The sequence below is a fragment of the Gopherus evgoodei genome, chromosome 10, assembly GCF_007399415.2.
Source record: "Gopherus evgoodei ecotype Sinaloan lineage chromosome 10, rGopEvg1_v1.p, whole genome shotgun sequence".
Classification (NCBI taxonomy): domain Eukaryota; kingdom Metazoa; phylum Chordata; order Testudines; family Testudinidae; genus Gopherus; species Gopherus evgoodei.
Genome location: NC_044331.1, coordinates 30,233,710 through 31,353,942, shown reverse-complemented (window position 1 = coordinate 31,353,942; position 1,120,233 = coordinate 30,233,710). Strand labels below are relative to the sequence as shown.

General features: G+C 41.9%; 7 protein-coding genes and 3 long non-coding RNA genes across 25 annotated transcripts; 4 read left to right on the top strand and 6 right to left on the bottom strand.

Moving 5' to 3' along the window:
* Nucleotides 1-23,073: 23,073 nt before the first annotated feature.
* Nucleotides 23,074-238,908, top strand: TRPM1 (transient receptor potential cation channel subfamily M member 1). Its single transcript, XM_030576838.1, is given in 35 exon segments — nucleotides 23,074-23,111; nucleotides 65,507-65,595; nucleotides 156,009-156,088; nucleotides 158,439-158,519; nucleotides 158,521-158,606; nucleotides 158,609-158,631; nucleotides 160,091-160,304; nucleotides 164,584-164,708; nucleotides 165,813-165,984; nucleotides 170,713-170,887; nucleotides 172,113-172,236; nucleotides 178,757-178,829; nucleotides 180,957-181,057; nucleotides 183,647-183,748; nucleotides 183,751-183,801; nucleotides 183,803-183,836; nucleotides 187,481-187,567; nucleotides 187,570-187,598; nucleotides 189,778-189,828; nucleotides 192,590-192,730; nucleotides 193,593-193,622; nucleotides 196,812-197,114; nucleotides 198,013-198,046; nucleotides 198,049-198,120; nucleotides 198,123-198,238; nucleotides 200,097-200,222; nucleotides 200,932-201,060; nucleotides 202,569-202,697; nucleotides 203,554-203,805; nucleotides 205,702-205,812; nucleotides 205,815-205,896; nucleotides 220,426-220,570; nucleotides 226,955-227,157; nucleotides 228,333-228,465; nucleotides 234,741-238,908. Coding segments are annotated over 35 exon segments (4,998 nt in total). The 5' UTR covers nucleotides 23,074-23,107; the 3' UTR covers nucleotides 236,032-238,908.
* Nucleotides 33,578-40,448, bottom strand: LOC115658259. The gene is made up of 3 exons (XR_004002221.1): nucleotides 40,386-40,448; nucleotides 38,106-38,162; nucleotides 33,578-33,976 (listed from the first exon to the last, which is right to left on the bottom strand). It is a non-coding gene; the product is annotated as an uncharacterized LOC115658259 (long non-coding RNA).
* On the bottom strand, nucleotides 194,920-227,042 carry LOC115658258. The gene is made up of 3 exons (XR_004002220.1): nucleotides 226,961-227,042; nucleotides 202,578-202,677; nucleotides 194,920-195,360 (listed from the first exon to the last, which is right to left on the bottom strand). It is a non-coding gene; the product is annotated as an uncharacterized LOC115658258 (long non-coding RNA).
* Nucleotides 238,909-246,797: 7,889 nt separating the features above from the next.
* Nucleotides 246,798-310,054, top strand: MTMR10 (myotubularin related protein 10). Its single transcript, XM_030576837.1, has 16 exons — nucleotides 246,798-248,387; nucleotides 252,415-252,475; nucleotides 274,695-274,831; nucleotides 276,466-276,538; nucleotides 278,579-278,721; nucleotides 293,334-293,424; nucleotides 297,136-297,295; nucleotides 298,319-298,406; nucleotides 298,546-298,634; nucleotides 300,131-300,261; nucleotides 300,675-300,744; nucleotides 301,253-301,323; nucleotides 302,050-302,219; nucleotides 304,401-304,571; nucleotides 305,763-305,945; nucleotides 306,497-310,054. The coding sequence occupies exons 1-16, from the start codon at nucleotides 248,334-248,336 to the stop codon at nucleotides 307,094-307,096; spliced, it is 2,292 nt and encodes a 763-aa protein (XP_030432697.1). The 5' UTR covers nucleotides 246,798-248,333; the 3' UTR covers nucleotides 307,097-310,054.
* Nucleotides 310,055-311,659: 1,605 nt separating this feature from the next.
* On the bottom strand, nucleotides 311,660-354,937 carry FAN1 (FANCD2 and FANCI associated nuclease 1). Of its 12 annotated transcripts, none has more exons than XM_030577566.1 (15): nucleotides 354,882-354,917; nucleotides 352,382-352,562; nucleotides 350,444-351,895; nucleotides 342,051-342,191; nucleotides 341,431-341,626; nucleotides 330,737-330,970; nucleotides 329,986-330,117; nucleotides 328,688-328,796; nucleotides 327,103-327,222; nucleotides 320,426-320,590; nucleotides 319,123-319,291; nucleotides 317,587-317,690; nucleotides 315,797-315,991; nucleotides 314,170-314,298; nucleotides 311,660-311,877 (listed from the first exon to the last, which is right to left on the bottom strand). In XM_030577566.1, exons 3-15 carry the CDS (start codon nucleotides 351,768-351,770, stop codon nucleotides 311,740-311,742), a joined length of 3,159 nt encoding a protein of 1,052 aa, XP_030433426.1. In that variant the 5' UTR covers nucleotides 351,771-351,895; nucleotides 352,382-352,562; nucleotides 354,882-354,917; the 3' UTR covers nucleotides 311,660-311,739. The 12 variants fall into 12 exon arrangements, with proteins under 12 accessions (XP_030433426.1, XP_030433425.1, XP_030433423.1 ...); XM_030577565.1 differs by lacking the exon at nucleotides 354,882-354,917 and adding an exon at nucleotides 354,792-354,873; XM_030577563.1 differs by lacking the exon at nucleotides 354,882-354,917 and adding an exon at nucleotides 354,425-354,706.
* Nucleotides 354,938-364,620: 9,683 nt separating this feature from the next.
* MPHOSPH10 (M-phase phosphoprotein 10) lies at nucleotides 364,621-376,372 on the bottom strand. The gene is made up of 11 exons (XM_030577998.1): nucleotides 376,283-376,372; nucleotides 373,678-374,338; nucleotides 372,383-372,525; nucleotides 371,526-371,706; nucleotides 371,051-371,192; nucleotides 370,406-370,473; nucleotides 368,871-369,008; nucleotides 367,641-367,751; nucleotides 367,319-367,426; nucleotides 366,358-366,588; nucleotides 364,621-364,822 (listed from the first exon to the last, which is right to left on the bottom strand). Exons 1-11 carry the CDS (start codon nucleotides 376,360-376,362, stop codon nucleotides 364,682-364,684), a joined length of 2,004 nt encoding a protein of 667 aa, XP_030433858.1. The 5' UTR covers nucleotides 376,363-376,372; the 3' UTR covers nucleotides 364,621-364,681.
* A 12-nt stretch (nucleotides 376,373-376,384) lies between these two features.
* Nucleotides 376,385-394,231, top strand: MCEE (methylmalonyl-CoA epimerase). 2 transcript variants are annotated; one of them, XM_030577999.1, is made up of 3 exons: nucleotides 376,385-376,714; nucleotides 385,065-385,405; nucleotides 392,537-394,231. In XM_030577999.1, the coding sequence occupies exons 1-3, from the start codon at nucleotides 376,387-376,389 to the stop codon at nucleotides 392,687-392,689; spliced, it is 822 nt and encodes a 273-aa protein (XP_030433859.1). In that variant the 5' UTR covers nucleotides 376,385-376,386; the 3' UTR covers nucleotides 392,690-394,231. The 2 variants fall into 2 exon arrangements, with proteins under 2 accessions (XP_030433859.1, XP_030433861.1); XM_030578001.1 differs by lacking the exon at nucleotides 376,385-376,714 and adding an exon at nucleotides 380,252-380,352.
* A 9,629-nt stretch (nucleotides 394,232-403,860) lies between these two features.
* APBA2 (amyloid beta precursor protein binding family A member 2) lies at nucleotides 403,861-633,518 on the top strand. The gene is given in 14 exon segments (XM_030578097.1): nucleotides 403,861-403,915; nucleotides 420,143-420,232; nucleotides 524,830-525,815; nucleotides 561,174-561,254; nucleotides 566,584-566,620; nucleotides 579,030-579,175; nucleotides 584,397-584,432; nucleotides 587,954-588,037; nucleotides 596,059-596,244; nucleotides 602,940-603,119; nucleotides 607,450-607,662; nucleotides 616,979-617,098; nucleotides 630,167-630,307; nucleotides 632,348-633,518. Coding segments are annotated over 12 exon segments (2,244 nt in total). The 5' UTR covers nucleotides 403,861-403,915; nucleotides 420,143-420,232; nucleotides 524,830-524,867; the 3' UTR covers nucleotides 632,420-633,518.
* Nucleotides 419,648-434,735, bottom strand: LOC115658722. Its single transcript, XR_004002368.1, has 3 exons — nucleotides 434,530-434,735; nucleotides 424,263-424,265; nucleotides 419,648-419,658 (listed from the first exon to the last, which is right to left on the bottom strand). It is a non-coding gene; the product is annotated as an uncharacterized LOC115658722 (long non-coding RNA).
* Nucleotides 633,519-633,661: 143 nt separating the features above from the next.
* Nucleotides 633,662-1,039,712, bottom strand: FAM189A1 (family with sequence similarity 189 member A1). Of its 4 annotated transcripts, XM_030578100.1 has the most exons (12): nucleotides 1,039,014-1,039,193; nucleotides 1,031,730-1,031,767; nucleotides 882,334-882,390; nucleotides 784,241-784,351; nucleotides 742,072-742,203; nucleotides 692,403-692,510; nucleotides 662,716-662,876; nucleotides 659,883-660,018; nucleotides 647,496-647,571; nucleotides 642,460-643,056; nucleotides 638,942-639,270; nucleotides 633,662-635,674 (listed from the first exon to the last, which is right to left on the bottom strand). In XM_030578100.1, the coding sequence occupies exons 1-12, from the start codon at nucleotides 1,039,102-1,039,104 to the stop codon at nucleotides 635,489-635,491; spliced, it is 2,022 nt and encodes a 673-aa protein (XP_030433960.1). In that variant the 5' UTR covers nucleotides 1,039,105-1,039,193; the 3' UTR covers nucleotides 633,662-635,488. The 4 variants fall into 4 exon arrangements, with proteins under 4 accessions (XP_030433960.1, XP_030433958.1, XP_030433959.1 ...); XM_030578098.1 differs by lacking the exon at nucleotides 1,031,730-1,031,767 and having other exon boundaries at nucleotides 1,039,014-1,039,712; XM_030578099.1 differs by lacking the exons at nucleotides 784,241-784,351; nucleotides 1,031,730-1,031,767 and having other exon boundaries at nucleotides 1,039,014-1,039,712.
* Between the last annotated feature and the right edge of the window lie 80,521 nt (nucleotides 1,039,713-1,120,233).

Genomic DNA, 1,120,233 nt, shown 5'->3' with positions numbered 1-1,120,233 from the left:
TGCTCACTCCAAGCACAGCCAAGATAACAATGTCTTCCAACAAATTGATTCTGCACTTATTAAAAATACCCAACACATTTAATTCTGCCCTCCCAGACATACCACCAACACCCGCGCCATACTTGATTCTGCCACCACCCTCCCAGACATACAACCAACACCCCCTCCATATTTGATTCTGCCACCAACCCAGAGATAAAACAAATGCCTCACACACATTTGATTCCCCTACCTTTTTGTTAATTCTGTCTCTGTTGCCTTTGTTCTTTGCCAAGTCACAGTTCTGCCTCTCCCGCTGGCCTCTGCTCCTTGTTCTCCCTCTCCTCTCACAAAAAGAGCAGCTGCTGGAGTGGAAAGAGACCCACCCAGATTTTTCATCCTCTCACCCTCCAGCCTTGGCAGTGGGGGCCAACAGTGGAAGCAACTTCAGCCTTACTGCATGCTGGAGGTGGGGTCAACAGTAGAAGCCGCACTGCTCAGCTGGCATGGAGATTCTATTTCCCATCCAGCTCAGCTTTAGTGCTGGAGATCCTATGTTTTCATGGGGGCACAAGCTGCCTGTCAGCATATAGAGCAGCTCTGATTGGCTGCTCTGGCCCAGGAAGTAGGGGGAATAAAGGTAGCCAATCAAACAGGGATTTCCGTTTAGGCTGAGGGGTTTGCCCACAAACCCTAGAAGACTTAGACAATTTGTATTGACAGGGGCGGTGGGTGGGACCTCATAGGCTTAGCAGGTCTTCTGAGTTTAACATCCATCCTTTCTTCCTTCCTGGTTGGTAACTCAAAAGCAATAACATAACTCTTATTCTCCCTGAGGCTGGCTGCCCCTAATGTTCCCTTACAAGACCTGTGGCTATAAGGAGGGCAGCCCAGTGACATGCAAAGCAGTGTGGACTAGACACTGGACTGGTAACAAGGACTAATGCTTTCTAATCCAAGCTCTGAAACTAACCTCTGTGACCTTAGTCAAGTCACTTAACCCTTCTGTCTTTTTCCTCATCTATAAAATAAAGCTGCTAATAATCACTCACCTCCCACATAAGGTATTATCCCTAATGATCATTGTCTGTAAAGTGTGACAGAAATATCACAAGAATGCACACAACAATCCATATGGACAAGGGAGTGGGGGAGAGGTTAGCAGCCCCCACAGCATCAGCTTATTAGAACAATTATCCTTTGCAACACTTTAAAATCTGGCAGCACTGCCCAGTACAAGTAGCCGTGTATTTATCCTGCAGCAAGAAATCTGATGTCACTTCCTCACACTTGCCCCTCTTCTCCCAACAAGCACACTGGATATAAAATGAGTCCATTACATTTGGAACAAACTCCAAGGAATCATTTCACCGACCCTCCCCAAAATCCTCAGGTTGGCTCTGTGCATCATGGTGGTCATGTGGACTTGTGGGTACATTAGGCAACAGGGGTATTGTTTTTCAGGTCCACCCTAAAAAGCTAAGGCTGTTGCCTTGAGAAGGGAGCTGTGATGTGGGAAGGTGGGACTTTCCTCTCCCTATACTCTTGGAGGCTTTGAGGAAGGGAAGAATATCCAGCTAGGAATCCTAGGTTGGCCTGCCTGATCATAGCAGAATGAGAGGATGGATGACCATCACCAGAAACTTTAATGGCTACATATCAACTGATAATCTATTTTGGGGTTCTATACTGCCACCTATCACCATGGTATCTGAGTGCCTTCTATGTAAAATCAATAGTGAAGTCCCTAGGGAGTCTGGAATTTCTCCCTTTGTGTAGCAAAAACTCTGCTTGGAGTAGGGATTGGGCTGGGGGTGTTGGTTTGGGGGAAGGTTTTTTTGTTTTTCATTTCATTAACTTTGTTTTGAAGGAAAAGCTGATTTGTTTCAGAGAACTATGGAGGGGGGTTGTCCTTCAGGGTTTAGGGGATAAAAGGGTGGGGTAACAATGTTGTGAGTGTCACTTTTGGGTGGAAAGGCCTTTCCAAAGAGACTGCTGAATACAGCCTGCTGCTGTTTAGGAATTTATTGAGTTCACCCATCCCATAGAGGAAATGAAGGAGACTTCACTCTCCGAAGGTAGGCCTCCCAGGAGAGGAACAAAGAGATGTCCCTGGAAGATGTGAGAAGGGCCGTTTAGCAGGCTCTCCTAAGAAGATACCAGCAGGTTCTATGCCATGCTCTGCTATGTGCTTTTATCACATGGCTGAGGCAGGTGTATGCTTGCAGGAGTGGGGAGGGGGTGAAGAAGAAAGTTGGCATAATGTCAGTGGTGCTTTACTCTGTCGTTACCACCTGACTGTAAAATGAAAACATTGGGGGCTTTGCCAGCATCTGCTTAGGAATCCAGGACCTCAGACATTTTCATTACGCTATGCTCATGAAAGGATCACTGTCTTTTTTTTTTTAAATGTGTAAAACAGCAGACTATAATACAGCGTGTTTATCATCCAGACATAAACTTCCAACTGTTTAATGGAAGATTCTGTAGCAATCAGTATGAAATAGCAAACCTTAACTATTTACTTCTGTAAGAAATAGCAGTAACAATCAGACTCTATGCAAAATGTTATCTTAGTGGTGTTGGGCTGTCTTCATACCACTCATCTTTCCCTCATTAAACCAGTCTCAAAACCATCATGAAAATTTAACAGATTAGACACAAAATCTACTCAACTACCCTTTGTTGTGATGATAGATGATTTTTTTTGTTCTCCTCAACAAATTATTCACCCTGCACAAGTGGGCAAGTTGAGTTTTTGCAGGGTTGCACTAGATCCAAAGTTGGCCTGTATTAAGCATAATGCAAGTGTTTACTTGTATTTTCATCAGACAGGCTGAATCATGAAATTGAGATACCAAAAATGTTTTACTGAAACTAATCCTACTTCCCTTTCTAATTTTCTCATGCTATTGGGCTATGTTTTTGCAATGCTCTTAGATTAGAGGAATTTAGGCCATATACTGAAGTGAGAGCTCCTTTCTATGTTCTGTTAATGTTCTTCTATCTACTCAAAGAAGTAAATTGGCCTATTTCTTTCAGTTTATTTGTGTGTATGGGCTCTTCTATTCATAATACATAGCTTAGGCTTCCCTTTATCTACAATGCATTAAGGTGATTTTAAAATAAAGGGCTAGTTCATGGGCTGCAAGCCAGGGTGTGAATGCACAGTGAACTAGCCTGCTGCACACTGACTGACTGTGTGGACTCTGCAACTGCACACTAAAAGTTCTGTAGTGTGCTCTGATGTACTGCGTGCTGTGGAACTTCTAATGCACAGCACACTTGTACGCCGTACATTGCCCCCCACTTTGCTGCATACTAACCAGCCATGTAGACAAGCCCTAAAAAATAGTATGGGATAGACATTGGCAAGCAACAGCTCAAATTAGCCACCCCACGTACATACCCACGGGCTCTAGGTGGGTTTGTACTTGGGGTGGCTAGCCCATACTGCTGCTGCCCTTGCTACCACAGCTACACTACTGTTTTAGCGTTAGCTCCATGAGAACTCACATGTCTACGCAAACTGTGAATCATACCCATAGCTCCAAAGGTAGATCTAGCCAAAGACTCAGTAGGCCAGATCCTTAACTGGTGTCAATCACATAGCTCCATGGACTTCAGTGGAGTTATGCAGATTTACACCAGTAGAGGTCTTTGTCGTGGGTGTATATTGGAGCAAATATTTCTGTTTTGATTTTCGGAGGGCTGTGTCTGGGTTCTAGGGGTACTATTTGCATTTGTTTTTATGTGCTTTTCTTGACTGCCTCAGGAAGATCTTCATGGGCTTGAAAGAAAATGGCTGATGTGGTCTCTTCTTTTTTCAGTGTCTGGAGGTAGCTATCACATGAAAAGAATAGATCTCATTTTATTTTGGCCAACTAAATGGTTTCCTGACAAATAAATGAAAAAAGCAAATGCAAGTGTGTGTGTGTGTGTGTGTGTGTGTGTGTACTCCTGTGATACCTGCATTCACAGGCCTCTATTTCTATGCAATACTTGTCTTCTCCAGTGCTTGTCTCAGGCTATTTCTGGCCTGCAAAGTATAGCTCCATGCCCTGCAAGGAGCCGCTGAGTTCCATGGGCTCTCCATGGTCCACACCACCCGCTGCAGGACCACACCAATGCTGCTGTTTTCAATCACTGGACACCCATGGGAAAAGGAGTGTGAATGTAGGGCCCAATCCTGTAGCTGTTTCTCAGGGAAGCAGTCCTATTGCTGCTAACAGAGCTACTCACGTGAGCAAGGTTTGCACCAGTAGGCCATTTCTGCAGTGAGGACTTCCCCCTTTGTCTTTTGATCACACAAAACAGGTCAATTATTGCACTTTGTTGCTGTTTTTGCTACACAAGAATCCAGCTACAACTCCACGTCCATATCACTCAAGCATCCTATTTTGCTGTGAAACTCCACTAGTGACATCACACATGGCAGATGAAACGAAGACAATACACACACAGACAATCATTCTTTCATCATTCTCTTTTGCTGATATCATGTTCCTCATAATACAGTGGAGGACAAAGGGTTACTTCATGGACACAGTCACACTCTCTATGAAATGTTTCTTTGATGTTCTAGCTACCTCGGACTCTCCTGATGACATGATGAAGAGCCAGTTTCAGAAACTCTACCGTTCCTTTTAGTATCCTAGCTCCGGACACTCTTGGGACAAGTCAGCTGGAGATCTCAGATACTTGCCTAGATTCATGTCAACACAACAAACAATGTAACACCAACTCCTGAAGAGTTTAAAGGAATGTGGTGCTGTGAAAGGCTTAAATTGGACAAATGACCCCTCCCTTGATTCCATTTTTAACAGGGCAGAGGCAAAAACTCCAACAAGAAAAAATCAGGAAACCACCCTTCATTTTATAAATAGTCTTATTGCTCCCCACAGCATCCAGCTCTGGTCTGTCTAGGTTTTTGAAACATTGGCTTTCATGCATGGTAAATTAATGACTGGTCGGTGGAGGTGGTTTTCTTCTTAAAGCATAGGGATAGCATCTAAACCCCAGCCCTGTGCTGGGGTATATATATCTGATGACATAATCTAAAACAGGTCCTACAATTCTTCAGTCATACAAGGACACTAAGCTGGAGCAGGTTTTTTTGTTTGGTTGGTTGTTGTTTTTGTGTTTTAAGTGTTAGGAAACATTTGCAGCAGCTCATACAAGTAAAGCAACATATGGGTGGCAAGAGAGGAAACCAGGCTCAAAGCTCCTTCAGAGAGAGAGTTGTGTGCACATTCAACCTGTAATGTGTAAATCAGGATTTTTGTGCAAGAAATTAATAGTTGTGTGCACACGTGTCGGGAACTTGCAAAAGTGTATCTGCACAGTTTGCAACCTTTTGTAAATCAGAACTTAAGTGACTAGTTCAAAAGAGTTCCGAGACCATCTCTCTTAAAAAGCGGATGTTCAGCAGAAGTCTAGACTGAATTCCTCTTTTCATTAAACAAATAGAGCAAAGGTCAGGCAGCCCTTTGCTGAATGGCAGAATCTTAACTTTTAAGAAAAGAATAATTCCCAGTCCATTAGAGAAGCCAAAGTTGTATGTACTGCTTCAGTGTCACTTTCCGCTTTAGGGGAGGGGGCTGTGGTCTGCATTTTTCTGATATTTGGTCTGCTGGCTGACTTGTGAACGGGGATTGGTGTTTGATTTGGGATAGGTTAGCAGGTTCTGATAAAGTAACAAGTGCGCTCCTTCACTGATCCCTTGAGCTGAATCCAAGTAAGTACAGTAATTAAAAAAATGCTGACTATATCCACGCTTCCTAGTATTGGCCGGGACAGAACATAAAAATACCAAAATAGTTCACACGAAACTATTTCTGCAGCATTTTAAGCCCAGCTGAATCCAAGCAGCACCGGAAATTTCATGAAACTCTGTTTTGGGAAGATTTCCCACCTGATTTTCAGTCAAGTTTGGATGCTTTTGTGAACCGTTTCCAAACTTTTTGAGTTTTGCCTTTCAGCGATGCTCATGGGAGAGAGGTGATCTTCTAACTTTAGATTGGAGACAAGATAGCTGGAGTGGTTATTGGCAGGAACAAAAGAATGAATGCAAATATTAATTATAGAACATTTAGATTTTGAAAATGGACACACCTCACTCTCTGTTGCTCTACATCTTGTGCTGTCATTTACACCAGTGAAAGGTGAAGTGAGAGTGCAAAGTCGGAGTAAAAGATGGCCTATCAGAATAGAAGTGTTCTATCCCCACATTGCACTGCATATAATGCAGAGCAGTGGAGAATCAGGCCCCGAATCTGCATCTCCATTGATATGCATGGTAAAAGCATTACTATGTATAATTGGTTTTTTGGTTTTGGTGGTTTTTTTCTGGAAAGTAAGAAATGCTGGAAAAGCAAAGGCAAGCAGCTTTGTTTTTCAGTACTCATTCCTTTCCTTTATAAGAGCATGAAATAATCGCCCAGATTTTTAGATCTATGTGTCTTTAATATTCGCAAATGGTCAGTTCTGTGTCTAATTGATCACTTGTGCGTGCCGTTACTGAGGCTGCCTGCATTATTTGCACACACAATGACTGTGGTTATGCCTAGACAAGTGTAAAAATCTGGGTTTATAGGTATTTGGAGGTGGAGTGGAAGGGGAAGCCACTACATCTTATGTAGGGATATTATTATTTACAATCCTTTTTTTTTTTAATCTATTTATGTTTGTCATTTTCTTGGCGAGATTCGTTTGCAAGTGAGTGAGGTTGCTTGTCAGCCACTAGTTCACAGCAATGTTTACTCAGCAGCAAGATACTCTGTGAAATGCAGGGTTTTCTCATTCAAGTGGCAATGTTTCATTAATTTTCCTTTTGTTAGCCCTCCTTTGTACACTGTACAGGACTGGTGTATGTAATATAAGATCAGCCCTATGCAGAGCAGCATGTGTGTGTGGGCCCATCCTGCTTCCTCCCCACCTGTGCATCTCCATGATGCCACTGATCCCACCATCACCCAGCTAGCTGCCTCTTGCCTACCTGCAACCCTCTCGGCCTGTGCTAACACATTTGTGAGGTTCTGTGAGGTCTCTGGTGACTCTCCTCCATGGACTAGGAAGGCAAAAGGCAGAGCTCCTGCATGTCTTTCCAAGCAGGAAGTGGGGGAGAACAAGTAAGAAATTCAGTTTCTGCCACAGTCTGCTGGCACCAGAGAGTCAAATAAGACATGAAGGAAGAGTTGAAGATGGTGCACATGTGGGCTGGTTATTTAAGCAGAGCACCTGGAAAAGCTGTGTCCTCAGATGTGACGTGGACCTAAGGCTGCCATGGGCTATTATGGTGGGTTCTTTCCTCCTGGAAACAGGTCCTGAGATGTTAGTGCTGCTTCCTGGAATAGTGATCAACTGGGAGTTCTGAAAGGGAACGTAGCTAACAACCTTGTCAAACACCCAAAACAGGTCATCCTCATAGTATATGAGCTCCACAAGCCCAGGGATGAGAGTGCCTCGATTGCATGCCAAGTACAGGCCTCCTTTTTGCTGTGGTCAAACCTCTGGGCTCGCAACCCACAAGTAAACACCTTTTGCTTTTAATTACTTCTTTCACCCTCCTTTTACCCTTCTCTCTCCCAGCTTGTAATTTTCACTAGGTTACTCTCCAGCACACATTACAACAGAGCAATTCAGTGTGAGCAAAGCTGTAGGCCAATGGTCCAGACGGTAATCATAACATACTGTTAGTTTATTCATCATATGTTGTGACCGGTAGTTCTGAGATGTCTAATCCTAACAAATAGGCAGCAGTGCCAGTAAAGGGCTTTTTAATTGTTGATATAAAAACTCAAGAATATTGGGGAAATGTAACTTTCCTGCCATACAATATTCATAAAACTTGGAACGATGAAAGGCAGTTCTCCATCTGGTGCATATTTGCACGGAATCAGGTCAAAAACTGAAAACAACTTCTTTTAAGCATCATTGCAATCCGAATGTTTAAAGCCAGAGAGCAGGAGGGTGGTTAGGTTAGGCACAAATGTGGGAAGAAAAACCATAAATATGATGGATTAGTCTGTTTTCAGTCTCTGCATGAGGAGACTGGGACTTGGGGCAGAATTTGCTAACTATAAAACCCAAACTTCTTGTTCATTAATGCAAGTGATTAAAGTAGAGACAATGCATTAAGAATATTCACTTCTACTGGATTTGATCTACATAATCATCCTTTTGGGTTTTGCTTACTTCATTATGATGTTGCTGTTTGTGGCCCACAGTTATTTATTCATTTATAACCTATAATTTTCTACACATGGGATTTTTTCCCAGTGCATAAATATTACATGTCACCACTTTTGCTAAACTTCATGTCATTCAAAACCATGGGAAAAAATACAGACAAGAATAACCAGCCAGTTCTTAGATGAGCAAACTGCTTAAGTAGCTTTCTTATTAAATAATATTAGGGTTATGCTCACATATAATTGTGTCCACAGTTCTGCATCTGCGATGAATTGCAGGTGCATATACTAGTAGCCACATTTCCAACTGAGTTTGGGGGTGCACACTCGGAGTCAGATGTCTAACTGCTAATATGTTGTGCTAAAACAGGTCAGTTCTGAAAATCAGGGCCCTTATGTGAATCACTACTAAAGAGAAGAGTGTTCACTCTGAGTAAATGAAATGAGGAGGCTCTAACACTTATTTAATATTTATTGCTCAAAACATTTACATTGGTGCCATAAACATAGTGTTTTACAGAGGCAGATCTTGATGCATGTCCCAGATAGCTCTTTGAGAAATGAATCTTCTTTCCTTCTTCCATTCCTATCCTTAGGCAGGTTTTACACTATACCCACTGAACTATATATACTTGTGCATAAACCAATTTGTAAAAACTCCTTGTTTGCTATGTAAATATTAACTAAAAGGATAAAAGAGCTGCATATTTAGTTGTTCAGCCTCTGGCACACTTGCAAAATATCCAGTGAGAAGTGGAACAAAGCATCCAAGCCTCTGAGATTCCTCTGACCTGAGTTGGGTTACTGGCTGCAGCAAGGAGGCAGCACACAAAGTGGGGGTGGTAGATAGGGTTCAGGAAATTACAACCGTCTGTGATTGATTAAATGTGTGGCTCTCTGAGCCATGCAGTTCCTGGACCCTGGAGGCCCCATTCTGACTCTTCTTCTGATCGTCATCTTCCTCCACCTGAGCACTTTCCTTGTGCCTCATTTTAGCTGCTGCAGCCTCCGGCTTCCCTGACCTTTGGACTCCAATGGCTTTTTCAGCCGCCACAGGAGATTTGCCTGACTTGCATGTGGTTTTTCCCTGGCATTGCCCTGCACTTCTGCAACCAAGAACTTTTTATTGTAACTTCCCCAGAGGAGATTTATCAACATACGAGCCAACTCCCTGAAACAGTGAGTGGAAAACTAAAGCTACTTTCTCACTCTTGTATGCATGTCTGGTTCATCACTGCATTCTAATTCATATTGCTAGTAAATGCTATGAATCATATTTTCCATGAAAGCATTATATACTCTTGCTCAAGAAAAGCCACGTAGAACCCACCTATCCTATCTTTCCTCTTCTTCTTTGCAGTTTATTGCTCTCACTTGAGGTGTCTGAATTTAGAGCCCAACCCTGCAAACATTTAAAAATAAGATTAATTTGACTTAAATAGACTACTTATACCCTGGTTGTCCCCAGTTGCCCAAAGGGTCCCTTGAACAGCTGGTATAAATCAGAGAAGTTGCCCTCATTTACCCTGGGGCCCAACCAAGCACCACAGTAGCTGCAGGATCAGGGCTACAGCACTCCCACACTGAGAAGTACCAAGCATGCTAAGCTAGGAGCTGGGCCCTGTCTTTACTTGTTCTTGTAGAATGCCCAGCCAACTTTTGGGAGGCCAGAAATGATTGTATTAATTAGCTGCCATAGTTTCATATGTCAAAGATGGGAAGCAACATGCATTGAAAATATATTTATTATGATCACTTCATAAATTACAGGTTGTGCATTTTAAATATAGTGTTAAGTGGAGCAGATGTTACCCGTGTAACTTGTATTTTATATACTTGTGTAATTTACATACAGACAAACCAAAAAAGAAGAGCTCTCCTTCGTTTCTCATGGCAAAATGGTTGATATAACATAATTAAAAGCAACCGAAGTTTCCTCCTTGCTCCCCAAGTTTTTTCCTGACCCTTAAAATAAGGTTCTGGGAGCTTTTTATTTCTAGTAACTTTCAGCCTTATCAGCTCTGTGAATCTGTAGGAGCAGTTGTGTTCTCAGCGCTTCTGAAAAATGGATCACTTATTTAGAGATCTAATTGTAGCGGAGGAGACTCACCTTAGGCACACATTTATTTAAAATCTTACCCATGCTTAGTGTAACCTGAAAAGGTTCAGTTATTTCCTCAAAACAACATTGGATTCACTTATTATGAAAAAGGCACACAGGCCACTGTAACTTAAATAAAATTAATTCCATCTCAGGGCTTGGGTGATCTTCATAAATCATTCTAATTTCTCTCTTGCCAGAATACATTTCTTGGTAAAGTTATTTCCCTGTAAATTATTGCAGTCCACCTGCTAGTCCATATATAGTAAACATATTGCAACACATAATACCCTTGAGAAAGCTCTTATCAGAGCAGCACTTATCTCAACAGCTCACACTTCATTAGGTTTTCCCAGAAACGTGGAACAATAATAGAATGGGGAGAGGGCTTTCCAAAGAACAGGGGTGAGGTCGGGGTTGTCCTGGGTTACCTTTGATATGCAGGGCCGGCGCTTCCATTTAGGCGGCCTAGGCAATCGCCTAGGGTGCCAGGATTATTGGGGGGCGGCATTTTGCCGGGGTGGGTGGGGCGGCAGGCGGCTCCGGTGGACCTGCCGCAGTCGTGCCTGCGGAGGGTCCCCTGGTCCCGCGGCTCCGGTGGACCTCATAGACTCATAGACTCTAGGACTGGAAGGGACCTTGAGAGGTCATCGAGTCCAGTCCCCTGCCCTCATGGCAGGACCAAATACTGTCTAGACCATCCCTAATAGACATTTATCTAATCTACTCTTAAATATCTCCAGAGATGGAGATTCCACAACTTCCCTAGGCAATCTAGTCCAGTGTTTAACTACCCTGACAGTTAGAAACTTTTTCCTAATGTCCAACCTAAATCTCCCTTGCTGCAGTTTAAGCCCATTGCTTCTTGTTCTATCATTGGAGGCTAAGGTGAACAAGTTTTCTCCCTCCTCCTGATGACACCCTTTTAGATACCTGAAAACTGCTATCATGTCCCCTCTCAGTCTTCTCTTTTCCAAACTAAACAAACCCAATTCCTTCAGCCTTCCTTCATAGGTCATGTTCTCAAGACCTTTAATCATTCTTGTCGCTCTTCTCTGGACCCTCTCCAATTTCTCCACATCTTTCTTGAAATGCGGTGCCCAGAACTGGACACAATACTCCAGCTGAGGCCTAACCAGTGCAGAGTAAAGCGGAAGAATGACTTCTCGTGTCTTGTTTACAACACACCTGTTAATGCATCTCAGAATCACGTTTGCTTTTTTTGCAACAGTATCACACTGTTGACTCATATTAAGCTTGTGGTCTACTATGACCCCTAGATCTCTTTCTGCCATACTTCTTCCTAGACAGTCTCTTCCCATTCTGTATGTGTGAAACTGATTGTTCCTTCCTAGGTGGAGCACTTTGCATTTATCTTTATTGAACTTCATCCTGTTTACCTCAGACCATTTCTCCAATTTGTCCAGATCATTTTGAATTTTGACCCTGTCCTCCAAAGCAGTTGCAATCCCTTCCAGTTTGGTATCGTCCGCAAACTTAATAAGCGTACTTTCTATGCCAACATCTAAATCATTGATGAAGATATTGAACAGAACCGGTCCCAGAACAGACCCCTGCGGAACCCCACTTGTTATACCTTTCCAGCAGGATTGGGAGCCATTAATAACTACTCTCTGAGTACAGTTATCCAGCCAGTTATGCACCCACCTTATAGTAGCCCCATCTAAATTGTACTTTCCTAGTACCTCCCGTAGGCACGGCTGCGGCAGCTCCACCGGAGCTGCAGACCAGTGGACCCTCTCTGCAGGCACGACTGCAGCAGGTCCACCGGAGCCGCGGGACCAGCGCATGGGGCGGCGAAATGGCTGTGCGCCTAGGGCACTAAAAACACTAGCGCCGGTCCTGCTGATATGTCTGGCACTTGTCATTTGATTCTGATCATCTCACCTTTGAGGAGTATGACCCGTCTCTATGGATGAAGTATAGACCAGTGACTCTCAAATATGAGGTGCAGGAATGTGTTAAGAGCAATGTGAGCTGTGCTTTTTATTTAAAATAAATAAATAAATGCTCTGGTTGTCAACCCCAGGGAGCTGGGGCTCTCGCAAAAGGGCCGTGCCCACACGGGAGGGGAGAAGGAAAAAAAGGAACAGGCAGAGCCCTAGCTGCTGTCCAGTCTTGGCCTCTCTTCCCAGCTCCCCTAATCCCTCACCAGGAGGCAGCCCTGGTTTGGGATTTCCTTCAACTGCCTCCAAATCCCTCCCTGGGAGGTAGTGGTGCGTATCTGGTTGTCAGCCTGGAGTGGCGGCAGCAGCAGAAAAGTAAGAGTGGCAATGAGGCGCTAAGTCTGCTGTGAAAAGTGCTATTGACAAATATCACTTTTCACATTGTCACCCTTATTTCTGCGCTGCTGCTGGTGTGGCATTGCCTTCAGAGCTGGGTGCTTGGCCAGCGGCCTCTGCTCTGCCTTCAGAGCTGGGTGGTGGTACGTGTACTTGTGGGGAGATAAGGGGCATAAATGACTACAGACATAAAGAGGGGGGGTAAAATCAAATAAGCTTGAGAACTACTGGTGTGGACTAAATGCTGGCTTTTGAAATTGCAAGTGAAGGTGAGCAGCATGAATGAGATGCTCAGGCCAGCTCCTTCTTCCCTGAAATGGTTGCTGGGGATGATATTCAGATTTTTACACCCTTTACTTTTCCTCTCTGAGCACAGTCCTGGCCCTTACCGCATTGAAATCAATGGGAATTTAGTCCCCATTCAGCAACTTCGTGGGCAGCTGGTATCATAGGCTGGGCAAGGCTGAGCTTCCCCAAACATCCCAGTGTGGCTCCACCCACACTCCACCCCCAGTCCTCTCCTGCTTCCCGCTCTGTGAGCCGCTCTTCCCCTGTGCCATCATGGTGCCGGGGGCTGGGGCTGTGCTGCCCGGTCTCCCAGCACTCCAGGCTGGCGGGCAGAGGCAGGGGGTACTAGCCTGCGGCAGGGCCAGCAGCCACAGTGGGGGGCCTCTGGACTCTTGTGGGCATGGACAGGACAGGGAGGGACTAGCGGGCCAGCCTCCCCGAGCCAGCGGTTCACCCACCACCCATGAGCAGAACACATAACTTTAAGCACCTTGAAGTCAATGGGACTATTTATGTATTTACATTTAAGCATGTACTTAATTGCACTGCTGACTAGGGATGGACTTCTTCATATTCTTACAGTTAAGCACGTGCTAAAGAGCTTTGTTGAAAATGGATCTTCACCACTGATTTCAGTGGGAGCAGCACTGGGCCATCAAAGTGTGTTGAATTTTTCTATACTTTGAACAAAAGTTGTGCTACACAAGTCTCTCGTTCAAAAGTCAATATTCTCCCACCTAGTGCTTAGCACTGACTTTAGGAATCACACTGAATGCAAAGAGACTCGTGTGTGTACATGTGTGTGTGCGCATGTGTGTGTATATGCAGAAAAATAAGTATGGCGCCTGGACAGAAGGAAGAGGAATTGACCCATTAACACACACTACTTTTTTATTTTTATTTTATTTTTTAATATTCAGAGACGCATCCCTGTCTCTCGTAAGTCCCTTTTGTGCTGCTCCAGCTCTTTCTTCATTCATGAACTCCCCATGAATAAATTGCAAAATTCTTATTTTTGCTCATTATTTTGAACTATTTACAAATTCTCTTACCAGCTAATTCTTGGTCTGCAGATCGTTCATGAACAGTTGAGTGTGAACATTCAAAATCTGCAACTCAGGCTATTAGTCAGTTACCTAATTTGCATGGAAAAATTTCTGTTTCCTGAATGGAAAACTGATGTAATTTACCAGCAGCAATATGGATTTTAAATGTGCAGTTCACTGTTGCAGATTAGGCAGTTTAAAATTTGCTTTCAGTGAATGTTCTAACCTTTTGAGTTTTTTAAATTTTCTTTTCACAGCATTTATTAATCACGATAGTAAGGCTTGTTCAATAGACTATTCATGGAAAGCCAGCACAAGAGGGATTAAATACAGTCTACATGGGTTTATTTAAAATTTGAACAAATAGCTCTAGATTTCAAAATGCATCAGCTGATTTATCATCTGATCAGATTGTCAGCTTGAGTGAAGAAACTGGCCTTTTGTGCCCATAACTAAAATGTGACATGGATAGTTCAAGGATAAAATGTATTGACAGGATCTGGTTAATTCAGTTTAGACAGTAGATTTGTGTACTTTTGCAGTTGGTTTTGAATGGCTGAATACTCTCTGTTAAGGGAATATTCATTGTCTAATGAGCCTGGTCTTTGGTGGTGGTTGGTGTAGTTTTTGGTTGGTTTGTTTGTTTTTTAAATATTTTCATCAGTAATTGGAAAACTTCAATGCCATTCAGCAGAGAATGTATAACACTTTGGTATTCATCCGCCTTTAGGGCCAAATCCTGTTTGCAAAGCACAACCAGACAAGGAGCTCAGGATCACTGCTGGAGGTGGCTTAGTGGAGCTCCATTGTAACATGCAGTGTAGTTGTAGCCATGCCTGTCCCAGGATATTAGAGACACAAGGTGGGTGAGGTAATATCGTTTATTGGACCAAGTTTTTCTCTGTCATCAGAAGAAGTTGGTCCAGTAAAAGATATTACCTCACCCAGCTTGTCTTTCTACATAATGACAGTCACCTCTGTTCCGAGGCAGGAGCATGGCGTCCCTGCTATTTGCCCCACTCTCCTCCCAGCCCCAAATACCCTGCAGAGAAGAACTTCACAGTGTCTCCATGGTCATGTCCCTCTGTGACAGTGAGGAAGAATAGGTAGAATTTCTCTTTGTAATATTTATATTCAAATTCTGCTTTTCATTACACTGGTTAAACATTTACCTGTCTGGCTTTATAACACTTTGTGAATGCTCTTATATTTGGCATGGTTAATCTGTCTCCTGGAACCCTTTTCATTTTTCAGAGTATAGCTTAATGTGAAATGCTCATTGAACATGAATAAGTAGCTGATGGTGCTCTGTGTAGCAGGTGCTGGCTAATTGCATGTGTTCATTTCACAGCTGCTATGTGGTCTTACTATCCAGCTGAGGCAGATCATGAAAGTTCATCTGAACCATGACTGGTCAACAACAATCTAAAACAATAGTGTGTTTTGTTCTTACATAGTGACAGTAAAACGCCACAGGGCAATGCTAGCTGTTTAACCATTTTTCACAATTTTGTGCAGCACAAATGCTGAACAAATCACAGTAAATGAGTGACGTGATGTAACACATTTTCCAAAGAATCTTGCAAAAATAAAATGATCATAAATCTTTTCAGGGAGTGGGATGCTTTTTGAGAAAATATATAGGCCATAATCTACAACCCTCAGTTACAAGTATGCAACCTTCCTGATTGCAACACAGTAATGCCAAGGTACAGAATTTTGGTCCTATGTTTCAAAATAAGAAAAATCAGAGTGGTTTTCCATTTAAAAAAAAAAAATAAGAGATACAGTAATTCATAGTGTTGACAGTACCCTCCCATAAATGTCTAGCTTGTGAACTGCACGGATCAGATCTGAAGGCTGAATCTTTTATAATAAGAACCTGGTGCTGGAGAAATGAGAAGGCATGTTTCATTGCTTCTTGTGGCACTCATTAGCATGCTGTAGTTACAGCAGGAGTCTGTCAGTTTGTGCTTTTTGGGCCCTCCTTTTATAACTAGGCTGAAATTTGATAGATTTTATATTGTATGTTTTGTATGTTGTAACCACAATAACTCTCTGAGGTAACCATATATGAGCAGTTCACATGAGAACCCAGTAATGTTTAACGATATATGGAAATATGTTATTGATTACATAGGCAAAAAAATCAAATATGACATGAAGGCAGTTTTAGGGAAAGGTGCTAATGTTATGAGTCAATATACAGACACTCAGGATGAAATGAAACTCTCACTGCACCCACATTGTCATGAAGGAGATTGTGTGAGGTAAAGCAGCCTTTGTTTGGGCAGTCAAACCTCCTGGGAGATTCCTTTGTATTGCAAAGCAACTGCACAGAAAGGAGGGCTGAGTCCTAGTCGCAAACGCACCTTCCAATGGCTTGTGTTCCTAGGTGGGCAGGTTTGGGCTAGAGGACTTCCTACATGAAAAGCCCTGGGGATTAGGGAGGGATAGGGAACACTGTGTTTTAAACAGAGAGATTCTAGAGAGCATACAGCTGCCTAATGACGAAAGGGCAGGTGTGCTTTGGCTTTGTGTTTCCGCAAAAGAGAGCTGTACCTTTTATGGAGTCTGGCCCAAATCGACAAAGATATCAAATCTGTCTCCCATTGAAATCACTGGGAGGTAGGTGCCTAAATCCATTTGAGGATCTGGGTCGCTGTGACCGCCTCTGACTAAAAAAAAAACTGTTTACTCGGTCTATAAATATATTACTCTAACAAAGTATCCTGACTGTCACCGATTTTTCTTCCAGCAGTATACAGCTTTACAAGGCCCCCACATCTGTTACCGCTTGGCAAAGGAGCTACACTACAGCAGGAAATCAAAAACAAAAATGTGCACTTCTTCTCTGTCCTCATTCCCTACTATGTCTTTTACTGGGTGGTAGGTATGAAATGTACTATTTCCCCAAATCCTCTGCTCCTGCTACCTCTCTCTCACATGTTCATAGCCCCAGTGGTTTCTTCAAGCCCTCCTTATTGTTGTCCCAGTTCTGGAAAGCATCCATATTCAACAACTTAAGTTATGCACATGCTTAAGTTTCATTTAAATTAAGCCCTTAAATTGTTGTTCTGAATCAGGCCCTGTAAGAGTGACTCAGCCAATCAGAGAAAAGAAACAATAGCATGAGATTCAGGTGACTAGTCAAAACTGAGGAATTGATCTCAAATACAGTGTGTTGGAACTCACAATAAACTGATAGTGAGCAAGCCATAGAATAAAAATGTTCAAGAAAACAAATTTTAACAAAGCAAATTCAAATAACAAATGTGAGGATGTCGCAGAAAAAGAGGCTAAAGTTGTCAAGGAAAATTATTCACCTTGAACTGTTCAGTCAAGCCCTATTTTGATTTCGGAGATTCCTTCTATTTACTGGGGCTCTGAGATTTGAGTTTCCCAAAATTTTCCATCATTTGCCTCATGGAGGGCTATTGAAATAGCCCACCTCTTACTGAACTGGTCTCATTCCATCCACAGAGATGACTGGAATGTCTGTCACAAGCAGTGAATGAAACAATTTAAAAAAAAAAGAGCCATTCTCAACATTTCTCAGTGTCTGATGTGAACCATAGGGCAGGACACAGGGTCCTGGTGGTCCCTGACACCAAAACACACTGCATATCCCAACTATTAACCACACCTCCATTGTTCTATGCACAAACACACAATATTCATGTATAGTTTAACAGATGTAATGCACTGTAGTAAGTAAATGATGCAATTGCAGGTAATGCTCACAGAATACATATGAAAAGGAACCATTAGGTTTCTTACACAAGTCTGGGGAAAAACTGTATTCTGCTTATTAAAATCTTTCTAAGCAATAAAACATTTCAATGTTAATTAGCATTTTCATTGTTGTAAATGAAATGCTTTGATGGGGAGAAGGAAAAAACATGAAGACTTGACTGTAAAATTTACATTAGTAAATATTGCAGTTTACGATGGACTGACATTTCCTGTACGTACAATATATAGTGCTCGGAATGGGGAGATGTTATAGTTTTGCATTAAGTAAGTAAACTGGAGTGTGTCTCATATGAAGGGCTCATTAAACATCCCCCCCACTAGTCCATACACAGAATATCACTGATATCACTAGCTATCTCTCTGTCCTTCACCACAATCTCTAGACTTTAGTGCAAGGGTCTTCTCAGATCCTTCCATCTGGCACAGACTTTCTATATAACTATGCTGCTTTGGTTTTCCAACTTATTTAATAGTTTAGCTCCGTACCTCTCCTCATGTCTTTTTTTTTTTTTTTTTTTTTAATACTGTCAGGTATTTTGGGATAGCGCTTGTATGGTAAATGCAATAAAACAACAACCTGTGCTCAGTACCCTTGGGTCAATGGGAGTGAAAGAAGCTCATCACTTAGCAGAACATGGCCTTAACCTTCTATTGTATCAATAGGAGTTCCACAAGCAGATCACTAGCAAGAAATGGCTCAGATTGTTTGTTATTCTGACCAAGATGATGAGATCCTAGTGTAATAATATAATCCTGAGATTACTGAAGGGGGTGGGGGCTTGTTGAATTCTTGCAAAGAGTTTGTCTTGTTTCTTTGGCTATGGCAAGTATTTTTGATCTCTCTAGATCTTGGCAATGTTGATGATATTTGACAGCATTTTTGGGGAGTTAATGCTTCACCTCTATTTAAGCTTTTCTGAGCTCATTTAAATAATGCTGTTAGATACCTTCCAGTGTTTTATTGCTTCCAAGGAGATTTCTAGTATTTACTCTTTTTTTTTCTCTTGCTGCAATCAGTTAGCACATTTGTAGCATGACAGTCTTGGTAATCTGTCAATGTACCGCTTATTAATTCTGTTTGATATCAGGGGCTCACATTTATCTGTAAGATTGCAGACTCCATTTTGAATATGGGGTTGGTTTGCCTTCTCTGTTTCCTTTTACCTTTGTATTGGACTGGGGACAAGGGGTAGCACCACAGGGCTAAAAAGTAGTCACTAATGTAAGTGTTCTCCCATTGAAATAGAACCACCTTAGACAACAGACTGGCTCCAATACAGATGAACCAGTCTTCTCAGGTGGGCTGGGAACTAAGCAACTGGTAGGGAATTTTGATCATCTGATGAGACTGACCAGGGAGTCCTCTGACAAAGAGAGCTGGAACATTTAAAAGGAGAGGACCTCAGCAGCCAACTGGCCCAGACATGTTCTGGATGCAAAGCTCTGTGCAGAAAGGATAGGAAGGATCCTGGACTCTTTAGAAGACTCTGGCCTATACTCAAAGAACTCTCCACAGAGGTGAGAGAATTGAGGTAGCAAAAGGCATATAGGTGCTTCTACATCTGGGTATTTCCCATGCTAAGTAAGGAGTAAAGTCTCTTTGTTGGCTTTCACTGTCACATGCCTCTGAAGTGTTAAAGTGTAAACCAACAGGCTCACTCCTTCAGTGGGATTCTGGGGAACATGCAAGAGCAGCTGGGGATGCTTAGGGGAGACCGCACTAGTTTCAGGGTGTAGGCAATTGGACTGTGGGGTCTCCCTGCCAAGAGGGGTGTTGGACACAAGGTCCATACCCAGAGTGCATGCCTAAAGGCCCAAAGCCAGGCACGGTGTCTAAACTCTGCCCAGCACCAGCAAGCTAAGGGTGTTTGGATCCCCTGACACCAGTCCAGTGAGCATCCAGCAGTGACAGCTCGATCAGATCTGTGTAACATAATTCCCAGAGAAACATGGGAATTGTAGGTTGGGCTGCAATGCATGCTGGGAAAGGGGTTGAGCTCTAAAAAAGCTCCATTTTGGCTAAGTAAGAGAAAAAGTGAGGAAGAAGCAACACCTGGAATTGGGGTCTCTCTCTGAAATGAGCAGGATGTGCAGTGGGTCACCCAGCTAAGTGCTATCCAAAGAAGAAGCCTATGGGGGACTAGAAAGGAGGCCCCAAGGCAGGCAGGAGAAGGAAGAACCCTGAGGAGGGATAAGCTTGGTAAGTTTGGTAAAGGACTGTAAATCTGAAACTAAGGAATTTTACGGAAGAGTGAAGTATTTGGACTTGCAGTAAAAGCAAATAGAAAGAAATGGCTTGAGACAAAAGAAATATCATGGGCTTGAGACCTGGACTGGGCCCCTTCTTTTTGTCTAGGGCTGGGGCTTCCAGAAAGCATGGCAGGAAATACACCCAGTCCTTTACTCCCCTGCATCTAGGGGCAAGATGACTCACATGGGTAGAGGGCTGTGGCCCAGGGAAGGCGAAGGGCTGTCCTTGTTTCGCTGAACTTTTCATTCCCTGGAAGGGTCCGAATCTGCCTAATGCTGCTGGCTAGCCAATCACTGAGCAGAAGTCAAGGCAGTCACCCCACGGGATGACAGAAAGCTAGGCTGCTTGGTCCACTTACTGTAAAGCTTTTGGAAAATAACTGTTAAAACATAGAAAAGAGTCAAGTCCACAGGGGTTGGGACAAGAAGTCTGCCTTCTCTGGTTCATACTTTATGCTGGATTCTAAGCCCTGTACACTGGCTGCTTCTGCCACAAGATGGATATGAGAGTAGACAGACATTGCTTCCTTCCTGCCACTTCTGGGTGCTGTGCATGCTTGGAGCAATAGGAAAGGAGCAGTTCTTGTCTTCAAGTGTGGGAACTGGACTTCTGATGGACCCTTATATGGACTGCATGGGACACATGTCCCACCCCCACCCCCAGGCAAGGATGAGGTGGAACCTGGCCAGGTTCCCTTTCTGTTTACCATGTGAGTTTCTGCATACTAGTAGAGCTCTGGTTTTGAGTAGCCTTAACTGAGCCCTGATTTAGTTGTGTAATTTCTGTGGCAGAAAAAGAGAGCTGTATAAATCAGAATAAAAGTAATTTCATGGCAAAGGATACTGTGCTATGAGGAGTGCTTTTTTTTCTGTAAAAGAATGTCCTCTCTGTACTAACAGGGAAGAGAAGTGCAATAACAAGTGTGTAATTCCTTCATAACCATTGTCAAAACACAGCTAGGAGAATGGTCACATTTTTCAATAGTAAAACTTTTATTAGCTATTTTATTGACCTTCAGTGAAACTTAAGCTCCTAAATGCCTATGTCACTTTTGACAATGGGACTTAGGCACTCAAGTCACTTAGGTACTTTTGAAAATTTTACCCTAGTTAAAGGAAATGAATTATTGCCCAATTCTGCATTCCTTGTGCACCCAAACCTCCCAGTGAACAAGGAATGCAGGCTTTAACTCCAGATACAGAGAAGCACATGACAAAAGTGGTGAGATTAAAATGTTATAGGGAGCTGCATCAATTAGGATAGTGTGAGGTGGATATAGAGAGGCGTATCAGCCTAACAGTGAAGGAGGTTCATTTCAACATCACCAATCCCAGCATTATTTCAGGATAAATATTTACTTTATATGACATTGGAGATCCTACTAAAGGGGCACTTCCTCCACCCCGTGAAAATATTTAGAATTGTACACATGCTAAACAGGCACAAGTATCCCCTCAAGCCTCATTTTTCTTCCTTCTATTTTAAAAATCAGTTATTACTATACCAGCATAATGGTCATTCCTTTTAATCTTTATTTAGTACTGTACATATTGTATCTTGACAAATTTGATAGACAAGTTAAGGCCTCGATTCTGCAATATGACATTAGTGACAGGATCCTGGTGAAGACCATTGGGCTGTGCAGCAGCACAGGGGTTCTCCTGAGATAATGTTTTGAAAATGAGTCATCTCTCCAGAGATTCATGTGGTAAACAGCACCAGGCCAAGTTCCACCTCATCTTTGCCTGGTGCAGACAGGACACAATGAGTCCCATGCAGCCCATGGAAGGGTCCAGCAGAAGTCCAGTTCCTGCACTTGAGGACAAGAACTGCTCCTTCCCTATTGCTCCAAGCATGCATAGCACCGATAAGTGGCCGGAAGGAAGCAAGGCTACAACCCCTTCGTACTCTACTCCTTCCACTGCACTGGTCCAAAAGGAATGTTGTAGCAGGCACAGCAATGCTCCCTACATAGACTAGGTTCCTCAAGGAGGCTTTCTATTTGTCACAGGCAGAATTCTTTGTGGGGCCCAATATTGGAGTCTGTACCTGAGACACAATCTAACTCACATTTTTTCTCTTTTCTGGCAGGTTGTTTAAATACTATGTGCCATCATAGACCGAGCAACCAACAGCTTGTACTTATGATGCCACAATGTAACTGCAGGCATAGGCGCCAACTTCTGCTCCCGCTGGTGGGTGCTTGACACCCACCCCTCTACCACAGCCCCGTCCCCACTCCACCCCTTCCCTCAAGTCCCCACCCCTGCTCTGCCTCCATCCCCCCCCCGCTCTGCCTCCTTCCCCAAGTCCCCACCCCCACCCTGCCTCCTCCCTTGAGCATGCTGTGTCCCTGCTCCTCCCCCTCCCTCCTGGAATGCCACCAAACAGCTGTTTGGTAGTGGGCAGAAGTGCTGGGGGGGAGGAGAAGGAACATGGCACACTCAAGGTAGGAGGCACAGAAAAGGCAGTGGGAGCTTGGCTGCTGGTGGGTGTGGAGCACCCGCTAATTTTTCCCTGTGAGTGCTCCAGCGCCTATGACTGCAGGAAGTACGGCCTTATTTAAGAAGTAATGTCCAGAAACTGAGTTTTATATCTGGCATTGCTGATGGTACTTGGAACAAGGATAGTGGATAGCAACATACTGTATCTGCTCTTTCTGTGGGCTTTGAAACAGTGTTTCCAAAAGACACTTGAATTTTTCAGAATTTTTTCTGTCCATGTCTCGGCGTTAAATGGTTATATATAGATATGTGCATTTATTTTTTGTGCTGCAAATATAAAAGAATGTACAAGGATCTCTTTCTAATACTATAGAGACAAATAAGCACTTGTATAATAAGTAGAGCAGTCCAGAAAATTTCCATCAAAATAAAGCTTGGGATAGATGGGAATTTTTCCACAAAACTTTTTCTAATTTCCTTCCCTCCCCTCCAACACACTAGCTCTAATAAGAAGGATGGGTCTGTGTTTTGTGGTAAATTAACAATTTTAGAAACTGTGACTGGCGTATCAGACTTTATGACCCTATAGGATGCTGCAGAGCTATTTTGCTGACTCACCTTGCCAACCAGACCCCAGTTCAGGGATATAAAAAGCTGCGTGGCTATCTGCAGAAAGAACAGGAAGCCTGGGGTGGGGGTAAAGAAGAGAAGCCCTGTGATGAGGAAGGAATTCAGGCTCAGCTTTTTATGTGTAAGTATGGTTCTGGCTCATAGCTGGGTTACTCCAGTTCAAACTAAAGGAAATTCTCAGCAATGAGATGAGGGTTTGGTCAGTGGCCTATGGGCTGTAGGGGCTACTCCGCCAATTTGTACTAGTAAATATAAGCAACTCATTTCTAATAAAAATGTGCTCAACCTTTGCATCTAGGGATTTCTAAAATGAAGGGAAACTATGCTCTCTGGGATTTGTAAAGTTTAGAGAAACAGCAACATTAGAATAGAATTATTATCCCCTAGGTTCATGAGCACATTTCAAAATGGATGTATTTATTTATTTGCTTGTTGAAAGCAAGGGAAAATAATTTTTAATTAAGCTCAATGGGCAAGCAGACTGGACAGGTGAGAGATGAAAGGAAAATGAGTCTAAGCTGGTAAGGACTAGGCGTTATCCCAGTCTAGGGGGTATGTGTAAGGCTCTTCACCTCATTAAGTGTCACCAAAGCTCTTAGAGCTGTGCTTAAATGGTCCAGAGGGCTTCAGTAACAGTTCTGCACTCGGATGAACCTCCACCACAATGTGTTTAGCCCTTGAAGACAATTTATTTCATTCTGTAAGGCAGCCTCGGGCAAACATTCACAGTGGCAGTGATGGACTTTGCTATGGAGCTGCATCTAAAGGCAGGCTGCTGCTGTGCAGGGCTTTTGGGGGAAGGAGTAATACAGGGAAAAATAAGAGAGGAAATGTGAAAAAAGGAATGCAAGGAGGGTGTGTGTGTGTCAGGAGGAGAGGGAGTTAATGCAGAGGTGACAAGCAAATCTGTTTAGGAAGAAAGAGCTCTGAGGGGGGGAGGCATTCCTTTGGTATTAGCGGGGTATGTTGTTCCTCCTTTCCCCAAAGAACATGTGTGTGACAAATTAAAGCCTCTCTAACTGGGAAATGTTTCTGATCTTCTGTTTGCATTTCCTAATTGAATCAGATGCACTGGGGCATGGCTCTGTGAATCTGGGCCACACTGAGTTAATCACATCAAATATTTGCATTCTTCCCCTCTCCCCACTTAAATTAAGACATTGTGAAATTCTGTGTGAAATCCTATTGTGTAATGTTGCCCAAAAAGACCAAAGCAAGAGCATCTTGAGTAAACTCCCTTAACACATAATTATTTGGATCTTATTTTAAGGTCACTGGTTTAGCTAATACTCAGTGGGAAATGCGCCAGTCATCCCAGCTGGCACACAATCACTGGGGCCAGGAGAGTGAGTCAAACCTTCGAAGTGGCACTGGAGTGCCTGTCAGCCTATGGTAGCCCTGCATGGTTAGGAAGGCTGCTATTGGTCAAACCCTGAACTTCTAAAGGCTGCTGAGATTGTGAGGTGGTGCCAAATGGCACCATGGCACAGGCTTCTTCCCCTTTCTCACATTCTGGTCAAGGCCAGGTGCTGAGGCGTTAAAGTATTGCTGATGGCTGCCTTACTCTTACTTTGGGACAACATGCACCTCCTGGACATGGGAACTGATATCATCTACCTGAATACATTGTCAGGGATTGAAAACACGGTGGTGGTGGCAGCAGCAGCGGCTTTTTGTATGACAGTAGCTCCCAGAGGTCTCAGCTGAGATCACAGTCCCACTGTGCTATTGACAGTATTCATGTGGCACTTGGCAGATGTTCTGACGATGAGGGGGTGGGGTTTTGAGCGCCAAGAGCCAAGGCACTGATGGAGAGCATACATCTGCTCATGGAGCAGGAACTGGAGGAGGGCCAATGTCAGCCCAGGCAGCAGCAGGACACCATGTGGGAGGCAGCAGGTGAGAGGGTAGTCAGACTGGACCCTAATTGGATCTGTCTGAAAGTCTGGTCCATTAGTAATCAGCACTGACTAACAATTATGCTTGCCAATCCCTTAAAAGTGGGGAAAGCTTTCTCAGTTCTTCACAGGATTCTAATTAACATGCTTTTGGTCAGCTTAGTCTTAGGTTGGAGCAGGGGAACCCTATCAGCCATTTTGGATTTGTTGAGTATCTTGGAAATCAAAGCAATAAGTGATTGCAGTGCATAGGGTGTCATCGTCATTGTGTGCCCTTTGCCCCCCAGCTGCACTGTTATGTTGTGTCTCATCCTTATGCAAGTGTTGGTTCTCTAAGATCATTAGACTATGCGTGACCACTACTGCTGAATCCGTGCAATGGCATAGTACACCATAACCATTGTCTAATTGTTGAGCCACGCCTTGTTTCTTAAGCCAAGAGATACAGTGAATAGAGGCAATTCTTTTAGCTTTGGCATCATGCCACACAAGTAAGCAATTTATAAGTCCTGCCATTTGGTTGAATCTTACTCTTGGCTGAAATGTGAATGTATAGTACTGTTAAGCTTTTTCATATACTATGTTTGTTCATGGGCCAGCCTTATTATGCAGGATCAGATTTACTACTGGACTAGCATCAGGAAATTCTTTGGTGTGCTGAACTTTGGAAGTACACTAGTCAATCACGTACATGATGCTTACATCTCGCGTACGTGTGATCCACATTCTGTACAATGGAAACCATTAGTTATTAAACAGAGACTAACTAATCTGCCTGGGGCTACTGCTGTTGTACGTGTTCTGCAAGAGTAGAGGTGCTGGGAAGCTAATACTTGCACTGACTTTAGTAAGAAAACTCAGATTACTTCCACTCTAAGCTATGTACGATGAGGACTCGGCTAGAGAACTCCCACCACCATTAAAAAGAAACTCTTCCTTGGGGGGAAATTTACAAATGTTGTTTGGTTCTATGCATTGTGCTGGGATGATAACAGGAAGGTCTGTGATACTAACTACATTAAAAGCTGCCCTTGTCTCCACAACAGCCTAAAGTACCCTTGTGGCTCTGGCTTAACCTCCTTTGCACCATCCCTTGATTTTACCAGGTGTTAGTCTCTGTCATAAACAGATAGTTAAGGGTTAATGTCTCTCTTACCTGTAAAGGGTTAAGAAGCTCAGTAAACCTGGCTGACACCTGACCAGAGGACCAATAGGGGGACAAGATACTTTCAAATCTTGGTGGAGGGAAGTCTTTGTTTGTGCTTTTTGTTTTGTTGTTGTTTGCTCTCGGGACTGAGAGGGATGGGACATCAATCCAGGCTCTCCAAATCTTTCTGAATCAGTCTCTCATGTTTCAAACTTGTAAGTAATTAGTCAGGCAAGGCGTGTTAGTCTTATGTGTGTTTTCTCAACTTGTAAATGTTTCTTTTTGCTGGAAGGATTTTACCTCTGTTTGCTGTAACTTTAAACCTAAGGCTAGGGGGGCCCCTCTGGTCTATAGAAATCTGATTACCCTGTAAAGCATTTTCCATCCTGATTTTACAGAGATAATTTTTACCTTTTTCTTTCTTTAATTAAAAGCTTTATTTTTAAGAACCTGATTGATTTTTCCTTGTTTTAAGATCCAAGGGGATTGGATCTGGATTCACCAGGGATTGGTGGGGGGGGGGAAGGAGGGGGATGGTAAATTTCTCCTTGTTTTAAGATCCAAGGGGTTTGGATCTGTATTCACCAGGGAATTGGTGAAGTCCCTCAAGGCAACCCAGGGAGGGGACGAAGTTTTGGGGGAACAGAGTGCCCCAGACACTGGAATTCTGGGTGGTGGCAGTGTATACCAGATCTAAGCTAGTAATTAGGCTTAGAAGTGTCCATGCAGGTCCCCACATTTGTACCCATAAGTTCAGAGTGGGGAAAAAAACCTTGACTGTCTCCCTCATTCCATGAATCCTAAAGTCTCTGTGGCCAAATAGTGCTGCACACCCCAAAGGAGAAATTCCACAAGGGACCTACTCCTATTCTATCTTAGGTCCATCAAAGTCTGTATGTTCATGTTTTCACTAGCCTTGGTGGCCTCCTAAAAAGACTGCCACAGGGGTGAGTTGGAGTTAAGATTACTTAACGCCTGTTTTGCTTTCAATCATGACCTGTCTGATCAGGTGGTCTCAAGGGAATATCTATTATTGGAGGGCATTGATCTCTAGTTTTGGAGTGTTAACTCAAATGCCCAATAGTGATGATTTAAATGTCAATGGTAACTATTCAGCCATTTGAGAAAGAGGAAGACCTACACACTCAGCTCTGTGTCAGCACATTTTTAGCCCTATGAGTGAGTAGCACTCTCCCATGTACTTCCACTTTCTACTATCCTCCCCACCCAGGTTCAACAGAACCTGCTGATCATATTTTGAACAGCTGTGTCATTGAAAGCAAGTGGCATCTTATTTTGAGCTTGTTTTGTGGGGAGAGGCGCAGAGCCTAGGAAAGTACCATTGTCTCTCTCCCCCCACCCCCCCGTTTGACCTCTGGTTTTGTGGAACCACAAACAAGAATGAAGGTGCTTAGGCAGTGCATTGTACCCTTTTTTCCTCTCTCATTGTCAGAGGTATCTCTGACAGAGAGTTTCATGCTCACCTTCCAACCCTACTGCTGGAGAAGATAATAGGGCCTACTCCTGCTGCAGAGCTTACATGAGAGACAGGTAAAGGAGAAGCCCAACGGGCCATTTGCTTTACTTGTGTTTAGAGCCATGGGCCTCTTTTATTGAAGGTGGGCTCAGCAGGCAATGTTCAGATCCAAATAAGGCTTAATCTAGATCTCACATCCTATGAAATCTCATGAAATTGCCAGCATTTTAGGCTCAGGTCCCATGAGAATGGCAGTTCTTACCAAATTTTTGGCTCCATTCAAAATGAAAATGCAAAATGGATCCAGCCTGGAACCCAAAATCATAATAAAGCATACATGTGGGGGGACTGTTATCCCTTTACTAACTTTCAGTGCTAGTGTTTGGTTGCTAGCTCCCAGTACTAAAAGAGGAGGGATTGATGGCAAATCAGGACCCTGAGACTGACAGTCCCCAGGAACAATGGCAAGAGGCTAATGCTCTAGGTCAGCCTGATTGACAGGGCGGGCAGGCTAATCAAAGAGACAGAAGGCCAGGGTGGGTCCCATCCTCCGTGTGAGCTGAAATTGCCTGGGTCAGACAGAGTGGGGCCGAGTGAAGGAGAGAGAGCAGGGGCCCAAGCTAAGCTGCTAGGAGCAGAGCTGCAGCCCAAAAAGGCAGAGCACAGCCCAGAGAGAGAGACCTGCCCTGAGAGGGGAGCTGCAGCAACCAGAGCCAGAGGGGCCAGACAAGCAGCCCAGGAAGCAGGTGAGAGCTGAGAGAGAGACACAGAAGCAGCCTGCAGAGCAGACCTGCCCTGGGAGCAGAGCTGTAGCAACTGGAGCCAGAGAGGCCAGAGAAGCAGCCCAGGGAGCTGGAGCAGTCCGCAGCTGGGTGCGGTGAGCAGCTCGGGAGAGCGAGGGGGACCCTGGGCAGTGGGCCCAGCACAGGGAGATGCCTCAGCCAAGAGGCTCTACAGGCCAGACTTGGAGGGAGATCATAACCCTGACAGAGCGGGGGTGACACTGGGGAGAAGGGTCCCTGCCACCCAGAGCCTGAAAGTGTGTGGCCACCGCCAGAGCAAGTGTCCAACCCGCAGCGCCCCTGCAGCACAGCCAGGGCCTGAGAAGGAGGCCTGGGACCTACAAGGAACAGACTGTCAAGTGCCCTGATGTCCAGAGACACTGTTTGTGATGGTCCCTGCCACAGAGCAGGGTGATGTGTTTTCCTTTAACCTTTTCCATTTTTCCTTATTCTTTTTTTAAAATTAATTGTTAATTAAATAACTTGTATTTGCTTTAAATTGTATGATGTAATCAGTGGGTCAGGGAGGTGCACAGTGCAAAGAGAGTACCCCGGGGTGGGGACACCCTAGCCCTTGTCCTGGGTGACAACAGCAGGGTTGGGGGTTAAGCCCCCCCGGAATCCTGGGTCCAGCCTCATTGGGGTTACGAGGACTCTGCCAGACAGGAGAGTGGAAGGGGAGCCCTCAAGGGCAGGGAGGCCTCTGGGTAAAGGAAGTGGGAGCGAGGACTCAGATCCTTTCACTAGCCCACTTCACCAGGGTAGTGCAGAAGCCAGGAAAGTTCCCCACAATAGTGGGACCATTCCCCCGCTTACATACAGAAACAGGAATTTGAATCTTAAGCTAACAGCACAGCTCCCCAAACACACATACTGGAAAACTGAAGGAGTTCTAATTCAAGAGGTTTTGCTTTTTACCCATTTGTTGCTTTCATAAGTGTAACCTGAAGTGCCATTACAAATTAGTATGTTTGCATGGTTAGTTTCTCTTTATGGAAGAAAGGAAGAAAACAAAACACCCCAAACCCTATGAAATTGATTATATGGAGAAGATTACAATCTTAGGATCTGGCCTGAGTAAGGAGAAGCATGTAGGGAGCAGGGACCTAACTGACTGAGTTACTTCCCAAATGAGGCAAGGAGTAAGCTGTGCTGACCCTTTTCCTAACATTCCTTCCCTTCCCCACCCTCACCGTGGGCACGCAACCAGGTTTGTAACTGAACTCTCTCTATTAGCAAATGCAAATTTGTAGAAACTTTACACACACACAGCTGAATTAGTCTCAATTGTTCATATTTTGTCTGTACCCAAACTGTTTGGTTTTGGTGCTTGCTAAACTAAATGTAACATTTACAACAGCTACTCAGTTATCAGCTAGTTCCTCAGGTGACTTCTAATCTTTTTTCTTTTTATTACAATACTGAGAGATTAGAGCTATGGCAAAAGGACCACAGCTGCAGAAACACTTGTTTTTCTGTTCTTGTGGTTACTCTTCAGAGTTAGGCAATGTTTCATTTCCCAGCAGAACTGCTCAACAGCCCTCCCCTCAGAAGTGTCAACATTATGTAAATTTGTGTGTGAGGAATGTTGCTACAGTACCAACTAGTTAAACTTTTTAAAGTTTAATCACTTGGCTGCTGCAAAGATTAAAAAACCCACAGAATTTCCCTGAGCGAGACCTGTGCAAGCTGAACTATGTATTTTAGAACTGGGCTTTTTGTGTGTCTGGGCATGAATAGCAACTACCTCAATGCTCAAGTATTCTGCTATTGTTTCCATTATGATTAAAGGTGTAAATGTGTAACTTCAAACCCAATAAGGTTTTTTTACATTTTTCCTTTAAAAAAACAAAAACACTTAATCTCACCTCTACATATATTGTTTTTTAATGCAGCAAAGAATCCTGTGGCACCTTATAGACTAACAGACATTTTGGTCTATAAGGTGCCACAGGATTCTTTGCTGCTTTTGCAGATCCAGACTAACATGGCTACCCCTCTGATACTTGTTTTTTAATGCTTTATTTTCAAAACTGAAAGGGCTAGGTTGCATAAGGATTTAGGGGTCAATTCATATGGTCATTAAGTACAAAATTTTATTGCCTTCCTTCTCAGAAGCATGGGAAAGTGTGACCATTGTCCATCTGCAGACTGGTTTCCCGTTCATTCCATGATCCAATCTAAAATTCCCTTCCTGTGACTTCAGTGGGACTAGAATTTCTCCCCTTGTTTTTAAAATCCTTCATATACTTGTCCCAGCCTTTCTCTCAGACCTAGTCTCTCTCTTTACCTCCTGAATTCATCTATTTTTAAATCTCATGCTCTTTCTTGTTATCACTCTTATTTTAATTTCGCTGCTGCATTGTTTAAACCCATACATTTTGTGGGAAAGAAGTGACACACAAGAAAATTGTTTTACAGACTATATGCTACTGCATGGGACACCAAAGTACAGTATGGCCCTCCCAAAAAATTCTCATTACTCTTACTTCTAGTTTTTAGAAGTTTATTTCTCAGCAGCCTCCATAAGCAGCTTTATAAACCAACTAACACTGTTCTGGAGGGGGTGTCTTGTCCTTTCAGGTCTGCCTCCTATCTGTACTTATACTGAGAGTGGTATAACATGTATAAAGAGCATGAGTCAGTCTCCTATACTTCACTAAGTGCAAATGATTCATTGTACAAGACATCATTCTAAGAATTGCCAAGAATATATCTGCACTACTGAACCATTTGCTTCTCTGCAAGATTTTCAGGGGGAAAAAATCAGCTCTAAATACAGCTTGGTTATACCTACTGTTTTTCATCCTCAAGAGATCTTAATTCTTTATAAAGCGATGAGTTAAATATTGCAATAACCACATACATAAATGGTACAACTTCTATGCACTCAACAATAGCTCACATGCTGCCTTGGTCATTGTTTCATGGGTGCTTAATCCAGCACAGGCCCAGCCCTGCAAAAACTCGTGCATGTGTTCAGTTTGACTACCGTGAGTACTTCCATTGATTTCATGGTCGTAAAGTTAAGCATATGGATAAATGTCTGCAGGATCAGGGCCACAGATTCCCCAGTAGAAGGCCCTCACTTTTTTAATGACAGGTTATTTGATGGTTTTACCTCTTTTACATTGTTTTGTACATGGTTTATGGCTTTGGCTTTCTTTCACTACATTTTAAGTTGCTTCATTGTACCTGAAACACCTTGGCTTTTGATCATGTACTTTCTAAATGTTAATATTAAGTTGATGGCCATGAGAGTCATGATACCATGATGTTAAGGGGTGACTTTTGAAACACCTGGAGTACATTACACAGCCTTCCCCTCCCCCCCCACCCCCCAAAAAATCTGCAGCAGAAGGTCTCAGAGCCTGGTTAACTCACTTGGGCTCACAGGGTCATGCTCCAGGGGTAAAAATAGCAGCATAGATGCTTTGACTGGAGCCTGGGGTCCTAGACCCTCTCCTTCTCCAGGTTTCAGAGCCCAGGCTCCAGTCCCAGCCTGACTGTCTATGCTGCTATTTTTAGCCCCATAGTGTGAGTCAATTGCCCCAGGCTCTCAGATTCCCTGCTGCAGGTCTCCTTTTTGCTGTGTAGACCTATCTGTGGGTGCTATTGTACAAAATGTGGTAGGGAAGATATGGCTATGTAAGACCAATCGTGTTGGCACAGAATTCACAGGTGTTAGCACTGCTTATTTTGGTGTGTGCATACATTTAAACCATGTCTGTGACTATGGCCAGGAGGTATTTCAAGTACAAAATATACACTGCCTGGTTTAGAAACGTAGCTGTCTTCTCATAACATGGTTTTGGAAACTTAGAAAATGTAGAAAATTGTTGGCCAACTGTTAAAAGGCCAAATACGCTGTGGAGTCCTACAGACTATGCATTTCTGCTGTGTAGCAAAATGTAAAGATGGTTCTGTAAGATTTCATTGGGAGACCTTTTTGCCAGAGACTTTGATCCAAGGCTGAAGACATTACAAGCTGTGAAGCTTATATCAGCAGCAGACGTTTATTACAAAATATGTCAAATTGTGTTTTCATAAGAGCAGAAAAGTGAAAATGATTTCCCTCTAAAGAAATATTTAATAACCTAACAGTTTAAAAACTCATTTCCTTCATCTGTTTGGTTCTAGACATAATTTGTTCATTATGTCACTTGAATCTAGTAACTGCCTCATTATAATAACAGAAAATCTACCATTGCAAAGTACACGTGGTGTCTTATTTCTTATACAGAGAGAGGATAATTTTGTGATTAAGATCAGGACTTAAAGTCAGGAGATCATGGCCATGCCACAGATTTCCTGAGTGGCTTCATACATGTCCTTTAGACCAAAGATTTCAAAATTGTCCATTAATTTTGGGTGCCCATTTTGACATGCCCAACCCAAGAATCCTAAGCCCTAATTTTCATAGGTACCAAGCACCCACCAGTTCCATTAACTTCAATTGGAATTATAAGTGCTCATTTCCTTGGAAAATCAGGCCTTGAGAGTCTGAAGCTGAGCACCCCAAAAGCACCTAATTCTAGTGAACATAGTGTAAAATGTGGGGCTTCCTCTCTCTGACTTCATTTCCCCATCTGTAAAATGGGGATCAAGTTTCCCTTTTCTACAAGGATGTGCATCATGGCTTGTAAAGCAATTTCAGATCTTCTAATTTAAGCATACGTAAGTGGATAGTATATTTATATGTATCAAAGACTTGGTGTGCCTGTTCGTTAATGCTGTATAGGTCCTTCCTGGTGTTTGCTCACTAACTATTATTTGAAAATAGCTGATTTCCCAGTTAATTACAGTGCCAAACAGCTCCCTTTGCCACTGACAAATTGTGATGTACCAGGGTACAATCTGCACTGAGTAGCTGTCACCCCTATTCTGTAACCTGGGGTGCCCTTTACAATGCCTTGCTGCTCACATCCAGCAGCATGTAAGTCTCTACCCATTATGTCTCTGCGTGTGCTGCAGCCGGCCAGACCTTGACTCTTACCAACCCTAAAATTTACCACAGAGTGACCCCAACACACTCCCAGCCTATAGTCTATATTGCCCAGTCCTCTCCTGGACAGTGCATATGTATTGAGTCTGTCATTCCTTTAAGGGAATAATATGCACACCCCTTGTTTCCCCACATGGATTTACCCAGACCCTTCAACTTGAATGCACTGGATTAGATAAAACAATGAACTACACGGAGAGATTTTAATAAACTTGTTTCAGTGACTACAAGTAATGAGGCATAAAAGTCAGAAATGGTTACAAGGAAAACAAAGATAAAATGCTTACCGATGTCTGACTTAACAAACTACATTGGATTCAAAGCAGGTTCTCACCACATGATTTCAGCAGTCTTACTGGCCAAACTCCTTCAATCAGGACCTTTCCGCTAGAGCTCAACAGCCGCTTCCTGTGAATATGATGGGCAGTGGGGGACAGAAGGGTGCTTTGCCCCTCATTTTTATAGTTTTAGTCCCTCTTTTGAAAAACATTTCCAGCTGAAAGCCAGGACCCGAAGAGTCTAGATGGAAGGATATTCCCTGCTGGTTTTTTCACCTGTTTGAACTTCCTTTATGTGCTCTTCCTGCTTGATGACTGTTTACTGCTTAAATGCAAATTAAGCCATGCACAGGTTCCTGTTTAGGGCAGACCTGTTTTCCAACTTCTGTTTGAGCAGGGCTGTAGGGTTTTGAACATATGTTAATAACACAATACAGAGAAAACCTATAACTTCACATACAATGTTGCCACACCTATTTTACCAGGGCAATACTGACCAGAAAATTGAGTTTTCAAATGATACCTTACAAGGCATACTTTGTACAAAAATAATTACAATAAGGTGTGAATGCAAAGGTGTATTCTGGCACACAAACATAGTGATTTTCCTTCTTCACTCAGCTTCCTGGACTCTTGTATGCCCTCCCCACAGACCCTCTCCCTCTTCCTCACCTCCCAGCATGGATTCCTGTCAAAGTCCAGTTGGGTTTTACGGTACAAATCCAGACCAATGAGGGTTGTCATTGCCTGCCCCATAATCCTGGGTACATCTCAATGCTTTGCTACTGTAGGTCCCAACCTGGGCTGCTCACAACCAGCCTATCAGCATGCAAGTCACATCCTGAGTGTCTGCATGGTAGACAGCTCAGGTTCAGCAGCTCTGACCCCAGCAGCATGTCTACAGCCCCACTCTGGCTTCCACCAGCCTTGGTTGCTACCTGTATAGTGACCCCAACACACTCCCAGTCCTGAATTTCCCCAAAATTGTGTGCCCTGAAATGTCCAGCCCTCTCCTGGACAGCTCAGAGAAATAATATGGTTCATTTGTTCCTCTAAAGACACAAAAAGCATATCACAGCTTATTAACTTAACTAGGGGGTGTAAACACAGCATTGAGTTGGTTTATGGTGAAAATGAAATCGATCAGCAATCACATAGTATTAAGTGAGTTCAAGTATAAGTAATGAGATAAAGTTACAAGTAAAACAAAGCACGTTTCTAACGGTCTAAAATTTAATCTAGCAAGATACAGGCCTTGTTTAAGATGGCTTCTTTCACCACTCACTTTTCTTCCCAGGCATGGCTGACTTTCCTTCTTTCAGAACCTTTCACTGAAGTACAAGGTGCTGGCTTCCCTTGTCTTATTAGGTTTAAGATCTTTGCTCAAGCAGGTTTCTTGCTTCTATTTGGTTCCAGAGAGTTCAAACCTGCACCTCCATGTATATACATGATGCAAGATTATTAATGGTTGACATTGCATTCCATATGTTTTATCGAAATATGCTTATGAGTGCATATGATGTCACTGGAATATGCTTTATGCAAAAGGTCTCTTGTAAGGTATCATAACAAAGGTTATAACCTACTGAATATATTCCTCCTATCTGTATGCACGTATCATTCTTGTATCTGAAACTAGAAATATGAAGTATAACTCTGAGGTCCTATTATTATGCAAAGTGTGGGCCATTAATGGGGGTTTAGAATCTTGGTGGCTCCCACTGACCCAGACAACTGGTTGTAAATGGTTTGTTTACCTGCAAACATTCCTGTGTATGTGTGGGCCAACCCAGGAAGAATGGCACCTAGGGGTCTTACAGTGACATGTGAGCATGTCACATGATGCTGGAATCCATCTTAATCCTTGTACTTTTTCATTAATGAGGTGGGGGTGGGGACAAGCACAGACAAAAGATTCCCACCTTGTGCCAAAGCTATAAAAGGGGGTTGAGCGGGACAAAGGGGGCGGCCAGTCATGAGAAAACCCCTGCTTACCACCTGAGATGTCCGCTGGATCTAACAAAGACTGTACCAGGGGAAAGGTTTGGGCTCAGAGTAGGAAGGAGTCTAGTCTGTGAAAGAAGCTTATTGGAACATCTATGAGGGTGAGATATTACCTGTAATCAGTTTATTAATATATTAGGTTTAGACTTGTGTATTTTTGCTTTATTTTGTTTGGTGATTTACTTTGTCTGTTATTACGTGAAACCACATAAATCCTACTTTTTATACTTAATAAAATCACTTTTTGTTTATTAATAAACTCAGAGTAAGTGATTAATACCTGGTGGAACAAACAGCTGTGCATATCTTTCTATTGGTGATATAGAGGGTGAACAATTTATGAAGATACCCTGTATAAGCTATATACAGAGTAAAATTAATCTGAGAGCCTGAACCCCAAATAGAAAGGCTGAACACTAGGATGCTCGGAAATTCCCTGTTAACTGAGGAGCCTCTGGGCTGAGTGAATCTCCATTTCAGTGAACTGCAGAGAGGCATGGCCCAACCTCTGGGTCTGTACTGGAGCTGACTGAAATGTCTAACTCAGCAAGACAGGAGTGGAGGGGCCCCCTCTTCTAGCAAGAGGGTTGTTCTTAGTGATATCCCAGCTCATCGAGTGACAGTCTCGAGAGGAGTCTCTGTGTCCGAACCAGTCACAACAGTCAGTGAGTTATTCGTTTCCAAATGATAGCTCACAGGGCATATTTTGTACAAAGATATTACAATATTGTGTAAGGTGTGAATATAGAAGTGCTTAGTGTCACAACCCACGTTTGGGAAGTCAGTTCTGAAAGGGCCATACCTAAATGGCTAGGGCCAATAGTGTGTTATCTTTTCCCGTATATTTCCTGTGTGAATTACTTTAATCTTAGGTTAAGTAAAGTCTCCGTGACAATGTGTGTCCTTTCTACAGATCACAATTACTGTGAGAACAAAGTGGCTGCATACAGAGCTCTTAGAAACTTAAAGGTGCACTGCATCCAAAACAAAGGCATCACTGTTTCCTAGCTACACCCACCATACTGTAGCACTGGTGTCAGGTGAACACAAGCATAATTGCTACAGAATTTTTGTAACTGCATGGTTTCCCCCACTCCCGTTTTCTGCCTTTCTGTTCCATAGCTCTTTGCTGCTCAGCCTTAGCCAGAGAGTCCATGCTGCAGAGCACTGTACCACAGTTCAACTGCCACAGACAGCATGCCATGGCCCACAGTGCAGTCTGTAGCCACAGCACCATCTTTCCATAAGGACATGGGGGCCAACAGTTCTGTGTAGTGACAACTGGATGTCCGTGTCCCCACACAATCCCTAAAATTCTTGTGGGCTTTCAATAAATGAGCTCCCCCAGGAACCAGCATTCTGCAGTGCACAGAAAGTGTCAACCATAAGCCCCCCCCCCCACGCATACTAGAGCTTCAGCAATTCCACTCCCTTTCAGGTTTCGCATGCCTTTGGGAAACACATTATGTGGTCCCAAAACATTTCCAACCTCCACACACACATTTTTTTCTCTCACTCTAGACTTCCTGTCTCACTGTTTCACCTATTCATTTTTTTTTTGCTTGCTATGAATACATAATTTGTGTACCATAGTTTTCACAACATGACCTTCAATGCATTTCAAATGTGTAAATCAGATTAATCTTGATGCAGCTAAAAGTCACATACACAATCATTCCAAAAAGAAAGACTCCTATTAATTTAATTAGTTGTTCCTTTCGAAGCATTTCTTTTTGTGAAAACAAGAATGATCTGTGGCTGGAAAGAATAACAGCATAACCTTTATGGCATATGTTTACACATCCCTTTGCACAATAATATGTTTTGATGGAACACAGCATTGTTCATAAGTTGGCAAAGGCATCTTGAAAAGAATGTTGGCTAAAACAAGCTGCTTTCTACAATTACAGGAGAAACAACAGTTTTGGATACTTGCAAGTGAAACATATTTGATTCCACACAGGCTCTGGGTTAACTCTGTCTGTTTGCAGGGGACCACAGATAATGAGCCTGATTCTCTACTCCCTGCAGCTTTGTATATCCATTCACACCTGTGCAAAACAATGTAGAACACCAACAAACTAGAATAGAATCATTTTTCCACAGATGAAAATGATTAACGAAGGTGCAAGACACTGGACAATCCAGATCACTGATTCCAAAGCTGGTTGGCTAAAAGTCTTCAAGTGTTTGAATGTTCATATACAGTTAAGCAGGTTGTAAAGTAAGAGAAAACAGAATGTGACCTAGTGCCAACAATGCAACACTGCTGATGTTACTGGGCCAGCCCCACAGATTTCAGTGGCTTTGCACCAGAGGCCAATTTAGCCGAGTTCATTCTGAAGGGTTCCATAGATGTAAACTGAGCGCTGCATTGGGTCCACGCTTTTCTATGCATCAAAGAGGATAACAATGCCTTGTGATTCAGGAAGGTAGCATAGGCTGGTATTATGACACACACAGCTCAATCTGCCTTCAGAAAGACATGTTGCTTCCATTGACCATGTTAGAAAAAGTTACATACCTGTAGCTGATGGGAGAATGATGTCCACATTGACTATCTGCCATCTCCATAGCATCACTTTAAAAAAAAAAAAAAGTCACATCATTTAACATGGGAGGCTTTTGGGCATGTTGGGGAGTGTGGCATTTCAAGACTTAATCAAGATCAATTTACTTACATGTCTATTTAACCCTCTTAAAAAAGCTATATAGTCTTTGAGGAAATGTCCATAACATTTGTTGTTTGTTTGGATTAGGCATTTCTCTCAGCTTTTGGTAGTCTACTCTCCTCCCTTCTCCTTCCCCTCCTCCCTGCATTTGTCCTGCCTGTCTGCATATGATGGCCATACATCACATGTACCTGACAAGTTTATGAAGTACCACAAAGCTCCCTTTTAACCCTTAAATTACTCCACTGTATGCACTCTAATTTCTTTGTATATTTTAGTTCTGGTTTCCAAAGCCCCATTCTAATAAGCACTGCTACAGGCTATACTGTTATCATTTTTTAAAGGGACAGTTGATACCTAATGTGCACTGACAAATCCACAGCATTAGCAAATTTTAAGTTCTGTATGCTAACTTTCTTAAACTCAGTCACCACTTTGCTATGCTCCTGTAATAAGTGATAAATTCACGCTGTTGATTTAAAATAATAGTACTCTTTCAAAGAATTAGATTTGAAATAATCTGTCTCAGATGTTCAGAATTAAATCTATGTGGTTGAACTTAATGACTAGAGTTGGGCATGGGAAGTTAAATTTGATTTTGCAAGCTCAAACTTAAAGCCATGGATGGTTGAATCTGGCCTCTAGTTTTATCCAATCAGTTTGTTTCAGACTTTGTCAATTTTGACCCATCTCTTGTACTGATTCAGTTAATGGATGTTGGTATTATGGATGGACACTAGTTACCAGACCAGTGTATGTACTGTGGCCTTATTGTAGGTCAGGGATCGGCAACCTTTGGCACGCGGCTCGCCACGGTAAGCATCCTGGCGCGCCGGGCCGGTTTGTTTACCAGCCGTGTCCTCTGGTTCGGCTGATTGTGGCTCCTACTGGCTGCAGTTCACTGTTCCAGGCCAATGGGGGTGGCGGGAAGTGGTGGCCAGCACATCCCTCATTCTATGCCCCTTCCTGCAGCCCCCATTGGCCTGGAGCGGCAAACCGTGGCCAGTGGGAGCCGCGATTGGCCAAACCTGTGCATGTGGCAGGTAAACAAACTGGCCTGGGCCCCCAGGGGCTTTCCCTGAACGAGTGGGGAACTAGCTTTGAGAACCACTGTTTTAGATAGCTCTGAAGTTCTCCTAACTGGGCTGACAAACTGGGTATTTCAGTCACATAGTTAACCTTACTCCTCTGAGTAGCTGCATTAACTTCAAGGAGACTACTTGTCTCCATAAGAATGGGGGGTGTTTAATTTTGCAATGACTGGGTTTAAGTGGCAAAACTGCACCCACAGACAAGTGTAAGGGTAACTTTTGCAGATGCAGCAATGAAGGACTCTTTAATGCTGAGCTGACAACGTAACACTAACTGCTGTTAACAAAGTTTATTACCTAGGAGCCTGCCCGGTTCTATCATTTTTGCTTAAGTACACCGGTATGTCCCCCCCGCCCCAGGAATAACGGTGGGCCCCACCAGTAAACTCGTGGGGGAGAGCCTACGGGGACCGGCCCCACCCCGGCACTGAAAGGCCAGGCTCCGGGGGAGACGGGCACGCTGCCAGGCCGGAGAGGCTTGCGAAGCAGCGGGGTTGGGGGGATGGGCGCAGGAGGGAGGCATAGCCCTTTTAAGCGCAGACTTGTTTGCTCGGCGGCTGTCCTCAGGTGACTCCGCGGCTTGAAGCGCAGCCAGCCTGTGCGGCGCATTAGGCAAGCGGATGGGAGGTGTCGCTGCTAGACACGCGATGGGGGCTCCCGGCGCGGGGAGGAACAGAGCGAGCTGCAGCCTCGCCCTCCGCCTCCACCCCTCTGGGGCGGGGCCGCTGCTGCTTGCGCTGGGGAACAAACAGCCTGGGCTCGGCCCTGCCCTGTTTCCCCCCCCCCCGCTCATCTGAGCGCGCCCAACCCCTTTCGGAAAGCTTCATGGCCCTGGAGTCGGTGCTGGCAGCCGGGCAGGGCTCTGCCCCGGCCTCTAGGTCAGTGCGGAGCCAGGAACTGCCTTTTGGAAGGAGCCCCTGCTCCCCTCCCCCTCCTGCTGCAGCCACGGCCAGAGCGAAAGGCCCTGAGAGTTTGCAGACAGGCTTGAGAAATCTCCCAAAAGCCTGAGGTCAGGTGCGGGAATGTGCTTCACCCAATTACCTCTCCTGCCCGTGCAGGCAGGGTGACACCTTCCCGGCTGTCTGCTCTTTAGGGAAGAGAAAACAACCCCCTACTCCTGGTCTGACTCACAGGAAGGGGGTGGGGGAGAATATTTCTGCTAATCCAGCTCTGGAGAGGAAGGGGGAGAAAGGACATCACTCTGGGTTCTAGGGGGAAGAGCAATTTTTCCTATCCCCATAAAAGATGAGATGGGGAAAGGGAGAATAGTGACATATTTTAAACCCTTCCCCTTGTCTTGCTAGACACAGAGAAAAAGTCCCTAGGTCTGTAATCTACACCCACCTAACTGCAAGGGAAAAGAGTCCTCCCCTGTTTCTGGTGGTTAGTACACAAGGGAAGAAAAACACCTTGCATTCATCTTCAGCATCCCACTCGCTTGACCCAGGGGGAAGAGGACAGAACAGCCTCCTCCATGTACTTCAGAGCAGCAACAGGCAGGCTAGGCACACACTGCAGTGCTCCACAAGAGCAATGGAGAGAACACACCTCTTTCTGCTCCATTAGAAGTAGGCTGCGCACACCCTGCTCCATCAAGGAGAGGCAGAATTAACATCCTTTGTTCTGTGACAACACTGGAATTTCACTCATAACTTGTAGCAGTGAGTCCTAAGGGTAATCGTGTTTGTTGAGCTGGCATCACTTGCTTTTTAATGTCCCAAATCTGTGGCTGGGGAGTTGGGGGGACCACCTTAGCCCCTTTACACCCTACAATAGCCTATATTTTCTTTCTGAAAAGGAGGCAAGAATGTTTTTCCCCCATGAAACCATTCCTCCTCCACCTCCCAGCATGACTTCATGCCACTCAAGCACTCTTGGCATCAGCAATATCTCTGTGATCAGCAGCTGCCAGAGTGTGAGACATGCATTTAACCCAACACCAGTTAATTTCTTGCTTGTGCCCACAGAGCTACATTATTGCAAAAGCATGTGAGTCAGAATCTGAGTGAGTTGGGAGTGTCTGAGTGAGCTTGTAGATTTCTTTAAAAAAAATAAGTATTAGCTTTTCATCTGATCTACAGGACAAATGCTACTTTGCATAAGCAACCTATGTCTTTCACCTCCAGCTCTCTTGGTTTGTAGCAAATCAGCATGTGGCAAAGACAGTTTATGCTAGGGGGGAATAGAAGTAATCTCTCCAGTGTGGGAACGCCCTCGGCACTTTAAACCATAGCGTTACAGCAGGAGTCTCAAGTGTACATTAGTAATGCTGTGCCCTTTGCTCTTTGGAGGGGCAATTCACACTACAAATACTTTATGGACCCCTTGAGGCCTTAGGACTATGTTATTTTTCAGAAGTGTCCACCAGTAAATTCCCATTGCATTACAAAATGGGCTTCTGTAAGAATATGTTAAGTGATATTACAAACACAGGGGCTGGTGATGGGTGGTGTTCTGATAAATAAAGGTCTCTTGAACTATGCAAAAAAAATTTAAAAAAAAAATCAAGCAGTTCCATAACTAGATGATAAGAGGAAAACAACTAGAGCAGAGGAATTCATAGTTAGGGGTGGAAAGTACCATATGTCCTTAAATACACAGGCACAATGAGGAAGTTATTAAGGGACAGCTCTGCTGTGTCTAGGTTTTTGGAGAACAAACAGCAGATTGGTTTTTGTTTGTATATTAATATTTAGAGCATGAACTAGAAATTCAGCTGAGGAGACTAAAATCCCAGGCTGTGATTGTGCAAAACTAACTCATGTGAGTAGCAACATTGACTTCAGTGAGTATGGTCACACATGTCAAGTTTTGCAGAGTCAAATCCCAAATTACCAATGAGCTCTTATGCTGGAAGCTCAGTTTGGGACAAGGATTTTGAACCCCAAGTTCAGGAAGGTTCTGGTCCAAAATTTCATCTCTGTCTGTTACAGAATGGAAATTGAAGTACAGAGTTCTAACTCAAGTCCTCAGTGAAAAAGACACTAATGGTTTGAGACGTCCCTGATGCAAGGAGTCATTGCATCCCAGGACTTATTCACCCACCGGGGGGACTGGTGGTGTTTTGTACAACCACTCACCTTCTGGGATTCAACCAACCATTGGCCACTTTAAATTTCACTTGAGACTCTACAGGAATAGCATTGTGAGAGGCCGATAGGGGAAGCATATCCTCTGCACCCCTGGCCAATGCCCCCATTTGTCAGTGTCACCCATTTTGGGGGCTATGCTGCCTGCCAGCAGCTCCCACAGTGGAGTGAAGATTTCAGGTATTGTATGCTGCTGCTGCCGCAGTCTGTGTCAGGGTGTACTTTCTTCTGCTAGGGCCTTGAATCCTGCTGATAGAAGCCAGTGTAATCAGAGACTCGGACTAGCCCTGCCTCTCTCTATCTTCTTTTTCCTTGGCTTGATTTCTGACCCACCTGTTGAAGGGATCAGCATCATAGGGTGCAACGTGGCATGTGATTTGGCAGCAACCATCATTTCGAGACAGGAAGTGAAGACTTACATATCTCAGTGAACAGACAGGCGAATGTAGATAAAACAGAACAAAATTATTCAAAGCAAATCTCTTTTTTGAGCCATACATATGTGACAAATAGTACAAGAATCCAGGCACCCAATTTTTCCTGAATTCTCAAATTATTTGCCACTGGATTGAAGTATTTCATGTAGCCACAAAAGCAAGATAGGTGTTTTTTAGATAAAATTTCTTGCCCCAAATAGCTGACAATCTAATGATCTAAACCTCCAGACCTTTATGCACACTACTTCCTGACTCAACCAAGTAGTCCCACTGAATTCTACAGGACTACAGACATGAAAAACGGTTTTCAGGATCAGGCCCTAAACAGTTATTGCAGTCTAAATATTTACTCCTTGAAACATGTTTCACTTGGAATTTACAATTTAAATGCTTCAGGGACCACTAAAGTTCTTCAGAGCCATGCAAATAAAAATTCCCATAATAAAAGTGACATAAAAAGGAAGAAATTCACAGTTAAGGAAGAAATTTACCATACGTCCTTAGACTTGTAAGCACACTGGGGGGCATCAAGGAAGTAGGTAGAGATCCAAACCCTACTCATTTGTAGTCTAATTTAAGGCAACAGGGTTATTAATGCTGTAAGACTAGCAGAATTTGACCCATTCTGTGCCAGTGTCGGAGGATTATTTTTGGCAGGTTAAATCAACTACAAAAACCTGAAAAACTGGTTTATACTAAAAGCCCCATAGCAGCACAGATGGTGTGGCTATGATTACACTATGGTTACTGGTGGTTTTGCATATCATATGATGAGATTCTTACTTCATACTTATATAACATACAGCTACTTGAATTAACACTATGTTGTTTAAGTCATGGGCTTTTCTTCCTTTTTTTCTGTGCTGTTGTAATTAGTTACAGTGGAAGTTCATGATATTATCTTGAAGCAGAATAATAAAGTGTGTGAGTTGATCAGTCACTCTACTCTTGATAGTTAACAGATGATTGCTTGCTACAAAGTATTAGCCTATACACCACAGGATAATATTCATTAGTGTATTGGACACTGCAGAGTTATTTTATTAAGGTACAACAATAACAGAGAGAGAGTCCCCTCTTTTCTGCTGGGCACAAATCTTTATGCTTAAATTAGATCCTGTTGCAGTCCTTGAGTCTGCTGTCTCTCACGCTGGTGTGAAACAGAAATCAGCTCCCCTTTAGTCAATGACATTATTCTGATATAAGGGCCTGATCCAAAGTCAACAAAAGAATTTCCATGCCTTTCAATGAGCTATGATCAGGTCTTTGATAAGCAGAGAATCAGGCCCACAGGCGACAGTGAAAATAAGGCTGCCCTGAAAAAAGTTTTATAGTTTATGGGAACATACTTCTTTACACTATATTAAAGCAACTTAAATAAATGACTTTTTAAATAACTGACTTCTTTTGGAAAAGACTGTGGTTAGTTTAACTGAGGGCTCTAAAAATAATGAGTTAAAAGTAAACATGTGGGCCACAAAGTATCTGCCCACATACATTTCAAATTACCTGTTAAATATTCTTGAACATTCATCTGCTTCTTGAAGACATAATAATATGTCACTAAATGAGTGCAAACATGTTCAGAACACTTAACTAATCCTTGTACCAGCCCTGATAGGTAGGTATGGTAAGTATTATTAGCCCACTTCACAAGGAGGGAAGCAGTGCCAGAGAAATGAAGTGACTTGACCAATGTCTAAAAACAAATCAGTAGCAGAACCAAGATTAGAACTCAAGTCTTCCTTGATACTCAACTCTGTTCATTCAACCAGTCTATAGTTCCTCTCACCCTGAGTCTCAGTAAAAGATGAGCTGAAAATGCTGCAGAACTAAGATGGACGTATTTGTAATGTATAAGAACATGCCTGGCATCAAGAGACACTTTGGAACACTTTTTCCTTATGCTCCTGAAGAGCAAAATGCATATGTACACTTTCCCTTTACATGTCTCCCAACACATAGTGAAGGCCCAAATTAAAAAAAAAATCCACTGTGAACTGTTTTAATAAAACAAAGACATCAGTGTAAACACTGGATCACATAATGCCCTTACACAGAAAAAAAACAGCAGAAGGTTTGGCGAACACTGCAAATTTCCTTTTGCAAAGCTTTCTCCTTGCAAGGGAGGGACTGGGTGTGTCCAGTGTACCCTGTGGAAAAGCATGGGAATTTCTCTCTGAACTTGTAGATGTCTTGAGAACCACAAAGACCAGGGCCTCTGCATTGCTGCCAGGTTCTTCTTTCCATCATGCTAGCCTGGTTCCATACTGTCCCTGCCAGCAGTTGCAAAAATCATATACCCCCTAAACCCAAGGAGTGCTTGCAAATGCATAGGGAAAGTTCCTCCTGGAAATCCACCCAGACCTAATGGGAACAAGTCACAAACAGCAGGTGCACCTTGTCTCTTCTCCATGGACTTCTTAAGATTTTAAGGAAGCTTTCAGTGGTATCTTGCATGAAGGAGGGGGAAGTGCAACAGTTGCCACTCACCTGCTGCCTCTAAAGCCACAAGTTGCTGCTCTCCACGCTGTATAGGTGAGGCAGCATGTGGCCTAGTAAGTGGGTTTGAGATTATTTAAATATTCGTGTTCAGTATTGGGGCAGCATCACCATATAACTGATGGGAGATGAAAAAAGTAGGCAAACTGCATGCAGGAAGGAAAGATATTTTAATAACGTGAGAGAGAAAGAGAGGTATCCAGACTGTGGTAGTAGGAGCACTTGATGTTGTTTTGCAGAGACTGGGCTGGCAACTCCTTTTTTGTATCCAGCAGCTAAAATGCATTTATAGAGACTAAAAATACATTATTTTCCTATTATTGCTATTATAATTTTACTATTCCATGTACTCAAACACTCTACATCACCACAAGGATGTTCTGTGAATGGAATGAGAGATGTCCCAGGAGAATCTGGACTGGATTTTCTTCTCTGCTGTGCCACAAAGGTCAAAGTGCAATCTCTAGCCAGCATACGGCCAAAGAGGATTCTCAAATGGCCTTGGGGAACTCTCCACTGGTATAAAGATGGCATAGCTGCTTCCTGTACCAGACACTCCATGTAGCTGCCCTGTATGGTGGTGTGGGGGCTTGGCAGAGTTCACCTTCTGCCAGAGGTGAAAGGTAGAGCAGCACTTCAGCTTTGTGCTGAGTGGAATTTGGCTACAGGCGAGAATTTACCCCAATTTTTTAATAAGAAGTGTGCATGCTACAGAAAAGATGGGGAATTCTTTATCTTGGATGTTGTTACAGTAACACATGCAGATAGTTAATACATGGTTTTCATTTTAACTGTTTAGTTGGTCATCGTTATTTAAGGGAATGCTGTCAGAAGCAGAGAAATCTTCCAGGCATGCTCAGTGTGACAAAATGGGACTGTTCTTAATGTTTCCTCTGAATACAGTTTCTGGCTGACACGCTGGCTGCTGGCAACTAATGGCCCCGGGCCCTTCCCCTCTGCAAGGTGATGCTAAAGGTGTGAGCGAACAAAGGGGTCAGGTGATCTCCTGGGCCGGGAAAGGAACTCAGCCAAGGAGGAGGCGCTGGAGGGGGTTTCAGTTTGGAGCTGGCTGGGTACAGGAAGTGAGGGCAGACGGGGTTGTCTGGATCGCTGGGCCCCAAAATGGACCCGACTGAGGGGCCCGTTCTCTGTACCTACAAGCTCTGTTTAAGACCACGTTCCTGTCATCTAATAAACCTCTGTTTTACTGGCTGGCTAAGCCCACTTCCAGACTAACCCGCGGCATCGGCGGGTTAAAATCGATTGCTCGGGGATCGATATATCGCGTCTAGTCTGGACGCGATGTATCGATCCCTGAGCGCGCTTACATCGATTCCGGAACTCCATCAACCCGAACGGAGTTCCGGAATCGACATGGAGAGCCGCGGACATCGATGCCGCGCCGTCTGGACGGGTGAGTACCTCGATTTTAGAAATTCGACTTCAGCTACGTTATTCACGTAGCTGAAGTTGCGTATCTAAAATCGATTTTAATACCCTAGTCTGGACGTGGCCTTAGAGTCACGTCTGACTGCGAAGTGGGGGTGCGTGCAGGACCCTCTGCGGACTTGCTGAGGGAAATGCACGGAGGGGCATATGCTGAATGCTCCAAGGTAAGACCCAGGAAGGTGAAGCCATGTGAGCTTCTTGCCTTGTAGACGGGCAAGGGAGAGGAGGCTCCCCAAAGTCCTGACTGTGGGGAACAGTTCCAAAGCATCGCCCGGAGACTCCGTGACACTCAGCAAAAAAGAAAATACAAAGCACAGCTGTGGAACACATAGGTTTTTCTTTTAAAATCTGAAATGAATTTATCCATCTTCTAGAAAATCAGAATTTTATATACGAGTTTAAATTTTAACAAGACTGTCAGACAAATGGTCCCTAGTCAGTCCCAAAGGCAATTACTCACTACGTACTTGGTCCTGTTAGCACTTAGAGCTTCCTGAGCTAAGCTCTTGCTGACTTTGCTGCAATCAGAGGGTACTCAGCATCTCCTACGGTCCATGGAGATCATGAAAATACGGTTTTGTTGTTATTTGAAATCTCACAGGGGGAGAATTTCCCATGGCTTTGCAGTGAGCATCATAGTGAGAAAATATATCCCTAGATAAAGCCTTTAAGGAGTTATAGTTTGCTGTATAGAGCATAGCACTGAAGTGTAGAAATTATTATTTCCTACCCCATTTGGTAGCTACATTTCTTGCCTGTGCACTACAAATTAGTAATCAAATGCAGTTTTATGACCTTAAAGAAATCATTCAGGGTGAGATTTGCTGCTGTGCTGAGGGCCAGCACAAGGCCTATGCATTACGCTGGTACTCTGCACAGGGGAGACTCTCTCCCTGAATGCATTTTTAAAGGTACTCAGGCGCTAATGGGATTTTCAAACCTGCCTAGATACTGAACTCTCACCTAAGAACCATTAAAAATCTGACCCTTGTTGCCTGATCATACTCCTCTGGGAATCTTGCCATTGGCTTTAATGGGAGCAAGCTCTAAAAGGGGGTTATGTCATTGCCTTTGTCTACAAAATGTGACATTTTGTGAAATACGTGAATTTGTTAAATGACAAAGAGCATCCCTCAAGGTGCATAAGGGATTGATGGCAGATATAATTTCGCTCCATATTTGATACCAGAGTGATGCACTCTTATATGGGAAGACACATATTTCTCCCCTCATGGCCCTGTTCTGTATTCCTTGTGTTAAGACTGCTGGTTTCCCAGAAAGTGCATGTAGCCAGCTTTTTTTGTCTCCCAGTATAACATAGTATATGAAAGGTAAGAGTTATAGATAACAAACACATTTATATGGATAACAAGGATATGCAGGTTTCAGAGTAGCAGCCGTGTTAGTCTGTATCCGCAAAAAGAACAGGAGTACTTGTGGCACCTTAGAGACTAACAAATTTGTGCAGAGTTATAATAGTTTAAGGTGGTTAAAAAAAATGTTTTGGCTGGGATATAAACCCTTAACCATGAGGGTTTAAGCCAATCTGTAATTATTGAGGGTTGTTAAGATAAGATCTTTATGGGGCATATCATCATCCCCATCTGCCTACTGTGGGGTTTCATGGGCTTTCCACTGAAGCAACTAGTGCTGGCCACCATCAGAGACAGGTTACTGGATTAGATAGGCCACAGATCTGATCCAGTCTGGCAATCCCTGGGTTCTTATGTAGCACCTATAATGTTTGCCATCTCTTTATGAAATGTTAAGGCACTCTGGCGGGCTTTGGGTGTCGCTGAACTTGTTTACTAAGTTACAGTTTGTTGAGAAACCTATTTAAAGGTTTACAAGTGCACCCTTTAACAATTGAGCATGGAAGTATAAAATAAAAAATTGGGGGGTTGGGATGAGGTGTAACAGATGTTTCACGTATTCTCACAGAGAGCTCAGTAAGAGTTGGGATTTTAATTCTGATCTGACAGTGTTCCAGAAAGACAACCACCACACTCCCGCACGCCCTCTCCCCCCAACAAAAAAATAAAATGATTTTATTTTTGTTTGTTCTGCCCTGGCAAGCCAATAGTGTTAGGCTGCCAAATGCTTAGAAAAGCTTAGCTTATTCTTTTCCTGTATAGTCAGGAATTTGGAGACTGACATTCATTTCTACTATTTATTCTTATTAGTGTTCCAACTTCTTAAACATTGTCTTTCTAAATTAAGATTGGGAAGGAGGGGGGAATCACCAGCTACATCATTACCTCTGTGGGACGTCCTTCCTGAGCTTCATCCTAAAATTTATCTGCCTTGCTCACAACTATGAATATAGTACAGAGCAGGCAGAAAAGAGGAGAGATTGGGCGTCATGTTAACTTCTTTACAGCTTAAAGAAAATAAAACCCCACCTACTCCAATAGGAATAAAGGTTTTGATCCGCACAGCACCTGCTGTACAGTAGTTTTGTGTTTGTTCTAGGTTTCCAGTTTTGAATACAGTTAGGCAAAGTAGGTCAGCCCTCAGAATTTGAATGGAAGAAATGTTGTTTTTGGAGACAGGCCTGCAAAGTGGAATCAGGCGAACCAGACTTTGAACATGGGCATCCGTTCATTTCTGGATTACAAGCCAGATACAAAGAATTGCAGAAGTCTGTTTCCTCTATGGATGTGTGCCTGCCAACCTTGATAATCTCCCTTTAAACTTTAGCTGATGGTTGGGTAGCTAAAACTTAAATCACAACGAAACTAACAACTTCAAAAAGACAATTCTTAGTTCTTTCTGTTGCATTATAATACCTTCTGTTTAGAACTCGAAAGCAGCTGAACAAATGTACCTGAAGCATAATATATATAATGTGTCAATTTATGTTTTATACAAAATGTTTTTAAAGCCCTGCATTTTAAATGACAGGCATGTATAAAAATTAAGTACTTTCCAGTTGTGGACATTTTCAATTTGCTGCTATAAACAAATACATATATATTTTTAAATCTAAATTTTAAGGCGTTTATGGTGAAATTCTTGTGGATCCACTCTGTGGCTCACTTGCATATTCTGCCTATGAACTTTCTATTGGCTTCAGTGGAAGAAGTCCTGTATGTAGAAGGAAAGCAGAATGTGCCAAAGAGGCCCACTCCATGTATAACAGATCTAAGCCAGGTTTTTTCAGAAGTGACTAGTGATCTTTGGTAACCAAGCTTTTTGGTTTTTGTCCTTTTTTTTTGGTTTGTGGGTTGGTCGTGGTTTCCTCCTCCGCCCTCCTCCCCCACTTCCACCCCCAAATTAGCCTCACTTTTTCGGAAAGAACTGAGCAGCTCATAGTCTGAAAATCAGGCCCCTTTAGTGTCCAACTTGATTCCTTAGGGTATGGCTACACTTGCACTTGCAGCGCTTTGAAGTTTCGAGTGTGGTCGCAGCGCCAGCGCTGGGAGAGAGCTCTCCCAGTGCTGCACGTACTCCACATCCTCTACGGGTGTAGCTTGCAGCGCTGGGAGCTGTGATCCCAGCGCTGCAGCACTGTTTACCCTGAGGCTTTACAGCGCTGTATCTTGCAGCGCTCGGAGGGTGTTTTTTTCACACCCCTGAGCGCGAAAGTTGCAGCGCTGTAAAGCGCCAGTGTAGCCATGGCCTCAGTCATTTCTTAAAATCCTGACCTGATACTGCAGTGTGGAGAGTATGGATGGGATGTGGGGCTGTGCCTGTCAGAAGCACAACACAGAATTGCAACCCAGGGAGAGGGAGGGCACTACAGTGGCTACCCTTGTACTCTCCTGACTCTGAACTGCTTGAGGGCTGGAGTGGCCCCTGGAATAACATAGACAGCTGCTCATGGCTGTCTGTTACAGCAGCTTCCTAGACTGCCCTTCAGGAAGCAGCACTATTCACGGTGGCCGTGCCCCTGGCTTGCACATACCCAGTGCCAAAGCTTGGAAGGGGGTCCTCAGAAGGCAGCCAGCTGTCTTTTTCCATTTCTGACTTCCCCAGGCTGGATGCAGGGCATCTGGAGCCCCTTTAAGCTGCTCCTACTCTTTTAGCTGGCATAAAGGGGCTGGAGTGAGACTGAGAATCTGACTTTATAAATGTAATTGGTTCCTAATGTGGATTAGGCCTTTTGGAGATATTAAAACAGATGGTTTATGGAGATTTGAAAGCTGATTAATGTGTAGGTGGAGTTATTTTATACTTGGTGTGTTATAGTGCTCACACTGAGCCCAGTGGGAAGCTGCTTATCCTGCCAGCAAAGGGGTTATGCATCCTAGTCCCCTTTGAGAGCTCCCTGCTTTGCTGGTCTGAAGGCAGGGGGCAGGGGAGAGCAGCCATTGCCAAGCTGCTATTCCCCATCCTGCACAAGTAGCCAGAGAGTAGGTGGGTAGGAACAGGGAGTGAGCCTCCACTGCACTCCCCCATCGCTGCACATCAGCCAACCCAGATGAGCTAGAGAAAGAGCTGGCACAGTTTACTTCCTCCCTGGAGCAAGGGGAAGCAGGGATCAAACTGTGACTGTTTGAATTTAAATGGGTACAAAATGATTCTCTCAGCTCTACTTAAAAAAAAATACACACACACACGCACCACAGAGATGGTCTTAACCCCTCTGAATTCTAGAGAAGATATGACATAAATAGGAGCTACAAACATTGTGCGCACTAAAGCCCCTTTGCACCACCCTGGCAGTATAAAAGGGCTAACGCCCACCACTCCAGCAAGGGGAGAGAGAGAGAGAGAGAGAGAGAGAGAGAGAGAAGGGCTCTATGCCAGCCTGGCTCCCCAGCTACGCTGGACCCTGAGGCACGTCTGGAGCACAATGTGCTTTGACTAGTCACTGCTCAATTGTAGGGGGCTGGGAGAAACCGAGCGTAAAGTCCTAAAGCTGTTCTAACTTTCGCCAGGTACCAGGCAGGCCCCTGGCTGTCCCAGAATGTGGGCAGCACAAGTGTGAGTTAAAGCCCTCCTCCCCCACTCACATCTGCATCAAGCTCCAGAACAAAGGAGCCAAGAATCAGGCCAGTGAGTGGGATAGCTGAGGGATAGCTGGATGAGGGTTTTAAAGGTTTTATACAGCAAGGTTTTCTCTCAAGAGGGTCCTTGGCTTTGGAATTCTCTTCCCTCTCCTTGAGCTACCAGAGTCCAAATGTGATGACATGCAGGAGGTGCTGCAACACCCACTTGCTTTCCCCGGTGAGGAGGAGGGATGGCTGGGGATAGATTTTCTGGGATGGGAATTGAGAAATCTTGAAGTCTCTTCTCTGTAATTATAAAAAGCTGTGAAAGAGGTCTGGGGACATGGCGACCATGACCCATTGAATTACTGTTTTGTACAGCATCCAGCAGCAGGGGGTGGGTACTTTATTAATATAAATAGAATCCGTTGTTTCTTTTCTAGAATGTTGTGAGTTAAGAACAGTCTCAGACAGAACCTTGAATTTCTTGGCCTGGTTCATGTCCTTCAATATTATTTAATCCCTGCTTTTGGGACTTGCTGTGTATAATAACAATGAAGCAATCATCTTTTATGATAGCTATAAATTTCCTTATGTATTTTCCAAAGTTAATGTAATAATGTTAATAGCTCTTAATAGTCTTTTATTACCAGCTACAAGTCTGATATTTTGAATGGATACTGCTTAATTGTACTAACACAGTTTAAGCAATTCTCCTTTTGTAGGGAGGCCTCACGGGGGTACTGGGTTCTTAGCTAGAATCTTTGTTTTTATCCTGTGGAAGTTAGCTCTGTAAGAAGGGCAGCCTGTTCTCAATAGGATTTACCTGCTTGTTCATTAATTGTAGTCAGACTTATCAAGTTAGCTGCATTAGTCATTGCAGTTGCTTTTCATCCTGATTTTAAAAACACATACAATTCAAACAGATCAGTATCCAAAAATAAATATCCTGATGAAACACAATTAAACTGTCCATTTCTTATTATTAGAAATTAACAAATGTCTGTCTCCAAGCCAATGTAAATTTATTGCTAGACTAAAAAGTACAAAAACTTTAATGGAAAAATATTTTGAAAATGTCTTCAGAAGCCTTTCTTAGTCTGTTTCTGAAAGTGAACTGTAGGTTAGAATTCAAATTAATTTGTATTTAAGCACAGGCTTTGTTGGGGCATGCAAGGCATGGTTAATTGACCAGGTTACATACCTTCCTCTGACTCTAACAGCCTATGTCTATGTTGATATAATACCTGATAGACTTCTCAGATCAATGGATGAAAGAGGACACAATGGTTAGATTTCATGAAGACCCTGAATATAATTGATACCACATAGACATTAGTTTTTATTCTGATTCAAGAAGAGACTAGACTCCAGACTGAACTGTTCAAATAAACCCAGTGTGTGATTTAGGCATTTAGCTCTAAGCTCAAATAGAATCCTTTTTAGTTTTTAATTTTTAACCCTCTCTCTCTTTTTCCATGAACAAGAAAATTAGCTGATATATGACTCCTTGTCTTGGAACAAACTGCTGTACCATTACCAAACGCTTCTAGAATTTGAATCTCATAGCTACAAGCAAAAGTTCTATCGCACTACTTAAATGTCAGTCAACAAATGGCAATTTTAAATGTATGGAATGCAATCCCTTCATTCAACTGCTCTTTTTCTCTTGTAAAGTCAAAGCGCCTGATTATTATTTTTTTTCAGAAGTGCTGAGCAGCAACAACTCAAACTGAGATAGACACAGGTACTCAGGACCTCTGAATAACAGGTCTAAAATAACTTTCACACCAAGAAAGTGAATGAAGATGGATTTGTTTGATTTTCTTTTTCAGTCATTTAATCTTCAAACAGAATTATGGCTGCAATATAGCATGTCATGTTTTGTTTATCCAGATCTACTTTATCAATTGCTTCACAAGGCATGTTACAATAGCTTTTTAAGCAAAATTAATATTTTACAGTGGGACACTAACACACATGTCACCTCTCCTGATCTGGGTCGAGAATCTATGGCACCTACATGAATGTAAAGATGATGAAGTGCAGCAACCAGTAAAGTTCACACGAGTGAATGTGGGAGAGAGCTCTTAGGATGGACTGCTTCGGTTCATGCTCTTCACTCTTTTGCCTACACATGATACACAAACAGGTGGTACATGTAACACTGCATGTAAATACCTGCATGCAAGTTCCACCTGCCTTACCAACCATTCCAGGCTTCCTTTCCAAAGTCAGACCTGAATTCTGTTTATATCACTGGGTTTTGTAGTTCTGGCTTCCCTGCATCAAAATCCCAGGAAGAAAAGAAAAGAGACTTGGTTTCTTGGCATGTATGCAGAGCTTTAGGACATCTATCAGTACTGCCAATGTTACTTCCAAAAATCCGAGTTGGGCTTGAACCAAAAAAAAAAAGACTCTAAGGGCAGTCATGTGGATTGATTATAGTATTGTAGAAGTGAGACATAAATGCAGAAGATCTGCTTTCACTCCATTAAAACAACATGGCTCCTGTAGGGAGAACTATTTTTTGCTAAATGTGACAAAGGAAGAAGACTGGAAATTTAGCCATTTATTGACAAGGCACTATTGGCATAAGGCCTGGTTCTGTTTGATGCTGAATTAGGAAAAGGGCTTCAAGTTGGATTCTCTTCCCCACTTTTATTCAGATGGACTATTTAATATCAAAGGCTACACAGCTGTGGAAAACTATGGAAAAAGTAGATGAACATTTATAACTTGCAAAAAAAAAACACTCTCTCAATTTGGATCACTCATTCTTGAGTCCCATCCATGCTTCCCCAGTTCTGAAATCATTTTGCTGGATAGCATGATAGGCCATAACCATGGAATACGAACGTATAGGAAATGTGGCTTCTTCTCCTGTGTCCCCCTCCCACTTTCCCAGCAATGGTAGATGCTTTGTCGGGGCCTGCAGGAGAAACACATCCCTGTCTCAGCCTCTGCATGCTGAGGGATGGATTTATTATAAGTCTGTTCTCCCTGACCGATGGTGCCATTATGTTCCCAGGAACAGCTACATCCGACTTCTGCATCCTTCCATAGATTAACCAGGTTTCTGGGTCTAGCTGTGGGTGTCATGCCTGTCACCTCTTTGGGGCCATGAAGGAATTTTTTAATTTACTGCCAGATTGGTCTGAGCAGAATGATTGTTTCAACTTCACCTTAGTGACCGTGTGGTACGTTAGGTTAGGCATATTCAAGTTGTTGCAGCTTGCCAAAGGTCTACCATGGGTACTCATTTATTAGGGGGGCCACTTCCCTGTTCAATAGGAACTGGGCCTGGGTAGCCCCAGAAAAGAAGGTAGGGGACACTGTCTGCTTATGCTTATAGCAGTCCCCTCTTTCCCCCGTCTCAATGCTTGTAGGAGGGAAAGGTTGGAGGGGTATTAGCAACAGCAGTGCTGGGATCTGGCTGATAGTTTGGGGAATGGGGCTGTAGGGTACAGATTATTAAGGTCTTGTTAACCCGCACTGAAGGAGTATGGCTTCCCAGTATTGCTAAATTGCAGGCTGATTACACCACATTATGTTGTTTGTCTTTGACCTGCACACAGCCACACAGCAGGAGGAAATACTTTTAGCAAATGGCTTGCTAGCGCCATCTGCCGGTACAGGATGGTGTGAAAGGCCTAGGGAAGTGTGACTGGACTCACAGGGCAATGGTTTCAGAGAAGCCCACACCTGCTTAAAAAGTACTCAATAAGACCGTTGTCAAGGCTGTGAGACATAGATAGGAACATCCATTTCTGAAATAAATAAAATGTAAGGACTAATGAAAGTCCTAAAGTCACATTAATTATGAATCCACAAGTCTCTCTAGTCCAGGGGCATGGCGGCATTTGGGCGGGTGCTCCACTGCCGCAGTGGTCCTTCGTCTGGCGGGTGCCAGACGAAAAGGTTGGGGACCACTGCTCTAGTCACACTTTCCACCATCCAAAATGAATAATTTAAATCAAAAGGAACACCTTCCAGTTCGGTATGATATTGGCTTTCACTTTGGCTTATCGTGATGAACAGAAAACCAAGATTCTGAAAGTAGTAAATTTGAAACTGGTAAATGTAAGATTGAAGAATGAGACATGAAGACGCCAGTAAGATTAAAAGGGAAAGTCTATACAATGGAAGCCAGACAGTTTAAGTGTGTGATGCTGAATATTGGGCAATAAAGAAGGCACTTGAGCAAATGATCTGTTCCAAAGAAATGTGAATGATGAGATGGATGAGTGGTATAAGTAAGGAAGACCAAATGAGGAATGTGTTAGACATGCTCAAAGTAATGAAAAAATGAAGGAGTGCAGGCTCAGGTGGTTTGAGCATTTTAAGCACAGTCCTGACAAATATGTGGGTAAGAGAGTCCAACAGATCAAGATCAAAGGAAAAAGACTGTGAGGCAATTAATTTTTTAAATTGTGAATAATTTTTTTGAGTTAATCGCATGAATTAACTGTAATTAATAGACTGCCCTACATTGAATAGAGCACTTTGGAGGGAGAGATCTTGTAGAGCAGATTCAATTTTATGGGATTACTGCAAGGAAGAAAAGAAATTCAAGACTGAAGAATATGACTAGAAACTAGAATAATTTCCAGTTTCTGGAAGCCACAGAATAGTTTCAACAATACTATGCCAAAGACAGTAACCTCGATATGTAACATTGCCAAGGCAAATGTGCTACTCTGACAATTTTAGATAAGAAAACAATGGCTTCTGGCTAGGATAATTGTGGCTGACAGACTGGGAAAACTAGTTCTTATGACTGAATTGCTACCCACATCACAAAAAACTCTAGCTTCCATTCCCAAAGTGGCTGAATGTTAATAGCAACTTTCAATAATTATTTTTCCAATTAAATTTATTTTTCTTCGAGAAACCACCAGAAATCTCGAATGATAATTGGTTATTCAATTAACATTAAAAAAAACAACTCTATTTCCTAGTAAAGTGAAGGAGAGAGAAGATGCCTCTTTCAGGTCAATGGTTAAATTAGGACTCAGTCCAGCAAGACGTTGAGCACTCTGGTCCTGATCTATCTAAGCGCTCAAGCACATGCTTAACTATTAACGTGGTTGAAGTAGAGCAGGATGTGCTTTGCTGGATCAGGGCCTGAGTGCTCAGCATTTTGCAGGAAAGATCTCTTAATACTCACTCTCTACTAAATACATATGAGATGTGTTCTGGGGTGTTGGGGAGAAGGAATCATGTCCCTCCACATTAAATGGGGCCTCAGCTGCCTTCACAATACAGATACTCCAACCCTGAGACACCTCCACTGCTCCAGGGGTCTTCACGGGAAGAGAGATCAAGAACTGGGCAGGCTGAGTGGGAAGAGCAGGTGAGATTAGCAAAGATTTTCCTCCCCAATTATCCCTTTCTGCAGCTTTTGCCATTGGAGAGGGTCATCTGGCCCTTTCTCAATACAAGTGGGAGGAAGCATCTAAAGAACTTCTGTATGGTATCCTCTGCTCTGTATTAGTAAAAATACCAAAGATATTGGGTTCTAATGTGCTCTTTAATGGAACAGTAAAGCTGCCAAATACTTGGAGAGCGTATAAAGAAGAGTAAAGTTTAATACAGAGAATAGCTTCAAAACCTACCAGTTTCAGCTGTGGAAAAAGTATTTGAATGTCACAGACTGACAAGTGATTAATTATGCACTAAACTTTTTCATAGATTCTAAGGCCAGAAGGCAGCATTGTGATCATCTAGTCTGACCTCCTGTATAACAAGAGGCCATAAAACTTCCCTAAAATAATTCTTGCTTGAACTAGAGCATATCTTTTACAAAAACATCCAACCTTGATTTTAAAATGGCCAGAAATGGAGAATCCAGCATATACCCTATTTAAATACTGGCACAACATTACCTTTCTTCCAATCTTCTGGAACTTCCTCGGTGTTCCAAGAGTTATTGAAAATTAGCATTAACTGTTTAGTGAGTTCCTCAGACAGGTCTTTTAAAATGCTTGGATCCACGTTATGCAGACTTCCTGATTTTAAAATGTCTAAACTTTAGTAGCTGATGTTACTACTGTAATGAAAAGTATTTCATCAGGATATGATAGCCCAACATATCTGTTTTTTCCCAAATACAGAACAGAAATATATATTGAACTCTGCCTTTTCTGCATTATTATTGACAATTCTATCATTTTCATGTAGTGCTGAACAAGTACCTTTGTTAGGATTCTTTTTGTTACCAATATACTTAAAGGCTCTCCTTCTGATTATCCTTCACCCTGTTGGCCATATATTTCTCCATGTATCTTTTTTCTTCCCCTATCAATTTTCCACAGTTCTTATCTTCTGATTTATATTCATTACTATTAACTTCTCCTTTCTTTCATTTGTTATAATTATTATTATAGCTGTCTTTTGCTTTTCAAAGTCAATGGGAATTTTGCCATTGTGCTTCACCACATGGGTTTTTTTCAAATGAAGTGGCTGTTCTATAGTTTGTAATTTGTTTTATCTAATTGTATTTGTAGCATTCTGTATTATTTATTAATCATTTGTACTGTGGTAGTTCCTAGAAGCTGTAGATCAAGGCCCCACTGTGCTATCTAATGCACGCAAAAGAAATATGAAAAACAGTCTTTGCCCCAAAGAACTTTCAGTCTTGCATATGAGAGACTACTAATGGTTACAATGTAGAGCTTTCCAACCCTGGGGATAGTTAAGCACTGGAATAGGCTTCCCAGGGAGGTTGTGGCATCCCAGTCATTGGAGGATTTTAAGAATAGGTTAGACAAACTCCTGCCAGGCAGTGTTGCCAACTTAGCAACTTGTCACTAGATTTAGTGACTTTTTGGTTTCCCTAGTGAGAAAATAAGTTTCAAAGTGACAAGAGACAAATCTAGCGACTTTCACTGCCGATTACAGTGACATTCAGAGAAAGAAGTCGCCAATGTCTAGTCACAAAATCATTCACAAGCTGCTCAGTAGTGTTAATAAAATCCATTCCATGCTCTTCTTACTACATTCTGTTGCACACCAAGTCAATGTCATTACATCTCAGTTTAGCATGTCCTTGGAAGGTATCACATTCCAGGGTTTCTTGGGCTGAGATCACTATAATCTGCAGGCGAGGAAAAAAAGTTTGTGGAGGCTAATTAAATATTTTGCTCAAGCCAGGTGCACTTTGGAGAGAGCAGTACATTAGCCAGGGCTTGTTTTTACCCAAATGTGTTCTTTCTCGCTGCTCTGTAGTAGATAGTGCACCCGGTGATTCAGGAAAAGGTGGCTAATGAAGTGGGCTGGGCGGGGAAGGCAGGTTAGCCAGCGAGGAGAGCCACGTGGATGGAAGGTGGGGTGGGATGAGATAGGACCATGTGCCCCAATGGGGCGGGGAAGGGGGGACACCGTGCCTCCAGGAATGAAGCTCTTACCACAGGATCAAAGGTAGAGCTTGCTTGATTTCAGTTCTCCTTTACTTCCCCTCACTTGGCCTCGGGCTACCTGCCCAGCTGTTTTCAGAAATGAAACCCTTGAAGGGGCGGGGGAAAGGGTCCAGCTAGTGGATTTTTGGTTTTAAATCTACTTTCTTGGCTCCCTGCAGTGCCAAGCTCAGGTCCGGTGAATGCCTTCGTCTCCCTGGCTCTCTGGGCTCTCCCTTTCACTAACATGCTGGCTCAAATGCAGGTTGGCAAGAAAGGGAGGCTCAGCTGAAATTAACCAACACTAGCCAATCTGGGCTGCAGTGTACAAAGCGCCCTTCCCAGTGAGCAGAGGGCTGCAGTTTCCTTCCCAGTGAGCAGATGGCACCCTCCTGAAGATGACAGTGTACTGTTGTAGTTGCTTCTGGTGTTCAACAGAATTATAAGACGAAGATGGAATGCATATATTATTAACACTATTGAGCTGCTTGTGAATGACTTTGTGACTATACTCGCCCGGGGGGGGGGGTGTATATATGTAATTCTCTGTGAAATTTTTGTTCGGTGACATTTTGACTCCTTTTGAGTGCTTAAACAGCTATATCTAGCGACTTTTCAGGGTTTGTCTGGTGACTTCCTGCTATGTGGAGTTGGCAACACTGCTGCCAGGGATGGTCTAGGTATACTTGGTCCTGCTTCAGAGCAGGGGGATGGATGACATAATCTCCTGAGCTCCCTTCCAGCCATACATTTCTAATTTTGACTCCTCAGGAGTCCTCACAACCAATCGCAACATTTAGTTTTTGAAAAAAATTGAACTTCAACGGTTCCATTTTTCCAAAACACAAAATTTCAGAATTTCTTCTTTTTCTCTCTTCCCAGAAAATTTGGAAATATCAAATTATTGTTCTCAATCAGGCCACCACCTCTTTCAAAACATCAGAATTTCCTATGGACTGGAAAATTTGAGTTTTAACTCGCTATAGTTATATCAAACAAATTACAGTGGGGAGGAAGGACAAGGTAATGTGAAATAACAATATTTAATAGAATTGGTGTTTTTTTTTAATTTGAGTGGAAACTTTTTCATGAAAAAATTCAAACCTGCTGCTGTTTGTGGGATTTTTTTTATTACCTGGTTGAAAGTATTCAAAAATATGAAGCGTTGGTGAAAATATTTTCACCAAACAGCTTCACCAACTTTTGCCCAGCTCTACTGTGCTGCGCAGTGGGTAGAAGTGGCAGCACTCCAACCACCTCAGATTCTCATCTGTAAAATGGAGGTGATCATTCCACAGGGACAACTGAGTAGTTTGTGTTTATTGATCGGTATAAAAATAGTAACGTTCACCAGTCTACACAAGCCTCCAATACCTGGAGCTTTAGCAGTTCCAAAACAGTACAGCCTGTTTTAATCTCTTGTAGTAACAGGTTTGCCAAATGTACCTCCATTTATCATCAGTCATAATCTAAGCAACCCACTCCAAAATGTTAATATATTGTTACCCCTGAGCATTACTTTCTTTTTAACATTAGAATCAGCATAGTTTAATATTAATGTTCTCTTTGCTATTTACATAACACTATATTTTAGAAGCAAACAGTTTTATTTTAACATTGGTCTGCTACAAATCAAAGTACTTTCCCCCTCCTTTCGTTATTGCCACTATCAGCATCCCATATCTTGCCTACCAAGTGCTCTTCTTTTGCCCCACTTTTTGTCAAAGCCTTCCAGCACTAGTATCAGGCCAACACTAGTCCCTTGCTGTCCACACCTTTCCTGTCTCTTTGCATTTGTATAACACTTCGCTCTTTTTACCCATAGGTATCAAAACTCTTTACAAAGGATGTCAGTTGTATTATCCCCATTTTACAAGTGGGGAAACTGAGGCACAATGAAGTGGCAGAGCCAGTACTAGAATCCAGGACTCCTGAGTCCACTTCTAATGCTCTCTCACTAGATAACATTGCCTCATTTTTTTCCTCAGCAGTCTTGTATAACTGAACTAGTGTCTGATCTTACACAAATTAAGTCAGTAGGAGTTTTGTGAGTGCTAGCAAGATTAGGCAAAACTCCTATTAACTTCAGTGGGGGCAGAATCAAATCTTTAGCCTGTAAGTGTGTCAGGGTTTTTGAGTTTGATTCCACACTGATGCATATATTAGTTTTACACTGATGTAACTCCACTGACCTCAGTGGATTTGCTGCTGCTTTACACTTATGTTAAAATGGAGCCAAGCCAAAAGTGTGGTGCATACATATAGCACGGCAGAAATAACAGCGTATATAGCAGCAAAATCTTTTTATAAAAAAACTGCTTTGTGTGAATCAATTAATAGTAAAAGAACATTGGCATTATGTTTAGGAAAAATTATGGAAACGTGTTTTTTATTTGTGAGTATGTTAATATTTAGGAGAAACAGTTGAGGCCAACAAGCCCAAAATGTAACTTTAAATATCCCATATTTCTTCTCTTTACTGATCATGATAGCAGAATAAGAGATAAGATCCATTGGGTCCTCAGAATGAAAGCAGCAGAAAGGTTAGAAGTATGTCTCCAATGCAGAACATCTCTACGATAAAATTAAAAAAACAAAGGCCAGGACTGTGTGTGCACATACATAAAGGTTGTGTAATTCTTTTTGCTCCGTGCTTGTGAGCAGGCATGGAAGAATCTGACTGCCTGAATCCCCGAGAGGGCAGGATTCTTGTATTTTTCAGTACCCTGCTGCTCACGAGAATGCCTCAGATGTGTAGAACAGAAGGACAGCAGAGCTATGCATTGTGAATTGATTAATATTTTAAAAGTCTAGGTAGTGATTAGAAGGAAAGGAATGGGCCATCAGTTACGTGTCATTTTTTTATTTAGTATGAGCTGACTAATAGCGCTATATGGGCCAGATCCAACCCGAGTGAAGTCAGTGAAAAGGTAACTTCAGTGGGATCTGGATCAGGACGTATATCATCACTTCCTCACCGGCCAACTAGGCAACGTTAAGTATTCTGAAACAGCCTAATTCTCATTCTGCTAAAACTGTTGGGTAACGTAGCTCATAGAATAATTAGGAATCAACACTAGCTGCTTAATTGTCCTCCTGGATTAGAGTAGTTTTTTACTGCCTGTTTGTTCTTTCCTGCAAATTTGACAGTGTGTGTGTGTGGGAGTTATTAGCCCTGTGAAAAACAAAATGAAGTGATAATGACCAAGTAGATGTCACTTGAAGGACTAGTGAAATGTCAGTTTATCATGCTGCAGAGCTTAGGGTAGGTCTACACTTAAAACGCTGCAGCAGCATAGCTTCACCAGTGCAGCCGAGCCACTGTAGCGCTTCAGTGAAGATGCTCCTACGCCAATGGTAGAGCTTCTCCTGGCTGCATAGTTAATCCACCACCATAAGGGGCAGTAGCTATGTGTTCGGGAGAAGCCCTCCCGTCGACACAGTGCTGTCTACGCCGGTGGTTAGGTCAGTATAACTGCATCGCTTAGGCATGTGGATTTTTCAGATCCCTAAGCGACGTAGTGTCACCTACATACATTTATAGTATAGATCTGGCCTTAGTGTGGTGTTTCCTTTACTTGGAATGAACTAGGTGGATGAGACATTTATACTATTAAGCAGTACATGTTGACTTTTTAAAGGCACAAAATTACAGAAGTTTTATGGTCAAGAGTATTATGTACTCTATGTATGAACGCATAGTTTCTGTATTATATGGCTGTTCCCTTCACAATTCTTTCATTTTCACCACCACCCAATCAGTTATAAAAGCCAACCTTTTCAAGTCAAAGAAATGAATATTTCATGACATTGTTTTTTCTTAACTCTGACCCCCCAGATTAATACTTTTCTTTGACCAGAAACCTCAAAATGAATACACAACTCAAACCCCTTTTTAAAAAAGAAATATACATTACATGGCCCAGATCCTCAGCTGATGTAGATGCATGCACTGACTTCAGTGCAGCTGTGCCCTCTTACACAAACTGAGGATCTGGTTCAATATGTTCAAATTAATAACGTATGATGTGTGCTTTTAAACATTTGACTTTATGATGAATTATGATAGGCAGGTATATTGTTGTCATTTGGCAACCTTATTCACTTCTTGAGAAATCTTTATTTTTTTGTTTTGTCCAGCTAAATGAAGACATGTCACTGCATTATTTTAAAGGTGTAAGTGATGCTGTCCAATCTAATAATGGCTAATGTAGAGTCATGCCTCATTTAAAGCATGGCTGACCAGATACACATATTAGCGACACATTCACATACTTCAACTCCAAATATCCTCCATGTGACGGATTGGACCCCCCTTTTGGGTGCCACCTGATATGCTGGGGTCCCACTGACCCGCCCGTTCTACCAGCCTGGGCTTCCTCACCCTGTCCTTGCTGTCCCAGGCCCTCAAGCCTTCTCTAGCACACACACAGGTAAGGCTCCACCCAGCTGCAGACACAGACTGAAATCAGCAATGTGTGGAAGGATTCTGCTCGGCAATTTACCCAGCACTCATATGCACACCTCCTTTGGGGTGTAAACCCAAAATTATATTGTCTTGAGCTGTATAGAGAGATCTGTGCAGCACAAGCTCATAAAAATCGATCCCTCCCTCAATGTGGAGGGAGATATGCACCACTCTTTGCGTGTGCCCTCCATATGAATTGCACAAACTAGTTTATAGAAAACAAAGACAAGTTTATTAACTACAAAGGATGGATTTTAAGTGATTGTAAGGGATAAAAATAGATCAAAGCAGATTACTGAGCAAATAAAACAAAACATGCAGACTAGGTGTAAAACATTAAAGAAAGTGGCTACAAATAATAATTTCTCACCCTGAATTTTTTTTTGTGCAGGTTGCAGAGTTTCTTGAAGGTAAACTGCACTGCTTGCAGCTTAAATCTCCAGGTATACTCTTCAAAGGCTGACCTTTCTCAGCCTGGGTCCCAGTCCTTCTCCCTCAATCAATTTTAGGTGTTTACAGCAGTCATCATGGGCGGGGATTCAATGAAGAACCAGATTAACTCATTCTCCAGCCTTAAATAGAATTTACTTATGATGGGAATCTTTTGTTTCCCAGTCTGGCCCCTCACCCCTCTTAGGGCTTGTCTAAACTGGCACTTTACAGTACTGCAACTTTCTCACTCAGGAGTGTGAAAAAACACACCCCTGAGCACTGCAAGTTTCAGCGCTGTAAAGTGCCAGTGTAGATAGTGTGCCAGTGCTGGTAGCTACTCCCTGGAGGTGTTTTTTTTATAGCACTGGGTGAGCTCTCTCCCAGTGCTCTGCCACGAACACACAAGACATGTTAAAGTGCTGCTGCAGCAGCACTTTAACGTTGCCAGTGAAAACGTGCCCTTAATGGAAAACACTGAAAGTCCAAGATAGGGGCTAGTACCAGGTGACACAATCGTCTGACCCTGTAGTGTCAAAACAGCAACCCAGGAAGCTTCTCAGGAAGGCAGGAGACTAGTATCTTCAGAGTCTTATTGTTCTTCCTAATGGTCCATTCAGGCTGATTGCCTACTATCCAGTGGGTGTTTCCCAGATGCAAACACTTCTGCAATTGATACAGAGCTTATATTCCTAACGTCAGATACAACAGTGATACATGCATACAAGCTGGATAATCACATTCAGTAAATCATAACCTTTCCAATGATATCTCATATGACCCATCTTTCATGCAATATATCTGTTATGCCATATTCATATTAAAATATTTGTATGAAGAATATGAGGGGCAACGTCACACTCCACATATGTCTAGCCATAGCTTCACCCCAGTTGTGCCTAGAAAATGCTTAAAAGGCTGAGCAAGTTGAGGTCTTGCTTAATAATAAAACTTGTACCACTTTAACTAGGTCTAGAAATATAACCTTCCCAGTCTGGATTAAGTTATATCAGTATAAGGTACCTTTATACCAGTATATTTTTTCCTGTATAGGAAAGGGAATTAATTATCTGGAAAGACCTTGACAAGCTCTACATTTTATCCTTTCATTTGCCTTTGAAAACTGCCTATTCAATGACAAGGTTTTCAGCTCTGCTGTTAAAGAATTTTATTGTGCTTTACTAGGTTGCTAGGTTCTCACTTCTTTTCACTGGTTAAAAAACAGTGAACCAGATCCCTGATGTGTTCTGGACGCCCGCAACTCTCATTATTCTTGCTCCCACTGTCAGCAGAACCTGTCAGGATTTGTCCGTCCCCTTGTTCTTTTGTAATTTTACTTGATTCTAAATGACACAGCTAACAAGATGGATTGACGTGCATTGATCTTCAGGTTAATACAAATATACATTGGCCCATTCCTGTATCATGCTACCATTGTTTAATATTCTCCTCTTTAGATGACTGCTGCCAACTGGGGAGTGTTATCAGCCTGACCCACTCTGCTGTCACTAACTCTTCATACAAAAGGCTAGCTGGTGAATGGAAAGTGAGTAACATTTTGTATGACTCTACTGTACATCGGCTAATACAGAAAACTTCAGCACAACTGCATGCTCATTATTTTAGACTTAAAAGGCTGAAGACTAAACCATTTGATCTTTTTAATCAAAGCTAAGGTTTTAGAGGCCCTTTGCCATATCGCTTTCATGATTACCCATGACACAGCACTGTCACCTTGGGCAACCAGCAAGTCTCTTTAATAGGAATAAAACCTGTAGTAGCCATTAGCAGCAGGGAGGCTTAGTCAAGGGAATTAGGAATTAGCCTTATTCTAATACCAAGAGCAGACATTTGTACCTACCCTTGCAGTGTAGCAGAGCTAAAAAAAAAACCCTCCAGGAGTTGAGAGATGGGAATAGTTTGATTTTTTTTTTTTTACACCAAACACTATCTGCATACATGTAGAACTAACATATCCAAAGGCTATGTTGCTTTCCCTATGTCTGAAAAGGTAGGTTTTCTTTTTCTTTTTCTTTTTTTAAACTAGGCAAGAGTTTAAAGCTAAATGAACTGGGGGCTTTTGGAATGGGGAATATGTGACATTATCTGTCCAAAAAAACCCAAAAAACGTATGACTATGGGGCTTTGGCAAACTGGCATGCTGTAAGGGTTCACCTTGCCCGTTGCTCTGCCAGTTTGAGGAAAGCGGTATCTCTCATTATCCCTTCCCTGGTTGCTTATGTGCAAAGTGTGCAGTGTTATGTGCAAAGTGTGCAACCCTCTCAGTGTTAGATTTCTGGCATGTTGTCACCATTCTGAATGTTGGAATTCAGGTTTAACTTGTTCAAGAAGGACTTTAGCTGTTCTCTGAATGCATAACTTCAAATTGATATTTGGAGTACATTTTACCTAAATCAGGAGACATCAGATCCACGTGTATCTTCAATTGAGTATATTTATTATTAATCATCCATCCAATGTTCATGAATTATTAGATCTAAGCTATTAGTTGAATGAAGAATGTTTTAAGAGAAGCATCGGCTCAAACAAATTACTTTTGCTATGTATCTGACCCATCAAAGTTCAGGTTCCTTTAGTATCTCCCATGCTTTCTACACCTGATTGTTTCACCAGGCACTTTCATTTCCCGCAGAGAGATGCTGTATTAAATTTTGGTTTTAATCAAAATGTACTGAATGTTGTCAGTAGGATTTTTAAAAATATTAATGATAAAGATGGTTTTCGTTTTTGAAAGTTCTGTCTGCAGTTCTGTTACTGGAGGTGGAGGTTCTAAAATTAATCATATCTGCAACATTTAAAACCAAAGGGAGGCTTTCATAGTGTGAAATAAAGCCATTTCCCCATGAATTACAGAATAGACGAAGCAAATAAAGAACTCTGCAGTTTTATGTCCGCATTGGGACTGATCTTGCTTTTAATCCAGCCCCAGAACTGCAGTGAGAATGCAGAGGTGTAGAGAAAAATCTAAGACCCATTACAATGGCATTGTGCACACAATAGACTAATACTGCTCAGATCAAATGAAGACTTGAGTCAATATTTCTTCCACATTTCTGCCTAATTTACAGGGAGATGTATCATACTATACATCTTTTTGAAAACCAGAACTCCCCTTTGACACAAGTGGTGAAATGTGGCCCACAGTATTTATCTGACAGTCAGTGGTTCCTAACCTTTATTGGTTTATGTACCACTTCTTACAAATTTGTTATGAAGTGAATAGATGGAACAGCAAGGTCACGTAACACCAGTGATGCATGTACCACAGTTTGGGAACCCCTGCAGAGTACACAAAATCTGCACGTTTCCTTATGATCCATTGTGATACCACAAACCTGAGTCCGATTCAAAACACACACACACACACACACACACACACACACACACACACACACACACACACACACACACACACAAAATGTTGTAGTGAGGAGTATAACTATCCGCAAGCTATCTATCGGCATGTACCCCTGCCAATGAAGTAAAACACACACACGCTTTGTTGATGTACTTGAAAAGACACTTTGACCTGGGGATGTCCACACTGCAGCTAGGAGCAGTGGTTCCCAGAACAGATAGATAGATCTGCACTAGCTCAGCTCGAGCTAGTATGCTAAAATAGCACTGTGGATATTGCAGTACTAGCAGTGGCTCAGGCTCAGGAACGGCTCCAGGCACCAGCATTCCACGCTGGTGCTTGGGACGGCAATCTGCAAGGGGCGGCAGTGCCTGTTGTTTTGCCCCCAAGCAGTGCGCCGAATTGCCGCCACGGACGGCAGGGGCAGTCTGTGTGCCCTTAAGGCGGCCCATGAGTTTCCGCGGTGGTGGCAATTCGGCAGCAGCTTCTATATTTAGCTGTCCGCAGCGGCTTCAGCTAAACATAGAAGCTGCCGCCGAATTGCCACCACCGCGGAAACACGCCAGCCACCTTAAGGGCACACGGACTGCCGCCGCCCTCCGCAGTGGCAATTCGGTGCGCTGCTTGGGGCGGCGAAAACTATAGAGCCGGCCCTGCTCAGGCTAGCTGCCCAATCTCAGACCAGTGTCCTTAGCTTGGACCCAGGGCATTGAGAGGGCTTGGACTTAGCAGCTAGCCTGAGCTGAGCTGAGGCTGCTTATGAAGAAAGAAGAGGAGAGAATTAAAACGGGAGAGAAAAAAATATATTGAAATTAGGACAAAGAAAGAAATAGGTGGCTGATGGAGACAGATGGAGTGAATGAGTGGGTGTAGGAGAGAGAAAGAAATGGATGAAAGGAATAAGCAAGAGAAGACTCATAACTTTTAAATGAGTGGATTTTTCTAATTTGTGCCCCTGTATTTTGTAGTACTTCCTTAAAGTCCTCCTCGATCTCATTTAGTCTGAAGCAAAGGAATGGAATTCTGAACACTTACTTTACATTAGTTCTGCTGGCTACTCTGGATTCTGGTGTCAAATAATTGGAGCAAAAGACAGAAAATCTCTAATTTGCCAGAATGCAGACACGCTCTTCTAGCAGGCCCCAACCCCCTGTTCTTACATAGATTTTTCTCTTAGAAAATCTCTGTTCAGGCCCCAGCAGTAGCAGCTGGGCTCCACTTCTCCCATAGCAGAGGCGTTGGTGGCAGTACAAAGATTAGGTAGGGAGGCAAAGAATCATCTCCATGTTCCCCCCATAAATCCAGTCTTATGCTTAGTGGTTTGATACCAGGAAGTGCGGTGACATTGTTTCCCAAGTTTCAGAGTGGTAGACATGTTAGTCTGTCTCAGCAAAAACAACGAGAGGTCATTGTGGCACCTTAGAGACTAACAAATTTATCTGGGCATAAGCTGATGAAGTGGGTTCCAGCCCATGAAAGCTTATGCCCAAATAAATTTGTTAGTCTCTAAAGTGCAACTAGGACTCCTTGTCGTTATTTTTTCACTGGTCTCTCAGAATCTATTGGAAAAGACTATAGCAGCAATCCTAATAAAACTCCACTTTGCAAACTAAAGAACATATTTTTAAGGATAAGTATCTTGAATGTCATTTCACCTTGACTTCACTTGTCAAGGGAGACAAAAGCATTCGCATTTATTTGGACTAAAATATCTATAATTGTTTTTATTCCAGATTAAATTGTATCCACAAATTTGAAATTTTCAGTTTTCTGCATGTGGTCACTGACTATGCGAACAGTGAAATCGGGTTGAATTATGGGCCAGATGCATAGTATGTTCTGGCTGCTTTGCACTGTTCGGGTGATACGAAGCAGCTATACACCTGGTGTAACAAGCCAGTCAAGCTGAGTCTGCAGAACAGCCCAAAGCAGCCAGAAGGTACCAGTGAATCTAGTTCATAATTTCTATCTCCCTATTAAAGCAAGATTACTTCCAAAAATGCTAGTAAGAAAATAGAAAAGCCTAATGCTGTCAAACTGTCAGTCCTATGTATTTAATTCTGTGCAGTGCTGTCTGGCTGCATCGTCATCAGCCACGTGAAAAATATACATGACTATAAACACTGCATCCAGCTCTTTCTCTCCCTGTCTGCTTCTTAAGTTCTCTATGGCTGTAGTTATCTACTTCCTCTGCAGCTTCTAAAGACGAAGCTCCTCAAAGCTCTTTCCTACCCTGCTACTTTTGGTTATTTTTGCCATAAAAATATTTCTCTATATCTGAGGCACACTTTTCTGAGAGCAACAGCAGTTTGAAAAACTGACATCCTTCTCCCTATCCTGTTCCCCTGACTTAAACACAGTCACCTGTGTGAGAAAAGGTTCCATCTCCCTGGGACATGTGAATGTCTAAAGGCTTGTCCACACATGGAATTATTCCTGCTCAACTCCATATACAGATGCTCTTATGCTAGAATAAGAGCATCTCTTTCCTATGGGGTTAAATTAAACAGGAACAGGGCACACTTATTCTGGAATAAGAGTGTCCACACACTACTCCTAGGGGAATTCTGCGCCACTACACATGCAGAGAATGTATGTCCCCTGCAGAAAAATGACTTTCTGATGAGGAAGCAAAGGGAAGCCACAAGAGCGGTCATGTGACCCTCCCCAGCAGTATGTTTCAGGTGCCCAGGGCAGCAAGCAGAGAGGTAAATCACTGTGAAGCAGGGGATGGGAGTGGGGAAGAGCTGGCTGGTGGCTCCTACCCTGCACTGGGCTCAACTGCTAGTCCCAGCTGGTCGGGGGAGGACAGGACTTCCTCTTTCCCTACACCACTTCTGGGACCTGGTTAGACCCACCCCCAGATTCCTCCCTCAGCTGCAGGAAGCTCCACAAACTGTCCCTGCTACTTCATACACCCATCACTCCTCAGCTGAGGGATCCCTGTACAGGGACCTGCTCCCCCATCTGCCCAACCCCCTCGTACCCAGACCCTCCTGCTTACCCCCCTTAAATTCCAAATATTTTACTGCAGTTGTAATATATCTAGAAGTGTTCATTGTGAATAGTGAGATCACAACTCACAACATTTACATTGCAAGCTAGGTTGATGCAATGGGTCCATAAGGCTATTATTATGTATTTGCACTATAGTAACACCTATGAGCCCAAGTCATAAACCCTATTGCACTAGGTGCTCCACAAACCTCTGCTGCACAGAATAAAGAGTTCCTACCTCCAAGGGAGCGTTCAATCAAAGTAAAGTTAAATTATGTAGAAATGAGGTTACACTGTAAATTAAATCCAGGTTCATTTTGTCACGTTTATAAAATAGTCGTATTTTGTACTTCCTTTAGGCTCCTATACTGTATGAGGAGTACATCTGCTCCCTTTAAGGTCAACAGCAAAACTCCCATTAGGATATATTTATCAGGAATTTTCTTTCTTTTGTGAAACAGTGCAGCAACAGCATCGCACTTCACAGGAAGTCTGATCCTGCAGAGTCTAGGCAAGCAAAACCCACATTGACTTTGTTGAGGGTGAAAGTCAACCCAGTCCAGAGGGCCAGCACCAAGGTCTAGTGCACACATCAGTTCTCTCAGATGTGCCTTGTGCTGGCTTTCTGAAGAGGGACACATTTCACTCAGGGAGTTTTACCTACATAAGGCCTGCAGGATCATGCCCAGTAAGCAGTATTAGAAATTTCCCCCAACCATCTGGTAGCAAAAAGCAAATTGGAGGAACTGCATTTGTGTGCATTAAAATCTCTTCTGCTGTTCAAGATATTTTCCTCTTATGTTGAGTGAATGAGAGACACTAGCAGAAGAAATCTTAGAAATCATTCATTATGCACAAATTTACTTCAAAAGCCATGTTTTCTCTAATCAAATATTTACCAAAGACATTTTTCCCCATTGCATTTGTTTCTTTTAGAGAGGTTTCTTGAGAGGAAAATATTCCTCTGTCGATTGATTAGAAAGTATTTATTTATCAACATACACCAGCTGGGTACATGCCTTTTTACTGGTGCAGCTTCTATGTATGCCATTACTGAGCCAGTGAGCTAGAAACATGAAGTTATTTCTCTTTAAAAATGTAAGCTCTGATGCAGAATAGTTTTGAAACTTGCACAAGCAGAGAGTCTGATGGTAACATAAAGAGACAGTGTCTCCCCTATGCAAAGACCCTGCTAGTCTAGCACTGCCCCCATCCCCCTTTACAGTAGGGGCTCTTCAAACATTTGCGGCATTGGCAGTTATCATTTATATGCACTTCAGAAATAGTTTGGGGTTTAAAAAAATTGAAATTATGCCCAGCTCAATCTCTGAAGGCTAATGGGGGTTTAAAAGCGTAACTGAGGGCATTGTTATTTGCAGACAAGGGGCTTGCACGAGTGGAGCTGAGGTGATGTGACCTGCTGCATCTTAGTCACTCGTGGAAAAACAGGGGGAAACAAAATTACTTTCCTTTTCCTCCTCCTATCAAAATTTGCTCTGCATCTTTCTGTCAGGAGGGAAGATTCCTTCATCTTCCCACTAGAGGAAAATGCATTACACTGCCCAATACTTAGCCTTTGTGCTGAAGTATAGAATTTGGCTCTAAATCAGAAGTGGGCAAACTACAGCTCACAGGCCACATCTGGCCCGCAGGACCGTTCTGCCTGGCCCCTGAGCTCCTGGCCAGGGAGGCTAACCCCCAGCCCCAACCCCACTGTCCCCACTTCTCCACAGCCTCAGTGCGCTGTGCCGCCAGCGCTCTGGCCTACCGCTTCTGCCAGGCAGCATGGGCAGCGGGGCAGGCTCCAGCCAGGTGGTGGAGCTGTGAGCTCTTGCTGCTCTGTGCATCATAGTAAGGAAGCAGGGAGGTTGCATAAGGGGCAGGAGGTCCCAGGGGTCAGTCAGGGAGCAGGGGGCGGTTGGATGGGGCAGAGGTTCTGAGGGAGGGTTAGGGGACAGGGAACAGGGGGGTGGATAGGTGTGGGAATCCCGGGGGGTGGAGTTAAGGGGCAGGGGTGTGGATAGGGGATGGGGCAGTCGGGACAGGAAGCAGAGGGGGTTGAATAGGGGGTGGTTAGGAGTGAAGGAGGGTGGTTAGGAGGGCAGTCAGGGGACAGGGAGCAAGGGGAGGTTGGATGGGGCGGAGGTTCCAGGGGAGGGTCGGGGATGGGGAACGAGGGGTTGGATAGGTGTGGAAATCCCAGAGAGGGGCTGTCAGGGGAAGGGGTATGGATAGGAGATGGGGCAGTCGGGACAGGAAGCAGAGGGGGTTGAATAGGGGGTGGTTAGGAGTGAAGGAGGGTGGTTAGGAGGGCAGTCAGGGGACAGGGAGCAAGGGGAGGTTGGATGGGGCGGAGGTTCCAGGGGAGGGTCGGGGATGGGGAACGAGGGGTTGGATAGGTGTGGAAATCCCAGAGAGGGGCTGTCAGGGGAAGGGGTATGGATAGGAGATGGGGCAGTCGGGACAGGAAGCAGAGGGGGTTGAATAGGGGGTGGTTAGGAGTGAAGGAGGGTGGTTAGGAGGGCAGTCAGGGGACAGGGAGAAGGGGGGTTAGATAGAAGGTGGGGTCCTGGGGAGTGGTCAGGGGCAGGGATCCCAGGAGGGGGTGGTCAGGGTCAAGGAGCAGTCAGGGGGTGGGAAGTGGGAGAGGGCAGATAGGGGGCGGGAGACAGGCTGTTTGGGGAGGCCCCAGGACCGGCGCTAGGGGTTTTAGCGCCCTAGGCGTACGGCAATTTCGCCGCCCTCCGCCCTGGTCCCATGGCTCCAGTGGAGCTGCCGCAGTGGTGCCTGCGGGAGGTCCACCGGAGCCGCAGGAGCAGCCGACCGTCTGCAGGCACGACTGCGGCAGCTCCACTGGAGCCGCGGGAGCAGCCGACCGTCCGCAGGCATCACTGCGGCAGCTCCACTGGAGCCGTCTGCCGCCCCGTCCAGCAAAATGCTGCCCACCAATAATCCTGGCGCCCTAGGCGATTGCCTAGGCCGCCTAAATGGAAGCACCGGCCCTAGGAGGCCCCGACCTTCCCTACCCGGCCCTCCATACAGTTTTGCAATGCCGATGTGGCCCTCAGGCCAAAAAGTTTGCCAATCCCTGCTCTAAATGGAAAGTCAGTGAAAGTCATTGAGGCAATGTGCTTCACTCATGCCCTTAGGCAAATTTTTGACAGCCAAAATGCTAATTCCTAGACATCATAAGAGGCTGTGAGCTGTAATATCACTACACTGATTTACTGGGTTTCATGGACATATTCAGTACAATTTAAGGATTTATTTAAAAACCAGTTTCTTTCTGACCCCACTTGAATTTCCATTCAGTGGAGCAGGAGTACACCAACACATCTGCAATGTGGGGAGGGGTGGGCCATTTCAACAGAGCTGAGTTTTACACTCTCAGTTCTTCCACAAGCAAGTAGGTAACTGTAGTCCTAGCTGAAGGGCTGGGGGAAGATTAGTTTACTTCAGTGGACTTACTAGGACCAATTTATGTCATGGACTAATCCGAATGTGATCCTATTACAGCAAGGTCAGGTGGGATTGTATTAGTTTTTGATTGCCTCAGTTTGTTCGTTTAACTTTTTCCATTTTGTGTATTTTTAAGCATTTCTTGTCATTACCAGTGCCCCTCTGAGACTTCCCAGTTAGCAAAGAGATTGGGAGCCTGAGTCAGTCAAACAAAATGTTTGTAGATGGTAATTGGGAGAGTGGCTCTGATTAGAAGGGGGTCATATCTCTCATTGAATATCACTCATTGAAATCCAGAGAGTAGCAAACAAAAGTCATTACAATTTTTCAGCAATTTGGAGATTAATGTGAAGTGGATTGGCCAACTGGAGTATATTATTACCTAAGTGTTCGTAGCACAGATAGCTGGAAAAGCTGTAACTGATGTAGAAACTGGTGACTGTGAATTCCCAATCCAGTATCTGGTGAACAAGTGTCCATGTCATAAAAATAGCCATCACAACCGGTATTAACCTGTACCATATCAGGAGAGAAAGCAAGGCTTAATTGGCAGGGACACATGTGGTATCCCTTCCAGGATTGAATAACAATGACAAGGCAGTGTGGGAAAGACTACATTTTCACAAGCCATGTTTTTCCTGTTCTGTAGCTGAACAGAGGCTTTGGGTTTCCACTGACTGATCCAGCACCTTTCACCATTGATCACAAATAGGATCTGATTTCTTATTCATCAGATAAAAGAGAGCATGTGTTTCAAACTGTCCATTAGCGAGAATGCATGGCATTGTCTTTCTCAGGCATAAGTATTTAAGTAACCCTCACTGGACATCACCTATGAAATCAGGCAAAAAAAAAACACCTTCATTTTTTCTCTTATTCTTTCATCTGGCTATTGAACATAAATGGCGATAAAAAGTACTATATCTTTTTGTGGCTTATGTAAAGCAATCGGCAATAATACATTTGTTAAGGAGACGGGCGCAATGGATTCCTCTCCTAATTGACGTCTTAAAATCTCCCTTCATTTGGTTATGTTCCATTCCTGTCAGGGATATTTTCCCTTTCTTATGTACATGACCCAATTTTCTTCAGCAAAAGCTGAAACACTGAGTAACAATGAAAATTCTCTCATTACAGGGGCGGCTCTAGGTATTTTGCCGCCCCAAGCACAGCAGGCAGGCTGCCTTCGGTGGCTTGCCTGCGGGAGGTCCCCGGACCTGCGGATTCGGCAGCACGCCTGCGGGAGGTCCGCTGAAGCTTTGAGGCCAGGGGACCCTCCGCAGGCATGCCACCAAAGGCAGCCTGCCTGCCGCCCTCACGCTGACCAGCAGAGTGCCCCCCGTGGCTTGCCGCCCCAGGCACGCGTTTGGCGTGCTGGTTCCTGGAGCCGCCTCTGTCTCATTATACAAGTATAAATCGGTACGAGACTCCATGGAGCTTGAGTAACAATTGATGGTGACGAGCAAAACAAAAGATGATGCTCAAATACGACAGACAATGCTGTGTGCCAGTGATTCATTGCTCACTGGCCTACAGAGTACTCTGAAGAGTTGCACTACATGGTTCTGAATGTTGGAGGTTAGGTGCCTGTAGTTCTGATGAATTCTAGCACTATAATAACATTACAGAAGATGTGATCAGTGTTATTGACACCACATCAGGGCCACTCGGTGGGTGGGGGGAAGTGGAGCAATTTGCCTCGGGCCCCGCAGGGGCCCCCATGAGAGCTTTTCGGGGGCCCTGGAGCAGGGTCCTTCACTCGCTCCGGGGGCCCCGGAAAACTCTCGCAGGGCCTGAGCCCCCGGAGCTTCTTCCGCTCCGGGTCTTCAGCAGCAATTCGGTGGCAGAAGGGTCCTTCCGCCCTGGGGACCCACCGCCGAAGACCCCAGGCCCCCTGAATCCTCTGGGCAGCCATGCACCACATGTATGTGCATTGCACTTCCTTCTAGTGACAAATAAACCCCTAAAATTGGGAGGTTTAGTTCAAATAACCTTTCTGCTGACCACATGCTTAGCCATTCCTCTGATTTTCTCCTTCCCTCAACTCTAAATAAAGTTTGCAAAGCACTTTGAAAATATAAAATGCTTGATAAATGTTGTGAAATTACTTACGCTGACAGTTTTTTACCCCCCTCTGTGTTGATTGTTGTGCTGGGATTGTAAATTGTCAATATCACTGAGATCACTGAGGGGGGACGGTGAGAAACTGTCAGCATATTCTGATACTGAGAATAATAATGATAACTAATAATGACAGTATTATTTCCATCCAAGGATCTCAGAGCACTTTTCAAACATTAATGAACTTAAAGTCCCAGAGTAGGTAAATATTATCCCTGTTGTACAAATGAGGAAACAGGCACAGATTGGTGAAAGGACTTGCTCAAGATTACATAGAGAGGTCTTGACAAAGCCAGGAATAGAACCCAGATCACTCAGTTCAAGTCCTATGCTTTATCCACTCAGCTACGCTCCACTCTAAATTTACTTTTATCATTTTTTCAGCCAGTCCAAGGGTTTCAATAACCGACACACAAAACATCCTAATTTGATCTTATCTAGCTCTCATGTGACACATTTTCAACTGAAATGCCATCACTTCTCTAAAATATGCCATGACTTGTTCAGTCAGTGGCATGCAAATGATTTTTAGCAGGTTGTTAGACAGATACAAAGGATCATCTATATGTGGCTATTTTTGAAACATCGTTATGCATGTCTGCTTCCAAGTTAATCGTTAGTTTATTTATGTTCGAATAAACATAAAAATAAATTTGACAGAAGTAAAAATACCCAAAACTGTACAGTTTATTCTTCTTCCTTTTCCTGCTATTACCATTTACTTAGGCTTTACTGTGGCCTGTTTCAGAATATCTGTGATGCGAGCCATCCATTGTAGAGAATTATGTTTGCTGAGTGACCATTTATAATATCCTGAACAGAAATTATGCTTCATGGTAGACTTTTAAAGTAGTCTGAAATTATTCTACCAACTCTTAGGCTACTAATTAGTCAGTTTCTCTCTTGGGGTACACCTACACAGAGATAAAAGACCCACAGTGTGGCTGCCGTTAGCCTGGGTCAGCAGATTCAAGCTCAGGCTGTAGGGCTAAAAATTGCTGTGTAGATGTTTGGGGTTGGGCTGGAGTCTGAGCTCTGGGACACTCCACCCTTACAGGGTCCCAGAGCTCAGGCAATTGTTAGCCCTGCAGCCAAATCCCTCAAGCCCAGTGGCTGACCAAGGTCCAGGGACGGCTTCTGGCCCCAGCACGCCAAGCGCGCACTTGGGGTGGCAAGCCGTGGGGGATTCTCTGCCAGTTGCCGCGGGGGCAGCAGGCAGGCTGCCTTCGGCGGCTTGCCTGCGGAAGGTCCGCCAAAGCCACGGGACCAGCAGACCCTCTGCAGGCAAGCCACCGAACACAGCCTGCCTGCCATGCTTGGGGCGGCGAAATGCCTAGAGCCGCCCCTGCCAAGGTCATCTGACTTGATTTTTTGTATCCCTGTGTAGTCATACCCTCAGTGACATATGAGTTTATATGAGAATACATGCTTTCATCCTGAAAGATTCCCAGGGAAATCTGTTTTCTTCATTTAGACTAAATTAAAGTGACTCCAGACTGAATCTTGTGAAATCCATTAGTCTTTCAAAAAGAAAAATGTGTTTCTATTAACTGAACAGCAGTCTTGTCTCTGGATATTTCATCCCGAAGAGTGGAAAATCTATGTGAATAATTCATGATGAATCATTCTATTAACTTCACCGCTTTTTGTTTATGAATTGTCTATGAACAGATCAAAATTGTCAACTGAATAATTTCTCCAAATCATTTTGGAATGTTTATGAAACAGTTTGTTGTACAGGATTTATATTCTAAGTTCAATTTATGTTGCTTGGTACTGATTTGAAGTCGTATGTCAAATTGCATATTTCTGTTTCCTGACTAGATCCCCATAGCTCTTAAAATTGAATTTCTGGTATAAATACTCATGCTTCTGTATTCAAATCACAGATTCCCACAAAAAATCTCAAGTATTTGTTTATGTGTTGTTTCCATTAATATTCGTGTCAATAAACTCATTCCTTATGTCTTACTTATCAGCACAGATAGTTATCCTGAATAAATTATTCTGGACTAACTATTGCTGATTTATCTGTATGTATGGACTTTCCTATTCCAGAATAGGATTAGTTTACTTTATTCCAAATTAATTTTTATTCTGGATTAACTTTCATGTGTAGACAAGTTTAGAATATTCATGGAAACACATTGGAAATAAACATAGTTCAAGCAAATTTTATTTTAAAATTTCAAAAAGAAATTCTTTGCAGTGTTGCACAGCTCTCTGAGGAAAAGGTGTTGTCTAGCATTCTAATCACTGGCTTTGGGAGCTAAGAATGTCTTGGGCAGCTGGTTGGGAATTTTCTGTCTGAATGATTTTTCGAACAGAAAATGCAGTTTCTGTAAAATGCAGAATTCAATACAGTTCCCCCTCTGACCCAGCTGCATGGTGCACTATGGGAGATGTAGTCCAACCAGGGATCTCAGCCTGTACGAGAGAATGGGGCCCTGAACTAGACCTCCAAAAAATAACATAGGGGAGAGTGGGGCTTTGGGGCAGAAGTTCCCTGTGAATGAGAGGACAGATGAATAGGAGGGGGAGCAAGGAAAGGTACTGAGATTTTGAGGAAGAGAGGAGAGCAGCCATCTTCAGCCTGGGAAGGATGGTCCTGACGTTGCTACCTCCTCCTACGCCTATTTCAGCCCCTCTGGGTGCCACTCCCTACTCTCTAGCTCAGTCTCAAGTTCTGCAGCAACCTCTCCAGCCCCTTTAGGTCCCTCTCTCACCTCTGCCTCATCCCCGTGTGCAAATTTACATGGGAGCAGACAGACCCCCAACAATATTTCCGTTGCAGAAGCACTAACCTCTCCCCTGCCCGCTAGTTCCGCTACCCTGGAGGGAGAACAAGAGCATCAGGCTCCCAATGAGACTGCCATGTGTCACTGTGGCACAATGGGAAAATACAATTTCAAGTTGAACTGAAACTGACTCAAAATGCTTCATTTTGAGTCAGTTCAACAAACCGAACAGAACATTTTGATTTGGGGAATATGGAAACATTTTGGTTTTGATCAAAAATGTCAGCACAAAACATTTGAACATTTTCTAATAACATTTTTCAGAATTTCTGTGCTGTGTAAAATTTCAACTTTGTCCTGATTTGAGATGAAAACAGATGTTGGAATTTCCTGAAGGACAGAAATCCTGAGTTTTTGGCAGCTCTACTGCTGTGTTTTAGTTCCAGACTTTTACTCTGTTTCCCTTGGCAGTCTTAGGACAGTTACTAATGGCCAGATTTTTAGAAGACCTCAGTTCTCATTTAGTCACCCAAGTAGATCTGGCCACTTTATTAAGGTGTCTATATGGGAACTGAGGTCTCTTGAAAATCGGGTCTTAACAAATCTGCCTCAGTTTCCCCATGTTTATGATGAAAACAGTAATGGTTAGCTACCTCTCTGATGTGTTGTGAGATTAATTAGCAAATATGTGTAAAGTGCTACGTGAATGTTAAGCAGTGTTACTGAAGGTGCAAAATATCCCTTGTGTTCCTTAATTAATTATAGTTCTTTTAAAGCCTAGGGCTTCGTTTTAATGGGAAGTGAACAATGAATGCATCTGTGACAATATACATTTGCTATAATTATCAACATCATATCCAATGGTTAAATGTCTTCTCCTGATTTTCCTCTTTTACCTATTAGACTGAACATATGCTCAAACCTTGTATGCATAAAGCCTAGTACAGTTTGTTGCATATATATGCTAGTAGTGGCCTGGAAGGGGACGCTGCCTGGCACAGCACAGTGGGACAGAGCCCACTAATCCACCCACCCCCAATGCCATGTAACGTGCTAGGATGGGGCGGCAGCACTCTCCCAAGTCCAGGTAGCTTCTGGCCACGCTGCCTGGGAGAGGACACTGCCTGGCATGGTGCAGCGGAGTGTGACAGAGGGCCCCCCCCCCCACCATGGAGAAGGGATGGGATGGGGAGAGTGTGCGTGCCCTGGGGTGGGGTGGAGTCACGTGAAGGTGTCATGTGGGGGTGTCACGTGGTGAGGCCATGTGCCCCCCTTTGGCTGGTGCCCCCTTTGTGTCCCTTCCCACTAGTTGCCATTAGCTAGTACCATTTAACAGGATACAGCAATCCTGATGTAGTTTATATAAACCTGGAAATGCCCTAATGACCTTCACTGGGATTTGTTCAGCTGTACTATGATAAAGCAATAGTCTGTCTAAAAAAGGATCCTTACTGAGGGTTTCATATGTGGTCTGATTTAATGCTCTGAAGAACTGAGTTCAATATAGCAAAGTCCAAGAAAGATTCTCAGTATAAGTCTAATTCCTTAGAAAGAAATGCTGGATTAATGAAAAGCCTAACTCGGAAAAACCCATTAAAAAGCTAAACTATGGTTTTTCCAGTATGAATAAATAGGGTACAGGGAGCGATCCATTCTAGCTGGCTCTCCGAGGCAGAGGACAGGTTTGTTGCAGCAGTACCCTGTGCAGCCTGAGCGTATAAGGCAACACAGACCCAATAGCCAAGCCTCTAGCACATCCACCCTTCCTTTCTCTCCTTGAGATGGACTGGCAGACAACAGGAGATGGAGGGCGAGGGTCAGCGGATCCTGTAAGTGTCACAAAGGGAAACTCCTACAGAATGTTATTGGGTTCGATAGCACTTGTTCTGAAGACTTATAACATTTAACAGAAAATGATCCCCCCCGTGATGTCGATTTTTTTTACACCAACCCATGCAACTCTGTAGCACAGATATAATTCTCTATTAAATTTTAGAGGAGGCTTCAGAAAGTTACCATTTTCTATTAACTTTTATAGAACTTTTTCATTAGGCAGGATCGTGTGAAGGACAGTGAACACCCAGTGAAGGAAAAAGGAGTAGGGGAAAGTTAACAGCAGCCCATCTCGCAGCAGATTCCATTAAATGTGAAGGGCCTTCCTGCATAAAATGTTTTCAGGTTGTTGCATAGTATATGGGATGGCCATTTGTTAGCTAATTCTGTTAAGGCCTGATCCTGCAAGCCATATTCAAACAAGTAGTCCCACTGGCTTTACTAAATGGCAAAATAAGACTCTCAGCAATGTTCCAGCGTTGCCAAAGAGGAAAAGAGGTAAGAGCCAGATGTTTGACTTCTCCAGGACTTAGCATGTGAGTTAGAGTTGCAGCTTGGGCCTTAATACCCTAAAATGCATTTAGCCTGAACCTGCTGATTTGTATGTGTGCATGTTTTCCAGAGTCCCTGGGTTATCTGTGCATTAGTTTTCCATTATTGTGTAATTGTGTGAATTGTTTTCCTCCTCTGCTCCCCGCATTAAAGACAGATGTTCAAAGTCACAGGCCTTGGGGTTCTGTTGAATACCTATGAACTGTAGTTCAGGAAAAGTTATTGGCCAATTAAGTTCCATCTTTTATCCAGCCATTTTAAAATCTAACCTAGACAATTTTCACAGATAACCTGAAAATACAAAAACAAAGTTAATCAGACTTGTGATTATTTCAAACTATTATAGTGTAACATAAAATAAGTGTAACACATTCGAATAAGCTGTAATAGAGCTACATTTCAGAACTAAGGCAGCACCATAGTGGTGGTAGCAACACATACACAAACTACACTCTAAAATGCTCCGTTTTTTTCCTTCAAGAAGATATAATTCTACAAAATACCCAGCAGATGGTGCTGCTGATATTAAAAAGTGCTGTTTGTGAGTGAGAGAAGGAAGCTGGCAAATGTTAAGGATAGAAAGTGTTCACCTTTAAAAGTAACAGAGCAAAGTGACAGTGTGAAATATTTATTTGGCCTCCCAAAGCTAAACCTTATTTATCTGCATCATAATGCTTTGGGTGATATACAATTTGGTGGTCAGCAAAGTGGTTAATGGAAAGTCCACCTATAGCACTATGTTAGAGCTTGATGTAGTAGCAATTCAATTTTCCTCTACTAAGAAAAGGTTACTTTCCGCCCTCTTGACGATGCTGGTGCACTGTTGGGTGCCTCCTTTCATTATTTAGTGAGTTGACCAGCACACCACAACTTTAGACTCACTTGTTACCCAGAGTTTCCAGCCAAGCTAGCCAGGTTTGGGAGGAGGCTTTTATCACAGGTTGTACATTTTGTCTTGGGACGTGAGTAAACTGCTCTTCTGGAGGGCTATGGGCCCATTCCTTCGTGACTTGGGTCAATAGGGGTATATCTACACTGCAGCTGAGACTTGTGAGTAGGCAGATTTCACACTAGCTCATATTGAGCTAGCACACTAAAAATAGCAGTGTGGACGCTGCAGCATGGGCAACAGCTAAGGCCACTGAACTCAGACTCAGGGGGTCAGACAAGCTTGGACTTGGGTTGCTAGCCTGAGCCACCCCAGAGCCTCAACATCCACACTGCTATTTTTAGCGCATTAGCTCAACCTGAGCTAGCATGAGTCTGTCTGCCCATGCCGGGAATCACATTGCCCAGCTGAAGGATAGACGTACCCTAGAAGTTTTGCTATTGGCTTCAGTGACGCAGGACTAAGACATTAATGCTAATGTTTAGATTCATCACATTGATTTTGGTTTTCATCTGCCCCAACTCCCACTCTACCTTAATGCCCAAGCCCAGTAGGCAGGCCAGGCTGACTTCTCCCTCCTCACTCCTTATTCTAATTGTTAGTAAATATAGAAACAAAATAAATGTTTTTCACAGTTATTGACTGAGACGGCAGAACATTTCAAAACAAGGAATATTGTGGAGTAATGGCAGCTCTTTGTTCAGTGCAAGTGGGGACTGGACTCGTGTGGACTGAAGCTTTATGTCTCAGAGCTGGTGGACACAGTGACCACAGAGTTGTAAAGGGTGAAATCCTGGCCCCATGTAAGGCAATAGAAAAACTCCCTTTGACTCCAAGATTGTAAACTCTTTGGGGCAGGGACTGTCTTTTCTGTGCTGTGTTTGTACAGCACCTAGCACAATAGAGTTTTGATCATTATCTGGGGCTCCTATGTGTTATTGCAGTGCAAATAATAATACATAATAATGGGGCAGGATTTCATCCAGGGCACTTAATTTTCATTAAGGAAAAGTACTGAGTGTACTTCTACACTAACTTCACCAATCATGCCCAATGATATAGAAGGAGAAAATAATTTCAAGCAGTATTTAGTGTGAAATACTTAAGGGCATTCTGTTTACCACAACCAAATGTTTATTAGAATAAGTAGGATGCTTAAAAGGTAACACTGAAATATGGAAATTCAAGAGGAATTATTGAGCTTGGTTTCATTACTCAGGTAATTTCACCATGGTGTTCATTCAGAAGTTGAAATTGTCAGTAGTTATTGCCATCTGGTGGACTTGGATAATAGACATTTTAATTAACTTCAGGAAGATGCTTTGTTGTAAATGTATACATCTAGGAACAAAGAACGTAGGCTGTATTTACAGGTTAGGGGACTTTGTCCTGGAAAGGAGTGATTTGGGTGTCATGCATAATCCGCTAAACATGAGCTTCCAGTGTGATGCTGTGGTCAAAAGATCCTGGGATGCATTAGTAGGTGGTGTTTGGCATTGATGAGACAGCTGCTGATTCTGGTGCCCACTATTCAAGAAGGGTGCTGATAAATTGAGAGGGTTCAGAGAAGAGCCACAAGAATAATTAAAGGATTAGAAAACGTGCCTTATAGTGATAGACCTAAGGAGCTCTGTCTATTTACCTTAACAAAGAGAAGGTCAAGAGGAGATTTCATTACAATATATACGTATCTACATGAAGAACAAATATTTAATAATGGGCTCTTCAATCTAGCAGAGAAATGTAACAATCCAATGGCTGGAAGTTGAAGCTAGATTCAGACTGGAAATATAGCTTAAATGTTTAACATTAAGAGTAATTAACCATTGTAACAAATTGCCAAGGATGGATGTTTTTCTAAGAGAGATGCTCTAGGAATTATTTTGGGAAGGTTACACAGGAGATAAAACTAGATGATCATAATGGTCCCTCTTGAGGATACCAACCTGCCAGGTTCTTGGACGCTCACTCTCAGCCTGCGGTGACATCAATTGGAGTTCAGGGGAACTCTGTTGCTTGCAGGACTGAGCCCTGAACAAAATAAGAGAAATGCCAAATTGCTTCATTTTCTATAATGATCAGGAACTTGTGAGCTAGTTAGAGTTTTAACATAACAAATGGGCATACAGAAGAGCTCACTAAGGAATGAATTTTTTTAACATGAAAATTGTCATAGAATTTTTGTGTGTGTGTTTTCATAAAATAAATAAAGACCAAAGTTTTGGTTGAAATGCTCAGTGGCAATTTTTGGTTTTCAAGACATCTGGGTTTTGTTTCTTTTTGATGAAAACTCAGATATGTTTGATGAAAACTGAATTTTTGACAAAGATTTTCATAAAGTCAAAAAGCCATTTTCTCATGAAAAAATGGTATTGATGGAAAATTTTTGACCAGCTCTAGCATACAGCACTTCCTTCTCAGAATTATGTCATTCCTCTCTCCTTAAAGAAACTAGTTGATACCTGGGTTTATTTCTAACATCTAGTTACGCAGAATAGAATGTAAATACCTCAAGACTCCTTTACCCTCCACAAATTGGGTGGGATGCCAGAGAAACATGCAAATAAAAACTGCAGGGTGGTCTCTTTCTGACCCATCATTCCTGAACACTTAATCGGTGTAGAAATATAAGACTATTTGCCCTCTAAAGAAAGGTAAATTTTTCTTGCCTTTGGTGATCTGTACAACACAGAAATTATTCCCTACAGAAATAAACTCCGTTTCAACATAGTGAATGTGAGTGATACAGAATTATACTTGTATTGGGTTTAACATAAACCAGGCAGGCTGCCTATGAAAAGGACATGAAAATATTTAGTAAATAAAAATGTACCACTAGCAAGTTCTTTATGGCTTTTTTGTTAGTGGCTTATCCTGTCTAAATCTTTTTTACATTAGTTCCTTAGTCATAAGTTTTACAAAAGAAGGGAGACAGAGCTACCTGTATAATTGTAATGGCACAGCTGCCTCTCTGAGATAAGAATTTACTAGAATTGCCTTAGCAACTTCCTGTTCTGAGGTTGCAATGGCCAATTTAACAAGAGCTGCAGACACTGTTCCTCCTGCCAACTATTTGTTGCCTTGGTATCAGTTTTGTAGCTGAGTGCAGAAGCAAATGAAACCAACAGTTGTGGGGGGAGTGTTGGGGGAGGGTTTGTTCTCTTTCCATTCTGTTGGCTACTCCTGTACTTGTTCCCTAAGAAACTGCAGCAGTAAAAAAACAGGAAGAAAAATTTAGCTGACCCTTCCCCCTGCTCTTCTGACTATTAACTCTACATAGAACAATTTAGATCATTTGTCAGACAGGAAGCAAAAAGCAACACTAGCGCAACAAGTTAACTTTCAACATAAAGACCCTATTTTCTACACCATCAAGACTAATGCATCCCCAGAGTAATTGAAAATTAATTTAGATCTGAGGTTAAAATATTTTTAAAATATTTTTCCTCTTCATGTGTTTGCCTTGCCCCTCATTTGACATTTTGACTCTGAAGACACAACTTAAGTTTGTTTGGAGCGAGTGTTTCTGGAAAACTCAGAAAATGGTAATGGGATACAGTGGCCTTCACATCTAGGTTCCCTGGTATGAATCCAGCTGGCCGTGACTGACTACCATATAATGACTATGCAGTAGGCTATGTGACGTGATCTTAACTCTTATTCAAGTTCCCGGTTAATAAGTGTCCCTCTATAGCTATCTTCTTCACAGATAGCTCTGATTGGCACACTTGTTGGGAGTGTCTGCAGAGAGGCCACGGACAGAATGGACACGGAGCTCATCCCTGCAGGTCAAAGTTGAAGGCTATTAGTGAGACAGGGGATGATAATACTGTCCCTGCACTGGTTGTTCCTGTTCCATAGATAAATAAGACCTAACAACTGTCAGTTACAAATCACACATAGCATTTTATCATATTTTTTAAATTTCCTAATAAGAGTTTCCATTTACACAGAACCTTTCAGTGGATGATGTGGGCTCTTCAGGCTTTCAGGATCTCAGAGCACATTAGAATTATTGATATTCATGGAACCTTATTCAGGAATGTACAGTCAACATTAGTATTGTCATTTCAGCCATGGGCAAAATGAGGCACAGAGGTTAACTGACTTGCAAAAGCAGTCGATGTCTGTACTGAGAGTCAAGGACAGAGCTGATAAGAGAGTTCAGAACTTCTGTGTCCAGGCCTGCTCTCTAACAACAAAACCATGCTTCTGTATCGGTTACTTTCCTCCCCTTACCAGTTAGGCCAAATTCCCAACAGGAATTTCTGTGCCCAGGGGAGGAGGGGATTTTCAGAAGCATTTTGTATTCAGTGGGAGCAGAGTTAAGAGTACTTTGTGCACTTTTTCAAATCTCACCCTAAATTCTATCCTTTGTTCAATGAGGTAACAACAGCTGAAGTTTTCATTCATTTTTTGGTTCATAAAAACACAGAACAAAGAAACATTAGAGCCTACATAAGCAAAACCACAAGATTTCAGCATGGAAATCAATTTAGGTTTTTCCTGCGACAAAAACATGGTGTTTTATGCTAGGTGAAAACCTGAAGTGCCCACATCACTACTGACCAGCTGCATTATTTTCAGATTCTCTGATTACTCCCCATAAAGACAGTGATATTATCAAAGTGTCTATAAAGCCTTTTTAATTTACATGCAATATTTTTTTCAATTATCTTTACAACCACTTTATCACAATTCATGTTCCAGCCTACCTGCCTGTTGTTTGAGCACATAAAAGCCAACAAATCTCTCCTCTTTTCCTTTTAGTAATAGGGGAAACTGAGCTGTTTTCAGATTCCTGGGGTGAAACATGGGACTGATTTATCAGAGCAGTTCCAGGCCATTTGTGGAAGCTCTGCATGTGCTCACTCAATACTCAGCTTAATTACAAATCAAACATTTATATCAAATCAACCAGTGGACTGACGGGTCCTGTATTCCTTTCATTTTGAAGCAGGAGGGTAAAGCTGAAACCAATTCTGTGGCTCCTAGGTGCTACTATATTAAAAATAAGATGTTACTAGCTGTTGTTGGTATTAATAGCCCATTAGGAAAAGTGTCAAGAGAGGGAGGATGCTCTGAATATAAAGCAAAAAGTCTGAGATTATTTTTGGCCCTGATCCTGCACATACATGCTTAACATTATGTAGTGCTATTTGATTTGTATGCAGAAGTGTTTGCTGCATCAAGGCCTTTTTGTGCCTCAGATTTTGAGAGCCAAACCTGAGGTGCCTATGGTCTGATTTGAAGAGGTGCTGAGTCCCCACAGCCTCCATTTGTTAGCTCGAGTTGTAGCACCTCTAAAAATCAGGCATTGGGTGTCTCATGTCGGGCACTCAAAAATAGTAAGCCATTTAAAAATGTGTCCATTAACTTCTCTGTGCTTCTTTCCTCCTCTGTGCAATGAAAAAAATAATGGCTTCCTTACTGGAGTATTGTGAGTATTATTAATCAAATATTTGTAAACATCTTGAGATACATGGATTGTGGACACCATGATAGTGCAAAGAACTGCTTATGTATTATTAATCTTTAGATCAGCCTCCAATAATAGTAGTGAAAAAGCACAGGACTTGGAGTTAGGAAATGTAAATCTCTTTCCGTCTGCTATATTGCACATATGCTGGATTGCAATGTGGTGTCACAATGTACTGTTAAACAGTGGTTGCATTCCAACTCCAGAAGTGATTGCACTTCAGTTGTGAAGCCTGTTTGTAAAGTTTCTATTGTGCTTTGGGATCCTTTGGGAAGAAAGGTGCCATATAAATACAAGATAATTATACTATCTATGAAGACACTGTACCAGGACAGTGAGAGCTTCTAGGACCCTGCATGAGTATGTAGGGTTTCTTCTACTAAGTTATCCTGATGTGAGGTGCTTGAACCCAGCACAGAAATGCAAAACTGCTTTGAGATTAGATCAGATGTGTCCACTTTATCTGCAAACTAGCAATATAAAAGATTTGAGCCTCTGTCTGAGGCTAAGGGAATGAAGAGAATATCTAGATATCTACCTCCTATGGGGGGAAAGGCCTTAGGAAAAATCCAACTTTGAGACAGAGGTTAGCTGAAACTTGGGGTTTTTTTGTTCAAATTGCCAGTATCTTGAGGGTTTCTAATTTGTTGGCAATAGTGTGAATGTCACTAGTTTACAGGCACTTTGGAAGAAGCAGAGCTTATTTTCCATGGTCTGCTTAACCTCACCTTAAAGCTATTTCCGCGTTTTAACAGAGTGAGAAAAAATAAATCTGGAATAGCTGAGCAAAAAATAGCTGAATTTAAAATTGCATGTTTTAATAATCAATAACTGGAGTGAATGAAGTACTTGAAGCAGCACTGAGCCTCCCACCAAGCCTCTTACTCATCAAATCCAAATCTTAAATCAGATAAAGGGAGCTTTCTTTAAGAAAATATATTGCAAAAGTTTTCTCTGTTTTGTTATTTTCCACATTTTAAATAAAAACTGCACTTTCTTGGCATTCTTAGGTTAACACATCGCCACTTTGAGGGTATGTAGGGATTTATCTGTATCCTGTCTTCAAGCTTCAGTGGGCCAAATAACCACACAGCAGTTTGCTTACCAGTGATTCCAATCTCAAGGGACTGTGTGTACACCTTCTATGGTATGTAATAAACAATGTTTTGGCTATGCTTGATCCAAGAAGAGAAACAGAAGTAGAAACAACTACTAATCTGCAAAATCACTGATTAGTAACAAGGAATGTAATCTGTAAAACCTCAGCCTGAGCTAAGAGAATACTGTAACTTAACTTCCTATATCAGAAGAAATTCGCACTTCAGAAGCCCTAGCCATCCTGCTATCATCACACAACTGATCTCCTGGCCTGTTTTCATGGCATTTTAATCAAAACTAATCAGAGCTCTGCAAAAATATCTGTATCTAAAATATCAGATATCTGTAATTATTCAAATGTTAAAACTTCATCTACAGGTCAATGTCCATAAACCTCTCCTTCTGAAGTCAGAGGGAGGGAATGGGGCGGGGGGGGGGTGTTTAGACTGTTCTTTGAAAGTATCTTATTTGGCAAGAATAGCAAATTAGTCAGGAGTCAGCACAGCAGGATTTCTCATTCCTTCACCTTAACTAGCACCTAAAATGTTACAACGCCCTGATCTCATTCTACTCCTACTGACTTCAGTGGGAACAGAATTGGGCCCTCCCATTATTTCCTTCTGGGCTCACTTGTGCAAAGTCATAAACGTTTATTCTTATTGTTTGCACTTTCTGAATGTATGGATTGCAAAAGTAACGGAAAAATTGGATGATCTGAGGAGTTTGAGGGGTTTTTTAAGAAGGTTACAAATATTTTGAACTAGTGAACTGGCATTGCAAAGCCAGCCAACCTGAAAAGAGCATATAAATGGATTAACAGGATGAAGTAATCTTGCAGAACAATTTCAATGTTTCTCTTTGTTCTCATTTTGGGAGAGGAGCAGATTTATCCTGGAGGGTTACAAAACAATAGATGAGCTTCTAAAGAGTTGAAGGGATTTGAAATAGCAATAGGTAGCTCACATTACTATATTATTTCAAATATTCCTTGGTTAGAGACCAGTCTTTATGCAGAAACATTCGCATTAAAGTTTAAAAGGCATTTTTGTCTGCAGAGGGACACCAGAGCTGGGCTATTAGACTGGATGTATTGGTATCAAAAGAGCAATAAGTAATGATTATATTTTTCAGTTCACCCTAACGCTTAAGGCTCGGGCTATTGGGGGAGAATGTGTATAAAATAGAGGAACTCATTTTTATTACCCTAATTCATTAGATATACATCTTTAATGAAATGCAGACTTTTTATAAAGCTACTAACTGTCATGGGCGTCTAAACTGATTGCAATAGAAGTGTCAGTAATTTCAGATGGATACAAACATATTTGTAGCAAACATTTCAGTTAAGTTTTCAGATACGATAGCACTGACGTTTATATTTATTCTCATGGATTTTTTGGTTAACATTAGACCTTACCAATATGTACGTACTCAGGTTTTAGTCAATGTTTATTTAGAATAAGGCCAGAACTGTGCAGTCAAGGTGAGCCTCCAAAATGAATGGGACCTTTGAAATGAGAGCAAAGTGATCCTGAAACACTTTTTCATGTGAGCCGTCCTTACGTACACAGCCCCATCTGAACTCGGGACTCCTTGTGTGAATAAAGGTTGCAAAGCAGTGCACTGCAACATTTCTCGCTGGAGCTTGATCATTGAAGTTAATGGAAATGTTTCAGTTGACTTCAGTGGGCTTTAGATCAGGCCCCTAACAATTTAGACCACTTTCTCAAATGTTATACCATAATTTTGAACATGTTCCCATAATACAGCTTTATTGAGGAACAATAAGAACAGATCTAGCCCATTGTATATTTCGTAGGTTAAGACCAATGCAACTATCTCTAATGTGGACCTCTCAGACTAAAAATAGATATGGTAATATAAAATGATTATGTTTCTCAAATGTTTTTGATACGCCACGTTACATGAGTTTCACCAGCACGCCACTTGTACTCCAGTGCACTGTGCCTGCAGCAAGGCTAATATTGATTTGCTAAATATTTCTAGTTTCCTTTCTTAATATATCTTCTCATTCTTTATTTATTGCTGCCTCTTCTATTACAGTTCTATGAATATAAAGGCGAACATGTTAAATTTTATGATTCTGTGGTATATAATAGGTAGCTATAATTCTGTCACCTGTACATTTAAATGTTATTAATTTATCCTACTTTCTTCTAGGGGGCAGGTCTGTGTGGTAGATTTAGGGTGGAGAATCTTACTGATTGAGAGACAGTGTGGTCTGCTTTCTCTTTGATGGAGGTTTTATATCTAGGGATTTTGTAGTGCTTTATGTGGAGGTTTTCTTAATCTAAATGAACCTATCTTAACTAATGGCAGAATTTTGAAATAGTCTAAATAACAGAAACACAAGTTCCAAAATTCGATGGCACTTGTGCTTCTAAGTAACTTGGATGCTTTTGAAAAATCCCACCCTTGTACACACTTTATTCTTCACACATAGAAAAGTGTGGGACTAGATTTTTCCAAAGAGTGCGGGATCTGATCTTCAAGTTCTCAACTGCAGTTGAGGCCAAATTTTCCTAAGAGCTCAGTTCCCATTTAGGCACCTAAATAAGTGGCCAGATTTTCACAAGCACTCAGCACTGAGCAGCTCCCATTGTGACTTTCACAGCCATTGGGTGCTGAGATCTTCTGGAATCTTATCCATATTATCTCTTGTATGTAACAAAATATTCCTAGAGGGAAGAATTAAAACTCTCAGGATCACCAGAGCAACATGCCTAGAATAAAAATTAATTCTCATTGAAATTCTGAATTATGCCTTAGAAAATACTCTGCATTTTTATCTTCTGAGGGTACCATCAAGCAACAAAACACAAAAATTAAGAAAAGTATAAAAGTACCAATGTTGTCTTGCAGCAAAATAATCATGATGTGAACTTACTCACAATTCAGAAAACTTCCAACAGTTTTGGAGAATTACTAAACTGGAGAGAGATTACGCAAAAGTGTATGAAAATAAAGGCAGAATGAGAGGAGGTGGAGGAATGAAAATGGAGTAGATTAGAGAAATTAATCCTAATTTTTTTCATGTATTTAGTCCATTTGGCTTTAGTTTGGGCATCTGCAGCTAGTGATCTTATCTTATGCCTAGAGCCCAGCTGTAGTGTTTGTTTTCTGAGTCTGAGGGCTCCAGAGGGACTAACAACAACCATGAAGTTTAGCACATGGTTAAGTGCTTTACTAGATCAGGCAGAATGCCCTGCACCTTGCAGGATTAACGCTAAAGTGAATTGTTTCTGTTGGTTCACATCCAGTTTTCCAAATTAAGTAAGGATGAAAAAATGTCTCCATTATATACAGCATTGTGGTCACCCTTAAGTGTGATGGGAACATAAATGCTGCCCTTTTCATGGTGACCATGAGAAATCTTCATCTCGTGATAAATTTCCCATGGGCAATCACATTTGGTCCTGTATTTTTAATATCTTTTTCTGTCCCTCATTTTCACAGTTCTTCCTAATGCTTGCAGACTGACCGTTGTCTTTAATTTTCCTGAGAATCCAGTCAGCATAATAGGGTTTAAAGAGAATAGAACACCCTTACCATCAATGTTTCCTGTGCTCAGTAAGCCACACTCACACTTTAACAAGCTTATTGTTCCTCCTTTCCAGGAGTACCACATGCTACCTCTTCTGGCTAATGCAACTTGACGTTGCCTCATGAAATTGCATTGTTATGGCAAGACACATTTCAATACCATGTTACATGCAGTTCTGAGGAGATACTTCAGAGGCTTGTTTCATGCTCTTAGACGGTAGTTACAGAAAAGTAACTGCAAAACGATCCCTTAGATCTATATTTATTCTTCATCAACAGCATATATGTTGAATTTGTTTACATTAAGATTCAAAATGAGAATGTTCTTGCTACCAGCACTTCAAGCTTGAACTGTTATCTGAATATCTTTCAGCTTCTTACATAATTATCGATAACAAAAGCGTGAGACTCAAGGGACAGATTCTCAGCTAGTAAAAATGGCCACAACTCAACCAAAGTTAATGGAGCTGTGATAATTTACACCAGCAGAAGATCTGACTGAGAATGTAGCTTGCAATTTTGTGGATAAAACAAGCAAGATAGGCCAAATTCAGCCCTAACATAAGCAGAAGTAACTCATGGCTTTAGTGGTGTTATGCTGGTTTATACCAGGGCAGAACTTGGCCTGAGAAGTTTCTCTCTTTTGCAGGTGTTTTAGCTACGTGCCTGTGGAGGGTAGTGCAAATAAATACAGTGTATTTTTCTGCTAACCGAGCAGATATAACAGAAAAGATGGAGCATTTTGGAGGGCAGCTGTATGTGGAATTTACAAGGTGCTATACTTTAAAGGGCTTGTCTGATCACTACCACTCTTTAAATCATCCTCTCCTTTCAGCCACCAGCTGACGTCTCTTCTGCCAGATTCACTGTTTCATTTCCATCTGCCAGCTTCTACCTCATCCTTTTTCTCTAAACCTCAATAAATATTTTTAAAACACCAAATAACCTGTAACATCTCCCGCCAAAGATTATGCCTAGACTAGTTTTAACCATATTCCTCCCAGTTGTCTATTAGAACTATTAAAAATGAAGGCTCTTTTTGTTATTCCATCAAAGCCCCACATTCCCTCCTATCCACCCCATTGATTTTAACTTGATCCACATTTAATTTTACATAGTTCCAAGATAGTGGAAATAACTCCTTTGTAAAGTATACCCCTTTCCCTCTCCCAGTTTCCCAATCCAGTTAAGAATCCCTATTTTCAAATCTCTTAATTAAAACAAAAAACCATCTACCTATCCTTGCCAGTCTATGCCGCCTCCCAGAGGCAACATTCCAGCCTCATTTTTGTTTATTATTGAGCTAAAAAGTAGAGATATTTTTGTTCTATATGAGCCAGCCATTCCGCCATCCCATCTGTCTGCTCCATAGCATTCAACCTTTCCTTATCTAAGGAAAATGGTTTGACTTTTCCTATATGTTTAGTAATCATCTGCCGTGTGTGTGTGTGTGTGTGTATGTATATCTATATCTGTATACACACACACACACATATCCCATCCTTCCAGCTTCCTTGTGAAAGTTAACTGTTTCCTGCACTGGAATGGAGTGTGGAAGCCAAACCAAAACATAAAATATTCATCACTCATCACTGTTGGATCGATCTGTAAAACTCATCCCTATGCAGATGGCCAGCATAAGATGGCACTGAAGTGCTGCACAGAGGGCGATCTCACACAATGCAAAAAGAAAGCAATAAGATATAAACAACACTTTTATTACTTGGTGCACGTGTGCATGCGCTCTCTCTCCCTTGTGTGTGCATGCATGCTCTTTCTCTCATGTGAGAAACTAGCCTACTGGGGATCAGGCCCTCTCAGAGGTCCAGAGAGGCTCAGGGCACTTGCAGCTTTTGGGGCCCCTACCCATAATAAAAATAAAAAATGGCGACAACACATGAAAACAAAATAAGGCACCAAAAAAAAACTGAGAGACATAACTTGAATAATTTTTTATTTAACTCATGCTTTTCTGGTCCGATAGGGATGCACATCAAAATAAGTTGAGAAACTTATCAAATGCCAAAAAATTAACAAGTGTCTAAATTTGAGGCCCCCTTTGAGCTTGAGGCCCAGGCCAAACGGCCCTCCTGGCCCCTCCCCTCTGACTGGCCCTGCTGGGAATGAGTAGAAGCCTGTAGACTTCTGTGTGAGACTCATGTACATTTGTTCAATTTTATACATGCTATCAGCCCCTGCATTTGTCGCACAGAAAGTGCAAGTGCAGCCTACTGGCACTAACAACTCTCCTCCAGCTTAATGTTTGAGCCATGAACTCTGACTTGCAATCAGACCTCTACCTTCTCTCAGCTGAGAATGTTGCTTTAGCTAGAATGAAACAGGCATAGGTGGTACTGTGGTGCTCTTTGTTTCCATATACAACTTTTATTCTTGCTATGTTAATAGCAGCACATGGTCTTTCAACAGTCCGCTCAGTAGAGGAGGAGAATAGGACATATAGATTTTTGTTGGTGGTTATTAGTGTGACCTTGGCAAGCTGTCAGTCAGCATTATTATTATGTCATTCCTCAAGAAGTGGTGACAGAGAGGAACAGGAGAAGCCAGAGCTAGGCTGATACTATGTTATTTTACCTCAGCTGTGACTAGTGAATCAGTTTTTGGAGCCTGTGAGAGTGACCCCCAGCGGTGACCGTCTCAACAGGCAATCAAACAGACAAATGAGATCGAGGAAGCAGATGGGCTTGCTTAGGCACTCTAGCCCAGTCTGCAGCTTACTCAAATGAGCAGTCTCTCTGAAGGACTGTAGGAAAGTGCTGAACTGACCTGTCTAGGTCAGTGGTTCCCAAATTGGGGTTTGCAAAATGTTGCAGGGGGTTCTCGGGAAACAATTCTCTAGTGGCGGACAGAGCTGTCCCTAGGGACCCCAAGCAGCAAAGGGCCAGCAGCCCAGAGCCCCTGGACTTCCAGGAGCTAAGCAGTTCTAAGCAAGCATATCTACCACACTGATGTGATTTAAACTTCAAGACTCCTTATAAGAAATGGAAAGGGAGGTGAATATTTTTTGCTGTTTTTAAAATTAAACAGGCAACTACTATAATTTTTAAAATTATTATGAAGAACAAGTTTAAGCTTTGTTGTAGCATGCACTGTTTGCCTGGACTGCTGAAGATCTGAATGCTTGTGTAAGAGGAGCTCTTTGAGTTGGCTTCTTAAATACCTTTGTGCTGTTTCACATCTGATACTCCTTGATGGAACATAGGAGTCTTGTCTTATAACAGGCTTAATCAAAGTGATACAAGCTACAAAAGTGAGATCTTGGAAGAGTGTTGCCATTTTCATAATGTAATAAAAATACTGTAATGATAAATAATAATTAATAATAAATAGTGTGTAATAAGCATGTCATAAAAACAAATTTTATATTTTCAAGATCACTGCTTTTACAATTTATACTCAGGTAAAGGAGATAGCTCAGTGGTTTGAGCATTTGCCTGCTAAAGCCATGGTTGTGAGCTCAATCCTTGAGGGGGCCACTTAGGGAGCTGGGGCAAAAATCAGTACTTGGTCCTGCTAGGGAAGGGAGGGAGCTGGACTCAATGACCTTTCAAGGTCCCTTCCAGTTCTAGGAGATTGGTATATCTCCCATTATTATTAAAATCTGCCATTACTGGAAGGTGAGAGAGAAAAGCTACCATTAATTGGGAAAGTTCTGAAACTTTTTAAGCATTATGAAACAGTGGGGGAGGTTTAGGTTGGATATTAGGAAAAACTTTTTCACTAGGAGAGTGGTGAAGCACTGGAATGGGTTACCTAGGGAGGTGGTGGAATCTCCTTCCTTAGAGGTTTTTAACAAAGCCCTGGCTGGGATGATTTAGTTGGGAATTGGTCCTGCTTTGAGCAGGGGGTTGGACTACATGATCTCCTGAGGTCCCTTCCAACCCTAATATTCTATGATTCGGGTTTTCACTTCTGTACTGTCAAATTGATCCATCTTTTAGCACCTGGGAGAAATACAGGCACTCCAGCTTAATGGTCAAACTCCCAGACAAACACTTTCTTATTTTATGTTTTAAACATGCCACATTGTCTACTTTCAGTCCAGTTTGTTATGTAAAAGGGCAGTAAAAATGAAGCCAGTGAATGAAAAAAAATACCCTACAAGTTTGCATCATCTCAGTTGTTTTGATTTAAATAATTAAGGCAAGAAAAATTCACTACAGCAATGATTTTTAATTGTAATTCAGTATTGTCCGCTGGCTTATGTAGCACCAACAGTAATCTCCTAGGCACTTCCCGGGCAGATATGAAGACAATGTCCCTACCCCATTGCTCTTACAATGTAGCCAGACAAGAAACAAGTGCAGGGGAAAGGGAAGCATCAAAAAGCTGTGTGATCAAAGGGTGAAGTTAAGCTCGCTTCTCATTTTCATGATTTTTGCATTCCAGTCATCTTTACAAGGGGCACATCACCTAAAGGGGGATTTAGGGAGGGAATTCTGAATAGTCCCTTTGTCACTAGGAAGAAAGTATTAATGGGTGCTGCACATGCTCTGTGAGAGAAGACTATACCTTTTAAGAATTAGAAGTGGACTGTGTAAACTTTGCCCCTTTTATCAGATCAGAAAATAATTTTCAGTGGGGAGATAGGTTCTAATCTCAATGCATCTCAAGACCTCCCTACAGTGACACACAAAATGCTCTAAAGATCAATGAACAAAAATATGAAGAGAGACTGGCTTATGTTATAAGATTTCACTTTACAAGGATAAAGTCTAGAAGACTGATCTAATTTTGTAGTCTTCTATCACATTCTCTCATTCGCCTGTGTCACAGTTGCAGGGTGAGCTGCCCTTTAGACCCCTTAGTCTTTCTCAAGTGCACCTTGCTGATGATAGGTTTCACTCCTCTCTGGCCAGAACCTTGTAGTTCAACCACTTTTAGACCATGTCTCTGGGCTGAAGCCAGGGAGATGAGCATTCCCCAATCAATAGTTCCTCTCAAGAAAGAGATCTTGGAGTCACACCATTGAATGCACAGCAGCACTCATAAAGGCTGAGTGTGGTAGGCACTATTAGGAAGGGGTAGAAAATAAGACAGAAATTATTGTAAAGACTCTATTATAAATCCATGGTTTACCTACCTTGAATACTGTGTCCAGTTCTGGTTGCCCATCTCAAAGAGGATGTAATAGAACTGGAAAAAGGAACACAAAAGTGATCAAAGGTATGGAAAAATTTCCGTGTGAGGAGAGACTAAAAAGATTAGGGCTTTTCAGCATAGAAAAGAGATGACTAAGAGGGCCTGTGGTGGAGTTCTATAAAGTTATGAATGATGTGAAGAAAGTGAATAAGGAAGTGTTAGTCACCTTTTCACATAACACACAAACCAGGAATCACTCAATGAAATCAGTAGGCAGCAGGATTAAAACAAACATAAGAAAGTATTTCTTCACATAATGCACAGTCAACCTGTGGAAGTTGTTGTCACATCAGTGGTGGTTGTGGAGGCCAAAGGCATAACTAGGTTCAAAAAAGAATTAGAAAGTTTATGGAGGATAGGTCCATCAATGACTATTAGCCAAGATGTCATGATCCTAAATCTCTGACTGCCAGAAGCTGGGTGGGAAAGATGACTAGATCACTCCAATTGCCCTGGTCTGTACACTCACCCTGAAGCTCTCATATAGCCACTGTCAGAGACCAGATACTGGGCTTGATGGACCATTAATCTGACCCAGCACGGCAGTTCTTAAGGTCCCTTAGGGGAATGAGAGAACATATTTTGGTCATTGTTTGATCCCCTCCCCTTCCCCACCCACCCCCCGTTTTGTCATCCATTCCCCTCCCCTGCCATGCCCCCCTCCCAAACAGCCTCCTTTGATTTAGATCTGTGCAGTCAGATAGAATAATATCAAAGAGGTAAACTGAGTTACATATACTAATCCTTCATTCTCCACAACCTGCTGCTTGACTAGCATTACACTTGCTTGTCACCTCGACGGTTTTGAAAGCTTGTTTGTCTCATGGCTTTCCACCCCTAGATCTGCTGTGGGCAATTTTCACATCAGCAGCCATCCTGAACATTCCACCAAGCTTCTAAACCAGGGACTGCTGAGGACCATCTGCTCTTTTCATGTGCCTTTCTGCTGATACCAAAATCATTTCCATCTGACCACTCCATGATTTGCATGAATCAAAAAACCTTTTGGGCTGCTGCTTCTAAAGTAGATTTACCTTCAATCGCCATTTATTAAATCTCCATCCATTAAAAATCATAGCTTGCAGGAGCTGTGTGCATTAAGCCTGATTATAGAGTCTGTAGAGAAGGAGGGAGGGGGACAGCAATTTGTACCAGTGCATTTCCTTGTTTTTCTGCTCTTCTAGCCTGGCTTGTAACACTTGTAACAGGGTGCACATCAGAGCAGGACTCTCATGTTCTTGGGCTTTGATTTTCATTGCACATAGCTGTCTCTTTTTTCTATTTTAGCTGTAATTTGCTGATCTTTGGCTCCAGTGAACGACAGCTCAGACTATATGAATACATTTAGCGTTTCCCTTGGTGGCAGGGTGCTAGGTCACACATGGAAAGTAAGGGGCAGGGAACCAGAAAAGGAAGAGGAGGGAAGCTCACAGGTTCCTTAAGGAGGATGAGTGGCTCCTTCAAACGCACTTCGCTAAAGGGCTCGGCATCTGGATCCCAAAAGGTAAGTCAGCAGTTATCTGAGGGATGAAATAGGAGGCAAATGGCTGGAGAAATGTTCTGCTCCCTGCTCAGATTTATTCCAGAGCCTACACTGGATAAAGGAGAACAGTTCTCTCCATCCCACTGTATTCTTATCTCTTACGAAGGCAGCAATCCTGTTAATTGCATTGATTGTGCCAATGACTATTTTTCTCCCCGTGGAAGTTATTTTTCTCTTCTGCCTTCCCCTCCCAGCCACCCCATCTCTTTCACGCACACACTGTGTTTTAGGCAACTAAGATGAGGAAAGTATTTCATGTAAAAGGGTTCGACTCTGATGCTATCAAAAATGTGAAATAATTTCTTAATGAATATTGATTATTTTGTGCAATTGATGGGGAGATTGATATATTAAAGGGAGTTTTATGATTCATGGGGTCAGAAGCATGCAGATACTTTAAGAAATACTATAAGAAATAGATTATGTACTGTGTACAGTGTAGCATGTGAACTGAAGAAAAAACAAGAGCTGGATGAAATGTCCTGGTGATATCTCTAAGTTCAGCTTCTCAGTGTGATTAACTTGCAACTACAGAATGAGCTTTTAGAGTCAATGGTGAGGGATGATGCATTTATTTTTTTATGCTTGTAGTATTTTTTAATACACTTTTTGATTGGATTGGTGAGATAGTTTGGAGCAAATCTGAACTACCTCAAACCATGATATCCTAGGGTTTCTGAACTCAAATTGAACTTTTCTCAATGGTTGAATCAGTTTAAGTCGTGAAAAATATCTTCCTCCCTCTAATCCTTTCCTCTAATCAGCAGCTTTTCCCTTTAAACCAACTGCTGCTGCTGCTGCTGCCTGCTGAATTTCAGATGCATAGAATTTGGTAAAGGAGTGAAAGTAAGTCCATTAGTGGACAGAAGTAGGAGAAATTGTGTCTGGAGACTTCTTGGAGGAAGGAGATCATCAGTACAAATAGAGACAAGGTGGATGAGGTAATATCATTTATTGGACCAAGCTCTGTGTAAGCATGAAAGTTTGTCTCTTTCACCAAAAGAAGTTGGTCCAATAAAAGATACTGACTCACCCACCTTGTTGCTCTAGTATCTAATATCAACGTGGCTGCAACTACACTGCAAGCAATACAGATAGAGGCAGCTAAGTAGGTATGAAAAGTGTCCTTATTTACAGCCATCTTTCTGTGTGTTGGGTAGTGTATCTTGTAGTCAGCTGTGGATGCTAGACAGGATGCTTGGCCTAGGAGAGCCCCACAACAGCAGACAGACTTCTTGCAGTTGAAATCAAGGGCCTTGGTTTATGGAATGTTGAGAACCATTAAGGACCATTTAATGGGGGGAGGGATAGCTCAGTGGTTTGAGCATTGGCCTGCTAAGCCCAGGGTTGTGAGTTCAATGCTTGAGGGGAGCCATTAGAGATTTGGGGCAAAAATCTGTCTGGGGATTGGTCCTGCTTTGAGCAGAGGGTTGGACTAAATGACCTCCTAAGGTTCCTTCCCATCCTGATATTCTATGATTTCATCTATATTGTGGTAGGACCTAGAGGCTCCAGCCCCATTATAGTAGGCACTATAGAAACATGCAACACAGAGATGGTCCTTCCCTGAAAGAGCTCACAGTCTTAATGTAAGATGAGATAACAAATTGGTACAAGAACCTGATCAATGTGATAAGCTGTGGCCACAGTATACCAGCTACCTAGTTATTGTGAAGATTTTTTTGGAGGCATCTGAGCAGAGGGGAGTCTTTGCAGCAGCATTTTGAATGGATGTTTAGTAGGATAGATCTGAGAGATCTTGTACGGGAGAAAACAGCAAATTTTAGACATGAGCTGTGGGGATCTAGAAAGAGAGGGCTGAGGTGAAAAATGATGTCCAGGTTACAGTCCTGATTACCAGCGAGAACCATGGGATAGGATTGGGTCCTTCAGGGCAGTTGGTACTCAAGTGATGTCTCCCAAACACATCACATTGAGAGAGAAAACTAAGAAGAATGAAGCCTTCACATCTGGGTTAACTTTATTCTGTACTGATATGTACAAAACTTTAATAGAAGCAAAACAACATGTTACTGTATCTATTGAAACCTGGCAAAACTATTTACCATCTCAAGCATAAAAATCTACATGCCAAGCCTTGCCATTATAATTGCCTGTTATTTGTGGATAATAGTGCATCACTTGGGATCAAAGCCTCATTATGCTATGCACTGTGCATACACAGAGTTAGGGTGAGCAGAATTTTTGATAGACTGATAAAGTTGAGGGCATTTGCTGACTAATATGGTATCAATGGGAAACAAAAAAAGTGAATAAAAAGAAAGTAAATTTTTCCCCTTTGCATCATTTTCTATGCTGATGCTCTTTAAACTTGCAAAATTGGTAAGGGACATCCACATCCACTGTTTAGCAAATGTCTTTTGCCACAGGTGCATTCAACATTTTTTTTAAAGTCATTGAGCTCATCTCACAATTACAAAACATATAATTTCATTTCCCATTACTAAAAGCTCAAGCTGAAATACCCAGATGAAAATAGCTTCTTCTGACCATGTTTATCATAGGTGTTAGATTAAGCCAATCAAGGATAGAGGGAAAATACAATGTGATTTGACTTTTCCTAACAAAGTTGATTTAGCAGTGGGCAGTGCTACAGTTATAATACTCTAAGAAGCACTGTGAATTTTAGGATTTCTGAATTTTCATTTTTTAGGATTTCTGAATTTTGTACTCTCTTTTAATGTTTATTGTAGGCAAGTTATGACCTATCTTTCAAGAGAAAGAAGCACTTATCAGTGTTTGCTAAAATTTTCCTTGATTTATATGAAAGCATGACTTATGCTGATATGCTGATGGTGTTGAACCTACCAAGAGAGGCTCAAGTGGGTTCAGGTGACTCATTAAGGCAGATGGAACATTATTTCACCAGCATACAAGGGAGGTGGAAGTGGCTAAGAGACCCAGAGAGCTGGGATATGGGATCAAATGTCCTGAGGTAGGAACTCTGGGTGCGGCTACAGCTAGGGGAAAAGCAGAAACCAGGAAGGGGTTAAATTTAACTCGGGTGTGGGTTTAAAATGAATCTCAGATTTTGGTCCTAGGCAGGTGTTTTGTTTTGTTTTTTTTAATTGGGATTTAGTTGTTTCAGCCTGAGGTTGGAAATCACAGCTATGAAATGACATAACTTTGGTGAGGGGTTTGAAGGATATGTAGATTTATAAGGAATATTTCACTTGCCACTGCAAGTTCTTTGGGGCTGGGCCTATCTTTTTTTTCAGTGTTTTTGCAGTGGCTAGCATAATGGGGTCCTGGTCCGTGGCTGGGATCTTCCGCGTTACCACAATAAATAAATAAAAATAGTAATAAGAAAATGCCCAGCAGCTCTACTCCAACAATTTAGGACAGAAAGTGAAGAGGACTTCTGTGGAATAATATCCATGCAATAACTCTTTACTTATATCACTGCAGCAAAACTTGTTCCAACTTCTTATATCCAACCAAAGGGTCAGATTTTGATACCCTTATTCATGAAAAGCACTGTCTTACTCCACAAGTGGTTCCACTGGAGATACTATGCAATGTGAATAAGGGCATCGTAATCTACCCTAAAAGTAAATATCCTTCGTGTGGTTTAAGAATGGCAGTGCCTAGGCAAAGGAATTCTTTTTCGTTGTGTTGGATGATTTTGCTGTACTTAAATGTACTTAAAATTTCCAAGATTATCATATGAGGAAACATCTTATCTTGATGTGCAGCAGTTTGCATGTAACTCTCATTAACGCAATTAGGCTAGTAAATTCCAGTGCCATATGTTGACACTCTACAGTGCATTTATCTATATATCCCATTCCCACTGACTTGTTCTAAAAATATTTCAAATGTACTGAACATGATCCATTTCCCCTGGCTCTTGGGATTTAATTATATTACTGAAACTCTGCTTCTCTCCTTCTCGCTACATATTCTTTTCTATTCACCTCTAATTTTGAAACCTCATTATTTCTATGTCTGTGAAAATGGGAAATTCTTCTAAATAGGGATGTATCCAACACAAGCTTTTCGAATGTTGGATTTCCACTTAGTAGGGTTACTAGCAACGCTTTAGTGGCTCGTACCTCACATCTCTGCCCTGTTACTAGGTATCAAATTATGAAGGCCATCAGATCATTTATAAAAAATGTGTAGAATAAAATCGTGGTTGAGATATATTCTTAAGATATGTGTCTAAATCCCCTAGACTGCTTTGAAAATCAAAATTCAAACTTCTGTTGGTGGTAGCACATCTAATTTTTATTTTAGCAGCATAAGCTGAAACAGTGATTTATTTAGGTAATTTCCAGAGAGTAAAAAGATACAAAGATTTCTTGAAGCTGCAGACCAAGGTGAATATTTTATCATATATTTTGCAAATAATTATACAAGTCAAAATAAAATAGGAGGGGATTGGTACTTTCCCTGGCTGGGAACATATTATAGGTTTAAAACCAGGGAAATGAGTCTTTGGGTCTCCTTGCAAATAAATCACTGGTTTGGCCTAGCTCTCTGGTACATTTATTAATGTTTTTAAATTGCTTACTGAAAGATCACTTAAAGGAGCTTAATTGCACTTGGTAATTTTCAGTTACGTAAATTTTTAGTGCTTGCTTTTAGTTCTATTAAAAATGGCACAGAAAGAAATTGGCAAAGAATAATATATCCAGTGAATTCAGACTCTATTTTTGCCTCTGAACTCTCTGTGAGTGGATTGTGATTTCCTTAAATGTATCATTATTTCATTATTTTAAAAGATTAACTCTGAAGGTTTATTGGGAGCAGTTCTCGCTGACTGACTGGTATTAGTTGTGTTACTTGGTTATGATGGATTAAATAGGTCATTAGGTCACTGTATAAGCATTTTGTCACAGGTAGTCACACTTGCATACTTAAAATTCAGTTTCTGTAAATACTCCTGCTTCTGACTTCGAAATTCTCCTCACAAATATTTGGGTCAATTACCTCAGTAACTGAAGGCTCATCCACTGTCTTCTGCTGCACAGGTTTTCAGTGGTGAGAATGGGAAGATGACTTGGGGATAATCTTCCTTTATCCCCCGCACACAAGTACAGCAAGGTAGGATCTATATATTACGTAGTGTTCAAGAAATATTAGGACGATAGTCAAGCTTCCACACCAACTGGCTTTCCATGGTCCCAAAGGGGTGTGGTCGGAAGGGAACCTCAGACGACAACTAGTTTGTGAGATCTTGTCTGGAGAATAAACTACCCAGGGTAACAGGCTGCTCCTTTTCAAAGGAACAATAAACACTGCCTACCAGCATGTGGCCCCAGCTCTAAGCCACCAGGAAGTAAAAAACATGGTTAGCACCCCTTTGCTCCCATTCTCCTGCATCTCTAGGAAGATTTGCCTATGTGGGAAGTTGACCAATTCATCTCACTGGCAATTTCACATACTTTAGCTGGATTTTAAAAGGGACTAGTTGATGTTTTGGCCAAGAATATCATTTGAAGTTGTAATACTGTGCAGAGAGGATTATACTGAATCATTTAATTGGGTGCTTGGTTGTCTAGGCCATTGTTTCCCAAACTTGGGATGCCATTTGTGTAGGGAAAGCCCCTGGCAGGCCGGGCCAGTTAGTTTACCTGCCGTGTCCGCATGTTCAGCCAATCGCGGCTCCCACTGGCCACAGTTCACTGCTCCAGGCCAATATCAACATCCCTCAGCCCGCACTGCTTCCAGCAGTTCCAATTGGCCTGGAGCAGCGAACCGCAGTCAGTGGGATCTGCAATCAGCCGGACCTGTGGATGCAGCAGGCAAATGAACCAGCCCAGCCCACCAGGGGCTTTCCGTTCACAAGCGGTGTCCCAAGTTTCGGAAACACTGATCTAGGCATTGGATCAATTTAACAGTTGAATTTAGTATTTAACATCCTTCAATTTCATGTGTTCAAAGAAGTTAGATAAGTGTTTTAGAAGTCCAGTAAATATCAGTGCATGCTGCAAGGTACCAGCTTATCTCAGCAGGAAATGAAAAAGAATGTTTTAAGGTAGCATTGCACAGTTGGCCAGGTGAATTATGCTGTGAGGCTGAGTTTCTCTGAAGCACAGGCTGCTGCCAGAGACTGAATGCCAAATTTGATGGACTATTAATCCATTCTGGAGTGTCAAGTCTAATGTCCCTAATATGACACTCCTTGATGCATTGGCTGTACAATAAATGCCCTCTGAAATGGAAATAATTTAAGATACCACTTTGAGCATTACCCTGTGTGCTTAAGGACTGTTTGAGAGAGAGATTAGAATAGTGTTTTTTTCTGGGTTGTCACCAGGTTCCCCTGTGCCTACCAGATTGCTTCAGTCCCATTATCTAAAGTCAACAGATTGTGGATATTCTATAGTACATTGTATGGACATACTGCAAGTAATATATACCCAGCATGAAGATGACAGGTTACTAGAAAGTCACAAACAGCTTATGGCTGAAGATATGGTGTGTCAGAATGGGATTTGAGTCAATATTTTGAAAATGTTATAGCTGTAATCCCTTCACTTTTCTCTAACCTAAAGCTTCCCCATAGATTATTGTTCACATATAACATATGTGGTACCAGGACTTTCTATGAATGAGACGTTTGGGGTGTTGCTGAAAGCTGTAAAAATTAACATTCTTCAGTATGTTTGAGCCCCAGGTTTGGCAAATGTAGAGATGCCATTGGCTTGGAATAGGGAATATTTGGGGAATCTAAACATCTGGGCACAACACTATAGGAGGGCAGCAATTTACAGTAAATTCAGGTTGTTCAGCAGTAGAAATAGCAGTACTAATAGCTGCAAGTTTTCCTGTACATTTAGCCATCTGTATGGAACTTAATTCATATATTTATCTAATACCTTGGGGTCCTATTTCTCTTTTAAAAATTAAACTGATATACAAATGATGCATACAGAAAGATTACTTCATCCAGCACTGAAATGCAGTAATCTTAATACTTCGCAGCATTCAAAGGCAGGAGTTTAGGACAGGAAGTAGAGAATATTTTTTCCAGCTGAAATTTCTGGGCCAGTTTAGGTGGGCAGAATTTTGGTAAGTAGAATTAAGGAGTTGACACACTTCCTTATTTTATCAATATCATTGAAAGGTGAACTGTTTTTTGAAACAGGAAAATGTGTGGTTTGGGGGCAGAAACATTATATCCATGGGTAAGGGTGTGCAGTGGTGCAAGCAAGCAATGATCATAATACTGGTGGTTCAGAAAATCATCCTCTTTAATGACCAAAAGTGATTGGGATCTTCATCATTTAGCAATATTATCCCTTAACCTGAACCTAAAAACCGTTTAGCCAACCAGCATGGTGGCTCATGATGATGAAAGCCCTAGAGGCTTTGCAGACGATAAGATTACCAAAGTGCCTATGCACAAGCAGTTACCACTCAGACATTTAAGAGAAAAAAATACTTCCTTAGAACTCATGACAGACCTATTGCTTTCATTAGAAATGTATCTGAATAGATAACTAAAGCCCGTATGCCATTCTCAGTGGTGAAAAATATTAGTTTCTAAACCATCCTTCAGTGTGCTTACATTCCTACCTACTGTCAAGTTGGCAGTAGCTCCTCCAGGATTTCGCAGTGAAGATACCACAGGTTTGAATTATCCTTGAGAGCGAGTCTTCCTATGTGTTCGTGCAGCACTTAAAACAGTAACTTCCCAAACCTGGCTGGGGAGCTGCTGGATGTTATGTTAATATAAATATTAAATATTATTCTCTTCAAATAATACAAAAGCTGGCTGTACCCTTGAGTAGAATATATACATAAGAAGCTTCCATCTTTAGATGACAGAATCTGTTTGTAAAGTGTGGAATAATGTTGCTTGTTTTCAGCTATTTGGCCAAATTCTGACCTGCTGCACACATGCACTCAGAGCCAGTGTAGCATTAATGTGCATGTATTGTCTTGCTAGCTGTGGCCCCTTGCACAGCCCCCCAGGAATTCCTGCTCTGATTTGGAATACCCTTGCCATTGATGCATGGTTCATAAACCATGCTTCTGACTCTGGTGTGTCTGGCCTACAAATGCCTTTCCATGGCTCCTGTCATTCATGGTGTGCAAACCAATTTGACCCTCATGATTCTGGGTGGAGATAAAATCAGGACAGAATGCTTTGAATGCACTCTCCCTTTGAAGCATGAGGTTTTATAGAAGGGTCATCCCAGAATTTGACATATGGAGTAGCTAGATGAAAAAGAATGGCCATGAATACAGCAAAAAACAAATATTTTTCAATGTAAATGTTAACAAATTTTCATTTGTTGTTGACTTAGAAAATGCTTATGGAACTGGAGGAAGACTTACAGCACAAGTCCGTGACACCTTTTCACAAGAGACCCTCCCATATCTCTCCAATAAACACTCTCTCTCTATAAGACAAGTTTTAAAAAAATAGTTCAAATGTTTGCTTAATGGTTAATGTCTCATATCCTAATACAAACTTAGCTGATGATCTTGCAATTAAGTATAGACTGGGGGACTTACTGCTCTCCATTGTTCAAACTATGACTAATTAGCAATTAACCATCATTCTAATTAGGAATAGATTGCTTCAATTGCTTTCTAATTTCAAGTTCTGCACCAGCATGATTTGCCACAGGCAATGAAGATTCCTGTCGTTTAGGCAGGTTTAGAGACTAGGTGAGAATTTCAGACGCTTAGGATGTGATGGAATGGTAAGAATAAACTGACAGAAAGCTGTGCACTTAAAAGAGGCTGTGTGGGCTAATAGGACACTAAATTGGAAGACAGGAGTTGATGGTTTTATACCCAGCTCTGTCGTTGACCTGCTATGTGACCTTAAGCAAGTTACCGTCCCTCCCTGTGCCTCTGTTTCCCCTCATGCCCTTTGTCCATCTTGTCTATTTGGATTAGAAGTTCTTTGAAGCAAGGATTGTCTCTTACTATGTTTGTGCAGCGCCTAACACAATGAGGCCCCAGTCTTGGTTGGGGCCTATAGGTGCTACTGTAATACTAATGATCCAGAAAGGTCAATACAGCAGCTTGAGAATTGTTCTGTACAGTCACACACGTATTTATGTAATGTCCTGGCTCAGTAGTCTAATCTCACCCACCCCCCACCCTCCAGTCTAGAAGAAGCATGTTTACATTAGGCTAGTCATACTTGTGTCACAGATCCTTGCAAGTGCCCCCTTGTGCCAAACTCTAGGACTGCTGTGAGGGGAGTCCCAAACTCTGTGTCCCTGGACCTCCCAGTGAGTTTTGGGCCCCTTGAGACAGCCTAAATGGAGTCCAGGCACTGTCCCAAGCTCCGAGTCTCTTGGCATACACTCAGGCTGCAGACCTGCTGTCTAGCACCCCATCCTGAGAGCAGGAGCCCACTGTCCAGCTGCCTAGCCCTGGGTGCAATGGTGACCCTTCAGACTCCCTTGTACTTAAACATACCCAAAAGATGTGATGCTTCTGGTTATAGTTTAACTCTCTCAGGGGCACACAGCAGTTGTGAAGCAGTTAACACACACAGAGAGACACTTTGCTCAGAGTCTCTAACAAATTTATGCTTTTTATTTTATACTTAATCATGCAAAGCACAGGCAAGTACAGCTCATACAAAACAAACACCACATACGTCACAGTCCTCGGGGATCACTGGTGTTCAGAAAGACAAGCAAGGTGTCCCATGCCTCATGCAGGCTGTTACCTGCTGAGTGATGGTCTCTCTCCCTCATGAAGTTTTTACGCGGGTTCTGTAACCTTGCTCTCCTGTCCCACACTTTATCTTCCAGTCTGCCCTGCACCATCACCTGCCTTCCTATGTGTTCCCTCATTTAAACTCCTGGTCACTTTTATTCTGTCTTTTGGGCAACTTTCCACTGGTCCTGCCTTCCCTGTTCCCTTCAGAGGAGTCAGCTACATGGTATTCCAAGGATATAGCTCATCCATTTTTCCCAGGTATCTGCAGCTGAATCAAGTCATTGAATCCTAAGCACACCCATTTATCTGTCTGCTGGTGTGTAGGTGTGACAGGACCTATCAGCGATGATGAAGCCACATACAGTACCTATAGGAATTCATGAGAGCAGTTTTTCATAATACAACTTCAAAATATCAACCAGACTTTGAGCTGTACATACATAGCCCCAATTCCTCGCAGCTGGAGGAATGAGCTGGCTACTTATCCTACTAACACTTTTCTGATTAAAGGTGGCAGCTCTCCTTTTCTCCAGAAGATTGTTTTAATATTCTTCTGATCAGACTTCATTCCTCCAGGTCTCTATGTATCCACACTGTGATTCAGGAATGCTCTTACACACACACACACACTAGCTGGGTTTCCCAAATGTTGGTATGCTCTAGGATTGGAGGGGGGCGTAGTGAAATGCAAGAATAGGGGAGACTCTGTTGTCCCTTTATAGAAGAAATGGAAGCTAAGCCAATCATCTTGCTCTCCAGAGGATTTGAGGTGGGAGGCCTACATACCAGTCTGCTAGCAAACAAGCAGCAGAAGGAATCAGACATTCAGCTATTTCCTAACAATGCTGGAGAAGAAGGGGAATAGTAGTTTACTGGGTCTCCTCTAGTAGACTACTTAAGTAAAGGGGGAATCTAGAGAGCCCAGTCTGAAGGTTTGTTGTTGCAATTTGGGGACTAATTGCTGCTCTTAGTTACATCAATTGCAATCCTATTAAAGTCAACTATATTACATGGTTCCGGGCACATTTGATCCTACCTCAAGGTGTTTGCCAATTTGTCAGGAAAATAGAACTAATTTCTTTAATTGTCCAAGACTTTGTTGGTGAGAAATCAATTACCCAAGAATATATGAATTCTTCCACAGTTAAAGCCACTTGCTAAAGTATATTGAATAAAGAGACAATTGAATGCAAATGAAAATGGCTAAAGTAAATACATTCATATTATTCTAGAATAAAGATTCAGTTCAGTTGCCCAGAGCTCTGCAGCAGTCTTCACAGCTGGATTTTAGAGGATTATAGAGGCTATGCAAAACATTGAATGGAAGGACTCTACAAAAATAGATCCATATCCATTGTGAAAATGGATAAATGCCTAACTCTTCTAGGTGACAGTAAAAATGGCTGCTACTTCTGGTGTGTTGTCCTTTATGGCTTCTGAGCTAGTTGTGGAAAAATGATTGCCCAGTAAATAAATTAATATTAACTTGAGAATCAATTAACCAGAAGATTGCAACAGAGACAGGCTCAGGCCCAAATTATAGTTCATGTTGTAGATAACATTTCTTCCCTTGTCTGTGAGACTATAACTGGCAGATGGTCCTAAAAATTTATACTGGTATATTGTTGGTACTGCCACATATATCACAAAGCTAGATCATTCCTATTTCAGAGTAATACAATTGTTGTTGACCATAAAGTACTTGTATAACGGCTATACCACTAACAACATCTTTTCAATGCCTGATGTAGCTGTCAGTCAGGGTTTCCCCTGAAATCCTAAATAGGAATCCTTGGGGGGTTTTTGCACCATGCTTGGAAATTTTACAGTTTCAGATTAACAGAACATTAATGAGGTTCTGCATTGGAATTGTTGTATTAAAATAGCTCAAAGATTGGCAACCAGAGGCTCGGGAGAAGTGGGGAATGACAGCAAGGTGACAAGAAGAGGTGAGGTAATGGGCTAGAAGAACAGGTGGTAAAGGGAGAGTAGTAGAGAAAGAAATGGGAAAGAAGAAGGGAGGCCCAGGACAGGGAGTGTGGGTAGATGCTTTCCCTCAAAAGTAAGTCCGAGCCAGAACAAACATTACAATAGGAAAGGTCATGCTTGCTGGATTTCAGATTTTTTTTTTTTAGCTTTTCATTTTAAAACAGTTCTGATCTGAGCTGTGGATAAGTGCTACTGAAACAAGCACCCTGACTGAATCTTCTCTGAGAAAAATAGTCAGCTCTTCATTTTCTTTTTTGTCCTATTCCATGAGAGTGACACTGCAGTAGGGGAATGTGATCCTGTGCCATCATGCAGCTGTGGAGTATGTCGTGGGCTAATTTCTGAACCAGCCAGACAGTCTCAGAGGCATAAGAAGGCAGAATGTTCAGGGGACCTTGGAGATAATGCATTCAGCTTCACGCCTTACTGCTGGTCCAAAATGCATCTTGGATCTGGCCTCACCACAGACACAAGCAGCATCAGCAGGAATTAACCAGGTGTCCCACCTAGCACTACATCAGTGCTGGACTTTGGGAGTGTGGGGGGAAGAAAGCTTGCTGTATCCCAGCACTGCCAATGCACACCACACAATATCAGACAGAACGTATGTCTCTGCTTGTGTGTAAGTATATGGCATGAGGGGAGCTGATATGCTCAGACATGAGGCAGTTAGGATAAGCAATGCGGTGGCCATAGAATTCTCTTAACTTTACCATGCAAAGTCATCATGAATACTATAATGCAGAACTCCATGGACTTTGGCTGGAATGATATTATTTGTAAACTGTTAATACCATTATTCATTACTGACAAACAAAATTGCATCTAATTCTTAGAAAAGTACACAGGGCCATGTTCTTCTCTCAGTTACACCCAAGGCAAAAACCCCTGGAGTCAATGGGATTGGTACATGTACCTCCAAGGGCAGGACTTTACCTACATCAAATAAATGAAAGAGCAGTTCACAATGTTACATTTTAATGTAAAGATATAAAATCAGTCATTCCTTTTCTCCAATAAATTAAACTGACACAGCAGAGAGTTGCCAGGTTTTCATGATTTCTCAGGATCATTCATTATCTATGAAAGTGGCTCAGAATAGTATCCAGAAAACTGGAGGAGTGATTTACATGCTCTCCAGAGAGACAAGCAGGGAAGATGAGCCCAGTTTTAGTCTACAAAGCAATGAGCTAGAAGATTGCAAACATTTAACACACACAAGGAGAGAAGCAGGGAAGAAAGTAGCAGATTTTCTGTAACTATAACTATTTTTCCTAGTGTAGTTTGTATTCCTCATAGCACTGTATGTATCTCATCCAGAAGTGAAGAAACTCACTAGAAGCTTATTTTTAATGGTAATCTGATCATCTTTAACAGAGAAAGATGGCCTCTTCTGACAGAAATTTAACATTCGCTGAATACTGTATGATAGCTTTGTGATTTTGAATTGTATTCCATCAACCACTGAGTCAACACCAGTTTCCATAGGGTCTGCAGGTCCGACCACATAAAATCCTAAAGGTTAAAAGAGCAACATCTGCAGCCCACTTAAGAGTGTCCAATTCTCCAAAGCAGTAAAGAGTTCTGGTAAAAACTGGGTCCGCCTGCAAGAGGTTTTACACTTCACTAGAAAGTACTACCTGAAAATGATCAGTTCTCCTTATTAAACTTCTGTTGCAATCCTAAATATCCTACATTGTCGTCCTGTCATAAAATAGCACATATTAGACGTTTCTCTTTTTACTTAATGCATTCCCTCCTGCTGTTGATTGTAAATGACTACATTCCCCACAGAAGAATACACTAAAGAATGTCACTAAAAGAGTATCCTTTTTTTCTTTTGAAATAAATGTTCTAAGATTTGTGCAATTAAAAAAAAATTGTAATTTCTGGCTGGACTGTCAGTATCCCTAGTAAATATAAATGTCTCAGATTCTAAGGATGCTGACAGACATTACAATTTACCCATATAACTGTTATCCTCCTCCCTTTTTGTGCTTCTTAATGCAGCTATGTTGTAAAACAATATCAGCTTGTGTGATGTTCACATGGAAATGGCATGAAAAGGCAGCCTTGCTGTATAAAGATTAATCTCTGATAATAGCATAGTAAAAGATGTAACAGCTGGTGTGGATTAATATTCCTTTAATATCTGCTTTCATGTGATTAATAGCTGTATGGATAAAGCCTTTACCAGAGGAAGCATGCAGAGGTTACCAAGCTCTCATAAATGTACCATTTGTAATGTTTTACAGAGTGGACATTTAAAAGTCAAATGACTTTCTACCAAACGATATCCGAGTTTTTAGCTCCTTTTTTGTTTTCAGAGTATTCATCATTCCAGGTCACGTTACAAATGTTCACCCTCAGAAGGGTAGAAATAAGTTAAAACCAAAATATATAGATACCAATAACTTAAAAGGCAGCTCAGGGCATTGCTCACAGATCTGCATGCATGGGCCCTTTCTCCTGTACTCGGATCAGTTTATAAGCTTGTGGAATGTCTGAAACTATTCCTAATATAAGCCAATGATTCTCTGCTGAATTATTTATTAGAGCTGTGCACAAAGAGTCACAGGTGAAGGGGGAAATGATGGATTTTGTCTTTGTTGATCATGTGACAAGGTAACTATTTTTCACCAGCATAACATTTTTCCTTTATGTCTCAGCAGAGGGTGGAGTTGAAGGTCAAAGGGTACATTCCAAAGCATGTTCAAAGGTTTAATCAGCATGTGATTAGCTGTGCCTGGACTCATAGTGGGGAGAAATGGAAGGGGAGCCCTGTCTTGTAATCGCATCTTAATCTCTTAATAATTTAGCTGGGTTCTTATTGAAGTTCCCTCATAATGTTTGGTTATTAAATTGTGAATTTGGTGCTCATAAAAGCAAGGGACTAAAAACCATGAATAGAGTCAGGCATAACATAGTTAATAATTGGAGAAACTTTGCACATTTACATATGCTAATGTACCTCTGTTCTGCTCTGAAGCGAGATAAGTGATTCTCCAAAGGCTTGGAAACTAGCTTTAGATGAGCTTTATAAAAAGAAGCTTTTATTGTTTTAGTGAGTTTTGCTCTATCATGGTTCTGATGAGCTCAGAAAAACTATTACAAGAACAATCTTTCTCATGTATTTCAGTGCTTTCTTTCCAGAAACCTGTAGTGCAGACATATAAAACAAAAAGGAAACCAAACTTCTTTGAACCTTACAGTTGAACTTTGTCTCAGTTTATGTTTAAGATTTGGTTCTTGTCTTGAACTATTTTGCTCAGTCTTTCTTATATCATCCTAGCTTTTCTAGCTTTTTTTGGTGTTCACTTGTGATTTAAACCAGGATTTGAGTTCAGTACTGAAAAGGTAAAAGCTGGTGCACTTGGTCAATATGCAAGCCCCTATAGTGCAACATGCCCTTCACAACTTGACTGTTTTACATTGTGAAAACATTGACAGAATTACAGAATCTGTAGTAAAGATCATACTCATCACAAGGCTGGCAGGATATAGCCTGTTTGTATCCTATATTTTTGTAGTGTCCTTCATCCCAAAGAATCCCAAAGTGCTTACAAACCCTATGAATCAATTCATCACTGAAATGCAGCCATCTCTTGGAAGGAATGTGGCACCAAGATCCTGCATTTCACTCTATTTGAACTCTTTGTCTCACTCACCGACAAAAGTTGGTCCAATAAAAGATATTAGCTCTCCCACCTTGTCTCTCTATTTAAACGTTGGAACTTTCATAGGGATGTATCAGCTACAATTCATATGGCATTTACTAAGTGTCATTCTGGTAATGCTGGAAAAGTTTTAGCAAGGAGGGAGGTCTTGCAGCCTGACCTAAAGGTGGTCACAGTCTGGATTAATCTAATCTCCTCTGGATGGTTTTTCCACTGTTGAGTCCCGATAACCCAGAGTGCCTTAGCTCTGGCTCTCACTGCTTCGTCCTATCAACGGTGTTCTGCTTTGTCCCAGAGGAACACGGATATTTGGTGATTCACTGAAGGAGATGGAGTCCTGAATGTAGACACTGACCTGATCCATGAATTGCTTTGAAGATCAGAACCCTTGCCTTAAATTGGGAGGGGAAGGAGGCTGGGAGCCAGCATAGGGACAGAAGCACAGGGATTCTATGCTTGTTTTCCATGAGTTTTGGGTTAGTTTTCCAATTGTCCTTAACTTATTCCAATACACAAGGTTTTTGTCTCATGCACAAGTGACTAGTCCATTAGATTAGTCATTATGAGCTTTCCCAAGGTTGAGACCTAGACATGTTAGTCAAATAATAATCCAAACAGAAGCTCGCTCTCCCATATAGAATCCCATGGCCTCATCCAGAGTTAAACAGCAACTGGCCAAACATTTCACATAATTTTTTTTTAAAAGTCCTAATAGAGATGGGTGAATATCAGAAGGCTCAGAGATTCTATCAATCAATAGCAATCTTCGAATATTCTTCCATTCAGTTCAAATGTTTCATATCTACCCTTACCACGAAACCAGCTGTTCAGTTAAAGCTTATTTATCATTTGACTTTTCCCAAAATCAGATCTTCAGCTGAGTCCTTATTTCTTTAAGAAAGGGTCAATAACAAATTAATGGAACAAACAGTAACTTTCGTTTAAGTACCATCTGAAAAAATCCAGATCAGGTAGAGCAATGGAAAAAAATTACATTCACTACATGGGAGATGCCACATCAAACAGGCCTGAACAATCATCTGCAAGCCTTGCATGTTTATGTAGACATTGTTCTTTAACCAGACACTTATTCATTGAAAACAGTCACTGTTAAATGGACCTGATCAGAAACCTGAATTTCTGTTCTGTGGGATAGTTGGAAGGGGAGGGAGTCTGAATTGGAATAAAAAGCTGAGATTTCTGCTGAATTAATATTTAAAAAAAATATTTGGAACTTTTTGAAACATTTCATTTCAAATGTTGAAACTTTTTTTCAATATAGTAAAAATATTTCATTCACTGTTATTAAATATGTTCAAATTCACATTTTTAAAATAGTATAAAAGTCCAAATGAATCAATGTGACAAAGTCAAAATGAAACATTTCTATCTCATTGAAATTAAATGTTTCAAATTTTTCCCATAAAAACTTTTACCAAATTAACATTCCCACAAAAATCTAGATTTTGACACAACTGCATGTTCCAAATGGAAAACTGTCCCACTGAAAATTTTTTTTGACCTGCTCTACTGTTAAAGATACAACATGCAGTAAGGGAGTGGGACAAAGCAAATCACTCTGAGTATGCAGTTTAAATATAGGGTTTGAGTGTTACCATAATATAAATATTTAATAATATCATGTTGGTTGACAAGTATATAGAAACTGAGCTATTAATCTCCTGTAGCCTATTTACCTGTATGTGAACTTGTAAAGCTCACATTCATGTTGCTGTCTGGAACAATGTGTAGAGAAACAGATGCAATCATGCAGCTCAACAAGATATTCTGTTTATCGCTAGAGCTTTCACTGACCACAGTAACCTAACACACTAGTGTCAAGAATAGAGATGGGCATCTGTCCTAATGGCACTAAAGGAGATGGGGCTACCTTGCTTTCTAGAAAAACATCAGCGCTATTTCGTTGATCCACTTTGTGGACTTAACCCTGAGCAATGTTCAAAGTCACTATGTTGTATTTTGGTGTTAGCCATCTACAGATTACATGATCTGCTTCAGATTTTCAGTGCTACTTTTCCCCTGTAACTATGTTTTATTACCTTGAGATGTTTAACAGAATTCTGAAATCATTTGCTTTTTGGCATCCTATTTATATAAACCATTATTATAATGATTAACCAACGCTAAATTTAAGATGATTAAAGCAATGATTATGTACTGATTCCTTGAACAGCTATCCTTGTGATTGTCTCTGTTCCCAAAAGCCTACACGTACTTTTTAAGTGGTGTGAAGGTGTGCACTGTTTCCTTAAACCTCTAGCTGGCAGGCAGGCAGCCAGCCAAAATGGGTGGAAAAGATTCTAGGCACAAAAGCACATATCTTATAATACTGCTTTCTTTATTAGAAAAAAAAATTTCTTCTTCAGTGTTAGGTGTAAATGACAAGGCTTTGGCCACACCCCAAACTGGCTTGTCATATCCTCTTGGAACTTTAGAGTGCTTAAGGCCCACCTCCTGGCCTACCAGTGCTCTAGGAGACAGTTTTCTGCCTATATTCTGCACTGGTGTCACACAAACTCCCAGCACCCCATCTCCCCAAACACACTCATTGTGGGCAAAGCAGAATTTAAGCCCCAATTTAGAAAAAAAGTGTTCACATAGTTTTAAGCAGGTGTTGCCCCATTGAGTTTAGTGCGACTACTCAAGCATGCTTGAAGTTCAAGTACTTTGCTGAATTAGAACCTTAGCCCCGAGAGCCTGCTCCTGCAAACTCTTGTGTTGACAGGAGTGTTTCTGCTGAGAGTAGCCCACGGAAGTTGTGTAAGTAGTTTATTTCCCAGACTCAGGACTTTAGTTAGCAACATTATCATTAATTAAAGAAACAAAAACTAACTCCTCATTCTTTACTAATGCAACATGCTGGTCATGCCAGGCGAATGAACCATGACCAGAAGACAATAGAGACAGCTGAAAGAGAACTTATTTGTCCTGTGTATCATTCACATATTGAACATAATATTGCTTCTGCTCCCATCATAATATTGCTGCTGCCTTTCATTTACCTCATCTAACCACAAAGTGCAATTAGAATATTCAGCCACTAGATAGCACTATGGTAAATATAAATGCACTGCATTCCATGCACTATAAAGTTTAAATCACAGTAAAATTTATTTTTCCTTGTTACAATATCTCTGGTAATGTGATCAGTACCACACAGCGCTGAGAGAGAGAGGAGGAAGAATCCTATCTTCTAGGTACTATTAGCTTTAATTGTTTGTTTTTAAATAATAAATATAAGAATAATTGCTTTAGTACAAGAGAACATAATGTAAACACTCAATATATAGAAAGCTAACTTTAATGCCCTTTCATGCAGTTATTAAACAAGCCATGTCTTTAAATCACAGCAGCAATTACTGTACAGTCATTTTAGAATTATTATAGACCTAGCTCTCTAAAGCAAAACTTACTAGCTTTTTTTATGTGATATTGGGAAATGTTCATGTGTTGATCAAAAGATTATAAACATTAGAGAAGTAAAATATAATGATGCTATTTAATCAAGCCCTCTATTGGTGCAGGATTGTTCCCTGCAGGACTGTCTGCAGTGCTTTGTCCTACTCATGTAGTTTATATTAGCGAACTTACTTTTAACTGAGCATTGGTAGAGAAGTGTCCATTATAATAGCTCACCAATAAAAGAACTAATGAAATGATTAGTCTTTTGATTGTGTCTAGGAATTTTTTTGTTCTAAAGCCACATAAAATCCACAGAGCTGCAGAATATGATGTAATTATGATGTAATTCAGACTCTGAAAATATATAGGGGAGTAACCAATTGAGCTGGTTGGAACATTTTCTCCAAAGTTTCATTTAGTCTAAGTATGCTGTTTCAGTGAAGCCAACTTGTTTCGTGGACATATCAGTTTTGACAAACTTTCATCAGAGGGGGAGAAAGGGGTAAGAACCTCACAGTCCTTAGTATGGTGTTTTGGGCAATAGCCTGGCACATGGGAAACCCAGGTTCAAACCCCTGCTCTGTCTGAGTGATCTGGGATGAAAAACTCTGCTCTGAATCTGGCAGAGCAGCATCCTGAACCCATATCCCAGGCCAGTACCCTAACTTCTCACACATGTACACTTTGAGCTGAAATGGTAATTTAATTGTTCCAAACGTTTTGGGTTCATTACAATGCAGAATAGAACTAAATTTTAAAACCTCAAAAGTTGCCACAAAACGGAATTGTCACCCTCTCGTCAATTCTAGTAACAAATAATTTTGTTTCTTTCTGCTTGAGATAAATATTAGTGCTGAGCGAAGTGACCGTGCTACAGCAAAAGGAAAATGACAATGTCCTGTAGTTTTCCACAGAAACAGGAATAAAATGGAGAGTGATATGCAAGATAGGCCCACGCTATCCTGCCAATATGCCTTAACCCTGAACTGGAGGGACCACATCTTGGAGTTCTTAACCTCCCCTGACATTGTCAACAGAGATTCAATTTAAATTTGAGACTTAACTACAGACACAGGCGCTTCTTAGGGGAACTGTGCAATTGTTCTTGAACGTCTCCATTTTGAAATGTACGTCATTTGGATCTACAAATCTTTGTCATTTTTCAGACCAGAACAAACATTTCTGTTTACACATGAAATGTATATATCACTCCATTTTTAAAGTTCAGCTCTGTTCTCACTTCCTGCCAATATCATGGCGGCCAACCTGCTGGCTGAGTGGTTTTGTAATTCTCTCCAAGGATCAGCCATGGATTAGTGAGTTGCAGCTGGTATGTTCCACATGCCAAGAGGTTTTGGCACATTTTCTTTAATTTTAATGCCCTTTTCTGAATAAATCCTTTATTCCCCCCCCCTTTTTTTCTGGGGATTTGTTGGGGTTTTTTCTGTAGTATATTTTATCTTTCACTAATTGTATGTTATGAGACCGTATGTGTGTGGCCATCAGTCAAGTGAGTCTCTTGTATCAAAAGGAAAATTCAAGAACTAAAATAGATCTGATTTAACAATAAGTTTAAACCTCTTCAGAATAGAGGTGTAAAATAATTCATTTAAAAGTTTTTGTTTTTTAAAGGTATCCATCGTAAATGTAACTGTTCCTTACATGGAGCTCATATACACCACTGGTCTCTTTTAATGTATTTTCATTTCAAGAAACCAAGAGCTTACATATTTAGCACTCCTCTATTCTCCTCTGGAAGTAAGATAAAAATTGTGTACGAGAGAGAATACATTTTGTCTCTGTTTTTTAATAAAATGTTAAGTACTTTTAGTCCGATTCAAGTCATATTGTTCTCTGACCATCCACCATTACATAAATTTGCAGATTAGAAAGCCCAGTGTCACTCTCATGCTTTCTGCAGGTGTCACTGTTACCGGGCAAGGTGCGCTTTACTCCCCTTTTTGGACCTCTCCGAGGTGGAGCCATGTGGTCCTATAACTCTAGGCTGCAGTGACCCCCCTTTCCCATTTCTCAACCATGTAACCATGCAAGCCCTTTTCCTCTGGGGACCTGAGAGCAGTGAGCTGATTATAGTGACTCAAAAACAGCTTCTTCAAAGCCATATTTATTCTTTTCCCCAATGGTACAAAGCACACAGAGCTGAGATAGAAAACAAAAAGGGCCTGTGTGCATATTTCCCCTTACTTACATTTTAATCTTTCCTTGCAAGCTTTTGTAAGCTCTATTCGGCCCACATACCTGCAACTCTGGGATAGGCAAAGCAGACACTGCTGTTGCAGCATGTGTGTGCATGCACCTCGCTCTCTCTGACAGAGACCTCTCCAGCTGCTGTTGTCATCCCACTTATACCCCCTCCCTCTTCCTACTGCTCCCTACGCTGGCCTCTTGACCGTATATCTGTTGATGTTAGGTTTGACCTTGGAAGAGGATAGCACCTTATTTTTGCCATTATTACATTTCCTGGTAGTTTTTCCTCCCCTTACCGCTGCCTTTGATTTAACAGGACATATTCAGACAGTATAATCTCACACAGGTAAACTGAGGTGCACATGATGTGTATAAAAATAATACACATACTTTATTTTTCACACCAGCTAATTGTAATACTGAGCATATACCTAATATTCTATCATCTTTGTTCCTACTTCTGCTTTTGCTTAGTAGTAGTGGGCATCCTTCAATCTTGAGAGACCTGGGGTATTAGACCCCAGGTATGTGAATTCATTCACCATTCAAGTTCATAGTTGTTGATCGTGATGGAAGGTGCTTCCTCAACTCCTCAAATCTGACTTATGCTTTGACTTATCATAACTTAAAATCTATCTTTGTAGTTAATAAATCTGTTTGTTTATTCTACCTGAAGCAGTGTGTTTGGTTTAAAGCATGTCAGAAACATTCCTTGGGATAACAAGCTTGGTGCATATCAATTTATTTGTAAAAATTGACAAACTCATATAAGCTTGCAGTGTCCAGTGGGGATAACTGGACACTGCAGGATGAAGGTTTCTAGGGTTGTGTCTGGGACCAGAGATATTGGCTAGTGTCAAGCCAAGAAGCAGCTTAAATGTCAGAGGCTGTGCGTGAACAGCCCAGAAGTGAGGGGGTCTCACAGCAAAGCAGGGTAAGGCTGGCTCCCAGAGTCAAGGATTGGAGTGACCTAGCAGATCACTGGTCTAGATAACACCAGGGGAACATCACAATAGGTCCTTCATCTCTAAATACTTACATTCTGCGCTGACAGCAGCTCCACTGCAGGAGTCCTACAAAAAAATAAAATGCCCAAACGCAGGGCAGTGGGAAGCCCTAGGAGGGAGCAGAGGGAATTGCAGGGAGTGTGGAGAGTAGAGGAAGCTGGGAGGAAGATTGGGGCAGTGGAGGAGCTGGGAGAGGCCATGGGGAACAGAAGGTGACTCCCCTTAGCACTCCTGTTACCCCTGTTACCTCTCCTCCCTCCTTACTTGTGCTCAACTCCTGGTCCTTGCAGCAGGCTTTCAGTTCCCAACACTGTCTGGCTCTGGCTCAGCCCTGGGATCCAGGTGGCTCCTGCCCAGTCCTGGCTGCAGCATCCCTGGCTCCCTCCACACTGACCCACCACCTGCCTGGAACCAGCATATTTAGAGAAAGCTTTGATTTCTCAGTACATCTTACCCGCAGTGTCTCACTCTCACTTCAATCTTCTCTGCCACCTTATATCCAGACCATCACAACTACAGACATGATGCAACCCTCTTCTTAAATGAAGATTATTCAGTTTATTATGCAGAGAATACGGTTCTGCTTTTAAAGCTACCTCCATGCCCAAAGGCAAGGGGCAGAGGGCACTCAGTTAAGGGAGGTGCATAATGAAGCCAGTAATATACTTGCTGGCTTGCAAAGTACAGCACAAATAATCCATGTTTGTCTCCTTCCCATTTATTTTTAGGCATTAAAACCACAATAATCTTATTATGGGAAACATCAGAAACTGAAAGGAATAATTTACATCTCTAAATAAACAAATAATTTTAAATTTCCTTGGCCAAAGGCTCCATTCAACCAGTGTTGGGGAGATCAGAGTGCTAGGCCCAGGTACTAGGCTCCTTCACCACTTCTGTTGTCTGTTATTGACACTAATGGACCCTGACATCATTTTTAATATAGCATCCTTTTGATTGAAAATGGGACATCTTCTTTTTCACTTATCAAGATAACCGATGTCTTGATTTAAGCCTTGTCTAACCAACCACTGCCACAGCAGTGAGCATGTTAGCAATGCTTGTAGTAATAATCATTGCCAGCATTGTTCACTGTTACCATAGTAAGAAGAACAGGAGTACTTGTGGCACCTTAGAAACTAACAAATTTATTTCAGCATGAGCTTTCGTGAACTACAGCTCACTTCTTCGGATGGATAGAATGGAACACACAGACAGATATTTATACATACAGAGAACATGAAAAGGTGGAAGTACGCATACCAACAGGAAGAGTCTAATCAATTGAGATGAGCTATCATCAGCAGGAGAAAAAAGCTTTTGAAGTGATAATTAAGATGACCCATAGAAGGTGTGAGGAGAATTTAACATAGGGAAATAGATTCAATTAGTGTAATGACCCAGCTATTCCCAGTCTCTGTTTAGGCCTGAGTTAATTGTATCTAATTTGCATATTAATAGACTCCAAAGAGACTGAACTCCTGTTAGTATGCATACTTCCATCTTTTCATGTTCTCTGTATGTATAAATATCTCCTGTCTGTGTGTTCCATTCTATACATCTGAAGAAGTGAGCTGTAGCTCACAAAAGCTCATGCTGAAATAAATTTATTAGTCTCTAAGGTGCCACAAGTACTCCTGTTCTTTTTGTGGATACAGACTAACACGGCTGCTACTCTGAAACCTGTTACCATAGTATGTTCAGTGTGTATTTTTCCACTCTTGGGGGGCCTAGCGAATGGTTCTTGAGGAACATGGAAATCTGGCAACCCACTTCTTTACCGTATATATTTAGATTATGCTAGACTTTACCCAATCCAAGAGATTATTTCACCAGTGATATGTGTTTATCTTTTATTATTGTGGAGCTAGGCACTTGACAATAAATACACTTATACATTGGACCAATAAGATCTTCACTTGAAATTCTAATCTGTTTATGACATCATTTTCTTTTCCAACTATGTCACAAATGGAGGGTTATAATTGAAGTCTCAGCCAGTGGATTTATGATTCTGATATCGAATGCTCCTCGTGCTAAAAAATGAGCCATAATAAATAAATAAAATATCAGGTTTTTCTGTTTAAATTCTAATGAGTCATACATTGTATTTCACAAGCAGTATTGTAGATTGATTGGCTTCCTGATTTGCATACTATTCATTGTATTTGCTTTTATTTCTATCTGTATTTATATTTATTCCGTCACCAGAGTATAGGTTGCATTTTATGTGGTTTAGATTACAAATGACGTGTTCTTAGTCTGAGGAGCAAAACTCCTATGTTGTGTCCTCCCCATTATACCACATCTTTACAGGACAACAGCAGGAAAACCTTGCTTGTAGGCTAGGTGCTAGTTAGTGATGTCAGGTGTTAATGAAAAGCCTGGATAAAGAAAGGTTTCTTACAGCACTTCCCGAATGTGATCAGGTTCACGTTTCTGATGATAGAAAGTTGTAGATAGAGGTGAGCTCGTTCTCTTAAGCTGCTTGTGCCCGGCTCCCTCAGATCTCATACTTGGGGCAGTAAATTGAGCCTTCTGCAAGAACGCAGTTAAGATTGTGGGTCAGAAAGGGCTAGGTGATCTCCGATGTAGCTAGGCCATATGCCATTCAGGGCTTTGTGGATATTAAACCACTTTCATTTTCACCTAGAAGGTGGCTGGCAGCTGTTGTAAAGCTTGAGGAGAGTGTAATATACTCACACCCACCAGCCCACCTTTCTCAGAAGTTGAGCCGCTGTTCAGCACTCACTGAAGTTTCCTGGCAGCCTCCACTGTTAACCCCAGGTAGAGCACATTGCAGTAGTCTAGAGGTAACAAAGCCATGGATACTATTTCCTAGTTTGGAGGCCAACTGGTTAATGTCCAAAGAATTGAACATCAGCTGCTTCTGGAGGCGACCTGTAGCTAACTCACTGATTTTTCCCAGGCAAAGCCATTTGCAAATAGGTGAGGATATTAATGTAAAGAGATGGTTGTTTTGAGGAAGAGGTGGATCATTATGTGTTTAAAGGCTGTTGGCAACTTAAGCTACTGACAATCCCCATCAATAATAGACTCAAGTATTCCCCATTGGTTTTTTCCAGCCATGAACAGTCTGGATCCAGAAATCAAGCAATTGAAGAGATCTCCTGCAGTACATCTAGAACTTATGATAAGGATAGTAGATGAAACTCAGCCAGAGGCTATAGCACATTAATTCTCACCTACATATTTAATTTGTCATCATCTACTGCATAGGGACTCAATCATGTAACAGCAGATGGCTTTACTTACTGCTTGTGCTACTCAGTGATATCATGAAAACCAGTACAAACGTCAGTCTGTTTTTCTGAAATTCTAAAGTGGGATATCAGTGCTCTAAAAGGGAGAAATGCAGTCTAATATTTCTTTTTTCAGACTCTAGTAGTCCAGCAGCTTGCTCATTCCTATTTAAAAAAAATCACTAAGGCATGGACTGCTTTTCTTCATTTAAAAATTAAAAGCCGTTGTATAGAGTTTTGCCATCAACTAGCAGGTATCTAGATAAACTCCACAATCTTTTCTGTTAACTAACTTTTACAGAGCAGTATTTACCAACTTTTTTGAATGGATTCTTTTTTTTTTTAAAGAAACATAAACAAAATGAGTTTGAATTATTAGTCTTTTTTTAAACTCTCTGATCTAACCCACAATTTTATACCTGCGTACCTGATTATTTTTCTTTTGTAAAAGGGTGTCTGTTCCCATTTTGAAAAGCCAAGCCATGTAGACCTTGATGTTTGGAGCCAGACATGTTTATTTATCACCAGAGATCTTGGAGAACACATTTGTCCCTTTGTAAACTACTATAATTTCAATTGCATAGGGGGCATTGAACATGTTGGACATCTGATAACACAGTTCCAAAACGGCAGCACAGCCATCTCCACCAGTAACACCAGGAAATAATCAAGTGCAGACTGAGAGATGGGTAATTTTTAAAATTTTGGTCTTCCTGTTTGTACATGAAAAATAAATAGTGCTTCCAGTGGCACAGGTATTCAGTTTTGTAGAAGGAAGTTTTAAATGAAGTATGGAAAAGTAAGACCTCTGAACTACAATGAAAATCTTCATCCTTCTATTCACTCAAAGGCCGTGTTGTGCAATTGGTGTATGCAAAGCATGCATTGCATGCCCCAGGACCTACTGTGCCCATCAGATGATTCCATTTGGCCTCTGACAAAACAACATCCTCTGTACAGTATGACCTTGCATGTTCCGTACGTGCAAGGTCATGCTGCCTGGAGGCTGTCATTTTGTAGAACAAAATGGTGTCCTCTGCACAGTGTGACCTCAAAGACACTGTTCATGCAAGGTCACGCTACCTGGAGGATCCATTTTGCATGCAAATATACAGTTGCCTGTCTGACTAAAAATGTCACGGCACACCACTGCTTAAAGGTCAAATCCTGCTTTTCTGTTCCTATTAGATATTTTGGAAGAGCTGTCTTATAAATGTCCCACCTTCCTAGTAAATTGTGATTTAGAGGTAAGTTTGGCATAATTTGAAATGACCTGGTCAAGTCCCTTGTTTTTAACACTGGTTTGCAATCGGCTAATCAGGTTTTGAAATTCACAAGGAAGTGTGACTCTGAGTCTAAGCCATAGTTGTAGGTCTCATGGGCCTTGCAGGGTTGGCTTAGTAAGACTTGAATATACAATCAATATTTCAACCAAGGGGCAGATCGTTTAATTGCTATCTGTTACTCCTTTCAGTGCTGTGGTTTGGTTCTGTCCTTTTCCCCTTAAAAAATGTACAATCTGCTGTGATTCTTTCACAGCATTGAGTTAATTCTCCTCTCTTTGATTAACTTGTACTTTTCTTGACATCCACATTGGAGCAAAACTACTGCTCTGATTGCCTTTTTTAAAACAAACAATTGAGTTGAAGGAAAATCTCACAGAAACACATTCAAAGGCATCAGAAATAAAATGATCTGCATAGAAATGTTACAACTCTTGCTTTTCCTTGTCAGAGTAGATAGACTATATAAGTGTTATGTAATTTAGCCGTGCAGCAAAGCATGTTGAATTCAAGTATTCTTTCATCTGTCCCTTATTGTCATTCCGCATTCCATAGCTGTTGTCTCAGTTCAACAGTCCAGCTCTCAAAGACTTTGATTTTTTCTGAAGGGCTCACTCCCTCTGCAGCCTGTGACATGGAAATCAAATGTATTCTTTTTTCTTCTTCTTCAGAAAGAATGCAGAGCCCTGAATACTTTCCTTATTTTCCTTCTTAAAGCAAACATAATGTTGTGTTCAAAACTGTTCACACAGAGGGAGGAGGTAGCGCTTTGCTAAAATAAAATGTAGGCAATCAATAGCACTAAGGTTTTAAATATATGTATAATTTCCCACATCCATCTTGTTTTAAGGTACCTGCTTTCCCCTCACGCTTTTCACAGTTAATTGCCAAAAAAAATCTCTTGTTAGTGTTGCGTGCCAATGAGTTGTAATACTGTAGTAATCAGAGGTTCATAGAACTGTATGTTCAGCAAAATCAAACTTTGGCAAGAACATGTCCCGAGCATGTCTAGCTTAGCTTGGGTTTTTCAACTAAAAGGCAAATCAGGCTTATCTAATCTTTCTTGGGAAATTCAAAAGCAAAAATCCCACTTGCCAGTAAATTAAGCACACTGTTGCTTTCTACCAGTCTCTTAACAGGCATTTTTTTGTCTTCCAGAAAGATTTGAATATTCTTCAGATGTTGCTGCAATAAATACGAATACAATGCTACATTTGAATAATACACCTGCATTAGCAATCAGGGGAGCATATACAGTGTAAGTGGGAGAAGATATATTCACCTGTATGACAAAAGGTGCTAGAACAGCCATGTTGCCAGCACCTGCAGGACTGAAAGCACTGTGCAAAGGCTGAGTCTGTACAATTCAGGTGAGAAGTGATGGGGGAGGTAAAGTAAGTCCATAGTGGGGCATATGCATTGTACTGTATTCTTTAAAATAGCAGCATCCGTTATGTGGGTGCAGGTGCCAATTCAGGGAGTGGGAGGATGTCATTACCCATGTCCTCACATGGCACACCGCTCTCAAAATGTGCACAGCCACTTCTAGAGGAGAAAGGGGCACTTCCCCTCACATGCAAGCAGTTTCTTTCAGTGCTAGAAAAAGCAGTAAAGTTTGGTAGGGGGATGTTGGAAGAAATGGTAAGGAAAATGAACAGTAGGGGGGCATGATAATAGCACTGAGCTACTGTCCTAGTCCTATCATCAAAAGGGGTCTTCATTCTAGTCTATTAGAAAACATGGAGAATAGTAAAAAGTTGATGTACAGTAGTTTAATTTTGCTATTGAGCAAATGAGTGAGGAAAAAAGAACCTATGCTGCATCAGGGAAGAATGTGAGAGAACTATAGCACTAAGAACTGATAAGCACCAGGGCCGCTCTAAAAGAAAGCCGAGAGTAAACAGGAAAGCCTTTAACTGAGGTTTTCACCAGTTCCTGAAAAAGAGCTGAGGTATCAGAAGAGAGAAGGCAGGTAGTCCAAATACTTTATTTAGGGAAGGTTCCAAAGTGTAATCAGTATTATAGGTCTATGAATATAATTGTGCGCTAGGGACTGATTTGAGCATTCTGTGTATAGTGTACAGATTTGGTAAAATATGAGAAGTAATCATTCGTAAACAGCAGCCTGGGATGCCTGATATGCCTACTGGAATATGCAGTATGTATTGCAGAGCAGGCCTTCTAAAGAAAGGAGGTAATTTGACAGAACTCAAACCTCATGAAAGCAGCATAGAGCTGGTTGTTGCAGGGGGATAATTGGAAGGATTGTTTTCTCTGTGTGTGTGCGCACATGCTTTAATTTGTGTGTGTGTCTGGGTCTGTGTGTACACACACACAATCTAAAGTGTCCTCAGAGCTTTACAAACAAACAAAAAGACAAGGTATCTGCCTCAAGGAGCTTACAGTCTCATTGGTAGCCAGTAGGCAGATGAATAATGGAGTATGAGAAGCTGGGATCAACAGCATGCGATAGTGTTCAGTGCATATCTTGGTGTTCCACGTATTTTTTTGTTTTCCATGTATCAGAGGGGTAGCCATGTTAGTCTGGATCTGTAAAAGCAGCAAAGAATCCTGTGACACCTTATAGACTAACAGACGTGAAAGCTCATGCTCCAAAACGTCTGTTAGTCTATAAGGTGCCACAGGATTCTTTGCTGCTTTTTGTTTTCCAGTTTCTTACAGTGATTTCAGGTAGCTAATAGGCCTTGGGGCTGAGGAATTTGAAGGAAGAGAGGGCAGAGGACCAACCATATCAGGGAGGTTTTAAGGGGCTACATGGAAAAAGACACAGATGATGGTTAAATTTTATTGTGCACATGTGATGTATGCTATGGAGCCATCAGTAGCAACTCTATGCTTAAGGTAAAGCCAAGACTTGCATTCTAAGCCTTATTTTCAATTCCTTCTACTTTTTTTTATTCCTCTGCTCTGCTCAGATTCCGCTTATGGTTTTCTGATCTCAGCCGCAGCCTTGGCCTAGTACAGATTGAGTCAGCCCGGAGACTGCAGTAACTGGCAATGGTCCCTAAGGGAACACCTTCAGCTGAGTATCACCAGTGTGCCATTACGCTCTGCACACCCCTGCTCTGGTCTTTGGGTTGCCAAATTCCTAATCGCACAAAACCAAACACGCTTGTCCCGCCCCCTGCTCCATCCTTTCTGCAAGGCCCCAACCCCACTCACTCCATCTCCCCTCCCTCTGTCACTTGCTCATTTTCACTGGGCTGAGGCAGAGGTACAGGAGGGGATGTGGGCTCCAGGAGGGAGTTTGTGTGTGGGAGAGGGTTCTGAGCTGGATCAAGGGGTTGAGGTGCGAGAGGGGGTGCAGCTCCAGGAGGGAGTTTGGGTGCGGGAGTGGACTCAGGGCTGTGGCAGGGGGTTAGGGTGTGGGAGGGGATTGGAGGAGCAGGTTCCAGGCAGCACTTACTTCAAGGGACTCCCCAGAAGCAGCAACGTGTCCCTTGGCTCCTAGGCATAGGGATGGCCAGGAAGTTCTGCGTGGTGCACGCTGCCTCCACCCCTGGGCGCCACCCCCGCCGCTCTGATTGGCTGTGGTTCCTGGCCAATGAGAACTGCAGAGCTGTCATACATGACAGGGATGTGTCTTCGCTTTTGGGAGCCACACAGAGCCAGGTAAGGAGCTTGCCAGCCCTGCCAACTGAACTTTTAATGGCCCTGTCAGCGGTGCTGACAAAGCCACCAGGGTCCCTTTTCGCCTGGACACATTCTAGTGGAAAACCGGACACCTGGCAACCCTATCTCTGCTCTGTTCCTGATACATCCTTTGCACAAATGCCTGCAGGAAGGGAGGCATAGGAAATAGCTATACTGGTTCTGCACACGCTGAGGACTCCTTCCCAGCAAAAGAGTTCGGGCCAGGTTCTGTTCCCTTTGAATCACAGAACTGTCACACAGGAAGATGGCGCATGCCAGAGAATACTTCAGTATTTTCATTTATCTTATTTGTGGGCCATGTTTTCAAAGAGCCCTTTAACCAAGCCTCTAATTCTGTATCTGCAGTGATTTCTGGGCAAGGTTTTGTTCATTCAGTATTCATTGCATTCCTAAAAATCATCGTTTGCATATGCAGATACCAGGTTTGTATGTGCAAATGTAGTTGGTTTGAGGAAATCCCACTATTTGTACAAAACTTGGCCATGAAAAATTACAAGAACAATTTTGAAAGGCTGTCTTTGAAAAGATAGCTCTTTATTTGCAAGTCTTTTTGACCTCTACAGTTTAGATGCAAATCTGTCTGTACATTTGGATTAGGAAGTTCTGTTTCCAGATTGCCTGATCAGTATTTACCTCCTTGTGACTTGAGATTCCATGTACACTCCAGTACTGAGATAGTCTTGTGAATACAGACTGAGCCCAAAAAACTGCCACACAGCCACATCAATGGGTGGGGGAAATTGATGGGGCCAGCAGTAAAAGGGGAACACTCCTAACAGCAAGGGAGGGAGACGCTCACCAAAGAATAATAGGTAGCTCCTCCCCTGGGAGTCTCTGGCACCCATTGGCTATCTGGGGGGAAAGGGTACTAGTGGCCAGCATTACCCAGTTCCCAGGATTTAGCCCAGCACAGAGACCCTGTGCAGCTGCTTTCAGCTCCATTCCAGCAGTTAACTTAAGGCTCAGAATACAGAGGGAAGTTAGCTTAATCAGGCAATCATGGGTGGAGGTGAGGCTAGTATGGTTGGAAATGCTCACAAGGAAGGTCTGGTGGAGAGCTACAGAGCCAGCACATGTTGACAAGGCTAGAAAGAAAGTGAATGGAGAGGTCACCCAGATATTCCTGGACACGGGGAGATACAGTATAGGGACATCCATTACAATCAGCTGGAAGTTTTTGGAGGCAATGACATATGTTCCTCAGATGGATGAGCTGCCACATGGCTACAGGATGTGATGGAATGGATTGGGCAGGAATTGTGATACCAGGCAGTGTGGTTGGGAGGGGTAGCAACCACGGTAGTCAGTGGCACTTCCTGTGGCCAGTTTCCAGTGCAGTTAAGAGAATAAAAAGTAATGGTTCCCAAAGACCTGGGGTTTGGTGATGGGCCTTGGGCCGAGGTCAGACCTTGTGGCCTTCACAGGCCAAGGTCCCTGTTCTGCTGCACTCTGTCCTCCCTGTAATGGGAAGAATGCTAGGACTCCAAGAGAGCTGCGTTCTGGGGAGGGAGTTGGTAGGCTGAAGAGACCCTACCCGATGTTTTGGGTTATATGGTAACGAGCCCTGTATCCCTGGTACTAGTTGCAGGTTATATGGTAAGGAGCCCTATAACCCCCTCACTGGAACCAATTAATTGCGTGGTATAGGAGAGTATGGGTGATGGGTGGGTAGTGCCCCTACTTTGTGTTAAAGTTTAATAAAAGTTGAGGCCTGCTGCTTAATTTCATGCGTGTGTCTGTTCTAATTTTGCCACTGTGTCCACATCAATAACTACACTAAATGCAAAACACACTGCAATTCCAAGCCCACAATCTCTTTTATAGTTAGTAGATAGGAGTGTGGTTATTTATAATTAAAATATTGGCATTGCTAATGTTTCCCTTTGATCTGCAATTAGCTGTTATTAGATTTGACTGGCAAACAATCCTGATTGCTCAGCCTGTGTTACTCTAAATTAAATGCCATTAAATTGTTTTTAAAGTTCTAATCCCAAATGATCCAGATAAAGTTCAAATCAATTTATTTTCTTTAAAATTAATATTAAACTTAAATTCTAAAATTCTGTAGGTGCTATGTTTGAGGTTTTGGCTTAATTTGCTTATATTAGATATTTCTTTATGGTATTCCTCCTAAAAGACATGATCAACATCACCCATTGTCAAAATATACAAGCAAGTTTGTTCTTGGAAATCTTTTTAAATAGAAACATCTAAAGTAATCATTTAGAGAGAGGTCTCTGCTGATAATAATTGAATTTATTGCAAGCTACCCATTTGCCAATATGCACTGCAAGCAGAAGTCTGACCCATACAAAATAAGAATTAGATTAGTACACTAATCTGTTTAATGCTGAATATCTGTGGCCCCTAAGTACTTAAAAATAGAAATGAGAATATCTCTTTCTAGCTATTTAGCAGCCTTTAGGAAAAACAGCTTGATTGGTTTCTAGTGAGGGTTTGTGTATATTTATGTGTGAGAATGAACAGGTATGCTTTGTGTCTGTGAAAAACTTACTGAAGGGAAGCTGAGGCCTGGTTAACACAAAAGTCATACTGATTCAGTATAGACATTGGTGTAATGAATGTGCAACCCTTTATGTGAATGCTCTTAAATTGATTTGAGTCATGTATATCAATTTAGCTTAATCCAGTAAGGAATCGGTTTAAGTTAAATCTGTAAAACTCTTCATTTGATTTTGAGTGTCTGTGTAAATTGCATCAATTTAACTAAAATTGTTTCTACAGCTTCTGTATGTAGACAAGACCTAGGTCAAAGAAATCAATATTGCATTTGGTTCTACAAGTAGTGAAATCCATGATCATTCTTATCTCATCAGAGGTGAACTCCATAGCCTAGATTCATGTCCTGTGGAAGTTCTGTATTCTACACAGACAAGTCTTCTCCTATTGGTCAATAGTTTTACTGGTCCAGCGGTCAGAAAGAGAGGCTAGGGCCAATTCTATGGATGGCTGTGAAAATCGGGATAGAGGCTTTGAGCTACAGTCTGTATTCAATGGGGAGAATGGAGTAATGATGAGATATGGCCACCAGCTAAGCAAATGGGCTGGTGCATTTTGTAGCACTTGGTGTTTATTCAAGACGTGTGGTTTTCTTCCTAGCTATAACAATTTGCAGTAATCAAGCCCAGAAATGACACATGCTTGGATTAAGTGTGTTCTGGCTAGTGGTGGAAAGAATTGGGCATTGTTTACCACAGTCGCTGTTTGGGAAGCCAGTAGAACTGAGGAGTCAAAAAGGGACCCGAAGACAGAGGATCAACTTATACTATGTCAGATGCTTCTTCTACAATATCCCACACAATTTAGGGCAAGTTCTCCTCAGTGCTTCCTCTTACTGTCAGAATCACCTCCATTTCACCTGGGTTCTACATTAGCCAGCTGCTCCTCATCCGGGCGTTAATTTTGATTAGGCATGGAGAGAAGTAGGGGTGGGTGGTCTTGACACAAAGGAGATATAGAGCTTCTGGCTCTTTAGCCCACATTGTTTCGCCAGCCCTCCCAATGCCTTTACAAAGTTGTCTCATAATATGAGGGGAAAGGATTGAGCTGGGGTGGGGGGGAATGATGGCTTTGAGGTATGTGACAGGGTTGAGACTCACCACCACAGCACCTCCCACTGGTTACCTCCAAGAATTAGCTCAGTTCATGGTGAGCGCCTGCTGGTGGTGTCCCATCAGTCATCTATTCCTTGCTGGTGTCTGGACCCACATTGCTTCCCACTCGGCAGCATCCTCTTCAGGCCACTGCCCTCCAGCAGTGCCCCTTAGTCCATCCTCACCTCCTGCTGCGGGGGGAGCAGTTAGCAATAGTCCTTGCACTGGCCAACCACAACCTCCAAAGCCTAGCCCATTGTCTAAAGGGTCAGTTGCAGTTTGTTTCCACCAGCCTTCTGCATCTCCAGGTGCAGTACAATGGGGAAGGGGGGACCCAGGCCCACCCCACCCACTACTCTGAGTCCCAACCCAGGGACCCTTTGGTGGCAGCCTTCCTGCCCTCCTCCTCTCTCCTTGTGCACCTCTCTCCCTGGGCCTCTTCCCATTCGGCCCCTTTGCACCAGCTAGACCCTTCACTCAGGGCCTGCAGCCTGGCAGGTAGCGGGCTGGAATTCCCTTCTACTCCCCCAAGCCTGCCTAGCGCTGCGCTATCCCGTCCCGTCCCGTCCCGTCCCGTCCCGTCCCATCCCATCCCAGGTGCTGGTTTTCTCACTCAGGAGACAGACCTTCCCCTGTGAAAGTCTGGGAGAGACTGCCTGGTGGCTTCTGGGCAGCCTTTATTATAGTGCCAAGCTAAGCCCTGATTGGCTGGCTCCAATCTCGGCTCTCATTGGCTCTCAATAAGCCCTTTCCTGATTGGCTGTCGGCCTGTGCAGTCTCTCTGGCCTACTCTAGCCTCCTCTCACATGGGGGTGGGGCAGTTGCCCCACCACAAGGTATAGGAAGGATTGAGTCATTTAAGTTTTTCTCTTCATACCATGGCTCCTTGGAGGCAGGACAGGAGTAATTGATGATCAAATGTACTAAATACAGCAGAGACATCCAAAAAGATAAGTACAGATGAATGTGAAGTATCGTCCATAATATTACTTTACAGTGAGGTGCTGCAAGAAAATAACTGCATTTAGTGTGCTGCCAAAGACACACAGAGTTGTGCAAATAACCAATTTTTCGGTTCAGTGGACACTTTCTAAGCAGAGAATAGTGGTTTTCTCTTTTTTTGTGAGTGAATAAAGGCTTTTTTCCCCTGTCTTTCCAGGGCAATCCTTCCTTTCATATGCTTGTTGTTTTTTATATGAAATGCCACTTCTGAGGGATAAAATATTATATAGTTTTTGCCATTTGAAGACACTATGTGGCTCCTTTTGCCACTATTTCTCCTAGCTTCAAAACTGTGCCTTGTGAGTCAGCCTGTGAAAATGTGTCAGAAATCTACAAATTGCTGTCTTTGCAACCAAGAGGTTTTATTTTATTTTTTTATCCTAGCTATTTCAACTCTGGTATTAAAAGATCATCTCTGACAAACATAGAGATGCTTTACAAGATAATGTCTGTTCCCTGGGTGGAAAGTAGCTCAGTTTCTATATTATTCTCAGCAATAGCTAAGTGCCAGTCTCAATTTTCAGATTTGTGACAGGTAAGGGAATTACCACTGTGCTGTGCCTTGCCAGCCTGTAAATCTAGTTGTGAGTGTTCCAATGTCACGCAGCTATCAAATCAGAAATGTGAAAGTAATTGTACCGTTTCTACTTTAGAACACTACTGAGGCTTAGGATGTGTCTTCAAATAAACCTTTCAGTCAGCAGGACTTGATGCTCCATAATTGTACTGGATTTAGAGCTTTGTACTGTATTTCCTAAAGACCGAGAGGCGTCACATACAAGACCTTGCAATTGTTCTCAAATGCTATTTAAAGAAAAATAAGGTAAAACTCAGCAGGTACTAGGAATCTTCACCAAAAAGAAGTGTTCAGAATCACAACCCTCTTGTCCTATACGTGAGCTGGGAGAGGTGAGATGGTCAGTGTATTGCTGTTTGCTATCTGCCTGTTTCAGTTCTGCTGCAGTAACTGCTTTGTGTCAACTGTCTGTGTGGATCCCCTGTGTTTTGTTGTGTGTTATGCCATAATAGACAGATTATGATAGTGTTTTAATACAAAACTTTTTAGAGATGTTTTCTTGCTGTGCTGCTGTCATAATATTAGATAAACAGAAAGTGCCCAAAAAGGCTTGTGCCTATCCGGTGGCTCAGTTAGCAGGACATTCTTGTGCGATGGGACTCCGGAAAGGGAAGGTTTTTATTGTGTATATATTTATACTTTATTTTTATATATTTATATTTAAAACAACCTCTGTGCAAACTGACTCATTCCTCTTTCCCGTGGTCTGGGCAGGGGTCTCAAAGTGTGGGCTCCTCTTCTGTGCCTGCCTGTTCCTCTTCAGGGTGCTCTGGTTTGGGATCTTGGAGCATGGGGTTCCTGCTCTGTATCTGTTGGCAAGCCAACCTGCTCCTCTTCACAGAACTTTACGTTGTGACCTTAGAGGAGATCTTTTCTCACATGACCACTTAGTAGGCTGCCATCATCTTATTCGTCAGAATCACGGTTGGTGAAACAGAGCCCTAGTTCTTGTTCTGTGCCCACATACGGGCAGTACACTCCTGGGTGCTGTCTGCTGTGCACATAGATCACTGACTTCACTTCAGCACCAGCTGGCAAGCATAGTCGCAGACCTTCCCACCTTCAAACTCGCCATGACTGAAATGTAGACAACTTTTTTTTCGTGTTGTGCTTTCATTATAAAGGTTTTTTTTAATGTAAAACCTGTTAAGGATATTTTCTTACTGTGTACATTAAATAAACTTATATTTTAAAAAAAAACTGGAAAAACAAATTCCCTTATGTATAACTACAAGTGCTCTCCTTCTCGGTTGTCAGCAGCATTTGAATTCTAGACCTTCAGATCCCCAGCCCAGACATCTGCTACTCAAGCTAAAGGAATAACTGTTACACTATATGTGGATCAGGAAGGTGTGAAAAACATTTTGCAAGAGGGTTACACAACTGTTTGCTAGACAGCAACAAAATTTTGGTGATCAAGAACCCTAGGGTCTGTTTCTGGATTTAGGAAGGAAGTATGGTGTAGTAGTTAGATCAGTTGTTAGGTACTGGATAGTCAAACCCCTGAATTTAACACATTCATTCTGAGAGGAAGTATGATTGAGTGGGTAAGAGATGGGTTTGCCATATTTGAGATATTGATGGATTCTATTCACAGGTCTTCCAGGGGAAACTTTATAATAATACCAGAAAGAGACAGTCAGGAGAACCCTTATGCATATGTATAAATTACTGTTATTTAATTACATTCAGAGAGCTGTAGAGATTAGAGGATTTTTTTCAATATGAAATGTTAGTTGGAGTCATAACCCGCATTCCTTCTATTAAATGTTAAGCTAAGCTGAACATAGGAAATTTAAAATATCTTATAAGATCAGTGTATAGCGTTTTGCCATACAACAAAACTGAGTTTGGTATGTTGTTCGCAAACACTACTACATTGATTTGTGAGGGGAAAACATATTTGTATAAAAAGTTAAAAACTTAAGTACAAAGGGAAGAAAATTCCTAAATTCCTTGCTTCCAACTATGCAGACAAAGCTTACTGAAACCAAATACGATTTAGAGATTTTCCATTAATAATGATAAAATCTCTCTAACAAGAGTATTTACTGCTTGCTTGCATTTCTGTATTAATTGGGGGGAAATAATGAGTTTAACAAAGCTGAAAACAGCAGTACCTCATACCGTTTTATCAATTTGGGCTGGTTCTAATTATTTCTTCTAACAACTCACAAGTGTGTTATCCCATCTGCAGACCTGCATTTATGGTAGCAAGTTTCTATTCAAGTGTTTTCCACCAGCTAGTAGCTGATGTTGAGAGCTCTTTGGTTCTTGTCCTGACTCTGCTGTTTGGCCCTGGAATGAGGTTAACCTTGCATAGTTTATTTGTTCATTTGTAAAATGAGTATAAGAATTATTTACTTTATAGAGGCACTATGAAACTTAATTCATGTTTGGAAAATACATCGAGACACTCTGATAAAAGACTCAACAGAAGTATGAAGTATTTTTGTTACTTAGGTTTACGTGTAGATGAAGTGTTTATTAAGGCCCTGACCTGCAAACGCTTATGCCAGGGGTAGGCAACCGATGGCATGCATGCCGAAGGCGGCACACAAACTGATTTTCAGCGGCACTCACACTGCCCGGGTTCTGGCCACCAGTCTGGGGGGCTCTGCATTTTAATTTCATTTTAAGTGAGGCTTCTTAAACATTTTAAAAACTTTATTTACTTTACAGACAACAATAGTTTAGTTATATATTATAGACTTATAGAAAGAGACCTTTTAGAAACTTTAAAATGTACTATCGGCACGCAAAACCTTAACTTAGGGTGAATAAATGAAGACTCAGCACACCACTTCTGGCTTATGCACATGTTTCGTTTTACTCTCATTCATTGTCCCATTGACTCTATTGGAACAACTTCATGTCCATGCATAAGCTCACGGAAGTCAATAGGACTATTCACGGGTGTAAAGTTAAGCATCTGAATAGGTGTTTACAGGATCAGGGACTAGATAAATATTCATTTGTATTAAAGAGAGGGTGAACTAACTGCTTGCAGTCCAGGTTTGATTAGAATTCATATACTTGCATTCTAATGGGAGGTACAATATTCTAATTTGCTGCCCGTGATGGCTAGTGGTTTTTTCCGATGATTACATCTCATCTTGAATTTCTGTTGTACTTAACCACCACATGCATTTTGTTACCATTAGTCTAAAAGCTTGGTTTCATGCAAATGTCTTCAGTAAAAAACAGAAAAAACTAGGGAATAGAGAGAAAAGGTGGGAGAGAGAGAGATACAGAACACATGATACATAATCATCATTGTTGCTCTTCAAGGTTTCAAAAAAAAATTCCATGAGGGAGCAGTAACTCTTTAAAGCATCTGACTGAATTGCAAAATCATTTACCTGTGGGAGAAATCTCGTTGAAAACAAATTACTTCATTCTCCTTGCAGCTCTCATTGGACGGGACAGTCTTTCTTATGGTAGAGCCCGATAGACCAAGGAGCAGTGTGACAGTCTTAGTTCTGCATTAGAAATATTCATCAAAAGTTTAAACAGCTGATGATTTCATGTGTCATCCCAAAGAAGACTGTAAATGAATTCAGGGTAATAATCCTACCCAGAGATAGATAAACAGAGCCATTACTCTAGTTTCAGACAAGCATTGCAGTGACAAAGTTCTAATGGTGAAAGTAACCATCAAATCCATTTTACAGACCTGTCCACCCAAAAGCTCTCTTTCCTTGCAGGAATGAGGAGTGTTATTTTTTTACAGGAACTCAATGTTGTTCAATAGAACACACTCTGCAGGGCAGAAAAACCTATGCAGCAAATAATGTTAAATAGACCGGACGTGGTTTATTGCTAGTGCATTGTACAGTTTTCATCAGGTGCTGTTGAAGATCACAATAAATATATTGTGGATAAGAGCCTTGTCCTTAGACCTAGGTGGATTCCATTGAGGATACAAACCCAGTTTTATAAGGAGATTGTTTATTTTTATTCAGAAACTGCAGTCTGCTTTATATGAATCAAAATGGGAACTAAACCATTCTCCAACCCCCATGTTCATGAGTTATACTGTTACTTGATCATTCTTTAAGGACTGAGTTTGTTCTAATGTTAGCTAGCCGTTCAGAAAGGAGGAGCCTTCAATAGCTTTTATTTAGTATTAATGGAATTTCTGTTAACTTTTTTTTCAAACATTTTTCTGTTTTCTTTCTAAAATGAGTTCAAGATTTGTCAAGTATGCTAGCTTGACAGCCATGGAGACTGCAAATCTGCAGTCCTGTACCTTTCCACACAACGTACTGGGCTACATAGTGGTTCGACCTTTCCTACACCCAACTTGCCAATATACCTCAGTCCTGAAGTACGAGGAGCTCCTCTAGGGATGAATCCATCTCCATGGCTAGTCCTTGGCCTTTCTGCTTGGGACCCCACAATTAGTGCCACATTGCATAGTATGTTTTTGTGAAGTTTGCTAGGGATCAAAGCCTAGCCCCATTGAAGTCAATGGGAGTTTTGCCATTGACTTCAATGGGGCCAAGATGTCACCCCAGTTTCTGAACTGAGACTACCAACTCATTACACATAGATAACTCAGTAGCTCTCAGATAATAACAAGCTACTTGGTACAAGAACAAACCATTGACTCTGTAGAGAAATGAAATTTACCTATCCCCTGAGAGAGTTTGGATTTAAATCACACATTCACAGGCATTCATACTGGTTAGTAGTCTATAGTTCCAAAATACTGTGAAATGGATCCTCTCTCAGCTTCTGCCATCCATTGCTATATTTTTAACAATCTTTCCTGTCTTTCTAGCCAGTCCATTTTGTGGATTTCTGGGTCATGTCATGGTGATTTCCATGCTACACCTGAATTTGCTGGGATGTGCACATTTTTAGAATTCCATTTTATAAAACTGTATCCCAGAACTTGGTTTTATCTCAGATATACTATTGCCTCCTATGATGGATTCTGTGTGGCCAATCAAAGCATTGCTGTGGGTGTACAGGAATTCTACTGTTTCAAAATATTACTGAGTAATAGGATAGCCTGAATAAATACTCCATTCCTATTTCATGTGAACAAGTTTGCCATAAGCAATTTAGCTTTCATCTCCATCCACATCTGAGCTAGTTTGTTTTCCCTCACAGGCAGATTGCTATCTATCATGTGTCATTTGTCATCTGTTCTGATGTCCCTCTACGTGATATCTGCATGAATGCTCATCACAAGTCTGACTAGCTTAATATTATCACATTCTCTGACATTCTAGTCCTTGGTTCAGAATTTAGTTTGGTTATCAAAAACTACAGAACTCCCTTGGTTTACGGTTTGTCCAAAATAACATGTTCTCGCTTTTAACTAATACCTGGTTCCATCTGTACACAGAAGCTCAGGCTACTGGCTTGTGGGGTTTTTATCTGTACTATTTTAACATTTTCTTCTTAATTAACTAGGTCACAATCCCTAAGAAGATCTTAATTTCTGCTCACTCTTTAATATTAATATCACACTTCTGCAAAGCTCTGGGTTTTTTTAGAAGAACAGGTATTTGATCTGCTAATGAATGGTCTTTTTTTAAAAGAGGTTACTGTCTATTCCCTAGCAAGTTCACATTTGTGTCTTGTTCAGTTCCTTTTGCTGTACAGTTCTATATATGCTTTTTTAGAGTAAATTTGTTCTCACATAGTATTAATTGTGGTTCCTTATAATTTTTTTCTGTTGTCTAATACTACCTCTTATAATAACTATATGTTCTGCTATGAAGTGGGATCCTATAATGTCCATCCCCTCTGCCTCAGTGCAGGAGACTGGACTAGATACCTCTTGAGGTCTAGCCCTACATTTCTATTATTCTGTTATACCATCTTCATTAACATGTGTATACTTGTGTAATTTTTTATTCTGGCTCCATATTTCAAATGCTGCAAAGTTCTGGGGTTTTCTGTTCAGCCCATTGAAGAGAAGAGAGGCACCAGGGGCTCTGACATGCTGATAGATACCATATAGAACTTACAGAGAAAAATAGTTGCAAAATTCAGATCCACATCTAGATCTGAGCCTTCTCTCACCCCCTACTTCGGATAGGAAGGCGTTCAGATCTATATATAACTGAGAATTTTTACTCTGTGCATTTTACTCAGCACATTTACTCAGTGCATTTTACTTTTGAGGTATGTCTTAGCAAGCTGCCATTAAGATGTGAAGTAGCCCCATAATGTCTGGGTGCATTATATAATACTTGAAGGACCTGATGTTCCACTTTCTAGGTCAAGGAATTGCCAGAAGAGTAAGCAGAGAAGAGTTTGTTCTCTTCATAGATACATCAAACTGCTTCTGCTGGAAAAGTACTTCCCTGAGTCTCTGGAAGGAATGTAATTGATTGTGCATAGTCTATTGAATATTCACATCTGTGTATTTCTTTCAATTATATGGGCACATTGGGTGCTGTAACACTATATATGTCAAATCCTTAGAAGTATCTAATATATTTTATTCTTAATGGCAACTTCTTAACCAAGCTCTATGCAGGATTCAGACCTCCCCAAGCATGCCAGTCAAAAAATGGAAACTATTCTGCCATTGGCCTTAGGTAAAATTGTTTGGTGGATTGAGTTATTGGGTTTTATATTGTTCTAATATAAATACACAATAACCGATTCAATGTCCTATTTGAATACATTTGTAAGTCTTTTTTTTAAAGTTTCAGATTCTGTCATTCAAAATTGACATCAAAATTTCAAAACCATTTAAACCAGAGCATGAATTAGTTGTAATACAAATGGCAGATCAGGTATTTCCTTATCTTCTAAGATAACAGATTCTAAAGGGAGATGTTATGTTATCAAAGAAGTCAGGAATAAATAGCATGTTGGAAGTGAAGGGGGTAAGTAATAAAACAGTCTTTGTTGAGGGCTGTTGCTTCCCTCTTTGCAGGTGAGCATTTTGTTTAAATGGGAAAACAAATTAATTGATTTCCTGCTGCCTGCAAGCACCTCCATCCCTGGTACACAGGAAGTATCACAGACTAAGGGAGAGAATTTTGGGAGCCTCTCTGCAGTAGTGGAAAGATGCATATCTTTATCCTTTTAGTACACAATGCATGTATAGCAAGCTATTTCACAAAACAAAGTCCCAGATCCACAAGTCTTCCCGTAGTATGTGTGCAGACATCTCTGAACACTGTCTTTTATATAGCTGCATTTTCTCTGAGAATGACATTTTTTCATGCATTTGTGTTATCCATTCAACGTCTAAATGTGAACTTTGACTGAAGTTGACAGAATTATATATTAGAAAGTCAACACCAGTGGCTTCTTCCTATTTTTTCCATGTAGTACCTCATGGGACAGGTAAATCAAACAATAAGGTGTTTAGGCTTTCCCATGGAAGCACATATTTTTTTTCAATTTGTTCTAATTATTATAGTAACATGCATAGTACATTTCACGGTTTATTTTACTTTTTCATACATACATAATTGTTTTTTCCCTTACCTAGAGTTGCCAAAGTGTTTCAGAGCAGAGGGACCACCATTTTATCCACCAAAATCTTCCCAGGGCATCTCCTATAATTTTACATAGGGAACTGTGAAGTCCCAAAATTAGAGGGACCATGTATGTGAGGTAATATCTTTTATTGGACCAACTTCTGTGAGAGAAACAAACTTGTTTTTCTAATATTGTGAGACTAAAATGGCTACAACACTGCGTGTGCCAACAGTGGCATTTAGAACCGCTCATATATCAAGCATTACAGTACAACTTAGAATATAACCCACAGATGTCTGTGTCAGGATGGGTAAAGCTAGACAGGTATATGCTCTCTTCCAGATCTTTGACTAAATCAAATGAATCCAATTTTAAAATTCCATTACAACCAGTGAAATTAACCTCCTGCTTGTAGTTATTAAACAGTAGTAAAATAAATGCTCTAACAATTGCAGTGCCCATGACTACACATATGCACCTGTGAATTCACCTACTGTAGCAAACCTGTGAATTCATGGTAAAAATCTGGGCCCATTCCTGGTTTGGAATACTCAGCTATTTACTACCTTTCCACTGATGACCTAGTTTCATTTTGAAGTGCTACTCTGGGACAGAAAATATTGCTGTTTTACCTATACTTTATGTATGAAACCATCATGTATCTGCCACTGAGTTACAATACTGTGCATTGCTTTTTTATCCACAGACCATGAGTAATTGGAGATTGGATTTTTGTTTGTTTTAAGTTGAATGGCTAGTCATGTATGACTTAAGGAAAATCAATTAACTTCTAACAGTTGTTATGACAAGGATGTAGAAAATTATTTTCACACGTTTGGTAAAATAGTCTTCATTGATAAATCAGTCTAGACTATTTTATATTTGATTTCTGATGTCACTTATGCCATTTTTATTTGCATAATCTAAACTAATGGGCTTCTGTTATCGCCTTAGATTGGGTCAATAGATTAATAGCTAGACTGACTGTTTCCATCAAGAAGAGGCCCAGCAGATGTTTATTTCTAGTCTCTGTTATGTCTACAGTGATTCTAGATATCCTAAATCAAATATGCCTTCCCTTTACTCTGCTTGTGTTTGTGTACATGTAGTATATCTCATGCTTCAGAGTGTAAACAGATCACATGCAGGGGTGAGGAAGGAAATTTTGCCACCAAATACAATTCTACATATGCACAATTTGTTTAATGCATTATGGGCGTTTTTCATTCCTGTGAAGTATCAAGTACACAAGACCCTAGAGTAGATGGACCAGTGGCTTGGTCCAGTATGGCATATCCTATGAATTAACCTCTCTCTCCTCCATTTTAATAAAATTCTATCTGAGAGATATTATCCAATACTGTATTTTCTGAACCTGCAATAGGAAGTTGCTCCTGAGGGACGGGGGGTGTTTGTCTGAAACCTTGAAGACTTTCACATAGTTCAAAATACCCAAATTCTGATTATTTTAGGAATTGAGCACAGTGATGTTTCTTTTTTTGTTGTTGTTCATAAGGTTAGCTTTTTTCTAGATATTGTGAGACAACAAATGGTAGAGATGTTCTCATTACTGAGTACAGAAGCTGTCTGTGATCAGCATTGCATTTAACTAAATATGATTAAACAGGGACAATTTTCCTTGTGCTTGTTCTTTCATTGCAAATTGAAACTGCTTGTTTGCCTTTCATCAGCCTAGTTACTTAAAATGGAGTGTAAGTGCTCTTATGCTTTCTAGTGCAAGGCCCCTGGCAGGGCTGTCAACTCTGTTGATTAAAAAAATCACTGTAAAATTCACATTAAAAAAAGTATCAGTAAAAATCACAACTTAATTTAGGAAAATATGTTCTTTACTCTGAGCCTGGTTTTGCTTCTGCACTGTGCACAGAACTTCCAGTGGCTTCACATGGAGCAGCTGTAAGGCCAGGCCTCTCTTCTGTTTGTTGGCTTATGAAATGTATCCCTGTGATATTCTGTACCTCGGGGAGCACCCTACACCCTCATGTTCATCCTTATAATATGATTGTGTGGTATCCAATGCAAAGTTTGTCATGTCAGGTGTCTTCGGAGGGCTCATGATGCACTGAGCATTGTTGTTATAGTGATCTTATGTTATAAGTTGTAATTTTATGTATATAGTTATGAGGTTGAAAACGTGTCCTTATGGCTTAAAACAAGCCCAGAAAAAACTCTCCAAGAGTTCACAACTCTCCAAGTTCACACCCCACCAGGGTATGTATGGGACAAACCCAAACATACTCACAGGAACAAAAGACACTGGTTTAGCAGCAACAAAGGATCTGTTGGACTCTCAAGTGAGTCAACCCCCTTCCTTTGGTCAGTCTGGAACTACGATGAGGTAATGCTCACTTGATTCTGAAAGGGAGGGCAAAGCCAAGAGGGAAGAAAGAACACGATAAAAGCGAGAGACGTTTGCCATGCTCTTTCTCTCTCTTCCACCCCCATCTACAGACATCACCACCAACTGACTGAAGTGCTGATCAAAGGGGAGATCCTGGCTGAAGGGCAACCAGTTAGCCTGTGGTGAGAGGCATCTAAGTTTGTAAGGGCACTGGAAGTTTTAAGATCAGCTTAGAATGTGTTTTGCTTTTATTTCATTTGACCAAATCCAACTTGTTATGCTTTGACTTATAATCACTTAAAATCTATCTTAATAGTTAATAAATCTGTTTGTTTCTTCTACCTGAAGCAGTGTGTTTGATCTGAAGCATGTCAGAGACTCCTCTTGGGATAACAAGCCTGGTACATTTCAATTTCTTTGTTGAATTGATGAACTCATATAAGATTGCAGCATCCAGCAGGCATAACTGGACGCTGCAAGACGGAGATTCCTAGGGTTGTGTCTAGGACCGGAGATATTGGCGAGGGTCATTTGGTTGCACAATCCAAGCAGCTTACATGCCAGAGACTGTGCATGAACAACCCAGGAGTGGGGGTTCTCACAGCAGAGCAGGGTAAGGCAGGCTCCCAGAGTCAAGGACTGGAGTGACCTAGCAGATCACCGGTCCAGATAACACCAGGCACGTGTACTTAACTGGCAAAGCCACCAATAAATGGATAGTGTCAGCTAAATAGAATTCCACAAACCCCCCAGCAAAAGGGAACATAATCCCACTTACCCTACTCTTTGTCAGTCAAAATCTTGGCTAAATAACTAGTCACTTTTTAAAATTTTACCCATAGTCGGCCCAAAAGGGCAACTTCTCCAAAATCAATGAGAAAAAATGAGTTCCAGAGCAAAGCTATCTCCATCAAGGGCACCATAAGTGAAATTGTGTCCTCACTGAAGTCAATGACAAAACTCCCATTAATTTCAATGGGACCAGGATTTCGCCGCACAGCTCCAGCTTCCAGACACATAACTTTTGAAGAGCCATCATCAAGAGCTCTTCAGCAATTCCTTTTGCTTGTTTTGGATACAAGGAGCAAGGTGGTTTCTAAGACAACCAGGACCTAAACAATACGTGACTTCAAAACTCAGAACCTGACTTGAACTGCACCCAGAAACAAAGTAGAAACTGATACTGCTTTTGAATACAGTTGTACTGTAAGCTCTAAGAATATGATCCAATGGTCTACTGAATTTCTGAATTTCAATCTGTGGAAAGTCTTCCATTAACTTTAATCAACTTGGGATCAGGCCCTAAGTGACAAATGCCCCTGAGTAAGTGGGCAGAGGGAGGGTTCTCTCTGAACCTACATGGCTATTTATAATATGTGCTCTCAATTTGTAACTGTTTTGAAATGGGGGTAGATTTGTAAAAAGTGTCAGACAAAAATTGAGTCCAAAATTGCTTTGGCATCATCATTTCTCAGATGGTGGTCTAATCCTTCCTTCTCATTCAGCTAAAACTGACACTGAAGTCCAACACTGCAAAATCAGTGGAAATTTTGCCTGAGTAAGAAGTGCATGGTCTAGCCCTAAATGGATTTACTGGCCTTCCGGGAAGAGAATGCATTGAAAGTTTGTCTATGAAAACATTTCTTTGCCAATCAAAAACAGATGTGGTGTTAGTATGTTGGGAATGGGATTGACTGCCTGGATAAAGGAACCTTGAAATAAGGCTAGAGTCTAACAGGCTACCTGTTTTTATGATACAGTGCAAGAAAGGGGATGAATTAGATCACATTGAAGTGTGTCAGAGATATGGCCTGAATTTGTCGTCATTGACTGTACTGGTAGCCTAAACAACAAGATCTATCATTTCACAGGAAGTTAGACCAGCAAAAAGAAATGCTAACCACAGATTGTGTCATCTGCCATTAATAATGTACAAGGAAGATACAGAAGAAACTTTCATAGTAAATGAGTTAATTCAAGTGGCAGCAGCAACATGAGATGAAAATGTGCATGATATATAAAGTATAAAGTTCCATAATGGATGGCTTATTTACTACTTTGGCTGTTTTAATACAGACATCTTGCCTAACTTCAAATTGTTCTAAAAAGGGTTAGATATAATTAATGCTGTATGACCTCTTTTTCCCCCCATTTTCAAAGAATGTAGAGCTGTACATCTAATGAGGACCCCTGAAAGGGCTATTATGTCCAATTGTCTCAATTATGCAAATAACGTTGAAATTTTAGGAGAAGGGAGGAGACACTTCAAATTAAAAGTTTTAGCTCTGCATTTAGCCTTTCTGCAGTGCCGGCATTCTTGCAGTATTTAGAGCCACTGTTTGACAGAGAAAAGAAGGTTTAACAAATTGGAGATTTGGGCACTATCAAAGTAGATTTGTTGTGCCTTGTTCCACCAAGAGATGAAAATACCCTGTGGGCAGAGAGATGGGTCATGAGACTTCTAAAGGATTACCTTCAAAGGAGTCATGAGATTGGTTTAAACAAAGAAGCTGCTCACATGGTTATCATATGAGATTCTCTTCTTAAAGTGGTGGAAACCCATCTCATTGGGGATTCTCAGGGACTTCAGAGAGGCTGGAAGTCCTAGCAGGAAGATGAGAGAAATCTGAACAATAAAAAGAAAGGTGGAACAGAAACTGAGTTAAATTTAACTTATTTCTATTACATGTAAATCATATTTCTAAAATCGGAAACAAAACTTTCCGGAAACAAGCAGGTAGGACTTTTGACTTGTTTAAAACTACTTTTCTGTGTATTTTTGACCATCTTCTATTGTGCGTTCTTTTTTAATATGATCAAATATAATTGAGATTTAGGTTAAAAAGATGCATAAATAATTATGCTAAGTTGGGTGCAATTACAATACTACAATTAGGCTACTGCCTAAACTTTTCATTGTTTGTTGTGAAGGAGGTGTAACTTGAAATAGGAATTGCAAAAAGGAAAAGGGAGAACAGGGCAACTTTCAAAATTAATTTTGTAAATAGTTGGAAATCTGTCTTTAAGCTATGTTTCAGAATAAGCAAATTATATCTGTAGGACAATAACAAGGAGAAATGCTGTCACTGTTAGACAAATATATAAAATATATTTTTCCCCACCTGAGTGTGTGAATGCTAAGTTGGCACTATATTTGCGACAAATACAAAAAGAATGCTAGTTTGGCTGGTGGTTTTCTTTTTTCCCAAACTGAGTGAAAGTCAATCAATAGTCTTTCTGTTTTGGAACTCTGTGCTGGGTTCAATACTCACCCTCTGATAACCAAACTTTCTTCTCTTTAACTGGGTTTTATCAGATTCTGATGATACTTGAGTATTATGGAAGTCTGATAAGTGGAAAAAGCATGATTCTGATTCAGGCCTGCAGTGCTATCTGTTCTCTCTTACAAAGAGATGAAAAACATTTACCTCACCGGTATCCTTTCTAGTTACGGTGTTTCTGTATCTCATGGACCAGGTGGTGCCTTCTCATGATAAAACACATAAGAGGAGGCTCTGAGGGTCAGAAGTCTCAATGAGGATCAACTCACTGAGATCCTCCCTCACAACATCCCAGAAATGGCTATGGAGTTTAACTGCAAAACTTGCAAATATGGTGGATCCATGGTTCAGGCCAGTTCAGCTTTTGTTATCCGTCAGCTCTCTGGCAGCGTGACTCCAATGCAGCCATGCTACCAAAACCTACCATGGTGGGTCCCAGATACCCAAGGAGGAGCTCCACAGAAAAGGTAATATCAATCACCGGGGCAATTATCTTTTTCTTGTATAATCCCATGGGGCCAGAAGGAGAGCCATGCATATCAGCCCACCACTGCCTCTGACCCAATGGTCTTTGGAGTATGTTTTTAGAGCTTTATACATCTGACTCTGCAGACTTTATGAAAGGGCCTTTCCTGAGAGGACAGTGAAGATTAATGTACCCAACTGTGTATCAAGTTTGCCATTTACACGTGTCTTCAACTAATTTTTTAGTGCAGAATATGTTGGTAAGTTGTCATTCTAAAACAGATGCTGTAGTAAATGCTTACAGCATATCAGCATCATTAGTAGTAATGTATTTCATTTATTTATAACCAGTTTGTATTATCTTTTGTTGAAGTTATGGGCTATATTTTTTCCTGTGTTCAGAAAATATCCATCTCATTGGACACTATACCAAAGTGTGCCTTAACATACCAGAGCGTGCTATATTCTAGTCACAATGGGCCCAGCCTGCTGTGCTTAGTTATTCCTTACTCAAGCAAAACTCCTATTGACATCAACCTCCATTGACCGCTATGGAATTTTTACTTCAGTAAGGACTGATAAAGGGTTGACTCCATCTGTTGAAAGTTGCCTTTATTTAAACATTTTTAAAAAAACATTTCTGAAATTGTCTGTTGCTTTCATGTTCTGGGATGATTTCGAACTTGGAATATTCAAATTTTTAGAAAGTTCTCAACTAGTGTTGGCATTTTCCAGAAAATCCTTTTTTATATAATAGTGGCTTTATTTTGTTTGTTTTGTTTGTTTTTAGCCGCTGCACAAGGAGTTTTAACCATTGAGTTCCAGTGTTTCCATTATGGCCGCTAAAACAATGTGGGGAGTGTTTCTCTGCTATCACAGCAGCCTAAGGGTTAAACGAATTGGAAATTCTTTGTTTTCAAAATAACAAAAGGCAGCAGGGCACAAAATTCAGCCAACTCTGCTATGACATATTCGATTATAGCTTATGTACCAACCAGTGTCTGTAAAGTAATTGCTTTACTGAGTGTAAAATTAGCCACAGCAAGTAGAAATTCTCTACCGACAGAACTATTTAGCAGACTTTTGCCTGCAGATTCTTGCTCCCAGGAAAAAGTACAGCGTGGGCTGCAAATTAATGTTAATTTCCTAAGGGACCAAACTGGTTAAACAGTATATAGCCTGATTGTAAATATACAGGGATGTGGGGGTTGAAATGTATGTTTGTGCAGCTTGTTTCCAGAAGAAACATCAATTTGTGTGTCGTACAGACACTTGAGATTAAAGTTTATTGTATTTTAGGAGTCATCCTTCTCAGAAAGTGGTTTTTTTAAATGTTTTATACATTTTGATTATAAATAGGAATTTTACTATGCAGTAATTAAATGGTGTTCATATTTTACAGCATGCCTAGCATTTATTTACATACCAGTATTCTTTCCCCTTCCAGACCACCTCATTTTAAAATATAATTCTAAATCCTTTGAAAGACTGAATAATTCAAATATTGAATTTCCCCACTCATTATCATCTTTGTAATGTTGGTGCTTGTGCATTATGAGATCATAGCAAAGTGAGGATAGCTTATGAGGAATGCTTGTTCAATGCACAGTGCAGTTCCCACTAGTTCTAATCAGATCTGTGCATTTAGGGCCCAGTCTTGCAAACGCTTACATGAGTAATCCTTACTCTCACAAATAGTCTAATGAAGTTAATGAGGCTACTCTTATGTGCATAAGGGTGTGTAGGATTGGGCCTGTTGTTTCCTGTTGAATAAAGCATCTTATTCTAATCACAGAGCTACAGCAACATGTATCATGAAATCTTGCACCAGTGTCTTAGCGTTAAAGTCTGAAAATTAAAAGGTAATTAAAACAGAATGATTATCTTTTAGTTCTGAAGTACATGCACAGGTATCTCCTGCATTTACCTCTTGCCATCTTTTTAATTGTTACAAACTAAGATAATACTCCAAATTTAGCATATAGCAGCACCTTTCCCAATTTATCAAATCCTTGCTGTAGTTGATTTACTTTCTAACACACCATGTTCATAGTGTCCTCTTTTAAATTATCTTTTCATGTAAATGAAAGACGGTGATTAATCCATTCACATCAACAAGGCTATTTGTAGGAGCATATATTATTCCTATCAGAATAATTTCAGCTTGGTGATACCAGCAGTGTATCTTTTGTATGAATTCTTGACCAAATGTAAAAAAGTATGTATAAAAGAAAAGATATAGGGCCAAATCCTCACTGGTATAAACTGGCATAGCTCCATAAGCTTCAGTGGAAAATTGATGTAACTTCATTGTCGTCAGTGGAGCTATGCCAGTTTACATGAGCTGAAGACTTGACTTATAAAGTTGCATTTTTTAAGTAATTTATAATAAAGAGGATCAGCATAAAATAATAAACTGCCAGAAAGACCATCTTCTCAGGAAATGTAGCCACTTCTTTGTAGAACACAAAGGCATTAAAATGCCCTTTAAAACAGGAAATCTGAAATAATAAAATCGACGTTTAAAACACCATTTTAATAAAACCTAAAATCTGACTTGAATGCACAAAATTAAGGATGTTGTCGTTTAAGGTTATCCCTTTGTTTTATTTTCATTTATCTTGCTGGATTTAAGAATGATTTCTTTTAAGTCTGTATTCTGGGCCCTTGAACAGTGGGAAATCGCCTATGACATAATGTAACCTTTTAAGAAAAATATCCTGGTTCATGACTGGCTGAAAACAATTATATGATGAGTCAGCATTATTGTACTACTCTCTCAAGATGAACAATAATACGGACTCAAAGAATATTTACTATCAGATCCCGAATGCAAATCTGTATTTCCAGGCTGGCTTGTCAGAAGTCAAGTAACTATTCTTTCTGCGATCTGTAACTTCATCTCCTTTTTAGAGTGTGACTTTTAAAGGAGATTATTCCAAATATTTCTGATTTTTGCAGGGCCCAGTTCTGCCTTGATCCTGGAAGTAAAACTCCAGTACAAATCAGTTTTGCATCTGTGTAGCTGAGATCACGTTGGTCTTTATGACTGTATGTGTAAATAACTGCCATGGATTTAGTTTTCAGGCCCCAATTCAGCAAGAGACGTAAGCATATGCACAATGTTAATTATATGAAAGTCCTATTAAAGTTACACACATGCTTACATCTCTTGCTGAGTTGAGACCTTATAAATATCAAGAATTTGTCATTTAAAGCACAATATTTTAGGGTGTTGCATAGGATAGGTTTTTCCATTTAATACCTGCTATCCAGCTAATCAAACCTCTAAAAATTCCATTCAATATGAGCTTATATTAAACACACATTTTTTGAAAACAATCATATATGCATTTGGGACAGTTTTACCTCCTGTTACACAGTGTGTGCAGCAAAGACACTGTTTGTTACTAGTGGAAGGACTGCTAATTAATATGATGTAGAACCCTTTGCTACGCCTCTCTAGCTTCAGCTAATGTCATCATCTATCCCTAACTGAGACTTAATGCGTTTACAGCAGAATATAAATTACTGCTGTACCCTATAGAGTCGCATCCTGCAAAGGCCACACTCCTTCCATTCCCATTGATTCCACCTTGCAGCACTGGACACTTTGTGACAACACTATTATAGGTGGGGCTAGTCACTCTGCCTGTTATGAAGGTTGCTCAACATTTCCCATTATAAGACCCTGTTTTCAGATTATTTAATTGTGCCAAACTTGAACCAGTTAGGCTAAACTTTTCCATGCTGAGTGTCTGCCTTGGGCTGATATTTTTATTTATTTATTTGTTTTTTATTTCAGCCAAAATAGTTCATTCTTTCTGAGAACAAGGCTAAGGGAAAATATTGTTTACCCCATTTTACAAAAATTCTGGCAACCTTGTTTTTGAAAAGCCCTAATGCCCCCATGCTTTGGGATGAGGATTTAAATTTGATAGAGGATGGTCTGTGTGTCAGGGATGTGCCTTTTGCTGTCCCCTTGAAAATCTGTCACACCGCAATTTCCGCATACTTAGTCGAGATTTAGATTGTAGCAGGTAAAATCTCTGAAGATTCCATTGTCACTCGTCATAGCCCCTTTATGGAGCTGTAACAGTTTACATCAGTTGAGGATCTGCACTGAAACCAAGAGAGGCATGGCCCAAGGAAACTCACTCTATCTATAATGACTATTCAACTATGATTAATACAGTTGGTCACTAAATGTCACCATTGCTCCATGCAGATATACAGTAACTGAAAATTCACAGCACCTGACAATGAAATAGAGAGTGGAGGGGGGAAAGTGCGGTATGAAATTTCCAGATAGGTAGCTTGATTCTTACATCTCCTTCTCTCCAGGTTCAGCTAATGCATGCAGAAATCATGTGCCAGTGCTGCTTGCTGTCATAATACAAAACTTCAATGAGAGCTTTGTCCAAGTAAGGACAGAGGATCAAGCTCTGTAATTGTTTAATCAGACTTTCCAAAACAGTCCAAATAACTTTCATTTCATTTTACCAGCCAGCTGGAGTGAAATGGGATTTCCTCCTCAGACCATGTATCAAACATGAAAAATATTTGTTTGCTAATTCAATAGTGCTGCACATCTCTGGTCCTCTACCTGCCTTTCTCTGAGTATGAGTAGCAGGCTGCTTTGTGGGCTCTCAGCGCACAGCAAAAAGGACAGGTGGCTTCTCTAACATTAATTATTGCTCAAATTTATTTTTAACTATGGTTAACTATTGAGCATATTTTGAAGGCCTAGGTCTTATTACCTGCATGGTCTACATACTAAGCAACAGTGGTCTCCATTCTCACTGCAGGATACAAGGCCCTCTCATTGACGGCAATGGGAACTACTCAAAACCCTGTGGTGGGAGAATAAAGCCCAATATTAATTAATGTTCTTTCCAGACATAGCAGTAGATTCAAGGCTGGAAGCCAAGAATTAGCAAAGGTTTTATTTTGTTTTGTTTTGTTTTACCTTAATTGAAGAGACCTTTGTCAGTTTTCACAAAGGAGAATAAATATGCCACTGAGCATTTGAAATGCGTCTTTCCAAGATTCGATTTTGATTAGAGCATTTTGTGTTTGTAATAATAAGCAGTTTTGAACTTCAGTACACTCAACGAGTTTAGATGTTGCACTTTTGTGTTTCCTACAGATCAATAGAAAACCTGCAGAGAGCTTTAGTGGCATGATCTTGCTGGCAATACCTATTTTTGTCTCAGCATAAATGCACCCACTGGCTCTTGGCCTGAAAACTATAGTTAATCTGTCATAATCCTTTCAAAATTCTTCTGTTCAGAGGCTGTTAAAAAGTATTTAGTTTTTCCAAATCACTAGGGACAGTATGCTTGCTTATATTTTTCTCAAGAAACCGAATAAATTCCCATCCAGAATGATCGTAGCAGCTTTTCAGAATTGTGCAGAATCCATATCAAATAAGTGGGTAAGGTACCTATTTTCTGACAGTGGATGTGTCTGCTTAAGTATTTGCACCGGATTATAATCAAGCTCTGAGTAAGAAGATTAAACAGACAAGGGCAGTGAAACTTCAAAGGCTGACCGAACGTGCTTTGTGAGTTTTTATTCCACTGATCTGTAATGTCTGCTTTTCCCTTCCTCTCATTAGCACTAAAAAATAAGCCAGCAGTACATCATGTATTATTTGTATGTGGTGCATTCGAGGTGTGGGTGTGCAGTGCTTTTTTAAATGCAGTGGCAGATAACAGACTTTATTAAAAATAACTATAATACAATGAATGCACAGCTGGAATTCAGATATACTTCAGATAAAGCTCACTTTAGAAACTTAACTGCAAAAGTTTTCCTTCCAAACATAAATGAGGAACAGAGAGCCTTAGACTTCAGGTTCTTGCTCCAGATCATAGCCAACTTTAATACTTCTCCATGAAGAAGATTAAGTAGCAACAAAAAGTTGGCTCCTTTTGCAGAGTAAAAAGAACAGGGTGAAATAACAACCTGCATTGATGGTGTACAATCCAGTTGTTCTGATGATTGTCAGCTTGTCTTTTCAATATTCTGTGTGGAGGAGTCACATGCATAGCATCACTTATCAACACATCCTGAACTTATCTCCCCTGAAATGCTTACAGTAGGGTTTCCAAAACTGGGGGTTACAGATCTCTCGAGGGGTTCATGGAGAGGATGTATCTATCTATCCAGGCACTTACATGGCCCTCATTTCTTCCGTAGCGGAGCACCCGGGGAGGGGAGTTATGAAAGGTCTCACACAAAATTCAGTATATTTAAAATGGCAAAAAAAATGGATAAACACAAGCCTGGAATACCGTACCCCTTTAAAACCTCTACATTGATATGAGTACCTCAACTAGGGGTTTGGTGTAGACTAGCACAGCACATGTGTGCTTGTGAAACAGGCTGCTAAAGACTCAGCTAGTGAAACATGATTAATCTCTTATGGGAGGATGGTTATGTGAGTGTGCCTGGATTTACCTTACACAAAATGGTACAAGTCCAATTAAAAATGTTCTTTAATGTGTACCACAAAGCACAACTACCCATGCACATGAACAACGGCAAAATGTGCTACCGAACTGGAAAATTGGATGACAGCACTGCTGAGCATCATGTAACCACATTGCATCTATCATTCAGTCTGTGGAGCTCACTTCTGGCCAAGGGTTGATTCAGAAAGATTGATGGTTTCAAAATGAAGGTAGCAGCAACAGATTCCAACGACAGCTCAGAAAAGTAAAAGTAAATGCAGCATAGAATGACACATGGGTTTTATATCAGTTGATTTGAAACCACTGGTTGTAATGTGCTCTAAAATGCTGGCTGCTGCCAAGACCATGATGTTTTCAAACTTATTGCAATATTTAAAAAGGGAATATTGAATTGGATTGTGGACTTTTGGGGAAAGAAAGCCTGAAGCCTGGAAAGACATGATTATTCAGACTGGCATTGTCAATAGGAGTGCCCTTCAAACATCTTATTTGATATCTGTACAATCATGTAACTGCAAAAGTCATTTAACATTACAGAAAATCTTAGGCTTTCCTTCACAATATACATGATTTCAGAAGTTGCAGAGGCTGAAGCAGCTATACACATACAAGGAGAATGTTCATTTAAAATGTTTGGAAAACAAATATTTCATTTCATTGTGAGCACCATATTGCAATTTACACGGATGGTGCCAGAACAATGTGTGGAAGGAAATAAGTCCAGGCCATACTGGTCCACAGCACTGTATCTAATCCCTGAGGGCTGCATTGTTTCAGATACCATCAAATTCCCGATGCTAGAAAATGCCTGATAACCTGTTTCATGTGGTTCATAAAGCTGTAGTGAATTTCATTGTGCTGTCTAATGAATTATTGACTTTTGCAATGCTCTATGACGGCACGGGTTCCATTCACCAGCAACTCCTAAAAAAGGAAGGGAGGTAACTTTTACCTGGTACATTGATAGCTTGACTGTTTGAAATAAGAGCAAGAGTACAGGCTTTTCTAAATGACCAACTCTCTCTCCTTGCTGGTTATATAAGTAATTATTCTTTGGTGACATGCTTTTGCTTCTTTGGGGACTTTAGTGAAGTAAACTCTTCTCTCCAGGGACAGAATATGAATTTCATCCAGAAGACAGGTTTATCCATATCTTTGAATTGTGACTGTGGTTAACATTTTGTACCTCTGTAAAATCAAAGTATCATTTTCAAATCTTACTTAGTTCGTTTGGTGTTAGAATGGTGACAAAGTTTGGGAAACCTTGGTATACAGCTATTCCTGAGCTATACTTTCCATTCATTGTTTTCAAATCTAATTGAACAATATTGCTGCAATAGACTTTCTAATTGCATTGCACAGAATTGTGGCGTTGTTTAGCTCATCTACAATTCCTGTTTGAAAAACATTATGAGCTTGATATGATGAGTTCTGGTTTGCATTTGCAGGGAAAATGGTCCCGCACAATTCCAATTTGTCTTTATAATTAGTGTCCTCCTTCCCTGCTCTCACTATGCCTTGGTGAAGAAGTTCATGCTTTCCTCAGTAGATGAGAGTACCCTATTAGAATTTAAGGAGTCTATCCTCCTGAAACGTGCATTGTAAATATCTCATTTGACAATCAAAGCTATATTTCAGGAAGGAAACTAAGAGGCAGACATTTTACGGTACCGACTACTCAGCAAATATATCCATATTTTATTTCCCTTTTCCTATTTCAGGGTCAAAAGGCTTGGATAGAGAAGACCTTTTCAAAAAGAGAATGCATCTACATAATTGCCAACAACAAAGATGTTAACAGGTGACAATTTTTAAGCGTTTACATTGGTAGATAAAACAATACTTATCACTGAAGTCAATGGAATTGTTCTGAACGTATATGATGTAGCTGAAGCTGATTTCTATTCACTGTGCTTGAGGGAAAGAAGGCAAGGGAGCAAAAGTGAAAGTGAGGCAGAGGGCTTGTCTACACAGAGCAGCAGTGTACGCTGGGCTGGGGGAGGAGGAATTTCTAAACAAAACTAATGTGTTGCTCCATGTGGAAACTGGAGTTAGTCTGTGGGGAAACTGCTGGAGTGCACTAAAAGTACCATAGTGTGCTTTAATATAGTACTGTTAGAGACCAGCAGAGTCTATGCCAGGCCTGCACTACTCGTAAAAAGCAGCGAGGGACATATTACTCCCAAGAAAACAGCTGAGGGCTGAAACCCACCGCACCCCTCAAAAATCACCCCTCCCAGCACTGCCCAGGCCCCCGAAACACCCCCTCACCCAGTGCCACCCGACCCCGCGGAAACAACACACCCCCCAGCACCGCCCCACCAAAACAGCAGTATTGAACCTTGGTAATATGTTATAGCGGGCCCCTAAAGTAATATAATTAGGTAAAAGAAAACTGTCTTTTCACAAGAAGTAGAATAAGATCTTTCCCCCTACTTTGTAATCAATTGCCCTGTTGAATGAATGAGGTGCGAATGAGGAAGGCGTGGAAGGCAGCACCTCCAGACAGCTACAACCCTTGATGAGGGGATGGGAGCCAAACCAAGGACAGTCAAACTTGTCAAGTGGGCTGACCAGAGAAGAGCAGACATAGTGATGGCCTTGGGGGTGAGAAGCAAGCACCTTCCTTTGGGAACCCCTCTTTGCATCATTTGGACAACCCCCAGTCCAGAGAAAAGCAGCAAAAAGGACCAATTTTTATGAGAGACAAGATCAGTAGAACAGGTCAGCCACCAGCTCGCTGCTTGCCTCCTCAAGCCCCCAAGTATAAAGCCCCCTGCCACTGCCCGCCCGCTTGGCTCGTCATCCCCCCACCCCTCCCAGCTCGCCTACTCACACCCCACCACCCCGCTCACCCTCCTCAGCCCTCTTCTCCCCCACTGCCAGCTCACCTGCCCCCCTCCACTGCCTGCCCGCTCAGCTCGTCATCCCCCCAACCTCCCGGCTCGCCTACTCACCCCCCGCTGCCCACTCGCCTCCTCATCCCCCCACCACCACTGCCAGCTCACCTGCCTGTCCGCTGCTGCTTGCCTGCTACCCCCTCACCAGCTTACCTGCCTGCCCGCTGCTGGCCTCTTACCTTCTGCCGCTGCCCCTGCCTCTTGCTGCTGACTGACCCTCACTCCCCAGCCTGACACTGGCCTCTTTCACCACCCCGTCCACCCGCTGGCCGGCCGGCCAGCCAGCCAGGCAGCTGGCCAGCCAGCCAGCCGTTGGCTTGCCCCACCCGCCGCTTGCCTACTCACCCCCCATGGGCCGCACAGTAAGCCCGTGTGGACCACATTGCAGTCCGTGGGTCACATGTTGTGCAGGCCTGGTCTACGCAGTTGCAACACATTAATGCGCTTTAGAAATCACACACCTAAGGGGCATTACTGCACTGTGTTGACAAGCTCATACACTGCACACTCTTGCATAGAACGGAAGAAAGGAGCAGAGAGGAGGCCCATACCGGAGGAGTGGAATGAGTGTTAAGGGAAGAAGATGGAGTATAAGGCCAGAGAAGCAGAATGTAGCAACTTCTTGGAGATTTCATAAAACCAGAACACAACTTTACATTGGATTCTGAATCATGAGAAGCCAAGAGATGGTACAATCCTGATTCATGAGTAAGGTAGCATGGCCTTAAGTGTCTGGATGTAGTTGTACCGTAATACTTAGTATTACTGCTCCTGTATGTCAATTTGCTAAATTGTGCCTTGCTTTAGTGGCCTCTCAGAAGTGGAAGGGGATTCAAGGTGCCCCTTATGCTGTTGCAGGTTAGCCACATTGTGTATAGCAGCAGAAAAGGGAGACAGGCTCCATAGAGCTGCTATTTTCTCCAGCACAGGAACCAGACCCTCAGGTCCAATCCTCTTACAGGGGTGATGTGAAACATTTAGTCCTGAGCACTAAGCAACAACGGTGAGCTGGTACCTCTGAAAAGTGGATTGGTATGTGTGCTTAAGTATGGTTCAGAGGAGGTGTTTCAGTGACTTCTAGAAAGTTCTATATGCCAGATACAAAATAGGTAGGTAAGCCAGAATCATGTGTGTCTGAAACCTAATTTTTTTTGTTTCGGGGGGAGTTCGGTTTCTTTTTTTAAAGAGGACACTATCAGATATTGGAGACAATATGTTCATCGTCGGTGCAAAATCTAACTTTGGTTTCAGGTGCTGCTGTGGCCAGCTTATTAGTCAACATATTCCAATTCCTCCAAGTACAGCAGCTAACAAAAATGGAGAGGAAACAAGCAATTGGAACTCAGCCAGAAAAATGGTCCATCAGTAAACACACCCAAACATGTCCAACAGATGCCTATGGAAATCTTGAGTTCCAGGGAGGGGACATTCAAATAAGGCCATGGTAAGGAACGGAACACATGCTATACAACATCTGTCATCTAGATCCCAGCTCACTGAGGGCCTGATCCAAGCTTGACAGTGTTGGAAACTAAAGTCCTGTGTCTTTCGGCAGATCAGGTATAGTATACGTAGCCGCAATCCAAGCTTCTCAAGCATTCCTCTGTGCCTGATCGCTGTTCTAGAAAGAGCCACTCCTGGAATTGCTCCCTGTGCACATTGTCCATGGCCTCTCTGTAAGACTGCCAAATTAGATACGCTGGGGTGCAAAGGAGAACAACATATTGCAAAACCAATAGAAGTTACAGAAACAAACACCATATGTTCTCCCATCCCCGTTTAATAGAATGCCAGTAGTTTAAAAAAGAATTGCCATAAGGTCATAATTTTAGAAATAAATATAATATAAAAAGCCATGCTTAAGAGGTAGAAAAACTAACAAAACAATGAGATGTTGCATAAGCCAACTTTGGCACTGTAGGTAAGGACTCTAGTTTGGTAGTCAAACAGGGATTTGATTAGTCAAAGAAAACATCTTGATCTTTTTCCAGGGAGGTAATTTCCCCTAGTTCAAAATCCTAATGAAACTTACTACTTCTCCTTTCCACCCAGGCTGGGGTTTTAAAATGGCATCCTCTTTTACTTATAGATTTCATAGATTCCTATACTCCAAGGCCAGAAGGGACCACTGTGATCGTCAAGTGTGACCTCCCATATAACAGTGGCCACAGAACCTCCTCACACACACACACACAAACTCCTAGAGCATATCTTTTAGCACAGTGTTTCCCAAACTTGGGACGCCACTTGTGAAGGGAAAGCCTCTGGCGAGCCGGGCCGGTTCGCTCCAGGCCAATGGAAGCGGCATGGGCAGAGGGACAGAGCAACTCCCATTGGCCTGGAGCAGCAAACCATGGCCAGTGAGAGCCACAGTCGTCAGAACTTGCAGACATGGCAGGTAAACAAACCGGCCTGGCTCACCAGGGGCATTCCCTACACAAGCAGCACCCCAAGTTTGGGAAACAGTGTTTTAGCGAACACCCAATCTTGATTTAAAAGTGCCAGTGATGGATAAACCACACAAATCCTAGTAATTTGTTCCAGTGGTTAATTACTCTCACTGTTAAAATGTATGCCTTGTTCTGAATTTGTCTAGCTTCAACTTCCAGTCATTGGATCATACATTATATCTTTCTCTGCTAGATTGACTACTATCAAATATTTGTTCCCTGTTTAATGAATGGCACATTCTCAGCTTCTCAACAGTGGAGCAATGCGGCTCAGGCTTACTAATTCTTCTCATTACAAGTAATATAGAAACTTTGTTATACAATGTTTAAAAAGCATTAAAATCCTTCCTTGCTCATTTTAGACTTGTTGATTCCTCAATTCTCAGTCAATGGAAGGTATCACAAAGAAAACAGCACTGTAATATTAAGGCACTGTTACAAACTATTTTGCAGTATATACGTGTATCGTATGACACCAAACCAGATTCTCTGCTTCATCTCATGGTGAAAGACTGGCAACTGGAACTTCCCAAGCTTTTAATCTCTGTCCATGGGGGCCTCCAGAATTTTGAATTGCAACCTAAATTGAAACAAGTATTTGGGAAAGGCCTGATCAAGGCTGCCATGACAACAGGAGCCTGGATTTTCACTGGAGGAGTTAGTACTGGTAAGAAATTACCATCTTCTGAATTTTACTTATGGAGTAAATGTTTCTACATATGGTCTTATTGGTAGAAGACATGAAAGTGCATAAGTGATTCATAGGTCAGAAGGGACCACTGCAACCATCTCGTCCGACCTCTTGCATAACACAAGCCATAGGTCTTCCCTGAACTAATTCCTGTTTAAATTAGAGCATATATTTTAGAAAAAACATCTAATCTTGATTTAAAATCTCCCAGTGATGGTGAATCCACAACGTTTAGTAATTTTGTCCCAAAGGTTTATTACCCTCTCTGTTAAAAATGTGCACCTTATTTCTAGTCTGAATTTGTTCAGTTCTAGCTTCCACTCCTAGCCATTGGATCTAGTTATGTCTTATCTGGTAGGTTATAGAGCCCACTATTATCAAATTTCTGTTCTCCATGTTGGTACTAATAAACTGTGATCAAATCACCCTTTAACATTCTCTTTGTCATAGTAAATGGATTGAGGTATTTGAGTGTTTCACTATAAGGCATGATTTTCAATCCTTGAATCATTCTCCTGGCTCTTCCCTGAACCCTCTCCAACATCCTTCTTGAATTGTGAACACTAAAACTAGATAAAGTATTCTAGTAGTAGTCATACCAGTACCAAAAACAGAGATCATCTAACTTGACCTACTTCTACTCAAAATTCTCCTATTTATATAGCTAAAGATCACATAAACTCTTTTTGGCTATAGCACTGGACTGGGAGCTCATGTTCAGTTGATTATCCACCATGATGCCCAGGTTTTTTTCAAAGTCATTGCTTCCAATGATATAGTCCCCTATCCTATAAACATGGCCTGTACTCTTTGTTCCTGGATGTTATGAGCTTATTGAAACACAAATGACTTGCATCCAGTTTACCAAGTGATCCAGTTTGCTCTGTATCGGTCACCTGTCCTCTTAAGGACATAAGAATGGCCATAGTGGGTCAGGCCCATGGTCCATCTAGCCCAGTGTTCTGTCTTCTGACAGTAACTGGTACCAGATGCTTCAGAGGGAGTGAACAGAACAGGGAAATTTATTGAATGACCTAAAATCTCATAATGCCTGTATATAAATCCCTGGTATGCCCACCCCCTATCCTGAATCTGCGTACATCTGCATACAGATCTGGTCGCCCCCTCTCAAAAAAGATATATTGGAATTGGAAAAGGTACAGAGAAGGGCAACAAAAATGATTAAGGGTATGGAACAGCTTCTGTATGAGGAGAGATTTAAAAGATTGGGAGTTTTCAGCTTAGAAAAGCAATGACTAAGGGGGATATGATAGAGGTCTATGAAATCTTGACTGGTGTGGAGAAAATGAATAAGGAACTAAGATAACATACGAACTAGGGTCACCCAATGAAATTAAAAGGCAACAGGTTTAAAATAAACAAAAGGAAGTACCGTATATACTCGATCATAAGCCGGTTCATTTATAAGCTGATCCCCCCCCAGATGGATAAATAAAAATGGAAAAATTTTATAACCCGTTCATAAGCCAACCCTATAATTCAGGGGTCAGCAAACTTTGGCTCTCAGGCCATCAGGATAAGCTGCTGGTGGGCAGAGATGGTTTGTTTACCTTGAGCATCTGCAGGCACGGAGGTAAACCTAAGTAAACAAAGTGTCCCAGTGTGCCAGCTGCTTACCCTGACAGGCTGGGACAGCAACTGGTGGGGAAATTTTTTGTGGGGGAGAAGCTGGGAGTCAGGAGTAACCCCTGTGACCACCCCCCACATGACCCCACTTCTAGCCCGGGACCCCCACACTCTCCCCATCCCATCCCTTCCCACCTTATCTGGGGAGGATGTCTCTGGCCTGGCTGGAGCTGCTCCAGCAGGCTGGGCAGTGCAGCCACAGCCAGCTCCGGTGGGCCAGACCGGGCAGCGCGGCCGCAGCATGTTCCAGCGGGCTGGGCTGGGCGGCGTGGCCACAGCATGCTTGGGTTGGGCCAGGCGACACAGCCACAGGATGTTCCGGCGGGCCAGGCAGTGTGGCCACAGCCTGGTCTGGGGGACGGGGCCAAGTGGCACAGCTGCAGCCTGCCAACTCCAGAGCTGCAGTTGCTTCGGAGACTCGGGGGAGAGCAGCATGGCCAGAAGTGGAGAGACACTGGCCCCACCTCTTCCCTTCTGGCTCTGCTGGCTGTGCTGCCTCTCCTTGCTCCCTCTGTTGGGGGGGAGCGGCTGTGTCCCACTTCTCCCTCTCTATGCCTGTTTATAAGCCACACCCCTTCTCCGGTACGTCCCTTTTTTACTAAAAAAATTCAGCTTATGAACATGTATATATGGTACTACTTCACACAACACACAGTCAGTCTGTGGAACTCTCTGCCAGGGGATGTTGTGAAGGCCAAAAATATAACAGGGTTCAGAAAAGAACTAGATAAGTTCATTGAGGATAGTTCTATCAATGGCTATTAGCCAGGATGGGCAGAGATGCACCACCATGCTCTTGAGTGTCCCTAGCCTCTGTTTGCCAGAAACTGGGAGTGGGCGATAGGGAATGGATCACCTGATAATTTCCTTGTTCTGTTCATGCCCTCTAAAGCACCTGGCACTGGCCACTGTCAGAAGACTGGATACTGGGCTAGATGGACCACTGGTCCAGTATAGTTGTTCTTATGTTCGTCCAGTGGACCCACTGATTTTTTGCCCCACTCTTCATTATTTACCACTTCCCCAATTTTTGTGTCATCTGCAAGATTTTGTTTTTTTCTGAGTCACTGATAAAAATGTTAGAGAGCAGAGGGCCAAGAACCAGTCACATATTCTCAGATTGTAAAATGTAATTGTAAATGGGGAATCATCACTGTCTGTCAGTTTTTAATCCATTTGATGTGGGCTATGTTGATACTGACTGAGCTTCAACATATTCAAATGTAATTTCTTTTAACCATATTTCTAGTATATGGTGGGCAGAGTTAATTACACTATATCTTTATAATTGGTTATTTCATAGAAAATGTATGCAAACTAAAGGCCTGATCCTGCATTATGATGCACGCAGGCAGATCTCTGTGCCTGCGTGGGGGCCTCTTTGACAGATGTTTTATAGGTATATATTACATGCCCTCCTAAGACTCTCACAAATGTAAGATGGTGATTGCTCTCGATGAGAACAATGTTTAAATAAATAAATGTTTGATTTATTAGATATCTATCATTTAGCTTGCTGCCGTATCGCACACACAAGAAGACCCCAGTTTTGCCAAGACTTACGCATGTGCTTAAACTAACACACTGTGAATAGTCACACTGAAGCCAATGGTACTATTCACAGTATGTCAGTTTAAGCTCCAAATGAGAGTCTTTGCAGGACTGGGGTTGAAGTGACTTCAGTGGGGCTTCATGAGGATGCAGGGTTCACCCACACACATTACAATATAAGATCAGTGCCTAAGAAAGCAACTGGAATAAGGATGGTTTCTCTCTTTGGGATCTACTACTTCAAAGTGTAATCTAAGTGCAGCTACTCTTAGGAGGCAGTTACCTGCCACAGCTTCAGTTTTGACTGTTTCACTCCATTTCTAGTTTCCTGGACTTCCAAGCAATATCTGAATTATTGCATTTCCTCAAGCTAAAGTAAAGTTGACTAATTTTTCTTGGTGTATCATAAGTCATAGCTATTAGAAGTGGTAAAGTCTTATTTAGTCATTTAGACCCGTCTCCTTTTCCATGCAGGACTATTTTCCATTGTATATTATCCAGTGCTTTGTCCACTTCAGTTATAAATTATTCAAGGAATGGTTCTTTCATCAATACCTTTGGAAGTGTGTCAACAAAATGAAGAGACAACATAGGACAAGGGACTGTGTTATAACGTTTTTCACTCATATTTTATGGTTTTTATATTTAAATGGACCCTATCAATGTGAAACTCACATTTCCCTGCAACAAAACTTCTCTCTCTTTTACTTACAAATAGCACCTAAGATTGCTAGAACTGAAAAAGTACTTTTTGCTATTTTTGTTTGTTTTCTTTGTGTATTTTATAGTGCTTTCTCCCCCTTGATATGAAGACCCTTGTATACAGAGCAAGGGAGCAGAAAACTGTTTCATATAAAAAAAAATTAAAGATTTTTTTTAAATTTCAAAGCATATTATTTAAAGGATGATTTTTCAGAAACTAGAGTTTTCTGAAAACAGTTTCAAAAATTGTGTGCCTTTCAAGTATATTACACTGTAAAGTTAGAAAATAGAAATCAGCACTTCAGCATAAGCCTCTGAAGTGTCAATAATGAATTTGAATGAATTGTACCTGTAGGAGTAATTCGCCATGTGGGAGATGCCTTGAAAGATCATTCTTCCAAGTCCAGAGGACGAATCTGTGCCATAGGAATTGCACCATGGGGCATTGTGGAAAATAAGGAGGATCTGATTGGGAAAGATGTAAGTCTCTACTGTAAGAAAACTCTCATAGTGGGATATCAACTGTGTAACAAAATGCATGCTTCGTCTGTTTGCAGTTCTTGTGTATTTGTTTTTCTCTCTTTCCAGAGTATTTCTAGAGCTGAAATTAATGTACATTATTCTAACATTCTCCATCTGATTATGCTCAAAATGTTTTGCTGAGGAAAGGGGGAAGAAGGTAACAGTAGTTGGGCAGGCATGTGGCATCTTCTCCATGTACAACGAGGAAAGGAAGGAGCTGAAGATGATAATTTACCTTTAGTCTCTCAATGGAGACATGAGAGAGGGTATATTTGTCATAAGTGTTCTAAGGGTTAATAAATGTTGATTGATTTTAATCTTGAATTCCAGCATATTGCACGTGTCTCTGTGATCTCCAACAGCTACTACTGATGACACAAAGGACAATTCATGCAAGCTATGAAGCGTGTTCTGTTTTCAGCACAGTTACAGATATAATTGATGTGTCACAGATAGATAATGCCTGTGTTCGTCTAGGAAACTGGTTACTCTTGAGAACACTTTTTCAGTAAAGATATACTTAAGATGTATTCATTTCACTTGTTGCTGTATCAATACAAAATAAGTATAGTATGTGTAGCTAAAAAGGTACTTTTTTAGTGCAAGTAGCAGGGGCCTGTTTTTTGTGTACTGGAAACTGCTGGGTTCTAACCCCAATGCCATATGCTGAGAGTTTTGTAGACATCCAGGGTGCCCATACATGGGCAACACAAAGGATTCATTATAGATTGGCACTCAGCTGTTGAATATGAATTACTCGGGGCTCCAGGTTATGCAGAAGAAAATTTTGGCAAATTGGCTGAGGGAATTACACAATACAATGGCTATGGAGAAGGTTTTTAGCACTTGTAAAGGAGCAAGTGAGAGATCCTTTAGTTACTGGCTGGACAGCTAAAGACAGGTTCTTCTTTATTTCACATTATAAAGGCCTCTATTACTAGATTCTCTTCTTGGTGCGGCATGTCGTTATTTTGAAAATTGTGGCTGTGGGTTTATTACATGTGTATATATAGTAGCAAGTAAAGCCTTTTTTTCATTTTTATGCACATATCCCTCTGACAGGTGTCAAGAGTTTACCAAACAATGTCAAACCCTCTAAGTAAGCTCTGTGTGCTCAACAGTTCTCATACACACTTCATCTTAGCGGACAACGGCACACTTGGTAAATATGGAGCTGAAGTTAAGTTGCGACGTCAACTGGAAAAACACATCTCCCTTCAGAAAATTAACACACGTAAGTTCAATGGGAGATTTTAGACAAACTGTGAACATTAATATCTTGAACGAAGTGGATTTTCAAAAAAAATTATTCTTGTTGGACTGAAATTTAGATTTTTTTGTGCTGGTTGTTGACCACAGACTGAAACTTGATCAGATCAGTGTAACTGGAACAAAAACATGTGCTGCCTGATTACTAACACAGAAGGCTTGAATCTAACAGGATGGGAAATATAGAAGAGTAAGGCTCAGAAAAGGAGGAAGGGAAGGTGAGGAATAATAGAGAGAAGGAAATTCAATGACACAAGACTTTCAGTGAAAGAGATTCATGAAGGAAAAGAAAGATAAAGATATTTTGTGTACTTCAAGCCAATGTTCAGAGGCCTCACTGAATACACTCTAGGGAATAATGCTTCATCTAATTTCTTTTAACCAGTATTCTGTGGTTCCTGTTTCCAAGAGTGTGCGCTAACATTTTTTATTTCTCTCTATTTGGGTTTGTATCCCCTGAGTTTCGCTTTGAATTTCACAGTCAAAATTCTGCAACTCTTCTGATGAATTTAACCAGAGATTTGCATTTTTAATGAATCTCTAACCTAGGCAAATCTCATCTAGTTTAAGGGTTTCACATGTAAAGTTTCATGCAGATCTACTGTTTACTTCTTCCCCATTATCCATTTCTAAATCATTTATCAGATGCATTTTGTGTGATTTCTCTCAAAACTTGATCAGTGATTTCTTTCTCCATTGAACCTTCTGTAATATCCTGATCTGGAAAAAAATATAAATGAGAGAGATGGCTGGGCTGGTTTTCCTGTGGTTGCCCAGCTGTAATTATTTTTATTCTAAATAATGCATAGTTATTGAATAATGTCTCAAAACAGGAGGCCGATTTGAGAATCTGCAACTGAGACAAGGGCAAAACGAAAACTATATTCATTAACATGTCAGCTTTAAAAATTTTCTGCTGCCTCTTCAGACATATCATTGAAGTTTGAGTCTCTTGAGCTTATTATCAGAGGACTGGAAGTGGGCACACTTTAAAAATAACTATTAAAAACGTTAATTAGATCTCCTGAGTTTCAGAGTTTGGCATTCACCAGGTATGGATTCCTAAACTTTGGCAGGAATAACTAGGCTTGAAAATACTCCATGTTATCTAATAAGTATTAATAGTCATTGATTTTTCCCCCTCACTCAAAAATCAATGGGAGGAGAAACAGCATCATTAATAATTTACTGTACTTTTTAAATAGTCTATGGTCTTGCTTGGTGGGGGGGTGGGGATATGAGGTAGGTGAGAGAGAGAAGTTAATATGAAATAATAATGTTTTTTAGAACCCTGCCTGGATACAAAATTTGTATCTGCATCCGATCCATGGATATAAAGTGGATATCCACAGATTTGCAGGGCTCTAATTATTTTCTCTTTTTGACAACCCCTGATTTCATGAAGGTCTTATGAAATATTTGAAACCTTTGTAAAACCAGGGTTTTGTAAAAATAAACTTTGGTTTTGATGTGAATTTCAGAGAACATGGAGATTTGGGGTCAGAAAATCTGGTTTTACGTAAGTAATATGATTTTTATTTTTGAAACTGTTAGGAATCAACTTCAGCCAGTGGGCCAATTTGTTCTCTCAGTTGCAACCACATACCTAGTACTTTTATAGTGCTGTAACTTAGAAAAGAATTTGGCTCATTACTTTTCAAATCAACAATAAATAGTATATGTAAAGGGGGCTTTTTAATTTCAAGATTGAAAAAATAAGGTGATTATTTAAAAAAAATCATTAAAAATAAAATCTTTCCTATAGCTGAAATAAATCTTAACATTTTAGTGCCTCAGGTAATGATTATCCTAGGGAGCTTTCAGTGGCTGTTATTTCTTAAATAAGAGGAAATCAATTCAAAATAGCAGTGACATAGGGACTGATAGCAGCTACTAACTGGGGTTTTTAAATGGTCTTAAAAAAGCAGAAGAACATAACAGAGTGTCAGATAAAGGCTAAAGCACCTTTGTTTTATACACTTCTGGAGTTTGGTTTTCTTCCTTTCTTATTTAATTGGTGTTTGGTCATTTCACCATCAATAAAACTAAAGATGGGAATCTGACAAAGTACAGGAGTTAACAACATGAGGGAAGCCTCAATCCAGTTACTAGTGGCCACATAATTTAAAAAATAAAAGTCACTCCAAGTGGCACTATTTGGCACCCTTGTTGGACGTCTAAGCAGAGATGTGAAAGGCTCAAAGGTAGTCATCAATGGCTCCATGTCCAGTGGGCAGCCGGTATCAAGCGGAGTGCCCGAAGGCTCGGTCCTGGGGCCAGTTTTGTTCAATATCTTCATTAATGATCTGGAGGATGGCGTGGACAGCACCCTCAGCAAGTTCGCAGATGACACTAAACTGGGAGGAGTGGTAGATAACGCTGGAGGGTAGAAATAGGATACAGAGAGACCTAGACAAATTAGAGGATTGGGCCAAAAGAAATCTGATGAGATTCAACAAGGACAAGTGCAGAGTCCTGCACTTAGGACAGAAGAATCCCATGTACTGCTACAGACTAGGGACCGAATGGCTAGGCAGCAGTTCTGCAGAAAAGACCTAGGGGTTACAGTGGATGAGAAGCTGCACATGAGTCAACAGTGTGCCCTTGTTGCCAAGAAGGCTAACGGTATTTTGAGCTGTATAAGTAGGAGCATTGCCAGAAGATCGAGGGACGTGATCATTCCCCTCTATTCTGCATTGGTGAGGCCTCATCTGGAGTACTGTGTCCAGTTTTGGGCCCCACACTACAAGAAGGAAGTGGAAAAATTGGAAAGAGTCCAGCAGAGGGCAATAAAAATGATTAGGGGGCTGGAGCACATGACTTACGAGGAGAGGCTAAGGGAACTGGGATTGTTTAGTCTGCAGAAGAGAAGAATGAGGAGGGATTTGATAGCTGCTTTCAACTACCTGAAAGAGGGTTCCAAAGAGGATGGATCTAGACTGTTCTCAGTGGTAGCAGATGACAGAACAAGGAATAATCGTCTCAAGTTGCATTAGGGGAGGTTTAGGTTTGATATTAGGAAAAAAATTTCACTAGGAGGGTGATGAAGCATTGGATTGGGTTACTTAGGGAGGTGGTGGAATCTCCTTGGTTTGAGGTTTTTAAAGTCAGGCTTGACAAAGCCCTGGCTGGGATGATTTAGTTGGGAATTGGTCCTGCTTTCAGGGCTACCGGGGGGTGGAGGGAAGTGGGGCAATTTGCCCCAGGTCCTGCAGGGGCCCCTGTGAGAATATAGTATTCTATAGTATTGCAACTTTTTTTATGGAAGGGGCCTCCAAAATTGCTTTACCCCAGGCCCCCTGAATCCTCTGGGCAGCCCTGCCTGCTTTGAGCAGGGGGTTGGACTAGATGATCTCTTGAGGTCTCTTCCATCCCTGATATTCTACGATTCTATGATTCAATGGGCATAAAGGCTGAACCAATCTCTGGGATCCCTCCAGATCAGATATAGGATGCATTGGCTGGACAGTGTGAGGAGACTTGACCTACCGCTGTCCATGCTGTGCCTGTTCTGCAGAGAGATGAATTAAATATGCAGGGTTGCTGTTGTGGTACCTTCCACAGTTTCTCAGTGAACTTTTTAAAAAAACAGACAACCTCTTTATGAAATGTTGATCATTTTACAGAATTAAGAACTTGATCCAAATGCTTATGGGTAGTGAAATCAGACAGCTTGCACCTAATACTTTTTGCCTTGCATTTTCCTGAGTTCTAAGTGATCAAGTGACCAAGACTCCAGAGACCATGTGACCTGTGGGCTTCCCTTTGTCATCCTATGCCTGGAGTTCATAGTAGGGCAGGGACAGCAAAGGGATGCTCAGCTGTTGTCTCTTACATCGGCCAGCCATTTCAACCTAATGATAAAGAGAGCAAATTAATGCTTCTATCTGAAGAGAGAGCATAGATGGATGTCATGTTGAGGATGACATGGTGTTTAACTACCAAACTAGTCAAAAGTAGCAAGGAGACAATAGCCTGGAGCCATCAGAATATTAATTGGGGTAATAAGGTATTAGAGTTAGACTTCAAGGGTCGGCAACCTTTCAGAAGTGATGTGCCGAGTCTTCATTTGTTCACTCTAATTTAAGGTTTTGTGTGCCAGTAATACATTGTAATGTTTTTAGAAGGTCTCTTTCTATAAGTCTATAATATGTAACTAAGCTATTGTTGTATGTAAAGCAAATAAGGTTTTTAACATGTTTAAGAAGCTTCATTTAAAATTAAATTAAAATGCAGAGCCCTCTGGACTGGTGGCCAGGACCTGGGCAATGTGAGTGCCACTGAAAACCAGCTCGTGTGCCACCTTCGGCACCCGTACCATAGGTTGCCTACCGCTGGTATAGTTGATCTAGCTACAGATGGACTCTAACAAGATTCCCATGCAATTGAGATTGCAAAACGGATCACTTAACGCATGTGTGAATAAATAAACAGTAAGTAGCAGTACCGAAGAAAGTTGGCTGGGAGACATTTTGCTTTCTTTCTCTTGGGACTGTGGAGAAACATAGGCGATATCTTTCACGCCATCACCCAATCATGCGCACCCTCCATTTCTTTTCCTGAAGCTTCCTCACTGCTCTGGTTCACTGGGAAGCCATAACACAGAATTCACACACGTTCACACCATTCCACCTCTTTGAAACAAACCCAGTACCGTTACTTGTGTTTAATGACACACCTGTTTCTTTTACAGGTCTGGGACAAGGTGTGCCCGTGGTTGGGCTCATAGTTGAAGGGGGTCCCAATGTGATCTCTATTGTCCTGGAATGCCTGCGAGAAGAGCCCCCTCTGCCCGTTGTGATCTGTGATGGCAGTGGACGAGCATCTGACATTCTGTCTTTTGCACATAAATATTCTGAAGAAGGGGGGTAAGATTTTTAGGATCATTACAAAGGTTGTGGACAGATCAGGTCATTGGTGGTATGATACTACCCAGTTTGCCTCTATGTTGCCAGTAGAGGTGGATGAAAATTTTGAAATTTTGACACAAGCTTTCGTTCAAGTTACAAAATTGAATTTTAAAAACAAAAAGGATAAAATGTTCACGAAAATGTCCTGTTTTAATTCACCAACACATTTCTCAGTTTTCCCGTCTTCACCATCTTTCTAGTCTTCTCTACTGTATTCAAATTTAATTGAAATAACTCATCAGAAATCAATCTGTTTGATAGCTCACTGCTGCATGGCTGTCTATTGCAGTATGCCCGACGCTATGTCCAATTTCCCTATCAGATGATGATGAGATAATTGCATTGCTTGATGATGAGGAATCTTTGGAGTCTCTGCTTTCAGATTAGAGAGAGCAATTTTCTGTTGAGCTCTTAATTTATCTATATTTTGTAGCTTCAGCAGTTTTGCTGCTCTGAATGTCTGTTGGTAATATTTGCCATCTTCTTGAAGTAAATGTTTTATGAAGAATCCAGTGAAGGTTGGAGGGCTCACATCTCATGTTACTTTCACAGACCCAAATCAAATCATTTAAACATTGCTGAAACTTTTTCAACTTCTTTAAGTATACTTTTCTTTAGACGTCATATTTTTAAATATTCTGTATGAGCTTCCAGGCTCCCCTTGACAAGAACTCAATTCATAGTCCACTTACAAATACAGTACTACCCAGTAGCATAACCCAATACGCCCATCCCACTATCCCCAAAATCCCATTCCTTCAGCTTTACAGAAAAGCATTTGCAGCATTTTAAGGTGAAATTAGTGGTCTTGTAAAATGTCCTCTGGAGACAGAATTCCTTGGTTGATCCTCACATAGAGGTACAAAACATGTAGCTGCAGTGGCTATCATCTCTGTGAATGAAAAGATGGTTCAGGCACCTAGCCGTTCAGTTTTTGGCTCCTGTGTTAAGATTTTCAGACATGCATATGGGAACCAGTTTTGGTATTGATCTCATGAGAGTACTGCTAACTCTTTTCATTAGTCCCATAATCTTATATCATAAAATAGGAAGATCCTGGATAAATTATATATTCTCAAAACAAAGAAACTGGACTGATATAAAAATTCTTGTTGTTTTTTGTTTTAATGACAGAGTGTAATTTATATTATTTTTAGGTATTTTCTCTTTTTTTTTCTATTAGGATAATAAGTGAATCCCTCAGGGACCAGCTTCTAGTTACCATTCAAAAAACCTTCAACTATAACCGGAACCAAGCCCATCAGCTGTTTGTCATTCTCATGGAATGTATGAAAAAGAAGGAACTTGTAAGTGCCATAACATTCATTCACAAATGCCTTAACCTTAGTACAACCCTACCCTTCCTTTCAAATCCCATTTACATATTGTTACTATTTGTCTTTCATTCACAGAGTGCCAGAAATGTACACAATGATTCACAAATATAGACTAAGGCAAGATCACTCCCATCCCAAACAAGTTCCAACTTAATGGCCAGATTCCCATTTAGAGGAATGGAAACATTCCAATGGACTTCAGTGGGACAGATTTGGGCCCTAAAATAGACATGATGGGAGGATCAAGTGCAGAAGGTAGTGAAAAGATAATTGGAGGAAGGATTCCCGGAAGCAGTGATTTTAGTCTTCTGTCTTGCATCCTTTTACAATTGACTTGTCTTTTTTAAGTCCTGGGGGAAAAATTGTTTTTAATGTTCTTAAGCATCAATGTCATTCCTGATCCATGCTTGCCATGACAGTATTATCCACATCATTGAGTCACGCTCCTTCAAGTCCCACCAGGGGAGAAACTCACTTGTAAGGAAAAGAAAATTGTCTAGGATTCATAAACATATTCATCCATCATCAATCAATAGTGCTTGTACTTATGGGGTTATAGTCTGTTGTTTTTAGCATGCAAAGGGGACCAATGAATGTTTCCACTTGGTTAATTGCAGCTGTGGAATTTTTTTCATATTTTCATTGTATGAGTATATCCTCCCTTGTGTCAAGGGGTAGATTTCCAGTTAATTCTTTTGGGTTGCAAATCTGAAGCAGACATTTTCAAACAACAATGACATTTTAACAGCTTTGTTTTTAACAGGAGTTTCAACTGGCTAAGTCTAGCTTTTTCCATTTTCAGTGTTGTTTTTTTCTTTTCTAAATGCTGGTTATTTTTAGAGGTGGGAGTGGGACTGAAATACCAAACCCCTCTCTCCTAACTGCAGTAACCAGGTGTGCCACAATTTTTAGTACGAACTTGAGGACAATTGCCTTATCTCTGCTATACCTGATTCTGTCCCTAGTGAAGCGATGCCACATCTCCATGAAATAGACTGAGGGGAGTTAACTAGGCTGAGCACTAGATGGAAAGAGGTGCAGCTCTTCTCTTGCAGGAAGAGAACATCTCCTATCCCTTTATGATGAGAGAGTCTGTATTTCCCTCCTCTATTTCTTCTTCCAAGTGCTTCCTGCTTCTTAGGACTAGATGTCCCAATCCCTGTCTGCCAAGGGAATGTGGGACCTTATTCCCTATTCCAGGATCCTCTGAGCCTGGAATAAGGAATAAGGCTCAGAGCATGGTCTGAAGAGAGGCCCCAAAGGGCAGAAGCTCCTTTTTTATTTGTTGGGACTTTTTAGTTAGGATTTCTTGGCTGTGATTTGGCCGGAGGGGTAAGAAACCCCTCTGGAACTGGCTAGTGTGTGAGCTGATACCCACCTTGGGGAGGGAAAATGAGGCAAGGAGCAGGAGTGGAATACTACGCCAGCAGGAGGCACTATAGGACAGCCACACACCATGACAGTCTGATCTCTGTGAACAAGTTGACCCAGCTCCTCAAAGATATTAAGGTGCCTAACTCCCATTGAAATAATTTAAATCCATGGGATTTAGGCACTTAAATACCTTTGAGAGGTGGGACTATAGTTCCCCCTCATAACATGGCACTGTACACTGAGAAGTGTCAGGGAAAAGAAAGTATATTCATGTTTGTTTTTTCCCACATAGTTATGTATCTGCAGCAGTTTGCATTTCCAGAATGGGATCTGATTCTTGCAGATTAAATGAACAAAGATGTTTTAACCCACGTCTAAATACTCAAGTTTATGCTTAAGGCCCAGTTCATCCACAATAAAGGGAGTACGCATGGAGGGAGGTGCTACTTCTTGTGTGTAAGAGCAGCAGATTCCAGCTCCTGCTCCTTACTCATGCATACGCCACTGACTCTCAATGGCAGTTTTGACTGAATAAGATCCAAGTTAAGGACTTCAGAATTTGGTCCAAGGAATGTGTGATGCTAGTGAAAGATTCCATTGGGTCAGTTCTTCCCTCAGTTCTGTTAATGCTGGCCTCATTATGATCAATAAGAGCCGCATCAGTGTAAATGAGCCATTTATGTCTGTCCATCTCTAACTGATGTCTGGACAATGTTATATGGTTAGCATGATAAAGCCATGATTTCAGGCCTGATTGCAGGTAAAATGTACAGAACCCCACCCAACACCATTAATATGAACCTGCATCCAAAGATTCCATCAGGAAATATTCTCAAAATCCTCAAGTTACATATGCTAGTCTGGAAGGCTAGCATATGTAACTGTCTTTTATTGTAGAATCTGACTCTGGCAGTCAAAGCATCAATCAAAGAATGATTTTTCATAGCCTTTTGCTGCCAAAACAAAATTTAGTAAGTTACAGAATGAGCATTCAGCAATTAGGGTAAATAATGGGAGTTATGAGACCAATTTTATCAGCTTAAATATTAATCCTGATGTCCCACTTTGGGGATAAAGAGCAGCAAACAGAACATCCAGAAATCCAGTTAATCAAATCTTTTCCATCAAATCAACTCTGAGTCTCAGCAGCCTCCAACTCTTTCCCCTTCTTCTGTCGTATTCTTCTCTGTAAAAGTATTAAAAAGAAGCTGGTAAAGAGCTAGAAATCATAAAATAGAGAATGAATTTTAGAGACTTTCACTATTTTTCTAGTCCTGTGATGACCTGGATATTAGTATTTAAATATCTGATATTTTTCTCCAGATCCAAACGTTAGGTAAAAATCTTGGCTAATGTATGATGTTCACAACACCACTGAATATCGTTTACACTCAGTAACAGCAGTGTTAATGTGAACCCATCTTCTGGCAGCCCAGAGCACAAACAATCTCTTCAGTGGGCTGGGCTGATGGGGTCCTGGCTGGGTCAAAAAGCCACAGTGTGCACAAAAAACAACCAATCCACACCCCAATCTCCAAAGCCACTCTCTGCTCCAGTTAAGAAGCTCAGCAGAGCAAGCTGGCTGTGGGTTTTGTGGCGAGACAGTATTAGGATAGATACCTCTGACCTACACTTATAATTTTTTGGGGGGGCTTTCGGAGAGGTGCTTATTTGCTGACCTCTTGTAGAATCTGGCCATTTGTCATTGAGCACCCACAGTCTTGGCACAAGTCGCAGAATCTTCATTCTAATAGTTACCTCAGTTGGCCAGGAGGTACTAACATCAGTTCCCACAAATTTCAAGATAAGAATTAAGCCCTTCAATGCCAGTCTGTAATTCCCTGCCTGTTTAGTGTCATAGTGGCCTCCTGTTTTTCCCAAATGTTCTTTTCCTTCCTTGACTTCCAATAATTTTGTTTTGGAGGTACATCAGAAGGTGACATCATTCCTAGTGTAGAACTCCCATTTGTACTCTGGGGAGTTCAGCATTTGCATCAAGGAAAAACGATGCAATTTCAAATTTAGCTCCATTCCTTAGATTTTTATGCTTTTTAGTTCTCAAACCCTAGTTTCCTAAATAAAGGCCCAGTCCTGTGATTCTTATGCAATTTTTACTCAATCTTTACTCTAAGGACTGAACAGAAACTGAAGTAAGGTTCCAAGGATTGTGACATAATGGCCAACATTGGTATGGTGGGTCCCATGCTTTTCTTGGCAGGGAGGCTAGGATGCCACCCTTTACCCGTGCTCTTGGGGTGCCAAGGGCCCCGCTAGTGGCCCAGGAAGGTGGTAGAGGAGGGAAGCGGAGAGAAGGGATCTGGGTTTGCTCCTCACTCTGAGCCCAAGCCCCTCTCAACCCCTGTGGATTTCTTACCCTCTTCCCCCTTGGGTAGAGTTACCCTTCGTCCTTGACACGAGAGGAAGGAGTTTCTCTGCTCTGCTGGGGCAGGGTCTCTCTTCCTCTGGTTCTCTGGTCTTTCAATTTTCAGCAACATGCCTCCAAACTCCAGTCCTGTATCCTTCCTCATTCCGCCCTGTCTTCCTGAAGCACAGATTTTTTATTGGGTTCCTGGCATGGCCTTAATTGGCCACAGGTGCTCCAATTAACCTGTAATAACTTTCCCTAGTCTACAAGACCAGGACACTACTGTGCTTTGTACATTGTACATACATATAACCAGAAAGATGCCCCCTGCCCCAGGGAGCTTACAGTCTAGTAGATGCCCTGTTTGAGTTGGGTGAGTTGTTTTCTTTCTCTGTGTTTCAATCCCCATCTGTAAAATAGGAACAGTAGTATTTCCTGTCCTCCCACCCTACTGTCTGCCTTGTCTATTTAGATTGCAATCTCCTTGGGACAGGGACTGTTCCTTATTACATTTGTGTACAGCACCTAGAACAATGGGACCCTGATCTTGTCTGAGTCCTCTAGGTGCTATTCTAAAACTTATTCTAATAGTTATTCTAATACTAATTCTAATAATGCATAACAATCACTAATGCACAAAGTTATTTACCAGACTATTCTTCTAATCTAGTTATTTATATTGGGCAATCATAAAGAAACATAAATCAGCTCATCTGCCTTACAGCATATAGATGTACTTTTCGGAAGGCCAATATGAATATATTAAAACTCACTCAAGTACGCAAAAGCGAAGCATCTTTAGATATTCTAGGGTAACATAAAAATGATACAAAGTAAAGGACATTTACAGGTATAAGGCACTCTAGTCTCAGAATCAGTGACACACTATAGGATACCTTCATTGAAAGCTAGATGTTTATATCCATTTTACTCTCCAGTTCTCTGCCACAGAAGTAGTATTTTCTAACTGAGCAAAACATTTATTAATACTTGCAGCACTGGCTATACAGAAAGTCAGTGTTCCTATGTTCCTTCATCACATTTTTTTTTTCAAATCCAGATCAAGTTTGCATAGAATGTGAGTGTCAGATCATTCTTTTTACTGTAACTGTGCTTAATAAAATATATTGTGAAGCCCATTGTGCTTTCTAGGTTCAGCCCTGCAAGATGCTGTGCACTCTGGCCCTGATCCAGCAAAGCACTTCAGCACATGTTTAACTTCAAGCATCTAAATAGTCCCTTTGACTTTAGTGGACTACTCCTGGACTAATGTGCTTGGCTGGATCAAGGCCAAAATTCTCAGTATCTGGCAGGTTTGAGCCCTCTGTTTCTAATGACACTAAGCTGATGGAGTCAGAAGAAATCTTACCTTTCTTATAGTGATTTGGCACTTCTTTTCTAATGCCAACCAGAACCCAGAAGGACCGTCGCAAATATGAAAAATAATGGGGCAAAAACTTAAATAGGCTTTTTTCCCCAAACTTTTTTTGATGAGGTTGTGGTTTAAGGTTCAGATTGGTTCCCGTTTTAGCCACTTGTCCGTTTGAAAAGGGGCTGTGAACAACTGCCTTGGCAGTGCTTGTGGGAACACAGGGAGTGTTCTCTTTGTGAGCATGCAAGGGCATAATGCACACCAAAGAAGTGGGAGGAGGACAGTAGAGTTTGTTTGGTGTAAAGTGGAGTAGCACATGGTACCATCCAAAGGGTGTACTCTCCAGTCGTATGCTTCGGGCAGGAATTGTGCTGCCAGAGGCAAATGCCTCCTGCAGCTTTCCACCACCCCCAACATAGGTCACTGACTGTATGTGCAAGTCACACCCACACCTACCTGCTTGATGAAAGAGGGGTGTTTTGAGAGGTGAAGCACAGGAAAGCAGGTTTGCAGAAAAATGTCTCAAGGAACTTGCTTTGTTAAGGCACTATTGTGCATTTTTAACTCAGTAGATTTGAATCACTAATAAGCAACTGAACCAAACATCAATATAAATATTCAGTTTTGTGTACAAGAGAGTTGCCTCCAAGGTTCATCTAGGATTGTACTTTTTGTCAATGTATTACTTAACTTGCCTCTCAAACTTGTGTGAATATTAAATTCAGTCAAAGAAATGCCATAATGGTTATTTCAGATATAACTGGGCAATTCATAATACTGAAATAATACTAGAGATGGATGGAAAACTAAATAAATTGTGCACAGTAATTTTGTCCTGTGTATTTTTGTCAAAATCTATCAGTGGAAAATTTCATTAAAATTTAAAATTTTGATTTTTTATTTTTACTAGTTGTGTAGCCAGTCAAGAACAGGACAAAGATATGAAAGTTTTCATCCCTTTTTATTTGTCAAAATTAGATTTTAATGAAAAATGTAATTGAAATTGCAAATTTTGAAAATTTTCAAACAATATAGAAAAATACACAATTATCTCTTTTCTTTTCTCTCTCTCGTTCTTTCCCTTAAGCTATGTCAACACTGGAAATTGAACGACAAACTTTTGTCTTTCAGAGGTGTTTAAACACCCCCCAGAAAGACAAAAGTTTTGCCACGACAAGTGTCAGTGTGAACAGCGCATTGTCTGCAGGAGAACCATCGAACAGCAGCTACACTGCATGACATTTAGCGGCACAGCTGTACCAACACAACCCTTTTGCTAAAAGCTGTGGAGTATAGACATAGCCTTATCCTCTTTCTTTCTTTTGTTCTAAGTTATGTTCCTGAGTTAATTGTGTGTTTGGTTTTACTCTATCCTATAGATAACCGTGTTCCGTATGGGTTCTGAAGGGCAACAGGACATTGAGATGTCTATTTTAACTGCTCTACTTAAAGGTGAGTTTTTATGAGGCAAAAAATAAGGATGAACAAACCAACTTGGAAAAAAAAAACAAACACCAAAATAAAACTTGCTCTGTGTGGGTCATTCTAAATACCAAAACTGTTGTCTGTTCTGTTCTTATCAGTTCAGATTAGTAACCTCAAAGCGTTTGGTGTTTTGGGTTCAGGTCTGATAAGATATGAGCCCAATATGTAAGGTCTAGATCTGAACTTTTCCATAGCATTACCCTGAAGTTTCCACAGCTTCCTTCTTCCACTTGGGCAGGAAATCTCAGAAGAACCTTTTCTCATTTGTGTTTGCAGTGGTTGTTGTAGCCATGTTGGTCCCCAGTATATTAGAAAGACAAGGTGAGTGATGGTAATATCTTTTATTGGACCAACTTTTTGCTGGTGAAAAAGACAAGCTTTCAAGCTACGCAGAGCTCGTCCTCAGGTCTGGCAAAGGTACTCTGAGGGCTTGGCTATACAAAACTCCAAAGCGCTGCTTTGGTTGCGGCGCCAGCTGCAGGTTACTCCACCTCCTCAAGGGGATTAGTTTACAGTGCTGGAAGCCATGCTCCCAGCGCTGGGGCACTGTTTACACTGGCACTTTACAGTGCTGTAACTTGCTGCCGCCAGGGGGTGTTTTTCATTGCTTACCTTACCATTGTAAGGTGTGCAGTGTAGACATAGCCTTAAACGCTTGTCTCTTTCACCAACAGACGTTGGTCCATAAAAGATTTTACCTCTCCAACCTGTCTCTCTGACCTGTCTCATGGTGTTTCAATACATCCAATTCCCATCCTGGCCAATGTATGCAAAATGATAAATAACATGGGGAGAGGGAAGAAGTTAACTAGATTTTTTAAACCTCAAAAAGATGTAGTTCAAGGATTGGCGTGAGGCTTTACAGTCACTTCTAATGTAATTGGTTGGTCTGTCCAGTAAGCTTGCTCTCTCTCTCCTCCCAGTCTAAACCCCCTAACCTTGTGGCTGAGTCTGTCTTTGTTGGAACAACTGCTGTCATCGAAGTTATGCACTTCAGAAGTTGATATCAGTTGATTACAAAGAGACTTTAGGTGAAAGATGTAGGGAGAAGAGAAGTATGAGATTAAGGAATCACCAGACCTGTGTTAGAGCATCTGTCAAACTGCTGATTATACTCTGTGGAAGGGAGGGGAGCAGCATTAGGGATAAAGTCAGCAGGGTTTTAGAGAAGGAATAAGCCTTTCAGAGGAGCTGCTTAAGCTCTGATAAACGTCTAGACTCTTAGCAAGGAGGGATGATTTATTATGGAGTGGCACTAGCCCCTGAAACCACTCACCCATGCTTAGTTTAGCCCCGCAAAATTTGCAAAAATATACCCAAAGTTCAACATAGCAAATGAATAAAATCCCATTTCCTATTCAATCAATCAATTTCCCTTCCTCTCCTAGTAAATTATCTGTACCTTTACATAGGTCCTAATAAAAGTGTTTGGTTTAAAAAATTGTTGTGCGTGAGGTGTAAAGCAGATGGGGGATCATGAGGGTGGAGAATGATATGACAATGCAGAATGAGCTGAATCACTCAACTGGCTGGATTAAGGGATCCAGCCAATTCCCCTTGGCCATGTCATTTCCAAACATTCTAACAGTTGAGTTTGGTTTTTGTTGTTGCTTTTAAAGTAAATCTTTGTACAGAAAATAATGTTGATTTGGACTGTTAGCTTGATTCCAAAGCGCACACTCAGCCATAATGCTCTTATCACAAAGATTTTTGTTTGTGAGCTAATCTGAACCATTTGAGATTATTTTATCACTTCTGACAATTATTCTTGAACATTTAAACTACATAATGTGATTTTAAACAACATTACAGAGAATGATATTTTATCACTGTTTGCTAAAATAAGTAAGGGACTAAAGTTCAATTTCTGTGAACTGCAAGGAACAAGGGAGAATGTTACTGTTCCCAATTTTGAAAGGATTATTGAGCTGAATCCTCAACTGTGTAAAAAATCACTCTCTCCTTTCATTTCAACATCACTACTCACTGTTAGACCAGCTGAAGATCTGAATCTAATCCCCAGAGAATTTAAATTACAGTCATGTCCACTCATTTACATGAAGTGTGAAATGCCAAATACTTTTGTTTGCTTAGGTACCAACGCATCTGCACCAGATCAGCTGAGCTTGGCATTGGCCTGGAACCGTGTGGACATTGCACGTAGCCAAATATTTGTCTTTGGACATCACTGGCCGGTAAAGCCTGATTTTCCTAGACAATTAGTTAGCATAATTTTAAATTAAGTGGCAAATATCCCTTCCTTTGATTTTATTGGCAATGACAGTAATGTTAAATTCTTTTGGTCTGCATGATGGCCTGATCTGGAATATTCCATATGGACTGTTCATTATAAAATATCACTAGTCTACCTTTTCCAAAAGTTAATAACGATAAAACTCGTGTGCTTTTGAAATGAAAAGTAGCAGCATAAAATTAGCAAATAAATTTATTCAAGATTCTTCTTGAGGCAAGAAATTCAAATAATGGAAATCATGTGGGGCCTGATTTATGCTGAGTGCATATCTACACCAGAAATTTAAATCGACCTATGTTAGGGCATTGCTCTAACTACATTGACATAAGCCCTATGCTTCTCATGGTTCATGTACACACTGCCATCCTTCTGTTGGTGTGGTGCGTCCACACCAGGAGTGCTTCCACTGACTTACAAGGGGCAGTGGGGGGGCTGAGGAACCTGGGCTCTCGGCTCCGCTTGCAGCTCCCTGCAGGAAGCCCTGCTGCCCCTCCACTCCCTGCACCAGCTCTCGGCTCCCTGCTCCCTGCCGCCAGGAGCCCAGCTGCCCCTGCTCACCAGCAGGGAGCTTTGCGCCTGAGGCAGGCAGCTCCTGGCCTCCCAGAAGGGAGCCAGGAGCGTTGGTTGCAAACCAGGCTCTGCACAGGCAGCTAGGAGCCTCCAGATGGCACCTGGGCTCCCCATTGGGAGCTGGGAGTCTCCAGGCGGCAGCCAGGTTCCAAGCAGAGTGGGCACATCCCAGCTGGGAGCAAAGCACCCAGAGGGGGCAGGCCAGGCTCTAGCTGGAGCTCCTCACCACCCAGCGGGTGACAGCTCAGCTTTCAGCTTGGAGCCATGAAATTGACAAGACTGACAGTCAGCCGCCACTGTAAGTAACTCGGGTCTACACGAACACTACATCGTTACACCACGTAAGCCTATGCCTCTCGTGGAGTGGAGTTATTATATTAGTATAATCGGGCACATACATCAGCGGGAGCCAGGCTGTAGTGTGAACACAGACATAATTACATCAACGTAAACTGCCTTCCTCGCCCTAACACTGTAGGGTAGACCAAGCCTCAAGCCTCAGCAGAAACAATCATCCAACCCATAGTGAACCGCATGTTCTAGTCATTACTACTTAGACTTCAGGCTGCCTGACTGGTGAGTGCAAGCAGGTGGTTAGATGTCTAGCTCTACTAAATTACACAGTAGGGCTGGAAATTAGAAAGGCACCTAGGAGACTCCTTTGAAAATTCCAGTTGGAATTAATAAGACAAAATCATGACCACAAAGAGACAAATGCTGATATGAGGCCCTCAGGGTGTCAGATGGTGCAAAATGAATGTAGGAGTGAAATTTTCAGAAGTGCCTAAGGTATTGGAATGGGTCTTGTGCTCCTAAATCATTTTTAAAGTGTGATACTGGGCCCATTGAACTTAATGGTAAAGCTCCCATTGATTTCAATGGGGGAGGATCAGATACTTGAGTGCTTTTGAAACTTCTACCCTAGAGTCATTCATGTAATGAAAAAAACCCTAGTTTTAAGTAAGTTTGATGATGAATATGCTTGTGCATTTTGCTTTACTACATGAACCATCTAGTATCAAATTATTACAAAGTGTTCTGAAGAACCAGGATGAAATAGGCCATGAGAATTAAGTAATTTTTTTTTAATTAGATGTCTTTCTTGAAATGACGTACAATAAAATGGTCAGTAAAATACTTTACATCCACACTATATGCTTCATTGAGATTAATTTAATTTAGAAACCTCAGTCATTAAAAATTTAACCAACAATCCTTCCTGTATACGCTATTTTATTCTTTCCCTGTTAGGAATGTGATGTTTCCAATATTCACAGTCCATTAAAAACATTTTCATAAAGAGGATTTAGGGATCTTAAACAATATAAGTATTATTATAAATCAATTTATTTAGAGGAAATGTTGCAATCTCCACATTATTGTGTTTAGATTCAAAAAATCCACTGGCAAACAAAACCTACCACTATTTTGTCCAGTTTCATCTTTGCACTCTTCAACTCTTTGTGGAAATTACATGAGCCAATTACAATTCATTGTCATTTCAAATTAATGAAGATTGCCCTTGATATAGTGTTTGCTGTGAGTTTACAGATCCATTTCTGTCCTGACTTGTAAATGCTTTCATGGTAGGATAGTGTGAGAGGACTTTGTGCAAAAAAGAAAGCTTGTTAAGCAAATGTGTATAGCCTTGATCCTGCAGTTCTCTGCAGAGCTGCCCAGAGGATTATGGGGGCCTGGGGCAAAGCAATATGGAGGCCTCTTCCATAAAAAAGTTGCAATACTATAGAATACTATTATTCTCATGGGGGGCCCCCTGCAGCACTGTGGCCCAGCCACCACTAGAGGGGACAGCATGCCACACTGAGTGAGAGTAGGTTAATACCACTGTAAAGAGAGAGTGGTGGTATTAAGATTCAATAGGAACATTCTATTGACGTACAATCCGCCATTGCCAAAACAATTGACTGTATTATCCTAATATTGTGCATTATTAATGTAGCCTTTAGGAAGCCTTACAGTGACTGATGGCACAGCACCTGAGAAGGAAAAGAAATCTCCAGCAGCTCAAACTAAAGCAGCCAGAGGGAAAGGAAAAGGGAAAGAAAGGGAGGGAAAATGAAAGAAGAGCCGGAAGAAGAAACAGATCCACGGAAGCCTTGAACTACTAAACGGGGTAAGGTGAAAGTGGCGTCTTTCTTCCAGTTGCTGCTCGTTCTTTATCTCATTTGACTCCTCCCTCTAATCTGTTCTTCTCATTTACATGTTGTCATAACAGATAGCTAAGGGTTAATGTCTCTTTCACCTGAAGCACCTGACCAGAGGCCCAATCAGGAAACCGGATTTTTTCAACTTTGGGTGGAGGGAATTTTGTGTCTGAGGTCTTTGTTTTCTGGCTGCCTGCTTTCTCTGAGCTTTGGAGAAGTAGTTCTGTTTTCTAATCTTCTGTTTCTAAGTGTAAGGGACAAAGAGATCAGATAGTAAGTTATATGGTTTCTTTCCTTTGGTATTTGCATGAATATAAGTGCTGGAGTGCTTTGATTGTATTCTTTTTTAATAAGGCTGTTTATTCAATATTCTTTTAAGCAATCGACCCTGTGTTGTGTCACCTTAATACAGAGAGACCATTTGTATGTATTTTTCTTTCTTTTTATATAAGCTTTCTTTTAAGACCTGTTGGAGTTTTTCTTTACTTCAGGGAATTGAGTCTGGTACTCACCAGGGAATTGATGGGAGGAAGAAATCAGGGAAATCTGTGTGCGTTGGATTTGCTAGCCTGATTTTTGCATTCCCTCTGGGAATAGGAAAGTCCTTTTGTTTCCAGGACTGGGAACGGAGAGGGGGGAGTTCACTCTGTTGGATTCACAGAGCTTGTGTCTGTGTATCTCTCCAGGAGCATCTGGAGGGGGGAAGGGAAAAGGATTATTTCCCCTTTGTTGTGAGATCTCAAGGGATTTGGGTCTTGGGGTCCCCAGGGAAGGGTTTTTCAGGGGGACCAGAGTGCCCCAAAACACTCTAATTTTTTGGGTGGTGGCAGCAAGTACCAGGTCCAAGCTGGTAACTAAGCTGGAGGTTTTCATGCTAACCCCCCATATTTTGGACGCTAAGGTCCAAATCTGGGACTAGGTTATGACACATGTGCACACACCCAGCCTACCACCAAAGATAAATCAAAGAATGAGTTACCTTCTACAAGGTCCTAGAAGTGATGCGAACAGACAACATTAATCCCACATGGAATGAAAGGAATTAACTTCTGGTGAGGGACATATTGATGCCTGGAATATTTTGAGGCACAGGAAACTTTTATGTAGGGGCTGTCAAGTGATTACAAAAATATATGGTGATTAATCGCACTGTTAAACAAGAATAGAATACCATTTATTTAAATATTTTGGATGTTTTCCACATTTTCAAATATATTGATTACAATTACAAAGTGTTCAGTGCTCACTTTATATTTATTTTTATGACAAATATTTGCACTGTAAAAAACAAAAGAAATAGTATTTTTCAATTCATCTAATACAAGTACTGTAGTGCAATCTCTTTATCATAAAAGATGAATTTACAAATGTAGAATTATGTACAAAAAAATGCATTCAAAAATAAAACTATGTCAAACTTTAGAGCCTACAAGTCCACTCAATCCTACTTCAGCCAATCGCCCCAGACAAACAAGTTTATTTACAATTTGCAGGACGACTAATGCTGCCCCCATCTTGTTTATATGTCACCTGAAAGTGAGAACAGGCATTCGCATGACACTGTTGTAGTTGGCGTCACAAGGTATTTACGTGCCAGATGCGCTAAAGATTCATATGTCCCTTCATGCTTCAACCACCATTCCAGAGGACATGCATCCATGCTGATGACAGGTTCTGCTCAATAACAGTCCAAAGCAGAGTGGCCTGACGCATGTTAATTTTCATCATCTGAGTCAGATGCCAGCAGCAGAAGGTTGATTTTCTTTTTTTGGTGGTTCAGGTTCTGTAGTTTTCCACATCTGAGTGTTTGTTTTTTAAGACTTCTGAAAGCATGCTGCACACCTCGTCCTTCAGATTTGGAATGGCACTTCAGATTCTTAACTTGGGTCCAGTGCTGTAACTATTTTTAGAAATCTCCTCACATTGGTACCTTCTTTGTATTTTGTCAATCTTGCTATGAAAGTGGTTCTTCAAACGAAACATGTGCTGGGTCATCATCCGAGACTGCTATACATGAAATATATGGCGAATGTGGGTAAAACCAGGAAAAGGAGACCATCCATTCTCCCCCAGGGAGTTCAGTCAGAAATTTAATTAACACATTTTTTAACAAGCATCATCAGCATGGAAGCATGTCTTCTGGAATGGTGGCTGAAGCATGAAGGAGCATACAAATGTTTAGCATATCTGATACGTAAATACCTTGCAACGCTGGCTATAAAGTGCCATGCAAACACCTGTTCTCACTTTTCAGGAGACATTGTAAATAAGAAGCAGGCAGCAGTATTTCCCATAAATGTAAACAAACTTTTGTGTCTTAGCAATTAGCTGAACAAGAAGTAGGACTGAATGGACTTGTAGGCTCTAAAGTTTTATCATTTTACCGTGCAAAACATTTGTAATCAAAAATAATATAAGTGAGCACTGTACACTTCATATTCTGTGTATAAATGAAATCAATATATTTGAAAAACATAAGAAAACATCCAAAAATATTTTAATAAACTTCAATAAGTATTCTATTGTTTAACAGTGCAATTAATCGCGATTAATTTTTAATTGCAATTAATTTTTGAGTTAATTGTGTGAGTGAACTGTGATTAATCGACAGCCTACTTTAGTATTTATAGGTGGCTTCATAATTATAGGGTAGATTACTATTTCTGTGCAATCTACCAATAGCTAAGGTCACACACGCATTTCCATTTTAGGTGGTAATTTTCTGTTGCTATTAACACTTCAACATTTTCCAGTCTTTTTCCTTCCTGGCTGGAATTTGGCAGGTTTGTTTTTCAGTTCAGATGTGAATTGTTTTGGGAGGTTTGAACCAAAGTGATTTAAACCATATTTGGGAACAGAAAGCATGCAAAAATATATATTTTTTTTCATTACAAAAAAGTCATCCGTGAGGGAGACTAACATTTTTACAGGAAGATAGTTCTTTTATTTTTAATTTCCTAGAGTTTATTTAATTTTTTTTTAAAGTTAAACATTCTTGTTGAGTTGTTCCCATGTTTGGCACATTAAGAGAAGCTCTTGTATATTTTCTGACAAATATTCCAGCAAATATTCCAGCAAACTTGGGGATTTCTTTCAGCAGATTGTGAAGCCAGGGCATATTGCCACTTCTCTCTATTGAGGAAACAGCTTGTCAATTAAATGGATGCTGCTTATGGGGTTGTTATGTATACAAAACACTCTTTATGTTTGCGCAGTTCATTCTTTTTAATTTAACTGCCCCCATCACACACAGCAAGCAAACCCACCTCTCGTATAATGTGTCATTCACTTGGTTTAGTATAAGATACCAATCAAAAGTAACTGAACGTTAATCATGTCCTAAAGGTTTCATTTACTGCTCTCATTACTTCAACATTAAGGACACATCCAAAACAAACAAACAAACAATACAAAACAAAAACAAACCACAACATCTAAACTATACATGGAACAATGACCTTTTGACATGTAGATGACTGAACATAGCTTGAAATTCGCATGTGAATTTTTTTTTAATGAACAACCCAAAAAACTTCTATTTAGCAGTTGCTGGCACAGCATCTCTGACTTACTTACCCAGGGTTTGCATTGTGTTCTCTGTTTCTCACCTTTCAGGTGAATTCCTGGAGCAGCTATGCTGGATGCCCTGGTACTGGATCGAGTTGATTTTGTGAAACTCTTGATTGAAAATGGAGTGAACATGCAACGCTTCCTCACTATCCTCGACTAGAAGAGCTTTATAATACTGTGAGTGAGTTGTGATTCTGATATAAACTGCTGCATCTCTCACTGTTGAGTTTAGCATGACACTTTTTCCTTCTCTCCTCCCCCCCAATAATTGGCACAGAAACTATCCAAACTGGTGGTTTCACTTTATACTTCAACAACTGAAGGGGCCAAAAAACTGGGCACACTGACAGTCCATGAAAGGTGCATATCACTAGAAGGAGTCACTGTAATAACTCATGGCTTCATAATACTTTAAGATACACAGAGTATCTTGACTAAGCCTGGAGCAGCTTTTAGACAATCTTATGGTTTCTCATGTAAATATAGTGAAGTATTTTTAAAAATGCATATAAGAACTCTTTAATAATTAGTATTGCCATTAAAACCATAATATCAGCAATAGCTGTGGCTTTTTACCTACATATTCTTAACTCACTCACTGATGTGTACGCAATATTGTTGACCCTCAGTTAGTTTTCATTTCTTTATCCTTTATTGTTGTTGTAATAATAAAATGCTATATAGAAACTCTCATCCATAAATCCCAAAGCACTTTACACCTGGAGCTGAGTATCATTATTCCCACTTATAGATGGGGAAACCAAGACACAGAGGGCAAAGTGACTTGCCCAAGGTCACTCAGCAGGCCAGTGGCAGAACCAGGAATAAAACCCAGTTCTCCTGAATTCCCAGTCTGGTGCACTATCCACTAGGTCATGCTGCCTCTTTATTAACACATAGGCTGCTTGGGACTAGAGTCTCCTTTGCACAATCCCACAGACAGAACACCCCAGTAGATTCCTTACTCCTGGGGGAATTTGCGCACTGTGCATGTGCAGAATTCATGTGCTGTGCAGAATTTTTTTCCACAAAAATACATTCTTCTGGAAAGGTGCTGCAGTTACTTCTTTCATCCACAAGAGGCTGCTGTGGCCCAGAATACAGAGCAGCGGCGGCTCTGGGCAGGAGCAGCTCCAGCTCTGGAAAGGAAAGAGAAAGAAGTTGCCTTGCTCACAGCACCCTGCCCATGGGGGCAGATCAGGAGCATGAGATATGGAGGCACAGACACCATGGGGCACCTGGGGTCTGGGGGATTCAGAAGGGTTAGTGGGGGTGACAGACTGGGGCAGGGGCTGAATGGGTAGTGGGGGGTGCAGAGACACATGGGGACAGGAGGTGGCTAAGTAGGGGTGCACGGGATACATGGGGGACAGGGTCAGATGTGCCTGACTAAATGAGAGAGACTATGAGTCATCCAGGGTCTGCATAGTGGTGGCTCCCTAACAAACTCTGCCCTCTCCCAAAACCTTTTACATTGTTCTCCCCACCCACACCCAACAACCCTCCAGGTCACACACAGCCTCCTTCCCAGCAGTTTTTTCCCTCTCCCTCAGTCTCCTCCACTATCCCTGGCTTCCCCAAGTCTTTTCACTGCTCCTTAGGGGTGCAGGAAATACATTTCACATTGTAGTTCAAATGAATGATTGCTCAGAGTTCTGTATTAATATACCTGTAAGGAATCTACTTGTCAAAAACATTTCTTGAAATGTTTTTTGTTGTCTGTGTTGTTGTAGACAGCTGCTGATAGGTCTTTGAAATAAATTACAAAATAATTGAAACTAGCATGATTATTTTGTGTTATTTTCCCAAATAAAATATGCAGAATTTTAAAATATTGGGCACAGAATGTTTAATTTTTGGCACAGAATTCCCCTAGGAGTAGATCCTGCAGAGGCACAGAACTGCCATAAACTATTCCTCCATCACCTCTCCCTGCTGTTGGTGTGGGAGGTGTGGCCAAAGGTAAAGGGTCACTGCCAAGGCATCCCGGCACCTTGCAATTCCCAGGCGGGAATTACAGCCCCTTGTAGCTGTTCGCAGCCAGTGCAAGTTAAGGCAACCTGAAGGCTCCTGTAATGTATATCTGAGGACTGGACCATTGCACAGGGTTCCTAGGTTGAAAGCAGCACAAAGGTGGCTGTAAACTCTATAAGTGACTGTTACTTTTGGCCAGTTATGCCGCCCATCTTGTATCAGTGAAGAAATAGTATATAATCATGTGCTGTTTGGGTAATGAACAAATGGTCGTTCTGGGAATTCACATCCAAATTTCTAATGCTTTGCAGAAACTACACTTTGATTTAAAAAAAAAGGAAGAATTAAAGGCCTAACAAAATATGAATGGTCTCTCTTTCAGAGATTGGGTCCACCAAATACCCTGCATTTGCTAGTCAGGGATGTGAAAAAGGTAAGCTTTTATATTATTTCCAGATATTGGGATTTATTTTCATGATTAATTTAATTGTACAAATCAATGGGGGAAGTGAACATAATGTAGATGGAAAATAAAACTATGAAATGAAATTATAGTTTTTAAGGAAAGGGAAGTTAAATCACTAGTAGTGTAAGATACTCAGACCAGATTTAAATATACTTAATTTCTTTACATATCAAAAGAAGTTTACATACAACCTTACAGTGGAAAAATATTTCCTGGCAAAACTGCAGAATCAGAAGTTAGAGAAAATATCTACTCCATTATCCAGTCCATCTACCTGCCAATGCAGGATTGTTCTTTTCTGTGTACTTACTAGTGTGTTTCTCAGACTCCCAAGCAACGTTACTTCTACCACTTCCACTGGAGGAAAGTCTCTTTCACTCTTCAGAGTAGAAGTCATAAATCTGTTATTCATTATCATCCACAGCATATAAATGTATTGTAAGGCTTAGTATTAAATTTACTATATTTGATCAGTTTTGCATCTGTTGTTTTGCTATACAGAGTATATCCTGCATTCCTATTGCAAGGAAAACCTCAACTGATTGCAGTGAGTTCCTCATGAAAGTTTTGCAGGATTGGTTCAATGTATAATCCATAATGATCCACCTCAGGGTTTAATTCTTATCTAATTTTTCATTAATCACATTTTCCAATGGTACTAACTCTCTTCTGTGTATTTTTCCTATCTGTCTGTCCATCTTTCTCCTCCTGGTCATCGCATTTCCATGGTTCACTCTCATTCAGCGACAAGTTCGGGGATTTGGTTGGGTTAACATGGAGGTGATTTGTTTCCCTAGAATGTAGCTCTTTCATCATAGTTTATAGCTAAGTGGTGTTCTAGACTAAACCTTGCTGTGGTGTGCAAAAAAGGGTACAGTTAGAACCTTGAAACACAGTGTTCAGTCACAGCTCTGGGAGATTTAATGTAACTGTCCAACCAATCTTTAACAATATGACAATATAAGTTATACAACCTGCTTGTTTACCAAGTTTAGACTGCAGATTAACCCAACTTTCCCTGTACATGATGGCCTGGGAACTGTAGATAGTAATGAGGTGGGGGAAAAAGTTATCCATACAGTAAAAGCTACAGTGTATTCTGACCCCTTTCACAAGCAGGAGGAAACTCTTGTATCAGCATACTACACGTAATTGCTCTCTTTTTAAAAAGCAAGGAGTGTAAGCAAATCTGACTGATCATGAAATAAATAGAATAATTAAAACAAATCGTAATTTAGTAGTTTGATTTCTCATCATAGACTTGGTCCAAAGTCTACTGAAGTCAATAGTAGTCTTTCCATTGACTTGGTGTGGGGACTTATCTAAAGTCCATTGAACGATTATATTAAGGACACATTATACTGTTCAATTCAGATAATTTTCTCTTTGATTTCTCCGAGAAATCACATAATTTGCAATCTCCTTTTAATTTGTAATTGTCACTTTTTATTTTAAAATACAGAGACTCACATTTTGAGGTTGAGCAAATTAAATATAGGAGTTATCTGTTTATAGTCAGGTTCTTATACCATGCTCATTACCATGGAATCTGAGCACCTAGTATACTATAGAGTTTGCAAGTACTATAATGTTCTCCATAACTGAATATACTTAGTAGCATAGTACATTTATAGTTTATGAAATTTATTAAAATTGCTTATAATCTTGTACTATATAAAATTATTAGTGATAGTATGTATACATTTCGAGTATGAGTATTATAATGATATCTCGCTAAATTATTGCACAGATCATAAATATTCAAGCAGTGTATTAGTGGAAATGTTATAGTAATAAAATGCTTGTTTTAATTTTTATTAAGGGGTACAGGGGAAAAAAAACACCCACTCCATTATACAAAAAGCCAGCTTTAAACCATCTCAAAAGCAAAATTAATTCTTGCATGAATAAACCTTAAAATAGACAAAGCTGTTCAGATTAGTTTGCAGATCAAAATCCCATTCAAACATGGAATGTAATGTTATTGATTCAGTTCAAAGAACTCAAAGTCACTGAGGGTCATCCTGCAAGCCCTGTCTCGAGCAGTCCCATTGACTTCAGAGGAACGACTTGTGCATGTGAAGAGTACTTTCATCAGTCAGGTTCTGCAGAACCAAGCCTCATGGCTATTATAAACATTTGATTTTTATTTTTGAATTAAAAACAGTTTCCATTTAATTTCTTAGCACCGTGTACCTCTAGTAAGATTGGTCATCACTTAAATCTTTCAGCCATGAGATAGCCACACTAAAATTAAGCAAGTCATCTATAAATTGAAAACCTGTGAAATTACATCAAATATCCATGGAGCACATAACCAACAGAATGTGTATAAATTTTCAGCTGCATTGATTTATTAAAAATAATGTGATTGTATCCATTTTAGCAGAAATATATTAAAAACTATAAAGCTCTTGTCTTCTTCTCTTCCCTGATACATTCATAGTTCCATTACATATTATTTAACTGCTGCAAATAACTCTGTACTGATTGATATGTTACCAACAACCACTGCTGAAATTCTACCCTTGGATACACAGACAGCTCCCCAAAGGAGAATTTGGCCCCAAGTAAACATTTTCCCTGGATGAATATATTAATAATGAATAAAATATTAATGTCTACAAAGTATGAGTATAAATGTGTCATATTGTATATAGCCAGGGCAAGTCTCTGTATTTGCTTTACTGTTGTTTTATATCCTAAAAGTACACTTTGTATTTTGTAGGGAAATCTTCCACCTGATTATCATATCAGCCTGATAGATATTGGTCTTGTACTTGAATACCTCATGGGTGGAGCTTATCGTTGCAACTATACTCGAAAAAGTTTTCGGACCCTTTACAATAATTTATTTGGACCAAAGAGGGTAAGAACAAGTTTATGTTGTATTTCCCCATAGTGCTAATAATCAGAATAACTAATTCTCCACTTATTGAATCTTGTGTGAACTACTGTGTGTCCACTTGATCTTCATTTAACAGCCTGTGGAGTTAATATGAGGATAATGCAAAATGTCTGAGCTAAAGAATAAAGACTCAGGGTCCCAATATGTGCTAAATATGTTGTGCAAGTGTGCGCTTTCCACACTTCTTGGTAATTAACAATCCAAGTATTTCTAACTGTGGTGTTATGTATGTTTAGCCATTCCTAGCTTTAATTTGTGAGTATGACCTTCTAAAGTTATTGTAACTGCATAGAATAGTTATATATACAAAAAACACAGGGATAAACTACAGCTCAGTGAGCAAGTAATTGTAATAATCCATAGGCCCGATCTAGGTAAGACAAAGGAGCTGCCTCAGAAGAGGAACAACTTTGCAAATATCCTGTAAAAGATTGCTTCCAAGAGTGAGGGCTTATTACCCAAAATAAACTGTTCTCTTGCCAGAATATAGTATTGATTATGAAGCTAATGGAATATAAAGAGGAGTCATTTTAAGAAAATGTAATAGAATAAAGATTCTAACTTCTATGGGGAAAAATTAAATGGGTTTGGTTTCGTTTTTTAATTCAAAAGTGGCCTTTTTATCAGAGTCAAAGGATGATTTGGGTGGAAGGGGCAGAATAAGGAACTTTTTTTTTCCCTTCCAAAATAGAGTTACAGCTATTTGCCAAATAATGTTCCTATCTATGCAAATGAAAAAAAATTGCTTTCTTTGGCATTCTTACATCTTTGTTCTTCCCTTCCATCTAACTAGATTTTTTTTCTTTTTCTTTTAAATATGCAGCCAAAAGCTCTTAAACTTTTAGGAATGGAGGTAAGTCAGATTATTTTTTTTCATATAACTAGGAAAAACACCTTTCTGCATCATTCTGAGCTTTCTCAGTTTTACACTGATTTAATATCAATTGTATCTGACTGAGATCTTCTATTTACAGATTACTTTTGAAACACCAGCAACCTGCTTATATTTACGGTCTTAAGTTCTGCATAGAGCTTTGCTCACATAATCCTCAAGCAGTTTTTTAGCAGTATTATGTAATAACACACTGCAGTGTTGGAAAATACTGTAGATAAAACAATTTTAGATATGAACACAGAAAACATAGTGATGAGAGAGATACAGCAGCTGAGTAATTCATGGTCAAATCCTCTTTATATTTAAAGTGCAGTTTATGCATGGAAGATTTAGGCTATGTCTACTCCTATAGCAGCATGTAAAATACAGGCACTACATGTGTAGCTACATGCCACAGTGCAAGGCAGGCTGCATCCACACTTGTCACTGTGGTGTGTAGCTCTGCACTGCAGTGAAAGGCTCCGGCAGTGGGAAGGAAAGGCTCTCGCAGGGGAGAGGCAGTGAGATGCTACTGAGCTGAAACAGCAGCATAGATGTGGAAGGCACTGTTTGGGCACGTAGAGAGCCATGCAGGGTACGTACCCTGGGGGTTAAGTATGTAGGGCACTTTGCTCTTCTCACCTAAGCCAGGTCTCACACCTACACTGCTGTTTATAACTGTGCTAGCTGGACCCGCTGCATCTGTACTTACATCTTTACATGTGGATTTAGTGTAGACATAGCCTTAGAGAGCTCAGAGAGGGAAATTGCTTTTTCAGTCAAGTTAACTAAGTGTTATGTTAGTTATTTTTCTTCCATTGTAAACGTAGCTGATTATTTCAGAGCATAGCAGCAATGCACTGTAGTAAACAGCCCAGAAATAAGATGGACCTGAACCAGAACCTCAGGTCTGAGCCCTGCCCCAACCACCCCAGAACTTCACGGAAGTTTAGATTTGGATCCAAATGTTGTATCTGGGACCTGTCTCTCCCATGGGCCCAAACCATGGGCCCAATCTGAACCCTGATTCAGATGCCAACAAACTTTGGGAAAGCTCAGTATCTGATCTGAAGGCAGAGCTAAACATTTCTAACAGATACCTTGGAACATACCAGTTAGATACTTGGTACATGAAAAGATTAGGGACTTTTGTATATGAAGCATATAAGCAAGCTTGTATTATCAGTGTGTGAATAGTAGGGTGAATAGTAGAGTCTCCAGGAATTAAAGATTTATCTTTTATTAAAGATTATGTCATGTGATGAAATCTCCAGGAATACGTTATAATACAAAATTGGCAACCCTAGTGAACAGGGTTCTATGTGGAAGCTAAAGTCAATTGTAAAATATATACGCACAAAGGCCTATGTTTTCCAAAGCAGATAAGCAGCTTTTCCCTATATGAAGGAAGTGTAAAGGAAACTTAATTTTCCTCTCAGATCTGCTTCATATTTTCTAACAGCTTTAGGGCAAAGTGCTCAGGTTACAGATGGGAGGAAACAAGAGCTGAAGAGATGTGGTCTCATATATATACTGATGAGCTGAGCTCTGAGATATGTGGCCTTATTCATATGCAAGTTATGCAGTATTTTCTAAGAACACTTTTTGATGTTTTTATGCTTTCCTTCAGTGGCAAATGCTTTACACAGAAGAAACTGAAGTATTTTGAAGTTTAACTCTGTTTTCTCCATCTAGCACTGGGTGCAGTTCCGTCTATCTAAAAGAAAAGAAATGGTGAAAAATAAAATTAACTTCTAAAAAAAAATTCCAAAGAAGTAAGAAAGCTTTTGTGCTCATGTAGAAAGAAGAGCGGATATTAAATTTCTTCATTTCCAGTTTTTATTTTCTTTACTATTGACTATAAATTATTTGGCATTTTGCAATCATTACTTGTTCTTTTCTAGAAAAAAATGCAATTCTCGTCTTCTGATTTGAAATGACATTTGCATGTGTATGCACAGCCTTTTTCTTGAAAGACAGATAACATTTTTTCTAAATGTATGTGAATAAAGACCACTGCAATTTCTATAAGGACCACTTCTCCCTTCCTGAAATTGTTGGAAATTAGGAAGAAGTGAGATGTATTTAAGGAATAAGTGAAGACTTCTGCTTGGAATCTCAGGTTCTAAAACTTAATTCTGAAGTATCATGCTCATGCTGCTGCATACTTCCTTAAAAGAATCCAGTGTGCTTTGCATGCACAAGGATTGATGTTATAAAGTGTTTATCACCACTACTCGCACTCCATCTCTGATAGTGGAATCAAGCCCTACAAATTATCAGTAGCTCTATCTATATCTATATATGCAGTATTCTTCCTACATTATTTAAACCCTAATTTTCCCAGTCGTGGTTTTTCTCCCTTTAGGATCCTGCTCTGTTGTCTGTACCTCCCTTCAGTTACTTCCATGTTTGTTCCTGTAGTAATGGCCTATCCTCCTTATCCTTTTAGGAAATGGGATAGTTATACCTTCAGTTTGTACAGCATACATACGAGGAGATTCCTTATTCAAAGGTGAACATTCCCTTTAGTATCTTAACTCTGTTCCCAAGGATTCTGTCTACCTCCCTTTGCCTGTTTTTCCTTCTCTTCATCTGCATGTTGGTTTAAAAATTGCTTTGATGCCTGATATGAAACATTATTCTGCAGGAATAGAGATAGACCATATCAAATCAGAGAGTACAGTATAACCTACTTATAGTGAAGCTCCACTGACAATTCAATAGAAGAAAAGTCCTAAGTTGTTTCAGTTTACTGCAAAGCAACCAGTGCAATTACACATGCAGTACAACTCCGCTTATACTATAGCTGGTCTGTGTAAAGTGATGGGTTCTACTGTATTTATAGAACACTAGTGACTCATAATGAAGCATGCAAGTAATGGTTCTGTGGCCAAAATGTTAACCCAGGAGTGCTAACCCAATGCATGATCTGTTGGTAAGGTTTTATTTCATTATTTTGTTGTTGGCATTCTTTATAGAAACAAATCAGAAATTAAACTACAAAACTTGATGTAATTCAAGGAATGTAGGCTGCTTGTTAATGGGAAGTTCACATTTTCTTTTGGAAATGCCAGTAGTCATCTCCATGTGTTCTTTGTGCATGGAGTAGGTCTCACAATAGCTTTCAGAATTCAGTGGCAAGGCTTTTGTTTTGCTTTCCTTTAGGATGATGAGCCTCCAACCAAAGGGAAGAAGAAGAAGAAGAAGAAAAAGAAAAAGGAGGAAGAGATAGATATTGATGTGGATGATCCAGAAGTCAGCCGTTTTCAGTACCCATTTCATGAACTCATGGTATGGGCAGTGCTGATGAAACGGCAGAAGATGGCACTCTTTCTTTGGCAGCGAGGGGAGGAGACCATGGCCAAAGCACTTGTGGCCTGTAAACTGTACAAATCCATGGCCCATGAGTCTTCAGAGAGTGAACTGGTGGACGACATCTCTCAGGATTTGGACAACAACTCAAAGTTAGTTAATTGGAGCATAGTGCATGGCTAATTTGTATATATGGGGCCATATGGACTGCTCAATGTTATTTTTGAGCAATTGCAATTAATTTTTAAGATGATGGGTCACAGGGATGATTGTTTGGCCCATTTTTCTGACAAACTTTTTTCATCTATGAAGTTTGAGGATGTACGTACAAGACTGGGAGGCAGGAATTTTTAAGTTATCACATCTTGAAGCCCCTTTGTGGTCTTAGGAAAATGGCTTAATGTCTCTGCCTCAGTTTCCTCCTGATAAAATAAAATTAGTTTACCTCACTAGGTCAGGATTAACTGATGTATATGAATTCTCTGAAGAGGTAAATTTCAGTCTACTAAGTAAATTTTATCCCAAACAGTCTCACAAGAGCTGTGAAAGGAGTTGACATGTTTGAAGGAAGGTGATTAAAAATAAAAATAAGTTTAAAGGGAATGAAAATTACATGTTACTCTATGCACTCTACTTCAGTTTGTTAATCTCTGTGCCTTATTGCTTTTGTAGTTTTAAGTAAATTTCTTCAAAACTTCAAATGTAATTGGATTTATTATAATTGTCTTACAATGTTAGAAATTTACAAAATGACAATTACAACTTCTATAGTGCCTGTAATCAAAGGACGAAAAATATTTTACAAGCAATAATGACATTTCCAATCAATAGCTCCTTAAGCACCAGAGTTAATTATCATTTATATTTATTTGTGGGTGGAGCCTTTGCATGCTAGCACAAATCGTGATTGAGGCCCGATTGTGCTTGATTCTGTACAAAGACATGGGAAAACACTGTCCCAACCCAAAAGAGTTTACAATCAGATTTAAGGGAACACTACAATTTTTAAGCAAAGTTCTTCCGATTCTTTTTGCATGTCTCCTTTTCTTCAGAGATTTTTGGCCAACTGGCTGTTGAGTTGTTAGATCAATCTATAAACATGATGAACAGGTTGCCATGAAATTACTGACCTATGAACTGAAAAATTGGAGTAATTCCACTTGCCTAAACTTGCTGTGGCAGCTAAACACAGGGACTTCATAGCTCACACCTGCAGCCAGATGTTATTAACAGACATGTGGATGGGGCGGCTACGCATGCGGAAAAACCCAGGCCTTAAGGTATTTCTTCTATACAATTGCAGTAATTTCCTTGGCACTGATGTTGAAGATACAGCTAAGGCATATAGTATTGTATCAGATTTAGTATATTTATTCATATAACCATTCAGCCCCCTAATTATAGGGGTGCTTTAAAAGTATTTCTTTTGTTAAGCTAGTATTTCTGGCTCCTAACCTCAGAATATTTAAGTGACAACATCCCCATGGCAGAGGGGGTATAGAAGGCAATAAAAGGCTTAGTATGCTTTAAATCTGGAAGCAAAGCCAGATAAATGACAAAAGTGTTCATTTAAGTTTATACCCAGGCCGTGAAAACTAGTTATATGACATGAGAAGCTAAAAGACATTCATCGTGTTCACATAATGAAGGATGAGAGAGAGAACAAACCACATGTGACAGACGCTAGTCACATCTCTTAATGCAGTGCTGGAAGGAGCTCAGATAGTACAATGAAAAGGGTGGTATAAGAACCTATGTAGAATAGGGTAGAATGATGGGGGGAAAAACACTTTTTTTAGAAAGAATCTTTTCTTGTTTTGAGGACTTGAACACTTGTTCTGCTGATTTCTCTGTCTTCCATTGATGAGACTCAGGTGATTGTTCAAGGGTAGGTTCAAAGAATGAATAACTGCTAAACATGAATAATGTTAAGTGGGGCAAAGGGGAGACACATGATACACACAGTGTGAGGAGTGTTTTGGTGTTGCTTGTCAGGAGGGTAATATATGATTTTCTGGGCTATTATCAGGTGAAGTCCTTCTCTCATCCTATATTGTTAAAACTGCCTTCCACATGTAGGCCTGTCACCTTGGTGTCATCTTCAACCCATCTCTCATTTTCTCACTTCCAGGTTCAGATGCCAACAAACTTTGGGAAAGCTCAGTATCTGATTTTTCATACCATAACATTTACAAAATCCATCTATATTTTCTTCTTCTCCTGCCAACATCCTGATCCATTCTCTGTTTTTCACTCTCCTTGACCTGTCTCATCTTCAAACTCTCTCACTTCCACTTTCCCACTTCTCTCCACTTAAATTACTCAAAATTTTTGAATCATAGCTCATGATCCTCTCCCTTCTTTCAGATCACATCTCTCTCCCTTGTTAAATCTATTCACTGACTCCCTTCCTCTTCCATACAAAATTCAGCCTTCCCTAACCTTCCAGTTCTATGCTCCTCACCTGTATGTCCCCCAAACTTTCTATTCTCACTCCCTACCCTCACTACTCCTTTTATCTCCTTCTCCAACTCTTCTTATGTGCCTTCCTGCATGCTATCTCTCATGCTTAGAAAGCTTTCCCAGTTGTTGTTTGCTAAGCTTCCCCCCTTTATTCTTTCAAACTCTTCTGAGAAACTCCCCTGTTTCATATCAGAATGTAATTTATAAGCTTTAGTATGAACCCTGCTCCCCTCACCATCCTGCTGTGTGTTGTTCCACTGAACTGAGCTGTTGAACTCTGTCCTGCAACACTTTTATCTTCTGGTGTGTTTTATTGCAATGTATCTACCAAGATGAGTCTTCCAGAGCAATTTCCATGTTATATCTTAATATATATTATAGTTAGGGGGACCAGATGTCCCGATTTTATAGGGACAGTCCCAATTTTTGGGTCTTTTTCTTAATAGGCTCCTATTACCCCACACCCCTGTCCTGATTTTTCACATTTGCTGTCTGGTCACCCTAATTATACTGCCATGTGTAATACTGGTGCTTTATAAATATTAATTATTTCAGTAGCTTCCTGTATGTTGAATGATGTTCAGAGAGATGATGGCAACAAAAGAAATAATGTTGTTTTAAACAAAATCTAATGATGTTATCGATGCATTGAATTGATACCTCTTTTCTTGGCAGGTTATAATGGGGATTCTCTTCCCACCCACCATCCTATTCCTAGAGTTTCGCAGTTCTGATGATTTTTCCTATCAGACATCAAGAGAAAATGAAGATGGCAAAGAAAAAGAGGAGGAAATGTGGTTGGTTACTATACCTTATCACAGGGGTTGGCAACCTTTCAGAAGCGGTGTGCCGAGTCTTCATTTATTCACTCTAATTTAAGGTTTCGCCTGCCAGTAATACATTTTAACTTTTTAGAAGGTCTCTTTCTATAAGGCTATAATATATAAACTATTGTTGTATGTAAAGTAAATAAGGTTTTTAAAATGTTTAGAAGCTTCATTTAAAATTAAATTAAAATGCAGAGCCCCCCCGGACCGGTGGCCAGGACCAGTCAGCTTGCGTGCCACCTTCGGCATGCATGCCATAGGTTGCCTACCCCTGCCTTGTCAGAATGCTCTTAACTTCTCCAGCAGACTTAATATCCAGATTTGCCTACAATTATGCCATTGGCACCTTCAGATTGAAATCTGCAGCTTTCCCATGCCACCTGCCTGTGTAGAAACCAAAAACTCCCTGTGTGTTGCTAGTACTGGGAATATATGGGCCACATTACCAGCCAGTGTAAATTGATGTAGCTGTACTGAGGTCAGTGGAGGTATGCCAATTTACAACAGCTAAGAACACTCGCCTTGTATTTTTCAAAGTGCAATGGAACTGAATAATTAGAGACTAGAGTCCTGTTATTCAGAAGGAAGCTTTCTGTAGCTGACAGATGATTGAGCATCATGACTGAAAGAATCTCTCATAGGTGCCATGTACTGGTGACAAGCTGCCAGTTTCTGTCTTCCAGGATGCAAATGCTGATACAGGCTCCCGAAAAGATGAAGAGAATGGAAACAAAAAGCAGCGGAGCCTTCCTATTGGAAAAAAGATCTATGAATTTTATAATGCACCTATTGTAAAGTTCTGGTTTTACACGGTGAGTAAGTCATCTTGACTTTTGATTATTAACAATTTGTTACCTGTGGAAGTAGAGAAAGAACTGACAGGGATTTGTAGAGGATCTTAATGCATGACAGTCTCTGTTAGCAAGAGTTAGCTAACTGTAACTCTAATAACGCGAGATTTGTAGAAGTGAGGATTGTGTGAGGCGAGTGGAAAAGAACTGTGTGAGAAGTTGTTGTTTCGACCTTATGTAGATAATGTGTAGATAATACGAAATGTAGACTGGAGTCTCTTAAGTGAGAAAATCAAGATATCAGGATGACCTATGTATAAACAAAATGCAGCTGTTGCTATTATTGTCTGTAACAAAGTATAAGTGCTTGCTTTAATTGTTTACCTATTGAGAGACCTGTCTGGGACTGGGGCGACCCTGTGTCCTAGGGCACTCCCTCCCTCAATTGCAATTGCTTGAGAAATAATAAAGTATCTGACTCTGCTGCACCAAAACAAAAAGTGAGAACTGAGTTTTTCTCCGTCATACCTTATATTAATTTAAAACAAAATAATAGGAAAACATCTTGATATATAGTTTAAAGAACAGGTATCAACAAAATACACTTTGGCCTTGGCATCTGTTTCTCTTACGAATTTATACTGCTTCTAGCATCGTCGTACGTGAGCACATAACAAAATTCACATCGCACATGGTTTAACGCCCATTAAAACTTAAAGAGACATAGTTAAAATCTTTTAAATTGTTTTTTCCATCTTCTATGCTGCTTTATTATATCTAATTTTTTTAAATACCAAAAAGTTCAAAGGTCTCCACTCATTCTGGACTTCCAGCTTGTGACACCTGTGGCCATTATTTCCCCATTTGACTTTTATTAAGGTTGTAAGCACTCAGTATATTTTGAAAATCAGCCCCTAGCTTCAAGAAAAGACCAAGAGATGATTTGATTACAGTCTATAAGTACCTACATAGGGAACAACTATTTAATAATGGTCTCTTCAATCTAGCAAACAAAGGTATAATGTGATCCAATGACTGGAAGTTGAAGCTAGGCTAATTTAGACTGGAAATAAGGTAATCTTTTAACAGTGAGTAATTAACCATTGGAACAATTTACCAAGGATTGTGGTGGACTCTCCATCACTGGCAATTTTTAAATCAAGATTGCATGCTTTTCTAAAAGATCTGTTCTAGGAATTATTTTTGGAAGTTCTATGGCCTGTGCTATACAGGAAGTCAGTCTAGATGCTCACAAGGTCCCTTCTGGCCTTGGTATCTATAAAACTTGAAATAACAAATTAGTGGACAATATAAATATTTTCCTGAATATTAGGTTGTTTCTGCTGATTTACACTTATGTTCTGTACTTATACATTTAAACTTGCTGCAAATGACTTTGTGTACAAATTTTAGAATGATCTCAAGTAACTAAATGCGGTCTATGCAGCCATGGACAAAGCAGTTACCGTGTAACAGCCCCTGCACACTAATGCCTAGAGTCCATGGACATAAAGGATTCTTTTTTCCAGATATCATACCTGGGTTACCTAATGCTGTTCAATTATATAATCTTGGTTCGGATGGACCGCTGGCCCTCGCTCCAGGAATGGATTGTCATCTCGTATATTGTGACTCTGGCTTTAGAGAAAGTAAGAGAGGTAATGTGAATCACACCAATAACTGCTATTTTACATTATCCTGGGGAAGAACTTGCCATTTATAAATAAATGGTGAATGGGGGCTGGAGGAGTAGTGTAGACAGGCAAGCCTTGCATGAGGCAGGAGATTCCCTCCCTGCACCTTTTCCAAACCCATCCAGTGCAGGGGGACTTCAACTACTACCCACTCCAGGGCTCTCAGAACCCTCCTGCCTGAGCAAAAGAGCAGTCAAAATTCCACTAGGTCATTTTTGCAGTTTCCTGAATTCACTGCTCCTTGTTATGTGTATTTCCCTGGGAGGACATGAGGATATAATCCCTAAATAGCCTCCTGTTATGCACAATTAATGTATGTTGCATTGATCAGTTATAGTATATGATGAAGAGGTTGGGAGGGAGGAACATGTTTTATAGGTAATTCACAGTAGTATTTAATTTATTATCATCTCGGCTCTTACGGATTGGTAGCACAGCACAAAAACCCCACTGCCAAATCAATTCACCCCACTGTAGTTCCCTCCCAGTCTTGTTTCCCCTCCAACCCACCGTGTTTCCTAAAATAAACACCTCATATAATTTTGATTTGGACATAAATGTGAACAAAAAGTTAATGGGCCACAGCCGGTGAATAAGTGACAATCCTATTAAGTGATGAAATCCTATGGTTAAAAGAAAGTTGGGTCAAAATAGAAAAATTAAATGGAGTCTGTAAGCAGCGATGTGCTCTACTGCAGGGGCAAATCCTGGTCCTGATGAAACCATTACACCCGATCAGGCTACCCTCTGTTCTCACCACCATTATTTAAAAAATGCACTCCATAGATTTTCTTCAGGATTTTTTTCCCTTTGCTTTTAGATTCTGATGTCGGAGCCAGGCAAGCTGAGCCAGAAAATAAAAGTCTGGCTGCAGGAATACTGGAATATCACTGATATGGTGGCTATTTCAGTATTTATAATTGGAGCAATTCTTCGCCTACAGAACCAGCCTTACATGGGTTATGGAAGAGTAATCTACTGTGTGGATATCATTTTCTGGTACATTCGAGTACTGGATATCTTTGGTGTGAACAAGTATTTGGGACCCTATGTCATGATGATTGGAAAAATGGTTAGTACCTCTGTAGCTAGAGGCTTTGCTTTAACGATGCATCTTAAACTATGTAAGAAAGCAGATTTGGGAAAGTAAAATCATTTCTTCTTCTAGATACCAATTCCCACAACTGCTGCTCACCTGATTGGTCTGTGAATAAGGGCTGCAGAATGGGGCTCTCAGTCTGACTCATGAATTACATTCTCCCCACAAAGATTTTGGATATACTGCTAATAAACTTTATTCAAGAGAGAATTTTCTTAAACTGTTTTAATATCCTGTATCCTTACACCCTGTTTTTCTGTCCTATTGCAGTCTCTTCAGAATAGTCTACTTAATCTCAGTGTGAGTCTCAGTGAACCATTTTAGGTATTTCCCTTCAGAAAAGTGGGATTTAAATTTATAAGCTTAGAGTCTGATTCTCCGAGGCCCTTTTAGGATCTTCAACTCCCATTGACTTCAGTTAGAATTGTGTTTGCCCAGAGCTTGTGGTTCTTAACATCAAAGCCAGACTGGCTTTCCTCCATCAAAGCATAGTATTAAACCCACTTCCAGTAAATGGAACTAATATATTTGAAGCTTTGTGCTGCCAATAAAGTAACAATAGGCTCCCATAAAATTATCCTCCTTAGCATATAATAAACCCAGTATACCAAGGATTCACATACTCATAAGGAGGTGGGGAGTGGCTCTGGGGAGTCCCTTTGATTTTCCATTTAATTGAATATAACTGTAACTAAGAAAGGAGGTGAGACTACAACACAGAGTTCTGTTAAGGTGAACTTTGCTGGAACATATGCATTTTGGGTTTCAGGCTCCTAGATTGCTTAGGTGACTGAAAATGTTGCTGTCTGTTCCTAAAAAATATATTGAATATGTATCAATGATAGGAGGGAGTATTCAACTGGAGAGAGATGAGGCCCTTCTTTTAGCACTTAGAGATGAAAATACCTTTCACTTGGTGCATTCCAAAGTCAAAATGTTGCTCTTCAGAAGTGTTTGTATGTGAGCCTCTCGGGCAGAGGTAGCTTAGCAGTGAACAGAGAGGGAAAGCACCACCAGCAACAGAGAAGTCATCGTATTTCTTCCTTTCAAGTCAGTGGCAGAATTTTTACAAGAGCCACTGTCCAACATGTCATTGCCTGTGTGTTCAGGGAAAGTATGGCTAGAAAGAGTTCAAATATATACTCTTATCACTGGCCCAAGCACTTATATGAAGATGCTCACTCTGCTTTCGCTTTCCAAACATAAGTCCGTTATTTGTTTGCTGCTGTTGTCATTGCTGTTGTTATACATTTTCATGGCACCATAAATGTACACCATACCATGCAAGGCATAGAAAAGTTCGTAGGCCCAGAACCTCCACCTGAGAAGCACACAATCTTACTCAGGAGAGGTGCTGCAAATGTGGCTTTAAGCCACCTTTGTGCAACCAGATCCTGGGACCCCTGAAGGCTGCTCTGATTTGAACTGACTCACTTCTGCCCAAGGGCCATTACAGAAGCAAGAGATTGCCAGGGCACAAGTATGCTTTCTAATCTAGCAGTTAACACTGTGACCAGTTGTGCTGGTTGAGAGGTCTCTTGGCTTGGCAGGGGCAGGGTAAAATGTTTCTAATGCAGGGGGAATCTGGTCTGTAAAGCCATATAGTCTGATACTCCTTTTAGTTGAAAAACCTATTTATTACCTGTTGAACTGGATCTTGGGTGTTGTTTTTTTACACTTAGTATGTTTTCAGCTCATGAGCGATATTTGTACCAGCATAATAATATCTGGGAAACAACTAGTTTGGGGGATTTTTTTTTCTCATGAATCTTTCTTGGTGGTTTTCCTGCACACATTCTCTTACACACATTCTTTCATGTATGTAACCTCTGATTATGACAAAAATATTTGTATGGTCCCTCTGTCCAGATGATTGACATGCTGTACTTTGTGGTCATCATGCTTGTGGTTCTGATGAGTTTTTGGAGTAGCCCGCCAAGCTATCCCGCCCCAGATGAGGAGCCCTCTTGGAGACCTAGCCCCGCAACATCTTCTATATGCCCTACTGGATGATCTATGGAGAGGTGTTTGCAGACCAGATAGACCGTAAGAGTAGAATTCATAGTAAGATTCTGTTCCTGTTTCTGAGGCAGATGATGCAGATCCAAATTAATGAAAATGACTGTTTTTAATTTGGAATTAGTATGTTTGTCTTTGGTTGCTTTTGTGGCAGATTCCAGACTTCCAAATGTCACTTTCTCCTCCCACCAGGGTATCAATGGGAATCCTCTACCTGTCAGCATATGTTCTATTTCATTACTGTTGAGAGTGGTGCACTCTGAATGCTCACCAATCTTGGATGTTAAGAATATTACCTCTGAGATGCTCCCCTTCCTTAGATGGGTCAAGAAAAGATAATCCTTGAGTTACTGTTAAACCTGGTTCATCACCACACTCTGACTTCAGGAAAGCACTGAGCACAAGCTTAACTTCTAAATTCATGCTTTAAACCCTTTTGACTTCAATGGGACTTAAACACATGCTTTCCTGACAATTGGGCCTATAAAGAATTAATTGTGGAGTCATAGGCCTGAACCTGCTCTAGAACAAGGTTCTCAACCTGTTCAGTACAGAGCCCCTTCCCTTAGCAAAATTGTGAAGATCAGGGTGGCTCACAATTCCATGACTTCTGGTTATGACCCCGCAAGTTTAGAACAATATGTTCCTAGAGTATTTTAGGTAATCAATAACTTTTGATACCATCCTTTTGCCAGACAGTCTGGGTAAATCACAAATGTCCTGGCTCCCCTTCATTTCTGGGGGGCAGGACAGTAGTATCTATCAAACATGAGCCCTGCCAGCTGGAGGATGAGCTGTGATATCATCAGCTGGAATGCAGATGCTTGTTGTTAACAAAGGAATGAAATGGAGGGGCAAGAAACAGGCTAATAATAAAATTGGTAATACTTTAAAATGTGAAAATACTATTTGTACTGTTTATAAAATTTATATTACCAAAGTGGCCTTTGCTCTGATTTTGTGGCTCAGCAACACACAAAGTTAAGAAGGCTGCAATCTAGAGCAGTAATTCCAGTTAGTTTTGATCAGGATGAAGTGTATTAAATAGCATGAGGAGTAAAATCAAGGGAGAAAAGAGAGAAAACTGTTCCCAAATCTATTCATAGTTCCATCCTCAACCTTTATAGAGCCATAGCCTTCCTTTAGCCACCTTGAACTCACTGAGGAGCCCCTGGCACCTCTATCTGAGGACAAAACGTGGCCTTTAGTAAGATCAGCCACTCTTTAGAGGTATTAGCTAACCCTCAACATAACAGCAGAGTTAACTTAATTTGGAATAGAGTTTCTGCCTTAGCTCTAGATTCCTTTGATTATGTGTTTTTATCACATCCTTACATTTTACAGTATTTTGTAATTGTTTACCTTGTTTTCCCCTCTTATACTAAGGTTTATATGGTTTAATCCAGAGGTGGGCAAACTACAGTCCATAGGACCGTCCTGCCCCGCCCCCAAGCTCCTGGCCCAGGGGTTTGCCACTGGCTCCTCCCCTCCTGTTCCCCCTCCCCCGTGGCCCCAGCTTGACCCACAAACCGGCGCAATGCTCTGAGCGCGGGGCAGCAGTTCCTGGGGCAGCCACAGCTGCAGAGCTCGGCCTGACCCGGTTTCTGTGCTGCTTGTGGCAGCAGCAGCGGTGTGAGCCAGGTCCAGCTGGGTGGTGAGGCTGTAGCGCCATCAGCCAACCGGTGCTCCAGGCAGCACAGTAAAGGGGCAGGAGAGCTGGCGGGGGTGAGATAGCGGGCAGGGGAGTTCAGGGGTGGTCGGGGGGCAGGGGGTTGTGGATCGAGGTCAGATTGGCGGGGGGGACGACAGGGAGTTGAATGGGGCAGGGGTCCCGGGGGGCCAGTCAGCAAGGAAGGGGGGTTGGATGGGGTGCAGGGGGAAGTCAGGGGACAGGGATTCTGGGGGCAGTCAGGGGACAGGGAGAAGGGTGGTTGAAAACTGAGCAGGAGTCCCGGGGGGGCCATCAGGAATGAGAGGAGAGGTTGGATTGGGAATGGACGGGTCCGGGGGGCGGTCAGAGCATAGGTAGTGGGGGGGTGGGGCAGGGGGTCCTCGGGGGGGCTGTCAGGGAACAAGGGAAGTGGATGAGGTAGGAGCCCTGGGGAGGCGGGAGGCAGATAGGAGGTGAGGGCCGGGCCACGACCCCTTCCCCTACCCAGCCCTACAGACAATTTATGAAACCCAGTGCAGCCCTCAGGCCAAAAAGTTTGCCCCCCCTGGTCTAAATCATTAGTGGTTAGAACTCCCTGCCGCATAGGAGGGAGGAATGGCTATATGGGCTGTGCCATTAATCTGGTCCTGCAGTTACATTGTCATAGTGATGTTTGTTTAGATAGGACACCGGAAACACTCTTTTCTTCTTCCTTTCCTTCATAAATTATCATCTATTACTGTAACTTACAAATATGTAAAATTGTTCTTGGAAATATTTGGGTCAATCCAGTTACGTATTACAGGCTGCCCCAGCTTCTGAGTGGTCTGGCTAAGTCTCAGATGGGTTGAAGTCTCATGTTGAGAGGAAATGGCTAAGGCAGAGATTGAGGATATTGCTGCAGTACATGTGGTTCACAATATGTACACAAATTCCTATTCATCTTGAACACAGATGGTAAAAGAACAGCAAAGTCTCATGTATACGGGTCTGTTTTTCTCAAAAGTCAGCCAAAACATACACTGATCTCAGCACCTATAGCCAAGTTCTCCCTGTCTCTGTTTCTTGCTTTACATGCACTGTCCCAGCCAGGGCCGTAGCAACAAAGAACGTGGCCCCCTCCGAACATATGTCCGGGGCCCCTTACAATGCAGAAACTGGAATGCAGTATTTATTTTATACAATATACAGGGTTCATATTATGTATACATAGGCCTACAGTGTACATATATTCCGTATTTACGCAAAGCGCTTCTTTTGAGCCTTGTTCTCCGCAAATTGGTTAATCAATGCATCATAGTCCAGAGATCTGGCAATCTTGTTTTCGATTGAGATAACTGCAAGCGCAGAAAGCCTGTCATCTGTCGTGGTTGAGCGCATGATATTCTTGATCAGTTTCATTCTACTGAAGCTCCTTTCAGCACCAGTGACAGTAACTGGTGCGGTCAGAAGAATTCTGATGCAAATGCAAAGAGTCGAATATATCTCCTGAAGGCTGTTCTTGTATATGTACATTAAAAAATTGTTTGCAGTGACAAGTCCTCTCTCTTTCTCGATGACATAAATAAAACGATTCAATTCCATTATGAGTTCGTTGGCATCAATGTCTCCCATTTTTCTTTCAAAATTTTTGCTGTGATTCTCCAGTTCATTTTCTCTGTGACACTGCTTCAGGCTGTTAGCATTGTACAGAAATCTAAACAACTTATACCACTCCACGAGTTGGTCAAATCGCAACAAAACGGAAGATATGGCCTGATCAGTGAAAACAAGAAAGAACTGCGATTTGAATTTTTCTTCGGCAGAAAGACGACTCAAATCATCAGCACATTCATAATCAAACATTCTCTTCTTATGTCGCACCCTGGTTTCTGGAAACACCTGCTCAATACCCATATGCTCTGCTATTTCACATGCATTTGTGACCACAGAGTTATAGCCTATATTTCGATAGTCTTCCAAAAACTTCATTGTAGCACCAGCTTCTGCCTGCAGTACATCAATTGACACATCTGGTGACTGAATTAATTTGCAGGTTTTATTGACATGAAATAGTATATCGTACCACGTGTACACAGTCAGAACAAAAGGCCATGCAGTAACATGGTCTAAAAGTGCACCGGCTTCTGTTGCTGTATTGCCATCTTTCTTTTCGAGCGCATATTCGCGCAAAGATGACAAAGCATTGCACAATTCTTCAAGGTGATAAAGCAATGGCTTCACAGCATCAATTCTCGACTCCCAACGAGTGTCCGATAACCCTTTAACAGATATTGGCATATGTTCTTGAAGTATATCCCAAAGTGAAGGTGAAGAAGAAAAGATAACATATATTCTGTTAATCAGACCGAAAAAGTCAACGGCATATTTCGATGACTTTGCCGCATCTGAGATCACAAGATTCCAAGTGTGAGCTCCACATGGTACATACAAGGCACGGTCATTTATTTCTAGCATGCGGGCTTGAACTCCTTTATTCTTTCCTCTCATATTTGCGCCGTTATCATAAGCTTGACCTCTCATGTCAGCAATGTCTATTCCTAAGTTGTTTGCCTTTTCAAGAAATGCTTCCAATAAGCCCTCACCAGTTGTATCATGAACATTAAGAAAATCAACAAACACTTCACAAATATTGACACCATCTTCACCGTTGCATTCAACAAAGCATAACACCACAGACATGTGTTCTTCATGTGACACGTCAGGTGTACAGTCCAAATTAACTGAATAATATTTTGCTTTTTTAAGCTGCGCTATGTTGGCCTCTTGAATGTTACTGGCAACAAGTTGAATCAGCTCGTTTTGGATCTGTGGACTGAGGTACTGAACAGGTGTCTCTGCCTTTTTAATCCTTTGTAAAAGTTTGCTGAGGACATTATCATACTTTGCAAGCAATTCAAACAGTCCCAAAAAGTTGCCATTCGAAGGATCGGCGCGCTTTTCATTACTTCCTCGAAATGCCAAGTTTCTTTTGGACAAGAAAATAACGACATCAACCATGCGTTTGACAACATTTCTCCAGAAATCTCTTTCTTTCAGAAAAGCCTGCAATTCGAGTTGGTCAATAGATGTATGGTTTACTATGCCTGACCGAAGGTCAAACCATTTCACCATACAGTCTTGATGACCTTTGCCTGTTTCATGCTGCTGAAGTCTTTTTGACAGTGCTTTCCAAGCAGATGTTCCACGACGTAGCGGTATGTCGCCAGTGCCATATAATTTACAAGAAAAACAAAAAATGGCATCTTTCTGAACTGAGTACATTAACCATGAACATCTTATTTTCTTGCCATTTGCCATGGTTCGATAGAAATGAGTACTTGTGAACCTCCGTCTTTCCTCGTTAAATAGAAATTCGTAACTTTCATTCTGCTGCGGTGGGCCACGTGCAACAATGTCACACACTTGCCTGTCCGCTATTATAGACGGCCAATCTCCTGGATCATCAGTCAGTGGTTCTGATTCAGATACTTCTTTCCTGGCAGCAGCTGGAATATCTGTCACAGTTTGTTTGGTAGAACAACTGGCTTCACCTTCGACCTCACTTGAAGCACTTCTGGATACTTCTGGATATGATTCGTCGCTGCTAGCGCTGTCCGTTTCATGTGCCTGTACCTGTACATTGGATTGCAGGGCAAAATACATTGACAACTTTGGAATTTTCTCAAGTTCCTACTCTTTTTCTGCCTTTCGTTTACTAGCTCCACTCTTATACATTCTCTTAGACACAAAGCACGCTTCTGCGTTGGAAACAATAAAAAACTAAACAACTAAATTAATAACATTTATCCGCCGACCGCCATTATGAATGCAAATACACATTCTTTGAATGGGTCCAACTAAAATTCGAAACTGACCGACAGGCAGCTGATGTAGCCAATAGCATTATGATGTATCATAATGACTTCACGGTTTTGTTACTTACCTAGTTATACCTTACATTTTTTTTGCCACTTTTAGGGGCCCCCTTCCTTGTGGGGCCCCCTCCGGTCAGGAAGTACGAGGGCGCTCGCTACACCTCTGGTCCCAGCTCTGATCTCTGTTTCAATCATACCCCTTCTATACAACATAAAGTCCTATTGTGGGAAAATGTGATTAGCCAAGGACTCAAAAAATCCTACCTCAGCAAGGTGAAAGACCACTTGGAGTCTAACAAAAGGTAGGTTACACAGGGCTTATCTATAAAAGATTTTTCCAGTTATACTAGTATAGTGTTATTGGTGTATTTAAATTGATGTAGTTATTCTTATGTAACTCTCTGTTTGAACACTCTTATTTCAGAATAAGAATGGTTTTATTCAGCTTAGCTTTAACTGCTTCCAAAGCAACACAATCAAAACTGGAAAAAGGCACTCTTACACTGAAATAAAAATGTCCACGTGAGAAGTTATATCAGTTAAAAGTTCACAATTACCTTAAATAGGTATAACATTCCTGTGTAGACAAGCCCATAGGTACCTAGGACTGGTCTACACTATGGGTTTATACCGAATTTAGCAGCATTAAACTGAATTAACCCTGCACCCGTCCACACAACAAAGCCCTTTATATCGATATAAAGAGCTCTTAATATCGATATCTGTAGTCCTCCCCGACGAGGGGAGTAGCGCTCAAATCAATATTGCCATTTCGGAATAGGGTTAGTGTGGCCGCAATTCGATGGTATTGGCCTCTGGGAGCTATCCCACAGTGCACCAGTTTGACTGCTCTGGACAGCAGTCTGGAGTCAGATGCACTGGCCAGGTAAACAGGAAAAGCCCCACAAACTTTTGAATTTCATTTCCTGTTTGTCCAGCTTGGAGAGCTGATCAGCACAGGTAACCACACAGAGTTCATCAGCACAGGTAACTATGCAGTCTGAGAATCGAAAAAGAGCTCCAGCATGGACCGCAGGGGAGGTACTGGATCTGATTGCTATCTGGGGAGAGGATTCCATGCTAACAGAACTCCATTCCAAAAGACGAAATGAAAAAACATTTGAAAAAAATTCCAAGGCCATAATGGAGAGAGGCCATAGCAGGGACTCAGTACAGTGCCGTGTGAAAGTTAAGGAGCACAGAAAACCAAAGAAGCAAACGGAAGGTCCGGGTAGGGCCGCAAACATGCCACTTCTACGCTGAGCTGCATGCAATCCTAGGGAGGTCTGCCACCACTACCCCACCCCTGTCTGTGGATTCCGAGGTGGGGGCAATCTTAGCCTTGCCTGAGGATTCTGCGGACAGGGAAGATGAGGAGAAGGAAGAGGAGGATGAGCTTGCAGAAAGCACACAGCACTCCATTCTTCCCAACAGCCAGGAGCTTTTTCTCAGCCTGACAGAAGTACCCTCCCAGCCTTCCCAAGCCACTATCCCAGACAAAGAAGCCATGGAAGGGACATCTGGTGAGTGTACCTTTGTAAATATAAAACATGGTTTAAAAGCAAGCGTTTTTTAATGATTAATTTGCCCTGAGGACTTGGGATGCATTCGCGGCCAGTACAGTTACTGGAAAAGTCTGTTAACGTGTCTGGGGATGGAGCGGAAATCCTCCAGGGACATCTCCATGAAGCTCTCCTGGAGGTACTCCAAAAGCCTTTGCAGACGGTTTCTGGGCCGGGCAGCCTTATTCCGTCCTCCATGGTAGGACACTTGACCATGCCATGCATGGAGCAAGTAATCTGGTATCATTGCATGACAAAGCCTAGCTGCATATGGTCCCGGTGTTTGCTGGCATTCAAGCAACATCCGTTCTTTATCTCGCTGTGTTATCCCCAGGAGAGTGATATTGTTCATGGTAACCTGGTTGAAATATGGGAATTTAATTAAGGGGACAGAGATGGTTGGGCTGTTTGCCTGTGGCTTCCCTGCATTTAGCCAAGCGGAGCGGGGGGGTGATTGGTGCTGAGCTGTTTCGCTAGCTGGGATCTAGCTGAGATCTTCCCTGCTAGCTGGGATCTTCCCTGCTACCAGCCACGTGGTGAGGGGGAGGGTGGCTGGCAGCGATCTTCCATGATACCAGCCATGCGGTGCGGGGAGAGGTAAAGCGATCATCCCAGAGAATTGGATGGGGGTGGTTCTGGTGCTGTACGTTAACAGGAAGGAAGCAGCACTCAACGGGCCTTGCTTGCTATTTGGGAAAGGAGGGCTCTGGATATATGAAGGCTGCAGAACCTGAAAGACAATGGCTTACCATGGCTGCATGCAAGTCTAATTCTGATGCCTGGACCTGCATCTGTGATCTCTAACACCAAAGCTGCAGGCACTCAATATTAAGATGCAAAATGCGACCTTGTAGTGCGATCACATGTGCAATGTAAGGTGAATAGTGTTGTTCACCGTGAAATAGTATAACCATTGTCCTGTAAAATGTATCTTTTTAAATACTTCTCTCCATTTTTTCCCTCTCTCCTGCAGCTGCAAATTTTTCAAGCCTCCCTACTCTATCCCGAAGGCTATCTCAGATAAGGCAGCGGAAAAAAAAGACGTGAGACGAATTGTTCTCGGAAATCATGGAAGTAACCCGCAATGAAAGTGCACATCTGAATGAGTGGAAGGACGTGGTATCAAAGTACAGGAAAGATGCCAGTGACCGTGAGGACAGGAGGGACCAACATGAGGATAGGAGAGACACTCGAGATGAGAGGTGGCGGCAGGAAGATCTGAGGTGTTGGGATGCAACTCTGGGGCTGCTGTATGATCAAACGGACATCCTCTGGCGTCTGGTGGAGCTTCAGGAACAGTAGCAGGGTCACAGAGGGCCGCTGCAGCCCCTGTATAACCGCCCTCCCGCCTCACCATGTTCCTTAGCCTCCTCACCCAGACGTGTAAGAACGCGTGGGGGGAGGCTCCGTGCACCCGCCCATTCCACCCCAGTGGACAGCCCAACCAAAAGGCTGTCATTATTTTGAAATTTTTTTAGTGGCCTTTTCCTTCCCTCTATCCTCCTCCCAAACCCCACCTGGGCTACCTGGTCAGTTCTCTCCCTCTTTTTATAATTAATTAATAAAGAATACATGATTTTTAAACGAGAGTGACTTTATTTCCTTAGGAAGCAAGCGGTAATCGAAGGGGGTGGGTGAGTGGCTTACAGGGAATGAGTCAATCAAGGGGAGGGGTTCATCAAGAAGAAACAAACACAACAGTCATACCGTATCCTGGCCCGTGATGAAACTGGTTTTCAAAGCTTCTCTGATGTGCACCACTTCCTAGTGTGCTCTTCTAATCACCCTGATGTCTGGCTGCACATAATCAGTGACCAGGTGATTTGCCTCAGCCTCCCACCCCGCCATAAAGGTCTCCCCTTTACTCTCACAGAGATTGCGGAGCACACAGCAGCAGCAATAACAATGGGGACATTGGTTTGGCTGAGGTCGAGCGAGTCAGTAATGTGCACCAGTGCACCTTTAAATGGCCAAAAGCACATTCTACCACCATTTTGCACTTGCTCAGCCTGTAGTTGAACAACTTCTGATTACTGTCCAGGCTGCCTGTGTATGGCTTCATGAGCCATGGCATCAAGGGGTAGGCTGGGTCCCCCAGGATAACTACAGGCATTTCAACATCCCCAACTGTTATTTTCTGGTCTGGGAAGTAATTCCCTTGCTGCAGCCGTTTAAACAGAGTAGTGTTCCTGAAGACGCGAGCATCATGAACCCTTCCCGGCCATCCCATGTGGATGTTGGTGAAATGTCCCTTGTGATCCACCAGTGCTTGCAGCACCATGGAAAAGTACCCCTTGCGGTTTATCTACTGGGTGCTCCGGAGCTCCAGTGCCAAGATAGGGATATGTGTTCCATCTGTCACCCCACCACAGTTAGGGAATCCCATTGCAGCAAAGCTATCCACTATGACCTGCACATTTCCCAGAGTCACAACCTTTCGTAGCAGCAGCTTAATGATTGCTTTGGCTACTTGTATCACAGCAGCCCCCACAGTAGATTTGCCCACTCCAAATTGATTCCCGACTGACCGGTAGCTGTCTGGCGTTGCAAGCTTCCAGAGGGCTAGTGCCACTCGCTTCTCAACTGTGAGGGCTGCTCTCATCTTGGTATTCTGGCGTTTCAGGGCAGGGGAAAGCAGTCACAAAGTTCCATGAAAGTGCCCTTACACATGCGAAAGTTTTCGCAGCCATTGGGAATCGTCCCACACCTGCAACACTCTGTGGTCCCACCAGTCTGTGCTTGTTTCCTGGGCCCAAAATCGGCATTCAATGGCTAGAACCTGCCCCATTACCAGCATGATCTCTAAAGCGCAGGGGCCTGCGGTTGAGAGAATTCTGTGTCCATGTCCTCCATCACTCTTATCACTATGCTGCCGTAGCCGCCGCCTCCTCGCCTGGTTTTGCAGGTCCTGGTTCAGCAATGACTGCACGAGAATGCGCAAGGTGTTTACAACGTCCATGATTGCTGTCTTGATCTGAGCAGGGTCCATGCTTGCTGTGCTATGGCGTCTGCACAGTTCGCCCAGGGAAAAAGGCGCGAAACGGTTGTCTGCTACTTGCACGGAGGGAGGGGGTGAGGCTGTACCCAGAACCACCCGCAACAATGTTTTTTGCCCCATCAGGCACTGAGATCTCATCCCAGAATTCCAGTGGGCGGGGGAGACTGCAGGAACTATGGGATAGCTATGGGATAGCTACCCACAGTGCAACGCTCCGAAAATCAACACTAGCCTCAGTACATGGATGCACACTGCTGAATTAATGTGCTTAGTATGGCCGCGTGCACTCGACTTTACAATCTGTTTTAAAAAACTGGTTTCTGTAAAATCGGAATAATCCCGTAGTGTAGACATACCCCTACTTTCTAAAGACCATTCTGCTTTCAAAGACAATAGGTTTCAATCTAATCTTCCTATGACAGTAAGTAAGCTCCTCTTAACAATTTACTTGGATGTGACTATTGGTAGGCAATCCAACCAATATGTCAGATACGGTGAGGTCCTTTTGCCACGCTTAAATGATTTATGGACAAGGTGACCAGATGTCCCAATTTTATAGGGACAGTCCTGATATTTGGGGCTTTGTCTATTACCCCTCATTCTCTATCCCGACTTTTCACACTTGCTCTCTGGTGACCCCATTTATGGGAAAGTACCATATCATGTTCCCCTTTCAGTAGTTCAGTAAAATGCATTGCTTTGTTACTTTCCTTTGTCACAACTGTACATCAAAGATAAAACCCTGGCACCACTGTAGTCAAAGGGGATTTTGCAATTGAATTCAATGAAGCCAGGATTTTGCCCTAAGGATGAAATTTACTCCAATGCTACAATGTAAAAGAGCCACATGAGCATGAAATCAGAAGCATTTAGTACTTAGCAGGATCAAATTCATAAGCAGAAGTAGGGTGATCCTGCTTAAGACTTTCTAAGGACAGGCACACCAGTACCCATAATGCTAATCAAATTAGATTTTAATATGAGATACTATAACAATATATTTGTATCATCGCTATTGATCATTTTAATATAGAATGATAATAGAAAAGGAAGCAGGCAGCAAAGGACTCTGCTTTCAGGAAACAGGAGGAAGTTTGTTTCTATAACAGCTGAAAGATTAAGTTTGTGTGGTAACTTTGTGTTGTTTTGTTTGTGGTGACTATCAATTGTGTTTTACTGATAAATCTTGTATATTTAAATGATCATCTGCCAGTATCATTTTGTGATTTATTTTTACTGTCATGAATTTGCTGCCATATGTAGCATTTGGGGAAGACAAAGTGAAAAGGAAATTGCAGAATGTACTGTAACTCTAACAAAGCCTTTGTTTCTAAGCATATGTCTCTACTGTTCTGATATTTAAATTGCTTATCTTTTCTTGGCAGCAAAACAGCTACTGTATTGTCAGTCATTTGTTTTCTTTTCCCCCCTATTATTCTGTTGTTTTCTTTCCTTTTTTTTGCTTTCAAATTGCTGTGCAGTCTATGCCATGGAAATCAATCGTAAGTCTATGTGGGGAGCTGATTAACTCATTTAGTTAAATGTGTTCATTAGTCTTTTTCTTCCCTGGATACTGGTATTTTAATTATAGCGTTCTGACAAAATTCAGATGTCAGATTTTTGTTCTTCTACTGAATTGATTTCAAGTATCAAAGAAGCAGGGAATTTTTTTAATTATAAAAGGAACCGACTGGGTACTACTTTATTGATTTGCAATTATGTGCCAACATTTTTGTACATTCTATTGAGTTACCACCACAGTGATCCTTTTTAAATTATATTATGTGAGTTGTTGCACACAGAGAATTTAATTTCCTTTGATTATCCAAGTTCTACATTAACATTTTAAAAAGCTAGTTGGGTACTCGTGTTTTGAGATGTACTTGACTTTCCATGTCCAGTTTCCACATGATCACCAGAAATACAGGATTAATGTATAATTTGGTACCATGTTTGGAAACCAAGTTTGAACTTTCTTTAAATATGGTTCTGGCTAAACAAGACATAAATATGTGTTTTCAAGCGAGTGTAGACAAGATCAAGCTGATTTCAAATCACTTAAAAACCTTATCTTCAAAAGAGGTTGAGAATGTTAGTTTTTACAAACACTTTTAAAATAAATTGGTTCAGTTTATGCTGACAAACCAGATCTTGCAAAAAATTATTGCTGGGCACAGTGTCTTTTATAAGACTTCAGTGGGAGAGTACTTGACACTGGAAAGCGTTCCACCTAATGGTAAGTGTTTGTAGGATCCAGCCCAGGGTTTGAAACCAAATTAACTGGAACTATATTTAAAGTAAGAACAAACTTAAGGCTTGTCTAAATCAGGGGTCTCAAACACGCGGCCCGCAGAGCTCTTCCCTGCGGCCTGCCAGCTCCCTGCACTCCCCACCCCCCAGTTACTGCCTCTTGCTGCCAAACTACCTTCACCCCCCCCAAGTTATTTTATATGACAGCTAAGCTCCCCGCACACTCATCCCCAGCCTCACCCCTGCACTGCACCCCCTCCTATCCCCAAACTCTATCCCAGAGCCTGCACTCCCACCCCCTGTCCCAGCCCAGAATCTGCACCCAGCACCCATACTCCATCCGAGAGTCTGCACCCCAGACCCCCTCCCCCACCCAAACTCCCTCCCAGAGCCTTAGGAAATGCAGATGGAGTTAGTGGAGCTTCAATGTGATACATTTTGAAGCAGAAGTGTACAGATGCTGGAATTCCAGAATTCTACGTTTCTTTCACCAGAAAGATTTCCCATGTTATTCTCTGCTTCCGCAAGGATAATGGCAATATTTAGAAGTACATATATATGTGAACAGTTTTTCTCTTCCAAGAAGATTAACAAATCTGTGTTAAGGTCAAGGCTCACTGCTGAACATTTGAAAGCAACACTGAGATTGGTTTCGTCTCAGGATATCAAACCTAATACTGATGCTCTGGTTGATGCAAAATGCTGCCAGCTAAGTGGCCAAAAATGAAATAACTGTCAAAATTAGCACTGACTTTTCACATTACAGTTAAATAAGTTAAAAAAGTTAATGAATTGACTTTTAATAGCATACTATATTTTAATACTATACTACTATATTACTCTTCTACCTCCAGGCGCTTCCCGCCGCCAAACAGCTGTTGGTGGTGCTTAGCACTTTCCAGCAGGGAGGAGCGGGGAGCCGCGCACTCAGGGCGGGAGATGGAGAAGAGACGGGGTGGGGCAGAGCCTCATAGAAAGGGTGGAGTGGGGGTGGGGCCGGGGCAGTGAGGGTGGGAGTGTCAGTGATGCAGCCCTCGGGCCAATGCACTAGACCTCATGTGGCCCTCGTGATCATTTGAGTTTGACACCCCTGGTATAAATGGTGGGGGAATGCACTCTACAGGGGTGTGATTTCTAAAGCACACTAACTTATTGCACTTAATTGGTTCGTGTAGACCCTGTTGGCATGCGCTAGTGCACTTTAATGTAGTACTGTTTCGAGCACTTAAAAGTGCACGGGGGGGATCTTTAATGCACACTAGCAAGGTCTATACAGACCAATTAATGCACAGCATGTTACTGTGCTTTAGAAATCACACCCCTGTGTAGCACATTACGTACCATATACACAAGCCCTTACTTTTCAAACGTGATTCATAGGCCAGTATCTTCAAAAGTAACTAGTAGCTTTGGGTGCTACTTAAACGGCCCTGATTTTCAGAACTTAGTGCCCATCTACTAGCCCCTTTTAGGTATCTTGCCACTTGTTTGCCTCTCATATTAGGTTTTTAGTCCCTATATAGTTTTAAATCTCACTGATGAATACTACTGATCCTGCACCATTGAACACAATAGGAGTTTTTCCATTGACAAAGAACTTACAGTCTAACTGGGAGTTTTGAGAGGGAGGAAGCTTTACTGTCTGGGCTATGGCTACACTATAGAGTTTGCAGCACTGCAGCTGCACCGATGCAGCTGCACCACAGTAGCGCTGCTAGTGCATATGCTCTAAGCTGACAGACAAGAGCTCTCCCCATCGACTTAATTACTTCAGCCCCTGAGTGGCGTAACTTATACCAACTTAAATTGTAGCGTGTACATAGCCCTAGTTTCCGCACTCTGCAGCAACTTCAGATTTCCCCATATGGGCTTCATTCTCCACTTTTAAGTGGTTCTTTTTTTTTCTGGTATTAGAAGGTTTACATGTGCTTAGAGTTATGAGATCTCTTCCTAGATCCAGTTTTGCTATTGGGGGAAAAAATCTAAAAGTCCTAAGGGCTAAATTGTAATCTCGGTTACATCACCACAAATCTGGAATAATTATTCACTATGAGGGGAGGTTATTTTGCTTTTACATGGTGTAACTGGCAGCTGAATTTGGCCCAAAAACTCCATTTGGTTCTATTGGAAATAAACTTTTTTAACATGGATATTTGTCCTAGCAAATTTTATGCAGATCTAATCTTTACGTAAATATGATCAGTGTTTTCAATGTCAGACAAGCACTGAAAAGTAAACCTTCAATTGTCTCTTCAGCTCCTTGTGGGGATAATCTTTATGATGAGGATGGTAAACGTCTCCCTCCATGCATACCTGGGGCCTGGCTCACTCCTGCTATCATGGCTTGTTACCTTCTGGTAGCAAACATTCTACTGGTAAATCTGCTGATTGCTGTCTTCAAGTAAGTGCTTAACTGTATGATTGTTAACTTATCTTTCTCAGTTTCTTAATACTAAGATGAAATGCCTGTGAGATCCTATCAGCAGGACCAAATTATACTGTGGTTTTGCAAATAGACAGCAATTTGTGAATTTGCACTACACCCAAAGCCCAATTGTTCTGTTAATGGCACTGACAAATATTTGAATTTTAATTGAAAATCAGTTAAAGAGTCAGGGATATTGTGATAATTGGGCCTACAAATTTACCTAATTGTGAGCTCAACTGTAAAAGGTGAGTGAAAGTTCATAAAATGTCACAATAGCCTACAACAAATGGTAATAGGAAAAGGTATTAAAAAAAGAGAGGCAGACTGAATTAGTCCAAACAAAAAGTTCTTGCTATAACTCAAGGACTATGTTAAGATTGTGCCTGGTAAACAAGAACAGTGCAGAATGGGAAATCAATTGATCAAAATTGGTGTGCCAGAAATTAGGCCTAATTGGTGGACAAAATGAGAGAATGGGCTATTCCACCACTTGCTCCCTTTTGGGGCTTGGATTTTTTTTTTAAAGATGGGAGAAAAGAAGCTGGGGGCGGGGGGAGGACTTTGGCTACTGGAGCGAACTTTGCCATCATGGCTGCCATCCCTACTATCTCCTGGGACCCCACGCCTTTGTCTTGCTGATCCTGAGAGTTGTCCTAATCAGACTGGGCTCGAGAGACCCAGATGACATCGCTACTTCTGCTGGCTCTGGATAAATCTTAGCCACCACCCCGGATAAGAGACTTTCTATTCCTCCACCCCCCCACACCCTCACTTTTCCTTCCCTATCTTATTGCTTCTCTTTCCTGTCTCTCTCCTTTTTCTTTTTGTCTGATAAGACCTGACTTTAGTGAGCCACTACTGTATATTTTGCAACATTGCTGCGAGCCTGTGAGGCAGCTAAAAGCAATGTCCTAAAGAGCCCAATGCTGGTATAAGTTTGCCAGTGGCTGATAGACTGTGTCCTGGGTCTGTTTTTTCCAGCAGAGGAGTTGCACATGAGCATCAATATCAGAGACTGAAGCTGCATTTTCTCTCTTAGCTGTTCTTTTCTATTTCCTCTAGTGTTTCTCTTGTTTTGTCTTCTTAAGAAACTGGGTCAAACTTTAACAGCTCCAGCCCATCTCAATTAACGCCTTCTCTTTTCCTCAAAAAGGACGGTTATTACCATTTCAATTATTACCATTTTAATACCATCTAAAAGACTGTCAAACAAGGGACTATTACACTCTAAAACCTCTCTCCGGCTAGGGTGACCAGACAGCAAATGTGAAAAATCAGGATGGGAGTGGGGGGTAATAGGAGCCTATATAAGCCCTCGTCCAGACTAACCCGCGGCATCGGCGGGTTAAATCGATTGCTCGGGGATCGATACATCGCGTCCAGACTAGACGCGATATATCGATCCCCGAGCGCGCTTACATCGATTCCGGAACTCCATCAACCCGAACGGAGTTCCGGAATTGACACGGAGAGCCGCGGACATCGATGCAGCGCCGTCCAGACTGGTGAGTACCTCGATTTTAGAAATTTGACTTCAGCTACGTTATTCCCGTAGCTGAAGTTGCGTATCTAAAATCGATTTTAATATCTAGTCTGGACGTGGCCTAAGAGAAAGACCCAAAAATCTGGACTGTCTCTATAAAATCAGGACATCTGGTCACCCTAGAAGCAACTGAAGTGACTGCTAGGAATCACAGTGCCATGATGCCTAATACTGAGTGACACTAGTTCCTAGCAGCCACTTCAGCCTCTATCAACTATGTTTAAACAAGTGAATTTCACTGAGGTTGCAGTGGTTATTGTCATTCAGATGTAAAACAGAGGTTATTCAGATGTAAGAAAGCTCCATCCCAGGTACATCAATTGCTATACTGACTTTGCAAAATATACTAGTAGTCCAGCAGGATGAAATTCAGGGATCACTAGAAGAGAAGGTAAGACCTGATATGAGTAGAATGTCTCCCAGAAAAGGACTCCCCCCACCCCGCCCCTACAGTTGAAACAAGATAAAAGATGCTTATAAACTGCCTAAGCCTTGTGTAGTTTTACGGCTAGCCTGAGAGGCAGTGTCATCCCTACCCATACACAAAGTACACAGCTGCGCAAGGCACCAGGAAATGAGGGGCACCAAATTTTCTGATGCCCCAAGCAACTGCATGCTGCTCCAGCCCCAGCCCCACCTCTTCCCACCCCTGCTCTGCCCCCACTCCACCCCTTCTTCAAAGACTCTGCCCTGTTCTGCACCCACCCCACCCCTGTTCTGCTCCAGTCCCACCACCCACTTCCCTGAGGACTGCAGCAGGGCCGGGCCTCCGCTCACTGATGGCGGGAAGTGCAGCGACCCAGCCCCAGCCAGGCTGCTGGTGAGTGCTGGGGGTGGTGGTTCCCTCCTCACCCCCTCAGCAGCCTAGGGCCCCACACACACATCCCATGCGAGGGGTTGCATATGGCCCCAGAATAGCTAGGGATGGCCCTGCTGAGAGGTGTCCGGAATGCAAAGACCGATATCACAATGATCAAAGTGAGTGTTTATATTCCTGTCATTGATAGTCCAAAAGCAAAACCAAGGAATTTTTATCCACTTTACCGCTTCCCTCTTTATGTTGGTACTGTAACAGAGTGGTTCACACCTTGAAAGTGCAGGTAGCCAACCTTGATTACAGCCCCACCTGAAGAGATCAGCAGCAAAGAGGCTGTAAGGAAGGGGATTAGAGGCTGTTGGGAGGGATTAGAGGCTGCCTGGAGATTAGAGGCTGCTGGGAGGGAGCAGGCTCTAGCCATGAGCCCTGGGAGTGAGGACTGAGACTCCAGCCAGGTAGCGTCTGGGAGTGGGCTGCCAAAGCAGGGAGGAGAAGAGAAGCCTTTGTTTTGTGTAGACTGGATGGACTTGAAAACTTTTATTCTGAATGCTTGTTAATTTAATAGGACACAATCGAAGAAGGGATGAGAATGGGAAAAGTGTTTTATTAGTTTCTTGAACAGCCAAGAAGAGAAACTGAGGCAAGTTGCTTGTAGTGTGACCCTAGGCCATGGGCGGGGGGCACGTGGGAGATGGCTGGCCCAGTCACAGGTACCCTGGATGTTTTTCCCATCATGACATGGGGGTGGGATGGGAGGGAAGGCTAGAAATTACTGCTACTACTAAGTCACACTCAGAAGCATCACCTAGTGGAGATACAAATGAAGTGGTGTTCCCCATGTATAGACCATTTTGCAGTGCTTGCAGGCATAGGTAGATCATTTTGCTGGGCATGATACCTAGTTTATATGTCATGCTAGGGTGACCAGATATTTAGGTGTTTGTCCCGCGTCCCGACCAATCTTTGATCGGGATGCAATTTGTCCTGATATTTTCCTCCACCGGCAGCACGCGGTTTTTGGTTGGTTGGTTTGGTTTTTTTCGCTTCCGGCAGCACTCGTTCTTTTTTTTCTCTGTCGGTGGACCTCCCCTAGTGTGTCCCGATATTTTCTTCCTCTCATCTGGTCACCCTATGTCATGCCCAGGAATGTATACTTCACAAAGTGTATGTAGTCAGGAGGTTTGGTAGCTTGAATTTTAAAGAACTAAAATACCAGTCACGAAGCTGGGAAAAAACCCTTATATACGTCAGTTACTATTGACTGAAAAGACCAGAGAATCAGCAGTTTAGGAAGTAGGTCATGCTGTTAACCCCTGTCAGCAGCATAATGGCAGATGATAATACTCAGCCAGAGAACTCTTGCAATGGAGAAGATAGTAGAATAAAGCCAAATTGGCCAGTATCAATAGTATATAAATGCACATATTCCTAGCCATAAGAAACTATGACATTCATGTTTTATTGTAGTCATGTTTTAATTACTTTCACAAAACAGTATGTAAGAATTTTAAAACACAGCAAGTCAAAAAAGAAATGGTTAGAATTTTTTTTTAAAGAAAGTGCTTATATAACCTTTGATGATTTAGGAAAAATAGAGTATTTGGGGACACTAAAATAGCTTGAAAAGTTTCACATCACATTCAGAACTGCATGACTTGCTTTCAGTTGATATAAGAAAGTCTATTATTAGTCTCTGGGTCTAGCAGTGTCCCTTTTCTACCCCTCCAAATCCACTGAACTCCTAAATATATTCTTTTAACAACACACCTGGTTTGATGGCAAAAATGAAAATCTTTGGCTTCTAAGAACAGCTCTTTGCAAGTATCTGTGTTCTGTTCTGAAGTGGAAAAGTTTGTATGAATTGAAGTTTGAACTGAAGACATTTTGTGATAGCTTTAGAAAAAAGTCTGCTATTTAGCTCAAGCTGATCAGGATACGCCTTGTGAAGCTTCTGAATTTTATTATACAAAATACCTTTCATGCCTTTAATACTCTGTGTAACAGCAAACACTGGGATGTGTTATGAGCAGAACTTTGTTTATAACCATGCTTCAAAATAGGAGTGTGATGTATATATTTTTGCAGAGCTTATTTTTCTCCATGACTGCTGAGAGGTTTTATATACTGGGGCAAATATTCTATGGCAGACCTCCCAATGGAAGTGCAGGAATGTGTCCTGGAAGATGCAAGTGCTGTGCTTTTTTTTAAGAGCTCTGGCTGTCAGCCCCAGGTAGCTGGGTCTTGTGTGGGAGGACCATGCATATTCAAGAGACAGGGACAAAGGGTCCCCCTCCCCCATCCTCCCAGGCAGCCCAGGCTCAGGCCCTCCTTCCCTTCCTCTCTGCCCCAATCCCTCACCAGGAGGTGGTGGGTCTCCAGCCATCAGCTGCAGCACAGAAGTACAGAACAGAAGTAAGAGTGGCAATGGGGCGCTAAGTCTGCTGTAAAAAGTGATATTGATGAATATCAACTTTCACATTGCCACCCTTACTTGTGAGCTGCTGCTGGCATGGCACTGCATTCAGAGCCAGGGCCGGTGCAACCATTTAGGCGAACTAGGCGGTTGCCTAGGGGGCCGAGATTTGGAATGATTGAGCAGCCGCTGCTGCTGGGACAGAGAGGGAGTCTGAGCTGCCGGCGGCAGCCAGCAACCCAGGGTGTCCCCTGGGTCAGGGCGCCGCCGCAGCAGCCGGCAGCCCAGGGGGTCCCCCGGGTCAGTGCGCCGCCATGGCAGCTGGCAGCCGGCAGTCCAGGGGGTCCGGTCAGGGCGCCGCCGCGGCAGCCGGCAGCCCAGGGCTTCATCTGGGTCAGCGCACCAGCAGGGCTGCCCAGAGAGGGGGGCAAGAGGGGCAATTTGCCCCAGGCCCCGCAGAGGCCCCCACGAGAGTTTTTCGAGGCCCCTGGAGCGGGGTCCTTCACTTGCTCCTGGAGCCCCGGAAAAGTCTCGCAGGGCCCGGGCCCCTGGAGCTTCTTCTGCTTCCGGTCCTCACTGGCGGGGGGTCCTTCCGCTCCGGGGCAGAAGGACCCCCCGCCTGTGAACTACCGCCGAAGCGGGACCCGCTGCCGACATTCAGCCCGGTCTTCGGCAGTAATTCCACAGCGGGGGGCCCTTCCGCTCTGAGACCAGTCACCGAAGTGCTCCGGAGACCCGGGGCCCTCCGCCACAGAATTACCGCTGAAGACCCGGCTGCACTTCGGCAGCTGGTCCCGCTTCGGCGGCAATTCGGCAGTGGGGGGGCCCCGCAGCGGGTCTCCAGGGCACTTTGGCGGCAGGTCCCGGAGCGGAAGGGCCTCCCGCCGCTGAATTACCACCAAAGCGGGGGCCCCCCGCCGCCAAAGACCCCAGGCCCCTGGAATCCTCTGGGCTGCCCTGGCACGCCGCTGGTAACCCAGGGAGATCCCCTGGGTCAGCACGCCACTGCCGGCAGCCGCCAGCCCAGGGGTTCCACTGCACAGTCCTGCTTGGAGAGGATGCGGAGCAGAGGTGAGGGGGGCACAAGGTGGAAGTTTCGCCTAGGGTGCCAAACTTCCTTGCACTGGCCCTGTTCAGAGCTGAGCATCCACCCAGCAGCCGCTGCTTTCTGCTCTGCCTTCAGAGCTGGGTGGTGGAATATGTATTTGTGCAGAGGGGAGGAGGGCACATAAACGACTACAGACACAAAGAAGGGGGGCCCGGTCAAATAAGTTTTTGAGAACCACTGTTCTAAAAGGATAGCCTTCTGGGGAGGAGTGTGCTGCTGTTCTACCACAGTCAAAAGGATAGCTAAATTATCAGTTCATCTTAATTAGCAGTCTTAACAGTCTCTTCCAACCAGAGCCTCCAGGCTTTATAATAACTGCTGAAATGATTGGCTACACAACTCAGCAATTCATGTCAAATTATTGTATCTTAACTGAGACTGCTATTTAATATCCTTTGTATTTTTAATTGCGTGCTTGTTTATGGCAAAGGATCATCAATGAAAAACAATACATCTAACAATAACCTCTCTTGCAGCAATACCTTCTTTGAAGTGAAGTCCATATCCAACCAAGTTTGGAAATTCCAGCGATATCAGTTGATCATGACATTCCATGACAGACCTGTCCTACCTCCACCTATGATCATCTTCAGCCACCTCTACATAATCATCATCCGCCTTTGCTGTCGCTGTAGGAAGAAACAAGAAGGGGACCAGGATGAGCGTGACCGGGGACTGAGTATGTGAAGGATTCTGTGTTTTAAATAGAGCTCTTTATACCATTTCAAACACAAAGCAGCCATTTATCCAGTGCTAATTGCCATTCATTTTCTTCACCTTGGCCATTGGCGGTATTAGTAAAAATCAGTATGTGACAACACTTGCATCAAACTAATAAATTCATAGAGTCTCCAGGGTCCTGAGCCCACAGAATATGATGCTGCATTGCTGCTATCAATCTTCCTTAGCATTTTTTTTAAAGTTGCTGACCCTATAATCTTGGCATCTGTTTAATCCAGATTAACCAAATTATAATGGCCACCCAGTGGGAGGTAATGGAGGTCGTTCACAAAGAAATTGAGGGGATACAGGGATTATGGTTTCTAATCTTATCTGTCACATTGACTTCTCTCTTGCCTTTAACAGTGCATGTATGACAATATTGTGTCTCAGTTTCCCCACATATAATAATACCTACCTATCTCACAGGAGCACTGTGAAGATTAATTATCATCTGTAAAATACTTCGAAGATGGAAGTGCCCTGAAATTGTTACTTTTAACATAATAATAATTAAGAAGAAAAAATGGATTTAATCAAACATGTTAGCATTCATGTAGTATTTTTACCTTTTCTGGTTTCTGTTTTTCATGAGAAACATATTTTGTGGGTAATTATATTTTTGTTACATATGCCCCTGATGCAAAAGGGTTACATATCTGACACTCCTGAAAATAATATGAAGCATTCCCAAGGGTTTTTTTTCTCTCATTTATTTTTCCTTTTTTAAAAAAAAAAGAAGTCCAATTTTTTGAAAAGTCCTTACCCAAAGTCTGTCAGTGGTACCAGCTGACCCATTGGATTTAATCTACTGAATGTGATGACATCCCTTTTTAGAGAGAGGGTAAAAAAGAAGACTCATCTAAACGAGCAATCAGGTTGACTGAGTAAGGTAACATTGCGCTCAGGACTTTGGCTAAGTGCTGGTTGCCTGTTTACAAAATAGCCTGTTTATTAAGTGCCCAAGCAAGGATTACAGAAACAAAGTCTTCAGTTCCTTCCCCTGTCTCCCCCCACCTCCCACCTCCCCAGTATCCAAAAAGCCCTACAAAATCAAAACCCACTTGTTATATTGGATTTAAAATTATATGAACCTTGGGCAATTCAACTAATACATTTTACAATTTTATGCAGAATTGTTTCTGAATGATGAAGAGCTGAAGAAATTGTATGAATTTGAAGAGCAATGTGTTGAGGAATATTTTCAGGAAAAAGAGGATGAACAACAATCATCTAATGACGAACGTATCAGAGTCACATCTGAAAGGTAACTAGTGAAAACAAAAACCGCCCTAACTTTACTAGGGATTAGAAAACTTCTTTTTCTGTTCATTAACACCTAGTGTTGGTCAAGCTATGCGATGTTTGTAGCCTCAAAAAAATGCACCAAAAGTTTCTATGGTTATCTTAACCATGCCTAACAATCTGGCTCCAAAATTGAGGCCTGGTCTACACTACGCATTTAAATCAATTTTAGCAGCGTTAAACCGATTTAACGCTGTACCCGTCCACACTACGAGGCCCATTATATTGATATAAAGGGCTCTTTAAATCGGTTTCTGTACTCCTCCCTGACGAGAGGAGTAGCGCTAAAATCAGTATTACCATATCGGATTAGGGTTAGTGTGGCCGCAAATCAATGGTATTGGCCTCCGGGCAATATCCCACAATGCACCACTGTGACCACTCTGGACAGCAATCTCAACTTGGATGCACTGGCCAGGTAAACAGGAAAAGCCCCGCGAAATTTTGATTTTCATTTCCTGTTTGCCCAGCGTGGAGCTCTGATCAGCACGGGTGGCAATGCAGTCCCAAATCCAAAAAGAGTTCAAGCATGGACCATACGGGAGATACTGGATCTGATCGCTGTATGGGGAAACAAATCTGTTCTATCAGAGCTCCGTTACAGAAGACGAAATGCCAAAGCGTTTGAAAAAAAAATCTACAGGCTACACAGTGCTGTGTGACAAGCATAACGGGAAGCCAGAGACTCAAATGGACGCTCATGGAGGGAGGGAGGGGGTACTGAGGACTCCAGCTATCCCACAGTCCACAGCAGTCTCCGAAAAGTATTTGCACTCTTGGCTAAGATCCCAATGCCTGTAGGTTCAAACACATTGTCCAGCGTGGTTCAGGGTATAGCTCGTCAATTTACTCCCTCCCCCCACGTGAAAGAAAAGGGAAAGAAATCATTTCTTGACTTTTTTCAATGTCACCCTATGTCTACTGAATGCTGGTGGTAGATGCGATGCTGCAGCAGTGAAGAGCAATATCCGCTCTTCTCCCCTCCCCGGTGACAGATGGTACAATATGACTGATATCCATCGTCAACATCAGCCCGTGCCTGATAATTGCTGAATACCCCTGGCTGGCCTCGGGGTGCCTGGGTAAAAATAGGAATGATTCCTGGTCATTCCCAGTAGATGGTACAGAACGGCTGGTAACCGTCCTCATCATAGCAACTGGGGGCTGAGCTCCATCAGCCCCCTCCCTTTCCTGTTTAAAGAAAAGATTCTGCACTGCCTGGACTATCATAGCAGCGGCATGCTGGGCTCCTCTCTTCCGCACTGCTTAATGTCCTGCCTGGACTGTCATAGCACCGGGAGGCTGCCTCCCCCTCATTTTATCTCACTAACAAGTCACTGTTTGTTATTCCTGCATTCTTTATAACTTCATGACACAAATGGGGCAGGGACACTGCCACGGTAGCCCAGGAAGATTGGGGGAGGAGGGAAGCAATGGGTGGGGTTGTTGCAGGGGCACCCCCCGTGAATGGCATGTAGCTCATCATTTCTGCGGGATCTGACACGGAGCAGCTGTAATCTCTGATACACTGGTTGTCTAGTACACTTGCCCCATATTCTAGGCAGGACTGACTCTATTTTTAGAAACCATAAAGGAGGGATTGACTCGGGGAGTCATTCCCAGTTTTGCTTTTGCGCCCCCGGCTAATCTCAGCCAGGGGCACCCATGATAGCAGCAGACAGCACAGAAGGACAGATCTGTGGAGTATCTCCTCTGTTCGCGGTATCCAGTACACATGCGGTGACTGTAAAAAAAAAAAAGAAAAAAAAAAAAGCTGAACGGGCTCCATGGTTGCCATGCTATGGCGTCTGCCAGGGCAATCCAGGGAAAAACAGCGCAAAATGATTGTCTGCCGTTGCTTTCCCAGAGGAAGGAATGACTGACGACATTTACCCAGAACCACTCGCGACAATGATTTTTGCCCCATCAGCCACTGGGCTCTCAACCCAGAATTCTAAGGGGCGGGGGAGACTGCGGGAACTATGGGATAGCTACAGAATAGCTACCCACAGTGCAACGCTCCGGAAATAGACACTAGCCTTGGACCATGGACACGCACTGCCAAATTAATGTGCTTAGTGTGGCCGCGTGCACTCGACTTTATACAATCTGTTTTATAAAACCGGTTTATGTAAAATCAGAATTATCCCGTAGTGTAGACGTACCCTGAATCTCTCACAAGAGCAGGTTTTCTCATGAGAACTCTAGCACTGTTTGCTTCTGTGTGGTCTGAGTGTACTGCAAGAGCCTTGCCCACATTTTACCTCTACACTTCCTCTCCCTCCCCACCACAACTGTGTGAAGTTCAGAGATGTTTTCTCTACTTGTTTAACAAATAATGACTTGCTCGATTTCCATCAGATTGCCCTATTGTATTAGAGTGGAATCAAATGACAAGAGCAGTGAAATAGGATGGGAGAAGTATGTTCTAGTGGTCTGCATGTCGGGGCTGGACACCCAGAACTCTTGAATTCTAATCTCAGATCTGGTAAAGATTCCCTCTGAGGTCTTGGGCAAATCATTTAAACTCTCTCTCAGTTTCCCCATCTGTAAATAGCAATCATACCTATGTGTACCTCACTGAGGTGTTGGGAGGCTTAGGTAATATTTGTACATATGAAGACCTAACCAGTAGTAGTATATGTACCTATTATTAGGTCGTCTAATCAACAACCCTGCTGTTGCACGTTTTTTCCCTACAGAATGTTTTCACATGCTCTACCTACTCCAGTGGCAGTTTTAAAATAACTCAAATGATGGGCCTTCTATTATTCCCTTGGATGACTATTCCACAAAATAAGAAATCTCGCTATTAAGAAAGTGATACCTGATATTCAGTTTACATATTCCTTTACCCTGTTGCATACTCACTAATCCCTAGTTATAGCCCCACCCTAAGGACCATCCTAAATTATTCTATTCCTGCTGTTTTTTTACACCTTTAGAATAACAATAGCCAAATATAATAATCCTCTCAGTCATCATATAGCCAAGTCATCACATTTACCATGTGCAAATAGTCAGTGTGACTGTGATAGCAAAGGGAATACCTGCAATGCCACAGTAATGCTAATTAACTCAGAGCAGTAGATGTCAACACTTTAATGGTGACCACTCTATCCATATGTTTGTTTTAAGAAATCCTCACAAATCAGTGCCACAATTATCTGAGGTTTTCAGAACCCAAAATGGTGGTGACTTAATCCATTTTCTGCAGGCGGTGTCAGGAATAAATCAATGGGGACACAGCTCCTCCGTCTGATGAATGATTAGGACAAACAAGATGCTTTCACTCAAAGCTCCTTCTTTACTGAGTCTCAAGCACATGCCATGGCAATAGTTTTAGAGCACCCAAACATAGTTACCCAAAGTCTGAGATGGTTTCAAGTGATCAACAGCCAGGCACCCGGGTTCCTTCTTCCATCCAGCTGCTGAGGAAAAGATGTCAGTCTCTGCTCGAAGAAAAGCTCCTTGAACTGCTCCAAAGTTATTCTTTTACAGCTAACTTAAATAAAGCACATAACTCTTAGTGACTCCTAGTGGGTCACCAGTTCTCCTAGCTTCAGCAAATTGCTCATTATCTCTTATCAGCAAAGCATTTCTAGTCATAACAACAATAAAACTTCTATGTAAGGGGCACTCAAAACCAAGGTTGGCTATCCAAACACCCTCTTCCATTCTTATGGTTCATTAACTCTCTGTTCCATCCTCTTATTCTGATTAGCAAAACCACAATCATGCATCTATTTGTCTTGGCCTCTCAGACTCCTAACAATTATTCTTAACTGTGTGGTATTTGGTTTTTCAGCTAATTAGTTTTCAGCTAATAGTTTTTCAGCTGGACGCACACAATGGCTGCCGTTATGTCAAGTTTAATCCTTCCACAACGCCACTACCACTTAAATTCTCTCTCTGAATTCTTTAACATCTTTCTGATTGGGAGGTGTCCTGAACATCAAGTAGTGTCTATGTGCAGTCTGGGAGTCAGAGAGTAAATGAAATGTGCGTGTGTGTGTAATTTCTACGGCACTGTTTATGCCATGGCAATTTGTCAAAATCAGGGCCATTGTGACAGCGAATAGAGTAGAACCAATATGCTTCTCTGATTCATTATGGTACATGGTCACAAAGTAGATCTGCATATTTCTCATGGCTTCTTGCTCCAGATGCTCCACCAGTTTTAGTGTGTGAGAGCAAAAGAATGTTAATTTACTTCCACGGTTGATTTGCTAGTGTGTGATCTCTAATCACATCCCAGTGTGTAGTTTTTATATCCAGTCTTCCTGCACTGTAACTTCCATTATGTGATAAATGATACAAGAAAATGGAAAGAATTTTTAATCGATTTTTTTAATGATTCTACTGTTTGCAAATCTCGTACATAATTGGAAAGTAGAAATAAAAGGCTAAAGTAGTGCACAATTCCATAAACTCCTGAGTACATTCTCTTTCATGCAGCAACCAAATGTGTTTTTCACCATTATCTTGATCTTATATCAAGTCAAAATTTGAATCTGTCATTAGAAAATACTTCCCATATAATTAATAGAGTTCCTTACAGAGAAGAATGACTATTATACATGAAGAGGTTGGCATGTGTGGAAAGAAATATAAAAACATGTTTACCTCAAGACTGACATGACTTGTACTTGCCTGGACACTTAATAACTAAGGGGAGAGAGAGATTAAATTTCCATTTTGTATAGCGTAATGAGCATAGCTCAACAGAAAGTGCAAAATCTTTCAATAACATGAATCAGATTAATTAACTGCTTTATTGTACAAATGGAGCTGATAAAATTATTTTAGAAAGTTCTTCAGATTGTTTTGGAAACTAGATCTGATTTCTGCAAATTTATTCACAATCCTTCACTGAATTACATGCAAATATACTTCAGCCTGTGGATAGTTTTGTATACTATTCACTTTCACTGTTAATTGTGGTGTGTGATTGGTCAACTAGGTCACAGTGGGTACTGTTTCTGCTTCATGAATGGATGTCTGACAGTTTTTAAACAGAAGACTAAAGAATGGCAATAGTATATAATATGTTTCCATTATGAATTTTTGGATGAATAATAATTGGTGTTAGAATTTGTGAAACTGCAAGAGTTCTCAGATATTTTCATTAATATCCCATGGCCATCCAAATACCCATAAATAGTAAATTATTGGAGTGGGATGGATCTGAGATAAGGCAATAAGAAATGAAACAGGTTCACAGCAAGGGAATCTGATGTTAAAACTCCTTGCTCAAAGTAAGAGACTATCCAAAACTCTCTTCGGGATTTTGACATTCATTTATAGCAGGATTCTGCATTCTTTGCACCCCAGAAAACCCTACTGGCTTTGGTGCGAATTAAGATGTCAAAAAGTAAATGATTGATTCGTTTTATCAAGAGTTTCCACATCTTGCATCATTGATTTTTTTTCCAAGTTTTGGGGAACAAATAATTTGGTACAATGTAATTTTAAAAGAAAGCTGTTAAATGTTCCACATTTGCAATATTAAGTGCTGTGTAATTTCATATAATTTCCCTTTTTTAAATAAAAGGTATCGACCTCCAGCTGTAAACTGAGAAGTTTTCAGCTTTCTCCTCAAGAGGTTCTGAAAGTCTTTCCATAATAATTAAATGGCAGAATAGGTTTAACAAGATAATGATTAATACTAAAAATCAAATATGACAGATCTTTTCTTAAACAAAAAGAGGTATAGGGGTAGAAAACAGAAATGACTAGACAGTAAGATACCAAATATTGTGACATTGTAGTGTAGCTATAAGCGAGATTTTCAACAGTTTACATATATATATTCAATACTTCCACTGTTGGAAAATCACAATATAGTAGAGTGTATTACACAAACTTTTGTACAAAATGGGGAGAAGTTTGTGCATTAGAAGAGTGAACTGTTCCTTAAAATAGATAGTGCATATATTGTAAAATTCTCCGCTATTCAGAGGGCCACCACAAGACTTATGCATGACTTAAGTTCTGTTTTGAAAGCTAAAGTGGGACTTAGGAGCTGCAGAAATCTTGTTCTGGCTTTCTGCTCAGGAGCAAATTTCACCCCATATGTGAAAATTGCACATTCAGCATGTCTGACCTTTGACATAGTTATTAATAAGGAAAGTGTATGGTCCAAAATTCAACTCTAACATTACTCAGCAGAAATTAGTGTGTTACTTGAAAACATTCTATGGGATATTTAATTAATCTTATTCTTATATTCCATAGAGTGGAAAACATGTCTATGAGGTTAGAAGAAGTGAATGAAAGAGAACATTTTATGAAAGCTTCTCTTCAGACAGTTGACCTTCGACTTTCTCAACTAGAGGAGCTATCTGGTCGGATGGTGAATGCCCTCGAAAAGCTGGTAGGTATTGACAAATCTGAGCTGACGTATACACGCTCACGGGCTTCTTCTGAATGTGATGCCGCTTACCTCCTGAGGCAAAGCAGTGTCAACAGCTCTGATGGCTACAGCATGTACAGATACCATGTCAGCGGTGATGAGTTAACATTTGATGATAGCACCACCCCAATGTCACCAGCCATGGCATTGCACAAAAAAGCCTATTATTTTGGTACGAAAGAAGAGAGAGATTGTGCAGACTCAAAGATGCAGCTGGTTCCAGAACGTCAGGGTAGTCTTCGCTATATCTCCAGTGCTAATACAGTTGCCACTACAGATTACAATAAATCTGCATTAGAAATTGCACAGAATGTCACTAGACCCCGATCTGATTCAGACATTTGTGTTTCATCTGATGACAAGCAAGGGATTTCCAAGAGTGATGAAACAATTCCCCAAAGCATAAAGCAAACAGATATTGTTATGAATGGACAGTCAGTCACAAGACCAGATTTTCAGAACACTCATTTAACAGTAGAAAGGACCAAGTTAGAAGCTACTATCTCTTATCCCTTAGACAAGTCTAAGGCAATGCGCTATTACCCTGCTGAAGCTTTCAATGCTTGTCAAACAACCATGCTAAAGTCAAGGAGCTTTATATTTGCACATGGAGGGAAACTGGCTGGAGGGGTCAACAACTGGACCACAGAATATAACACCATAATGGATCAAGTGTGCCCTTCCACAGTTGAACGGTGGACTAGTGAGTGGAAATACCAGGTTGAACAGAAACTTTCTAATGAACCTAGTCCAGAATATCCTGGTGAGTCTGAAGCAGAAAGGCAAGCAGAGCAGAAACAGTTACTGACAGATACAGAAGATGACAGCGATGTTGGCGAAGCAGGTGTCAGTGCCTCTCATACTTATACACCCGTCACCGACAGGACTGAGACAGAAAACTTACTGTCAGTGAAGCCAGACAGGACTGATAGATTCCCATCTGTACGATCAAAGAGTTTACACAGCCATTCTCGGAAAGCCAAGTCCATTAAGGACAAATTAAATAGACCAGGACATGCCAGCAGTGTAACTAATCTAGTGGTGGCCTGTGGCAGTGCAACAGAAGAAAAAAAAGCTAAGCAGGAAAACACTTCCACAGAAACTGAGTGCTAAAATGGTTCACGTGGCAGTGATGGTCAAGAATTTGTTTGGATTAGTTTAACAAATATACCACACTGAACAGAAATGTTTGAAAATGTAATTCCTAAAAAATCTTGCATTTACTGATTTTCTGTATTTTTAATTCTGTAGAAATGTTAATGCCCTGTTCTCAAACAAATGCTTTGTGATTTGGGTGAAAGGAAGACATGCGCTTTAGGGGTGGATGTAAGTCTAGGCATGATAAGAAAATACCAAGTGGTCCAGACCTTTCTGGGGTCCATCGGCCTTCCACATTTATTGATTGATTGAGTCTTTATTAGAGCTGGTTGAAAACTGGAAAATATTTTCATAAATAATTGAGAAAATTCTCTCCCTTTTTTCATTGGAAAGCTGTTAAATTCAAACTTTTTGGACTAGCTTTATCTTCACATGTGCACCTGATTTCCTTACGGATGTAGTCTTTTTTTCCTTTAAAGTACTGAATGCAAAGGAAAGTTTTGCAATCTCCTTGATTTCACGGATACCTCTTAGTTAAACTACCAAGGAATGCACATCAGAAATGACTTTCAGTCAATAAAATAGACATAAACTGAGTTAAACCAATACAAAAAAATGCAGGTTGCTCCAAGAACAGCAGGACTTGGAAGCCATCAGTTTGGTCTATTACCAGAATATTTCACTTGTCTTTGAACATGGATAATGGCATCTTGTTTTCTGTTACTTTGAGAAGGAGTATCCTCTTTAGCAAGCATGCATGCATACACACACACATACACACACTCTAAACTAATTGCCTTAAGCTGGGCATCATACTGGAAATAACTGCTTTCTGGAGGCTCTGTTTTGGGAACTACCTATATTTTTAATGGCACTGTTCATTATTTCAAAACACTTAGTGGGGATTGAAGTGGGAAAATGAGAGTCCAAGACCTGCATCAGTGGCTTGCATCACCAGAGGTTACAGTGGAGCCTCATAGTAAATGGAATTTGCTTAATTTAAATAAATAAGTACAACTGTAAAATGAGTGACAAGTACTGATAAAGTACATACACACCTTTATTCCAGACAAATCTAATGCAACAAACCTTTCTTCCTTCAGGAATTTCATTTTGATGACAACTGGGGAGCACAAGTGGCAGGCACTAAAACACCTGAAGCTTGTTTTTAGGTGCTTCAAAACCATGATAAATTTTTTGTTGGTCATATTTTTTATATTTTCCTTCTCTTGTGAAAATAGAACCTGAACAGCCACTTTGGTTTTATTAGTGTGAATCCCACCTGTCTCTTTTGAACATTTCTTGTACAGGAAGATCAAGTGGTTTTCCCTCGAAATCTATAAAAATTTAAATCCCCCCAAATGAGGGGAGATTTACAAAATTTGAATTTACAAAACAATTTACATAGGGAAAACAAACTCCACAAAATAGGCTCTGCTGCTCCCTTTTATCTTCCATGAAGGGGGCCTAAATTTCACAATTTATAGTAAGTGTTTTCCCAACTCACATCTTTCAAACGAAGAGTCGTCATTCAAAGATATTGCAAAGTGCAGTACTAAAATGTACTTGTTTCTGGCAATTTTGTTGGTGATGTTATATTTTGATTAAGTGGTTCTTATTTGTTACTTTCCAGGACTACTTTTCAAAAATATTCAAGGCAGCCCCCTTACTGTTGGGCAAATGCACTATTTAACAGATAAGAAAGAAAACAGGCTAGCTGACTTTCAAAGTTATTTTCCTTACAGACTGCTGTTCAAAGGTTTACATTCAAGTCCTGCTGTTAGTAACCAGGATTTTTACATGCACTATTTTGAAATTGTAGAGTTTAATATGTATTTTCTTCCATCATCAGATCCACTGTAGCATGGGGCCCAGTGTTTACAATTAAAACTCTACTACAATATTTGAAAAAGAAAGGAGGGGTGGTGTGTGGGTATGAGTGTGTGTGTGTACATGTGTGTGTCAAGATTCTAGTAAGGTGTTGGCTGCCTCATGTTTTTGTCATTAGTATCAAATATCTCCATCTAAAACATGTTCCTATACTATACAGTGCTGCTAAACTTAAATGAAATGGACAGTTATAGAAGTTCATTCTTCACGAACTATGGCACTTCTCCCTGATGTTGTTATTCAAAGGCTTGTCAATGTTATCGGGACCTGAAGACAGGATTTTTTTTTCATGAGGGCTTTTTTATTCAGTTTCTTAGAATTTGAGATTTGCTGTTGTAAAATGGAATGACATTTGATATTGTTGCACTTCTACACTGCTGTATGACAGTTTGATGCAATTTCATGGTGATTTTATATGTGTAGTGAAAATATTTGTTCTAATTTGCAGATGCCTTTTATTATTTGCCTGTACACTCTTGCTGGAAACTGATTCATCAACAAACTCAAAAGAGAGAAAGGTTTTCAGCATTTTTCCTAAATGATCAGTATCCATTTCACTATGCAGTACAGTATGTTGCATGCATCTTGCTGTAACATCTTTATAAAATGTGTTAAACCATGTTTTATTTGCCCAGTCACTTTCTAATTTTAAATTATTAATTTATCTCAAATTAACCGTTGAATTAGACTAACATGGAACTCTCTTAAATGACTTTTTAACTTATTTTCTTTGTGTACAAATAACCAGTTATATTAGCTCTAGGAACAATACCAAAAAGGTATGAAATAATAAATATAATGTAACAAATTTGTCACTGTAAGGATACTGAAAACACTGCAGCCTGTCTGTTCTTTTTTACAGAATACATGAAGTAAATGTTTTCCAAAGCAAAATTTCAGTTAATGGTTTCCAGTAATTTTAACTTCTGTGGAGTGATATCTTTATAAGGCCTTGATCCTGCAATCCTAGTGAATATATAAATAAATGTTGACTTCTTTTTATTTGCCGCCTTGTTCATGTTTTCAGGCTTTTTTTCTCCACAAACATGAGGGCTAGAAACTTTTTTTAAAACAATGTGACTGAGCATTTCAGGTTTTGTGACTCCAGGAGCTTTAGGAAAAAACACCAAATATCATCAGATTCATAATTAAATCAAGAGAGTTGGCAATGCTTGTTCAATTGGCCATATTTTGAGATGGTGCACAGGCACTCAGGAATCTAGCTTGACTGGCACTTAAGATCTAAGGGGATCAAATCTGATCATGAATCAGTGAAACTCAATAGCTGGAGCTGGTTTGAAAATGGGAATTTCTTTTCACGAAATGTGGACATTCTGGTTTTCATTTGAATTCAAAACAATGTTTTCCATCACAAGGAATTATAAAAAAACCTCTCCTGTTTCAGAACAATCAAAATGGACTATTTTTGAATAATGCAGAGGGGCTGGCAAAGCCAACAGGCAGCATGAAAGTTGGGGGGCTGGGGAGCTTGCCAACCAACCTGCTGGGGAGCAGAGGATGCAGGAGCAAATGGAGAGACAGGTGGGCTCTCTGGAAACTGGCCTAGTTTTGTCAAAAATTTTGACAGAATTGACACAATGAACATTTTGATTCCATCAAATCAGCATTTTCCAATGGAGAACTTCTCCAGTGCAAACATTTTCAATAGCCTTTAAACCTCATGATCCTCTGCTGAACAGGTCATTTTTTTCAGAGTAGAACTGCAGTATAAAATTGGTTTCAATCTATTCCATAATGGATGTTTGTCCAGATCATAAAACCATTATACATAAGGAATTAAATTGCATTTGTAATTTCATCTGAAGAGCGCTAATGCTGAAACAAAATGCTGTTGCAGATCTGATACGATATAAATTAGTTGTAATTTTTAATGATATGGAGGCACTGGCAAAGTTGATAAACGCAATTTCAGGCTTTCTTGTGTGTTTGCTTTGGTGCTGTTGTGTTTTTTTTGGCAATACTGTTGGAAGAAAGGGCTGCATGCTAAAGTTTCATTTTTTACCTTTATATATTTTTTAAATTCTAGTAGCCTCGCTCACATAATGTACTCAGGTAATAAACACAACATTGTGTACAGTTTACATGCAATGGAGAAAAAAATATTTTTAAAGAAACCAGATTTAAATGCAAGCTTCCACGGGCTAGAACTTGATACACTTCCTTAGAGTCAGACCTTAACTTCTCAAATAATCCAATTGATTTCAATGAGTCTGCTCAGAGTAGATAAGAGTATAGGGAGAATATTTATTTGATTAAGGAAAAATACTTTGACAGTTTCTGTTAGAAAGAGAAGGCTATGACAATGTATCATCCCTTAACAGACAGCTTCAAATTAACAAGATAAACAATAATCATTGCAGACACACCATGATATAGATAGACAGTGACAGGACACAAACAGGACTTGCATATATAAAGGGCAAAACTGTCATGTTAGATTACAAAATCATAATCTATCACCTGTAAAAGACAGAAACATTTGTAATTAAGTAGTCTGTCAAGTTGTGTTCATGTTATGTGACTCCATTGTAACTGGTAACCTAATCGAACTGGGAATCAAGCCAAGAGTTTGTGTTGGGAATCTCTCTCTCTCTCTCTCTTTTTTGTTTGTTTTTGTTTTTGTTGTTTAAAGCAAAATTGTGACCATCTTGAAGGATGAAGAAAAGATGGTGGCAACAAGTTGTTGAAGTATTTTGTCCCTTTAGGTCAATCTCATTCATGAGAACAACCCTCTGAAAAATCTGTCTCATCTTTGAATTTACCTTCATTGACCTTTTTGAATGTTAATAGAGTGCTTTCAGCGCAGAATACAGAAGAAACAAGCTGCACCATTTCTCACGTAACAAACCCACCAGGGATCTTAGCTTATAAAACAGGATCTGTCTCCAGTAGAAAAGCAGAAAAAGATTTGTAGAGGTTCTCTCTGGAACTGCCGTGAAAAGAGTATCACAACAGCAAGAGCTTTTGCAGAGAAATGTACTCTCGTAGAGTAAAGCAACAGAGTCCTGTGGCAACTTTACGACTAACAGATATATTGGAGCATAAGCTTTCCTGGGTGAAGTGAGTATTCACCCACAAAAGCTTATGCTCCAATACATCTGTTAGTCTTAAAGGTGCCACAGGACTCTCTTGTTGCTTTTTACAGATCCAGACTAACATGGCTACCGCTCTGTCTCTAGAATAGAAAGTTGTTGATTCCAGAAAGGATGCAGGGTAGAAATACTGCAAGAGATAATGACTTAACAGTGTCTTTAAAATGTCAAATAAAAACTTAAATGAGCAAGTACAGAATGAAATGTGGGGAATTTACTCTACAGTGCCCCTTGTAAGCTGCTCCATGAGATTTTAAAAATACAGGATTTTTTCCTTTTCAAACTCCACCACCAGAGCATGATGATCAAAGTTCTCCATTTATGTCAATTGGATGTTTTGTTTGGATCAGGCAAGGATCAGGCCCTGAAATCTCAGACCTTTATTTTAATACTCCCAAAACCTAGGACAATGTTTTATGCCCAGATACTCCCATGCAACCCCATTAAGCTTAATGAGAACATAATTTGGTCATGGTACTGATGCTGGCTGCTATGTGCATCATGTGTCTTAATCTGGGCTTTTCCTAACAAGCTAACAAAATACAAGACAATCATGATTTTTTAAAAGCGTTTGCTGCTATTGACTTAAACGTGAGCTCTGATACAGAACAATGGCAATATACAGGCCAAAATTGTTAACCTACTTTACATAAGGTAAGTAAACAGTTGCCAGATATTAGTGATTAGCTTGACAGCTAATTGCCTGTGGATCTGAATACTTTTAGGCACCCAATTTAGGTTTTCTTAAAAGTAAAACTAAAATTAGAAATATGATCATAAATTAAAAATGAATTTTTTATAATTTAATGTGTAGTTTGCAACCCAAACATACACTATAATGTTATGTCTGTTCCAGCTTGATTGGGGGAGTAAACAAATGGCACAAACAATTAAAAATAAATTTAATTGTGTGGTGAAATTAGTTTTATTTTAAATAGTTACTAAACAGTGGCCCTTTAATAATATATCCACATCCATCACTAATAAAACCAGTCAATCAGAATGACTGAATACACACTATTTATCATTGTCTGAGTTATGCAGATAAGTCATAGGTCTGCACCCTGATACCTGGCAGTGTCATTTCTATCTGCTGTCTCTTTTCCCTCAGCCTTTTCTGATGATTGACTGGCTCTTACTTTCTCAGTTTGGGGTTCCTGATGATACAGCCTTTCCACTGCAGATGCCAAGTTCCTATACTGGATGAGCACATGATAATTCCCATAGCATCTATATGTTTGCCAGCTAAGCAATTAATATTCAGCTTCTGGCTTTCCTGATAACCACCAAAGGCAGAATCAGAAGTATTTTTTTTAACTTTCAAAACTTTAAATACTTTGCATTGTCACATAAGGATGAAACACAAAACATGAGTAAAACCTGTTTCTCGTTATTTTTTCCCATTGGTCCTTATTTGTCCATTAAGTTGTGTCAGCCAGATGCTAGAGCAGACTTAACCAAATCAGTAGAGTTCTTCATCCTGTCATTGGACTCAAGCTATTTGCATTCTGTAGGTTACTGCAGCCAAACCTAGAACAAGGACCTTCATGACCAAACTCACTGAAGTCGTGCTGTCTTGGAAGTTGTTCTTGGCATATCTTACATTTTGCACCATTCCCTGATATGAATCTCAGCCAAAGGTTCAAAGCAAAAAAGGAGAAGATAGACTTCACCAAAAGGGGAGTCTGCCAGTGCTTGCTACAAAGAAGCAAAAGATGAACATTTTCCCAAAAGGCTCATGAATAATAGGAGCTGTATGAGATCAAACTCCAAACCAGAAACAGATACAAAACCACGATCTGCAGTTTGTAGCTTTTTACAATGTACAGAAAAAATACAATTGTCCATTAAACAGAAATATTTTCCAGAGCTGTAATTAGGTTTCTTCTCTGTAACATTTTATTAATACATTCAGCACCCAAGTTCTGAAGGCACATATATTTGTATGCTGAGATACTGGTGAGTGCATGGATCACCAAGCCTCTTTACCATTGAGTGTGAATATGCCCTTCACTTAACATGACTATCAGGACAAGTTAATCACAAACCCACCACCTAAGACAAAAGGAGTTGTGAACCCATCCAGGAATTTTGCATTGAGAGGGCAGTGGGGTTTTCCTGAATATTGTACTGTCTGGGTAGGGGGTCTTTGGGGGAAAAGAGGAGGCAGAGCAGACAAAAATGAGACTCAGAGGAAGGAAGAGAGCCAGTGTGACCGTGGTGAAGCCTTGAGGAAGGTTCTGGGTCTGGAGCTACCTAAGAGGCTTGGGACTGTAAGCAAATAAGCTAGCACTCTGTTCATTTTTCTTTGCCTGTGTTCCTTGTAAATAAACAAGATTGCATCAAAGAAAATAACAGATGCCATCATAAATTTCTGCTTCCAACTGAAACATCATCAGGGCCCAACACTTTGACTGGCCAGATGGGTCAAAAAAGGGTAATAATATATTTTTATTGTATAGGCATAGAGAGAATTACAGGACAATTTAAAAATAAAAAGCTAACCTCCCTCTTCCATGTCACTTGAACTTTTGGGTTTGTGGGTACACAAAGTACAAAGATGGCTCAGTAACGTGAATTGTGCCCACAAATAACTTAAGAAAAAAGAGAAGCCAGGTTGAGGCTGGGGTCAAAGAGCCTGATTCTAACCTTATTAAGCTCAATTTCGTTGACTTCAACGGACTTTGGATCAGGGCCAAGGCCAGTCAAGAGCAGGAACCCTGACTCTTAGTCCTTAGCTTTAAGCACTAGACAAGGTAAATTCCTCCATGAAAGCATAAAGAGTGACAGGTTAACTGTAAAGTAAAGAAGGCAGGCTCTCACTTTTTTTCCCCCCCATGTGGGCTTTGTGTTTCCCTTTTGTGACTATGGGACAACTGCCAAATGACAACCAGTTGCATTTTACTACGTAACACCCAGTTGCCATTCCAACTCAGTCCACGATCATTTTTATGGTTTGTATACATGGAAAGTTACTGGCATAATTGTACGAGTGTATTTATACTATAGCGGTATAACTTCCCGTGTAGAGACACTTATTCTTGAATAAGAATATCTTTTTCTGCTTTAGCCTGTTGCTTTGGTAGCAGTATAAGCTAAACTGGAAAAAGCGTGTCCATATGGGAAGTTATACTGATAGAATTGTATCAGTAAATTTCCCCATGTAGACAAGTCCTTAATGGACTTGAGCCTGTAAGTTTCTCAGTGCTCTAACCCTGAGCCTATAAAGCATGTGCTTAGCTTTAAGCCTGTGACAGGCCCATAATTTGAATGTTTAAGCATGTGCTTGCTGAATCAGGACCAGCATGTGCAGTACAGAGCTGTTTGAGCAAAATAAATTTTGTGCTCCCATATGTTAATACATGAGTTCTATATTTCTCTCTATGTGCCCAAATGCTATATATATACAGTACTAGTGTAAAACTATTTAAATACCACCCTACAGCATTATGGATGAGGTACTGGATATTAGAAATGTAGCTCAATTGTTGCATAAAATCTACATCAGAAAATCATAGACCATTTTTTTTCTTTTGGCCTATGATTTTAGCTAAAGATAGAATTCTGCTTGCGGATTTAGTTATCTCAATCCCCATCGGATTACAATTAACTAGGAAATTACTCATGACAACTAAATCCTATCACACTTTGCAGGCTGACTTCAATGATATTTCTCACAGGAGTAAAGTTTTTTTTTTAATGTGCATAAGTGTTTGCTTAATTTTCCATCATCAAACCTCTTCTGGAAAGTATAAGCTGTCAGGGCTCACTGAGGGATAACATTCCCATTCATTGGTTCTGATTCAGGAAAGCACTTAAGTGTATGCATATCTTTTTTAAATTAAGTACATGCCTAAAACACAGGTAGTTCACTAGGCTTAAAGCACTCTTTTAAGCACCCTTCCTGACTAAGTATATTTCTTGAATCAGGGCTATTGACTAGAGCTACTGTGACATGAGCAGGTATTTCTAAAACTGTGTTGATTTTATTAGTTTGAAACTGTATATTGATTTCCTTATTAATAAAGGGATACCATACAGCAAGCTATACTGAGATATATTTAGCTGTTTAAGGTAAAATTACACCACTTTTCCTATTAACCTTTTGCTTCAATAGTAAATAGTAATGATTTTGTTATGATTGTTAACTCATTGTTAAAGCAGGATAGGAAGCTCATTTATGAACTTGAATATTCAGCCCTACTAATGGAGCATTAAAAATAAAAGGCCTGGATTGTCCTCCCCAGGTCTGTGTGCAAAAATGACTCTTCATGAACAGAACTCCCACGGATTCTGTACCAAAAAGCATCAGCCATCTCGCTGGCACCACCTCTCCTTTGTGCCCCACAAAGGGCACTCTTTAAGTGTGGGGTTACACAGAGAAAAGGATTGGAGACAGGCTAACTGGGGGTATGGATGAATTAAGGGCCAGGACAGCAGGCCACACATTGCTTCCCATCTAGCCTTGCAGAATTTGAGCGGAAAAGATAGTATGGCTAGCCTGGGGCAGCATTATATTTTCTACATAGCTCCGACCACCCTAAATGGACAGACGTAGAAGAATTCCTGGAGCTGTACTGTAGGCCAGAGTTATAGGGTGGCTCTGGCCTCTTGTAGGTTTGGGGGCTGGCATTTGTGAACAAACTCCATACACACACCCTCTTATTTTTCTGTTGGGGGTATCTACCAAGGTAATGCTTAAGATTTTCTCTCCCAGTGCTCCTTCCAGACTACAGGGTCCAAAGTAACTAGCCACATGAGCACCACCAGAGGAATTGAGTAAAATTATCTTCCACATAGGTGTGCACCACACCCGGGTTATGTTATGTTACAGATTATTTAGGTATGTTATATTCTATGTGAGTGTTCATGTTTACTTTTTCATCTGGCCACAGCTATAAACCATTAATGATCTCTTTCACTTAGGATTTTTTTTAATTAAATACAGAATATGTGAAAGACCACAATACATTCTCCAGTTGATATTGGTTGAGGAGGTGGCAAGGGAAGCAGTTAATCCAGAAGTTATTTCAATCAATTCATAGTGTGCAAAGCCTGGCAGCGTAACAAATAATCATCCCAGACCATCATTTAACTTTCTTCAGCCACAACTGGTGTTGAGCTTTCATTGACGTGTCACTTTCCAAGTGACGCAGCAACTATGCTGAATGCTCTAGTCAGGATTATTCTATTAGACCTTAAAATCATTGTATTTATCATATTTGCTCACAGCCAAGTGCAAAGAGACAATAATTTGACTGCAAACCAAAAACTCCTGAATTTTTTTCCTGGCTCTGCTGTTTCCATGCTGTGTGGAGCTCTCTCATTTTCACTGTTGGAAATGGACAGAATACTCACTTGATAAAAGATGTCGATTAAATAGCTAATGTTTTCTCAGCCCCTTGAAAATGTTGCAGTGTGCAACTAAGTATTACTGTGTGCTATGTTTACAGACAAAGCAGGTACTTGATTTTTGTAATTTTAATAAAAACAATTAATACATACAGCTACTGCTATAAAGTACTAAAATGTCTAATGTTGAGAAATATTTTTGTAAGAAATTATTTAGCTGACAAGGGAATAGGGTATTGGTTAGGCTCACAGTGCTACATAAAGTATTCTCTGTAAGTATTTTAATTCTTTTCCTAAGTTCTTCAACTGTTTCACAGTTGTGCTGGAACTGATCCCAGCATCTGAAAAAGAAACTAGAGGAAGTGACCTTGAAATACCCTCACAAGAGAGTCAAAATACAGTAGGAGTAAACAAAACATCAATAGAGACAGATTTTGCCACTTTTACTCATTGTGGCTAGTTCCTTACTCCTATGGATTTAATTCAACATGCCTAATGGTAATAGAATTAGAATATGGCCAGGCAGTCTGATTCATCTCCCACTGAGGGACAGACTAGATAGCTATTAATTCTTCTTTCAGATTTCTCTTTGATCCTGGTAAGTAAGATTCCATGAGGAGAGGGCAGGGGGAAGGAGCATTACAGCTTGTCCAAAAACAGTGTAAACACACCCAGGGCTGCCTATGACCAGGAATGGAAAAGCCTGAGGTTTTCCTCTGGAATGAATGAACAGCATGTACCACACACACACTCTTACACAGAGAAACAAATTAAAAAGTTTATTATACAATGTTTAAAAATAGATGATACAGAGAGTTTGAAACATCAGTTATTGGTCATCGGGGGTAACATACGGTGTTACATATATATTTTAATGTTTGAAATCTTGAAAATAAATTATCCCTGACAAAGTAACTTTTGACAGCAATGGGATTCCAGGTGCGAAACGCTGCCTTTGCTGTAGCCTATGTTGGCAGGGGCCATCCTTCTAATCTATTTGATGCTACTGTCACAGCTGTGGTGCAGCAGCCATGAGGTCCATAGCCACACCCAATGGCATGAGATTTTGAGAGCAGGCCTGAAACCCACCAAAAGCCCGTCGTCTCAGGCCAGAAGCCAGCTCGGGGGACTCATGGGTCGGAGATCTCAAAAGCAGCTTGTCTAGTTATCCTCAAAGTGCGTGTAACACTCCCCCTCCCCCCTTCCATGTATGTGGTTGTTAAAGCAGAAAGGATCTTTTCCAAGGAGGTGGGGCAACATCAGGCTTGCAAATTGCAAGTGGAAAGCTACAGCTGCAGCGGGGCCAGCCGAGGGAGGGGGGCAGCTTCCCCTTCCCTGGGGCGGGCAAGGCTGAGGCAGTGCAGAGCAAAGCCCAGGGGAAAGCGGGGAGATCATCGAGGCCCCCTCGCGTCCGCTGCTTGGCCGATGCCCCCGTCACCGAGCTGCGAGGCCGGGGGAGGGGGCACACACGTAGCAGGGAAAGCGGCGGAGGGGGGAACGCCTCCGGGGGCGGCCGCTTGGCCCCTCCGCGCTGCCGTACAGACTCAGCCTCGCCTCCAACATGGCCGCCCAGGCCCCAGCCTCCGGGGCCCAGCCAGGCCGCCGCTGCTTCCGGCTGCTGGAGGCAGGGAGCTGCTAGGGCGGGGAGGCTCCCCTCACACGCCCCCGCCTCCACGCCGGCCCGCAGGGGAGGGAGCAGCGGCGCTGACGGGGGCTCCATGAGGGGCCGGGGCAGCCCCAGGCCGGACCTGCCCAGCCGGCTGACTCCTCCCTTGGGAACGGGGGGGCAGTGGTGCTGCCTTCCGCCGCCTCGTAGCTCCAGAGCGCCGGGAGCCTGCAGCCCTGGGCCGGCGGGGCTCGAGGGCTCGGACCCCGCCTGGCTCGGGCAGGACTGGGGGTTCACCCCGCTGTTTGCCTCACGCGGGGAGCAGCCTCCAGCGGGGACTGCCGGGGGCAGCCGCAATGTTTTCGCTCAAGCCAGCCAAGCCCACCTTCAAGTCCTACCTTCTGCCGCAGGTAACAGCCCTTTCTGTCCATTCCCCCCCGCGCCGACGTAGCGCGCTAGGGCCGGGGGCAGAGGATGGGGCTCCTTGGGGCGGCTTCCCTCCTTCCCCTCAGCAACACTGATCAGCCTGGTAATGGCTCTCGGCGGTGTTTAAATAGCACCTGCGCGTGAGCTAGATCCCTTTGCGGCTGTGCTAGGAAAACTTTCCTTGGGTGGTGTCCCCCGAGCGAAGGTAGTAGCATCCCGGGAATTGGCCGGTGTCTGGACATTGGTGCCCCCTTTTTCTCTAGGTTTGTCCTACCAATTAGACACAAACTCTATGTAGATCATTTCTATTGCAACTAGAGGGAAGCAACAACTTTTTAACCAAAACACAATCACGAACGAATTAAAGTTTGTCAACCTAAGAAAAGTTCGGATGCTTTGTACTAACTTTAGCTATATGTGAATGACTTTCCTTTCCTTTTTACAGTGATTAAGTGCTAGAACCTTGTTTTAGCACTAGCCAAATATTGGGTTACTTTAAAAAGAAAACATAAGTGCTTGTTCCTTATATGCAAATATTTAAGCTGCTGCAGTACTCATTAAACTTATTGTCACTAACTAGAAATCAAAAGCTGACAATAAAACAAGAAAATGGTGTGTTTCAGTAAAACTATTAGGAAAAGGTTCTAAACTTCAGTGTGAGTTTCTGCAGTGCCCTAAAGAAGGAGTGATTTTAATATCTAGATTTATGGGGCGTGGCTTACTAGTTGAAAAGTTGGATGCTGTGTCATACTAACATGTATGGCCATAAATAGAAAACGGGATTTTTTTTTCACATTTTTTCAGTGAAATAGCAATGACTATTTGTTTTTTTTGTTTCGTTTTGTTTTTCTGGGAAGGGCATCCTTGTCTCTGTGGAAAATGTAAATAGTTACATTGTGCCAGATGACATTTTCTGTATCTTTTTAAATGAATGATAATGGGGTTTTTGTTTTGTTTTTTTAAGGACTAGAATTTAAACATAAAATGGTTTATAAGGTGCCTTTAAAAAAAATCATCAAATTTAGGCCTTGATCTTATACGTTTCTTCATGCAGATAGATGCTTACACTTGAGTAGAACCTTGTTTAAATCACTGGAGGTCTGTGCAGGCACATGCATAGATCTTATTGTAGGACCAGCAATTTAGGGCCTGTCTAGGCTTAGTCATGTGCTTAAGTTTACACACTATGGGCTTGTCTACATTACCGGCTGGATCGACAGGCAGTGATTGATCCAGCAGGGTTTGATTTATCGCATCTAGTCTAGACATGATAAATTGACTGCCGAGTGCTCTCCCATCGACTCTGGTACTCCACCAGAGCGAGAGGCGCAAGCGGAGTCAACAGGGGAGTATTAGTCGATTCGGTGAGTAGATTTAAGTATGTTGACGTAGCTGAATTTGTCTAACTTAGATTGACACTCCCCCTCCCCCCAGTATATACCAGACCTATTAGTAGTTCAATTAAAGTCTATGGAGTGTGTAGCATTAAACGTGTAAATTCCTGCAGAATCGGGACCTGAAATTTAGGACTCAAAATCTTTTAAACTAAAAAAGTGGCCCCAAGAAGATCAGAAAATCTATAAAAAGAACAGGAGTACTTGTGGCACCTTAGGGTACGTTTACGCTACGGGATTATTCCCATTTTACATAAACTGGTTTTATAAAACAGATTGTATAAATTCGAGTGCATGCGGCCACACTAAGCACATTAAATCAGTGGTGTGCATCCATGGTTCGAGGCTAGCGTCGATTTCTGGAGCGTTGCACTGTGGGTAGCTATTCCATAGCTATCCCATAGTTCCCGTAGTCTCCCCCACCCCTTTGAATTCTGGGTTGAGATCCCAGTGCCTGATGGGGCAAAAATCATTATCGTGGGTGGTTCTGGGTAAATGTTGTCAGTCATTCCTTCCTCCGGGAAAGCAACGGCAGACAATCATTTTGCGCCCTTTTTCCCTGGATTGCCCTGGCAGATGCCATTGCACGGCAACCATGGAGCCCGTTCAACTTTTTTTTATTGTAACCGTATGTGTACTGGATGCCGCTGACAGAGGCAATACTGCAGCGCTACACAGCAGCATTCATTTGCCTTTGCATGACAGCAGAGATGGCTATCGGGTCATTCTGTACTGTCTGCTGCTGTCATGAGTGTCTCTGGTTGAGGTCGGCCGGGGGCGCAAAGACAAAAATGGGAATGACTCCCCGAGTCAATTCCTCCTTTATGGTATCTAAAAATAGAGTCAGTACTGCCTAGAATATGGGGCAAGTGTACTAGAGAACCAGAGAACACAGCTGTTCCGTGTCAGATCCCGCAGAAATGATGAGCTGCATGCCATTCTAGGGGGTGTCCCTGCAACAACCCCACCCGTTGCTTCCCTCCTCCCCCAACCTTCCTGGGCTACCGTGGCAGTGTCCCCCCATTTGTGTGATGAAGTAATAAAGAATGCAGGAATAAGAAACACTGACTTGTTAGTGAGATAAAATGAGGGGGAGGCAGCCTCCATCTGCTACGATAGTCCAGGCAGGACATTAAGCGGTGTGGGGGAGAGGAGCCTAGCATCCTGCTGCTATGATAGTCCAGGCAGTACAGAATCTTTTCTTTACGCAGGAAAGGGAGGGGGCTTTTGGAGCTCAGCCCCCAGTTGCTATGATGAGGACGGTTACCAGCCGTTCTGTACCATCTACTGGGAATGACTGGGAATCATTCCTATTTTTATCCAGGCGACCCCAGCCGGCCTCACCTGAGGCCAGGCAGGAGCGCTCACGGGCTCATGACGAGGACGGCTATCAGTCCTTCTGCACTGTACCATCTGCCACTGGGGACGGGTGGAGAGAGTATTCTACTGTTTACTGCTACAGCACCATGTCTACCAGCAGCATACAGTATACATAGGGTGACATAAAAAAGTCAAGAAATGATTTTTTCCCCTTTTCTATCATGGAGGGGGAGAGGAGGTAAATTGACGAGATTGTCCGGGATGGTTCAGGGTCTATGTGTTTGACTTTACATTGGGAGCTCAGCCAAGAATGCAAATGATTTTCGGAGACTGCGGGGACTGTGGGATAGCTGGAGTCCTCGGTACCCCCTCCCTCCCTCCATGAGCGTCCATTTGATTCTTTGGCTTTCTGTTACGCATGTCACACAGCACTGTGCTGTGGACTCTGTATCATAGCCTGGAGACTTTTTTCAAATGCTTTAGCATTTCATTTTCTGTAACGGAGCTCTGATAGAACAAATTTGTCTCCCCATACAGCGATCAGATCCAGTATCTCCTGTACGGTCCATGCTGGAGCTCTTTTTGGATTTGGGACTGCATCGCCACCCGTGCTGATCAGAGCTCCACGCTGGGCAAACAGGAAATGAAAGTCAAAAGTTTGCGGGGCTTTTCCTGTCTACCTGGCCAGTGCATCCGAGTTCAGATTGCTGTCCAGAGTGATCACAGTGGAGCACTGTGGGATACCGCCCGGAGGCCAATACCGTTGATTTGCGGTCACACTAACCCTAATCCGATATGGTAATACCAATTTTAGCGCTACTCCTCTCGTTGGGGAGGAGTACAGAAACCGATTTAAAGAGCCCTTTATATCATATAAAGGGCCTCGTTGTGTGGATGGGTACAGCGTTAAATCGGTTTAATGCTGCTAAAATCGGTTTAAACGCGTAGCGTAGACCAGGCCTTAGAGACTGACAAATTTATTTGAGCATAGCTTTCATGGGCTACAGCCCACTTCTTCGGATGCATAGATTGGTGATATGTTTAGGAGATATATATACACATACAGAAAGCATGAAAAGGTGGGAGTTGTCTTACCAACTCTGAAAGGCCAATTAAGTAAGAGAAAAAAATTTTGAAGTGATAATCAAGATAGCCCAGTACAGACAATTTGATAAGTGTGAGAATACTTACATGGGGAGATAGATTCAATGTTTGTAATGGCTCAGCCATTCCCAGTCTATATATATCTTTAATTTTATAAGTATTTTACTTTTTTGTGATGTTGCTGTTGTTTCAGGTTGAAGACAAAATAACCCCAGAGCCAAGGATTAAAAAGCTGGAACCAGTACTTTTGCCAGGTAAATATTAATCAAGGATTTGACAGAGGTCTACACAGGGTTATTTTTTTTAGTGCCTTCTATTCACTCTGGTAGTATTTTTAGGATTAATAGCATGCACGTAACTCTATTTTTCTCTACTGTTTGACAAATAAATAATAACTTTTATTCTACCCTTAATGTAGTAATTAAGGGAATGCAGCTTGTAACTCAGTAAGAAAATCTTCTGGCTCTTGTCTGTGAGAGATTTTCTAATTTTGTTTAGTTGTTAACTCTTGAAACTAAACATAGGTGGGTATTTGTTTTGTTATAGGATTGTAAAATTTCATGCCTTGATATTTACTTGCTTATCTGAAACAGGTAAGCACTATAATTTTATAGTCTTTGTGACCCAGTGTTTAGGGGGTTCTCTCTTTGGATCACCAGATTTAGGCTCCGATTTTGCAGTCGGTTCCACATGGGCAGACCTTTGCGCCTCTGGTTAGCCCTGCCTGTGTGACGTGGGTGGCAGCTCTGTGTTAAAGTCTTCATTCCTTTTCTCTTACTGAATATCCAGTATCTGATTCTAAGCTTTTTGAACTTGTGAAATAGTTTGAAATACTAATACCTAATACTATTTCAAGAGCTTGTGATGGAAAGGAGGAGTAGCTTTTTATCATGCGTTATAATCAGTAGTTTATATCAGAATCCAAGATGTCCAACTGCGTGTACTACCTCATTATTAAGAAAATAAAACTTTATTAAGAAGGTAGAACTATAGTATCTCAGAGAAACATGGAATTATAAAATCTTGTTCTGACATTAAAAATTCCATCAGCCTACCATACTATAGCTGTTACTTGAATCACAAACTATTCCTTACTAATTAGAGCAATAAATATGGTGGTTGATTGCAAACATTGCTTGTATTTTGTGGGAGTATTTTTGCTAGAACAGATCTAAGCATATATATTTAAATACAGATAAGAAAAATAGATGACCTAAATTATCACTTACTTTAGTGGGATATTGTTATCATGGCTAAAGAATAATTAGATAAATTAGATATATTCAAGTCAGCAGGGCTTGATGAAATTCATCCTAGAGTACTTAAGGAACTAGCTGAATCAGTCTTGGAGCCATTAGTAATTATCTTTGAACTCCTGGAGGACAGTTGAGGTCCCTGAAGGTGGCAGAAGGGCAAACATAGTACCTATCTTTAAAAAGGGGAGGGAGAAGGACCTGAAAGATACTGGAACAAATTATTAAACAGTCAGTTTGTAAGGACCTGGAGGATAATGGGATTATAAGGAATAGTTAGCATGGATTTGTAAAGAAAAAATTGTGTCGCACCAACTTAATTTCTTTCTTTGATAGGGTTACCAACCTAGTGTATAGTGCAGAAGCAGTAGTCATATGTATCTTGATTTTAGTAAGGCTTTTGACACATTTCTGCATGACATTCTCATAAGCAAACTAGGGAAATGTGGTCTAGGTGAAATTATTATAAGGTGGAAAAATCCAATGCACAACTACAAAATGAGGAATAATTGTCTAGGTGATAGGACTTCTGAAAAGGATTACTGAATATGATGCAGCTGCAAAGACAGTTGGGAGTGTATTAACAGGAGTGTTGTATATAAGACACAGGCGGTAGTTGTCCCACCCTAATCGGGACTGGTCAGGCCTCAGCTGGAGGACTGTGTCCAATTCTGGGCACCACAATTTAGGAAAGATGTAGACAAATTGGAAGGAATACAGAGGAGGGCAACAAAAATGATAAAAGGTTTAGAAAACCTGATCTATGAGGAAAGGTTACAAAAACTTCCCATATTTAGTCTTGAGAAAAGAAGAATGAGAGTTGACCTGATAAGTCTTCCAATATGTTAAGGGCTGTTATAAAGAGGACAATGATCAGTTGTTCTCCATGTCCAGTGAAGGTAGGACAAGAAATGATGGGTTTAAGCTGCAGTGAGGGAGATTTAGATTAGATTATTAAGAAAAACTTTCTAACTGTAAGATTAGTTAAGATCTGGAATAGGCTTCTGTCATGGAGTTCCTGGGCGATGCTCTGGAACTGCTCTTTACAAAGCCAGTCTGGACTCTGGTGAAGTCTTGTCTCTGTGAGCAGACTGTCTTCAGGGCAAGAAGCTCACACAGCTTCCACCTTCCTGGGTCTGACCTTTGGAGCATTCAGCATCCTCTGCCCCTCCATGTGCTTCCCACAGCGAGGCCGCCCTGGTGAGGTCTTGGAGAAGCCACAGGGTCCTGCACTCCCACTTTGTGGTCAGACGTGACTCTTAGCCAGCCAGTAAAACAGAGGTTTATTAGATGACAGGAACATGGTCTAAAACAGAACTTGTAGGTACAGAGAACATGACCCCTCAGCCGGGTCCATCCTGGGGGCAGCGAGCCAGACACCCACATCTGCACTCACTCCTCATTCTCAGCTAGCTCCAAAACTGACTCACCCTCCAGCCCCTCCTCCTCCTCTGGGCTTTGTTCCTTTCCCGGGCAAGAAGGTCACCTGATCTTTGTTCTCCAACATCTTTAGCTATCTCCTTGCTGCAGGAAAGGGTCCCAGCCATTAGTTGTCAGGAGATAGAGTGTCAGCCATTTATGTGCACTGGCCCTTTGCTCTGCAACAGTCTCACCCCCTAGAGACTTGAGAAATGCATAGGGGAAACTGAGGCACCCACACAGTATTCAGAGGAAACATTAAGAAGAGTCCCACTTCGTCACATCTTCCAAGGGAAGTCGTGGAGTCTTCATCATTGGAAACTTTTAAAAACATTTGGAGAAACACTTCTCAGGGATGGTTTAGATTTACTTGGTCTTGCCACAGCACCGAGGGTTGGATTAGATGACTTTTCAAAGTCTCTTCCAGCCCTTCATTTCTGTGGTTCTGTGTAATCAGCTAAGTCTAAAATTGACTTAGACATTGCAACCCTCAAAGTGAACAAGAAAAGTAATAAGTAACTGTTCCAAGTGTGTACGTTAATTATTTCACCTACTTACTACCTGGTATTTGACTATTGTTAATCATCAAGCAGTGCTAACTACTGCAATGCGGTTGTGTATTGAGATCAAGTTTAGTGTGCTGAATTTGTGGGGGGACGGGGACGGGGAGAGGAATCTTTTTGGTTAGTTTTCAGTATTTTATTTTTACCTGAATGAGTAATTATTGATTGACTGCATCTTCTTATGAAAGAAAGTATGGGATCTTGTTCTGGGGCTTATAAAATGTAGATACTTTGCAAACAGCAAAGATTGTTGTTTATCTGTAGAAAACAGTTAAACAGTCTTTATGCTGTTCAACGTCTTACATGCTACATTACAGTAGCAAACAACCAAAGTGTAGGGTAGGTTTGTTTTTTAAGGATAAATTCAGTTTTTGTTTTTCCCCAAGAGGGAATAGGCCTTTGTGTACTCTGAATTTGTTGAGTATTTTGCCCGCTTACTCCCATTACCGCCATTCCTTCCTGAGGTCACCATCCTTCTGAATAAATGCTGCTAATGCAGGAAATCACTAGAGCTGTTCTGTAATTGGTCTGAGAGGTGAGTTAATTTCAAATTAGTGCTCCAGCATGGTGAGGGCAGAAGTGTAGTGTTGTGATTAAGATCTTGGGAGATCTGAGTTCCATTCTTCCACTATTTTCCCGTGTAATCTTGGGCAAACTGCTTCATTTTGTGTGCCAATCTATAAAGTGGGGTGGATAGTAATTCAGAATTTCACAGGATAAATTAAATGACTTCTATGAGACTACCTCTGCTTAAAGCTAAGCATGTGCTTATGTGCATGTCTGAAATACAGTTAGTGCCATAGAAAAGTCTATAAACAAACACACTGTGGTGCTATAGGTGTTGACTTCTCAATGAGACATAAAGCCAAGTTTCTGTCCAAATTCCAATTTGTTTAATTACCTTCTGCTTTACTTGCCTTCCCCTTGCAATTAACTGAATATGGCATTCTTGATTTCCTGACAATAATTGTTGTATAATGTTTCCTATGCTGTTAAAAAACCCACCGTATGTTAACCTAGTAGAGCTAAACTTCAGGGGTTGAAGAGTGGTATATAGTTAGTAAGTTATTTTATAATTCTTTGAGATGAAACTCTCTGTAAATTAGGGTAATAATCTTAGTAATTCTGATAACTGCAAATATCTGGTGTCCCAAACTGTTAATTCCTAAAATATAGTAGTTTTTAGAAAACAATTGAGTTAGTAGAAAATAGAATCCAAAGCTAGAAGTTTGGTGAAATACTCATTATGCTGTCTTCTAAGTTTTGTATTGTGTTTGAAAGGGAGTAGGGACGGCTGGTGGAGTGCTGTGGCTGGACTACAGTATTGCCACCCCCAAGCATTCAAAAATCCTGGGATATTATTAAAAATAAATTGAGTCTTTAGGGTTCATGTTTTCAGTCTTTTTCTCTGCCACCAGGAGGCTTACCTTTTTTACTTTTTTAAATGAAAACTCAGAATCTAGTGTAATCGCATGACTCCAGGGAGGTGAGGTGCTAAGAAAAGAAGAGCAAATATCATGAGTCTTGGATTTAAAACCAGAATTGCTGTCAGTACTGGGACTGTAATAGTAGACAGTGAAAACTTAATCATTTTATGGCGCAGGACATTTTCATTCTCAAATTAAGTTTGAAAGTTTCTTTATATGTAATTATATTCAGAATTAAAATCTGTTTTCTTTTACCTTCCTCTATGTTCTTCCATTCCTTTTTCCTGATCAAGAATGCTTGCCACAGTTGTTTGGAACACTGGCCTCAGCAATATTTTCTCCTCTTTTGTTTTATTAGTTTATTGATCTGAACAGGTAACATTTCTAATGAGCAGAGTAGAGAAACAACAAGTAGTCTGGCAGACAGTCCCCGCAGTGTGACATACCTAGTTAATAGAATACTAGCTGGCTTATTTTTGAAGAGTTGTAGTTATGACTAATGATTTTACAAATTGTGTACTAGGGTAAATCTTGTATGTAAGTTTTCTGCTTACAAGCAGTCTTCAGGGAATTGGTTACACTAGTTGCTGTTCCACTAAAAAGTTCTATAGCATTTGAGACATTGTCATAAGCATTTTCAAAATTGTATAGTATACAAAATGTGTCCTGAATTACATTCTAGCTGTTTTATGTTTAGATGAATTGCCAACCATGCTGTGTAACAGAACGTGCAACTTGGCAATAGACCTCACTGGAGTTTTTAAAAACAGTTTTGTTTCATGTTGTTCATACCCAGGACCATTTGTTCTGCTCACACGTAGTCTATGTTCTAAAATTTGTGTAAAGTCTAAATCACGGTATAGTGTTTAGCCAGGATGCAGGCAGACTGATACATATCCCTGTGCTATTTGTTCACCTTCCATTTGTGACTCCACTTCCTAATGGTAAAATTAAACATATAGATGAAGATTTAAAATCAAGCTTTTTGTAGACAGTATCATTCCTAGTAACTTTTGAAACTGAAATTATAATATTCAATTTGTGCTTACTGGAGGAGTACTTAGTGAAAACCAAGGTCCTTTTTTGTTTTTACAAGAGGTAAAGTAGCATCTTGAGCACTATGGTCTATCCAAATGGTGAACATATGTACTTACTGCTTACATAGCTCTGTTCATCTGCACATCTCATAATGCTTTATAAAAAGCGGGTAAGATTAGTTATCCCAACTTTTCAGATGAGAAAATTGAAGTCCAGATAGTAAGTAGTGACTTACCTGAAGACACACAGCAGGTTAGTGGGAGAAGCAGGAATCTGAGAATTCACAAAACATGTGTGGCTTTTCTCATTTCTCTGTCCAGTGGAAGTCTTAAATCTCCCATTTCAAGGGAATAACTTGTCTTTATAGTTTCAGTAAAATAAGGAAAATTTCTGAAGCCCATTCCTACTTCTTGGCATGGAACCCTGAATATCTTCCTGATTCAGCCAAGCTCTCTTGCTGTGGAAAGGAAAGCAGATTACAAGCGTTCTGCTCAGCAGTTGCTATTTGTGTCTATACAGCTGCTGATCTCTACTCCTCCACTGGATGCTGAATCAAGGATCGTGGCAGTGTAGGAATCCAAGTGCTTAAGTGACTTCCACCAGTTCACCGATGTGACTTTCTTTTAAACATCATCAGCAAACATATATTTCTTGAATGGTTCACCCTTAGCTCTGAAGTTTATTATAGTTGGCATTATGTAGGGATGATTGCTGCATGTCCATGTCATAGCCAACTCCTCTTCTTCAGCAGTTAAGGTTTGACCCTGTTACCAAGTATTGAGAATATCTGCAAGAAAATGAGCTGGAGGTAGTGCTTGTCCTATTCTTTTTTTGTAATTTTTGTAATGCCTGTAATATAACTCTGACATTACATAATTCTCTTTTTAAGATCTCACTCAGTTCCTTCCACATTTCAACAGTGTCAGCAGTAAAACAGTTATTTCCCTGCGTTTTGTTCAAGGCTACAGAAATAGGCTTCAGGGTAATCGGCACATGTTCAGCATTTCTCTTAAGCCCAATGTTGAGAACTTTGGCTGTGACAGTGCCATCTATTTTTTCACAATTTTGTTCTCAAACTGTCATCAGATTAGTCCAGTTCTTGATAGAGTGCTCAAAACAGTCCACTACTGATTCCATTGCATGTCTTGTCGGAAAGTTAGCTTGGTTCCTCCCACTTTTTTCATAGCAGCTGCTGCAAAGTGGTTGTTAGGGAAGTATTTTGCAGTTTCAACAACATTAGCTTTTATTTCTGGAACATTGAAGTCTTTGGCTAGGAATTGCATCAAATGAGCATTGCAACCATTTATTAGCTTGGGACTCTCTTCTAAATAATTTCTTCTCATATTGGATACATTTGTAGCATTGTCTGTGACCAAGTTGCATACTATTTTATTTCACAGTTTGTTATAGCTTTTACTGCTACTTCTTGTAAGTATTCTGTTGTGTGTGCATTTCCTGATGTACCAATTGTTTCTGTAAGGAAGACATTCCCTTCTTCTGTTGTCACATAAGCACCTACAACAGGATCATTGTGGACATTGCTTCACCCATCAAGACTCGGATTAACAATTTTACCCTCAAGACCTTTTGCATACTGCTCAGTTTCTCTTTCATACTCTGTATCCAACAGTTTGCCTGCAATATCTGTTCTGTTGCATCGACTATATGCTGGTCTTAATGACTGAACCACGTTAAGGAATTGTGGGTTCTCAGTCATGCAGCAAGTAATCCTAACACAGAGATAATTTAACCTCTCTCTTCCCCTTCCCTCCTTTCTCCTCACCAGTTCCCTGGTGAATCCAGACCAGTCCCCTGGGGTCTCACCAGAATAAAAAAACGATCAGGTTCTTAAACAAGAAAAGCTTTTAATTAAAGAAAGAAAAACAGTAAAAATTATCTTTGTAAATTAAAAAAAAATGGAATAGGTACAGGGTCTTTCAGCTATAGACACTGGGAACACCCTCCCAGCCTAAAAATACAAGTACAAATTAAAATCTTTTCAGCAAAATACCAATTTGAACTCCTTTCAGCCAAATGCACATTTGAACTCCTTCCAACTAAATTCACATTTGCAAATAAAGAAAACAAACATAAGCCTACTCGCTTTATCTACCTAGTACTCATACACTTATAGATTCAAATCTATATTATGAATCTATAAGAACCTGTATCAGGGAGATTGGAGAGAAACTTGGTTGCACATCTGATCTCTCTGAGCCCCCAGAGTGAACAACAACCAAAACTAACAGCACAGCACAAAAACTTCCCTCCATCAAGATTTGAAAGTATCCTGTCCTCTGATTGGTCCTCTGGTCAGGTGACAGCCAGGCTTACTGAACTTGTTAACCCTTTACAGTCAAAGAGATATAAAGTACTTCTGTGCTATTAACTTTTCTTATCTGTTTATGACAAGCTCTGTTATCCCTCACCCATGCCTCATCTTTAGCCCTCTCTGGTCCTACAGCTTCAGCTCAGAGAGCCAGCAGGCATCTCCTCTGCAGCTCTCAGCCTCCAGCCTTCTTTAGCCAGGGCTCTGAGGCTCAGGAAGGTCAGCAGGCTAGCCTTTCAACTAGCTTCCTGAAAATTCTTCTCTCTTTCCAGGGAGGTCCTGTGGAGATCTTTCTGCTCTCTGCAGCTTTCCCCAAAGACCTCCAGTCTCCTGATCTCTGGTAGCAGTCATCTTCCAACCTTCTCTGACTGACTGACTCAATCTATAACCACCACCTACTATAGTCCTCTTACATTCATGCCACTGCACTCTTACTCTGCTCTTTATCCTTAAAAAAGGTAATAACACTTTAATATCACCTCAATTTCCTGATACTCTCACTAAATCTCACATTCTGTCACCTTAAAGCATCTAAATTCTTCATAAGGAGCCTTTTTTTTTTTTTTTTTCTGGGAACGCTCATTGCTTTCCCATATCAGGTGATCATATATATGTTTAACCTTACATGAGTTACGTATCCTTGTATCTATTCAATAAATATAAATGATTCTTCAAATCACAATGACCAGTTAACAGTCTAAATGAGAGTCCTTCACTGATTCTTTTGATAACTTTGAAGTAGTGCATCATCCTCTATTTTGGGTCATACTGTATAGAATCTTCTTCTTTTGTACTCCTTGGTCCACAATTTTTGACTTTTCTTTTTAAACTAAACTTTTAAACTCTTGCTTACTCAGGATTTTTTTTGTATCCATTTCTCCATTTTTAAAAGCATTTTTCACTTCCTTATCAGCTATTTCACTGCCATGTGTCCCAGCATGTGCTGCAATCCAGGCTGGTACTATGTTCATGCCTGAGCTTATTAACTCAGTCAAACACAATATTTCATTTTAGATCATTCCTCTTTCCTGAGGTACCCTTTTTAATTCACAGAATACCTGATAATAAATCTGAAAATATAACAGATCTGCAGTGAGCCTTATACAGTTTAATGCTAACATTATTCCCACCAATTCAGCTGTCATAATGGCTACAAAATAAAGTTTATATATACTGATGGATGTAAAGACGAAAAAACAGGAAGAGTGGGAGCAGCCTTTTGCATCTCTGGGACTTGGAGCTGAGAAATCAAAATACTTAATCTGTCATATGGGACAACTCTTTCTCTTTTCTAGTCCTCTTTCACTAAACTCTTACTTGCGTTTAAACCCTATGAGCATGAGGGAGTGTATTGAGTCAGGCTGCATTTTGTCTTTTTAATTCCCAACATTCCTTGTATATTTTTCCAGTATTCTTATCTTTGCTATTTCCCTTAACTTCAGACCAGACTGTCAGATCTATCGCTTTCATTCTTAAATAGATGTACATTTTCTCCAGTAACTATCTGGATTATTACACACAGTAGTGTCATTAGAAATGCACCACATGCAATTCATAGTTCTTACTCAGTCTGTCCGGCTCTCCCATTTTATATGGATAGGGTGCCCTCTCTTAAAACTCAATTAGGAGGCAGCTGAGGAGTCACAGGTACACTGGATCCTGTTCCTCTTAAAAGGGCCAGTTACAATTTTTCCCCTAATTTTATTTTAACTGTTAGCAGCTTGAAGTCAAACAGTTAAGAGGTAGTTTTGATCTTGAACTTTGGTTGTGGATACTGTGGTAGAGGCTGAATTTTGCCATGCTACAGCCTTAAAAATAGCCATCGCAAAACTAAAACTCGTTTCTCGTCGTTAAATGTCCTCCCTCCAATTCTCCTTTAAAACCCATGACTCTTGATTAATAAAATAGTATGATCTCCTTAGTTCTCTTCTGCCACATCGCAACCACTTCCATATTTTGTATTGTATTTTTCTCTGTTAGATTTAAGCAGGTCCGATTCGATCTTAAAAGTAACACTGAATATATATGTCATGTTATAAGTAACATCTAACGTTACTATAACTGAAAGAAAAATGGCTTTAGATTTACTTTGTATATAGTCAATTTCACTCATTCACAGGCATAGTCAATTAAATAGGTTTATGTTCCACAATGCAATTCACTAGCACAGGGCCAAGTGGTATCCCATTAACTTTTTAGTTAGATATTAGATCACATTGCAGGATTAGAATCTTAGTCCTTCCACCCACCCCCTTTAAAAAAAAAAAAATTGAAAATAACTTGTGATTGTAAAATTACCAAAGCTAGCAGGAGCTGTTAGGCATTGGTGTAGCACCTGAAACTGTTTTAACTTAATTTAAGTCAGTGCCATGCATGTGTATGGAGCTCTGTTCAACACTGCAGAAATTACTGGAATTTTATTTGGAAAATATGTGTTTGAAATAATTCTCTGAAGTTTTTCCTTTTGCACCATATTTTCAGTTTATGCAAATATTACCAATCTTTAGTTCCATAAATTGTAGAGATTTTTTAGATTAATTTCCAGTTTTTTTGGCATATTACTTCTGCAAACTGATCTTTCATACCACAAAAAAAATTAAAAATGAACCAAACACTTGACTTATTAGTTCCTAACATAAGCAGAGCAGCAGTTTATAAACACTATATGCTATTATACATCTCCATATACATCCTGTTTTAAGATCCAGTGTAAACTTTGTGGTATGTTTCTGTGCATCGGCTTACTTATTTTTTGAGGTGTATTATAAAGGACTGATTTATGAGTTCTGTCCACTTCTAAGAATTATCTGGAATTTTAGATTCTGGATACAAACTTACATTTATGGACCATTTCATATCGATGATCTTAATTTACAGTCAAGAATGCTGAGATCTGTTTTTTCTAAAGTTTCTGACTTGTATAGATATGTTAGGTATTTAGTGAACATCTGTCTGAATTATTTTTCCAACTATGAATGGTTTCATCTAGTTTAGATTTGATTGTATAGAAACCAGACCAAAAAATGGTTTTGCTTGAGTCTACTTTAAAATTAAATCTGTTTGTTTTTCCTTGTGTATTCTGCAAAAAAAGTGGGCACTATGCTGCCAGTTAATTTTTCTCTCCCAGTGACTTCTGACCAGTGGCAAATGTTCATACCATAAGTCACTAGAGAGCCTAGAAAGAGAACAGAATGTCATATAATGAGTTTTAACAGCCTACTAAAAAAACTACTATATCACTTCTTATTTTCCCTCCTGTCAACTAAACAGACTTACAGAGAAGAAGTCCTTAAAATATGCTTAGTTCTTGAGAACATCTAGTTTTGTGTTCGAAGTAAAAGTTGACAAACCTTGCACTACTCTAACTCTATGTCCATTGCTGCTGTTGCCAAACATGTCTGTTTTGTATCCATGACTTAGTTACAGAAGGTGAAATTATTTTATAACTTAAAATAACTGATTGAAAAACATAACCATCTCCTCCAATAGCTACTGATGATTATTCGGTATATGCAGAATCATTGTGTAATATAAGTAAGCAGGTTGATATACTGTGCAATACCTCAAAAAATAATAAATCTATTACATTTGACTGAGTATCTTGGAAGTTAAGGTTGAGTCAGGCCATCCACACCAGTACCTTGTTTGTTTGTTCTCACTCAGCATATTTCTAAAATTTACCTTTAAACGCTTTCATCTCTTCTGTTAAAAACTCTGAGCACTCTTCAGGCACTGTGCTTTATATAAAATTATTAAAACTGATATGCAGACTACCATATGAAAATGAGAGAGTCTGTTGTTTTTATCTTTTTAAATGGCATCCCGTTTTCTCCATTCAATACTAACACATAATCAGACTAATTTTCCATTCTCTAGTAGTCACAGTATCAGGCTATCCTATTGGAAAATGTGGGTACAGGTCTAATTTTCACATTTTAGAATCAACTCTTAAATGTAAATATGCATAAAATAGTATATTAGTATTTTCACAATTGTTCACTGTAATATGCTGAATATAGAATACATATAAACTTAAATTCATGGGGAAACGATACTATATAAAATCTTAACAGGTGGTATCATTTAACAAGCATGCCATTATTTCTTGATCTTTTGTAGTACTTCTAATACATTGTAAGAGCTCAGGAAAATTCCCTAAAAAGAGCTTTAAAAAGTACTTCATGAGCTTAAGTAGAATCTTATCAGAGTTTTTTTCCGTTTGAACTTCAAAGTCTCTACTGAGCATACTGAACAAAAGATTCATTTAGAAGTGAATGAGAGAAAATTTACATTTAAATGCTTAGCTCATGCTATTAAACCCACACTATTTTAGTATTCTACTCTCCAACAAGGACAACTAGCAAAAGCCAGTTCAATGACTAAAGATGCCTGAAGACTTCAGTTTAACTTCATAATTAAATTATTGAATGTCACTTTTTTAGTTAAGAAATTGTTCAAGTTAATTATTTGTGTTCAAATCCATATTTTGCCCATCGTGTTTGGAACAAATATAAAATGTTATGCTAGTTAAAAATGCCTATCTAAATATGCACTACCAGGATACAGATGTGTATATACTCTAATTGCTAAATAGTAACTCCAATTAGTCTTTGATTTATTTTACAGTAGAAATGTAGGGCTTGAGAGATCATCTAGTCCAGCCTCTTGCATTTTGGCAGGACCAAGTATACCTAGACCAGTAGTGGGTGATCTGCGGCCTGTTAGGGTAATATGCTGGCCTGCTACCAGTTTGTTTACTGCCTGCAGTTCCCAGAGGCCGCAGAATGGTGAACTGCAGCCACTGGGAGCTGCGGGTAGCCGTGCAAATGTAAACAAACTGTCTGGCGGCCTGCCAGCGGATTACTCTGATTGGCTGCAGGTTGCCCCCCACGGACCTTGACTATGCTTGGCAGGTTTTTGTCTAACCTGTTCTTAAAAATCTCTAGTAACAGGGATTCCACAGCCTCCATTGGAAGCCTGTTTCAGTGTTTAAGTATCCTTAGCGTCAGGGCTAGATTAATCCAGAGGCTTTAGGGGCTGCAGCCCAGGGCCTTGGGCTAAAGGGGGCCCTGCAGGCCTGTGGGCAAGATGCAGCCTATAGCTTCTTTTCATCCAGCCCACAGCAAGTCTCTGTGCTGCGAGCTGGTCAGCGGTCCCCAAGCCTTGTCACATGTCTCATTCCCTCTCTCCCCGCCTGTCATAACATTTTTCTCAGATCTGGACCTTCGCGTCCAAAATATGGGTGTTAGCATGAAAACCTCCAAGCTTAGTTACCAGCTTGGACCTGATAATGCTGCCACCAGCCAGGGATTTATACAGTGCCTAGCTCACTGTGGTCTCCCCAAAACCTTCCCTGGGGGACTCCAAGACTCAGATTCTTGAGTCTCACAACAAAGGGGAATAAACCATTTCCCTTCCCCCTCCTCCCCTCCAGGTGTTCCCTCCCTGGGTTCCTGGAGAGATATACAAAAGCAAGCTCCGTGAATCTAAACAGAGGGACTCCACCCTCCCTGTTTCCAGTCCTGGAGAAAACAAGTACCGAGAGAGATGATCTCTCCCCCATCCCCCTTCACCCAGAGGGTATGCAAAGTCAGGCTTAGTAAATCTAACACAAAGAGATTTTCCCCCTGACTTCTTCCTCCGACCAATTCCCTGATGAGCTGCAGACTCAGTTCCCTGGAGTCCCCACTAAAGAAAAACTCCAACAGGTCTTAAAAAGAAAGCTTTATATAAAAAGAAAGAAAAGGACATAAAAATGGTCTCTCTGTATTAAGGTGACAAATACAGGGTCATTTGCTTAAAAGAAAAAAATGAATAAACAGCCTTATCCAAAATGAATAAAATTTAACACATTCCAGCAACTACACACATGTAAATACAAAAGAAAACAATATAAACCTTATTGTCTTACTATCTTTGTACTTACAACTTGGAAACAGAAGATTAGAAAGCCTGGAGATAGAAAAATCACTCTCATAGCTGAGAGGGCACAGACACAAGACAAAGAACTCACATCCAAACTTCCTTCCACCCAGATTTGAAAAAGTCTTGTTTCCTGATTGGTCCTCTGGTCAGGTGTTTCAGGTTACTCCTTTCCAGGTGAAAGAGACATTAACCCTTAGCTATCTGTTTATGACACCGCCCCCCAATGGGCAGGAGCTGCGAGTGCTGCCTCGCTGATGTGCCCCTGCAGCCCCAATGTGCATTGCCCCCAGCGCCAGCTCCACAGCTCCCATTTTCCGTGTACCACGGCCAATCGGAGCTGCAGGGGCAGCACTTGCAGGCATGCACGGTGGGCAGTGTGCAGTGCGGCCTGGCCCTTCTGCCTAGGGGCCAGACATGCTGGCCACCTCAGGGAGCAGAGCAGCGTGGAGCCAGGGCAGGCAGGGATCCTTCCTTAGCCTTGCTGTGCTGCCGCCGAGGAGCCGCACGAAGTAGATTGAGCCTGCACCCCCTCCTGCACTCCAGTCCCCAGACCTGAGCCCACTCCCTTCTCCAAACCACCAGGGCCCTCAGAAAATCTAATAGTCCTGGCTCACAGTAGAGTTAATCCGGCCCTGTTTAGCATTTCAAAGATTTTCGTAACATCTAACCTAAACCTCCCTCACTGCAGATTAAGCTGATTACATCTTGTCCTATCTTCAGTGGACATGGAGAGCAATTGATCATTCTTTCTTTATAACAGCACTTAACATATTGGAAAACTGTTATCAAGTCCTCCCATAAGCTTCTTTTTTCAAGTTAAGACATGCCCCATTTTATTAACTGTTCCTCATAGGTCAGGTTTTCTAGGCATTTTATCATTTTTGCTGCTCTCCTCTGGACTTTCTTTAATTTAACGACATCTTTCTCAAAGTGTGACACCAAAACTGGGCACAGTATTCATGCTGAGGCCTCACCAGTACTGAGTAAAGTTGTACAGTTACCTCCCTTGTCTTACCGCTGACATTTCTGTTAATAAACTCTGGAGTTATAGTAGCCGTTTTCACAACCATATCACATTATTGACTCATATTCAGTTTGTGATTTTCTGCAGTACTACTACCTAGCCAATAATTCCCCGTTTTGTGCATTTGATTTTTCCAAATACTTTGCACTTTTCTCAATTGAATTTCATCTTGTTAACTTCAGATACATTCTCTTATTTATCAAGAGTTACAAGATTACTCTCCCCTCCATTATCCAAGTGATTAATGAGAATATTGAGAAGTAACAGATCCAGCACAGACCTCTGTGTGATCCCACTGGATATAGTCTCCCTCACTTTGACAGCAAACTACTGATAACTATTCTTTGAATATATTCTTTCAAAGAATTGTGTGTACCTGCCTTATAGTAATTTCATTTAAACCAGCTGATGCTTTGTGACCTCCTGGGGGGCCAGGAGCAGGTTTCAGGGGGTCCACGAGCCCTGGAGGCCTACAGAGCTGAGGTCCTGAGCCCATGGGCAGAGTTGGAAGGGGCACAGGGGATGTGGCCCCCCACAAACTGTGGTGCCTTAACCAGAGTGGGACAATCTCAGGGGCAGTTCCATCCCTCCACTTCTGTGTCTCTCCCGCCAAGGCCTTGCCCCCTGAACAAGTCCCAGCCCCAGGCCAGAAGCCAGTGTGGGGCAGCGGCTGCCATGAAGTGGTCTTCTCTACTGTTGGTGCTTGGGGCTGCAGCTGCTCCTCAGCTCCCAGCCCCCCTTCACTCTTTGCACTGCTGGTAAGAGCTGCCTGGGTGGGGGACCTGGATCCAGCTAGCAGAACCCTTGGGAAGCAGCGACTCCCTACACCATGAGCTACTCCCCCCCCCGTTCACACACAGCCCCTAGCTCACCCTTCCTGCACTACCCTTTGCCTGTACACAGCCCCTACTACCCCTCTCCCTGCAGCCTGAGCTATACCCCTGCTCGCACACAGTCCCTAGCTACTTCCTGCTTGCACCCTGAGTGATTTTAAAACTTTTTGAGCTGAGGCACCCCTCCTCCCCGTCCCGCAACATGGTGAGTGGCCTACTGAGGCGAGTCAGGGGGTGGAGGTGGCACTCCCTCCTCACCCTACCGTGCATATCTGGCCCCCTGAAATAGAAGTCAAACTATGCCTATGGAGGCCTTCCCCACCCCTTCTGCCACAGGGCAGAAGCCTGGAGCCCTGGCACACTGCAGGTCTAAAGCCCTGTGGGGATCCCACACCCACACCTGGTGTCTGAAGCCCAGAACCCTGAGGCTGCCCTCCACTTGACCCTGGAGTCTTTCTAGCATGTTTGGGGGTGGGGGCTCAGAAAGAAAAAGGTTGAGAACCGCAATCTAGACCACATTTGACTAGTTTGCTTAAGAGATTGTCATGAGGAATTGTGTCAAAAGCCTTACTAAAATGAAGATATATCCTGTCTACTACTTGCCCCCCAACCCGCTCTCCCCATCCACTAGGCCAGTAACACTTTCAAGGAAGGAAATTAGTTTGGTTTGACATGACTTGAATTTTTTCAGGCCCTGCCAACTTGAATGCGTCTAACTTATCTAAATAGTCTTTAAACCTGTCCTTTCCCTGTTCTGGCTTGTGTGTCTTTCCCCCTTGTTAAGCCTCTGGTCACCTTTTTATTGAAGACTGAAGCAAAACAGGCTTTAAACACCTCAGTTTTCTTGATGTCCTCCATTATTAGCGCTGCTTCTCAGCTGGGTAGTGGACCTACACTTCACTTTGTTTTTCTCTTTATCCTAATGTGTTTATAAAACCTCTTCTGATTGCCTTTTGTGTCCATTGTTGTGTGTAACTCGTTTTGTTCTTTAGCCTTTCTGATTTTGTCACTACATGCTTGCATTTTTCTTTTGTGTTCATCCTTAGCAATTTGTCCATGTTTTCACTTTTTGATCAGGTAATTAAAGACCTCCGGGTGGAATCATATTGCTGCCTTGTTGTTGAGATTCCTTCGTATCTGGATAGTTTCCTATTGTGCTATTAATATTGTCTTTGAGAAACTGCGAGCACCTGAACTACTTTTTCTCTTAGATTTTCTTCACAACACACCTTAGGCACTAGGTTTTTTAGTTTGTTGAAATGTGTTGTCCTTAGTTTGCTGTCCTCACTCCTTTCTTTCCTTAGAATCATGAAATCTGTCATTTCATGATCACTTCCACCCAAATTGCCTTCAGCCGTCAGATTTGCTACCAGTTCCTCTTTGTTAGTCAGCATCAAGTCTAAAATGGCAGTCCCCATGATCACTTCCTCCACCTTCTGAAAGAAGTTTGTCCCTAATACATGCGAAGAACTTACTGGAGATTTTGTATTTGTCTGTATTATTTTTCCAACAGCTGTCTGTGTAGTTAAAGTCCCACATTCCTACCAAGTCTTGTGTTTTGCATGTTTGGTTGTTTAAAAAATGCCTCATCCATCACCTTCTGCTGATTTGGTGGTCTATAGTACACCCCTATCCTGATGTTGCCCCTCCCTTTTTTAAATCTTCAGTTGGTCAGCCTTACTTCCTTCTGGAACTCAGATCAGTTTTTGATCCATAACTTCAATTTTATTGAAAAGGTTTATTCTACGTGTTGTCTTCTCTTCCAATGTCAGTGTAAAATGAAGAAACCCTTCCTAATATGTTTTGCTATCTTTCAAACTTGAATAATATATGTAAGACTTAATGTGAATTGCTCAAAGATTCTAATTTCACAGACCTACTTACACCCAGCTAATATCAAATTCTTCACACATTGAAGTTGCCATATGTTGGCAATTTAAGTAGAGTCTCTGTTCAGCAATAAAATGGCTCTGTAGCTACCAGCAATCTGGTAAGTCAGCTGTACTTCATATCTCAATTCTCCAGGTGTTTTACAATGTCAGTGCTCAGTCCCCAGCTGGCACATATTAATGCTGGCTGAAGGTGAAAGGATTGCCCCTTAAAAAACGTGTTTTACTATAGAGAGGAGAGAATTTGGGGGCATGGTGTTTTAGTGGAACTGGGTTTTTTTTTGTTAAACTCAATAATTCTAATTTGTGTATAGCTTAGGTCTGAGAGTCAGATAATCCAAGATCTCTTACTGGCTTTGCCACAAACTTTCTGTGCATATGAGAAAAGTAGATAAATCTTGCTGTGCCATCAGGAAAATAGGGAATATGCCTTCCACTCCGGGGGGTTGTTGTGAGGCTTTGTTTGTAAGCCTCCAGTGAAAGGCACAAAGTGCATACAGAATGGTGATACTAAGCAAATAGTCAGTATAGCAGATGTGCCACACAGTTTTATTAGCCACACTGAGATCTGGCAAACTTGTACCAACATTGGGCTTTTCAGAGCATTGCTATAATCTGCCTCTTAGATCACAGGCTCACAGCGGTGTTGCAAAATATTCACTTTTGGCCAACCTGACCAGACTCTCCTTAGGTAAAAGGCAAAAGGAGAGAGATAGGAAAGAGAAGAAGTAATGTGAGGAAGGAAAACACATGATGGGGGTGGGACAGGATGACTGACAGTCTAATATCCCAGGTGGTATTTGAGATTTAGCTAGAACCTGTGGCAATGTTATCTGAGTCACATCTCTCTGGCCCAGTCTGGTCAAGATATTTCTCATGATCAGGACAGTGAAGCCCAGTAATGTCATGGTGGATTCTAGGTTCCCAGGAGATGGCTGGGATGGTAGCCATGATGAATAATTACAGTCTTCCTCTGTTTTCCATGTCTGAGATCATCTCCCCGCCTATCCACTGCATTTAGGAGGCTCATCCATTTTCCCCTTGAGAGGCAAAGCTGGTTTCAGCATTACCGATAAGTGAGGATGTGATTAGGTCACAGATTCTGTGACTTTAACGGATCTCCATGACTTCTTCGGCTTCAGCCACACAGCAGGGCTGCACCTGTCAGTTCGTGCGGCAGCAGTCAGCCCCTCTCACGCTCCCTGCTTCCTCCCCAGACTGGTCGCAAGCTTCCATGAATTTTTGTTTATTGCTCGCGACATGTCTATAACTTGTACTAAAAATAACTCTGACAAAATCTTAACCTTACCTATAATCTACTATGGTCTCTCCAATTAGGGATCACCTTACAAGAAAAAATATGAAGGCAAGGTGCATGCCATAAATCCTATCTATGCACTGCGTAATATTTTTTTTGTATGAGGAGGAAAAAATGGAATAAAATATTTGAGACTTGTTCCATTGAGTACAATATTGCTTTTTCATTTATCTAACAAATTACATTTTGTTTATATAGCTCTAACCAATATATCTAACATGTTTTATGATAGGAAGACGTAGCGTGTTCATGTCTGCAAACTATACAGTTAACAGAACAATATTTTCATTTACCTAGAAAATAAACACATAGCTGTATGCTGCATCCAAGATGCTATGAAATCAAGTAAAAAAAATTGTGAATGTTTACCAGAATCTCAGAAATCTGTAATTCTCTAAAATTCTATGTTTTCAAATGGAGAGATTAATCACTAATAAGCTCTGGGCTCTTATGTTATCTTTGTGAATCATGAATTTAATTTGGGTAGATTTTTTTATTACTTGAATACGCTTCATATATAATGGGAGGTAACCCTGTAATTTGTTCTAGTTTCCTGTCGGAGTTCATACAGACTACTCTCTTGTTTCCTGGGATAACTCTTTAACTGTTCAAGTCACATGAAAGTGGTGACTGCTGTTCCGTGTCTGGAACAGCTTGTGACTGTTTACTGGAAAAATAAGCAGCTACGTTGTAAAAATGTGCAGCGTAATATCTCTGAATAGCTTAATCATAGAAACTGCCATAGAAAAACCATCTTTTAAGCTGTGTATTTGGCTAAAGCAAAACGTTTCCTGGTATTAGACTGATACTTTTTTCCACTTTATTTAGCTAGTTTCCTTTATTTAGGGAGGTTTGGATGCTTTGCACCCTTCTTCATATTAATCAGTATAGCCACTGAATAACAAGTGTTAAAGGTTAAGTGTCTTAATATGAAACTCCAGGGTAAAAGTTTGGGATCCCACTATTAAAAAATATAGACTTGCACTAAGGCCCTTGAAAACTCTGTCTGTTAAAAGTTAACTGCATTGCAGGCTTTCACATTTGATTAAAAAAACCCCAAAACACAACTTAAAAATACTTTTTAAAAAAATGGTTGACAGCATACTGAGTCCTAACCCCTTTGCATGCTGAGTATTTTGAATAACTAGATAACCAAACTCCTAGGTTAAAACTGATTTGACTATAAGTGGGGTTTAAATTGGGAGGGGGTTGTTTATGAAGGGGAGGGGAGCTTTCACTGCTGTCAAAAGGTCTGACGTATTTCCATCATAAAAAATAAGGCAGAAGAAAGAATTTGCTGAAATAGATGAATGAATATCAATATATTAAAATGTCTCTGCACAAACATGAGGAATGGAGAGAGGAAGCAAGGAGGACTATATATAATGAAGATTAGTAAAATGAGAGGTGGTTTTACAAAGGCATGGGGGGGCAGTAATGATGACAAAAAGGTCCATTAATAAAAGAGTGAAACAATAAGCTGACTCTCAGCTTTTTGAACTGCTTCATAAAAAGACAGGCTTACAAAGTCATATAACAAGAAAATTATAAAACAGAGGCTTGAACAACTGTAAGGAATGAACACGGTGTTTAAAAAATTGAAATCCAGTTGACAGAACAGTAAAGGAATACCATACAAGCAAATTTTTAGCATGTATTAGTCAGCCATTCTGAATTATGTTTCTTTGAGTATTAAGGGAAATAGTGTATTTGGTTCTGGGCACCACATTGTTAGAGAAATATTGGTACATTGGATTGGTTCAGAGAAGAGCAACTAAATTATAAAGTCCCTGAAAGGTTTCACTTATGAGGAAAGACCAAAAATGTTTGGTTGAGATGCTAATACAGACAGGGAACTTCGTGTAAAGTATATGAAGGTTGCCTCAATGACAGAAAGGAATTTTAATGTGGTATTTGGTGTTACTTTACAAGAAAATATAAAGTATACAATTTGGAGATTATGTAGATGGGATATCAGGAAAAACATCTTGACAGTAAGGTGTATTAGGTTGTGGAATAGTCTATTGGAAGCACTGAAACGTTCTAATGTTCCCAAGTGATAACTACACTAGGAAGAATGTTGGAAAATGTGCTGACCAGGAGCTGTACTGTGAATGACCCAATAAGGTCTCTTTCCATGTCTGATTCTATAAATGCTTTCTCCTGCCATTTAACTAATCTGTGAAGTATATTATGGTGAAATCTTTTGGGCAACCAGAGCCCAAGGTACTAAGCACCATCAGGTCCCCTTTCTGGCAATTGGAGATAACCTTGCAGAATTAATTCCTAGATGAGCAAGTTAGTCTTCATCACTATTAAATCAGCTGCATGCATTATTTAATACTTTAATAATTAAAAATATTTAAACTATTATAAACTTAAATTTCCATATGCATGCTCTTTTTACCTGTGGCAGTCGACAACAGAAGTGTTATAACAATACAAGTGGCTCCTCTGATATGGAAGAGAACTTTGTTTATATGTGAGGATTCAGCAAATAACAGATTGCACATCCTGAAGTAAAATGGGGGAAGCTGTATATAGATTGTAATTTAGTTTCCAGGAACTTCATTTCCAGATGCTAATGGGCAAAATTTTCTGAGGGGAGCTATAAAGGCTTTTTGAATATAGCTTTCAATATGTTCGCCTCTGTGTGTTCATTTTGTTTAAAGCATAGTTTCTCCTAGACTATTCTTTGTACCTGAGAGACTTCTGTCTGGGAAGAATCCTGGATGAATTTAAATATATGCATTTTAAGTAACCTTTTTTACCAGAGGAACATTTTAGTCTCATGAATCAGCTGGTCACAGTAGAAGCTCTGAAAAGGAGAATGATATTTTCGAGTGTGTTTGTACAAATCATGTGTCGTTTTTAATGGATTAACTCAGAATATTAGTCTGAATGTCCAAGTAGTAATCAGATAATTAGATGTGCAAATGAGGATTTGGTTGATAACTCGGTTGATTTTCTGATGATTGATTCTGAAATTTGGGATCCTGCAGGTTCACAAAAGAACCGTAATATAATTTAAACAGTAAAGGTTTTAGAAACATACTGACGTATTATACATACCATACGTTTTAGCTGAGGCTTTTTAAATAAATCATTCTTAATCATTTTAAACTATCATTGATTCAAAACAAAAACACTTTAGTGGCGGCATGTCACAATTTTCATGGACCCGTAGACTCATGACTCAGGGGTATTTTGTTTAATTACTACCTAATTCTCTCTCTCTCAGTACTATTATAAGTGGTGGTTCAATGAAAAGGTTGCAGTTCTGGTTTCCACTGACCAGCTTTCATATTAAAATCGAAGTTAGTATGCTTTCTGACCTACCATTTGAAAATAACGGTTAAGGGGAATACCTTATCTGAAATCACCAACTTTGTAATGTTTCTATCTTTAAAAAGATTTAAATAGCTTACTCTTTTTTTTTCTGGTTTTGTTTTTAGGTGAAATTGTGGTAAATGAAGTCAATTTTGTGAGAAAATGTATTGCAACAGATACAAGTCAGTATGATCTCTGGGGGAAGTTGATTTGCAGTAACTTCAAGATTTCATTTATTACGGATGATCCCATGCCACTTCAGGTTTGTTTATCTCAAAATTGATACATCATGATTTATGATAAATAGGATCAACAAAATGGATTTGGTTAAACCACAATAAATTCGTCAAATTGAGAGGTCTAACCTCGTTCTATAAAACAAAGGAAGTTCAGATATATCCATCCTGAATTAGGGTGTGACAATCCTTAATTTGCCCTATTTTATCTACAGATTGTAAGTTTTTGACATCAGAGTATTATTTTCCATGTCATTTGAACTATGGAATCAAAGCAGTACAGCGAGCTACTGTTTGGAGGAGGGGGTTTGGGGAAATGCTGTTAAAGATCCAAAGACTTTACTATTTGTTGGAAAATATAATGGGACAACCTACTGAATTCTGAGAATTCCAGGTTTCCTTTACGTAGATATAAGCATCAATTCAGCAAAATCTTTAATATGTGCCCAACTCCTATTGAAGTCAGTGAGGGAGGGGACAAGATACCAGTGAAATTATCATATTTAGTATAGAGGCAGCAGTCTATAACAGTTAAGGCTGGTTGTTCATAATAACAGAAAAGGGAAAAGGCCTGGCAAAACATGCAAAAGTCATAAACTTGGTTTAATTTGTAAACATCTTGGCAAATAATATTTTTAATACAATAAAGGTTGTTGAAACTGAGTTGTCATTTATACTTATTTTTCAATAAAAATGTTGTAATCATATACAACTTTTTAAAAAGTACTCAATTGCCTGCCTATTTAACTACATTAATTAAAATACATGAAGGAGTCTTGCTCAGTAGTGGCTAGTTGGGTGACAAAGGCCATGGCTTTTATGAAAAAGCAAATTTATTGTATTCATATTTTGTGATATGTTAATCATAGCTGTAACAACCTTAAAGTTTAATATAATTCTATTCAACAATATTCAGTGTCTTAGTTTTGGAAACCAATAATATATAAGGCTTCAAAGGCATAATACTTTTAAATTAATGTTAAAATAGCATTATATTTCCCTATCAAATGCATTTTTTGTCTGTCTCTTCTGCTGTCATTTTTCTCATTCTTTCTTTCCTACAAAAACCCACAATACAGTATGTTAGATTTGAAGTGATCCAATAATATTTCTCTGCTCTCTTCAAGTGGTCTGAGTTTAAACTAAATTTGTAAACTATAAAAATTACTCCTTTGCACGCTTATATTCTTTGTAGCTCCTACGTTTGTAAAATAGTGTGTGACAATAGTAGCAGATGGCTAATTGCAGCATGTATAATTATGTTTTGGGCTCGGAGTACTGTTTTTGAAGTTTCCAACCTGGGGTCTGTAACTGCTCTGAGGAGCAATCCTCCACACTTAATCTATTTTGTTACATCTGGTGTTATAAAAAGGAACCTTTGACTCTGCTCGTGGAATGTGACATGCATTTTTCTTTTCATAGTTGCAGTAATGGTTTTTCGTCTTAAATTGCAGACAGTTTGAAGCTGAAATGATTCATAATTAGGCTAGAAAATGCCAAGGAAATATTGTCTGTTTAACTTTTTTCTACAGAATCCACATTGTTTTTATCTGAGAAATATCTGTCAGTGTTTTCTCTAAATTGTGTTGTAAAATACCATGCTAAAAACAATATTGCTGTAAAGCTCCTGTTATTTATCATGAGTTTGTCTCTGTTCCAGAAATTCCATTATAAAAACCACCTCCTTGGTGAACATGATGTGCCGCTAACATGTATTGAACAAGTTGTCACAGGTATGGAAAAGTCATTTAAATATGGTGAAGAGCTTAAAACATGAGTTTGTATGTTAAAGTTAAAATTATTAACTGCTTTCTATATGAAGGCACAATCATGCACAGTTAAGGTTGAATTTCATTAGTCTTTCTATGAAGTACCTTCGTTTAAATTAATTTGTAACAAGTCAGAAAAGCAATCTAAAGACTGGGTAAAATTCAAATCAGAAATTTTGCAAGACGTGCATTAAACTTGGTTTTCATATGCTTTTTAAAGTATGTGAGATTATAATTTTGAATCTATAATTGTTCAACAAACAGTGCCTTTTTAACAACTGTTTGGTTTCCATTTAATTTATAACTGTTTTACATATAATTGAACATCTCCACCGTAAGATTTTAAATTGAAAAAAGATAACTAATGATTATAAGAATTACAATTATTTGTAGGTGGTATTCCCACCACCATGCCAATTGGGCCATAAACAACAAAATGCATTATATTGCATTTCTGATTTTAAGGTGATCTTGTTTCTCTAACTTTATAGTGGCATTTAAACATGTCATTAATCAGCAACCTCTGCAGGTGAGTTTCTGTCTTCTGTCAGAAAATATAGCCAGAATGTGTGTGATTCCTGATTTTGAAGCCGTAAATTTGAAGCAAATTAAGTGGAATCTATTAGTTAAATTTAAAATTAGAGAGAAACTTTTATCCCATTTTGGAGGACCAGCTTTTGGACCTTAGTGATCCAGCCTAAGCTCCCACAGTATTTATTAAGATTGTCAAAATTACAGGATGAGCAGCATTATACCAATACTCACATCTATCAGCCTTTTGATACAGTCTATCTCACTGGACCTTTCCTGTTGTCTCTTTCTGGAATGGTCCCCTCTCTCCACTGGATCAGATAGAATTTTGATAAGTCAGCACCACCATAACAAGGCTGTTCTCTCTGCAGACGATTATAAAAACTGTATTGTTTGGTGGGCCTTGGTATTAGCAGTTATTAATATAAATAATATTATATTTATAATAATTTGTATTAATATAAATAATAGAGGCTATTTTCCTGCAGGTTGGTTCACTGGTGTTATTTTTCCACTATATAGAAAAGGTGACAGAAATTATCCTGAGAATTACTGAGCAATTAATCTCTCAGATGGTTTTAAAAATCTATCCTAGATATTGCAGATTAGTGGATTGCATGGAGAGATGTAATCTATTTGCATGGGAGCAAGCCACTTTCAGGAATGGCTGCACCGCGATTGATTGATTGCTCATTTGTCCCAAGGAGATAAAATAACAGGTGGTCTCTGTCAATTTGAAATTGGCTTTTGATTCCATTAACAGAGGTCATCTCTGGGAGAAATTTGCAAGGGTTGGCATAGATTCCTAATCCTCCATAGCCAAACAGTGGATAGTATTAGGATGGAGTGAAGAGGTGAGCTACTTGAATTTATTTCTATCACAAGGAGCATCCGCAGGGCTGTGTTGTCCTCTTTCCTTTTTAACTGAATTAGGTTGTGATGGGTTTATAAGGGGTGCAGTATTTCCCTTCCAAAATTTTGAACAGATTAACGTCAGTCTGTTTACACAGGAGTCAGGGTTTTATCATTGTTGTTAGTGAAATGCTTAAAAAGTAACAGAGGCTGAGTAAGCAAGTTTTAGGAGGCAGAAATCAAATTGTATGTAATCCCAGCATTGAAGCATCATTAGTCAATCATATAGAAATGACCTTGCTAGGAGAGAACTCATGCTGAACAACATGGGAGGCAAGATGAGTTGCTGAGAGGTGCTGTATATGAAATCCTTTGTTTGTGGAATGTAATTATTCATCATCAATGGTCATTTGGACATAGGGAAAATGAGGACAGCAGCTATAAGTCAATTTTGTTTGGAGAGCTAGACATTTGATCATAATGTGACTCACAAGGAACATCATCTGTTCTACTCAAACAATAATAATTTTTACAGTATTGGTATCTGAATGTAACTAACAGTATTTTTCTTTGTGTATATTCTATACTTGATCTTTAACAATTTTTTTGTTTTTGTTTTAGTAAATGACACAAAGAGGAAACAGAAGGTCCTTGGTCCCAACCAGAAACTTAAATTTAATCCAACAGAATTAATTATTTATTGCAAAGATTTCCGTATTGTCCGATTTCGCTTTGATGAAGCAGGCCCTGAGAGTGCAAAAAAGGTATTAAAAACATGCAATTTTTCCTTAAGCTTCCTTATTGTATTGGGGTTTCTGCAGTGCCAGCTCTGGTATTATGGACTTTCTCATTTTTTGTTTTTTTTAAAGCTCTTGATAGAGATTAAAGAAGACTAATTCAGTCTCACCAATTAAAAACTACCTTTTAGTCTTTCTAAAATGGAGATATGTATCTATAATAGTGTTTTAAGATAATTTTGGTTACAGAAAATCATCTCAGGATGAAATGAGAATCTTTTCTAGTATAGATGAGGTAAATGCCTAAACAGTTATGTAACAAAAGATGTTTTATATGGAGTATTTTCACTAATACATCAGGAAAATACGTATGTAGATATTTGAATGCTTCTAGATTAAAGGCGCTAGTGTCTGAAGTATGTTCACTTAAGAGGTGCTGTGCAGGAAGTGTTTATTTTCCCAGTATACACCAACTTTGTTCTGGAAAGCTCTCGGTGGAGGGTAAGTAGTTTAGTCTCCATTCGTATTCATTCTTTCTATTGAGGCCGTCATCAAGTGTGCTGATTATAATAGTGATGTGCTTTGATGTGGAGACCTCCTCACTAGAAAATGGAATTCATTTAAATATGCCACCAGACACCTTTTTGGATATTAATTGTTTTCGCCATTGTGAGAGGTCAAATTCAGACCTGTGACCCAAAGGTGAAAGGCCAGTTACTGGTTTCCTGCATCATCAAAACTTAAAGCCTGGTGTTTAGACCTCATGTAGATACATATTTATACATCTGCTTTATATGGTCCTTTCCAGATGTGCACTCAAAAATCTCCTATTGTGTGTACACATAGCTAAATGTGTAGTTAGTTAGTCATGTGCATGTGCAAACTGGAAATTTGAGCAAATGTTTTTTAATGTGCACTTGCATTGTGTGCCTACAGTTGTAATTTCCACCCCAGGTAAGTGCACTCTTTCAGTGCATTAGTGAAATCAAATCTCTTCTACTTTAAAAACTGACTGCAGACTTGGGGAACCAGTATTTTAAAGGTTGGTTTATAACTTCCAAGGCTGCAGTCAAATGATATATTTGAACTACATATCCCACTGCAGAGATTGTATTACAGCTGAAAATGGAAAATGTTAGGTACTTCCAAATGTGTAGTGGAAATTTTTAACCTGAAGTTACCCAAAGGCTAGAATGCTGAAATTTAAATATGCCTCCTGGAATCTGGACAAGTATTTTCTGGCAAATGCTTGGAGTTCCAAATTTGTCAAAAATTCCAAGTGAATGTTTGGAGTTTACTAAAGGCTGAACAACAGGACCATTCATTGGCACTTCCTGATACGTTGGCGCTGGACTTTTTAAATTCTGGGAAGACTGATGTAGAAAACGAGTCTGATTCCTTCAGGGGGGAATGTAAAAACTATAAAATCCTAGATCCAAAACAGATTAGATAGTTTATTAGCTATGTTCCTATTTTCAGTGTTTAAATAAAAGGGAATTTCCTGACCTGCAAACTGGTTTGTACTCCTCAAACAGGCAACCTGAACTGTTGACATTTCCGATGATGTAGACTTTCCTGCTTCTCCCATTGAATACTTCTCTGGCTCGCTGCACCTTTCTTTTTTTAAACAGGAAGATAAAAGCAACTTGTACAAGCAGCATATTCTGTCTGGCATCACCACTTTTATATGCCTAGTTAGTTGACGCTAACAAAACAAACCAACCAACAGGTTCTTTTAACCAATAAAGAATTGGGAAGGTTCAGTAGCTGTATTTGATGAGCAGAAACTCAGTTTACATAACCATTTCTGCTCATTGACCCATTGGTCTGGACAGGAGGTATATGGTATTTTGAATATATAAATGCTATGTAAATATACATCATTATAAAGGATGGTGCCTGTGATCTCTAAGTGAATAAACTTTCAAATTTCAAATATTAGAATGTGTTTGCTAGAGGGAGTGGGGAAAAAACAGTTACTGCAAATCTTAACTTTTTAATTATGTGAAAGCTGTGCACCTACATAATTTTGAAGACCAAAGTACATTCAGGTGGTGGTAGCACCTTTCCTTCACTGGAGGGCAAAATGACAAAAAATCAACTTTCTAGCAAATGCAGAATAAGAACACTTATATATGTAACTGAAGTTTTGGTCCAGTCGGGATTTTGTGTAATTAGATTATTTTAGGATGTAGCTTAATCAGAGAAGAAGGAACCTATGATATCTTGCATCAGATGCTTCTGTCTCCAGCTGTTTAGCTTACATCTTTCAGATCTCTGCTGTGACATGTTTTGTTTTTTTTTAATCTGGCTTCTATTTCTTCCCTGCCCTTTTTTTCAGCACTGAGTAAGAGACTGTTTTGTCTATTGGTGAATCTTTGTGAGGGGAGCCTAGCCAGCCTTTTTACACCTACAGTTTTGTGGACTCCTTTAATATTACTTGTGCACTGTCCATGCAACATTAATTGTGGATACAAAATTATGTCTACAATTCTGCCTACAATAAGCACTGGAATAGATTGCCTAGGGAAGTTGTGGAATCTCCATCTCTGGAGATATTTAAGAGTAGGTTAGATAAATGTCTATTAGGGATGGTCTAGACAGTATTTGGTCCTGCCATGAGGGCAGGGGACTGGATTCGATGACCTCTCGAGGTCCCTTTCAGTCCTAGAGTCTATGAGTCAATTTGTGGGTTCAAAAAAGGAGGACCACATCTTTAAAAATCAGGGCCTTCCGAATTCTATTGGGAGAAAATCTTATCGAGTTTTCTTTGACTCAAAGGTGGCACAGTGTGTGTTAAGCTACATAAAGTTCTAGAGAAATCCCAACTTTTCCCCTGGAAAAATCAAAATATATATGTGTCTGCTATACCATTTTTTTGCCTGATTAATTTGTGTGCCACTTCTTGTGCTAGGTTATGAACTATTCATGAAAAGTATGAGCTGCATGGAATTGTATATTTATAAATTCCTCCAAGGGCTTGTGGATTGGACAATTTAATTTAAAGGATGCCTATTTCAAATATTGGGTAATGAAACTGTAAAGCTCAGCAGTTGTGTCATGAACTGTGAATTGGTTGGACTAATTCAACTGAAGACAAATGTGAGAGATTTATAACAGAAAAGGGTGGCCCCAGATAGCATTTTTTTCCTTTCTTGACAGTTTAAAATAATTGGGAAGATTAGTCAGATAGTAGAACTGTAACAGTAGGTCAGGGTCAGATTCTGTTTCATTGTCTGAGGCAGCCTCCATTTAAAATCAGAAGCCTACCAATGAAGCAGTTGTAGTGACTGAACTTCACTGATTTATAAATCAGATCCCAAACATGACATTTAATTTTGAAAATTAGCATAACTGAACTTTGTTGTGCAAGTCAGAGCAGAGGAATTCCCCTCAGGCTCCAAGAGTGAGCATGATCTCCTTAGGACAGTGTTCCTCTGTGTCATGAATGAAGTCACTGTTGAAGCAAAACAAAGACACTTAGAATCACCTTTTTTCACTGTGTCTGTAGAAGACCTTGAGATATCTAAACATAGTAAACATCAAAAAATGTATTCACTGCTGGAAACTGGGACAACTTAAGTGTTGCACTCTGCAAACTGTGTCTTACTTTTAAAAGCAGGTATTTAGAAAAACTTAAATAGAATCATTTAAAAAACCAGCTTTGAATTCCTCTTAACCTTTTCACATATTTGGTGTTTGGAGACCTGATACTGTATACACCTGTAAAGAAGAATAATTTGAGTCATGTGAATAGTCCCTTGAAATGAATGGGACTGTTTTCTCTGAGTCAGGTTGTGTGCGTCAGTGGTTGCAGGATTGGGCCCAAAGAATGTGGTCTATCCCTAAGGAGAGTGAGTTTAGGGGATATTTTGTGGGGAGGGGAGAAGAGAAGAGGAGGAAGAATAGGCTCTAGTAGCAAAGCCATTTGTTAGTATTCCAGCAGATATGAGACATTCAGGAACTGATAGTACTAATCTGTGTCTAAAATGGAAAAAAAAATAATTTTGAAGCTATTGTAGCCGATATAGGGAACATATAGTTGATTATTTGACTGTGTCCTTAAACAAATATGCTGTGTTAATGATACTGTTACAACTTTAAAAGCTCATTTTTTTCTGATTTTCCCCACGTACACATCATACCCAAACTGCCCAAAAAAACTTTAAGTGAGGATGCCAGAATGTTTGAAATTTCAGGAGGATTAATTTATTTCGGGGAAAATTATTATGAAGGAGTTTGAAAATCAGGATTATAATAAGAAGCTAACTTCAGTCTTAACTATGGAACAGCAGCCAGTGTGCTTCTTAAATGCTCGCTTGCACTCTTAAGTTACATGTCTGTTTGAAGGGGCATGATATAGATACAAGGTTGGGCCACTGAATCATGGGGGAAATCTCCAGACCCATCATTATTTTACAATTTGATTCAGCTGTTTTGCCCTTAAATTAAAGCTGAGAAGCCTCCAAAAGAGTGAAAACCAGTTGAGTGTGGGAGGAAGGGGAATTAGGAGTAAGAGGGTTGGGGAAAGGCTTAAGCCAGGAAACTTGAAAAGAGAAGTAATGGCTATTTTTACAGCTTAAATTAAAATTCTTGCTTTTCATTAAATTCAGTTATGATTAAATGTGGTAATAATCAAAAAGGAGTGCTGTCTTATGGCCATTATAGCAGCTGGCTAAATAAAGTGCAATTTAAAATGTTTGAAATCTTGGGGACTGATATTGTACTGACTGCACAGATTTTTCTATAATATATCACTTAATTTTAATTCCTAAGTATTTGGTGCAACAATATTGGACTGTTGTTAAATATCAGTCTGTTTTGCTAATGATACTATGGACCAATTTCAGAACTGTCAATAAGACTGACCAGGGATGCATCATTCTGGGATATTATCACTTCTTTGGTGGCTGCAAGATTTTGCCTTTGGCATGTTGCCTGACAATGCATGTGGGACTTGGCAGTACAAAAGAGTGGCGCACGCCCTGTAGTGTCCTACTGTCTAAATATATCTGCAATTTCTCAGTCTTTCCAGTCTCCAATGCCCACATCTCCTCCTCCATTTCTCTGAGAAGCCTTTTTAAAATGTGTAGGGTGTATGAGATCTATGTTATATACACATTCACATAATTAAACAGGGAAAAGGAGAAAAAGTAATCCAGGCCAAGTCCTTATTTCTGTCCAATCAAAACCAACTCTTCCCCCACAAGTCATAAATATTTTTTGGGGTGGCAGGGGAGGGGAGACGCTTTTCTTGTATTCAGTTGTCACCTTCTGTACACAGTGATAGTATTGCAGAGACCCAACTTTTCTTAACCTCGCAGGCCCCAGCATTATCTTCTTTCAGTTCTTTATTTTTCATTTGAAATGTATTTAAATAAGCTCTTTAAACAGCTTCTTTTTTTTCTGCCTTAGTTTTATTCTCTGCTGCTTATTTTCGCTTCTCCTGATTACTCCTGGGGGCATTCTGTGCCAAAAAATTAAAAATTCTGTGCCAAAATAAAAATTCTACACACAGTATTCTAAAATTCTGCAATTTTTATTTGTCAAAATAACACTGCATAATCACACCAGTTTCAATTATTTTCGTAATTTATTTCATAATACCTGTCAGCAAGTTTGTCTGTAACAATACATACACTCTCAAAAATTCCCCAAGGAGTAGAGTTAAAGAAACCCCTATGACAACCCAGTTCCTATTTCTCTCCCCCTTCCCCCGCCAGAGCACAGCTGGGTGCCAGACACTTGCAACACCTCCCACCCAGAGCACAGCTGTAGGCCTCCCTGGCCCAGATACCCACACCCCCTCCTCTGCCAGAGCCCAGCCATGCCCCCCCCCCTACAGCCCCAGAGCCCAGGGATCCAGAAGGAGAAACAGCCTGATGCTTGGTCCCAGGCTTGCACAGAGTTTCTTGTGTGCCATCCTCTCTTTCCCTCAAGGGCATGCTGGGTACTGCAGCTGCTGGGAACCCTCTAACTCCCTCCCACTCCCCCCCAGCAGTGTCATCTGTGTGTGATCTGGGTTCTTCCAGGTCCAGCAGCCACTAGTGGTGGCTAGCAGCACTGCATATCATTTCTGTGAAGGAACGAAAATTCTGCACGCACAACATTGATTTCTACAAAATTCTGCATTGCTTAGTGACTAGTGCTTAGCGGAATTCCCCCAGGAGTACCTGATGTACATCAGACAGTTCATAGTCAGTGGGCTTGTATGACCGGCTCACACAAAAGGTGGCTGAGCACACTCCAATTGTTTGCTGCACAAATCATGAAATTAGTTATCTGTCAGATTCAGTGATACAAAAGGTATGATCTTTGTTGGGACCTCCAAGGCATGTATGTCTTTAGAGTCTTTGGAGACATGGGCCCCTGGAGTGATTTCTCAAAATGAAACCGTTAAGTAAATTTAAAAAAAAAATCTGTATTTCAGCATTTCTCTTAGGATCTAGTAGAAAATACTGTGCAATTCAATAATTTAACGTGCATGCATAAACAAAGATTCTGAAATGAGAAAAAAATGCAACTTAATCTTCAGTGTGTAGAAATAGTTAGATCTTACCTGTTATCTCTGTTACCTGGGGTTCTTTCAACCCAAAGCTCTTGGTAACTTTACTCTGCAAGGAGGTGTCAGGAAATAAATCAGGGACACACGGCTGTCCAACCGATAGATGGCTGGCACAAACAGGACAACATGAGTGCTTTCACTTAAAGCTAAACTTTACTAGTCTCAAGTACTTATACACTTCCACAACAAATTAGTAAAACACCCCCAACCCTTGATAATTACCAGAGCTGTGTGTGGCTCTCGAGTGACACAGCGGCAGGCTTCCGGTGGCCAAATCTTCCATCTGCCGGTGGGGACTGCAAGATGTATCCAGAGGGAGAGTCCAAAAGAGTCCCCAAATGAGTCCCTCTGACTCAAGCTTTTTCCCCTTATTTATACACTAGTAATAGAATGACATGTCCCTTAAAGAAACCTTGTTAAGTAAGCAGTTTCAAGCAAGAGGATCCTTCTGATTATTGATTAACAAGGAGTGGGTTTTTTCAGAGTCTGCAGCTCTGAGACCCTAATAGACAAATCTTGTTAAGTAAGCAGTTTCAAGCAAGAGGTTTCTTCTGATTAGTGATTAACCAGGAGTGGGTTTTTTCAGAGTCTGCAGCTCTGAGACCCCAATAGACATTCTTGCTCTTTTAAAATGCATGTATCAGCAACTTCAACACAGTTCTTATCAGGAAGGATGCGGGATCAAACTGCCCTTTCTGTGACACCCCAAAACCCCCTCCCCTCCTGCCTTGGTCAAACTGAGTTTGCTGAATGGCCAATTTTCAGCTTGCTGACTAGGTTGCTTTTTAACAATAAACCATAGCGGTTTTAGGCACTTTACTGGTTTGCCAAAGTCTCCCCGTACAATCGACACTATCTGTATTGTTACACACAAATCAAATAGATGCTGCATATAATTAGCCTTTATGGGTTTGTCTATGCTGCAATAAAACAGATGTGACTGGCGGGTGTCAGCTGACTTGGACTTAGGCTGCAGGACTATAAAATTGCAGTGTAGACGTCTACTCATAGGGTCTAAGAGGCCAGGTTCCAGCCCAAGCCCAGCATTTGCACCACAATTTTATATCCCTACAGTCTGAGCCCCAGGAACCCATGTGGGGGTCTTATTGCAGTGTAGACATATCCTATGAATTACTACAAAGTGGTAGAAAACTGTCTTAGCATTTAAAATTGGACTGCACATGGCATAAGATCTGTGGACAGTTGTCTGAGGCTACAACACTAAGAGCTAGGGGTCTGATTCCCAGTCACATAGACGCACTTGAGCTAGCTCTCATCTGAACTAGCACCCTAAAAATAGTAGCATCGCTGCAGTAGCATGGGCATTGACGACAACTGTGCTAGCCATCCTGAGTTCAGATCTGCCTGAACCTCTTGGTGAGCTCATTGCTTCTACCACTTGCTGCCATTGTCGGTGTTACCGCTGCTGCCGTTTTATTTTTACTATGCTAGCTCAGATGACAGCTAACATGAGTACCTCTACGTGAGCTGGAATCGCACCCCTAACTTGGAGTGTAGATGTCGCCCGTGTGTTGGGATCAAGAGGGTTCTTTTTTCATTGTGCCAGAAGAGTATTTGCAAGTATGGAACATTAATAAACTGTATTCATGGAACTTGATTCAGTCCTTGTTACATGCCTTTCCATCGGCAAACCTCTACCTGGAGTGGACAGTTGCAGTGCCATGGGGGGCCTGCATCCTGCTAGTGAAACCATAAAAGCAGATGGTGTGGGCTGAGGAGTTGAATGGTCTGCACGATCAGGGGATGTGCTTGTCTGGTGCATGCTTCCTGGTGCATGCTTCCTGCAGCTTCCTCTAATGGAATGGCTAAGGAGCTTGGATCCTAAATTAGAGCTGCTATTCTCTGTTAGAAGTGTGGTGGGGAAGGTTGCAGTGCAAACATCACCTGCGTTTCCAAGATGTGGCATTGCTTTTGGGGCACCACTGGTACAAGGAGATGCAGTTTGCACAGTGAGCATTGATAGGGGTAGTTAAGTCCACTGTTTTTACTTTTTATTTAACAATTTCTCTTTGTAAGTGAAAACTGTTCTCCTGTTTTTTAAATGTTTCTGAATATCTTTGGTTTGCACAATTGCAATTGGCAAAAATACTGAACGTTTATCAGCTTGATACAAGAACACTCCCTGTAAAACATATTTGTCTTCCAGTTTGAGCTTTCAGCGTCTGACTACATTCTGCTGAGGTCTATGGAATTTGCTTGTCTTTAAAGTCCCAGACAGTAAAGCTACTGTATGGAGTTTGTGAATCAGGAATAAATAGAACACAAATACGGCTTTAGTGCTTGTTAGCAAATAAATTGTGGGCTGTGTTAATTTCACTGGTCTAAAATTCCAACTGAAGATTGTAGCAGAACAAAATGTCAGTATTTATATTGAGGAAAGAAAGGCCATGACTCTACACTATGATCAGCACAGGTGGACTGCTGCATTTGCGAGACACTTTATTCGCTTCATTGGGGGTTTCTGTTGATGCAACAGTTCGCCTGTCAGAATTGAGACCTGAATTGGCAGTTGCTGTTCTATGTGTTTCAGTTGTTTGCTTCATGGTATATGAAAACTGACTTAAATCTTATCTAATTTTAATAAAAATTTCAGCTTTTAGGTTTTGCATGTGTTCCAGAGGGAAATTAAAGGTGATTTTTAAAGATTGTTTATATATGTATTCATGGTGATTTGGGATCTTAAATAATTGGTTTTGTTTTCAGCTCAGAAATTACAAGAACATTTGTTTATATGTTAAAACAGAACTAGACAGGCGGGCAGGCATGACCTGGCGGTGGGGGGAGCAGGCAGGTGAGGAGCAGGGGGGCCTAAGGAGGTGAGCGGGCAGGCAGTAGGGGGGGGGGGGCTAGGTGAGCCAGTGCCAGGAGAAGGAGATTGAGGAGGGGAGCGGGTGGCGGGGGGTGAGGAGGTGAGCCAGGGGGTCGGAGGCTGAGGAGGCGGGCAGGCAGTGGCGGGGGGGGGCTGAGGCGGCGGGGGGTGCTGAAGAGGCAAGCGGGGGGCTTTATACTTGCAGGGGGAAGGGTCAAGAGGCAAGCGGCAAGTTGATGGCTGACCTGTTCTACTGATCTTGTCTCTCATAAAAATTGGTTCTTTTTGCTGCTTTTCTCTGAGCTGGGGGTTGTGCTAATGATGCTAAGAAGGGTTCTCAAAGGAAGGTGCTTTCTTCTAACCCCCAAAGCCATCAGTATGTCTGCTCTTCTCTCCCCGTTTAGCCCACTTGACAAGTTTAATTGTCCTTTGTCTGGCTCCCACCCCTCTCCAAGGGTTGTAGCTCTCCAAGGTGCCTGCCTTCCACGCCTTCCTCAGTCATACCTCATTCATTCAACAGGGCAATCGATTACAAAGTGGGGGGAAGATCTTATTCTACTTCTAGCAAAAAGACTTTTTTCTTTTACCTTAATTATACTACCTTAAGGGCCCGCTATAACATATTACCAAGGTTCAATACCGCTGTTTCGGCGGGGTGATGCTGGGGAAGGAGGGTTTGTTTCCCCAGGTGGCGCACGGGGTGGGGGTGGGGTTGTTTCTGCAGGGCCAGGTGGTACTGGGTGGTGGTGTGTTTCGGGGGGGCTGGGCGGTGCTGGGGGAGGTGTGTGTGGGGGGGAGGGACGGTGAGTTTCGGCCCTCAGCTGTTTTCTTTGGAGTAATATGGCCCTTGCTGCTTTATGTGTTGTGCAGGCCTGACATAAAGTATATCAAAATTTCACATGTATGACTTCTAGCAATTCAAATGGAGGTATCCTTTTTTTGTGATGGCTAATGGCCTTTCCTACTCTTGGAACTCTGTGAAAGAGCTGAAATAGTTTTCTAAATGGAGTATACTAATCAGTATTGTAATGAGCCCCATGTTCCACTTTGAGTTTAAGCACTTTTAAAGAAATGGACCAACCCTCCTCCTCCACCTATGTAAAAAAAAAAAAAAAAAAAAGCCCGAACAAAAATCTGCTTAATTAAGTAAGCAGTTTCAAAGCCCCATGCTAAGTAACTTTCCAATGACTTCTTGAGACTGTAATGACATCAGACGGGACCTGTTTTGTACTGTAGTTTCATTGTTGAACTGAAAACAGTAATATAGGAGAAGAGGTATAGGGAACTGTTCCTTTAAAAGGATTTGAATGACATTTATTAGTGTGCAAAAAATAATTTGCAATTAGTCAGTATGCAGCCATTGAAAGTTGGTTCTACAAATAGTGAATGTTCTCATCAAAAGTCAAATCAAAATGAAAATATAGCCACTCAAGTTCCTTTTATGCATAAGGACTAGAAATACTGTAGTATTCCCCACACAGAGTTAAGTCTGAATATGCTCTCTGACTTTTCTGAGGCATCGTGCCGTCAGTTGTATTAATCCCTTAATGGCCTGTTCCCAACAATCTTGTTTTCCTGTGTGTGAGTACAAAAAAATTTCCCCCATAACAAGTGAAACAAAACACAAGAGAACTTTCTCAACCTCTTGGAAGCAAAGAATGTTTGTTTGTTTTTAAATAGTGTCCTAAATGTACCTATCTCTGCTGTACAGGGGTTAAAATGTAGCAAAATAAAGAGGTAGTAGGCAAAATTTAATGAAGTACAAAAGAGTACCTAATAGGGTGAGGTGTGATTTTTCTAGTGGTGATGCCTGCAGTTGTAATTCTGTGTATTTGGGTCACCATCCTGTAACGTAACCCAAACTGGGCCACATGAGCTAATAATCATACTTATGATCTTCACCCTTAAAATTACATTAACTTGATGATGTCTCTTTGCTATTGACTAGGACTGCTTAGTATAAGTCTTAGTATAGGTTTAAACTTTACTCATTACAAAACCTTTAACAGAATAATTTTTTACAAGTCCAAGTGGTGATACTGTATTTATTGTATATTTGGGATGTGAAGAGGCACAGCATACATGGCTAGGTTCCATTTCCTCATCCATGAGGCTGAAAATCAGAAATGGTGAACACCTACAACTTCAGTGTAGTAATATCAGTACAATATTCAGTAATATTAGTGCACTCGGTACCTGTGAAAATCTGGCCCACTGTATTACTTTTCATATGTAATTTGATACAACTTTGAATACACAAATAATTAAAAGCGTATCGCTTTATAAAAAGTACTTTTGCCTTTCAAAATCTAGCTCCCTATCTTAATATTTCAATCAGAGATGGGGAACCATTAACCCACAGAAAAAGCCACTCAGGCCACACACAGCCCTGTGGGGGAGGGGAGGTTCAGAGAGTCAGGGTTTCCCCTAGGCTCTGGGGTAGGGCCAGAAGTGAGGGGTTCAGGGTGTGAGAGAGAGCTTTAGGCTAGGGCAGGGGTTGGGGTGTGAGAGTGAGTAAGAGCTCCAGCTGGTGGTGTGGGCTCTGGGGTGGGACAGGGAATGAGGGGTTTGGGGTAAAGGAGGGGGCTCTGGGCTGGGGCCAAGGGGTTTGGATTGCGGGAGGGGGATCAGGGCTGGGGCGGGGGATTGGGGTTGGGATGAGGGTGTGGGGTCTGGGAGGAAGTTAGGGTGTGGGAGGGGGTTCCAACCTGGGGCAGAGAGTTCAGGGTGTGGGCTCCGGCCGGGTGGTGCTTACCTCAGGTGGCTTCCAGTTAGTGGCACAGTAGGGCTAAGGCAGGCTCCCTACCTGTCTTAGCTCTGTGCTGCCCCCAGAAGTGGCCGGCATGTCCTACCCCTAGGCAAAGGGGCCAGGCAGCTCTGTGCAGTGCGGATGCGGCCCATGAGCCATAGGTTCCTCACCCCTGGTTTAGATAGTCTCATTGTATTTCAATGCAATGCTATTTACTTACTAGTAAGTGTGTTTAAAAAAGATAAATAAGATAAAATTCCTCAGTGTACATTCAGTACAAGTGCTAGACATCCTGCATACACATGCAAAATCAAAAGCATCTTTAAGATGTTCAGTCCATTATCCTGTGGCCAGCAGTAGCAGAGATCCCATGCAGGAGGACTCTTCAGTGCTTTCAATGTCAAGAAACTCTCTGTAATAGGTCTCAACAGCTCCTTGCAGAGAAAAGTAGTTTTTAATAAATAAATCTTTAGTGAGATTTTTAATGACTTTGACAGGTGGAATTTCCTGAAGCTAGACTTTTGGACTTTTGTAGTAAAATGACTTCATGTTCCTCAGATACTTCCTTTGGAGGTGAAGGAGGCATATTTTAGTAAAACAGCGAAGTGTGAGCATTTATTTGGAGAGGAGGAAGAAGGCAAACACAAAGCCTTTAAAGTGAGCCCCACTTGGCACATGGGGGTATGAAAAGAACGTTGCTCGGAAGTTATGGGGGCTTTGCTCCATTCCTGAGATTTGGCCCTTATTGTTTCCTTCTGTCCATTCTGGTCAGAATGAAAACAATTTGTTTTTCTATGATGATTACCCAGTTTTGCAGGTAAAGAATGATGGAGCTAAATTATAATTGAAATTTAGGGCCTGCTCCTGGAATGCTTAGGACACTGTTAAGTTTACTTATGTGAGAATTCCTCTTGGGTTCATTGGCGCTATTCAAGTGCAAACACAAATACTTGTGTTTGCAGGATCAGGCCCTGATTCTGACCCTGTGTTTTGCATAGTGTATAACCTTACTGAGTGAGCCTCTGTCTTCTGTCACATTAATTTCTGATACTGTAGTGGAAACAACTGTTTATGCTGTGTGGTGAGGACATAAGTGTTCTACAGTTTTGGTGCTCTGCAGCAGTGCCCGTCTTAAAGTGCCAGTGTAAACAGTGCCACAGCGCTGAGAGCGCGGCTCCCAGCGCTGCAAGCTAATCCCCATGAGGAGGTGGAGTACCTGCAGCGCTGGGAGAGCTCTCTCCCAGCGCTGGCGCCATGACCACACTCGCACTTCAAAGCACTCCCACGGCAGCACTTTGAAGTTTCGAGTGTAGACAAGCCCTAATTGTAAATCCTCATGCCTGGTCAAAACAACGCAATAGCTTGATTTTTTCAGAGGGGTTGAAATTGTAAGTTGATGGGAAGCTAGAGGTGCTGCATCCCTTTGAAAAACAAGGCAGAAGTGACTACTGAGGGAGGTGGAGGGATAGCTTGATGGTTTGAGCATTGGCCTGCTAAACCCAGCGTTGAGAGTTCAATCCTTGAGGGGCCATTTAGGGATCTGGGGCAAAAATCTGTTCAGGATGGTACTTGGTCCTGCTGCAAATGCAGGGGACTGGACTCAATGAGCTTTCAAGATCCCTTCCGGTTCTGTGAGATTAGGTATATCGCCATATAATATAATAATAATAATTAATAAGGGAGACAAACACTCATATCATAATGGAGATTTGGCCATTCCTTATTCCTAGATAATCCCTTTACTTCTACGCCAAAAGTCTTGGAGCCATCTGTCCCCTGCATCAGTAAATGGGATTTATTTTGCTGCAGGATTGACATAACTCCTGCAGGCCTTGGAGGTTAAAAATGGGAGGCTACTGTTTCAAGAAATAATGTGAGAGTTGGTCTCTAAAATGCAAGACTAGTGATTGTTATGATAGTGCTTAAGAACCAACCAAGAATGAAGCCCCGTTGTGCTCTTTTTCTCTATCTACTCCCCTCTTGTTTGTACATAGACACGTACACACCAGCTTGGTAACTCACATCCCCTGCCTGTATGTTGTTGTCTATATGCTGAGAATTTTGGGGGGGGACTCCTGTAGCTGGCTGACCTTTCTGCTAAAAATTATTAAAGCACAAATAAATTATATTAGTTAAATCAGTCTATCAGTCTAAATTATATTAGTTAAATCATTAAATCATCTATCAATCATAAGTGCAAGTCACTCTATATATAAGGTCAAAAATTCATCTATCTTCACTGCTATGATACTTTTTTCTAGCAAATATTAGCCAATTTAACCAAATATCAAAATATATCATAAGTCCTTCCCTCTAGTCAAATCTGGCAATATTACATCAGACCATTTTTTAATTTCAGTCTTTTGTTATATTCTTACAGTGCCATAATTCCTGGTAATCACTCCTTTTTTTATATATACAGTTTTGATTCTTACACTAAAGTACTTTTATATTCAATAATGCTGAACAGTAACAACAACTTTATTTTTTCCTAGGTGTGCCTTGCAGTAGCCCATTATTCCCAGCCAACAGATCTCCAGCTCCTCTTTGCATTTGAATATGTTGGGAAAAAATATCATCATCCAGGTAACCATGTAAATGTTTTTTTCTATTCTGTAATATGTGCATGTGTTCTAATATTAGTAAGGCTGGCTACTTTTAGCCAAAAGCAATGGCAAGAGTGTATTGAAGTTTGCTCTGGAAGGTCACTTCAATTGGTTTACGCTGCATCTGAGCCCCCTAATTTGTGTCTAAATGAATCAGTGTGATGGTAATTCGTTATCAGAAACAAAACAATCTTATCTTTATCCAAAAGAGAACTATCCATACCAGCATGAGTACCATTATCTCTCATTCCATCCTTAAATCCTTCTGGTGTGTGTCTATATTGATACTCTTGACACCTAGGTAATCCGCCTTCAGGCAGGTTTGTTTACCTGCCCTTCTTTTGGGAATAAGTGTCTCTTCTGGTGGTATTGCAGGAGGATTTGTGCAACTTGGGACTCCATACCTCCTTTCCTAGAGGCTTACTAGGTATAACCTCCCACTCAAATCTTCCACCACCCCTGCTGAGTTGGAGCACACCCTCTCTGCTCAAGGCCAGTCTCCAACTGAACCTTGTCAGTTAGGTAAGCTTGGAAAAGATGCCTTTGGAACTTGATTTCTAGTGTAACACTGCAGGGTCACTGCTAGTGCTCTCCAGCCAGTACACGGCTAAAAGCTACAAATTCCATCACAGTAAGCCTGCAAATATGGAAAGTGCTGTAGATGTGGTTCAGTAGCATTGACAATTTTATTTACTCTGCCATTTGCATTAGAAACAAATGATCTACCTACTCCAGAAACTGAGTGGATGTCATTAAATTACGGATCCAAATTTTCAAACATGCTTAAAAGTGTTTGCTCATTTCTGTATATGCCGCATAAGCCCAGTGTGTGTGCACAAAGAGAGTTTCATATGTTACAGGTAAAAGTTGCAGAAACTTGGAAATGGGCAGTTATATAAAAAGGGGCTTAAGATCCACATCCTTCCTCCAGCTGTATAGTGCCATAGTTAGCAAACTTGCAGAGAAGACCACAGCTGGGAACTGGAGAGGGGGAGGCAGATAAACAAAATGCTGGGTCCACCACAACCTCCTTAGAGCCACCTTTACCCCCTCCAGGAAATATTCATGTGCCACATGGGAAAGGAAAAGAACCAGTGGCAGAGCTGCACAAAGTGGGTAAAATAAGCAGTGTGCTAATGTTGTCCCTGTAGAGTTGAAGTGAACCAATGACAGTGAAGCTAGTGGTCTTGCTCCATGGCAGTGGCTTGGAGTAGGGGGGCTGAAGAGCATTTCAGAGGGGGAAGTCCCACTATACAGTGAGGTGTGCTCTGTGGTGGTCATGGCTGGGATTCCCTAGTCCTCTGGTCACTTTTCCAGCACTGTATTCTACCCACTCTGCACCCCTGCCTGTCCCATGGAAAATGGAAGCTGCAGTGTCTGTCCATTATTTCATCCCCTTCTCTGTGCTTTTGCACAGAAGAACATCATATGGGTTATATTGCATTGTGTTTTCTTCTCAGTGCATTTTCACCACATGGATTAATAATATTAGTATTTCCCACTGTGAAAAGACAACACAAAAATCACACAATTGAGCTTTTTTTCTCACCTGCCCTGAAACTACTGGAGTTTTAATCCTGAAGGGAGATGGGGGGAATTATTGCATGCATATATATTCCACTGTTCTGATTTCAAGTAAAAGTTGAAGTTCTCCCAATCCCTTCCTGATCCCTTTACTCCATCCTCCCCTCCTCCCCCCAAAAAAGAAAAAATATTGTGAGCAAAGGGCCAGATTCTTAAATGTATTGGGAGTTGGGCACCTAACCTGCTCAGACACTTTTGAAAATCCCACTAACTGCCTAGCTGCATCTCTAGGCACCTCATTATCTTTGAAATCCGGTTCCAGATCTTTTGCAGGATTCTTAATGTTTTATGTTTTGTCTTTAATGTGTGGGTGAATATAAAGCTTTTTAAAATATTGGACTGATAGAACTGGCTTGACATTTTGGTAAGCTTCCTTGCAGGGTTTTGTCAGTGTGCATCAGTGCCCAGCCTGCAGCATCTCCTGCTGTTCCACTTCTGGGCCTACTGGACAGAGACTATCATTACTGGTATCAAGCTATGTGATGATTTTTGTGATACACACAGATGATGATAGGACGAGGTTATCAAATTAATTTTAATGTATGACCTAGTCTCAGACTTTGACCAGATCTGCAAGAACTTGTCCATGTCCTATTTATTTCATAAACATTTAGGAAATAAAAAGAGGAAGCATAAACAAATGATCTGGCCCTCAGCATTATTTTTATGGCAATGAGAGAAATTAAAAAGGACTGCTTTAGTATAAATTCTTGAACATAACTTTTTTCATGTTAAATTCTAATTTAAATTTCTTTAAGCCATCTGGAAACCAGTAAATTAGCTTTTGAGGTGCTATTTGTTCAGGGGTGTAATCTCAATTCCCCCCTCCCGTAACCTATTTATTTTACATAAAAGATACCATGGTGATTGCCATACTGGAAATTTGTGTATACATAGATAATCAGAGAATTGGTAGAGGATTAAAGCTTTGGCCTATTTAAATAACTGTATACTGGGTGTTAACTGAATAGCCTTTAGGAGCATTACTGCTTCTATCTTGATTTTTGGCATAGGCTTCTTTTCAAAAGCATAAAAAGAGAGAGTGCTTCAGTACCACTGAAAAGATTAAATTGTTGATGTATAAACAGCAGGCAAAGATTTACAGGGGCAATGATATGGCCATAATCCTGTAGTCTGATCTGCTTTGACAGATCCTTATGCCCTTGCAGACTCCCATTACAGGCAAAAGAGGCTGCACATATGGATCAGATTATAAAACTAGGGCTAAATTTGTGTCATTCGTTTACAACTAAAATCAAATTAACTCAAAGTTTCAAGAAACAAAATGTAATTCCACTGAGCATGGTTGATCACCTTTTGTCATATAAGGAAAGAACAGCTGAGTTTAACTGAGTATCATGCTATAACATTCTAGCCTGTAGAACCAAGGCTGTTCTACATAATACCCATCAGGATGAGTAATTTATTGTGATAAGTTAGTAAGACCTAAACAATTTTTACCCTAGTCTTTGTGTTAACAACAAAAAAAATTATCAACAGCCTCTTGCACATCTTTCCTGTCTGTAAGTAATAGCTTGCCTAGAATGCAACCCCCAAAGGCAAAACTGTTGAAATAGTGGAAAGGAAGACAAGGCAGCCCTGATTTGGAAGGGTTAGGACTCAATAATAGCAAATCTGTGCTCAGAATCTTTACTTTTAGTGGCATATGGTAACTGAGCTACAAGAATAACTAACTTCTAACTTTTAACATAGAATTCCCTCTTTTAAAAAAAGAATAGCGCATTATAGCCGTTAAATATTGTTGTATGGGTGTGGTTTTGACATGTTTTAGAGGGAGACCCCATGAGTTAATGTGACACTTTTGATTCCAATTTCCATTATCCCTTAGCCTCTGTTTTGCAGAAACTGGCACAGCACAGTTTTTCACTGCTTGGTCTGTTGAAACAGAAGGAAAGATACACTGGTCACTCTTGCATATTGTCCAACAGCACCACTATTTGTTAATCTTGCAAGTGGCAACATCCCATTTAATAGAGAGACTCACCTATCTTTGTGTGGGAAGAGATAGCGCTATAGCAATTTGCATGACGAAGAGCTGAAAGGGATGATTTTAAAAATCTTCAGTTGATTATTTTCCCTTTCCTAGCAACAGTAAATGGAATAGACCCAGGAGGTGGGGGCAGCGGCAGTGGTCAACAAACTCCTTTATTTGAAACTTACTCTGATTGGGATAGAGAAATCAAAAGAACAGGCGCATCAGGATGGCGAGTTTGTTCAGTCAATGAAGGTTACATGATCTCTACTTGGTAAGTTGAAACAAAGAATGAAAAAAACCAAGCTAATTCGACTCTGGCATCACTCTAGTGCTCTAGTAGCTGTGGGAGAGATCAGATACCTTTAGAAAAAAACCAGCTGTATTCTGATGAGAGATGAGTGTTTGTAAAGGTTCAGAATTTTTTTATAAAGATATCTGAGGCAATCTCCTTGAAGAGATGCCACCAGAGTTAAAGCAACTTGACTATCTTGTGGATCCCATAGCTAACTAATATATTCATATCAAATTAAGTGACAGGAAAAAAAATCAAGGTTTGTTTTCACTGTATTCTTCATAGTTTTTATCCTTCTGGTACAAACGATTATTATTGGTTAAATTAACACAAATGCACATGCCAGTAAAAGAAATATTAGCAAGATTTGAAGTTTTATAACAGGAAATGAGTAAAATAATGAGATCAGTTTGACCAGCTCTGACTGTTGCTGCTAAAGTGCTTCTGTACACACTCATTTATCTCAGTGGCCCGCTTTTGGTCTCCATCCAGGGCTGGTGCACTACAGCACTAAGACTAGTAAACTACCAGTGCAGCAAGTGGTACTGTGGATTTGACTTCCTGTTTGGGCCAGATTTTTTTGGCATGCTTTTATTTGTTTTGGTTGGAGGCAGGGAGAAGTATGTCCCTCTTTGCCCTTTTCCCCAACACGTACACTGCTGCAGCTAAGGATGGAGTGCAAAGGTGGTATGTTTTATTTTTCCTCCTAATAGCAGTTGCAGTGGTGGGACCTAAGAGTGAGTGGCCCATCCACGATAATACCAGAAGTGCTAGTATCGTGGGTGACTCACTAGGCACATGCAGTCAGCATTGCTATCTCCTTACTGTGATAAAATGTAGCCCGTATAACTCGGATTGTCATTCTGTGGCACACGTTATTGTGCACTGCCACTCCTTGTTATGTCTTCTAGATTGGATCCTTTTTTTTTTTTTTTTCCAGAAAAGTAGATAAAACACGTGAAAGAAAAATGACTTATCTGTGTTGTATTTTTTTCCCCCCAGCCTTCCGGAATACTTTGTAGTCCCATCTTCCTTAGCAGATCAAGATCTAAAGCTCTATTCTTACTCTTTTATTGGAAGACGAATGCCTGTAAGTGTGAACTTTATTCAGCTGCTTATCACTATTAATGTTCATGACGGTGATATGTGTATGAGTGAACATGGTTTGTGTACTGTATGTAGATACTCATGCTGTCAGGCAATACTAACAAATTATCTTTTTCTGTTAGCTTTGGTGCTGGAATCACTCTAATGGGAGTGCTCTTGTGAGAATGGCCAACATTAAAGATGTATTGCAACAAAGAAAAATAGATCAAAGGTAAACAATAACCTAGCATAATTTCTTAACCAGATATGTATAATATGAGGCAAATAGTGCCTGTATGGGATACTTAGCTATACTTCATACTTGCAATGAGAATTGCAAATCAGAATATCCTTTAGTTGAGGGAGCTCCTCCTCCTCTTCCCTCCACCATTTTGAGTAAGCTCATCTATAGGTCCCCAGTGTGGTAGGTGAGCTGTGAGCACCCTTGCCAGAACAGGCCACACAAAATGGGTAGGTGGAGGCACGCTTGTATTTCCCTAGTTTTTGCATTGTGCTAGGCCTTAAATGTCCAGATAACAGGCGTGGGGCTACCATGCCGCAGTCAGAAACAGAAACATAAGTGCTAAGATAGCTTTGACTGCAAAAATTAAGTGGCCGAGCGAGTGTAGTCAGCTGAGCAGGGTTTTTTTGAATTCTAGTGGGACTTGATTCTGGGATTTAGGTGCCTAAAGTGACAGTTAGGCACCTAAGTCTTTCTGTGAATCTAGCCCTTAATACCTTGCAGGAATTCACACGACTTGCAAGATCATTTGTTTGGGTATCTTTATAAAATCATTCTCAATATACATGGAAAAACAAAGCCATACATTTAAATAAAACGCAGAGTTGGGCCTCTAGTCAGCATCTCTATTGGCATACACTTTTATATGCTGCTTTTGCATCATAGCTATTTTTAGAGCTATTGAACACTGAAAATTGACTATAGATCATCAGTTACTTAGCTTTCATAATTGATACAATGTCCCTCAAACTTTTACTTCAACTGTTTGGGGTTTTGGTGGTCTAGTGATAGTCATAATACTTGAATCATAGCTTTTCATCTTCAACATTACCTAATGCTTGTTATTTGCTTCAGTTTCCCTGACTGTAAAATTAGGATTATAGGTTATGTAACTTTTTCTCAAGGCTATAGAGAAAGCTGGTGTCAGAACCAGGATTAAACTGAGGCGTTTAGGTTTCCAGTCCTGTTCACAGATCACTAGGCCAGGTCTCGCCTCATATACACTGGAATATATTACAAGAAATATCACGTAGTTGAATACCACCTAAAGGCTTTGTTGCTTACCACGTCTGTACTGCTGTCTATGATAGCTGTTTCTTATAGATCTTTAACAATGTACTGTTTTCAAATTTTCAAATTAATTTAGCTCATGTCTCAACAATAATGGGAACTGAATGTTTCTGAAATATGTGTTAACAATTCTGCCTCCACGTAGCATTCCATCTGACCAAAAATGCATGACGTGTATTATAGCTGAATGCGAATCAGATGCTTGTACTCTTCCATTTTGCTGTTTGAGCAAATAGTTTTGCTATGTAAGATAGCTGCCTTTGTAACTATAAGGAAAACCTTTTTTAAAAAAAGAGGAAACTGGGCACCTATTTTTAAGTGCTTTTAGTTGCTTGCACTTCCCTGTATTCTAAAGAACTTATTTTGAAAAGCTTTCCTCCGTGTCCAGTAATGCAGTTTTGGGGTTTTTTTGTTAGGATTTGTAATGCAATAACTCGAAGTCATCCACAGAGAAGTGATGTTCACAAATCAGATTTGGACAAGTGTCTGCCTAATATCCAGGAAATCCAGGTTGCATTTATCAAACTTAAACAGTTATGTGTTAATGGTAGGTCACAATATCTTTATTCTTCTTGTGTTGGGGTTTTGTTTTTGTTTGTTTGTTTGAGGCATTGAGGGATATGGTTTCAAGAAAGCAAAGTGTCAGACTTCGTTAGGAAGCAACTAACTTACTTGGAATTGAAATTCTATATAAAATGTGTTCATATGTGTATATTATAATATAGCTTCTGTAGATCTACATTCTCTTGCTCCTCTTTGAGACCTGGGGTATAATCGAGCATGAGGTAAGCACATAAAATAGTCTGTGTGCTTTTCTGAGGGATGGTGTACCAAGTGACTTCAACTGCAGATTTAAAGGCTTGTGGAAAATTATGGGCAGCATAGCTGGGGTAACAAAACTAGCTACAGTAAATGGCTATTTTAAAATGCACCCAGACATTCCTACTCTTCTTGCTGCAGAACCTTTTGAAGAAACGGAAGAAAAATGGTTATCCTCACTGGAAAATACTCGTTGGCTAGAGTATGTCAGGTATGTACAAATATTATTACTAGAAAGTAATCATTAATAATGTGTCCTTAATTTTTCACCAATGTGGATACGCAATAAAACAAACACAGATGGGATTTGTATATGGTAAAATGAATGCGATAAATATACAGAGATTCTAAAGATTTACACACTTAAACATTCTGCCTCTGTGTGTTCACCTGAATCCTGAAAAGACACACACAAATCTTTGTAGGATCAGGACAATAATGGGCACCAGGGCAAATGTACAATTAAGAGGCATTTCTGTGGTACTACAATCCTACTGGAAACAGTTGAGGTTTTTATATTACTTGAGTAATATATTAGATTTGGGATGACATTTTAAGAAGTGCACAAGTGACTTAGGAGCATAGATTCCAGTGAAAGTCACTAGCATGTGTGTTCCTAAATCCCTTAAGTATTTTTGAAAATCCTGTCCTCATTTCTTAGAAAATGTGCAGTATCGGTAGTCTTAATTGTTAAATTAAACTACTTTTTTTTTTCCTAGATCATTCCTTAAGCATTCTGCTGAACTTGTATATATGCTGGACAGTAAGCATGTCTCAGTAGTTCTGCAAGGTAATATAATTGTATAGCATGTTGTAATTGTCATGATTGGTAGGTTGCAATGTTAAAGCGTGGTTGGTAAACTACAGTTGTGATCTGTATACGTTACTGAAGTGTTGAAAGGCAATGATTTAAAATATTTTCATTTCATAAAATTCCCTCCCTGTAGTTGACTGTACCTGGATTGTAACATAGCCAATAGTACCTGATAATATTTCCAGATCAGAATGTTTGTCAACTCTAGCTACATTATCTTGGCATGTGATGTTGTCTTGGTCATTCCTCAGATCATGTGCTACTTCTAAGAATTACTTCAGTGTCAGGCAGTGTTGATTCATTGACTCTGAAATTCCTTCTGGAGGTAGTAATGCCAGAAATGGTATTTAAAATAGTACTCCATACCAATTCAGAGTGCCTCTAGGTCAAAAAGAGAGTTTAGACGCTCTCCATTAATTTCAGCTCATCTCAAATTGTAGGCATCTGGTTTTTTGGACAAACACTTAGCAGGTTGAGTAAGGGTTATTCACATATCAGTACTGTATATAGTTAAGAAACTTAACTATAGTGTGAGGTTCACTGAGATAAAGTTTCTGACTATATTGAAACACAACAGTCTCAAGATAGTGTATTTTGAAATTCACTAGAAGGAGAACACTAATCCGAATTACCAATTTCTGCTCTCTGACCTCTTTAATTATATACACATATATATTCAAATGCTCTTAATGTTTTCCACAGAGGATGAAGGACGGGACCTGAGCTGTTTCATAGCCTCCCTCATTCAAGTAATGCTGGATCCCTATTTTCGGACAATTGTTGGATTTCAGAGCCTGATACAGAAGGAATGGGTCATGGCAGGATATCAGTTTCTAGATAGGTGTAACCACTTAAAAAGAGCTGACAAAGAGGTAACTATGTTGTACTGATAGCTAGATCACATGCATGCAGTGAAATGACTTGACCCCATAAGCTAATGTCTAAAATTTTAATGTGAATTTTTTCAGTACTTTCTAAAGATAGGAAGTTAATGTATAAAAAAAGAAGAAGAATTAATCAGATGAATTTCCTTTTTATCCTCAACTGTTGTATAAGAATCATTAATACACTCGGTGAAATCAAGTGTCACTGTTGATATTGATGTTATAATCATGCTAGACTTGAAAAGGCTTATTCTGTCTTATCCCATGTTTTACAATAATTAAACCATTGGGTCCCAAGACTTTGACCCAGCAAGGATCTCAGGAGCCTCTTTTCAACAGCCCTGTTCATTTCATCACCCCCTTTTTACATACAAAGCCAGACCAGTATGCGGTTATTGCTGCAGTTATCACAATACCCATCTGATAAAGAAGCATGTGAAGCAAAGTATATAGACTGTTCTGCAATTTTCAAATTGCAATCTGTGGCTCACTTGGTGGTGGTTCACAAATTGGTGGATGGCAACATGGTACCTGGCTTTGGTGGTCTTCAGACGCTTCTACGGTATTCCAGGCTCTACACTGCAAGGCCTGTAAAATCAGCTGGAAACAAGGATGAGCCAGCCTAACAGTGTCTCTTGGGGTGGCACTTAAGGAGAATAAAAAGAAACCCCCCTCAGGGATTGGAGCCACTAGCAGGAATAGAGCTGCCATGCACCAGCAGCAAAGAACATGTCTAGGAGAAAAGGAAATAATGCAGCAAAGCAAAAGAATAGGAAAAAAGACAACTGAGGCTCAGGAAAACACGTGGAAAATGGGGGAGAAGAGCAGATGAGATTGCAAGAGGTTGAAAAAACAAAGAGCAGAGACAGCAGAGTTAACTTCTTTCCAGACACTCATTGCACTATAGACAGAAAACATTCATTACTTTCCCAATACTTTGTCAGGCATAGGATTACTGTATTTGAAGCAAGGGTGTTTTGTAATTATGATCCACTGAGATGTTCTTTTGAGATGAATCTTAGTTCACTCTGCAAAAAAAAAAAGTGAAGAAATACCTGAAAGGGAAAAGTTAAATAAAATATTGCTAGAGCGGAAAAAATATATATGAACGCCTCTTGGAATTTCCTCTCCGCCTTAGCAGCTGAATCCAGTGGGTTTTTTCTTTCTGTAGTATATTTTGACCTCATTAAAGTTTTTTAATGGAAATTAACATTTTTTACGACTCAGACTCAATGGTTTTAATGCCAGAACGGGCCATTTATGATCATCTAGTTCACTTCCTACATAGCACAGGCCATACAGTTTTACCAGGTGGTTCCTGCGTTGAGCCCGTAACCAAGGAAAAATAACAAAAAATAGGTATCCAGTTAGATAGTTTAAGCTACTCCAGATATCCTTAAGCTCATCTTAATTTATCTGCAACCCCACATCCCATACAGTTATTACCAAGATTTGGAGTGGCTGCATAAATTCTAGTATTACTTTGACTACAGAGCACATCCTAAATTTAAAAAGAAACCAACCATCTTTTCTTCCTTCATAGTTCAGCGAAGATGGGTCATTTTGTTTTGTAAGCTAAATTTCAACTGAAATGTTATGAAAATAGACGCAATGATTCTAAATGTGGCTGGAAAGATGCCTCCCCTTTCCAAGTACTATAATTTACAGGTCACAGCCTTCCTGTGGTTTTGTTACAGAGAGAGTTTATGGCTGTACAAGTAGCAATTTAAATCAGTGTTTGAATGAGAACACAAACTGAGAAAATGTAGTCTTCAAAATATTTCCTCCCCTTCCTCCCCCCTGCCACTCACAAAATTCGGGATTTGTTTAAGCCAGGAGGTGATGATGACACTGTAATTCCTTTGTACCACTTATACTTGTTGGGCAGCACATGAAATCAGCCCGTCCTGTCACTTTACATTACTATGGTTTCCTGAGTTATCTGAGTCATATAATCACATATTCATCATCATGAGGGTGGAAATGCTAAACTTGGGTATTCGTATTATAGATTCTATGTGATTTCTGATTAGCTACAAACTTCCCTTTCCTATAAGGAGCATACTGAATTTGTTGTTAGGTACCCTAATGAGGATGTTGGGGGTAACAAGTTGGTAAGATTTTGGCAAAGGTTATGTTACTTCTAATTACTGTCCATTTATTCTCAAGTCTCCCTTGTTCTTGATGTTTCTGGACTCGATTTGGCAACTGCTAGAGCAATATCCATCAGCCTTTGAGTTTTCTGAAACATATTTGACCATATTGTCTGATAGTACACGGATCTCATTGTTTGGCACCTTCCTTTTCAACTGTCCTCACCAGCGAGTAAAGCAGAGCACTGTGAGTATGAAGAAGTGTTACCTTTATCTTTAAAATAATTGATCTTAGGCCTGAATCTGTCTTGGCAGGGGAATCACAATCTAAACTAAATTGCATTTATTCACTTTTGCAAAATGATGTCACAATTGCAATATGAGCTTTTAAGAGAAATATTGAGCAAAAATATTCAGTGCACGATGAGTGTTCATCGGATTGTGCCTGCAATGCTCTTTGCATACACTGAAAATAGAAACAGTCTGTGGGGGGAGGAAAACTCTACTGACCTTATTTCTAAAATAGCATTGTTATTAACAAGTGCTTCTTCGTTTCCTTCATCTGTACTCCCATAAGAGTGCTGCATACTTGCAATGGGATTAGTATGCAGCTTCCTGTCATCTGCATGATAGTGACTTGGATGGTATCTAAAGCTACAAACTTTGAAATCTCTTGTGACGTGCCACATAATTATTTAAAAACACCCAATGACAGCTTTATAAAAAGAATGTTAGAAGTCTGAATAGTAGTGATCAAGTACTATTTAGACAGAAAGAGAGAACGGTGGTGCTTAAACCTAAAAAGGACCTCTGATAGATATCTAAAAAAATCCCAACCTTCAAAGGAAGCACACACACGAATAGGTGACTTGTATACGCTGCATGCAGGGCAAAGAGCAGTTTGTCACATGCATCTCCCAGGGTAATACAAAAAACCAGGAGACCTAACTGTTTCTCAGACAACTCTTCTACCATTATTACTCTGCTTAAAAGAATCAGCGACTTAGAACAGTGCAAGTAAATTCTGTTATACACCAACACAAAAACAAAATTATTTAACCTAGAATTAGGGTTGTAAATATTTACCAGTGTTCATTCAGTGTTCCCCCCCTTGTTTTCTCAAACACATAAGTTAGCATAGAAATAAAAGCTTAGAAGTTTCATTTTTTAAAAAGAAATGTTACAAATTATGGAAATGTAGTTATCAACTGAACATTAGCTGTGCCTGAGCATTGCCACCCACTTAACAAAGAAAAACCAGGATTCATTTCTGTCTTCCTGCAGTGGTCACCTTGGTTGCCCTATATGCTTTGACATTTGGTCTCTAGCCATTCACGCTGTAAGCCATGCCCCCCTGCTTTCTGAGCTGCATGCAATAATTAGATTTGTAAGTAATTAAATTAGTTTGTTTTTAATGTCTGAATATTCCTTCTTGCAGGAATTCGCTATAAGCAAAAATATCCAGTTAGGTGATGAAAAAGGCCTAAAATTTCCTTCTGTTTGGGACTGGTCTCTTCAGTTTGCAACAAGAGATCGCATGCTTTTTCACAACCCCTGGTATATTGGAAAGAGTGCACCATGTGTACAAAATGGGTCTGTGAAAAGTTTTAAACGAACAAAGGTAATAACAGAATTACATTGAAATCAAGCTTCTGCCAATGGACTTCTCCTTTTAGCAGCTTAATTACAATGCCATTATTGCTTGATGTCCTAGCCTATAGATAAGGCATTAAAAATGAATTTCTCTAGAGGTACGGCTCTCGAGTGTTGGACCATACGGCTTCCAATGCATTCTCTGGTATGCTTGGGCTTACTGCCGACACAAGAGAGACTCACTGCAGCTATTGTGTGATACAAGGGTGCTTTGGATTAACAGTTTTCCATAATTGTTTCATAGATCCTTCGAGTTTTTTCATAGATTACTGATTTGAAACAGTTTAATATAGAATTTAGTTAAAATTTATTTACAATTATTTTATTAGGTCATGAACAGTCAAATTATTTGCCATGAAAGCCACTCCAGTGATTAGACTCACAACTTTACTGTGGCTGTGAAAGGATGCCTCACTTCTAGTCCCCCAGTGGAGAACTGTAGGCACACATGAATAGCACCAGCTGTAGCAGATTAAATCTAAAGAAAATTAACCATGGATTTCATATCTTTTTCTGCAGAAAAACTACAGCTCAACGCTGAGAGGAATCCCCCCATCGTTAAAGAATGGGATCATCAACGAGCAAGAGTTTCTTCCAAGAAGAAATTCACTGATCCTAAAACTGAAACCAGACTTTCTTCAGCAGATGGATAGCCAGGCCAATAGCATGGAGCAGTATTTCAGAGAATGGTTCTCAAAGCCTGTCGACTTGCATGGTGTAATTCTACCCCGTCTGTCTGGAACACACATAAAACTGTGGAAACTTTGCTACTTCCGCTGGGTTCCTGAGGCCCAAATTAATAACGGTGGCTTCATCACCGCCTTCCATAAAATCTCTGTGCTGACAGACCAAGTTGACATGCTAAACCAGAGTCTTCGGCAGTACAAAAGCAGCTCCTCTTTGCAAGCGAACTGTTCAGAACTGGATCAAAGCAGGATGTACTTCAGAGCAAATGGTTTAAATGACAATCCTGGGACCCCAGATTTTCTCTCTTCCTCATTCCCATTTTCTCCAATAGGGAATTTATGCAGACGGAGCATTCTGGGAACACCCTTAAGTAAATTTTTAAGTGGTGCCAAAATCTGGCTGTCCACTGAGACACTTGCAAATGAGGACTAAGATATTGTGATGCTTAAACGTATGGGGGGAAATCACAGACCATTGTGTCTTCTCTTAAGTTAACACTGCTAACTGCGGCATCTGAAGCTGTAATAATTTTATTTACAAATATTACATAAGTTTTGCACAAATATTTAAAAGCAAAGCAAATCATGCTTCAAATCGCACAATTTTGTTTTCAGTAGTTGTCATGTAAACTTCTTGTCTGTGTTTCCTAGGTCTGGTTCATTATGTAAGATCAGCGATTTCACTCACTAATGCAAAGGTTGAGTGTGGTCACTAATCAGGTTTTCTTTTTGTTTGCAATGTCTGTTTTCCCAACTGTTGACTGAAGCTAATCTTATGTCAACACAGATTAGCAAATCAACTTGGTGAAAACAAACATCAAGGACATTTAGCATTAATGTAGCCATATTGACTGGCAGTTGTAGAAATCTGGGAACAGACTACTTTGTCACAGTACAGGTTTAGTAAGGACACATTTATGTGCATCCATACTATCTTTCTGTGACTTGGTTTACTTACTTAGCGTATGTTGCATTGGTGCAGTGTGTACTGGTTTTTGTTTTCAGTTACCCTTTAGAGAGACTTCAGATTTTTGTTCAATGTCATGAGCTTGCATTTAGTTCACAGGAACTGACTTCAGGACAATATGCACTGTTAACCTTAAAATGTTCACTGTAGAGAATATTATTGTAGCCTTAGAAGTGCCTTTAATTGGAATAAAATATTAGTAAGATGTGTCTAACGCACCATGAAACTTATTTGTTTTTCAATAGGTTAATGAACTGCCCACTAATGTAAACATAATATAATTCATAAAACAAACTCTGGAAAAATCACCAAAAAGCCATTTAGCCTTCTGAACAGAAACCTTAAATGACAAATATGCAAATTAGCAGGGAAACGTTCTCTAGCCTAAATGGAGACTGATTTCCTGTCAGTCCCAGAAAATAAAGAACCTTATTCTACCACTCCTAAAACTACTTTGTTTCTTATGTGTCCATTTACAGGAGTGGAGGTTGTGCGGGGAAAGTCCTCCCCCCCTCCCCTTGACACAACTGAACTAACTACAGATTAGTTAGGGATGTATTCTTTTGGCTTCCTCACACAATCCATTTTTTTAAAAAGTATTTCTGTGAATTATTTTTCCTCCAAATTTAAAGATAAAGCAGATTGAAAATCATTTTTTGCCAAACAGATTTAAAAAAAACCACACACTTGTTTTGCAGCAGGCAAGAGCTGGTTAGGAATTTTCCCATTTTTTTGGTTGAAGAAACATTACTTGAAGCTGAGCAGAACACTTCAATCAATGTGCCACAATATTACAGTAGCCAATTATTTTTTTCCAAGAAGGTCTGGTTCCTGCAAAGTCTTCCTCAAAATAGCTGAGATATACTAGAATAAGTAAAAATTACTCAGACGTCTGTTGGCTTTTCTGTTATCTTGGGCAAAGCTTTCCTGGGCCTGATACTTGATATATACAAGACCTCAACCTGTGTGCTAATTTTTGGTACCATATATTAAAATTAATAAACCACTTTGAGTTTTTATGGTATGAACAGTAAAATAGATTTTCTAAAACGGTTAATGCTCATAAGAGTCCATTTTGGAATTACCAAAGTTTGGTGAGTAAATTAATAAGTACGTGGGGGAAACTGTGTTAATATTAATCTTTAACAAAAGAATACAAGAACTACTTGTGTAAGGATTTCTAGCTTGTATTTTCAGTTCATAAAATCTGTATTTTATATGATACAGATGTTCTTGTTGGTAAATAGTGTGCCTTTAAAAAAACTGCCTAAATCTCTATTTACCAACCAGAACAGGGTAGTTTTCGGAATCGGGGGGCTAAGCAAGCACAAATGGTGTGATATCTAGGTTACTCTAAAAATCTGTCGTTTTATCCTTAGGGCCTGATTCGGAGAACTAATCGCTCCTATGGATTTGTTTTAATGCATGGTTGAACGGCAGTGCCTACTAATGTATAGTTCAGGACCTGCCCAACTGTGTAAACTAATACATTCATTTCCCACTGTAAAAAGCTGCCTTACTGACAACACCGACAGCTCTGAACTTGCCTAATGGCCCTTATGTCTTGCAAGTAGCTCTGCGGACTGAGTACATATCTACAGCTATCTTCCCTACACACAAACTCACATCTCTTTAAAGTCATTGGCAATTTTAAAATTAGGTACTAGTGTTTTGTAAGAGTAGACAAACTATAAACAAGCTTATATCATTTGTTTTCTAACCACATGCACTGCTTTGGTTGAAGTAGGCTGCTGTATTGTGATTATTTTGCTAGAGTGTAATGATGTTAAGAACATACCTAGTGAGCGATGAAATGCTGGTTGATGTGGTCAGAGAACAACTCTAATGCCTTTAGCTACTGCTGATGTCAGAAGTCATGGTAGTGCAATGTCTTTCAGTGAATTGCTGCCATGTACCAAAGAAATGCCTACAAACCTACTGAAGTGACTGTGTGTATTTTTTTAAACATGCAGGTAAAATACCACTCTAATATTAAACCACCTTTGTGCTTTTAATGATGTGTTTTGTAGGATCAAAGGTTTTGGCTGTTAATCTCAGATAGAAATATAGTAAAACCAAAAAATGTCTAATCTTATTTAAGGAAAGAATAAAACATCAATCTGCATCCAACAAGAGACTGAACAACTGGTTTCCTAAATCCCTTTGGGCAATAGATTGCTAATGGTGTTGCTGCAGCAGGTTATAAAGTTGACCATTGTAATTGAAACTAAAACCGTTGTGCCTAATGCTGATGACTTAGTGAATAAAGTGGAATTGCCAGCAGGAATACAAAACCCTGGCACAGAGGTTGTGAATGTGAAGCAAATTAGGCTGTTAATAAAAGATCATACCTTTCCACTGTAATGCTGTTTGTTTTACTGATGTAATAAAAATGGTGCAGTAGAAGAGGCTGCAGAAAGATTACAAGGCAGTATTTGTTCTGTGTAGCCCATTTGATATTTTTTCAGTACCTCTGTCTTACTACTTGATTTGAGAACGTTGTGTCATTATTTGTGTGACCTTTTCAAACTCCAATAACCTACTTTGGTTAGATGTAGAGACAGAGTGTGCAGTAACTTGGTTTTGTTGCCATCCATATTGAGGAGTTAGAAAGATCTTTCTTGTTTTGCCCTAGACAAAATCTCTGCTTACTACAGAAAACACCCACCGTATGTAATATGTAGCCATCTAACTAGCTGCAAATTTGATTCAATATTGGGTATGCAGGTACCATAGCTGTTGTCCCTTTAAGGGAATAATCATTTCAAGTCATGCTAATATATAGCATAAGTAGCAATACTATCCATCATACAATGGACAACATTAATCATTACATCTCCATTCTCTTACTTCGGTACAGCTCCCCCCCATAGACATTTTAAAAGCTTAATTTTATTGTCTAGTCTGAGCCTCCACTTAATCAGCTTTGAGGGAGTTAATTCTTTGTAAACTGAACATTTGCACTGCCTTGCCAATGGTCCATGCATGGATGTAGGAGGGCTAGTGTTGGTCTCATGGGCAAGTATACTTAATGGCATTTAACTCTAAAAGGGCTCAGCCAATTAAACCATTTTAAGCACCAAAGTGAGACCAGACAATTTGATGGCACAGCTGTCTGTAACCTAGTGAACAGTGCAGCTAATTGCTTCCAAAATATCAGGGATTGTGAAGAAACAGGAGCATATAGTGAGCCCGTAGCACCTGGTGACCAGACTCATCAGCTTTAAGCAAGTCTGTACTTGTCTATAAATCAAAACTGGCCATTAGTACAGTCAAGCATCAAACTCAAGTATCAGAGGCGTAGCTGTGTTAGTCTGGATCTGTAAAAGCAGCAAAGAGTCCTATGACACCTTATAGATTAACAGATGAATTGGAGCATGAGCTTTTGTGGGTGAATATGAAAGCTCATGCTCCAGTATGTCTGTTAGTCTAAGGTGCCACAGGACTCTCTGTTGCACCCTAACTTAGCTCTTCTCGTTATCCCACTAGCCTTAAAATTTTAATATGCTGAAAGATTTGTCTCACATGGTACATCATCCAGTGGTGTGTAATTACTAGCTATTTTTAGTTTACTAACTCAAAGCTATCAGTATAGCCATGGGGGTGGGGGGGTAAGGTGGCTGCCTGAGTAATACAGGCATGATCTTCAGCTAGTCTGCTCATGCACATCTGCCCATGATTGCAGATGTGCCTTGAACCAGAAAGAAAAGGGGAGGGCACAGATTAGATTGCAGGGAGGTTCTTCCTACAAAACATGCTTTGAGTTATGGCAGTTTGGGGCATATTTGATTACGTTCAGACAACTGAAATGTAGGCACAGCTGCCAGATTATCTTCATTAATTAACATCCCCTATGTCATCTCTGTTCTACTTAGAAGAAAACCTTGAGCTCTTTTTCCACTTTGGAGACCTGATTTACAGTAAATAAAACCTGTTCATTTTTTACCAAAACAAGCACCTGTCTTATGTCCTGACCAATGAAATTATCTAATGTCCTTGGTGACAGGTTCTTAAAATAAGAGGCAACCATTAGCACATTCATAATTTATTTATTTTTTAAAATAAACATGTTTGATGGGGAGGGGGGGAGAATTGACAGGCAATTTTATTCAACTGAGGCGTTTACTTTTAGCTCCAACTGCAGCCACATGACAAACTTCTACAGCAGCTCCCAGCTTCTTCAGTTCATCCAGCCAAATCATCTGTTTGTGGGAGAGGCGATCATTGGGACCCTTAACTTCCACCACCTGAAATGTTAAAGTTAAAAAGATCCTATGCTTTGGTTTAGGAACTGAAAGCATCAACCAGGCACATTGTACCACCTGTTTGGATAAGAGCATTCATACTTTTCACTGTAAGAATGGTTGTTAAAAGGTAAGGGGAAGCTGTTGCAGTTTTTAAACAAAATGTGAATACTTACGTTAAAGAAAGGCGATTAATTACAAAAATTAACTTCCAGTGTTTAATCATCAACCTGTGTACTTAAGTTGTCTGTTAAAGGACAGTTAGTAATTGGCTAGCTATAAGTAAAAGTTACAGTAGAAAATCCTATCAGGTCCCAGAATCTGTTTCTTTGACCATGTGTCCTGAACAACCAAGTTAAAAGTATTTTATATAATCCACAATTCCTGGGGAACCCCCACATCTGAGCCACATCTAGCTGAAGACCAACTTTAAGATGTATGTTCATGCAAATATCCCAGACAGCTAGTTTTTGGACTGCTACCACACTTAAAGACTCCTGCAGCTAGGTTCTGGCCTATGGCTACTTTTAGTGCCTCTTCCCCTGCCTTTTACAAGAAAATAAATCTTAATGGCAAATCTGTGTGTTTAAAGTTACCACAACTTATCCCTTAGCAGCCCAACGCATCATTTTCTAACCTCTGCTTGCCCTCCGCCAGGGTCCCCTAGTTGCTATAAACCTAAAAATGCAATGCTCTACTACAGGTGGTAAGTGCTATCCACAGTAAATTGGACAGACCCTAAAACTATACAATGTAACGTCTCGTTCAAGTAAAGCTTGCCTTACCACTTCTGGGAAGACCAGAGTTTGGTTCAAAAGGAAAGTTTACAGTCCACTCTCAGTTTGTTTACTTTTCACAACTGTTTGTTAACCAGCCACCAGGTTCCTTACCAGACAAAATTACCTTTGCCTTGCCTCTCTTGCTATTCAAAATGGCTCTAACATTATATCTGGACAAAACTAAGGCTTTTCAGCATACAGTTCTGGTGGAGGATCCCAGCAGGAAGATTAAAGGCTTCTGCCACTCTAGCTTATGGTCAGAAGTTCTTGCCAGGCAGAGGAGCCCTATATCTTTATGCACAGGAAGGCTCATTGGAAGTATTTCAAGGCAGCTACCACCAGGCTAATGCGCTTCAGAGGACATGACTTTTGGGTCTAGGGTACTGAGAAGTGTTCTCTTATCAATTCCCTGGTAGTCCAGGTGGGGTACCAGAGCTACAGCACTACATATAAATTACTGTTCATATGCCACCAGTCTGGAACAGTCTTTCTTTGCTGATGGAGTGGTTTTCCCTTAGTATTCACCTGCAGTGTAGGTAATTACTCACCATACCTTTTCAGCTATGGTTAAAATTAAAATGATAGGTGCATTAGTATGGATTTTTTTTCTTTCAGTTCAGGGCTACAGAAATTCTGTTTAGGGCAAAGGTGACCCAATAATTCCAAACTGGTGTATACAGGTATCTTTCTTTAACAAGTAAAAATTCTAGATTAGTAGTGTTGGCAGAAAACAATTAGGTCCCCACAGCATGGAGCAGGAGGCTTGATAATGAGGTAGTGTGAATTTCCACACAACAGGGCTACTCATGCCAGCTTCCCTTGCATGTGCACAAACCAGAGCAACAGCAACACAGTCCTGCACTGTAAATTACATTCCTTTAATACATGCCCTGCCAAACAGTACATGTTCAGCTACCCAGAGTCCCTTGGAAGAACTCTACAGTGAACATTCTAAGTGTCACGTTTTTATTCCTCTGGGTGTTCACTTTACTCCCCTCCCACACGCAGATCTTCAAGTTTAAAGTAGTGTCTGATTACACAACACAGTCTGAGTAAAAGCTGCAGAACACGCACAGAATTGTAACAGTGCCTTACAAATTAGCAGAGCTACAGTCAGCAGTATGTGTAGCACTACTTGACCTGTCAACATTACTGTACTGACATTACTGTAAAGCAATCATCTGTGGCCCCTGAACCATTTGGCATTCAGCCGCAGAGACCTACTTGGTCCCTTAGTGCTGGCTCTCTTCCAACTAATAAACCACTAAAAGGCAAGCTAAAATGACATCAATAGTTTCCATATAAGCAACTGCTGCAGTGCTATGCATGCCAAGCTAGTCCACAGGTCTATTAATAGCCTGTGGGCCACAGTACAAAAAACGTTTGAAGACCCCTGCTATCACAGATGGAAGCTTTTCTTTTACTTCCATGCCATTTAGGATCAACTGAGTATTTCAATTTAAGTTTAAGGGAATATCCCTAGTATGTTGCTTTCACGTCAAAGCTAGGAACATACCTTGAAGCGGTGTTCTTGCGTACTCCACACGACTAGATCAGGAAGCCCCCCTCTGCAATGGCGCAGATCTTTGGAGAGCCTCCTACATACACCACTCAGAAAAGGTCCCCCAAAGCAAGCCACTAGACTCTGCAAGTACATTAATAAAAGAAGTGCCTTTATCTTGCCATTTCCAGTCTTGCAAAAGTAAGCTAACTTAATGCTATTTCTCTGTTTTCTTCTTTGATTAACAGATCTCACATATTCCCTGCAACTAGGCTCCTCCAACATTCCCAGCTTTGGTACAGGAAAACTGGCAACAGGGTACTTCTATGGGCTACACTACCGCCTTAAATCGATCTATGTTATGCAACTTCAGTTACATGAACAACATAACTGAAGGCAACGTAGTTAGATCCACTTACCACGGTGGCTATACTGCGCTGTGTCGATGGGAGAGCATCTCCCATTGACTTCTCTTATGATTCTCGGGGAGGTGGAGTACACAAATCAATGGGAGAGTGCTCGCCCATTGATTTAGTGTGTCTTCACCAGACCCACTAAATTGACACTCACTGCATCCATTTCAGCAGTGCCAATCTACCGGTAAGTAAGTGTGGACATAACCTATGGACCAAAAGAGAACACTGGTTCAAGCACTAGCTTAAGACTTGGGAGACCTAGATTGCCACAGAATTCCAGGGTGACTTTGGGCAAGTTGCTTAGTGCCTCGGTTCCCCATTTATCAAATGGAAATAACAGCACTTCCCTAACTCACTGGGCTGCACATTAAGCATTGTGAGGTACACAGATATTATGGCAACGGGGGCCAGACAAGACCTTAAATTGCTAATCAAACACATATGTGATTTAATACTAAGGGCTGGATTCACAAATGGAATCTCCCTCAGGCCCAGCGTTGAAGCTGTTTCACTGTGGATAAATAAGGAAAGAATCATTGGACCAGACTGAGAGGAAGCAAGCATGAGGACACTACAGGCTGATGGTTAGCAGCTAAGAGATCCAGGAGCCAGTGCCTCTGTTCCAATGACTTTTATTGCAAAAGAGAACAGCTTTAACAGGAGAGACTGAGAGGGCCCCACATGAGAATATCCCAGAATTCAGTGGTTAGAGCACTCACTTGGAGGGGTGACAGATACTTATTCAAATCCCTTCTTGCCCTCAGGTGGGAGGGGGACTTGCACCAGGTGACTACCCTAACCAAAGCTATGAGGGAGGTGGTCTTCCCCACTGCCCAGCTTCTTGCCAAAACAGCACAGGGTCTAATGCCCTGAGAAGGTTCCCCCCTGAGAATCCCAAGCAGAGGGAGGTGCCTCCCTCCAGCTCAAATTTAGGCACCTATCTCCAAGAGGAGCAGGGCTTAGCACACATCTCTCCCCTTTTCATTCCCCATTAGATGGCTTAGGTAAGAAGCCACCTAGCATGCTGGCTTTTGCTAATCTCATTCTGAGACGCCTTTCTCCCCACCTTTCTCATTGTACAGGAGCCTAGGCACTGAACTCAGGCTTTGTGCATCCGAGTGATGGTCTAGGCACCTATGAGTTAGGCACGGCCATACTCAGGGTCACCAGGCCTGAGTTCCTTCATGAAACTAGGCCTAAGTGTGATGCGATGTTTGCTATTTTACCTGAGCCTGCTGGAGAGAAGTAAACCGGTCCCAGCTAACTAGTGTGGCTGCTTTTCCCTCTTGAGCATTCCAGACATTGGCAATCATCTCGTTCAGGGTCTCTGAGGAAGCTGCGTGCAGTAGCTGGAGTCTAGATTCAATGGCGTCCTTCCTGTTCTCATAGAAACTGTCAGTATACAAATCCAGGGGGAATGCCTGTATGAAAATGGAAACACACGCCTCAGCAGCTGGAGCCTGACAATTCAAGGGCACCTGAAGAAATGGAGATTCTGAAACTGTAAATACTCTGCTTTGAATGTTGAGCTACAATTTAACTTGAATCCTGTAGGTTTAAAGAAAAGTAATTTAAAAACACAGCAGCCATCGAAATCTTGATCTAATGGAACAGATTACACTTACACACTTAAGATTACTGCACCAAACACTAACCACATTCAAGAGCCTAACATATTGGTCTAATGAACCAAAGCATCTAATTAATGAAGAAGAGTCATTTCTAGGATCTTGTTAATTTAGCAATGTTTAACCTGAGGTTCCCCTTTTACCCAGACATATCTCAAGGTCCACAAGAGACGCTAAGAACTTAGGGCCCCTGGAGGTACTACTTAACCCTTCAGGGTAATAGTCTGCATCAAGAATGTAGACACAGAAGAAAATATTCCCCCTTGAAATGAGTGACAAAGAAAATGACAGTCTGGGGAACACACATTTCCAGAAAGTGTATAGAATTTCAAACATCACTACACACTGCATGGCATTGTGCCATTCCATAAGATGGGGAGAGAGCAATGGTTCTATTTTTCTGTCTGCAGAGGGAACAAAGGCTCTACAGAACAGACCGGTTTTCAAGCAGAAAAATCCCAGCTCCCATGTTCTCCTCCTATCAGTTGCCCATCTAGTCTCTCATGACTGTGCTCGTTGCATAGTGACGATGACTGAAGTTTGGATTTCTGATTCGGAGTTCAGAGATCTGGATTTCAATCTTCCTGACTTTGCTGCTGCATGTGAGCTCAGAGCAGAGCACAGTGTAAGAACCAAAAGCAGGGAAGGAAAAATAAGAGACAGGTGGGAGAGGTGAGCTTTCAACCTCTTCTCTGCTGAGGCATGAGTCTCCTGCCACCTTTAAGCTGTGTTAATAAATGAAACTCGCCACACAAAGGGCCAGCTGTGAAAGAGCTTTACGGACAGTGTTGTGTATGTTTAAATCCTGACTCATCCTGGTTATAAGCAGGTTCTGAGTTTCTTTTTTAAATGGGCATGATGTGTGTATAACAAGATTAAAAGGAAATGGATTTATGAAAGGATGGGCTTCAGTAGAGTTTAAGTATAGAGGAAAGCTGCACTAGCAGAAATCATCAAAACTCATGCAGACCACTCACTCACTGTACATATGTTTGCACTAAGCTAGAATCGTCAAATTTGGTATATTCATGTATGTGCCTCTGAACTCAAAGAAAAGCTGACCTCCCATCAGTGATCACCAAAAGATTAATTTCTAACGATTCAAGCATTCTGTGGACGGACAGATGGATGGACACACACACACGGAAACATGATGGACTTCAGAGATCTTTGGTACCAGTCAAAGGTAAGTGAATGCTGCACATCCTAACTGTGCCTGTCAGGGCAAACTACTAGCAACTAACAATGAAAAGCATTTCAGTAACAGGATACAACCTGCCATCAAATAAAACACTGTGAATTCAGAACAGACTGTAATAGATGTTTATCATAATTATCTATTTTTTTAAACAAATCTTAGGATAGAGAAAAATACCCTTCACAAATACCTGATAAGAATTTCTGAAAACATCTGGTATGCCATCCATGAAAATAATGTCCCACATTAGAAGGCTATAGAGTGTACTAAATGTGGAACCTTCTCCATGAATCCCTGAAGGGCAAAAAATCACATTCAGATTTCCAGCCATGGAAACAACGATAGGCACATTTCAGTCTCTGAGTAGTTAAAGCAACCTCACCTGAAATACAGATTAAAGTGTTCTGCAAGAGCAAAGTATCATGTTCAGGATTACACATACGTCCCGTCAACAGATATTAACACTAAACAAAATGTAGTAAAATGCATTGTAATGGTATTGATATCACTTTCACAATTTGCTAAGGCTCTTTGTTTAATGCCAATATACTTGACTAAAAGAGTTTAATCAAGGCAAGACCCTTCTGAAGGTTACCAAATAACTACATTTTGGACATGTCAAAGCCTTAAGAATCTCGTCTATTACCCAAAACAAACTACAGCGAAGGTTGGCTGCTCCATTCCATTTTAAAGGGGATTCTAAGGAATTTCAGTTTCATGGCTAGGGGCACACACTATCTTTGTGTAAGGCAGGAGTAGGGAATCTGGCAACACCCACTAATATACCATGTAGCATGCATAATGTCACTTGCTGCTCCGTCTCTATAACTTCCTCACTGATTCACTGGTCCAACAGATGCTTCACTTGGTTCCCCACTCCATTGTTTGGATCTCTGGCTATGAGTAGAGTTGCTGCAAAGCCTAGCTTCTTGGTTCTCCCTTGAGACATGATATTTTTTAATGGCTGCCTACTCTGTTCTACTACTGAAGGGTTAAAATCCATGTGCATTTTATAAACTACACTCAGACTTTTACTGCCTGACAAACAAAACAAGAAAAAGATTACTAGTCCCCTAATCCCTCTAAAACTGGGGAGATTATGGTAAATTTCACAAAATTATGAGCAACTGAAAATAAAATAAAGGAATCTGTTATGTGACCGTAACTAAACCAGCTGCTGATGCTCTTGCTATAACAGAAGTATGTATGTCTACTTTTAATTGCAGTGACTCTGAAATGCCGGAAGACTGGAGGAGATAATCATCTAGTCTAGATAATCACAACGGGATGTCAATAAAATCCTTTTCTACACAATTTCCGCAGTGGAACTCTTGCTCCTGCTGGCACTCAGCCACTTACAGTAACTTACAAGTTACAGCTTTTGGAATCCCAACTCCTACATGTGTGAATTAAACTACTTTAAGTAAAAGCCTATTGATGACTAGATGAGAAACTTCTATTGCACTTGGAGATCTAGAAAGATAAAGGAATATATTTTTTTCCATTTCAAATCTGCAACTGGGATGTGGAGGAGAAAAGGAATCAAGTGCAGGAGAAAGGCTCTTCAGTACAATTTCCAGCTACTTTTAGGAAGGAAAAAAAATCAGCACCTTTTCACTGACTTTCAAACAATGGGAGCACTAACTGCTAAAACTGGGTTAAAAGACTCTCTTTGTAGCTGATAGTCCATCCCTTAACATTATTGCATTGGTATAAGAGAATTTACCCTGATCGAAGCCATTCTGTCTGTAATGTGTTAATGCCAGCTCCTCAACTGAACACATGATTGTGGACAGAGTGAAGTCTTCTCCTTTCTCTTGATCATCAACGTCCTCCACTAGAAACACAGATTTTCCCACCCCTGTTTGGGGACACATCTTTCCTTTGATTGTAACCTGAATACATCAAAACAGCTAGTTAATGTCCAACATTAAAGGTGAACAGCCTTATTTAAGTATCTCTACCTCTCCTAAGGGATACACAGCTCCCTAGCACTGCTTTTAGAAAGAGAAACCAACTTTCAAAAAACAAGTGAATTATTGGTCAGCTGAAAATAAAGAATTCAGAGTTTAAACTGCCATTTTCTTGACAGCCATTTGCTAATGGAGTCAATTTTTGGATGACAAATGAGACTGGAATTGCAAAGGTTCATAAATAACCCACACTAGCACAGCTTCTGAGTTGAAGGGAATGTTAGGGCGTCAGGATACCTGGTAGACTCCTAACTAAGGTGAAGTCAATGACAAACCTTCCACTAATTTCAACAGGGCAAGGATATCATCCATAACATCTAGCAGGCTGCACACACACAAAGCATTTAACAATGAAGTTAATCAAGAAGTAAATTCCTGCTTATCTTTTGGGCAAAATTTCCCAAAAATCAAATATTAACACACCATGGGACTGATCCTTGCCCATTGGATATTGATTTACACCTGTGTACAATAGGTGTGATGTCCTACCAGTATGGTTTGGTGTGCTTTACACCCACTGTGCACGTGTAAATGACTACACATGGCAGGGGAGAATGAAGCACAATAATATCCATTCTAATGTGGAAGTTCCTGCCTCCAAAGGATCAAAAACCTGATTCTACCAGTTCTGCATTCTCACAAGCCCTTCAAAGAGGGCTAACAAACCCCCAGTGAGGTTGGTAATATCTACCCACATGTTACACATGGAAAACTGAGGCCCAGTGAGATTAAAAGTCATGCAGTAAGTCAGAAGCACAGCCTGAAAGGAACCCAGGAAACTTCTGACTTCTGGGCACAGACAGCAACGTTTTATAGCTTTAGTGGTGAACTGGGTCAGATCTACAGCTAGTATAAATCAACATAGCTTCATTGAAATCAGTGGAGCTCTGCTGATTTACACCAGTTGAGAGTTGGGCCCATTGTGTTACAGAGTATATAATACAAATGCAGGGAAGTATACACACATACACCCAGTTTTCAGGATTACTATCCCAGTCAGAAGGAAAAGACAGCTGGAATTGGTAGGTTCTTAGGAACCAGTAACACTTTACTCACATGTGTAACATCTTCTAGAGTTATGACAGGCAGCCCCTGAAAGAGACTCCTGAACTTCTTGCAGCTTGGCGAGTCTTTCAATCGCAGGGCACGCTGGTAGAGAGAGAGTCGATGGCCTGTGCGCACAAATGGATCTGACAGCCCTTTTCTAATGCACTCAAGAGCCTAGGAACCAAGAAGATCTCAGGTAATGACCTGGGAAGTCTATTTCTACTGAGCCTTAACCTGATTTAAAAGAGCACAAAAAAGGAAAGCAACAGAGAATAATGAATGGTGTTAAAGGGGAATCGATTTCTTTTCTTACTCTTACTCTGAAGAAACTCCTTTTAAGTGATATTTTGCACCAGTGAAATAGCAGAAGACAGAGTTTCAGATTCTGATCCCAGTAGCACTAGAGTTACTCCCCATTTACACCAGCAAAACCCAAAACTAAAATCTTCCCCAAAGAGTACTTGGAAATGATAACTCCTATTCCATAAATGGATGTGATTCAAATGAAATATTTAAAGTTTCTGATACTTGATTAAAAAAACTAAACTAAAAATATTCATGCCACATACTTTTGTCAAAGAAAAAATGTGGCCAGGCTTTCCCCCACCACCCTAAACCACGGCAATACACTTATATGTCCTAGTTAAGCAAACAAAGACCTGGAGAGGATCAAAGTAATCCATTCAGAGTAAGTGGCATGCAGGAACGAAGAAGAGGATGCCACTGAACACACAGGATTTAATGCATCTAAGTCTTGATTCCCAGCATTGCTCTCTAGTAGTAGCAGCAAGTTAATTGGGGCCAATTTTTCAACAAGGGTACCCAGCTACTTTAACAGCAGTTTAATTCAAGAACAGGTATGCTAGCTCTTGGTGCAAATATATGGAGGGTAAAACTGAGCCCAGCATAGTCCCTCTGCAGTACCGGGTTTACCATGGCGCCAGGCCCAGAGTCACAAGAGGCCCCGGCCAGCCCAATCCCCCGGCCGGCTGAGCCGGACAGGAAAGCTGTCCCTGCCCCTGCTCTGCCCCCACCTCTTCCCATCCCTGCTCTGCCCCAGCCCCACCCCTTCCCCATGGGGGACTGCAGCAGGGGTCAGGCATGTGCTGCACTCACCAAGCAGTGGGAAGTGGAGCAACCCAGCCCCAGCCCGCTCCCAGCTGTGTCGCTGGTGAGTGCTGGGGGGGCAGTTCCCCCCGCCCCAAAATCCGGGAGCCAGGGGAGTGGAGCAGGCTGGGGCCGAGTCACTCTACTTCCCGCCACCCCGTAAGTGCAGGGTCAGGCCCGCACTGCAATCACCGGGCAGCAGGAAGTGGAGCAACCTGGCTCCAACCCGCTCTGCTCCGCCAGCTCATGGTAGGGGGGAGGTTTCCCCTTGCCCGCAAGCCTAGAGAGGAGATGGAACCATGGGGAAGGGGCATGGGATGGGGAAGAGAAGGGGATAGGGGAAGCGGGGGCAGGGGGAAAGAGGCAGTGGGGAAGGAAGGGAGTTGGATGGGGAGGAGATGGAGCAGTGGTGAAGGGGAAGAGAAAGGAATGGGGGAAGCAAGGGCAGGGGATGAGGAGGAGATGGAGCAGTGGGGAAGGGGCATGGGATGGGGAAGAGAAGCAGATGGGGGAAGCAGGGGCAGGGGGAAGCTGGAGCCCAGCATGCAGCATCCCATTGGCAGAAGCTGGGGCTCCACTGTTAAGCAGGCCCATCAAACCCTCACTCTGACAAGCCCCACCTCCCCTGCATCTGTACCATCATGATGAGCCCCCCAGACACCCTCCCCACGGAGCCCCAACCACCTGCACCTGGACCCCCACCCAATGAACCCCACCTCCCCTGCACCTAGACCCCCCTGCTGAGCCCCAAACACCTTCATATGGATCCCCTGCACAGTCCCATTGCCCCTGAACCTGGAACCCCTCAAAGAGCTTCTGTGCATCCAGATCCCTCACTGAGCCAACCGCACCCAGATTGCCCCACAGAGAACTCTCTTACCCCCACCTGGATCCCCCCACATTAAGTCCTTCTGCACTTGATCCTGCTGCCCGGCTGAGCCTGCTCACCCACACCTGGTGCACCTGGCACAGGGGGACAGGGCTCCAGGGAGTTTCTGGAGCAGGCCTGGCCCTTGCACTGTGTCAGGGTCAGGTGCAGCCTCACTGTCAAGTCCCTGCCCTGGGATGGGGTTGGGGGAGGCTGCAAGGTAATCTTCCACCTTCATGCAATCAGTGGCCTTTGCTTCCCACTGTCATGTTGGAGCCTCCATATTTATTTATTGACAAATAAAATTTGCAGAATTTTAAAATACTGTGCACAGAATTTTTATTTTTTTGGTGCCAGTCCCCTCTGGAATATGCGATGCTGTGCAGCTGTGATGGTGGGACTATGAGGAAGGTGGTGGGTAGTGGGGAGGTCTGTGGGCTCTGGGTGAGTGGTGTGGTGTGCAGGGTGCTGTGCAGTAGTGGTGGGAGGCCAGTGGGGGAAGTCTCTGGGCACAAGGGTGGGCACTGGGCAGGGGGGCGGTGTGGTGCAGGCCCGCCCTCAAGGGGAAGGGGCATGCTGGCAGCACAGGGCTGGGGAGGCCAGTGTGTGTCTGGCAGCTGCAGGTTTGTAAACAGTGCCCTTCTGCTGGGCTGCACAGAGTGGGGCTGCTCCTGCCGCGCTGTGCTTCATTGGCCCCAGCCCACCCTTCACTCTGGAGACTGCCATCCCGCCCCCCTGCACTTTGCCCCATGGAGGCCCACAAATATGTTTGGCGCCAGGCCCATAAAAAGTTAATCCGGCCTTGGCCCTCTGCATTACTTCAGTCTTATGAATGGAAAGATGGTCTGAGGGTTAAGGCACTAAACTGAGACTTGGGAGAACTTGGTTCTGCCACAGACTTTGTGTGTGACCATGGGCAAGGTACTTCATACTTCTAAGCCTCATTCAGTTCTCGTCTGTAAATGGGAACAATAATGCTTCCTTTTTCCCACTTTCTATTGTCTTATATTATTTAAACTGTAAACTATTCAGGGCAGAGACTCTTTCTTACTATATGTATATACAGTGCCTAGCACAATTGGGCACTGATGAAAGTTAGGACTTGTAGGAGCAACTATAACACAAACAACAACAGATCAGTTGCCAGGCAGCTGCAGCCAGCGTCTCAGCTCCCTCTGGAAACCCAGGGAGAGAGATTCTGCACCAGCTCTGAATGGGCTGGTGCAGATGGGGTAGGAGAAGGGCAACTGGGTCACACTCAGACTTTGTCTACACTGGTGGCGGCATGTAGGGTATGTGTAGCTACATGCTGCAGTGAACAGCAGGCTGCATCCATGCTGCAGTGTGTAGCTATACACACCAGCCAGAATCTCTGGCGGGGGAGGAGGGCAGCAGGGAAAGGTTCTCACAGCAGGGAGCTGCAAATCCTTTCTCCACTGTCTCCCCTTGTCAGAGCCTTTCCTACTCCTATCAGTGGGGAGGCAGCAGGACACTACACTGCTAAAAACAGGCGAGGGGGTGCTGCTTGGGAATACAGAGTGCCATGTAGGGTACATACCTTAAGGTTATGGGGTGTCTTTACTCGCCACAGCAGTGCCTCACCATCTACACTCTATGTATATTGTTGCTGAGGGAGTGGGAGAGTGCAGTGTATGTATTCTACACCCCACCATAAATGTAGACATAGCCTTAGGGTGCTGAGCCACAAAATTTGGAGCACACAGATTTCTGCTGCTGGCTGCTTTAATCACAGTGATGTCTCATGCACCAATGGCAGCACCTGCTTGCTGAAAGTGAGTGGAGGTGAAAGGCAGACCCAGACATGCAAATTGGTGCCACTGGTTCCACCAGAGTCTGCCGCAAATGTCTGCCTAAAAGTGCCTCTATAAGGCCTTATATAATCATTACATTCAAACATGCTATGCCATTCCCAAGCTGTTACATCTCTCCCCCTTGGCCACCTGCCAACTAATCACTTAGAAACCCAAGGACTGGTCTCCATGGACACGGTGTCTCTGAAAGCCTGAATTGTATCAGGCAGCTAGAGACTGGCAAGTTTACCCACTGCACAATTAATTTGCTTTTATAAACTCATCCCATGAAGAGGCAAGGTTGTCAGGCAAAAGAGAAGCAAATCCCTCCCCGATGTACTTCCAGTACAGGCTCCAGAGTTCCACACAGCAGGGATAAACATGGCCCACCACATGTCCTTTCCAATGCCTTACTCTGGATCCTAACTTCTCACTTAATCTGAGACTGATGGACTGTGCTTTCTCTACATGGATTTTGGGTGCAGTTTGGAGCTGTGGCATGGAAACTCTAGGACTAAGGCATGGGCAATGTTGCCCCAGAAGAGCTGTTTGTGGGGAGTGAATCTGGGACCCCTATATCTAAAAGCAGGAGTCTCTACTTATGTGAGCTAATGAACCAGGTCAATTAGCTCAAAAGTGGTAGCAAAATCAAACCTGTGTACATAGTCTAGCCACTAGGAGGGCACAGAGGGTATGTCTACACTGCAGCTGGGAGTGTTGTGTAGAGGTTGTGGCATCAGCGGAGACTCATAGGCCAACCGTTCTCAGGCCCAGGAGGTCAGGTGGGTGCAAGCTCAGGGAGCTAGTCTGAACCTCAGCCAGTGCCACAACAGCTATACTGCTGTTTTTAGTGCTCTAGCTCAAGCCAAACTAGCAGAAGTCTGTCTCCCTGGGTTGGGAGGCATATTCCCAACTGCTGTGTAGTGTAGACATAGCTAAAGAGCAATACTGGGTTACCTCTGGCTTCCACTTGCCAGAAGGTCTGCCCCCCACGGAGCAGCAAGTAACAAGGCCAGTTCTCTCTGGGCTTTGCTGAATTTAATCCTTTGGTGTGCCATTTTTCAGGTAAGTTTACTATCTATTGATCATACTCTTCTCATACCATTTCTACTATGCGTTCAGAGCACTGAGCCCACTATTCTCTGGGTTGTCCAATGCAGGCCCGACTCTGGGCCAACACACTAGGCAACATACCAGGCCAAACAGTTTTCATTCAGTTTGTGAGATTGCTTCTTCTGGCACCTCAGGACTCTCCCATGCTTCTTCACAGCCCATGGTCCATCTACAAGGCAGATTGGCATGATGGCACTCATCTCCCACCACTTCTCCAAAAAGCCACAATTCCTCCAGCAAGTGAAAGCACATGGATAAGTGGCCTGGCAGACTTACAGGGAAAGGAAATAAGGTATCCAAGCCTGCCCTGAGGGCAAAAGCTACCCTTGCTTCCCAACAGGAACAGTCTATCTAACAGCTTCCACCATAGTTCCTTGCCTGAGGAGGAGCTAAGGAGGCCTCATTTCCAGCTGCCTCTCCTCAGCACAAGGGCAGGGATTTTAACAGGAATACTCCCAAACACTGATGAGGATCCAGCAGGAGAGCTCTCCTCTAAAAATGCTTTTCCTGCCTCCCGGTGGACAATGAAGCAGACTGGCTGCACTTAACTGGCAACTACATACAATCTCTGAGCCAGGAGAAATTCTCCAAAGTGATAAAAAAACAATGCTGAGCAAATATGAGTCTGTTCATCCCTCACCAAGCCTCAGATGGTATGTCTGCACTGCAATGTAAGCCCAGAGTTAGTGACTTGAGTCAGCTGACCCATGTATTTTAAATCCTACGTTAAGACACTTCTAATCTGTGCTTGAACCTAGAGCTCTGGAGTCAACACTGGAGAGTGCAGATGTGAATCAAAACAACCATATCCCAGTCCCAACCCCCCACCCCCCACAAGCCAAAGGTCGCTGTTCTAGCCCTAGGATCATGGTGTACTGTGGGAAAACTTTATTACCCACCTTACACAACGCTAGGAAGCAGCAGGCTTTGCAAAAAGCTTGATCGATTCACTCTCCACTGCAAACCCAGAAGGCTCTCTGATAATGTGCTTGCAGATTGGTGATCAGAAGAGAATGGGTTAACACTGACCTGAGCTGCTACCATTTGCTAAGGGGAGGGAGGGGGGCTTCCTTTTTCAATTGAGTGGATTGCTGATTGTTAGGATAGCGAGGATTAAGGAAGCAGTCCCATGAAATTGTGCGATACTTCTGGCTGAATTCTAAGACCCGAGTCAAGCGGGGCTGCATCTACACTGCAAAGCAACAGGACTCAGATCCTGGGTACCAGCTTAATTCGAGCTCAGACCCATCAATCCTGCAAGGTCCTGGAACCTTGGGTTAGCACAATGGCAGTGCAGATGCCAGGGTCGTTTGGCTTGAGCCTGTTCTTATGCTGTAGTGTAGACATACCCAAAGACAAGTCCTACTTCACAAGAGAAGCCTACCAACTACCCTTGGGAACAGATCCGTACAAAGCGCTGATGGCAGCTCTAGACTACAAATTTACATCAGCTCATCTGCACCAATGCAGCTGTGCCACTGCAGCGCATCTGGTGAGGACATCTAAGCCGACGGGAGAGAGCTCTCCCAACGCCTTAATAACTCCACCTCTACTCTCCTGCCGACAGTGTCATCTACATGGGAGGTTAAGGTTGGTATAACTATGCTGCTCAGGGATTTGGATTTTCCACACTGAAGAACGTAGTTATACAGAAGAATGTAGTGTAGACCAAGCCTTAGCCTCTTACAGTGCCTTCCCAGCACTCCTGCTCATATAAAATACAAGCAGTGTTTTTAACACCTAGCTAGTACTGTTCTCCAGCAGTAGAGCATGCAGATAGGGGATACCTGTTCATTGCGTTTCAAGTGTTGGTGTAAATTCAAAGCCAGTCGATCCCACCATCGTCCTCTGCTGTCTGTACAATACACTTCCTGAGACAAAAGATACTGCAGTTCTTCCACAGCCTCCTACAGCAATGCAAAACTCTTCTATTAGATGACATAGGAAAGCAAGCTGAAGTATCATTATACAATTAAGCCAGCTACATTGCCCATAGTGCTGTAGTAACACAGTAGTATTACCCTTCCAAGTATCTTCCCTCCTCCCCTACACTGGCTACTTTAACTCTCAGCAATTCCCAGCTAAATCCTTTTTACCCTTTAACATCCCTTTCTATGCTAGCTCCTATGAACATATAGAGAGTCATTTAGACATACAGGTCAATTGCACAGAGGAAAATGCTTTTTCCCCTTTTTGTTTCATTATGATATACAAAGGCGGCCTGAAAATTGCCAGCTTGTTTTTTAGTTAAAGAGGTTATCTTAGTGTTTTTCTTTCTTATATTATAAAGTCATGTTCCCTGGCAGGGACCTCTTAAGGTGGAGATTCTTAGTCCTCAACTGAAGAGACAGAGCATTTCAGAGCCAACAGCTCCTCTGTCACCCCACCCAAGAGTTTGGTTTTACAAGGTGTTAACAAAATCCAGTGAAAAGATAATATCTTTAAACAGTATAAATAACAATCCCTCAGCGTTAGACTCTTGCCATATAATAATCTGCAAGTGGATCTTGCACAGCCTTCCAGAATTTTCCAGCTACAACAGGGAAGTCAAAACCTAATGTTATACAAAAGGCTGGAGGGATAGCTCAATGGTTTGAGCACTGGCCTGCTAAACCCAGGGTTGTGAGTTCAGTCATTGAGGGGGCCACTTATTTTGACGGTCTGGTTGAAAGATGTGCTCTACTTCCAATGATTCTAGAAATTCACTAGTGTGCTTCCAGCATGTTTGATCCTTCATCATCACTGACCAATGGGCCATGGACATAACACCACTTGGCTACTCCATCCAGTTTTCTGTACATCAGTGGGAGGGATAGCTCAGTGGTTTCAGCATCGGCCTGCTAAGCTCAGGGTTGTGAGCTCAATCCTTGAGGGTGCCACTTCGGGATCTGGGGCAAAAATCAGTACTTGGTCCTGCTAGTGAAGGCACGGGGCTGGACTCAATGACCTTTTGAGGTCCCTTCCAGTTCTATGAGATAGATATATTTATTTATTTTTAAGAAAAAAAGGTGGGGAAAAAATGTTGAAAAACAAAAAACACTCTTCCAGGCCTTCCTGGATCCTAGTGCAGGAAGAAAAATGGCACACTGTTTTTTTCTTCACAGGTTCCCTTTAAGCAAAGCTGCACTAGATCCTATCATCTCTAAAGCTACATCAACAGATAAAAACTTCATTGACTATTGCAATGTCAAACCTTTTTACAATATTCCTGTGAACTGTATCATTAATGAGGTCTGACACTATACTATAATGTACTAAGACTGTCATCCAAGGAAAATGTAAGGATTTGCTATCTGAGAGACAGCTATAGTAATTTCATTACAGAAATATTAGCAATTAAAAATGAACCACTGTCTTGCACCACTGCTTTACCTCATACATATGAAGTCTCTGCAGTATTTCAACCCCTCGAGAGAGGATCCTTGTAAACATCCACCCAACTGTAAAATGTCGCAGATACTCAGGTAAGTCTCTATGGTATCTTTAAAAAAAAAAGAATGCATCAGAGATCATTTAAATAGGAATGACTATCAAATCATTCAGACTCTTCCTTACAAAGCACACAAATAGTTGAGTACTTATACAAACAAAATAACATTAAGTATATATAAAAATGCAGTAAAAAGAACATCAAGGTTGCAAAGTCTGCCACTCCAAAGTTTGCAAGTGACAGAATTAAGGTGGCTGGCGCAATGGTTTAATCTTGATATTTTGGCAGCCATACCCTTTGGTTCAACAACTAAAGATTCACATATCATAGGTCAGTTAAAAGAAAATTGAGTTCCACCATCTTTATTTATTTATTGATTGATTGATTTTGGCTTTTTACTTACAGGTGTTCTCTACCAAGACAGAAGATCAGCTAGCAGACAAACAGCTGGACAAAAGGCCACAGGCTGAAATAACCTTTCCTGCCCTAACAAATTTAATTAACTTACAGATATTAGCCATCTTTTTTTGATGGCATATACTATTCAAGGGCATAATATTAGTCTCACTGACGGGAAGATTTGCCACTGTCTTCAACAGGAGAAAGATCAAGCCCCCAAACGACCCTCCATGAATATGAGGTTAAGTCAGTTGCCATGAGAATGAACATGATGGCAAACAGAAGGCTATGGTTTTCAAGGTATCATCAAGCTAGCAGACAAATAATTAAAATGAAACCTGATGAAGGCTACTTGAACAACAAAACACGTATGTTCAGTTCTCAGATCTTTAGTAATTCTTCCTGAATAACACCAACTTGGAAATTTCAGCAGATGAATAACCAATATGTTTTCCCATAACCTTTACAACATTACTTTGTGAATTTTAAATTCTGCTGATTGCTGTTTGTCTAGCAGCCATAAACACAAACTAAGACAAGAGAAAAATAGTTCTTGCTCTCCTTCATTTTGGCATGTAGAATATGGAGCTGTTTCAGTGCTTTATCTTTGTCTACCAATTCACTCTACACTTTTACACAAAAAGTCTCTCCAGTTTAAACCATTTAAAAGCTAAACAAAGCAGGAAGTTCAAAGCTTTTATGAACAGTGAAACTACTGAATTCAACAGGCTCCAGTTAGAACACAAGAATACAAGCCTCCTTCAATAGGAGCTGCATCAAAAATGAGATCATGTATCTGCTAGTTGCATGTGAATTTCGACATGCATTTCTGCTTTAGTACCTCAAAGAAGGATGACTTTTCAGTTCATACCAGGTTTCTTTTGCACACATATAGAGATATTTAGCTTCTATCCAGTTCCCATTAGCCATTGCAGTGGCTACATCATTTGACAAATGAGCAGCTGTTGCATATCTAACAAACAAAAAAATCCAAACCACAAATACAAAAATAAATACCAGGTGCAAAGAGAGTTTACAGTTAAAAATAACTCATTCCCTTTATACAATGTTATCTGATTTGCCTCCCAACCGTATCTCCCAAGGCATTTACAAAAATAAAAAATCCACAAAGCCAACTTTATTCCTGGAGTAATCTTCTGAAGTGCACGGAGTATACATCAGGTGCATTAAGTTTAAAATGTTTTCTCGAGTATAAAACATTGATATCATCTTCTCATTGCTCTAGGAATTCATTCTAACAGCAGGCACTGCAATTTAATGTGCAGCGTTCATCAGCAGATGACCATGAAGCAATGAGGTAAGCTACTCTGGTTCAGAACGTAAGGCCACTAAGCATTACAAAATTTGGGAGGGTTCTTAGTAGATGCTATATTAACCAACCACAAATATACTGTTGTGTGTTTTCTTCTGGCCTTCTATTTGCCCTATAATTTATGGCAATAGCACAGGTAAGATGACATGGTATATAGGTAATAATAGCGCTTATCTAGAAATAAACACATGGGTGTCATTGCGGCATTTCACATGCTGTCTCCACAAATCAGTTTCCAAATAGCCAAAGTTCCTCCTACCTGATGAGATCTTCTCTGTCCTGGAAGATTGCTGTTTTCCTATTTACCGTGTAACTGGGAAACACCATACGACCCATGTTTACCATAAGCAAAGTGGAAAGCTGGCCTTGCCCACCACTAGCTGCTTCCTCATCCTCCATTGAATCAGTCAGTGAGAACAGCAGTAAAACTCGAGAAAATACTGCTCGGGGGCCTTTACAGACCCTGACAGACTTCCCAGAAAGGTCCTTAGCCCTAGAAGCCAAGCAAAATGTTTATCCAGATGTAATTTACTTCCAAACCAATTATTATACAGCTTGATTTTCCCTACAGTATGAAGGAGCTTGAGAAACTACATAGTATATGTGGTCTCTAATGAAAAGCCAGATATAGGGACTTAATACATAGCAAATATAACATTTCAATAAGTGAAGTGGAATAACCTGATTATATATATATGCTCTACAAAAAGTAAGAGTCTCTCTCTGACAACGACTTGCTGTGTAACTTTGGACAAGTCAAGTCAACAAAAATCAGGTCCTAAAGTGGAACACTCAAAACTGAAGGCACTGAAAATCAGAGGCCATTTTTGAAAATACATCCTTTCACTTCTCTGAGGATTTGCAAGACTTAATTCATTAACATTTACCAAATATTTTGAGATTTTCATATGGAAGATTTAGAAGAAGTGCAAAGCATTATTAATTATCATCATCATCATCGAACCTACATTCATATCATTAAACCCTTATTACAGGTTTTCATTGAAGATTACAAAAATCTGGAAATTCAGCATCAAATTTAAAATGCAGTCCCCCCAATAATGTGCGATTTTTGCTGAGATACTATAGTGCAGGGGCAGACCAAATCCAGCCCGTTACTGCTTCATTTCATCCAGCCCGCAGCAAGTCTCTGTGCTGCGGGCTGGAACCCCCGAGCCTCGGCGCCCCCCTGCAGGGCTGAAGCCAGGGTTGCCAGGCCATTAAAAATCCGGTTAGAGCCACGGAGCTCCCAGAGACAACCAGGATGTCCCTGCGGCCCCTAGGAGCAGGGGAGATCCGGGAACCTCCAGCGCTGTCCCCGCCCCCAGCACGAGCTCTTCAGCTCCCATTGGCCGGGAACTGTGAACAATGGGAGCTGCAGGGGCAGCACCTGTGGGCAGCGCACAGAGCCCACTGGCCCCTCCGCCTAGGGGCCAGACATGCCTGCCCCTTAGGGGAGCAGTGTGGAGCCAGGGCAGGCAGGGAGCCTCCCTTAGCCCCGCTGCGCCATGGACCGGGAGCCACCTGAGGTAAGCGCCGCCCAACCAGAGCCCACACCCGGAACCCTTACCCCCAGGTCAGAATCCCCTCCCACACCCAAACTCCCTCCCGAAGCCTGCATCCCGAACCTCCTCCTGTACTCCAAGCCGCAGCCCCATCCCTGTGGGTCAATGGCCCCGATAGAAAAAGGGTTCCCCATCCCTGCTGTAGTAGATAATTCTCCTATCACAGGATCTTGAACAGTATATGATCATGTATATGCCACATATACAAAAGGGTAATCAAGGATGGAAGTCTGGCCATTACTGTGAATTTCACTGATTTTTCTTTTCAATACAATGGTACTTAAAGGAAATGTAGCTGCATACACTCTTGAATACAGTTTACCCACGAAAAATCCAAATAAAAAGAATTTAAACAATTGTCTAAGGCCATGTCTACATCTAAAATTTTGCAGCGCTGGTTGTTACAGCTGTATTAGTACAGCTGTATAGGGCCAGCGCTGCAGAGTGGCCACACTTACAGCAACCAGCGCTGCAAGTGGTGTTAGATGTGGCCACACTGCAGCGCTGTTGGGCGGCTTCAAGGGGGGTTCCGGGACCGAGAGAGCAAACCGGGAACGCCGCGGTTTGCTCTCTCGGTCCCGGAGCCAGCCAGCAAACCGCGGGGAAGGAGACCTGCTTGCTCGGGGTTCCGGGACCGAGAGAGCAAACCGGGAACGCCGCGGTTTGCTCTCTCGGTCCCGGAGCCAGCCAGCAAACCGCGGGGAAGGAGACCTGCTTGCTCGGGGTTCCGGGACCGAGAGAGCAAACCGGGAAAGGAAACTAGCTTCGCCGCGGTTTGCTCTCTCGGTCCCGGAACCCCGAGCAAGCAGGTCTCCTTCCCCGCGGTTTGCTGGCTGGCTCCGGGACCGAGAGAGCAAACCGCGGCGTTCCCGGTTTGCTCTCTCGGTCCCGGAACCCCGAGCAAGCAGGTCTCCTTCCCCGCGGTTTGCTGGCTGGCTCCGGGACCGAGAGAGCAAACCGCGGCGTTCCCGGTTTGCTCTCTCGGTCCCGGAACCCCGAGCAAGCAGGTCTCCTTCCCCGCGGTTTGCTGGCTGGCTCCGGGACCGAGAGAGCAAACCGCGGCGTTCCCGGTTTGCTCTCTCGGTCCCGGAACCCCGAGCAAGCAGGTCTCCTTCCCTGCGGTTTGCTGGCTGGCTCCGGGACCGAGAGAGCAAACCGGGAAAGGAAACCAGCTTGATTACCAGAGGCTTCCTCCTTCCACGGAGGTCAAGAAAAGCGCTGGTGAGTGTCTACATTGCATTACCAGCGCTGGATCACCAGCGCTGGATCCTCTACACCCGAGACAAAACGGGAGTACGGCCAGCGCTGCAAACAGGGAGTTGCAGCGCTGGTGATGCCCTGCAGATGTGGACACTCTCAAAGTTGCAGCGCTGTAACTCCCTCACCAGCGCTGCAACTTTCTGATGTAGACAAGCCCTAAATACACATCTATCTGCTAGACCATCATAGATGTTCCTGAGTGTGAGTATTTAAACAATTATGGAAATGGTAGTTACTCCATAATCCTAAAGGTGTTGTTATTTTAAATCCGCACTCTGCTCCTGTGCAAAAAGATCTCATACTGAATCAAAGGAGAAGTATAAATGTATGGTGACACCCAAAAGATGGTGAACTATGCCTAGGCAGGGCAAAGCCAGAGGAAACTCTGGTGGAGGTCCGTAGCAGTCCTGACGTGCAGGTTTGATTAGTCTTTCACCCTTATACCCAGGTCAGTCCAATCTTGAGTGAGTAAACTTGTACAGAAATGTACATGCAAGAAAAAGTGCTTTAAGACAGATCAGTGGAACTTAAAGGTAGCAGTTACATGTACAACTAAAGTAATGTTAGGAGTCTTTTGTAGTAAGCAACATTCTAGTATAGGTCTGTGCCACAGGCAAAATCCTGACGTGAATTCAATAGGACTACTCACATGCAGGATCAAACTTATGTCATAAACCGCCACTTATTTCAATAGTTTCATACTTAGCACCCAAAAAATATTTAGACAAGAAAAGCATACAAAGGACAAAGACACATTATATCACTTAATATGTTAAAAGGGGCATAGGGGGAGAGAGAGAGAGAAGGGAAGAGAAGGAGGGAATTACAAGGGCTATTTTAGAAGGAAACGCAAAGGGGGAAAACCATCCCCCAACAATATAGAAGCTTTAGCCTACTCTCTTAATAATATGAAAATCAAGAAAAAGGAAGGTTCAGACACATGTAAATAATACTGGAAACTATAATGGAAACAGCAAGATGACAACAAAAAAATCTAGGGCATTTCCTGTCTTTATTTAAACGTGTCTGTCTCTCAGGATTCAAGGCTTCCGCAAAAAGATTCTACAGATTTTCCCAGTAATGACAGCAAGTCTAGAAGGCACAAATAAACTTGCTGAAAATAAATGTATACACTGATTCTTTTAAAATAGATACTAACAGATCCTACCCAGCTCACAAGTGTTACTGTAACACAAGTTCTTTAGCTATCAGCCACAATTACACAGTAACAATGCTGTTTCCACAATCCCTTACTCCTGAAGGTTTCCAAAAATGTAAGACAGTACAACTCTCAAAGATGCTTTCAAGTTCTTAGTCATTTTATTGTTATATTTTTACACTCCCAAGCCCTTTTCGTGATTACCTCTTGCAAGCTTCAAAATACCATTTCTGAACACAGGCTCAGTCCTGCCAATCACATAAGCAGTTCTATTGAGTTCAGTGGCACTGCTCACATGCACAAATGTTTGCACTATCAAGGTCTATCTTTGCCCTTTATTGTTTGGCCAGTGTAGATTCCTCCCATCCCACCCCATGTTTTTTGAGACCAAGCTAACACTGGATCTTGTGATACAGTAGTAATATCCACTACACAGAAGTAACCCCTTCCCATGGTGACTTCCTCATCACTAAAGTAATTCTTCCTTAGGCAGGGTTGCCTTATAGGATTTTTTTTCTTCGCCAAGAGGCCTTTCGGAGGTTGGCCCATTAAATTTGGCAAAGTCAAGTTACTACAGCCCTAACATGGCCATTTTGCAACTTGGCATCGATAGCTTCATCTTTTTGACTTCCAACTACATTGCTGAGGATTCACATTCTCACAGCTCTGCTTCACTGATTTTCTTAGGTACCAGCACCATGTCTTGTCAGATGAGAAATCAGGGCTCCGAAGTAAAGCAATTTTCCTCAGCTCCCATATTAAGTCAATGGCAGAGCTGAGAACAGATTCAAGGTCTCCCAATCACTAGTCCCTTGCTCTTAATCTCTAGGCATTGTTAGAGTCAGTTAATACATTTGTTAATAACTGTTGGTTAATTTGTGCTTCTCAATTCATTCTGTTCAGTTTCTGATATCATCACTATACTAACCAAACCACCTGCAGTCACGCATTAAGCAACATGACTAGCATTTATTACATGATATTCTGTCCTTCCTTCTCTCTTCCTCCGCTTTTGGGGGAAGACTGCATGTTCTAAATACACTTTATTAAAGCTTTGCTGTGTGTTTATAGTAGTGAAGGTAGTCCAAAAAAGTGGAAAGTGATGATATTTGAGGTGGTTCTCTGATCCTGCAGGTGTTCATCCACAGTTTTGGACCAGCCCCCAAGACAACTAGGCCTCCTCCACAGACAAACTTCATGCCCTTGAGGCGGATAATTTCATTGTGCCAGAATAGCGGGGTCGTTGACCCACGTCCTTATACCAGAGCTTGAGGCAATCTTAGTGGTATCCTGAGCCCACATCATTAAGCACCTTGAAGAGAAGGACTCAGATCTTGAACTCAATGCAACATTACTTGGCCAGTCAACCAGTGTTCAGTGTACAGAGCAGAGGACAGTTGATGCGCTCTGTTTGTTAGCTCTGGTGAATCACAGTAAAATTACTAGGGTTGGACAAAGTACTGTCTGTCTATTTTGTGTGGTTTTGGGTGGCGTTGTTTTAAGTTCTTATTAACAGTAGTGAATTTTAAAAAAATTAAAATGACAGGTAATAAGGATCTAGTGAAATTTTCAGGTACTATTTGGCAAATTTTAAGACAAAGCATTGATCTTAAATTACTTGAAAGCTTTAAAAAAATATCATACAACAACTGATATCCACATTAGGTAGGGTAGAAACATTGCAACATATGGCCTAACCAGACACTGCAGTAGAACAGCAAACTGTGTATAGAGGGCAATAAATTCTTCCTCAGTTTTATTACATTCCATTATATTGGGATTTAATGAAAGGTGTTAAGACAGTTCTTTAAAGTAAAATAGGACCAGCATATCCAAACCACTGAGAAAACTTCATTTGATAAAACATGTAATTTTTTTAGCTTCTCTTTGTATTTATTGGATTCCATATTCCTAAATCAAGTAAGTATGCAAATGTCAACCAAGAAAGTTCTTCTCCTCAAAATTATAATGTAGTTCCAGTATCTAATATCAAAGAGTGAAACTGAAATCTCATGGGAGGGAAATATTTTCAAATGGCAGACAGCACTATTTTTAAACTGGGTTACACTTAAACAACTGCATCTCCTGAAGACAAAGCTATTTTATTAACAAAATCAGTCGCAGTAGCCAATGTTTTAACTGACATGAAGTGCCATACCTCATTTTGTGGCACTTTCATTTATTCTCCAGGCTAAATGAAGTGAAATCTTGCCAGAGCCAAAAGCTATCTATTCTTTGCTACCATTAAAATATATTTAATAGGAGGAGGAACAGCAAATGTCATATTTTAAAGTGCTAACAATGATTGAATCTGCTTCTAAATAGCTAACATGCACACACACACACACACACACCCCAAAGTACCATAACACACCACAAAACCTTCCTGGTCATGAAACTTTGTATATTAGCTAATTTAAGTCAGCTTTGTGTTTCTTCTCCTCCCCTCTCCAGAGAGGGGTCAAGAAAACATTTTGCTTTAGATAATAATTCTCCTTCCGTAACCAGGCAATTCCAGAACTCCTTTTCAGCACTGTGACCCCCAATGGCAACTGGCAAGGGAGTTACAAGAATATTCTGATCCCGCCATATACATTCTGGTTCACCAAAGATTATAATGTGAGGTCTTAAATGAAAGTCAGGGTCACACTGGTCATTAATATTGATGTGAAATATTTGTACAGATACTACGCAAGGAGTTACATACATATACACTGAAAACATGTTCTAAAAGTCTGTATCAAGGCAGAGTTGACAAACAGCTTTCTGTCCGACAAGATGTTGATTCACCTATCTCTCGGTTGGCATGTAAATTAAGGATTGTAAACCAATACAATGGAAGCTCCATTTACATAAAAGTCCTAGGAGATGTGAAATTCACAGGGAAGAGGCGAGACTCAGGAAAAAAAAACAGTGATAGGTGGTGGGGTGGGGGTTACTGCTCCTGAAGACAGACAGTGAATTTGGGGGATAGAAGTGGAAAGCAATGAGACACCTCTTAATCCTGTACTTAGGATAGGAAGCAAATGAACAGCATGTTTACATTCATGAAAATGGGATCTCAGCTAGGCTTGGTTAAACACTGCAAAAGATAAGTAAGATAACTTCTTTAGACAAAAGGTTATCCTGTTTAGTGTCTAGAAATTGTTATGATTTTCTTTTATATGTAACCCTTTTGTTTCCATTATCTGTACTCACTTTTTAAAAATCTCAAATCTTTGATAAGCTTATTATTTTCCCTATAACTATATTCCAGCGCTCTGGTATTATACAAGGATCTGATCCTGAGCTGAATCATTCAGCCTGGTGTGGATATTGTTTCTCTGGGGACATCAGACTTTGCATTTCTGTGAATGTTCTGTGGTTAAGGGCAGGACACGACAGGAGAATACTTCAAAGAGGTTTGGGGACTAGGGTGCACCTATTGTTAACCTGCTAGGCAAAGTAAGGCCTGGCATAGCCCAGAGGAGATTAACAGGCTGATGGCATCAGGGAGCTGAAACCTACTTAAGCAGCAGCAAGTCACTCTCTCACTAAAGGCAGGGTGTACCAAGGTGACTCACAGTCCTGGCCACAGGGCCGTCCTTAGCCATAGGCAAAATAGGCACCTAGGGCACCACTAGGTCTGGGGGCACTGCTCTGCTGGGAGCCTGGACAGACGGGAAGCAGTGGAGCATGTAAGAGCAGGGCTGCTGGTCCTAGAGAGAGCCGAATGCAGCACAGTCTGAGGGAGGGGATTGGCTGCTGTGGTCTCTGGGAAGGGGTGGGGAAAGGAACTCATCTGTAGGGTGACCAGATGTCCCGATTTTATAGGGACAGTCCCGATTTTTGAGTTTTTTTCTTATATAGGCTCCTATTCCCCCCACCCCCATCCTGATTTTTCACACTTGCTGTCTGGTCATCCTAGGTGGGGGTAATTGGTACCTATATGAGACAAAGCCCCAAATATCAGGGCTGGCCCTATAAAATCAGGATATCTGGATCTGGTCACCCTAGCTAGGGAGCGCATCTCTCCCCCGGGCTGGCAGCGATCCATCTCATCTGGGGGGGGGGAGCTGCACAGGGCAGGATGAGCTGCTGTGGCTTCATGGGTGCCCCATCTCTGAGATCAGATTCTGTGCTAACTTCACCATGGTCTGTTGGGCTGGTGGTGGTGCCCATTGGCATGTGATCAGACCTGAGGGTTTGCTGCTGCTGTTGCCACTCTGCACCCAAAGAGGTGGATTTTGGGGTCCTGCAGTTTTACACCTATCTCCTCCTCTACTGCAGCTGTTGGACCAGCAGGCTGGGGGGTGAGCCAAGCATGAAAGCAGTACTGTGTTGCCATTTAGGTTGTCATTTAACAAATTTGTTCACCAAAAATGCTTGCTAACAATCCTGAATTCAATTTCAATATTTTTTTTTTAAAAATCAACATCTTAGCCAAAAACAGAAAATTAAGTTGTTGACAATTATGTGTGACAACTTATTTGTGTTTGGTTTGGGGAAGGGAGTGGGCCAGTTTTCATCAGAGAAACAAAAAATGTTGACTGACTTTCCTATAGCCTTGCTACTGCTAAATAGAGCCCTCCAACAACTGTAATATGCTCATCTCCGTACTAATGTATAGAACAGGGATCAGCAACCTATGGCACATGTGCCAAAGGTGGCACGCGAGCTGATTTTTGGTGGCATGCAGTGGTGGGCTGAGCGGCTCAGCCTGCCACTGCTCTGGCGTTCCAGCTGCTGCCCCATTGCCACCCGGGGTCCCGGCCACCGGCCCCACTCAGCAGCCACTGCTGTCCTGGGGACCCCCAAGGAACCCCAGGCTGGCAGCAGGCTGAGCAGGCCGGCAGCTGATACCCTGGCTGAGCCATTCAACCCGCTGTCGGCCTGGGGTTCCATTCACTCAGCTGGTAGGTGGGCTGAGCAGGACTAAATTCAATGAAATAGGAAAACAAGAGCAACTAATGACAAAGTGCAAGAACCTAGAGCAGTGGTCCCCAACCTTTTTCTTCTGGTGGGCGCCAGATGAAGGACCGTGGGGGTGGACGAGCATCCGCCGAAATGCCGCCAAAATTCAGTAGCATTTCAGCGGCGACGCCTCTGGATGACGCTGCTCATTGGCAGCAAGCGGCGTCATCCAGAGCCATTGCTGCCAAAATGCCGCCGAATATTGGTGGCATTTCGGCAGATGCTCATCCGCATGCCAGTACGTGGGTGCACTGAGAGGCCCCAGCAGGTGCCATGGCACCCTCAGGCACCACGTTGGGGACCCCTGACCTAGAGAGCCTCCTGAAGCACGGTGATCATTTTTATTTAAATGGACTTGAACTGTATGAAGAATTGAGTACACTGTCATCAATAGTGCCACATGTAAAATCGATGATGGACATTGTACAGTTTACTCATACCAGCAAACTTGTTGACATATATCCTAATGTGTACATTGCCACTCGTATTCTACTGACAATTCCTGTAACAGCAGCATCAGGAGAACGGAGTTTCTCAAAACTAAAGCTCATTAAAAATTATCTCCGCTCTACAAGGAGTCAGGAACACTTGACTGGTCTTGTTTGATTGCAAGAATAGCAAGACATCACTTTGTCTTTGTCACATGATGACATTATTACTGCTTTTGCAGCCAAACAAGCCAGAAAAATTGCTTTTAATTAAAAACAAATCCTTGTTTCAATACCTCTTCATATCAATTTCCAATAAAATGTTGACAAAGTAAAAAAATTATATTATTTGCATCATTCTGTCAAATCAGAATTTTTTCTATAGTGCTACCTCTTTAGTGCTAGTCCATCAGCATTACAGTGTGCTTAATTAAGTTAAACTGGTTTTAATAACGTGCATGTGGCAAGTTTTCCAATACTGTAAGCTTATGTTTGTGTTGCCAAGAGCAAGACAGGCACAAGGACACCAGCTTAATAATCCCGCCTAGGGCACCATAAATCCTAAGGACGGCCCTGCCTGGCCACCCCAAGAACCATCACAAATACCAAGGGCTGTTTAGGTAAGTGAAAGGAACTTTACTGGTGGGATGGACCTTGCACTATTTTTTGCTGCTTGCTCCAATACATATTTGGGGCAATGCTAGTGGATGGCTAACAACATACTCTTATAACCAACCAAACTGTATTTGCCTTACGCAAGGAATCCATAGATGCAGTTCCAGCAGTAAGAGAAGAAGGATTAGGCCCAGTAAACATATTCAGATTTGTGCTGCTGAGCCATAGTTTGCAGAAGCCTTCTTTTATTACTTTCATGTAGTCCACAAACATAGCAAGAATTATTTACAAAGGGAAAACAAATTAAGCTAAAATAAAGTCACAAGCGACCTGGGGAAACTTGGAAATACTCCATACTACTATAGACTGGTTTTGTCCTTTGAAATGCAAAACTCAAGAGATTGAGGTTTGGCCAAAACTAAGGCCTTGGCTACACTGGCGCTTTACAGCGCTGCTTTCTCGCTCAGGGGTGTGAAAAAACACTGTAAAGTGCCAGTGTGAGCATGGCTCCCAGCACTGTAAGCTAATCCCCACGGGGAGGTGGAGTACCTGCAGCGCTGGAAGAGCTCTCCCCCAACGCTAGCGCCGCGACCACACTTGCACTTCAAAGCGCTGCCGCAGGAGCGCTCCCGCAGCAGCGCTCTACAGCTGCAAGTGTATCCATAGCCTTTAGCACAGCCATCTAAGCTCAAGTCTAAAAAGAAGAAAAAGGTTAAAGCACTAAAGACTTTTATCTGGTTGCCCTTCTAATTTTGTATTTGACCCATGTTCTAGCACTGTTAATAAAATTATGACTAAAACCTTAATGCTTTTCAGTTGTTAGCTACTACATTTCTTTATGCTTTAACTCACAATGCATATAATATGTTTTTCATTTCCAAAACGCATCTAAAACTCATGGTCTTCTCAAGAATAATTTATATTCATCTGCAGAATTAACTACTGGATTTTACATAAAAAGCCCAGATGGTACCTTTTCAAAATCACTGCCCCAATACCAGCTTGATTACTGCTGAAGATCGAACGTTGTTTTGCCAGTCTGAGAAAGTCCTCCACCAGCTGCTGTTTCTGACCATTTGGGTTTTTCAGGTGAAAGGTCTTCGCTAAAGTTTTTAGCTCAGGAGCAGAAAGCAAGTCCAGCCCCTCAGAAAGGTCTTGTAATTCAGATTCTGCAGGTACAAAGAAAAATACTTATGCAGTTACAATATTACATATGATAGTTTAAAGTACAGAGAGTTTCTAGACAGTAGAAAGTCCTACCTACATATGAAATAGCTGTGGACTAGTAACATAAACTAACTTTCCAAATATAGTTTGAAATTTACTTAATTATGAAGATTAATAATTAACAGAAATTTAGGAAAATTCCATGGCAATTTCGAAACAAAACACGAGTGTACAGAAATCTGGTTCAGTTAAATCTGAATCAAACTGACAGTCCAAGCAAATTAATTAATTTTTATCTTCTCGTCCTAATGACTGAAATCTAGTCCCCAACTTGACTCCCTTAACTAGCCACCCCAAGACACAGACTGGCGGCAGCAGCAAGAAAAAGGGAATTTAATTCTAACAACATGAAGTCGTTTCCCATACCTGTTTGCAGAAAGCCTGCTTCAACCAATTCTCCAATTACTGGCAACAAATCTGCACTGATCTCTGCATATTCTATTTTGTTAATTTTTATCCAATTCAGCTTGCGTTGAAAAAGTCTTACGTATAACTTCTGACCACCAGCTGTAATTTAAATGGGGAAAGAGAAAAGAAATCATTAAAGCATTAAAAAAAATTCGCATTTTATATATATATATACCTACAAAAATATCACTCTGATGTATCTTGTCTATTAAAAGAAGACAGGCAGCTTTAAGATATTTATACAAGTTGATTCAGTAAAGTATCATATTTTATCCTTTGAAATAACATGCCAAGCACAGCGCTTTGTATATGGGCTTGCAAAACCGATGAAATGGCTGTTAAAAATATATTGTGCACATGCAGTGCTAACCTCACTATTTTCGCAAAAAAAAAAAAAAACTAAACTGAATGACAGTCTCTTGTTCTGAAGAAAAGGAGTACACAGAGGATTTTCAATGTACCTTTGTGCTTTGGCAATATGATGTATATTTTTGATTTTTTGCTGATCAGTAGTTGCATTATTGGATATGCCTCTGAATGGGGTCTTCAGATCCTTACTATTGCCAAACACAGATACTGATTAAGACGTACATATTTAATAGGTCTCAATTTAAATTGCAATTTTGCTCTGAAAAGAGGCCATTTTAAGGTCATATGTTAGCAACTCAATTACTCTAGGTCCAAGCTAATCTGATCAGATCAGTAAAAAGATATTTTCAACTGCTAACTCTGTTAAATTCTACCTGGAATCAGAAAGTCAAACTTGTTTCTTTCCTTCTCATGTATCAACACCAGCATTTTAGAGGCTAAATTATGTCAATTACATCTGCGCAGCTCTTCTGCCAGCGAATTATGCCCTCAACTGGACTCATGAAATCCCAATGGTTTAAACGGGATTATACGGATCAAACTATCTTTGATCGTGTGGCACAGGGGTAAACAGAATTTAATTGATGCTAGAGATTAACCAAATCTTGCACATACTCAGACCCTGGGGCAACAAGAAGAGAACATTGTTTTAGAGACAAGTTTTTCCCTCAGAGTCAACCCAGGGCACCACCACAAACTTAAACGGAGATGACACCAAATACACCCAGGTCTCTTGAGTAAGAATGAGCCATTTTTACAGACACTTCAGAACAGAACCATACTTCTGGCTATACTGTGCTTCATTCCGACTGTCCAAGCCTGATCTAGTTTTCTAATCACTTTTTTAACCAAGATGACGATAGTGTAAACCATTAGCACTATAGCCTTAGCCAAAACCCACTGAAGTCAAAGGAAATATTTCTATTGACTTCAATAGGTTTTTTGGATCAAACTTTACAGAAAGAATATCCTGTTTTTGGCTTAATATGCAAGTTCCACACACACTTGAAAAATTTTGTAATGTATCTTCAAGTAGGTTTTACAATTTATTCCAACTGAGAAACAATTCAAATTTTCAGATGACTGATCAAAGCAAATACGGTTTGCTTTTCTCTCAGCATGAAAAATATCAGAGCCAGATCTGTCACCAATAAAAATACATCTTATTTCAATCCGTTTACTCTTGCACAGAACAAAAGGTCTTCGAAGAAGTGTCATAAATCTATCTGACATCTTTAACTATAACATTTTGCATTTGGATCTTTGCTTTAGCTGAAAAATAGGACAAATCACATACTTATCCAAATAGCTCCTTATTGTCTACAGATATTGAAGAATGCAAGTTAAACCACATAATGCTGGCATTAACCTGCCCTTTAAAGATATAGTGACTCTGAAATCTAATCATTTAGAAAAACGGAAGTAGCTTCAGTTATAGCATCTGCTTGCACTGAGACATTTTCTCTCATTTTATGATAAAATTTTCCTATTTAACAAAAGTTCTCTCCTCTGTTGCTGTATGAAAGACTAAAAAAACTAAAAGGAAACATGATTAATGACTATCCATTTATATACCATAGGTGTACAAGGTGTTTGGCAAACATAAGACCAGGTCCCTGCTCCAACGATCTTACAGTTTTAGAACCTGATGCTAACAAACAGTTACTAAAAGGGTAAGTAACTCTACATACAAGCAGTCCCACATTAGAACTACTTGCACATGTAAAGTTACTCATATGCATTGGCAGAATCTAACAGTGCAGCAGTGATTATATAGGAACATCAGAACAGAAAATCAATTTATTTCTCACTAAGATGAAAGATATGCAAAAATTAAACAAAAACACTGCCCATAATTTAATTTGGATATTAAAAAAAAGCATTAATAGAAGGTTGTCTGGTTGGAGGATTTAAAATGTGTTTACTTTCAGCATCCTTCTGCATGCACGTAGTGCTCTGACTCCAGATGAGCTTCTAGCTTGTTTACCACTATCTCTTCCTGCTCAACTGTAACTGATCAATAATAAAAGCAGACATATTAATTTAAACATTATTAGTTCTGATATAATTAGAAAGTGGCAGCTGTCTTATACATACTTATTGAACTTTTATTTTGGCTGTAAAGTTACTTCTCTCCTCCAGATATTTTTTTGTCTGATGTCTCTTTCAATAAATTAGATGGATCATTCCAGCAGGACAAATATATTCAAACGCCCAAGTTGTCACTTCCTTAGTGATATTACAGTTTATTTGAAGCGTCTTTGATTCTTCTCAAATCAGAGACAGAGAGAGTGAGAACGCTGACTTGCACAACAGCATCCTACCCATTCTTAAATGACAAAACCAAGCCTGAAATTCAGTAACTACAGTGGAAAGACGGTTTTATCTCAAAGGGATTTGAAAGGCAGATATAAGAATAAAAGGTCCTGTGCTAATACTTCAACTCAAGCCTCATATTCTGCAGCACATAACCTTGGGGGTAGGTTTTTTGTTGTTGCTATTGTTAATAAGATGGTTTCACTAACATGAAAAGCAGTTTCAGATGTTCAGCTGAAACTAACAATCTTGCTTTAAGTGAAAATATGATTGGGAAAAGATGCAAAAAGCCTGAGAAAAGTGATTACATGGTGATTATTTCCACTGCATTTTTAATGAAGCGTAAATGGCAATCATAACTGCTTTGTTAGTTTTCTGACTATGCATCAATACCCATGAGGTCTATAGGAACATGTGTTACTCCAGGACTGGCACATGTCATTTGGCTGCAGACTAGAATGAGGAGCTCATATAGTGCATTAAGGAGTGTTACCAAAATGGTATTTTATTTTTTCCAATAGAGATATAGATTTTAAAAAAAATGTTATGTAAAATAGAGAAAAAACATTCCTTGCTGAGATTAGCCAAAGTAGGACATGTTTTAAGCCTACAGAGTTTGGCAATGCACCTTTACATTAACTGCTGCTATATTATTTCAGAGCTCAAGAACAACTCACAGGTTTTCAGCTGCTCAACATTTAGCAAACCTAACAATGCTAGAGAAAACTGCTTAATGATGAGATTTAGACCAGGAAGTACCTAACCAATATATGAGTTTTCTTTAGAATATTTGAGTTTTTGCATCCTTTGCTGAAACAAAGGGATAGTTAACCTATTTCCAACATAAAACATTTTCTTGCAGGAGAGGGGGGGAAATGAAAAGTTGCTTTAAAAGGAATTTTACCTTTAAAAATACATTAATTCTCCTGCATAATAATCACTGCAGCTAAAAAAAGCTCACTGCAGAACAGATAGCAACCATACCCTGTAAAAATAAATTATTACTTGAGTGGAGCAATAGTGTCCTAACTCGTTCTATCGACCTGTGCTAATAAACTTCCATATATCAAAAACCACCAACTGCAGAAATCAGATATGCATTTTAGCAGAAACTAATTAATTAGTGAAGTATACATATTATGCAAGTAGCTTAACTAATGCATTACATGTGTATATAGCACCAAGAAAACTGCCTTTTCCAATGTACAGTTTTATGAAATAGTACGATTTTGCACCAGAGTGGACTGATTTAAATAAAAGCCATGCAAATTAACAATTTTAATCATCATTTAAATCAGCAAGCCGGAAACTTTCATCTAAATAATCAATTTCAATCCTGTTTTCCATTTGTACTTTTAAGTTATTTTCCTAAAAACCATGGTGATTTGCAACAAAATATAGTCTTTACGCTAAATTTGGTACTACTTTTTGCTAATCAAGATGATATGTAGATCTATACACATGTATTTAAGCAGTTATATAATAACATATATTTATTCAGATTCCTAATTTTTACTACATTGAAAATGACGAATAAGCCATTTCTTATCTACTAGATTATTAATTTTTTTTAAAATGTGATTTCTGTCAAAATGCAATTAAAAAGGCACAAAACCAGCTTTTAAAAAATATTTAAATAAAAGTACCTTAAATGTGATGGATATACCAATTTGTTTTTATAAAAACATGTTTTGAATTTAAAACTAACAATTAATATACAAAAATAATATTATCACTAGTTAATTAACTGAATGTATTGTTTCTGGTTACCATGTCCTTCAAGGTTTAGAATTAGTAGGTCTTATCCTCTCAAACCTAGTTTTCATTCCTGGATTGGAAGAGAAAAGCAAGCTTTCCTGGATTTTTAACGGCCAAACAGGTTCTCAGCTTTGAATTAACACTGAACAGAACTAGTTGGATAAACTGAAATGAAGAAAATATTCTCTCTGCACCTACAAAAAGAGACTACTGCTGGTTTAGCACTTCAACAAACTCTGTTTCTGGATGCATGATCAGTGACTTCCAGCAGTTCAGTGGTTTAACTTTCTTTAAAACTTCACCAGTAAAGGGTACTACTTATTTTTTTATTTAAATTTAAATTATTTTAATAGACTATAGTAAGGCCGTAACATAGGTTATCATAATTTCAAACTTATTTTTAAATTAAGTTTATTTTTTTTTTAAAATGTATTTAGTCTAAACTAAAAAAATCAAATTAAAAGAAGTGTTGGTTTTTATCCCCCTGTATTTGTTTGAATGACAATACAGGCTTTGGCAGCAAGATCTAATAATAGGGAACAGGCAATGAGTTTATCTGAACTTCTAAGAAATATTGGACAAAATATATTAAACTGAAGATTCTATAATTTTATAGTAGCTTCTGTACAATCTATTATCTTTTGCTTTAATTCTATCCAGTCACTTCATCACAACACTTCTCAGTGAGTCATCATACTCCATCTCCTAGAGAAAAGGAGATCACATTTTACGACGATGCTGGAGCACAACAGATAATTTATCAGCATTGCTTTGTGGTAACACTTATTCTATGTTCCCCGAGCTACTGGGGAAAAACTGTTTGGATTACACATTGCAAAAGACAAGAAGGCTACTTCTGTATAAAAGGGCAAGCGCAATTGCTATGACCTATTCTAGGGGTTGATTCCAGACTTTCTACAGTAACTAATTTGATTTTCACTCTACTACTGTATTTACACAACTTGTCACATCAGATAGGAACATCAATCCATTTTTTGTGTTTCTATTTTACTTATTTACCATATCTTCAAGCTGTCACCACATACACGTTTAAATGAGGAGAGAGTTCTCAAACAGCAAATTATCTAAAGTATCTCCATATCTGTTGTTCACTTCTTACATTCCCATTATGTGTCTTCTCCATTCATTTATGAATTCTGTAAAATTGCATATAAAAATTATGAAAATGTTGCCCTCTTCCTCTAGTGACCAAAAGAACTTTATTGCATTACTGCATTGTCTATATTGGTATGTATAGAGTCAGATCTTTAAGTAAGAAACAAGCCTTACGAACTAGGTAGGTATATGAACTGCAGCCACAAGACTACTCATCCTAACAAGCACGAACCAATGTTTTCATATTCTGTCATCCAACTCCAGTTTGGTATTAAGCACCTGGTGATGTCAAACGAGTGAAACAAAAAATGTGTAGTATTAACCTTCAGTCCAAGATATGAACATTAATAAAATTGTTCAATGAAAACTTCATACTTTCTGTAATGATGTCAGAGGGTGCCTATCCAAAAATTCTGGATCTGCATAGATTTATTTATTTGTGTCATCCATCAGAGTTTAAGATCATTTGGGACTTTCAGAAAAATATTAAAACGGACAAAGTAGTAACAGCTTTGGAGTCATGGTCCATTAACAGCATTTATTCAGCCAGTTTTCTTCTATTTTAATTTAAAAGTGAAACAAAAAAAATCACGAGAGAGATTTTTATACTAGCACAAAAAGAAAATTAATGTGAATAATTCACTATAGATAGCAATGCAAAAGAACTGAACATACAAAAGGTTCCATTAGGGGAAATAGTCCCCTTTCCGAATTATAATGAAGCATTTTGCCCATTAGTTATTTCAAAATGAGTTAACACAATTCATTAGTCAGTGCAGCCAGTTCAATGCTTTCAGGCCCAGATTTTCAAAAAAGTCTGTACGTAACTAAGTGCCTGGCCACTTGTGTGCTCTCAGCTCAAGCATACACTGGTGTTGCATGAGCACATACCCATTATGCACACAAATCTAATGTGCATGGTGAGGGAGCCAAACATTACACTGGGATCTCGCAAAAATACAACAAAACTTAAGCACTTTGGAAATTTGGTATTAAGTGCCCTCAATAGCTAGCTGTCAACATAACTAGGTGCCAGCTTCACTTTTAGCAGTGTCCTCAGGAGAGAACTGCAACAGTAAAAAACAGATGGGGAGCAATGGGAACTCCCATAACTTCCAGTCTGAAGTTTCTGGAGGGAAAAGGGTGCTACTGATGTCAATAATCGCCACTACTCACATCTTTGTTACTGCTAGTTGTTACTCTCATCTGAACAGACACCAGAATGCTGGTTACCTCTACTTGCAAGAAGGTTAAAGTTGCTAGGATTTCACCCTCCGCAGTTTGTAAGGTAGCAGTTTATGATATATATGGAACTGTTGCAGATTGCCCTCGCTGCAGACTGTCACCATTCTGATAGATTGCTTGAACCTAAACACAGGTGCAACTAAGAGTGGGAGGACACAGAGAGATTATGACGACTGCAGATGGCCAGAAAATGGAGCATCTCATAAGACCAGAGAATTCCATGTAGACCTCAACTTCCCTCATACTGTCCAGCCACTCAGATTAAAGAAAGCTCTACATATACAGTGTAATTCAGGAGTGCAGGATTGAAGGTTGATAGCCTCGATATGGGTGATGCTCTCCTTTTAGCCCAGTGCTTGTGATATTCACCAACCCCATATGCTGATAAGAGAGGAGACTACGCTGCAGTATGGGATAAGAGAGGAGACTACGCTGCAGTATGGGTCATATCCAAACTTCCAAAATGTGGAGGGTTTTACACTCTAGAATTCAAAATATTTCTACAAGGTTTCGAAAATATAACAACATGTCCTTCTCAGTTCCTAGCAAAACTTTTATATATTTTACAGAAACCAAAGTCAAATTGCTTTTCACTTCAAAACAGTGTTTTATACATGATGCTACGGAATTCTGCAAGGAAAGATTATTAAATCTATCTTTATTTCATACAAACTTCACTGGGTCAAAATGAAATTTACTTTCCCATATAAGCCCCATGTAATGTTGTTATAGCCATGTTGGACTAGGATGAGAGACAGATAAAGTGGGTGAGGTAATATCTTTTATTGGACCAACTTTTGTTGGTGGAAGAAACAAGCTTTGGAGCTTCACAGAGTTCTTCTTCATGTCTGGGAAAGGCAACCAGAGTGTCACAACTAAATAAAAGGTGAGACAGATGGTTAAGCATAAGGAGTTAACAGAAGTTGCAAGAAACCACTTAAAATGAACTGGGCCATTAACAACTCTGCAATCATAGGACAAAAGAGGGTTAGTAGGTTACAATTTGTTGTAATGAGCCATAAAATCAGCATCTCTGTTGAGACCATGATTTTTAGTATCTAGCAGAGTTATGAATTTAAGTTCCCAGGCTCATCTTTTGAAGGCATTATACAGGTTTCCCTTGGGGATGAAGACTGATAGGTCAGATATGCAGTGATCACTTTATGAAAAGTATTTGCCCAAAGATGATGTGGTGTTTTTGTCTTTTATCATTTTTCTGCAAGAACTTATTTGAAAGCATATTGACTGTCCAGTTTCACCCATACAAAAATCACACAGAAGTTGGTCCAATAAGACCTTTAACCTTACCCACCTTGTCTTTCCCATATAAGGATTATTAAGTATGGTTTAATCACTGTTGTTGCTGTTTCTCTTTTTTGTTTGGTTTTTTTTTGGGGGGTAAGGGGAGGATTCCCTCTCACACTATCTACTTTAGGGTTTTATACTGTTGCCTATCACCATAGCATCTTCTATGTAAAATCGGTAGCAATAGCAAAGTCCTTAGTGGACACTCAACACAACAATAGATCGACTAAAGTAAAATATACCTGACAATTGGTAGAACTTTGTGATAGTGCTGGTGTCTTGCTCATCAAAGAGTCTCAGATCATCACGATTCTCCAAGACAACTTGCAGGACCATCAGGAAATTCTGGAGATAATATGGGTGACCAAAAGAGTCAGACGCAGAACCAAATGCACCACTTATTTTGTCTAAAATGTCACTGGCAGGACTCTGAAAATCCACCTCCTGGATAGGTTCTGAGAAAGTATGATAAATCATTTCATTCTTTAAGTCTTCATGAACTTCCATAGGAAGTGTTCCTGTATTATCCTTCACTAGGCAGTTTTCTGTATGGCTCTCATACATCACTTGTGTCCTTGAAGGAGGAATATCCTTAACAGAGAACTGAGTTTTGGCTTCTGAACCATCAGATCTCTCTACTTTATTATAACTTGCTGGAGGTGTATGTTTGCTAAGATTAGGCACCATGCCTTCAGAATAACTGTGCTTCTCAGTGTTCCTTGCAGCAGACACTAGCTCCCTGGCAACAATGCTAACTGAGGATACTAATCCATGAGCAGAACCCACAAGAGTCTCTTTATCACATTCTTGTGTTTCTCCCTGACTTTCAGCTTCTTTTGTTAAACTGTCTTTTGGGACATGCTGCTTTTGGAATCCTGACAGAAAGAAGTGATTCTCTTTTTGAGAGCCATCCCCAGCAGAAGTCTCTCCATCACCCCATTCTGCAGAATTGTCACACACACTGTGAACAGCTTGGGATGAAGAATTCTTCTTATTTTCTTCTATCAGTTGTCTATTCTGGATACGGTACCTTCTGGACAGTTTAGATGCCAAGTTGCCCAAAGAGATACTTTTAACCATTTGCACCCTTGGCTCATTCTGAACATCGCATATTGGAGCATTATTCTTCTTAAAGTAAGGACTAGTCTGCTGTCCTGCACCTGCTCTCATTTTCAACAAGTTGCTTTCAAAGACACTCATATTTTTCTCTGGAGTCAAAGCTTCCTTTGCAAAGTATGGGCTGGAACAAGTGTTCAGATCTATACCTGATGGGCCCTCATTCATAAAACAGTCAAGTCCTGAATCAACTAGAATCATTTCACCATCCCCATGGTTCTTCTGACACATTTCATCTATGTGCTTGTTGATCCCATACCTTGGCACCATCTGCCCGCACATAGGGCAGGTGACTTTGGCAGGGGGAGTGTTGTTAAAAAAAGAAAGGATAGAGGAAGAAGCTGAAGGTATGGGTGGTGCTCCTTTAACTTCTGCTTCATTCTTTTTCTTGTTTTTACTGAGGGACAAGCTTCTCCGGGGTCTTTTATTTTCTGGAGATGTGGCTTCCAACATTGTGGGATTAAAAGGCACATCCACTGCATGGGCTGCTTCATTTGACTGATATTTTCTTATTCTGAAATCATTAAAAAGAGAAGTTTTCTTGGCTTCATGTTATTTGCCTGTCTCTTCTGCCCTGCCTGCAAGAAAATATATGAAACTTAAGAACAATTCTGAGTCTACTGAACAGAAAAATCTATTAACCGCCAAACATCACCAATGTGAACAGTGCAGATAAGAAAAAGACTGCACAGATCTGGAATAATTTACTTCTCAGCTTGCTCTGCTATTACAATCCCATTAATGTTTCACTCTGCACCATCACTAGATATAACCTAACATGTTGATCAATGCAGTTGTGTTTAACTAAACATTTTTAAAATACTCAGAAGTCAGGTAGTTAGACAGAACACTTCCCTCAATTAACATTTCAAGATCTGCTTTGAACAGGAGTGTCTGAACTCTCACCCAGACACATCAAAAGCTTTAGGCTGCACGTATGCCCAAATCATGAGACAAAGATGCTGAGGAGCATCTTTAACTCCCGCTCACTTCAGCTGTAAATGGTCAGCAACTCTGAGGATTTGGCCCTTAAATTACATATATATTTGGGGATTAGCTCTCACCAATATCCTCTGACAGTTTTTTAGGATGAGTATAGCTGCACTCTACAGACTCCACCAACAGCTATATTTTGCTCTTGGAGTGCATTCTTGTCAACCTGGCTTCCAAGCATAACTATGCCAAACTTTTCCATTTTGGGAGGCCACAAAGTTGCATCAATGTATTTGAGAAATCTTCACACATCTGAGAAGAGACAAACACCAGGGGAGTGAAAAATAAGACTAACACAGAGAAGCTGGCTCCCCCTTTCACGCAGAACCAGCCTGGCTCTAAATTCTGAAGAGCTGCACCCAAATTTGAACATTTCAGTTCCCTCACCCCTAAGCTGTATGCAGTTATGACCGACATTCTAAATGTAACTTTAGCATTAGTAAGGTATTACAAAATGCTTTTCTAAGATGGGTGTCATCTCTGCTTGACAAATGAAGAAAATTAGGCATAAAGCAGTTGTGGATTAACAAATTTGGTGCCCCTAGGCCCTCAAAAAATTGCCACCCCCCCCCCCAGCTCACCTCTGTTCTCCCACGGTAAGCCTGGAAGGGAGGGGAGAGAAGGGGAGTTGTGGCATGCTCGGGGGATGGCGGAGGTGGAGTGGAGGTGAGCTGGGGCAGGGAGCGGTTCCCAGCCCCACCCCCCAAGAGTCATTCCCTGCGCCCACCGGCCCCAGCTCACCTTTGCTCTGCCTCCTCCGATTGCACCGCTACTCACTTCTCCCTCCTTCCCTCCCTCCCAGTACTTTAGTGCAGCGAACCTGGGAGGTAGGGGGGAGAAGGGGAGTTGTGGCATGCTCAGGGGATGGCAGCGGTGGAGCAGAGGTGAGCTGGGGCAGGGAGCGGTTGCCGGCCCCTCCAGGTTATTCCCTGCGCCCGCAGGCCGCAACTCACCTCTGCTCTGCCTCCTCCAAGAGTGCTGCCACTTGCGTCTCCCTCCCTCCCAGCGCTTTTGTGTGGTGCGCCTGGGGGGGGGAGGCGGACTGGGGATTTGGGGAAGGGGCGGAGTTGGGAAGGGGTCATGAGCAAATTTGCTACCTTAGGCCTAGACTTTGTTGGCCTAGGCAATAATACGCCACTGAGTTGAAGGGGCGTTGTCAATATTAAAGAAATCCTATGTTGTAAGCAAACAAGATTCTTTACCTGTTATTACCACCACTATAGGTTATTACAAATGAAAGAACTTTTAAAATCCATTATTCAGGCTTTAGGCATCAATCCTGAAAAGACTTTTATGCACACACACAACTTTACTACCCTGTGTAGCTCCACTGATTTCAAAGCAGGTGTTTGCAGAATCAAGACCTTATTTTTTTGTGTGTATATCAGCTTGTGCAACAAATATCAATGAAATAAGTTTCACTTTATTTATAGTCAAACATTGTAGGGGAGTGCTTGTTAATAATGTTTACATTTGACATTTAAGTATGGAAACTGTTATTGACACAATGTCAGGGTTGTACATTAGCTTGTTTATAGAAAGAAAATATGGGGCATTTAATTTCTGCATCTATTTAAATAACATGCCTACTCATACATCCAGTCAGGGGCAAAGTGTTCAGCCCAGGTCTCCTGCCTCCTTCCTTCTGTTGTGTCTTTTGCTCTTTACACAGACATCCTATGAAGGAACCACTGGGGCATAGTGTGGTCCAAACAAGGTTTCCTAAATCTACACAGCAAGCAAGCCCTAGCTACATATATACACACTGCTGCTCTGGCAGAGTCTCACATACAGATCGCAGCGAGCACCACCACACGGCTCCACTGTCCTACACGCTACCCCGCCCTGTGCCTGGTCTCAGCACCAAGCACGCCGCCTCCTTAGGCACAAGAAGGTGCGATAGCTATTGTCTGGTGGTTCGTGCTCGCTATTTAGTACAAGTAGCATCCAAAGGCAGCACCTTCCTCTTAAATGCCAACCCCCTTTTTAAAAACTGGGTCACACTAGATTCCGAGGCTACCCCGGACCGTTCGCCATCCCATTTTCCGGCCCGCATCCCCGGCCTTGCTGGCACCGCAAGGCCCAGGAGAACGGTGATAGGGAGCGGGGCTTACACTATGCCCGAAGCGCTAACCAAGCTCACACAGCGAGAGGGCGGGCCGGGCTCGAGCCCGGCGTGTTACTAGACCAGCAGGGCGGCGAGACCCTTCAGGGCCCAGCGCCTCCGTCCCATTCCCGGGGACTAGGGTGCGGCGGTTTCCCAGACGGTCTTTGCTCCTCCTGTCACCTGGCCCCTGAGCCCGGGCAGCGCCGCGCAGGCGGCGAGCTTAGAAGGGGCGATCCCCCCCCCCGCACCCAGCAGGGAGCGAGGCCGCGACGAGCCGCACCCCCCGCAGGGCCCGCGTGCAGTGACGTCATCGCGCAGGGCTCTACCAACCCCGCTGCCCAGCGCAGCTCGCAGACTATGGGCACGGGCACAACCTTGGTAGGAACCGTCTCCGGGGAGCCGGTGTAACGTCAGTCGTTACACCGGCGCGGCGCCGTGTCGCTGCCTCGCGCTCCCTCACTCACCGCCGCTCAGGGCCAGGCACTCTCCATCCATCTCCGCTCTCCAGCCCAGGCACGGTGAGCCGAGCCCGGAGTGATCGATGCACCGGTGCCGAGCGCGGTGAGGGCTGCCGGGGGCAGGCTGAGCGCGAGCGAGCGGAGCACGCGGGAGATGGACCGTGAACGAGAGCGCTTGCAAAGAGCAACGCACCGGGCCGTGGGTCTGTCCCCCGGGGCTGCCCCAGCCCCGAGGAAACGGCAGGGAAAATGACCCTCCGTTCGGACAGGCTGCGTCCCTGCACGTTCCCTCCCACGTATCCGGCCCGGAGAGGGACACGCAGCAGGCCGAGCACCAAGAAACAGGATTGTGTGTGACCCAGTGTTGTACCTTGTGCGTGTGGATCCGGGAGGCGGATAACGGCCTCGTGGGAAAAGGGTGGGCCCTAGCCGCCCTCACTGTCAGCTTGTTGATAAAGCAATGTGGGAAAGCTGCCTTTTCCAAAGCTGCCACTGCCATTTTGTAGATCACTCAGCACATAATCTGTAATACATTGGTATTGTAGATCAGCTGGCCAACTGAAATGTGTTTTAAATCACTGCAATGTTTGCAAAGTGGTTTGAGGGCAAATGTTAGTGTTCTGGGCAAATTATATTCTGCTTATGTTGAAGTCACCACGTGACTTCAAATTAAGAAAGCATTCTTCTCCTCCTGTCTTAAGCAGTTGTATGTTAGGTCTGCATGGGGGTGTTGGAATATTTATACATAGTTGTTGATAAAGGTCCAGCCTTATTATTTGTCTGAGAAGCATTACAGATTTTAAATTTCACATGTTGTTTACTTAATGTTAGCAGTCTAGCGCTAAAGATAGCCAATACATACAGATATAATAATGTAGGTACTAATCTTTCAATCAGTCCGTACAGGGATACCATATCCTCTTACCTATGCAGAGACTGCAAAATCGGTGAGGGTCTGCCCATTAACATCCAATTGCAGTCAGGGTCCTGATTTGTCTGGTCCTACATTAAGTCCCTCCACTCATGCACTCATTGCAGGATCAAGGCCTAAATCAGTTTGTAAAACACCTTGATATTTTTATGGATTAAAGAAAATGTTTTAAAAAGCTACAAAATGCTTGGTCATATGCAGGTGTAATTCTCTAATCATTACATATTTTGGATTTCAGAAAATCTTATTTACTTCTTATAACAAACAAATATAGGATATGACCAGCATTGAGAACTTCAGTAAATATATTCAACATTAAACCAAAGTCATAATAGAAAGGCCAAGCTGAGATCACGAACTATTCTAATAGCTATTAGGTATGGGAAGAAATATGGGTAAAAGGAAGAAAAGTAATCCAAAAGAAAAAAATAATAAAACCTAAAGCTACATCCCTTAGAAAATTCTTTTGTGAGTTGAAAGCATTAAACATGCTTACAACAGTATCTCCAAAGAGACTGAAAAATGCTTCAAATCCTAAAAGATGAACAGCTGGTCTTGAAGCTCCAAGGGGAGGCTCAATCTGGCAAGTGTAAAATAAATACAAAGTTGGATGCATTATCATTCAACCAAAAGGAGAAGCTGAGAGATCTCCAAAACTCCCAGTTTTAAAGTCTCTATTGAGAAAGTCTTTGAAGCCAGAAAAATGTTTATCCTTAGTAACTAAAAGCTTGAAAATTCCTGCACTTTAGCTATTTCACAATACTGGGTTCCTAAATCACATACATTATAAGGGAAAGGAAGAGCTGTTCCTTCATTAATGAGAAAGGGATTATCAAGTGTACTATGACTTCATAAAATGCCATGTTATAACAAGAAGTGTTTTTTAAAAATTACCTATCAGACCACATGTGAATTAATTGGCCTCTAGAGCACAGGCATTGTCGTTCTAAAGAGATGTTTAAGAGGAGCGTAGCCCTTGAAGTACTGACCAATTTAAAGTAAAGCAAGTCAACAAAACTGATAAGGAAAAACATCTTGACCAGAAAACCTTTCAAATTTCAAAGCAGTGGAAAGTTTATGGCTATGGAATGAAGACTCTGCAGAAATGTCTTAATGTAAGAAGCCATATAGGTTTACATTAGGAGATACAGAACTATTCCTGAAGCTGCTGCAAGATACAATTGTACCCTGGGCATATAAACCAGAAATTAAAAACTCTTCAACAAATTAAGAAACTTTTGAAAAGGAATGTGAATGCTAGCTACAATATTAATTTTTTTCCTCTCAGGAGACTTCACATTGTCTCAGCTACCATTTCCTACTGAGTTTACTGCATTATGAACTATCATTTTTAGAACATGTTCCATTTACAGGTCTGATATCTAATATGCAACAAATACTGGAACTGATCAGGTGCCAATACTGAAATAGTGGTATGTTCCAGGGTAAAGCATATAAGCACAAATGATACATAGCTGTAATGGCTTTTACCCAGAACTACCGATCACTCTGTTATATATTTCAGAGCGGTAGCTGTGTTAGTCTGTATCAGCAAAAAGAACACGGAGTACTTGTGGCACCTTAGAAACTCACAAATTTATTTGAGCATAAGCTTTTGTAGGCTAAAACCCACTTCATTGGATGCATGCAGTGGAAAATACAGTAGGAAGATATGTATACACAGAGAACATGAAAAAATGGGTGTTGCCATACCAGCTCTAACAAGACACCATTAAATTAGGCTTGAATAAAGACTGGGAGTGGATGGGTCATTACACAAAGTAAAAACTATTTCCCCATGCTAATTTCCCCCCTGCTGTTACTCACTCCTTATCAACTGTTTGAAATGGGCCATCCTGATTATCACTACAAGTTTTTTATTCTCCTGCTGATAATAGCCCACCTGAATTGATTAGTCTCATTAGAGTTGATATGGCAACATCCATTTTTTCATGTTCTCTGTGTATATATATCTTCCTATTGTATTTTCCACTGCATGCATCCGATGATGTGGGTTTTAGCCCACAAAAACTTATGCCCATATAAATTTGTTAGTTTCTAAGGTGCCACAAGTATTCCTTGTTCTTTTCTGTTATATAGTGTGTCCTTGTAATTTTTTTTAAGATGCAGACTTAAGTCCTTTATCTAGCCTATTAACAATAATTGTACTATCTTGGTTTTGCCTGAGTTTGAACTAATGGAATACTAGCTTCTATGACTTGAACTGTGATAAGTTTTCCAAATGTCCCTTTGCATATACACATGATTTATCTGAAGTCACTGAAAAAATATTTAATCCCCAATAACCAATTAATCTTTTTATTTCAGGTATTTAAAAATTGTATATTGTAAGCTAAATCTATTAAGCCAGGGTTAAACCAGTTTCAGTGCATTTACATTAGGGGTTTACACCAGTTTAACCAGATTGATTTCTTAAGGCATGGCTACACTTGCAGATATAGATCGCTTTGAGTTAAACCAGCTTTCGCAGAGCGCGGTAGGGAAAGCGCTGCAATCTGTCCACACTGACATTTGCAAGCGCACTGGCGTGGCCACATTAGCAGCTCTTGCAACCGCCACAGAGAGCAGTGCATTGTGATAGCTATCCCAGCACGGAAGTGGCTGCAATGTGCTATTCAAATTGGGGGTGGAGTGTGACAGGGAGTGTGTTGTATGTATGTGGGGGGAGAGAGAGTGGGTTTTGGGGGTGGCTGAGAGCATGTCAGCAAGCTGTCTTGTAAATTCAGACAGCAGCAGACCTCCCCCCCCAACCTCTCACACACAACATTCCACAATAATGGTTGCTTTGTCTTGGAGCAGATAAGCATGTCAGCTGTCAGAAATGGAGCTTTCAAAGGGCATATCTGCATTCCTTCAGCAATTACAAAACAATGATAACAGTGGCCACTGGACTTAAGGTGATTATGGAATGTTTCAAGAGGCCGATCGGAGCATAGTAATACAACACCTCGTTTACACTGATGCCTGGACATATCAGCCAATGCGCACCAAGTGTTAATCTTCTCACCGAGGTGGAGTACCAGGAGCGCTCTACCTCTGGAGTCAGAGCACTCTACGTGCCTTGCCAGTGTGAATGGGTAGTGAGCTAGGGCGCCCAAGGCTACTTCAATGTGCTCTGACTCGGAAGTGTAGCCAATCCCTAAATCAATTTAAACCAGTGAATGTTCTAGTGTTGAAAAAGCCACACAGTTTAGCAAACATTAAAATGGGACAGGCAGGCACTGAATTTGATGCAAGGTTGGAGCTGCTTCATATTCTTTCAAGGTATTTCCAAAAAGGATGTAGTTAGTCCATTTGCTGCTAGCTCGCAGATGATATGGAAGTGTGTGCTCATTGCCATACAAGACAAAAATTGAAAGCCTCTACCCCAACATTCCAAGTAATCAGAACACTCATTTTGGTTTGTTCAGATTCTATTACTGTGTAATCTTAGGCCATGTCTACATCTAAAATTTTGCAGCGCTGGTAGTTACAGCTGTATTAGTACAGCTGTATAGGGCCAGCGCTGCAGAGTGGCCACACTTACAGCAACCAGCGCTGCAAGTGGTGTTAGATGTGGCCACACTGCAGCGCTGTTGGGCGGCTTCAAGGGGGGGTTCGGGGAACGGGAGAGCAAACCGGGAAAGGAGACCAGCTTCGCCGCGGTTTGCTCTCGCGTTCCCCGAACCCCCCTGCAAACCGCAGGGAAGGAGACCTGCTTGCTCGGGGTTCGGGGAACGAGAGAGCAAACCGGGAAAGGAGACCCGCTTCGCCGCGGTTTGCTCTCGCGTTCCCGAACCCCCTGCAAACCGCAGGGAAGGAGACCTGCTTGCTCGGGGAACGGGAGAGCAAACCGCGGCGAAGCTGGTCTCCTTTCCCGGTTTGCTCTCGCGTTCCCGGAGCCACCCAGCAAACCGCAGGGAAGGAGACCTGCTTGCTCGGGGCTCCGGGAACTAGAGAGCAAACCGGGAAAGGAGACCCGCTTCGCCGCGGTTTGCTCTCGCGTTCCCGGAGCCACCCTGCAAACCGCAGGGAAGGAGACCTGCTTGCTCGGGGTTCCGGGAACGAGAGAGCAAACCGCGGCGAAGCTGGTCTCCTTTCCCGGTTTGCTCTCTCGTTCCCCGAACCGCCGAGCAAGCGGTTCTCCTTCCCTGCGGTTTGCAGGGTGGCTCCGGGAACGAGAGAGCAAACCGCGGCAAAGCTGGTCTCCTTTCCCGGTTTGCTCTCTCATTCCCGGAACCCCGAGCAAGCAGGTAAGGAGAACCGCTTGCTCGGCGGTTCGGGGAACGAGAGAGCAAACCGGGAAAGGAGACCAGCTTCGCCGCGGTTTGCTCTCTCGTTCCCGGAACCCCGAGCAAGCAGGTCTCCTTCCCTGCGGTTTGCAGGGTGGCTCCGGGAACGCGAGAGCAAACCGCGGCAAAGCTGGTCTCCTTTCCCGGTTTGCTCTCTCGTTCCCCGAACCGCCGAGCAAGCGGTTCTCCTTACCTGCTTGCTCGGGGTTCCGGGAACGAGAGAGCAAACCGGGAAAGGAGATCAGCTTGATTACCAGAGGCTTCCTCCTTCCACGGAGGTCAAGAAAAGCGCTGGTAAGTGTTTACATTGGATTACCAGCGCTGGATCACCAGCACTGGATCCTCTACACCCGAGACAAAACGGGAGTACGGCCAGCGCTGCAAACAGGGAGTTGCAGCGCTGGTGATGCCCTGCAGATGTGTACACCTTCAAAGTTGCAGCGCTGTAACTCCCTCACCAGCGCTGCAACTTTCTGATGTAGACAAGCCCTTACTCTGAGTACCAACAAGATTAAGCAGCTGAACTGTCAGAAATCCTAACGTTGGGCAGAGATTGTTAAGGAGCACAATCTTAGGGTATGTCTACATCTACAATTTTGTAGTGCTGGTTGTTACAGCTGTATTAGTACAGCTGTATAGGGCCAGCGCTGCAGAGTGGCCACACTTACAGCAACCAGCGCTGCAAGTGGTGTTAGATGTGGCCACACTGCAGCGCTGTTGGGCGGCTTCAAGGGGGGTTCGGGGAACGCGAGAGCAAACCGTGGGAAAGCAGGTCTCCTTCCCCGGTTTTGCTCCAGTGTTCCCCGAACCCCAGAGCAAGCAGGTCTCCTTCCCCGCGGTTTGCTCTCACGTTCCCCGAACCCCCATGCAAGCAGGTCTCCTTCCCAGCGGTTTGTTCTCGCGTTCCCCGAACCCCCGAGCAAGCAGATCTCCTTCCCCGCGGTTTGCTCTCGCGTTCCCCGAACCCCCGAGCAAGCAGATCTCCTTCCCCGCGGTTTGCTCTCGCGTTCCCCGAACCCCCCCTGCAAACCGCAGGGAAGGATACCTGCTTGATTACCAGAGAGGCTTCCTCAGGTATGCTGGGATACCTGCTTATTCCACGGAGGTCAAGAAAAGCGCTGGTAAGTGTCTACACTTGATTACCAGCGCTGGATCCTCTACACCCGAGACAAAACGGGAGTAGGGCCAGCGCTGCAAACAGGGAGTTGCAGCGCTGGTGATGCCCTGCAGATGTGTACACCTCCTAAGTTGCAGCGCTGTAACCCCCTCACCAGCGCTGCAACTTTGTGATGTAGACAAGCCCTTAGAACCATCTTTTCCCCCCAAACAGTGGAGTATGCATTAAACTACCTTTAGATTTCTGCTGATCAGCAGAACAAGACAATATTGTTCAATGCTAAAAGAGATACTCTGGCTACCTACTAGGCTCTAAAGAACAAAAATGAAAATTTCACATTCATGGAGTAAAGAAGATTTAGGTTAGATGTATTAGGAAAAGCTTTCTGAGGTTAAGCAGTGGAATAGGCTTCCAAGAGTGTGGAATGCCCTTCATTGGAGGTTGTTAAGAGCAAGTTAGACAAACATCTGTCAGGGATAGTCTAGGTCAGTGGTTCTCAAACTTTTTTTTTTGCGGACCACTTGAAAATTGCTGAGGGTCTTGGTGGACCACTTAATATTTCCAAATGTTGTTTGTACCATTAGCTAACTATTGTAAAGCGCTTTGGATAAATGTGCTATATATAAATAAACTTTTTTTTGTTCTACAAATAGAAGCACACAACTCATATTTTAGTATCAGTAGTCTTCCTTTTCTAATGCGATGGTTGTGCCCTCTCCTCCCACCACAGCAGCCCCCAAGCTGGGGGAAGCTGGAGAAAGTCGCCTCTTTCTCTGGGCACCGCAGCCCTGCAAGTCCCAAATTCTGCCCCCACTTCTCACCCCACAGCCCACTCTCACCTACCCTTTATATCTCCAAGGCCGCCACCTCACCTTACATGTGCATCTTCTCCAGGGTCCAGGCATCTAATTAGTGGAGTCATGCCTGCGCAGCTCCACTAATTAGGTGGGTGACCCTTCATTCATGTGCAGCTGCCCAGGTATGCACCTTAGAGGGAACTATCCGCGGCATAGGCACTGACTTCTGCTGGCACTGGTGGGTGCTCACCCCCCTATTCTGCCCCCAGCCCCGCCCTGACTCCACCCCCGCCCCATTACCATTCCAACCCCTTCCCCAAATCCCCACCCTCTCTTGAGTGTGCTGCATTTCCACTCCTCCCTCCCAGAGCTTGTTATGCCACAAAACCGCAGCAAGTGCTGGGAGGTAGGTGGAGAAGCGGGAACACAGCATGCTCAGTGGAGGTGGTGGCGGAGGCAAGGGGAGCTTGGCTGCCAGTGGGTGCAGAGAACCCACCAATTTTTCCCTGTAGGTGCTCCAGCCCTGGAGCACCCATGGAGTTGGTGGACCACTTGAAGGGAACTCATGGACCACTGATGGTCCACAGACCAGAGTTTGAGAACCTCTGGTCTAGGTTTACTTGGGCCTCCCTCAGCACAGGGGGCTGAACTAGATGATCTCCCAAGGTCTCTTCCAGCCCTACATCTATGATTTTATGTAATAAGTACAAGGCAGCAAGAGGTACCTTTTGGGACTTTGCTTTGAGAGTGTCTCATGAATTCATACTTTAAGATCAAGTGATATGATTTTGAGTCATACATACACTGATCTAGAACTGAGCTTTGATCACCTTTCTTCTGAATACTACCAAATTAAATACTGTAACATCTCAGAAACTAAGGTTATAAGAATTATGACTGCAGCTAAAAGGTTAAATTTTATGGGGCAGAAATAAATCTGAAACATCTAGTATAGGCACTTAAAGGTTGTTTTCTAAAAACAAAAAGAACCCCAAATATAAGGTGGTGGCATTTGCAATGGTGTATACCCTATTCCAGTGATCCCCAACCTTTTTCGTCTGGCAGGTGCCAGATGAAGGACGGTAGCAGCAGTCGAGCATCCTCCAAAATTCGGTGGCATTTCAGTGGCGACGCCTTCGGTGGATGCTCGACCGCTGGCCAGGACGCGGGTGCATTTAGATGCCCCCATGTTGGGGACCCCTGCCCTATCCAATGGCAGCATTGTATTATGACTGAAGTGGTTCTGTAAGATGCTATTCATCCTTGATTGCCTGAAGAGTATCGTTAGGCAGTGCTACAACAGACAAGTGCTGAATAGTAAAATCCATCCACGGCTAAGGTTCTCAGATATACTAAAACATTGGATTTAGGCAATTAAACCTCCCTTTCCCCACAATTTTCTATGTACATTGCGAGAGGTAAGGGGGGGAATAATTTTGAGACAAATACCGTAGAACCTCAGAGTAACAAACACCAGCGTTACAAACTGGCCAGTCAACCACACACCTCACTTGGAACCGCAAGTATGCAATCAGATAGCAGCAGAGACAAAAAAAGAAAAAAAGTAAACATTACAGTACTGTGTTAACGTAAACTATTAAAAAAAAAGGAAAGTTTAAAAAAATTTGACAAGGTCAGGAAACTGTTTCTGAGCTTATTTTATTTAAATTGTGATTAAAAGCAGCAATTTTCTTCTGCATAGTGAAGTTTAAAGCTGTATTAAGTCAGTGTTCAGTTGTAACTTTTGATAGAACGACCACAACCTTTTGTTCATAGTTACGAACAACCTCCATTCCAGACGTCTTCGTAACTGAGTTTCTACTGTATATACAAATACTGAATTTTCACAGATATATTGTAATTATTTATCTGCCTACTGTGAGACTTTTGTTTTAGAGAAGGGGGGGCAAACTACAGTCCGCGGGCCAGATCCGGCCCCTCAGGGCTTTGGATCCGGCCCGTGGGATTGCCACTCCTGTGGCACCTGTGGGCCCCGCACCGCTCCCAAAAGCAGCCAACACCATGCCCCTGCAGCAACAGGTTTAGGGGGGAAGAGGGCTCCGCGCACTGCCCTCACCTCCAGGCACCGCCTTCCACAGCTCCCATTGGCCAGGAGTGGGGAACCACAGCCAATGGGAGCTTCAGGGGAGGTACCCACAGGCAAGGGCAGCACACAGAGCCCTCTGTCCCCCCTCCCCCAGGAGCTGCAGGGACATGGTGCCAGCTGCTTCCAGGAGCAGCGCGGTGGCCACGGAGCCACTCCAGGTAAGCAGCACTGGGCCAGGGGCCAGAGCCAAACCCCTCCTGCACCTCAACCCCCTGCCCTGAGCCCCCTCATACACCCTGTACTCCCTCCCACACGCCAATTCCCTGCCCAGGCCCTGCATGCAATTTCCCCACCCAGATGTGGCCAAAAGTTTGCCCACTCATTTTAGAGGAAGAAAAAAGACTGAATTCCTAGCAGAAAAAAAAGTAAGTAGAAGGCTGAAAGAGAGCACGAACAGTCTAGCACATTTTCATCACTAGCAGCAGGAAAGACACTCAACTGAACTTCAACTTACAGAAGATTTTCGAGCACTATATAAAATAAAAGCTACTATTCAAAGTGCAATGTTAACATTAGAAACATTTACTTTAATTTATACAAAGTACAGCATGTATAAAATGTATTATAATTTAAGTTTCTGAGCAGAAATTTCTTGCTGTTTCTTCTGTATTTTCTTGGCACCTTTGATTTGCATTTTCACTTGATCTTGTAACTGAGAAAAGAATGCTCGAGATGATTTCAAAGCCCTGTCTTTACCTTCATCCTGTTAATAGACAAAGTGTTTATTATAATAAAAGACAAGCTAGCAAATGTTCCAATGGACTGATGTAACTACACAATTACTAGTTAAACAACCTTTTTTATTTTAAATATACCATATTTATTTTAAATATACCATACTTATAATCTAATTGATAACTGATTTGCAGACATCCTGGGTTTTTGTCCTACTGTAATTTCAAAAGATAAGAGATGTGTTCCCTCTTCATGCATATGCTTAATACCTATTAATGTTAATGAGAGGTATATGTGCAAATCCAGGAACGAATCCTTCGATATATCAGTTCCCCTAGAGAAATGCAGATTATTGTGTTTACAAAAATAAAAAAGTGCAAATGCACAAATGTTTTAGATGGAGAACTACTTTCCATATTCTCTTTTCCCTGTTTTAAAAACCTCTAATATTAGGAATTAATGGTCTCTTGTACATAGTAAACCCGTAAGGAACTATATAGATTTAATGTTTTACTATATTCAAGATACAAGATCAATATTTTGATGTTACAAAGAAGTCCCACACAACTAGTATTTGTTCTTGTAACATTTGATGTTATTTTTTGTTTGAATTTAAAGTACTATTCTGAATTATATCTATAAAACTCAGGAGGAACTAGCTAGGGTCCTGATCGTCCAAATACTTAAAGCATGCAAGTAATTCCAGAGTTTGATGGAACTACTCACCTGCATAAAATTAAACATGTATGCAATTTTTTTTCCCCAAGATTGCAGCTCAGGTTGTGAATTTTTAAATAAAGCAGCACAGAATATAAATAGTGTGTGTCACTTATAACTTTAAAGATTAATTCCAAAATAACTGTTTTACAGTTCACATTTTCTTTGCTGGATCTACAAATTAAGTTATTTGCACATACTAAAGGAATGGGTAAGATGCTTTGAAATATTATAAGATATCCTCATGCAGATATAGCAATTGCAGAAGAAAGCATCTATGTAAATATTTCTATAATTTAAAATCACAATAGTTTATTCAAAGGTAAAACACAAAAATCTATAGAACACAAACACTGCAAATATCAATAAACATAACTGGTCAGACCTTCTCTGTTTTGAAATTAAATATGGACACCTTGGGCCACATTCTCTGTGAAGGAAGTGCTCAGCCCAGGTATGAATAAAAAGGCATTGATCAGTCTCCGGCATAGGTTAAAATAGCCTTAACATCCCAAGGAATCAAGGCAGAAGTTGGAGTTTACCAGGGTGCAGGAATGCCCACAACCACACCCCGTGAGTTGGTTGCAGAGGAAAGATGATGGCATAGGAGTTCCTGTGATAGCCCATGCTATTTGGGAGCAGGGTTGCTTTACACCAGGGGGTGGGGGGGGGAGGAGAACAGGATGGGACAAAGCAGCTAGTGCGCGGCCCAGCACTGAGGACTTGCATTTAAAAAAAAAAAACCAGAAAAACCCAAGGTTTTCTGAATGACAAGGTAGGAAACCAATATCCAATTACTACATATACATTTGAAATTTACTACTAGACTATGTAAGACAGTCTTACCTTGAGCAAAGTTGTTTTGCCTTCTTTGATGAGCTTTTTTACTTTTGCTGCAACAGCTTGTTTGCTGAGTTTCGTGCCTTGTTCTAGCTTTGTTTTTTCCAGGAGTTTTTGACGCTTCTTCTTCTCCCTTAGCTTCATACGTCTGTGAAGCTTCTTCTTTCTTCGTTCTCGTTTTTTGTCTGTGGTAGTCTTTTCTGCATCTGTTTTCACATCTCCAGCTTTACTCTTTTCCTAGAAAGACAAAACTGCATAATTTTTGGATCCAAAAGTGCTATCTAGGCTAGTGACGAGTACAACCAGAATGGGCACCCTTGCTATACATTTCATTGACTAGCCAGCAGAAGTAGCACACTATTCATCTCTCACACAAAGTAGTCTCTGTGTTTATTTCATGTCTCTTGTACCCAGCTTCCTGCGGCTGAGAATGTGCCTGAGTTAGTGAAACAGAGGAGCCCAAATGGCTCAGTCATGCTAGCCATGGGAACTAAAAATTCCTACAGAATATATTATGCATGTATATATTTTATTTTCCCCACCCTCTTAACTTTCCTATATTACACACACACACACACCCATATATTGTGTGTGTGTGTGTGTATATATATATATATATATACACACACACACACACGGGAAAACAAAGACAGATTAACTGTCTAAAGCTGAAGACGGTAAAGCAGATTAAGCATAGTACATTTCTTAACAAAGAGAGTATTAGGCAGTCAAACAGTCTACATAGCAGGGTAATTTTCAAAAACAGAATAACCTATGCTGAAAAGGAAGCTCAGCAGGTGGCGAGGAAGGCAGTCAAATCTAGTTAAGCCAAGCTAGTTCCCCTGTGAATGGGGTTCCAAGAGAAGAATGTCAGAGAAAAGGAGTTCTCTGTTCTGAGGGTGCAGGGTATCCGCAGCGTGCAGACACGAAAGAAAACCTGTCTGCAGCTCTCGATTAAATTTCTTACCTTAATCTCCTCTGGAGCCAGGAGAGCTGCATCACTAATGCTAACTGGTGCGACTTCTTCCATAATTATAGCTGGAAGATTTGAGACGATTTTAACCTCTGGCACGGGCTAGAAAGAAGGAAATGTCTTTTACATATATGGATATCATGCCACAGCAATATATTAGTAACTGAATTAAGTCACACTAAATACATTCCCATTTATATTAAGGCTGATTATGTTTCTGAAATACTCAACAAGCAATTGCTTGGAAGTATCCCTCACTTTACTGCCTATTTCCCAAACATTTTATTGTATGAAGTGTGAAAATTAATGGACTCACTGGTTTAGGTGTGAAGTGGAAGCTGGAAAGAGCATCCAATTTTAGGAAGAGTGAATCCATCATTTTCTGAATTTCTACATGTTCAGGATTTTCTTCCTCTTCAGTTTTTTGCTGTTAATAATAAAAAAACAAACAACAACAACATATGTTAATAGAAAAATCACTTACAGAGAAACTTGCATATAAAGATATTAGAGCAGTTTACATTATAGCTTGTAATGCTGCAATACGCAGTTTATACCTATTTTACAGATGGACAGAGCCCTGCATGGATACAAAATTTGTATCTGCATCTGATCCACAAACATGTTCCATGGATATAAAGAGGACATCCACAGATTTGTACTACAGATGGGTTCATTGAGCCACAGAGGGTTTAAGTGATCTTCAACATGTGAACAGCCGAGGGGAAGATTTCCAAAGAGAAGTAGGAGTCAGGCACCCAACTTCCACTGAAAATCAAAGGTAGGTAGGTACCTGACTCTTTCTTGTGTGTTTGAAAAAACCTCTCAGACTCAGACCACCACTCAGGAGCCCAGAGTCTCAGACTCAGTGGATTAAATTCTGGGATGATGTTTCACACTGGTAAGTTTCACATTCACACTGTGCAGCTCAAATATCATGTGAAGTTGGCTAGAGAAGGGGAAGTTAGGGAAGTTTAGGCTCCTATTCATTCACTTTAAACCAAATTCACATGTGAATTTCTGTGTTGCTCCACACTCCCATTAGATGTAGTAAAGAAGATTAAAACAAAAGCCTGAGTAGATCAAGTCTGAGATTTACTGAACTCTTAGTACTTTTAATTGATTTAAAGGATTTGCATTATCCGTGAACTCAAAGGGTTCAGCCAAATAATTATTCTGATAGTATAAACTGGAGTGGTTTAATCAAATATGAGTTATGTAAAAGATGGTCCAATATTAATCTCCCTGATGGACTTTTTAAAGCAAATTGCTGTTCCAGAATGTAACTTCTTTCTAATATTTTTATGCCACATTTTAAGACAATGATTCTGTCTTCTCAGTATTTGTGCAAATTTAACAGTAAATGTTGAATTTTTGGTATCAGTTCAGCTGTCCAGGTTGTACTGATTGAACACGTCAGGATTTCCCAATACTTACGGCAATTCAGTGTTTAAAAATAAAAAAAAAAAATTTTCAAGCAGTCACAATTTGATTTTTCCAACCAATAGCAATGCACTGTGTTTGTGTGTCCATTATCGTAACTTACTTGGTTGTGTGTCAAATACTCCTGCTCATAGATTTCAGCAAGACTCAATTTGCTCTTTTCATGATCCAGAGTTAGACGCTTCTTGTATTCAAAGGCATCCTCTTTGGGTTTTTCTTTACGTATTACATCATCCCAAGCCTAAGACAAAACCATAAAATAGTTAAGATACAATTGCATCAAATAAGCTTTAACAGACCATTTTTATACATCACATTCTATCAGACATCTCATTTATTGTTTCAGCTAGCACATTAACTTGATTTTCCAACACTGCATTGAACCCAACAGCAAAGGGCAATTTATTATACAATGGGTGCTACCTTTTATTTTGCCGCAACTTCAGCAGATTCAGTAATTGCCAACACCACACTATAGTTAAGATAGTATCTTTTAAGGAATTGTATTTAGTCCAAAAAAACCTCACATCCAGTTAAACAAGACTGAAGGATAGATACCCTCATCTATTCACCAGTCTTTTTTTGCACTGATGCAACCAAAGATGGTATACTAATTAACAACCAAGAATAAAATTTTGAAAGTACTTTTTGTATGAATTATAAACAGCAATATGGTTTCTGTGCAATTAACATTAAAAAATTATATTATACTATACTTATTTACCTACCAGATTTGTTAAATATATTTTGAAAAAAATTATTCTTAGTCAATATTCTGAGTACAGATTATTAAATAGAGATCTGCATATCCATTATATAAATTTCATGTACACAACTCCAAATTAGTCCTTTTATAGTTGAATCTGTAAACTGGGAGGGTAATTTTAATTATCTATCTAACTGAGATATGTTATAGCTAAGGCTATGTTTTAGTCATGGGTATTTTTAGTAAAAGTCATGGACAAGTCATAGCCAGTAAACAAAAATTCATGGCCCATGATTTTACTATATAATTAATTAAATTACAGCTTGGGCTGGGGATGCTCTGGAGGTGGCAGCCCAGGGGCACCGCTGGTGCTGGGAGGCTGGTGGCTGCTTCCAGGAAGCCCCTCCTCCCCCCAAGGTAAGTGCTGCCCTGCACCCCAACCTCCTGCCCCAGCCCTGAGCACACCCCTCCCCCCCACCAAACTGCTGCCAGAGGGCGCACACAGTGGCCTGAGACTGCTCCAGCAGTGGCCAGTGTGGCTGTCTCCAGGGCTGCCTGATCTGCCTGGGCTGCTCCAGAGCCAGCCACACTGGCTGCTGCAGAAGTCACGGAAAGTCATGGAATCCGCGAGAAATACGCTGCTTAGGTATAGCATCCAAAAGGATACAGAATGGAATCATTAAGAATACACTATCAGCATTAAGCAAAAGCAATATTCAGATATTTTATTTCTTCTGGAAATGCTCAGGAGACAAACTGACACCTAAAAAACTAAGGACCTTAAACTCATGCTTGGAATTAATTCCTGTGCCCCCAAAACTCCAAGTTAATACAAGTACATTTGAATGTACCAGACAGTGTTTAGGGTTTGATTTTGTTGAAATATTTAAGCTTCCAAATAAAACAAAGAGGTGAAGGCAAATCTTATTAACCTGATCTTTTATCCTCTGTTTGATAATATCTTCAAGCTGAAAGGTGGTTTCCTCTGTGATCACAGGAGCTAAGAGGGCAAAAAAACACCAAGTTTAAAGTATTTAGAAACTAAATCATTCATTAAATGGAAAGGAGATTAACAGTTCTGGAGATATTTTTGCATTGATTTTAACCGGTACTGCTTGTTCTATAAACAAAAACAAAAGAACTGACAAAAATGCTAGACTATATATACAGTACTTTAGAGAGCCATATTGGTCTGGAATGAAGATGACTAGACAGGCTAGTAGGTTTATTTCCTCAGGAAAACTTGCATAGCATGAAAGTTTGAGAAAGATAACCAAGTTGTGTTTGCCCTGTAAATAAGTGGACACAAACAATGGGTCATTGTCATTTGATAAAGCTTAGTTCACATCTGAAAGTTCAACAAATGGGTAAGGCAATAAAATTTCTATGTGGAAAAATATGGCCCTATAAATATTCTAGTTTAGGCACAGTTTGGGCAATGTTTGGCAAGTTTAAAAGAATGGTGGAGGGAGGATGGGGGAGGAGGGGAATACAGACAGCATTTGTTCACCACCCTGACTAGTAAAACAAACAAATTACTTAACATAATGTCTGAAATTTTGCATAACAGTACTTACCCATTCTGACTGCATGGTCAAACAGCAAAGATTCCTCCAAAAGGCTGTTTTCAGGTCGTTTTTGTCCAGTCACTTCTCCTGTAAGCTGCCAAGGTTTTTCCTCCAACAACTTCTTTTCTAGAGATTTAATTTTTTCATGCATCTGAAAGATAAAATTTTTTGAACATTGAAAAAAATTAAAAAGTTAAATGCACTTGTTTAGCAACAAACAAAGGGAAATCAAGTTAGAGCAAAGAATATGAATAATTACTCCAGGTATTTCTAGATTCTTTACACACCTTTTGCCTTATCTTTCTGTAAATATGCCACTATTTTATCATAATTTTCTTCTAAAAATTTTCTGAAGCTTTCAGACAACTTGATGATATTTACAAATACAATCAACTTATTAGTAACATACTTGCCTTTGGCTCAAGTTTAAGCAGAAAACTTCAAATCAATTGCTTATGAAGGGATACTAGAACATCTTAGTTACCTTTTCCTGCCTTTTCTCAAAAGAAGATTTTATTCCAGTGGGATCAGTTCTCTTCTCATCTGGTATATCTGTATTGTTTTCTTTTTCAGTGTCCTCTGGTAAGTTAAAAGTAACTTTTTTAGAGACTTCTTTAGCTTTCTCATTCTTCTCCATTATGTCTATTTCATTATTTTCCTCAAACCTATAAACGTTAAAATGCCGTTACATAAATGGAAGTAATACATGCTTGTGACATTTATTGTTTAATATATTATACAAGCCACAGGTAAAAGGCTCCCCCTTTTTAGGTGATAATGCTGCCCACGTATTATTGCAACTAGATATGAAAATGGTATTATAGTTAATGTTTAAAATTAAATATACACAAGTTGAGAGGGAGGGTACTGTACATAATAAATTTTCAGAGATTCCCAAAAACTTTTACTGCACTTTCCTTAAGACCTAACATAACCAGAAAGGTAGGCTTTTGGGTGACCTCCGACATATCTAGTGGAGATATGCCTCCCCAGTTGAAGCAATACATAATTCATTTAGTTAAAGTCATTTACGCAGATCCCACACGGCAACAATAAAACAGTCTAATGACTCTTCTTTTCTAAGTCAAAAAGTAGTTAATTAGTGAACACATTACACTGGCACTACTGAAAGCCAAAACAAGCACATTAACAGAGAATGAAATACTTGCTACAAGATTTAAAAGGCTGCTCCTTCCTTAATATAATACTATTTTCTCTGACAAAGAGACTCCTAAATTTCTATTTTATTTTCTGTTTAAGAGACGGTGTCACATTGTCAGTGACAATGGAAATAACTGGCAGATCTCACAGAACAGTTACAAATCGTTCAAGTGTACATACTCATCAAATATGCCTTCTTCAGCCTCCTCTTCCTTGTCAACTTCATCATTCTGATCATTTTTACTATCATTAGCTAGGTCATCATTGTCATCAATAGGGTCAAAGAAATCTTTATATTTCAAATTTCTAGAACTTTTAACTGACTGGAGAGAGGAGAAAATAAGAGGTTACCCAGTGAAAGTGACAAGTCTAAGTGACTAAGACTCTTTCATTTCCATGAGGACCATGTTATATATACCTGCAGTATAAGATCTGCAATGGGAATTCAATGGATTTCAACATTAACAACTGGTCTGGTAGACAGTGGCCTTAGTCCAAGTGAGACATTTTTAATGTCGTCAATTAATAGTCAATTCTATTTTAATTTGCTCAGAGACCAAGGAGCGGAAAAGCAGCGGATTTTAACAACTCACATATTTGCTGAGCCATGTGGGGTAGCTCATAAATCCCTGACAACATAAACTGATGCATATTACAGCCATGTGTTATCACTTCCAGAAGCACCTATTTTTCTCTTATTATATCACAAATAAGATACTGAAAGAACAGAATTGTCACAAGCAATGTTAGTCAAGAGAGACTGAAAGTAATTTTCAAGCCAGAATACAGCAGCTCAAGTTTATTCACAGCCTTATTAAAAAAAAAATAAAAATAAAAATAAAAAATCTACAAACCCTTACAACACATACACTACTCACCCAAGTGACCCTGTCTTTTCCTCTCTCTGCCTCTCAGAGTTTACCACCTCCACCTATTTTGTCTTAAGTTGGGCCCTACTTCAGCTATTTGATCCACATGGGCAGACCCCTATGATCATGAAGAGTCCCAACGACTTCAGTAAAATACGGCACAGGCATGAAGATCCATCCAAATGTAGGTTGTAAACTCTTCAAGGTAGGGACTTTTTTATTTGATCCCACATATTTGTATTATGTTAATAGATCCACAGATTTTTAAGTCCAGAAGGGACCATTATGGTCATCTAGTCTGATCTCCTGCATAATACAGGCTACATAGCATTTCATCTAGTAATTCCTGCTTTTAGCCCAATAATTTGTGGTTGAATTAACAGCACATCTTTTGGCATCTGATCTTGATCTTAAGATTTAAAGTAACGAGAACCCACTAAAACCTTGTTAAATTGTTTCAATGGTTAATTATACTTTTTTTTTTTTAAAGTCTGCATTTTGTTTCCAATTTGAACTACAATTTCAATTTCATGTCAGTTTAAGCTAATTTAAATTATACTGGCTTGTGACAAAAGTGCTTCTAATTCTGGATGCATATACCCTTACCTCGATTTTATCTTTTTCAGATTCTTCTTCATCCTCATCAGAAAGAATATCTTCAAAATAATCAATCTCATCCACATCCTCATCTTCCTCCTCCTCCTTCTTGCTTTCTTCTTTTTCTACATCTTCCAAAAAGGCTTCCATCTCAGCTAAGCTGAAAAATTTATCATCCACTATGGACTTTTCTCTTGATTTTTTCCAGGTAGTCTTCTTCAACTTTTGAATCTGTTGCTCTAGCTCATCAACATCGAAGTCAACATCTGAATCCTCATCACTACATAGCTGCCTTTTCCTTGCTTTGGATTTACTTTGCTTTTCTTTAGCCTCACTTTCATCTTCAATACAGGCAGGTTCTGCTTCCATGCTATCTTCTTGTTCCATTTGCTTATCACTGCTAGTGTCTACCTCAAAGTCATCCCCTTCTCGGGCTGGGAAAAGGTAGAGATCTTTGTCTTTAACATCTCTAGCAACAGCTTTCTTGAAGTAGTCTAGAACTGCATTATTCTGTAGCTCTATTTGTTGCCAGATCTGTTCTTCATCAAAGTTTTCTATTACCAGTTTTTTTAAACGACTCCCACGCACTAGTTTTGTCCCCTGTGCTTTATGCAAATCATAAAGAGTCTTTGTCAATGAACTGAAGTCTGCAGCCAGTCCATCTTGCACACTGATAAAAACAAAATTAAAAACATCACTGCACATAATAGCAAACTGAAAAAATGTTAAAATTCAAAAGTCAATTAGAAAGCAGTCTGAGTTATGACAAATGCATTTTTACAAAGGGAAACTTGCATAGCCTTAAGATTGTTCCTTTTTTAGATAATTGTGGAGCTCACTTGATGGGTGCGGGGTTTACCAAATGATTTCTCTGATGGTCTCTTTACATCTGTTCAGTGTTATTGCAGCAAATGCCTGGTTGCCCTTCAACAACTGCAGGTTTTACTTTATTACACAGCATTTGCAGTCCAACTTTAAAACGTGTAACACATACCTAGAGGTACTGAAATGAAATGGACCATAGTTAAGGCTGTGGTTTGTCACATAAGTCACCGATTCGGTGACTTTCCGTTACTTCTGAAGCAGCAGGTGCACTTGGCCTATGGGCAGCTCAGGCAGCCACTGCGCCAGTCGCACCAACCACTTGGGCCACCACCCCTTCCCCACATGCAGTAGCAGAGTCTGAGTGTGGGAAGGGGTTGGGGCCTGGGACAGGGGCTCCTCAGAAGCAGCAACATCCCCCTCGCTCAGCTCTAGGCAAAGGTGTGGCCAGGCAGCTCTGTGCACTGCCTTCTCCTAGAGCACTTGCTTTGCAACTCCCATTGACCGGGAACCGTGGCCAATGGAAGGTGCAGTGGTGGTGCCTGCACACCTCCATCTAGCAGCTGAACAAGGGGGATGTCACCTTAACCATAGTTATTGCTTAGGGATTAACTAGTTTGTCATCTTTTTCTCAAAATACATTTGTTTTTAAATTTTCTTCAAATTTTAAATATACTCTTGGTAATCTATTCAGAATAGCTCAAAAAGAGGGGTCATAATGGAAATTCTCACAGGATAAAACCTAAGATCCCCAATCCTGGAACCAGATTCATGCAGAGTGCCATCCAATTGTGGAATGAAGGCCTAAGTTACAGTTGCTGTGTAGAATTCAGACAGGCCCCAACTCTTACTCACATATACAAGGATTTCCTCATTTACAAGCAGTTTTTAAAATAGCTCCCCCTTGCTAAAAAGGATTTTACTCTGTGTGTTCCAATGAAATTTTAAGTCCCCTTTTTAACCTTAACTCAATCACCACATCAACAGAAGGCCACAGAATTTTGAGCTTTTACATATACCTAAATTAATCTTTCCCTAAATGACAAAACACAGATTTAGGCCCATTCAAAGTTAGTTTTATTACTACAATTAAACAGTTCATTGTAATCATGCAAGTGAAACCTATATACACTTTCTCCCTAACAGAGAAGACAAGGTTGGGTGGGCTAATTAACAAAGCACTGCCAGTCCAGAGTCTTGAAAAATCACAGATCAAGCCCTCAAAATCGTGAGATTATCTTAATAATGAGATTTTAAAAATATCTTGTTTCTAAACTTTTATATTATATTCAGATCACATTTTCAAGCTTTCCCCTGCAACCATAAGTGCTAGAGACTTACTTTTATTTGTAATGAAGGTATTTGTGCAACAACTAGCAAAATGGGGTCCTGGTCTATGACTGGACCCCAAAGTGCTTCCGAAATGCAATAAAATAATAATAGCAGACAGGGAGGCTTGGTGTTCGCCTGGCAAAAATCCCAGGGAGATAGGACCATCCCCCCTCCCTCCCCACGAGTGGGGCTGGCAATGGGGCCGCGGTGCGTCGTTACCCAGGAAAGGCAGAGAGGGAGCAACGCAGGGGGTGTGGCCCGGGTCTGAAGCTCTCCCCTGGGATGAGTGAAAGGAGCGAGGGGACAGGACGGGCTGCTGCGCTTGTCCAGAGCGCGCGCCCAGAGCGCAGCCCAGGCCGGGCCGGGCCAGGGGATGAGTGATCCAGGGGAGCCGCGGCGGCCAGGCCCCGAGCCGGGGATGTCTGAAGCTGGGGGAGGGGAGCGCGGTAGGGAATTTCACCTGAGGAAGCGCTCCGGCTGGGCCGCCGCGGCACCTAGCACCTTCAGACACGTCTCCAGCCTCTGGCTGGGCGCCGCCATCTTCAGCCTCTACTCAGAGTCCGCATGGGGAGAGGTCGCGAGGCGGGGCCTCAGCCACACCAGGGCTCCGGCGAGCAAGTCAGCCAACCCGCTCCGGCCACCAACGCGGGCACTGGCAGAAACGTTCCGCTTCGCAAGGGTTCCGCCTCGGGATCCTTGCTCCTCACCAGCCGGGCGGCTGTGTGTGCCGCAGGGTGGGGCACACTCCCGGAAGGGGAGGGGATTGCAAGGCCTGGGCACTCGTTCACGCCAGCAAATTCCTGGCCCCCCGGGAGCAGCTTCCAAAATAGCTTTCAAATTATCACGGAGAGTCTCTGGGTGCCCCTGGAAACCGCACTGCCCCCTGCACCACGTGAGTCACACGTCCTCGCCCTAACCCCTCCCCCACGGCCCTTCTCGCGCACAAGCCGGCTGCGCTGCCCCTGTCAATGTCATACCAGCCTAGCTCCCACCCCAGACTCCCAGCATGCTTGAAGCTGTGGCTGCAGTAGATGGCCATGCTAGGGAAGGAGGGAGTCCGAGAAAGGCCCCAAAAGGAGGCTGTTCAAGCTTACAGACATGGTGTTATTGGCCAGTCACCTAGCATAGAGGCTACAAGGTTTTTCTCATAGAATTTTGAAAATGGTAGGAGGGTCTTTTTCTCCATAGGCAAAGAGAAACCCAGGGAATCACTGATGGCTTGTACCCCCAAATAAGTCCTGTGTCTGTAGGTGACCAAGACCCATCCCTCTGTCACCTCCTTTCCTCTCTGGTCTACTCTCTGCCTTCATAGGATGACTTGCTTTTGAGAGTAAAACGACACCCAGCAGAGAGTTAAAGGGGGAGGATCTGATGAAAGATTGGGAGTGTAGCTAGGAGTGTTTTGACAGCTTTCTCAATCACATCCTCTCTCCCCATACCCATCACCCTGCCACCTATGCTCTCATGCATTAACTCAGTCTCACACATCCACTACATCCCCTAATCTTTCAAGCTCACCTTTCCCTGTCTTCTACTGTCACTCATCTCTGATCTTCCTCCTTTCGGTAGATACCCATTGGATACCCATTCCCATTATTGCAATGCCCTGCTTACAATAACCCCCAGACACTCCCCTTTTTGTATTTCCAATTACCCCTCTTTAAATTCCCCAACTTCCTCCCATTTCCTTCCCCCTCTCCAAACTCTTCTCCCCAGGAATCCCACTCCTCCACTTCCACATACATGTATGCTTATCCAGAATTCACCCAAAACCCACCTTTGCATGAAATTCTCCCCCGCCCCATTCCTCCACAAGCCCCTGACCTCCACTCACTATATAAAGCTTCAGAAATCTTTTTTGTTTCACTTGGAGATAGCAAATAATTGTTCATCCTAAGACTACAGTTCTCTTTTCCTCCCCCCTCCCAGACCCCAAGAACCTGCAATGGCAAGACAATCTCAGATATTCCCAAAGGACAAAAAAATCACAAGGCCAGTTAGCAATTAACAAATTCTCAGTAAGCAATATGCCAGCTATAGTTACTTTTGGAAGAGGCATTATAACTTGCTTGCAGTCTAGAAAACCATGTGTTTTTTTTATCCAGTTATTTTGACAATTGTATTAATTCTATTCAGACAAACCTTTTATTTTTTTATTCATTTAATTTAATAAGCTGAGTGTAGATGGTGGGGACAGAAATCTTGATTGTGGATTTTAGTGTCACTATAATGTACTTTTATATATTTATGTAATATATAATAAAGTATGGGACATTGTTACTATAACAATTTTAATACTATACCTTTCTTTTAACTATTCCCTTGCCTGATCCCTCCACTAAAGTAAAACTTGCCTCCCCTCTGTCCTTTCCCATAGTCTCACCACTAGTTGTGTAAGAGCCTTCTGTACAGCTCCCACCTTCTGGAGCAGTTGTCCAAGTAGACCTCTCCATCATTGAAACCCTACCTCTTTTTAAACCTTCTTTTAAACAAAATATTTCCCCCTATCAGTCTACACTTCTTGAATGGAATATTTTTGTTTACCATACAATATCTTTCTATCAACATTCCCTGGATTTTACATTGTATGCTGCCTGCACATGGGTAGATCCAGTGAGGATTTGCACAGCCTCAGGGACATGCCCTAAAAAGGGAATTGCAGGATTGAGACCTAATTTTGCAAAGTGTTTTAGGGATACACCTTGTTTGGAAGGCACTATATAAAAATAAGTTCTGATCCTCAATCATTTGCTAGAATGACTAATCCCATTAAGTGGGAGTACTTAGGAGAATAGCAGGCCCTAAATGTATAATTGTTGTTTTGTTCTTGTTTTCTCCCCCTTGGGTGATGTTAGTACTACCCTAGATTTGGATAGTTATTAGCACTGAACACAATTGCTAAATATAGTAACTGTGCAGTCATTTTACTATGCAGTTTTGTCTCTGTGACCTAGATTCTAGTTTTTTTTTTTAAACATACATTTTCAGCAGACATTGAGAACAAAATGCCTGATGATATTTTGAATCACTAAACTCAAAATTCACCCAAGCACATATTCACAGAACGGATGTATTAGCATGGATTAATGTTTTTCTTTCTAACACATTACATGATAATTTCCTTCAAGATTATTACCCAAGGTCAAACTATGCACTAGGCCAGTAGCTTCTGCAGCAGTTGGGCAGTGGTGTGGGAAGGGAGGAATTCACCTACCTCCCAGGTTGCAATTTGCAAAGCCGCTTTCCAACTGTTATTCTCTGGGGTTACAGTAACCTTGTCTGCTGAGTGGTTCTTCCCATTCTGCGGAGTTTTGGCAGGTAGATATACATAGTCATGGATTTATTGATCTCATCGGGGTATGGCTACACTTGCAGCGGCAGCGCTTTGAAGTTTAGAGTGTAGTCGCAGTGCTGCACGTACTCCACATCCTCTATGGGCGTAGCTTGCAGCGCTGGGACCAGCGCTGTGACACTGTTTACACTGAGGCTTTACAGCGCTGTATCTTGCAGCGCTCAGGAGTGTGTTTTTTTTCACACCCGAGAGCAAAAGTTGCAGCGCTGTAAAGAGCCAGTGTAGCCATGGCCCCAGCTATTGCCACAGTCCACCTCTTAAAACCTCCTCTGTGGGCTGGGATGAAGAGAACCCTCCACCTCCAATCATGAGGCTGAGCTTTACAGTGCTCAGAATGTTCATATATAGCGTGTACTCTCCACATACACTCAATTCCACTCAGAGCCTTCCACACTCTCATAGAGGGAGAGGGGAGAGAGAGAGATTTCTATTTGATGAAAGCTATTACCCAGTTTTGGGAGTCTTCCGGGTTGTTTCAGTAAGAAGAAATTGGTGGTGGAGTCAGGTATGATATCTTTTTGCTATAATCCTGTTTATCTACAATGAATTATAAAATCCTGTTTCCATGAACACAGTAGGACTCAAACAACAGAAGATTATTTGGTCACAGTTCCCAGCCTCTTTCTACAGCATTTTACCCAAAAGCGCTCTCATCTTTTTTCTGAGGCTCCTACTACTGGGGCTTCTTTTGCTGTGCTTAGGCTTCTTTAATCTTTCCTTGTCTCAGCTGTTTCTCTCACATAGTTCCTGACTCCAGGGCTAGGCCTTTAAGGAAAAACCATTATTGCAAAAACCTTAAAATCACAAGAGTTGGTGACACTGGTTTTCATTGCCCTAGCATGGTTTCCGGGAGAAAGTTTCTCCACAAAATGAAAAATCAGCATGTTTCAAGCTATTAAACATTTTATGTTTGAGCAAACAACAGAATCGCTTCTCCACCGGGTCACTGGTGGTGCTGCTCACAGGCAGAGGCTGATTTCCTCTTGCAGAACTGGGCTTGTGCCGCAGTGCCCGGCCCCTCCCGAAGCCCTAGGCGAGCAGCTCCCTGCAGTGGCAGAAGCAGGGGCTGCCCGCTGAGCGCACAGCCTGGCCCCTCTCGCGGGAAGAGGCTCTCGATAAAGTTAGATTTGGATAGCCAGGAGTCAAGATGGCCGCCTGCGTGGGGAAAGTGGCAGCAGGTAGACGCTGAGCGGTGCAGAGGTAACGGGAGGGGGGTCTGCACGCGCCCGGGCTTAGCGTCTCCGGGAGTCGGCCCCGCCTTGTCCCCTTCCCAGCAGAGAGCCCTAAAGCACGAGCACGTTCAGTAGCCCAGCTGCGTCCTCTCAAGGGGCCGGTTCGCAGCCCCTGCACATGTGCTGAATAAGGGGGGTAGGTGGGGAGTGACACGGGTTAAGTGGGGGGAGAGTTCATGGCAGGGGAATTGTACTTGTTAAATATAGGGGTAAAAACAGGATATACAAAGTACACCTGCCAGAGGAACAGTGTGTACTGACAACGTAGAGGGCTTGGAAGGAGAATTGCACCTGGCAAAGATATTTAGGGGAAAGGTGCAGATTACACATGCTGAGTAGGTGAGTGCAAATGGGTGGTTGTTCATGCTAAGTGGCTTCTCGGTAGTGACTCAGTGGATGGGACATGGGACTTTGCCAAGAATCCTGGCTTGTATTTTTTTTTTTTGACTCTGACATAGATTTGTGTGATGTTTGGCAAGTCACTTAGCTTCTGTGACTAAGTTTCCCTTTCTGTAAAATAGTTGTAGCCTTGTGAAAGCTATTGATATTGACAGATGAGAAATTATTATTTTAATTCATTGTGAGAAGTCGTGAAATTATGTGTGACAAGTATTTCTGTACTCTAATTTTATTTATTTAGTGTGTGATCCTAATAATTCAAACTGCTGGGCTGTGGAGTATTGCAGTTTTAGATTCTGATCCTTTAAGCTGCTCTGCGTGGGTCTAGTACTTCCATTCCTTCAATTGGTATGCTCAGTTGTTCATTCCCATGATCAGGCAGAAGTCGATGTCATTAAGAACACAAAATTCTATTCAATGATGAAAAAGAACGTTCAACTGTAGCTGTTGTGACTGGGAGTAGCAAGAGATGAATTCCTACTTCTTTCATTCCAGGAAACATAGCATAAAGATTGGGTTGAGTCACTAGTGATGATAAAAAAGAAGGTGAAGTCAAATCTTCGTTCGTCGTATGATATTCCACTCTGTGTTCAAACTCTCTATTCCAGTGGTCCCCAACGCGGTGCCCGTGGGTGCCATGGCGCCCACAGGGGAATCTTAATGCGCCCACGTCCTGGCCTCCGGGAGAGCACCCGCCGGCATTTCAGTAGCGACACCTCTCGCTGACACCACTTGTCGCTGACGAGTGATGTCATCAAGAGGCATCGCCCCTGAATTTTGGCAGCAACGCCTCTCGATGACATCGCTTGTTGACAGCAAGCAGTGTCATCCAGAGGTGTCGCCGCTGAAATTTGTCGGCATTTCGGTGGGTGCTCCACTGCTGCAGTGGTCCTTCGGCTGCCACCCACCAGCCAAAAAGGTTAGGGACCACTGCTCTATTCTGTCCTGAGCACATGGCAGCCCCATTGCTGGTCGTGCCTCCATTCACTCAGCTGTCGGTGTTTAATAGGACAGAGTTCTGTAAAATCTACGTAGAGGTTGAGCAGAATCTAGAAGTTGCTGTTGTAGATTTTTAAGAATGAAGTCTGTACTTTTTCCAGTTGTCTTAACAAACACTTCTTGTCCTCTTCACTTAAGGATTCAATATAAATGCCTTCATTAGTTAACTTCTGGACTGAAGTCTTTGCTTCTTCCAGTACTTTTTCAATGGGTAGCTCTCTGATTCAAATGTAGCTTCTATTGCTATACAAAGATCTACTACTGTTGAAGCAGATGCCTGGATGGCATTGTTTAATGACCCAAGTGGTTTCAACAGTAGACTTACAAGAGAGAAAATGGCAATAGTCTTCTCTGAACGTAGTAGCAAAAGTAATCCACCAGCCTCACTACTTAGGCTCATCCCATCTTGATAGATACTTTCCAAAGTCAGTAATAATGGCTGGAGTAATTTTAAGACAATAGCCAAGGATAGCTCATGAGAAAGCCAGAGGGTTTTCCCAGGTTGGACTAATTTGAACTTCAGTCCCAGTGTATCTTCTATATTTTCCAAGATATTCAGTCTTTTTGGACTCTTGCTGAAAAAAAGAATAATAAGACATTAATTTATCGGGCTTTTTTTTTTTTTTAGATGTCTTTAGAAGAGTCTGCAGCTTGTACTAACACTAGTTGGAGTAGATGGCCTCTGCAGAGTGTACAGGAGAGATTAGGGTTACACTTTTCTCTGAGCAAAGTTTGTACTCCACCATGTCTTCCAGAGAGTACAGAAATACTTGTCACACACAATTTCACGACTTCTCACAATGAATTAAAATAATAATTTCTCATCTGTCAATATCAATAGCTTTCACAAGGCTACACTGGCCATCACATACAGTCCCCAGCTAAAACCTCTCCAACGCATCATCAGGGACCTACAACCCATCCTGGACAATGATCCCACACTTTCACAGGCCTTGGGTGGCAGGCCAGTCCTCGCCCACAGGCAATCTGCCAACCTGAAACATATTCTCACCAGTAACTGCACACTGCACCATAGTAACTCTAGCTCAGGAACCAATCCATGCAACAAACCTTGATGCCAACTCTGCCCACATATCTACACCAGCGACACCATCACAGGACCTAACCAGATCAGCCACACCATCTGCACGTCCACCAATGTAATATACGCCATGATATGCCAGCAATGCCTCTCTGCTATGTACATCGGCCAAACTGGACAGTCGTTACGGAAAAGGATAAACGGACACAAATCAGATATTAGGAATGGCAATATACAAAAACCTGTAGGAGAACACTTCAACCTCCCTGGCCACACTAATGCAGACCTTAAGGTGGCCATCCTGCAGCAAAAAAACTTCAGGACCAGACTTCAAAGAGAAACTGCTGAGCTTCAGTTCATCTGCAAATTTGACACCATCAGCTCAGGATTAAACAAAGACTGTGAATGGCTTGCCAATTACAGAACCAGTTTCTCCTCCCTTGGTTTTCACACCTCAACTGCTAGAACAGGGCCTCATCCTCCCTGATTGAACTACCTCATTATCTCTAGCTTGCCTGCATATATATACCTGCCCCTGGAAATTTCCACTACATGCATCTGACGAAGTGGGTATTCACCCATGAAAGTGCATGCTCCAAAATGTCTGTTAGTCTATAAGGTGCCATAGGACTCTTTGCTGCTTTCCAGCACTAGAATTTAAAATGAAAAGTAAGGGAGGGGAGGCTCTGGACCTGGGCAGCGTTAGATACAGTACCAGGCACGTAGGAGGATTTCCTCTTCTGAGCCATGGAAGCAGAAATTGACTTTTCCTTTCCAGATTTAGCTAATATTCAGAAAGGGAATCTAGCACCTGCCTTCCAGATTTGAACACCTCAAAATTCAGGAGTGCTCAAGCTCAATTTGGGCAGCTGTTACTTCATTTTTCCCAAATCAAATATACTGATCCACAGTAATTTGCTGTAGAAAAAGTAGGATAAAATTGAGCAAGAAATGCTTCCCAGTGGTTTTTAGGACTGGAATTGCTATCTTCAATAGCCATTGCCTTTTTTTTAGTTGTATTTATTTATTTATTTAAAGGGAAGACAGTGATATTGCATTGGCAAATTCCCCATAGAAACAAAGAGTGGAACAAAAGAATAATAAAGGCACCTCAACTTTTCCTCATTTATGGAGGACAGTCTTGTAATATGCATCCAGATATCCTCCAATCACACAAGCTGAAAATTGTTCCACTTTACTACAGTTCTGTTACTATATGGGAACCAATCCTGTCTGTGTTCTGTGCACTTCCAAAATTCCTGCTGAATGACCCGCCCTTGGATCAGGTTACCAGTGACCCACGGCTGGGGTGGCAGGGGGTGCAGGTAGAGGGAGCAGAGCCCAGAGCTGGAGCAGCAGGGGGTATGTGGGTGGGAGGGCAATGGTGGGTTGGAAAAGGGGGAGCCCAGAGCTAGGGCAGCACGGTGTGTGTGAGGGGGGAGAGCTCAGGGCTGGGGTGCAGGTGAGGGGGAGAGTCTAGGGCTGGGACAGCGGGTGGGAGCCAAAAATTTTTTTTCTTGGGGTGGCAAAAAACCTAGAGCCAACCCTGGCAAAATGATCTACCCAACATCACAGAAGGATGGAATAGCAGAGATGGAATAAAACTTGGGAGTTACTGGCTTCCACTCTTGTGGCTTAACACTTGATCACATCTCCCTCCACTCGGAGGCAACTAAGACTCTTCACCTTTCTATAGGTATTTAGGGTTTAGAAATAAATATATTAGTTCTTTATTATGTTTAGACAGGTTTTTTACATCCTCATTTCTACTTCCATTTCTATTTTATTAAATGTGAAGCTCTGAATAATACAGAAATAATGTACAGGTTAGTGGTGTGTAGCTGGCCTTTAAATTCTATAAACTTGTGCATATAATTATGAAAATCTTATACTAAGCTCAACTGAAGCTTAAAATTAACTTTTTTTTAAATCCCTATTGTTGTTTGTAATGGACACATTTGAGCCTTCATGCTATAAATTCTTCATTTACCTCCTCTGAATTAATTTAATTTTCAGAACAAAAAAAACTATTGAACTGACAGCAGTAGAAGAGGAAATGCTTTTCTGCTATCTTATTATCTCTGTCTTTAGCACACTGGTGAAACATAATTCATAAATGTAAGGACACAGGAGTTATGTAGGGTTCATTAAAAGGGGAAAGGATGTGCACTAATTTTTTTGTCCGAAAAGATTATGACGATGTCATTCAATTTTACAGGGCTTCTTAACAGATTGAAAACGACAGCATCCACAGTACGGACTTCATCAATGTCTCGCACCTTAACTCAAAAAGTTCCATGCTCTTTGTGGAAACTGGGGCGACTCAATCATGTAGCAATTGCGGTACCTAATTTGGAGAAGGCCCAGTCTTTTTACAAGAGTGTTTTAGGAGCCCAGGTGAGTGGGACAGTTCCTCTTCCTGAACATGGCGTCTACACTGTTTTTGTGGAGCTGGGAAACACAAAGCTAGAACTGCTGCACCCTCTGGGAGAAAAAAGTCCAATTGCAGGCTTTCTGCAAAAAAACAAGGCTGGAGGAATGCATCATATCTGCATTGAGGTATAATACACTCATACGTTCTATTATATATTTTTAAAAAATCTTTATCTTGTTAAAGGGCTTCATATTTTCTAATAGAGTCAACCTGAATAAAAACCCACATTGGTTATGCTGAGTCAATATCATTTGGGAAATTCTCCTGAAGACCAGCAAATAAAAAGTGAAGTTGCAGTATGAAATTCAGGCCAATTTCACATTGTCATTATATAAGCAGCTTTATTTTCTTTTTAATCTGCCCAAACTGAATTTGGCATTTGTAGTGTGCGGACTGAAAGAAATGGGGACAAACTCATGGAATGTAGCAATGTCCTGCTAAGGTCACTAGGCAGGTGGCAATTTCAAGATGTTCAAAATACATGCACTGGAAAAACCTGTGTGTGTCAGTTTTTATATATCACTTATAATGGGGTGCACAGGTGTAAATTAGGGCATAATCAAAGACAGTGGGGTTTTACCAGTGTTCCTGCATTTGATATTTAGTTGAAAATTCAATATGCATGTCAGAAAAGAATCCCGAGAAAACATGCAGAGCGGTGTTGGTTCTCAGAGATGAGAGTAGTAACATCTTTTTTTCTGGTAATCGGAGATGAATCTGGATATTCACAGGGAGTAGAACTACTGAGCAAGGTGGTGGTGGTTGTTTTTTTTTTTGTTACAATTACTTTTCAGAATAGAATCAAAGTTAAAAATTATCACAATATACACATAGTTGTGTTGCATATTGTAAATGGTCCTCATACACTTTATAGGGCCCTGTCTCATAAACACACATACGTATCTTTAATCAATTGAGTAGTCCTGTTGAAATTTAATAGGACTACTCACATGAATAAAGTTAAATTGATTGCCAGATTGTGTCCATAAACTTTAAGTATAGTAAATTACATACTTACAAAGAAAAACAGAAAATTCTTCACATGCATAACATATCCAAGTTTTCCCCCTAAATTAATCTTCCTTATTTTCAAAGTAGAAACTGTCAGTATAGATAGGTTTTCAGAGTAGCAGCCATGTTAGTCTGTGTCTGCAAAAAGAACAGGAGTACTTGTGGCACCTTAAAGACTAACAAATTTATTTCAGCATGAGCTTTCGTGAACTACAATTCACTTCTTTGGATGCATGGAATGGAACACACAGAAAGGAGATATTTATAAATACAGAGAACATGAAAAGGTGGAAGTATGCATACCAACAGGAAGAGTCTAATCAATTGAGATGAGCTATCATCAGCAGGAGAAAAAAAAATTTTGAAGTGATAATTGAGATGACCCATAGAAGGTGTAAGGAGAACATAAGAAAATAGATTCAATTAGTGTAATAACCCAACCATTCCGAGACTTTGTTTAAACCTAAGTTAATTGTATCTAATTTGCATATTAATTAGAATTCAGCAGTCTCTCTTTGGAGTCTGTTTTTGAAGTTTTTTTTGTTGCAAAATTGCCACCTTTAAGTCTGTCACTGAGTGGTTAGAGAGGTTGAAGTGTTCTCCCACTGGTTTTTGAATGTTGTGATTCCTGATGTCAGATTTGTGTCCATTTATTCTTTTGCGTAGAGACTGTCCGGTTTGGCCAATGTACATGGCAGAGGGGCATTGCTGGCACATGATGGTATATATCACATTCGTAGATGTGCAGGTGAACGAGCCCCTGATGGTGTGACTGATGTGATTAGGTCCTATGATGGTGTCACTTGAATAGATATGTGGACAGAGCTAGCATCGGGCTTTGTTGCAAGGATAGGTTCCTGGGTTAGTGTTTATGTTGTAAGGTGCCATAAGTACTCCTACTATAGATAGGCCAGTCACCGTATAACACTGCTCAAATGACATGCAGAGTAGTTGGTATCACAAACCTACCAACTCACATTATTCTTACAGAAAATGTATAAAAAAATCAGCGGTGTAATACAAAATTATAAAAATTGGACAGGACAGCTCTCAAGATGTCAGATTAAATCTTTCTCATAAGGGTGTAAATATCACTTACTTAAATTCATCCTAACCTTTTATTTTATTTTATTTTATTTTTTGGCCTGGGATTATAGGAATCTTCAGCTTTAGACATTATGCAGACAGTTAACGCCATTAATACCTAATATTGTGATAACTATTTTACCTGAAACTGAAAGACTCCTTCATGCTTTTAAAGCCTTTTATCTGTGTTAAAGTCTGTAAATTGATACTTTGTGTATTAATTTCCTATTTTCTTTATCACAACTGAAATATTATAATTGCCCTGATTATTTATTTTTTAAAATTAAAACTTTAGGATGTATTCTCCACTGAACAAGAAAATAATCTTGAAGGCAGTGGATTGATATTAACAAGTAAGATTCAAAAATAGTATTGAGTGTTTAGATGGAAACTCCCCAATTTTCAGTTGCTATGGAAATTTGTCATTGACTATGGAACAGATGCAAGTGAAGATTAAAACAAAAAGCCTTAATTAATTCAGATGTTCTTACATATGAATTGGAAACTTGTCATATATAGAAAAAAGGCTACAATTGGCTGTTTATGAGACAGGGAAAAACAAACTCCCACATTTGACTATCTGGAATAGTAGAAGGACTATAGGTCAGCACTGAGTTGACAGGCTAGGGGAAAATCTTGCTCATTAATAGTTGCATTTATATCGGTCTTTCACAGAAGAAACTCAAAACATTTCACAAACATAAAGAAGGTATTCCCATTTGTAAAGGCATTAAATGAATCATAGTGAGTTTAAATTAGTTGTTCTAGGCTAGATAGTAAGTCAGTGGTAAAGGAGGGAATGGAACACAAGTCCCCTGGGAATGGCTACCAGTCTCCTGCTTTAACTCCTTCAAAGGCTGAACGTTTTATATTGGCAATTATAGATTCTGTTTGTGATTCAGGCTAGCACAGAGTTCCTGGGCTGAATTTGTTCTATTTGCATGGCTCAATAGTTTAGAACCTTGGTAAAGCATTAAATCATATTAGTCTATTTCTGCAGTAATAAGTTACTTTAAATAAATCCTTTTAATTAATGACTTACACAGGAAAAAAAACACAGAACCAACAAGACAAAAGGTGGAGGGAGGGGGGGCAATGATTTGCCCATGTATGGCAGTGTATAATTATGCAAAATGCTGTTTAAGCATATTGAATTTTATTACAAGCGATGATATAGTGCATCATTCATGATTGTGGGGAAAAATGGGACAAAAAGCATGCTTTTATTAGTTCTTTTCCAGGTTGTTCATTGATTGTCCTTTTGAATAAGAGGCATTTTTGCTGCATTAAATTATGATCTATCATTTCCAGAAAAATACAGTTCCTTTTCAAGAAATGTAGACCTTTCCCCACAAGAGTAAATTTCTGCCTATGGCTGTGTTTCAAGGAGGGATGACTGCTCCCCTTCCATTTCCCAAACAACGAGGAGGAGGGAGGGGAACATATAAGCCCTTATCCTGTAAACACTAAGGGCTTGTCTACATCAGAAAGTTGCAGCGCTGGTGAGGGGGTTACAGCGCTGCAACTTAGGAGGTGTACACATCTGCAGGGCATCACCAGCGCTGCAACTCCCTGTTTGCAGCGCTGGCCATACTCCCGTTTTGTCTCGGGTGTAGAGGATCCAGCGCTGGTGATCCAGCGCTGGTAATCAAGTGTAGACACTTACCAGCGCTTTTCTTGACCTCCGTGGAATAAGCAGGTATCCCAGCATACCTGAGGAAGCCTCTGGTAATCAAGCTGGTCTCCTTCCCCGGTTTGCTCTCGCGTTCCCCGAACCCCGAGCAAGCAGGTCTCCTTCCCTGCGGTTTGCAGGGTGGTTCGGGGAACGCGAGAGCAAACCGCGGCAAAGCTGGTCTCCTTCCCCGGTTTGCTCTCGCGTTCCCCGAACCTCCGTGCAAGCAGGTCTCCTTCCCTGCGGTTTGCAGGGTGGTTCGGGGAACGCGAGAGCAAACTGCGGCAAAGCTGGTCTCCTTCCCCGGTTTGCTCTCGCGTTCCCCGAACCTCCGTGCAAGCAGGTCTCCTTCCCTGCGGTTTGCAGGGTGGTTCGGGGAACGCGAGAGCAAACCGCAGCGAAGCTGGTCTCCTTCCCCGGTTTGCTCTCGCGTTCCCCGAACAGGCAGGTCTCCTTCCCTGCGGTTTGCAGGGTGGTTCGGGGAACGTGAGAGCAAACCGCGGCGAAGCTGGTCTCCTTCCCCGGTTTGCTCTCGCGTTCCCCGAACCTCCGTGCAAGCAGGTCTCCTTCCCTGCGGTTTGCAGGGTGGTTCGGGGAACGCGAGAGCAAACCGCGGCGAAGCTGGTCTCCTTCCCCAGTTTGCTCTCGCGTTCCCCGAGCCTCCGTGCAAGCAGGTCTCCTTCCCGCGGTTTGCAGGGTGGTTCGGGGAACACGAGAGCAAACCGCGGCGAAGCTGGTCTCCTTCCCCGGTTTGCTTTCGCGTTCCCCGAACCCCCCTTGAAGCCGCCCAACAGCGCTGCAGTATGGCCACATCTAACACCACTTGCAGCGCTGGTTGCTGTAAGTGTGGCCACTCTGCAGCGCTGGCCCTATACAGCTGTACTAATACAGCTGTAACAACCAGCGCTGCAAAATTTTAGATGTAGACATACCCTAAGGCTTGGTCTACGCTAGGAAATGTGGTCAGTATAACTACATCACTCAGGGGTGTGAATTCTCCTGTCAACCTGGCTACTGCCTCTCGGGGAGATGGAGTATCAATGCTGACAGGAAAAGCTCTTCCATGGACACAAGTAGTGTCTTCACAGAAATGCAACAGCAGCACAGCTGTGTTGCTGCAATGTTTTAGGTGTAGGCTTAATTTTACTACTGTGACAGTGACTAGTCCTCTTGAAATCAAATTTAAGCACACATATATAGTGGATAATAAATTAGAGAAATAAATTAGAGAAATTCAGTAGATCAGAATGTTTTGTATTTCTTGTAACTACTGTGTATTTGCAGTTCAAGAAATTGAATTAGTCTTTTATTTTAATCTACTCAAATTGCTGTTAAGCTATAGCTGTAGTGCTGTTAGAAGAATGTAAAAGACTACAGCAGAACTCAGGAAGTGGAGGTGGGGAAGACAGGATTAATATGTGGTAAGGGCTGTTTAAAAAACAAACAAACTGCTAAGTAATAGAAATAGCAACACTACTTAATTACAGGTACAAAAAGAGGAACAAACTAGGAATCTTTAAAATGACTAGGGGGAAAGATAGCTCAGTGGTTTGAGCATTGGCCTGCTAAACCCAGGGTTATGAATTCAATCCTTGAGGGGGCTATTTAGGGATTTGGGGCAAAAATCTGTCTGTGGATTGGTTCTGCTTTGAGCAGGGGGTTGGCCTAGATGATCTTCTGAGGTCCCTTCCAACCCTGATATTCTATATCTACTTAGGAGCTGGAGTGTTGTTTGTTTCAAAGATACTTCAAGAAGCATTCTGTTAGCAAAACGGATGGTATTCCATGTAGAGCTCTGTTCAGCAAGAGAGCTGTGACCTTTCATAGTGCAGAATTTACCAAAGATGACTGTCAAAGGATGGCATACTGTTAAGTCTGAAAAATACAAGAAATGTGGCACTCAGTCAGCCTTTGCTGGGAAATGTAAAAATACTATGTTAAAAAGAAATGTATATTTTCAGATGTAACAGGTCAAGTGAGCTAAGATCCACAAAATCCAGTGGTCAGAGTTTAAATTAAATGGATGAGAAGGGGCTCTTGGCAGCTAGAATTTTGCAAGAGAGTCTTTCAGTGCTAAAATTTCTCTAAACAAATTCAAAAGAATTCAGATAAAAGCATCAAAAAAGGCTTCCAACAGCTCTAGGGCTTCCATTGGGATGGTGTGGTTCCTGTGTAAGGCCAAATGACAATGAGCAGCTCTAGTCTAGCCTAGAAAAATGACCCATTGTAGTGGGGTTTAAAATAATTTGCTACTGGCAAAGAATGGTGAGAACACTTTAACACCAGTTACAGAAAGGATATTGGACACCTGGTGGAACAGGAGAGGAACCTGTTCTTGATATTTTCGTAATGGAGGTGCACCCAGAGACTCTCACAAGTCACTCTCATTATTATCCCTTGGGATGCAGTAATTCACACCAGCTGAGCCCAGCCACATTTCTCCTTCTGGCTGGTTTAGCTCGCTATCTCTGCAGGAAGTGCAGGCAGCTGTGATGATTTCTCTACTCAGGGGATGAACCTCAAGGGGTTACTACCCCTCACAGAATGTATTACACTTGCTAAATTTAGAGACCCCTTAATTACATTTTTTAAAAAGCAAACTGGTAACAGTATGTGGTTATGACTGCAGTGACTTCGGAATTTTTAAAAACAAATCTCAGTTGAAAAGGATTAGGATTTAGTGCAAATGCAGAGGAAGTAGAATTCAATTATATAAAGTTTAGGTTTTCACAATTACATCTTTTAAGCTTATCCATTTAGCTATGTCCAGGCACCTCAGTCTTGAAAAACAGCACTCCTGTTATTCTAGTGCCAGGATTTTATTAACTGGTAGTTGTGCTAAACTAAAAGTTAATTTTGTTCTTCCAACAAGTATGCATTAGAGATCTGGGTGAATCAAAGTCTCACTTTATATTAGCACATCCAAAATAACAACCATTTGGCACAACTTAAGGATTAGTCCATGTTAAATACTGTTATTAGGTTGCCCTGAAATTATATGTGTGGCGCTACTTTTACTATGAAGTACAATTGCCCAGTAAGAAAATGGACCACAGTCCGGTGTGTATTTATCCTCTACTATTCTTGGTAGTTCGGGAGACCAATTTATACCAAACCTAACTCTGGTAAGATCAAGATGAACCTAAGTGAATGGTACATAACCCCAGGATATAATGAGTCAAGATCCCATCTTCAATTAGACAGGAAAACATTCTTTGGTTAATAATATTCTAAAGCTATACAATCTACTATTTAGGAACAATGTGGAGTTTATAGCTATTGATTTTGATTATTTATGAATTTTGCATTATAAAGTAACTAAAAGGTTGATGCATTATAAGGGTGAATCTCTTAACGTAGCATTTTTGGTTTTTAGAATTATGTAGTGCTTTATCTTTATTATAGCACTACACTATTGTTCCTAATGTAAAATTTGTGAATCATACGCTTTAATGTTCCACATTGTATACATGTTTATTTTTATAAGGTTGATGATCTAAAAGCAGCTATGACAGAACTGAAGGAAAAGAAGATCCAAATATTGAGCGAAGAGCCCAAAATAGGGGCGCATGGCAAGCCAGTGATTTTTCTCCACCCTAAAGATTGTGATGGTGTCCTTGTAGAACTTGAGCAAGCCTGAGCTGTAATTCTGAAAGATGAAACTATGAACTAATTGCAAACCTAATGAGATGGTGTTGGAATGTGTATTATGCCTTGCACCATGTAAAAGTAATTGTACTTGATTCTTTCTTGTTGATTAAATGCATTACAGCTCTTAAGTTGTGAAATGTGGGGAAATAACACTACATCTAGGAGGAAGCTAAAGCACTGTTAACCCTCCTCGTCATTTGGGGCTATGACTTTTGTTTTGTTGTTCAGACCTTCAAAAATAATATATTTAAATGTGTTTGGATTCCATTAGACTATGAATTCAAATAGTAACATGAGCTGAGGTACATATACAAGATATAGTCATTTATTTTGTTATATCACAGTTTGCAGCATAATTTTTATATATAGATTTCTAGGTTACCCCACATAATTTTGCTCTATATTACCCACTTCTAAATGATAAGAAGATGGCTCGGATATCCCTGTAAGAAAGAAGTCTACAAGAGAACATTTTATTTTCTGTCTCCACCATTATAAGCATTATCTAAGCTTCACATTGATTGGTTCATTCAATTATAGGATCCTTGTGTTATTGTATGGATGTCTGTGATTGCTAAGCAACTGTTCTGTATCATAACAATTGCTGCCAAGAAAACTGTTGTTTTTAAATCACCATTTTATAGCTTTATGTATTTTATGTATATGAAAAAAAATCAAGATTGACAGGGGAATAATTCGTTTATTTTAAATATACTCTGAGTACCAAATGATTATTTTGTTCTAGTTTTGTCAGCAGATATATCTCTGATTTTTAAATTTAGCCCATACTGATTTATTCTGTTTTCTTCCTAATTGATCTCAAGTGCCTGCACTGAAACTTGACTCTTAGGAAAATATCTGCGACATACAAGAAAAAGGCTAGTGATTAATATTTAAATTTATAGTTTGTTTTCCAATACAAAAACATTTTCAAGTGCTATCTTATTAAAATTTGTATGAATTTTTATTTTACCAAGAGATAAATAAAGCCACCTAGGTCCTGATGCTGCAAATACTAACTTTACATCTGTGAGTAATTCCACTGAAGTCAGTGAGACTACTCATATTTGAGTGTTTGCTAGATTGGGACCATAGTTTATAAGTGGCCAAATCCTGTTCACTTTATTCTCAAGAAGGCTCCTGTTCACTTTAATGAATCTAATCATATGAGTAACATAAACACCAGTTGACTCAATCTCTTCTTTTACATTTTTTTTGGGGGGGAGGGCATCTACAGCAGAAATAGAAATTGCATATATGAAGGCCACATCTTTAAATGTTAAATAAATAATAAAGATCGTTAAAGGATTTATAAAGAATCAGATTATTCTGTATTTTATAGGATAAAACATATTTCTGAATTTTACTCTCTTAGAGTGATGGATGCAATATAGAAGAGGTGTTTCAACCTTTTAGAAAAAGTTGGTTTTTAATCCAGTTTTGATCTACACTAGTGCCCAATTATTATGGAAGTTAAATAATTTTTGCTTTATTTCTGTTTGCTGCAATAAAAACAGATATATTATGGTGACCTGAGTCAGATTTAATCAGGACTTTGAAGATGCTGAAAGCTTGTACGGTGTTCTTCTGAAGCGAGAACCTTAATAATGCAAGAAATCAATTTTTATACATTAAAGGTGTTAACTTTGTACTCACAGTTCTATTCCTACGTGAGAACCAATTTTTACTTCAAGGAAAATGGATTGAGCCTTGTGCAGGGATATTACATCTGTTCAGTGAACTATTTATAGCAGGGGTAGGCAACCTATGGCACGGGTGCTGAAAGTGGCAAGCGAGCTGATTGTCAGTGACACTCAACGCTGCCTCGGTCCTGGCCACTGGTCCGGAGGGCTCTGCATTTTATATAATTTTAAATGAAGCTTCATAAACATTTTAAAAACCTTATTTACTTTACATACAACAATAGTTTAGTTATATATTATAGACTTAGAGTCTTTCTAAGAACGTTAAAATGTATTACTGGCACGCAAAACCTTAAATTAGAGTGAATGAATGAAGACTCAGCACACCATTTCTGAAAGGTTGCCGACCCCTGGTTTATAGAATAGTGAGATTCTGCAAGTCTAAATTTCGTTGATAACTAAGCCAGTGAAAGGTAGGTAAGTACTTAATTTTTTCTGCTGAAATTTTATTCTGCTAGTTTAGAAATCCTAGTTATTATTTTAGGAAGGGCTGCTTTTATTTTCAGATCATTTGAGGAATAAAAGGCTTTTTTTTTTCCTTTCAGAATGTATCAAGAATTAAAATGTCAAGATTATAGGGGTTTTGTTGGCTAAAATTATTGGATACTTGTCTTTGAACGTGAGATTGTTGAGTTGGGCTAGGATCACAGTAATTGGAGTAGAAGGACTACCAGGTTACAATTCCTTTCTTCACCCTTTGTCCTGTCTAAAGAACTTTAGTGGGTTTATATGCCCTATGTTGATTGAGGACTAGCTTGACTTTTTAGTTAGTAGGTTGACCAAGGGTGGATGAGGGTCTTGAGTGAACAGGACATTTTTTTTTTTTCATCTGATTATGTTTTTCTTCATACAGTGCCTGCTGTAGCACCCCAATGGATCTTAATCAATTTCCTAGGTACTCATGAGTACCTATCTGCCATACAGTATTTGCAGCAACAATTACCAACGAGTTCTCAACTAATTGACTTTAGAGAGGGTTCCATGGGGGGTAGGCAACTGCTGCCTTTGCTCACTGTAACTATCTCATTTTGGGTTGGGGGTAAAAACTTAAATCACTGAACACTTTGTAGAAAATAGGGTTCTCACCTTACTCGGAAGAGAGCACACACTATATACATTAAAACTTATTCTCTCTTTAGAGGAACCGCGCATTCAAAAATAAGCCTAAACTGATAAACTCAAATTTAGCTACTCTCACTCCACTTCATGAAAGGACACGCGCTTGTGCAGACGCTTGGTGAAGAACCTATGACACAGCGGGAGGGGAGAAACAGGGTGAAGAATTCAATCTGGGCTTTTGTTAGCTGTAGCAATAAATGTAAAAAAAAAAGGAAAGACTCTCTCTTCCTCTGGATGAAAAAAGAACTGAGGAGGAAAGTTGCCTGCTGTCTTACTCAATGATAAGGTAGGAGATTGTGATGCATACAAAAGCAGAATATGTTAAAAACCATCCAGACTATTGCAAACTATTAATTAACTGGGAAACGTGGAATCCTCTTTGTGATGAATTTCAAAGTGCTTTCTAATGGCAAATATTTTTCTATAGCAGCCCTCACCTGGAGGAGTTTGAAGCATGCTCCATTGACCAAAGTTTCCCTGTCTCTAAACTTTACCATAGGTGACGGAATAAATTTCTATATAATCTTAAAACACTTGTCTTCTAAATTCCTCTTTCAAAGCAGTGGGAGTCCCGGGTGGTTTCTACCTTGCAGGACTTCCCCTTATGTGCATGCACAAAATACTGTTGCACTGACCTCTAAACACAGGACACTTAAACATCAGGACAGATTTTCTGTTGATTCACCCACCCACCCCCTAATTTTTTGGAGCAGGATGGAACAGATGTACACAAAGGCATATAAGCCTTTGTAAATATAAAAATCATCTTGTGTTTGAAGAATTGCAATCACACAGTGTACTTCTGGTAGATCCAGAATTAACTAGCTTTTTAGCTGGATGTGATGTTTTGATGACTGGTCAAACCTGCTTTAGTGGTGTTACCTGACTTCGCCGAATGCATTGTCAGGTTGTGGTAATAAATTATAAATTTATTATAAATTCAGTTATAAATTTACCTTTAGTCAATGGAATAATTTATCATACATCTAATATAATGTGTGTGAAACATGGGAATATTACATGCTGTAGAATGCATAATTTAAGACTGATTTTCTGAACTGCTAACTTGCAGTAGCAGTTCTACTTTTCATTGAAGTACAATATCTTTTATATTATGAAATTAAAAAATAAGGTAGCCTCATAACGTAAAGCATTGTGAGAGTTAGTACTGTATCAGAATTAATAAAAAAAACTCTAGAAACACCTTTGTTCAAATTTTAATACAAATTGTAAAATACCCAAGATTGCAAATATTCCAGTGTGCAAATGACATTTAAAATATTGACTTTGTTCTTGAAGTGCAAGGTGATAGCTGCACTGTGACTCTTTTAAAGGTCTCTTTTGTTTCATAAGAAAGCACAGCATAATTTTATAGTACTCTAATATCTACAAAACCATGGAAAATTACAAAAATAAGAAAAAATAATGATGCTTTGTATTATTGTAAGACATGAAGATTTTAATCTTCTGTTGCTTTGTTCATTCATTTTCAAGGGTAATACGGAACCGGAACCTGAACATGTTCCCATGACAAAACCCTTGTGGACTTCATTGGGAACAGGAACAGAGCTCTAGTCTTGTAGTAACAATTCTAGTCCCCTTAAATTAAATGGCTGTCACAAAGGTCATAGGACCTAATTGTATCTGGGACCTTTTCTTTGTTCTTATTGGGCCTGATTCTGTTCTCACTTACCATAATGTAAATGAGGAGTAATATTAATGGAATAAATGGAATGACAGTGGTGTAAAATGGGTGAGAGAGAAGAATCTGGTCATCCTCTTCTCATTTGTAGCCTTCAGTGTTTTGCTTTTGGTCCCCTTTTCTGATGTTCCCCCATGTGTCTAGATGATCTCATAATTGTGAGCTGTTGCTCATATCAGAGGAGTCTGAGACTTCCAGTATCGATGATGGCATTCTAAAATGTTGCATTCTGGTTTCTTTGTAGTTAACATGGAAGTGCATTTTATACATGCATAGTACTGCGTGTGTGTGTGTGCATCCTTTTCAAAAGGTACATTAAAACTTTTCTCTGCTGACGTTCCCTCCCCTGTAACAGTCCAGTTAGCTGAGGAATTCAGCAACTTTATGATCTTAGCTTAATTTTTATTTCAGCTTTGCAGATCATCTTTGAAAAAGAAAATGCAGCCAAAGCACTATATGCACATAAGTATAAAATTTAGTTATATTTGTTTTACCATTTGTAAATAGTTTCTGGAACAAGAGGTTTTGAGTGTGTTGGGTTATTGGGCAAGTATAATCAAATTCTCTTCTTCCCTCACTTCCAGCTTTCCAGGATGTTCTTTTTCCCTTCTCAGAGCCTAGGGATGTTCTCATTTTACACTGGCTAAGGAAGCTGACACAAATTCCTTTGCATCCCATCAATGTTACTCAATCAACCGAAGGCTTCAGTGTCAAATGATGCAAAAGATCTTCTCCCTGTTTTCCTCTGTACAACTCCAGTCCCTGTCCACCTGGAGAATAATGAGAGAGAACGCCACATAACTGAATCCAGTTCCACAGGTGGTTATTTAATCAAAAATGATTTTGTACTGCACTTATTTTTAAAGAGAGAAGAGTGTGCAGCAGCAGAGTTATAAAGCTGTGGAATCACTGCACCTCTTCAGCAGACAGCACAGAAATTGTAGGATTGGACTCGTGCTATTAGGGTCAGGAAATAAGATGTTATAAAATAAAGTTGCTATTGAAAACATTATCTTTAATTATGCCTAGTCCTAAACTAAAGGAAAACTTTAAAACTTCTTATACATCTACCTGTTAAAACTCAACCTTACAGTTTTGCAGATATGCTAAAACACTACAGGGAATGTCATTCCATGTTTGTACTCTCAACTTCAGATGAAGTCATTGCAGTCCTGAGGAGAATCGCTCCCTGCTCAAGATTTCACTCTCTGAATTCAATTGCTTTTATTAGTGAATTATATATAATTCTTCATCATATGTTTTGGTAGGTTAAGTAGAAATTATTCTGTAATATTATCTTCACATCCAGTGCTAACTATGTATTTCCTAGTAATGCAAGAGCAGGCTTGGAAAGCTAGAAAGCCATGGTGTAGTTACAGTGCTTTGGAGGAATTCCTCCTGCTTGTTCAGCACCTGTTCTTGGGTGGATACCTAGAGCATTAGTGCTGAATGGGGCCTGGAGTATACTGTTGTGATGTGTGCACAGAAGATTCACTCTCTGGAACACAGAGGTTGCTTCATATGTGTGGATTCCACAGAAGAAGGTGAATGAGTGGCCTGGGGCCGTTGTAGGTGGGCCAGGGAACATATACCATGCTCCTTCTGGCCCCCTTGAAGCAGAGAATATGGCTTCTGCCCTGGTCCCTGTGTGGTGTGCAGCAATGGTCATTCACCCTCCGTGATGGTGCAGTGGCACTGGAAAGTTACCATTAATGGGGCAAGAAACAAAGCAGCTCTGCCTAAGAACCTGCGGCAGTGGATTGTCCAGTATCTCCATAAGAGTTTCCTGGAGATCTCTGAGGGAGATTCCCGTGAAATGAGGGAGTCAATCAACAGCCTATTCCGCTTATCAGACTAGACATGCGGTGGGAGACCAGCCTACTTTCTGCAACTCTCCTTCCCCTAACAACTCGCTTTAGTGATTCCCAAAATCAAATCCACTTGCCAGAGGCTCCTCGCCTGTTTCTGCTTTGCCAACATCTGACAGTTGTGATTGGCTAGCCTTCTCTGGGATAGAAAAGAGCTCCCGACTGCATGCATCTCTGACCTCCAAGTCATCCTCTGCCTTTGGGTCCCCCTCCACATACTCATCCAAGAGTTCCTCCTCCTGGCTTGGTCCACTTTGACTAGCACGTGAGCTACCAAAGTATCCAGAGTGGTCTTTGCAGCGGAGGTGGGGTCACCGCCAAGTATCGCATCCAGCTCTTTGTAGAATTGGAAACTCAGGGATGCCTCCCTTGCCTTGTGGTAGGTGTTCCGCAGCTCCTTCACTTTGACCCTGCACTGCAATGTGTCCCGGTCATGGCCCCTTTCTGTCATGCATCATGAAATCTTTTCATGGGTATCATAATTCCTACAACTGGAGCACAGCTGGGACTGGACAGCCTCCTCTCCCCAAATGCTGATGAGGTCCAGCAGCTCAGAGTGATCATCTGAGGGCAGGGCAGTAGAGTTCAAACTGATGACCAGAGAGGCGAGAACAGGCATTGTGGGACACCTCCTGTAGGCCAACTGCAGTGCTGTAATCGACCAGAGTGTAGCCCCGGCGCAGAAATCTGTATGCCTCTCGTTGGGGTGGGTTTTTTTACAGTGCTACAACTGCGCAGTTTCTGCACATTAAGTGGCTTGGCAGTGTTCACACCTCGGGAGTTACAGCACAGAAAACTGCTTTACTGTGCAGAAACTTGCCAGTGTAGGCAGGGCCTTATGTTTTGTAGCAACCCAACCAAGAGTGGTACCACTTATTTTGCATTTTGAATATCATCTAACCAGCACCCAATACAGTGATACTAATAATTAGTTGATATGAGAAACCTGCAAAAAATTATATACTATAATGCAAATATGACTCTTGAATTGTGAATAAAACATTGTGAGGCATGCTGTCCCTTAAAAATAAGCCTTGTTCAGTACATTTCCTTGAAAAAATAGGTTGCTCAATTTAGTGGCAGTCCTGAAATCAGTGTCATTTCCCATTTTGCCCTACCTTTCCCACTGCTAGAGAGAGAGTGGGAAGTGAGGGAAGGGTAGGCAACATTAACACCTGACACTTTCAATGATGGGTGCTCAAGGTGCCATAGGCACAGATATTACAGCTGTGAAAATGATGCTGAACAGAGGAAAAAAAAATGATTCTGAGCCTTGGATTAACTGAACTTGGCATTGCTGGTCATGGGAAGGAGAAATAGGTGTGGCAAGGCACTTGTATGTTATCTTTGATCATCAAGATTCTGGACCTGGGTGGGGACTAGTCTGTTCCCTCACAGAAGCTAGAGTTGCCCTCAGGTTGCTCTAACTTATTCTGTCACAACAGCCCATTGGGAGGGGTGTGACAACTGTGAATAGTTGTAGGGCACAGGCACTCGGTGCCATGCCCAGGTCATGCTCCATATTTGAGCTGTGTAATTTAGAGCTGATCTGCTGGTACTATTCCTCTTAGTGCATTCCTTTATGCTGGGGAATTCCCAAGTAGTCATAGGATTGCCAACTTTCCAGTTTCTGAAAACTGGACACCCCTCCTCCTGCTGGGGAGCTATGCCCCACCTGCCTGGTGCTCCTACTGGGGAGCAGGGTCAGGGCATGGGGGCTTCCCCCACTCCCCAGCTGGAACGTTGGGTGGTCAGAGTGGGTCAGGCATGGGGGTGCCCCAGTTGGCCAGAGCCGCTAGGCATGGGCCTTATTGGCCTATGGGCTAATCTGCTACTGGAATCCAGGAATGCTGACTCCCAGTCCTTCCCGCTGTAACCACTAGTCTCCACTCCCCTGCCAGAGCCAGGGAGAGAACCCAGGAGTCCTGACTCCTAGCTCCCAGGCCTCCAACACCAAGGCAAGGGACGGTCCCAAACACACTCAGGCACCCCCTGCGCTTCCAGATCTGTGGAACTGGAATTGGGCTGAAAACTGGACCATCTGGGGAACTCACCCCTTTGTTTGTAGCCACCCTCCCTTGGTAGCCACGACCTACTCGCCCTGTCTGGCTCCAGAAAACTTACATAGAAATATTGATTCTGGGCTCTCCCCACTTCTCCTGAGGGATATAATGAGCCCCCACTCCTGGTTCCTCTGCACCCGACAGTGAGGGGCTCTTGGGGCCCTGGCTCCTGGGCTACCTTGGCTGCAAAGCACCAGACCCTGCCAACTTCTGCCACCCAGAGCAAGCAGGCAACGGAGTTCCCAGGGAGCACTGCTGGGGGGGTGGCCGAGCTCCTACCTGGGTGGTGATCGTGCTGTGTACAGAGTCAGGACTAGCAGCCCAGCCCGGGCTGGCCCTCCAGGGGAAGTGGCCACACATAGCGCAGTGTGTCGAGTCCGGGCCCCTCTGGTACCAGGAGGGGGTGAGCAGAGCAGGGCCAGAAGCTGCTCTCCAAATGTCTCCTCTCCCTACATCTGCGCCCCACAGATAGTGGGCTGCCTCTTTCCTTCTCCTGGCCTCTCTGGCATGCTCGGGAAGCTTGCCCTCCCCTTGCCTGCTCTGCTCACAGTGCTGCTGTGAATATGGGGGCGCTCCCCTTCCTCAACCCTCTGCTAGCCCCCACCTCAACCAGAGCCACCTCCTCGGCCTATGAAAGGCCCTTATACATGCCACTGAGGCTCTCTCTCATCTTTCTGCCCTCTCGGCAGGGAGGATGATTGTGGTTACTCTGGTAACCAGACTTTTAGTGTCCAGTCAGCAGTGCTGACCGGATACTGCCAGGTTCCCTTTTCAACCGGATACCTGGCAACCATAAAGTCGTACCATTGTAAAGGAGCTACAGCAGAACCTAGACCTGAACCTAAAGAGCCAAACGTGGCCCAAAGGACAGTACTTGACTCCCAGCCTTAGATCATCCCTTGCTTTACCAATTGGTGGTCGTCTGTATTTTTTAAATATAAAAATGTATGTCTGATTTGTTTTGAAATAGTGCAGAGAACTTACTGGCAGCTGATGTGAAGCTCTCAGATTTTACCATTTGTAGGCAGGTATGAACCTCCTGACCTGAGGAGGGGAGTGTGGGATTCGAACTAATCCAAAATTTGTTGAATAATGTATCTAACTTCCCAATATTTTAAAACAAATTATCCAATTGATTCTTTTCACCCATTTTCTAGCTATTTGTCTACCATGCAGAGCAAATACTTCAGCAACCGTTATCTATTGGCAATAGAGAGTACCTGCACAGTACGTCAAATAAAATATCAAAAAAAGTTATATTGTTTTGCTCAGCTAGAGATGGGATATCTTTATAGTAGAGGTGCATATGTACCAAAACCCCACAATCAAATACTCCCAAACTTTACTGGGAAAGGGGAAGGAAGGGTAATAATCTGAACTCTGACCCAGATCTGATTTTTGGGGCTTGAGGCCATCTCCAGTTAATATCATAGAGAACCTGGGGAAGGTCATATTAGGAAAGTCCTGTTTGCCCTGATTCTTTCTCTGCTGCTGACTGTGGGAGGGCCAGGGGAGAGGGTAATCTGTTAATGAGTGGGGGCGGGGGGCAGCTTGCTGAGGCCTCTCAGACCCCAAAGGCGGATGGGCTTCCTTTCCTCAAACGCCTGGAAGCTGTGGTTATGCGCCAGGCAGAGTCTGGGGCGGCTGGGGAGGAGGCGGTATCTGTTGCTATTCAGCTTCGCAGGTTCATTAGTAGTCTCCGTGTGTGGCTCTGCTCGGAAGCAGGCACACAAAAGAGCTGGTCCCGCTCGGTCTGTGAAGAGCAGAAGGAGCGGCATAGTCCCAGCCCAGGTAAGGCGGGGGTAAAACCCCAGCAGACAGCCCTGCACTGGCACTTGCTAGGGCTTTGCTCCCAGAGGGGTCGGCAGAGAAAGGGACCGGCCGAGTGGGAGCCTTTGTGTCCCAGGCGCAGGGGGGGAGGAAGGAGCCGCTGTAGACACCTCCCCCGCTGGGAGCAGGATGCTGCAGTGCTGGCAGGGAAATAGTGTGTGGAAGCCGCTTGAGTGCCGTGCAGTGTGTTTGTGTGGGGGGAGGGAGTTAGATGCTGTAAGCAAGTCCCACTCCCCTACCCCAAGCTCCTTGCAGTTTGTATGTTTGTGTGGGGGGAGGGGACCAAACGCTGCATGCAAGTCCCATTCTGTTTGTGTGGCAGCTACTGTATTCAAGCCCACCCTGACTGAGCTCTTTGCAGTGTGTGTCTAGGGGAAGGGGACAGATGCTGGATGAAACTCCCACTCCCCTACCATGAGCTCCTTGCGGGAGGGTGAGAGGGAAGGGGCAAGATACTGCTTGCAAGTCCCACTCTCATACCCTAGCCCCTTGCCGTATGTGCTGAAGGGGGCGGGGGGCAGATGCTGCATGCAACTCCCATTCTCCTACCTCGAGCTCCTTGTCCTGATGGGATGCTGATAACAGGATATTGCATGTAGTCTCTCCCTCCCCCCCTTAACCAATTGACAAACCACATTTTTGCTCCAGCTAGTGGGGGGGAAATTAAGCTCCTTGAAAGGGGTCTGTGGGGCGGAGAATTGCCTGCAGTGCAACCCTTGCAGAGCGAGGATTTTGCTGCCACCAAATCTCATCCCCATTCTCTCGCTGTTGCGGGGGAGGAAACCAACCCTGCCAGCAGTGCAGAGAGAAGCCAGATTGGAAAGAGACTCCAGCAGGAAGAGTGTAATTTTACTAATATAGTTTATTTAATGTGTAGCAGCTGATGAGAGAAGGCATTGCTTGGTCGATCTGTTGCTATTGTCTGGAAAGGTGATGGTATTGATGGTATTTATATAGCTGTATCTGGTGCAGGGATAGATTTAGAAGATGTTCTCTGCCTGGTACAGAAGAGCTTTTCTTTCTTTCTATTGTGGTAACATAGTGGTGGCAGGGAAGCTTTAATGCAGCTGGCTCATTTCAGTCAGATGAGAACTGGAAATGGGAAGTCTGTCCAGAAAGTTGCTGCTGCTGGAATCACCTTTTTCTCTGACTGCAGTCAATGCTGTATTTTTTTTTTATTCTGTGCTTCTATCCATCCCCTACTAATTTATATATGCCATATTTTAGAGTGTGACTTTTACAATTTTTATTACCTCATTATCTAATATCTTGTCTGGAATGTGTGTATATGTACATGTGGAATGTTTATATAGTGTGTGTATGTATATTTAATTGTCAGTACCTAGCTTTGAAGTGTGTGTGTGTGTGTGTGTGTGTGTGTGTGTGTGTGTGTGTATATGTATGTATGTATGTATATCTCCACACATTGCTCATCTACAGTGCAGAAGAATTCAGAGTTAATTTGTCTTAAGATCAAAAAACACAGAAGAGAAGTCTTCATGTAATGCACACTTCTTAGAATTTATATTTGTTTCTGGTTTATCATGCCTCCAGAGTAGCAACAGAATTTGAGCTTTTGATCAACTTTCTCCCCCGCCCCCTTCTCCTTCATAATGAGGTCTGAAGGGAAAAGCTACTCAATTAAAAATTCTCCACTTCATTTTTCTTAGAGTAAACAATGTGATAAATTATAACATGATTTCCCCACCCCCCCACCCCCTTTACCAGCTTTTCTATGATCAGATGATGCATTTTTTGGTATTGCTAGAGGGGAAGAGGGAGTCCTGTGTGTATGAGGCTGTATGTTCAATAGGGAAGAATTGGCATGCTTTACCTTAACAATTGGCAGTCTGTATTTTTTTGATTTACAAAGTTAGGCCTTGGCTACACTGGCGCTTTACAGCACTGCAACTTTCTTGCTCAGGGGTGTGAAAAAAACACCCTCCTGAGCGCCGCAAGATACAGCGCTGTAAAGCATCAGTGTAAACAGTGCCACAGCGCTGGGAGCGCGGCTCCCAGCGCTGCAAGCTGCACCCGATGAGGAGGTGGTTTACGTGCAGTGCTGGGAGAGCTCTCTCCCAGTGCTGGCGCTGCGACCACACTCGCGCTTCAAAGCGCTGCCGAGGCAGCGCTTTGAAGTTTCAAATGTAGCCATAGCCCTAGTTTTCTCAGTACCCTTCTGTTGGTGGTTTTATATGAGCAAGGGCATAAAAGGAGAATTCAGTAAGATTTTCTTTTTCTTATTTCTATGTAATATAATCTTTATATAGGTATACTTTATAGTTGCTTTCTACTCTGCCTTGAGATAGTTTAAAAAGACCAACCATCTTATTTTTGCAAACAGGCCGTAGTAATTTAAGTGATGATTTTCAATTATCCTAGCCTGTCCAGAGATCCACAGAATATCACAGGAAATGATGGTGTTTTTGCAGGAGGGGTATTTTAGGCATTTAGTGAGTCTATTGCTCAACAAATCTTATTAGTTCTGCAAGTCAGTGGAACTATAGATAAAAGAAGGTAACAGCTACAAGGCATCTTAATTTAACTTGGATATCTGTAGTGTGCAGTATATTATGGCATCTAGTGATAAAATAGTAAAGAGTTTTTTGTAAATTGTTTAATATTCTTGTAGTTTCCCATGCGAGACTGTAAGAAGCCATCCAGGAGTTATGGCTATGATATGTGCAGATACTTGTCTACATCTTGAGTTTTCTGATTTTAGTCGACTGTACTGAGAAGCTATGTTTTGGAAATGAGTTCTTTTACTGATTGGGGTTAAAACAGAAAACTCTGAAACTGACACATCTCAATATGTCTGAGTTGTACAGACCTTTCTTAGGATGATACAGAGAATTACATATGTTTTTTCTCCTATTCCTTCTGCTGTATTTAACTTCATCTTGTTACTATGGATAGGTGGGAAAAACAGCTGCCCTGACACTCTTTGTGTTAGTACATCTGCTGGTCTCTATGGATGGGTTTCTTTCTTGCAGACCTGCTCTTCGTAGGCTCTGGCTTCTTGAGACATAATCTTGCATTTTCTAGTATATTAGCCCCTCTTCTTTCTGTTTTTAAACTAGTGTTGCTGACTAGAAGCAACCTCATTCATGTCAAAAAGAGGCAAACCAAATTAATCATAACCTTTTCCCCTTCCCCACTTGCTGCTTCTTACCTTTTAAAGTAATTTTAAAATGTTTAGAAAACACCATTGCCACCATTGGTGTAGGATGGATGCTCTAGATGAGAGGAGCAAAGAGTCCTGTGGCACCTTATAGACTAGCAGATGTTTTGGAGCATGAGCTTTAGAGGGTGAATATCCAATTCATTGGATGCATGTAGTGGAAATTTAGATGAGAGAAGTTGAATGAGCTGTGTGATGGGAACTCTTCAAAACTGAGCTCAGTTTTGGGGAAACAAACTTGTTTGGAGATGGAAAATAGCGTAAAAATATGCCAGGATTTGCCTTCCTGTATCATTCTGCGTCTGTTGGAGGTAGAGCACAGATGTCACAGACTTTCACCCACTATGCTTGATGAGGGTCCGGGCATGTGCCAAAAAAGGGCTTTTGCTTTTCACAGCAGGGAATATAGCTTTGGTTAAATCTGCCCAAATAGCATATCTGAGAATGTTTGTTTGTTTCTCACTGCTTTTGATTTTCTACCCCCTCCCCTCATCCTCCCATCAACAAAGGCAACTTCCCCAACCTAGTGAAAGGATAGATTGTTTCTGCATGATATGTACTATAGCTTATGTGGAGACACATGCAACATTAAGCTTTTGTTTTTTTCCTTAAAGAAACGTAGTGGGATGGTCTCAAAGTTCATGCCCAAGCTGTGGTTGGTCAAAAGAGTTAGTTCTAATAAGCTTCAAGCACCTAACTTTCAGCTACCAGCAGCTTATGCTACAAGGCAGGAGACACCAACATTACTAAGTTTCTTTATTTTTGTAACACTTATTTTTTCCTGTAATCCTTTCATCCTTTTCCTTTCTTATATATAGGGACTTGCTTAAAATACATTAAAAAATTATTCAGAGATCAAGAGAGACAAATGACATAATAGGTAGATAAATTGCCTGACTTTTGGAGGCATTTATAGCTCAAAATAGGAAAGTTTTCCTTCCTCCTCTTCCATCTTTAGCTGAAGGAAAAATGGAAAAAAAAATATATCGAATAAAATTAATTAACATTAAAATGCATGAACTGGGGGGACTCTTGGGTCCTCATCATGATATCTGATCTGTGTTTCACTCTGGTCCACCTTCACCAGATTGTAGGATTGAGACTTTTGTTTGAAATGTGTAGCTCTTGCATTAGTAATATTCTTGTGATTCTCAGTGATACTTCAGCAAAAATCTTATTGCAGGTACAAGTTGATCCTGTATTTCAGGTACAGAGTTCAAATCCTGTTTAGGTTATGTTTTTATGTTTTAAAAAAATCATATTACTCTGCTCTGTGTCAAGTTTCAACAATTATCTTTATTATTCCAAAATATTTATTGACCAAAAATACTTTTTATTTTCATTGAAGAACCAAAATAGAATGTATGCAGCAGTCTATACTCCCCAGGACATGAAGAGTTTGTGTGTACCCACTACTATTCAGCTTCTTCTGACAGCCCCTGAGGACTGTTCCCTAAGGACGTGTGTGAAGATAGAGAGGGGAGTTTGAAAATAGGGTTCAGGTAGCCTTGTCTGGGTGTCTCAGTATATCCAGATAACATTCTTGTAAACGTTTATCTAGATAAATTTCTGGATAATTAGCCAAACACCAACACTTGTGAAAATACTCTGACGTCCACCAGAATGCACCCCAGGCCTGCCATTTTATCTGGAGAATTGTGCTGGGGATACTCATCTTTGAGCAGTTGGCAACTGTTTGAGAATAATTTGTGTCTAGAAGTTTATTACTAACAACTTGGATAGTTAAGTGATTATGAGCCATCCAGGTACCCAGATAAGGTTTTATCACCTGTGCATTAATAGCTTGTCTCAACTTTAACAAAAGTCAGTGCTCATTGGCATGTTTTTTTCATTGTATTTATTTAACTTAATGGGCTCTCTCTGGTGTCTGGTATTGTACTGTGGGAGATGCTCAAAGGCACAGGGCAGTTCATTGTGCATCTGCCACTGACTTTCAGTGAGAGTTAGATGCCACATCATGTCTTTGAAAATCTCCCCCTCATCTTTACAGTTTCCCATAATCAATTTTGGATGTTGTGTATTAAAGTTTTGATTGAGACTTTTCTACCTGAGCAATTGCGTCTAATAAAATGCTACTTTGTCCTCTTATAATGCCTTTTTGCCGAAGGATCTCGCAATCACTACAGAATAGGGGTCTGGCCCTGCAAATCTTTCCCTCATGGAATTCTACACATAGAAAGATGGGCATTGCCAGATCCAGTCGTATGGTATTTTTGAAGTAATTTCAGTGAGTCTTGCCTCATTATAAAGCAGAGGTCCCCAAACTGTAGGATGCACCCCTTTTGGGGGGGGTACAGAAGAATGTTCAGGGTGGATGCAGCTAGAGTTGCCAATTTTGGTTGGACATATTCTTGGAGGTTTCATCACATGACAAAATATTTAATTAAAGATTAATCTCTAATTCCTGGAGACTCCAGGACTATCCTAGAGGGTTAGGTGTGGCTGGGACCTGGGACAGCCCCCACAGGGGATGGGGAGGGATTGCCACCAAGCTCCACTCCTGGCCCCACACCCCCAGCTGTGGCTCCTGCCTTGGCCCCCTTACTGCTGTCCACATTTCCCCTGCTGCCAGCCCTGGTTCAGGCATGGACAGGGTGAAGGGGGGCCATGAGGTAAAAAGTTTGGGGACGACTGTTACAGAGGTTGGATTTGCCCCGCTAGGTGTGTCCCATAGCACACTTGTAAGGTGGCCAAAGGAAATGTTGTGCTCACTGACTAACACTGAAATGCAGTCACCTCTGCTGTGAAACAAAGCAGCTGCAGCTTACAGCAGCCTTATAGAACAGGTTTTAGGGCATGAAGTGAGGAAGAATAACAACACTGTGCCCAATTGAAATGGCCAAGGAGTATTTAGGTAAGCAGAGGGTTATAGGCTACAATGGAATTGGTTGAGGCAGGAAGGGGGAGAAATGCTGATCCCTTCTTCAGTGGCATTTAAGACTTCAAATTAGGTTGTCCAAGAAAACATTTTTTTAGGGTGGGTGGCAGGGATGGCTTGGTCCCATTCTTTCAAGTAAATTAAAATGAGATATTGTTGCTGCTTTGATTGTGTAAAAAGCATTTCTCTGCTGCTTCTGCTTTTGTTTATGTGGCTGACAGCTAAATGATGATCTTTGATCACGGCCTTTGGTGCACTGGCCTGACTTGCTGCTCAGTGTACACGGTAGATACCCTGCAAATAAACCTCTAGCCTCAAAGGTGTCATCAAGAGCCTAACGTTGCCTCTTGGGGATTTGAATAGTAAAATGTCTTTCAAAATACACTTTGTTTAATCCTTTTCTTGTTTGAAATCCAAACTCTAGCTTACGGTTGTGCCCAACACAATGCACCACATGGAGTGGGGTGTGTGTGTGTGTCTTAACATAATTTGACAACCCGTATAATGTCTTTTTGCCCAAGGATCTCACAATCAGGCCAAATTCCAGCCATCCAGTATAGAGCTGATTCTTTAGCCTTGATCTCAAAAACTCCTAAAACTGTTTTTCATCCCTGCATGATGCCAACAGTTGTCCCAGATTCTAAGTCTACTATGTCAGTAAAGAGTACAAGGTTTCTTGTCCTGCATAAATGTGTTGTACATTGATTGGTACTCAGCTGCAGACATGTCAGTGCATACACAGTAATAAACTTAACCTTCTATAGAGAAACAAAGTGTGTGAGGTAATATCTTATATTGGACCAACTTCTCTGAGAGAGAAAAGCTTTTGAGCCACACACAGCTCTTTTTCAGGCCTGTGTGGCTTGAAAGCTTATCTCTTTCTCTCCAACAAAAGTTGGTCCAATACAAGATATTACCTTACCCATCTTGTCTCTCTGATATCTTGGGACCATCATGGCTATAAGTACACTGCACTAGCCTTCTGTATGCATTTCTGAGACACTGCAATAGCCCCTCTAAAGTCTGTCTTTTATCCTAACATAATATGTCAAGATTAAAGCTATTCTTGGCCTGCAAGTTCAAGTAGGTGTGGTTTAAAAAAATACAACCCTCTAAATCTAGAAGCAAATGCTTAGCAACTGTAAGCAGTATATGATGAGGTGGCAAACTTTGGATCTCCTTGTTGCATTTTATGGAGCAGTTGTATTAGCAACATCTTGTGGACACATGGTGCCATAGGGAAGTTCTGCAGATCCCTTACAGTGGTTCTTATTCCTTGCAGCTCTTTAACAGGTCTGATTTCTGCCTCCAGTAGAGGCAGGCTGGGAGCGATCACATCCCTGAAATCCAGCCAGTGTAAATTGACCCCAGTTGCTGCAGGAAGGCTTTACCAGAGGTTCTGCTCAGAGCAACAAGAGAACAAAAGAACCAGAATGGATCCTCTTTATTAAATTCTAAGCATTACTGGGTTGTTACTTAGCCTTGGGGCTCTGCGGCAAACACCTCCTTCTTGAGACAGCAGGTTCCAGCACAACATGTTTGGACAGGTCTCTCTGGCAGGAGCACTTCATGGACAACCAGAGGGATAGAAAATTTGACAGAAATGCCTGGGCTAATTGGAATTCTCCTAAACATTATAGGTTGGCTGTTACCACACCTGCTGGACTAATGGGACCCTGCTCATGCTGCAGGTTGGTCATTGCCACACTATTTTCTCTACCCCTTTCCTCCAGAGCTAGCTATGTGGATGAGAGGAAAATGTCCCAGACATGGAGGAATGAGCAGAGGATAAGGAGCCTCTTGGCTCACTGCTTATTTCTGACTATTTCCCCATACCCTTTAACACAGTGTGAATCAACCTTTATGTAACCCTGCTTCACTCACTGTGGGATTCAGTGATTTGAAATATCTGCCACATGTGAAGGCTTCCCTGCACCCCTTCCTCAAACACGCTTAGGGATCACCTATAAAGTTTTAAGGAACCCACCTAGGAATCATCTCAAGGGTGAACATTTCTCGTGTTCCACTTATTTCTATAGCACAGACATGGGGTTAGAATTCACCAAGGAAGAACCTCAGAATCAATGTTTTGAAGAGTAATTTGAAAGCATTCTCAGGAGTATTGTGTGGACCCTGTATTCCTTCATATAAGCTTTCTGTAAAAGGAAATGTGGGGGAGAAGGGGAGTTAATCCATTTGCAAGAAACCTGTTCTGATTGGCATCAACTGTTGGGAGTATCAATCTAGTGTCTGGTTAAAGACATGGCAAGTCATTAGTTAAAATAATATAATAATAAAAGCAAGGTCACTTCAGCAGCGCTGCTTAATCTGCTGCCTCCATGTCTTGTGCAAGAGCCAGGCCTGCATGATCAGACTTCTGTTGTGAGATTGCATCCCCACCTCCCCTGTTCTCCTGAGATTTACAGTAAGAGCAATGAGCTGTAATTGTCTCTCAACCACAACACCAGCTCTGCCTGATGCCGTGGAAAGCCAAACCCCAGGCAGTTGGTAGCTTAAGCGTCCCATTGGGCAGGTGTTGCAATGACTACAAATAGATTTGTCATGGGAACCCCATTTAAAAAAAATCTGAGGCCTTGCAGCTCAAAAAGAAATTTAGAATTTATGAGTACTGAAAATCCTTTGATCCAGCCTAAAATTAGTGGAGGTATGTCCAGCTTCCTGATTTAAATACATTGAGTAGCATGAGAGGCATCTGTGTATCTCCTTCTTTCAAAGAAGCATGACTGCAACCTCACTCTGTAAGGTAGTCCCCCAAACAGAGGGCAACTAGCAGGAAATTTCAAAGTGTTTCTTTGAAAGTGTGCAGTACTACAGCAAGAGAGTGACTCTTAGGCAGAGACATATAGCTTGGTTTACATCTTAGAAGTAAATGCAATTCCAAAACCAATTTTATTGACCTCCTTCCTCTTCCTCCAACTGATTTGAAATATCAGAATATGAAGACTGCAGAATGCCAGTCAATCCCACAGAGAACAAGAAGACTTAGCACTCTACTCCATCCTCTTCCTAGTGCCCAAGCATTCAGAAGACAGAAGTGCACTCAACCAGAAGCTCTTGAACAGACTCCTTCAGAAGTCATAATTAAGGGATGGAGACCCTAAATTCCACCTTAGCAGCAGTTTACAAAGGACTTTTTTTTTCTATCAATAGATGTAGAGAACACCTATCTACATATTATTATATGCACCTTCCAGAAGATAGATCTCTGCCTCACATGCAGCAGACAATGCTACTAGTATGCTCCTTCACCTTTCAGCCTACCTGCCTTTCGAGGGATGTTTTCCAGAATGCTAGTTAATATTGCAGATTCCTTGGGAAGAAAACAATTAATGTATACCCATTCTAAGATTATGGTCAAAGGTGCACTCTTCTTGGAAAAGGCTCACCTGAATCAGATGAAGTCCACATTTAAAGTGTGGGCTACTCTAGCACTTTCGTTGAAGTATTTCCCATGTACAGAAAAGCAAATACATGATTATGATCATAGTCAAACATGATTGTTTGTAAAGAATTCTATCTACACTGGAACACTTTATTGTTCTATACTCGTTACAATCATATTAGCTAAAACTGCTTGCTATTACTCTCTAACGGATCAAGCACAGTCAGTTTCTAATTGCTGGCTTGAGTGAGGATGCAAAACCTTCCATCTATTTCTGTGCAAACTGTTTCAAGTGTGGTTACAAGTACAAATGTATGGTAGGCGCTAAAGGATAGTTCAGCCAAGGGTACAAATATTTCCTTTATAAATGATCCATAATGGGGAAGAACTAAAAGCTTTATTTGGTTCCAGACTTTTACTATGCAGCATGATGCATTTGTTGCTATTCCACCAGAACTACTTGCCTACATATTTAAATTTCTCCTAAAGATATTGCAGGCTTTCTAAAATGTAGTTGTTATAAGAATACATGAAAGTATAAAGTAACCTGACAAACTATAAATCTTGCCATTATTCTGTTCATGTGGTGTTGACCTGTGTGATTCAGCAAATTGATTTGTTTCTTCTTTTAAATATGGAGTGAATAAAGCAAGGGAAATATGGAAACCTAACTTCTATTTGCCTATGTAATAAAGAATATGTATTAAAAGGACCAAAAGAGAATACAAATTACAGCTTTTATTGCTGGTGGGAAATGCATAGCTTTCTTAGTCTGTACATGACCCTCTTATTATCCTTCAGAGTCAGTGAATACATTTTGATACAGCCTTACAAAGGAGAATCAGAGCACAACAGTGTTTTTCTTCTTGTAAAACCTAGATTGTGGAGGTGGGGAGAAGGTCTGGTGTTTCTGCCTTTTAAAAAGGAAATGTATTCTCGTTTCAAAACACTGTTAACTGTACTGTAGATAACTCTGGATTACAGATAAGGCAGGTTTAAAAATTTTATCTCTGTGATACTCTGTGACAGTTAGTCTGTCAGTGTAGCTTTAATTATGCACAACTACTTGACGTATTATGGCCCGAGAGATCAGAGCTTTGGCATTTTGGATGATAAATAGGGAAGGAATTCTGTTGCTGACTGGATGTTTTACAGCCCATGTTACAGCAGTGGCCCAAACAATAGAGAGGAGGAACAATTTTTAGTACGTATTGTAAAGAAGAACATGAGAATGGCCATATTGGGTCAGACCAATGGTCCGTCTAGTTTAGTGTCCTGTCTTCTGATAGTGCCCATGTGCTTCAGAGAGAATGAACAGAACAATTATCTAGTGATCCATCACCTGTTGTCCACTCCCAGCTTCTGGCAGTCAGAGGCTAGGGACACCCAGAGCATGGGGTTCCGCCCTTGACCATCTTGGCTAGTAGCCATTGATGGACCTATCCTCCATGAATTTACCTAATTCGTTATTGAATCCATTGGTAGTTGTGAACTCACAGAAGGGGCATTTGGTCTCCTCTCTGACTCAAATGCCATGAGTGTTGTCAGGAATCTTTCAGCTCCTTGATACTATTGATCACTTGGTTCCTTCTCAGAAAACTTGCCCTGAACGTACAGGAAAATGTCATCTATCAGCAACATACATCTTAAATCAGTTGTTTTATAATGAAGAGGTATTCTTTTGTACTTGAGGTGGTAGGAGAAAATCTCACTCTAATCTCCTCTGAGATAGTAAGAACAATGTGTGGGTATTGTGATGTTCTCTTTCCATTATCTGTGTAAAAAGGCTCACCTTAGGGTGTATGTTTTGTTTATGGGTTGTGGTTTTTTTAAGCAATTCTGTTACTGTAAATAGCTGTAGAATAGACCATGATCTCTAAAGCATGTGTTTTGGTTGAGTCGTCCCCCATTTATTATGCTGCACATCATAACTGGAGCCATCAACTAACAGCTGATCTAATTAGAAATAATGATTTGAACCAAAAAAGCTATTAAGATTATTTTACTCTGGGGAAGAACAGCTTAGCATCAGTTTTATTTCAGCATGAAATGTATATGTTGGTGTATTAATTCTTTTGTACTGATGTGCTAGATAGTATTACCTAGCTCTTATAGTGCTTTTCATTACTAGATCTCAAAGCATTTTACCAAGAAGATGGTAATCATCATTATCCTCAGTTGATAGCTAAGGTGTGAAGTGGCTTGACCAAGGTCATGCATTAGACCAGTGGCAGAGCTGGGATTGGACTCCAGATCTCCTAAGTCCCAGTCCAGTGCTCTGTCCATTAGGATACATTTAAGTGGGGCTTTATTTTGGCTTTTCTAGCTAGCATCCCTTCTAATGGGAGAGTAATAGAATTAATGGACTAACTTTCTCTCATACAAATTCCTTTTGTAAGTTCTATACAAGTACACTTTACTGGATGAATACAGTTTACTAGGCTTTTGGAGAGAACAATGCATATGCTTGCTAGAGGTTGATATTAGGGGAAACAAACAGCTGTTTTATATATCATGATGCTAAAACTTTGTGGAGGAAAAGTTTTCTGTGACTGTCTTTTAAAAAACTTTATCTAATACAACACTTGAGCTAGGTTTTATTTCTGAGCCTGTATTCAGATCTAAAAAAACCAAGTAGTGTAGACAGCTCTCACTTTAAAAACACCAAATATCACAAGACTTACCATACTTATTGTCCCAGATATTGGAATCATGTGAATATGTGAAAACAACGAAGATTTCTTGTGGCACCTTAGAGACTAACAAATTTATTTGGTCATAAACTTTTGTGGGCTAAAACCCACTTCATCAGATGAATGGAGTGGAAAATACAGAGGCAGGTATAAATACACAGCACATGAAAAGATGGGAGTTGCCTTGCCAAGTTGGGGGTCAGTGCTAACGAGCTAATTCAATGAAGGTGGAAGTGGACTATTCTCAAAAGTTGACAAGCAGGGAGGAAAATAATTTCTGTAGTGCTAATGAGTTAAATGTTATCAGGGTGGCCCATTTAAAAAAGTTCACAAGAAGGTGTGAGTATCATCAAGGAGGAATCACTTTTTGTAGTGACCCATCCACTTCCAGTCTTTCTTCAGGCCTAATTTGATGGTGTCCAGTTTGCAAATTAATTCCCGTTCTGCAGTTTCTTTTTGGAGTCTGTTTTTTGTTGTTGTTGAAGTCTGTTATTGAGTGTCCAGGGAGATTGAAGTGTTCTCCCACTGGTTTTTGAATGTTATAATTCTTGATGTCAGATTTGTGTCCATTCATTCTTTGGCACATGATAGCATATATCACATTGGTAGATGTGCAGGTGAATGATCCGCTGTTGGTTAGGTCTTATGATGGTGTCTCTTGAATAGATCTGTGGACAGAGTTGGCTCTGGAGTTTGTTGCAGGGTTTGGTTCCTGGGTTGGTGTTTTTTGTTGTGTGGTGTGTAGTTGCTGGTGACTATTTGCTTCAGATTGGGGGGCTGTCTGTAAGCGAGGGCTGGCCTGTCTCCCAAGATCTGTAAGAATGATAGATAATCCTTCAGGATAGGTTGTAGATCCTTGATGATGTGCTGGAGAGGTTTTAGTTGGGGGCGGTAGGTGATGGCTAGTGGCGTTCTGTTACTTTCTTTGTTGGGCCTGTCCTGGAGTAGGTGACTTCTGGGTACCCTTCTGGCTCTGTCAATCTGTTTCTTCACTTCCCCAGATAGGTATTGTAGTTTTAAGAACTCTTGATAGAGATCCTGTAGGTGTTTGCCTCTGCCTGAGGGATTGGAGCAAATGTGGTTGTAACTTAGGGCTTGGCTGTAGACAATGGATCGTGAGATGTGATCTAGATGGAAGCTGGAGGCATGTAGGTAAGTGTAGCGGTCAGTAGGTTTCCGGTGGTGTTTTTGTAACCATTGTTTATTTGCACTGTAGTGTCCAGGAAGTAGATCTCGTGTGGACTCCTCCAGGCTGAGGTTGATGGTGGGATGGAAATTGTTGAAATCCTGGTGGAATTCCTCAAGGGCCTGCTTTCTATGGGTCTAGATGATGAAGATGTCATCAGTGTAGCAGAAGTAGAGTAGGAGCATTAGGGGATGAGAGCTGAGGAAGCATTGTTCTAAAACAGCCATAAAAATGTTGGCATATTGTGGGGCCATACGTGTACCCAAAATGTCACAACCACCCTATACTGGAAACCTGCTGACCGCTATACTTACCTACAAGCCTCCAGCTTTCATCCAGATCGCAGTCAGCATGGAGACCAGCAATAGCAAAGCTCAAAAGTGAATTTTCAATTATGTAAAATTGAAAATTTGCAATTTTATACATGTAATCCCTTTGGGATTTAGAGGGAATGGTCCCTTGAAATCTTTTGAGGGGAGCTGATTGTTCCAGGAGGAAATGCTGATTTGGGGGTGGAATGGGGAGTGGGGCAGAGAGAGAGGGGAGAATAACAGGATGTGTGTGTGTGTCTGGAGCTCCAGAGAGAAGGGTTGCAGCAAGCAGGCCCTCAGAGTATGAAGAAGCAAAGAACCTGCCTGAAGCCTGGGAGGGACAGAGCAGCTGATTGGGGACACCCTAGGACAGGATCCAGGAGGAGCACTGTGCCAGGGAGGAATCACCTGAGAAGGACAAACTGGAGCTGGATACAGTATCATTGCTGCCTAGAGCTGTATGGGGTTGTGACTTTGCATCTGGAATAAGGATGGAGGCTGTTAGCTAGTTAAGTGGGGAGGTTAACACTCTGTGTGGCTTTGCAGAGAACAGCAGAAGAGGACTCCGGAGAGGTTTGCTGGTAAAGTTTACTGGTGCTAAAGATGACCAGGAGCATCTAAGACTCACCACTGGACTGGAACTTTGCTTAGGATTCCTGAACACTTTGTGTAGACACATAGTGCAGTGTCCTTTGGGGCCTTGTGTTGGATGCAGCCTCCCTCTAATTTCCCCTGTTGTCTTTTGCCTTTCATCTCTCGGTAAATAAGTATTTCCTCTCCTATATTCATTGTAGTCTTCCCGTGTGTGTGTGTTCGCTCTGGGGGGGTTTGGAACAGGTGCCCTGGGATGTAAGGGACTTTCACTGCTACCTTTCTTCAGGGGCCTTTTCTTGGCCAAAGCTGCCTGCAGAGCAGACTCCATGTTGACCATGAGGGCGCTAAAGTTACATACATATATTGCAAATACAAATACCATGTGGTTAACCTACACAACATAAATCTTGAATGTTGCATTGAATTGTGCATTATTAATAATATTATATATTATGGTAAAGCCAAGGGACCAATCAAGAATGGGCCTTCAGTGCTGAGTACTGCACGAATACAGAGTAGTAGACAATCAAGCCCTGAAGAGCTTACAATTAGGGCTGTCAAGCAATTAAAAATATTAATCGTGATTAATCGCACAGTTTAAAAAATTGCAGTTAATTGCACAATTAAACAGTAATAGAAAACCATTTATTTAAGTATTTTTAGATGTTTTCTAAATGTTCAAATATTGATTTCGATTACAACACAGATAAGGCAGCATCGGTCCACACTGCTTTGGATTGTTATCTAGCAAAACCCATAATCAGCATGGACACGTCCTCTGGAATGGTGGTTGAAGCATGAAGAGGCATATGAATGTTTAGCATATCTGGCACGTAAATACCTTGCAATGCCAACTACAATAATGCCAGTGAATACCTGTTCTTGCTTTCACGTGACATTGTAAATAAGAAGTGGACAGCATTACCTCCTGTAAACGTAAACAAACTTATTTCTCTTGCCGATTGACTGAACAGGAAGTAGGACTGAGTGGACTTGTAGGCTGTGAAGTTTTACATTGTTTTGTTTTTTGAGTGCAGTTATGTAAGAAAATTAAGTACATTTGTAAGTTTCACTTTCATGATAAAGAGATTGCAGTACAGTACTTGTATGATGTGAATTGAAAAATACTATTTTTTATCATTTTAACAGTGCAAATATTTGTAATAAAATTATAATATAAAGTGGGCACTGTACACTTTGTATTCTGCATTGTAATTGAAATAAATATATTTGAAAATGTAGAAAAACATCCAAAAATATTTAATACATTTCAATTGGTATTCTATTGTTTAGCAGTGCGATTAAAAAATTAATTGCCTTTTTTAATCTCAGTTAATTTTTTTAGTTAATCATGTGAGTTAACTGTGATTAATCGAGAGCCCTACTTACAATCTAAATATACCTCTTTGTCCTGGCTATCGTAATCTGTTTGTCCTTTAAATGATTGTTATAGATTGTCCAATTTAATATAATCTACCATTGTCATAGGAGATGTGGCATCACATTTTTCCCTTCATTTTTTTTTTCAGAAAGGTGCAACATCAACTATTTCTTTTAATTTTGCTTTTTGATCTACTTAGAACGGTGGTTTTTAACCTGTGGTCTGCAGCCCCCTTGGATGGAAACCTGTTGGTCACCCTGTTCCTCACCCTTTTTTTTTTTAGTTAAATTATTTTATATTGAACATGAGGAATGGATAAATTTGTAAATTCACTGTTGAGTTTCACTGATACAGATTTAAGGGGATTATTTATGCAGTAGGATTTAATATCTGTCAACATGCTGCTCATTTGCTTGATATCACTAGGGACAGGTTCTTTTATTTGCAATTTATAAATCTTCATCTTCAGACACTCAGCTTTTCACAGAGAGCTGAATGTTTGAAACATCCTGCAGTTACCATACTCTTAATGCCATAAATTTTATCTCAAATGGACTGTGACAGTGTTCGTACGACCAACATTATATGAATTTTATATATTAAAGGCCCAATTTTTTTCCAATTCTTTATTTAAATAGAATAGCTAAAGCTACCCCAGTGGGTTGGCAAGGAGTGATCTTGGCTCTCTCCCTGAATTTGGTTGTGGTTATTGAAGAGTGATGTCTTCTTTTATTCCCTTTGTTGACCAGTTTGTGGATTTGGATTTTCTATGTGCCTGGAGTTTAGTTAGGTAATGTAGTAGTGGGTGTAGAATTAAGGGTGAATGAGAGACAAATGCTTGATCTTCACAGAATTCTAACAGTTAAAAATGAAAAAGTACTTTTACATTTTCTACTTGGTCTTTTTGTCTAATGAGCCCTCAAACCCTAACATGTCAGCAGGGATAGGACTAGGACCGTCATCATAAAAGCCCTCAGCTAATTGAAATATGAAGTTAGAAGCAGTAATGGAGTCTTAGGCCTTGGCTACACTGGCGCTTTACAGCGCTGCAACTTTCTTGCTCAGGGGTGTGAAAAAAACACACCCCTGAGCGCTGCAGTATACAGCGCTGTAAAGCGCCAGTGTAAACAGTGCCACAGCGCTGGGAGCGTGGCTCCCAGCGCTGCAAGCTAATCCCCACGAGGAGGTGGAGTACCTGCAGCGCTGGGAGAGCACTTCAAAGTGCTGCTGCGGCAGCGCTCCCACGGCAGCACTTTGAAGTTTCGAGTGTAGCCAAGCCCTTATTCTCTGTGCAAACAAGCTACTAGAGGAGGATGCAACATACTTAGCTAATATGTTTGCAGGTGTAACGCCTTACAGTGTACTCTATTAGTGGTTTATTCATTGTAGTCTAGTTTTAACAGTCAAATGATAGGACTTCTAACATTTCTCTTAGGAGAATATTCCTCAGTGTTCTAGATGGAAGAGCTGGTGTTTACACCTTCATTTTTTTTTCTTTTTCTTTGCCAGGGGTCTCCTCTGCTCAGTTGCTTCCTATCAGATTATACTGGAGCTGTAATTGCTGGTTCCAGAGAGGAGCTCTCCAAGACTTCCCATGCAGTAAGTGAAGACCTTGTAATGCAGGATGCTTAAATCATTAACATGCAAGAGTAAAAGATTAAATCAAAACTTGAGTCTCTTGTGTGAAATTCCCTGTCTGATTTAGCCAAATCTTTATGCTGTTTTTAAAAGGACGCCACCAATTCCTTTGTAGTTAAAGCTTTACATCTATTTTATTTGTACTCCACTGCAGTGCTTAGATTCCAGGGTGATGGGGAAACATAGAAATGCTTAAGACATTAATAGTGTTATCTCGTTAATAGTGATATCTTCTTAGAAATTTGAAAACATTATTTTTTCCCTTGTATTTTTCTCTTATTCTATTTGGCAAGTACTGTAGTATGCTGTGTTTCAAGTGCTGCATGAGCTACTCTAGATTGCTTTGAGGCTCCGAATTCAGTTGGTTTATAATCAAATGACCAAATGTCTTCAGTGGCTCATTCTGTGCTCGGATGCTGTGGACTGCCAAAATGCAACCCAGGAATGTCACACAATCTTGATTTTTTATAAGACCTCAGTGCCCTATGGTTTTAGTCAGGGCACATGCTGGCTCAGTTTTCTTCAAGCTGTGAAGAGCTGCTGAAAGCTGCAGTTTCCCTTTTCAAGCTTAATGTCACTTCCTTTGCTATTAAACCAGGACTGTAGAGTATGTTATAACTTGCAACATACTGCAGTTTCAAAGCTTGTAGACATTTTTTATTTGTAATTCCCCAAGATTATAAATATTTTATGGTACTGCCTTCTATGTCCCATCGCCATTCTCTCTCTATCTTATATGATCCTGGAAGGCTGTGAACCAGAATAGTGCCACTGCATTGGGGTTCCAGGAAGAGGAGAGCAGGTGTGCAGGTGATCTTCACACCTGGAACGTCCAGGAGCTGTCCTTGTGTACCATCTCCACAAGTTCCCAGTATGAAAGGAGGCAAGGAGTTCTGGAGGCAGAGCTACAGATTACACAGATCCAGTCACTGATCTTTTGTTTGTTTGTTTTATGTTTGGGTGTAGAGCAGCCTGAGGTAAAGATTACATACATCTCAATGGTGTCTACCAAATATACTATCTGGAAATATGTTCAGTTTTAGTGTAGGGTGTCTCACTGAATTCACCCAGTTTAGAATCGCTCAGTTTTGCATCATAATCTCAAAGCTTGGAACTAAAACTTTTTTTCATAAGGCATCTTGTACTACATAGAGGGGTATCCTCAGGGCATTGTATACTTTAATATTCCATCCATAGTTGTAGCTAGTAGTTAATTTATCTCATTTTGCAGTGAGTGGCAAGAGGCTAGATTACTGATTTGATAATCAAACCTGCATCATGTTCATAGATACAATGAAGCGGAGGCATTAATGCACTGCTGACCACATTTTGCTGTTTCACCTGGAAGGTGTTTTGGTGCTGGTAAAATTCGTTCATTTGTGGACAAAAGAATTCACACCACTGAACAGTAGCAATACTTTAATTTAGCTAATTAAACTTTTATGGGTGGCACAGATATTTACTTTATGCCCCTTTCAAAGTTTGGCAAAGGGAAATAAAAACTCTCAAGGGTTGGTTTTGCTGCAGTCTGTCATATCTTGTTAGAATATTTCCAACTCCTACTGATTTAAAACAACACAAGCCAAACTTCCCTTTTTTTTTTTCCTGAATAAAGGACAGGAAAGAGTGTACAGTAATCACAGCCAATGAGTAAATACTATAACTGAACTAAATACTCTTCTCTAGGTTATGTAGAAACTGTATCAAATAAGTATCTCTACCAATAATTAGCTCCTGCCTCTTGGGAAAAGCCTTCAGGACAATACTGGGGGAAATGCTCAGAAATTTTAATAACCTTTCTGGTATGCAGTTATCAGATGAAACAGAAATAAATACAAGTGTATGGTTTCCTAAGGCCACTTGTCAAAAATATGGGAGAGGTAGGGGTGTGTGTGTGTGTGTGTGTGTGTGTGTGTGTGTGCGCGCGCACAAGGCAAAGAGCTGCACCTGAGCAAATGGCTACTCTGTTCCTCATGTTGCTCACCACCAGCTGCTTCAGGCATGTCTCTCCAGATACTCCTGTAGTTGGACTGGAATTAAATACTTTCCAACAAAATAGCCGCTGTGCACCAAAGGCTTCAGTGTTGCCAATCTAAAACATTTTTAAAAAATGAGATTTCTAAAAATAATTTTTGGGTTCCTTCCCTTTGTTTTCTGGTTTATGACCCGTTAGGGTTCCTCTGTTTTTTAAAGCTTTTCTCTGCACCATGAGAACTAGCAATTTCCCTTTTTAATGAAAGGTGAGATTCTCATGTGATCATGACACTCCAGGACCTGTGGATTTAAAAACGAACCCAGCAGATAGTGTGAGACTTTGATAATATCACAAGACTTGCCAAAACTGCATAGGGAAGCCTGCTGTTGGCTACACCCAGTTTCTACCTTCACTGCCTGTTTGCCGTCTTTTGTGCCTGATTCTAGCCTATTGGCTCAAATTTAATTCTATGGGATAGTGGTGTAATTCTTGAGGTAGACAGTTCCTGTGGTTCTCTTTGATCACAGGTCAGAGCAGCTGTTGCTACAATCTTTGACATTGTGCAGCATGAGGCAAGGAATAATGGTTCTTCCCTGATCCACTTACTCATCTGATGCCACTTTCAGACTCGCCCTCAAGCCATCCTTGATTTCCCTGAAGAAAAGGGCTGAGAGTGTGCCTCTTAGCTGTCAGACTCCTTGTTCTCTTCAACGTACTCCTACAGACCAACACAGGGCCAGATGCAGCCTGACTCAAAACATGTCATGCGTCTCTGTCGCAGGATAGAGAGGAGTCCCTTTGTAAAATAAGTGCTATTGCTGTTGCAAAACAGTTGTGTTAAGGACGTGGTGGATGAGCCGGCTTTGAGCTTGGTGGAGAGGTATATGGTGGCATGGGGGAAACTAACTAATAAAAAATATGTACCTGTCAGACGTGGCTGCTGTAATAGAGACTGCTATGGAAAAATTTGACAGCTTCTCACCGAGTCCTGTGCACTATAGCTCCGCCATCAGCTTCCTTATTCAGAACTAGTCTCAAGGTCTGGATGCGCAAAAGGAGTGAGGTGCCTGAGTCCCTGTTTTAGGTGCCTATGTGCCAGTTTCAGAACTGCTGCAAGGCACAAAATTCTACTGAACCCTGTATGTGCCTAAACTCACTCAGCTCTAGCATGCTGAACTTTTGTGAATCACAGTCAAAGGGTACGTCTATGCAGCAAAAATCAACAATGCAGCAGTGAGTCCGAGACTGAATCAACTGATCTGGGTTCTCAGGATTCACACTATGGGGCTAAAAACAGCATTGTAGTCGCTTGGCCTGGAGTCTGGGTTCTGAGACCCACTGTGGGGGGAAAGTGATTTTCTAGGTGTGTGATGCTTAGTGTCAAAATTCCTAACTACTTTTATGCATCTAGGCTAATGTGCCCCCTCATCCAGTGGAGACATGCCATCAAACACATTAGTAGTCCCTAGCCTGCATCATTTGTTTTCAGGATATCTATCCCAGATGCTGCATGGGTGTACTGGGAAGGGCAGAGGCTGCCTGGCAGCCATCAGCATACCCTCAGAAAGGACAAGATTTTGCCTCGATTACTGATTTGAAGTGCAAATTAATTGATAATGCTGCCTGATTCTTCTCTCTCTTACCTGTGTAAATTGGGATTCATAATCACTGAAGTCAATTGGGCTTCACCAGTGTAAGAGTGAAATCTGAACTGAGCCCAGTATTGTTAACGCTGAGTCATCTCCACACTTCTAAAGGGAACAAGCCAGGCAAAATAAAAGCAGGTTTACGGACACTTGCCATGTTAGTTCCCCCTTTCTCACTTTTATCCTAAGAACATGAGATTTGTTTTTATTGCCTCTGAATAGAAACTTCTTAAATATCTTTCATGTGGAAAGTGGATGAGAGCTACAGGCTTTTTAAAATCTGTTGCTTTTTGTTCTTGTGAGTGGTTTGTGTAAAGAGGACCTTTCAAAGAGGATTTGGTTAAGGGGAGACTTCCGTTTTTTTCTGAACTGCCTTTCAAAGAGTCTTTAGACAAGAAGGGACCATTATGATAATCTAGTCTGACCTAGCCTTTGACACTTGAATAAAGTACTGAAAATATTATTACTTTCTTGCCTTCATGTGTGTGTCCATATTCTCTGTTAGTGTAGGAGTTACTTAGGTGTTTACACCACTTGTTGGTGTTTGTGTTTCTTCTCTTTTGACTCTGTTTATCTTACAGATCACTAGTTCCATAGATTGATACTTTGAATTACCTTTCTGCTTTTAAAAATATTATTTACAAGTTTAGTTTTGTTTACATTCCCCTCTCTCCCCCATATATTCACATGGGACCATTAAGATTTTTGCATATCCTTTGTCATACCCTTGTTGCTTTTGCTGAAACACTCATTAATTTGTTCTAAAACCTGAAATTGCCTTTCTTGGGTTGATGTGTTGCAAATATCTTCATAGCTAACGCTGATTCTCTGTTTCTGTGGGTAGACTTTCAATTTATTTAATTCCTGCCACTTTTTAATGGTTGCCTTATACTTCTTGTCTTAGTTTCTGTCTTGTGTTAAGCATTTCTCAGAATTGTAAAATGATTGGTGCTGGATAGTATCTTTATTGGGTCATATAACCCATTGCCCTGGATGATGGCAGGATTTCAGAGACACTGAATTTCGAGAAAAGACTTAAGTTTGGCTAAATTTGAATGAGAGAAGAAAAATAACTTTTGTGTTTTACCATGTTTGTCCTGAACAAACCAGATAGCTTCTAGGAAATTGCAATTTTGGAAGTATATAGGTACAGGTTATGCTGCATGCAGACTGCTATAGTCTCTCAGGCTGCCCGGCAGCCTGAGATAGCTTTTTCATTTGTCATGCAATACAGTCAAATCTGATGCAGATTTGCAGACCTGCACAATAGCGATAAGACAGCCAAGCCTATTTCAGCACTGCACAGGATTTACAAGAGGGTATAATTTAGTGAATTGTTGCCAGCGTTTTATTTGCAGGTCTGTTGCTATTAATATTCAGTCATTCTGTGGGCAGAGCAGTAGCTGTTTTATTTTCCTGCAAAAAACCTGTCAGACCTGTATGTCTGGATGGAGGGGGAATCTTTTTCAAGATGTGAACAAACATTTTAGGATTAAAAATCTTTGGGCCTGATACTGGCTCAGTGGCTAATCCGTATTCTTTTGAGCATTGCCTTCAGTGAATTGTTAATATCGGTAAAGTGGGACTATCAGTGAGAGTAAGGAAGGATTTTTAGGATTAGGCCCATCATTAATGAAGTGAGAACATGTTATTTTTATAGGCTACTCATGCTTTAACCTTCCTGTGCTGATCTGTAAAATGTTTGGTCCCCAGACTGGGAATGGAGTTCCATCTCTAGAGGTTTGTGATGCTTTTGGGCTCTGGTTGGAAGAGGATAGAGAGGGGAGGAAAAAACAAGAATAGATAACTTCTGTCATTATGGTTCCAAGCTGAAATGATGAAACTGAAATATCTGTGGTTAGCTGCTTAAAATCTGCAGTGACCTAAAGTAGTTTGGATTAGAGGCAAATTGGAATATTTTTTTGAAGGGATTTCAAGAGCCATCTCATGGTAATCCTAACAAGCTATAAAACAACTGATTATGTATTCAGATCTACTTAAAACTGATAGAAGAGAATTAAATGCATTTGAATTTTTACAGTTTAATTTCTCACACACGACATGCAGAGTCTGGATATGTTTACTTACTGTTTGGTAAAGTGTGTGGGTGTTTTTTAGTTTTTATTTTTTAGCTCATTTGATAGCTATTATCTGTCATTTCTCACCCACTCCTTCACCCCCAATTATAATATCCAATTTCAGTTCTACAGCATCATCCGTGCAGTAGCTGGGTGCTGAGAAGTGCTAAGCAGTCTTTGTCAATTTTTTAAAATTACATTTTCGGTTCAACTATGTATTCATATGAAGGGCCATTTTTAGTACATTACTGTTTGTATTTCAGAGGCCACTGGGGAGCTGTACCCTGAATATTCAGCCTACCATGCAGCTGGTGTGGTAGGGGAGAGAGGGTGACACAAACGTTCCCAAAAGAGACGGGGAAGAGGTAGGGCCCACCTTTCTCTCTACCAGCCTGGTGGGTGCTCCAGGGAGTAGGCTGCTTCATCTCAAGGGCCGTGTGCACTAAGAAGCTTGGAGGAGTGTTGGTTTTTTGAGGGCCAGCATTTGGGCAGCTTTTGCTGTAAAACTTTAGCTAAAGGCCACACTTTACACCAAAGTAAGTGTAATGTGAATCCCTAATTTTTTTTTTTTTTTTAAACTCTTAACTTTTGTAGATTAACAGTAGAATTAAGCTGCTTTGAATTTGTCTATTCCCAGAAAGCTGAGACCACATGCAATTGGGGCAAATTGGATTATTGCAATATCTAAAAAACATAATTTTTGTGGTTAGGAGAAAGTAAAGGAGTAAGGTGCTATGATGAAGTCATAACAGTTTGATACCTCACAGGACATTATCAAAATAGCTTGTTTATCAGGGAGTGAGAGGGCTGGAAGGGAGCTGAGCATTCTGATTAGTGTGCCCACCTATGTTGTAATTTTAGATAGCCAAGTGTCATCATCTGAATTTAACTTAATCCTTTGATCAGCGCTTCACTACTGTTTAAAGTTACACTAATTTACCGTTTGGAATGAGTATAAAGTCAAATGGTATAGTGGGTATCTTAACTGTGGATAAAATATAACTTACCACATTGCCAGCATGCAACCTAATGGACAAAATAAGTATCAGAATATTTTAAATTGCTTTTTGTTCCTACTGTTCGTTATTGTTGCATATAACTATATTGAAAACTCGACTTTGCTGTTCACTGCATGTCTTTCTTAGCTTATTACATACAGTATATATTTGTCATAACTGTGTTTAAAATGCCCTTTACAGAAATATAAAGGGATAAAGGAAACAACTATGTTGAGACCTTAATGAAATCATGCACCTTTTTGGCTGCTGTGAGCCAGATTCTGATTTCACATTAGTGTAAATCTAAAGTAACTATTAATTTCACTGGTTACTCTGGACTTACTTTGTTGTAACTAGGATAAGAGTCTGACTTTATTCCTTTAAGAGCAAAGGAATGAAGCACATTTATTTATCTGAATTAGCTTATAAATATAAATATAAGTTGACAGTTAAAATGAAATACAGTCGTGTCACTTTGCATTTCTTTAGGTCACAATGATTGTTTTCCTGAGGAAGAACTCCAATGGCTCAATAGCTTGTCTTCTCGCCAACTGAAGTTGGTCCAGTATAAAATATTACATCATCCATCTTATCTCTCTCTGTTTTCTGAAATACATGCTACACTTTAGGACCGTATACTGCTTTGCCAGGGATAACCACGTGTGAAGCAAGTGCTTATGTGGTAAAAGTGCATACTAGCAGAAGCTCAGAAGCTGAGTTGCCCCATTCTGTGCTGTCAGCTGCTGCCAAAAATTATGGGTATGGTCTGAAAAATCACAGAAAGACTACTCTGTTGAAGACATAAAGTAATAGGGAATTCCATGTATTATAGGCCTAATGTGCTTCTGCTCAGCACCACATACCAATCCTTCCCCCCCCTTATCTGTCTTGCCAACTTGCCGTTGGCTTTCCACCTTCAGCTGCGTGAACAGGACCCTTCAAAGAGGTTTGCATGCAGGAACTCAGTGTTGCCTTTTGCAACAGAAGTAGTGATTAATTCTCTCCTTTACTAATTATTGTCAGTTTTTGGGGTGAGGGGAGCAGAGATCATAACTTGGTGCGGGTTCACTCTTCCCATGGTGCTTCCAGGTAAGTGCGTCTATTTTTAATAAGTTGCAAATGTATTGTGTAAATATTCTGTGCCATTGAGCATTCACTTTACTATAGACTTCTTCCCCCTTTGTTGTATTATGGATGGGAGCGTCTGACCCTTGATAAGTGATGATGATACAGTAATAATAGAGGTTCTTCATAACACTATACAGACATTAGCTAATTAATCATTCCAGCACAGTTGCAAAATGAGAAACCAGTGCCCTTCTTTTCACATACCTAATATGTTTGTGTTTAACTGATGTGTTTTTGATGTTTTGAAGAAAATGAAGAATATGTGCTAATTTTGCACAATGAAAGTTTAGATGCTTTGTTTTATTTAGCACCTGGGATCTCCAAGCACAGTACTTTCAATGAAATCATCATATATTAGCATACAAATTAACCAACTCTGTTATCCTGAGTTTCTCTAAACCCTTCTTTCAGAAATCAAAGGAATGAATTGATGTTGAATTGCGTGCACAAGCAGGAAGAAAGCTGTTCATGTCCTGAATACAAGTAACTGAACAAAGAAGTTTTACATACAGAGACTGAATAGCACAAAGTTTTAAGGTGGCAATTACAAATCTTGAGCTCTTTCCTCAAGAAGAAATTGCTTTGGATTTAAGCTACCGTGAAATATTTCCCCCTTTGTCTGGTAAAACTCGTACAAGTTGGTGCTATTAAACTAATTGTCATCCTCTTTATTGCTGTAGTTTAATGAAGATTTAATACAGGTCTTTTCACATACATGCCAGTTATTACACAGAGGATGAAGTAACATTTCTTAATGGTTCACACACAATTTCTAGAGTAGGAGGAAGTGAGTACCAAAAGTGTTGTGTATTCCACATGGAAAACATTTTTGGTTACAGCTGAAATCCAGTTTTGGAATGAAGAGAGGGTGACCAGATAGCAAGTGTGAAAAATTGGGATGAGGTTAATAGGCACCTATATAAGTCAAAGCCCCAAATATTGGGACTGTCCCTATAAAGTCGGGACATCTAGTCACCCACAGTGAAGATGAAGCATCTCATAATGTTCAATAACGGGGGGAAAAAAGGGATATCTGCACATGGCACTTCATCAGGCTGATTTTATGCTTCTGCTTACAAAATTTAAGGCATGTTGTTGTACATGAAAGCAAATTTATTTGGCAAGGTGCTGAGCATCTTTCCCTCAGGATAGTGGGAGATGAGGGTGCTGAAGGCACTTGGCATGACATGACCAGCAGAACTTGTGTGCCACCAAGCAGAGCTACTTTGAGAAATGGTGTTCATTCTCAGCTGGTAATTCTTTTGAATAAAATTCATATGCTGCCTTAGAATGGGCAAAATCTCATGAGAAATGTTGCTGCTGGTGGTTTTTGTGAGATTTAAACTGAATCTAAATTGGAACTAGAAAGGAGTGTTTCCTGACCTGGAAGAAAATTGGAGGGTCGGGGAAAAAATTGGTTTGTCTCAGAAATGTCTCCAAATGCAGAGCCTCCTGGAATTCAAAGGAGTTTAGACCAAGGTTTTGGTTCTGACTCCTCTAGCTTTAACAGAACAGTTGGTAGATTTTCCCTCCGCCCCACCCCTCCCCTTCAAATCTCTTCCATTCTGTAGCTCATTGGTCAGTCCTAAAAATAGAAGTTCACAGAATTCACAGTAGAGTCTAACTGTTTATCCACGTATTGTCTGTCTCTAGAACCATTATTGAGAGAGTGGTTTATGAGCAAACATTTTTTAACACTGCCATTTTCCTCTGCATACTCTAGGCTTTGTGTTTCTGAGTTTCTTTGTAGAGTTATACCCCTCTGGTCTAGTTTTTGACATAGTTGCTTTCTTTTCTTTATATGTAACCGTATCTTTAGTCCATTATTTAGGTTCTTCCCTCCTACTCCACCCCTGTGTCACTGATTCAGAGCGATTTGGATTGCTTTGTAAATTGGGTGCAAGCAAACAATATGTTTTAATATGCCTAAATGTGTCCATCTAGGAACAAAGAATGTAGGCTATACTTACAGGATGGGGGACTATCCTGGGAAGCAGTGACTCTGACAAAGATTTTGGGGTCAAGGTGGATAATCAGCTGAACATGAGCTCAGTGTGATATGGTGGCCAAAAGAACTAATGTGATCCTGGTTTCCATAAACGGGGGTATCTTGAGTAGGAGTAGAGAGGTTATTTTACCTCTGTATTTGGCACTGGTGTGAAAGTTGCTGGAATAGGGTGTCCAGTTCTGGTGACCACAGTTCAAGAAGAATGTTGATAAATTGGAGAAGGTTCAGAAAAGAGCCCCCAAAATGTTTGTTGGGGATAGTCTAAGGCCTGGGCTGTACAGGAGGTCAGGCTAGATGATCGTATTGGTCCTTTCTGGCCTAAGAATCTATGAATCTATAAGCTGATCAGCTTTCTTTGGAGAGACAGTACACTACAGCATCACTGGAGATTTTTTGAGAGCAGGTTAGATAAACACCTGTCAGGAATGGTTTAGATAATACTTAATCCTGCCATGAGTGCAGGGGGCTTGACTAGATGACCTTTCGAGGTTCCTTCCAGTCCTATGATTCTATCAACCCTTTTAATTTTGTGCCCCAAAAGTTAAAAGAGTATTGCTTCCTCCTTGACATTAACGATCACACTTTCTTGAGGTTGGTTTGTCTGGAATCTGTAAAGTTATCCTTCAGGTCAGTTTTGCCAGGGAACCTGCCAGCACTTCAGCAGATGCTTACCTAGGAGTGCTATTTATTCATTCAGAGTGCATACATAGTTCTGTGACTTAGACTTCAGAAATTGCTGCAGTATGGTGCAGTGGTACAACAGCTAACTGTGCCTCCTTTGACACTGAGCCTCAGGATTGTTTCTCACTGCAGCTAGGTTGGTTAGTACTCCTCAGTCCCACTGTGTAAAGGACTTGTGATATCAGTATAATTAAGATGAGTTAATTTCTTCAAGCAGGTTGCAATAAAATAATGTGGTTATACAATATAGTATGAATCACATAGTTTGGAATCCTACTGTACAACAAATATATCTTGAGAAGTGAAGAGAATGTGTTTAGTATTCTATGGAACCAGATTATCAAAGCAAGCTCAATTAAGTCTGACCTTAGGGGTCTGTCAAATCACTTCAATAGAAAGCATCAGTATCCAGGGTATTGCCCATCAGTGCTGTACCATATTCATTCCATGTCTCTTCACAGCCTTTTTGATAAGTGGGCAAATAATTCTGGTGCATTTATTATGAAAAGTTGGACATCTTAAAGGAAAACAGTGAATTAGAATGTTAACTTAAAACAAATTCTAGTTTTGGACAGGGTACGCTTTAGAATGTCCTGAATCTTAAAAAAAAGAAATGGACAAAACCCTTCTGTTATCCGGCTTGTTTATTGAAGGCCCATCTGTGAGAAAGAAATGGACTGTACAAAGTGCTGGCAAATGCATACATTAAATAAATTGAAACATGATGGAAAATACATTTTTACTAATTTATTTCATTTATGATGACCGTAGATGATGTAATTATAGATGGTAAAGAATGTTCAGACAGGTATAACTTTATTTTCCAGATTGGTTGTAATTCTTTATATAAGGTGAATCAGTTGAACATCTTTTTGTATATAGACATACTGGACTTACCATTAACTACATGCCTCTTCAGTCCTATTTCATTTATTCTTCTATCCATTTGGAGGTTGAGCTAAATTATTGCTACTTTGGGTTTGGCTACACTTGCAGCTGTACAGCGCTGAGAGTTAAAACTGTCTTCAAACAGCTGTGTAGGGAAAGCACTGCAGTGTGGCCACACTAACAGCTACCAGTGCTACAGTGTGGCCACATTTGTAGCTTTGTTGGGAGTGGTGCATTATGGGCAGCTATCCCATGGAGCACCTCTTCCCATTCTGGCACTGTGGGTTGTGGGCAGGGCCAGCTTTAGCAAGTGCGGGGCCCAATTTGAGCAGTTTCGACGGGGCCCCGGCAGGGATGACTTAAAAAAAACAAAACACCTTTCATTTCTTCTATGTATTATTTACATGTATTATTTACTTTCCATGACTGCATATATAATAACAAAATTATATATTACATACATTACATCATATTATATATGGCTCTTTTCTTACTCCCACTTGGGTACTTTCTACCAATATCTCTTGATCTCTTGCCCATATTGATAGAAGTCACACATTCTAAAAGAATATTAATTATAGATTTTCACTTTCATCTTAGGAAAATAATTTATGTTTCAATAGTTGTACAACTGATTTTCTTCAATAATGTTTATTTTATGCCCCCTCCTTTCCCCTAGCACCACCCGCCTTGCAGAAACAAACCCTCCTTCCTCAGCGCCACCCTGTCGAAACAGCTGTGGGCCAAAGAGGAAGGTTGGGGGGGGGGAGCGAAACGGCACACATAGACAAAAAGAAATATTCCATTCTATTCATCCGAAGAAGTGGGCTGTAGCCCATGAAAGCTTATGTTGAAATAAATTTGTTAGTCTCTAAGGTGCCACAATTACTCCTGTTCTTTTTGCAGATACAGACTAACACGGCTGCTACTCTGAAACCTGGCACACACAGGGTGACCAGATCACAGCAGTAAAATAGGACCTGCCCCCTCCCCGCTCGGCCCCACCATCACACCCCTCTTCACCCCTTAGTCCCCCGCTGACTTGCTGCGTTCCTCCTAGTCAGTCCCCCACCCACCACTCGCCTCCTTTCACTTTCTCCCTTCCCTGCCAGAAACCCCCATGCCTGCCCCTAGAACCCCTGCTGGCTCACTGCTTGCCTCTTTGCCCACCTGCCGCTTGCCCACCCGCTCACCCCCGACTCGCTGCTGCACCTCCCCCTCCCCCCGAGCATATAGCCTCATTCAGAGACCCAGGGGTCACTATATTACTGCACACAGCAGTCAATGCAGTTGTAGATAAATCTCTGCATTATGCATTTTTGTATAACTTTTACATGACTTTGTATTGAACCTTGGTAATATGTTATAACGGGCCCCTAAGGTAGTATATAAGGTAAAAGAAAAATGTCTTTTTGCTAGAAGTAGAATAAGATCTTTCTTCCACTTTGTAATCAATTGCCCTATTGAATGAATGAGATGTGAATGAGGAAGGTGTGGAAGGCAGGCACCTCCAGAGCTGCAACCCTTGGAGAGGGACTGGGAGCCAGACCAAGGAGCTTTGCCCAGGGCTGAGTGGGACGGAATTTGGGTGCTGGGTGCAGGCTCCGGGCTGGGGCACGGGCTGGGGGGCAGGAAGGGTGGAGGGGTGCAGGTTCTGGGAGGGAGTGTGGAGGGGTGGGTGCAGGCTTTGGGACAGAGTTTTCGGGCTGGAGGGGGTGCTGAGGGGGAAGGGACTGCCATGTGGCTTCCTTCCTCCCCTGATGCCCCTCACCATAGCCTCAGTGGGGGATGGAGCTGCCCCTTCCCCAGTGTTTGCAAGAGTGGTGGCTGGGGGGAAACCCAGTCAAACTCTGGTTTTACTCTTTCGCTGATGGGTCACTTAAACCCCTTACAAACTCCTTCCTGCCTCTCTCACTCCCCTTTTCTACTGGGCTTGTTTGATCATTTCAGTGGAGCCGGATGAAAACCACAAACTCCAGTGAGAGCAACAGGCTGGAAGACTAGACTGAACCCACCACCCAGCCTAGGCCATCCCAGAGCCCAGGACTGAGGGCAATGTCCCCCTCACCCCCAGGCCACCTGCTTCCACTCCTGGCCTCTCCCAGCGCTGCCAGTGATTCTGTGTGGCTGCATCGGGTGGGATTTCAAGCAGACCCCCCCAACCTCCGGCTAAAACTACCCCTGTTTTGCAACCACTCTGCACCAAGAGCACCTTCCTTCCCTGCCCTAGAGCTGCTGGATGGCTAGAAAGCTGAGCTGGGCATTTGATTGATCTAGAATATTATCATGCCCCTCCTCAAAAAAACCTTAATATCCACACAGCTTTTGGGGGGGGCTATTCACCCCCCCCCCCAAAAAAAAAAGCCGGTCTATTTTATTGTTGCAGGGCAAACGAAGGAGCCATAGTTTAATAGAAATATTCAGCCCCTACAGCGGTCTTGCAGCGGGGAAAGCAGAGTTGATGGGAAGGGAACTGGTTTGGATAGGGGCCCTAGTCCCCTTCCTTTGCAAAATAATTTGGAGAGGGAATCAGATCACGTCATGCCTCAGTTTCCCCTTCTGCGGTGGGGAGGAGATAAGTCTCAGCCTGCCGTGCCATGTTGCAGACCTTTCGCATTCTCCTCTCTTGCTGTATTTGATTTCCTCCTCCAAACCTCCCTCTCTCTCTCACCTGGCGTTCACAGCACTAAGTACCAGCTCGGGGCTTTTTTCCTGGGTTACATTACATGATCCCAACTTTAGTTTCGAAACAGATACAGGCAGGCACAAACTCACCCTCAAACAGCAACACCACAAAAACCACAAAACGAACCCAATATTACAAACCTACGGGGAATCACAGGGTCAAACACTCACCGTTGGAAGCCCCAGCAGCTGCTCAGGTAGGTGAGGTCCACTGCAGAGATTCCTGTCTCCCACCGGACCAGAAGCTCCCTCGGCGTCTCCCCCAGGTGAGTGCTGGGGGGAGGGGAGGGGAAGGAAGGCTGCAAAACACATGTGCCTTCTCCTCCCTCCCCCTTCCCCCTCCTGACCTGCAACAACCCCGTCTGCCTCAGCCCTCTACTGGCCAGCGTCTCTCGTTGCCTAGCAGCAACAGCTGCTGCTTCCGGGAGACGCTGAACTTTGCTTTCGGGAGACAGCGAGCATGGGGCCCCTTCAGGCGTGGGGCCCGATTTGGGGGAATCGGGCAAATCGGCCTAAAGCCGGCCCTGGTTGTGAGAAGGGGGTGGAGGGTGCGGGTCATTCTGCTTCCTGTCCCAATGCCCCGTGATGCATCGCTTCACATCCCAGCAATCCCTGTGTTTTCCGTCCACATTTGGCGCCATCTTTGCATGGTTTCAGTGCAGTGTGATTCTGTGTTCTGTTTTGGTCTGTGGGAAATGGAGCCTGAACTGCTGAGGAATATGCTGACGAATCTTGCCAGCACATCACGTTTGGCAGGTGAGCTATTGCTTAAGATCCAAAGTGACAGTGAGGAGTCCGACGATGATAGCGAGTCGCGTGACGTGTACGACACGAAATTGCTGCTGGCATTCACAGACATGCTCAGCACCATGGAACGCCACTTTTGGGGTCGGGAAACAGGCACTGACTGGTGGGATCACATCATCATGCAAGTCTGGGATGACGAGCAGTGGCTGCAGAACTTTCGGATGAGAAAAGCCACTTTCATGGGACTGTGTGAGGAGCTCGCCCCCACCCTGCGGTGCAAGGACACGAGATTGAGAGCTGCCCTGCTGGTGGAGAAGCGGGTGGCTATTGCAATCTGGAAGCTGGCAACTCCAGACAGCTACCGATTGGTCGGGAACCAGTTTGGAGTGGGAAAGTCGACCGTTGAAATCGTGTTGATGCAAGTTTGCAGGGCCATTAATCACATCCTGCTAAGAAGAACCATGACTCTGGGGAACGTGCAGGGCATTGTGGATGGCTTTGTACAAATGGGTTTCCCTAACTGTGGAGGGGTGATAGATGGGATGCATGTTCCTATTCTGGCGTCACCCCACCTAGCATCTGAGTACGTTAATCGGAAGGGGTATTTCTCTATGGTTCTGCAGGTGCTTGTGGATCACCGTGGTTGTTTCATTGACATTAACGCAGGCTGGCCTGGAAAGGTGCATGACGCACGCATCTTTCGGAACACTGGCCTCTTCAGGAACCTGCAGGCCGGGACTTTTTTCCCAGACCGGAAGATCACATTAGGGAACGTCAAAATGCCCATTGTGATCCTTGGAGACCCCGCTTACCTGTTAATGCTGTGGCTCATGAAACCATACACAGGGAGCCTTGACAGCAGCAAGGAACGGTTCAACTACAGGCTGAGCCGGTGCCAAATGACTGTGGAGTATGCTTTTGGCCATTTAAAGGGGCGCTGGCGATCTCTGTATGGGAAGCTGGACTTGGGGGAAAGCAGCATCCCCGCGGTTATGCTGTACCCTCCATAATATTTGTGAAGGGAAGGGTGAAAGATTCAGTCAGGCATGGACCTCCGAGGTTCAACGCCTGGAGGCTGAATTTGCACAGCCAGAGAGCAGGGCTACTAGAGAGGCCCAGCACAGGGCTTCAAGGATTAGGGATGCCTTGAGGGAGGAATTTGAGGCTGAAAACCAATAGTAATGTTTGGTGCTTTGCAGGGGAGTGAAATGCAGTGGTTACAGTGTTAGTAGGAATCTGTGTTTCCTAAGCTGATTTGCAGAGCCTGTTTCTTCCCTGGGCTAAGGTATCTTTAACTTTCTGCAATAATAAAGACTGTTTTCAAAGCCAAAAATTCATTTATTGAAGAGACACCACTTTTTTGGAATCTGAAAGGGCAAGTGGGTGGGGTGGTGAACTGTACAATCACAGGTTTGCATATGTCCTGTCCAGAGTGCTGTGCAATGACTGCTGCACTTCAGAATGGCTGTACTGCATGGTGATGGGGGTTGAGTGCAGAGGGTAAGGGTCGCAGTTCTCAGGGCTGGTTGTAAATGTACTGGTGGTGGTAAGAACCCATATGCTGGGGAAGGGGATGTGGAGCTAACATGGAGGCACAAGGGAAAGAGGTTTGGGACAAGGGCGGCAGGGGGAGGGGCGGTGGCGATAGTGCTCCGCCTGCATGGCTACAAGCGCCTGGAAAGAGTCTGCTTGGTGCTTCAGAATGCTTATCAGCTGCTCCACACATTGCTTCCTTTGCGCTGCGTTTTCCTTGGGGATCCTGTTTTCCCCCTCCCTCCACTCCTGCGCTTTTTGATTCTCTGTGAGAGATTGCTGCATCACTTCTTGCAGCATGTCGTCTTTGCTTTTTCGCGGCCTCTTCCAGAAGTTTTGTAGTCTCTCAGCCGGTGATAACACGGACAGCCAAGATCTCAAGGTTACATCTGTAAAGGCAAAATGCAACACTTAACAGAGGCAGCATTGTTTATACCAGACAGAATTTTTCCCCCGCAGTTAAGGAGGGCACATTAACGGTCTTCACAATAGCATAATTTTCCCATCCCAAAGAGAGTGCACATAACCCACGGGAGCCCTGAAATGGTGAAACCCCAGCACAGCCCTGAACCAAACAGCTGCAGGGGGCACCTACACTGAACACCTGGGAAGCACGGGATGGTCTACTGCAATGTGGATTCCGCTCTGGCCCCTATGCAGCTTTTTTATGTGCAGCATTGGTCCCCTCACCCCTTGCGACACAGTGATGTGGAGGTGGTAGCCTGATGGGAGGGAGGAAGGGGGAATAAGGACTCCAGCTATCCCACAGTCTCCGCAGTCTCCGAAAAGCATTTGCATTCTTGGCTGAGCTCCTAGTGCCTGAAGGGTCAAAAACATTGTCCCGGGTGGTTCAGGGTATATATCGTCAATTTACTCCTCCTTCCCACCCCCCCCCCGTGAAAGAAAAGGGAAAAAATCGTTTCTTGCCTTTTTTCAATGTCACCATACGTCTAGTGCATGCTGCTGGTAGACGCGGCGCTGAACAGCAGCATCCTCTTGCCTTCCTTTCCTGATGGCAGACGGTACAAAAGGCTTGGAAACTGTCCTTATCATCCCGTGAGTGCTCCTGCCTGGCCTCGGTGAAGTCGGCTGGGGGCGCCTGGGCAAAAATGGGAATGAGTCCCGGTCATTCCCTTCTTTAAGCTTTGTCTCCTGGAGAGGCAGATGGTGCAAAAGGCTTGGTAACTGTCCTCATCATAGCAGCTGGAGGCTGAGCTCCTCACACCCCCACCTCATGTCTAATGAAGATTCTGTACTGCCTGGACTATCATAGGAGCGGGAGGCTGCCTCCCCCTCATTTTATCTCACTAAAAAGTCAATGTTTCTTCTTGCATTCTTTATTACTTCATCACACAAATTGGGGGACACTGTAACGGTAGCCCAGGAGGGGTGTGGGAGGAGAGAAGCAACGGGTGGGATTGTTGCAGGGGCACTCCCTAGAATGGCATGCAGCTCATCATTTCTGCCGGATCTCTGGCACACTAACCTGGAGCGGCTGTGCTCTCTGGTTCTCTAGTAGATTTGCCCCATATTCTAGGCAGGACTGACTCTATTTTTAGACAAAACATAAAGAAGGAAATGACCTGGGGAGTCATTCCCATTTTTGTCCATGCGCCCCCGGCTGACCTCAGGGAGGCCAGCCAGGAGCACCCATATCAGCAGCAGACGGTGCAAAAGGACTGGTAACCGTCTCTCCTAGGCAGAGGCAAATGAATGCTGCTGTGTAGCACTGCAGTACCGCCTCTGTCAGCAGCATCCAGTACACATACAGTGACAGTGACAAAAGGCTAAACGGGCTCCATGGTTGCCATGCTATGGCATCTGCCAGGGCAATCCAGGGAAAAAAGGCGCGAAATGATTGTCTGCCATTGCTTTCACAGAGGAAAGATTGAGTGATGACATTTACCCGGAATCACCCACGACACTGTTTTTGCCCCATCATGCATTGGGATCTCAACCCAGAATTCCAATGGGCGGAGGACTATGGGATAGCTACCCACAGTGAAACGCTCCAGAAATCAACTCTAGCCTTGGTACATGGACACACACCACCGAATTAATGTGCTTAGTGTGGCCGCTTGCACTCGACTCTATACAATCTGTTTTAAAAAAACCAGTTTCTGTAAAAGCGGAATAATCTCGTAGTGTAGACATACCCTGGGACAAGGACTACAGTGGCTCTCCCAATAAACCTGCACAAGAGCATTGCCTACGCTCTGGATGAGACTTGAAGAGATTACCAGGGCCGATTACCATGACATGATAGACCACATCAGTGTGCTATTCCGCATCTAGGCATGGATGCATCCAGCCCTAATCCTCCCTCCTCTCCCAAAAAATTTCCATCCTGAAAATAAAAGCCGCTTACTGGAACCCGCTCTTCTGTTTGTCCTCCACCAAGTACCGGCTACTGCGACTGATTACCTTCCTCCTGGCTTGAGAAGAGCTCCTGACTGCATGCCTCCAGGGACTCTGGGATGTCTCCCCCCACCCCAGTGCCATCACTCTCACTTTTCTCCTTCTCTTCCTCCTCCCCCTGCCATGTCCCGGGTGGTCCTCAGAGTGGAGGTGGGGTCACCCCCAAGTATTGCGTCCAGCTCTTTGTAGAAATGGCAGGTTGTGTGGGCAGCCTCGGAGCAGCGGTTTCCCTCGCGGGCTTTACAGTAGGCACTCCGCAGCTCCTTCACTTTAACCCTGCACTGCAGCGCGTCCTGGTCATGGCCCCTTTCCATCATGGCCCTTGATACCTGCCCAAAAATATCGTAATTCCTATGGCTGGAGCGCAGCTGGGACTGCACAGCCTCCTCCCCCCAAACACTGATTAGGTCCAGCAACTCACCATTGCTCCATGCTGGGGCTTGTTTGGTGCATGGAGGCATGGTCACCTGGAAAGATTCACTGATTGCACTCCACACCTGGCTGAGCAAACAGGAAGGGGATTTTTAAAATTCCCGGGGCATTTAAAGGGCGGGTCACCTGAGGCCAGGGCAGTAGAGTTCGAACTGATGAGCAGAGTAGGATACCTCCGAATACCTCTGGAGGCTAATAACAGCGCTTTTGGTGGCCACACTGGCGGAGCAGCACTGCATCAGCAGCGCTATAGTCTTTATTCCTCTCATCGAGGTGGAGTACAACCAGTGCTGTAGCCAGGGAGATTCAGCGCTGTATGTGCCTTGCAAGTGTGGACGGTGAGTGAGTTGCAGCGCTGGTGGTGGCTTTACAGCACTGCAACTCTCCAGTGTAGCCAAGCCCTAAGTGCATAAGCATCTGTTTGAGTCCCATTGACTTCAGTAGGGTGTGCTTAAGTATCTTGCCAAATTTGTGCACCTATAGGCCAATCCTGTCAATGTTTACTACTAGGTGTAGTGCTTAATACTGTGAGTAGTCCTGTTGACTTCATTGGAACTAGTTACAGTATTTAGCAATGCACCCAGTAGTGTTTGCATGATTGGGTCCTATACCACTTCTGATGTGTCTTCAGTGTGAGACCATCATAATTTGGAAGAACTTTGGCTCTTAATGATACTAGTTATAGGGGTGATGCCCCTTACTTAGTATTCTTGTTTAACTTCTGCAGAAATTCCAGATACCATCTCAGTAGCTGCTGTTTGTCTTCTGTTGTTTTTCTGCAGAAATTGAATGCCAAAGTGTTGTGTGCTGGCTGGCTGTTAATGTAGAAAATACTGTTCAAACTAAGTTTATTAAAAACAGAATTTAACCTAAAATTGGAGTCAAGCTTTAAAATCTCTCTCTACTTCTGGAAAACAAAGTTCATCCAAACCCCAGCACTTAGTCCAAGTCTAAAAATGAAACAAATACACAACTCCATAGTCAATTAATGTTTATGAAGAATTCAAAGGCACAAACTCTATTTTAGTACCAAGTAAGAGAACCTAATTTCATTCCTGAATTCTCCTTGTTGGTTAACTTATTTTTAGTAGCCTGAGTGTATTACTCCTGGGGGCACTCCGTGTCAAAAAATTAAAAATTCTGCGCACATTATTTTAAAATTCTGCACATTTAATTGTCTAAATAACACTACATAATCATGCCAGTTTCATTTATTTTGGTGATTTATTTCAAAATACTTGTCAGCAAGTATGTCTGTAACAGTACAGACACCCACAAAAATTCCCACAGGAGTAGAGTGTTAAAGAAACCACCATGACAACCCAGTTCCTGTTTCTCTGCCCTCTCTTCCCCACCCCTCCCAGAGCCCAGCCGGGGGGCCAGACAACCACAAACAATCCCCATCTCGAGTCCAGCCATGGTCCCCACCCAGTCAATACACCCAACACCCCTTCCTCCCTCCCAGAGCCCAGCCGCAGGGCCCCCCCTTGCCCAGATACCTTCACCACCCCCCCAGAGTCTAACTGTGACACCCCTTCCCCCCCCCTCGAACCCAGGGATCCAGAGGCTTGTGTGGAGTTTCCTGTGCCCCATTGTCTCCTTCCCTCAGGGCGTGTGGGGAACTGATGCTGGCGGGAACCCTCTAGCTCCCTCCCTTTTCCCCCTGACAGGGTCTTCTATGTGTGAGCTGGGCTCTGCCAGGTCCAGTGGCCCCTCGCAGTGACCAGCAGCACTGCAGCCCGTTTCTGTAGGGGAAAGAAAATTCTGCATGCACAACATTAATTTCTGCAAAATTCTGCATTGTGCAGTGGTGCAGAATTCCCCCAGGAGTAGTATACTCTAGCTAGTGTGAAGAGACCTCCACTGGTATGTGTAGTATATCCTACTTTTACCTTTTACAGTTTATTAGAAGGATGGAAATGAACTCTCTGGAAAAGTCAAGTCGTGAGAGAATCCACAATGCTCGGTGCGAGAGGCATGTTGCATATTCTCCATCTTAACATTAGTCCTTGAGGATTGTATTTGAGATAATTGTAATCTATTTAAGGCTCACAGGTGCCTAGAGTAAGGTTCTTCTCTTCCACACTGTTTTTCATTCACATTATGGGATCACATCCCTTTCCACTCCTCCTCTTCCCCCCCCGCTCCCAGATCACATTCAAGACTGGAACAGGTTACACCTTTCGAGGGCCGGAGAGCAGCCTCCTCACTTAAAACATGGCCTGTGTATCACCTGCTGCTGTTCAGAAAGGGTAGACCTGCAGATCCACATGGCTTTGGTATCTGTAATGGTAGGTCCCCAAGAAAGAACATGGCTTGCTCCAAAGCAGATAGATGCTTTTAATACCAAATCCACAGACTCTTGTGCCCTATCTTAGTGCACCAACTGTTCACGATCTGATTTTATGAGACTAAATTACTCCCAACCTTAGCTACACTTCTGAGCAATGCATAAATTATTCTAATATCTTACTATAGCTACCTGAGCTTTTAATAACGTTCAGCTCAACCAGTGATCGAAAAGCTTGCTCTTGGGAACACTCTATTCCTGATGCTACTGGGAGGACTTTGGGCACCTAAATGAATGAGGTTATATGCAGTTCTTTCATCTGTGACAGTAATACTATGGAGGATCAATCTAATGTAATAAAAAAATGGAAGCACAATTCAGTAAACATTACTAGCATATATTAAAATGAAAACATGTTTGAGAGGAAACAATGCAGTGGAAATGGCTTGTACAAAAATTCCTTGCATATTGCTTCAAGTAAATTATATTTGATTTATTTTTCTGTGATTGTAATATTTATGAAAAAGATAGACTTTTGGAGAAAATTATATGCTCTTTCTTTTTGTGCATATGTATTCTGCCCAGCTATTTGGACCTTCAGTTTCAACCAAAGATGTTTGTTTTTTTCACTTCTTTATGAGAAATCAATAGTAAAGAATGACCACGGTAGATTAAAAAATCTCTATAGATCACGTGAGCATAGATATACAGTAACTCCTCATTTAATGTCCTCCCATTTAACGTTAGGTCCCTGCTCAATTAGGGAACATGCTCGTTTACAGTTGTGCAGTGCTCCCTTATAATGGCGTTTGGCTGCCTGCTTGTAAGAGTCTGTGGAAGAGCAGCGACTTTACAAGTGAGCATTGCACAAGTTGCTTCTCTGCCTCCTCCCCTTTCCTCCCAGCGCCTCCTCCCACTTTCTGGGAGGGAGGGGCAGGAGCAGGGAAGCCCTGTGTCTCCACTCCTCCTCCTCCCTTCCAGAAAGTCCTAAGTCCAAGTCCCTCCAAACAGCTGTTTGATACCGCTTAGGACTTTGGGGGAGGGATGTGGTGTGCTCTGGAGAGGAGGTGAAATGACTGTGGGAAGAGGTGGGCCTGGAGTGGAGTGGGGACAGGAAGAGGAGGGCCTGGAGCATTCCTGGCAAAGTCCAAGCCTGTTCTTCACGGGGGAAGCTGCCGCTGCTGCTGCAAAGATGCTTCCTAGTGTCCTTGCCTGCAGTGGGCTGTGCCTGGGTGGGGTAAGCCAGAGGCACTTCCCAACCATAGTACAGTACAGTACATAATGCCTTTTTGTCTGCCCCCAAAATTTTTTCCTTGGAACTAACCCCCCGCATTTACATTAAATCTTATGGAGAAATTGGATTTGTTTAACATTGTTTCACTTAAAGTTGCATTTTTCAGGAACATAACTACAATGTTAAGTGAGGAGTTACTGTAGATTTAGTACTAACAATGCTTAACAAGCATGGATTGGCAGACCAGCCCTCCATGAAATCTGTAAACAAAGATCCACAAAAATCATAGTGCGCACATTCCACAAACCTTGTAGCCAAAAGAAATCTGGTAAGCTTTCCACTTAATACACTTGTTTTTTTTAATGAACAGAGTTTCTTCCTTAGTTTGGCAGTGTACATCAGTGCCATTTCCACTATTTGCTTCTTTAGGAGACAATCTCTTGTTCCTTAGTGTCACAGTCATCATGTATTTTAAATGGCACTGGTTGAGTTGAAGAATTTTTTTCCCCACCATATCCACAGCATCTGCAAAATCTTTACTGATGGAACTCTCCTGAGTTGTGGGTAATCTTACCTTGGCTCCGTAACCATTGCATGTCGGCTCCATAGCAGAGTTGCATTGCCTTGGCACCATAGGAGTGATGTATGTTTATTGTTTGTGAGGAACTGTTGCCTTATTTTGGGGATAGGATCAATCAGATCAGAAGTGGTCTGATTGAGTCTGTGAAAACAGTAGCACCCTTGTCCTTTGTGGTTGATGTAAGGCGAGTGGGAGACTCTGGGTGCTCTATTGATTATTATTTCTATCTGTTAACACTTCTCTTGTGGAGAGCAAAATGCCAGATGGTGTTTATTAATGATTAATTAGCTCTGCTATCTTTCTACATTCATGTAGTATATATTTTGTCAGCTTGAAATTTTAGTTCCAGTTGCCATTCTCTCTTTAACAGAACATTACCAAGAAAGTGATTGCTGCAAACATGGAATCCACAGACTTTTTGGAACCTTCTGTCTTTTCAGATCAGAGTGTGTAGCATAATTGATGGAGATTCTCTTACTGGCAGCAGACAAGAATAAAGAGGGTTGTACTGACTTCTTTAGTCTTTGATACTAGGAAACCATTGACCATGGAGTACTGCTTACTTGCTTGCAGGAGTGTGCAGCCTGGTATTTCTCTGAAAATTCAGGCCCACTGAATAGTCATACTGGGCAGTTGCTAGTCCTCTTGGGAAGATCTTTTCAACTGGATCTCATCAATGTATTAGTGTTAATGCTATGGTAGCGGTGATGTGTTTTGAGCTACAGTAACATAGGTGTGCTGCTGATACAGAAACTGAAAAGGAAACTTCTCCACTACTGTAAGTTTCCTTTTCATCAAATCCAGAGCTTACAGTTTTACCACTTCACCTGTTTCTAGATGAAATACAGAACTATATGTAAGTGACCTGTATGCTTCAACCATGACAAAAAAGGAAGAGATTTTTGGCAGGAGGAAGCATTTAGCAGATTGGGCTGGCATGGCACCTGCACAATTTAGGAAGAGTTTATACTTTTTGTTTTTAAACTAAATGATTCAGTCATCCAGGAAAAGTTGAGGCCTGATCAGTATTATGAGTTGTTTGATGGCTTATAGAATTCTGATGTGTGATTAGTATGGTACGTGATCGCTCATGTTCCCTTAACGTATTGGCAGTGCTGTTTAGTGTGGATGGATATCCATTTTGTATTTTTAATTATTGGTTCTTTCTTCAAGACCTGTGTAGTTTAATCAGCTTAGATGGGTTCAGGTTCTTAAACATATCACATGTCATTCCAGGTTTCAGTGATTTAGATTTACTTTTGATGGAAAAGGTGGACTCTTGCAAATTTGGGGGGGAAGTTTTGAAAATAACAAATCATTTTTTGATTTCTCTAGGTGTTTCTCATTAATTTGTTTTTTATTGTGTTTTAAAATCTTTTTAAATACACTGTATTTTGTTAGGATAGTCTGTAGGGGTGAGTGGCTGTTACCCACTAATACTAGATACCTCAATTTTTGAGTGGCCAGTCTGACATACCTTGGGGCTGAATAGCTACAACTTTGATTGAAGGAAGTAGTCGAGATTTATGTACTCAACTTCTCTGAAAACCAGGCTCAAGTTGAGAAGCAAAAAAACAGGCATCCAAAATCATTGACAGCTTCTGAAGATATAGACTTCTCTGACTCAGTTTCTCCAGCTGCAAAATAAAAATTCTACATCCCCACTTTTCCTGTTTATGAAGATTAACAAGTGAACATGCTTTGGTGTAGTGAACAATGGGACTTGTGTCTTTGCATCAAGGAGAGAGCAGTCTCTCTTTCAGTGAGTTGTCAATGTACAGTTTCTTCAGGACTAGTATGGAATAGGGAACCCATGACCATCTTTGGTCCAGTCTTGGTGTCAAATCCTGCAGATCTGCCTTAATCAGAACTCCTATGAAATGGGAGTTTTTTTCTTGAGTATAGACTGCAGGATTTGGCTATCAAAACAAAATTAAGCACAATTTCCCCCCTTTCTTGACTCTCTCCCAGTAATACGCAGATACAAAGGGGCAGCCACTGGCTGTGTCTACACTGCAATCAAGCACCCATGGCTGTCCTGTATCAGCTGACTTGGGCTCATGGGGCTATAGAATTGCAGCATAGACCTTCAGACTTGGGTTGGAGACCAGGCTCCAGGACCCCATGGGAGGGAGGGTCCCAGAACCCAGTTTGAAAGTCTACACTGCACTTTTATGGTCCCACAGCCCAAGCCCTGCAAGTCCAAGTCAGTTGACTGGGACCAGCTGCAGGTGTTTTATTGCAGTGTAGACATACTCTGAATCTCCCTTATACAGCAGGAACAATGGCCACACCTGGAACGATCCTGTCAAGGTGGTTTGAATGTGGATGTGAAAGAGAGCTTTGTAATTCTCCCAGCTTAATAGAAAACTTTTTTTTTTTTTAAATCAAGCTGGGGCAGATCACAAAGTAACCTGCTGTGAGTGAAAACAAGGCTTACGCAGTGAATGAGCAGTAGATGGAGAGCTCTCTTTTATTATGCTTAATGGTAATAGATTCCAGAAGAGCTTATAATGCAAATTTAGTAATATTGCAGTCTTAAATCGTGTGGGATAAAAATAATCTGTGCTGGAATCCTAATTTTTCTTATGTCATTAGACGTGTTTGTTCATGAGACTATGCAGTATTGCCATCAAGTCAATGCAGCACATCCTAAATGTTGGAGTGTGGTGTCCTCATAAAGCATGAACTCAGCTGCTGCTATTAGACACCAAAGCTTCTGAGTCAGAGATAGGAGCATGGAACATCCTACATTGTCTCTAGGGGTCAATGTAATTTGTGCATGGTGGCATTTCAGTCCAATTCTACGTCGCTTTAATTGATGCCTGCAGTAATTTTGCATATCAGAGCAGTAACAGATACTGTACATTTGTGGCTCTTAAAAATTATAACAACTTGGGCCTGCCAGCCACAAAACACAGCACTGACATCCAAGAGTGAGATTAGTCAAGAACTGGATACATATATTTATTTTTAACCTTGGAAATCTACAGTATGTCACTGCTTGAATTTAATGAGCAGCCAACAGGTTTTTTAAAGATATAAAAAGAATACAATAATAACTGCAATTTAGAGTATTTTACATGTGGGGGCCGAAATGCTGGCCATGATGAGTTTTGCTGGCATGGGTGTTAGTAAGAGAACGCACGGAGTAGGGGTGTGTTGCTATTAAAACTTCAAAAAGTTGGACTGACATTTTCATGGAAGTGTACATGGATCAATCTTCCTGGTTCCTCATGCACAGCACTGAACAGCATTGACAGCTTATCCCTAGATGATGAAATTCATGTCTCACATTCTGCACTGCGTGGATCGTCTTTCTTTCTTTCTTAACCTCTTTCCTCTTCATGTATTAGAGGATTTGCCTTTCCTCCCCACCCCCCACGCCCGATTGGTTTGTCTTTTTATATCTCTCTCCTTGTTGTCTGTCATTATTCCATTGTTTTGCTCCTTACTCTCCTTTGCTTCCTCTGTTTTCTTCTCCCTTTCCCTTCGACCTTTTTTTCTCATCTGCTCAGTGCCTCTTTGGAGAGTTTTGCTGCTATGTAGTACCATCAATGAAACTGAGTGAGATTTTCAAAGGATTCTATGGTATGCAGGGAGAAGAATCCACAGAAGCCAGTTAAACAGGCTTTATGGTCCTTTCTGTTGTTGAAGCAGCACAAAGGAGTCAAGGGTTTGGCATGATTTAGTTGGGGTTGGTCCTTCTTTGAATGAGGGGTTGGACTGGATGACCTCATGAGGTCTCTTCCAACCCTAACCTTCTATGATTCTATTCTGACACCTGTAAGTTGGTAATTGAAGACTTGCGCTATGTTGTTCTGTCTAGCTAAATCGGTGTGAACCTGGAGGGACAGCTCAGTGGTTTGAGTACTGGCCTGCTAAACCCAGGGTTATGAGCTCAATCCTTGAGGGGGACATTCAGGGATCTGGAGCAAAAATCTCTCTGGGGATTGGTCCTGCTTTGAGCAGGGGTTGGTTTAGATGACCTCCTGATATTTTGCACCAATAATAAGGGAGGCTTACACTGGTGTGACTTGAGGTTTGTCTACATGGGGACACTCAGGGTATGTCTACACTACGGGACTACTCTGATTTTACAGAAACCGGTATTTGGAAACAGATTGTATAAAGTCGAGTGCACGCGGCCACACTAAGCACATTAATTTGGCGGTGTGCGTCCGTGTACCGAGGCTAGCGTCGATTTCTGGAGTGTTGCACTGCGGGTAGCTATCCCATAGTTCCTGCAGTCTCCCCCGCCCATTGGAATTCTGGGTTGAGATCCCAATGCATGATGGGGCAAAAACAGTGTCATGGGTGATTCTGGGTAAATGTCATCAGTCAATCCTCCCTCCATGAAACAATGGCAGACAATCATTTCGCACCCTTTTCCCTTGATTGCCCTGGCAGATGCCATAGCACTGCAGCCATGGAGCCCATTCAGCCTTTTTTTCACTGTTACTGTATGTCTGCTGAATGCTGCTGACAGACGCAGTACTGCAGTGCTACACAGCAGTATCCTCTTGCCTTTGCAAGATAGCAGAGATGGTTACCAGTCATATTGTACCATCTGCTGCTGTCATGGGTGCTCCTGGATGGCCTCACTGAGGTCCTCCGGGGGCACATGGACAAAAATGGGAATGATTCCCCAGATCATTCCCTTCTTTAAGTTTTGTCTAAAGGTCGAGTCAGTCCTGCCTAGAATATCAGGCAAGTCTACTAAAGAGCCAGAGAGGCAAACAGCCGCTCTGGGTCAGAGCCCCAGATATCCCGCAGAAATGATGAGCTGCATGCCATTATAGGGGATACCCCTGCAACAACCCCACCTGTTACTTCCCTCCTCCCACACCTCTTCTGGGCTACTGTGGCAGTTATCCCCCCATTTGTGTGATGAAGTTATAAATAATACATGAATAAGAAACAACCCTGACTTTATTGCGTCTGCAATCAGAGATAAAACGGGGTGGGGTAGCAGTCTCCAGCTGCTATGATATTCCAGCAGGACTGAATCTCCCTTAGACAAAGCTGAAAGAAGGGAATGACCGGGAGTCATTCCCATTTTTGCCCAGGCGCCCCTAGCCAACCTCACTGAGGCCAGCCAGGAGCACTCACGGGATGATGATGATGACGGATACCAGTCATATTGTACCGTCTGCCATCAGGAAGGGAAGGCAATGGGATGCTGCTGTGTAGCGCTGCAGCACCGCATCTGCCAGCAGCATCCAGTAGACATATGGTGACATTGGGGAAAAAAGCGAGAAATGATTTTTTTCCCTTTTCTTCCACGGGGGGGCTGACGACATATACCCTGAACCACCCGCGACAATGTTTTTGACCCTTCAGGCATTGGGAGCTTAGCCAAGAATGCAAATGGTTTTCGGAGAGTGCAGGAACTGTGGGATAGCTAGAATCCTCAGTCCCCATTCCCTCCCTCTGTGAGTGTCCATTTGGTTCTTTGGCTTTCCATTACGCTAGTCTCAGCTCCTTAAGTTTCACGCAGCACTGTGTTGAGTCCCTGTTGTGGCCTCTGTCTGTTATAGCCTTGGAGATTTTTTCAAATGTTTTGGCATTTTGTCTTTTGGAATGGAGTTTTTATAGAACAGATTCATCTCCCCATACAGAGATCAGCTTCAGTATCTCCTGTACAGTCCATGCTGGAGCTCTTTTTTGATTCTGGGACTGCATGGTCACCTGTGCTGATTGGCGCTCCACGCTGGGCAAACAGGAAATGAAATTCAAAAGTTCGCGGGGCTTTTCCTGTCTACCTGGCCAGTGCATCCGAGTTCAGATTGCTGTCCAGAGCGGTCACAATGGAGCACTGTGGGATAGTGCCCGGAGGCCAATACCGTTGAATTGCGGCCACCCTAACCCTAATGGCAATGGCAATACCTATTTCAGCGCTACTCCCCTCATCGGGGAGGAGTACAGATATCAGTATTAAGAGCCCTTTATATTGATATAAAGGGCTTCGTTGTGTGGACCGGTGCAGGGTTAATGTGATTTAACGCTGCTAAATTTGATATAAACTCGTAGTGTAGACCAGGCCTCAAGAAAATTAAATTCACGACATTAATTTGATTTAAAGTGGTTTAGTTAAACCACATTAAATCCCTGTGGTGACACTAATTCTGACTGAGAATGTCCACACAAGGATTTAATGTGGCTTAACTAAATCCACTTAAAAAATTACTTTGGATTAACTTTTCTGAATGTCCCTGTGTAGACAAGCCCTTATTCCTCGTAAGTAAGAGCAGGTCTATACCATGTGTGCCACAGCAGTATAGCTGCAGTTATAGCAGTAGTTATGCTGCTGTAGCAGCAATGCTTCCTACCTCTAAGGAAAGGAGGTTTCTGTCGACTGTAGGTAGTTTACCTTCTTGAGCGGCAGTAGCTAGGTTCCTGGAAGAATTCTTTTAAGTTTAGACTTTGCCTAAGTTGTGCTGCTGTAAGCTGTGCTTTGTATCCGTGTAGTATGTCTACACTAGGGGTTTGCACTAGTGCAGCTACATCAGTGTAGTCGGACTGGACTAATGTAGACAAGGCCATTCTCTTTAAGGAAAAGCTGCTGATCTGACTTTCACTTAAAAATACTAGATGCAATGAGTGACCAGCATGCCCAACCTGAAACTGAAAATTAGTTATTTGTCTAAGTTGCCTAGTAAACTTAATTAAATGTCAGTTTTGCCCAGTATAGTACTGCATGTTGGGAACTGCACCTGCACAGATATGTGCTATCTCTTGCTTAGCCCCAATCAGCTAAGTAGCAGGAAATAAGAACACATTATACTCTTGCCCTGCCTCTTTCATGGTCATAAAAGGGAGGGGAGGGGACAAGACAATTCTTGTCTTCATGGATTCAGGTTGGAGATGCCAAGATTCCCAGTGCAGGTTAGCAACTTACGTAGAGAGCGGCAAGTACACCTCTACCCCGCTGTAACATGAATTCAGATATAACGCGGTAAAGCAGCGCTCAGGGGGGCGGGGCTGCGCGCTCTGGCGGATCAAAGCAAGTTCGATATAACACGGTTTCACCTATAAGGCGGTAAGATTTTTGCTCCCGACGACAGCGTTATATTGGGGTAGAGAGGTAATTAAAGTTAATTTGTCCAGGTATAGTTCTGGTTAGTCCAGGCTGCTAGGCAATAGCCTTTTCCTAGCCTGAATTGATTGGAATTGAATGGTTAATTTTCAGTGTGACTGTAGATGAGCGGGCTCACTCCTGCGGCGCCTCCTGCTGGTGACTTCTGGGAATTAGCTTGATTCAGCTCCAGAGCGCCCTCTGCAGGCCGGTGATCCGCCTGTCCTCTGGCCCCTGTGTCCCTCCCTGGACCCAGTGCCCTTTTACATGGGGTGCTGCCCCCTGGCAGTAAGCCCTTTCTCTCAGGCTTAGAGTCTCCCCTCCCTGGGGAACCCCCACCTACTATCCCCACGTTGCCTCAATATATGGCTACTGCCAGTCATTGTCTAGCCCCTGTGGCCTGGGGAAGACTGCAATATCAGCCTACTCATCACTGGCAAGGTTGAGTTTGGACCTGCTGCCTTGGCCTACCCCTGGGCTGCCCTCCGCAACCCCCAGTACCTGTTGGCCCAATGCTAGGCCGCAGCCTGGGGCTTTCCAGGCAGGAGCTACTCAGCTCCTCTGCCTTTCCCCAGCCCTGCTTCACTCAGGTACTCTCTGTTGAGCTCCCTGCAGCCAGGCCCTTCTCCCTCTACAGCTAGAGAGAGGGACTTCTGAGCTCTTGGCTCCCAGCCTCTTTATTCAGGCCAGCTGTGGCCTGATTGGGGCATGGCCCAACTACAGTTACTTCCCAATCAGCCCAGTTTAGTAGCTCCCAGCCACAACCTTCCCCCAGGGCTGTTTTAAGCCCTTCAGGGCAGGAGCAGGGTAAGCACCCTGTTACAGTGACATATAGGTATTTATCTGCATAATGTCTGTTAAGGTTAATGTAGATCACGATCCATACTAGATGGCTGAAAATATAAAACCTAGAATCATGCAATCAGTTGGTTTTCTGCTGAGGGATTTTTTTGTTTTGTTTTTTGGACCATGCCTTTTTCAACATTCAGCTGATCCCTTTTTAGTATGTGAAATACTCCATTGTCAAATAAGTGGTTTGTTGCAAATAATATACTGTTTGTATTGTGGTTATTCCTGGCAAAATGCTGTGCACAATGCAGTCTTACTTTGGGGAGGTGCACTACTAGATTTTTTTGTTTTTGTTTTTTTCAGTCGTCAGGCATTTAGAAGTAGGTACTATTAGACATATCTGAGCAACTTCAGTTTTTATTCTAGTGCAGGGGTAGGCAACCTACGGCACGCATGCTGAAGGCGGCGCGCGAGCTGATTTTCAGTGGCACTCACACTGCCTGGGTCCTGGCCACCAGTCCAGGGGACTCTGCATTTTAATTTAATTTTAAATGAAACTTCTTAAACATTTAAAAAACCTTATTTACTTTACATACAACAACAGTTAAGTTATATATTATAGACTTATAGAAAAAGACCTAAAAATGTTAAAATATATGACCGGCACGCAAAACCTTAAATTAGAGTGAATAAATGAAGACTTGGCACACCACTTCTGAAAGGTTGCTGACCCCTGTTCTAGTGTCCCAAGCAATTCACTATGCAATACCTCTAAAAAGCTACTCCTTGCACTACTGGCAGAAAGAAAGTAGTTTTTAAAAAAACATAACACATCAAATTGCCCAATGTTTTCCTCTACATGTGTCAAAATATTTGAAAAATATTACATTAGTGTATTTCAGAAATTGAAGCAGTCCAGAATATTCTCTGATGCTAACCTGCTATGTGTCTTTATGTTAAGGAATGGTGGAAAGTAATAAATACCCCCTGAAAATATTTGGAGGCTAATTACAAAAAATCTGTTAAACTCCATGTTTTCCAGAATTCTTTCAGTAGCTGTGGTTTTAAAACTGCATTCTCTTGAAGTTATTAAATCCATTTTGAACGGTTATGCTAATCATTAATACATGGTGAGCTTGTAGCTAACTCCTTCTACTTAATCGGAGATTAGTCATTCCACACTACAAATAACATTGTAATTATAATATATTTTTAAATTAACATTTTTACATTCTCAGATCACTTTATTTTTATAAAAATAAATATAAAGTGAGCACTGTACACTTTGTATTCTGTTATAATTGAAATCAATATATTTGAAAATGTAGAAGACATCCAAAATAGTTAAATAAATGGTATTCTATTATTGTCTAACAGCACAATTAATTGCAATTATTTTTTTAATTGTTTGACAGCCCTAACAAACTTGTTACCTAATTATGTGAAACTAAAGCCTAGCTGTTTAAACCTGTTACCATTTTGCTGCTGTTAGACTGCGATAGACTTGTAATGGTAAAATTGTACCACCAGCTGCTGGTCATCTGTTCCTTGCTATTTGCATCACTACAGTTACATGTATTATGGTTTTGTTTAATGTTGGTGATATTGGTATGTTTGTTTTGAAGAACTCTCTTAACCAAGGAGGAATATAGCATGATTTTAATATTAATGATGCTATCTTAGTTATGGACCATATTCTCACATGCACTAATGACTAAAGGGAACATAGGGAGCCAACGAGTGTAGAGGTGATTAGATAAAGGTAGAAGTGTCACTGTAATGAGTGAAAATGTGCCCAAATACTGGCCCAAAGCCAAATTCAGCGACTGCTGCTCCTTTTCTCCTGGTCCTTGCCTATTAAAAAGAGTAAGACTTGGGTAGGTTGTCCTTGTATACCTTGCCTACAGCAGTAGCACAATGTTTTGTGAGGTCATTTAACTTTCAAAACATAGAGTGAGCAGGGTTAGGTTTGATCAGCAGTTGGATGGGAGATTTCTGGGAAAACATCTGCTTCTTGTGGTATTCTTTGCTGAATTAGTATTGAAACAGTGACTTGGCATGGTTTTGGGGGACACTGTTCTGCACAAAATATTTCAGATAAAATATAAAACTGAGATCTTAACCACTTAGTCAGTAGAAGTCTCTTGGCACTTCTAATAGGGTTGCTAACCCCAATGTTCTGATCAAATTCCATGCCAGATATTTCCACTCTGCCTACTTGAATCTCGTGGGCACTTTCAGTTGGATAACTTACTCCTTTTTCTATTTTTGTTGTGCAACATTGCTGTGGTGTGCAGTTACTGTACAGAGGTGACTGTGTTTCAGTGTTGGATGAAGGGATCCTTGAATACAGTTTGCCTATTACTTTGAATTCATTTTGTCTGAAAGCAGTTAGTACAGGTGAGTTACTATTGTTAGTGTAGACAATACATGGATATGCACTGCACAGGGATTTGGGAGACTGGATTGTATCCTGTCTCTGCCCCTAGCTTGCCATGCAACCTTGGGCAATTCACTCTGCCTCTATTTGCCCTTCCAGCCTTTGTCTAGACTACTTAAATTATAAATGCTTCATGGCAGAAATCGCCTCTTACTATGTTTGTAAAGTATTTAGCACAATCCTCGATCATACAGGAGACCAGTAGGCACTGCTGTAATACAGCTAGATGGTGAGCTATGTCAGTGAATTGCTCCATTGCCATCCTGGCTGGCACCTCAGGGTGGAACATCTGCCTTCCTTTGTTCTTCTCTTGCTGGTCCTTTTGCTGAGTGCTGATTGACTGTGGCCTGGTCTACACTACGTGTTTAAACCGATTTTTAGCAGCGTTAAACCAATTTAACGCTGCATCCGTCCACACTACGAGGCCCTTTATATCGATATAAAGGGCTCTTTACATCAGTTTCTGTACTCCTCCCCGACGAGAGGAGTAGCGCTAAAATCAATATTACCATATCGGATTAGGGTTAGTGTGGCCGCAAATCGACGGTATTGGCCTCCGGGCGGTATCCCACAGTGCACCACTGTGACCACTCTGGACAGCAGTCTGAACTCGGATGCACTGGCCAGGTATACAGGAAAAGCCTTGCGAACTTTTGAATTTCATTTCCTGTTTGGCCAGCGTGGAGCTGTGATCAGCACAGATAGCAATGCAGTCTCCTGAGAATCGAAAAAGAGCTCCAGCGTGGACCGCACGGGAGGTACTGGATCTGATCGCTATATAGGGAGAGGATTCAGTGCTAACAGAACTCCGTTCCAAAAGACGAAATGAAAAAATATTTCAAAAAAATTTCCAAGGCTATGATGGCCAAAGGCCACACCAGGGACTCAGTGCAGTGCAGAGTGAAAGTTAAGGAGCTCAGACAAGTCTACCAGAAAACCAAAGCAGCAAACGGAAGGTCCGGGTCAGGGCCGAAAACATGCTGCTTCTACGCTGAGCTGCATGCAATTTTAGGGGGCTGTGCCACCACTACCCCACCCCGTCCGTGGATTCCGAGATGGGGGTTGTAATCTCAACGATGGCTGAGGATTCTGTGGAGGGGGAAGATGAGGAGGAAGAGGAGGACGACCTTGCAGCGAGCACACAGCACTCCGTTAGCCCCAACAGCCAGGAGCTTTTTGTGACTCAGACAGAATTACCCTCCCAACCCTCCCAAGCCACTAGCCCAGACAGTGAAGCCATGGAAGCGACCTCTGGTGAGTGTACCTTTGTAAATATAAAACATGGTTTAAAAGCAAGTGTTTTTTAATGATTGATTTGCCATGAGGGCTTGGGATGCATTCGCGGCCAGTAAAGTTACTGGAAAAGTTTAACATGTCTGGGGATGGAGCGGAAATCCTCCAGGGACATCTCCATGAAGCGCTCCTGGAGGTACTCCAAAAGCCTTTGCAGAAGGTTTCTGGGCAAGGCAGCCTTGTTCCGTCCACCATGGTAGGACGCTTGACCACGCCATGCATGTAGCAAGTAATCTGGTATCATTACATGACAAAGCCTAGCTGCGTATGGTCCCGGTGATTGCTGACATTCAAGAAACATCCATTCTTTATCTTGCTCTGTTATCCTCAGCAGAGTGATATCGTTCATGGTAACCTGGTTGAAATTCAGGAATTTAATTAAGGGGACGGAGATGGCCATTTTCCCAATGTGCTGTTGCTTAAAAGAAATCGTTCCTTGCACATAGCCAAGCAGGGGGAGGGGAGGAAGGATAGCGCTAAGCTTTTTTGCCTTTGGCTAGCAGTGATCTTCCATGATACCAGCCATGCGGTGGGGGGAGGGGTAAAGCAATCATCCTAGAGAATTGGATGGGGGGGGTTGGCTTCTGCTGCTGCATGTTAACAGGAAAGAAGCATTAGAGGGCACTGTGTATATGAAGGCTGGAGAAGCCGAAAGACAATGGCTTACCATGGCCGCATGCAAGCTGAATTCTGATGCCCGGACCTGCGTCTGTGAGATCTGTAACACCAGAGCCGCAGGCACTCAATATTAAGATGCAAAATGCGACCTTGTAGTGAAATCACATGGGCTATGTAAGGTAAATAGTGTTGTTCACTGTGAAAGAGTTTAACCATTGTTCTGTAAAATGTATCTTTTTAAATACTTCTCTCTCCCTTTTTTCCCTCTCTTATGCAGCTGCACATTTTTCAAGCCTCCCTACTCCATTCCGAAGGCTCTCTCAGATAAGGTGGAGGAAAAAGAAGATGTGAGACGAAATGTTCTCAGAAATCATGGAAGTAACCCGCAATGAGAGAGCTCATCTGAATGAGTGGAAGGATGTGGTAGCAAAGTACAGGAAAGATGCCATTGAACGTGAGGACAGGAGGGACCAACGTGAGGATAGGAGGGACGAATGTGAGGATAGGAGAGACGCTCGAGATGAGAGGTGGCGGCAGGAAGATCAGAGGTGTAGGCAGGAAGATCAGCGGTGGCGGGATTCAATGCTGGAGCTGCTGCGTGATCAAACTGATATCCTCCGATGTTTGGTGGATCTTCAGGAAGAGCAGCGGGGTCACAGAGTGCTGCTGCAGCCCCTGTGTAACCACCCTCACCACTCACCATGTTCCATATCTTCCTCACCCAGACGTGTAAGAACGCATGGGGGAAGGCTTTGTGCACCCGCCCACTCCATTCCAGTGGACAGTCCAACCAAAGGCTGTCATTACATTGAAATGTATTTAATGGCCTTTTCCTTCTCTCCTATGCTCCTCCCAAACCACACCCGGGATACCTTGTCAGTTCTCTGCCTCTTTTTATAATTACTTTTTAATAATGAATACATGATTTTTAAACGATAGTGACTTTATTTCCTTAAGCAAGCTGTAATCGAAGGGGGAGGGTGGGTTGCTTACAGGGAAGGAGTCAATAAGGGGGGGGCGTTCATGAAGGGGAAACAAACACAGCAGTCACACCGTACCCTGGCCCGTGATGAAACTCGTTTTCAAAGCTTCTCTGATGTGCACTGCTTCCTGGTGTGCTCTTCTAATCGCCCTGGTGTCTGGCTGCGCGTAATCAGTGGCCAGGTGATTTGCCTCAGCCTCCCATCCTGCCAGAAAGGTCTCCCCCTTACTCTCACAGAGATTGTGGAGCACACAGCAAGCAGCAATAACAAAGGGGACATTGGTTTGGCTGAGGTCTGAGCAAGTCAGTAATGTGCGCCAGCGCGCCTTTAAACAGCCAAATGCACATTCTACCACTATCCTGCACTTGCTCAGCCTGTAGTTGAACAGCTCCTGACCACTGTCCAGGCTGCCTGTGTATGGCTTCATGAGCCATGGCATCAAGGGGTAGGCTGGGTCCCCCAGGATAACTATAGGCATTTCAACATCCCCAACTGTTATTTTCTGGTCTGGGAAGTAATTCCCTTGCTGCAGCAGTTTAAACAGAGCAGTGCTTCTGAAGATGCGAGTGTCATGAACCCTTCCTGGACATCCCACGTGGATGTTGGTGAAACGTCCCTTGTGATCCACCAGTGCTTGCCGCACCATTGAAAAGTACCCCTTGCGGTTTATGTACTGGGTGCCCTGGTGCTCCGGTGCCAAGATAGGGATATGGGTTCCATCTATCACCCCCCCACAGTTAGGGAATCCCATTGCAGCAAAGCCATCCACTATGACCTGCACATTTCCCAGAGTCACAACCTTTCGTAGCAGCAGCTTAATGATTGGTTTGGCTACTTGCATCACAGCAGCCCCCACTGTAGATTTTCCCACTCCAAATTGATTCTCGACTGACCGGTAGCTGTCTGGCGTTGCAAGCTTCCAGAGGGCTATTGCCACTTGCTTCTCCACTGCGAGGGCTGCTCTCATCTTGGTATTCTGGCATTTCAGGGCAGGGGAAAGCAAGTCACAAAGTTCCATGAAAGTGCCCTTACGCATGCGAAAGTTTCGCAGCCACTGGGAATCGTCCCACACCCGCAAAACTATGCGGTCCTACCAGTCTGTGCTTGTTTCCCGGGCCCCAAATCGACATTCAATGGCTAGAACCTGCCTCATTACCAGCAGGATCTCCAAAGTGCAGGGGCCCGTGGTTTGAGATAATTCTGTGTCCATGTCCTCATCACTCTCGTTGCCGCGCTGCTGTAGTCGCCGCCGCCTCCTCGCCTGGCTTTGCAGGTCTCGGTTCAGGATAGACTGCACGAGAATGCGTGAGGGTGTTTACAACGTCCACTATTGCGGTATTGATCTGAGCAGGGTCCATGCTTGCTGTGCTATGGCATTTGCACAGTTCACCCAGGAAAAAAGGCGCGAAATGGTTGTCTGCTGCTTTCACGAAGGGAGGGGTGAGGCTGTACCCAGAACCACCCGCGACAATGGTTTTTGCCCCATCAGGCACTGGGCTTTCAACTCAGAATTCTAAGGGGCAGGGGAGACTGCGGGAACTCTGGGATAGCTACGGGATAGCTATCCACAGTGCAACGCTCCAGAAATCGACGCTAGCCTCGGACCATGGACTCACACCGTCGAATTTATGTGCTTAGTGTGGCCGCGTGCACTCGACTTTATACAATCTGTTTTATAAAACCGGTTTATGTAAAATCGGAATAATCCCGTAGTGTAGACGTACCCTGTGTTAGAGCTGCAGGCAGCTTCTGGGAGATACACTCACAGGCGAGGTCCTCACAGGTTAGATCCTCATATATCAATCACATTCACATCTCTCAAATTCTACCCCTCTTTTCTTTGCTTTTCTCTGCACCTTGTCACTGGAAGAAATAGTAGTGGAAGTTGCAGTCCACTGTTCTCTATCCTTGTGAATTTCACTACAGCTCTAACAGCCTGTTCTAGAGATCTTCTGCTCTTCTTTCAGGCACAGGTTGTGTCCCATTTTAGGCTCCTGTGTAAGAGCTGTTCAGAATTTGGTCTGGTACAACATAAGCAAGAAATGAAAGTGAGTTCCCTTTGTTACAAATATATTACTCAAACACCAAATATATTCTTCCATTAATATACTGGGATTTATTTGCATGGCTTCCTCACCTATTGATATGGGACGAGAGCCATAAGCATTTTTCCATCAGTGTCGATGCCCCAGTAATATTGTGTGATATTTATAAGTAGTCTCAGGCATTTTGTTGGAAAGTTCTCTTTCCTTCTGCATTGCTGTGTTTTACTTTTTAATATATCATATGGAGGATTAGGATTGCTACATGAATTACCCTAAATTTAAATGGTGTTCATCCCTGGTGAAGCCACAAGCTTCTTGGTGGTGGTTGTGCTGTTTGGAAGGCCATTGCATGTGGCAATTAAACAACTGCTGCTGTTTCTTGGGAATCCATTCCAAACTCCATTTTTGCCTTCCAGTCTAGAATGTTTTACTGCAAATTTCTTTCATTGTCAGCAGTCTTTTCTTGATGGGTTACAGTACGGATTTTGTTAGTTTTTATATCTGCTTTTCAAAATCTGTTTGGCTGAGCTATTTATTTATATTTCTGGTAGGTACTGCTACATACCAGCTTTGATATATTATAAACACATTTCCCCTAGTTACTCTTCCGATGAAAGATGTACATATTACACCTCTACCCTGATATAACGTGACCCAATATAACATGAATTCCGATATAACATGGTAAAGCAGCGCTCCGAAGGAGCGGGGCTGCGCACTCCAGTGGATCAAAGCAAGTTTTCGATATAACATGGTTTCACTTATAACATGGTAAGATTTTTTTGGCACCCGAGGACAGCTTTATATCGGAATAGAGGTATACTTTGTGATGTAGTCACAAGAGACGGACACTAGTAGTGCAAACAGAGAATTAATTTGCATTTCATGCAGCAAAATCCTTTACAGGACACCAACACAGGTAAGCAAGGAAAGCCGTAGTTCTCAGGGCAGTGAGAGAAAGGATACAGAATATGATGGAAGAAGATTTTCAAAGGAACAAATGACAGCTAGGTCCATTAAGGGGTACATTTTCAAAAAAAGACAAAATTGAGAGTTAATCTCTTAATCTCAGACACTCCTTATACAATAAGCAGATAAAAAAGTTAATTTAAAATTAAAATTATGAAAAATATATATATTTTTAAGTTACTCAACAGAAATCTAAGTAGAAGCAGTGGCCTGGATCCTCCGATTTGATCGCTATGCTTAGCGTGGGCCCATGAGTAAGGGTTGAGGGGGGACAAAGGTGGTTTTACACGCCCTTTGTGCTCTCTCAATTCCAGGAAACTAGTCCTATAGGCTTCTCTGATCTATGCCTGGCTGCGCATAGTCCCAGCCCAGAGGGCTCTTATGGCAGCCAGCCATGGGCCACACACACTGGTTCTTCTGCCACACTTCTTTCCCCTAGCCATGCCTTCTATATGGATGACTGGAGGGAAGAGCCACTACAATGCTCTAGCCACCTGAAGATTCCACTGTACAGGAGAATCCTGGATATAGGCAGTTAGGATGGCTTCCTAGCTGCTTGGAGTCAGGCAACAAACTATATCAGTTTTCACTGCTGTGTTTATTTCTCATAAATTTCTCTCTGTCCTAAACTGTTAGGACTTCCTAGAAGTGCCTGAATCTAGAATTAGCTAAGAGTCATGCAGCCTCAAACTTTTTAAACTTTCACTATTCATTTTATTCAAGAGATTTCAGAAAAATATTTTAACCACTTTTTTAATATTTATAAATGTGTATTTCAAATATTATAAATACTTGCCTTGCTAAAGGATTTTTGATAGAAACACAGAGGAAGTTTTTCTATAATAAAATTGCATTTTAAGAAATCTTCATAAATCAGTCACAGATCCCACGCCTCAGGCTGGCCTTTATAGACATAATACAATACCTAAGTAATTTTGAAATGTGTGCGCACACTCATTGTCAAATATAACCCCCCCCTTTTTATTTTTAGTGGAGATTTTTATACTCTACCCTGTGTGTGTTGTGCCTTCCCCTGCTCCCCCAACATGCCCACCCTGTCCTTATTCCAAGCATCGCATGTGGTCTTTAGCCAACGTATATCTGGCCCACATATCCTCCTGTCCCCACTCTTTCTCTCAGGTTCATTAAGGTGCCAGTATGAACATGAAACGAATCAAGTGAGATTCTTGTAATAGCTAGCATGGAAGAATTAACTAAACTGGGACTATTGTTTGTGGTCAGATACTTTTGATCCTTCCAACTGAAGGAATAAAAGTGGGAGAGCCTTCCATTACCTTTGCTTTGCTAACTGAGGAATAGTGTGTATTTTTTAGGACTGGAAATGTTTGCTTTAATGTTCTGTAATGAAGAGCATTGGTACAGTTTTTACGGGTAGTAAGGTTGCTTTGGTTCCTAATTTTACTGGGAAGTAGGGTTGCAAACTTTCTAATTCCAGAAAACTGAACACAAGTGCCCCTTGTGGAGGCCCCATTCCGAGTTTACTCCATCCACCCTCCCTCCGCTGCTTACTCCCCCCCACCCTCCCTTATGTGCTCATTTTCACCGCAAGGCCTAAAGAGGCATATTTATTGTTTTGACAGGTGTATTATGCTAAGTTCAGGTTTTATTTGTTACAGGATGTTAGAGCTGGCAGCAAAATAGTCAAAAAGGGTAATTTAAAAAAAAAGGAAATTTCACAAAAGTTTTCATGATTCTTTCCTTCCCCTCTTTCCATTTTTCATAACCAGCTCCATATTTTTTGCTCACTTAAGCTGTTGTAATTTTATGTGTGGAATTAGGACCACGTATTATCACACCTTTACTAGGTCCACCAAAGGTCCTCTCCCAAAGCCCAAATGTAAATCCATAGAGCACAAGCATAGAAATGCACACCTGTCCAGCTACCTATAAAAATAAATCTGTAGAAACTGACTCCCACACCTATATGCAGATACATATGTACCGTATATTTATGTGTACACATCTAGCATGCACTAACATACATACTTCCACATTATTACAATTGTTGTTTAGTGCATAGAGATCCCAACTGAGATCAGGGCTCCAGGGTGGTAGGTGCTGGACATACACATAAAAAGAGAGTCTGTAACAAAGAGTTTATAATGTAGCTAGACAAAAGTGGGGAGAAATGTATGATATATTGATTCTTCTGCAATTACTAGTCAACAACATTCACTTTTAAAGAAATAATACATTTCTTTTAGAGTTCCTTTCTCTTTTAAAAACTTGTGATGACATGAAATGTGTGTATTCATTTCATAAATTTTTGTGTGTGCAAGTCAGCAAAAGGAATAAAAGTCAAAGAGTTAGGCTGCAAATTTTATTCACACAAGTATACACACATGTGGCAATACATGCACCTCCTTACACAAAGACACACAGTCTCTTACATACATACACACAGTGCATGCATGCGCGCACTTGCCTACACAGAGACACTTTTTCATATACTTTTCCAAGGGCTGCCTAAAATACCCAGCTGGGAAGGGAGGAGGGTAGGCTGGAGGGGAAAAGATGGGGGTGGGGGAGAGAGGATGGGGAGGGAAAGAAGCCAAGGATGAGAGCAGGGGTGTGTGTGGGAGGGTTATGTGGAGTGGATGAGGGATGCAGGGAGAGTCAGAAGGCTACAGGCACATGAGGATGTGGGGGGCACGGGTGTGTAGGGACATAATGGGAGTGCAGCAGTTTATGGAGGTGAATGGGGTGCAGGAGTGTGGGGAGTGAGGGATGTGGGGGTGGCAGCTTTGGGAGATGGAGAGGATGGGTGGGAGAGTGCTGTTTGGGGTACAGGGCTGGGATGGGTAGGCGTAGTGGGCAGGATGGGATGGGATGGGGGAGGGATGGGGTGAGGGCGGTTGGGACAGAGGAGGGATGCAGTGATGGGGGTGCAGCCCCATTCCCAGCACTTGGAGATGGAGATACACATACCTCCAACTCCTGGGTGCTGGTGATGGGGCGGTCGGCCATGGTTCGCAGCAGGGCATGCGCTACAGCTTGAGCCCAGCCACATGAGGATCACAAGGAGAAGAGGGCCGGGCAGCAGTGGGAGACGCACGTGCCAGGTGACCCCTCAACGGCTGCTTGCTGAGCGCTCAAAAGTGGCGATAGTTCCTGCCTTGCCTGCCCTGCCGCAGCCAATGGGAGCTGCGTTTGTGGGCAAGGCAGTATGCGGCCTCCCCCAGCAGCTCCTAAGGTTAGGAGCTGGACATGCTGGCTGCTTCCGCACCCGGGAGCCTGCCAGCAATGCTGCAAACCAGACGTTCAAGGATTCCTTTTTGACTGGCTGTTCTGGTCCAGAACTGGACACCTGGTCACCCTACTGCGCAGCAGACTTGTGGTTGCAAGATTCTCAACAATGTGGCTTAGTTGTGACTATTAGCTGACCATGTGGAATACTTTGGAAGTTACAAGACTATTGTGGGGAGAGGAAGCTACTGCGAAGCTTTGAGTGGAGTCCCATGTCATAAGTAGTCTTTCACAAACTGTTACTTTGGCATAGTGTGGTCTCTTCTAGAAAACTAGTTCTCTCCATCGGAAAAATAATGGTTAAGTGGTAGCAATTCTGCCCATCATATCCTATAAACAGTGTTTCCAGCACAACCTTAAATTCCAGTCAGCATTTATTGAGTGCAGGTTTTAGACTGCTTCATCATCACTGCTCTTTGATCATATTTATAGCAATACAATCTCTATCCTAGATAAGAACATAAGAATGGCCATACTGGGTCAGACCAAAGGTCTGTCCAGCCCAGTATCCTGTCTACCGACAGTGACCAATGCCAGGTGTCCCAGATGGAGAGAACCTAACCGGTAATGATCAAGTGATTGCTCTTCTGCCATCCATCTCCACCCTCTGACAAACAGAGGCTAGGGACACCATTCCTTATCCATCCTGGCTAATAGCCATTAATGGACTCAACCTCCATGAATTTATCTAGTTCTCTTTTAAACCCTGTTATATTCCTAGCCTTCACAACCTCCTCAGCAAGGAGTTCCACAGGTTGACTGTGCACTGTGTGAAGAAGAACTTCCTTTTATTTGTTTTAAACCTGCTGCCCATTAATTTCAGTTCTTATATTATGGGAACAAGTAAATAACTTTTCCTTATTCACTTTCTCCATACCAGTCATGATTTTATATACCTCTGTCATAGCCCCCTTAGTCTCCTCTTTTCCAAGCTGAAAAGTCTTAGCCTCTTTAATCTCTCCTCATATGGGACCCATTCCAAACCCCTAATCATTTTAGTTGCTCTTCTCTGAACCTTTTTTAATGCCAGTATATCTTTTTTGAGATGAGGAGACCACAGCTGTATGCAGTTTTCAAGATGTGGGTGTACCATGGATTTATATAAGGGCAATAAGATGCTTTCTCTTATTCTCTATCCCAGTGGTTCTCAAACTGGGGCCACTGCATGTGTAGGAGAAGCCCCTGGTGGGCCGGGCCAGTTTGTTTACCTGCCAGGTCCGCAGATTCGGCAGATCGCGGCTCCCACTGGCCACAGTTCGTCGCTTTAGGGCAATGGGGGCTGGCTGTGGGAAGCGGTGTGGGACAAGGGATTTGCTGGCCACAGCTTCCCACAGCCCCCATTGGCCTGGAGCAGCGAACGCGGCCAGTGGAAGCTGCGATCTGCCGAACCTGCAGACATGGCAGGTAAACAAACTGGCCCTGCCCACCAGGAGCTTTCCCTACACATGCGGTGGCCCCAGTTTAAGAACCACTGCTCTATCACTTTTTGAATGATTCCTAACATCCTGTTTGCTTTTTTGACTGCTGCTGCACACTGCGTGGACGTCTTCAGAGAACTACCCATGATGACTCCAAGATCTCTTTCCTGATTAGTTTTAACTAAATTATCTCCCATCATATTGTATGTATACCTGGGGTTATTTTTTCCAATGTGCATTACTTTACATTTATCCACATTACATTTCATTTGCCATTTTGTTGCCCAATCACTTAGTTTTGTGAGATCTTTTTGAAGTTCTTCACAGTCTGCTTTGGTCTTAACTATCTTGAGCAGTTTAGTATCATCTGCAAACTTTGCCACCTCATTGCTTACCCCTTTCTCCAGATCATTTATGAATAAGTTGAATAGGATTGTTCCTAGGACTGACCACTGGGGAACACCACTAGTTACCCCTCTCCATTCTGAAAATTTACCATTTATTCCTTCCCTTCGTTCCCTGTCTTTTAATCAGTTCTAAATCCATGAAAGGATCTTCCTTCTTATCCCATGACAACTTAATTTATGTAAGAGCCTTTGTGAGGGACCTTGTTAAAGGCTTTCTGGAAATCTAAGTATCCTATATCCATTGGATTCCCCTTGTCCACATGTTTGTTGACCCCTTCAAAGAGCTCTAATAGATTAGTAAGACATGATTTCGCTTCACAGAGACCATGTTGACCTTTGCCCAACAATTTATGTTCTTCTATGTGTCTGACAATTTTATTCTTTACTATTGTTTCAACTAATTTGCCCAGTACTGACGTTAGACTTACAGGTCTGTAATTGCCGAGATCACCTCTGGAGCCCTTTTTAAATATTGGCGTTATATTAGGTATCTTCCAGTCATTGGGTGCAGAAGCTGATTTAAAGGACAGTTTACCATAGTTAATAGTTCCGCAATTTCACATTTGAGTTCTTTCAGAATTGTTGGGTGAATGCCATCTGATAGGACATGAAGTTTCTCCTGAGTTGACTGTTAATGCTGCATTACCCCTTGAGATAATTGCCAATACAAAGAAAAATGCTACTATCCCCATACAGATGGGGAACAAAGGCATGGAGAGATTAAATGGTTTGCCCAAGGTCACACAAGAAGTCTGTGGTGGAGCAGAGAATTGAACTCCAGTCACCTGAGTCCCAGACTAGTACTCTACCCACTTGACCGTCCTTTGCATATTTATCCCAAGAAAATGTTTGACCTCTGTGAATGTGTCCTGAGGTGAAACTTAAATCTCAATGGTCTACATAAGATGATATAATTCTCCCATCTATTCAGCCAGCTAAGCATTTGTGATTTATAGGAGTATTTGGTTATGGTGGGCACAATATAATTAAATGTCCTTATTGTGATCTGTTTTGTTGTGATAAAAGGATATAATGAACTACAGTATAAAACAGCCATTCCTATAAAACAAATTTTAGTAATGCGTGCATGCACACAAACGCCCACATGCTACTTTTCAGAGATGTTAGTTGGCACGTATGTAAGAGACCTATTTTTTTCCAGTGTGAATCATTTAAAGAAGGAAACAGGAACAAACACCCATTTTAATACATTCATGTATGTTAAGCTTTTGAAGGAACTATTGAAAGTTAATTTAAAAAAACCAGATACACTACTGATCTTTCAGTGGTCTGATTGAGGGTATTGAAGGGCAGGGTTTAAGAAAAAATAAGACAACTTAAACAAAAACAGTGGAATTTTTTTCTTAAAACATTTTTTGTTTTCAACAGAATGTTGCCTTCACACCCTGGCTGACCTTCACATTCTTTATTATTATTATATTATTTTGCTGCAGTTGCAGTAAACAATGCCTTCCAGCATGTGTGCAGGAACAACTATTTCAAAGCAGAGCCTAATAATAATAATAATAATAAATAAAAAAAATACCCCCCCATGAAATAATCAACCCAATTTTTATAGGCTAACGTAATTTAGTCAGTGTAATTTATTTTAATTAACATATTAAGCTCTCACCCATCTGTTCTGCTGCTAATTACGAATGCCAACAGAACATATTTCACAGTTACATCAGTAAAATGATATTATTAAAATATTAAAGTACTTACATGTTTCTTCTACACTGAAGCATCTGCAGTGTTCTCATGCTGCCTACGCAATTCAGAAAGCAAGCTGCTCACAACTGAAATTGAAGTTCTTGATATTATGCATTTTTTCCAATAATAAACAGCATTTCAGTGGAAAAAGATTCCATTTTATTACAATACATGTTTTTAAAGAAAAATAAACTCCAGATTTTAAAGCCTTTTGTTTTAATAATACTGTTTTAATTACATTTCTATAACTTGGAAGGAAATTATTTTTATTTTGTTCATCTTTTATAGATTTCTCATAGTTAAACACTATTTTAAAACAGGTTACTCTTTTTGGAAAAAGCATTAATATTCCATTTTGAATAATTTTACATCCCTTTAGGTAAAATATCAGATTTTTGTTTACTATGTGTGTAGGGGGAAAAGCTTCAATATTTATTTTAAAATGTACAGTTTTAGGCTCTGATCCTGCAAACACTTACTTGTGTATTGGGGTCTCATTGATAAATTTAGAGTTGTGATTTGGATATTTATATTAAATTTCAAGATCTTAGGGAAAAATTTAAAAAATAAGTGGAGCAAGTCTTGTGTGCGTGTGTGTGCGTGCGTAAGATACTCTTAAGTGTATCCCTGAACTAAGGCCCTAATAATGGAAGTACTCCTTTAAGAACATGAGTAGCTTGAGATAGTGTGGTCAAACTGGGTAGGATGCTGGACTGAGAAAGAGACCTGGGTTCTATTCTTGTGTCTAACATTGGGGCAAGAGAGGAGAAATAGAGGTACAAAAAGGTGTGAAATGACGTGCCCAAACTCTTACAAATTTTAGGCGCCTCTGAATCCCCTCTCTCGTCTGTTTAGATCATAAATCTTTTACTATGTGTTTATACAGCCTCATGCACAACAGGACTTCAAGACACTACCATAATATCAATAATAAATAATGGTGTCTAAGTACGCATAATAGGAGTTGTTACATCAGATCAGTTGTATAGGCCACCAGGTCCTGTAACTGATCTCTGGCAGCGGCCAAGATCTCATGTTTCAGAACAAGGGTATTTAAACTCTACTTAAATGAAGGCTACTTCATGACAACCTCTTAGGAGTATCAGTGGGTGTGCTTAGTTTACTGACAAAAGAGAGTGCTTTGTAATAGCTGTTACGTTTAACATCAAGATGAATGGGGCCAAATTCATCCAGGTAAAGTGGTTTCAGTGGAAGTCCACTTAATGAAGTTATGCCAGTTTGGAATTTTATCCTTTAGGTCTATAGAATATTTGGTCCAAGTGAGAACATTGTATGCTGGGACTGTACTCTATTAGGCTACTGTGTTCCTTGATACTATGCTGATAAGCACTGAGTAAATACCTAAGATAAAGACAAGAGCTGGATGTGTACCATATTGTAGGACACCACAAATCAAGTTTGGCCACTCATCTGTCAGAGAAGGAATTGAAGAATGACAAGAGAGAGAAACAATTCAGGGCATTGAATTCTCAGGAAAAAGAATTTGAACTTCTTTTTTTCATCTAATACAAAATTTATCTTTGAGATCATAGAATCGTAGGACTGGAAGGGACCTTGAGAGGTCATCTAGTATAGTCCCCTGCACTGATAGTAGGACTAAATATTATATAGACCATCCTTAACAGGTATTTTCTAACTTGCTCTTAAAAATCTCCAATGACAGAGATTCCAAAACCTCCAGAGGTAATTTATTCCAGTGCTTAGCTACCCTGACAGTTGGAAAGTTTTTCCTAATGTCCAACCTAAACCACCCTTGCTGCAATTTAAGCCCATTGCTTTATTTTTATTTAAAAACAAATAAAACTCAATACCCCACAATTTTGAAGGGAGTAGAACCTGACTTTATAGGCAATGGCACGTCAACATCATAGTGTTGTGGAACCAATACTGTAGTTAGGGTGGAGAATGATCTTATATTCTAAGCCTTTATTTTCCAGGCACTTAACACTTTTTGTGTATGGAAAATTAGCCTTCTGGCTAAAAAATTTTGTGCTTTTTTTTTTTTAGCCAAAAGGCCAATTTCTTTGGCAAGGTAGAAGAAAATCCTTTCAGCTATTTGTAATTTTGGTTTTTTGGTTATCTGAGCATGGGAAAAAAAGTTTTAAAGTCCTTTTTAAAAAACCTCTCAGTCCGATTGTTGCTCTTATAACTTAACCATGAATATGTTTTAAAAGTTGAAACCTGGCAATATGCTGCTCTTTATAATGAATATATACTGGCCAATATTTGAATAAAGTTTAATGTATTATACATTAATTTTCTCGCTGATTTAAGCATATATAGAATATAGTCACATACACAAAATGATTTTACCTCTATCTGAATTATTAGCATATTGGAATGTTTATCTGCAGTGATCTTGCATATTTTGAGAACATCTAAATGTGTTAAATGCTCACTGAAGTCAGTGGAAGGATTTTTATTAACTTCAGTGGGCATTGGGTGAGGCACTAAGTGAATTTATTAGACTGTCATCAATATTTCTGCCCCCTATTTTCTAAATAAAAACCCAAGAAAACTAAAATGCAATGAATGTAGTGTCAGGCCTGTGTTTTCAATAAACAGCCTTCAGTAGTGTGGATAGCCCACACGGCTGCCAAATTGTAAGTATGATTATTTTGTGCTTGCTTTGCAGCCATTAGCTGCCTAATTACTTTAAACTGCTTGATTTGCAAGTACCTTCAAGAGTAGGCATTTAAGAGCAGAGAATTAAACCTGGTGAGTAGCTACACACTCAGACGAAATTAAAAGGTGAACATGCATTGGGGAATGATAGCAGTGGGTGACTATGATTTTAGAGCAGTGGTTTTTAAACTGTGGGTCACAACCCAGTACTGGGTCATGGAATATAAGGCATTGGGTTGTGGCGGCTCTAGTCAGCCTCACCGACTGGGCTGTTAAAAGGCCCATCGGCGGTGCTGTCCGGCTAAGGAAGGCTAGTCTCTAGCTATTCTGACACCGTGCTGCGCCCTGGAAGTGTCCAGCAGCAGGTCCTGGTCCTAGGCAGGGAGGTCCACGGAGCTCCACATACTGCCTCCACCCGAGCACCAGCTCCACACTCCCATTGGCTGGTTCCTGGCCAATGTGAGCTGGGGCCGGTGCCTGCGGGTGAGAGCCACGTGAAGACGCTTGCATGCCTCTGCCTAGGAGCCAGACCTGCTGCTGGCCTTAGTACCCCCGCTGCACTGCTGACCAGGAGCCGCCTGAGGTAAGCCCTTGCCCCAACCCTGAGGCCCCCCCAATCCAGAGCCCCTTTCTGAACCCCAAATCCCTCATCCACAGCCCCATCCCAGAGCCTGCACCCACATCCCAGAGCCCTGACCCCCGTTCACACCCCAACCCCCTGCCCAAGCCCAGAGCCCCCTCCTACACCCTGAACCCTTCATTCCTGGCCCCACTCCACAGCCTTGACCCCTGCACGCAATCCTCTGCTCCAGCCCTGAGCCCTTCCCACACCCCAAACCCCTCATCCCCAGCTCCGCTGGGTCACGGGCATCTTCAATTGAGTCGCCAGAAAAAAAGTTTGAAAACCACTGTTTTAAAGTCTACTCAGGAAGTCTCACATAGCTTCCCATGGCTCATTTCCTGCTACTAACCAGTGTGTGATATGACAATGTCTGCATTATTGAAACACGAGGAGTGGTGTGATTTCTTACCAGTAAGTCTTATTTGTGTCCACTAATCTGAAGGCTCATCCTCTTTATCTGTTACAGAAATTTAGGCACAGGCAGCGGTTTTAAACACAAGCTTCAAAATGTTGAGATAAACTGAGTGAAACAAATATCAGAGCTGTCATACAAATTGGAGAAGGACAAGGCCTGTTGTCAAAGCTGTGCTTGTATTTGCAACAAAATTCCAAGCTGTACAAAAACTCTCCTAGTTTCAGGTTTTGTTTATATTCAAACTTCAACTGCTGTTCAGCAAATAGTTCTTTGAGGCCTGCAAACATTCACTTAATTTCAAATGAGTCTGGGTCAATTTATTGCTATTTTGTGGATGTTATCTGAGTTTCAGTTTGAATTGTTGGGTTTCTTTGAACCTAAAACTCAGGAGAAACTTACGTGTGAGCCCATCAGAGCCAGTGCCAAATAATTTTGGCCATGTACTCTGGTGATTTGAAACTGCTGACTAATGTGTGTAACCCCATATCTGAAAGCACTATCTATCTGCTTGGTAGAAGGAAAGAAAGAAAAGGAGACACCGGCCCAGAGAAGCCCCAAACCAATGTTCTCTAGAAATGATACTATTAATTATGCATTGATCTTTCAGTGAGTTTTTCTTTGTGTTTCATTTCGGAGACTTGAATTGTAATGGAGGGATTTATGAGCAATAAATGAAGTGATCTGAAAGTTAGAAACAGTACAGTTCTTTTCTCTGCCTTGTCTTAGACAAGAGGTTTAAATAGAAGGATTCTCAAAGTGGATTTTGAGTTAATTGAAGTATCAGCATAAAAAATTACAAATAAATATAAATAAAATCTATTTTGCTTCTAAAGCCACTGACTAGTAACTACAACATACATTTGAATAGAAAAAAATTAGAGGCTTGTATCATTGCATTCTATTTTGCCTATTGGGAAAGATTAGATGTAGGTACAGGCAGTTTTGTAGAGAAAGTAAGTGTGCCTGTGTCTGTGTGGAAGAGAGAGAGAGACGTTGAAGGAATGGGGTTCTAAGTTTTAAAATCTGGTTTCAAAAATACCCATACCAATATGAGTCCATCTGCCATTAAAAATGAAAATTTAGAAGAGGACATCACTCTCCTATACGAGTGTGGAAGGAAGGATCTTGTGTTCCCCTTCTGTGTATATTGGGCATTGGTGGAGGCTGGTGGGTAGCCAGACCTCAATAGCAACTGAAATATAAAAGCTTTATTTTCTGGGAAAAGCATATTTAGGTCCATTCAGACAAATATGAAGCACAGTTCTTACTAATACAGCAGAAGACTTTGAGTCTCTCTCTAATTTTCTTTTCTCCTCTTCTCTATACAATCTTGGAGGGTGACCAAAAAGAAGTTGCCTAGAGATGTTCTTTTGTTCACACTAATACCCTCTCAGAACATTTAATGTAATATCCCCTTCTGCCTAAGCTCCATTTTCTTCCAATGACTCTGATAATTAAAGTATGTTGTCACTGTGCTATATTAGCAGGTCAGTTTCCCAGTCTTGCAATTTTAAACTGACTGTTGGTCCAACATAACCAGACTTATATTGTATGCTTCTGTTCTCTCTCTCTCTCAGTTCATAATGATGTAGGTGGATAAACACATCTTGTTAGCAAAGGTAAGAATTAAATGAGTTATTAGGAGGGAGATCTTATTTATACTTTGTATACCTTGATAACTAGTAAGGCCTGATTCTTACCTGGTATAAATTGATGCACCTCCACAGAAGTCAGTGGAGCTGTATTGATTTACACCAGCTGAGGTTACTGGACCATTTTGTTCAGGCAAGAATTTTTCTGACACAAGTAGATATGGAAATACTATGTTTTTGCTACACTTTAGGTTATGCAAGACAGCCTGTTATTAATAGCATACCTGCAGGCATTTTAAGCCTGCATTCAAGCCTGCATTGCTAGTCTTTGTGTGAGGCACCTTCAGCACTGATTATAGGATATGTCGTCAGCATTGCTGTGTCAACAAGAAAGATTTCTTTTGTTGTTGGAGGTGCCGAGTAAGAGGTAGGAAGGCATCTGGTATGTGCTTAGCACCCTTTGTGACTAGAAAGTGGAAGGAAATAATGGTGGCAGCCTATGATCCTAGATTGATTTTTTTTCCATTGTAGCCTCTTGTAATGAGTGTATTTTCAATGAGATAACACTTTATTTAAAGGTCTTAATAAATAGAATCATGAAGAAAAGAACAGCTTTTAACTTGTTCCAAAATGATTTTCATTTAACAAAAACTTCTTGATTGTTCGAATGCATTTCTCTGTAGTTTGCATGAATCAATCTCATGATGAATCTTGTAGCTGGTAGCACATAAGCTAGAAGAAAAACATTTCCGATTTTATGCTTCAGCCTCAAGAGTTTTCAATTTTAAAAGTCACTTTAACCCAAATCAGATAAAATTTTACAAGAAACATCTTAAAAATTGATAATTTTTCTGAGCCTGAAAGAGGACTATTTATTTAATATTGGTTGAATGTTAAGCACAAAAGGCCAGTCTACATGTATTTCTTTAGTCTTCATAGAAACATTCATTAAACTGTTCCTGAGAACTATTTATTGCCTATAAATAAATTATAAAAACAGTCTCCCTGTTGTAAGTTCAGCTCCACTCTTGCCCTCCCCCGTTCCACCCCGCCCTTCCCTGACTCTTTCTGCCCTCCTCTGAGCGTACCCCGTCCCTGCTCCTCCCCCTCCCTCCCAGCACCTCCTGCACGCCGCTGAACAGCTGTTCCCCGGCATGCAGGAGGCACTGGGAGGAAGGGGAGGAGTTGATCAGCAAGGCCAGCAGACCCCCTGAAGTACCCTCATGGACCCCCCAAGGGTCTGCGGGCCCCCATTTGAGAAACACTGTCCTAGACAGACTTCTAGTAGAAGAAACCTTGTAGATGCAACCCTATAACCTTCTGAACTGTACAGAGTTTGGAGATAGAGCTTAAGAATATAATTTTGCTGCTTGGTTACATTTATGATGGAAATGAGACTTAAAAGTCAAAGCTCCTTTGCTTTGCTCCCCACTTTGTGATCCTCCCCAATTTAGAATTAAAAAAAAGGTTAAAATAATTATCACTTTATTTGCCCTGGACAGCCCATTTGTCCATTGCCTTTATTAGCTTAGTAGGAAAAAGAATAAACATACATTAGATAGACATAATGTCTGCCATTTAGTATTTTCACAGAATTTAGTTTTGACTTACGTAATGTTCACATGACACTCCATAGGCACAGTAACTACAGTAGAACCTCAAGAGTTATGAACCCCTTGGGAATGGAGGTTGTTCATAACTCTGAAATGTTTGTAACTGTGAACAAAACATTATGGTTGTTCTTTCAAAAATTTACAACTGAACATTGACTTAATACAGCTTTGAAACTTTACTGTGCAGAAGAAAAATGCTGCATTTAACCACATTTAAAAGCAAATTTAATGTAAATGAAACGAGCACAGAAATAGTTTTCTTACCTTGTCAAATCTTTTTTTAAACTTTCCCTTTATTTTTTAGTACTTTACATTTAACACAGTACTGTACTTGCATTGTTTTTTCTCTTTTTTTTTTTGGGTCTCTGCTGCTGCCTGATTGCATACTTCCAGTTCCAAATGAGGTTTGGTGTTGAACGGTCAGTTCATAATTCTGGTGTTTGTAACTCTGAGGTTCTACTGTGTAACATTTAAAAAAAAAATATAGTAATCTGAGATATAATGTGTAGTACATAGTTCTTATAAACAGTGGAAGTTTACTTGATTACAATGGAAATGACCAGGCTAACAGATGTAGTGAATAACTAGCAATTGATAAATCCCTTAAATTAGCGATCAACCTTATTTTGTTTGGTAGCTGTAAATAAGTTCTTAATTTCTGATATGCTCATCATAAAACATGTTTTCAGGTACATTCTATTTCAGAGGACAGTTTGGATTATCATTCCTTTCAGACTGTAGACATTCTTTATTAGGGCCAAATATTCAAAGGAGGCCTCTACGTTTATATGGTACTGTATATGCTTGATTTGCATATACTTAATAATTGGTTCACAGAAATGAAATCACTAGCTGGATGGAGACCCATTTTAAAATCTGGCCCTAGTAGACATAGCAAAACTATTTTGTGGTGAACTTATAAACTGCACTAACAATATGTAATATGTCTTAGGATAAAGGAAATGCTTCTTGCAGTATCAAGGCTTGTCTACAGAATGCGGTAAATTTTAGTGCATTAGAGTGGTATGATTTTTGTGGAGCGTTCTAATGACCTCATGTAGACTCTGATGGCGTGAGCTGAAAGGATACGTGGTTCACATTAAATGTGAACTTAAGTACCTCTTAGTTCATGTCAGCAGGGTCTACGTGGGGTTTTTTAGCGCACTCTACAAAGCATATCCCTCAAATGCACTTTACCGTGCCATGTAGACAAGCCCTCATACAGATACCCCTCATCTCCAGGGAGAGAAAAAGAGATGAAGAAAGAAGGATTGTTACAAACTAGCAACAACAGAAAACAGAATATGGATCACACAAGATAAAAAATATATATACAGGCAAATACGTTTAATGTATGACCTTATGAATGAGAGAATAAACATCATATCTACTGGACTTGAGAAGCTGAATTCTGAAAGGTGGTGATCGCTCTGTTGCCAAACCAGCAAAGTGCCTAAGCTTGTCATAACTTAGACCCTTTAAGTTGAGGTGTACTCACATGCTTAAAGTTATTTTAAGCATGTGCTTAAATGCTTTGCTGGAGTGGGGCCAAAGTTCTCAGCCACTTGCAGGATTGAGGCCTAGTTGCTCCGATTGAATCTCCGTCCAACACAAAGTAGACATAATCCTGCAATTCTTCCTCATGTGAGCAGCTACTTGTAATTGAAATCAGTGGCAGAACTATTCTCACAAGAAGGGTTTGTGGTTGTTGGTTCTTTATCTGCAGACTTTTGATCCATGCAAGGCCAAGAATCTAATCTCAGTGGGCTAGCATCCAGGAGGTACATTATAACCAAACAAGGTCCAAATAATTCTATTAGTATACACTTTTAATGAGTAAAGAATCTACTGTGCTAAATGTCAGAGAGTGTTCTGTCTCTCGCCTGATTTTATAGCAACAAGACTCAATTAAATTCCTTACCAGTTATCAGTAGTAATGAAGCTTTTAAAATAGTGTATTAGGCATATGTTCTGCATAAACTTGAAGAAATGGCTAATACCTCTACTCTTGATGTCTGTGAAATAATTAGATGAAAAAGTTATGAAAGCTGATTTTTTTTTAATCTATTAAAGCTGAGGGAAAATTCAATTTCATTTATTTGTAGATAGCATTCAAATTAAAAGCACTTCTATTTGCATGTTCACATCAGTAAATTGAATTATTAAGGACTTCCAACTAAATATTAACACTGAACTAATGCAGAGGTGTAGTACATCACGTAAGATATTGGATTGCTTCATGCTGCAGATGGTTTTGAATGGTGTTTATAACCAAAATAATATGGACTCCCCTTTCTAAATGTACACCTCACAAAGTGGCTGAGGAGGCTTCTGAAGTCTAATGGCTGGAGTAGCCTCTATAAATCATAATATGCTTCTTCCCCAGTTTGGTGTTGGTGGTAAGAGCTTTGGGAAAGGGAAAGACAGTCTGCTATGATGCAGTGGTTTTCAACCAGGAGTACGCATACCCCTGGGGGGTACTCAGAGGTCTTCTAGGGGGTACATCAACTCATTTAGATATTTGCCTAGTTTTACAACAGGCTACATAAAAAGCACTAGTGTTACCAGATCTGCACCTTACTTTGGGGTATGCTGATTTATTCGGGTTACTCTTCTGTGTGTGGGGGTGGGGGTGGTGTCTGTAATTCTATCAATGTACTGGTTGTGTCACTTGTGTTTTTCATATGGAGCTCTACTTCTCCCTTATGCAAGTCCCCTCCCAATGGAGCTATCGTGCAGGACCTAGGTTGGAGGCTTGGAACCAGATGAACACACACACGCACACACTAACAGAGCAAGTCTGAGCAGACCGGATCAATCAGCACCTTCAGGCTGACCTCTTATATGTCCCTGGACTCAATGGGCTGGATCAAGCAGCACTTTCAAGCTGCTACCCTTATGTGTCCAAGATTCAGCATGTCAGTATCCCCACTCTCACATCACAATTGTACTGGTAGTAACCTACTTGATGAGCAAACCCCACAGTATTTTGGGCGCTGCAGGGATCTTTAGCTTAGGTTAAAAAAACCTTGCTGTAGCGGAAATGGGGGAAGCTAAAAACACAAAAGAGTAAAGTTCAGTAAGAGCAAGAGAAGCAACCAGCTTATCCATAAAAGTTATTTATTGAATAATAGTGATAACTACTCAAGGAGAGCCTAAGCCAACATAACATACATTATTAAAGGTTAATATGTGAGGTAGAAAGGAAAACCGAGAAAGAGAAAGAAGAGCATCTCACTGCTCCCTGAAGCTTGAATTAGTTGGGGTTCCCAGGTAATGCTGGTAGCTCAGGGTCCTGAGTGCTGTATACAGGCAGAGCCCCCAGCACGATCAGTCAAGAGAAGATGGAGTCCCAGTGGAACTGATGCAGAGTTTTTGGTCTATGCATCAGAACACTTACTTGAACATAGGGAGTGGTTTTTGTAGAGAAACAACAATGGTTCAAGGGTAAACTGATGACTAAAGGGTTTTCTTTAGGCTAGACAATAGGAGCAGATCACTCTTAGCTATGGGTGGTTGTTTCTTCCAGGGAGCTCACAATGCAATTAGGCTGTTTCAGTATTTTGTTCATCAGTCAAGGATTCCTTACAATAATTGATCTGATAACTGCTGAGCTGGGTGTTGGCAGGCTCATTAACATCTAGAGCAGAGATTCCCATGATGCAGGGCTTCCCTGCTTTTCTGGTCCCAGAGTTCAGTGTGGTTCTCTGTTCTTCATTCTGTATGCTAATCCCTGTCCCATCTTTCATGCAGATGAGGCTAGGGGCATTGTCTCTGCTCTCCATTCTGTATGCTAATAGAGATGTCTTAATCTTGTCACCTTTGTCAGGAGGGGTCTAGGTGTGTCTCCCAACGCCCTTCACTGCTCTCTGCAAGCCTTTTCTCTGATCTGTCTTGATTTGAGCAGAGACCGGCCCGGGGTGTGGGGGGGCAGGGGTGTATGTGTCCCTCATGAGTCAGACAGGCCAGACACCGTGCCCTGGTTCCCCAAAAACACAGAGCTGATTGGTATCACTAGCAAAGTCAGTGCAACTAAAATTTCACGCAACCTATTTATACTGCTCTATATACATTTCATGCTGAAATGTACATTATTTATATTTATTTTATAAGTATATGGTAAAATAATGAAGTTAGCAATTTGTTAGTAATAGTATGCTGGGACACTTGTATTTTTATGTCTGATTTTGTAAGCATGTCGTTTTTAAGTGAGATGAAACTTGGAGGTACACAAGACAAAGCAGACTCCTGAAAGAGGTGCAGTATTCTGGAAAGCTTGAGAGCCACTGTCGTGATGGATCCACCAGCTCTTCTCCATATTTCAACCTATGATCTTCCTCCTCCTACCTTCTTTCACCTGCCACACAGGTATCCTCCACAGAGCTGGGAAGCCACAGAAGTTAGGCGCACCCACTGAATATTCAGTTGAACAACTGGATAGGACCATAGATAGAAAAATGGAACAAATGGGTTTTCCAAATAAAAACCGAGAATAGCAAATGAAGTTAATGTATTTCTATCACAAGTCCTTTTTTAAGGACAGAGGAGGAGAATGGAGATTTGGCTTCTAGGTCTGAGATATTAGTCTGGAAACTACACTTCAGGTGAATAAGTATTTGTTTTTCCACATGCAGAGGTGCACTGTTCTATTTTTATTCATTTTTAATTTTTTTTTATCCAGTGACATACTAATATGAGACCATACTATGCCTGGAGTTGCTACTAAAACTACAGGAACTCCTCACTTAAAGTTGTCCTGGTTAACGTTGTTACATTGCTGATCAATTAGGGAACATGCTCGTTTAAAGTTGTGCAATGCTCCCTTCTAATGTTGTTTGACAGCCTCCTGCTTTGTCCACTGCTTGCAGGAAAAGCAGCCCGTTGGAGCTAGCTTCCAGGGGCTTGGAACCAGGGTGGATTGGCAGCCCCCCTATCAGCTCCTCACTCCCCTAAGTTCCCTGTGCTGCAGCCGCCCATCAGGCTATCAATTGCCAACGGTTCAGCTGTCCCTCCCCCCACTGTCATGTGCTGCTCCTGCTCACTGCCTTGGAGCTGCTCCCCGAACCTCCTGCTTGCTGTGCAGGAGGGGAGAGGGGGTTATGTCAGGTTGTCCCCCTCCCCCCTGCTCCTATTCCTCCTTACCCCTTCTCCATATAGAGCAGGGTGGGGACACGGACGGAGAGAGACAGAGAGAGCTTGGGGCAGCAGCTGCTGTCTCAACTTCCTGATCCACTTAAAAAGACAATGCACTTAAGAGTGGGTCAGCTTACTTAAAGGGGCAGTGTGCATCTCTCTCTCTCTCCCACACACACACAAGGTGTGTGTCTGTCTCTGTCTGCTCTGCTGTCTCCCTTCCCCTCCCCTCCATTCCTGCTGCCTTGTAGAGTATGAGAGGCTACATTAACAGCAGTGTGTTAACCCTTGAGGGCTCAGCTGAGTGCTAGTTCATCATTTAGCAGTTGGGAATTCCCTGGGAAATATCCCACTCTCTTCCACCCTCCAACTTCACCACCTCAACCAAGCTTCACAATTATCATAGCTGTGAATAATATTGAATTGTTTGTTTAAAACGTATACTGTGTGTGTATATGTATATATGTGTGTGTGTGTGTGTGTGTGTGTGTGTGTGTGTGTGTGTGTGTGTGTGTGTGTATATATATATAGTTTTTTGTCTGGTGAAAAAAATTTCCCTGGAACCTAACCCCCCCATTTACATTAATTCTTATGGGGAAATTGGATTTGCTTAACATCGTTTCGCTTAAAGTCGCATTTTTCAGGAACATAACTACAATGTTAAGCGAGAGGTTACTGTTTCTGTACTTAAACATGTGACTTGGGAGGACATAACCTTTTCTATGGCTGGTAGGGAGACTTGGGTGGTTGTCCTCCATCTAGCACAGATATGGAAAACTCATTTGAGATAGATACCAGCTACTTTTTAACCTCCTTCCATTTCTTCAGCAGTCATCGATGTTGGGCAGTGCCTGATTATTGTAAAGGGACACTAAAATACTTAACACATGCAGCAGCAAAGACTTATTTTCCAAGCATGTGAATTTCATCTTCCTCCTTGTTTTGCCAAGTGCCAACTCTTCCCTGCTTGATGCCTATATTGAACAGGTTGCAGAGATCAGCCATACTAAAAACCCTGAAATGTTCCTGAATTCTGAGGCATCAAGATGACTTCAGAGGCTTGGAGTAAATTGTCAGTGCAGGAAAGGAAGCTGAAGCAAGTGCAGTAAGAATAGAGAGAGCTGGTATTTGGTGGAGTAAGATACCAAAGTCTGTTCTCTAAAGGGAAAAATAGCAGACAAGGATCCATAACACAGGTTAGCAGTTTAGGATTTTCAAGGAAGAAAGACTTGTCTAGTTTCTCAATAGCTCACATACCTACATATTGATTTTTCTATTGAATGAGGTTATTAATATACATGCACTGCAAATCTGTTGACAGCCTTTTGATGGCTTGAAAGCTCAGGTAAATGAAAGGGGAGGTGGACCTTTAAAAAGATGGGAAGTGAAAGAATAAAATAGAAGTGACAAAACATTCTACGCTGTTATTTTATCTTCCAATTTGGGGGAAGAACATATGCTCTCTCCTTCTCTCTCAAAGTCAAAGGTGTTTAAAAAGGAAACTGGTATGTGAGAGAACTAGTACTGGGATAACACAGAAATAGACACATTAGATGAAACTAAAACAGAATTACAGTATTTAGTGATTGTGAATGGTGCTGCATTGGCGCCCCTGAATACTGAGGCCCTCTAAATATTCACAAAATAGGTGCAGTGCAGGCATCTGAAATCCAAGCTTTTTCCTGCCTGTGTACTTTCAAATTGATTCTAAGAATTCACCTTTAGGTGGCTATGGCCATTCAGTCTTTGGCATTTCTGCACAGACAGACAAAGATTAGTTGACTGGCAGAGCCGGATTTAGGGGCAGGTTGATCCAGGTGACTGCCTGAGGTGCCAGGCTTGGGAGTGACAAAAGGGAAAAGAGAGTGTTTGAAGAAACATGTTTCAGGTATTCCATATGTAGATTCATTTTTCACTAACTTCTTAGAATGATCTGGATTGTTGTAGAATTTCATAAGGTATTCAAAAGTTTAACTAATGGAGGCGGGTTGCCGAAGACACTGCTCCCCTGGGGCGCCATTTGGTCTAGGGTCGGCTGTGGTTACTAGTGCCATTTGTGGTGATGGCTTCTGTGATTTTGGACATTTCCATGCTGGGGAGATTGGCAGAGACCACAAAATCAACTTCAGATTGACCACCAAATAGTCCTCAGATGATAACTCTTGAGAAGGATCTTTTAAAAATGTATTAAGCCTGCCTATATAACTTCTTAGTACACCGCTACCTTGATATAAAGCCACTCGATATAACATGAATTTGAATATAATGTGGTAAAGCAGTGCTCCCGGGGTGGGGTGGGGGCGTGGCGGGTGGGCTGTGCATTCCGGTGGATCAAAGCAAGTTCATTATAACATGGTTTCACCTATAATGTAGTAAGATTTTTTTGGCTCCTAAGGACAACGTTATATCGAGATAGAGGTGTAGTATGCAGTCAATCAGAAACAGGAAGTTGCTTTTTATAAGAAAAACTTAGTCCTGAACTATGGAAGTAGAGCTAAAGGAGTGTCATTTTACTGTGATTGTATTAAATGCTTCTTGGAGCGAAGGTATTCTAAAGGAACACTTTTCTTACTAAGGGAGTCTTACATAATCCTAAACTGTTGTGAGGCCAGCCATATTTTCTCTTGTCTTCAGCTCTGCTGAACAATAATGGAGAACAGCTATAGCTATCACTTAATACTTGGTAACCAGCTTCATACCTTCCACCCTGTTCTTCCACTGAAGTGTAACGATGCATAAAATAACTGTTTCTTTTAAGGTGTCACTGTGATAGGAGAAATGTCATTCCTCAGCTGCTCTGAAAGTAAGGACATTTGAATATCAGCACATTTCCTTTCAGATGGTTGGAACTGGAAGCAAATATTGCTTACCTCTTTTAGAAAAATCATTTTGCAGAATGCATGAATGCATGCTCTTCATTTCAGAAGAACGTTGGGTTACTAATTTCAAATTTCTTCCCAAACAATTTGACGTCCAGATTATCAAGTGCCAGAGGTAGAATGATTTTGTCTGATGTACTAATGATTATAGAGATGGTGTTCATATTTGGCATTTCATTTTTTGAATTTTAATGAATATTTCTAGTGATAATTATTAAAGCTCTGTGGGCAAAATCCTCTCTAATCTAAGTTATGCATCTCTGCAGATAAAAGATCAGATTCTGTGCAATGCAGAGGAGGGGAGAGATTTTGGACCTAAATATTTAGAAAATTGACATTTCTACATAAGAACTTTAATTTGATCTTCAGAATAATTCAAATCTATATGAATAATAGATATATTTATTAACAGTTCTAATAGTGATTGCTGAATTTGTGTAAAAAAAATGGACATATAATTTAGTCTGTGTGCTCAGGTACATCCACACAACTCTTGTGAAAGTCAGTGGGACTTATCCAAGGACAGGATTTGACTCAGAGAATTTCATCATTGTTCTTTGTGCCACATCTCAGAAATACAATTTCCTATTGCTAACCTTTTTACCCCACTATTTCCCTGCCTGTTATGTTTCCACAAAAAGGTTTTTACTTTCTTCTGCCAGTTGCTAAATGGTCTTGCATCCTCTCTGTATAATTTCTTCATTCTGTCTATTTGTTGTATTTCATCTTTTCATAAGGTTTCAAACCTAGGTTTCCTCGTGCCATTTCTAGTCTGTTGACAGTGGACTATAACCTACGGTATGGAACTGCTGAAAATTAAAAGGAAAGGGATGATCTTGGAGAGGTAGGTCAAAGGCTGCTTGGGTCTAGCTATTTAAACTAGCTCAATGAAGTACAGGAAATTCCAGAAGTTACGATTGCACTTGCAGTATGTTCTGTACCATGGTGACATCTCAACTTCTTAAACGGTATACATAGTTAATTTAACAAGATTACGTTAAACTTGCACTGAATGAGGAAAAGAGGAATAGAATGTGTGGCATACCATGTGTACAACATGGCTGAGTTAATTTTGGGCACCACTTAGTTACATTTTATTCATATTTGCAGGAGCATATAATTTTTTTAAAAGAAACCAGGGGAAGAAAAGTATTTAAAAATAAATAAAAGTCTGAAGGTAATTAGCTTGGGGTAGTTTCTGGTTTCTTAATCAAATAGTAGTGGAGCCTACAGGTCCTTTTAGACTTGTGGAGGGAGCAGTCTTTGGGTCAGTAACACTCCTTTCCAGGTTTGCTTATGATTTATCCCATGGTCAGGGGACACTTTCACAGAGGCTAAGGAAATAGTCTTGAGGAAGCAGTCTTGGGTTTATAAAGAAATTTAATTCTGCTGACTCTGGTTTTGGGGCATGGAGCCAGAATTCAAAGAGGGGTGTGTGTGTGTAGGGGGGTGGCAGCTAGAATTTCCCTCTTCCCGTTTATGATCAGGGACCAGGAAGACCTTGCTGACTCTAGCCAGTCTCTCAAGGAGAATCAGGAAAGCAGAGCAAGTTATGATCCCCTGCATATCAGCCATATTTGTAGTCCAGACTTCTGGTATGGCCTGATGAGAAATGTGTATCAAGTTAGGATCGGTTTTCTAGGAATCCTTGTTCGTTGGCTTTAATGTAAGGCCCCCAGACCCTCCTCCCTCCAGTGATTTACCTCTCCCCCAGCTGCTCGAACAGACACATCTGAGCTGCCAGGGAGGGGTGAGTGAGCACTGGTGCAGCTTCTCTTTGCTTCCCCACAGAAGCCATTTTCTGTGAAAAGTAAAGAGAATCGGCAGGAGGAGGCAGTTTTTTCTGCTGCGCTGCAGTGGTGCAGAATTCCACCAGGAGTAGTGGGCAAGAGAACCCACTCTTAAAATTTTATTTTGTAATGACCTTAGTGCAGTTCCCTCTTGAATGGTGGCTGGAACAAAACCTCAACTTACACCATTTGGCAGCTGTGCAAAATAAAATTATCTTGACACAGGGAATCATCTATCAACATGTGCCAAGGACTGGTACTGAACTATGTCAAATATTACATATAAAACCCTCCACCTACATTAAAGGAACATTTTCATTGCCTGACATCACAACTTCAAACAGTTCGGAAATGCCAAAATTGATTTCTTATCATTGAGCTTCCTTGTGCCTATGCGTTATGATACAGTCTTTAGTTGTGTGACTACATACTACTTTTTCAAAAACAATTGCCTGGGTTTCTTAAAAGGCAAATTGACCAAAACAGAAATTCTATAGAACCATGTAGCTTCTGACTAAGACTGCATGACAGGGGATGGATCACTGCTAATTGCTCTGTTCGTTGCATTTGAAGCATCTGGCATTGGCCACTATCGGAAGACAAGGTGCTGGGCTAGATGGAATGTTGCTCTGACCCAGTATGGCCGTTCTTATGTTCTAACCATATTGACTGCCACATAGTGGTGCAGCGGGGCTTGTTTAGATCAGTGATTCCCAAACGTTTATGTTTGTGCTCCTCCACTCGTCCCCCGGGGATCATGGGCGGGAGCTGCTACCAGACCTGTAACTGGGGATGGGGGCGGGGCCAGAGTTGGGCTGGATGGTGCTCCCTCCCTACAGTTTGGGGACCGCTGGTTTAGATCGACAGCACAGACATCTGCCATTTGAGTTAACAATAAATAATAGCACTAGTAAATTGTCATTCTTTTTGTCGGCCAGCCAGTAAAGTGAGATGAGGCACACATTTTGCCTGTGAATTTCACAGCTATTTGCTGACAAGGAGAAATGAGACTCAGGAATTCAGGGTGTAGGGAGGTGTTTCTCTAGTGGTTTAAACACTTCTGCCTCTGTCATCATTGTTGTCTGCCCTACTTAAGCTTGACTCCTTCTGCCCTTAGCCCTTCCAGCCTGTCCTTGTCCAAGTCTACCGCCTCCAGGACCTCTCACCCCTCTGCATTGCAATAAGGCTGTTTCTTTGCTGGTTTCTAGAGAGTGTCTCTCTCATTGGCTGTTCTCCTCAATCTCCTTTGCTCAGAGTTCTGGGACCTGACACCATAGTGGTCCAAGCCTGCCAAGAGGAGCAACTGCAGGGAAAGTCCTGCTCAGGCATCCCCTGCAAACGTGGCATGGAGAATGCCTAGTACAAGTGAAATCTTGGGAGAATTTGCCTGCCAGACTCTGTGTGAACTGAGATTATTAGAGGCTCATAATTGGCCAAACTTGGGCAGATTTTACATAGACAGCAAAAGGCACATCTTGACCTCAGGGGGACCTCCCCTGCCAAATTTCAATCTCTGCTCCAAAACATAGAGGCTCTAGAGCATCTTAATGAAAAGTTTATGATTTTTTTTTAACATCCACCAAACAAATATTGCCCTAACTTCATTCTGAGAAAAGCTGAACTATATTTTGCTGAAATTATTTAAAAAAACACATACACAACTCTGTGTGGTGTTTTTTGTGAGACAGACACACCTCATGAAAAATTTCAGCTCAAACAGTTAGTTTGGCAAAGTTATAATCGATTGAAAACACAGGGTCTTTATAATGGAAATTGTTAGGCAACCTTAACCATAGGCTTGTACCTTCTCCCATAATGCTCTATCCCAGGGGTTCTCAAACTTTTGTACTGGTGACCCCTTTCACACAGAGAGCCTCTGAGTGTGACTCCTCCCCACCCCCTTATAAATTAAAAACATGTTTTTATACATTTAACACCATTATAAATGCTGGAAGTGAAGTTGGGTTTGAGGTGGAGGCTGACAGCTCGTGACCACCGATGTGATAACCTTGCGACCCCCTGAGGGATCACAAACCCAGTTTGAGAACCCCTGCTTTATCCAATACATTTTGTGTTGATTCTCCCTTAATTAAGTCTTCCTTGTAAATTCCTTGCTTTTGGAATTTTTGAACCTCTGAAGTTTATAGACTCTTCTGGCTTAACCAGGAGAATATGTAAATTCCTGGAGGAGGTGGTAATCAAAGTTTGATAAGGTTGTCTCACTAATATCCATAAAACAAACCGCATTTGAAGTTCCTAGCCTCAGCTGTTTGAGTTATCTGAGTATATTATTGTGGAAATGTGTGGAAAAACTGCAGAATAACTCAAATAGGTGAAATTATTTCATCCTGTTTGTACAAAACATTCCCCTTTTGAGTGACACACCAAGCAAGGGACGCTCTGGCCCTAAAGCAATGTACCTGTGTTATAAACAACTAAAAAGTGGAGAATTGTTAGAATGGAAATTGCATTTCAGATTTGACTACATCAAGTGTGGTAGTAATGGTGCTGCTACTGCAAATAGGAAAAAAATGTATAGAGACTGAGACCTGCTAATTGCTTCTGTCATCACCATCAGCCTTCAGATATGACTTGACATTTTTCAGGAAAATGAATCCAAAAATAAAGCACAAACTCAGGAATCTATAGGTAGAAGCAGTCGCTTCCTCCATTAGCTATTCTGAATGGAATTAAGTTGAGCAACACTTTACAAATAGAACCTTAAATAATTTGCTGACTTCTGAATACCTTCAACCTCTTCAGGGGTACTAGGCAAAGGTGCCCATTGTCTCCATTAATTTTTTATTTGGCTCTTGAGCCCTTGGCAGTAGCCATGTGGGCTCATACAGATATCCAGGCATACAACTCAGTTTTATGGAGTTATAAATGATGTTACATGCAGATGATGCACATTTGTAGATATCCAAGCCAGAAACCACAGTTCCCACCCTTTTATAATTACAAAATTTGGATTAATATCTAGTTACAAAATAAATGGGGAAAAAATCAGTTATTGGAAATCTCCCGGTTGTCCTGTAGTGGAATTTCTCAGTGGAATTTCCATAGGCAAACTAATACATTTTAAGTACCTACATATAAAAGTACCAAGAAATATTAAATCAGTGAGTTAAATTTAGACTTGTACTCTTGCAAATAGTGATACAGACAAATGGCATTCTGTTTCCCTGAGCCTGTGGGGAAGGGTTAACACAATAAAATGAGTGTTCTGCCTAGGCTACTCTATGTTCTAAGGGGCCAGCCTGTGTACATGCCTCTTTCCTACCTGTATATAGAACAGGAGTACTTGTGGCACCTTAGAGACTAACAAATTCATTTGAGCATAAGCTTTCATGGGCAACAGCCCCACTTCATCAGATGCATAGAATGGAACTACAGTTAAGAAGATATAGATACATACAGAGAACATGAAAATCTGGAAGTTGCCGTATCAACTCTTAGATAATTAAGATTGAGCTATTATCAGCAGGAGAAAAAAAAAATCTTTTGTAGTGGTAATCAAGATGGCTCTTTTCAGACAGTTGACAAGAAGGTATGAGGATACTTAACATGGGGAAGTAGATTCAATTTGTATAATGATCCAGCCACTCCCAGTCTCTATTCAAGCCCAAGTTAATAGTATCTAGTTAGCAAATTAATTCCAGTTCAGCAATTTCTCATTGGAGTCTGTTTTTGAAGCTTTTCTGTTGCTATATGTCCATCTTATTTTAGAAAATTCAACAGTATTATTAGAGCCTTCCTGTGGGACCCTGATCAGTGTCCACTATCATTTAAAATGGGTTCTCAACTGGGTGGGATGCAGCAAGCCTTCCCACTTACTCATAGGGTCCCAATGCCACTCACTCAAATTTGGCCCAGATACACCTACGTCATGACGTAGCATCCACCAGGCCAATTTGAGTGGCATTGCAAACTGACATGAGAGGTTGCAACTCTACTAGTACTCTTTGTCTGGAACTGAGAAATGCTGTCCTGAAAAGTTTGTGCATATGAAGGCAGGTGGATATGAAGGTAGGTGGTTGTGAAAGGTCTCCTAGACCATATGCAGTGGGTAGAATCAAAGGAGTGATTTATTTAAAGTAGGATCCCTTTTATTGGAATCAATGTATTAATGCCACCAGTTCCATGTAGAATAGATTACGTTGGAAAGCCCCATTTTATTTATTTAGGAAGTTTTAACAGGTTTCCATATTTACATGGTAAGGAATTAGAAATCCCATTTTGTAACAGTTTTTTTCCAAATATTAAAAAAAAATAATTGAGAACCCTTGATTAAAAAAAACTGCCCAACTCCCTCTAAGCAGGGAAGGTGTTTGGGCTCCCAGACCCACCAAAATTACTATTATGCTTTATCAGATCACAGATTCAAAGTGGTCCCAGCATGCTTATATACCCTTATAGTCATGTGGGTGGAAATTTGAATTTATATTAATGCATCCAATTCCCTCTGCTGCAGGTCTCCTCAATTCCTCTTTTTGTCTCATGCTTGCAATGGTGGCTATATGAAGGATCTGGGCTAGCCTAGCTAAGAGATAACAATTATACCCTCGCCATTGTGCAAATTGGGAACAAATTTATAATATGGAATAATTGGCTAAGCAGGGGCATTATATGGATTTCCCAGTTAGTCAATGATGAGGGCTTTGTTCTTTTCTAACACTAAATCAAAATTATGACCTGCCACTTCTCAGCAGTATGGCAGTACTTGCACTAAGACACTTGTTAACTTATCAGTTGGTCCAGATGCCCTAGAACTCCCAGAAGCCCCAGAACTACTAGGAGTCTCAGAAATGCTTCATAAATGCCCAGTGTCCTGTCCATTATGTATACTTAATGAGGAGGAACTCCATTAGTGGAGAGTTCTTTGTGAAAGCGTGGGAGGGCGATTTATTACTGGTCTGAAAAAAAACTCTATGGCAGAGCATATTACATAATGTTAAAAATGCCACTGTGGATCTCAGGCTATGCTTGATACAACAAAAGATTTATTCAGAATATATTGGACACTACAGTAGTTGCACAAGATCAAGTCCTTATTCTCTGATGTTGTTGGAGCTGTAACAAAGGAAAAGGAACTCTGATACCTATGTTGTGGGACTGTCCATGAGTCAAGACAGCTGTGGAAGAGGTGGACACAAGATTTAAATACTCAGGCGTCAGCCTAACATCTGCTGAAATTATATCCTATGTTATTTACCTGCTAAACTGGGCTTAACTCTGCCACAAATACATTGGATGTTTGAGGGCTACAATGATCACCATGTGCATGATTTTACAAAAATGGAAGAGCAGGCATGTGCTCAGAATAGAGCAGTGGTATTTGGACCTGTTTGAGTTAGCAGCCAAAGAAAGAATAGCTTATTGCCATAGCAATTACATGAATTTGAAGAAATTTAGACCCTGTTCCTAGATGCATTTGGATACAGAAGTGTGTAGAAGGCTCAAAGAATGCTAGACCTCCATTCTGCCTAACCACTCGGTCCTCCCCCACCCCACAGTACCCTCCTTTCTTTTGTTCCCTGTTCATGTATGTCCTTATCCTGTTTTATTACTGTAACCCCATCCTGACATGTTATGTCTATGTGGCATTACAGCTTTGTCCAGTTGTAAAATTGTGAATTACATAATTCTATTGGAGATGCTGTGAACTGTGCAATATTTGGAGACACATACATGCTGTAAGTCATTTACCTTTTTGGTACTTTTCATAGTGTGTTGTTACAAAAATAACTAAAATATTAATTTTTAACTCCCAGACCCCAACTTTACATAGGGAAGGTAACAGTTAAACAAGACCCTTTGTTCCTGATCCGATTTTACATACGCTGATGTAAATCAGTAGTTACTCCAGTGGACTCAGTGATGTTAAACCAGTGCAAGACTGATGCAAGCGAAGCCAGAATCAGCCCCATTGACTAGAGTTGGAGTTGAGAGTGCTCAGCACCCTGAGACAGATGAGCAGCAATCTGCAGGATCTACCCTTCTATCTTTTTCTCTGTGCATGTTTGCTTTTATAATTAAGTGCCAATCACAGTGGGATTTTTAAAGTTGGAAGCCATCAGGTAGGAAATGAAAAGGAAACCCAGGCTGTCTCCTGAATTCCTGGAATGGCAGCTATTTTTTGTTTTTATACATAAATTCTTCTCTAGTTTCTGAGCTCCAATAGCTGCCCTATGCGTATAGCTGTGGCCGTGTACTTAAAATATAGGGAGTGTCACAGTGTGAAAGTAAGTAATATGCAGAGGTCTCCTTTGTGACTGGCCCTGGCTGTCAAGAAGTGAAAGTGTGTGGTATGTGTTAAATACATATTGCATTATCTAGCACCTCTCATGCAACAATTATAACTTGTTGAATGTATATGGAAGCTATTTGGAAGTGTCAGGGTGGATAAAAATCAATGATTTTTTTAAAAAAAATTTTTTAATTTAAATTTGAATTTTTTTATTTAAAGCAAATTTTTTGATAGTGTTAATTAAGATACATTATAGCTCAAAGATATCTCATGGAATAGGGATTATAAATTCTAATTCTATAGTATGACATAATATATTCATGTAACGTTTAAAAAAAGATTTGTAAATGAGTTCCAATAGGTCATGAATTAGGGACCCACTCTTACAAGGCTCCAGGGACTTTTGTATAGATTATTTAGGTTAATCTTTCTATCTACGCAGTGGGACTCAGTGCTCAGTCTATGACAGTGGTACCCAACCTCTTCCGGGTGGTGGGTGATGGACGATGAGCCACCGAGGACCGTGCTGGCGGATAGCATCCGCTGACAAGCGGCAACGTCAAGAGTGCATCGCCGCTGAAATCAACGGCATTTCGGTGGCGATGCCTCTTGTTGCCACATTTTGTGGCTGCTTCTCCGCCAGCCAGTATGCAGGCTGACATAGATGCCCCAGTGGGTGCCATGGCTCCGTTGGCACCGCGTTGCGGACCCCTTGTCTAGAAGATACCATCAGGGATGCTTAGTTTTAACAGTTCTCAAACTATGGATTTGTGTCTCCAGAGATAACATGCTTGTTAATAGCAAAATATTTTAAAATAAATTATGTATAGAGATGAGAAAAAACAGCCTCTGCAAATTTGTGCACACAGAGTCAATCCCTTACCTCTCTAAAAGTGCAAAGTTTCAAAAAGTTCAATGAATAGAAGATTTTTGGGGGCAGAATAGATCTGGACAAGGAGAAGAAGTCTGAAGATAAATGTGAGAAGTGAGGGACATATGCTTGTTTTGTTAAAATATTCTCTGTTTCCTGGTGAAGAAAAAATCCCGAATACTTAACGTTGTTGTTTAGTTAATAAAACAATTTAAATGTCTCTTTGGTGGTGATCTCCTCCTAATACAGCATGGCAAGAAAATCCTTCAAATATTAATGATTTACCTGTTGAATTGGAGCTAGTTCACCTCCCAATGATTTCATAAATATCTGCTTCAATTACTTTTGGTAAATTAAATAACCAAACACTCATTCATTTTTTGATATAGCTGTAAAACTAATCTGAAAAGTTTTCAAAATAAATAGCTGTTTAAAAAGGTTGTGAGTAACTTCTAAAAATGAAACCTACATCTATCTCTGAGTTACGAAGAATATGTATTAAGGTTATGACAACCAAAAAGAATGCATTTAACCATGATTAAATCGACTTACCCTGCAGGTAGGAATGGCCTGGCTTGTCTGAGTCCTACTCAGATGCTCAGAAGGGTTACAGGGAGCAAGCTCTACTGCTGTTTCCTCTTTTCCCCTATTGAATCCAGGTGGGCAGGGAGGAGGGGGCACAGAGGGGTGGGTAGAGAGAGAAACCTTGGCTCTACCTCATCTCTCTAGCTGAGTGGCTTTACTCTGAGTCCTCCCCTAGATTAAGGGGAGAGGCAAGAAAATGTAATTGGGTGTCTCAGTCTGTTTCCAGAGCTACTTCTGGGGTTTAGTTTGCACACCACTCTATGCTCAAGGCGGTGCCTAAAGGCACAATTTAGCTCAATGTGGTCATATTGAACCAAGACAGATCCAATTTTGACTCTTGTTTTGTAAAAATTTGACCAAACTAGGAGGATTCTGGCAGTAGTTTATTTAGGTATATAATTTCATTCTGCTGACTAAGAGAAACATTCTGGCTGACTAAGAGAATGAAGGGTGGGACTGAGAAACAGGAGATGGGTCACTGTTACATGACCATAATCAGTTCACCCCTGATGGAGCACCTTAAAGTTAGAGGTATGATTACATACGTTGCTGAATTGAGGCCTTAATTGCTCTGCCAGATTCCTTCATCTGCAGAATAAGTGGGGATAAAAATACTTATATCTGCCTGTAATATCTATTTAAATTGTGAACTCTTCAGGGGAGGGAATGTTTTCCTTATGTGTTTATAAAACACCACAAAATGTGGGGACCCGAGTCTTGCATCAGGCCTCTTTTTTTTTTTGTACATTTGTAATGCAAAAAATACTATAGTTTAAAGCATATCATTGTAATTTCAGGTATTTGTAATCTACTGTGTTTTAATAGTGTTAAATCAGATGACACATAGATTGATCAATTAATGTTTCATTGTTGTATTATTGAAAACTTCTATTTAGGAGGAGAGGTCTTATTTCTGTAGCATTTGTATAAAAATTTGCCACTGACATTTGATGGGAACATTGATGAGGTGGGAATGTTCAAGCCATCTTGATATCTGCTAAAGTGATAGTAGCATTTATCCTCTAACCAGTTATAAATTGGAGAGCATTCTATTGGTGCATAATATGGGTTTTACAGAGACACAGAGGGGAAAATCTGTTAAAGTTTGTTTTTTGTGGGAAAAAATTACCCACCAAGGAATGATAGACCTAATAGACAACCAATTGACGCAACAAATTTTTTTACTGAAGCTCCTAAATGCAAAATAGCAAGATAAAACTCATTGCTAACTAAACCTCTAATTATCTTCTTATTCACTAGTCTTAGTCAATCTGTACTTTATGAATATCTAATACTTTAATTTTGCCATTTGCTGATTGTGCTTAACAAGCAAATGAAAATGCCAAGGAAAAACTATTGCTCAAAAAGAATTAATATATTTTTCTAGCCTAGTTTTAACTGAACTTTTTATTTAAGACTGATGTGTAATAATCCACCAGCAAGTTTGTGTTTTTGTTTGCTTAGGGAAGACAATGTTGTGCTAACAGCAGAAAATGTTTATAATCCTTTTATGCTAATTGGATGGATTTTGATGGGCGCCAGTATTTTCTGTAAGATATTGGAGGTCTGGCACTTAAAATAACTTCATGTAACTTCCAGGCCTGTTGATCACTGTTCCAATTTCCATTGCAAATGATAGTAGAAGTGGTATATATTCTCAATTATATTTAATCAGAGTTTTAAAACAGGAAAATGATGTGAGGGAACTGATATTTGCTTGAGTAAAATCTCTTTTAAAATGATTCCAGTACCTCTGTTTCATTTTCCAGATGGGACAAGATGTTCTTAGGGCTTGGCTGTGTGGGGAGCTATTGTGAAATATTCTAGGATGTGAATTTAAAGCGTAATGGGTATTCCACATAACTCTCAGTGTGGACACTTTTATTCTGCGTTAAAAGAATGTGTCTTACCTTAATGCACTTTGGAAGTGGAAGGGTGTAACTATTTCGGGCTGTTTCCCCATGCATACTAACCCCTGTTTGCCATATGTAGTGAATAATTAGTTTTAATATTAAACATTTACTCTCAAGATAAGGCAACAATAAAGTTTTGACTATAACAATCTTTGGTAGCGGAAAATGCTGTAACTATTCCAACTCATTTTTAATACAGTTTTTAAAGAGTTACTTATGGTACGTTACTGTAGATTGAACAATACATAATTGTTACTGTTTTTGGTATACACTGCTTATAGGGAATTATTTTGATAATAAATCCTTAGCAATCTAATTTCTCCAATATAAAGCATTTGAATGGTGTCATCAATCTTTTTGCCTCAACTGTGGTAGGCAAAAGTTTGCTTTCCCTATAATAAGGTTAAGTGAATGTTCTTGCAACTGTGCAGGGTTTCAAAGTCAACTCTGATTAAAATACAGTATCGTGATGTTATCTCCATAACTTTGGAATTCTATGTGTGCAATTTTGTGTGCAAATGGTCCAGATGCAAACTCCATTCTGATTAACTTACAGATTACAAAAAAGTTAACTTCCTTTTGATTTGTGATAATAGTCATAATTATGAAATGACCTATGACCATAGCTATGATAAATTTGGCACTTTTAATACTGTATACATGTTCCTTAAATGGTACGGATGCTGTGACATTCAGAATGCTCTCATCTGGCTTTGTTGGTAAATAAGCCCAGTTTGAGGTGTTTTGCCAGTCCTCTATTCTTCATAACATTTAAATGCTTTTATTTTTTGTTTCTCATATCATCCTGTCCCATTGTACATGATGATTCAAATATATTTATTTATACACATTGGGATATGAATTGAAGATTTTTTGAGAAACATTGTCTTTTTTTGTACATGAAGGTAGGGAAAACCTAGATTCTAAATGTTATTAAAATGATTGTTTTTGGATAACCATTTCAGTGTTCATCTAGCCCTCGATTATGTTAAATGTTAATAGATGCATCATACAGACAAAATTCAAGGACTCTTCTTTTAGTGAACTGTAAACTGCTGTACAAATACTAAGCAAGTATGTGAGGGAAAAGTGAACTGTGATACTGTGCCAGGTTCCTGATAATTACCTTACTTTAGGAATTCAGCTTCCTTTTTTCTTTGCAAAATACACAAATGATATGACATGTTAATAATGCCCTGGGCTGATTTATCTTCCTATCCTCATTTATTTCATTTAGCTATAATAAGCTACTGTACCTTTCTATGTAGACTGAGGTATGATTTGCTCTAAAACATAGAAACTAACCACTTTTGTGACACAAGAAGAAAAATTGATAGAGGAGAACAAAGGTCATTACTTAATAATTTTATAACAGTAAAACAGGAACAGATGAGCCAATTAGAAGTAGTTGTCTAATGAAACCATAGCCATTTTCCCAAAGACTAGGAGGAGTGAAACTGTGATTGTATTTGAAAGTGTGCTATATTTTATTAATGTGAAAATGTCAGACCTTTGGTTACATGCTTGAAATCCTTGATGTAGCATTCTGTCTACACAAAAATAAATGTCTGATTGCTAATGGCTTTTAAAAGCAACGTGATTGTAAATATACTGTAGCAATATTTATATTTACAAGCTTTCCATGTCTCTGAAAAAGTAATTTTAAAAAATATATATTTTTCCGAAAGCAGTTAGAATAGCAGCTGTTTTATTATTCTGGTTATAGAGACTTCGGAAATAAACACTGTCTTTGTGTTTCAGTTGGAACTGGATGCATTTTAAAGCACTGCAGATACTGAAATTTATATGTTCCATATTTCTTTAAAGAGATGAGATTAATTAGCTAATGTTCTATTATGTTCTGTCATTTTGAAAGGAAAACAGATTGCATAGTGTAGGGCTTTGCAAACCTTGGACTTAATAGTTTAAAAAAGAAATATATTAATTTTTTTTCAAGAAAAGCATACTGGCAAAAAATATAAGAAGCATGAACATTGCATTGTGACTCTTCCCAACATCTTGTGAAGTTTAGGCTTCTAATACAACCTCTTTCGATAGACCCACAGTCTGTGTCTTAACGCGAGGAGGGGAAGGTGAGATGATGATTCAAAGGTATGAAAATATCTATTAGACACATTTAGTTTAAGTAGATGGCAAATTTTTTATGAGCCACTGTGGTGTACACTAGATAACCCACTGAATATACGGGTAGACTAACTCAGAGGTGAAGAGCAGCCATCTTGCTTCCTAGTGGAACCTGTTTCCATTGCAATTGACAATTGCTGACAGTATCACAAACACTAAAAATTGTCGTGTCATGGAATACCTCTATGTGGATGTGGAATCTACCACAGGAGAGACGGAAGCTCCCTAAAAATGTGAGGGCCACCGGCATCTGAACTATGGCCCTGCCCTCCACACCACCTCATCCCCCTGAGGCCCAGCTCTCGCACCGCCTCTTCCCCTCAAGACTCCATTTGCTCCTCTCTGCTCCCTTCCCCCCTCACTTGCCCTTACGGATGGTGAAAAGTGATTGGGCCCCGATCCACCATTTTCTGACAAGTCTGAAGCAAGTCTTTCCTAGATCAGATTAAATGGTGGATTGTTATTCCTCTTATTCAGGTGGAAATGCCTTGTGACAATGAGTTGACTGAAGCCTAAGGAAACCAGTTCAACCAAATTTCTCTGCAATGGGTTGGAAAAGGGGAGAGTGGAAGATTTCCCAGCAGCAGAACAAAGGAACTAGATGATGTTGATGGGGACATGTAAACTTTAGGGACTTACTGAGGTAGGGATAAGAAGTTTTGGTCAGGAGAGAAGAAGAGAGATGAGCATACTTTCACTAGGGGGTGGATGTCCAGTTTAATTGCAGGACATGCCACAGTCAGAAACTTAGCTGACTTAGAAAGGCTCCAGGATTCTGAAGAAAAAGCATGAGTGGTAGGGGAAGGATGAGATGCAGCAGAGGGCTATTTCATAGCCCAAAGAACTCTCCAGAGTGCTGAGGCACTGAGGCAGGGAAACACATATAGGTGTTATTTCTCAGGCCACTAAGTAAAGAGTAATAGCGTTTTAGAATTTTGTGTGTGGTGTGTGTGGTGTGTGTGTGTGTGTGTGTGTGTGTGTGTGTGTGTGTGTGTACAAGTGTGCACTTTCACTCTCGTGCCTCTGAAGAGTTAAACTGTGTAAACCAGAAGTCTGTCCTCTTTGGTGGGATTTTGGGTAAAGTACAAGAGTAGCTGGGGAGGGTTGGGTGAGCTGGCACATGTTTTAGGGCCTAGGCAATTGAATCAAGGGGAGGTCCCCACTGCCAAGAGAATGTCAGACATGAGGGGTACATGTAGAGTGTGTGCTCAGAAGCCCAAAACCAGGACCAGGGCCTAACTATGCTCAGCCCCAGAAAGCCAAGAGCACTTGGGAGTCAGTGTTAGGATCCCCCTCAGAGCAGTCTAGCGAGTGACCAGCAGAGGGAGCTTGACCAGATCTGTGATGTGAATTTTTTCTTGAAGACATGGCAGCAGCTCTTGAATGCCACTGGAAGTATGTTATCTGGAAAGATCCTTACATCAGTGCTTCTTAACTTTTTATCAGCCAGGTATTCCCAAAAGCAAAATCTCTGTTGGATTGAAATTTAACCATAATGATGGGTGTTATCTATATCGTGTATGCGCACACAGTAACTCTTCAGTAGCTTTTTCCCCTTTCTTCGTTTTTACCTGTACTTGCTTCATTCATTTCCTTTATCTTTATAGCTCTTGACTTTTTTTCCACACCACCTTTTCTGTCTTTCATGAGAGGCTAGCTTCCCTCGTTAGATGTGTGTGTAATGTATATGCACATGTGTCTGACTCAATTCAGAGTGATCAGCTACTGTGGCCACACTGAATCGATTCCTGTATCATAGGTTCCCTCTTTTACTCAGTCTTCTGAGCTTCTGTTTATTCCTAGGATTTTCTCTAGTCCAGAAACAAAGGGGATGGGAACCAAAGTTCTGCTTACCAATAGGACACAGAATGGTGCAAGTACAGGTAAAAATAGGTGGAAGGCTGAGTGGAGCATATACTATATGTTGCCTCCTACTTGGGAATTCAGAGGCCTCTCAGAGCCAGTTCCATGTGGTCAGGTTCTCCTGGTCTCACTGTAGGAGACCCATATCAGGCTGGCCAGGTTTTGGAGAGTAGTTAGTTACATTACATGGTATGCATTCTGTGACATTGCAGTCTATATGGTTTTATAAAAATATGCTAATGAGTGAATATAATGTAACTGAAATATGCTTCATGCAGAAGGTCTCTTGTAAGGTATCATTACAAAGCTTATTGTCTACTGAGTGTGGTCATCCTATTTGTATAACTGTATCACTCTTGTATCTGAAACTAGAAATATGAAATATAACTGAGGGCCTATTGTAATTATGCAAAGTGTGGGCCATAATGGTGGTTTGGAATCTTAATGGCTCCCATCAACCAGGACAATTGACTGGATGGCTTTGTTTGCAAGCAAGCCTTCCTGTGAGTCAGGCTGCGAGGAATGAAGGCTTGGGGTCTTACAGTGACTAGTGATCATGTCACATGAACTGGAATCTATCTTTAACCTGGTGCTTTTCCAGTGAGGGGGGATGGAAACCCAGAGAGAGACAAAGGAATCCCAGCCTTAATGCAAAAGATATATAAAGGGGTAGAACAGAACAAAGGTAAGAGAGCCATTATGAAGAATCCCCTAGCTACCACCTGAGCTGGAACAAGAGCTGTACCAGGGGAAAGAATTGTGCCCAGGTCTGGAAGGCGTCCAGTCTGAGGAAAAAACTTACTGAAGCATCTCTGAGGATGAGATTATCTATGTTCAGTTTGATTAGACATAGATTTGCGCATTTTATTTTATTTTACTTGGTGGACTTACTTTGTTCTGTCTGTTACTACTTGGAACCACTTCAATCCTACTTTCTCTATTTAATAAAATCATTTTTTACCTATTAATTAACTCAGGGTATGTATTAATTCCTGGGGGAGCAAACAACTGTGCATATCTCTCTGTCAGTGTTATAGAGGGCGAACAATTTAAGAGTTTACCCTGTATAAGTTTTATACAGGGTAAACCGGATTTATTTGGGTTTAGACCCCATTGGGAGTTGAGCATCTGAGTGTTAAAGACAGGAACGCTTCTGTTAGCTGCTGTCAGGTAAACCTGCTGCTTTGGGGGAAGTAATTCAGTCCCTGTGTCTGCGTTAGAGCAGATGGGAGTGTCTGGCTCAGCAAGACAGGGTGCTGGAGTCCAGAGCTAGCAGGGAAGGCGGGGTAGAAGTAGTCTTGACACATCTAGTGCCGGCTCCCAAGGGGGTTTCTGTGATCCAACCCATCACACATTCTTTCTAAATCAAAGGAATGTCTACTGAAAATTAGTGGTAGGAGCAGCCTTACTTTCTGTTCTGTGCTATCCTCTACCAGCAGAAAGAGAACAGAATGCAAGCTCCTTGTGTCCTTCACATAGAGACCCTGTTTTGTGTGCCCCAAATGCTTCATTTTTCCTATTAATCAGTCCCCATTGGTGCTGGGGGTCCTGCAATTTGGTTTATAGTCAAGACCATAAGTCCTTCAGTCTTGAGGCGTTTCCCAAGTCATGTTTCACCTTCCTGTATGTCTCCAGGTCAATAGTGCCTGTTTAGTTCTGAGGGCATTTGGTCGGATTAACAATTGTCTTTTATATTCTAGTCAGAATAGGTTTCATCTAATTGTTGTGCAGCTGTTGGCGCTACACCTCCCACCCTCTATGTGTAAATAATACACATGAAACCCCATAAAATATCAGTTTGGAGCAGAGGTGGACAAACTACAGCACACAGACTGCTTCCGGACCGTCAAGACGTTTTTATCTGGCCCTTGAGTTCCCACTGGGGAGCAAGATTGGGGCTTGGCCCATTCCGCCCGCCTGGTGCTCCCAATGGGGAGTGGGGTCGGGGGCTTGCCCCACTCCGCCCGGAGCGCCCCAGTCCCTGACTCTCAATTCTCTTAATGAGCACCATCTTCCAGAATGCAGCGCCACACTGCACAGGCGTGACTTCACTGTGCGGTTTCTGGGACTGGAACCCTGCCCCCACGTGGCAACCCCCTTTCCTCTCCCCCCCACGCAGCAGTGCACCCAATATGGCCCCAAGCTTGAGAGCCTCGAAGTCACTCAGGGGCCACACACATCCCAGCTAGGATGCCTCCACCGTGATGGTGCCTTTTATAGCCGCCTTGCTGTCACTGCTGGCAGGGCCCTGAGGAGTCCCCCGTACCACCCCTGTAGAGCCCCCCACTCAGCACCACACCACATGGTCCCCCCTCCCCCCACCTTGGTAACATCTCTTATAGAGCTCCCCCCATGCTATACCCCATAGAGTTCCCCTACCCTACTGCGCATTCATGGCCCACCATACAATTTCCATACCCAGATGCGGCCCTCAGACCAAAAAGTTTGCCCACCCCTGGTTTAGAGGAAGAAAAAGTAAATATTTTTTTTGTTTCTAAAATAAAATTAAGACTCTGAATATATATGGGACCAAACCCAGAGATCCTTACTTAAGTTTTAATTCAATCTTTACTCAAGACCCATATATGTCATTTGGGGACTTTCCTAAATAAGGAATACAAAAATATTTCAGGATAAGTCAAAGGAAGATAGATCTTTTGTGTACAAAGGTACTATTTTCACATGCTTGAATTACACTTTACACCAACTTTATAAAGCTGATTCTTGTTGCATTCATTGCTACCTGTATGGAGGGAAAACTAATGAAGAGGAAACCTCCTGTATTATCAAACTGTTTTATCTCTGAGTTGTGTTACCAGGGAATAGTATCGTATAAAAATTCACCAGAAAGCAAAGTTTTAAACCACTGGGAGAAGGAAATTTCATTCTTTTGAGTGTGTATTTGGTTCTTATTTCTCATTTTAAAGAATTGGCAAATACCATCAGAATATGTTGAAAATAAAGAAAATGTTCTCTATGGACATGTATCAGAGGGGTAACCGTGTTAGTCTGGATCTGTAAAAGCAGCAAAGAGTCCTGTGGCACCTTATAGACTAACAGACGTTTTGGAGCATGAGCTTTCGTGGGTGAATACCCACTTCTTCAGATGCATATGGTGGAAATATCCAGGGGCAGGTATATATATGCTAGCAAGCAATGGACATGCAGTCTTTTCTCTTGTCTTGACAGCATAAGGCTAATTCCTGTTGACACTGCACACACGTGTTCCCTCCTACCTCAGTATGTCTCCTTGGGCAAATACCTCAGTCATGATTTGGATAATATCTTTCCCAATTACATTCTACAGTAATTGTGTCTTGCTTAAATTTCAACCATTTTTCAACCAGTGTGGCTTTCTATAGCTCTAAGCATTGTCACTGGATTGTGTTTAACTGGATTGTATGACCAAGCCCCTCCTGTGGGGTGTGGAGGTGTATGCCTCTGATGAGAGCTTCCAGAAACATTGTGCCTAAATCAGACATAATGCCTCCGGGTGCAACAGGTTGCTTGGCATCCTCACTGCCAATTTAATGGGTGCAGCTTACACCGATGGAACTAGCTCTTCTGGACAGTGCCATGCCTGTGACCTGGCTCTCCCTGCTTTCTTTCAGAAGACTAGTGTTAATATTGGCAGCACTGAATTTAGGTAATCTTGAGAACCCTCAAGCAAAAGATTGAGTGAGGTGCCTATATCCATTCCCCCCCCCACACACACACACCTCCCTTCTCTCCTTATGAACTCACTTAGGACAGACACAATCTGTCCCTTAAGATTCAGTGCTCTATCATTAAAAGTTTCTAATTTAAAAAGAAGAATTCCGTGTGGTGTACATAACAGAAAATTAATTTTGAGGAGGTATATGCACAGTTGATCTGTTAAGAAACACAAGGATAATTTTATGCTGAGTCAGTGAAGAAGGTGACCTTGCTATTGAGATAAAATATTGCTCAGGAAATTGGAAAAGATAAACATGGAAAGCATGAAAATTAGCAGGAGGTGGAAGGTTTCACAGATTTTTCTGGGTTATCTCTATAACGGACAGGGGGAGAGGCTCTGTGAAGTATTGGACACAATTGTACAGCAGTTCTAAAACGTCTTAAAATTCTATCAGAGCTTGGAATGATTGCAGCATGCTCTTTGTGGTGCATTGGCTATCTTAAATGATAAAATGTAAAAGGGAGAGCAGACCATTTTCCCTAATGGCCAGTGAACCAAGGTATTTCTGAAAGTGTCCCTTTTGAGTTACTTAAACAAAATCTTTAGTATGAAATAAATTAAAATAGTTAAATCTCCTTTGTGCAATTCTTTTTATCATTATGTTTAAAAAAATGAGGGTACTTTTGAGGGCAGAACGTGAGGAATTCTGCTTAACTATTTGGAAGTGAATTCTCTTAGGTTAGATCTATCTATCTCCACTCCAAAGTCAGTCCGTAGGATTTCCTTGCCTTAATTTTGGTGATGCATTCCCTTGTACTTTTCTCCAACATGTGTTCAGACAGAGGGTTGTCTTTCTACTGGTGGGGGGAGGTGCTCAAAGATGCAAACTGGCTGACCCTGCTCAATTGTTTTTCCTGTACGTGGCAGGTAGAGGCAGCTTTTCTGGCTGTCTAGGATGATTTATTTGTTTCCAGTTGGTGAATTTGTTCCCCTCCATTCTTACCTTTATTGCAAGATTAAAGTTACTGTTTTAGGCATCAGTCCTGCAATTAGAACAGTGCATGGTAGCGCCTGTCATTGGTGCAGAGCCCTACTAAAGTCAGTAGACTTTCATATAGGTGAAAGTGCTCCTGCACAGACCAAGTTGCAAAATTGAGACCTTAGTGGCAAAACCTTCTTCTGTTTCCTCCTCCTTTGGCTCTGGGAAAGTGGCTGACCTGTTTCAGTTTATTGTTTGAGGGTTCTTGCAAGCAGTTAGACTCTTCCCTTTGGTGCCTCCATGGTGCTGTGAAACAGGCATATGTTTTGTCCAGTACTGTACCCAAACATTTTAGTCTGGGTCCCACAATTTGTTGATTTGAGCAATTGTTAGATTGGGCCCAGTAGATTTATTATTCCTCATTGAGGAATTGCAGGATTAGACCCTAAAGAATTCTTAAGAATGTATGGTGTCTAGCTTTAATTTTGTGCCTGTTCTTTTATTATTTATTTATTATTTATTATTTCAGCTGGCAGATTCCAATTACAGGGCATTTTTAGAACATAATTTAAAAGGTAATTATCTAATTTTAAATGCTCATTAGATTAAACCAAACATGACAAATAATGATGATTATTAAACCAAAAACATGCAGTTCAGAATGAACCTGCATCTTCTAATATGAAAAAGAAACTTGCGTTTCTTGGGTTTTATTGTGGGAGGACTCGAAGTCTTTGTAGGCTATCACTTATACCTTTTGAGTAAATGCAAAGAAAGAACAGATCTCTGTTTTTGCTGGAGTGTCTCCTAGGGTTGTCTGCTTTCTAACCACACAAAACTGAACACCCTAGTCCCCTGCTCACTACGTTCCCTCTCCCTCAGTGGCTTGCTGTCCCCCATCCTCACTCACTTTCACTGGGCTGGGGGTTGGGGTGCAGGAGAGGGTGAGGGCTCTAACTGGAGGTGCAGGCTCCGGGGTGGGGCCAGAAATAAGGGATTCAGGGTGTGGGAGTGGGCTCCAGGCTGGGGCAGGGAGTTGGAATGCTGGAGGGGGTGAGGGCTCTAGGTGGGGGTGCAGGCTCTGGGATTGGGCCAGAGATGAGGGTTTGGGGTGTAGGAGGGGGTGCCAGGCTAGGGGGTGGGGTCGAGGAATTCGGAGTGCAGGGGGAGGCTGTGGGTTGAGGAAGGGGGTTGCGGTGCAGGAGGATGTGAGGACTCTGGGGTGGGCTGGGGATGAGGGGGTCAGGGTGTGAGCTGGGACTCTGGGCTGGGGCAGGGGATTGGAGTGCAAGGGGATGAGGGCTCTGGGCTGGAGATGTGGGCTTGGTGTGGGGGGGCAGGGATGAGGAGTTTGGGATGCAGGAAGGGGCTCTGGTTTTGGGGGAAGTCCGAGCTGGGGCAGGAGGTTGGGGCTTGGGGTTGGGGCATGGGCTTACCTTGGGTGGTGCAGTTGGGGGCTAAGGCAGGTTCCCTGCCTGTCCTGGCACTGTGCTGTGCCTCGGAAGCAGCCAGCTGCATGTCTGGGTCCTAGGCGGGGGGCCAGGAAGCTCCACATGCTGTTCTCACCCGCAGCCGCTGTCCACCCCCCAACTCACATTGGCTGGTTCTCGGCCAATGGGAGTGTGGAGCTGATGCTCGAGGTGGGAGCAGCACGTGGTGCCCCATGATCCTCCTCGCCTAGAAGCCATACCTGCTGGCCGCTTCCAGTCCGCAGCATGGAGCCAGAATTGGTAGGACTAGCCTGCCTTAGCCTGGGAGCACCGGCGACCACATTTTTAAGTTTCCGGTTGACTCTGCTGACTGGCGTTTCCAGGGTCTCTTTTCAACTGGTGTTCTGATTGCAAACCTGATCACCCAGTGTCTCCCTTAAGCAAATGTGGTTTTATAATGCTAAAGATGAGGTATTTTCTACTGAGGTCATGCAACACATGAAGTATATTTAATTATATGTCTTTTTAATGTGGCTTAATAGGAACGTGAGAAATTCCACTGCAAATTACCACCTACTTTCTTTTGTGTATTTGGGGACCTGCATTAGGTATGTGACTAGTCAGTATGAGTTAGTCATTTTATTAATGTACTGTGTAGGCCCTCCCCTATCACATGGATGGAAAACAAGCCTCCAAGGTCTGGCATCAAAACTGTCTCCTTTATGATAGTGTAAAGCACTCATGCTAGTCAACCCCTCTTCCCCTTTCCTGGTAGTTTTATTTTTAACCATATTTAGTTTAAAAGGAATATTCCTTACTTTAATCAACCCTTTCTTTAATTAATTTTTTCTTCTTTGTTAGAGGACTGTTAGGCAGTGCTGTCTACTGATTGCGGCAAGATACTAGGAGTCAGGTTTCCTGTCTCTACTATTTAGCCATGGCATGTCTTTGTTATTTAAACCCTCTTGTGTGTAGAACTGATAAATGAAATTGTTTTTAATTGTTCACTTTATTAATGTAACTTCTGTTCACCATTCACTACACTTGCCTACACTGTAACTTCTGTTCCATATTGTAATTCAAACTCCATTTTAAAACACTCACTCCATTTTGTAAAAGCTTCCTCCAACCTTCATTTTTGCAAACTCTGCTGTAATCTTATTAGTTTAGTTTAGATGTGTGAATGAGGTATGTATGAATGATGGAATCAACCTCCAGCCCCAGCCTGTCCTGATGAGATAAAGTTCAAATACCAACGACTGAAGACCTAGACAACCGCCCTAAACAAAGTAAGAAGCATCCACCCTAAAAAGAAAAAGATAACAGAACAACAGAAGGAAGATGAAAGCCAGGTTCAAGGCTGAAAGTCACACCTGCAATTGATGGGTGATCAATCTAAACCCAGAGGCAGCGTGACACAGCAAGACCTATAGACTTTGAATCCAAACTAAAAGCCTATAAAAAAGAAGAGTGAGATGAGAGACTCTGGGTAACATTCTGCTGCCAACATGGAAGAACATCGGTGCCTGCCCAACAGAGATCTAGCTCGGCCTTGTGCCCGGCTTTCCTGGCCAGTTAGCCGCCACAAGCTACGAACCCAAGCTGCAAAATCAAGCCATGAACTTAAGCTATCTTCAGGACTGGTAACTATGCAGCAGCTGCAGAACACCTGATGAATGTGTGTGTGTGTGTGTGAATATGTGTGTGTGTATAGGTATTAGATATAATGTGAATGTGTGTGTGTATAGGTATTAGGTATAATGAGTGTGTGTGTGTGTGTGTGTGTGTGTGTGTGTGTGTGTGTGTGTGTGTGTGTGTGTATAAAAATTAAGATATTAGTTATTAGTCATAAATCAAATTATCATAATACATGTGGCATCTTTGTCTTGTCCCCTTTAATAAGATCCTGCTGGTTTTTACTTGTCTAATATAATTGGTATAACATGCCTCACATAACTGGTCTATAAAATGGATAATTATAATGCAGTTGCTAACGTAGCTCAGAGGTGGTGTTAGGCTTATATAATAAAGATGCTCCCCAACTTATGAAAGCGTTCCATTCCGGAACACCTTGCGTAAGTCATATTTTGCGTAAGTTGGGGCGCATACCCATCAATTACATGCCAAAAAAAAAAGCTTACAGAACTTACGGAACGTTTTCCGTAAGTGCGTGTTTGTATAAGTTGGGTTTCCATAACCCGGAGAGCATATTTGGAAGCACTTCTTAAACCCTAGATAAAAGGTGCTTTTCATAGCCAAAGCAGTAGTAAAAGATGAGACACACATTGTTTTGAAACTGTGTTGCTGTTGTATGGGCAGTCAGGATCAGGATCTTGTGCTAGCCGCAGTACATACGCAGAGGTGAACACACTCTTTCCGGAAGAGCTTCATTTTGTTATAGCCAGAAGTTCAGTGAACAAAGTACATACATGCATTCTGAGCAGTGCTTCTAACCTTCAGACAAATAAAAAGCATACCACGTGGGTGGTGTTTTAGAAATCTCAGACAACTTGTAATATCTATATTGTGGTGGTAGTTCTATAGCTCTGGCCAGAATCTATGCGGTGCCTAGTGCAGTGTGTTCCTAGCATAAAGAAAAACACAAGCCCTGCCTCAAAGACCTTGTAATGAAATGGACAAAAATAAAGTGGGAGAATGAATATAACAAATAAGTACAGTGGTGGGTGATGACGGTACGTGTCATTTTAGGGTTTCTTTTTCTGTATAACTTTATATAATCACTTCCTGACTGTATTGTTTTCCTAGACTATATTTTTGTGCATAGTTCTTTTAATCTTGCCTGTTTACTTTGCTGGTCACTTTAGCTCTTGTTCATTTTCTCCTTTTTTTATTGTTTTATTTTAATTTAATTTGTTCCTCTTCCCTCTTCAAATATTGATCGTTGATACTTTATTGTTCTAGTAATTGTCAGAGGCTGGCTGGTCCTTTCATTTGATCCTGAACTGGGTTCAATTACAATTAATGATCCCAGCTGTGGAAGGGTCTGGAACAGGGATGGGCAAACTCTTTGTCCGGAGGGCCACATCTGGGTCTGGAAATTGTATAGTGTGCCATGAATGCTCATGAAATTGGGGGTTGGGGTATGGGAGGGGTGCGGGCTCCAGCTGGGGGTGCGGGCTCTGTGGTGGGTCCAGAAATTAGGAGTTCAGTGTGCAGGAAGGGGCTCTGGGCTGAGGCAGGGGGTTGGGGTGTGTGTGGGCTGTGGGGTGGGGCTGAGGATCAGGGTTTGCAGTGCAGGAGGGTGCTCTGAGCTGGGACCAAGGGGTTTGGAGGGCAGGAGCAGGAGCCAGGTCTGGGGCAGGGGGTTGGGGCATGAGAGGGGGTCAGGGGTGCAAGCTCCAGGTAGCACTTACCTCAAGCAGCTCCCAGAAGCAGCGATATGTCTCCTCTCTGGCTCCTACACGGAGGCGCAGCCAGGCAGCTCTGCAGGCTGCCCCGTCCGTAGGCGCCAGCCCTGCAGCTCCCATTGGCTGTAGTTCCTGGCCAATGGGAATTGTGTGGGTGGCGCTTGGGGCACGGGCAGCGTGTGGAGCCCCTTGCGAGTCCCTACATGTCGGAGCTGACGGGGCGACATGCCGCTGCTTCCAGGAGCTGCACGGAGCCAGGGTACATGTGGAGCAGGGCAAGCCCCTGACTCTGCTCCCCGGCGGGAGCTCGAGGGCTGGATAAAAATTTCTGAAGGACCTGATATGGCCCCCAGGCCATAGTTTGCCTACCCTGGTCTGGAAGAAGGACATAGAGAGGGAAGAGAACTCAGTGAAGCGGGAGACCCCTCTCTCTGCGTAGGCAAGCTGGAGAGAACCACGGGGAGCAGATTAAGCTACTGTGGAAGGTTCTGAGATAGGGCTGTAAGAAGCCAGGAGTCCCTGGAAGAAGCTTCCAGAGCTCCTGGGGAGGGGAGCTTGTGGGGAAGTCTTCTAGGAAGAAGGGCCTCCAGGGAACAAGTCCTGGGAGTTCATTCTCAGCCTCAGGCACTAAGAAGAGCTCTGCAATGCTCAGGAGTAGGAATAAAGAGCTTCAGTACAGCCTGAGAGGGGCAGAAAACTCTTCTGTTGATGTGGTGGATTCTTTAGTTGGACTTCTGATACTCTGCATGATAACTGAGGGAATGAAATCATGCTCCACATAAATTCAGTGAGTTGGTGCAGTTTTCTTTCTCTGGCTGATTTTTGTATGGTATTTACTGATGCTGTGCCTATATCTTCCCTTGTATACTACACGCTTGAGGGTAAGCCAGTGTTGCCAACTTCTAAATTTGCAAAAATCACGTTAGTGGGTTTTTTTTTTTCTTTGCCTTTTGGGTTTTTGAGCCTTTAGGGCAGGGGCGGGCAAACTTTTTAGCCTGAGGGCCACATCGGGTTTCAGAAATTGCATGGAATGCCGGTTAAGGGAGGCTATGCCTCTCCAAACAGCCAAGCATGTCCCGGCCCCTACCCCCTTTCTTCTCCTCCACCCCGCTTCTCACCCCTTGACGCCCGCCTCCCGGACTCCTACCCCATCCAACTCCCCCTGTTCCCTGATGCCCCCCCTGAGGCCCCTGCCCCATCCATCTTCCCCACTCCCTGTCCCCTGACCACCCCCGGAAATCTCACCCCTGACTGCCCCCCCGCCACCCCATTCAATCCCCCCCCCCTTCCTGACTGCCGCCCCGGGACCCCTACACCCATTCAAACTGCCCCCTGTTCCCCACCCTCTGACCGCCTTGACCCCTATCCATATCCCCGACCCTTGCCCTCTGTCCAACCCCCCTCCTTGCCTCCTACCGCGCTGCCTGGAGCGCTGGTGGCTGGCAGCGCTACAGCTGTGCTACCCGGCTGGAGCCAGCCATGCCACAGGGCAGTACAGAGCACTGGGTCAGGCCGGACTCTTCAGCTGTGCTGCCCGGCTGCCCAGAGCATTGCGCCAGCGGCGGGGTGAGCTGAGGCTGCAAGGGAGGGGGAATAGCAAGGGAGGGGCTGGGGGTGAGCCTCCCGGGCCAGGAGGGTACACTCAAGGCATATTTTCTGCCACCACTGGGGCTAGAAACAGCTTTCCTTTTATTATTATTTTTTTTTAAGTAAGATTACAGGATTCCAGAAGATATTGCTTTAAGAAAAGGACACTAAATATTGTGAGACTTGTAATAACCATGAATTAGCAATATTCAAGCTATAGTATGGTCAGTATGAAGTTGTTTGCTTTCTATTGTAAGTGGGGATAAGTGTTGATCACCCTCCTTCTCTCAGGCTCTCCTTTGGCATCTGAACCAATTCCAGGCCTGTTTCTAGTTCTTTTCTTATAAACAAAGTGATTTAGGACCATGCTGTTTTAGAGATTGTATCTCATTGCTTCCCACAATGTAAGTTACACACTTGATAGGCACACAACATTTGATCTTGTCTGTTGTATCTCAAAGCAACAAGAAAGAACTACTATCAATATTTAGAGGATTTTCCCCTACTCAGGTATTTTTCAACTGAAAAAGTCAGCTTTGAATATTGGACCTACAACTGTTAGACTTTGTACAGAACACTAAGCAGTTACTGACAATCTAGTTATATCCACTATCTGTGAAATGTTAATGCTACTTCTGCACTTTGTAATGCATAGCATGCCCACTTTCTTGGAAAGTTTGCTACATTTTTTTATTAACACGGTTATAAGGAATGCACAAAACCTGCAATTGTCCCCACTAAGTCAGCTTTGTGAAATAGATTGCCAGCCAGATTCTTTGTAGTATCCAATATCTGCTGGATGCAATGGAGTGGGACAGAGGAACAGCTTGTGACTTGCCAGTTCTGGGGCTGGTGGAACACTAGGCCTAGCACACTTTACAGCAGCTTAGGGGCTGCTTGGCAGCAGAATATATCTGGAGTGCAATAGTGCTCCTGCCTGTTGCTGTGCTGGGGATGGTGTTTTATGAGCTGATTATATCAGCTGGGCCTTCCCCAGGGGAGCTGGGGAGACATGGCAGCCCTATGACATTAGAGCAGTGCAAAGGGGCCAAATTGAACAAGAGAATCTGGCTCTATGTTTGCCAGAGGGTACATACCCTTAAACCTTGAATATTAGGATGAAAATAATTGAAAGTGAAACTTTTTTAGCCTTGTCTTTATTTTGTTTTAAATCATTCTCCAAATTCAGATCACAATCTAAAAATGAATGCAAAGCAAATTTTTATTCTGACTGGGTGAAGTTGGAAAATGAGCTTTTACTCAGTGGTAAATTGACATTGTTATAGAGTTTGATTGTTCTACGTGGTGGGTAGTGGTTCTGGCTGTTTCTAGTGCTGGATTGATAACTCTACTTCCAACACTGATAAGAAAACACAAATTCCAAAGTAAGAAATACTACTCATTTGATATACAGTACCATCACACTTTGTTAAAGAATACAGAAATAATGCGAGAAAGTGCTCTGAATTGAATACTGTGAGATTTATGTCAAAATTGACTGTAATCCCTTTGAGTTTTAGAGATCTCTGAGTGCTCTAATAAATTGCATGCTTGGAATCTAGACTTGGTGGAGATTCAACACTTCATAGAAACAGAAATTACTATGGAATCATGAAAAGTTTCTTAACGTTCACTTTCTTTGGAGGCAGGAAGGGAGATAAGAAGTGCCTTGTTTCAGCAGCCCCTTTTGACCAATTAAAAATGACATTAGTGGTTTTTTGACGAAAACCTCATCCACTTCATGACCAGATGGATTATACCCTTGATGTAGGAAAAACATTGAAGGAAGAAACAGGAATCCTCAGATTGCTAGCAAAATATTGAAGGACCCTGTAGTAATAAAAGGAGGGAAAAAATTACTTCAGCTGAGAAAAGATCATTTAAAAGAGCTTCAGAGGGTATTATCTATGATAGCAGCAAATAATCCTGTGGCACCTTATAGACTAACAGACGTTTTGGAGCATGAGCTTTTGTGGGTGAATACCCCATCCGACAAAGTGGGTATTCACCCACAAAAGCTCATGCTCCAAAACGTCTGTTAGTCTGTAAGGTGCCATAGGAACATGCATCCGATGAAGTGGGTATTCACCCACGGAAGCTCATGCTCCAAAACGTCTGTTAGTCTATAAGGTGCCACAGGTTTCTTTGCTACTTTTACAGATCCAGACTAACACGGCTACCCTTCTGATACTTATCTATGATAGTGACTAGCAGCATAATTTTATTTAGTATATTGCCCATTAGAAGCGGTTACCACCTTTTCCGTTTTTAATCATGTTTATTGTAATAAATCAATATTACAGCATAAACTGATGCTGTAGTTACTTCATTTAATTGTAACATTCAGTAACAATTTAAGTATTACCAAGTATTACCAAGATTGGTGTCTGATTGCTTTTCTGATCAATAGTGTTTTAAAGCTGCCGTAACCTTTTATGTTCTTTTTACCAAGATGAGCAAGTTCACTTCTTGTACCAGCAGCATCTGTGGCATATACAGTACTCCATTCTTTCAGTTTAGTAATTAGCATTACATTTATAAAGACGTTGTTTCCACTTACATCTTCTAGTAAAGAGATGCCTGATGGAGGCAACATGTGGAGGCAGTTAGCAGACAGGAGACTAAGCTGGAAGTCAAACATGGGTTCTCTTCCCAGGTCTGCGACTGACCTTGCCTTGGCTGTGTTTCCCCTCTCACCATTTGTCTGTCAAGACCTGTAAACTCATTCAGGCTGTATTTCAGCTTGCCACCTTCAGTTCACAGGAGAGTTGGTAACTTTGTGCATGTTACTATTCATATGGATTTGTACCACCTGTGTTTTGGGAAGGCAAATGAACCCTAAAACTACATGAATCATAGGGACTTTAACCGAAATCCAGACAGAAGTCAGTGAATTGTCCTGAGTAATGCAGTATTTCAGATGAAAATAACTCTACCTGAAACTATTTGTCAAGGAAAGGGTTCCCTCAAAAATTATCCCAAATTCCCTATAAACTGGCCTTACGTTGGCTTTCAAAGGGTTATTAGAGCCCTGCATGAATATCAAATTTGTATCCACGGATATAAAGCGGATATCTGCGGAGCTGCAGGCAGGGCCGGCTTTAGGAAGTGCGGGGCCCAATTCGAACATTTTCGGCGGGGCCCTGGCAGGGATGACTTAAAAAAAAAAAGTGGAAAAAAAAGCCTTTCATTTCTTTCATGTATTATTTACTTTCCATAACTATATGAATAATAAAATTATATATTATATACATTGCATCATATATGCTGTTGATTGGCTATTAATGACAGCCGTTTCACATGTGTGGGTCCCCGCCACTCCCTGGGGGTGTGCACATGTGTTGGTCCCAGCTGCTCCCTGCCCCCCCTCATTGATGCAGGTGTGCAGGGTTACTGCCCTGGAAACTGCAGGACAGCAGTGGACATGGGGCTAGCTGGAGGCAGGGCAGGGGCTGACTGGAGGTAGGGGCTGGCTGCAGGCAGGGCAAAGGGTGTGGGGCTGGTTGGAGACGGGGTGTGGGGTGAGCTGGCTTCAGGCAGGTCCACGGGGGGTGCAGCAGGGGGTTGCAGGGCTGGAGACAGGAGTGTGGGATTGGCTGGCTTCAGGCAGTGGGGAGCAGCAGGGGTTGACTGGAGACAGGGCAGGGGGTGCGGGCTGGGCAGGGGGTGCAGGGCTGGTGCGGGCAGCAGTGTGTGGGGGGCTGGCTGGCTTTGGGCAGGGCTGCATGGGTGTGTGGCAGGGGTTGGCTGGAGACTGGATGAGGTTTGGCAAAGGCTGGCTGTGGGCATGGCAGGGGGGGCCGGACTGGTGTGGGCAGGTCAGGGGGTGCAGCAGAGGCAGCTGGAACCCCAGCCCCCAAACCCCCTTCTACCCCGCCCCGGACCTTTTAAATAGCTGCGGGAGCGCTGAGGAATGCATAGGGAAGGCGGGGCTCCGGCGGCTATTTAAGGGACCGAGGTGGCAGAGGCAGCTGGAGCCCCGGGCCCTTTAAATAGCCCCCGGAGCCCCTCACTGCCCCAGGGCTCTGGGGGCTATTTAAAGGGCCCAGAGCTCCAGCCGGGGTCGCAGGGCTTTGCCGTGCTCTGGCCGGAGCTCCAGACGGGAGAGCGGGGCTTGCCGCAATCGCCGCACTCCGGCTGGAGCGTGGCAAGCCCCGCGGCCTCGCTCTCCTGACCAGAGAGCGGCAAAGCCCTGCCGCCCTGCTCTCCCGGCTGGAGCCCCGGCCAGAGAGCAGCAAAGCCCCACCACCTTGCTCTCCCGGCCGGAACGCGGCAAAGCCCCGCCGCCCTGCTCTCCCGGCTGGAGCCCCGGCCACAGAGCAGCAAAGCCCCACCACCTTGCTCTCCCGGCCGGAACGCGGCAAAGCCCCGCCGCCCTGCTCTCCCGGCCGGAGTGCGGCAAAGCCCCGCCGCCCTGCTCTCCCGGCCGGAGTGCGGCAAAGCCCCACTGCCCCGGCTGGAGCTCTAGCTGGGAGAGCGGGGCTGCGCCGCGCTCCCGCCGGCGCTTCGCTCAAAGGAGCGGGACCATGGAAGACCCCGGAGCAGATCACAGCCGGGGACCAGGGTAAGCAAAAAAAAAAGGCACAGAGCCCGATCCCCCGGAATTGGCCGAATCGACCTAAAGCCGGCCCTGGCTGCAGGGCTTTACCAGGAACCATGTTAGGCTGCTGCTTGCCCGGACAGCTCCTTTGGACTGGCTGTACTGCCCCTAGTCCTGCTCACTGGGGCGGGCATCAGGCTGACCAGCAGCTGTCCCTGGTTGCACTAGTGTGTGCAAGCGGCTCGCACGCTTGCAGACAGGAGTCCCTTCCATGTAGCAGTCTGTGTCTCCTTTCGCCGCTGCACTTTAGGGTAGAGCCTTCAGCTCTGTGGATATCCACTTTATATCCATGGTTATCTGCTCCACGGGTACAAATTTTGTATCTACACAGGGCTCTACGCACGGGATCATTTGGGAACTTTAAGATATATATTCTTTAGCTTCTCGCATTTTCTAAACAACAAAAACTTGATGGGGAAAAGTTATCAGAAAACTGAATAAAAGTTAAAGTAAACCTAGTAAATATGTATATTGCAATCAAATTTGCTGTTCAAAAAGTTTAAACTTCATTTGATACAGGTAAAAACCAAAATATCCTGTCAACATTAGTTGAAATCTTACAGATATGATGATTATTATTAAAATATTTACAAGAAATTAATGTAGTTTACTATTTGTATTTCTTTATGGCCTACAGCAGGGGTAGTCAATTATTTTTTGTCAAGGTCCAGATTTTTTGGTCAAGGTTCAGTCTCTAGAGAAAATATTATTACTATTTTATTAAGTAAATAAAAAGATTTTGGGGTCCGTTCAAAATGTCTGGCAGTCCAATTTGGCCCACAGTCTGCCTATTGACTACCCCGGCCTAGAGACTCTGACAAAGATCAGGGCCTCATTGTGCTAGGCACTGTACAAACACATCATAGGACTGCCTTTCTTGTGTACTTAGCAGAGCTCTTCAGGGAAGAGAGAAAGAGTGGGAGGGCAAACTGAGTCACAGAGGTGGGAAGTGACTTGGCCAACAGCTCAGTGTAATAGAATCTAGGTCACCTGCCCCCAGGGCTAGTATCCATCTGTCATTTTGCAATATTTGTAGAGTTTCCATTGCTGCAGAGATCCGCTGTGCAACAGAACTAATGTAGTTCCACTGTGTGAGGGGAAAGCTGGACACAAGTAGCTGTGCAGGGTGTGAGCACCTTCTGAATGGTTCAGAACCTCTTGCATATAGGAAGCAGGGGATCCACTGAATTCTCTCATTCTCCCTCATCCAGCAGAGGGCCACCTACATGCATTGGCTACTTCAGCCGTTGAACAAAAGTGACCTCCATGGAGTACTCCTCCTGTGTGGCATGACCAGTTGGACCTAGCACTCAGCCTGTTGCTTCCAGTGGGCTCTAGGATCCGGTAACTGACTTACAGGAAGTGTGGGGGCAGCAAATGTAAAGATTTCAATAGCAGCCCTGTATGTGAGTGCAGTCATCGCTGTGCTTTGCTGCAGTGGGGAAAGGCACAATTCTTCCCATAAAAATGAAAGCAACGAAGATGGATATTGTAATACAGTAACTCCTCACTTAAAATTGTTCAGGTTAATGTTGTTTCATTGTTACGTTGCTGATCAATTAGGGAACATGCTCGTTTAAAGTTGTGCAGTGCTCCCTTATAATTTTGTTTGACAGCTACCTGGTTTGTCCACTGCTTGCAGAAAGAGCAGCCCGTTGGAGCTAGCTGCTGGGGGCGTGGAACCAGGGTGGACCAGCAACCGCCCTATCAGCTCCCCTAAGTTCCCTGTGTGGCAACCGCCCAGCAGGCTATCAACTGCTGGGCAGCTCAGCTGTCCCTCCACCCACTGCTGTGTGCTGCTCCTGCCCTCTGCCTTGGAGCTGCTCCTGGGAGCCTCCTGCTTGCTGTGTGGGGTGGGTAGGAAGAGAGGTGTTAATGTCAGGGTGTCCCCCTGCCCCAGCTCCTGTATCCCCATCTCCTGTACCTTATCTCCACGAGGGGAGGGACACTACAGGGCTCAGGACTGAGGGAGCTTGCTGGCAGCAGTGGCTGTCTCAATTTGCTAATGTACTTAGAGTGGGGTCAGCGTACTTAAAGGGGCAATGTGCGTCTCTCTCTCTCCTACACAAGGTGTGTGTCTCTGTCTCTCTCTCTGCCATGCTGTCTCCCCTCCCTCTGTTTGTGCTGCATTGTAGAGCGTGAGGCTACGTTAACAACAATGTGTTAACCCTTGAGAGCTCAGCCAAGTGCTACATTTAGCAGTAATGCATTCCCTGGGAAATATCCCACCCTCTGACTTCACCACCTCAACCAAGCTTCACAATCGTCATTGCTTTGTTTGTTTATTTAAAACTTATACTGTGTATATATATGAGTCTTTTTTTGTCTGGCGAAATTTTTTTCCTGGAACCTAATCCCCCCCATTTACATTAATTCTTATGGGGAAATTGAATTTGCTTAACATCATTTCGCTTAAAGTAGCATTTTTCAGGAACATAAGTACAACGTTAAGTAAGGAGTTACTGTACTCAGATTTTAAACGATGGGGCAAGAACTGCAGACCAGAAACACTGTTCTTATATTCCCATATAAAACAAGGCATAAATTAAACGGGGTTGTATTTACAGAATAGAATATCACTACAAGGTAGATTGTTCTACTCTTACCCTTTAAGTTGATTCAAAATGCTGCTACCAGGTTTATCTTCCTGCTCATTGCTCTGATTGGTTCACTCCCTGTCCGTTCCACATCAAACATGAGCTCCCTGGGCCAGACTTTCAACGATATTTATTTGCCAAAAGCTACAGCTAAGTATCTGGTGCAATTTTCGGAAGGGTCTAAGCAGGTTAGATGCCTAGTCCAGTTGAAATCAATGGAAATTAGGTGCTTAACCTGCTTAGGAAATCTGTACATTAATACAAGGATTTGATGGCAAAGCCTAGTTAAAAATAGCATGGAGTACAAGTAAACAGTGGAAGACATGGTGTGAATGGCTAGACAGAAGAAGCAGCAGATTGACTAGAGCAGGTCTTCCTCAGAAGCATTTGAGCCATTCCTTGTAGAGGACTAGATAGAATTAAGATGCCAATTAAATCAGATGATAATGAGATTAAACTAGCTAGAGACATAAAGAGTAACAAGAAAACATTCTGCAAATACATTAGAAGCAAGAGGAAGACCAAGGACAGAGTAGGCCCATTACACAATGACGGGGGGAGAAAAACAATAATAGAAAATGTGTGAATGGCATAAGTGCAAAATGACTCTTGTTCAGTTTTTATCAAAAAATTTAGCAGCAATTGGATGTCTAATATAGCGAACACCAGTGAAAATGAGGTAGGATTTGAGGCGAAAGTAGGGGCAGAACAAGTTAAAAATTACATAAATAAGTTAGATGTCTTCAAGTCAGTAGGGCCTGATGAAGTACAACCTAGAATACTCAAGGAGCTGACTGAGGAGATATCTGAGTCATTAGTGATTTTCTTCAAAAACTCATGGAAGACGGGAGAGATTCCAGAGGACTGGAAAAGGGCAAATATAGTGCCCATCTATAAAAAGAGAAATAAGGACAACCCGAGGAATTAAAGACCAGTCAGTTTAACTTGAGTACCTGGAAAGATAATAGAGCAAATAATTAAGCAATCAGTTTGCAAACACGTAGAAAATAATAAGGTGAGAAGTAACAGCATGTATTTGTCAAGAATAAATTGTGTCAAACCAACCTCATAGCTTTCTTTGACTTGGTAACAAGCCTTCTGAGTTGGGGTGGGGGAGCAGTAGATGTGTTATATCTTGACTTTAGTAAGTGGATGTCTACACTGGCAAAGTTACAGCACTGGCAGTTACAGCACCGCTTAGAGAGCGCTGAAGGAAAACCGCTGTTGTGTGTTCACACTGACAGCTGCCTACGCAATAGCGTGTTCGCACTTGTGGCACTTGCAGCGCTATTTGGAGCAGTGTACTCTGGGCAGTTATCCCACAGAGCATCTCTTTCTCTTTTGCCGCTAAGAGTTGTTGCAAGGCGGAGAGGGTCGTGGGGCATCCTGGGTCTCGCCCCAATGCCCCATGATCTATTGCTTCACATCCCAGCAATCCCTGTGCTTCTGTCCACATTTGGTACCATCTTTCAGCGGTTTGTTTACCACCCTGCCTCTTTCAGGCTGCAGGAATGGATTCCGAACTGCTGACCAGCATGCTGCTCGCTCTTACCAACTCGACATGAGTGGCAGTGGAGTTATTCCTTAAACTACAAAGGCAAGAGGAGTGCAAAATTGATCTTGCTACACAAAGTGGCTATGACACGAGATTGCTTGTGGCATCACGGAGGTGCTGACCACAGTGGAATGCCGCTTTGGGGCTCAGGAAACAAGCACTGAGTGGTGAGATCACATCATGATGCACAACCTGGATGAAAAGCAGTGGCTGCAGAACTTTTGCATGAGAAAAGCCACATTCATGGGACTGTGTGATGAGCTCACCCCAGCCCTGTGGAGCAAGGACATGAGAATGAGAGCTGCCCTGTCGCTGGAGAAGTGCATGGTGATTGCACTATGGAAGCTGGCTACTCCAGACTGCTACCGGTCAGTTGCTAACCAGTTCAGAGTGGGAAAGTCAACCATTGGAGTCGTGTTGATGGAACTGTGCAGGGCCATTAATTGCATCCTGCTCCAAAATACCGTGACTCTGGGCAACGTTCATGACATAGTGGATGGCTTTGCACAAATGGGCTTCCCTAACTGCGGAGGGCCGATAGATGGCATGCACATTCCAATTCTGGCACCAGATCACTTAGTCACTGAGTACATTAATCGCAAAGGGTATTTTTCAGTGGTTCTCCAGATGCTTGTAGATCACCTTGGGCATTTCATGGACATTGACGCAGGCTGGTCCAGAAAGGTGCATAACGCATGCATCTTTCAGAACGCCAGCCTGTTCAAGAAGCTGCAAGCAGGGACTTTCTTCCTGGACCAGAAGATCACCATAGGGGAAGTTGAAATGCCCATTGTGATCCTGGGAGACCCTGCCTACCCCTTAATGCCATGGCTTATGAAGTCCTACCTGGGGCAATTTGACTGCAGCAAGGAGCAGTTCAGCAACAGGCTGAGCAAGTGCAGAATGACTGTTGAGTGTGCATTTGGCCGTTTAAAAGTCTGCTAGTGATACCTGTATGGGAAGCTGGACATGGCCGATGACAATATTCCTATGCTTATAGCCATGTGTTGTAAGCTCCTTAATATTTGTGAAAGAAGGCTGAAAGCTTCACTTAGGGCTGGACCGCAGAGGCTCAGTGCCTGGAGGCTGAGTTTGAACAGCCAGAGACCAGGGCTATTAGAGGGGCACAGCGTGGGACCATAAGGATCAGGGATGCCTTGAGGCAGCAATTTGAAGCTGAAAGCCACTAATGTTTGCTGCTGTGCTCAGGATTGCAGTGCTTGTAATGCTAGGAGGTTACTGGTGCACATGATGCAATAAGGGGGTTTAACATAATTGCGTGTTGCTTTGCAGTGCTCTTTTTGCTTTCACTTAATAGAATAAAGATTGCTTTCAAACCAACACAATTCTTTTATTAAAAGACAACAACCAGAGGAGAGAGTCAAATTACAAAAATACATCAGGGAGGGGTGGGGGAAAGGGAACGTCTCCAGAGGAGGAGGCGTCCTGGGATGGCTACAGATTTGTGTATGTCCAGGGATCATACCCAAACTTCAGCAGGGCCAAACTGCAGAGGGATGGGTGTTGAGTGCAGTGGGTAGTGGGAGTTCACATGGCTGTACTGTGAGGAGGGAGGTGTGGAATGCTGCGGGTAGAGAGTGGAGCCAGGAGGTTGATAACAGTGTGTTGGCAGTGTTGGGGAGGGGGGGACACATGGGAAAATTTTTTTGTAACAGCAGCCATAAAGGAGGGCGGGCATGGAGATGCTTAGTTTGAAGAGCTAGTATCACCTGAGGTGTGTCCACTTGACGCTCCATAATGTTTAAGAGCCGCTCCATGGCTTCTTTCTGGTATGCCGCGTTCTCGCTGTCCCGCCACTTCTTCAGTTCCTGTTTCTCAGTGACAGAGTGCATCATAACCTCACAGAGAAAGTCCTCCTTAGGATTTCATGGCTGCTTTCTAATTCTATGCAGCTGTTCTGCTGCCGATAAGGGAGCTGGGCTCCCAGGGTCATCTCTGTGAAGTTTAAATGCAACATTTTACAGAAGCAGTATTATTTGCATCACGGACAACACTGATTCAGTGCTTTAAAACACAGCTAGTACTCTCACACCTGTCACTAACTGGCTGACCCCAGGCAATCACACATGAGCTACAAGACCCCCAAAATGGTGAGTAGTCGCAGGGGCAGGGTAAATCACTCTTCCTGGACCCTGCTGTACACTGGGCATGTGGCTTTTGGGGAGAGCCAACACTGTACGAGGGGCTTGATAATCATTCCTGTCCCCACACTTTTTTCACAGGATGTGATCAGTATGGAAGTATTTTCAGGAATGGGAAAATTACCGTTAAATAGGCAAGAAACAAAGCAGCTGTGTCGAGGAACCTGCAGCAGCAGATTGTCCAGTATCTCCATTAGAGTTTCCTGGAGATCTCTGCCGGAGATTCCTGTGAAGTGAGGGAGCCTATCAACAGCCTGTTCCACTGCTCAGACTAGGCATGTGGTGGGAGACAAGTCTGCTTTCTGCAACCCTCCTACCCTCAACAAATTGCTTCAGCAATTCCCAAAATCAGATCCACTTACCAGGGGCCTCCTCTCCTGTTTTGTGTTTTGCCAAGATCCAACTGCTGTGACTGGCTAGGCTCCTCCGGGGTAGAAAAGAACTCCTGACTGCATGCATCTCTGGCTTCCTAACCATCCTCTGCCTCTGGGTCCCCGTTCCTCTCTTCGTCCAAGATTTCATCCTCCTCGCTCAGTCCACTCTCGACTGGCACATGAGCCAATGAAGTATCCATGGGGGCCTTTGCAGTGGAGGTGGGGTGACCACCGAGTATCGTGTCCAACTCTTTGTAGATATGGCAGCTCGTGGGCGCAGTTCCAGAGTGGCAGTTTGCCTCCCGTGCCTTGTGGTAGGCGTTCTGCAGCTCCTTCCCTTTCACCCTACACTGCAATGTGTCCCGATCATGGCCCCTTTCTATCCTGTATCGTAACATCTGTCCGTAGGTATCATAATTCCTATGGCTGGAGTGCAGCTGTGACTGCACAGCCTCCTCTCCCCAAATGCCGATGAAGTCCAGCAGCTCGGCATTGCTCCAAGCGTGGGATCGCCTGGTGCGTGGAGCAGGCATGGCGACCTAGAAAGATGTGCTGAAACCACTGTACGCATCATTGAGCAAACAGGAGAGGGACTTTCAAATTTGCAAAGGAATGTATGAGGTAGGGATGATTGGTCACCTGAGGGCAGGGCAGTAGAGTTCAAACCGATGACTAGAGAGGTGAGAACAGGCATTGTGGGACACCTTCTGGAGGCCAGTCACAGCGCTGTAATCACCACGGTGTCTACACTGGCACCACAGCACTGTAGCCCCGGCACAGAAAGTTGTATGCTTCTCTGGTGTGAACTCCAACTCACACCTAGCCACTCACCCGTGGCTCTTCCCAGGGAAACCAGAACTAAAAGGGCATCAGGCATGTCTGGCAGCAAAAGGTCCGGATCCAGCATGCTACTCACCCCGACACAGTGCCCGTGGGCAGTCCTCCACTGGAAACCCAAATAGAGGGTTTAAAAGGTCTCTCACCTTTCAGATGCCAGCTGGGTCCGGTGGGGAATGGTCCGCGGCTCCCCAGTCTGGTGGGTAGTCTGTGGATCTGAGTCAAACAGCATCAAGATTGTCTTGGAAGAACGACCACGCATTGTGTTTGGATCAGAACGGCCTGAAGCCCCTTTATTACGAGCATGCAAGGGGAGTACCAGCGAACCGGCAGTCCCCCCCCGAATACAAATTTTCCAACAGCTTATATAGCATAAAACCACAATTAATAATACATACTTCCTTGTTAACATTATTACCATAATTGGAATACATGTTCCATAAAAGGGAAAACAGCACCAGCCAGCTTTCCTGTTATTCACAATTTGCCCTTTGCAGTTATAAGCTTCCTCTAACACTAGCAGTGGGCAGTTATATTTTTCAACCCTAGTGATTACAGATAGTTCTGTGTTTGTGCTCCTTTATTCGGTCTCCAATAACCCGTCCCGTCCCCTACCCTTTTCTGCCCTCCCGCTACCCATAAGGTTAACTTGATCAAAGTGTAGGCCTGAGCCAATTTTTTTTTTCTACCACAGCTAGAACCCACTTCATCGGATGCATGAAATGGAAAATACAGGAGCAGGTATAAATACATGAAAGGATGGGGGTTGCTTTACCAAGTGTGAGGTCAGTCTAACGAGATAAATCAATTAACAGCAGGATACCAAGGGAGGAAAAATAACCTTTAAGTGGTAAGAGAGTAGCCTATCACAGACAGTTGACAGGAAGGTGTGAGTAACAGTAGGGAGAAATTAGTGTTGGGGAAATTGTTTAGGTTTTGTAATGATCCAACTACTCCCAATCTTTATTTAGGCCTAATCCTATGGTAACCAGTTTGCTAATTAATTCCTGTTCTGCAGCTCTGAATTTGGTACCTATTACATAAAATATGCTATGACTTGGGAATTTTTATGACATGTTTGATAACTCATTCCTGACTATTCCTCAACTGACTTATTATGCCTACTTGCTTGCAGATATAAATGCTGTACATGACCTAAACAATCAGGTTTTTTAGATATGTAGTGCCAGCTGTCTTCAGTATTTTTTTTCCTGTGACACTTCTCATGTTTTGTAAGAATTTTCCATTCATGCAGCTGCTGTTTCTATGCAGTTTTCTTGTTGCTATGTGTGTACATGTGTGCTTATACGATTAGTTAACTAGACATGATCGTGTTGGTGACTGAAATATCTCTGTGGTAAAAGGCATAATTTCAGAAGTAGGAGTGATGATGATCTAAATGAAATTAACTCTAAACAGGTGAAGAGCAACAAGATTCACTTCACCTGGTTTAATCAAGTCCATCAGCTTGAGACAACAATGAGGTGTGTAGTAGGACTGAGGTGGGCAACAACAGAGAAATGCTTATGCTAAAAGAGGCTGGATATGAGAATTATGTAAGGTAGCTAGACACTTCAAGTCTAATAGATTAACCCTGGTGCCATACACATCTAGTGTTATCCACTTCCCTCTTGCCCTTACCAGATATGTCAAAATGATACGCAGCTTACGTAAACAAATTCTGTAGTATGATGTTGAAATCAGTATTTAGACAAGTAAAATATTTAGTTAAATGTGAACAGGCACTAGTGGAAGTAATTAATGTGTCTGTTTATAAATGTCTGATTTTTCTTCCCCTTGTGTATAGGTTTAATTGTTTGCCAAACAAATTTGGCTTTCAATACTACTTGGATCCTGTTTGATACAAATTCAGGTGGTGGGTCTCAGTAAACACCAACTTATTGATATTGCTCTGGTTTTATGAAGGTGCTTTAATTTTTTCCTATGGGAAAAAAAGAAGCAGCGAGTTATGTTTAGTTAGTGCCTTATCCCACTCCCAAATTAATGGACTTCCCCCCCCGCAGCTTCAAGGGGAGCTTGGTCTGATCTTAACTGAATACAGTATGCATTGAAAAAATGCCTACTTTATCTATCTGTTGAAAAGATAATGCTAATTGCTTTATTGCTGAGGGTCATTCCATGACTCATTACTGGAAAAGGATTTGAGAGGGGGAAACCTCATGTTTGAATAATAGAATCATAGACTTTAAGGTCAGAAGGGACCATTATGTGAGCAAGACTCACCAGCCAGACACCCAGGAAAGAATTCTCTATAGTAACTCAGATCCCACCCCATCTAACATCCCATCACAAGCCATTGGGCATATTTACCTCTAGTAGTCAAAGACTAATTAATTGCCAAAATTAGGATATCCCATTATACCATCGCATCCATAAACTTATCTAACTTAGTCTTGAAGCCAGATATGTCTTTTGCCCCCACTATTCCCCTTGGAAAGCTGTTCCAGAAATTCACTCCTCTGATGTTAGAAACCTTCATCTAATTTCAAGTCTAAACTTCCTGATAGCCACTTTATATCCATTTGTTCTTGTGTCTACATTGGTACTGAGCTTAAATAATTCCTCTCCCTCCCTGGTATTTATTCCTCTGATATATTTATAAAGAACAATCATATTTCCCCTCAGCCTTCTTTTGGTTAGGCTAAACAAGCCAAGCTCTTTGAGTCTCCTTTCATATAGCAGGTTTTCCATTCCTTGGATCATCCTAGTAGCTCTTCTCTGAACCTGTTCCAGTTTGAATTCATCCTTCTTGAACATGGGAGACCAGAATGGCACACAGTATTCCGGAGGAGGTCTCACCAGTGCCTTGTATAATGGTACTAACACCACCGTATCTCTACTGGAAATACCTCGCCTCCCAAGACTGCATTAACTTTTTTCACAGCCATATCACATTGGCAGCTCATAGTCATCCTGTGATCAACCAATACTCTGAGGTCCTTCCTTCTCCTCTGTTACTTCCAACTGATGCCTCCCCAGCTTATAACAATAGTTCTTGTTGTTAATCCCTAAATGCATGACCTTGCACTTTTCACTATTAAATTTCATCCTATTTGAAGCTTGGGATTAATTTTTAAGATTGATTTAAGCATTCCTGAGGCATATTCATCAACACAGTATTGGAATATATTTAACACATAATTGTAGGGCTTTCTGTTGTCTCTTCCTTTCAGTATCGAAGAGATTATTTTTAAAATGTTGGTTGCCTAATATTAACAATGTTTTTAAAATACAAATGTGTATATGAATATAGCTTGAAAACCCTATAAACCTGTGTATCCCTCTTGCAAATACAATAGAATTCAATAAATATACAAGTCAGTTTCCTACATTACTCCTGGGGGAATTCTGCTCCAAAAATAAAATAAAAAAAATCTGTGCACAATATTTTAAAATTCTGCAAAATTCTGCATATTTTATTTGTCAAAATAACACAATATAATCATGCTAGTTTGAATTAATTTGGTAATTTATTTCACAATACCTGTCAGTATGTAACAATGCAAACAACAAAAGATTCAGAAAATGTTTTTTTGACAAATAGATTCCTTATTAGGCATATTAATACAGACCTTGGAGTATTAATTCATTTAAACTACAATACAGAAACGTATTTCCTGCAACCCTCAGAAGCTGTGCAAAGGCTTGGGGAAGTTAGGGGTAATGGAGGAGCTGTGGGAGAGGGAAGGAGCCTGGAAGTGAACCTGGAGGATTGTTGGGTGTGGGTGGGAATAGTATGGAACAGTTTTTTGCAGGGGGAGGGATTGTTAGAGTTGGGGAGCCTCCCCCGTGCAGACCGTGCCTGACCCCCTAGCCTCTCCCATTCAGGCAGGCACATCTGTCCCTATGTTTCCCTGCAGCCCCCTTCCTCCTGTCCCCATGTGGCCTGACAGCCCCACTGTCATTCAGCCCTTGGCTCAGTGTTGCCACCCCATTAGCTCCTGTGCCCATGCCCCACTCTATTCCTCCCACTAACCCTTCTGAAACCCAGTTTGTGTAACCCCCCCAGCAGCCCTGTATGCCTCAGTCTGTCCGTCTCCCTCATATTCTGTGCCTCCTCACCTAGTCCTGCAGTGAGGAAGGCCGCCTCTTATCCCCATGTGAGTCCAGCTGCTCTCTCTTCTGGTGCCACAGCAGCCCCTGGTTGACAAAATGTATAATTGCAGCATCTCTCCAGCAGAATGTATGTTCTGCGGGGGACATGAATTGTGTTGAATGCATGTTCTGCGGGGAACAGTGCTACAGAATTCCCCTCAGAGTACCATATATAAATACTCTCACAGAACCACCACCACCGCCAGAAAACAAATGGTGTTGAAATTACTCATTATCTTCCACATAGAAAAGATACTGTACAGGAGAAGTCTAATACAGAGTTGCAGAATTACCTGTCTAGGTGAAAGTGTTACCCTCTTTTGAGTTTCATGACTTCTATAACTATTTTCATCACTGGTTTTCTCTTATTTTATGTTGTTACTGTTTATATATATACTAATGGGCCAGATTCTGATCATTGTTACACCTGTGGGCATCTAGCACAACTCCATTGACTTAGCCTTTGACTACATTGAGTATAGTTTAGGAGACTGTCTGTGGTTTTTTGTTTTTTTTTTTGGTTAAGTAGCTGTTTTATACCAAATTAAAAGTACCAGTTTCATTGTTTCCCATTAGCATCACTCTGATCCCTGCTGATGACCTTCTTCTGAAAGTGTTTTTTTCTTCTTCCTTACAGTGATTGCTTAGAAATGATTGTCACCTAAGAAGTTGGCTATGGCAAACAGGAAACGTCAAAGCACTACAGCCAGCATGCTGGATCACCGGGTGATACCTTGCCCTATTTCATCTCATCACAGGGAGCCTGAAAGTGAGGAAAATCACCTGCCTAGTGAAGATTACATAGCAAAGGAGGCAGAGCTAACAGCTGTCAGAGAAGGTAGTCCTACCCCTGTGGAACATGAGTGCAATGATAACAGTGGCGATGGCGATTCCAGCTCTGATTATGTGAATAATACCTCTGAAGAGGAGGACTATGATGAAGGCTTGCCAGAGGAAGAGGAAGGGATCACATACTACATTAGGTATTGTCCAGAGGATGACAGTTATCTGGAAGGAATGGACTGCAATGGGGAAGAGTATGTTCCTCATGAAGAACACCAGGTTGAAACTGATGAATGTCAAGAAGCTGTGGAAGAAGAATGGACAGAAGCTAACATCCAGCACCATGATGAAAGTGAAATGATAGAAGGGCAAGAATACCAAGATAACTGTGTTCAGATTTTGGAGGATGAAATATCTTCTCTGGAGATTCAAGACCAAGAAGAAAACATACAATACTGTCAAAATGAAGAAAGCTATCAGGACTATTATCCACCAGAAGCTAATGGAAACAGTCATGGGATGTCGCCCTACCGTTTGAGGAAAGAAGATGCTGAGTTGGAAGAGCAGGAAGAAGACATTGACCAGATTGTAGCTGAGATTAAAATGAGCATGAGTATGAGCAGCATTAACAGCACAACAGAAATGAGCCCTGAGCATGTCGGGACTGAAAATGTGCAAAGTGACTATAAGGAGACTTGTCCAAAAAGTGATGCTGGTCATGAAGGGAGGCCAAAATCATTGAATATTCCACCAGCTTCAAAGCATGTTGGAGATATGCCTAGAGGTTTTAAAACAAAGTCAAGAACTCCAGAAGACAGACAGAAATGGCCACAAGAACAGGTATGAGGTGCTATTTTTTTAATAAGAAAACTATTTATCATATAGATCAGAGGTTCTCAAACTATGGTCTACGAGATCCATTCAGCAGGTCCAGGGATAGTTCCCTCTAAGGTTTGCGCCTGGGGGGGCTGCACATGAGAGAATGAAGGGCCACCCACCTAATTAGTGCAGCTGCACAGGCCTGACTCCACTAATTAGGTGCCTGGACCCTGGAGAAGATGCACATGTAAGGTGAGATGGTGGCCTTGGGGGATATAGGAAGTAGGTAGGAGGAGCCAGTGGGGTAAGAAGAGGAGGTGGGGGGAATTTGGAAGGTGCTGGGCTACGGCAGCCATAGCAAGAGGCGACTTTCTCCAGCTCCAGGGGAGAGACGGTGCTCCTTCCCAGCCTCAGCTCTGTGGCTTCTGTGGCAGGGGAGATACACCCCCCCTCCTTTCTAGCCCCAGCTCAGGGGCTGCCGTGGCATGAGGAGAGATGGAGAGACCTCCTTCCATCCCATCCGCAGCTTGGGGGCTGCTGTGGCATGGGGGAGAGGGCCCATCCATCGCATTAGGAAGATAAGACTACTGATATTAAAATTTGTGTGCTTTTATTTGTAGAACAAAAAAAATTTAATTACGGTTTTTTTTATATAGCACTTTTATCCAAAGCACTTTACAATAGTTAGCTAACGTACAAACAGCATTTGGAAAGATCATTAAATGGTCCGCCGAGACCCTCAGCAATTTTCAAGTGGTCTACAAAAAAAAGTTTGAGAACCACTGTGAATGTAACTTCTTGGAGGCATTATGCAAATGGCATGTCACTAAATTGTGTCTGTCAAAAATAGATGAAAGCAAATTTAAAGTAATATTTGTTCTGTGTTATAGTCTTAACTCTACATCTACACTATTCAATAAATTGAATTTCTTAGAAAATTGGTCTAGATAAGGTCCATGTGGGTAAATAAGCAGTATTATTAGAAAACTGGGTTTTTTCTACAGTGACCAGACCTCTTTGGAAAGATTGGCATGTTGTCTTTAAATAAGTTACCAAACACATCAAGCAAAATAGTCTGGCAGGATGTTGATACATCAAGTTTTTTCATTATGATTTTTTCATATGTTGAAGGCATGCCAGCAATGAGGTCAGAACGGAGGGCAGAACAGAGAAGTGGTTAATGAAATTAGTTTTGGTGAAGGGCTGGTTAGTATGCTAATGGTTGATTTTCAGTCTTTTTTGCTTTCTTGTCTCTAGAATCTGAACGTGGGTAAAGGGAGAGTGAATTGTAGGTCATGTCATAATCAACCACAGTAGCTGGTACTATAGTCTAGTTCTTGGCTAACAGGCCTCCATGCACCAGGGTCACCATAACAATATTTGTTTTGTGGAGGGGGACTAAAAATAATGTAAAAATTGGCCTTTAATGAACAAATGTACTGAAGCCTTGTGACTGGATTGCCCTGCCCTATGTTTAATGTTAGCCAAAAGCAAGTTACAGTTCTGTCTGGATGGGAAAAACTCATGCTGGAGCAGACAGTCTTGACATTAGCTTACTATACTCAAAAAAACAAATGCACAAATGTTTACTGTCTACTAACATTTGAGGACAATGGATACTGAAAACTATTAGGGTGGCCTTGCAAGCTTGCTCATTTGCCTGAGTTATTACCAGATTTCAAAATTGCAAGATATTGGAAATAATAAAGTATCATTCCTATTTTGGGATTTACAAGTTGATTTTATTTTCAGAAAATTGTGACATAAAAAGAATAAACCAGGTCTGTTGAATCAGTGAATGAAGCCAGCTTTGTATACAGTATTCCTTTTACAATGAGCAATTCTGATGTGCCAATAAGATTATGTTTTAAAAAGGTGTAAGGATGGTATCTTCAAGTGGAAAGGTGAAATAGTTTCATTTTACAGTGAAAAAAATCCTTTCAAAAAACAAAATCTCACAAGTAGACGGGCATTAAGGACTAATTCCAGTGCGGTAATGTGGTCCCTTTTCTGTTCCTGTGCTGAGTATTGGACAGACGAAGTGAGAATCAGGCTCAGTACTTTTTCAGGACTGTGGTATTTAAAAAACAAAACAAAACTAAGTGACACTGTTGGTTTTTCTTAAAGGGACTTCTGATTCTTTTTAAAAAATAATTTTGTATTATTTACTTAGCTTACATTTTTTAATATTGTGTTTCTGCTTCTCTCTCTGTAGGAGCCAGAATCTATAATTATAGAACCCTGAATATAAACATATAGCTAAATATTTGTTTATGGTGAACAGAGAGCATGTATTTAAATGACTGCCTAGTATATATGCTTGAATAAGTTTTTTTTAAAATAACGATTTTAATTAAAAGTTCTTTATTAAACTTCAAAATTATAAATGTTCTGTTTCACCCTCATTGAAGTTATCAGTATGGAAAATCATAATATTGAATTAAGTATTCTCTTGTTAATTATTTAACTAAAAATAAATTAACATAAATGATTCCACTAAACACTGTGAAATTGTGCAACCATATTCACGTTCAGTGACACTTCTCACATAAGCGCTGCTAACCGATATCACTAAGAATTGCACAATCTGGTCATTAATGAGGGGGAGAATAATAACTGGACAAGATTAAAAATGTCTGATTAGATTATTTTGCAGTCAAATGACAGAAAATTCATGTCACATGGCCCAGTTCTTAAGTAGGCGATTCTTCCATTGCTGCTATTGAGAATATTGCCTGAGTAAGGAGTGCATGATTGGGCTGTATAGTCTTTCAAAGCATGATGTCAAGAAGAAATGAATAAGAAAACTACTGAATTCCTGGTTGGAATATGAGATTGTGAGCCCCATTGTACGCATGTTCATCATGTCAGATTACTAACAAGTGGGAGCTTTGGAATGCCAGAAAATTGATATTATAATTGCCTCTGCTGTGAAAATACACAAAGACGGGCTTCTGTCTGAGCTTTAACTTAGTGCTATTTCTGTTCACGATTGGGATCGATGCACTGAAACCTTCCCGTGTAGTAATGGAGATTGCGCTGCGGTTATTGATACCATGTCTCATGTTTCAGTCATACGTTGTTCAGTGCTTTTCCAAATCACTTCTCAGAAAAAACTGTTGTCAAGAGAATGACTATAGACAGGTACATGGCATTAGCACTCACAGTATTTACTTTTGATGCTGTACCTTTCTGTTCAAATATTAGGCTATGTCTACACTATTCAGCCTGTAGTGACAGGGTTGTGTCACCATAGCCGTGCTGCTGAAAATTGTGCAGTGTAGCTGCTGTTCGTCGGCTCTCCTGCTGACAAAAAACTTCCACCCCCAACTAGCAGCATTTGCGTTGTCAGCAGGAGAGCACTTCACACTGGCACTTGTCACCGCAAAACTTTTGTCTATTGAGGGTGCGGGGCGGGGGGGGATGGTTAACACCTCTGAAAGACAAAGGTTTTGTCATTCAGTTGCCAGTGTAGACCTAGCGTTAGCCAAGAGAAAGCAGATTAGGATTTCTGGCCAGATATACAGTGATAAAGGGGTCCACTTCAGCTAAGAATGAAGTGATAAGTGCTTGAGGAGTGACAGAGTCAAGGGATACTCTTCATTTGCAGCAGAAGAGGTAGTCATAGAGGCAAAGCCATTCCTACTGAGGACAAAGCTGAAGGGGTTTCACTGAGAACAGAGAGTATCAAGGCCATTAGAGCAGAAATGTGTGGTATAGCATTCATTATGCTAATACAAACCCTCACAGAAAGGAAAGGTGGGAGCAACACTTTCCAGGGACATAAAGGCAGGGTTAAAAAGCAAATCAACGTATAGCTGACTAAACAAAACTTGGTGTTCAGAATTTGAACATGTTTACCACTAAAAACCTTTGGCCATATCTTGCGGTGTACTATGCACCAATTGCCTATGTTGATCACCTTCAATTCCAATTAAAGTCAAGCAGAAATAGGATCAGGCTTCCTGCAGGGATTTGTGTGAGTATAAATGTTCTGAAGTGCTGCATTGGTATTGGTATTGTCAGTTCTCAAGTGCCATTTTAGGACTCTGTCCTGCAAAGGGACCTTTGCGAGTGGGGCCTGAACACCGACACTGAGCCTCAGTAACTTAATTGGGGAATTAGACAGGCATAAGGACCTGGCCATGGGGATTATTTTGCAGGCTCATTTCTTTAAATATTTAATATAAATAAATATTTTAAATAATGTTTACGTTTTTTTTTAAAATAGACCTGTGCCTTACTTGCTTATGAAAATGTCCTGGCTATTATCATAATGACAAGGGATAATTAAAGGCATGCTGTCACATAGTGTAAGCTCCAAGTTGTCTTGCCAGAAAAACTTTTAAATCATCAGGTGATATGTATTGCATGCTAAACATGTATTTATTTTTTTCTATTTTATTTGTTTGATTTTTTGTATTATATCTTGCGTACTAAAAGTTTTTCAATTATTAGGAAAAAGTTACCTTGTGTTGCACAGTCCAAAAGTGTAACCACAGTGTTATAGAGGTCTAGTAAGTTGATATGGAGTACCTTTCAGCCCTCTCATAATAGGTTCCAGTCTTGTCAGGGTCAGCTTACCTGACTATCTTCTAAGTGCTTTTAAATGATACCTCAAACCAAGGTTGTATGTAAACTTTGACGATCCCTTTTGATAATGACCAAACTGGAAATGACTAGTTAGTTCATATGTCACATAAATATTCTGCTATCTGTACAGTTTGTATATTCAGTTAATGGTAATTCTGACATGAAATTTCATATTATGCTTTCCAGTAACAACTTTAACACTGACCACAGCACATACTTACACATTCTTCAAAATGTACAGTACTAATTACACATATACTCTGCATAGTCCAAGATAAACATTAACAAGTCATATACATGTTTTAAGAGTTGAAAATGGAAATGGAGAAAGTGGTGAGAAAATTAATTTTATTTTCAAGCTTTGAGTGGCTGTGTTTGTTATCCGATAGATGCTTGCAGTGTCCACTGGCTTCAGTGGGATTTATGTATGTATGTCTGAGGGCACTGAACAATCAACATGGAAAACAAACAAACCATAACACAGTAGATGACACTGTCTCTTGTAATGGTGTAACTCAATGGGCCAACTGCTGCTCATAGAGATTCATGACACCCATTCAGGTCGGTGGGACATGTGAGCAAGTCTGAGGTCAAAATATGGGTCTATCTCTGTTACATGCATTATGTACATCTGCCAAAAAAGCAGAAATTGGCTTGCATTAGGGAAACCTTCTCCTATGGGGAATCTTGACTGCATTTAAAACTTATAGGTTTTCATATGTATAGAGTCACTGTGGAGCAATTCCCCTCCCCTCATATTATCAGTAGGAAGATACTTATTTTGTGTAATTTCAGAAATGATACTTATTTTGTATAATTTCAGAAGTGCACGAAGACTATAGAAGTTTTTAACACTGAGTATTTTATTTTTAAACGTGCCAACAACCTCCAGATCATGAATGTTTTTTTTACATTCGACATCTCTGATAACAACACTGGTAACAACAGTGCACTCAGCTCAATTAGACACTTTTTGTGGGTGAACAATTATGACTTAAGTCAAGTATCTCTCATAAAGGAAAGCACTGGGGGAACTGAATGGCTTGTGGGACTGGTAATGTTAATGTGCAGTTTGCTGGAAAATTAAACTATTACAGGACTTTTTGGAAAAAATACTTTGAAGTATCTGAGTGCAGCCTACAGTTTGGAAGCTTCCGCAAATGAAATCAAACTGTAACCTGAAGCAGAAGAGGTTGCTGCAAAATCTGCAAGCTCCAAAAGTTGCTAATACGGCTTAGCTATAAAATCTTTGCTGCTTGCTCTTGTACGTTAATAAACAGCCCATTCAAACTGAAGCTTAGCCTCAGTCTTGTTTAAAGTTTATTAGAGAATATTTAAATAAAGATGATACAAAGAGTTCAAAGCGTCAGTTGTTGGTCATTGGGGGCAACATACAGAGTATAGGGGGACGCTGGTATTTGGAAATTGGTTAGCACATAACATATACAGTCTGTAAGGTCCCCAATGCGGGGTGTACGGTGGGTGGGATCAGGAAGCAGTGAGGGTACATTGCTCATACACTTACTGTAGGACCTGTTCTCTTCTTCTTGCAAGGCATTCCTTGTGTGGCTGACATCAGCTAGGCCCAGCCTGTTGCCCTCTGACCAGCAACTCAGTCTCTGCTCATAGTTAAGAGCTTCTCTTAGGGCTTGTCTACGCTGGCAATTTGCAGCGCTGCAACTTTCTTGCTCAGGGATGTGAAAAAACGCCCCCAGAGCACAGCAAGTTGCAGCGCTGTAAAGTGCCAATGTAGACAGTGCAACAGCAACGGGAGCTGCGTTCCCAGCACTGGTAGCTATGCCCCTTGTGGAGGTGGGTTTTTTTAGCTCTCTCCCAGCGCTGCTTTGCAACCACACGAGGCATATTAAAGCTTTGCTGTGGCAGCGCTTTAGCGTTGCCAGTGTAGACTAGCTCTTAGTTTCGGCAATCACTGCCTGCCTGTGCTTAAGTATACAGAGCACATCTGTGTAGAATGAGGGAGTTATGTTTATAATTTTTTATAAATACCATATGTACATCAGTTTAACTGTTTGATGATGTTCTGCCTTCGTGCATAAGGCTAGATCAAAGGATACTGTAAGGGGAAGAATTTGTCAAGAAACAAAACAATGGCAAAGATAAGGGACTGTAATAGAGAATGTGAAGGTACCTTAGGGAAACATAGGAAAGGGGCTATTAATTGGGGAAAGTCACCAGACTGGTGCTCCCTGCACTGGCAAAGTTCACGCTTCCTAAGCTAAAACTGGGATCAAAGAGTATACTAAAACCCAGTGTGGATTTGATTTAAATCGAATTGATTTTAAATCACTGGTCAGGAGGACTTGATTTAATCATGGATTTCAACATAAAATCTTTTTGGTTGTTATTACCTCAGTACATACTCTTCACAACTCATAGATGTAGGTTTCATTTTTAGAAGGTACACACTATACATTTTAAAAGTGATTTATTTTGAAAACTTTTCAGATTAGTTTTACAGCTATATCAGAAAATGAATGATTGTTTGGTTATTTCATGTGCCAAAGGTAATTGAAGCAGATATTTATGAAGTCACTGGGAGGTGAGCTATCTCAAATTCAACAGGTTAATCATTAATATTTGGAGGATTTCTTGCCATGCTGTATTAGGAAGAGAACATCACCAGACAGACATTTCAATTGTTTTATTTAACTAAAACAACAACGTTATGTATTCTGGATTTTTTTCTTCAACAGCAAACATATTATATTTTAACAAAACAAGCATATACATTTTTTAATTTGATTAAACATTCAAGTTTTTTAAAATCATGTTTGTTTTTGTTAAAATTCTTTTAAACTAAAATAGTTAAATGATATATATATATTTTAAAAAATGAAAATTTAAATAGACTGTCAGCCAGGTCAACGTGAGAAATTTAAAATATTGGCTTCTGCAGCTAACTCAGTTGTTTTCACCTTCATTTTCTTTTTTGTTCATAATCTGGAAAAAAAACAAAAACAAGCTGTCCTGCTTTTTCAGGTCCCAAACAATTTCTCAATTTGGAATGAATTAGTCCAAAGGAAGAAAATATTCTTCCTACACCAGCAGAAGAAGCTACTGCTGTTAAAAGTGAGATTATCACTTCAACAGACTCTGAATCCAATTTAAGTGACTTCCACCAGTTCACTGGTGTGACTTTCTTCAAAACATCATCAGCAAACATATATTTCTTGAATGGTTCTGTGGACGAGGGGGCGCCGGGGCTCAACCCTCCCTGGGGAGAAGGGGAGCCACACCGGCCTCGTCTCGTTGTCCAAGGGCCTTTGCCCTCGGGATCGCAGTCCGCTCCAGCAGTTCAGGCCCTGTATGCGGGACCGAACAGCTACACAGTTACATAATAGGGGCCCAGCCCTGGGGTCGGGCGGGCACCAATACAGTTACCATTATCCGTTCTGGCCCTTTGAGGCAGGGCAGAGCAGTGGCAAAGTCAAAGGGGGCCCAGCCCTTGGTTCGGGCAGGGCACCAAACACAGCAGTTGGCTCTGGCCCTTTGGAGCAGGGCAGAGCAGTGGCAAAGTCAAAGGGGGCCCAGCCCTTGGTTCGGGCGGGGCACCAAACACAGTTCAGTTAGCTCTGGACTTTGGAGCAGGGCAGAGCAGTGGCAAAGTCAACGGGGGGGCCCTAGTAGCGGCTGACGCCACTAGTGGCGGTCAGTGGAGAAGCGGGTCCTGACCGAAACACACTGACATAGGCGCAGGGCCTTCTGCAGCCTGACTGTAGTCAGCTGCCCCCGGGCTACTTCCAGCCTCCCCCCTGGTTCCCACCTGGTCCGCTGGGGCGTCCAGTACCATGGGCTCCTCCCAGTCCGGGCAGGGCGGTAGGTCTGGGAATACCTCCGGGACGGTGGGCCAGGCCTGGTCTAGCAGCTCCTCGTGGCCGTAGTGGGGACGGGGCAGCTCCGGCAGCTCCTGGTCATAGCGACTGCGGGGCAGCTCCGGCAGCTCCTCGTCGTAGCGACTGCGGGGCAGCTCCCACCGGCCTTGGGCCTCAGCGGCTTCCCGGTGAGGAGAGTCAGTGGGCACGTCAGCTCCTGCCAGCGGCCGGGGCCTGACTGAAGGCTGAGGCCCGGCTTTTATCCTTCCGGGTTGCCGCCTTACCCTTTGAGGGGCAGGACTTCCTCCCAGCGGTTCCGCCCTGGGGGGTGATTGAAGGGGCTTAACCTTCCCTGGGGAGGAGGGGAGCCACACCGCCTCGCTACAGGTTCTTATTCCCAATCTGGGTCTGTTTTATGGCCTGCTACCATTATAGTTTTCCCTTCTAGTGAGAGAATGGTGTAGATCTCAAATCAATGTGTAGATCTCAAATCAAATGAAGGCTACACTCAAATCAAAGTGTAGATCTCAAATCAATGAAGGTTACACTTAGAGAGACCTCAAGACTTCTGGAATATGCTGCTCAAACAGTTTCACTTTTGTTTCCCCTGCCTGTCCCTCCTGTCTCACATTTATTTCCAGATTTCTTCTCCTTGTCCAGATCTATTCTGCCCCCAACTATTTTCTATTCGTTGAACTTTTTGAAACTTTGCACTTTTAGAGAGAGGTAAGAGATTGACTCTGTGTACACAAATTTGCAGAGGGACAATAGGGTTCAGGACTGTTATTTCTCACCTCTATTTATTTTATTTATTTATTTAAAAACATTTTTGCTGTTAACAAGTATATCATCTCTGGAGATACAAATCCACAGTTTGAGAACTGCAAAACTAAGCATCTCTGATGGTATTTTCTAGACTGAGCACGGAATCCCAGTGGGTAGATAGAAATATTAACCTAAATAATCTATACAGAAGCCCCTGGGACCCCATAAGATTGGGTCCCTACTCCATGAACTATTGGAACTCATTTACAAAACTTTTCTTAAACATTACATGAATACGTAGTCTCAGAATTAGAATTTATAATCCCTATTCCATGATGAGACGACATAGCTCAAAGATATATCTTTATCTTTAGATAGGTTTTTTCCTTGTAAGGCATTTTATCAAAAAATCTGATTTATTTTTTTAAATCATTGATTTTTATCCACCCTACTAAAGTCTTAAAGATGTTAGTCTAGGCAGGAAAGGGAGGGGGATGACTGAGTAGTTAACTGGCTGAAAGAGTCATGGGGAGCATGCTGCATCAGGACTATCTGCTTCCTCCTGCCAGAGATGGGGGTTAGCTGAACTAAGAGAGAACTTACAAATTTTTGCAAAGAAAGATTAGGTTATGGGTTAGGAGAAGTGTACAAAAAAGGCACCTTACCTTTGTAACACTGGGTGAATGAATAATGTTTTATTTGGAAGAAGCTGTTTTTGTGTCACTTTAATCAGCCAATGTCACAGATTCTTGGAGGAAAAGAGTGCCAAACACAGCTGTTGTTTTAACACAACTGGGAAATGGGACCTGTTGCCTAGAGATCCAGTCCCAGAGTGGTTGAACTGCATTGTTCACCTCTGTGAGAAAGGTGCATGGAGCTAGGCCTATCACTTGAGAATCCACTTGAGTGGGACCAAAAATGATCTCAAGCACAGTGCACCTGTAATATTAACCATGGGTTTAGGGGCTTAGGGGGAGATGCTGACTTTGAAAGGGCAATTTGCATTTAACAAAAAAGAGCTATAAAAATATTACTAAAGATAAAGCAAGAGGGGAAGTGGTTTATAACTTTTTGGGTGGGCGAGGAGGGGAGAAGAAAAGGACAGGTAAGGAAAATGAGTTACAAACAGCTCCCTAAAAAGCAGTTAGTGGACATGTGCAGAAAAACAGGGATTTACTCTAAACAGCTTTAAAAAGTCTGAGGGGGTTGAGCTGTTGTATTCAGATGACTAGAGAAGGAATTATATCCCAGCAGCAGGGAAGGCCTTGAGGGAAGCCACTAGAATGTCGCACAGATGCCAGGGTTCAAGGGAGACAGTGGGCTTGTCTACATCAGAAAGTTGCAGCGCTGGTGAGGGAGTTGCAGCGCTGCAACTTTGAAGGTGTACACATCTGCAGGGCACCACCAGCGCTGCAACTCCCTGTTTGCAGCGCTGGCCGTACTCCCGTTTTGTCTCGGGTGTAGAGGATCCAGCGCTGGTGATCCAGCGCTGGTAATCCAATGTAGACAGTTACCAGCGCTTTTCTTGACCTCCGTGGAAGGAGGAAGCCTCTGGTAATCAAGCTGGTTTCCTTTCCCGGTTTGCTCTCTCGGTCCCGGAGCCACCCAGCAAACCGCAGGGAAGGAGACCTGCTTGCTCGGGGTTCCGGGACCGAGAGAGCAAACCGGGAACGCCGCGGTTTGCTCTCTCGGTCCCGGAGCCACCCAGCAAACCGCAGGGAAGGAGACCTGCTTGCTCGGGGTTCCGGGACCGAGAGAGCAAACCGGGAAAGGAAACCAGCTTCGCCGCGGTTTGCTCTCTCGGTCCCGGAACCCCGAGCAAGCAGGTCTCCTTCCCTGCGGTTTGCTGGCTGGCTCCGGGACCGAGAGAGCAAACCGCGGCGTTCCCGGTTTGCTCTCTCGGTCCCGGAACCCCGAGCAAGCAGGTCTCCTTCCCTGCGGTTTGCTGGCTGGCTCCGGGACCGAGAGAGCAAACCGCGGCGTTCCCGGTTTGCTCTCTCGGTCCCGGAACCCCGAGCAAGCAGGTCTCCTTCCCTGCGGTTTGCTGGCTGGCTCCGGGACCGAGAGAGCAAACCGCGGGGAAGCTGGTTTCCTTTCCCGGTTTGCTCTCTCGTCCCGGAACCCCCCTTGAAGCCGCCCAACAGCGCTGCAGTGTGGCCACATCTAACACCACTTGCAGCGCTGGTTGCTGTAAGTGTGGCCACTCTGCAGCGCTGGCCCTATACAGCTGTACTAATACAGCTGTAACAACCAGCGCTGCAAAATTTTAGATGTAGACATGGCCAGTGATCAGTATAAAGCAGCAGAACTGTAGAGGTCCAAAGAGGGTGAGTTTCCAGTGGCAGGTGTGGAGGAGGACAACCAGTGTGTGTAGGAGTCAGAGCAGCACTTGGACCCCATTCAGACCTGATTCCCTGGGTCAAGAACTGGCAAAGTAAAACTGTACCTGGAAAGAGAGAAACTTCAGTTTGAAAGAAAGAAGCTTGCTGACTGGGACAGATGACGCAGGCATGATCTGGAGATTGGACCTCTTGTACCTCAATTTTTCAGTGACTCACTAAGCAGGAGCAGAACATGGAATGAAATTCCACAGGGGGCATAAATGCTAAATTGTTGCCCTGTTTAAAGAAGAAAGAGGCTATAGTGATGCTGATCTCACTTCCCTTGAGAAGGCTTGTGATTTGAGCCAGCTCTGCTCCTTAAATTGGACCTGATCCTTGAGGTCTAGAGGAAAGATTTTTTTGGGGGGTGCCAAAGCACAAAGATGTAACCTATATGGAGGTAGGAAACCAGATGAAGGGCTGTGTGCGTGCAAATAGGGCAGTGTGCGTGCCAGTCACTGCCACAGATGCAATGTATGACCTTGTCAGGTTAGAACAGATGGAGAGACATGAGGGTGCTCATCAGGGGTGGGAAGTGAGCAAACTCAAGCCATGGGAAGTTAGAGCTCCAAGCTGACCCTCAAAGAAAGGTCTCAAGCAACTGAGGTGTTATACCTGGCAGGGGATCGGGCAAAAGTGAATAAGCTGTCAAGTGACCATGAATCAAGGAGCTGGCACTTCACCATGGCAGATTAACTTTCTGGCAGCCCAGCCAGAGGGAGGCTATGACACTATCCCGTCAGTGCATCAGGCTAACTGTGAGTGCAGCTACAGAGGGGATGTACAGTACATGTGTCTTGTACCCTGGAGAGCACCATACAGCCAGATCCCCAGTAGAATTGGGAGGTGAGAATCAATGGGGAGACATTGTTGAGCTGAGAAGACACTAGCACATTTGACAGTTTATTCAAACTCCATTCAGACCCAGCAAATGCTGACAAACTGGTGTGGGTGAAGGGTGGGATTCCCTGTGGTGAACCCCACTGGCGTGCCAATGATGGCAGGAGTTCTGATGCACACCAAAGAACGTTCTGGGATCCTGACAGTGGGATTTTTGCAGGATATTCCTTTTGATTTGGTGTTGGCAAATAATGTAATGGGTTTCAGCCAAACAGGCTCAGAAGCAATCCCACTCAATCCAGATCCCATGACCAAGGGAGCTCACTGCCTCTCTTACTAGGGAAGAGGCAGTGCTGAGCATGGTTGTGGCCACAACTCTATCTGGAAGTGAGGAAATTGAGGTACAGTTGGAAAGTTCTGTAAGCCAAAATCTCTCTGGGAGAAGGGGCATCGACTCTGGTAAAGAATACTGGCAAACTATGGTACCTGCTCAAAGGTAGGAAAAGCTCCAGCTAAGTGTAAAGCAATTGTTTGTAGGGAAGTAGAGAAAGCAGTGGCTGAGAGGGTAGGGGAGCTCTTGGACCACTGTCAATATGTACATGACTCTGAGAGGCTAAGGGAGGAAACGCTGCTTGTGTATCCGCAGCAGGTGGGAAGAAGGGAACTTGGCTTTGGGGAAGATGGGGAGATTCTGTTCTCCCAAGGTATAGGATCTCTCATCTATCAGAGGCACTGTGGGGCTAAGGCTCACTCTACTGCCCAGAGAACCAACCTAAGAGTTGTGGGATCACTTGGTTCCATCAAGAGTAAGGTGCAGGAAGTCAGGCCTGTCACCTGAGGGGTGCACTTGGGAGGGGCTGAAAGAGGTCAGAAGTGCATCAGGTAAGTTACAGATCTTTGACTTCTCATCCCCACCATTGTGCCTGAAAAGCTGAGGGCCTGAAGGAACATAACAGTTGGAGTGCTAGATGGGGCTGTATGTTCTGTAATTCTCTCCACCTCACCTCTTTTCATTAATTTGCAGTTTACAAATAACAAATTTACTCTCTCTCCCAAGATCTAGAAATGAAAATATAACTGCTCGAATAACGAATAAAAGGCAAAACTTCTTCTAGTATACTATATCCCCATCCCTCACTCCATGTCTTTTGTAAAAACAATGCTATGCCCAGGTTTCTATTGAAAAAACCAACCCTCAGTGGGATGAAATTCCTTCTCATTTCCATCTCTGCTTTGTGCTTATACCAGGAGTATGCTGCTGTGCTGCACATACTATGGAAGTCTTTATTAGTCTGGCTAAAATATTTGCTGTTGCTCATTCACTTTGCTTGGCTTTAGTAAATTCCACACCGCTTCGCTACAGCAGACAGTATGGCTCGTGGTGTCATAAAGAATTGGAAGTCTGAATATTTTTTTCAATTGTGAGCTCTCTCCAACATTCTTAGGTGTGCAAGCCATCATTTTTCACCTCTGCTTACCTCCCATCAGATGTTAGTTGGATATTTTAGAAGCCAACCATGCCAATAATCTGATTTGCCATCAATTCAGAGTCTCAACACAGAAGCATTAGGTGAGAACATGTTCATCAGAAGTACATTGGGGCAAGAGTACAAGTGGAGGATATTTTTTAAAATGAACCAAAGTGGTTGTCCAGCTTCTGATTTCTGTCTGGATTGAGTAACTTCTACAATTTACTTTGCCCAGAGACATGTAGGATAAAATTTCAAAAAAAGGGGTGCATTCTTTCAATTCTTATGAAAATCATGAATGACCGATATTTCCATTTCCAAGGTAAGAGTTTACTTCTACGAAATAATACCGCTTCTTTGACATTTCCATCATTTTCATCATACTCCTGCCTATAAACAGCACTTCTGGGTATGCTGCCTGAGTTGTGGCTTTTCAGTAAGAACTGCCTGACAACAGAAAATAGAAACATCAATGTCTTACCCAACGTAATAAAATACCTACAAAAACTGAGGTCATAAGTAGCTGTCGATACAACATCAAAACCTACCTATTTAATCCACACTATTAATGGTAGTTCTTAGTTTTCTTTTTTAAGTAAGATGACATTTGCTTAGAGAAGGACTCTTCAACAGAGGCATGGAAGTACTCAAAATGAATGAGGAAGCAAAAAGAGAGAGAAAGGAAAGCTGTTTCAGTGAAATCACTTAAACATGGGTTTTTGCAATCACATTTATCTAGATTAACAGAAATGTAAACAAATTATACTTCAGGGAGTATATCTGTCTTTCCCTAACTATGGGATTATAAGGATGGTAGCTACTCAAATTATTGCATTTGTAGGGATTGTTTGTGCGACCCTTACTCATAAGGTATGTCTACGCTGCAGAGTAGACCCCAGGCGTGAGCCTAGGCTCACGCCTAACCCCTCTTGTATTCACACACCAATTGTTTTAACCTAGGGCTCAGATCCAGGGTCCCAGGACCCTCCAGGACTGGATAGTCCAAGCCGGTGTTAAGCTGGGACCTAGGGTCCAAGCCCTATTGCTTTCCTGTGTGTATGTGGCCTCAATTTGATTTTGTCCCAGAAGTCATCCAGATGTATACCAGAGTTCCTTGGGGCAACTTTCTCAGTCCTCTCTATGCTGATGATCTGTGGTGCAGACTATTACACTCTGTTACAAACAGAAGCCACACCTCCCTTTGCAAACGGCAGCAGCTCAGATCAGCATTAACCCACTGTCTGCTGAACACCAGTCAGCAGAAAGCATGCTGTCAGAAAGTCTGTAGTGTTTTCAATGGAGACTGAGCAGAAGAAGGTTTTTGCAAAGAGAGCTGCTTCCTGGTCACAAGAACACATCCAGATATCGGTGCACACTGCCCAGGTGCCCCTGCACCCGCACCCCTTGCGGGGCGGGGGGGGGAAGGGGAGGGTGCTGGGAGCAAGGGACAGAGATCAGAGTGGGGTCCAATCGGCTGCCCTGCAAAGCGGGGGAGCAGCAGAGCCAGGCGAGGCGGCTCCTGGCTGCCAGGATGTTGGGAGGGTCATCCATCACCGGCCATGCTGAGCTGGGAGCTCTGCCGCAGCCCCTCCCTCCCACTCCACTCCCAGCCCCCCATGACTGATTCACATGGGTGGGATGACGGGAAAGGTTTGTACTGCTCCCACCTGTGTCATATTTCCCTTACAAATAAAGAAGCCTTTAGTTTACCAATCCCAGTAACTTTCATCAATATTAGTCACTTAGTGTTTTTAATATCTAAATTTTAAAATAGAGACCATTTGCATACACACAACAGTTGCTTAATTAACTGTTGGTGCAGTGGAGTAGAAAAGTCCATGTTTTTCCTAAAACCAGAAGCCTTTTGTTACTTTAATTCTAGTTTCCCTTAACTTTATGTTCTCAGATTTCTCCCATTTGGTAACTCTCTTCTGCTCAAGAGCTTGAAAATTATAGTTGACAGGTATCTGAGTGGGTGACAGTAAGTCCTGAGCATGACCCAGTTATCATTGACTGACCCTTCCCCTTCAAACTTGGACAGTAGGGTTGCCAACCCTCCAGCGTTTTCCTGGAGTCTATGGGAATTAAAGAATAGCCTTTAATTAAAGATTGTCGCAATGAAACCTCCAGGAATACATCCAACAAAAAATTGGCAATGCTAAGATGAGATTCTGTGATGTGCAATACCGAACTCATAGTCAGGAGTAGTGGGGGCTAAGGTGAAACCTTTGTACCATCCCAATCTTGGACTGTTCTGAACGCAAGAGAACCCCTGGTGGAACTTAGATGGCTTTTAGGACTGTCTGAAATCTCCACAGCACTGGGTACTGTGGTGCGGTGTCTGACAGAGCAGGGCATAGATGATGTGGGGGAGGGGTAGTATGATGGGTCATGCTGTGGGGGAAGAAGAGGGGCTTCTTTCTCCTGCTTTGCCTGCTCCCCGGCACGTTCGGCCCCTGTCCCTGGCATCTAGGCAGGGAGCGGAGAGGAGGGACCAGCCACTTTTCATGCCAGCTGCTCCGGGTCGTTGCTCTGTGCAGCGCAGTAGGTGCCTGCGAGAGAACCTGGCTGGGGCAGTGGACCACCCTACCCCATCTGCTCCCTACCCAGGCCTGTCTGCTGGGGGACAGGGGCTGAGTGAGCTGGAAACGTGCTAGAGGGAAGGCGCAGCGGGAGGATGACAGGGCACCCCCCCCAGGTAACTCTGGTGGGGCAGGGAGAGCGCGGTGGCCCCTGGCTGGGTGCAGGGCAGGGAGATTGCTGGGCGGAGGAGACATGTAGGGTTGTCACATGTTCTCCAGTATGAAGAGGCACAAGTCGTCTATGGAGCAAGGATTATAATAGCTGTCTTCCACAGTTCATGCATGGGGGGAAGCAGCATCTTTACAGATACAGAGCTTTTAAGGCCATTTATGCCACTCCAGCCTATCTGGGTGGCATAAAGGGCCCAAAATGGGGGGGTGAGGATCTCAGCTGGAAAGTTTCTCGTCTGTCACAGTCACAATGGAGTAACAAATCATAAAACATTAGGAAACTTACTGTAAAACTTTAATACTCTACTAAAGAAGAAATGTTCAATGCTCAAAATTCATCTATCCCACTAATTTAAGATTTTATTTTTGGAAGTGCCATTTGATGAGTCATCCAGAGCTGAACACGTATGGAGATAAACAGTACCTTCTCCAAGAGACTACAGTTAGTCTCTGATTAGCACTTCAGCACATTAGCACTTTGATTTCCTCATTGGGTTAGTAGTGGTTACCTTAGCTTGGTGAATCCTTCCTCCCCACCCCCAAATAGATCGTAACTCTGTCCTCTGGATCCTAGCTCATACCAATTAAAACAAAAAGAAAAATGTACAGTGAGGGCTAAACAAAGTTTAGAAGGTGTCAATATATCCTTTTGATTAGGTATTGATCTTATAATGTAATCTTAGATGATGCTAAATCAGCCTTATGGCCTTGTTTGATGTTTATTATGCCATTTATGACTGGCAGACATATTGTCAGTATAATCTTTAGTGTCTCTCAGACGTTTATTTAGATTATCTCATGAGATGATACCATTGTTTTCAAATTCTCATTAGTCAACGTATTCTTTTTTTCCATCCAGGTTTATATTTTGATAATAACTTTAAAGATATATTTGACCTTCTCATTTAAAAATCATTTTGACAAGTGAAATCTCTATCATATTTAGCCCTTTGGACTTCAGAGACAGTCATAGTAATTTTTTCTTTCTTATAAAACCAACCAAGCACATTAGGTCCTAGAGCAGGGGTTGGCAACCTATGGCACGGGTGCCGAAGGTGGCACGTGAGCTGATTTTCAGTGGCACTCACACTGCCTGGGTCCTGGCCACTGGTCCGGGGGGCTCTGCATTTTAATTTAATTTTAAATGAAGTTTCTTAAACACTTTAAAAACATTATTTACTTTACATACAATAGTTTAGTTATATATTATAGACTTATAGAAAGAGACCTTCTAAAAACGTTAAAATGTATTACCGGCACACGAAACCTTAAATTAGAGTGAACAAATGAAGACTCTGCACACCACTTCTGAAAGGTTGCTGACCCCTGTCCTAGAGGAATACTTACCTGCCATGTAAAATATATAATCATCCCGCTGTACTTTTTGTCTCTGTGATCTTTGATTTCTCATTCACCTTTCCTCCCTAATGAGTGGATTTTTTAAAAGGGTCCTTTTCAAGAGAGGGTTTTCTCTCTCCTCCCTGACAAACACTGTGCGCCATTGAAGCTGGGTGTAACCTGCTTGCTGTGGCACTCTGTCCCCCTCTAGTGGCAGCTAGAGCAGCTAGGGCAGTGGTCTTCTTACGTCCAAGAAGGGCAACCTAGGATCTACCCCTTCCTGTCCCTGAGGCCCTGTCCCTTCCCCAAAACTCTGCCCCACAAACTCCATCCCCCTCCTTTCTCTCTGTCACTCGCTCTCCCCCGTCCTCACTCACTTTCACTGGGTTGGAGTAGGGGGTTGAGGTTCAGGAGGGGGTGAAGACTCTGGGCTGGGGCCGAGGGGTTTGCAGTGTGGGAGGGGGCTCTTGGCTGAGCCTGGGAGAGGGGGTTGGGATGCAGGAGGGGGTGAGGGGTGCAAACTCTGGGAGTTTGGGTACAGGAGGGGACTCTGGATTGGGGCAGGGGGTTGGGGTACAGGAGGGGTTTGGGGTGCAGGCTCTGGGCTGGGGCCAAGGGGTTCACAGTGTGGAAGGGGGCTCTGGGCTGAGCAGGCTGCATGAGGGGGTTCAGGATGCAGTAAGGATATGGGATGCTGGTTCCTGGAGGGGGTTCAGGGCTGGGGATTGAGATGTGGCCTCCCCCGGGCAGCACTTACCTCCAGCGGCTCCCGGTCGGCGGCACAGTGTGGCTGCCACTAAGGCAGGCTCCCTGCCTACTTCGGCCCCACTCTACTCCTGGAAAGTGCCAACGCACCCCAACAGCCTCTGGAGGGGGGCAGGTGGTTTTGTGCGTGGCCCCTCTCTACAAGCCCCACCCCCGCAACTCCTACTGACCACAGCTCCCCATTCCCGGCCAATGGGAGCTGCGGGGGTGGTACTTACAGGCAGGAGCAGTGTGCGGAGGGAGACCCCTGTCCCCGTCCCCCTGCCTGCGGGGCCATGCTAGCCACTTCCGGGAGCGGCGTGGGGCCAGGGCAGGCAGGGAGCCTGTCTTAGCGGCAGCCCTGCAGCACAATCGGAGATTGTGATCGACTGGGAGATCCCCCAGGATTGAACAGTCGATTGCAATCGACTGGTTGGTGACCACTGAATTAGAGATTGATGAGCCTGTAATAGCCATGGATTAAATGACGCAAATGTATTAAGTCCAATTTCTTCAAAGGATCTTCTGTACTTCATTGACGAACTAGAGGAGCTACCCCATACCCTGTGCAGCTTTTGAGAAGCTTGTCCCACAGTGGTTTTGCATGTTTCCTTGAAAGAGAAGTTCTACAAGGAGACCATCCTTAACTTTTTCAGTCTTTCATAGAGTAGGGCATAATTTAGATCTGAAAAGCATGCAGGTTTATTGTCTCTTGGTGTGCTTAATCATAGATTTCTGAACATAGTCTCAACTGGTAACCACTTTTGTACCCAGGGATCTGAGGAGAAATAATTCTATTTTACCCCTTGTAATCTAACAGAAATCCTCGAGATTTTTTTTCATTTTCAATATGGGCTCTTATTTGGCCTATTTTTGTCATATTGAGATTTCATAAAGCTGGTACTTTGTTGTAATTAACCTAAAATGTTTATAAACACGTAGCACATTCTCACTAATTTTAGGATTTGAAGGTATACTCCAAACTGCTCCTTGTGCCTCAACAAGTTTGAAACACACGTGGAAGGGAGCAATACAAATGTCTTTCATACACATCCTTAATTGGGAAATGGGAACAAGTTTGAAGAGAGAGGATCAAATCTTTAAGGCCAAATTCCTTACAGACGCCAGTAAGGAATAGGAGCAAAGAATCCTGTGGCACCTTATAGACTAACAGACGTTTTGGAGCATGAGCTTTCGTGGGTGAATACCCACTTCCTCAGATGCATGCATGCATCTGAGGAAGTGGGTATTCACCCACGAAAGCTCATGCTCCAAAACGTCTGTTAGTCTATAAGGTGCCACAGGATTCTTTGCTGCTTTTACAGATCCAGACTAACACGGCTACCCTCTGATACTTGACAGTAAGGAATAAATATAAAGACAGCTTGTCATGGTATAATTCCCCAATCTGAACCTTAGAGTCCAAAAAATGGGGTACCAGCATGAATTCCTCTAAGCTTAATTACCAGCTTAGATCTGATAAGCTGCCACCACCCAAAAATATATAGTGTTTTGGGGCACTCTGGTCCTCCCAAAAACCTTTCCTGGGGACCCAAATTCCTTGAGTCTTACAATAAAGGGGAATAAGCCATTCCCCTCCCCCTTCTCCTTACTTCCTTTCAGATCTTTCCTGCCCTGGGTACACTAGGAGATCACCGTGATTCAAACTCCTTGAATCACAACACAGAGAAATCAGGTTTGTTTCCCCCCCTTCTCTCCCTCTCCCAGGCGTTCCCTCCTTGGACTATCCTGGAGGGATAGACAGATTCAAGCTCCGTGAATCTAAACAAAGGGATTCCCCCTTTTCCCCCCTCCCTTCTCTTTCCCTGTCTACCATCAATTCCCTGGTAAGTACAAACTCAATTCCCTTGAGCCTCAACAAGGGGAAAAAATCAGACAGGTCTTAAAAGCAAAACTTTTAATAAAAAGAAAGGAAAAAAAGTAAGTTGTCTCTGTAATTTAGATGGTAAAAGTTACAGGGTCTTTCAGCTTATAGACGCTAGAGAGAAGCCTCCCCTCAGCAAAATACAATTTAAAATACTTCCAGCAAACTACACAGAAAACAATCAAAAGACTAAACTCGCCTTTTCCTGGTACTTACTAAAATTAGAACAGAAGAGATTTTTTCAGAAAGATTGGAGGAATCTGCTTACATGTCTGGTCCGTCTCAGAATCCAGAGAGAACAAACCCAAACCCAAAAAACACAAACAAAGGCTTCCCTCCACCGAGATTTTAAAGTATCTTGTATCCTGATTGGTCCTCTGGTCAGGTGTTTTTGGTTTACTGTTTGTTAACCCTTTACAGATAAAAGAGACATTAACCCTTAACTATCTGTTTATGACACAGCTGGATCTGGCTTGCCATGTTTCTTCCTTCCATAAAGTGTGGAGCAAAGATATGCTTGATTATCTCACTCTAACCTGATAGTTACCCGACTATGAAACTTCTTGGATCATCCGTGGAATGGGGCTTGATTCAACCAACGTTAAAATTAGGCCATGGCTACACTTACAGTTCTGCAGCGCTGGTAGTTATAGCTGTGTTCGTACAGCTGTATAGGGCCAGCGCTGCAGTGTGGCCACACTGACAGTTACCAGCGCTGCAGTGTGGCCACATTAGCAGCATTTGCAGCACTGTTGGGAGTGGTGCATTGTGGGCAGTTATCCCAGCATTCAAGTGGCTGCAACGTGCTTTTCAAAAGAGAGGGGTGGGGTGGAATGTGACAGGGAGCATGGAGGAGACAGAGAGAATGGATTTTTGGAGTTGACACTGTTCTCAGCTGCCTGCCTTGCAAGTTCTAAGGACTGGAAAACACACAGTGCCTACCTTCAATCATTTTAAAAGTTCTGACCCCCTTCCCCCACCCCTCTCTCATTCACTAAATGCAAATTATGTACTCCTAAATATCCGTCAGACCAGATAAGCATCTGCTCAACATGGACTTCCCCCTCCCCCTCTGCCGTGTGAACGTGCTGTTTCTCTCTTCAAGCAAACAGCTGTGAACATTCCAAAGTAATTCCCCTGCCTGCCTCCACTCACTCAGCAAACAGGAGCTGTGTTTGTTTTTTAAATAAGCAGTTTGGCTGAACTCCGAGCTCTCCCTTTCTTCCGGTTTGTTGTGGACAGGAATTCTGGGATACCTCCTTATACCCCGGAGGTCAATAAAAGCGCTGGTGGGGTCCACAGTTGCTGACCAGCGCTGGATCACCAGCACTGGAATCGCTACACCCGAGGCTCGACCGGGTGTACAGCCAGCGCTGCAACCAGGGAGTTGCAGCGCTGGCCGTGCTTTGCAAGTGTGGCCACATCCTAAGTTGCAGTGCTGTAACCCCCTCACCAGCGCTGCAACTCTCTAGTGTAGTCATGGCCTTAGTTAAGGGCTTGTCTACATCACAAAGTTGCAGCGCTGGTGAGGGGGTTACAGCGCTGCAACTTAGGAGGTCTGCACATCTACAGGGCATCACCAGCGCTGCAACTCCCTGTTTGCAGCACTGGCCGTACTCCCGTTTTGTCTCGGGTGTAGAGGATCCAGCGCTGGTGATCCAGCGCTGGTAATCAAGTGTAGACACTAACCAGCGCTTTTCTTGACCTCCGTGGAATAAGCAGGTATCCCAGCATACCTGAGGAAGCCTCTCTGGTAATCAAGCAGGTCTCGTTCCCCGGTTTGCTCTCGCGTTCTCCGAACCCCCGTGCAAGCAGGTCTCCTTCCCTGCGGTTTGCAGGGGGGTTCGGGGAACGCGAGAGCAAACCGCGGGGAAGCAGGTCTCCTTCCCCGGTTTGCTCTCGCGTTCCCCGAACCGCCGTGCAAGCAGGTCTCCTTCCCTGCGGTTTGCTCTCACGTTCCCCGAACCCCCCTTGAAGCCGCCCAACAGCGCTGCAGTGTGGCCACATCTAACACCACTTGCAGCGCTGGTTGCTGTAAGTGTGGCCACTCTGCAGCGCTGGCCCTATACAGCTGTACTAATACAGCTGTAACAACCAGCGCTGCAAAATTGTAGATGTAGACATACCCTAAGTTATTTTTAAACAACTGCCGGGTCCAGATGTTAAAACCACAGAGTTATCAGAAGACAGCTATGCTTTCTACCTTTCAAGAGAGGAGCCAGATATACAGTCTTCAGTGAAGTACATTGGAGTGCTAATGAGCCTTGTTTGACTGACAATCCTCTTCTCAGGAAAAGAGGAAGCTCTTTAATCTGTGAAGATTCCCTGACTTGCAGAGATGGAGGCTTCAAACCAAGTGTGTTTTGGGAATGGAGTTTTTTCTTTAAACAGTCAGCAGCAATATACTGTAGAAGATTATTCAGTGTAGGCAGATTTTTCAAGGTTTTAGTTTTCAGATCAAATCTAAAACAGCTGCTTAGACACATTGCTAAGGGAAGAAAAACTTTCAAGTTTTACTAGATATCAGGAGGGAATGGTGTGTGTTGTTTTTTACAAAGAGATTTACCACATTTTTAAATCCCGACTTGACCTAAATGAGAACAATCCTTGATATCTTCTATGAAACTACATGAATTCTGGGTTAACAAACTTTGCTATGCATGGGTTTCAAGACCCTCTGAGGTAAAATTTCAGTACATGCCACCCCCGAGGCCAGAGAACCTGTATTGTGGAGTGGAGGGTTGGCAGATGTAGCACTGTCCAGCAGACCTGGAGAATTCCCTTCTCCTGGGACTTGTGGTGGGAGGTGCTGGCAAGGGGCTGTGGGCAGAGGGCTCTGGGTCAGGAGTCAGGGAAGTGGGGGACACAGGGTTCTCCTGCAGATGGGGGATGGAGTGGAGGAAGAGCAGATCATAGGGTGAGATGGGTTTCATGCTGTCTGGAGTGGTTCATGACCATGCGTGCCAACTGGTTGTATGTTCTGTAATTAGATTTCACCAACCCAGTAACAAATCGAAACTCCTGAAGCACTATCCTGGTCTTACCATGGAGTTACAGACAGTCCCCTTGTGCACACCAGGCAACCTGGACTGAGTTGTAGTTGGTTGCCATATACCAAAGATCACAAAAGATTCCAGTTCCAAGAGACCAGTCACTTATACCAAGTCAGTTTGTACCTCAGATTTCACACTAAAGACAATGATTGTAGCCAATCCTATAGTTAATTAAGGACTTATTAACTAGGAAAAAGAAATGAGCTATTTACAGGTTAAAGCAGGCAACATATACACGCAAATGAAGTAGTCTATTATTCCAAAAGGTGATGGAGTTGTAGTAATCTGTCAGCACTGAATGTCTTTTAGGGCTAACCCAGGTTGACCTTTGGGATCTCTGCTTCTCTTTGCTAGCTCCAGCCCTGAGAGAGCCCAAAGAGATGAATAATTTTCATGTCAGCTACCTGTATTTCCTTCTTCCAGAATTCACACTGATGGGATGAGCTTCCCTGAATGTCGCACCTTCACAGATCTGAGGTGGCCATTTAACCCAGTCTTTGCATCATGATGTTTCACAATGACCCACTTAGTTTTGATAATCCTTTGTGATGGGCTGGGGAACACTTCTGCCTGGGTTCGCAAGTTCAGAGTGGACATTTTTACAGTTATGAAGCAAAACTTACGCATTACATTATAGCATTGGGTACAGACATTACAAATAAGATTAATGCATACAGCAACTTAAAGCATTTTATAGAGTCTAAACTGATATTTACAATTCTAACACCTATTGTGAACAATACGAACATACAGGTGAGCTGGTTTGGTTTCCAGCTATGAATTTGTCAGTGCTTTGCTGACGCCTATAGCCCTGGCAAGAGCTGCATCTGGTCTACCAGTGTCAGAGTGGAGCTTTGGTCTGTTTTTTGGCTGAGGTTGCTCCTGGGCTTGTGGGGGCTCCCCGAGCCACTGAGGTCCAGAGACTGTGAAAGGGAGGGGGATTGGGGAAGCAGACTTCTCTGTCTCTCTCAGACAAACTCGTGTGCACACACACCATACACACCCCCACCCCAACCACAGGAGAGGGATACCCAGCCAGCTAAATTTTGGTGTTGGGGAAAGCAGTGGCATTGGTTGTCTGGGAAGGTGCAGGGGGTTTGGGGATAGTGGGTGTCTGCAAGGGACTTTGTGAGAGGAGTGGGGGGATGTTGGGTATCTGCAGGAGGTGAGGAAGCAGGGGCATCCCAGTTCTTTTCTCCCCCACCCCAACACCTCTCTCACCCTGCCCAGCCCCCCTACTTCTTGCTGGCCAAGTTCAATGAGATGGGAGGCTCCACTCTAACTGAAGAGGAAGAATGGAGAAGGAATATATCAAGACAGTTAGTTTTTTTAAAACTACTTCAATATAATTATATTAATGCTAGTTGAAAACTTAAGGCTAACGTTTTCCAATCGGGGTGTCTAATGTTATATTGTGGAATCTAGGTAGAAATGGTTTGATTTTTAGAGGTGTTGGTCCCCATCTTGCAATGGGAGGTACAGATGAAAATTGGGCCACTCCTAGGGCTTGTCTACACACATGGTGGTGCAGCTGAACCGATGTAGCTGTGCTACTGTAGCGCTTTAGTGAAGACGCTACCTTAGCTGACTAGAGAGCTTCTCTTGGGCTAGGGTGATGTAGGGAGTCGACACAGGGTATTCTGGAGGGAAAAGCTAGGACCAGCCCAGTTCTGTCAGAAAGTGTAGACTGAAGTTTACATTGTAGTGGTGTTTCTATAGCCAAAGCCCAGAAATGGAGGGGATTTGGACTGACTAGTCCATGTGTTCTGTTGAGGACAAGGTAGAGACTTCATTCATGGGAGATTAGTTTAAGCGCCAGAGTTAGACTGTTGTGGGCACTGTCTTCAAATTAAAATTTTAAAATGAATGGCTGACATTTTCAAAGGGCAGTTACTAGAGTGAAGTATAATGCATGAACAGTCATGCCACTACCTCACAGTGTTCTGCCAGTGTATTACAGATCCACATTGTTTCACGCCTGCTCCTCATGTCCTGTATCCCTGCTGCTCAAGATCGTCTAGTTGTGTGGAGGCTTTGTGGTATCAACAAATATTCACTAGGGAAGATGAAAAGACTACAGACTTACTTCCACTTCTGACCATATCAAAATTTGAACCTATGTCTCCAGAATGCAGGGAAACTACTCTGTCATTTACCTCATGAATAAATTTAATTTTGTGGTTTGCTGAAGAGTGCACATTCAGTACTGGCATCCAATAGAATAAGCTGCTTTTTTGTAATCATTTGTGTTTGTTTCCCCTCTCTTGTAGACATGCACAGTATAATTAGAATTGATTAATACTATCACTGCACTCCTATAGCATTTCAGAAAGTAAACCAGCTCTGGGTATTTGTATTTCTTAAAGAAAAGCATCAGTGAGTATCCTTTGGAATAGTCTCAAGCTTTGTTCCGGTAGCTCATTTATTCAAGCAAGTTCTAATAAAAACATGCACGACTGACTGAAGTGAGCTATTCCTGATCATTCATTCAAAGGATCTCTTCCAACAAGTCTAAAGTAGGAGGTAGTAAGTGCACTGCAGTGTGTCTGCGTTTGACATGTTTTTTTTAGTACAGAGTTGGTACCCATAATGCCAATTTGTATCCAGCTTGACAGTTACTTTGACAGTTTCAAAGATGTTCATTTAACTTCTACCAGGACCAGTTACAGGTTTGAGTACATGAGAACAAAAATTCAGTCTTTAGGATGATTAGATTACTCAGTTGGTTACTGCTTTTCTGTTAAGCAGAGCTGGGTTAAGAATGGTAAATCTGTTTTCTGCAGAGGATTTTGAGATTTTTGAAATTTGACCAAAAATGTTGAAATTCTCTGTGAAACAGCTGCACACAGCCAAGCAGGGCACCAGGTGGAGAGCCCAAACTCCAGAGCAGTCTGCCCAGCATTCTTCCAAGGAACTGCAAGCCTGGGAGCTGTAACTTCCTGGCTCCTGCTTTGCCCAGCAATCAGGCTACTGAAGGGTTGGAAGCCTTGGGTCCCTGGGAGTCCAGCAAGCTCACAAGAAAGCATGAGAACCTTGCCTAATGTTTTGGCAGAATTTTGTTGAAATTGACATGGTCCTTTGGAATGTTTCTATTTTGGTAAATCTGGTGGAAAAAATGCTAAATGTTAATTTTTTTGACAAGCTCCACTCTTAACTCCATGTAACATCAGGTAATACCATCACTCCAAACCCTTATCCCTCATTTTAAGGTTGCTGCTCTTTGGAACTACAGAAATATTTCTTTTAGTTTTTTTCTGTCACTTCTGAAATATGCTGCTACTTGTTAGAAATTGTTATATAACTAATGGAAACAGTAACAGCAGTTGAAGTTGCTTGATGGCTGGCCATTATGCCATGATAAAAAAAAATCAACAGTCAGAAACAATCTTCTTCAAAAGTCTGTGCTTAAATGGATCTCGGTAGATCAGATTATATTTGTCTGATTGACTGAGTTGCATAACATGGCTGAATTGGTAACTTAGTGTAGTCTAAATGCGGCATCTCATTAATGGTGTATTGAGCAGTTCTCATTCAATATCACCAGCGTCCATTAGTGGAAATGATTTCATTTACATCAGTCACTTGGTTTAATAGAAATAATATTGCTGGCAGGAAACGTTATAATATCAATGTCTCTTGCAGTGGCAATAAAATATTTTAGTTGCACCTTGACATTTCTTTGTCTATAAATGCATTAACATTTAAATAGTGGCAGCACCAAGAGGCCGTAATCCTAGGATAGCATTGTTTTCTTAAGTCAATTTTAGGGTTTATGAAAGGTGCCACATAGGATTTCAGCTTGCAGTTCAGTCAATCTCTGAGACAGATGCCATAGTGGCAGTGGATGTTTCCCTACTTTCCTGGCCTATCAGCTTCACACCTGTCCTGGGAAGACAGGGTGGGTGAAAGGTTAATTAGATCCATGAGCTCATTCATGTCTTACTGTGTATGCTGGGGTTTCCAGCAAGGGTGCTAACTGGAACCAACTATAGCCTATTTCTGTCCCATTGTGTAGCTTAGATAAGAGACTGGATATTGTCTAAATGTAGGTTTCAAAATTTTAAGCATATAATTTTTAAAAATTATTTGATCTAATATTTAAACAGCACTGCATAAAGAGATTGTCAGGTGTATATTATTCAGGTGTGTATCTTAAAACCTGACTCTGGCTTTGAACCTAGTGGCTATGATCTGTATGTTTGTGCACACTCTGTGTGTCAACCAGTTATCACAATTAGTGATAATGGAAGGCTAATCATATTTTCCTTGCCTATCAAAACAAATTCCTCTCCCAAATAAATTCTGAAAGGCAGCCAGACCTCCTGGCTTTCACTAGAACTAATTCTTCAGTAGGAGGAGCATCACAGAGTTCAGCAGGGCAAGGATGGTATTCAGTATAGCGAAGTTGCAACTGAGATCCTGTGGGAGGGCTGAATGGTTAAGTTGCGCTTTGTGAATGGTCCATGCTAACTACCTTATACTGTGTTAATTAACCATAGGGAAAGCACTCTGAACAAACTTCTGTATGGGCTAAGCTAATGCTCTTTTGCAAGAAGTGCCATGGGAACTTTAATGACGACAAGTGGGTAGGACATTGATTTTACCTCTTATCCCCAAAACAGCACCTTCAGCTGTCTAGTGTGCGTTCTAACACCATGCTGGACACTGATTCATTACTGGCTTAGAGGCTTAACCACCAACACCACCTCCTTTGGTACTCTGGAAGTTCTTCAGATGCCTCCTATGAAGTCAGGCACAATCCTACCTAGACTGGGAGAGCTGGAAAAGAGTACAGCCTACTGGGGCATGGCTGCAGGCCATCATGTACAAGATTAGGCAGATCTCCCTTAACTGACAAGTACCGTAACTCCTCACTTAAAGTCGTCCAGGTTAATGTTATTTCATTGCTGATCAATTAGGGAACATGCTCATTTAAAGTTTGTGCAATGTCTAATGTCATTTGGCAGCTGCCTGCTTTGTCCACCGTTTTCAGAAAGAGCAGCCTGGTGGAGGTAGCTGGTGGGTGGTTGGAACCAGGGTGGACTGGCAGCCACACTATCAGCTCCCCCTGTCAGCTTCCGGCTCCCCTAAGTTCCCTGTGCAGCAGCTACCCAGCAGGCTATCAGTTGCAGCTGTCCCTCCCCTCACTGCCATGTGCTGCTCCTGCCCACTGCCTTGGAGCTGCTCTCCAAGACCCCTGCTTGCTGAGGGGGAGGGGGAAGGGGAAGAGGAGGTGAGCTAATGTCAGGGTGTTCCCCTCCCCCCTGCTCCTGCACCTCACTTACCCCATCTGCCATAGAGCAGAGGGGACACATGACAGGGAGCTTCCAGGCAGCAGCAGCTGCTATCCTGTCTCAGCTTGCTGATCTAATTAACAAGGCAGTGTACTTCTGACCCCACTTCTTATACCGAAAGGGGAAATGCACATCTCTCTCTTACTCACACACATACACCACACACACAGAGTGGGTCTCTGTCTTCCCTCCCTCCTTTTTCCTGCCGTCTTGTAGAGTGAGAGAGTTAACCCTTGAGGGCTCAGCCAATTGCTAGTTCATCATTTAGCAGTGAGTCATTTCCTGGGAAATATCCCACCCTCTGACTCCTCCACCTCAACCAAGCTTCACAATCATCATCACTGTGTACCAGTATTAAGTTGTTTGTTTAAAATTTATACTGTGTGTGTATATATATATATGTCTTTTGTCTGGTGAAAAACATTTCCCTGGAACCTAACCCCCTCATTCCCATTAATTCTTATGGGGAAATTGGATTCATTTAACATCGTTTCGCTTAAAGTCGCATTTTTCAGGAACATAACTACAACATTAAGTGAGGAGTTACTGTATCATGGCATATTTTGAATGTTTAGGATAAAGATACCATAGCCATTTCCATATGCAGAGGAACTAGAGGCGGGGAGAGGAGAGAGAAATTGCAGGTAGGAATTGGAATACTTAGGACCAAATTTTCAGAGCCCTTCAACCTGGCCAATGAAATTTCCCACAGAGGTTTTTTGCACCATTTGCCCAGCTACCCAACTGTGCATGCAAAATACTCATTTATATATGCAAATGCAGGTGGCAGTCTTGCAATTCTGGCATCCATGACTAAAAAGGTGACCTGAAAACAGGCCTAGCTTTCAGTCAGAAATTGCTTACCTCGTATGCGCATGTGTTGGTGCACAAATCTGGGGTTCTTACGCACACTATCTAGGTGGTAAAATGAGAGGGCCACGTGGTTCATCTCAGGGAAGATGTTTGGAAAAAAATGTTCTACTGGAGAAGGCCCTATTGTCCAGCTTGTCAGTTGTTTGCATTTTTACAATACAATACAATAATATGTTAATGGAGAGAAAGTGGGGGAGGGGGCATGAAATTGCACAGCCCTTCATCACGAAAGCATTTGGATCACAAGAATTGATAATTGGTTACTAAAAAAGCCTCCCAAATTAACGTGACAGTATGGTTAATAGGAAATTTGCTAAAAATAATGCTCCGCCTATGTTAGCTGCTGAATAAGAAAGAGTTGATTAAGGGGGGAAAGAGCTTTTTTAGCCTGTGTGTACAAACAGCAGCAGTTTGTAGCAAAAGACGTTGATTAAATATTAAGGGCTTTATCCAGCAGAAAATATCCACCACTTTCGAGGCTACATCAGGCTGCAAATGTTCCAAATGTTGGCTTCACCGCAGGATTGGCAGTGCTGGAGACTGGTCAGCTGCTCTGTAAAGCTTGCAAGTTTGTTGTGAAGAAGGAGTATTGCTGAACTGCTGGGGTTGGAAGATAGTTAATGTGATAAATTCTCTATTCTCAGTAGGTATACCACATCTTTTACAAATTGTTACCCTAAAGATGGACCCAGCTGTGTTGCCTCATTATGGGGGGAGGAAGAAGAATATTGAAGCTGTCAGAGCTGCCTTCCTTGAAGTCAGGAGTTTCTTCAGTTTTGCAAATCCTAACCTACTGCTGGTTTGTTTGTTTTTTTGTTTGCTGTGAGGAATCTTAATTCTAATGAATTCCCTTCTGCTTTTTGGCTGACAGCTCAGCCTGCAAGGGATCTAGCTATGTGGTCCCTTTTGGTATTTCCCCATTTACCTACAGGTAAAACCCTGCCTCCTCACATCATTTAACTACATGCAGCTAGTATTTTGATATTTGGTCTGTCTGAGGTTCATTAAAGAGTGGGAGAAACTCCGTTTACTTGACAGAGAAGACGTGCTCATCATAACTATACAAAGCCATTTGAAGGGGTCGGATTTGGGGATAAACCCTATATTTATACCTTTCATTTTTCTATAATCACACTAATCATGTTGCACAGAATAGCACTATGCTATTATGATGCTGTCATTTAAAAATATTTTGAATAGACTCTTTTATATGTAGCAAGTTCAGCAGAGGAGGGCTGAAAATAGTCAGTTTGGTGGTAAGAGAGTATATTGGTGTCTTCTGCTTTGAGGAGGAGAAAAAGGGTATTCTTGCTGTCTTTTCTGTAAGTGCTTTTCAGGTATGCTTTTGAGATTGGGGAACAGGAAGGGGAAAAAAGCTTGAGACAGGTCTATATAAACAAGCTCATAATTCTTTTATACTTTAAATCACTTTTAAATATCAATATTATATAGTCATATAGCCTTCTTCTGGATTGTTGCATGTGCCAAACAGCAGTTTGTTAATGGAGATTAACTGAACTCCAGGAGAACAATTATTAAATGAGGATATCTTCTGCCTCTCGCAAGCTGGAGTTCTGGAGTCAACGGAGAGCGCGTTCAGGAATCGATTTATCTGCCTCTAGACGAGACGCAATAAATCGATCCCCGATAGATTGATCTCTACCCGCTGATCTGGTGGGTAGTGAAGACTCTTGTATGGAGTTCTCCTGGAAAATCTAAATTCTAATAATGCTTTAGCATCTATCTGCCGTTGACTCAAAGTCTCAGCCTGCTTTGCATTGGTAAACTCCCTTATCTCCTTCTATATAAGTAAGACTACTTGGTTTCCAGCTCTAGCTATGTATGAAATATGTGGGCAACTTGCACTTTCTACACAGTCTTGTCCTGTGATATCTAAATCAAAGTGTTTTGCCCTTTTGAGGAGAAGGAGGTCCTGGAGTTGTGGCAGCTCTTCTTCCCCCCTGCTCCTGGATAGGAATACCTTTAGAGACCACCCGTTAGTGTCAGTGCTACAGCTGCTGCTGCTCACCCTACCCGCAGGAAGAGCGTGAGGCCTAGAAACTCCTCAAACTCCTCCTCCTCTTTTCACTTCAGTTTTCTCTGCCTGGTGAGTCCTCAGTTCATCAGCCAATGAAGAGGCATGGGAGAGCACTGCTCCCCTAGGCCAAAAAGTAAGAAGAGGATAGAGTGGTCTCCTGTTTTTTAGCTGGATTCCTTCCCCCTGCTCCCACTGTCCCCTTTGCACCTGCATGTAAGACCAAACTCCAGAGATTGATCAGACATGGAACACGACAGTTAATCAAACTGATAAACAAACAATGCAGGTAGAAGAATCATTTGCACCCAACATCCTGTGTAAATAAAATTATGGAGTGGGACTCATAATTATTTAAAGGAGTCAATGAAAAACTGTAGCATTCATGCATAGAGGCTAAGTAGTAAATAAAGACACATTTCTGAGTGCAGATAATATATTGAATAGAGAGGTGGTATAAAGGATATCTGCAGGTTATGGATTCTGCATAATGGAGTTCTGATCTCAGTCATAGCCTCTACAAACTAGCATATAACATACACAGTAAATATGTGACTGCAAACATTAAAGGAATGAAGTAAACCCAAGTCCCTTCTGAAAACAGCAATTTCAGTAAATGTGTACTATAAATAATTTTAAAATTAAAGAAGTCTCATTTAAATGATGAAATAGTTAGATCTAACATTAGGATAGTATGGAACTGCATATGAAATTGAGCATAACTACCATCAAAGGGGATTTTTGTATGAGAGCCACATCTGACTGACTAATGTCCAGCTGTGTCTTTTTACATTAGGCTTTATTTCTTGGAGTATTTAGCCATCTCAGATCTAATTTACTACACTGAGTATATGCTCACCAAACCAATTCAATGTTATTCTAACCCAGTTCATTTGTTACATGCTGATGCATTTTTCAGTTCAGCCAAGTGCACAGTAATCAGAACTGACAGTCTTTTTTAAAAATAAATAAATTAAAATTTGTAAATGCTCTTTCACATACTTTAACCAATATATTTACTGTCATTCTTTTTTACAAATTGATATATTTCCATTACAGTCATATCATTACCCCTGCTTAAAGCATTTCTGATCTAATCTTAGTATTTTAAAAATGATTTGGCTATGATAGTTGTGATGTTCTGACTCTGTGGATATGTTCACCCATATTATTTCACTGCACATCAGCACATATTGTACCATATTAGTTTAACCATCCAACATAATAAGATTTGTCTTGTTTCAAACAGAAAAGCATTTATAGACATTAAGAGAATGTAGTAAGCTTCTTGACTATCATAGCTGTATACAGTATCTAGCTCAAAGTCGCCCATGGAGTTTTATGAAGCTCCCCCCAGAACTCTTGATAGTGTGGGCAGTTCAGGGATTTGTTTCCTGATGCTATCATGCTTTCTTGGAAGGAGTCTTGGACTGTACCCTACCGACTTGCCATATCTGAAAATCAAGCTAATGAGAGTGAGTTTAAAGGAACTTGTGTCCCCTATAGTAGTACTACAGAGTCAAGTCTTTGTTCTGCTGACTGACTGTTATCCATCCAGGGAAAAATTTGTCCCTGACTCAAAGATGCAAACACCTTCTAGCCTACAGCTACCATTTTGGTATGGAGGCAGTCAGTGAGAGGGGCTAAGCAGTTCAGAAATCACCTTTCACACTGCCACCTGGAAATAATAACAAACTGGCAATATTTTGCATTTATATAGCACTCTAAATCCAAAGATCTCAAAACAGTTTACAAACCTTAATATGAAGCCGCACAGCATCACTTTGAGGCATGCAAGTATTATTCCCTTTGTACATAGGGGAAATCGAGACACAGAAATTAAGTGACTTGCCAAAAATTAGACAGAGGATCTGTGGCAAAGTAAGAAATACAACTTAGTTTTCTAGATTTCTAAGAATAGAACTTGAATCTGAGTCGTGTTGCATAGCCCTGTAACAATTCTTGCCTGGCAGCTGAGGAAGAGGATTGTCCCTTGTACCAGCAGTCAAGCCTCTACAGCATATATCAGAAGTGGGGGAAGGGTTCTGCTCCTCAGAAAAATGGGATTACAAAGGGAATGATCTGAAATGCTTTGCAGTTCCTTGATGTGGAGCGTGAAGATTTTATCTTTGAGTTGCCATGGCAGGCCGGTAGCCTGCTGCCACTATGCCAGCATTCTCCTTAGGACTTGCGTGGCCTAAAAGCTGGTAGATATGATGACAGGGGGAATCTGTCAAAGTTATGGTTCCCTTTCTCAGATCTGAAATATCCATTTCTGTGAGGCCACTCACCACTCTATTGATTTTTGCATGTCATTGAGTGCCCCCAACTCCCACTGTGATCAAAGGGTGTTGAGGCCGCTCAGCAACTTGTAGGAGACAACCTTCACATTCAAGAGTCAGGCCGACAAGGGCCCTACAAAATCAGAATAAGGTGATACTAAAAATTGAATCAAGCCCTCTTTCTTATTTCTGTAACACTCAAATTAAACTGCTTTTGTGACCTGGCACTGGGATTTTAGCTTTTATTTATGCATATTGTGTGAAATTCATCACTATGCATAGGGCCATCATGAGTACAGCCCTGCAAATAGGAAGGTATCCACTTCATCGTGGATGCGGATATCTATGGACCATTTTTGTGGATATTGGATTGGATGTAGATACAACTATGCAGGACTCTACTCACCCGCTCACTGCCTTGATTTCTGTTGAGCAGCTGGGCCCCTCGGGCAACACCAGCATCCCCACCCTTGCCCGGCCCAGCATACTGATTGAACTTACAGTCCCGGGCCTGGGCTGCTGACAACTGGGTAGCAGGGCCCACCCCTGGCCAATGGAATTGGAGAAGGCAGGATCCTGGCGCCCCGCCTCTCTGCCTCACTGTGATGCAACACACACTGCTGCTTCCATGTGCCAGGGCTTGTGAGCCCCCAGGAGCAGCATGTGATGCAATGCCCCTTCCCCATAGTCCTCCCCCTCTGCACAGCTCCTTCTCCTTAAGACCCCACCCCTGTGCTGCCCGTTACCTCCAGTCCCCACCCTCGTGCTGCCTCTTCCCTGCAAGACCCCGTCCCTTCAGTCGCTTCCCCCCCTCCCCCCCCCCCGTTGCTAGCCCATGTGAGATGGCTTGCTTCTGCAGGTGTGGATGTGGATACAGGTAAAAGACAGCTAGTGGATCGCTGGTTGGATCGCGGATGGAAATCGGATGTGGATCCACATTTTTGTATCTGCGCAGGGCTCTAATCATGAGGCCTATGCATCACTTAGTCTCCTTAAGACCTATTTTGAATGCTTGAGAAAAAACAATATAGACTTGGTTTATCTGAACTACTTTTGTTTCAAGCACATAGTGGCTGCACTATGGTTTGAGTGTCTTCCTTTAAAGCAGATGACATTTTTGGGCACTTTTTATCTTCAATCGGTAACATTCAAGGAAACATCTAGCCTGCTGATTATTTTCTTTGTGATTTATTTAGGAGAGGGTTGAAAAGGAATGAAAGTGTTTCTCTGATTCCTTACAGGTGTGCAATGGTTTAGAACAGCCAAGGAAACAACAACGTTCTGACCTAAATGGACCAATTGACAACAATAATGCACCAGAGGTAAGCACCTTAGGGCCCTATTCACCCTCCTCCCCACCAAATTTCTCCCCACCATGGGCAGCAAATATTTTATTAAATGGGGAGGATGACCTAATCTCTCTCTCAAGTAAGAGCAGCTTCCATGAATGCATGTTTCTTGCGGCTCACAAAGCTTCCGTGAACCAGTAGCGGCAGCAGTCACTTTTTATAACAGCCCATTTTATAAACGCAGTCCTAAAATGTTCAGGTGATATAAGGAGACTTCAGAAATTCTTGTTTTGGGGGCCATTGGAAAGTAAGGGCAGCATCAGAATGTGGCTGGTTTCTTCTCTATCTCTTTCTTGTATGAAATTGCTGCATTTGGAGTCAAAAGATTGCTGAAATTCCTGTAGGAATAATATCTCTGTGAATAATCCCTACCAACTGATCCATACATCACATCGTTCACAGCTGAAGGCCCAGCTGATTCACAACCTTACAAGTGGCCTCTGTGGTGAGCTGTGAACCTGCTCAGTCAGCTGCAAAAAAGATGCTGTGATAGACACCAGAGATGCGCTGGTGGCACTGAATAATGGAGCAAAGGAGTCTAAGAATGCAGTGAGGATGTGCTTGGGGCCAGGCATGATGACTTAAATCTGAGGGGTCTGTTATCTCAGACGTGCACAAGGGAGTTATGGTAGTAGTAGCCTGTAATGTAAATGAAGACTTGCGCATACAAAAAGCCCTCTTCCATCATTGGAGAAATTAACCCCTGTATTGGAGACCTTAATGCTCAAGCTGGTATAACATTGCCAGCAAGGGAGTGTATGAACTGAACTTCCATTGAGTAGTATTAAAATAGCACCTAGGACCCCCAACTAAGATAAGAGATTATGCTAGGCACTGTACCAATACAGAGAGGGTTCCAATATAGACCAAGATTCTAGTTTTGTTTAAAGCAGCAAAGAATCCTGTGGCACCTTATAGACTAACAGACGTTTTGGAGCATGAGCTTTCGTGGGTGAATACCCACTTCCTCAGATGCATGTAATGGAAATATCCAGGGGCAGGTATATATATGTGTGCTAGCAAGCAAGCTAGAGATAACGAGGTCAGTTCAATCAGGGAGGATGAGGCCCTGTTCTAGCAGTTGAGGTGTGAAAACCAAGAGAGGAGAAACTGGTTCTGTAATTGGCAAGCCATTCACAGTCTTTGTTCAATCCTGAGCTGATGGTGTCAAATTTGCAGATGAACTGAAGCTCAGCAGTTTCTCTTTGAAGTCTGGTCCTGAAGTTTTTTTGCTGCAGGATGGCCACCTTAAGGTCTGCTATAGTGTGGCCAGGGAGGTTGAAGTGCTCTCCTACAGGTTTTTGTATATTGCCATTCCTAATGTCTGATTTGTGTCCATTTATCCTTTTCCGTAGAGACTGTCCAGTTTGGCCGATGTACATAGCAGAGGGGCATTGCTGGCATATGATGGCGTATATTACATTGGTGGATGTGCAGGTGAATGAACCAGTGATGGTGTGGCTGATCTGGTTAGGTCCTGTGATGGTGTCGCTGGTGTAGATATGTGGGCAGAGTTGGCATCGAGGTTTGTTGCATGGATTGGTTCCTGAGCAAGAGTTATTATGGTGTGGTGTGCAGTTACTGGTGAGAATACGTTTCAGGTTGGCAGGTTGTCTGTGGGCAAGCATTGGCCTGCCACCCAAGGCCTGTGAAAGTGTGGGATCATTGTCCAGGATGGGTTGTAGATCCTTGATGATGCGTTGGAGGGGTTTTAGCTGGGGGCTGTATGTGATGGCCAGTGGAGTCCTGTTGGTTTCTCTCTTGGGTTTGTCTTGCAGTAGGAGGCTTCTGGGTACACGTCTGGCTCTGTTGATCTGTTTCCTTATTTCCTCGTGCGGGTATTGTAGTTTTGAGAATGCTTGGTGGAGATTTTGTAGGTGTTGGTCTCTGTCTGAGGGGTTAGAGCAGATGCGGTTGTACCTCAGTGCTTGGCTGTAGACAATGGATCGTGTGATGTGCCCGGGATGGAAGCTGGAGGCATGAAGGTAGGCATAGCGGTCGGTGGGTTTTCGATATAGGGTGGTGTTAATGTGACCATCACTTATTTGCACCGTGGTGTCAAGAAAGTGGACCTCCCGTGTAGATTGGTCCAGGCTGAGGTTGATGGTGGGGTGGAAGCTGTTGAAATCATGGTGGAATTTTTCCAGAGTCTCCTTCCCATGGGTCCAGATGATGAAGATGTCATCAATGTAGCGTAGATAGAGAAGGGGTGTGAGTGGACGAGAGCTGAGGAAGAGTTGTTCCAGGTCGGCCATGAAGATATTGGCATATTGTGGGGCCATGCGGGTGCCCATAGCAGTGCCACTGATCTGGAGATATATATTGTCATCAAATTTGAAATAGTTGTGTGTAAGTATAAAGGCACAGAGCTCAGCAGCCAGTTGTGCTGTGGCATCATCAGGGATAGTGTTCCTGACAGCTTGTATTCCATCTGTGTGTGGGATGTTTGTGTAGAGAGCCTCTACATCCATGGTGGCTAGGATGGTGTTTTCTGGGAGGTCACCAATGCATTGTAGTTTCCTCAGGAAATCAGTGGTGTCGCGGAGATAGCTGGGAGTGCTGGTGGCATAGGGTCTGAGTAGAGAGTCCATATATCCAGATAGTCCTTCAGTGAGAGTGCCAATGCCCGAGATGTTGTTCCACGATTTCTGCCTTTGCACGCCGGCGGAAGCATTCAATGTATAGGTCCAGGCTGTCATTTCGACCCTCAGGAGGAGTCCATGTGGAGTTCTTTTTCTTGTGCTGTTGGTGGGAGGGCACCCGTGTATCAGTGCACTGTTCAGTGTTGTCCTGGAAGTATTCTTTGAGTCGGAGACGGCGAAACTAGGCTTCCAGATCGCCACAGAACTGTATCATGTTGGTGGGGGTGGCAGGGCAGAAAGAGAGTCCCCGAGATAGGACAGACTTTTCTTCTGGGCTGAGTGTGTAGTTGGATAGATAACAACATCGCTTGCCTCACAACCTAAGTCGTGCAGAACGCAATGCCATCCACAGCCTCAGAAACCATCCTGACATTATCATCAAAGAGGCTGATAAAGGAGGTGCCGTTGTCATCATGAACAGGTCTGACTATCAAAAGGAGGCAGCCAGACAACTCTCCAATACCAAATTCTACAGGCCACTTCCCTCAGATCCCACTGAGGAATACACTAAGAAACTACAGCATCTACTCAGGACACTCCCTACACTAACACCAGAAGAAATCAACATACCCCTAGAGCCCCGACCAGGGTTATTCTATCTACTACCCAAGATCCACAAACCCGGAAATCCTGGACGCCCCATCATCTCGGGCATTGGCACTCTCACTGAAGGACTATCTGGATATATGGACTCTCTACTCAGACCCTATGCCACCAGCACTCCCAGCTATCTCCGCGACACCACTGATTTCCTGAGGAAACTACAATGCATTGGTGACCTCCCAGAAAACACCATCCTAGCCACCATGGATGTAGAGGCTCTCTACACAAACATCCCACACACAGATGGAATACAAGCTGTCAGGAACACTATCCCTGATGATGCCACAGCACAACTGGCTGCTGAGCTCTGTGCCTTTATACTTACACACAACTATTTCAAATTTGATGACAATATATATCTCCAGATCAGTGGCACTGCTATGGGCACCCGCATGGCCCCACAATATGCCAATATCTTCATGGCCGACCTGGAACAACGCTTCCTCAGCTCTCGTCCACTCACACCCCTTCTCTATCTACGCTACATTGATGACATCTTCATCATCTGGACCCATGGGAAGGAGACTCTGGAAAAATTCCACCATGATTTCAACAGCTTCCACCCCACCATCAACCTCAGCCTGGACCAATCTACACGGGAGGTCCACTTTCTTGATACCACGGTGCAAATAAGTGATGGTCACATTAACACCACCCTATATCGAAAACCCACCGACCGCTATGCCTACCTTCATGCCTCCAGCTTCCATCCCGGGCACATCACACGATCCATTGTCTACAGCCAAGCACTGAGGTACAACCGCATCTGCTCTAACCCCTCAGACAGAGACCAACACCTACAAAATCTCCACCAAGCATTCTCAAAACTACAATACCCGCACGAGGAAATAAGGAAACAGATCAACAGAGCCAGACGTGTACCCAGAAGCCTCCTACTGCAAGACAAACCCAAGAGAGAAACCAACAGGACTCCACTGGCCATCACATACAGCCCCCAGCTAAAACCCCTCCAACGCATCATCAAGGATCTACAACCCATCCTGGACAATGATCCCACACTTTCACAGGCCTTGGGTGGCAGGCCAATGCTTGCCCACAGACAACCTGCCAACCTGAAACGTATTCTCACCAGTAACTGCACACCACACCATAATAACTCTTGCTCAGGAACCAATCCATGCAACAAACCTCGATGCCAACTCTGCCCACATATCTACACCAGCGACACCATCACAGGACCTAACCAGATCAGCCACACCATCACTGGTTCATTCACCTGCACATCCACCAATGTAATATACGCCATCATATGCCAGCAATGCCCCTCTGCTATGTACATCGGCCAAACTGGACAGTCTCTACGGAAAAGGATAAATGGACACAAATCAGACATTAGGAATGGCAATATACAAAAACCTGTAGGAGAGCACTTCAACCTCCCTGGCCACACTATAGCAGACCTTAAGGTGGCCATCCTGCAGCAAAAAAACTTCAGGACCAGACTTCAAAGAGAAACTGCTGAGCTTCAGTTCATCTGCAAATTTGACACCATCAGCTCAGGATTGAACAAAGACTGTGAATGGCTTGCCAATTACAGAGCCAGTTTCTCCTCTCTTGGTTTTCACACCTCAACTGCTAGAACAGGGCCTCATCCTCCCTGATTGAACTGACCTCGTTATCTCTAGCTTGCTTGCTAGCACACATATATATACCTGCCCCTGGATATTTCCATTACATGCATCTGAGGAAGTGGGTATTCACCCACGAAAGCTCCAAAACGTCTGTTAGTCTATAAGGTGCCACAGGATTCTTTGCTGCTTTTACAGATCCAGACTAACACGGCTACCCTCTGATACTAGTTTTGTTTAGTATTTTATTTTTTTAATAAAAAACCCATGAAATTAATTAATGGTATTTTAAAACATTGTACTGTCTAAATAGCAGCCATGTAAAACCATAAAGAGAAAATTAAATATGTTTTTAAGAATTCAGTATAAAAATGGATCTTTCATTATATTAAATATAATAGAAGCTATTCTTTATGATCTGAACTTGATTTTGCTGTTTTACAGTGCATTATTTTTACTTCCCAACAGACAAAGAAAGTGTCTTCGTTTCCAAGTTTTGTTGATGGTAAGTAAATTTGACTGTATTCTAAGGTTACAGCAGTATAAAACAATATACTAAAAAAACCTACAAAAAATCCAAGATTTTGCAACTGTAAAATTTGAGTAAGAAACAAGCATGATCTATTTATGCACAACATATACCTTTATGTATAAGCTGGTAAAGTTCTCACCATGTTCTCAGCAGAGCTTATATGCAGTGAATAATGTTCAAACCTATCCCATCTTTAGGTTTGGCTTAACCGAGTTATCAGTAAAAAACACAATGTAAATTTCAGCCTAAACTTTTTTCCCAAACTTGGCTGGTCCTTGAATTTTCTCTGCAGAACAAGTCAGTCCCAGACTGTAATAGACTGTTTGTGAGAATAAGAGTCTATCTGTTCTCATACCTTGGTTGGAGCTAATTGAATCCATGTGAGAATTTGAATCAGACGTAATGACACTGCTTCCATGCATGTTCAGACAGCTGATACAGGAAGGCTCAATACAGGAGGCTGCCATCTTTAAATATGCTGGTCAATTTAGTTTCATTATTCACATTGTTCCTATTAAATTAGAGAAAATGTCTAGCCTGATTCAGTAAAATATTTGTACATATGCCTAATTTTAAGCACATATCTTCAGTGTGGCTACTCAAAGTTATGCCTAAAGTTAGGCACATTAGGCTTAAGCACTTTGCTGAATAAAGGCTTTAGGTATCACTTTAATAACCAGCTTAAACACTGGCAAATGACATTAATAGACCTTAAAACCAACAAGGACCATAATGATGACCTAGTCTGACCTCCTGTATAACACAAAATGTCAAGTGATTCCTGCATCCAACCCATGATGTCTGGTTGAGCTGGAACATCTCCCTTAGAATGAATGTCATCCACAGAATCACTTTCTTGCATATCAATCATATTTTGATCACAGTGGGGACAAGGTTCACTTAATTGCATCCTTTCTGTTTATCCTGATCTTTTCCAGACCAACAACCTTGATAATTTTTTTATTAAAAGATTATCTTTTACTGGAAAGGGAAAAAAACAAACAATCAATACTCCTCCTCTCATGAGTTTTGAGTTACAGAAGTAATAAATATACCAGGGGTCGGCAACCTTTCAGAAGTGGTGTGCCGAGTCTTCATTTATTCACTCTAATTTAAGGTTTTGCGTGCCGGTCATACATTTTAATGTTTTTTAGAAGGTGTCCCTCTACAAGTCTATACATTATATAACCAAACCAGTGTTGTATTGTAAAATAAACAAGGTTTTCAAAATGTTTAAGAAGCTTCATTTAAAATTAAATTAAAATGTTGATCTTGCGCCACCAACCCACTCAGCCCGCTGCTGGTCTGGGGTTCTGTTCACGTAGGCTGGCAGTGGGCTGAGTGGGGCCTGCGGCCGGGACCCCAGCTGGGAAGGATCTGGCTACCAGAACCCCAGACCAGCAGCAGGCTGTGTGGGGCTGGTGACCGGGACCCAGACCAGCAGTGTGCTGAGCAGCTTAGCCCACTGCCGCTCAGGGGTTCCATCCTCCGGTTCCTGCCAGCCGGAATCCCGGCTGCCGGACCTGCTCAACCCACTGCTGCTCTAGGGTCCCGGCCCTGTCCACGTACAGTGGGTACCTACCTTGTCCCTGGTTCTGGCCCATTCTCTTCCTCTCTCTGCACTGAGCTGAGGGTGAGAGTGGACCGAGCACAGGGCTGGGGGTGAAGGGTCTAGCCAGGAGCTAGAATGAAGGAGGGGGCTCAGGGTTGGAACAGGAGGTTTGGGTGTGGGAGCACTTACCTGGGCAGCTCCCATGTGGTGTGAGGGGTACAGGTGGGAATATGAGTGAGGGTGCAGAGGCTCCCGTTTGGTGCTCAGGGTGGGGGTGGGGATGTGCAGGGTGCATGGGATGTGGGGGAGCTGGGGATGTGAGGAGTGTAAGAGTCAGGGCAGAGGGCTGGGGGCATGTGAGATGGGTGCAGGTGTCAGGGTAGGGGGGCTGGGTATGTGTGGGGGTGCCAGTCAGGGCTGGGGTCATGAGGGGGGCATGAAAGAGTCAACAGAGGGCTGGGTGGTACAGGGCTCAGGGCAGGGGCCTGGAGGGTGTGTGGGGGTTCAGGGCTCAGGGCAGAGGGCTGGGTGACTGCTCCCCCCGAACCCCCAACCCCCCCCCCGCTCCTTGTCCAGACTACCCCCTCCTGGGACCCCACCCCCTATCTAAGCCTCCCTGCCGCTTATCCCCTGACTTCCCCCCTAGGACCCTACCCCCTACCTGTCCCCTGACTGCCCCAATCCTTATCCACACCCCCGCACCCAGACAGACCCCTGGACTTCCATGCCTATCTAATCGCTCCTCGCCCCCTGACAGGATCCCCAGAACTCTGGACCCATACAACCCCTCCCCCACCTCTGCCTGCCCCAACCCCTCTCCACACCCCTACCTCCTGACAGTTTCCCCAGAACTCCCAACTCATCCAACCTCCGCAGCTCCTTGTCTCCTGACCACCCCCTCCAGAGGACCCCACACACACACCCTAACTGCTCCCCCAGAACCCTCTTCGCTCCCTGTCCCCTGACTGCCCTGACCCCTATCCACCCCCCAAACAGACCCTGGGACTCCTATGCCCCATCCAACCCCCCCTGCTCCCTGACTGCCCTCTCCAGAGGCCCCTTCCCTTAATCACCCCCCCATCCAACCCACCCTGCTCCCTGTCCCTTGACTGCCCCCACCCCTTACCCAGCCCCCCCCCCCCCCCGGCCCCGGAGCCAGCCCCCTTACCATGAGGCTCCTTGCTTATCTGGAGTCCTGCCGCCGCCACCCCTGCGCACACAGCCCTGCTCCACCCTGCCCCTCAGAGCGCTGCGCACATGGCAACAGGGCTCCTGGTGAGCGAGGAGCATCTTCCCCAGCCCACCAAGCCAAAGGCTGCCCCACGGGAGCGCCTAGCCCCAGCCCCTAGAGCACTGCGTGCACAGCAGCAGGGCTCTAGGGGAGGGCAGAGGAGGGGGCAGCGGCTTGCTGCACTTGGGCCAGCACTCCGGCCCAGGACCGTGGACCCCGCGGCTTGCCACGTCGGCAGGATTGTTAATGACACACGAAGTCCCAGCAGGCAGCTGCGTGCCATTAAAATTTGGCCTGCGTGCCATCGGTTGCCGACCCCTGAAATATACGATACAGATGAGTCTCATCTTACGCAGGGCTGACTCCAGGCCACAGCGCTCCAAGCGCGTGCTTGGGGTGGCACGCCACGGGGGGCACTCTGCCGGTTGCTGGGAAGGTGGCAGGCGGCTCCGGTGGACCTGCCGCAGGCGTGCCTGTGGAGGGTCTGCTGGTCCCGTGGCTTCGGTAGACCTGCTGCAGGCATTTCTGCGGACGGTCGGCTGGTCCCGTGGCTCCGGTGGACCTCCTGCAGACACGCCTGCGGCAGCTCCACCGGAGCCACGGGACCATCGGACCTTCTGCAGGAACACATGCGGGAGGTCCACCGGAGGCATGGGACCGGTGAGCGGCAGAGCGCCCCCTGCGGCGTGCCGCCATGCTTGGGGCGGCGAAATTGCTAGATTCGGCCCTGATCTTACGCTGGGGTTATGTTCCGCTGTCAGCATGTAAAGCGAAAATCACCTATAGTCAAAATTACATTGAGTGTAATGATGGGCAGAATTGCCCGTGCTAGAGGTACAATATTAAAATTGTTATTTTTCTCTTTTTTGTTTTGTTTTTGTTTTTTGTTTTTGCCGACTGCGCAAAGCTGAATTCGCACATGTTAAATGTGCGTAAGATGAGACTCGCCTGTACTCACCTTTGCAGAAGACAAAAGGGAACTACAGTTTTCAACTGAAAAAACACCTACTTGTCAGAACAAACATGCATATTAAGGCCTGGTCCTAAAGGTTTGGATGCCCAGTTTAAATGCTGAAAGATGAGCTCTTCAGGTTTTTATGTTGTTTTGATTAATTTCCCTGCAGATAGCTGAAATATTATCTCAAGCATGACTTGAGAGGATTTTACTTAAGTCTATTATGCTGACACGTACAATTCTCTCCCCTGTAGACCATAGATCTTAAAGAATTCAATTTTTAAGACTAGTCTTTCCTCAAGAACAATGTATTTTCATTTAGAATTATACACTTCTTGGGCAGACTTTTCCCAACTTCCTGATCTCACTGGCTTGAGGAGCAGCTTCTGTTTTCAGTAGCCTCCTTGAGAGACCGTGCAAATGGCAAGTTCAAAGGCTACCTGTGACGGTTCCCGAGATTATCCAGGGCTGTGAGGCACCTCTCTAGCACCAGCTGTTCCCTTGAGGAAGCCTTGTCTGTGCCTGCCAGAGGTCAATTCCCTGACACCCCTAGAAATAGGCAGCACAAGTGCTCCCCTCTCAGCCCATGCAAGCTCTGCTGTTCCTCTGCAAGTTAGTGATAGGCAGCCCTAACTCCCGAGCGTCCCTCTGTAATGTCCAGCCCCTGATCCTCTGGACACTCACAGAAGTATTAGATCAAGTGTTTGCAAAGGAACAGTATGCTGCAGTTTACCAGTTACACCTTGGACCACTGTGCCACTTAACACACAGCACTTAGAATTGTTGATAAATAAATGTGTAGGTGCATTTTCTAACAAAGAACAGAGATTCAAATGATAGCAAGCAGAAATATTGGAAACAAAGTGTTACCTGTAAAATAAAATCCTAGCAGAGCCGAAGCTTCCATTGTGAAGTACACAATACTAAATGTGCATATAACCCAACAGACATATAAGTTTCTCTTGACAATATGAAAGGAACATGTTGGTCACCTTCTGGTGACCTGATTCAACTTACAGACCTTAAGGACATAATTTCCAGTGAAGGTACATAACTCCCTTAAATATGAGGCTTACATACATTTCATAATGGTTTAGATGACCATTGTGTTGCTGACTCGCAGGAGACCCCCTCATGTGCCACCCGTTAGTGAATTATTGTGCATAGAACTGATATAGGGGTTCTCAATAAAACTCTGTACATTCCTTGTGCCCTCTGTCAGTTGGCATCAAGAGGTTCCTGAGTCATGTTACTTCCCCTTTGCACAGATTGACTGCTGAAGGAACTTACATTTAACTCTTGGCATTTCCTGGCTAACAAGCCCTAAATTGAGGTAAATGAAACACATTCCCTGCAGGCAGAAGAATCAAGAAGGAATGCTGGACTTGGAAATAAACGCTAACAGAATTGTGCAGTGAACAAGGGGAAAGGAGGAGAGGGCAGAGAGACTGTAGAAATTAGATGCTAGAAAACTAAAATAAAACTTTATAGTGCTTCTGTATGTAGTTAAAAACAATGTTTTAGGGATATTTGTGAACATTTTTTTTTCTTTCTGTTTTAAAAGTTCACTGCTCTAGTGTTGAAAATGGGATCCATACAGCTTTTAGGATAGCACGAAACACATTTTTTAAAGTTTTAGTAAAATTTGTTTCCTCTGATTTTTTTCTTTAATAGCATAGCAAGAGAGGACGAACTGTCTATTGGGTTCTCACTGTCGTGTAGGTATGGTACAGTCACAAAAGTACATGGTACAGAAGGAGTTCATGTTGACAATCAGATTGCTCTCTGAATCCAAAGCCAAATTGTCCTGTGTTTTATTACTGCATTGTGTCTCCCATTGTGCTTGGCATAGTACTCACACATAATGAAAAGACAGTCCCTGCCATTAACCACTGAACATTTTGCAGTTTCTGCAGTGACCTCTGACAACGGAACCACATTAGTGCACTAGCCTGCATCCAATTAACTATGTAGGGACACATTTTCAGCAGCACTCCTTAACTGGTATAGCAGCCAGTATTTGCAGTTATATCTATTTGCATATGCAAAGTATCTGCACATGCAGTTACCTGTCTTGTGGGTGCAAACAGACTTTTTTTTGCAAGCACAATTAAGCGAGCCTGTTAAATATTGGTCTGCTATTATTAGATTTGCATTGGTAACAGATTCCTTCTCTTGAATTCAGCTGATTTTTCATGGAACAGCTCATGCCTCCAAGTGCAGTATTGTTGTGTTTTAAGGGTTTTCTTAATATGTTTATGTTTACTGCTAGAAGAACCTCATTCTATATGACACTTGCACCGTACTGCAAAGAAATAGTATTGCTAAATGTTACATTGCCCAAAATAAAAAACCAGGACATCAAATGCCTTTTTAAAGAGATACTGTTTAAACTTAAAATCATATATATTTTTAAAGAAATGTTTTATCAGCAATATCATGAGGCAGCATAAAATTCAAACCTATTTTCAAAATAAATTTGTCTTTCTCCAGTTTTGCAGTATATTCTTTTCCCATTCCTTGCCTTCACTATCAGTTAGGGGTATGTCTACACTGGCAAGTTTCTGTGCAACAAGTTATACCACTTTTATTAAAGCGCTGGAATTAAACCACTGTTGCGTGTCCACACTGTGCTCCTTTTGACACTGGAGCGCATCCACGTTAGCAGCTCTTGCAACAGCAAAGAGAACAGTGCATTGTGGTAGTTATCCCACTGTGCAACTGGCCACAGGGTACTTTGGGAAGGGTTTGGAATGCCTCCTGGGGAAGGCACAGAATTACATGATGCAGGTTTCCCAATCCCATTGTACCATGAGCATCCTACTACATTGCCAGCTGTTTTTCAATTGAAGGGGGGGCAGGGAGTGTGTGTTTTTCTGGAGTAGGGGAGGAGAGAGAATGTGTTCAGGGACAGAATGTCTTGTAAGTTCAGACCGGGGCAGGAAGCAACCAGGCCTGAGGCAGGGGGAGAGGGAAACCCCGGGTATGGCTACACTTACAGTTGTACAGCGCTGGGAGTTACAGCTGTCTTTGTACAGCTGTGTAGGGAAAGCGCTGCAGTGTGGCCACACTGACAGCTACCAGTGCTGCAGTGTGGCCGCATTTGCAGTGCTGTTGGGAGTGGTGCATTGTGGGCAGCTATCCCAGCGTTCAAGTGGCTGCAACCTGCTTTTCAAAAGAGAGGGGTAAGGGGGAACGTAGGGGAGGGAGTGAGAGTGGATTTTTGGATCTGTCGGCTCCCTGCCTTGCAAGTTCTAAGGACTGGAACATACACATCACCAACCTGCAGTCGATTTAAAGGTTTCAAGCCCTTCCCCCACCCCTCACTTATTCACTAAATGCAAATTATGCACTCCTAAATAGCCTTCAGACCACATAAGCAGCTACTCAACATGGACTTCCCCCTCTGCCGTGTGACTTCTCTCTTCAAGCAAACAGCTGTGAACCTTCCAACACAATTCCCCTGCCTGTCTCCGCTCGTTCCAGCAAACAGGAGATGTTTGTTTTTTAGATAAGCAGCTCGGGGAGCTCGGAGTTCAGCCATTCTTCCGGTTTGTTGTGAGCAGGCATTCTGGGATACTTCCTAATACCCTGGAGGCCAATAACAGTGCTTTTGGTGGTCACATTTGATGAGCAGCGCTGCATCACCAGCGCTGCAATCGTTACACCCCAAGCAGACCAAGTGTACAGCCAGCGCTGCAGCCAGGGAGTTGCAGCGCTGGATGTGCCTTGCAGGTGTGGACAGTTACTAAGTTGCAGCGCTGTAAATCCACCACCAGCGCTGCAACTCTCCAGTGTAGCCAAGCCCCCCGACATCAGCCCCCGTCTCCCTCCCCTAACCCCAGCTCTCTGCACAGCAATCTCTCTCTCACACGCACACGCCTCTGTGTTCAACAGCACAAGCATTCCACATTAATGGTTTGCTTTATGGAACACTTCTGGAGGCCAGTTGATTGCTTTCTGTGCTGTAATGTGTTTACGCTGCCAATACAGTGCTGGACCCTCTGCACTGTAAAGCTGATGACTCTTGTCGAGGTGGTTGTTTTGCAGTGCTGCAACTGAGGAATTTCTACTCACTAAGTGGCTTGGCAGTGTTTACACCTCGGGAGTTACACCGCAGAAAGCTGCTTTATTGTGCAGTAACTTGCCAGTGTAGACAAGGCATAGGACAAGGCATATACTTGCGTAGTGTCAAGGACACGCTAAAGTGCCTTGCCGAATTGGGACCTTAGCCAAGTATGCATGCGAACTGTTACATTTTCAAAAGCTATAATTGATCTAGAAAAGGCCACTCAGGTTAACCAGTTTGACACCTTGCAATTTGCAGTAATGCTCCCTACATCATTTGCACAGATGTATTATCTCATGGATATCTCCATTTCCTTCTGGATGGAAAACTGTTGGAAGATTTATCCACATAGCATGCTTCCCCTTACCCACTGCCCCTTTGTATAAGCTCTTGATATATAAGATGTTAAAAATGTTGCTGAGGTTGTAATAACAATATAGTCAACCACCATCTGTTGATAGCACAGTGATCTTATAGTAGGAGCTATACCTATTTCCTAGAACTGGAAGGGACCTTCAAAGGTCATTGAGTCCAGCCCGCTGCCTTCACTAGCAGGGCCACATACTGATTTTTGACCCAGATCCCTAGGTGGCCCCTTCAAAGATTGAACTCAAAACCTTGGGTTTAGCAGGCTAATGCTCAGCCCACTGAGCTATTCCCACTCCTCTTGCCAATGTCATCTACTAAAGTTTCTCTTTTGAAAAGATGAAGGCGCTTTATTAAGGTGAATCAAAATCCTTCAAATAAAACCTTATAAATAAAGCTATTTTAAGACACATGTTGCCGCCCCACTGGAGCATTAATAAAATTATTTGAGACTTTTAAAAGTAATGATTTACTTCTACAATAAATATGTTTTAAAACAAACTATCTGAAAGTCATGTTCACTGTCACTAAACTGCTGGGAACACATGAATTTATGGCTCTTTTTTCTTTTACAACAGTCAGTAATTCCTAAAGTAGGCAGGGATTATAGCTCCATGCTCCACTTGAGGTGTTAGTGAAGTCTTTAAATATAGCAGAGGAAACGCAGAACTGTAGGCTGATGTCTGTGAAGGTAAAGTGCCTTTCAAGTAGTCTCCCAGTACTTTGGAACAGAAATGGAGACAAAAATCTATTCCTGGAGAGACTTACAAAGCATGGGATATTGCCAAGGATAAAGCAAACCCTGCATTTCATGAACATCTTAGACGCCCTTGAATTCAATAGATGGCATGTGTGAAGAAAACACGGTAGGGGGCCTATATTTGTAGATAAGTGTCACTTCTTTTTCTAAAACATTTTGTTGCAAATCCTGCAGCATTATGGATTAGACTTCTGGTCATTGCTTGACTTTGCCAAGGATTGTATAGGAGAGGATTTGTAAGTACTACGGCAATATGTTTAGTTGTGTGCTGTAGAAGAGACGAAGATACATGGGATGAAAAGCTAGGCCTGAAAAGGCATTATATGCATTTCAGCGAAGAGATGCATCAGTTCTTTGTAAAGTATATATCCCTTTTTGGTGAAGCAGGGTAGGGGGGACCAGAACACCTTAAAGAGAAACTGTGCTGAAATCAGCTCATTAGATGGGATCACAGATTTAATATCTGGTGTCTTTGTGGAATGTTTGCTGATTCTTCTTACTCATTCAGTAGTTTAGAACTGCACCCACTATAATTGATTCTTGAGATAGTAGGTAAATGACATGACCCGCTGTGGAACTGGTCACACAGTTTCTTTGATGAGTAGACTCCTACAGATTTGGTTGAGGTTCCTTCTAATTTTTTTTTAGAGGGTACTATCAAGATATGTTCAGTTATTTAAAAAAAATTCTCTCCTCAGCACAGTGGGCTAAATTCTGCTTTGAGTCACATTGATCAAGATACAGAATAATTTAATTGAGGTTAGTGGATTAGCACTAGATTTACACAAGTTTAGTTTATAGCAAAATCTGGCCCATTGATGTAAATAATTACCCTTTGGAAGTTTGAAACTGCAGTCTTCCCTAACCGAACAAATTGCTCCATTTTGTGTTAATGTTAGGTCTCTGGAGACTGTGGGGCTATTAGTATTGATTTTTTTTTTTAATGTACTGTGATTACCAAATTACAAAGAGTGTTTTGTTTCTGCAGCAGGCTGACATTATAGCAGTCAGATGTTTCGTCTCTATGGAAGTGTAAGAGGCAGCAGCATTTTCTGATAACGAAATTTAAGGATTTAATCACACTCAATTTGTGTTTGATGATTTTTTTAAAATTAGAATTTAGGACAACGAGGAATTAGAAATATCCACTAATTAAAGTAGATGGAAGTAGCTACCTCTGTGCATTCTATCAAAGTAGCTTGGTATTTATTTTTCCTGTTCAAGGGCTCGCCCATGCATGCATCAGACAAGTTCAGTTGGTTATATATGTAAGCAGGTTCACTTTACCAGAAAATTGTTGTTGGGTTTTGGTTGTTTTTTTAAAATTAAATTAGCATCTCCATTCACTGTCCCTTTTTCCCCCCTCACATAATTAATTTGTTTACTTGGGAGAGATGGTTTAGCAGCTTGGCATGTTGATATGGCTCATAGCAAGTTCCCGTTGTAGAGCTGTTGGAGAACACAGAGTATTTACAGTCAAGGGATTGGTGCCAAAATTGTGGAGTGACTGCCGCTTTGGTGTTGATGTAATCAAGCTGAAAATAAGACTTAACCATTGAATAAAGGAGATGAGCATAACACAAGTACAGTATAAATACCATCCTTTATTTCTCTCTCCGTCCTGTCTCCTCTCCTCTTTCCGTCCCTGGAAAATTATCCTGGCAGTTGCTAAAGCAGTTTGTAAAATGGTAGTTAATTTGAAAATCTCACTGAAGTCAGTAAGTCTATCTATTAAGCTAAAGACGTGCATATGTGCTTTGCTGGACTGGGGCTTACATTTGAGTAAAAAAAAAACTGGAGTCAAAAATGAAGAGAAAATGAGGACATTTGGAACTTATTTTTGATTAATATTAATCTGTCCACTTTCTCCTCTTCTTCAGCTGCCATCTGGCATCTTCCCTTCTTTCAGATGGATGGGGTGATTGATGTGCTGTGCAGCTCTACCCTTAGTGTTAATCCTTGGCAGGCTATTCGGACTTCTTTATTCCCCCAGTTATTAGTGTATACCATCTGTACGAATCTGGAAGCTGTCTGTCTGAATCAGTTCCTGATCTCAGGTCCATCATATGGCCAGAGAGCACAGAGACAGCTTATTTTCTTATCTGTTGTGGGTAGCATTGTCCTCAGGCTTTGAAGTTCAGTAGTGGTCCTCTCTTGAAGCAAAGTACACAAATATACTCCAAATCATCTGTTTCTATTTTTGCCCGACTTGCAGCCCTGTGAAGGGTTGCTGATCTCTTTGCTGTTTCATGGCCCAGTGAAGACAGCCTTCTCTGTGAAACACAATCTTTTCTGCTAAATGTGTGCTTTGAATATCTATTGAGTCCTTCCTACCTCTGGCAAATGATTGTATAGCAGGACATGCCTGTCGGTGTGCCCACAGTGTTACTTAGTGTTTGAATTTTTTTCTTTCCTTATGTTAGGCAGTTTACTAAATTCAGTATACTCAGCATAAGAGCTTTTAGGGGGGTATTAACATAGATAATGATTGGTTAAATTAGATGTTAAGTGCTCATTTGTATCACCATCCTCCTAATTCCTTTGTGTATTTTTGCTTACAGAATTACTTTTGTAACTTTAGAGATTTATGGCAGTGCATAAGAAATGTATTATTTTAAAATGGAAACATCAATGACACACAGTCTCCTTGCAGCTTTTGTTCCTTTTTAAAGCTCTTGGGTGTATGAAATGAAGTGGTGTTTTGATTGGGGATTTTTGTGTTAACATCATCTACCACAGCAAGGAATACCTCTGTCTCAGACCTGCCAGATGTTGTACATTTGATGTGATGCTCAGATATTTGACCCCCTACATCACACCTACCCGTATCAACCCTAGAATGTGATACACGAAGTGCTCTTGAGTTTCTTTACTTGCTGATTCACAGCATGCAGTTGTTGCCCATGGGTGTCTGTCATTAATGTGAGCTAACAAGGTTCTACTGTAGTTGGCAGAGAGTTTGGCGATCTGTGCACTTTTTTCATTCCCATTGACAACTATGGGTACCAAAAAACCCAAATAGAAGAACAGAATTTGGCCCACAGATAAGAACACTCAGTGCATGTAACGTATTATGAATGTTACATTAATATCAATTGGAAGGAAGCTTGTGCATGCATTTGAGAGCAGTATTTGGCCTAGTATAGTGAAGAGCTCTGTTGTGCTTTTCCCAAGGCAGCATGCTACAATGAACTACTCTCTAATTCGAAGATCAAAACATTATGCAGATTTCTAAATACACACATTTGCTTTTTAGATGTTTTAGACATAATTTTGGGAAATAAGTATACTGTTTAATGTGTGCTGGACTTTGCAATGCTTCTTTTAATTAGACTGTTGTAATGAAAGAAATGTATTAAGGAAAGGTTGTGCAAGTAGCAATACCCTTCATTAAGTCTTTTATCTCCCTACTCCCTTTTGGAAGGTAATAACTGTATACCTGTCTGTAGTTCCAGGACCCTGTGAACCTGAAGATCTCATTGATGGAATCATCTTTGCAGCCAATTACTTGGGTTCTACACAGCTGCTCTCAGAACGTAACCCTTCCAAAAATATAAGAATGATGCAAGCTCAAGAGGCAGTGAGCCGTGTCAAGGTAGGTGATTTTTATGGTCTGTAGAATAGACTCCTTTGATAACTGGACTCTGAACAGTCTGAAATGTCTGAAGCTTCAAACCTACTGAGAAGTGCACTCAAGTGAATACGTATCTGCTGATGTGAAAATCCTCACTGTTTCCAGGTCTAGTATTGTAGAACATACAAATCCTCTGAAGAACAAAATATAAATTATTAGAGGCTATTCCAAATTGCACAGTATAAGTGCTGAAGGTAAAATCCAGACAGTAATAAGAAAACATTCCAACTGTAAAGCATAGAAGACTGGTTTATGACTGATTTCTTCCTGTCGCCATGTGAGATCCTGTAAGAGGTTATGTAAGCAGTTGAAAGCATTTAAAAAACATGAAGATATTATTTTGTTAATGCAAGAAGGTTCATTACCAGATCTGTGTTTGTATCACTTAAAACCATGGATTTGCATGGAAATATTTTAACACACAGTGCTTTCTGTGGCCAATGAAATAAACGCATTTTAGAATATATAATCCAGATAGAAGAATTTTTTAAAGCATGCTTTGAAGAATTGATTTATTTAGATTTGTACCATTATATCCAATCTACATATAGATAAGGACATGAATCTGAAATGTGTAGATTGAAGTGTTAATCAGAAAAAAATACACATTTCATTTAAAATAATTTAATCCGTAGAATCGGCATTTGTTTGGAGACACCCAGTTTGGGTCAAATAAACTGCTCAGCAAGACACACATCTGTATTGATTCTTGATTTGGACCTTAGAAAGGCTTGGAAGGCGTTAAAGGTTGTTATTCTGCTGCTACAGATTCTTGAGCATTCCAAACCTTGGAATTCCTGCTCATGAGATTCTTGAGAAGTCACAAGCACCACATGAGCATTGACTGTGATTTAACACCAAGAAACAGTTTTGTTAATTAATTCTGCTGCTAAACTGTCACGTGTAAGGCAGTCCTGGTAGAAGCTTTCAGCTTCATATTTTGTATGGCAGTCTGATGTATACACATGATTAATGTGGCTATATTTTTTATAGAAAACACAGAGAAGGAAAGAGAAGTGAGGACTTGGTGAGATTTGAAGTGCTACAGCAGCACAGCTGCAGCAGCCCATCAGTGTAGACACCCACTACAGAAACGGGAGGGATTCTCCCATCAGCCTAACTAATCCACCTCACCAAGAGGCGGTAGCTAGGTCAATAGAAATGTTTTTTCTGTCGACCTAGCAATATCTATACTGGGGGTTAGGTCTGCTTAACTGTGTCGTGGAGGGGTGTGGGTTTTTCACACCCCTGAGCATAGGTTGACTTAATTTTTGAGTGTAGACCTGGTCTGACTTACAAGAGTGGCTGTTTTTACTATTCATAAAATTGTAATCTTTTTTTGCCTTTTGTGAATATACTTTGTAAAAACATTGGTGACATTTGAAGTGGACTTCAAGTGAAGTGCAAAGCAGCCCCAATGTAGCTGAAGTAAAAGATGTCATTATCATGTATTGTCTCCATGTGCTTGAAATAGGAGGTATAGTAACTTGGCATGTTACAAAAAGGATGCATAGAAGTCCAATGTGGATGAACTTGGAGGTACTTCAGCCTAATGTATCTGATAGATGTACACCTCTACCTCGATATAATACTGTTCTTAGGAGCCAAAAAATCTTACCGTGTTATAGGTGAAACTGTGTTATATTGAACTTTCTTTGATCCACCAGAGTGCGCAGCCCCGCCCCTCCTGAAGCACTGCTTTACCACGTTATATCCAAATTAGGGTTATATGGGGTATTGTTATATTGAGGTAGTGGTGTACTTGAAAAATGGTGTCCCTGAGGTATTTGAAGTTTGAGGCAGAGCTGAAAGAAACACTACAGTTACAAGAAAATTATGGCATTCAAAAGTAGTGTTAATAAAGATTTAAAGATCTGCAGAAGTGAATTCTTACCTTAATTTCTCTCTAGCACATTTTTAATGGCTTGATTCACAAAATCTTTGGCAGTACATACCAAGCTTATGAACTAATCAGTTTTATCTGAGTATTTGATACTTGTAGATAGTACAACTGCTGTACCATGCAAGTACTGCCAGCAGGTCTCAAAGGTGTTTCTCAGATCGTTGTTTTTCTGTCCTAGGGCAGGACTGTTTAGGCACTGCAAACTCTGAAATAACCTCACGTCAAAATCTCCCTTTCACCAGGAGAGTCATTTTTGAGACTTCTTGTACAATGAGCAAAAAATCAGACACACGGTGCTTTTCAGCATTGCTTTTCCAAGCTCACTTTGTCTCTTGGGGCATGGAAGTGGTGGCTGTCTCTGGCAGAACAACATCATTTCAGAATTAATTTACTGGAAATTCCTCTTTAATGGGTGCTTCTAGCTCACTAAATGTGGAAGTGATATGCTAAGGAGTTGCAGTTGCTTCATCATCGTGTAAATAGGTTTCCTGAAAAATAGGTTGGTTGGGAGAGGAAAAATCTGTAGAAGGGATCCCTGGTGGGAGAATTGTGAGTTCCTGTTCTGGTGTTTCCTCTGAATTCTGCCTTTTTTGGTTTGCATTCCCACAGAGAAAGAAAGGCAGTTGTGACGGCAGTGTCAGTATCTGCCAAACCACAAGGCTGTGTGTGGGGAGGACCTGTGCCTCCTCAGGTCTCCCAGGGCCCAGACCTCTCCCCAACTTTCAAACAACAGTGCTTCAGTTCAGCTTTTTAAGGAGAGGGGAATTCCTTAGCATGGACCCTCCCTGTACCAAAGCTAATACATCTTCGTGGATTCACTGAATAGTTTGTATGGTTTCTCATGCCCTTCCATAAGGGCCAGGGAAATCTCTGTACACAAATGACAGTTCCCTCACCATTCTTCATAGGGTAGTGATAAGGCTTATACTTTAAGAAGACCGGGGATCACAATAAATGGAGTATTCCTATAGGTTGTCATTAACTAAGAGCCAATTTGAACACAGATAATGTTAAAGCTATTATATATGGACCTGGATAACTGCCAAGGCTACACCAAATATTCTGATTAGAGGCCAGGTCCAACTCCTTTTAAAGCTGATGGGCATCTTTCCATTAACTTTACTTGGAGTTTGATTCCTTCCCTCCCCACCCCTCCAAAAGAGTGCAGCATTAGAGAGTTGTGATATCACTGGTGGCAAAAGCTGTGTACTAGATTACTGAATTGGAATCTATTGGCTTTTACCAAATGGGCAGAGTACAGTAGATTCTTTGGAGGGGTCTAGAAGAGAATACACACAGTGCCATACCTAAGTGTAATGTGCATTGCTGTGTCACATACCACTCCTGCCCTTTGTGTTAACTATCACACTGTAGATCCTACTCTTAACTCTTATAAGGGAATGCTAAGTTACCATGGATATCCATGCTCTGCAAACAGATTAAAACTACATATATTTCTTTCATATGCTTGATTCGCCGCAAATATTAACACACTCGTACGGAAATTAGGTGGACCTTTCATTCACATGTGCATCTATACAGTGAACATAACTGAGTGGTATTTTGCAGCTTGTTAGGGCATCGACCACACAGGTGAAATAAGTAGCCTTTTGGCGAGTGACAGAAGTTTGACTCTCCTCCAACACCTTTTGCAATCTCTCTTCTGAAGAGTTGTCCAGGCTCTACCTACAGATTGTTCTGCACTGTATCTGATCTCTTGCACGTGTCCATTTCGAAAGCATCCAATGAAACTTGATCCCGATCCAGTGCTTATTTTGTGCCAGGGCTGAGTCCTGGCACCTCTGAGCTTGGCAATTCATAGTCCTGGCACCTCTAGGTTTGCCGCATCATTTATGAGAGTAACAAAAATTGCTCGAGCCCCAGCACCTAATTGCTTGAGCCTCGGCACCTCTTTCATTACAGATGAAGCACTGTCCTGATCTCATAGACTTTAAGGTCAGAAGGGACCATTATGATCATCTAGTCTGACTTCCTGCACAGTGTAGGCCACAGAATCTCACCCACCCACTCCTGTAACAAACCCCTAACCTATATCTGAGTTACTGAAGTCCTCAAATTGTGGTTTGAAGACCTCAAGCTGCAGAGAATCCTCCAGCAAGTGATCCGTGCCGCATGCTGCAGAGTAAGGCGAAAAACCTCCAGGGCCTCTGTCAATCTGCCCTGGAGGAAAATTCCTTCCCGACCCCAAATATGGCAATCAGTTAAATCCTGAGCATGTGGGCAAGACTCACCAGCCAGCACCCAGGAAAGAATTCTCTGTAGTAACTCAGATCCCACGGCTGTCAAGCTAGCATACTTGACAAATTCTGAACTCATTCTAGAAAGGAAAAAGAAAAAATGTTTGAAAAAAAAGTAAGCAGAAATTCCGTTAATACTAAATAAAAGCTACTGAAGGCTCCTCCTTTCTGAACGGCTAGCTAACATTAGAACAAACTCAAGCCTTAAAGAATGATCAAGTAACAGTATAACCCATGAAAGTTATGAGAGACAAAGTGTTGCTTAAATCCTTTTGTTCAGGAAACGGTATCCTTAAATTGAAGGGGAATTGTCCGCCTTTCATATTTTGATGCATGAAACTCTTCATTTAGAACAGTTTGTAAGACCTTCCATATTATAAGCATAGCCTGATGTTGAAATGTTAGTGTCCTAATAGTACTTTGAAGGGAGGGATAGCTCAGTAGTTTGAGCATTGGCCTGCTAAACCCAGGGTTGTGAGTTCAGTCTTTGAGGGGGCCCCTTAGGGATCTGGGGCAAAAATCAGTACTTGGTCCTGCCTAGTGAAGGCAGGGGGCTGGACTCAGTGTCTCAATTTCAGAGTCCCTTCCAGTTCTATGAGATAGGTATATCTCCTTTTTTATTTTTTAAACTTCTGGGACTAATATGACTTTTGTATGTACAAATATATCTCTTTGAATGAATTAATATGGGATTTGGACACCCTGAAAGTGCACATGAAAGTGCCTGGTATGCAATTTTAGGTAATGGTGTATCCAGCAGGAAAAAATGTAACGAGCAGTTAATAGACAACACTCTACAGTATTTCTGTAATCAGTTGACAATGTCCATTATCTCATTAAAGTCAACATGCTTCAAACCTGTATAGCTTGTAAACCGATCTCTCCCCTTTTTTTTTTTTTTTTTCCAAATAAGAGTTTTATGAGTCTGGAATCATAATCAAAAGGTTTCCCTGACTTCATGCACTGTCTTTTCTCTCTTTTTGTGTGCATCTGTCTGCTTTCTTTTTATGCTGCTACTCAGAGGATGCAAAAGGCGGCTAAAATCAAGAAAAAAGCGGTGTGTAAACAACTCTTTTTCTTGAATGCTAATGTTTGTTTACACTTTTGTTGTCCTTGCTCCCTGTGGAGTGTTGTGTTTCATTACAGATCCTCATAAAGTCATAATTTTTGGTGTTACTTGTTTAATAGCAGGCCACTGGATGGAACAAGAACACTTGTTTATTTCTTTCATCTTCCACTTGCTGGAGTGCCTGTCTGTTGCTGCTCTTCTTCTGTTTAATGTCACAATGTTCCTGTGGTTTGTTCAGTCCGAATAAACAGCCAATTTTATGATGGGGAGACTTTTAAAAAATCTAATGCTTATGTTTGTTTTAACAAGAGAGGCAATTAATGCTGATGACGTTATTTGATATGACTGTGACTTATTGTGGTTGTATTGTATTAAATTATTCTGGATATTTAAGCACACACAAAGTGTAATTTTCCCAAGTCAAGATGGTAACTATCACAATTTGCTGATGAGATATTTCACCCAATTACACAAAATACATCAGTAGAGGTCAGGCTAAATGTAATTGTCAAACACTGTCATTAAAGTGAATCTCATTAGTGTGATAGTCTTGATTTTAAGTGATGCAGTTAGTTCTTTGCCAAAGTGTGGTGTGGATTTCACTCTTTGCATGTTGTTTGACCCACCTGGAATATAATTAACAAAACAAAAAATGCATTATTTTAATTTTTTTTTTTTGGACTGAATTCAGTGCTGGTTAGTGTTCCTGGATTGATACCCCTTGGAGAACAAAGTCATCTCTTTCCCACAAATATAGGTAGAGTGCAGGAAGCAATAGAGCATGCTTCCCTATGCTGCTTCATCGGTGAGCCAAAGCCTCAGCTGGAAGGGAAACACCTCTTCTGATGAAGGTGTTAGTTCAGGCTCGTGGCCATTCAGCCTTTGTTTCTGCGGAGACTAGCCAACAAAGGTGCTACTCTGTGTCCATTGTGATGGTAGATATTGTGATGTGGGCACATCTCTACTGAAAACTAGATTGGGTAATGGGATATAGAATCTTTCACCTCTAGGTCTCTGATCGCTAACTCAAACACACTCAGAAGTGACCAGACAGTCTTTCTTGAGTGCTTGTCGATATGCTCATTCCACTGATGGTGCGCATGCACCTCATATAGCGCGCTAGAGATCAGAATCTTTGTGGCCAGCAGTACGCACAGAGTGTACATTACTGTCTTCAATCCTCATGCTCCGCTGTTAGGGCACATAAAGGTGAGGCACAAAGACCGCCGTTCAGTTACTCTCAACCTCTCACAGCTTAGAGTTGGAGCCCAACTGTCCAACGACTGCCAACCTTTCCCTTAGAGTTTAGTTAGCAGTAGTTTTTACAGTTTAGTTTTAGTAGTGTTGGCCTTTTATGGTTTTTAATTATAATCATTTGGTTGGCTTGTGCAACCCTTCAGTTGTTAGAATTACTTTTGTCACTGGTTATGGCGTCGTCCAGTTCTTCCTGTATTCCCATAATGCAGGCCTTCATGTGCATGGGAGCGTATTCCAGCTTTCCGATATGGAGCTCAAAGTGCTGCTGTTGTGTGGGAGAATCACACATCACTGTAAATGTATGATTTGCAAGTCTTTCAGCTCCTGAGAGAAGGGACAGAGGCCCGCTTTCAGGTTCCCTAATGATTAATCTTGAGATCTGCTTCTGAACCACCCCCTCCTGTAATTGTTCTTTCTGTATTTTAGCCTCTGATCCTATCTCATTTTCACTGGCATTCACTATGTTAGATGTCCAATCTCTACTAAACTTTTTGTGTGAAAACTGAAACAAAAAAGTCATTTAGAACTTCTGCCATTTCCACCTCTCACAAGGCAGTTAAAAATATCAGACGCCTCCTAAAGGTGTGGAATTTTTCTACACACACCCTACTGGATTCTCTCTTGTGGTCACCGTGACAAATGAAAAAAGCAAAACAATTCAGGTTCATGCCAAAGGATTGGGAGCTAAAGAGACTAGATTTATCTGACCAGAAAGCCTATTCCTCAAACAAGCCTACAGTTTTTGGCTGGCCAATTATCAGGCATAATGGCCAGGTATGACTTTTTATATACACAAGAGACTGCTTGTCTTTGTGGATAGACTGCCCAATAAGTTCTGTGAGGACTTCACATTGCTAGTAAAGATGGCCAACTGTAGCCAGGACAAGTCTCCAAGCAGCGCTTAGCATGGTGGATACAACTACAAGGTAAGTGGCAGTGGTGGTCCTTATGTGATGGACATTGTGACTTGGGAGGATTGGGATTCCCCAGAGAAGTCCAAATGACAGTGGAGGATCTGGCCTTTTGAAGGAGCTGAATTGTTCATCTCTTAGACAAACAAGGCCATCACTGCTGAAGGACTCATTAGCCCCCCTTGTTCCCTTGTAGTCTACATGCCAGTTTTCCAGAGGAAACACATAAAACAATCATATCCTTACACGAGACCTATCGCCCAGCCCCTCTACTACCAAAGGTCTCAGAAGCATCCAGGGAATGACAGCGTTTTACAGGAGGGGACAACCAACTGCTCTGTCACAAATTAACTAACCTTCCCAGTCCCAGAAACACTCATTTTGATGGTATGGTTGAGAGATGTGCTCTACTTCCAATGATTCTAGAAATTCACTAGCTTGCTTCAGGCATGCTTAATCCTTCATCACCACTGACCAATGGGCCATGGACACAACAACACATGGCTACTCCATCCAGTTTTCTGTACTTCATCAGTAGGATGTACATCGGGGGGAGGGATAGCTCAGTGGTTTAAGCATTGACCTGCTAAACTCAGAGTTGCGAATTCAATCCTTGAGGGGGCCTCTTAGGGTTCTGGGGCAAAAATCAGTACTTGGTCCTGCTAGTGAAAGCAGGGGGCTGGACTCGATGATCTTTTGGGGTCCCTTCCTGTTCTGTGAGATAGGTATATTAGAGAAATCTGCATATGGAGAGCACATCTTGAAGAACTCCAGTTAATGTACATAGTAAGAAACTTCCCATTATCATCTGAAAGCCATTTGGCCTTATGTGAAATAATTTGGGTTTCAGTTTGGTTCTCAATTAATGGTATCACCAAAAAACTAAGTCACCACAACAATTAGCTCTGATTTGCATCCTTATAGTAAATTCTAGAACCAATGGCAAGGACTGAATAGGGTATGGAGAATAGGACTACTGTCTGATCCTCTGTTGGTGGTAGCCTCAAGAACAGGGATGAGGCCTGCAGATGAGCCAGTGTGGGAAATATCCATGCCATTCTCCAGTTTATGTCAATAAACAGAGGCATGTCAATCCAGCACAATCCATGAGCTCTGAAAGTTCATACTCACCCCCCCCGCCCAGAAATCTCTTCCTCTTGCAGTAAATGTCCTCCTAATAATAAATTTGCATGTATATGGATAACATCTTTGAATAGTGTCTTTGTAGTAGCTCAGCAATGTAATTGTTCACATTTACATTTTGCTTGAAGTGATCAGTGGGGATGTCACTTTAAATAGAAAATTAAAATTCCCTTTTGTTACAATGGCGACTGTCTTTAGACTTGAGGGAGATTCCCAGCCTTGACTGAAGTGGATCTGTTCATCTCCACACAGAGGATTAAAGTTCTGAATGCAGATACACAGGTAAGTGTTTAATCATAATGCTTAAAAAAATATTGCTGATTTTACACAATGGCTCTCACTTTAGAATAACATGTTCTCACATGTTGAAAAGAAATTGTCTTTGCTGAATACATGCTTCAAAACGTCTGTTGGTCTATAAGGTGCCACAGGACTCTTTGCTGCTTTTACTGAATATGTGGTTAAACACACCACTAAATGGAAACCAGCATTGGAAAGGATACACCATATTGGCATTTGTCAAATATTTGTCAAAGTTGCCATTTGTCAGTGTTTTATTTTTAATGCTGAGGGTTGGGGTTTTTCATTATTTATTCATTTATTTATTTATATTTTGCTGTATTTTCTTTGTTTGGAAGAAATCTGCATATTATCAAGGTGTAAAGCAAGTTAGGTTAAAATCCTGAAGCCTTTCAAGATTCATGTGTGGTTGTCCACCTACTCCATTTCAGCTTTGTTATGTCTTAATTGCTACCGAGTTTCAGGTCTGGTTCTTTGTTCCACTCTCATTTTTCTAAAAAAGGTCATTTGCCACTTTGACCAAGCCCTTCATTTCTCTCCATTTAACTTCCCGATTTTCAGGAAACTTTCTGAACTGTCATTCTTCCTCCCCAAGGTCTATTATTTATTACAATATTACGGTAGTGTCTAGAGGCTATGACCGAAATTGGGGCCTTGTTGTGCTAGCTGTGTGTTGTATCTGCACATAGTAAAAGATTGTCTTTGTCCTGAAGAACTTACACTCTAATGAAATTTAATTTAGTAAATAGAATCTAAATTGTTAGTAGGATAAAAATCTCTTACACTATGGGGAGATCAGGAAAAAGGATGGAAAATCACCACCAACAAAATTAGAAGGCATATATAGTAGCAAGGAATGTACTATAATAGTTTCATTCAGCGGGCTCAGAACAAACTTTCATACCCAATTGTTGGGTTATTGTGCTCATTTTTGCAACTAGCGTTATGATTATCATAAAACTTGGTTTTGAAGCCACCTGCACTGGAATGTTACATACCTGGTACATTAGCAAGACTACTGCAGAAATGGCAACTGCTGAACTAACAACTGTAGCTATGTTACAGCCACCTTATAAGATTTTTCAGTGATGACGGACTTAATGCTTTCCGTTATTCTCTAATGAATATATAGAGTGGCTGTCTTGTCTTGATTGACTGTAATCATACATCCTGAGGATAACTCCCTAATACTCGAGAACATGTCTAGAGTAGATGAATAGCTAGAGCTCTTAGAGGCTGGAGATTTGCCAGGTGGTATGGAAGAATATTTTCCCCCTAATTGTTTTGTTTTTGTTTTGTTTTTATTCTATAGGTAAAATCTGAGAGAGGATATTGGGTAGTTCTAGTACTTGTTAAAGTAAGGAATTAACACTACTAGCTGAAACCAGTGTACTTTTCTTTTAATGTGGACGTACTATAAACTTTCCATATTTGCACAGCTGAAGAGTAGAATATACCATGTAATGTGGCAGCTGCATTGCAATCTGTCATACCCAGCTCTGCCAATGCACTTCAGCGCTGACCAGCAGTAGCTGTACTGATTCAGTCCTTTTTTTTTTCCTGCCTGATGGTAAAAATGCTTTGTCTTGTACAGTGCAGAGCATGTTATGAATGCTTATTCTGGATAGCAAAATCTGTCTTCATTGTTATGACATACATTTAACATGTCTACTGTATGCAGATAATCAACTCAGGTCAAGGGTGAAAAGAGCCAATTATTGGTGAATGAGCAGTCACATTCAGTAGCTAGATGTGTGGGATGAAGGTGATACATGGATTTGGTTTGTTATTCCAGTTGGTTTAATGAAGGCTGCTCTCAATGGACTTTGTTCCCTCCTTTCCTTAAATATTTCAATATGAGCAGTAACACTGAATGGGCTTTTCACAGAAGGAAAAAGCAAAAAGCACCCTGAGGCAGATTCTGATACCCTTACTCAGGTGAGTATTACCTATTCACACAAGTGCTATTCATTGTGAGTGAGGGTGCCAGAGTCCGGCCCTGTATATTGAACAAAAATAAAAATCTGATATTGGAATTAATTATGTTAAATGGTTTTACTAAAGCCTACTTTGAATGTGGCTGATTTTTCTGTGTACAGCAGGTCTCAGTAGCCGGAGGCTTTGCTTCCCCTGTCTTTTAGTACTCACTGTCGATGAGCATTTGCATTTTTAGCTTGACTGTGTTTTTACCAGTGCTAGAGAGATTTCTTGACTGACTTCATTACTGTGGCTCTATATCAACTAGTGTAGCAGCTGTCACAGGCAGTCTGCAGTTTTATATCTGTCAATTATATAAAACCACTTTCTGCAATCATTAATTCAGTGTTCTAACCCTTATGTAATTTTATTGTATGTCATGCATGGAAGCATCTGGTGGTACTAACTGGTTTAAAAGAATTCTAATTTCACTAAAAAATGTAGATATCTAAGTTGCTTTATGCTGGGGTTTGAACTGGTCAGTAGTGGCAGTAAGGCATATTATCACCTTGGACTCGTGGCTCTAGTGAGCTTGTTGCCATAGGCAAAACTAGCAAATGGTTGCCCCTATTAGCCTGAAGTCATTCGCACGTGATATTTTCAGCCCTGTGTGACCACCTGTCCAGCTCATGTGTTAGAAATAACCCCGCTTTTGACAGCTTGTCATACTTCTGATCTCTAGCTGCTCTGCTCTGTGGGCTGGGCTTGCAATCAGGGTGTGAAATTGGCACAAGTGCCACAGCAACCATCTCCTGCTTCTCACACTCACAATGTGGAAAAGCTGAGATAGTGAAGCAGCAGGAGAGGTGAGGAACAACATGAGGTTGGCAAATCTACATGCCCTGACTCCACAACCCAGTCACTGGTAAAGCTGATGTTCAATGGGATACCATTTTGCAGAATGTTCTGCTCTGCCTCCCACTGATGTGATCTCACACACACTGTGTGTGGGGGGTCACATAGGCGGGGGCGGGTCAATGCCATTCCAGAAGTACTGGAGCGTCTGGTATTCTGAGTCAGTGTCCACCCTAGGGAGTGGTCCTATGAAGGCCTCTGAGTTGTCAGCTCTCTGACTCATGCTACCACAGTGCAGCCACAGGAACTGTACAGGTAAAGGCTCCCAGCTCCTGTTTCGTTTCTGGCAGCCATCAGCCACCAGGAGAGCTGTGGGAGAACATGCAGCCCCTTTGCCTCCAACTCTCCTTTGAGATCTGCTTCAGATTTCATCAACTGACCCTCAGAGTAGCCACAGCCCTTTTTCCCCTGGTAAAAAGGGGAGATGAAGGAACCACCAAATGAGAAGGAAAAATGGAACATATGAAAGGGAGAATGAACAAATCAGGGAACCAGGATATGGGAAACAAAACCATGAGGGGTAGCAACAGGGACTTCTAGGAGAGCGACACATATAGACGCAAGGAGATTTGAATGAAGGGGAATCCGGATGTCCATTTGGGAGAAGGAGAACCAGGTTGGGGGGCGGGGTGGGGAGCGGGATCTTTGGTTTTCCAAGGACAGACATGGGTGAGAGGTTTGGGATAGGGAGACCTGGGATAGGGAAGAGGGAAAGATTAAGGAACCAGATAGGAAGAGAGAGAGAGGGATTAGGGGAGAGAAGACAAATGGGGGATTTAGGGACAGGGAGATAGGGAGAGAAACAAGGAGAGAAGGGGGAAAGTAATGCAAAGGGGAGAGGATACTGAGAGAAGAGAAAAGAGAAATGATGCAGAGAGAAAAGGAGAAAAAATATGGAGGTGGAGGAAGAGAAAGAAAGGTGGACAAGTGCAGTTAATACAGTTTATTTGGCATATTCTTAGTCCACATTTAATGTAGTAAACAATGGAAGATGTGGGGGGAAGCAGAAGAGAATCTACTTTTAGCCATGGGAGGGAGAAATCTCTTGAGCTGCTTGTGGGTGGTGAACATGGGGGACCCCAAACTCTAAATGCATAAATGTATTATTTCCCCCACCTCCATTCTTTCTTGTGAACCTTGTGTGTATGATTTGGATACTTGGAACAGTCTCCTGAAAAAAACCCTCTTCCTGCAGAGTTCCCATCGCCTGCTGGGAGATGTCCGTATAATACATTACCCCCCTCCACTGAGAGGAGCTTTATAGATGCTGCTGGACCATGCAAATTCTCACAGAAACCCCCAAGCCCTTCTGTGGCCATCATCACATTTCATCTATCACAATGTAGGGATAAACACAGAATGTTTTATTTCAGACTGAAAATAATTGGGAAAGCATTTTAAGAATAGTGTCTGGAAAAAAGATTTTTCTAATCAATAGACCAGGTCGTTCCAATAAGCTGTCAGTGTTGGTATTTTTCTAGCTCTGTCACATTACATTGTATTATGGCTCTTAAAACAATTATTCTTCCTGACCTGAAAAACCCTCCTATTCTCTCAGGCCTGGGAGAGAAGGATTGTAATTTGATAGATGAATACCCAGATATGTGGCTCCTTACCTCTGTGAGGAGGAGAATTAACTAATGAATAGTTAGAAACAGGGTGGAAAGGTCAAATCATTCTTTGGCATGGATCAAATTGCATTTTAAATTATGGGCTATGGTCTAGGACATACATTTTCCACTACATATGACCTTAAGTCCACAGCAGAGTTCCCAGTTCTGCCACTGTGACAATTACACAAGGGTCAGGGGCAGAATATGGCCTTATGTAGTCACTAACTTTTTTTAGTTGTCACATTCAGCATCACATAGTGGAAAACAATCTCACTTATAGGACCACTGCTGTTTCCACCCTTTCATTTCTTCCTCACTTATCCACCTTTCTCTGTTTCTCTCTTTCACCTGTTTTTGTATGTCCCTTCCTTTTTCCCTTCTGCATTTCCTTCCCTGCAGTATCTCCCAATTTGAACCCCTGGACTTCACTCCCAGCCCATTTGAAAAAATGGTAAGCAATGGTATAATTGATGACATACAAGGTATCGTAATTGGCCTTGAGTTTACATCCCACTGCGGGTCATGGAGGCTAGGGGTGTTCACACCTCAGAGGGACAGTGCATCAAGCTACTTGCAGACTGAGAAAGAGAACAGTGAAGTTATGCTTGTTTCTCGTCTCAGGATTATCTCCATAACCCTGAAGACTGGAAGCATATTTTTAACAGAAGCTGAGATTTTGCAGGGTCTTACTGTGCCATATGGGCATCAACATAGTTGACTGGGCCAGTTGTTGCTCCCAACTCTGATTTAGGTGACTCCAACGTCTGTCAATCTAAGTTCTAATATGGCCCCTGCCATGCTGGATGGTTAATACCTTGCAAATTCTGAAGTGTATGCAAGAGCATCTCTTTCTTCTTCCTGCAGCCAGAAGGGACTGGTGCTATTATTCTGGTGCTATTTGGGGAAAGCAAGGACAAAAGAAGGCTTAACGTTTTGCTCTGGAGTTGCTGATGTCTGGGTCCACTCTGAAAGATTTCCTTGATATCAATATATCTCTCTTGATTATAACAGTTTTCCATGCGCTTCTGAGTCACACAGGTCCCAGAAAGCCATATGTAGTGGCTTGCAGAAGGTCAAGAGGCAGGTCATCCTGCTGAACAAGGCCAAAGGCAGAGCTCCAATGTGTTGTGTGCATTAGGTTGCTGAGGAGGGGCCAGGGAGGAAAGCTAAATCACAGGAGCCCCCTCAAGTTGGTCGACTGCACAACCTCACTCAGTCAGCAGTGACCCATTGGGTATTTTTTGTTAATGTTTCTACATGATGTGTCAGACTGCTGTAGGGTGGTAAAAGTTCTTTGACTGTTTCCGTTCACAACAATCTGCTCTGTGCCATCACTTCACTCTCATTAGTCCAGTTGCTACATATCTCAATTGGGCTGGATGAAATCTGACATCACATATATAATGTCACACTGCATGACCACTACCAATGGAAAAGCACCCTTTTGGGTGCAAAGCCAGGAATGATAGCTGCAGACCTTACGTGGGCCACAAGCTGCAGAGGCCCCCTCTCTCCTGGACAAGTGCCCAAAATGTTTAAAAGGGAAACGATAAAACAATATATTGACGCAGACTAAATACCTGTGGCACACGGAAGATCCAGAAAGCACTGATTCAAGAACAAGTGTTTGTATTCCAGTTCAAGCAGAAGATTTGATGGATGTTTTACTTCTTCAGGTGAAATAACAATCAAAGATTTCAAGAGTGCTGCTTAAAACCTGTATAAATTTACAATTACCTAGAATATCAGTACAATTCTACACGTTTAAAGTTCTTTCAGAACTGTAATAGCATTATTTAGCTGCAGAACACCTCATACATGAGTGTCTTATAAGGTAGCTGGTGGGCCACATTCATTTATTCATATTCAGTGTAAATTCACTAATAATAACACTTACTGCAAGTTTATACCCAGTGGTGCAAAGAAGACATGATTAAAAATGCCCTTGAAGGCTCTTCCTCTACAAGATCACTGCTTTTTGATTGAACAAACGACAGAAGTATGAACTAGAAATCAATAATGCAAAGATTTAGATCATTGTAAAAGACAAATACATAGTAATATCCAGGATAAAACAAGTTCGGTGATTAAAAAAATTCTTCCCTGACTGCAAACATTAACTGAGTTCATGTTTGCCCAAGGATAACTTTATTAGTTCCATAATGGTACATTCCTGGGAGAAAGCATCTGGAGATGGTAAGCTGAGATTTCCCTGGTAATGTCAGAAATTTTAAAAAGATAGATAAATTAAAAGGCAGAAGTAATCCACCAAGAGGATGCAGTACTAAAAGATGTGAGATAGAGGTAGAAATTTTTGAAAAGTGTTTAAAAACTGCTCCAGACTCATTTTTTTCACCTTTTGGAGCAGTAGCGTGCTCTTATATAAGATATCTTTCTCAGACCATAGTTTGAGCAGGTTTTCATTCTTTCCTAAAATCAAGGAGCAAAAGGCTTTTCTCAGCTAAAATCCAGGGTTCAAAGCTTGTCTAGTATAACTGAGTTGGCACCCTGACAACCCTAATTTGACTCGGCTGAGGAAGATTTTGACTCGTTATGCTAGCTGAGGCTCATTAGCTTTGATTATGTTCGTGTTGCTGAGAGGAGAATTTGCCCAGAGCTTTCCTATCTCCCCTATTATGCAACATATTGTGTACTAGGTATCCACCTGCCCACCCCCTGCATCTTACAGGTGGCTGAACTTCAGTAGTCCTGTACAGATACTGCAAATGGAAACCAACTCATGCCAACAGACATCCACAGAGGACCATATTCAGAGGTGATATGAACTCAGACTAGGACCTAATTCAGCAAAGGTACTAAAGCATGTGCCTCACTTTAAGCATGCAAATAGTGCCACTGACTTCAGTGGACTGCGGATGCATTGAATACCTTTCTGAATCCAGACTCTAGGCTGAACTCCCTTTCAGATATCTGTGTCCTAGCTGGTGTGACTTACATGGTGAGGAAGAAGGAGGAAGAATATCTATGTTAAAATTTGCCCCTCGTAATGAGAAGAAGGCAACACACCATTTACAATCCATTATGAGGAAAGAAAATGATAACTTTGTATTTTTGAAAATGTTACATTTATCTTGTCCCGACATAGCAGTAATATTCACGATCTTGTTACAAACCGCTTCTGTCACTGCTTTATTTTGGAGTTTAATTGTTTGCAAAAGCCATGTATTTTCAAACATGATGAAATTATTTCTAAAATATTGGAACATATTTTCTTTTTACTGGAGGCCTGAGGCTTTTTAACTTTTTGCAATAGGGCCTGTGTGCCAAATATCTGCAGTTGTTATTCAGACAAAATTTCCATTGAAGCCCATGGGTTTTCAATAACTCAGGCTATGACTTCAATGGCAGTATTGTTTGAGAAATTGACTGAATAAAGGCTGCAGGATCTGGCCCCATATAAACTGCACAAAGAGATGCAAGCTTAGCTGCCTATTGTCACTCTCAAGAAATTAGACAGTATTGGAGAGGGGAAAAGTGACATTTCTGGAGTAATATTGTGCATATGGAACTTTTTTGCTTATCTCTTGCTTTGTGTAGGAAACTATGATGGACCATGCGTTGCGCACAATCTCATACATTGCTGATATTGGTAACATCGTTGTTTTAATGGCAAGACGCCGGATGCCAAGGTCTGCTTCTCAAGACTGTATAGAGACAACACCTGGTGCCCAGGAAGGAAAGAAACAGTACAAAATGATATGTCATGTCTTTGAATCTGAGGATGTAAGTAAACTTTTTTTTTTAAATACAATATGTCACTTAAGAGACCTCAGAAATCTAATGGTATCTATTGCATGAATGCATTTTTGTTGCCAAGAATTGCTTTTCTAACTTTTATAATAGTTGTTACTGTTCTATCCCAAACTCTTCTCACTTTATTTTTTTTTTCACTTATACCTGCAAATCATTCGCATTTCCTTCAACTCCCAGAATCTTCCTCCACTATCCCAGAATTTTTGGTGCTCATTCAACCTACACTCCCCTCTGGATATTGTAATACATAGTGATTTGGATGCTTTTTCTTTTTACCATATATGGCCAAAGTATATATTTACATTCAGTGGCTACAAAACTGATCATCTTGAATCAAATTCTTTGGTCTGGCTGAGTTGTGCCGAATGCCATGTCTATGCTCCCTCAACCCCGGGGCTAACCAGGGACCTTTCTGGTCCTTGTCTTAAGAGCTGCTCTAACTTATGGCCAGTCACTGACAGCCCCAAAAGGACTATTTCAGCAGCCAGAGATTGGCCAGGTAGAAGGGTGCCCTGGCCAGGTCCCCTTTTGCTTGCTGTCTCCCTACTGGGGAGGAGAAATCCTTATGGACACATCTGCTGATTTTACGTATGCGCAAAGTGCTCTCAACAGACCTGGGAATCAGGCCCCTTATATTAAAAACATCAAAACACCTTCATTTGTATGTTCTGCATTGAAAATGTTATAAATTGCACTTTCCCCTAATGCTGCATGGTTAGAGCAGCAGCTGTTAACATTTGGAAGGTTTTCTTTGTAACTAGAAGGGCTAAACCAATACTTTTAAAATAAAGGCTTTGATTATACAGAAAATACCTTGACCCCTCACGCAAAAGACCATCTGCACAATAAAGATGATGATCATAGTCATTACGTTTCTGTATACTCTGTGCCATAGTGCATTCACAAAAGGTGGCAGATTCTTAGCTTTAGAGCACTCTTGGGTAAAGTTAGTCTAGATATTATGCTTTGATAAGACTTGATGTGAAAATACAAAACAAAGGAAATTAGAGAACTGGAAATATTAGTACATAAGCTAAATTATGACTTAACTGGCATCACAGAGACTTGATGGGATAAGTCTCATGACTGGAATATTGGTATAGGCTATAGCTTTGTTCAGGAAGGACAGGTGGGGTAAAAGAAAATATCAAGAATATATACCCTTGCTCGGAAGTCCAGAAGGAGGTGGGAGTCACTGGTTAATGATAAAAGGGGTATCCTGGTAGTCGTCTACTATAATCAGGAAGAGGAGGTGGATGAGGCATTTCTAGAACAACAAAAATACCCAAAACACAAGACCTGGTACAATGGGGGACTTTAACTACCCAGACATCTGTTGGGAAAGTAATACCAAAAACCACAAAATGTCCAGTAAGTTCTTGGAATGTATTTGGGACAACTTTTTGTGTGGGATGTAGACAAGATGGCAGCCATTTTGGACTTGATTCTGGTCAACAGGGAAGAATTGGTAGTGAATCTGAAGATGGAGGGCAATTTGAGTGAAAGTGATCATGAAATGATAAATTTCATGATTCAAAGGAAATTTGTAAGCACCTAGAGGATGATACGATTATAAGGAATAGCCAGCATGATTTTGTCAAACAAAAATCATGCTAAACCAGCTTAATGAATGGGGGAAGCAGTGATGTTATATTTATTGACTTAGTCAGGCTTTTGATACAGTCATTCTCATAAGCATACTAGGGAAATGTGGTCTTGGTGAAATTACTATCAGGTGGATGCACAATTGGTTGAAAGACCATATTCAGAGTAGTCACAGTCAAACTGGGAGTGTGTATGTAATGGGGTCCCACGTGGTTCAGCCCTGGATCTAATACTATTCAACATTTTCATTAATGATTTGGATAATGGAGAATATACTTATAAAATTTGCAGATGACACCAAGGTGGTAGGGGTTGCAAGAACTCTGGAGTACAGAATTAGAATTTAAAATCACTATGACAAACTGGGGAATTGGTCTGAAATCAGCAACATGAAATTCAGTAAAGATAAGGACAACGCACTTCACTTAGGAAAGAAAAATCAAATGCACAACTACAAAATGAAGAATAACTGTCCAGGTGGTAGTACTGCTGAAAAAGATCTGTGGGTTATAGTGGGTCAGAAATTGAATGATTTAACAATGTGATGCAGCTGTGATAAAGGCTAATATTGCAAAGTATATTAACAGGAGTAAGTCACAGGAGGAAAGTGTCCCACTCTACTTGGCATTGGTGAGGCTTCTTTTGGCATAGTATGTCCAATTCTGGGGGCCAGACTCGAGGAAATATTTTGACGAATTGAAGAGAGTCCAGAGGACACCAACAAAAATGATAAAAGGTTTAGAAAATCTGACCTATTAGGAAAGGTTAAAAAAAACTGAGCATGTTTAGTCTTGAGAAAAGAAGACTGAGGGGAAACCTGATAAGTCTTCAAATATGTTAAGGGCTTTTATAAAGAGGACAGGAATTAATAGCTCTCCATGTCCACTGAAGGTAGGACAAGAAGTAAGTGGCTTAATTTGCTGCAAGGGAGATTTAGATTAGATACAGACGCTCCCCTTGCGTAACTTGAATTTTGCGTAAGTCGGAAACTTATCTCTGACCATTATGCAAAAAAAAACCCCCAAACCTCCTATTTCTAGTTTATGGAACTTTTTCCATAAGCTTGGATTTGCATACTCCGGGTTTACGTAACTCTGGGAGCATCTGTATTAGGAAAAACTTTCCAACTATAAGGGTAGTTAAGCTCTGGAATAGGCTTCCAAGGGAGGTGTGGAATCCTCATCATTGAAGGTTTTTGAGAACAAGTAGATCAAACATTGTGAGGCATGGTTTAGGTTTAATTGATCCTGCCACAGTGCAAGGGGATGGACTTGATGACTTCTTGAGTCCCTTCCAGCCCTGCATGATTCCATAGGAATGCTCCGCATTTTATTATTTAAAAGAAAAAGGAGTGACCACATCACAATTCTGGCCCTTTGCACTCACCATAGAAAGGCCAAAGAATGAATGGGCTCGGGGAGACATTTTCACCTCTCCAGGCTGGGATGGGCAAGTGTGCTTTTTTTTTTTTTTTTTAAAGAAAAGTTAAGAAAAAAGTGTCAAGTTAGTAAAAATTAAAAGCAGGAAAAGTATTATTTTTTTCTAACTTACAAAGATATTTTGAAGTACTAGTACCAGTAACAAGAAGAAGTGATCATTTAAATCCACCAGTTTAACGGGCAGTTTTAAAATCTATTTCTTAACATGTTATTTTGAAAATAAAGCTAGCCCATTATCTGATACAATTTTAGTTCCAGATTGCATATTTTGCCAGGCAGAAAATCTTTCAGTTTAATGTTTGAATTGGGAGGCAGTGTTGCCTAGTGGATAGAATAGCAGACTGGGGCTCAGGAGATATGGGTTCTGTTCCCAGCTCTGCCACTGCCTCTTGGGTGACCTTGGCAAAGTCGCTTTGACTCCCTGTGCCTCCATTTCCCCATCTGTAAAATAGGAATAATGATACTTACCTCCTTTGTAAAGCTCTTTGAGATGTACTGATGTAGAGCACTAAATGAGAACATGGTATCATTAAAAACAATAATTGATTCGAAGCCTGAATCTGACTTAGGTCTCTTTTTGAGCTGTTGGTGGATTTGAAGAGCAGAGGGGAGAGAAATGGACTGAACACCCAAAAACTGATACCAGTGGAAACAGAAAACACAGTTAAGCAGCAGGAAGGGGAGACAGATGACAGACCATAAGATGGGCTATAAAAATCTTTATTGATTACTGCTCCATTGTTGACATTCACATGTCTTGGGCATATTGATTATATTGTTGTTCATAGTGTGATGGGTCACCTACTTGAAAAGAAGTTCCAGAATGTACAGTAATGCCACGTGACTAGTTTAGCTGATCATTTCTCAGGATTTTCTAAATGTTTTCAAATGGTAGAATATCGACCTCTGTCTGTCTTTAAACAATGGAGTTTATTGCAACATGTTATTGTAAAGCACAAATTAAACAAGAACGCCACCTCTGTTTAACACTTGAAATAAACCATTTAGCATCTGATTTTGGGAATAAAGAGTTACAGATGTTTTAACATTGCCTACCATGTGTAGAGATAGTGTGGATATCCCTCACTGTATTTAGGTTGTGCCAGTTCTCTGAGAAAGAGCATTGCATTTTCAGAACAAAAACACCATCAAAACTCAGGTTGTTGGACTGAATACACTGCTTTCTTATATATATGATATGTGATCCATATCTCATCACTAGTATTTTGAGGACCCAACACTGCAGGATACAAGCAACTCCTATTTAAGTCAGTAGGATTTGTTCATATCCTGTGGTGGAAGAATAGGGCTCCTGGAAACCATGTTGACCTAGCAAATCTAACCTAGCATTCTCTTGTGATCTGCAGTGGATCCATATAGGAGAAATAAAAATTTCAGGTAAAACTAATTTTGCATATAAATACCTCCTGCTTTTCCTACCTCTGTCTCTCACTGCTGCAGTGACATCTAGTGGAACTAAAAAGCAAAGTTTGCTACAAAGTTCTATGATTCTGTCTCAGTTAATTATTTAACATTTGTGCAGTGCCTTGAATGTGTGAAGTGCTAAATATTAATATTAATTATCATCTGTCTTTTAATTTCTAATGTGTCTATTGCCCTTCCAGACATTAGTCAGTGCAATTCAACTCTCTTACGGTTAACTCTGATGGGTAGTCATCTCATATTGCAAAGATTGCATGGTCAGAGGAGCTCTCCAGAAACACACCAGAGACATGGCGAATGATGTAATTGGAGTCCAGAAGAGTTTCCTAAATGTGGCTAGCAGTGTTTGGCCAGTATGCACCATAGGCGCTGACTTCCCCTCTTTGCCGTGGGCCCTCGAACACACACCCCTCCCTGCCCCACTCCACCCCTTTCATGAGGCCTAGCTCTGCCTCTTCCCACCCATTCCCCGCCGCCATTCTAACCCCTTCCCCAGAGTCTCCGCCCTCTCCCTGCCCCTATTCCAACCCCTTCCCCAAATCCCCCTCTGGCCCCGCCTCTTCCCCACCTCCTCCCCTGAGTGCCCCATGTTCATGCTCCTTCCCCCCCTTCCCCCGAGTGTGCAAACGCTGCCAAACTGAAACAGCTGTTTGGCGGCAGCTGGGCGGGAAGCGCTGGGAAGTAGGCAGAGGAGCAGGGACGTGGCACACTCTGGGGAGGAGGAGGTGGGGTGGGGGATGAGAGGAGCTTGGCTGCCGGAGGGTGCAGAGCACCCCTAATTTTTCCCTGTGGGTGCTCCAGCCCCAGAGCACCCATAGAGTCGGCGCTTATGGTGTGCACTATGATTATAAAAGGATTCCCTGTCACAAAAACACACAATGCAAGAAGGCACAGACAAATTATTAAACATTGTTGATGCTGGCAGGCAGTACAGGCACTGCTCGGGGTTAAACAAGGCAATCAGCGAGTAGGTGGGAGAAGAGGGAACAGGGTTTGCTGAAGCTATGGGACAGGTACAATGACCGCAAAGTGAGAGCAGATGGATTTGCAGAAATGGCACATGCAGTGATATAAGATCCAGGAGTACTGAAGATTCTGTTGATGGAGCAGCTCAAGCTAACCATGCATCCATTTGGTCTGGTGTGTGGGTGGGCTTAATAATCACAGACAGGGGAACTCTATTCTGGTCACACGTGCAAGCACAGACCCTCCTCTCTGCTGCACAGGGGACTGCAGTTGTGGTCAGAATGTACTGAGTATCCAGACGATGTGACAATCTCTTTCTTAAGATATGGTCCACACTGTGAAAAAGTCTGAGAACTCCTGACCTACAATATACTGCTTCAGGGCTTATAGAAACAGATTTATAAGTGGCATATTACTAGCAACTGTAGCTTCTTGGTGAAAGGACTCGTAAGAATGGCTATAGTGAGTCAGACCAATGGGCCATCTAGCCCAGTATCCTGTTTTCTGACAGTGGCCAATGCCAGGTACTTCAGAGGAAATGAACAGAACAGGCAATCATCAAGTGATCCATCCTCTGTGGTCCACTCCCAGCTTCTGGCAGTGAGAGGCTAGGGATAGCCAGAACCTGGGATTGCATCCTTGACCATCTTGGGTAATAGCTATTGATGGACCTATCCTCCATGAATTTAATTCTTTTTTTGACTTTGTTATAGCTTTGGCATTCACAGCATCCCCTGGCAATGAGTTCCATAGGTTGACTGTACCTTGTGTGAAGAAGTACTTTATTTCATTTGTTTTAAACCTGCTGCCTATTAATTTCATTGGGTGACCCCTAGTTCTTGTGTTATCTGAAGGAGTAAATAACACTTGCTTATTCATTTTCTCCACAAACAATCATGATTTTATAGACCTCCATCATATTCCCTTAGTCATCTCTTTTTACCAAGCTGAAAAGTCGCATTCTTCTTAATCTGTCTTCATACGGAACCTGTTCCATACCCTTAATCATTTTTGTTGCCCTTCTCTGTACCTTTTCCACTTCTAAGATGCCTTTTTTAGATGGAGTGACCAGAAGCGTCAAGAGTTTGCCGTAGATTTATATTATTGTTGCATTCTGTATTAATTTGGGTGAATCTTTTAAGCAAATTAGCTCTGTGCATAGTTACTGAGTGGTGTTTCTCCTTTTCAGCTGCATCTTATTTTATTTTACAGGCACAGCTGATAGCTCAATCAATTGGTCAGGCTTTCAGTGTGGCCTACCAGGAGTTTCTGAGAGCCAACGGAATTAATCCAGAGGATCTCAGTCAGAAAGAATATAGTGACATAATCAATACCCAGGAGATGTATAATGATGATCTTATACACTTTTCCAATTCAGAGAACTGCAAGGAGGTAAATTCTCGTTTTAAATTTTTATTTCATATTGTTAATCCAGTTTTCTTATTTTTAATATTGATGCACACACTGAGCACTCAATTGGCATTTTAAGAATACATTTGCATAGGAAATAAATGGTTTTATTAGTATTCAGCCTTAGGAGCTTTTTATTTTTCCTACCTGCTTTACTTTCAAGGTCCTTCTGCCTCCATCATCATCATAATTACATTTACATTTCATATAAACGAGAAACAATAATACCTTTACATCGTGCTTCAGGTGTCAATTACTTGCGTGCTATAATGAGGTGTTGATATAATAAGGGAATTGATAATCAGGTTTTAATGACCTTGAAAATTTACATTTTAGTAGATTTTATATCTGCTGTTTGGCAATAAGCGTCTGTAAATGAGCTGACATTTCTGATCTCAGTAAGATATCTTTGGTGTATCTTTTGTATTAAGACGGTGTGTTTTAATGCTCATTCTAGAATAAAGTCATATCTGGTTATGTAAATGTTGAAGGTTCGTATAGAAGAGAGGCCTGCTTCCAAAATATTGCCTGCAAAGCTGTGGGTGGAGAAGCAGTCATCTGGCATAGCAGTAATGGTTTTTAATCAAGTTAGACAAAAATCACAGGACAGGATCCAAACACAGACGATGTGACATTAAAGGTCAGATTGTTCTTGGGTTTTGTGGATGTTTGAGGGAAATGGGTGGAACAGTGAGCTGTCTGCCATCTCAGTGCTCCTCATGCAGGGATAGGGACCATGTGCTTGGGGAGAACAGGGACTGCTCTTGGGCACCCCCACGATACAATCCCCCCAAGGAGCAAGTGGGATCATGGCAAAGGGTAGGCACAATGTGTGCACTCCCACTGTACGTGGGGAAGTTGCTAGGGGAGGAAAGGGATTTTGTCTCCTGAAGAGATTGCAAAACTCTTCCAGGGTTTAGGGGGCTTCTGTCCATCACCAGTACTGCTTGGTGGTTGAATACCATAGACTGGTCCTAATATAGCATTGTTTTAGTCCATGAAAGAAGGGTTTTATGGAGTTCTGGCTCTGCATGGGACCAGCATGGCTGTCTCTTATGCTTCTGTTATATCATAGCTCTTCCAAATCCCATTCTTCTTATACTCAACACACTCCTGACTATCAGAGGTAAAGTGGGTTTCTGCTCCGAAAGATGACTATGTAAAATAAAAATAGCACTTTTAAAGATGCATCTTCTCCCTCTGTGTCTGACAAGTTGTACTACCTGTAGTGGGTCCAATAGAGCTGTGGCATTGAGCAGCCTGGTTTCTGCCTTTTCTCCCCTCACCCCGCACAAATAACAGCAGCAAAATTGCCATCTGAAACCTGATTACAGAATCTTCATTGTTGGTAATATATGAAGTGGAGAGAACTTCCCTTGAGTCAATACAAGGCTTAGCATGGCATGTCAGCGTAATGACTCACATTGATAATAATGGTGTACATTTCATCTTTTACTTTTCATTCAGGAAGGTCTCTAAGTACCTCAAAAACAGAATGAGGCACATTGGGCCAAATCCTGTTTCCACTGAAGTAATGACAAAACTCTCCTTGGTTTCAGTGTGATGAATATTTGGCCTGTGTTCTAATGGTGTGAGTGCAGAAAGCATAATTCCTGCATTTTAAAATGATCTCATTTTGTGACCTTGGGCAAATCACCTAATCTTTCTGTTGCAGTTTCCTCATCAGTGAAATAATAGGTATAGTAGCACTTCCCTGCCTCATAGGGGTAGTGGGAGGATTAATTAATTGAGCTTTATAAAACATTTAGAAGATGAAAAATGCTACCTGCTAAATGTTATTTCCAAGCGATGGGTCATGTGATTTCACTGAAGGTTTTGCCTAAATAAGGGATGCAGATTTTGGACCTATACGTAGGAAATGCAGTTATTTCTGTGTTAATCATGGTGACTGCAAGTGAAGGTGAAAATCCATATTCAACTGAAAACCAGTCCAGGTATATGGAAATTGTAATTTATAGAGTTACAGATAGAAAAGGTAAAGAAATGGATGTGTGGTTTATATGGGTACAGTCGTTGGACTTGACAAGGTATTGTTTATGTACACGTAACAACTGAAAAATTATTTCAAATTGGTCACACAAGGGAAGACAAACTTAATTAGAAAGTCTTGTTTTTACTTGTGATCGGAATTGATTGGATATAAGTATGTGTAACACCAAGATGCCTGTTTTATAATCACTTCTCTGAGCTTAAGCATGCTTCAGAGTACATCTTTACCCCAATATAACGCGACCCGATATAACGCAGGTTTGCATACAAGGCGGTAAAGCTCTGACACACTGCTTTGAGCAGCGTGTTAAGGGTGCTGGGCCAGGCCGGGGCCAATGGGTTTGATAGGGGGCAGTTAAGGGCTCCCCTCCAGGGTCTGGGGGGCAGGAGCTGTGGGAGGGCACTTTTGGGGGCCCCGCAGTCCCAGAGTGGCCCGGGGGATTAACGTGGGGCCGGGAGCAGCCCACTCTGCTTCCCTCGCCCCGGCCCCAGCCGTGTCGCTTGGGGGAGGGGGCTTGGGGGAAGGGACCACCTCTTCCCCCATACTCACCAGCAGTGGTGAAAGCAGAGCAGCTCAGCCCCAGCCTGCTCCACTCCGCCAGCTCCCAGCCGCAGTGCTCCGTTTCCCGCTGCAGCTGAGTGCGGAGGGCATCCTTTCCCCGCCGCAGGTGAGTGCAGAGAGGTTGGGAAGTGGAGCAGCCCAGCCCCAGCCATCTCCACTCCGCCAGCTCCCAGCTGTGGTGCTCCACTTCCCACCGGGCAGGTGAATGCAGGACCTTTCCCCAGCCACCCCACAGCGACATGGCTGGGGCCTGGGCAAAGAAATCAGAGTGGGCTGGGACCGCGTTGCTCCACTTCCCGCTGCAGGTGAGTGCGGGGGGGCATCCTTTTCCCAGCCTCCCTGCACTCAGCGGCAGTGGGAAGCGGAGTGCTGCGGCTGGGAGGTGATGGAGTGGAGTGGGCTGGGGCCAGGCTGCTCTGCTTCCCGCTGCTGCCGGTGAGTGCCTGTCAGGGGGCAGGGGGTGGAGGTGGATAGGGGTCGGAGCAGTCAGGGGACAGGGGGGTTGGGTAGCAGGTGGAGTCCTGGGGGTGATTAGGGATGGGGGTTTCTGGAGGGGGAGGTCAGGGAACAAGGAATAGGGGGGCCAAAGGAAGTTTGATATAACGCGGTCTCACCTATAATGCGGTGAGATTTTTTGTCTCCTGAGGGGTAGAGGGGAATTGGGGTAGAGGTGTAATTAATAGTGGCTACCCTTCCTGCTGCCCATTGCTCCTTGGTTCCCCGTTCTGCTAAATGAGCATGTTTACGAGTAATGATGGATTGTCTGATCATGCTGAAGCTGTTGCACTCTGGTTGCATTTCAGTCAATCCAGGGATAACCTCTGCAGAACCCAGTGAGCCTTCCTGGTTTTTACAAACAAGAAATCTCCTTCTGGGTCTCTTTTTAATTTAAAGGCGACCTGATTGAAGTTATGCCACTGAGCCTCCAGTGCTAAATAGGCCTTGCTTATTGCATGTAGCACAGCCACCACATTATTTGTTTGGGGGGAAATGTTCTTATCCAGTATTTTATTAAAGAAGACTCTCAACTTGAAAATCACACTTCTGGTTAGAAACATTACACATCCTGTAATCACAAGTAACCCCCAAGATTACTATAGCTGAAAGAAGATAATGTCATTGTATTAGGGTAGCACCTTGAGGGGCTAACAGAATTTAGGGCCCTATTGTGCTGGGTGCTGTACAAACAGGTAAGAGGCTCAGAGAAATTAAGTGAATTGGTGAAGGTCACACTTGACGTCTGTGGCAGAGCTGGAAGTTAAACCTAGAACTCTTAAATTCCAGTGCCTTAGCTGCAAAGTCTTAAGATCTCCCCTGACAGTGTGTTCCAGTGATGAAAATTATTTCTGTTTATTTAATGAAGCACATCATATATAATCAGTTCCACTGTTTCCCGTGTAGAGTCAGTAGTTTTTTAGTTTTTCCCTTGTTAAAAAGACCTGTATGAATTACAACAGGTGAGCAGAAGATCCTCTATAAAAATTATTTTAAAGGAATTAGAAAAAAAATCAGAGCATCCTATTTAACGGGTGCTAGAAACTGGAATATGTGACAAGTACTCACTTTAAAAACAATTAAATTGACTCTCTCTTTTGAAGTAACTTCTCATGGTTAATAGGAAAGTGATTTAGTTTTCTTTGTAAATGGTTAATTTTAATTAACCACTGAAATAGTAGTGTTTGAAATTCAGAGGAAATGTAATTAAAACAAAACAGTGATTTATATACATTTTCATTGCAGTTGCAGCTAGAAAAGCAGAAGGGAGAAATTCTCGGGGTGGTGATTGTGGAATCAGGATGGGGATCCATCCTACCCACAGTTATCCTGGCTAACATGATGAATGGAGGCCCTGCAGCTCGTTCAGGGAAACTAAGTATTGGAGACCAGATTATGTCTATTAATGGAACCAGTTTAGTTGGTCTTCCTCTTGCAACATGCCAAGGGATTATAAAGGTACTCAACACTTATATCTGTATACATGCATGTTTGTAGAGTGTGAGCCTGCAGGGCTGAGATTGTGTCTTTGTAAAGTGCCTGGCAAATGTCTGACACTTATATGTGTAATAACAATAATTCATACTGGTGCAAGATAGACTCAGACATTCCAGGCCTTTCCTTTGAGCAGATTTTAGTAGGGATAAGTGAGTGAAGATTATGTAAGGAAGAAGAGCTGCAAGAGTATTTCACAAGATTAAATAGAGCCAGACCATGCCGCACATATCTCCTAGAGAGGACCACATGTGGACCTCCACACTTACCAGTGTGAGGGAAACTCAGCTGTATTCACAGCACTATCCATCCTACGAACTGTGCGGAAGCCTTTCATTTGGAGTCCAGTGTCCATGCAAGTGGAAGGGGTGGTGGACTGGAGGGAAGAGTTGGCAGGTTGGGAGATGAATCAAGTGGATGCACTCTGTCTTCCCTGTAACCCCATGAAGGTTCCCCAGAGAAGATACAATCCCAGGTTGTATTATTTTTGGCCACTGTTGCTAGTACAGTTTTATATCCACCAGGGTTAATAGCAGCTGCCAGCTATTGATGACACCTTCCATTGTGCCATGTAATTCTGACCAGAGCAAGTCAAATTGACCTGGTGCTTAAAACTCTCATAGACTTTAAGGCCAGAAGGGGCCACCATGACCATCTAGTCTGACCTCCATCACCCTGCAGGCCACAGAACTTCACCTGTCCACTCCTATAATTTGCCCATAATCTGTCTGAATTACTGAAATCCTCAAATCTTGATTTTAATAATCCACCATTTATTCTACTTCATATCAGCAAGTGACCCGTGTCCCAATGCTGAAGAGGAAGGCAAAACCCCCCTAGGTTCTCTGCCAATGTGACCTGGGGGAAAATTCCTTCCTGGCTCCAAATATGGCAGGGGTTAGACCCTGTAAAACCGTGAGCAAGTGGGCGAGACCCACCAGCCAGACACCTGGGAAAGAATACTCTGTAGTAACTCAGAGCCTTCCCCATCTAGTGTCCCATCACCAGCTATTGGAGATACTTGCTAATAGCAGTTGCGGATGGGTCATGTGCCATAGTAGGCAATCTCATTGTACAGTCCCCTCCGTAAACTAAGCAAACTCAGTCTTGAAACAAGTTAACCTTTTTTGTTCCCACTATTCTTCTTGGAAGGCTGTTCCAGAACTTTACTCCTCTGATAGTTAGAAACTTTCATCTAATTTCAAGCCTAAACTTATTGATGATCCGTTTATATCCATTTGTTCTTGTGCCAGCATTGGCCCTTAATTTAAGTAATTCCTCTCCCTCCCTGATGTTTATCCCTCTGATATATTTCTATAGAGCAGTCGTATTTCCCTTCAGCCTTCCTTTTGTTAAGCTAAATAGGCCAAGCTTCTGAAGTGTCCTCTGGTAAGGTAGGTTCTCTAGTTCTCTCATCATCTTAGTAGCCTTTCTCTACACCTCTTTCCAGTTTGAATTAATCTTTCTTAAACATGGGACACCAGAATTGCACACAGTATTCCAGATGAGATCTCAGCAGTGTGTTGTATAATAGAGTTGGCAATTTCCCAGGAAAAACTAGTTTAGGACAGGGCACTGGTAAATACCAGATTAAACTCAGTTTAAACTGGGAAAGAATAATTGCACCTGCCTCCAGCAAGTTCAGCAAGCAGAGAACAAATCTTTTCAAACTTTGGATATATCTATTCAAAACTGAGGAATAGGCTTGGTCTGTCCACATCATCAGACTTGGTCTTCTGCATGACCAAATGGAGCTGGACTTTGCATGCTTCTGATTGCTTAATGCTCCATGCCCACAACTCTGCATATTGTTGTTTTCATAAATCAAATGCTTTTGAAGTTTGTTTATATAATATTGAAAACTGAAATATGAGTCATGACGTGTAACTTCCTTGAGAAAATACCAAACCAAAATGTACAGAAACATTCTCATGTTCTGTATTATGATTATATATTTAGTATTACTCCCACTGTAGTTTTATTTTGTATTTGAACAACCCAAAATTAATCTATCAGTTTCGTCTGATGTAACTATAATTTGAATAAGTAACTAAAACTAAGTGCAATGTGGTATGCATTAATGAAACAGTTTTTAAAATAGAAAATACTTTAAATTGGGGCTAATTGGTTTTTCCTGTGGTGTTTAAAAAACATGATTTACCTGGTAAAAACTTCTTCTGGTAAATACTGCCATCCCTATTGTATAATGGTAATAAATCTCCATTATCTCTGCCGGAAATACCTCACCTGATGCATCCTAGGATTATATTAGCCTTTTTTACAGCCATATTACATTGGTGGCTCATAGTCATCTGTGATCAACCAATAGACCCAGGGCTTTTTCCTCTTCTGTCACTTGCAACTGGTAAGTCTCCAGCTTATAACAAAAAATCGTATTGTTAGTCCGTAAGTGCCTGATTTGCACTATTAAATTTCATGCCATTCTTATTACTCCAGTTTTCAAGGTTATCCAAACCGTCCCATATGATATTCTGGTCCTCCTCCATATTGCTAATACCTCCCAACTTCGTGTCATCTGCAAATTTTATTAGCACACTCCTATTTTTTGTGGTAAGGTTTCTAATGAAGTTGTTAAAGAAGAGTGGTCCCAGGAATGATCCCTGAGGAACTCCACTAGAAACTTTCCTTCAGCCTGACAGTTCAATAATAATTTTCCATGTGGAACTGTATCAAATGATTTACTGAAGTTCAGATAGATGAGATCTACTGTATTTCCTTTGTCTAGACAATCAGTTATCTTCTCAAAGAAAGAGATCCGGTTGACCTGGCATGATCTATCTTTTGTAAATCCATGTTGTATTTTATCCCAATTATCATTTACGTCTGTCCTTACCTACTCTGTTTCGAAATTTGTTCGAAGACCTTGCATACAATTGAGTGAAAAAAAATCACGGGCCTGTAGTTTCCCAGATCACTTTCTTTTCCTTTGTTAAAGATAGGTACCATGTATGCAATCTCCAGCCATACAATACACCCGCTGAGTTTACAGATTATTTAAAAATCCTTGCTATAGGGCTTGCAATTTCATGTGCCAGTTCCTTTCATATTTATGGATAGATATTATCTAGGCCCCCTGATGTGGTCCCATTAAGCACTTCAAATTTGGCTTCCACCTCAGATGTGGTAATTTCTATTTACATACCCTCATTCCCATTAGCTGCCCTGCCATTGTCCCCAAACTCCTCATTACTCTCATTAAAAACTGAGGCAAAGTAGTCATTTAGGTATTCATTTAATTCCCATCATCAGTTCTTAGCGGTCCCACTTCTTTCCTTGTTTTCTTTTTATTTATACGGCTAAAGAACCTTTTAGCATTGGCCTTAATTTCTTTGGAAGGTCCAACTCTGGCTAGCTTTTAGCAATTCTCACTTTTCCTCTATACTTTCTGATCTAAGTGAGTTAGTTTTCCTGACTGATCCCTCCCATCTTCCATTCCTTGTAGACTTGATGCTTTCTCTTAACAACCAGTTTGAGGTGCTTGTTCATCCAGTTTAGTCAGCAACCTTTCCATATGATTTTTTCCCCTTGCTTGGGATGCAGGCTTCAGATCGTTTCTGCAACTTGACTTAGAAGTAATTCCAGGCCTCCTCCACATTCAGATCCTTGAGTTATTCAGTCGACTTCCCTAACTAATTTTCTCAATTTTTTTAAGTTTGCCCTTTTGAAATCAGGGGCCCTAGTTGCAGACCTAATTTTGTTTATCCTTCCATTTAGTTTAAACTGAATTAACTCCTGATCACTCAAACCAAGGCTGTCCTCTACAGCCAGTTCTTCTATGAGGTCCTTTCTGCTTCTCAGCACTAACTCTAAAATGGCATTTCCTCTTGTTGGTTTAGTGAAGAAATCTGTCAGCTGACCCACCTGGGACTATCTGGGCCCTCCCATTATTAGTAGCACTTCTCCTCCAATGTATATCTGGGAAATTAAGATAAGAGTTGTCCATATAGCCTAGTGTCTTGTCTTCTGACAAGGGCCAGTGCCAGATGTTTCAGACAGAATAGGGAAATTATCAAGTGATCTGCCACCAGTCATCCAGTCCCAGTTTCTGGCAGCTAAAAGTTTAGGGACACCAAGAGCATGTGTTGCGTCCCTGTCCATCTTGGCTACTCGCCATTGATAGACTTATCCTCCATGAACTTACCTAATTCAGTTATATCCAGTTATACTTTTGGCCTTCACCGCATCCCTGGTAACGAATTCCACAGGTTGGCTGTGCACTGTGTGAAAAAGTACTTTTTTTATGTTTGTTATTGGGTGACCCCTGGTTCTTGTGTTAAGTGAAAGAGTAAATAACACTTACTTTCTCCACACCATTCATGATTTGATAGACATATGTCATATCGACCCGTAGTCATCTCTTTTCTAAGATGAACAGTCCCAGTTTTTTTAATCTCTCCTCATATGAAAGCTGTTCCATACCCTTATAATTTTTGCTGCCCTTCTCTGTACTTTTTTCCAATTCTAATATATCCCTTTTTGAGATGGGGATACCAGAACTGCATGTAGTATTCAAGGTGTGGGCGTATCAAGGATTGATATCATAGCATTTTGATATTTACTGTCTTCTTATCTATCGCTCTCCTTCTGGTTTCTAACATTCTGTTAGCTTTTTTGACTGCTGCTGCACATTGAGTGATGTCTTCAGAGAACTATCCACAATGACTCCAAGATCTCTTTCTTGGGTGATAACAGCTAATTTAGACCTCATCCTTTTGTATGTATAGTTGGGATTATGTTTTCCAATGTGCTTTACCTTGCATTTATCAACACTGCATTTCATCTGCCATTTTGTTCCCAATCACCTAGTTTTGTGAGCTCCATTTGTAACTCTTCACAGTCAGCTTTGGACTTAACTATCTTAAGTAATTTTTTATTGTCTGCAAAGTTTGCCACCTCTCTGTTTACCCCTTTTCCCGGATCTTTTATGAATATGTTGAGCAGCACTGGTCCTGGTACAGATCCCTGGGGGACACCGTTGTTCACCTCTCTCCACTGTGAAAACTGACGGTTTATTCCTACCCTTTCTTTCCTATCTTTTAACCAGTTACTGATCCAAGAGAGGACCTTCCGTTTTATTCCATGACTGCCTACTTTGCCTAGGAGCTTTTGGTTTTGGACCATGTCAGAGGCCAAGTACACTTTTGAAAGTCCAAATACACTATATCCACCGTATCACCCTTGTCCACATGCTTCTTGACACCCTCAGAGAATTCTAATAGATTGGTGAGGCATGATTTCCCTTTACAAAAGCCATGTTAACTCTTCCCCAACATATGGCTAATCTGTGTTTCTGATAATTCTGTTCTTTACTTATAATTTCAACCAATTTGCCTGGTACTGAAGTTAGGCTGACTGGCCTGTAATTGTCAGGATCACCTCTGGAGGCTTTTTTAAAAAATCAGTGTTTTTGTTGTGTGCTTTCTTGCTTGCTGTGTGCCTGATTAATTGAAGTTTATAGCATGGTCTGTCTAGATGGTTGTGTGCTGAGTCTAGTCACCTGCAAGGCTGAGAGCTTCCACATGAGGTTCTAGCCTGCCATTCTTTGATCCCTAATCCTTTTCAGATCCCTTGTTCATAAACAACCAGAGGAGCTAGCAAACAGGAGCAGGAAACAAGTGTTCAGAGGGGCTTTAGAGACTGACCATGACAGTCAATTACACCTAATAAACATTCTCTGAATTTTGCCAACCTCTCCCTTCCCATCCCCCCGTCCCCAGAAAAAAGGGGAGGGGAGAGGAGAAAACACACACACAACCCTGCAAGAGTACAAATCATGTCGGCAGAAGTCCAGCAGCAGAGTGGAGCTTAGCCAGTTTATTGCACTGAATGCAGCATGTATAATTACCTGCTTTATGCTCGGATGGTGTTATGTGGGCATTTGGTACAAGCAGCTCGTGGCCCTCAGAGACCATGTATGGGCTCTTGAGACCAAAGTGGCTGAACTGGAGGAGCGAAGGGAGACTGAGAGAGATGTAGAGAGACTTTCCGGGACACAATAGAGCGGTCCCATCCCCCATCTGACACCCTCTGTGCTGTTGAGGATGAAAATCTGGGAAAGAGAACATCAAACTGGAATGGAGGTAAACAATCGATAGGTGGGGACTCTCCTTCTGGATGATGCCATGGTACCCTCTCACACTGAGTATACCTCTCTGCAGGAGGGGACCTCTGTTACTATGAAGAGAGTAGTAATACTAATGGGGGAATTGATTACTAGAAATATAGTTGGTTAGTAAATGACTGAGAGTACAGCATAATGAATTGCCTGCCAAATGCAAAGGTTGCAGTCCTCTCAAGACAGCAAGACAGACTTAGGTGCAGTGCTTCGGAGGAGCCAGTGGTCATGGTATACGTAGGTATGCATGACGTAGGGAAATGTAGGAGAGAAAGATCCTGTAGGTCAAATTTAGGCTGCTACATAAGAGATTAAAGTCTAGGAGCTCCACGGTATCATTCTCTGAAATGCTTCCAGTTCTGTGCACAGGGCCAGTTAGATGGGTAGAACTGCAGGGTCTCAATGTGTGGATGAGATGTTCAGAGGAGGGATTTAGGTTTGTTAGGAACTGCAGTACCTTTTTGGAAAGGAGGTGCCTATACAGGAAGGATGGGCTCTGTCTAAACCAAAATGGAACCAGGTTACTGGAATGTAAACTTAAAATCTGATAGAGGAGTTTTTAAATTAAGGGCTGGGGAAAAGCCAACAGAGGTAGGAGGAGCCCATGGTTCAGACAGACACATCCCTTAGAGGGAGGATTTACTAAAGTGGATATTGTATATCCTAGGAAAGAGGAGAAGAGAGAAGTTGATAAAGTACAGGTAGGAAATGAATAGAAAAGTTCACCAAAAGAAAGTCCCATTCAATTACATCACGAGGGCAGACAATTAAATATTGACAAATTTGATAAGTGCTTGTTTACAAATGCTAGAAGTCTTAAGTACTGAAATGGGTGAAACTGAGTGCCTGGTATTACATGAGGATATTGGTAATTAGTTTCTCATAATCACAAAATTCCCAATTGTAGTATTTAATTAAAAATACTGAAAAGGTCTCTATCTACACATCAGATCTAGGGGATTTGTAGCAGACTCTAAGCACTATCCCCGTGGAACCTCTGTTATGTTTCTTCCCTAAAGTGACTTTGAGCCAAACAGATGCCATTTTATCCATTCCATCACTTCTGTACAGTGCTGCTCCACTACCTTTTCCTTTACTTCTGTCTTTCCTGAACAGGACATACCTTCAATACCTCTATTCCGGTCATGACTACTATTTTACCATATTTTTGTTATCCCTATATCCTGCACCAGTAGTTCTAGTTCCTTCATTTTGTTACCCAGGCTCCTTGCATTGATGTACAGACATCTTATTTATTTTTGCTTGGCTTCACCCAGATTCTTTGCCTGATTAGGTACAGTCGTTTTACTGCCAGTATTGCCTACCTGACTGTTACTGTCAGTGATGTTGGCACTGCCTTTCCTCTTGTTGTCCATTCTCCCACACTCTGTTGTTCCTGTATCCATTGCTGTATCCTCTTTTACTTGATTTTCCTCCCGGTTAATGTGTGACGATTACATGAGTATCTCCCAACCATCTCCCCCGAATTCTTAGTTTAAAGTTATTTTAATGAGTCATGCCAACCTCCATCCCAGAAGTCTGTTTCCCTCTCTACTCAGGTGGAGTCCATCCCATGAGAACAGTCCCTGTGAATGCCTCCTAGTGATTGACCATTCCAGAGCCTTCCTCTTAGCACCACAGCCTGAGCCATCTGTTGATCATCATAATCTTGTTTCACCTTCAGTCTCCTTCTCTACAGACAGATGGAATCCCAATCATAGAAGATTAGAGTTGGAAGAGACCTCAGGTATCTAGTCCAACCCCCTGCTCAAAGCAGGACCAATCCCAGTGAAGATCACCTGAGTCTCCCTTTCTTTAAGCGTCTTCCCCAGCCTGGCATAGTCTTCCTTCATGTTTCCAAGTGAGAATCTAGCAGTACCATTTGTTCCCATGTGAAGGACAATTAGTGGATTCTTTCCTGCTCCCATTAGGGTCCTCTACAGCCTAATGTCCACATCCTCTATCTTAGCTCCCAGCAGACAGAAACTCATCTGTGCTTGCGATCAGCCCTGGTGACAGGCCATCTGTTTTTCTTAATAGGGAGTCCCAGTCACATAGATCTGCCTCTTTCTGGAGTTGGTGCAATTCTCCGGCATTCCCCCTTTTGTTTTGTTTTGTTTTTTTGCTACAAATTGTCTTGTCTTCTGTTCCCCCTTGCAAACTTCTGAGAGTCATCCTCTATCCTCCAGCTATCTCCATTGTCTCTTCCCCTCTTCTTGTAGACTAGTGGCTCTTCTCTTCTTCCTTGGTCTCCCAGCCTGCCTCTCCCTTTCATTTTCCAACTCAGCAAACCTGATCCTCAGCTCTTATTTCTCATTTACTAGCCTGTTTTTCCTCAGCCTTGTTCTTATAATCACATGCTTCCACTGCCACTTTCCTCATCCAGAAATCCAGCCTTACAATTCTCTGATCCAGGCATGCGCTTGCAAGTCCTGAGGTTCCCTTTTAGCCTCCTCTTTCCTTTCCTCTATTAGCCACTCAAATCTCCTTTGAAACTCAGTCATAGTTTCTAGATGCATCTCCAAACTTTGGATCTTCTCTTCCATCAGCCCTACCAGGTGGCATGTCATAAAAACAAAACATCTTTCAAGTACCCCCTCCATAATAATGTACATCCTACAGCTTCCACTTCCAGTCATCTTCATTGGGAGCCAATCAGCACTACGACCCACAGTATTGCTAATGCTGTTGGAGGTGGTTCAGCGTTAGTGATGGTTGGAAAATGTGAGATAATTCGTTAGAGCAGAGAAGGCCTTGGCCTCACTATCCCCGTTTGTAAAATGGAGATTACAATATCTTATTATGAGACATGTTGAAACTGCATCCTTTAATGATTACGAAGGGCTGTGAGATCCTTGAGTTGAAGGTACTATTTATATAAGAGTGAATTGTTATTGTTGGTAAGGTTTTGGGATGGCCAGCTGGACTAATAGTTTGGAAAGAGTCCCTGACTTCTTTCCTCAGGATCAGCAGGATAATTTTCATTTGGAGTGGCAGAATGTTCCTTCCTATGGGCAGTCCTATGTTAGTTGCAGCTGCAGGGAGAGAGGAATACAGGGTTTCAAGCTCAGCTAATTCACGTACTTCCAGTGAGCACCAATTAGAACCACTTCAGAAAATGCTAACATTTGGGATATTTTTCAGGGTCTTAAGAACCAGATGCAGGTGAAACTGAACATTGTCAGCTGTCCTCCTGTTACAACCGTCCTCATAAAACGACCAGACCTGAAATACCAGCTGGGCTTCAGTGTACAGAATGGAATCGTAAGTTTGTACTTTAATTGTTTATGGCTTTTATGTGGAAACATGTTCAAAAGCTAAATAACTGGAAAATTAAAAAAAAACCAAAACAAATTGTGTGCTTTTTGTGCACTTTGAACCTTTTGAGCTTCCTGGTTTATCAAGTAGCCTTGCAAGCAGTATATTTCAGAGGCAGAATGTTACATCTGTATGTTGTGGAGATAAGTGAGTGTGAGCATGCGTGTGTGTGTATGTGTGTAATGTTGTTTGTTGTAGCATGTACCCAAATACAAAGTAAACATTTGATTTTTAGGAGATTGGATGTCCTAGCATCTGTCTAGCAGAAGGAACAGATGGGAGGGTGAGAGAAGTAAAGTAGCACTCAAAAGATGTGACAGGTTGCTGATGTGGGACATGCAGTGCAGTTAGGCTGTGCCAGTTGTTGAGGTTAGTGAGACCTCAAGTTACAAGCACAAGTCCCATCCCTGAAGTATCCATTGCTGTTGATAGGCTTGAAGAGAAGGGGCTGTTCATAGCCAGTGAAAATCTGTGTAGAGCTTCTATGTGTGCTTGAGTCATAATCACTCATTAATTAAGACCATCATGCCATCAGGATCTGTTTTCTGAGAATTCAGTTTGTCTGATTTGTACCCTTATTCCACAAACACAGGACCTCTATTTTTCCATTTTGATCCCTTGATTTATCAAACCTTCTTATTAAATCTACTGTACATCGACATCCTTAAATCTACTACCCCTTTGTCTGTGCTTCCTCTGATCTACTATATACCATATCCTTCACTTAACTCTATCTACGATGTGGTGCTATGCCCGTTAACACCTTTGCATTAGTAATGTAACTTTAAATGCTGCTTGTAACATCTGTGGTGCTTCCCCATTCTAGGAATAAAGAATATTGTAAATAAAAGTGGAAGCATTGAATGGCAAGTTTTAAAGATTGTGCCCAATGCACATGCAGTGGAACTTACTTACATTGGAGCCTCTGGAGAAGAGGGTTCATTTTCAGAGGAGTTTCACAATAAATAGAGCATTCACTATTTAAAAGAGGGAGCTAGGAATAAGCCTGCTTCTCATCTTCCACCTACCCTGCCAGTATGATATCTTTTTGCCTACAACTGGCTCTCTTACTCTGTTGTTTAGCTCTGGTAGTGGTGTTTTGTTTTGTTTTGTTTTTGATCCTCCTACTTTTTTTTAAATTTTTTATTTAGGGTATACATTTAATTTGAGCCTCTATTGTGGTGTTTTTAAATAGTTTCCATGCAACTTGCAGGCATTTGACTCTTGTGACTGTTCTTTTTAATTTCTGTTTAACTACCCTCCTCATTTTGTGTAGTTCCCCCTTTTGAAGTTAAATGCTACTTGTGGTGGGTTTCTTTGGTATTTTCTCCCCTATGGGGATGTTACATTTAAATTACATTATGGTCACTATTACTGGGTGGTTCAACTATCTTCACCTCTTGGAGCAGATCATGTGATCAATTCAGGATCAAGTCAGGAAATGCCTCTCCCCTTGTGGGTCTAGGACTAGCTGCTTCAAGAAGCACACATTAATGTACTGTCTATCTGGAGATAGTTCAAATCCCCCATTATTATTGGTTTTTTTTTGTTTTGGTAGCCTTTCTAATCTACCTGAGCATTTCACGTTGCAGAGAGATCCTGGCCAGGTGGTCAATAATATATTCCTATTGTTATACTCTTGCTAGTCAAGCATGGAATTTCTGTCTATAGAGATTCTTTGGTACTGTTTGATTCATTTAAGATTTTTTATTAAATGTGACTCTGCTTTCTTTCACATATAGGGCCACTCCCGCACCAATGTGACCTCCTGTATATTTTGTACTGTTATTACTGTGTCCCATTGATAATCATTGTGCCACCAAGTTTCTGTAATACCTATTATATCAATGTTCTCATTTAATACCAGGCACTCAAGTTCACCCATCTTAGTATTTAGCCTTCTAGAATTGTATACAAGCACTTATAAAACATGTTAATATTTAGTTGTCTGCTTTCATGTGATGTAATTGAATGAGAATCTCTTTCATTGGACTGTTTCTCTTCTATTCCTACCTGTACTTCATCAGCTTCTATCCTCTGCTCTTTACTAGGATATGGAGTATCCCCTTTAAAAAATCCTCTCTTATGGAGGACCGTTTGCTTCTCCCCACCTGTCGACTTGCACAGTTCCCCTCTGAATCCCTCCGAAGCAGTTCTGGAGTGAGCTTGGGCAGTAGAGGGGAGGAATGGGCACAGATGGGAGCGTGTGAATCATTTCCCCCCAACTACAGTCAGAAAAGCTAATACAGACTGGGGCACAGTCTGTATTTGTCTACCCCTTGCCACTTCCTCACCTCTTTCACCTGCACACACTTACCACCTTAACTGAACTTTCAGTGTCACAGCTGTTTCAGTTCATCATGGTTTGGTTCCACCTAGTGGACATTTACCATCTTCACCATTTGGTGCATGGTCATGATTCAGTTTGAGTTAGTCTCAACGTTTACATTAGTGTTCAAAATGAAGTATATCAAATTCACCAAACAAGTCTCAGCATTTATAGTAAGCAGTGAGAAATAAGGAGGCCCTGCAATGCAATTCAGTTATGAAAAGTCACAATTTGGATTTAAAGGCCAAGAACTGGCACACGTGTTTGATTTATATTTTAAAATACATTACTCTAATAATGCAACTTTATTATAATTTGACTATTTGCATTTTAAAAAGCAAAATTTTCTAATTGCTAGATATGTGATTATAAAGGATCAGCGGGCTAAAAATAAATAAATAAATAAAATAAAAAATACCAAGCACTTTTCCTCTTGATTCAGCATTAGCTTAGAGAAGGGATAACTTGCCTGAATGGCTATAATTAAATGTCCTCCACTTCTGTGCCATTATCTTGTTATGCATGCATCTGCTAGTTATTTACATGCCTCATCAGAACACAGACTTGCTGTATTTGCTTTCATTCTGCGTATCTCCTTTGTGCAGGATGTAAAGCCATTAAATTCCTGAATGGTCGGTAAACAACCTGAATGTATTTTTTTTTAAAGGCTTTTTAGGCTGGGTTTTGTTCCCATAGGACATCAGACAGACATGTACGGTTGAGATGGATGAAAAGCAGGCAACTGCAACACTTCCCCATCTCTGTAGGATTTAATTTCCTTGCTCAGTGCAGAGCTGTGCTTTGGGAGATACTTTCTGGTGCTTTGCAAACAGTTGGCTGGTCAGGTTGTGCTAGCTTCCCTGGTTTCCAGCTGAGGGAACCGGAGCAAACGGAAGGAGATGAAAGGAGCAGAAATAGATAGTGTAGAACAAAAGCAAACTGTTCTTGTTCCAAAGCCAGCTAAAAATGCATATGTGATAGAAGCAGTGGCTGTAGTTGCCACAGGTATGTTGTGTCATCATGAATGGGGAGGGAGGTGAACATGAGATAATCTCTCTCAAGATGTGGTTCACCTTTTGTGCAAAAGCTTGGGAGCCACTTGCTTAGAAATGATGGTAGCATTTAAATGTAATAATTCCCCTCTAAAGGGGCATTATACTTGTGGTTCATGGGTTATATCAGGTTGGTGTGTGTCCAGTCCTATCTTTACTAGTGGTATTCATCACTTTTCATCTATAATTTCAAAGCTCTTTACAAAAGAGGGGCTCTGTTTTAAAAGTGCAGTAAAATGGCTGTAACTTAGCAAGTGATTAATATTTTTTTTCCTTCATCTTACGCTTCTATATAGGGAATTCCCCCCTTTCATGTATATTTTATACCCGTAACAAAATGTGTGCTGCAGGATTTAAACATATGCAGTACCTAACATTCAAAATTATTTCAGTGAAAAAATAAACAATGTATCAGGGTTTAGCCATTTGCTCTGAATAAATGGTTGAAGAACAAAGAATTTAACTGGCAGAGTTTTACTCTTAATGTGTTACTGTCCAGTACACAGTGGGCAAACAGGAATAAAACTTATTATCTATGTAAGTGCTAAGGTTTTCCCTATATTACAGCTTTTCCCTTAACACACTGGAAAATCTGTAACAGATGGAAAAAACCATACAGATCTAGTTCTATCTTTGTTCTGCTACTTCCCCCCCCCCCATTCCTCCAGAAAATAGGCTATAGGCCAGAGGCAGGTAAACTGCGGGGACCCTCCTGCCCAGCCCCTGAGCTCCTGGCCCTGGAGGCTAGCCCCTGGCCCCGCCCCTGCTGCTCCCCCTCCCTCACAGCTCCCTCAGCTCACTGCGCCACTGGTGCAATGCTCTGGGCGGTGGGGCTGCAACCTCCTGGGGCAGCGCAGCTGCAAAGCCTGGCCTGACCCAGTGCTCTGTGCTGTGCGGTGGTGTGGCTGGCTCCCACCGCCAGCACAGCTGCCTATCCTGCCGCTCTGAGCAGCACTGCTGTAGCGCCGCCACCCATCAGTGCTCCAGACAGTGCAGTAAGGGGGCAGAGGAATTCGTGGTGGTGGTCAGGGGGCGGGGTTGTGGCTAGTGGTTGGGCGGTCAGAGGGCAGAGAACAATGGGGTTGAATGGGGGTAGGGGGTCCCTGAGGGGACAGTCAGGAAGGAGGGTGGTTGGATGGGGTGGCAGGGGGCAGGGGTTCTGGGGGTGATTAGGGGACAGGGAGAAGGGGTGGTTGGATGGGGCAGGTGTCCCAGGGGGGCAGTCAAGAATGAGAGGAGGGGTTGGATGGGGCAGGAGGGGGAAAGTCAGGGGCTTACTACTTAATGGTAGTGTCCCTTTTCTGAACTTGCCAATTGAATCTGGTACTGTGGCACATGGACTACATGGGGTATGCTGCCATGTATCTTGAGTTCTGATGGAAGCTTAACATGTTAGAATGCTAAATTTTCTGGTTGTTGTTGTATTCATTCTGGAGATAGCTAATAAAGTCATATTGATCTGAATCTATTTTGGGGGAAGGGAGGGCTAATTTTGGGTAGCATATTTTAGCCCAGGATGCTTATGCTCTCTACAGTATGAATCTAGTCTTGTTAGCATGTTTTTTAGTTGTTGTTTGTTGTTCTGGTCTTTTTTTTTTCCCACTCACATTGATGCAATGGACAAAGCGTTGCAGAACAAGGGAACAAATCAGCATATTGTTCTAGAGCCATTCCCGTTTTTGTCCATTGTATTAATACTTATACTATCCAATGAAAACAAATGGTCTTTCTGATACAATTACCTATATTTAAACGGCCCTTTTCCCTTATTGTGTCCTGATAATAAGCACTGGAAAGATGCTGCTGTTGTCATGATAAACCATAGCAGATTACATATTGCTACCTACACTAGATTATTGCTTTAACAGCATTCTCTCTCTGGCTGCTTTGCAGAATATGCTCCTTAATGAAGATTAGCTGTTTAAACAGTAGAATGTTAATATTAGATTTCAGTTCAGTCTGGTGTGCCTGTAGGCCCTAAATGGTACATAGGCTTTGTGCTGGCTTTATGTACAAGGGGGAATTGCATCTGTTGCTAAGTCCATTGTGCCAGTCAGTGCTGGATTTTCCTGGGCTGTCTGGGAAGAAGCATGTCATTCTCGACCCAGCTCTCCACCCAGCTCCCTTCCCACATATAGATAGGTCACCCCTTACCTCCATGTGCCCATGGCGCCCCACTTGCCTGAAACCCTCACCCATTCACCTGTTTGTGAGGCTGCAAGGCCTCTGCTGTACCAACGCCCGGCCTGGATCAGGAATCCAAGAGGTGGAGCCAAAGCACAACTTTCTAAGCAGTGTGTGAGGTAAGACAGTTAGACCATTCATTCTCTCCCCATTGGTGCTGGATTTAGATGCTATGAAGAATTGAAGTGATCTGAGCAGCATCTGTTTGTGTGGTGTGGAGACCCTATTACATACATGCCTAATGCTGCCACTGTCTGTAATTCATGAGAGACCGGTTACACACTCTACAATCAGGCTCACCCCATTGTCACTGTATGGTCTCCTTTGAAGAACTAATGTTGCTTAACTTCCTAGTTACCGGAGAGTGGTGCATTCAGCATTTCCCCCCACCGAGACTCAGTGCTTCTCCTCTGCAATGGGCCCTGCCTCCAATGGCCAGCGACTGAGGAGCCCAAAAGGCTGTCTTGCAAATACAGGAGCAGCGGCATGGGCCAGTGCTTAAAGCACAGAACTTGAGATAGAAAAATCTGTGCCTGTAGTTATGGTTCTGTTGACTCTCGCCAAGTGCAAGGCATGGTTCTTGTCCTGGTTAGATCAGATTCTAAAATGAGGGTAAAATATTACTGCTTTCCCATTGTGAAGGCTTTTAATTCTCTGATGTGTGTAAAGCTCTATCAGAGCATCAGATGGAATATGCCACAGAAAAGCAGACTTATCATTGACTTTAGGGCTGACCATTCACCTTTCTGCTTGCTTCTGAAAGCGTGTACTGTAAGTGGACCTGTTGTCTGCAGTTTTTTATAGTGAGGAAAATGTATTTACATTTGGGCACATGATGGCTTTTTCCTGTCTGATTATTATGTACAAATTCCCTGTGGCAGGTAATAAACTTCTAATTTTATTGAAAAATCTTGTTTTGATAAGAGAGCTGGACTAAATGGATGTACTGCACTCTGGAAGATTTTGTCATCTGTATGATTAGGAGGTAAAAACCATCTGTAAAAGGATATGTTCTGTGGGAGTGAAATCAAGGTTGCAATTCTGTGGATGGCTCCGCTGGCTCCTTTAACCATGAAAGGGTCGCTGAAGTGGTTTATGAACCACAACAGAACCCTGAGATCTAATTACAGCCCATATGTTCGATGGCACCACTCACACTGTTATTTTCAATACAGATGAAAATATCTTTCAAAAGGCTGAAGGAGGCTGCTTTCACAAACAAGGAGCAATGACTAAAGAGGCATTTTCTCTCCCTTATATTGCATGAGCTTTGACAGACTAGGAAAGGATTCCATTGTTTGTGGCATTGTATTTAGAGAGAGAGGGTTCTAAGGAAATTGCCAATATTGTGAGGATATTTTTCATCCACGCAAAGCCTTTCAACTCGGGCACTTCCGCGGTGTCTTCACTGCGGTAAGTCAACAGCTGACACGCTCCTATCTACTCCGCTTGCGCTTCTCATTCTGGTGGAGTACTGGAGTCAATGGGAGAGCACTCAGCGCTCGATTTCATGTCTATACTAGACGTGATAAATTGACTCCCCACTGGCTTGATCGCTGCCTGCCGATCCAGCAGGTAGTGTAGACAGGCCCTCAGATACTGCTGTTTGGGAACTGCTTGTAAATGTTTTTGTGGTGGTGTTGCTGTCTTGGCTCTGCACTGCTTTGCTTAGAGCAGTAAAATAAGGAGATATGTCAGTCACGTGAAAGGAAAACTATTGACTTGGTGCCATTGTGATGTATTAATTTTTTTGTCCAGCTCTAAGAATTTCTGTCTTAATGTAAAATCTGTGTCTTTGTTCCTGTTCCAAATATGCATTGTATTTTTTTGACTATGAAGGGCCAAATTTTTGGCCTCCCTTCAAGTGTATGCAATATAAGTGTACCTGATTAAATAATACAGTTATGCAGTATAGAGAATTGCATTCCATTCCAAGCAGGGCATAAGGATTTTGCACTTCTTTGGAATTTGAAAAAGGGCATATTGTAAACAAGAGTCATCTAGATTTAGCTGGTGAGCTGAATAGTCATGTATGCAGCTAGACTTTGGAGTTAGGATCACAGTTCTCCAACTGGGGCAGGCCTGGCTTGAGAGCGAACTATTAGCTAGCTAAGTCTCCATTGGCGTGGGGGAGATGAAATGCAGGTGGGGTAATTAATAGATCCATGGTGGTGTAGTATAGTAAGTATTACTAGAGCTAGTTCAGAACTACTGGTACAGAAGGAGAACTTCTGCTTTGAAGATCAGCCTCCACTCTGTTCATATTCCCTGTGCGATCTGTGAAGTAGGACTGCTGGTTGGCTATGTGGTGTGGCTCATGTGGGAGTGGGCTGATGTGACTCACCCGGAACAGGACACAAAACACAAGGGATTCTGATTTTACAGGTGAAAGGCAATGATTAGGGGAGAGAAATGTCCTTTCTGGAGCTGCAGAGGCACTTAAGGCTGGGGCAGGTCCATGCGCACAGAAGCCAGGAACAAGATTGATTTAGTGATCAAAGCAGGTTTGCTTTTAGATAGGGGAATTCCATATTTAGACCATAGCCCATTCTGGCAAATTGTCTAAGCTTTGCAGGATGCAGCAGAGATAATCAGAGCGCCTGGACTTCCTAGGATAGGCCTAGTCTAGACTAGGGTTCCTGCTCCTGTGCTGAGTGCCTCCAATGCCTCCTTCAGTGCCAATCTAGACACTCCACAAAAGTCTATTCTACAATACAAACGATTATAGTTTCCCCTATGTTGAGTCCTTTTTAGGAAACTATATTGAGAACTAAGCTGAGCCCTAGGGTAAACCACAAACCAGTGATTATCTTGTCTGACCTCCCCAGTGACCTTTTCCTCCCTGCCAGCTACTCCTTTTGAATCAGACACATGGGACATGTTCAAAAGCCTTTTCTTCTTGACTTTAATGAAACTTGAAACTTCAGCACTGGTGTAACGTCCGACCGTGCAAGTTGCTTTTAAATTCCTTTGCTGCAGGGGAGTCTTGATGAGTGACCATTCTAATCTAAACTAAAAATAAAAATGGGAGAGAGATGAAGTAGGAAGCTGTTCTTTTCAGTATATTTCAGAACAAATATTTTCTGACAGTTGACAGATGTGCCGTTTTTTTTCCCCTCTCATGTTTTGTATTGTATTTTTCACAAGATTGTTAAGGTAGACAATCAGCTGAAAAAAAAAAGTAAATTTAAACAAAGTTCCTCTAAATGTAAATCTGTTGAAGGACTTCACCTATCATACAATTTCCAATCTCTTTACTAATCCCCATTGTACCATATTCCCCACTCCCAGCCGGGAACTGAAACTTTGAAAGGGATTTTGTTAAATATTTTTACAATCACATACTTCATAAGGGACCTCTACTCTGAATTAATTGTCCATTTTACAGCCTGGCTCAGCCCTCTTCTTGTAGTAATGGGACCCAGGCTGGGTCTCACAGGCTTCTAAGTCAAGTGGGTCAGAGTGAGTCTACTCACTGGTCATAGGTCTGGGTCTCTAGGGTGCACTCCCTAGCTCAGATCTCTTGTGTGAGCCATTCCCTGAGACATGAGACTCCACAGTCTGTCTAACTCAGATCCTGGAATTACTGCCTCAAATTGGGTGACCAGATGTCCTGATTTTATAGGGACAGTCCAGATTTTTGGGACTTTTTCTTATATAAGCTTCTATTATCCCCCACCCTCTTTCACGTTTGCTGTCTGGTTAACCCTAGCTTCAAACCTCCTGAACACCTTAGTTGTTTACACATATTCCTCCAGAATTTCACCAGTTTAAACCCATGACAGGAAGGCAAGGGACACAGACTTAGCAAAGTAATTTCTTAATCACAGTCACATCATTTTTTTAAAAAACCACTACAGAGTTTACAGATCTTTGTACAATAATAGAAGTCCCAAGATGCAGCCTCCCACCTTTAATCTTACCCCTGGTGTAAATCAGGTCTTGCCAACATTTCAGGCTAAGCAGAGTCCTTCCTGCCTTCTCCCTCTCCAGCTTGGTCTTCATTGTGGCAATGTCCCCCTTAGAGAAGCACCCCTCCTTAAATTCAGTCTCTGACCCTTTTTGCCAAGTGTTCCATAGGCTTGCTTGTGTCCTGTCCCCCTCCAGGCTCCTGTGTAGAATCCATTGTTCCATGAGTATGGTCTGGCAGTTAAGAGAATCTGACTCAAATGGCTCTAGTATATTGTCTTGATGGCTTCTTAGAGATTGTCCTTCACCAAGGCACGGAGCACCTTTCCTGGCTAGAGTAGCTGACTGCAATATATCATAGTAACCTTGCTTTGGGCAAAGTTAGACAGGAGTTCAGCATATAACACAAAATGGATATGCTAATCCAAAATGGAGGATACAGTACAAATAGAGATCACATTTGGACTCAGACCTGAATAGCCCACTCTGCCACAATCACCATTTCACCACTAAAACAAGACCTCCAGAACCACATATTGGCAAAAAATCTCCTCCATTCAAATGGTTCCTATGGGTGTTCTTTAGCAGATTCACTGCATTCAGCACTAAGTGACTTTCTGTCTTTATGTGGCAATGGAAATTTAGTCTGATTAAGGACTGCAGCATTTAAATAATTATTATGCCCTGGTGCTCTATTTCTTTTTGTGACCTTTTAAACCTGTTCTGTTTTTTTTGGTGAAAGATTTCATTTTAGATTTAAAGGGATACTGGCAAGTTAAATACATATGAAAAGCAAAAACTTTTCCACATATGTTGCTAATAACACATTGATTTTTTTAAACAGAATTTAAATTGTAATATCTATTAACTGATTACTTTATTGCATTTTTCTGATTTTTGGAAAAGGCTAGATTGGTCAGTTTCATCTTTGTTTACAGAAAGTTTCTAATTCATTTATCTGTTGGGTTCTTCTAATTCACATGATGGCTTTTGCATGTGAACAATAGATTTTTATTCTGTTCTCATACTGGCATAAATGGACAGTAACTCAGTTGAAGATAAGGGATTAACAGAGTAAAATTCAGAGGAGAAAGGTCTTGTAAATGTGGGGTGATGTTTGTTTCCAGTTGGGAGAAAACAGTCACTGTAATTTTTCTGTTGCTATTATTGCTTTTTACCTAATCCTAAATTTTGGATCTAATGTGAACAGAGTGTCCCTTTAAGAGGAGAGCATTATGTTAAGGTCCCCAGGTAGTAATGGCACCATTATCAAAAAACAAACTACTACAACCTTCTGCAAGGGAAGGCTATAGACAACTGCAGTCAAAAATATATATTAAATTGTCACCAAAATAATAGATGCAGTGACAGAACTTACAATTGGTCATTAGGTTTCCTGCAGGTTACTTAGGACAGATTTTTTAAAAGTCGCCTCTATTTGTTCTGAAGACAGGAAGAAAGATAACTGAATACTCAATCTAAAGGGGCTCAATCTAAAAGTAGATTTTTTCAAATTTTGAAATATGAAAAGCTTTGATCAACTCCATAAAATAATCAACATTTCTTTTTCCATCAGAGGCCTGTGTACATGAGAATATAGTCCCAGGTCAATTCTTATGGCCAAGTATATACATCACCCACAAAATTTCTGCTGTACTTGCCAGCCTTGGGGAGTCCAATGATGCAATCTGTAAGGATGTCAAGCTATCTTCTTGCCATTAGTGGTGATCTAGGACACTAGCACTCAATCCTTCCAACTACTGTGCCCGTTTCAAGAGTCTGATTTGTCTTGTGTACTTCCAAGTTTCACCTCACTTAAAAACTACCTGCTTACAAAATCAGACAAAAAATACAAAAAAGTGTCCCAGCTCACTAATACTGAAAAATTGCTTACTTTCTCATTTTTACCCTATAATTCTAAAATAAACTAAACAAGTCATTTTCTGTATGAAATTTTAGTTTGTACTACTTCACTAGTGCTTTTTATGTAGCCTGTTGTAAAACCAGGCAAATATCTAGATGAGTTGGTGTACCTCCTGGAAGATTTCTGCATACCCCCTGGGTGAGAACCATTAAGATAGTTTAGCACTGTTCTTCCTATGTTCAAAGGTGCTGACTTCCCCTCTGCCTGGTCCCACCCCTGCATCGCCCTCAACTCACCCCCATTCCACCCCTTCCCCCCAAGTCCCCACCCCTTCTCGTCTCCTCCCATGAGCGCACCATGTCCCTGCTCCTCCCCCTCCCTCCGGGAAAGTCCTAAGCACCGCCATACAGCTGTTAGTGGCGGAGGGGCAGGAAGCGCTGGGAGGGAGGGGGACAAGTGGGGGCGGGGAGGAGGGTGCTGAGCAACTGTTAATTTTTCCTTGTGGATGCTCCAGCCCCGGAGCACCCCCGGAGTCAGCGCCTATGAGTAGGTTCACTGGATTACACCCTGGCTGTACCTGTTCTGTTGTGAAAGATGCCAGGTGGCCTCCCTGGAGCCTTCTATTTAAACTGAATCTCTCTCTGTGATCTTGGACTACATGGAGAAAAGCATATTTTAATATAATCTGGTCTGATTTGTGCATAAAGTCATATACCACTGATTTAGGGAATCTTCCTCCTGGAGATGGAGCTGATGTGGCGCTATGTAGTAGTTTTAAAGATGCAATGTACCCAGAGAGAAATTCCCACGGCAACCCTTGCATCATATGCTACAAGGGGCACCTCAGCAATAGGAGCGGCTCTCACAGGAAACACACCCAACAAAATGTTATTTCAATTTATCATGTTGCTTGGATGTTTTAGCAGTTAACATTTTCTCATTCATAACTTAGTTGCTTCTACAGACACGTTTAAATACCATGTAATTTTGGAAGGATTAATTTGTGGTATAAACAAAAATCTAGGCTAAGGTTTAATTTGGAGTGTGCATATGTATGGACAAAAGGAACATATATTATTTTGGGTTTTTTCCCCTCCCTGTTTGGCCTGCTTTGAGATCAGCTATTGAACTATTGTTCATAAGGTTCCAATCCTCCTCTGTCTTTTTTATTTATGTCTTTCTTTATTTTTTGCACAGGCCTGAAATTTCATTGCCATGGTGATAGTGCAACTGTTTTATATTTCACTGGGTGATCTGTACACAGTCATCGATCCCAAAGCCATCTGACCTGTGTATTCCAGTGCCTTAGGAATAAAGGGCAAAATTGTGACAGTTTTTTTTTAATTTTTGCAAACAAAACAAACCTCTAAAAGCCTAATCATAATTCTATTTTTCTAGTCACATCTTGTGGAGTCATCACAACACACCTCTTAAGCACAGGTAGATGGACATGAGCTAACATGCTGAAAATAGTGTGGTTGTAGCGGCACCGGAATACAATCCTACCCAACCCCTTAGGTACATACTTAGGAGGCTAGCCAGATCCACCACAGCCGCACTGCTATCTTCAGTGCACCAGCTCAGGCAGCACTAACCTGTCTGTCTGCCCAGTTCCTAGAGACCTGCTACAGCTTCACAACTGCTAACTCTAATTACACTCTGACTTTGCCTGCCAGATTTGCAGCTTGATGCGAGGTGGAATAGCAGAACGGGGAGGGGTCCGAGTAGGACATCGCATTATTGAGATCAATGGGCAAAGTGTTGTGGCCACTGCTCACGAGAAGATAGTACAAGCCTTGTCTAACTCAGTGGGAGAGGTAAGAATCGTCTGAATTTAAAATACTGTATCAAAATATTGAAACAGGTTAGTGAGAATCTCTCTATATATACTTGGGCTCCTGTTGAAAACAATCTGGTACTAACACTCTCTTACGCCCTCATCAAACCATAAAAGTAAAGCAGTTGTGGCTACATTATCTGCATTTTACCATTGGTTTTCAAGAAAGAATTCCCTGACTGATTCTGGCATTTGAAACTGCAGTCAGACATCAACCATTCAGGTAGGTGAAGAAATCTCAGTCAAGCATTGTATAGCCAAGAGCTATGAAAAATGTCTGCATCTCTGTTTTAGATTTTCCAGTCATAAAATGAATTGATAGCCAGCGAGGCGAGCAATTAAGACTGACTAATGTTTTTGCTGAGATTCTCTGACTCTGATTAGGGAATTGGAGTAGGAGAGTAAAACATGTGTCTGTTCCTCACCATGTTTAGCGAAACTAGTGACTGATAAACAAGATGGGTGTTGGTGACGTGCCTTCTCATCCCTTTTGAATTTCAGATAGCATCACTATGCTCGTGCTAACTTGCTGGTCAGTATTTCCATGGCATAACTCTTCCTTCACAAAGTCTTAGTTAACTGACTTTGTGCAGGGAAGACCACAAGGCTGGGGTGATGGAATTCACACATCATACAGCCCTGGGGCCTGCTATAGTGGCCCCTGCATCCACATTCCTTCCGCCCTCTGGTTAGGGTGAGCTAGTGCTCCCCACCAAGGCGCACACGAAAGGGGTAAATCAGTGTTTAAGCACTGGGTGGTGAGGGCTATAGGTGGCAGTTTACCCCTTATGAATGGGCCATAGCCCTACTTCCAGTGGTGAGATGATTATCACTAATTCCGAGTAGTCTGTGTATATAAAAATCTTTCAATGGAAGGCTATAGCAGTTAAAAACATAGCCCAGGTAATTTATGATTTTTGGACTACTGCAGCTAGAGTTTGAGCTGTCCTAAGTAATTGTACATTTATAAAAGGCTTTGGCCTGACTGTGCAGTGCCTGATTTTTTTAAAATAGGCTGACAAGTGCAGATTATCATTATTTTTAAATGATCACTGCTATCTACAACCATACTTGGTTCCTTGCCGCTTGTATTGTAGCAATACATCTCCTGGTGTAAAATCTGAAGTGGCAGCTCCATCTGTGCTTATTTTGCTACAGTTGATTGGTTGGTTGTTTCTAATACCTGCAAAAAAGTTTATAGACTCATAGACTCATAGGTCAGAAGGGACCAATCTGATCATCTAGTCTGACCTCCTGCACAAGGCAGGCCACAGAACCCCACCCATCCAATTTTATAATAACCCCTATCCCAGGATCGAGTTAATGAAATCTTCAAAATTGGTTTGAAGACCTCAAGCTGCAGAGAAACCACCAGTTAGTTTGTTCATACAATGCCATGTCCTTTAACAATGTTAAATGAAATCTCTGCTTACCTCCCACTCTTCCTACTGAGTATTTACCAGGATTACTGCCAGATGCTTCCTTTGATTATTTGACACCTTTACTCCTATCAGAGTCCAATCACCCTTGCTAACAGGCTTAAAAATGATATTTCTTGTAAATTGCTGATTTAGTAGGAATGGGGGTGGGAGAACTTGCTTTACCTAAATTTGAATGCATTTGAACATTGTGGGTGGTGAAGTTTAAACTGAATGTTCAAAGGTTCACATTCCATGTTAGAGATACTGTGTTGGATGAGCGGAGAGAGGAAAATCCAGTGCCAGTCAATATTTGAGTAGGCAGGGTGAATTTTCATGTACATGAGATTTCCTTCCTGGCTAATTTCCTTAGCTTGGACAGCGGTGGTTGGATGAAATCAGTAATAGCAGCTGGTTTTCAATTGCTTTTGCTATTCTGATATCATGTCATTTGAAAACAAACTCCTCCTCCCCCAAGCTCTAGGTAGAAACCAGGAAAACCTCCCCTGAAGTCAATGAATGCTGTTAGTGATATGTGCATCAGGCCCCTAGTGATTCTCAACTGATAATTGTTACTATATTTTATGTAAATCAATTGACAGATTCATATGAAGACTATGCCAGCTGCAATGTTCAGGCTTCTAACTGGCCAAGAGACACCCCTGTATATCTAGCACATGAGGCTGTCTCTTTCAACAAAAGAACTAAATGATTCCATCAAAGTTGAAGTCTACACAGAAGAAGGAAGAATTTTGTATTTTGTATGAATGAAAGGCTTTGAAACAGGACCTGAAGATTTCACAAACTGAATGGCCAAGAGTCTCTCCCTTGCCAAAAAGTGATGATCATCTTTATCAAGAACAATAATCACTGACCCAAAATCTTTGTAAGACATAGTATTTTGCAACATCTTCTAAACTCTTTTCTCATTGAAACTTATACATATTTATTTGTAATCTTCATATGGCATGGTGTACATCTGTCTGTCATGTTTGATAATGTGAGAATGAGTTGGCAGAACATTTACTGCACCGATAAGCAACTGAACAGCAGCCTCAATTTAAAAAAAAATATCCAAGTCCCATGTAATGGTCCCTCCACAGCATATTGCGTAATTTGAAAGCTGATCCAGGGCAGATGGCATTTTAAAATTTCAGGGATTAGGAATGTGTGCTATTAGATTCTAATGTAAAGTAAAACCGTTGTAGTACTTTTGTAGTTACATGTTACATTTGTCATAATGGTAAGTATAGCAAGGTGTGACTATAAGTGTATAACAAAAGAACAGGGAAGTGTTTCTGATGCTAAATAAAGAATAAATGCCACAAAACTAAATATTTATTTATTTATTTTTAATTTTCATGGTCTAACAGAACTGCTTTTCTGATACTTAAATGTGTTCCATGGTTTGTGTAATATTTTTTTATTACCCTTTGATTCACATTAGCTCACAATGGGAAAGCCATCCTTAGTCTTTTATAAAAACATTCTTGTTCCTGAGGCATTGTTCTGAACGTTTCTTTCTGGTGAATGAGGAGGAACTAGCATCAACAGCAGTATTAGAATGTGTATAGATAAAATAAGTAGTAGTAAAGTTGTATTCTTTATGAGAAATTGTTCATTAATGTAACTTTGTCTTGATTTTTTGGGAGGGGAAGGGGACAAGGCTTTGAAGAAAAATACACTGTGACTTTAGAAGCCATACCATGCAGTAACTAAAGCTTTTTAGGATTTCAAGGGGTAACATACATTGCATGCAACTGACCTTAGGAAAGAATTAACCCTAGTATCACTAATAAATCTGGAGTAATAAAGACAACTTGCTTATCTTGTTTATTCTGTTAGTTAGTTTACTGAATTCAACAATCTTCCTAGATGAAGAATTAAATGGGGCTATTTCTAAGCGCAGTTCAAAGAATCAGGCAGTTGGAATCCATCTATCTGCTGCCTTGAAGTCAGAATTATAGTAGGTGGTATATCTGCAGAATTCATAGTGAATGGATGCTTGCAATTACCCTAACTTTTTGCCACTGGATGTCACTGTAGCTTCATGTGAATGTAGTTGAAGCAGCATCAATTTAAAATATTAACGGTATTGATGATTGACAAACCCACATTCTGAACTAAAGCTTTCCATCTCCAGCTACCCAGCCTTGTGACCTTTTCACAGATTGTCTGCCAAGTTCAGAGTGACACAAATGAAAACAGCCAAGCAATTAAACCCCCGAGATGTGTTTACAAAAGTTAAAATTTTGCACATTAGACTGGATTCCTTATGAGAACACTGATCATGCCCTTTCCTATCTCTGCCGAGTTGTAGCTCGCATTGCTTTGTTCTTAACAAAGACCGGGCAGGCACCATCTGCTGTTAGTATTGGTATTAGTTGAGTTTTTTTAGACTAATTTTTAATGCAGGAGAACTACTAGAAGAAAATTATCCATGCTAACAAATGGAATAAACCAAATCAGAGGAAGATGATACATCTTTGGCATCCCATTAGGCCCTCAAGATTCAGGGTTTTGAAGAGATTTTTCAGGGCCCAGGGCAAAATCTGAAACTGAGCCCCCTTCCCTTCCAAAATTACTGTGATAATGAAAGAGTTTAACATGGGAGGGAATGGGGAGCAGGGTTAGCAAGGGTCCAGGCCAGTGGAGTGGCTGCCATCCTCACAGGGAGAGAGGAGCTCTGGCCCCTCCGCTGGTGGGAATGGTATCCACAACCCTACTCCTAGCTCTGGGTGGCTTCAGACCTGCCAGCTGATGATGACAATAGTAGCAATGATAGGATCTGAGCCTGGCCAGGATGGGGGAGTCACTTTCCCATATTACCCATGATGCAATGCCACTCCGTCAAATTTGGCTCAGCTCCCCCCCCCAAATTTGGGGGGCCCTCTCAAACAAGGCAGGAGGGCAAACTGCCCTTTTTGTGCTTCCCCCAGGTAGCCCTGTCTGGATTCAGCTCAGCGGTTGGCCATGAAAGGTTTTGTAAGTCAGCTTTTAGGCAATTCCAGCAGTGCAATGGCTTTGTCCATAGTGCACCTGCTAGACGTAATTTATAGTGAATTTAGACCTCAATTTATAATGGCATCTCCCAAACCATCAAACTCACAAGCATTCAGAAGAGCAAAAAATAAACCACAGTGCAGCCTTTACTAGAATTTAAAAGGGCAATGGGCATTTGAGAAACAAAACAGCTCTAGCAGAAAATAACAATTAGGTTAGCGTCATGAAACCTATGTACACTTAGATATGGAAAGAGAGGGACCAGCAAAAGCAGCTATGCTCCTATAATAAGAGTGAATCTTTGTATTTCTAATCAAATCAGTTTTTGCAGAAGCAAAGTCCAGAAATACTTTTTATTAAAACACTGATGATAGTTAAAACCCGTTGAGGTACATTAAATAAATGCATCTTGTAAGTTGTACAAAAGGTCTCTTGGTGATGGTTTTCAGGAAATGCTGCATGGCAGCAGCATCTCCATCAATGCGTTCAAATCAATGCATATCTTTTTTGGAAAAACATTTGTTACAAGTTTAATAATAACCCTTTAAATTTTGCAAAATGCAGGGCTTAAAAATTTACATTCAGAAAAAGAGTGGTGGTGTTCTGCTATTAAATAAAAAGTGGAATTCCAAAGGAAGACACTTTTTTTCCTTTCTAAGCCATCCATTATTTGCATTTCTCCGTGTGCTGGACTCTTCTCTTTGCTGGAATCAGCTTTTCTGCATACCTGTAAACTGTTGTCAAAGGATGGTCTCCCGGCAAATGCCAATCAAACTGTGTGGCCTGTCCTGCTCTAAACTGCGAGTGATGTGGGACCTGCGTAAGAAGGCACCTGGAGAACTTAGAGCACCACAACTCTGAAGGTGAAGATCTTCTTGAAGTCGTTTTCTAGAGGTATTCACATTCTGCTGGGAACTTGTAATTACCTGATAAATGGGGAGCACGGAGGGAGGCGGAGGAAAAGGAGACAGGATACTTTAAAGTGGCAATTCTTCAACAAAAAAAACTTCAAAAACAGACTCCAACAAGAAACTGCAGAACTGGAATTAATTTGCAAACTGGACACCATCAAATTAGGTCTGAATAAAGACTGGGAGTGGATGGGTCACTCCACAACTAATTTCCCCCTGGTGATACACACACCTTTTGTCAACTGTTTGAAATGAGCCACCTTGATTGCACTGAACTCATTAAAGTGATTTTTCCTCCCTTCTTGTGAACTGTTGAGAATAGCCCACTTCCACCTTAATTGAATTGGCTCGTTAGCACTGACCCCTCACTTGGTAAGGCAACTCCCATCTTTTCATATGCTGTGTATTTATACCCTACTGTATTTTCCACTCCATGCATCTGATGAAGTGGGTTTTAGCCCACGAAAGCTTATGTCCAAATAAATGTGTTAGTCTCTAAGGTGCCACAAGGACTCCATGTTGTTTTTGAGGATAAGAGCTGTTTGTTTCACTGCAAAGATTCAGTCACTTCTGTTACAGTAGCAGTTTTCTGCTCACTCTCTTTTATTGAATGTTACCTAATACTGGTTAGCCCACAGAAGGTAAAATCCTAATACAAACCACTAGCCAATGGCCTTTATTTCAAGTGGGAGGGGCTGTGCTTTTGCTGCTGAAACCTCAGCTTCATTCCTCACTGACAACCCATGAAGCAGCACCATGTAGCTGCCGCCGGGACAAAGAATGCAGAAACCACTGTCCTCCTTCAAAACAAATCTTGGTTTAAATTAAAGAAAATATGTTCCCCCTTCTCATATGGGAACAAACCGGTAATTGGGGGCCTTCCAAATGGTCAGATCTGGGTCCAGCTAGACAGGAAAACAGCGTTAAGCTGCAGTGACCTCAGGCTCTTGCACTTCATGCTGCTTCAGACAGACTTTTAGAGATAGAGGGGAGATAGAGGACTGCTGTGGTTGGCCTCAGCTGATCAGAGAGTAAGTGATGGAATTGTGACTCCTGCTGAGGCATGAAGGAGGGGAATTAGATAGAGAGGAAGGCATTTTCTTAGAACACAGTTTTACCTTTTAGTCCTCAGGTATAAGTTTGGGACAATGAACTCCATCCACTTGCTTAGAGAGGAGAGGGTCATGTGTGTTTTGGAGAGGGAAAGAGATTGATTTTTCCCGTCCATTAACTAAAATTTGTGTTCTTTCTCACCATCACTTGAAGAGTCTCTCTTTTGTGAAGTAGCCTGTCACTTCCATTTATACCTCTAAGTCTGAATTACATAATGGTTATTGAAAAGGCTCTGAGCTTCAAGAGCAGATTGATGGAGCTGCTTAGACTTTGAGTGACTGTTAATGTTTGCTGACTGGAAAAATAACTTAACTAGGATTGTTCCCTTTGTTTGAAGCAGCCATGTGTCTCCTCAGATCTCAAAAACTACACTTAGTAAAAATGGAAACCACGCGTGTGATTTTTATCATCTGTCTAAAACACTCAGTCTATAGTATTTTTCTTTTTGAGAAGTTATGGCTTTCCATTATAGCCCTAATATACTGTTTTCAGCTTTCTAACCTTTGGGAGTTAATGACCGATAATGATTTCAAAGCAATAAAAATGTTAACGATGTAAGGTCACTGTGGAATTCTTAAGTATCTCAGGATATTACTGCTTTTCCACTGCTGTAACTAGATATAGTAAGGTTTGTATTTCAATTTGTTCTATTCGCCAGCAAGCAAAAGGCTAATGCAAATTATCTTACGATCAGGCCTTGGTCAGTGGTGGACACTTTGTACAGCACTTAAGTTTCTCTCACAATGCTATTTAATGACCACTATATCACATATTTAAAGACACAGGAAGTTTTCATACTGCTGAGGAAAAGAGTGGACAAACAGGCAGATGCGATAGAGACAATGATCTCTATGCTATGGGGTTGCTCCCATTTATATATCCTCAATTTTCCACCCAGAATCTTATGGTAGTGGGCTAGCATCAGTGTTCCCTCTAATTTTCCCCACACATGTGTGGAATGAATTTTGTTATGTGCACCAATACAGAGGTTGGTCCGAGGGGTTCAGAGTATGGGAGGGGGCTCAGGGCTGGAACAGAGGTTGGAGTGCAGGAGTGTGAGGGCTCCAGTTGAGGGTGTGGGCTTGGGGGTGGGGGTGGGATGGGGGGGTGAGTGCTCTGGGGTGGGGACGGGGATGAGGGGCTCAGGGCTGGGGCAGAGAGTTGGGGTGTGTGTGGGGGGGTGAGGGTGCCATCTGGAAGTGCAAGCCTGGGACAAGGGGCTCAGGGCTAGGGTGCAGGAGCTACGGCAGGGAGAGAGGACTCCCTCCAGCTTTCTCTCCCTGAAGAGACACTTCTCCCCTGGCCGCAGCAGGTTGGGGCTGGGGCAGGAGGTTCCCTGAGCGCTTGCCCAGCCATGCACCTTACAGGCAATTTAGGGTAGCATGTCTCTCAGACAGCCTCCCAAACCACTGGGAGAAGGGAGCTCCATTTCTACAGCTGATATTTTAGTTATAAAATGAAGAAGAGGTCAATCCTGCAGTTGTATTAAAATTTGGCCAATAGGCATTAGAAAATTAGATGGCCAAAAAGGGTTTATTTTGAATCATACTTTAGATTACAAAACATATTAAGCTTCATGCATTGTTCAGTGCTTTGTGTTTTCATGGTCTCTTCCAAGCACGTGAACCAAACTTATTCCTCAGTCAAAGGTGTGGGGATTCTTTGTTCCTTAATTCTGATAATTAGAATTTGACAGCTTCCTAAAAAATAACCAAACCTGGTGTTCATCTTCTAGCCAGAAGCATGGGTGAGCACTGTTCTCCTTCAGAACAGATGCCAATACCACTTGTCCATCTACCCATTCTTTTGCCATCCAAATGTATCTGCTGCACAATGCAGCTGAGCATTAGTTCAAGAAGTAAAAGCTCCAAGTCAGTTTCCAAACCTTTGTACCCTATGTTCTCAAATATGTTTTCCACCCCTGCCTTACAGGTGGGGAGAGGAGAGTAAGCTTAAAAATAAGGTGAGAGTTCCCTATAAACCTTCAAGGATAGCATCGGTATAAATTCCTGCTCTGTGGAGTTTAGTCGTAAAGGCCATCTTTCAAATCATGTCTTGTTCAGTTCAAAATATGTCATTGCTTGACAAAATTAATACTCTAAAGCCAACCAAGGACACAAGCAGGGAACTGGTGCTAATATGCTTATTATAAAACCATAATGGTCCTACCTGGTCTATAATGTTGGCACTGAAGATGGCTTCTTCCATGTGTCTTTCATCAGATTTGATTACAGATCTTATGCTGTTTACAACGTGACGCACTTCTGGAGGGAGATTACAGTTTGAATGTTCCAAAAATTTAGCCACCAAAATTTTTGTGTCTTTATAGGCCTTAAGGTCTACTAAAGAGTGCGGTCGCTCTTTGGAGATTGTGTTGAAGGCCTTTGGCTTTAACTGTAGGTCAATTTTCCTTGTCGCTCTTTGTTTTCCAGTGGGTGGGAAACAGCTTACAGAGTCCTGGCAAGCAGAGGCAGCCACATGAGAACTAGAAACGGGAACTAAAAATAAAGGGGGGGAAATGAATCTTTTAAAAAAAGGCTAGAATAAGAAAGGTGTCAAATCAAACATCCTCATGGGAATATTATAAAGTTCAGCCTACAACCTGTAACTCCTAGTAGGTTCACAGTAAAACAAATGTATAAAACAAAGGAAATATTTAAAAATAGTTATTTTAAAGACTTCTAATAAGGGAACTGAATGCTGATGAAACATTTCACACTGGTGTTCCTTGAAAAGTTCTCCCTTTACCCCCAGAAAAGGTACAGCATTGAGAGTGGCAGGGCAACATTCCTTCCCAGGACCAAGAGGCACCACATGGGAAAGTGAATAGTTAAAAATCTTCGTGTTCATTGACCCTTCTGCTAATACTGCTATCATGAATGCCAATTGATACTAACTGTGTTAGGGGAAATTTTTCCACTACAGACTTGTGATCGGGATGCTGATGTTCCCTTTCCCTTCTCTTACTTTTCTCCTCTATGGAAAGCAGGGACCTCTGTGTGCTTTAATGTCAAAAGGCTTTCTTCCTACTTCTGCCAACAAATTCAAAAAATACAGAGCCATTGGGGCCCTTCTCACTGGACTGAATCCACCTCACTGCAATAATCCCACCTAGCTGGACTTGGCGCAAAGAAGCTCCATGGGTAGATGGGAAATAGAATCCTCCTTCCCAGGCATGGAACATCACTAGAGTTCTGTGCCAGATACTGCAGCAATCATGCTGAATGCTGTTCCCCCATTCTGCAAGGAGCATTCCCACTCCTTACGTGGCCACTCTCACCTTGTTCCCATGCCCCAGTGCATGGTGGTGTGCCCAGGAGTGTGGACCCCCTTGAATGGGCTGCAGATCTTCTGCCTCTCCTGCGCTGAAACTACCCCAAATTCCAATATGCCTCAGGCCTTCACTGCTGCACAGGAGTTTTTCCACTGAATGAACAATGTACAGCCTAAAGCAATTACCAGATTGCAATTTGCAGCATCTAAACATTCCATGTTAAACTCTACAACTTCATAGCCCATCCCTGAAGTATCCAGATCAAATGCTTATCTTTGGCTATCTCTGCCTAACCAACTTCAGCTGTTTGTCACAAGAGAAAGCACCTTAGGAAAGATGAAGCTGAAAGGGCTGATACAAACAGCTGCTACATGTTATTGGAAATACACTTCTTGTAATATTTATGTAATTTCCAAATAATGTTCCACAACCTCTTCCCTCCTGCAGGGAGGAAAGCAAGCAGATGTGATGACTGGGGTTGAGGAACTCCATGGAACTGGAGATTTTCTGAAGCTCTCAAACTGTTTATGAAGTTTACAAAATGGTTGAATTTGCAAAGTTCTCTTTCTTTTCACTTAAACTCCTCCATTTCTCCAAAGGGATTTAATTTTAAAGAACAAACAATTTGGTGATGAAAGAATCTCCCACCAGCTAGATCAGCACAAGTAAACTTCCTATACATTACATACAGGTGCATATTGGTTTTGTCTTTTTAGATCTTTCTCTGCCACTTTATTTACAGTCTCTGCTAAGCAGAACAACTTTCCAATGCATGAAGTTAAGTGGGTGGGAAATTAAACAAAATGAGTTCCCATATCTCTAGTTTTAACCCACACAACTGCTTCTTACCAGATACGCAGCATTACAATAACATTCACATATAAGAAATCCAACATATACTATTTTTAGATTAAGGATACACATTTCCTGGGTGGCAATTTGAAGCCAGGTTTCTAGATTTAAAATGCTAGTGCATTAACTCACTGTTCCAGGGAGCTCACAGAACTACATGTTAATGTCTCTGAAATTCACAGAATCACAGAAATTAAAGATGCAGAAGTCCTAATAGATCGCCTAGCCCAGGGGTCGGCAACCTTTCAGAAGTGCTGTGCCGAGTCTTCATTTATTCACTCTAATTTAAGGTTTTGCGTGCCAATAATACATTTTAATGTTTTTAGAAGGTCTCTTTCTATACGTCTATAATATATATATTATTGTATGTATACATCTATAATATATATATTGTTATATGTAAAGTAAATAAGGTTTTTAAAATGTTTAAGAAGCTTTACTTAAAATTAAAATGCAGAACCCCCCAGACCAGTGGCCAGGACCTGGGCAGTGTGAGTACCACTGAAAATCAGCTCGCATGCCGCCTTTGGCACACGTGCCATAGGTTGCCTACCCCTGGCCTAGTCCAATCATTCTGCCGGAGGAAGGTTATTCTACATACTATTTTCTTCTCATGTTTTGTCTGCTTCTGCTTTTAATTAGCCAAGCAATGACTCTTCCCCAGTTCCCTTGGAAAATTATTCAACAGTCCAACTGCTATCACTGGTAGGACAACTTTTCTTCCTTTTACTTTCCATCTATTTCTCCGCTTTACTCCTTTGAACGTCCCTGAACATTTTACTTCCTTTTGTGATGTCAATCCCTTTTCAATAGTTATAGACTGTTATATCATCTCTGCTATCATTTGGCCAAGTTATTCTACTGTAACAAATACTTTCTCTTTTACAGTCAAACTGATTTTTTATGAAGAGTCGGCAGCTGCTAAGCAAGACCTCTCCCTTTCTCTCCCTCTATGCCTGTGGGGGGTTTTATAGCAGAAGAGACTGCTGCAGGAAAGCCAGACGCTACCACCTTGTTATTCTCATCACCATCCTTCTGAAAATGACCCACCATCTTGTCACTACACAGTCATACTGGACCTGCTGCCTCTAGAGACAGTGCTAATAGTGTATTGCTTGCTGATCCTATCAAAGACAGTGCCACCTCAGGGAGGAAAACCAGAAGCCAGGCCTGTTGCACAACAAGTATGTCTGCTTGGCCACTCCCCTTTCCTGAATGGTACCCCAGCTTCCACGCAACTCTTTAGTCTTGGTGTTCAGTGTGACAGTGGCAGACTAGCAGAAGCACCTGTTCTTCATACGCTTCCCAAGGTGTAGGTTTTTGACTCAGTGGAGAAAGGTCAATACAATGAAGATCAGCAATTATTAATTTCACACTTGTACATTTTTTCCACATTCCTCTGCCTATAACTTTTAAACATGGGAAATGTACAAGGAGCTAAATTCTACATGTGTAAATCATGCTGCAAAACTTGATATAATTTCCAACAATACTAGCTGCAGGATAAATCAGCTGTGCTTGATTTGTTCCATACTACATTGCCTTAGTGGCCTACACTTACCTTCCGTGCTGGATGAACATGATACAGGGTCACTAGTAGATCGGACTATGTTTGGAATGCCGTATTTTCTAATGCAGTGCTGCTGGGCAGTTCTCTCGGGGCAGCCGTAGTGTGATGAAGTACTTGCAGGCACAGAACAGGGAGAGGGCTGAGTGTGTGCAGCAGCAGGCTGGTTAAAGACCCCACAACATATTTTCACTTGTTTCAAGGGTGGTGTGGTTTTATTTTCTCTAACAGAGCTCTGGGATTCTCTTTCTGATGGGCTGAAATTCTCTGAGGAGCAGTCTGAGGCTCTGCCATGAACATAGTTCTCATATTCCTGGCCTTGAGACCTGTTCATAGAGGCTCTGCTGCGGGAACTGCCATCCTCATCAGGGGAACATTGTGAGTTAGTCCTGTGAAACCCAGAGCAAGTGCTGTGATCCAAACTGGTGCAGCTCCTGTTTGTGGCGCCTTTGTGGGTTTTACTGTATGGAGAAAGGTCTGTGGAACGAGGAGACCCCTGAACTTCCAGAGAATAAAGATCCTCTGAAGAGTAGCTATGATCTGGAATATCAGCAACCTCAGAGACCATAAGAGAGGTACTGTCAACAGACACTGAAAAACAAGGCATTTGGAGTATTATCATATTGCAGTTGTCTATCTCATTATTAGTATTCATTCTGTTTTTAAGCCAGCTATGTGCCAGTGCTGTAGAAGACAAAACATGAAGAAAGTCCTTGTCCTAAAGAGATGATGATCTAATGGTTCAACTCATGGATTTAAAACAATATATTAAAATATTTTAAATGACAAAATGCCAGGATAGTAAAGACTGAAGTCATCCTCCTGCTTTTAGTCTCTTTTAAGCAAAATGCTTTGAGCTATTCTCATCTATTTTCTTTCACTGATAAAGCTCATACCAAAGTATATTCTCCCACTACAGTTAGTGTGGGGTGGGGTGCCTTTGGTTTATTTGATAAACATTTCTTTTAATGCTGTAAGGATTGTGTGTGGTAGGAACAATAACACTTTACACAGATACTCAGTAACCAAGGCATTTATCAAAGCTTTATACCTACCAGTATTATCAATGCTAGTTTTGTATCTAACACCTTGTAACCAGGCATCACATGTGTCTCAAATACACATCAAAGAGCTTCTCGAAAAAGAATCCACCCTTGTACCATCTCTTTAGCATACAAAATGTATAGCTTATCAGAGATTTCTTTGTCTCTACGTGGCAGATGAAAGCTCAACATTCTCTCAGATATACATCACTGTGGAAGCCCTTTGTACTAGAAGCTGAGATTTTTATCTCTTCTTCCAAGATACTCACACATTTATATACACACAAAAATGTGTGTGTGTTACGTAAAGCTGTATTTTTCCTCCTCTTTGTTGCCAGAAACGATTTTCTAAGAGAATAAAGAACCACATTCTATACATTCTTTTTTGCCCAACTTCAGAATACAACCAATTACTTTTCTATAGTGGACTAGAACTGAGGAGGAGTTACCGGGTGTCATGCCCAATTATATACAGAATATACATCACTTAAAATAAATTGTTCCATTCAGCTCAGCAATCTCGGATTGCCCCCTTTCATGTAATAGCTGTTACCAGCAATGTTCGTAAGGTAAACAGGTTCTCATATGTGTGTTGAGGGATGGGACAATAAGATCTGTTGGCAGGTTTACAAATGTTTGGTAAAGTGCCTCTGCAACTGGGGTCTGGCTAGCAGGAAGCAATGGAAGTGCTGAAATGAAAGAAAGCCTCTTAGTGCTGTATTCCTGGCCTGCAGGAAATACTGTAAACTTCAAATGGGAGCTGTGGTATTTTGGGGGCTTACTCTGGCACTCCAAAGATATGGAGAAGGAGCCATTACTGCATATGTCATCAAATATCCAAAAGGCTAGATTTTATGAAGGACTTTTCATCCCTACTCAAAATTGCTAAGTGAGACCTAGTATTTTCCCCAGGGCATGTGGGAAATAAACTTAAGGCAACTTAAGTTTGCCAAAGGACACATTAGTCAAATTATGTAAATATCTATTTAGACATGTTAAAATGCATATTATTTACTGCTCAAAGTGTATTAGGTACACTGAAACTTAAGTTTGGAGATGTAAATACTTATTTAGACATTTTTAAATAGCATGTTTGTTAAATACACCACAACGTCCCAAAAGCTTCTTACTTGGGTAGTTAAGATAAATCTTTGTAACATATCACATTAAGTCATGATCTGAAATCTTTAAAATATTAAGACAGATGTGTAAATGGGTTAAATCTGTATCCCATCCTCAGAGCACAGACCTTGAAGTAGTATCCAAACTCACCATGGAATCTCTTTTCCAGGATTTGGATTTTTGATATTCAGAAACAATCAGATAGTATAAACCTTCCAAACAGACACTCCCACTCTCTCTGTATCCTGGCTGGAGCTGTTTGGACCCAGGACTGGCGCTAGGGTTTCTCGCGCCCTAGGCGCATGGCCATTTCGCCGCCCCCCGCGCTGATCCCGGGGCTCCGGTGGAGCTGCCGCAGTCATTCCTGCGGAGGGTCCATTGGTCCGTTGCTCTGGTGGAGCTGCCGCAGGCATGCCTGCGGGTGGTCCGCCGGAGCCGCGCGAGTGGCCGACCGTCCGCAGGCATGACTGCGGCAGCTCCACCGGAGCCGCGGACCAACAGACCCTCCGCAGGAATGCCTGCGGCAGCTCCACCGGAGCCGCCTGCCGCCCCCCCCAGCAAAATGCCGCCCCCCAAATAATCCTGGTGCCCTAGGCGACTGCCTAAGTCGCCTAAATGCTAGCACTGGCCCTGTTTGGACCCATTGGTTAGCCTGACTTAAGGGCCTTATTTACACTTTCTCATGATTGCTACACTCCACTGCTGCAGTTCCCCTAGTGGAACCAACAGAGGAAGCTGTAGTAGAGGCTGGTCAACATCATCTTGACTACCATTATCATTTAACCCTGGTCTGAGCAGGTCTAGCTGCACAATGAATGCTTTACCATGGTACTCACAACAGTGGCAAGGTTATTTCAGGACATTTTTGTAAGGGCGGGCATTGGGGGAACCTAGTGTACACACAGACATAGCATGTTAATGCATAATATACTTAAGTAAAATGTATGCAGTGTTGTTGTAGCTATGTTGGTCACAGGATATTAGACAAGGTGAGTAAGGTAATATCTTTTATGTGATCAGCTTCTCTTGGTGAGAGAGAACAGTTTTCAAGCTGACACAGTTTTCAAGCTGAAGCAGAGCTCTGTGTAAGGTCAAAAGCTTCTCTCTCATCAACGGCAGCTGGTCCAATAAAAGATATCACCTCACCCACCTTGTCTCTTTCTCAGTATGCAAAGGAATACATTCCTGTGGTTGGAGGCAGAAACTCTTTTGAAATGAGAATATACATGAAAACATTGGATTTATATTCACTGTATGTATTCTGTCATGTTAGTAATACCAAAATTTAATAAAAATGTAACAGAGTTACATTTTTAAAGATGCACATATACTTTTACATCTCCCATCGTGTAAAAGAAAGAGTATGCATTTGTAATGTCTACATAATAAATACATATGCACAAAGCTATAAAATGTTTATGACTGAATCACTGATTCTTAACTCATCTACAGCATCACATATTATTTCAATACAAAGCAGAAAGGAGACACATTCTGCTCATCAAAGTGACCCAATAAATTCAGTTTTGATAAAACAAATTAAATATCTGCTATGAGTATATAAGAAAACTCTTTGTAAACATCCCCTCCTTAATAATAAAAACTGGTCACCTTGAATTGTCAACATCACTGCACAAAGATGTCAAATTTTTTTTTTTAAGACTATTTAGTGCTAGTGAAAAGTGAGGAATTGACCACTCTGGAGACTGAAGCCTTCTAGCTATCCACAAAACATACAAATCATGGGAAGTACCCGATTCCCAACACTGATGTGTCAGCATACTCTGACACTATTTTGGAAGATAACAGAAGATAGTTCAGTCCTCAGACCTGTTAAAATTTTAGCTTCTCTTCTGAGATTGTCAGCAACGGTGCCAAGACGTAATACCTACAGGGTGTTAATGTTGGCTATGATATGGACACCTATCTGCTGGGGATTAGACTGAGACCATCACCTCATTTCATATACATTACTGAACAGCCATCAGGTAGTAACACGTTCTGGTCATTGAGCTGAATTTATGACATTGACCTAGAGGTGAATACCTCTCAATGTCAATCAGACTTGTTACAGAAAGGCTGTCTTGATCAACTTTGTTAAAAGAATGAGCTGGCCCTGTGCAGCTGCTGCTCAGGATCCCTATTCAAGAGATCTGCCTTCAGAAAAAAGAGCTCAGGTTCATTCCTGGTCTTCTGGAGCAGCAGTAGGGAAGAGCGATGTGAGTGTACCTGTCCAAAGGCAGCCACAATTGCTTATTAATATTATTTACAGAGTGCCACAGGAATGCATGGTGCTTTAATGGCAACTAAAAGCCTCAGGAAAGCTTCCAATCAAAGTAAGCTCTCCACAGAGCTTTGGAGACTGCTTTGGAGAAGAAAACTGGCTTTCTTCTGTGCCTGTTTTACCATTCTAGCAATATCAGTTTGTGAAGAAGGAAAGTAGTGAGTGACTGGGACAAAAGTGTTTCTTATTATGACCAAGATGGGACAAAATCCCTCCTCTTCTAGGTAGAAAAGAACGAACAAGAGGAAACAGCTCACGCTAACACCCAGTCTACACTTAAAAGTTAGGTTGACATAGCTACATGCTCAAGGGTGTGACAAATTCACACTCCTGCATGACATAGTTAAGCCAACCTAACCCCCAGTGTAGACATGGCTAGACCGAGGGAAGAATTCCATCGACCTAGCTACTGCCGCTCAGGGAGATGGCTTGCACACATGGATGGATAAACTCCTTCCCTCACGCTACGCCCTATGTCAGTATACCTGCAGCAATGTAGCTGTGCCACTGTAGCACCCATAGGATAAACATGGCCTTAGTGACAACTGCCTGCTCCCAAAATAAACAAGCAATAAAATCACCTTGTGTGCTAAAGCCGGCTGTCGTGTTTCTCTCACCCAAACTGGATTCAGTCACTTGCTGAGCTGTACCGGTGATCTGTACAGAAAGTGTATAATAAATAGTGTGTTAGCCTGCAGATAGTATTACCCACACATACAGGGCTGAAACATACTGTCATGGAGCTAAAGGATATGACTGGTAATGTGAAAAAGCTATCCTATAAGTTGCTATTCAAATCAAAAGGTATTTATAGACATAGTAATTTACTATGTCTTTGGATCAGCAGCAGATGCAGAACAAATGAACATGCCTAAAGCAATTGCTGGATTTTCCAGAATCTATAAAATAAATTATCTTGGGTTCAGAGGCATTTAGGGCTTCAGGCTAACGTTACCAAGCCTAATGACTGCGGTGCTTAAAATTAATGCTCCTATCTTCTTAGCATACGTGCAACACGCCTCAGGTGGCACATGACCAGGATTCATCTCTGAATTTGATCCACTGGTTGGATCATTAGCTTCCCTGCCCAGTACTGATGGGGAGTGCAATGTGAACTGATCCATAACACCACAATGCTCCTATTACCAACAGTCTTTCTGTAGTGGTCTATATATGTCACTCTATTCCAGAGGTGGGCAAACTACGGCGTGCGGTGCCACCCTGCCCGGCCCTTGAGCTCCCGGCCCCTCCTCCACAGCCACGCAGCCGTGTGGGCAGACCTCTGAGCAGCGGAGCTGCACGCTCCTGCCGAGTGGAGTGGCAGAGCGTCTAGCTCCGGCCAGGCAGCGCGGCTGCCAGACATGCTGCTCTGAGTGGCATGTTAAGGGGGCTAGGGGTTGGATAAGGGGCAGGGGATCCTGGAGGGCGGTCAGGGGATGGGGAACGGGGGAGTTGGATAAGTGTGGGAGACCTGGAGGGCCTGTCAGGGGGCGGGAGTGTGGATAGGGGTCAGGGGATGGGGAACGGGGGGCCTGTCGGGGCAGGGGTGTGGATAGTGGTCGGGGCAGTCAGAGGATTGGAGCAGGGGGGTTGGATAGGGGGTGGGGTCCTGGGGGGGCAGTTGGGGCGGGGGGTCCCGGCAGTTGGGGCGGGAGGGGGACAAGGAACAAAGGGTGTTGGATGGGTCAGGGGTTATGAGGGGGGCAGTCAGAGAGCGGGAAGTGGGAGGGGACGGATAGGGGGCGGGGGCCAGGCTGTTTAGGGAGGCACAGCCTTCCCTACCTGGCCCTCCGTACAGTTTTGCAACCCCAATGTGGCCTTTGGGCCAAAAAGCTTGCCCTCCCCTGGTCTATTCCCACCATGTGGCCATGGGGAAAAAGTGCAGGGTGGAACCAGCAGAGATTACAGCTGGTAGAAGCAGATGTAGAAACAGCCAAAGTACACAAAGAGAACTTTCTGCAGTTTTGACTGGATTTTCTCTGCCTCCTGCTGCTTGGCTGCTTGCTGCAACCCTCTTCTACCACCCTCACAGTCTCTTCACCTCAGCTTCATGCCACACGTTCTCCACATACCCTCTTTTCCCCTGCCCTGTCAGCCTCACCCTTCTTCCCTTCAGCAGGCACTCCTTTCACTTTTCTTTCCATGTACCTTATCCTGTTCTAACTAATCATGGAACTATCATGCTATCCGCTGCCATCACATTGTTCATGCTGCTTTCCCCCACCCTCCTTTTGTCTTTTTAGACTGTGAGCTCTTTGGGGCAGTCACTGCCTGATACTCTGAGTTTGTACAGAATCCAGCACAATAACCCTGTTCTTGGTTGGCCCCTAGGCTCTACCACAATAAACATTAATAATATTCTTCACTTTCGGTCCTTGAACAACTAGAGCAAAACAGCTTTGGGGTTTACTTTGCAGAATACATTTAAGTATTTAATGTAGTAATCTCTAAAATGCTATAGGGTTCTTGTAGACGGATGGTGCTCTGTTACAGCAGGGCATTATTATTTATAGAAGGAGACTCATTACAGTTGCCAACAATTTGCAAGGGTGGATTATTATTAACAAATGGTTCCTTCTGCCAGAAGGAAATTCCAGGATGTTCCCCCCACCCCAAATTATTCACTGATGCAGCACAGTTTGTGGTTTTGAAAAGTTCTTCAAAGCCTTTTCCCCATCATTTTAAAACATCTTAATATATTTTTCTCCTTGAAATGCAGTTACAAATTTCACTTTATATATAGATGATAAAAATCAGATGATGGGTTTCTGTAAATCACAAAGCTACCTAAGGAATGATAAAAAAAATTTTCTTAAAAAAAAATAGAGATGGGTGTATAGGGGAGGAGAGTTTGCAAAACAAAATACAGAGAAATGCCTGATTTATTTCTCATTAAGGGAGGAAAGTTAGCATTAAAAAGCTATCAACTTGATTAAGGTTAGATACAACATTCATAACTCCAGCTTCATGTGGATTCCTGTTGGAGATTTCTTTGCAAAATCACTAAGAGGGAGCAGAGCTCAAAGAGAGCATGCCAAAGGGGAAGAATTTAAAAAATCTAGACAAGTCTTTAAGAACCTGATTCAAACACTACTGAAGTAAATGGGCTTTAGACCAGGTCCTTAACCTTGTTTTTAATCCCTCCCATCAGATTTTTAGCAGTTCTTTGGGAACCTGCTATTGGAAAAGAATACGTGGTAATTATAAATAAAACAAGAGTTCCAAACTATACCCTAAGATGAGGTCAGTATAGCACGAGAAGTTATGTCATCTTTAGTAGACCACATCACGTCTGCTTCTGTATGGCCACATTTAACTAGCAGACGTTCATTGCAATAGATGACAGAGCCTAGAAGTAATCATCAATCACCTCTATACAAGCTCTGGTGTTGAGGGCTTAATTTGTATTTGGCTATCTATAAAATTGAATGTAACATTACTACACAAAAGCCATTAAGAAAAGAGCTCTAAGTGTTTGTGAATGTGACTATCTACATAAAAAACGGTATCAGAAATATTCCCCGTGCAGATACAGCTTCTGTGATGCAGTACTGCAGAGCAGGCCAATATTTAAAGTAATAGGGTCTTGTTGTGAAATTATTTACTGACAAAGTTTTATCTTCAAAAAATCTTTCTTCACTATATGTGAAAAAGCCTGGTTACTTACCTTGTACAGTAGCTGGAGTTCTTTGAGATATGTATTCCTCAAGGTGCATATGTACTCTATACACCTGAGTCTGGATGATTTTTCGTTAGCAATGTCCTTGGGTCCGCACCTATACCCTTCTCCTCCTCATGTGCCAAACCAAAGATATGAGGAGGTGGGAGATGGACTAATTGCCTCTGTAGTTCCTTCTCTACCATGAATACCTTGTATAGCAACAAGCTAAATAACCAGACATCCAGTGAGGGTCCATTTGCGTATTCCATTTGAGGTGACTCACAGTGTTCATCGAGGACGATGGTGTCAGCAACTCTGCTGTATTGCAGAGCGAAGGACTGTTCTTCTGAAGGATGTGTCTATTATAGAACTTTGTACCAGGATGTAACACTTCATAGAGGTATGAACAGAGCCCCATGCTGCCACTCTATAGGAACATCTCAAAGTGAAGGTATCTCAGAGGAGATTGCTTCTCCTCTCATACATTTGGCAAAAGAGACAAATACTTAAGGACATTTCCTAAAAGGTTTCATCCTCAGCAGGTAAAAGGCCAAGGCTTGTCCAATATCCAAAGAGTGGGGCTTCTCATCCTCTCTGGTAGCCTGGAGATTCTGGTGGAAGACAGGTAAAATGAATGACCTGGGCCAGACAGAATTCCAAGATTACTTTCGGAATGAATTTAGGATATAACCTCAAGGAGACCTTATCCTTACGGATGACCATATAGGGAGGGACTGCCATAAGGGCGCCAACTCATCTACTCTTCTGGCTGAGATGATTGCAACCAGAAAGGCAACCTTCATGGATAGGTGAGCAAAGAAACATGGAAGCTAAAGGTTTGAAGGGGGAATTTGTTAGTGTGGATAAGACTAGCTCAAGGTTCCATATTGGGCAGGTTTCATTACTAGAGGAAAGGTTCTGATAAGTCCCTTTGAAAACCTTACTGCAATCAGATAGGCGAAGATTGTATGGTTGTCCACTAAAAGGCAAAAGGCACTAATAACTGCCAAGTGTACTCATAAGGAGGTGAGGCAACTGTGACATTTTCAGAGACAGGAGTTAGTTCAGAATATTAAGGATCTCTGAATACTCTAGGGCTAGCCGATGATGTTGACACCATGCAAAGAACCTCTCCCATTTTGCAGTATAGTGTTTTCTTGTGGAGTCTTTTCTGCTATTGCTAATGATGGATTATACAGCCTCCATGCATGATCTTTCATCCAAATACGAAGCTGCTAGACGAAGAGATACTGGTTTGCAATGGAGGATCTTGCCCCTGTCTTGGGTTAACAGGTCTGGCAGGAGCTTTTGAATGTAGATGCAAGGAGAATGCTAGTGAACTAAAACTGCCTTGGCTACATGGGGGCTACTAGGATAACCAACATTTTGTCCTGTTTGATCTTCCTCTGAACCCAAGGCAAGAGGGGAATGTATGGAAATGCATACATTAGTGGTTCTGAATGTTGTACTAGAAATGCATCCCATTTGGAGCTGTGTCCTCATACCGTTTGAGGAGGCTGGATATTTCCTGTTTTTGTTAGATGCAAAGAGATCCCATGATGGGAATTCCTGTTGTTGAAAGATGTTCTATACCACCAAGTCGTTAAGTTCCCATTTGTGGTCTTTGGAGAAGTGTCCTCTGACATGGTCTGCCAGAGCATTTTGCACCCCTGGAAGATGCACTGCTCAAAGGTGATATGGTGGCAGAGATATGACAGAAATTGTTTGCAAGCCTCATGCACTGTATTCAATTTTGAATTCCTGAAAGGTCCAGATAGCTCCCGAACCTCACAGAGAGGAGTCTGTAATTAGTTTTTTCGTGGGTCAGGGTGTGTGTGCAAAGGGAACTGACTTCATGTTTTCCTACCAGGCAAGTAACCTCAGGACCCCATGGGGGAGCGAAACTGACTTGCCAAGAGTAAGCTTTCATGGCACATAGATTGTCCATAACTATGCTTGTAGACTGGGATTCTCAAACTTCATTGCATCGCGACCCTTCAAACTGAGAGTTGGAAAAGAGTTGTCTTTGTTTAGTGAGGGGATTAGAGAGACCAGGGCGATAATTCTGAAACATAAAAGCAGATTAAGTCATTCAGCTATCAGATATAGTATGAGCCTCCAGCCTCCTTTCTTCTTGTGGATGAGGAAATATCTTAAGTAAAATCCTCTTCCCATGTATTGGGGTGTTGCCAGCTCTATGGCTCCCAGATAGAGCAGAGAGTCCACTTCCTGGGTGAACATCCTCTCGTGAGAGGGTCCCTGAACAGGGAATCTGTTGTATATCCATCATATATCCAGGGATGATGATTTCCAGAACACACGTCTGACGTTAAATGGTGCCATGCTGGAAAAAAAAGTAAGCTAGGCAGCTAATAAAAAAGGGTGTGGGAATCTGGCTCAAGTGGACTTGCTACGAGGACTCAAAGGTCTCATCAAAAGTCATCAGTCAGTAATGACTCTCAGCTATTACTGGACTGGCTGGATTTGCGCTAGTGACTGTAATGTACATTCTGTGGCTGCTTGATTTTGACTTTGATTTTAACAGACCTTGTGTGGTGGCAGTATGCAGCACACGTTCCGTTCCTCAATCTGTAAGCTAAAGAGCCAGGGAGATACAGGTGTTGTATGCTCTCAGCAGTTTCTGTGTTTTCTGTGAACTAATGTTTCTTTAGCACAAGGGACACCACAGTGACCTTGAGGGGAAAGGCTCCATTATCCCCTCACCTATCTCCTACACCACAGCTCCTACTTATTTTTAAGCTAAATTTCAGGCTTAAAGAAATGTAAAAAAACCTGTTTTGACAGTAAAACAAAAGAGCTTACTGTCACGGAGTCCCTGGGCAATGCTTTGAAACTGCTCCCCACAGAGCCAGTCAGGACTTTGGGGAGCCTCCTCTCCCTTGGAGCAGACTGTCTTCAGGGCAAGAAGCTCATCACACGGCTTCACCTCCTGGGTCTCTCCTTGGAGTATTCAGCATATGCCCCTCCGTGTGCTTCCCACAGCGAGTACGCCCAGGCAGGGTCCTGGGGAAGCCAGAGGGTCTTGCATGCACCCCCACTTCACTTCGCAGTCAGATGTGACTCTTAGCCAGCCAGTAAAACAAAGGTTTATTAGATGACAGGAACACGGTCTAAAACAGAGCTTGTAGGTACAGAGAACCAGACCCCTCAGCCAGGTCCATTCTGGGGCCCAGCGAGGCAGACACCCACGTCTGCACTCACTTCTGGTCCCCAGCCAGCTCCAAAATTGAAACATCCTCCAGCCCCTCCTTTCTGGTCTTTGTCTCTTTCCCGGGCCAGGAGGTCACCTGATCTCTTTGTTCACCTTTAGCTATTCCTTGGCAGGATGAAGGGCCCCATCCATTTGTTGCTAGGATACAAAGTGTCGGCAATTTATGCACAGTGGTAACTTAAGAAATGCATAGGGGAAACTGAGGCACCCACACTATTCAGAGGAAACATTAAGAACAGCCCCACTTTGTCACACTGACCAACACCTACTTTTCATTCACTCGATTTATTTTTCTGAAAGGAGACAACACCAACACAAACACAGGGCCTATTCTGGAAACCCTGTATGAATATGAGTAAGGGTACATCTACACCAGGTTTCCCCAAACTTTTTACCTTGCATCCCCACCCTGCCCCAGCTGTGGTTGGGAGCTGGGACCAGATATGGGGCTGGAGTTGCAGCCAGGGTGAGAGCCAGGGGCCGAGGCCGGGACCACAGCTGGGGGCAGGAATGTGGCCAGGAATGGGGTCGGGACTGAGAGTGGAGCCATGCTGGGGCAGGACTGGAGCTGCAGCTGGGCTGGGAGCCAGAGGCTGAGACTGGGGTTGCAGCTCGGGGTAGGGCCGGAGCAGAGCTGGGGGCAGAGCAGGGCTGGTTGGTGCTCCCTGGCCCCCTTGGGGGCTGGCCTGGGCCCCACTGTGCCTCCCAAATATTCCTCCATGCCTGCCTGGGGGGGCACGCTCAATAGTTTGGGGATCACTGGTCTACACTTAAAACGCTACATCTGCACACCTGTGCCGGCATAGCTCTTCAGTGTAGACACCATCTATGCTGATGGGAGGGTCCCTTCCATCAGCGTAGTTAATCCACCTCGCCAAGAAGTGGTAGCTAGTTCAGTGGAAGAATTCCTCCACTAACCTAGCACTGCCTACATCGGAGGTTAGGTTTGCTGACTTACAATGCTCAGAGGTGCAGACTTTTCACACCTGAGTGACATAGTTAAGCCAACTTAATTTTCAAGTGTAGACCAGGCCTCAATCAAGCTAACTATCTTCTTGCCTGCTGAATCAGACGTAAGATATTTCCTACCAATGCTCATCTCCAGTAATGCCAGACGTATCTTGTACGTTGTGGCATTTAGTCTGAATGGAACATACCCAGAACACAGCCTGGAATCCTTGAATTTTTCAGTAATGGCAAGAAGGTGAAATGTTTCCACCTGTGCAGTGGCTCTGTTGCTAATAGTGAGACACTGCTAACTTTTCCAGGGAGTGAATTACTCAGGGAGTGGATTATGCAGGGAGAATTTGGAGGTAACACTCCTTCTTCTGGGTCAGGGTGAAGATTACATCATTCTCTCTCAACCCTTTAGGGTTTATTCTGGGGGTACAAGATCAACTTCAAAGTGAGTCACTTGCTTTCTTAGACTTAGAAGCACCACATGGACCAAGAGCTCGTTTAGCACATTTCTAAGAAATGGTGCTGAGTGAATAAGATAGTGTGCTTGGAAACGTAGGGCTCTTTCACTGAAAATTGATAAGAAAAATGAAAAGACAAGACCTCTCAGCTTAACCTCTGGGCTCCTGGCTGTAATGTGCAGACTCTTTACATTGGGGTATAGCTTTCTTTAAATGTAATATTTGGCCTTCCTAGTGGTGGTACTTTGCTGGCAGACTGGAAATCAAATTGAGGAATAGATAGAGCATTCTTCCACTTTACACATGGGTTTTACAACATCCCTTCTCTTAATACCAACAGAGTACTCTGCGCAGCCTGTTTACAGAAAAGATGGCAATATCTTTAATCTCTATATAAAAATATCAACTGCCTGAGGCTTCAGCTGCTCCAGTGGCATCGAAAAAAGTGGAAAGATGCATGGACAGCATATATATATATATATATATATATATATATATATATATATATATATATATATATATATATATATATATATATATTCAGACTCCATTTTACTAGAATTAAATCCATTTAAGTCTGCCTGGTCAGCGTATTCATAATTTGCATTTCCTTCACTGTCTCTTTCTCCATTTATCAGAATTATTGCTGAAATGTAATTTATATGCAGTTTACACTAATAAGTGGAATTGATTAACCTTCTGTTTGCTTGGGGGAAGGGAAGCCATCTTTTAACAGTAACAATCCCTTAATGTTTAGTCAGGTCAAAGCTCCTGCTCACCAATGGGAGGGAATGCAGGTGTTACTGGCACAGATTCTCTTATCCACCCTGCACCCCGGTAATGGATGTCATGAATAGGAATATCCTCAGGAACACTGGCTGCATTAAAAGATAGTCACTAAGCTGTTAGGATTCAAAGAATAGCTAAACCAGGGCTTAAATTCAGCTGGAGCTGTCCGGAGCAGAGCTCTGGTAAATATTTTTAAAGCCTCGAGCTCCTGTGTGCCCCATGGGGCTGAAGCTCCTAGCCTCGGGGCTCTGGGAAATACTATATGAGAATTTAAGCCCTGAGCTAAACCATGCTTTCCGCAACTCTGCGCAGCCTACAAATTAGTAAAGCTTACAAGATATTTACTGGTATAATTCATCCAGAGACTGGGTCTTTCTATTCTACCCTAGCAGATATCACCCCTCCAAAAGTAGTGCGAAAAGCACTGTTTTCAAGGCAATACAACAAGTTGCAGTATGGATGACAACTGCAAATTGTATTTAGAAGCAACCACTGCTACTAGCACTGACATTTTCTGTTCCTATCCAGGAAATAGTTATGTCTAATTTGATATAATTTGATAAAATTCTAAAGAACAAACAAAAAAAAATATGCCTCATGCTCAGTAAGAGGCTTAATAATTATTATTGATTAATGGCTCCCAGCAGCACTTCTGTAGCTAAAGCTCTGCCATTATTTCCATTGGAAAGTCTGACTTTGAGGAGTTTATAAAGCTGGTCAATTCAATTCATACCGTGCTGCAACCTGATGCATATTATATGAGAGTGTGTAGCATGTATCAATAATTATTATTGATTAATGACTCCCAGCAGCACTTCTGTAGCTAAAGCTCTGCCATTATTTCCATTGGAAAGTCTGACTTTGAGGAGTTTATAAAGCTGGTCAATTCAATTCATACCGTGCTGCAACCTGATGCATATTATATGAGAGTGTGTAGCATGTATCTAAGAATTTGAGTCTCCATTCTATATTCCTTGCAGATCTAAATTTGTCACGGACTTTAAGGCTGTGTTCTTCAGTTTTTAAATTCTTTGGGACTTCTGGTCACAATGAATGCAGGTTTGGGCCTTTGGTGTTAATGAAAGTGTCAAGAATATAAGTTGTTCTGCAACCTCTACTATTGCCAATGCACTTCACTCCTCACCTCCCACATCTCTTGCCATTCTACTCTTAGAGCTTTCCTGGCTAGAAACTGCCAGGCATACAGTGGGGTAATGTGGATTAACACCCAATAAGAGCTTTATAATCATGATCACATAATAATTAAAAATCCACCGCTCATTTTCACTTGAGACCAGAACCAACACTGGAACCCAGGTGCCCAGAGATGAATGGATGGGTGCACTGAAACTGACCCAACTGTCAGAGATTTATGGACAATGTATCTGCTTAGGAGGGCTTTTGGGGAGCCGTGACATAATAGGGTAGAGTATGATTTTGCTGCCTTAAGTTACTAGCTCGTTAAATTAATTATTTTTGTCGTCATTGAATGCCACATGCTGCTGGGGTGACTATTCCTGTGTAAACTGTGATCCTGACTAATAGTCAGAGCACCCAGAATGGTGGACAGGCATATTTTTGTATTTAAATATAAATAAATAAATAGCCATTTCTATAACTTTCTAGCATACTACATACAAATTCTCACCTGAAATATGTTTTTTTAAAAAAACAGATCTGATTTTAATTGCTTTTGCCTTTTTTTAAATTTAGAGATAAGACACAAATATAAAAACATTACAAAACACCCTAAGCTTTCAGATTCCTTTATAATCAATGCTGTAAAGAAAACAGGGCAGAATTTCACTAAATAACATTTTAGAAATTAGCTAATTGGGACTTTAAAATGTTGCTGTTCAGTAGCAATTTTCATTGACTCATCTCTATTACTGAAGAATAAATCAGAGAGACAAAGGGGAAACTACCTTTGATTGGACCAACTTCTGTTGGCAAGAGAGAAGTTTCGAGTTTACACAGATCAGAGTCAAACAATGTTTGGCCTGTTGCTACCTTCTGTCAGGTATAAGTGAGAAAAACAGACTTAGCGGAAGCTGCTATGTGAGGTTAAGAAAGTTAAGAATGGCTGATGGGTCTCATTTAAGCCTAGCTGCACATCCGTGCTGCTTTCTTTGGACACTTTGTAAACTGTCAGCAATTTTCCCTCTGTGGTGGTGGGACCATGTGTTTATACTGTAATTGAATGTTTCTTAATACGTTGGTTTGCCTGGGGGAGAGCTACCACAGGTTATTTCTTATATATGCTGAGTAAATGTGAAGGACTCTAGTAACACATAGTCTAGACACGTGCTATGTTAACCAGCTCTATGCACCTAGTTTTGCAATTGTGCACCTCAGCCCTGACAAGCAGTAGTCAGTATGTTACATTCCTCAGACTTCCTTGAGTTTCTACTGAAATTTGAAGAAAATCAAAGATCCCAGAAGCAAGTAAAAAAGAGAAACTGAGACTGTTATATGGGGTCGCAGTTTATCAGCATGATCACCACGCACCCCTTACATATCACTATTTAATTTGTCATTAACTGTTTCCCCCATGTAGACCATAATTCTGTAACTGGTTGTCTGAATGAATTTTGAGTCGCATGGTATGAAATAATGTAGAAAATACAACTGAAAAATAGAAATGAGATGTACTGGACCTTTTGTTAAAGCTTATAATGGAGTTAAGGGGCTTGTAGAATACTGTTATTGATACAATATATCAGCCATTACTGCAAATAATAGCATCAAAAAGTATGAGTAACAGCAAAATTACAGACAAATGTAGATTCTGCTCATTGCTTTGTTACAGAAATACGTCCCTACTTCTTATAGTTCAATATATAGCTGCGTATGGTTCCTTATCACTTAATGTAATCACTAGGTGCAGGTCAGTTTCCAGTATTCTGGGGCCAGCTTGGTTTCTGTTCCTGGAAGGCTATATGTTAGAACTGGTAGAGAGTAAATTTTGACACTGGGCATAAGCCTTTCTGTCAAGACTTGGGCAAGTTATTATAAGAAAATCTATGCCAGCTCTTTTCCAGAAGATAATTTGAGATTCAATGCCAACTGCAAAGCACTTTTTTTTTAAATTGATCTATAATCTTTTGCAGGAATTTCTCCTAACTCTAATATGGTACTTAATGGAATTTTATATAGAAATTTGTATTAATCTAAGCCCAGACCAGAGGACATGTTAAAATTATATGTCCCATGAGCTGCATTTCTAATACACACAAAGATGGTATCATCACATTTTGTACCAAATAAAATTACCTTCTTGGTTATCAAATCTAATTTTTGTACTATCTCCTACCTATGCACAGTACATTAAAGAAAAGTAAGGTAATCCCCCTGTTGGAGGCACTAGACTACTTTGAATAAAGGAAAACTGCTTCCCGCTTGAGGATTCTTCTTACCAAAAGGGCCCAAGCAGCCCAATCTCACTTCAGAACGTCATTCTCCATCCACACCTAAAAAAAAAGGTTCCCTGCTACAATGGCTCAAATCTCTTCTCCTAGGTTTCTTCAGTGATGGTCCAGTGTTCTGTGATTATTTTTGTGATTTTTTAAAAATGAATGACCTCAACTGAAATGCTATGTCTTATACAAACATTTGTCCAAGCATGCACCAGAATTTAGGAGGATGCAGATTTATAGGGGAAGGTCACAAGCTACTGCTGGGAAAGGAAAACACCCATTTAAGTTGAAGACAATGGACCAGAAATTATCAGTTTACAGAATGCAAAAGTGCTCACAATTCAAACACGTTTATCACTGTGTCCTTCAGGTACTCTTAACTCCTAAATTCTTTAGTAAGTAAGAGAATGGCCAAAGAGAATTCATCCCTATTTCCTTTGACTTTTCCTTACCTGACTAGCAGGGGTCTGTCCAATCACTGCTTCATAAGGAGGGGGCAGCTCCGTTGGATATAGCATTCCTGGACTGTTAATGGTGACTTCATATAAAGCACTGAAGGGGGGATGAGGAAAGTCCAAATGGAGACCTCTGTTAAAGAAAATAAATGTTCAATTATCATTTCACTGCACTGGATTTACCTGGAAAACTAATCTCATCTTCCACAATGATGTAGTTAGCAGATGCATGCCTCTGAATTTGTGATTGAACCCATCACAAAGCAGTCTGAGGAAGAGATTCATCAGACAAGTGAAATGAAGCCTAAATTCAAAGGATAGTTTAAAAATTTTATTCCATTTTTGGATACTGGCCATTTATACCAATCTATTCTATAGGCATTAATATCTTGCGCATACAGTACCCTGTAGCAATGTACATTAAATTAATGGCAATTTCCTCAAAAGATTAACTCTCACATTTAAATTCTGTGTATAATGCTAACAACTGTGGTAAAATTAATAGCATCTTTGTTTAATGTTCAAATATTGTTATCCCTGTCTTGTCTGAATTCATCCACTTCTCCATCATGGTCTTTTTTATATAGCAGCACTAATATAAATAAATGAATGTTTTAAATAGGGCTGTCAAGTGATTAAATAAATGAATCATGATTATTCGCACGATTAATCATGCTGTTATAGAATAATAGAATACCATTTATTTAAATATTTTTGGATGTTTTCTACATTTTCAAATATATTGATTTCAATTATGACACAGAACACAAAGTGTACAGTGCTCACTTTATATTTATTTTTGATTACAAGTATTTCCACTGTGAAAAAACAAAACAAATAGTATTTTTCAATTCCCTAATACTAGGACTGTAGACTAGAGCAATCTCTTTATCATGAAAGTTGAACTTACAAATGTAGAATTATGTACAGAAAATAACTGCATTCAAAAATATAACAATGTAAAACTTTAGAGCCTACAAGTCCACTCAGTCCTACTTCTTGTTCAGCCAATCACTCAGTCTGTTTACAATTTGCAGGAGATAACACTGCTGCTTATTGTTTACAAAGTGAGAACAGGCATTCACATGGCACTGTTGTAGCCGGCATTGCTAGATATTTACGTGCCAGATGTGCTAAAGATCCATATGCCCCTTCATACTTCACCACCATTCCAGAGGACAGGCATCCATGCTGATGATGGGTTCTGGTCGATAACGATCCAAAACAAAGTGGATCGATGCATGTTCATTTTCATCATCTGAGACAGACGTCACCAGCAGACGGTTCACTTTCTTTTTTGGTTCGAGTTCTGTAGTTTCTGCATAGGATTGTTGCTCTTTTAAGATGGCTGAAAGCATGCTCCACACCTCATCCCTCTCGGATTTTGGACGGCACTTCAGATTCTTAAACGTTGGGTCAAGTGCTGTAGCTATTTTTAGAAATCTCACATTCGTACCTTCTTTGCATTTTGTCAAATCTGTGAAAATGTTCTTCAAACAAACATGTGCTGGGTCATTGTCCGAGACTGCTATAACATGAAATGTGGGTAAACAGAACAGGAGACATACAATTCTTCCCCAAGGAGTTAAAGTCACTAATTTAATTAACGCATTATTTTTTTAACAAACATCATTAGCAGGGAAGCACATCCTCTGGAATGGTGGCCGAAACATGAAGATGCATACGAATGATTAGCATATCTGGCTTGTAAATACCTTGCAACGCTGACTACAAAAGTGCCATGCGAATGCTTGTTCTCACTTTCAGGTGACATTTTAAATAAGAAGCAGGCAACAGCATCTCCTGTAAATGCAAATTAACTTGTTTGTCTTAGCGAGTGGCTGAACAAGAAGTAGGCCTGAGTGGACTTGTAGGCTCTACAGTTTTACATACCATATATACTCGTTCATAACTGAAGATTTTTTGGTAAAAACTGATGCATCAAAGAGTGGGAGTGGCTTATAAATGGGTCTACACCAAAATTTGATGATTTTAAACTCTATGGAATCACTGAATTGAATATCTAATACATTGTCATTTTGTTTACCTGGAGCATCTGCAGACATGGAGCTCCTCAGCTCTCTGTGGCCGCAGTTCGCCGTTCCCAGCCAATAGGAGTGGCTTCCAGAAGCTCCCACTGGCTGGGAACAGCAAACTGCGGCCACAGGGAGCTGAGGGGCTCCATGCCTGCAGACGCTCCAGGTAATTAAAATGTCCCAACCCACCAGTGGCTTACCCTGATTGCCAGGAGCAAAAGTTTGCCAACCCCTGAAATATTGGGTTGGCTTATGAAAGGGTCATACAGTTTTTTGCTATTTTACCTAACCATCTTGGGGGGTCGGTTTATAAACGAATGGGCTAATGAACGAGTATATACAGTTTTGCTTTGAATGCAGTTATGTAACAAAAAAAAAATCTACATTTGTAAGTTACACTTTCACAATAAAGAGATTGCACTACAGTACTTGTAGGAGGTGAACTGAAAAATACTATTTCTTTTGTTTATCATTTTTACAGTAGAAATAGTTGTAAAAATAATAATATAAAGTGAGCACTGTATACTTTGTATTCTGTGTTGTAATAGAAATCAATATACTTGAAAATGTAGAAAAACAGCCACAATCAACAGCCCTAGTTTTAAAATACGTTCTAGGAGACTTTGTGAAACATGAACAAAACTACAGTTCATATTTTTGGAAAAGACATCCACTATAAAGGAAGGATGCTATGGGGCTGTCTGTATTGTATAATTCATTTTCTCTGAAGTAGTCTCAATCTATGCCCCAAAACTATGAAAGAATGATGTTAATGTTCAGAGACAAAGAATTACCTCTGTGCTTCCATCACAGGTGCGCAGGTATATTCAGGTGGGTAGTAGGGTGGTGGTGGTATTGGAGGTATGAACTCATCGAAGTCCAGGGTCTGATGCAGAATAGTTCCATGGGGAGTCATACAGTCTGGGTTGGTGGAATGTGACCTCTGTGGCAGAAACTGAAAATAAATAAAAACGGTAAGGTTTCTTCAGATGGTAATGGTAGAAATGACAAAAATAATAAGATGACATTCTGCCATCCTTATTTTCATTGAGTTGTACCTTATTCCACAAGTAACATTGCTGCAATCAATTGGTCTGCTTCAGGGAGTAGAGTACTACTCAGTATATGTGAGAGCGGTAGAATCTGGCCCAAAAGAAGGATGAGGAAATTCATAGAATCATAGAATATTAGGATTGGAAGAGACCTCAGGAGGTCATCTAGTCCAATCCCCTGCTCAAAGCAGGAGCCACACCAACTAAACCATCCCAGCCAAGGCTTTGTCAAGCTGGTCCTTAAAAACCTCTCAGGATGGAGATTCCACCACCTCCCTAGGTAACCCATTCCAGTGCTTCACCACCCTTCTAATGAAAAAGTTTCTCCTAATATCCAACCTAAACCTCCCCCACTGCAACTTGAGACCATTACTCCTTGTTCTGTCATCTGCTACCACTGAGAACAGTCTAGATCCATCCTCTCTGGAACCCCCTTTCAGGTAGTTGAAAGCAGCTATCAAATCCCCCCTCATTCTTCTCTTCTGCAGATTAAACAATCCCTGTTCCCTCAGCCTCTCCTCATAAGTCATGTGCTCCAGCCCCCTAATCATTTTTGTTGCCCTCTGCTGGACTCTTTCCAATTTTTCCACATCCTTCTTGTACTGTGGGGCCTAAAACTGGACACAATACTCCAGATGAGGCCTCACCAATATCAAATAGAGGAGAACGATCACATCCCTCGATCTGCTGGCAATGCCTCTACTTATATAGCCCAAAATGCCTTTAGCCTTCTTGGCAACAAGGGCACACTGTTGACTCACATCCAGCTTCTCGTCCACTGTAATCACTAAGTCCTTTTCTGCAGAACTGCTTCCTAGCCATTCGGTCCTTAGTCTGTAACAGTGAATGGGAGTCTTCTGTCCTAAGTGCAGGACTCTGCCCTTGTCCTTGTTGAATCTCATCAGATTTCTTTTGGCCCAATCCTCTAATTCGTCTAGGTCCCTCTGTATCCTGTCCCTACCCTCCAGTGTATCTACCACTCCTCCCAGTTTAGTGTCATCTGCAAACTTGCTGAGGCTGCAGTCCAAACCATCCTCCAGATCATTAATGAAGATATTGAACAAAATTGGCCCCAGGACCGACCCTTGGGACACTCTGCTTGAAACCAGCTGCCAACTAGACATGGAGCCATTGATCACTACCCGTTGAGCTCGATGATCTAGCCAGCTTTTTATCCACCTTATAGTCCAATCATCCAACCTATACTTCTTTAACTTGCCGGCAAGAATACTGTGGGAGACCATATCAAAAGCTTTGCTAAAGTCAAGGAATAACACATCCACTGCTTTCCCCTCAACCACAGACCCAGTTATCTCCTCATAGAAGGCAATTAGGTTAGTCAGGCAAAACTTGCCCTTGGTGAATCCATGCTGACTGTTCCTGATCACTTTCCTCTCCTTGAAGTGCTTCAGATTGAGAACCTGCTCTATGATTTTTCCAGAGACTGAGATGAGGCTGACTGGCCTATAGTTCCCCAGATCTTCCTCCTTCCCTTTTTTAAAGATGGGTACTACATTAGCCTTTTTCCAGTCATCCGGGACCTCCCCCGTTCGCCATGAGTTTTCAAAGATAATGGCCAATGGCTCTGCAAATCACATCCGCCAACTCCTTTAGAACCTCGGATGCAGCACATCCGGCCCCATGGACTTGTGCTCGTCCAGTTTTTCTAAATAGTCCCAAACCACTTCTTTCTCCACAGAGGGCTGGTCACCTTCTCCCCATACTGTGCTGCCCAGTGCAGCAGTCTGAGAGCTGACCTTGTTTGTGAAGACAAAGGCAAAAAAACATTGAGTCCATTAGCTTTCTCTACATCCTCTGTCACTAGGTTCCCTTCCTCATTCAGTAAGGGGTCCACACTTTCCTTGACTTTCTTCTTGTTGCTAACATACCTGAAGAAACCCTTCTTGTTATTCTTAACATCTCTCATTAGCTGCAACTCCCCTACACGCACACATTCCCAAACCTAAAAACTAGGGCTGCCTAGCAATTAAAAAAAGAATTACGATTAATCACACTGTCAAACAATAATAGAATACCATTTATTTAAATATTTTTGGATGTTTTCTAGATTTTCAAATATATTGATTTCAATTACGACACAGATACAAAGTGTACAGTGCTCACTTTATATTTATTTTTTATTACAAGTATTTGCACTGTAAAAAAAACAAAAATAGTATTTTTCAATTCACCTAATACAAAGACTGTAGACTAGAGCAATCTCTTTATCATGAAAGTTGAACTTACAAATGTAGAATTATGTACAGAAAATAACTGCATTAAAAAAAATATAACAATATAAAACTTCAGAGCCTGCAAGTCCACTCAGTCTTGCTTCTTGTTCAGCCAATCACTCAGACAAACATGTTTGTTCACATTTGCAGGAGATAATGCTGCCTGCTTCTTGTTTACAATGTCACCTGGAAATGAGAACAGGTGTTCTCATGGGACTGTTGCTAGATATTTGGCATCACTAGATATTTACGTGCCAGATGCGCTAAAGATATATGGCAGAATGCGGGTAAAACAGAGCAGGGTACATACAATTCTCCCCCAAGGAGTTGGGTCACAAATTTAATTAACGCATTTTTTTTTAACGAGCATCATCAGCATGGAAGCATGTCCTCTGGAATGGTGGCCGAAGCATGAAGGGGCAAGGAATGTTTAGCATATCTGGCACATAAATATTTTGCAATGCGGGCGACAAAAGTGCCATGCGAATACCTGTTCTCACTTTCTGGTAACACTGTAAATAAGAGGAGGGAAGCATTATCTCCCTCCTATAAATATAAACAAAACTTGTCTGTCTAAGCAATTGGCTGACCAAGAGATAGGACTGAGTGGACCTGTAGGCTCTGAAGTTTTACATTGTTTTGTTTTTGAGTGCAGCTATGTAACAAAAAAAATCTACATTTGTAAATTGCAGTTTCACGACAAAGATTGCACTACGGTACTTGTATGAGATTAATTGAAAAATACTATTTCTTTTGTTTATCATTTTTACAGTGAAAATATTTGTAATAAAAAAATATACACTGTGATTTCAATTACAACACAGAATACAAGATATATGAAAATGTAGAAAAATGTCCAAAATATTTAATTTTTAATTACCGGTAGCAGTCTATTGTTTAACAGTGCAATTAAAACTGTGATTAATCATGATTATTTTTTTTTACTTAATTGCGTGAGTTAACTGCAATTAATCGACAGCCCTATTAAAATAAAAAAATACAACTGTACCAAACTCTAAACCATAACAATGATTGAGAATTACAAATCAAGGGCCTGATGCTGATCAGGCTCTAACACAGCAATAGGATCAAAAAGCACACTCAGTGATATAGAAAAACTGTGACATAAATGAGCCTGTTAGCAGGTTTAAATGACAGTGTGATACTATGGGGACTGTTCTGAAGATCAAATGAAACCTGGCCTTTGTGACCCTGTTCTATATGCTTTGCATGGGGAGAAGCACACCAATGGCCAATCAAAACACACAGAGGCATTCTTTCACCTTCTGTTGAGTCTCTGCTGTCATATTATTTTTGTAGGATTGGGAGATGATCGGGTCTTTAGCTCACCTTTTGAAACAATTGAGCTAAGAAAATTTGCTGAAGGCACACTTCTGCTTTATACTGGAACAAGTGAATATACCTGTTTGTATTGTTGTCTCATTGCATTATTATGGTTTTTACAAAATTTCCACTGACACAGCTTAAAGAAGCATTCATATAACAGGAAAACAAAAATGTTTATGTTTAGAAGACCTAGCACACGGCTTTCATTTTTAGCTTGGCAGGGGGTTATAACTTTCTGGGAAAAACTCATCTCAGATGTAAATCTGATTTTACATTACATCAGCAATGAATTTGGCTCCTTGTGTCTAGAACACGGGTAGGCACCCCATGGCACATGTGCTGAAGGCAGCACGAGAGCTGATTTTCAATGGCACTCAGACTGCCTGGGTGCTGGCCACCGGTCTGGGGGGCTCTGCATTTTAATTTAATTTTAAATGAAGCTTCTTAAACATTTTTAAAACCTTATTTACTTTACATACAACCATAGTTTAGTTATATATTATAGACTTAAGAGGAAGAGACCATCTAAAAATGTTACAATGTATTACTGGCACATGAAACCTTAAATTAGAGTGAGTAAATGAAGACTCAGTGCCCCACTTCTGAAAGGCTGCCGACCCCTGGTCTAGAAGGTTAAAGTAATCATTGTTCCATGAAACACTCTATGTATAAGATGTCTCAAAGGTCACAGTCTCAATGATGTAATATAACGGAGGGTCAGGGAGCCAGGTCTTCTTTGTTTGTGGGAAATTAACAATTAGAGGCTTACTAATTAGCTGTCAAGTTATACTTTCCAAGATGTCTACTAAGTAATTAGCCTCCCATGCTCCAGATTCTCCTACCACCTGTCAATCTACCCCTTTCAGTCAGTATGTTCTACTGATGCTTCTAGAACAAGAAAAGCATACTCATAGTAGTTACATATTACCTCTGGCCTGACGCCCACTAGGCTGGCAAAGCTCTTCCCAGGTTGAACCAAGGAACAAAAGGTATACTAAACCCTTAATGATGCTAGCCTAGGCAAGAAGTGGGGGGTTGAGTGGGGTGTCAATAGTCGCCCAGGTGGAGTCTCTGACAGACGTACAAGGAGAAAGTGTCACAGGAAGCACATTGCAGCAGGACAATCTGTCTCTCTCAGACAGACATGGGGTTAACTGGGCTGAGAGGAGTTTGCAAAAAAAGATTAAGGTAGAGGTAAGGGGAAATATACATCTAGCCCTGTTGTTCTACATGCTTGCTCTTATTCATAGATTTATAGATTCAAAGGCCAAAAGGACCATTGTGATCATCATCTAGTCTGACCTCCTGTATAACACAGACCACAGAACTCCACCAAAATAATTCCCTTTCAACTAGAAAATATCTTTAAAACAAAATCCAATCTTGATTTTAAAATTGCCAGTGACTGAAAATCCACCATAGCCCTTGGAAATTGTTCCAATGGTTAATTACTCTCACTGTGAAAAAATTTACAGCTTATTTCCAGTCTGAATTTGTCTAGCTTCAACCTGCAGCCACTGGACCTTGTTCGTACCTTTTTCTGCTAGACTGACTATCCCTTTATCAAATATTTGTTTCTCATTTAGATAGTTATAGACTGATCAAGTCACCCCTTAACCTTCTCTTTGTTAAACTAAATAGATTGAGCTCCTTGAGTTTATCACTATAAGGCATAATTTCCAATTCTTCAATCATCCTCCTGGCCCTTCTATGAACCTGCTACAATTTATTAACATCCTTCTTGAATTACAGAGGTCTTACAGAAGTTTAAGCATATTACATCAACATTATTTCCTTTAGCAATCAAACTTGTAATCTCATCAAAAGAAGATATCAAATTAGTTTGACTGGATCTATTTTCCATAAACCCATTTTGATTGTCATTAATTATATTATCTTCCTTTAATTCTTTATGAATCATGTCTGTATCAACTGCTCATTTAGCTTGTCCTGGATCAATGTCAGCCTGACAGGCCTGTAAATTAGCCGGGTCATCCCATCTACCCTTTTTAAACATTGGCACAACCTTAGCTTTCCTCCAGTCTTCTGGAACTTCCCCAGTGTTCCAGGACTTATTGAAGACCAACATTGGTCCAGCAAGCTCTTCAGTTAGTTCTTTTAAAACTCTTGTTACAGTTATCTGGAACCGCTGATTTTAATATGTTTAAACTTAGTAGCTGCTGTTTAACATCCTCATGAGTTACTAATGGAATGGAAGGCATGTTGTTATTATCATAATCTGAAATGACTACATGAGCGGGCTTTTTTCCAAATACAGAACAGAAAAATATTTAATGAAAACATCTGCCTTGTCTGCATTATTATTGATAATTCTACCATTTCCATCTAGTAATGGACCAAAACAATTGTTAGGATTATTTTTGGTTTTTTTATGCAATTTTAAAAGCCTTCTTCTTATTGTCCTTAAGGGAAATCTCTATGATCAGCAAAGGTGTGTCCCTTTGCTTCTCTTATCAATTTTGTACAATTCATCATTATCCCCCTTCTTCTATTTGTTATAATATATTTTAATTATAAATAAAAATCATTCCAAATAATATATTAATAAATATTGGAATATATAATTAAAATAATTATATTTAATTATAAATAATACATAATTATTTGGAATTCCTCCTGGTCTTCTTGTCTCTGCTCACCACAGTCTGCCTATCATAGTCTGTCTCCAGCCATTAAGAAAGCCTCTTGTCTCTGTGTTCCTCTCTCTCCAGTTCCTTGGTGGCCAGTTTCATTCTTCCATTAATCTAAGGTACGGATGTTTCCTGAACCTGGTTGTCTAGGTATGCCTCAGCTTCTCTGATTCTCAATAGCATCTCTCCTTCGCTTTCCAATCCAATAATCTTTTCTTCCAGCACAGCTACCAACTTGTACTTCATACATAAAAAGTCCCTTCTGGCTTCAGGCGGGGGAGGGGAGAGGAGGTGGAAGGGACACAGCCATTGCAAATCACAACCACAATTCCATTGCTGTCCATCTGGAATCAAACACAGAGCTGGACCTGGAAGGAAAGCCTCTCTCACTCCCTCTCTAAATGTCCTCCAAAATTGTCCTCTTAGCTGCCTCTGTTCACGACTCTGAGTGCATAAGGCCTTTGGGTGAATTAATAAATAATACTTTGTTTTTCAAGAAGCCTTGTCTGATTCACTTTAATCAGCCAACATCACAGGCTCCCAGAGTAAAAGAGCTCACTGTCATCAAACCCAGTTAACACAGCTGCTAATGAGGGGGCCTACACTCCAGAGATCCTGTTTACAAATGTTTGGACCGTGTGGTTCCACCCAGAGAAAGGTGCAGGAAGCCAGGCCACTGAGAGGTGCACTCCAGAGGGACTAATGGGTCCAAAGCACAGATTGCCCAGTTACTGTGACAGACAGCAGCTGAACCAATACTCAACAGTTTAGTGGCAAGTGCTGGGCCGGTGCAAGGATGTTTCGCGCCCTAGGTAAAACTTCCACCTTGCTCCCTCCCCCGTCCCCGAGCCCCACCCTGAGGCACCTCCCCCACGGCAGCCTCCCCCCCCCGAGGTGCCCCCCCTGCGGCAGCTCCCCACCCCCACTCTCCGCCCTGAGGCACCCCTCCGTGCCCCAGCTCACCCCTGTTCCACGTCCTCCCCGAGCACGCCGTCGCTGCTTCACTTCTCCCGCCTCGCAGGCTTGTGGCACCAATCAGCTTAGGTGCCTCAAGCCTGGGAGGCAGGAGAAGTGAAGCAGCCATGGCGTGCTTGGGGAGGAGGCGGGGCAGGGGTGAGCTGGGGCGGGGAGTTCCCCTGCATGCCGCCCCCACCCCTTACTTGCTGCAGGCAGCCCTCCCTGTGCTCCCCTGCCCCAGCTCCCTCCGCCTAAATGCCGGTGGGAACTGGGGCAGCTGAAGATCCAGCCGCTGCGGTCGCTGCCGAAGAAAACACACACCCCCAAACCCTAGTGCGCCAGGCGACCGCCTAGGTCACCTAAATGGTTGCACCGGCCCTGGGCAAGTGCAGACAGGGCAAGCTGCATTCAGCACCATTTCAGAAACCCTGAAGCAGCTTCCTAAGAAACCCTTTTGCGGTTTGAACCAATGCTGAGAGCAGGTATCAGAAATGGATAAAGGTGAACAGTTGTAGACAAGGACAAACTGCGAACAGCATCATTTCAGCAAGCGTGGTTAAAATCTTACACAATCTTATAGCTGCAGTCAATGTTAGTGGCAAATATTCTGAATTTATTGGCCTCAAAAGAAACATGACATGGCAGCTTATGTCACTGTTCTTATTTGTAATAGTGATCAAAACTTTATCACAATAAAAGAGAAGAAAATACAGTACCTTAGTAATAAATGCAGGCAGCCCAGAGAACCAAGTTGTTCAGCATATGGGCAATCCTTTGGTGATGTTTGTTTATCCCCTTACTGTTGTGCTTCATATTATGAAAGACATGAAACTCAGAGAAGTTTCAAAGTCCACAGGAACCGTGCTTCTAAGTCAATTAGATGTTTTTGAAAATCCCACCCAATTTATCCCTAATCCAAAGTATTAGATTTCATTGGGCAAAAAACTCACCAAGACATCTTGAGACCAATCCTACCTCTCATCTGCGAAAAATATATAACACACATTATGCATCTTTGTTGAAAAGCCTTGAAAAAGATACATAAAATTGGATAATCTTTCTCTCCAAGATTATCTTCTTTTTTCAAACACTTGGAATGGAAATCCCTACAAAATTATTAGAAGAGTTAATCTCCTCCATTTTATTATTTGGAGTAATAAATCACTCATTAAAAAAATTATACAGGTCAGTATTTCAAAGAGGGCTAGTGGTACAAACCTAAGGGGGTATTATTGGGCATCAGAATGCTGGACCATGATAGCTTGGTACAGAGCCGGTGCAAGGATGTTTCGCGCCCTAGGCGAAACTTCGACCTTGCGCCCTCCCTGTCCCTGAGCCCCTCCCCCGCGGCAGCTCCCCTCCTCCACCCTGAGGCACCCCACCTGTGGCAGCTCATCCCTGCCCCGCCTCCTCCCCGAGCACGCTGTGGCTGCTTCACTTCTCCCGCCTCCCAGGCTTGCGGCGGGAGAAGTGAAGCAGCCACGGCGTGCTCGGGGAGAAGGCGGGGCAGGGGTGAGCTGGGGCGGGGAATTCCCCTGTGTGCCGCCTCCCCCTTACTTGCTGCAAGCAGCCCTCCCCGCGCTCCCCTACCCCAGCTCCCTCTGCCTAAATGCCAGTGGCGACCGGGGCAGCCGAAGATCTGGCTGCCGCGGTTGCTGCCGAAGAAAATGGCGCCCCCAAATCCCAGCGCCCTAGGTGTCTGCCTAGGTTGCCTAAATGGTTGCACCGGCCCTGGCCTAGTATCATGGGTATCGCAATAAACATTGGAGAACACAGAGCAGGAAATATTTGCTATCACATTTGGGTCAACATTTTCATTTCCAAAACACTCAAGACCTCCCATTTAGTGATTTCCTTGAAAACTTTGGGGCAAAGTAGAAGTGAAAACCAGCCCAGCCTCTTCCCCTCTAACAACAAAATAGATACAATCCAACCTTCCCTCCAAGAGACATTGATCCCACTTTTTAAAAATGGGAAAAAGTGAGCATGCAAAGAGTAAGGTAGTTAATTAAAGGGGAAAAAATGATAGACCCAGAGAGATTACAAGGAACTTTTCCTATAACTAAGATACCAATTTTTAATTAAATACAGTTAAGATATATGTCAAGCCTCCCAAGAAATGGCAGGTTCTAGAAATGACTTACGGATATTGAAATGATAATAAACCCTAGCAAATCCAAAATCAATTTCAAAACTATACAGTGAACTTCTTATACTTGAAATGGATGGCAAATGTAATTACAGGAAGAAATGGGAAAAGGTTCTAGATGAAGACATTCCCTTAGAGTACTGGTCCTTCATTTGGGGTAAAGTAGCTCCCTTTTCCAGATATCTAACAGTAAAAGAAAAACAGTATATTTTGCTAATTCAGTGGTATCTCACACTCTCTCATTTAAAGAGAATCTACAATGATGCACCGAACAGTTGGAACGTGTGGGGAATGAAAGATACCTTTATGAATATTTGATGGGAATGTCTCAAAGTCCAGGAATATTTGTCAAGTATTTGCAAGCTCATAATGGATCTCAGAGGTCACAGATAAAAAGGCTTGTCCTATCACATAATTGTGCTCACACCATCTAACAGCATGGTGTACTAATGCAGAATTTTGGAAGAAGAGTGAGCTAGCAGATTCTAATAAACTAGCAGGGAATAGGATAGTCTGATAATGGAAATGTTTATAGATGATGTGAGACAAAGGCATAGTTGTTTCTTAAATGCCTGGCTACCATGTCTTGAATATGTAAAAGACAAAACAAAAGAAATCAAAACACCTGAGGAACAGAGAAATGTTTGTTTTAACAGTAAAACATTCACAGTCTTTAGCCTCCGTTGTGGTAATTTATTGAATTGATTAATATTAAACTTCTGCTCCTGTAATGTAATTTGAAGCAGAGCTGTTTTTCTTGGAATCCACTCAAAGTCTGCCAAATGTAAGTACCCCGTTTCCCCAAATCATCACTGCAGTGACCAATTTTTGAAAGAAACTGATGGAAGAATAAGGAGATTAGGAGTGACAATAAGAAACAAACTTTAAGGGAAAATGAGTTTTGAAACCTGATTGTTATCCTCTTAATATTGTCACTGTAGTCCTAGAGGACGGAAAATGAAAAGTAAAAAGTATCCATTAATTCCACAAAGAGCCACACTCTGCACTGGAAAATGACAACATAATGCCTATTGCCACAGGTCGTAAGTTTGCAAAGGTCTTCGCTGGTTTCTAATGCTTGGATATTGGCAGTGTAGATGTCTCATCCTTCACGGTAAACGGACTCTGAACACATTTGCATTTTTAGAAAATCTTAACATCTTCTGCCCTGCTGGTGAGAGGGAGCACTTACAATGTTAGTTTATCTAATTCCCCAACTGGTGACATCTGCTAATGATGCCATAGATAATCACAGTGAATTTGTGTGCCCACTTCATAACTACAACAGATGTTTCTGCATTTTGGGCAGCAGCAACATATTGTCATACTTAATTCTTTCCTCTTGAGTGGAATGCTGACAAACCAATAATAAGAAAAGTGATCATCTATATCAGAAGTAAAGCTGAATCCTGGCAAAATTATAGGCCCTCACCTTCAAAATTAGGGCTGCACAATCATGTGGCACAACAATGTACATTCAATTGTTTACTAACTAGCATGTGAAAGTATCATTATTTGTTGTTTATTTATGGGAGTGCCAGGGGTGAAAGTAACTTAAAGGACTTGCCGGTACTCCAGAGTCCTGCAGAGGGGGAGGGGCCTCTATCGGAAGAGGCGTGGCCTCTGTCAGAAGAGGTAGGGCCTTTAAATCCCAGGGCTTTTAAATCAGGATTTAAAGGGCTCAGGGATTCAGCTGAAGCTAGGAGCCGGCCCTTTAAATCACCCCCGGAGCTACCAGCTGCAGAGGCAGCTGGGAGCCCTGGGGTTTGGGCAGGGGTGAAAGTAATTTACATTTCTTACCCATATGGTCCAATCGCAAGCAACCCACCTCTCCTACATACTTCATGGATCCCTTCCATTGCATGACATAGATAGAGGAAATAAAGCTACTATTACTACTACCAGTACTGTCTGTAATAAAACTTTACTATTGGAATAAGCCTGAAAAAGTGAAAACTCACTGTCACATTTTTCTCCGTGTCTTCCCTCCTCCTCCAGCCAGACTGTGGACACTAGGCTCCGCGCTTCTCCCTGTCTGGCACTGAGCAGCAGCTGCAGGGGCTTCCCTCTAGCTTTCAGCAGGGAGACTGGCTGAGGGAGGGAGAAGCCTGCCTCCTACATAAGAACAGTTTAAACTCAGCTGTTCCCTGTGTGGTTCAGTAACATTTCAAAGAGGATCTGCAAGCAGTTTGGACATCACAACCATGATCCTCTGCTGGGGAGGGAATGGGATAGATTTGAACTTGGAAATGGTTCCTGATTTTGATTGTGTTTTTTGGGTATAGGAGATCCCCTCAGAAAAGAACTGCCCCTGCCATGGTCACACACACCCTCCCACCCACCCCATCAACAACAACTGGGAGTGAAATTAACAAGGATGCCAGAAACGTCTTCTAACCCTGGGGGCTGAACTGCACAGGGAACAGCTGAGTTTAAACTGTTCTTATGCAGGCAGCAGCAGCAGGCATCTCAGCCAGTGTCCCTACTGCAAGCTAGAGCCTAGGGGAGAGCCCCTATGGTGGGGAGGAATGCAGAGGCTTGTCTGCAGCCTGGCTGGAGGAGGGAGAGGGAGGAGACGAGAAACCAATGTGACAGTGAGTTTTCCCCTTCCACCTGCTTTTATTAGCTCTGGATTTAAGCTGTGCAGCCAAATGCTTGTATTTATTGTGTATATTAGTATTGGAGACAAGATCCCCTCATCCCGGGGGCAGACAAGGACTGCCCCTGCCATGGTCAAACACACCTTCCCCACTCTCCTCAGCTACTTTGAGGGAAATTAACAAGGATGCCCGAAACCACTCCTAACCCCGAGGGCTGAACCACTCAGGGAACAGCTGAGTTTAAACTATTCTTATGCAGGGGGCAGGCTTCTCCCTCCCTCAGGCAGTCTCCTTTTCTTACCGGTCCTCTGTACTGGCCCGTACCCACTTACTTTCACCTCTGGGGAGTGCTCACTGTGTGTTAGGCACTTTCCAAACCCTCAAGAATGGCTCATACTATAAAGAGCTTATAAGCTAAGAAACTATGTGTGTGCAAAACAGTCAATGAATGTAAATTGCCAGATGTGTAATCTGACATCTGGCCCCGAATTTCCTAAAATAGGACCATCAAATCCTAAATCATGGATCCTAAATCCATATTCAGGCACCACTCTCGCTGATCAGTAGGAACTGCTGAGTACCCAGCATTATCTGAAGTTAGAAGGTGCATAAAGATTATTACTATTTATATTATGGTAGCACAGAGGTCACAAGTGGGATCAGGGTCCACTGTGCTATACACCAAGCACATAATAAGAGACAGACCAAAATTTTCAAGAACAGACTCTAACGTTATGCTCTTAAATCAATGTTTAAATACCAAAAGGTGGTATTTTCAAAATCTCCTAAGTCATTTATGCACACTTGAAAAGCCACACTTAGGAGGCTAACTATGGTCTTGAAAAATTCAGTCATAGTCCCTGGCCCAAAGAATTTGCAATCTAAACAAACAAGGCAAAATGTTAGGGTTGAGGTGTCTGTTTTTCGACCGGAACACCCAGTTGCAAAGCGACCCTGGCGGCTCTGGTCAGCACTGCTGACCGGGCCGTTAAAAGTCCGGTTGGCAGTGCAGCAGGGTTAACGCAGCCTCCCTGCCTGCCTTGGCTTTGCGCAGCTCCTGGAAGCAACGGCATGTCCCACCTCCGGCTCCTACATGTAGGAGCAGCCAGGGGCTCTGCACACTGCCCCTGCCCCAAGTGCCAACTCTGCAGCTCCCATTGGCCGGGAACTACAGACAATGGGAGCTGCAGAGGCGGCGCCTGCGGATGGGGTGGCACTCAGAGCTGCTTGGCCATGCCTCCGTGTAGGAGCCGGACGGGAGACATGCCTCTGCTTCTGGGAGCTGCCTGAGATAAGCGCCGCCTGGAGCCTGCATCTCCTCCTGCACCCCAACCCCAGCCCTGATCCCCCTCCTGCCATCCAAACCCCTCAGCCCCAGCCCAGAGTCTACACCACAAGCCGGAGCCCTCACACCCCCTGCACCCCAACCCCCTGCCCCATCCCAGAACCCCCTCCTGCACTCTCAACCCCTCATTCCTGGCCTCACCCCAGAACCTGCATCCCCACCCCACAGCCCGTACCCACTCCCACACGTTACCCCCCTGCCTCAGCCCAGAGCCCCCTCCTCACCCCAAACTCCTCATCCCTGGCCCTACTCCAGAGCCTACACCCCCCTAGTGGGAGTCCTCACCCCTCTTGCATCCCAACCCACTGCCTCAGCCTATAACCCCCTCCCACACCCTGAACTTCTCATTTGTGACCCCAACCCAGAGCCTGCACCCCCAGCTGGAACCCTCACCCCTTCTGCACCCCAATCCCCTGAGCCAGCCCAGTGAAAATGAGTGACTGAGTGAGAGTGGGGAGAGCAAGCAACAAGGGAGGGGAGATGGAGTAAGTGGGGGCAGGGCCTTCGAGGAGGAGCGGGGCAAGAATGTTCGGTTTTGTGCGAGTACAAAGTTAGCAACCCTACAAAGGATAGGAGGGAAAACAGAAATGCAGACTAATAAGTAACTTGCCCAAAGTCACACAGCAGGTCATTGGCACAACCAGAATAAAATCCAGGTCTCCTGGTTTCTAGTCCAGTACCCTATCCCCCACAATGCCTCTCAATGGATTTAGTTTATCGATATGGATTTGAGACTCTAATTTGAAGCATTTATTTTTGAAAAGCAGGACTTTGATCAATTACTCATGTGCAGCCAGGCCACAGTGATTCTCAACCTATTTACCATTATGGCCAGCATATACAGTTCTCTACGTGTTGGGTGGGCTGCATCCACACTATATATAATACCTGTACAACATTCAACATCACTGAAAGTCATTTAAAAACTAGCCCAATCTATTGACTGAAATAAAGGTTTTTTTCTGTTAACACATTGGACTATACAGATGTAGCTCAGTGGCTGTGCATGTGTATGAGAATGAGCAAGTGAACGTAGGTGAAAGTTGTGTGAAACAGACATGGAGTCTCCCTCTGTCTCTCTCTCTCTGTGTGAGAGACAGAGAGAGCAAGCCAGAGGGGGAGAGAGAGAGAGAGACAGACAGACAGAGAGCCAGTGTGGGAGAGTTGTGGGAGACAGACAGTACCAGTGCCCATGATATATAATACTTGGAGATTGGGTGGTGGTTGAATTAACCAGTTTCTGTACAATAGTTGGGATTGTCCTGGGCTGTTGATCACTGCAAGATAATTGTGAATCCCTGAGCTCAGTGTTTAAAGTGGACTGGAAGAAGCATGTGTGTATGTTAGTGGGGTGTCTATGATAATACCAGATGAATTAAATGTGCATGCACTTGGAGGGCAGTGCTTAAAGGGCACCCCTCAGTGACCCAACACCATTTTTAATTCTTTTTTTTGCCAGCACCGTGACCCCTTCTGATTCTGCCCACTTTAAGCCTTGCCTGAGCTGGGCCCACAAAACAGCTGCAGTGTCAGCACTGTGTCTTCGTCTAAGCTGCTGTTCTGTAATGCAGGGGGCAGCGTGCATGGCATGTGGCACACAGCAGCTCTGTGCCCTTGATGCCCCTCACCTCGTCTGCGGAAGGGGCAGAGCCCTGCTGGAGGCTGCCCTGTTGCTGTCTCTGTGCATGGGTGAATGGACACTGACCTCTGTCTGGTGGTAGTGACTATGGAGGTGATGCAGCTGGACTGGAGGGGGCTGCTCCGGGCCCCACTCAGTGCATGGGGTACCAGAAGCATGCACTCAGCCCTACGTGGGGCTCAACACTGGGGCACTTTCCAGGCCAGAGAGGGGCACTGCTGAGGATGGCAGAGATTGCATGGGGGGGGGGGTGAGGGTTCCACTCCACCCTGCCTGCTGTGGCTGCCAGGTTGGGCACATGTCCCTCCATGCTGCCCCCAGACACTCAGGGGCTGGGGTGAGCTCATTCACTGAGCCAAGAGGGACAGTAGCTGGGAAGCCACCCATAGGACAAATTTCCACCAGCTCCCCCCTTAGAGACAGGATTTACAGAGCAGCCTCCTGCTCTAGCTGTGAGCTCCAGGTCTGGACATGGCCAGCATGGGATGGGCAGTCAGGCCCTGTCTGCTGCACACAGCCCAGAGGGTGCTGCAGCTTGCAGCATGCTCATCCCCCCAGAGGTGACACGAGGCTGTAGCTAGTAGGTGGGCACATGTCTCCTCCCCATTTTTCTGGATGCCTCTGTCTGAGATGCCCAGAAGTGAGAAGGCAGCACTCTCAGTCATCCCCCTCTCTTCCTTTTGCCCCATCTATCCCTTTCCTCTCCCCAACCCACCCCCTTGCCCTGCCCTCCCACGGGCACTCATCGCTGTACAGAAACTGGACCCAGGACACATAGAAGAGGATGATGACAGACACTAGAACCAAGATGCGACATCCTGGAGCGGCCAGCCTCAGTCGAGCAAAGGGGCCAAGTGAGCATCCCCTTGCCTGTGGCAACCAAACTTTTGGCATTGGGTCAGTAGATCTGATGGACATTGTCAGGTTGCCTTTTCGACCAGGCTTTCCGGTCAAAAACCGGACATTTGGCAACTCTACATGTCTGTGCAGCACGGGGAGGGAGGAAGCAGCTAGCTGAGCTTCTCCACTGCCAGAAGGGGCTGCTTTGCCTTCTCTCTTGGCAGGGAGCACTCCAGCAGGGCTCCGTGACACAGCTCCTCCTCAGCCGGCCCTGCTCCTGCTGGGACCAGGAATGAGATGCAGCAAACTCTGAAATTTTTTTAGCACACAGCTGGGCCGCGTCTGTGTGCTAATTGGGCCGCAAGCGGCCTGCGGGTTGAGAACCACTGAGCCAGGGTAATTGTGGCAGCAGCTGTGATGGGGATATATGAGACGTTAGTTATGCTGAATAAGATGTAATATTTATTTTTATTAAGTCTTAGAAAAAATCACAAATAAGCATTTCTTCCCAGGACATATTGCAGGAGTCAAATAATACTTTAGGTACAAGATTCTGTATACCAGGGAAAGACTCAATCCCTCAATTGAGGGAAAGGTTTGAAATTGATCTTATAACCAACCTTAACTGGTAACATTAAGCCACCTTAATGAACAGATGACTACCTTTCCATAACAATAATGGAAAACTGCTGATCAATCATAACAACACACCTCTGCTTCAGTCATAATGAAACATTGCTTTCCTGTGGTGCTTTAGAGATAGGAGCAGGACTCAGATATTTAAAGAGTTGCATAATTACAAGACTATCATGTTGAAGATACTTTCACCCAATACAACATACCAAAGAACTACAAAAAATACTACACTATAGCCTTCTGATGCACAAAGTAACAATGTCATATTTGCTTAGACACCACCTCCTTCCTATATCATAATGCAAAATTTTGTCAAGTATCAGAGGGGTAGCCGTGTTAGTCTGGATCTGTAAAAGCAGCAAGGAATCCTGTGGTACCTTATAGACTAACAGAGGTTTTGGAACATGAGCTTTCCTAGGTGTATACCTACTTCGTCAGATGTATTCACCTACGAAAGCTCATGCTCCAAAACCTCTCTTAGTCTATAAGGTGCCACAGGATTCTTTGCTGCTAATGCAAAATGTTGACATTTAAAAACTCTATTGGCTTAGTATTTACAATTTATGGTTATAGTGTAGAAACCCAGCACTGTAAATACTAGCCCATACAGTACTTAACCTTTCTTTTATCATACACGCTTAAGAAATTGACTTGCATTAAGCCTCAATGCACAAAGTCACAAGTTCATCGCTGGTCCATAAATGTTTAATTAGATACCTTTCTGAAAACTGTAACCTCTACAAAAGGTTAGCAACTGCCATGACAGCTTTAGTGGATTTATACTACTAGAGAGGGTTTGTGCAATACATACAATTAAAGTGGAAGATTTTCTTAATCTTAGTAATGTAGCACTAAAAATACACGATAGGCCCACAGCAGGTGCTTAAAAGGCATAACAGCAGCACTTCCTAAATGAAGAGGTGACACTAAAATAGAATAGTCTTTTTACAGTGGCAAAATTATTCTTTTTATATAGTGAAATATAAATTGAGTTTATTTTGGGCTTTAAAAGTAAAAGACTAGAAAAAGAAAATTCTAATTTCTTTCTGACCTATTTCTGTTCTTCCCAAAAGAGAACATTTATTTTTCTTGTGTTTCTAAGAGTAAACAGTGATCATTCATCCAACAGATGCCAAAGCACTTTACAAAAGTCTCTAAATAATTATGCAACCTATATATACTGTATAAAGGAATTACTTTGCCCACTGCCTCAGCACTGCCACCTATGCGATAAAATACAGTAATGTTTAACAACCTCCAGCAACACTACACAGCAGTCCAGTGAGAAAGAACACTTCACTCAATAAAAGGAGACTGGAAATTTAGGTAAGTATAATGTAGTTATTGAAATTAGAATTTGGCCAGGACGGTGGGGTTAAAAGCCTAGGCATTGAACTAACAGCATTAACGGCATACTGTACAGTTTCTAACAGGGGTGGCTCTAGGTATTTTGCCACCCCCACCATGGCAGGCAGGCTGCCTGCAGCGGCTTGCCTGCGGGAGTTCCCCAGTCTGCAGATTCGCGGCTACCAGCAGAGCACACCCCATGGCTTGCCACCCCAAGCATGCGCTTGGCGTGCTGGTGCCTGGAGCTGCCCCTGGTTTCTAATAATCAAGAGAATAGATTTGGTGAGGACAAAAGGAACATGACTTTCATCCCACCACACTATCAACAAACTGCATTTCTGTGTGGACTGATTTCTTGATGTTAGATCTCTTCAGAAGAGGCCACTAGTTATCCCACTTTTCACAACCAATACACATGCCTAGAAATCTTGCACCATAGAAAACTTTACACTTCCAATTAATAAAATTTTCCATGGACATTAATAGGAAACTCATGCCATTGAAAATACAAATTAGTAGAAAGGTCTCAGAATATAAAACTTTCTTTGTCCGGCACTTTAAATTGTCTATTACAACCCAATGTAAGTTCTAGTTTCTCCTTAGGGAGGAAAATTCTGCTTTCTTTTGGTGTAAATCCAAAGAAGCCCACTGAAGGAACTAATCTGGATTTTTCACCACTGTAATTGAGATCAGAAAGTGGCCCTATATATTTCTCTCTCTTTCTCACACGCACACACGCGCGCACACACACACACAGAGTTTACTGTTAAGCTCACATTAAATAATAGAGCCCTCATATAAAACAGACAATGGTTCCTGAAGAGTACGGTTTTCCTTACAGATCTCCTATTTAATGTGCTCTATGCTATTGATGGCAGCAGCACATTCAAGATCACAGCCTACGGTGGTATGACTGTACTACATAAAAGTTGAATGCAAGTGCATGATAAAAATTTGTTAAGCAATTTGCTATATTCAATTAGGTAACGCAAAGAGTCTGTTCAGTTAACCTCACAAGACACACACTGATTTATAATGGCTGATGACAACAGTAATTAAATGCTACAGTTTGTCTCTCATCATTAACTTATTTCCCTTACACAAAAAGGGATTGTTTCAGATACTATATAAGTAATATGATGAACTGTTAATAACAGTGATGGTGATAAAGGGTGAATACACAATGAAGGATAACACTGGTTTTATGAGTGATAATATATCAGTGTTCTAGGAGTTGAAGAAAGTCTGGAGAGGATGCAATTAATGCTTTAGCATAGTTACAATCAATTTCCAATGTTATTTTGCCTAATTCTGGAAGCTAAATTTTAGAAGTTAATGGCATGAATTAATACAAGTCATTCATTAATAAAGATGTGAATTTAAAGCTGCCTTAAGGTTCAAATAAAATACCTTTGGTACCGATGGCCTGATCATTAATGGACATTTCTTCAAATTACAGAATTTTCATATTATTTGACTTAATTAGCATATCTGTGCAAGAGGTGCTTTTACATAGAAAAGCATTAGCAAAGCATTAGCTACTGTGATGACCCCTAGCCCAGGATACAGTCTTAAATTGGCCACAGAGGTGAAAGTGGTGGCCAAATGTAATTTTAACCTATAACCATGTTATTTAAAATTGCTGTTGAAAGGACACACAGAGTAGAGACTAAGGAATACTTTAAAATAAGTTTGTCTTGAACCCAAAGAACTGCTGAATAGGGGTTTTTTTTGTTTTTTTTTTTCAATTTCTAGTGAGGTGACAAGTGTTTTAACAACAGACCCAAATGTTTTCAAGACAAAAGTAAGAGGCTATAACATGGGGGGAGGGATAGCTCAGTAGTTTGAGCATTGGTCTGCTAAACCCAGGATTGTGAGCTTAATCCTTGAGGGAGCCATTTAGGGAACTGGGGCAAAAATGTGTCTGGGGATTGAACCTGCTTTGAGCAGGGGGTTGGACTAAATGATCTCCTGAGGTCCTTTCCAACCCTGATATTTTATGGACCACTGGAAACCTATCTTCACAGGTCAAATTTGCCAGGGGAAAGTTGCCAGATGCAAAGAATGTTTCTTTTATGTGAAAAGAATGGCAGGGAGCATGGAGCATCATCATCTGCACGTCATACCAAAACCACCACACAAGTATTCAGGGATTTACTATCACAGCAGTGGAGATTCCCCCTCCCGCCCCCCCATCCCCATCCCCCGGATCTGTTTCTCCTGTTCTAATCAGACCAGACAAGAGGAGGGAACCATCTCCATGGCTGTGTCCTTGAGTTACAAACCTAAAGTTTCTTCCACTTCCTCTTTGTCAATATCTATCCTTTCTTCATTCCACCAATATCTTTCTTATCTTTGTCTTTTTGCTTTGAAGCTAATGAGTCCAGTTTCATCAACCACAACATATTTAACTGTGACTAGACTGGCATGCTGAAAATTGTTCCTAGCAGCCTGAACATGATTTGAAAGATACTCCTGGGGGAATTCTGTGCCACTGTGTATGTGCAGAATTCATGCCACCCTGCAGAAAATACATTCTGCTGGAGAGGCCCTACAGTTGTGCCTTTCACCCACCAGGGGCTGCTGTGGTGCCAGAACAGAGGGTAGATGTTCCAGGATGGGAGCAGCCAGCTGTGGATAGGGAAGAGAAGAGGATGTGTTCCTCACAGCGCCCTGCTTGTGGGGCTAGGTGAGGAAGGATGAGGTATGTGGGGGACAGACAGCGTGAGGCACATGAGGCTGCTGGGGTGTGTGTGTCACAGACTGGAGTTCAGAATGGCTAGTTGGGGGCACAAGTGGGAGAGGGGTGGCTGATGAGGGTGCAGAGACGTATGGGGACGGGGCAGATATGCCTGACTGAATAAGAGAGGCTAGCGGTCAGCCAGGGTCTGCATGAGGGAGGTTCTCCAACTCCCTAACAATCCCCCCTTCTCCAAAAAACCTTATTCCATACTTCTTCCACCCACACCCAACAACCCTCCAGGTTCACTCCCGGGCATCTTCCCAGCAATTACTTCCCTCTCCGTCAATTCCTCCATTACCCCTGACTCCCACAAGTCTTTGCACTGCTTCTGAAGGGTGTGGGAAAAATGTCTCTGTATTGTAGTTTAAATGAACGATTACTCAAGTTTTGTATTGATATGCCTAGTAAGGAATCTATTTCCTGAATCGTTTTTTTTTGTCTCTATTGTTACAGACATACATGCTGACAGGTATTTTGAAATAAATTACCAAAATAATTGAAACTGGATTATATTGTGTTATTTTGACAAATAAAATTTTAAAATATTGTGCACAGAATTTTTAATGTTTTGGTGCAGAATTCCCCCAGGAATAGAAAGGGGAGGGGGGAAAGGGGGATGTGCCAATATCCTAACTGACTACACTGAAACAGGAGCAACCTAGAAAAATATTCTTCCTAGCCCAGATAGTAAAACTGGAGTTCCAGAGTGGCTAATTTCATCTTGTGCCATATGCTGTGCCTGTTCCTGAACTGCAAGCATCAGAAACAAAAGCTGCATTTTCTTATCTTTTGCTATTCCTGTCTCTCTCCTTCTGTGAACATTTTTCTTGTTAAACAGAATTGGATTTTAACAGCACAATCCAAGAACCGCCACCTAAAACTAGCTCACTATATTTTCCCCCAAAAAAGGACCAGGTGAAACACACTCCCCAAGGCCTTATCCCTTTAAAAGACTCTATATAAATATACTAGAGAATAGAAAATAGGGGCAATTATTAAACAAAAAGTTAGAGACACAAAGTGGGTAAGGTAATATCTTTATTGGACCAACTACTATTAGTGACAGGTATCAGAGGGGTAGCTGTGTTAGTCTGGATCTGTAAAAGCGGCAGAGTTCTGTGGCACCTTATAGACTAACAAACATATTGGAGCACGAGCTTTCGTGGGTGAATACCCACTTCGTTGGATGAATTATTGTTATGCCAGTACAAAAGTAAAGAAAAGAGGAATATAAAATAACAACATACTAAAAAGACTAGCCAATCTTCCCAACAGATCTGTGAGTGAGAAATTAATACCATTAGCAGAGTTGCATGTGGCACTCTCACCAAAGGTCTGTTTGTTCTATCGCTGGTTCTTAATAGTACTTTTATTCCTTTATTAGTTACACAAGCACCAATTATTTTTACAAAATCATATCTAATAAGTGATAAGAAACTGATGGGTGCATGCTCTGAGTGGAACACCTGCCAAGCAAGGAGGCTGAGAGAGATTTGGGAGGTTTTAAAAAACTCCTAACATGTTAACTTATTAACATGGAGTGTGACAATCATGACAACAGCAAATAATGTATACAATTCAATCTTGAATATCTAAACCTCATTCATCTTGAGTTCTCTAGTATACAATAGGGTCTTGTCCTCTGATGTTTATTTATGACACTGAAAATTCCCTAGATTACCAAATGTCCATCATGAGATTTGATTAATCAAGGTTGTTCTTTAATATTATCCCATCAGAGAGATACGTTAGTGAGTCTTTGAAGACGCTCATACAGGAATATATGGCAACATTTTAAGGGGTAATTTTTCAGAAGCGTGTCAGAATTTAGCCAAGTAATAAGTGAATAAATACCCTGGAAACTGAATCCTGAAATGCCTTAAATAAACTCTTGATTAAATATAAAATTTACATCTAAATAAGCACAAAACCATAACCTATTACATCTAATTGGCTGAGCCTGTGAGGTCTTACACACAACTCAATGGTATAAATCTGTTTGTATGTATCTATGTAATGCAATAATGACAGAATGTCACTCTGATCAATTTCAAAATTTAAGGGAATGATCTAGAAATGAATAGATTATTGATTTAAGGGAAAAATCAGAGAGCATTGCAAGCAGGGAAACGAGGGACAAATGAAGTCATTGTCATCTGTTTATAGCACCCATTTTTGGCTATCAGAACAATGATAACCCTGCTCATCCTCCTAATAGAGTTTAACATGTTGACCCACAAATGCCTTCTCTTTCCAACACACAGAGTAGAAATAATTGCACTCCTGCTGGGAGCCATGGGGTGGATGCTCATCCAGAAGGGGACAAAAGCAGGCTTTCTTTCTCCCTCCTAATGTCCTACCTCCTCAAAGCGTGTTCCATGGTGGGAAAGAGAGGAAACCAGATGTTCATTCTTCCCATCCAATCCAGGGGGAAGAAAGGAGGAATTTAGGGAAAGGGGACATATATAGAACCCTTGGCATGGGGGAGGAGAATGCAATCAGGAGAACAGAGCCCCTGGTATGGTGGGGAGGATATGGAGAGCAGGAAGTGGGAGAAACAGAATCCTGGCCTGACAGGGAGCATGGGTTGCCCTGCTGTGAAGATGTGACTCCAAGATGGCACACTCGGATAATGGGGAGTTGTCACCCTGCCTTGTTTAGTTGGTGATGGAAGGTCCAATTGTTTAGCCTTGTGGAATACCAAGACTTTGAATGGGAAACCACCAAAGGCAACTGCAAACAATCAAAACCACAGGAAGATTTAAAAAAAAAAAAAAAAGAAAGACAGAAAAAGCTGTTTTCAGTTTAAGACAGCGGAGAGGGATGCATTCTGGATCCATTCACTGGGAAAAACTTTTGTGGAGCAAGGATGTTTTCATGAATGTTTGGACCCTGGTTCTTGGGAAACAAGCCAACTCTGCAATAGGCTGAACTTTGTGAGGAAAACCTACTCCATTAGACAGGAACAGTAACTATTAAAACTGTTGACCCAAGTTCTCATTTTGTGACCAGGTTCACATTACAGCCATTTGTTCCCACCATTCTCTCTTGTTTCTAGTTAAATCTTTAGTTTTTCTTAAATAAATTTATTTTAAAGTGCTCATAAGTGCTGTGTGGTTTAAGGTAAAGCTAGTAAACCTGCGGTACAACTGCCCCTTCGGAGCAGAGGATCTGGGATTATTTCTATGAGTAGCCAGTTTCTGGGGCTGGATATCACAGGGGAATGATTCATGGGGTGCCCCATTGTTAACCTGAAGTTAGGGCTGGCATAGTCCAGAGGAAACTGCTCGAGCAGCTGAAAGGCTGGTGGTGTTAGGGAGCTGATAATCTGCCAGGCAAAAGCAAGACTCCTTCACTCTGAAAGCAGGGGGAAACGAGGCAATTCACTGTCCCAGGTCCCCTGAGAACTGTCACAGGGGGAAAAGGAAATGGGGAAGCAGATAGCCTCTGGTTTAAGGGAAGAATGGGGGCCCCTTTTATGAGGGTAAGAGGGTAAGGGGAGGACACAAAGAATCCCTATTGGGGTAAAATTGGGGAATCCCAGGTTGGGAGGAATGGGCATGAACAGAGAGCCACTCCCATGGGGGGGAGGGTGGGAAAGTGGGGGATGAGGACAGACCAGAGCCCCTTGCAATGGGGGCAGAATGAGGAATGTGAGGCTAGGAGGCATATAGAACCCCTAATGGCAGGAGATTGAAGACCCTGATGTGGAGGAAGGGGGAAGAGCAAGACGGTACACAAAGCCACTGTCCTGTGGGGAGACTGGGGGAATGGCAGCAGAGAGGAAATTCAGGGAATGGGGACATATACAGAAACTCTGCCACAGTGGGGGAAAATGGGGACTCTGGATTGGGAGACTCTCAGAATATCTGGCAGGAGGAGTTGCTGAAACAGATGGGAATGGGAGCTAACAGGGATGATGAAAGAATGCAAGAAGCCACTGGTGTGGTATGTGCAACAAACCTGGCCTACCGAAACTGTGAAGTGTGAGACCTCCCACTACCCCCACCCTGTGTATATTTGAGATATAAATCATTACAGAACATGTGCTGTACATACACTACCAAGAGTGCTGTTCAGGATGTTAACTACATGTATCTACGGACTTCAATGGGAGCTGTGGAGGTAAATCCTTGTAAACTGCTTTGAAAATGTAAGGGGTAGAAATTGTTCTAGTGCATTTATTTTAATTAAGCTGTCAGATAATAAATCAAGCAACACAATATATTATAATTTGGCAAACTTATTTTTAGGTTTTATTAGGTTCAAAAAATCAATTGAAATAACAGAAATATACTGGATTTCTTGGGTTAAAAATACTGTTTCTGTCTTTGCTTGCCTTATGATCATGAGTCGACAGCAGATTTGGCTGAGTACTACTAAACAGACAATTTATTTAGAGAAGTAGATCTGATTGGGAATTTTCTGATGAAAACTTTTATCTGAAAATGCTGTTTCATTTAAACAAGAACTGTTCATGGGCACCTCTTTTCAGAAATATATCAGATTTGATTAAAATTTCATCTAGAAAGATTTCTCAGGTCCAGGATGGAATTTCTGGTTAAAATGAGAGAGACACCTACCCCAGAATAGCCAATATTCCAGTGGTGAGGGCAGTCACCATGGATATGGGATTCAGGTTCAAGTCCCTAATTAATGGCAGGAACTTGAGCATCTGCCACACCCCATGAGTGCCCTAACCACCAAACTAGCGGCTCTCTCAATCTCTTCTAGCTGAGTGGTCCACCTTAGTAAGTATTCACTGAGCCAGGGAGAATGACACTGTATCCTGGTGATTAGGGCTATACAGCTAGAGCAGGGACTTGAACTTTGGTCTCCCTAGTCCCACGTAAGTACCTTAACCACTGGGCAATTGGCTATTCTAGAGTGCAAGTCTCATTTTTCGGGGAAATTTAACCCACAAAATAGAATGGGACACTTTTTGAAATCTCAAAATTTTTGGTGGGATGGGAAAACCATTTCCCACATAGCTCTATTTAGGAGTCAGTATTTTCCATAGGGCTAAAAAATTAAATGCATTCCTACATCAAACAACTTCACATGCATCATCAGTTGCATCTCCCATGCATGTTTCATCATGCTGCCTCTTTTGAAAGCTATGCTAATTTTTGAACAATTTACTTACAGATCAGGATCTCAAGCAGTTCCTTTGTTTTTGTGGTGGTGGTGAAGCTACTACTCAGTACACAGTTGGAAGCCTTTTTGTTTGGAATCCAACACATAGCATTGAAAACTGAGTCAGTGATATAGCATCAAACAGACAAGTTCATGTTGAAGGTGGTCATGTGCAGAATTTTAGAGTTATAAAGAAAAGGGGGTTAATCCTAATCAAAGGTCAAGGTTCTGGTACATTTATTCCTTGATTATTATTATTTACTATTTGAATTTTGTAGCATCAAGAGGTCCCGGTAAGGAACTGGGCCTCACTCTATTAGACTCTGTACCACAAGTAATGGAAGGATGATCTCTGCCCTAAAGATTTATATGCAGCTTCCTGCAGAGCAAGGTAGTACTTTAGATGACAAAGAGTATCAAAATCTGTCCCTAAGAAATTTGAATTTGGAGACAGGATTATTTTAAAAGGGTTGGGGGATAATGCTAAAAGCAGAGCTCTAAATGTAATTTAAAATGTACAGTTTAAACATTACTTACAAGTAACAGCACTGTACAGACAGGTGGTGTTTGAACACCACCCACAATCAATTATGAGACTATCATAAGCAAATGTAAAATTAAATGAGGATTATGAAAAGAGTGACATTTAAAAAGAACATACATAAAAAACGAGGACAGCCTAGCTTGTGTTAAGCAATACTGGATTAGAAAAAAAATATCAAGAAGGTGGTACTGTTAGACTCCAAGTGATGAATAATATAGGCAAGGGTAATATCACCATGCATTTCGTCAAGATCTTTGACTTCACATGCTTATTCCTGCAATACATATGGGAACAAATAAAAAGCTTAAACTTTATGCTGAAAGTAGTTAATTGAGTTTAGAATTATTTGTGATCAGTTTCCTTGCCTAGACAGTTAAAAAAAAAAAGTCTCTGTGAGGACACCTGGAAACACATTTATTTATGCTCATGTTGATGAATTCAATTGGAGCTGCCAGTTCAGTTTTATATCTTCAGGTACAGATGGCAGAACTGTTTATTGTGATTCAAAAATCTATGGGTTTTAGACTTGTGATTCCAAGGAGGGAGCTGTTAGCAGAAAACTAGAATTAATAGATTTTCCTTAAGGCTTGAAAGTACAGGTTTGTTTTTTTAACAACTAAGGATCTTCAAATTCACAGGCAAATTTACCCTAAAGGTTGGTACAAATATGTAGCATTTCTGGACAACTCATCCAAGATCAGTGCATCAAATGTACATAATGTAAATGTCTATATGCAATAAAATACAGTGAGTTTCAACATGTGAATCTGGACAACTATTGTATGCACAAGCCATAAAGAAAGAAGATTCATGAAGCATAGCTGCAGATTTGTTAAGCTCTGTGTTGCTAAGCAATAGAACACCTATAGCATATGGGAATTACATCATCCACAGGGAAATTTGGATACTACAACAGAATTATATAATGCGATTAAAAAAGCCACCCTCATTATCAACAGCTGTTATCCAAAGCCCACTATGGAGTCCTGATAACAAATAAGAAGTTCTTTCCATCTGGCTAACTTTTGGGGCAAGGAACACACTAATGCATAATAGAAAATCATAGATAGAAGAGACAGAGTGGACCATATAGTTTACTATGTATAGTTTACATCAGTGCAGGATTGTTCCCTGCAGCCTGATTATGGATGGTAATGAAGTAGTATATTCTATTGACATAGAAGGAGGATCTAATTATTCTACTGAGTAATAACAGAGCACTGAGTGAAATATGTTATAATATTTAAATCATTTTAATCTACAACTGCAAGCATTTCCCCATGTTACTATCTTAACACTGCCAAGGTGAAACCCTCCTGTCACAAGTTGGCTGTGCTTTAGTGAGGAAGAAGAAGCAGCAGAAACAGGGAACATGAACTTGTAAGCAAGGAAGTGAATCAGACTGGGGAGCCTCCGGAAGAAAGAGGAGAAACAAACATGGTTAAAAGTTTTTGTGTGAACAGGACCGTTGGGGTTAGGACAGTGAAAAGCAAAGAAAACCTCTGGGCCAGATGTTCAGCTAATGTAAGAAAGTGTGACTTCAGTGTAGCTAGGCTGATTTACATTAGCTGGACATCTGGCCCCAGAAAGCTGAAGGAAAGGAAGAGAGGGAAAAATATTGGGGATAAATACGAAAAAATATGGATACCTTGAGGAGAGGAAAGATAGACTCTTCAGGACCTCTTGTCTCTGAAAGCAAGAAAAATAGAAGAAGGATGTCTAAGGCCATGAGAAGAAAGAAATATGGGATAGCTAAAAAACATGTAGAATTGGAAGATAAATATAAGGGAAGAGACAAAACAGAAACAAGGTGCAGAACAAAAGGTGAGAAAAGAGACTCAAAATGGAGAATCAGAGAGAACAAAGAACAAGAGAAAATGAAAGTGGGAAAAGGGGGAGAAATGTAAATACATTTTCAAAGCTAAACTCATTTTATTTCCTATTTAAGTTCCTATCTTTTTTGTACATGCTTTTCAGAAAAGGGGATCAGAAAGAAAAAGTATTGATTGTGGTTCAGAGAGTAGGGAAATGAATAATCTTCAGGCTAATCATGACCATCGGAAAAAGAAGAGCAACCAAGCACTTCAATATTCCAGTGGGAACATTGTCATCTGTATGTTTTTGTTCCAGAGAAATGTGCTGCTAAATGACATAAAACAATCATGAGTTAAATTTCTCTGAATATTCATGACTACACTCCTGGGTGCATGACATTATTGTTACGCTAGACAGACTGATCTTATCAGGTCTGAGCATCAGTTATTCTCCCTTTCATTACTGAAAGGTGAGAAAACTCCTTTGTGATCAGGACCTTTAGTTATCAGGCATCTTGCAGCTGAGATCATTTACAGAAAAGGAAAACAAAACAGACCTATGGGTCTGTACAAAATACACCATATGATAAAAATCTTCTTTTGATTAATATTTTATACACACTGTCTCATGAACTGAAATGACAGACCTCTTTCTCAATGCTGTTTATGACACGAAAAAAGGATTATGGAACAAGCACTGCATGTCTATTTATAAACACACACATACGCACAACTTATGTTATGCACCAATGAGAAACTGCATTTATAATGCATGTTTGGAGCCATGACTGCATTGCACCTACTAATAAATATATCCCACCGCCACTGCCCCACGCTCCCCCACCAATTAGTTAAGGCTCCATACACACAAAAACTTTTGACCAAGTTTGTAACCAGTTGCTGGCACATTTGACTGTAAAGGTGTTTTGTATCCATATGTGACATGATTAAAATGCAGTAAAATGGCAGCTAATGGTATTTTGCACGAGCCAGAGGCCTACAATCTCACATGGTTGTCTTTCTGTAATCAGTTTAAACTCATTTTTTCCAGCTTAAACGGGACTATGCCTGTGTAACTAGTTGTGCCAGTCCTTCCTCCTAACTCTGTGCAGCAAACCAAAGTGCATGATTGAATATACAGCGGTTGCTGCTTTGTGTATATGCCCTCTATTACAGCTGAGACACTAATGGATAGTTGCCTAGATTGACCAGAACTTACTTATACAGACAGAGTGATAGCTGAAAACTGAACTTGTTACTTGTCAAGTTAATGGTCACGTCTTAGCAGTTTCAAAATGTTCCAGACAAAACTTTTATACCACATCAACCATCACTGACTTTACACCTCCCCATGTATATATTATAAATACATACATGTAAACATATCTGCATATAACATACAGACACATTGACAGAGAGAATATAACTATCATTAAAATGCACTCACCATTTGCAAAACGTCAGAAGAAACCATCTGCATGCAGCACATTGCAGTTGCCAAAGCACAGACAATTGTGGAAATGATATTGAGAGCACACACGCTGAACAACAGATCCTGTAATAAGACACACAGCAGAATGTCACTTCTTATCTTGGTGATATAGATGACAGGATTGCAAATATTTTTAGCAGATTTGATAATAAATGTTGTCAATTGTTATCTATTTGATATAATCTTAATGAGCTTTGTACAATTCACTCAGCATGTAACCCATTCTCTTATCCCAAACACACACTTTAAAAACAAAAAATAAAACTATATCCAGAGAGATATCTGAGGACTAAAAATGTTTTTTTAAATGTTTTTGGATCTACACTCCACTGATGTTACACAAACTACTACAGCTTTTCTTTGGTACAAAATCCAACACTACTGTTGCCAGAAAGAGAATATGAGTCTGACTTCTAATTTTTAGAAATACATTGGCCAGTTTAATTGCTTTCAGTACCTTAAACATACAAGTTAGAATTTTATTTGCTTTTAAAAATGTCAGCAGAAAAACTGGGGTGAGGAATAAAGAGTTGTACACTCTTATTCCAGATAGTTTGCACCTCTGGAATAGCATGAGGGAAACCCAGAAAGATGACAAAAGATGAAATTAGTCCATCTAGGTCTGCTACCTTGTGTTGAGTTAGCAGCTGCACTTAAAAGAAAAAAACAGAGTTAAATAATATATTGCCCAGATTTAAATACTTGAAATTAAAATAGCTGCATTTTGCCCAACACATTTATAATTTTTAAAATGTATCCATTTCTTAGAGCCACCTCTTTTGCATTTAGTGCATCTAACACTGTAGAAAGATAACTGTGATTTACAATATCAACACAAAATTAATAAGCTAATATACTTTCTCCATATTTACTAATTGTGCAGCTGCTGCCCAGCTGATATACCTATTGGGTTATATTGTTGCAAGCACAGTGATGCTTGTAAGGAACTGAATGGCCAGGAGGTGAAAGTGGTTCACAGCGGATATTTGAAAAAAACCCTGTTAAATAGGGCACAATAAAACTTAATGGGTAAAGAACATTCTGGAAAATCTAAGTCTTTATCTTAAAAACTATGACATTTCTGTCCCTTCCAATAGCTGTACTTACATGCTGTAAACCAATGTACTGCTATCTTGTTGGCTGAAGCAAGTCAGAAACAAAAGTACCAACATATGCAAATTTATCCTTGCCATCTTAATTACATACTCCCCAAGTGACCAGCATTTGAAAATGGAAATCTGCCAACCCCGGAGAAGCACACGAAATCCAGCAAATAGGTCAGCAAGTTCCAGTCACTTAACACATACACTGAGCTGGATCTGTTCTTGCTGCTCTGCTCAGCTGTTTGATGGCTTCTCAGCCAGCTGGCTGGCACAGGGGAATAATGGATCAATTGGGTCCACAGCAGAAAGGCAGGAGGAGAGCCAGTTTCCCTCCCCCTCCCCACAATATGGACGTGAAGGAGAACTAGTTCAAGCAAAAGGATGCACTGACAAACATCAAGAGTGTTAGGATACTTTAATGGGGTAAACTGGGGAGGCTCTGCAGATATTCAGCTGGTAAGCAGGTGGCACAAAAACAGAAAGAGAAGGAGAAGGAAAGATTGTGAAAGTCCTGGGCTCCATAGGTGAGCCCAGGTGATGTGCAGGAGAGAGACAGACATATGATTTAAAGGGAGAGGAATGTCAATGACCAGGAACAAGAAACTTGGTGCCATCAGAGGAGCATATGCAAGTGAAAATCCCCTACACAACAAAATTCTAGAACAGATTCACCAAAGTAGTCTACATTACAATAATAATAAATTCGCTGTTTGAATCCCCAGGCAGAAATATAAACTGTCCAGTTCATGGATTCAGAAATCCACACATCACTCACTAAAAAGGATTCTGAAGGAAAACTCAGAATGTGAGGAAGAACGCACAGCAGACTCCAAAGAATACACAAGGTAGTCATGGAACACTATATTTGACATCATCATCTCTAAAAACTTACCATTGCTGACTTCCAGTTTAACAATCTCTCTCTCTTCCATTACCCACACAGCAATCTGCTTTCCAACCATCAGCCAATGCAATGACTTCAGATTTACACAGGTGAGGATGAGAGCAAAATTTGACCATCTATGTGCAACAGACTTTCATAATGTACCTGCAGTCATTTGCAGGTGCAGCTGATATCTTGTGGACATCCTCGCAACTGAGTGACACCATAAAACAAAGTACTCAGTAAATGCCATCATTTGCACATATAAAAGATTGCCAGTACAAAACTGCCCATACTGGAGCAAAAAGTAGCTCCAGGCTTTGAAAATATGGGCTTGTAAGTCTAGAGATGCAATAATAAAAACAGGCAAAAATAATTGTGAAAACTGATGTGATAGAATCAAGATAGCATCTATAGTTACTATGTTCCATAGTCCAGGTGGAACCCCAAAATCTTGTTAATTCATATCTGCAGATTAATACCTCCTATGCTCAAGTCACAAATTCAGTAATGAGTAAAGCTAATATTAATTAGAGGTGTTCTAGGACAATTCTGTTTCATGGAAACTTTTGAGATTTCCAAATTTGTTTTCATTCTTCATTAAAAGAAAACCAAAACCTTTAGAATGTTTTTGCTAAAATGGAATGATGTGAAAATATCAATTTTCTAATTGAAACTTGAGCTTTTTGATTCAGAAAGAGTGGATCTGTGTGTGGGTAGCCTAGTCACTAAGGCACTGGCCTGGGATGTGGGAGACCCATAGTCAAGTCCCTACTTGGTCTCACTGAGAGCAGTTTTTAATCCTAGATCACTCTAAATCAGGCAGAGCAGGGACTTGAACCTGTGTCTCTCCCACATTTCACACCAGTGGCCTAAGATCCTAATTACTCTCTAGCCCTCCCAAAACTTAGTTGAAATTGATATGTCTGTGAAACATTTCAACATTGATAAAATGAAATTTCTTTGAAAGAGTTCCAACAAAATCTAACAACAACATTGTTCTTTGTCCAACTGTAGGTAAAAATTGAAAAGTCTGCTGTTTCAAAACTGCTTGCTTATTCTCATCCTTTAACACTGTACAAATCTGCAACAGAGAGCAAAAATATATCATGTGTAGGGAAGGAAAATTTCAGTCCCTGTCTGTCTCCCTCCCAAAAGCAAAATTTCTGAAAAGAGGAGGCACAAGGAGCATCTATGAAGAATGTCAAGTAATGACTTCTCAATCTGAAGTAGCTCCAAGTCTAAAAGATCAATGTAAAGATATGAATGATAGGTCAAGTGAAATACAGAAGAACAAAAATAAGATTTGCAGAGCACACAGTATGACTTGGATCCTCACAAAGTTCCTACTATAGAATACAGGCACCTGCAAAGAAAGAAATCACCAAACAAGATTTGAACAGTTTGCCCATAAACCCCAAAATCAAACCTGCAGAGCTTTGTACTAAAGGATTCGGTGAAGCAGGAATATTAAAGCAGCAGCAAGAAGCAGCCACAATAAATCCCATACAGGACAACAGTCTTGCTGACTTCTCAAGGCCATGATTCAGTAAAGCACTTAAAACACATGCATAACTAAATATGTGTTGAAAACCTGCTGGGTGAAATTCTGTGCTCTCTCTCTAAAAGAGATGCAGCTCAGAACTTGCAGCCCAGGAGAGGGGGTGAGGGCAGGGTAAAGTGGCTTTAATTTTAAGCCATCTTTGCACCCTTTTGATCTTCAGGGGCCAGAAAAGCCATCAGCAAAACTTAGACAGCCCTGTATGACTTACAGCAGATTCCTTGGGCTGCTCAAGGGACCACAATAGTGCTCAGAATCACCACAGTGCTGTGCCCCTATCATGCCATTCCAGCCCTTTACACAGCATAAAGTGACTGAAGTGGGGTAAGGATTTCACTCACTGAGCTCAGCAGCTGCTTAGGTACTTTGCTCAACTGGGGTCTATGACTGCAAGAAGTTACTCACCTTGTGCAGTAACGATGGTTCTTTGAGATGAGTGTCCATATGGGTGCTCCACAGTAGGTGTGCTTGTGTCCCTGTGCTGCTGATCGGAGAATTTTGGTAGCAGTGTCTGTTAGGCCAGCACATGTGCTGTCTCTCCTTGTGCCCTACCATGAGGCTAGCCAGAACACATGGTCTAACCTTCTCAGTTTCTTTTATACTGCAGTCATTGATAAGAACTCCAAAGTAGAAGGGAGCACCCATACGGACACACACCGTGAAGAACCATCGTTACTGCACAAAGTAAGTAATTTTTTCTTGAGTAGTGTCCCTATGAGTGTTCCATTGTAGGTGACTCCCAGCAGTACCCCTTCGAGGGCTGGGACTTCACAATCGGGTCAGTTACAGATGACAGTATTGTGGAGCCGAAGATGCCAGAGACAGAGTCCCCAGTGATCACATAATGTTTTGCAAAGGTGTGGACTAATGTCCATGTCACTGCTCCACAGATCTCTGAGATTGGGACATTCTTGAAGAAGGCGATGGATGAGGAGATCGACCTTGTGGAGTGTGTACAAATGGTATTCAGAGAGGTCATATTGCTAACTTGGTGACATTGTCTGATACAGTTTGAGACCCACTTGAAAAGCCTTTGGGCCGATATTGCCAAGCCCTTGAATATTTCCCCAAGGAGAGGAAAAGTGGGGGACTTCCTTAAGGCCTTTGTTCTGTCCAGGTAGAAGGTTATGGTCCTTCTGATATCTAGGGTATGTGATATAGCCTCTGTTGTCTCGGTAAGGCTTAGGACAGAAGGCTGGAAGATGAATCAACTGGTTCATGTGAAATGGGGAGGTTACTTTAGGAACAAATTTTGGATGTGGTCTTACCATAACCTTGTCCTGAAAGAATACCACATGGGGGGGATGTGCCCTCAGAGACACTATTTCTCATATTCTCCTGGCCACAGTAATCACTATAAGGAAGGCCGTTTTCATTGAGAGGTAAGTAAGCAAACAGATGGCCATAGGTTCGAAGGGAGGCCTGGTCAGTCCTTTTAGTATCAGGTTTAAGTTCCATGTGGGAGTGGGAAGCCAAGTTTGTGGCAAGAGTTTTACTAAACCCTTAAGGAACCTTCTGGTAGTTGAGTGTGACAGAACGGAGGACCCTTCTACTGGACAGTGGAAGGCTGTTATAGCTGCTAAGTGGACTCTAAAATTGCTTATAAGCAGCCCCAATCTTTTTAGGGCCAGTGCACAGTCTAAGTTGTGTGTAAGAATCACAGATGTCACAACAAATCTCCCCGACATACACCAAATCCCGAAATCTGGACCATTTTTGCAGGTAGGTACATTGTGCTGAGGATTTTCTGCTGTGTAATAATACCATTTGTGCTTCCGTCAAACAGGAGCTCTGTAGGTGTTTGAGCCAAGAAGGAGCCATACCTTGAGGTGGAGAATTGCCAGGTTGGGACATAGAGTATGTCTTCTGTTCTGTGAGGGGAGATGTGGAATCGGTAGCAAAGAGATCGGTGGATGCATCGTGACCTGTGACAGGTAAGGGTACCAGGTCTGTCTTGGCCACACAGGAGTGACCAGAATGACCTATACTTCATCTCTTTTTATCTCTAGGAGGACCTTTGATAGCAGGGGGAAGGAAGGGAAAGGTGTAAAGGAGATCCCCATCCCAAGGGAGGAGGAGAGCATCACCTAGGGAGTGTTGTCCTATTTCTGGCCTGGAACATTTCTTGTTCTGGGAAGTGGTGAACAAATCTGTGACTGGTGTCCTCCACTGCCTGAATGGACTGTGAAGTACTACTGGGTCTAGTTCCCATTTGTGGTCATGTGGGAATTTGCGACTGAGACTCTGCCACTGAGTTCTGTGTACCTGGGAGATAGGCTGCCGACACCGTGACGCTGTTGGGAGATACACCAGTTCCATAGTCTCATCACCTCCGCACAGAGGGAAGGAGACCAGGCTCCCCTTTGTCAATTTATGTAGAACATACAGGCAACATTGTCCGTTAGGACTTTTGTGTGTGGCTTTTTGATCAGCAGAAGGAAGTAGGCAGGTTTTTCTGGAGGGATTTCTCTACAGGTGACCATTTTCAGTTTCTATTGAGTCAGGCGGAAGTTCCATTTAAGCCAATGAAAATAGAAGTAAAAGGCAACAGGAAATTTTACTAAGGACTTCAAAATAATTAGTGAGGACCACAACACTTAACATTTAAAAAAAAACAACCCAAGCTTATACAAAATATAGTATTAACACATATACCTTAATTTTTTTTTTAAATCAACAGAAATAGTTGCTTTAGAGTCAAACATTCACAATCACTTTTTGTAACTCCAAGACTGGACTGGTATGTTATGAGAACCCAATCTAATTTAATTGTTCTAGTTTAGTGAAATATAAAATATAAATGGTAACAAAAATTAAATAGTTTTTTTTATATTCTTTGAGCTTATTAATTCAAAGTGTTAGAGAAGAGCAACTGGATTGTTATTGTTAGGTTTGTCTGCCCACCCTTAGACTGTGAGCTCTTTGGAGTACAGATTATCCTTTTTGAATGTCTGGAGAGTGGCTAGCACATACTGGGCACTGCCATAAATAAACAGATTATGATAATATGCAACAATTATAATTTTACCTTGTAGTTTTAAGAGAGTGCATCATTTAAACAATATACTGAAACTAAAATGCCTCATAGGTATTCTACAGTCATACCACTGTAAAATGTACAAGGAGGAGGATTTTTAAAATTTGTAAAATAGGCAAGACAATTATAAAAGTGTACTGCCTATGAGATATGTGCTGGCTAGTCTGAAAAACCTGCAACCTGCTTCTACACTCAAAAAGCGAAAATAATCCTTTTTTCTGTGGTTCACTTGACCTTATTTTACAAGCCCATTATAATTGGATGTGATGTCATCGACCATACACCAGGGCTGGGATTTTAAGGCAGCATTCTTTGCAGAAAACCTCACTTTAAAAGGTCATTGAGATTTTAAGTAAACTGATTGTAGTTTTTATTTTCAGTTTCTCTTCTGAGGGAATTGCGGATTGTAAAATGTTTTGGTTTGTTTTTAAATTACTTATTTTTTGTCAAAAGAGTCAAACAATGAGATGGTCAGAGAAATACATGCATTGACTGAAGTTTGTCTGTCCTTTTATGGCAGGACATAACACCTGAATACTACTCCTATTTTTCTAGTGTTGCTCTTGGGATTCCATATTACTTTTAATGTTGTTATGCAGCATACGCTACAAGAAGTGATTTGTAATAAGCTTCAGAGCAAAGCTTAAAAGACTGAATCAGCAGGTGGCTTTCAGAGTCAGTGACGCAGTAAAGGCTGACTACAATTTTTTCACTAGTCTCCCGTTTGATACTATACAATGTATGTAAAATGATTACAAAAGCAATCCTCTGAAAATGAATGAAAAATTTCAAGTATTTGTAGGTATATCTTGTTTAAAACATATTACATACTCTACCTGTAAACAAAAATACAATAAAGAATCGTTAATGTTCATAATTAAACATGTTGTTACAATCATTTATAAAGTTAAGTGGTTCAAAACAGATTTGAGAAATGTTCTGTAAATTATATACATAAATAATGTTTTCTCTCTCTCCCTTCAAACTTGCACATTTAATCACCAGCACATTTTCCAGTGTGACTGAAATAAGAACAAAGAGGCTCTTGTTTTGCACAAGGCATTTATATACATAATATGGTATATAATGCAGCCAAAGAACTGTTTGTTTAAAGCATCCCACAAAAACAGAACATAAGCCACCTTTTGTGTTATAAACATAATGAACTTCCTAAAGAAAAAGGCTTCACTATGCTTAAGAAGTGAATTAGTTTTACACACAAAACATGAAGATATTTGTTTCCCCCTCTTTCAGCTAAAGTGTTTGGTTCTGTTCTGTGCAGTTGCACTTTGCATGGCCCACTGCTGTGTTTGCCTATTCAGAATTCTCTTTCCAGGCGTTATAATGATCTCACCTACGCACTTCTACAGCTTCAGCAGTGACTTTTGAAAGCACACACATCAGCACTGTGCAGAAAGTACTTTCCATTACGTTCAAAACAGGAGACATAAAAATTAGGTACTCCTTTAGAGTTGATCACTATTCTCATGGTGTTTTACATAATGGGTTTTTCAATGTTTCATCTAAAATGGAATTAAGTCAATTTATCCAATGCACTACTTACTCCTGGAGTATTTCTGCACCACTGCGTATTTATGTCCCTCATAGTTTTCTTTGCTTCCCACAGAAAAATTACTTTCTGACAGGGAAGCCACAAAGTGGTCACATGACCCTCCCCCAGCAGTATGTTTCAGGTGCCCAGGGCAGCTGGCAGAGAGGTAAATCGCTATGGGGCAGGGGGTGGGACTGGGGAAGACCTATCTGCTGGCTCCTACCCTGCGCCCAGGCTCAGCTGCTAGTCCCACCTGGGTGGGGAGGATGAGGCAACTTCTTCCCCTGCATGGCATCCACAGCCGGGTCAGACCGACCCCCAGATTTCTACCCCAGCTGCAGGAAGTTCTGCAAACTCCCTCTCTTCCTGCACCCATCACTCCTCAACCCAGATCCCCACTCCACTGAGCCCCACTCCCCAAGTATCTGGTCCCCTCCACTGAGGTCCTCACACCGACCCGCCTGCCGAGCTCTATCCCTCCCCCCACTGAGCCCTAACCACCTTCTCCTGGACCCCCCTTGCAGAGTCCCGTTACCTTTGAACCCAAAACCCCCCAACAATCCCCTGTGCATCCAGATCCCCCACTGAGCCGCCTGCACCCAGACTGCCACACATAGAACCCTCTCGACCCACACATAGATCCCCTCCCACTAAGCTCCTCCACACTTGGATCCTGCCTTGCTGAGCCTGCCTGCCCACACTGGATACACCTGGCATGGAGAGGCAGGGCCCTGGGGTGTTTCTGGGGCAGGCCCAGTCTTTGCACTGTGTCAGGGTTGGGTGCAGCCTCACCGCTGAGTCCATGTCCCAGGAGGGTGGGGGAGCTGCATAGTGACCTCCCACTCTGTGCAGCCAGTGGCCTGTGCTCTCCAATGCCATGCTGGAGCCTCAACGTTTATTTGACAAATAAAATTTGCAGAATTTTAAAATATTGTATGCAGAATTTTAATTTTTTTGGCACAGAATGCCCTCTAAAGCAGACAGCAGCTCACACACTGTGTTTTATTTATCTGCTAAAAGATAAAGAGAAAGGCATACTATAAACCCCAAATTGCTGTTAATAGGGGAAAAGAGAGCCTCAAAATAAATCTTGTTCTCACAAATACTTTACTGTGTTTATGAAGATTATTGATGGATGTGTTCACTTTTTGGCAAACTTCAGGTTAACTCATGTTAAGCAAAATTCATTCCAGATATGAAAAGAAATGAAACACAGAAAACATAACAGAGCCTGTACAATTACTACTTCTAAAGAAAAACACAGAATGGTTTTAAGTAGAAAGGTGCCAGATGACAAAAATTATAAAAGCATGCAAGTTCAGAAGCACTAGAGATTCAGGCCTCCAGAATTTTAATATACAATTATTTCAATGTTTTATTCAACCAATGGGTTTTTGTTATTATTGTTGTTGAGTTACGTAATAATCTAGACAATTCTACTGCCTGCTATTGGCATCTTATAGAGCATGGATTGAAATATCTAATGGATAGCCCAGTTATATCTGGATTTTAGGAATTCTTTCTATAGAAAAAGATAATTATGGATGGCTAAAGCCCATAAAGTGCAGAGTCACAAAATATTGTATTCTCTCCACTCCAAGGAGAGGATGATCACTATAAATGCTATATATCTATTTTCAATATAAAGCATTATTTTGTTCTGGTTTATATTTTCAAAACTAGAAAGCAGAAGCTCGAGTTACAGAATAGAGATGCACATAAAATATGATACAACAGTGACCCTGGTGCCACTAAAAGTACAGGTAATACAGAAAGGTCAAACACCAGTAGAACAAATCTTACATTAATCATTAGCATTTGATTTCTAGTATTCTATAAGTCACCTTCAACCATGACCCACCCCTTGGCACATGTAGAGAGGGAAGGAAAAGGTTAAAATTATTTCCTTTCTTCCTCCCTCCCACTCTGCAAACTCCAGAAACAGCACATAACCCAAGAGTTGCTGTCCATTCTGGATTTTTCAGTTGTCTGAGTCTTCCTTGGGAATTATTCTAGGACCTCACAGAAACCAGTGCTTCATTTTTATTCATATCTAACTCCTTTAGAACAATAGCTGATCACTGGAGGAGTAACTGATTCCAAGTAGCCAAGTGCTTCTGCAAGAGAAGAGGGATAGCTCAGTGGTTTGAGCATTAGCATGCTTAAACCCCAGTTGTGAGTTCAATCCTTGAGGGGGCAATTTAAGGATCTGGGGCAAAAATCTGTCTGGGGATTGGTCCTGCTTTGAGCAGGAGGTTGGACTAGATGACCTCCAGAGGTCCCTTCCAACCCTGATATTCCATTGCCTCTTTTTGAATTCTTTTAATGTGGCTCAATTGCTTTCCAGGGTTAAATTAAATGTTTGGGGCAGAAATTATGGCACAAAGCAAGAATGTCCATATTTCCAAGGACTCCTTTTTCAGATGTGAAAGGCCCATAACTAAGGAAATGACCATTTTGAGTACTGCTCTCGCTGCAGTTTTGTTCCCAACTGGGACACAGGATAAGCAGATTTTAAAATGTGGGCCTACATCTAGGAACAAACAACACAGGTCATACTACAGGACGGCAGACTATCCTGGGAAGTGGTGACTCTGAAAAGGAGTTGAAGGTCATGGTGGCTAATTCATATGAGCTCCCAGTGCTACAAAGTGGCCCAAGAGACTAATGTGATACTTGAATGAATAAATGGGAATAATGAGTAAGTAGGTTATATTCTCTCTGCATTTGGTATTGGTATGACCACTACTGGAATACTGCGTCTAGTTCTGGTGTCCCGATTTCAAGAATTCGGACAGGATTCAGAAATGAACCCTAAGAATGATTAAAGGATTGGAAAAAACATTCCTTATAGTCACAAACTCAAGAAGATCAATCTATTTAGTTTATCAAAGAGAAGGTTAAGGAGTGATTTGATCACAGTCTATAAGTACCTACAGCAGGAACAGAAATTTGATAATAGAGGGCTCTTTACTACAGCAAAGAAAGGTATAAACAAGATTCAATGATTAGAAGTTGAAGCTAGATAAATTTAGACTAGAAACAAGGTGAAAATTTTTAAGTGAAGATAATTAACCATTGCAACAGCTTACTAAGGGTTACTGTAGATTCACCACCAGTGGAAATTTTTCTAAAATATGTGCTCTATATAAAATAGGAACTGATTTCGGTAAGTCCTACAGCCAGTATTTTACTGGATGTCAGACTTGATAATCACAATGATCCTTTTCTGGCCTGAGAATGCCTAAATCTATGACCTTACAGCCACTGCACGCTATACAATCGTATTATAGCCACGTTATAACCCCCATTTGGTCTCAGTTATTTTTAGTAAAAGTCAGGGACAGATCGTGGGCTTCTGTGAATTTTTGGCTGTGACCTGTCTTAAAAATAACCATGATAAAATCTTAACCTCACTGATTATTACTAAATACGTAACTGTGGTGAGATCTCTCAATGTTAGTAAGGGAGTCAGCTGTTTTCAAGCAGGCAGTTTGAATGAATGACCTCTGAAAAGGCAGTAGGCCTGACCAAGGAGTCCAAACTGCCTAGTGTTTCTTGCATTCAGGAGGTAAAATGCTAGTCCTAGAACAGAGGCTGGGGCCTGATATGCTTTGGGGCATGCTCAGGCCCTAGACCCCAGTCCAGGAATCTTGGCTGTGTGTGGAAGATCTCTGCAAGCGGTTGGGAATAAGGCTTGTGATCAGGAAGAGGCAGCTAAAGCAATGCCATAAACAGCCTGATACTGGTACAAGTTTGCCAGGTCTCAAACTGGCTGATAAAACCTTATGCTGTGCTTGTGTTTATCCAGCAGGAGCACCTCCCAAGCCTTAGTTGGATGTGGTCACAAATGGAGCCCACAGAACTGAATCTCACATCACAGAAGTGATATGCACACCTTGTGCAGTCCTCCCAAATTCTACAACCTCCTTACACACTCACCCTCTTGCCTCAGAGCTACATAGATCTATAAAGAAAGGAGCAGGATATTTATTTCTGTGAATAATCCTTTAATTGGTTTCCCAAATTTAGACTGCTTCCTATAGTTCCTTTATACCATTAACCACTAACCCCAAAGGATTTCTTTCTCACAGAAGCCTCCCTGTGCTCTGTCCTCCATTACAGTCACAGGCACACTCAGGAGTTTGTAAATTGTTGAAATAAAGCTGCTGCTATATCCTTGAGAGTTCAGAACTGCTTCAAAAGAGTAAGAAATGTTAGTTTCACAGATCTGTGGCCCTATAAAATGTCACAGTTGGAGATATGCAGAGAGGCTGCATAGGAGAAGATCAAAAGTTAAATATAATTCTTCAAAGGAACAGAGACCCTCAGGCAAAGACATTCACAGGGCAACCAATTCCCATAATTCTACCTAATTTTGAAAGTTATATTAGATGAGCCAGATGAAAATGTTTTCTATGTGGAAAAAGGGGTGAGTTTTTTGGGGGGGAGGAAGCTGGAATTTAACCTATTGTTTTATATTCTTCAAGATTTACCTCAGAGTTTTAACATAGCCAAATATTCCCTAGGTCCTTGAGATTCAGATATAAAAAAAGTAAATTTATTAAAATGACCTGAATTATATAGCACAGTTTCCATATATAGGCAACCTCTCCATGTTCCTAATCTCTCACCAATAAGAAGTGACAGCATCTGGAGCAAATACCAAATTCTAAGGAGAATAATCATTTTTATTGATCTCATTCTGTCAAACCATGTTGGGGTAGATACACCTACCTCATTAAGTATTGCCTTGATCTTACAAAAAAGAAAGGGATCTTGCACAGAAGGTGTGGAGACTGTGACCCTGAGATGACAGTGTGATCTTTGGCTAACTAAATGGTGCTTTACTGTAAGTCTGTGCCCTTGTGTCCCCAGTGGCTCTCTGTTGTCCCTACTAGTAGGCTTTCTATGAAGTGTGTTGTAAAGCCAGCAAACAAGCTGAATCATTCAGTGATGGGGGTCAAATTCAGGATATAGGTCTCAAGGGGAAATATAAAAAACCAGTCATTTGCATAAAATGCTGTATCAAACAAATGGCAAAAATCTTTTTCAGTAATGCTGCCAAGGTGAGAACATGGGTTAGCTGTTGAGTGTATGAAGTGTTTCTAATAAAATCCAAAACACTGAAAAAGAAAAAAAATCAGTTACCGTCAAAACCTAAGAAAAAGTTTGCACAAACTTTCCATGGGGCTAAACTAGGGCTTGTCAACTAATCTGGTAGCTACTGCTACACAGACAGCAAAAAATGTGCGTCTCCCTGAAACCCACTACCGAGTAAGAGCCTTATTGTTGCTGAATGACATCATCCATGTCTGTGTATAGAACAGACAGCTCTGGGGAAGCTGCATCATATACCCCAAGAAAACGCCAATGGAAAGATTTCAGTGTCTGAAAAAAAATCAGCTATAGACATTCATATGTCTACAGTCTGTAGTTGGTAGAAATTTTTTAAACAATTTTTGTCAATAAATGCAGATTTGTTGAAATAAAAAAGTTTCACAAATACTGATTAAAATTTTTTAAAATTCAAAATGAAACAAAAATTCAGTTTGAAGTTAAACAAAACATTCATTTTATTTAGCATTTATTCCACCAACAATAAATTTTGCTGTGAAAATTGATATATTTTATGGAACTTTTTTATGATTTTTTTTGACCAGGTCTAGATTGCAGTAATTATGCGATAGAATTATTAATGATGCGATGGATTAAAAACAGGAGAAGTGTCACTCTTTCTTCTCCAACTCATTTACTCACCCTCCCAAATGTAAATTTTAAAGTTACAGTGCAAGTCTGATTAAGTTGTAGTATGTATTACTTCCACTTCCAATAGATATCAATACGTGAAAGCCGTATGGAGTATCTTATTGATAGAATTCACAAGCTTTCTCCCTTGACTTATTTCCTTGCTTTTATGGTTTTAGGTGGATGGGATGGGTTCATCCACAACCTTAACTGTCACTAACTATAGATTTTGTTTGTTCGTTGCTGCATGGATGGTCATGCTGCACATACTGAACCCTAATCTCTCTACAGCTCACCGACAGGCGGCAGCTCTAGCTTACAAATATCAAAATCAGTCTTAGATCAGGATTTGGAAGCTGATCTGCAGTATATAAACAAGCACTGCTGGCTATGCAAGCAGAACACATCTAAAAATGTATTACTATGTCTTTCATTTTTCCACACATTTTCCAGAGTTATGGAAACACAGCCTGGTAGAGATCCCAAGCTGTGAAGTTGGCCTCCGCAGGAAGCAGTTCCTGCACACAGAATTCTGTGTGGATAACATACAGCCAGATACCTACAAAAGAAGCTAAAATTAGGCTGCTACTTGGAAAGGTTAAATGATTCACAGAAGAGGCTCTGCAAGCTGTGATTTGAAAATCCTCAAGTCCTTTTTGGGATCCCTGACAATTTAAACAGACATAAGTCACATTTTATGTTGCTGTGTCCTGTCAAGTGCTGCCAACAGTTAATCCAAATCCAATCACACAACAACAATTTCTCTCCAGCAAACTGACAGCTTAATGTTTTGCACTGCCATTCTTTCAGAACTCTAAACCATGGCCCTGTAAAGAGATCTAAATTCCTCCTTTGGACATTCTACATGCTGGCTGATCATTCAAAACATGTTTACTACTTCTCTGAAGCAACTGCTTTTAGACTTTAGTTGATGAATGTAAATAGTGTAAACTATAATTTTTGAAAATAACTGTAATTTGCCACTACATTATTCCACTGACTACATTTCTCTAAGAAGTCATGGAAAAATAAAACGTATGCTATCTCATAAATATTCAAAAAACTCTGCAAAGTTTATATAAAATACACCAAAACTCATTCTTTAAAGGATAGGCTTTCTCCTTTTTTTGTGCCCTAATCATCTTGAGCAGACTTACACGTCTACAGCTGGATCTGCTGAAATATTTTGCACATCCAAAATAAACATTGACCCCTATTCTCTAAAGGAGTGGCAGTTCCCTTATCTCAAATAAGGATTGACAGACATAATATGGACCAATTTAAAAAAAATTATGCAATTCTGAGGACATAAACTGCTTAGCAGAATTTTTATTAATTATATGGAGACATACCTATCTCATAGAACTGAAAGGGACCCTGAAAGGTGATTGAGTCCAGCCCCTGCCTTCACTAGCAGGACCAAATACTGATTTTGCCCCTGATCCCTAACTCCCCCACAAGGGTTGAATTCACAATCTTGGGTTTAGCAGGCCAATAAACCACTGAGCTCTCTCTCCTCTCATGATTTGGAGTATCATATACTGACTTAGGTGCAATCTGTAAACTATTTGAATGGCAAGTGTGCTAAACTTGAACATTAAGCTTGCCGTAGCCACTCTGGAGCTGGTACTGTTACTTCTGCCTGATGGTGACATATAGGTTTTGGTTTTTTTATTATAATCACTGACTATAGCAAAAGTATCAGGAGGAGCCTCTGACTTTCAATTTTGTGCCTAGAAGGTGTGGGTTTGAAATTGCACCAGCAATGGTTTGTGCCCACAGTTACTTACGCATTAGATATTTAAATACCTATTTTCAGACATCAGAGGTACTTAGACATTTAAGTTACCTATATTATACTGGAAAAACTAGGGGCACAAAATTAGAGGCTGGAAATGTGGCCTATGGTCAGTTAGCTTGTCCTCTATGGAATCTGTAGACACATGCACGCACATTTAAGGTAATGAACAATCAAAATGGACAAAAATACATAAACTACAAGAATTTGTTGAAATCTATCTTTTCTAAATTACATACTGTTTATATGAAGTTCATACTTTGAGGGCTCATTTACAAAGGCAGGTTTTTTTTAACAATGCAAATCGGAATTGGAGGACCAAGCACTTCAGATTTCCAGCCATAATTCATTTTGCAGGAGTGTCACAGGTACACTCTTCCTGGCATCTCTTTCAATTATCTCCTTCCAGGTCCAATGCTCCCTTCTATCAGTCATTCAAGTGCCCCACTGCTGCTCTCTCTGCACCTCGGGGTGCTCTGTCTTTGTGGTGTGACTACTCCCTCTTATTGGCTTGGACCTCCAGCCCGGTGACTGTTTTTCCCCTTCCAGGGTAACAAACTCCCAAAGGATGAACTGCCCCAGGCAGTCTTCAAATCCACTGCCCCAACTATGCCACTTCCCCAGCAGCTGGTAGGGAACCCAGGCCCACCCTCTACTCCAGCTTCTAGTTCAAAGACCCTCTAAATCAGTGGCCAAGGTCTCCAACATCCCACCTTACTACTGTTTCCCAGAGCCTTTTTCTACTCTGTCTCTCTCAGCCTTTTGGTCCACCACCCTTCTAGGTAAACCCTTCCTCTAGGGCCTGTATTTCCAAGGCTTCTAGTCTACTCTTTGGGTTTCCTCATTTTCTTCTTTAATACCCAGACGGTAAAGCAGGTTTTCCCTGCAGCCTTTTCTGCTGCCAGCTTCTTGCCTTTACATTAGCCCCACCTATTCCTCCTCAGCAGGGCTCCATCGCCATTCATGGATTACTTAGGCCACCTAATTTCACTCAGCAGTGCCTATCCAGTAAATTGGCTCCTTCTCAGCCTCAGTAACTCCTTCTAGGCTAGTATGGGGGTGAACACTCCCATCATAAGGAGCAAAAATGCAAGTGTAAAGTTTGAGGGCACAATCTAGGAAGATGGGCTTCAGACTGGGCAGGCTCCAGGCACCAGCTCAGCAAGCAGGTGCTTGGGGTGTCCAAGGGGAAGGGGCAGCACGTCGGGCTCTTCAGTGGCAATTCGGCGGTGGATCCCTCGGTCCCTCTTGGAGGGAAGGACCTACCGCTGAACAAGAAAGCGGCACGGTGGAGCTGCCACCGATTGCAACTTTTTTTTTTTCTGCCACTCAGGGCAGCAAAAACCCTGGAGCTGGCCCTGGCCTCAGAACATCTGAAATTGCACTCAAGAACCGCAAAAATAAATTTAGGAGAAAGATAGATCATGGAGAAAAAAGAAAGGAGTAAGATGGAAGAGGGAATATAAAGGTTATTTGGAATATATAGCATTACTTCTTAAATGATTAATGACATTTTTATGTCTCCTACAGCAAAGTTACTGAATTCCTAAGAAACAAAATATCCTTTTCTATGAAAATGTCTGTAGTAAATAGTGAAGTAGGAAGAGACCTCCTTGCCTTTCAGTATACAGAAGATGGACAGAACTGTCATCTCTTTGCCACTAACATTCAGAGTAGAGTATTGTAGAGCAAAAACAATCGGGAAAAGTAGAGAAGATAACAAGGAGAGAGATAGAATCAAAAGAAAGTACTACAAGTTTTAAAAGAAAAAAAAGAGAAGAGTTCATTATCTCTTTCATTGAGCCAAATGTGAAAAGCCTCAAACACATCTTCAAATCAGATCAACATCTTCAAATCAGCTTCACAGTGTGCCCAGCCATTGAGAACCGAAACAGGTATCTCTTCCTCTTTTTATGCACTTGGTAGCATGATCCATCAGCACAAATACTTGATTTGACCTAACATGAGAGTCATTTTTATTTTCTTTGTAAATTTTTGCCTCTAACCCTGCAAGTTTCATTAGGATAGACAGTTAGTGGTATTTCACTCCGTGGAGAGCACAAGCTGTTCAGTTTTAACATACTTAACACAGTTTGCAATTAATCATTATGTCTGAACAAATTTTTATTGTATTATCATATTTCTTAGATTCAAATTATTAGCACAGGCAAAAAATTGCACAATTAAAGCAACAGGTATCTATAGTATATTTTATATCTTTTCAAGGCTCCAGAGAGCTAAGACAACTCAAATGTCAAATGTGCTGCTTTTTTTTATTAGCAACTAACTTGAAAGTACAATCCATAGTGGCATTTACAGTAGTAGAACTATTCCATTTTGTGTGTGTGATTAAGAAATAATGATGCAATGCACATAGAACTATATCAGACAAATACCAACCCAAAAACCCAATTATTCTGAACTGAATACTATTGCATAGTCAGAACTTACACCCTGTATATCAAGAAACTGAAGAAAGGAAGTAAAATGCTCTTGTAAAATAAAGGCATCTTTGCACCATTGAACAGACTCACTCTGAAAAACTCATGACTAATACAAAAAAAAGAGATGCCTATTAACTTTTCATTTCTGAATTTTAGTTTCTATAAAATTAAAGCTTCAATGATGAAGCATTCCCAAAATAGCACAAAGCCAGCTAGGCCACTAAATGGTTCAGTTAAAAGTCCAGGCTACTTCCCCAGTGGCTAATGGCAGGGACCCGGGCCTACCCACTACTCCAGGTTCCGACCCTATAGATCAGTGGTTCTCAAACTGGGGCCGCCACTTCCAGCAGCCCCCATTGTTCTGGAGCAGTGAACTGCGGCCAGTGGGAGTGGTGATCGGCCAAACCTGTGGATATGGCAGGTAAACAAAGAGGCTCGGTCCACCAGGGGCTTTCCCTACACAAGCGGTGGCCCCAGTTTGAGAACCACTGCTATAGATAACGGGGACCGCTGTGGACAGCTGCTAACTAAACCACGGTTGCGTGCTTACATTTCCCTTGGGCCACTTTCCCACAGCACTAGCACAGTCTTCACTCTTACTTCAGGATCTTGTCCTGGCTGAGTCCCAACAGTCAGCACAGCCCTTCTCTGATTGGCTGCACCCCTCGCAGCCTCTCTAGGCCACTTGAAGGACTCTCTTCCACAGCTTCTTTCTGGGATGGGATAAGCCATGATTGGTAGGAACCTAAGGCCGACAGCATCTCTAGTCTCCCCGTGTCCCCCATCAATATAATTCCCCTAGTTCCTCATCTCAAACAAACCTGCATGTCTCATGTCTACCTATAGGCAGATCTGCTCTCCAATTCTAACCCACACTAACCGACATGTGAGGTGGTAGGGAGAAGTGAAGATTGAGTCAGGAGGAGTTTGGGGGAGTTGTAGAGTGGAGAAAATCTCCTCTTTGACAAGCTTCCTGTATTTCATCAGAAAGGTGCACCAATTTGACAAACCACAGAAGGTTTGTCCGAGACCCACTCCTCTCTCACAATTCAATCCTCATATAACCCCCATTCTGACCCCCAAAACTGTGCACACCCTTACCCTACTGCACAACTCCTGGCTCCCCCGGCTGCTCTGGGCTCAATGCACTGAGATGGCAAGATATGAGTGTGAAGAACCCATGAAGCGCAAATGTCTTGAGGAGCTGGGTTCCCTGCTCCAGCCCAGGAACTTTGCACAGTGCTGTTCCCTCCTCAAATGACCCCTGCAAACACATTTCTTCATCCCTCGAAACCCCCTCCCACATCCTCACTTCCTTTCATACCTTACCATATGGCTGTCCATCACAAGGCCGAGGGCAGCTCTTAAGCCTGTATCATTTAATTAACCATTATTCTGCAGGCATTGTGTTCCTGAAAATACCTTTAAAGTCATTTAATATCTATATTTTGGAGACTATGTTATATGATAAAAATATGCAGTACAATACATTAAAAATAATTTAGTCACACAAAAAACATTGTGCTTGTTTTTATTAAGCTGAAGAAAAATACTCTCTGATTTCACTATTAAACTGGACTGGGAAAAAAACTGAGTGATCAATTTATTACTCAGAGAATTCAACTGCAGAAAAAATAATTTGCCAAAGTAATTTACAGCAACTGCTTACATACACGATTACATGATGGGGACAAAAGAAAAATTCTGATGTAATACTGAATCCAAAGAAAATAAATGCCATGAGACTCAATTCAGTGTTGGAAATGATGGCAGAATCTGGTCCTATGTAAGCAAAGAACACAGAATGTTAAGTAAGTACATTCACATTTTCAAAGATTCACTCCTCAAAATGTAATTGGTACCTCTTATCATATCTAGATGATATTAATAGAATGGTAATTTGCTGAAAAATGCTGTCTCATATCCCAAATCTATCTTTCATCTTAGAGTAAATAGAAAATTATAATAAAGTTTATCTCTGCTAAATACTGAGTGCCTGCAAAAAACAGAGGTAGGGAAATCTTGTTAGCTAGTCACATCTGGAGTTAAGGGTATAATATGAACACTCAATACTGACAGAAAAACACCACAATTTTAGGATCAAAATGGGAAAGATTATGGAATTTACAAATAACCTACACTGGGGGGTGGTGCAAGCCCTCCTGCAGTTCCCAGGCATAAAGTATGCAGCAAGATGCACCATCATTTAGCATGATACAGCATGCCGCCATCTCTACAACATCCCATTCAACAAGTGCAGAGGCTGTGAATGTGGCTGGTCTTACACAGAAAGACATTCTTTGAGCCTTTCCCCTCTGTGCACCTATGTGAGTGTCAGAAAGATGCTAGACTCAAAAGGGCTTTGGAACCAATTCTAGAAAAGGACACATTTCAATGTAATTTTTATTTGGGAAAAATATAGATTGGCTTTCTTTATTGTGTCTCTTATTATCAAAACAATTCATAGTGTTCCACTCCCTTGTATGCCAAATGGGAGTACAGTGCCAAAAAGGTAAGGAAAATTTGGGAAGGGGACAGCACAAAAAATAGATTTTTCATAACATCTCTACAACACTCAAACAAATGTAGAATTTACTGTATCTACTTAATCACACCTTCACCTCCTCTCATCACACCACATAAATTGTACCGTCAATTAAACTATATGCCTGAATAGCAACTCAGTGAATTTAACATTCAGAACACAAACATGCCACTACAAATGAATCACTTTTATTATAAAATACTTATTATTTCTGTCAGACATTGTATGGAAAGCTGCCCAACACACTAATGTACAGAACTGAGAAATTATATCTCAATCTACCCAGGATTATTTTACTCCAGAAATAACAGAGGCCAATGTTGAGCCTCAGATTTTACTTTCTTAATTCTTATTCTTCTGATTTTAAAATACTATATTTTTTAGGGAAAAAGTGCTTTATGTTGTTAAATCTAGTTTAAAAAAGTTGAAGGAAAAAAAAAAAAGCCTAGCTCAAGGGTCGTAGCCTAAACACACTTTACTGAATTGATAACTCTTTACTGAACCCTACAATAGGCTTCTACTCTGCTTGCACAACAGATTGGTTTCCTGTGGAGAAATAAAAGATTAATCGCTTTCTAGAAGGCTATTAATTCCCATGAACTTTTGGAAATACAATCAACAAATGAGAGGGAATAAAATAAGTTTGTAGATGTGTAAACACATGGCTATAATCAATAACTCTGAACACAATGGGATAAACATCAATACTGATCAAGGTCTAAAAGCAACCCCATTTTTGCAGTTCTGTAAAGATGATTTATTTTACTCTTGATTGACTTCAATTACAGTGTTTCACTTCTTATATCACAATAACCTGAAAAGAGATAATGAGCAGTAAAGCTTTTTCACCCATGAAATTACTCTCTATATGCCTCTTTTACTCATGAATTCAAGGGCAGCAGTGTTTTCAACTTAGATTATAAAATCAGTTGCTCCAACTGGAAGAGTCAAAGGAATTAGAGAAATTGGTTCCCATAAATCCTAGAATATTGTCTATACATACAAAGGATCAATGCCGAACTGAGACCCAGTTTATGACTCACACCTAATTCCAGAAAGAGGAAAGAGAAGCCTGTGGAACTAGAAGTGCTGCCTTCTCCCAAAATGCAATAGGACAACTGACCCTTTGTTCAAATGCCATTAAAAGAGAGAGGGATATAAGCAGATTTTAGTAATGAATTCAGTTGCAAACAAAAATCACTCACACATGGGAAGGATTTTGCATTTTGCAATGGTACTATTTTTCAATGATTATTTATTATTTGTTAAGGACTTATTATCTATGAGGTACAAAAACACAAGTAAAGTCAGTCCTTCCTCAGAGAATTTTGCAGTCTAAAAACACAGACAGAGGTGAGACAAGATGGACAGGGAAACTCAGAGGAAGGTGAATGGATAATGTCTCCCAGGGATAAGATGGGAGGCTTGGGGGGAGAGGAAGAGAGGACCAAGAACTATTCTCTGTGGATGTTCAAGATGAAGAAGTACAGAGCATGACAAATAATCACCAAGGGAAATGATGAAAGAGCAAATAGAGAGATAGGAGGAGATCAAGGTACAACAGGCCACGAAAGGCAATTAAGGACAGAGTGATAAAAAAGAGGTAGTGAACAACAGCACTGAAGGCTGAGGAAAAGATTATGGAAGACAAGGGGACAATGCTAAAAAACTCTAACTTCCTAAAAAAGTTGCAACCCCAAAATTGCATCAATGATTTTTTTTTCCAAAATAGCATGGAAGGGCACATTGATTTTCTTGGGACGGGAAGTGCTTTTGTAATTTACAAAATGTTATTTGGAATTAGTTCAGACTCAGACAATTTCCTAGCAATTAACATTACAGACATGTTGCAAGACTAAATAAAAGAATTTATTTTGTTTAATATCTGGAGTTTTGTACCAATTTAGGAAATTATTTTGATTTAATGTTTGTTTTTTAGTTACTCCAGGGATGAAGAAATTGTGTTTCTTTAATCAAGCTTTTAGAATGGAGAAAAATATTTTATTTCAGTGTTTAATGTTATAGGCTATAACATATATGTGCAAATAGTTCCTACTCCAAGGAAGACATCTATCATAACCTTAGTCCCAGATTTGGACCTTAGCGTCCAAAATATGGGGGTTAGCATGAAAACCTCCAAGCTTAGTTACCAGCTTGGACCTGGTACCTGCTGCCACCACCCAAAAAATTAGAGTGTTTTGGGGCACTCTGGTCCCTCTGAAAAACCTTCCCTGGGGACCCCAAGACCCAAATCCCTTGAGTCTCACAACAAAGGGAAATAATCCTTTTTCCCTTCCCCCCTCCAGGTGCATAATATTCCTACTGGCTTCTGGATTCTGTCTAGATCCCACCGCTGCTACACCATATCATAACCTTAGTCCCAGATTTGGACCTTAGCGTCCAAAATATGGGGGTTAGCATGAAAACCTCCAAGCTTAGTTACCAGCTTGGACCTGGTACTTGCTGCCACCACCCAAAAAATTAGAGTGTTTTGGGGCACTCTGGTCCCTCTGAAAAACCTTCCCTGGGGACCCCAAGACCCAAATCCCTTGAGTCTCACAACAAAGGGAAATAATCCTTTTTCCCTTCCCCCCTCCAGGTGCTCCTGGAGAGATACACAGACACAAGCTCTGTGAATCCAAACAGAGGGACTTGCCCTCTCCGTTTCCAATCCTGGAACAAAAGCACTTTCCTCTTCACCCAGAGGAAATGCAAAATCAGGCTAGCAATCCAACACACAGATCTCCCCTTGATTTCTTCCTCCCACCAATTCCTTGGTGAGTACAGACTTAATTTCCCTGAAGTAAAGAAAACTCCAACAGGTCTTAAAAGAAAGCTTTATATAAAAAAGAAAGAAAAATACATACAAATGTTCTCTCTGTATTAAGATGATACAACACAGGGTCAATTGCTTAAAAGAATATTGAATAAACAGCCTTATTCAAAAAGAATACAAATTAAAGCACTCCAGCACTTATATTCATGCAATACCAAAGAAAGAAACCATATAACTTACTATCTGATCTCTTTGTCCTTACACTTAGAAACAGAAGATTAGAAAACAGAACTACTTCTCCAAAGCTCAGAGACAGCAGGCAGACAGACAAAAGACTCAGACACACAATTCCCTCCACCCAAAGTTGAAAAAATCCGGTTTCCTGATTGGTTTTCTGGTCAGGTGTTTCAGGTGAAAGAGACATTAACCCTTAGCTATCTGTTTATGACACGCCCCCCAAATTGCAGACAGTGGGGAAGCTCACTGGCGGCAATTTCCTTCTAGAACTTGAAAATAACCAGGGTAATACAACACATGCACCTTTACATATACCACTAAGTATATAACTAACAGACTTTTACATTTTAAGAACACTTTTTAACTACTGGATTCTGGGAAACTCTCACGGGAGAGTGCATCAGCAACTTTGTTAGAAGCTCCTGTGATGTGTTGAATTTCAAAATCAAAATCTTGGAGAGCTAAACTCCAACGAAGAAGTTTCTTGTTGTTCCCCTTGGCAGTATGAAGCCACTTTAGTGCAGCATGGTCAGTTTGTAGTTGGAACCGCCGTCCCCAAACATATGGGCGTAGCTTTTCCAGGGCGTACACAATGGCATAGCATTCCTTTTCACTGACTGACCAGTGACTTTCCCTCTCAGACAGTTTCTTGCTGAGGAACACGACAGGATGGAAGTTGTGATCTGTTGCTTCCTGCATGAGCACTGCTCCTATACCACGCTCAGATGCATTTGTGGTTACTAGGAATGGCTTGTCAAAATCCGGGGCCCTGAGTACAGGGTCAGACATGAGTGTTGCCTTAAGTTGGGTAAAGGCCTTTTGACACTCATTAGTCCACTTAACTGCATTTGGCTGGGTCTTTTTGGTCAGGTCGGTCAATGGGGCAGCGATTTGGCTGTAGTGTGGTACAAATCGCCTGTAGTATCCGGCCAAGCCTAAGAAGGATTGGACCTGTTTCTTTGACCTTGGGACAGGCCACTTTTGGATAGCATCCACCTTGGCCTGTAGGGGGTTTATGGTTCCTTGACCCACCTGGTGCCCCAGGTAAGTCACTTTGTTTTGGCCTATTTGACACTTTTTGGCCTTAACAGTTAGTCCTGCCTGCCTGATGCGCTTAAAGACCTTTTCCAGGTGGAGTAGGTGTTCGGGCCAGGAGTCGGAAAAAATGGCCACATCATTGAGGTAGGCAACTTCAAATTCTCCCAGTCCAGCTAGTAGACCATCTACCAGCCTCTGGAAGGTGGCGGGTGCATTTCGAAGGCCGAAAGGAAGGACATTGAATTCATACACCCCCGCATGGGTGACGAATGCTGACCTCTCCTTGGCAGGTTCATCTAGCGGTACTTGCCAGTACCCCTTGGTTAAGTCTATTGTAGAGATGAACTGGGCACGTCCCAACTTCTGCAATAGCTCATCAGTGCATGGCATTGGATAGTTGTCCGGACGAGTTACCGCATTTAGCTTACGGTAGTCCACGCAAAAGCGTATTTCCCCATCTGGTTTGGGTACCAGAACCACTGGAGATGCCCATGCACTGGTAGATGGGCGGATTATACCCATCTGTAGCATGTTCTGGATCTCCCGTTCTATAGCAGCTTGGGCATGAGGAGACACCCGGTAGGGTGGGGTTCTGATTGGGTGAGCATTACCTGTATCAATAGAGTGGTATGCCCGTTCAGTCCATCCTGGGGTGGCTGAGAACAATGGAGCGAAGCTAGTGCACAGCTCCTTGATTTGTTGCCGCTGCAGACGTTCCAGGGTGGTTGAGAGGTTCACCTCTTCCACGCCACCGTCTTTTTTCCCGTCGTAGTAGACACCGTCAGGCCACTCAGCATCATCTCCCTGGACTGTAAACTGACAAACCTGTAAATCTCTGGAATAGAAAGGCTTGAGAGAATTAACATGGTACACTTAGGCTTTAGTGAGGAATTGGGAAATGCTATGAGGTAATTTACATTTCCCAAGCGCTTTTGGACCGTGAATGGCCCTTCCCATGATGCTTCCATTTTATGGGCCTGTTGCGCCTTCAAGACCATAACCTGGTCTCCTACCTTGAAGGAACGTTCCCTGGCATGTTTGTCATACCAGGCCTTTTGCTCTTCTTGAGCATCCTTTAGGTTCTCTCTAGCAAGGGCTAAAGAGTGTTGGAGGGTGTTTTGTAGGTTGCTTACAAAGTCCAGAATGTTAGTTCCTGGAGAAGGCGTAAACCCCTCCCATTGCTGCTTCACCAACTGTAATGGCCCCTTAACCTCGTGACCATACACAAGTTTAAATGGTGAAAACCCTAAACTGGGATGTGGTACAGCCCTGTAGGCAAACAGCAACTGCTGCAACACTAGATCCCAATTATTGGAGAATTCGTTGATGAATTTTCGTATCATGGCCCCCAAAGTTCCATTGAACCTTTCCACCAGGCCATTGGTTTGATGGTGGTACGGGGTGGCAACCAAGTGATTCACCCCATGAGTTTCCCACAGTTTTTCCATGGTCCCTGCCAGGAAATTAGACCCTGAATCTGTAAGGATGTCGGAGGGCCAACCTACCCTGGCAAAGATGTCTGTTAGGGCCAGGCACACAGTGTTAGCCCTGGTGTTGCCTAGAGCTACTGCTTCTGGCCATCGGGTAGCAAAGTCCACTAAGTCAGTATGTACTGCTTTCCTCTGGGCGTCTTTTTTGGGAAAGGGCCCAGAATATCCACAGCTACTCGCTGAAATGGGACCTCAATTATGGGGAGTGGCTGGAGAGGGGCCTTGACCTGGTCTTGAGGCTTACCCACTCTTTGGCATACCTCACAAGACCGGACATACTTGGCAACATCCTTGCCCATCCCCTCCCAGTGGAAGGACTTCCCCAACCGGTCCTTGGTTCTGTTCACCCCAGCATGGCCACTGGGATGATCATGGGCTAAGCTTAAGAGCTTTCCCCGGTACTTAGTTGGAACCACCAACTGTTTTTGCGGCTGCCATTCTTCCCGGTGTCCACCAGAAAGAATTTCCTTGTATAAAAGTCCTTGGTCTATAACAAACCGGGATCGATTAGAAGAGCTGAGAGGCGGTGGGGTGCTCCGTGCCGCCGCCCACGCTTTCTGAAGGCTGTCATCTGCTTCCTGCTCAGCCTGGAACTGTTCCCTTGAGGCTGGGGTCACCAGTTCTTCCTCAGACTGTGGACTTGGGCTTGGTCCCTCTGGAAGCGATGTAGGTGATGGGGTTGTTTCCGTTGCTGGTGAACCGCTCTCCGCTGGTGCACCTGAGGGTATTTCAGGCTCTGGCTGAGCCTTTTGGGTATGGCTGTCGTGTGCTTCTGCCAGTTCTGGCTCGCTGGCGCCCTCTGGCGTTGAGGTTGAAGATGTGGTTGCACTTGCTGGTTGCTGTTCCAGTTCCGGGCCTGGGACTGGAGATGCTGTGGCTGTTTCAGTGGTAGGCATGGAATCCGGGTCCACTACCTCTGTCTGGGTCTCTGGTAACACAGACGGGGCCTCTGTGGACGGCTCAGGAACAGGAATGGGTCTGGAAGCTTGCCTGGTTTGGCTATGGGTAACCATTCCCACTCTCTTGGCCCGCCTCACCTGGTTGGCCAAGTCTTCCCCCAGTAGCATGGGGATAGGATAATTGTCATAGACTGCAAAAGTCCACATTCCTGACCAGCCTTTGTACTGGACAGGCAGTTCAGCTGTAGGCAAGTCTACAGCTTGTGACATGAAGGGGTAAATTGTAACTTTGGCCTTTGGGTTGATGAATTTGGGGTCAACGAAGGATTGGTGGATAGCTGACACTTGTGCCCCCGTGTCTCTCCACGCAGTAACCTTCTTTCCGCCCACTCTCAAATTTTCCCTTCGCTCCACGGGTATTTGAGAGGCATCCGGGCCTGGGGATCTTTGGTGTGATGGTGGTGTAATGAATTGCACTCGCATGGTGTTCTTGGGACAGTTGGCCTTGATATGTCCCAGTTCATTACACTTAAAGCATCTTCCATCTGATGGGTCACTGGGCCGAGGTGAGTTACTGGAGACTGGTGAGGTTGAAGGGTAGGGTATCTGTGGCTTTACTTGGGCGGTATGTGGGGTCTTTGGCTGTCCTCGGTTGTAGGGTTTATGATCTGTGTGCCCCCTATGGTAATCGTTCCCCTTGACAGTAGCTTTCTTGCTTTCTGCCAGTTCCATCCATTTGGCTCCAATCTCCCCCGCCTCAGCGATATCTTTGGGATTTCTATCTTGTATGTACCGTGTGATGTCTTCAGGAATACCATCCAAGAACTGCTCCATTTGTATGAGGAGGTTCAGTTCTTCCAAGGTTTGAATGTTGTTTCCTGTTAGCCAGGCCTCATAGTTTTTTGCAATGTAGTAGGCGTGTTTGGGAAATGACACCTCTGGTTTCCACTTTTGGGTTCTGAAACGCCGACGGGCATGATCTGGGGTTATCCCCATTCTGTATCTGGCCTTGGTTTGAAAAAGTTTATAGTCATTCATTTGCCGCTTAGGCATTTCAGCTGCCACCTCTGCTAAAGGTCCACTGAGGTGTGGCCTTAATTCTACCATGTACTGGTCTTCGGGGATGCTGTACCCAAGACAGGCTCTTTCAAAATTTTCCAAGAAGGCCTCGGTGTCATCACCTGCCTTGTAGGTGGGAAATTTTCTGTGCTGTGGAGCAATAATTGGCACCGGGTTGTTAGGGGTGGCTGGCACATGCAGCCCAGCTTTTGCCAACTCCAGTTCATGTTTTCTCTGTTTTTCCTTCTCTTCATTTTCTTTTTCCATTTGTTTTTGTTGTTTTTCCATGTCTTTTTGGTGTTTTTCCATGTCTCGGCGGTGGGCCGCCTCATCTTCTGCTTGTTTCCTTCGGTAGGCCACCTCTTCTTCTTCTAGTTTTCTTTTGTGTGCTGCCTCTTGGGCTGCCTGTTCTCTTTGGAAGGCTGCCAGTTTCATGTTTTCTTCCTTTTCTTTTATCTCCATCTCTTTTTGTTTTATTTCTAGTTCCTGTTTGTGTTTTTCCATCTCTCGCCTGTGTTCAGCTTCTCTGAATTGGTCTTCGGCCTCCATTTTTGTCCTGGTAGACATGGTTCCTGTTTTCTTGTGTTGGGGTGCCCTCCGGTGTTTCTCTTTTGAACTGCAGGCTCTGTTGCCTCCTGAAGTCTGCCTAGCAACAGTGCCTTTAGCTAATCTTCAATGTTAAGTAAACCTGAAAAACCACTTTATTTGCATGCATATAAGTGCTGGTACTTGCCTCCTAATGGGAGGGCTATTGCATGACAAAAGACCCTCAACAGTCTCTTAATGGCTTCTCGCTTAACATGCAAACCACAAACTGCTAGAGAGAGCAGAAAAAAAAAATTCTCTCTGGTTCCCTTTTAAAACCAAACTGTTTCTCTCTGCTAAAAAGCCCTTAGCAGAGAAAAGAAAAATATAATATTCCTACTGGCTTCTGGATTCTGTCTAGATCCCACCGCTGCTACACCATATCATAACCTTAGTCCCAGATTTGGACCTTAGCGTCCAAAATATGGGGGTTAGCATGAAAACCTCCAAGCTTAGTTACCAGCTTGGACCTGGTACTTGCTGCCACCACCCAAAAAATTAGAGTGTTTTGGGGCACTCTGGTCCCTCTGAAAAACCTTCCCTGGGGACCCCAAGACCCAAATCCCTTGAGTCTCACAACAAAGGGAAATAATCCTTTTTCCCTTCCCCCCTCCAGATGCTCCTGGAGAGATACACAGACACAAGCTCTGTGAATCCAAACAGAGGGACTTGCCCTCTCCGTTTCCAATCCTGGAAACAAAAAGTACTTCCCTATTTCCCCAGAGGGAATGCAAAATCAGGCTAGCCAATACAACCCACACACAGCTCTACCCCCTGATTTCTTCCTCCCACCAATTCCTTGGTGAGTACAGACTTAATTTCCCTGAAGTAAAGAAAACTCCAACAGGTCTTAAAAGAAAGCTTTATATAAAAAAGAAAGAAAAATACATACAAATGTTCTCTCTGTATTAAGATGATACAACACAGGGTCAATTGCTTAAAAGAATATTGAATAAACAGCCTTATTCAAAAAGAATACAAATTAAAGCACTCCAGCACTTATATTCATGCAAATACCAAAGAAAAGAAACCATATAACTTACTATCTGATCTCTTTGTCCTTACACTTAGAAACAGAAGATTAGAAAACAGAACTACTTCTCCAAAGCTCAGAGACAGCAGGCAGACAGACAAAGAGCTCAGACACACAATTCCCTCCACCCAAAGTTGAAAAAATCCGGTTTCCTGATTGGTTCTCTGGTCAGGTGTTTCAGGTGAAAGAGACATTAACCCTTAGCTATCTGTTTATGACAACATCCACTTGTTTTATAACATACCAACCCACAGAATAAATTATTATACCTGCACTTCATGATTTCCCTGGACAATCTAAGGCCTGGTCTACACTGGGCGGGGGGAAGGGAATGCGAGAATAGCGTAGCTGAAGTCGATGTATCATAGATCGACTTATCTCCCATCCTCACAGCGCAGGATTGATGGCCACAGCTCCCCCGTCGACCCCACTTCTGCCTCTCGCCCCGGTGGAGTTCCAGAGTCAACGGGAGCACATTCAAGGATTGATTTATCGTGTCTAGATGAGATGCGATAAATCGATCCCTGACAGATAGATTGCTACCCGCCGATCCAGGGGGTAGTGTGGACGTACCCTAAGTTAAAAACCTCTATCCAAACTAGAGTATATATTTAAATATTTTCATACAATTGATTTTCGGAAGCTTCAGACAAGTATAAATAAGCATGATAGTTTGAATATCCATTCTATAAGACTCTATTGATTTACTTTTATCTTTGATATGCTCTAATATGGCAAGTTAATTCTGAAGGAAGACAACATATATTGATCAGATGTTGAAGAAGAGGAAGTAACACCAGCACCTTAAAGTGTCATCATGATCTTGTCTGCAAAGAAAGAGTGAAGACTGAAAGTGGAATGGTTGAACAAATCATTACAAACTGATTTCGTAAAGTTAAAAGTTATAGCTCAAACCACCAAAAAATTAAGTGTGCATTTCATGTGACAAAAAAATATCTGTAGGCATTGCTTCTTGCCTTGTATATCAAAGCAATACCTTAGGCTTTGCTGTGTCATATTCCACTGTAAAGACATGCACAAAAATGGGAACTAAATTCACAAGATATGACTTTCACGTGCCTATTAAAATGAAGGCTTAAACACTCACTTTATGCACAGATAGCACTCTATCACAGCAAAGATATTAAGAATGCCTTTTAGAAGACAGTACAATTATCTAGCATTGCAGATCTGGTAATTTAGTTTCTAAAGTAATCCAATGGAGTGTCACATTATAGCCATGATCTGAATACCTTTAGCAGAAAAATAAAACAAACTCTATTGTATATTTCATAGCACAGTTAAGATTCTTGCATGCAAGTTGAAAAAGAAAATATAGGTCCTATTCATCAATGAGTTATACTCTTAATTACAAAATATGCATTGAAGTCACAGAGGAAAAAACACATTGGTCATCTCTCTCATATAACGTAAATATCAATCTTCTAAATCCATGGCTGCATGTGTGAAATGAAAATTTTGTCCAGTATACGACTGAAGCTATATAGTGATAGTGGGAAGAAATCAGAGAAGGAATAGATGTGACATTATCAAGCAAATAATGAGGATTCAGGAATAAAAATGAAGGATATTTTTGGAAAAGAAAGGCAACACAGCTTGAACAGACATTACACAGATCTAACATAATATTATGCAGTCAAGACCTTAACTGGGGACAACTATAGCCACCATTATTGTTGAAACTTTTGAATAAGTTTGGCCTCTTCTTGCAAAGATTATCCAAAATCATCTTGTGTACAGTCATATTTTCCTTAAAAGTTAGCATTGGCTGTTTTCTTTCTCTTCTTTCTTTGTACAAACATATTTGGATTGAGCAATACAATGGAAATCCCAGCTGCCCCTCTTATTTCAGCTCCCCACATCTCTATTGCAGGGATTCACTTCTATCCTTACAGACTAGGCATGAAACCAGTAGGCTGCTACAGAAATTAACAGAGAATGACATCCTATGTAAAGGATTTTCAAACAATTCTGTAGAATTCTATAGCAGAGATGTAATTTAGTATGATCATTCAAAAGAACTTAAATAAAGCTATCATTTTCTATTAAACTCTACAGGACCTTTTGTTCTCAAATCCCTTTAACAAAGCGCTGACAAGGAATGCAGTCTCATTCCACATACATATCTTTAAGACAGCCTCGTCTATACTAGAAAGCAACTATTAGCATTCAGCAATGTTTTGCTTTTGCTCTTACCTCACCAGCTAACCACTACTTGGCTATGGGCTTCTCTACAAGATCTGGGGTTGGGATGGCAAATATTTTCAGAGTGATATATGTAGACATTTATCCCTGCTCCTCTCTTTAGAATCACTCCACACTATTTTGCAAATGTACTCCCTAGAAGCAACTCCTTGATCTATTGTTCAGGAGTGTGCTATTCTAAAAAAAAAGTAACTTGTGGGACATCAGAAAATGCCCAGAAATAAAAACAATAGCTGGAGTCATGTGAAATATTTATAATAAAGCCCAACACCTACGTTATAGACTTACAACTCAGCTTGTAAACCTTTCACACTGATATGAGTCCAGCTTTGAATGAACCTTTGCATATCGCATGAAAATCATTCTTTCACATATTAATCCAGAGATGACAAAGGGATGTTAGAAGAAAGGATGCAGCTTCCTGCTTCTTTTCCAGACACAGATTAGGAAATGCCAACTTGGTCACTGCTGCTATTTGATTCTTAAGAAACAGCTGAGAATGTAACATACTTGAGTGGCTGATATAACCTCAGCCAAATCCACTAGTTGCTTCCCCTAATCCATCATAATCACCCCCTTCGCCAGAATGAGTCTCAGACAGCTTCCCAAACCAAGCCCCAGTCTTACCCAGGGACTGGGGAAAATGTTTATCTGCACTCATGGAGCTAGATATGAGAGAGAGAGAGAGAGAGAGAGAGAGAGAGAGAGAGAGAGAGAGAGAGAGAGATCTAAAGCGAGGTGTCATCTGCACACTGAACACATTTTATTCCATACCTCCTTACTATGTCCATGTTTATAAAACATAGAAACACAAGTTCATTTCCTCATTCTCACAGAAGATGATAAAAATACCTTATTACACAAATGTTTTACATTAATCATACCGGTATTTGTTTTTGTATGTTGTGGCCATGTACACTGACAGGATCTTTGTAAGAAAAAAATAATTGTTTGACGTGTGTGTGTGGTTGCTTATCAAAGTGTTGGTCTAACAACAATGGACAGAATCAAGGATAGTACAGAAAGGTGCAGTAAACATCCATCAATGGCTCTTGCAGTGCACCTTACTCCTAATATACATCTGCCTCTTCCAACCCAGGACATTTCTTAAGCAGAGGGAATCAATAATGTTGAATTATGTAATGTTTCTGTGATTTACACAAACACTCAATTTGTCCCAAGGTGAAAAGTAACACCCAGAATTTGACCCAACATTCTTAGGCATAGCATGATTCTATCAAACGTAAATTAACAGGCTGCTGCAGTGTCAGAGAGAGCATAGATTCAATTTTCTTAATATGATTTTCTAACAGTAGCAAAGCCTGCTTTGTTATGTTGATTAGTCTGTTTGTTCCTCTGTGACAAGATCAGGTTTTATGCATAAGTGTTTTTATCCAGAATGCCTACATTGCTTTTTCTGTAGCATGGTACAATACAAGCCTGATTATCACAAAGCTAATAACACAAAAGGTCAAAATTAGGATGCAGCATATTTTTTTCCAGTTGCTGGAATTCAATATTGTTTGGTTTTCATCTTCTTTTTACTGCAATTTGTCTCCTCATCGTCTTTCATACAATATTTCCCTCTATCCTATTCCTTTCAGGTTCTTATACTGCCCTTCACAATGGTATTTGAGTAATTTTCAGTAGTGATGTGATGTGTGTCTTTCTATCCCTTTGTTCTATTCCTTTCTCTTTCCCAAGAAGAAAAAAAAATCTGCATGTAGATCAAAATTTATATTTATTTATTTGTGTATGTTCATTAGCGAAAGCAAGGTCCCATGTATGCCATTCACTCAGTAAAAAATACAGCAAGGTTCGCAGTGGTTCTCAGCTCCTATAGGAGTTTGTTCCGTAGTCTTGGGTTAGTTCCTGAGACATTGCTGTGTCCTGCACAACCCAGCTTTACTCTTGAAGTAGATAAATCTGCTGTGCCTGAAGAATGGATATGTTGGTTGCGGTCCTTGTCCCAAAGCTTTAGGTGATCTTTATAACTATTCCAGGTCCAGAACATTATTGCCTTGGAGAGACCTTAGAGAGGTAAGATGGTGAGGTAATATTTTTTATCGGACCTGCTTCTATTGCTGAAATCTTTCATGTTACATAAAGCTCTTCTCGAGGAGACACCTTGGATGATTTAATAGAAATTGGTTGGATCTATAAGCCTTCACAGAAGGAACAGGATCAAAGGCCTCTTGAGTTCCTTAGAATCTGAAAGAGCTCTGACCACTGCTTGTAGTCCTCTACATCTTGACTAGACCAAGTGCAATGTGTTACCAGGTGTACTGGTTGGTCTGGAAATGACCTGTGAAAGTCCTATGGAGTCAAGCAAGGAAAAGAGTTTGGGAGTTGTTGTATCTGAGGCCTTGTTAATGATAATGTTGAAGTTACCTAGGATAACTGGTGCAGGGTATTTTACTGCCTCATATATCAAGGTCTGAACCTTTAGTCTTTGGAGGTCTATTAGTGATCACAACTTTCTCTTGTTAGATAAGTGAATTCATGTTGTCTTATGTAAAGTACTTTTTTGATTTGAAGTTAGAGGAGAAGGCAAGTTCAGTGCCACTTGCAGACCTGTGATGAGCTGAGTTGCGTGGGCAGGATAATTTGAAAGAATACAGAGCTGGCAGTACCATCCAGCCAGGTCTCGGAATACCGGGGGGGGGGGGGGGGGGGGGGAAATAGGTGTCTCACCAGTCATGCAGTTGTAAACTCCTTTCTGTTTGTTCACCACAAATCTTGCACTGATCAAAATCAGCCTGATTCACTGTAGTTTTGTTGAATCTACTCTGGCTTGTAGACAGGTGGTGGTTTTGAGCAGTCATTAAGCCACTGATATCTTGTATCAAGCTAGGTTAGAGGGGTAGATTATACAGTTTGTCAAATGTCCTGGACGAGTCAGATCTTGTCAGCAGTCTGGCACTGGCCTGCGTTCTAAGTTCCTCTCTCTGAAGTAGCCATTTCTAAGGATATTACCCTAACTAAGGGTTATCAGCCTCCAAGCTAACAGTTACCTTTACAACTACAAGCCAACCTTTCTCCTTCTCCAGTACGAATGAGATGATTCTCAGAATAATGTGGGGATTTATTTTCCAAGGCTTGGAAGATTTACTTTAAAAAAGGAATGTTTTTTTCCCTTTTCTGAATCTTTCTCAGATCAAAAAAATGGCAGCAGCATAATCTTGATAGAAAACACTTAAATTCAATCAGCAACTCTTAGTCATGTGACCTTTAGTTCCAGTCCCTTCTGAAGGGTCCACAGAGCTTTTTATTTAACTAGAGCTAAATGGATTTAGTTGTGCAGTAACATTATATAAGAAGGAAAGGATCTCCTTTACCATTTTGCTATTCTAAGTGGCTGGCTATCTGATTCTTACAATAAAAGATGTGCCAACTATACAAACTATACTTGTGACAGAATGTACCCATGTTCACACCGTTCACACTATTGTAATAATCTTTGTACAAAGTATGCCTAGTGAGGTATCATTTGAAAACTCATAATTTGCTGGTCAGTATTGTCTGATAAAATGTATGTGGCAATATTGTGAACATAATGTGAAGTTATAAGATTCCACTGTAAGGTGTTATTAACACGTTTCAAACCGAGGCTGGCAAACAGGTCCATCTCAGACAAAGGAATGTGTGCTCTACTTAATTTCAATTTAAGCAGTAAACAGAGTCATCAAGCAGGGAGGGAAACAAAGGAAGCTCAAACAGATGAGGAAAAAGCAGCAGGGAACATCCTTCCCTCCAGAGTTTTTGTTTCCTGGAACCCAGCTGGAAATGTATGAAACAATAAAAGGAGGGAAAAACACCTCAAGGCACCCCCACTTCTTCTTTCCCTGCCCATCGCATTCATGGCTCCCAAAGCAACAAAAGAACCATTCCTTGGATTCTGGGAGGAGGAGTCCTGACCTCAGAAGTTTGGTCACTAAGACTGCTGAAGGCATGCAGTAGAGAAAACTTGCTTTGAATTTAACATGTGTTTTATCTTGACTTTTCTTGTAACCATTTCTGACTTTTATTCCTCATTACTTGCACTCAGTTAAAATCACTCTCGTTGCAGTTAATAAACTTGTTTTATTGTTTTTTCTAATCCAGTGTGTTTAAATTGAAGTGTTTGGGAAACTCCATTCGGGGTGGCAAGTTGTGTGCATATTATTTCTATTAAAGAAACAAGACTTGATATAAACTTGTATTGTCCCAGAGAGGGCTCAGACATACAGAGACTTGCATTCTGGAGACTATTTGTGAGCAGTCCATGCTGGCGGCTACAGTTGCAAAGGGCACCCTAGGTTAGAGGGCAAGGGTAACACAGCTACTCGTTAGTCTGGATTGTACCTTGGTATGTCCCAAAACTCTGTAGCATTGCACTACCACTAATGCAACTCTGACAATGGTAATAACGGTGGCAGCACATTAGCAAAGATAAAATGCTGCTGATGTTTTAATAACTGCTTTGCTAGACCTGTTCTCGTAATGGTAGTAAATATGAAGAAAATTGTTAGTGCAATTTGAAATGATTCTGCAATTTACTTTCTTTTAATATTGTCTTCCATATTGTTTCTCAGGCTCAGCATGAAAGAATGCTTGCTTTTTTGGGTTAGTCAAGATATGTACTATCATTAGACTCAATCCAGTTTACTGTTCCAAGTTGTTCTGTGGTCCCTGTCATCTCAAGATATATTGAGAACACACTGCATTCTATTACTTCCTGAAGTAAGCCTGTTCTTCCTGCATGTCAGTATTTACTATACTCACCTGACTCAAGACTCCCCATGATTACTGGGTTCCATTTATAGCACTATTTTCATACAAATGTTTTGTACTTCTATCAACAGCTTAATAGAAGATTGAGTTTAAGATAATACACCATTGTTTGCAACCTTATAGGGACATGGCTAGCTTTAACTCTAGTTAATTACAAAAGTGATTATAAAGTTGTTTCAGGTAGTAGCACTTACTCCAAGTCCCTCTCTGACATTTTTGTGGTTTTATAATGACAATTCCTCAAGCAACCCCAGGGGAAACTAACTGGATACACTGGGGAAACAGAGGTTGTAAAATGCACTAAGCAAGAAAGCTGAGGGAAAAAAGAATAAAATATTATTTCTCCAATCTCTCGCAGCTAAAGTAATCTAAGGTGTCATTTGTAACGATCGTAGATAAAAATACTCAGGCAAAAGTATGAGCGTTAGTTTGACACAGTTGCTTTAACTATGGAGTTGTTACTGAGCCCCACTAAACTATTTTCATTATTGTTACAATTACTACTACGCTAAATTTGTCAGTCCACTCAAACACTGTCCTCTACTAGTTGGATTGTCATTGTTGGACTTGCCCAATGTGTTAAAGTGACAGATATGAGAGAGTGTGCAATTTCTTGCGATATCCTTGAAAAAAACTTTTAAAATTAAGATTAACTATCTTTGGAATTCACTGTGTTAAATCCAAAGGTTATGTTTTATTGTGGACTAGGGTCGTATGTAACTTTTCTAGGAGGGAGATGGGATGTGAACCCTGGGAAGTGTTATGAACCTCAAAGGATTATACTGAACAATGGTCCAGACAAGAATGGGCTTTTGGGTAAAGTGGTTTTCTTGGGGATCTCTAGGGGGAGGTGAATGCAAGTTTCCCACCTCCACTTATGCAAAACCCCAGACTTTTATAGCTACATCCTGAGAAGGGGACCATTGTCTAATGATTACCCATTCCTGGAATCTGAAGATCAAAGGCCCAAGCTGTAGAAAGGAAAGACTGAACTTTTCATGGGGGTGCTAGTTCTAAGCTGAGGCTGTTATGAACTTGCAACCACAGAAAAAACCGCTTGGTGGAGTTTGAAGGACTGAGTCTCACCACAGCCCTTGTTGGAGTTGGGGTGATCTCTGATTAGCTTATTAGCATGTGTCTAGGTTCTTCTATGGTTTTTAAATATGTTTTCTCTTTAATGCTTTCACCTGAAAAATAACTATGCTTGCTTAGAAAGAACTGTGTGGTAACTGCTTGCAATTATGTAGTTCATATCTTTTGAAGAGAAAGCAAAGCATAAACAGTGGCTTATTTAGGCAGCCTGGCTTGCTGGGAATATCACAGTGTAGGCAGGAAACTGTGCAGCCTAAGAAACAAAAAGCAAAATAAACCTTGGGTCAGGAGGGAGAGAGATGCACGTCTCTATGCAAGAGAGGTGACTGCTGAGGAACCAGGAGACTAGAGTGAGGGCCCTTGGTGGATGATGGAGGGGGAAATACAAGTGCAGTTGCCCTGAGCTGTGACAGTGAGCTTAGTGTCCTGCAGACTATAGAGGGTATACAGAACGAGATGGAGAACAGGGAGAAGTGAAAAAGGAGAACAGAAGTGAGAAGAGCAAAAGAAGAAAGGGAGAAGAAATGAAAAAGCAGGAGAAGAGAGGAGGGATGAAAAAAGTTAAGAGGGAGAGGGAAAGAGGAAGGGGGAGCTAATGTGGATCATCCCACTGGTGTGATGATTCTTTTTTAAACAAGAACAAGTTAGTGCTTCAATTCTTCTAGCATTTGGAGAGTTATTTACTTCAAGGACACTGTATTTCAGAAATTTAAGTAATGACCCTTTTTATGTTGTACCTAAGGGACTTCTTGTGTTGGGTCCTTTCAATTTTTCTATCAAGCTCCAGAAGAGCCAATTAATTGTAAGATGTGATGCTCCATAAATCAGTAAAATAAACAAAATGTATTTTGCAATATTTAATGTTTTAGCTCACAGTTTCCTCTTGCACATTTTTTGTCATGTGTTCAGCGTAGGCTACATCCTTTCCCCCCTCTCTCAACCAATAATACAAAGTTGGTATATATTAAATCTGAGTAGAGCTGGGCAAAATACCTCTAACACAATTTCCCATAAAAATATGCCTATTTTAAAAATATTAAACATTCTAAAAATGAAGAGCGAATTTAGCCACTTTCTTAAAATTCTTGATGAAAATTAATGATTTTTAAAAAATTTACTAAGACTAATGTAAAAAATGTTGTGACAAATTTTTCCTCCCATTCCCAATTTTGAAACTGGTTGACACAGATTTTGATTGGCCATGTAAGTGAGATGGCACAGCCTTTACTGCCATCATTCATTGTGCCTATTCTGTGTATCCAGGAGAAGTAGCTGAAACCATTCTGAGTCATTTTTTCAGGACCTCCAGCTATGGAAAAGATTTTCAAAGGCACAGAGGACAGTTAGGGTTGTAAGTCAATGGGAATTGGGTTCCTTGACCTTTTAGCCACTTTTGAATGTTTTAACTATGGTTTCGAGGCTCCTGAACCAGTGGGGGGTGGTTGGAGAAGAGCTATTATGCTAACTGGATTAATGAATATTTTGTGTTTTATTACCCCTGTAGTGCTAGTATACAGACCATAGGAATCAATAATCTTTTAGCTACATCATAACTTTGATAATCACAGTAATGATGTCCTCCACCTAAAATGGCCTTCCTCATGCTGAGTCCCCAAAATTCCAGTTTAAGTTACACACAGAATTTGCTCATGCAAGTGTAACCCATGGCTGTTTGGTGTGGCACTCTGTCCCCCTCTAGTGGCAGATAGAGAATGATGAGTTTGATACAGCCTTGGCTAAGAGACGTGTCTTTTAACTCATACAGCAAAGGCTCATGCCTCCAGAGATCCCACGTTAGATCCTGACTGCCACTGACCATGGTCTGTCAGCATTACACAAGCATGAGAGAAAGTAGCAATGAGTTGGGGCAGTCTTCTCAGTGAAACAAAGAAGATATCACACACTAGCTTTTGAGCCAAAAGTCAGTATAGATAAGTCCTTCAATTCCCTAAGGCATATTCTTTCTATATTTTGTTAGAGAAATTTGATTTGGCAGCAGGTTTAATAACTCAGAGCATTCTATAATATGTATAGTACTTCCTGAGTCTAAAAATTAAAGGAAACATTAATTCACACAATTTAAGGTCAAATCCCATGAAATCCACTGCCACAGGAGATCTTAAGAGTCATACATTACAGCTTTGTTTTAAAGTGCAGTTCTTCTCTGAAAAGTGACTTTGTAAAAACAGCATCATGGGGTTCCACATTTATTCTGTCTCAAAAACTTCCATATCAAAATATGCTCAGATTACAAAGTAAGACTTTTTTCAAACTGCCACTATGCAGACCCCACTTCATAATTTAAATTGTGCTCTTTTTGGCTTATGCACCATTACTGGTAAAAAAGACTCTGCAAGCCATGTGCTATCCTCCATTACACCTGTGCAACCCCACTGTCTTCAAATTATGCCTTTGGTTATTACCATTCAACCTTAATACTTTCACTGGGATTGTGCAGGAGTAACTGAGGGCATATTTTGATGACAACTGAGTTTCAATGAAGACATTTAGTTAATGTTGTTGATTATACGCAAACCAGAAAGGAACCAATTGGCTATGCTAGGCTGACAATATTTAAATAATTTTTTTTCACTAAGATCAATAATTTTCCTGAGAAACTGCATGGCTCAAAATTTTTATCCACCATAGGATTTGTCATATCAGATTAGAGCATTTGTCTGCCAGGTAACCTGCTTTTCCCAGCTATTAATCACAGAAGTAAAAAAGACAGTTACTTTTTTCCGTAACTGGTGTTCTTCGAGATATGTTGCTCATGTCGATTCCATTTTAGGTGGGTGTAATTGCCACTGCACCGTGCCGGAATTTCCCCCCCTCAGTGGTATCCCTAGGAGATCATCGCTGGTGCCTCCTGGAGCAGCGTGGACATGCCGTGGTAGAAGGGGTGCCACCAACTCCCTCCACCCTCAGTTCCTTCTTGCCGGAAACTCCAATAGTGGAGAAGGAGGATGAATCATGGACTGGACATGAGCAACACATCTCAAAGAACACCAGTTACGGAAAAAGGCAATGATCTTCTCTTCTTCGAATGCTTGTTAATGTCCATTCCATATTAGGTGACTCCCAAGCAGTGCCAACAGAGGTGGGTAGGTGTTCACGGATGTGTAGATTGCAACACAGCTCTGTCGAACCCAGCACGTCTCTGGCTTGATGAATGATGGCAACGTGCTGTGAACATGCGAACCGAAGACCACGTTGCGGCTCTGCAAATGCCCTGGATAGGCACGTGGTCCAGGAAGGCCGCCGAGGAAGCCTGAGCTCTGGTTGAGTGATTCCTCACAATTGGCAGTGTCAGGATCTGTGCCAGCTTGTAACAGGTAGGGACGCAGGAGGTGATCCAGTTGGAAATCCTCTGCGATGAACCGGAAGGCCCTTCATCCCGTCTACTGTCATGATGAAAAGCTGGGTCAAACTGCGGAAGGGCTTGGTACGCTCCAGGTAAAACGCCAGGGCACATCTAACGTCCAGGGCGTGCAGCCTTCCTTCCTTCCCAGTGGTGTGTAGCTTGGGACAAAACACCGGGAGGAAGATGTCCTGGTTAACATGGAAGGAAGACACCACCTTTGGCAGAAAGGTTGGATGGGGTCGCAGTTGAACTTTATCCTTGTAGAGCACCGTATACAGTGGCTTAGATGTCAGAGCCTTATGCTCCGACACTCATCTCGTGGATGTTATTGCCACTAGGAACGTGATCTTCCATGACAGGTGGGAGAGGGAGCAGGAGCCCATAGGCTCAAAGAGAGGACCTGTGAGCCTGGAGAGAACCAAGTTAAAATTCCACTGTGGGACAGGAGTCTGAGCTGGCAGGAAGAGTCTCTCGAGGCCTCTCAGGAATCGGACTGACATGTCATGCAAGAACACTGTCTGACCTTGGATCGGCAAGTGAAAAGTGGAGATAGCTGCAAGGTGCACTCTGATGGAAGAGAGGGCCAACCCCTGGTTCTTAAGATGGAGCATGTAATCTAAGGTAAATTGCAAAGAGGAGCATGCTGGAGAGATGCTACGCTGAGATGCCCAGTGGGAAAACCTTGTCCATTTGGCCAGGTAGGTTGCTCTAGCGGAAGGCTTCCTGCTTTCCAGGAGGATTTGCTGCACCTTGTTAGAGCAGGCCCACTCCTCTGAGCGCAATCATACAGCATCCACGCTGTCAGGTAGAGGGAGGTGAGGTTGGGGTGTAGAAGTTGCCTATGATCTATGAGAGCAGATCTGGTTGGTCAGGAAGGGGCCAGAGAGCGGCCGCTGCCAGGTCCATCAGTGTGCTGAATCAATGTTGGCGTGGCCACACCGCGGCAACCATGATGACTTGGGCCTGTTTTTCCTTTACCCTTTTGAGAGGGCTCTGCTGATGAGGGGATTGGTGGGAACATACAGACTCATAGACTCTAGGACTGGAAGGGACCTCGAGAGGTCATCAAGTCCAGTCCCCTGCCCTCATGGCAGGACCAAATACTGTCTAGACCATCCCTAATAGACATTTATCTAACCTACTCTTAAATATCTCCAGAGATGGAGATTCCACAACTTCCCTAGGCAATCTATTCCAGTGTTTAACTACCCTGACAGTTAGGAACTTTTTCCTAATGTCCAACCTAAATCTCCCTTGCTGCAGTTTAAGCCCATTGCTTCTTGTTCTATCATTGGAGGCTAAGGTGAACAAGTTTTCTCCCTCCTCCTGATGGACACCCTTTTAGATACCTGAAAACTGCTATCAGGTCCCCTCTCAGTCTTCTCTTTTCCAAACTAAACAAACCCAATTCCTTCAGCCTTCCTTCATAGGTCATGTTCTCAAGACCTTTAATCATTCTTGTTGCTCTTCTCTGGACCCTCTCCAATTTCTCCACATCTTTCTTGAAATGCGGTGCCCAGAACTGGACACAATACTCCAGTTGAGGCCTAACCAGCGCAGAGTGAAGCGGAAGAATGACTTCTCATGTCTTGTTAACAACACACCTGTTAATGCATCCCAGAATCACGTTTGCTTTTTTTGCAACAGTATCACACTGTTGACTCATATTAAGCTTGTGGTCCACTATGACCCCTAGATCTCTTTCAGCCATACTCCTTCCTAGACAGTCTCTTCCCATTCTGTATGTGTGAAACTGATTGTTCCTTCCTAAGTGGAGCACTTTGCATTTATCTTTATTGAACTTCATCCTGTTTACCTCAGACCATTTCTCCAATTTGTCCAGATCATTTTGAATTTTGACCCTGTCCTCCAAAGCAGTTGCAATCCCTCCCAGTTTGGTATCGTCTGCAAACTTAATAAGTGTACTTTCTATGCCAACATCTAAATCGTTGATGAAGATATTGAACAGAGCCGGCCCCAAAACAGACCCCTGCTGAACCCCACTTGTTATACTTTTCCAGCAGGATTGGGAGCCATTAATAACTATTCTCTGAGTATGGTTATCCAGCCAGTTATGCACCCACCTTATAGTAGCCCCATCTAAATTGTACTTTCCTAGTTTATCTATAAGAGTATCATGTGAGACTGTATCAAATGCCTTACTAAAGTCTAGGTATATCACATCCACCGCTTCTCCCTTATCCACAAGGCTCGTTATCCTATCAAAGAATGCTATCAGATTAGTTTGACACAATTTGTTCTTTACAAATCCATGTTGGCTATTCCCTATCACCTTACCACCTTCCAAGTGTTTGCAGATGATTTCTTTAATTACTTGCTCCATTATCTTCCCTGGCACAGAAGTTAAACTAACTGGTCTGTAGTTTCCTGGGTTGTTTTTATTTCCCTTTTTATAGATGGGCACTATATTTGCCCCCTTCCAGTCTTCTGGAATCTCCCCCGTCTCCCATGGTTTTCCAAAGATAATAGCTAGAGGCTCAGAACCTCCTCTATTAACTCCTTGAGTATTCTAGGATGCATTTCATCAGGCCCTGGTGACTTGCAGGCATCTAACTTTTCTAAGTGATTTTTTACTTGCTCTTTTTTTTATTTTATCTTCTAAACCTACCCTCTTCCCGTAAGCATTCACTATATTAGACATTCCTTCAGACTTCTCAGTGAAGACCGAAACAAAGAAGTCATTAAGCATCTCTGCCATTTCCAAGTCTCCCGTTACTGTTTCCCCCTCCTCACTGAGCAGTGGGCCTACCCTGTCCTTGGTCTTCCTCTTGCTTCTAATGTATTGATAAAAAGTCTTCTTGTTTCCCTTTATTCCCATAGCTAGTCTGAGCTCACATACATCAGTCCCTCTGACCATGACAGGAGGAAGGCATCAGAGAAGGCGTCTTTGCCCAGACCCTGTAGGGAACAGAAGTGATGACAATTCCTGTTCTGTCTGGTGGCAAACAGGTCTACTTGGAGAGTTTCCCACCTCTGGAAGAGCATCTGTGCTATCTCCAGATGGAGCGACCACTCATGGTGCTAGAAAAAGGACCTGTGAGGTGATCTGCCAGCATGTTATCGACACTGGGGAGGTGACAGGCCTTCAGGTGGTCGAAGCAGAAATCTCACAATCTGAGAGTCTCTTGTCAGAGGGCTGACGAGCGTGCTCCCCGTCTGTTGATGTAGAACATCAAAGACGTATTGTCCGTCAACACTCTCACCACCCTGCCTGCAGGTGCTGTAGAAAGGACCTTGCAGGCTGAAAGCACTGTTCTGAGCTCTTTGACATTTACGTGCCATGTCATCTCCCCCGGGGACCACATGCCCTGGGTCTGGAGGCTGCCATGGTGCGCTCCCCAGCCCAGGTCCAAGACATCCAATATCAACTTGATTGAGTGACAAGGGCTGTCAAATGAAACTCATTCCAGGACTGCCCTGGGGTCGGTCCACCACTGCAGCAAGGTAAATATCGTTGGTGGGATGGTAACGACCTTTTCCAAGTGATTTCTGGACTAGGAATAGACTGTCGCCAGCCACGGCTGTAAGGGCCACATCCTGAGCCTGGCATGGCAGACGACATACGTACATGCTGCCATGTAGCCCAGCAGGCGCAGGTAAACCCTGAACATGGTCACAGGGAATGCAGAGACTCCCACGATGAGGTCCACCAATGCCACCAAAGCTCTGGTGCAGGGAGAGTTGAACACTGCCCCGATGAACTCTATCCTGTGCACAAGAATTAACGTTAACATTTTGTGGTTTACCAGCAGGCCCAGGGATCGGCACATGGCTGCAGCACCGCAACATCCCTTTGGACTTGGGACCTGGAGTGGCCTTTGATGAGCCAGTTGTCGAGGTACGGGAGGATATGGATACTGGAACACCTGAGGTAAGCAGCTACCACTGACATGCACTTGGTAAACACCTTTGGTGCTGTTGCAAGGTCAAACGGAAGGACTGCAAACTGATAGTGGTCAGTTCCCACCATGAATCATAGGAAGTGTCTGTGACCTTGAAAGATTGCTATGTAGAAATATGTGTCCTTCAAGTTGAAGGTGGCATATCAGTCTCCCGGATTCAGGGAGGGGACAATGGAGGCCAGGGAGACCATGCGGAACTTTGCTGAGGTCTCACAGGTCCAGGATGGGCCATGGACTGCCCTCGGCTTTTGAGATTAGAAAGTACTGGGAATAGAAACCCTTGTTCCTGTACTTGTGAGGAACCTCTTTCACCACACCCAACTGCAGCAACCATTCCACCTCCTATATGAGAAGACTTTTGTGAGGGGGTCCCTGAAGAGGGACGGGGAACGAGGAGGGGAAGGAGGGAGAAATAAACTGGAGTGTATAACCCTGCGCCAGTGTACTGAGGACCCAGTGGTCCGAAGTTATAGTGGTCCATGCCGAGAAGAAAAAGAAAGGCAGTTGGAAAAAAGCAGGAGATGGATCTGGGGTATAATCCAGTAGGTCGCCCTCGAGCGCACCCTCAAAACGTTGCTTTCCCCCCTGCTTCTTGCAGGGTTAAGCCCGATTGGGCAGAGGGTGGTGGTGGGTGGCTCAGACGGTGCTTATAGCCTCTACTCTTTTTGTGGGGTGGCTCCTGCTTGGGTTGGCTCCCTTGACCCTAAGATGGCTGCAGTTTGAACTGCTTACAGGCTGGACTGGGGACGTACAGCCCTAGAGTTTTCAAGAGTTGCACATAAACGCCAAAGAGCTCAGAGTCCATGCAGCACGTCTGCTCTGCAAACAGGGCCTGGTTGTCAAAAGGCAGATCTTGCACTGACTGCTGAGCATCATTGGCAGGCCAGAGAGGAGCAGCCAGGATGCCTGCCGCATGAAGATGACTGAGGCCATGGTGGGACTCATGAAGTCCGCCGCGTCTGAAGCTGCCTGGAGGGCTCCTCTGGCCGCAGCCATGCCCTCCTTGAGGATTGCCTGGAATTCCTTCCTGGATTCTTCGGGAAGCGAAACCTCGAACTTGACCATGGCCTGCCATGTTTTAGTTGCAGTGGCCAAGGAGGGCCTGGTGATTGGCCACTCTCAGTTGAAGGCTGGAAAACAAATAAATTTTTCACCCAAACAAATCCACTCTCTTTGAGTCTTTATTCTTGGGCGTAGCCCTGGGTTGCCCCTGCCTCTCCCTTTCATTAACAGCCTCAACTACGAGGGAGTTTGGTGCCAGGTGAGTGTAGAGATACTCACGGTCTTTAGCTAGCACAAAGTATTTGTGTTCAGCTCTTTTTGAAATGGGAGGGCAGGGAAGAGGGGGTTTGTCACAAAGCATTAGTAATTTATGATATCCCTTCGTGTAGGGTTGAAGTCACCAGTAGCAGGGTGCTGGTGCAAAAGCACCTAATTATCCCCTGCCCAATCAGCTCTAATTAAGGCAAACAGATTGGGGATGCTGGAAAAGGCCTGATGCCAGCCTGAGGATTGGCAACACCTGCTGGCCTGACAAGCTATGGGCTATAAAAGCTGGGAGGGAGCAGAAGGCTGGGGGCAGCAAGGAGAAGTCAGTCAGGGTGGGAGCTGGAGGCCTCCTAGCTGAAGGCTGACTCTGCTTGGAAAGCTTGTATATAGATGGACACTGGTGGTGGGACAACCATAAGTAAATAAAGACACGGGTGTTGCACAACTCTGAAGCCTCTCTGAGCCTTATTGGGGAGAGCAAGCAGGCCCCAGGAAGAACCCTGTTACATGTGGGGGCTTTTCTGAGATCCTTTGCCAGAGACACAGTTTGGCAACCTGGAGATGGAGGGCACTCTGCAGTGGTTCACGGAGCAACACAGGGAGATACAGAAGATACTGCAGGCCTTTCATCAGTCCCACCAGCTGTAGAAGCAAGTTTTACTGGCTTGGCAGGCTGAGCAACAATGGACTTTGCAGGACTTCATTAAAGAACAGGCAACCGTGCAGCAGCAGCTTCTGCAGAAACTGGTGAGCTGTCCAGGGGAAATGGCACCCGCGGGATGGGACAGGGCAACCGGGGCCCTAAGCTATCCCCATATCTTGCTGGGGAGGTGCACACAGCGTATATGGCCCTGATGGATGCCCAGTCTAGAGACTATGACTGTGTGAAGGCAGCCATCTTGGACTGCCTGGGGCTTTCGTTGGAAAAATACAGGCAAAAGTTTCGGGCAGCCCGGTGGGAAGGGGGCATGCGGCCCCAGGCCTAAGCCCAGAAACTGACGGACTAGGTGACGTGGTGGCAGATTATGGATCAGGTGATCCTTGAACAATTTGTGCAGTGCCTCTCCAATAGCATGCGGGTCTGGGTGCAGTGACATCACCCTGGCACCATAGAAGCCGCCATCAAAAGGATGGAGGAATATGCAGAGGCAGTTTTCCCCCTGAAGGAGCATCGGAACCTGCAAGACACAGAGGGATGCAAGAAACCCGGTGGCATCCACTGGGAAGGCATTAGACAAGCGATGGGAGGAGCACAAGGGAACCCCTAGCCGTCCGGGACAGCTTGTATACTGGTGCTGTGGACAGCCGGAGCATAAGAGCCGTGACTGCCGGTGATGGACTGTGGTGAATTCTGTGGTTAAACCAAGGTTGTGGGGGTGGAATAAGAGGTGTGGAATAGTCAGCATCCCCATGCGGGTGGGGAGAAAGCCCCAGAGGGGTCTAGTGGATATGGCCTCAGCCTGCTCCCTCATACAGCCATGCTTGGAAAAGCTGCATTGGCTTATCCATGGAGAAAGAATGCTGATGGAATGCATCCATGGGGATAGGGAGTATTGTCCTGTGGTTCAGGTACCCCTAGAGGTGCAGGGAAGGTTTGCCTAGAAGCGGGTGAGGGTAATAGAAGGGTTGCCCTACCCTATGGTCCTGGGGTTGGACTGGAACCCTGTCCCTAAGCTGAGTCCCATCTGGGACCAATTAAACTAGAACTAACTCTAAGGGAATTATTAACTATGTACAACTATTTTACAGGGAAATGTTCGAAAGAAACACTGAATGAAGTGCAATGCTAGCCGAAGCAGCAGACTTCCAGCACCATCACTGGCGGCAAGAAGAAATTGAAGGTGGGAGGAGCCAGTGGCACCCCTTATACCATGGCATGCGCATGCTGTTCCGGGGGGCGCCGGAGATGGGTCCCCTACAGATACCACTGAGGGAAAAACTTCTGGCACTAGTGCATGTGGCAAGCACACACACTTAATATGGAAAGGACATGAGTAAGCACTTGAAGAACTGTTTATTACTCAAGTATGTATAATCGTAGATATGTTACTGCTTTATGTTATATCCACAGCTGAAATGGCTGGGTAGTTTATTCTGGATTAACAGCAAGAATGAGGCATATGATTTGCAAAAAAACACAAAAAAGAGGCCCAAAGTCATCATATATAATATAATATAATATAATATAATATAATATAATATAAGTAAATACTGGTCATATTTATCAAGGCACCATAAACAAAGACTGACTCAAAACCAAATTCACACACGTATGAGCGTGCGTACATACTCTCACACACACGCATTTTAATGTGGAAAAGGTTTTTGGCAGCCACTGTTTCCTACTATGCTCTCTAGACTTGTTGTGAACAGATTAGTCAGCTTTGGTAAAATTTCCACATTAGGGCTCCCACCTTTGCTACTACCAATGGGGCTGAAGTGGTGATAGTGGAAAGACAAGAGTTTTTTTAAAAAAAGGCAGCGTAGACAGAGCCTGCATGCCGTTTACAGAGTATTGTTCAAGTGGGGTGCTATTTTCAAACAAAAGGCAGAATAACGCCCTGAGAACGTACAACAGTTGTTTTCTGTTGCAGCAATCAACAGTCATTACTAATCATAATTATAGAAGGTGGCGTTATCACTGTCAGTTGTTTGCCTGATTAGCTGTAATTTCTTCATGTGCCTAGTGAGATATTTTCTCTACTATGAACAGTCAGAGAACACAGAGCTTTCAAAGCCACACATCAGAAATAATAAATATGGAATTCACACTGGAAGGATTTTTACAGAACTTTTTGGATAATCTGTTTTTTCCTAAATTATTCTCTCTTATATGGAATATTTTAAGAAACATTTAATCAAAATGGCACCATCAAGATTACAATTATAAGCCCTCAACCAATAAGATTTTTGTAGGTGTACCCTGGGGCGTACTCAACCTTTAACAAAATGGTTATGCTGCACAAATATAGGCAACAATCCTGCAAACAGATGAGCGCGTATCTTTAGTCACATGAGTAGCTTTATTGATTTCATGTTTGCAGGATCAGGTTCTCATTTTCTGCTAAGTCTCTTTGTTATGAATAAGTAAGCAGCTGACAGCGAACAAACAACTTTCACTACATGCCTTTATCAAAATCCACTGCTGTGTTAAATTATAATAAAGTGACAATCCTTCTTACTCCCCACCTTTAGGGTCAGTCTCACAACATTACACTCCTGCAGTGGATTCAGTTTCAGCGTTTCTCCAAGGTTGCTGCAGCCCGATGTTTGATGCTGCATTTCACAGCAAACACAGACACCATCACTGTCAAATTTAATCTGAAAAAAAGTAAAAAATCAGAGAAAGGCTTAGTAATCAAAGCCACACCTTTATTCCAACCATCATTATAACATTTATCTTCACCCCAAGAAGGCACCGATGAATGACAACAATGTTCTGCTATTTGACATATACAATTCATCATATAATCAGTGATACAGCTTGAAGCAGAATGACTTCTGTTGACCAGCAGAAGCTACAAAAATGAAACTAAGTGAGAGAAATATATTGTAGAAAAGTAAGGTAGATAAAAGTAGCTGTATCTTTAAGGTCTTCTGTGGGCTGCTGAGAGGGTTTTTTAGGAGGCAGAAGATAGTTACTGTGCTCTACAGAGTCAGATCAAACCAAGAGAAATGAATTGAGTAAATAAGTGTGAAAAACATGGGAGGTAAAACAGGTGCAGAAAATGTGAGAAATCATGATCAGAAATAAAATCATATTTAAATAACCAGGAAGATTATTAGAATAGAGAGAGGTAATATTATGAAAACAGAGACAGGAGAGAATGGAACATGAAGGGAAGGTGAAAGGCATACAAAATTTTATATGTGCGTGTGAGGGAGAGTTGTACACACTGACCTCACTTTTAATTATTTTTACTCTGAAAACCTTTTATTTATCTTTTTTGTTTCAAGTTCTGTTTGTTTTGAAAACCCTTTAAAATACAGTAAACATTCAGCAGCCTCAAATTTTAATTTTCACAAAGTTCTTCTTTTTGCCTCTCTTTAATTATGTCTCTGCTTTATCTTGAGGCTTTAAAAGGCACTAGGAATTCTGGTATCTGTTCTTCTTCTAAGATTTTGATTAAAATGTGTTTTATTGAATGTACTGAACCCCAGTCAACATTTTTATTTTACTTTGACTTTCTTTAAATTCTGACTTATGTGATCTTATAACTGCAATATTCCCATTCAGCTCAATGGGAGGTTTATCCATGTAAGTAGTGCAGAATTGGATTAATTATCCTCATTTTGATGTCTCTGTTCAAAGAAACTCCCCAAAAACAGGACTGTGTTTTTCTATTGCCTTGCTAGAGTAGTTTTCAGCTAAGATTTAACCACTATATGAATTTTTCCTCAGCTTACTAATATAAGACTGTAGCCACTTGTATTTTTTCTTAATTACATTTACACATTTAGATGCTTTCTCCTTTCCTAATTTAAGCCATTTTATGCCGGTGCAGAGGATTCTAAAGATAGGCAGTACATCCTGATACCACCCTTCTAGATCACTGGCTCAAACCCAGCCTGGGTCACTACTGAGTAAGAGTTATTACCATCAGATGGCAGTTCAATGGCCTATGTGAAATGAGCAGTGGTCTCAGTTTCCAGATTTTCATACTGGAAAAAACAGTGCCAAAACTGGTGGTAATTAGAAGCTTTAATGGGAGTCTGAGCAGAGGTCAGGGATTTAGTGGGCCATGTAGGCTGAATTAGTCAGGGTAAGGCACAATAGCTGGGGGAGCGTGGAAGAAACTGTATAGTGACCATCTGTGCTGTGTACCATGTACCATGGAGACAGCACTTTGATCTTTATTGCCACCAACAGAGCATCTAAATTGCATATTGTATTTGTGCCATGATTAACATTTTACCTCTTCCCAAATCATCTGCTGCTGCTTGAATGACTGGCTGAACAAACTGAGATGGGCTCTGACACTTCCAGGAAATGGAAGTGTCCCATCTGAGGTTGTATAGCAGCATATTTAAACAGATTTCATTCTTACTAGTTAGCTTTTTTTTTTTCTGTCTTCATACAAAGCTTGAATCATTCATCTCTTCTTAGTAGCTAAATGTTTTAAAATATATATTTTACATCCAAGTAAAAGAAAGATACAGCGACAGAAAAAAGAGAAGAGAAAATGTGTGATCTCTCAGACTAATTTGGTGTCTCTGCTTCAGTGATGCGGAACAGATAAGCAGTTGGGAGAGCAATACAAGGCTATTTTTGAAAAAATTATGTTAAGTAAACAGGCTGATAAGTAATATCATGCCATATATCAGAATAAAGGCATACTCCAGACAATTGCTGTCTCAGTGGGTTTGAACTCATGACCTCTAGAATGCCCTCTAACCAGTGTAATTAGTCAGAATGCTTCTAAAAATGCAGAAAAGATAAATTATACCATTTTCTAGCCACTCATGAGCAGAAGTGGATGCAGCTTTTCTGCTGCACCCTATGTAGCCTAGTCATGCCCTGAGTCATAAATACTGTAAATGAAACAAAGAAATAGCCAGCTAAAATGGTGAGCATCTTTTATACTGATCCCTGATTTCTTACTTTTTTTTTAATAATCAGATTAGATTTTATATGTGCAGCTTTTCCTCATAACATTTTTAACATTTTAAGATAGGTATTTCAATTCCTGTCAGTTTCTAATCCCTTTTTTTTTTTTTTTTAAACGAATGAGATCTGATCTGTGCTTGGCTTTGTCGTATATGATCAGACAACCTTCAACTCTTCAATCCAATGATAAATACAAAAAGTTGTTAAACTAAAGGAGGTCTTGCCTTTGAACTCCTCTGGGAATGTTGGAAATGGTGCTAGCTGTTAGATAACTACTACAGAACAGGTTTGAAATTCTCACTTTGAATTTAGAGTTGTGTCAAATTCAGCAGTCACAGAGCTACAGCACACCTGCTATATCAGCAGAGAGCATTCAGAGAAATCAATACGCTCTTGAGCTGGTAAAAACTTACTATAACAAGGAAAATGCACTTTATACAAAGCTGTCTACACCAAGATCATTTATTCTCTGATACATGCTGTGTCTGTTCAATGAAAGATAGTCACCCACACATCATGGTACGTATTTAACACTTCTAATGTGAAAAATAGATCCTAGGTCTACTTTTATCTCATGTAATGAACAGGTATCACATAAACAAAGACTGAAAAACAATATCTAAAGGGCACATATATATCAGAGGCACATTTCTGGAGAGCCTTTGATATTCCGACCCACTGTGCACAACTATATACTTTTTCCTTTAAAAAGTGTTCATGAAGCAGTGGCCCCACCTCCTGGCTGCTGGTGCAGCCCCAGCAGTTGAGGGAGCCCACACTGACCCTCCACCTGCCTGTGGTGCAGGGGTCCCGAGCACAGCCCCCACCCAGCCCAGGGCAGGTGGAAGTGGAGAATGCGTGACTCTGCACCAGCTCCCCACAGCTGCCCGTGTGGTTCTGTCCCTGACCCAGCTCTGGTCGGAGTTGGGGGCTCCTTGGAGCTGCAGCCTGGCCATGGGAAGAGCTGCACGGGCAGCTGTGGGGAGCCGCAGACCCTCTTCCTGCATTGGGAGAGGAACCCCAGGGGCAGGAACACGGGCCGGGGGCTGCTCTCCTCGTGCCCCCCACTGCCGGGAGGGGAGAGGGTCTGCTGCAGCTGCCCACACGGCTCTTACCATGTCCAGACTGCAGGCAGCTGTGGGGAGGCTGGGTTCCTCCATCTGCCATGGGCAGACAGTCCGGGGGGCAGGAACACAGGCAGGGAGCTGCTTTTGGCTCCACCCTGGGCAGGACAGGCGGGCTCCCAGGCTCTACTCCGGCTTGGCTAGGGGTGAGGCCTTCAGGGAAGAGGATGAGCATAGGCAGGCTTTGGGGAAGAGGCAGGGCCTTGAGGGGAAGAGGAAGGGTGGGGCCCCTTGTTCCCCCTCACTTTGGGGAAGGTTCCAACGCCCTTGTCATGAAGTGACCGTCTTAAGGCCAAAACAGCATTGCTAACTTCTATGTACTTTAGGACCTTGTACTACTGACAATCACCGTAGTATCTGAGCACCTTCCTCATAAAATTGATAGAAGTAGTGAAGTCCCAAGTGGATTTAATGGAGTCTCTGGCACTTCTAACCTTTTTGGGGTCAAAACTCTGCTTGGGAGAGGGTGAGGGCTTGGATGAGTTTCTAGGGGTGGATAAAGGGTGTGTCCTTCTTAGCAGAGTAGCCTTTTCAAAGAGGAAGGTTTGAATGTTTTCTAAAGATGGTTAGATTTGGATTCATCTACTCTCCTCCAGAAGTTTGTTTCACAGACAAATCCCTTTGGCTGAGAACGTTGTGTCTTCACTGCTCTTGCACTACATCTTTGGCTTTGTGATCTGCATTGTTCATTTCCCATTTCAGCTCCTCCCCCCCATTTTATTCCTCCTCTCTCACAGAGAACAACTGATTTTTTCTAATTACTCCCAGAATATATACGCTTTTGGTTCAACTGTGCAACCTCACCTTGAAGGGCAATTCTGTAGTGTGCATGGATAGACTTTAGCTGTAGTTACAGCTTCTTAATATGTTGCATCTCTAGGAAACTTGGTTGGCGTTACTGTCAGAATTGATCAAGATCGCTTAAAGCGGCAGGTGACTTTTACCTAGCAGGGGATGAAAACGATGAAAGGCTTCTTTGACAGGAAAGGACACTGGGAACTTCAAGGATATTAAATGCACACAAAAAATAATCTACAGTACAATTACATTATGACACAAAATGACAAAGGCAAGGACATTAAATTTTTTTTGTCTATCCTAATTTACTAAATTTTAGTATAGCCTCTACAAACGTTTCAGAAAAGAGTTTGTTATTACTGTATGTAGCACATGTACTCCAACACTTCACCACAACAGGGTGAGCTAGGGACAAAGTAACAACCTCTACTCCACTGTTTTTCTCTCCATGTCATAAATCTTAATGATAATGCAATATAGATTTTCTTATAAATCAATAATACATGGAGGCTGGCAGTGTTGAGCAGTTCTCAAACCCTCAAACTCATGAGTTTGACATCCCACCAACAATTTATGATATTTTCCCATTCTATAAGCAGTCTGTTTCCTATAGGACTGCTGGATGTGGGTTCCTGCAGTACTCACCCATTGTTGCAACAGCTGTCAATATTTATATTGTCTTTCAGATGCTTAAATAGGGAGCATAAAAAAACTCCAGGACAAAATTGAAAGATGAGATACAAAAGTTCAAAAGTTGACAGCACAACAGATGAATGCGGTGGGAGCCCTGCTTCTGGTGTGTACTGTAGTGTAACACATAAATAAGGCAGCCCTGGGCAGCAGAATTATACAAACAAGAGGAAGTACTTTTTCACACAATCTGTAGAACTCATTACCATGGAAGTATAACTGGGTTAAAAAATGAACTAGATAGGTCCATCAGTAGCTATCAAGATTGTTCAGGGATGCAATCCCATCTTCGGGGCAACCCTAAGCCTCTGATTGCCAGAAGCCTTTAGGGGAAGACAGGGATCTGTTCTGCCCTGTTCTGTATACATTCCCCCTCAAGCTCTGGTATTAGTCACTGTTGAAGACAGAATAGTGGGCTAGATAAACTATTGGTTTGACCCACTCTGAAAGTTCTTATCTTCTGAGAATGGGAAGAGAAAGGAGTGCAGCAAGAAAGAAAAGTTTAATGGACTAGAGCCATCAAGAGAACAGACTAGAAAGGAGAGGAATGGAGAAGCAGCATTTGTATGAAAACTACTAAAATGAGCATTTATTATTGTATTTTATAAAACTCTTTCCCACTATTCTGATCTTTCACTGACCTGAGAACTAATCTTCACTATTAATTCTCAAGCTTACTTATGAGACAATGTGGTCTACAGGCTAGGGCATTGGCTTTAGCATAAGAAGAGCTGAGTTTTAATCCTTCCTGAGCCATTCACCTGCTGCATGAACTTGGGCAAGGCAGCACATCTTCCTACTCTGTCTGCCCTGTCTAAAAATACTCAGGTTAGGGGCCCTCTCTCATTATGTATTTGTACACTATAGAACCATAGATATGTAGGGCTGGAAGGGACATCAAGTCCAGCCCCCTGTGCTGAGGCAGGACCAAGTAAACCTCGACCATCCCTGACAGATGTTTTTCTAACATGTTTTTATAAACCTCCAACTATGGGGATTCCACAACCTTCCATGGAAGCCTATTCCAGAGCTTAGCTATCCTTATAGTTAGAATATTTTTCCTAATAATATCTAAGCTAAATCTCCCTTGCTACAGATTACATCCTTTACTTCTTTCCCCACTTTCAGTGGACATGGAGAACATTAATCTCCATCCTCTTCATAACAGTCCTTAAAGATATCTGAATACTTATTGGGTTCCCCCCCAGTCTTCTTTACTCAAGACTAAGTATGCCCAGTTTTTTCCAACCCATAGTTTTTTCCAAGTTTTTCCCAGTTTTTTCCAAACATAGGTCAGGTTTTCTAAATCTTTTATCACTTTTGTTCCTGTTCTCTGGACTCTCCAATTTGTCCACCTGCTTACTAAAACGTGGCACCACAGTAGTCCAGGTGATGCCTCACCAGTGCCAACTAGAGTGGGACAACTACCTTCCATCTCTTACATGTAACACACTGGTTAATACAACAGAATATTATACTTTTTCTCATCTGCATCATATTGTTGACTTATACTCAATTTATGATGCACAATTCCAGCCAGATCTTTCTCAGTAGAACTACTGCCTAGCCAATTATTTCACATTTTGTAGTTGTATATTTGATTTTTCCTTCCTAAGTCAAGTACTATGCACTTTTCTTTATTGAATTTAATCTTGTTAATTCAGATCAATTCTCCAATTTGTCCCGATCATTCTGAATTCTAATCATGCCCTCCAAAGTGCTTGCAACCCCTCCCTGCTTCGTGTCATCTGCAAATTTTATAAGCATACTCTCCACTCTATTATCCAAATTACTAATTAAAATTTTGAATAGTAACAGACTCACATCTGATCCCTGTGGGACTCCGTTAGATACACCTTTCCAGGTTGACAGCGAACTATTGATAACTACTCTTTTAGTGTGGTCTTTCAACCCTCTATGCACCCACTTGGTAGTAATTTCATGCTGACCACATTTCCCTAGTTTGCTAATTAGAATGTTATGTAAGACTGCCAAAAGCCTTATGAAAATCAAAATATATCACATCATCTGTTTCCCCTAATTCACTAGGCCAATAAGAAGGAAATCACATTGAACTGGCATAATTTGTTCTTGACAAATCCATGCTGGTTATTCCTTATAACGCTATTATCCTCCAGATGCTTACAAACTGATTGTTTAATAATTTGTTCCGGTATCTTTCCAGGTATTAATGTGAGGCTGACTGGTCTATAATCCCCTGGGTCCTCTTTGCTGCTCTTTTTAAAGGTAAGTTCTATGTTTGCCTTTCTCTAGTCGTATAGGACCTCACTTGTCCTTTAGGAGTTCTCAAAGATAATTGCTAATGGTTCTGAGACTGCATCAGCTAGCTCCTTAAGTACCCTAGGATGAGGGTCATCAGGGCTGGCATTAGACTTGCTGGGGCCTGGGGACAAAGCCAGAGACCAAGCCCCACCACCCAGGGCTGTAGCCAAAGCCCAAGGGCTTCAGCCCTGGGTGGCGGGGCTCAGGTTACAGGCCCCACCACCTGGGGCTGAAGGGCTTTGGTCACCCCTCCTGAGGTCATGTAGTAATTTTTGTTGTCAGAAGGGGGTCGCAGTGCAATGAAGTTTGAGAATCTATGTGTGACAGTGTCCTCCATAAGGCTTTATGGAATATGCTTATGATTGTATATGTGACATAACTGGAATATGTTTTAGGCTATATATGCCATGTAACATATCTATGTAAAGGTTATGTTCTACTGAATGTATTCATCCTATTTGTATGTGTGTATCATTTTTGTATTTGAAGTTATGAATATTGGCTGTGTACTGGCTTGATTTTAACTAGCCTAATAGAGCATTTGGTCAGCTTCTTGAGAAAAGTGCAAATTAAGTGCCCAATCAAAAACCACTAAAGTCAGCAATGAACTTGAAGATGCCAATCCACATCTGAGCCTTCCCAGGAATGTGGCTTGGCTGGTAAAAGCTGAGTCATGCATGGACATGTGGCTTGCCCATGTGACTCCAAAACTCCATCTTGGAGCTGGACTTTGCATAGGAGTGAGGAGGGGGTCTCTACTCACAAGGGAAAGTCTATTTAAACCCCTGGGAGACCCCTCCATTTTATCTTCAGCTGGCTAAAGGAATAGCCTCTCCACCCCCAAGGATACCTGAAAGAAACTAGAACAAAGGACAGTAACTACAAGGAGTGTGAGTGATTGCTGGACCCAGACTAGCAGGAGACTAGTCTGTAAAAGGAAGCTTACTGGAACTGGTGAGGTTTTATTTGTATTCAGTTTCTTAGGCCATGTCTACATCTAAAATTTTGCAGCGCTGGTAGTTACAGCTGTATTAGTACAGCTGTATAGGGCCAGCGCTGCAGAGTGGCCACACTTACAGCAACCAGCGCTGCAAGTGGTGTTAGATGTGGCCACACTGCAGCGCTGTTGGGCGGCTTCAAGGGGGGCTCGGGGAACGGGAGAGCAAACCGGGAAAGGAGACCAGCTTCGCCGCGGTTTGCTCTCGCGTTCCCCGAACCCCCCTGCAAACCGCAGGGAAGGAGACCTGCTTGCTCGGGGTTCCGGGAACGAGAGAGCAAACCGGGAAAGGAGACCAGCTTCGCCGCGGTTTGCTCTCGCGTTCCCGAACCCCCTGCAAACCGCAGGGAAGGAGACCTGCTTGCTCGGGGAACGGGAGAGCAAACCGCGGCGAAGCTGGTCTCCTTTCCCGGTTTGCTCTCGCGTTCCCGGAGCCACCCAGCAAACCGCAGGGAAGGAGACCTGCTTGCTCGGGGCTCCGGGAACTAGAGAGCAAACCGGGAAAGGAGACCCGCTTCGCCGCGGTTTGCTCTCGCGTTCCCGGAGCCACCCAGCAAACCGCAGGGAAGGAGACCTGCTTGCTCGGGGTTCCGGGAACGCGAGAGCAAACCGCGGCGAAGCGGGTCTCCTTTCCCGGTTTGCTCTCTAGTTCCCGGAGCCCCGAGCAAGCAGGTCTCCTTCCCTGCGGTTTGCAGGGTGTCTCCGGGAACGAGAGAGCAAACCGCGGCAAAGCTGGTCTCCTTTCCAGGTTTGCTCTCTCGTTCCCGGAACCCCGAGCAAGCAGGTAAGGAGAACCGCTTGCTCGGCGGTTCGGGGAACGAGAGAGCAAACCGGGAAAGGAGACCAGCTTCGCCGCGGTTTGCTCTCTCGTTCCCGGAACCCCGAGCAAGCAGGTCTCCTTCCCTGCGGTTTGCAGGGTGGCTCCGGGAACGCGAGAGCAAACCGCGGCGAAGCGGGTCTCCTTTCCCGGTTTGCTCTCTAGTTCCCGGAGCCCCGAGCAAGCAGGTCTCCTTCCCTGCGGTTTGCAGGGTGGCTCCGGGAACGCGAGAGCAAACCGCGGCAAAGCTGGTCTCCTTCCCGGTTTGCTCTCTCGTTCCCCGAACCGCCGAGCAAGCGGTTCTCCTTACCTGCTTGCTCGGGGTTCCGGGAACGAGAGAGCAAACCGGGAAAGGAGATCAGCTTGATTACCAGAGGCTTCCTCCTTCCACGGAGGTCAAGAAAAGCGCTGGTAAGTGTTTACATTGGATTACCAGCGCTGGATCACCAGCGCTGGATCCTCTACACCCGAGACAAAACGGGAGTACGGCCAGCGCTGCAAACAGGGAGTTGCAGCGCTGGTGATGCCCTGCAGATGTGTACACCTTCAAAGTTGCAGCGCTGTAACTCCCTCACCAGCGCTGCAACTTTCTGATGTAGACAAGCCCATAGTCATAGACTTGCATGTTCTATTTTATTTCACTTGGTAATTCACTTTGTTCTGTCTGCTATTACTTGGACCCACTTAAATCTTACCTTCTGTATTTAATAAAATCATGTTTTACTTATTAATTAACCCAGAGTATGCCTTAATACTGGAGGGGGGGGGCGGCAAACAGCTGTGCATATCTCTCTATCAGTGTTACAGAGGGTGAACATTTATGAGTTTATTCTGTATAAGCTTTATACAGTGTAAAAGGGATTTATTTGGGGTTTAGACCCCATTGGGAGTTGGGCATCTGAGTGTTACAGACAGGAACACTTCTGTAAACTGCATTCAGTTAAGTCTGCAGCTTTGGGGCACGTAATTCAGACCCTGAGTCTGTGTTGGAGCAGGTGGGTGCGTCTGGCTCAGCAAAACAGGGTGCTGGAGTCCTAAGCTGGCAGGGAAAGCAGGGGCAGAAGCAGTCTTGGCACATCAGTTGGCAGTTCCCAAGGGGGGTTCTGTGATCCAACCTGTCGCACCCTGTTCTAGCACGATAGGATGCCAGTCTCAGTTGGGGCCTCTGGGCACTACTGGAATACAAATAATAGGCAACCCACAATAGGAGTTCGACAACACAGAGAGTTCTAGATCCTGGATGATAGTGAACTGCTATAAATTTGATTGAGGACCTAGGGCAGTATGTTAAAAACATCAAGTTAGTTATGCCCAAATCACCAAAATATGGGCTAAGAGATAAAACAACAACAACGAAATCTATACAACATGTAGCAATGGTGGAAAGTGGATTAAAATAATCAAATCTTGGGCCATAGCATCTATTGATGTAAAATTACTACCAGAGCTAACATTGTGCGTGTGAAAGAAAGTTTCTAAAAGCACTGGAATTATGTTTCTCAAACACATGTTCATGAAAGGATAGAGCATACAGCTGTTATGTACACATGGAGCTCCCATTGACTTCAAGTGAGGTTCTAAAAACAGTGCAGCTGCAGGAAACTTTTTCCCAATTAAATTTTCATAATCAACATTAAAATCTATGCTGGTAGTTTTGTTAGCTGGTTGTGTTACTGACGTAGTACAAACAACATAAAAAGTAGCCATAAATGCTAATGATTTCAAAATGCATATTTAAAATGCTAACACATGATGTATAGTAAAATTTCTCATAAATTATGTGAAAATATATAATGTAGATAACAATTCTTACAGCATTACCTTGAACACTGAGGAAGTCCCTCATTTGTCATTTCTCAGTTAAACCAAGGTTGTTGGTGTTTTAAAAACAATTCCCTTCTCTGTGAAACTCTTTTACAGTTAAAATCCACCATAAAGAAATGTTACTATATTATTTTTAAACCGCCCATATATATTCAAATCTTTGCAGCGATGATCCCTGTGGAAAAATTCAGAAACACTTCAGCTGTTCTGCAAGAACTCCTCTTGCTGTAAAAATGAATAAGCCTGACAGAAATATGTCAAGTCAAGATGAACATTTATTTGCCTTGTGCATTGAGACTACTGTACTTGCCAGCACCCTGTGAACACCAGAGCGTGATTCAGAGCATTAGCTTGTTATTTCCCTCATTGATTCTATTTTAAGAAACTGCATACATAAGTGATTCTGAACCTGACATTTGCACTAAACTACCACTTGGAAGTTCACTACCATGTTTTAGTTTGGTAGTTAGAGTATCATTTAAAAGGAATTAATGTCTGTTGATCAAACCTACAAAAAGTATGATTTAAAGACTGATCTTTGCTCCTCACAGCTAGCTGACACCACTTTTACAGTAAGTCTAGAGCTTACAAGTACTGTCATCCTCCAAAGTGGCGGAGTTAAAGGACCTAAAGCATATGCTAATTAATATGAGCACTCAAAGTGACGAGATGCAGGTTTGCATTATGTCTATACTGTTAAACTGAGTAGTCTAAGGATTTTAATTGAAGCATACAATATGCTTCCACAATACCAGCAGCTGTAAAACCCTGAATGAAAAAGTGTTAAATTATATACCATACACAGAGTTGCAATTCACCAATCTGGAATGAAATCCTGCATCTCTTAATTACATAAGCAATCCTGTTGATTTCAGTGGAACTGCTCCCATGAGTAAGGTTTGCATACACATACCCTCATGAACTGTGACTTTGCTGATTAAGGTAAAACGAAATAAGTAGACTCCGTTACATGAACTAATATTATCATCATGATTATAATGTGGCAAATAGAAAGTAACAGCAAAGCTGATTTGTCCTACTTCTATAAAGCACAACGGGGCAACTTCTATGAAAAGCTACTGATTAGAACTTCATCTCAGACATGAAGATTGACTAGTGATAACCAGCAACTTTATTTCAGCCTCTTCCATCATTCTCATGCTGGACAGAAGCCAGAACAGGAGATGTAGGAGCGAAAAGTCGGTGGCTTTTTAGATACATTTCTCCTTTCATACTTCGATGCTAGTAGTTAAGAGCATCCTCTTGGCAGTTTAAAAGTTTATTGCTTAAAGAGTGAGAAAAGGTGTTAGGATCCCCTGAACACAGAGAAACCCAAGGGAAGTGCTTCTACTTGGAAAATGGGGAACACACTAGTGAAATGGCACTTCCCACCTTCGTTAGATTCTGCAGCAGCGAAGGACAGAATCTGGGAAATCCATGCTAAGAGGTTACATTTAACATGATGTCTAAGGCACAACACAAAACAGTCTATTCATTGATACTGCCATTAATGAATTGTATTGGGGTGATTTCATTTGTCTGGGATTTTGTTACTAAAAGGACAATGAAAATATCCTTGTAAATTTTTCTTTTATGTTCCAACTGTCAGGTCTAAGCCAGATTTAAATAGTTCAATGATACCCTTGTTTTATCTCACAGCTTGGAGATTGCAATATTTTCATAGCATTCTAGGGCCAAATTTTATAAATTATTTAGGTGCCTGAAGATGCAGATAGGTGCCTACACACCTAACTCCCAAATGACTTCTCTTGTGATGCATGAAGCAAAAAACAGGCTCAGGCAGCAGTACTTTTTGATGTCTAAAAGTTAAAGCTGTTAACACAGAAAAGACACTGACTCTGCAACTGAAGCTACTATTTGAATACCATAAAGTTTTCCCTATGCTTTTCAAATTAACATCCTCAGGGTTGGCTGCATACAATTGTCACTCCCATCTGCATTCAAGTGTAGGTAAAAACTAACTATATTTTTCATCTTCCTAGAACTCAATCTCTGGCTACCCCAGTTTTCAATTGCAGTGAATGTCATCAATATGGGTCCCCTAAAATTTAGCTTCAAGTTTCAGTTTATAACCCAAAAGGTCAAAGCCAACTCAGATGGAAATCCAAGCTTCCCATTGAAACCTAAAAAAAAATTTCAAATAGTTTTAAAACAAAATCATAAAGCCACCTTGGTTTGCTAGAAAGGGAAAAAAATTGTTTTGTGCTCTGTAACGAAAGTCCAAACCTAGTAAACTGTGCACTTTAGGGTTTTTGGGCCACATTTTGCACTGCTCTAGATGCAGTAACATCTTTGTACCTTTACTGGCTTAAGGGCCAAGAGATGGAGATCCCAAGACTGAGCTATTTTACATGGCACTGTAGTGTCCTTTGGTTACTCTTTCTTTATATTTCAGTTTAATTCAAAAGACTGCAGTTGCACAAAACAGACCTTTCCTAAAAATATTAGTAAAAGCTGTTTCATGCTGCAATTTTTGATGACAGCATGACATTCAGTTCAGAAGAATGTACTTTGTACTTTATAACAAAAGTCAAATAAAAGAGATGGAGCCATAATAAAAGGATATTATTAAAACACTATAGGGCTCAGACTAAATAAATAAAAAATGTTGTGAAATATCTCATTTTTCCTAAAATAAGATTAAATATAAGGTAATCAATATATGGCAACAGAGGGAAGTTTATTGGTTATTATTGCAATGATATTCTGGAAATTTAAGGTAAAACATTTTGTGCGAAGAAAAGCCGTAAATTCACTATATCAAAAGAAGCAAGAAAGGTGAATGGTAATATGAATACAGTAGAACCTCAGAGTTATGAATACCAGAGTTACGAAATGACCAGTCAACCACAGACCTTATTTAGAACTGGAAGTATGCAATCAGGCAGCAGCAGAGACCAAAAAAGAAAAGAAAAAAAAGGCAAATACTGTACAGTACTGTTTTAAACGTAAACTACTAAAAATAAAGGGAAAGTTTAAAAAAATCTGACAAGGTAAGGAAACTGTTTCTGTGCTTGTTTCGTTTACATTAAGGTGGTTAAAAGGAGCATTCTTCTTCTGCATAGTAAAGTTTCAAAGCTGTATTAAGTCAATCTTCAGTTGTAAACTTTTGAAAGAACCATCCTAACATTTTGTTCAGAGTTATGAACCACCTCCATTCCCAAGGTGTTCATAACACTGAGGTTCTACTAACTTGCCTAGAATATACATCTTTTTATGGATTAAAGGAAAACATCATTAGAAGATTAAACAGCCTAAGTCGTAAAGTAAACTAGAACTCATTTAAAATGAAGTTGGAATAACTTTTTCCTCATCGTGTGTCTCATAAAACAAAGTGGGAATGTACAGAGCAGAGAAGTGCTGATAATTTCTTTCTGAGATTATTTCTAAAATAATAATGAACACAAGAGAAGGTTCAACACTATAGCTACTCCTTTCTGCATTTGCCAGCAGTCTTGCTTTTGTATGTTGAGTTATAGTGGTATCACACCATGTAAACAGATACATGATCTCTGATGATATAGACTTTACGTTGGGAACCTAATTCTCGAATATGGACAAATTATTAGGACACTCTAATCCTAGATTTGGTTGCCCAAATTGTTTAGGCACCTTTATCCTCTTTATTACTGATTTCTGTATAGTATATGGTATTTGGACTTCCTATAAGGACACTTACATTTGAAACGGGATCTGTACACCCTCATCTACATAAAAACACTATTCAGGTTGCAAAATCAAGCACTCAGAGGTTAGGAAATACTAAAATTAAGGTTGCCTGTGCAATCTTAATTCAGCCCCCTTGTGCATATGCATTAAGACAGTTTTTAATTACTTGATCACATACTACTTTTTTCCCCCACAGGATCCATCTCATTCAGGATGTAAGATGGATGGTGCTCACTTAATTTGCATAGATATTCAATAGTTTATTTTTTTGTCCTCATTGTTCAGCATGTGGCCTTCTTTAATTACTGCAAATGCTGCTCTAAAGACAGAATTATTAATTTCTTCATGGGCTCATCTCTGGCACTTATCACTACGGTATCTGAGTACTTCACAAACATTAACGTATCTTTGCAAAACCTCTGTGAGCTGAGAGGGTGGTATTATCCCCATTTTACCAATAGGAAGCTGAAGCACAGAGATTAAAGTCAAACGTGTCCACAAATGTTGGGAGCCCAATGAGAGATCCCTAAGGCCTGAGTTTTCAGAGTACTTAGCATTATATAGCATTCATATGCTCAAAGCACAGCTCCCACTTACTGCAGTTGCAGTTAGGAGTGCTCAACACCTATAGAATTCAGGCCACAAAGCCCCAAGCTGGGCATTGAGAAAATACAGAACATGCAATTAGGGATCACCTATGAAAAGTTTGGTTTATATGACTTGCTTAACATCACACAAGAAATCTGTGACCAAGGCAGGAACGGAATCCAATTCTCCAGGGCAGCATTCAACAGCCTTAACTATGAGACTCTCCTTTCTCTTCCTGCCTCAATCCCCACATCTACCAATTTATGCAACAAATAAGGCAGACAATAGCCTCCTTTTTTCCTCCTCCCAGAGAATCCATCTTGTGCACTCAATGAGGTAGGGGTCCTGTGAAAAACAACAGTATATGAACATGTATCATAAAGCATAAACACAAGGAGGCCAAATTAAGGTTGCCTGAATTAAGGTTGACAGTATATGTCCTAATCTCTGAGTCATTCACTTCACAAGTGTAATAATGGTCTTTTAATGTAATTTTTGTTTGTGTATGTGTGTGTGTGTGTACATGCGTAGATTCCACTGAATAGCAACCCCATTAATTACACCTTTTTGTTAATGGAAACATTCTGCCAGGAACTGATACTGTCCAATAGATACATGTTAATTGGTCCAGATGTCAACAGGCATGCTGGCTATTGACAATATTTTGGGGGAAAGTTCCGGATGCAGGCAGGTTTGCAAGGTTGCAGTCAGGAATGGAAGCTCTGGCATGTATGGAGCCCGGGCTCTGGGGATGCTGTGGACAGGGAAGCTGCTAACTGGATGCCATGGCTTTCCACAGGAAGCAGGCACAGTACCTCTCCGTGCACTCTCCAGACTGGGTCCCATCCTGGACCCGGGGCTTGAGTTTGGCACATCCTGGGGTCCTTTCTCCCCATGGAAAGCCCCAGATGCAAGCAGGTTTATGGGTCTGCAGCTGGGGAAGCAAGTGCTAGGAATTCTAGCATGTGCCTAGCATAGGCCCCTTGGGTCAGGACAGGACACAGCCTGGAGAGCAGAGACAGAGGTACCATGAAGCCCCAGTGCTTCCTTTCCTGCCTGCAGCCCTGCAAACCTGTCTACAGCCAGAGCTTGACATGTCCCAGTTCTTCCTTCTCTTGCTGCAGCCACAGAAGGCAGGTTTGCAGGGCTGCTGCCTCAGAAGGAAGTGCTGGGACATGCTGAGCCATAGCCTCAGGCAGGTTTGTGAGGCTACAACCAGGGAATGACATTTTTGGGCTGCATGGTACCTCTCCGTACTCACTTTGTGTTGTGTCCTGCCCTGGCACTGAGGGCCCAAGCTCTGCACATCCCACTGAGGGATTGCTAATAAGCAGAAACTAATATATCCCACACGTGTGTATATGTTCACACGTGTTTGTTTACATCTTTTGGTATTGAAGAAACAATGCATTCTTAGCATGCTATTAACCCAGAAGGATACTTGGGAGAACTGTTAACCCCCCAGCAATCTGTGACCCTCCAGAACAGTAAGACTGAATACTCTTCAAGATTATTCTTTTGAAGTTTTCTTCAGGCTAGGCCTGAGAACCCTACTGAGACTCAGTTTGTGAGGCTGGTAGACCAGATACCAACTCTTGCCCAGGCTGCTGGCATTAGTTAAGAACTGGCAAACTCATAGCTGGAGACCAGACCCACTCAACAGTTTTGCTCTTAAAAGAATGTATTTACTGATTAGATTTTATTAAATGTTTGCAAGTTGCTGCATGCATTAATCTCACTTTGTAATGTTGGTTTTCCATGCTATAAGAAAATATTTAAGTTTTGCTTTATAACTTTGAAAATGTTTGCTTTAAACTTATGAACCCCGGTACTTGTATTCCCCGCTCCATCTACACATCCAGAAAGACCATCAAAATCAGATAGGCCATCAAGGAAAATTGCAATACAAAGGATTGATTAATGGTCCTCTCACGTCCTTGGAAATGTCACATGCAAGGAAGCTTGTTCTGTGGACTTGGAAGTTGAATGAAAGAAATAAAACAGTCACAGGAAAATGTTCCATCTCTTCGTTGTTTGAACTCACACAGAGCCAAAGCCACCAAACTGAAGCCAGAGGTCCACCTTGAAAGACACTTTGACTTGACAGATCACTACAATTCTGTCACTCTTAGGATTTAGATTGCAACTCATTTGTGCTTCTGTTTGCTTGCTTTAACCTGTAAATAATTCATTTTGTTCTTTTTCCTAGTTAATAAGCCCTTAGATAGTTTATTACGGGATTGACTACAGATGTTGTCTTTGGTGTCAGATCTAGGGTACCCATTGATCTAGGGTAAGTGACTGGTCTCTTGGGACTGGCAGCAACCTGAATATTGTGTGATTTTTGGTGTAAGTGACCATTTATCACTAAGTCCAGTTTGCCTGGGTGGCAAAACAGACTGGAAAGTCTAAGGGGATTATCTGTGACTCGATGTAAAGACTGCTACAGTGATCCAGGAGTTCGCATTTATTACTGACTTGGTGAAATCTAAATATAGAACTCACCACTGGTTTTGGGTGTCTGCCTTGAAGCCACTCCAGACAGCATGACAGTTGAGCAGAGAAACGTATTCCATTTCACAGAAGAGTTCGCTATTTTGAAATCTGGTTTAATTCTGATTTGAAACAAAAAACAAAAATTTCAAGATTCTCTTCAAAATGGGATGGGATGGGACACTGGCTTAGGAGCAGTCTGGGCCCAGAGCAACAAACCCTGGCAGCCCTGACATCTCCAACCCTGAGGCAGGCTACCCTGCAGCCACAGAATCCTGGTAGCCTTTGGGTTCGCAACCCCAGGCCAATCTACCCGGCAGGCTGCCCCCGAGCTGCAGACCCTCAGCAGCCTGCAAGGAGCCAGGCACATTTCCATCAGAATTCTGCCTGGTTTCTGGATGAACTTTGTAAAAATCCAAGTGTCTTTGCAGAATGTTTTGATTTTGATAAATCAGCAAATTCCAATGGAAAAAAGACGGTTACTCATCTTTGTAACTGTTGTTCTTCGAGATGTGTTGCTCATATCCATTCCAGTTAGGTGTGCGCACGCCGCGTGCACGTTCATCGGAAGATTTTTACCCTAGCAACACTCGGAGTGGCGCCGCCATGGCGCCGGATATATACTCCTGCCGACCCAACCGCTTCTCAGTTCCTTCTTGCCGGCTACTCCGACAATGGGGAAGGAGGATGGGTTTGGAGTGGACATGAGCAACACATCTCGAAGAACAACAGTTACAAAGGTGAGTAACCGTCTTTTCTTCTTCAAGTGCTTGCTCATATCCATTCCAGTCAGATGATTCCCAAGCCTTACCTAGGCGGTGGGGTCAGAGTGAGATGTGGCAGAATGTAAAACTGCTGAGCCAAAGGCTGCATCATCTCTTGACTGTTGAACCAGAGCATAATGGGAAGCAAAGGTGTGGACCGAGGACCAGGTAGCTGTGTGACATATCTCCTGGATAGGTACACGAGCCAGGAAGGCGGCAGATGAAGCCTGAGCCCTGGTAAAATGCGCAGTGATGTGGCTTGAGGAAATATGAGCCAAATCATAACAAGTGCGGATGCCCGCCATCACCCAAGATGAGATCCTCTGAGAGGAAACAGGGAGGCCTTTCATTCGGTCTGGTACCGCGACAAAGAGGGCGTCTTACGAAACAGTTTTATCCGCTCAATATAAAATGCAAGCACTTTACAGACGTCCAGGGAGTGCAATCGTTGCTCCCGTCGCGTTTAGTGTGGTTTCGGAAAGAAGACCGGGAGAAAGATGTCCTGGTTAACATGAAAGGCCGAAACTACCTTAGGGAGGAAAGTCGGGTGGTCGCAACTGCACCTCGTCTTTGTGGAACCCAGTGTAAGGCGGATCCACCGTAAGAGCCCTAGGCTCGGAGACTCATCTGGCCGATGTAATGGCTACGAGGAAAGCTGCCTTTCAAGACAGGTATAGCAGCGAGCAGGTTGCTAACGGCCCGAATGGGGAAGACATAAGTCTGGTTAAAACCAGGTTGAGGTTCCCAGACGGGGCTAGATGGCGCACTTGAGGGTATAAGCACTCCCAGCCCTTGAGGAACCTTGAAACTATAGGGTGTGAGAACACGGAACAACCACCTTCGCCTGGGAGGAAGGTAGAGATAGCCAAGCATACCCTCAGTGATGATACTGCTAGGCCCTGCTGTTTGAGAGACCAGAGGTAGTCCAAAATAGAGGGGATCGAGACCTCAGTGGGAGTAAGATTAAGCGTTTCGCACCAGCAGGAGAAACGCTTCCACTTGGCCAGGGACGTTGACCGGGTGGAAGGTTTCCTGCTACCCAGGAGAACTTGTCATACTGATTCAGAGCAATATAACTCTGACTGGTTTAGCCATGCAGCAGCCACGCTGTGAGGTGAAGAACCTGCAGGTCTGGATGGCGAAGCCCGCCATGGACCTGGGTTATGAGGTCTGGGTGGAGTGGCAGGGTAATTGGGTTGGCTATCAACAGGTCGAGCAACATGGTGTACCAGTGCTGCCTGGGCCACGCTGGAGCGATCATGATGGTGCGCACTCTGTCCCTGCGGAGTGTCAGCAGGACCTTGTGAACCAGTGGGAATGGTGGAATGCATAAAGGAGCTGGCTCTTCCACTGCATCAGGAATGTGTCCGAGATCGATTCCAGGGAGAGAGCTTGGAAGGAGCAGAACATCTGGCATTTCCTGTTTTCGCTGGAAGCGAACAGGTCTATGTGGGGAAATCCCCACGTCTGGAAAGTAGAATGCATAATGTCTGGGCGGATCGACCACTCGTGAGATAAGAAAGACTTGGTGAGTCGATCCGCCAGGGTGTTCCGAATGCCTGGGAGAAAGTACCCTACCAGAGCTATCGAGTGGGCTATGCAAAAGTCCCAGAGTTGGGTGGCCTCCTGACAAAGGGGTGAGGACCGTGTCCCTCCGTGTTTGTTTATGTACCACATGGCCATTGTGTTGTCTGTAAACACTGAGACATAACGGCCTTGCAACTGTTGCTGGAATGCCTGGCATGCCAGGCGGACTGCTCTCAGGTCTCGGACATTTATGTGTAATGCCAGCTCCTGAGAACACCAAAGGCCTTGAGTATGAAGAAGACCAAGGTGAGTACCCCAGCCGAGAGATGATGCATCCGTCGTCAGGGACATTGAGGGTTAGCAGATGGAACGGCATCCCTGTACATACTAGGGAGGAAGTTAGCCACCATTATAGGGAGCCTAGGGTGCTCGGGGGAATGGTGACTATCGTGTCCATTGGGTCCCTGCCCGGGCGGTATACCGAATTGTGCCAAACTAGGAGAGGACGGAGGTGGAGCCTGGCGTGTTTGGTTACAAATGTGGAGGCAGCCATGTGGCCCAGGAGACTGAGACAAGTGCGAGCAGAGGTCGTCTGGAAATTCTGTAGACTTCGGATGATTGATGCCATCGCCTGAAACTGTGGGTGTGGTAAGCAGGCTCTGGCTAGATTGCAGTCCAGGATCGCTCCTATGAAGTCTAACCTCTGCATGGGAACCAGAGTGAATTTTTCTATATTGATTATCAGGCCTAGGCGTGTGAATAGGTCCTTGACGATGCCCACATGTTGAGTGACTTGTGTCTTGGAGGCCCCTCGGATAAGCCAATCATCCAGATACGGAAAAACGTGTATCTGGCGTCGGCGGAGGTAGGCAGCAACTATGGCCATAACTTTGCAAATACCCTTCGGGCTGTAGAAAGGCCAAACAGCAGGACAGTAAACTGGAAGTGCTGACAGTTAGCTACAAAGTGGAGGCATCTCCTGTGCAGAGGGAAGATGGCGATGTGAAAGTATGCGTCCTTCATATCGAGGGCAACATACCAGTCTCCCGGATCCAAGGACGGGAAAATGGTCCCCAGGGATACCATGTGGAACTTCAACTTTATCATAAACCGGCTGAGTCCTTGCAGGTCTAGGATAGGTCTGAGACCTCCCTTCAACTTGGGGTTAGGAAATAACAGGAGTAAAACCCCTTACCCCTTTTGTCCATCGGTACCTCCTCTATAGCTCCTATGGTGAGGAGCATCTGCACCTCTTGTAAGAGGAATTGCTCATGAGACGGGTCCCTGAAGAGGGACAGGGTTGAAATAAATTGGAGGTGGTACCCATACTCGCCGTGCGTAGGACCCAGTGATCTGAAATTAACTGGGACCACACCGGGAGGAAGCAGGAGAGACGGTTGGAGAAGGGAGGAGAGGGATCCTGGCCTGTAACTGGTACGCCGCCCTCGGGCGCACCTTCAAAAGTTTGTTTTTGGTCCCAGTGGCGAGGGACCTTGATTTTGGCCCCCTTGGGGTCCTGATGGTCGTCTGCAGCTACCTCGGCCGCGCCGCCTGTCAAAGTCCTGTCTTTGTGTAGGCACAGAGTATGGGCAGTGAGTCTGGGGACGGAAAGGCCTGCGTTGGTCACTGGCGTATGCACACCGAGAGAGCGCATTAAGACCCTGTTGTCCTTCAGGCTTTGCAGCCTGGGTCAGTCCTTTCTGAGAAGAGACATTTACCATCAAATGGTAAGTCCTGAATGGTATACTGCAGCTCCGGTGGGAGGTTTGAAACCTGAAGCCATGAGATGCGCCTCATGGCAACACCCGAGGCCAGAGTCCGGGCTGCTGAGTCTGCTGCATCCAACGAGGGCTGGAGGGAAGTTCTGGCCACCTTTTTTTTTTTCCCTCCCCCTCCAAGAGGGCAGCGAACTCTTGGTGGGAGTCTTGAGGGAGAAGCTCTGTAAACTTACCCACCGCCACCCAGGTGTTATAATTATAGCGGCTAAGCAAGGCTTGTTGATTTGCCACTCAGAGCTGTAGGGCCCCTGCCGAGTACACCTTGTGGCCGAGTAGGTCCATTCGCCTAGCCTCCTTCGATTTCAGGGCTGGCGCCTGCTGGCCATGGCGTGCCCTCTCATTAATGGACTGGACTAGTGAGCAGGGAGGAGGATGGACATACAAGTAGTCGTACCCCTTAGAGGGCACCATATATTTACGCTCAACTCCCATGGCTGCAGGAGGGATAGAGGCTGGGGACTGCCATATAGTATGGGCATTCGCCTGGATGGTCCGAATAAACGGTAGGGCCACTCTAGAGGGGACATCCGCCAATAGAATGTCCACTACCGGGTCCTTTACCTCCAAGACCCCCTCCACCTGGAGGTTCATACTGAGTGCTACCCTCCTTAGGAGGTCCTGACTCTGATGAGACAGAGCGGGACGGAACTACTAGTACGCCTTGGGCCTGGTGGTACCATGGTCCCAGGCCTGGGTCCTTGGTCCCAGGCCTGGGTCTCTTGGAAGACTCTGGTAGGCACATCAGAATCGCGGTCCTGAGCATAAGAGCTGTCCGTGTGGGATGACACTGATGCACATCTGGATGGCCATAGAGGTGCTGAAAAGCCCTGGGCAGAGTCTTTGCCTCTAGCAGGCTGTGCTCTACTCGGCACCGGGAACTGGTACCAGAAGGCATACCGGTACTGGGAAGGAGATCGGGACCTGCGACCGGAGTGGTGCCGGGAGGTCGACTGAGATCTCGAGCCTCGACGTCAGGAGCGGCTACGGGAGTCCGGTGCCGGGAACTGGAACAGTGCCGAGAGTAGCGGGCCGGCAAATGGGATACCGACCGGTGCCACGCATGTGACCGGTACTGAGGAGGAGAACGGTGCCGGGAGTGCAAGTGGTGCCGGGAGCGGGAGCGCTGACGGGACCTGGAGCGTCTGCGGGACAGTGATCGTGAACGGTGCCGCTGTGCTGTGCCAACAGAGGATGGTCTTATAAAGGCAGGCTTGCCGATAGACTGTATTACCCACTGTTGAGGCAGCATTGACTCTGTTATGGTAATCAGATCCCTCGCCATTGAGGATGTCTCCGGTGTGGAGGGAACAGTAAGCTCAACCACAGAGTGTGCCGGGGAGCTGTCAGGCACTGGACTCGACGGCCCTCGTGGGACCGGAATCGACGGTGCCGATGTCGTCGCTGCCGCGGCAAGTGTCGGTGCCGGACAATCCGACTTAGCTGAGCTCTCTGGCTGTGGGGCAGGTGGCATGGAAGCAGCAGGAGTCAGTAAGCTCAACCACGGCGCGTGCCGAGGTGCTGTCAGGCACCGGACTTGACGGCCCTCGTAGGACCGGAATCAACGGTGCCGACGTCGTCGGTGCCACGGCAGGTGTTGGTGCCGGGCGATCTGACTTAGCCGAGCTCTCTGGCTGCGGTGCAGGTGGCACGGAAGCAGCAGGAGTCTTAGGCTTTCTCCACCTCGGGGAGAGGAAGTGGTGCCGAGTCGACTTCGGTGCCAGCAACGGCCGGTGCCGAGAGGCCTTGGCAGTACCGGCGCAATCCGGTGCCGAGGAGGTGCTTCTGCCTGCCGATTGATCAGCGCTCAGTGCCGAAGGCGGAGGGGTAAGAGCCATCTCCATAAGGAGCTGCTTTAGCCGAGGATCCCGCTCCTTTTTTGTTCTCAGCTTAAAAGTCTTGCAAATGTGACACTTATCTGTCAGGTGAGATTCCCCGAGGCACTTAAGGCAGGAGTCGTGTGGATCTCCTGTCGGCATCGGCTTGTGACAGGCCGAGCATGTGAAACTATACACTAACTATGAACAATGAAAATTAACTATAAATATATGAACTATATACACAACAAAATAACTAGAGAACTACGAGTAGCTAGGGAGGTGGAGGTCAGTGAAACCACACTCCACTGTTCCAATGACTGACATGGACGGTAAGAAGGAACTGAAGAGTGGTTGGGTCGGCAGGGGTATATATCCAGCATCATGGTGGCGCCACTCCAGGGGGTGCCCAGCCAACCCACCGAGTGTTGCTAGGGTAAAAATATTCTGACAAACGTGCACACGGCGCGCGCACATCTAACTGGAATAGATTTGAGCAAGCACTCAAAGAACTGTTGTTTCAAAGAATATCAGTGCTGGAAGGGACTTCAGGAGTTCATCTAGTCCAATCCCCTGCTCAAAGCAGGACCAATCCCTAAACTGATTTTTGCCCCAGATCCCTAAATGGCCCCCTCAAGGATTAAACTCACAACCCTGGGTTTAGCAGGCCAATGCTCAAACCACTGAGCTAACTTCTCCTGCTTGGTTTAGTCAGAAAGAAAAGGACTGGAGCCATTTCAGCAGGATTCTGTTCATCTCTGCATCTTTTATGTGGAACTACAAAAATTTAATTGTTAGAGACACCCTGCATCAAACTAAAGATTCAGATTTAGTAACATTTTGCTTGTGGTCACTGAGATGGAGCAGCAGGGTTCACCTTAAAAACAAGTAGCCTTCATTTACAACTTTTAGGAACACAAATGCTTACAAAGCAAAAAAAAAAAATTCTCAACTGAAGACCAGCAAAAAACCTGGGAACTCTCATTTTCATTCTGGAATTTTTCTTTCGTTTCTTGTATATGGTTTCCAATCAGCTGGTCCTCAAAGCAAATCCATGTTGACTGAGATGTGATAATGTCTACTTTATAAGGAAACTGTGAGGTGATACTAATTAGGGTGTACAAAGACCTTGAGATCATCATGTGAAAAGTACCAGTTATTATTGCTATTTTTATATGAAAGAATAAGAAAGCCTGTTTCACTTGTGAAAAATTGACTTTCATCATAATGAAAATTTTTTTTTGCAAAATCATCATTTAGAATGTTTGATTATCTGGTAAAATGTGATTTATTTATTTATAGGTCTGCTCTAGGCAACAGGAAAATGAACTACTGAGAAACAAACTTCTCATGTTCATGCAATTATTCATTGTACAAAATAATGACAGATAAAAATCATGCAACATATACCAGATTATTAACAACTTTTCTCTAAGGTATCAGCAGCTGTAAGAATTTAAGAGTGAAATCTTTTTTCATATGCTATAATCCTGAATCCCCTTTACTGTATCCTGTATTAAAACATGCCCAATATAATTCAATTAATTTCAATAAATACTCGGTGTATTCTGGTCTTACTCACATCACGCAGCCTAAATGCAGAACAATCTTTCCCTTCAAACCAGGAATATACAATACTCCATATAGCCTGTTTACACACACTACATTTTCACATTTGTGTGAATTATCATTGTGATCAAATTAGTGAATTCTAATCCTCCCAAGTGCTGTCATAGAAAAATGATGCTGTCACTCAGATCAGCTTAAAAAGGATAGTGGAGGTGAACTGAAAATCCTGGTTTCCAAATATGAGCTCTAAATAAAAGTACTAATAATAGTCATTCAACACAGACACAGGCTAGTGTGTTTTTTTTTCTACATAATAAGGAAACTCAATTGACTATCACAACCTTTTTTCTAACCCTTCCCATAACAGAAATCTGCTCTTGAAAATTTTAATGAGCTTATGGTTCAAGGATAATTTAGATAGCAAATGGTGATAGCTTATCCTTATCTCTAAGCACCATATGTACCTCCTAATCTTCTGCTTTTGTTTTAAATGTACATGGAGTTTACATTTATATTTGTGTAGTGACCTGATACATAAATAGCCAACCAGAAGAGAACAATCTCAATTCCCACTCTATACATTTTAACTGAAAGGGCCATTATCTATCTTAATTTTTTGACTAAAAATGTGGCCAACCCCTATGAAAGGAAAAAACAGAAATGACTTGTTTGTGTAATCATTTATAGTGCGTATTTTTTGCTAACAGATTCACAGGAACATTATTCTCTTGTACTATCCCTCTTTAACGTTCTGAGAATTGTAGCTTGAATATTTGAATAATCCATATTTTCTGTTTTACATATTTTACATCATATAATAAAAAGGGAGAATCATTTTACTCTCTCTCATTAGAACTGAGAGATTCTGAAATTCCACAGATCAAAAATATTAATTTGTGTGCTGACAAGCATTAAACATGAGGGTTAATGCTTAGCAATGGACTGTTCATGTATTTTGGAGGGTACAGACCCTTTTTTAAAGGATCAGGTTACATGGTATTAAACATTCTGTCTTATATGGCTGTCCAGGAAATACAGGATACACGTTGTTTAATCTCCAGGTTTGGAGCGTATATACATGCAATAGATGGGGAAAAGGCACTTGGAAATACTAAAAAAATTCTCCCTTTCTTCTCCCAGCTGTGTGGATTTGTGGGATACATATATATTTTCTAACTAGGGACCAATGCTCATTATATATATACACAACGGATATGAATCTATATGAATGTGGAAAACAATGTTAATCTGCATCAAAATAAGATGTACACTAGCCCTAGCTTTGCTATCTCACACATCCATTTGGTCTTTCTGTCCCTATTCCCTTTTTCTGGCATTTATTTACAATCTTCCAGTTTCTGGACAACCTCTTCATTAGGAGCAGTTCTCGGTGTGGGAAGAACAAACAACTGAGGGCATTCTATTTATAGAAGCCTCTCCTACAGGAGAGGCTATGCTATTTAGGGTTTGCATTGGGTTATAGCCTACTATACAGATCTGGCTCTGATCACATCCAGGCAGGAACGGCACTGTAGAAAGGAGATTTCAGACTTACAGGGGAGATCGCTTGAGATTGGGCAACATCATCTTTTTTTATTTTACATTTTTTCAATATTTATAGAGTCTATGTGCTTATGGGCTTGTTTGTTATTTTTATCTACACTCTTTTACACACTGTAATAAATGTTTCCCATTAAAGGAAAAAAAATTACAAGCACTGGATATTGCACAGAGAGCTGAATACGGGACTATTATTTACCATCTTTTGCTCCCCAACAGACAAGGCAGTGTGACATCAAGCAAAAAAGCTGTTCACTTAGTGCCTGATCCTTCAGTTCATATTCAGGCAACACTAACAATCAAGGAATTAGAGATGTCCAAACCAGGGGTGAAAGTAACTTACAGGACTTACCGGTACTGCCGGAGTCCCCAGGGGGGCATGGCCTCATCCAGAAGAGGTGTGGCCTCAAGATTTAAAGGCCCTGGGGAACCAGTTGTGGCTGGGAGATCCAGAGCCTTTAAATCAACCAGGGGCTCCCAGCTGCAGAGGTGGCTGGGAGCCTCCCGGGGCTCAGGGGCAAATTAAAGGGTCCAGGGCTCTGGCCACCAGGGGGAACCCCGAGCTTTGCAGGGCTGGGGCAGGGATTTAAAGGGCCCAGAGCTCCTGCCACTGAGGGAAGCCCGGAGCCCTTTAAATCCCAGCCCCAGCCCGGCCGCTGGAGCCGCAGCCGTGATTTAAAGGGCTCTGGGCTGCCCGCAGCCGCAGGGAGCTCTGAGTCCTTTAAATCTTAGCCGTGGCCGGGATTTAAAGGGCTCAGGGCTGTCCACAGCCGCGGACAGCCCAGAGCCCTTTCAATCCCCACCGTGGAAGTCGATGCGGTCCAGCATGGTGTACAGGCTCTTGCCAGTATGCCGGACCGGCTTACTTTCACCTCTGACTGTATGTATGTGTATGTGTATGAATGTGTCACAAACAATGCAGCTGCAGCCTGTCACCGACCAGCAGCGACCCGAGCAACCGGCCCCTGTGGGCTGCTGCCTGCAGAGAGCCAGCAGGTGTCGCTGGGCTGGGTCTGCCAAGGAGTAAGTAACCAAGGCAAAAACCACAGCCAGCCAGCCAGGGAGGGAGCCAGGGTGGGGGAGGGGAAGTCAGGAATGAATGAAGGACAACTGGAATAGCTTTCATGAAATATACAAGATATTTAGAGAAAGTTTTGTCAATTTCAGCCTCTGCACTCTGCAGGCAAGACAAAAGAAAAAGAGATCTGAGATTGCATCCGATGTCCTAAGGACATTTCAGATGTTTAAATCAATATATAAAGAGGGTGGACTGGAATGAAAACTACTATTTCTTTCAAAGGAAGCACAATAATTTCCCTGAATATTCAGTTTTCCCCTCTAATCTCTTTGTGGTTTTGTCTATGGAGGCTATATGCTTTTCCTGTGAATCTTTAGTTGCTTTAGCAAAATTGCTTTGCCCAAAATAAACCCTAATCATCATGACACATCTTTCCACCATGTTCTCCATGTTTTTTGTGTTGTATTTTTTTTTTAAACAGTAACATTTCAAAGAGGATCTGCAAGTAGTTTGGACATCACAACCATGAGCCTCTGCTGGGGAGGGAATGGAATAGATTTGAACTTGGAAATGGTTCCTGATTTTGATTGTGTTTAGCACATCCCCTCATCTGGGGAGGCAGAAAAGAACTGCGCCTGCCATAGTCACACACACCCAACAACAACTGGGAGTGAAATTAACAAGGATGCCAGAAACAGCTCCTAACTCTGGGCACTGAACTGCACAGGGAACAGGAGTTTAAACTGTTCTTTTGCAGGCAGCAGCAGCAGGCATCTCAGCCAGTCTCCTTACTGCAAGCTAGAGCCTAGAGGAAAACCTCTGCTGGAGTGGGGGAGAATGGGGAGGAATGCAGAGCCTTGTCTGCAGCCTGGCTGGAGGAGACGAGAAACCAATGTGACAGTGAGTTTTCCCCTTCCATCTGCTTTTATTAGCTCTGGATTTAAGCTGTGCAGCCAAATGCTTGTATTTATTGTGTATATTAGTATTGGAGACAAGATCCCCTCATCCCGGGGGCAGACAAGGACTGCCCCTGCCATGGTCAAACACACCCTCCCCTCAACCCCCTCCACCCAGGTACTGTGAGTGAAATTAACAAGGATGCCAGAGGCTGAACCATCAGGGAACAGCTGAGTTTAAACTATTCTTATGAAGGGAGAAGGCTTCTCTCTCCCTCCCTCAGTCAGTCTCCTTTTCTTACTGGTCCTCCGTACTGGCCCGTACCCGCTTACTTTCACCTCTGGTCCAAACTTACAATGAAACCTCCAAATGTAACTGCAAAACCCTGGATCCAAACATTCCCAAATATTGGAATATTTGAAGTATTTGGATTCAGCTTATCATAAAGAGAAATCTGCAGTGTAAATTGAAATCTTTCACTTAATGCCCACCTTTCTCACCTATTATTTTTCCCCTTTGGTGGGCAGGAGGTAGAGAGCTTAGTCAATTTAGTGCTTGTGAAGGTGTCAAATTCACAACTTTGGACTCTGAGGTTCTCTGTTTATCCACAGAATAGGTACAACACAGTCAGGAGCAATGCAAATTGCCCCATAGTACTCTATCAGCGTGCTTCAACTTTGACTTGGAGGGTAGAGAAATTATTTCAGTCTGCAGACACATTCAATCTTGGGCCTCTGCAGAGATTCTGCTACCATGTCAATTAATTACAATTACGACTGGGTTTTTTTTGTGTTGCGGATTCACTAGGATTTATTCATTTCAAATAGGTCACTCAATGGCTGCCAGTTGACAGTAATACTCATTCACTACTAACATAGTCTGGATTTGAAACCTGTAGCCAAGACTCTGAATCCCATTTTCAATCCAGTGAGGCTTTGTCTACACAGGGACACTCAGAAAAGTTAAACTTGAAGAAGGATTACACTTCAGTGAACTGAAGCCACTTTATTTCTGAATGAGAGCATCCACACTCAATTTAATGCAGTTTAATTTATGCATATTAACATCACAGCTTTAATCAATTAATCTTTTTAAATTTTTTCAGAATCCCCAGGTAGACATGCCCCGAGTCACCCAGTCTAGTGTGTATTTTTTTAATTTGGAAATAATAGTTTTTTGGCTGCATTTTTTTCTGGATTAAAGATTTTTAACAGGATAAATTGAAATTATAATAGTTTTAAATTACACACACCATCATAAGTTATTTTATTATATTAATCTTCTCCCAGTCTGCCTATTTGAGTTTGATACCAAAAAAAACAAACAAAAAAAAACCCCCAAACATCCCTCAATTATCCACCCCAACAACCACTCCCAACCTTCTCCCCTCCCCACTTTAGGTATTGTGCAAGGTTAGCTCATAGCCCTCAGGGCGGACATGAGAAAGGAGCTGTATTATTTCCCTGCTCTAGCTGCAGGAGATTTAAACTTTCAAGGGTGCTTAGCAGCTTGTATTTTAAATATTGAAAAGACTGTTTTCTTCCCAGTTTAGCTGAACCTGAAACAAGAGTTTGATTGAAAGATACATTCACTTCCATCTGTTTCTGCTTGGCATGAAACCATGGAGAGAATATGCAGCCAAGTAAGGGCATTTTAAAATAAATTTAATCTCAGAATTTGAAAATAATTATTTTGAACAAAATATTTTGTTATACACAACATTAACTTTAAAAAAAAAAGTCTTGGCCCTCATGATCTACATGTAAGTCATTTTCCAGTTTGTAAGATGTTCTTGATATCTTTTCAAAGCCAATGTGTCCTCAGTGACAGAGACTTTAGCCCAAGCTAAGTGTCATATTAAAGAATGTGAGCTTTAAAAAGGCTCTGAATTTTAATAGCCATTCCAAGTAGTTGAAGAAAGACTGGCATTAAAGAAATGCCTTTTCTATCAATTCCTGTTCTCTCCAATCGTTTGGATTTTCCCTCCACATTTGTAGATTTTACAAGTCCTTATAGCAGCTCAAAAGATTCCTTTATTACCCTTTATATTCTTTCCCCCCATCAATGACTTTGTGTCATACTAACAATCCTTCCAGCTAAGGAATGGTGGAAATACCTTCCTTTGGAACTTGCTAATAGCACTATTGACCTACCGAGAATAATACACAGCATTTCTTTCCTTTCAGGCTCTTAAGCACCTGCATGCTGGGCATGAAGTCCCAAGAGAGAGCCTCAAAATTGATAAAGTGTGTCAGTACTGCTGGATTTTGCTGCCAGTCTATCATGCTGGATTCTTATTGATATATTCAGGCACAATCTTTCTAATGTTGTAACATTTTTAATGGTTTACTCAAACAATTCTATTAATTTTTAGCCCTAATTCTGCAAAAATACAAAAAGCACCCAGTTTCTATAAACCAGGAATAACTGTTAGCAACATTAAAATGTAACTATTTTAACAGATAGAGCTATTCAAAGAAAAGATGCTAGAAGTTAAAGGTAAAAATCTGGGATGGGAAAGCAGGTTTCCACTTTAGAGCTATTTCCATTTTCCCCATTTAAAATACTCATTAGGCTGAAAACTTATATTTCTTATTTCTACCATGTTCAGTTGGAAATGAGAGGTATCATTTGAACCATTTCATACACACTAGTTACTGAATGACTGATATTTTTGTATTTCACTTTCAAAACAAAATGACACCCCTCATATAAGCCACTTACTATTTAAAATATAGGTAACATGCACAAAGAAAATCACTGTTGATGCAGGAAACAGATAAGAGATTCTAAATTTTATTGCTCTTGAAAAAGTTAAACAAAAGAGGAACACTGACTCTAGAAGCTACTTATTAATCTTTAATAAAAACTCATTTTAGATTAAAATAAAAAACAGCATTTCATCCCTAAACATCAATAAAAGAGAAGTTTCTTTTTTTCATAGAACTAGAAAACGGGGCTAATGTCAATTACTTTATTAGATAAACAATGTAGTCATCAGCCTCACTAATTCTGTGTGTGCGTGTTTCCATGTTAAGAAGCTACATCCTGTTGGATAATTTGCTCACTCCTGTATGCCCTCTGGATCCCAAAGCCATTGTATAAGGTGATGTGATCCTTGCCTCCACAAAAGTTTTTAAGTTATATAGTTATGGGACTTCACATATTGTGTGCAAGTGACCTAAGTGATAATGTAAACCAAAATCTTAGGGGGTGCTCATGGAAGGTATTCAATGCTCTCAAGTCCCACCAAATTCTGTGGGAGTGGCGAGTGCACACAGGCCCTCACAGGAGTTGCAGAGCAAGTTATTTAAAGGTATAGTTAGGTTTCAGAATGGCAACATAAATTAAAACTCTTAGTATAATAAGCTATAACTCCAATAACAGTCACATTGGCAAGAAGGAACATCGCCCCTCAAGAAAGAATATATCAAGGGTTCTGAATCTTGTTCTTTTTCAGCCCCCAACCCCCCCAGTGCTGTAAAAGTTCCCCAGCCCACCTGTGCCACAACAACTGTTTATCTGCATATCCCGTAAATTAAAAGCCAGGGCCAGCATAAGAGGGAAGCAAGCAGGGCAACTGCCCAGGGCCCCACACCATAGGGGTCCTGCAAAGCTACGTTGCTCTGGCTTCAGCTTTCAGCCCCGGGCAGCAGGGCTTGGGCTTTCTGCCCTGGGTCCCAGCAAGTCTAACGCTGGTCCTCCTTTCTGGTTCATTTTGGTGTATCCCCTGAAATGTCCTCGCAGCCCCCCCGAGGGCCCTGGACCGCTGGTTGAGAACTGCCTCTCTCTCTGATATATTTATAATTAAAAAACACAAACTTAGTTCTAAATTTATTATTGACAAAGTTCATTACCACCAAACCTACCCCCATTTTAATAATAATCATTGTTTGTTTAAAACAAATTTGCTTTAATTTATTTTTAATGGAATATATAATCTAATTGATCGGTGACTGTCTATTTTGCGCTGGAGGCTCTCAGAGCTCAACACTCAGCTGTGCTTCAATTTAATTTTGCTCCCTGAATCAGGTTAGATAAATGTCTATCAGGGATGGTCTAGACTGTATTTGGTTCTGCCATGAGGGCAGGGGACTGGACTCGATGACCTTTCGAGGTCCCTTCCAGTCCTAGAGTCTATGAAACTATGAATCATAATTCAGAAAGCCAATCATAGCACAAAGCACCCTAATTTACAATATGCCCTCCTAAAAAGCATAAACCATGTTGTTTCAAATGAGTCTCATGCCTGGGCTATCAAATTCCTGATACATACCAAGCAAAGTTAAATCAGAGAAATAGACATGCAAGGTATGGAGGATTGAGTCTAATGATGCTTATTTGTTTAAAATAATTTATTTTATTTTATTCAATTATTTGTTTAAAATAAATGCAGTTCACATATTTGTACATTCTGTGTCCATGTTTTTATTCTGACTTAGCATAAAGAACCTACTCATAAAATCATGAGTCAGTTACAGAATCAGATTAAAGCTATGTGGGGAGGATTGTGTTTTGTTTTGATTGTATAAAGTACGTACACAACGCTCCCCAAATGCTCTTGGTACGCGCGCGCAAGAGACAGATGAATGGAAAATGATACCAAAGTCATAGCAAGAAAAATACACGACTGAAAGGAAATAGTTCATTCTTTGGCAATTGTATCATAAGTATGGCTATTTATCACCTGCAGTGACTACTGAAAGACAGCACTGCATTTCTGAGTTGAAAGTGCAAGGATATGTATGAAGTGTGACCCAGAACGCCAAACACCACCCAAGATATGCACTGAATGTGTATGATGATATGGCCATGTGATTTGCAGGCAAGGAAATGAGGCCACTGCAGAAAGAAAGATAGCTACAGGCAGGTGCAGCACCAGAATGGATCACCAGAACAACAGATGAGCTCTGTTTTATTAAAGGCCATCAAACAATCCTCAGAATACTTAGGGGAATGGAGAGTCTCTGCCAATTAGATTTTCTTCCTTTAAATAAGGCATGACTTGATGCTAAAACCTGACAATTACAATTGATTAAAAAAATGGATTTTTTCCCACTTCCCCCTTTTTGTCAAAAAATGTCCAAATATGAAAATTTTCAACCATGTCTAGTTATCAAGAATCAGCACCAAGTTGTATTTTATATCTGTGATTAAATAATTAGCATGGTCTTCTGTGTCATTATTCTGAGTATTATGGTTAAGGGAGGAAAAATTGCTCAATCACATAGTATTGTGGGAGGCACCAAATGGAACTGGTGTGAATCTGTTGAATGAGTTGGGATTATAAATGCAACCACTGGGAAATTAGGAGGACATGTTCCCCTCTTTTAACTTCCTATTATCTTAGGGATGACCTGTCAGTGCAACTGAAGGAGTAATTGAATAGCTAATCTAATCATTTTAAAGTCAAAGTAAATATATAGTAGAAGCTTGTAAAAGGTAAGAAATGTCTAAGTGCAATCAACTTTGTATTCATTCTGGTATACAGTACACAGAGATGTTAAGATTATCTCCCTGATAATTCTCATTTATCCACAATGTTTACATGGATGGAGGAGGGAGAGGAGATAAGACTCTAACTTTAAGATTATAATTCTCATTAAATTATTCAATAATGTAACAGGAAGGTCAGAGTTAATATTGTATCTTGCAGTGTGATTTTTATTTCTTTGATGCATAAACTGATGATCATATTATTGAATGTGTGTGTGTATTAGGAAGGGCAACAGTGTCTCTGTGCAGCTGAGAAAGCTAATGCATATCCAAAACAATGGCCAACCTCCAAGCAAGATACCTTAATTGATCATTAGCTTGATTGCTAGTGTTGGTGCTGTTGTGAAGAAATATATAAGCAATATGAACTCTTAAGTTATTTTGTTTTCTGTGGGAATTTATATACACAATATGATTATATATACACATATATAAACAAACATACACACATATACACCATATACCTGTATACCTATATGCTGAAAGAACGGTGGGGAAGAGGGTATTTTGACAGCTGCACATCCTCATTCAGTCACCTTGGAAATGCTTTGTGGGTGCTTGGGCCATGCTGGAAACATGGGTAGAGTCTGGACAGCCACCATGAGCAGACTAGGGCTAAGCAGATTCCAAGGAAAATAATATCTCCCCAGGAGACATTTAAGGAGAGACATACTGAAAGGGGAAGGCTAGCTCAGTGATTTTAGCATTGGCCTACTAAACCCAGCATTGTGAGTTCAATCCTTGAGGGGGGCCATTTAGGGAACTGGGGTTACAAAAAAACAAAAACTGTTTTGGGATTTGTCCTGCTCTGAGCAGGGGGTTGGACCAGATGATCTCCTCAGGTCCCTTCCAACCCTGATATTCTATGATTCCTATGGTTCTACAGGCCACTAGACACAGAGACAATCCAATGGACCTATGGATAGTGATGTATCTGAAGGGTTGTTGGGCAGAGCCCAGAGTTTGTTCTCCAAAGGGGGTAAGTGCAAGGGGGAAGTCTCATAGGGATTTCCTCCCCTAGACCCCATCATAGATTTTTCTTCTGCAGAAGGCACCAAGCCACCTCTTTACAGAGATACTAATAATTTTTCTCTCTCTCAAGCTTTCATTTCAACCATATTTTTGTGCCTCTGAACTTCAGTTGATATTTCAGGTGAAGTAACCCCAGAGTGATAAAACTATTATTATTTTCTGACAACCTTCTTTTTTATTGATAATTCATTTAAAAAAATTTGAAAGTCTAGAGCTGAAAAGAGAATGTTTTACTAAAATGCAAAAAGAGGCAAATAATTTAAGGTTTTTCATCTGGTTTAAATAGCTACAACATAAAGATTCGCTCAGCCTTTCGTAAGGTGTTGAAGAGATGCACCTCTGATTATAGTTCAGGCATTAGTGAACACCATTCATTTAAAACTAACTCTTTTACTTAGGGGTTTTGGGAGTAATAGTCATGGCAAATTAATGCATCAGTTAATAAAAGGAAGATAGATAAATGGGAAATAGAAAATGCAGAAATAGAAACAGCTTTAGATTAAAATAATTAGTATAGAAAAACTGAGAAGCTAAAATCAAACAGATCTTGTAGCACTAGAGAAATATTTTTTTCAGGGGAATAATACTCCTAAAATGTCAACCATAGGCCTAAAATCTATTCCTTATGTCAAGGGCTTCCAGTTTTAGGTATAAGCAGGTAAAAGCAACCCAAAGTTATTTTTTTCCACAGATATTTTTTTAAAAAAGTAAATACTGAAAATAGCTGTTTACCTCCCCCCTCCCCTCCCCAGGGTGGTAAAATTTTCAAGAGCTTAAGTCACTTCTGAAAACAGGACTTCACAGTTTTGGTACACAGATTCTTCATGGCATATGCAGAACGTTAGCGCCGTATGAAAGAACTTTTTTTAAAATGCAACATCTGCTTACAATGATGATGATATCCCATTACCTGTCTAAATTTTACCAGAAGGAGGAAAAAGTTAATGATTAATTTTCCATTTTTTCAACCTACCATACTCTTTCCCACTAAGTATTAACATTTAACATAACATTGCATACAAAAATCTGCCTTTTTTGGTAAGATTTCCATTCCCATTCAATCCTCTCAGCAAAGACTGTGAACATTTTGTGACAACTGCATTGTTTTCACAGTAAGGCTCTCTCTCCACCAGAGAATGGACTTTCACATACGTCACTGAACAGCTGTCAAATTATAAGAACAGTTTGTTACTACTGACCAAATTTCAAGTCATACAAGTGACTTAGGTGTAATCTTCTATATCACATTACCAAACCCCTCAGTTATTGTGTGTGTTCATGAATTTTTTACTGTGATCAATCAAAAGTCAAAATAAATAATTTAGCATTTTTAACACAATTTTATATTCTGCAGTATTTTATATATAGTAAACACTGTAACATTTCTAACTACTCCTGGGGCCCTTAAGAAAGTTCCACTGCAATCTCAAGAGGTGGTTACCAGGCAGCAAATGAAGAGTAGCTTATCTGACCAAGAAAGGGATAAATTATATTTTTTTCCTTTCATTATCCACATTCTGTTCTTTTCTTAAATACTGTTCTACTCTAGAGATGTGTCAAGATTCCATTATCTGAAAATATGGACTACTGCACACCGATCAATATGTAGCTTTCCAGATACAAGTCTCAAGATATTCTTTACAATTAACTATCATTTCCAAAATAATGACTTACAAGCAGGGTGACCAGATGCCCTGATTTTATAGGGACAGTCCTGATTTTTGGAGCTTTTTCTTACATAGGTACCTATTACCCCACATCCCTGTCCCAATTTTTCACATTTGCTGTCTGATCGCCCTACCTACAGGTCACAATTACAGTAGTTTAAAACCTTGCCAATTACCTTAGACAATGCTTTAGTCCAATTACCTTAGACTTACATACTTAACCCTCTCATTCATCTGAATACTCCAAAAACCAACGCCTGTTGAACCAAGTCATATGTTTTGTCAGGATCAAAAAATCCACAAAGCAGTTACTCTTTCCGTGTATCAGTCTTTCAGACTTCTGTCTCATTGCAAATACTGCATCTATGGTACTCCTTCCCTTCCTAAGTCCATGTTGCTCCTCTCCAATATCTTCCTCCACCTTGTACTTCACCCGTGCTTCCAAAAATTGTATATGTCAGTACAAGTCAGTATCAAATTATGACCGTCACCTGACATTGTAACAACTATTTTGAAGAATATGACTTACACTTTGGGTATGTATCTGTAACTACTTAGAGATGTCAAGGACAGATCAAGACAGCTTATTATAAAGTCTGACACCTTTCTGAGGTGACCAACACAGGAGTCATCAACATGATTGTCTTTACAAAGATTTTGCTACAAGGCATGGCCAGGCTAAAGGAAACTTATTTTTTCCCTGTTGCACTCCCAGGAGGCTGGGACTTCCCAGTTAATCACTTGACTGGGGCTCAGAATATTGACAGTGAGGACAGAATCTTTATTTAAGGGCAGAATCTGTGCAGTCTCTCTTTCTCTCTCTCTCCCCTCCTCCCTCAAATCAAACATCTCCAGGCAACAGGAGGGCTGCAAGAGGCAGAGTGGCCTACCTAGCTGACAGATGGACTGGGATACACATGAAGGGGTGAGCATAGCAACAGGATAGAGTGTATAGGTTTTTGTTGTTATACCTAAAAATCTGTCACACTTTTGTGCTTTGAGATCTCCACTTTTGGTGGGATCAACGCTGCAGTGATCAATCCACCGGAGGGCGATTTAACGGGTCCAGTGATGGCCCTCCTGTTGACTCTGGTACTCCACCAGAACGAAAAGAGTAAGGGGACCCAGAGCGGTGTGGACCCCGTGGTAAGTAAATCTAAGCTAAATCTACTTGAGTTATGCTACTAACGTAACTCAAATTGTGTAGCTAGATCGACTTTTCTCTGTAGTGTAGACCTGTCCTAAGAAATACTGCAGTATTAGAAATGCCTGGGTGAAGCCTGTGTTCCTTATTGTACTTGCCATTCAGTCCCCAAAGAGTTAAACTTTAAATCAGAATACCCCATAGATGCAACTCTGGGGGGGAACATGCATACTGCACTAGTTTCAGCACTTAGAGTGGCTGAAGTGTAGACTCCCAGATCCCAAGGAAGACTGCCAGGCAGGAAGTCTGCACCAATGTTCCCTCTAATTTTTTCTATCCATGTTGAGAATAAAAGTTATGTGCACCAAGGTATGTGCGGATGTGCACCACCAGCAGAAACAAAAAAACCTAGACATAATATATATGTTTTAAAAGTTACCATTGGGATAATTATTCCATCCAGGACAGGTTAGGCATTTCAGAACTCACTACTCAAAGAATTAAATTTCAGTGTAAGAGAAATAAAAATTATGAAATGCATAGACCAGTCAAAACACTATAATAACACACTTTAAAAGAATAAAATTACAGAGAATATATGTGCATTGCAGGAAGTACCAAGAAGTAAGAACAACAATAATACAAGTATGTTTTGGGAGGTGAGTGTGACCCAGAGACTCTGTGTATGAGTGTGTGAGAGAGCGAGAGCACGCGCGCGAGAGCTGGCTGCTGGGAAAGTTTCTGAGAGACGCCGTGCACTGTCTCTTTAAGGCACTCACTGAAAGCTCTCCTGCTCTGTGCTGAGCTGTCTCCCCTCCCCCGCTCTGCAGAGATGGGGTACATGGGCAATGGAGGGATGGGGGGAGAGAGTGACTGCGTAAGCTGACTGCTGGGGAAGTCTCAGAGACAGCTTATTCTCTTTAATAAAGGCATTCACTCACTCACTGCCCAGAAGCTCGAGATGGACTGCAGCAGTTCCAAGTCCTGAGCCAGGTTGTCCCCTCTCCTCTGCTCTGTGGATATGGGGTACAAGGGTGAGGGGGTAAGGGATACCTTGACATCAGCAGCCTCCTTCCCCTCTGCACAGCCAGCAGGAGGGTTCCAGGAGCAGCTGCAGAAGGAATATGGCTGCAAAGCAGCGGGGGATGGGCACCTGACCACACAGTGCCATATGTGCATGCATCGCTAATCAATTGCACAGCACTTGAATCTCTCCTGGGGACCGCACAGCTTAGAGGGAATACAGGTTTGCAGTGGGGAGTGTGTCTTAGAAGTGCAGAGTTAGAAACAGTGCCTGGACTCAGCTGGCCTGGAAGCACAAGGCATCCAAAGGTTGGTGATTCACAGTGAAGTTGGAAGGGCATATTAAGTGGGTTCCTGCAGGGAGCAGTTCTGGGTCTAGTTCTGTTAAATACCTTCATCAGTGTTTTAGATAATGGTTAGAGCCCTGTGCAGATACAAATTTTTACCCGCGAATGCATATGTCCGCAGATATAAATTGGTGTCCGTGGAACCACAGGGCTCTCGCAGGAACTACAGCGGTGAAAGGAGCAGAACATGGTGCTGCCGCTCCCAGGAGCCAGCACCCCATGCCTGTACCATCCGCAGCCTCACCCACTGGGGCAGGCACCAGGCTCACCGGCAGCTGTCCCTGGTCGTGCTCTTGTGTTCAAGCCCCCAGACAGGAGATGCAGATAGCTGCATGGAAAGGACTGGGGCGGGACTGGGGATGGGGCTAGAGGTGGCACAGTCATGTTGGAGGAGCTGCCAATGCACGGCGCTGGCTCCTGGGAGCAACGGCCCCACATTCTGCTCCTTTCACCACTGCGGTTCCCAGGAGAGCCCTGCGGTTCCGCAGACACCAATTTATAATCTGCAGACACCTGCATCTGCGGGTATACATTTTTATCCACCCAGGGCTCTAATAATGGTATACAAAGTACATTTATAAAGTTTGTGGACGATACCCAAGCCGGGAGCGGTTGCAAGTGCTTTGCAGGATAAGTTTAAAATTAAAAATGATCTGGGCAAACTGGAGAAATGGTGTGAAGTATATAGGATTAAATTCAATAAGGACAAATGCAAAGTACTCCACTTAAGAAGGAACAATCAGTTGTGCACATACAAAATGGGAAATGACTGCCTAGGAAGGAGTATTGCACAAATGGATCTGGGGGTCACAGTGGATCACAAGCTAAATATGAGTCAACAGTGCAACAATGTAGCAAAAAAAGCAAACATCATTCTGGGATGTTGCAGTGGGGCAGTCACCCTGAAAGGGTTAAAAGCCAGCCCTTGGAGAGGGCTGGGACTGAGCACCAATAAGAATAGGCTGATTGGGAAGGCAGCCACATCTGTGGCCAGGAATCAGGGCCCAGTTGGCCCTTATAAGAGGGCTGGGGACCAGGAGCTGAGGCAGTCTCTCTCCAGCTTTGGAGGGAGAAGGACCTGGCTGCCTGGGAGCTCAGGGTACAGAGCAGGGCTGGGGAAAGGCCAGAGGAACTGGGGAGCTCCAGCCTGGCAAAGTCCCAAAGGCCAAAACTGGTACTGGGGTTGCAAAGGTGCAGCCCAGGGTTAGGCAGAGGAAGCAGGTCCAACCCCCCGTTCCCCCCTGCCACCTTGCCAATGATGAGTGGTTTACAAAGTGCAGTCTGCCCCAGTGAGCAGGGACTGGATGATGATGGGCAGTAGCCACTGAGGCAAGGTGGGTTGGAGGGGTTCCCCTCGGAGGGGAGACCAAGAGCAGGCGTACTGCTAGGGCAGAACCCCAAGGTAAACGGCACCGGGGTCTGGATGGGACATGGGGCCCAAGGCAGGTGAGCCACCGACAAGGAGAAGATGGTCTAGGCTGAAATCGAGATAATTCCCAGGATAACCAGCAGGAGGTGCCGCACAGGTGAGTCTCATTTTGCTACAGATGTAATTGCAGGAGTGTTGTAAGCCGGACACGAGAAGTAATTCTTCTGCTCTTACTCTGTGCTGATTAGGCCTCAGCTGGAGTATTGTGTCCTGTTCTGGGTACTACATTTCAGGAAAGATGGGGACAAATTGGAGAAAGTCCAGAAAAGAGCAATAAAAATTATTAAAAGTCTAGAAAACATGACCTGTAAGGAGCGGTGTTTTAAGGTAAAACTGGTAAATTGAGGTACACTTCACTTTTGGATGCAAAGGATCTGAAACTTCTGTAAGTAGCCAGTGTCGGGGCAGACATAACAGGGGAATGAGTCACAGGGGGTTGGGGTCTACCTATTGTTAATCTGCAAGGTGAAGTTAGTGATAGCACAGCCCAGAGGAGAGTGTTTCAGTGACTGAAATGCTGGTAGTATTAGGGAGCTGACACACAACTACGTCAAGGAAGACCTCCTTCTCTCTAGAGACCGGGGTAATAATCTGACATGTTCCTGGATACACCAATAACCATCACATTCATGACAAAAGTTGTGTTATTCCCCCCCTCATCTTATTTAAATCAGTGTTTGCACTTCTGGGATTAATTTAGCTCTATATATTTCTTAATACTTTATTAGTGTTGTCACAAATATTCTTATAGGTGATCTATACTTTTTTTCCCTGCTGAAGGGTTAGCATACAGTAATCTAATATATACCTGCACACCATATGACTTTATTAAGTCATAGTATACATGGCTTGATAAATTCATATTTTTATGACCCTCTGTGCTATCAGACTAGATCCACAGGTAATGTAATGTATTTACACTGGAAGATTTTTTAAAAGCAGACTGTAGTACTAAAGTTGGCAACCAAAATATTATTGCACAGATACTGAAACATAACTAACAACATGCCCATGAAACTCCATTGGCTAGAGGAAGGAGAGATTGGCTGAAAGTTTGGTCCTGCTGAAGTCAACAGGAGTTTTGAGTTCACTGAGGCCAAGATTTCACCCTTTGTGTATTGGTGTCTCCTTTATATTATTGGAGCATAAGCACACATTTCTAATGTAACAGCTTATGTTTTGAGGAAACAATATCTTAAAGACTGTAGCACTTTTACTCTAAAGTTTCTTCCAACAAAATAATCATGTTTTTAGGCTTAAAGGCAGCATCAAATAACAGACACATGCAATGACAGGAATTAAACTGATAATTTTATGATTGCCAAAAAAGAAAAAGAAAAGCCTTTGCCCTTATTAAAAGAGTTGGGTTTTCATTACTCACCAACTGACAGCCTTCCAGGGAATTTACCAGCTGAGCATTCTGACAAGAGAGAATGGAACCAGCCAAGTTCAACATTACACACACTGCAGACAGTAGCATGAAAAAGGTTATCTGGGGGAGAAAAAACAAAACACAAAAAACCCCAGTCCATTGATTATTCATTGCAAAAGGGGAAAAATTAATTTAGCCCTTAAAATGCTTCCATCTTATCAAATAATCATATGGATAGCAACATTTTATATGTTTTAAAGAATAACATAAAACATTTTACATGAAACTTCTCAAGCCCAGTCTTAGATTTTTTTGCTCCCACTGCTCCCCCAGGAAAGCTTCACTCCTCTGATTGTTAGAAATCTTTGCCTACTATCAAGCCTAAACTTGTTGATGGCCACTTCATAGCAATTTATTCTTGTGTTCACATTGGTGCTTAACTTAAATAACTCCTCTCCCTCCCTTGTGTTTATCCTTCTGACGTATTTATAGAGAGCAATCATATTTCCTCTCAGCCTTCCTTTGGCTAGGCTAAACAAGCCAAGCTCGTTGAGTGTCCTTTAATAAGGTAGGTGTTCCATTCCTCGGATCATCCTAGTAGCCCTTCCCTGCTCCTCTTCCAGTTTGAATTCATCTTTCTTAAAAATGGGAGATTAGAATTGCACACAATATCCCAGATAAGGTCTCACCAGTGCCTTGTATAATGTCTCTATTGGAAATATCTAGCCTGATGCATCCTGGTATTGCATCAGCCACATGACATTGATGGCTATAGTCATCCTGTGATCAACCAATACACCCAGGTCTTCCTTCTCCTCTGTCACTCCCAACTGTTAAGTCCCCATCTTATAGCAAAAATTCTTGTTGTTATGCATGACCTTGCACTAAATGCATGACTTTGCACTATTAAATTTCATCCCATTTCCATTACTCCAGTTCACAAGGTCATCCAGATCTTGTATGATATTCCAGTCCTCCTCCATATTGGCTATTCCTCCCAACTTTGCGCCGTCCACAAATTTTATTAGAGCACATTCATTTTGTGTGTCAAGGACAGCAATAAAAACGTTAAGTAAGACTGGTTTCAGGACAGATCTGTGAGGAACTCCACTAGTAACCTCCCTGAAGCTTGACAGTTCACCTTTCAGTATGACCACTGTAGTTGTCCCTTTAACCAATTCCTTATCCATCTTTCAATTCTCATATTAATCCCCATCTTCTCCAATTTAACTAATAATTTTCCATGTGGAATTGTATGAAATGCCTTATTGTCTGTGAACCACTCAAACCTCTTTCAAAAAGTTTTGTAAGAGTATGCATACTGGATGTATGTATAAATTAGGAAAAAATAATAAAAGCTTCATCTGAGACTGCATAGTTTGATAGTCCTTGCAATGTATTGGAAAGCTATAGAAATATAGCACACTGGTTAGCAATAACATTTTTGAGACCATATGGCATAACCCGATAGACTGGACTCCATCTTACAAGTACTCCTCTACACAAAGTGGAATTTAGAAAGGTTAACAAGAGGAGAGGGACAAAAGCATCAAATTACTGTAATCTTCTACTGGAAGACTGAATGTCTGGAGTCAGGCAAGCAGATAACTTGGAAAGAAGTTATCCAAACTACTGTAATAAAAACATTTACAAGCCTAAAGAGAAACAAAGTCTGACACAGTTTCTAAACAGTGTCTGTGCTGAGATCAGGAAAGAAGGTGGCTATTGTACAGCTGGAGAATAATAAATATTCAGTAGAACTAACAAACTGAATCCTGATAGAGAGCAACACAGGGAAGGCACTTCAGTGAAAAGATGCAGAAACCAAAAATACTCATTATTATTCAGATTTATCTTATTTTAGTGAATCTTTGCAGCAAACAGTTGTGAGCAATCAATCATGATGTTCTTTTTTGTACTATGTACACACATACCTCTCAACTCTCCACACTCAAATGGTGAAACCAAGCGGTGGGGGGGGGGGGGGGAGAAAGACTCTTCAGCTCTTACCTAACAATAATACAGGCAAATAAAGAGCTCATACCACAGCAAGTGGTAAATATGCTGTTTACAGTTTAATTTCCACACTAAAGGAGAAAAATAAAAGTCATTGAAGAGCAGGGATGGATTAAGGCTAACCAGAAGCAGAGTCCAGTAAAATGTATGAGCCTCCAAAACTCTTGAACACCTAGAAACACTTTTTCCCAGACGACTCCACCTCATCCAAGACCTCCCTACATTTTCTCCTACTTTGTCCTCATTCTTGGTTCTCTATTTTCCCTATATCTTGTTCCTCCGTAGTAGCCACCATATCATGCTCTTTCTCATCCTCTTCCTCCCTATCCCTAATCTCTCCATTCCACCCCAACCCGTTTCCATTCTCTCTTCTCTCATTCCATTTCCCCTCCACTCTTTCTGTGTAAAGAGGGTGCTGGAAAGGTTGAATTGTTTTCTTCTCTCTTCTCTTAGAGATGGGGGAACTGAGGAAGTATTTCTATCCTGCCCTTCTATTATGAAAAAGGGGAGCAGAGAATCCTTCACCTGCTGGGCCAACTGAATCCACTTAAACAGCACTGCAGGCAACAAACTGTTACTTGCAGGTAGGACAGCTATTTCAGGGAAGCAGCTGCAATTTGCAGCCGTGTTGTCAAATTTTGCTATTTATTGCAAGCCTTGTGATATTTGTTTTTTTTCTGAAAGATTCAGCTCCTGGAATCTTGTGATTATGTGAGAATTCCATTTAAAATTAGACAGTTGCTAAGCTTCATGGTTGCAGAAAAAATGCTTGAAAGCATAATCTAAGTGCACCCCCCACAAAAAAGAAAAACACACTCCAAATTTATTTTATTTTTTTAAAAATTCATGGTCTTTAGACAATCTTATGATTTTTGAGGGGCTGCATTATAATTTTTTGAACACTTATGGTGGCTCCTGCAATTCCTCTCCGAGCCCTAACGGTTGCAGTGGAAAGACAGGCAGCAGTCCCTTCCCTCCCTTTAATCTGCATCTATACCATGAAACAACACTTAGAGCCCTAACCCAAGCATCAGTTTTTAATATATTTGTAGCAAAGCGGATGACTGAAGAACTGAAATATAAAGGCTGCTTCTCTCCTAACAAACTATTGCATTGTGGAATTCTACATAAGCATTGTGGTAAACCCAGGACAAACAGCTATGGGGAGGGTAGTAATTAGTCCCAGGGGGTTAAGAGGCCTCTCCCAATCCACTGAGGAAAGATAACCACGGGAAATAAGGTACAGCTGGAACAGAGGTTACTTAGGAACTAATTAGGTTCAGCTGGCCCCAACTGCTTACGACCTTTTTAAATCCTTCCCTGTGGAAGTGGGGGGAGTGTGAGAGAAGCAGGGAAGCTTCCAGTAGGCTGGGTGCAGCAAGACCCTGAACCCTCCCAGGAAGGAAGGCTGCACTCCCTCCCCAGGAAGGAAGGAAAACAAGCACAAGGGACGGACTGGGGCAAGGAACAGCTGGACCCTGTGCTACCATTAAGGATTTGCCTTGCCCAAGCTGGTGTCTAAAAAAGACTGAGCCTGCTGAGGAGAGGAAGGTACTTTGCCACAGCATATACACAGTACTGGCATTCACAAATGTTGTTCAGGATGCAGGTACTAAATGCAGTATAATAACTTGTTACTCTTACAAGTTTTATCTGCAAGTTAAAATGTTGTCATGGATGCAAGAGTCCTATAATAAGCCTGTTCCAGGGGATTATCTTGTACTATCAATACATTATGGTTGATGTCAGGTTTCATACCAATAATACACATTCACAGCTCCAGTAAGATGGCTGACATAGAGAGGCATTACACACTGCTTTAAGGCAAGTCATCTTTACTACTTTCCCTCGCAGCTCTCCTTGTCTCACAGCATTAGTTTTCGGATTGTTAGCATTTATTAACACAGAGGAGGACTGGGATATCAAACAGGAAGATCTGGATGACCTTGTAAACTGGAGTAATAATAATAGGATGAAATTTAATAGTGAAAAGTGCAAGGTCATGCATTTAGGGATTAATAACAAGAATTTTAGGTATAAATTGGGGACACATCAGTTGGAAGTAACAGAGAAGGAGAAGGACCTCGGAGTATTAGTTGATCACAAGATGATTATGAGCCACCAATGTGATATGGCCGTTAAAAAAGCTAATGCAGTTTTAGGATGCATCAGGCGAGGTATTTCCAGCAAAGATAAGGAGGTGTTAGTACCCTTATATAAGGCACTGGTGAGACTTCATCTGGAATACTGTGTGCAGTTCTGGTCTCCCATGTTTAAGAAGGATGAATTCAAACTGGAACAGGTTCAGAGACAGGCTACTAGGATGATCCGATGAATGGAAAAAAATCGGTTACCCACCTTTTAGTAACTGTTGTTCTTCGAGATGTGTTGTTCATGTCCATTCAAAGTAGGTGTGTGCGCGCCGCGTGCATGCCAGCCAGAAGATTTTCCCCTAGCAGCATCCATAGGGTCGGCCCTGGCGCCCCCTGGAGTGGCGCCACTATGGCAGCCTATAAAGGGGCCCGCCAACCCTCCACCCCCTCAGTTCCTTCTTGCCGGCACTCTGACAGAGGGGCAGGAGGGTGAGTATTGGAATGGACATGAACAACACATCTCGAAGAACAACAGTTACTAAAAGGTGGGTAACCGTTTTTCTTCTTCGAGTGGTTGTTCATGTCCATCCAAAGTAGGTGACTCACAAGCCTAACCTTAGGTGGCGGGGTTGGAGATCAAGGCTGACTGGAGTACTGCACGACCAAAGGCTGCATCATCCCTAGCCTGGTGCGTGATGGCATAGTGTGATGAGAATGTGTGGATGAAGGACCACGTGGCCGCTCTACAAATCTCCTGAGTCGGGATCTGAGCCAGGAATGCCGCAGAGGCGGCCGGCGCCCTAGTGGAGTGGGCCGTGACCGGAAGGACAGGGGTCTTAGCTATGCAGTAGCATTCTCTGATGCAGGTCGCGATCCACAAAGAGATTTCCTGAGAGGAGACCACGAGCCCCTTCATCCTATCCGCCACTGCGATGAAGAGCTGAGTCAAGCATCTGAACGGCTTGGTACGCTCAATGTAAAAAGCCAAGGCCCTGCGGACATCCAGGGAATGTAACCTCCGCTCCTCGTTGGAAGAGTGCTGGGATAAAACACAAGGAGAAAAATATCTTGACCCATGTGGAACTGTGAGACGACCTTGGGTAGGAAAGCCGGGTAAGGTCTAAGTTGGACCTTGTCCTTATAGAAGACAGTATACAGGGGCTCGGATGTTAACGCCCCTGAGCTCCGACATCCTCCTGGCCGAGGTGATCACCACCAGGAAGGCAGTCTTATACGACAAGTACAACAGGGAGCACGAAGCCAGAGGCTCAAACGGAGGTCCCGAGAGGGCAGAGAGGACCAGATTCAGGTCCCAAGCAGGGGCCGGCTGACGAACATGCGGAAATAGCCTGTCCATACCTTTGAGGAAATGCCAGACCAGCGGGTTCGCAAACACCGAGGTACCCCCTTCTCCCGGTTGGAAAGCTGAGATGGCCGCCAAGTGAACACGAATCGAGAAGAGGGAGAGGCCCAGTTGTCTGAGGTGGAGCAAATAGTGTAGGACAATGGGGATTGGGACCCCCAGCGGATTGTGAACTCGTTGACTCGACCATATGCAGAAGCACTTCCATTTGGCCAGGTAGGTGGCCCTAGCTGACGGTTTCCTACTACCGAGCAGCACTTGTCTGACCTGCTGAGAGCACTGCATCTCCACCAGGTTCAGCCACGGAGCATCCACGCTGTGAGGTGAAGGGACTCCAGGTTCGGGTGGCAGAGGGAGCCCTGGTCCTGCATGATCAGGTCCACGAGCAAGGGCAGCATCAGGGGCGCCTGAACGGACATGTGCAGGAGTGACGTGTACTAATGTTGGCGCGGCCATGCTGGAGCTATCAGGATTACCCGTGCGTGGTCCCTGCAAATCTTCAAAATCACCCTGTGTATCAGGGAGATCGGAGGAAGGGCACAGAACAGACCGACCCCCCAAGACTGTAGGAAGGCGTCCGTCAGAGACCCCTGACTGTGGCCCAAAAGGGAGCAGAACCGTCGGCACTTTCTGTTTTCCCTCGAGGCGAACAGGTCTAACCCGGGAAAGCCCCAGAGCTGGAAAATTGAGCGTACCACATCCCATCAGAGGGACCACTCGTGACCTCAGAACGAGCGGCTGAGGGTGTCCGCCAAACCGTTCTGCTCCCCCGGAAGGTAGAACGCCTTCAGGTGGGTCGCATTGTGGATGCAGAAATCCCACAGCGCGAGGGCTTCCCTGAACAGGGGAGAGGAGCATGCACCCCCGTTTGTTGATATAAAAGACTGCCGATGCGTTGTCCAAGAGGACTGAAACACATCTGCCGGCCAGGTGGGACCGGAAGGTCAAACAAGCCAGGTGAACCGCTCTCAGCTCCCTGACATTGATATGCAACTTGAGGTCCTCCGGTGACCACAAGCCCTGCATCCTGAGGTGTCCCAGGTGCACTCCTCAACCCCGATCCGAGGCATCCGTTACCAGGGAGAGGGAGGGTTGAGGGGCAGCGAAGGGGAAACCCATGCACACTTTCTGCGGGTCGAGCCACCACCAAAGCGAGCTTAGCACCAAGTGGAGAATGGACACCACTGAATTCAAGGGGTCCCTGGCCAGGCGATATACTGTCGCTAAGCAGGACTGTAGCGGGAGAAGCTGGAGTCTGCCATGGTTTACCACATAGGTGCATGCCGCCATGTGACCCAACAGCCAGAGGCAGACTCGCGCCCTGGTAAATCGGGATGCGGTGCAGTCCGAGGATGAGCTCGGAAATCACACGGAACCTGGATTCCGGCAGGTACGCTCTGGCATGAGTGGAGTCCAGAACTGCTCCTATGAACTCTATTTGTTGTGTTGGAGATAGGGTGGACTTGGCTTCGTTCAAGAGGAGGCCGAGATTGAGAAAGGTCTGCCTGATGAACAATACCTGGGTCTCCACCTGCTCCTCGGAGCGGCCCTTTATGAGCCAGTCGTCCAGGTAGGGGAATACCTGGATGCCTCGCCTGTGTAGGAAGGCCGCCACTACTGCCATGCACTTTTTGAAGACCCTTGGAGCAGCTGACAGGCCGAATGGAAGCACCATGAACTGCAGATGGGTGTCAGCCACGACAAACCTGAGGTACCGACGGTGTGGGGAAATTATGGCAATGTGGAAATAAGCGTCCTTTAAGTCGAGGGCGGCATACCAATCTCCTGGTCCAGAGAAGAAATAATCGAGGACAGGGAGACCATGCGAAACTTGAGCTTTCGTACAACCTTGTTCAGCCGCCGCAAGTCTAGGATGGGTCTCAGGCCCCCTTTCGCCTTCGGTATTAGGAAATACCGAGAGTAGAAGCCTTTGCCCCTGAGCTCCCGAGGGACTTCCTTCACCGCCCCTGCCTCCATGAGGGAACTTCACTTCTTGACTTAGAAGTTGCTCGTGAGATGGGTTCCTGAAGAGGGACAGGGAGGGGGGCTGGTGGGGCGGGAGGGAGAAGAACTGAATAGAACATCCCCTCTCTACTGTGCGGAGTACCCAGATGTCCGAAGTGATTCGGAACCAGGCACGGTAGAAGGGGGACAGACGTGACCCAAAGGTAGGGGTAGAAGGATCCAGAGTCTCGATAGGTAGGTCGCCCTCGACCGTACCATCATATAGGGGGTCTAGGCCCTGATGGTGGTCTCGATTGACCGGATGCCTGGCCGGAAGGGTGGCATTGGTGACACCTCCTGCCATATCTGCCCCGCCTGCGCCCCAGCTCTTGGCGAGTCTGAGGCTGGTAGGGGCGTGGGGCCGTCTGCAGCCTAAACTGCCTGCGCAGGGTCGCAGGGGTATGCAAGCCCAGCGAGCGAAGCGTGGCCCGCGAGTCCTTTAGGCTATGCAGACGCTTGTCCGTCTTTTCTGAAAACAACATCTGTCCCTTGAAGGGGAAGTCTTGAATGGTCTGCTGGACCTCATAGGGCAGGCCTGAGACCTGGAGCCAGGCTCCTCGCCGCATGACCAGGCCCACGGCCAGAGTGCGCGAGGCTGAGTCCGCCTCATCTAGGGCAGCCTGGAGAGAGGCTCGGGAGATCAGCTTCCCCTCCTCCACGGGTCGAGAACTCTGACCTCGAGTCCTGGGGAAGGAGCTCCGTAAACTTCGACATGGCTGAACACGTGTTATGATCATATCGGCTTACAATTGCCTGTTGGTTGGCAATGCGGAGTTGCAGGCCTGCCGTGGAGTACACTTTTCTGCCAAAGAGGTCGAATCTTTTAGCGTCCCTGCTCTTTGGTGTTGACCCCTGACGCTCCCATTGGTTGGCTGCATCCACCACCAGGGGGTCCGGGGGTGGGTGGGTGGGTGTACAAGTGTTTGTGCCCTTTAGAGGGACGAAATAGCGCCGCTCCATTCTCCTGGCAGTAGAAGCCAGTGAGGCTGGTGTTTGCCATAAGGTCTCCGATGAGGTCCAGGGATCTAGACCGGTCCGGACTCAACCGCCCTCTCTGCGGTGTGGGGGTCGACGGAGCAGCCGAGGGCTGTAGCCCAGCCTGTCCACTTACACCCACAGATGGCGTCCGCCTCTGGGGGTCCTGGTGGGGTGACGGTTCCCTCACTGGCTTTCTCTTCTTAGCGGGCACCGGAGACGGTGAGCGGTGCCACACTGAGGCCGACTTCCTATGACCCGACTCTATACGGTGTCGGGTCTTAGATGACTTGGGCTGGGCACTAAGTCCTGATGCCGGTGCCGGGGCGCCTCGGCCGGTTCCAGGTCTGAGAGTGGTCGCAGGGCAGCCTCCATCAGGAGGACTCTAAGTCTTTGAGCTCTGTGTTTGAGAGTTCTTGGGCGGAAGCCTCTGCAGATAGAGCACCAGTCCTTTTTGTGGCTCTCTCCGAGGCACCTCAAACAAGCAGAGTGCGGGTCACTCTTGGGCATGAATTTCCCACAGTCCTTGCAGAATTTAAACCTGGGGGACCCAGGCATGCCCCAACAGGTGACAAAAACGTGGGGGGGACCCCCCAGCTACCAAGAACTATATACAAATGACCTAAGTAAACTAACCATATACTAACTATCTACACGGACTACACACAAGGATAGGACACTGCTAACTTGCTACGCAAGAGAAGTTCCAGCTAGCCGTCGCTGGCGGTAAGAAGGAACTGAGGGGGTGGAGGGCCCTTTATAGGGCGCCATAGTGGCGCCACTCCAGGGGGCGCCAGGGCCGACCCTACAGGAGCTGCTAGGGGAAAATCTTCCGGCTGGTGTGCACACCTGCTTGGAATGGACATGAACAACCACTCGAAGAAGAACCTCCTTTCTCTATGTAGAGAGCAACATAGCTTTAGGATAGGAAGCGCAAGTGACTTTTAGCAGTAGAAATAATTTCAAAGACAATCTGCCACAACATTCTTTGTTGGAGGCAAATGGAGGATTACACCTTCTCTGCAGTCTTGTTGAAGACGTTCTAGCTAGGAAGATGATGCACAATTTCCACATTATAAAGACTGGAGAGGAGTCATTTCAACCATGCTTTTTAATTTAAAATAAACAAATTGGCAACTGTCTTGGGGAATGCTTGCATATATGAAAAAGAGGTTATCAAGTCTGCTTCCTAAATTCCTTTTGTTTCTCTTTCAGTACAATCAAATACAGCATGGATCGATGTGGACACCAGGCAAAATGAGGACAGACACATGCATGAAACTAGCAGCAGGCCACCACTTTCATTAAACTATAACACAGAGAAGGGCACTACCCACCCATCACCCACACTCTTCTACACTAGGCATTTAATTGGTTCCACTGTGATGGTTACAGGACTCCTTAGCATATAACTTGTAACTAGCACCAAGGTTACTGGGCTCCCTGTGTAAGTTACAGCAATCCTGAGAAATAAAAAGAACAGATGAGACCCAATACATACAGAAGCTTTTCTTGACTTCTTACTGGCATTTTCTCTAAATTAATTATTCCTCTGCAGAACTGCAAACTCAGAACAGCAATGCGTGAGTGCACAAGAACTGGTCTACCGCTTACACAGAGCACAATAGAAAAGAGTAAATAATGAAGAATTGTGCAAGAGATTAATTTTACTGAGGAAGAGGAGGGGGAAGCATGTTCAGGACCAACCAAGTGGAGGCAGCCTTTGGAATCCCCAGCAGTATCTTCATTGGAAAACCAATGAGAATTAAATCAGGGAACTTCATTCTCCCTCTCACAATTGCAATAGTCATTGACCATGGGGAGGGTTAGAAAAAGCTACAGAAAGAACTCTTCCCTACGGAGGTTGCCAATAGTCAGAGGAGGATCTCATGTTTGGTCAGATTCTAGACAGCAGTGATGTACATGCAGAACAGTAGTGAGGAGCTGAATTGCATTTCACACCAGATCCTAGATAGCAGGGAGAAGGGGCAGGATCTCATACTTGGTCATATCCTAGAAAACAGTGAAGCGGAGAGCAGTAGTGAGGAACCAGACCCTGTGCCAGCCCACATTCTAGACAGCAGAGAAGTAGAGACGGATAGTAAGGAGCGACATCTTGTGCCAAGTGCATGCACAAATGACAGGGGTTCAAACACAAAGAGTAACAGGCAGGATCCAGTGACAAGCCTGTGTCAGGAGAAGAGTGTGACTATGACCAGTGACAGAAAGCCTGCAGTGCCAGCCCAATGCCAATAGGATTATATATGGCAGTAATGGTGGAACTGGGCATAGATCAATGCCTGAAAGATGAAGGGAGCTGCCTCAAGGAAGTGCAGAACCAAGTGGGAAGGGAGTCACATTGCTTCTGATCCCTAAAGATGACTGGGACTACTATGGTAGAAAGACATCTCAGGACCTGCATACAGGATGGAATGGTTATAATTGAGTCTGAAGGAGAACAATCTACAAAGAGAACTGCTATTACATCAGAGATTTGGACTACTGTTTTTATGTGGTGATTCCCAGCCTGAGCCACTTAGCGTTGCCACTCATCCTTCCTCCCCCCGTACATTCCTCTGTGCCCCCTTAGAGGGACAAAGCCCATTGTTTGTAAACCTCTGCCTCAGCGCAGTGGCTCTCAATCTTTCCAGACTACTGTACTCATTTCAGGAATCTGATCTGTCTTGTGTACCACCAAGTTTCACCTCACATAAAAACTACTTGCTTACAAAATCAGACATAAAAATACAAAAGTGTCACAGCACACTATTACTGACAAATGGCTTACGCTCTCATTTTTACCATAGGATTATAAAGTAAATCGATTGGAATATAAATATTGTATTTACATTTCAGTGCATAGTGGATAGAGCAGTATAAACAAGTCATTGTCTGTATGAAATATTAGTTTGTACTGATTTCGCTAGTGCTTGTTATGCAGCCTGTTGTAAAACTAGGGAAATATTTAGATGAGTTGATGTACCCTCTGGAAGACTTCTGCATACCCAAAAGGGTATGCGTACCCCTGGTTGAGAACCACCCCTTTAGAGGACGCTGACCTACGCCCAAAGAACAATCAAGAGTGGTGACGAAAGCAAGAATAAAAAGCCTATTACAAAAAATATATCTTCATGCAAATTGTATAAGTGGTTATAATTTAGGTCCCAATCTTGCAAGCACTTTGGACTACTGATATGCTTAAATTTAAAGACGTGTAAACATTTGCAGAGTTGGGGCCTTATGCTAGTTCTTTGTTGAGGAAATATCTACAAAGTTTTCTCAGTTCCAAGTCAACCTTTTCAAAAGCACCCATTACTCTTAGGGGTCTCAATATTCAATCACACCAAATTCAGTCACACTGGCTTATGAAAATTCTAGCTATAATACCTACTGTAATTAAAGAATGAAACCTTGGCCTCACTGAAATAAAAACTTTCATTAACTACAGTGCGGCCAGGATTTCACCCAGAATCTCTGAATCTTTCTCTCTATATAGACAATAAATAGCATTGAACAATCTTGGGGCCAAATTTACTGCTGGCACAAATGTCTGAAATAGGGACTAGGGACAACCTCTCGCTGTGTGTTTGTACAATGCAGAGCACAATAGGGCAAGTCTCAGCACTATTGTAATACAAACAACAGATATGAAAATCCCAAACAAAAACTACTTTCAGACGGAGTTATGGTTGACAGTGCATATCAGTAATTTATGGAAAAATTACAAGGATTATGTAGTTATCCCTGAACTAAGCATTATTAAACCAGAAAATTTACAGTTAAGATTAAATTAAAAAGATAGCAAAACATCCTAAGATATGGAAACACAGCGTTAGGGCACCCAAACAATCTTAATTCTGCCATTTAGTGACACTATAAGCAGAAAAATATTAAAAAGCTAATAGAATTTTTAAAAAAATCATCTTAATCTAATCTGGGTTCTGCAACACTAAAATGTCTTAATCATGTGGCTATTGCGCAGTGCCACTACAGTGCAGAGTTAAAGTTTCTCCTTCAGCAGAAACCTTCATTATAAAGAACAACAGGCAATATGACCATGGGTCCTAAAAGTAAAAATATTCACACACAGTCTATGCATAATATTACAGTGAGTTCTAAGTACACGGGAAATTTTCAGAGTCTTGGATAAGGCAGAGCTAAGGATGTCTAAATGTCCTTGCTATGCATTTCCATAGTTCACTGTGTCCAGATTTCTCTGAAATTTTATTGTAACTGAATTTCCTGGGTTCATAAGGCTTGGTTTGGGGGAAATTACAACATACTTACAACATATTTTATCCCAGAATTAGTCACGTGTACTCTCGACCATTAGTCCATCTTAACATCGGTTTTGTCTAGGAATTATTTCTACAACAGCTTAGAACAATTATCCATTACTTGTTTTAGCTGGATGTGTGAAGAATAATCAGCATTTAGCATGCAGTTCTCTTTCTTCACTTTACATACTCACACTGCGTGCTCACATAGATATACCAATCTTCTCCAAAAACTTTGCCTGTCCAGGGCTCACATATAATCAAATAATTTAGCATATCTGCTGATTTTAGTGTCCTCAGGAAAATTATTAGTATTCTGAACAGGAGCATTTTTGTGGAGCTTACAAATTTTTCTTATTTTGTACATTTCATTCTTTAATTGTAGACAGAACCACACATCAATCTTTTGATCTTCCCTAAGTAGATCCCATTATTTTCATTGATGATTCCAAATTAACAAAAGGATTTACAAAACTTGTTATACCTCTTCCATCCATTTTTTCATTTCTTTCCTTCTTGGTCTCTTAATATTGCTTTTTTCCTGCAGCTTCCCTCTAGCAAATTCTTATTTGTTTCTGCCCTCTTCTTTGATTTTCCTTTCATCTAGTTTCCCATATACTTAATTCAAGATATATTATCTGCAAAACTGAAATCCGTAATCCATGAAACACTACCTTTTTACCCTTAGCCCAGGCATCTTTCACCATTTGCTCTCTGAGTATATAAAAAATGGGAAGATATCAATCAGCTGTAACATATGGTAACAGTTTCTGACCTCCAGTAACAGACATTAACATCTTATTTAGGTCCAATGCACAGCATTCTACAAAAAAGATAAAAAAGCAATCCACTGAAGTTGCACATTAGAGGAAAAACCAAAATGGAAGAGACATTATATAAGTGAAAATCTACAATAATTCAGTGTGACTTGACATGGCTCTAGTAACTTCTTGTTACTGCACGTTTATGTCCTTTGAAAATATACACAATTGAATTACCATTTATTAGTATATCAAAACATTACATACTTGAATTGTGTTCCTGCTGAGCAAACTTCTCATTGCATATGACTAGCATACCAGAAAGCTTGCAAATCCCCAAACTTCATAAATGGATATTCATGACGTATCTTTCTGCATTATTGGTTACACAGAAACAACAGCAAAACAATAAAAGTTAAATGGAATTCATCTGTAGAACTCCATGCTGCAAGATATTATTGAGGCAAATTGCTTAGATATTTACATGTAAAGTAATAACATCTTAGTGTCTCTGTTAACAGCCAGAGAGTGTGACATTGATTTACTACATAAGAGATATAATCTTTCTAAAGAAGAAGTTAGATTCAAGTGCAGAATGGATTGGCTATTCATTTAGTTTGTATTTTATTTAAAAAAAAACCCTGAAACACCACACACGACGGTTTCCATGTGAATAAGAAAATGTGTGAGATTGAAGGTGTATATTGTAAAATTTAAGTTAAACATAAGGAGTCTGGTGATGAGGGACAGTAAAAAGCAACCTCGCAAGGGAAAGAAATTAGGATAATAAATATTTATGTGCCAGATAACACCATACTAATCACTCATCATCAAGAATTGAACTAAGATTAAATGGCTTTCTGTAAATTAATGTGTTATAAAATCTGCCATGTCTGACAAACTATTACGTTTTATCTTGTAAAGCATCTTGTAAAGCACGTATATTTCCTCTTCTACCATTGCCCTCTAACAGGTGCACAGGAGCTGTGGGACTCTGGCCATTCCCCCATTTAGCCCTTGTGTCTGAAACACTTACAGACCCCTCTCCTGGAACACAAAGTGCACATTGGTGCTGTCCTGACACATGGTGTGCAAGGTGTGACAGGCATCTGCACAGCAGTCAGTGGGTATTTAGCCCTTAATATTTACTTATTTATTATTAGACTTCATTTAAAAGAATATAATTTTTAAAACCTCAAAATCAAAGTCATAAGTTGATTGCTAGCTGATCACAGTGAAAATTTCCTCCATGACATGGTGTTGCCAAATACAGTTTTTGTGCCTTTTTTTGTAGCACCTGCCATTATCAGAGACAGGATAGAGACGAGATGGGTTGGTCTGTTTTGATATGGAAGTACTTATGTCTTGAGTAAATACTGCAATAAACTCAAGTCCAGAGGAGTGAGCACAGAGCTGACAGTGTGGAATTGGACAAGCCATTTCACCTCTATGTCTGTTTCCACATACATAAAAAAGGAATGATAACAGCTCATACAGATTGGCTTGTACCATGCCTTGCATGTATGAAGTGCTACATAAACAGAATTATTACACAAACACAGTAAAACAAACAAAACCAAAACCAATAGAAGTTTCCTCTTCATCCAGCTTCCTGCAGGTCCGAAGTTGAGCTTGCTAAAAAATTAGGTTTCTAGGATGAACAATGCACTAAATAACACCATACTGATTCTTGCACATCTAATACTAGGGAAGTGTCTGTTTACTCAGTTAAAATACATTTTGCTGCTGTAAAGAAAGCCAATTAAAAGTAGATGAAGTAAAGATTTCAAGCAAGAAGCTGTTTGTAGGATGAGCCATCCTCCCAGGAGGAATAGTTTACATTTTAATTTTGTGTGGAATGTCAAAATATGACATTATTGTATTATATGCAGTGTTGTAGCTGTGTTGGGTCCAGGATATTGGAGAGGCAAGGTGGGTGAGGAGATCTCTTTTATTGGACCAACTTTTGATGGTGAGAGAGAAGCTTTCAATCTTATACAGAGTATTCCTGAGGAAATTCTGCACCAAAAAAAATTCTGCAAATTGTATTTGTCAATAAATAAATGTGGAGGCTTCAGAATGGCAGTGGAGAGCACAGGCAACTCGCTGCACAGATGTGGAAGATCATTCTGCAACCTCTCCACCCCCTAGGATATGGAGTCGGTGGTGAGGCTGCACTTGACCCTGATACTATGCAAGGGCTGGGCCTGCCCCAGAAGTCCCTGTTTGTGAGGAGGGCTGCATGGTGATCTCCTATCTCCATGGAGCCAGTGGCCTGTGCTCCCCACTGCCATGATGGAGCCTCCACATTTATTTACTGGTACAGAATTTTTATTTTTGGTGTATAATTCTCTCAAGAGTAGCTGGTGCAGCAACTCACCAGGGTTAGTAGCCGGTGCAGCAACTCACCAGGGTTAGTAGCCCCACACCAGGTGTGAGCAGGCATGCTTAGCCCAGCAGGATACAAGTGTGGAAGGGCTTAGTGTAGACAGATCCAAGTGTTAGGTGAGAGCATTCTGTACAGGGCAATCTGGGTGCGGGCGGGGGGAACAGGATGCACAAGGGTTCATGGGGAGGTGATTCTGGGTGCCAGGGCAATGGGACTCTATAGGAGGTCCAGGTAAAGGTGGTTGGGGCTCAGCAGGGAGGGATATGGGTATGGGGGACAGTGCTCAGAGGGGGTTGGGGTCTGGTTACAGTTGGGTGGGGCTCAGTGGGGTGGGGTTCCAGGTGTGGGGGATTGTGGGGTGGGAGGTCCAGATGCAGGGGACTTGTGGAGCTGATCAGGTTGGGGGTTCAAATGTGGGGATGGAGTTTGGCAGGAATCCAGATGCAGGGGATGGCGGCTCAGGCAGGAGTCCAGGTCTGAGGTGGTTGCAGGGGTAGGGGTTGGCTTGGAGCAGCTCATTGTACGGTGACCCCTCCCCCCCACAGGTGAGGACTGATGGGAGCAAGTAGTATGTGGGGGGTGCAAAACCAGGGGAGGCGTCTGGTGGTGGGTCTGACCTGGCTGTTGCTGCTCTGTGCAGGGGAAGTGTGCTCCTCCTCCATCCCCAACCCCAGGGCTACCAACTGGGGTGGGGCTGTGGAGGGCCAGGTTTGGAGGGGCTGTGGGGGGCTTGGCAGGGAGGCTCCAGATACAGGGAGCGAGGCTCAGCAGGGTAGAGGTATGAGTTCAGGGGGCTCATTTGGGAGTTTCTGGGTGTGGATGGTGAGGCTCAGTAGGAGTAGGTCCAGATGCACGGGGGGTTTGGTGGACGGGGGATGGGTCTGACTCAGCAATGGTCAGGGCATTCCCAGCCCCTCCATGATGATTTACCTCTCCGTTGGCTGCTCCAGGAGCCTGGAACAATGTGCCTGCATTGCTGAGGAGGGGCATGTGACTGTTCTTGTGGCTTCCCTTTGCTTCCTCATCAGAAAGTCATTTTTCTGTGGGGAAGCAAAGAAATCTGTGCAGGACATGAATTCTTTGCACACGTGGAGGTGCAAACTTCCCTCAGGAGTAACAGAGCTCCTCTTCAGGTCTGACCTGAAAAGCTTCTCTCTCTCTCATCAACAGAAGTTGGCTCACTAAAACATAACATTAATTCATATCTAATGCAACTGCCTAAAAACTGACTAATTATGAACTATAGCCTAAAGCAATGATATCCAGAATGTGACATTTCTACATTTGCAGCTCCTGCCATCAACACAAAACTTTAATTTCAATTAATTTTAAATTTTAACTTTTTAAACTTTAATTGTATTTCTTTTTGGGGGTCACAGCTCTTTATGCAGCTTGTACAAAAAACTGCAAGAGGAAGTATAAAAGAACAAATAGCAGGTCTTACAGAGCAAATATAAGCAGCATAGAGATAAGGAAGACCAAGTAACACCTACACTATGAAGCTAGGGAAGGCAATTTATTACAATCAAAAGATAAAGGCCTCCATATGGTAAGTAATTAGGAACCTTCAAAACTGATGAATAAATTAGATCAGAGGCTGAATACTGCAAAACAAGCTTTTACTCCCTGCTGTAACTATTAAATATTGGAAATTCATACAAACTAAGACTGTCAACATGAAAAGCAAAAGGTAAGGCTATTCCTACAATTCCATAAGCCTCATAAATTCATCAAGAAGCCTGCAAGTAATGTATGGGGAACCATTAACCCACACTCTAATGCATTGTGTTTTGGTCACAGGTCCAATTCTCTACATTTGTGTGACTGTATGTGCGTTTTGTTCTGCTGGTTAAGGTATTATAGGGAAGCTGCAGTATAAAACAACAAGGGGCAAGAAACTTTCACTCTGTGCAGTTTGGTCTCACAGTTAGCTAGCAGTAAGTCATCTTGCCATAGAGCTGAGAGGTTTGGTAGCCCACACTTAGAAAAACCCCATGTTGTTTATGTTTTTATCACTTGCGGTGTGGAAGCTAAAAACCTTAACAGAATTAATGGTTTTGACAATAGATTAACCACAGTAAGAAGTCAGGTGGACACAACCAGAGCTGAAATTACAGGTGTATGAGCAGGATGTGCCACAGACCAGTGAGACCAGCTACTGTACAATTAATAAATGGACATGTGATAATTTCAGTGATTAAGATAAATGGCTTGAGGTTTCAGGACCTGGGTCATATCAAGTCACAATAAACATTCTGAGTGAACACTCTCCTGAAATGGGTCTATCAGAATTCATTTGTAGAAATTTGGAGAAGCCTTCAGTAACTTAATTTTTCATTACCCCAAAGACTATCAAATATAATGACAATGTTGTTCCTACTTTTGTTATATAAATCATTGAGGTTGAATTTGAAGCGTCTGTGCTTTTAAACCTCTGATCTAATAGTTTTCCATATCTCCAACTCATTAGCTCAATTGAAAGAGACAAGAATAAATGTGTTCAAAATCTTCTCTCAGTTTTGAGATGAAAAACTGAGATGGAAAAGGCCTGTCATTCTAGATCATAGAATCTATAGCCCTGCCAGTGCAGGATACAGATGGCTAACAGATGACATGTCAGATATTAAACTGATACTACAAGGCCCAAGAAACATCTCTCTCATCATCCCTCACGAAGTAATATCCACCAAGAGGATAATCTCGACTTCTTCAACACAGCCTCTTCTCCTCCCTCATTGACACCTTCATCACTCCGTTGTAGCCTGTCCAAAACGACAGCCACCAAAATGATCTTCTGTGCCCAATCTAATCATTTCATGTTCCTCTTTAAATCCCTGCACTGTGTCCACCTTGAACACACTAAGTTTAAATTTACAATTTTTGCTTAAAACCCCCTTTTCCAACTCTGTCCCTGCCTGCATCATACCATAATGCCTCTAGTCCAGGGGTTCAGACACTAGCCTGGGACTTGGAATTTCCTGCTCTGCCACTAGCTTTCTCTGTAACCTTCAAGTCATGTAGCTTCTCTGTGCCTTAGATCTCCATGGATAAAATTGGAATAATAGCACTTTCCTATTTCAGAGAGATGTTGTGAAGATAAATACATTAAAGATGGTGAGGTGTTCAGAATCTGTGGTAATAGGAGTCATATAAGTGCCTATGATAGACTGATACCTGGAATGCTCCATCCCAATTCACCAAACCTCCACCTCATGTCTTCCTTAAAAAACACGCTTCTTCCAAAACACCTACAAAGATGAATGTATCATTTTATTTTATTTTTTTAATTTAATTTATTTTTTAATGGGTTAAATCCGCCTTGCCTCTAGGTTTCCCTGTGCATGTGGTCTGAAGTTATCTAAACAAACACTAGTTGATGAGTACATCAACTTTCTAGAAATTTGATTGCTAAACCTTATAAGTAGGTTGTGACATGCATCTAGTCAGTTTTAAGCATTTTTGGGAGGCCAATTAGTTGTCAGAACTGTCTTTAAGAACCAGAGAATTAGGAAAGAGCTTGTTAAGACATTAACTTTTTACACTGAACAATATAAAACATGTTTTTCTAGCAAAATAATATATGTTCAGCTAAAATGAAATGCTGCCTTCACAAAAGAGAAAATTCAAGGGGGCTGCTATAAAGAGTACGGTGATTGTTTTCCATGTCCACAAGACAGGAGAAGAATTAATGGACTTAATCTGTAGCTAGAGAGATTTAGGTTAGTTATTACGAATATCTTTCTATCCATACCAGTAGTTAAGTACTGGGATAGGTTTCTAAGGGAGGTTCTGGAATCCCCACTATAGGAGATTTTAAATCGAACACCAGCAGACCCTGGTCATCAGTGGTTGCGATCAAACCTGGGCTCTCTGGAGCTAAATGCATGAGCCTCTATTGCATGAGCTACAAACATGACTTTTTGCTAAGGCTGTAGCAGACTTATCAATCTCTAGTCGGGGTAGGTGCCACTAGAAGGGGACAGATTGCCACATCAAGCAGGCATGAGGTACCTAAAGAATAGGTTAGATCAGAGGTTTTCAAACTGTGGGGCTTGACCCTTAAGGGGGGCTCAGGGAGGCAATGCCAGCTCCACTCTGACTCACCTCAGTGGGCCCTCCTGCCTGTGGGTCAGTGTCAACATCTGCTGCAGCCGAACCAATTTTCGCTCCCGGCAGCCTCTGTGCCCAGCACTGGCTCTGCCCTGAAACCATCACATGTGCCTTCCCCCATCCCGAAAATCCAAGGGAGGAGAGGCAGGTATTGTCTATTTTTGTCAGGATTGGGGCGGGGGCATGGCCAAAAATTGTAACTCAAAGGAGGGGCTCAGCTCAAAAAGTTTGAAAACAGCAAAGTTAGACAAACACGTGTCAGTGATGCTCCAGGTAAACTTGCTCTTGCCTCATTGCAGGGGGCTGGAGTAGATGACTGCCTGAGGTCCCTTCAAGTTGTACATTTCTATCATCCAAACCCCTGTACCTTAATTTCTGCCCCGTCTGCAACAAAACCTTACGGGGCTTTCTGACATTCATGAACAGCTGGCCAAAGAAGACACTATCCACATTCCTTCGCCCCCCTTGTACACATGGGCACCTTATAAGGATGGCACAGAATGTGCCCTCAAGCTGACTGGATACTCTCATTCTGTTGTGTTGATTCTAACTTACACCCTTATATACATACCTCCCAGAAGTGCATGTCCAATGGAATTAACAGTAATTCAAGGATGTTCAGTTCCCTAAACATTTTTCCAATGTGAGTAAACAAAAATTGTAATACAGCCTATTTCAGCTCAACCTGTAGTATGCTAATCAGCTTTAGCTATATCTGAGAATTCAAAAGTTAATTTTATAATAAGGCATTTTAAGATTTTTTTTAAATTATTTTAGTGGTAGTGTGCCCCACCTTGCCATAATGGACATCTAGCACCTGCAACTGCGACTGAAGGAATTCCTCCAACAGTGCACATGTAGGAGCAGGAAACATGATACCCTTCAGAATGGTGCAGTGTATAACTTGCTGTATGGTGCAGAATGAATATTGGGCAATAGCCTTCACCCCCTAGGGTCTCTGGTAACACTAAAACTCTTGCCACTTGCACTCTCAGAGCCTGTTCCAAACCCAACTGAAGTTAGCAGAAGGATTCTCATTAGACTTTGTATCTCACACGCAATGGGATTATGGGTACACTTTACGCAGATGTTCCTTTGCTCTTTCCCCACTTCCCACTTCTGCATCTACAAAATGAAGGACCATTTTAAGATCTTGGATTTCAAAATATGTTGACCATTACTAAAAATCATCAAAAAATGAGTATGAAATAATAATGCTGAATAGATATTCAAAGTACATATAGCAATGAAAGCGGGATTAGAGTATGAGATTCTACCTAAATTTGGCAAGGTGTGTACAAAGTCTAGGTTAAATTTATAAAGGGAATCAGAAGGGAAAGGCCTTCTTTTGCACTAAGCTCAAGAACTACAGATGAAAAGTGCTATACACATGCTGAGTATTATAATTAAATATGAGCTTTTGATCCCGGAGCTCCATAATCAATATTCAGTAAATGAGTGCCACCGAAGTCAGCGGAGTTACCCTATGGACAAGTTTGGCTTAAATTGCCCAAACCTTCAGAAATAGAAAAATGTGCCTTACTTAACATTTTTCTTTCAGATTTGCTAATGTGAACAGGATATTTTACACTGATCTTTAAACAACATACATACATACTCTACATGCTGTGTAAAATAGAAGATGTTCACAGCCTTTGACAGAAAATTTACAGTAAGATGAAATCCAAACTACGCTGTAAAAGTATGTACGTAATCTATCACATTCGGAACATGCCAATTCAGATAGCAATTTTTAAACAAAACAAAGTTTGCTGGTATGTATTTTGATAACAGGGAATAAATCAAAATACCACCAAATAAAAATATATCTATGAAATGAAGGTAACAGCTTGGTAGTCGAGAGTACCTGAGGCACAGCTATTTCTGTGAAATCATGGAAGTACTGAATAGGCAATTTATTCTCTCTAGCACAGACGTGGGCAAACTACAGCCCACAGGCTACATCCGGCCTGTGAGACCGTCCTGCCTGGCCCCTGAGCTCCCAGCCGGGGAGCCTAATCCCCTGCTATCCCCCTCCTCTGCAGCCAAGCTGTTGCACGGGCCATGCTCTGGCCCGCCGCTCCTGCTGGGCAGCATGGGGAGGGCAGCTGGCCCTGGACGGATGTCGCGGCTGCAGGGGGGTTGGGTAAGGAAGTGGGGCATCCTAAGGGGCAGTCAGAAAGGAGGGGGCGGTTGGATGGGGCGGAGGTTCTGGGGAGGGCGGTCAGGGGATGGGGAACAGGGAGGGTTTGGAGTGGGAGTCCTGAGGGTGGCTGTTAGGGGGTGGGGATGTGGATAGGGGTCAGGAGGGTAGTCAGGGAACAGGGGGACTGGGTAATGGAGTGGGATTCTGGGGGGCAGTTCAGGTGGGGGGTCCCAGGAGGGGGTGATCAGGGGATGAGGAGCAGAGGGTAGTTGGATGGGGGTAGGAGTTCCGGGGGTGCTGTCAGGGGGTGGGGGGGTGGATAGGGGTAGGGGCAGTCAGGGGACAGGGGGGTTGGATAGGGGACAGGGGTCCAAGGGAGGGGGTAGTCAGGGGACAAGGAGCGGGGGGGTGGATATGTTGAGGGTTCTCACGGGGGCAGTCAGGAGACAGGAAGTGGGAGGGAGTGGATAGGGGGCGGGGGCCAGGCCGTTTGGGGAGGCACAGCATTCCCTACCTGGCCCGCCATACAGTTGCGCAACCCCAATGTGGCCCTCTGACCAAAAAGTTTGCCCACCCCTGCTCTAGCAGGTTTCAGAGTGGTAGCCATGTTAGTCTGTGTCAGCAAAAACACAGTTAGTTATATGGACAAATTAATCAGATAATAGTGATTATCCATATGGGTAATCACTGTAATCATTTTGATGAAAAGGGAATTCTGTTTGATATAGTACCTTATGCATGTTACTTTAATCATTCTTATTTGAATTTATACACCAAAGCTTCCCCAAATGGAAAAATATATAGCATGGAAAGCAGAGTAGTTAATTTTCATAGAAAATATCACTTTGAGAAAAACAATAGATAGCAAGCAGTAACCAACTACTTTAATGCCATACAAACTATAGCAAGGTTGAAGGGAAATCCTTGAGAAATTTTTATCACTGCACTACATTCTGGTGGGAAAAGCAGTATCTATATCTTCTTTGACTGTAAACACTTCAGTAGAATTCCTTTCTGAATGGAATTTTGACAACTTCATCCAGACTGAAAAGTTGTATGTATGCCACAAGTATACAATGGCTCAATCTCTCCTTTAATATATTTCCTGAAGCACAAGAATTAGACTCCTGAGGGCATTCCATGCCAAAAAAAAAAAAATTCTGTGCCAATAAAATTAAAATGATGTGCACAATATTTTAAAATTCTGCAAATTTTATTTGAGAAATAAATGTGGATGCTCCAGCATGGCACTGGGGAGCACAGACCACTGGCTGCACAGAGGTGGGAGATCACCTTGCAGCTTCTGCCCCACCCCCAGGACACGAACCCAGTGATGAGGCTGCACCCAACCCTGACACAGTGCAAGGACCCAGAAACACACAAGGGGCCCTGCCCTCCTCCCAGGTGCACCAGGTGTGGGCAGGCAGGCTCAGTAAGGCAGGATCCAAGTGTGGAGGGACTTAGTGTGTGGGGGATCCAGGTGTAGGTTGGGAGGGTGCTGTGTGGGGCAAGCTGGGTGGAGGTAGTGCAGGGGGAATCTGGATGCACAGGGGCTTTCTGGGTGGGGTTCTGGGTGCAATTGTAATGGGATTCTGCAGGGGGAGTCCAGGTGAAGGTGGTGGGGGCTCAGCGGGGGTAAGGGTCTCGATTTGGGGGTATAGAGCTTAGCAGGAGGGTCTGGGTGCGTGTTGGGGGGGATGCACAGGGATTGGGCAGATGGAGGAGCAGCTCCCTGTACAGGGATTCCTCCCCCTGCAGCTGAGGAGCGATGGGTGCAGGAAGCAGGGAGGGGGGAGATTGCATAGCTTCCTGCAGCCAGGGGAGAAATCTGGGGATGGGCCTGACCTGGCCCTGGATGTCATGTAGGGGACGATGAAGTCCATCCTCCCCATGGAAATGGCAGAGATGCTTAATGACTTCTTTGTTTCGGTCTTAACTGAGAAGTCTGAAGGAATGTCTAGTATAGTGAATGCTTACGGGAAGAGGGTAGGTTTAGAAGATAAAATAAAAAAAGAGCAAGTAAAAAATCACTTAGAAAAGTTAGATGCCTGCAGGTCACCAGGGCCTGATGAAATGCATCCTAGAATACTCAAGGAGTTAATAGAGGAGGTATCTGAGCCTCTAGCTATTATCTTTGGGAAATCATGGGAGACGGGGGAGATTCCAGAAGACTGGAAAAGGGCAAATATAGTGCCCATCTATAAAAAGGGAAATAAAAACAACCCAGGAAACTACAGACCAGTTAGTTTAACTTCTGTGCCAGGGAAGATAATGGAGCAAGTAATTAAAGAAATCACCTGCAAACACTTGGAAGGTGGTAAGGTGATAGGGAATAGCCAACATGGATTTGTAAAGAACAAATCATGTCAAACTAATCTGATAGCATTCTTTGATAGGATAATGAGCCTTGTGGATAAGGGAGAAGCGGTGGATGTGATATACCTAGACTTTAGTAAGGCATTTGATACGGTCTCGCATGATACTCTTATAGATAAACTAGGAAAGTACAATTTAGATGGGGCTACTATAAGGTGGGTGCATAACTGGCTGGATAACCGTACTCAGAGAGTAGTTATTAATGGCTCCCAATCCTGCTGGAAAGGTATAACAAGTGGGGTTCCGCAGGGGTCTGTTTTGGGACCAGCTCTGTTCAATATCTTCATCAACGATTTAGATGTTTGCATAGAAAGTACGCTTATTAAGTTTGCGGACGATACCAAACTGGGAGGGATTGCAACTGCTTTGGAGGACAGGGTCAAAATTCAAAATGATCTGGACAAATTGGAGAAATGGTCTGACGTAAACCGGATGAAGTTCAATAAAGATAAATGCAAAGTGCTCCACTTAGGAAGGAACAATCAGTTTCACACATACAGAATGGGAAGAGATTGTCTAAGGAGTATGGCTGAAAGAGATCTAGGGGTCATAGTGGACCACAAGCTTAATATGAGTCAACAGTGTGATACTGTTGCAAAAAAAGCAAACGTGATTCTGGGATGCATTAACAGGTGTGTTGTTAACAAGAGACAAGAAGTCATTCTTCCGCTTCACTCTGCGCTGGTTAGGCCTCAACTGGAGTATTGTGTCCAGTTCTGGGCACCGCATTTCAAGAAAGATGTGGAGAAATTGGAGAGGGTCCAGAGAAGAGCAACAAGAATGATTAAAGGTCTTGAGAACATGACCTATGAAGGAAGGCTGAAGGAATTGGGTTTGTTTAGTTTGGAAAAGAGAAGACTGAGAGGGGACATGAGAGCAGTTTTCAGGTATCTAAAAGGGTGTCATCAGGAGAAGGGAGAAAACTTGTTCACCTTAGCCTCCAATGATAGAACAAGAAGCAATGGGCTTAAACTGCAGCAAGGGAGATTTAGGTTGGACATTAGGAAAAAGTTCCTAACTGTCAGGGTAGTTAAACATTGGAATAGATTGCCTAGGGAAGTTGTGGAACCTCCATCTCTGGAGATATTTAAGAGTAGGTTAGATAAATGTCTATTAGGGATGGTCTAGACAGTATTTGGTCCTGCCACGGGGACTGGACTCGATGACCTCTCGAGGTCCCTTCCAGTCCTAGAGTCTATGAGTCTATGAGTCCAGCCTAGCAGCTGAGCCTAGCGCAGGGTAGGAGCCACCAGCCACGTGTTCCCCAGTCACACCTCCTACCCCATAGTGATTTACCTCTCTGCCAGCTGCCCTGGGCACCTGAAACATACAGCTGAAGAGGGCTGCATGACCGCTCTTGTGGCTTCCCTTTGCTTCCCCGTCAGAATATCATTTTTCTGCAAGCAAGAAAAGAAATTTGTGGGAGACACAAATTCTGCGCATGCGCAGTGGCGCAGAATTCCCCCAGGAGTAAAATTATTACAACTCTTCTTAATACCAACTGAAAAGACACTGTCTTAACAAGGCTTCATGGCAATTGAAAAACATGTTTTTATATTATTGGTTTGGTACATAGGGAAACATATTTCAGGGAAAACAGCAGGCTAAATGCAGGCAACCAGAAACTAACAAATTAAAAGAAACATCTTGTTTATTATTTTAGAAGGCTTATATACAGCAGAGCCCACACATATTTCCACAGTAGCTGGTTAACATTCATTTTTTCTCTCACCCATATTTTTTAAAGGTCAGAAGGGACTGTCATGATCATGTAATCTGACCTCCTGCACATTGCAGGTCACAGAATCTCACCCAACCATTCCTGTAACAGACCCCAAACCTTTGGCTGCGTTACTGAAGTCCTCAAATCATGGTTTAAAGACTTCCAGATACAGAGAATCCACTATTTACATTAGTTTAAACCCACAAGGGACCCGTGTCCCATGCTACAGAGGAAGATGAAAAACCCCCAAGGTCTCTGCCAATCTGACTCGGGGAAATTCTTTCCTGATGCCAAATATGGTGATCAGTTAGACCCTGAGGATGTGGGTAAGATGCACCAGCCAGACACCTGGGCGAGAACTCCCTATAATAACTCAGAGACTTCCCCATCTAGTGTCCAGTCACTGGCTGTTGGAGATATTTGCTGCTAGCAGTTGCAGATTGGCTACATGCCATTGGAGGCAGTCTCATAATACCATCCCTTCCATATATTTATCAAGCTGAGTCTTGAAGTCAGTTAGGTTTTTTGACCCTGCTGCTTCCCTTAGAAGACTGTTCCAGAACTTCGCTTCCTTGATGGTTAGAAACCTCTGTCTAATTTCAAGCCTAAACTTCTTAATGGCCAATTTATATCCTTTTGTTCCAGTCACATACAATTTTTTTTGAAATATCACATTGCAGTAATGATTCTCCCCGAGCATAAATAGAGCCTTCAAGGAAGCTTCAACAACAGCTGTGGCAGAATAACTTGAGAAAATGAAGGTGCACACTGTTGTTAACACTGTCTCAGTTTCCTTTAATGTCGCATCTGACAAGGAAAGGAACCAAAAGACATAAATAGATCAGCACCACCACACTCTCCTGAGAGCAGCCTAATCAGAGAGAGGCAGGTTGGAAAGGTCACCTATGCAGATATTTTGCATCACTCTTTCCCAGCATATTATTTCCTATTAATTAGCAATTACTTGATTTCTCAGAAGACTATAACATCAAAATACTGAAACCTTTGTCACTGTGAAAGAAAATATCTGTTGGGCAAATAGCACTATTATTTCTAAAATTCTATCTACATTACATAAGCCATTTCAATACAAGAAGATTTGCATGGCAAATACATGTCTCATAGGCTGTAATATGTCAAGTTCCAAAATAACCATATTTCTGTGGAACTTTTGTTTCACACAGACAACTGTACTGAGGAAAAAGCTGTAGTAATAAGGATTCACAGGGATAGTTTCTGCTGAGATACACACAGATGCAACACCTATTAAAATTAATGAAACTTATGTGCATGTGTTTGAGAGCAGAATTGGACCCATAAAGTTATATGACAGCTTTTATATGTACTGTAGTAATGAAGCCCACTCACCTGCATGCAGATATTTTTGGTGCTGTTTGAAACAGTACTATGTTAAAGCACACTAGAGAACTTTTAGTGCACACCAGCAGGGTCTACATGGCTCAAACAATGTGTAACATGTTAGTGCACGTATGAAACCACACCACTCTAAAGCACACTATCCCACCACATAAACATGGCCTCAGAGACGGGATACTAGACTAGATGGCTCTCTGGTGTGATCTGATATGGCAATTTCTTTATTTCTTTGCTGCTGGGAATGCTATGCTAATAGTATCACAGGTCCACCTGAAGAAGGTCCATCACTAGGGTCTTCAGCCTGGTATTCGGGTCCCTTGAGTCTAGCACCTTTCTCGGACCTTTAATAAAGTCCAGCCGGGACTGTCGGTTTATCCTCACAACGGAATTAAGCCTTGTCTGTGGGCCATTTAAATCTAGCCCCTTTTCTTGGGCTTTTTAAACTAGCCATTTCCCCTTTCCAGGGCTTAGGCCACTGTAGTACTGGGGAGACCCAAGCCTACCACTACTCTGGGTCCCAACCTAGGGACTTTACACACAGCAGCCATATACTGGTACCTCCAGTTTACTGCTGCTATTCCCTGGGCCTTTTCCCACATAGTCCATTTCATTTCTTGTTATCTTGGAGTTACAATTCTCAGGTCCTCTTATTCCCAGGACCTGTACAGCTCTTCTGTCTTGAGCAGAGCAGAGCAGAGCACAGCACCCTTCCTTGCTCTTTTGATATCGGCCAAGAACTAATCTCCCTACAGCTCCTTTTATCTGCGCCTGCTATGCTCTGATTGACTGCTTCTATGCCGCCTCTCTAGGAAGGCCTGGAGGACCCACCTCCACTGCTCCTTACTGGGGTTGGGTGTGATAGGTCCGCAGGCCCTCCAGCAGGTGACATGGAGGGGTCTGATATACCCCATCACAACATAGTAATGAGAAGAGTTATATCTGAAGGCTCTGAATGTCTGCTATATACAGCTTTATTCCTCTGTAAGCTATGTTCATATCTAACCTATGCATTTCTACTTCCTTAGGATGTCTGGATTCAATGAGAAAGGCAACAATATCACTTCCTATTGTATCAGGAAAATTGTGGTGACTGTGGGGATAGAGGTCTGGATAGCTAACAGAGCTATAGTGTTTCACAGAACATAACTGAGGTTTCACTGAGAACATGCCAAGCTCTGAAATGCCTTTGGATGGGGAGATGGCAAGTAGGCAAGTTACCTTCAGTGAGAAATCCACCATCTGTGAAGTTGAAAGGTGATTTTTATTAAGACTTGTAACCCACAGACCAAGATCATGACAGGAATCTACATTTTGCCAAAGAACTGATAAGAGTAATAATCCTCAAGAATCTATGATTTGTCCATAATGAGAGATTTTCATGGGTTTCTTATAGTGAAACATGCCTGAAGTTATCTTGTCATTCCAAAAAGCGTTAGCCTTCGACAATGTAGAAGGAAATCTTGTTAAAAAAATAAAACACCTCAGTGTCCTTTGCGTTAGATGACTCTGTCTTGATGTATTTCTTGTAACACCAGCATCCAACACTCAAGTAATCTATAGATAGCATTTGTGAATTTTCTCCAAGATACTAACAGGGTGTTTATCACTTTCTTAAAATACGTGAGTGTAGTGTTCCTTCCTCTCAGCTTCCCAGATGGCAGATTAAGCAGCACCATATATTGGTTCAGGATATCTCCCCGTTACACTACGTGCATGTGTTGGGAGACTGAGAGGAGGTTCCAGATATATCTAAACCAGATCTGAGAACGGAGACCTGAAGGTTAATGAGAAGGTGATTACAATCACCGTGGCCTAACTCTTCACAATCTTCTTCATCATCTTTACCCTCAGGGGCTGACTGGAAAAAAGTCATAAGGAGGAGCCCACTTCTGAGATAAGACGACCACATCCTCTTCTTTCAAGTTTCTCTTGCTCATTTAGTTTCCCTTTTGGTTTTCCAACTGGATTTGGATGCAAATTGGTATATCGAAGGATTCCAACCTGGCCTACTATACATCAAAAGATTAGTGAGTCTAGACTGCATTCGTTTGTTTCCAACAGCTGACCCTAAATTACTTTCTTGATATAGGACTCTCAGGAATAGAGAGATTCTGCCTAGGACATGAATGAGGTTATTTCTCAAAGCAGCGCTGAAGGTTTTCTGCCTTCTTAGCAGTTACAGACGCACCATATTTCTGAACAATAATAGTTGTAAATGAAGGACTGAGCCTGACAGTTCAGAGTTTGAGACAAGTTATATGTCATGTCTCCTCCTTGGGTCACAACCCTCCACCCACAGTGATATGAAAGTTCAGACATGACCCCTCTACAAGGTACTGATAACCAGCTTCTTTCCTGGACCTGACCTCAGGCAAGTTAAATAATATTAAAAATGATTTCACCAACAGATGCTAGTACTGTATCTTGACCAAGATCTTTGTACACTGATTTTCCAATTGCTGACTGGAAGCAAAGCAAGATATGTGCTGGATACCCACATGAGACGCAGGACTAACACAGTCATCCATGATTAATGCAGGAGCTGAGTCAGAGATTTTATCTTAGGAGAAATGCGCTGATGTTTGGCAAATCAGACACTATCTTTTCCCATCTAGCTCTTGAAATAAAGATAGTCTTGGGCAACAACTTAAACACTGGAGTTTCATGAGGGCTGTAATTGGCACCTGCATTTGTTTGTTCAAAGCCATTTATTTAAGGCTTTTAGTGATGGCTGAAAAGAACATTGTCCCGACAAGGGTAGACATGTATCTCTTTCACCTGAAGGGAGGAAAGATATGGTTCTGTGAATACCTGCATAGAAGTAAGAAGTCCAAAAAGGTGGTACTCTGTATTGAAAATGCTTCATGTTATAGTAGAAGCTGAAGTGATTGGGTGATTCTCCCTAAATCATATCTTCAGTAGATTTCCAGGTTTATTTTCATATTCTGAAATTTTGGAAAGATGATGCTATAGTGATGGATCTCAATATTTCCACTTGGAATATTGCTCTAATTATGGAATTGAGAGACCTGGGAGCCAAAATGGGCTGCATGCTATTGTTTCCCTTTGTAGCACAAAAAATCTTGTGCCCTTTCCAAAATGTCTCTCTCCACACAATTGATTCTATTGTTCCAAAGTGTAGGACATGGACTACTGCATCCTTCATCTTCAGATTACATGAAAGGTCTTACTGAGAGTGATAGATTATATAAATTTACTGAAGGGAAAGGATAAATTTGCCCCTGGGACAATGAGGGAGTTCTGTTATATTATCTCAAGCACCCATTTTCTGAGGTGCTTGACGTGCGTCACTCTCAGATGATGGTCCACCCCGAAGGGCCCTTCAAAGAGGGGGGAATTGGCCCAGATCTGCGAGACCCAAAATCAAAACAAGTTTTTTGAAGCGGATGGTTTCCCAGAGAATCCCAGCCACGGTCTTCTAAATCTCAGGAAACACAGCAATGACCCCCTCCAAATGCGTAATCTCTACACTGGAACCCGGAGAAGCAGAGACTTCACAGGGAACTCCTGCTAAATAAGGTAGTTTGAAGGTTCTCTCACCAGAAGGAGGTGGAACTTAGTCTCTGAAGACCAAGTAATCGCTTTGTCTCTATGTTCCCCAAAGAACTTACCAACAGAATATTTGTAAAGCTATCAGAGTTTACCAGCCTGCAATTCCGATTTCTGCAAGTGGAGCCATAGTTTCTGTCTGGCATGTCCTTGGAAATTTTGAACATATATCAAATTGAACCTAAAAAGGCTGCTGGGGAAATCCAGTACACACTAGGATTTTTTTTTTAAACACACACTCAGAATGGCTTCTCAGCATCAGTACACCTCCACAACAAGATCCTGCAGTAGATACTCTCCAGGATAACGCTAAGTGATGATCTTATTCCATCTGTGGATTTGGCAGGAATACTATGGGACAACTATGCCCTTTACCAAGGAGGCCACAGCAGGCTTAACCTTAGGCAGATTAATGAAGACCTTTTGTTCTTATACAAAAGTATGTCTTGCTAGGGAATTCCCACTGCACCTTAATCACATCCTCATAAACCCGATGAGGAAGAATTATATAGCTCATCTTCAGCTTTGAAAAGGTATTTTTAGTGCTTAATGTTGTAAAAAACATAACAACCCATGAAGCAGTGTTCTCATGTACTTAAGTATTTTGAAGTACCATACATGTACTGAAAATACTTTATGTATTCTGTACCTAGTACCTGTATTTAGGTATATTTTAAAAGGCACTCAAAGCATAAATAACTTGCTTTATCTGCAAGTACTTTTTCAAAATAGTTATTTGAAACAATCACATCCCTCCCAACTGTCAGGGATTCTGGTTGGCCCCCGAGAACCTACTGTCCTGGCTTGAGAGCTCCAGGCATTGAGTTTTGGAGTTTTTTTCCTGTTGGCTCTATTGTTGCTCCAGCCAGGGAGGGTGGTGGCCCCATCCCTTTCTCATCTGATTGGTCACTGCAACCAGCAGCAGGGAGACTTGCTCCCCAACCCAGAGAACAAGCCTAGTAGCTGCAGCCCCTGCAGGGTGAGGTAGGAAATACTTACCAGCCCCTAGGGATGCTCCAGTTCTGAAGGTGCTGTTAGAAAGTTGGAGCCTAAGAATAATATAATCTACATAATAGTGTTTATATATATTTCTTTTCCATTATACATACACACATATATGTGTGTATGAGAGCCATGAGAGCAGCAGAATCAAGACAATGGACTTTAAAAAAGGAGACCTTCAATAACTGGTAGGTAACGTCCCATGGGAAGAAAATCTAAGGGGAAGGGTTTCAGGAGTGTTGGCAGTCTCTCAAAGTGACAATATTAAGGATGCAACAGCAAACTATCCCAATGTGAAGGAAAGATAGACAAATAATAAGAGGTCAATATAGCTCCATCAGGAGCTCTTTAATGACCTGAACATCAAAAAGAAATCCTACCAAAAGTGGAAACTGATAAATGGCCAATTATAGCACCAGTATATAGGGACAAAATCAGAGTCTAAAGTACAAAAAAGTCTAAGGTACATAGCATAAGGGACATAAGAGACAATAAGAAGTGGTTCTATAAATACATCACAAGAAAGAGAAAGACGAAGGAAAGTGTAAGTTCACTACTTAATTGAGAAGGTTAACTGTGATCAAATGCATAAAACAATTAACATTAACAATCAGTGGGAAGAAACACAAGCCAGAATAGGGAAAGAACAGTTTAAACAATATTCAGGTAAATTAAATATATTCAACTCAGCAGGACATGATTAAATTAAACATAGCATACTTAAATAACTAGCTGAAGCAATCTTGGAAACGTTAGCAATTATCTTAGAAAAGTCATAGAAGATGTTGAGGTCCCACACAAACAGAAAAGGGCAAGCGAGTACACCTCTCTTTAAAAGGAGAGACAAAAAAGGACTGGGAAATTATAGACCAATTAGCCTAACCTGGATCCTGGAAACATATTGAACAGATTAATAAACAATCAATATGTAAACACCTAAAGCACAACAGGGTGATAAGTAATAGCCGACATAGATATGTCAAGAACAAATAATGTCAAACCAACCTACTTGCCTTCTTTGACAGGGTTACTGGCCTAGTGGAATTAGGGGGGGAAGCAGTAGAGGTGATACATCTTGATTTTAGTTAGGCCTTTAACACAGTCCCACGTGACATTCTCATAAACTAGGGAAATGTGGTCTAGATGAAATTACTATACGGTGGATGAATAACTTGTTGAAACACCACACTCAAGGAGTAATTATCAGTGGTTTGCTGTCCAAGTAGGAGGATATACCTAGTGTGGTCCTGCAGGGGCCAGTTCTGGGACCACTATTATTCAACATTTTCATTAATTTCTTGGCTAATGGAGCGGAGAATATACTTATAAAATTTGCAAATGACACCAAGCTGGGAGGGGTTGCAAGCACTCTGGAGGGCAGGATTAGCATTCAACACAACCGTAACAAACTGGAAAATTGGTCTAAAATCAACATGATGAAATTCAATGAAGATAAGTGCAAAGTACTACACTTAGGTTAAAAAAAAACAAATGCACAATGCAAAATGGGGAATAAATTGGTAGGCAGTAGTACTGCTGAAAAGGATCTGGGGTCATAGTGGATCACAAATTGAATATGAGCCAACAATGCAATGAAGTTGCAAAAAAGGTTACTATCTTTCTGGGGTGTATTAACAGGATTGTCCTATGTAAGACAAAAGAGGCAATTGTCCTGTTCTGCCTGGCACTGGTGAGGACTCCGTTTCAGTGCTGTGCCCAGTTTTGTGCACCACACTTTAGGAAAGACATGGACAAATTGGAGTCGAGAGAAGAGCAATAACAATGATAAAAGGTTCAGAAAATCTATAAGGAAAAGTTAAAAAAACTGGGTATATTTAGTCCTGAGAAAAGAAGACTGAGGGTGGGACCAGATAACAGTCTTCAAATACATTACAGCATGTTATAAAGTTATCAGTGATCAACTGTTCTCCATATTCACTGAAGGCAGGACAAGAAGCAGGGGCAGCCCCAGGCACCAGTGCCTGGGGCAGCAAGCCACAGGGGGCGGCCTGACAGGCACCGTGAGGGCAGCAGTCAGGGAGCCTTCAGCGTTTCTGTGGGAGGTTTGCCAGTCCCGTGGCTTCGGTGGCAGGTACGCCGAAGGCGCAGGACTGGCGGACCCCCAACAGTTGCGCCCCCAAAAGCCGCCTGACTGCCATGCTTGGGGCGGCAAAATACATAGAGCTGCCCCTGACAAGAAGTAATGGGATTTGTCTTTAGCTAGAGAGATTTACGTTAGATATTAGGAGAATCTTAACTGTAAGCAATAGGTTTCCAAAGGAGGTTGTGGAATCCTCATCATTGGAGATTTTTACGAACAAGTTAGACAAATACCTGTCAGGGATGATTCAGATAATACTGCTGTGGCAGAATGACATGTGGGGAGAGGCAGACCCTCAGGTAAGCTGATTCTAGGTCATGTGGGGTTTATAGGTCATAACCTACACCTTGAAGTCAACCCAAAGACAAATAAGCAGTTAATGAAGATCCCAGATCACTGGTATCTTATGCTCCCAGCAAGATGTTCTGTTCAGTTAATATTGTAATCGCTAGCTATTCAGAAGTAAACTAGTGGTAAAACTTATATTTATTCTGGAGAGTAAATCCCATTTACATATGTACATATGTCTCTGCTTTCAGACACAAGCTTTTTGACCTCTGTATGGTTTGGATTCACTAAATAAATGTAACACAACTGAGGAACTTGAAAACCGAAAAGCTGAAAAGAAGATCATAAGAGAAACTTATTTATCTTTGACATGTTTATATTTATCCTTCTTTCCACTATTTTGTTTTAAAATGTAATTCTTTATATTTATTTAATTTTTATGTTTGCAAGACATATCACATTTCGCCACTCTACTTAGAAAAGGATCTACATGTATTCAGGATTAGTCCCTGTAATCCTTAATCAGAAAGATCTCCCATGAACTTTCACAGGAGTTTTGCCTAAATAAGGGTTTTTTGAATTTGGTCTATATACATTATTACAACTATGGAGATCTGTTTGGAAAGTTAAGAGTATTTATGCATTCCATATATACTCTACTTAAAATTTGTTTTGTTTTGTTTTAGTTTAGGCTATTGGGCATATAACCAGACTAGGTTCTATAGTAGAAAGGTGCAATTCCCATGTCAGTATATATTTTGAAAAATTCTCTTTTTATATGTTTTTTTTAATACATACATATTTCCATGGCTAAGCCTTTCCAAACCTTATTGAATGCTTCTTGGTGGCTGAGACAGAAGAAGTAAGAAAGCCAAAGGCTGTTATCTGGACCCTGTAAATCTACATATATATTTTGTTCCAGGTTTGGGATCTTGAATTTTCATTGAAAGTTTTGCAGTTCACCATTAAAACGTGTTTTTATTGTAGACTTTTAACCCAATTCCATTAATGAGATTTCTTTTTTGAAATCCAATATTGTATTAGTCAATAATTACTGTAAGGTTCTTCCCTTTCTTCTTAATCTTTTGTTTTGCTCAGTACCTCTCTCTTCTCTCCCCCTATAACTAGCAGTCGTTTAAGCCTCTCTCTCACCTATATCCATCTTTTCCTTTTTTATGCAATTTTCTTTCTGTGATAGAACTTTCTTCTTGTAACACTATTCTTATTAGAAACTGGCTTCAATCAATGCTCCAGAACTGGATCCATAGTTGCATCATGACTCTGAATATTCATAAAACTGGGGACGTATCAGTTGGAAGTGACAGAGGAGGAGAAAGACCACCGTGTGTTGGCTGATCACAGGATCACTATGAGCCACCAATGTGATGTGAAAAAGGTTATCGTAGTCCTAGGATGCATTAGGCAAGGTATTCCCAGTAGAGACAGGGAAGTGCGAGTACCATTACACAAGGCACTGGTAAGACCTCATTTGGAATACTGTGTCCAATTCTGGTCTCCCATGTTTAAAAAAGATGAATGCAAACTGAAACAGGTCTAGAGAAGGGCTACTAGGATGATCGGAGGAATCGAAAAGCTACCTCATGAGAGGAGACTCAAAGAGCTTAGCATGTTTGGCCTAACCAAAAGAAGGCTGAGGGGAGATATAATTGCTTTCTTTAAATACTGTACATCAGAGGAATAAATATCAGGGCGGGAGAAGAGTTATTTAAGTTAAGCACTAATGTGGACACAAGAACAAATGGATGTAAACTTGCCATCAACAAGTTTAGGCCTGAAATCAGACAACGGTTTCTAACCATCAGAGAAGTGAAGTTCTGGACCAGCCTTCCAAGGGGAATAGTGGAAGCAAAAAACCTAGCTGGGCTCAGGACTAAGTCTGAGAAATTTATGAAGAGGATGATATGATGAGAGTGCCTAAAATGGCATGTAATTGATCTGTGACGGCTAGCAGTAAATACCTCCAACAGCTGGTGATTGGACACTAGATGGGGAAGGCTCTGAGTTACTACAGAGAATTCTTTCCCAGGTGTCTGGCCAGTGAGTCTTGCCCACATGCTCAGGGTCTAACTGATCATCATATTAGCGGTTGGAGAGGAATTTTCCCCTGTGTCAGATTAGCAGAGACTTTTTTTGCCTTCCTCTGCAACATGTGGCACAGGTCACTTGCAGGATTAAACTAGTGTAAATGAGGGATTCTCTGTAACTTGAAGTCTATAAACCATGATTTGAGGACTTCAGTAACTCAGCCAGAGGTTAGGAGTCTATTATGGGCAGGGGTGGGTGAGGTTCTGTGGCCTACAACGTGCAGGATGTCAGACTAGATTATCATGATATTTCCTTCTGATCTTAAAGTCTATGTATCTATGAGATTTCAATCTGGATTTTCAATTTATAAATTTGGGATTGTGTGTATCCAGGATTTTGTTACAGATCCATCTCTATCATTTATTTTAGTTTCTATAATGACACATCTCTAAATCTTCCCACTTCTATTTGTTCCCTCTTATGGATTCTTTCAGGCTTCTCCAAAACAATAATTCCCCTACAATTTTTTTTAAATCTAGAATTTAATATTTAATTGTTCCTAAAAAACTTCTAAACTATAACCACAGGAAATTAAAGCCCATTAATCTACTTAATTGGTGAAATAAGGATAGGGGAATTAGAGCTTCCCTCTACTTCACAGCTAATGTTCCCTTAAAGATGATCAGATTTAATAAAAACCTGTATTTTCACCTCAAGAATTGGTTTAACTTCAGTGCTCATCCAAGGTGAATTTCACCCAGTGCAGAGGGCCTGCATGGGGTCCTTCCCACTACTTAAAGCTGTATGCCAAGTGTGTGACCTGAATACTAAGTATAAGATCATGAAACCTCACCTGGCCTTTCATAAGGACTCAATATGGCATGCAAAATTTGCTGCACCAGTAAAATTGTCTCTTCATGCACACTCCATTTCTTCTTTCAGCCATTTAAATTCACCTCTATTATTCTATTCTTGATCGCTATATATGAGATGAATTTGCAACTTTCTTTGATAAGAAAATTGTTTAAAACATGCAATAGTACAACCACTGCAAATTCAGCTCACATCTCTTCTCTCCTTTCACTTTCCCCATGCTACTTTGTTTCATTCCTATTCACAATCTGACCAACATTGTTCTGCCTGTGAATAAACTGTCCTTCCCTTGAGCCACTTCCAGCTCAGATTACATTGCCCTATCTTCTGTCTAGTGCTCATTATATTACAGCCATTATTAATAACTCTCTCTGAACTAGTATTTATCCTAGATCATTTTAAATAGTGACTTTTTCAGAAATGCACCCCCTCCCTCGATCTTAATTTTCTTTCCTGTCTCTGTTGCCTCTATAAAGTTCTTAAATAATGTTTCTTTCTGCAAAATTATCTGTATCACTCTGGTTTCTGATTTGGTCAAAGTACATTAAACACGAGATCAATTGCATGCTACAGTTCTCTGAGAAGGGGCAGCATCAGCTTGATTAAGAGGCTAACTCAAGAATGCTACAACTGGAAAGAAGTGATAGGATACACCTCCCTACTTGCTTGCCTGTAACATTCAGCGCCTAAGAGTAATGAACCTGCAACTGTTGGCTACGTTCCAGATACCACATGGCCAAATGCATAGAGACATTTAGACTCACCAGTGGGGATCAAACCTGGGCCCTTCCACAATAAAAACATAGTTCTCTAGCCATATAAGTAAAATAGAATGTCTTTATCTATTTGAAGGCAGTAGGCTTTTATAATCATTAGAGACAAGAACTGAAGGAAAACAGTCACAAGCATTAGGCTATTTTATTATAGAGAGGTTGCCAAGAGGAGATCCCAGTTTCATAACATATTTTAATAATTGACTCTATAGCCATCAGTAAAAAATATCTGTACATGATTTCTGTAGACAAGTAGAGATTTCTTAGAAACAAAACTATACTCCCTCCATTCTACAGGATGGCCAATGTTTCAGAGTCATGTAAAATTCTGTTTTATATAAGCCTTCCTGTTCATAGACTTAGAGCGCCTTATTTCCCGATATGATTGTTCCTTATTCTCCTTCTACTCTCCATTGTATACTGTGTATGCTGTACTTCCCTATTAAAAGTAAAAAAGCAATCATCTGCCAACCTCCAGAGCAACAGGCGTCATCCAGTTGAAGCTGCACATGCCAGTGAAATAAGAAATTTACATCTTTACTCCTAAGAGAGAGAAAATGATTTAACAAAAAAACAAAAACAACCTTGGACAGACCATAATTTCTGACTTAATTCCTCCTTGGAAGTTAAATGAGATTTAAAAAAATAAACAAACAATAAAAAACCACAACATTTTCCTGTTTCTTAAAAAAAAATTGTTTTCCCCTCTATTTACCAAAACCTTAATGACATTTTAACGGGTAAAAAAAAGTGACTATATGTGAGTGAGCCTGGCAAATATAGGCAAAGTGATACTATAGAGAAAGATTAGAACAGTGGTTCCCAAACTGGGATTCATGAACCCCTGGGGGTTCGCAAAATGTTACAGGGGGTTCTCAAGAAAAAAATCCCTAATGGCGGACAGAGCTGTCCCTGGGGACAATCCAGATCCCCTGGACTTTGAAGAGCTAAGCAGATCAAAGTGAGCATATCTACCACACTGAGGAGATTGAAACTTCAAGACTCATAAGAAATGGAAAGGGAGGTGGATATTTTTTGCTGTTTTTAAAATTAAATAGGCTGCTAGTATTGTTTTTTAAATTACTATGAAGAACAAGTTTAAGCTTTGTTATAATATGTGTTGTTTGTCTGGACTGCTCAAGACTTGAATGCTTGTGTAGGAGGAAACACAGGAGCCTTGTCTTATAACAGGCTTAATCAAAGTGATACAAGCTACGAAAGTGAGATCTTGGAAGAGTGTTGCCATTTTCATAATGTAATAAAATACTGTAATGATAAATAATAATAATAAATAGTGTGTAATAAGCATGTCATAAAAACAAATTTTATATTTTCAAGATCACTGCTTTTATAACTTATACTCAAGTAAAGGAGAAGATCTCTGGAAATATTCATTTTTATGAGGGGGTTCACGAGACTTGACATTTTAGTTAAAGGAGTTCGTGGGTTGTTGAAGTTTGGGAACCACTGCATTAGAGCAATTAAACAACTAAACACAAAGAAAAGAAAGAATGGAAAAAATCTTTTTGCAGTTTAAACTTATAAAAATTTTTGTAGAAATTTCCACTTGTTACATACAAAATAAGCCTCCCCAATTCCTCCTTTATAAATGCAATCTCTGAGATATATGATCAACTGATTCGATTCTGTCAAGCCCCAAGAGGCAGAAACAAAAATTTCCAGCATTAGCAAGGAAAAACAAATTTAATTAAGGGATATGGATATTTGCAGACTAGTCATGGCAGATAGTCTCTAAAGGATAAGAGAACTCCAGCACTAAAGAGATCCTTTTTTGACATTCCTCCCCATTACCTGGACACCAGTCAATTGTTTAAATACTGTCAAATTAAAATAGCACATTTGACTGATCAAGAAGCAAGAGTCAACATATAGGATCTACAAACCTATTTTTATTCAGCTATTTTAAAATGTATTGTTTTATTAATAAAAGTGTTTTTATATATCTATAACATTTTGCACCACTTAAGCATCTCCAAGCACATTAGAAGTCATGGACCACGTTTTTGGACCAGGCCTCTGAGTTTGTATGCCAACTTTTATATATGCAACTGCAGCATGCCTGGAAAAATGGACACGCAATCACTTGTGCAAAGAAATTAGGCAGTTGTAAGTCAAGCTATCTGATCTACACATGCAAACTGTTTTCACAACCTCAAATTGGTGGCATACACAAAGGGTGATGAATACATAGAATACTTCTTGAGGCTCTCCTAAAGTAGCATTCGAGAGAGAAATCACAATAAAATCAAACCACCTCTAATCACTGATAAAATTCACTTCTTCGGTTTAAGGAAATCATATAGTGTTTTCTCCATCATCTCCAGCAGTCACACAGTACATTCCTGGAACACTTTCCCTGCTCTGTCTGTCTGATCCATTTTTGTATTTCATCTGCAAGCTCACTGAGACAGCACCCACGAGGCTAGTAAAACATCTGAAGCATTTATTCTATTTTCATTTAAAAATAGGTGCCCATACAGGATGTAATCTTTTTTGCATACAGGGTATGGCCTGAAATGTGCATGAATTCTTTCTCAGAGTATGTCTAATGGAAAGCAGTTCAGGCTAGCCATCCAAGTACAATCACACCTGGCCCCTGCGCTGAGTACGTACTTGGGTGGTTGGCCCAAGTCACTGCCTGTGCTGCCATGGCCACACTGCTATTTTTAGCATGCTAGAATATCGCTGTCTACCTGTGCTGGAAAGTACACTCCCAGTGGCAATGTAGACATATCCTTAGTGCTTTCCAGGTATTTCACTACCTTAACTTTGCACTGAACTATTTTTTGCTTCAGATGTTGAATTCCACAAGCCCTTACAGATCATTCCTAGAGGTGGAAACACCTGCTCAGACACACACAAAAATTGAGATCTATACTAATCAGGAACTAACAGGATGAAAAAAAAAATCATTGGTTTGAATCCCTTGGAAACTGAAATAAACAATGGTATTTTGTTTATCAATCAATCTAATGATCCTAAAACAGTTTCCCATACAGCTGCTCTATTCTCAAACCAAACATTATACTTTATCATTGATTTGGACCAATCTTGAGTTAACCTAGACTTTGATTCTCAGCTCTGAACAATACTCATACACAAATCAACTCTATAGCCTGATTTCAACATCCCAGCTGTCCCTAGCACACGTGCACAGTCGAAACTTTACAGTTCATTAGTCCATGAGACCTTGAAGCATACATCAACTAGACCCCAAACGTACCTTTGGAAGGAGGATGGCAAAACAACTGAAGGGAAGTGAGGTGGTGATTTGGAACAGGAATGCTGCAGGGAGCATTAGGGAATTGTGTATCCTTCATACAAGGCCCTTTAAATTGCTGCCAGTGCCACAGGCGGCACAGGCTAGGCAGCGCTGAAGGGCTGGCTGGAGGACTTTAGCCCCAGTCCCAGCTCCACACCTTCCACCCAAGCCCCCACCCTTCTGGGGGTCAAGAGCCTCCCTCCGACACCTTGCCCAGGAGCCCGCTGCCCTGCATACCGGTAAGTCCTTTAAGTTACTTTCACCTCTGCCTTCCAGCCTTACATTTGTATAATTCTATGATCATCCTTCAGTTAGGAGATCAGTGATGTGAGAAAGCCTGAAATTCAATGCAGGATCTTCCACCTTTCATGCTTAATTTCAGAATTCAGTGCTATATTTAAAAGAAATGAAAAAAACACTGTTTGCTCTATTGCCTATGCATCACAATACGCTGACTTTCCTCAGTAACGGCAAACATTTCTCAGTAGCAGCATTCCTACAGACCCCTGAAGAATTTTGCTATATTTGGTCTCTGTTGTAAAAGCATCCTATATATCTGTCCCAGACATGTAAACCATGCACAATCTGGTTTTGATTTAAAAAAACCTCTTAATAAAAAGACCTGCTTTTGAGATCAACTCAAGTCATGGACTCAATTTTAAATTCAGCATACTCTCAAGAATGAATATATAAGGAAAGAACATAAATGTACAAAAAATGATGATCAAGAGAAAACAAGAGTGCTTTCTTTAATACTCTAGTCCCACTTTGAACATTGAAGGTCTAAAAAAAAAAAGCGGAGAATCTCAATTGATCTCTGATTCCAGCTACTGGGGAGAATTCAGAGACAGAGAAGAAAAGGTAAGCAACCAGAGAGAACAACCCTCCACGCTCCCCTTTCACTGGTCTCTGGCCCCTGTGGAAGGAGCTGCAGGGAGAGATTTCCTTCCCTGCTCTCCCAGTTGCTCCTACCTTGATCTCATGCAGGGAGTCATAAAAATACAAGACTCTCCTCCTGCCCCCGCCCCTCACCTCAGCATTAGTATGTTCTTCAGTCCCCTGACAACTTCCTGATGGATTGCAGTAGGATTATTGCTCAGCTGAAGAACCTAATAAGGCTAACTGCAATAGAAGGAGGAGGGTGGATAATGGCGAGTGAAGAACTGCTCCTCTCACTACATTCAGATGCTACATTGACTCTAGCGAGATGATCCCGTGGGGTTGGGTTGGGGTAGGGGGACAACAAAGAGAAGAGAGAGAAGTGAACCCTTGACATGGTTCCTCATGCATGGGACCCAGTGAGCTTAAGTTTTTCCAACTATTTTTTTTTAAACTAAGAAGATTCACAGACAAAAAATAATTAAAATGGAGCTGAAAATACATATTGGAAACTTAATGAGGAAAACAACTTATAAGAATGTTGCAGTTATCAGAAATACCAAGCAAAAGAAACCCAGGAAATTTAGAGTTAAAACTAAATGTAAAAGAAACCCAAAAACTGAATATACACCAATAGTGATGCCCTGAAAAATCCTTATCCATTCATGACAGTTTCATCTCACCAGTTATCACAACACTAGCTTAAAAGCTTTGGAGTTCCTAACGCACCCTCAAAATGCGCTTCTGGCCCCCATGGTGTTTCGCCAGGCCAGGCTGCGCAGGTGAACAGGAGACAGTGACTGAACCCAGTCTCTCTTCTCCTCATAGATCCCTGCCAAGGCCTTGGTGAATGGGGTAGCCGGAACTGCTTCCTCACTGACTGAGGCATATGCAACCCCAGGGAGTGGAGGGTGGCCCAAGTATCCTTCAGACTGTGCAGCTTCACATCCGTCTGTTTTGAAAACAGCATGACTCCATCAAATGAGAGATCTTGTATGGAGGACTGCATTTCCTGGGATAGGCCGATGGTCTAAAGCCAGAAGCTGTGCCTCATGACCACCGCCGAGGCGACCACCCTGGCCACTGAATCAGCTGTATCCCAGGCCATCTAGAGGGAGCACCAAGCTGCTGCAGAACCCTGCTCCACAAAGGCCTCAAAGTCTTGGGTCATCTCCTGGGGCACTTTACATTTGTGGAAGGAGTCCCACAGGTTAAAATTATAATGTCCCAAAAGACCCTGGTGGTATGTTACCCAGATTTGGAGACTGGCTGTGGAATAAATTTTTCTCCCAAAAACGTCCAGTCTCCTGGTCTTCCGTATTTTTGGGGGTGGAACTAGCATGCCCTTGCTCGTCCTTTTCGTTGGCCGCCGACACAACCAATGACGCTGGGGCAGGTTGGTGACTCCGTGGGGGAGACAAAATACTTTTTCTCGTCCCTCTTGGAAGTGGGCGGGATGGAAGATAGGGTTTAGCAGAGGCTTTGGCAATGTTCAGGACTCCTCCGTGCACCAGAGCGTGACATGTGCAGGGGTGGATGCAGACAGCACATTGAACCAAGTGTCTGATTGCTCCACCATCTCTTCTGCCTTTAGGCCTAAGTTAGTGGCCACCCGTCGGAGCAGGGCTTGGTGCTCCTTAAAGTCATCTGGTGGGCTAGAACAGGAGGACGCCGCAATTGCCTCACCTGGGGAGGAGGACGACAACTGAACCACTGGGGAGGGCCTGGGGCATTATCCCCCACAGGGGAAGAGGGTCTCGGGTGTCTCTCCACCTCAGCGCCCACCAACGCTTCATGCACAGATCCCCGTGCCACAGGTGCCAGTCCAATTCAGTGAGCGACGACGGGTGAGATGGGGCATCGGCATAATTGGCACGCTTCAGGCATTCCAGTAAGGTCATTGAGCTGGCCACTGGCTCTGCTGCCAGGTCGGCATCATTGTGGCAGATGTAACCTCCCGAGCCCAATCACGACAGTGCTGTCTTGGCGAGGGGATGAACTCCGTCTCCGTGCCAGAGAAATCCTCCTCCGGTGACCAGGGTTGGGCTATTGATGCCTGAGTCTGGTGGCTAAACATTGCCGTGGGTGATCAGTGCCTTAAATAGTCACACCAGGGCCGAGAATAGGGAGAGCAGTGCCAGGTTGCAAAGCACCCCCGAGGTCTCGGGGACAGTGACCGTCGGAACAAAGATAACTGGTGTCACCTATATTGCTACCAGTGCCTCCCTCTGGGCAAGTCTGGCATGAGGGCAAAGTCTGGGAGTGCGGTGCCAGTAATATGTAGCGGCGAACCGGTGACCTGGGCTGATGTGGAGACTAAGGACACGCCTACATAGGACTCTGCCTTGGCACCAGAGACAGGTAGTGCTCACTAGCCTTCTGGGAGACCTTCACGTTAACCTCAGTGGCCAGCCAGCCAGCTGCGTGATGGCAGCTGGCCAACAGGACCCCAGCCCCAGCCGGGCCAGTGGGCCCCCAGCCACAGTTAGCAGGCAGCACCCCAGCCCCAATGGGTGGGACAGAGTGATCCTGGCCACGGCAGGCAGGCCAGGTGGGCTGGAGTGGTATTTACATCCCTAGTAGAAGGTCCACTGGAGCCATGGGACCAGCGGACCCTCCGCAGGGACGCCTGCAGGAGGTCCACAGTAGCACCGGGACTGGCGAGCGGCAGAACGCCCCCGCGGTGTGCCGCCGTGCTTGGGGCGGCGAAATGGCTAGAGCCGGCCTTGATGCCAAATACTGTATATTCATGCTATAGAGAGTATAATAAAGAGGAAAATCCTGTATTGACTTATACCCCATGAAATCTCAGTGAAATTAATTTAGAATTTGCCCCCTTTATTGCCATGCTCATTGTTCACAGTTTAATTTGCAGCGCAATGCAGTAAATTGCAGGTGCCATTCTTGAAGTAAAAATGAATATTCAGCATTGTTTTTTAGTTCTACTTTGGGTGAGATGTCTGAGGAAATAAAGGATATCTTCTTATCTTTGCTAAAGTTTTCTTACATTACTGTTTGAATTAGTTTCTACTGCTTTTTATTATCATTGACTTGAATTTTATCACATCTTTCAGAGTTGAACAACACAGATATTATAAAATTGATGGATACTCCATTACAAAATACTGCAGTCTGAGGAATGTTGGCTTGATATACTTGACTACATGTAAGCACTAATGATTACTTTGTAACAAGGCACAAAGATTCAGGACTCTTTAAAACAATACCACCACTAAATCAACATGACTGATTGTAGTCTCATTTAAAAAGGCCAAATAAAAACCAATCCATCTTCCTAATGAGTTTGTAATACTTATTTTAAACAATAATGCTGTAATATATACCATTACTTATTGTATTTCAAGAAACAAGTTCACAGGCCACTTCTATGTACTGTAAATATTCAAGTAGCAGTGAATCAAGTCTTTCCCAAAGGCTGTTATAGTTGTAGTAACAGGAAAAGTCATGCCTAATTGCTTTTTTTTTTCCGATTAGGAGATTAAGAGAATTTAAAGACAAAGATTCACTTGACAGTTATGAATAAAACTAAAAGACAATGCCCTGTCATAAACCTGACACCTAACAGTCCCTCACCTACAATAAGCTTCAGAAGCATCGCTTGAAGTCATCAGTATGAATTTTAAATACCCCAAATTATAAATATTAAACAAATACACTAATTTTATCACAGGCATCTGAATTGAATGAGATTTGAAGGTTCAGCTTTTGAAAACTAAGAGTATGTCTACATTGGCAAGTTTCTGCACCAGAAGTATACCATTTTTATTAAAACACTGGAATTAAACCACTATTGCGTGTCCACGCTGTGCTCCTGACACTGGAGCGCATCCACGTTAGCAGCTCTTGCAACAGCAAAGAGAACAGTGCATTGTGGTAGTTATCCCACTGTGCAACTGGTCGCAGGGTGCTTTGGGAAGGGTTTGCAATGCCTCATGGGGCAGGCACAGCATCACATAATGCAGGTTTCCCAATCCCATTGTTCCATGGGCATCCTACTACTTTGCCAGCTGCTTTTCAACTGAAGGGGAACGGGAAGTGTATGAGTGTATGGAGTGGTGGAGACAGAAAGTGTGTTTGGAGGGACAGGGAGTGTATCAGCACGCTGTCTTTTAAGTTCAGACAGCAGCAGAAAGCAACCAGTCCTGAGGCAGGGGGTGGGGGAAAACCCGATATCAGCCCCTGCTTCCCTCCCTGGACTCTGTACAGCACAATATCTCTCTCTCTCTCTGGGCTTGTCTACATCAGAAAGTTGCAGCGCTGGTGAGGGAGTTACAGCGCTGCAACTTAGGAGGTGTACACATCTGCAGGGCACCACCAGCGCTGCAACTCCCCGTTTGCAGCGCTGGCCGTACTCCCGTTTTGTCTCGGGTGTAGAGGATCCAGCGCTGGATCACCAAGTATAATCAAGTATAGACACTTACCAGCGCTTTTCTTGACCTCCGTGGAATAAGCAGGTATCCCAGCATACCTGAGGAAGCCTCTGGTAATCAAGCTGGTCTCCTTCCCCGGCTTGCTCTCGCGTTCCCCGAACCCCGAGCAAGCAGGTCTCCTTCCCTGAGGTTTGCAGGGTGGTTCGGGGAACGCGAGAGCAAACCGCGGCGAAGCTGGTCTCCTTTCCCGGTTTGCTCTCTCGTTCCCCGAACCCCCGAGCAAGCAGGTCTCCTTCCCTGCGATTTGCAGGGTGGTTTGGGGAACGCGAGAGCAAACCGCGGTGAAGCTGGTCTCCTTTCCCGGTTTGCTCTCTCGTTCCCCGAACCCCCGAGCAAGCAGGTCTCCTTCCCTGCGGTTTGCAGGGTGGTTCGGGGAACGCGAGAGCAAACCGCGGCGAAGCTGGTCTCCTTTCCCGGTTTGCTCTCTCGTTCCCCGAACCCCCGAGCAAGCAGGTCTCCTTCCCTGCGGTTTCCAGGGGGGTTCGGGGAACGCGAGAGCAAACCGCGGCGAAGCTGGTCTCCTTTCCCGGTTTGCTCTCGCGTTCCCCGAGCAAGCAGGTCTCCTTGCCTGCGGTTTGCAGGGTGGTTCAGGGAACGCGAGAGCAAACCGCGGCGAAGCTGGTCTCCTTTCCCGGTTTGCTCTCGCGTTCCCCGCATCCCCCTTGAAGCCGCCCAACAGCGCTGCAGTGTGGCCACATCTAACACCACTTGCAGCGCTGGTTGCTGTAAGTGTGGCCACTCTGCAGCGCTGGCCCTATACAGCTGTACTAATACAGCTGTAACAACCAGCGCTGCAAAATTTTAGATGTAGACATGGCCTCTCTCTCTCTCTCTCTCTCTCTCTCTCTCTCTCTCTCTCACACACACACACACACACACACACACACACACACCCCTGCCTCTGTGTTCAACAGCATGAGCATTCCACATTAATGGTTTGCTTTGTATCCTGAAGCAGATCAGCACAGCATGCAATGGCTGTTAGAAACAGTGCTTTGAAAGGGGAGGGGCGCATGTCTCCAAGGCAGCCAAGTTCAAAACAATGAGCAGAGCGGTCACTTGAGGCATTATGGGACAGCTCCAGAGGCCAATTACAGCACAGAAAGCAATCAAGTGTTCACACTGACAATAGAGCATTTGAGCCTCTGTGCAAATAGCCTTATGACTCTCATACAGGTGGGTTTTTTGCAGCGCTGCAACTGAGGTGTTTCTGCGCACAATGTGGCTTGGCAGTGTGTACACGTCTGTAGTTTGAGTTAAAAAAGCTGTTTTACTGCACAGAAACTTACCAGTGTAGACAAGCCCTAAGTGACATATTTGAAAATCTAGCTAGTGAAAAGCAACATCTATTCACCCACAAAAGCTTATGCTCCAATACGTCTCTTAGTCTATAATGTGCCACAGGACTCTTTGTCACTTTTTACAGAGCCAGACTAACATGGCTACCCCTCTGATACTATCTAGTGAAGAAATTCTACATATAAAGCATGAATTGTTTAAGGATTTTTTCTTTATCTTCATGCAGAAATAGCTTTAAAACATTGAAGATGAAGAAGGATTGTAAAATGGCACCAGTTACAGTAACATAAACTATACATCAGCATTAAGATCTCCAGACACATGCCAACAAATATTAAATAATCTTTCCTAATTCTTAATGCACAGTTTATGAAAGAAAAGACAGTTTAATTGCTATTTCTTTCGGTTTCTAAAGGAAGATTGAGTACTGTGTTACTGCCTTAATGGCTGTCATTACTTAATACCAAAAGATCAAAACTGGACAATTTGTGGAATCAGTTTGTCATCAACATGTTATGAAGAGCCTCATTATATTTAAAGATGCAATTCTAGTGTACAATTTGTAACAATTTCTCACAAATGTGCAAACTTGACTTCACATAGTATTTTAAGCTAGGGCATCCCTAAATCTATACGCAAGACCAAGAAAGGATCTCACACACAAGAAATCACAGACAAAAAAATAATTATGATGCTATACTTAGCACAACTAGCATTATATATTTTCAGTTTGTTATACATACATTAGCTAATTAATAATATCCCTAGGAGTTAGGCAAGAACTCTCCTTCCCATTTTACATACGGGAAAATTAAGGAATACAAGGTAAAGTGACTCTCCCAAACCTGCACAGCAAATTGAGGTACAGCCAGCAGAAGGTTCCAGAAGCCTTTGGCTCCCAGGCCCGAGCTTCATTGATTCACTCACAAATTGTAAATAAAGTTATAACATTTTGAATTCTCCCCCTCACCGGACTATTTTGTGATTAAACAAAAGAAAAAAAGATTTACTCCAAAAAGATTCTGCATCTCAAGATATACCATCTAGCGTTATGGGCCTGTACACTGGAAAACTAAGAGCAAGAAAACACTGCAAATTCCCACAAAATGGGAACTTTTCAAAACTGTTGCTGCTTTCTAACAACACATGTCAAAATATTGCCTTGGCTGGATCTGATAGGGGGATGAGCAGGAACTCCAACATGCAACTTCTGTTATTAGAAGTTACAACCAGAGTAAGGGCTTGTCTACATCACAAAGTTGCAGCGCTGGTGAGGGTGTTACAGCGCTGCAACTTAGGAGGTGTACACATCTGCAGGGCATCACCAGCGCTGCAACTCCCTGTTTGCAGCGCTGGCCGTACTCCCGTTTTGTCTCGGGTGTAGAGGATCCAGCTGGTAATCAAGTGTGGACACTTACCAGCGCTTTTCTTGACCTCCGTGGAATAAGCAGGTATCCCAGCATACCTGAGGAAGCCTCTGGTAATCAAGCTGGTCTCCTTCCCCGGTTTGCTCTCGCGTTCCCCGAACCCCAAGCAAGCAGGTCTCCTTCCCTGCGGTTTGCAGGGGGGTTCGGGGAACGCGAGAGCAAACCGCGGCAAAGCTGGTCTCCTTCCCCGGTTCGCTCTCGCGTTCCCCGAACCTCCGTGCAAGCAGGTCTCCTTCCCTGCGGTTTGCAGGGTGGTTCGAGGAACGCGAGAGCAAACCGCGGCAAAGCTGGTTTCCTTCCCCGGTTTGCTCTCACGTTCCCCGAACAAGCAGGTCTCCTTCCCTGCGGTTTGCAGGGGGGTTCGGGGAACGCGAGAGCAAACCGCGGCGAAGCTGGTCTCCTTCCCCGGTTTGCTCTCGCGTTCCCCGAACCTCCGTGCAAGCAGGTCTCCTTCCCTGCGGTTTGCAGGGGGGTTCGGGGAACGCGAGAGCAAACCGCGGCGAAGCTGGTCTCCTTCCCCGGTTTTCTCTCACGTTCCCCGAACCCCCCTTGAAGCCGCCCAACAGCGCTGCAGTATGGCCACATCTAACACCACTTGCAGCGCTGGTTGCTGTAAGTGTGGCCACTCTGCAGCGCTGGCCCTATACAGCTGTACTAATACAGCTGTAACAACCAGCGCTGCAAAATTTTAGATGTAGACATACCCTAAGAAAGAGGAAAGTGCAGACAAGGTCTAGCACAAAGCTTTCATTATGAAAAATAAAATGATAATCCTTTTTAAAAGTTTGTTCTCATCCTCCTCTGCAGGATGGACACTTTGTGCGCTCATTATTCAAATTGGATCTTTTATATCATATTACCTCAACTGGTAGGAAACTGAGGTTCTCACACACCCCATATCTGAACATATTAATTTTACTTCCTTATCTCTTTAAGACAGTGAAATGGAGGATGCACTTATAGATCCTTTTACTTAAAACTGCTACTATAAGCTGCCGTAGGTATCACCCATCAAAGATTTGATGTATTTGGCCAAGAGTATTCAAACAACACCCTCAGAGGCAAAATATCCAAATTGTATCCATACAGTACACAAACTGCTGCCCTACTGAATTAATCCACAAATTCGCTTTCCAACCAAGAAGCCACAGCCCCATAGGGAAACATCCCAAAATACAATGATGAATCTACCTTGAAATGGTGACTTTAAAGTTTTAGCCTCCTTTTCGGCAGTCTTCCATAAAACAAATAAAAGCGGCCAAAATTCTGAGTACTTTGTCAGATACAAATTTAGAACACCCACCCAAAATGCTGAAGGGGCCCATTCTCATTAGGATATGAGCTACAGAGCAGGACTTTCTGAAACAGGCTTGGAGACCCTTTGATGTTCAGGAATACCCCTAAATTCCTGCTGAGGAGGACACCAAAATAAATTCTCCCTTTGTCCTATTCTATATAGGTTCTTATAGGGCCCCTCCCTTGTTGTATGAGTGCCTTCCAGTTGTCGGTAAGCCCTTGAGGATGATCTCTTTCACAGGTTTTATTTTTTATGGGTCCTTTGGTGACTGAGAAGTTGATCCTTGAGCCACAGGTGCATTGGTAAGACGTTGCAGGTGTTGTTGGAAGTTAGAGCTGGGCTGCAATTGCTGCATGACAGTTGCCTTTCCTTTCTTTTCTGGCCTTTTTCTCCAACCAGGGCAAGGTGATTTTCCTCAAAAGTGGATGTCCCTTCTCTGACGAGTCTTTGCCAGTTATGTCTATCCTGGGCTACTGTCTTCCAGTGTATGGTGTTGATGCCATATCTCTTGATGTTTATCTTGAGGATTCTTGTCTCACTTACAAAAGTTTAACTGTAACTTTAACAGGAATAACTGTATTGAAGTCAATAGAGTAAAAAATGTGTGTAAAATTGATGAGAGGAGAAGAAATAAGCCCAGTGAGTTGGAGCCCTCCATTTCAGTTTAGCAGCTTGGGGAGCGGGTGACCCAATAAGTTCTGAAACTTAAATGTGGCATCTGTAGAGGAAAAGCATGAGATCTAGGAAAGAGGGATCTTTGTGAAAAACGCTTTATTTCTGATTCTGCATTTCCCTTCCTTGCTGTGCAGGAAAATTCAGGCTCCCCAACTGGGAATGAGGTCAGGCCCGGCCACATATGCCAGATGTCTCATATTGCTTTTCTTTGTTGGTTCTTTGATTAACACTGGTCACCAGGACCTAATTTCTCTCATAAAATAGAAGAGTATGAGTCTAGTTCATTGCTTATACTTTGTTGTCTGTCACAGCTTCAGTCACTGAAGAAGCCCTGGCATGCTTTGGGTGATAAAAACATATTAATTCAGTCCAATTTGGGGATATGGTTCTGTTCCCTTTCCAGCTAGCTTTCTCCGCTTGACATCTAGCATATGTCCCATACTTTCAAACAATAGCCATCTACAAAAATACAGCAAACAGCCTGCTCTTTCCCTCCGGTTCAGAATCTGTAATGTCTTACAAGTGTCCCTTCCTTTCATGATTTTATACAGCATTTAGAAATTTCTCAGCTGATTAACACACTTGCTTCTTCCTGTTTTCTAAGTCATTAGGCACTGTTCCCCCTCATTATGCACCTTTTATTCCTGAGTCCATCTTTGAAAGACCCTGTTCTCCACTTGTGCTGGTACGGTTAACCAGTCCTATCCACACACTCAAATAATTGTATGTTTGCCTGAAAGACCTAGTCCCAATACTTCAATTAGGATTTAAAATTATTAAACTTCCTACTTAGTATATGTACACTTTGTTGCATCCAGGCCTACAGTAAGAAGTACAGGAGGAAAACTGGAAAAAATCCAAAATGTAATAAATAATCTTAGAACAAAGGTAAGGAACGAAAGGAAGACTGCACAAGAGGTAAAGATAAATATTATGAAATGTTTCTAGCACATAAAGAAAAAGTGAACAGTGAATGAGGCTGTAGGCCTCTGAGAGATGAGAAAGGTATTTTACTGAAAGGAAAGAGAAAGAGAGATGCTGCTCAACAAAATTTGTTTGCTTTACTCTTCACAAAGGATGGGAGACAGATGTCAGAAACAGACATTAATTTCCCAGGGAGGAAGAAGAAATACTCAAGGAAACCAGACTCCTGCCAGGAAAGTATTCAGGAAATTAGAAAGTGTAAAGGCTGCCAACACTATAGGACCAGATGGGACGCAGCCCCGATTCCTAAAAGGAGGAGTAAATGAGATGGAAGAACCATTAACAGATATATTTAGAAAGTATGTGAGAACAAGGGAATAACTGAAGTACTGGAGAGAGGCAAAATATAACACCATATCAGACCTTTAATTTAAAAAGCAGCAAAGATATTGGAACTGTAACAGATTTCCATGTTGTGTAGTGCTGCATCAGTATTAATGTTGCCATGGCAACATGATGCAATGAGAGCAGAGGGGGAGTATCACAGTCAATTTAAGGATAACTAAAGGTATCCTTGTTTAGGAAATGAACAATAAAATGCCTTAGCAGGTTTCTGTCTGGTCTTCAGCAAAGAGCTGTTTTGGTCTTTTAGTCTTGCCATCTGAGATAGCTAATTAGCATGTGGATGCTCCATTGAGGAGCCTGGATTCTGACAGGGTGACAATTGGTGGCAGTTGGGCTGAAGAGCAGGTAGCCTTGGAAGAAAGAGTGAGACAAAAGAGAGAGAGCGAGCACTAGCAGGAAACAAAAAACCTTAAGAAGTAAATACAAAAACGGAACAGAACAATAAAATATAGTAAACTGGAGAAGAGAAACAAGACCAGGGAGGGAAAGAGAGAAACTGATCAAAGAAGTGGTCCCTATGAAAGGAAAAGGGAAAGAAAAAATAGGTTTTCCTGCAGAACTCACCAGATGTTAAACAGGCAAGTGCCCATTTTGTGAGAGTTTCCTATCAGCCATGTTGTGCTAAAAACAGAAACAGGCATTTGGATACCAATATACAAAGACTAACTAAGCTTTAATAGGAGATTATGATTTCAATGAACTGTTTCCCTCTCACAATGTAGGCGTGGGAAAAAGAAGTTGGGAATCCAAGAAAAAACAGGTTTCAGAGTAACCGTGTTAATCTGTATCAGCAAAAACAACATGGAGTCCGGTGTTGTTCTTGTGGATACAGACTAACACCGCTTTCCCCCGATACCTGTACCTGCAAAAAGAACAAGGAGTACTTGTGACACCTTAACAGACTAAAAATTTATTTGAGCATAAGCTTTCATGGGCTAAAACCCACTTCATCGGATGCATGCAGTGGAAAATACAGTAGGAAGATATATACACAGAGAGGACATGAAAAAATGGGTGTTGCCATACCAGTTATAATGAGACTAATCAGTTAAGGTGGGCTATTATCAGCAGGACAAAACAAAATGTTTGTAGTGATAATCAGGATGGCCCATTTCTAACAGTTGACAAGAAAGTATGACTAACAGTAGGGGGAAATTAGCATGCGGAAATAGGTTTTACTTTGTGTAATGACCCATCCACTTCCAGTCTTTATTCAAGCCTAATTTAATGGTGTCCAGTTTGCAAAGTAATTCCAATTCTGCAGTTTCTCATTGGAGTCTGTTTCTGAAGTTTTTTTGTTGGAGTATTGCGACTTTGAGGTCTGTAATTTTCTTAATCTAAAAGCCAAAGTTCATATATGTATAAAAGCTTTGTGAAATATAAAATATATAGAGAGTTTACACATAGTAGTGTAAACTTTTAACTGCCAGTAGAAAATGCCAGATCTAAGGATCACAGGCTCATCTTTGCAGCTCCACTATTCAGGGCAGCTGAATGTCCCAGAGTTGCTTTAACCAATACCTGGGTTGCCTATAACCAAGACTCACAGGGGCCATGCTCCTATGCAAAGAAGGAGGAGGAGCAGAGAGGTGGCTTACATTTATTAGGATAGCTCTACACCACTCAAAAATGTCCTGACACAGAGGAAGTTCCCAGCTGATCATCTCCACTTGGTTTATTGTTCCCTTGTAAAATTCAGGGAGCTTTAGCTTTGCTTAACATAGGATGTTCACAACAATGCAGTATTTTCTGTTGTACTCAGAAGTGCATGTTAGATGCTGTAAATCTGCTTGCACATTAGGAAGCATTTCAATTCGTCAGTAATATTAAGGGAGCTTTAGCTCAGTAAAACAGATTTCTATTATTTATCTAATGACAACCTAAACATTTGAATTATATTCTGGGTAGCTAAAATATGTTATCTCTATCTCTTACTCAAAAAAGCCATATTCTTTAACTAAGAACATATTATATATAAGCCAGCGTTTCCCAAACTTGGGATGCCACTTGTGTAGGGAAAGCCCCTGGTGGGCCGGGCTGGTTTGTTTACCTGTCCCATCCAATCGCGGCTCCCACTGGCCGTGGTTCGCTGCTTCTGGCCAATGGGAGCTGCTGGAAGCGGCACAGGCCGAGGGACGTACTGGCTGCCACTTCAAGCAACTCCCATTGGCCTGGAGCAGCGAACCACGGCCAGTGGGAGCCACAATCGGCCGAACCTGCGGATGCGGCAGGTAAACAAACCGGCCCGGCCTGCCAGGGGCTTTCCCTGCACAAGCGGCGTCCCAAGTTTGGGAAACACTGGTATAAGGCATAAAATGCACTTTTGGGAGTAGGGGCAGGGGTCAGCTAGAGACATTTTAGCGTCTTCAGCAAATCCAACCTACTGGAACAGCAATGATCCTATTCCTTTCTACCTTACAATACCTGAGATAGTTCTCTCTAGTCACACTGCAAAATGCTTTACATTTTCTTCATCATATAATCCTAGGCATAATACTCCAGGCTCAACAACTGAACTAAATACACTGATTCATTTAACACACTAATACCACAGCAATAGTCAGGCATATCTTCAAGACAAGTATATAACATCCTGAATGGTATAATTAATAAGATGTTCAAATATGGGGCATCTGTCAGCATAAGAGATCCAATTTTACATTATAAAGCCAATTTACCAACACACTAGTACTACCATCACAATATACCATGGCTTAGAGTAAAGTGGTTATGTAGAATGAGGGTTCCCCAAAGCTGTTATTTGTATCACAAACACATTATTTAAAAATAATGCACTCTCCAGTCAGTCCTGTATTTAAGATTCACCTTCACTGTTCAGAACTAACAGTATAAAACAGACCTGGTTGGAAAATTTTTGAAAAAATGTTTTCTTGTTGGAATTTGCCAATCTTTTGAAATTAAAATGTTCTGCAGGACTGGGTTGATTTCAACAAAATTCTGCTGGAAACCAGGCTCGTTTCCAGTGGAGCACTGTCCGCAAGGCAGGTTCAAAACTTGCCTGGTTTCCTGCTGCTGGTCCATTGGGCTCCATGCAGACCATCTGGCAGGATGACAGGAAGCTGAGAACCTGGAAGCCCTGGTTCATGGCTCCTCAGCAGCCTGGCCTCCCCAACTCTGGGGCAACCTACAATGTAGGCTACCTCCAATCCAGGGCTTCCAGAGCCCCCTGACAGGAGAACTGCATCAGAGCTGAGGCTCCCAGTACAGCTGGATGGAGAACGGTAATTCAGTTTCACAGAGCATTTCAAAACATGCAGCTTTCATTCTGAAAAAGACCACCACCAAATTTTGAAATCTCAAAATCCTCCATGAACAGAATTACCATTCTCTGCCCAGCTCATGTACACCACAGAGCTATCATCAGAGAGAGAAGATATTTTAGATGTCATGAGCTTTTTTCTATTATAGACAATGTTTTCTGATATTATTTGAAAATGAAATAACAAAGGGCATCTGCACTGCCCTGATTAAAGCTTGTTTGCTAGAATAATGTCAATGCAGAAAAATGACTAATACAAAAGTAATTACTGAGAATAAATTCACATCACAATTGAACTGCAGTCACTAACTCAATGACAAATTAAATTGGAAGCAGAAACAGCAAAAACCGAGAGGAATCAAACATCATTAGATTCTGAGATAAATTCTGCCCTCAGATTCCCTTGAAGAGGGGATCAGAGTACAAGATACTGTTTTGGGGAGAGAAAGGGAAGATATCCGCCTCTGGAAGAGAGAACTGCTGAGAATGTAAGAATGGTGACTGACTGAAGGGGTAGTATCCAGGCAGCTCTGTCTGAATGGATGAGAGGAATTCGCTGTGTGATTTGAGAGCAAGTGTGTAAATTTGGAGTAGTTGTGAATAATTTTCTTAAGCAAACAGCACATTCCTCACTTAAAGGAACAGACTGAAATCTTGCTCCTTGACTCATCTGCCTGCTCTCTCTGCATCTGATAACATTTATGGGGCTGCATCACCACGGCTCTCTCAGTCACTTTCTTTGATAAAATAAATATAAATGTTACACATAAAAATATCTTTAGAGGATTAAGGTTGCAAAGTGAAGTATTCAAAAGTTGGGAAATGCCAGCACTAGAGTTGCCTGGGTAAACTTAATTTGTCGTCCTTGGAGCACCCTAGGACATTATGATACAGTCTTTAATTACATTATTGTGATCCAAGGATCTCTTGGTGCAAAAGGGTTACAGGCATCACATGGGTCTTGTATCTTCATACTATGTTCACCAAATAGCGTCATGTAAATTCTCTTCTGAAATCCCTGTCACACTTGTCATCATAATCATTACAAAATGTATATATGGATAGTATGTGCAAAATTGTGATTATATGCTGAATTATGTTCTTAAGGTCTGTGAATGGGGGTAAGTCAGGGTGATAAGCAAGTTTATTTCAGGTAAGAGATGTTTATCAATCTCGTTATATGTAAATTGAGTATTATGCAGTTTACAATTTACAGTCTCAGCAGAATCCTAATGAGGGGATTGTAAAATCTTCAAGAGAAGGAATTTAGAGGAAGAAATAAATCATCAGGCCGGAGGTCCTTCTTACATGTGAAGACAATGGATTTTTGCACTTGAACTGTAGATATAGGGACTCACTCTGCATTCTTCACCTAAGTAGTAAGCTGACTGTATTTGGTTCATCAAAAAAGGATCACAGCCAGGCTGAAAAATGCTGGAAGTACTTTGGAGTGAGCTAAATGTTATTAGCACAAGGAGGTGTCTAAGTACATCAAGATTCCACAATGCATGTTATGCTTTTATTTTGTATGTAAGCCTTTGTTTACAATATTTCTATATTCTATCACTTGAATCTTGGTTCTTTGTTAAATAAATTACTTCTTGTTTTTACTATAAACATATCTAAGGTGTATCTGGTAAGCTGGGGTGCACTGTTCCTTTGGGAGCAGAGGATTTGGGAATTCTATGCATGTCCAATGGATCAGTGGGTTGGACCTCCTAGGATGTTTGGAGGACTTTAGGGTTGGAGTATGCCTATCATTAACCCGTAAAGAGACCGTGGGGTCTGCAGAGGCCTGCAAGGCAGTGCCTGTGTTGCCAGAGGCTGATGGAGTTGGGAACTGACCCACTGCAGGAACAGGCAAGGCTTCCTCATACTAAGGGCAGATGGAAGTGAGATGCCTCAGAATCCTGGGTGTGCCCGAGAAGTATCACAATAATCACATATTTTTTCAATAGAACCTCTGCTTCATTCAGTGCACATGATGGATGGTGCACAATTAATGAGCAGCTGTTCAATATTTTGTTTTCCCCTCACTGTTCCATGTGTGGTCTTAGCCCAGATTATTCAAACCCTGCTCTAAAGACAGAATTATTAGTTTCCTTGTGGGTTTCCATATGGTACTTATCATTTGAGTGCTTCACAAACTTTACTTTTTCTTCACAAACCTTTGCGAGTTGAGGAGGTAGCATTATCCCCTTTTTTACAGATGGGGAGCCGAGGCAGAAAGAGAGTAAAGAAAAAAAATTCCTAATTCTGAGTGCCCAATCCTTTAATTCTGGGTATGCATGATCTGATTTTTAAGAGTCCTTTGCATTATATAGTATTAATATATTCATGCACAGTTCCCACTGACTTCAGTTGCAATTGTGAGTACTCAAAATCTCTGCAAATCAGGCCCAGGTGTCAAATTCCCTAGAAAATGAGGAGCACAAATTAGTAACCCACCTGTGAAAAGTTTGATTTAAGTGGCTCACTTAGCATCACACCCAAACTCTGTGGCAGAGGCAAGGATAGAATCCTATTCTCCAAGCAGCAAACCAGGGAAATGGGGTCTAGGTGAAATTGTTGTAAAATGGGTGCACAAGTGGTTGAAAGAACGTACACAAAGAGTAGTTTTTCAATGGTTTGCTTTCCAACTGGGACGGCAGGAGTAGTAGGGTCTGGTACTATTCAATATTTTCGATAATGACTTGGATAATGGAGTGGAGAATATGCTTACAAAATCTTCAGATGACACTAACGTGGGAGGGACTGCAAGCATTTTGGAGGATGGGATTAGAACTCAACAAGACCCTGAAAAATTGGAGAACTGGTCTGAAATCAACAAGATGAAATTCAATACAGATAATGCACTTAGGAAGGAAAAAATTGAATGCATAAATACAAAATGGGGAGTATCTGGTTAGGCAGTAGTACTGCTGAAAGAGAGCTAGGAGTTATAGTGGATCAAAAAATTTGGAGTGTATTAACAGGAGTAAAACAGAAGTTGTAAGATAGAAGGTGATTGTCCCTCTCCAGTCAGCACTCATGAGGTCTCAGCTGGAGTATTATGTCCAATTTTGGGTGCCACAATTTAGGAAGGATGTGGATCAATTGTAGAGAGTCCAGAGGATTGCAAAAAAGAGATAAAAGGTTCAGAAAATTTTACTTGAGGAAAGGTTAAATAAAAATAGGGCACAGTTTAGTCTTAAGAAAAGATGACCAAAGGGGTGGGGCGGAGAATCTGAAAACAGTCTTACAATATGTTACCAGCTGTTATAAAGAGGATGGGGATCAATTGTTCTCCATGTTCACTGAAGGCAGGACAAGAAGTAATGAGCTTAATCTGCAGTTAGGGAGATTTAAGTCATATATTAGAAAAAACTTTCTAACTTTAAGGGTAGTTAAGCTCTGAACACCCTTTCAAGGGAAGTTGTGGAACTGAGTAACTGATAACAACAGAAGGTTGTGTTCCTCTATGTAGACTAGTACTACAGCAGGAAGAGACACACTACCAGTGTGTTTCACAGATATTTGCCGACAGCAGAGTAATGTTAAGACTCGCGACTCTTGGGGTAGGTCTACAATGCAGCTGGGAGCAAGCCTCTCAACTCAAGTTGACAAATTTGCAATACCAGGGCTTGAGCTTGCATGCTAAAACAGTATGGACATTCCAGCTCTGGCTCTGAAGCTCAGGGGCTTGGATAGGCTTGAGAGCCTGAGCTGGAATATCTGCATTGCCAGTTTTAGAGAGCTAGCTCAAGCCTCACTAATGAGAGCCTGTCTAGGCAGGCTGGGAGACTCGCTCCCAGCTGCAGTGTAGCCATACCCGTGGATTCCATTCTAGGCCCTGGAGCAGAGTGGGCTCTATTGAGCACAGGCTCTTCTGCTGGTTTTCCCCAAGTCTAACCCCCTTCTCCCTCTTCTTCTCCAACCCTTCCCTGTCCCAATCCTGTTTGTTCCCCACCCTGGGCTTCTTGTTCCAGTCCCCTTCTTCATTCCTCAGGCTTCCTATTCTAATCCAGTCACCTTGCCCAAGCACTCCTAGTTTCCTCCTTTGGGATCACTCTGAATCCCAGTCTCCCTCCAACTCTCAGTCTCTTTGCCCTGCCAGTCCCAGTGGGCCCTCTCAGTTTCTCATGCAATCTGTTTTCTCCCTGCCCCAACTGGCTCTCAGTCACAATATTCCTCCCTAGACTCCGAATCCAAGTTTCTCTCTCTCTCTCTCACACACACACACACACACACCCCTGCCTCCTCCCTGGCTCCTTGTTCCAGGCTCTTTACCCAGCCAGACCTACTTTTCCCCTACACTGCAGCACCTTTGCAGATATGTCTCTCCTCTCCTCTTCCCTAATCCCTTCCAATGGTTTCCAGTCCCAGCCTTCTTTTCCAGTATGTCATAGAATCACAGAATATCAGGGCTGGAAGGGACCTCAGGAGGTCAGCTAGTCCAACCCCCTGCTCAAAGCAGGACCAATCTCCAACTAAATCATCCCAGCCAGGGCTTTGTCAAGCCTGACCTTAAAAACCTCTAAGGAAGGAGATTCTACCACCTCCCTAGGTAACCTATTCCAGTGTCCCTGTCTCTCTCCCCATTCCAGTGTCCCAGTCTCTCTCCCTCCATCAACTTACTTGTCCAATCTGAATGCTCCCCCACATGCAGTCAAATGATTCCTAGTCCACCACATTTCTCTCATTGGTTTCTCAGTCCCAGTCTCATTGCCCAACCAGACCCAGCCACCTCTCTCTCCCAGTCCCTTACTCATCTAGTCCATCTCCCCCCTCAATCTCCAGTTTCACCTCCCTCCAGTCCCAGTCTCACCAGACTCCTTGTCCCAATCTAATCCTTTCTCCTCCCATGTCCAGATTTTGTCCAATCTGAATAATTTGGATCAGATCACTTCCTTCTCCATGCTGCCTGGGTACAAACAAGTTGTGGGTGTGTCACAGATCACAAGAGAGAGGCCCAGGTCAACCCTAGCCAGGAGCAACCACTACAGGGAAAGTCCTTCTGAGCCTCTGAAGCCCGGGACTGGAAGTAGCATACTCAGTTGCTCTGTGGGGATGGTGCATACACAGTCCAGTCACATACAGGAACTATGAGGAGATGAAGTGTGCTCAACTACTTTGAAGGGATCGCGCATGTACACTCTGGTCAGCACTAGGCTCATGCTCAGCTAGGACAAAATCTTCAGAGATTTTAGCTGTTAAGCTCCAGCAAGTCTCTACTGAGCATATACAAACTGAAATTTTTATAACTTGGCCAAATTTGATCAGATTTTCATGCTGATAGCAAAAGACACAACCCTGATATAACAACCACCTCTTTGCAAAATTTTATATGCCAAAGCATTTCAAACAAGGTCATCAGACATTTTTGTATGGGCAAACAACATATTTTTTCCTATTTTCATTCTTAGAGATGGCGGAAGCATTTTGGCTGAAATTCTCCAATAAAATTCAGCCTGAGGTAGACATCCAGCATGGAAAATTTAAGCTCAAATGGTTAACATTTGGCAAAGTCATACGGAAAAGAAAACCTGGTCTTATAATGTGAAGTGTCAGACAAATATAACAATAGGCAGTGCTGCCAGCGGCACCCTCCCCCCCCCATTAAATAAAAAAACATACAAAATGTTCCACAAGAATTTCTGAGAACAAGAACAAAAACAAGATAGTAAAAATGAGGTGGGATGGGAGTGGATGAGAAGAGGCAGAGGAAACAGCAGTAAGTAAGAGTGGATGAATATTCAGAATGGGGAGCCATTTTTCACATTGTGTTCTGGACCCTGTAAGCCTCAACTGGTATGTTGCAACAGAATAAAGTCCTTGGGTCAAAAGTATCCTTGGTGTGATTTGGATGAAATTGCACTGGGTATTAATTTAGCTCCTAGATCCAAAATCAAGTCCACTAGAGCGCATGTTCACAGTTAAATTTCATGCAAAGTGATTCTGATAGCACTGACACAATTGCAATGGGATGTACATAATTCTATAATAGGGACATTATATAACTCCCACACACAAAAAGATTTAGCAGTTCTTTCAAAAGGAATCTGCACTAGGACATGATTTATAACAACAACAACTTGCATCTGCATGTCACCTATTATTCTCAAGGATCCCACAGTGCTTTATCAACTTAATGCAGGAATCATTTAATCTACCACTGAAATGCCTCTTAGGTGAAAAATCTAACAAGCCCACACCAACATGACATGGACATTGAGGTCTGGGAGTGAAAAATACCACGTACAGGTGAAACTATATTCTACCTATCTAAATTGCCTAGGTAGTTATTACAGTTCATGTCAAATTGAATTAAATATAAAAACCCAAAACCTTGAAAAATACTCTTCAGTTAGAAATGCATATACCTTTCCAGTATGGGTTAAATAAATCATAAGTGATAGTAACTGCAGTACTAGATGAAATACTTACTAATACCAAATAAACTGAGTGGAGTAAATATATGGACAGTTATTTGTTTAGGGAAAAGTAATTTAAAATCCACATCAAAGGTGGCCAACTTCTTTCCAGGATAGTTTTCTAAGAATTTTATGTTGTTTCAGGTTCGGGATCTAATCACGTGATTAAAGAAGGATGATAATACGGAATGGAAAAAAAACTGTTACATTTATGAATAGAAAGGAAATAAGCCAAGGACTGGATAACAGTGAGGAAAAAGACCTTAAAAAAACATTTAGAGCCAAATTCTCTGTGAGAGTAAACTGTCAGTTTGGCTGTCAGTTACCCTTAGATAAGTATTTAAAATTATAAGGAATTATCCAAACCAAGCCTTCTAAAGTTTGGAGCTTCAACTCAAAGTTCCTACTAAATTTATATTAAATTATGTTTGCATGTTATGGACCAAATTTTCAGCAGTATTCAAACACGCCTCTTTTTCTGCAGGCCCACTTTTCACAATTCAACTAAATGTAACCAAAAAAATGTACACCAACCCATTCATTCTTTGCATATAAATCAGCATGAGTGGGCCATCCGCCTGGCCTGCAAGTCAAAATGACTCCTTGTATGCACACTGGTTGGATGTATTCCTCACTTTTATGTGTACAAACACTTGCAACTCTACATGAAGGGCTTTCCTCTCAGTTTGTCATTCTTTAATTAAAAGCTGATAAAATAGCCATGACTGTCAATATTCTAACACAAAACAGTATATTATTCTAAACCAACAATTTCAGATGATGATAATCACTATGTTTATCCTATGAAAATAGTTTCAACCAAACAAACTGATGGGGTCAAAGCATCAATTAAATGAATCCAAGAAAATCTTACATTATTCAGGAGATGCAAATAAGTCTTCTGAATGAGAAAGGTTCTTTGGTTTGAAGCTTTTCACACTTACAGTGTAACCATAAATTTCCTTTTTTTCCCCCCCTTGCACTAAGTGTTTTCCAATAAAACACACTTCCTTGAGTCCTGAGGGATAATTCCTTCTTAAAATCATTTCATACTAGATTGCTGCTTTCTAACCTTGAAATAATTTCCTGCTGTCCACTCATGATTTCTGCTTTGTTTTGCTGCTTTGCCTACAATCTACAGATTACCCAGTTGGTCCCATTCTTTTTCATCAGATAACACTCATATCAGGGAAACACCTAAAAACAGACTAAAGAGATAAGGTAGGTGAGGTAATATCTTATTGGACTAACTTCTGTTTGTGAAAGAGAAGATTTTGAGCTACGCAGAGCTTGGAAAAAGAAATGAATGTGACCTGAGAGCATCAAGAATTTGTGTCCTACAGTCAGTGAGACTGAACAAGGTCAGCATCTCTAAACTATTTAATTCATTTTAAAATTGATTGTTCATAAATATATTTATGAACTATGAATTTATATACTATATAGGAAAAAGTCAACATTTGCCAGTGGTTACCACATACTTGATTTAGATCTAAGTATATTTTCAGAAACCACTATTGTTAACTGTTGGCAAATGTTAACTTTTTAATATCAGAGGGGTAGCCGTGTTAGTCTGGATCTGTAAAAAGCAACAAAGAGTCCTGTAGCACCTTATAGACTAACAGATGCATTGGAGCATAAGCGTCTGAGGAAGTGGGTATTCGCCCACGAAAGCTTATGCTCCAATACATCTGTTAGTCTTTAAGGTGCCATGGGAAACTTTGTAACTTTTTAACAGTAACCATTATGGGTCCAATTATGAGATAATCTCATGGTCTAAAGTACTATCCTACTCTGGGAACCAGTTAGGGTGACCAGATGTACCAATTTTATAGGGACAGTCCCGATTTTGGCATCTTTTTCTTATATAGGCTCCCATTGCCCCACTCCGTCCCTGTTTTTCATATTTGCAGTCTGGTCATCCTAGAACCAGTGTTGGATTTATTTTGCAAGTAGCAGCAACAGCCTTCTTACTTGTTTTCTATGGACTTGGACCGAATGTTATCAGGATTCAGAAATGAATCCTTCCCTTCTTTTTTATTATTAATGCTAGCCCTGTGTGGCCCTTTCGATCACTGCATATAAGGATGAGTTAGGATACATAGTTTCTTAATGCTTTGGTACTATGGGCTATATAATTCCTGACAATAGTTGGGAAGTTATTACTTAAACGGGCTTTCCATTAGATCCATAGAGTGTAAGTTTTGCATATTTTGTATGTACTTGCCTTAATGTGAAATCTCAATAAAACAAAAACTCTATCATGGCAATTTAATGGAAATGACGCATTTACCTAATTTCCAAAGGCATGATCCTTGACCAGTGAGTAAAAGTTGAAATAGCAGCTCATAAAATTTCTAACTGAGCATGCACATTTATCTAGGAAACTAAGGATGGCATGTCATTGTTATACACATTAATTGGGGGGCAAGTTTTGCTGAGAACTGCCTCTTTAAGATATTTTGCTTCTAATGATACTCATCAATACAACTCTTATCTTTTCAGGTTCATTTCATGGAACTACAATATAAAGATATAATATACAGCATATATACTTCTTTAAAACCTAGTCAAGCTGTTCTAAAGGCATGAATTTTATCTTATCCATACATTAGTTTTCTGTAGGCATAAACTGCAATATGTATCAAATAATATTCAACAAGTACTCATTGCAACAAGGATCATTTTTACATTAGGTTTCTCAGTGCTCTTAAATCAGCCAAAGCATCCAAGAGAAAAGAGTATTTTCTACACGTGACCTCCACAGGAAGAAGCTTCTAAAATGATTTTGAGAGCCAATTTTTTGAGTCAGTCATTCTTACAGAGCTTTGTCAGCAGTTCACCAAAGACACAAAAGAAAATTAATTACAATGAAGGGGATTTCTAATGAGCAAATATAAGAACCCCAGGATTAATTTTCCTCCATCTGGGTAAATTTCAAGCAGAGAGGAAATAAGAAAAAAATAAGTAGCTGACACGTGTGGTCAGCAAGCAGAAGTTAATGTTTAGTCACATATAGATTTACTGTACAACTGTTCTTGAGGCTGTGTTTTTTAACATTTGGCCTTTTAAATATAGGAGAATATGAAATACATTCCCTCCTTTTTTAACTTAACAAAAACATGAAGTAATTGTTTCAGACTCCAGAAAGACTGTTTACCCTAACAACATTTCCTGATAGTGTCCACATCAATAAATTTACAAAATTACATTTGTTAAGATTATCCCCCAGCTAGTGAAGAAGGGTTCTATTAAGCAGAGCAATATGCTTCATAAAATATCAAAACCACAGAATGATTCAAGTCAAAAAATGGCATATCAGGGAATTTATGCCACAAGAGGCTCTGCTGCCCACTCACTGCTCCCCCACACGGTGGCTTCCTTTTCAAACTTCTAATCCGTTTGTGCTAAAGTTCTGTCTCCTCTGCTGACTCCCTTATCTACTCCAGTTTCCACTAAGGACATACCTCTGCTTGAGAAACTCCATCTTTTCAATCTGATTCCACCATAGCTATTTCTCCCTTCAGAACACTTCCAAGTTATTACTGTCTCCCAATATATTCCCAAATAGATTCTGCACCCCTCCCTTTCTCCCTCAATGTAAGGAAGCCTATTTGTCTACAGCATAGACTGCTTGGTCCAGTGCTGTTTCTATCTCAAGCATCAAAGAGACTTTCAGACTTGTGTGGACTTGAACTAAATCCCATTCAGAAAAAATAATATTCTAAATTATTAATATGAAGACATGCTTCTATTTATAGATTCAGCTTTCTGTGTGGGCCAAATCCTGAAGTGTTTACTCATCATTTATTCTGAGAACATGCTCAACAATGTTGATGGAAATTTTACTGACTGGAGCAGGTCTAATTTTTCCAGAATTTTTTTTATTAAAAATGTGCAAATTTTTATTTATTTTAGAAAAACAAAAAATAGGTTCATTTTCACTCATGTAAAACAGATTTTTTGCATTTTTCATCATTTTTTACTCTTTTTCTAAATCAGCTGTATGCTGGCACAAGTATTGAGCAAAAACTGAACAAGAGATTCAGAATTTGACCCTGTTTGGATGGTGCTTTGGGCTACATCACAAGTATGCAATCTAATCATAGCATTGGACAGCATTGTTGCTCTGCCATAAGTGCAGCCCAGGAAGGAGATTATGACTTTGGGGAGTGAGTCTCCCTCTTGGTCTTTTCACTGCTCTAGGGAAGACAAACAGTGATAGGTCTATACCTGTAGTGTACAATCCCCAGTATGCCACCACAGCTACAGTGCTGGGAAAGTTGGTGGAGCAGAGTCAAGGCTCTCCTCCACCCACTGAAAGAGAGGGCAATACAATAGCTCTGAGGAGCTTGGTTCCCCTCAAGTGAAGGAAGTGGTGGTATGTCACAACAGTGCAAGAAAGAACATTCCCTCAAATTCCTTGCACCCGTGCACATAACAGACCACGATCTATTTGTTTATGAAGGAATATATGTTAGAGTGAGTGGAAAAACACTAATGCCATAACCCTGCAAATCCTAGTGTTGGATAAAAGACTAATGTATATTCATTCTCTTATTCATGTGTCTGCAGGTTAAAAAAAAATTAAGTAGGTGGGGACATGGGTTTAAGCATGAATACCATTATACTGACGAGGAACTTGACTACGCTTTGTCTTTTTACCTTTTACTTCTGCTGTCAGGCAGGAAAATTTGGCATCTTCATAGCAGTAAATCTCTCATGTGTACTAGATTTAATAAACATTCCACACTTCAGACCTGTTCCACTCAACTGCCACGTCAGGCAATGTTCCTGGATATGAGAAAAAGATTTTCCATTTCCAATATCATGAAGTATGGGGAAAGTGCACTGAACTGAGAGCCAGGAGTTCCACTTTTACCTCTGCTGTTCACATTTCTGTGCACTTCACAGTCCTTACTACTGAACAAGGTCTCATATCCTACCCTAATACATACACAAAAACCCCTTTCTTATTTTACAAATAAATTAAGCGAGAGATTGCACAAGGTCAGTTTAGACAGAGATAAGAACAGAACCCAGGTCTCTCACAGAAGAATCAGGAGTATCCATTCAGCCACACAGACTCTTAGTGTGAATGTGCCAAATCTAAGAGTGTTGATTATGGTACAATGTGGAACAAAACATAAGTGAAGAACATATTAGTTATCACACAGCCTGACTGCTTGTATGATACACTGGCAGGTTTTTAAAAGTCAGAGGTATGCACACTAGCATTCTCATTGCAGTGAGATCAGATTTCTCTGAACTCCGGTCTTGCTATTCAGTTTACAATTATATGTGCAACCTCTGTGGTTATGCCTATTAGGCACCTGTGGCTGGCCTGAGCCAGCTGACCTGTGCTCGTGGAGCTCGGGCTAAAGAGCTGTTTAACTGCGGTGTAGATGGTAGGACTTGGGCTGTAGCCTGGGCTCTAGGACTCTGCAAGTGGGAAGGTCCCAGGATCTGCAGCCCAAGCCTGACTGTCTACACTGCAATCAAACAACCCTTTAGACTGAGCACTGCAAGCCTGAATCAGCTGGCACAGGCCAGACACGGGTATCTAATTGCAGCGTAGAGATACTCTGTACCTGCAATGTGTTGGATCAGTTTTTAAAAAGAGTAGTCGTCATGAAGATTAAAAAGTCAGAACTCAGCAAGAGTTACCATGCAATAGAATCTAAAATACTACCACTTCTCCCTATATTTAGACTATAAAATAACAGTGGAAACTGTGTGGTACCTGCAGGCAAATAACTTCTGCTTCAAAGAAGTCAAAATATACTAGTATTGCTGAGATAATAATAAAAGCTCATATGGGTTACTGCTTAGCAGAGCCACGTGCCTCAGTTATGTCTACACTGCAGAGACGACTGGCATAACTATGTCAGCATAAACCTGAGGTGTTTGTTGGCCCCAAACTATGTTAGCTCTGTCAATGGAAGCACCCTTCAATGAATGTAGCTGCATCTACACTGGTGGTTATGTTAGCATAGCTACATTGATCAGGATGTGTTTTTTTAATCTCACACCAACCAACACAACTAGGCTGGTGGTGCTTTTCAGTGTAAGATGCAGCTATGTCGACAGAAGAAGACTGATTAAAGCTGCTATTGCCACAGACTTACAATTACATTGTTTTGCTTTCCTACATATAAAAACATGATACTTTATATTGACATTTCCAAGGCTTTGCAATACAGGTACCCCCAGAAACTTGTATCTCTATCACTTTGTCCTTATATCCCATCACTTTTATAATCTACATAGGTTGTACTGACATTATTTATATAGCGTATAGACTCTGACTTTGCAATTATATGCCCTAACATTTCCTCATGTAACTGGAACTGACATTCTTCGTCTTTTTTCATATCTGAAGCTGATGTTCATAGACTTGAAATGACTCCAATTTGCCTTTTCTCATGTTGTAAAATGGCATGTATAAACTTGTAGTAACATCATTTAGCATTTCCTCACATCATATCATCATCCTGGCTATAAACATAGATGGACATATTACACATAATAACTGCAGAAGGATGTGTATTAATTTGTATTTCCTCATCATATCATGACTGTGATCAAACTGCACTTATATCAACGGCTTCCAAAATGTCACTCGTGTATATTAAATTAAACTGGCATTATAATTCTTATGACAGACACATAAGTAATGCAAAGAAAATTAAAGACAAAAGAAAAAATAAAGAATAGATCTGCATTAAATATGTAGAGAAATATACATAGGTTAGTATTCATTCAATGATAAAGAAATAGGCAGAGACACACGTAACTTGGATCAGTTGCACTTAAATCTTTGCCAGTGATTCTCCCAGGGGAACATCTATCTAATATCCTTTCCACATGTACATCCTTGCCTCTTATAGAGGACCAGAGACGCTAAAATGTATAGACAAAGAAGAGCCATGCTATTGATACCAAAGTACCACAATTCAAAGAGTTTCTTTGCTTTTCAGGGTGGCACTATTTTAACAATCCAATTACTTTAACATTTTTAATTGACTTTCACTTTTTCAACAGAAGTTTGGTTTCAGCAATGGACTCTCACACTGCAGTGACATCATCTTGTGTGCCCACAAATGTGTTCTGCAGTTTTATATCCATTTTGATTAACATCAAGCGTACATTACATTTTAATTCAAAGTCTTGAAGTGAAACTATCATGACAACTTAACTACTGAAGAGTAAAACACAGAAGAGATGTACTTCTATTTTACTCTGATATGGCGATATAGACATTTTTTCAGCAATATTTCTAGGGCTGGTTGGAACATTTTATGATACTACCTAGAAACAGGCAGTGATAAAATGTGTCACATTTGCCTTATTTCATACACAATAAGAGCAAGTTATATTTCTTTCTTTCCCTCTTGTGTGTGTTATTACTTATTACTGCCAGCAAGGGATTCTGCACTAGGAAAAAACAAACTCCAAAATGTTAACAAATGTAACAAAATTTCTAACTGATACAGTGTAGATAGTGTTGACAAATGAAATGTGCGGGCCCAACAGTAGACATCTGTTGATTTGAAAATATGTTCAGGCTTATTTCCTAGCTATACTCATTTAAAATAACCTAGCCCCTTTTTAAATGGTTAAAACTCAGGCTGTATCAAGAGTTACAGCTTTCTTTTCAACTGTCATTCACACTGTTCTCTCCCCTCTTGCAGTTCTAAAGTCCAAAATAACCAAACAAAAGCTTATTGAAAAGAAAATTGATAGGAATAATGCTTTTTACCTCCACTTTTCACCCCAACATCCTTGTATTATGAAGGCCACTCACCACTAAAGTACTTTTTCTGTTCCTTCCACCAAGCTTAGAAAGCAAAATAATCAATTCCTGAACATTTGTAAGCTATCTTGCAGAGAACCATTGTTAAAGTTATGGAAACTGTTAATGATCCAACCAGGGGAATACAATTTCAGCTGGCCTAAAGTTACTTGCAGATTTAAAATTGGAGGCTATCAGTGTAAAAATACATACACAAACTTTTGCACCAAAAATATTGCACAAGCACATGCATTTTTATGTACAAATCAGAGATGTGAATTAGTGCTCAGTCTTTCCACTATGCATCGAAAACAAGTATCCACCAAATTTTGTGGGAATACAATCACAGGCAATTGGTAAAATCTACCCTCAATGGCTTTCAAATTGATTTCACAATTTATTATTTAGTGCAGAATTGATTGTGGAATAGTCTCTGAAAAATCAATGACAGCTCCCCTTTCAGTGTGAGGGCAAGGAATCTTCAGTTGGTATAAATGACATGGAAGTCAATGGGCTATGCCAATCTACACTAAGTGAGGATCTGGTCCCCTATATATACAGCTAAACTGCTGTAGACCACCACCCATCAATCCAGATTAGCGGATCAAATGAGATTGAGAAATGAAATTGACAAACTCAGAATAAAACTTTCATGGATGACATGCTTGTTCTACATCTACAATTTCTGTACAATCTTAACTATCCTCTCTCTGCACTTATTTTCCTCCATTTTCTAAACAATTCTCTTTCCTCTCCCTTACACAGCCTTTCTTTCCCCTCATAGCTTACACCTCTCACTTTCTTATCTCTGCTTCTGTCTCATAGCTCCTTGCACCTGCATCCTTCTCTTAAGGCATGAGGACTAGTGCTCTCCTGGCTAATAAAAGAGCAACTATACCAGTATGACTAGATTATTGCAAATAATGAGAAAAATTCACTTCATTAGCTTGTGTCTAAAAATGCCTTTCAACTATGTTCACCATCTCTTTTTACTCAATTTGCATAAATATTTGTGCAAATGAACTTTTGTTCATATGAACATTCACATATCAATTTGGGGGTTTTAGCAGAGATTTATTTAATTAGAAATTAAATTTATTTCATGAAGAAATAAAGTAGTAGTCACCTCTTTACAATATTAATTTATCAGGGAACAGAAATACCACAGTGATAGAGTGTGTAGGTCCCACATGGACAAAGGGGCCAGAGAGGGCCTGGCACCAGAGCTAGCCCCACCCCTCCAACTCGGTCAATCATGCCTTATAGGCAGGCCTTTAAAAGGAGGAAAGCTGCAACCAGCAGGTGGGGAAGATGTAGAAATGCCCTAAGCAGCATATGGCAGGAGCAACTCCTGAAGCCATGGAGGGAAGTCTTAGGCAGGAAGCCTTTTCACCCCAACCCTGAGGAGAGTGCAACAGACTCCCCGCGTAACAGACAGGCTGAGTTGGTATCAGAGACCCAGCCAGAGCAATTTCCACAAACCCAGTGTCTGGGGCTGGACTGTTGGCAGCATTACAGACTTGCCACTCAACCCCACTACTTTGCTGGGACTGCAGGGAAGTAATATCCCTGAATACGTGGGGGGTGTGGCTTTCATTTTGACCCTCCAGCTGGAGAGACTTGAAGCTCAAGGGCAGAACACCCACATACCAATAGTGGGGAAGTGAGGCCCAGATTATGACCATCCAATATAGCTAATTGGGTGTGGTCAAGTTCCTCCGAGGGAGGAACCACCCAGGGCTCTGTTACAACCACTATGTGACTAAGTGACCTATCATCACATGAATATAGAATGGTAACTATAAAATTCACAAATATCTGCAGAGATAAGTTTGTGAACACTATTACTAGTGAGGCAGAAAATTTATTCAGACTAAACACTGGAAAATTTGTATAAAGAAATCCAGCGTATTCTGTGAACAAGAAATAAGGCTACATTTGCATTGTAATTTGTTTGTGATGAATTGTTCACCTAGCTCCAGCAACAGAGATTCTACATGAAGCATTTTTAGTCTTAGATTGTACACTCTCTCCATTCTGAAAAACTGATAATTTATTCCTTCCCTTTGTTTTCTGTCTTTTAACCAGTTACTAATCCATGAGATGACCTTCCCTCTTATCCTACGACTGCTTGCTTGGCTTAAGAGCCTTTGGTGATGGACCTTGTCAAAGGCTTTCTGAAAATCTAAGTACACTATATCACCTTTGTCCACATGTTTGTTGACCCCCTCAAAGAATTCCAATAGATTGATGAGGCATGATTTCCCTTTACAAAAGCCAGGCAGACTCTTCCCCATCAAATCGTGTTCATCTATGTATCTGATCATTCTGTTTTTTACTATAGTTTCAACCAATTTGTCTGGTACTGAAGTTAGGTTTACTGGCCTGTAATTGCAAGGATCACCTCTAGAGCCTTTTAAAAAAATTCTGTCACATTAGCTATCCTCCAGTCATCTGATACAGAAGCTGACATAAATGATAGTTTACAGACCACAGTTAGTAGTTCTGCAAATGCATATTTGAATTCCTTCAGAACTCAGGTGAATGCCATCTGGTTCCAGAAACTTAACTACTGAATAATTTGTTCCCAAAACTGCTCTACTGACCCTCAGATTTGTCACCTAAAAAGAATGGCTCAGGTGTGGGACTCTCCCTCAACTCCTCTGCAGTGAATGTATGGCCAGATTTTGAAGCATGCACACCCACCGTAGGCATGAAAATGCCTCAATGCCTATGTACAAGTTGCATTTGCACGTACACAGTTGTGTGTGTATATACATCAAGAAATTACATATCTAAGTCGTGCATGTAAAGAAATGTTAATTTTGCCTTGTGTTAAATGCATTTCACCAGAAATATTTATACTTTTATTTCAGATAAATATTCTGAGTATATATTAATAGTATAGCACGGTGGTCAGCTTGTATAGTATTTGTGGATTCAGAATATTCATGATTCTAGTTGTTTTGACTGGAGTTCTTTGTCTTCCCTGACAGGATGAGTATTACTCAGAATTATTTTTCAGTGCAAATGCTTACAGTTAGAATTTTAAAATTTCCTTCTATCTGACTAATCCAAATTCCAAAGAAGTGAAAAGATTTCCACTGACTTGACTGGGTGCTGAATCAATTCAGTCCCTGTGAGTACAAAACCCAAACCTTTAGCACAAAAAATGTAATTTTCATTTATGATAAAGGTAAAGATGACCATATTGCACTTTAGTTTTGTCAAATAAACTTTTCTATATCTCCCTACCATTTCAATAGTTTCACATGTAATGTTATTTCTAGAAAGCAACCCATATGATTTCTTTAATTTGCTTCTCTGCTATCATTTTGTGAGTGTTTAAGTTGATGTGCAATGCTGCCTTCAGGCACATTTTCAATGGTTACTGAATGAATATGGAAAGAAACTAGAGATTCCTAGCAACCAGAGGGTTAAGGTATTCACGAAATTCAGCAATATACATCTAACATAGGATCAGAAAAACCTATTAAATAATTGAGCATATTTGCAAAAAAAATCTGCATGGAACACCTGCAAATGATTACCACCGTAAACTATTACGCAACAAAACTGACATTCAGCAACAACATTTGCACATAACTGTCAATGACTTGCTTTCAAGTTACTAATTTTGTTGAAGTTAACAGCCAATAATTACACTATTTTTATTCTTCCTTCTCTAAAACCTTTACTAATTCTGAATTAGACAAAAGACATGAGGACCACTTCACAGATCTGAATCTTGATAAAAGTCTCACCCTCATGTTGACATCTCCAATACATATTCTCAGAGAAGATTTCAAAAACAAAGACAATTGCAGCAAAATGATAAATCAAAATAAACACAATCTCTTTTTATTTGCATTTACATAACTTGTTACAATAAGGAAAGCACACAAATAATACTGACGCTGTAAAAGTAGCATCATAGAATCATAGGACTGGAAGGGACCTTGAGAGGTCATCCAGTCCAGCCCCCTGCATTCATAGCAGGACTAAGTATTATCTAGACCATCCCTGACAGGTGTTTGTCTAACCTGGTCTTAAAAATCTCCAATGATTAAGATTCCACAACCTCCCTAGGCAGTTTATTCCAGTGCTTAACCGCCCAGATAGTTAGGACATTTTCCTAATATCCAACCTAAACCTCCCTTGCTGCAATTTAAGCCCATTGCTTCTTGTCCTATCCTCAGAGGTTAAGAAAAACAATTTTTCTCCCACCTCCTTGTAACAACCTTGTAACAACGTACCTGAAAACTGTCATCACATCCCCCCCTCAGTCTTCTCTCTTCCAAACTAAACAAACCCGTTTTTTTCCAATCTTCCCTCACAGGTCATCTTTTCTAGACATTTAATCATTTTTGTTGCTCTCCTCTGGACTCCCTCCAATTTGTTCACATTATTCCTGAAATGTGGTGCCCAGAACTGGACACAATACTCCAGTTAAGGCCTAATCAGCACAGAGTAGAGCGGAAGAATTACTTCTCGTGTCTTGCTTACAACACTCCTGTTAATATATCCCAGAATGATGTTTCCTTTTATTGTAACAGCGTTACACTGTTGATTCATATTTAACTTGTGGTCCACTATGACCCCCAGATCCTTTTCTGTAGTACTCCTTCCTAGGGATGGATCACTTAATGATAACCTGTCTGTTCATTCCCTTTGGGGCACCTGCCATTGGCCATTGTCAGAGGACAGGATACTGGGCTTGATGGACCTTTGGTCTGACCCAGTATGGCCATTATGTTCTTATGTATTCATTTCCCATTTTGAATGTATGCAACTGATTGTTCCTTCCTAAGTGGAGTACTTGGCATTGTCCTTATTGAATTTCATTCTATTTACTTCAGATCATTTCTCCAGTTGGTCCAGATCATTTTGAATTTTAATCCTATCCACCCAAGCACCTGCAGCTCCCCCTCCCCACTCCGATTTGGTATCATCCGCAAATTTTAAGCGTACCCTGTGTGCCGTTATCTAAATCACTGATGAAGATATGAACAGAACCAGACCCAGAACTGATCCCTGCGGCATTATGTCCTTCCAACATAACTGTGAACCACTGATAACTACTCTCAGGGAACAGTTTTCCAGTTTTGCACCCACATTATAGTAGCTCCATCTAGATTGCATTTCCCTAGTTTGTGTATGAGTCATGCGAGACAGTATCAAAAACTTTACTAACATCAAGATATACCACGCCAACTGCTTCCCCTCAATCCACAAGGCTTGTTACCCTATCAAAGAAAGCTATCAAGTTGGTTTGACACAATTTGTTTTTGACAAATCCCTGCTGACTGTTACTTATCACCTTACTATCTTCCAGATGTTTGCAAATTGATCGCTTAATTATTTGCTCCATTATCTTTCTGGGTACAGAAGTTAAGCTGACTGGTCTGTAATTTGCTGGACTGTACTCATTTTCCTTTTTATAGATTGGAACTATATTTGCCCTTTTCCAGTCTTCTGGAATCTCTCCCGTCTTCCATGACTTTCCAAAGATAATCGCTAATGGCTTAGATATCTCCTCAGGCAGCTCCTTGAGTATTTTAGGATGCATTTCATCAGGCCCTGGTAACATGAAGACATCTAACTTGTCTAAGTAATTTTTAAAGTGTTCTCTCTCTATTTTAGCCTCTTCTGAACCTACCTCATTTTCACTGGTATTCACTACGTTAGATGTCCAATCACCAACCATCTTGGTGAAAACCAAAACAAAGAAGTTATTAAGCACCTCTGCCATTTCCATATTTTCTGTTATTGTTTCCCTCCCTCATTGAGTAACGGGCCTACCCTGTGCTTGGTCTTCCTCTTGCTTCTAATGTATTTGTAGACTGTTTTCTTCTTACCCTTTATGTCTCTAGCTAGTTTGATTTTGTTTTGTGCCTTGGCCTTTCTAATTTTGTCCCTACATATTGTGTCATTTGTTTATATTCATCCTCTGTAATTTGACATAGTTTCCACTTTTTGTAGGACTCTTTTTTGATTTTTAGATAATTGAAGATCTCCTGGTTAAGTCATCATATTATTTAAAACTCTTTTAAAACTTCCTTGAACACTCTGAAAAAGTTTTAACAATTCGTTGTGTTTTAAAATAGTTCAGTTTACTCAGGATGTATTTTCTATATGCTCTATTCCTTCCTTTTTTTGATATCAAGGAAATATAAATGAAAATAGAACCCAGATTCACATTCTCAGCTGCACATAATATCCACTGGGTGTAGTTAAGGAGTGTGCTATGAGAGTGTTGTGGTGCAAAGCCATGCTCAGCTTCCCATTCCTGTAGTCTGTTTCTCATCTGCACAGTCCCTGATATTTTTTAGAGCATTCTCAAGGCTGTGCTAAATTACACCAGGTCCTGTTGTGACAGCCAGGGAGCACTGGAATGCAGGGACTCGCCACAGTGGGATACCTCCATGAGTCAGACTATGGTGACCAGATGTCCCGATTTTATAAGGGCTGTCCTGATTTTTGGGTCTTTTTCTTATATAGGCTTCTGTTACCCCCCACCCCTGTCTTGATTTTTCACGTTTGCTGTCTGGTCACCCTAAGTCAGACCAACCCACGTTTAAGTCTGCTTTGAGCAGGGATATGGATAAAATGCAGATGTCACAGATCCAAAATCAGCCTTTTGTTTTAAAAAGTTCATCTGGCCTGCTGCTGATTCCCCACTTGATATCATAACTTCAGAATATGGCATCATGGTTCGCTGTGGAAATTATTATAGTGACAGGAACAAAGGATTAATGCTTTAATTGAGGAATAAGCAAAAGCAGCAGATTAATTTTTTGGTAATGAATGCCCTATTTTAATGCAATCCTCCTAAACAATAAAGAACTAATCAACCAAGGGAAAGGTTCTTGACAGAACTGTTCCTACACAAGTTGCTTTTCAAGTTTTCCCCTGAAGCATCTAAGGTTTTCTATGTTTTTTAATTATGAGAGCCAATGGAAAAAAGTACTGAACATTATGGAGAAATCATGAAGTCTGCTAGATTCATAGCAGATGAGTACAGAAAAGACTAAATCTGAATCCTGAAAGCTGAACTTTTAACCATTAGACATGTGCTATTACTCAGAATGCACTGGCTATCACAAATTTTTTAAAAGGTGAATTAATCTGTAATGAGAAATCAGTTGAGACAATAAGCAATACAGGAGGACAAAAATACCTCAAGTGTTGTGTTCAAAAATATTGTTCTTCCTGGACTTTTTCCTGTAGTTCGTACTTGCAAAGAGTAACATGGACAGCTGATAACCCAAAACTCTGAAAAAGCAATGATTCTTGTGTAGCAACAAAACAAGTCTAATGTAATGCACATAATAATAAAAATTATATACGGAAAGGCATTGTGGTTTGGGAGTCTGATAATGAGCTGGAAGATGGGAACATCTACATTGTAATGACTATTTTGGTGACGATAGACTGTGTTACTTGGGCAAGTAGCCTAAAGTTTATGGGCTAAGTTCTTGCCTGATTCTCATCCTGTGCAACTCTGCTGCTGTCAGCCGCGTTAGTACCAGTGTAACAGATAAAAATCTAGATCCTATTTCTCAGTTTCCCTCTCTGTAAAATGGAGTTAATGAAACTTACCTACCTACCTAAATGAGGTACCTAAAGAAGAGATCTGTAAACCTGAAAGCTTGTCTCTCTCACCAACAGAAGTTGGTCCAATAAAAGATATTACCTCACCTACCTTGTGTCTCTGATATCTTCAGACCAACACAGCTACAACACCATAGCATATAATGGGAGTGTTATCATTTTTAATGTTTATAAAGCATTATGGCAAAGTAAAGTATCATAATATTGAGAGATGCATCTTCCCCCCCCATACTCAAAATTAAACTTAGCTTCCCAATGTAAGTACTAAGAATTGTCATTCTCTGGGAGCTAATGGTGATATCTGAACCTACTTATGATCCTATTATGTAATGATAGCTTTTTTAAGAAAGTGTTTATTTGACGATTTGGATCACAGAAACCTGATAAAAAATAATAATAAATAATAGTTGGAGATATACCAATCTCTTAGAACTGGAAGGGACCTTGAAAGGTCATTGAGTCCAGCCCCTGCCTTTGCTAGCAGGGCCACGTACTGATTTTCACCCCAGATCCTTAAGTGGTCACCTCAAGGATTGAACACACAACCCTGGGTTTAGCAGGCCAATCCTCAAACCACTGAGCTATCCTTCCCTCCAACCTCTTTGAGAACTGTCACCTGATGTGCCAAGACTACTTCTGCCTCTGCTTTCCCTGCCAGCCTGGGACCCCAGCACCCTGTCTTGCTGAGCCAGACACACCAGTCTGCTTCAACACAGACCCAGGGTCTGAATTACTTGCCACAAAGCTGAAGTCTTGACTGAAAGCAGCTTACAGAAGTTTTCTTGTCTTTAACACTCAGATGCCCGACTCCCAATGGTGTCTAAACCCAAATAAATCCATTTTTACCCTGTATAAAGCTTATACAGGGTAAACTCATAAATTGTTCGACCTCTATAGCACTGATAGAGAGATATGCACAGCAGTTTGCCACCCCAGGCATTAATGCATACTCTTAATTAATACTTATACATAACTCATTAATTAATAAGTAAAAAGTGATTTTATGAAATACAGAAAGTGGGATTAAGTGGTTCCAAGTAATAACAGACAGAACAAAGTAAGTCACCAAGCAAAATAAAACACACAAATCTATGTCTAATCAAACTCAACACAAATAATCTCACCCTTAGAGATGCTTCAGTAAGTTTTTTTCCTCAGACTGGACACTTTCCAGGCCTGGGCACAATTCTTGCCCCTGGTATGCCTCTTGTTCCAGCTCAGGTGGTAGCTAGGGGATTCTCATGATGGCTCTCCCTCTTCGTTCTGTTACGCCCATTTATATATCTTTTGCATAAGGCAGGAATCCTTTGTCCCTCTCTGAGTTCCCAGCCCCTCCTTCTCAATGAAAAGACACCAGGTTAAAAACGGATTTTAGTTCAGGTGACATGATCAAGTCACTGCATGACTTCATTACCCACTTGCCAGCACACATGTATACAGGAAGACTTACAGGTAAAACACACCCACCTGCAGTCAATTGTTCTGGTTAATGGGAGTTATCAAGATTCCAAAAGACCATTAATGGCCCACACTTTGCATAATTACAATGGGCCCTCAGAATTATATTTCATATTTCTACTTTCAGATACAAGAGTGGTACATTTATACAAATAGGATGATCACACTCAGTAGATTATAAGCTTTTTAATGATACCTTACAAGAAACCTTTTGCATGAAGCATATTCCAGTTACATTATATTCACTCATTAGCATATTTTTATAAAATCATATAGAGTGCAATGTCACAATCTCTTTATTGTGGCTTAGATCCTTAGATCAGTTATTGCTTACACCCTAAAACCTGGCCTCTTAGCTGATCGAGCTATCAGCTGTGTTTCCAGTTTATTCAACATACTCATTTTGTTTGCTGAAAACAACAAGATTTCCTAGAAAAAACCCAGAATGTCTGAAAAAAGTGATGTGACTACAATACTGAGCAAAACAGACTTCATATATTCAAAGTTTGGCTTATATAACAGAAGTGTCTATGCCAGTTTGTAATATGCAGTCAGTTCTCAAAACTTTATAGATAACAGTTTGCTTGTATTGTGCAAACTGATTTAATATTTGATCTTATAAACTTGGTTCTTGTCCTCAGATGAACAAATCTATAATAAAACAAGGTATGTGTCAAACGTAGGAAAAAATAATAAGAAACTGATTAACAAAATGACTGAAGTAATGTTTCTCTGTAGTATCTTCCTTTCAATGCCAGATCTTTTAACACATCAAGACAAACAACAAATGTATATTTTCCAGCTTTGTACCAATGAACCTAGTTGATGATGCTATTACAAGTAATGCAGAAAGGGAATGAGACAAAATTACTGCCAATATACTTAAATATTTGCATACAAGCAATTCCCAGGCAACATAATTCCTTAGTATGTCAGTTTACTTTGTACTATGAGGCAGTACAGTTATCAGGCATCAATGTCAGCAATGAAAAAAATAACAAGGCAGACACACTATGCCTTGGAAAATAATCAATAAGCATTGGTTATTTCACAGCATAATCACTCAGTGCCAATATTTTTTTTCAGTAACTGATTATCATACAATAAGTGCAAACATAAATATGGAACAGAACCAGTTTGATACATAAGCATCAACCTTGCATCTTGCAAACAAACTTTTCCACCTAGAATTTATTTTCAAAAGATGAACTTTAAAAAAAAACTAGTGATTCTACTTAAATATTTCCTTCTTTTTGCAAGATTTTTAGTTTCATAGGGAATATTGAACAACTGCCCAGAGACGACCTGTGTCAGCCGACAGTGAAGTGGGAGGTGAGGCTCAGTGAGGGCAGCCGGCTTCAGCAGCATTACTGAGCATGTTCAGTCCATGTGAGCATATTCAGTACAAGCCAAGCAGCAAATCTAGGGAGGCAAGTGACCCCACTTCTCCCCTCCCCCCGTGTTACCTCTGCAACTGCCAAATCAGATTTCACTGGACATTCTGAAGACTGATTATTGGGTCATCCCACTATTTGGGGAATGAACAAGCCAAGTCTCATAAAAATTGACTAATGTACCTAGCAAGACCTTGTGAACACCACTGATAACCCTGTTAAGCTCAGTGAAAAAGATAACTTACAGCAGCTTAGAAGCTGACTGTTTTGAACCATTATACTGGTCTTAGGCTAAATTGGACCCTCATGGTTACCACACACATAGTCAACTCTGAGAGTGACTTTGTTTTCTATGATTTGTTAATTTGTAATAAATACATGAGGAGTAAACTTTACACTGCTTCATGTAATCTAGGTACCAGTCACTGCTGTATTTCCTTACTGAATGGAACACGTTTGGAGAGGTTTCTTTTTATTTCAGAGTAGCTGTGAATAGGTAAGACTATTGTCTGGCTATGCTGAATGAATGACAGCATGACTCCAGGGGCACGAGAAGGGTGAGCTCGAGAAAACAGGGGGCTCTCACCCCCAGCCCCAGAGACAGGAAAGGGCAGGCAAAGGCCAATTACACAGAAAGGGAACAGTGGAAAGAAGGGGAACTAGCATCCCCCTGCCCCAGGATGTTCTCTTCCACCAAACACAAGGGATGGCGGGAATGCTGATCCCAGGGGTGAGTATGATCTGAACCAGGCAGAGGTTGGGGGGATGGTTGGCAGAGGTGGTATCTGGCCTTCCAGCCTGGCAAGGGGTGGCAGTTGCGGGGGCCACTGCCAGATGCAGGGACCGTGCTCAACCAATCCCTCAGTGACTTCACCTGAGGGGGACACGAGTCAGCCTATTGGAGTAGTAAATACTCTGGGCCCAGGAATGGGAGGTCCAGAAGCCGCACCTTCAGTGGGGATATGGATGTTATGACACAGCTGCTGCAACTAATTTGCATTTACTACAGCAGTTTCAGGCAGCTAGGTGTTTGGGGTTTGCATGGGGTCACAGGCCAGGCCCAGCATGGGCTCAAGTTTGGGCAGCAGTACAGGGGCAGGCCCCTGGCAAGGGTAGCTAAACCCATGTTGGAAATGCAGCCCCTGGGCACATGGGGACTCTTCAGCCATCAGGGCATGTAACCTCATAGGACAGAGTAGACACTCCCAGTGGGATCTATGAGGGAGCAGGGCTCTGTGGAACTCCCTCCATGCAGTCCTGAGTACTGTTATGCCAGGGTAGCTGACCCGATGGGAGTTCACCTACTCAGTACAACTAAACATAAAATCCTGAGAGGCAAATACATGGATATATTATCCCTAGTGCACAGGGAGGTGTTAACAGACAGTAAACATGGGCAAGGCAAGCAAAATAACCTAGAACATGAGAAAATTGGGAGGCTGCCTTACTCATACATGAGGCATTATAGTACAGGCCTACCCACAGAGGAGCCCTGCCTTACTTAAGTATATGGATATAATTAGGCAGCCACACAATATGTTTGGGGGCATGTCCTGGTTTAATTATAATTAGCAGTTTTAATTAAGGGCAGAAACATAAACTGGGATAATGTGGCATCACATACTGTGGCTCCAGTGGATGATACTAAGGGTGCCAGGGGTTTGTTCATACTGAAACAAGCTCAGGAGGGGCCTCAGGCATGTAATAGTATTTGCTGGGCATTGAAGGACAGTGGTTGTTTTTGCAACCCCTGTAGATACAGGCAAGTTTGTGAGATGACTTATATTTCAAATTATATTTTGAATTATATTTTGACAAGGCTATGCACATGGGCTATTCAGTATCCTGTGCAGCTTTTCAGAAATTCAGTACAATGTTGCACTGGGCAGTGGTGCGGTCAATGGGACTAAACCAAGTAGTGCATTATTTGTATTTTATTTTTTTTGTTCACCTAGGGCACCTGAATTTTGCTTGCAGGGTTGTTGCCTCATTTTGTACCCGGCAGACAACAGCAATGCCTGGCACAGCCAAGCCACACCATTACATTCCAGTCACTAGATATATGAAGGAACACGTGAGGATGTAGAAAAGTTTTCTGAGTCAATTTAATGAGGTATCATTGTAGAGGGAACAATGATTATTACAAAGGAGGTTAAAATCCACTCAAATGTTGCAGGTTTTGGGGTGTTTTATCAAGGCAAATGGTGTACACAAAATGGCTCACCACCTGGACACAAAATGGGATTGTCTGAAGAACATAATCGTCTTGGAATTTTTTCCCATTTTAGTTGCAGTGGGCATTTGGGGATCAGAGCTGGCTAATATAAGAGTGTGCTTCTAGTGCGACAACATAGCAGTGGTACAGGTTATCAATCGCTAAACTTCCAGATTGCACAGGGTTATGAAGTTGGTAAGGGTGTTTCTACTACAATGCTTAACCTTCAACATCTGTTTTTCTTCCAAGCACATGCTAGGCATGGATAATGGCATCCCCTACATAGCAGCACTTCTCAAGAGCTGTAATCTCACAGTTCAACTGCCTACCTTTGGGCCAATATTGATAGCTCAGATTCATGACATAGCTTAAGTACTTCCTCTCCTGGAACTCCTTGAGTGTGCAGGGCCGGCCTTAGGATTTATGGTGCCCTAGGCGAGATTATTAAACTGGTGCCCCTATGCCTGATCTGCTCTTAGCAACACAAACATAAGCTTACAGTATTGGAAAACTTGCCACATTCACGTTATTAAAACCAGTTTAACTTAATTAAGCACACTGTAATGCTGATGGACTAGCACTAAAGAAGCAGCACTATAGAAAAAATTCTGATATGAGAGAATGATGCAAATAATATATTTTTTTTAATTTATCAAAATTTTATTGGAAATTTATATGAAGAGGTATTGAAACAAAGATTTGTTTTTAATTAAAAACAATCTTTCTGGCTTTTTTGGCTGCAAAATCAGTAATAATGTCATCATATGACAAAGACAGTCGTGTCTTGTTCGATTGCAAGAATAGCAAGACCAGTTAAGCGTTCCTGACTCATTGTAGAGCGGAGATAGTTTTTAATGAGCTTTAGTTTTGAGAAACTCCGTTCTCCTGATGCTACTGTTACAGGAATTGTCAGTAGAATACGAATGGCAATGTACACATTAGGATATATGTCAACAAGTTTGTGGGTATGAATAAACTGTACAATGTCCATCACCGATTTTGCATGTGGCAACATTGATGACAGTGTACTCAATTCTTCGTACAGTTCAAGTCCATTTAAATCAAAACTATCACCGTGCTTCTGGAGGCTCTCTAGGTTCTTGCACTTTGTCATTAGTTGCTCTTGTTTTCCTGTTTTGTTGAACTTAGTTATGTCATACAAAAATCCAAACTGTTCATGGTGTACTTGCAAGGTATTAAACCTTTCATCAACAGCAGATATTGCTTTATCCATCACAACATTAAAAAATTCAACCTCAAATTTCTTTTCTGGATCGTCTATGGGCATGATCTGCTGTACAGATTCTTCACAAAGAAGTGTCCCTGGCCTTTTTAACTCATATTAACTATGTATTTACTTTATGAAAGTTGGAGAAAACATTGTGAAAACGTAAAACATTGGCTGCCCAACTTCTGGGCTGGCAAAAGTTATACTGACTCACAGGGAAAAAAAAAAGCAGGAGAATCTTAATACAACATATGGTCAATCTATACCAGCGGTCGGCAACCTTTCAGAAGTGGTGTGCCAAGTTCACTGTAATTTAAGGTTTCTCGTGCCAGTAATACATTTTAATATTTGTAGAAGGTTTCTCTCTATGTCTATATTATATAAATAAACTATTGTTATTATCAGAGGTCTTGGCCACCGGTCCTGCTCAGGCCACTGCCAGCTAAGTAAATGAAACCCCAAACCGGCAGTGGTCTGGTGGCTGGAACCCTAGACAAGGATCCCAGGCCCTGCTCAGCCCGCTGCTGGTCTGGGGTTCTGACCACCAACTGCAGCCAGCCAGGATCCCGGCTGCCAACCCCCCCTCAGCCCACTACCAGCCTGGGATTCTGCTCACCCAGGCTGGCAGGAGGCAGAGTGGGGCTGGCGGCTGAGCTCCTGACTGGCAAGGGGATGGCAGCCGGAACCCCGGAGCAGCAGTAGGCTGAGTGCTGCTGGTACCCCAGACTGGCAGCAGACTGAGCCACTCAACCCCCCACCGGCCCTGCTCAGCCCGTCACCAGCCCACTCAGCCCGCTGCCGGCTGAGTGAATGGAACCCCAGGCTGACAGCAGGTTGAGTGCTTCAGCTGGCCTGCTCAGCCCACTGCCAGCCTGGGGTTCCTTGGCGGTCCTCAGGCCAGCAGCAGGTGCTGAGTGGGGCCGATGGCTGGTATCCCAGCTGGCAATAGGGCAGCAGCCGGAACCCAAGAGCAGTGATGGGCTGAGCCGCTCAGCCTGCTGCTGCATACCATCAAAAATCAGCTCACCTACCACCTTCGACACGTGTGCCGCAGGTTGCCGACCCCTGCTTTATACACTAGTAAGGAGATGAGCATATTACAGTTATTGGAGGGCTCTTATCAGGAGTAACAGTCTATAGGAAAGTCAGTCAACATTTTTTGTTTCTCCAATGAAAACTGGCCCACTCCCTGCCTCAAACCAAACCTGTCACTAATAATTGTCACCAACTTAATCTTCTGTTTTTGGCGAAGGTATTGATTTTTAAAAAAAAAAATATTAAAATTGGATTCAGGATTGTTAGCAAGAATTTTTGGCAAACAAAGTTGTTAAATGACAATCTAAATGGCAACACAGTACTGCTTTCATGCTTGGCTCACCCCCTAGCCTGCTGGTCCAACAGCTGCAGTAGAGGAGGAGATAGGTGGAAAACTGCAGGACCTCAAAATCCACCTCTTGGGGTGCAGAGTGGCAACAGCAGCAGCAAACACTCAGGTCCAATCACACGCCAATGGGCACCACCACCAGCCTTATGGACCATGGTAAAGTTAGCGACAGCATCTGATCTCAGGGACGGGGCACCCATGGAGCCACAGCAGCTCATCCTGCCCTATGCAGCTCCCCCTGGATGAGATGGATCGCTGGCAGCTGCCAGCCCGGGGGAGAGGCGCTCCCCAGCTAGGGTGGCCACATCCAGATGTCCTGATTTTATAGGGCCAGTCCCGATATTTGGGGCTTTGTCTTGTATAGGCACCAATTACCCCCACCTAGAGTGACCAGACAAAGAGTGAAAAATCAGGACAGGGATGGGGGGAGAGGGTAAAAGGAGCCTATATAAGAAAATGACTCCAAAATTGGGACTGTCCCTATAAAATAGTGATATCTGATCACTGTACCCCAATCCCCTATCCTGATTTTTCACACATCTGGCTAACCCCAGCCAAGCCCTGTGTGACATTCCAATCCTGGCTGCCTGCCGAGAAAGTGAGTTACTTTCACTTTCATTCCTCAGCAGGCAGCCAGCCAGCCCTCCCCCCACCTATCCGCCAGCACCTCACCCAACCCAGCCCTGACGGAGGGGAGGGAGCAGAGAGAGAGGGGTGCTCCTGGGGAGGAGGGAGAAAGGAGGGGGTGCTCCATGGGGCGGGGGGGAGAAGAATGGATGTTATGGGGGACAACAAAGGATACTGATTCCAGAGCCACAGAGCCTGCCTCACCTCACCTCAGCCGAGGGGAAAGAGTCACACTCACAGGTGAGCTCCTTCCCCAACCCCTACCCCCCCCCTTCCCAGAGACCCCAGCAGCCAATCCCATTCCTCAGACTGTGCTGCATTCGGCTCTCTCTAGGACCCAGCAGCCCTGCTTCTACACTGTCTGGGCTGCCTGCAGAGTGGTGCCCCCAGGCAGAGTGAGGCCCTACGCGGCTGCCTATTCTGCCTATGCCTAAGGATGGCCCTGTGTGTGTGGGTATTGTAGATCCACAGGATAACTCCCCAAGGGCATTTGATAGGTGTAACACAACAGACAGGCATACTTTGCACAGGATTCTAAAACACCATTGCTCTTTCTTTAATAGCTTGAGAAATGAATAGATCAATCCAAACATAATAAACCCAGTAACCTTTCCCTGCTTCAGTTTTCTGAACCATGGAACCTCTCTCCCCCCTTTAAATTAGATTGCTTTCTCTGATTTTGATTGGTCCCACAGCTAGCTCCTCTACCTTCACCCTACTATGACCGCATACCCAGTTCCTCTTTTACCTCTCAAAGCTTCCTATATCTCTCGCTGAATCCCTCAAGTGTATATGTCCCACTACCAACACTTGGTTCTTTTTCTGCTGCTGGTAATCTTCCACTCTCTAAACCCAGTCCCCTATGACAAGCTAGGGAAAGTGACTTCTCTCAGTTCCACCCAACCTCCCTGGTGTATGTACTGACCAGTTATAACAATTCTCATAACAATTTTACAATATCATCCAGATATCATAAGTTGTACACATCACATACTTTCATGCACATTGAGTTCTATACTTGCATTTAAAAATTTGAGAAGAGCCAATGACATCTCTCACAGCATTCTATCCAATGGGGCATGGAGTATGCAAAATAATACATATTACATGTTTAACCTTTATATGACAGTAGTGCCCAAAGGTTATGATCAGGGTCAGGGTCCACTTATGCCACAAGAAGAAATTCATATTTTTGTTTTCAAAGTACTGTACAAATCTTTACACAATTTCTGTAGGGTAAGTGAGTATAACCCTGTTTTAGAGACGATGAACCTGCAACATAGAGGCTCAGCGATTTATCCCAGGGAACACAGCAAATCAGTGACAGATATTATTCTCATCTGTACTATGAATGTTAAATCACCCTGATGTCACAATTTTATCACAATATGAGATCGTTATCCTGAAATCAAACTAAGTAAACTATTATTTTTAGCACTTTATTCAGTTTTCAGCGTATTTTTCTATCAAAGTAGTTCATAAATAAATGCATATGGAGGAAGGACTTCATATACATAAAAAAGTTTGATGATATTTTAGAACTCTTTTCCTGTTTTACACATCTCCCGTATGAAAAAACCCACAAAGTTTCAGAAATGGAAATGTTTCCTCCAAGGTCTTGTCTTCACTACAAAGTTAACTCGAGTTATAACTCAAGAGTTCAGTTAACTCAAGTCCCATCCACACAATAAACACACTTAACTTGAGCAGGGAAATGATGTTACTTGAGTTAAAGGCTAGGATTCAGACTAACACTTAAATTAGCACAACTCATGAGCTGTTAACAGGGTCACTCTGCAGCATGGAGCAGGCTAGCTCTATTTGAGTGCCGGTAGTTCTCCCACGACTTCTCACAATTCCGTGTGCCCAGAAAGGACAGACTAATTCACCCAAAAATTAACTTGCACAGAATTCATAGAGCAGCTCAGCTCAGTGAAGTGAAGTGAAGTGAAAAGAACCATGGGATAAACTCTGGCCTTGTCTACATTAGCGGGTTAAATCAGAGAAAGTTATGCTATTAAATTACATAACTTACATAATTTATGTCAATGTTTAAATCAGCTTAATATGGTGTCTACACAGCGCTATGTTAATAGGAGACACTCTCCTGCCAACATAGCTTCTGCCTCTTGTTGAGGTGAAGTACTCAGGTTGACAGAAGGGCGCTCTCCTGCTGACTTACTATGTCTTCACCAGACCCACTAAATCAATGCCACTGCATCGATTGCAGCAGCGCCTATTTGGACCATAGTGAAGACAAGCTCTCAGAAAAGTCTTAGTGCCACACAAGTGAGTGCAGCACCAGTGTGAACATATCAGGTTGAATGTTATCTCAGAATGTGGTTGCGCTGACTCCTGAGAAGTAACTCAAGATAATGCAGCATTAAGGCATACCCCAAGACATGTCAACTTTGTCCTGAACATCAGCCTGAGGAAGTCATTCCAAAAGTGACATGTAGCATTCTCTTTCCTCATGGGAACAAAACTACACATCATATTCTACTGACAACAGACCTTTAAGATGCAACTATAATAAAACTACATTTTGTCCTCACTCAGAATATTGTGCTCTGTTTCAAAAATACATAGCATGTCAGAAAGTCTCTGAATAATGCTATATACCTGCCAGGGTTCTGAAGACCTTATGAAACACTTCAGTTTCACTCTTATGGTTAACATTGTCATCAGAACACCTTCATGTATCTGTAACATTGCTCAAAACTGTGTAATATGCCCTGTTTCTAAGCAAACAAGGGTAGGCCAACTTTTTTACTCTAGATTGAATCCATTTTACCCTACATGGGCTCTTATACCATCGTCATCACCACAGTATGAGTGTCTTTAAGTGCATTAAGTAACGTGACTAACTTCTGCCATGTGTGGTTCATTCTTTCCTCTAGGGAAAAATTGTGTGCACAAGGTAGTGTTTTGTTTGGATAAAATTTTTAAAAATTATGCACCACATTGCTATGTGTCTATAATGAGTTAAGGTAAAGCCAAAGAAGTGTCTTGCCCTTGAAGAAGAAGATGGTTACGTTTCAGATGGTTCTTCGTTCGGAGGGAATTGACTTCATTCCAGGCTTGCATCAACCTCATACTATGCTTTGTTTCTTGCACAAATAAGCTGTTCCCATGAGGTAGGCTGCTCTATTAGGCCCACGTAGCAGAGCTGTCGACCATGGTCCCAGTGCTCATCTCCAAGCTTTAAGTGACCTTTATATCTTGTGGCCCAGGTGAAGATAAAGATCAAGACCTTGAATTTGACTCTATATTCTACAAAAAGCCAGTGTAGAAAATAGAGGACAGGTATGATCTGCTCAAGTCAAACATTAAAAGATTCAGAACCTTCTTGGGAGAGTGTGAAAAAGGAGCAAAAATTATTATAAAAATTGCAGTAAAAATAGATGATACATTATTACATGATATATCTCATATGCTGATCACCCACTTCCATTCCTTTACTGTTTCTCATTTGTTCATTCATCATATATCAGCTTCATTCTTTTTAATTTGGCATTTGTCAGCTTTTTCCATTCATTTTCATTCACCAATTGTTCAGTTATCATTTTCCAGGTATTCTGATATGCCAGCACTGTTTATCATTTGTTAGCCAAATGTGTCTTTTCCTGTACTCCATCCACTCATTTGTCAGCTTTCCCCCAACCCTTTTGTGTGTGTGTCTGTGTCTATGTGTGATGACTGCCTCATAGATATTCATTAGCTTCACTAATTTGCTTCAGTTTGGCCTTATTTTGGCCTCATTTGTTTACTGTCATTCCCTTTTGATATGTGTCAGCTTTTGTGGTTCATTGCTGCCAGCTCCAAACCCATTTGTCTGTCTCCATTTGTTTACATTACAGGACCATCTACAGTCTGTTTTACTTTCTTGTGCTATTCTGATGTATCAAGACTTAGGCCATGGCTACACTGGCGCTTTACAGCACTACAACTTTCGCGCTCAGGGGTGTGAAAAAACACCCCCCTGAGCGCTGTAAGATACAGGTTGCTGTAAAGCCTCAGTGTAATCAGTGCCGCAGAGCTGGGAGCACAGCTCCCAGTGCTGCAAGCTACACCCGTAGAGGATGTGGAGTACGTGCAGCGCTGGTGCGGCAGCGCTTTGAAGTGCAAGTGTAGCCATACCCTTAGTAAGGGATGCTATTGGCACCTCAACAATGGCTATCAGTCATTCACCAGCCTAAATTGGAAGCATTTCCATTAAAATCAATGGAGTTGCTCAAATACACACTGCTGTAAAAGAACAGATGCTGGCCCATAGTCTATGTATACCTAGAAATTTTTTTATTAAAGTTAATGTTTAGAATTAAATATACACAAGTTAAGAGGAAAGGTACTGTACATCTGGGGTCCTGCTTGAGTTATGAAGAATTACAGGTATCAGTTACAAGGATCACGAGATACATGCATATCACATAACCAGCATAGACCCAGATTGGGTTCGGGGGGTTTTAAAGCATCAGTGGATAAGTGGTCTAGGGTACGCCACCCATGGAACATATAAAGAGTCCAAGTTAGTATCAGTGTCGCGAATAAGTACATGGGTGGGGAACGTCCCTTGGTTCGTCAGGGGAGGAAGTGGGTTATTTCTCTGGTCGGTGGTCTTGATTACTCAATGTGGCATTGACGGTGTCCCATGATGTGTTCCGTATAGATGTCTCTGGACCACCTGATGCTGTCTCATGAGCCAGGTGTAGCGAGCCCAGGGCTCCCACGATCAGGGTGTGTATCTGGACCTCGTAGCCCTGGGCTCTCAGATGTCAGCCTTCCATGCTCGGGACTCATGGAAGGCCGGTGACCTGTTTTCAAATGGCACCGTGACGTCTACCATGAGGACCTTCTTCTTTTCTTCGTCCATCATGACAACGTCGGGTCGCAGTCAGCTGTCTGTCCCAGGGATGGCGGAGTCAACGGTGATCTTCCCCAGGGATGGTGGGATGGCTTTCACCAGCTGATATTGGATGGCATTGTGGAGGTGCCGCCAGGATCCGGAGTGCTGTTTGTATCTACACAGAACGTGGAGCAGGGTCTCATTGGCGTAACCACACTTCCTGCAGTGCTCGTCCATTGCCATGGCGGATGGCTCAAACACCTTGCCCTGGTCTGGCTTCCGCTTGAGGTTCTCAGCATAGTGGAAGCGGATGGCTTCTTTCAGATGATAAAGATGTATTTTACTTTAGCCAATATTATCTTCCAGAAGATGTTTTCCTGATCAGAAGACTGAAAGGCAGCAGAACTGTGGGCTCCATTGTCCATGCCACTGAACAGATTTTACTGGTGCATGTCAAGGGAAAGATGGGGAATATAGTTTGTGGATACATAAGGGTCAGGATTTGGTTAACAGTAGATTATAGCTGGCATTCATTACAGCCGGGATGCCCACATTTTCAGAAACCCAGGGTTGTACTGTCAGTTTACTAGGATCTTGAAAGCCACTCCTAAATTATCTTACAAACAATATTATAAAAATAAATCACAGTCATATATGTGGATGTAGATTTTCCTTGCTAGATGAGCAGATATTGCTTATTAGAGTACAATAACAAGAAAAAACATAGCCGATCATTTTTCCCCTCACTTTGCAGTTACTGTGAGAGGGAACCCATGGTCTGTGTTATAAGACACTGTCCTGCACTTGGCCCTAAGCACTTTAAACAACTCTGAATTATAAGTAGTTGATCTATGTTCTTAAATTAGTCCAAGATACAATCTGTCAGCTATGCCTTTTAATCAATAATAAAGAAATCTGAGTTATGAAAAGGAGAAGCAAAATCTCAAATGCCTCTCATCCAAATATTTTTGTGGTAACAGTAAAAGATGTGCTCAAAGATCATTTAGGCAGTTTATTCTCAATTAATATAACTCAGCATGCTGTGTATACTATTAATTTGTATTCCTGGTAGTATATTTAACATTAATTGTGCTACAGACAGTTACACATGCACTTTTTCAGCAGTAATTTTTTCTGGTACTGTCTCTTTATTATAGTAATTGCAGCCTCCCCCTTTTTTAATCCAATAGGTTCTAAATTTAATGAATCTTTGGGTTAAACTTTTTTTAGATTCCAGCTATCTTATATTTACATATACACATACACACACTAACTTCCCTTATTCTGTCCTCGGGTCTATATAGTGTGTTAGTAAGGAACATATGTATGAATGATTTTTCCTTACTAACATATATGCATGTATGTATTAATGATTTTTCCTAACTAACACACTACGTAGACCTGAGGACAGAACAAGGAAGTTCGTAAAGAAAGAAAAATATTTTGCAGGTAAAGAAAATAAACTTCTTAGTTGCAATACAATTTTAAAAAATCTTCCACATAACATGTCAGATTTATCCCTGGTGTAACTCTATTTACGATGATGATGTTAAAACAGGGCTGAATATGGACCAAGATCTTGGCTTATCTAGAATCATAGAAAAAAATCAACAGAAGTAACTTAGTACAGTACCGGAATTACACCACTCTAGTAGTAATGTTGATTAATAAAAATTCTTTTTAACATTACACAATTTATGTAATTAAAGAGTACCTATTAATGTGAATCCTGCAGTAGATACGAATGTATCCAACAGACCATAATGGAGTTATAAATTCAGTATACTCGAACTTGATGAGACTAAAATATGCTATACTTTAAATGAATATTTCCAACTATTCCCAGCCAGACAAAAGTTATCCACATTATTTGTAGTGCATATGGTATTTATCTTTAAAAATACACATTTGCCAAAATATTTTCATGCTTCATTAATTCTATAGTAAAAATCATTCATTGTTACACAAAAGAAGATACAATGATGGCAATGGCAGATGAACAGTCAGTATCAATGTCTACAAACTTTTTGTTTTACCCACAAAGAAGGCTGTAGTTTCTTACACGTATAAAGAGGGGGAAATATTATCAAAGACAGCTTATGAAATGTGATCCTGAAGTCCCAAAAGCTTTTGTACTCAGTGTGTAGTAATATTTATAAACATAATGCTACAAGATAAGCTGTCCCCAAAGGCTTTTTAGAATGTTGTAGAATTGATGCAAATAAATCAGTAATTCCACTGCCTAATTGAACTCCATTATTAAATGCACCTTATTCTAGTATAAATGTTGGGACTCACTTTTGGATGCATCATAAAATGCCAAACTATTGAATACAAATCTTTAAAATAAATTATCCTACTGTACCATGATTGTAGTGTTGACATTAAGGGTAAAAAAGCAGGTCTACTCTGCTGCTGCCAAAAATTTGGTACAACCCATTATGTTCAAAATGAAAGGAGTATTAGAAGCCGGGAGTGCTTTTAGGAACACTGACATTCACAATGGTTTCTACTTGTGTGGGGCAAGACAGTTCTACAAATCAACATTCTTATTTGCTTCTGGTTTTGTCTGGGTCCTGACATTTTCTTTTTTATCTTTGAGTTTCTATCTGCATATTTTAATAAGTGCTCTTTTATGTCAGTTTTCCATTTAGGCTATTTTCTTACCAATATTTAATAAGACTGGTGACTTAGAGCAGAAATAGTACACTGAGTTAATAAGCAGGGTTTTAGTTTTCACTTTCTTTAAAAATACTCAAACTATTTTACTAGTACAAGAGAATCCTATGGAAGACCTCAAATACCTTGTGCGTTTTACATATTTCATACCGTGTCGGTGTTTAAAGAACAAAGGCTCTAGTTTTAATATGACCAGCTAAGAGATGTGTGTTCACTTAGATGAAGGTCACGATCTTGAGTATAACGAGCCCCCAAAGTGGATGTATAATGAATTTTCTGAATAAATTTTGAGCACTAATACACTTATTTAAATTGTATTAACCTTTTACTTGCAAAGATTTTTGCTAATATCATAAAGTTACATTTGATTCTATTTCTGAAATTTTGAAAGAAAAGCCTGCAGACCTTTTAGAATTCATGTCAAAGGTTATTATAATTCATATAGTTTGCAACTACTGCCTATAGAGAGAAGGTACTGTTGGTACATGCAGTAAAAAGCTCTTACAGATGAACTATGAAAATAGCTGCTACATAGATGGGACTAGCATCCACAGTGCTATTCCATAGGGAAGGGAGTAACAGGAATAAAATAGAACAGAATATAACATATCTGAAACAATTCATAATTAGATACTCTGTTGTAAACGTTTCTCAGTGGCTTAGATAAGTTCTCTCAGCAGTTCTAATGAAAATAAGATAACATACAGAAAATATGGTTTTAAATTAGCTTCTTAGATTGTACTCTGATCAACATGGCACCAATGAGAACAAAACAGGAAAATGCTGATGAAACTTTGAAAAGGTCCTTGATATTCTTCTTTGATTGCACTGTGCCCAGAATATATTGTACTCAGCAGAGGAGCAGAGTGAAAAATAATGGACTCAGTGCTCAGTCTCAGGAGAACAAAAAGAAAAAAAACCCTAAAAACAAAACCAGCCAATCTAACTTTTCATTCCATTGAATGGAAATCTATTTCAGTAATTGCAAGTTCTTCAAGATGTGTTCCCCTCTGGGTGCTCCACTGTAGGTGTATCTGTGCCCTGTGCCTCTGATCAGAGATCTTTGGTAGCAGTGTCCATTTGGCCCGCACACGCATTCTTTCTGCTAAAGACTAATTAACACTGCATGGATGAACCACCCTCAGTTCCCTCTCTGTCAGAGTCACTAACAAGAACTCTGAAGTAGAGGAGAGGAGTGTGGGTTGCGGAGCACCAATAGGGGGACACATCTTGAAGAATCGTCTTTATTGCACAAGGTGAGTAACTTCCTTTTCTTCTTCAAGTAGTGTCCCTATAGGTTTCTCCACTATAGGTCACTCCCGAGCAGTATCTCTGATGGAGGGTTGGAGCTTCAGAGTCGAGTCTGTTAAGGACGAAAATACAGCGGAGAAAATGATGGCATCAGAAGAGTCGTCTCTTGTTCTGCCTAGTGTTCTGCAAAAGTATGAGCAGATGCCCAGGTTGCTGCCCAGCAGATTTCTGGACTGGGAACATCTTTAATGAAGGTGACTGAGGTAGAAACCGACTTTGTGGAATGTGTATGGATTCCAGGTGGAGGTACCAAATTACAAGCATGATAGCAGTAGGTAATATGATTCAAGATACATTTAGAGAATCTCTGAGCAGATATTTCTGTGCCTTTTGATCTTTCTGCAATTGATAGGAAGCACTTGGGAGATTTCCTAATGGCCTTCGTCCTGTTCAAATAGACGGCCAAGGCTCTCCTAACATCAAGTCTGTGTAGTATAGCCTCCCTGTTATCACAGTGAGGCTTTGAGTAAAACGTGGGAAGATTAATGAGTTGGTTCATGTGAAAAGACAAAGTCACCTGGGAAATGAATTTTGGGTGTGGTTTGAGAGTGACCTTGTCTTTAAAGAAAATCGTGAAATGGGGTGTGTGAGCACCATTAATGCCACTATTTCCCCTATTCTCCTTGCCAAGATGATAGCTACTAAGATTGCTGTCTTCACTGATATATGTGCAAGAGAACACACGGCCACAGGTTCAAAAGACAGTCTAGCTAGACACCTTAGAACTAGATTCAGGTCCCACATTGCTTTGGGGTGTCTGAATTGAGGGAAGAGGTACACTGTGCCCTTGAGGAATCTTTGTCACTGGATGAGTAAAGACTGAATAACCTTTTATGTGCTGGTGGAAGGCTGTTATGGTGACAAGATGTATTTTGAGTGAGCTGAGGGATAGCCCTGCCCTCTTGAGACCTAGTCTGTAGTCTAGCGTGACGGGGAGGGAGGAGGATACTGAGGTAATTTGTATAGAAGTACATCGAGACTGTAATCTTTTCCAATTTTGTAGGGAAGTGTAGCAGGTAGCTGATTTTCTACTGTGCAATAACACTTTCTGTATCTCCTGGAAGCAGTAGCTCTCCATGTGTCATAAACATTAAGGAGCCAAGATTTGAGGTGAAGAATCCATAGGCTAGGATGGAGAGTTAGTCTGTCCTTCAGTGAAAGGAGGAGAGGAGTGAATTGAAGAGGGATTGGTGGACACATCGCTAGCTGTGTCAGTATGGGTACCACATCTGGGAGAAATCAGTATAACTCTCGCTTTTCCCCCCATTTTATTTTTATAAGGACCTTCAGCATCAGAGGGAATGGGGGAAATGTGTATAGAAGGCCCTGGTCCCATGGGAGAAGGAGAGCATCTCCAACAAGTGTTTTCCCAGGGCGGCTCTGGAGCAACAGAGGGCATTTCCTGTTCGGGTAAATGGTGAATAAATCACAGGTCTATTAATGGCTACATTACTGTCAATAAAATGTTTTTTTCCTTTGCTGTCACAAACAAACAGAACCCCCAACACAGCTCCTTTGTTTTCAAAAGCTTGGATTTCAATATAATATTTACATTATATGATATGTTAGGAATATTTTAATGTACAACACAGAAGTAGGAGTACATTTGGTTTCCGTCTGAAGTGTTGTAACCCAAAGTCAAAAGGATTCAAGGTTTTGCTTTAATTTGCTCTTGGCAAATAAATCCTTTTTCCCTAAGTATATCGAATTAATGGACAGGCTCCATATAACATTTTGGTTGCTCTTTTTGTTGAACGAATATCTATATTCTTGATATTCATTTATACTCAATTGTCTGCTTGACAAGATGAAACATGATAAATTATTCAGCTGAGGCTACTATCCATTTTGGATTAAAGTGAGGACTACTAAATGTTTTTTAAACTCATCAGCAAACTCGGCTTGCTAAATTATTATCCAAAGGATAAAAAATGAATACTATTCAATATTGGCTGGATAGATCCTGTTCAAACATGAGAAAGCTTCATTGGTTCCCTGTACCATGCTTTAACATGATGACAAATACAAATAATATATAATGTTCATCAGTTAAATGGAAATAAATTTCCAAAAAGAATATGTTCAAAACACTTATTTTTTTAGTTAATAACACCAGCTTTTAGGAATAATGTAATTTTAGTACATAATCAGGGAGAGGTATGCAACATGGTTCTTTTTACTAAAGTCTATGACTCTGTAGTAAATGTGTTAAAGATGAAAACAGTCCCACATTTCTTTATCGGTTCTTTAATGAATATATTTAATGAAACCAGTCAATTCATAATTAGCATGTGATATAACAAAACCTCTTTTAAAATAATACTAGCAAGACATTATTTTACTTATTTGGGACATTAACTAAACCAAACCAATAAAATAGCTGAAAGGTATCTTTTTAGTGTGCCTTCTTCTACAAGAATTTGTAATATCCAAATGGTGGGGTTATAGCTTGAAAGTTACAAGTTCATTAATGTTCTGATTGTAAAAATTTCTCTGTGCACCCAATGTTATTTATTCTACATAGAAATCACAATTTCTGAGGATACCACACAAGACCTGTGCAAAATGTTCAAAACAAAATTGCAAAGTAACTGACACCTACATGAGCTCAAGTTAAGTTGCAAATTAAATTTCACTAAAACTTTGAGCAAATCTAAATTGGGTTTTTGGTTTGCATTGAATGTGAAATGTGCAGCTTGTCTAACGTAAAGAAAAACCTGGCAATGGTTTTGACTCGGTTTTACTTTGAGATTTGAGCTAAACTGGACTCTAAACTCAAAGTGAAAACTCAGTGTGTTCAAACCCGCAACACAAAGCTACTGAAAATGTTTACACAAATACCCAAGGAGAAAAGCGGTGAGATGTACACAATTTTTAAGTATATGTTTCAAATGTTTAACATCCATTGCAGGTCAAGGAACTGCCTGACATAACTAAGAAAGCAATATCACTTACCACAAGTGAGAGAGGTCTTTTCCATGAGACAACGCCAATCAGTCCTGATAACAGCACCTGAAATCAAGTGAAAAGGGTCAGCAAAGAGACACAGATTTTATACTAACACCTAAAAAAAGTAACAGTATCTTTTAAGAAAAAGAACAATACTCAAACAAACGGTAAGACAAGTAATTGGCTTCCAAAAGTGTTGGGACTGGAAGGTAAATACTGCAAGATAGGCTATTGATACAAATAATGTATGCCATACTTATAGGATGGGGGACTCTACCCTGGGAACCAATGACTGAAAAATATTTGGGAGTCATAGTGGATAATCAGCTGAAGGTGAGCTCCCAGGGGGGACGCTGTGGCCAAAGAAACTAATGCGATCTTAGGATATATAGCTAGGGGAATCTCGAGTAGGAGGTTATTTTATCTCTTTATTTTCACTAGTGTGACTGCTGCTGAAATACTGTGTCCAGTTCTGGTGCTAACAATTCAAGAATTACATTGATAAATTGGAGAGGGTTCAGAGAAGAGCCATGAGAACAATTAAAGGAATAGAAAACATTTCTTACAATGATAGACTCAAAGAGCTCAATCTATATAGCTTAGCAAAGAGAAGATTAAGGGCTGATTTGATTACAGTCTCTATTTGGGGAACAAATATTTAATAATGGGCTCTTCAATTTTGCAGCAAAAGGTTTAACACAATGCAGTGGCTGGAAGTTAAAGCTAGACAAATTCAGAGTGGAAATAAAAGATAATATTTTTTTTAAACCAGTGAGAGTAATTAACCCTTGGAACAATTTGTCAAGGGTAATGGTGGATTTGCCATCACTGACCATTTTGAAATCACTATTGAATGTTTTCTAAAAGATACACTAGGAATTATTTTGGTGGAAGTCCTATGACCTGTGTTGTACAGGAGGTCAGACTAGATGATCATAATAGTCCCTTTTGGCCTTATAATCTACGAATTTTCATTCTATTTCCAAAATGGATGAAAACACATGGTACTGTAAATATCACAACTCCTCTCCGCCTCACTGCCCCCTTCCCACTTTCCATAGAGATTTCAATCTAATTTCCAGATCAAAATGGTTCTATAAATTCCGAATAAGTCTCAGAACCACTTTCACTGTTCAGTAGTAAGTCACACCACCTGATGTGCTGTATGGTTTATTTTAATTAATATTTTCTGTAACAACATGAACTGAAAGAAAACTTTCAGAGATTTCTTTTGCACTACCAGAATGGTTATGCATGGTCCTCCATTGCCAGTTAATAGATAAACAGTAGGTGAAATATAGCACCAACATATTGTAATAATAAAACCTAATTTTTCCTACCATTTATTTGCTATGTTCATTAGTGCCAGTCAAAAACCTCTGTCTCTGCAATCTAAAATGTTTAATAGCTCATAATGTGTAGCCATACCACTTCTAATACACACACTCACACCCCTTGTCTTAATGTGAAATATTATGCCATTACTTATTTGTAATCACAGAAGACTTTTGTTGTGACAGGAAAAAATATGGTCTACAGGATACCTTCTAAATTATTCAAGTGACTGACAGATCTTAGGCAGTGATATGAGAGATGAGTGACCACCTAAGGTTTATGCAGTTGCCCCTTCACCACACAACTGAGCGACATGTTTTATAGAGGATATCATCAGAATTTGGAAACACTTATATGGACAAAGTTTTACAGCCCTTACTTCAGCAAATCTGAATAATTGGCGTTTTACTCAAATACGGACTGCTTAGTTTCCAACTAAAAGTGTGGTACCCAGTCCAAGATCCACCCATGCTAACCAAATGGGGATCTGAGAATTAAGCATGTTCTTTCCTTCTCCCACAAAATCTATAGTAATAAAAATGGTGAAGGCTAAATCATACTCTCATTTACAGTAGTGTAATCCCCTTATGGTGGGGGGAAAAGGACACAGAAAGAGGTCACTATCCTCTTGGGAACAGCATAGCAGCAGTAGACATGGAGAGAGCAGACACAGAATGCTCTATGCTCTGCCCTCTCACCTGTACTAAGACCATCTAGCCAGTGGAGCTGCTACAGTGCACAAAGGGCCCAGTGACTTCTAGCTCCTCCACAATACCCATATGAGAGCTGCCTCAGGACCATTCTCCCATGGATGGAAAATCCCCCAGCTGGAGCACCCTGTTGATATAGAGCAATGACAAAGTGTAATATTCAGTAGTACACTGACACTATCAGAATTAATCTGCTTTGCACTCTTTAGGATTACTTGCACTATACTTTATAACTTCTGCCATGTAAAAGGAAGGCAAGGATTAAATAAAAAAAATTGGCCAAGGGGAGAGGGAGAGATGAAAGAAGAGAGAGAGTGTATGTATGTGTACATGAGAGAGAGAGAGAGAGAGAGAGAGAGAGAGAGAGAGAGAGATTAGGTTCAAATTAAAAAACAGTTAAAAACCAAACAGGAACAGGTAGAGAAAAAGACAAGGGACTAATCAAAAAGTAATGTATACTGATAGAGAAAGAATATGTGGTATAAGGATGATGATTTCACACGAGTTTGAGACAGCTGCATTACTCACTAGTCATACCTTACCATTATGCATACGTATATATTACATATCACAAAACAAATAAAATAAAACCCCAAAACTATTTTGAAATTGTTTTCTAGTATTGTATTGAGACTAGCTCTTCATAACCCTCAGGCTTCAGAGACAGGTGAGAATTACCATGAATTCAACTGTATAAGGCTAAGTGCTAGAAAACAATAGAATTAAAGACTATCAGAATGCATACACACTAGGAGGCAGCATGGGTAACCTAGATTTGACATTTCCTAACTTTTGAGAGGTTGACCTTTTGAACTAAGTGTCCTTTTAAACTTTTTTTAAAAATGTAATTATATATAATAATGGGTGAAATCCTGACCTCACTGAAGTCAATGGCAAAACTTCCATTGACTTCAATGGGGTTAGGATTTCACTCTAGTCATTTCTCCAAACAAAAAAACAACCAAACTAACTAAAAACAGTTAAGAGTGCTCAAATGCACACACAAAACAAGGCAACCCCCGCACTCTCCAAAAATACTAAAACAAAGAAGCAAAACAACAACTCCTCTAAGTTAAAGTTTCATCCAACCCTTGCAACCTACAACAGTGATTTCTTCCTCTCCACATTGCATCCTCATTTACATCCACTTCTCCAAACACATAAGCCTCCTCCCTGTTATTCCACATAGAGCTCTAAAAATCCTTGAGATCTGGACTGAACTGAACTGACTAATTCCAGTGGTTTTCTGAGGATACAGTATTCTCCCTGTCAGGCATCTTAGGAAGAAGTGGTTTGAGAGATATAAGTAGCCATACTCAGAGTTATTAACATTGGTTAATTTTTTTATATTACATGGGAAATTCAATATGTATTAGTGGATAGTAATTTTGTATTGCATTTTTCATTTATGGTAAAGCATATTGACCTACAGATAGGCATATCAAGAAACTTAAATAAATTAAAGTTTATTTTGGGCCAAATTCTACCTTCAGACATGCAAATACAGTAACACTTTAGTCAATGAGAACTGAATGCTTATATATGAAAACGAAATTTGGTCCAGAAATTTAGGTTTAAAATTTATAATAAATAATTTATATAAATAACAATATAATACAACTTGCTCATCCTATCTGTAATTATAACCCAATTTTTATATCAACAAGCACCAAATAAGCCACTACTATAAATGTATGGCTAGATGGACTTGCTACTTAAACAATGCTGCAGAATTATGACATGAACAATATTTGTATCTGCTCTATGAGTTCACTGAAGTTAGGTGTTTTAGTATGTTTTTTACACTATAAAACATTAATTTGATAGTCTGGACCAATATATTTCACATTTTAGCACTAACTAGATTTGATGACGTTTAAGCTTGCTGAAGATTTTACTCAAGAAAAGTGCACATTGGAAAAGACTTTTTTTGTATTTCCATTAGAACCTGTAAATGCATAAATTTAAGATAGTTTTCATTGTGAGACTTCAGCGTTAGCATCTGAGCAAAGTAAATATACAACAGGGGAAAACCCATGAAAGCATACTAAAAAGTAAATTGAAATCAGCTTATGGATTCTGATACTAAAGTCAATATGCAGGTAAAATCAAGCATTGTTGTGTGTAGCTTGCATTCTACAATGTTTCCCATGTCATACATGCTAGAAGTCTCTTATTACTGGAATTTTACCACAGTATTACATTTTTCTGAAAGTTGGCAAAGGCAGAGAAAAGGAATTTATTTTTTGCAGTTAATTAAATTTGTTTACATAGCTAGGATAGCCGATTATTACTGTTATGATAAGTGTCCCTGGACTGATAATCCTGTAATGCAGAATTGCACTCAGGAAGGTAAAATGAAAGGATTAGCAAATTCAACTTCATGTTAGTCAGCAACACGCTCTCAATTAAACAAATAGGCTGACTGAAACTGTAAGGCCATTAAAAAACACCTTTAGGAAAAACAACAAGTTAAGTATTGGTATAAAACACACAGAAAAACACTATTTTTCAGACCCAATACGAGTAATTTTAAAAGGTGATTTGTTATATTGTAATTCCTATGAGTAGAAATTGATATGTACAATTTTTAACTGTCTACAACAATTCTCTGCTTTATTTCTATTTACCATATTATTCCCAAGCTGCAAGTCAGCACCTACCACATTTAGGGCATTACAGAAAGAGGAAGGGAGAAGTCCCTCTGGTCTTCTGAACTGCAGTTGTGCTGGCCTTTACATAGGCCTGCAAGGTAAGTCTGAATGAGAATTTCCTCCCATCCTTCCTGCTCATGCACAACGTAAGGGCCAAGCACAACCTGGCCTGCTATAAATAGTCCCCTCCACCGACACTTTATGCAGCAACAATGTCTTTAATGCTATCACTGTACATTTCGCAAGCAGCAGTTGTAATTCTGGTCATTTTTTTCACTCCACAAAACTTTATACCTATTTAATCAAGGGTAAATTTTGCTTATTACTTATGTGCATTCTTTACTAAGTAAACAGAGACTATGTGAAAAGTTACCTCCAATGGCAAGAGCCATCAGCACTTTAAGCAGTAGTGATCATAACCATTTAGTTATAAAAGTAGAGTCCAGAAAGCATATTATGGCAAAACTTATTAGGATAACTCAGTGGATTTCATTATGGAAGCACAGTAACTCCTCACTTACAGTTGTCCCGGTTAACGTTGTTTCATTGTTATGTCGCTGATCAATTAGGGAACATGCTCATTTCAAGTTGTGCAATGCTCCCTTCGAACGTTCCTTGGCAGCTGCCTGCTTTGTCCACTGCTTGCAGGAAGAGCAGCCCGTTGCAGCTAGTTAGTGGGGGCTTGGAACCAGGGTGGAACAGCAGCCCCCATCAGCTCCCCCTATCAGCTCCCTGCTCCCCTAAGTTCCCTGTGCTGCAGCCGCCCAGCAGGCTATCAATTCCCGGGCAGTTCAGCTGTCCCTCCCCCCACTGCCATGTGCTGCTCCTGCCCTCTGCCTTGGAACTGCTCCCAGAGACTCCTGCTTGCTGTGCAGGGGAGGAAGGGGAGGCCTAATGTCAGGGTGTCCCCCTCCCCCTGCTTACCCCTTCTCCATATAGAGCAGGGAGGGGACACGGATGGAGAGAGACAGAGAGAGCTTGAGGCAGCAGCTACTGTCTCAACTTTCTGATCCACTTAAACAGACATTGCACTTAAGCATGGGTCAGCTGACTTAAGGGGGCAATGTGCATCTCACACACACACACACACACACACACACACACACACACACACACACACGGTGTGTGTCTGTCTCTGTCTGCTATGCTGTATCCCCTCTCTCCTGTTTGTGCTGCCTTGATGAGAGGCTATGTTAACAACAGTGTGTTAACCCTTGAGGGCTCAGCCGAGTGCTAGTTCATCATTTAGCAGCAAGGCATGTCCTGGGAAATATCCCACCCTCTTCCACCCTCTAACTTCACCACCTCAACCAAGCTTCACAATCATCATCAGCTGTGAAGAGTATTAAATTGTTTGTTTAAAATGTATACTGTGTGTATATCTATATAATATATCGTTTTTTTGTCTGGTGAAAAAAAATTCCCTGGAACCTAACTCCCCCAACCAAACTCTTATGGGGAAACATCGTTTTGCTTAAAGTCGCATTTTTCAGGAACATAACTACAACATTAAGAAGTTACTGTAACAGACTTCAAATAAAAAGTGATTTTGCCCCTCTCTTCTTTACACCCAGTTTTTCAGAAGCAAGCATTATAAAATACTGCTGTTCAGCATCTTCTGTCTTTGGTATAATATGAAAATGAAAGAAAATACTAATACCATATCAATTTTGGACAAAGTAAATAGAAATAAACAGATTAAATATTATATATACAAATACACTAGCATTTGAAAGTTAGGAAATATGTGATTTTCAGTTGCTCATGCAACCTTAAATCATCCCTTGTGAGAGTTCAGCCTGAGCCCTGAATGAGTTATAAAATACGTAAAAGGTTTTTACAAAGAGGAGGGAGAAAAAAGGTTTTTCTTAACCTCTGAGGATAGGACAAGAAGCAATGGGCTTAAATTGCAGCAATTTAGGTTGCGACATTAGGAAAAACTTCCTGTCAGGGTAGTTAAACACTGGAATAAATTACCTAGGGAGGTTGTGGTATTTCTGTCAATGGAGATTTTTAACAGCAGGTTAGATAAACACCTGTCAGGGATGGTCATCAGTGATTCTCAAGCAGGAGTACATGTCCCCCTGTGGGTACGCAGAGGTCTCCCAGGAGATACATCAACTCATCTAGATATCTGCCGAGTTTTACAACAGGCTACATAAAAAGCACTAGTGAAGTCAGTACAAACTAAAATGTCATACAATGACTTGTTCATACTACTCTACACATTATACACTGAAATGTAAGTACAATATTTATATCCCAATTGATTTATTTTATAATTATATGGTAAAAATGAGAAAGTAAGCAATTTTTCAGTAATAGTGTGCTGTGACCCTTTTGTATTTTTGTATCTGATTTTGTAAACAGGTTGTTTTTAAATGAGGTGAAACTTTGGGGGTACGTGAGACAAATCAGACTCCTGAAAGGGGTACAGTAGTCTGTAACGGTTGAGAGCCACTGCTCTAGATAATACTTAGTTCTGCCTTGAGTGCAGGGGACTCCCAAAGTTCCTTCCAGTCCTACACTTCTATTATTCTACAATCACATGACCATCCCTTCAACATCTCCCATTTTCTTCAAATGCCCTAGAGAACAAACAGGCTTTATAGCATGTCCCAAAAGCTAACGGTTCAAGAGAAAGTAAAGAAATATGCCAGAGTAAATAGAACTCTGCTGCTATCACTTCTGCGAATTGCAACTGTGGTAGTATGGCATAGGGACAGATGCAGTCTCTCAGAACCAGAACCAGATCAGGCTCCCATTCACTTCAATGTGATTTGGATCAGATCCTCATATAGATAGTTTTGGGGCCAGATTAGGGCTCAAAACCAGCACCTTGAATTCCTCCTGGAAGGAAACCCACAGCAGGGAACATATATTCAATCCCATTTAGAGCCCACTACAATAGTCTAATCTCCATGTGACAAAGGCATGGACAACTATAGTAAGATCCTTTTACCTATAAGGAATGATCGTGTTTGCCTAACCAAACAAACTTTGCTTCTAGCCATGGGTGCTATCTTGTCATCTAGCACCAAGCCTCAATCCAACCAGATCCCAAATTACAAGCCTCTTTTACAAATGGCAGCCACGCTACTTCAAACAGAATTGCTAATTCTTCCTGCATATTTTCATCAGACTAACAACTTTACTGCTATCTTATCTGGACTGAGCTTCAGCCAGATAGCTGTCATCCAGCCTCCAATTGCCAGCAGACACCTAGTCATCCAACTCCGCACATCAGTGGGGCCAGCTAAGATTCTGATAGCTATGTGTCCTCAGCATACAGAAGACAAAGCAACCCATGGCTCTTCACAAACCTTTCCAGTAAATTCATATACATTTTGATCAAGAGCTTGGGAACTGAATCCTGATGTCAATGGGAATTTGGCCTAAGTAAAGATATGGCCCTATTTCAGATTTCAAATGTTCTGTAACATGCAAAGACTCTGCTCATTATTGTCCAAGTCTTGCCTCCCCATCCAGAAAAATGAAAAAAATGTAACGAAAAAAATGATGAATGAAAAAAATGTTGTTCTGATGTCTAGATCATGCAAACCATGGAAAGGGAGGGTGTTCCATAGTAGGTTTCTGCAGCAGCAGAAAAGTAGAGGAGGTGAGAGATAGGACCTGCGGGACTCAAAACCTAAAGTGCTTATTATGCCATTATGTGGATATGTGGGCCAAAATCAGACAGGGGAACACTGGGAGCAGCCCATAACTTGTAGTACTGGCTTCATCTATGTTCTGTAAAGTGGATTGAGAGGAAAGGAGAGATTTGTTGTTTCCTAACTCTTATATAATTCCTCCCCTGCCCCTCACGCACACCCATCCAACCCCTTTCCCACCCATCACAGGGTTTTAACACGGGACCATGATTTGGAGCTCTATGTAGTATAAAGACACTAACTATTAAGAGACAGCAATTTGTTAATGCACCTAATATACACTGCAATCATTTTCCACATTTGTTTTTCTTGTATTTAACAAGTAAAATCATGAATATTTACTAAAAAAGGACATCAGCAATACATTGGGCCTGCCTTCAAACCACAATGACGTGAGGGAAATGCCCCTATTTTCCACATTTAAAAAAATAAATTATTCCATCATTCAAAAAAATTTCAAGCTCTTATTTTGATATAAAATATCAACACAGAGTTTATGAATTTCCTGTAACAAAACACTCTTCCCACAGCAGCACATTTTGCAGACTGAAATGATGGTCTGCAGTAATGGTGCTGATTCACAGACAGAAAACTAACAGACGCCATCCATACTAGCTTCTTCTGCATTAGAAATACAACAACGTACACTGACGACAAATGCCTCTCAGTGTGCATATGAAATACCCATCATCATTAGTGCAAGTTGTGCTCGTGCATGGAGAGGAGAAATTTACCTTAATGCTTGCATACTGAAGCAAGACAAAATCAGTAGAAGGTAAATTTATTTTCAAGTCAAGGGACTGCAGGCAATGGAGAATAACCACAATGAGAAATTATTTTTTAAAAAGGCCTTTGACAGTATCCTTTTAAGATTTGCAGTTCTCTGCAGTCAGTCAAATTAAGTTGTCTCTACAAATTCAAAACGCTACGTTTAGGATATGGAACCAATCAGGTGATTTAGTCTATTGTCAAATTCGAAACCATCAGCTTTATCCCCATAAACATTCTACATAATGCATTCTAAACAGAACACAGTTTCTGATCCTTTTTGTGTGTGTGTAAATTTCCTCTTTGAACAATAAAAACAATGAACTTGTTGATACAGAACACTAATTCCATTAAATGTAATGAAAAAACTATTGAAGTATAATTATGCAAACTAATTTACAGAACTGTAAGGTCTTAAAACTACTGGAATTACAATATGAATTGAACTTGTGTGGTGGACAAATTGAACATTTATGCTGATACAAGTGTGGATAATTCCATGTATCCTATGTTATAAACAGTATATTAGTGACAAGAAGCCCCATACACAAGAAAGCCCTTGATAGGTTCTGCTGCCTACTCATGCTCCTAGTTTCTTGTTAAAGCTGATGTTATATGCTGAGGTGATCTGCTTCTTTTCTGCACATTTAACAGTTCCCTGACTTCTCAGCTTCTAAAAGCCAGAGAGTAAACCTACATGCGATGGTTAATGTTATAATCAGTATACACTGTTTTAAAGTATAGTTAACTGCAGAAACTCACTCTTTCTAGGATTTTAAACATACTTAATAAATCATAAACATTTATAATTAGCATTACTATTTATCTTGCGATATAAACACCACCACTAACATGACACATAATATATTACTGCATTTCTTTCTAACCAAAATATATAAGAGTATGCATATTGTCAAACTATATTGTTTTGAGGGAGAGAGTGTCAATTTCTGAACTCATACTCGGAGGGCCAATTCTTCTGCTGCAAGAATCCAACTAAGTCCTGCGGGGCGGGATCAAGCCCAAATGCACAATGATCATAGGAAAAACTTTTGCTCAGTATTCGCAATAAATAAAATAGAAAACCAAATGGCTTTAAATAAAGAGATTATATTTAAACTATTGTGCTGTCCTCTCACTTTAGGTATTTAGAGCATGGCCATGTAAACAAACATCAACCTATATAATTTATGAAGCAACAACAATCAATCATTTTATTTTATAGTATAATAGGTACCCTTAAGTCATTAGTGCATGCACCCAAAGTACTTCAAAGCAATAAAAAACAACAGGTAACAATATACCAACCTAACTGAAAGCACAACTAAATATATAGGCTCTTAACTGAGTTTCAAAAACCACAAGGGGTTCTGCACTTCAAATCCATTAATGGACAGAGAATACAACAGGAAAGAAGCCCAATGTAAAGTCCCAAGGAACAAAACAGGAAGTCAAAGCAGAACAAATTTTCAACAGTCTCCATTGAAACTGAGCACAGAGGGTCCTCAAGACAGTACACTTTGGTTTATGCCATCCAGTAAATCCATAAAATTGTTAATTCTACCAAAGTGACAAACCAGCAATCAATGCTGTCTAGCCAGATTGAGTGATATGATGAACCATTTTGATCAAGTTATAACTTTTCCTGCAAAGATTAATCAAATATGTAAACAGCTATTGAAACAGGAACACCTCTTAGTAAAGAGTAGTAGTTACAACTACCAACTCTAGCAGAAATCCAGAGTTTGGACCAAAGTCTCCTCATGCTGACTAAAAACAGGTGGTGCCAGAAACATAACTAAAATGGCAAGAAGAATTTTTAAAATGATTGAAAATGCACTTCTGACAAGACAGACTCAAATTAAAAACACCACCATGATTTTTATCTCAGGTGTCTGGGAGAGCATTTAAACCTTTAAAAGCTTATATTAAGAAAAGCACAGTAAATGCTTATAGCTTGACTACAGGATACAGTGGCAAAAATGCCAGGGCATTGTCTAAACTATAATCTCCACCTTACTACTATCAATTATGAATTACTGGTCTTAATTTTGGAGTCTTATTATATAGGTACAAACCTTTAAAACATACCATTTTCTTTGGCATGTTTTCTTCAAAAAGCAAGGCTTTTTTTTTTTTTTTAAGGCACTGTCAGGTTAAAAATCATATTTAACAACAAACAAAACAGATTTCTTCTCTTTTCTTACTAAGACCATTTTAGTTGCTTAAAACTGAAGGGATTATAAATGTTTAATTTATGTATTTTTGTCACTTTGAGCATTTCTTTCACTGTCCACCAATTAACATAGATTAGTCAGTGTCCAGTCAATTTTACAATACTGCAGCGTTTGCACTGTAAAATGCTGCAAGAGTCTCTGGATAAAATATTGGACTCTGGAAAATAAATGGAAGCTCTCTTCCAAATTGCTCTTTAAACCTCAATTAGAAGCCAAGTTTGACCTGGCAGTATTCCTTCAAAATATTTTTCTGGCTTGAAGTGGATAAATAGCTGTTTGCCAATACAAAACTCACTGTTCTCTTGAGATAAAACAACATAGCCACCTTTATAAAATCTAAACAATTATACTTTATCTGCAAATCTTTGGAGGGGAAGGAATAAAAACAGGGGAGAACAATCTCTTGGATGAGATGGAAATCAGTAAATACATTTAGAAACAAATCAAGGGACTGTGATCTGAACTCTCTTATCTTTGTGAAATACTGTTTAAGAGGCTGACAGAACAGAATCAGTATTTACTGGTTCATCTTAGAGGAACAATGGTAACTGCAAAGAAATCTCCCTGACAGGTTAGCATTCTGAGGGAAAGAGAACCCAAGGATACTGAAAGAAGCTTAAACAGAACTTAACTGCTCTGAGAGGAAGGTTCAAAACTCTGCGCTAGAAAATTATTATTTCCAAGAGGCAAAGAGAAGTCTGATTTTGGAGGAGTTTTTTCGGAACCGACCACAAAAATCTTCACATCCTTTTGAGTTGGGTTGGCCAAGAACATTTTATACCTACACTCCTATCTCAATGTGCTTCAACAGGAGCCCTGTGAACTACAAGTCGTGGACTACAAACTGTGGCATGTCCAGAGAACTTCCTGGTTCCTGCCAGGATGTACCCTCTGCCCCCCTTCCCCCAGCAGGAGGTCTCAGCATTGACTGAGCTGGGATCACATAGCAGGCAAGCAGAGAGGAGGCAGCTGGACTGTAATCCTGTTCTGTGTTCTTCACAGAATAAAGCCTTGTTCCTGGTGGCTTGCCTGAGTAGGGCTGGTCTGAGATGAACACACACTGATACACAACCAGAGCATGGCAAACAAAGGAGCCTCAGGCCCAGTTTCCCAACGTTGTGTAAAAAGTCGTAAGTTAGGCTTCCCCTATCTTGAACAACCTCATACTGGGCCAGTGAACAGGGGAGGGGGCTACATCAGCATTGGCTCTAATGTAAGTGTTGGTTGCCATCAATAAAGCCACAAATGGTCTTGCCTTTAGTTATCTCCCACCATATCACCACCTACGTTTGGGCTGGAATGCTTCATCTATCTGAAGTTTGAAACTTGTTGGGAGCAGGGTGTTTGCAGTAATAGACAGCTCACTCCCCTCCAGAAATATACCTGAGCCCAGCCTGGCACAATGCATCTTTTTGCCCAAGCCTTCCACTAAATCCAAATTCTTGAACTTTAATGTCACTTAGCCCTCTGGCAGTTTGGTTCCCTTCCTCTTAAATTGATCTATGGTAGTTCAGTGCTCTGTGGGGAAGTAATGGAGTATATGTTACCTTTTTCAAATGTCATTTCTAGCAAATCTAGACACTGTAAAGTATGTCCTGATAACAGAGATACCAGCTCTACCACAGACTTCCTGTGTTATTTCGGGAAACTCAAATAACCATTGTGACCTGTTCGAGCAGTAGGATCTCTACGTATGCCCTGGCAATGATGGAAGACACCTCAAGGAGTAACAAAGATGGAAGTACACATCTCTAACAGAGAAGGAAGAGAAAACCAGTTGGATTGGCCATTGCTACTGGCAGCAACTAGTCTCCATTTGAGCAACTTGAGAACTATAAACCTATTACCACAGAAATGATTTTGAGCCTTCACAGTGAAAGAGAGAGACATGTCATTAGTAGATCGTACTGGTTTATCTAATTTTTTGGCTATAATCCAGATCTTTTGGACAAACAAAATGAACTGGTTGAGAATTATCCCGCTAGGCATTAAAAAATAAAATCTAGAGGGCAAGAAGCAAGAGAAGGTACTCCTGTTGTTCTCACGCTACAAAGCGGAACAAAAAATAGGTCACAAAAGAGAGATGCAGTGGTGCCTAGATACATGCCACAAAATTCTACAATTCCATTGGTGCTCTTTGCTGTCTTGAGTGGAACCAGAATTATATGCCTTAAATCAGAGTACCAAGAATAAAGTCCCACAGGACTTCACAGTTTAAATAGTGTCAAATATAGCTATGGTATCTGCTCTGTCTTGTTACAAAATTGCTTAGGATGTACATGTAAGATCAACCCAATCCCAGGATTTGAAAAAAAAAGCAGACAATTAGCCTGCCATCAGGAGCAGGGGAATGCTCCTTGTTCACAGTTATACAAAAGTAACCCAAAGAAAGTTGGTCTCTGTACTATGATGCAACGAACCCTATCCCAGAAATTATCCAAAATATCACTATCGTTTAAATGTACTTGTTATAGTCTTGCCACAACTTCTTCTAACTCTTGTGAAAAATGAAATTAGAGTTTGGTCAATAGCATGCTACATTCTTGTGAGAAATACCCTTCACTTTCCACTAGAGAACTGTCTAATTGACCTAGCAGGTCTTGTCCATCTTGAACTACTCTGATTTTTTTCAAATAAACGTGGACTTTTGACTACAGGAGTCAAGCAACTCTGAAATGAGAGCTAAATCAAACATTCAAATTGGAAGTACAAACTACTGCAGTAATGAAAACACAGTTTGTAAGAAAGTTGTTAAGGCATATCAGCCAGGGATCAAATGAAGAGAAGCAAATACCATTAATGGCATAATGAAATTTATTCAAGGAACCAGAATAAAATTCACAAACTCATCGCTAGGGGACGGAGACTATCAATAACATGCACATCAACTATAGTAAAATTTTCTCTATTTTCAATAATAAACTATTTATTATTTTTAAAAGGAGAATTGTAACAATTTGTAGAGCCCTCAAAATAAAGATGTTAGCTTAGTATATTTTTCTAAATAGTTTGACTCCCTCCATTTTTTTTTATTTTTTCAACCAACTGTTTTTATACTTCTTAGCAATTCAATAAATCAAAAAAAAATGAGAGCATTAATATTGTAAAACTAGAGCTGGACAGCCCAATCAATAACATTAACCACAGTATAAATATTCATTACATCATCCTCTAAAGGAGGATTTAATCAAAACTTCTTTATAAAAGGCTAAGGCAAACTATTTTGAAAAAAGTGTTATGTAAGTAACAGATCAGTGTGAATGTAAAAGCTTTTTAGCAGATAAACAACATCACCACACACACACAAAAACAAAGGGCAAATTGAGCGAACAAATGTGTCTCTATGATTCCCACCGAAGATACATGGTCATGAATCCAGTTATCTGATGGCAGAATGTGGCTTCTGTATCTGTAAAAGGTATACACAGTCATTGTGTTCTTGTCCATATATAAAATAACTGCAGTTGTGGTTGTTCATTACTTGTATGATTTTACTGTAATATCTAACCTAGAATCTAACAGTCTGACCTCAACATTCGCAAGAAATTATATTACCTTAAAATTAGCTTTCACTTTTGCAGCCACATAACTATTAGTACCAACTATCCAATAATATTTTTATCTTAAAAGTACAGTCCATTCATGTTTAATAGAGTATAGCAACACCCAAAACAAAAACATTTTAGAAATGGTGAAAGCATCTTGCATTTCAGAAAGATTTAGGCTTTTCTAATGTCTTAAATGAGTTATCAGGAAAGTGATTGCTTTTCACGATGCCTTTTTTTTTTTTAAATAAAGGGGTTTTTTAAATGTATTTAAAATGTTACTATTACATACAGTTGGTTAATCAACCCTAAGCAAGGGTAGCCTAATGCCTAGCAACATTCCCTAGCAACAATCTAGTACAAAGATTCAATCTGGAGTGGGAATGGCTTATGGAGACCTGCTTATACACAATCTCTAACAGGAAGACAGTATTGCTTCTTTTATTTACTCATTTGTAAATATCAATATATTTTAGTCCAACTGTATGTCTTGATCCTGTAAAAATGGCCAAACCTAGCTACTACTAGTGCGACTAACAATGGTAATTTAAGCAAAACTACTCTTGCTAGGAAACACCATGCCAAACAAGTGTCTGCAAGATTATTTATAGTTCATAGAAATTATACCTTAAAATATGCATTTACAAATAATAATTTTATTCATTCACCTCTCTAGATTTATCTTCCAGGATTATAATCTAAAAACTGCAGGGAAGCTTTGGTAAAATATATGGATGCATTTCAGTTACATTGGCTTGCTTTTGCAATATTTGTTACCAAACAGATACTGTCATTCTATCCTGGATTAGATCAATCAATTTATTTTCTGCTACAACAATTCTGTTTTCCTAAACAAAAAAAGTCAAAGTGGTATAATCTTTGCTATGCTCACCTCTCTAAAAATGATGGCAATTCAAACACTTTAAATGGGAAGAGAAAAACATTCTGAAACTAGAAAGTTCTAATCAAAGTGTCCACTAAACCTTGTGGCCAACTCATGCAGCTCAGGATATGCGAAGTGCTTGTGTACTTTTAGAAAAAACTCTCCTGTCCCTCCAATCCAACAGAGCTCCACACAGTGCTACCTCCCATACAAGACACCGTGGGGATTCAACACTTTTAGCTTGAGCATGCCATACGAAGGGTACACTTTTATTGACAAAGTAGTTCAAAAACGTAGGCTCAAATTTGATTATGCTAAAATGCACGAGTCCCAAAAGTTGAAACTGTTAAAACTGAAAGAAACACAAGGAAGCATGAAAGTCAACAGCGTCTGTCTAAAAGAGTACATACGTTCATAAATATCTTGAGACTATAGTGTGGGCACATTACATGGTTATATAAATTTATATTGTACATGCCAAGAACGTATGCTAAAAATGCATTCCTTTCTAATATAACTTACTATCCAGTAGCATTATTTTAATATGGAAATGAACATAATACCAACACATAATAGTGGTCTAATCTCCCTTGATGGAATTAATACACAGTAAATTCTATTAATTTTAGTAGTATTCCAAGAGCATGTATATTAGACATAAATCGTGGTGATTTTGCATTTCATTCCTTATTGTCTATATATATCACCTTAATTCATGTTATAATAAATGTGATCAGTTAAATATTGACTGCTTGACAAGTTTACATTTTAAAAAAAAGTTTCAATTCAGCTTCTCTTTCTTAATCTTCTGGACTAACTCAAACAAATCACTCTAGTGTAAAAATCAGCTGCAAGAAAGTCTGTGAATGCTAATGGTCTAGGCAAAGAAGTGGGAGCCAAAAGGATGCAGACAAGTATTGTGAGCCAAATCCTGCAAGGCCTCCACACACAGAATTGCCATTGATGTCAGTAGATATTCAAGCATGGAGGGCTTATAAGATCAGATTTTCTATTGTATGACCCTTGGTAAATCTGACCTTATCACTCAAAACCTTTGGTAGCACATTAGGGGAAAAAGGCTTAGGTCACCAGCGTACATGGAAAGCATTTTTTTCTTTTCTCTTTAAGAATGGTTCAACTTTGAAAAGTAGCTACATAAAAAAGAAAGGACACTTTGGGAGTCCATGGCTGTTATCTCTTAATGATTGCTGCATCAAATGTCCTTATGTTTACAAGATGGGTTTTTTTCTGATTGCTCTACAACACAAGAACTCTAAGTCAAATTAGGTTCTTTCCATCTTGTGCATCACTAACAGCAATAATAGTTCTGAGAATTAGAACTTTAAACTTGTCCAACCTCTTTGTTTTACAATGACAACCCAAGTGAAGCTGTTGCAAACTCACAGTCTTCAAATCGGCTTGCACAGGGAGTAAACTGACTGGAATTTCTAAAACAATTCTGATGAGGATGCTGAAGACTGAAGAGAATCTTGCTCACTAAGGCTAAGCTATGTTTACTTGGCATAGTTAAAAGGAGTAAAAAAACCTTATTTTTGTCAATTAAGTGAACAGATATGACTGAGTACATAAAAAGAAACAGATCTGTTAAATTTCTACAGATTCACTATTCAGACTAAAACCATGTTTTAAATATATTTTATACAAATAGCAAAATGTTTTTAAAAATCTCTACTGCACCAAACATCAGATGCAGGAGCAAAGTATTATTCGATACTATATTTTAAATCCTGTCATCATCAATTTAGCTATGTCTGGGACAAAATACTCAGTTTCACTGTGTTTTATAAAGATTCACAGACTGCATAACTCAATCTTTTCCTCAGAGGCAATGAAATCTCTTGACTAATTAGCTTGTCTGTAGATGTCCTCTTGCTTTTAAAATCCTTGATAAGTAAAATTTTTCAACACATGCATATAAAGGGTCTCAAAAGAAATAAAATGTATATGCTTTTGGTTGGAACTTTTATGCTGTAACATCTGTATAACATAATCAAAAGATTATGCAAGATTACCAAATCTCCACTATTCATATCAATATAGCTTGAAAACAATAAACAGTGCACAAACAGTATTTTACATTCTTTTTGGGAAGAGAATGATTTTTTTAATAGATTTCCTAATTGTTTATTTGTGATACTGTTATACAGAAGAACTAAGATAAAACAAGAAATAAATGGATGTCAAACAAAGGCAATATCTTTATACATTAGAAATAAAGGAAATAAGGCTGTTAGTCATTACTAATTATTCTCAAATAATATGAATTGACACATAGTTGAGCAATATAAATTGCTCCTAGTCATCATTTCAGGAATGAGATGGCGGAAATCAAGATTTCATCAACACTCAGCCTCTTCTTTATTTCAGGAAGGAGGAGGGCTCAGTGAAGAAGGAAGGATGCGAGTGCAAAAAAAACTTCAGTGAGTCTAAGGGGGGATGTCTAAACTACAATGTGTCATCTGGTTTTAAGTAGAGTTAACTGCCAGTTTACTGACTTCAACTCAGCTTAGGGTAAACCACAAGTATGTGTGTCCTAATACAGATTGCACATGATGGCATTTTTCTGTTCTCTGCTTTATTTAATGAATGCACTGAGAAAACATCCTTAACTGTCACAAGTGCTTCACTTCATTCCAGGGGGAAAAATTCCTGGGAAAATGATGAAGAATCTCTTGTTTCCAAGGGAAAAAGAATCCCTTGATAAAGCCTCTCTTACAGAGAGAAGAGAAAATACACACACACAATGGAGTGCACTTATCAGCCACCTCTTGGTTCCCAGCAAAAAGTTGCTATTACCCCAAAGTTGCCAATAAGTAAAAGGCAGGTTTGCGGGGCTGCAGGGAAAGAGGTGCTGGGATGTGACTTCCTTTCTGGTAGCCCTGCAAACCTGCCTACAGTCAGAGTCTCTTAAAAAAAGTTAATAAGTTGCAAATATCAGAATCTCTTTAATATTATAGTCAATGGGACTGAATTGGTTCCCAGCAGAATATTATTAATCAAAAGCTGTTACTATCAGGATGGCTACTAAGCAGCATCCTCTGTACATATATACATACATGCACGCAGACATGCACACACATAGAGAATATATACATGATGCTAAAATACAAATGTCTTAGCATGACTTTGGGATCGTTTCATTATGTAGGTTATTCCTAGGGAAAGCCATTGCAGTGTGCTATACAACCCTTATAGCACGCTACGCTACCATGTGTTCAGGATACACAAAACAACTGTTTTAGGACTCTGCTAGGGAGATTTAAAAACAGTTACCAGAACAAATTTTATTGACATTTTATGTACAAGAAACGGGACTTCTATACTCAAATATCAGGAGAGTAAGGGCACAGTGGTGCTTGAACAGTTTTTATAGTGGGAGTGCTGAAGGCAAAAACCAGGTACTTGGGTTGTTATTACTACTTTAAGCAAGGTGGTGCAACACCTCTAGTTCCAGCTCCTATGTACAGGCATTATTCCCTCATTTAAAGCACATACCAGACTTATGAAATCCAAAAGACACTGGCAACACGCTCTGCCTACCCACTAGGGTAAACTATGCATACTGCAATACAAAAACAATTCAAGAAGCAGCAAACGAGGAAACAATTTAAGCATCAATTCTGAGTTATTTTCTAGACATCAGGCTCAATATGTCCCAGCCGAACAAACACCACATCATTGCTTGGTCTCCCTCATTCATCCACTGTAAACCTACAACTAATCTAATTCTAATTGCCATGGAAACAGGAACAGAGAAATGAAGTCCCTCGGCGCCTCTCATGAACAGGACATTCCAATTACCTGCACATTCACACAGCTGCCAGAGTTTATTAACAGCATGCAGTTTTGATCTCATTAAGTCCATCTTTTTTTTTTTTTTTTTCTGTATAACATGCTCAGTGTCCTTCAGGAAAATGCATGTTTGACATTCGTAGTTTATTTATGGAAGTGGCCAACAACTATTGTAAAGTTAGAGTGTAGCATTAAATATTTTCCGTAACATGAAGTGTTTATGGAAGATAACTGTCTCGGACACACAGTTTTGCGGCTGTGCAACAAGTATGCAGCTTCTTGTTTGAGGAACATGTTTCCCAGAAGTGGGAAAATATATAATATGCATATGAATATGCAGGATCAGCCTAGTCTTATTATGCATTGGGTAAATGTCACTCATGAGCCTTGAACTTGGATCATTCACTGGTAGGCTAAACAAAAAATATTTACATGCAATAATACTTATCACCAATACAAATTAAGGGCCTGAATCCTACTGAGACAGAACAAATCACCAGCTTGAAATGACTTTTGTCTGAGGAAGGTCTCTGGGCCTTAAATGTTATAGATTTGGGGGAGTAGGGGGAATGAAATCAGGGAATCGGCCAGGCTAAATAGCACAGGTCTCCAACAGTCTTCTCAAAACCCTTTTTCTAGACTAAACCTGGCAGTTTTCCTGCCTCTCTGGACTACTTCACAATTGTTATTACTATTCAAATGTGTGACACACTTTCTAGACATTCAAAAAAACAAACAAGCAAGCAAACAAAAAATGACAGTTTTGAGGAGCTCACAGTTTAAGGAGGAAGAAATCAGGAAGGAGAGAATTCCCCAGAGGAGGAGAAATCTGGCCCAGTATTTCCAACAAGAGAACTAAAAGTCACTGTCAAGTAAGAAAAATTGCACTGATGTATAAAAAGGTAAAATATTTATTTGAAACATAACTACTGAAGATATAAAGGGAAGAAACCACAAGGGAATGAAACTGAGGAAAACAGCAACTGAGGGAAACCTGAACACAAAGCGAATGTCATTAATCTATTGCCACCAGACCATACTACCTGAAATCTAAAATTACAAAAGACATCGGGGTAACAAGGGCATGGAGGAAAGGAAAGAGCAAGTATTTTTCTTCTAATTTTAGAACCGGAGATTCCTTTCCATCTATTATCCTTCATATTAAGGGAAAACAATGAAGATGAATGAATGAAAATATTTTATTTGAAAATATCTGTATTTTTCCATTGTGAATATGAAGAACCATATAAGATTTTGTACTTTGATACTTCAAAGAGTGGCACACTTAATTTTATTGCAATATGAAGATCATATTAAAAATCAGTGTACAGGGATTTAGCTAGGATGTCAAATATGGTGTCATACATCATTGATTCATAGTATGGTCTTATTCCTAATCTAATTTTGATTAAACAAATATGCAAACACAGTTGACAGTATTTAAATAGTGCTAGTATTTAACTCCCAAGTATTAACAAAAGCAGAAAGTCATTAGCATGGTCATGAGCATGGGAGTACCTAAAACAAAACAAAAATTGAGCAGTTCAGAACCTATTTGCCTGTGTTTTCAATTTTAATTTATTAGCTCTTTTGTGGAGAACAGGAAATAATAAACTGATGATTGGTGCTTTTCAACTCTTTATTTTGAATTATGGAAGAAACAGAATACAGTAAGCGACCTTCCCCCCGACCCTCACTCTCTCTCACATGCTGAGTTCACAATCAAATCTACTTCTGTTACTACATTAGAAGTATTTAGGAAGGCAACATTTTACTATCTGTTCATAATTTTAAGATATTGAAAACTTTATAATATTACTTTCAAATCAGAAATGCTAACTACAGCAGCACGCAATGTGCAGCTGCAAAAATATAACCTGTTTCTGAAAGATACATTTTTTCTGCTACACATTTGTATCCTACCATTTACCAACCAATTTTTACCCTGAGACAGCCAAAGTACCAATATAACCCACAGTCATGGGTTCAAAATTATTAAAATGGGGACCCAGTTCAATATATACCATTTTTATAAACTGGGAGGCTCAATACAGGTTGGAGTATAGCAGGATACTGGAAAATATCATGTGAAGTGCTTTTTGGGGATTTTGGTAGCATTTCACAATTCTTTTCCAAACCCAAGATGTTGGTGTCCTCAGTGGTTCAATTTGTCCAATCCTCTTCCTCCTGTAACTAGTTTGAATTAATTAGATTACAAGTTACTGCAGTACAGGGGTGGGCAAACTTTTTGGCCTGAGGGCCACACCCGGGGAATAGAAATCGTATGGCAGGCCATGAATGCTCACAACATTGGAGTTGAAGAGCTGGAGGGGGTGCAGGCTCTGGGATGGACCTGGGGGTGAGAGGTTGGGGTGCAGGAGGGTGCTCCGGTCTGGGAGGGGTTTGGAGAGCAAGAGGGGGAGTTGGAGCAGGGGGTTGGAGTGTGAGGAGAGGCTCAGGGGTGCAAGCTCTGAGCAGCACTTACCTCAAGTGGCTCCTACAAGCAGTGATATGTCCCTTCTTCAGCTCCTACGCATGGAGCAGCCCCTGACCCAGCTAGCGCCAGAGCGGGCTCATACGGCTGCTTTAGGAGTTGTGTGGTGTGGCCCCGGCTGGAGCGCCAGAGCAGGGCTGAGCCGCGTGGTGCAAGCCCCAGACCCCGCTCCCCAGTGGGAGCTCGTGGGCTGTCTTAAAATGGCTCGTGGGCCAGATCCAGTCCGCGGGCCACAGTTTGCCCACATCTGCTGTAGTAGGATAGAAAATAATCCGCTTATGGGTAACCAGTTACTTTAGTATCACTGACCATAAACATTTTAGTGGATGTGATATATTAATGTCCTTTGAGAAGGTTAAAGTAAGCTGCTTTTTAAAAAATAAATTACTGACAAAACTTAGTCCATTGCCAAAAATTGTTACTCAGTATTCCAAAAACAAGTTCAAATGGAGAGTAGTGGAAGATACCACTAATTAATAGACTGTCTTCTCAATATTACATACATTTTAAGACAGTTGATCAGCCTCCTCCAAAACAGAAATTTATCACTACAGTATGACTACAGATCCACGTGTCATTTTATACAGAGTGGATCAAGATCTTCTGTGGTGTAACTCCAATTAAGTTAATGACCATGGAAACATTTGGTGCAGTACAACATGAATGTAAATACGTACTGCACCATCACTTTTGTATTTAATACACTAGCTTCTTATATTAATATCTGCCCTTTTGAAGACTCTTTTTCTGAGTCCATTAGTAACATTATAAACAAAGTTCTTAAAGTAACAATAAAAAAGGGAAAACAAACCACATTACAAAGGTAGAAGATACCACAATCTCCATTTCATTGCGAAGACGTTACCCAATTAGGAGGATTTTACTTTCAGATGAATTTTCATTTTACATTTCAGTTGCCAAAATGAACTATGACATTCATCATGTTGTTGTGGATTTTCAAAGGAAGAAGCCTGCAGTAAAGTGATGTTAGCACCAAGAACAATATGTTTGATTTGGTCAATGCCTAGCAAAGAGTAAACATTTCATTTTAATATTTCTTGAAGCTTTGAAATAATTAGTGTTCAGAATAGCTAAAATAACCAGAAAAATCTTGGAGAGAGATAAGGTGAGTGAGGTAACATCTTTTCCTGGACCAACTTCTGTTGATGAGAGAGACAAGCTTTTGAGCCACACAGCACTCTTCTTCAGTTCTGAGAAAGGTACTCCCAGCATTATAGCAAAATGCAAAGTGGAACAGATTGTTCAGCATAAGTAGTTAGCATATATTGGAAGTGTCCATTCCAGGTACAGTGGTGCATTAACACCTCTGAAGCCAAAGGACAAAAAGAGAGGGTTAGTGAATTACAGATTGTTGTAATAAATCATAAATCCACCCAACTAGTACCATGACTGCATTGGAGCTGTAGTATCACTACCAGGGACTCCTCTGAGACCCTCAGAGAAAAGTTATAAACCTGGGACTACATTATTTAACTTAGGAATTCTCCTCAAGGCTCAGGAAATGAGAGGAAGATGGGGAAAGGATGATGCTAAGGGTGTATGTTGAGGAAGGGACTGGAGACTGGATGCACATCTGCATCCCTTACTCCACTGCTGCTGTGAAGAGTCCCCAGAGAATATTCTACTGCCTGTACCTATATTATTTTTTACTACAGCATTCTCCCTCGAGCAGTCAAAAACAACCAGGGGAGCTCAGGTAGCCCAATTCCAGTAGAGTCACACTAGTAGGATGATGGGATGGTTGAGTCAGTGCCAGCACAGGGTCATTGCAAGTGATCTCCCATGCCTAGTGGCAAAGTTGATCAAGATCTGCACTAGCGTGTCTATATGATGTTGCCTGGTCGATAAAGTGACCCCCATCCAGCTCTGCAAGCAGCACAGATGAAGATATGCACTTTGAGTCAGAAAGGTACATAATGTCATCATGCCCAACTGTCTGAAGCATGTTCTGACACAAGTCCTGAAATTTAATATGGCTCCAATTTGGCTCTGATTAATTCTATTTTCAGCATAGGAGTCAGCACTGACTTCTTTATTAACAGAACCACCCAAGAAAATAGAAGGTTCTGATGTATGTTGTTCCCTAATATTTTTTCAGTCTCCTGAAAACTAACCAATTGTCCCAGCATGAGAAGATCCTGGATCCTAATTTTTCTGAGGTAGGCTGCTACAACAACTAGGCACTTTGTGAATACCCTTGATGCTGTTAATAGGCTGAATGCTAAAAACCTGGTATAGGTAGTGATAGTTCCCAACAACAAACCTCAGATACCATATGCTGGCTGAGTGGATTGTAATATGAAAGTATGTGTCTTGAAGGTCGAGGGCAGTGTACCAGTCATTTGGATCTAGGTATGGTACGATGGTGGTTAGGGATAACATTCTGAACATGTTCTTCCTGATGTAACAGTTCAGTACTCTGAGGTCGAGGAAAGGCTGAAGTCCTCCTTTCTTATTGTGGATAAGTACCTCAAATAAGATTCCTTCCCTCTGCACAAAAAATTAGAAGTGGTTGGACTTCTTGGTCTAACATGCTCTTGTGCAAGGATCCCTGCACAGGGACTAGGAAGGTGGCTGAGAGTAAAGCAGGGACCAAAACAATCACATATCCCATGTCTACAATTTCCAACACCATCCTATCTGTTGTAATAGCAATCTAAAAATGGTGGAAATAAGACAGGGAGTCAACAAAAAGGAAGAGACAGGGTAGGGAGATCTTTATTAACTGTTAAGCTGCTCCTGAGCAAGCAGCCAAATTTGCTGCCTCAACAATGATGGAAGCGGATGAGATGAAGTAGTTGTTGATGATGAGGTTTGTCATTTCCTTGATGGACCTGATTTGTTTTGAAAGTAAGCAGGCTGTCTGCAGTAAGTGTGGTCTCCAAAGTGATCTGGGAGTAGCAGTGTACACCCCACTGACCCGAGGCTTGCACTCGTGTATTTGAGAGTGTGCAAAGTCTCACCTGTCCTCTCATCTGTTCCTGGAGTACTGGGAACTTAAAAAGAGAGTGAGCTCTCCTCAGTGCCAGTAAGATAGCCAGGGGTCAGTTCTCAAGGGGATGCCAATGGCAGTAACTTCATGGAGGCTAGTAATAGAGATCCAGAACTGGTAAAGTAGTCACATCCCTGGCAGCAAGGCACGGTGTAAGTGCCGAAAAGGGGGACAACGCATCGATAATGAAGTTGAAGGCAGGAGAGGAATGGGCACCATCAGCACTGGAGCCACAGATACAATCGATGCTGGTACTGTCGTCATTGATTCTGGAATATTTGGTAACAATGCCATTTGTACCACAGTAAGTGGTGCGTGATCTGTCCATGTATCCTCAGTACCAAGATTCAACAACTGCTCAGGTTAGACCAGGGATATCTGAGGTAAGTGCGAGCCCAGGGTAATGTCAGTCAAACCAACCACGGAACAGGCACCCAGGGAACCTCTTCTGAGTTTTGAGCTAACTTTACCTCAAGGTTTTGTAAAGTCTCAAAGATGGGCTTGGAGAAGGAGATCTATATTTTTTCTCCTTATGAATCTTGTGTTAATTTCTACTCAGATCTCCAAAGGGTTTCCTCAAATCAGAAGAATTACTGGTATTCTCAACAATCTGAGAAGATGTAGAAGAAAGAGTCCTTTTAGAATATCTCTTGCCCAAGTCTCTGCTGAGTCCTCCTTGTAAACAATTTTACAGCTAATCTAAGTAATTACAAATTATTTACCAAAAAAATAGGTCACACAGTGTGCTAAGAGGCTAAGCAGTGAAGTTCTGACTCAAAGTCACAGGTCGTGAGAAGGAAGTGAGGCACAGTTAGGTCAGCCCTACTTAAGGCACGCATATCACTCAGGGGGTACACCTGAACAAAACATCTCTGGTTTTAGTGTGTGCTGCCAAATTGTCAACTTTCTCTAATGGTTACATCATCTTTCTTTCTGTGAGGATAACAGGTGGATCAGTTGCAATGTAATAAGCTTTAGAGACACAAAGCTAATGCGTTTCCAAGAGCCAATCTTTATTTTTTGGAATGCTATCTACTTCTGTGTGTTTTATATGTCTGCATGTAGGTGGAGGATACAAGCCAAACAGCTAGCACAAAACATTGGCAAATTCTCACTTTCAGGAGAGCATTGTGCCATTTAGCAAATGCCGATGGCAACAATTTTACTTTATATAGCTCTGGAGCCACACTATGTGATGAATAAACTACCTTAGGATGTCCGATCAAAATTCATGACGATTTTTGCAACTAACAACATTTTAAAAAATAACTTCAGGGTTCATGTAAGTTGCCAAACTGACAGCTCTGGAGACTGAAGTCCACTCTCTAACCACAAAGAGGCACAGCACAGTCTCTATATGCCTCTTCAAAATACCCTCATCACATGCCTCAGTCCTCACCTGGAGAACGTACAGTAACTTCTCACAACGTTGTAGTTATATTCCTGAAAAATGCAACTTTCTGTGAAACGATGTTAAGCTAATCCAATTTTCCCATAAGATTTAATGTAAAGGGCGGGGGAGTAAGCTTCCAGGGAAAGTTTTTTCACCAGACAAAAGACATTATATACATATATAGTATAAGTTTTAAACAATTTTAAACAAACAGTTTAATATTGTACACAGCAATGAATGATTGTAAAGCTTGGTTGAGGTCCTGGAGTAAGAGGGTGTAATATTTCCCAGGGAATGCCTTGCTGCTAAACGATTAACTAGCATTTGGCTGAACCCTCAAGGGTTAATATGCTGTTAATATAGCCTCATACTCTATGAGGCAGCATGGACTGAGGCAGGAGGGAGGAAACACAACAGATGCAGGGCAGTTGCTGCAAACACTTCCCTGCAAAAACTGAACGTGATGATGACCCCATGCTATCCAGCTGGAGCACACCACTCCCTCCTCCTGACAGCACATGCATGGCTGCACAGATGCTGACTTTCTGGGGGGCGTGTGCATTAGTGAGAGAGAGAGAGAGAGAGAGATGTGCATTGCCCCTTTTAAGTATACTGACCCCACTTCAAGTACATTGTCCTTTTAAGCAGATCAGCCAGTTCAGACAGGAAGCAACAGCTTTGAGCAAGCTCCCTCTGTTCTCTCCCTGAGCCCTGCCCCCTCCTCCGCTTTGTGGAGAGGGGGTATGAGCAGAGAGACATCTTGATATCAGTACCCCTCTCTCCCCCTCGCCCAGCAAGCAGGAAGCTCCCGGGAGCAGCTCCAAGGTAGAGGCCAGGTCAGGAGCAGCACAGCAATGAGGGGCAGGACAGTTGAACTGATGCTGGGCAGCTGCTGAGCCACATACCTTACAGGGGAATTTAGGGGAGCTGATGGAGGGGGGCTACCGGCCCCCCCGGTTCTAATCCCCACAAGGAGGGGCTGCTCTTTCCAGAGATTCCTGCAAGCAGTGGACAAAGCAGGCAGCTGCCAAATGACATTGTAAGAGAGCATCGCACAACTTTAAACAAGTATGTTCCCTAATTGATCAGCAACGTAACAAGGAAACAACATTAACCGAGACGACTTTAAGCGAGGAGTTACTGTAGTTAAAATCACTATGCCAATCCAGTCCTTGGCTTCTCTGCTGAGAATGCTAACAAGAGTTGCCAATTTGTCCCAACTGTGATGTTGGCTTTTATAATGTGGGTATTTGCCCTCTTGAAGTTGCACTAAGTCCATTAATTCATTTCATATAAGCCACTGCAGTCATTACAAGTTAACAGCATCTGGTTACTACTGGAGCTGGTCATGAATTCTTCATGAACCAAAAAAACCTTTTCACAAACATGCATCAGTTTCAACTAAACTTTGGGAAAGATTTCTCACGGAGGTTTGGGGGTGAGAAAGAGACCCACCTGAAAATAGCCAATAGGCACTTAAACAGGAGTCTCCGACATCCCACATTAGTACCCTAACTACCAAGCTATTGCCAACTCTGGGATGGGTCTTCCTTGGTCAGTCTGGCTTTGGCAAAACAATACAAAAGGTATCAAGAATTTTATCTCAGTGTGGAATAGGGAAGTATCTGAAATCCCGTTTACTACCTAGCTCTTGTTACTAACAGGAAGGAACAGATTCAAGCCAGCTATTTTAAACTTGAAAGCTCCATTATCCTATTATAGGCAATTACTGGCTTGAAAGTAATATGTTTATGATAGTTTTCTGTTCTTTTGATGGTGTAACTAGATTAATGTGTATTAAAAGGGTTTTATATATCTATTTTAGTTTCTTTACACTTGCCTCCAATTAATTGGTTCAGGGTCGAAACCTAAATCCTTTTTCAATTTGATTCTCTCTCAAAACATTCTGAAGGTTGCAAGCTGCCCATTTCCTCCTCTATTTAGCAGAGTTTCTTTTTCAGTTTTACAGCGGTGTCTTCTAAAATCCACACTGACTCTGACCTTGTGTTATTTCATCTAATTTTTCCAAGTAGGAGTTTTTCAGTTAATTTTTCAACATTTCATACTTCATAATTTGATTTCTCTAGAGAAGTATGAAATGTTGAAAAAAAAATCTACTTAGGATGCTATTTCCTAACTGGAAAAGGCTTCATAAAGAGCTAAATTTTCTCTTTATGTGAGAGAATCATCCTTTACAAAGCCTTTTCCAATTAGGAAATAGCATCCTAAGTGGATTCTCGTGTAGAACTACTTTACCCAATTAGCCTGTTTCTCTTTAAGTTGATTAATTTAATGTTCCCAATAATGAAAGAGATAAATATAGCTATGCTGAGCATAGCATGGACAGGCAATCTGCATGCTGCCACAAACAGCTCTCTCCATTCACCTCAGTTCTGACCTGTAATGCTATTCTAATTCAAGGTCTTTCCTGAGGACACAATGGCCATCATGCTGAGTTGTGTGATAATTTTGTGTTGCAGACTAATAGATCTTGAAATAGGTTAAGATCACCCTAAGTTTTTGAAGTATGACAGATTTGAAAAAAGCACTACACAGAGTGGCAGGCTAGTACATTGACCTACTGGGTCATTACACTACATTAAAGTTGGTTTATGAAATTACTTGGATTATAAGCTCTTCAGGGCAGGGACTGTATGTCATGTGCCCGCATAGTGTCTAACACAATGAAGCCCTGGGCACTATTGCGACACAAAAAATAAATACGCTAATTCTGAGCTCTTTAACCACTTAACTCTAGTTTGCACAAGACTCTGTAAATCATGTCCTACATACTAACACACACCACAACAGGATAGCACAATGCACTTCTAAAGGAAAATCATGGTGTGGGCTCTTTTAGAAGCCTCTCCCAGTCTTTGGAAGTAAAGGAGAAAGGGATTAAATCTCAGGTTGCCAGAATTTGATTTGAAATTGAGCATAAAGGTTCATAACCAAATATACTGAAAAATAAGTAAAATGTGTAAATTATGATGTTTATATGTTTATACATTGACTTTTTTGCATGAATAACAAATTCAGTTGAAGTAGTACTTGAGACAGGTAGCCTAAAATGTGGATTTATCAGTTTACTATTCTAAAAATTCCACGTTAAAATAAGTGGAGATAATTTGTGACCTCAATGCAGTTCCTACTTTAAGTGTCGACACACACACACAAAACTGCAAACAAATAAAAATGGAATAATATTTTTCTCTTCTCCTCTGCTTCAACAGAAGACACATTATTTTAGAGGACATCTTTTTAACAAGAAGCAGACAGTATTAACAAACCCAAACAAACACTGTCATATCACATACAGCTGAGTAACTTGAACAACTGTATGGTAACATCTCACTAGAGCTGATTGGAAAACTGTGGGGGTGAGGGGGGGGGAGATTTGCAAAAAAACAAAGGAAAACAACCTTCCACAAATTCTGTTTCTTTGTTGAAAATTGAGGTTTTGAAGTTTAATGTGTTTTATACCATAGCTGAAAAAAAATTCACTAGCATGTAATCCATACTCCTCCTCTGTTTGATATTAGAAAAAAATAACTAGATTTAAGCAACAGTAATCTGCACAGTACCAGTGCACAATCCTACAAAACTTGTACCTGGATGTATGAATTCCAAACGGTTGGAAATACAGATTCTGCTCCTGTATTACGGGTGGCTCACCTCAAATTTCCTGTGGGCCAGCACTTTGTTACACTATTTCCTAAATCTATACAGTAAGTCTTTAAAAAATCCACAAAAAAACTGCATTCAGTTACATTTCTGTTACAGATCCACTGTTGGGTGCCTCCTTAACATTATTGCCTATGTCCCAATGACGAGGTATTGGAGATATTCCTGTGAGTTTCCTTATTTTTGTGAGTGTCTCTCACACCCAAACTCAGAAAAGTACAGGGATGGACTTGTGGTGCCTTTTTTTAGGTTCACCTATATAATTACAGTAGTGACTCAAGTTAGAGTCAAAGAGGTTAAGGCTAGAAGGGACCACCAGGTCATCTAGTATGACCTCTTGCATTTCACAGGCCAACATCACCAAGTACTTGAACACTAAACCCAACAATTGAAATTAGAGCAAAGTATTATAGCCCACAGGTCACTACACTACTATGAGCCACAGGCAGAGTATAGGAGGGACTTAGACACCCCAGTGCTGGAGGCCCCTGCAATGGCAGGGAAATAATTAGGTGAGATATACCCAGATTATACTGGCAAGTTATTTACAACAACACACCGCAGAAGACATGGTTTGGGGGTTTTTTTAGTGCCACATGACATACAATGCTGATATTCTGATTTACAGGCGGGTCTCATCTTACGCTGGGGTTACGTTCCGCTGTCAGCGCGTAAAGCGAAAATCGCACACAGTCAAAATTACATTGAATGTAATGGCGGGCGGAATCGTCCGCACTACAGGTAGAGTATTAGGGTATGTCTACATCTACAATTTTGCAGCGCTGGTAGTTACAGCTGTATTAGTACAGCTGTATAGGGCCAGCGCTGCAGAGTGGCCACACTTACAGCAACCAGCGCTGCAAGTGGTGTTAGATGTTGCCATACTGCAGCGCTGTTGGGCGGCTTCAAGGGGGGTTCGGGGAACGCGAGAGCAAACCGGGGAAGGAGACCAGCTTCGCCGCCGTTTGCTCTCGCGTTCCCCGAACCCCCCTGCAAACCGCAGGGAAGGAGACCTGCTTGCACGGGGGTTCGGGGAACGCGAGAGCAAACCGGGAAAGGAGACCAGCTTCACCGCAGTTTGCTCTCGCGTTCCCCGAACCCCCCTGCAAACCGGGGAAGGAGACCTGCTTGATTACCAGACGCTTCCTCAGGTATGCTGGGATACCTGCTTATTCCACGGAGGTCAAGAAAAGCGCTGGTAAGTGTCTACACTTGATTACCAGCGCTGGATCCTCTACACCCGAGACAAAACGGGAGTACGGCCAGCGCTGCAAACAGGGAGTTGCAGCGCTGGTGATGCCCTGCAGATGTGTACACCTCCTAAGTTGCAGCGCTGTAACCCCCTCACCAGCGCTGCAACTTTGTGATGTAGACAAGCCCTTAGAACTGTTATTTTTCTTTTTTGTTTTTGCCGACTGTGCAAAGCTGAATTTGCTGTTAAATGCGTGTAAGATGAGACTCGCCTGTATACTCTGTTAGCCAGAAGATTTATTTTCATAGAATATGGAAATTAATTTCATGTCAATTCATGTTAATAAGATGGATATAACGTTGGGCCCAACACGTTCTCAGCAGTAACCATGCAGAAACATTTTGGTCTCTATCTTGTTTGTGGTAAACTGTAAATTTGAAATCATGGTTGCACAGAGTCAAAAAGAACTGTATTACAGAATTCAGTACAATTCACATGACTTTTAGAGTCAGTTTCATAATTAGCTGCAATTAATTAGTAATGAAAACTTTCAGAACCACACTGCTTTTAACCGACTAAAGAAAAACACAATAATATGCCCTTTTGTGTGACTGACCCCTGCCACTAATTTCTATTCAAATCTATTTCCAACCTATTTGGAAAATAAAAGGAACAAAAGGAAAGGTCTTTAGCATGAAGGAAACACAATATCATTCCAACAACACAGTCAAATCATCCATGAAGATCTATAGACAGTGTTATCACAATAAAATGAGTTTCCACTCGCATTTTGTCTTTGTAATGAAAGCCATCAAGCTCACACAAGAGAATGTGCTTTACTGGAATGACCTAGCTGATAGAGAAGTTGCCTTTGCACCAAGTTTTTTGATGGCCTGCTCATATAGACTTAATGACTTAGGTTCTATAGCTGTACTGTAAAGTGGGTGTAGACAGGTCAAATTTCATCCAGAAAGGACACAAATCAAAACTGGAATTCTGTAGACATTAGGTGCAATAAGCAATCAGTGTAGCAAGCTCTTGGGCTATCCCACCCATGATATGCAATTCAGTGAGTGACAAGTGAAAATCAAAGTAAATGCTGAGCAGGAGAACAAAAAATTTAAACAGACTGCAGGCTACCATGGTTATATATGTTGTTTGAGTTATTGGTAGGTAACTGGATCAGTAACAAGTTGTCAATGCTATCCCAATGATGTTATTGCAGACAAGACCCTCTGAGGCAAGTCATGCTAGTATCTAAACAAAGTAATGGGCTGCTCCCAAAGGCATAAGCAAGAAACAGTTCAAGCCCAAATGTAGAAAAAGAAGGCAACCCTAGAAAAAGGCATGGTAGGGAAATTCAGGTGACAGACATACAGGCATAAGATAAACAAATTCACAGTAATTCCTATGCATAGGGGTGCTTCAAATACTGTTTTACGCATTTAGAATAGCAACAGGTCTACTTTCTTTTAGAGAGGACTGTTTTGCATGCTTTTCCCCCAGGGTGGACTATCGCATAGGGTGACCAGACAGCAAGGGTGAAAAATCGGGACAGTGGATGAGGGGTAATAGGAGCCTATATAAGAAAAAGACCTCAAAATAGGGACTGCCCCTATAAAATCGGGACATCTGGTAAGCCTACCATCGCAGCACATCTTTAAACCAGTTTTATATGGAACTAGCAATGGACCCAAGCTGGATCCACAAATCCAAACTTCTCCAATCCTGAATTTGGGAGGGAGATTTAAAGACAAATACTTAGCTTTTATCCCACCCTTACACTTTGGTTTATCGCTGTTAGTGATTTACAAGATGGAGAGAACCTAATAATATTCACGGATTCGCTGCCTCCAAAGAAACAGTACATCTTAACTTACAGTTCCACCTTAGATCACTGCTCTGCTTAACACACAGCACTTAGATACATTTACAGAGAAATTTGAGCAAGCATAGAGAGATTCAAGTAGTAGAAAGTAAAATTATTGGAAAGAAATGGTAGCCTATAAACTAAAACCATGACACGCATCCTAGAGCCTAGATTTAATTTACAAAATACCTTCATGTCTTGTAGATCATTGCTCATCCAAAATCCTTGCAACACTTTACAGCTAGCTTGGCTGTGACCCTCCTTTCATGCAACAAGAGCAATGTCAATTGTCTCCTCTAGGTGAAGGAGCCAGTATGTCACTTTGCATTCCAAGAGATATGAAAACTATCTTCTGCCCCTATTCATAAAAAGGACACCACCTGCTGTTTGTTTCTTTCCGTAGATTTTCTCTTGTGGATTTCATAATTTCTTTTTTTTTCATGTGCTTCAGTACACAAACATGTATAAATTGTGAGGCATACAATACAGAAATAACCAGACAGGAAAACAGTGTCTGTTACCTTTTGCGTGAAAGGAATAGTTACATTTTCAAGGTATGTCACTTCCTTGTGACGTACCTTAACTCCAAGAACTTCAGAACATATTTTTTAGTATAAATACAACACTCCTTAAATATTATCCATACATATATTTCACAATGATTATGATGACTGGTGGGTTGCTGGCTCTCAGTAGAGACCTCACTTGCCACCTTTCAGTGAACTATTATGCATATATCTGACACAGAGGGATTGCTGTAAAACCCTCAACGCCCCTGTGCCCTCTGCCAGTTGGCACCAAAGGGGCCCAAGGTCACACTTACCTGATCTCCTGGAGACTTCTGCCATTTTGTGTTGAACTCTTGCAATAGCAGCTTAAGAGATTTGATACAATTGACTCCAGACTCATAGACTTTAAGGTCAGAAGGGACCATTATGATCATCTAGTCTGACCTCCTGCACAATGCAGGCCACAGACCCAACTACCTTTGGCTTGGCCACAAAACTGAACCCAAACCTAAATTTCTTACTTGCAAATCAGTACTGTCTCTCTGAACTCAGATACTTTTGACACCCTATGGTAAGTACTGGGACACTGGCAGTCTTGTCTAATGTTTGGAGCATGAGTCAGGTCTCGTGGTTGGAGGAGGTGTCAGCAGCAGAGAAGTGGAATTGAGGGGCAGAACCAGAGTGAAAAGCCAGATGCCAGAGCTCGGCATCAAACCAGAGTTAGAGCTGAAGGTCAGGAATAGAATCAGGGGTCGAATCCCAGAGCCCAGGGTCAATCCAGAGTCACAGCCAAGAATCAGCACTGAAGGTCAGAACCGGATTATCTGGAATCTGGGAAGGCAGGAGCAAGGCTGGGTCTGAGCCAGTACTGAGGGTAGGACAGGGCTGGAACAAGGCAGGAATGGGACTGGAACAAGACAGGAGCAGAAGCTAACAGAGTCACGCGTGAATGCTTTGAGCAACCAGAAATCTTGGCAATTAAGCAATGAATTTTGTAGAGTCTGGAGGATATTTCCTGAGAGATTAGAATAATTTTAAAATATGTCAATTATAGATTTAACTCAAATGTGACTTCACTGCATACTTTCAAAGTGTTCTTATTTTAACTAACTTTGCAGACTTATTTGGAAAGAATGTAAGTGAACATACAGTGCATCAAACAATTACATTTCAGAGACTATCTCGGGGCCTTTTTTGGCCTGTTCTACTTGCTTGTGATTGGTTGCTGTTAAAAACTCAGAAGACAGCTTTGAAGTTACCATCCCAATGAGATTCTCACAGTTCTATTGCTTATATTGTTGCAGCCTGACTGGCCACAGACTCAACAAGAGAGAAATGCATACATTTTCATAACAGATGCTATGTCCCCAGCTCAGAAGTGCAGAAACATTTGTTCTCTATGGCAGAATACATTCAGAAGAACAAAAAAAGAGACAAATTTTCAAAAATTGACTTTAGGCACTTAAGAGTTCACTGTGAACCTATCATAATCCCAAGTGACTTTCAGTCACCTAGGTACTTTTGAAATATTCCCTAACCTTTATTTTACAATGGCTGTTTTTTATATATGTGGGGTGGGGAGTGAGGGAGAGGAATGGTTGCATTTCTGTGGTGCTCTACATACCTAGTTTTAGTGAAGTTAAATCTCTGTGATGGAATGCTGGAGCGGGTTTACGTATAACACATTTATTACGCCTTAGAAGTGAGCATCTTCCATTAAACAAGAAGTCTAGTTGGCTGTCCAGAGCTGCTATTTCACCAAGCAAATTATATTTTAGCTGCAGGATGATGAGGAAGACAGCCCTGCCTTAATGCCAATGTCTGTGATACAGCCGACTGCTTTCTTTTGTGTTCTACACTTTGACCAAGTTGATGAAGATGACTGACAGCAATGACTGTCCTGACACACATCCTTATATGCCAAAAGCACTAAATACAGAACGACCGGCTTCTTCAGCAATATCAAACAGATTCTTATAAGACCAAAACTTTAAAATGGTCCCATTGTTTCACTGATGAGTGAACTTTTTGCCCGCAGCTAAACTTTAACAACTAATTGGCAGCTAAAATGAAGACAATCACCCTCATCACTTCACTTTCATTCTGCAAGATTCTCCCAGCTCATATGGCTGATTAATTTAATTCCATGAACAGAGAAATACTTCAATAGATTTCTTTGCTAGTTAGGTGGATATCAGACAATTGTATCCTGCTAGCAAAAGATTAGGAAAAATTTGTAATACGTAAGTTAGCCATATAAGTAGTACAACAAACATAACCTGACAGAGAATAAAGGGAATGGAGAACTGCAGCTCTATATGAAAGACAACAAATTAGAGGAAAGTAGGTGATATTTCTCAAAGAAAGAAAAGGAGTAAGAATATTGAACAAACAGGAGAGAGAGAGAGAGAGAGAGAATAGACAAAGATAGACAGAATGAATGAGATGAGGATAAAAATGGTAAAAAGATGGAAAAAACAAAATAATATTTTTGATTAATGAATTTAAAATATGTTCCTTTATTTTATTTCCCTGGTAGACATCCTCTATTCTATATCTATACATTTGGGGAAAATGATGAGGTAAGTCAGTATTTTGAACATGAATGTTACCTTAATATTTCTCATTACACTACATTCTGTCGTGAAAAGGCAGGACAGAAAGACAGAGGAAATAACCCAAAATTAATCAGAAAGCATACAAAATCTCTCCAGCAAATGAACAGCTAATGGCTCCCAGCTTCCACAGCTGTACCTTGAAAACACTTTCACATGTTGGAAGCTACACAGTGAGCCCTGCTTGATGTATTATTTTATATTTAAAATATATTCGGGATAGGCCAAAAAAACAAAGCCTGGATCTGAACTTCTACAAATCTCAAAGAAGCTCTGGTGTTGGCCAGTCTTCAATATCTATGGAAATGTACACACTCTCTCTCTCACACTCTCACTTTACATCTATCTAAATAATGTGTGTGTGAAGGATGCCTGTATTATTTTATGAATACTACGTGTTTGCTACAGAGTTACAATGGGTTAATTCAATCTTAGGTGGTTTTACAGATCAGCAGGAAATCAGATAATGGCTTTATATAACCCCAACACTCAAAAAAGTACAGGTGTAAAGACCTTTGAAGATTTACCCCATCCCTGCTGGGATCAGCTTCCTGGCTTGGCACAAGGAAGCAGTGGAAAGCTCCAGGCAGGAAAGCATAGCAAGGAGCTTAGAAATGGATAAGATGAGCGTGAAGAACAGGAAGAGGGAATTGTCAGGGTACTGTTCACAGACAGCAAACTAACACAAAGTCAGGCCCTGCAAGATGGATCTTAAGGAAACAGACTTCCTTAAGCTTCTAGAAGGATGATAAGCTTCAGGTAAGATAGATGCATGTAGCTTATTTGTTGTGTTAAACCTGTTTTCTTGTAACTGCACACAGTTGGGCCTGCTGAATTACCACAATTGGCCCTCTGTAAACCAGGGACCTGGTCTAAGGCTATGTCTACACTGCAATTAGACACCCGGGGCCGGCCCGTGCCAGCTGATTTGGGCTTTCAGGACTTGGGCTAAGGGGCTGTTTAACTGCAGATTAGACTTTCCGGCTCAGGCTGCAGCCAGAGATTTGAGGCCCTCCCCCTTGCAGAGTCCTAGACTCTGGGCTCCAGCCAGAGCCCAAATGTCTGTCCATATTGCAATTAAATTGCTCCTTAACCCCAGCCCCATGAGCCCGAGTCAGTGGGCATGGGCCAGCCACGAGTTTTTAACTGCAACGTAGACATACCCTAAGAGTAGGAGAATTTTGAGATTCCACCCCAGGAGAGGTGAAAACAACAGGTCTGATATCTGAAGAGGGTGCACTCAGGAGTGTGGTTGAAGATACAACTTTCCCTGTAACTGTGACAATACAACAAATATTACACATGTAGATACACATATTCCATAAATTATAGGTGGGGCTGGTAGTGCCACCTATGATTAAGGTTGCCCAACACATCCCTGTTTTCAGTAGCTTATAACTTCGCCAAACTTTAATAATTTCAGCTGCAATTTTCCAAGATTTCTGACTCAGGCAGATTTTTTTTTTGTAGGGGAGGGGGAAGCAGAGCGGAAGAATTTCCAACAAAAAATAGTTTAGATGTTTTAGAGAATGAGGCTAGGTAAAAATATGCTGCTTTGCTTTGTACAAAATTTCTGGAGACCCCACGTTTTGGAGCAGGGATTTGAAATTTGGCAGGAGTTGGCCTGTGTGTCAGGGATGTGCCCCCAGGAAAATCTGCCCACATTTGGTCAGGTGATATGTCTTTGCAAAAAAACCACAGTTCACACATGGTCAGTAGAGACTTACTAGAGCTTCACAGCTAAAAACTCCAAATATTCTATGTGTATCAAGCATGCTTCAGCCTGGGGCTCTGCAGGACTTTCCCTGCACTTGCAACTTTGGGCTGCTGGAGGCTGTGCCAGGGCCAGAAACTAGAAGATTGTCTCCTGTGCTCTCAAGGGCATCCCGAGGCTCAGGCAGTGTGGATAAGGAAGCAGCCTGATTTGAACACAGAGAGAACAAGAGCTGTGGGGAGAGTGGGGGAAGAACAGATTGGGACAAGGAACTGAGGGTGGAGCTCAAACATGACTGAAACTCTAGACTGGTGTATGGGGAGGATAGGCACTGGGAGCTGGCAGACAGAGGATTCATTGGATTTTAAGGCCAGAAGGGACCACTAGGTCACTATTCTTCAAACTTTTTGAGGGCCGCTTCCCGCTTTCCCGTCCATGCCCACTCACCACCCAGCCCGGAGCTGGGACACAGACAAGGGTAAGGGGGTTGAAGTTGGGGATAGGTTTGGGGTCAGTGACCGAGCTGCAGCCAGGGGCCGAATGTGGGGGCAGAGCCGCAACCAGACAGCAGTGGGGGCTGACAGCCAGGATCCATGGCTGGGTGCAGCTCTGCTCCCAGACCTGCCTCCAATGGGAGCAGAGCCATGCTGAGGCTGGGGACGGGAGCCAGGGCTGCAGCTGGGGCCAGGGACAGAGCAGAGCTGAGGGGGATGGGCGGTGCTCCCTCCCTGCCCCCATGGCAGCTGGCCCAGACCCACCGTACCTCCCCAAGGTCCTGCCATGCCCCCCTAGGTGGGGGTGCCCCACACTTTGGGAACCTCTGCACTAGGTCATCTAGTCTGACCTCAGAGGAGACTGGGACTGGCTGGGCAAGGACACTAGTACTAGGAACACGGTGGAGGTAAAGACAAGAGGTAGGGCAAAGAAGCTGGGACAAAGAACCAGAATGTCAAGTATCAGAGGGGTAGCCATGTTAGTCTGATATGTAAAAGCAGCAAAGAGTCCTGTGGGACCTTATAGACTAACAGATATATTGGTGCATGAACTTTCATGGATGAATACCCACTTTGTCGGATGCATGTAGTGGAAATTTCCAGATGCAGGTATAAATATGCAAGCAAGAATCAGGCTAGAGATAACAAGGTTAGTTCAATCAGGGAGGATGAGGCTCTCTTCTAGCACTTGAGGTGTGAACATCAAAGGAGGAGAAACTGCTTTTGTAGTTGGCTAGCCATTCACAGTCTTTGTTTAATCCTGAGCTGATGGTGTCAAATTTGCAGATGAACTGAAGCTCAGCAGTTTCTCTTTGAAGTCTGGTCCTGAAGTTTTTTTTGCTGCAGGATGGCTACCTTTAAATCTGCTACTGTGTATCCAGGGAGACTGAAGTGTTCTCCTACAGGTTTCTGTATATTGCCATTCCTAATATCTGATTTGAGTACATTTATCCTTTTATTTCTAATATCTGATTTGTGTCCATTTATCCTTTGCCCAGAGTGCGTAGATAAGATGAGAAACCAATGGAGGGAGACTGAGAGCTAATGGAGATAGTAAACAAGTGGGAGTGCTGATAACTGCAGGCTGAGGGCAAGAAAAGACAGATTAGACAAACAGCTAGGAGGGCAAAATCTGGGACTGACTGGGCATGGAGACTAAAGGAGTGGAACTGGGTATGGTTGGCCAAGGAGACTGGGATAGGGAAAGCAGGGAGTAGGACAGGTTGGAGATGACAGGACAGAAAATGTTCAGGCTTGGGGGAAATGGAAAAAGAGTCCATGCCCTCTAAAAAACATTCCTTTCCAAGAGCTTGGAATAGAACTCAAAATTCATGAGTTTCACCAGTCCCCTACTGTCTGCAAATATCGGTGGCACCCGCTAGCAAAGTATGTGTCTCATCCCCCTCAACACGACGGCTGATCGGCCTACTAATGTCATCACTTATCTTGTTAGCTCAGGCCTGGTCTACACTACGTGTTTATACCTATTTTAGCAGCGTTAAACCAATTTAACGCTGCACCCGTCCACACAACGAGGCCCTTCATATCGATATAAAGGGCTCTTTAAACTGGTTTCTGTACTCCTCCCCGACAAGAGGAGTAGCGCTGAAATCGGTATTATTATATCGGATTAGGGTTAGTGTGGCCGCAAATCGACGGTATTGGCCTCCGGACGGTATCCCACAGTGCACCGTGACCGCTCTGGAAAGCGATCTGAACTCAGATGCAGTGGCCAGGTAGACAGGAAAAGCCCCACGAACTTTTTAATTTCATTTCCTGTTTGCCCAGCGTGGAGCTCTGATCAGCACGGGTGGCGATGCAGTCCCAAATCCAAAAAGAGCTCCAGCATGGATCGTACAGGGGATACTGGATCTGATCGCTGTATGGGGAGACAAATCTGTTCTATCAGAGCTCCATTATAGAAGATGAAATGCCAAAGCATTTGAAAAAAATCTCCAGGCTATGATACAGAGTCCACAGCACAGTGCGGTGTGACAAGTGTAACAGAAAGCCAAAGAATCAAATGGACGCTTATGGAGGAAGGGAGGGAGGACTGAGGACTCCAGCTATCCCACAGTTCCCACAGTCTCCGAAAAGCATTTGCATTCTTGGCTGAGCTCCCAATGCCTGTAGGGTCAAACATATTGTCCAGGTGGTTCAGGGTATAGCTCGTCAATTTACTCCCCCCCACCCCCCGTGAAAGAAAAGGGAAAAAATCGTTTCTTGACTTTTTTCAATGTCACCGTAGGTCTACTGCATGCTGCTAGTAGACACGATGCTGGGGCAATGAACAGCAGCAGCCTCTCCCCTCCCTTCCCCGGTGGCAGATGGTACAGTACAGTAGGACTGGTAGCCGTTCTAGTCATCAGCCAGTGAGTGCTCCTGGCTGGCCTCAGGTGAGGTTGGCCGGGGGGCGCCTGGGTAAAAATAGGAATGACTCACGGTTATTCCCGGCAGATGGTACAGAATGGCTGGTAACCGTCCTCATCATAGCAACTGGGGGCTGAACTCCATCAGGCCCCCCCGCCTTTCATGTCTAAAGAAAAGATTCTGTACTGCCTGGACTATCATAGCAGCGGCATGCTGCGCTCCTCTCCCCTCCACCATTTAATGTCCTGCCTGGACTATCATAGTGCCTCCCCCTCATTTTATCTCACTAAAAAGTCAGTGTTTCTTATTCCTGCATTCTTTATTACTTCATCACACAAATGGGGGACCCTGCAACGGTAGCCAAGAAGGGTTGAAGGAAGAAGGGAAGCAACGGGTGGGGTTGTTGCAGAGACACCCCCTAGAATGGCAGGCAGCTCATCATTTCTGTGGGATCTGACAAGGAGCGGCTGTGCTCTCTGGTTCTCTGATACACTACTTCTCTAATACACTTGTCCCATATTCTAGGCAGGACTATTTTTAGATACAACATATAGGAGGGAATGACCCGGGGGGGAGGTCATTCCCATTTTTGTCTTTGCGCCCCCGGCCATCCTCAGCGAAGGTCAGCCAGGAGCACCCATGACAGCAGCAGACGGTACAGAACGACTGATAACCATCTCTGCTACCTTGCAAAGGCAAATGAATGCTGCTGTGTAGCGCTGAACTACCGCCTCTGTCAGCGGCATCCAGTACACAAACGGTGACAGTGACAAAAGGCAAAACAGGCTCCATTGTTGCCATGCTATGGCATCTGCCAGGGAAAAAGGGCGCAAAATGATTGTCTGGCATTGCTTTCATGGAGGAAGGAATGAGTGACGACATTTACCTAGAATCACCCGCGACACTGTTTTTGCACCATCATGCATTGGGATCTCAGCCCAGAATTCCAGTGGGCGGGCGTGACTGCGGGAACTATGGGATAGCTATGGGACAGCTACCCAGAGTGCAACGCTCCAGAAATCAACGCTAGCCTTGGTACATGGACGCACACCACCGAATTATTGTGCTTTGTGTGGCCGTGTGCACTCGACTTTACACAATCTGTTTTACAAAACCGGTTTATGTAAAATTGGAATAATCCTGTAGTGTAGACGTACCCTCAGGTGGAAGAAATGTCTGAGATGGATTTAATGGTCCCAAACTTGCTGAGGACTCATGTGATGCCACCTGATGACATTTGTTTTTTTCTGTTTGCTTTTGTAAAAAAGATAGAATAATCACACACAAAAAACACATCTAAAGAACATTACTGAAGCTGCAAACTCTAGCACTTAAAAGTTAGGAAATGCCAGAATAATTAAAACCCAATTTGTGCACATGCATTATAATACAGTATTTTATTAAATTATCACATTTTTCTGCATGGCCACTGTCTCATTCAGTTAACAAAATGGATCAATTGTCCTCCATGACCACTGAAGGTAGGACAAGAGGTTACTGGCTTAATCTGCAGCAATGCAGATTGAGGTTACACACTAGGAAAAACTTTCTAACTATAAGGATAGTTAAATACTGGAAGATGTTATCAAGGGAGATTGTGGTATCCCACTCAATGGAGGCTTTTAAGAACAGATTAGACAAACATCGGTCAGAGATGATTTAGATACACTTGTGCCAGCCTCTGTATGGGGGATGGGAGGGAAGCAGCGGGGTGCAGACTACATGACTGCTCAAGATGTTTTCCAGTCATACATTTCTACAATTCTGTGATATGCTCTGGCAATGAATCAGGGATGCACAACAAAGACAACTTGCGGGTAGCACCCTTGCAACATGTGTTGCAGAAATTGGTAGATGTATAGAGAATGAGGCAGAGGATTGCAGGAAGATAAAGGAGGGTCTCATGGTTAAGAAAGTTAAATGCTTCCCGGGAGAACTGGATTCTATCCTTGCCCCTGCCGTAGAGTTTTCCTGTGTGATGCTAGGCAACTCACTGAAACCAAGCTTTTCACAGGTGGTCACTAAATGTGTGTCATCATTGGCTGGGTCCCAGACTTGATACCCTGGGCCTGATTTGCAGAAGTGCTGAGCATTCGCACCTGTAACTGCAGACAGACAATGGGAGTTGTCCTTTGACCACAGGAAATGCTACATAATGCTAAGTACTCTGAACAATCAGGTCTTTGAGTGTCTCAAACAGGTCGCCCAAAAATAATGGAAACTTTCAATCCCACTCTCTCTGTATCCCATCTGTAAAATGGGGATGATAACCACCTCTCATCTCCCTGACATTTTGTGAAGTTAATTAACTAATGTTTATGATGCAGTCTTTTCTATGGTGTTGGCCACTAAAGCTCATGAGAGAATTAGTAAGTCTGTCTTCAGAGCAAGGTTTGATTAGTGTGCAGTAAATAATTGAATAGCTGCTCATTAAGTGAGGACCATACATCCTATGCCTTGAATGAGGCAGAGTCCTCTGATAAAAAAATGGTATGTGATCATGTAATTAAAGAGTGTATCATATTTAGAGCTCTGCCAAGAAAGGTAATTCTGGTTCATGAAGGACTTCAATATTTTTAAATTTTGTTTCATTCCAAATTGGAACAAACCCCCAACATTTTGAAATTCACCACAAAAGGGGAATGGAGCTTCAGCTTAGGAGCAGTCCATCTGGTGGGGGTGGAGGTCACAGACACTCATAGCCTTGTCTGTCAAGGTGACAGAAGCCTAGAAGTCAGCACACAAGGCTTCTGGGCTACTTATCATTCCACCTGGTGAGCTGAAAGGAAACCACGAGCCTGGGAGCACTGGAGCTGGCATAGGTCCACCCATACAAAGCTCATTACAGAATCAAGGTTTCAAACAACACATTAGTTCCCGTCAGTTCACATTTAGGAGGTTCCCATTACAATAATTACAAAAACTTTATATTTAAAATAAATAAAAGCTTATATTTTGATTAAAAACTGTAGGTGATAGCCATTATAACTTTCTATTACATATCTGGTTTTGGTTTATTGGAGAAGAAAAAGCTAGACTTTAAAGAAAGAAAATACAGCTTTCATATACCTGTTTTAGTCTGTAAACATTTTTGTTTCTGCATAACTGATTCAAGTCGCATTCCCAGGAAAAGCACAGAGCTATAACCTGAATGCCTTCCCATTTTGAATTTTAAACTCACTTATGGTTACTGTTCTTCAGAGCTCAAGGCAACATGTCATTTCTCAAGAAACTTAAGAACTGACATACAGCAATCATATTTAAACCACTCTTTTCTAAAACAAAACTGGGCAGCTCTTATGTTTTTTCTGCAAGCATATATAGGAGTCAAGCCATATTAACCTGTTCAGTTGCATGGTGGTGCCCTGCTGTGCTCACAGAAAGGATATCCAATGTCTGGAAATACATGGGCATTGTTATTCCAGGAGCTAGTAGAAATTAGGTGCATACAATGGTGATGAGCTTGGCCTCAGATGGCCACAGCTCTCTTCAACAACGCCTATTGAATGAACAAGGACTAGAGATATTTAACAGTAGATGCAAAATAAAAGAAAGTAGGGAAAGATCAGAGCCAGCAGAAATCAATAAAATAGCCGAGTGGGATAAAGCCTGTGTTGAGCCTGAACGGACTTCCATCCAGAGGCAATAGTGGTATATGTTTAAAAACAGCAAACGTATAATAAAAGATTTGTTGAGATGTTTATTATTTATTTCATTCAATATCTGAAGAATTTATGATAGCTCTGCTTATAGTTTAGCACTGGGAAAGAGTGTTAGACCAGACTATCCTGAATGGTAATCCTTTTTAGCACTTCTGGATCCTTTGTAAGTATTGATGTTTCTCTTAACCCATGAAATGTGGTGAAACACCTTCTACAGGGTTTGTTTTGCAAAAATTTAAAAGTAAAGATAATTATTAAGCCCAAGAGTCCCTCAAACAGCAGATGCCATACTGTATCGCCATAGCATTCACTCTCCTACAGTTCTTGCTACAGTTATGACAGTTATTTCAAGTATACACATTACTTTTCATTTCTAAATCTGATGAATTCAAATACAGAGTGAACAGATTGCACTGAACTCTGCTGTGCTGAGCAGGACATACTACAAAACAATTTAGCTTCCCATAATGGTAAAAAAAAAATCTCTAAAGGCTCTCCACAACCTTTATTAAAGAGTACAATAGAACTTAAGCATGTAACAAACAGAATATTTTAGAAATGTGATACTTTCAACAACAATGAAATTTAATAGAGATTGATACTTTCAATGGGTGCCCACAACCACTCTACAGAATTTTAAAACAAGGATATAATTTATTTCTACGGGGTGGTTTAAAACACCTATACAACGGTTATAGTTTTATATTAAATTGTTTAGAATGTTCCCATAGAAGTAAACTGATTGCACTTAAGTGTAGGATTAGAAACAACATAGGAATCAGAGTTATACGTGATTCATTAGGCTATTTAGTCAGACATATTGCTAAATGAAAGGCTAACGCTCATCATAAGTCAAGGAAATGAAGTCTCCTTTGTTCCAAGGATGTGTGTGGTTTTGGCAAGCACACTGGTAAGTATATAAATTGGTTCAGGTGAAATTCAAAGCTATTCTAGGGTGAACTTAGGATGTAAACACCATGAAACCTTGTCTCTAAGAAATATTGTGGAAGGAGGAACTGCCATAAGTGCACCAAGCTCACCCACATTCGTGGCTAAGATGATGGCTACCAGGAATGCAATTTGAAGAGAGGTCTCATGAGCACAGAAAGAACAAAGTTCAGCTTCCATTGAGGAGTAGGCTTTTCCTTTTTTTTTTTTTTTTTTTTTTTTTTTTTTTTTACTGGAAGAAAAAGTTCTGATTAGACCTTTCAAGAATCTTTTAGTCAGTAGGTGAGCAAAGATTGAGCATCCCTGTAAAGGTGGATAGTATACACTGATAGCTGTGACGGGGACCTGTAAAGAATTGATGGAAAGACCTGCAGTTTTTAGAGAAATGAGATCATTCAAAGTAAGAGGAATACTCACAGCTTTTGGGGATAAATGTCTTTGGCTGTGCTGAGTTAGAAAAATGTCTCCACTTAGCTAAATAACATTTCCCAGGAGAATCCTTTCAACTATTGGTAAGAACATTTTGCACAGCTTCAGAACATGACTGTTCTAAGGTCAACACTCACTCACTCATGCCCATCACCCCAATCGGGGTATGGGCCACCAACCACAGATCTCCAGATTTCTCTATCCTGGGCCATTTGCTCTAGCTGGTTCCAGGTATAGCCCGTTTTTTTGCTATCAGCCTGAAGGTCGTGTTGCCAGGTGTTTCTTCGACGGCCCCTTTTCCGCTTGCCTTGGGGGTTCCACCGCAATGCCTGTCTGGTGATGTTAGTTGGCTGCTTATGTAATGTATGTCCTGTCCAACCCCACCTTCTCCTTCTGATTTCTTCCTCTGCTGGGAGTTGACAGGTCCTCTCCAAGAGGCGGATGTTACTGATGGTGTCTGGCCAGCGCATCTGGAGCATCCTTCTGAGGCAGCTATTAATGAAGGTCTGGATCTTCCTGATGGTTGTTTAGCTGTCCTCCAGGTTTCAGCTCCATACAGTAGGACTGATTTCACATTGGAGTTGAACAGTCGAATTTTTATTGCCAAAGACAGCTCTCTGGAGCTCCAGATGTTCTTGAGCTGTTAGAAGGCTGCTCTTGCCTTACCAATCCTTACTTTGATGTCTGCGTCTGTGCCACCCTGCTGGTCGATGATGCTACCTAGGTAGGTGAAGGACTGCACTTCTTCCAGGGGGCTTCCATTCAGTGTGACTGGGTCATTGCTGATGGAGTTAATCCTAAGGATCTTGGTCTTGTCCTTGTGAATGTTGAGGCCAACCTGTGATGACGTGGCTGCCACTACGTTGGTCTTCTCTTGCATCTGCTGTTTACTGTGTGAAAGGAGTGCAAGGTCATCAGCAAAGTCCAGGTCATCAAGCTGGGTCCACAACGTCCACTGGATTCCGTTCCTACGCTCGTAGGTGGATGTCTTCATAATCCAATCGATGACGAGGAGAAAGAGAAGTGATGACAACAAGCATCCTTGCCTAACTCCAGTTTGCACCTGGAAGCTGTTAGTAAGCTGCCCTCCATGGATCACTCTACAGTGTATACCGTCATATGAGTTCTTGATCAGGTTGACCACTTTTGCTGGGATGCCGTAGTGCCAAAGGAGCTTCCAGAGGGTCTCTCGATCCACGCTATCAAACGCTTTCTCATAATCAACAAAGTTGATGTACAACGAGGAGTTCCACTCCATAGACTGCTCGACTATGATGCAAAGCGTTGCTATCTGGTCCGTGCATGATCTATTCTGCCAGAAACCTGCCTGTTCATCTCGTAGCTGTGGATCGACGGCATACTTCATTCTCTCTAAGAGGACTCAGTTGAAGACCTTCCCTGGCACCGACAGGAGTGTGATACCTCTATAATTGGCACAGTTGCTAAGATCTCCTTTCTTGGGGATTTTGATGAGATATCCCTGTCAAACCTTAGTCCCAGATTTGGACCTTAGCGTCCAAAATATGGGGGTTAGCATGAAAACCTCCAAGCTTAGTTACCAGCTTGGACCTGGTACTTGCTGCCACCACCCAAAAAATTAGAGTGTTTTGGGGCACTCTGGTCCCCCTGAAAAACCTTCCCTGGGGACCCCAAGACCCAAATCCCTTGAGTCTCACAACAAAGGGAAATAATCCTTTTTCCCTTCCCCCCCCCCCCCAGGTGCTCCTGGAGAGATACACAGACACAAGCTCTGTGAATCCAAACAGAGTGACTCCCCCTCTCCGTTCCCAGTCCTGGAAACAAAAGCACTTTCCTCTTCACCCAGAGGGAATGCAAAATCAGGCTAGCAAATCCAACACACACAGATCTCCCCCTGATTTCTTCCTCCCACCAATTCCCTGGTGAGTACAGACTCAATTTCCCTGAAGTAAAGAAAACTCCAACAGGTCTTAAAAGAAAGCTTTATATAAAAAAGAAAGAAAAATACATACAAATGGTCTCTCTGTATTAAGGTGACAAAATACAGGGTTAATTGCTTAAAAGAAATATGAATAAACAGCCTTATTCAAAAAGAATACAAATCAAAGCACTCCAGCACTTATATTCATGCAAATACCAAAGAAAAGAAACCATATAACTTACTATCTGATCTCTTTGTCCTTACACTTAGAAACAGAAGACTAGAAAGCAGAAACTACTTCTCCAAAGCTCAGAGAAAGCAGGCAGACAGACAAAGACTTCAGACACAAAATTTCCTCCACCCAAAGTTGAAAAAATCCGGTTTCCTGATTGGTCCTCTGGTCAGGTGCTTCAGGTGAAAGAGACATTAACCCTTAGCTATCTGTTTATGACAATCCCTCTTTCCAGTCTACCGGAATCACTTCTTCTTCCCATATCTTCTCAAAGAGGGGGTACAGCATTTCCACTGAAGCATCCAGGTCTGCTTTCAGGGCCTCTGCTGGGATGTCATCAGGTCCAGCCACCTTCCTATTCTTCATCATGGTGATGGTTTTTTGATCTCATCTCTGGTTGGTTTATCGCAATTAATTGGGAGGTCCTCATTGGCTGGGTTGATATCTGGTGGATTTGGTGGTGCTGGTCTGTCCAGGAGTTCCTCAAAGTGCTCCGCCCATCTGTTCATCTGTTGTTCTATTCCTGTTATAGACTTTCCCTGCTTGTCTTTAATGGGACTCTGGCTTGCTGAACTTTCCAGAGAGTCGCTTGGTAGTATCATACAGCTATTTCATATTACCGCTGTATACTGCCTGCTCCACTTCTGCTGCCAGTTCATCCACATACCCTCTCTTGTCCTTCCTGATATTCCTCTTCACTGCTCTATGGGCTTCAGCATATTCTTTTTGAGCTTTGGCCTTTGCTGCTCTAGTCCTGCTGTTATTGACTGCTGCCTTCTTCTTCTTTCTGTCTTCTATCTTGATCAAGGTCTCTGCTGTGATCCACTCTTTCTGCTGGTGTTTCTTAATTCCAAGCACTTCCTGGCATACTGACCTAAGTGTCTCTCTCACTTTCTGCCATCTGTTTAGTACACTGTCTTCCTCAGACCGATCCTGTAATACTGAAAACTTATTTTTCAGTGTCAGTTCAAAATCTTCCTTGCTCTTATGGTCCTTCAGAAGGCTGACATTGTACTTCACTCTTCTGTCTGACGCGTCTATCCAGTTCTTTTTCAGCTTCAGCTTCAATCTGGCCACCACTAAGTGATGGTTGGACGCCGCGTCTGCTCCTCTTCTAACTCTAACGTCCTGCAAGGATCTTCTGAACTTCTTCCTAATGCAGACATGATTGATCTGATTTTCTGTCATGCCTGCTGGTGATACCCAGGTACTCTTGTGGATCTGCTTGTGAGGAAAGATGCTACCTCCTATGCCCAGGTTGTTAAGTGCACATGGATCCACAAATCTCTCTCCATTCTCACTCATCTCTCCCAGAGCGTGGGTCCCCATGACTTGTTCGTATCCTGTGTTGTCAGGTCCAATTTTGGCATTAAAGTCTCCCATAAGGATGATGATGTCTTTGTCTGGGAGAATCTCTAATATTTTCTGGAGTCTGTTGTAAAAATAATCTTTGTCCTCCTCTTCGCTGTCATTAGTTGGAGCGTAGCACTGAACAACATTCATCTTAATCCTCTTCATTTTAGTTCTGAAGGATGCTGTGATGATCCTGGGACCATGTGCCTCCCAACCAATCAGTGCTCTCTCTGCCTGCTTGGACAACATGAAGCCTACTCCCTGTGTGTGGGGTGCGTCGCTCTCTTCATGTCCTGAATACAGCAACAGCTCTCCTGTCAACAGTCATCTCTGTCCCACTTGCGTCCATCTTGTCTCGCTAATGCCTAATAGGGTCAGGTTGTTGCTCCTCATCTCAGCTGCAACCTGCGCCGTCTTTCCTGACTCGTACATGGTCCTCACGTTCCATGTGCCTATAGTAATCCTCCTGGTTGCAAGAAGGGTAATCGGCTTGGTGGCTTCCTCACGGCTTTTACCACCCAGCGTCATGCATCTTCGATCTGAAGACCGTTCTTTTTCCAGGGTAAAAGTCTCTGTTGTCTCTATTGTTGGCGTTTCTGTAGCAGGTTGATTTTTTACGAGGTGGAGTTGCTAGCCCCACGCCCAACCCTCCTCCTTTATCCTGACTTGGGACAGGCAGATGGCCCCAAAGGACTCTCTGGTGGAGTTTCTAAGGTCAACACCCATCCAAAAAATCATGCACTGGCGTGACTGGGGTTCCTATGTTTGACTCTGGCCTTCCCCTGGGTCAGAAGATCAGAGAAGGGCTGAATGTTGATCAGTGGTTAAGACAATAACATGTGTAGGAGGCTTGGAGACCAAAATTGTCTGGGCTAGTTGGAGGACTTGAGAATGATTCACACCTTGTCCTGCTGAATCTTCCATAAGACCCTAGGTAGGAATGGTAACAGAGGGAAACCATAGTTTAGACTGTCTGGCCATGGAAGGCGTGTCGCCCTACGAATGGTGTCCTAGGGCTCCTCTGGAGCCGTATAGGCTGCATTTTCTTTTCATCTGAGAGGCAAACAAGTCCCTTGCTCAAGTCCTCCATAAGCAAAATATTGTTTATTACAAAGTCATTAACACAGATACACAGAAAAGTATTTAAAAGGAAACAAGTCCAATCAAATAGTGTCCATTTGAGTGGTTTCTACATCGACATATCTTTCATAGACTTAAAAAAAAACATTATCCCTATTCATCTCTGCCTGTTTTGTTCAAATTAGGCTATGAATTACTACCCTGCAGTTTCACTTACAGGGTGCAAACAGCAGCACACAAAGTGATGTGCTGTAACAGCTCCATGTGGATGCAACAGATGCAAACTAAAAGGTTGCTAGTTCACATTAATGTAATTCTCTTCTAACATCACTACATTAACATGAACTAGGAACCTCTTAGTTCACATCCTTAACATCCACATAGGGGAGTTACGGTGCAGCACTTTGCGTCCCTGCAAGGCAACATAGACAAACCCTCAATCTAAGCAGAAACTCAGCACAATAGAGATACTATGTTTTTAGAGGGCTTGTCTACATCAGAAAGTTGCAGCGCTGGTGAGGGAGTTACAGCGCTGCAACTTAGGAGGTGTACACATCTGCAGGGCACCACCAGCGCTGCAACTCCCTGTTTGCAGCGCTGGCCGTACTCCCGTTTTGTCTCGGGTGTAGAGGATCCAGCACTGGTGATCCAGCGCTGGTAATCAAGTATAGACACTTACCAGCGCTTTTCTTGACCTCCGTGGAATAAGCAGGTATCCCAGCATCACCGAGGAAGCCTCTGGTAATCAAACTGATCTCCTTCCCCAGCTTGCTCTCGCGTTCCCCGAACCCCGAGCAAGCAGGTCTCCTTCCCTGCGGTTTGCTGGGTGGTTCCGGGAACGCGAGAGCAAACCGCGACGAAGCTGGTCTCCTTTCCCGGTTTGCTCTCGCGTTCCCGGAACCCCCGAGCAAGCAGGTCTCCTTCCCTGCGGTTTGCTGGGTGGTTCCGGGAACGCGAGAGCAAACCGCGGCGAAGCTGGTCTCCTTTCCCGGTTTGCTCTCTCGTTCCCCGAACCCTGAGCAAGCAGGTCTCCTTCCCTGCGGTTTGCTGGGTGGTTCCGGGAACGCGAGAGCAAACCGCGGCGAAGCTGGTCTCCTTTCCCGGTTTGCTCTCTCGTTCCCGAACCCCCGAGCAAGCAGGTCTCCTTCCCTGCGGTTTGCAGGGTGGTTCGGGGAACGCGAGAGCAAACCGCGGCGAAGCTGGTCTCACCCCCCTTGAAGCCGCCCAACAGTGCTGCAGTGTGGCCACATCTAACACCACTTGCAGCGCTGGTTGCTGTAAGTGTGGCCACTCTGCAGCGCTGGCCCTATACAGCTGTACTAATACAGCTGTAACAACCAGCGCTGCAAAATTTTAGATGTAGACATGGCCAAAAAGACACTTGAGGTGGAGATGCCAAGTGATTTGCAGCTTGGATGGCCTCTCCTACAGTTCCTGCAGGAACTGAATAAAATAGGAGGAGAACTTCTCCTGCTACTCTCTCCTGCAGTACTTCCAGAAAGTGCTGATAAAATATTTATCAACTCCTTTATGTTCTTCCTTCTTCAATCACTTCTTAGGAGACAATTCAAAGAAAGGAAAGAAACAACGGAATAATGCCTCCTATAAACCAAATACAATATACTTCATCTGCAGTTGCAAAACACCCTTCAAATAGTGGACGAAGAATAACAAATCCCTAAACCAAATCTCCGTAACAGTGATTCACAGATTTCAACAACAAACACCACCAACAACTGCCTGAAAACAAAGTGATAATTTACAACTCAAAAGGTCATTTATGTTTTCCTCAGATTGGAGGAGGGACAATGGAGTACAGGTAAAGCCATAAAGTTGTTCCCTTTTCTGGTTTTGGTCTGTAAATATAATTCAAAGCTGCACTACTACATTGTCCATTAAATTTCAATTTTCCTTTATCTTGAGACATTCAATATATCACACTGCACAGACAGTATTTTATACATGAACATCTGTTCCAGAATTTAGAGAAATAACATTTTGGAAAAAAGCAGGAATCATTTTGGAATCATTCAGGTGAAGTCCAAGAATCTCCAAAAACCACATACTACATTTAAGAGCGACAAGGTGGGTGAAGTAATATATTTTGTTGGACCGATTTCCAACATGGCTACAACACTGTACACTACAGTTAACATGTTCACCTGACTTCAGTACACCGACAAGTCCCAAACCTCCAATTCTGATTTTCAAGTGATCAAAACCTATCAATCACCACTTTATTTTGCTTTAGAAATTCTTCATTTACAACATAATATTCAGATACATTACTTTCCAAACTTGCTACTCTGCCATCTACTTATTTCTTTCTAAAATTTCCTTTTAAAATTACCCAAAATTTACATTTTCTGATTACCAATTACATTTTCTTGCAAAATGTCAATACACTGACATTCTAAGCTGTGTCTCACAGCTGCATAGAAATGTTGCACCTTTATGGCCTTCAGACCTCACATTCTTGGTGGGTGTCAGAGCCACAAAGCTGACCACGTTTCACCTTTTGCAGCAGTCTCTGACCTCTCTCCCCCCACCCTGCTCATAAAGCACAGCTTCCTTCCCTCAGCAAGCCCAGCCAACATTTGCCTCTCTAAGTGAGGTGCAGTCATTGCTTGGTTCCAGGACATTAGAGAGAAAACATGGGTGATGTAATATATTTTATTGGACGACCTTCTGTTGGTGAGAGAGAAGAAGATGCCATGTAAGAGTCAAAGCTTGTCTCTCTCACCAACAGAAGGTGGTCCAATAAAAGATATTACCTCACCCACCTTCTTTCTAGAAATTTATGGTCACTTCCAAAAGAAAATATTTCAGCTATTCTACAAAGAAGGAGGTGGCTTCATTTGCTGTTATACAAGGCTTAGAGGTGCAGGAGGAATCTCTCTCTAAACAGGATTCTAGCACAATTTGGTATTCCGAGCCGACAAACTACAGTAGCTTTCATAAGTCTCTTCCCCTAAGCACCATCAGCTCCAGCAGTCGGTAACAAAATCTCATCTATGTGCACTATTTTTTTAAACAAAAAGAGGCCATTTTTAAGGCATGCAATGACCTGAAAAATGCTGCTTGTGCTACATTTCCAGCTGTGCAAAACCCCAAAACAGATGGAACGCACAAATCTTTGACTGAATCACCAAAATGCTTTCTAGCATCTGCAAAAATTCAGCCAAACTAGACCAAGTGATGGAGTTTCAGAGTGACAAATACAGATTTTATGAGTTTGAGTGGAAATTAGGCAAAAATCTTCTTCCAAAGGTTTCACACAAAAACAAGAAAAAACTTTTCAGTTTGTCTCAAATTTTGTTTTGAGATTTTTAGTTTGAACTTGAAACAAAGTAAAATTCATGATATACAAACCCACAGAAGAGTCAACATCAAAACAAGTTCACACAGAACAGCTGTGAACATAATCCATAAAGTTTCACCCAGCTGTAGCTTTAAAATCAAGTTCTAGCCATCTCTTCTAAAACTATTTTCATTCTAGTTATGCCACACTGTCTCTCCCCATTCCTATAAACCCTTCTGCTTCCAAAAGGAAACTGTGGAAGTCTTGAATCAATTTAAAGGCATATTATGAGTTCTATCAGAACTGAAGTTAATTAACAACTCAGAACCTGAAGATCTGCATGCGATACAAATATATCAGGCTATGGGATTTTTTTGTTTCATCACCTATGTTTATTTATGAAGAACATTGTTTAAATCCCAGAGAAAATAATTTTGATACAGACTGAATGAACAGTGACAACTCTCATATGATCAGTGCATCAATTTTTAGTGGAACCTCCAACTTTTTCTTATCTTTAGAAGTTTGATGTGTATACTCTACAGGAAACTCAAAAAGATTCTCATTAAATCAATGTGATGCATTGTTCTAAATTTGTAAGTTGATCTCCCTGTGTTTCAACTTTGCTAAAGTGCATTTTGTAGAACTGACAAATAATTTACATATGTGGACTTGGTACTATTTAGCTTCACGATAAAACAAAGAATCCATATGGTAGGTGGCTCACACCACTTTTAGTCAAAGCTTTCATTTCTTCTCCTCACATCTACCATTTCTTAATCAACTAGATAATTTGGGCTGTCTTTTATACACATTTATGTTTTCTGCACCATCTAAGAGCAGGCTTACTGCCAAAGAACGAACAAAACTTTTGAGACACATTTGCAAAAATGCTGCTAATACAAAGCTTGCATACCAAGTTTTAAATCAGTGATTATCATCAGAAGTGTTATGGTAAAAACAAATGAAAAATTGGGTTTATAGTGGAAGTACAATTTGGTCCCTAACTAAAATGATAAAAGTACACCAATTAATTACAGCTTCTTGCTCAAAAATTGAATGACAGTGCCCTAGACAGGCAGCAAGGGAGAAGCAGAAGAGTAAAGAATGGTACATGCTCTAAGCACAATAAATAATAATATACAGTATTCAGCCTATTATTATTGTTCAGCCAAAAAAAAAAAAATCATCCCACTGGCAATCTTTTCAGTTTTAGATAGTACCTCATCAAATCACTCCTGTACAGAATTTCAATTACTACTTTCAAATTAAACTATTTTGTCACCCAGGGTAAAAAAATTAAAATTAAATTCTCTGCCATTTTTGTATTTCAGCATATAGGTAAGGGGTCTTTCATCTGCCTCCTCTTATTCCAGTGTGCATAATTTCTTCAAAACTTTATTTTCACTGATTTTAAAGGTACTTCGGAACAACAGAGATTCTCCATAAGAACACTAAGGAAGAAAGGTTCACTTACAAAAATAATGTCTAATACCATAATGCCATACATTCTTTCTAATAGGGTTATACTAACAGTGGACTGATTTATGACTGGAAAGATTAATCAAACTCCATCTAATGGAATGCAGATGGAAAAAATAAACAGAAGGAAGAAAATACTAGAAAGAAAAAGTGAAGTACGGTCTTGGGGCTAAAACAAAATGATCAGAAGGTCTCTTCTATTCCTGATTTTGTCACGGATTTCTTGTGTGACCTAGGAGAAGTTACAAAACCTTCCCATGCCTCAGTTTCTCTATTGCTAAATGGGTCTACTTCTAAGCGGTACTGTGAAGCTTAATAAGATATTTGGAAAGTGCTTTGAGATCATGGAATGGAAGGAATCATGTGTAAAAGTATTATAGATTACATGACCCTAACAAAGTAAACGTTCAAAGTCCATCTATCATTGCACAATGTAATGAGCAGAGAAAAATGTGTCAGTATCATCATCAAGTTTACCAGTATCAAGTTTACCAAACACCAGGTTCTCTACATCAGTGGTTTTCAATCTATTTTCATTTGTGGACCGCAAAAAATTTCAAATGGAGGTGCAGACCCCTTTGAAGTCTTAGACGTAGTCTTTGGCGCTCCCCCCCAGGGGACCGTGGACCACAGGTTGCAACCCACTGCTCTACATGTCATTTAGCAATAAACATTTTACAAACTTTGTCTGAAAGTAATTTTTAAAAGAAGGACCTTTTCAGAGTGAGAGTATCTTCACTTTAGAGTTAATTTAAGCTCCTACTTGGGTGTTGCCCTGAGCCCCTATCTCATCCCACATAGAATCCTTTTGGCCAAGTTTCAGATTGCTTTCAACCCAGGCTAACTGGCCTGGCAGGGGCACGATGTATTATTATTTGTATTATCGTAGTGCCTAAGAGCCCCAGTCATGGACCAGGATCCCATTGTACTAGGCACTGTACCTACACAGAACAAGAGGACAGTCCCCTGCTTTAAGAGCTTACAATCTAAGGGTTGGAGACAGATGTACAGGAGAGTACAAGGAAACAATAAGACAAAATTAATCAGCATGATAGGCAGCACATCAGCAATATAGTGGTACAGGCTTGAGCCCAGGTGAGGCTTTCACTCAGGCTGGTAATCCATCCACTTTGCATTGAGGATGCAGATTAAATTGCTCAATGTCTGTTAGTCCTTCAGTGTTTTCCCACAATTGCCCATATGCCCAGGAGGACACACAAGTTCTCCTGCAATTCACTGGGAAAGAATCAAAGAATCATAGAATATCAGGGTTGGAAGGGACCTCAGAAGGTCATCTAATCCAACCCCCTGCTCAAAGCAGGACCAATCCCCAACTAAATCATCCCAGCCAGGGCTTTGTCAAGCCTGACCTTAAAAACCTCTAAGGAAGGAGATTCTACCACCTCCCTAGGCAACCCATTCCAGTGCCCTCCTAGTGAAAAAGTTTTTCCTAATATCCAACCTAAACCTCCTCCACTGCAACTTGAGACCACTACTCCGTGTTCTGTCATCTGCTATCACTGAGAACAGTCTAGATCCATCCTCTTTGGAACCCCCTTTCAGGTAGTTGAAAGCAGCTATCAAATCCCCCCTCATTCTTCTCTTCTGCAGACTAAACAACCCCAGTTCCCTCAGTCTCTCCTCATAAGTCATGTGCTCCAGCCCCCAAATCATTTTTATTGTCCTCCACTGGACTATTTCCAATTTTTCCACATCCTTCTTGTAGTGTGGGGCCCAAAACTGGACACAGTACTCCAGATGAGGCCTCACCAATGTTGAATAGAGGGGAATGATCACATCCCTTGATCTGCTGGCAATGCCTCTACTTATACAGCCCCAAATGCCGTTAGCCTTCTTGGCAACAAGGGCACACTGTTGACTCACATCCAGCTTCTTGTCCACGGCAACCCCTAGGTCCTTTTCTGCAGAACTGCTGCATAGCCATTCGGTCCCTAGTCTGTAGCAGTGCATGAGATTTTCTGTCCTAAGTGCAAGACTCTGCATTTGTCCTTGTTGAACCTCATCAGATTTCTTTTGGCCCAATTCTCTAATTTGTCTAGGTCCTTCTGTATCCTATCCCTACCCTCCAGCATATCTATATAATATATGGTGATACACCTATCTCATAGAACTGGAAGGGATCTCGAAAGGTCATTGAGTCCAGCACCCTGCCTTCACTAGCAGGACCAAGTGACCCCCTCAAGGACTGAACTCACAATCCTGGGTTTAGCAGGCCAATGCTCAAGCCACCGAGCTACCTCTCCTCCCCTCTACTATTCCTCCCAGTTTAGTGTCATCTGCAAACTTGCTGAGGGTGCAGTCCATGCCATTATCCAGATCATTAATGAAGATATTGAACAAAACTGGCCCCAGAACCGAGCCTTGGAGCACTCCGCTTGATACCGGCTACCAACTAGACACAGAGCCATTGATCGCTACCCGTTGAGCCAACGACCTAGCCAGCTTTCTATCCGCTTTATAGTCCATTCATCCAGCCCATACTACTTTAACTTGCTGCAAGAATACTGTGGGAGGCCGTATCAAAAGCTTTGCTAAAGTCAAGGAATAACACGTCCACTGTTTTCCCCTCATGCACAAAGGCAGTTCGGGTGACCAGATGTCCTGATTTTATAGGGACACTCCTGATATTTGGGTCTTTTTCTTACATATAGATACACTGGAGGGTAGGGATAGGACACAGAGGGACCTAGACAAATTAGAGGATTGGGGCTTTTTCTTAAATAGGCTCCTGTTACCCGCCACCCCCGTCCCAATTTTTCACACTTGCTGTCTGGTCACCCTAGAGCCAGTTATCCTGTCATAGAAGGCAATTAGGTTAGTCAGGCATGACTTGCCCTTGGTGAATCCATGCTGACTGTTCCTGATCACTTTCCTCTCCTTGAAGTGCTTCAGAATTGATTCCTTGAGGACCTGCTCTATGATTTTTCCAGGGACTGAGGTGAGGCTGACTGGCCTGTAGTTCCCCTGATCCTCCTCCTTCCCTTTTTTAAAGATGGGCACTACATTAGCCTTTTTCCAGTCATCTGGGACCTCCCCTGGTAACCATGAGTTTTCAAAGATAATGGCCAATGGCTCTGCAATCACATCCGCCAACTCCTTTAGCATCCTTGGATGCAGTGCATCTGGCCCCACGGAGTTGTGCTTGCCCAGCTTTTCTAAATAGTCCTGAACCACTTCTTTCTCAACAGAGGGCTGGTCACCTCCTCCCCATGCTGTGCTGCCCAGTGCAGTAGTCTGGGAGCTGACCTTGTTTGTGAAGACAGAGGCAAAAAAAGCATTGAGTACATTAGCTTTTTCCACATCCTCTGTCACTAGGTTGCCTCCCTCATTCAGTAAGGGGCCCACACTTTCCTTGACTTTCTTCTTGTTGCTAACATACCTGAAGAAACCCTTCTTGTTATTCTTAACATCCCTTGCTAGCAGCAACTCCAAGTGTGATTTAGCCCTCCTGATTTCACTCCTTCATGTCTGAGCAATATTTTTATATTCCTTCCTGGTTATTTATCCAATCTTCCACTTCTTGTAAGCTTCTTTTTTGTGTTTAAGATCAGCAAGGATTTCACTTAAGCCAAGCTGGTTGCCTGGCATATTTACTGGTCTTTCTGTGCATCGGGATGGTTTGTTCCTGCAACCTCAATAAGGATTCTTTAAAATACAGCCAGCTCTCCTAGACCCTTCCCCCTACTCTCCCCACCCCATGTTATTCTCCTAGGGAATTCTACCCATCAGTTCCCTGAGGGAGTCAAAGTCTGCTTTTCTGAAGTCCAGGGTCCATATTCTGCTGCTCTCCTTTCTTCCTTGTGTCAGGATGGACCAACAATCAGAATCACTCACAACTCTGAGGTTCTGTGGGCACAATGGGTGTATGTGCATTTTGAACAGCTTGCTGACCTTTGAATATTTGGCCCTTAAAGTGAGAAATGAAACACAAATACAGAACAAACATAAACAGAACAAATGATAAGTTGTTTGGAAAGTTCTTTGAGCTCCTCAGGGGAGGTTCAAATGATCAGCTATGAAAGTGTTATCCACATACATTCAATGCAGGCATGTCATTAGGTATAGATGTCTATTTGATTTCTGCAGCACTCTTCCATATACATTTGATCAATTAGAGTTAAAAAAAGCCAAAAGTTTTGAGCACTAAAACATATTTGTTTCTTTTAATAAATAATTCAGAGAGTCAGGAAGAATTATTACAATGTCCTCACCTTTTTATTTCACGCTGCAGAGTTCCACAGCAAAGGTTTATAACACCCACTGTCCCCTTTTATGCCAAAATACAAACATGGAAATACATACTCCCAAACTATTCCAGAAAAGGAGAAAATAAGTTACATCTTATCCATCCACCAAAACCAGGTGAATTTCCAATGTGAGCAGTAAGCAGTAGGAAACATTTCAGGAAGCAGTGATGTTCCATATATTAAAAAGGCAGTATTTCCCACGGTTTTAAAAGCCCTTCCTTTATAGCACTTGGAAACACAAAATACAGCAAATTCCCTGTAACTGGCTCCAATGTGAGACATCCCCATAATTCTGAGCAAAGTGAGTTATGCAAAACTCTACTGGTTTTACTATTATACAGATATGACAAGTGTCATGCACTTGGATGAAACTCGCAGATGCAGGCCTCCCTCTCACATTCCCAGACAGAATGTTAAGCATTCAACCCATCTGTAGGAATGACTTACAATTGTGGCTCACATCGTGGCACCTGCTCAGCAAGCAACCAAGTGACCTCTGTCGTGATCACTACTGGATCTGAGCAAGAAAAGAGTAACCAAGAGGAGAGGGCAAGCAGCAGCCAACACAGTCATATCAGAGATTAAAGGTGTGGGAAACCTAGCCCTAGGCTTCTCCACCCAGCTATTAGCCAGTCCCCTTTCCCGCTCAATAGGTCTTCAGCTTTCACACAGCCACTCTACTCCTTTATCCCTGTTATGAAGTGCTCTACTCACCGCTGGGCGGTGCTCCCTTTGGGCGATTCTGGGGATTAGCTTTGCCAGGTTCAGCACCCCCTTCCTTCTCTTCCATCATCTGCAGCTCTCCTCCCAGTCACATAGTTTTTGCACAGGTGTTTCACAACTCAGCCCTCTGGCCAGGTCAAACTGTGGTTCCCCTTCCAAGGGAGGAGGGGTGGTGTACTTTCCAAGTCTCTCCAAGCAAGCAGCATTCAAACAGTCCTCATCCCCACTGCCCCCACCTATCACTCCTTCCACACTCAGGGAGCCTGCTAGTTCACTACCCCCAGCAATACCACTTGGCAGTGATTAGAAGGGAACCCAGGCCAGGGACGCCAGAATCCGTGTGGCCATGCCCACTCCCACTTTTAAAAACAAGAGGGCTATACCAGCCCACTTCTAACATGGGCATAGTTTGGGAGGCAATGGGCCATGCTGCCCCCCAAACTGCAAGCCTCAGATTGGGACAGAGTGGTGCCAGCAGGGGCTACATTTCACAGCGGGGAGGTGATCAGCACCCCGGCTGTGAAATGCAACCCCTTCCTGCGGCGCCAGCCTCTTCCTGTGGGGGGACCGAGGTGGGCCTTAGCCCCCCCCACTTTGCCATGAGACCTCACCCCCTACTCCTCCTCTTCCCACCCCCGAAGCCCTTGCCCCCTTTGGCCAGGCCAGAAGCCAGAGATGGACCATGGTAAGAGCCACACAGATAGCCTGGGCTGCTGTGGGGAGCCCTGGACTCTCCACATCCCCTGGGCACGGGTGCCTAGGAGCAGATGGAAGGTCCAGGAATCTCCATAGTGGCCTGCAATTCTGGGTGGCTCTTACCATAGCCTGGCCCTGGCTTCTGGCCTGGCCAGGGGTAGGACCACTGGGGGAGGGGGAGAGAGAGAGAAAGAGAGTAGGAGATGGGGCGGGGCTCTGGGGACCCTCTACTCTGGGTTCTAGTCCAGGGTCCTTTACCAAGCGGTTAGGGACCCCAGCTTCCCTAACATTATTATCCCTGGACTACTTCCTACCTTGCTTCCACTATTCCCAGTTAGACCCCACTCTCCCAGGGTCTACTAGGTCTCAGGGATTCCTATCCCTTCTTAGAATGACTGCCACTGTTCACCCTTTTTCTGTTGCCAGACTATTAGCTTCACCTGTCCCCTCACAAGTGAGCTTACTTCCTTCAGTGGCCTTGTACTATCCTGAATCTCTCCCCATTTGTCATGTCATTGGTTGACTGGGCTTACCTGGCCTGATTCAATCCTCTTAGGAACAGTGTACTGATTTCTCCATGACACTAGCAAAATCAGTATACTGGTGTAATCAGTAACAACATCTTAAAGTAGCACACTTTTACAAAGTATTAATAGATACTTAAAAAAAGCAGAAGTATAAAACCATTTGTATTAGGGAGTAACACTTAAACCCCAGCAGAAAGAATAAAGTAAATGGGGGGAAAAAAAATCACAAGACAATAGCATCTCCTGGCTAGGATATTCAGGTTTACAAAAATGCTACTCACTTTGACTACTAATGATTTATATAACAAATCCACTGTACTTCATTTGCAAATCCTCACAGAATTGGGGGTTGGGGTCCAGGGCTTACCCTACTCCAGTGCTCCAGCTGGGGAGTGGGATCGGGGGCTTGCTGCCTGACTGCGCCTCTGCGTAGAAGCTGGAGGGGGGACATGCCACCTGGAACCTCCACCCTTGACCCCTCCTGCAACCCAACCCCTGCCATCCCTGCCGCTCCCATAGGCCATGGTTCCCCAACAATGGGAGCTGTGGGGGCAGCATGCAGAGCCCCTTGGCTGCCCCTACGCGTAGGAGCCAGAGGGGGGACATGCCACTGCATCTGAGAGCCATGCAGAGTGGGGCAAGCCCCCGATCCCACTCCCCAGCTGGAGCACCGGAGTGGGGCAAGCCCTGGACCCCACTCCCCTCAGCAGCAACTTGAGGGCTGGATTAAAATATCTGGAGGGCCGGATGCAGCCACTGGGCCACAGTTTATCCAGCCCGGTATAAGGGTATATTCAAACAAACAATCCTGTCACCTACACAGTAAAATAAAATATATTTGAGTCAGACATCTAATGCACTTAGACATGGATTAGCAGGAAAACTGTTTTCCAACTCTGGAAACCTCTATATCAAACAATATATAAGCTTTTATATTTCTCTGACACAGACAATACCGATGGTTGCAGTTTGTCAGTTTTGCAGGGAGGGTTTACAGCAAGAGGCAAAGTGGCTCCCCCCCCATTGGGGACTGCCATGTTCTGAAGATGCCATATAAGATGGTGTTCAGCATCCATGCTAGCCTAAAGAAAAAAAGAAATCTCATTATCTCCTATAACTTTGCCCATCTCAGCCCACAAAGCTGCAGTTTATAGCAAATAACAAGTACAGCAGCATTAAAATCAGCCAGTAAAACCCATAAATTTGATGGAAAAAATCACTTAAAGTCATTCTCCCTTAACTAAAATTAACTTTTTTTATTCAATAAGCAAAACAGTATTTGAAAAAAATATATATGAGAAACTTTGGACCAGATTCTCTGTGCTATAGCCCCAAAGAACCATTCCAGCAGTCTGAGAGCAGACATGTGGAATGAGATGCTGACCATGCCCTCTACCATTGGCCAAGAAGTGCCAGTATACCACTACAGGACACCTCAATGTAGAGGTAGTTAAGGTGGTGTCATGGCTACGTCTGGCTCTTGTGGTGACGCTAAGCTCCCTGTTTATGCCAGTGAATCAGGCCCAATATCTCCATTATTCAAAACACTGTACTTATACTCTCCTTATCAATGTTCCTGTAGAACTGTAAGGATTCAGCCACCTCTCCCCCTCCACACACTCTACACTTTCACCTTCAGAGGGCCTTATCTGGACAAGATTCCCTTTGGAACTCAAAAGTTCTGTTCCTTAGCTCCTAGTCCTTAGCTACTGTTGAGCAAGGCATTCCCTTCCACTCAGGGGCCAGGGGTGCTGGAACAATCTGTACAGTGGGGGTGCTGAGAGCCACTGAACCAAACTGTAAACCCAGTATATAATGGAAACCACTTCAAGCCAGGGTGTGCACCAGCACGCCTAGTTCCTCCCGCTCTCTAGACCTAGTCTTTGAACATGAGTTTCCAGCATGCTCAATCCATTGAATTGGCATGGTAGCCACTGGACTGATCATGTTTTGCAGCTAATTATATGCCATTGTCGTTAGTAATACTCTTTTCTTTAATGCATGCTATAGTGTGTGCCTTCTGTAAATTATACAGCATTATAGTACATTTTGAAATATATTCTAGATTTGACATCTGTTATGTATTTGGTTAGACACACTGTACTGAATAAGAATGAAGCAAAGAAGAATTTCTCAATATAATTTATTGACGAGCTCAGTTATTTTAGATTACTTGGTATAATTCTAAGCAAACAGAATTCTGATGTGTCTGTTTTAAAATTTTTATTGGTATAATCAAATAAAAGTACATATGACATATGAATACAAAAGAAAAAAACTGGCAGCAAACATGCAATTCGTATTCACCACAGCAAACAGTTATATTACAGAGCCATGATAGCGAGTCCATGGTAAAGGTTGTAACTCTTTCCATTATAAATCCATTTTAACCTTCTACTTTATAATTCTTTTTTACTCAATATTTTGCATATGTGGTATCCTACCAAAAGAGGTTTTTCTTCTTGCAAAGTTTGAGGTTAACTGAACAATACACATGGGACAGTGCAGAAGAGGCTTTGAAAAACAAATAGATCTCTAACTTTTTTAAATATCTTCTAACTTTATCTTCTAATGGAATAGCTCAAATCAGCTTGTTCTAGAAATTCCAAGATTATTTTACAAGGAATAGTTCTTGTGAATATTTTTGCTAAATTATGGGTTTAACTTTGGAGTCTCAACAAACCTAATAATCTGTTCCAAGGCCTAACTCTGTAGGCACAACCAGCAGACTGCTTAAACTCCGGAACGTAAACAGCCAGATTCAAGGACTTTTTGTTTTGACTTTATGAATCTCTAAGATCAGCTTCTGCATGTACAGAAAGCAGCAGCAAAGCAGATCAGCTTCTGCTGCTCCCCATGTCCCTGAAGATGTGTAAAACAGAGTACAGAAAGTCCTGATCAATCCTCCCCACTTTGCTCAACCTCACTTCAGTCCTTGGGAGACATGGATATTAACTGTGGCATCAGACAGGCAAGCGCAGAGGATCTCTACACGAAGCAAAGAGGAAGACTGGGTGATAAACACACTGAAAATGTATCACTGTAATTCAACTATAGTAAAAATAAACAAACAAATAAAGGATATTCCTAAATGAAATTGAGTTAAAGATAATTACTTAAAATAAACAAATTAGAATGTAACAGTTAATAAAGTCAGAAAATTCAGAATTAAGAGTCTGAAAACAACCTTATCGTAACTTAAACCAAGAAAACCCCCTCCACCCAATTCAACAGCCCACTGGATAGTGAGAAATAGGAGTTCCCATCTCTTATTTTTACCTGAACATTCCATTAACACCAGGTTTTTAAGGTCAGGCTTGACAAAGCTCTGGCTGGGATGATTTGTTGGGAATTGGTCCTGCTCTGAGCAGGGGGTTGAACTAGATGACCTCCTGAGGTCCATTCCAACCCTGATATTCTATGAACAGAGACAACAGAATATCCCATCCACAATTCTACTAGGAGCTGGACAACCTAATAACATCAACCACCCTTCCAGCTACACAGTTATTGGAAAATCAAACTATTTCTCAAATGCTCTCCTTTTACTACTCTTCACATACTAAACCACTGCATAATTACTATACGTTTGCTTTTAATTACATAACATTTTAATCCAGGGATGGACAAACTTTTTGGCCCAAGGGCCACATCTGGGAATAGAAATTGTATGGTGGGCCATGAATGCTCACACAATTGGGACTAGGGAGCAGGAGGGGGTGATGGCTCTGGTTGGGGGTGTGGGCTCTGGGTTGGGGCCAGAAATGAGGAGTTCAGGGTGTGGGAGGGGGCTCTGGGCCAGGGCAGGGGGCGTGGGTGAGGGCTCTGGCTTTGGGGGGCAGGCTCTGACATGGGGCTGGGAATGAGGAGTTTGAGGTGTAGAAGGGTGCTCTAGGCTGGGACCAAGGGGTTCGGAGGGCGGGAGGGGGGATCAGGGCTGTGGCAGGGTGTTGTCCCTTCTCTAGCTCCTACATGGAGGCGTGGCCAGGCAGCTCTGTATGCTGCCCAGTCCATAGGCACCGCCCCTGCAACTCCCATTGGAGTGCTGGAGACCACTGGCGTGGGGCCATTGGAGCATGTAGGAGCCAGAGGGGGGCCATGCCGGGTCTTCCAGGAGTCACATGAAGCAGCCCCTAATCCTGCTCCCCAGCTAGAGTGCCAGAGCGTGGCAAGCCCCAGACCCCGCTCCCCAGAGGGAGCTCTAGGGCCGGTTTAAAACGGCTGGTGGGCCAGATCCGGCCCACATGTTTTAATCCTTCCAGTATATTAGGAGTGAATTTGCTTTGTCTGTAACTGACTTGTCACTGCACCAGTACTCACCCAATCCTATAAATGGATCCACGCAGGCAGACCCAGACAACTACAAGAAGCCCTTTTGAAATCAGTGAGGCCACAGAATGGATCTGGCTACATGGGTCAGGTTGTAGGATATCACAATTTTTTAAATAAAAAGTTTTTAAAAAATAAGATACTACTTTTCAGTTACTGATCAAGAATTCAAAGGGCACTATAATCATACTAGTTACTAGAAAAGAACTGACAGTGGGCAGGGAAATGTGATTAGAGAGTATTGAAACAAGTATAAATTTACTAGTTTGAATGGTGGGTTTTTTTTGTTTTTTTAATAATATAAACTTTTAAGCTCAAATATCCTAGCTTTTGAAGAACTTCGTTCTGTTCTCTTCCTTCCACCAGGAAACATTAACTGAAAAAAAACCCAACTTTTAAATCATTCTTATCATATAGTTATATCTTTAGAATACTTTTAACACGTCATATATAGTCCCTAACATTAAAGGAGTACATTAAGTAAAAATGCAATCATTGTGCTTTAAAAAATTACCATGAACAATACCAGTTGGCCATTCCTGATGGTGTTTTAACACCTTTATATATTTAGATATTTCTGATAACAAATTTAACAACTCAGAGGAGATGATGTCTTTCCAGTTGCTTATGATAAATTTTAAGGCAGCAGCAATAAAGCTATATATTAGTTTGACACCATCTTTTGCTTTTAACATAGACATCAACTGACAAACTGCAGTGATAATCTGTGAAATCTTTGCTAGTGAATAATATTTCGCTCTAAATATGACTAAACTATTTACTACATAACCCCACAACATTTGAATTAATTAGCCACACTATAGTTATTTGGTTTAAATGGTCAAACTTCCAGCAAAGATAGGAAGGCACTCCCATGTCTATCACATCAAACAAAAGCTGCTTGTATCCCTACCCTACCTATCATCTCTCATTCGCTACTGAACTTTTCATGTTCACCTATGATCAGCTCTCCACCATCCACTTGTTGAATTTTCAAACAAATAACGTTGTGCTTTTTCTCATGCTGCCCCACACACTTAGGAGTTGTTCCCTGTAAACATCCACAATGGTACCTCATTAAACACCTGCAAATCCCTCCTCAAAAAACTCTCCTTTGCCATGATGCTTACAAAAAACTTCACAACAGTTAGGCTCCTGGACTGCAGAGACCATTGCCTACCATGCTGAACAATATTGTCTCACTATTTGCTTGTATTCCCATATCTGGCTATATCCATCTGCTGTCTCATGTCTTATTCTTAGATTGTAAGCCCCTTGGAACAGGAACTGACATTTTGTTTTGTGATTGTACAGTGCCTAGCACAATGGGGTCCTACCTGATCTATTACTAGGGCCCTAAGTACTAGCCCTAATAAATAAATAAATAAATACATACATACATAATAAAAATGAAACTCTTCCTTATATTATGGGAGTTATGCAACAAATTCCTCAGACATCTCAAATTAATACTTAACCCATGAAGAGCTATTTGATTCAGTAAGAATCCACTATTTGGCTGTTAAATATTTTGAGACAGTATCAATAATGGCAAGGGGAAAAACAAAAATGTCTATTGTAGTACTAATCAATAGGGTTTTTTGCCTGTCACAATGAATAAAGCAATTTTAATTGCAGCAATTCAACATAATGAAAAGTCATTTATTCTTTTTCTTATTTCTATAGCATCACACAACCAATAGATTCCATGCCCAGAACTGCTTATAATCTAATCAGAACTATTGAAGGAGATACACAGATCTGTGTAATTGGGGAGGGACAATAATGAAGGGCAAAACAATAAGACTGTCATGCCAGCTTTCCAAGTGACCAGTGATGATGGTTACCATTTTTTAGAATTTACAATTCTTCTATTAAACAATTCTGACTGCGATTACTGTAGACTTTTAAATAATTGATCATACAGGCTTTTCTTAGACATTGTAATTAAACATTGAGATCCAGCTTCAAACTAACATTACATTACATTAACAGACACAAGTAAATTATTTTTAAACAAACTGGACACATTTCATTAAGAATAATTTAACTTAATTCAACAAAATCCATTTAGATCAAAATTTAAAAATATTCTCACTGTAGTTGAAACAATTTAACTTAAAAGAAGGAAATTTGAGATTAAAGCTAAGCTAGTTCTCTAATGGACCTCTTGAAAACTCCAGAAGATATGACTGAATTCATGCCAGGGAGAAGCTGAATAGACATTTCATAATAGAATGCACAATCCACAAAAGAATAATTTGTTTATGTCAAAGCAAACCATGTAGACTGCAAGGCTCTCTCATTACTGTTCTGTGACTCATGCAGAATGATTTACACTAATGCCTCTCCAGTTAACACTCTTTCTTTTACTATCCCAGGCAAATATTTCCCCATCAGCCCAAAGAGAAGAAGTCATCCTCCTTTCTGTTATCTAAGGCAGCAGTCCTCAAACTGTGGGACGCTACAGCCTTTGAATGGGGTTGCTAGGGCTGGCTTAGAGTTGCTGGGGCCTGGGGCTGAAGCCCAAGCCCCACCGCCCAGGGCCAAAGCCAAAGCCCGATGGCTTCGGCCCTGGGCGGCAGGGTTCAGGCTGTAGGCCCCCTGCCTGGTGCTGAAGCCCTTGAGCTTCAGCTTTGGCCCCCCTGCCTGGAGCGGTGGGGCTCAGGCTTTGGCTCCACCTTGGGCAGTGGGGCTCGGGCAGGCTCAGGCTTCGGTTCACTGTTCATGAAGTAATTTTTGTTCAAAAGGGGCTTGTGGTGCAATGAAGTCTGAGAACCCCTGATCTAAGATGAGCTTTTGATTGATGGCTGTATAAACCATTTAGATCTACACAAGTATGTCATTCTGCCATGCACATAGATTCTTTTGAATATTTTACTCAACATCTAGATTGCTCAAAGTTATGTCATTTCACCACCTGGGATTCAGAGAGTTCTTATGTTGCATCTGAGGTTTTTACAAGTAGTCCTGTGGCACCTTATAGACTAACACCTCAACTGCTAGAAGAGGGCCTCATCCTCCCTGATTGAACTAACCTCGTTATCTCTAGCCTGATTCTTGCTTGCATACATATACCTGCCTCTGGAAATTTCCACTACATGCATCCGACAAAGTGGGTATTCACCCACAAAAGTTCATGCACCAATACATTTTTTAGTCTATAAGGCCACAGGACTCTTTGTTGCTTTTACAGATCCAACTAACACAGCTACGCCTCTGATACTGTACAAGTAGTGTCACCACTCACAAGTGGATAATGGCGTAGGCAGAAAGATACCTTATTTGGTTTAGATATGTTTTGAGTGGTCATCAGTACACGAGTGCCTCTGGAACAAACATGCATATTGATGAGTCAGTATAGGGAAGCTTCTACTGCTGCTATCTGCACTCAACTTGTTTGCGGCTAGGAGAATTTGTCTTGCATCATCATCAACTGAGCATATATCAAGAGCATTAAAGTCACTTAAAATATTTCAGGAGGCAATTCATATCTTCTAATTTTGAGTGCTCTGAGTTCTTCTTCAAGTGTCTTGATACTGATTCTTAGGGTGACCAGACAGCAAATATGAAAAATCGGGATGGGGTGGGGGGATAATAGGAAATCTATATAAGATAAAGACCCAAAAATCGGGACTGTCCCAATAAAATCAGGACATCTGGTCACCCTACCGATTCTGCTTAGAGAAGGGGGGGGGTTGGATTCCTTTTCTTGGTCGGGAACTTGAAAAGCCATGTCACTTGTCAGAGCCACATGCCAGTATTTTATGTCAGTTTGGACAAGTTTACAGTAAAAGAGGTTCCAACTCCAGGGAGGAAAGAAGGGCAGCAAGGAAAAAACAACCCATAGATTTATATATTGAGAAACATTTTAATTATTTTGTGCTGTAGAAGACACTGGACAATGGGAGATGCAAAACAAAGTACTTTACTGTACTTTCTACATTAGAAACCTGAAAACAGCTTCGGAATATACTGTAGCTTTATTGCATGGTCTTTTAAGACCATTGCATATATTTGGGGCAGCAGTATACAGTTCTAACCTATAGTTATCAATGGAAAGCTATTTAGGTAAATTGCTCTGTTTATTTTAATAAGTTTCAACATCTTCTACTGAACAAGAAACAGCTGCTCACAAATCTCAATAATTTACACAAGGGAAATTTTCTAGTGCCCTTGAAAAAAAAAAACAAAAAAAACCACATGGATGTGATATGCCATTTAATACCAGCTTAATGACTACAAAGTTTCTTTCTAAAGCACAAACAAACAAATGTTAATCAAATATTTGTTCCCCTCCCTGCTCCCCCGTCTGCAACTGCAGTTTCCTTTGGAAGTGTTTAGTGATTATAGATTGTCCCTTGTCAGATCTAGAGCTAAAGTTTCTGAAGAATAAAACTTATATCTGTGAATGTAAAACCTGTATGTGTGCTAGTATTATCTCTAGAGACAGACAGCAAAAACACCAACTGAAAAGAAAGAATAGTCTGTTCGTTTTTTAATATGGGCAAACATATATCTATTTCTTATTAATGGAGGAAGATACTTTACTCACGAACCACGCAAACCACCCACACTTACTTTTTGTTTAATTCATGTCCTAGAATATCATTTCACATTTTTAAATCGGTATTTCTCATTGTTTCACTTACAGAACCTTGACTTGAGACTGGAAAACTCTTTATCATGTGACTTGAAAGGTTGTCTAATTTCATGTTGTCTTTTGTATTATCAGAAGAAATGGTGTTTCATAAGTTCCTCAAGCAACACCAAGTTAATCAAATCAGGTAGCAACAACACCACTATAGGGAAAACATTTTTAACAGGTCTTGCCAGTGATGAAAACACCCATATGTTATAAAGGTTTAAATTACATCAGGACTTCATTTACTAATACCAATACCTGTACTTAAAATGTACAAATAACTGAAATTGCATCATAGCGCCTGGAAAAAAAAAAGTTGAACAGCATCTTTACAGAGTAGGACCAAGGGCAGCAGGGGATTAAGGCCTGGACAGAAGACTCTTGTAATTCTTTTCCTGACTGATGGTGTAGGCCTTGCTAATTGGGCAAGCTGAGGCTTAGGAAACAGAATATTTTAATAATAATAATAGGAGATATATCAATCTCCTAGAACTGGAAGGGACCTCAAAAGGTCATTGAGTCCAGTCCCCTGCCTTCACTAGCATGACCAAGTACTGATTTTTGCCCCAGATCCCAAAGTGGCCCCCTCAAAGACTGAACTCACAACTCTGGGTTTAGCAGGCCAATGCTCAAACCACTGAGCTATCCCTCCCACCCAGGGATAGAGGACTGAGTAAAGGGTCATTTGCTGGTATGAGACCTAGAGAACCCAAAATGTCATAGGAGCCAGTGTGAACCTCTTTTACTCTGCTTATCCTGAGGAAGCCATAGCATAATTAAATCAGCCCTCCAACAGCTCTGACCAACAATTCTTAGAAGTTCATATCTATAAAGAATATATGTATAAGTGGGTCTTTTCAGAGGCCACATACATCTTTTAATGTGAAGCCAAAAGGTTTTTTTCTTATCCAGGCAAGAGGGAATCATGACAACCATTATAGTAAAAGGACAGACAGTCATGGGATGAAATCCTGACACTAATGAAATCAGTGGAAGTTTTGCCACTGACTTCAGTAGAGCCAGGATTTCACCCTGGTGTTTTGTATTGTGGACGAGTTTCTAGTCTTTCACCCAAAAGGCAGAAGACAGATCAAATATGCAACAGCCACCACAAGGTGGATGTATGCTGGGATAGATCCATTGGCCGCAATGTCCCCTTTAATAGCTGCATAGTCTGTGTTCCATGGTGTGAAGAAAGTGAAGACAACCAGATCATGCTCCCTAAATCCCTTCCCTATGAGTGTTCTGACCATATTACTGTGGTTTTATGTATGTTTAACAAACGTAAATTTTTTGTTTCCTGTGTTGTAGCATAGTGGTCCCATGATATTAGAGACAAAGTGGGTGAGGTAGTATCTTTTATTGGACCAACATCTGATAATGAAAGAAATAAGCTTTTGCGCTTACACAGAATTCTTCAGATGTGGGAAAGGAATTCAGTGTCACAGCTATATACAAGGTGGAAAGATTGTTTAGCATAAGTAAGGCTGCGAGTCTTTCACAGAGGTCATGTATTCCATGACTTTTTGGGACCTCTGTGACTGCCGCAGCTGCAGTGGCTGGTGTAGCTGACCCCAAGGCAGCCTGAGCAGCTGGGGCAGCCCTTGGGCCAGCCACAGCGGCCGCTGCTCCGACGGGCCCAGGCACTGCCCCACAGCAATGGTCCCGGAGCAGCAGCGGTGCCTCAGGTAGCCCCAGCCCAGAGAAGCAGCAGCAGCAGCAGCAGCGTGGCCCCGGGCCACCCCCCAGCGCAGAGGAGTGGCAGCAGTGCCAGGGCCCTGGGCCACACCCCACCCCAGGAGCAGCACCAACCACCGGAGCACCCCCTTCAGCTGGAACCTCCCTCCTCACCCCTTCAGCACCTAAGATTTAGGCACGAGTATTTTTAGTAAAAGTCATGGCCCATCACTGGCTGTGACTTTTTGGTTATTGCTCATGACCTGTCCGTGACTTATACTAAAAATACCCATGCCTAAATCATAGCCTTAAGCATAAGTAGTTAACACAAATTGTAAGAGATCATTCAAAGTAAAGTGGCCAGTTAACATCTCTGCAGTCATAAGACTAAAAAAGGGAGTCAGTGGGCTATAGATTGTTATAAGAAGCCATAAATCCAGTATTTTCATTAAGGCCATGATTTTCAATGTCTAGAAAAGTTATAAATTTAAGCTCCTAGGCTCATCTTTTGAAGATGTTGTACAGGTTTCCTTTGAAGATGAGGACTTACAGGTCAGATATAGCCTGATCACTTTGTAGAAAGTATTCACCCATGGGTGACAGGGTGTTTTTGTCTTTTATCATTTTTCTGTGAGAATTCATTGAAGAGATAAGATGAGAAATGCTTTATTTAACATCTGCAGCACTGACTTTCCCATTCTGTTGAAGAGTAGAGTAGGTGGTCAGTGGATCCAGGTAAGTCAGAGCGGACCAACGCCTGGTCATTTTAATTATCTCAGTCGGATGCCACCTGCAGAAGGTTGATTTTCTTTTTTGGTGGTTCAGGTTCTGTAATTTCTGCATCAGAGTGTTGGTCTTTTAAGACTTTTGGAAGCATGCTCCACACCTTGACCCTCTCAGATTTTGGAAGGCATTTCAGATTCTGAAACCTTGGCTTGAGTGCTGTAGCTATCTTTAGATTTCTCACATTGGTAACTTCTTTGCGCTTTGTCAAATCTGCAGTGAAAGTGTTCTTAAAACGAACAACTTGTTTTGGATCATCATCCGAGACTGCTATAATATGAAATATATGGCAGAATGTGGGTAAAACAGAGCAGGAGCTCCAAGGAGTTCAGTCACTAATTTAATTAATGAATCCTTTTTTTAATGAGTGTCATCGGCATAGAAGCATGTCCTCTGGAATGCTGGCCAAAGCATGAAGGGGTATATGAATGTTTAGCATATTTGGCATGCAAATACCTTGCAATGCCAGCTACAAAAGTGCCACGTGACTCACTTTCTGGTGACACTGTAAACAAGAAGCAGGCAGCGTTTTCTCCTGCAAATGTGAACTAACTTGTGTCTCTTAGTGTGAGTGAACAACAAGTAGCACAGAGTGGAATTGTAGGCTCTAAAGTTTTCCATTGTTTTGTTTGAGTTCAGTTACGTAACAAACAAAAAAATCTACATTTGTAAGTTGTACTTTCGCAATAAAGTGAATGTACTACATTACTTGTAAGAGGTGAATTGAAAAATATTTGTTTATCATTTACAGTGCAAATATTCTAATAAAAAATAATAACACAAAGTGAGCATTATAGACTTTGTATTCTTTGTTATAATTAAAATCAATATATTTTAAAATGTAGAAAAACTTTCAAAATAGTTAATAAATTTCAATTGGTATTCTACTGTTTAACAGTGCAACTAAACGCCGATTAATCTTGATTAATGCTGCCTCTTCACGCTTCCCAGAGAGAGTTCTTTGGCTCTCTTACACTGTTATTCCAATATTATTTATATTTTTAACACACACAAACATGTGCTTTATTTATGCTATCCTCAAAAGGAGAATAAAAATATATACAGACAGATCGGTTTAAAACTTCATCTAGCCATGAAATAAGCAAAGTAGAATATTTAATACAACTCACTCTGCAGTCAATCTGGAGAAGGGGTGCTCCTGTGCTAGAGGAGGTTATCTGAGCATGTGCTGTAGGAGGTGTTAACACATCACCTTCCACTCTGTCCTCCACCCTCTAATAAAATGTATGTAAGATTTGTTTGTTGTCTTACATGGTGGAGAATTAATTAATTGTGTGTGAATTAATTTGTGATACTTGGATAAATGGCACTGTAGAAGTATAAAATATTTTATAAAATGACGTATCAAAATATCTATATCAGACAGTATCAGGATGTTGAAGACATTTACTTCTCTGGAAGGAATAGGGGATGTTTGTTTAGACAACAAATTTCAATTTGCAAATATACAAGATGTGGGTTAGTGTGGACATTGTGGTGAGGGCTGCATCTTGTTCTGTCAACTTAACAGGGATGGGTGGGCTTGAGAGTCCAAGCTCCAGCCTGAGTTGCAACATCCACATGGCTATTTATAGCATGCTAACTGGAGTCCCAGTAGCACAAGTCTGTCTACCCAGCTGGGGAGGCTCACTTCCAGTTGCAACGTAGATATACATCAACACTCCCACCCTGCCACAACTGCATAGGTTGTGCCCAAGGCTCCTTTAAACCCCAGAAATCCCTAACTGCTGGAACAGCTCCTTGGGTTCCTGACTTGCACTGAGAAGCAGAATGGCTCCAGGATCAGCGAAATGTTAAAGCCACCTTTTCTATCTCCATATCCTGAGCTCTGTTGGGTGTTCCTCAACAGCAGCTCATGATGTGGACAAATAGGTCTGAACTTTTATTTTTCTCTCATCCAAAATTACAAAAGTATGTTACCTAACCTTTTCTGACACTCAGTTTGATTTAGAATCACTTTAGAATTTTAGGCAAAAGATTAGTGAATTTTTATTTTGTCTGAAAAATGTTTATAATGAATCTTTGTAAATAATAAGCATGTTTTAAAGTAAATCAAATGCTTATATTATTGCAAAATAAATACAATATTGCAAAATAATACAATTTGGTGATCTTTTGGAATTCAATTACTATTTTGCATGAAAATATAGTTACATGTTCTGTAAAGAACGATGGTGCCATTTACATTGATAATCATAGATTAGAACTACGAATTTCACCATCTTCAGTTCAAAATCTAAAACTTGTTTACCCTGCCTACCACAATAAAAAAACCCCAAAAAACATAAAAACTCACCAAATGTGGACTAGAGAAAGAGACACAGATATTCCTAACCTGTATAGTTTTACGGCTTATAAAAAGCTCTGATAATAGGACGATGATCAGGGCATAAACGCTTAGACACGTTTTAGGAAAAGAAAATGGTCTGAATTACCTGCATCATTTTTCAGCCATGGTCTCAAATTTTACAGCCACCAAATTAAATAGCAAATGCTAATAATATGTACAAATGCAACTATCTGCAGTTAAGATAACCAATTGCTGCATAAATAATTTGCAGGCTCCACATTTACACGAGAGATCAAAAGCTGGTCTTAATACAGCTGTAGTTTTGGCACTCAGAATGCCTTTAAAAGCAAGAAAAACAGAAAAAAGTCTACACAATCATTATAACCACATACTATAGGTACAGGATGCTATAGTCTAACAGTTCTTTTTGCTGAGGTAGAAGGAACACCACCACTTGTTTGGGTACCAATATTACATAGATGTCTATCATTACTAGATGTGTAGCTAGTTGTTCACACAATAAATCCTTCCCTTCCCCAATACCAAGGTTTCATTATATTTTGGATTTACTTTTATGTTTGGAACAATCTGTACAGTTTTATTTTAATGTATTAGCATACATTCCTACTAGTTTCTTTAGAAACAATTACAATATTTCATTTTAGGGTGTTGGTGAAATTAATAGGCAGCAGGTTTAAAACAAACAAAAGGAAGTATTTCTTCACACAACACTCAATCAACCTGTGGAGCTTTTTGCCAGAGGATGTTGTGAAGGCAAAGACTATAACAGGGTTCCAAAAAGAACTAGATAAATTCATGGAGGATAGGTCCATCAATGGTTATTAGCTAGGATGGGCAGGGATGGCATCCCTAGCCTCTGTTTGCCAGAAGCTGGGAACAGGTGACAGGGGATGGATCATCTGATTTCCTGTTCTGTTCATTCCCTCTGGGGCACCTGGTTTGGCCACTGTTGGAAGACAGGATACTGGGCTAGATGGACCTTTGGTCTGACCCAGTATGGCCATTCTTATGTTATGTACCATTTAAATTCTACAAGTGTGTTTCAATGTACAGTTGTCAATTATTTGTGTCTGTGTGTAAGTAAAAACATAACACTGTGTCTCAGTATATGAAGGAGTTATATTAATAACTCAGTGATTTCCACTACCATATTTGGGAGAGATTTCTTCCATTAATACATAAGATCCCTAAAAATTAGCATAAACAATTTTAATCACATGGTTCTCATTGAGATCAACAGAGGAACTCAAGTAAAAGTTATTCATATGCATAAAGATTTGCAGAAATGGAATCACTAATTACAGTATGATTTACAACAAAGAGTCAGCAATATTTTGATTGACATGTAGAAAAAGTAGATAAACTGAAAAAAGAAATGGGAGTTGGATATAGATGATTGAGGCCATGTCTACATCTAAAATTTTGCAGCGCTGGTTGTTACAGCTGTATTAGTACAGCTGTATAGGGCCAGCGCTGCAGAGTGTCCACACTTACAGCTAGCAGCGCTGCAAGTGCTGTTAGATGTGGCCACACTGCAGTGCTGTTGGGAGTGATGCATTGTGGGCGGCTATCCCACAGAGCACCTCGTCCCACAGCGGCGCTGGGGCTTGTTGGAAGGGGAAGGAAGTGTGATTGTCCTTCTGCTTCCTGTTCCTGTTCCAACGGCCAGCGTTGCTTTGGTACACATGCGGAGCACTGTGGCAGCATTGTGACTCTACAGCGCTTTTTCTGCATTATCTTTCAAGAATGGATCCTCAGCTACTGAATACCTTACTAATGACTATTGCCAGCACATCTCGCCTGGCTGTGGAGCTATTCCTTCAGCTGCTAAATGTGAGTGAGAGTGACATTGAGGAGTCAGACGATGATAGTGAATCGCATCAATGTGCAGACAGTACATTGCTAGTGGCAGTAACAGACGTGCTCTGCTCCGTGGACCGGCGCGTTTGGGCTCGGGAAACCAGCACTGAGTGGTGGGATCACATCGTCCTGCAATCATGGGATGACGAGCAGTGGCTGCAGAACTTTTGTATGAGGAAAGCCACTTTCATGGCACTTTGTGATGATCTCGCCCCCAACCTGCGGCGCATGAACACGAGATTTAGAGATGCCCTTTCTGTGGAGAAGCGGGTGGCTATTGCAATCTGGAAGCTGGCAACTCCAGACTGTTTCCGATCAGTGGCGAACCAGTTCGGAGTGGGAAAGTCCACCGTTGGAATGATGCTGATGCAAGTTTGCAGGACCATTAATCGAACACTGACAAGAAGAACCGTGACTCTTGGGAATGTGCAGGACATTTTAGATGGCTTTGCAGAAATGGGGTTCCCTAACTGTGGAGGGGCAGTAGATGGGACGCATATTCCTATTATCTCTCCACCCCACCTGGCATCAGAGTATATTAATCGCAAGGGGTACTTCTCCGTGGTTCTACAAGCGCTTGTGGATCACCGTGGGCATTTCACTGACATTTACTCTGGATGGCCTGGAAAGGTGCACGATGCATGCATATTTAGGAACAGTGCCCTGTTCAGGAGGCTTAGGGCCGGGACCTTTTTCCCAGATCACAAGATAACAGTAGGGGACATGGAAATGCCCATTGTGATTCTGGGAGACCCCGCTTACCCATTAATGCCATGGCTCATGAAACCATATACAGGGAAGCTTGACAGGAGCAAGGAACGGTTCAACTACAGGTTGAGCCGGTGTAGAATGACTGTGGAGCGTGCTTTTGGCCGTTTGAAAGCTCGCTGGCGCAGTCTCTATGGGAAGCTAGATTTGATGGAAAGCAGCATAACCACTGTTATAGCCGCGTGCTGCACCCTCCATAATATTTGTGAAGGGAAGGGTGAAAGGTTCAGTGAGGAATGGACCTCCGAGGTTAGACGCTTGGAGAATGAGTTTGCTCAGCCAGAGAGCAGGGCTAATAGGGAGGCCCAGGAAAGGGCTTCAAGGATTAGGGATGCTATAAGGGAGCAATTTGATGCTGAGAGCCAGCAGTAATGTTCGATGCATGTGTTGTGCTTTGCTTTACCTTGCTGTGTATAATTTACCATTTCTAGCACCAATTAAACATATTGAAAGAAATACAAACCAAAACCTTTTATTTGTCATACAGTAAAAAACATGCAAGGGGGTATGGGTGGCTCACAGTACATTCAGAGGTTTTACTATGTCCTATTTTACTCAATTGTCACTGTCTGATGCAACTCACCATTACTTTGCTGCAGAATGATGGGGGTGGAGTGCACTGGGTAAGAATTATAGATATCTTGGTTAGTAGGTGATCTTATAGGTGTTGGGGGCAGCTGGTGATAATAAGGAACTGGCTGCTGCAGAAAGCTGTTTTGAGGATACACAGGGGGACAAGGAACAGTGCTTTGGGAAGGCTGTGGGCTATCACGGTATATATTTGTCTGCATGGCTACAAGAGACTCAAAAGACTTGGTCTGGCGAGACAGGAGTCTCATCATCTGCCTGGCTATTTTTTTGGCAGACAATTCCTGTCTCCTGCTTTCTCTCTGCCTCCATTCATGTACAGTATTTCTCCATTCCTCAGTCTTCCTACTTTCCCTGTTGTAGTGGTTCAGAACGGTCTTGATCAATTCCTCTTTTGATTTCCTAGGATTGCGCCTCAAGTTCTGTAATCTACGTGAGGCCGGTGATACAGCTGCATTACTCGAGTTCCCTAGAAAAAATAGAGATAGAGACATGTAATACACAGGGGCATCATTGTTTATTATCAAATTTTGAAGGACATTTGAAACTTTAGGTAGCAACCCTCTCACATACCTCACATAACACTGTAGAGGTCAAGAAAGCTAAGTCATGTTGAGCAATGGGGTGAGTACTTTTGCTAAAATTTCTCCCATGTTAGTGGGATGCCTTGGTTCCTGCTTGGAAGGAGGGCTGGGGGAAGAACAGAGCACACCACGGGGATGAGTGCCTGCTTGGACTGCTGGCTGGGGGAAGAACAGAGCACACCGCGGGGCAGGGTGCCTACTTGGAAGGGCGGCTGGGGGAAGAACAGAGCACACCACAGGGATGAGTGCCTGCTTGGACTGCTGGCTGTGGGAAGAACAGAGCACACCGCGGGGCAGGGTGCCTGCTTGGTAGGGGGGCTGGGGGAAGAACAGAGCACACCACGGGGATGAGTGCCTGCTTGGACTGCTGGCTATGGGAAGAACAGAACACACCGCGGGGCAGGATGCCTGCTTGGAAGGGGGGCTGTGGGAAGTACAGAGCACACGGCGGGGATGAGTGCCTGCTTGGACTGCTGGCTGTGGGAAGAACAGAGCACACCGCGAAGCAGGGTGCCTGCTTGGAAGGTGGGCTGGGGGAAGAACCAGAGCACACCGCGGGGCAGGGTGCCTGCTTGGAAGGGGGGCTGTGGGAAGAACAGAGCACACCGCGGGGCAGGGTGCCTGCTTGGACTGCTGGCTATGGGAAGAACAGAGCACACCGCGGGGCAGGGTGCCTGCTTGGAAGGGGGGCTGGGGGAAGAACAGAGCACACCACGGGGCAGGGTGCCTGCTTGGAAGGGGGGCTGGGGGAAGAACAGAGCACACCGCGGGGCAGGGTGCCTGCTTGGACTGCTGGCTATGGGAAGAACAGAGCACACCGCGGGGATGAGTGCCTGCTTGGACTGCTGGCTATGGGAAGAACAGAGCACACCGCGGGGCAGGGTGCCTGCTTGGACTGCTGGCTGTGGGAAGAACAGAGCACGCCGCGAAGCAGGGTGCCTGGTTGGAAGGGGGGCTGGGGGAAGAACAGAGCACACCGCGGGGCAGGGTGCCTGCTTGGACTGCTGGCTGTGGGAAGAACAGAGCACACCGCGGGGCAGGGTGCCTGCTTGGAAGGGGGGCTGTGGGAAGAACAGAGCACACCGCGGTGATGAGTGCCTGCTTGGACTGCTGGCTGTGGGAAGAACAGAGCACACCGCGAAGCAGGGTGCCTGCTTGGAAGGGGGGCTGTGGGAAGAACAGAGCACACCGCGGGGCAGGGTGCCTGCTTGGAAGGGGGGCTGTGGGAAGAACAGAGCACACCGCGGGGCAGGGTGCCTGCTTGGACTGCTGGCTGTGGGAAGAACAGAGCACACCGCGGGGCAGGGTGCCTGCTTGGAAGGGGGGCTGTGGGAAGAACAGAGCACACCGCGGTGATGAGTGCCTGCTTGGACTGCTGGCTGTGGGAAGAACAGAGCACACCGCGAAGCAGGGTGCCTGCTTGGAAGGGGGGCTGTGGGAAGAACAGAGCACACCGCGGGGCAGGGTGCCTGCTTGGACTGCTGGCTGTGGGAAGAACAGAGCACACCGCGGGGATGAGTGCCTGCTTGGACTGCTGGCTGTGGGAAAAACAGAGCAGACCGCGGGGCAGGGTGCCTGCTTGGACTGCTGGCTGTGGAAAGAACAGAGCAGATCGCGGGGCAGGGTGCCTGCTTGGAAGGGGGGCTGTGGGAAGAACAGAGCACACCACGGGGATGAGTGCCTGCTTGGACTGCTGGCTGTGGGAAGAACAGAGCACACCGCGAAGCAGGGTGCCTGCTTGGACTGCTGGCTATGGGAAGAACAGAGCACACCGCAGGGCAGAGTGCCTGCTTGGACTGCTGGCTATGGGAAGAACAGAGCACACCGCGGGGCAGGGTGCCTGCTTGGACTGCTGGCTGTGGGAAGAACAGAGCACACCGCGGGGCAGGGTGCCTGCTTGGACTGCTGGCTGTGGGAAGAACAGAGCACACCGCAGGGCAGGGTGCCTGCTTGGACTGCTGGCTATGGGAAGAACAGAGCAGACCGCGGGGCAGGGTGCCTGCTTGGAAGGGGGGCTGTGGGAAGAACAGAGCACACCGCGGGGCAGGGTGCTTGGACTGCTGGCTATGGGAAGAACAGAGCACACCGCGGGGCAGGGTGCCTGCTTGGACTGCTGGCTGTGGGAAGAACAGAGCACGCCGCGGGGCAGGGTGCCTGCTTGGACTGCTGGCTGTGGGAAGAACAGAGCACACCGCGGGGCAGGGTGCCTGCTTGGACTGCTGGCTATGGGAAGAACAGAGCAGACCGCGGGGCAGGGTGCCTGCTTGGAAGGGGGGCTGTGGGAAGAACAGAGCACACCGCGGGGCAGGGTGCTTGGACTGCTGGCTATGGGAAGAACAGAGCACACCGCGGGGCAGGGTGCCTGCTTGGACTGCTGGCTGTGGGAAGAACAGAGCACGCCGCGAAGCAGGGTGCCTGGTTGGAAGGGGGCCTGGGGGAAGAACAGAGCACACCGCGGGGCAGGGTGCCTGCTTGGACTGCTGGCTATGGGAAGAACAGAGCACACCGCGGGGCAGGGTGCCTGCTTGGACTGCTGGCTGTGGGAAGAACAGAGCACACCGCGGGGATGAGTGCCTGCTTGGACTGCTGGCTATGGGAAGAACAGAGCACACCGCGGGGCAGGGTGCCTGCTTGGACTGCTGGCTATGGGAAGAACAGAGCACACCGCGGGGCAGGGTGCCTGCTTGGAAGGGGGGCTGTGGAAAGAACAGAGCACACCGCGGGGCAGGGTGCCTGCTTGGACTGCTGGCTGTGGGAAGAACAGAGCACACCGCGGGGCAGGGTGCCTGCTTGGAAGGGGGGCTGTGGGAAGAACAGAGCACACCGCGGGGATGAGTGCCTGCTTGGACTGCTGGCTGTGGGAAGAACAGAGCACACCGCGAAGCAGGGTGCCTGCTTGGAAGGGGGGCTGTGGGAAGAACAGAGCACACCGCGGGGCAGGGTGCCTGCTTGGACTGCTGGCTGTGGGAAGAACAGAGCACACCGCGGGGATGAGTGCCTGCTTGGACTGCTGGCTGTGGGAAAAACAGAGCAGACCGCGGGGCAGGGTGCCTGCTTGGACTGCTGGCTGTGGAAAGAACAGAGCAGATCGCGGGGCAGGGTGCCTGCTTGGAAGGGGGGCTGTGGGAAGAACAGAGCACACCACGGGGATGAGTGCCTGCTTGGACTGCTGGCTGTGGGAAGAACAGAGCACACCGCGAAGCAGGGTGCCTGCTTGGACTGCTGGCTATGGGAAGAACAGAGCACACCGCAGGGCAGAGTGCCTGCTTGGACTGCTGGCTATGGGAAGAACAGAGCACACCGCGGGGCAGGGTGCCTGCTTGGACTGCTGGCTGTGGGAAGAACAGAGCACACCGCGGGGCAGGGTGCCTGCTTGGACTGCTGGCTGTGGGAAGAACAGAGCACACCGCAGGGCAGGGTGCCTGCTTGGAAGGGGGGCTGGGGGAAGAACAGAGCACACCGCGTGGATGCCTACGTGCTGGGAAGGGCGGGGGGGGGTGATTGGGGGAGGGGAAACAGAGCGCCTTGGGCTGGGGAGCCGTGAATCTAGCTCCCTGCCCTCAATTATCCCTAAACTATCCACAGGCTTTCATAATGCCAGACATATCACTGCTGCGTGTTACCAAGGAAGAGAGGGAGGGTCTTCTACACGAATGTGGATACCGCCCTGGCCCCTATGCAGCTTGCCTGTGTGCAGCCTGGTCCCCCCACCCCTCGCTGCACAGTGGATCGGACGAGTTAGCCTGACCGGGACAGGGACCAGGGTGGCTCTCCCTATAAACTTGAGAAAGCACATTGCCCAAGCTCTAGCTGCAACTTTTCAAGAGATTACTCAGGCAGATTACACAGATGTCATAGATCACATCAATGGGCTATTCCACGTTTAGGCATGCATGCAGGCAGCCATAACGAAAATCCTCCTCTCCCAAAACATTGCAATCTACTTACCACGAGCACAATCCTCAGCTTCCTCATCAACGTCCGCTTCCAGCTGCTGCGACTGGCTAGTCTCCTCAGGGCTGGAGAAGAGCTCCTGGCTGCCTGTGTCCTGAGACTCCGGGGTGTCTCCCTCCACGCCAGTAGCATCACTGTATTCATCCTCTACTCCATCCCCCACTTCTCCCTGCTCTGAACTCTCCATCGTGCTCCTAGGATTCACGGTGGGGTCACACCCAAGTATGGCATCCAGCTCCTTGTAAAACCTGCAGGTTGTGGGGGCAGCTCCTGAGCGTCGGTTTCCCTCATGGGCTTTGCAGTATGCACTCCTCAGCTCCTTAATTTTGACTCTGCATTGCAAGGCGTCCCGTTCGTGGCCCCTTCTCATCATGGACTGCGATATCTGACCATAGGTATCATAGTTTCTCCTTCTGGAGCGCAGCTGTGTTTGAACAGCCTCATCTCCCCACACACTAATTAGATCCTGCAGCTCTGCATTGGTCCATGCTGGGGCTCGTTTGGTGCGTGGAGGCATGGTCGCTGAATGATTGATTGATTAATTGCACTCCACGCCTGGTTGAGCAAACAGGAAGGTGATTTTTGAAATTTCCCGGGGCATTTAAAGGAGGGGTCAGGTGAGCACAGGGCAGAGGAGTTTTCTTGATTACCAGAGAGGTATCCTCAGGTATGCTGAGATACCTGCTTATTCCACGGAGGTCAAGAAAAGCGCTGGTAAGTGTCTACACTTGATTACCAGCGCTGGATCACCAGCGCTGGATCCTCTACACCTGAGACAAAACGGGAGTACGGCCAGCGCTGCAAACAGGGAGTTGCAGCGCTGGTGATGCCCTGCAGATGTGTACACCTCCTAAGTTGCAGCGCTGTAGCTCCCTCACCAGCGCTGCAACTTTCTGATGTAGACAAGCCCTGAGACTAACATCTGTAAGCATGAAGAAAAGAACTTGTAGTTGAAAAGAAAAGGGGCAACTTTTCTCATTTTGAGCGAGATCCTTAGCTGGAGCAAATCAGCCTGCTCCCATTAACATAAGTAGAGTTAGGCTGACAAACTGGCTGAAGATCTGAAGCTCTATTTTAACAATGGTTTTGGTCTCTTCTCCTTTCTAATGCAGCAGGTCTGCTAAATATTTTGACAATGATGCAACAGCCATCTGCATCTGCAGTGCTGCTCTTAAAAAAAAGAGTCTTCTGAAAAATATTCAGCCCTAGTAAAATTGAATGTGACGTGCTAGTCAGATCACGCACACAATTACTTTTTCTCCTGGAAACACATATGTAGTTTTTTGTTCTACTGCATGTACTTAATGTGGTTCTGAGAATAAAATCTTACTGTAATGTTCATGGACAAGTGACCAGAGTGAGGAGAAGAAAGTTATTTGAAACTGAAATTTTGAATGTCTGAGCTCTTGGGGAATGAAATCTCACCCTTTATTTTGTATTTGCAGAGATGCATATAACAGAAACAAGATAGAGACAATATCAACAAAAATTGAGAATTAAGAAAATTTTGAGCAAACATTGCGAAAGAGTGTTATGATTTTCTCCGTGCCCTTCAGCTTTCATTCAGAACAGGCTTATGCAAAACTAATTTTATAGATAAGAAATGCAGAGATAAAGAAAAATGCACTCTTGACCCCTGGATATCCTACTAATTGGGAAGATGTCATCCTTTTAAGCTTTAGTGTAGAACACAAATGTCATCTGGCTTTTGACACAATACAGTTTTTCACTACTGGTTTCTCTGTTGCCCATAACCCCTTAGGAATGTTTATTGATCTATAAGCACCACACTCAAAACTGTGTGGTCCACTAATACAACTGTCGGATTTCACTAAGTTTATCATAAGTACGAAGCAACCGAGATAGCCAAAACACCACCCTGGCATTTTTCCTTCCTGACAGGAATACATGTGTTCAAAATACATTAAAGCAATCATACCTTCAGGAAATACTTTACTCTAAGCTCAAAATGTAACTACATTTTAAAAGGCAGTTGATTTTCTTTATATACCAAAGCACGCTGAATATTAATTTACCCACAGTAAAAATATGCATAAAAATCATTTTTATAAAATAATGTAGATAAGATATAAGAATATAAGAACGGCTGTACTGGGTCAGAGCAATGGTCCATCTAGCCAATATCCTGTCTACAGACAGTGGCCAATGTCAGGTGCCCCAGAGGAAGTGAACCTCTCTCCTGCCATCCATCCCCACCCTCTGACAAACAGAGGCTAGGGACACCATTCCTTACCCATCCTGGCTAATAGTCATTAATGGACTTAACCTCCATGAATTTATCTAGTTCTCTTTTTTAAACCCTGTTAAAGTCCTAGCCTTCACAACCTCCTCAGCAAGGAGTTCCACAGGTTGACTGCGCTGTGTGAAGAAGAAATTCCTTTTATTTGTTTTAAACCTGCTGCCCATTAATTTCATTTGGTGGCCCCTAGTTCTTGTATTATGGGAATAAGTAAAACAACTTTTCCTCATCTACTTCCTCCACATCACTCATGATTTTATATACTTCTGTCATATCCCCCCCTTAGTCTCCTCTTTTCCAAGCTGAAAAGTCCTAGCCTCTTTAATCTCTCCTCATATGGGACCTGTTCCAAACCCCTAATCATTTTAGTTGCCCTTCTCTGAACCTTTTCTAGAGCCAGTATATCTTTTTTGAGATGAGGAGACCACATCTGTACGCAGTATTCAAGATGTGGGCATACCATTGATTTATATAAGAGCAATAATATATTCTCCATCTTATTCTCTGTCCCCTTTTTAATGATTTCTAACATCCTATTTGCTTTTTTGACTGCTTCTGCACACTGCGTGGACGTCTTCAGAGAACTATCCACGATGACTCCAAGATCTTTTTCCTGATTTGTTGTAGTTAAATTAGCACTCATCATATTGTATGTATAGTTGGAGTTATTTTTTCCAATGTGCATTACTTTACATTTGCCATTTTGTTGCCCAATCACTTAATTTCGTGAGATATTTTTGAAGTTCTTCATAGTCTGCTTTGTTTCTAATTATCTCGAGCAATTTAGTATCATCTGCAAACTTTGCCACCTCACTTTTTACCCCTTTCTCCAGACCATTTATGAATAAGTTGAATAGGATTGGTCCTAGGACAGACCCTTGGGGAACACCACTAGTTAACCCTCTCCATTCTGAGAATTTACCATTTATTTCTACCCTTTGTTCTCTGTCTTTTAAACCAGTTCTCAATCCATGAAAAGACCTTCCCTTTTATCCCATGACAACTTAATTTACGTAAGAGCCTCTGGTGAGGGACCTTGTCAAAGGTCTTCTGGAAATCTAAGTACACTATGTCCACTGGATCCCCCTTGTCCACATGTTTGTTGATCCCTTCAGAGAACTCTAATTGATTAGTATGACACGATTTCCCTTTACAGAAACCACATTGACTTTTGCCCAACAATTTATGTTCTTCTAGGTGTCTAACAGTTTTATTCTTTACTCTTGTTTCAATTAATTTGCCCGGTATTGACGTTAGACTTACCCAGCAATTACAGACCGGGATCTCTTCTAGAGCCCTTTTTAAATATTGGCGTTACATTTGCTATCCTCCAGTCATTGGGTACAGAAGCCAATTTAAAGGACAGGTTACAAACCCTAGTTAATAGTTCCGCAACTTCACATCTGAGTTCTTTCAAAACTCCTGGGTGAATGCCATTTGGTACTGGTGACATGTTAATGTTAAGTTTATCAATTAATTCCAAAACCTCCTCTAGAGACACTTCAATCTGCGACAGTTCCTCAGATTTGTCACCTACAAAAGCCGGCTCAGGTTTGGGAATCTCCCTAACATCCTCAGCCATGAAGACTGAAGCAAAGAATTTGTTTTGTTTCTCCGCAATGACTTTATCGTCTTTAAGCGCTCCTTTTGCATCTCGATTATCCAGGGGCCCCACTGGTTGTTTAGCAAGCTTCCTGCTTCTGATGTACTCAAAAAACATTTTGTTATTACCTTTTGAGTTTTTGGCTAGCCGTTCTTCAAACTCCTCTTTGGCTTTTCTTATTACACTTTTACACTTAATTTGGCAATGTTTATGCTTTCTATTTACCTACGATTTGCCTTCCACTTTTTAAAAGATGCCTTTTTATCTCTCAGTGCTTCTTTTACACGGTTGTTAAGCCATGGTGGCTCTTTTTTAGTTCTTTTACTGTGTTTTTTAATTTGGGGTATACATTTAAATTGGGCCTCTATTATGGTGTCTTTAAAAAGCATCCATGCAGCTTGCAGCAATTTCACTTTAGTCACTGTACCTTTTAATTTCTGTTTAACTAACTCCCTCATTTTTGCATAGTTCCCCTTTTTGAAATTAAATGCCACAATGCTGGGCTGTTGAGATGTTCTTCCGACCACAGGGATGTTAAATGTTATTATATTATGGTCACTATTTCCTAGCGGTCCTGTTATAGTTATCTCTTGGACCAGCTCCTGCACTCCTCTACAGATTAAAGTGAGAGTTGCCTCTCCCCTTGAGGGTTCCTGTACCAGCTGCTGCAAGAAGCAATCATTAAAAGTATCTAGAAATTTTGTCTCTGCATTTCGTCCTGAGGTGGCAAGTTCCCAGTCAATATGGGGATAATTGAAATCCTCCACTATTATTGAGTTCTTAATTTTGATAGCCTCTCTAATTTCCCTTAGCATTTCATCATCACTATCATATCCTGGTCAGTGGTCGATAAAAGAATCCTAATGTTATATTCTTATTACAGCATGAAATTACTATCCATAGAGATTCTATGGAACATGTGGATTCACTTAAGTTTTTTACTTCATTTGATTCTACATTTTCTTTCACATATAGTGCCACTCCCCCCCACCCCCGCACGACCTGTTCTGTCCTTCTGATATATTTTGTACCCCGGAATGATTGTGTCCTATTGATTGTCCTCAGTCCACCAGGTTTCTGTGATGGCTATTATATCAATATCCTCCTTTATCATGAGGCACTCTAGTTCACCCATCTTATTATTTAGACTTCTAGCATTTGTGTACAAGCACTTTAAAAACTTGTTACTGTTTATTTCTCTGCCTTTTTCTGATGTGTCAGAGATTTTATGTGAATGCCTCTCATCTAATCTGGCCCTTACATTATCCTCTTCCATCCTCTGCTCCTGACTATAACCTAGAGAATCTCTATCAATAGACTCTCCAAGAGAAGTCTCTGTCCGATCCACATGCTCCTCTGCAGCAGTCGGCTTTCCCCCATCTCCTAGTTCAAAAATTGCGCTGCAATCTTTTTAATGTTAAGTGCCAGAAGTCTGAAAATATATCACTATTATATTTTCAAGCAGAAAATGTAAATGTAATCTATACCTTACTGTATTCTGGAACTTCTTCCTGCTAACCCCAAATATAAATACAAAACACTGCCATAACACATACACAAGATTTTATTTCATGGGTTCAGCTTGTCTTCCATTCAATTAATCTACTCATGCAAGAGGTTGTGAAAGTTTCACAATATTCACTATATAGACTCTACTACATAAGTGTGCATATGTACGTGGGTGAAGGAGATTCACACACTTGAGTACAATTCTTTACATTATAACTAGTACTCTCTTTTATCAGACACATTAGTAAATTATGTATGACTGTGTCTTACCATAGTCGCTCAGCAACCTACAGTTACCACCAAAAATGAGGGCTGGCTACAAGCAGACCTCATAGTATATTGCAGAGGAACCCCAGCAAACATTCTGCTTATTCTAATACTCCTAATGCTGTCATATTCTCAACTGATAATGCCAGTGCATCAAATCTGTACATGGCAAGATAAGAAAACGATTTCTTTCTCCAAAGAAACCAACTACTATGCAGACTCCATTGCTACATCCAAATAATTGCTCTTTAGCACTGAACATTAACAAGATGATCCTTCCAAAATATTAAATACATACAAATGAATATTTATTTACTGTACTGATTTATAGAGGACTGGTCACCATAACTACCAGGCACTCATTTGTGCTGTAAATAAGATGATGTACTCAATGAAATCGTTACAAAAGCCAAATTCACACAAAAGCTAAAAATCAAATATGGCCTAATCTAACTCCTATTGACTGCAATGGACTTTGGATCAGTCCCATAGATATTTCTTGTATTATTCCTAGAAGCTCCCCAGGATCCCATAAACCGACAAGAGCAGCAAATTCCAAAAGGCAGGGACCCCGAGCAGTCCCTATATATCAGAAATGTGATAACTTTTAGGAGCCTCCTTAACATCTTTCTCCAATGCTTGACAACTTAGGTGTTTGTGCCACACACAGTACTTACCCCTCACCTGAGTTACTGGCCAAAAATTACACTGCAACAAAGACAATACTCATGGCACATTTAGATGTCTAGTTCAACTGAAGTTCACTTAAGTGTCCACATTAAAACAAGTTTAATTAAGCTCCATTAAGACCATAACATTATCCTCTCGATAAGCAACAGAAGTTGCCCACGCATCCTCATTTTTTAAATGTCATATTTTTCTTGCAGAGTGGATTGCAGGTACCATGGATGGTCTGTGTTAATCATCTCAACCCAACCAAAAGTGTGTAAAGTTCTTCAGCTTTGAAACCAGCTGCTTCAAAACTTTTCAGCCATACAGTAGCTAGGCTCACACTGCACACATCGGCAGCAGTTGGAGTTCTTGCCACTACAGTACAACCTCCTCCTTCCACAGACGATCACCATCACTTCTAGTAACCTTAATGACTCTCTGAGATCAGGTGACAAAAAAATGGAAGTACTGAGAGAATTGGTTAAGTTAACAAACAAATAGAAATCTCAGAACCTATTCCTGCTCCTACTCATACTGATGTAAAATGGCAAAAACTCCTGTTGGACTTTAATGGTGCTGGATTGGCCCCCATCAAATATGCAAATTATTCTCTTAATTCCATCTATCTGTAGAGATTTTCACTTATAGGTTTCTAAAGAATAAATATTTTCCCAAATATAAACCACTATCCTTAATTGAGAACAGCCTGATTTTTTCCACTGCTTCTAAAAAATTTATTCCTTCCCCTTTTAAAGATCAACGTACATGAACAATCAAAATTAAAAGCTGAAACCACTGATTTTCCTCAAATAAGTAGCAGGAACTCAAGGCTATTTATGCACAAAACTGCTATAAGCATCTTAAAATGGCTTCCTTCCAACCAACCAAGGAAACTCGTGAACAGACTAAACATTTATAATTAATTATAAATAAATACTAAATTGAGTAAATGTAACACAGATGAACCAGATGCACAAATGGAAACTCCAGAATGCAAAATGCAATAGTTTCTAAATTGAAAATTAGGCTTTAGCCTAATATAATTGTATTATATTCATCAATACAAGTTTTCATTTACAGGAAATACATTTGCAAGCTTTACAAGTATATGAACTGTGACACTTCTTGACTTATTTATAATCTTCAACTAAATTAGCTCATTTCCACAGTGGCTATGTAACACAGCACTAGTCTTACAAAAGAGCCAGAGCTAATGAAGTCATCAATGAGATGCATAAACCGGAACACTGAACAATTAATATTGACCTATATCTAATGAGCAAGGTAAAAAGCTTCCTTTATTTCATCTGTGGTGACAATATAAATCCAATATAAATTAGCTATAAATCCTAATTTTACTTCAGTAGTCTAAATGTTTCACTTCACACCCACTCTGTATTTTAAACCTATAATTGAAAACCCTTTGAATGAATTTTAGTCTCTCATTTTACAGTGGTATGTATCTGAAGTAACTCCACTGACTTCAACTGAGTTGTCCCACGTTTATATGGATGTAAATGAGAACAGAATTTGACACCATAGGTTTAGTCAAAATGATGTTTTAAATTTTGTGGGGATGACAATTTTATACCTTAAAATTGCCATGAATCATTTATGCATCCATCAAGAAGGCTTCCCATTCAGCTTAATTTATCCCTGTAAATATTGTAAGGTGATCTGTTTTTCTGCTTTCAATTGTGAATAAATTATGCATTTGATTATTACACCTTTCCACAAGAAGTCAATTGATTACCTGCATACTGAGTCAATAAAAATGAGATGCCACCAGCTCTGCGTGACATAGCCCTGAAATTACAAAACCTGTGCAGATTCATAAGGATTTCAGAGACATGAAACAAGATGAAGTAAATATTGTATTTGGTCCTTAAGATTCAAGATGGGGGAAACTCTCCACCAATGCAAGAGGAGAGAATCTAAAAACTTCCCTTAAAAAAGGTGTCATCTACACTAATATTTAATTGACAAATTATACATACAGCATCCTCAAAACAAGGAGGCTTGAACTTTGCTCTAAATGAGTTACAACCCATGTAAATCTGGAATCATTCACAGATTTACACCAGTGTAACTCTGAGCAAAATTGAACCTGGAGTCTGCAGATTCACTGTTAAACCTTTATTGAATTTTTAATGTTATGTACATCTCTTTCTCATGTTACCAAATGAAGGCATAAAAACAGTGGCTCTTTGGAATCTGATCAGATGAATGTCTGTTTTGACAGGACATCCTGAAACCCCACTTAAAAAAAAATGCACCAATCATCTTACACCTTATACCCTGAATGTAGTGCTTATTACTATTCCGATTTAGAAGTTTAGGTGACAGAGGATTAAGCTTTGTGAGTATGGAGTCCTGCTCACTGCTGAATTGAAGCTGCGGAGACTCATATAATACAAAGCTTCCTCTGCTGAAAACAATTAGGGTGTGAGAGGTTTTATAAGGATCGCATCTCCTGGGTTGGTGCAAGGTGATGTGAACTTGTTGGGCTACAGTGGTCTGCTGAACGATGATATAATTCAGTTTATGAAATTTATTCAAGTGATTTACTACTAAGGCTATACAATTAAATAGCATTTTCTTGCCTTGAAAGGAACCTAAAAGAGTTTTGCTCTAATATACTCCTCTGTATGAATGAAATGCATAAACCGTAACCAGAAGTGCGGGGGGAGTGAATCCTTTAAGGCAAGGGTGGACCACAGGCCAAATCCAGACCACCATACACTTTCCAATGGACCATGCGGGCTGAAGCCAAGCCAGGGCTGGAGCTGTGCCTACTCCCCAGAAGGGGTGGTGGCGGGGCTAGGCTGCAGCTTGCAGTCACATCCATGGGTAGATGCTTGTGCAGCCACAGCCCCATCAGCAGCAGCGCTGGGACAGGGAGGGGGTGGGGCGAGCAACAACATTGGGCATGGGGAGACATCTCCACACACACCCCATGTGCAGCCTAATTTGTCTCCTCTACACCTCGGCCTCTCCAATCAGGGGCCAATGGGGCAGCGCTGCAGGGGCCCTAATTCAAATACTTTGCTTGTCATGGAGACAATTGGACTGGCTGGATCATAGAGTCATGACTCTTGGGCTCTGGGCCCTACCAGGCAAGTACTGATAGGGTCCCACGCCATCCATTTGTGCTAGGGCACCAAACATAGCACAGTGCCCCCCCCTCCCCTGACAGCCCCCCATCTGGCCCTGTGCCCCTAGCCCACAAGTGGTTCCTGGCCTCAGCTCTGCCTACTTCCTGGTGGGTAACACTTGTAATCCTCAACATACTACAGATTTACTTCAGAGTGGTATTATTTTAGAACTTTACGTTTCTCTTTGTTATTCTTCATTTCTGATGACCCATTAACAACACTTATATTAATTGTGGCTATTAAGCCCTATGTTTCCTTTTTATCTGACTAGCCATAAGGGCTTTGATTATTATTCATCACAAGTAGGGCTTTTTCTTTAAGGCAGGGACGACTTCTGAAACTAATTGCTTTTGAACCCTCCTAAGACAAAGGGTTATGTCACTTTCTTATCTTTAGATAGCAGCTAATGCTACAACATGTTGGGCATCTTCCAGAGGTACTGAGCTCCCTGAACAGCCAACAGGAGACAATGGTCAGCACCATGCAAGATCAGGCCATAATAAACGTGTACTACAAGTACTTAAAATGTAAGTGTTTCTATTATATGTAAAATGACTAAAGGAGATTTAGTTGTTATCCAAAACTTAAGTATATGTATTCTGCATGCACTTGTCCCTTTTCCCTACTATCTGAAGATTTTATTGTACTTTTTTATTTTTTTTAAATAGGAAGTAACACAAAGTCAGCTAAACAATATGCTTATGCTAGGAGCAACTCCAGGCCACAGTCAAGATGTATCAAAGGGCCCACACATGCAACTCTGATATACGCCATTAACTTGTAATGTAACCAGAGTATGTTTGAACACATTTCCCTTTGTAGACACTCAGTACACTACTGAAAAACACTGATTCAGTGCATCAGAAAAGACTGATTGGCTTAACCTATATTCCATTGATAATGAATTCTATAAATAGTCCTCAGTCAGACAGTAATCAAACTAATAACAGACTTCCTGGCATACATAGGCAGACAAATTCTTAAATCCTAGCATCCATCAGTAAGACACACTTATAAAAGCTTGATGTAATCTGTTTATCCTAATTAAAGATGCTGTTAAATGATGTATTGAGAGAGAGTCAGAGCAGCAACTAGAGCCATGTTTACAGAAACACGCACATCAGTATTTCCATATATTCAGAACAGAAACTGATTAGAAATCTTGTGAACTGACCTAATAACACCAATTATTTTAATAAGTGCCCTAAACAGTATATAGAGACATGTATAACTGGAATTTAGGCATATTTTATTCTTCACCTCATTTGTTTACTGAAGACCCTAAACAAATTAAATTAAATTAAATTAAATTAAATACTACATTTATCAGGATTAAAATTATTTATAAAACCATAAATTACATACATTCTTACAGGAACTGTTAGTAGCAGTAATTGTGTGAGTAGTGATATATCAGCAGTGCTCACAGGAACCAATCAAAATATGGTCAGCACTGTAATAAGCCCCAGTCAGTGCTGAAAACACTTATCACACTTCTACTGCAGTAACAACAGGGAAGGAAGGTCTCTTACTGCACGATGTACATTTACCTAGTTGTAACATAACACTGTGCAGTCTAACAGACAAAGTGTTTGCTTCATATGTCAAGGGTCACTAGTTAAAAATCTATAAAAACCACCATGTTAGAAATGAATTAGCCACAGACATTTTCCAGTTAAATATGACACAATGGCAGTTGTTATACTAAAAGGATTTTTTAGTTATCAAAAGCAATTAACACTAGATATGCTCTTGCAACAAAACTTAATGAAAGAATGTTTTAAATATGAGCAACCCATAGGTAAAGCACTTGTGTAAATCTTTTCAGAAAAGCTATAGCTCATCGTTTTACTAATGTAAAATGTCTAATTACAAAAAATTCAAGCGAAAAGATTTTTACATTCAATACAACAATTTAGTATTAAAAAGTTCTCTTATAACCTAAAAGACAGAAAATTATCAAAACTATTTAAAAAAAATGCAGTCAAACACTGAGTAGGATAAAATACTATGTTCCTAGGAAGATTTTACTTCATTTTTTAAAAAACACCATATACTTAACCACCAATCACTTTATTACATTTATCTTTGTATATCTATATTGTATACAAGTAAATAAAAAAACTATGATAATATAATGTCATGTTACATCAGCACACAGGAACTATTCACTACAGATACAGTATAAGCGTGCACAACTCTACTGCTTAACAGTGGTGAACTTGTATCCTTGCCCATCCCCCAAAATAATCAAAGGATGCAAATAGTAAAGTTTTATATTAACATTTAACATGCTTATTTAAACAAGTATACTTTATACTCAAAGTCTTCCTTGGGACTGCCACAGGCTACTTGAGGTACCTATCTGCACATGACCTCTCATTAACAGCTAAATTCCACTGATGCCATGAAACCACTGACCACGTGAAGAGCTCATAATTACAGGAGTCAGAACTTATAAGAGCTGGATCTAGAATATGAAATTCAACGTAAGGAAAATTGGACTCTGAGACAGTACTCGCAATAACATAAACAGAGTTTTCTCTATAAGCCTTACATAGAACTAACAGAGCAGGCAGTTCATTAGAAAGGGTGAATTTCATCCAGAATGAGCGCCAAAATAAACGCTCTCACCACTATTTGTCCAGTCTTTAGGCTAGATATATTAAACTTGTAAGACAAAATTAATCTTGGGCTCGAAGTGTTGCACAACTGTAGCATTCCTGCCCTTGCAAGATTTTTCTTGTCTGACATTTTGGATAGTGTTCTAAAATGAGCTGTCACTTAGCCTTTTCATCAATCTCATCCAGTTGTACATTGATATTTCTATTTTCTTCCTAGGCAAGTCTCTGTGAAAAGCACTTAACTTTGAGCAATTTGAAAGGGGGAAAAAAACCAACTTGTATTGCTGACTCCCACTGAACCAGACAGACCCTGATTGGCAAAAAGAGCAAAAAGCCAAGCAGGAATGAAAGAGAGGTATCACTGCTTGTCTGTATAGTAGAAGAGAGGGAGGGGACAGTGCTAATATAGATCCTCATAGAACAAGAGAGGAAATCAAAAAATTTCTTTTTTAAATAATTTGGTACTGTCTTTCCATTGAGTGTACAAGGACAAACAAGAAAAAACCCATACTATTGCTTCTTAAATTGTCCGAATTGTAATCTCACACTTTAAACAGAAATTAGACAGCTTAAATATGTAATATTTTAAAGCAGCCACTTCCTCTTTCTGTAGGAAATACATCAAATGCTCATATTAATTGGCACCACAGGTGCATCTGTCCTCTTCTTCATCTCTACGAACCCCCAAGCTGTTATTTAATAGTCAAGAAATGACATGCACTAATCTCTAACCATACTATTAGTAGTCAATTAACACATTCACTATGGCACTGCAATCGATCATATTTGAACATTTAAAAAAATGCAACCAGATTGAAACATAGCTCTAAGGCAATATATCCTTAGAGGCGGGGGACACTATTTTAAACAGAAATGGGAAGCTGATGTATCTAAAGTCTAGAAGTTTGTTAATGATTCAAAAATTCTACCACCTGCAGCGAACCACACTAGATTTTTTAATACTCTTGAGTTCTATCAGCATCATTCACCACAAATTTGAGATTTGGAAATACAGTATTGGGATGACCCTGTGTGCCCTGATATCTGTGTTAACCCTCACTTTCAGCTCTGTTATTTTTCAAACATCCCCAGCGCTAACAGTTTTAAGAGAAGCAGAGGTGTTTTTTGCTTTCTCCATGAAATCCCATCCAGATTTGGAGGAGTTATAAACTTCTGCAAATTGCTATTAGCTTATGCATAGAAGAGATTCCAAGAAGGTTACTGCTAAAATATCCAACCATTCTGAATGCACCAAGCATGTTCTCTGGCCACAAAAGGCTCCTACATGCCAACTGCACTGACAGTGCTTCCAAGTTTCACTCAATCTCTGACAATATGAGATCAATAAGGGGCACAGGCATAGCAGCATTGTGCCCCCTCCCTCTTCCCCCGAGCAGAAGTTGTAGCCGGGCCGTAAACCAGGATATTTTCCACTGAATGGCTATACTAATTCTTCTGAGGCAGGCAAAGGTTATTCCCTGCATTTTACAGACAGTGTACCTGACAGGTTGCACAAAGTCACTTCTGGCAAATCTGGGAATGGAATCTTATCTCTAATATGGCAGAGCCAACTCTCCTTTACTTAAGCATATGGCTTTTCAGGCTGAATGTGTCAAATCTGTGCACTTAATTATGCTGTCTGTAACCACTAGACCAGATTACCCTCCAGAAGCAGGACCAACATTCCTCTGTTGTCTAGCAAATAGTTGTATGAGCCAGTAGTAAAGTGTGTGTTCTGTCAGTTACCTACTACTGGTACTAGTTATTCCTGTAATTCAAGTGGTAATGTAAGCTACAACCTTGCTGATGACCCTGTGGTCTAGGTGATGTCATTATGACACTCTATAATATAATTTGTGGTTTTTCCTGTTTGCTTTTTTAAAAATATAAGAATATATATATATACAAAAAACTCCTCCCTATGTTAAAAGAATGTTGAAGTTGCTAAAAATCAGAAAATGCTAGAATGGTTGCCTTCTTCCTGTTTCTTATATTACTAGAATTGGACAAACAAGTTCGGGGGGCAAGGAGGGGAACTAAATTCAGTAATTTAGTTCTTCTGCTCACAAAGTCTTCTAACTACCCAAGTCATTAATGCAATTCAAGACGTTATTTTTAATATTTAGAAAAATTATCAAAATTCTCCTGCTTCACAGAAGGATATTATTATTATTAAACACTTAGCCTGCCCTCCCAAGGCATTTAGGGTTCTCATTCACACATACCACAAGTTTAAGAACATCAATTTACTTCACATATTAGAAAAGAAAAGAAAAGAAAAGAAAAGAAAAGAAAAGAAAAGACAGATTAGTAGAAAGATTTTTTCCAGTTTCAAATAGAGTGAATAATGTGTTTTTCTTTGTCAATTTTTTTAAACAGGTATGGTGGGTAACTTCATCATCCCAAATCTGTAGATAGGGAATGAAGACAGTAAGGTGATCATCAGGAAGTATCAAAAGGATTCAGAGTGAAGGCCATATTAAGAATACAGGAATCCACCTTCCTTTGTCTATCACTCCTGACTTCATACCCTCTCCAATCACTTCCTCTCACCTTCAACACCAAGTTCAGTCTTCTCCCCATGACCTTCAGGACTCAGCACAACTGCAGCATTGCCCACATCTCTGAATTAACCATGCCGGTCTTGCTGAAACTTAGTTTGCAGATTCTGATTACTTGGATTCCTAGAATTTTGTTCTCATTATTTGTGCCACAGAGTGGCATGTCTGAGCTGCATAATCACTTTCATGCATTTTAAAAGAAATGAAGCCAAATGAAAAATTTAAATGCTTAAAATGAGAACTGTATATAATTAACAGGTACTTACAGTACACACTCAAGCAGCATTTATTTTAAAAATGGCAAATAATTTGTGCATGATACTAATGTTCTCAAGTCAGAAAGCTTTCTACATGCTTCTCTGCACAGAAACGCCAAATTCACTTTAGGTGTAATGCCTGTAAAGTCATGGAGATACCCTAATGGTGAATATGACCCAAAGAATACATACCCTGGAAAAGATTATATAAAACCAAGGTTGTGTCCACCTGTTGTCATTTAAGATTCCAAGCAGTTTTCATAAGAGAAAAAGCGTTCACCTCAATGTCCTGGCTAAATTGCAACTCAATTAGCTACATACTGCTTATTTAAAATCCTTCTGAAATTTCAATTATACACAAAATTCTTCATTTTCTGCCCTAAATTTTAATACATTGTGACTGGGTGCTGAACAGCCTGAGATTCTTAAATAAAATCCCCACAGAACGACAAAGATTTATCAGGATTATGATTTTACAGATGAGCCAAGGAGTCAGTGTTCATATCCAGATCCTGAGGTCCAGGCTAAGGATTGGGTTAGAGGCTGAATCAGAGATTGAATGGAAATGCTATGGGGGAATGAAATCTCATAGAAATATAGGGCTGGAAGGAACCAGCCCTCTGTACTTAGGTAGTACCAAGTACGCCTAGACCAGAGGTTGGCAACCTTTCAGAAGTGCTGTGCCGAATCTTCATTTATTCACTCTCATTTAAGGTTTCGCATGCCAGTAATACATTAACAATTTTAGAGGGTCTCTTTCTATAACTCTATAATATATAACTAAATTATTGTTGCATGTAAAGTAAATAAGGTTTTTTAAATTTTAAGAAGCTTCATTTAAAATTAAATTAAAATGCGGAGCCTCCTGGACCAGTGGCCAGGATCAGAAAATGTGAGTGCCATTGAAAAATCAGCTTATGGGCCGCCTTTGGCATGCGTGCTATATGTTGCCTACCCCTGGCCTATACCATCCTTGACAGTTGTATCTAACCTCTTCTTTAAAATCTCCCAGTGATGTGGATTCCACAACACCCCTTGGAAGCCTATTCCAGAACCCAACTAACCTTAAAATTAGAAAGTTTTTCCTAATTTCTAAATATTAGGAACGTCCCTTGCTGCAGATTAAGCCCATTATTTCTTATCTTCAATGGACATGGAGATATAAAAAGGAGGGGGATCAATTTAACAGCCCTTAACATATTTGAAGACTGTTAGCAGATCCTCCCTTCAGTCTTCTTTTCTCAAGACTAAACATGCCCAGTTTTTTAACCTGTCTTCATCAATCAAGTTCTCTAAACCTTTTATCATTTTTCCTGCTCTCCTCTAGACTCTCTCCAATTTATCCACATTTTTCCTAAATTGTGGCACTTGGATGTGGACACAGTACTCCAGCTGAGGACTCACCAGTGCCAAGTAGAACAGAACAATTAACCCCCATTTCTTACATACAACTCTCCTGATAATACATCCCAGAATATTAGCCTTTTTCGCAGCTGCATCAGATTGTTGACTTATATTCAATTTGTGATCCATTTTAACTCCCAAATTCTTTTCAGCAGGACTACCTGTTCTTGCAAAACAGCAAACAGAAAGTGGTTGAATTCTCATGCAATCACTTCATCTCACAAAATTTCTACCATCTTGGATGGTAGAAATGTAAGAATATTTATATTTATAAATATTATTATACTTCTATTCTCAGTATTATGGTTATTACTACAATATTCATAGATCATTAAAAGTATGTACATCCAGAGATCATGGTTCTGTGTTTGCTTGTTGTTTTTAAGACTGTTGCTAGTTATTATTGGTGTAATGTTGCCAACTTTTCATACATTATTTTTGCTGTAGCCAAGCTACCTAGAAAATAAACCTTTTCTTGTTTTAGAACTGAGGATCAGTTCACAAAATTAAAATGAAATAAAAATAAATCTGTTACATATCCAAAACCAATGGAAATAGGAAATGCATGTTCCTTCAGCCACAGATAATGAACTGTACACATTTTAATGAGCTCAGGTTTTCCATTCAGCTGAGTCTGTAAGCCAACCTGAAAAAACCAAACCATGGAGCAGCTATCAGACAAAGCAATGGATAGCATTATGATGTCAACGTTTTCTATTTCTAATGTACACAATACAAACTGCCTTTATACTGTCAGTTCAAAAATACTCTGCCACTGCCCTTGATTCTGATTTTCTGCCTATAGCTCTGCATTTCCCTCTGATTTAGTCTGCTTTGCATTCTGCAAATGAAAGATGTTTTGAAAGTGCTAATGCAAAAGAACATACACTTGTTAAATAAAACATCTTTCCATTTAAATTATAAATAAATTCAGAATCCATTTAATACATGTAAGATAACAATCAGAGATGCAGCAGGACAATTCAGGGTTACTATGTAAAGCCAGTTAACCCACAGATTAGTTTAACTGCAACTTTTCAATAGTTAAAAACATTCACGTGCAAATATTTTTTCTTCTCTAACTAAAAAAAAGACTATCTATGGAAATGGTAAATATCAGAGCTATTGATTTAAAGAACTCTCCTTGAGATGGATTGCATTATAACATACCACATCAGTTACTATTTGGATTGTTTATTTCTTGTCATAGATTTGTATCCTCTGGGATTCAAATTATCTGTTGAAGTACAATGTTCAGAATACCTGTTTTTGTATAAAAACAGTGGGCCTAATTCTGCAATGTTATCCCACTGAGAGTAGGGGGCTTGAAGATGGTACAGATCAGGGGTCGGAAGCCTTTCAGAAGTGGTGTGCTAAGTCTTCATTTATTCACTCTAATTTAAGGTTTTGCGTGCTAGTAATACATTTTGATGTTTTTAGAAGGTCTGTTTCTGAAAGTCTAATATATAACTAAACTATTGTTGTATGTAAAGTAAATAAAGGTTTTTTAAATGTTTAAGAAGCATCATTTAAAATTAAATTAAAATGCAGAGCCCCCTGGACCAGTGTCCAGAACCTGGGCAGTGAGAGTGCCATTGAAAACCAGCTTGCCATAGGTTGCCTACCCCGGTATAGATCAAGGCAGAATTATTCCCAAAATCTGTTTTATTCATAATATACATACAAATTTATATTATACACATGCTGTAAGAGGTATATATGCATTAATACTTTGCAGCAAAACATGAAAAAAGGTAACACTAAGACACTCTTTTGGCATACTTCCAAGTTTTAAAATAAGATTCTTATTATAGAATAAAGGCCATGTTCTGATTACAGGTTCCTTATCCATTGCAGAACCAGGATATAGCTAATTGATGCTGTACAATTTAAATATGGAAGTGTATTTTCAGTGTGATGCAGTACAATCTTTTAGCAACTTTTTTCCATGTAGGCTGATGCATTACAGAGAGGACAATTCTGAATTCCATATCGAGTTGAGCTGCTCAGTAGGAACGTTGACCAGGTAATAGGATCATTTTAGCTAAATGCCACTTGTCAAAAACTACTCAGGAAATAGAGACTTAATTACAGTATCACTTCTTCAGGAAACACAAATCTTCTTTCACTAGAGTCAAAAACTGAGCTCACATTACCCTTACCAATCAATATGCTTGATAATATTTTGTCTATGATTTTTGGTTTTGTAGATGTTTTGGTACAAATTTAGCTCCAATATATATGTGATGTTGCACTCCATGTGTTTTATGGAAATATATTTATATAATGTAACTGGAATATGCTTCATGCAAAAAGTCTCTTGTAAGGTATTGTCAAAGTTAGAATCAGGACTCACAATTTGTCAGACCACTCTGTTTATTAGCGCAGCACTCCGCCAATAACATTCAGAATATGTGAGTGGCTATGCAAGGCCCAAACAGTCTTATTTATACAGATAAAAGAGCGGGAATTTAGACAAAGGGACAAAGAAATCAAAACAGTAAAATTCACCTGGGGCACAGCATGCATATCCTATTTCCTTACTAACTGTTATCGATCTAAGGCTAATGCTTCACCAATTGCCCTTAAACGGTGCAATTGTTCTATGTTAATGTCTGTATTCCTGACACCTGGTTGCAACATTCCAACAACTTTGTTTAAAGGTACAGACAACATTTCTTTAATCCTTTCTATTCTTACTCTATAATTCATTCTACTTTCACAATCCCTCCTTTTGGTCAGGCGTATGCCATGACAAACCCTTACTGAGTTCCACAAATTAACCGTTCCTTATCTCTTAGTTCATCAGCGATAGTCAAAATCATCATATTAGCACTCTGTTTTGGGGCAGCCATCTAGGTGACACAATTCTGGATACAACAGGAGATTTTTGTATGCTTTCAGTTAATCACTAAGATTTCAAACAAGATAGTTAGGGCTCCCTGAAACAACCAGTTTCCTATGCCAGAGAAATTGAACAGGTTACTTAGGCCATGTCTACATCTAAAATTTTGCAGCGCTGGTTGTTACAGCTGTATTAGTACAGCTGTATAGGGCCAGCGCTGCAGAGTGGCCACACTTACAGCAACCAGCGCTGCAAGTGGTGTTAGATGTGGCCACACTGCAGCGCTGTTGGGCGGCTTCAAGGGGGGTTCCGGGAACGCGAGAGCAAACCGGGAAAGGAGACCAGCTTCGCCGCGGTTTGCTCTCGCGTTCCCGGAGCCACCCAGCAAACCGCAGGGAAGGAGACCTGCTTGCTCGGGGTTCCAGGAACGAGAGAGCAAACCGGGAAAGGAGACCAGCTTCGCCGCGGTTTGCTCTCGCGTTCCCGGAGCCACCCAGCAAACCGCAGGGAAGGAGACCTGCTTGCTCGGGGTTCCGGGAACGAGAGAGCAAACCGGGAAAGGAGACCAGCTTCGCCGCGGTTTGCTCTCGCGTTCCCGGAGCCACCCAGCAAACCGCAGGGAAGGAGACCTGCTTGCTCGGGGTTCCGGGAACGAGAGAGCAAACCGGGAAAGGAGACCAGCTTGATTACCAGTGGCTTCCTCCTTCCACGGAGGTCAAGAAAAGCGCTGGTAAGTGTCTACATTGGATTACCAGCGCTGGATCACCAGCGCTGGATCCTCTACACCCGAGACAAAACGGGAGTACGGCCAGCGCTGCAAACAGGGAGTTGCAGTGCTGGTGATGCCCTGCAGATGTGTACACCTTCAAAGTTGCAGCGCTGTAACTCCCTCACCAGCGCTGCAACTTTCTGATGTAGACAAGCCCTTAGCCACTTCCATAAAGAACTCAGCTCTTCATGAGGAAGATATGCAATTTGTTCTAAGTGGCTAGCGTGATCTATTACCTCATTGGTATTGTCAGGTATAAACACACAACATTCTTTTCCAATGAGAGCACAGGTCCCTCCTTTGGCCGCCAGAACTATGTCTAATGCTTGACGGTTTTGGAGGGCAACCTGTCTGATTACCCCTGTTTCTTTGGCCAGGGTTTTCAAACTTTCTCCGGTTTTATTTGCCATTATTTCAACCACTGCTTGTAACCTTAGGAGTCTTTTTGTGTGGTTTATTACTCCCCCAAGTGAGATAAAGGAACTGCCAATAGCCTCTTCCCAGGTGTCATTACTGTTCCATATTGTGTTAAACGGACAGGGTCCTCCAGTGAGGTCTGGGGAATTGATTGGGATAGCCAGGACAGGAACACCAGTTTGAGAGTGGGCTGGGATGTGGCTGCAGACCCAGCATTTAGAAATAATAAGGGTCTGAGCTATCCACACTTGCTGCTGGATAAAAGAATTGTTATTGTGGACTCCCCAGACCTTAAGACACCAGCAGCCGAAGAACAGGCACCACCAGAGGCGCATGTTGGAGGCAGGGCCCTTCTGGTTCTGACAACCTCAACTGAGGGAACTGCAGTTACAGTTTTATGTCCACCAGGCAGCAGGCGCTAGGCTCACTACTGCTTCTTCTTGGGCCTTGCTTTATGTAGTCATCTGCTTCTGGCAACCCTTACAAGAGCGTAGATTGTAAGGTATTGCAGGCTGTTCCTCTACGTCTTCTTCTGGAGTCAAAAAAATTGACTCTGCGTGGTCCTGAGGTGGTGGTTGGTTCCCTGGGGGTGGTGCATTCTTACACTGCGAAGCATGTATCCACTCTGAGATGCCAGACAGTTTAACAGCCATCCCTTGACTCTAGCTATAACAATGGCCTTCACACCTTATCTTTTCCTGATGCATACATTCCTCATTTACACAAATAGATTGAGAATACAAACAGTAGTATTTTATATCGAACAAAAAGCATTGCAAATTAAACCTTGCTAAGTTTTACAATTGATAACTAAGACAATGTACATTGAGAACCAGGCCTTCAATGTTTCTCTAATTTACTTAACATAGACACAATAGAGAATCCTGTCTCTTACTATCTAAATTTTAAAACAAAGAGTTAGAGGGGGCCCAATTTGTAATGCATATGGGAAAACAGAATCTTATAGTCCCAGAGGGTCATTTATTTCTGCTATTTAAAAAAAGTGGCTAGCAGGATGAAATCAAATTATACTTTAATTCTTATGGGACATTATAAAATCCTGCTCCTACATATCCCCCTTTTGACACTAAGATTATTGATCGCCAATGTCACTTCTTATTTAGTCCACGTAATAGAAAATACTGGGAGGTGATTTGGGCCTGTGGCTTTAGCTTTGCACACATTTGTTTTATCCACCAGCACATTTTAAACATTTCAATTACACACATACAATTTAAAACCAAAAACACAATTGGGGTAGTAACATTAGTATGCCAGTAGTTGTGGGAAACCATCCAGAAAATATGTTATACCAATGGTAAGCTATGATGTTTTTCTGTAGTGGCAATTCTTAACATGTCCCCATTTGTGTGTATAATATGAATGGTCCAGTAGGTTGCTAACACTTTTTAAATACTTTTCCCCAAGAATTAACACATAGACATAGCCCATTATACAGTACTTTGGATTATCTGAAAGACAAAAATAACATTTTTCTATCCCTTTTGGGGTGGCATTGATTATTACTTAAAAGATTCCTTTCTTTTACAAATACCCTTGCTGATTGCAGGCAAAACATATTTTCCTGTGTTTTTTTTTTTGTTTGTTTGTTTTTTGTTCTATAGGCAGGCCGGGTTTTAATTTTACTTTCAAATTTTAAGGGTTATGCGGAAATTATTTCACTGTTTAGTTATTAAATTCATGAGGTGGTGTACCTCAAGTTTTCCTCTTATATAGCAGACCAGGTTTGAAGTGTTTTTCCTGCTGTGTTAAACTTTAAGTTTATTCACAGATAATAGCTGAGAAGCATCATTACCATATTACTTTAAACGATTTTTTCAAAAATCATACACTCTAACTTGTTACAGGGGTACTTACTAACATTAAATTTATTTCAATGTTTAATATTAACAATAACATTAGCATCAAATCTATTAAAGGTATCTTGTTATACCATGCCTTTTATGTAGGCAATTTGTTTTCTGACCAGGTATGTTATTTATTTGCAGCTTCTTTTGTGCTGGCAGTTCTCACCTTTCTTTATCAGTTAGGTAATTTGCATCAGCACAGGCTTGGCTTTTGGATTTAAAACCATCAGCAGAGCTTAGAGACTCTGTCTTAACACACAGGGATCTGAAAAAGAAAAAAACAGCCTGTTGCGGCTCTTTTTGGAGCCCTAATAGGATTTTAATTCAGCAGCATGTTTCATTTGCATTTCTTTTACCCCTTTTTACAATATACACCGCACATGTCCGAGGGAAAATGCACATTCCTTGTATACTATAACTTTTTTAAAACATTAGCCATATCAATTTTTACATAAGGTGTAACTGTTTTTTTTTTGTTCTTACAGAGTTTTCATGTATCCTTATTAAAGTGACAGTCTGATTCCACAGAGCCATTTTAAGGCTCAGTGTTTTTAACATTGCTTCTTTTTGTTTTGTGCACCTCACCTCTGCTGTTGCTTCAGAGGGTCACTGTTAATTTCTTATTCTTTCACTACAGCTCTTATCTGCTATTGTTACAAAAAAAAACAAACCAAACAAACAAACAGACTCCAGAATCTCTACGTATTCTCCTGATTTTGACTGCCCTATTGCAGCCATGACTTGATCTTTATTTAAAAACATTTTAATTTTTGTAAAGAATGAAGTTACCCCTTAAGGGTTAAATGCTAAATCCCAAAGCCAAACAACACTAATTGCCTGTGTCTTGCAAAAAGGTCTGTCAGTTTTGCAACTCTGAATTAGAGTCAAATGAATTTGTAGTGGCATTAAAAACAAAAACAAAATCAATTTATCTTACCCCTACAAAACAGGAGTTTTACAAACCAGATGTGCTGGTTTAGATTCTTAGAACTTTACATATTTTCACAGACAAATAGATACATACACTTTTTTTTTCCTTAACATTTCTTTACACTACTTTGTTTTTACATAGCTGTATATATATTTGGATGATTTACAGGCATTCTTCTGGAAAAAGGGCCTATTTTCCCTTCAGAATGGCTGCAAAGAAATCAAGAATTCTCTCTTTAACATGGTCCTTTTTAACATTTTCCACAAAGTTTAACTGCTTAATTCTCTCCAGCCTCTGTAGAGTTAACTTTTTACTCTCTTCCCTTAAATCACTTGTTTATGTCCCAAAATGACACCTTTATCACCTCAGATTTCACCATTTTAAGTATTGTTCCAGGGATTCATGCCTGCACTTACTGCTTTTTTTACTCCTGACACTATGCCCTTAGGGCTTCCAACCTGTTTTTCAGTTTCTTTATCTGTTGCTTGCCTGCTTTTCTGGGCCCGATCCTGCTTTTTTTTCCAATGAACCGTTTGTGAGTGCTATTGTGGTCACTTCACAATTTTGAAAGAAATGTTCAAGGAAAGGGACCAGGAAGGGTGGGGGCTAGTTGAGGAGTCCCCCCTCTTGCTGAATTGGTAGTGGAACACTAACGAATCAGTTTCTGAGGCAGACAAAGGGGAGCAGAACAAGGAGCTTTTTGTCCTTTTTACAATGAGATGGGAGTATGAAGGGGGTTGGATCGATCCGGGGTTTGGAGAACGGGGTAAAGGGGAGCGCTCGGTCTGGTGGTGGGAGAGGAGGCTTTTAATAAAGCTTTTAACTTATTATTTGAATAATTGAGAGAGGCCAGTTTTGATTTTGTCCACCTACGATTTGCTTCTTCCCACCACTGCATGAAACAATTAACCTCTCCTTTAGCCAATTTAGTTTTAGGTTGGCCGAGTTTGTCCTTTAAGACGTCCACTCAGTCTCTGTTCCAAGATTTTAACAGTGGCCACTGAGTTTTGGGATCCCCCTGAGTTAGTCTAGACCATTTTCCCAGAAATTTACAGGAGTCTGGACCCTTTTTACAGGAGTCTGGACCCATCCTAAATACATAAAATGAGCCGGCGTTCATTTAGGGAACTGTCCCGACTTAGACGTCTGGTTACCCATACAGGAGGACTTCATACACCAATCACACAAGAAGGAAATTCGGGTTCGTCAGAGCAATGCCCAGTGCAACACACAAAAGGAGCCCACAGACTACTGCATCAATCGCCCTTGCTTTCACACCAGCGGTTTTACCCAAAGTGCGGTGCAGCTGCGATTGTGCAGATTCCACTCACTCAGACCGCGGGGACAGGAACCCCTTAGTCGGCCGATCCCCAGACAGAGATGGCACCCAGACTCAAACACTCCACAAGAGGACAGATAGACACAGAGACAGGACAGTCCTCAGTCCGAACAAAAACACAGAAATAATTACCTGACCAGATTCCTACCAGGTCCTACCAGAACAGAGTGGGAACCAACAGGTTCGATGGCGTAGACCTCACTGTGGCTGTGCGCCTTTCCGCTCTAGTTGGGGATCACTTGGGCCAAATGCCCAGGTGCCGGCTGCCACGGTCATCCTACAAAAACAGTCAGGAATCACACAGCCCCAGTGAAGACGGTTGCCATCTCGGTGGAACCTCCAAATTGTCAAAATTAGAATCAGGACTCACAATTTGTCAGACCACTCTGTTTATTAGCGCAGCGCTCCGCCAATAACATTCAGAATATGTGAGTGGCTATGCAAGGCCCAAACAGTCTTATTTATACAGATAAAAGAGCGGGAATTTAGACAAAGGGACAAAGGGCTTGTCTACATCACAAAGTTGCAGCGCTGGTGAGGGGGTTACAGCGCTGCAACTTAGGAGGCGTACACATCTGCAGGGCATCACCAGCGCTGCAACTCCCTGTTTGCAGCGCTGGCCGTACTCCCGTTTTGTCTCGGGTGTAGAGGATCCAGCGCTGGTGATCCAGCGCTGGTAATCAAGTGTAGACACTTACCAGCGCTTTTCTTGACCTCCGTGGAATAAGCAGGTATCCCAGCATACCTGAGGAAGCCTCTCTGGTAATCAAGCAGGTATCCTTCCCCGCGGTTTGCTCCGGTGTTCTCCGAATCCCCCCCCCAAGCGGGTCTCCTTCCCAGCGGTTTGCAGGGGGGTTCGGGGAACGCGAGAGCAAACCGCGGGGAAGCAGGTCTCCTTCCCCGGTTTTCTCTCGCATTCCCCGAACCCCCGTGCAAGCAGGTCTCCTTCCCCGCACCCCCGAGCAAGCAGGTCTCCTTCCCCGCCGTTTGCAGGGGGGTTCAGGGAACGCGAGAGCAAACCGCGGGGAAGGAGATCTGCTTGCTCGGGGGTTCGGGGAACGCGAGAGCAAACCGCAGGGAAGGAGATCTACTTGCTCGGGGGTTCGGGGAACGCGAGAGCAAACCGCGGGGAAGCAGGTCTCCTTCCCCGGTTTGCTCTCGCGTTCCCTGAACCCCCGTGCAAGCAGGTCTCCTTCCCCGCACCCCCGGGCAAGCAGGTCTCCTTCCCCGCCGTTTGCAGGGGGGTTCGGGGAACGCGAGAGCAAACCGCGGGGAAGCAGGTCTCCTTCCCCGGTTTGCTCTCGCGTTCCCTGAACCCCCGTGCAAGCAGGTTTCCTTCCCCGCACCCCCGAGCAAGCAGGTCTCCTTCCCCGCCGTTTGCAGGGGGGTTCGGGGAACGCGAGAGCAAACCGCGGGGAAGGAGATCTGCTTGCTCGGGGGTTCGGGGAACACTGGAGCAAAACCATGGAAGGAAACCTGCTTTCCCGCGGTTTGCTCTCGCGTTCCCCGAACCCCCCTTGAAGCCGCCCAACAGCGCTGCAGTGTGGCCACATCTAACACCACTTGCAGCGCTGGTTGCTGTAAGTGTGGCCACTCTGCAGCGCTGGCCCTATACAGCTGTACTAATACAGCTGTAACAACCAGCGCTACAAAATTGTAGATGTAGACAAACCCAAAGAAATCAAAACAGTAAAATTCACCTGGGGCACAGCATGCATATCCTATTTCCTTACTAACTGTTATCGAGCTAAGGCTAATGCTTCACCAATTGCCCTTAAACGGTGCAATTGTTCTATGTTAATGTCTGTATTCCTGACACCTGGTTGCAACATTCCAACAACTTTGCTTAAAGGTACAGACAACATTTCTTTAATCCTTTCTATTCTTACTATATAATTCATTCTACTTTCACAGTATCATTACAAAGCTTATAATTTACTAGTGTGTTCATCCTATTTGTATGAATGTATCATTCTTGTATCAAACTAGAAATATGAAGTTTTACTCTGAGGTCCTACTGTAATTATGAAAAGTGGGGGCCATTAATGGTGGCTTAGGATCTTTATGGCTCCCATTAACTAGAACAATTGGTTGTAAATGGCTCTGTTTACTTGTAAGCCTTCCTGTGTTCGAGAGAGTCAGGCTGGAAAGAATGGAGATCTCACAGAACATGTGACCATGTCACCTGGTACTGGAATCCATCTTAAACCTGGTGCTTTTCCATTTAGAAGGGGTGGGCACCCAGAGAGACAAAAGATTGCCGCCCTGTGCCAAAGCTATAGAAGGGGATGGAACAGAACAGAGGGGGCTACCAGTCATGAGAAATCCCCTACTTGCCACCTGAACTGTAGCTAACAAGATCAGTAGCAGGGGAAAGGATTGGGCCCAGACTAGGAAGGAGTCTAGTCTGTGAAAGAAGCTTATTGGAACATCTCTGAGGGCAAGATTTACCTGTATTCAGTTTCTTAATGTATTAGGCTTAGACTTGCAAGTTTTGTTTTATTTTGCTTGGTAACTTACTTTGTTCCGTTATTATTTGAAACCACTTGAATCTTACTTTTTATACTTGATAAAATCACTTTTGTTTATTAACAATCTCAGAGTAAATGATTAATACCTGGGGGAGTAAACAGCTGTGCATCTCTCTCTATCAGTGTTATAGAGGCCAGACAATTCATGAGTCTACCCTGTATAAGCTTTATAATAAACGGATTTATTTGAGCATTGAATCCCATTGGGAACTGGGTGTCTGGGTACTAAGTGGTTTTCAGTTAAAGCCTGCAGCTTTGGGGGAGCAGTTCAGAGCCGGATTTGTGTTGCAGCAGACTAGCACGTCTGGCTCAACAAGGCCAGGTTCTGAAGTCGCAAGCTATCAGGGAAAATGGGCTCAGAAATAAATTTCAGCACATCGAGTGACAGTTCCAAGGGGGTCTCTCTGACCAAACCTGTCACAATATACACAGTATGAACGCTGTTTTTAAAAACTTTTATTTTAGGAACTGTTCACATGAAATGAAAGCATGTTAAAAGGAGATCTTGATTTGACGTTCCTCTCCATAAATTTTACATGTAATAATAGGAATAAAAATTGATATGCCAACACGATTACAATGATTTGGACAGGAGGTAAAGACAGACATTGTCTCAAAAGCCAAATGTTGCTTTTTAAAGCCTCTAAGTTATATTTAGACATTCCAATACCTTTTGCAACACTTTGGTCTGATCTCATCAGATTTTGCAAACTAAACAGGTCAGCACATAGATAGGAGGATTACAAGGAAAACCCCAACATGATTTAGGAAATGCTGTTGGTACTTCAGCGAGTGGTGCTCTTTGCTCCGAACCAATGTCTCAGTAGTAGTACAAAGGGGTAGTAGACTCCTGGGTGTGCTGGTTTTAGTTTAAACTAGGGCTATTAATTAAATCACAGTAACTCAAAAAAATTAATCATGATTTTAAAAATTAATTGCAATTAATAGATGTTTTAGTCACATTGTTAAATAAGAGAATCTGAATTGAAATTTCTTAAACATTTGGATGTTTTCCTACATTTTTAAATGTACTGATTTCTATTACAATACAGAATACAAAGTGTACTGTCCTCATTGCACTGTAAAAATTATAAAATAAATAGCATTTTTCAATTCACCTCATACAAGTACAGTAATGCAATCTCTATCATGAAAGTGCAACTTACATATGTATATTTTTCTTTCTTCCATAACTGCACTCAAAAACAAAACAGCACAAAACTTTAGAGCCTATAAGTCCATTCAGTCCTACTGCTTGTTCAGCCAATCGCTACGACAAACAAGTTTGTTTACATTTACGGGAGATAATACTGCCCATTTATTTACAGTCACCTGAAAGTGAGAACAGGAGTTTGTGTGACACTTTTGTAGCCAGCATTGCAAGGTATTTACGTGCCAGATGTGCTAAACATTCGTATGACTCTTCATGCTTTGGCCATCATTCCAGAGGACATGCTTCCATGCTGATGACGCTCGTTAAAATAATAATGTGTTAATTAAATTTGTGACTGAACTCCTTGGGGAAGCAATATATGCCTCATGCTCTGTTTTACCCTCATTCTACCATATATTTCATGTTATAGCAGTCTCGGATGATGATACATTCTTCATTTTAAAAGCACTTTCACTGCAGTTTGACAAAATGTAAAGAAGGTACCAACATGAGATTTCTAAGGATAGCTACAGCACTCAACCAATAGTTTAAGACTATGACTCATAATTAAAACGAATATGAGTCCGTCTGCACTGTTTTGAATCGTTATCAAGCAGAACTCGTCATCAGCATGGACGCATGTCCTCTGAAATGGTGGTTGAAGCATGAAGGGACATATGAAACTTTAGCACATCTGACACATAAATATCTTGTGATACCGGCTCCAACAGTGCCATGTGAACACCTGTTCTCACTTTCAGGAAAAAAAACTGTATATTATATTGGTATACATACGATTTAATACTGTTCACAGCTATGATGATTGTGAAGCTTGGTTGAGGTGGTGAAGTTAGAGGGTGGAAGAGAGTGGGATATTTCCCAGGACATGCCTTGCTGCTAAATGATGAACTAGCACTCGACTGAGCCCTCAAGGGTTAACACATTGTTAATGTAGCCTCTCATCAAGGCACCACAAACAGGGGGGAGGGGAGACAGCACAGCAGACAGAGACAGACACACACCTTGTGTGTGTGTGAGAGAGAGAGATGCACACTGCCCCTTTAAGTAAGCTGACCCACCCTTAAGTGCATTGTCTTTTTAAGTGAATCAGGAAGTTGAGATAGCAGCTGCTGCCCAAAGATCTCTCTATGTCCCCTCCCTGCTTTCTATGGAGAAGGGGTAAGTGGGATTCAGAAGCAGGGAGGAGGGGGACACCCTGACATTAGTCGTCGTCCCCCCATCCCATCCTGCACAGCAAGCAGGAGTCTCTCAGAGCAGCTCCAAGGCAGAGGGCAGAAGCAGCACATGGCAGTGGGGGGAGGGACAGCTGAACTGCTGACTGACAGCCTGCTGGGCGGCTGCAGCACAGGGAACTTAGGGGAGTGGGGAGCTGATAGGAGGGCTGCCGGCCCACCCTGGTTCCAAGCCCCCACCAGCTAGCTGCAAAGAGTTGCTCTTCCTGCAAGCAGTGGACAAAGCAGGCGGCTGCCAAATGACATTAGAAGGGAGCATTGCACAACTTTAAACGAGCATGTTCCCTAATTGATCAGCAACATAACAATGAAACAACATTAACCGGGACAACTTTAAGGGAGAAGTTACTGTATTCTATTGCACATCCTGACCTAAACCACTGAGTAGAATTCCAGTGAGATACTATGTTTGTTCAGAGGTGACTGTACTACAGTGGAGAGTGAAGGGATTCATATATAAATATACACAGTTCGCAAAGCATTTTGAAATACTTTAGTATATATTAATGTATTACTCCAGTCATTTTGATAACATTGCTCCACAACCCAAAGAAATGAAGCTTTGAAGAGGCTTAAATTTCAGCGCTCTTGGATAGAATCAGGGCTCTAATACCCAAACTAGATTTCCACACTCTTCTCTGGCACAGCTATACTCAGCCCCATCTGTCAAAACTACACTGTGCCCACTCATATCAGATATGCCAGGCATTGGTGCCAAATAATGATGCAAGAAGATCCCCTAGATCACAAACCTGTATAAATTTTCTGTTTAATTGAAAGTCTCCTGTTGAAGCCAAAGTGAAAAAAGTTTTTAAGAAGCCCAGTATTTTTACATTGTAGAAGAAACCACATATTGTTCAAACTTAAAAATATACATCTATTCATGGAGAACATAACATCTGATTTATTAGGCTAGGAAAATTGATTCATGATGATCATTCACGTGAATGGCTGCAGCCTAGACACAGGCTAATCACCAGAAGCAGTGTTCTTCTTCTTCTCTCAAGTCTCCCTTTACTATCTGCTGCATTTGACAGAAGAAGCACAGCTTCTGACTAGAGGAAACGGAGAGAAAACCTGAAACACTTTGAGGTTGATGAAACAGGTGACCCTAAAAGCCATGCCTTGCTCTGCCTTCAAGTGACCTTAACATGGAAATAAATCAAGTTCTGTGTGCTCCTGATCATGGAAAAGTTTATCTGTGAGAAATTCTTATTTGTATCTCAGGTCATTTCCAAAATAAACCATTATAGCTAACAAGATACAGTAAATGCCGTTTGAAAAATTAACAGAGTTCAACATACTAAATAATTCTTTGCAACAGAGGTGTCAACTATTTAAGGGAAAGTCGCTACAAGTAAAGATTTAAGAATCAATAAACATTTCATCGTTATGGTGGATGGAGAAGAGTTTCAATAAAGGCTAGACATTCGTAATATACAGCATCTGGACAGATCATTACAAATAGAGAAAGTCATCCATCAAAACCATAGAGTATTCTTTCTAGCTGGTGTGTCTCTCCAGTCAAATTTTTCAGAGCCAACAAACTAGATACAACTGCAATACATGGTATCATAAGCAAACGACACAGTAATGAGGATTGTAGTTGTAGCCATATTGATCTCAGAATATTAGAGAGACAAGATGAGTGAGGTAACTTTTTTTTTTACTGGACCATCTTCAGTTGGTGAGACAAGCTTTTGAGCCAAACAGAGCAGAACTCTGTGAGAGTCGAAAGCTTGTCTCTCTCACCAACAGAAGTTGATCCAATAAAAGATATTACCTCACCTACTCTGTCATACTGTAGTGAGGAAACAGATTTAAAATGGAAACTAAAAATGAGACTGAACATTTTTGAAGCATTATCAATCACACAAAAGCCACCATCAGGAGAACCAGAATGTATCCCGGCATTCTTTGAGAGTTGTATACTGTTACTTGGACACTGCAGCTAGATCACCAGTAATGGCTGAGGCCCTTCTTGTCTTTAGACTTCTGACCTCTCCCTGGAATTTCAAACTAAAGTTTCATTCCTACCTTTTAAAGAATTAGGCCTCTTCGCAGGAAGATGGAAAAGAATCTGTGAAGATTCAAACTGACAGCTAGTTTTTTGGATTTTCCCTAGCTTTCTTTCAAGAAGAAAATTCCCCCTTTAGATACCAGAGGCAGTTTCCACTGGCAGAGCAGTTTCAATATCAAAAGGCATCGAAGATGTCTTCTCAGGCATTGCCAAGATGGAAAACACTAAAGGACTCACCAGAAACAAAGACTCTCTCCCTCAGTGCCTTCAACCAGGGTTTGGAAGCAGACAGCAATGCAGGCAGGAACCCAGAGTCTTGCCATAGATCAGCCTTCAGATTTTTTACCCTTTCCCTAGTTAAGGATGATTTTATTTTGCTTTGCAGAATGGAATGACATTAAATCAGATTATTGTGGAGATGGAAAAAAGGCTACATGATTCAATTCCAGTTCTTACTGCCTCCCAAATCTCACTCCCTATTCCTTTTAGGGATGCCCCTCATAAGATACTGCTAAAACCTGAGGTTGCTACACTGATCATTTTTGAAACAAAATAAGTAACTCACCACAGTTATTTCCTTATACCAGAGAAATAATTACAGCCTCTTTCTCATATTAGATTTGAGGAGGTTGAACAAATCTGTTGAAACTTCAAGTTTCAATGATGACACTGGCAGCCATCAATCCTTCCCTATATTGACAAGACTGACTCCGGGCTCTAAACCTTTGAGACTGATATTTCTACCATTTAGTTAAGAAATCTCAGACAGACCATTACTAGAATGCAGTGCTCCTGTTTAGTGTGATTATTGTTCTCTCTAAGTTTTACCAAATACCTGAAAATGTAGGTGGCTCATTTATGACATCAAAATGTTCGCTTTCAATCCTTATTTGGGCAACTGGCTCATGAAGACATCTTCAGCCCACCTCAGACACACATCAGAACAACTCTTGACTCTACAGGAGTTACTGCTTTCTTTTCCAAAGGAAAATTTATGAACATTTGAAGGGTAACCTCTAGAATGAAGAATCAGCACTGTGGAATTATCACAGCATCTAGTTTTCACAGCCTGCGGTGCATGCACATCTCCATTTGCAAGACAACAAGATCTCTATACAACTGGCTGTGTAAATTACTAGCCAGGAAGAGATAATATACAGGCATGGCTGACAACGCCCTTCTTTGGTGGAAGGTGCCTTCTAATGTTTCAATGTGCATTTCATTCTGTCAGCCAAGCAAGCAACAGGGCCAGATAACTTGAGCCTGGGCTGAAAATGAAAATCTAAATGAGCTTACAGACTAAGAGTAGAGATAAGACAGAAATCTTGACTACCTTGCAATACACTAGATGGCTGAGAGATCTGATCAGCAATGAATTATTTTATTTCTTATATTAAATATGTGGTATGCACATTTTGAAAAACAGCTGCAGTGTACTACCTCAACTTCCAAGAGGAAAATATGCCACTCTCTTGTGGCACAAAACCACATCTTCTGGGCATGGTGCACTCATCAATATGCCCTCTCAATCTCTTTTCACCAGACAGGCAAAATCAGCTCTCTTCTAGATAACCTACATGACAGGTACTAAGAGCAGCATAATGCCTGTTGGTAGTAATTGGTAGGCAACAGTATCTTCAGAAAATTGACACCCCAAAGTATATTTTCTTGCTTCCAAGAGCAATAGCAAATGTCGTCTATCTATTCTTCAAGGAAGAGTTATGCTCCACACTCCATGCAATGATGCAATTCTCTATTGACTGTGGTCAAGGCATCGTATATGTCTTCCTGAAAATCTCTCTTCTTCCTCATCACAAAGATAAGCACGAAAAGGCAAATCTCAGACTTGGAGCTTCCTATCACAGCATCAGACCTTTCTGTACCTCTTCACAGTGTCTCCAGCAACTCTCAAGAGTGACAGAAAATTTACTTTCCTCCAGCTAGAGTTCTCAGAGTACATTGCCTCTCCAGATGCACACTTTCCAAGTGGCCCCCTCTCCCTGTTTCTCTCAAATCCCTAATTGATATTTTGAATAGCAGAAAGAAGCTGAAGCTTCATCTGAGCCTTCAGACCAAGGAGTGTTCAGATGAGTCAGCACAGACAGCACCATATTATCTGCTTTGTTAAAGCTTCTATGACTTGCAATGCCAACACACAAACTCTAAAATGATGGGTCTGTAGAAAGTACATAGTCAGTCGTCTCCAGGTCAGGTGACTTTTTGTATGCCATTATGATCTACTACTTTTCAAACAAACCATCCAAACAACTGCTATTTCAATCCATGGTTTATATGAAAATCAGCCACTCAACAACCAACTTGAGTTTGTTTTTGGGAAACACACATTTATGGTGGGGTTTCCAAAGAAATAGAAGAAAGTCAAGTATCAGAGGTGTAGCCATGTTAGCCTGGATCTGTAAAAGCAGCAAAGAGTCCTGTGGCACCTTATAGATTAACAGATGTATTGGAGCCTAAGCTTTCGTGGGTCAATACTCACTTTGTTGGATGCAGAAGAAAGTCAGGCACCTAAATGACCACTGACATTCCACTGGAGTTGGGTGCCTTAATTCCCTTAGGCCAGTGTTTTCCAAACTTGGGATGTTGCTTGTGTAGGGACAGCCCCTGGTGGGACAAGCTGGTTTGTTTACCTGATGCATCCACAGGTTCAGCTGATTGCGGCTCCCACTGGCCACAGTTCGCTGCTCCAGGCCACTGGCAGCTGCTGGGACCCGCAATCAGCCGAACATGGGGACGCAGCAGGTAAACAAACCAGCCCGGCCCGGCCTGGCCCACCAAGGGCTTTCTCTACACAAGAGGTATCCTAAGTTTGGGAAACACTGCCTTAAGCTCTCTGTACCCTGACTTCTACCCCGCATGCTACAAGAATATTGTTTACACATTGCATTCAATAACCAAACAGGTTGGAATATATCTTCTTATTACTATTTTAACATCAAAATAGAAGACACTATTTGGAAACCATTAAATGTTCAAAGTTGTGATGCAGTTTCTGCGATATACTTAATCAAGCCTGGCTTGATTATATTATGTCTTCTTCTTAAATTTAGAGAGTTACCTAGAAATGTTCTAAGAAAAACAAAACAAAGAGTCCTTTTCATTTTTAAGCATTTGTGAGATAAATTCTCTGAGGAGACAAAAAGAAAAAATTAGACTGAAAATATGGGCAGTGCTTAACACTGACAGATATACAAATATGGTACATCCCACACACTTGTTATAGTAATACCAATGACAGCTGTTACACCTACTACTAAGGGCAGCTCTGATCAACTGCAGACACTAGAATTACTAAAGTGCAGAAAGATCAGTGTTATCTCTCAAGTAAAAACTTGAAGTCATTTCAGGTATCAGTCTCAAACTCTCTGCACCAGCATTAAAATCTAGATATTTAAAAAAAAATCTATTTTCAATGTTATTCTGGCAGGTCTTTGTTTACTATTATTCTTAAAACAAAAGATAAATTATTTCACCGTCCACTAAGCCTAACTTAAAAGAAAAGAGAAAGGCAATTTTACAGCCTTCTTAAAAAGGCCTTAATCAATTATAATACCTAACGATGAAATTCAACCTGATATGGAGGGTTGCACAAGAGTTTCCATTATTTTTATTTCTAAGCCACTCACCACCTAACAACCTGAACACCTAACATTAAAGGGACACAATTAACATTAAACAAAACAAAAACAAAAAAACCTTATGAATTATTTTCTATCTAATATTGTTACAAACAACTTTTCAAAAATGACTGATTATTCCAGAAAAAAATTTCTAGCTTGTTTACATAGATCATTTGACCATTCTCAGTGTAGTCATTTCACTGTTTTCTGGTAGTTATGGGGGTCCCAGTTAGGCCCAACAACAACATATGAAAATATAATTCTAAAACTACAAAAATTGGCAGCCTGTCTCTAAAGGAGGTGTAAGACCTGAAGCTACCTTAAATTATTTTTTCTCTCCCTGTGTGATTAGACTTCAGGTACAGAGTGACCAATTAATGTAGTAAGCATCATAACACCCCAGATGAGAACTGTAAGGACACTATCTTCATTTTATAGATAGGAAATTTGAGGCAAAAATAGGTGATTTTTTTCTCAAGGTCACACAGGAAGTCTGAAAAAGAGTTTCTTAACAGTTTCTTAACCAGTACAGACTCCTTCCTCAATTGTTGGATTGTGGCTTTTTGGACACCGAGCAAAGCATTCTTAGACAACTCCCAATTATCATTCAAATTTTTCTGATTCAATTCTTCCTCCGAACTGATCTGGCTCACAATTGTTTTCAGCTTTGAGAAACTGGGTCTTTTGAAGTACCAGCTACATATATTTTACTAGTTTGGACTTGACCACATTTGTAATGTGCAAGTGTTACACCAATTATATTAGACCAGTAAAAACCAGCAGGATCTTATTACAGGGGACAAGACAAAGATGCCACATTTATTATGCTAACAGTTGATTCATGACTAACAACTAATATCTTAATTCTTATACACACATTATACCTAATACCCACACACACACGCAAGGTGTTCTGCAGCTGCTGCATAGTTACCAGTCCTGAAGATAGCTTAAGTTCATAGCTTGATTTTGTAGCTTGGGTTCGTAGCTTGTGGCGGCTAACTGGCCAGGAAAGCCGGGCACAAGGCCGAGCTGGATCTCTGTTGGGCAGGCACTGATGTTCTTCCATGTTGGCAGCAGAATGTTACCCAGAGTCTCTCATCTCACCCTTCTTTTTTTATAGGCTTTTAGTTTGGATTCAAAGTCTATAGGTCTTGCTGTGTCACGCTGCCTCTGGGTTTAGATTGATCACCCATCAATTGCAGGCGTGACTTTCACCCTTGAACCTGGCTTTGATCTTCCTTCTGTTGTCCTTTTCTTTTTAGGGTGGATGCTTCTTACTTTGTTTAGGGCTGTTGTCTAGGTCTTCAGCCGTTGGTATTTGAACTTTATCTCATCAGGACCGGCTGGGGCTGGAGGTTGATTCTGTCATTCATACATACCTCATTCACACATCTAAACTAAACTAATAAGATTACAGCAGGGTTTGCAAAAATGAAGGTTGGAGGAAGCTTTTACAAAACGGAGTGAGTGTTTTAAAATGGGGTTTGAATTACAATATGGAACAGAAGTTACAGTGTAGGCAAGTGTAGTGAATGGTGAACAGAAGTTACATTAATAAAGTGAACCATTAAAAACAATTTCATTTATCAGTTCTACACAAGCAGAATAAAGTCATCCTCACTTGTACCTAAATCACCATTAATTTTTTGTTCTATCAAATCTTCTTAAACTGTCAAGATGAATATAGGCCTAATACAGAATTCCCTCATGTGGGTTACCACACTCTGAGTATGGAAATTCTCATCTATAATATGAAGAAATTCCGAGGAAGTTTTAGTACTTGCAGCATGAGACCTGCAGCATACAACACTCAAAACAAAGTCCCTTGTGAACATGTGAACTTTTTTTCTCCATACATACTATCAATAAAAAGAACAGGAGTACCTGTGGCACCTTAGAGACCAACAAATTTATTTGAGCATGAGCTCAACCACAATTTCAGAGGACGTGTGTCCATGCTGATGACGAGTTCTGCTTGATAATAATCCAAAGCAGTTCAGACAGACGCATATTCACTTTCATTATCTGTGTCAGATGCCACCAGGAGAACGTTAATTTTGTTTTTTGGTGGTTTGGGTTCTGTAGTTTCCGTATCAGCGTGTTACTCTTTTAAAACTTCCAAAAGCATGCTCCATACCTCATCCCTCTCAGATTTTGGAAGGCACTTCACGTTCTTAAATTTTTACATGTTATTTTGCATATATGTGTGTGTGTGCTCTTGATACCTCAAGTTTAATCCAGATGAAAATACCTCTGTGTTTGTAATATTATTTCCTTAACATTAATATAATTTATGAAATGTGTATGTATATTAGACATATTACTCACATACTTATTAAGGAGATTTATATTTAATAACAGTCAGATTAATCCTGGACTTTACACAGGGGAAGAGGGAGCAAGGAGCCTTCCCATTCCTACAGGTGTGTGCAGTTTAGATCTTTCTTCAGTATGGCTTTGCAGCCCTGAATCTTCGGTGTAGTAAGAGTGAATAAGGAGTAAGGAAGAGACAGGGCCACCTTGCAAAATCCTACATGCTGAGGCATTTACAGATGGATTGTTGTATCTGAATTCCCACTGTGGCAGTGCAACCCTGCATTACCTGCTTTCCAAAGCAGCGTCTACTTGACACATCTAGCCCCAAATCTGAAACACCAAAGAGTTCAAGACAAATATGGTCAACGATGGCCTCCATTTATCTTCAGGATGCAGCTCAAACCTAATTCACGTTGTCATGCCTGTCCAATTCCTTGACAGATGGCTATAATTAATACCTTTGGACTTCCACAATTCTCTTGCCATGGACTTGGCATTAAAATTTGTAGGGATTTATCATCCCTATACTGATCTGGGTAGAAGAGGTGCAGCGCTGGATCGGGGTCGTGTCCGGGCTCTCAGGGAGGGTTGGTGTGGGGCTGTCTTGGAAAAGCGCCGGCAAGACGGAAGCCCGACTATAAAAAAGAAGCGAACAAGGCTATAAATCACTCTTTATATAATCAGGGATTACGTCGTTGCAATTAACCAATCAGTAATGATTAGATGCATGATAAGTGCGTGATATTTGCCCGCTGTCCAATAAGGAAAGATTCTAACATGGTTTGGTGCTGCGTGTTAAGTGTTATGTAACGTAACAAATGGCTATATAATAAAGCCGTGAATAAACGGATTTGATTCAGCCTGCAACCACATTGGTCGTGTGCTTTGTCCGGTCCGCATGAGATACCACAAATGGCGACCCCGACGTGATCCGATCCGGCAGGACCTGGTCGGTGCGCTCGAAAGGAAAAGGCGGAGGTAGCAGCCGCGGCAGGAGGTACCGAGGGGATATCGGCTCCTGGTCGTCCAAGAGAGACGTTCGTGATCTCACAAGTGAGCGGCTGCAGAAAACAGCATGGGTTCCGCTTTGTCAGCGGAGGAAAAAACGGTGCATGATTTTTTGTTATGCACTGCTGAGAAGCAGGGAGAAAAGATTCCCTCCGACGCGCTGTCCCAGTTGTTGAAGTGGGGACAAAGGCGCGGGTTTTTTATTACTCCAAATACTGTTTTGGATAAAGCCGTTTGGGAGCGTGTGGGATCTGAACTATGGGAATCTGTCTCGCATGGCGACAAAGAAGCCACATCCCTGAGCCAAATATGGTGCAAAACAAAAAGGGTTGTAGAGACACTCGCCGCAGAGGCAGAAGTGCAGGCGGCGGTTAATAATATTTTTCGGCCAAAAGAGGAGCCGCCCTGTGTGTTGCCGGTTGGCGCCCGAGAGTTCTTTGGGGGAGAAGAGACTGTAATTCCGCTAGCCCCCAGTGCGCCTGAAATCGATCCTAGCACCGGCCCGCTCCCTCAGGATCCAGATGAATCCTTGGAAAAAATGGAAGCCATCAATGCAGGGACGGTTGAATTCCAGGAGGAGATCAGAAGGCAGGGTTATCAATTGCAAGAAATGTTAAATAAATTGTCCCAGATGGTCGGGGAGGACCATCCTCCGCAATCTCGTACATTAAAAACCCTGCACGAAATATCTGAGCCGGGTTTGTCTAGTTTTCAGAGAGGGTATAAGACTAAACCGCCCGATAAAACCCCACCCTCGGGTGATGTTGTCACCCCGTCGTCGCTGCGGGCACTGGGGGTGTAATGTGGGATGTACTGAGCGGGATAACCCCTTTGTGGGCAAGCCGCTGGAACTTAACAATCCCTTTATTAATAAGCCACCAGCATATTCCTCTGATGCTGTGGGTCCGGGGTCTCCGGATCCGGTGCGGCGGTGGCATGGACTTATAAAGGAAGCCCACATAGAAGGAGAATTCTTACCTAATGCCTTCCCGGTTATTACACCGGACCCGAACAATCCTGCTAGGCGACAGTGGGCGCCATTGGACTGGAAACTTGTCCGTGAGGCACAAAAATCAATAATGTCCTACGGCATGAATAATCCATATGTACAGTCCCTCATAGAGCAGGTGTTCGTCGGACAAGCTATGTGCCCTTATGACTCGTCAAAGTTTGCTGATATGCTTCTAACACCCACTCAAAGGCTATTGTGGAAGGATAATTGGTCAAAACGTGTGGAAATGGCTCTCATACGCAATACTGATTTGTCTGAGGACAATCCGCTGCGTTATGCCACTCAGGATATGCTTATGGGAACTGGAGTTTATGCGGACCCGCAACGGCAAGCTCGTCTTGATCCTCGGATTTTACAACAGTCACAAGGACTGGCTCTAGCCGCTTTTAAGGATGTACCTCAGATGGGTAAACCGATCCCGCCATACGCAAAAATTGTCCAGGCTCCTTCTGAGCCTTATTCAATGTTTCTCGATCGACTTAGAGAAGCGATAGATCGTTCCCCTAATTTAACGGCTGAAGCAAAGACAGCTGTTGGATTTGATCTCGCTACACAAAATGCCAATGCCATTTGTCGTCGTATTTTGGCTACCCTACCAAAGACTGCTTCCCTGACAGAAATGGTGGAAGCCTGTAACAGAGCATCAGCATACGAGGAAACTAACAAAGCGGAAATACACGCAAAGGCTCACGCATCAGCACTGGCAGTGGCCCTTCGACCCTTGGTAAGGTCCAGTAAGCCTTCCCGCCCGTCGGGAGTTTGTTGTGCGTGTGGAAAGCTGGGACATATGAAAAGGGACTGCCCGAATAAAAATACATGGACGGAAACCGATAATGCGACAAAGGCTTTTGCGGGAACTTGTAACCGTTGTGACAAGTTTGGGCACCGTGCGTCCGAATGCTGATCTCGTTTCAAAAAGGATGGCACACCGCTGCAGGGAAACGGGAGACGGAGCGCTCACCGGGGGGGCGTGAAGACACAAGAGTTCCCCAGCCCCAAACCGGTTGTTTGGAATACCTTACAGGAGCCACCCGAGGAAGTGCCGGAGTGGACTTGGCCACAGCAGCAGATATAACATTGGAAAACGATAAGGTACAAATCATCCCTTCCGTAGTAAATGGCCCTCTAGGATACGGACTTAGTGCTCTCCTAATTGGCCGCTCCTCCATGTCTAAACAAGGACTCTTCGTACTGCCTGGCCTTATTGACGCTGATTACACCGGAAATATCGGAATAATGGTCCGTGCCCTTTTCCCTCTGGTTAATATTGTGGCTGGTACTCGTATTGCTCAATTAGTTCCATTTCAAAGTTCTGTCCCTAAAACTAAAACAACGGAACGTGGGCCTCATGGTTTTGGATCTACTGATTCCCCACAGATAGCTCTTGCTATGACATTAACGCAGCGCAAGCCATTGCGGGCGGTGTGCTTACAGGGCCCAGATGGCCGCCAAATACGACATGAAGCCCTCTTGGATACTGGAGCCGATGTGACTATCGTCCCAATCCAATTTTGGCCTGATTCTTGGCCCTTGCAAGATGCTACGACCTCGGTCAGGGGTATTGGGGGGACCCAACCCACTCGCATCAGTACCTACTATATTACAATCTGTGATGACGAGGACCCTGCTACAACAGCGAGGGTACGTCCTTACGTTCTCTCTGCTCCCGTCTGGCTGTTAGGTCGTGATTGCTTAAGTCAGTGGGGAATTATATTACATAACTCCCCTTTTGTTTAGCAGCCATTGAGGGGCGGCCGATCCTGCAATTGGAATGGTTAACCTCTGCTCTGGTATGGGTCGCTCAAAGGCCGCTGCCAGCTCACAAGCTCGCCCGTGTACAAGAATTGGTCCAGGAACAGCTTAAAAAGGGCCACCTTGAACCTTCCTTAAGCCCCTGGAATACCCCAATTTTTACCATTCCCAAAAAATCAGGCAAGTGGCGCCTGTTACATGATTTACGAGCAATAAATGCGGTCATAAAAGACATGGGGGCCCTTCAACCAGGCTTACCTACCCCTACGATGCTCCCTCGTAATTGGCCTCTCCTTGTAATCGATTTAAAGGATTGCTTCTTCACAATTCCACTTCATCCTAACGACAAGGACAAGTTTGCGTTCTCGGTTCCCTCTATAAACAAAGCTGAACCTGCTCAACAATATCAGTGGACAGTGCTTCCGCAGGGCATGAAAAACTCACCCACTATTTGTCAGCTTTATGTGCCTGGGCATTAAAGCCACTCCGTCGCACACACCCCGAATGGCTTATTTATCATTATATGGATGACATTCTTTTCGCGGGGGCAACCCTTAATGCTAAAACGGCAATTTTGGAAATCACTTCCGTGCTGCAATCTGCTGGCCTCACCATAGCCCCGGACAAAATTCAACAGCAAGCGCCTTATTATTATCTAGGCATGCACATTACTAACTCTATCGTACGACCACAAAAACTGACTATTAATCTCACTATTCGCAACCTGCATGATGTCCAATGCCTGGTCGGAGACTTACAGTGGGTCCGTGGACTTTGTGGCATCTCTAATGAGGATCTGGCTCCCCTTCTGCAACTTCTAAAAGGAGGCCATGATCCAGCTGAACCTTGCTCCTTGCAACCACAACATGAAGTTGCCCTCCGCACTATTGCCGATAAGATTACGCTTCGGTATTCCGGCCGCATTCTCCCGGGTTCACCTGTGTCCCTGGCGATTCTCTCCAGAGAGACCTCCCTGGAAGCACTGCTCTTTCAGTGGCTTCCGGATCTGCCTGACCCTCTCGTCGGACTCGAATGGATTTTCCCATCCTCTCAATTTTCCAAAACAGTTATCACTCGATTGGAAGCCATTGCATCACTTATTGTGACAGCCCGCGCCCGTACAGTTACAATTACAGGCGCTGATCCTGATGTTATTTATGTACCTTTTAATGCTCCTTTACTCTCCCACATTCTTGCTAATGATGTCTCTTTTGCCGTTGCTTTGTTATGTTATACTGGCCGTCTTACTAATCACTATCCCTCTCACCGCCTCCTGTCGGTGACAATTCCCTTAGAAAAGGTGGTCATGTGACAATCTTCTCCTGTTCAGGGGCTTACTGTGTTTACTGATGCCAGTGGCAAAATGGCCCGCGCCGGCCTTCTGTGGCACACGGCCGGTGCCTGGCATCATGAGTTGGTCGTGGCTGAGGGGTCTCTCCAGGTTTTGGAATTCTAGGCTATTATTCGTGCCTTTGTTCAGTGGCCCACTATTCCTCTTAATATTGTTAGCGACTCCCTTTATGCGGTTGGTGTAACGTGTCGCTTAGAGCGCTCACTCCTAAAGCAAGTGCCTAACCCTGTGTTATGGCGGGCTCTTCTCCAGCTTTGGCATTTACTTGATGCTCGCTCTTGTCCCTATTTTATTACCCATATTCGTAGTCACTCTGGTATTGTTAATGGTCTTGCACAGGGTAATGCCTTTATCGACCGGTTGGTCGGCTCGGTTCATGTCCCTAATTCCTTTGCTCAGGCCCGTCTTTCCCATGAATTTTTTCACCAATCTGCCCGTGCCCTAACCCGTCAATTCAAGCTTCCTTTAAGTACCACCTGTGCCCTTGTGGCCTCCTGTCCTAGTTGTCAACAACATATTTTACCTGCTTCCCTTGCCTCTGGCGTTAATCCCCGTGGTTTGTCTTCCTTGCAAATTTGGCAAACTGATATTACCCTTTTTCCTGAATTCAGCTCCCTTAAATATATTCACGTTACGGTGGACACCTTTTCAGGATTTTTGTGGGCTACAGCGTTAGCCAGTACCGGTTCTCGGGATGTTATTAAACATTGGCAGGCTTGTTTTGCTGTTATGGGCATCCCCGCGTCCATAAAAACGGATAATGGCGCTGGATATATTTCTCGTCGTACAGCTCGCTTTCTTTCCTTATGGGGTATCTCTCATGTTACCGGTGTCCCCGGCAATTCCACCGGCCAAGCTATCGTGGAACGTTCCCATGCCTCTTTAAAGCTTCTTTTATTAAAACAAAAAGGGGGAGTTTCCCCTGATGCTGACCCGTTAACCCGTACACCCCATGCTCGCCTTTCAAAGGCTCTATATGTGCTTAACTGGTTACAGGTAGGGACGCATAACGTCCCACCGGTCACGCAACATATTACTGGTGCCACAGGGCAAGAACACTTGCTGCCTCGCCCGCAGGTTCGATGGTTTGATTATACACATCAGAAATGGCAAGGTCCTGTAGAGTTATTAACATGGGGGAGGGGCTATGCCTGTGTTTCTACTACTACAGGTCCCAGATGGATCCCCGCAAAGTGAGTTCGACCGTGGCTCACCCAAGGACGTGCTGAGCAATCACACGACCCCAATATAGAAGCGGCAAACGACGATACCATCCCGGATCTACGTTTCCTCTTTCCTGACTTTAATTAGAAACTTTGTAATCATTAATTAAGTTGTAAGATGTAGATAGTATACGTTATGCAGTTTTGCAAAATCGAGCAGCTATTGATTTATTTATTTATTTATTTATTTTGCTGCTGGCGCAAGGACGTGGCTGTGAGGATTTTGAAGGTATGTTGTATAAACTCATCGGATCACTCACATTCTATACATGCATTGTTGCAGCCACTACAGGATAATGTGCATAAACTTACCCAGGGATAGAATCCTCCTTGGGATTGGCTTAATAGTTTTGGTTAACCAACTTGGCTTACTTCACTGTTACACACTAAATTGTATCTATTAATAATTATATTGCTTTTTCTTATTTTTGCTCCTTGTTTTGTTTATATATTATGACAAAGCCTTATGCGTATTGCCACAGCCTTGTTTGAAAAGAAAGGGGGAGGTGTAGGGATTTATCATCCCTATACTGATCTGGGTAGAAGAGGTGCAGCGCTGGATCGGGGTCGTGTCCGGGCTCTCAGGGAGGGTTGGCGTGGGGCTGTCTTGGAAAAGCGCCGGCAAGACGGAAGCCCGACTATAAAAAAGAAGCGAACAAGGCTATAAATCACTCTTTATATAATCAGGGATTACGTCGTTGCAATTAACCAATCAGTAATGATTAGATGCATGATAAGTGCGTGATATTTGCCCGCTGTCCAATAAGGAAAGATTCTAACATGGTTTGGTGCTGCGTGTTAAGTGTTATGTAACGTAACAAATGGCTATATAATAAAGCCGTGAATAAACGGATTTGATTCAGCCTGCAACCACATTGGTCGTGTGCTTTGTCCGGTCCGCATGAGATACCACAAAAATTCAGCCCTGGCTGTGGAAGTTTAAAAAAATTAGAGGAATTTCTAAATATAGACAAATGGTTAAAAGGATGCAGTTGGCATTTAAAAAATGACAAAAGCCAACTCTGTTCTCTGGCAGCTACATGAGCTGGTGTTGCTAAGCTCCTGCTGTTGCCCAGACAATCATACATCACCAGGTAATTCATGCAGGCCAGTGGTGTCCTAAGAACATAGAGTTTAATACTCAAAATGCATTTTTAACCAATACATCTCAAATTTACTAACTTAAACCTATTTAAAGTGCTATTACTCTGCTTCTTGCTGACCAAATTATGTCAAAAATGGGGAAAACTAACTGTGCTGTGTGTTATTTTAGTTTAGGCGCCATGTTAGTTTTACTTCCTGTGATAATTTAGGATTGCTTGTTTTTCTGCTACGAATGTAACTATGTAGATTCCATTTTAACTCAATCTACTCCTTTTGTTTTCATTTTTTATATTTACCATACAGGCTCCTTTGTCAAATATGTGCCTCAACTGGAGTCATAAGCCAGTTTTGAATTCTTTTATCAAAGGTAGATGCTGGAGAATTCTCATGGTGTCCACGAATTTTTGTTCTGTCCATGACTTTTACTAAAAATATCTGTGACTGACACATAGCCTTAGCTATGAGTGATCCTTCTCTGCCCCCCCATACTCAAGTTACTTACAAAAGTCTGTTTACTCTTCAGACTACATGTGACCCTACAACTCATGTCAATTTTTCTCATATTATTTTAGTGTACTAAGTTTCAATGATTCAGGAATATTTTTCTTCTGTGTTCTGTATTCGTGGTAGAAAGATCCCCAAACACCAGGGTTTGGGCTTTTATTCACATTTCTTGCTCTCCTAAACTGATTTATTGCATCATTTTCTTATTTCTTTCTACCACTAATAATGGTCTACTATTTTTGCATTTTTCTCACACTAGGAAACCAGACAGTTTCTTTGCTGCCAGCCACCTTAACGGACTGACCACTATTTACAAACTGATAAGGCCAGAATACCCAAACTGCAAACCAAAACCTATTAAAGATTGAAGGCCTGGTCCTGCCAAGTGCTGAGACTCTTCTGTAGGAGGAGTTTAGTACCTTTCAGTTTCAAGCCCTATGTCACCCTATTCATGATTTCTGGTATTCACTGGTATGACTTTATTGATCACATACTGTCACAAGATGGGACCTCAGCTACTATGAAACACAGGAGTCACAGGCTCATCTACTGTCTGGAGCAGAGTACTGGGTGTGACGATGTATCCCATAATGCTTTATGGGAATATGACATAACTGGAATATGTTTTATGCTACCTGTGTCATGTAATATATCTCTGTAAAGGTTATGGTCTACTGAATCTATTCATCCTATTTGTACATATATATCATTTTTGTACTTGAAGTTATGAATATTGGATGTATACTTGCTTGATTTCTAAGTAAGCTTTGTAAGGCATTTGGTCAGCTTCTTTAGAAGGGAATTTGCAAAGTTAAGTGCCCAATCAAGAAGCACTTAAGGAACAACGGGTTTTGGAATGCTCCAATCCACATAAGAAGTCTACTTGAGGACATTCAAGGTAGCAGCCATTGTTCACGTGCTACCTGTAGTTCTGAGTCATGCATGGTCATGTGGCTTCCCCAAGTGACTCCAAAACTCCATCTTGGAGCTGGATTTGCATAGGAGAGAGTCTCCACCCACAAGAGAAAGACTATTTAAACCCCTGGGAGACCCTCCATTTGATCTCCAGCTGGCTAAAGAGAGAGCCACTCCACCCCCAAGGATACCTGAAAGGAACTGGAACAAAAGACAGTAACTACAGGGAGTGTGAATGATTGCTGGACCCAGGCTAGAAGGAAACTAGTCTATAAAAGGAAGCTTACTGGTGAGATTTTTATCTGTACTCAGTTGTATTACTGTATTAAGACTTAGATTTGCATGTTTTATTTTATTTTACTTGGTAATTCACTTTGTTCTGTCTGTTACTACTTGGAATCACTTAAATCCTACTTTCTGTATTTAATAAAATCACTTTTTACTTATTAATTATGTATTAATATTGGGGGAGGGGCAAAAAGCTGTGCATCTCTCTCTATCAGTGTTATAGAGGGCAAACAATATATGAGTTTACCCTGTATAAGTGTTTTACAGGGTAAAACAGATTTATTTGGGGTTAGACCTCACTGGGAGTTAGGCATCTGAGGGTTAAAGATAACACTTCTGTAAGTTGCTTTCAGTCAAGCCTACAGCTGTTAGGTGACATGATTCAGACCTGGGTCTGGGTTTGCAGCAGGCTAGCGAGTCTAGCTCAAACCAGGCAGGGCACTGAAGTCCTAAGCTGACAGGGCAGGAAAGCAGGGGCAGAAGTAGTCTTGGCACATCAGGTGGCAGATCCCAAGGCGGGCTCTGTGATCTAACCGTTACACTGGGTACCAGAACTTATGGGCTCTTGTCCACAATGACTTGCTGAGAGACCTTGGTCAAATCTCCTAACTTCCATATGTCTTACATCAGTAAAATCAGAGAAGACCAAAATTTGACAACTTAATATTGAGGTGATTTAAAAAAAAATTTAAAATCTTCAACAAGTGAAGGGAAAATATAGAAAAACACTGTTTGTTAACGGGTGTTTTAAAAAGAAAAAAAACCCAACAAACCTTTTTGGCTTCTGTCTACAACATAAAAGCAGAAAAAATTCAAACAATTAAAAAATCTTTTGCAGATCACCTTTAAATTATATGAACTGTATCTACAATAACTCATAGTAATACCTGAAAAATGTTCCTAAAGCATTATATTAAGTTGTAATATATACACAATGTTATACATTAATATTCTATTATTAAAATATCCATTCTGCTACCATAGAAAGACCACAGTAGCATTTACTGATTGTATTTTCTGCTGTGTTGTACTTATTTTCTGACAAGAGCTTATTCAGTGCCTCTTGCAAGTCAGCCTATTAATTTTGACGGTTGATGCAACAGGAGACAAGAAAAATTATTTTGACCTCTGAACAATCTATCACGTAATATCCATAAGCACATCTGTGGCAAATTCTAACAAAAAGAAGCATTATTTTGAAGGGTTTATTATTTCCTTTAATACTGTGATGTTTTGTTTGTTGTTTCATGTTACTTGGACTGAATCACTAATGGGACAATTCCTAAGAGGGTAAGTGACAATGATGGTGGCTAATAAAAAAAAAATTGGCATTTGCCACTGTTAAATGTCAGCTTGACTTAAGGACTGTATGATAAATGGCTATATTTACAATGGAAGGTTTATATTTGGTTTTTTAAATTCCACAGGTATTATAAACTGCAAAACCACAGACAGATTTTAATGCTATTACTAACTAACTCTCAATTACCACACAATTCCCAGAGCTCTGCTACGGGCCACTAGGAGCTAAACTGAAATAATCAAACTCATTGCAGATATGGTATTTTGTACTTATGTTTCACAGCTATTTAAGAAAATAAATTTTGGTGGAACTGGCTCATGAACCTTGTGAAACTAAGAGACAAATTAGTCACTAACACATTTGCTCTGATTCTCACCCATTTGTAAAATGCTTGATATTTCATTTTATGATTGTCTAAAATTATCTATTGCTTCTCAGGTCTTGAAATAAAGAGGAGATAATCACTGTATCTCCCAAAGAAAGTGGAGATAGGCAGATGAGAAGTGCTTCCTTTTAAGAATTTATCTGGAAATTTACTAGCTGTTTATTTTCATCTCCCTGCAATTGTGTTATTTCAAAAGGCCAATGAAGAGAGTCAATATTTCTTCTACTTAGGTGATACGATATGTGTTTTAACAGAAATGGAGCATCTTGGAAACGTTAAGAGTGTAAAAATTAGCAACAGAACACTGCATTTCACAAACGACATTACCAAAAAGTATCTGTGTGAGAAGGCAACTCAGGGTATGCCTACATCTACAATTTTGCAGCGCTGGTTGTTACAGCTGTATTAGTACAGCTGTATAGGCCAGCGCTGCAGAGGGGCCACACTTACAGCAACCAGCGCTGGAAGTGGTGTTAGATGTGGCCACACTGCAGCGCTGTTGGGCGGCTTCAAGGGGGGTTCGGGGAACGCGAGAGCAAACCGGGGAAGGAGACCAGCTTCCCCGCGGTTTGCTCTCGCGTTCCCCGAACCCCCCTGCAAACCGCAGGGAAGGAGACCTGCTTGCTCTGGGGTTCGGGGGAACGCGAGAGCAAACCGCAGGGAAGGAGACCTGCTTGCTCGGGGGTTCGGGGAACGCGAGAGCAAACCGCACGGAAGGAGACCTGCTTGCACTGGGGTTCGGGGAACGCGAGAGCAAACCGGGGAAGGAGACCTGCTTGATTACCAGAGAGGCTTCCTCAGGTATGCTGGGATACCTGCTTATTCCACGGAGGTCAAGAAAAGCGCTGGTAAGTGTCTACACTTGATTACCAGCGCTGGATCACCAGCGCTGGATCCTCTACACCCGAGACAAAACGGGAGTACGGCCAGCGCTGCAAACAGGGAGTTGCAGCGCTGGTGATGCCCTGCAGATGTGTACACCTCCTAAGTTGCAGCGCTGTAACCCCCTCACCAGCGCTGCAACTTTGTGATGTAGACAAGCCCTAAGAGAATTTCATACAATAGTTACAATTTTACTTTCTTGAACATCTCATTTTTGTGAGGTCCTCAGATATGAGAAAAGATAGAGAGTCCCCAGCTGATATATTTCATAACAGTTCAATTGGGAGAAAAATATAGATAGTAAGCTCATTTTTAAATTCTTGTTACTAGAAATATTTTTCAGTCATCTTCAACTGATTTCTACAAAAAATATTCTATTCTTCCTACTTCTCCAAAAGCTTTATTATATTTTACACCAGAGAACCACTTACATCCAAAAGGACTTGCTGATTAATATAATTATTGTGCATTATCATTATTCTACTTGTTGTTTATTGGGCATCTGATAGAAATAAAATTATAGTGATTGTTGATTGATATGCTTTATTTTAAGAGAGCAGAACACTTCACCATGCACCATATTATTTTATATTCTCTTCAACTTTGAGGTTTACTATGTGCTATGCAAGTTAGAATTTGCATCAATTTCAACTTTGCTTCTTGCTGCAAAACTACATAAAGTAGAAGTCAGCGCAAGTTCTAAAATTCAGACTCAGTCTCCTGTGGTACTTGGATATCTGATTGAACATCTACCTTAATAGCTGCCAATACTTCTTAGACTTTTCTATTATTTTTTTGGGGGCGGATTCTGACTTTGGACTTGATTGTGAGAGATGCTGAGGATCTGAAAGTCCCTTTGACTTCCATAGAAATTACAGGTACTCCAGATCTCTTACCAGCAGGCTTGTTTGTTTGTTTTTGGCAGGCTGAATTTGGTGGGCTGATGATTGAGATGGATCATGTGCATCTCCTGTACAGTTCTCCTTCCTGAAAGGTAGATTTCTGTCTTATCTGTTTGCCTAACTTATTCATCGGCAATGTCCTTAGAATTTTATGCATAGCACTTAAAAATATTTAAAGAAAGTAAAGCTCATGAAAGATGGCATAATCCTGATAACTATTTATCTATTTAAGGCCTATATGGGGAAGCAATGTAAGCTTCCATAGAACTGGCCACCTCATTGTCCAGACCTCTACCACACCATCACAAAATACTGTACTTTAGCCTTGTTCTGGAGAAACCACATCTCAGAGTAATGCAGCCAATTTAATTCTTAAGATGTCCAAGACCACAAATAAGACAGTTACCTTTTTTCATAACTGATGTTCTTCATGTGTTGCTTCCGTGTTTAATCCTGTTCCCATTGAAGTTAATGGTAAAACTCCCACTGAAATCAATGAGACCAAAACCAGACCTCTGGCTGCTCTCTTAAAAGAGTAATTGATGACAGCTTGGATGATTTAGGTTTGACACATTTGTCATTTATAAATTTAAAAAGCGAGGCTGGGGGAAGTGTCACCTATTTTCTTTCACAGCCTCTCTGTATGCTGGCGATTACTATATTATATTATATATATACGAAGCTACTATGCAAAAAAATCAGTACATACATCATGGTCTGAATGAACTAGAGAACAAAACTATCATCTCTGGGGAACTGAGCTCAAGTTTTCGTTCAAGTCTCTAAGGAAAATTGGTTATGTGATCTCAGCCTAATATCTATTTTTGAACATGGCAATACAATGTGGTTTGCAACAGCCCAATTAGATTTTCATTCTGGAAGGAGAGAGGTTCTGTAGGTGCAAAGTAAGGTGGATTACTAAAAACACAGTGTGCAGAGAATCTCACACTGTTCACAATATATCATATGCTTGAGTATATCCAAGCCCTTGCGTTCCTTCTCACCTTCAAATGCCCTAAATTCACTCAGACATTTTAAAATGTGACTACTTCTGCTCATTTTAGATTGAATTTTTCCATCTTCAGTGATGTATGCTATAGCAAAGATGAATCATAAGTCAAATTAATTCAAACTCATGTTAAAAACACTAAGAAATTAACTAGAATACTTCTTGACTGATACCTACAGTTTTCCAGTGCGGAATTCTACTTTCACAAACATACTACATCTACTTTAGTTTCAATGTCAGAATGGTAAATCTTATTGTTTCCTTTTATCTTTGTCCCAATTACTTTACATTTATCTATCCATCCCATAGTGCCAAGGACAATTATGACTGAATGCCTTAGGCGATCTTATTCTGCCACGCCAAATACGATTGGGAATGTTTTCCTGATGGCTGTTCAGATATTTACGTTTTCAACTGCTTCATTCATAGTAAATTAGGTTATGAGAGACGACCACAAGGTCCTTAATGGACAACAAAAAAAAATTATGATGGATTTAGTAATTCATTTATATAGCTCTTCATTATTTGAACTGCCAACATTTCTTTCACAATGAAAACTCTTCACTCAAAGAACAAATACTAGAATGCCTAATGTACTTGCTACAACAGGGATTACAGGACAGTCTCATCAGAAGTGTTGTTCTTGATTTTGTTTGTTTGTATCAAAGGAAAAACTGCAGTGATTATCTATAATATCTTAGGCTTGGCCGACACTTAAAACTAGATTGACCTAGCTACATTGCTCAGGGTTCTGAAAAATGTCGTATCCTGTGTGATGTCATCCTGTGTGAACTCCCGGTATAGATGTAAGTAGGTCAATGGAAAAATTCTTCCACCTCTCAAGGGGGTAGGTACATTTACTATAGTAATGGAAAATTCCCATCTGTCACTGTCATGTCTACGCTACAGCCACAGAGGAATAGCTATAGCTGTGCCACTGTAGTGTAGACATACCCTTAAACAGTTAAGAAAATATTTACTAAATAAATATATACATTTAAAATGCTTGCGGATTGTAGCTAATTGCTATAAACAGTGCAGGTATCTCAATAAAACTCAAGTCCAGTCTGAGAGATGGAAAATTCAATTCAGTATTTGACTGCATGAGAAACTTAACAGCTGCTGTAAGAAATTCTACTGGTCCAGACTATTCCCTACTGCGGAAAACTCAAGATGGGGTTTAAAAAGGAAGAACTCTCTCTGCAGAATTCCTTGAGGAAATGATTACCTTTACAGTGTTGTCCCATTGAGGGTCAGGTCTTGCTTTCCTGCTGGAAAGGGAGCAGGGCTTGCCCATAGGGAATGAATGAAGTCCCTATGCCTCTACATCAAATCTGCCCCACACCTCATCATCATGCCAGCAATATGCTATTGGCACTGCAGTAGTAGGGCCATTCTTAGGCCGCAGCTGTCTGTGGGACAAGTTCATCTCTGCTCATACCCCAAAGAGACAATCCAAAAAAGAGTTAATATAGCCTGCAACTGTACGAATAATTTTGTCTAATTTATGTGGGGCTGAAGGGGGGGGGAATGCATCTTCCCTCCCATCTGTCCCTTCCATGTGCCTAGTCTATGACACCTCTCCCAACATGGATTCCAGACTTTTTTTCTTTTTTAAACTGGATTCCGAACTATGCGAGAGTGACATGGAACTGTAACATTAATATGGCTGGATCTCTATCTTATTGCAGATATAGGGGATAACTACATATACAAAAGGTCCCTTCGGCATATGGATCTAAGGGGTATGATTTGGCTCACTGTGTGTATGTGTGTGGTTGTTTGCTTTAAGAAAACTGACCATTTAAAAATAACTATAGTAACACAGATCAGTCAAATTTTAATTACATCCCCTCTCCCAGCCCTTACTTCCAAAAATGTCTATCTCCATACTCTTGCGGCAGTAGCTTCTTAGTAAATAGTTGATCTTTTTCGTTTGCTCATAAAAATGTGTAATTAGAATTAGTATTTTATATTAAATATGACTCTTCCTGTTAGACTCCATTTTAAAAAGTGACAATACAAGTACTACTTTAATATTTTCCTTTCAGGAAATTCCATATTGTTTCTGTCTCTCACTCTTTTATGTTTGATGCCATTTTATCTTTCTCTTGAGGCAACTACACAGTAACAAAGCAGAGTATGTTACTCCTTTTACTTGGCAGACAATTTTCTTGCATTTATCGATGCTCCCCTCACTATTTCCCTTCCCTCCCCAAACCAGTACTTTACCCAGGACTGTACCTTCCTTTTCAGAAAACAACTGTAGAGGGGGAAGGGACCAGCAGCAGGTCAGACGCCATCCAAGACACTGTGCCTGATGTTTTGCAGAAAGCCAACACAACATGCGGTAAACATTGTGGCCTTTCAGAAGCAGCACTATGTGCTCCCCAACTGTTGCCCTTTACCTGCAGATCAGACACTCCTGAGGTCTGGTGAAGGGGCCAGTGCATTAGTCAGACATTTCTTTTTGTGCTTTCAGGAGTGCTATAGAAAGATCTTGCCTGCTCCATACATAGAGAAAATAGAGTTCATGTGCCCTCTTAGCATTTGCACGCCAGCAAAGTAGAAGGCATGATTTAGCTTCCACATAACTAAAAAAAATTTCTGTGTTCTAATACTTCATTTTCATACAATTGGCCAAAATTTTTCACTATTAAAAATTATAATGAAATAAAGCTGATCAGTTTAAATTCATAGTAATCACAATTATAGTAATGCATTACAATGAGATAATTATTTCCAATTTGTTATTAAATTCCCATTTGCTTTTTCCCTGGCTTTATTTTACTAAACATTCAAACGGAATCTCATCAGCTTTTTGCAGCAGGCCAAAAATCCAACATTAATCTTAATAAAAGAATAGCTTTATTTATAATTTTCATCTAGAAGAAAACATTAAAGTGAGGTTCCTCTCTGAAAAGTTATTATAAAAGTGACATTGTGGAGGTTACATGTTTATAACCTCCCATGGCTCCAGATCAAATATTGTCAGTTTAAAAATAGAGATATTTTTATAGCCACCAGCCCTGCAAGCTCACCTAGGATCTGAAAGACAGCCAGGTTCTTTTCTCTTCCTGCACTTCCACAGCAATAACCATTTCATGGGCAAATTATGCCCATCCACCAGTGCAACTTTACTGAATACTAAATGGTTATACCAGTGTTTTCCCCGAGCACCTAGTCTGAAGACCGTGGACTTGCATAGATATAAATAAGAGCAGAGTTTGTTCTGTAGAAAATTACTGGTAACGATGCCTTAAAAAAACAGGAAAGAACACATCTCCCCCCTGAGTCCAGGATGAGTGTGAAAAGCTTTTTTAAATTATTCACAAATGTTACATTAGAATTAGTAAAAACTTACAATGCCATTTCTCTTATCACTTTTTAGATCAGAATGTGTTTTAAAGATTAGTAACTTGGAAATTCCACCCCATTCCATCTCTTTGCCAGGAAACCAGAAATTACATTGTTTGGAGCTATTCGAAAGCTCTAGCTATTAGCTAGAGCAGTGGCTCTAAACCTTTCCAGGCTACTGTACCTCTTTCAGGAGTTTCATATGTCTCACATACTCCAAAGTTACACGTCACTTAAAAATTACTTGCTTACACAATCAGATATAAAAAATACAAATGACACAGCATGCTGTTATTGAAAAATGGCTCACTTTCTCATTTTTACCATATCATTATAAATAATTTGGAATACAAATATTTTACTTACATTCCAGTGTATAGTATATAGGGCAGTATAAACAAGTCATTGTCTGTATGAAATTTTAGCTTGCGCTGTCTTCACCAGTGCTTTTTATGTAGCCTGTTGAGAACCACTGAGCTAGAGGAAGAATGGTCCAGTGATTGAGGCATTAGTGTGGAACCTGTGATGTCCAGGTTCTGGTCCACCACAGACTTCCTGTGTGAAGATGGGCAAGCTCCTTAGTCCGAGTTCCACATCTGTAAAATGGGATTAAGTATTTTCCCACCTCACAGGGGTGTTGTGTGGATGTAAACATTAAAGATTGTAAAGGTGCTCAGATACTGTGGTATGCAAACCATATAAATTCCTAGAACAGATAGCCAAATTCGGGAACGCTTTCCATTTTTCTGCATATACAGCAAAAGAATTTCAATTTGTACAATAAACACTCTGATGTCTGAGCACGGCCCATATTCAAAATATTTTTTCTGAAGACAAGGCCTAAAAAACAATAATCTTATAGTAGCAGTCTGTCAACCTATAAACTCTGAGAAAATTACCTCTACAAAGTTCTGCACTCTGAAAATCTCAGATATGCACACACAAATTGAGTAGACAACTAACTACGTTATTTGTGCATACAACTGTCATTCATATACACACAAAGTAAAAGTTCTATAATTAAATGAAAAGTGAAATTTTGGAAAACAAAAATGAGGACCCTTTGGGAATCTCGACCAATAAGTTTATTCAAACTCTCATACTGTTGGATTATTTGTAGACAGTAAGAGCAGTGTATGTTATAATGACATAAAATGTTCTACCATAGTTACACTTCTGTTAATATTGCTATTATAAATGTGTAAAGTGTTTTCAGAGCGTCTTACTCACATCTGACCTTTCACATTCAACAACTTAACAGTGAAAATAATTTGAAAGAAGTTCAGTCTTTTTGAGTTTGTAGGTCAAAGAAAAAGCCAATGTACTAAAATTAGAGCAGGCGGGATAAAAATTAAAGAGAGCTTTAATTAAGATACATAATAGCTCAAAGATATCTCATCATGGAATAGGGATTATAAATTCTTATTCTATAGTATGAGACAATATATTCATGTACTGCTTAAGAAAAGTTTTGTAAATGAGTTCCAATAGTTCATGAATTAGGGACCCAATCTTATGTGGTTCCAGGGGCTTCTGTATAGATTAGTTAGGTTAATCTTTCTATCTACCCAATGGGACTCAGTGCTCAGTCTAGAAGACACCATCAGAGATGCTTAGTTTTGCAGTTCTCAAACTATGGATTTGTGTCTTCAGAGATAAGATGATTGTTAACAGCAAATATGTTTTTTAATAAATAATATATAGAGGTGAGAAATAACAGACCTGAACCCTATTGTCCCTCTGCACAGAGTCAATCCCTTAGCTCTCTCTAAAAGTGCAAAGTTTCAAAAAGTTCAATGAATAGAAGATTTTGGGGGGAGGAATAGATCTGGACAAGGAGAACTCTGGAGATAAATGTGAGAAGGGAGGGACAGGCAGCAGAAACAAAAGTGAAACTGTTTTAGTAGTATATTCCAGAAGTCTTGAGGTCTTTCTGAGTGTAGCCTTCATTGATTTGAGATCTACCATACCATTCTCTCACTAGAAGGGAAACTCTATAATGGCAGCAGGCCATAAAAGAGACCCAGTTTGGGAATATTTTAATGAAGTTCTTCTACCTGTGGCTACGACAGGCATGCGTGCAAAATGAAAACAGTGCAACGAAGAAATGCAAGGCCTGGTTGCCCAAATGAAACAGCATCATGAGAAGTGTTCCTTCGCAGGAGGAAGCTGCATTGAAGATGATGAAAAGAATGTGTCTGAACATGCAGGATCTTCAGGTTGGTAAACTTTTTTATTTCATACTTGTTTCTTAAGGACTGCCTGTCTTCCTTCTGGACTATTCTTGAATTCTCATGTTTGAGCAAAAAATATAGTTACTCTATGGTACTATCATTTTAGATGCAAGTTGTGATAAAAAATAAATAGCTGTAATAGGCAGATCTTTCTTTTACAATTTCACCCTGAAAGTAGTACTGAGTGTCAGTGAATGCAATGAGTAATACTAAATAAGCAGCATGGTAATAATAATTAAATAACTGCATTGATTTATTTTGTTTAGGAGAATCCATCCTCAACATACAAGATTCTGAAGACTATCCACCTTCAAGATCACCATCATTTTCTATAGTTTCAGAGTAATCTGCCAATAATAGTGTTCCAGTTACATCATGTATGTCACATAGCCACAGTATATCACCTGTAGCAACAAGAAAAAACATAAACATCTCCATCATCTAGAAACAACCATAGATAAGTTTGTGATAAGAACCAGCAGATTACAAAAAAGAGGTAATAGATGAAAAAATTGCCCGGTTTGTTTATGCAACAAACTCTCCAGTCTGTATGATTGAGAACCCACACTTCATTAACATGGTTCAGTCATTAAGACTAGGAAACAGTCCACCCAACAGAGCAGATGTTGCAGGAAAATTGCTGGATAAAGTGTATGAATGAGAAATTGAGCAGTTTGCAAAAGGTCTAGAGGGTGAAATTGTTAACATGAGTCTTGATGGGTGGAGCAATGTCCACAATGATGCTGTTGTATGCGCTTGTGTGACAACAGAAGAAGGAAATGTCTTTCTTATAGAAACAATTGATACATTAAGAAATGCATACACAGCAGAATACTTACAAGAAGTAGTAGTAAAAGCTATAACAAACTGTGAAATCAAAATCAAATCTAGTAAGCAGCTTGGTCACAGACAATGCTGCAAATGTATACAAGATGAGAAGAAATTATTTTGAAGAGAGTGAAGAGAGTCCCAAGCTAACAACATGAGGTTGCGGTGCTCATTTGATGCACCCCCTCCCTAGCCAAAGACTTCAGTGTTCCAGAAATAAAGGCTAATGTTGAAATTGCAAAATACTTCCGTAACAACCACTTTGCAGCAGCTGTTCTGAAAAAAGTGGAACGAACCATGCTAACTCTCCCTTAAGACATGTGGTGGAACTCCATAGTGGACTGTTGAGCACTATATCAAGAACTGGTCTAATCTGATAACAGTTTGTGAACAAAATCCTGAAAAAATAGATGGCACTGTCACAGCCAAAATTCTCCACATTGGACTTAAGAGAAATGTTGAACACATTCTGAGTACCCTGAAGCCTATTTCTGTAGCCTGGAACAAAATGCAGGGAAATAGCTGTTTTATTGCTGACGCTGTTGAAATTTGGAAGGAACTGAGTGAGATCTTAAAAAGAGAAATATGCAATAACAGAATTAAATTACAAGCATTAAAAAAACAAATGGGACAAGCACTATCTCCAGTTCATTTTCTTGCAAATATTCTCAATACTTGGTACCAGGGACAAACCTTAACTGCTGAAGAAGAGGAGTTTGCTAGATGTCCATGTCATAGCCATCATCCCTCCATAATGCCAACTATAATAAACTTCAGAGCTAAGGATGAACCAGTCAAGAAATATATATTTGCTGATGTTTTAAAGAAAGTCTCACCAGTGAACTGGTGGAAGTCACTTAAGCGCTTGGATTCAGAGACTGTAGACATGCTAATCTCACTTTTAACAGCAGTAATTTCTGCCCATGTAGAAAGAATATTTTCTTCCTTTCAACTAATTCATTCCAAATTGAGAAATTGTTTGGGGCCTGAAAAAGCAGGATAGCTTGGTTTTCTTTTCCAGATTATGAACAAAAAAGAAAATGAAGGTGAAGATGACTTGAGTTAGCTGTAAAACTCAATATTTTAAGTTTCTCATGTTCACGTGACTGACAAAGTGGATTTAATTTTGGGTTTTTAAAAAAAAGTATATTTCATTTAACTATTTTAATTAAAAATTAAAAAAACATGATTTTAAAAAACTTGAATGTTTTACTAAATTCAAAAACTCATATGCTTGTTTTGTTAAAATATTATGTTTGCTGTTGAAGAAAAAAATCCAGAATACATAACGTTATTGTTTTAGTTAAATAAAACAATTTAAATATCTGTCTGGTGATGTTCTCCTCCTAAAACAGCATGGCAAGAAAATCCTGCAAATATTAACCTGTTGAATTGGAGATCATTCACCTCCCAATGACTTCATAAATATATATTTCAATTACCTTTGGTAAATGAAATAACCAAACAATCATTCATTTTCTGATATAGCTGTAAAACTACTCTGAAAAGTTTTCAAAATAAATCACTTTAAAAATGTATAGTGTGTACGTTCTAAAAATGAAACCTACATCTATCTCTGAGTTTTGAAGAATATGTATTAAGGTTATAACAACCAACAAGAATGCAGTTTTATGTAGAAATCTATGATTAAATTGAGTCTTCCTCACCAGTGATTTAAATCAAATCCACCCTGAATTAGAGAGTTGATCACATGTTACATGTGCATACTAGTCATTTCACAAGGATTTTACTTTTGCAGAATCAGTCTATGTACATAGATCCACTATTCAAAGAATGAAATAAAAGGCAATAAATAATAATTACAGTTTAGAAAAGACAAAAGATTTTCCAGACATGTTATATTTACTACATTTTTCACCGACTACAATGGAAACAAATTCCAATTATGTGAGTATACAGATCCATTAACGGAGCTCCAGAGGAGAGAAAAGCTCATAATGGCAAGCTGGCAGTGTAACAGCTGAACAAATCTACTTAAGTTAAATGCTTTTTATGATGATAAATGTCACACTTTTCAGTGTAACTGTGACAGGAACAACTGTGTGTATTAGTACTGACCAAGACCCTAAACAAGCTTACAAATAACGTTTTACTTAAAGTCGCCCCATTACGTACCACAGAGTACAGTCACAGTTAGTGGAAGCTTAATGTATTTCCTCAATACTGCTTAGAAGATAGCAATGGGTTAGGACAGGGGAAGAAACAGTAACAGATTCCAGCACTCTAGAAGCACTAAACACAACAAGGGATAATGGTCACTACGGCAGTTGTATTACAGACCTACATTCTGACCCTTTGCCAAGTCTCACAGTCTAAAATGGACAAACCCCTTCCAGGGTACTCAATCCAAAACAAAAACACAAACAAAAGTCTTCCAATTCTCTGTAAAACTGGACTCAGCCCTTCCTTCCTCAGGGTGCCTTCTCTCTTCAGCCCCTCTTTGGACTCTTTAAATCTAGCCACTTTTCTTGGCCTTTTAGCAGAGTCTTGTCCCCTCTTTGGGACTTGGGCCACTTCCCCACTGGGGGGACCCAGGCACACCCACTACTCTGGGTCTCAACCCAGGGACCCTGTAAACAGCAGCCATGTACTGCTTCCCTTAAAAGTTGCTGCTAAATTCCCTGTGCTGCTTCCCAGTTGGTCCAACTTCTTCACCCCTTACCTTAGGGTTATAGTTCCTGGTCTCTCTCCATGTGTTCCCTGCTTGAGCAGGGTCTCTCCAAACCCTCCCTGCCTGGACAGTGTCTTTGTCCTATCCCTGCTTGAGCAGGGTCCCTCCCTCTCCTCCTCACCTGGAGATTTTCATAGTCTTCCAACCCCTTCTCACCCTTCTGGTCCAAGCAAGGAACTGACCTACTTAGGGCCCCGCAGCTTCTTTTATCTAAGTCTGCTGCACTCTGATTGGCTGCCTTTCTAGGCAGGTCTGGAGGACCCAACTTCACTATTCTTTTCCCAGTTGGGGTGTGGTAGGACCTCAAGACTTCCAGCAGGGGGCCTCAGAGGGCCTGGTACACCTCATCACAGAAAGATATAACTAGTTAGGTAGCTGCTAATGACTCAATAAATGAACTTGAAAATGCTGGTTTGAACTTGCCCATTCTCAAGTTTCTCAATATACCACATTACATGTAGCTAGTTGTGGGCGTGAGGCCCAGCACATGTCTGAGGTAAATATGCTCACACACATTTCCAGCAAGCAATAAGGCAAAGGGAATTGAAATCCAGGCATGATGTTTCATTCTTAGTAAAAACGTCCAAGTCGTCCACCCAACTAGCCATCAAAGTAAAAAAATAATAATAATAATTAAAAAAAAAAAGCTTCATATGGCATGACATAGTTGTAATACTATTTCAGGTCTGGCTGCCTAGAAAAACAACAAAACTTGAAAACTTAGATCATTTATTATACTGCTGGGATGCTAGAATAAGCCATTCTTATGCTTTCTTTTCCTATGACTGGAAAGACACACTCCCCAGGCACACTCCCCAAGCACCACAATGTGCAGTATTTTTCTTCCCATTCCATTTCAAAAGCTTCATGCACTATATTATAGCAGGTTTTCAAATCAACCTGCATGACCCAGTGTTTCTCAGCCCCATGACAATCAGCTTGCAGGAGGTGCAGGAGCAGAAAAAGTAGCTCCCGCACCTGCAACAAATTACACTGACTTCCATGAATCTTCATCTTCTGTGCCCTAGAAAGGTTACACTTGCACCATGCTTCCCCATGCAAATACACAGCGCACTGCTATTGCCTATAGTTAATAGAATTTAGAAGAGACACTGTCAATTATCTTCTACGGGTGTTAAATTTGCAACAGTGCTTTACAAGTATGAAAGTGACAACTGGCAAACTGCATAATAGGGAGGCTACAGTTATCTCTGCTCTGTCTTCTGATCATTGGCAGATTAATGCACAAGACCATATGGCCCGTGGCCAAGGGTCTCAGCCCATTGGGGCAGGGGTGCCCAGGTTGTGGGGAGACCAAATGTTCTTTGTATCCGGGGCCCCAATAAATCTTAATTTGCCTCTGCTTCTGAGTGCACTATTGCTTCCATGCTGCATGCACCTTGTACATCCATCCACATAATCAGGTAAGAGAGAAATGAGAAGCAGCTTTATAGTTCTCTTATTCCCCATTGGGAGTCTTGAACATGGAAATCCTCTTCCTGCTCTGCATATCTGCACAGCACTTATCCAGGGATCCTTTCCTCCAGCATCCCCTACCATCTATGACTACGAGGAAGTGGACAGACTATTCCTGATTTCTCATGGACCTGATAACAAGGATTCTGCTCTGGTCACCAAAATAGGTGAGCTTCTCTTTGCTCCACTGACTAACTATTGACCCAATCCCTTCATTCCAGAACTCATCTTTTCTGAAGGTCATGGGCTTTCTTTCCCTTCAATCTACATACAATGTATAAACTCTACATGCAGGAGACCAGATAACAGAGGAGATGGTGTGGGAGGTTGCTGTTTTTTTAAAACATCTGTTAAGGGTGCCACATAGGATTATATTCTGCACATGCACCCTAAGGCCTTGTCTTGACAGACGAAAAACACATTTTTCCCCCCAATCATGTTAGCAAAATTGAATTAGCTTTATGTGATTAACAAGTTCCATTAACATGCAGACTAATACATGTGAAGACATGTGAGCAGATCTGCATCTCAAATGGGGCTCTTTAATCATGCTAATCTAACCTGATTAAGATTGAAAAAAATATCCTATCAAGTTAATAGCTTGTCTACACGAGAAGACTGCACTGTATTAATCCTGAATCTGATTTAGTTAAACCAAAGAAAACCCATGGGAACATTCTTATTTCAGTTTAAAAGTGTTTTTTTTTTCTCCTTGTTATCTTAAATTAATTGTGAACAGGCTTAAGTTTAACTAAAGTGAGCCACTCAAACTGAAATAGTGTCCACACAGATTTGCACTGACTTAAGTCAAACTGGTGCAACTTTCCTATGTAGATAGTGAGATGTTCCAGTTCCTGGCAGTCCTCCAGACAGAGACTGTCCTGAGATCATTCTCAAAGCAAAATTTCAAAAAGGAGAGCAAAAAGTCAAATAATTATGCCAGTTTGCTGATTCTTGCTTTTCTCTCTTTTTTTAAAACATGTAATACGGTAATGTCATGGTGCACAAATGCAAAGACACCTGAAGAACTGTTATCCATGTTACTTTAGAGTAACTGTCATTTTTTTTGAGATATGAAGTCTGTGTGGATCCCTCCCTTGGTGGGCATGTACATTAGACTGGATTTATTTTTTTAACTAGCAGTGTCTGTCAGGGCCACACATGCCCTCTGTGCCTTCTCATGTCATGACCTTTCCTCAGACCCCTCAGAATTCAAAGCCCATGTTGCTGAGGGCTCTGAAAAGTGGGAATGGAAGGTGTGTTTGTGGGATGGTCATTGACTACACCATCTTAAAAAAATGCCACAGTTACTGTAGTGTAAGTAACTGTTCTTTCTTCTTTGAGTATCTGTAACATTGGATCTCACCATGGTGACTGGCAAGCAGTACAATCCATGGGTGGTAGGAGTGAGAAGTTTCAGCTGTATCAGTTAGAGACTGAAGTACTACTCTCTGGAACTTGGTAATTGATCTGGCTGCCCTGTCAAGTGCATAATGATTAATTAAAGTTAGTGAGTTGCTCCGAGATTTGTACATTCCTGAAACAGGCAGACAGAATTGTTTATGACCTGGTGGAATGTGCGTTGGTATTCAGAGGCCTTCCTTAATTATATCCTTAAGCTCCTCTCTGCCATCATAAGGAAGGTTTCCCTGGAAGGGCTTCCCCCTGTCCCCTATTAGAAAGTCATACTTGACCAGCAGGACCTGGTTGTTAGCCATGCACACCTGCAGCAAAGTGAGGAGTATGGCTTTATTCCAAACAGGGTTAAGACATTTGGCATCTTTGTCCTCTGGTGTGCTTTATTCATTTTCCATTCTTCCTCTACATCTGATAAAGTTAACGTGCCTGGGGTGCTGTCAGGATACTGAGCTCTTTACTAAGTTTCTGTCTCATTGCTTGGAGCAGCCCCTTTTGGCTTGACTTGAGGTGATGTTGCTGGATTTCATGACGAAGCAGAGGTCAGCTTCAATGCCAGAATCAGTGTTGATTCTGATAGTGCTGATGTCAGTGTCAGGTCTTTCTTCGCTACTGTCTTCTTTGCAATAGTCTTAGGCATCACCTGTCCATTTGGTGGGGTACTAGATGATGCTGGCTTGTCCATTAATGGGATTCTGGAGCTCGTTTCCTCCACATCTAATGAGACATTCATGGACTGTTCCAGAAGGCTGAGTTTCAAACTTACATCTTGTGATCAGAGGGTCCTTTCAGAGAAGGATAAGCATACTGAGCATCTGCTTGGGATATGTGGTTCCCCCAGACAAAAGAGCCACTTACTGTGTCTATCTCTCAGGGAGATTTAAGTCCAGTGAGGAATGGACAGGACTTGAAGCCTGCAGGTTTTGATTCTGCTGTTAGAGAAAATTCGAAAGTTGACTAGAAAAGTTTGGTCCATATGGTTCATGGAAGTTGAAAGAGAGAATCAGAAATGGTTACAATGATTTGCAGAAGACTCTGAAAACTAGCCTGAGCTTAGAAATTAGTGAGCCAGACATTTGCCATGTTCAGCCTCGCTGCCATAGGGTATAAGAAGGAACTGTCTTTATGCTCTTGTGTGGGAGAACAAGGTGTCACAGGGTTCATGCCTTGGTGGACACTTCCCATAAAAAAAATTAAAAAAAATACAGTCTTGAACACAAGGTGCATGTTAACCCACTATAGGCTCCACAATGACACATACTCGAAGAAGAACATTCACCTGCAACAAAGTTAACATTTAAATCCAAGATATGAGATAGCCAGGCACAGGGAAATAACAGTTACGTGATTGTTAGCACTGAATTTTTGCCAAATTTGTGAAGTCCAGTAGATAAAAGTAAAATAAAAAATTGCTCAACAGTAGCAGTTACTTGATTTTCTCTTCATTACTGCAACCTTCACTTCCATAAGAACCTGTTCCCTGTTAGAGGCAGGCTTTTCTCCAGCTCAAAACAGAAGAACCTCATTTCCCCTGAACTATTAATACCATCACCCTAGCGACTCCTTCACTTCAACTGACTACCCAACCAATAAATGAAAGACCCAAAAGAAAGGAAAAGGGTCATTGAAGGAAGGAAAAATTCTGCTGCAATAATGGAAAGGAAATGAGAAAAACTTATAATTATCACTAAGTCTTTTTATATTATATTTGTTTTAATCCTCCATTCACTCTACCATGATTACATATGAAGATGTGCTAAAGCAATATACTGCATGTGAGAGACAAAAAAAGTTTACTGACTGGGAGCAGTAGATACTTTTTAAGTTAAACTACAACATAGAGATTCCTTCTCTCCAATAATGCGTTATCTGTTGGAATCAAATCTATTTTATAATAATGCAATTATAGAATATAGAGTGCTCCAGAAATCTACCCAACAAGTTTGTCAATATACGCTTGTCTCCTCAATACAAGAACATTTTCTGTGTGTTGAACATCTTGTCTGACCTTGCACTGGGGGGACTGTTTGCATGAATCACCTTGACAACCTCCCTTACAAATTTATTACACCTTTTACCTATTTCTGAACAGTATATAAATAGCTTTTAACTCTATGAATATACTATATCTTCAAGTTCTCGTGATATCAAGGTTGCATTTAAACGAGTATATTATATCTACTTTCAAAATGGGATAAGGGCAAAAAAACAGCAGAGTTAAGGATGGAATCAAACAGAAAGAAGAGACCAGATTTTAGGAAAAATTCTGGAGCTGTGCTGGCTCGCAAGCATAACATTGTACTCAAATATGTATACTGAAGTGAAAGAAACTACAGCCTGTAATTTGCCTATTTTTCTAACCAGAAATATTGAAAACTACAAATATAACTTGAGCATCCTGAATATGAAAAAAATAAAGACCACATCATTATAATCTGATTAATTACTTGGCAGTTTCATTCATGCCCTTTCAGTAATAGAGAAGCCCCATCTATGAGACTGGTGATTTTCTGGGGATGCTGGGATCTGAGGGAAAGGGAATATTATCTCTGTAACTGTCTACTTCTAAACGATTTCAAGAAATAACTGCAAAGCAGACACCACTTCTATAGTTCCATAAATGTAGTTATCACCATACTCGGGAATTAAGAATTAAATAATATACCAAATATGGTCACCAAATACACTTTAAACTGTGAGGAAGATATTCTGGGCCAGATTCACCAGTAGTTCCAGTGCCACAAAGTGGCCATAAACCTAGTTTAACCATTTAATTAAGCAGCCTTTACAGTTACTGTACATCTCCAGAAAGCCAGAGCCTAATAATCAATCTGTTTTTTGTTGGACATATTCTATGAGTTACAAAGCACTGTTTACAGTTATTGCATCATATATATAAATGAATCATCCAAAATGTTTTGGATTTTGAAGGACAAAGAGTGGAGAATAAATATTTTCTCAAACATCAGCTACCCCTAAGCTTCTAGAGTCTCTCGTAGAACTTCAATGTTGACATTTTCTGACATGTTTCAGTATTTCTATGGTTTACTGGGTAGCCTAATTTTGACAGTCATTTGACAGCCCCCTTGATCATCATCCAATCAGTGATAGGTTCTTCCTGTTATTAGAAATACAAAGGAAGTCCTTATGTTCACATGCTTAGAATTTTAAAAAGTGCTCACTTTTTCCTGCTGAGAGAATTAATGAGGCGCAAATCTTACAGTGCCTTTCTGACACAATTAATAAATGTGGAAACACATACAGTCACTTGTGATACATACTTTTGCAATGCTGTGGACCCCGAGATGTTTTGAGAGCCCTGAAACAGTGATAGAAGAGAAGTTACTGCCAGTTGTGGTAGAATGCTAAAACAATTTACTGTTGTTAACAGTCGTCACACTATCAGATCAAAAATATTAATGTGAAGTTTATGAAACAGACTGCAGTTCAAACAAACTGCTTGAATTTTCATTACCTGCAGGTTGTGAAGATCCTTCAAGAATTTTCTTCTAAGCAAAAATATTGCCATTACTTGCCCACACAGTCCAGGTACACTTGTGCCCTCCCCTTCATCTCTCTCTATTTCTAAACTTATATTGCCTCATCTTAACTATTTGGCATAATCTTGAAATGAGGTTTGAATTCCTCAAAGAAACTTGATAGAAAGTTTGAAAAAGAAAAAAGGCACTAAGCAGTGACAACACAACTGCAGAGCTGCTGCAAGCAGGTGAGGAACACATGGTAAAGCTGATTCACAAGCTAGTCAACAAGGATTACAAACAAGAGCAAGTGATGAACAAATGGGAGAAAGCAATAATAGTGCCAATCTATAAAAAAGGAGATAAGAGTGAGTGTCAGAACTACAGAGGAAAAGCATTCACTGAGCCATTGTGGAGGAAAATGAAAAGGTAACATGAAAGATTAGTATTGAAGAACGGGATTTGTGAAAATGACATAAAAAGAAGAATCAGACTAGCCGCTACAGCATTCAGAAAACTCTGCAAGATCTGGAAGGCTGAAGACATTTCAATAAAAATTAAAATCAGTGTATATAAAACAATTGTCATGCCAATACTGTTATGCGCATCAGAATGCTGGAGTATGAGGAAAGCCAACAAACAAAAGATATTGACTGCAGAAATTAACTAGCTGAAGGGAATACTGAGAGTTTCAAGATGGAAGAAAATGAAAAATGAAGGGATAAGAAAATGGCTAGCACAAAAATAATGCTGTTGCAGCAGATTCAAGAAAGATGGCTGCGATTGTTTGAACACGTGGCAAGAATGGACCTGAAAAGGATACCACACATCGCAATGTATTCCAGAGTGCCAGGAAACAGGGAAAGACTGAGGATGTGTTGGATAGACATGGTGAAGAATGACAAAGAATAAAAAGGTTTAATGATGACTGAAGCCATGAAGCTCATACACATCAGAAATTGATGGAAAGACTTCATTTGGACCCACTTCTCACTGCTGAGCTGAACAGGAATCAAAAAAGAAAGTATATATTACAGCCCCCTACCCTCATTCTCAAACAAAACTTTCCAAATGTGGAGAAGTGATTTGCCCCAATTAATTAAAAGCATGGTTTTCTAAAGTGATTAGAAGATGCTTAGTGAGTTCTTGCATCCTACTTGTAGCTCTGGACTTCATTAACCAATCTCACAAAGTACAGGACTATGATAATCATCTTCTGCACTTCTTGTGTCTAAAACTAACATGATTTCCCTATTGTTCTTTGCAGTGTTGTTATAGCCAGGTTGGTGCCAGAATATTAGAAAGACAAGGTGGATGAGGTAATATTTTTTATTGGACCAACTTTTGTTGGTAGAAGAGACAAACTTTGGAGGTACACATAGCTCTTCTTCAGGTCTGGGAAAGATATTCAGACTGTCACAGCTAAATACAATACAGAATAGATTGTTTAACGAAAGTAGCTTACACAAACTGTAAGACACCATTCAAGGTGAAGTGGCCAATTAACTGTGACAGTCTGAGTACCTTTCCCAAACCTGAAGAAGAGCTATGTGTACCTCCAAAGTTGGTCTCTTCTACCAACAAAAGTTGATCCAATATTACTTCACCCAACTTATCTCTGTGATTTCCCTGTGACAAACCAACAGTGCAACTAAATCTTTGAAAAAGAAAAGTTAGTGGAAAAACCCCTTTACAATGTATTATTATTTTGCATTCCTCAGGGAACTAATAACTTGGTATTCAGCTACTCATTTCATTTGAAGTGTAGGTCTGCCAGGGAGTTCTTCCAAATCCAGCAAAGATTAAATGAATTGTCATGTTTTCTAAGGAAACAAGAAACATGGAAGCTACTTTCTCTTGCCTTGTAGCTATTTTAAAACTGATGACTCAGTATCTTTGTGTATAAAATATTGGACTGCTCCTGTCCGAGTATCAGCATGTACTCAATCAGAGGAGACTCAGTGCACTATTTCCCAAGATTCAGGGAGACTGAATTCTAGGGAGTACTTTTTGTTGATATTTTCCATCAACACCCATATCTGATGTTTTTTCCTTTCAAAAGGGTAAAGTAAATTCAGAGTAGTCCAATAAGAATTCTGAAACAGGAGCTTGACCATCAAGGAAGGGTTATTAGGGCTAAAGAAATAAACTACCTTGGTTTTAGTGCAGAGAACTTTTGTTTGTTGGTAGTTTATATTTGTGACTGATTTTGGTGAAAATGAAGTTTTAAAGAATATGTGAGTTATTTCTCTCACATCTTTACCCAGCTGCTTATCTAAGCATATTTTCAAGAGGCAAGCAGAAAAATTTTAGGGTAGTTTTCCAGTTGCAATGCCATGTCTGGCTTCTGCTGAAATACTATAAATATCTTGGAAGATATTGGATGAGGCTGTACATGTGGCTATTTTTAAGTGCCTGGGACTCTTTGAAATTAACTACATAAGAAAACTGCTTGATAAACAGTTAACTATTTAACATTTAGAGATAAGCTTTGTCAAAAGGATGACTGAGTTTATTTTCAATCCCTTCTGGAGACTTGCTCGGTAAAGCAGAAGTGCAATAAATAAAAAATAAAAGCTTTATTGAAGAAACAAACATGCTTATCTCATTCTGTAGGAACAGATGAATTTAAATTCAATATGCATTTTTACCCATCTGCAATAACTATGACAAACAATGTTCTCCTAACATTACCATAGCCGTGCAGTACATTAGCTCATATTTTGTGTCTTCTACTGGTTCATAAAATCCATGTTCCCTTGTACATTATATATGGTGAGCAAGCATTGATCATGCTGGCCCTGTATACAGTATGGTTTAACCCGATTAGCAGCAAACATGTTTCTTCCATGTGGTACATGGCATGGAGTGTGGCAAAGTAAAGGAAAAAGGGTAAATAGGCTGGAAAAAAAAAACAGGTCAGAGGAGGTGGCTTTGTATCATGCTCCTGTTCCATGGGATACCCCGAAAGCACCTCTGCACAAACCCCACAAACACTCTACATAAGAAGTTCTCCAAGCCTGATGCTTTCCAAGCAGTATTAATTCCCCCTACCAATATTTGATAACCTTTCTTGATAATGTTTTAACAGATATAGGGCTTGTTTACACTACAAAATAAGTCAACTTAATCTAATTTGACCTCAAGCCTCCAAATTAATTAAGTCAATTGTGCTGCCCACACAAGCTCATTGTCTCAATGGAGTGTGCCCTCACTAGCAGCACCTGCATTGATGCAAATAAGCAGTGAATTGTGAGTAGCTATCCCAAACTTTTGGGAAGTTTGTGCAATACTTCATGGACCCAAAACATTATCGCAGAGGAGAATGGGAACATTGCATTGGCATCCCATATATCCCTCCCTCATATAAATGGCAAACAACGCAATAGTTTTTGTTAAAAATATTTCCTGGCTCTCAAGGAGAATGGATCCACTGCTCGCCTGTCTCCCATTCTCCTCATCATCATCATCCTCCCTGTTGTCCCTAGACTCACACACCTGTGAGATGTGGGGGTACTGATAGGGTCACCCCCGAGAATCTCATGCAGCTCATTGTAGAACCAGCATGTGTCGGGTTCAGCAGCAGATCAACTGCTCACCTCCCTTGCCTTCTGGTACGCTTGGTGAAGTTATTTTATTTTATTTACTAATGGCACTGCTGTGCATCCCTCGTGTAGCATTTCTCCCTCATTCCACGAGACATCTTTCCACTGATGTCAACATTACTTCTGCTGGTTCGAAGCTCTGTCTGCACAGACTCTTCTCCCCACACAGCGATGAGAGCCACCACCTTCTCTGCAAACCAGGCTGGAGTGTGTCTGGGGAGTGTAGTCTCCATGATCAGCTGTGCTCAAGCTGGCATGCTCCCAATGCTGATCAAACAGGAAATGGGAAATAAAAAATTTCTGGGGATTTAGAAGGGGAGGGGCTGTTTCCTGTGTATCTGGCTGCAGTGCAGCAGAATTGAGAATGATCTCCAGAACGGTCACAGATGAGCATTGTGGGACACCACCTGGAGGCCAATTAAGTCAAATTACACAATGCTGCATATGCACTACCTCTCAGTCAAGAAAATCAAGTTAAGTGCTACGCCTTTCGCAGAGGTGGATTACAGAAGTCGACATTAGAGGCGACTTAGGATCTGGTAGCATAGAAATATACATTAATAGGTCAACTTAAGGTGGCTTCCTTCGACCTAACTCTGTAGTAAAAGAACTCCAGCACATCCCACTAGAAACAATTGACATGGCACAGATTATCACTGGTGACCCACAGCAATGTCACTGCATTAATATCCTACTATGGTACTGTTTGCATATACCACTATGCCATGTAAAAGTGGTTCTACAAGTATCCTAGAAGCAGATTCTGAGTTATGACACAGAAAGAACCACATTCATGTACTGAAATTTCAAATACATCAATACATATAACAGCACTAGACTGTCAGCAACACTTGGCCACTGCCCATAACTGTTGTAACAGTAACACATCTTTTGTGTTCTGCAAAATAAGAGGAAGAGGTCTGAAAATAAAATTAAAAAATAAAATAATTCTGTGTTTACACGTTATTTGTTTTGTACTGACTGACTAAACTTCACATTAATGGAAGTGATACTCATTAAACCTAGATAAAAGGTTAGATGCACCAATTATTACTGAAATACACAGACAAGTTGCATACTTCCCAAACCTGACACAGCTGTCCTGTCTTAAGAGCACATTACTATTTAAGTGGTCAGAAGACAAGAAATTAACATGTCATCGTTATGAACTGTGACATCTCCATTGACTGCAATACTTGAGTTTGCCTAAGCTCAGTCTCAAAGACAGCAGTGTGAGGACTGTAAAACCCAGGTGACCATTGCAAAATGATATTTCTTTTCAAAACTACAGATTCAGTTACCAAATAATGCAAGGGAAAAAATCCAAGAAAACGTTCTACAATGCTGTGGAATCCAAAGCTTTTTCTCCCCTGCCAAGGAGCTAGATTGAATCAGAAAACACGTCAAGTAAATAATTTGGTTTGAGCATGACCATTTTGAAAATGTGCCACTTCTACCAGATATTTACGGAGGTTGACTTGGGTCTGAACCAAATAGAATGTTTTCTGAACAAATACTTTAAAGCTGCAAATACTCTGTCTTTTTAAACATTATTAAGAAGTGTTAAAAACATCTTGGAACCAACAACCTATTAAATTAAATGAGGCAAGATTGAGAGTCTGCTCAGTGATATTAATGCCCTGGTAACCTTTGGTTTTGCCACTGATTTGAGTATTCCTGTTGTGCTCTTAATAAAAGGAATTTTCACTGTCTCAATTTTAATATTAGAAGTGCAGACACAAAGTACAGATTTAGGCTAGCTGCCCAGATCAAAAACGTCCAGCAATTTTAATTTTTAAACATCCTAACATAGCATAATGGAGATAAAACTGACAATAGGAAAAAGGAAACAATCAATAAAATCATTCAAACACCTCTTTGCACAAAATATTCTGAATATGTAGGGTGAATGAACTACTTAGCCAGGTCTGACCTTACTTAAAGACCTATATCCTTCTAGCAGGTTAGTAATGTGTTTTAGTGAAGTTCTGTGAAACCTCCACATTCAGCCAAGCTAAAGCAACACAACGACATATTACATTCCCCAGTGGAACAGTGCAGTTGCTTTCTGCAATTATGAGGGTTTGTGTATTACATGTGTACATTAAAATCTGTTCCTGCTGTTCTAATTTTATTTTATTACCTCCAACACAACCTGTTTCTAGTAGTTACATTTTCATTCATGCATAAAACCTGTGTCAAGAACTTGAGACATCAGCTCGTAACTGTGGCTCCCGTAGGCTCTAAAACACAAGCTCTTCAGGTTAGAAGTCAAAATTATTCCAGAGTATTACATAAAAACTGAACCCAATAACAACACAGTGATAACTAGGAACCTGTGTGATATCTAAAACAAAAACAAAAAACAACAAAAAAACCCTGTGTTTACAGGAAGGTTCAGAACAATTTAGAGCTCCCATCCTTTTCTTTTACTATTGACTTCGACAGAAGCAAGACCAGACTTTTTTGATGGTCTCATTGATAAGTATTGCCACTCATGTCACATCTAATCCAATGACTACAGCATAAGAAAAGCGGGAAGGGGAAGTAAATGGGAGAAGAGGAAATGTAATTGTCACAGCAAATCAGAATAGGAAACCTTGCTTATAAAGTAAGTGCCTGGCTCTTTCTGTCATCTACAGAAAGAAGTAAAGCATTCATAAGAGGCTGCTTTTCCTTGACTTGAAGTTCTTGTCTGATCCCATGTCCCTTACAGCAGCTCCTCAAACACAAAGGTGTAGATAGCTGGATTGAGATTGTATGTGAAAGTAACACTTATCATTTGAATATTTTATCTTGTTTATCCCTTTTTGACGCTGAGTATTATGAAGTCAATTCATTCACTCTACCAGTAAAGTGGCATTCTTTTCCAAATACTTTTTTCAACCCCCCAATATTTTTAAATAAAAAAACAAACAATTTCCAAATACTTTATAAAATTAATTTCAGGCCAAATAATGTATTTTATATGTGCAAAATATAAATCACATAAGTTACCAATGGGTGGATGGATAGGGGTATGACATTTTCCAAAAGTACTTGCCATTTGGTGCAATCTGGTGCATCCCAAAGGCAAATGATCGTCTCGGCAATAGAATCTCCTGAAGCAGGTATGAGGGTAATAATGGGGAAGCTGCAGTACCACAGGGCGGGAAATGGATAGATGTCCACTCACACACCTGCACCATATTAATCCCCAAAGGAGGCAAAAAAACACAACTACCCCCCGCCCCGAACCTCCCGACACACACACTCCCATTTCATTTGCAGGGCGTTCATACCTCACTGGTATGCAACAAACTTCGTATTTCTCTCAATTGCTAACGTTGGCGGGGAGAGGAAAATAACGGCCCTTGCCCTTACCCTGTCCCTGGAGGGGGGCACCTCCCTCTCTTCCCGCTGCAGAAGGGCAGTAACTTTTCACAAGGCACACGAGGGAGGCCAAGCGGCTGCCCCAGCGAGTCCTGCTGGCGACACTTACCGAGAAGCCGGCCCAGAAGGGACAGGAGTGCCGGACCCTGGCCGAGGTGGTGAGAGCCAAGGCAGCGAAGCTGACAGCCACGATGAGGCATCCGAGGACCATCTGGGTGACCCCCAGGGACAGCATGATCCGGGAGCGGGTCCGATACTCGCGCAGGCGGGACAAACTGCGGGACAGGGCTGCGGGGCTGAGCGAGCGAGCCCCTCCGGGGGGCTGCAGCGCGCTGCCCCCGGCAAGCGGCATCCTGCACAGGGCACCAGAGACCGTTGCTGGGAAAAGCAGGACGCGGCCAAGGCGGAGGCAGCAAGAGGGCAGCGGCCCCGCTCACAGGGTCTCCAGGTGCTCGGGGGCTGCCCGTTGGCCAGCGGTGCTCTCCGCAGGGCTCATCCCCAGCAGGGCCGGAGGCAGCGGCCAGGCCGGTCTTTCTGCAGCGCTCCCAGGAGAGGATGCACTTTGCTGGGCAACTCAGTACAGGGTCCGGGCTGAGTTGCGCGCTCAGGCAAGTCCCTGCTCATGCCCCGCAGCGCAGCCGGAGCCGATTCCGCACAAGGGCTGTACGGCCCGCAGGAGACGCGAGCCCCCGGCTGAAGGGCAGCCGCCCATACCTCGCAAAAGGCAACGGCTCCCTGTCTTCCGCCGCTGCAGAGTCAGGGCGCAGCCCAGGGGCTCAGCGCTCCCCGCCCCGGCCAGGCTGCACAGCCAGCCGGCATAGCCAGTGCACGCGAGCCGGGCTAGCGCTCCTCCGCACGCTCAGGCAGCAGCTCCCGCCGCCGCCGCCTCTTCGGATCCTGCCACACGCGCGCGCCGCGGCTGCGCCTGCGGCCGGCTCAGGTGCATGCAGGACCCGCGCTGATTCTGGTTCGGAGCCCCGCGGCTGCAAGTTGCTCGGGGGCGCACGCAAGGGGCAGCAGACCCCCGCCCCTTCTTCCCTGCTTGGCAGCGGTGGGGAGGGAAGATGGGGGGGTTACGGCCAGTGGCGGGGGGAGGCAGCGGCAGGAGGAACAGCCGCCGCCGGCTCCGGAGGGAGAGCGGCTTGTGCGAGGCGAACAAACAAGGGAGGCAGCAGCACCATGGGCGGAGGAGGCGGGGGAAAGCGACAGTGCGGCAGAGGAGCCACATGGGATGGAGCTGGCTGCAGGCATCACAGACACAGGCCTGGAGGAGGGTGGGGGAATGACACCCACCCACCTTGCGGGAGGACAGAGCGCCCCCGGGGAGGCGGCCGGCTGCAGAGGAAAGAAACTCTACTAGAAGTGGGGAGCTTAATGGAAGCTCTAGTTGTTGGGGTTCCCACAGCAGGCCAGGGACGAGGTGGGAAAAGTGTCAGATTCAGGAAGAGACTAGGACAGCTGCCGAGCAATATCTTTATATTGACTGTCCTCTTAAAATCTCAGTTTAAAAAAAATTCCACTATCTGCCGTTGTTAGATGTAACACTTATAATTCCTTTAACTACAGTAAAATGGATTAGAGGACAATCTCCAATTTGTTTACTTTGTGCATTTGGCAGCACTATATCCAGCCTGTTTAAGCTGTTGTCTGCAATGGTCTTTCATACATCAACAGAGAAGAATACTTTAATTTAAAAAAAGGGGGGGGGTACACAAAATCCTACAAAATTCACAGAATGCCTGACTATACTTAGGACTCATTGTCTTAACTGTCTACAATTTAATCACCTCAAGACATGGGATGCAACAGCACCCCCAGCCCTCATGCCTATATGTGAAAAATTTCCCATCATTGATGAGACCAGTTAAGATGAATTATTGTTAGCAACACTGGGAGCGGTATTTATTGGCACATAACATAAGCATGGCACTGTGATTTGAAAGTCTGAAAGATAGCCCAAGACTTGGACACAATCCCTGATGGTTCCTATTAATAAACAGAGGAACCCAGCTATATGTGGAAATTACCAATCTCTTTATTGACACACAACCAAAACACCATCGTGTTTTATCCTGAAGAATATTTTGCCCAATATAGAGAACTTTCTGGCTAAAGAACAAGCCTAGTTTAGACCAAAAAGGGGTATAGTGGAGCAAATATTCAATCTGCATATGCTATTCCAGAAAATGCTGGAGTATGTCTCTGTGGATTTTGTTAAGACAATTGACAGCACATTGCCCAAAGAGGATTGTGCCATCTTGTACAGTAACTCCTCACTTAAAGTCCTCCCGGTTAACATTGTTTTGTTGTTACATTGCTGATCAATTAGGGAACATGCTCATTTAAAGTTGTGCAATGCTCCCTTCTAACGTCATTTGGCAGCCGCTTGCTTCATCCACTGCTTGCAGGAAGAGCAGCCCCGTTGCAGCTAGCTGGTGGGGGCTTGTAATCAGGGTGGACCGGCAGCCCCCCATCAGCTCCCTGCTCCCCTAAGTTCCCTTGCTGCCGCCACCCAGCAGGCTATCAATTGCCAGGCAGTTCAGCTGTCCCTTCCCCCACTGCCATGTGCTGCTCCTGCCCTCTGCCTTGGAGCTGCTCCCAGAGACTCCTGCTTGCGGTGCAAGAGGGGGAAGGGGGGCTAATGTCAGGGTGTCAACCTCCCCCCTGCTCCTGCACCCCGCTTACCCCTTCTTCATATAGAGCAGGGAGGGGTCATGGACGGAGAGAGACAGAGAGATCTTGGGCCAGCAGCTACTGTCTTAACTTCCTGATCCACTTAAAAAAACAATGCACTTAAGGGTGGGTCAGCTTACTTAAAGGGGCAGCATGCATTTCTCTCTCTCTCACACACACAAAGTGTGTGTGTGTCTGTCTGTCTGTTATGTTGTCTCCCCTCCCCCGTGTTCATTCTGCCTTCTGTGAGAGGCTACATTAACAATGTGTTAATCTTTGAGGGCTCAGCTGAGTGCTAGTTCATCATTTAGCAGCAAGGCATTCCCTGAGAAATAGCCCTCCCTCTTCCACCCTCTAACTTTACCACCTCAACCAAGTTTCACAATCATCATAGCTATGAACAATATTACATTGTTTATTTAAAACATATACTGTGTGTATATCTATGTAATATATAGTTTTTTTTCTGGTGAAAAAATTTCCCTGGAACCTAACCGCCCCCCCTTTACATTAATTCTTATGGGGAAATTGGATTCACTTAACATCATTTCACTTAAAGGTGCATTTTTCAGGAACATAACTACAATGAGGAGTTACTGTAGTTGGTTGGAGTTATTGAAAATATAACAAGCTTTATGGAAGTCAAATGGCCTCAGTGTTTGTAGAGAGCAAGCCAAGTATTTGGTTTGATCTGAGGATAAGTAAGAATAGATAGAACTATATGCTATCAGCGACCCTATTCAAGAGGTTTCAGAATGGTAGCCATGTTAGTCTGTATCAGCAAAAACAACGAGGAGTCCTTGTGGCACCTTAAAGACTAACAAATTTATTTGGGCATAAGCCCACGAAAGCTTATGCCCAAATAAATGTGTTAGTCTCTAAGGTACCACAAGGACTCCTCGTTGTTTTCTCTTCAACATTTATCTTACAGAAATCTTAAGAGCCGCCGATGGAAACCTTCAGAAGGGTGTCCCCATCTGTGGACAAAAAAATTAGTCCTCTGCTTCGCTGATGATATTGACTTGATTGTAGTGTTGCAAGAAGAGATGCAAAAATTGCTAGAAAGAGTGGTAGAACTAGAGAAGTTAGGTTTAAAGATATTACACAAAAAGACAAAGACACTGGTGACAAGTCTGCTGAAAAGGTGAAGATATTCCTACCCAAATCAGAGGAGGCACTGAAGTGCATTGAACACTTCAAATACCTGAGTAGTATGATTATAAGGGACACTAAACATCACTTAGAAACCCAATAGAGAACTGGACGTGTGACTGCCGCTCTACCAACACTCAACCTCTTTTGGAGAAGCAAAGGTATTACCATGAAATGCAAAATGAAACTGCTGCCATCTCTTTTCTTCAGCATTTTGCTATATGCATGTGTGATACAGACACTGGAGAAACAAGACATTAAGAGGCTCTCTGCCTTTGAATTTAAATGCTACAGGCAATTGCTGCATATTAGCTATACCTTGTATACCACTAATGAGCAGGTAGTTGCCCCGGTTTACAGCATAATTTGAGTGATATCTCATACCATCAAGACAATCAGATGAAGAAAATTTGAGTTTGCAGGACATGTGGGATGGATAAGTAGAGGAAGACTGCTAAAGCAAGTTTTGCAGGAACCAGTGCCAGGTTCCAGGGGACACTGATGGCAAGTGTGGTTTGACAATGTGGCTAATTAGAAGGGATTCAGTATGGTGCACTGTGCAAGGCTGTGTGAAGACCACAAGATGTGGAAGGTTATTGGCCAGTGACTCCTGTGTGCTGCATTTATTGTTAGTTGAGATATGACTACAGTACTTTGCACTTTGAGGATGATGACAGTTATACCTGTTTTCAGCTGAGGTAGGTGACACTCAGTCTAAAGCAGTAGTGATAATCAGTGGCTCATTAACACCAGAGCATATACATCTATGACTGCACCTACACACAAAAGTTGTACCACTTCAACTATATCAGTATAGTTTATAGTAGTATAACTTCATCCATACTACAGGTACGAGGTTTGTACTGCTTATAGTTTAGAGGTACAACACCCAGAGTGTGGATGCAGTTATACCAGTATAAATGCATTTATACCCCTTACTATACAGAAATAAGTATAATGGTATAAGCACATTTATAATAATATAAATGCATCCACGTTAAAGGGATTGTAGCACTTTACTGATAAAAGTTCATACCCCTGACCCTTATACTGATACAAAATATGGGTGTAGAGGCTTATATATCTTTTATCCTGGGCTGTTCTCTTCTTCCCCAATTCTGTGTCCTACAGAATTTAGCTTTCCCTGTACAAGGAAATGAGCTTCTCAAGATGGGGTTCATGCCTCTTTTATACTTATACACATCATTTACTTATTTGTGTCAGCATGTTCTGCAAGTGCATGTCTCAGTGTGACCTTTCAAGACCAAATACAAATCTGCTTATATACTTGTTGCAGGCAGCATTGATGCAGAATGGAAAAGGGCTTTAGTCCTGTTTGTCTCAAAGCAATTAGGTCAGAGGAACCAGTTAAATTAATTTGTCCTTTTACATGGTTAAAATTCAGCAGTGCAGTGCAGATGCAATGTAACAGTGTTTTAATCAGATCCTCAAACTGAGCTGAAGAACTGCCCTGCACAAGACTGTAGCACACTTCCAGCAACATTAGGTACCATCTATACTCTATGATAGAACTGCGTTTATCTGTACGGTAATTAGATCTTTTTCCTCTAGAACAGACTGGACCCAAGTTAAAATATTCAATTTCTAAAGTGATCACAATAAGAAGTTGGCTTACAGCATCATTAGACTTCAGCACTCCGAATTAGGTCTTGAATTGAAGGTATGCTTGTTCAAAGAAATGTATCGCCCAAATTCTAGCCTTTGCTGATATCCCTGTATTATAGTTCTCTAGGCATTTACAGAGGCCACAAGACTGGCTTAAACCAAAGGTAGCATAGGGCTGTTCTGTCAAATGAATATTCCCACTCCCTCAAAGATCTCAGTGTATTGATGTGCAGGGATAGGAGGCAGAGACAAATAGAGAGGGGAGAGTGGAAGGTAGCCAGGTCTTGCTGTACTCTACATATTCTAGCCTGGATGGATCCATAGCAAGCTATAACTGCACTGCAGAAGCTAGGGTGACTTCTCAGGCTGGTCTAGATTATGCTGAATGCTGCTCTGGCCTCTGGCCAACACCAAAGTCAAGGAGGTAGAAAACTTATTCCCTGGGATGTGTTGAATTCAACTTGGTTGCTGCTCAGAATTGGGTCATTATTTCAGAATATATAGAGAGAGAATAGAATCTGAGGAGAGAGTTTGCATTGCTGAGTATTTGTAATTCAAGGCCTATTTCCAACTCCTGTAAATCTCCAGAGTGAGAAACTAGGAAAATCAAATGCATGTTTCCTGCGAGACTGTGCCTCATCTACCAAGCTAACCAAGACAGCACAGGTTTGAAGACCATAGTTTCTATAGGCTATTCAAGAACAGGACTTGGGCAGCCTTTGACATTGCATTAGCTGTGAATTCAATTTTTTTCTTTTTTCCCCTATACATATTTCCCCTGAGAAAGTTCTTAATTGCTGGATTTTGCTTTCAGACGGAATTTCCAACACTTTTAAAATGATCAATAGTCCTGTATATTTATGAGGTTGTGTGAATTTCAGATGATAGTTTTCATGACTTTTAAGTTGGTTATAATCAAAAGGGGGGAAATATGGTTACTACAGTTTTGAAAGTCATCACAAAAGTTTGCTGTAGCCAAATTTAAATATAGCAACAAAACTAAACGTCATTCCCCCCACGCTCACAAACTGATTATTTTCTGAAGGCAGCCAGAAGGGCACTGCCGATAGGACCTTGTTATCAGCCTCTTAGAAAACATCAAAACGTAGACTCCAGCATGGTAATGATCCCTCTTCTATGGAAATTGTCTCATTACTGTCACTCTTTGTTGGCTCCCAACTAGTTCAGGAAGCAACTTCATGAGTAGTTTACTAATAACTATACTGAAAAATGGAATTTTCTATTTCTGAATACTACACATTCTCTTTCAAAACAATTATATGAAATCCAATAACCAAAATCACTTTTGCAAGATTGATGGAATTGTGATATTAATAAAAAAGGAAATAAATACATTGCTGAGGTAAACCTCAAATACCTAATTTCATCATGGCTAATAAGGAAGCTAGTAAAAAAGCACCCTGTAGGGCTTGGGCATTAGAAATCAGCCTGAGGGCCCTATTCTGCTGTCACTTATGCAGAGCAATAGCGTGTTTTCAAAACTGCATACTTTACATGATTTAATTATATTAAGCAGCTTTTCTATATCTTAAAAGAAATATTCTGCATTCAGGAAAAAAATCACTGGAGATCTATTATTCCAAAGAGGATGTGTATCCTAAAGATACGATAGGAATTGGTCAAAATGAAGTATCACTGTTGACAAGAAGTAAATTAAACATATTTTCTTTCCAAAAAGAAAAAAAATGTTTGTTTCTTACAAACACTTATGTTAGAACATGCTGGATAAGTATTAAACCATTCACAATACAGAACTTTATAGTAACAATAGTAGTACTATTTCTGTATCTGTGCCACAGGTATAATATCCAAGAGGTTTAAATATCAAGAAATAAGTAGGATGAGTTCTAATATGAGGTATATCATTTCTTGGTATGTATCTTAAAAATCTATTACTACTTTTGCATATCTATATTTGATGAATTATCACAATACCTTGTATTGTATCACTACTTACTGTATTTCAGCCTTTTTTAACACTATGTTAAAAAATTATGAAGCTGGTTTTATAGACCCTAGAGCCCTACCAAATTCATGGCCATGAAAAGCACATCGTGGACCATGAAATCTGGTCTCCCCCAGTGAAATCTGGTCCTGTGTGCTTTTACCCTATACAGATTTCACAGGGGAGACCAGCGTTTGTCAAATTGGGGGTTCTGACCCAAAAGAGAGTTGCAGGAAGGGTCACAAGGTTATTTTAGGGGGGTTGTGGTATTGCCATCCTTACTTCTGCGCTGACTTCAGACCTGGGCAGCTGGAGAGCAGCAGCTGTTAGCCGGATGCCCAGATCTGAAGGCAGTGCTCCACCAGCAGCAGCACAGAAGTAAGGGTGGCAATACTATGCCATGCCATCCTTACTTCTGCACTGCTACCTTCAGTGCTGGGCAGACAGAGACTGGCAGCTGCTGACTGAGGGTCCAGTTCTGCAGGCAGCAGCGGAGAAGTAAGGGTGGCAATATCATACCATGTCATCCCTACTTCTGCGCTGCCACTGGCACCGGCTCTGCCTCCAGAGCTAGGTTCCCAGCCAGCAGCCACCACTCTTCAGTTACTCAGCTCTGAAGGCAGCACCACTGCCAGCAGCAGTGCAGAAGTAGGGGTAGCAGTACCGCAACCCCCACCCCAATAACCTTGATACACCCACAACTCCTTTTTGAGTCAGGACCCCTACAATTACAAAACCGAGAAATTTCAGATTTAAGTATCTAAAATCATGAAATGTACGATGTTTAAAATCCTAGGACTGTGAAATTGACCAAAATGGACTGTGAATTTGGTAGGGCCCTACTTATCACCTAACTAAAAGAGTTTACATCAGTAATAGAAATTAGCTGCAATATATTATCAGATAATAAATGTTAAGATTTGAGTAGATATTGTTGTTCAAGAACAGTGGAACCCCAGGAAATGTAAATTTAAGATTTCATCTCTAAGACAAGCCACCCAAACTATCTTCACTCTGCCCCCACACAGCTGCCCTGAGGAAAAAGGGCTTATAGTGAAATTTAGTTGCAGTCTAAACTATAGAGAAACTACCATCACTATAATTTTACTGGAAAATGCCTTGCTTTTGCAACTTCAGAATTTCAGGTTTTTCTGACTTTCAAAACACAATGATCTTTGCAGTAAACTAACTGAAGTGACATTAGTAAAGCCAAAATGACTACCTGCATGGGTAACTGCTAGCCGAGATGAGTTAAGCCCCTGAGACCATGTAGGATATGTCCAACACAAGGTCACATTGCTTATATGAACACTGTGCTTCCTAATGACTCAATACAATTTTTGAAAATAGGACAGGTATCCTGCCTTCAAAAGATTAGTATCTGAGCAATGAGACACTATAGAAAAACAGATCAGCTTTAAATGTGCAATCTTTCACCTACTTATTATTATTATTACTACTATTACTATTATAGTAAATAACTGTTTGGTTTTACACATTGCAAACAATTGACATCAGAGGAATTAGATTTTGATTTGTGTTAGCAAATGACCAATTTGAGCATAAAGTACATACCAAGATGTAAGGTAATTGTTTATTGATGGAGAATCATTGAACCAAGTCTTTCAAAGTTACAACAACAGACATTTAACCATTCCCTTAATATTTTTTAAAATATTAGGACTAATAATAGGCTAGATTCTGCCATCCTTACCCACCCTGATTAACACTTATTAATTCCACTGAGGCTTTGACCCTGCACTGAGCTCCAGACAGGCAGACTTGTACCCACACAAAACCCACTGACCTCAGACTTTCTTATACTCACAAAACACCTGGTACAACCCACTGACAGGACAGGATACTGTAATAAATGATCCTCTGTGACACATCCTATGTTGAAGTGAGACCTTTCCTACCCTGCGGACATTAAAGATCCCATTGTGCCTTTTGAAAGAGTGGAGATGTTAGCATCTAAGGGCTTGTCTACATTTCAAATGCTACAGCAGCACATCTGCAATGCTGCTGTTGCACTACTGTAGTTTTTTGGCACTGACAGGAGGCGTTCTCTTAGGAAATCCACTTCCTTGACAGGTGGTAGCTAGGTCAACAAAATAATTCTTCCATTTACCTAGAGCTGTCTATTAGGGCTGTCAAGAGATTAATTAAATAATAATAGAATACCATTTAAATATTTTTTGATGTTTTTTACATTTTTAAATAGATTGATTTCTATTATAACTCCGCATATAAATACTGTAGTGCAATCTCTTTATCATGAAAGTTGAACTTACAATTGTAGAATTATGTACAAAAAAACCCTGCATTCAAAAATAAAAAATGTAAAATTTTAGAGCCTGCAAGTCCACTCAGTCCTACTTCTTGTTCAGACAATCGCTCAGACAAACAAGTTTGTTTACATTTGCAGGAGTTAATGCTGCCTGCTTCTTGTTTACGACACCTGAAAGCGAGAACAGGCATTCACATGGCACTGTTGTAGCCGGCATCACAAGATATTTATATGCCAGATGCACTAAAGATTCATATGCACCTACATGCTTCAACCACCATTTCAGGGGACGTGTCCTCGGTGATGATGGGTTCTGTTAGATAACAAGCCAAAGCAGTACCGATTGACGCATGTTCATTTTCATTATCTGAGTCAGATGCCACAAGCAGAAGGTTGATTTTCTTTTTTTAGTGGTTCGGGTTCTGTAGTTTCCACATCAGACTGTTGCTCTTTTAAGATTTTTGAAAGCACGCTCCACACCTCATCCCTCTCAGATTTTGGAAGGCTCATCAGATTCTTAAACCTTGGTCAAGTGCTGTAGCTATTTTTAGAAATCTCACATTGGTACCTTCTTTGTGTTTTGTCAAATCTGCAGTGAAAGTGGTCTTAAAATGACCAACATGTGCTGGGTTATCATCCAAGACTGCTATAACATGAAATATATGGCAGAATGCAGGTAAAACAGCAGGGGATGTACAGTTCCTCCCACCCCCAAGGAGTTTAGTCTCAAATTTAGTAAATGCATTATTTTAACAAGCATCTTCAGCATGGAAGCATGTCCTCTGGAATGGTGGCGAAATGAATGTTTAGCATATCTGGCAATGCTGGCTACAAAAGTGCCATGAGAATGCCTGTCCTTTCAGTTGACATTGTAAATAAGAAGCGGGCAGCATTATCTTCTGTAAATATAAACAAACTTGTTTGTCTTAGCGATTGGCTGAACCAGGAGGAGGACTGAGTGGCCTTGTGGGCTCTGAAGTTTTACTTTGTTTTGTTTTTGAATGCAGTTATGTAATAGCAGCAAAAAAAATCTACATTTGAAAGTTGTATTTTCATGACAAAGAGATTGCACTACAGTACTTGTAGGAGGTGAACTGAAAAATACTATTGCTTTTGTTTATCATTGTTGCAGTGCAAATATTTGTAATAAAAATATACACTTGGATTTCAATTACAACACAGAATACAATACATATGAAAATGTAGAAAAACATCAAAAATACAAATTTCAATTGGTATTCTATTGTTTAACAGTGTGATTAAAATTGCGATTAAATAGAGATTTTTTTATCACGATTACTTTTTTTTGAGTTAATCACATGAGTTAACTGTGATTAATCAACAGCTCTACTGTCTACACCAATGGTTAGAGCCTCTTAAACTACATTGCTCAGGGGCTGTGGATTTTTGACACCCCTGAGTGATGTAGTTGGTGTGACATTATTGATATGAACTGTGACCGTATAGATCATTGTGGCAACCAAGGTCCTATGGCTGCACCAAATTTTGTACAAAGGAGATCAAGTAAGGTGTCTATGGAAAGGTTGTAATTTGCTAGTTATGATTATGCTGTCTGTATGTGTGTATCATTTTTGTATCTGAAGTTTTGAATATTGGCTATGTACTTGTATTTCAATGTATTTGATTCTAAGTAGCATCAGTGAAGCATTTGGTCAGCTTCTTGAGAAAGGACTATTCTGAATAAAAAGAATCAAGAAACACTTAACTGACAATGGACTTTGGGAGATAAATCCACATCTGAGTTTTCCTGGGAACGTTCAAACTAACATGTAAACAATGGCATCGTCCTGCAAAAACTAAATCATTCATGGACATGTGACTTCCCCAGGTAGTACAAACACCATCTTGCTGCTGTGATTTTGCACAGAAAAACAAAGGGGTTTCTGCCCACAAGAGAGAGAATATAAAAGGCCATGTCAGCCTCTCCATGTTGTCTTCAGCTGGCTCAAGAGATGGTCTCTCCATCCCAAAGAGATTCCTGAAAGAAACTGGAACAAAGGACTATAAGTAAGGGGTTGTGAGTGATTGCTGGACCCACGTCATAAACTACAACGTTGGTCTGAAAAGTATTGGGCCCAGACTAGGAAAGAGTCTAGTCTGTGAAAGAAGTTTATTGGGACATCTCTGAGAGTGAGATTTTGCTTTATTCAGTTTCCTACTATATTAGGCTTAGACTTGCGTGTTGTGTTTTATTTTGCTTGGTAACTTACTTTGTTCTTCTGTTATTACTTGGAACCACTTAAATCCTACTTTTTATATTTAATAAGCAAAACTGATTTTATTAATTAACCCAGAGTAAGTAATTAATACCTTGGGGAGCACACACCTGTGCATACCTTTCTATCAGTGCAGGAAGGACATCCAGCATGTCCCTTGGCCCATGCTGCTTCTTGCAGCCCCCATTGGCCTGAAGTGATGAACTGCGACCAGTGGGAGCCGCAATCGGCCAAACCTGCAGATATGGCAGGTAAACAAACCGGCCTGGCCCACCAGGGGCTTTCCCTGAACAAGTGGCAGTTCAAGTTTGAGAAGCACTGATATAGAGGACCTGCGGGGTGGATTCATGGCACCAGGAGAGCAGCAGTGGCAGCGGAAAGCGGTGGTTAGATGGCCAGTTTTGCTGACCTATGGCACTGTCTGCCTGCCAGCAGCACCAGGACACAACAGCGGCGGTTGTCCCTTAGCTGAGCTGAGGTGAGTGGGATGCATGCTTGCCGTGTGTATAGCGAGACAAGAGCAGGAAAGCAAAGTTGCAGCAGAAGTGGTCGTTCAATGACGACGGTTCGCAGTCCTACCGCACTGTCTGCAGAAAGCAGTATGGTGCCTGCACGGAAAAAAGGCGCGAAATGATTGCTGTTGCTTTCACGGAGGGAGGGGCGACTGACGACGTACCCAAAACCACCCGTGACAATGTTTTTGCCCCATCAGGCATTGGGAGCTCAACCCAGAATTCCAATGGGTGGCGGAGACTGCAGGAACTGTGGGATAGCTACCCACAGTGCAACACTGCGAAAGTCAACACTAGCCATGGTACTGTGGAGGTACTCCGCCAACTTAATGTACTTAGTGGGGATACACACAATCGATTGTATAAAATCGCTTCCTAAAAAATTGACTTCTATAAATTTGACCTAATTCTGTAGTGTAGACAGATCCTTAGTCTGTCTATCTGTAGTTAAACTAGCCAAGAAAAATAATCATCATTGCATTTAAAGCGGTGATGTGTTCCACCTCTAAAAGGCTACACTTTGTAAAGTGAATTTGCAAGCATTTTGTGATTGTGCATGTGTGAAAGGAGTTATAAGAATATAAATTTCAAATGTTCACTTTAAAAAGGACAGTGTTGAGATTAGTAGATCCAAAGAGTTTGACATTTAAATTGTTGTGCATGCTTGGAAATGCTGCATAAGGCACTGCACTTTTTAAAGTGTTTTAATGCTTTTAATAAATAAATAGTTAATTCACAATCCTGTGATAACAAACCAGTGTGTTCACAGAAGGAATACTTTTTAGAAGAAAGGCTTTTTAAGTTTCTAAGGCTCATGTTCTTCCCTTCACTTTATCATGCAGAGGGGAGAAAAACAGAGAAAAGCAATGTTAACTAGTCCCTTAGCTCTGCGAGTCCCATTAGATAAGTGTGGGTGTGTCATGGACAGTTATGACAGGGTGTGGTGGTCATAGAGTGCAAAACCATCCTTGTGGCCATTTGCGATGGTGCATCTGAAGTTGTGCTGCCATTGTTGGAGGGGACTTAGTGTGCAGAGCAAAGATTCTCAATGTAGATATGTTTGGGGAATTTTCCAAGGTTGGGACAGGAGTCCTATAGATAATAGTCTCCTTCATTACACAGCTCTCATTCATTCCAGGAACAGAACTATCCTATGCACTAAATGAGATGGGGGTTTTGTGGAAAAAATAGCACGTGATCATGTAATTAAAGATTGTCTCATAATGTAGATCAGGGTTGGCAACCTTTCAGAAGTGGTGTGCCGAGTCTTCATTAATTCACTTTAATTTAAGGTTTCACGTGCCGGTAATACATTGTAATGGTTTTTTTAGAAGGTCTCTCTCTAAAAGTCTATATATTATATAACTAAACTATTGTGTATTGTAAAATAAACAAGGTTTTCAAAATGTTTAAGAAGCTTCATTTAAAATTAAATTAAAATGTTGATCTTATGCCACTGGCCCGCTTAGCCCGCTGCTGATCTGGGGTTCTGTTCATCTAAGCCAGCAGTGGGCTGAGCGGGGCCTGCAGCCGGGACCCTGGCTGACAAGGGTCCAGCAGCCAGAACCCCAGACCGGCAGTGGGCTGTGTGAGGTCAGCAGCTGGGACCCCAGATCGGCAGTGGGCTGAGTGGCTCAGTCTCCTGCTGCTCAGGGGTTCCACCGCCGGCTCCTGCCAGCCGGGATCCCGGCTGCCGGACCCACTCAGCCCACTGCCAGTCTGGGGTCCCGGCCCTGCCCACATACAGTGGGTACCTACCTTCTCCCTGGTTCTGGCCCATTCTCTTCCTCTCTGCAGTGAGCTAACAGTAGGAGTACACTGAGCCCAGGGCTGGGGGTGAAGGAGCAGGCTGGGGGTTGGAGTGTAGAGTCTGGCCAAAAGCTAGAATGAGGGAGGGGGCTCTCAGGAGGTTTGAGTGTGGAGTGCTTACCTGGGCAGCTCCCATTTGGTGCAAGGAGTGCGGGGGGGGGGGGGGTGCAGGAGCTCCTGTTTGGTCCTCAGGGTGGGATGTGGGAGGTGCAGGAGTCAGGATGTGGGAGGTGCATGGGGTGTGGAGGGGGCTGGGGATGTGGGGAGTGCAAGAGTCAGAGCAGAGGGATGAGGGCATGTGAGGGGGTGCAGGTGTCAGGGCATGGGGTGTGGAGGGCCTGGGTATGTGTGGGGGTGCCAGAGTCAGGACTGGGGTCATGGGGGTGGGGTGAAGGAGTCAAGCAAAGGGCTGGATGTGTGTGACAAGGGTACAGGTCTCAGGACAGAGGCGTGGGGAGGGGTGGGGCACAGGGCTCAGGACAGGGGCGTGGAGGTGTGCGGGGCTGCAGGGCTCAGGGCAGAGGGCTGGGTGTGTGTGAGGGGGTTGTCAGAGCAAAGGGAAGGGGTCTGGGGAGTGCGGGGTGCGGGGTGCAGGGCAGAGGGCTGGGTATGTGGGGGGGGTCAGGACAGAGGGCTGGGGGTGTGGGCTGGGGTTGTGAGGTCCCTGTTACCCCTCTTCCCCAAGGCCCTACCCCCACTTCTTCTCTGCCTCTGCATGCTGACTCCACTCCTCTCCTACCCCCGGCCGGCAAGGAGGGAGACACGGACAGGAGGAGGAGGGGCAGGAACCCAGCACACTGCAGGAAGAGGCAGGGGAGCTGGCAGGACCAAACTTCTGCCCCTGCCCCAGCAGGAGGGTGGAGGCAGAGAAGAGTGCTATGGGCCGGACCAGGCTGGGCTGGGCAGGATTTTTAATGGCATGCTGCTGCCTGCCAGGACTCCGGCAGGCAGCAGCGTGGAATTAAAATCAGTTCGCGTGCCGTCTTTGGCACATTTGCCATAGGTTGCCGACCCCGATGTAGATAAAGAAGGTGCTGAAGCAAGGTTGCCAGAATTAAGTCTGAATATGCATTTCCTAATATATGAGTGTTTGCAAACTTATTAATATTTTAATGTCATTTTGTGTGTGTTTTTTCCTAGGTTTCTAAAAAAGCAAACTGAAAATCCAGATATTCTATCATGTGGCATCATACTGACATCTACATGGGTTTCTGTGATGGTTGAAATCTTTAGATCTAGCACACAGACATGTCACTTGATCAAACAGGGCAAATGATAGCAGTAATTGGTTGTAATCCTGGGTCACTTTCACGGATATTTGCTGACAATAGAGAAGTGGTGAGATGGAGAAATCATAGACTCATAGGGTTGGAAGGGACCTCAGGAGGTCATCTAGTCCAACCCCCTGTTCAAAGCAGGACCTAATCCACAACCAAATCATCCGAGTCAGGGCTTTGTCAGGCCTGACCTTAAATATCTCTAAGGAAGGAGATTTCACCACCTCCCTAGGTAACCCATGGAGAATGTTAGGTTTCTTTCCAGCCTCTGAAGGGAAGTGTGTCTTGTTAGTAGAGACTCTTCTGCCCATTTCTCCCAAGTTTAACCTCTTCTGCCTCTTCCCCTCTAACTTGTCTCTTCTCCATACCTGTCTCCTCATCCCAGACCCATTTTCCTCACCCAACCAGTCTCAGTCTCCCACTCTCTAGCCCAGTCTCCATCCCCAGTCCCAGTCCCTACACACACTACCCTGGTTCCTTGTCCCCAGTCTTCTTACCACACCAGTTTCAGTTCCTCTCTTATAGCTTCTCATTTGATTTCTTTCTCCCCCACTCAGCATCCAGTCGCCCTAACACCGCTATTCCCCGTCCACATTGAAATTGGACAAGGAACCCAGGGAGGGAAACTGGGCTGGAAATCAATGTCTGTTCCCCATACCTTCAACCAACCCAGCTCCCCTATACTCCAATCTTTAGTCTCTTTGCCCAGTCAGTACCAGTTCTCTCCCACACCTGCTCTTCATCCAATCTGTCTCCCTCCCCTCTCATTCTCCTTGTCCCACTGGTTGCCAGTTCCAGTTTCCTTGTCCACCCAGTCCCAATCTTCTCTGCCCCTGTCATAGTATCTTTCCCAATTCTGAACCTTAGCGTCCAAAATATGGGTACTAGCATGAATTCCCCTAAGCTTAATTATCTGCTTAGATCTGATAAGCTGCCACCAATCAGGAATTCGAGTGCCTGATACACTCTGGTCCCCCCAAAACCTTCCCTGGGGACCCCCAAGACCCGGACCCCCTAGATCTTAACACAAGGAAAGTAAACCCCTTTCCTCACCGTTGCCTTTGTCAGCCTTCCCCTCCCTGGGTTACCCTGGAAGATTACTGTGATTCAAACCCCTTGAATTACAACAAAGAAAAATTAGGTCTCCTGGAGAGAGAGACAGATTCACGCTCCATGAATCTAAAACAAAGGGATTCCACCCTTCCCCTCCCTTCTCCTTCCCTGTTAAGTACAGACTCAATTCCCTTGAGCCTCAAGGGGGAAAAAATCAGACAGGTCTTAAAAGCAAAACTTTTAATAAAAAAAAAGAAAAACTAAAAGGTCTATCTCTGCAATTTAGATGGTAAAAAGTTACAGGGTCTGTCAGCTTAAGAAATTGGAGAAACAGCCTCCTCCAATAGGAATACAATTTAAAATACTTCCAGCCAAATACACAGTTGCACATAAAGGAAAACAAATAAAAAGACTATACCGCCTTTCTACCTTTATACTTACAACATTGGAAGAGAAGATTAGAGATCCTGTAGGTACGTGTGGTCACTCTCAGAGCCCAGAGAGAACAAAGCAAAACCCAAAAAACACAAACAAAGGCTTCCCTCCACCGAGATTTGAAAGTATTTTGTCTCCAGATTGGTCCTCTGGTCAGGTGTTGCAGGTCACTGTTTGTTAACCCTTTACAGTTAAAAGAGACATTAACCCTTAGCTATCTGTTTATGACAGCCCCACTCTGGCTCACAGTGTCCACTTCCTTATTCACCCAGTCCCAGTCTGTCTGAGGTACTTATAGAGCCCCTATATTGCCATAGTATTTGAATACCTTACAACATCCTTGTTAGGTAAGGAAGAACTATAATCCCCTTTTTTACAGATGGGAAACTTTTGGTCTGTTTTTGTACAGCACCTACCACTTTGAATCCTGGTCCACGACTGGGGCTCCTAAACATTCTGATAATACAAACAACAACAAGAAACAGAGAGACTAAGTGACTTCCCCAAGGTCACACAGGAATTCCGCTGCAGAGCAGATAATTGAACCCAGGTCTCCTAAGTCCCACACTAATGCCATAACCACTGGATGATCCTTCCTTTCTTGTCCCCTCCCTTAGCACCTTTTCCCAATCTGCTCCCCTCATCCTCCTTTCCCCCAGGTTCAGCTCTTGTTCCCTTTCCAAATGATTCATGTGGCTTCTTGCTGTATGCTGCCTGTGACAATCAGTGGGCACAGTGAAGACATAGCAGAGACAGTCTCCCTGCTTTCAATTCAGTTCCAGTACCTGGCCCTGACACAGCCCAGAGCTGCAATTGCAGGAAAAGTTTCGCTCAGCCCACTGCAGCCCTGAGCTAGAGCACATACAGTGCAAACAGAGTATTGGAGGAATTAAGCTGCAAAACTCTAGCAAGTCTCTACTGAGCACGTAGAAATGGATTTTTCAAAGGCTTATAATGTAGCCAAATTTGGGTGGATTATCACAGAGACAGCAATATGCACATTCTTGACAGAAAGGTCACCCCCTAACAAATTTCAAAGTTCCTGCTTTCAAAGAAAATGTCATCGGACTTTTTTTTTTAATTAAACAGAGACAAAACAATTTATTTTTCCCCTAGCCTTATTCTCAAAAGCTGCTGAACTCAAAAAAATTCAGCCTGAGACAGACATCCAGCATGGAAAATTTCATCCCAAAGAGATAAAAGTGTGGCAAAGATATAAGCAACTTAATCCAGCGTTTTATACTACCAGCTCAAGACCCACCTAAAACTGGGGTGTGAACATTTTTAACAAAGCCTAATGTTTCAAACTATTAAGAGGGCATATAATACTATAAGTGGCTTTCTAATTATAACTGATGTGAATTAAAGAGCAATATAAAGTTGCAACTAAGTTATTGTTTTAAAGGAAGTTTCTGCATTACAAAAAATAGGTACCATAGCATTGAAAGTACACTAAGTCCTCTGGAGAATAAACAGTAAATATTGCAGTTTATTAATAAAATGTAAGTACAGAGAAAACGAGAGACACAGAGGTACACCCAACCTCTCAGTTTGTTCCTAAGAGTTTAATCAATAGTGCTTAAAAACAAACGAACAAAAGCCAGTAGTTGTTAGCTACAAGAGCACTGCATTGTAATAAGAACACCAGTTGTGCCACATTACTCATATGAAAAACTGCCACAAGCAGATTTTTCATATGAAACAAACTAGAGTTGTAATCATGGGCACGTGTTTCATCCAATTAGAATGTGAATGGTATAACAATCTGATCAGGAATAAAAGAAAGCTACCAAAAGAGTCACATCCACAAGTAACAAAGGTACAGATGATAAAAATAAGCAAAAGTCTCCAATTCTTGGCTTATAAAGTTTTGAAAGCCATATACACACATATGTACACCTCTCTGTACTCATACTAATCCATAAAGAAAATACATCTGATATACTATACTATAGTCTGATTTACTAAACTATTTCTGGATTTTTTTTAATTGCAAGTGAATAAGATTATAATTTGAATACTGTAACATTTTTATTTTTACTTTTAAGGGTTGGTAGAACAGTTTTAGTTGGAAAAATGTTGTGTTAAAATGTTGAATGAAACTGGAACACAAAAGTCATCTTAATTCCATTCAATAAATGAAACAATTTAGCAATGGTTTTCTTCCTGAGGGGATTATATATAAATAAATCAATCACACACCACACACACGCACACACACCCCCAATGATTAATTTTCATTGTCCCTTTTCTACACTATTCCTGAAAGAGACTCTCTTGGTTTGCAAAATAAAATTTAGATTTTTAGGGCAACTTTAGTTCACTAACAGAGAAATATTTGAAATTTTACTTAATTCTTTTAAATGTCTGACCATAGAGTTGGTCCTGGTAACCTTAACTTAGAAGACAAATGGGTCTGAATCAGGACCTTGGAGCTTGTCTTCTCATGGGACTTTTATTTACAAGATAAAAGTAATTATAGAGCAAAAGTGAGTACTAGGCATAATTCTGTGTAATGTAATGTCAGTGGGAGCCACTTTTATGCATCTGGGCCTGAATTTGCCTCTTAACATGGTTATTGAAGTTACATGATGGAAATATTTTCACCGTTATGACACATTTTGGAAATGATGCCAGTTATACAAGGGTTAACAAGCACAAAACAAACAAAAAAACAGAGCTGAGAAATTAAAGGTAAAAAGAAATAGCCCAAAGAGCAAGTTACACATATTCACCACATTTTTTGAAAACTTCCATTTGTAAGTCAAAACAGCCCTTGAGCAATTTTAAACTTCCACAGCCAGCAATTATACAGAAGATCAGTCACTGATATTGGCAGCATTAGTTGAGTCACATTTTTACACATACTTTCTATAGAATAATTTCTCTAACCTATAAGGCATAAACAGGCTTTCTTTACACATGTAGGACATTGAATTCCACCCCAAAAGCAGCTCAACTCTTACTGTAATATCGGCTTCTCAACTCCAGCAGATACATTTGTCCAAGAGAAGGGGGAATAAAACCCAGAAAGGCTCAATCCTTGTCCATCTCTCTTAAAAGCCAGAACTGTCCAGGGAAGTGGCCCCCCGTTTGGCCCAAACAATTCTACCTCATGCTCCAGCAGCTACGTCAGTTTAGGAAAGGGGAGGAGCCAGCCAGCCAGACTCTACAACAAGGACATTCAGACACTCATGGTGCCATCAGACTAATTATTCACTTTTTACTCTGCACAGTCTCTCCCCTTTGCTGATTGGCTGTTTATGCTTGCACAGTCATTTTGCATCAGTCTCAGCCCCCCTGCCTCACCTCTTTCAAAATTACAATCAACTCTTCCTTTTTACTTACCCAAATGACTCTATACCACATACCACCACCACCACCACCCTAAAAACCCACACAACAAAACTCTAAACAAAAAATTATGGAACTAATATAATTTTGGTAAACCATCATATTGTTCACACTTCGTGGATATTATAACCCCTCCCCATCCTTTGTCTATCTAGACTGTAAGCTCCTCAGGAAAGAAACTGGCTACTGTTCTGTGTTTGTACAGTGCTTAGGACAGCAGGGACTTGTTTTCATTTGGTCTCTAGACACCAGTGCAGGGAGAGGCAATCTATGGCACAGGTGCCGAAGGGGCACGCGAGCTGATTTTCAGCAGCACTCACCCTGCCCAGGTCCTGGCCACTAGTCCAAGGGGCTCTGCATTGTAATTTAATTTTAAATTAAGCTTCTTAAACATTTTTAAAACCTTATTTACCTTACATACAACAATAGTTTAGTTATATATTATAGACTTACAGCGAGAGACCTTCTAAAAAGGTTAAAAGGTATTACCGGCACGCAAAACCTTAAATTAGAGTGAATAAATGAAGACTCAGCACACCACTCCTGAAAGGTTGCTGACCCCTGCACTAGTGTAATACAAACAAATAATATTTATTGTAGACAGTGATAGAATATAGAGGACCTTCAAGACTCAGTGTGGGGAAACTCCTTATCCTCAAAGCACCCTGTCCCAGTTTCTTTAATTTGGCAAACCTCCACCACCTGTATAAACAATACTGGGATATTTTCATGTCACTGGCAGTTCTACACTTGTTAAGGCTGAAGGTCCAGAAGTCAGGAGACTTCACACAAATGATTCAATACCCCACTTTGTACATTTGATGTACATGCGTTATCTCATATTTGTACTTGTTTTTATTTTTATTTAAAAAGTAGATTTTATTTTCTACTCCTGGTCCCCCAACACAGTGCCTCTGCTGCTGTGATAAGCATATTGTATTTTGCTAGATATTTGAGCTGGTAGCCATAAGTCAGTCTGAAACTGAAGCATAATGACATTGTGACAAGAAACAGCTGGATTTATATTTTTTAAAATCATAGACCTGCTCTACGCATAAAGTTGTACTAATATAACTAAAGGTATGATTTTATACTCCTTAAGTTAAATCAGTGCAACTTTTGTGCATTGTCTCTCTTGTACCCAATTTTAAACAAATTTATCATTTTAGCTGCACCTGTAAGCATACAGACATAAGTTAAACCAATATAGCCACTTTCAAAAGATATGAGAGTCCACCCACAAAAGTTGCACTCATTTAATTAAACTGATTTAATTTAAACCAGTACATATTCTGTGTGCGGATAAGCCCTTATTCAATGACAGCCTAATGAGGGCCTCTGCAGTGCCTTCAGAAACAACAGCAGGTACTAAGGAAGGAAAGGCCAGAGAACATGGTGGGTCAAAAGAAGAGAGGGGAAATTATTATTATGGCAGCATTGCCTACGGACTAATCACAGTCAATGCCTCATCATGCTAGGCGCAGAGCAGTAAGCAGTCCCTGCCCTGACACCCTCAGTCTTACCCACACCAAGGAAAATACCATGTTAACTCCACTAATAGTTACCAGTCTCACACAGGAGGAGCCCTGAGGCAGCTGGTGCCTTCAGGGAAGTCTGTTTCTTGGGAGAGGAAGGCCTGTTTCAGCCCCAGCTCCCCCAACAGCTGCAGGGTCATGGAGGCTGAGTGGCCAAGTCCCTCCGGCACTACCCCTCTCCCTACCCAATAAACAAAGAAGGGAAGGTGCCTCACACTGCTCTCTCCAAGCCAAGGTCTAACAGGAAGCGGCAGGAAGACCCTTTACCCACACTCTTCTAGTTCCCCTGCTTACAACAAGGTTGCTCTGGCAAATGAGCATAGAACTGGAGCCAAAGCAACAAACAGTTTTTATGGGTAGAAGCTCTTGTGTCTACTTCCTGCCATAAGTCTCCCTCAGGGACTCCAGTGTCCCCTGGGAGCCTGTGAGAGAAATTGCAAAATGGGAGTCCCCAGCATGAAAGGAGAGGCCAAAGGATGCTGCTGGGGCCTGGAGAGTCCCCTGCTGCTTGTGGGGGACCTTCCGGGGTCTGGCAGGATGGGCTTGTGACAGCACTGGCCTGAGCCTCAGGGTATATGCTTGCACTGTGCCGCAGCCTCCCTGTGTGACGTGGGGTAAGTCACTTGGCTTCTCTGCCTTAGGCCCTAAAATGGAGCTAATAATAATCATCCCTGCCCCTTCCCCTTTGCCAATAAGCTCTTCACAGCAGGGGTGGTCTCTCCTTGGATGTTGGTACATAGCCTAGCCCTGAGTGCAGCTGGGTGGGTGGCTCTCCTGTAATACAACTAATAACAATGAAGAGCGAGTGGCTCAGAGTTCCTCCTTCCCCTGCTTGCTTCTACCTCCTAGATAGCTGCTAATGACATGAAAACATCATGGCCTTGTTTTGTGGAAACAATATGGTTCTTCTGGCCCTATACATTTCTCTTGGGATTTATCTGCACAAAACTTGGAACTAAAATAGCGAAAATGGTTGTAATTTGTACTTTGTTATTTTGGTGCATATCTCTCTGTGTAGTAAGAGTGCCCTATTTCTTAACTCTTAAATAGTTTATTATTTTCTTAACGCCTTTGATTTAAATTATATTGAAATAAGGACATTCTTATTCAGAAACACCTGTTAAGATAAAGTTGGCAGCATCAGTTTGGGTCAAATTTTGTGCAGAAATTCCATCACCTGCCATAAATCCCCATAGCACAGACTTAAGAGTACTGTAAATGAACTTATTCAGAGTGAATAGAAAGGAATTGCCTGGTGCATTGCATTTCTTATTAAGCTCATAGAAATTCTTCCATGTTGGGTCAGTAAGTACTGCACTGTGCAAGATACATTTTAATATAATCCTGTATCATATTGTAATTTTGAAAAATTACCACTGAAGATGACTCCGCATCATTGTTATGCTGTATTTATTGATATCACAGGCCATGATTTTGTGCTGCTATTAGATACTTCAAACACTGCTGCATCCGATGGGCAATGTCTATGATTGAGGTATATTAATCTTCCTTTGAGTAGATATGGGAGAATGAGCTACTTCTCTCAGGAAGGCTGTCTGGTGCCTTAAAGCAAGAATAAATCTGGGAAAAACAGAAGTACAAAACTGTCACTAGTATCTAATAAAATTAAGTGGTCTATTCGATATCTGTTCTCCCCTGGATCTGTGCATTCAAGCACTAGTCATGTGTATCAAGGAAAGAACAGTCCTTTACCTGTAGAGTTTCACAATCATGTATTCACAACATGCCGCATTTCTTGAATAATACTTTATCTTTCTTTCCACGGGCTCGCTACATCCATATCAGAATCCTTGTCATGCCCTCATTTGTATCCATTTTTCACTTCTCCTCTATCTTTCTCCTGAGACTCCACCTTCTGGTCATTTTCAATCTAGCCAAGGAGAACAGTGAGAGGTCTCTTTGGAGCCTCTTTATGTCTTGATAATGTGAGGGGAACAAGGCTTTTACTGAATATGTTTCTGAGTACGTGTGTGCTCCTGTTAGAAGGAAGGAGGGGGTACAATGATGCAGGAAAAGAAAAAGGGTTAGCCAGCTCTTTGCAAAGCCAGGGAGAAAATTCAGCACACCCTGAGGGCTATATGCAAATTATCAGTCATGGAGGGATGAGCAGACAGTTGGATCTTATTAAGGAAAGATATTGTGGACTTTGAGAGGGGCTTTTGCAGATAGGGAGAATTTCTTGTGGCCTGGCCTCTAGTTGGAGAGGTGGTGTTTCTGTAGCCCACATGACTACAGGACTGTTGAACTCTGCACCAAAAGGAAAAGGACTGCTTATTGTAAAGGGAGAATTCTTAGTTCGGTGCAGAGAGAAACTGAGGCATGACTGTGCTCAAATGGTGAACGAGGTAAGTGCTGTTTAACAGCCTGATAGTAGTACTTGCAAGATTGATCTACTAAAGTCCATGGTAATGTTTAAGCACCTATGAATAGGATTAACTTCTTAAAGAATTGAGCTCTAATGGTGCTTAACTCTGTACCCCATGTAGTGTATTCTTTACTTTATAGTCCTTATAATATAGAATACAATGTTTTCAACATGACTAAGAGCCATAACAATCTCTGGAGATAATAAATGAGTAATATGAGCAGGTCTTTATACACTTTATGATCACTTAAGTTTGTATGCATCGTCATTTTTAATTGTCTTCTGGTGTTTGTGTTTTGTTTCTTTGTATCGGAATTTTATGTTTCTCTTTTGCAGTTAATACCAGGGTAGCAAAAAATAGTTTTGTTTTGTTTGTTTTTGAAGATGAGAGAAATCAGAAGACAACAGAACTAAACACTAGCAAAAAGTTACCAATGAAACTTATTATTGTCCTTTTCTTTCAATAGCAGCTAGTAGATCCATTCTCAGAGGCTCAGCTAACAATTCTGCTTTTCAAGGGGCTTTAACATGAGGAAGAGCTAGAAAATAATTTGAGGTCTCCAACAAATGCCAATGCTTCTGGCTACCTCCTAACAGATCATCAAGGAGAACCATATTCGTGCCTTTTAGTGTGACTAAGAAATGCTAAATTCAGAAAAGTAAAACAGTTTTTGGCAATACAAAAAGGGTAGATCAAAAATAGACTTTATTTTGATCTGTAAAGTACTAGTGTTCACTGTTCTTATATTTAATATTGAAGTGCTCTTTCTGGAGGATCCATCCTAAAGAATGTTTCCTCCAGAGTAGAACTTGCTGCTGTGTAAACTATTAGCTATTAATATTTTCTGCACATTAATGCAACTTCTTCTCAAAGCCCCAGATCTCATGAAAATGTATTATTGCCAAGCTCATTTCAGTCCAGATAAAACATAAGTGCCAAGTCCTTTTGTTTGAGAACATGCTAACTTTTTGGATCTGGTCTTCTCTCCTGTGAAAAATCTTATTTTTGTAAGAGTTTAACTTGGTTAGCAGAACAGTTATATCAAAGATTTTTGGCAAGTCAATTCCTAATAAAACTTTATTTTCCTACAGTATGCTTGGGAAGACTCCTCTTCATATACTGAAAGGCTCTCACTAGCCAATGGGTATTTTTCAAAAAATTATTTATGATTTAATAATTTAATAAATTATAGCTCCTCTGTTTTTGGGATTGTGATTATATTTATATTATTGTAACCTCAATAAAAACTCTGATTATGATATATATTTAGTGTTAAAAGGATTCTTTTCTAAAGCATAAGGAAAATGGAAATTGGCAAGCCAATGGCTATAGCCTTTTCTTGGGTTATACGTATCATCTGTTTCAATGAGTACTCAGAGCATCTCTATATGCACAAGGAATGTGGTGTGTGCATAAGACCCATGCAACCCACAGTGCAGTACTATAGACTAATAGATTTTTAAGGCCAGAAGGGACCATTATGATCATTTAGTCTGACCTCCAGCGTAACTCAGGCCATAGACAGTCACCCTGTAATTGTTGCATCAAAAGCAATAGCTTGAGGTTGAATTCTAACATAGTCTTTAAAGAAAGACACATGAATCAAAATGAGATTAGTGGTAACACTTGCGAGCAGACCAGAATGAACATGCAGCAGGGTCTCTGAATGTTGTTGATGTATATTAGGGCTACTAGCAGTTTTCCTGTCATTTAGCAACATTCATTAGGATGCTCAAAAAAATCCTAAAGAGCCTCACAATTACTTCTGTTCCCACCTCACAGTACAATTTTATATTCTGTGCCATGTAATACTGTTTTCAGGGCTCATTTCAGCCTGCCCTGTCAGACTAGGTATGACTTTAGCATTCTCTTGATAATCATTATAGGCTTGTATTGCTTTTTCTTTGATTCTGAATCCCATGCAGTCACTTGAGTGGCTTAAAAAATCCCTGTATAGGGTATGCACATACAGGAACCCATAGTATGGAATAGTGACTATGCTATAGTCCTGGAATTTACCTGCAATGTGGACCCTATTCCACATATACAACACAGATTTGTGCTCACAGGACCACATTTCACCCATTGCATTTGAAAGTATTGATAGGTTGTAATAAATGTATTTTAAAATAAACTGATTGTTGTAACTGAAGCGTACTGTAAGGTCAGTAAAAGTGGGGCCTTTCTTTAAAAATCTCAGCACTTATTCTCTGAGTTTAGGACAAGGCACTATAGGCTATTAATAGACTTTTTATCAGAGTAAGTAGAGTGTTATGGTCTCAGATTTCTTAAATGATGTTTTATTGCCCTTTTAACAAACGATCAACTTGGTTACTTGTGCCCTGTTAGTGTCCCTTTTGAAATGAGAGAGTTTACAGCAGTATTTGAACAAAACTGGATTTAGTGACTTTGTCTTTTATCTTTTCAGAAAGGAAATAAACAGGGTCACTCAACAAGGAAGAAAAACCACAACAGAGAAAACATGCATGGTCAGTTCTTTCTTTTTATTAAAATTCATTAGGATGCTCAAACAAAGAGTCTTTTAAAAATATTCTGAAGAGACCTGCAGCTACTGCTGTTCTCATCTCACAGTACAATTTTTTTTATTTCATTTCGGCCTGCCCTGTCAGACTAGGGCTCAGAACTAGCTGCTGCATTACATTTAAGGGAGGGAAGAACTGAAAAACCTTAAAAACAGAATCAATTTAAATATTATCACTCCAGGTTCCCATGTGACTATATGAAATTTCAGGTAGGACTCACTTCCCTTGTAACCCTGATGACTGGACCAGGCAGTGAAATGTGTATAGACTTCATTGTGACAACCACTCTTCTGAAGATCACAGAATCATATTGATAACTGCATGTTTTGAATTGTTCCCTAGAGTTGAAATATATATTTAAGCATGGTTGAAATCTCTGGCTTTGATACAGCCATTTTTTGTTTAGCATTAAAGGTGACTTTCATTACATAATGTTTATTATTTTTATGTGGGGACTAGTAACCACTTGTTCTATTAGAGCAGAGTTGGGCAAACTATGGCCCAGGGGCCACATCCAGCCTTTCAGGTGTTTTAATCCAGCCCTCGAGCTGGGGCTTTCCCCGCCTGCATTCCAGTCATGGAGCGGGGTTGGGGCCTTTCCCTGCTCTGCGTGTGCCATGGCTCTGCTTGGCTCCCAGAAGCAGCGGCACGTTCCGCCCACCCTCCCCAGCTCCTATACTTAGGGGCAGCCAAGTGTCACTCCCCACAGCTCCCATTGGCCATGGTTCCACCTGGCTCCTACACAGAGGCACGGCCAGAGGGGGGACATACATCAAGCAGCTCCTGGAAGCAGCAGTAAGTGCTTCCTGGAGCCTGCACCCCTGACCCCCTTTTGTGCCCCAACCCCCTGCCTCAGCCCTGATTTATCGCTCCCTCCTGCCCTCCAAATCCATTGGTCCCCTCCTGCACCCTCGATCCCTCACCCTCAACCCCACCCCACAGCCTGCACCCCCAACCGAAGCCCTCACCCCCTCCTGCATCCCAACCCCCAATTTTATGAGCATTCATGGCCTGCCATACAATTTCCATACCCAGATGTGGCCCTCAGGCCAATACATTTGCTCACCCCTGTATTAGAGTAATACAAAAACAGTTTCAGTTTTAGCAGTAAATTGAAATTTTGCTCCTTTCTTTGGTCCACTTGTAACACTTTCTTGTTTACTATTGGAATTTATTTTTGTCAGTTGTACATTTGCTAGTGAACATTAAATCTCAAATCTTGTTCTGCTGGGTTGCTAGTTTGTCTGTCTGTCCGAGGTGGATTGTTTTCAATAAACCAGCTTGACAGATCATTTTATTTCCAGCAGTACTGCATGTAGATAAATATAAGTTCCTAGGGAGAAATCTTCTAGAACCTGTCTCATACTTATAGGACCAAGTTCTGGCTTTAGGGTACACATATTTAAAAGGACATGGGCTGAAAGGGAAAATATCACATGCAATTATTGGCCTTGTTCCTGGCTCCTTCAAAACAGTAAGAGCTGTAACTCTTCAGGCCCATTAAGATGCGGAGGTATGTGGCTGGACTTGGGGATCAGGGAGCATGGTCATAGGTTTCAGAGCAGACTGCCAATCTGCTTGTCACTTCAACTGCACAGCTCCCTCCCTCCCTATTTGGGTCCTACCATGGTTTTTGTCACTTGTAATGGATGTTATTTCTGTACACGTTTAGTAGAGAAACAGAATCTGGCCCATGTTGCCTATCTAATTAATCAGCTACTGATAACAGTTGTGACAAAGTTCCTCCTCTACCTTGGTGGGTCCTGTGCTTACTGGTGGATTTGCTCACCTCAAAGATTCATCCTGTGGGTCAGGAAACAGTCCAGAGACCTTCGCCTCTGGTAGAAGCCACAATCAGGTCAATTCCTCCTGTGTTTGATCAGGAGTTGGAGGTTTGTGGTGAACCCGGGCCCACCCTCTACTCCGAGTTCCAGCCCAGGGCCCTGTGGACTGCAGCTGTCTAGAGTGCCTCCTGGTACAGTTGCACAACAGCTATAACTCCCTGGGCTATTTCCCCATGGCCTCCTCCCAACACCTTCTTTGTCCCCACTACCGCACCTTCCTCCTGATGTCTGATAATGCTTGTACGTCTCAGTCCTCCAGCAGTATGCCTACTTACTCTCAGCTTCTTGCACACCTCTTGCTTCCAGTTCCCTTCCCCTCCCCCTCTCTCCATCCACCCTCCCTCACTCTCCCCCCAACTCCCGCTTGGCCTGACTGGAGTGAGCTCTTTTATAGCATCAGAGGGACCTTTATTAGAGTCAGGTGCTTAACAGTCTCACCTGACTCAGCAGGTTAATTGGAGTCAGGTGTTCTCACTAGCCTGGAGCAGCCGCTGCTCTGGTCACTCAGGGAACAGAACACTGCTTATAGAGTGGCCAATATATCTCCCTTCTACAACTCTGCTGTTCACAACTGGCCTGGGTCTGTCACACAGTATAGATTGCGATGACTATATGGTACAAAGATAGCAATCATTTTAGTTTTAAAACTGTGTAAAATCCTTCACAAAAGGTCAAATATAGAGCAGCATTTTTCACCACAACCATTGAGAAGATGGAGATACTCACTAGAAATAAGGGTCTTATACTGAGAGGTTCAGACCTCAATAGAAATTATGTATTCTGCACTGATCACAAATCTCTATGCAATTAGGATGAATTATAATAACTTGCAAAAATTTACTGTTAGCATGCTGAGAGAAGTGTTTCCTGATTTTAACTCCAGAAGTTCTCAAACTTTTTTCATGTTATCATCTACATTTTAATAGTCTGAGTGTCTTAGACATATCACCAACCCACTTGTGATTGCCTAGCCATCTCTCCTCCCATTTGCAATCTACAGCATCGCTGTGGCACCTAAAGCAATGGCTTGCCATTTAACAGAAAGAAGTGTTTTTTTAATAATCTCGTAAAGCAATTTAACAGCTGGATATAAGGAGTAAAGATAGTACCATGTGATCAGACACCAGCTCACTGCAGACCTGAAACTGCTTTATTTTGTCAGATTATTGGACTTCAGTATAGATAGTCACTCAATTTTTAGATACAGTCACTGTTGAGGAAATCTTTGCCTGCTAGTCTTTTGTGACACTACACTGTACTGAATTGCCTCTGAAGGTCTAAGAGTTGCTTTGGCATCATTCTAACATTATCTTGATACCATAATAATTGTAGGTTTGTACTGGCTTTGCTTTGATTCTAAATCCCATCAGATAAGTAGGGAATCCAATGAAAAATAACTACTTCTCGTGAACATCCACTGTTGCTATGTAGTAACTCCTAGCCAAGTTAGAAGAACAGTATTTGTTTCCATTGCTACTATCTCTATGGGATTGAAGACCCTGGGGAATCTTGGAGTGTCATCTTTAAAGTACCAAGCAGAAAAGTTTTAGGCATATGCAAAACCACAGAAAGAATAACCACTAATAGCACACATGAAGAACTGGTAATCTATTCACAGAGAAGTATAGCACAAACATAGGATAAAGCTGTAGCTCATCATATGAAAAGAAACATCAGTAAATTAAGTACAGATGGACCTAAACTGGAAAATCTGGATCTTAATTTCATACAAGTGCAGGGGACGGGACTAAATGACCTCTCGAGGCTCTTTCCAGTTCTATGATTTTATGAATTGGGCCTATACCCAGCATAATATCTAGGGCTGAAAATCAAAAGGCATGAGATCTTTTCTTTAAATTTAGATTTGCTGCTTGGGACCATCGCTATTAGCTGATTTGCATTACGTTCTTGATGAACTAGGGCACTCTGTAGCCCCTTTTACTTAATTTTTACATACATTTTCAGTTTGGTTTTAATATATTTTGGTTTTACATGAGTCTAATGCACTGATCTTACAATAGGGATTTTCTGGGTAAATAATTTTATATTCAGGGTACTATGAATAAAAGGGATTGGGAGAAAGTTAAGCTTGGGAGGCCAAAATATATTCTGCAGTGTCTTCTTTTCAAAATTTCTTCTTTGACATTCTTTTAAGAACTGGGATATGCCAGACATTACCTTAACTAGACCTGCCTTTGTAATCTGAAATCAGTTCAAATTCCTTCTTACCTTCACAAAAAACTTATGATAATGGAATATGGATGCTACAGAGGCTTAATATCAGATGAACATGACATGCTCATGCCTAAAATGGCTGCTTGTCCTAGCAGATGAGGAGTTTCCCAGTTAGGAAGAAAACCAACAAATGTGAGCCGTTACTAAAGAAGCTTCTCTATCTTTCCTTCCATGTTGTCAGCCAAGAAATAACCTTAACCTGTGGCCGTAGCAAAACTTTGGCTAGTAGCAATGAAGAGCTAGCTTCAGGGGCAGAAACCTTTATTTTTGTTTCAGCAGGCATGCAAAATAATCAGATACAGTGCCAGTACAGTAAGAGAGGATAATGCCACTTTACAATTTGTACTTACATAAGACAATATAGGCTAACTAATACACTCAGTGAGGAACCCTGCTTTGGACCATAGAATTTCAATATGCATAGTTCAAGTACTGCTCTAATCTTCTTTCTAGGTGACTTCTATTTTATTTTATTTTATTTAATCACAGCATTGTGCCTGTTTTAATGGTGATTGGAAATGTCTAACTTCAAAAATATCTGGACTCAACATAAAATCATGTTTTACAGTATCTACTCCAGAAACTCACTCAAATAGAACAGCAAGAGTCGAAAGAGAGAACTGAGGTGCATTGTCAAAGCTGCGTGGAGCAAATGATGAAGACATCAGCCATAGTACCCTATGCAGCACTTCTATCTGGTCTTGCAAGGTAAGCATGACTGAACCAAGTCACGACTTTCTTAACCATTATTTTTCCCAATTTTTTTCCCCCTCTCAAGTAAAGAAGTTATTTTTAAGCTCCAACATCCATCTTTATTCAGTTCTTTTCCAGGCATTGCCAGAAAAAGTTTACTTCTACCATATTGACAATAATGAAACAGGTCTCCTAAGTACAGCAGAATCCTGTTGTTCAAAAACAAACATGTCTGAATAGGAGTTATTTCTCCTGAAATGCATTACCGTTAAGAAAACCTCTTACTTGACTCAATTTAAATAAATGGTGTTTCTGTGAGATAAACAGTGGATTGTATAGACATCTTAAACAACTTAGCAAAGGAAGATATAGCTTTGAGTTAAAGGGCAGCCCCAATATGACAGAGCTCCCTTGATATTATACAGAAATGCTTGTTGCCTTTCACTGTAGAAGTGAGCAAGGAGGGGCAGCATTAGACCCTAAATTTGTTTCGTACTTCCAGAATGCCAGTATTGTCTGCACAATTCATCCATAACAATTGATTTATAGGAATCTTGAATGGTTATTCTCTCAGACATGGTCTACATAGAAGGCAGGAGGATGAAGCACTAAAACATGCTGCATGCCCCCTATGCATGTTTTCCTGTTTAATCTGCAATTAGGGATAATCTACTCAAGGATTACTCATACATTGCTTAGCAACAAAATATTTGTAAAATCCTAAAACCAATGCTTTTATTGTTCAAGATCAAACTACTTTTAAGATGAGTCTTGATTTTCTGGTAATTTTAGAGCATAACTCTGATGTCTTAGATTGAGACTGAAATTTCCTTTTAAAATTGTCATATTTAACAAACAAAGATTTGGAATGGAAATCTCACTGGAATGCTTAGGCTGCTATTTCCAAAATAGCAGGTTTTCTCCAGGAAGATGGCAAAAGCTTCTGTAGACTGTTATGCATTTATAGAAATATTAGGCATATGAACTAAGACAAAGTTCTCCGGACTCAATAGTTTCCTATACAACTTACTGTATAGGCACTCCATAAGCATAAAGAGGTGCTAAGTAAGGCCTAAAGGAAGTAAAATATTAAAAACAAATGTCTTCTGCAACAGGTTGATCTCCCTTACCTTTCCTGTACAGTAATATACTTTCTAGCAATGTTTTTAATTATACTATTTTATATTTTTATACTTCCTTTCATCTTAAGGGATTCAAAGTCCATTACAAAATGAATTCCAAACTGCAGGCCAGAGTCTTCAATGGAAGTTACAGATGCTTAGTACATCTCAGAATAAGTTGTGTGTTGGACAGAATGTAATTGTCCAAGTTTGACTGTGGTAATGCTTCTAACTCTTAGAGGCTGGGGCAGGAAGGGGAGGGTGGAATGAAAGCTTTAACAAACAAGTGTCCTGACTCTGGAAGGAAAACATACACACACATTCTCTCTCTCTCTCATGGCGAGACATTGCTTCCACATAGCCACCTTATAGCCCTGATGGCATGAAAGTGGCCATGCTACATGAATATTGTTGCCTGTGTATTATGTGGCCCTTATTGATATAGCTTGAGCACCTCTGAAAAGCTAGGAACAAAATCTTATGATAGTCTTTCCCTGCCAGTAAGTGCACCCATGAATATGAGACAAGTATTTTGAGGAAAGTTAGGTCAGGAAGTGGAGTCTTACAGGTAGTTCTGAACTCGGTAAGACCTGTGAACATTCTTATCTGATTCTATTGTGAGTACCATAGTCTAGAACCAACTCTGAGAAAGTTCTATGCCTCATAATCCAGAGTTTCATAATTCAGGGAACACACTGTCATGGGAGATCACTGCTGCGGAGGAGTCAGTTTCTCAGAAAACTGAAATCAGTCTCATGCAGGCCTTTGAATAGCAGGATAGAGACTCTGAGTTGTGCTAATGAAGGTGAAGGCCAGTCTGTCTGCCTCCATAACTTTCCCATACTGCCCTGGAAAAGATGAAATTTCTTCTGGCTCTAGAAAAAAAAAAAAAAAGCACTCAGTCTTATTCCTGTTGTCCTCCCAATGTTTTCCCTTCCACTGAAGATCTAGCTTTATATAAATGTTGTAGCTTTACCAGAAAATTCTAGTGTAAAGATTCAGCATTTCTATCTCAGCTGCTGCATCAAAGCTGTTTTTTTTTTTTTTTTAATCCCTGAATGTAGAGCTAGGACAATAGATGCACAAGGACCATCAAACGTATTTCTCCTAAAGTGGCAAATGTGAGACAACAGAAAATTTGAAAAACTTAAGTCTGTGTGAAATTTTAGTGCAAAAAGACAGCCTGATTATATGAAATAAGTGTATAATTTTAATATTTAAAATCTTTAAATCTAGTCCAATTAAAAAAAAATTGGTTAGCAGTATCTCTCTAGATTTTCTTGATTAAAAAACCAGCAGGCAGTGGTGGTGGTGAACAGAGCTCATAATGGAGGCCTCTCACATCCATTCACTAGAGTGGGGGAGGACTCCATTTCCCACCTCACAGAAAAGGACCACAGACTCTGCCCCCAATCTGAAGCATCCCCAGGGATCAGCATGGATCCAGTCAGCAAAACTCAAGAAGCCAGGACAATCCATACAGAGGTTCCCATGCTTCTTTACTAGTTCTGGATGTGATGGTGCCACTCATAAGGCTTTATGGAAATATGCTTATGAATGTGCGTATGTATATAACTAGAATGTGTTTTATGCTACATATGCCATGTAACATCTCTCTGATAAGGTCACGATCTACTGACTCTATTAATCCTATTTGTTTGCATGTATCATTTTTGTATTCGAATTTATGAATATTGGCTGCATACTTGTTTGATTCTAAGTAGGCTGTAGTGAAGCAGTTGGTCAGCTTCCTGAGAAAAGACTATTCTCTGTAAGTGCCCAATCAAGAAACACTTAAGCCAACAATGAATTTGGAGACACGAATCCACATCTGGGCTTTCCCAGGAATGTGGCTTGGCTGGTAAGGAACTCAGTCATGCATGGATATGTGACTTGCCCAGGTGACTCCAAAGCACCATTTTGTAGCTAGACTTTGCATAGAAGATAGGCAGGGGTCTCCATCCCCAAGAGAAAGTCTGTTTAAGCTCAGGGGAGACCCCTCCATTTTGTCTTCAGCTGGCTAAAGAGAGAGCCTCTCCACCCCCAAAGATACCTGAAAGAAACTGGAACAAAGGACAGTGACTGCTAGGGGTGTGAGTGATTGCTGGACCCAGACTAAAAGGAGATTAATCTGTAAAAGGAAATATTCTGGAACTGGTGAGGATTTTATCTGTATTCAGTTGGATTAGACATAAAATAAAACACACCAGTCTATTTTACTTGGTAATTAATTCACTTTGTTCTGTCTGTCACTACTTGGAACCACATAAATCCTACTTTCTGTATTTAATAAAATCACTTTTTACTTATTAACTCAGTATGTATTGATATGGGGGGGGAAACAGCTGTGCATCTCTCTGTATCAATGTTATAGAGGGCAAACAATTCATGAGTTTACCCTGCATAAGCTTTATACAGGGTAAAAGGGATTTATTTGGGTTTTAGACCCCATTGGGAGTTGGGCATCTGAGTGTTAAAGAACACTTCTGTAAGCTGCTTTCAGTTAAGTCTGCAGCTGTGGGGCATGTAATACAGACCCTGGGTCTGTGTTGGAGCAGATGGGCGTGTCTGGCTCAGCAAGACAGGGTCCTGGGGTCCCAAGCTGGCAGAAGTAGTCTTGGCACATCACTTGGCAGCTCCCAAGGGGGTTTCTGTGTTCTAACCCATCACACCGGCCATCACACCTCCTAGTCCACAGCAGGCTGCTGGTATGTATGGATACTTGGGGGGCAGGAGGAGCAGTGTGGAAAGTTTTGGATACTGCACCTGTCTATGTTCCCCTACCTTTTTTTTTTTTTTTTTTTGCAGTTTCTCTCCTCTGATGCTGTGTGTCAAGGCCCCCACCAACTGGGCAGTGACTGGAAATGGTAAAACAGAAAAAGTGGGCAATAGTTCAAAGTGTAGAAATCAGGAGTAGGTGGGGTCAGGCTAATAAAGGTATGCAACTTTTCTGTAATCCCTCAGTTACAGGATGCTTGAGTGTTACTTACAATAGTAGGTAGCAAAGTTTCAGAGCAAAGTATGGATTTTTTTTTTTAATGGACTATCCTTTGTACAAAACTGTTACCAAGCATGGATGAACATGCTTAGTAAAATTTCTAATGACTAGTTTCCTCAGGAGCTACTTTTCAAAGAAAATCTTGTACGAACTGTTCTATAGAACAGATCTTTACTCCTAACTCAGGCTGAGATTCCCCCTCAACATTTTCCTGCTTTATACAGCAGACCTTGTTGGCTGGGATAGGATGCTGCTCTTCCAGTAATGGAATGCTGTCTGAATCTTCCTAAAAGAATGTCATTGTAGAGCTAGAGAAATTGCTGTGGAGATATCTACCCCAAAGACATTGGTCCTGCAACACATGCAGCCCTAGCAGCCCTGGGGAGTGAAAAAAGATGACAGGTGGAGTCAAACTCCTATTCTACAAGGTAGTACAGAGATATATTACTAAGAAAGCCTAAAACTTTGGACAAATAATTCACCAACTTCTTTTCAAAGACAGTAGTGTCAAAATCGAGATATTTGGTAAGTGCCTTTATGCTTTTTAAAAAAAAATGAATAGTTTTCTGATAGCCACTGCACTTTAAAACAGTTGGTACAAGAAAATCTGTCAAGATGTATCTAAACAAAATGCGAGGAGAGGGCTTAAAATTTAATAGCCGAGCTAGGAAAAACTCTTAACGGAGTTTGTAGTAGAAGTAATAGTGACAAAATTAAATACAGAGGAGTGTGGTCAAAGCAATTCCTCGAACAGAGAATTCATTACTGCTGCAATGTTGTTAAAACAGGGTTGTTTTACATGCCAACGGTAATTGTTATGCAGATTGTTTTGCTGCCCCATACAGAGAAACAGAGGAATTAGTGAGAAATTCCTGTAAGGCACTATATTTCTTTCCCCAAGAAAGAGTAAAATTAACAAGGTCATCTTGGGTATAACTAGGATTACTTCTTTCCATCTAGCATTGCAGTGTAATTCCTAACATCAGATTTCTTAAATATAGATTAAAAACAAAATACTTCTTCCATGGCCCTATCACAGCCTGTTTGGGCCCTAGCCCTTCCCTCTGGGCCGGCCTGGGCCTTGGGAGCACTATAGGGGCACTCTCTCTTTAGGTGTCCCTGCTCTCCACAAGCCCAACAAGCTGGGGGTCCCCTGTTACTCTCACAGGGGGTGCCTTGTGGGGCCTCTCTGCCCCCATCCAGTAGCGACACTCCCTTCTCCAGTGTCCCTATCACCCACAGGCGAAACAGTCTTTAGGCCCTGGCATTAGCCTCCATCCCAAGATGCCTGGCCCCCATTGAGGTCCATGTGCCCTCCCCCACAGCAGCTGAAGCAGCCCCGCTTGCTGCTCGGTGAGCCGGGCCACACAGGCTCTCCAATAATAGTCCATTTTCAGGCTCTCAAGTCTCTGCTCCAGGCAATAGTCCACAGTCCTTACCCTGGCCCCTTGTATCAGGGGCAGAGTGCACGTGCCTGCATTCTCCACCATGTGTAGAGGTGTGGACTCACTCCTGTGGCGCCTCCTGCTGGTTGTCCTTGGGAATTAGCTTGTTCCAGCTCCGGAGCTCCCTCTGCAGGCCGGTGATCCCTGTCCTCTTGGCCCCCATGCCCCTCCCTGGCCCCCGGTGCCCTTTTAACTGGGGTGCTGCCCCCTGGAAGTACCCCACCAATCTGGGTCACCCCTCCCCCAACCCACTATCCCCACTTCACCTCAGTTTTGGCTACTACCCAGTCTCCATCTAGCCCGTTCACTAGGGCAGACTGCAGTATCAGCCACTCATCATAGGCAAAGGGGTTTGGACCTGCTGCCTTTACCTACCCATGGGCTGCCCTCTGCAACCCCCAGTACCGGTTGGCCTTATACTAGGCCACAGCCTGGGGCTTTCCAGGCTGGAGCTTCCCCAGCTCCTCTGCCTTTCCCCAGCCCTGCTCCACTCAGGTACCCTGTCTCTAGCTCCCTGCAGGGACCACCCTGCTACATATAGCATTCATGATTTTTATCTGCGCTTACAGGGGAAAAGACCAAAACCTCTACTAACTAAACCATGGTGCCTTGTCAGAAGGGGAGAAAATAATTAAAGTGCAGATGTGCATGTATCATGTATCATCAGATGTATTCTGAATACTTTGAGATTCACCTCATTACTTTGGTGCTGCTTGTACTGTTACAGACATCACATGCACATCAAAATCCATGCCTTTTCTACAGATCTCTGCTCACTCCCCGCAAAAAAATGGAATAGGGAAAGTTCTTCCCCTTAATGTGAAACTCTCCTCCAGTCCAGACTTACAGGCAAAGCCAACAATTGCCTGCTTATTACTAGATAAACCATTTTGGAATCACATAAGTGAATCTGGAAGTTCTGCTCACTTACAGCATCATATAGCACCACAGGGTGGAAGAAATGCAACAATGTAGTCTTCCCTAGGGATACAGCTTGTGTTCTGTTCTGTAGTTTGCTTCTGCTTTCTTTTTATTTGTATTACTTTAGCACTTAGATCCCAATCTACATTGGAGACCCAGTATAGTAAGTACTGGTACAAATACATAATGAGATGATCCCTGTCCCCCATCTAAATAGTCAAGGCAAAGAAAGTGGGGGAGGGGGAGAGAAGTGACACAGAAATTACACTGACTTGCCCACAGTCTGATTTTCATTTAAGTACCCTATCCGTTAGACTAGGACCAGTGGCTCTCAACCTTTCCAGAGTCTGATTTGCCTTACGTACCCCCAAGTTACACCTCACTTTGCTGTTTGCCCAGATGCTGGGAATGAGCAACCAGAGGATGGATCACTTGATGATACCTGTCCTGTTTATCCCTCTGAAGCACCTGGCATTGTCCACTGTCAGAAGACAGGATATTGGGCTAGATGGAGCCGTGGTCTGACCCAGTATAGACATTCTTAAAAACTACTTGCTTACAAAATCAGACATAAAAATACAAAAGTGTCTCTTCTCACTATTACTGAAAAATTGCATACTTTCTCATTTTTACCATATATTCCAGTTGATTTATAATTATAAATATTGTACATTTCAGTGTATGGTATATAGAGCAGTATAAATAAGTCATTGTATGAAATTTTAGTTTGTACTGACTTCACTAGTGCTTTTTATGTAGCCTATTGTAAAACTAGGTAAATATCTAGATGAGTTGATGTACCCCCTGGAAGACCTCTGCATACCCCCAAGGATACACATACCTCTGGTTAAGACTAGACATCACTGCTCCATATCTCTTCGTAAGTGAATGTTATTAGAATCTCCTTTGCATCCAGTTCTCCAGAGATAAAAAAAAATGATTGTGCTGATTGATCTGTTACACTCTGACTGGAATAAACTATATCAAATCATTTACTACACTAATTATTGCAGACAGTCAAAAACAGTACTTTTAAATTGATAGACAAACAGGAACCCCTTCATGAACATTTTCAAGGAATAGTGGGAGAATGAACATTCTCAAGTATACTTTGTACCGACTCAGACTGTTTGGAAGTTTACTCATGTAACTGAATCCTTTGAAAAATCCTGTGCATTATGAAAAACTAGCACATCAGCATTTGAAGAGGATTTAGGTAAGCTGTGCCAGCAACACCCTGGCTTCATTTTTCTTCATGTTCCTCTGCTCCATTACACTTTTCTTACATGTACTCTCTTGTGTGCTAGTTTATGTGAAGGTAGCAGAGTGAAAATTACTAAGACTTTGCTCTGCTGAGATGCCAGAGATTAAGTTCAGGATTTATATTAGAATTCTAATAAATTCAAACTTGTGGCAACCAGTCTGTCGTGTGACAGTGGTAAAAGGTCATAGTTGCTTTCCTCTAACACTAAACAAGGGATTTTATTAGAAAAAAGAAAACTATTCTTCCTAAAGCTACTGTGTCTTTTTGAGCAGAAGGTCTGCTGTGAACCTTTTGCAACTTTCAAGAAAAGATGCTCTTGAAAAGGGCAAGATCATGACAGAAACTCTTATGGCTTCTCCAACTATATCCACAGTTGCTGAAACTCAGCTTCCATTCTTGTTCTCCTTGGGGCTTCAGCAGTCACCCATGGCTGCCTTCAACTCAGATCTCATGGCCCAGAACAATTCCTGTGTGCTTTTTCCATGGTAAATATTTAGTTGATCACAATCAAATCATCAGTCTGCTACCTTCTGGGCAGGCATTGCCTCCAGTAAATTCAACACACTAAAAAAAGTCAAGCACCACTTTCCATAACTCCTGTGCACTACTCCCATGTGGTAGGTATCACCCCTAGAACTTCCTGGGCTAAATGGACCACTGATCTGACCCAGTATGGTGAGTATGTTCCTACAGAGCATGTGAACCAGTAGTTAAATAGGGCACGGGGAATCAGGATACCTCTATATGCTAATCTCTTGCTGACAAAGTTAAATCCAAGTGCTCTGCTGAATCTGGGTTTCATTATATAACATTGGACAAGTCACTTTGCTTGTTCCTCAGTTTCTGATCTGTAAAGTGTGGTTAATGATTCTTGCCCAGCCTTCATAAAGCACACTCAACAAGGAGCAATAATAAAACACTTTCATATCCGCAGGTGAAAAGCACTGTGTTTTATTAAAGGACAGAATATGGCCAAAATCTTCTATATATTTTAGTAAAACTGTCCCATGATGTTTGCAAAAATCCAAATATTTATTTACTACAGCATATAGATTTTGATACTGAATTCCCACCCTAACTACACCAGAATTAATTTGATAAATTGCAGTGGTACTGCTGGCAGACAGTACAATTTTCTCAATAATGAGTTCAGTCACACTGACAATAAGGAAATCTGAATCACTTTAAAACTGTGCTAGCAGGTTGTACCAGTTATGCAACTGACTATGTTCACCTTCAAAGAAAAGACAAAACAATTCAGAGACTTATTGTCCGGAGAGTTACTGAAAAGCAATGCAGGATGACATCGATGCTTATCTCCTAACCTCTTGAACCATCATTCTGAAAGTGACTACTTAGTTTGGGAGGAGGGGGTGTATGTGTGCTTTCTGAGAGATGGCTACAGTGTCTGCCTGACAATTTTCACACCCTAGTCAGAGAATTCCATGTCAGGATGAATCACTGGTGTACATTGGCATATGCAGGTGCCTTTCTTTGTGCACCATATGATTATCTGATGCTTGGTGTTTCTGTTTTAGAAATATTGTCCTCTTGTCTAAGCAGATTGGCGTTGCACCTGCTGCCTTATATCCTTCCACATTCTAGTTAAAAACTCTTATTTGCATTCAGCCATTTCAAGCTTTGTACTGAGGCTTTAGCTCTCACCCTTTTCCCCACACACGGTGAGACAGTGCTGTATGGCTGAACAGAAATTGTGAGTTTTAATCAGATAAGGACGAACATCTTGACAGCATTCAACTTAGATTAAAAAAAAATCAGAAGTATCACTTATGCTCCCTGCATAGTTCACACTAATGTTTTTCTCATTCCCAACATTTGAGCTTGTCAACACCATTTTGTGTTAAGCTTCATCATATGGATTCACTAATTCAGTGCTTTTGTTTCAAACTGTTGAATGATGTGAAACTTTTAACCAAAATAAAAAAAATCATGATTTATGCATCAAGTAAAACCTTTGCTCAACTGTCTAAGCTTCACAGAGAACGTACAGCTGCTTCAATGCTGTCTTTCCTCATTTTGGCCCAGATATTACTTTCACCTTTAGTCATTCATATATACGCCTCTACCCCACTATAATGCTGTTCTCAGGAGCCAAAAAAATCTTACCTCATCATAGGTGAAACTGCGTTATATTGAACTTGCTTTGATCCGCTGGAACGCCAGCTCCCCTCCCCCCCAGCGTTGCTTTACCATGTTATATCCAAATTCATGTTATATTGGGTCGTGTTATATCAGGGTAGAGGTGTAGGTATACGTATGCTTATAATTACAATTAAATATTTTTATAGCTTTGTTCTATTATGAGTGGACTGACCCATTTTCATGTACGTTTCAGAACTGGGACATTTTCAGTTATATCAACTTTAAAAAAAATCACTACTGCCATTAAACCATCTATAATGTAATACATTAAGCAAATAGGGGTTAGAGTTCTTGCTGTTGGCCTAAAGCAGATTGAGGTAATCTATGGCCAATGGAGCCATTAGGTTTTGCATTTTACATTATGTGAGGATGGGAAAAGGCCCTCTGACCTAGAATTAGATTGAAATGAGATATTTGGGCTATCACTGTGGCAATTGTTTCTATGGACATCATTAGCCAGAATCTGTACTATTATATTACCTCTTTAGAGAGCAGAGTGTAGGTCCCAAAGTACCAAGTTGATAACAACCAAATGTTTTCTATTGCCAGTTAAGTAGAAGTCTGGTGAGGACCCACTTCAACCTGGCAAAAAACTAAGAACCTGAATAAAAGTGTTTGATACCAGCCAGATAACAGGAGATGGCTATGAAAGAGCAAAGGAGAATTGTAATGCATACCAAACCATTCTTCATGCATTGTCAATGTTTTGCTAATTTTTGTACTGCAGATTGCACTGTGGTTGGTTGAGATACGTTTAGTTACAAGTAGAATTATAGCATCAATTGCAAATCTTACAGAAAAGCAGTATTTTGCCTCTACCCATCATCTCTCATGTGCCATGCTTTATGGCAATAACAGTATAACACTTCTCTATTTTGCAGAACTTACTACCCACCTTATTATGTTGAATTGGATCTTTCTTATGAACAAGTACTAGATCAAAGGTCCAATGGCATAATTTCAGTCCTGAGGAGCTTGAGTCCTAGATGTGTGACTTCTAGAGAGCATGGTAAAATGCCCAACTACTGTGCATTTTTGTATACATATTGATCATTGGCAGTGCAAGGTGTCTTTCTGAGGTGCCTTTAACCTGTTAACTTTTAGGGTTGACATCTGGTCTATATGGATATACTTGGTGCACTGGCAATAAAAAAAATCTAGCATGTTTGTTGATGTGAAAAGCTAAATCTACAGAGAAGTCAGTGAGATTTTCCTGTAAGCCTCAGTTACAATGCATAAAGGGCCATCAGTCTCTCTCCTCGTGCTGTGTAAATTGGTAACAAGTAATATAACTGAGTGAAACATTTACAAAATGAGTTAGATTAACAGTATTGAGATCAAATTACATTGGGAAAAAAGGTGTTGCATATACAAATTATCTAAAAACAGATCCATAGGATGTTCCTGACTTGTCCAGCATTGGAATATAATCACAAATCCTGTTGTTATAGGTATAATAAAAGCAAAACTAACTTGGAGTGCTTCTCAATTTGTGATAGTCCTCAGAGGGCCCTGTGGCCTTGTCATAAACAGATAGTTAAGGGTTAATGTCTCTTTTACCTGTAAAGGGTTACAAGCACCCTGGACCACCTGACCAGAGGACCAATCAGAAAACAAGATACTTTCAAATCTCGGTGGAGGAAAGTCTTTGTTTTGTGTTGTTTGTATGTCTGTTGTTCTCTCTGGATTCCGAGAGTAACCAGACATACCTACCGGCTCTCTAATTTTCTGTTCAAATAGTGAGTACAAGTACAAAGCCGGTTTAGTCTTTTTGATTGTTTTCTTTATTTGCAAATGTGTATTTTGCTGGAATGATTTTAATTTGTATTTGTGCTGGGGGGAAGGCTTCTCTCTAGTGTCTATAAGCTAAAAGACCCTGTAACATTTACCATCTAAATTACAGAGACAACTTTTACTTTTTTCTTTCTTTTATTAAAAGCTTTTTCTTTTTTAAGACCTGATTGATTTTTCCCCCCTTGTTGAGGCTCAAGGGAATTGAGTCTGTAGTCACCAGGGAATTGGTGGGAGACAGGGAGAGAAAAGGGAGCGAGGGAAGGTGGAATCTCTCTGTTTTAGATTTACGAAGCTTGAATCTGTATTACCTCTTGGGGAGGGGGCAAGGTGCACTCTTCTGTTTTTAGATTCAAGGAGTTTGAATTACAGTGATCTTCCAGGGTAACCCAGGGAGGGAAAGCCTGGGAGAGGCAATGGTGGGGGAAAGTAAAAGGGTTTACTTTCCTTGTGTTATGATCCAGGGGGTCTGGGTCTTAGGATCCCCAGGGAAGGTTTTGGGGGGACCAGAGTGTACCAGGCACTCCAAGTCCTGGTTGGTGGCAGCACTACAGGATCTAAGCTGGTAATTAAGCTTAGAGGAATTCATGCTGGTACCCCATCTTTTGGACTCTAAGGTTCAGAGTGGGGATTTATACCATGACAGGCCTAGTAGTAGCACACCCAGTCTCCTGTCTCATGCCCCAACCCTCACCCCCAGCAAGAAGGGATTTCCATCCATTTCCAAACTCTTATATGTGGCTTAGCTTCACATCAGAGTTTTCAATATCCTTATCATCTCCTTACTACAGCGGGGGTGGAGGAAATGAGGCTTATGCCCCTCTAGTAACAAGGGCAGTTGATAGGGGAGCCTGGGCCCTCCCATTCTACCAGGTTCAGAGGCAAGGCCCTGTGAGAGCCAACTTTGTCCAGCACTCTGAAATTCCCTCAGAACTTCCTCCCTGGGTCACTTCCTACTATCCATCTGCACCCCCTCCCTCAGTGTCTCCAAAATCCAATAAAGGATAGCAAAAGAAAAGATGCTACAACTAAACTTTTGCCCCAACCAGGTTCAGCAGGTAGTCTTCTTCCTAATGCAGAGGCTTGTTCAGGAGACCTCAGGGTAGGTCTGTTTTCCTCCCCACTCTTCTGAGCTGAGTTGCTCCCTTTTATGCTTCCTCTCCAGTTGGAGAAGTCTCTGCTGGTGCTTGGCTACCTGGTCCCAGTATTGTCCTTTAACCTCTTTAGGCCCAGTGTGAAGTTTGTACACTTCATTATACAACTGAAGTACACACAGCATTACTGAAATGCACCTTTCCCTAGAGCAGAGAACAGTGATAGAATGGTACACAGCACAAAAGTGAAGAGAGGGTGAATTTTTGCAAAACCAAGCCCTATCAATAAGTTTTGGGCACCAGAAGTCCCACAGATAGAGGCATTAGAACTTCAGAGATAGTGCTGCAAAAGCAAAACCTACTCTGGCTTTGACCATCTGTTTATATTATTTGTAAACTATATATTATTGCATCTTGCTCTTTTGGTTGAGAATGAATTAGTTCCAAATGAGAAACAAAAATTCCTATGTACACTGACAGGATAAAATGTGTCATTTCAAAACAAACCTCCAATAATGCAGTACTGATGGGACAGATACAAAGTTATCTTGTAACAGTTTCTTTTGTTATGAGATCATACTTTAAAGATTTGGTAGAAATCCAGTTTTCACATCAGGTAAGGAGAATATAGTGTATTAAATTCAACTCTGTGTAATATGATTAAACCAATTATAAAAATTTCAAAGTGTCAATGACTTTAGGGGCATAGATATCAAAGTCATTAGAATTTAAGGGCAGACACCACTCCAGTAATAATGATTATTATGGTCCAATGTATAAATTGTTCACATTATTCAGTGAAACAATTATTTTAATCCATTTGACTACAAATGTGCATTGTTAATGACTGGATCATTAACCTTAACAATGTCAAAGTGTTCTCACTATCCAATTCAACTAAATTACTGCTTAAGGTAATAGTTAGGCACATATTTTGCATAAAAGATTTTTATAATACATGATTGGGTCCTAACAAATGTAACAAACCACTATCACTGTAAGCAATTTTGGAGATAGATTTTCAGAGAGAGAACAATGGAGTGTGTGCATGCGGAGGGGATCTGTAACCATTCATTTTAGAATTGTTGTAGTCTGCTATATTTTCTATTTTTAAAGTGAGTATTTTAATGCCTGCAAACAGGTGAGCATGGCCCCAGTGAGGTGTTTTTTGTAATGTTGACCTTAGTCTTCTATGGCTGAAGAGATTACCAAACTTGGGTCACTACAATTGCAGTGTAACAGCTATCAATAACAGGGTCAGATTTCAATTAGTGATTTAGACTTGCATGTGAACTTGTTCATGAGATTGAGGTAATTAGTACCAGTCACAATGTTCCCTGAAAGGACTAACAACCACTGATTCAAAAACAGTAAAGAGACCACTCCTTGGCTTGACTCTCTATTGTAAGTCAGCACATGTAATACTTTTTACTTAGGCCTTGATCCTGGGACTGGATCCATGCAGACAGATGCCTCCATTGAGTCCCACTGAAGTCAATAGTGATACATAAGAATTCATTTATGCAGATCTTATAGGAGGGTGAGAGCTTTAGACTGTCCATTTTAATGACCCATCTTCTTCTGATTTTGTGTAAGCAGTGGGCAAACTGTCAGTGTTTAAACAATATCAATGAGAAATGTAAGAAGAGATTTATCTCTGGAGGAGGCTTTTAAGTTGCTGATGACATTCTCTTAATTTTGAAAAAATTCTCAGTCATGCATAATTTTCCAAGTATAATATCCTACAGATGTGGGACATGTGCCCTCAGGTATGTTCCATAGTACAAACTCTATACATAATGCAGAACTATACAATATGCATACACTAACATTTCCACTGCATTAACAAGTGTCCTGATAATGTCCTTGATCCCACAATAATGCACCCCCACACATCACACCAAAAAAAAGTTGTCAGAAAACATGTTCTAATATAACACTCTACCTATTTTCCTAATCCAGACTACCACAGTATAAGAGAGCTGCTGTGAATTCTCTGCATAGGAACTCACTTGTGAGCCAACCACAGTATTACCAACTATATCAGATACAGACAATATAGAACCGGCTTATAAAAGTGCATGAAGAAAATAAAATAATAAAACAGCACCGATAATATTCAACTAGTGCTATTCTTGTGAAAATCACCATATGCTGCTATAATGGAAGTCTGTTACAAGCAGGGCACACTTTAACTGTATAAATACACCTCTACCCCAGTATAATGCGACCTGCTATAACATGAATTAGGATATAACATGGTAAATCAGCTGGGGGCGAGGCTGTGTGCTCCAGCAGATCAAAGCAAGTTTGATATAATGCAGTTTCACCTATAATGTTGTAAATTTTTTGGCTCCTGAGGACAGCGTTATATCAGGGTAGAGGTGTATACACATTATTTTAATGTCAAAAACTGCACATCCTGAATGGTGGCCAAGTACTTGGGATGTGGCCAAAATACAAAACTGATCAAATATCCTCCTGTGTTTCAGACAACTAATCATCACAATCCTGAAAGGCAGATAGGGATATTTATCAGCCTCTGATTTAGTGAAGTAATTTTCCAAAGGCAGCACAAAAGATCAGTTTTACTTCTGTGTCTACCGATGGTGACAACAGCTGACCTTTGATGGATACCTGCACCCTTCTTGACTCCTACTGTAGTATGAAAACTCTACTGCAATATAAAATATGAGAGAGAGAGAGAGAGAATGAATATATAGGCCATTGGTCTTGTTAGAGCCAGTGAGCCTTTGTTTAGGCCTTGTGAAAAATATTAAAATGCATGGTGCTCATTTTTCTAAGATATTTATATGGCCCAAGAAAATCTATAGTATATAAACATGCTTTGTGAATGAAAATACCATTGTTGGATATATTATGCTAGAAGTGAGTTTGACTGAAAAAGGTACTTTTAAAAAAATTGTCCTATTATGGAGTCAACGACATTCTGAGGATCATTTTCAGAGGGTGATGGAAATTTTACTATATGCAAATTGTATAAATCTGCATTATGCAAAGTGTGCATGTTACAGGAACATACCGGAGTGTAAACAGAGCAGTGCATGTTGCTTAGATGCTAGACACAGAGCACTATTAAATTGGGATGCTGCTGTGCTAGTAGTACCAAAAATGCATTTCATCATTACGTGGGTGGAATTTTAAAGGAAAGAAATTTTGGAACCATGGGTAAATTGCTAGCCAAAAATCAATTAAATCTGGTCTGTTAATAATACTTAGTGCTTTCCACCCTCAGCATACTCTATACAATACTAACCATAAATCATTAATTTGTTAATATCAGAGATTATTTAATATTAATTTACATAGGAACTTTCACAAGTATATAGCATTACAAACTACAGGGATCCATGTATTTTACAAAATATACTATGGAACTCAGCAGCTTTTATTTTTGGTGCCAGAAATGCTATGACTGCTTTATGACCATGCTGTGAACAAAATTACTCAGATAATTGGAAATTTCAAGAGAATTCTAGTAAGCAGAATACATTTGTGCATTTAATTTGTCCAGTAACAATGGTCCAATAGTCTCGCATACGTTTTTTAAAGACACTACACTGACCAGGAATGGTCAGAACGGTGGCTTTGCATTGCCTCAGTAAAGCGACTCTTCTAGAATCATCATGCTCTTTAGCACTATTGGTTCACCTTAACTGGCTGTGTGTGATGTTGACCAATAAATTGTAATAAGGGGCTGATATGAGCTGATGAAAGCTTGTAGGGAAGCCAACAAGGCTTTTTGAATGTTGTTCATAAGCATTTATATCATAAATGTTTTCCATAGTGCTTCTACATAGCCCTATACTTATGCACAGCAAATACCTCTCCACTTCAACTATCAGATAGCACTATGTCAAGGCTGCTTTCAGTGTTGATCTAATGCTTAAGCAATAGCACTGGCAGTGTCCCTCAAAGCTGACTGAACTGAAATACTGTGGTAATTTTGTTAAGACTCCTCCAGTACACGTCAGTGTTTATGGAATCATTTATCAGAATGTGTACCAAATACAAATTTTCTGGGTGCCCTTGCAGTTCAGACTCTCAAATTTATTTAAAATGCTACCAATGCATCTTGTATAAAGTTTAGGATACTTGTGAATAGACTACTTATGTAAAACACCTAGTGAGCCAACTTGTATAGTGATCAAACTGCTGGGTTTTTGAATAACATTTGCACTGTTAGGGCATGATTCTACAGACTGCTGAGCACTCTGACCACACTCCTGCAAAGAATGTAAGCACTCGCTTAACTTTTAAGTACTTTTTGCAGTATCAGTTCCAAAGTGCTTACAACTTGTAGGATGAAGCCCTTGTTTTTGGAGGGAGATCCAGCCACCAAGGTTATAAGCCTCCACCTTTTCAGAGATCAGGTGCAGAGGTGTGTGTTTAAGGGATGAGGGAATCATCTTTAACAATAAGTGTTCTGTTAGCATCTCCTCTTTCCCATCTGTGTTTCTATTTTTACTCCACATTGTTCCAGATTAGTGCTCCTAATGGCATTTCACATGTCCTCTCTTTTCATTCAAAAGTATATGCTCACATACATTGAAAGACCATTCCGTATTGTTTCAAGCATCTCACCTGCTATGGCATTTGTAGCTCAGTCTTCTGCATACCTTACATCGAGAGCTGTCTAAGGCTAAGTAAAATTCATCCACTCCTCCCTCTTATTGACTCTTCTCAATGTGCAGTTGGAATGGGTGAGCATAACCTTCCTTTTGTAAATTCATGCTGACTCCTTGAAACTATACATTTATATTGTGTGCACAATAGTTTTGTGCCACTTATATATTTCCAAATGTTGCCACTGCCAATTGACCTTACAGTGCTTGCAGGGCCATTGCTGCTTGTCAGCTTCTTTCCACACTACTGCTTTGCCCATCTTTATAAGAAATTGATTGACTCCTTATCTAGGGACTCGGGAAGACCAGTAAATGAACCATCACAAACTCCCTGAGCCTTATACCTTCTATCATCCTTGAAGCAAAGTTATTAAAATTAAGAACTAGCACAAGTTGACTGTGTGTGTCACATGTGGTACCTAGGAGTTTAGTTGGGATCAGCTTTAGCTCACAATAAATCTGAATTACATAGCATCACACATAGATCTTAAAACTGGAAGGCTTGTACAAGACCAAATATATGGTTACAGATTCCAAGACAAGAAAACAGTTGCCACAAACGTCACTGCCAAATTTGGAGTAGAGGTATATAGTGGGGTGTGACTGCATCAGGTGTACATTTAGAGAAGCTGTGTACAGTATAATCATAACTTTGCCATGTTTTACAATTAGTCATTACTATTGACTTGGTCTTGCAAAGTGCTAAGCACACTAGCCCAGATCCAGAGCAGCACTGGAGCGTGTGCCTAAACATAGGCACATGGGTGGTCCCATTAGGATTAAGCACATACTTAAATATTCATCCATAAGGGCATTATAAAAATGACTTACCATGTCTAGATTAAAAAGAAAATTAGTAATCAGGTTCAACCAAACTCTAGGTACCACATGGGACAAAAAAGTTGGCAATCTATAAGGTTAGAGAAAAGAGTTTTTCCTTTTGATGCAAAGGTTCTCTTTCAGTTTTTTCTGACATAGTTTGAGGTCATTATCACAGTTTAGATATTCTCTCCTTAGAATAAAGAAAAACTGACAGATTAACGTTTTGAGTCCCATAAGACTGAAATTGATGCTCTCTTGAGCTCAACTATCAAATAATATAATATATCCTTCCAGCATGATTTATATAACTATTTAAAGAAGTCTTAAATTCCTACCCCCAGAGATAAGGCTATTGGAACAATGCATCATCCTTTTAATGAGATTTTATTACGTTATTTGTTTGGTTTGCTTATCTTAATGATATTACTAAGTGTTCTATTTTATGTTTTTATAATGGTCTCATTGTCAGTCAAGGTTATGGATAACTCTGAAATTAGAGCATACACCCTCATCAAACAGTGATGCACACACACAACCACGGGTGCTATCCTGGTAAATAAAAATGAAAAATTGGAATCTCTGTTGAAGCTGCATTGCCAGGAAGCTAAGGGCTGTGCCAATTCAGAATATAGGGTCTCTGTGTGGTTAACAGGACTCGGGAAAGCCGCATGGTCCATGGAAATGCAAGCCACCCCCATTACCCCTTGTTAATAGCACGTGTTGGGGAAAATCTCTCACAGGAACTCTTGCAATGACTTCCTCACACCCACCACTTTCAATTTGAGCTAGTAAAAAAAATGCAATTTTTTTTTTGTTGGGCACACTAGTGGGAAATATTTTTAATTTTCCACAATTTTTTTTCAAACAACAAACATTTTTACTCAAGATTTTGGTTTACATTTTTCATTTAAAAATATTGACCAAAACAAAATATTTTCCATTAAAAAGTTTTCATTTTGGTTACAAGCCCACTTTTGTTCTTCCCCACTCCATCCCTCCCTCCCAAATATATATATATATTTTTGGCCAGCTCTGCTGTCAGTATAGTAGGGAAACACAAACTGACAAAACAAATAATCCAAATAAAAACTTGGTAGTTGAGGCTTATCAATAACTTCTATTCTGGGTATATATCAGACTGAAACTCAGGTAGCTTATCCCTCCCATCCAATGTTCAGATCAAGGTAGTTCAGCCAAATATGCAGTTGGTAGTAATGTTGTATAACAGAAGACAAGAAAATATAATATGCAATTTATTTTCTAGTCGGTCTCTTAACTCTTATAATACAAATTCTGCCAATGCTTATAATACAACTCCTTATTTCCAAGATTTTATGTTGTGGAAATTCCAAAACAATATCCATATGGGACTCGCTCTATGCTGGTGTAAATCCATGGAGTTTTGGGGAGATACCTCTGATTTACTCTGGTACAAGTGAGGATAATCAAGTCTATAAAGTTCAGTGCTCAATATAAGTTCTGAGCTTGGCTATTTTTATTTCTATCAGTAATGGGATTGTTTGACTATAAGGTTATTTTTCTCCATACTCTAATTGCTTTACCCCCCTTCCTTTCTTTGTTGTTGCGGTTGTTTTGGAGGGCATAGCTTAAGGACTGAAAGAATTATATTGGTTTTCCTTCCAAAACTAGAATGTTATCCCCCACTATTAATGGTACACAACTCCTCCACTCAGCAAAACAAATGAAATGAACACTATTCTTAATAAAAAGTAGAAAAAATAATCAACCCTGCCATTTGTATACTAATGGATAGTTTTAAATTAGATTGAATGGTGCTCTCTGCAACAACATTTCACTACTGGGGCTCTAAGTCAGGGGAAAGCAGATTATTTACAAGAACAGCAAAAGAACCAGGAATGATAGATTCCTAAATTTGTTGTCATCGTCAAATACACTGTGCAGGATTCCATCCTTCAGAAGATATATTTTAAGTCCTCTTGCACCCTGAGCTACTCAAACAGAGTTAGTTTCACTAGTTTCGGACCCAGTTGTGAAACCCTTACTAATATTGTGTAGCACCTTACTCCATGGGCTTATCCACATAGACATTGGTTTGAGGCAAGCTGGAGTGTTTAAATCCTTCCACTCACCTGATAAAATAAAGGTTTGTGGCCCAATAAAATATAGCTTATAGGACCTGATCCCATTGATTTCAATATGAATATTCACAGCAGTAAGCACTATGCCCAGTGGCAAATGTGTTACATGATTGAGACCTTATATCCTAAAAGCCTCCTACTCCCTCAGCCAGAACTTACTAGAGGACATAGGAGCCTGTATGAGTATGTCTACACTGAAATTCAAAACCCACAGCTGTCCTGTGCCAGTTGATTTGCATTTACAGGGCTGGAAGCTGCCACTCCACTTCTGCCTGGCTCAGCACACTTCCTATCAACAAAAACCTGATCTGGGGTTACCTCTTCGAGAGAGAGTTCTTTCCAAGCTCGGACTCAGCAGTTGAGCTGGTAATATATTCTTTCAGGGGGGAGGATTATTGTTGAATGGGTGGGATAAAGCTGAGGGGGGAAGGAAGGTGGGCTTGTGTGTGTGGCAGGATTATTACTGAGGATGTGACTATGATGTGCTAAAATAGCCTTGGAACTAATGGAGGGAGGGGAGGGTTTTTTTTTTGGTGGTGGAAGGGATTGTTTAGTTTTTGTTTTTAAAATAAAAGGTAAGTTACAGCTTCTCTTTCCTGTAGGGGCAAGAGACCTCAAGGGATAGGGAATAATAATTTACAGGCATATGCCTACTAATTCCCTTAGTTCTTTGCAGCTGGGGAACTGCTACATAAACATTATCTCCACATGTAAAGGCGAGAGCTTTGGGGAAGGAAGCATTTGGTTATTGTCTGGAGATGGGAGATTAAGGGACCAGGGTAGGATTGTGAGTATCAATATTTTTGTAGTGGGAAGCATGATGGAGTGCACCTGCTTACTCTTGGGTTAACTTTGCAAGGTCAACACTCTTTTCCCCAAGTTGCATACCACCTCCCTCTCTGGGTCTACAGCCCATCTGTCACTTGTGAGCTGTAGCCTCCTTGTCATGACTCAGCTGTGCAGCCAGGGTACCCTACATGTTTTCCCCCTTCTGAGATAGCAAAGCCTTCCTTCAGCAATCCTGAGCAGTCTTCCTATTCACTACTGCATAGTACCATTCCCTTAGTGACAACAGTCAAGGCTCAGGGACCCTCTAGCCAACAATCAAGGTCTTTACCCTCCCTGAGCCCTTTCCTTACCACCTGGCACTTCCCCTTTCTCTGGGTTTTCCAGCTTCACCACTCTCTCCTCCCAGGGAGTAATTGCAGGCTATATGTCTCTTCAGCCTCCAAACACTTCTCCCAGGCAACGACTGCAGCCTATTGCCCAGCAACCCCTTCTGCTACCAATTTCCTGTCTTTATAGTCCTAGCCCAGCTCTTTCCTCCTCAATTGGGCTCCAGCACTAAGTTAGGGAACTACTTAGCCACCTGATTGCCCTCAGTTGTGACTTGCTGTGTTAATTAGCCCCATGGGTGCTCCAGAGCTGGAGCAGCCACAGGGAAAAAATGGAGGGTACTGAGCACCCATCAGCAGCCTCCCTATCAGCTTTCCCCCTACCCCCCGCCCAATGCCTCCTGCAAGCCACGATCAGCTGTTTTGCAGTGTGCAGGAAGCACGGGGGGAGGGGGCAGAACAGGATGAGAAGGGGCAGGGTGGGGCCTTGGGGGTGTTTGGTTTTGTGAGATTCGAAAGTTAGCTTAGTTCCCTTAGAGCAGTGGCTCTCAACCTTTCCAGTCTACTGTACTCCTTTCAAGAGTCTGATTTGTCTTGTGTACCTCAGGTTTCACCTCAGTTAAAAACTACTTGCTTACATAATCAGACATAAAAATACAAAAGTGTCACAGCACATAATGATTGAAAAATTGTTTACTCTCTCATTTTTACCATATAGTTATAAAATAAATCCATTGGAATATAAATATTGTACTGATATTTTAGTATATAGAGCAGTATAAACAAGTCGTATGAAATCTTAGTTTGTACTGACTTTGCTAGTGCTTTTTATGTAGCCTGTTGTAAAACCAGGCAAATATCTTAGATGAGTTAATGTGCCCCTGGTTGAGAACCACTGCCTTAGAACAATACCCAACAGGCATAACTTGCCTTTTAAACTTGTGTTAAAACCGGGAGAATCAGGATCAGAGAGACTTACTGCAGGGTAGCAAACAGCAGATGTGTAGCACGTGCACATAAATCTCTAGGTGTACATTTGCTCTGTCTGAGCAACACCTCAAATTAATGTCTGAACAGTAAAATGAAGTGTATCCTATTACAAATTGAGAAAGATTTGCTATTTAAGCAAACAAATTATTCTGTAATGGCTGTATACAAAAGTGGGCATAGCTTATTAACTGTAGAAAGGTGGATAGTTATTGGTTTGTGCTTAAGAAGCACAGTTAAAATGGAGATACAGATTGTTTAACTGATTCACGATGACAGTTTGTAGATTAAATATATTCCTTAAAGGTCTGTCAATAAAGTTTACTATTAATTATCACTTGAAATCAAGTATTTCTTACAAAATTATGTCGCTTCAACGTCAAGATGGTATAGTCAGTAGCACACAGGTGAGAAAATATGGAGATGGCATTGATCTAGTACCATCTCAACTACTGTTTCTACATTAGACATAGGTTTATAAAAATGCTGTCATTACATTCAAGGGGACAGCTCTGTTGTTTATGTTATTTATTAGGTGATTCTGGTACATGTCCAGTTTTATCAAATGTGCTGACTGCAAATGCTGCCCAGTGGGATTTGAATGCCTCTGCTAGACTACATTTCATGAATACTGCATTCAGGTTGCAATCTTTTGGCCAGTGTTTGTGTCATGATCTGTTTTTATTTTTATTGCTTAGAAGTTTTTCCATTCTATTATTTTAATTCACTGATCTATTTTTGTTGTACTCTCTAAAGACAAATACTGATTAAGCTTTTTTTGAGACATACGTTTAGTTTGAGATTCTAGCAAGAGTAGGAAAATGGATTTCTTTTTCCCCTCAATAACTGATCTAATGAAAAACAATGCCAGTTTCCACTTCTAAAAGTGCACTAAAATTCACAGTGTGGCAATAAGAATAGCAAATTTTATTATCAGAGGTGAAAGGTAATGCAAAGGAAACTTCGGTGCCTGTGAGAAAGTGTTCAAATGTAGAGACGGTAACACATGCTCATTGAAAATGTAATCATTACCTTGACCTTGAATTTACATAGATTAGAACAGCTGAAGACATGCATGATCCACAGTGTCTCATTTGTTTCTGTCCAATGAAAGCATGAATCTGTCAAAGCTCTCTTCCTGTTTGCAGACACTAAGCAAAGTGATTTGGGGGAAAAAAAAGATATTATTGTAGTTTCAGAACTACCCAGGTGGAAGCCCAATAGACTGCAGTGCCCAATATCAAAGCACTTCAAGTATCACATTTTATTTAACACCTTTGCTATTGGGCATTGAAGAAACCTGGAGGGCTGAAATGTTGGCAGCTCACCTGAAAAGAAAGGAAGACATGAGTCATTAAAACAGGCTGAGTAAGTAAAAAAAACTTTACTATGCTAATGTGGTGTGCAGCAGAGTGGAAATTTCCTGAGCATTATGAGAAAAGGTTTTCCTGAAGGGGCCACCAGCAACATCCCTGCAAATCAGTCATCAAACTCAGAAAGCCTTAGCACAGCTGGATTAAGGTACAGGTAGGGCAGCAGCTGGGGATTATAGGCTAATACCGATTGCCCGACTAATATCAAAAGCAACCTGAATGCTGCTATCAATTTACAGTCCAAATAACCCAGAGATTGAGCTAGAATTGATTTTTTTTTAAACTAGTCTCTCTCAAAACACTACTTTCAAAAAAAAACTCTGAAAGCAGAAACTAAAGCTTGCAATAACATAGGCTGGAATGATTCCAACTGAGCTATTTTATTAGCTGATTTTTAAACTCTCTTTGGTAATTTTTGAAAGCAAAGAGCCCCTGTGAAATAATACCTTTATACTTTTGTTCTGTCTTGGACATAATATAATCTAATGCCCCTTGAGTTATTGGACTCCAGGGTTCCACAGAGTAAGAAACTCATGCAGGTTCTGCAAACAAGGCAACATCTTTACTGAGGCTAGCATAACGTTCAAGCTGTTTGACCATAGGGATCAATGCTGCTCCCTGCTGAGGCCTGCAGCAGGTATCTTCATTATAACATACTGGATAGCAAGAGGGTTTTTCTCACACCACATCAGGCTATAGCGAATATAACAATGCAAAGGCTTCTTTGAGGTCTGCTCAGGACAACAATATTGTCTGGCTATGGTGAAAGGACAGGAGACATTTGAGATGGGTTTAATCAGGCTGCAACCTTATTATTAGATGTCTGGGACTACCCAGCCGATAAGTGTACAGTGCAGGTATCCCCATGTTTATTTCATAATTACCCAGGTGGCTTTTACCAGTTCCCCCTCTTTTTCCATCCAGGTCCCTCCAACAAATCCATTGCCGGGATCTTACCATACCTGGGGTGACGGGCTTCCATTAGCTCTGTGACGTTGCACCCCATAATGCTTTATAGACACATGCTTATGAGTGTAAATATGACATAACTGGAAAGTGTTTTATGCTAGATATGCCATGTAACATATCTCTGCAAAGGTTATGATCTACTGGATATATTCATCCTATTTGTATGCATATATCATTTTTGTATTCAAAGTTATTAGTATTGGCAATGTACTTGTTTGATTTTAAGTAGCCTCAGTGAAGCATCTGAGTGCTGGAGACAGGAGCACTTCTTAAACTGTTTTCAGTTAAGCCTGAAGCTTGTGGGGGACGTGGTTCAGACTTGGATCTGTGTTTGCAGCAGGCAAGCATGTCTGAAGTGCTGAAGTCTCAAGCTGGCAGGGAAAACAGGCTCACAGGTAGTCTTGGCACATCAGGTGGCAGTCCCAAAGGGGTTTCTGTGAGCCAACCCGTCACAAGCTCCCCCTCTTTTCCCCTCCCTGTTCCTCCAACAAATCCATTTCCAGGACCTTACCATCCACCCCCCTTGTAGGAGGGTTAAGATGAGCTATTAGAATGCAGGGGCGGGGGGGGGGGGGGAGGTCTCACTGCTGTACCAATCATAGGAGTCTCCAACCACCTCTCATTCGTTCCTTTAATGAACACCTCTTTTTAAGTCCTTTTCCAAGCCATTTATCTGGTCACTGTATACCTTTCCTATGGAGTACCTGCAGTGGACATCCACCACAAAAAGGTGCCAGCAATTAGCCTGACTGCCTCCTCCTCACATCCAGTCAGGTTCCCAGACATCTCCTAATGCTGTATTTTATATCTGTAAAACACATGACAGCACCCAAGTTGGACAGGTGAACTCCATCCTCCCGAAACAACTCTGCTGCTCCATATACTATGCCAGGATGTGAAATTACTGTCCCTTCTATGGTCCCAAGGAATGTGGCCACCTCCCTGTTCACATACCTCCTTGCCTTACTCACAGCTCCCCGCCAGACCCTGCGCTGAAGCATGTCTGACCAAATAATGTTAATTCCTGGAAAAAGTTCAAGAATCAGCCTGAAGTCCCTCCTTGCACTAAGTATTAGTTTCACCTCTTTAAGCATTCCCAAATCATTTTCCCCAAGATGCACCACAATTATATCTGGGGGTTGCTGACAGGCACACACAGCATATAGCATCGCTATTAGCTGATCCCATAACATGCCCCTCTTTGCATGCCAACTGAGTATCGCTTCATCACCGAAGCCCAGCTGCAAACCCTCAAGCAACCTCGATGTGTGCCTGGGCCCAAAAGACAACCCTGTGCCTGCAGATCCACCCCACCATCTGTATGGCCGGTCAGCCAACATCTGTAATGAGATTACAACAAATTAATGCGGATTTATTGCCTGAGGTCTTACGTACATTCAGTATGCATCTGAATGCCAATGCCCAATTGCCTCTGCTCCTATACCTACCTGTGCTGCTGCTGTTGCTGCCACCCCAATTCTGAATGAGTGGGAACCAAATTCATGGGCTGGCAGCCCCAACTTTATCAGCCCCCATCTCAACACAGTAATAAATTGATATGCTGTGAGGGGACTGCTGTCACCAGGCATAAAAATGGCCCTTTAGCCATATAACCCTATAAGTCTTCAAAGCCTAAACTGGGCAGACCCCAGGTTCATCACCCTACCAGAGGATCACAGATTCACCCTGGCCGACTTGATGCATCTTTGACAATCGCAAGTGTAATATCACTAAATGCTCATGCCGTTGTATATCCTGTTGAGTCCCTACTGGACCCAGGTACTAGTGAATGAACTCCCAGTCAAAAACTTTTGAACTAAAAAACCACTGCAAGGAACAGGATAACCATTTAGCCTATTGATGAATGTAATGGCAGAAAAGCAATTCGAGATTGTGAAGGATGCCAGTTGACAGGTTGCCAACAGCAGCATGTATTGCAGTACCTGTTCCTCTATAATGGGCCATATTGTTGACCAGCCTTCCTGATCCCGAAATTGCATGAAATCATTAAAACTTCTCATAGCTCTGCCACACGTGCGGGGCAGCTGATCTCCGTGCCACACCGACAACCATTCTACTCCAAGGTTCCTTAGCACTAGTGGCATCTGCCTGGGTTCCCAGCTGGTTCCTGGTGCCAGCTCCAGAGATCTGTGGACCTGAAAATGAGGCAAAGCATGTGCTATGCCATTGTCAGCCCCAGAGAGGTTATGAAGGAATGTAATTCCATGGCACCTTTCCAGGGGCCACGCCTCGAGGCAAAACACACAAGTTGTGCTCAGGCAATTGGTTGGATGGCCCTGCCACTGTACCCCCGAATTCATCCATGTGGAATTATTGTCTTAACAAGATGGCCAAACCTCACCTCTGACTTTAATTATTATTACTGTACATAAAGGGGATAAGAACCCCCATTAACCAAGCCCACAGATTTGCTGGGGTAGTCCCACAAGAGGCCATAGTCCATTCCACTGCTTCTTGAAGCTAGCCTTGGGGGGAAAAAAACCACAAGTTGTCCACCAGCAGTTGGTTGGAGGGCCCAGCCCCTGTACCCCAAATTCATTCTTGTAGAATTATTGTCTTAACAACATGGCCAAACCCCACCCCTGACTTGAATTGTTATTTTACAGAATGGGGATAAGAAACCCCATTAAAAACCTAGACCACAAAGTTGACCCATTGGCTTTGCCGGAGTAGTCCCACATGAGGCCATAGCCCAATTCCACTGCTTGAAGCTGGCCCCAGCCTGTATTCTGTCACCCATGCCTCACTCAAATGGGGCGTACCTGCAGGTGGCATTTATTCTACTCTGCATCCTGTACCATTGTGGCATGAATGTGCTGAGACACCCAAAACATGGCTTGCATGCACGCCTGAATGTACAGATTCCACAAAAGCCAGTGCTATAATTAAATGTATGCTCTTGAATGTATTGCATGCCTGCCCAATTTATTTATATATTTTATATATATAAAAAAAATAAGGCTGGGCTTCTCTCTGGGTAAGCTTCAGCTATAACACAGGCATAGCTAAGGAATGCAGCCTTAGCAAGACACCTCATAGACTTTAGGGTCAGAAGGACCAATATGATCATCTAGTCTGACCTCCTGCACAAAGCAGGCCACAGAACCCTACCCCTCCACTTCTAAAACAAACCCCTAACCTATGTCCGAGTTATTGAAGTCTTCAAATTGTGGTTTGAAGACCTCAAGCTGCAGAGAATCCACCAGCAAGTGACCCATGCCCCACGCTGCAGAGGAAAGCGAAAAACCTCCAGGGCCTCTGCCAATCTGCCCTGGAGGAAAATTCCTTCCCGACCCCAAATATGGTGATCAGCTAAACCCTGAGCATGTGGGCAAGACTCACCAGCCAGCACTTAGGAAAGAATTCTCTGCAGTAACTCAGATCCCATCCCATCCAACATCCCATCACAGGCCACTGGGCATACTTATCTGCTGATAATCAAAGATCAATTGCCAAAATTAAGCTATACTATCATACCATCCCTTCCATAAACTTATCAAGCTTAGTCTTAAAGCCAGATATGTCTTTTGCCCCCACTACTCCCCTTGGAAGGCTGTTCCAGAACTTCACTCCTCTAATGGTTAGAAAACCTTCGTCTAATTTCAAGTCTAAACTTCCTAGTGTCCAGTTTATACCCATTTGTTCTTGTATCTACATTGGTACTAAGCTTAAATAATTCCTCTCCCTCCCTAATATTAATCCCTCTGATATATTTATAAAGAGCAAGCATATCCCCCCTCAGCCTTCTTTTGGTTAGGCTAAACAAGCCAAGCTCTTTGAGTCTCCTTTCATAAGGCAGGTTTTCCATTCCTCGGATCATCCTAGTAGCCCGTCTCTGAACCTGTTCCAGTTTGAATTCATCCTTCTTAAACATGGGACACCAGAACTGCACACAGTATTCCAGATGAGGTCTCACCAGTGCCTTATATAACGGTACTAACACCTCCTTATCTTTGCTGGAAATACCTCGCCTGACGCATCCTAAAACTGCATTAGCTTTTTTAACGGCCATATCACATTGGTGGCTCATAGTCATCCTGTAATCAACCAATACTCCAAGATCCTTCTCCTCCTCTGTTGCTTCCAACTGATGTGTCCCCAATGTATATCTAAAATTTTTATTATTAATCCCTAAGTGCATGACCTTGCACTTTTCACTATTAAATTTCATTCTATTACTATTACTCCAGTTTACAAGGTCATCCAGATCTTCCTGTATGATATCTCGGTCCTTCTCTTTGTTAGCAATACCCCCAGCTTTGTGTCATCTGCAAACTTTATTAGCACATTCCTGCTTTTTGTACCAAGGTCAGTAATAAAAAGGTTAAAGAAGATTGGTCCCAAAACTGATCCTTGAGGAACTCCACTAGTAACCTCCTTCCACCCTGTCTCCAGCCATTGGAAGAACTTAAATTTAGCCTGTATCAGCCATGCAATACCCTGCATCTGCTTACTGGGGTGTCTCCCCTCCCCCCAACAAGCTGAGACAGTCTCTGGCTGGCCCATGTGATACCCCGTCTGGGTAAAGCCTCAGAGGAACCACTGCTGCCCGGAATCCCCACCTTTGCACATCATTTGGTATGGGACTCTGAACCACCTCCTGTACCTCTCCCCAAAGCAGATCCAAACACCCCTGCAATTAGGAACCTTTATCCATTGTTGATTTAACTCACTCCTGCCCTCAGTATCTGCAATCATCTGAGTGGAATGTCCTAGATCTGGGCAAATCATTACACCTTATATGGCCTGCAAAGCTGTGGAAACAACTTCAGATGCAATAACCCTGATTACTTGTATCAAATCCCGGCTGACTGTCCCACCATCAAATGCAGCCAGCTCACTTGTGTGCATAAGTGCTTCATCTTGAGCCCCCTCCCCCCCCCCCACACCTGCCCAAGCCTGATAGGCTGCCCTTGGTAATCAAAGGCACTATCCCAGGCTCCCCCAGCCCCTTGCCCTTGTTGCAAGGATCCTGCCCTTGGCTCACCCCTGGCCCAAATAACTGCACTCCATCCGCCCTGTACAGGGTTTGGTTCCTCCCCAGTTCCCTGTTCCAGGGACACTAACTAGGAGGAAGCAGCAAAATTCAACCCCCTGCTGTCTCCTGCCCATGGCAGGAAAAACCAGAAACCCTGTTCCCTAAACCTCTATGCACCACACAGCTGCTATGATTCAGCCGTGGTCCATGTAAAAAGGAAGTCTCCAGGCATGGCACTGCCTTCAAACCCTGCATTCCCAAGGGATGAGTCAGCAACTACTCTGCCAGTTTTGCAGCAGTTTTCATCCCCTCACCCCCCACCATAAAGCACTGTTCCCTTCACTTGGCCAGGCCAGCCGAACACCCCGCAGGTTAAAGGTGCAGGGCGGTCATTCACAATATACTTTATGTTGCAGTGTGGTTTCTTTGTTTTCACTGTTGTAAGGTAGACAGTCACCTATATTTTAGTCAGTCAAAATGAGGCTGAATTGAGCAGATTAGGCTTTCCAAATGTACTCTCAAAATGTGGACTTTGACTCAGTTATAACTGAAGCTTGCTACAGAGCCCCATTTCTGCTTCTAGCCCTGATAATCAGATGTGCATCTTGACATGTTACAATGGCATCATTTGAAGTTACCAGAGTTCAAAAGCCTTACTGTACAGGGAAAAGACTTTCCTATGAGCATAGAGAGGAAAATGCACGCTCACTTTCTCTCTCTCTGATCTACCGTGACATACTTACAGACCTCCTTGCAGTATATTGTAATTTGTACTGAGGAAACCATATGGCTGAAATGTCAGTAACAGCAACCCAGAATGGGCTAATTAGTATCGCTCAGGTAGAATAACTGGGATTTGTTGTGCATACAGAATATTTCTTTTTAACCCTGTTTTATGTTTTCTAGTGGGGCCTCCCGTATCTGCTATTGTCATATCTGTTTGAAAAATTCAAACAGCTGCTTGCACTGGACACAGCAACTTGTGTGTGGCTTAAAAAAAAAAAAAGTAGAAACTCTCCTAAGCTGCTATTTTTATTTTTGCATTACAATACAAGCCTGTTCCCCAAATGACTGTTCAGACACGTAACAGAGATGTTCTTTGCTCATGCCCCCCAAAGAGCTTGCAATCTAGGTTACTTGATCTAACTAGAGAAAAAGTCACCAGAACTGAGTTAATACTGAATTAAATCTCTTTTCTTACAAAACATAGTAGACATCTAAAAATCTTACTGATATGCACTGCAAACTCAGCTGAGTTGCCGTCAACAATTCAGAAATGTTAGAACCACTTACGGTGAGTCACAATCTAATGAGAGGGGACCTGCTCCCCACCAACATACGGCAGTTAAAATGGAGTAGCAAAGCAGGTGAAGGCTGTCTGTCATGATTCAATTTTGTGCTGCATTCACGGCTGCTACTACCCAAGTTCAACTACTTATAGTTTTGTTTGCTTTGTGAGTGAGGATATGGGGAGTGATTGGCTCTAAATATTCATCATGTGAGTTTATGGATTGTATTTAGTGTAAAGGCTGGGAAGTCCAATAATTCTTCTTCTTACTTTAGCCCATAGGGATGGCTTGCCGGCTTGCCTTTATTATATTCCTCTGTTGTGCAAGGAATCTATAGGCCTATATCTTGTAAAACATTAGCTTAAGCAGGTTCCCATAAATATGGTGAAGTATGGTAGGCCTGTAACCTTTGGCACAGTTAAATGGGCTGGCAGTTACCCCTTAGATTTTGGGGAACTAAGGATAAATTGCTCAATGGCAGGAGCTGGAACTTTGCTGCAGCCAGGCATACTATTTTGTTTTGTCTCTCTGCCCTGCTAGGACTTATCTGAGGAAAACAAGAGGCTGCCAGCATTCTTCCATAATTGTGAGTTAATTTGATTATAGTGTGTTCGCTCTGCACTCGTCCATGGAGCCAGAGCTGTAATGCAGCTTGCCACCAGGGATCAAGGGGGAGCCAAAAATATATAAATTTGGCTGGTGAGCTGGATTGCCTGGAGAACAGCAGAGCAGTCAAGATGTGGGGAACCAGGGTCATGAGCTGCTGAAACTGGCTGCAAGCCCTCTCCTTTCCTGTCATGTATAGGAAAAGAGGTTCAGAGACAGGCCACCTAGACAAAAGAAGGCAGGCCTGTGCAGAGCATAATTGAAGATTCGTCTATGACTATTTTGATGATGGCTGTTCCCTCCCCCCCCCACTACAAGTAGTAGAATTTGTTGGGATTTTCTGCAGAAGTGGGAGGTAGAGGGGTATGGAAATAAAAAGGATTTCATGGAGATATTAAATTAACATTGCTGGGAAATTCAGTCCCATTAGGTCTCAGAATACATGAATCCCTGGTTGTAAGAAGTAAATGTTTCTCTCTGCCAATACTTCATTTATGGCCTCTGAAGAAGTAGGAATTGGCAATGTAAATGGCAGCACATCCGTTAGAAAAGAACAAAGATTTTAAAGGGTAAATGTTTCTTAAACATCTTTGGTCAACTTAATCTGCTGCCATTCTTCAGTGCATTTAATTGGATTCAGTTTTTCTACATTATGGTCACAATAGGCACTGTGATAATGAATAATGCAACATTCCATTATTTCGTTTCATGTAGACAAAAATCTTATTCCATTTTTTGTTTTGACAAAGAAGTTGCTAAGAATATTAAAGACTTTAGACTATCTACACTCAGTATTGAATTTTTTTGTTTACAAAACAGTAATTGGGATCATTTCTCACTGTGCTTGGTTGAAATTTTTAATATGTATTTTGTCCTGTTTTGCTGTTCAAGATAAGAGTACATCTAAAATAACCTTCCTATCAAATGTAGTTATCTCTGACTGTAAGATCTTATATAATCAGTAACTGTGGTCTAAATCCCAGAGCCTGTTTAAGAAGCTGTAAGAAAAACAAAACCCAGGCAGTTATATGAGCTGGGGGTCCACAACTGATCTAATGCACAATAGAGGTGTGGAGACCAGTACCTTTTGCTGGCAGGTGGAGATTGCACTAGATTCTCTTTGATGGGGCATACAAATCCCACATAAGAGAAGGGATTTGGTTTGCTTTGCAGATGGGGACTGATGTCAGCACTGCCCCCATAACATCTATTCAAAGTATTAAGTCTGGGGAAAGGGACCTCAAGATACAGTAGATGATCCAGAGACAATAGGAAATAAAGTTATGGAGAAAGGACCAAAATTCTTCTCTGATGTAACTCCATTAGGGTTATACCTGACATGAATTTGGCTTAGAAGATGCAGCTATTCCAAACTTAAAAGTAGCTGGTTTTACAAAGCCTGAGGAATGCAGCGAGACAGAAGAGGCTGTGTCAACAGGAAAACATTGGATGAGTGAGAGACTGGCTCAGTTTCTCTGAGGTTAAGGCAAAATTCAGGCTGAACTTCAGGCAGGCTTTTCCCCGCTCTGATTCAGGCCTGCAGCCTGGCAGCAGCTTGATGAGTGGGAGAGGTTCTCTATGCCTTTCTGAAAAAATGAAATGCTTCACATGGACTAAAAGATAAAGGGGTTTGGCCCTCTGGAGGAGACTCCAATCCATACTTGACTTGGCTAATGAGATGTGGACTGTTTTGAGTAAAGAAGGCTTTTCTTCCAATTGCCATGAGGTTTAGTTTTTGTTTTGGCTCTAATTATAGCCAGTTGGCATTGTATTGATGTCCATCGTGCAACTTCACCTGGGCTCTATTAGTAGTATTCCATCACTCCGATTTCTTCTTGATAAATCAGCTAGTTCCAGGAGCCAGTAGACTTACTGTTACGTTCCCTAGTCTAGTTTTACTGAGTATGGCATCCATACATCTCAGATATTGTTTCACAATAACTTAAATAGAATCCAAATTACATGTATTTGTAAGGTGTCTGGCATTCGTTAATAACTAGTAAAATGGATACCTAAGCACGGCTAATGTACAATGCAGTTGTAGCATTGGTTTCTTAGCATTTTGAGTTAGCCTTCTAAAGACTTGGATGTTTGTATTATAGTGGGCTTTTAAAACAATGAAAGATGACTTAAAAAAATCAATGAAACATTGATGCATAAAAAATGTTTTTAAAAATTATTAACCCCATCATGGAAATGTGTTCTAAGATAACACAGAACTATTACAGTTTAATTTGGGCTCTTAAAAAAATTGATGATTGCACTACAGTTGGTGGCTATCTACAATATATATGACATTCATATGAATGGCAACTTCTTAACATTTAGTGTTTTTTCCAAATGAAACTCAAAAGAATGATGGTCTGCCACTTAAAGTAACATGTTACCATCTATAATAAAGAAAGACAGAAATGATAAACTGAGTAATTCTTCTAGTTAAAGGTATAGCTTGTAGGGTGGTTTTTAGTAACCTGATGATGCAGCATCTCTTTCAAAGTGGAAAATCATTATATTATACATTGTAGTAATATTATTGTGATCCATTCTCTTACTAATTTACGTGACTAATACAAAATTCTGTATAAAATCCACTATAATTAAAGATTAACAAATTATACTACTTCAAAATCTTACCAGCATTTCTGATTAACACACATACTTTCTACAGAATGGAAAACGGTAATATATAATTCTCAATCTCAGGGTAAGTGCTATAGTCTTTTTATTAAGTGGTAGAATTCTGTTAAGTGCAGAACTTTTACGAAGAGAATTGTTACTTCTAACAAGTGTGGTATATGAATTTGGATCTGTAAACCTTACTTAGGAAGGTACTTTGACTTCAGTGTGATTATTCATGTGATTTGCAGAATCAAACCTTATATTTTTAAGAGAGTTGGCTTCAGTTTAGCATGTCACTTTGTTCAGAGTGCAGAAAACAGTTTAAGAGAACAGACTTGTTATTTATTGTAATTAAATTTTTGGTGCCTTACCTTAATTTAAATTCATTCAGTCTGTCCTCAAATTGCAGTGTGGGGGAGAAGCAGCAAAGAGAAGGTGGCAGATGTGCAATTGATTCTATTCTTTTGTGTTAACACAATACACACCCCAGATGAGGATGTTTATAAAACATCTGAGACTAAACTTCTGTTGTTGATGGCAATTTTACCATTTATAGTTCAAAGACAATAAAAGTGAAAAGAAGATCAAATGTATAATCTATTTAATTAACCATATAAAACCCCAGTTGGGAATGGAGGTGGGAGGAATGCAAAATCCTTACGTTAATTTTTATAGCTCCATAATAATATACCATTTTCTAGTCTAGATTGAATAAGAGTCATTAACTGATGTTTAGGTGGATGTTTTGAGATTACTTGTCTATAAAGATTGTGACAAAGCTCCCCCTCTACCTTGGTGGGTCCTGCGCTTATTGGCGGATTTGCTCACCTCACAGATTCACCCTGGGGGTCGGGAAACAGCCCAGAGACCTTCCCCTCTGATAGAAGCTACAGTCCAGGTCAATTCCTCCTGTGTTTGATCAAGAGTTGGGAGGTTTGGGGGAAACCCGGGCCCGCCTTCTACTCCAGGTTCCAGCCCAGGGCTCTGTGGACTGCAGCTGTCTAGAGTGCCTCCTGGTGCAGTTGCGCAACAACTATATCTCCCTGGGCTACTTCCCCAAGTCCTCCTCCCAACACCTTCTTTGTCCTCACCACCAGACCTTCCTCCTGATGTCTGATAACCCTTGTACTTCTCAGTCCTCCAGCAGTATGCCTACTCACTCTCAGCTTCTTGCACATCTCATGCTCCCAGTTCCTCTCTCACACTTCCTCTCCCCTGGCTCCCTTTGGCCTGACTGGAGTGAGCCCTTTTATAGCATCAGAGGGGCCTTAATTAGAGTCAGGTGCTTAACAGCCTCACCTGACTCTTAGCAGGTTAATTGGAGTCAGGTGTTCTCATTAGCATGGAGCAGCCCCTGCTCTGGTCACTAAGGGAAGAGAAAACTGCTTATCCAGTGGCCAGTATATCTCCCTTCTACTACTCCGCTGTTCACAACTAGCCTGGGTCTATCACAAGATACAAACTGCAAAAGATCTAAAAATGCTTTAACTTGAACCTCGTCAAAGAGCAAATATCTTTCACTTCAGCAGCAGTCCTTGATTTTAGAAGTCAGAAAAATGAAGTTTATATATTTTGTTATGGGATCCCAGCTTTTTAAAAGGTCAATTTTCTGTGTTCAGTTTTGGCCAGATCTGGAGAAAATACATTGTTCTGGCCCTCTCCCCTGCAAAGGGGGACACACCTGTTTTAGAATTTGAGACAGCCAGACTACAGTATTAAATTTAAAAAAAATCTTAATTTTTGCATGGCAGTCCCTGTATCAGTTTATATAAATTAAACTTCCCTACACAAGTAGAAAATGCAGATGATATAGTCTTCTAACAGGCCGTAGCGGTTTCAAATTTAGAAGCAAATACTTAAAATACGGTCAGTTTTACATACGCTTCAGGAAACCATTCTTCTTGTGCCACAGTGAATCCCTTTATAAGACTTTGTATCCAGTCTTCTTCAGAGGAGTTAACTGTTCCTAAGAGTCCAACATGAAAACAAATTAGGTGCAATAGCTCAATCTCCTTTTGGGTAGATTTGGCTGTGTCAGAGCACAAGTCAGATATTTCCCAGATCAGTTAATCAGTCCTGTTCACCTAAAGAACCAGTAGCAGCCCAAAATAAATTCCAAAGAGAGAATTTATACTGAAGTGGAACAGTTTGAGAGACAGCACAATGTACTACCCTGCATAAAGGAACTCTTGCTTCCTATTTCATTGTCTCCCCAAGGCTTTGTAGCTGAACTAAAAGATCTTTCTAGTGGCAGCAAGAACTTTCAAAAGATTTTATGTTGTTTACTATTCTGATGTGTGTAATGGCTTTATCTTGTTTCACTCAAATCATGATATTCCTATTAAATTAAACAAACCAAGCACAATAACAAACCTTCACAAATATTTCTAACTAAGTATCTGCCTAGAAAAGGGCAATAAAAGATGTGATATGTCTTGATAAATAAAGAAAATTGACATCTTGGTAGGGAAGAATGAAAAAGTTTCTCTTTGCTCCTGATTCCAGTTGAAAATGAAAGTGAGTATGGGCAACCTGTACTTCAACTGTTCAAGTGACTGATAACACAATTAATGATATCTCATAATGAGCAATTTAAGTGAAACCTTAATTTTTTATATTTTTTTATTTTGTAAGATTGTAGCTATTAATGGGTCAGAAGAAAAAAATGTTATTTACAAAGGTGTCATCTTTTTGGCAACTGTGATGTCAGTTCTCAATAGAGCCACAGTCATTCACCTGAAGTTCTGTTTATGGCATTACTTTTTTGCAAAACGAGAAATGGCAATTTAGGTTTCAAGCTGTAATTGGGGAGCTGTAGTCTACTGCCATTTCTATCTATCTTTAACACACCTAACCCCCTTCCCCCAAACTGTAAAGATGGATGCAGGCCACAGAATTATTTGGCTTCTAAAATCTTTAGCCAGAGACAGTGTGTGCACACATGCATGTTCATGGTGCCGAGTACAATGCAGTCATGACCCTAGATTAGGGCCTTTATGCAGAATTGCAATGTAAAGAAGAATTCACATCCCAATCTGGGTTTTTAAAATGTCAAAGTTCAGGGGTGTTTGAATGTTGACATTAAATTCAAGCCTGTGTCCAATAGTTTGGTATATTTCCTGTTCTTTTTCTTCATCCTTAGGAGTTTACTTGCCTTCCCTGCAATTTATGGTGCAGGGATACAGTGACCTGACATTCAACATATACATTTGAAAAGGTCAGGCAGGCAGCACGCTATATACTGCCAAAAATAGAAAGAAGTTCATTAAACTCTCCTAGAATCTTTGACATGAAAATCATATTAGAGATGTGAGGAAAAATACACAAGAATATTCTATTTTCTCAACACCACTGAAACAACTGGAAGGAAAGAGCATGAAAATAAGCTAAGTGCCTTAGGAATGTAATATTATGCATTTATGGCTTTTCACAAGCTCTTCCCTGGACCAGTGTGATGTGGTCATTTTAAGATTATATTCATCCCTAGTGGCTATATAGTTATTCAAACTAAGACACCAAAAGACAGAAAACCAAGAAGGCTAGGCTACATGATTACTGAAGAATCTGTAAATAGACTATCGCTCACCACTGAAAAGAGTCTCTTATGAATCTATGCTTTCAAGGTTCACTGGAGACTAAACATTGCTGGCTAAAGCTGAACATAATCATTCTATTATCTGACTCCTTACCATCCCCTATGCACTACATAGAGGAATCTGCTGGAGTTGTGCAAATTTATTTCATGGGAATGGTTCTTGTTTTATAGGAAGCAGCCCAAATATACATTTTTAAATGTGTCTGAATTATAGTGTATTAAATAATTACTAAAAATTTTACTTGAAATATCTGACTTTCTTTTACTCATTCATTGGTGATAACAAAAGGGGGAGCCTTCTTATTGGTTGGTTAAATATAAACATGGATAGTATGTACCAGTTGTCTTGGGGCAAGTTGATTGCCTTCATTTTTCTTGTTTACAAATGACAGTCCAATTAGAAACAAACTATTATCAGCTGCCATCCATCTGGTAAAGCTATTCCTAATTGTAATGGAAATCTATTACAAGCTCTAAGACTAGCCAGCCTCTCTTTTAATTTGTTTTTTACTCTACATTAAAGAATACCTGTAACAAAAAAAAATACATACACTGTAAATGTAAACACACCCTTATGAAGCTGTTAGGCATTCATATTTATCTCACACTTTATTAATACACAGTGTGGAAGATGAACTACTAGGCTTTTTTATACCAGTTTGACGCCACTGACTTCAATGGAGTTCTGATTTTAGAGTGGTGCATGTGAGAAGAGTCAAGCCTGTTCAATTTAACCCTTACATACATAAGAGTGGTGGGACACTTAATTCATTGTTTGTATAGTGCTTTGAGATTCTCACACATAAGCTGCTAATGAAGGGCAAGATATCTGACCCTTTCAAATGCCAAAAGCTCTTTTAGTATGTTCCCACTTGCATAGCATGTTTCCCTCAAAGTTACATCCACTTGCTGTTCATTAGTCAAATAAATGCCATTTATGGACAAACATACTGGTTTGTCAAGTAACTTATATGAAAAGTCACAACCTTGTCTTAGGAGGTGGGAAATGCAAGTCGTGAGTTTATAGTAAATTTCAACAGTAATTGACTATGTCAGAGTAGCACTTCAGTTTGTACAAAAAACTGTTTAGAACTATTCAATAATATTTAAATAAGATCCCTTAAACTTTTCAAGCCAGTATCTCAGTGCTTGCTGGTTCAGCCTCCCAGAGGCAGCAGGAGATTGGAGAACCCCTGTTGCCTTTTCTGCAATGTTGCTTTTCTTTCTCTGTAGAGGCAGCAAGAGCAGCCACACTGCACAGAAACTTTTCAAACCAGCCATGAAACCACTTTATGGAATCTATGACAAACTACTAGCCTATATGAGAGATCCTGTTCACTTTATCTCCCTCCCCGCACTACTGGCAAAGTTTTAAACTTGCAACTATCACTGTTCTTGGTGAAACTGGTTCAGCAGCTACTATCACACACCGATTACTTGACATTTGGGGATTGGTATGTTTAGTTATGGATGTTATTTTAAAACATGAAACCCATGACACTCTTGCTAGCAATGACAGAAACATAGCCTTATTTACAGGTAATCCATATTAAGCAGCTGGTAGGAGGGATGCAGAATAAAGGATTAGGATTGGGGGTGGGAGTAGGACACAAGAGGAAACAGTGGAACAGAGACTGAATACATATTAATGCAATTTGCCAAAAGTGAGTGAAAACCATCTATTCTCCTGTCTCCCAATAAATTTAATTCTTAAAAATGGCCAATGTAAAGTTAAATCTTCCATAAAGATACCTTGGAGAAGAACTACAAATGGAACCTATGTTTTAAGCCTGGTCTCCAATAATGATCCTCTTATCCATGAAGAGCATATCACCTTTAAATAATTAATAAAACATTCTTAATGGGTAGTCTAAGTATCAGTTTTAGTCCCTGTTCTTCTATCCTGAGTTTCACACTCATCTTCAACATCCAGTTATACCATCCTTGGGTCAGCATTATGCAGCTCCCTGATTACAGTACTGCATAGTGAAGTTCTATATCAGGGGTCGGCAACCTTTCAGAAGTGGTGTGCCGAGTCTTCATTTATTCACCCTAATTTAAGGTTTCGTGTGCCAATGATACATTTTAACATTTTTAGAAGGTCTCTATAAGTCTATAATATATAACTAAACTATTGTTGTATGTAAAGTAAATAAGGTTTTTAAAATGTTTAAGACACTACATTTAAAATTAAATTAAAATGCAGAGCCCCCCAGACTGGTGGCCAGGACCTGGGCAATGAGAGTGCCACTGAAAATCAGCTCGCATGCTGCCTTCGGCACATGTGCCATAGGTTGCCTACCCCTGTTCTACATCATTACATTTCACTCTACATCTGTTAAATTTCCACTCCCACTGTAACAACATAGATGCCTGCTAGACAGAACAAATTCATGTCTACTAGTCTGGGTGATTTTCTTTTCCAAGATCCTTGCAGCTGCTGCATTCTTCTATTCAGTCAACAGTCTTTCTTCCTCTAGAGCAGTGGTTCTTAACCTTTACTGCAGCCTGCATCCCCTTGGTTCTCAAAAATATGTTCCCGCACCCCTTGTCAAAAAGTCATTGAAGTAGGTCAGTTCTTTAAACCTAGATAAATCGTAACTATAGAATGAGAGAGAATTCTATATTTTAATTTTGCAGTTAAAATTTAATGCGGTAATCGTTAAAAAATGTATAATGTTAATAAATACATAGGTTTGATGAAACAAAGTAGTTGTACTTATGTGCCTGTGCTTAATTTGTGTTTTTGATGATTTACCTTCTAAAAAATCTGGCATGTCTTGCATCCCCAGAGGGTGCGTGCACCCCATGTTAAAAACCACTGCTCTAGTGGGTGACAGAATAGTCCAGATTTGCTCCTACTTCAACTTTTCTCCCATAATATGAGAGATTCTTCCTTTCACATTTGTAAACAAAGTGGCTGATATTTCACATTCTTCTCTCTTGCACTATGACTCTTCTTCCAAAGAGTAGTCCCTTAGATATTTTCATTCTCTTTAAACAAGTCATCATTAGAGAGAGACTATTTTGCATGGATGAAACTGAACTGTACCACAGTCTACTGGATTAGAAAATTCTTTAGGATTTACTAGGGTTTATCTATTATTTTGTTTGATCATCTCAAAACCAGAAAGTGCCTAAATGCACAATATAGAAAAGATCATTGTTATTTTCTGGGTCCCCAAAATGATTTGACTCAGCAGCTCATTCTGTTCAAACTGTTTCCACTTTTTAAATTAAACAATAGTAAAGCAAGGAAACCCTGATGGTACTACTGAGAATTAGATTCTGCATCCCTCCTACCAGCTGCTTAATATGGATTGAGAAGAAGAAAGTCAGAAAAAGAAAATTTTCCATTTTACTTATACTTCTTAATGCTGAGAAGTATTTAATCTTAGGAGAGAGTTCCCTCAGTGACACACCACTGATGGGCATAGAAAGGCAGATGAACAATTCCCTCTGGCAGAAGACACTATTGATCTAAAGGGAGTGGATCAGCAATGCAACATTTACACAGTTATCTTGCTATGATTTGTACATTGTGCTTCTACCTCTTAGAAAAGATCTAATAGCATAGATAACCATCATCTTTACAAAACACACTAAAGAACACATGCAGATAGATCAACTCAATGGAAAGAACAGTTCTCCTTATGCATTAGCCTGGCTTTCTTGGTGTTTATTCATTGAGATGCCCCTCCTGTAATTTCCAGTATGTAGGTCCTCCGGGCCGGCCTTAGGTGAGATTATTAAACAGGTGCCCCTGTGCCTGATCTGCTCTTAGCAACACAAACATAAGCTTACATTATTGGAAAACTTGACACATTCACATTATTAAAACCAGTTTAACTTAATTAAGCACACTGTAATGCTGATGGACTAGCACTAAAGCAGCAGCACTATAGAAAAAATTCTGATATGACAGAATGATGCAAATAATATATTTTTTTTAATTTATCAAAATTTTATTGGAAATTTATATGAAGAGGTATTGAAAAAGATTTGTTTTTAATTAAAAGCAATCTTTCTGGCTTTTTTGGCTGCAAAATCAGTAATAATGTCATCGTATGACAAAGACAAAGTCGTGTCTTGTTCAATTGCAAGAATAGCAAGACCAGTTAAGCGTTCCTGACTCATTGTAGAGCGGAGATAGTTTTTAATGAGCTTTAATTTTGAGAAACTCCGTTCTCCTGATGCTACTGTTACATGAATTGTCAGTAGAATACGAATGGCAATGTACACATTAGGATATATGTCAACAAGTTTGCGGATATGTATAAACTGTACAATGTCCATCACTGATTTTGCATGTGGCAACATTGATGACAGTGTACTCAATTCTTTGTACAGTTCAAGTCCATTTAAATCAAAACTATTACTGTGCTTCAGGAGGCTCTCTAGGTTTTTGCACTTTGTCATTAGTTGCTCTTGTTTTCCTATTTTGTTGAATTTAGTTATGTCATACAAAAATCCAAACTGTTCACGGTGTACTTGCAAGGTATTAAACCTTTCATCAACAGCAGATACTGCTTTATCCATCACAACATTAAAAAATTCAACCTCAAATTTCTTTTCTGGATTGTCTATGGGCATGATCTGCTGTACAGATTCTTCACAAAGAAGTGTCCCTGGCCTTTTTAACTCATTAACTATGTATTTACTTTATGAAAGTTGGAGAAAACATTGTGAAAACGTAAAACATTGGCTGCCCCACTTCTGGGCTGGCAAAAGTTATACTGACTCACAGGAGAAAAAAGAAGCAGGAGAATCTTAGTACAACATATGGTCATGCTATACCAGGGGTCGGCAACCTTTCAGAAGTGGTGTGCCAAGTTCACTGTAATTTAAGGTTTCTCGTGCCAGTGATACATTTTAATGTTTGTAGAAGGTTTCTCTCTATGTCTATATTATATAAATAAACTATTGTTATTATCTGAGGTCTTGGCCACCAGTCCTGCTCAGGCCACTGCCAGCTGAGTAAATGAAACCCCAAACCGGCAGCGGGCTGGTGGCTGGAACCCTAGACAAGGATCCCAGGCCCTGCTCAGCCCGCTGCTGGTCTGGGGTTCTGACCACCAACTCCTGCCAGCCAGGATCCCGGCAGCAACCCCCCCCCTCAGCCCGCTACCACCCTGGGATTCTGCTCACCCAGGCTGGCAGGAGGTAGAGTGGGGCTGGCGGCTGAGCTCCTGACTGGCAAGGGGCCAGCAGCCGGAACCCAGGAGTAGCAGTAGGCTGAGTGCTGCTGGCACCCCAGACTGGCAGCAGACTGAGCCACTCAACCCCCCACCGGCCCTGCTCAGCCCGCCATCAGCCCTCTCAGCCCGCTGCCGGCTGAGTGAATGGAACCCCAGGCTGACAGCAGGTTGAGTGGTTCAGCTGGCCTGCTCAGCCCACTGCCAGCCTGGGGTTCCTTGGGGGTTCCCAGGCCAGCAGCAGGTGCTGAGTGGGTCTGATGGCTGGTATCCCAGCTGGCAATAGGGCAGCAGCCGGAACCCAAGAGCAGTGATGGGCTGAGCCGCTCAGCCTGCTGCTGCATACCATCAAAAATCAGCTCACCTGCCACCTTTGACACATGTGCCGTAGGTTGCCGACCCCTGCTTTATACACTAGTAAGGAGATGAGCATATTACAGTTGTTGGAGGGCTCTTATCAGGAGTAACAGGCTAAAGGAAAGTCAGTCAACATTTTTTGTTTTTCTGATGAAAACTGGCCCACTCCCTGCCTCAAACCAAACCTGTCACTAATAATTGTCAACAACTTAATTTTCTGTTTTTGGCTAAGATATTGATTTAAAAAAAATTGAAATTGGATTCAGGATTGTTAGCAAGAATTTTTGGCAAACAAAGTTGTTAAATGACAATCTAAATGGCAGCACAGTACTGCTTTCATGCTTGGCTCACCCCCCAGCCTGCTGGTCCAACAGCTGCAGTAGAGGAGATAGGTGGAAAACTGCAGGACCCCAAAATCCACCTCTTGGGGTGCAGAGTGGCAACAGTAGCAGCAAACCCTCAGGTCCAATCACACGCCAATGGGCACCGCCACCAACCTTACGGACCATGGTGAAGTTATCACAGCATCTGATCTCAGGGACAGGGCACCCATGGAGCCACAGCAGCTCATCCTGCCCTGTGCAGCTCCACCCGGATGAGATGGATTGCTGGCAGCTGCCAGCCCGGGGGAGAGGCCAGATCCAGATGTCCTGATTTTATAGGGCCAGTCCTGATATTTGGGGCTTTGTCTTATATAGGCACCAATTACCCCCACCTAGAGTGACCAGACAGACAGTGTGAAAAATCAGGACAGGGATGGGAGGGGGGTGGTGGTAAAAGGAGCCTATATAAAAAAAAGACCCCAAAATTGGGACTGTCCCTATAAAATAGGGATATCTGCTCACCCTACCCCTATCCTGATTTTTCACACATCTGGCTAACCCCAGCCAAGCCCTGTGTGACATTCCAATCCTGGCTGCCTGCCGAGAAAGTGAGTTACTTTCACTTTCATTCCTCAGCAGGCAGCCAGCCAGCCAGCCCTCCCCCCACCTATCCCCCAGCACCTCACCCAACCCAGCCCTGACGGAGGGGAAGGAGGAGAGAGAGAGGGGTGCTCCTGGGGAGGAGGGAGAAAGGAGGGGGTGTTCCATGGGGCGGGGGGGAGAAGAATGGATGTTATGGGAGACAACAAAGCATACTGGTTCCAGAGCCACAGAGCCTGCCTCACCTCACCTCAGCCGGGTGGGGGAAAGAGTCACACTCACAGGTGAGCTCCTTCCCCAACCCCTACCGCCTCCCCTTCCCAGAGACCCCAGCAGCCAATCCCATTCCTCAGACTGTGCTGCATTCGGCTCTCTCTAGGACCCAGCAGCCCTGCTTCTACACTGTCTGGGCTGCCTGCAGAGTGGTGCCCCCAGGTAGAGTGAGGCCCTACGCGACTGGCTATTCTGCCTATGCCTAAGGATGGCCCTGTAGGTCCTTCACTGACAGTTTAGTACCATAATGGGGGTAAGAAGCCACTAAAAGTAGACTTTACAACTGCATCCTCCTTTCTAGTAAGATCTCTATTCATTTTATTTTGTTTGCTAGCCAGTAGAGGTTTTTATTGTTTCCTGTGTGCAAAAAGCAAAACAAAAACAACCCCCCCCACAAAACCACCTCCTTTTTACATAGTCGTCTCGTAGCACAATTGCAGTAAGATCACCTTGTTGAAAGCATTTTTAAACCTTTGGCATTACTTGTTGGCTTCTAGACTAGAAACATAAGTTGTGTGTTAAAACACGTTAGCTCATTTTTTAAACACCATTTAGCACCTCAATTAGACAGAGGCTGATATATTCAAAGCCACCTAAGGGATCTGGATGTCCAACCCTCATTAATTCTATTTAGTGAAAATTGAGCATCTAAATCCCTTAGAGGCAGGCTTAAAAATTCAGCCAAAAGCCCATGATGTTTTAAGGATTTGCAAACTAGTCACTGGAAGGGACCAGGGCATAGGCAGTCAGGCTAATAGTTTATTCCTGGGCTGGTGCCATGCAGTCAAGGGGTAGCCATAAGGCAGCGGTCAGCAAGCATGGGTCAAAGGGCTTGCAAGAGCCAAAATCAGTAGGCAAGATTCAGGCCAAGGTCGACGTCTGAGAATCAGGAGTAGCTATCAGGCTAGGGTTAGGAGGCAACAGTTTGGGTCAAAGTCAGGCTGCATGTACAGATCAGAGAGCGAGGCTTGGTCTGGAGCTGCAGCAAGCCAGAAATCTGCATTTGCCCAGACAGCTTCCTGGTGCACCCTCTGAGGTTAAAGAGGGCTGCTGTCACTCTGCCCCTTCAGGTGGTACTTCCTGTGGTGCTAATCTCCACAGTGCCACTGGGATGCAACTCTGCCTGGCCTCCTTGTTGTGGTATGGGACTGTTAGCTGCTCTAGGCACTGCAGACCCCGATTCCAGTCCCTTGGATCCTTACAGTCATGGTCTGCCTTTGTTAGCTAACATGTTTTAAATGCCCACTCATCATGAGAGTTCAGACTTTGAAAACACTTTTACATGAAGAGCCTATTCACCTCAAGTGGTTATCTGAAGTCCTTTTGACTACAGACTTAGAAAAAGAACCCTATTCTAATATATTGATGCCTGAAAATGCATAATAAGTGGTGTGCTGCAGGAGTGCGCTGTATATGAATAGAACACTACAAAAATTAGATTAACAAAAGGAAGTTCTCTGCGTAGTGATTAGGGGAGTTAGAAACTGGTGCCTTTTTAAAACAGTGGTACTGTTATCATTAGGATGACAAGTAGGAAAGAGTAAGGCTTGATAAGGGGAGGGATATGCTGTAAAATATGATGTAATAGAAAGATACTGCATATGTATAAGTAAATGATATTTAACTATGCTGGTCAGAAGGTATTTTAGAGTCTTAACTAATAGTTTATGTACCTGGGCTAGAACTTTAAACATTTTATCGGTCTTACCAACCAGCAAAATTAAAACTATGACTAAATTTCTCCTCTGAATCACTGCAGTTTTTTTCCTCAGGCCACATATTTGCTGTAATCAAAAGATGGCACCATTTCATCTGTCACTGAATCACAGTACTAGCTTCAGAGTTACAATGATGCAAGGCATTTTTTTTAAAATATAACCTAAGAAAGTACATTTAAAAGAATACATGGAAAAGGCTTCCAAATAGAAGGGGTACTGGCTTTTGGCAGCAGGCGAGCAGATCACTGCACCAGTCCCAGGAATAAAACTTAAATGTTCCCAGCCTCTGGAGCAGATGCATTGATCTTGCTGTAATGCATGGCTCTCATTGGTGGGCAATAAATTCCCTGAATGACACTTGGTGCTCTTGAGTCTTTGTGATTTTTCTCTCACCGTCCCCTATCCAGTGTTCATTGGTGCCTCCCTTACATTTGGTGATGGGTGAACACAAAAGCCTTGCTGAGGGAGTATCAATAGGAGAGAGGCAATTGATAAAGTGCCAAGGCATATAAAGATTTTAACAGCTGGAAGAGAGAGAGACTTGGGGTTATTACCTGCTACCCAGGAGATTCTGAGCATCAAGTCAGCATTGTGATGAAGAGGGAGGAAGAGAGCACAGCATGCTTTGACCAAGGACCCTACAAATTGTGATCCCCACTTTACATAGGCACTGTAATTTGCCTTAATTCAATAATATTCACTTGAAATCTACTATGTCCAGTCTAAACAGTACAAAGCACTTCCAGTATCTCCTTTCACTAGACACCTTCTTAGGCTGAATGTTAGGTGAGGGAGATGGGAGAGAATGCACTGAATGAATGTGTAGCCTCCGATCAGGCCCTCCTTTGATAATGGGGAAGGGCAAAGCCCAGTTTGAGTTATGAAAATTACCTGTTGTCGCCAACTGGTTACAGCAGTGGCTATAGAGGAACTCGCACTGAGCCCTATTCTGTGGCAGGTGTAAACAAGGGTAAGCTGCCTTGCATACTACTGCAAAAACCTGTTGGCTTTTTAGGAGGAGGCCAAGTAGAGCTACCGCATCTATTATTTTTTATTTTAATTTATTTATTACTATTTTTTGGAGTCTTCTCTCGTGTCTTAGACAGCTGAAGCTTGCTCTACCTAGTAAAACATTCCTGAAGCAACTCATCTTCTGCCCTCCTCCTCTCCCCACCTCAGCTTTCCTTTTCGCTTCATGAGTCTCCCTTGGGAGTCAAACTCTTTCGTTCTCCTGTTACCTTATGTCCTGTCAAACCCCTTTCGCCCCACAACTCATAACCCTCCACCGTCTCTCTTTTCTGAGGGTTCTCCTTTCCTTCTCTTCCATTGTCCCTGGCAGCTCCTAATATAATTTGGAGGCTTCCTAAGTCTGTTTTTCTTTCTCTCTCACTCCCCTTCTGTACCCCTGATGCTTTTCATACTATGATGAGAGGGACTGAAGGAATAGGGCAGTCAGGTTTCATGGGGGACCTTGGTTTGACTGATAACTGGCTCAGGAATGCAAGCTGGGCCAGGCTCCTGATGGACAAGCACAGGCTCCTCAGCATTTAACCCAGCCTTCTATGGATGCTTAGTAAAGATCTCATACAACTCCCCCTTCCTGCCACATCACTTATTGCTTATGAAATACAGTACAGCAGTTTGTCAGAAGCTCTGAAGTGCAGCAACTAGTAGCGTAAACCATGGTATGTGGCCTGGCAGCTGCAGGAACTTTGGATTCTTCGAGGAACCTCTTCATATTCCCACTTGTGAGATCCAAGGTGTCCGTTCTGCAAGCTTCCGGAACCTTCTGGAAAGCAGTGTCACTCACTCATCCATTCCCATTCCATCTTAGAGGATGTTGCAAATATAAAAAGGAGGGGAGAGTGACCCCACCAGCCTTCAGTTCCTTGTCATAATTGAAGCTAGCAGTTGGGTTTTTCCTTTCAAAGGAAAAGAGGAGATGGCCTGGGCTTTGTATGACTCTGTAGAAGTAGGAGGACCTCCTCATAAAGCCTAACCGACAGGGAAGGGTCCTTGGACCCAGTCGCCTAAGCTGGCACTGTATAAGCCCAACATCTCTTTCAAAAGTTGTTCTGCAGGAATGGGTTTGGCTACCTCACACATCCCTGTCAATGGGAGAGGCTTCTCAAGCTGTCAGGGTCTCTGAGTCTGTCCAGGTTGATGTAGGAGGGATGTAGATATGTGCTTAAACTGGCTCACTGGCCCTTGGCTCCAGTTTCCAAAGGATCTGGATCTGCATCTGCAGTACTTGGATCTAATAGCCAAGCATGGATTGTGGGAGCTGCAAACCCCAGATCAGGATCCAGCAGTTAAGTCTGAATGTGAGAGCCATACAACCTGAGGAGCTGTGTCAGCCAAGCACAGATCCAAACCTATAAAAAAAAATAAAGAAAAAAACAAAGCTGAATACAGTTTTGTGGCTGACATGCATGGATGTGGTTCCAGAGTCAGAAACCAGGCCTGTATCTGGATTTAACAGCCAAACATGGTCCAGATTACACAACCAAACACGAAGGATTACCAAGCATTATTGTCAAGGGATCAGATTACCTGGGATTCAGCTAGTATGAGGATCTTACACCTTTGACTGTTGAGTCATTTGTATCCTTGAGCTGCCCAGATCAGTGGAGTCCACAACTGCAGTTCCAACGCCATCATCATTACATAGCTGCTCACCTTGCAGATTTTGTGCTGAACATAGCCAGCACAGAGGTCCTCACAACAGTAAAACAGGGAAACAAATTACACGTTTCTGATCAGATCCAGGATGGTGCATCTCTCACTTACAGAGTAGTGTTTTAGTATTTTGGTTCCAGAACTGAGAGTCTCTTTGGTTTGGGATAGACCATCTAAAATTCTCTTGGGCTACCGGCTCATCTCTAAGCAGCAGAAGTATAACTAGGTTAAAAAGAAGAATTAGATAAGTTTATGAAGGAAAGGTCCATCACTGAATTATAGACTTTAAGGTCAGAAGGGACCATTACGATCATCTAGTCTGACCTCCTGCAGAATGCAGGCCATAGAATCTCACCCACCCACTCCTATATCAAACCTGCATCTGAGCCAGTGAAGTCTCAAATTATGGTTTAAAGACTTCAAGGTGCAGTCAACTGAAGTTAAATGGGTGTTGTTAAAACCAAATCCAGCACTTTAAATAGTTCGACTAAAATATCTCTTCCCTTCACACTTGCTCATTTTTCACTCAGTTAAATCTCACTACTTGGCCAGTCAATCTTCCAAGATGGACAGAACCTGAATTTCAAATGAAAAAGCCAGAACGACCTCCCCACCTCCTTTTTTCC

Excerpts from the sequence above, each read along its gene's own strand:
- MTMR10 (XM_030576837.1), top strand. The coding sequence starts at position 248,334 with ATGTTTTCGCTCAAGCCAGCCAAGCCCACCTTCAAGTCCTACCTTCTG. Across the intron at positions 293,425-297,135 it reads GAAAAAATATCATCATCCAG|CAACAGTAAATGGAATAGAC; the intron begins GTAACCATGTAA and ends TCCCTTTCCTAG. Across the intron at positions 304,572-305,762 it reads AGCGAGTAAAGCAGAGCACT|GAATTCGCTATAAGCAAAAA; the intron begins GTGAGTATGAAG and ends TCCTTCTTGCAG.
- FAN1 (XM_030577571.1), bottom strand. The coding sequence starts at position 351,770 with ATGTTGGAAGCCACATCTCCAGAAAATAAAAGACCCCGGAGAAGCTTG. Across the intron at positions 330,118-330,736 it reads GACAGAGAAGATCTCATCAG|ATATGCAACAGCTGCTCATT; the intron begins GTAGGAGGAACT and ends TTTGTTTGTTAG. Across the intron at positions 327,223-328,687 it reads AGAGACTTCATATGTATGAG|GAGGCTGTGGAAGAACTGCA; the intron begins GTAAAGCAGTGG and ends GCATTGCTGTAG.
- MPHOSPH10 (XM_030577998.1), bottom strand. The coding sequence starts at position 376,362 with ATGGCGGCGCCCAGCCAGAGGCTGGAGACGTGTCTGAAGGTGCTAGGT. Across the intron at positions 369,009-370,405 it reads AACAGAGGATAAAAGATCAG|GCTTGGGATGATGTAATACG; the intron begins GTTAATAAGATT and ends GTTTTGTCTTAG. Across the intron at positions 366,589-367,318 it reads TGGCTCCAGAGGAGATTAAG|GAAAAGAGTAAAGCTGGAGA; the intron begins GTAAGAAATTTA and ends TTGTCTTTCTAG.
- MCEE (XM_030577999.1), top strand. The coding sequence starts at position 376,387 with ATGGGGAGAGGTCGCGAGGCGGGGCCTCAGCCACACCAGGGCTCCGGC. Across the intron at positions 376,715-385,064 it reads CGCACTGCCCCCTGCACCAC|GGCTTCTTAACAGATTGAAA; the intron begins GTGAGTCACACG and ends TCAATTTTACAG. Across the intron at positions 385,406-392,536 it reads TGCATCATATCTGCATTGAG|GTTGATGATCTAAAAGCAGC; the intron begins GTATAATACACT and ends TATTTTTATAAG.
- FAM189A1 (XM_030578098.1), bottom strand. The coding sequence starts at position 1,039,256 with ATGCCGCTTGCCGGGGGCAGCGCGCTGCAGCCCCCCGGAGGGGCTCGC. Across the intron at positions 882,391-1,039,013 it reads CCTTCTGGGCCGGCTTCTCG|GTGCTGTTATCAGGACTGAT; the intron begins GTAAGTGTCGCC and ends ACTTGATTTCAG. Across the intron at positions 692,511-742,071 it reads TTGTGAGACTGACCCTAAAG|GATCTGTTGTTCAGCGTGTG; the intron begins GTGGGGAGTAAG and ends GTCTTATTACAG.